The sequence below is a fragment of the Nomia melanderi genome, chromosome 1 (genome assembly GCF_051020985.1).
Source record: "Nomia melanderi isolate GNS246 chromosome 1, iyNomMela1, whole genome shotgun sequence".
Taxonomy (NCBI): Eukaryota; Metazoa; Arthropoda; class Insecta; order Hymenoptera; family Halictidae; genus Nomia; species Nomia melanderi.
The window spans coordinates 22,045,952-23,028,630 of record NC_134999.1 but is presented as its reverse complement, the minus strand read 5'-3'; the positions used below and the strand labels follow the sequence as shown (position 1 = coordinate 23,028,630).

At 33.5% G+C, this 982,679-nt stretch overlaps 30 protein-coding genes and 15 long non-coding RNA genes across 129 annotated transcripts in view; 22 read left to right on the top strand and 23 right to left on the bottom strand.

The window, feature by feature from the left end:
• Positions 1 to 195,606: 195,606 nt before the first annotated feature.
• On the top strand, positions 195,607 to 356,884 carry LOC116433267 (paired box protein Pax-6). 2 transcript variants are annotated; one of them, XM_076367638.1, is made up of 10 exons: positions 195,607 to 196,178; positions 218,818 to 218,941; positions 249,000 to 249,165; positions 250,433 to 250,613; positions 285,368 to 285,558; positions 285,988 to 286,097; positions 348,862 to 349,121; positions 350,584 to 350,858; positions 354,163 to 354,470; positions 356,745 to 356,884. In XM_076367638.1, exons 2-10 carry the CDS (start codon positions 218,929 to 218,931, stop codon positions 356,837 to 356,839), a joined length of 1,599 nt encoding a protein of 532 aa, XP_076223753.1. In that variant the 5' UTR covers positions 195,607 to 196,178; positions 218,818 to 218,928; the 3' UTR covers positions 356,840 to 356,884. The 2 variants fall into 2 exon arrangements, with proteins under 2 accessions (XP_076223753.1, XP_076223748.1); XM_076367633.1 differs by having other exon boundaries at positions 350,557 to 350,858.
• Positions 313,883 to 328,102, bottom strand: LOC116433264 (uncharacterized). Its single transcript, XM_076372906.1, is given in 4 exon segments — positions 313,883 to 314,362; positions 316,986 to 317,486; positions 318,534 to 318,688; positions 328,072 to 328,102. Coding segments are annotated over 4 exon segments (1,167 nt in total).
• On the bottom strand, positions 354,414 to 357,479 carry LOC116433261 (uncharacterized). 2 transcript variants are annotated; one of them, XR_012998562.1, is made up of 5 exons: positions 357,337 to 357,479; positions 357,159 to 357,251; positions 356,709 to 357,095; positions 355,684 to 355,893; positions 354,414 to 354,685 (listed from the first exon to the last, which is right to left on the bottom strand). It is a non-coding gene; the product is annotated as an uncharacterized LOC116433261 (long non-coding RNA). The 2 variants fall into 2 exon arrangements; XR_012998561.1 differs by lacking the exon at positions 354,414 to 354,685 and adding an exon at positions 354,785 to 355,534.
• A 3,110-nt stretch (positions 357,480 to 360,589) lies between these two features.
• LOC116433265 (zinc finger CCCH domain-containing protein 11A) lies at positions 360,590 to 382,758 on the bottom strand. Of its 4 annotated transcripts, XR_012999800.1 has the most exons (7): positions 382,600 to 382,758; positions 382,234 to 382,334; positions 381,132 to 381,251; positions 380,874 to 381,051; positions 379,524 to 379,640; positions 364,251 to 369,244; positions 360,590 to 363,982 (listed from the first exon to the last, which is right to left on the bottom strand). XR_012999800.1 is itself a non-coding variant. In XM_031991177.2 (6 exons), the coding sequence occupies exons 2-6, from the start codon at positions 382,291 to 382,293 to the stop codon at positions 368,463 to 368,465; spliced, it is 1,257 nt and encodes a 418-aa protein (XP_031847037.1). In that variant the 5' UTR covers positions 382,294 to 382,334; positions 382,600 to 382,758; the 3' UTR covers positions 360,590 to 368,462. The 4 variants fall into 4 exon arrangements, 3 of the variants coding, with proteins under 3 accessions (XP_031847037.1, XP_031847038.1, XP_031847039.1); XM_031991177.2 differs by having other exon boundaries at positions 360,590 to 369,244; XM_031991178.2 differs by having other exon boundaries at positions 360,590 to 369,244; positions 382,480 to 382,743.
• A 4,543-nt stretch (positions 382,759 to 387,301) lies between these two features.
• LOC116433285 (bridge-like lipid transfer protein family member 3B) lies at positions 387,302 to 400,076 on the bottom strand. 4 transcript variants are annotated; one of them, XM_031991205.2, is made up of 18 exons: positions 399,590 to 400,076; positions 399,037 to 399,238; positions 398,697 to 398,885; positions 397,630 to 397,855; positions 397,326 to 397,492; positions 397,094 to 397,253; positions 396,608 to 396,865; positions 396,284 to 396,523; positions 396,143 to 396,169; positions 395,201 to 395,293; positions 394,887 to 395,074; positions 394,575 to 394,812; positions 393,037 to 394,238; positions 392,759 to 392,893; positions 391,218 to 391,229; positions 389,505 to 389,870; positions 389,269 to 389,416; positions 387,302 to 388,597 (listed from the first exon to the last, which is right to left on the bottom strand). In XM_031991205.2, exons 1-18 carry the CDS (start codon positions 399,631 to 399,633, stop codon positions 388,236 to 388,238), a joined length of 4,257 nt encoding a protein of 1,418 aa, XP_031847065.1. In that variant the 5' UTR covers positions 399,634 to 400,076; the 3' UTR covers positions 387,302 to 388,235. The 4 variants fall into 4 exon arrangements, with proteins under 4 accessions (XP_031847065.1, XP_031847067.1, XP_031847066.1 ...); XM_031991207.2 differs by lacking the exon at positions 396,143 to 396,169; XM_031991206.2 differs by lacking the exon at positions 391,218 to 391,229 and having other exon boundaries at positions 399,590 to 400,075.
• Positions 400,077 to 402,340: 2,264 nt separating this feature from the next.
• Positions 402,341 to 406,440, top strand: LOC116433288 (lymphoid-specific helicase). Its single transcript, XM_031991221.2, has 7 exons — positions 402,341 to 402,529; positions 403,343 to 403,698; positions 403,771 to 404,351; positions 404,426 to 405,036; positions 405,119 to 405,513; positions 405,581 to 405,839; positions 405,921 to 406,440. The coding sequence occupies exons 1-7, from the start codon at positions 402,481 to 402,483 to the stop codon at positions 405,995 to 405,997; spliced, it is 2,328 nt and encodes a 775-aa protein (XP_031847081.1). The 5' UTR covers positions 402,341 to 402,480; the 3' UTR covers positions 405,998 to 406,440.
• On the bottom strand, positions 406,247 to 410,082 carry LOC116433287 (uncharacterized). Of its 7 annotated transcripts, none has more exons than XM_031991214.2 (10): positions 409,935 to 410,075; positions 409,542 to 409,810; positions 408,582 to 409,290; positions 408,130 to 408,510; positions 407,783 to 408,049; positions 407,421 to 407,715; positions 407,069 to 407,297; positions 406,739 to 407,006; positions 406,481 to 406,662; positions 406,247 to 406,399 (listed from the first exon to the last, which is right to left on the bottom strand). In XM_031991214.2, the coding sequence occupies exons 2-10, from the start codon at positions 409,615 to 409,617 to the stop codon at positions 406,287 to 406,289; spliced, it is 2,520 nt and encodes an 839-aa protein (XP_031847074.2). In that variant the 5' UTR covers positions 409,618 to 409,810; positions 409,935 to 410,075; the 3' UTR covers positions 406,247 to 406,286. The 7 variants fall into 7 exon arrangements, with proteins under 7 accessions (XP_031847074.2, XP_031847075.2, XP_031847073.2 ...); XM_031991215.2 differs by having other exon boundaries at positions 409,542 to 409,647; XM_031991213.2 differs by having other exon boundaries at positions 409,542 to 409,637; positions 409,935 to 410,050.
• A 582-nt stretch (positions 410,083 to 410,664) lies between these two features.
• Positions 410,665 to 418,924, top strand: LOC116433286 (rabankyrin-5). The gene is made up of 13 exons (XM_031991210.2): positions 410,665 to 410,817; positions 410,876 to 411,065; positions 411,136 to 411,245; positions 411,482 to 411,741; positions 411,815 to 411,964; positions 413,900 to 414,303; positions 414,380 to 415,093; positions 415,686 to 415,958; positions 416,031 to 416,472; positions 416,553 to 416,750; positions 417,051 to 417,291; positions 418,226 to 418,481; positions 418,571 to 418,924. The coding sequence occupies exons 1-13, from the start codon at positions 410,814 to 410,816 to the stop codon at positions 418,698 to 418,700; spliced, it is 3,372 nt and encodes a 1,123-aa protein (XP_031847070.1). The 5' UTR covers positions 410,665 to 410,813; the 3' UTR covers positions 418,701 to 418,924.
• LOC116433289 (uncharacterized) lies at positions 411,986 to 413,752 on the bottom strand. 2 transcript variants are annotated; one of them, XM_031991222.2, is made up of 4 exons: positions 413,310 to 413,752; positions 412,957 to 413,139; positions 412,661 to 412,837; positions 411,986 to 412,598 (listed from the first exon to the last, which is right to left on the bottom strand). In XM_031991222.2, exons 2-4 carry the CDS (start codon positions 413,015 to 413,017, stop codon positions 412,318 to 412,320), a joined length of 519 nt encoding a protein of 172 aa, XP_031847082.1. In that variant the 5' UTR covers positions 413,018 to 413,139; positions 413,310 to 413,752; the 3' UTR covers positions 411,986 to 412,317. The 2 variants fall into 2 exon arrangements, with proteins under 2 accessions (XP_031847082.1, XP_031847083.1); XM_031991223.2 differs by having other exon boundaries at positions 413,323 to 413,752.
• Positions 418,925 to 418,933: 9 nt separating the features above from the next.
• UQCR-11 (Ubiquinol-cytochrome c reductase 11 kDa subunit) lies at positions 418,934 to 419,651 on the bottom strand. Its single transcript, XM_031991224.2, has 2 exons — positions 419,391 to 419,651; positions 418,934 to 419,209 (listed from the first exon to the last, which is right to left on the bottom strand). The coding sequence occupies exons 1-2, from the start codon at positions 419,478 to 419,480 to the stop codon at positions 419,036 to 419,038; spliced, it is 264 nt and encodes an 87-aa protein (XP_031847084.1). The 5' UTR covers positions 419,481 to 419,651; the 3' UTR covers positions 418,934 to 419,035.
• A 766-nt stretch (positions 419,652 to 420,417) lies between these two features.
• On the top strand, positions 420,418 to 427,893 carry Set1 (SET domain containing 1). Of its 4 annotated transcripts, XM_031991184.2 has the most exons (11): positions 420,418 to 420,540; positions 420,693 to 421,446; positions 421,756 to 423,521; positions 423,594 to 423,869; positions 423,948 to 424,259; positions 424,732 to 425,010; positions 425,097 to 425,731; positions 425,988 to 426,633; positions 426,909 to 427,130; positions 427,216 to 427,473; positions 427,586 to 427,893. In XM_031991184.2, the coding sequence occupies exons 3-11, from the start codon at positions 421,788 to 421,790 to the stop codon at positions 427,757 to 427,759; spliced, it is 4,536 nt and encodes a 1,511-aa protein (XP_031847044.1). In that variant the 5' UTR covers positions 420,418 to 420,540; positions 420,693 to 421,446; positions 421,756 to 421,787; the 3' UTR covers positions 427,760 to 427,893. The 4 variants fall into 4 exon arrangements, with proteins under 4 accessions (XP_031847044.1, XP_031847045.1, XP_031847043.1 ...); XM_031991185.2 differs by lacking the exon at positions 420,693 to 421,446 and having other exon boundaries at positions 420,427 to 420,540; XM_031991183.2 differs by having other exon boundaries at positions 420,427 to 421,446.
• Positions 423,875 to 424,986, bottom strand: LOC143175044 (uncharacterized). The gene is made up of 2 exons (XR_012999648.1): positions 424,866 to 424,986; positions 423,875 to 424,798 (listed from the first exon to the last, which is right to left on the bottom strand). It is a non-coding gene; the product is annotated as an uncharacterized LOC143175044 (long non-coding RNA).
• Positions 426,961 to 428,377, bottom strand: LOC116433282 (uncharacterized). Of its 2 annotated transcripts, none has more exons than XR_004236270.2 (5): positions 428,270 to 428,377; positions 427,903 to 427,932; positions 427,682 to 427,749; positions 427,194 to 427,466; positions 426,961 to 427,109 (listed from the first exon to the last, which is right to left on the bottom strand). It is a non-coding gene; the product is annotated as an uncharacterized LOC116433282 (long non-coding RNA). The 2 variants fall into 2 exon arrangements; XR_004236269.2 differs by having other exon boundaries at positions 428,244 to 428,367.
• A 600-nt stretch (positions 428,378 to 428,977) lies between these two features.
• Positions 428,978 to 430,218, top strand: MED21 (mediator complex subunit 21). The gene is made up of 3 exons (XM_031991204.2): positions 428,978 to 429,129; positions 429,202 to 429,313; positions 429,400 to 430,218. Exons 1-3 carry the CDS (start codon positions 429,088 to 429,090, stop codon positions 429,783 to 429,785), a joined length of 540 nt encoding a protein of 179 aa, XP_031847064.1. The 5' UTR covers positions 428,978 to 429,087; the 3' UTR covers positions 429,786 to 430,218.
• waw (Translation factor waclaw) lies at positions 429,937 to 432,734 on the bottom strand. The gene is made up of 7 exons (XM_031991194.2): positions 432,340 to 432,734; positions 431,466 to 432,278; positions 431,137 to 431,376; positions 430,790 to 431,055; positions 430,497 to 430,711; positions 430,216 to 430,428; positions 429,937 to 430,148 (listed from the first exon to the last, which is right to left on the bottom strand). The coding sequence occupies exons 1-7, from the start codon at positions 432,423 to 432,425 to the stop codon at positions 430,023 to 430,025; spliced, it is 1,959 nt and encodes a 652-aa protein (XP_031847054.1). The 5' UTR covers positions 432,426 to 432,734; the 3' UTR covers positions 429,937 to 430,022.
• Positions 432,735 to 432,836: 102 nt separating this feature from the next.
• Positions 432,837 to 435,474, top strand: LOC116433279 (trafficking protein particle complex subunit 13). 2 transcript variants are annotated; one of them, XM_031991195.2, is made up of 11 exons: positions 432,837 to 433,167; positions 433,312 to 433,368; positions 433,478 to 433,646; positions 433,725 to 433,809; positions 433,975 to 434,102; positions 434,184 to 434,307; positions 434,393 to 434,489; positions 434,562 to 434,788; positions 434,865 to 434,965; positions 435,040 to 435,187; positions 435,324 to 435,474. In XM_031991195.2, coding segments are annotated over exons 1-11 (1,230 nt in total). In that variant the 5' UTR covers positions 432,837 to 433,166; the 3' UTR covers positions 435,417 to 435,474. The 2 variants fall into 2 exon arrangements, with proteins under 2 accessions (XP_031847055.1, XP_031847056.1); XM_031991196.2 differs by having other exon boundaries at positions 433,276 to 433,368.
• On the bottom strand, positions 435,140 to 437,510 carry LOC116433280 (GPN-loop GTPase 2). 6 transcript variants are annotated; one of them, XM_076371844.1, is made up of 8 exons: positions 437,360 to 437,510; positions 437,183 to 437,279; positions 437,004 to 437,111; positions 436,625 to 436,937; positions 436,343 to 436,548; positions 436,148 to 436,262; positions 435,870 to 436,065; positions 435,140 to 435,789 (listed from the first exon to the last, which is right to left on the bottom strand). In XM_076371844.1, the coding sequence occupies exons 4-8, from the start codon at positions 436,743 to 436,745 to the stop codon at positions 435,549 to 435,551; spliced, it is 879 nt and encodes a 292-aa protein (XP_076227959.1). In that variant the 5' UTR covers positions 436,746 to 436,937; positions 437,004 to 437,111; positions 437,183 to 437,279; positions 437,360 to 437,510; the 3' UTR covers positions 435,140 to 435,548. The 6 variants fall into 6 exon arrangements, with proteins under 6 accessions (XP_076227959.1, XP_076227956.1, XP_076227960.1 ...); XM_076371841.1 differs by having other exon boundaries at positions 437,355 to 437,506; XM_076371845.1 differs by having other exon boundaries at positions 437,183 to 437,265; positions 437,355 to 437,506.
• Positions 436,772 to 437,250, bottom strand: LOC116433268 (proteasome assembly chaperone 3-like). Its single transcript, XM_031991181.1, has 3 exons — positions 437,183 to 437,250; positions 437,004 to 437,111; positions 436,772 to 436,937 (listed from the first exon to the last, which is right to left on the bottom strand). Exons 1-3 carry the CDS (start codon positions 437,248 to 437,250, stop codon positions 436,772 to 436,774), a joined length of 342 nt encoding a protein of 113 aa, XP_031847041.1.
• On the top strand, positions 437,446 to 444,860 carry LOC116433276 (PAX3- and PAX7-binding protein 1). 3 transcript variants are annotated; one of them, XM_031991190.2, is made up of 17 exons: positions 437,446 to 437,610; positions 438,241 to 438,420; positions 439,274 to 439,452; positions 439,924 to 440,083; positions 440,150 to 440,249; positions 440,365 to 440,522; positions 440,611 to 440,693; positions 440,975 to 441,174; positions 441,290 to 441,479; positions 442,240 to 442,363; positions 442,643 to 442,831; positions 442,970 to 443,169; positions 443,244 to 443,394; positions 443,648 to 443,843; positions 443,917 to 444,115; positions 444,257 to 444,375; positions 444,551 to 444,860. In XM_031991190.2, the coding sequence occupies exons 2-17, from the start codon at positions 438,246 to 438,248 to the stop codon at positions 444,600 to 444,602; spliced, it is 2,475 nt and encodes an 824-aa protein (XP_031847050.1). In that variant the 5' UTR covers positions 437,446 to 437,610; positions 438,241 to 438,245; the 3' UTR covers positions 444,603 to 444,860. The 3 variants fall into 3 exon arrangements, with proteins under 3 accessions (XP_031847050.1, XP_031847049.1, XP_031847051.1); XM_031991189.2 differs by having other exon boundaries at positions 437,461 to 437,610; positions 437,954 to 438,420; XM_031991191.2 differs by lacking the exon at positions 437,446 to 437,610 and having other exon boundaries at positions 438,271 to 438,420; positions 439,274 to 439,363.
• A 132-nt stretch (positions 444,861 to 444,992) lies between these two features.
• On the top strand, positions 444,993 to 452,196 carry LOC116433275 (vitellogenin-6). Of its 2 annotated transcripts, XM_031991186.2 has the most exons (22): positions 444,993 to 445,529; positions 445,915 to 446,150; positions 446,232 to 446,477; positions 446,559 to 446,717; positions 446,806 to 446,948; positions 447,035 to 447,182; positions 447,254 to 447,438; positions 447,508 to 447,827; positions 447,928 to 448,103; positions 448,167 to 448,384; positions 448,474 to 448,693; positions 448,773 to 448,974; positions 449,053 to 449,269; positions 449,332 to 449,489; positions 449,567 to 449,709; positions 449,773 to 449,906; positions 450,000 to 450,126; positions 450,192 to 450,374; positions 450,439 to 450,768; positions 451,031 to 451,286; positions 451,404 to 451,683; positions 451,816 to 452,196. In XM_031991186.2, exons 1-22 carry the CDS (start codon positions 445,517 to 445,519, stop codon positions 451,985 to 451,987), a joined length of 4,266 nt encoding a protein of 1,421 aa, XP_031847046.2. In that variant the 5' UTR covers positions 444,993 to 445,516; the 3' UTR covers positions 451,988 to 452,196. The 2 variants fall into 2 exon arrangements, with proteins under 2 accessions (XP_031847046.2, XP_031847047.1); XM_031991187.2 differs by lacking the exon at positions 451,816 to 452,196 and having other exon boundaries at positions 451,371 to 451,555.
• On the bottom strand, positions 449,189 to 450,565 carry LOC116433284 (uncharacterized). Its single transcript, XR_004236273.2, has 3 exons — positions 450,420 to 450,565; positions 449,697 to 450,332; positions 449,189 to 449,613 (listed from the first exon to the last, which is right to left on the bottom strand). It is a non-coding gene; the product is annotated as an uncharacterized LOC116433284 (long non-coding RNA).
• Positions 452,197 to 452,251: 55 nt separating the features above from the next.
• On the bottom strand, positions 452,252 to 455,725 carry mh (DNA-dependent metalloprotease SPRTN). Of its 3 annotated transcripts, none has more exons than XM_031991193.2 (6): positions 455,398 to 455,725; positions 455,050 to 455,255; positions 454,766 to 454,926; positions 454,578 to 454,686; positions 454,378 to 454,497; positions 452,252 to 454,319 (listed from the first exon to the last, which is right to left on the bottom strand). In XM_031991193.2, exons 2-6 carry the CDS (start codon positions 455,149 to 455,151, stop codon positions 452,634 to 452,636), a joined length of 2,178 nt encoding a protein of 725 aa, XP_031847053.1. In that variant the 5' UTR covers positions 455,152 to 455,255; positions 455,398 to 455,725; the 3' UTR covers positions 452,252 to 452,633. The 3 variants fall into 3 exon arrangements, with proteins under 3 accessions (XP_031847053.1, XP_076227926.1, XP_031847052.1); XM_031991192.2 differs by having other exon boundaries at positions 452,253 to 454,319; positions 455,050 to 455,199; positions 455,398 to 455,724; XM_076371811.1 differs by having other exon boundaries at positions 455,050 to 455,725.
• Positions 455,726 to 456,994: 1,269 nt separating this feature from the next.
• Positions 456,995 to 468,004, bottom strand: klhl10 (kelch-like protein 10). Of its 3 annotated transcripts, none has more exons than XM_031991172.2 (11): positions 467,642 to 468,004; positions 466,878 to 467,176; positions 463,822 to 464,137; positions 462,541 to 462,993; positions 461,507 to 461,676; positions 460,470 to 460,639; positions 459,996 to 460,154; positions 458,900 to 459,104; positions 457,657 to 458,261; positions 457,483 to 457,586; positions 456,995 to 457,413 (listed from the first exon to the last, which is right to left on the bottom strand). In XM_031991172.2, the coding sequence occupies exons 2-9, from the start codon at positions 467,099 to 467,101 to the stop codon at positions 457,982 to 457,984; spliced, it is 1,977 nt and encodes a 658-aa protein (XP_031847032.1). In that variant the 5' UTR covers positions 467,102 to 467,176; positions 467,642 to 468,004; the 3' UTR covers positions 456,995 to 457,413; positions 457,483 to 457,586; positions 457,657 to 457,981. The 3 variants fall into 3 exon arrangements, with proteins under 3 accessions (XP_031847032.1, XP_031847033.1, XP_031847035.1); XM_031991173.2 differs by having other exon boundaries at positions 467,810 to 468,004; XM_031991175.2 differs by lacking the exons at positions 466,878 to 467,176; positions 467,642 to 468,004 and adding an exon at positions 464,706 to 464,908.
• Positions 468,005 to 470,074: 2,070 nt separating this feature from the next.
• LOC116433269 (uncharacterized) lies at positions 470,075 to 585,112 on the bottom strand. Of its 27 annotated transcripts, XM_076366505.1 has the most exons (15): positions 554,391 to 554,584; positions 553,429 to 553,645; positions 538,740 to 538,896; positions 527,666 to 527,797; positions 514,229 to 514,402; positions 512,055 to 513,261; positions 510,322 to 511,234; positions 507,424 to 507,797; positions 506,100 to 506,250; positions 505,468 to 505,693; positions 503,263 to 503,428; positions 493,378 to 493,507; positions 477,299 to 477,463; positions 473,261 to 473,518; positions 470,075 to 472,478 (listed from the first exon to the last, which is right to left on the bottom strand). In XM_076366505.1, the coding sequence occupies exons 4-15, from the start codon at positions 527,793 to 527,795 to the stop codon at positions 472,290 to 472,292; spliced, it is 4,083 nt and encodes a 1,360-aa protein (XP_076222620.1). In that variant the 5' UTR covers positions 527,796 to 527,797; positions 538,740 to 538,896; positions 553,429 to 553,645; positions 554,391 to 554,584; the 3' UTR covers positions 470,075 to 472,289. The 27 variants fall into 27 exon arrangements, 15 of the variants coding, with proteins under 15 accessions (XP_076222620.1, XP_076222609.1, XP_076222612.1 ...); XM_076366494.1 differs by lacking the exon at positions 538,740 to 538,896; XM_076366497.1 differs by lacking the exon at positions 538,740 to 538,896 and having other exon boundaries at positions 553,429 to 553,498.
• Positions 478,071 to 481,445, top strand: LOC116433271 (uncharacterized). Of its 3 annotated transcripts, none has more exons than XR_012998371.1 (5): positions 478,071 to 478,832; positions 479,369 to 479,484; positions 480,245 to 480,414; positions 480,489 to 480,734; positions 480,802 to 481,445. It is a non-coding gene; the product is annotated as an uncharacterized LOC116433271 (long non-coding RNA). The 3 variants fall into 3 exon arrangements; XR_012998380.1 differs by having other exon boundaries at positions 479,369 to 479,726; positions 480,248 to 480,414; XR_012998379.1 differs by having other exon boundaries at positions 479,369 to 479,726.
• LOC143174422 (uncharacterized) lies at positions 490,353 to 585,101 on the top strand. The gene is made up of 3 exons (XR_012998359.1): positions 490,353 to 490,658; positions 492,184 to 492,488; positions 584,952 to 585,101. It is a non-coding gene; the product is annotated as an uncharacterized LOC143174422 (long non-coding RNA).
• On the top strand, positions 519,912 to 532,066 carry LOC143174430 (uncharacterized). The gene is made up of 3 exons (XR_012998383.1): positions 519,912 to 520,059; positions 521,063 to 521,199; positions 531,731 to 532,066. It is a non-coding gene; the product is annotated as an uncharacterized LOC143174430 (long non-coding RNA).
• A 1,419-nt stretch (positions 585,113 to 586,531) lies between the features above and the next one.
• Positions 586,532 to 587,999, bottom strand: LOC116433292 (zinc finger matrin-type protein 5). Of its 2 annotated transcripts, none has more exons than XM_031991225.2 (4): positions 587,880 to 587,999; positions 587,237 to 587,380; positions 586,962 to 587,099; positions 586,532 to 586,896 (listed from the first exon to the last, which is right to left on the bottom strand). In XM_031991225.2, the coding sequence occupies exons 1-4, from the start codon at positions 587,899 to 587,901 to the stop codon at positions 586,658 to 586,660; spliced, it is 543 nt and encodes a 180-aa protein (XP_031847085.1). In that variant the 5' UTR covers positions 587,902 to 587,999; the 3' UTR covers positions 586,532 to 586,657. The 2 variants fall into 2 exon arrangements, with proteins under 2 accessions (XP_031847085.1, XP_031847086.1); XM_031991226.2 differs by having other exon boundaries at positions 587,784 to 587,933.
• igl (IQ calmodulin-binding domain containing protein igloo) lies at positions 587,837 to 723,050 on the bottom strand. 5 transcript variants are annotated; one of them, XR_012998358.1, is made up of 5 exons: positions 722,501 to 723,049; positions 658,241 to 658,555; positions 649,228 to 649,364; positions 592,120 to 596,949; positions 587,837 to 591,350 (listed from the first exon to the last, which is right to left on the bottom strand). XR_012998358.1 is itself a non-coding variant. In XM_076366585.1 (4 exons), exons 1-4 carry the CDS (start codon positions 722,571 to 722,573, stop codon positions 596,797 to 596,799), a joined length of 678 nt encoding a protein of 225 aa, XP_076222700.1. In that variant the 5' UTR covers positions 722,574 to 723,049; the 3' UTR covers positions 587,837 to 596,796. The 5 variants fall into 5 exon arrangements, 4 of the variants coding, with proteins under 4 accessions (XP_076222700.1, XP_076222707.1, XP_031847690.2 ...); XM_076366585.1 differs by having other exon boundaries at positions 587,837 to 596,949; XM_076366592.1 differs by lacking the exons at positions 587,837 to 591,350; positions 592,120 to 596,949 and adding an exon at positions 611,148 to 611,300 and having other exon boundaries at positions 722,501 to 723,050.
• On the top strand, positions 607,248 to 610,934 carry LOC116433595 (uncharacterized). 6 transcript variants are annotated; one of them, XR_012998363.1, is made up of 4 exons: positions 607,248 to 607,632; positions 608,898 to 609,045; positions 609,774 to 610,035; positions 610,784 to 610,934. It is a non-coding gene; the product is annotated as an uncharacterized LOC116433595 (long non-coding RNA). The 6 variants fall into 6 exon arrangements; XR_012998364.1 differs by having other exon boundaries at positions 609,774 to 610,071; positions 610,784 to 610,929; XR_012998366.1 differs by having other exon boundaries at positions 609,774 to 610,076; positions 610,784 to 610,926.
• On the top strand, positions 658,499 to 662,518 carry LOC143174429 (uncharacterized). The gene is made up of 3 exons (XR_012998381.1): positions 658,499 to 658,577; positions 660,241 to 660,668; positions 662,107 to 662,518. It is a non-coding gene; the product is annotated as an uncharacterized LOC143174429 (long non-coding RNA).
• Positions 665,399 to 666,992, top strand: LOC116433594 (uncharacterized). Its single transcript, XR_004236323.2, has 2 exons — positions 665,399 to 665,776; positions 666,263 to 666,992. It is a non-coding gene; the product is annotated as an uncharacterized LOC116433594 (long non-coding RNA).
• Positions 723,051 to 724,294: 1,244 nt separating the features above from the next.
• LOC116433597 (uncharacterized) lies at positions 724,295 to 727,155 on the bottom strand. 2 transcript variants are annotated; one of them, XM_031991834.2, is made up of 6 exons: positions 727,007 to 727,155; positions 726,426 to 726,662; positions 725,183 to 726,350; positions 724,952 to 725,106; positions 724,695 to 724,879; positions 724,295 to 724,590 (listed from the first exon to the last, which is right to left on the bottom strand). In XM_031991834.2, exons 1-6 carry the CDS (start codon positions 727,117 to 727,119, stop codon positions 724,418 to 724,420), a joined length of 2,031 nt encoding a protein of 676 aa, XP_031847694.1. In that variant the 5' UTR covers positions 727,120 to 727,155; the 3' UTR covers positions 724,295 to 724,417. The 2 variants fall into 2 exon arrangements, with proteins under 2 accessions (XP_031847694.1, XP_031847693.1); XM_031991833.2 differs by having other exon boundaries at positions 725,183 to 726,662.
• A 5,081-nt stretch (positions 727,156 to 732,236) lies between these two features.
• On the top strand, positions 732,237 to 746,362 carry Vdup1 (arrestin family protein Vdup1). Its single transcript, XM_031991853.2, has 6 exons — positions 732,237 to 732,715; positions 735,091 to 735,215; positions 737,478 to 737,695; positions 744,384 to 744,530; positions 745,390 to 745,611; positions 746,171 to 746,362. Exons 1-6 carry the CDS (start codon positions 732,603 to 732,605, stop codon positions 746,360 to 746,362), a joined length of 1,017 nt encoding a protein of 338 aa, XP_031847713.1. The 5' UTR covers positions 732,237 to 732,602.
• A 2,734-nt stretch (positions 746,363 to 749,096) lies between these two features.
• RhoGEF2 (Rho guanine nucleotide exchange factor 2) lies at positions 749,097 to 839,722 on the bottom strand. 2 transcript variants are annotated; one of them, XM_031991844.2, is made up of 27 exons: positions 839,247 to 839,722; positions 826,761 to 826,996; positions 822,638 to 822,687; positions 820,975 to 821,032; positions 810,500 to 810,738; positions 809,643 to 809,867; positions 808,759 to 809,004; positions 807,787 to 808,068; positions 807,622 to 807,711; positions 807,429 to 807,542; positions 807,241 to 807,339; positions 807,073 to 807,165; positions 806,811 to 807,004; positions 806,434 to 806,723; positions 806,135 to 806,314; positions 805,972 to 806,028; positions 786,160 to 786,295; positions 779,856 to 779,937; positions 778,802 to 778,854; positions 756,048 to 756,319; positions 754,283 to 755,584; positions 753,952 to 754,068; positions 753,650 to 753,826; positions 753,121 to 753,338; positions 752,214 to 752,364; positions 752,085 to 752,131; positions 749,097 to 751,437 (listed from the first exon to the last, which is right to left on the bottom strand). In XM_031991844.2, exons 2-27 carry the CDS (start codon positions 826,930 to 826,932, stop codon positions 751,339 to 751,341), a joined length of 5,043 nt encoding a protein of 1,680 aa, XP_031847704.1. In that variant the 5' UTR covers positions 826,933 to 826,996; positions 839,247 to 839,722; the 3' UTR covers positions 749,097 to 751,338. The 2 variants fall into 2 exon arrangements, with proteins under 2 accessions (XP_031847704.1, XP_031847709.1); XM_031991849.2 differs by lacking the exon at positions 808,759 to 809,004 and having other exon boundaries at positions 839,247 to 839,720.
• On the top strand, positions 782,934 to 784,387 carry LOC116433607 (uncharacterized). Its single transcript, XR_004236328.1, has 3 exons — positions 782,934 to 783,026; positions 784,083 to 784,245; positions 784,358 to 784,387. It is a non-coding gene; the product is annotated as an uncharacterized LOC116433607 (long non-coding RNA).
• LOC143174835 (uncharacterized) lies at positions 813,172 to 817,388 on the top strand. 3 transcript variants are annotated; one of them, XR_012999255.1, is made up of 3 exons: positions 813,172 to 813,449; positions 815,168 to 815,508; positions 817,090 to 817,388. It is a non-coding gene; the product is annotated as an uncharacterized LOC143174835 (long non-coding RNA). The 3 variants fall into 3 exon arrangements; XR_012999257.1 differs by having other exon boundaries at positions 816,365 to 817,388; XR_012999258.1 differs by lacking the exon at positions 813,172 to 813,449 and adding an exon at positions 813,991 to 814,343.
• LOC116433606 (uncharacterized) lies at positions 819,153 to 821,164 on the top strand. The gene is made up of 3 exons (XR_004236327.2): positions 819,153 to 819,427; positions 819,827 to 820,079; positions 820,801 to 821,164. It is a non-coding gene; the product is annotated as an uncharacterized LOC116433606 (long non-coding RNA).
• Positions 839,723 to 840,376: 654 nt separating the features above from the next.
• LOC116433604 (tectonic-3) lies at positions 840,377 to 844,187 on the bottom strand. The gene is made up of 8 exons (XM_031991852.2): positions 843,788 to 844,187; positions 843,452 to 843,712; positions 842,966 to 843,135; positions 842,529 to 842,912; positions 842,194 to 842,427; positions 841,962 to 842,121; positions 841,675 to 841,871; positions 840,377 to 841,594 (listed from the first exon to the last, which is right to left on the bottom strand). Exons 1-8 carry the CDS (start codon positions 843,873 to 843,875, stop codon positions 840,509 to 840,511), a joined length of 2,580 nt encoding a protein of 859 aa, XP_031847712.2. The 5' UTR covers positions 843,876 to 844,187; the 3' UTR covers positions 840,377 to 840,508.
• A 327-nt stretch (positions 844,188 to 844,514) lies between these two features.
• Positions 844,515 to 847,222, top strand: Ns2 (nucleostemin 2). Its single transcript, XM_031991842.2, has 2 exons — positions 844,515 to 844,773; positions 844,901 to 847,222. Exon 2 carries the CDS (start codon positions 844,906 to 844,908, stop codon positions 847,045 to 847,047), a length of 2,142 nt encoding a protein of 713 aa, XP_031847702.1. The 5' UTR covers positions 844,515 to 844,773; positions 844,901 to 844,905; the 3' UTR covers positions 847,048 to 847,222.
• Positions 847,223 to 847,380: 158 nt separating this feature from the next.
• On the top strand, positions 847,381 to 854,050 carry LOC116433598 (putative phosphorylase b kinase regulatory subunit alpha). 6 transcript variants are annotated; one of them, XM_076364787.1, is made up of 16 exons: positions 847,381 to 847,560; positions 847,683 to 848,184; positions 848,253 to 848,698; positions 848,779 to 849,094; positions 849,157 to 849,370; positions 849,448 to 849,557; positions 849,653 to 849,800; positions 850,687 to 850,865; positions 850,932 to 851,082; positions 851,200 to 851,226; positions 851,351 to 851,643; positions 852,252 to 852,807; positions 852,885 to 852,937; positions 853,005 to 853,163; positions 853,245 to 853,502; positions 853,581 to 854,050. In XM_076364787.1, exons 2-16 carry the CDS (start codon positions 847,702 to 847,704, stop codon positions 853,806 to 853,808), a joined length of 3,621 nt encoding a protein of 1,206 aa, XP_076220902.1. In that variant the 5' UTR covers positions 847,381 to 847,560; positions 847,683 to 847,701; the 3' UTR covers positions 853,809 to 854,050. The 6 variants fall into 6 exon arrangements, with proteins under 6 accessions (XP_076220902.1, XP_031847695.1, XP_031847697.1 ...); XM_031991835.2 differs by lacking the exon at positions 849,653 to 849,800 and adding an exon at positions 850,355 to 850,502 and having other exon boundaries at positions 847,680 to 848,184; XM_031991837.2 differs by having other exon boundaries at positions 847,381 to 847,607.
• Positions 854,041 to 855,733, bottom strand: mRpL28 (mitochondrial ribosomal protein L28). The gene is made up of 6 exons (XM_031991843.2): positions 855,567 to 855,733; positions 855,202 to 855,368; positions 854,696 to 854,954; positions 854,484 to 854,627; positions 854,219 to 854,406; positions 854,041 to 854,157 (listed from the first exon to the last, which is right to left on the bottom strand). Exons 1-6 carry the CDS (start codon positions 855,588 to 855,590, stop codon positions 854,100 to 854,102), a joined length of 840 nt encoding a protein of 279 aa, XP_031847703.1. The 5' UTR covers positions 855,591 to 855,733; the 3' UTR covers positions 854,041 to 854,099.
• Positions 855,734 to 878,550: 22,817 nt separating this feature from the next.
• On the top strand, positions 878,551 to 882,348 carry LOC143174431 (uncharacterized). 4 transcript variants are annotated; one of them, XR_012998387.1, is made up of 4 exons: positions 878,551 to 879,249; positions 880,040 to 880,220; positions 880,370 to 880,542; positions 880,665 to 882,348. It is a non-coding gene; the product is annotated as an uncharacterized LOC143174431 (long non-coding RNA). The 4 variants fall into 4 exon arrangements; XR_012998386.1 differs by having other exon boundaries at positions 878,551 to 879,977; positions 880,398 to 880,542; XR_012998385.1 differs by having other exon boundaries at positions 878,551 to 879,977; positions 880,395 to 880,542.
• Positions 882,349 to 884,372: 2,024 nt separating this feature from the next.
• LOC116426839 (uncharacterized) overlaps positions 884,373 to 982,679 on the top strand; it is a 207,904-nt gene continuing 109,597 nt past the window's right edge. Inside the window, exons 1-4 of one of the 3 annotated variants that reach the window (XM_076369109.1) lie at positions 884,373 to 884,690; positions 892,535 to 893,106; positions 944,160 to 944,231; positions 978,218 to 978,299. The gene's annotated coding sequence lies outside the window, so the exon portion shown is untranslated. Of the gene's footprint in view, positions 884,691 to 892,534; positions 893,107 to 944,159; positions 944,232 to 978,217; positions 978,300 to 982,679 lie in introns of those variants that run through there. The other 2 variants (XM_076369098.1, XM_076369114.1) reach the window with 2 other exon arrangements.
• LOC143174250 (uncharacterized) overlaps positions 981,880 to 982,679 on the bottom strand; it is a 3,574-nt gene continuing 2,774 nt past the window's right edge. The window contains exon 3 of the long non-coding RNA XR_012998053.1: positions 981,880 to 982,024. This is a non-coding gene — a long non-coding RNA (uncharacterized LOC143174250). The remainder of the gene's footprint in view (positions 982,025 to 982,679) is intronic.

Below are 982,679 nucleotides of genomic sequence, written 5' to 3'. Positions count from 1 at the left end.
GGGGCTGCAGGGATAGATCAGCGACGTAGATTCGCACTCGAGGATAGGTTCGCGTACACACTGCACAGGGGCTCGCGTACGATCGAGAGACGCGTGATCGTCGGACGGCGACGACGGTTCTCACGACTGCGCGCTCGGGACGCCCGGCGTCGACTGGCGGCCTGGAGCTAGAGGGGCACCGGTGGCGGCCGCCGTGCACACGCCGGCGTCGCGGCGCACATCTGCGCCGCGACGCCGGGGAGCCTCTCACCCTTGGCGGTCAGGCCAATCGCCGCGGAGGAGTCGCCGCCCATCGCAGGAGAGGGCGTCGCCCGGTCGACTTAAGATTTTCGGGTTTTCTTGGTCGCCTCGGTTCCGATGCTCGCGCGGGGTGGGCTGGCGTCTTTGTTTCCGGGTCTGCGCGGGGCGTCCTTGTTCAGGCCGCGGTCGCAGCTCGTGGGGCACACGTGTGCCTCCTTTGTGGCCCCCCCGAGTGGCTCGGCATGCGAGCTGCGTGCTAAAGGAGACGAAGAACGCGGGTAATTCCTGCGTTTGCGGCGGATGTCGGTGTTGTTCGGGGTGAGGCTGATGGGGACTGTTTATGGCGGACGCTGAAGTATGCGCACCCCTAGGGGCATGTAAATGTGTCGGCTCGATGAACTGCCGATCGCTTGTCTTAACCCTTTGGACACTGTTTACTTTCGCTGGGGTGCTCGGGTGATATTTTGTTTTCGATAACTTTGAAATGCAAGGAAATTGTCAATTTTACTGAAAGTGGAAGTTACATATTCTTCTTCTTAATGATTCTGTAACTTTGCTCAATATTTCGACTTATTTTTACATTATCCATTTAAAAAAAGAAAGTTGACCTTCACCTCACCTTGGAGTGTCCAGTAGGAAAAATAGATGTTCCTCCACGTAATATCCTCGGCATTGAACAACTTTCTGAAACATTTTTACGTATAATCAATATTTTCGGAGATGTTCGACTGTAACGCTTTATAATTTCCACCCTGTATAGTGCATATCTAATAGGAGGTGTTCTTCTGGAATTTGAAACGAATATGTAGGTTAAATAGCTGAGCATGACTTAGTTTCTATTCAGTTTGATGGTTTGTAGCTCAGAAAAGAATGGTGTATCGAAGTTTGAAGAATACGTTGTACTTTGAAGTAACATATCAGTATATTGGCATCTCGTTGATTTATTTCATTCTGCACTGAAAGTGGTGAATAGAATTAAGTAATCAGTTCACTTAAACTTTCGTATGCCGAGACGTGTAAGTTTAACGTCGTTATAACTTGAAAGTTACAAAATATACTTGTTCGATGAAATTATTGAAACTATTGAATACCTTCTGAATTCGTGTTCATGTGTGGATATTTATTAATTTTGCACTGCATAGATTTCGTTTTAGTCACGAACAAAAATTTGGCCAATAGACGGTTAAATAAGAATAAAAGAATTGTCGAAGATCAGTGAGGCGAGATCGAGGTACGATCAATTTTCTCGGGGACGTTAACCTTTTATCTACCGCACGCCATTGCGGCGGCTTCCGAGTGTATCTTTTTGAACGTTGCGCCATTATGTCGGCAATTCGGTCGCTCTGGTCGATAGTCGTGCATATTACAGTCTAATCTGACGTAATTGTGCAGTGGATAATACTGTCAGGATTAAGTAAGAGTGATATTACTTGTAGGATGTAGGGCAGAGGACACCTTCACTGCTAACCCGGTAGCTAAAAGGCTAACGAAGCTGACCCACTGAATATACGAGTGACTCGAAGGCAGGTCAAATTATCTGCGACAAAAAGGACCTGTTCTTATGGGAGAATCGTCGAAGAATAGTGGAAAGCGCGATCGGTGTACGGCCAGTCTCAGAATCTTGATTCTGGAATGGTTAGCATTTTAGCTACCGCAAGACATTGCGGCACAATTCTGTCTGTCATTGATATTCGTGTATATTATAGTCTAATCTATTGTAATTAGACAGTAGATGATTCTATCGGTCTCAAATAAGAGTGATATTAGGTTTACGATACGCAGGTTACGTGAAATTTTATACAGAGGAAACCTTCATAGCTAGTTCGTTTTTAAAAGGTTAACGAAGGTGTTCCATTAACACTGCGACTACCAGAGAGGTCAAAATGGCATTCCTGATTGCTTCTTTAATAATTATTAGAAACATTACAGATCATTCACTGGGAAATTACTATAGAAATTGATGCAGCAATAGCGAAACAGAATTGTAAATCAATAGAAATCTCAATAGCACTGTTTGAATTTCCATAGCAGTTCAAAAAGTCAGGTTGATTGTTCGGTTGTTCCAGTGTTAAATACGCAAGTGATTCGAAGTCAAATTATCTGTAACAATCAGTTATTTATCAATAGTGTATTTATTACAAGTTTTAAAAATTCAGGTGATCATCTTATTCTCCGACCTCTAGAGTGGCGTTACCCCTTAACCTCTTGCCGTATGATTTATTTATGAACTATAATCGATACGACTACCTTATTATTAATAGTTTATTAGAAAAAGAAAAAATTTGGATGTATATTCTATCTACGTTTACTCCAAAGGTCAACGATTGATAATAGAAGAGTAATACTTAACTTATATTCAAAAAAAGTGAATTAAACTTAGGTTTCTCAAATTCAGTTTAAAACGAGTAACGAATAACATCGATTGTTAACCATTTAACTGTGGCGATCTCTTTACAAAGCGCTCACTAGTGTCACGATAATCAAGCGATGACGAGTATAGTCGTCAACAGAGTGGCGCTGTTGAAATATTGGAAAAGACGACTTTATTTTAGATGAACAATTTCATTAGTAATATTTACAGTCGCTCAACATGTATATTTATACACAATGAACGGAAAACTTGGAAAAAAATTCAAATATTTACAGATGTTAAAAATTTAATCTGTCGCTGTTGCCCTTGGAAACTTTGTTTTCAAAGTAAGACCAGTAAAAAAAAGAAGTGAGGATCTAATATACTCTATTTTTTTTTTGGTTTCGATACATCAAGATGAAAATCGGGATAATCAAAGATCCAGTGTCACTGCACTGCTTACGAGTCAGCTCTCAGGAAGTTAAGAATCCAACTCAAATTATTTATAATTTTCATTTGTCTGTTTCATTTCGTCTCGACCTCTAAACATTTTAAACATACTAAAATTTACGAATGTAATTCATTTTTCAGAATTACAATTTAAATATCAAATTGTAACAAACTTTTACGACGGATATAATCGTCACACAATATTCTGCCGTATCTCCATGACGGATACAATCGTCGAACACACTTAAATTAATCTAGAAATCATCACGATGACTATAACCACACCAGAATACTGATAATGCTCACTTCGTTGCTTATCACAGTTTCTTCAGTTTTCATGCAGAATCACGCGGCACACGACTGCCGTGCCATTAGAATAATAGTGCTCATCTTTTATCAAGAGCAAGCCGCAGATGTACAGTACGCTCATTTCGTATGACATTTCATTTTCGTGAAAAATCGTCGGCAACGTCCGCTCGCGCCAAATAGAGCGAGGAACTGCCGCGAACTTCTGCCGCGAACACTTTCGAACTGTGATTCGACGTCGTTCAAATATTTTTCCCGTGGAAATTTCGGAATCTTACGGTGTGCGGCCACGTTCGGCTGCCTTTAGTGGTATTTCCGGCGTATCGACGGCTCGGATGGTCGGGCGGAGAATTTCAACTGTCCCCGGGCACTTGGAACAGGAGTTTTCTGGGGAACTGTAGCATAATTGTACGTGTCGCTGATAAGTTGACCTTTTGAGGTCCTGTGTGGAGCGCGACAGGTGTGCTTCTTTGTTGAGATACTTTTTGAATTGATTTTATTGGTATTTTTAGTGGTGTTAGCTGGGAGAATTGTTATGTATGTTAAATATTATGTTAGGTTGTGTTAATATGATATATTAGGTACAATGTTAATGTTAATTAATGTTATATACTATATATACACGAATATTAATGTTACTTTAATTTAATATAGTATTTAATTAATATTACGTTGATTTAATATAATACTTAATTTATATTACTTTAATTTAATACAATATTTAGTTAATATTTCTTTAATTTAATATAACATTTAATTGATATTGTTTACTATATACAAATTAATATTGAATATTATATTAAATTATCTTAATATTAGTTAATATTTGCTTCTCATTATTTCGTAGTATTGATCGTAATATTAATTAATAGTATATACTATACATAAATTAATTATTATATATTATTCTTTTATAATTATACATGAAATATTAGGTTGAATTAAATTAATATCGTATATTATATGTAATATTAATACTGATTAATATTTTTTGCACAATATTTCATAATATTAATCATAATTTTAATTGATATGTTGTATTACACATATATATATATGTATTACTATTATATTATATATAAACAACATTTAACTTAATTATCACATGTTGCATAAATACACGATATTTAATTTATAATTCCAAACAGTAACACGTAACAATCCAAATAAACCAAACACAAAGCAAATCAACCCAAAGCCAAACAAATAATTCGCCAACCTCTTAAAGATACAGTAATTGCATCGATCAAAACTAAGAAATTCATCATAACGCAACCGGTTAAAAGCGTTTTATTCGTGGCCCGACGGCGACGACCCATTTCGCAGGAGTTAAATCGGATCCCGGTTTAATGAAACCTCGAGTCGCGGTCAGAGAATAAAATCACTACCCCGCCGAAATAAACGCGCACTGTAACCATCGGTTAATTTAGATTGGCCTATCGGTAGATACGCCGAGAATAATGCGCCTGTTTACAAAGATTCGACGGGGCGGTTTCCAGTATCCGCTCGGATCGCGGGCTTAACGAGTCGATTCGGGATCTTTTTATCAAAGGTGGAGGCCACTTGCCTCCGGAGATATTTCCGGTAATGGTATTAAGCAATTTCGGGAATCAGAACGACGAGAGTGTGGGGAGTACAGCTCGAACGACAGATTCTAACGGAGATAACGGTGCTTCGAGAAATAATTTGGGAAGTACGGTTTATTCGGGGCTTCAGGTTTTGTAAATCGTAGGTGTGCTGGGTGAGATGGAGATGAGAGAATGGTAATACTGGATTTAGTGAAATTTAGTGGACCGTTTGTTCTATTGTATTTTGAAGAATTGTATGGTTATTTAGAAATTAGGAATTAAGAATTGGAAATTGAAAACTGGACATTGAAAATTGAAAATTGGAAATTGGGAATTCAAAAATCGGAAGTGGGGGATTGAGCATTGGGGATTGAAAACTGGAAATTGGAAATTGGGAATTGAAAATTGAAAATTGGAAATTGGAAAATGGAAAATGGAAATTGGAAATTGGAAATTGGAAATTGGAAATTAGAAATTAGAAATTAGAAATTACTTGAACAACTGTGAACTTGACTTGAATAAAGGCATATAAAATTCAATATGAAATTAGAAATTAGGAATTAGAGGTTTAAGAGTACACAATTAATACGTGTACTTGAATAACTGCGTTGAGAAAAATTGATTTAAAGAATTACCAAATAATGTTTATAAAATTCAGTTTTAGTCAAATTGATTAGTTCTGTAAATGTAGTGTTAATTCATGGTTATGAGATGTTGATGAGAGAATGTTAATCAATGGATGTGGAATAATGGGAAGAAATTATTATTGAATGGATATGAAGTTGTGGGAAGAAAATATTAATGAATGGATATGAAAAGATGGTAAGAAATTATTAATGAATGGATGTGAAATATTGAGAAGAAAATATTAATGAATGTATATGGAATAATGGTAACAAATTGTTAATGAATAGATATAAAATATTCATAAGAACTTACTAATGAATTGATGTAGAGTAATCATAAGAATATATTAATCAATGAATATAAAATACTGATAAGGTATTATTATCGAGTGGATATGAAAAAGTGATAAGAAAATATTAATCACTATTTTACATTCACTTTGAAATTTTACAAAACAAACATAAAACAAAAACAAAGAGACATAACCATTACTTTATATCCACTAGTTAACATTTTCTCATCATAACTTCATTCCCATTTTATTTTCCAATCTTCCATTATTTTATATTAAATTAACTCCTACTAAATCTATTATTTATTCAAAGACTTTATTTTAATTATAAAATAAAATGGTAACAGTATTATTATAAGAAAATATTAATCACTATTTTTCATCCACTTTGACGCAACTCAATTAACTCAAGATATTACAAACTGCAAACCAACATAAACATAAAATAATTTTCTCAATAAAACTCTTTAATAAAACAATTCATACATTTTACCATATTTCTCCATCTATTCAAACAAATTTCACGTAAAAGAAGCAACAATGAATTATTTGCACAATTCTCGATGCAAAATAAACCTTCACTTCTCAGGAGAATTGTTGCAACAATAACAGATAAGCATATCATTACAACAAGAAGGTTCGCCGTCAACGGAACAAGTATTTCGTGTATTTTTCCAAATATTGGAATTCGATACATGGTTTCCACGTGTACCTGTCTGTCCACATATCCGTGCATCTATATATAGTGGCGTTCAAAAGTCACAGTCAAAATGCTTTCGGTCGCTTTATTTCGTGATTATTGACATCTCCAAACCATCGAATGCTGCAAATGATCTTGGGAATGAATAGTCTCACTTGATTACTGCAATAACTGTCTGGAGAAACAAAGGACAATAAAAGAATTCAAATATTTAAATATTAAATTATTTACATTACAACATTCAAATTTTATTTTTGAAATCATTTCAAATATTCAATGCTTTTGATACTGGGACTAATATTTAATATGATTAATATGTAATCACTATAAAAATAGTAACAATATATTTTTAGTTTCTTCAGACATTCATTCTAATATTCAAATGAATGATTATTTTCGAAATCATTTCAAATATTCAATGCTTTTGATATTAGGACTAGCATTTAATATGATTAATATATAATCACTATAAAAATAGTAACAATAAGTTATTTTCAGTTTCGTCAGACAATCATACTAAAATTCAAATGACTGATCATTTTAGAAATCATTTCAATTATTCAATGGTTTTGACATTATAACTACCGAGCTGTTAAATTAACTTTTTGAAGTTAATTCACTTAATTCATTTGAAAGGTTAAAATCACTGCAATTGTCGAAATGACTCATTTACGAATCATTCTTTTACAATGACTAAAAAGACAGATTCTTTTTGAATTGACTGAAGAAAATCACTTATCACGCAAATCGACTCACATGTCAATTGAAATCTCAATGGCTGTAGTCCTAGATTTCCTCTAGAAAAATTCGAGAATTTCAATTCGACTAATTTTCCTCTACACTGTGTTCTATCATTTTCAGAAAAATCTACACCTGTTCCTTCAGATCTATAAATCAGAGATATTCAAGTAGAAAATTATAACACTACACAACTGCCTCAATGAAAACCAAAAATTCCCCAAACAACATTTCCAAATTCAATACAACAAAAAGCAACTCACTGTAAACAACTCTCTCTCAGTCACAAGGGAAACGCGATTACTCGATGCTCCGTTAGAAAAATTAGATTGAAAGAGGTTAGCGAGTCGCGAGCCAGTGTCGCGGAGGCCAACTTTCCCCCAGCGCGGGGCCGAGAATAAACATCTCGTTTGAGGGCGCGGCGAAGTTCTTTTAATACGAGCGATCCAGTCGTAAGTCCATCGAAACGTCGAGTTCCGGCGAGCGGCTGGGGCCAGGGAAAGGCAGATTGCATCGGTGTTTGGCGAAGACAGAGTGGGCAACATCGAAAAAGACGGCGGGCGCGGAACGAGCGAGGGGGCGGGGGCAGCTTTCATTTCGTTGATGTAAGTTTAAAGCTCGCTGGCTCTGACGGGCAACGCGTTTCGGCTTGTTCGCAGATACCCTCGAAGCGAGGGGAAGGCAAACCACCCCCTCAATCTCCAGCGAAGTATCCGCGCTCATCGCCATCGGTAATCTCCGTTCTTCAGCCGCCGCTTTCTTCGCCGACATTCTTGACTCCTTCGGTATTAGTCACGTGTATTCGGCTGCTATCTGAACCGCCCCTTGTCCTTTCACCCCAGATAACCTGCAGCAGGCACCCCTCATTGGGGTGGCAAGGGGTGAGATTTTTACTCGCTGGAGATTCACGGGTGTTCCCACCTCCAGAAGCCAACATGACATGATAGTATATGGAACAATAATAGTGAGACACCATTCAAAACGCGAAAGAAATTGTCTACGCCCTGTACACCACTCTAGCCCTATCTAGAGACAACCCTGATCTGGCAAACCGGTTCCGTGGATTACGGGGGGACTCTATGCCCGGCGGCTGAAATATTAAATTGGGGGAACCCAAGGGCCCAGACGCAGTTGGCTCCTCACTCAGATAAGAGGAATGGAACGAGTTCTCCCTCTCCCTCTCCGCCTAACACCTTGGCAGCAGACGATGACTTCCCACTTTTGACCACCATACGACAGGGCCCAAACGCTGAAGGAGAGAGGTCCCCTTCTATCACCTGAACCAGTACACGGCGCAGTACGAGCTGGAATTTTGTCCAGTGTGGGCTGACGAGTGTTGGGTGCTAGCCCAGGCCATAGGAGCGGACCTCCCTCCGACAGGGCCCGACCGCTGCCGGAGAGGGGTCCCCCACTATGATCTGGGCCAGGATATGGCGCAGCACAAGATGGAGTTTTATCCAGTGTGGGCTGACGAGCGTTAGGTCCTGGCCCCGGCCATAGTAGGAGACCTTTCTTCGGCAGCGGTCGGGCCTTGTCGGAGAGGGGTCCCCCACTATGATCTGGGCCAGGATATGGCGCAGCACAAGATGGAGTTTTGTGCAGTGTGGGCTGACGAGCGTTAGGTCCTGGCCCCGGCCATAGTAGGAGACCTTTCTTCGGCAGCGGTCGGGCCTTGTCGGAGAGGGGTCCCCCACTATGATCTGGGCTAGGATATGGCGCAGCACAAGATGGAGTTTTGTTCAGTGCGGGCTGACGAGAGTTTGATACTGGCCCAGGACATAGGAGGTGACCTCCATTCGACAGGGCCCGACCGCTGCAGGAGTGGTCCCCCCCTATGACCTGGACTAGGCTCACGCTGGACAAAATTCCAGCGTGTGCTGTACCGGGTCCTGATCTAGCTCATAGAAGGGGACCTCTCTCCGACAGGGCCCGACCGTTGTCAGATTGGTCCCCCCCATGACTTGGGCCAGGCCCACGCTGGAAAAAATTCTAGAGTATGCTGCGCCGTATCCTAGTCCCCGTCGTCGTTCTTTAACCCTTTGGTCATAGGATCCTCATATAAGGACATACAAAATACTAATAAAATACTAATTAAATAAAGTACCTTAAATACATGAATATATTTTTATAATATATTTTATATTATAATATATATAAAAAATATATATGAACATGTATATTAAAATATAAATTATATTATAAATAAATATATTTATATATTTGGTAATTTATTTAATTAGTATTTTATTAGCATTTAGTACGTATATATATTGTATGTATTATATGTATATGAAATGTCCTACTTTTAGGTTAATTTAGAACTAGTGAAGAGATTTTCCAACGTTGACAATTGAAGTCATTAATACTGAAACAACCTACTATAACTTGACTCATTAGTCGTCAATTAAGTCTATTAAATCTACTTTCAAACAGCATCCGTCACGTTATAATATATAAAACGTCCGATTCTTAGATTAGCTTGAAATGTGTTAAAAAATTGTCCAATTTTAACAATTGGTCCAATTACGTCAATTAACACTCAGCCAACCTAATTTCCCACTTTTCCAACATATTGCCTTTTATTTTACCTTGTCTTTTATTATTCACTAAATCCTAACCTAGGATCATTAACAACTTACCAAACACGGTTTTTTAAAGAAACAAAGTTTCCAGCCAAATTCATTGAGTTCAATCGAAGCTAATGAAACAGGTTATAGTTATAGTTCTCCCTGTGCCGTTACCTAAGTGTTAAGACCTCCCAGCGGTTATTGTAAGAAACGGAATTTTCCCATGGAAAGATTAGCCGGCCCTATCGGCTGCGTGATACGAGTTCGGCCACTTTCGTCATTAAGAGAAACTTCTGCGGTTCCGAGGGGAAGCGGATGGCGGTAATATCTTTAAGAGAGTTACAAGCCCGCGGAATGATAGCCGGTGTCACGCCGGCAATAATTTCAACGCCGGGTTATCGATGTCACCCGCCGCGATTTATTTGCCCGTAATGAAGGTGACGCTGATCATTTTTCAAAGCACCGCTTTAAACCGCGGCTAATGAAAGATTGATCGCCGGGACGAGCGGACGCACAAGGATGAACGGCAACTTTGCGTCTAGGAACTGGCGATCGAATGCTTGAGAAGGGACGTTTTTGTTTTTGACGTTTTTTTGTGGGCATTTGTTTATTCTTGATTTTGGTGACTACTTGCCGGTGAAATTCTGAGAATTATATATGCAATCGTTGATTTTGTTAATGCCAGAGACTTTAGCAATAGCCATTTCAGAAAAGGTGACGTTTTGAGTGACGTTTCTGTTTTTGCCATTTTTTGGTGCTGGATTGGTTTATTCTTGATTTGGGGACTGCTTGTCGGTGAAATTTTGAGAATTATTTATATAAGCGTTGATTTTGTTGAGATAAGTTTTAATAATGACCATTTGTATTGAGTAAGTAATATTTGATGATAAAATAGGAAAAGAGTATATTTCGAGTGACGTTTTTGTTTCTACTGTTCCTTCATCACAAAATTATAATTTCATTCTTGATTTCGAAGCCTTTCACCACTAAGCTTCTAATTATTTCTACACTCATTAATTCTTAAAATGATTTTTACCTTCTTTGGCGTGTGTTTGTGATATTACAACCTTTTTCATTTCATTTTATCTGAAATAGTACAAAAGGCTTTGTTATTAACAACTTACATTGATTAACACGTTGAGTGCCACACGATTTAATAAAGAAAAATACACGAAATGAAAAAAATATGACATTCGTGATAACATTTCTGGTGACGTTTTTGTTTCCAACGTTCCTTCGGCGCCGGATTTATTCGAGACCTTGTTTTCGAGGAAATCAAGCGTGAAAGTTTGTCGATTACACGGGCTGATTCATTTCTGTAGGACATGCAATCGACAGGTGGCCATTCTACCAGCGGAAATCAGCAACAAACGTGAATAAAACATTTTTATTTGTGACCCGAATTTGGAAAAAATCAAATGTATGTTCGTTTCGGCAGCAATGAGTTAAACACATCTGTGCCCGACAAATTTCCGCGATGGATTTTATCAGAAATTCAGTTTGAAACGAATTAATATTATTCTACAGTGTCTACATATTTTTTTACGTGTATTAACACTACATCCATGTAGTAACGGTTCGGTGGAATAAAACTTTTTTCGTATTGCTGCGAATTTTCAATTTTTTGGAATTAACAATGTTAGAATATTTCTTAGATATTTTATTAATCTTTTTCATTAAAAATTAATAACGTAGCATTTCTTAATTCTTTTATTTTATGTTTTGCACAAAATTTTTGTTACCTTCTTTATCGAAAATTAAAAATGTTTTAAGTTTCCATATTTTTGGTACTTTCCTTCTGAGTATATCTTTATTACTTTTTTGTATTGACAATTGACGGTATTATTACATCTCTTAGGTCATTTATTTTCTTCTTAGTACAAAATTTGTATTTTATCAAAAATTAACAATATTGTAACATATCTCAGATCCTTCATTTCCCTTTCCAGTACAACATTTTTATTATTTCTTTCTCTAAAATTAACAATACTGTAATATTTCGTAATTATTCTATTTTGATTCACAGTACAAAAATCTAATTATCATTTTATTAAAAATTAACAATTTTATAACATTTCTCAGACCATTAATTTCCCTTCCCAGTACAACATATTTATTATTCCTTTCCCTAAATTAACAATATTGTAATATTTCTTAATTCTTCTATTTTCCTTCTCACCACAAAATCTTCACCACCATTTTATCAAAAATTAACAATATTGTAAAATATCCTAAATACCTCATCTCCTTTTCACTACAACATTTGGACACAGAAAATCCACAAATCCCAGAACAATTTCCTCAAGACTCATGAAAATATTCAATACTAAAACTATTACAACATATCGGTCATAGAGTTCAAAGGGTTAACAGGAGAGTAACGTTCGCGATGCACATGCAATGTTATTTCACGCAAAGGGACGAATAAATTTGCACGTATCCCGCGGTTTGTAACTAGATCCGCTAATATTTGGCGCGGCCATTACGCGAATAAAGTTCAACTGGTGCTGTCGGTCTTGCCCAAATATTTGGAAAAACGTGTAAATTTTTCAGCAATCAATTCCGGTTAATTTCTGCCAGGTCCGTGTAAATATACGCGCGCAGAATATTCGTTAACGTTTCAACGCGAGTTTAGTGTGCACACGATGGTATGCGGAGCCTGAAGACACGAACATGTATACATACAGTGTGATCCAAAAGTTCTCCACCAGACTGTACCCAGAAATTGTCAATACTTTTCGTTAATACAATAAACAAGGACATATTTGTGCTAGCGAAAGTTGGGAATCGCCACGTAAATTTCGGGGAACGGGATTTCGAGAGAATTCATGTCGTTGGAGTAATTAAGGGAGGTTTGTTTATCGGAAGCTTGTAAGCGATGCGTTTTAGTTTGTATTATTTCTATCGAGGAACGAACGTTGTCTGGGAATTGTCTCTCCATCGGAGGAGCCTTTTCTTTTAACGACAGCTCGACGTGTTCTGAGCGTGCTGGCTGTTAGTTCCTCGAGTGTTTCTAATTTTCCGTCTTTCCTATGTGTGATGCTCGGCGATTATTAAAGGACGAAAGAATCAAGGGTTTCTGTGTAAGCCGACGACGGAACGTCTTTCCCGGCAGCGGGGAAGCACATTCCGAGCGATGCCTTGAACTGGGTGTGTAACCTATATAAGAGGGTCGTGGATAACAGCTGGCTGGAATCTCTGAAACCGTGATGCAGCGTGTTGATATCTTATGTAATGACGAACGAGCGTTTCAAAGTTAATCGGTACGTTCGATTGCAACGGAAATCGGCGACCAATTCCAAACTTTTGGCTGGTAGTATACATGGACGAATGTTACACGGGGAACCGTACTGTCGTGCCTTTGGAGAATAACTCGAAATTGCTGGGTTCGAAAGTGTATTGTTGATATTATTTATTGTCGATTTCTGAAGAAGTATGTATGGAGAACGAATGGCGATGATTTCTACAGTATCCTCTCGCGCGATGTGTCCTTTACACGTCGCGATAACAAAAAGTCCTCAAAGTCTTTAATCCGTAAAAGGAGCCCTAGTATGATCTGACACTGAATATTAGGATGCAACTTGTGACACAACATCGTTAATCTTTTTATATATGTATAAAGTTAAATACATTGCGTTACAATAATGTGTACAGTGGCGTTCAAAAGTTCTTAGATGGTTCTTCGAGTTTTTCTTCGACACGAGTTTAAAGGAGTTTTCGTTAATGTAATTAATGAGGTTGTACATGGACGATGCCACAGAAGAAACCGTACTGTCGTGTCTTTAAAATAACTCTAAATTGCTGGGTTCGAAAGTGTAAGGTTGTTATTATTTATTGCTGATTTCTAAGGAAATACGTATAAAGAATAGATGGCGATGATTTTCTACAGTATCCTCTCAGTTTTTCGTTGCAATGGCGAAAAGTCCTTAACACTGGAACTACGCACCACTCAAAATAACTGGTTTTGATTTGATTGCTCCACAGTTATCGATATCTTCGGAGCACCGAATATTCGAAACGATTCTGAAAATGAATAGTTTCATCCGAATACCGTAACAAATGTTTGGGGAAACTGAAAATTATCTATTGTTGCAATTTTTAGTGTTATCGTATATTAATCGTATCAAATGGTCGTTTGTTCTAGTGCCAAAAGCATTGAATAATTGAAATGATTTCCAATACATAGTTATTTGAATATTTGAATATTTGAGTATTTGAGTATTTGAATATTTGAATATTTGAATATTTGAATATTTGAATATTTGAATATTTGAATATTTGTATATTTGGATATTTGAGTATCTGAATGTTTGAATATTTGAATATTTGAATATTTGAATACCTAAAGATTTGAATCCTTGAATGCTTGAACGTTTGAATATTTGAATACTTGAATACTTGAATCCTTGAATGCTTGAATGCTTGAATATTTGAACACTTGAATATTTGGATACTGTAGTATTAAATACAAGAATTTTCGCTTGTTTCAATGAACGCCATCTATAATTCATTGAAAAATATTAAATATTTCTGTATGAATACTTCCCAAAGCAAAGGGTTAATTTTACATTATAAACAAAATATGCCAGACAGTGAAAAGATGTATTGCCTAATATATACAATCTTCTATTATAACCTATTGTAGCTTTATATAATTCTATACAATTTTTATGGTTTTATTCCCTTTTATTTAGTTTTATATAGTTTTACACAGCTTTATATAATTTTATACATGATCATAAAGTTTCATTTAGTCTTATATAATTTTATATAGTTCTATATAGTTTTATTTAATTTTATATATGATTTTATAGTTTTATTTAGTTTTATACAATTTTATATATTTGTATATAGTTTTATATATATTTGTATAACTTTACACATGATTGTGTAGTTTCATTTACTTTTATATAATTTTCTATAGTTTTATAAAGTTTTATATATTATAGTTTTATACACAATACATCACAGAAATTTCAACTATCGAATCACAGAAGGCAGTATCAAATTCGATTATTCCAGTTTCATACCTACCCCTACGAAGGTACAAGCCAATCATGGTTTCAGCTGCCGAGCATTATCTTTACCCAGGCAGGTAAGCCCTCGGCCAAACATAACTTCGCTATAAACGACAGATAATCGCACTTTCCAGACTCGCAGACTTTCCAGCCAACTAAGATTCAATACAATCGATGAGGACTATTCAAACGATGAGACAATCGAAATGTAATTGCGTCGTTCCTATCTCCCTGAATGGCAATTCATTTTCCAAAGGGTGCCACCCGCCCCTCTCCCTACGGCCGTCCTCGTTAGTCTTCTCGCTTACCACCCAGTTCTTTTGTCTGAACTGGAATCTTCTTACAGAGTGTACACCTCTCGCAAAAGTTATTCTTTAACGGTAGAATTACTGTACCAGTCGAAACGAATGGTTTCGATCGCATTACATCGCGGTTATTGATATTTGAAAAGTGTCGAATGCTTGAAATGATCTTGGAAATAAACAGTTTCAGTTCAGTACTGTAATGAATGTTTGAAGAAACAGAAGAGAATGTGTTGTTACTATTTTTATTCGGATTAGATGGCACAAATTCTAGTATTTATTACTGCAGTATACAAATTTTTAAACATTCAAACATTCAGATACTCAAACATCCAAACATTCAAGTATTCAATTATTCAAATATTCAAATATTCAAATATACAAATATAGAAATATTCAAATATTCAAATATTCAAATATTCAAATATTCAAATACTCAAATATTCAAATATTCAAATATTCAAATATTCAAATAATCAAATATTCAAATATTCAAATATTCAAATATTCAAATATTCAAATACTCAAATATTCAAATATTCAAATAACTATGTATTGGAAATCATTTCAATTATTCAATGCTTTTGGCACTAGAACAAACGACCATTTGAAACGATTGATATACGATAACACTAAAAATTGCAACAATAGATAATTTTCAGTTTCCCCAAACATTTGTTACGGTATTCGGATGAAACTATTCATTTTTAGAATCGTTTCGAATATTCGGTGCTCCGAAGATATCGATAACTGTGGAGCAATCAAATCAAAACCAGTTATTTTGAGTGGTGCGTAGTTCCAGTGTTAAGGACTTTTCGCCATTGCAACGAAAAACTGAGAGGATACTGTAGAAAATCATCGCCATCTATTCTTTATACGTATTTCCTTAGAAATCAGCAATAAATAATAACAACGTTACACTTTCGAACCCAGCAATTTCGAGTTATTCTCCAAAGGCACGACAGTACGGTTCCCCGTGTAACATTCGTCCATGTATACTACCAGCCAAAAGTTTGGAATTGGTCGCCGATTTCCGTTGCAATCGAACGTACCGATTAACTTTGAAACGCTCGTTCGTCATTACATAAGATATCAACACGCTGCATCACGGTTTCAGAGATTCCAGCCAGCTGTTATCCACGACCCTCTTATATAGGTTACACACCCAGTTCAAGGCATCGCTCGGAATGTGCTTCCCCGCTGCCGGGAAAGACGTTCCGTCGTCGGCTTACACAGAAACCCTTGATTCTTTCGTCCTTTAATAATCGCCGAGCATCACACATAGGAAAGACGGAAAATTAGAAACACTCGAGGAACTAACAGCCAGCACGCTCAGAACACGTCGAGCTGTCGTTAAAAGAAAAGGCTCCTCCGATGGAGAGACAATTCCCAGACAACGTTCGTTCCTCGATAGAAATAATACAAACTAAAATGCATCGCTTACAAGCTTCCGATAAACAAACCTCCCTTAATTACTCCAACGACATGAATTCCTTCGAAATCCTGTTGCTCGAAATTTACGTGGCGATTCCCAACTTTCGCTAGCACAAATATGCCCTTGTTTATTGTATTAACGATAAGCATTGACAATTTCTGGGTACAGTCTGGTGGAGAACTTTTGGACCACACTGTATGTATATGTCTTTTGTCCGAACCGGAATCTTCTTACAGAGCCGGTGTACACCGCTACAGAAGTTGAAACATCTCGCAGCGACGGCCGCAGAAGTTTCCGCGCTCCCTCCTGAGGGGCGGATCCGTCGCTCAGGGGTGCATAATTTCGAAAATATTTTGCCGGCATGATTAACGAGAGTTCTCCGAGTTCGCGGCGATCGCCGGCGAGCAATGAGTGCCGATGAAATCGAAATTACCGTAACACGCGTCACGAAGATTCGATTTGTGCGCCGCGAGGGAGCGAGGGAGGGCTGCAACCTCCCTGCGGGGATGGAGCGATGAATCTAGGCGCACGTCAAGCGAAACAGCAATTTCGGATTTGTACTTTTTAGCGGGGGGATTTTGTTCGCGGTTGTTTGAGTTTGATGGTGTTGGTAAATTTTAGGCCTTTCTGCAAGTAATGTGGTTGTTTTGGATTTTTTATAATTTTAGGAAGTGTGATGATTTAATTCCTTTCTATTTTTTTTGGTTATTTTTTAGGAGATTTTTGATTTTATAGGAGAATAATGAACGTGTTAAATATTTGTGACTAGTTGTTTAAGTTTCTGTGAGGGTTAATTAAATATTAGATATTCAAGTGAATGATGCAGTTGTATTAAATTTTTTGATTTTTGAAATTGTGATGATCGAATTTTGTCTTATTTGAAATAAATTCTCCTTGGTTGTCTATGGATAATAAGAAAATAGAATAATATATTCTATTCTATAACAGAAAATTATATTCTATTTTCTATTTTAAGGATATTAAAAGAAAAGAATATTATGTATTCCATCAAAATTTATAATAATCAAAATGTGTACTGGGTTAGGTCTTGCTTAGAAAAAAAGAATATTATTTATTCCATAAAAATATTCGGAAATCAAAAAATCTACTTGGTTATGCCTTGCTTACCTAAAAATGATGTTAATTATTCTATAGAAATTTCCAAAAATCTGATAATATCAAATAATAGACTTAGATAGTTCTTGCTTACCCAGAAGGAATATTATTTATTGCATCAGAACGTACAAAAATCAAAAAATCTATTTGGTCAGATCTTCCTTAACTAAAAATAATATTTACTCCATCAAAATTTCCAAAAATCAAAAAATCTCCTTGGTTATGTCTCACTTACTAAAACAATACTATTTACTCCATCAAAATTCCCAAAAATAAAAAATCTACTTTTTCAATTCTCGCTTACCTAGAAACAATATTATTTATTCCACCCAAAACGCACAAAACGCACAAAATTCAAAAAATATCAAAAAATCTCCTTAGTCAGCTCTTACTCCTCCAACTTAATTGTCTCCCGAGCCCCAATTAACCACCCAACACAAACACATCCCACAAATAACCATTGCTCGGTTAAATTTTACTTCGCCAAATCCAACGCGCGCCGTCAAAAATCGACTCGTCTCGCAGCGTTGCTCGATGTCAACCTTGAAACCGCTCATTTCGCGAGCGTGAATAGCGGATGATAGAATTCTTCGTGCCAGAAGGGTCGGGGGCGGAAAAACGCGGAAAAAAGGCGCAACACTCGAAAATGTGCGCCTAAAGTGTTGACAACAGCGATGCCTATCGGACGATGTCCGCGCCCGGCAACGCGGCAACAACGGAGTCCGAAAACAGAGAGATAGAGCACGACGAGGACCATTCAGCGACAGGAACGCTGTTATGTCGGGGTAACACGGAGAGGCTCGGATTGCAGGTTTTCAAAAAAAAAAGAAAAAAAAATTCACTGCACAGTCGGATGTCGCCGAAAATCCTCGCCGAGTGTACACAGCTGGAATAGCGAAAGAAGGTGCAGCGTAAGAGAACGAGGAAAAACAGGTTTTGATACAAGATGGCGGTTCTTCGAGCGTTTCCCGCCATTTTGGATTGTGGGGGTGGAAGTGTTTTTTGTGTGGAATGAAATTTTTGGGAATGGAATGGGGATATGAATTGTGTATTTGTATGTTATACTTGTTTGGTAGATTGAAGATTGTTTATTTATTTGTTTATATGTTTGATTGATATATGGTATAAGGGATGATTTGGTTTAGTATGTAATAGATATTGAGTATGTAGGGTTTTAATTATGGATTTGAATGTATTGAATGTATTTTTCAGTTTGAGAATTATTTGGTTGTTTAATAGTATGTTAATAATGTAATATATTAATGTATACTAATAATATATAATATATAATATATTTATAATATACATGTATACTATATAATTACTATATACTATAAAATTATTTATTGATGTAATTATATATAACATGTGTGTACTATATAATTAGGTTAATAAATAATTTTTGAAGTAATAAGTATATTTAGTATATTTAAGTGAATAATTGATGTTTTAGGTAATCAATATTTATTATATGTTAAACCGAGTCGTTTATTGAACTATAATATATGAATTGTTATATAATTAATAACTAATTAAAATATAGTATTGAATGCCTGTAATCAATAATATATCTTAACCTACTATAAATATAATAATTATGTGACAAGATCGTAAGTATTGAATTGATACAAGAGTTAGTTCTTTTTATTCTGTAAAATCATCCACTCCCAAACCACCAACCCCCCTGAAACAACCGCATTACAAAATCCCAAGAAACACCCTAAAGTCTACCCAAACAAACAAATAACTATATAATAAATAACAACATTAAATAACATTCACATCAACCACTCCCTCAAACAACCCCCATTACAAAATCCCCAAAAACAGCCTACAGACTACTCAAACAAATCCTTCTACCAACCGAATCTAATTCCCCCAGTACAATCGATCGCAACCCTAACAGTTCGCACACGTTCAAAGGCTGCGCGTAAAACTCCCACTATCGCGGGAAAAATGCGAATTATTCGGAATGCCGGAGAGGATTCATCGAATGGCTGAGGCCGAGGGAATTAGAGGGGCGCCGGAATAAAAAAAAAAAAAAGAAGGAAAAAGTAAAAAATCGAGAATATGTATTTGCCGGCGTTGTATCGACGCTGCGATGCGTCCAGAGCTCCTGCGTGCCGGCAGCTTTTCAAATCTGTCATCGGCTCATATTAAGTTACGCATTTCGCGTGCGCGCATTGTTGCGCGGCGGGCAAAATGGCGCATGAACCGAACACCTGTATACACGCTGTCGCGGATTGTCCTCTTACCTGCGCCGGTGGGCTTCGATTGCGGCGGACAGTCCGCTCGATGGGACGGGACATTGTTCGACGACTGTCAGTTGTAATGTTGGGAGTTGGTGATTTGGTGATTGTCAGTGGGAGAGTTGGGGAGGTCAAGATTGTACGGATAAATATGGAGGAGAATTTTAACTCAAATTAACTTTAATTTAATAAATTATAAAGCTGTAACTTATTTGTTAACTCATATTAACTTTAACTTACATTAGTCATAGGTTCATGGTTTATTTATTAATACTAGATTTAATGGTAGTTAGAGTTTGTTATGTTATTGTTATAATAATTACTATGGGTTTTAAGTTATTATATATATATAGAATAATTGTTATGGGTTTGTTGAGATATACTTAGAATTTAAGAAAAATGGAATGATGGTGTGAAATAATCACACACTATTTCACACCATCGCATCACATACATGTCATAAATTACACAAATTAAGAAATTAATGTTATTTCCCATACAATTGCCTATCATTAAATTACATCATTTAATATATCATTCATAAATATCTACCTTCTTATTTAAATATATTAAATTACACATAATCCAAAAATATCTAACTTCTCATTAAAGTACCTTAAATTACACATAATCTTCTTATTTAAGTATATTAATATATTAATAAATATTTTAATATATTCAAATATATCAATATATTAATAAACAATTTAAAATATTCTAATATATCAATATATTAATAAATATTCTAGTATATTCAAACATATCAATATATTAATAAATATCTTAATGTATTCAAATATATCAATATATTAATAAATATTTTAATATATTCAAATATATCAATATACTAATAAATACTTTAATACATTCAAATATATGAATATATTAATAAATATTTTAATATATTCAAATATATTAAATTACACAATCCATAAATACCTAACTCCTCACTGAAATATATTAAATTACACACAACAGAAGAATAATACACAATTTACGTTTAAAAAAATGTAACACATCAATGTCTCAAATTCAATTGGAAATTTTCGCAGCGAGTCTGACACGTTATTGTAGGTCAAGAGGTTAATGCGCGCGTTCCGCCGTGCCCGGCGCGATTATTCTTTATTTATAATGTTACCGTGACAACACGTGTTTAGCGAGTTAACACATTCGCGTCGGTGCGCTTTGATTTATGGGGAAAGTCACGACGTAATGCTGACGTTTATATCGGTAGATATTTATCAGTCGGCCGTTCGTTTACACTGGTTTAATCGCGCCGATCGGCGGGCTCGTTCATTAATCAAGTTTGAGGGTTGCTCTGCGCCGAGTTCACCAGTGAAGTCTTCATGAATCGGTGTGCCGGTGGCCAGGATGCTGTGGCAGCGTTACGCGCGTTGTGCAATGAGAATAACAGGCTTGTCGGATTTTTCGGTGGGATGTTATTCGGTTAAGGAACGTGTTGTTTTGTACGGGGAACATGAAGGGTTTGTTTATATTGTTTGTGGTACGCTATTTGAAAATATTAGTGTTATTTTAAAATAGTCGTTTGTGTCATTTGTTATCTGTTATGTGTTATTTTTAAAATATTTGTTGTGTTATTTGTTATGTGTTATTTTTAAAATAATTGTTGTGTTATTTGTTATGTGTTATTTTTAAAATAATTGTTGTGTTATTTGTTATTTGTTATTTTGAAATGGTCGTTTGTGTTATTTGTTATGTGTTATTTTAAAATAGTCGTTTGTGTTATTTGTTACGTGTTAATTAGAAATAGTCATTTATGTTATTTGTTATGTGTTATTTGGAAATATTCATTTACGTTATTTGTTATGTGTTATTTGGAAATAGTAATGTATGTTATTTGATATTTATTATTTGAAAATAGTAATTTATGTTATTTGTTATGTGTTACTTGGAAATATTCATTTACGGTATTTGTCATGTATTATTTGAAAACAGTAATTTACGTTATTTGTTATATGTCATTTAAAACTATTCATTTATATTATTCCTTATGTGTTATTTAAAATTAGTCATATCCATTATTTATTATCTATTACTCGAAAATATTCATTTTCATTATGTGTCTTCTATTATTCACATGCAATCAATTGCATAACGCAGAATTCACCAAAAACTACTCATTATATATATGTCAACATTATTTCCCCACATTCATTTCACAAAAAATATTTCCTCACAAAAATTGCGCACTTACCACAAATGCTATCACGAAACTTGTTAAATATCACTACACGATAGATTCGCACATAATCAGAATTTATAACGAAAAGAAAAATTACGTCCGTCACGCTCTGAGCAAGCTCCGATTGGTCGGCCAAGCGAATTGTCTCGCGATCCTACGCATTACTGATATCTGAATACGCCGTTGCGAGGAACGAGATTTCGGTGAAGGTCGAGGATGTAATAACCGAATCCAATATTCGTTCCTTTCAAACGACTGTTGGTTGACAAAAAGTGAAATTTCCCTGGGAAGACAGAACTGTCACTGGCAGCCCTGCCGCGACGATATACTCACACGTTTTCTTTCACCCCTATTTCTCTATTGCCGCACGTGTGCCTTCCGGTACACACGCAAATCGTCTGCGTCCGCTGTTGAGCATCGAGATGAACCACCTGAAGTGACGTTCACAGTTGGAAGTCGGATACCGGAGAACCGATAATGAGGACTTTGTGTTTGTGATGGAGGGGGTGGTTAGGACTTGGTTTTTAAGAATTGGGTTGTTTCGGAATTGGGAAATGTTGAAGTGGGATGTTGGGAACTGTGATTGGGTTATTTTGTGGTTTGGTTGGGTCTTGGCTTCTTGTGGATTCTTTGGATTCTTTTGGAATTGGGAAAATTGGAAATGGGAGATTGTGGTTTGTGATTGGTTCGTTTGGTGGTTTGGTTAGGTCTCAATTTCTTGTGGTTGCCTTGGATTCTTCTGGATTTGGGAACATTGGAAATGAGAAATTGTGGTTTGTGATTGGTTAAGTGTTAGATTCTTGTGAATTGTAGTTTGTGATTGTTGCTTTGGTGGTTTGGTTAGGCCTTAGATTCTTATGGTTTCGTTGGGTTTGGAAATACTTTAAATAGGATATTGTGGTTTGTGATTGGTTAGGTCTTAGGTTCTTGTGGTTTCTTTGGGTTCTTTCAGAATTAGAAGAATTGGAAATGGAAAATTTTAGTTTATGGTTGGTTTATTTGGTATTTACTTTCCTTGTTTCTGACAGATTCGTCCAATGCTCTTCTTGACTCTTTCGATTCGATTTACTTAATACTTCTTTCAATTCTTCCAAATTAATTTACTTAATATCTCTCTTACTTCAATCTCTATTTCTCTTGTATCCAAATAATTCATTCAACATTTCCTTCAATTCCCCAAATCAATTCTCTCAACCCCTTCAATCCTCCAAACTCTTCACCTAACACTCCTCTAACCCCATATTCCCCTCCCTCGTAACTCACCTAACACTTCTAATCCACCAATATTTCTAATCGATCCACCTAACACCCAAGAAAACTCCGTCCAACAAACATCGACCGAAGTCGATGGAAGCCGGTTAATCGGCGGCCGTTGTTAGACGTATTTCCCGTTTCTGCGTTCACGTCATACTCCGCAGAGTGAGTTCTTTCCGCGGCCGTCCAGGAGCCGGCGCCCGTCGAAAACGCCCGTGAAAGCACCGCCGCAGCCTTCGTTATCGGATCCGTCATTCCCGACGTCCGATCGCGTCCGACTTGTAATCCTTTCGGATTCATCCCTCTCTTCCTCCGCGGGTGTTCATTTTAATGGACGTTGGGATTTCGTTCCCCCCGTGTGCAGTCACGCCGCGCATCCCAGTGTTTCGTATACGCATCTCTGTCAGCGCGCTTCACTGTCAGCCGGCGAGCTCCGAGCGGTCCGACCAAGAATTTTCCAGACATTTAGAATGACAGGCGAAAATGAATCGTACAAATAGCCGATAGTGGCCGGTCGCCGATGGCTCCGCTAATTTCCGCGATGAAATTTAGATAATCGACCAAATTCGCGGCGCAACAGTACCTCGCCAGAATACTGCCGGCTGGGTGCGGTGGTTTTTAGCGGGGTTTCAGCGGTTTAATTAACGATAGGATTAATGAGCAGTCTGGGTGAGATTTGACAATTTTTCTGGGGGGAGTCGAGGGAGGATGTATTGATACCTCGATTAGTTAACTTGGGGAAGGAGACATTGTTTTTTCAATTGTTTGGAAGGAGAAATTGGGTATGGGTCAATTCTGACCCATGTTGTAGCTCTAGAGTTAATGATTCAAGTTTTAAAGTTATGTGTCACTAAAAACATAGGTATATATCAAATTATATTCATTATATACACACCTCTGTGAAAAATTGATAATTATGTTTTGTTATTAACACTAGAACTATTAAGAAGTCCAGTTGAGTTTTCCAAATTTTTCTGTAGAAACCCTAAGACTGCATCAATCGAGACTTTGATCACTCAACTTAGAGAAGGATGTATTGTTTTTTCAATAATTGTAACAGAAAAATTTAATGGGTCATTTTATCTCATACGGTGGCTCTGGTGTTATTAGTGGTCCTTAAGAATTTGAGTTTGTCTTTGGTTGTTGGGTGCTCGTTGATAGAAATGAGAGTTAAATGATTGACATTTTGTTTAAGATGGTTATGATGAGTTAGTAGAATTTGGAAGGTTTGAACTTCGTTTTTAGCTGATTGATAAAACTGGTCTAGTCTGTAGACCGAGAATTAATGTAGGCATTGTGTTAATGGAAGCCAAGTGTCAATGAAGGCTCCAGAAAAGTCTGTAAAATTATTGTTAACGTAGATTTAGTGTCAATGACAGCTTTGGAGAAGTCGGTAGACCTAATCTTAATGTAGACCTAGTTTTAATGTAGGTCTAGTGTCAAAAAAGGCTCGACAAAAGTCGGTAGGCCTAGTGTTAATGGAGGCCTAGTGTCAAAGGAGGATCAACAAAAGTCGGTAAACCAGGTGTTAACGTAGACCTAATATCAATGGAGGTCTGGTGTTAATGAAGGCTGTGTAGAAGTCGGTAGGCCTAGTGTTAACTTAGAACTAGTGTCATTAGAGGCCTAGTCTCAATGTAGGTTCCAGAGCTGGAGGTTTAGTGAGTAGGAATCTCACGCTATCCCCTGTCTCCCCAAAAGATAGGTCTTGGTTAGCTCATGGTTAGGTCAACAAGACTAACCCAGATGGTTAAATCTAAGAGCCCCTGGGTTCCTTCTTAATGGCCTGAGGTTGGAACATTCCTGGAGATCTTGGTTAGGTCATTATTATTTAGCTTGGTTAGGATCTTGGTTATGTCATTGTTATTGATCTTGGTTAGGTCTTGGTTAGGTCAATAAAGATCCACTCAGATCGTTAAATGTGGGAGTCCCTGGGTCTCTTCTTAATAGCCTGAGATTGAAACATTCCTGAAGGTCTTGCTTAGGATCTTGTTTTGGGTCATTATTATTGAGCTTGGTTAGGATCTTTGTTAGGTCATTGATTAGGTCTTGGTTAGGTCTTGGTTAGGTCCTGCTTAGGTCTTGGTTAGGTGAATAAAACTCAGTATACCTGTCATCAATAAACCCTATATCATTACCTCAACAAAACCAGCAAATACACAAAGGAGCAAGGTCTTGGTTAGGTCTTGGTTAGGTCTTGCTTAGTTCTTGCTTAGTTCTTGCCTAGGTCAATAAAACTCAATACACCTATCACCGATAAACCCATCATCATCGCCCCAACAAAACCAGCACCCACGCAAAGGAGCAAACTGGAAGACGCTCTAAATAGAGCTCCCCTTAATATCGGAATGCGACAGGTTAGTCGCCGGTCTCTCGAATGACGCGCCGTAGGTGCGAAGAGAGGGGCGCGAGGGTGGCGGGCCGGGCGAAGCGGGTGAAGGGCGGCTGAACGCGACGGGGGTGTTAGTTTCCTGGTCGGATATTAGCTGTCACGCGGCTCACTGGACAGGACACCAGACGTATATACAGAGAGGAATCGGTGTAAAGGTAGCACAGTGCACCTAAGCGTCGCGGACGGTCGACATTGGACGCTTGCCACATTTATGTATAGAAAAGTCTGATCCATAGATAGCAGCAGACGTTACGGAAACCGGATCGAGCACGGGACGAATGAATTCCTAGATTCCTAGCGGGTCTAGCGTGCCTCTCTCTCTCTCTCTCTCTCTCTTTTTTTCTTTCCGCGCTCATTCTTTCGTTTGCTTGGCCGAAATCGGGCTCCGGTGATCGATTCACGATTACAAGCCGGCCGTATCGGGCTCGGGCCTTGGTTAAGAGATGTAAGTCGCCACTGATAAGAATAGAGTGACATAGATAACGGGCTCCTGTTACGGCCAACACACTGGTCACTCGGTTAAGCGAGATCCTCTTTGGAGATACTCTTGGCAGTTTGGGCTCTATGGTTTGAATAATTTTAGGGTTTTTGGGGGATGTTTGTGGGATGCATGGTGGGAAGGATGTGGGAATGAGGTTATGTAATGTTATATTATTTGTAATGTTAACGTTGTTGTAATGGTAAAATTGTTTTTGATGTCATTTGGTTTTGTTATTAAAGAATAGTATTATTATTTACAACGATGGAAATTCTCGTGGCAAGATGTGGTAATTTGTGTTGCCTGTTAATGTTAGTTATGTTATTGTTATGTTTGAGGTTATGTAATGTTATGTTATTTGTAATGTTGACGTGGACTGATACAAATGTAGTAGGAAACCTAAGTTTAGAGGAATATGTTTAGTAACTAAGTGGCTGGATCATAATAATCTAAATTATTAATAATTGTTTTTAATATCATTTGCTTTTGTTATTAAAGAATAGTATTATTATTTAAAACGATGGAAATTCTCGTGGCAAGATGTGGTAATTTGTATTGCCTGTTAATGTTAGTTGTTATTGTTCTGATTGAAAATATTTAATGTTATAGAATTGCTGTTCATTTCATCATAACCTAGAAAGCTACTTCTACCTTGCTGAATACAATAATTTTTTAATAATTACCTATTAATATTAGTGATTATAATATTCAAAGAATCCAAGAACATTGTTCACACACTTCCTCATATTTTTTGAAAAATATACGTTGAATCCAATAGTTGTTTCTTTGTTGATGCTATTGTAAAAAATACCTGTTAACGATTTTTCATCTGCATTGTTATCTGAATTTGCAAAATTATCAAATTTATCAAAATTTCAGGTGAAAGATACTCGTTTGACAAAATATTCCAGGACGTGCTACAGAAGAATTTGTTATGATACACGATGCAATTGTTTATTCGTTATTGTGAAACCCAGTTACCCAAGTAGACTCCAGGAAATTCCATTTGTTTAATTAGCGTATTACAAAGCAACGTTTCGCAGGCAGACACGCTGAACATATTCCGTGTGTTTCGCTTTCTGCAAACGAAAAGTAAAAGTTTCCAGCGCACGATGAAAAATTCCAGAGAAATGCTGTGTCCTGCAAAGGGAAAAACAGTGACCTTGGGAGAACATTGCAGTTGTCAGAAGGATGTACCTGTCAATTTTTAAAAAATGCAGTATTATTAAATAAATAAATTCGTTTGAAAACTCTCCGCCAGTTTTTCTCGGAAAGCAGATTTTGAAGCGTAACACGCCAGTGTAACTCATTTAAATCTCAAGCAAGTTAACTGGATTATCTTATTTTTGCGTACAGAACTCTCAGCGAAACTGTTTGCTGGTTTCGTAACATCAAGAACGCCGATTTTTCACTGAGCCTTACATTTAAATCATTAAACAATAACAATAAGAATTATTACTGTTATAAGAATAATAAGAATTATTATTTTTGTTATATTACAATGTACTATTATTATTAATGTAATTATTATACTATATGCATTATTATATTATCATATTATTTATGTATTTTTATATCATATATGTTATTATTCTTAACGTAATTATCATATAATTACAAAACACCTTTGATTGTAAAAGAAGAAATTAGGAATTATTCATTTTTTAAAACAGTTAAGTTACAGATAAAGACGCAGGTGCCAACTTCCGTGCAACGTCGCCGCAGTGGCAATCATAACATTCATCGCAACTATTGAAAAGACACAAATGCTACTATGTACTGACTGAAATCTCAATTCTTAAGCTTCTCGTAGTAAAATTACAAAAAATCAACTCGACTCTTCGGTAGTTCCAGTGTTAAAAACGCAGGTGCCATCTTCCGTGCATCGTCGCCACGGCGGCGTTCATAACACTCATCGCAACTATTGAAAAAACATTAACGCTACTTCCTATAATACGACTAAAATCTCAGTTCTTATACTTCTCATAGTAAAATGACAAAAGAACAATTTGACTGTTCCAATGTTAAAAACACAAGTGCCAACTTCCGTGCAACGTCGCCGCAGCTATGTTCATAAAATTCTTCATAACTATCGAAATGACACAAATCCTACTTTGTATAGTCCGTCTAAAATGACAAAATAACAATTTGACTGCTTCAGTGTTAAAAACGCAGGTGCCATCTTTCGTGCAACGCCGCTCAAACAGCGAAAAATCCTCGTCGAAGGATTAATTGTCCCCGAGAACGAAGGGATTCGCGGGTTGGCAGCAAAGTACACGATCGCCGGAGCACCTTGATGAATGTATCTAAGCGACGTTCATCCCGCCGCGCGATATCCAACTACGTGTAAACCTACGGGCTGCGTTATAGCCCGGGTCCCCCATACGTGATGCAATGCGGCGCAGGTAGTCACCGGAATACCAAACTATGTACCTCGAGCGCCGGCTCCCCACCCATTCGACCCATACTCGGCACATATCTCGCCCCCTTTTCCACCCCCGACCACCCCCCCGAACCTTAGGGGCGGCGTGTCTATATCACTTTTTCCTCGTGTTCATATCGAATCGCGACCATGTGTCTACATCCTTCGTCGTCTCTATCACGGTTGCATATGACGAAACTCATTTTCGCGCGGGCTTTACATCCTGAATCTACAAAATATAGCCTTAGCTGGTATTTTGCTGTCTCCGGCGCTGCATCCGGCACGCCTTTGAATTTTACTTCTCCTATTGGGTGTCGTTAAACGCGTGGCGAGGGAGAATGACTGATGCGAGGAGCTGGGATGTGTGTGTGTGTGTGTGTGATTCAGTTGAGTGTTTGTGTTTTTAAGAAGCTGTTAGGGTAGTTTGAACAGGTGTGTTGGATTTTTATTTTGTTGTTATGGGCTTTGTTTTAATTAGTTTTTTATGTTATTGAGTTGTTCAGATGTCTCTCTATGGAAAGTAGTTAAGATTGTTCGTGATTTCATTAGTGACTTATTCTGTGAGCAAGCTTTTAATTTTAGGTAATTGTTTGTGGGTTATTAATTTGGATGTACTAAGATTTCTTTTAATTTGGTTTTTTACATGTTAAGTCGTAATGAGATATTCGATTTTTAGGATAGGTTGAAATGAACAGCAATTCTTTAGTGATGAGTATTTTCGACCATTGAAGTCTACAGATATTTTCCAAAAATTATAAAAAGGAATTGGAAATATTCTTGGGTTAATTGAATATTATAGTCACATATAGTAATAGGTAATGGTAATTAATATTATTAATAATGTAATATTAGTATTTAGTTAAAAAGTTAGAATAATAAAAATTTAACTATTCTTTCTATTTTTAGATAAATACTAAGTTTTTAACTAAATATTCTGCGTTACTCTCATATGAATCCCTCAGAATCAAATCAAATAAAATTCATAAATCAAAAATAAAGAAAATTAATATTTCACCTTCTAAAGTGATTACCCACATTCAAAAGCCACAAAAACAAGTGCGTTCTAACCAAAAACTCGAATCAACAACTAAACCCTAAATAACCAAAAATCAACCCCAAAATCCCAAAAACCAAATCACCCCTCAACACAAACCAAACGACACACAATTCTCCACCCAAAAAAATCAAAAAAAATCTTCAAAGCATACGAAATACACCAGCCCATTTCTAAAATCCTAAATTGACAACTAAACCCTCGAATAACTGAAAATCAACCCTAAAATGCCAAAATGAACTCACCCTCTTATTTAACTTAAACCAAACGACACACAATTCCCCACTCAAAAAAAATTTTTTAAAATCCTCAAATCATACGAAATAAAATACATTAACTCCCACATTTCTTGGCTCAACCGATTTCTCGATCCATCACCCCAGTCTCGCAGAGGGCGCCTTAATTCCATTCCTTAATCCGTTTCGCCGCGGCGCAGTCAATTAAATTTTAACAACTTCTTTTTCCGTCCCGTTCTTTAAACCTCGCCAGAATTAGCTTCCCGGCCGAAGTGAATTATCGCGGGCCGAGATTCGCGGATTCTATGAAAGCGCGACCCCTTGCCACCCCCCGTCCCCCCGTCATTACTTCGTTTATACTGGAGGATCCTCTGCATCGATCGGAATTTATTGGATAAGGTATTGCCAATAACGAAGTGCCGCAGGAAAGGACGGTGAAAAGTGGCAAGGAGACATTTACCGATGGCAGGGGCGGCTCGGGGCGGGGGTGGGTCGCGGGTTAACTCGCGGCATTTACACTGGGGTATTTCGGGGTAAACATCGGCGATTCTATATTCAGCCGGTGGCGAAAAGTAATTCTATGATTTCGGGTGTTCTCCTCGTTTGCGCCATGGATTCCGTCGAGTCGGCAAACTCGTCTTTTCGTCCTTCAAAAATTCGGACGAGTGGCGCGGAACATTCGTGACTCTACTCGATGATACCCCGGGTCCGGGATTTCACGGACTCAGCTTTCCTTCAGACGGGACGTAATTCCTTTAAGCGAGCGTTTTCACGTTGCCAGATCAAGAATTACTTATTCTTTAATAAAGCCCTTTCATCGGGTCGTCTTCCGGCCAGGGGGCAGCGATACTAGCAGTCGGATCGTTTCCGCGATGGTTTGGTTGGTTGTATAGTAGTCGTTTGGCGGGTTTAGATTAAATGAGAGATATCTGGGTATTGAATTTTTTTGAAATGCGCGAAGGTGAGTTTGACAGGTGGAAGGATGAATTTAGTCGTTTCGGGGTAAATTAGAAATATGTGCGTTGGATTTTTTGGGGGAAATGCGAAAGTGGGTTTGATGGGTTGAAGGATGAAATTGGTTTGCCAATGCATGAAGTTAGATACTGGAATCTGTAAAATGTAAATACTGATTTTATAATAGCTCCAGAAACTCAATATCTACCCTCCAAATTTTCCTAAGTTACCCACAGTCATCCTCTAACTACCTACCCATCTAAACCAAACCCGAAGGGCTCGACAAACCCCAATCATCCTAATAAACTCTTTCTCAATCAAAAAACAAAATTCAAGAAACCCCCATACCCTAACATGATCTCTGCAATGATGCGCCGGTTGTGGCTGTAGCCCCAGACAATGCTCTGAAAAGGCTCAAATCAAAGCTTGCCTTGGTCTCAAACGAAGATTCTCATTGCCAAATCAATATAAGTAACAAAAACAATTAACACTGATTCAAACCACACAAACAGGTCCAGAAAGTCAACACCGACAACCCCATTCAAACACTTCCAAGCTACCCAAAGTCATCCTCTAACTACCTACCCATCTAAACGAAACCCGAATAACTCCACAAACCCCACTCATCCCAATAAACTCTTCCACTATTAACAAACAAAATTCAAGATACCCCCATTCCCTAACACCATCACCACAAAACTGCGCCAGTTGTGGCAGCCCCAGCCAATACCCTAAAAAGGCTCAAGCCAAAGCTTGCCTTGGTCTGAAATTAAATTCCTCATTACCAAGTCAATATAAGTAACAGGAACGATCAACACTGATTAAAGCTACACATACAGACCCAGAAACTCAAACTCAGCACCCCCACCAACACATTCCTAAGCTAGCAAAGGTCATCATCTAACTACCTACCCTTCAAATCAAAACCCGAAAGACTCCGCCAAACCACAATTACGCCAATAAACACTTCTTGAATCAAAAAACAAAATTCAAGAAATCCCATACCCTAACACCATCACCACAAAACTGCGCCAGTTGTGGCAGCCCCAGCCAATACCCTAAAAATGCTAAAATCTTGCCTTGGTCTCAAACGAAATTCTCCTTTGCCAATCAATATATCTAACAGAAAAACAATTATTACTAAATAAAACCATAGAAACAGGTCCAAAGACTCATCCCCAACACCCCCACCCCAACATTCCCAAGCTACCTAAAGTCATCCTCTAACTACCTACCCATCTAAACCAAACCCAAAAGACCCCTCAAATCCCAATCATCCCAATAAACTCTTTCTCAGCCAACAAACAAAATTCAAGAAACCCCCATACCCTAACACCATCACCACAAAACTGCGCCACTTGTGGCAGCCCATCCAATCCCCTAAAAAGGCTAAAATCAAAGCTGGCCTTGGTCAGAAACGGAATTCCCATTGTCAGTGAAAGAATAACGCAGCTGGTAGCTACACGGCTCCAGTATCTGAAACAAGCCACAGTTATGATTTTAACGCGGCGAGACGGACCGATAGATCGGTGGGAAGAGATGCTGACGGGGCCGACGGCGCGACGGTTCCACCCCGCTGGAAACGGTTCCGCTGGAAAGAAGCTTGCGGACACGGCACAGCCCATAACCGTTACGAGGCCACGGGTTCGAGGGCGGCGGGCTCTTCCTATCCACACGGACCCGTGGCTCTCGCAGTAAGGGACGGCTCGAACTCGAAGGTTCCAGGGGATAGTTACGGTGGGTTGGGGCTGAACGTGATCTTTCATAGCTGCTTGATTGGCCGGGCCAGTGGGCAAATCTATTGTCCCGGCGGCGAGCCGGACGCGCCGCTAGATGGACGACAAAATATTTAAGGTCCCGTTAAACTGGCAACAATAAAAGGAGACACGTTGATGAAATCAAGATCGCAGGAAAGTTGCGCCGCCACTCGCCCCGGCCTGTGCACGTCCACGCGTCCGAGGGAGACCCGGCTGCGGCTGGAAGGGGACGGACGCCGGATGAGAGATCTATATACATCCCCTACTGCGAACAGGGGATTCCCGGGGAGTGGAGAGAGAAATAAGCGCGGGATTACGGCCGGGTTAGAGTTAGCAAGACCGATGCTTCTGTCGTTAGGTTATGAAATTAATGCTTTGACTGATCGCGGCCCTGGGATGAACGTGCGATTGCCGTGTTGCTGAATATTATGGGCTCTTCGGCTCTCGAGGGGTGGGACAGGGGGTGTTAAAGGGTTTTTGTTAACATTTTGAAGATTTAAATTCTTTTGCATTATTTACTTGGTGATTGTGTTGTTATGATTGTTTATTTGAAATGTGTATTAGGGTAGGTGGTTTGGAGATTGTAATGATTTTTCTTGGTAATGATATTGGAAATTATTTAACACTTTGTACTTTGATTTTGGGTGGGTGGATTCAGAGGGGTGTGAAAGGGTTTTTCATTGTTAATACTTTGCAGACTGAATTTCTTTTGAATTTTTTCCTTGGTAATTGTGTTGTTATGATTGTTTATTTTAAATGTGTATTAGGGTATAATCAATTTCTTGGTAATGATATTGGAAGTTATTTAACCCTTTGCACTCGAAAGGTGACTCTCAGTCACCACTTGATTTGATACAGCAGAATTATGAAGTTGAATATTATATTGAAGAAAATTATATTTTGCAATGTGAGAAGTTTAAATAAAATTGCTTTGTTGCTTAATTTGTCGGTGAATTATCGTTAAATTTGTTTCAAACAATGTCGCGTATATTTTATCAGAAAGTGTCCAAATATTTCTACTGAGAAACTTCAGAGTGCAAAGGGTTAATTGTTAACACTTTGCATCTTGAATTTCTTTTAAATTTTTTCTTTGGTCATTTTGTGTTGTTATGATTGTTTATTTTAAATGTGTATTTGCAATTGCATTAAGTGTTGTGCTAGGTCGTTTCTGTGAATTTGTTTACGATTATATATTGTAGTTATTGAAAGTCAACTCGAAATATTTTAATAATATATTTTTCATTTATATATTTTGGAATATATTCTAAATTTATATATTTCAATAATATATTCTAAATTTATATATTTCAACAATATATTCTAGATTTATATATTTCAATAATATGTTCTAGATTTATATATATATATTATATTATTTATATATATATATATTTATATATATATTTCAATGATACATTTTCCATTTATACATTTAAATAATATATTTACCATCAAATTATTTCAAATATTCCACTCGCAGTGGAAGGGGTTTAATTGATAATATCGGGGCGAACCCTCCCGTTCGACCAGGAGAAATCAAATGACACAGATTCTATTCAAGTTTTCGCTACAGCGAGCAAATCAATAATGCTTCGTCACTACCGGTTCCTCTGATATCTGTTTTGTTTACTCTGTTTTTCACTGGGCACACTTTAACGATCTCGTACGAGATCGTATCTTGTCCCCCTGCACTGTGAAGATGTAAACGTGTACATTTCAATGTAAACACCATACACGTATACGTCTTGTTTAACGAATTCTTTTTCATCGTATTACGCAAACATTTATTCCACGATTTCTGTAAATACTACGTTGTGCAAATTGATATTAAACGAACCCCTGTTATACGTGTGTATACACTAACTGTGTTCTAACCATTTAATAACTAGTGAAATCTTCTAATAACTAAAGCAAACATAATAATTCTTATTTTTTGTGGATGATGATTTATTTGTGAGGTAATAATTGAAAATAATTAAATAATGGAAAGGGAAAAATTAATAATATATTGGATGTTACTATACGTTAGTGGTTATGTGAGGACAAAGCGAAATTATCGACTAACACTATAAAAGAAATTCTAACCTCATTACTATATAATGATATCAGTCATTATTTAAATCATCATTTCATCATTTCATATTTCATATTTCATATTTCATATTTCGTATTTTATGTTTCATATTTCATATTTCATAATTTCATTATTTCATGTTTAAATGATCAGTCATTATAAATTATTATTTCAATATGACGTATATAAATTAGATTGTTGAAATATTAGTACAGGAATAGGCATGAAAATATGAAAAACATAAAACCGATATCGAATGGCCACAATTTTCAAATGCAATTCATTGGAAAGTATGGAAATAAGATTATTCAAAACTCATATTTATTAAACATATTAATTTATTAAACATAAATATTAAATAGAAAAAGTCGACGTCTATTTATTCTCATATGAAATATAAATAACCACGTGCATGTTGTAATATTCTACAAGCTGTCCTCTGCTGAAAACATGTCATTATAAATCTCCTCCTACTAAATCTAATTAGAACTAAAAACTAGAAATTAAATTTACTGTAATATTGATCTAAATTAAATTAAAAGTCTACATTAAATGATAGATAATTAGAGTGCCAGCATCTATTAAACTTTAATCATGAATCAACTCGAACAAAATTCAAATATCTATTTCAGTTTTCATTAAATTAATTTAATTTGTACTTATAATGTATTTATCAATATAGTACATAATTCGCCATCACTATATACATCACAATCCTTCTACTTACATCACAAAAGAAACTTCCAAGACCGTCATCACATCCTAAATGAAATCTAATGTCACAATCGTATCTCTGATACTGTTAATTCTAAACATCACAATCACTCTACTTACATCACAAAAACAACTTCCAAAACCACCACCTTATCCAAAATGGTACCTAACGTCACAATCCTATCTTTGACATCGTTAAGCAAATATATTGACATCACAAAGGCAAACAACTTCTAAAACTCACCACCTCATCCAAAATGAAACCTAACCTCACAATTCTATCACTGTTACCGTTATCCTACACATCACAATCGTTCTACTGACATCACAAAAACAACTCCCCAGACACACTCATCCAAACATAAACCCAACCTCACAATCCCATCTCCATCCACACATCACAATCCTTAACTCCCACAAACAAACACCTTCCCCCACCCCAAACGAAACCTACCCTCACAACCCCATCCCACCAGCCACTCTCAGTTCAACCCCCGAAAATCACGAGCGATCACGGCCCAGCGGAAACGTACGATCGACAGGTGATTCGCGCAAATACCCCTGTACTTCCCCCGAAATACCTGGGTCGTGGATTGCGCCTGGCCCGGGGTCAAAGGGGACGAAGAAGAAAGACGACCCGCCGGGAGGACCAGGGGAGAGACAACGGGGGAAGAAGAAAGAAACAGGCCGAGGGTACGTGTGTATTTTCCAGAGGAAAAACGAGCGGAGTCGTGGCTCGGCTCGTAAATACTAGGCATCCCGCCGTTGATTGGGGCGTGAATCTTCCGAGTAAATATATATATATATCTATATATACACCCGCGTATGTACTCCCTAAACTGGCAACTTACTTTCGGCAGCGCGAACAGAACCACCGATACACTGATTACGCCACGGCGGCTTAATTGATTCCCGGCCAATCTGGAGATCCTCGGGATGCCGATGCTACTTTCCCCAACTTTATTTGTATTTTTCTTTCTTCCTCGCCGCAGGTCCCAGGGCTCTTCGATTTTTATCAACCGTGCAGTCACCCCCTCCCCCCCCTCCCGCCCCGCTCCACGCGGCTGGTAATTTTGTCGAGCCGATTTTGCTTTCCTCCGGCGCAATCGAGTCGCCGCCGTAAATTCGCGTGTGGGGGATCGCTCTTCACTTTTATCTCCGGGAATTACGGCTGTAACGGCGTCAAAAGGCTCGATGGATTCGCGTTACGTGCTCTGTGCGCCGGGGTTTGCGATAAGGGGGTGTTAGGCTGTGGCGCGTGGAATGTTTTTAGGTTAGGTCGAGGGAAGTAATAGATTATTGAAAATCGCATGTTTTTTAATAAGTTTCTGTTTTCTTAAATTAATTGAGGTACCTGCCACAGTATAAATTGCAATAATATTTTACTGTGGCGTGTGGAACGTTTTTAGGTTAGGTTGAGGACAGTAACAGATTATTGAATTTTACATATGTTTTTGAACAAGTTTATGAGTTTTTAAATTAATCGAGGTGTCTAAAATATCTTTTCATAATGCAAAAAGAAACAAAAATAGTTTAAAAGTTAAAAAAGAATATTTTATTTCCAATATTGAATTAAAACCTATTTTATATCTAGCAAAATATATTTCTCCGTTATATGGAACAAATATTTGATATATATTTAAATACTAAAAAGATATTCAATGTCTTTTTAATGTTAGATACATATGTATTCAACATTTTGTGCTACTAGTTATATTTAATTATTGTATATAATTATTGAAATAGTAAACACAATGATGTCGAAATAATTCGTAACAGCAATGAAAGTGTTAAACCTCAAATTTATTCCTTCTTCCACGTTCCTCACTGTCCCACCTTCTTGTTGTAACTGTCAAGACCTGCCCAGTGCTAACCACCTCCGTGACACAGCAGGAATGACGAAGCTATTATAAGGAGGTCAACCGGTGAATGTTATAGGGAAACAATACTGTAGATATATCGTACAGAATAATTCATCAAAAGGGATAGTTTGACCGTCCTACGTGCCTAGAATACCTCTAGTCGCCGTGGCAAAATCATATACAAATATTGACTAGCCCAGTACTCACTGAAATGAAAAAAAGTAACTATATTATTCATGAAAATGTAATAAAAAAGACAGCAATTTTTTCATCTATACACTTTGCAAAGAAATATACATCAATTAATAATGAAGATATCAAATCAAATATAACAAGCATGAATATTATTTATTTATTCGATGTCAAAATTTTAAAATTCAAGTAACTCTAATTTTACCTTCTCAAAAATGGTACCATTGAATTCCTGACACTCTCCCGGTTAAAACGAGTCCAAACACGATGGGGATCGGACCAGTTTCACGAATTCAATGTAATTTCCGAAATTAGGGCTGGTTTCCATCAAACGATAAAACTAGTCCCATCCCCATCGTATTTGTACTCGTTTTAACCGGGAGAATCTCAGCAATCCATCAGTACCACATTTGAGAAGTTAACATTAAGCACGCAGCGAATACAATTTCAATTCCACTTAATATTGCAATTAGTTTCATTATTATAAAAATCCAGCATTCTGGCGTTATTAATATTATTCTTTAATAGTTTCTCCAACGGTTGCTGGATTCCCGAAGGCATTTTCTCAAAGTGACTGAAATGTTTAAAAACACTGAACTCGTTCCTCCGCGAATCGTAATGATGCACGCATTCGTGTTGCGGTCAGTCCTTACCCCCGTTTCACCCCCTCCTCTCCGTTACCCGTCGTCCCTCTCGAGTCACCACCCTTCGCCGGCGTTCCGTGGCAAGCCTCCCCCAAGCAGCTCGCAACGGCGGAACTTAAATCGGCCGGCTAGTCTCGCAAGCGTAACAAGAAGTAACAGCTGCAACGGCTGCGCAGCGCCGGGCCACAATATATCCTGAGAGATCAAGCAGACGAATGTAATTATGCGGGATATATCGAAGCCGAATACCCTCGCTCGCCGGCTCGTGGCTGCGAGCTTCTTAAATCTGCGGCGAAACTTTTTGATTTATCGCTTAGACCGTCTGTTTGACTCCACGGTGCTCGTGGCCTGGTTTGTTGCGTTGCGGCTACGCGAGGGGATAATAATTCGATGGCAGAGGACATCTTTCCAGCAACGGCGAGTATTCGACGAGGCTCTCAGCAGATACCTGGTGAACATTTGGTAGAATTAAATAGGGTGATGTATATTATCAGAGATTTAATAAAGAAAAATTAATTTGATGGCAGAGGACATCTTTCGAGCAGCGGTGGGTATTTGGCGAGGTTTTTAGTAGCGATACGTGGTAAACATTTGGAGAATTAAGAAGAGTGATGTGTATTATGAGGGTTTTATTAAAAAAATGAAATTGAACTATAACTAAATTACATCACAGGATAATTACACCACAGAATGTATACGAAAGAGACGATTAAGCTGAAAAGAAAACCGATTATTTCAAAAGTGACTTAAAAGATGTTAGAAGTAAAGTTACACCGACGGAGACTTTAATGATCTCATTTCTGTTGTATTATACTTTCTCATCCACTTAATGGGTAATTAATGTCTGACTAACTATGCTACAAACCCTTTCAATTCCCATTCTGTTAACTCTAAGACCTTATTTTAAACGATTCCTTTAAATTCAGTTAGCAATGTATTTTAACATATTAAATTAATCAAAGATTAATGATAAACTATAAAATATCTGCATTGTGAGAGTGAATTAATCAAGTGCTCTCTAATCCTTAGAACACATTTAGAGACTGGACATACTCCCAAAGAGACTTTTAAGATTAATTAACGATGTGTATTGTACACATAGCAGTATTTTTACTTCTTCTTATATCCTTATCAACCCCTTAAGACTCATTTCTTAATTATGATCGACACAACAATTTTATCATTAATAATTAATAAAGAAAAAAAGCAATTTTGATGTTGTTGAATGTTTAATTCATATTTTCAAAAAAAGAATATCACCTAGGTTTCTCAAACTCAGTATAAATGTATCATCACAAGACTGACAGGACACTTAGGTCAAGATCTTAATCACCTATTCCATTATCATCTCGTAATTAACCACAATCTTTACAAGAATCCTCCAACAACGACACCAAGCTCCCTACAACAGTCTCAGCGTTAACCCTAATAAAAACCACCCCTGCAATCTACGGAGCCAAGACAGTCGACGAAGATCGAATTTCAACAATGAAATTATTTGCCGTTGGATATATACTCAATATTGGTTTCCCGCACAATGTAAATATCAGAACCGTCCTATCCGTCGGCGGCGGAGTGGGGAGGGGGGGGGGGAGCCACGGTGGAGTATAGCATTCAATGAAACAAGTTTGCCTTTGTCCGACAATTACGTTGAAACAATGAAGCGTCCCGATCCTTTCGACCAGCCCGTTCGGCAGCTGCCACCGTCTGCACTATAGCCCGTACCAACACCGCTATTGCCTTTCCGGACCTTCATCTCGGTTGTACTAGCACAACTAATATCAAACTTTCGGGAAAGTAAAAACACCGTCGTTACCCGGCATCACCGTGGCGATCTATATTGATACAGAACTGGTTCCGCTGGTTGTCACGTGAGTGGATTCTCTGGGAATGAGACGATTCGTTGTAATTATTGTTGGATGGAAGAATGCTAATGGTGGTTTATTAACGTTGGAATTAGGGAGCATTTGATAGGATTGATATGTGTGTTTTGTAGGAATTGTGGCAATAGATTAATTTCAAAATCGTTAAAGAAACAGAATTGGAAATCAATAAAAGTATGAATAGATGTAATCTTGGAATTTATAAAGAATTATTAAGTTATTACTTGTGAAGACGATGGTAGATGTTTCTTTGAGAAATTATTAAAGAAATTGGTTTAGTAACATATAAAATGGATCGTAAATTAATTATAGTCTGGATAAAGTGGTTTATTAATGTTGGAATTACGGAGCATTTGATATGACTGATATGTGTGTTTTATAGGAATTGTGGCAATAGATTATTTTCGGTTTCTTCAGATGTTCGTTGTAGATATTCGTTGTTACAGTGATGATATATATTTTTCAAATTATTTCGAATGTTCCATGCTTTTGGGATATCGATGGTTGGGAAACAAATATATGGTAGTTCTAGTGTTAATGGTTAGTAGAATAAATAACTATACGGTAGGATAATGATATGATAATATTTTCCATCGTGATAAAATGTTTTATGTTGTAAAGGGAGTGACAATCGTATGATAATATTATGATAATACTGTGATGATGTTATGATTAGATTGTGATGATGTCATGATAATATTATGATGATATTATGATAATATTGTAACGATGTTATAATCGTATTGTGGTAACATTGTGATGATATTATAATAACATTGTGATGATGTTGTGATTATATTGTGATGATGTTATGATAATATCGTGATGTTACGATAATATTACGACAACATTGTGATAACCTTATGATATAGTATACAAAAATGACCAACAACTTAAATAAAACTCAATATTTCGCTAAACAAATCAACACAGTCCATAAAGTCCTTTTCTTCATTTTTTTTTTGTTTAACCTGAAGGAAATCTCCATCAACCCCAAAAACAATGGTCCCCCTCCAAGCGATAAATCCCGCCCCAAGGAACCGCTTCAGGATTCCATGCCGCCGAAGATCACGCGGAAACTTGCGGCAAACGATTCCCCGATAACTCTTCCTACGAACGGCAACAATAACCGGCGGTTCGCACACAGCGACAAGCGCGGCACAATGCGCGCGACCGTAGACGGTCCGCGAGTATAATTTGTTTGGCGAACGTAAACATACATATCCGCGGCGCTCCGGTGTGTAACGGCGCCTCGAACGGCCGGAAACATCTATAACGGCCGCGCGGAGATATTCAACGGGGGTGTGCGTCGGTGGCCACGTACATAAAAGAGGGCGGCCGGGGTCAGGGGGCGAAATGGGGGTGAAAAGGGGACGAAGGCGAGCGAGCCGGTGCCTGGAAGTAAAACAGAAGGAGAGAATGTTCCGCGGGAAATAATTGATTGTATTAGGTGAGTTAGTATTCCGGCTGCGGATTGCGCGGCAAGAGTTCGCGAGCGCGCAGGCTGGGCTGTCACGTGCCCGCGCTGCGTCTAGGTAGCACACGTACACGGCCGATGTAGCTAACGGCAAATGTTTGCTCGAAATCACGGACCTAGGCCATCCTACGAGTGATTGGGCTGAGCGGGATATAATAATCGTGGCTTCTGGCGCAACAGTGTTGTAAAGTCTGAGTGTCGAGTAGCTTGGAGTGTATGAGTTTTTGCGATTGGAGGAGGAGGTAATGTGGGGATAAGACTGAATGACTAACTGGAGGAGTGACACCTCTGAATGGGGGTTTTTGAACTGGTTTTGAGTTGGTGGTGAGGGAACGTGGTTACTGGTTGTACGTGTTCCTGATTGAATGTGTTACTGATTCTAATTCTGTTCGCTTATGATTCTGGTTTGTTGTGATTCTGGTCTGTTCTGATTCAGATCTCACCTCTCTTGTTGTTAACAATATATATTTTCTAAGATATAGAATAGATAAGAGTATAATATTGGTTGATAGTTTCTGAAATCATTAAAAAGACACAGATGTGCGCCTGAGAAGTTATTAAAGAAACTGATGTAGCAGTACTCAAACTGAATTGTAAATCAATAAAGGTATGAACAGATGCACTCTCGGAGCTTCTACAGAATTTTTAAGTAATTACTTATGAAGACGATGATAGATGTTTCCTTGAGAAATTATTAAAGATATTGATTTGGTAGTATACAAACAGAATCGTAAATTAGTTACAGTTTAGATAAAGAGATTGCAAGGAGTATTTAGGACTTTGTCGAAGTTTTGTAAGTGGCAACAATTTTTCTCGATTTCCTCAGAAACTAAATCCCTTATGTGTGTGCACATAGAGGAAAATGTTGTTCAAAATCACGCCCCCAACAACACACCTGAGGCTCATCCACATCGGAGCGGTTGAGCGAATCGACAAATTGACCATGACCATTCTATGGCTGTAGTATTCTTCTAACTCCAACATTCACGGTTGATCCTAGATTGCCACATGACTCTTGGAATTGAATTCCAAATGAAACTGATTATTCTCCAAATTATCGACGTCCTTAACCCCTTGCCCTACAACGAGTGACACTCGTGAACGTTTTCAACCTGATCCAACAAATATATGTATTACTCAGTTCATTCGAATTGAAAGTAAATATTATTACTGTGTAATCAAGTATTATACTTTAAAGGAAATACAGGCCTAACACGCTTAGAATTTTCCTCTTTCTCAATAAATTATTAACGACAAAGTAGCCGTATCGATCAGAGTTGAGAAAAGTATTATAGGCCAAGGGGTTAACACGTTGAATGCCATGGGGTCACTGGTGACCAAATTGTATTACTACAGTTCACTCAATTAAATGACGATTATTTGAAGACATTTCTACATTATAATCAATGCTACCTGATGCGGTGATATTCAGCTAGATGAACATGTAACAATAATAACGCAATTCAATTAAATAATTGTAGTATCGTAGTTTCAAGACGGTGAGACAGTGTTCTGAGGGCCATAAAATAGAAAGGGACTCATGGAGACCAGGCCCAAGCGTTGCTGGGTCTGTCGGAGAAATACGTAAGCAAGGATGATGCTTGTGGTGAGAGAATGATTTTTAAGTGATGGTAAGAGATTTAGGAGGAATCGCGTTGACTTGAGAAGAGAAAAGACCTGTACACTGCGACCTACATCGTCTCTATTTATTTATATTTTATTCAATTATCCAGACATAACAATAAATAAAATATTCTGAACATATCAATAAATAAAATATTCTAAATATAATAATAAAAAAATATCCTTAACATAGTAATAAATAAAACATTATAAATATAATGACAAACAAAACATTCCTGTTCTTCTAAAAATAAAGCATATATATATATATATATATATATATATATATAAATACCATTAATACTACATTATTAACGACAAATTAGCCGTATCGATCAGAGTCGAAACAGATCGTAGTCCAAGTTAACACTTTGCACTCGAGAGGTGACTCGCCACTTGATTTCCTCCAGTGAATCTATAAAGTTCGATATTTAATATTATACTCCACATAACGCACCAATCTGAGAAACATTGACGTAAAATACCTTTGTCCATCAGTTCACGTGAATTTCTCGTCGAGTCGATTTCACAAAATATCTTCTTATCAGAAAATGTTGTGTAATATAGGTCAATGGACCAAAGAAGACGTTTATTTTACCTATCTAGTTTGTAAGACCAGATATTTTTTGTAACTTGGTTACACTGGCGTACTGAGTAAGTTTTAAATAATTGACAAGGCTTGGCTTGATTTATCGGACTGTGTGTCCCTGTATTTTCTTGTTGATAACACTTGTCCTAATACTATGATGATACAGTGATATCGCTGTCTTGATAAACTCTAACTAATTTGTACAATCGAGCGTGTCTTATACTAATTGTGGAGATGAGGGTGTGTACTGTTTCATGTGCATGTTGAAAGTGGGAAATATTTTCGTCCAATGAAATTGTTGGGGGTTGAATCTGCTGTCTTGTGGTCACGCCTTGTAGGGTAAGTCGGACAGGTCAAGTCAGGTATCGTCAGTAGGAGTGAGGAGTATCGTTAGGGTGTCGTGAAGCCAAGCCGTCCTTTGTGTATTGAAAATGTCTTGATTTGTTTTTTATGGTGTGTGGAATGGTTAGGGTTTTATTATTATTTAATGTGTCCGGGCCTTCTTCTCTATCGTTGTAAAAACTAAGTGTTCCTTGACTATAGAAATGCAAACGGGACGGTGAGGGTTATTGCTTAATTGTATGTATTCTTAACAAGTGTTGAAACATTTCTAACGAAAAACTTGAGTGCAAAGGGTTAACGAGTCATCCATCCACAGGTTATAATTGAATCGCAACCCGAGTCCTCGGCCCACCGGCCGAAATCCTCCGTTGGAGAGCGCAAGGAAACCGACTGAAGGAGCGGATCCTGAAAGCTGGCGTAGGGCGGCGAGGGAAACCAAGAAGCGGAGAAGCAGGAAGCAGCAGAGAAGAAGAGGAAGAAGTAGCGGTGCGATCGATCAGGTCGCAACTTTCCTGGCGGGCGAAAGATTTCGCGTGGGCGGAGGAGGGCGGTGGATGCGGTCTGTAGGTATTCGATGCCCATACACATCCAGCCAGGTGTAGGGAGGCATGAAGCAAGCCGTGAGTAAGCCGTAAGCCGGGGCAGGCCGTGGGGGCTGGCTCTGACTGGCAGGTTTCTTCATCGGAGAAGCCACCGGAAATGATGCTTCCTTCCTCTGTGCCGGGGATATATTGTCGCGGCGCGCACCGCCGGCCCTGCCCTCGGCCACGTCAATAAATCTGCCATCGACGAAAATATACTTTAAATATGAAACAGTCAGGCGCAAGGCCCCGATCCCCATCGAGATGACTCCCGACAGCAACATGCCTCGAACACGCCTCGCGAACCCTTGGCTGCCTCCGATTCCCTGCAACTTTCGTAACGATGGAACTTAGCTGCGGACCTGGTGCCGTTTTTAGTGTTACAGGGGGGGGGGCGAGAGATGTGGCCTCTTTGGGAGCAGATTGTGGGAAGGTAGGGCATGTGGGAAATGATAGATTGTAGCATGTATTTGGTAAAACTGTAGAATACAATGTTTGGGTGACAACTACTTTTTAACAGAAATATAGTGTCAATATAGTATACATAATGACAGGGTGGATCTTGAGTAATCGAGTCGCTCAGTGACCTTGAACTACGGACATAGGGCTCGAACTGCTCTACGTAGGCCAAGCGTGCTTAGTGCCTATACTTGCTTGGCCATCGAAATAACAAGAATGCCTCGGCCGGCCTCCCAACTCGAACTCGTTCTCCACAGTCTCGAGACGAGCAATGAGGTGTGCGCCTCCGCGAGGGTTCAATTGAACACATTTATACGTGTTATTTATATAGATAGGGCTGCGGGCTAGAACGCGGAGTTGGCCTGCGGAGGCAACGTTGCGTCGCGGTCGGGGAAGACGGTTTTGTGTGGGAATCTTCGGTGTGTAATTTTTTGGGGGTTTGAGGAATTTTTTGTTTCGATTTGAAGTGATTGCTTGAATGGTGATGTGGACTGAGGTTAGGGTAAGTTGAAGGTATGATGGAAATTTGGGGTTGGTGTGGGATTTGGGGGATGTTTGATTTGATTGGAGATTATTGTTGATGAATGTTTTATTTATTGTGTTTGAAGTATTTTATTTGTTGGTGTGTTTAAGATATTTTATTTGTTAACATGTTTAGAATATTTTATTTGATAGTATATTTAGAATATTTTATTTGATAGTATATTTAGAATATTTTATTTGTTACTGTATTTAGAATATTTTATTTGTTACTGTATTTAGAATGTTTTATTTGTTACTATATTTAGAATGTTTTATTTGATAGTATATTTAGAATATTTTATTTGTTTCCATATTTAGAATATTTTATTTATTGGTATGTTTAGAATATTTTATTTACTGCTATATTTAGAATATTTCATTTATTGTTATATTTAGAGCATTTTATTTATTATTACGTTTAGAATATATGTTAGCTTTGTTTCGAATTGATTGTTTGTTTAAATATATTAGGTGATAATATGATGTCTTATTTTAAATGGTCAGCTGATCAATTTGTTGTGGATTGGAAAGAGAATTGTGTGTTGTTAACGTGGGATGACCTTCGGTGACCTTGAATAGTTGACAGGTTCTATGGGAGGTTGGGTGATCGTAAATCGCAACTTTTTCTTTTTTCATTTTCTCTTCAAAACGTTGTATTGTCCATTTCCGAAGTGTCAAAGGTCCTTGCCAGCCAAATGGCAACCAAGACTTTAAATACGTTTTTCTCGACACCACATTTTTTTAACTGGCCGGAAGCATAATTCAAAAAGTTTTCAACCAATCGTCTTGAAATTTTGTGCAGTGGTTCAAAACAACATAATTCAGGGAACAACTTAGAGGTTTTTTGATTAATTAACAATTCTTTTTTTATGGACACTTTAATGCCAAATTTCCGTCATTCTCTTGAGACTCTTCTTTAAATCTTCACTAAATTAAAAATTGTCAATATTTTTTCATTTCCCCACGGTGTTCCCTAGATTTTGATGTACAATCTCAGAAAATCTTTGATTTTTTCTTCTAAGACCATCCGTTACAGAGAAACACCTTACCAGCCATGCAGCCCTTCGAAAAAAGGTGTTGTCGCTTGCCAGCACCAACGGCCGCCATTTTGGATCCAAACTGCATAAAAAAATTCACAAACCTTCCTGAAAATATATGCAATAAATCTCTTTTGTTCTTGATTCTCTACCTTGTACGGTCCTTATTTTAAAAATTCCAGAATATCATCTTATTTTCAGAGCTCCAGAGTGGCGTTACCCTTAATTAAATCATCAACACGGCACCATCCAGGCAAGCAAATCAGCAGGGCAAAAGAGAACTGCTGGAAATCCAAGAGAATCCCACACATCCACCTATGTACCTATCACATCGCACAGAAACGCGTTAATCAGAATCGGCGGCAGCGCGTTAGATTCCATGAAAACCGGCGACAATGTAATTCAATCGTAACTCCGCATCGTAGGAGAACACAAGGAGTGTTTGATATTTATGAATGTATAGATAGGAAATTGGCAGACGTCAATTTATTCTTCAGACTGCTAGTGCCGTACGTTGAAAATACGAAGCGAAGAGAACTGTATGCCACACAATTGCGTTTCCGCCTATTTCCCTCCGCGACTGTGCCATCTCTGACTTCCATACCCTCTGTGAATTCTCAAAAGGATACTACCTTTCGCCTACTTTTGTAGCGAACATATCGAGTCCTCTGAGATACATACAAATGCAAGGTAGGACACGAAATATCCAGAACGACTACCACTCAAAATTCGATGCCGATAGAAAAATCGGATTTTAACAGTGATACAGAACATTTCGAGAAACTGATTCTTTTTAATGGGGAAACTTTTTTGGATAGAATTCTCTTAAATAGTTATAGCTTTAGATAGTATCGTAAGAAAGTATTATAATTTAAGTATGATGATATGATAGTATGATAAAATCATCAATACTTAGTTATGATTGCATGATCTGATTATCAACTGATTATTTGGTTATGATCGTATGATTGAGTAATCATTTTATTATTTGATTATGATTGTATGATACAATAATTAATTGATTGTATGATTATACTGATATGATAAAGTAATCACTTAATTATTTGGTTATGATTGTATGATTGAGTAATCATTTTATTATTTGATTATGATTGTATGATACAATAATTAATTTATTATTTGATTACACGATAATGAAAAAGTAATCGCTTGATTATTTGATTATGATCGAATGATGCAGTAAGCAATGGATTAGTTTATTATGAAAATATGATACAATAATCAATTGATTATTTTTTTATGAACGTATGATACAATAATCAATTGATTATTGGTTATGATTGTATGATTGTGTAATGAATTCATTATTTGGTTGTGATTGTATGATTCGTTAATCAATTGATTATTTGATTATGAATGTATGGTACAATAATTAATTGAATATTTGATTATGATTGTATGATAGAGTAGTAATCACGAGACCATTCAACAATAATTCCACAATAAAATAATCACTCCTTTTTCATTTTTCCTAACATATACTATTTACAATAAAAACACCAGTGTGACCACCATACTTATTAACCCACATCAAGAGTCATCACCACGAGTCTCACTCATACAAGAGGCTAGAAAAATGAAGGAATCTAATTAAATTACTCGCCAGTGTCAAACGCTCAATTCCTTTTCCCAGGCAAGGAGCGAGACAAAGTCCTCGAGGGGCAGCGTAACAGCGCGCGGGCAGCCGAAAAGATGGCCGCCCAGCGGAGCCCGCAGCTCTGGCTACACACGTGCGGAGGCCAACGTCGCCGCGCTTCGTTATCAGAAACGAATGCCAATTATACTTTAACCAAACTGCGAGTCCAATTTGCGAGCCGGTCGCTGGAGTGGCCTCGAACTTCGGACGAAGGGCCCGGCCTCCTCTACGTAGGCCAAGCGTGCTGTAGTGCCTATACTTGCTTCGCCACCAAAATAACAAGAATGTCTCGGCCGGCCTCCCGACTCGAACTCGTTCTCCACAGTCTCGAGACGAGCAATGAGGCGTGCGCCTCCGCGAGGATTCAATTGAACACATTTATACGTGTTATTTATATAGATAGGGCTGCCGGCTAGAACGCGGAGTTGGCCTGCGGAGGCAACGTTGCGTCGCGGTCGGGGAAGACGGTTTTGTGTGGGAATCTTCGGTGTGTAATTTTTTTGGGGTTTGAGGAATTTTTTGTTTCGATTTGAAGTGACTGCTTGAATGGTGATGTGGACTGAGGTTAGGGTAAGTTGAAGACAATGTGAAAATTTGGGATTGGTGTGGGATTTGGAGGATGTTTGATTTGATTGGAGATAATTGTTGATGAATATTTTATTTATTGGTGTGTTTGGAGTATTTGTTATTGTAATAATTAGAATATTTTATTTGTTACTGTATTTAGAATATTTGTCATTATTATATATAGAATATTTTATTTATTACTATATTTAGAATATTTCATTTATTATTATATTGAGAATAATTTATTTAGTACTATATTTAGAATATTTTATCTGTTACTATATTTAGAATTTTTGTCATTATTATATTTAGAATATTTTATTTGTTACTATATTTAGAGTATTTCTTATTATTATATTTAGAATATTTTATTTTTTATTATATTTGGAATATTTTACTTATTTCTTTATTTGGAATATTTTACTTATTTCTTTATTTGGAATATTTTACATAGTATTATGTTTACGATATTGTATTTATTATTAGGTTTAGAATATATGTTTGCTTTGATTCGAATTGATTATTTATTTAAATATATTATGCGATAATGTGATGTCTGAGGTTTTTTGTGACTAATGTATGTTGTGAAAACAGTGAGCTATGATACTGTGGTGATTACTGTGGGATTTAAAGAAACATTAAATTTCATTAGAACTAATTGTTGGTTTGTAATATATTACTGTGAAAATATGTAACCTTGATAATTATCACACCACTTAGAAAAATATTAAATTTGATTAGAAGTAATTGTTTGTTTGAAATATACTACTCTTAAAATATGTAACTTTGGTAATTACTGCAGCACCATAAGAAAGTATTAAATTCGATTAGAACTAATTGTCGATTTAACATATCTTACTATAAATATATGTAACTCTGTTAATTATCACACCACATTAAACAGTGTTATTTATCATTACAATTAATCGTCAATTTAAAATACATTACTGTAAATATACTACTGTAAAAATATGTAACTTTCCTAATTACCACACCACTTTGAAAAATATTAAATATCGTTACAACTAACCATCAATTCAACATACACTACTATAAAAATACTACTGTAAAAATATTTAACTCTTCTAATTGCCACACCAATTAAAAAAATATTAAATCTCATTTAAGTTACCTAAAACTTCAAACATCAAATCTCCACGAAAAACAGACGCGAACAATATATTTCCTCTGTCAAATTTGTTCCTGGATAAGCCATGCAACCGAAATTTTGCAATGTTTACCTGGAAATGCTTGATTTGATGTTTCCAACGAATCAGAATCAATTGCAGTGCTCACGGTTAACAGGAAAAGGGAAAATGAAGGACGTAGGTTTTCTCATTGTAATTATTGCACTGTGATTCCTCTTTAATTTTCCGTCTCGCGGTGGATATTGGTCGCGTTTCCGTTTACACCGCGCAATATTGCCGAAGTAAGGGATATGAAAGGAGACTGGGAACGTAGAATTACTGCTGAATGAGAAGATAACGAGACATCTTTGTGTCTCAAACGAAACGTGCGGAAATGACGGATGTTGAGCGAAAACTGTGATATTTCTTTATTGAAAGAGTGGAAAATTTTAATTTGTTTATGTTTTTTGTGTTTGATTGGATGAATGCGTGTGGAAGTTGTTTATTAATAGATGGAGTGGTAACTAAATAATTAGATTAAGTTATGTGATTTAAATTATGTAATTAGAGCGTAAATATTGTGAACAATAATATGTATATGTAATGTTTTGTAATATGCTTTGTGTTATTAATGTTTTAATTGTTGTAGGTAATATTTGAAAGTACTAATTAGTATTTTGCGTTGTTAAAATTTCAATTAAATATGAGTAATATTTAAAAGTACTAATTGATATGTTTTATGTTATTAATACGTGAATTATTAAAAGTAATATTTGAAGGCACTAATTAATATATTATATGTTATTAATATTTCAATTATTAAAAATAATATTTGAAAGTACTAATTAATATATTTTACATTATTAATATTCAAATACTTACAGTTGAATAAGAAGGTACAAAAATGAAAATCATCAAAGGATCATAGTTATTCCCGTATTTCATATATTTATATATTATAAAAAGTTTAACAGAGAATGCAAGACTTCATAATTTCAGTACATCATATTCAATGATGACAGAGTCACCTTTGTAGTGCAAAGAGTTAAGTCAGAAACAAATGAAAATCATCAAAGGCCCTCGGTAGAAGCAATACTTATTATTCTTCAGAAGAGAAAAATAATATATCCCACTTCCTTCTTGCTAGATTCACTGTATAAAAATATTGCAAGTATATGTTTTCAATGAATTATTATGCATTGAATAAAAAGTGGAAAACTCAGCTGGCTCGCAGCGATGGCACCAACACACACATTTATCCGAGGCAAAAAGTAGAACAGGTTTTTAACCTGCACGAGTCTCGTTGTTACCTCTGCTAATTTAAAAGGCAAATTCCGAATTGACACGCATTTCCGTTTGAAATATCGAATACAGGTAAATCGAGTTGGTCATTTTCCGGGGAATACTTTGATGATCAAGAATAATTATGGAAGTATCTGTCCAAATTTCAGAGAGGTTGACTGTGAAACTTATGTTTTTAATAACGTCAACAACCTTTTGGTTTACAGCTTTGATGCAGGCATTTTAGAAATGTAAATCTGTTAACGGTGCATACAGTAATGCTCGCTCAAATTATAGAATTTTGGGACATAGCAGTAAAATTTAGCAGAGCAGGAAGACAGAAGAGAGAAATTTGTTTCCAGGAACTGACTGGAGTATAGGTTGAGAAAGAAGAGAATCGATATAGTGAGTGGAAGCAAGATAGACAGTCAAATGTAAACATGCAATGAAGAAAATTTCAGTTGCAGTCCTTTCAACGTTATCTTGTCAAATGTAGTACCAGTGGATTGTTGAGATCGTGCTGATTAAAATGAGCCCAAACACGGTGGGAATCGGGCCAGTTTCAGGAATTTGATATTATTTTCGAAATTAAAGGCTGATTTCCATGAAATCAAAAACTACATGGATTTACGTCGTGTTTGGGCTCATTTTAACGAGGAGAATCTCAACATTCCATCGGTACCATTGAGAAGGTAATGTTGAAGACGCAATGAAGAAAATTTCAGTTGCAGTCGTTTCAACGTAATGTTGTCAAGTGTAGTATCAGTGGATTGTTGAGATCGTGCTGATTAAAACGAGTCGAAACACGGTGGAGTCTCGACATTCCACCTTCGAATTTTATGTCCACAGGCACACAACTTAACATCATTTTACAGCATGACTGCTTAGCAACACATTGCTAACCTTCAATTTTTATTACGTCAATAGTCGAATTTTGAGGTTATGTCCACAGGCGGCACTATGATCTGGCCAAAAGGCCGAGCCGTAAATGAGTACAGTCGTGGCGCGTGGCGTCCGCGGGGGTGCCTCAAATTATTTTCGTTAATATTCAACGTACGAGGTGGGGAACACGCGTGGCCGGCCGGTCGTGCGTGCTCTTCATTTTCTCGCTAGGAAATTGCGTTTCGGGAATCCATTTTCAATCTTCATACGTCTACTCTTTTTAACGCGTGCCGGGATCCCTATTCCTGCGCGCACGAGTTGCAACTCGCCGTGACGAATATCTATGCTCCTATACGCGGCTACGTGCACGGTATCACAATCGGCCCGATGAACTGCCGGAATCTATTGTTTATGTGCTCTTGAGCGGGCTGGGAAGGGACATCGCGAGGGCGCCGATGCATACTGTGCCACTGAAGAGCTGAAAATGGTGGAACTCGAAACATCATTTGGCTTCCACGGTGCTCGGTATTATTACTGCCGGTATTCCTGTGACGGTGTGAAGTTGCCGATAGTTTTGCTGGCTTTGTTGGAACGTGTTGTTGCACGCAATGGTTGGTAAAGACAGGGTTATTATCGGCGTCAGTGCATGTGTAATTGAACAGCTGGAAATGGAGCTTGAAGCATCATTTGGATTCCATGGTGTTTGATATTATTGTAGCACTTCTGTGACGATGTGAAGTTGGCGATAGTTTTACTGGCTTTGTTGGAATGGGTTGTATGTGATGATAAAATTGTTGATAAGGAAGTTCATAGTTTAAAACTGTCGATTTAACTTCTTGCAGGCAGTACAACGATGCTCGCTTAAATTTTACAGAATCGGCTTCGTGAAATTTATAGTAACGCTACACTTCCCTTACTACTCGCTGTCTCGAGCTTAGTGAAAAGTGATACCAGTGGAACGACTTCAGACGCAGCTTGCGGTAAACGTGAATATGCAATTGGTGAATATTTTAAGTGTAATAATTTTAACGTTACCTTCTCAAATGTAGTGTCAGTGGATTGCTGAGATTGTGCTGAATAAAATGAGTTCAAACACGATGGGAAACGGTCTAGATTTACGTAATTGATGTAGCTAACGAAATTAAAGGCTAGTTTCCATGAAATTGATAAACTAGACCGATTTACGTCGTGTTTTGACTCATTTTAATCAGAAAAATCTCAATATTCCGTTGGTACTACGATTTAGAAGGTAAAGTCAAATATTCAACGAAGAAAATTTCAATTGCAGTAATTTCAACCTCACCTTCTCAATTGTAGTACCAATGAATTTATAAAATTTTTCTGATTAAAATGAGCCCAGACACGATGGGAATCGGCCTAGTTTTACCGATTTAACATAATCAACGATATTAAAGGCTAGTTTCCCTGACATTGATGAAACCAGTCCGATTTATGTCGTGTTTGGACTCATTTTAATCAGGAGAATTTCAATAATCTGTCGGTATTATGATTGAGAAAGCAAGGTTAAATATGCAATGGAGAAAATTTCAATTGCAATGGTTTTAACCTTACCCCTGAACGTTAGTGCCGCCTGCGGACATAACCTCAAAATTCGCCTACTCGCATAACGGAAATCGAAGGTTACAAATGTGTCCGCTAAGTAGTCCCTTCTACACAATGTGATCTCCATTGCAAAAATAAAAATGTTGTTCAAACAAACTCCGTTTCTCAATTTGTATAACGTTAGAATCGAAACGTAAGATTTCCATTGCCATTGAAAAAACTTCATAATATCCCCATAAAGTGACAAAAATACAAACACCATATGTTCAGTTCTATACTTTACAACCTTTCGTCCGAAGCATCGCTTTGTATCATTTATACTTTCGAAGTCATCGAGTTTCCCCCAGAAAACGTCCGAGTGGCAGCACTGCGTGTCCGTGGACATAACCTCAAAATTCAACTGCTCAACATGAAAACCGAAGGTTACCAATGTACCGTTAAGTAGTCCTTCTTATGCAAAGTGATTTTCACTGAAAAATAAAAATATTATGCAAATCAAACCTTTTGTCTGAAGCATTGGTTTGTATCACTCATACTTTTTAAATTATCGAGTTTAGTCCAGAAAACGTCCGTCTGTCGTGGCTTGTTCGCGACAGTGTGTAATTCCTACAGTGCTTTCCGAAAAACCTCCGACAAGCGGGCTGAGGATTATACGGGACGAGCGTCAGGATCGTCGTTACTAAATTTAAAACATAATCCGGCGATGTAATTTCGTTTCTATACACGTAGTCCGAGATGAAAATCAATTTTTCCTTGGAATGCCGGCACACGTTTAATGCAAAATTTATTACCGACGATACCACGTGTGCATTTGGGAAAACGAATCACGTTACGCATCATTCCGTGCGTTTTACAAGATTTTTCAATGACCCCGTGCAGATTCATGCATTTACTCTCACCTGCTCGGCTGAATTTTAATGCTTGTTCATCTTTCTCGCTACTGCAACAGAATTTCAACAGTGTTCTCGTCAGAGATCGAGTCAATTTAATTTATTTATTCCCCATGATTTATTTTTTAACCCTGACTGATGAAACTAATTTATCATTAATAGTTTATTAGAAGAGAAAATAATTTCAATGCTTCTTTTATGCCTATGTTGCCTTCAGAGATTAACGATTGATAATAGAAAATTAATATTTAATTTATATTTGAAGAAAGTTAATGATACTTAGATTTTTTAAATTTGTTTGAAAATTTTCATTAAGAGTCTGACAAGATATCGTAGGTCAAAGGGTTAATGTGTGCTGTCAAATCAAATTTCATTTGTGACAAATGTAATATAATAATATTATCACTTAACGAAAATCAACGGAGTATACATTGAGAAAATTGAAGAATACATTGTTAATTTTTATTTATATGCGGATATTTATTAATTTTGTATCGCATAGATTTTGTTATAATCATGAACAACAATTCGGTCCATAGAGGGTTAATCCAAAGTGAAATAAATCGTTTCATTTCTGTCAATCACTGTCAACAACATTTTACAGCTGGTTAAATTTTCCTTAATGTTATAAATATTTTCAATTCTTGATATCGAAATCATCTGAATGATTCGTATTACAGGAAAAGTCTTTAATAAAGCTGATTTCAAGAGAATTCAATTTGCTTCTAATTATAATTTAACATATATATTTACATTATTCCAATTCTAACCTAACATATATTTGCATCTCGTTGATTTACTTTATTTTGTACTCAAAGTGGCGAATAAAATTAACTAATTAGTGAACAATCATTGAAGCTATCGAATAAACTGTTACTTCCTGTTTATACGTGGATATTTATTAATTTTCCACTGCACAGATTTCGTTACAACCAAGAACAAAAATTCGGCCCTGTGTTTAAACGTTGCTACAAAGAAGGCGCCTCGAGAAAGAAACCGACGCTAGCGGGGAAATATAATGACATAGGCGGCAACGAATAATGTTGCGCAAGTGCCCTCGTACTCGAAAATAAAAATGCGTTTCCACGAAACGTCGAGACCCACTCGGCAATTGTTTCCGCGGGATTTTTCGACGAACCGTCGAGCCCCGCGATACTCGAATGTGGCAAAGCGCGGGGCGCAACGAAGCGGACATTGGAAATTTCTTATGGAATGAAAACCCTTCGTCATGTGCATGAAATCCGAGCGCGTCTGTCCAGGACAGGATCATTTTCAATCATTTCCGGGCGTGCTCGAAATACTGCCCAGGATCGATTAAACATCGAGTGGAGTGATCCCGTCGCGCGATACGTACCGGTCCTCGCCGAGCTGAAGATCGAGATAATTTCAACTGTAGAATTTTAATTGCCCAGGCGACGACTCCGTTCTGCGTGGGATTAATTAATTGACTGGATTTTGTTTGCGTCGGGTCTACCATTCTGTTTTTATTCCGTTGCAGAACCAATTTCGAAGCATATTTACAAGCGGAAAGAAGGGTAATTATGCACAATGCTGAATATAGCACCGATTACGTTGAGCTTGAAATATGTTGTCAAGGTCGACTTTATAGACAACTTTTTCCTGTATACTTTATTGTCGTTTGGCCTTAGTTTTCTAGATATTCGCGAAAATGTGTCTGGGAAGGGAGAGTGACCTTTGTATGACCTCAACCTTCATATATATTGTTAATGTCATTGTTCTGTACACCTAGGACTTTAAACTTGTTGACAGTGATTATTGGTTCAAAAGTTATGTGTATATAAAGAAAATTAACTTTACTTGCTATTATTATTATAGAATTGAATTTTTATAGTTTTTTAAAGGGTGGTACTGTTTAAACAAATTTCCAACGTTTTATAACGATTTCGTGTTGTCGTCTGCAGCATGGCGTACGAGTGCAGTGTGGGTTAAACCGGTTTTTAATATAAGATTATAAATCATTGAACAGGTTAGCAAAGGGAATTACAACGTTTGATATTTTTCACCGTATCTGGCTTCGTTTCATTTCATTGCTATTATTTACGTATCGACAGTTAGCACAATCGTGATCGATACGACGATACGGAACTGTAATTTAAATCAGTCGGGGAGACCGGAGCCAGTTAACTAATGAGGTTAGTTAACAAATTAACTGTGGCATTATACCGTAGATGATGCTTTCATTCGCGCTTTGAAACAAATGAATGTCTGTATGTAGTTCACTAATTAATATGCAGCCGAGTCAGGAATCTGCGTGTTACACCGGTCAGAATGAAAAACTAAGAGCACCGGTGGCAAGGAAATATTTTCGAGTCGACTGTTCACGTGTTTTTGAATATTATTTATTACTTAACATTTTGTTCAAATGTTAAATTGATATAGATACTTAAACAAGCGTGTCAGATTTTTGTTTGCAATAATTCATTAGAATACTAGAAGTTTAATTTTATGTACTGTCCTCAGAACTTTTTCACGGCTGCATCGATTTGATGGGGCAAGTGCAGTAAAGGGACGGGGAGTATGGTTTGACAAACAAGGAGAATGAATGGAATGAGAAGAAGTGAGGCAGATAGTCCCCAGAGCTTCGAGGGTCGAGGCGCGGGACTTCAAAGCGGTGCCGCGAGGGTTAAATGTAAACATGCAGTAAGGGAAATAACAATTTCGTTAATATCGTTCTTACTTTCGCAAATGTAGTGTCAGTGGATTATTGAGATTCTTGCGATTGAAATGAGTACAAATACGGTGGGAATCGGACTAGTTTCATCGATTCGGTGGAAATGAACCTTTAATTTTTTGGATTTTATTTAGTTGGTGAAACTAGTCCGACTTGCATCGTGTTTGGACTCATTTTAATCAGGACAATCTCAGTAATCCACTGACACAATGTTTGAGAAGGTGACATTAAAATCATTGCAATTGAAATTTGTTTCATTGCTCATTTATATTTCACGCATGTGGCACCAGTTTTCACGGTGCTAATAGTGTGCGTGAGAGCCTCAGTCAATCATATACCAGAATGGACCATCCACATAGGAAAAGCGTGCGCCTTCGAATCTGACCAATTAGACGAAAGTGCCAAGTTAGCTGCAACGGACGGTATAATGCTAGATCCAAACTTTTTAAATTTATTTATACAAGTTTATAATATAAATCTTCAGTATTTTTTCAGCTAGACTCAATACTGATTAATATTAACGTCTCCGATAAATTTTTTTAATGATGTATCGTTACGAAATACAGTTCAAAGAAGGGAATATGTCGCGTTCATGTTATTTGCGGATAGTCTAATACTATTTCTCATGATTCCTGCGGATTACAGGGGCGAAGAGGCTCAACGATTATTTATCGCATTTATTGGCTCGCAACAAAATCAGGTTAGATTGATACGTATCAGATCAACGAAATTTATCGAAGTGTTGTAACGATAATTACGTAGCAACGCGTTAATAGGCATTATCGTGAGCAGCCAGGGTCACGTGCAATCATTAATGAAATCCTATGTGAGAAACGTATCGATCAGCGAATTGCTTTTAATTACGTTGTCAGTCTGTTCCATTTACAAACTGCACGGAACATTTTCATCGTCGGTCCCACGGTAATTCGATTTCGCGATGAAACGTCGAAACTTACGCGAGTATATCAGCGCTCGATAAAAATGCTCCCTTTGTCGCAGCGACTCGTGGACATAACCCTAAAATTTCACTGTTTGCACAATGAAAATTGAAGGTTACCGATGGATCCTAGTGTCCGAATATATTCGAAACTCATTAAATTTCAAGCTCCGTTCAATATTGGCTTATAACTTTATAATAAAACATCATACAGGTAAGGACTTTATTCAAATTTAAATTATAGATCGTCCTTTCAGATATTCTGCCTAAAATACAATACACACTATGCATATTTCCAGTTGATAACACAATTCGTCGACGTTCACGACGCATAATGCAGCCTGTGGACATAACCTCAAAATTCGACTACTCATATAATGAAAATTGAAGGTTAGTTATGTGTTGCCAAGTAGTCATGGCTATATAAAATGATTTTGACTTGTATGTCTGTGGACATAACCTCAAAATTCGACTATTGACGTAATAAAAATTGAAGGTTAGCTATGTGTTGCTAAGTAGTCATGCTATATAAATTGATTTTCACTTGTGTGCTGTGGACATAACCTCAAAGTTCGAATACTGACCTAATGAAAATTGAAGGCTGGCAATGTGTCGCTAAGTAGTCTCTTATATAAAATGATATTGACTTGTGTGCCTGTGTGCCTATGGATATAACCTCAAAATTCGCCTGCTAGCATAATGAAAATTGAAAGTTACAAATATGTCCACTAAGTAGTCCCTTCTACACAAAGTGATCTCCATTGCAAAAATAAAGATGTTGTTCAAACAAACTCCGTTTCTCAATTTATTTAACGTTAGAATCGAAACGTAATATTTCCATTGCCATTGAAAAAACTTCATAATATCCCCATAAAGCCACAAAAATACAACCACCATATATTCAGCTCTATACTTTACAACCTCTCGTCCGAAGCATTGCTTTGTATCATTTATACTTTCGAAGTCAACGAGTTTCCCCCAGAAAATGTCCGGTTGGCAGCACTACGCGTCCGTGGACATAACCTCAAAATTCACTTGCTCAATATAACGAAAACCGTAGGTTACCAATGTACCGTTAAGTAGTCCTCCCTATGCAAAATGATTTTCACTGAAAGAGAAAAAATATTAGGCAAATAAACTTGGTTTCAGAGTGTCTATTGTCACCGAGAAAACTTCATAATGTCCCCTAAAATGGGGGCTGGGTCGTTTGGCAGCAGCGGGCGACGCGTCAAAGTGCGTTTTATCTTTTCAGCCGACAATTATGAATCCGAGCATCGATATGAACAGCTACTGGAAAAAAAACAATAGGCTCGATATCCCGAATCATTCCAGCAGGACAGAGGAAATCTTTCTTGCGGATCGTTTCAAACGAATTGGCTTCGAATTCAATTATTCCCGTATTCACTGTACCAGCAGTAATTTTGTTGCTCACCTTTTTTTTCGCGCGCCGCAGAAAATTTCCGGCCGTCCCGATTTAAATGATTGAATTCGAAATTTCAATTTTTATTACATTGCACGGGAGCAACGGTCACTTCGATTGCCGATTGTTTTAAAAGAGCACCGGAAACGCGCCGGACCACGAATTTATTCGTGTTAGTAATAATCATTAATTCTATGGAAATGATTATGTTTAGAATTTTTGAAATAAGATTTTGATACGATTATTAAAATTAAGTTTGCTCGTTTTAATCGCGACAATCTCGGTAATCCACTGGCACTACGTTTGAGGAAGTAAGATTGAAATTAATTAAATCAAAACGGTGCAATTAATTTCGATTTTATTTTCTTAAATGTGGTGTCGGTGGACTGGTGAGATTCTTGCGATTAATATGAGTACAAACAGGGTGGGAATCGGACTAGTTTTATTGATTTGGTGGAAATGAACCTTTAACTTTTTGGATTTCATTAATTTAGTGAAACTAGTCCGACTTATGTCGTGTTTGGACTCAGTTTAATCGCAACAATCTCAGTAATCCACTGAACTCGATTATTCGTGTACTTACGTGCCTCAGTTTTAATTATTGTCTTTCACATTAGAAAATTTATTTCAGAAACGCCAGCTTCTATAAAATTCCAGTCAAATCTGCATTTGTTTTCATTCTCTATAATTTGTTATTATTAAAAGTGGTATAAGTCTGTTTGTAGCTAAACAAATTATTTTTTTAACGATTTCATTAGTTGTTACTGCATAATAAAATTATACAAGTTTGTAGTACAATTTTTGATAAAAAAGTATATGGAAATCAATATATATCGAGGTATTTAAGGGATTGTATTTTATTTATATATTATATTAATATTATAGTTTATTTGTTTGCGGTATCTTGCGGTTTGTGTTACTTCTACGTTTTGTGTATTTAATAAGATTGTTGTTATTTATTAGAAACCTTGCAATTTCTTATACTATATATATAATAATTCATTTATACTACAAATAAAATCATTTAATTTAAACTAAAAATAAAATAATTGATTTCACAATAAAATTAATCATTTCATTTATACTAAAAATATAATACTTTATTTACACTATAAATATAATAATTTATTTCACTATAAATATAATCATTTCATTTAAACTAAAAATATAATAGTTTATTTCACTATAAATATAATCATTTCATTTATGCGATAAATATAATAATTTATTTACACTATAAATACAATCATTTCCTTCATACCACAAATAAACAAATTCGTTTACCCCAAAAATTCAATAATTCATTTATCCCATAAACAAAACCCCAAACACCTCCACACACGAAAAAACCAACTCGCCCCACTTTCAAATAGAAAACCTCTCGAACAATGCATTTCACTATTATCCATCTATTAAACCAACAAACCACCGACACTTCGCATCACAGGACAAAACACGAATTGTTTCTGCGCGTCCGATCAACCAGCCAACGCAGTTTATTACAGCGCGGCTCGCTTTTTAAATTCCATTATTATACGCCCCGTTAGATCGGCGATATGTTCAAGTTTTAATGCCCGGTGGATCGGGAGAAAAAAAGCTCCGGGGAACTCGATAACGAATAAAAAGTCTGAGCCGCTTGAAATTCCCATTTGCGAAAATATACAGAAGCGGAAGAGAGGAAGGGAAAAAAAGGACGGCGGCGGCGGGCGCTGCGAAGCAGATTTCAACCCCCCCGGGGGTGTACGAGGGCTAACCTCAGCTAGAGCCGATTAACGATGCAATTTATCAAAAAATAAAAGCATGCTTTTAAGTTGATATTTCGGGACACATGGCGCTCCGCTTGGCTCTGCTCGCGGGAAATGTCGCGGGCCAAATAGCCTTCGTTTTTTCTCGACGGTTTAGTAACTACGTTTCCGAAGGCTCGTTTACTTTACTGACTGCGTCTGGTGATTAACGATTTTTCTGTTAGCCAATCGTGGCCAAACGACTCGATGGTATTTATGTTCTTCACGCGTGGCGTGACGGGGAACTTTTTTTTGGGAATTGCCACGCTCCGATTTTAATAATTTTTTGTGCGATGATTGTGTACGTGTATGTGATGCTGTGTGTAAAATTTTAGGTGTGGGTAGTTGGGACTTTGGAAGATATTGGCATTTGAAGTTGGGAAGTGATTTTAGTTTTATTCTTTTGATCTGACAATGGAGATGTTGGATAGGTCGTTTGCTGGTAATCAGAGGGTCTTGAGTTCGAGTCTCAAGGACCAGTCATTTTTTTTCGGTTACAGTCAGTTTAACGATGGCTTCTCGAATATGGTGTCAGTGGATTGCTGAGATTGCACTGATTGAAACGAGTATAAACATGGCGGGAATTGGAGTAGTTTTACCGATTTGGTGCGAACGAGCCTTTAATTTTAGTAATTATTTTTAGTCGGTAGAAATTGTACGATTTATGTCGTGTTTGGACTCATTTTAATCGGGATGGTCTCGGGAGATCAATAACACTATGTTTGAGAAAGTAAGATTGAAATTATTGTATTGTTATTACTATATTTATTATTATTATATTGTTGTTGTTGGTGTTATCATTGTTATATTCGTTATTATTATTATACTATTATTATTTACTAAATTGCCACGATTTTATATGCATTATAATGCACTTCTATAATGTACTTCTTTTAACAATATAATTATTCAAGTACAACAAAAAAGAATGTTCGATACGGGAACACCCATTGTTCTGCCTTATAATGCAAATGGGTTAATTAATACATTAAATAAAAGTCTCCTGAACGGTGTGCACCTATTCATCGAAACGTAATTAATTCACTAAAAAAATTTAGTAACGGGGCAATGAACTTTTAAATAATTTTGTTAATTACTGTATATACTGGATTAATATATCCGATCACTAACGTCTACTGAACGAAAAATGCAAATTAGAGTCACTCACCACCTACAATGCACAATTTATGGATGTTAATTACTGTTAAAAATTTATTAACAAACAGAAGGAACGAGTACAACATATTACTCTCACAAATTGCAAGAAATGTCCTTGAAAATAATTTAAGAAACAAAACTGCCTATAATTTTCACTACATTTTTATTTCTATTACTAATTATTATCATTACATTGTCACATTATTATTAATTTCAATCATTCATTAACATTTATGTTCCGCAATTAATAATTCTGTCTGCCTCAATGAAATAGGAAAAAACTGCCTACAGTTTGCACTACATTTTTATTTCCATGAGTAATTATTATCATTACATCGCCATATTATTATTAATTTCAATAACTCATTAACATTTATATTCCGCAATTAATAGTTCTGTCCGTCCCAACAAAATCGTCGAGCAAACCCAATTATCCGTTTCCCATCGAAGAAAGAACCGTTAAACGTTCACCTCGAACACGCTTCACGTCAACACTTCCACTTTCATACAATTATAAAGGTGCACGTCAGCCACGTCGACGGATAAATCTGATACACTTAGGGCACGGTTCCCAGCGAGCGCTCCGGCGATCCAATCGCTGGCGATCGATGGAATTTCTTGCGTGATTCAAAGACGTGACGAGTGAAATTGCCGGAAGCGACGTCAGACAATATTTCGCTCGTTAAGGACCGCAACGGTACCAGAAGAGGGCAAGAGGTATTAAAAGTAAGGCAAGATGAGCGAACTTATCTCATTAGAACAGCTTGTAAAGCCAATCTCCGCTGTGCTCCTAAACCGACCCCGGATTACGCGCTACTTTCGAAGATGATTGAGAGTTAGGTCCTGCCTCTCCCATAGTCTGAGACTTTCTGTGGGTGAAATTGTCCTCGGAAAAGAGGACGAGTGCTCGGTAAGTCATGGTAAAGTCAGTTGCCACTAGGATGTGTCGTTTGATCCTTAATTATATAGCATGAACAATTAACACTTGGGTCTGTTAGGGAGAAAGGTGATTAAAATATTGCCAAGTAGCTATTCGCTTGATAAAGCTGAATGTTCTCTCTAAAATTTCTGAACAGTTAAATTTAGTCTCATCTCTGCAAAATGAAACTTCTGTTCTAAATATTTCAAATTATCGTGGACATCTAATTATTAGCTCGGACTAGGTATTGTTAGAGTAGTTATCTTTACTCCTGCAATCGTGGACGTACCGTTGCAGGGAACTTGGCACTCGTGACGTCATAGGGGCGGAGTCAGTCGCTCCTGGCACTCCAATGGTGTGCCTAAGACGCTCCTCCCCTCTTTTCGTCGCACGATCCAATTGGTAGACGTCAGCGCCTCAGCCAATCGGCGTGCTCCTGAGAATCTGACCAATCAGACGCAAGTGCCAGGTTCCGTGCAACTTCCGGTACTTTGATGAAATAAAACTGCGAAGAATCTAAACTTTTTCCTGAAACACTGAATGATATTCCCTAGAAAGCACAATCAACCCGTAAGGACCTATACTCCCAAAATCTGACAGGGCAATCAGCCGCGCATATAGATACGCGTATTAAACAACACTCGACGAGCCAGCGGGGAGAGGTCGGACTAATTAGGCGATTTACTTTAAAGCGGGAGATCTCCGGCGCGAAGAAGCAATTACGAGAGGGAACGGCTGATCGATGGAAATTCACTGGGAACCCCGCAGCGAGGCCGATGTTCATTTTTCGGCCCTTCCGGAATCATTATGAGCCGAGTGATCAGCATACGCCACGCAACCGACCACGATTACCAACTAAATCAAGCCGCGCGCGAATATTGAAATATGCTAAGGGAATCCATATCGCCACCTGTTCCCTTAATGCACTCATATGTATGTGTAGGATATTCTAATGTGATTTCCGATTCATAATGCATCGATGGGACGAAAGAGGAAAAGATGAGAGGACATGAACGTGACGGAAACAAGAGCCGCGTCGCCCTTCCGAGTCCTCGCGCCCCCTCGTGCCAGCTGAACTTTCGTTTAACACTGGAACTACCAGAGAGGTCAAAATCACCCGTTCCTGAGTGCTCCTTTAACGATCATTGAAAAGATTGGACTGACATTGGGTACAGTCTGGTAGCTTTAGGGTTAAATTGTTACATTTATAAATATCAAACATTCCTTGTGATTTCCTCCGATGCGGAGTTACGATTGAATTACATTGTCGCCGGTTTTCATGGAACCTAACGCGCTGCCGCCGATTCTGATTAGCGCGTTTCTGTGCGATGTGATAGGTACATAGGTGGATGTGTGGGATTCTCTTGGATTTCCAGCAGTTCTCTTTTGCCCTGCTGATTTGCTTGCATGGATGGTGCCGTGTTGATGATTTAATTAAGGGTAACGCCACTCTGGAGCTCGGAAAATAAGATGATATTCGGGAATTTTTAAAATAAGGACCGTACAAGGTAGAGAATCAAGAACAAAAGAGATTTATTGCATATATTTTCTGGAAGGTTTGTGAATTTTTTTATGCGGTTTGGATCCGAAATGGCGGCTGTTGGTGCTAGGAAGTGACAACGCCTTTTTTCGAAGGGCTGCGTGGCTGGGAAGGTGTTTCCCTGTAACGGATTGTCTTAGAAGAAAAAATCAAAGATTTTCTGAGATTGTATGCCAAAATTTAGGGAATATCGTGGGGAAATGAAAAAATATTGATAATTGTTAATTTAGAGCTTCAAAGAAAGAACTCCTAGGATGTTCCCTGAGTTATGTTGTTTTGAACCTCTGCACAAAATTGCAAGTCGATTGGTTGAAACCTTTTCGAGTTATGCTTCCGGCCAGTTAAAAAAATGTGGTTTCGAGAAAAACGCATTTAAAGTCTTGGTTGCCATTTGGCTGGCAAGGACCTTTGACATTCAGGAAATGGACAATAAAACGTTTCATAAACCCTCCAGACTATTTAAGGTCACAAAAGGTCATCAATTCAATAATTCCATCACAAAACTGTAAATACAACTACCTAAATCTTCAAAAAAACATTAAAACACATTCCTCATAGAAAAACAGAAACGATCACCCAACCTCCCAAAAACCTTACAAACTATTCAAGGTCACAAAACGTCATCTCAATTCAACAACACACAACTGTCCTTCCAATCCACAACCAACAGCAAATGAATTCAAAACAAAATCCCCAAAACTTTCGTTCGTTTTAAAGAATACATTCTGAACAGTCAACTATGGTGTTCGTTTCTACTAGCACTCAAAAAAAATCTTGTTCCCTAATTCCCCCCATTTAAAACATTTTCCTCACATTCTTCACAAAGTAAAGAAAAGGTGTTCTATTATTCACCATACACCATACGACACTACCATAATACGATTCTCCCATCAATCATTACACGCAACCTATTATAAAAAATATTAATACTAACATTATTAACTTCTACATAAAAATATGAGTTCATACTGTTCCGTTCTCGTGAAATCGACGTCCATCTAATGCATTAATGTGTTTCGCGTGCGGTCATTAGCAGTCACGTGTTCGTCGCGAGCAACATTTGTATATTGTATTAATGGAAATGTTCGTCTAGCTGTTATTATCGGAGCTGAACCAAACGAGATCCATTCAACGTCGCGCTTTAGAATCTCGACCGCCGCATGTCCGCGTCATGCATCATTTTAATCATGTAATTTATAGTACACTTTCCTTCGTGGAAGCCAGTTCTTTTTCATTCTTAACGGTTCCTACGGTATTTCGGCCGGGCAAAATATAGTTTATGTTACGGTGCGACTATTAATAACCACGCGGAATGTGACAATGAGGCGTGCGACATTGTGAAACATACGAATGACGTGTTTGATGCTTTATGCCTGCCGAGGCAAATGCAAAGTAATGGAAAATAATGAAGCAGTCGGTGCACTGCGATGATTTTTTTATTATTCGTTAAGGTGTAGCGTAAATAATAATATCGAAGATTGCGTTTTATGAAATTGTATATTTCCAAGGATTAGTGTCCAACTAACACTATGAACACTATGAAGAGTTATCATGTTGAATGAAATGCTCCAATAATTAGAAACAACGAACCTGTCGTATTATTAGTTATGAATCATAAGAATATGAAAATAAGCAGCAATAATGGTAAACAATAAACTCTGGTGGTGAAGTAAGAACCCATCCAATTCTGAAATAACAACAACAACAACAACAACAGTAATGATGATGATGATGATGATGATGATGATGATGATGATGATGATGATGATGATGATGATGATGATGATGGTGACGATGATGATGATGATGATAATGATAATAATAATAATATGTGATAATAATAATAATATGTGATAATAATAATAATAACATCAACATCATCAATAATATGTAAAAATAATAATAATAATAATAACAGCATCAGCAATAATACGTAAAAATAATAATTGTAATGACAGAAGCAGCAACAATATGTGAAAATGACAGTAATAATAATATTAATAATTACAATAATATGCAAAAATAATAAAAATTAATCATATGCAACAGAATTAATAGTATGAGAATAAATGGCAGTAATGGTAAACAATAAACACTGGTGGTTAAGTAAGCACTCATTAAATACTGCAATAATAATAACAACAATAATAAGTAACAATAATAAAAATGAATAATATGAACGTAAATAACAATAATGATAAACGATAAGCTCTGGCGAAATAAATAAGTAACAAACGCGAAGAAGAATTCTCTATCACGTGATTTGCTAATTGGGTTAAAGTGAAACTATATTCTAGAATCGAGGTGGAGCATCGATTAATCGGGTCGCGATTAGACACAGTTTCGATCATCCGGGGACTTGGTTATTTCGTATCTCGATTATCCATCGTATCGGATTGCACATCGAAATATAGTGGGACCCCGATTAGCTGGCCTAATTGGAAGAAAGACCACCTGGGTAAACTGAGATGCACTGTGCAATCGAGACCTATCGAAGGCCTATTTACACAGGCACGGAACAGCGAAAGTAAACTTGTGTGAAACACAAAGGTCGTTTTGCGTCGATTCGAAGTTTTTCTCAATGCTATCGTATTAAAGGATCTGCATGGTTGACAAGAATTTTTTAATGAATTTTTACAACGGTCTTGAGGTTGATAATATTGTATCGTGGTTAACGGGGATAAAATTATTAACTGGGAATTTTGAAACACTTCGTTTATATGATCATGATTCGTTCTATTCGCTTATATATGTAATCGAATGCGTTCATTTCATTCGACAGTTTTAAAGTATATTGTATTGCTTTGAATCATGTTAGAATTTTGTTGGGTTTGGAATATCATAGATTTATTGATCTTTATGGAATTTCGTTTCATCTCAGGTATACTTTATGGAGATTTATTTGTGTTTATGGTTTAACTTGAACTTGAACTTTATACTTAATCCTTATACTTGAACTTGAGCATTATACTTGGACCTTACACTTGAACTTGAATTTTATACTTGAACTTGAAATTAAACTTTATACTTTCTACTTCAACTTTAACTTGAACTTGAACTTGATTTTAATGCATGAACTTGCACTTTAACTTTATACTTGAACTTTATACTTGAACTTTATACTTTGAACCTTGTACTTGGACTTTATACTTAAACTTGAGCTTGAACTTGAACTTTATACTTGAACCTTTACTAACACTAACCTCAGTCCACATCACCATACATTGAAACAATCGCTTCAAATCAAACGAAAAAATTCCTCAAGCACTAAAAAAATCACCCACCCAAGATTCCCTCACAAAACCATCTTCCCAAACCACGCAAGTATTATTCTTTCGGAGAGCCCACACTCGCGAACGTTGCATACTCGAAAGGAACCGTCCGAGAATAGTAATAACGACGCGAATCAAATAACAGACCTACTCCGGCATTACAGAATTCGATAATGCTTGGCTGATAAATTATACATAAGGCTCTATATCGAAATCCGTCCGGAGGAATCTGGGCTTTATCATAATGGGATTCGATAAATATTTCGAAAGCGCAAGATGGAAACGGATACGATGGTTAATGCAAACAAATGGCCCCGGCAACTGTCCATACAGCGGTGGGCATTATGTTATAAATTAGCCATTGTTGCCCGGCCGTACCCGGATGTGACTAACTGACGAAGGATAATTTCACTGCGCGCCGTTCGGCACTATCCGCAGTGTCGTGATAAGCATCGGCACGTACCCCTTTTATCTCATTTGGGGATCGTCAAGCGGAGGCCTTTTCCAAGGTTGCGTTCCAGTCTTCCGCCTTTCCTCCGAACCTAAAACAACCTCCTGTCTATGCACATAAATTATGTATCCCGAAAATCCCTTTTTCCTTTTAACTGTCCAGTTTTATTTTTAGATGCTGAATTTATGCATCCGGTGACAAAATTCACATTTTCCAAAAATTCAGGGACTGCCGCGATGGAATTCCAAGATTACGAAGTTACGCCCCCACCAAATCGCCGCAGCCCTCGGTTCTCCCAAATTCCCTTTCCCCCACTTCTTTACAAAATCCTTTAAATGCGGAGGAAAAACGGAAAAGAGAAGGCAGTTTTCTTTATACGAGCGACACTGCGACGTTTGTACTCAAATATTATACTCGGTTCAACTAAATAAAAACTTGTGCTACGAAACCAGTGAGACTTCCTCCCTTGAAACACACTCTCAGAGTCACTGGAAATGCTGATCCCAGCGCAGTAGCGAATACGGTGGGTGTGTTGTGGATTCCTATGGATGTCCTTGCAATGAGTAAGCTTTTGAGGGGTTTATAGTTTGTTTGTTATAAAGTGTTACGTTGATTTGTGATTTATATTTGATTTGTTGTAGAGTTTATGGATTTATAGTTATTTTGTGATGGAGTGTGTAATATTGTTTTGTAATAAGGTATATAATATTATGTTATGATTTATACTTACTTTATAATAAGCTATATAATATTATTTGATTATTTATATTTACTTTATAATAAAGTATATAATATTACTTTATGATTTATACTTAGTTTTATGATTTATATTAAGTATAACATACTAAAAAATTCATTTCATAATAAGATATATAATGTTATCTTATGATGTATACTTATTGTACAATAAAACATACAACATTATTTTATGATTTATACTTATTGTAAAATAAAGTATGGTAAGGCATATAATATTATTTTATGATTCACATTTATTTTATAACAAAGTACACAACATTATTTTATAATTTATACTTACTTCACAACAAAGTATAAAACATTATATTATCATGTCCACTTATCACAATATTGTAACTTACACTCACAGGTAAAATATAAACAAATTTTTCCCACAAAATGAGACTTGCGACGAAGACTTCCCATTAATTTAACAAAACTCAACATTATCCATTCTCCACGAATCAAAGCGAACAACTATTTCCCTATTACTCGATTTTTATTTTCCATACTTTACCCCGTCTTACAATAACAACTGAGGCTTTTAATATAAATTTCTAGATTAATTTAACAACAATAAAAATTCTCCATTCCCACAGATCAAAGCAAGGACCTATTTTCCTCTCACCAATTCCTCTTCAAATCAAATTTTCACACTCCTCCCAAATTGTCAACAGCGTAATGTTACACGAGCTCAGTAGCGAAAGTAAGTAATACGTCGAAAAAAAATGGTATCAAACACCGTATCTATTCTTATCGTGGCGAAACAATTAGATACGCAGGCCGAACGACGACAAACGTGACCGCGGACGATCGATCGTTGTGAATTGAAAAACAATTAGTGAATTGCGGTCTGCACCGGCCCATCCTGCGACTCGCTCATTCTCTGAACCGCGACGAGGTCATCGTGTAGGTACGACACCAATTTGCATTCAGGAGGAAATTCGATGACTTGAGAAGTTTGAGTGGTATAAACAATTGCTTCAGACAAAAGGTTAGATTTGCATAATGTTTTTATTTTTGCAATGAAAATCATATTGTATATATTAATAATTCATTGGGAAAAGAGAAAAATTATAATTATATGTTATACATATTACTATATTATTAAATATAATATAAATATAAATGTAATAAATATATTATTAATATACAATAATAGTTTATTGGAAAAATAGGAAAATTCTAAGCATTTGTTATATATATATTACTACATTATTAAATATAATATAAATATAAATATAATACATATCATATATATTTATATATTAGTAATATACAAAATAATATTCACTAATAATTAATAAATATATTATATACTACTCAGATCATTCGAATTCAAGGTAAAAATTATCCCTCCACAACCAACAATTACACTTAAAAATATATATAAACATAAAATACCCACAGAAGTTTTCTCTTTTCCCAATAAATTATTAATAACAAAATACCCATACCGATCACAGTCGAGAAAAACCATAATACCAAGTGCTTAATTACCCTCACCAGGTACGCTTGCAGTAGAATGAAAAATAATGGATCGGTTGCAAATTATCTCGGTTGCCAAAGTGCGGCGAGGGTGACACATCGATATTCCGAGGGCGTGGAAGACAGGGGACCCAAGCTGGGCACAGAGATAAAGGCAGGGGACAACTGAAAAAATATTTTTAAAATAAATCGCGAAGCTGAATAACTCGCTGGCGACCGTTTAATACAGCTCTATTTTTTCTCCGTTCCGACCCACAGAGACCGAAGAATATTTTCCCTTTAACCCTTTGAGGGACGAGTGTCGACATTTCGGTGAAATGAAATGACGTTTCGAAGAGTAAGTCAACAAATGATTTAATCATTCGAACAGCAAGAGATCAGCACGTAGTTTCTGGTTTTTCTATTGTTTAAACAATTAGTATATAATTTTGCTTCGTCTGCTGAGAGTTTTGTACAGGGTGGAAATTATAAAGTGTTACAGCCGAATATCTCCGAAAACATTGACTATAGGCAAAAATATTTCAGACGAGAGTTGTTCAATACCGAGGGGGACATCACGTGGCGGAACATTTATGTTTCCTGGTGGACACTCCAAGGTGAGGTGAAGGTCAACGTTCTTTTTTTAAATGGAGTGACACATTTTTTTATCCACCATCGAATAGTGCGTTTCAAAACGAATTCAATGGACTATGACTCAAGGTCATTCAAGGTCAAACTTACAAGGAAATGGAGAAAATGTGTAATTGTTTTATTTGTACGCCATGGGTTGATATAGGGAGTGATGATTTTGAATTTACTGTAGTGTTGAAGATGTGTTGATCTGTGTAGTAGACTGTAGAATGCTTGAGTTGATGATGAGGTGTTGATGTGGTGTTGAATGATGAAGATATTGGGTTGTAATATTGTATATTTTTTATTTAAATTATAATCATTGGATTGGATAACTGTTTAAGTTTCGTAATTATTTAAATGTAATATAGTTGGTGGTAACGTGGAATGTACGATTTTTAGGTTAGGTTGAAGTGAACAGTTCTTTTGAATATTTTTAATTGAAATAACAATCATTGGATTGCATAACTGTTTAAGTACCATAATCATTTAAATTTAATATATTAAATAGTAACATGAAATATACGATTTTTAGGTTAGGTTTAAATGAACAGTTCTTTTGAATATTTTTAATTGAGATAACAATCATTAGATTGGACAATCATTAAATTGGCAGAGCTTCTTTTAATACATCAGACTGTAACATGAAATCTCATATTTCTAGGTTAGGTTACCAAACACCTATAAACAGAATTAATTCATCAACCTTCATTAAACACTCCACCAACATTCAAACTCAACCCCCTCAAAGACAAAGACACTCGAAAACTCAATTCTCCTTATTCAACTAATTTTCACATATACCACAACCAATGAAACACCCCGTACACTGGACAAGTAGGCACACGTAACATCGTAGTTACACGATTTTCCATTTGCCCCCTACAAACCGTCGAAGTGATTAATGCCCGCGATTAATACGGCAGCCATCATCACTCGATAAAGTGACTTAATCACGAAGAAAAATTCGTCGAAATAGCCGTCGTTCTTTCGCGCGAATTTCAGCCTCGATTTATCTCGCTTAACTTTTCGGAACACTTCCCCCGTCTCCCTTGTTCTTGCCCGCTGCCAATCAATCTATCTTCCGCACGGACCCCCCCCCCCCCCCTCCGACTCCACCGCCGTGCAGATTCATTTTTACTTTCCTCCGGTGCCCGGAGTCCAGACCAATCCGTCAGAGTAAGTTAGAAACGCGACGGAATAATTCGGTTAACCCGTCCGACGATTCTCGCCCTCCCCATTCGGAAGTTTACCCCTTCGAAGAAGAAACCGAGGGGAAACTCGAAATACCGTTAACACGTTGACTGGCGAATCAGCGCTCGTCAAAGTGCTGGGTAATCGAGACGATGGTCTTGATGGGAGGGCAACTGGAAAGTGAAGATTTCAACTTCTCGCTGTTCCGAGGCGATTGAAGTTGCAGTTAATGTTTTTGTTGTATTTTCATTGCAATAGAGGTGAATTTCAGTGATAGTGGTGAATTGCAGTTTTTACAGGTGTTGTTGTTTTGTGAATGAAATGAAATTTAGTATGGTCAAGTACAATGAACTAGAATAAAGTGGAGTCAAGTAGAGTTAAGTAGAGACCAGTAGAATAAAGTACAATCAAGTAGAGTCAAGTATAATCAAGGAGCGTCAAGTAGAGCCAACTAGAGTAAAGTAGAATAATGTAAAGTCAATTAGAATCAAGTAGAATGAACTAGAATAAACTTGTATCGGGTAGAATAAACTTGAATCAAGTAGAACCAAGTAGAAACAAGTATCATCAAGTAGAATCAAGTGGAACCAAGAAGAATCAAGTGTAATCAAGTTTAGTCAAGTGTAATCAATTATAAATAAGTAGAATAAACTTGAATCAACTAGAGTCAAGTAAACTTAAGTAAACTTAAGTAAAATCAAGTACAATCAAGTAAAATCAAGGAAAATCAAGTAAAATCAAGTAAAATAAAGTAAAACAAACTAATCTAAAGTAAACTGCACCAGAACGAACTACAACAAAGTAAAGTAAATTAAAGTAAACCAAACTGAACCAAACGAAAACAAACCACAAACACAAAATCCCCACAAATCATCAAAAAAGGAAACTCCCAAACTTCACACCATCAAATCCCCTTCTCAACAAACAAAATTTCTCCTCGCCCTCACAAAAATTTTCCCCACTGAACACCCTTAATTTCCACCACAAACAATTTTTAACAATCTCACAACCACTCGTCTCCCACAGAATCCCATCGAAAAGGAACACCATCCCACTTTCCTCGCAGAAAGCAGCTGGACTGGCATTCCCCATGGGCGAGCCTACAGTTAATTTCCATATCATTTCAGCTACACGCGCTTCTGACAATCGTACGTTTTGTACGCGTGTCCGGGTATCCCCGGTGATCGATCCGTGGCCGGCGCAATCCCGGCCGCGCGCGGAGCATCACTTGAAAATCAAATTCCCGCCGAATACGCGTCCCGGCCGTTTCGAATACACGCACTTAAGTCACACCCCACGAGAGCGCGAGCACAAGCGCCAGCGCGCTCGATAGTTGTGAATTATTTTATTTGCACGTGACAAATTGTATTAAACGAACGAACGGAATGGTAATTGACACGTTTACCGTGTCCCGCGGCCGGCTCTCGCGCCGCTCTGTTTATAACGAGTCGTTTATAACGCGCTGGGATTATTTTACCCGTTACTGGGATTTCCGTGGACGTTGCGTGCCTCGGGATCGAATGACGTTTATATCATGGGTTTTCGGGGGGTTGGGGGGATGATTGCTTTTTCGGGGGGGGGGGGGGTTGAAGTTTGTGGGAGTTTTTGGTTTCTTGGAGAGGGAGGCAGGATGGTGTCTGTTGTTGTGTTGAGTAGTTAGTGTGTTTGTGATGGGTGTTGGTGGTGTTGTTAATAGTGATACTGTTGTTAGTATTGCTGTTTATACTGTTACTGTTAGTAGTGTTACTATAAATACTATTATTGTCGATAGTATTACTGATGTTGTTCGTATTACTGTTAATAGTATTACTGATGTTATTAGTATTACTGTTAATAGTATTACTGATGTTGTTAGTATTACTGTTAATAGTATTACTGATGTTGTTAGTATTACTGTTAATAGTATTACTGATGTTGTTAGTATTACTGTTAATAGTATTACTGATGTTGTTAGTATTACTGTTAATAGTATTACTGATGTTGTTAATATTACTGTTGTCAGTATTACTGTTGTTATAATTATAGTTAATAGTATTAATCCTGTTAGTGTTACTGTTGTTAGTACTACTGTTCATACAATTACTTTTCTTATTATTTTTGTTAATACAGTTACTGATACTAGTATTACAGTTAATACATTTACTCTTGCTAGTATTTCCGTTAATACTACTACTGTTAATACTATTACGGTTGATATTATTACTGTTAATTCTATTATTGTTGTTAGTATTATTGTTAACACTATTACTATTAATAGTATCACTACTACTACCATTATTATTACTACTAATTATTCATATTATATTAAATATTAAATATGATTCTCTTTTTCTTAGCTCGTATCAAATATTTAATACTTCAAAAATATTTGACCCACTCTAATCATTCCATCATAGAATTTTCGACGTTTCTTATTGTTAATTTTATAATCATCATTTTAAAACCCAAAAGGTCAATTAACATTTTTACAGTTATACATAGAAAATCGTTTTAAATAAAGTTAAAACAATTTTCAGTTAAAAACGAATTCAGCTGCTGTATAATTCAATTAATAAATAATTTAGAACTCTAATCTTAATCTAGAAATTCATTTATTTTTATTCCACAGTTTCTATTCCAAAAAACATATCTTGTTCCATATAATTCACTAACAAATAAAAAACTCCTTCTACCCGTTCCAATCCCAATATTTTATATATCAAAAGTTTATTAAATTTATTTATAATAATTATTTAAAAATCTTCAATTAAATATTTATATATATAATGTTATTATAAGTTATTTTTTATTTAATAATAAATTTATTTTTATATTATTAAAATTTAAAAAAAAAGAAAACCACCTGTTCCATCCAAAAATTGCAAAAAGAAATCAACAGCTTACTTCACCCCACCACTATCATCAAATCATCCGCAACCCAACTTCCACCACCCAGCAGCACAACCCCCTCCCTGACAAATCACATAAAACCACGTTCGTTAATTATCATCCACAATCATGTCTGCTTCTGTCGGTGACGCCAGTAAGTATCGGAACAACGCAAAAATCCATATAATTCGTTACAATATTTCCTGTCTCGGGCTCACGGCCCTGTGAATTTTTAAGGTCGGCTCATGATTACACCGACTAATGATCTGCTGAAGTGCGCCCCGCGTGCTTTCCGACACTCGACGTGACAGTCCTCGCGTCCTCGAACGGCTTAGCGTTCCGGCGTGCTCCTTATGATTATTAAAACATTAATGAATGAAGATTATTTCGCCGGGCGTATAATTGAGTCGGTCGAGTGGCAAACGCCGCGAGGGGTAACAAGAATTATTAAGACCGCCGGTACGTGTGCTATCGGCTGGCCTGCGCGATCGCAGCGCCGTCCAATCCGGTGGATTTAATTACATCGCACGATCCGCGCAGATAAATGTGTGTATCGGCAGCGCACGCACAACGTGTTGTTTCTTTTTCCCGTGCCCCTCGAGGGGGTCGTTATAAATTGTGGAGAGGCGGGACAAGGACGACGCGAGCGACACAAGCATCCTTAAAATATTTCAGGTTAAAACGTAGCCAGGGTAATGACAACGTGGAGGACGATGTTGATTGAATTTATGTGGAACGAAAATAAAAATATCGCTCGGGTAATTGGCAATGGATACGAGGAGTCACGGCGAATTTCTTTCGATGCGGATCGTCTAATTGCATAAATCTTTCATGGAAGTGGTTCTGTGGAGATGAGTGTGTTGCCGAGGTAAGACAGGGTCTGTTGTGTGGCAGATCATTGGAAACGAGGAATTATTGTTTAATTTCTGAGGGGGTTGTAGCTAGGGGTAGTTCTCGTTAGGGGTAGTGGTACACTCTTACATTATTTTAATTTATACTTATTTTATAATAAAGTATATAACGCTACTTTACAATACTATATAAAACATTATTTTATGATTTATGGTTATTTTATGTAAAATAAGTATAAGTAACAAGGTAATGTTATATACTTTATGATTTATACTCACTTGGTAATAAAGTATATTACATTTTCTTTCACCTGGAGGAAATCTGATAGACACCATTGGGGAACGCCGAGGGTTAGTATGGGGTTGTGCCCACTGAAACCTCCATGTCCAACTTCTACAGGCTTTGAGGGGGAAATACGTGGTCTCTGTACAGAACTCATTCATGGCTCCCCAATACCCAGCCGGCCATTTCTACAATGCTGGCCCCGGACCCGGAGAGGAGAAGCAGTGGCCCCAAACTTGATCCATGTCCCATGGGGGACGCTCAGGCCCCTCCTCTCTCCATTTGGAGCTCAACTCGTTCAGCAGGTGACGGGGTCATTTCCATGCTCATCCCGCTATCCCCAGAATTCCATGAGCTATGTAACTGTGTAACCTTCGCAGCATGACCCCGGTTGACGGCCTCCTGCGTCGTCACCTCGCCTCAGGAGGTCATCGCTCCCACGACCTCTCGCTTCCCAGCATGGCCCCAAATAAGGTCTGCACCTACTTCCTCGAAAAGGACGGCACAGAACTGCAAAAGCGGGGAATACCTCCAGCGTGTGCTGCGCCAAGTCTTCCACGTCACATTGGTGACAGCGGCTAGGGACCATAGGTCAGGGACCAGCACCGACCTCGGGTACGAGATAAACAGGCCAGGGATTCCGTTGGGCCCCGGGGCGTTCTGAGCAGGCGTTCTCCCAGCAGCATGGGACCAGTCGGTGACCGGTGCCCCTGTCTCGGGATAAGGTCGTGACCCCTTCCTTTTTTTTTAGCGTGGAGGAAATCTGCAAGCAGGGACCCTGGCTGCACGAAGACAAACTGGCGCCAACCGGTCCGCCACGGCTCAGAACCGATGGCCGTTGCAGGTCCTCATTGGATGATCCCGTCGCGCTGATGGGTCATCCACGCGGAGCTGGTCTCAAACTTCGATGTCCCCCTCCTCTCCACAATTAGGCTTCCGCTTACACCTCTACTTCCATGGAGGACTCCTTTCCTCCTGAAGACGAAGATGCCCTGGACGAGCTGTCACCATCATCACCGTGCCTGGCCCTAGAGTTCCGTCTATTTCTCGTGCTATTACCGAACTAGGGTCTAAGAACACAACCGCGAAGGCCCTCCTAGTCCGGCCCCTGCAGTGTTAGTGCTGCCTGGAAGTGGGCCACACCAGGCTGTGATGCAGTTGCGAGGCGGATCGCGGGGGTTGCTGTTAGAATTGCGGAGATCCAAGTCATGAAGCGAGTGCTTGCAAGGCGTCCTCCAAGTGTCCGGTGTGTCCGGACCAAAGGAGGCCCACAGTGCACCGCTCTGGAGGCCGGGCGTGCCCTGTCGGGGCCGCTGAGGCCAAAGGCCAGAAACCTAAGGGGAAGTCTGAAGCTCTGGCACCGGCCCCAGCCGCGGCGAGCCCTAGTGCTGCCACGGCCAGTAAGGCGTCGGTGGCCTCAAATCCACCATGGGGATCCTCGGGCCATGAGATGGAAATCACCTCAACAGAACGATGGGGCCTAGGTGCTTGATTATACAGGTCAACCTCAACCGCTCGGCCAGGGCACATGATCTGCTCAGGCAGGTCCTGGTCAGGGAGGACCTCTTCCACTGTACTCGCCATGAAGACCCAAGATAGAAGGTCCTCATGGGCATGGGATTGAGATGAGGCGCAATCAGATTTTCTCCACGCTAAAAAAAAAGGTCTTGGACGACCTCTACCGTCGAGACTACCTGGGATCACCTGATGAGTTTCACCTGAGCCAGTTTCCTGACGGCGACTGCTGGACATCAGACCCATAAGATGCTAATGGAGGAAGGCTGGATATCTCCGGTCTGCACATCCTTCACTAGGCACCCACCGACCGATGTTTGACAGTTCTCTTTAAATGCTCACTACATTAACAATTATCAATATTTTGTCATTTTCCTACGATGGTCCCTAGATATTGCTATATAATATCGGAGAATTCTTGATTTTTTCTTATAAGACTATTCGTTATAAAAACCTATCTGACATTGTAGCTTGCCAGAAATTTCCTTCATTTTCACTACCAACGACTACATCATCAAAAAATTACCCTCTCGCATTGATCATTCTCCCCACAAAGAAAGAGTACACAACAAATTCATCATCACGTGACATAATCTCAAAGAAACCATCAAAAACTCACCGTATGGAAACGTTTAACGAGGCTATTTACAAAGGGAAAGCGACTGGTGTCCAATGAAACGCTCGTTTCACTCAGGCTGGTTAATTACCAGTGGAAAGAATTCGCGGGAACACCGCGAGCAATCGGTTGTTATCGAAGCGACAAGTTCACCAGCGAGCGGGAAATAACGGGGAAAATTTGAAAAGTTGTAATCTCTGTCAACGATGAATGATGGGTGTATCGACAGAATTAATCGCAGATGCGAATACAGTCCGCGGGCTGGCGCGCGTGTCGTGTCCGTTCGCGTGAACGCGCCGATAATGCCGACACGTCCATAGATACTTCCATTCGTTCCTCGGTGAAAACCGCTTAATATCTCGGGGATACATCACAGCCCCCCGTTCCACGGCCGATTTATCCGTGCGTGCGGACGTCGGCGCGCTGAAATTCTATTTGTAAAATTCATTATGCACCGCCTCCGGCAGCTAGATCCCGGCCGATAATACCTTTAAAACGGCGGTGTCCCGATCCGTCGTTCCGCCGCTAACAATAACAGGCTTTTACGATTAACAACTGTCCACGATTTCCGCAACACGGCTGGAGCCTGAGCAACAAGCAACACTTGGCCCACGCCATCGGATGACAGTGTTCCATCGGGTCACGTCGTAAATTCCCTCGATTTTATGATAGTGAAATGTGGAAGCGATGAAACGCTCGATCCCCGTAGTTCGGTTATTCGATTTGTACGGGGTCGGTGCAATCGTTAGATCCGCGGACGGTGTAGGTTATGCGATTTTGATGTGTACAGGCAATTACTTTTTGGTATATTGTTTGTAATGCGAGCTATATGGAGGACTTTTGTTTCCTTGATTTATTGTTGTGTAATTATTTGTTGTTCGTACTCGTATATTTATTTGAAATTTTTTATTGAATATTGAGGATTTGTACAATTTTGTCGGAAATAATTGTTAATATTTAGTTTTCTGACGTTTCTTATTGTTATTTAGATAGAGATGAATGAATGTGTTAATATTGAAGATACGAAGGTAACTTTCGGTTTGAGTTGAAATTTTTAGAATGAATTTTACGGTTATTTGAAACTTAGAATTATAACTATTGAAAAATAGTAACTTCATTCGTTGGCTTCGTATAAATATGTCAAGCTATATATCAGTTACCATTTCAGTTACAATAAACTGTAGAGAACAAAAATATATGGTCCAAAGAATAAAATTCCAATTGCAGTAATTTTAACCATATCTTCTGAAACGTAGTGCCAATGAATTTCTCAGATTGTCCCGATTAAAATGAGTCCAAACACGATGAGAATCGGACTAGTTTTACCAACTGAACGAAATTCAAAAAATTAAAGGTCCATTCCCACCAAATAGACAAAACAACTCCGATTCCCACCATGTTTGGACTCATTTTAATCAGGAAAACTTCAACAATCCATCTGTACTACATTTAAGACGATGACGTTGAACTTACTGCAATTTAAATTTTAAGTCCGTCCCGCTTCCACTCACTATATCGATTGTCTGTCTTTGCCACGCTATGCTCGAGTCAGTTCTTGGAAGCAACCAGCTTCCTCCTGTGTCTAGCTCGGTTAAATTTCACTGCGAGGCCCAAGATTGTACAACTTAACCGAGAACTATTATACATTGGAATAAAAACGCTTCACTTTTTACTATGCCCTAATGATAAGCTCATTAATACAAACATTCGCCGCATTTCTCTATATATCTTAAAACAAAATGGAGGAACGGAACGTGGCAGTCATCTCCAAATGTCTAATTTGCAATTTCGAATTGTACACCGAAGAATATTATATCTCTCGAAAGGATTATGACCATGACAATGAATTTAAATTAATTAATCCGACTGCTCGGAGTATAACGAAAATCCAACTTGCCAAATTTTCTCTTTTATGTGAATATATTATAAGCAATTTTAACTGACTTCAACAGACTGACGCCAGTGTTTCGTCATTCACTGGGGCGTTTACTCATTATTTGAAAATTGTTTTACTTTGTTGGAATATATTGAATAATGTAGTGTCGACAACATTACATTAATAAATTTGTACCCGATTTTGCAAGCTAGCAGCATACTTTCGGTTATATACTGAGTGCCTCTGAAATCGTATTACAACTGAAAGACAATTGTTGTATATGAGAAACTAAGTGGAAAATATAGAATAACATTTTTTTATTTATTATAAAACTTCGTATTTGAAATTATCGTTTTCGAAGAATTTTTAGACGCTAGTGTTATTCTATAGGGATTAGTTAACACTATAATTATAATTATTATTGTTACAATAAATTTATTTAATACAAACAAAATGGTTTTAAACAAAATAGTCCTATTCGTGCTATTTTCTTATAAAAAGGCGTAATTTATAAGAGCCAAAAAAGTTTAGATTGATTTAAATAATTAATAATAAATAAATATTGTAAATATAATGATATTAGTTAAACAGGGAAAAAAGAGTTTTGATGGTATAACAGTACATCATCCAAAAAAATCGACAGAATACAAAATAAGAATTAATTTCTGAAAACAACCCCTTCAATAGTTGGAGCTAACGATCATAGAAACCCTGAACAACAGAAATAAAATCGATGCACCCAATTGGAATACAAACAGCAATTTATAGTAGCAAAACGAGTTTCAATTGTACAGCAATACATCATGTACCAATAGAATCAATGAAACACGAAATAAAATTTAATTATCGAAAACCACCCCTTTAAAACCCGAAGTTCACATTCATAGAAGTACTGTAAAACAGAAAAGTCCAATGCATGCGATTTTATTACTAAAAGGACTATAATTGGTTTGCATAACTAACAATAAATATTATAAACAAAATAATAATAGTAAAATAGGGAAAAAGGAGCTTCAATTGTATAACAATGCATGTCTACCAAAAGAATCGATAAAATACGGAATAAGAAATAACTTTCGAAAACAACCCCTTTAATATTTCCAAAATAAGATTTTACTTCTAAAAACAACCACTTCAATATCCAAAACTCTACATCACAGAAGCTACACGGGAAAACCTAAATGGACGAAATTTCAACCCAAAAGACCGTAACATATAATAGCAAAAACAGTTTCGATAGATATAAATAAACAATAATAAACAAATACTAAATAATTAATAACATACATATCACAAATAAAATAATAATATACAAACAAGGAAAAAGAGTTTCTGTTGCATAACAATGCATCAACCACGAAAAAATCGACCGAACACAAAACAAAAATTAATTTCCAAAAACAACCCCTTCAATAGGGGCTCCCAACCACAGAAACCCCGTAAAACGAAAAACCTCAATGCGCAAAATTTCATGGCAAAAGACCGTAACATACAGCAAAAGAGTTTGAATAGAGCAGCAATCCATCACGCACCAAAAGAACTACCGAAACACGAAATAAGAGTTAATTTCCGAAAACAACCCCTTCAGTATCCGCAGCAGCCCCTCGCAACCGAGTCTAGCGATACACGCAATTTCCCAACAAAAAATCCGTAATTTATGACAGGGAAAAAAGTTCCAAGTGTCTAACAATGCATCATCGCGCAAGTGAATCGATGGAGCGCAAAGGGGGCGGGGAAGACAGAGTGGATGGAGAGGCCGGTATTGGTCCAGTGGCCCAATTCGCGTATTCTTTTTCGCGACAATACACGGCGCGTACGTGTAGCAAATCGAAATTCTATCTGCGAACGATGCGTGGAAGAGTGCCATCGACAAGAAGGGTGATGTCGGGCCAGCGGGCGGGCGGGGCGCGGGCGGTGGGCGGGTGGCGAGTGGGTGGCCGAGCGGGCGGTGGGAGGGCGTGGGAGGTGTGAACATCGCGTCCGATGCCGATACGCGGCGTATCTCGAACACAGGCGCGCCCCGACACAGGCTACCTACATCGGCTAAAATCAAATTCAACTGCAACCATGCTAAAGGACTTTTTTTATACGTTGCAAGCCTACCGTGCGCGGGCCGGAATAAACGACAATGCGAGCCGTGTGCACGCGCGTGTACCGTCGCGTGCGTAAGGGTGTAAAAGGGGTGGCCGCTCGGCCATTGTGCGGTTGTGTGCGCCAGTGTGTGTGTGTGTGCATGTGTGTGTGTGTATCGCTTGCGTGAAGTACAGTGTGCGCTCACGTTCGACAAGGTACTGAATTTTTCGGATCCGAGGGGCAATCCGTGATGGGGAGTAATTGTGTCGGAATGTGGATTTGGAAATTGGGGGTGCGCCGGTGTGGGTGTGGTTTCGATGGTAAACTGAGTCGCTCAGAAGCCGGTGTCGGGGGCGGAGGACAGGTTCGAATATGGGGTAATGATACTGGACCTTTGTGTTTGGGAAATTCAATGTTTCGTTTTTCTTTGGAAATTAGCTTTGAATTTTTTGTTGTTATGAATGATGTAGATTATTAAGGGAAAACGTAAAGAAATTTGTATGTAATATTGGCAAAAATATTTGTTGTGGATTGTGGAAATTTTAGTTACTTTCAGAATATAATTATTGTGTTGTTTAATTTATGGCACTGAGGATAGGGGACACTGTTGTCGTTTGTACCTACCGCCCGTTGCATGGAACCTGACATTTTCGTGTGATTGGTCAGATTCTGAAACTCACGCTTGATTGGCTGAGCTGCTGACGTCCATCAATGGGATTGTACGACTAGTCATTCTGGACTGGCCATTGGACCTTCCCCATCTACTGTCTCCGCCCCTATGATGCAACGAGTGCCGTCTTCCCAGCAATGAACGGTACTTAACAAATTAATTATGATAAGAATTGAAGGGTCGAATCCAAGAAACAGCTGGCTTAAAAATTTCATTACCGCAAGTACTAAAAATTAAATTTTCTGTAAAACTGAAGGCACTCTTCAAGAAAACAATTAATATACAAGAAGAAATATTTTATTTGCGTTGCACATAACCTGGCACTTTCTTCTAATTGGTCAGATTCTCTAGCGTACACCTGATTGGTTGAGTCGCTGTCGATTACCAATCGAGTCGCGCGACGAGTTGTCTCGGACTCACCATTGGATCTCTCCCAACAACTGTCTCCGCCCCTATGACGTCGCAAGTGCCATCTTCTGTGCAACTACACGTTCGAAATCGTTCCCGATTGAAATTTCGAGTAAATATTACAGTTCACGATGTACCGGTCAAAGCAATCGTATGCGAAACGTTTCGCTAAATATCACGTTGGAACGAATATGGTAAACTCCGTCGGAACACGTAAATGGGAACGTTGCAACTGAACCTCGCGTTGCACGGTGGAAATTACGAGTTAATCGAGGCGCGAAATGTTCTTAAAAATGCAATTTACTTTTAGCATTGTGAAGAAATATTGCATTCCCATGCGTGCCGCGCGAACAGCACTCACGCAATTATCAAAGGTGAAAATAATTGGAGGGCAAGCGAAATCTTAAAGCCGAACTGGGCACGCTTAACAACCTGCAATGAAAGGAAACACGTAAAAAGAGAGGCACCACATTATTTCGCAATTATTCCACCGAACACATTAATTTATTATATTTCGCTCCCCGACAAAGAAATTCCGTAAGAGTTATTCAGCTGCAAATGTTATACTGTGTGTTCATGCTTGAAAGCAATAAACTCGTATCTCGAGGGCACCAAGGAAATAATTAATAAACATTAAACGATGAGGGAGAGTATACAGTTTTATTCGAGCGAATTTTTCGTTAGGTTGTTAATTGGAGAAATTTACAAGATTATGCAATTCTGTTTTTTTAAATAAATTTATATATTGTTTGTTAGGTTGTTTTATTTTGTTTAGCTTTTTTATCAGGTGCTTACTTTTGTACTTCACAGGGTTTCTATTGAAAAAATGTTATTTATAAAAAAGCAAGAGGAAGTATGTCACTTCATTTAAAAAAATGAAGCTTGACTATCGAGTCTCTTAAATTAATATAACAGATAATTCTCAGTCGACATGATATGAGTATTTTTGCAGCATTTAATTTTCATTAAATATTGTTTTAGACCTCCAGTACTTTAAGAGAAATGAATTTATTACCTTCGAGCGGGGATAAATCATACAAATTTATAATGATATATGTATATTTATACTTTTCATACGCCGGAATTTTCATTATCCAGATTTTAATAACGCAAAATTTAATCATTTAATGATGCTGCTCGAGCGCATTGGAAACAGATTTTAGGTTATACGAAGGAAATAAAATATTCAAAGAGAATGTAAAACTCGGAGACACTATTTTTTGCCGTTGCAAAACATCTATCAACATTTTAATTTAATAATATCTTACACTTTCTAATTTCATTTTATAGTTATGAAATATAAACGAGAAATTTGTTATTGATTTTTTCAGTTATTAGTAGGTAAATACAAAGAGTCATTTAAAACTTTTTATAAGTCATTATAACCAAATATTTGTTGCTAACTAATATTCAATAATTTTACTAATACTATTTTAATTAATTTTTTACCTTTTTTTGATTTATTTATATAAGAAACAAGAATAATATAAATACCATATCTATCTACCTTTATCCTATAAAACCCTTTCTCTGAAAAATAAAATGATTATTATAAATAAACTGGAAAAATAATATTCAATTCAATCAGAAACAAAATTTTCAATAATATTGATGTATAATTGGAATTAAATACCTAAATTTCAAACGGATTAACAATTAAATTAGTTATTTCACTACCAATTGGATTGATAATTAAATATTAAAGCTTTAAATATTTTTATCCCTTCCCAATTACATTTTAAAATCGATCAAAACAATAAATTCACTGAAAATAATTGCAACATCCAAAACAAGGATTCGATACAAAATAAAATTTTTATTAAACCCCACTTAAAAATTAGCAAACAACGGAGTGTCAATGTATTGTTAACATTGTTGTGATTAACACGGGTCCAAACACGATGAGAATCTGACTACTTTCACCAACTTAATAAAATACAAAAAATTAAAAATTCATTTCCACCAAAAGACAAAACTAGTCCGATTCCCAGGGTGTTTGAACTCGTTTTAATCGCAAGAATCTCAACAACCCACTGACACTACATTCAAGAAAGTAAGAACGATATTAATGAAATCGATATTTCCTTTACTGCATGTTTACATTTGACGTGTGCGGCACCGCTTTGAAGTTCCTCGCCTCGACCCTCGATGCTCGGGGGACTGCGTCTATCTCACTCCTTCTCATTCCATTCAGTCTCCTTGTTTGTCAAACTATACTCCGTCCCTTTGCTGCACTTGCCCCTTCAAATCGATGCAGCCGTGAAAAGATGTCTCCTATGGACAGTCCACCAAATCGACGCATCGCATAACCTTACTGTTAACCCTTCGCAGATGTCGTCGAGGTGACTCTGAGAGTGTGTTTCAAAGGAGGAAGTCTCACTGGTTTTGTAGCACAAGTTTTAATTTAGTTTAACCGAGTATAATATTTGAGTACAAACGTCGCAGTGTCGCTCGTCTAAAGAAAACTGCCTCCTCTTTTCCGTTTTTCCTCCGTATTTAAAGGATTTTGTAAAGGAGTTGGGGAAAGGGAATTTGGGAGAACCGAGGGCTGCAGCGATTTGGTGGGGGCGTAGCTTCGTAATCTTGGAATTCCATCGCGGATGTCCCTGAATTTTTGGAAAAGGTGAATTTTGTCACCAGATGCATAAATTTGGTATCTAAAAATAAAACAGAACAGCTAAAAAGAAAAAGGGATTTTCAGGATACATAATTTAGGTGCATAGACAGGAAGTTGTTTTAGGTTCGGAGAAAAGGAAGATGGGAATGCAACCTCGGAAAAGGTCTCCGCTTGACGATCCCCAAATCAGGTAAAAGGGTATGTGGTGATGCCCATAACGACACATACTCACAAGTTTCAAACACCAAATTACAAACAAATGATTGATTTATTCCAACAATAAGAAATCAGTACACAGTTTCACTATACTCTACGATCTAAGCATTGAATGTTTAATTTATCAGAATCTGCAGAACGTTTCACACTTTCAACAATCTTCATCAATGGGTTAATTACAACCACCCTACATCCACCGATCTCCATCAATCCGCCAATTCAACGAAAGAGCCCCGATCGATCGGCGCCCGACGCTGCAATAAAGCCGCGAATATAAACGAATAGTTGCGCATAAATAATTTAACACGCCATTAACCGTGCACAAATATTATTCCCACAATCGCCGATCGCCCGAGGGTGAAAGGCCGGCCTCCTGCTGCAGCACCGGTGTTTTCGCGGGGAAGCAATATATAACGCGGGAAAAAATACTGTGTCGGCTGCGAAACGTGAGCTTACACGACGCGTTTCAATCGAATTACTATCGATGAATTTATATTGACTCTCTTACCCCGGTGTTATTTGATAAATACAATGCTCGCAAATTAAAAGCGCTCGTGCGGGGCTACGTAAATAAACGGGTTCCCGCGGTGCGTGCGATCGTTGCGCTGTTACCGGCACGCACGCGCACCGGGGCAAGCGTCAGGATTGGTTCAACGTACTGTAAGGTCCTTCCAAAAGGATGGTCTTTCAGACGTTACAATCGAGAAGTAATAAAAGGGGCAGGAACTTATTTGCACACCCAGTAGATTAACCTGTTCTTGTGCCTGATACGAAGGCTGACCACGTGGCCAATGTAGGGAGCGAATTAGGATAGGGAAGTCCATAGCTAACTTTGTCATTAATAATTTAATGGAAAAACAGAAAAATTCGAATTGTATGTTATACCTATATTTCCTTTTAAGTATAATAGTTGATTATAGAGGAATAATATTTACTTCGATTTCGAATGAACTGAGTGCTGCATATATTTGTTGAATCATGTTGAAAATCTTCATCGCGAGTCTCACTCGTTGTTGTAGGCCAAGGGGTTAACCGAAGAGTTCCTGCCATAAAGGCCTACCTCTGGGCGCCCCGTTTCCTGCTTTCCTATTAATTAAGCAATCGATATATAATTTAACTTCATCTGCGAAGGTTCTGTACATTTCGAAGAATCTTCGTCCACAAAGGGTTAACCTGGATGACCTCTGCCCCTCTCCACTCCTTCTAGGGGCCACGTGGTAGGCCTTCATAGGTACTTACAAGTGGAGGCTAATCTGAATTCCCTCTATAGCTCTCCACACCTTCCAGGGGCCAAATGGTAGACCTGCATAGCAGGTACAGGGGAAGTCAGATTTACCTGGTATACCTGCAGTCAAGGCCTACCTACCAGAGCCCCCATGATCATAGGATTGAGATTGAGCTCAATCAGCTGAGGCTGTAGTCTCACCAGCGTTGCTCCCTGGGAATGACGACTCCCGTGGAAGTGGACTGTTGGTAGCGTCCAGCTCAGTTTCCAAAGCTCTAACAGAATCCTGTCTGGTCCAGGAGCAGATGGGACTTTGACGGTGTCTCTAGCCCATGGCTTGCAACCACTGCCACTACGAAGCCAGCCAATGTCCTTGCAATGCCGCACCAGGACCCCGTAGTACCAATCACCACAGGACTATTGGTGAGACCTGTTCGGATTCTTACATACATGAATAAGTAATGCCTGCCAGATCAAGGTGTCCCGTTCACATTAAGGATTGGTTAGAACCTAGCTCGGTCATAGCGCTAGAAATAGACGAGATTCTAGGGCCGGGCACGGGAATGCTGGTGACAGCTCGTCCAGGGCATCTTCGTCTTCAGGAGGAAACCAGACCTATATGGAAGTAGAGGTGTAAGCGAAAGCCTAATTGGGGGGAGGATGGGGACAGATGCAGGTTATCCAGTGGAAAAAGCTCACATCCGTAACACTGCACTGTGGCAGCACCCCCTGGAGGGCCATGTCCTAGACAGTCGTAACCGCCGGGCAGCCGTACCCCATGGCACCGATAATCGTAGGTTTATTGATGGGACCTGTTCAGTTTCTTAAACAGATAGCAGTATCTGCCACGCCGAGGTACCTCGTCCATACCAGGTTTGTTCAGCTAGGCTACTCTGGATCGCCGATCCCCATACAGTTCCCATGCAGCCTCTGCACGACCCGTTGTTGGGAAGCCATACAGGTTTTTCCCTGCCCGGTGAAGTCTCCGGCACCCACAGCACTGCACTGTGGCAGCACACCTGGGGAAGCTACTTTTGGGACAGAGGGAACCCTGATTATTCTCCAAGTACCTGCCGCGAAGGCTTACCAAGGAGAGCCCCCATGGGCGAGGGATTGAGATTAAGCTCAATCAGCTGAGGCCGTAGCCTTACCAGCGTTGCTTCCCGGGGATGACGAGTCCCATGGAAGTAGACTGTTGGTAGCGCCGAGTTACCTTTCCAAAAACTCTACCAGATTTCCTGTCTAGTCCAGGAGCAGGTGGGACGCTGCTCACACGCCGAGACCCTCGAAAGGTCTCTGCCCAGCATGTAGGCTTCAACCACTGCCACTACGAATCCAACACCAATTGCACCGGCCGAGAGGACCCGGGGACAAGCACCCATGATACACTCTCTGCGAGGGGACAAGAGGACTCGGCACCCTTCGTACGCCCTCGTGGGCAACCGGAGCGCCCGTAGTACCAATCCAATCGCAGGTCTATTGGTAGGACCTGTTCGGCTTCTTACATACATGAATAAGCTGTGCCTGCCATATCAAGGTGTCTCGTCCACACCAAGGGTTGGTTAGACCCTAGCTAAGGAGCCCGGGGGCGCCACTCCCCGAACCGTGATCGCCACACGGCCCCTGGGGCAGCTACTTTTGGGACAGGGTGAATCCCGATTATCCTCCAAGTTCCTGAAGGCCTGCCAAGGATGATCCCCATGGGCGTGAGATTGAGATTAAGCTCAGTCAGCTGAGGCCATAGCCTTACCAGGGAGATGACGAGTCCCATGGAAATAGACTGTTGGTAGCGTCGATCTCACTTTCCAAAACTCTACTAGTTGTCCTGTGTCGTCCAGGAGCAGATAGCACGCTGCTCATGGTTTGAAGCCCTTAAAAGGTGTCTAGTCCAACATGTGGACTGTCAACCACTGCTACTACGAAGCCAACGTCAATGTCCGGTTGCATTCCATTGCCCGTGGCACTCGGACCCCGTAGCACGAATCATCATAGGTCTAATGGTGGGACCTGTTCAGTTTCTTAAACAGATAGCAGTATCCGCCATGCCGAGGCATCTCGTCCATACCATGATCTGGCGCTCTTCATCGCCGATCCCCATGCAGTCCCCATGTGGCCCCTACAGGACCCATTGCTAGGAAGCTAGGGTTTGGCACTGCAGGATGAATTGATCAAAAATCCTACGTGTTGCCGTGGTGAGGAATAAAAAGAGAAAATAGACTCATTGGGTAACAATAACAAATACTTTATTTTATTATAATTCGCTGACTCGCTAAGGGTTACTCGCTAACTCAAAGCGTCTCACTCCATGTCTCGCTCAAAAAGGTCACGCTCAACTGGCCCTGCCACGCATCTCCACTCACTTTTCATGCACACCCCTATTCTGTCTTTCTCACCCTTGCACCCTTCTCACTCCCATGTTTCGTCCACGGTCAAAATTCATGCAGTCACGTACATGCTTTCTTCACGGTCCAGTCGCTCAGTTCCAGCCATTCTTCCTCGCATTCTTTCAGCCACTCGAGATTTTCCAAACGCAGTCACACTATTTACCAAACATCCAGGCGCCGGTTCGTCGCACTATGACCTGGTCGTCCGCGCGCACACACAACAAACCGTTCATCCCACACTCAATCACTCATTTGGAAAAACCCTACAGTACCCTGTCCAGTGAAGTCTCAGGAAAAAGAAGCTAGTTACACCAGGTACAGTAGGTTGAATTCCCTCTGCTCCTCTTCACTCCCTCCATGGGCCACATGGCAGGCCTTCATACGAGCTACACGGTATCGTACCAACACTCGCTGTAAATTTCGCCGGGAAGCCGACTCTTTCGTATTCTTGTCGCAGCTTATCTCGCGACGGGGATGCCAACGAGCCGTGGGCTCCGTGTTCAAGCCTGAACGCCTTATCTCGATCATGAGATTCGACGCGCAAGGTTTTGTACATACGGATGACGAGCGGGTGGCTCGTATCGACGCGGCTCCGTGCGAAGTTGTGCCGTCACATCGGGCCCGACTTGCGAACGTCGACTTCGGTTGCAGAAAAGTCCGCGAAGTCGTAGCGATAAATCTCTTCCGTGATGGAGACCACTGGGAGACAATTTACAAGGGAATATTGATAAACAAGGATTTGAGTGGTGTGTACGTAGGAGAGATGCTGGTGGTTTTTGCTGTGGTAGATGAAAATATTGTAGTATCGTAGGTTTAAGACAGTGGGACAGCAAGTGTTCTAAGCGTCATAAAAGAAAAAAGAGACTCATGGAGACCAGGCCCAAGGTTTGGTGGGTTTTTTCCGAAGGATGCGTAAGCGAGGATGATGAGTGCGTGGTGGTGAGAGATTTTGAGAGAGTTACGTTGACTTGAGGAGAGAAAAAACCTCTAAACTGCGAGCTATATCGTTTCTATTCATTTGTACCTTGTTCAATTATCTATTCCTGTGTTTTTTAAAAATAAAACGTATTTAATATACTAATAATACCACAATATTGAAAGGATTTTGTGGGGGTGTAATGTAATGGTGAGGACTTGGTTTAAATGGTAGTGTTTTTAATTTTGTGTGAAGGCACTGTGGGTCGCCACCAGGAATTTCCACTTGAAATTGTTGATAATGTTTAATATTGTAGGGATTTTGTTCTGGATGTTGGTAAAGATAGTGGTAATTTTAGAAGGTTGATTTTATTTTAGAATAGAATTTATTCCAAAAGATTTTCCTATTCTACTTACTATTACTAGTTGCTACTTTACTATTCTACTTACTACTTTCTACTCTTGTTATTAATATTGAAGTAGTAGTTATAAATGGTTATTGATTATCAATTAATATTAAACAGTCTTAAACCAAAATTAAATTAATATTACTATTTTATTATGAATATTTTGTAAGTTACAAGTGGGTGTTAATTTTCATTGAAAACTAAACAGTCCTAAACCAAAATTAAATTAATATTACTGTTTTATTATGAATATTTTGTAGTAGTTTCAAGTGGGTGTCAAAAATATTGAAAACTCAATCAGTCCTGAATCAAAATTAAATTAATATTACTATCCTATTATTAATAATAAAGTAGTAGTTACAAGTGGGCATTAATTATCATTTAAAATTACATAGTCCTAAACCACAATTAAATTAATATTACTACCTTATTATTAATATTAAAATAGTAGTTACAAACGGTTGTTAAATATCACTGAAAACTAAACAGTCCTAAACCAAAATTTCAATTATAAACAAGACATAGTATCGAACAAGTGTCTCAAAATAGCACTCTCTAATATTTTCCGCTTAACAAGAATTATTTGCAAACATCACGTTCTATACTCCTACTACTGATCATTATCGTGGATCCTCAGACTTCGTCATCAAATGAGATCATCCTGCTTCTCCCTCCATCACTTCTTTTTCTTATTTCTTCGAAAGTTTAGTCTGCAGAATGTAAAGGGTAGTTCATCGAGACTCTTGAGTTTCCAGTTTGGTTGCCATTTAGCGCTTTGGAAAGTGCCTCGAGCTGCGAAACTGGCAGGCAAGAAGGTGGGTTGGAAAGAAAAGAAGAACGATAGGCGAGTCGAGAAGAGAAATGTGAGAAACTGCGGGTAGAACGAGATATAGAGCAGGAAGCTGATAATAATTAAATAGATGTTAACTTAACCTAATTATGTAATGAGAGTAACAAGCAGCTGTCTGGAACTTTTAAACAAGATACCTGTCAAGTTTTAACCCGTTCCTTTACACTGCCGGGCATTGATGTCCTACAGTAAAACATCTATCCATCAGGAAAACTTTAATTAACAAAACAATTTTGTAAGGAAAACGAGAAGTAACAGTAAAATTGAAAGTGTTACAAGTTTGTTGAAATTGAATACACTGGTTGAAAGAGAATGTATTCATATCCAGAAATTTTTATGTTGAGAGTGCATTGATTATTCTGAATTTCAATTATTTGTTTGTTCTTATGTGAGGTTATGTTTGAGGTAATTGAAGTAAGGTTAATATTGTTCATTGAATTATGCAAGGGATGAATATAGAATTGAAAATGTAGTTTAGGTTATCAAAAGATTGTCACTGTTAAACAATCTTATTTTTCAAGTTTCCTTAAAAAATGGTCAATTACTGATACCTGGTCAATTACTGGGGCCTTCACTTTAAACATTTAAAATTTCTTTATAAAAACTCCGTGAGTGGATTTATCAAGACTTCAATTGGTTTAGGTTATCAAAAGATTATCAGTCTTAAAACAACTTTATTTTTCAAGATTTCCTAAAAAATGGTCAATTACTGATACATGGTCAATTATTGATAGCTGGTGAATTACTCATACCATGTCAATTATTGATACCTAGTCAATTACTGATACATCCTTAGTTACCTATACCTGGTCAATTACCAATACCTGTTTAATTACTAACACCTGGTTCAATTACTGACACCTGGTCAATTAGTGATACCTAGTCAATTATTGACACCTTCACCTTAACATATCCTCTCATAGCAACACATACACAGCACAACTGAACTAAAAACCTTCCCACCACATATTCCAAATCACAATACCTTGTAAATTACCAATGTCTGGTCAATTACTGACACCCTTACTCCTCATCCCGCCTCAACACATCCTCACTTACCCACACACACCTAGCACAACTCAACCAAAAACCCCCACAAAATTCCCACCCCCCAAACAACCAAGCCATCAAAACACAGGACACCAGGCCAAATCCTCTCCAGCAGGCCACATGTCTTCCGGTAGCAGCGAGGAACAGCCTGAGGCGGCTCCGCGCTACAAACAGAGCCCGCGCCACAAGGTATATCTGAATTTCCCTCCGCCCCTCGATTTTCTTCGCTCGGCCGGGGTTCTTCGTTAGCGGTTTCGAGGGTAAAGTACCGCGGAGTTAGCTAATTGGTTGAACGCCTCCGGCGGCCACTCTCGGAATCCATGAGATATCCAAAACCCTTCGGCCTCTCCCCATATTTCCTCCCCCGGAACCTTTAGCCCCTATCTATATCTTGGTATCTGAAACGACGCGGGGAAGAAGGAGGTGTAACTATATACTTTCTTCGAGAGAGAGATTACGTAATCGCGCGCTTCCCAAGAAGGGGATGCCCGGCAAGGCTACCAACGTGTGTGTGTGTGTGTGTGTGTGTCGGTGGGTGTATCCGTGCACGCGGAACGGAATGAACACCGCCAGGACGTTCCCGTCGAGTTTATCGCGAAAGTTTTCGCCAGTTGTCCGAGGATAAGGACAAAATCCAGAGATCCTGCTCGGCGACAATGAGGACTTCTCCAGACGATATCCTGCGATCGTAATATAGTGCTGCCGATTCCGCCCGGGGATGGCCGAGAGATATCGCGCTACATGTTTGTTGGTTTTACCCTTTGCCCCCGGTGCAATTTTACGGGGCGGGTTCGCTTGTGAGAAGGGAATTGTCGGATTTGGATTTTGATCGGTTTCTGGTGGATGATTGTGGGGGTGTGTTTATGTGAGTGGGATGTTTGGTGGGGGTTGAGGGGGGTTTGAAGTTGGGCAGGTTTGCACGTGCTAAGGGAATTGTTGAATTTGCATTTTGATCGGTTTTTGGTGAATGATTGTGGGAGTGTGTTTGAAATTGTTGGTGGAATGTTTGGTGTGTGCTGAAGGTGCTTTGAAGGCTTAGCCGGTTTGCTTGTGAGAAGGGAATTATCGAATTTGGATTTTGATTGGTTCTTGGTGGATGATTGTGGAATGTGTTTCATATGGGTTGTGGCGAGTTTGAAGTTAGGCTTGGCAGGTTTGCTTGTGTTATGGGAATTGTCAAATTTGGATTTTTATCGGTTTTTGGATGATTGTGGGGTGTGTTTGATGTGGCTGGAAGGTTTGGTGTGGGTTAAGGTTGGTTTGAAATTTGATAAGAGATCCCGTAGCTCCCACAAAATGAACCTGTGGAAGGTCCATGTAGGGCGATCATAATTTTTCTTCTTTTGGGGGGGGGGGGGGGGGAGGAGGAGATTGAAGTTGGCAGTTGAAGTTGGGAAGCACATTTGGAATTTTTTAATTCGGAATGGAGACGTGTGGTAGGTCATTTGAAGTTGGCAGTTGAAGTTAGGAAGCTTATTTGGAATTTTCTAATTCGGAATGGAGACGTGTGGTAGGTCATTGGCTGGGAATCTGACGTTCTTGATTTCGAGTTCTCTGAGGGAGATTTGGTTTTCTTTCTTTTGAGTTTTTAATTTTTGTTTGTGATGAAGCATGTGATGATGAATGATTATTAATTATATATATAGAAGTAAGATGATAATAAAGTTGTTTTCTGAGATATAAATGAAATACTATGATTTAAATATATATTGGTTACTGAGGAATGATAATTGTCTTTAGAAGATATGTGAGATACTGAGGTAACATGGTAAGAACGTTGTTTCTTGAATAATAAATAAAATAGAGTATGTTTAAGATATCAATATACCAATATATTTATTGAACAATGATAATTTCACTTACACGACACGTAAAATATGAAGCTAACGTAATGAGGACGTTGTTTCCTGAACAATAAGTAAGATACAATATGTTAAATATATCAATATACCAATATATCAATAAACCAATATATCAATATATCACTATATCAATATATAAATATATCAATATATCAATATACCAATATATCAATAAACCAATATATCAATATATCACTATATCAATATATCAATATATCAATATACCAATATATCAATAAACCAATATATCAATATATCACTATATCAATATATCAATATATCAATATATTTCTTGAAAAATATATACTGTTCAGTGTATCATTATTTATTGAACAATAAATAAAATACAGTTTGTTAAATATATCAATATATTTATTGAACAATGATACTTTTTATTACAACACATATTATAGGAAACACAATAAGGAAGTCGTTCTTTGAAAAATAAACAAAATGCAATATATTAAATATATACTGTTTATTGCATCATTATTTATTGAACAATAATACTTTCAATTACAAGACATGAAGCTAGCATAATAAGGAAGATTTTCCCTATAAAATAAACAAAATACACTACACCAAATATATATTGCTTATTGCATCACTGTTTATTGAACAATAATATTATTATCCACAAAACCTGTAAAATACTCAGGCAACATGATAAAAAACTTGCCTCCCAATCAACAAACAAAACCCAATATATCAAATATATCAATATACCAATATATTTAATAAACAATAATACGTCCATTCACAAAACCACGCACCTCCACTCATCAAAATTTCATTCCCAAACCATCCTCAACAATCATTTATTCCTAAGTGGCCCACTCATTCTACTTATAATCTCCAGGAAAACCATACAGATTTATTAAACAGCGCAACGCTCGATGAATATTCAATCGATACAAAGCGTAATCATTTCCGACATACCAATTAGCATGCAATTATTTTACACGATAAACATATTAATATCCTTTTACAGGAACTCCTCGATCGCTGCTCTCCGTCCGTGCGCATTATTAAAAACGTGTAAACGTATTAACGAGCATTTTGTAACGGGAACTCGCAGATTGTTCACTCGTCGAATTTTACGCGTTCCGGCGATGTTGCAGATTGATTCTAGAATTGCGCTTTCCGAGCCGGATGATTACGAAATTATATGAACGCATTACCCGCTCGATTAAAGCGAACGCCGAATTCTTTTATTTCCCCGGATGAAAGCGCGTGCACGTTGCTTGCTTAAGCGAGTCGATATTATACTGTCGACGCGGTACAATGTGCTCCCGCGGGGACAATGGATTATCGGGATATTCTGTCGTGGAGCAGTTTAAACCAGTTTCTCATGGTGTCGTGTTAATGGTGAATTTTTTATGGGGAGGGTAAATGTGTGACAGTGGTCGACACTGGTTGGAACGTCCCGTGAAGGTCACATAATGAAATAATATTATTTATTTTGAAAATAAAGTATAATCTTTTAAAAATTAAAATTAGAGTTATAGTTAAAATTTTGAAGTTGTAATTATTGAATACACCGTGGGTTTTTTGACAAGGGTCATATTTTTTACAAAAACGGAGGGGGACGAATAAAAATGAAATAAAGGAAACTGTTTAATACTTGTTCTGAGGTCCTCTGTACATTTGTGAAGTTTCAGAGCGATCAAAAGTTTTGTCAGTGAAACTCCTGAATGCAAGAGATTTCGATCTTACATTAAACAATTGGATCAATAGGATGATCGAATATTAAAATGTTTGCAATATGAATATTTAATTTGTTTCTAAGTTTCTTTTCACGCTGTCTAATTTTAATTAACATTGCATAATGGAATCAAGGAATCAAGTGGTTTTATAAAATATTAAATTTTATCAAAACTTATTGAAAATCACCGACTGCATTTTAAATATCGGTTTTCTTTGAATTAGATAGTATGGAATGTCGTAAGTCATTTTAGCGAATATATACAAGTATTCAAATATTTGGATAGTACATTAAATGAATTGTGGCGCCATCGAACCGAGATAACTATGGCGTTTGTCAGTAAGTAATAAGCCGACGTAAGATATGTACGCCCTGTTACGTCTGCGGGCGTATGCGTAGTCAAGTTAGTTGATAGACACCACAGTGTACTGAATAAGACAGATCCCTAGGTACCATCACATAGTCAATAAGTAAGATCCCTCGACACCATAGTGTAGTTGATAAGTTAGTTTCCTAGACACCATGACGTAGTCAATACGTTAGCGAGCTGGTGTAGTTGATAAGTTAATTCCCTGAGTATCATAGTGGAGTTGAAATTAGATCCCTAAATATCATAGTGTAGTTGATAAGTTAGACCTCTAAATATCATAGCGTAGTTGATAAGTTAGCTCCTTGAGTATCATAAAAGAGTTGATAAGTTAGCTCCCTGAGTATCATAGTAGAGTTGATAAGTTAGCACCCAAATTACCATAGTGGAGTTGATAAATTAGATGCCTAAATATCATAGTGTAGTTAATCAGTTAGCTCCCAAAGTATTATAGTCGAGTTGATAGATTAGATCCCAAAGTATCATAGTGGAGTTGATAAGTTAGCTCCCTGAGTATCACAGTGGAGTTGATAAGTTAGATCCCAGAGTATCATAGTAGAGTTGATAAATTGGATGCCTAAGTGTCATAGTGGGTTTGATAAGTTAGCTCCTTGAGTACCATAGTGGAGTCGATAAATTAGATGCTAAGTATCATATTGTATATGATAAATTAGCTCCCTAAATACCATAATGTACTTGATAAATTAAATTCCTGATTTATCATAGTGCAGTTGATAAGTTAGCTCTCTAAGTATCATAATGTAGTTGATAAGTCAACTCGCTATGTACCATACGGTACTTGCTAAGTTAGATTCCTAACTACACATTGTGTAATTGATAACTTAGTTCCCTAGATATCATCACTTAGTCAATATCCAATTGAAAGTAAGAAGATCATTCCACGTGTAAGTTATCCTCATTCCAGCAAATGTTCCAAAATATTGTATCACCGTTAGATATCACTACTAATGCAAGACTGTCCTGATATTTCATTAATTACAAACAATTCGCATCACTCACTAACACTTTGTAATTCATAATGAACACACAATTCACATTTATAATCAAACAATTATAAATAACAAGCAACTCATAAATAATTCCTATCTTCATATGTCTAAAGTCTCCCATCAATCAATTTAAATTATAAATAATTGGAAACACTGGAAAACCACTTACCCATAAATACTGTGATCAAAAAATCACATTCCATTGCATGAAAATGAATAACATTAATTAAATATCTTTTACTCCAACATTCACATTAGAAACATTATACTATTTCACTAATTATCAAATATTATAATTTACTCTAACATTCACATTACAAATATTCTACTATCTCACTAATTATCAAATATTATAATTAACAAACATACAAATTTACACAAATTTTAATAACAATGACCATATTCCCAAATTTCAAATTACATATAGTTTAATAATCACAAACCACTATAATGTTAAACAAACTTCATTAAAATCAAAACAATTCCCAAACAAATGAAAATAACAAAGAACTCATAAAAGTGTTTAGTAATTTGCATAATATTTGTTTCGTCGAATGTTTCGCGTATTGTCCGAAGTATATGATGATCAAATGAATTTTTCATGCCGGAGGATTATTTCAAAGGGGTTGCTCGCTTACGAAAGCAACCCTCCGTAAACTAATCACTGGATAATGGACACATTTATATTCGTTCGTTGTACTCGTCGGCCCCTGCTGTTGGTAAAATGTCATTCCACATCTCTATACATACGTCATAACTATTTATGTACTTCGATCTTACCGCAACCCCATTCACAATCGCATACCCTAATTAAGAAACTTTGATTTCCTTTAAACTATTCTGTAGTCGAACTTGCTAACCCCTTACTCTTTAAGTATATAACAAATTGAACAACTTTGTTTTTAAAAATTAGTACTAATTCATTTTTCATTTATTGAGATATTTAAGGGTTGTTCTAATTAACTTAAAAATATTGGTCGTTAATTAATTCAGGTAATGCCTATAAAATGAGAAATTTGTTAAGTTTTATTGTCCAGTAATAATTTATAAAGTGGTTAAAAAAAATTAATGATTTTTTACGTTGTACTGTACAGTACAAGAGATTTTATTGAATCATGGAAGTTTATGATTATTTTAGAGAAGAATTTATCCTTTTTCTATGTATAGAACAATTATTCCTGACATTGAAAATTATAAATGTGAACTGTAGGTTTGTTGAAAATGTAAATTGCAAATATTAAAATATAGGCAGTTAGAATGGAAAAAGAATATACGTAGGATTGCATTGTTATATATTATATTATTATATTTGTATTATATATTATCATATTATTATATTATTGTATTTGTATTATATATTACCATATTATTATATTATTATATTTGTATTGTATATTATCATATTATTGTATTATTACATTATTATACTTGTATTATATATTATCATATTATTATATTATTATATTTGTATCATATATTATCATATTATTATATTATTATATTAATTAGTAATTTATTTCATTCTTCATTTTCGACTACACCCTCATTAAAAATATAAATTGCTAAAATTAAAATATAAACAACTAAAACGAAAACAGTACATAGAACTATATTGTTATAGTTTATTCATAAAATGTCAATAAATAAATTTCAAACACCAAATTTATTCAATTTTCAAATACTTATCTTCTTCAATAATATTATTATATTCAACAACAATATTCAATAAATTCTAATAACCACTATAAAATATTAATTTTCTCAAGAACAAAATTAATCATTCTCTATCTCTATATTACAAACTACATTGTTTATAATAATTAAATTCTGCTTTCCTATTTTACATATTCATTTTAATAGTTAACCTTCAACAATAAATATATTAATTACTCTAACACTTGTTAACAACACAATGCCACTGTCTCACTTTCGAAAGGATCATTTCAATCACTAACATCATTAAAATTAAAACTGTCTTTACTCATTAGAGAAACCGATGCTCCCCTATTTCCTGCACAGCGGTTGTTGCGTTTTAAAAATATATTTCCACTCGCAATTGTTGCGTTCTTCAGAAATATATTTTGCTGCACAAATGGCGACACGCAGCGATCTTCAAAAGCACGGTCCGAAAGGACTTTTGTTCCGTTTTCTAGAAATAGAAGAGGAAATGCGAAAAATGAATATTTCGTCGAAATATGGTGTCTCTGCTGCAGATCTTTCGTCCAGAAATGGAATAAAGCGGTTGAGAGTGAAGAACATTGTTGTGGTTTCTTGTTGCAAACGAGAATTCTTATAGATTTTGATTTAGATGCCTGATTTTATCAAATTTTACTCATTTTGCCCTGTGTGATTTGACTCGAACAGCCGCGTTTCGAAGGATTCCACGGCGATAAATGAATAAAATGTAATATAATCATCTAAAGTATATTAAATATGGAATCTAGATACCTTAGAGACTAATAATAATCGACACATTTCAATTTCCGAGCTCACCTTTCCATTTTATACGCGAAACTCCGAGTACGTCTTTTAGTCTAGCCACGAATTCGTTGCGTTCGCGTCGCTTCTAACGCGCACTAGTAACAAACAACTACCCTAAACAATTAAAGTCGTATTGGATCAAGTATAGGAAAGGTGTACGAAGTAATACGAACAGTCAGTATGCCGATTCCTGCAACAAACTGACAAATATCGCCGATATTCCTATTTTTTCGCCTGCGTGATTTGATGCGAACAGCCGCGTTTCGAAGGATTTCATGGGGATACACGAACGGAATGCAATGTGATGATCTAAAGTGCGTTGAATACTGAATCTAGACACCTGAGAGACTAATATTAATCGACACATTTGAATTTCCAAGCTCACCTTCCCATTTTATACGCGAAACTCCGAGTACGTGTTTTAGTCTAGCCACGAATTCGTTGCGTTCGCGTTGCTTCTAACGCGCACTAGTAACAAACAGCTATCCTAAACAATTAAAGCCGTATTGGATCAAGTATAGGAATGGTGTACGAAGTAATACGAACAGTCAGTATGCCGATTCCTGCAACAACCTGACAAATATCGCCGATATTCCTATTTTTTCGCCCGCGTGATTTGACGCGAACAGCCGCGTTTCGAAGGCTTTCATGGGGATACACGAACGGAATGCAATGTGATGATCTAAAGTGCATTGAATACTGAATCTAGACACCTTAGAGAATAATAATAATCAACACATTTGAATTTCCGAGCTCACCTTCCCATTTTATATGCGAAATTCCGAGTACATGTTTTAGTTTAGCCACTAATTCGTTGCGTTCGCGTCGGCTCTATCACGTGCCGCTGGCAAACAACGGTTCGAAACGATTGAAGATTCATTAGATTCAGTTTAGGGAAGGTGTACGAAGTAATATGGACAGTCATCATGATGATTTCTATAACAACGCGACAAATGTCGCCGATATTCCTATTTTCACCCCGCGTGATTTGACGCGGATAGCCGTGTTTCGAAGGATTCAACGGCGATAAATGAATAAAATGTAATATAATCATCTAAAGTATATTAAATATGGAATCTAGATACCTTAGAGACTAATAATAATCGACACATTTCAATTTCCGAGCTCATCTTCCCATTTTATACGTGAAACTTCGACTGCATATTTCACTTTTCCTACGAATTCACAGCGTTCGCGTCGGCTCTATCGAATGTTGACAACAAACAGCAGTTAGAAACAATTGAAGGTGCATTGAATTCAGTGCAGGGAAGGTGTACGATGTAATATGGACAGTCATCATGCTGATTTCTATAACAACGTGGCAAATATCCCTGAAATTCTTGTTTTTTCTGAGTGTTGCTTCGTGATCCTGTTTTTCCTAATTTACTTCATTTAGCCCTATCCAATTTGTTTACACAATATATAGTTTAAAATTAGAAGTGTTTTTCATATGTGTTACCTAACTGTTCAATTTGTATAATACAATTACTCTGTATAATATTATATAAACTTGACTTAATTTCTAATTCATCACATTTGACTTATTTCCTACATTGCACTACCAAAGTTTTTAAATAGAAGACTATTCTTTTTTTAGAGATCAACATTAGATGTTCATATTTGGAACAGTAAGTCCAAAACAAATAATTTAATTAGTTAGACAGCAACATATTAGTGTGTACTTCTCTTTTTTCTATTAAGATTGTTAATAATTTTTGTTGTTGATATTGAAGCTGAATGTTTATTAATAAGAAATCTTTGAAAACAAATTTTCTTCCCCAATTTTAACTATTACTTTCCACCCCAGAACTTGACGCAAACCCAACTTTCTCATTTTCCAATATTTTGCATATAAAATAGGGATTTCAAAGTTTTTAAATAATTTTTGTTATTGATATTGAAGCTGAATTTCTATTAATAAGAAATGTATTAAAACGAATTTTCATCCCCAATTTCAACTATTTTGCCACCCCCTAGAATTTGACTCAAACCCAACTTTCTCATTTTTAAATACATTGCATATAAAATGCAGATTTTAAAGTTTCTTAATCATTTTTCTTACTGATATTGAAGCTGAACATCTATTAATAAGATATCTATGAAAATAAATTTTCATCCCCAATTTTAACTATTACTTTCCACCGCAGAACTTGACGCAAACCCAACTTTCTCATTTTCCAATATTTTACATATAAAATATGGATTTCAAAGTTTCTTAATCATTTTTCTTACTGATATTGAAGCTGAACATCTATTAATAAGATATCTATGAAAATAAATTTTCATCCCCAATTTTAACTATTACTTTCCACCGCAGAACTTGACGCAAACCCAACTTTCTCATTTTCCAATATTTTACATATAAAATATGGATTTCAAAGTTTCTTAATCATTTTTCTTACTGATATTGAAGCTGAACATCTATTAATAAGATATCTATGAAAATAAATTTTCATCCCCAATTTTAACTATTACTTTCCACCGCAGAACTTGACGCAAACCCAACTTTCTCATTTTCCAATATTTTGCATATAAAATATGGATTTCAAAGTTTTTTAATAATTTTTGTTATTGATATTGAAGCTAAACGTCTATTAACAAGAAATCTAAGACCACAAATGTTCATCCTAAAATTCAACTATTAACCCCTCCCCCTATAACTTGAGTCAAACTCAACTTTCTAATTTTCCAATATTTTGCTCATGAAACAGAGATTTCAAAGTTTCTTAATCATTTTTCTTACTGACATTGAAGCTGAATGTCCATTAATAAGAAATCTATCACCAAAAGTGTCCATCCTCAATTTAAACTGTTACCCCAACCCTAGAAATTGACCCAAACACGATTTCCACATTTCCCAAATTTTCTCTTATAAACCGAACAGTTCCAACTTACAATTCCGATGAAAAACAATTCATTCCAATTCGGCATCATCAAACCCCTTAGACTCCAGAATCTCAAACACCTGATCCCTCCTCACCCACCCCTAAACCCACCTTTGAATGCCTCAGCCCAAACCAGAAGAAACCCAATTCAATCAGTCTGCTCGAGACAATCCTGTTGGTTGTGTCAACCCTTTGTCCTACAATATCGTCTCAGATGCGTGCTGAAGATTTCAAATAGAATTAAATAAATATTATTTAATTCGTTCAAATGCAAACTAGGTGTTATTCCTCTGTTATCAATGACTAAATCTTATAGCACTCGTTGACATAGAATAACACTGGAATTTTCTCTTATTTTTAATAAATTGTTAATAACAATGTAGTTGAATCGATCTCATTCGAGATGGAAATCATAGAATAAAAGGTCAACAATGGAATAAGTGAGTCAAAATGAGCAACTCCTAATTTCTTCTTTCAAAATTAATGAAAATATTGCTTTTGAAACTCAATTGACCTTTGCACTCAAGAGGTCGCAATTTGCTTTCAACTAATAAAACCATAAAATTTGATATTAAACTCAAAGTGTTAATACTGGGACTATCAGATGAGTCAAAATCAGCAATTCGTTAATTGAGTGAACTATGATGATTCAGATTTGGTCGGGGGTCACCAGTGACCCATGGCATTCTACGTGTCAATTATTCACATTCCCCTCAAACTAGGAAAAATGAATTCAGTACAACTGGTCCTCTCTGTACCGTCCGTTGCACGGAACCTGTCACTTGCATTATTCACAATACAGGAATCTTTTCAAACAATCCTTTAATCGAACAAACTACAACAATCCTATTCCCTTTGGGTCACCGATGACCCATATCATCCAACGTGTAAATCCAAACTCCTCCCATCATCCCTCAAATCCTCATCTCCAGTCCCAGTCCCAGCCACCTCTGAAACGGAGCGAAACCTCGCGACTCGCGACGGAAGCGGCTCGAAAATAAAATGTGGCACAAGGTCTCGGGGGTATTCGGGGCTGCCTGGAAGGGCGCCGGGGTAACGGGGCGTGCATAACGAAGCGAGAGCCACGTAAAATTCGTAGGCGAATGCTCTTTAATTAGCACGCCGCAATGGGCGCGCGGCTACCCCAGCCACCCCGGCTGCCGGGGGTGTAAAACGGAGGTGAGCGACGGGGCCACCCCCCAACCACCCACCCCCGGGCCACCGGTATAAGGTTGACGGAGGGATGCTCTCGGGGAGACTTAAATAATTATCGTCCCGAAGCCGCCTCGAAGAGAGCGGGTTGAGGCCGCATCTGTTTCTGATTATTAATTAATATCAACCAACCCGAGGCCGTGTTCGCATGAGCGAGCCCGCTGCTCTCTCATACGCAGCCCCACGCCGGCGTGGGCTCGCGGGTCTGCGCATGCACGCGTGGTCCCGCGCCGCTGCCGGCCGAGAGGCATCAGAGGAGCCGCGAGGACGGGCAAAGAGGGTGAGAGGGGTGAGGAGGGGGCGGAGTGGGTGGTGAGAGAGGGAGAGAGGATCCCCGTATTCATATGTTGCGCAGAAATGAACAGAATGCTCGGCGGGCATTAAAATTAATGAAACGAACGGAACACGCGTTTTAACGAAAATGTATGTGCGCGATCAGCCGGAAGCGTGCTCTCTCGGACATGGAGCCAGAAACATGCAAACGCCCCCCGGGGAATGGGAATACGGATAGATGTTTCTTGCTCTTTCTATTGTGCTCGACACCCAAAGCCCTCGGCTGACTAGGTGGGGTTGCGGGTGGTTTTTGGAGTGAAGAGAGGAGGTGAGTTTTTGTGAGTTTTGTGAACTGGGAGTTTGAGACTTCGGTTGGGCAGGTTGGAGGACAGTTTGGGGATGGGTCAATTTTGATCCATCAAGAAGTACTAGTTGGAGGTGGTTATGGTGGTATAATGGGGATGTCAAGGGTAGTTTAGTTTTTGAGATTTTTCTGAGGGAACTAGGAGTTTGAAACTTCGATTGGTGAGGTTGGAGGAAGACAGTTTGGGGATGGGTCAATTTTGACCCATCAGGTAGTTCTAGGGTTATATTTTTTATGATGATCGACACCATTCGCCCTCGGCTGACTAGAAGGCGGTGGGTTTGGGAGTGGTTTTGGGGGTGAAGAGGGTAGTTGGGTTTTTGGGAGTTTTGTGTAGGAACTAAGAGTTTGAGACTTCGATTGGTCAGATTGGAGGAAGACAGTTTGTGGATGGGTCAATTTTGACCCACCAGGTTGCTCTAGGTTTATTTCTTCTATTGTGATCGACACCCTTCGCCCTCGGCTGTCTTGGGGGCCGTGCACGGTGCTGAGATTGTGGGGTTGGGGGAGTTCTTGGGGGGTTAATGGGGATGACGAGGGTAGTTGAGTTTTTGAGATTTTTCAGTAGGAACCAGAAGTTTGAGACTTCGATTGGTGAGGTTAGAGGAGAAGATATTGAGCTTTTGGGGATTGTGGAGGGAGAGTTTGGGAATGGGTCAACTTTGACCCATTAGGTAGTTCTAGGGTTATGCTTTTTATTGCTCAACATCCTTCACCCTCGGCTGCCTCTGAGGAGGTGGTTTTCGGGGTTTAATGGGGGTGTCGAGGATAGTTGAGTTTTTCAGATTTTTCTGTGGGAACCAGGAGTTTGAGATTTCGATTTGTCAGGTTGGTGGATCAGATATTGGGTTTTCGGGAATTGTGGAAGGAAGGTTGAGAAGGGGTCAATTTTGACCCATCTGGTATTTCTAGGGTTAATGATTGAAACGCTTTCGTGAGAGACTTTCTAAAATGGTGAATTGAATACTTTAAGGTTATGTTAAGTTAAAAATGTAGGTATGTATCAAGTTATATTCCAACGTGAGACACCTCTGTGAAAGATTGATGATCCTGCTTTGTCATTAACACTAGAACTACCAAGCATTCAAATTGAGTATTCTAAATTTTTATGTAGAAACCCTAAAAGTGCATCTATAGAGACTTCGATCAGTCAACTGAGAGAAGGAGATATTGTTTTTTGAATAATCGTGAAAGCAGAATTTAGTATGGGTCAATTTTGACCCATGTAGTAGTTCCAGTGTTAATCATTCAAACGCTCCAGCCAAAAATATTTTTCATTTTCTCATTTTCCAATATTTTACCCATAAAACAGAGGTTTCAAAGTTTCTTTAATACCTTTTCTTACTGACACTGAATCTGAATGTCTATTAATAAAAAATAATTATCATATATGATTGCTTAAAGGAATCGAATACTATTTATCTCCCCAAGTCTCGATTCGTCCGTTGTTTATCGAAAAATCAGGGCTCTGCTCGTAAACTTAGAACGTTCGACGAAATTGAACGAAGAGGACGAAGGAAACGAACGAAATCTCGAAACTAATCAGCGGACCGTCGGTTTACGCGTAGCACCGGCTCCCCTTTCCTCCTTTTCTTGCCTGCGTCTTCGCATTTCTGCCTAGCTGTCGCCTACGAGAGTGACAAAAAGTGTAAAAAAGGGTGGTCGAGTTTTTTCACCCTCCGTCGCTCGCAATCACGGCGAAGTGTCGGCTTCGTTCAAGGGTGTAAGTACTGGTCCTTGTCGAATACGTCCAAAGAGCCGGAACAGGAAATGGTTCCCTCGAATTTGCAGGGAATTCTCTTTTAACACTTTTCATCCTGTTGGCGAGTCAACAATCATGATTATTATGGGTCATATTGCGGCACATTGAAGTATAATTTATAAGGATTGTTGATGATTAATGGCTAACAATATTTGTAGTGAAGATGTCGAAAGATGGCTTCTAAAATCATGACCTGAAATTCTTTTAGCTGATTTTGTATAGTTAATTTTATAATTAATTTATAAGGATTATTGATAATTAATGATTAACAATATTTGTAGTGAAGGTGTCGAAAGGTGGCTTCTGAAATCACAACCTAAAATTCTCTTGTCTGTTTAATAACGTTTCCTCAATTGAAGTTTGGAGATTTTCTATAGTTGATTTTATAATAAAAGAAGGAATGGTGGTATTTTTAGAGGTGTCAAAAGATGGCTTTCGAAATCTTAACCTAAAATAATTTTTCCTAGGATAGTCGTATATTTCGAATTGCCTTTCTGACTTTCCCAATAACAATTACAATATCTAATATACAATACATCCAAAGTTCAATCGAGCAAATGCTATAAGACTAAAAACACTATTATAACCTAAAATTCCAATAAGCAAAAATACAATTCTAACCTAAAATTCCAGAAGACATTTTTCGATCACCAGAAACACTGTTAAAACTATCAAATCAGCCAAATTTTAATCGATCAAAAATTATAAATCCAAAAATACAATTCTAACCTAAAATTCCAATAAGAAAGCATACAATTCTAGCCTAAAATGCCAAAAAATCCATAAGGTACAATTTTAACCTGAAATTTCAAAAGACATCCTTCACCACCATTAGAAGCAGTATTAAAACCATCAAAACAGCAAAATTTCAATCGAGCAAAAATTATAAACCTAAAAATACAATTCTAACCTTAAATACCAGAAGACATCTTTCGAACACCAGAAACATAATTGAACCCAACAAATCGACCAAATTTCAATCGAGCAAAAATTATAAATCCAAAAATACAATTCTAACGTAAAATTCCAATAAGCAAAAATACAATTCTAACCTAAAATTCCAAAGGACATCTTTCGACCACAAGAAACACTATTAAACCCACCAAATCGACCTCCCTTTAAATAAAAACTATAAAACTAACATTACAATTCGAACCTAAAATTTCAAAAGATACAATTCTGACCCAAAATTCCAAAGGACATCTTTCGCCACAACAAGAAACACTATTACAACCCCCAAATCAGCCAAATTTCAATTGAGCAAAAATTCTAAAGCCAAAAATAAAATTCTAACCCAAAGTTCGAATAAACAAAAATACAATTCTAACCTAAAATTCCAAAGGACTTCTTTTGCCACGACAAGAAGCACTATTAAAACCGCCAACATCACTACAATTCACGACTCCCCTCAACCCCGCTCGTAACTAACAGATTCGGAATAACCGATAGAAAGGGCGCCGGAAGTTTTTCATGAGCACACCAGAAGGAAAATAAGGAAAATCGGGGGCGAGCGGGAGCCGAGGTACCCGAGGAAGGGCGAAGAACCCAGGATGGCGCTTAGCCAGCGGCGCTCCCAGTGTCTGCCTTAATATCCGCCACTAACATTATTTCATAAAAGTATTACTATAAATTCAAACTCGCGTTATTTAAGCACCGTGCCTCCGCGAGCTACCACTTTCTCGCTGGATCTTCGCGCAGCCCGAGCCCCGCAGCCGCCCCTCTCTCCTTTCTTCTTACATTATACCGAGCGGAGGCAACTTTTGCCACCCTCTTTTCCCTCCGTCACATTAGAGATATATTATGCAGATAGCGGAGGCGCCAACCGGAGAGAAACGCGAAAGGAACTGCGGAAATTTAAAACTTTATTTACCCTACGCCGAACGGTTTCATCGCCCCTACGCCGAACGGTTTCCTCTATCTTTCTTCTGCCGCGAGGGGCTTTCTAATTTTCTGCCTTTCTTTTTGCTGGAAGACTCCTACGAGGGCCTCTGGTCTTTGCTTATTTATTTATGGGAGAACGGGGTAGGTGAATGACTGGGTTGGGGGTTTTTGAGGTTAGGTTGGGATTGTTGAGGTGAGAAGTGTTTGTGGTCGGTGATTGTGATTTGATTGGTTGATGTGTTGATGTAGTGATGTAGGTTTTTATGTGGAACGAGAATTTAAGGAGAAATTTTATATTCGAGGCTTTCTGGTTGTGAGTTTGGGTGTATGTTCAGGTGAGCAATCTTTGTGATCAGTGATTGTGATTTGACTTGTTGATGTGTTGATGTAAGTTTTTATGTGGGGCGATAATTTAAGGAGGACTTTTATATTTGAAGCTTTTTAGTTGAGGTTGGGGGTGTGTTGAGGTGAGCAATATTTGTGATCAGTGATTGTGATTTTATTGGTTGATGAGTTGATGTGACGATGTAAGTTTCTATGTGGAGCGAGAATTTAAGAAGGAACTTTGTATTTGAGGCTTTTTGGTTTTGAGGTTGGTTGTATATGATGTGTTGAGGTGAGCAATGTTTGTGATCAGTGATTGTGATTTGATTGAACGGTGTGTTGGCGTGATGATGTAAGTTTTTGTGTGGAGAGAGAATTTAAGAAGGAACTTTGTATTTGAGGCTTTTTGGTTTTGAGGTTGGTTGTAGATGATGTGTTGAGGTGAGCAATGTTTGTGATCAGTGATTGTGATTTGATTGAACGATGTATTGGCGTGGTGGTGTAAGTTTTTGTGTGGAAAGATAATTTAAGAAGGAATTTTATATTTAAGGCTTTTTGGCTGTTTGTTAGGTTGGGCTTGTTAGGGTGAATAATCTTTGTGATCGGTGATTGAGTTTTGAATAGTTGAGATATATTAATATATGTGAGAATTTGGGAATGGGTCAAAATTTACCCATGTGGTAGTTCTAATGTCAGTGATTCAAATTTTAAGACTATGTGTCATTAAAACTATAAGTATATATCAAGTTATATTCCAATGTGGCACACCTCTGTGAAAGATTGATGTCTCTGCTTTGTCATTAACAATAGAACTACCAAGTCACGTTGACTTGTTTACTTTTCCTGTAGAAACCCCAAAACTCTATCGAAACTTTGATCACTCAACTTAGATAAGAAAATATTGTTCTTTCAATAATTGTCAAAGGAGAATTTAGAAATGGGTCAATATTGACCCATCCGATATTTTCACTATTAATGATTAAAACGTCTTCGAAAACCTCAAATCCCATCAAACAATAAATTTCACAAACACTCAACAGTCTATCATCGATCACCACACAACTCCCTCCATTACAAAACAACATCACACAAGATATCCTTTATGAAGAGATAAACCGTTAGAGAGCCGATCCGTCGTTATCGACCCGCTCCGCGTAGATCCGCGCTTAGACGTATTTTCGCAAGCGTTTTAAGGCTTTCTCTGTCGGCGTCCTCGCTCATTAATTTTTCACGCTCGTCCCAGTCTCATCCCGCACACGCGTTAGGACTTGTTCGGACCTTGAGCGCCCAACGAGGCGAACTCGCGCGAACGGGAATCGCTCGCTCGCACGAGCAACCCCATAAATATTGTAGCGACGCGAGCCGCGGGAGGGTTTTCTGACTCGTTGGCGCTAATACGAGCTCTCCCGGCGCTCCCGGCGCTCCGAGGGGTTTTTTCACGTCTGAAAACTACGCGAATACACGGGGCTCTGAGGGTGTGCAAAACGAATGAAACGAAACCTTTGTCCGCGACTTTGACACCTTTCCAGATTTAGCCTTCGCGGCCGCTCGGGTTGCCTCACGCAGCCGACCTACCCTCGCGACTCTTAGTTTCAATTTGTTAACGGGGTGTTGCGCGTTCCGAGGGTGGGACGATGCTTATGGGGCGATACAATTTTTTGGGGGGTAACTGGGACTCGTCCCGCAGGATTCTGAGGATTTCGGAATGATCGGTGGATAAAGGTTGAAGGATTGGGAAACTGACACCCTTGAACTGATTTTTGTGAATATTTTTGTGAAAAATGCGAATGTGACGTTATTTAGGTTTAAATTGGGGTAGGTTTTCGGGATGATTGGTGGATGAAGGTATGTTAGAGTGTTGGAAACTTTTGGGGAAATTGACACCCTTGAACTGATTTTTGTGAATTTCTTTGTGAAGACTATGAATGTGATGTTATTTAGGTTTAAATTGAGTTAGGCTTTCGGATGATTGGTGCATGAAGGTATGTTAGAGGGTTGGGAATGTTTCGCGAAATTCATACCCTTCAACTGATTTTTGTGAATTTTTGTGAAGACTATGAATGTAACGTTATTTTGGTTTAAGTTGAGTTAGGTTTTCGGGATGATCGGTGGATGGTGGTTCGTTGAAGGGTTGGATTCTTCTTGGTAAATTGACGCGCTTGAACTGATTTTTGTAAATTTGTTTGTGAGAACTACGAATGTGAGGTTATTTAGGTTTGAAGTGGGGTAGGTTTTATTTTAGGTGTTATTTGAGAAGCTTCTATGGTAGGTTTCAGTAATCGCAGGAGGAACATTAAGAAATGGGTCACTTTGTGAAATCTGGTAGTGATATCGTTAAAGGTAAATAATTGGTGAATGTGATTGTTAGTGAATGTTTGAAGTGCTGGAGGAGGACTGAGGATGACTTTGTGGTAGAGGTATGAAAGCTTGATGTCGATGGAATGATGAGTATGTGTTTAGAGGGTTAACCATTTGTGATTAATGGTTTTTGGGTGTGAAGGAGGTGACTTGTGATGTAATAGGTGTTTTGGGAGGTGTATTGTGTTGTGGTGGGGTTGATTAGCACATCATTCTTCTGATTTATTATTGTTGAGCATTGATTCATTAATTCTTTATGATTTAAGGTTTTTGAGTGTGAAAGAGTTTGCTTGTGATGTAATAGGTGTTTTGGGAGGTGTGCTGTGTTGTCATGGGGTTAATTAGGAGATAATTCTTATGATTTGTTATTGTTGTACATTGATCGATTAATTCTTTGTGATTGAATGTTTTTTGATGTGAAAGAGTATGCTTGTGATGTAGTAGATGCTTTGGAAGGTGTATTGTGTTGTGATGGTGTTAATTAGCACATAATTCTTGTGATTTAGTATTGTGAGTAATGATCGATTAATTCTTTGTGATTGAAGGTGTTTGGATGTGAAAGAGTATGCTTGTGATGTAATAGGTATTTTGAAAGACGCGTTATGTTGCGAGTGCGTTAATTAAGGTAGATAAAGGGTCGATTAATTCTTTGTGAACAAGGATCTGTTAAAGTGTTGAAAATGTTTCGCAAAAGAAAATTAAACTGTACATCGAAGTCTCAAATGCTTTGATGTCGTTCTCATTCGTCCTCAAACACTTAATCCTTTGCAATGAAAGGTTTTTTTAGAAGTGAAAGACTTTGAAACCTTTGTGATCGACTGTCTATCAGATGTGAAAGAATATTTGCTTTTATTGCACTATATATTTTGAAAAGTGTATCATATGTTACTTGGTATTAATTACAGAAGAATTCTCTTTTACTGCTGAGCAACGACCAAAAATTCTTCGTACTGCATCAATATCACAACAAATTTCCCATGTCAATTGTAACTACAACAATAGAACAAGAAACTCGATTTCATCATTTCTCAAGGTTTCCCATTGCATTTCCTTAAAAGCTCCTCGTGACACAATTCACTTAGATCCAGAGTGGAATTAAAAGGGAACTATAAACTTTTAAGCAAAACGTGCAGTTTTAATGCGAATATATCACGCCGAGGACCACGCCCGCTCCTAAAATTATTCGACCGAACGGTTTCGCAGCGGCGGACGCGAGGACTCCGGCGAATCCAATCTTTACCAGTGGTCCGAGAAGCAAACACACACGTATATTCACTGTTCACTTTCGAATTTGAAACATTTTTTAAAAAATGTGAATTCTGACAGGTTGAGTGCCAAGGAATTCGAAAGTGAATGATTGTGAAGAGAAATTTAGGTTTTGGTCAATTTTGATAGAGATCATGAAGTTTATGGGTTTTACTAAAAACATGGAAGATTTCCTTTGTTACTGCGTAATAAAATCAAAAAGGAACTTTTTTGAAGTATTTTGAAAGTAATCGACTGTTTTCGATCGTGGATGTGAATTCTGAAAGGTTGAGTGTCAATTTTGGATTTTGTGTCACATTAGGTTTCTGTCAATTTTGATATAGGGTTCATGAAGTTTATGGATATTACTGAAACATGGTAGTTCATTATCTTTTTACTATGAATCTTTATGTAATGTCCAGATTTAAAGGTTACTGAGGCATTGGTTGTGCAATTTGAATGATTTTGTCGTAGATCAGGATGTGTTGTGGTGTATTTTGGGTGCAGTTGCGTTTGGTAAGATTCTGAGATCGTTATGTGAAAACAGAATCATCAGAGGTCCGCCATTTTGTTTTAAGGCGATTCGTTTATCGCGCCGTAAACATGGACACGCTTCGCGGGGGGTCATGAAGTGATTATGTTCGATGATTGATAGTACAGAAAATTTGTAGGAAATCAGTAATTGAAATGATTATATATTGTTTATGATGTATTATATTACTGTATATGTCACAGAACCAAATTTGGTCGAGATCGGTTAGCCGGACGCCGAGAAAAGGAGAAACCAAAAGTGCTAAGTAGCCAGCACTGAGTTAGCTTTTGGATATTGGTGGCCATATCTTTAAGAGTATTTGTGTTAGGACATTCAATCAAGGTTCCTATGATTCGGCAAGGCTTACCGGTACTTTGGCTGTCACAGGACCAAATTTGGTCAAGATCGGTCATCCGGGCGCGAAGAAATGGTGAAACCAAAGGTGCTAAGTCGCTAGCAGTGATGAGGTCTGGGCTATCGATGACCATATCTCGAAAAGTACTGGAGCTACGACTTTCAAACAAGGTTCCTATGATTCGGCAGGTATTATCTGTACTTTGGTGTAAACAGGACCTAATTTGGTCGAGATCGGCCATTCGGGCGCCGTGAAAAGTAAAAGCCAAAGGTGAGATCTTGGCAATTGCTGGCCATATCTCGAAAGGTATTGGTGCTAGGACTTTCATTCATAGTTTTTATGATTCGGCAGGTATTGCCTGTACTTTGGTATAAACAGGACCAAATTTGGTAGAAATCGGCCAGCCGGGTGCCGAGAAAAGGAAAAACCAGTAGTGCTAAGTGGCTAGCACTGAGTCAGCTTTTGGCTATTGGTGGCCATATCTTTAAAAGTATTGGTGCTAGAACTTTCACTCAACATTCCTATGATTCGGCAGGTCTTGCCGGTGCTGTGACTGTCACAGGACCAAATTTGATGAAGATCGGCCACTCGGGCACCTAGAAAACGAGAAACCAAGAGTGCTAAGTTCCTAACACTGAGTTAGCTTTTGGCTATTGGTGAACATATCTTTAAAAGTATTTGTGCTAGGACATTCAATCAAGGTTCCTATGATTTGGCAGGTCTTGCCGGTACTTTGACTGTCACAGGACCAAATTTGTTCGAGATCGGTTAGCCAGGCTAGGTCATCGAAGCGTCATTCGCGTCGCTGCGTACTCTTTACGTTCCAGCTTGGGAGACCTGGGCCTTCATAATTCACCCAATAGATATTAAAAAGTTATATATAATGAGGGTGAATACTTTGAAAAGTAATCTCATACCTAATTTACCTAAAAAAATCATGAATTTTCAAGGAAAAGGGGAAACCATTCATTTTCAAATTCCTGTCGAGTACTCAATGCTCTCTTCACCCACAGTGAGCCGGTTCGTTTCATGAAAAGAGATCGACAGAAACCTCTTCTTAAAACGCGAGGTAGTTGGCGAGTTTTAAGCGTCTCTTCCTTGGTCTCTCCGTGTGCAATCGATTCTTCCGCCATATTGCGCGGACCACTTCAAGGGGCAAGGAGGCACGCGTGAACGTTGGAACACCGACCGGTTAGAAAAACGAAGAAGAGGAGGAAAAAACGCCGCCGTCCAAAGAGTCTCGCAGCCACCCCCAAACGTTCGTTTCGCTTTGCCCACCCGTGGCTAAACCGGCACAATATTTACGGGGTCGCAAACCGCCCAGTGATTTTCACTTAAGCCGATTCGCTTCGTTGAGAATTCAAGATATATCCGTTCGAGCACGTTGTTTCGCGCTTGAAAGCGAACACACTATGGCCGGCCAACGAACAAGAAACTTTCATTGTACACGTGTCCCTCTTGCACGGCAGTCTTCGAGAATTTCACTTTTACCCGTTTATGCGCAATCCGGTGTGTTACTTTCGCGGGGACGGTGGTCGCCGTGAATATCACTTGTTACCACTGTTTCTGTAGAAGGTGTCGAGTCATCTTTTGGAATTTTGAAGTATAGGTTGCCCTTTTACAGCAAAGAAAATCAGGAACAATCACAAAATCTCGCATAAACCCTGCAAATTATTCAAGGTTACGAAAGGTCATCAATTCAATAACTCCTTCACAAAACTCAAAATACAGAAACAATTTAAATTTTCAGACAAAACATTGAAACACACTCCCCAAGGAACCCAAAGAAAACCAGAACATATCACTCAACTTCCTACAAAACCCAGCAAAGTATTCAAGGTCACAAAAGGTCATCAATTGAATAATTCCTTCGCAAAACTCAAAATACAGAAACAATCTAAATCTTCAAGCAAAATATTACAAACACATTCCTCAAAAAACCCAAAGAAAAACAGAAGCAATCACCCAACTTCCCATAAACCCTGAAAATTATTCAACGTCATAAAAGGTCATCAATTCAATAATTCCTTCACACAACTCAAAATAGAGCAACAATCTAAATATTCTCTTCTAAATCTTCTCTTCAAAAATTTAATCTTTAATATTTGAAGTTCACAAATTTTCTCCCACATTCCTCACGTAACAAAGTACCGTTTAATCAAAACAAAAATCATTATTTTCAAAATTCTATAGAGACATTACCCTATAAATCACCAGTGTCACCAGAAGGATTTTTATATTTGAGGTTCCCAACATTCCTTCCACATTCCTCACATAACATCATTTAATCAAAACAAAAATCATCATTTTCAAAATTCTAGAATGACATTGCTCCTTAAATCACCAGTGTCTCCAAAGAGAATTTTATATTTGAGCCTCATAACTTTTCTCCCACATTCCTCACCCAACAAATCATCACCCAATCAAACCAAAAATTATCATTTTCAAAATTCCAGGGAGACATTACCCCTTAAATCACCAGTGTCACCGAAAAAAATTTCATATATAAGGCTTCCAACGTTTCGCCCACATTCCTCACCCAACAAATCACCTAATCAAACCAAAAATCATTTTCAAAATTCCACAGTGACATTACCTTAAATCACCAGTATCACCAACCCCGTTCCCCACTTAACGTCGTTTAACAGGTTATTCTATTAGCAGCTGCAATGCGCCAGTATTTCGCGAGAGAAACGAAGCGCGATTATGCAGAACTATCTTTGTGTATAACAGCTGCAAGAACGTATGTAAATACATAGCTACATACACACATATACATACTTATATATATATACACGGTCAAAGGGACGGGGAAGGACAGAAATTCCCTCGGAATTTCTCTGGCAACAGTCTCTGTGTGCTTTTACGCCTATGTGCTTACTTCTGTTGTATACACACACACACATACACACACACATGTATAAACGTAATCAAGAAGGTGAGAGTGAGGGGACCGGGAAATCTGACGAGGGCGGAGGGGCGGCAGGAACGGAGGAAGAGAAACGCCAGGGACAACAATCATAACAATCTAGTTAAACGTTATAAGGATATCTCGCGCTAAGAGGCGTGCCAAGCGTTGCATAAAATCAAATGGTTCGCCGAGCCGAGAAGTTATTGTCGTTTCTCATCCTACGCTCAGTTTTCGTCGCCGAAAATTCAGCCGAGGATCTTCTGCCTCTTAGAGTTTCCCCGTTCCCTCTAACTCCCGGCGTCACCCCCTTACTCAGGCGTGCCTTCTTCGTTTGCGGTGCAGTCTATTTCGGAGTCCCCCTGTTTCTATCCCCGTAGAAGTGTTTTTGTAATTTTGCGTTGGGGGTGTAGGATTTAAATCGTGCGCTAATGTTGCGTGGGGATAATGTTTAAATTATTTTTTAGGGAATTTTTATTGTTGTCGGGAAGATGTTGTTTGAGTCATTTGTTTGGAAATGTTGTTGCAACAGAGGAATGTTTAATAAAATATGCGAATCATTCTTGACTCGTTGGAATTTTAATTGTTATTGGAAAGATATTTTTGTTAGTTAATTATTTTGTTTGGAAATGTTTATGCAACGGAGGAATGTTTAATAAAATTTTGGAATCATTTTTGTCTGGTTGGAATTTCAATTTTTATTAGAAAGGTATTGTTGTTGTTTAAGTATTTTGCTTGAAAATGCTGATGCAACGGAGGAATGTTTAATAAAAGATTGGAACCATTCTTGACTCGTTGGAATTTTAATTGTTATTGAAAAAATATTCATTTTATGTTATATAAGTGTAATTTTGTTTTTAAGAGTCGTGACGAGCTCTAAGAGTTTCCAGTCATATGCAATAACAATAAAAGAATTTTGTTGTCCGTTTCAAAGTGGGTGTCAACATGTGTTAATCAAGATTTCATACATTCAGAATAATATTATAATATTATTTTATTTACAATACCAAGAATATTGAAAGAACTTGCACCTACCGTTGGTTGCAGGGAACTTGTCACTTTCGTGTCATTGGTCAGAGACACATCTTTCTTCTCTACAGGAAATCTATCATTTTCCCAGAGCCTACAACGCCAAATGACTTCATAACCAATCCGTCAGTCTCCACAGAAATCATTCTCAATTCCCCCACCCCCAAAACATAACCTCGAATTCCAAAAAGCGTGAAAGAAACCAGCACCTAATAACTCACAGCATCCTCGAATTAAGTGTCCCGATCACGCGGCGCGGCACGTCCGCGTATATTCATATTCTTGGCAAAGTCTGCCAAGAGAAGGTTGGGGCTAGCGCGAGGATGAAGCGCGCGCGAGAAGGGAGGATCGGGAGACAGAGGCTGCTGGTGGTTTGCAGAGCGTCGAAGCCAGTGGTGCACACCAATGGCCCGATGGAGGCGGCCCTGGTATTCTAACCCTACCAGCCAAGAGGGCTGCTGCTGCTGCTGCTGCTGGTGCTGATGCTGCTACCTACTGCTCTCCAGGTACTATCTGGGATGTTAGTGCACACAGCGACAAAGAATGTCGGTAACACGAACGGGCGAATGTGCCAGGCTGAACCCGAGCGGGGCGGTTAGGGGGCGGGAAAGGGGTAGGTCCTACCGGAGCTGGATACCACTCTAGATATTTCTTATCCCAGCGCACGTAACCCTCTAACAAGCTAGCAAAGTTTACCAATAAATTGTATGACGACGATGGTACGTAGCCACCGGAATATCCTAGCATCGCCCCGGCGTTCCTGCACCCCCTGCCACCCCCGCGATACTTTCGTTGTCAAAAATGTTTCGGGAAGAATCTACGGGGAACAGTAGAACGTGATTGCTTTGGAAGTTTGCTGCAGGTTGCTGTAGAAGTGGGTGGGGTTGGAGGCTGTAGAAAAGATTTTATTGTTGTTTATGGAGTGGAGGGGAAGGGGTGTTTTATAATTTGAGGTGTATGTTAGAGTGCAGTGGACAGACAGTGAAATTAGGTAGGTTTATTTGGTAAGGTATAAAGTATAGTAGGTATATTATGTGGTGGTTCGACGGTGTGTCGATGGGACAATTTATGGTACACCATTGGGCCATGCGGTTTGGCACTTCTCGAGAGGAGTACTGTATACAGGCGATGGGATTGAGTGTCCTGTTACGAGTTCGGAAAGATTGTCTCATAGCATGACGTAGTTTGAGGCTGTTGATGATTTTGAGATGATGGTTCAGGTTGTGGTGGTGGGTGTTGCGAGTGATTGGGAAATGTGGGTTATAGGAGAGGAGGATGAGTAGAGAAAGGGATATTTTGAGGCTGTTGATGATTTTGTGACGACGGTTGAGTCGTGAGTCAATTGTGGTATTTTGTGATTATGTTGTGAGTCATGGGTATGTGTGATGGGTGTTGAGAGAGTGATTAGCAAATAGGAATTATTAAAAAGGAAGAAAAGTAAGGGAAGATGGATTAATATGGAGGATGTCTATGGGACTTAACCCTTTCTTGAAAGTCCTTCATTTGGATGTTAAATGCTTTGTATTTAGATGTAGAGAAGATTTTTTAAACCTTGACACTGCAAATAGTTTTGTGATCTATTAGGAACTCCCACCAATTTTTACAGTATCTATAACGAAATTTAACAATGTTGTAACATTTCTTAGATTTTTGATTTTGTTTCTTAGTACACAATTTGGATGTGTGAAAAATTTAATAATATTAGACAAGTTTCTTGAAGATTTATTAAAGTATTTAATATTATAATTGGAGCAATATTGAAGCCTATAAAGTTCATAGGGTTGAAATGTATTTAATAACGAATATATGAACAACAAATCTGTTTTCTTTGTACACCATTTGGTTACTGCTGAATTTTTTACAATATTTATTAGAAATTAGGTTTTTTAATAATTTTGTTTAATACTGATGAATGAGGACACTCTGTATACAATTTCGTTACTGATGAATTTTTTAAGAGCTTAAAATAATAACGATTGGGTATAAGGAATATTGAAAAGTACTGCACAACTTATCGTCCTGAAATATTTTCTGTCTTCTTCATAGCGGGTTTCCTGTCAATAAGCATCAAATTTTGCGACGCATTGATAGTGAATGGAAGAGAGGGAAAGGGAGCCGGTGATTGTACTGAATTGTATTTCGTTGGAATAATGCGACACGCGCGAGCACACTTTATAATGGAGTCACCTCGCGTCGGTTACACAATCACAATACTAATCGGACATAATGGCTACCTACTTGCTTACCGATGACTCTGAAAAAAGCGCGCAGCACAATGATTCCCTAAAAAACAAAATTGACCGGTCACGAAATCCGTTACGGAAAAAATGTTATTAAATATTTTCGTTGTGAAATGAATATTCATAAACATTTTTGTTGTGAAATGAATGTTCCTGAATACTTTCGTTGTGATATGAATATTTTTGAATATTTTCGTTGTGAAATGGATATTCGTGAATACTTTCGTTGTGAAATGAATATTTTCGTATATTTTCGTTGTGAAATAAATATTTTTGAATATTTTCTTTATGAAATGAACATTTTTGACTACTTTCGTTGTGAAGTGAATATTTTTGAATATTTTCGTTGTGAAATGTATATTTTCGATGAGAAATGAATATTTTTGAAAATTTTCTTTATGAAATGAATATTTTCGTTGTGAAATGAATATCCTTGAATAATTTTGTTGTGAAATTACTATTTTTGAACGTTTTCGTTGTGAAATGAATATTCTTAAATATTCTCATTGTGAAATGAATATTCTTGAATAATTTCGTTGTGACTTGAATATTCTTGAATTTTCTTGTTATGAGTTGAATATTCTTGAATATTTTCATTCTGAATTGAATATTCTTGAATAGTCTCTTTGTGAATTGAATATTCTTGATTGATTTTCTTGATAAATTGCTATTTTTGAATATTCTCGTTGTGAAATGAATATTTTTGAATACTTTCGTTGCGAAATAAATATATTCGAATATTTTTGTTGTGAAATGTATATTCTTGATTATTTTCGTCGTTAATTGAATATTTTTGAATATTTTCGTTGTGAAGTGTGTATTTTTGTATATTTTCGTTGTGAAATAAATACTTTTGACTATTTTCGTTGAATTGAATATTTCTGAATACTCCCATTGTGAAATGAAAGTTATTAATTACTTTCGTCACCAAATGAAAGTTTTTAATTACTTTCGTCACCAAATGAAAGTTTTTAATTACTTTCGTCACCAAATGAAAGTTTTTAAATATTTCCATTAGACGTACCTTCATTTCACAACAGAAATATTTGAAAATATTCATTTGTTAACAAAAACATTTAATAACATTTACATCACATTGAAAATAATATCCAAATTATTCGTCATACATACCTATCATACATTTTCCATAAATAAATATTATTTATACTCAATCACCACCAGATTCAGTACAATAAAATTCTAAAGTTTGTTCTTCAATATGAAACTTTCTATAACACATCACTACGTGAAATATCAAAATAAAATACTATCCCTCAATTTCTACATTAAATTAATTACATAAATCACAACAAGCATCGTCCATATTTTATTAAACAGTGTCGAATATTTCAAGGAAAAGATATTCGGGCGAAAAGGGTTAACACACAGTTAATAAGTTCGGGATCGAATGAAATTTCATTTGTAACGGTTCCAGCGAACGAACAAGCAAGTTCATAATGAGACTTTCTGTTCCGTCAACGATATCGGATAATTGCGTCCCTGCTGTCGATCCTCGAAATAGGGTAATGGAGAACTCGCGAAATCGGCTTGAGGGGTTAAATTGAAATTGAAATCACTCGAAATTACTCGCTGCCTCGAGAACAATCAAGAATGTTGGTATACCTTCCTGCCTTTCGACAGGAATATTACTTTCCGTGCTTAGAACAAATCGTTCCGCCTCGTCCACTTGTAAATACGCAATCCCTTCGCCATATTGCAGCAGCAGATTCATTTCTGGCACACTAATTTTAAGGTTGGAATTGTTTGAGGTCAAATTGACACAACCGTGAATATTTATTTTCAAGTATTTCAAATAAGGCGTTTTTGTGGGTAATAGAATTTAATGGAAACCAATAAAAAACGCATTAATTGAATGATTTAACACTAAAAATATTGGGGGTTGAATTGACATAATTCAGTATCTTTATTTTGTAAGGATTTCAATTAATACGATTTTCAATTAACGTTAAATTTATTGAGGGTTGAATTGACATACCTCTGAATGTTTATTTTTCAAGTATTTCAAAAGTGGAAACATTTCTGTGTATGGTTTTTTATTAAATTTCAAGAATTTTGGCATTAAAATTATTGGGGTTTGAATTGACCCACGTCTGAACATTTGTTTTGCAAGTATTTCAATTGTGGAGGCATTTTTTTTAATGTTGTTAATTAATCATTTTGTTAAAACATTTTAACTTCTATGAAATGTGACATTGATTTAAATTATTAACCCATCGCGCACCAAAAGTTTTGAAATATAAATATTCCTGAATATTTTCGTTGTGAATTGAATATTTTTTAATACTTTCGTTGTGAATTGAATATTTTTTAATACTTTCGTTGTGAAATGAATATTTTGGAATATTGTCGTTGTGAAATGAACATTTTTGAATGTTTTCTTTGTGAATGGAATATTCTTGAATATTTTCGTTATGAAATGAATATTCCTGAATATTTTGTTTGCGAATTGAATATTCTTGAATATTTCCCTTGTGAATTGAATATTCTTGAACATTCTCGTTGTGGAAAGAATATTTTTTAATACTTTTGTTGTGAATTGAATATTCTTGAATATTTTTCTTGCGAAATTACTATTTTTGAATATTTTTATTGTGTAATGAATGTTCATAAATATTTTCGTTGTGAATTGAATATTTTCGAACATTCTCGTTATGGAGCGAATATTTCCTCACATTCCTACAAACAACTCCAACCGCTCTCCCAAAAACCAACCAACATCCCCCCGCGACCGAACCGCGAAATTGCCAGAATTCCCACAGCTTCCACAACGGCTGACCAAACGAAAGAAACTGGCGCAGAAAAAAACTGGAAGGGCAACGTCTTCGTTAAGGGATGCCCGCGGGGCAGAGTTAAAACGGCGCGGAATCAAAGGATCGATTAGAATCGGCCTCGCCGCGGGATTTCTTTGCCGGCGCGGTCCTCGCCGGCGAAAACCGTGGAACGAGGGTCGCGCGTCAGGTTCGAAAGGTGAAAAGAGTCAGCCTCTTTGTTGCGGCGCTCCTCGCATCCCCAATTTCCAGGGAATCGCGTCCGTCCACCTTTTTCGACGGAAATTCAATATTTTGGCTATCGAGTTTCGATGGAAGCTGGAGGATCCCAACCCCCTGACGTTTCCACGATGATTTCTCGTTGGGGTCATTTAGAAATTATCCACAATTGGTGGAGTGATCTGTGAAGGTTCCTCGCGTGCCCTTTGAATATTCTCGGGTTTCTGATTTTTGACGTGGAGTTGGAGAAGCTTTCATCGAGGTGCTGGGAATTAAGTTGATTGGTGGAATGGTTTTTGGGGCTTTGGGGCAGGGGGGGGGGTAAGGGAGGTTGGAATTGGGGTGTGTGATTTGGGGTGTCTTGTGAGATGTTTGTTGGTAATTGTCAGTAATTAATTTGAATTTGAGTTATTTAGTGTAATTATGTAATAATTGATAGTAGGATAATGAGGGGTGTGTTTCTTAAGTGTAACTGGTAGAATAGTTTGTCATTAATTTTCATTGATTAATTTGAGTTGAAATGACTTATTATTCTCCTGATATCAATTATTATATTATGACATACATCTCCAGTGTAATTCGTAGAACAGTTTGTCGTTAATTGTCATTAATTAATTTGAATTCAAACGACTTACTCCTCCTATCAATCCTCACACAACAAACTCTCATCCAAAAAAAAATTATTTCATTCAAAATTCCAGAATACCATCACCCTTAACCATTTAACTGTGTTTGACGAGTGTACACGTCACCGTAAAGCTTGACATGATACTATTTCTTTCAGCGATGAATTCTTCATTTTTTCACATAAACATAATTCTTCTTTGTTCCACTTTGAATTTCCATTAAAATATACTCTACGTGCATTCGTCCTGCGTCGAGTACACGCTGCATTTTTCGATTCTATTGCGCGCAGAACCAGAGGTTTCCCCAACTAAATTCCACAGTTAACTGGTTAAGATGCCCACAACTGACTCCACAAAATATTCCCAAATTCCTCATTCCCCAACTCCAACAGAAACTCCATCATAAATCGACAAATCATCAAGTCCCGCACACCAGTCCAACCATCCATTCCCCACGATTCCACCGGAATCATCGCACATCGCGTGATCGCAGCTATCGGAATTCCTTGTTTCCTCGTCGCAGCGGCTTCCCATAGCGCCGCATTGTGTCCGGCGGAAGAGAACCGTTCTCAACAATGACAAGGCTACGCGACAATGTCTCAGCACGCGGCCCCGAAGTCGGCGAAAGGAAACGCGAACTAGTTACAGTAACCAGGTCCCTCGGCAGCACGCGAACGACCGCGGAGGGAGGCAGCATGGCGGCCGTCGATCGGAGCCTCATCGACCGGATCTTCGCCGCGGGGGTATCGGCGGAAGATGCTAGATAGGCCTGTGAATGCGACGAGAAAGGGGTCGCCGGGAGCCGGGCTCTTAATTATAAAGCCCACCGGCGATAATTGTCGTGTAGTTGGACCAACATTGTGACTGCATGTTTTCCCGCCACGCCCATCTCGGTGTTCGTCTCAGCGGGCGAGCCTTTTCTTCGTGTTTGCACGCCCGTGGGAGCCAGTCTCCTTAGATCTTTATTAACCCTGCCCGGCCCGGGATCCTAAGATTGGTCGTACGCCGGTGCAGCCTCCTACTGATCTTCGACGATTCTTGCGTGAGAACGGGCGTTTTGTTCGAGACAGTTGGATGTGGAACGTTTGGTTTGTTGGTAGGTAAGGTTTGGGTTTGCGAGATGTGGTCGGAGTTTAAAGCGGTACTGGAGAGTGTTTGATGGTTGGTTTGATGAAATTTTATTGGGAGGATGATTTTGATGCGTTTGTGGGAATTTGGAGGTGCAATTGGACAGGATGTGTAGGAACGAAGCTTTGAAACTGGGAGAGTCAAGGTTAACATTCGAATTAATATTGGAAAATATTTGATATTTAATTTGGTGAAATGCAATTAGGAGGCTAATTTTGATGCATTTGTGGGAAATTTGGAGGTGCAATTGTTTGAAACAAAAATTTGAAATTGGGACACTCAAGGTTAACATTTGAATTGATGTAGGGAAATATGTGATATTTAATTTTATGCAATGTAATGAGGAGGCTGATTTTGATACGTTTGTGGGAAATCTGGAAGTGTACAATTGTACAAAATGCATGCAACACAAAGAACCATATGAAATATTTAAATTTCAGTGCTTTCCATCGACATCCAATACTCAGATTCATCGTGTTAAACATCTGGGTCAAAATAGACCCTAGCACCGGCATGGTAGGGTTACCAATGTCCAGTGCTCACATTAATTGTGCTCAGAACCCGGGTCGAAATAGACCCAGTCACCAGTATGGACAGTTTCCCGACACCCAGTACTTACATTGATCATGGGTCAAAATGGACCCAGTCTATTTATCACTAGACTGCGGATTTTTATGCATTCAGACGAAATTTGAAAATGCACAATTGCACAGAAACTACACTATACAAAGAAGTATATAAAACATCTGAGGCCTGGTGCTTTTCATGACATTCATCAGGAAAAACCATTTTCCGTTGTAATTCTGCTGTTCTAATTACATTGTCGAAAATTTGAATTCCCATAAAGACCAGCAGTCCATTTATCGCGCATTATTTGGAAATTACGATGTAAAGTAACAAGAGCAGCCAGAGATTCCCCCGAGATCGGTTGGCGCCTTTGTAAATCGAGCCCGGCGGAGCGCTGTCGACGGAGTCGCAGAAAAGAAGACTCCGGAACGCAGGGACACGGGGAAACTGCGGCATTTCCGGAACGCGGCGGGGTGGCCGGCACGGCCCATTGAGAGTTGACCAGACGCCACAATGTAATTCAGCCCAGGGTCATCGTGCAACGTGCCAACGTGCGCTAATGCTCCCTTAACGAACCCTCTTAATCCAATTCCGTGCAAAGTAACGAAATTATGTGCCAGCGAACCGGAAGCTGTGGCCAACTCACGCTTGTGCCCTCTCCTTTTTCCATTTCGAGTAGTTCTCATTCACGTCCGACTTATTGGGATCAACCGTAGCTTTTGTTGTGTTTATGGGTCACCGTTGCTTAGTGGAATGTGTGCGTTGTAATGTTGTTGATGTTAACCCTTTAGGACAGGGAGAATTTCTTGGAAAATTATTTACGCTTTGAAGAAAATTTAAAAAAAAGGATATGTATTCATTTTATTTTTTTAGTATGAGAGGAGTGAAGATAAAGTATTTGGAGAATTCAGAATGGTATTATAAAATATTTGTTCTTATATATTGATTGCTTTTTCAAGAATTTCTTCGGTTTTAGAATCTGACCAATAGGAAGCAAGTGCCACGTTCCGTGCAACGGATATTGAGAGGAATGAGGATAAAGTATTTGGAGAATTCAGAATGGTATTATAAAATATTTCTTCTTGTATATTAATTGTTTCCTTACAAAATGCATCAGTTTGAGAATCTGACCAATTAGATGAAAGTGCCAAGTTCCCTGCAACGGACATTGAGATCAATTTGTATTGAATTTATTATTGCTAGTTTGAGAGGAGTGAGGATAAAGTATTTGGAGAATGGAGAATTGCATTATAAAATATTTCTTCTTGTATATTAATTGTTTCCTTACAAAATGCACGGGCTTGAGAATCTGACCAATCAGAAGCAAGTACAAGGTTCCCTGCAACGGACGGTACATTGAAAAATATTTGTATTGAATTTATTTTTTCTAGTTTCAAAGGAATGAGGATAAAGTATTTGGAGAATGGAGAATTGCATTATAAAATATTTCTTGTTGCATATTAATTGTTTGCTTGGAGAATGCCTTCGGCTTCATAGGAAATTTGCAAAAAAAGTTTTTCAATAATGTTGTTGATGGTAACCGTTTAGAATTGGAAGAATTTCTTGGAGAATAACTTCCACTTCATAGTAAATTTGTAAAAAAAGAAAATTTGTATTGATTTTATTTTTTATAGTTTGAGAGGAATGAGGATAAAGTATTTAGAGACTGAAAAATGATATTATAAAATATTTCTTCTAGTATATTAATTGCTTTCTGCAAAAATGCCTTCGACTTCACAGAAAATTTGCAAAAGAAGTTTTTCAACTGTGTCGTTAATGTTTCTACTATAAAACTATTTCTTTCTACTAACTATTCTCATCAATTTATACAGACACTTTTTCAATTGTCGTCCTTACGTTCTTCGTTAATTTCCTCGTCAAATCTGCCGTAATCGACCAAGAACCTACGTGAGCCACAAAAAGAAAAAAGAATCAAGTAGAATTGAATATTCGGGTCAAAATAGACCTAGGCACCGCCTCTGATCTTTACCAATCTCCAGTGCTTACATCGACCATGGGTCAAAATAGACACGGGCACCGGAATGACAGTTTTACCAATCTCCAATACTCAATCGTGCCCCAAACCCGGGTCAAACTAAACCCAGAGACCGCTAGTGAACGTTTACCGATATCCAGTACTTCAACCTAGTAGTTACATGATCCTGGGTCAAAATAGACCCGGGCACCGGCGAGATAGTTTCACCAATGTCCAGTACTCGCATCGATCGTTCCCACATCTAAAAGTAGAAGCGACTGCTCCGTCAAAAATACATTTTCACCGTTGAAACAAATAAATCCACACTATACCACGCAAGAACCAAAACAGAAGTAACGGTTGCTCGAGTCGAGGCACGTTGTCTCGTGTAACGAGGGACGCAAGGTAGCCCGGAAAAGTGACGCGTAGAACGCTGTAGAAGTCACGGGACACGAGGACAGTTTTGGAAGATCTCCAGGGAGCGAGCGGTGCCACGATTTCAGACAAGCTACGCGGATGCGCGTGTTATGGGGTTGTCAAAGCGGAGACAGAATGACATCTCCATTATCACGGGTCGACCATAAAGGAAGACAGACGGCCGTGCGTGCGAGAGAAAGAGAAACGAAGGGAAGAGCGGCTAGAGGCTTCATGTAGGAGCGCGTGCCACCGAGATAACGGATCTCCCCGATGATAATCCTCCTTGGTGGCACCGTGGGGCACATATGGCCGAACCCCATGACTGTTAAACAGATCCACGGTGGCAGCCACTGTTCCGGGGCTTTGTCTCTGAAGATGCTGCCGATAATCTCGGTTTCTTCTGACACTCGGTGTAGAATTTGATCTCTGGAACTGTTGTCGTGTGCACGACTATTCAAATTCCTGCTCGGTTTAATTTTACTTAATACGTTCAGTGGTATGGGTACTACGTATGGTGTATGTCGATTTCTGTAGAAAAACATTTTTAAGGGACATAATGTTAGAACCACTGAGCAGGTGAAGTGATTTTTGACATGTTTTTAGAGATAGCGCCGGAGGACATCTTTTGAAATTTTAACCCAAACTATATTCTCAGTTTAATCATTCTTCCTGAACTGAATTTTGAATGTGGGTATTTTATGTGATACATGTACGAGTAATTATTTATTACATAATATCAGAACTACAGAGCAGTTGAAGTGATTTTTAACATTGTTTCTAGCGATAGTATCGGAGGACATCTTTTGAAATTTTAACCCAAAACTATTTTCTCAATTTAATCATTCTTCCTGAACTGAATTCTGTATTATTATATAATAATTATTTATTACATAACATCACCGAGTGATTCAAGTGACTTTCAACACATTCCATCGAAGGTGTCAGAAGACATCTTTTAAAGTTGTTCAACCGAACACCTCTCCACACACTCAACGACTCTAACGAATCAGCTGAATAAAATCACGGAATCAGGCAATCTTGATCGCAGCGACAAAATGGCGGAAGAAGAGCACTCGATTACGATTGCCCCCGTCCGGCAGAAAGGAAAAGTGGCCGAATTCGTGTAATACCGGGCGGCATCGTGTGACGATTCATCGTCGAGTGTTGGGGATTCGATAAGGCGGCTTTTAAAGTCCTTTAAAAAGCAATACATCGTCGAGGCGACAGAGGCCGAAGGAGAGGGAGCTCTCAATAAATATCCCATGGTTCCTGCCGGCACGTGACTCGCTTATCCGGCGATCTTAAATACTTCGAGCGCGTGTCGGTCATCCCGATCATCGCATTAACTCGCACAAATGATCGTGTGTTACAGTCGTCCTGCGACCTACAGATTTCGGGCCGTGCAGTATTCGCAACGATACCGTTGCAACGCCTTATCACGTCTTTGCAAAAGTATGGAAGATTTATTGCAGTGGTACGAAAATGTTTATAGGTTGCCCTATTTGCATCCGCAAGCGGAATATTCCGCATACGATCGTCAACTATGCATCGAACGTTTTAAAGATTATTGTAACAATAAAGTGTAATAAACGTTAAGTGTATTTACTGTGTTTTTTAAGAAAATATTTAAAATTTTAGAGAGTAACATATTTCTTTGGAATTAAGGAAAAATCAAAGATTATCATAATAATAATAGGGTATAATGACCATTGTTAAGTTTATTTACTGTATTTTTAAGAAAGTATTTTATTCTATTTCAATTATAAAGATTATGATGACGACGATGATGACGATGATGACGATGTTCATGACGATGATGATGATGATATGATGATGTTGATGATAATAATAATAATAATAATAATAATAATAATAATAAAGTGTAATAACCACTATTAAGGTATAATAAATATTATGCAGCATATAATTATTCGACATACGTAAATGCATGACAGAAAAAAAGGCCACAGCCTCATCACGACAGCATACTCGCACCCTCGCATATGTATGCAACAGACGATATTACAAAATTATTGGTACGTGAATGTTATCGGTATCAGGCGTGCAGAGCGGGACGCGTAGATACATGAAGCGATATGCTCCGCTGGTATAATAGAGCTGATCGGCCGAGGTCCCTATGTGAAATGCAAGTTCCCCATAGAATAGATTTCCCTCGTGCAGGTCTCCGGTGTCCGAGATAATGCGATAACGAGGTTTACTACACGACTACCGTCACCGTGCGTATATTTGCTGGCGATCGATTGATGTCGCTGCCCGCTGGAAATAAATCGTCCGGCCGGCAAAAACTCCTATTCGATCAACCGCGAGCCAGAGCTAACCTATAAAAATTGACAACGTTATATTCCAATTGAAAGTGAAAATATTATTCTATGTGTTGGGGGTTTGATGAATATGGGAGTTTTTTTGGATACGTGGTAAAGTATCGTCAGTTCGACGGGGGCGTGTATCTTCGAATTTGGCCAATTGGACAAAAGTGACAGGTTCCGTGCAACGATATATTGAGAACCATTTGTACTGAATTTATTTTGTATAGTTTGAAATGATATTATAAAATATTTCTTCTTGTATACTGTTTGTTTTCTTTAAAAATCCATCGTCTTGAAAATCTGACCAATCAGACTAAAGTGACAGGTTCCGTGCAACGGACGGTATATTGAGAACCATTTGCATTGAATTTATTTTGTACAGTTTGAGAGGAATGAGGATAAAGTGTTTGGAGAGTGGAAAATGATATTATAAAATGTTTCTTCTTGTATATTGCTTTCTTCAAAAGTATATCGGCTTGAAACTTGTTGTAACTAGGAATTACAAAATAAATGTTCCCAGAATAATGAAAACTCTATTTATATGCACTAACATTGAATACAAACAATGTTACGAACAATTACATTAGGTGATCTACGAATATGCCACTGCCATACATAGTACATTAAACATAGAATCCCATTTCCATGATAATCAATTAGTCTCAGATGGTTCAAATGTAACCCATGGTAGTTTCAGTATTATGATCTATTTGCACATATATTCCAACGATAATTTTCAAACGTATTAATATCTTATTTCTCAAAAGCCTTGTCATCATTTAAATACTCGCAACACAATATTTCTAAAATGGGTCAAATTTGACCCATGGTAGTTTCAATACTAAAATCCATTTGTACACACATTCTAACAATAATTTCCAAACACATTAATATCCTATTTCCCAAAAACCTCGTTACCTAAATATTTAACGGTGACACTCACAACTGAAAATACAAAATATCATAAAAAAATTAAAAAAAATTCATGAGACTTAACGGGTGAACCACAAACCACCTAAAAGCTCCAAACAAACCCCCAATCCCCAAAAACAATCCCAAACCAAACTCGTCGCAGGGGTTGATCATGGAACAACGGCATTATTACAAGTGCCATCAATATTTCACAAACAAAATCACTCGTCACTTGGCTCGCGCCAAGCGCGACCTGACATAACCTATACCTAACCCAGACGAAGTCATCCTAGAGTTAATAATGACTCTCGATTGCCGGGACGGCCCGTGGACGCCCTTTTCCATTGCACGTTCCTGAGAACGTTTGACTTTCGCTGGCTGATTGCAGGGTGAATGTCTCGGGAGTTTGCTGCATTGTCGCCGAAGAATGGGGGGGGAGGTGCTGCGGCCTCGAGGGGTACCAGTTATTTTTCCTTGCGCCTTGGACCCCTCCTAGCGGGCCCCGAGCCGGTTCTTCCTGAGAAGATTTCAAATTACAGGGTCCGGGAGCGGCGCCCCCGTCGAGGCGCGCCCCCCGCGGGGGGCGGCACGAAAACTTCCACGGGACACCCTGCCTCGACGTCACGGAGCACCGATTTTTTGTCCCGCGTTTTTCTGCTGGCACGTCTTCCGCTTCGCTTCCCGATATTATCGACATGGCCACCCGATCGTGGGTACGTGCCTCGTACATGGACTTCCGAGATCGGCGACGGTAATCGACGCGAACGGTTTTCTGGAGGCTGTGCTTGGGGGTTGCTGTGTTCTTTGAGATTCGGTGGGGGTAGGTGGTTGGGTGGTGGGTGGTTTGGTGGATATTTGGAGGGGGTTGGGTAGATTGGGGTTTTTGGGTTTGGTGATTTTGGGTTCTTGGGTTTTTTGGAATTTTGGGGGTGGGTTTTTGTGGAGGGGTTGTTTGGAATATGGAAGGACTGAGGCAGACTGAGGGAGATTTTGTATTGATTTCTATTGGAGGGGTTTGTTGGTAGATTGAGTGATTTTTGTTTTTGGGTTATTGGGTTTTTTCGGAATTTGGGGGTTGGGCTTTGTAGAGGGGTTGTTGGGAATATGGAAGATGTGAGGTGGATTAAGATAAATTATATGTTGATCGGTTTAGTTGATAGATTGGTTAATTCTTGATTTTGGGTTTTTGGATTTTTTGGGATTTTGGAGTTTATGGTTTGTTGAAGGGTTGTTGGGAATATGGGAGATGTGAGGCAAAATAAGGTAAATTATATATTAAATAAATTAATTAACAGATTGGTCAATTCTAGTTTCTGGACTTTTTTGGATTTTGGATTTCACCCTTTGTAAAGAGGGTTCCTTGGAATATGGTAGATGTGAGGCAGATGAAGGTAAATTATAGTTTCTCATCATTATTGTTTCCCTTTTATTGATTTTCATTTGTTTGCTTGGTGGATGAATGGCCTAGTAATTGGGAGGATCATTTGGTAATTAAATAGTTTACTTCATAGATTGTTCAATTTCAATTTTTGGATTCTTCGTGACTTTGAAGTTAACCCTTTATAGACGAAGATTGTTTGGAATATGGAGGATCTGAGGTAGAAATAAATAAATAGTTTATTTAATAGATTGGTTAATTCTTGTTTTTGGTTCTCCTGGAATTTTGGGGCGAATTACTCGTTACGAAAGGGGATTGTTTGCAATATGGAAAATTCGAGGCAGGTCAGGAAAAATTACATATTGATTTTTATTGAAGTTAGTTGATAGATTGGTCAATTTTAGTTTTTTTGTTTCTCGGAACTTTAGGGGTTACTCTTCGTAAAAGAAGGTTGTTTGTGTATAAAAATTATAGTTTATAACCCCTATTCCTCCTTTCATCATTTTCCATGTATCTGCTAATGAATAATTTCCCTAATTAAGAGGAACATTAAACAACTGAACATTTCACCCGTCAAATCAGCTCTAGTTTTTAGATATTTTCGAATTCCGAAGTTAACACCGTAAATGGACAACCGGAAGGGTTGCAGAAGAGGCCATCGCCGAATCGCGTCGCAGGCTCGTTAAAGAGGGCGTTTAAAGGGAAGCAACATTCTTTGTGCGGGAAGTACAAAGATAACCGAGTGGTAGCAATGCAGAAAGACGAAGACACGTATTATTAACTGGGGAGGAACGGCCATAGCACGCGACACATCGGCTCGGGCACGAAGGCGAGACGACGGTGACGAGCAGTCGAGTGAAAATCACAGCGGGGGACCAGACACGCGTGTCCCTTTGACGACCATCTCGCACAGAGGGATGATACTTTCATCTCGCCGACAGCATCTTCGCGTCTATCCTTATGGTTCGTTTCGTGAATATTTTCGTGTGTAGCTGTCGAATGAAACTCTCATCTAGTAAATGATTTACAGGGCACTCAGTTGTGAGGGATTAACCCTTTGTTGTCGGCAGATTTTTTATGTATTCTGAACAATTTTCTTGTGTAAAGAGGGATGTTTAAAATTTTGAGGAATCTGGGAATGGAGTTGATTAATTTATTAAGTAAATTGTTCGATTGTCGAGTGATAGTTAGAAACCATCCATCAGATAAATGGAAAATTGTGGAAGGGAAGAATAGAGATTATAGACTAGAATTTATTTTCATCTACCTTGGATCTTTTAAATACCAAACAATCTTTATCTATGAAGAGTTAATCTCAAAATCACAGAATATACAAAAACAAGAATTAACCAATCTATCAACTCAATCATGCAATACATAATTCATTTTCTTCTGCTTCGATTCTTCCTTATTGCAAATAACCCTCTCTATAGAGAATAAAGGCCAAATCTTAAAAAATCCAAAAACTCCAAAACCAAAGATCACCCAATACATCAACTAATTCCTTCAATAAAAATCAATATATAATTAACCTTAACCTGCCTCAGATTTTCCATATTCCCAACAATCCCTCCACAAAGCCTTACCCCCCAAAAGCACAAAAATCCAAAAACCGCAAAACCAAAAAACACACAATCTACCAACAAACTATTACAATTCAACTATTAAAATTAGCCAATCTATCAACTAAACTATTTAATTACCAAATGATCTTCCCAATTACTAGGCAAGCCATCCATCAACCAAAGAAATGAAAACCAATGAAAGAACAGTGATCAGAAACTATGATCTTCCAAAGTCTATCTAACTGCTTACTACTTACATCGCCATGTTTCTCTTCAATTTCAACGTCTTCCCCAGAAAACCTCTCCAATTCCTCCGGACCTCCTTCGAACCCACATTCCTAACCTCAAACCCACTTTCATAACCTAAAAAAACCACGTTTCTAACGTCAAACCCACATTATTAACCCCAAACCCATATTTCTAGCCTAAAACCCACATTCCTAGCCTCAAACCCACATTCTCAACCTCAAACCCACATTCCTAACCTCCAAACCACCAGCATCCATCCTCAACTCGCTCAAACCAGCAATCACCAAAAAACCCATGGAGTGGTCATTGTATTCAATCAAAACCACATTCCCAACCTCAAACCACCAGCATCCATCCTCAACTCGCTCAAACATTTACCAAAATATCTACCGAACGTATTTTACATTTCATTGAATCAAAACCACATTCCAAACTTCAAACCCACCAGCATCCATCCCCAACTCCCTCAATCGTTCACCAAAAACTCCACCGAATGCATTCTACATTGCATTCAATCAGAACCACATTCTCATCCTCAAACCCTTATTCCCAAACTCTAAACCACCAGCATCCACCCGCAACTCGCACAAACCCGCAATTACCAAAAAATCTACCGGGTGACCATCGCGGTCAATCAAAACCACCGAACGCAACCCCCTTTTTTCACCTTCCCCATCGCGCAGCCGCGTCGCAAGCCTCGCAAGCCTCGCAAGTAAATTTTAACAGGGAACCGAGCGGCTGTTAAAACAGGATTACGCTAATCCTATCCCCATTGTTTTTTTCCCTTTCGCCAGATCGTGTGCGAATGAGCTGCATTTGCTGCGCAGAAATTACTCCGAAGAGAACTGGGGGCGGGGGTGGTTTATATGGACGACTGCAATTTTTCCTTGCAAAAATTTCGAAGAGAGAGAGAGAAAAAGAGAGTGAGAGCAAGACAGAGAGAGCGAAAGGGAGAGAGAGACGCAAAGTAAGAGGAAGAGAGACAAAGTAAGAGAAAAAGAGGCAAAGTAAGAGGAAGAGAGACAAAGTAAGAGAAAGAGAGGCAAAGTAAGAGGAAGAGAGACAAAGTAAGAGAATGAGAGACAAAGTAAGAAAGAAAGGAAAATTATGAGGAAGAGAGACAAAGTAAGAGAAAGAGAGACAAAGTAAGAAAGAGAGAGTGGTAGCAAGAGAGAAAGGGAGAGAGGAAGGGAGAGTGAGAGCAAGAGAGAAAGGGAGAGAGGAAGAGAGAGTGAGAGTAAGAGAGAAAGGGAGAGAGGAAGAGAGAGTGAGAGTAAGAGAGAAAGGGAGAGAGAAAGAGAGAGCAACAAAGAAAAAAATAGAGAGAGTAAAAGAGAGTGAGAGAGAGAGAGAGAGAGAGAGAGACGCGACGAGAGAGAGAGAGCAGAGAGAGAGAGACGGGCGTTTGGCAGACGCGAGCTTACATGTGCGTGAGGCGTTTTTAATGCGTGTTACCCGGCGGAACCGCAATCCGCTTTTGCGGCGAGAGTTGTTGCCGGCCGCAGCCCACTGGTCGGCAGTTTCCGGTGACGCGCTTTAGTGCAAACTGCCGGCCACGCCTGATTTCGAAATTGCAAAACATTTTCACACTCCTGTGGTTCCGACGCCGCCGCACGCTCCCTGTGTTTCCCTGCCTCTTTACTGTCCGGCCGGCTCGTCCTCGTTTTTTCCCCGGCCCGAGCTTTTTGTCCATTTCCACTCATATACGCGTAATTCCCGTGGGTTTGACGGTCGTTGTCAAAGCCTGTTGGAGGCGGCGCGGGTTGAGAGATTTTCGGAGGGAGCTGCGCGACGTCGCGGTTAACCTTGTGTTGTGAGATTTCTTTTTGGAGTGCGATTGATCTGAGTAGTTGGTTATTTGATTTATCGGTATCGATGATTACGGCTTTCTTCTTTAGTACTGTGTCAATGATTATTTCTTTATCAATGTGTCATTTGAATGTGATATATGTAATATTATTATAATATATTGTATATAATATATATAATACTGTAGTAATATATTGTACATAATATATAACACTATAATAATATATTGAATATAATATATATTACCATAATTAATGATACTACGAACGATATATCTATATATTTTAACTCCTTGTCCTGTGATTTCTTTTTGGACTGAAATTGATCTGAGCACATTGTTATTAACAATTTATTAGATATAGGAGAAAATTTTGGTTTTGTTCTATATCAACGTGTGTTGTGAGGTGTAATAATTGATAGAGGAATAATATGTAACTTGTATGTAATATATATAATATTATAATTATATATTGTATATAATATATGTAATACTATAATAGTATACTGCATATAATATATATATAATATTATAATAATATATTGTATATAATATATGTAATACTATAATAATATATTGTATATAAAATATATAATACCATAATTAATGACATTACCAAAATACTTTAACCCCATCTCCTGTGATTTATTTCTGGACTGAAATTGATCTAGTTACTTGATTATTAATAATTTATTGAAAATAAGAGAAAATTTCGGTTTTGTTCTATGTCGACGTGTGTAAGGCGTAATCATTGATAATATGAGAATAATATGTATATTTGACGAATATTAGATTAATTTAGTTAATATTATGATTACTTTAATTTAAATTAGTAATATTTGCTGTAATTATAAAATTTTGATGAAAAACTATTTAAATATTCTGTTTTCGTAATTATTTACTTTCATTACGTACCTTTGCCATTAGCAACTTTTATATGACACGTCATCCAAACAAGTAATTAGAAAATAACATGTAAATTGTTTAACAAAAATAGTCGGTTTAATTTAAAAAATATCAGTGTGACCTCGTATTTTTAAATAATAGCATGTGTTTGTATTACTGGTATGTTACGTACTCGAGTGAAAGAAGAATTCAATGATCTGTAATAAAGTGAACTTAAACTGACCTTTGACCGAAAAGAGAAAATACATTTTGTATAAAAGATGTGAACTATACTCATTTCACTGGATTGCAATCGTTCTATTGCTATAAAAAAAGATAAAAATAACGTAGAGCATAAACGTATGCTATATAAGTGTTATCATAATTAATAATTACGTGTAATTAACAATTGTTAATTTCAATTTTATTATTACATTAAGAAGTATAAAAAATTGTAGCTTGCAAAATTCTCAAGTGAAACGTTCATTTATTTTAACAAGAATAAATTATGAATTTTTCTCGTTTGATCAATATTATCTATTTTTTTTATTTATAGCATCTATGTGGAGCAAAACGGATAATTTCTAAGATCTAAATTTTATGAGTTAGAGAAGGGTGTAGTAGAGCATTTGACAATTTTATTAGATGATATTTGTTCTCAATTTTCATGAAATAAATAACATTATTTTTAATATTATATTCTTTTATTTATTTTTCTAGATATTCTCTGATTTTTCTAAAGTTTTAAGGTATAAATAAAATTCTTTTTATTGATGTATTATTAATTTTTTTTTAATATTCTTTGATTTTTCTAATTTGTTATGAAACAAATAATTTTCTTTCTATTAGCATATTATTTTATTTATCTTTTTCAATATTCCTTGATTTTCCTAAATTTTCATGGAACAAATAATATTCTTTCCATTGTTATTTTATTTTATTTATTTTCTTCGATATCCCCTGATTTTTCTAAATGATCATGTAACAAACAATATTCGTTTAAATATCATAATAGTTTATTTATTTTTTTCAATATTACCTGATTATTCTCAATTTTCATGGAACAAATAATATTCCCTTTATTATTATTTTATTTATTTTTTCGATAATCCTTGTTTTTTCTAAATTATCATAGAATAAATAACATTCACATTTTTCTCGATGTTCTCCAGTTTTTTAAATTTTCATATAACAAACAATATTCCTCTAATCACCACATTATTTTACTCACCTTTCCCTAGTCCCTAATTTTTCTAAATTTCTATGTAACAAACACTCCTTCCATTCGTTCAATAATTCCTTCCTCCGTTTGCACCCCAAAATAATTTACCCTTCGGAATAATCGTAACCGGTATTACAAATAATTATCGAACGTACAGCCAGAGCTGCTGACGCGTGACAATGTTGAAATAATAAATGAACCTCCAATTCAACGGCACTAACGGCTGGATTAAAAATCGTGGCCCATGTCAGATGTCCCGGGTTATTCTTCTGTCGAATTACGCAGAGAAACTGATCGAGGACACCCGTTGGGCTCACGTTCCGGAATAATTTAATGACACAACCCTCGAACGCTCCGCTTCTCCGCCTCTTGTCACCGCGAGCCGAATTCGGTTAAACGCTTAACAATTAAACAGCAAATCGGCATACCGGTCAACGACTCGTGGATCGCGAAATTGGAGTTGATCGTTTTCGATTTTCGAAAACGGTGAATGAATGATATTTTTCAGAAGATATTGTTCAGAAGAATTTTAATTGTCGTTGAAAAGGTATTGTTGTTGTTAAGTATTTTGCTTGAAAATGTTGATGCAACGAAGGAATGTTTAATGAAAGATTGGAATCATTTTTGGCTTGTTGAAATTTTAAATGTTGTCAAAAGGTATTGTTGTTATTTAAGTGTTTTGTTTGAAAAACAAATTAATATTCGTCAAATACACATACGTTACAAAGGATACAGCAAAATGAGGGGATGAAAATTGCCCATAAACCGATTTTTATGGAAAAAGTTTCCTTCGATAGCTTATCCATGGAAAACACTGTACCAGAATTTTCATCCCCTTATCTCAAACAGAGGGGTAGTTACAGGGTAAATTCGAATTATCAGTTTTTGACACATTTATCCTACTTAATTTTAACCAAAAATTCTAAAAAAATTCGGCAACCTTTCTCGGTTAGCATTCCATGTCTCAGAATTTTTTCAGATTTTTCCATCTCAAATTCTTAGCGTCATAAATAGAAAACTCCCCCAAAAAATAAAGAAATTCATATTTTGCTATGAAATATATGTTAAAGATACTTATTAATTTATAGGATTCTCATGAAGAGTTACGCAGGTAAGGGTAGACAGAATATAGATACAAAACACTGTATACCAAGTTTCATCCCCCTATCTCAGCCAGCAGGGTAGTTACAGGATAAACATTAATTATCAGTTTTAGCCCCATTTCCCCTACTTAATTTTAACTAAAAATTCTAAAAAAAATCGGAGACCCTCCTCCTATAGCAGTGCATATCTCAGAATTTTTTCAGATTTTTCCGTCCCAAATTCTTAGCATAATAAATGAAAAACTCCCAGAAAAAATAAAAAAAACTCAGATCTCACGATGAAGTATTTTCGCGGTAAGTATTCATTACAGATCCTTATTAATTCACACCCTTCCAACGAAGCAGCCTCGCCAAGCTAAGTATCTCCCGAAAAAAAACAAAACCTTCCTAAAAAGAAATTGCCCTTAGACTATTCCGACGAAAAACTTTCCTCGGCCGGATTCCCTAACCTACACCGGTTGGCTCGCGTCGGCTCAGTTTTTACAGTGGCACGTGCAAAACGTTCAAGTGCCCTCCAGGACATTGGAATTGACCAGAAGAACGCGATTCGAGCCAGTGACTCCGAAAAACGATCCTTCAGTGGCGAACGAACGTACGCGCGAGCGTGTCGGTAAACAGAACCGCTCGGTGGAACGGCAACGAGCAACCCCGGGGTTCCCCGCGCTTCGTGGCGGATGAACACGTCGCCCCTGGAGGCTCGTTGTGCGCAAAAACGTCACTAGCAAGAAATTGGAGCGATTTTTCGAGCCGGGCCCCGGCCACCGGCGGCTTTACGCCCGCTCTTGCGCCAGTTCCGACCGTTTCCATTTCCATCTCAGCAAATCTCGATTCCCGATAACCGCTCCCAGCCAAAATCGATTTTTCCAGAAGGCGAGCGGTTTTTTCGTCGTGCCCGTTTGCACGGAAAAGTGCATCAAACGCGCCCGCTGACCGGCGGACGATCGCTCGCTCGCTCGCTCGCCGACGGCCGCGCGAGCACGCTCGTCGCGTCGCGATTATTAACCTCTTGTGCTCCACGGTGTTTCTTATTAGAGATATTCGGCGGTTTTGTGATCGTGATGTCGGTATCTGATGCGGTGGCGTTCGTATGGTTGATGAATCAATTTTTATGATATTTGTGATGAATCAATTCTTGTGATGAGTATGATGAATCAATTATTATGGTATGTATGATGAATCAGTTTCTATGATATGTATGATGAATCAATTTCTATGATGTGTATGATAAATCAATTGTTATAATATATATATGATAAATCAATTACTGTAATGTGTATGATGAATCAATTTTTATGATATGTGTGACGAATAAATTACGACATGTCTGGTGAATCAACTTCAGAAGCAAATATGATTAATCAATTTCTATGATATGTACGATGAATCAATCACTATGATGTGTATGATAAATCAATTACTGTAATATGTATGATGAATCAATTTTTATGATGTGTGTGATGAATCAATTATGATATGTCTGGTGAATCAATATCTGTAGTAAATATGATGAATCAGCTTCCATGATATGTATAATGATTCAATTTCTATGGTATGTGTGGTAAATCAATTACTATAATATATGTGATAAATCAATATCTTTCTTATATATGATAAATAACTTTCTATAATATATATCATAAATCAATTTCTTTATTAATTTCTCAGAGAATCATCTGTATTTTAAGTAATTGCAAGAGGATGTCTGGAATGACCCTGGTAGTTTCAGTGTTAGGCGTAAGTTGGTTGATTTGATCTGAGGGTATCAGAAATTAATTATTGTTAGGTACAACCAACATTGCAGGACACATGAAGTTACGGGTAACTGCATTTACCCCTCGTACACAGGGAACGTTCACCCGGCGTAACGAAATGGCTAATGACATAGAACATGTCAGTGCGTTCTACACATTGAATATATATATGTATATAAATTATATACATATATATATATATATAAATTAAAAAACAAGCTTAAGTTAAAATTCAAATTATTTGAACAATTTTTTAAATTTAATTTAATTTACTCTCTGACCACTATTGGTCCTTTTGTATCTGATATTTCGAGTTCATTGTGTACATTCACCTTTTATTCAATTATCATTGCTTTTATTAATTTACTTTCAAGTTTTAATTGTTTTAATATCGTACAACACGGGAAAATGTTATAGACAATTGTTATTTAATTTTATTGGTAAAAGAAGTGACCCTGGATACATGACGTAAGTTCAATTAGTGAGAGAATTCATTAGGAAAATTAAAATATTAATCTAGATCTCTAAAGTCATAAACCAATTTTTAATTCAAAACAGCAATGACACAATAAAATTATATTTTTGTTTCTTACAGACGAAAAATGTTTCCCACAAGACTGCCATTTTTCATATAAGAAATAAAAAACGTATGATTAACTTAAAACTGAAAATAATTATAACAACAACAACAGCAGCAACAGCAGCAACAATAATAATAATATTAATGTTTCTAAAACACACCAAATTTTCCTCTTAAACTTACATTTTTCATATAAAAAAGAAAAAAGGTATATTAACTCAAGACCTAAAATAATAATAATAATAATAATAATAATAATAATAATAATAATAATAATAATGTTTCCAACACACGAAAAATTTTCCCCCTAAACTGCCATTTTTACAGGAAAGGTAAAGAAGGTATGGTAACCATCGCTCAGTGCCTATGGTAATCTTACCCCGTTCTCCCCCATAATCGATTGACAGGTGTTTCCCCCGGACCCTTGTCAATTGTTTATCACTGCTCTGACAGCAGGTTTCATTAGACTGCATCAACTCATACATAATGAATTACTCCTTTGTAGCCTCACCATATGTAGACAAGAATCTTAATACATGAAAGGGCTTTCGATTCTAGTTAAGATTATTCGCCTGCATGTAATCGCCATTGATTTTGAATAATATTCTCGAATCGATTATTTCACATACAAATGTGTGTGTCGAATGCCATTGCAACTGGGGGATATTATTTATAAGATGGAATTGTTTCAAAATGGTTAGTGTTTTATTTAGGGAATTATAGTGATTTGATTTGGTTGGGCCATCGGTGACCCAACATGGCATTCGACGTTTTAATCGTTTTATATTAGAATTTTTGGGTTGGATTGTTGTTGACTTTACGTTATTCATTGGTTTTGTGCGATAAGTTGCGTTGTGTGTTGTAATTATTGTATGAGTTTGTTTTAAACGTATGGAATAGTTAAATGAAACAATGAAACAGCAATCGAATCAAGGAATTGTAGAAGAAAACAATGAAATAATAATCGAATGAACGAAATATTAAAATAAAACAATAAAATGAAAGAATGAAATAAAAATCAAATGAACGAGATAGTAAAAGAAAACAATAAAATAACAAACAAACGGATTAAACAATCAAAGAGACCAATTAAGTAACAAACAAACAAATTAAAAGTCAAACTAACCAATAATACAACAATCAATCAAATTAAACTACCAACAAGCCAATAAAATAACAAACAATCAAATTAAACAACCAACAAGCCAATAAAATAACGAACAATTCAATTAAACAACCAAACAAACCAATAAAATAACAAACAGTCAAATGAACCAACGAAGCAAATTAATAAAACGACAATCATCCAAATTAATCACCCAAACCAACCAATAAAATAACAAACAATCAAATTAAATAACCACACAAACCAATAAGACGCCAATCAAACAATTAAAAAGTCATGCAAACCAATAGCACTACAGTCAATCAAACCAAACCATCAAAGAAACCATCGGAATAAGAAACAGGCAAATTAAACAACCAAACAAACCAATAAAACAAAAATCAACCAAATCAAAAATTAACTAAACCAATAAAACCAAACAATCAATCGAATTAAACACCCAAACAAACCAATAAAATAACAAACAATAAAATTAAACAACCAAACACACCAATAAGACAACAATCAATCAAATTAACCAATGAAGAAAACGAATAAATCAACAATTATTCAAATTAAACAGCCAAACAAACCAATAAAACAAAAATCAAACAAACGTATAAAACAACAATCACCCAAATTAAACAACCAAACAAACCACCAAACCAAAAACCACCCAAACCAAAAATCAACAAAACCAATAAGAAACCAATCAATCAAACTAAACAACCAACCAAAAACCTTCCTATCACAACCAAATCACCATTCCCCCCTTCCACCCCCGAACCACCCCAAACCACCCCCGATCCAATCTTCTAAATTCCTCCAAGTTCCTTCCCAAGCCTCGAACCCGCGCCACGGTTACGTTTACCAACACCGGTAATTACTCGAGTGCTGATTGCTCTTTGACCCGATTATGATCGGCGAGCGAGCTGGAAATCCGACCACGTGCTCACGCGGATCCGCCGTGATCGGCCGAGGAGGGTGGACAGAGGGCCGGGGGGTGGAGAGGGAGAGAGAGAAAGAGAAAAAAAAAGGAAAGAAAGAAATCACGCGACGGACGAGGCGGAAAGCCAGAGCGGAGGAAGAGGGAACGAGAATTCGTACCATTTGGCCCCGGATCCGACGTCGGTTAACGCAGCGGGGTTGCCGCGGACGCCTCGGCGGACACATTGAGAGCGCCCGCTCGACTTAATAATCGCCCGCCATTCATACACTTTTCATTGGATTGCGATTGAGCATTAAGAAACCAGAAACCGGAGGGCTACGCGGCCGCTCGCGTATTAGCATTAGGACGCATCATCTCGAGTGTAAACACTGCATGGGCACCGCGGATTTAGTCACAGTCTAGCACCGCGGGTTGTCGCCCAGACGCGGCCCCCACCCTGCGCCGGTCCTGCGCCCGGACAATAATCACATTTTTTCTTTTACTGGGTGTTCATGGGTTTCCGGGATGCTTTACTGCTTGCTGGGTATTGCTGGTCAATGTTTATATTTGTTTTAAGGATTTTCGGATAGAGTTGTATGCTTGTGACTTTTTGTGATGGTTTTGTGATGGGTAATGCAAGTAATTTGTGATTTGTGTGATCATACTTTTTCTTGGTTTACTATTCGCAATCACAATTTATATTTATTTTAAGTATTTTTTGGTGGAGTGTGTTTCTTGTGACCTTTTGTGATAGCTTTGTGACGGATAATGGAAGCAACTTGTGCGTTGTGTAATCACATTTTTCTTTTTCTGGGTGTTCCATGGTTTTTTGTGATACTTTATGTCTCATTCATCATACTAAATCACAGTTCATATTTACTTTAACGATTTTTAGATGGTACTGCACATGTTTTGTCTGTTCTTGCGACAGTTTACTGTAGACCATACTGAAAACAATTTGGGAACTGTAAAATCACATTCTTCTTTTCCTGGATGCACAATGGTTCCCTGACATACTTCATTTTTTTTATGGCCTACGTTCGTTACTTGTTCTCAAGACATAATTCAAACCTCCCACAAACTCCCAAAAAACCTAAAGCACCCAACACCACCATCAACCCCCAAAACAATTCCCATAAAAATTCCCAACCTCAAAAAACCAAACACTAATCAGCACCTGTCACCCCAAAACGATTCAACATTCCCAATTCCCAGGACCTAAACGATACAGAAAACGTATCGCGAAATTTGATGAAAAGTCAATATTGAGTTGACCCGAAGCCAGAACACGGCAAGGTTATTGGGTAGGGGGGCGGGAAAGGGGAGGGGGAGGTGAGGTGGCGTTTTGAAAGAGGATCTCGCAATGTGCTGACGCAAAGAGTCTCTCCGGGCTGATCCTGTCAGGAGCCAGTGAAAAGAAAGCGGTTTGTCGTCGGCCTTAACCACGATCCACGGTTAAAGCTCACGCCGATGATCCCTTTTATCCAATCCACGAGGAGCCGCGAGGCGTTAAATCCCTAGGGGAAAATCTCCGTAACTGAACTCGCGTTCCGGCTAAGTCGGTCAGCTCGGGCCAGCCGAGCGAGAGGATGACAATACTGCCACCTACCGAATCGGTTGCTTCTCTCTCTCTGTCTAGGGGTTGTCTTCGACACCCTCTCCCCACCCCATCCCTTACTGTGTGTGTCTATGGTAGGTTCTCATGGAAAATTAGTTGCGAGGAAAATTCATGTTAATGTGACAGTAATCGGCTGTACTCGACCATGAGGAGAGCCAGGCCACTGAATTGTCTGGAAAAATTGCGCAGTAGGTCGCGTTAGCTGCCTCGGACCGGTGCACAGTGATCCGGAAAGTGCGTGAACGGCATTATAAATATCTTGATTAGTTTCCGACGGGATCGGTTTCTGGGCAATGCTTGCTAAGGGATTTCAGGGTTAGGTGTTGGGTGGGGTTTGAGGGGGTTTGGTGTGGAGGGATGTTTCAGGGTTGAGGTTTGGATGTGGGATTGTGATTAGTGATTGTAATTAATTATATATTATAAGAAGTTTCGTGTTTTTTAATGAAATTTTTATTTTTGATGTTGGAGGATTGTTTGAGGTTAGGTTTGAGGGTTTAATGTTGGGATTGTGATTAATGATTACAATTATTGGGTTCTATGTAAATTTTCTAAGAAATTTCTTGCTTTTTAACTTCATGTTTGTTGTTCATGTTGGAGGAATGCTTGAGGCTAGGGTTGAGGGTTGAGGGTTTCGTTGTGGGATTGTAATTAACGATATAATTAATTAAATATTGTAAGAAGTTTCTTGTCTTTTAATTTCATTTCTGTTATTGATGTTGGAGGAATGTTTGAGATTAGGGTTGAGGGTTTCGATGTTGCATTGTAATTAATGATTATAATTATTGGATTCTATGTATATTTTCTAAGGAGTTTCTAGTTTTTAAATTCCATTTTTGTTGTTGATGTTGAAAGGAAATGTGGTTTTGAGATTAGGGTTGAGAATTTGAAGAGATATGCGAGACAGGTGTGTATTTCTTTATATTAGTGGTAAAATGTATCATTGATATTTCATCAGAAAATAATGAATATTTGTTGAGAAAGATATTCTCGAGTGCAGAGGGTTAGTTACATAGTACAGCTTCCTCAAACGTTCGTCTATCCGCACAAGTACCTCTTTCGGACAACTAACTCAATAATTGCTTCAATTAATAACACAATTTACTGACTCAATTAAGAATCACAATCCAGCATCCTCAAACACCTCGAAACTCCCTCCAACATTTTCCCTCCTTTCCGCTACTGTTGGTAAACCAATTCAATTACTAATCCAATTAATAAATCCATTAATTCAATTAATAATAGAATCCTGCATCCTCAAACGCCTTCGAACACCACCTGTCATTTTCCCTCCGCTTATCCTCCTTCCTGCCACTATTAGTCAATCAACTCAATCACTACTCCAGTCAACAACCCTATCTATTAATCCAATCAACAACCCAATCCATCATCCTCAAATGCCTCCAAACTCCCTCCAACATCTCCCTCCCTCCAGCCATTATTGGTACCACAACTCAATCACCACTCCAATCAACAACCCAATCCATTACTTCAACCAACAACCCTCTGCATCATCCTCAAACACCTCCAAACTGCCCCCAACATCTCCCTCTTTCCAGCCATTATCGGTATCCCAACTCAATTACTACTCCAACCAACAACCCAATCAATTAATCCAATCAACAATCCAATCCATCATCCTCAAACTCCTCCAAACTCCCTCCAACATCTCCTGCCCTTTAGCCACTATTGGTAAACCAACTGAATCACTAATCCAATCAACAACTCAATCCATTATCCTCAAACATCTCCAAACTCCCTCCAACATCCCCCTCCCACCTGTTGGCAACCCACCGCTGATCAAACACAAGAAATTCTTCCAAACGAATGAAAAGCGAAAGAGGATCGCTCAGCGTCCCCACTACCAGTATATCCACACTGTATCCTCTAATGAAAGCAACCACCTTGAACTGGCAAACAGCTGAACGGGCAGCGTTAACCACCCTACAGAGATAACCACCCTGACAGTGATGACTACCACACTGAGTCCGTAGCGGATAAAAAGAGATAACCACTCTGACAGTGATGACCACCACATTGGGCCACACCGTAACAAACCCTGCCTTGTCTAATAATTTCTAAAACACCATAAGCAATTCACTCATTGACAGCTTAGAAATCGAACCACCCCCTGAGAACATATCTATTTAACTATCCTGAAACAACACAACAAAGTCAGTATTACAGAAAACGCTAACTACGTCTGATCTCTGTTCATTTCCGAAATCTTCATCCATTCGGACTACGAGAACCATTCGCGTGATAGTCATCCTCCAAGTGTCGTGATAAGTATCACCACACACCCCTTTCATCTCATTAGGGGATCGTCAAACGGAGGCCTTTTCCGAGGTTGCACTCCAATCTTCCTTTTCTCCGAACCTAAAACAACCTCCTGTCCATGCACCTAAATTCTGTATCCTGAAAATCCCTTTTTCCTTTTAACTATCCAGTTTTCCTTTCAGATGCCAAATTTATGCATCCGGTGACAAAATTCACCTTTTCCAAAAATTCAGGGGCTGCCGCGATGGATCTCCAACATTACGAAGCTACGCCCCCGCCAAATCGCTGCAGCCCTCAGTTCTCCTGAAATCCTTCTTCCCCACTCCTTTACGAAATCCTTTAAATACGGAGGAAAAACAGAAAAGAGGAGGCAGTTTTCTTTAGACGAGCGGCACTGCGACGTTTGTACTCAAATATTATACTCGGTTCAACTAAATAGAAACTTGTGCTACGAAACCAGTGAGAATTCCTCCCCTGAAACACACTCTCGGAGTCACCTCGACGACGTTCGCGTTTCTTCGTCGTGCACGCACGATAACTCCCGGCCATTGACGGATGAACGACCTGACGCGATTACACGTCGATTTACCAGCTCTCCTCTGTGTGTGTCCTCTTTTTTTCTCAGCCTCCGAGGATTTCTTTCGGCCGGGCTTTTTATTGTCCCGCGGATAATGCTGCGGCGCGGGAACAGTCGTGAAGTGAGCCGGAGATCTGACGGGTTTTCGGGCGGAAGAGATTGAGGAATGCCGGGAATTTCGGCGCTCGATGTTTCTGTGAACGGGGGGTGACCTTTGACCCTTTGCGCTCGACAGATTTTTCTGTGTAAATAATGTTGTATGAACGTCAATTGTTTTTTGTATATTTTGTATGTTTTATATATATATTTTTAGTATAAATAATATTATGTAAATATAAATTATTGTATAATTAATTTCATTATTAATGGCCAGTCGAGAAATGAGCTGTTTCTCTTAGATGGGGTGACCTTTAACCCTTTGCACAAGACAAATTTTTCAGTGTAAATAATGTTATATAAATATAAATTATTTCTTGTATATTATGTATATAAATATATTTTTCACTGTAACTAATATTATATAAGTATAAATTATTGTATGAATAACTTCACTATAAATGAACAGTCTAGGAATGAACTTCTTATGTCCGTTTGGTTAACCTTTGACCCTTTGGACTCGACAGATTTTTCAGTATAAATAATATTATATATATACAAATTATTGTGCAAATAATTTCACTATAAATTAGCAGTGAAGAAATGAGCTGCTTCTCTTTATTGGGTTAACCTTTGACTCTTTGCACTCGACAGATTTTTCAGAATAAATAATACTATATAAATATAAATTATTGTATAAATAATAACTGGAGATTTAACAGTTTCTTAGGAGGAATAATAGGTTAATAAATATTATTTACTGTACAATGTATAATAGGTTAATAAATATTATTAACTATATAATAGATAAATTAATTTATATATAATTGATTCCATAAATCATTATACAATTTAAACTCTACATAATTAATTACACAAATCCTTATACAAGATGAATCCTCTATAATTAATTACATAAATCCTTACACAAATTAAACCGTACATAATTAATTAAATAAATCATTATACAAATTAAACCCTACAAAACTAATTACATAAATCATTCTACAATTTAAATCCTACATAATCAATTATATAAATCATTATACAAATTAAATCCTACATAATTAATCCCATAAATCGTTACATAAATTAAATAATAATGCCAAACACTACATAATAAACAAAAGCAAACGATTACATATCTCTTTGCAGTTCACTCGAAAAAGAATCAATCGTAGCATCGGAACTCGATCTACTCGACCAACCCTTATTACAACGAACCCTCTCACCAAGAGTTCCGTTACGTCGAGTTACGATGAAACTGGGCTACCTACACTAAATTTTGAGAAAGTAGACTCCGGAACTTCCGTAATATCTCAGTTGCTGATGGACTGCAATCGAATCGATTGATCGATTCCGCGAAGTTGTCCGGTGAAAAGAGAAGAGCTTCAATCTGTTGCTGCCGATCGAACTACCCTTCGGTTTATCTTGAAAATTTCGAAAGGGATGCTGGCAGCCAGGGAAATCAGGGGGAGTAATGCAAAATGAATTTACATGTTAGTGGAGTGTATTCGTTAGGCGAGTAGCTGACATTTTTTGATGTCCAGGTGTAACAGGGGTGGAGGGTGAAATTAAACTGTAAGCTGGAGAGGGGTGAGCAATTTTGTTTTTGTTTTATTGGGTCATTTGGTTATTGATAGTTTTCTTGTTTGTGGAGGAGCAGGTTCTTGTTGTTGATTTTTTAAAATGTTATATTCCTAGTGATAGTGTTATATATGTATATATTTATATGTATATGTGTATATATATGATGGATATATAAAATATAATAGAATATAATATAATATAGTTTGATATAGTAGAATATAATATAATGTAATGTAATATAGTAGAATTTGATGTAATAGGATATGATATAGTGGAATCTAATATAATACAGTATAATATAGCAGAGTATGATATAATACAATGTAATATAGTAGCATATAATATAATACAATATAATATAGTAAAATCTGATATATTACAATATAATATAATATAGTAGAATATAATATAATAGAGTATAATATAGTGGAATATAATATAACACAATGTAATATGTTAGAATATAATATAATATAATATGGTCGAATATAATACAATATAATATAATATACTAGAATCTAATATAATGCAATATAATATAGTAGGATATAATATAATACAAAATATTATAGTAGAATATGATATAATATGAATATCTATATATCTATATATCTATATAACTATATATCTATATATCTATATATCTATATATCTATATATCTATATATCTATGTATCTGTATCTCTATATATCTATCCCTCCATTTACCTGTGCATCAATGCATCTCTCTGTTTGTCAATGCACCTATTAATCTGCCTATTTACTTGTGAATGCATCTATCTCTCTACCTATCTGTTAATGCATGTATCTGTCTGTCTATTTATCTGCCTATTTATCTGTCTGTATACTTATCCATCTATCCATCTCTCCATCTATCCATCCATCCATCTATCCACCTATCTACCTATCGATATATCTGTTTATCTCTTCCTCTTCTCTCCTTTTCGCCACCTCTTCCTGTCTTCTCCTCTCTATCTCTCTCCGCACTGCCCTCCGTCCATTTACCTATCTCTCTACGAAACAAGGGGTCCGAACACTTTTCAAAGGACGAATGACAAATTCTTCGCACCTGTTCGAGTAAAACCGAGTGATTAAAAGAGGATTACCGGCGCACGATTGGGCGGGCACGTGCGCCTCTTTAGCGGTGTAAATAACGAGTGGGCGACAGAGTGTCCGTAAGGTTTTTTCCTTGTAATTGGTAGAAACGGCGAGCCGTCCCTCGTGCAAAATTGCAGGGATTAGCCGTAGGTTCGAGTGCACGTGCAGTTAAACGCCCGCTAATTGTTGGAGCGTGAGCCTCCCGTCGTATCTGTCCTCTAAGTTTCTCTAATGGGATGCTTTTAAACGATTTGAAAAGCGAGCGGGCTCGCTCGGCGCTGGCTAACGAGTTTCTGCATTGTTTATCCGGCTATTGTGTTTTTTGAAGACGCCGAGCACCGCGAGAATTTCGTGGTTTTGTTGTATGTTATATTATGTTATTTTGTTATGTTGTACTGTATCGGAAGTTATTATATTTTTATAGTATGTTATATTGTATTCTACTATATTATGTTTTCTTATATTATTTTTTAATATATTATATCGTATTTATCAGATTCTACTATATTATATTGTATTATATTATATTTTATTATATTATATTGTATTGCATCATATTCTACTATATTATATTGTATTATATTATGTTTTATTATATTACATTGTGTTATATGATAGATAGATATATAGATAGATAGATATATAGATATATAGAGATATAGAAAGATAGATATATAGATATATAGAGATATAGATAGATGGCTATATAGATGTATAGAGATATAGATCGATAGAGGTGTAGACTGGTAGATAGATAAATAGATAGATAGATAAATAGATAGATAGGTAGATAGATAGATAGGTAGATAGATAGATAGATAGATAGATAGATAAATAGATAGATACATAGATAGATACATAGATAGATAGATAGATAGATAAGGGCATAGAGAGACATATAGATAGATTTATAATAATATTATTATGATAATAATATAGTTCTATATTAATAGAAAATAATATAAGAGTATAATCTATTTGAGAAATTTCTTGACGAAGAATCGTGCCTGTGAAGATAACTGTTGTCGAGTCACGCAAAGAGTTAATAAGTTTTTACGTAGTGACAGATTTCATACATCTTTGTTGAAAATTCAGGAAAACGCAGGAAATGCAGGAAAAGTGAAATAGTAAAATTTATAAACTTCATTTTATTATCAACCACAGAATTCATTCTAGACTGTCTCCGTTAGTAAAATCACTGAATATCAATGATATCTTAGATTTTAGAGCTTCGAAGAGTCTTCACGATATATCAATATCATATATTATATATAATATACCAAATTCTCAAAAAACAAGGTTGAAATTCATCCGAACCAAATTTAAGCGAACAAACTTCATTTCACCTTCAATTTCAAAACTCTAAATTCAACAAAAACGCAACTACCTCAAAACTGAATAAACTCCATTTCGTCATCAACTTCATAACTTAGTCTGCCATACAGTACACCAATTCGCAGAAAAAAGGCCGCCTTAAAAGCTGATTTGATGATTTTACGAACAGAACGATAAGCCTCGAGAATATGCGGTGACTAAGAACGGCTTGCCGCCGGCTTTCTTCTCGGTGTATTCTCTGTTACGCGAGAAGTTCGAGCTAAGGTGAAGCGTCTTAGCTTCCGTTCACACTGCTGGTAACGGGGAACCAGTCTTCCCTTATCTCGAGTTTGCAAGACTGCCTCCAGTAATACCGTGCGCGGCTAGAAACCCTTACGAACGAGAGCCCCGTGAAATATCGCTAAACGGCTTGCACCCCTTTCTCCTAGTTTGACCCGTTCTCCTTCGTTCCGCTGCCTCTCTTTCTGGCCTCAGGTGTGTCCTTTGCTTTCTCTGGCTCCTGTTTTGTGTGTAGGTATCTTTATCGTGGAACTCGCTTCTGCCAGGGTGTTAACGGCGAAGATGGCAGATGGGGGTGAGAGGTTTCTGATGGTTTCTTCTTGTCGTTGCTGGAAAGATGGCTTTTATATTTGGAAAAATGAAAGGACATCTGAGGAATGTTTTTTTAGACTGGTCAAAATGAGAGGTTTGTGATGGTTTCTTTTTATCGTTGCTGGAAAGATGCCTTTTAGCTTTGGGAAAATGAAAGAATGTCTAAGGAATTTTTTTTGAAACTGTGAAGGACGCTAATGAAGTAAAATAAATTTTGAATTTTTAATATTTGAGAAGAAACTCAGAAGAAACTAGTAGACTGGTCAAAATGAGAGATTTGTGAAGTTCTCTTCTTGTGGTTGCTGGATAGATGGCTTTTAGCTTTGGGAAAATGAAAGGACATCTGAGGAATTTTTTTGAAACTGTGATGAACGTTAATGAGGTGAAATATATTTTGAATTTTTAATATTTGAGAAGGAATTTGTAGCTTAAGAATAATTATATTAATACTGAAACTAGTAGACTGATCAAAATGAGAGGTTTCTGATGGTTTCTTTTTATGGTTGCTGGAAAGATGGCTTTCAGTTTTATAAAAATGAGAGAATTCCTGCGGAATGTTTTTCTGAGGAATTATTCAAGATAAATAACAGTTTATGTTATGGGAAAGTTAAAAGTAATTAATTTGTTAGTGAACTATATGAAACAAGAGAATATTTATTTTAGAATATTGGAAACTGTGTGATGAAAATAAATGAATGATCAAATTTCCAGCTAATCACATTAACACTGAAACTACCAAAAGTGTCAAAATATTCCATTCCTGGTGACTTCTTTTGCAACTATTGAAAAAGATGGCAGAAATTCTGCTCAATAATTATTCAAAGTAAATAATAGTTCATGCGATGAAAAAGCTAGAAGTAATTAATTCCTTAGTCCGCCATATAAAACAAAGAAATACTTTTTTGGAACTCTAAAAACACGCTGATAAAAATAAACAAATGATCAATTATCCAGCTTAAGACAAATTCCATAAACACAGGAACTACTAGAAGACTCCAAATAATTCCTGATTTTCTCTATCAACAATCATTAACCCTCTGCTCACGATGACTCTGACCCACCCAAACCCTCCAAAAACTTCAACAAAACCAAGTACCAAGTAACAACTAAATCAAGACAACTCCGAAAGCAAACTCCCAAGCATAGTCAGCGCCGGGTCCCGATCGACCCGAGCGTCGCGTGGCAGGGGTGTAACACTCCGGAATCTCCGTAGAAGTCCGAGGAGCCCACGGCAAGGTGACGACGCCTGGAACAACGGCGAGGAAACGAACGAGCGCGCTTCATTATACACGACGCTCGCACGCTTCGTTTGCCCCCGGAAGTCGTGCTTTAGGAGGGTCGCGCTCGCGGAACCGTCGGGCGGCCGGAGGGGGGTGGGAGGGGACGTGAGGGCCATCGCGGAGGGGGAGGGGGGCGCAGAAGTAAATGGAAGACGAGGGTGGGTTGAATTAATACAATCACAGGGGTGGCTCACCACTCGCAGTCGGGACAGGGGCGAGAAAGAGAGGGAGGAGAGGGCGGAGGGAGGGTGGGATAGGGGGGATGGGCGAGATATAACCACCCCTTTGCTTGTCATCGAAATTATACGCTGTCGACACTCGACCTCGTTTACGGCTTCTCTATCCGTTTCTCTTGCGCTCTCTCTTGCATTCCTGCGCGGAAGTCCTACGTATCGTGGACCGTGGGGGAGAGATGGGTGGATGGATGGAGGGAGATGGGGAGAGAGATAGAGAGAGAAAAAGAGAGAGAAAGAAAAAAAGAAAAAGAGAGAGAAAGAAAAAAAGAAAAAGAGAAAGAGGAAAAAGAAAAAGAGAAATAGAGAAAAAGAGAAAAGAGAGAAATAGAGAAATACATAGACAGATAGACGGACAGATTAATAGATATATAGATAGATACAGAGATATATAGATAGATAGATAAATAGATAGATAGATAGATAGATAGATAGATAGATAGATAGATAGATAGATAGATAGATAGATAGATAGATAGATAGATAGATAGATAGATAGATAGATAGATAGATAGACAGATAAATAGACAGATAGATAAATATATAGACAGATAAATAGGCAGATAGATAGTTATATAGACAGATAAATAGACAGATAGATAGATATATAGACAGAGAAATAGACAGATATATAGATGCTTTGACAGACAGATAGATTGACATGTGTATTGACAAATAGATAGACAGATAGATAGATGCATTGTCAGATGGATAGACAGGTATACACATGCAGTAACACATAGATAGACAAATATATAGATGCATTAACAGATATATAGGCAGATTAAAAGATGCATTTACAGATAGGAGGATGCATTGATACATAGGTAGATGGATGGATGAATACATAGATAGATACATAGATAGATAGATAGATAGGTAGATAGGTAGATTGGTAGATAGGTAGGTAGATAGATAGGTAGATAGATAGGTAGATAGATAGGTAGATAGATAGGTAGATAGATAGGTAGATAGATAGGTAGATAGATAGGTAGATAGATAGGTAGATAGATAGATAGACAAATAAATAGACCGATAGATAGATGCAGTGACAGATAGATAGATAGACAAGTAAACAGACAGGTAGATAGATGCATTGACAGTTAGATAGATGTATTGGCAGACAGATAGATGCATTGACAGTTAGATAGATGTATTGGCAGACAGATAGATGCATTGACAGACGGATAGATTGATAGGTGTATGGACAGATAGATAGACTGATAGATGCATTGACAGTTAGACAGACAGATTGATAGATGCATTCAGAGACAGATAGATGCATTGACAGATTGACAGACAGTTTTGTAGATGCATTAACAGATAGATAGACAGATAGATAGATGCATTAACAGATAGATAGGCAGATTAATAGATGCACTGACAGATTGATAGATGCATTGACAGATGGGCAGACAGATTAATAGATGCAATGACAGATTGATAGATGCATTGGCAGATGGATAAACAGACTGATAGACGCACTGACAGACAGACAGATGCATTGCCAGATAAACAGAAATGTAGACAGGAAGAGAAAAAGAGAGAAAGAGATATATAGACAGTAAGCTACAGAAGCAGACAGAAACAAAGGAAGACAAAGAAAGAGAACCAGCCGCAGTCACAGAAGCCACCACTAGTCTCAAAATCAGGACCAACAGAGGAAGAGGGTCAAATATGGCGTACCCGTAACGAGCTGTTGTCGTTCCCGTTATCGAAGGGGCTTGTTTTCACGAGCAGCAAACGGAGAGGCCTCGAGTGTAACGCGATTAACTCCGAATTTCCGTGTCGTGCACGCGCTGTCTTGCTCAGCCAATCCGAATTAACGTTCTCCACCGATTTCTGCTTTCTTAACGAGCCAGCGAGCGGATCCCCTTTCTCCATAACCCCCCCCCCCCCCCCCCGGACGCCTTCTTTCTCTCGTCTCGTTTCGTCTCTCTTGTCCTCCTCTCTTTTCCGAGAACGTGTTACTGTGAAACGAGAGCACCGATACGGGGCTCGCGACTTTCGAATCGATTGTGCGGAGTTGGCGGGAAACGAGTAACCGATAATGCCGGCGGGCTTGTTCGTTTTGGGACACGGAGTCGTGTTTTTGTTGGCTGCACGCTACCTACCCTTTGCGCTCGGCAAGTATTTCGGCGGGGGCTGTCGATTGTTGCGTCGGGACTGCACTTCGTGGAACTCGGGAGCTGAAGTGCCGTTCGTTTTCTGTGATTGTGGAGACGGGGATATCGCGCAGAACGAATGCCGAGGTTCGCGAAAGGAATTAAGTTCGTTTCGCTCGGATTTGGCTCGGTCATTTGTTTGCGAAGTGAACTTTCACTGTTGCTCTTTGACACTTTGACAGAAAGTGAATTCTAGAGTTTTATGACTTGGGAATGTGGAAGGTGTGTTGTGACAACAGAGATCTGGAATTTGCAATATTCGTTTCAAACTCAATTTACTCTCCGTTGCAGGGAACCTGGCACTTTCGTCTGATTTGTCAGATTCTAAAACCGAAGAAATTCTTGAAAAAAGCAATTAATATACAAGAAGAAATATTTTATAATATCGTTCTCCACTCACCAAATACTTTATCCTCATTCCTTTCAAACTAGAAAAAATAAATTCAATAGAAATGCTTCTTAATGTACTATCCGTTGCACGGAACCTGTCGCTTTCGTCTGATTGGTCAGATTCAAAGGTACACGCCCTCTTCACACAAATAATCCAGTCTACTATACGATCCGCAGCGCCACCACGCCCACTACCCGTCTCGCGCGACAGAGACTGGTAGGATCCGTCTCCGCACTCCCAATTGGACCTCTCGCAGCGACTGTCTCCGCCCCTATGACGTTACGAGTGCCATCTTCCCAGCAACGAACATAAAAATTCAAAATTCTCTCCACACTCGAGCACATTGGGGAGAGCCGCCTACGGATTCACGATTGGATGTCTCGCAGCGACTATCCCCGCTCCTATGACGTCACAGGTGCCATCTTCTCAGCAACAAACATAAAAATTCCAAATCCTCTCCGAACTCGAGCACATTATTCCACAGAACAATTAATACTACCGAAAACAAATACTTTACGTCATCCCGAATTCTCCAAACACGCCCCAACCCTCGTTCCTCAAAGGATCTTCGCATCTCATCCCGTCGCATAAATATATTTCGCGTCTCCCAGGTATACAGGCGGGCGGCGTGATAAAAGCGGCCGGAAGAAAAGATTCCCAGCCTTGGAGACCGGAGAACGAAAAACAGAACGGGGTTACGAGGGTTTTTAATAAAATTAGGCGATCGTTGAGGCGTGTCAAATGGAAATATGCACGTTCGGTCGAGGGATTTTGCGGACGGGAGAGAAGCTTTCCCGTTTGTAAAATGGGGGTGCGACTCGATAACGATGGAATTCATCCACCCACACTCTCCGCGAAAGTACCGGCGGAACCAGGGGTTGGACCGACGGGGGTGGGGGGCGCGGCGTGGGGGTGGTGCAAGTTGCGCGCGACTGGATGATGAGAAAAATTTTTTTCCTTTATTCCTTCCACCCGCCTGGACGTGTATCGTAATCAAGGAGGCGCGAGGTAGATTAGCGATTCGATATCGTGGAAGGCTTTTTTAGGGGTAAGCTGCCCGAAGAAAATTTTCCGCGAGGCCGACCAATATCTTCTCGGTTGATTTGAAAAGAAATCGTTGGATCCACGCGCAAACGGACTTATATCATTCATTTCCCAGTCGTTATTAAGAAGTATTGATTGGGGGTTGGTTACATCGATGGTTGAATTTCGGGGTCGATGTTGGGTTCGGGGTGTGCTTATTTTAGGGTGCTTATGGGAGTTTGTGTTGGATTTTTAATGCGTTTTTAATTTTTGTGATAAATGGTGTAAATTGTCAATGTGTTGTTTGTTATTATTTTATAAAATATGTTTAGGTGGTTACATCGATGGTTGGATTTGAGATTTTATGTTAGGTTGGGGGTGTTTTTATTTTAGGGTGTTTATGGGAGTTTGAGTGAGAAAAGTTTGTGTTGGTTTGTTAATGTGTTTGTAATTGTTGTGATAAATTGTGTGAATTATGAATGTTTTGTTTGTTGTTGATTATTTTATCAAAAATATTTGATGCAAAAGAGATTGTATTATTATTATTTAGGTTTATTGTTATTCATACGTGTGGAAAACATGAATAACAATAAATATAAATAATAACAGTATTTATAATATTTAATAAGGTAGAATTATTATAAATTATAAGTGTTTTGGTTATTATTCTTTTTTAATTTATTTCATTTTATTTAATTGGTAATTGTTTTGTGAAAAGAATTTGATATGATAAAGATTATTTATTCTTATTATTATTTAGGTATATTGTTACTCATACGTGTGGAAAGCATGAATAACAATAAATGTGAATAATAATAGTATTTATAATACTTAAAATAAATTAAGAAGGTAGACACTTATAATTTATAATAATTCTTTCTTATTAAGTATTATAAATACTATTATCAAAACAATTACCAATTAAATAAAATAACGGTAACCATAAATAATAATAAGAATAAATAATCTTTTTCATATCAAATTTTTTTCACAAAACAATTACCAATTAAATAAAATAATAAGAAAGAATTATTATAAATAATGAGTGCCTTGTTTATTATTCTTTTTTAATTTAATTGGTAATTGTTTTGTGAAAAAAATTTGATATGAAAAAGATTATTTATTCTTATTATTATTTATGGTTACCGTTATTTATACGTGTGGAAACCATCAATAAAAAGAATTGGACACTAAACGTATCATTTCAACGAGGTTGATTTACGAATTTATGTTAAACAGTCATTTTCTGTCAACTTTCCTCGACCATTCTTCATCACCCCTCTTGGGAGCCCCTTTTATGCTTCGAGCATATTGCACAGAAGCTCAAGACCTTTAATCTAATAAGATTTCTATCAAATGTAGCGTGGTAGCTAACATATTGGAACATTCAATATACAGATTCGATGACTTTGCCAACATTTTTAAAAATGTTGCTTTGTCAACATATGAAAAATTATGAAATTTACTTTGATAGATAAGTACTTATAATATTTATAATATTTACATCATTTATAACATTTATAACATTTATAATATTTTATTCATCAAAAATAACAAATAAACAATGAATTCCTACTTTAACTCGAATCATTTATCAATTACAAGGGCAGAAAGAAAATTCAAGTAATGATTCAAAGGAAAACCAATTTTAAAAAAATTTCCTATGAAGTGAAAGGCATTCTTTAAGAAATCCTTCGTGCTTAAGGGTAACCATCAACAACACTGTTGAAAAACGTTTTTGAAATTAATATACACCAATCAATATACACGAACAAATATTTTTTAATACCATCTTCCATTTTCCAAATACTATATCCTCATTCCTCTTAAAATAGAAAAAATAAATTCAATGCAAATTATCCTCAATGTCCGTTGCAGGGAACCTGGCACTTTCGTCTGATTGGTCAGATTCTCAAATGTACGCTGATTAGCTGATGCACCAATCGTGTCGCGCGACGAGCCGTTTCCGGACTCACAATCCCCAACGACTGACTCCGCTCCTATGACGTCACAAGTGCCAACTTCCCAGCAACTAACAGTACTGGGCCCAATGCATTGCACGTGACAAAAATTACTTTACTATTATTATTATACACTTATACATACTACATTTCCATACATATATTTAGTTACATACATTTTGTCACTTTAATTCTTCCAATATTCACAATTAACACAAGTGCCAACTTCCCTGCAACTAACGGTACTGCGGTCAATGCCTTGCACATGAAAAAAATCACTTTACTGTTATTCTTCCAATATTCACAATGAACACAAGTGCCATCTTCTCACCAACATCATATCAAAGTACCTTCTTTTTCAAAGAATTAAACACTCTACAGTTCTAAAATCAATATATTAAATCCAAAATATAATGACTTTTTATTCCATTTGACAAAATAGCATCCAGAGTGTCTAATTCACTAATGATCGTCTCGCTGACAGGCTCCCCGTTCTCAATTCGTAAAATACGTGGCCAGCCGTTTGCCCGTCAAAGTGTGTCACAATGAAACCGTGCGGTGTACACGGTGAAGTCGATAAACGTGACAAATGCGAGGTATACGTTCGACAACCGATCGTGTCGAAGGTAACGTCGAAGTTGCTTCGAACACTTATGGGGTGCCATTCGTTTTACGAGCCTTCTTATCGGCCCGCTGCCAGCCCATAAACGCATCTTTCCCGTATAAGAAGCGTCATGACGCATTTACGCGGTGGGTGTCACCGGTCTCTATTTATCGAGTATTTTGCAAACGCATAAAATCTGTTAGTTTATCAGTTGCACTATGTGGTGGTGTGCTTTACATGGGAAAACGAGAGCATTGACTTTGTCTCTGTTCGAGAATCATTGGGTGTTGGAATGATGACTTTTAGGTTATTGGAAGGTTAATTTTCATTTGTGAAACATAACCTCAACATGGGAATTCAATTCTAGAATTAATTATTTTTTGTTTGTTTATGGGGGTACTGTAGAGTTACTTGATTTTCAATTTATTGAAATAATTATTTTAATTCGTGAAACATAACCACATCACTTAAAATCAATTCTACAATTAACTATTTTTTGTTTGTTTATGGGGATACTATAGAGTTACTTGAATTTCAATTTACTGAAACATTTATTTTAATTCATAAAACATAACCTCACCACATAAATTGAATTTCAGAATTATTATTATGTTTGTTTATATCAATACTGTAGAATCGTTTGCTTTCCTATTTATTGAAATTTATTCTACTTGATGAAACATAACCTCACAAAAATTCAATTACTAATTAAATTCCTTAAGTTCCATATCCATCCTTCCTGCAGCTCATTAAAAAAACATTGAGTATATCCAGTGAGCAACTAAAGTGCAAATAGTTAATAACATTATCAAGAGAAATTGAAAAAAAATAATCCATAGCGAGTCACACATTAAATAACGAACTTTACTCAGTCGAAAGGGACCGAATCTCATACATGATAACGCCCGTCCACACATATCACGGCTAACGGTTCAGGAGCCAAACGATTTAGGCTATGAAACACTGCCCACCCTCCTTATTCGCCAAATCTGCCGCCAACAGGCTATCATTTCATCGAATATTTGGGGAATTGTCGCAAGAGAAAATCCTTTGTGATAAATACAATCGTTTGTAGCTGTGCTAATAAGAAATTTGTTAATTATATAATTTAGTATTGTTGTAACAATGTATGTGACGTTATCAAAATATATTTATATATTTTATACTTTTTATTAGAAAATTTTTTGTGATAAATAGAATCATTTGTTATATATATATGCTAATAAGAAATTTTTTAATTATATAATTTAACATTGTTGTAACAATGTATGTGACGTTATGAAAATATAATTATATATTATATAGTTTTTACTTTGGAACACTGTGAAAGGTGTCGAAATAAATTCAGCAATATATAATACCATGCCCTTTGGATTACCTTGAAACTCAATATTTACACGGAAGGTGTACGTAGAAGACGCATTGACCGGAAGATGTTTCCCTCTCTGCTTTCTGTTGTACAGAATTATAACTGTACTCTTTGTGTAAACATTGTGGATCAAAACCATTTGAAGGTTAGGTTATCCTGAGTGTCTTTGAAATTTAAAAAAGTAGATAGTTGTTGGAAAAAGTGTGTGGAATACTATGATTGTTATTTTGATTAAAAAAGTTGATTACTAAAGAATTCCTGTTTATTTATATCTAACCTAAAAGTCGAACATTTCATATGTTACAAGATAATAATTAAAAGATAAGTGCCTTCAAAAATTTTAAAAACAAGAGACCAGTCAAATATATACAGAACCCAATGATTTATACTCCTAAAAAAAATATTGATAACCAAATAATTCGTCTTCGTTCAAACGTACTCAAAAATCCTTCATATCACAATCACAACCCAACCCAAAATCCAAATACACCAAGCTCAAAAAGACATAATCAGTACCTCACTCAAAACAGACACAACCCAAAGATTCACATTCACACTAAAACCACCGCAAAAAATCCTCTCCAACCCCAACCTAAAGAATCACACATCACAATTCACTTCAAAATCACATCAAACTCACAAAACCACTCAAAATGCAAACAACCCAAAGACTCTTCTCTAAAACCACTCCAAAAGATCCTCTGCACCCCAACCACCCCCAACCCAAGAAATCACACATCACAATCCACTTCAAAATCGTATCAAACTCACAAAACCACTCAAACCCACACAACCCAAAAACACTCCCACTAAAACCACTTCAAAACCTCCTCTCCACCCCCACCAAATCCCACATCACAACCACCTCAAAATCCAAACACACCAAACTCAAAAACCCCCTCAACCTCACTCCACCATTGACCAGCCCACTAAAACCACCCCAAAGTACACACCCCCAAATCGCAAAAAAGTCCCTTATCAACCCCATCCCCCTCACCCACCCTCCCAAAAGACACAAAACTCAAAAATCCACTCAAACACACACCACCTCCAACCACTCCACAAAAACCACCCCAAACCACACTCCCCCAAGCCACAGATCCCGCAAATCTCAAAAAAATCCCTCATCAACTCCATTTCCCTCACCCACCCTCCCAAAAGACACAAAACTCAAAAACTCCATCAAACCCTCACCACCTCCAACCACTCCACAAAAACCACCCCCCAAATCGCAAAAAAATCCCTCATCAGTCCCATGCCCCTCACCCACCCGAAAGACGTCTCAACCCTTATCGTCGTCCAGCAGGTTATCAATGACGGTCCAAGATTATGAATTAAAAGAAGAAGAGCAGGGCCGGATAAGAACCGGCGTCGCCTCCGCTTATCCCCGGCTCGAGAGTGCTGTGTGAGGCATCGGTGAGGATAAGTACGATAAAGAGGGCCAGAACGAGACAGAGATCGAGGGACAGCCACCAACCGAAAGAGAGAGAGAGAGAGCGAGAGAGAGAGAGAGAGAGAGAGTCGTCTGTCGTTTTGTATATCTACCCTCGTACGGTGGAAATTTCGTTACGGGGGTGATTTTCTGCGGGGGATGGCCAGCCCCGTCCCCGCTTTAAACCTGATTGGATGCAGAGTTATCTCGCGCTGCGTTACTTCCGGATGATTGGTCGCTGCGGTCGTCATGACTACCTCACCACCGCCACCAGCATCTCCACCCCCGCCGCCACCCCCGCCGGTCGACCCATTGTTACCGTCTCCGTCGATCTCTGTCTCCCTCCACGGCGTCTCCTCTTTTCCGCCTCCCGCCGACGGCCCTGCTCCAATTTTTCTGTCTTCTTCGGCCTATCTGTTTCTTCCTCGCCTCCAGGCGTGCTTCCTCTGGGTGTTTAGATAACACGTGACTATACTGCTGGATGCTGGAACTGCTGCGGGAGATGACGTTACAGAGTTTCGAAGGAATTAATGAGGTTTTGAGGAGTGTTTATTTTTTGAGGATGTGGTTTGTGGAATTTGGAGCGTTTGCAGGGAATTGAGTGGAGGGGAGGTTATTTGGAAATGTTTTGATGTTGTGGGGTGAGATGGAAATTATGTTTTGTGATTGAATTAACAGTAGGAGTAGGAGGATTTTCAGTGGAGGTATTTTAACATTTTGTGATGAGACGGAAATGAATATTTTCTGATCGAATTAATATTGGAGGAAGTAGTTTAGTAGAAATATTTTAACATTTTGTGATGAGAGGAAAATGATATATTGTGATCGAATTAACGTTGGGGGAAATTTTTCACTGAAAACGTTTTAATATTTTGTGATGAGATGAAAATTATATTTTGTGATTGAATTAACAGTATAAGTAGGAAGATTTTGACTGGAAATATTTTAACATTTTTTTATGTAATAATATTTTGTGAAACTTTAGAGCGTTTTGAATAAATTAACACTAGGACTAGCAAGGGTTTCAGTAGAAGTAGTGTAACATTTTCTAATGAGAAATGATATTTTGTGAAGGAATTAACACTAAAACTATTAAGAATTTCAGTAAAAATATTTTAACATTCTCTGATGATATGATGATAACATTTTGTGAATAAATTGACAGTAGAGTAAGCTTTTAGCTAAAAATATTTTTACATTTTCTGATGAGATGAAGATATTTCGTGAAACTAACTCGGAGAAGTTATATGTACATTGAGGAACAAAATATTTTGTTCCAATATTTTTTAAATTGGTGAATTGTAGGAGTAATATTAATTATCAAACATTTTTACTGAGATTCTGGTTACATCTTGTTTATATGTGCACTGATACTTTAATTAATAGTGTTATATTATTAAATAGTTGCTTTTTATGGATAGTTCACATATTGTTTAAGTTGACATTAAAAAGGACACTGTTGAACAGAAATAAATTGAACAATCAGGTCACTTCTGTTCCTTGTAGAGAACGTCATTTGACATTATAAAAAAAAACCAACAGAAATATCACAGCAAACAATTGATTATTATTTAACACTGCTTATATTAAAATTCAATAAATAGTATAATAATTGTCGTGATTCAAAATGTATCTGTAAATGTATAAAATATATGTATATTAATAAAATATGAACATAATAAATCTTTAACAAGTTTTTATAAATATTATTTCATAATATCATTTTTCATTCCTCTCAAACCAACGAAAATAAATTCAATACAAATTTTCCTTTTTTTACAAATTTCCTATGAAGTTGAATGCATTCTTCAAAAACAATTAATATACAAGAAATATTTTATATAATTTACAAATGCTTCTCAGTGTACCATCTGTTGCACGGAACCTGGCACTTCCGTCTAATTGGTCAAATTCTCGGGCGCACGCTGATTAGCTGAGGCGCTGACGCCTGAGACATTCCCCAACGCGCGATTAGAGCTCTATAGCGACTGACTCCGCCTCTATGACGTCACGAGTGCCAAGTTCCCTACAACTAACAGTACTGGGTACAATACCTTGTTACTATTATTATTATACACTTACATAGATTATATTTACATACATATATTTACATACATACACTTTGTCATTGTTATTCTCCTAATATTCACAATTAACACGATATTATCAAGTTAACTACATCTTTCACTATATTATCAATTACACTTCTTTTCACTATACTATCAATTAAAGAACTTCTTCCACAATATTATCAATTACCTTTCCTCTCACCATACTATCAATTACAATATTACAACATATTCCACTACATGCTCGCAACTTTTTCCATTCCATCCCAGCACAAGTATATTAACAATTTAATATTTGCTTAAACGTTGCAATCAACGTTCCGGAAAATTTCCTGCACAAACGTCCGTCGATCCTGAAAGTAAATATATCCTCTCCCACATCGCATAAATATTACATGCACGTACGAAATAATTGTTTAAAACTAGCCACACAAATGTACGGATAAATGATTCTGAACGAATGATCCGCTGTAACAGGTTAATGCGGCGGCGGCGGCGGCGGCGGGCATTATAAAAGAATCAATGATGCCTGCTTACAAAGGAGTCATTAAGTCGTGTCAAACGCAGGCGCTCGAACAACAAGCGAAACGTTTTTCCTTCGGTAACATGAAATTTCGTGCGTAAACTTTTTACCACCAACAATTAATTCTTTTTTTTCTCTCTCTTTCTCTGTTTCCGTAGAAAACGATCCGCTGGATCGCGAAGAATCGAATTACAATGCGTTTCGCGCGGATTTGTTCGGGCGTGAATGAAAAGTTAAAAGCAAAGGATGTAAAAGCAGTTCCCGGCTCGTTTGAAATATTTTGCGGATTATCAGGGACGGTCTCGGTGGATTTAGACAGTTTTAATGGTATTTCCGTGGTTTGTTTAGTTGGGTTTGAGACGTTATGGTGGGAATTACGTGTTCGGAGTGAATTAGGTTGGGTATGAATGGAGGTATTGTGATTGAGAGTTTTGGTTTGTTAATTTATTAGGGAATTGTCGTGGGAGTAGAATGTGTGTGGTGTGGTGATTTGGGAATTATGATAGAGAGATATGTATTGGGAGATTAATGTTATAAATATGGTAGTGAAAAATTGTAAATAATATTAACATAATACTGTAAATACAACATTATAAATATGATATTGTAAATATAATATAATATATTTGTAAATATCATAAACATAATATTATAAATATGACAGTATAAGTTTGTAAATATTATAAGTATGATAATATAAGCGTGTTGTTTTAAAATTGTAAATATTATTAACATAAGTATAAAATTATGAATATAATAGTACAAATTGTTAAACATTACAAACATAATAACATAAATATAATATTATAATTTGTAAATATCATAAACAAAATATTACAAACACAATACTGTAAGTATAATAGCCTACATTTATAAACATTATTAACACAACATTACAAACATTATAAACTTTTTAGCTACCTAAGTCAATTTTTCGTTATTTTCTACATTTTCTAAGTTTCAATACAATAAACTACATTCTTTTTGTCTATCCAAGTCGATTTTTCGTTATTTTCTATATTTTCTAAGTTTCAATACAATAAACTACATTCTTTTTGTCTAACCAAGTCGATTTTTCTATATTTTCTAATTTTTATAAATTTTAATCTAACAAACAGTATTCTTTCTAGCCACCTAAGGCCTACCCAAATAAATTTTTCTACATTTTAATGCAATAAACAATATCCTTTTTACTCACCCAAAACCTAACCAAGTCCATTCTATAATATTTCATAATTCCTCTAAATTTCACTAATAAATACAAGAAGATCAACCCGGTTAATTCTTATTTACTCTCTCAATCAGTTCGCCGAGGACTCGCAGAAACCTCTTTCAGCTGTACCGTTGATTCGTCCCAGTCCGAATAAATTCCACCGAGGACAATGCACGGCGTTATTGCCTCAGTCGTGTCGCCACGCGCCGCAAATCAGCGTTGACATTTGCGCATAGCCTCGCCGGAGCATGTATCCGCCGTTCCACCGTGAAGCGACAGCGGTCCGCAACGAATTGCACAAAAGTTGACGTCTCCATCTCTCACGATCGCAACGACTATGAAGGACGAGTCACGCCCATCGAGATGCTTTTGTCGGTTGGTAATGTTGTCGGATGGAGATTTATTATTCGACAAGGGTGCCCCGTCGTTAGATACGCTCCACACTTATAGGTTATGGAGACACGTTTTCTAGTGATTTTTGCAGGGACATGACACATGCAAACAGTAGGGTAGATAGATACGTAGAATAAGTTAAGCGGGAAGCAACATTATGTAGCAATTCAATTTTTATTGAATTTCCCAAAAAGCAAATAATTAATAACAATAAAAGAATTTTGTTGTCCGGGACTGGTTTCAAAGTGAATGTCAACATATGTTAATCAAGATTTCATATTTTCAGAATAATATTATAATAGTATTTTGTTTACAATACCAAGAATATAGAAAAAATTTGAACCTTCCGTTCGTTGCAAGGAACTTGACACTTTCGTCTCATTGGTCAGAGACACATTTCCTAGTGACATTTTCAGGGTCATGACATATGCAAGCAGTAGGGTAGATGGATACATGGAATAAGTTAAGTGGGAAGCAGCTTTATGCAGCAATTAAGTAAAAGGTAAGAGGCTTACATAACAATAGAACATTGTATAATAATTAAATAGTCAACATTATATAACAATTGACAGTGAACATTATATAATAATTGGTTAATAGAATCATTGGCAGTATAATAAACAGAATATAACCATTTTATTCTGAAAGTGTGATATTTTATTTATAATACCAAGAATATGGAAAAAATTTGTACCTACTGCAGGGAACTTGGCACTTTCGTCTGATTGGTCAGAGATACGTTTTCTAGTGACTTTGGCCCAGTTCTATTGACTTTTACTTAGAAGCTAAAAAGGAAGGGTTTCCTAACCTAGAAAAACCAGGAAAGAAGTCAATCCTTGAATAACTAAGAAGAATATTATTTATTTCATCAAAATTTACATAAATCGAAAAATATTCAAAAATTGATTTGGTTAAGTCTCTGGTTAATTAAAAAAAAATATTCGTTACTCCATTCAAATTTGAAAAAAATCAAGAAATATTTAAAAATCGACTGGATTAAGTTTCAGTTAACTAAAAACAATATTCTTTATTCCATAAAAATTTGAAAAAATCACAAAATATTAAAAATCGACTTGGTTAAGTCTTAGTTAACTAGAAACAATATTATTTATGTTATTAAAATTTACAAAGATCAAAAAATACCAAAAATCGACTTGGTTAAGTTTAATTACTTAATGACAATGTTCTATACTCCATTAAAATTTACAAAAATAAAAAAACATCAAAAAATCGAGTTGGTTAACTAAAAACAATATACCTCATCCCACCAAAATATACAAAAATCAAAAACCACAAAATATCCACTCGCTTCCCCAAAAACAATGTTCCTCATTTCACCAAAATATACAGAAAAATCCACTTGCTTCCCTAAAAACATTACATCCCCCATACAAATATACAAAAATCAAAAAACACCAAAAACTCCATGACCTCACAAAAAAAATTCTCCCACTAATCCCAAAAACCAAACACCATAAACTACTTGAATACCACCTAAAAAAACCACCAGTTCCAACGAACAATTGAAAAGCATTCTTGCAACGTGATTTTCACTGCAACCAACAACCAACACAGAGGACAACCGATCTGCCGGATCGCAGATGTCCGGTAACGCAATCTACGAGTTCCGAGTTAAGTAATACACGCCGTGATACGTTAGGATATATCCTTCTCCGCGTCTGTCGCTTGCATATTTGCGCGGAAAAATATCCGTGGTGTTCGGTTTCGCGAATGTCTGCTGAGTCAGGAACTCGATCATCGATCACTTATTGTTAGCGACCGAACAGGCGTCGTATCGCGATTGCACTTATTTGCTTCGACACCCTTTTCGTCGACACAATTCTGTCATTTCCATAAAAAGTTCTGATGTTGATAGATCGACGCTTTCAATTACACTCGAACAATTGCCCCTCGATTGACGTGGATGACTACGGGAAGAATTTCAGTTTAACTACTGATAGAGTGCGCTGAGGATATGACTACAGACGAATAGGAATTTTTACGGTTGGTAAATTGTTGGCGGAATTTTGAAATTCTTATTTTTAACGTGAATCTTTGGGGAGTGTTTTTTTAATGTGTAAGTAAGGAATGTGTATGTGTAATGATGTGTGTAATGAATAATTAATATGTTGGTGATCAGTATTTGTGTAGTTAACAGCAATAGATTTTTTTGAGTATTTTTTTAATGTATAATTAAGAGAATAACGTATACATGTGTAATGATGTGTATAATAAGTAATTAATATGTTGGTGATCAGTGTTTGTTTCGTTCATAACCTGTACAATTAAGTATTTTATTTTGCAATCAATTTATAAAGTGAAAATAGAATTCAAAGAAGAAATTCCAACCTCCTGCACCTGTTTCGGTGTGAATTTCGAATCGAGCCAAGGTGGAAGTACCTTTAAGTATCAATTACACAAAAAGTAAAAAGCTTGGACAATAATAGAAAACAATGAACATTACATAATAATTAGTTAATAGAATCATTGACAGTATAATAAAGAGAATATAATCATTTTATTCTGAAAACTTGAAATATTCATCGAACTCCTCAAGAATCAATTAATTAATAACAACAAAGTATCGTTTTTATTGTCCATCATTGATTTCAACATATTTTAAACGAAATATCATACTATTATAATAAAACTATTATATTTTTTTATTTATAATACCAAGAGTATAGGCCATTCCCGTCATTTGCACTTCGTTGCACAATCCGTTGCAGAGAACCTGGCGCTTTTGTCTGATTGGTTAGACTCCAAGGCGCACGTCCTCCCCACGCGATTGGTCGACGCTACTATACGATTCGCTGCGGCCCCCACGCTCACTGCCGTATCGCATGACAGGGAGTGGGGAGAGCCGTCTCTGGACTCACGATTTGACCTCTCGCAGCGACTGTCTCCGCTCCTATGACCTCACAAGTGTCAAGTTCCCTGCAACGGACGGTTTTATTAAATTATTAACTTCTGACTGAATTCGAACGTCTCGATAAAGTTTTGCTGTCTATGTGCTGAGATTTCCGAGGTATCATCCATTATGAACTGCTTACATAACAATAGAACATTGTATAATAACTGAATAGTGAACATTATATAACAATTGATAGTGAACGATGTATAACATTTAACAGTGAACGTTATATAATAATTGATAGTGAACATCATTTCATTCTGAAAGTGAGGAATTTTTATTGAATTTCCCAAAAGACAAATAATTAATAACAATAAAGGAGTGGTTTCAAAGTGAGTGCCAACACATGTTAATCAAGACTTCATACTTTCATAATAAATTTAATATATTCTTTTATTTACAATACCAAGAATATTGCAAGAACTTGCACCTACCGTTCGTTGCACGGAACTTGTCACTTTCGTCCAATTGGTCAGAGACACGTTTCCTATTGACTTTTGCAGTGAATCTAACATTTTTTCGGAGTCATGGACGCCAACTGTCATGGAAGGCACTTCAGCTCGAAAGATGACTTCACAACCATCAAGCAGCCATCATCATCAAGGATGTCATTCACAATTCACTTTCTGATACTTCGAGACGTAACCTTGTACCTAATTCACCTAACGAATTAGAATTAGAAACTTATTCGGACAGTTAATAAAATAAATAACGAGGAAACTGTCGAAAGGAATTTCGAGGTGAGCGACGCTCGCGATTCGCCGATGGGAAAAAAATTCGCCGGTGACACCGAGAGCCACCCAGAAGTGTAACGTTACCCCATGAACGCGAAGAACGCGAAGAAAGGATCACGGCGCGGACAAATCCTAGACACGGAACGGAAAAATGCGCATAAGCGTGGTGCGCGTATAAGGTGACCCGGCGACCGGTCACCTGCTACAAAGGCGGACACGTTACACCGGCGGCGACGCGTTCAAAGAACGTGGCAGATGACTGACGATGGGAAATGGACCACCTTGAAGATGCTCGAGATGAAATTTATACCGTTATGGCGTCCAGTGTCCATTTGCAGCATCGATGCCGTGAGAATTTTTGGCATATGCTGATGGGGTTAGCAGTGTTGGGTTAATAGAGTTGGTATGGTGTTGGCTGAGTGGGAGGATATTGTTTGGTAGGTGAAAATTTGGGAAAATAGGGGAATGACAGGTTGAATTGGGTGGGTGGATAGAGTGTTTGTTAGGTTGAAATTTAGAAAAATTAGAGAATAAAAGATAGAAGTGGGTAGGTGGGAGGAATGTTGCTTGTTAGGTTGGAATTTGTGAAAATTAAAAATAAAATATTCAATTGGGTAGGTGGAGGAAATGTTGTTTGTTAAGTGGAAATTTGGGAAAATTAGAAAATGGCAAAAAATTGACTTAGTTAGATAAAAAGAATATTGTTCGTTACGTTGGAATTTAGGAAAATTAGAAAATAAAAAATTGAATTGGATAGGTGGAAGGAATGTTCATTAGGTTGAAATTTAGGAAAATTAGAAAATATTGGAAAATTGATATGGTTCGGTAGAAAGAATATTGTGTATTAGATTAGAATTTGAAAAAATTAGAAAATATTGGAAATATGACTTGGTTAGGTAGACTCTGTTTGCTAACAAGAATATTATTTATTGCATCAAAATTTAGAAAATTTAGGAAATACCAAAAAATTAACTTGGTCAGCTAGAAAGAATATTGTTTAGTACACTAAAGTTTAGAAACATTAGGAAAACCTAAAACCCAATATGCTTTGCTAAAAAGAATATTATTTATTGCACCACAATTTAGAAAAATTAGAAAATACCAAAAAATTGACTCTGTTTGCTAACAAGAATATTATTTATTGCACCACAATTTAGAAAAATTAGAAAATACCAAAAAATTGACTCTGTTTGCTAACAAGAATATTATTTATTGGATCAAAGTTTAGAAAAATTAGAAAATGCTAAAAAATTAACTTAATTTGCTAAAAGCAATATTTTTTATTCTATCAAAGAATACCAAAAAATCAACTTGGTTATCTAAAAACAAAATTATTCATTCCACTAAAATTTCCAAAAATCAAAACATACCAAAAAACCTTGGTCAATCCTCAGTTACCCCAAAAAAACCTCAGCTACCCTTAAAACCATTCAACCCTCAAGAAATTTATGCTCAAAGCTCTGCCACCAGTGTCCTCAGTCTAGCAAATTCCATTTATCCTCCACTCAAAGGACAAAAACGGAAAAACGATAAAGTTCAAAGAGAAAAAATGAATTTGTCCATCGTAAAGGTGGTGGAACAGGGCGGTGTCGTTTGAGTCCCTGTATTTCGGATTACATTAGAAAAATTAGAAAATACCAAAAAATGGACTGTGTTTGCTAAAAAGAATATTATTTATTGCATTAAAATTTTCAAAAATCAAAAAATGCCAAAAAACCTCGGTCAATCCTAAGCTACCCAAAAATGTTACCATCCCCTTAAAATTTTCAAAAATCAAGAAACTTTTTATTGAACTAACCCACCCTTATCTCAAAAATAATTTCAACCCTCAAAAAATTCAAAGCTTTGTCACCAGAGTGTCCTCAGTCTAGCAATTCCATTTATCCTCGACACTCAAAGGACAAAAACGGAAAAACAATAAAGTTCAACGAGAAAAAATAAATTTGTCCATCGTAAGGGTGGCGGGGCAGGGCGGTGTCGTTTGAGTCCCTTTATTTCGGATTACATTCCGCGGCCATTTATAACGAGTGGCGCGGGTATACATCGCGGCGATGCCGCTGTTTATCCTTTCCAGTTGCGGATGTCGTGTTTACACGCGTAACAGCCCCGAGTCGCGACATCACTTTGAAGCGTCGCATCTGCGGTTACCCAAGAACACCCTGCGGTGAATATCGTGGAAATGGGTAGAGAGAACTTTACATAGGTATTTAATCCCTTCGCGCTGAGCAGCCCGTCGAGATACTGTTCAGTAACGCGATTTTAAGCGGGGACGGATTTTAAATCCAGGACTCGGCCATTCAGCGCACCCCCTCTCGAACGGCGCTTTGTGTCTTTGTAACCTCTGGGGCGTCTTTTTCGAGTGAGACACATTTGCCTCGGTGTTGATTGCGGTGTGTTTGATGGGGGTGTGGTGGAATATGTGAGGATGGATTAATGGAGATGGTGTGTGACCGTTTTGTGGGGATATGTGTGGGTTGTAATATATTTGTGACATATTTGATATAATATATGATATAATATATGATATAATATATAATATATTTGACATATAACACATTTGATATACAATATATTTGATATAATATATTGTATATTGTAGTGATATATTTTTATGTGTATTACAGTGGTATACTTGTGTGTATATTATACTGATATATGTTTATGTATATTAGAGAGACATATATTTGTGTACATTATATTGGTATATGTTATGTGATATTGACATATCTAACCTTATATGCGAGAATATATGTGTATTATAGTGATATATATTGATGTACAGTATTCATTGGAGACTGTGACTGTTCTGTGTATATATATTTTGATATACATTGTGGTGATATATTTTTATATATATTATAATGGTATATTTCTGTGTATATTACAGTGATATATTTATGTGTATATTATACTAACATATTTTCGTGTATATTATAGTGGTATACTTATATGTATACTGTACCGATATATTTTGATACATATTACAACGATATATTACATATATCATTTCATATATCATATATGATTACATTTTACTGACATTCTCATTCTCACTCTACATCATATTTATACATATTACAGTGGTATATTTATATATATACATATATGATACTGATATATTTTGATACATATTACACTGATACATTTCATATATCATTTCAGATATCATATATCACTACATACCAACATTCTCATCCCGCATGCACTTTCCCTAAACAACAACACATTCCCAAACACTCACCCATTCCAACGCAAACATAAAACTCACGAGACCATTCCCGCAATCCCACTCGAGCACGTCCAAACGAACACGAGTGTCCATTCAGCGCGAGCTTAACGCTCATCCCTACAGGTGTGCCCGAAAAGAAACCGTCTCGCCAGCGTCACGTCGCGACTGCTACCCCTTACTGGCTACTCGATGTTAATCCCAGGCAATCCCACGCAACGTCTCGCCTCGTCGTATTATGAACGAGCATGTTGACAGACTCTCCCCGATCCCACAACACTCCTCGAAAGTCGTCATTGTGTAATTCCTCGTCCACCCTCTCGCAGCCCTTCACTATGTGGGAACGCTCGGCCAACGTCTCTCGGATTTCGCCAGAAGAATGCCGGGAAGTTAGAAAATAACAGATTGAATTGGGTAAGTGGAAGGAATGTTAGGTTGAAATTTAGGAAAATTAGAAAATATTGGAGAATTAATTTGGTTAGGTGGAAAGAATATTGTTTATTAGGAAGAAATGTTGTTTGTTATGTTGAAACTTAGAAAAATCAAAAAATAGCAAAAAATTGACTCTGCTAAAAAGAATATTATTTATTGCATCAAAATTTATAAAAATTAGAAACTACCAAAAAACTGACTGCTGAAAACAATTTATTATATTGAAACTTAGAAAAAATCAAAAAATACACTCCTCGAATGTCATTAATGTGTAATTCCTCGTCCACCCTCTCGCAGCCCTTCCATTGCTCTATGTGGGAACGCTCGGCCAACCTCTCTCGGATTTCGCCCGAAGAATGCCGGCTTCTGGCGTCACCTCGCGCCGCGCAGGTAGACACTTTGGCTTCTTGCCTCCCCGAATACTTTCGTCTCCAATGGCCTTTGTGCGGACTGCCCGGAGCGTGCGTTCGATGATGGGATGTTTCGCACTGGGGCTGAATAGGGAGTAATTGAAATTTGGATTATCTTGGTGGAAATATTTTGTTTGGCAGGGACATCTCTCGTACTGGCATTGAATGAGGAATAATTGAAGTTTGGATTGTTCAGATGAAAATATTTTTTTTTGACATATTGATACCTCCAGTTCTTTACAGTTTCCTCCAAAATTTGGATTATTCAAATGCAAATATTTAAATATTTTTTTGACACCAATGTATTGATAACGTCCAGTTTGCATTAAGGGATGTTTCATACTGGGGCTGAATGAGGAATAATCGAAATTTGGATTATTCAGATGAAAATATTTTTTTGTAGGGATGATTTGATAACCTTCAAATTTGTGTTATGTGATTTGTTGAATCTTGGGTAACATTGTGTAAAGAGAGCAGTACTGTACAGAAGATATTTGAAAAATTGGGCAAAAATTTTGTTATTTATTCTATATTTAGATCTAATTCTAATTCTAGAATTTTGTAAATTATAAATATTCTATATTTACATCTAATTCTAATACTAGAATTTTATTAGTTACAAATATTTTATACTTAGATCTAATTCTACAATAATTCTAGATTTTTATAGATTCTAAACATTCTATATTTAGATCTAATTCTACAATAATTCTAGATTTTTATAGATTTAAAATATTCTATATTTAGATCGAATTCTGATTCTAAAACCTTATAAATTCTGAATATTCTACATTGAGATCTAATATTTTATCAAAAAATATTTTTCAAGTATTTGAAAAAATAAATTCCCTTCTTCTTGTTTTATCATCTGATTCAATAATATTATCATTTAGTTCAACAACCAATGACAACGTCAACAATGTCATAAATATTTTTTCAGAGAAACTAAAATATTTATCATCTAATAATTCATTTATATTTATTTTCTGATGAAAATGCAAGAAGAAATAAATGAAAACTAAAATATTTATTATCTAATAACTCACTTACATTTACTTTCTAATTCAACTACTTAGTAAAACTACCCTCAATCTCCCCCGAAAACCCAACCGTCGAATCCAGTGAACGCTGAAGTCTCCGTTTCTCCTCATTTCCCTTTCAATTTTTCTCGCCGGCAGAATGCCGCTCCGTCGTGCACAGTACATCGGCGTTCGACGCGTCCGGCCGAGGGCAGCGGACAGAATATCCGTGGCATCTGGTCGAAAGTGTGAGAGGGGCATTGTGTATCGCGCATAGTTCGCATTTCCTCGGTACATTCTCGGACCTCCGTCCTAGCCAGGAACATGATTAGTATACGCACACTTGACCTGGCTGACCTATTGTCGGGGAGGAGAGAGAAACACCATTATAACGACACCGAACACGAACACCCCATTATGCTCGTCACCGTGGGGTACACGATGTACCATCGTCCATTGACGCTTTATTAAAGTCCTTCGCTTATTGTGGCTTCGCCGGCAGGACCCCGCCGCTACTGTCGACACGGCTATGCGAAATTTTATCGTGCAACGTTAGGAGATTTTCAAGGTAGAATGAATTTATTGATATTGGAATTTTGGGGGGAGGGTGACAGATTCGAGTATGGGGTGTTGTTCGATTTTGTTTATTTATTTGAAGGTCTTTTGGTTTTTGATTAATTGGAGTATTTGTTTCATTCGTAGTTTCATTGGTAGTTTTATTGGTTATTGTAGATTGATTGTTCAATTGGTACTTTTATTGGTTATTGTAGATTGATTGTTCAATTGGTAGTTTTATTGGTTACTGTAGATTGATAGTCTTATTGGTAGTTTTATTGGTTATTGTGCGTTCATTGTTTTATTGGTTGTTCTATTGGTTATTGGTTTTTTTAGTAGTCTTATTGGTTATTGGTTTTTTAGTGGTTTTATTGGTTATTGGTTTTTTTAGTAGTTTTGGTGGTTATTGGTTATTTTAGTAGTTTTATTGGTTATTGTTCTTTTTAGTAGTTTCATTGGTTATTGTTTTATTGGTCGCTTTACTGGTTATTGGTTATTTTAGTAGTTTCGGTGGTTATTGGTTTTTTAGTAGTTTCGGTAGTTATTGGTTTTTTAGTAGTTTTATTGGTTATAACTTTTTTTTAGTAGTTTTGATGGTTGGTTTTGTGTAAATATTTATGTAGTATTGTAATAGTATTGTTGGAGGATTTTATTTGTTTGTTTGATGGTTTCTTGGTGTTGGATTAATTAGATTAATTGTTTTATTGGGGTGGAAGTAGTTGTTTGGAAGAGAAGTATGCTGATTGCTTTAGAAAATTACTGTATTTATTTTTAATGAATCTCTAGGAAAGGTTCTTTAGTTTTAGATTAGTTCATATATTAACTATTTGCTCACAAGCTTGATTGTATAATATAAACCATAATTACACCGTCACAATATAAACAGTGGTCTACAAGACAAGAACAATTCATCCCTACAAAATCTTAATTAGATAATGTAAACCTTAATTATATCGTCACAATAATTTACATCTTAATTACACCATCACAATATATACAGTGATCTACAACAAACCAATAATTCATCTCTACAGAAGACTCATTTCTTTCAGACTAATTTACAGCTTAATCAAAGCATCACAATATGGACTGTGATTTACAAGAAAAGAATAATTCATCCCTACAAAAGCTTAATTATATAATGTAAACCTTAATTATATCGTCACAAAAATTTATAACTTAATTACACCATCACAATACAAACAGTAATCTACAAGACAAAAACAATTCATCTCAACAAAATTCTTCCAAATTACATCACACCCTAATTATCCCATCACAAAGTAAACAACAACATCACAACAACATCACAACAACCCACAACAAAGGAACTCAGCGTCTAAAATCATTCCCTCCCAACGGACCTCTACAAAAGATCACAAAAATCCCCAATGCGATCCAGATACCAGATAAACCACTTAATCCTCCCCGGACAAACTTCCCGTTCCGTCGATCGAATCAACGTCCGTCATCCGGACGAGGAAACCCTGCCAAAGACAAACGGGACGTCGCCGACACGTTATCCGATAATTTCCGCGGATTCCACGGTGAACTACCGAAATGATAGATCGAGCGGCCGACCGGCGGCCAGGTCGGGGGATCGGTAACGTGTGAAATTTTTGAAAGGCACGGTAAGCACGATCTCGTGCTCGGCCATGCGTGCCGGTTAGGTACACACGTTACTCGAACAATTTATGGTCTTCCCTCCCTTCGTCTCTTCCTCCATTTTCTGTCTTCGATCGTTGGATCTGTCTGTTCGTCTCTTTCCGGCTGTACTGAGAAGCTAATTTTTTTTTTGTTTACGTAACCAATTTTAATTTTTAATTTTTAAAATTTTAATTTTTTTGTTTACTTAATTTAATTTTGATTTTTAATTTTTATTTTTCTCGTTTACTTAATTAATTTTAATTTCGAACTTTTAATTTTTTTGTTTACGTAATCAATTTTAATTTCCAATTTTTAATTTTTTTAATTTTAATTCTTTTGTTTACTTAAATTACTTTTTTTTGCTTAGTGTTTTAGTGATTGAGGGAGTATTGCTTGGATTTTTTTTGTTTGAGAGGGGTTGATTTGGATATTTGTTTTTGGATGGTACACTGGTGATGCTGGAAGACATTTTGTAAATTTTGGAAGGTGTAGTTCAGATTTGTTGTGGAAGAGGGGTTGGGTTGATGAGAGGGTTGGATATGGAAATATGTTTTTTTTAATGTCCTGTTTTTGTTTCATCACGATATAAATAATAATCTACAAGACCAATGAATCTTTTCAACAAATCTTTCATTTTTAGACTAATTCACAATTATCCTATCACAATATAAACAATTATCTACAACACCAACAAATCCCTTAAAACATTTATTTTCACACTAATTCATAATATAATCATCCCATCACAACACAAACAATAATCCATAAAAAAACAATTAATCCCTACCAAACACTCTACCTTCTTACTAATTTACAACATAATTATCTCATCACAACTCAAACAATAATTCACAAGAAAAATCAATTAATCTCTACCAAACATTCTACTTCCACACCAATCAACACCTCAATCATCTCATCACAACTCAAACAATAATCTACACCAACAAATCCCTCAAACCATTCATTATCACAATAATTCACAAAACAATCATCCCATCACAACACAAACAACAACCTACAAGAAAATAACAATTAATCTCACTCTACTTTCATATTAATTTACATCATAATTATCTCATCACAATATAAACAATAATCTACAATCATCCCATCACAACACAAACAACAACCCACAGAACAATTAATCCCTACCACTCCACATCCCCACCAATCAACACATCACAACACAACCCCAAAAAAACACCTCCCCACCCTTACCCACCCCAATTCCCCTCCCCTAACCGAACCCCCACTCCAACCACACGTCGCATTCTACATTCCACCTTTCCGTCCTCCCGTCCTCGCGTCCATCCTCATTCGACGCTGTCTTCGCGCGCGCCAACCCTTTTCCCTCTTTCCCGGCGCATCTTCCGCCCCAGCCCTCGAAATCGCGTCAGCATTTAGCCAGCAGTATATTAGGCGAAATACAAGCGGATATCCTCTCACGGGCCATTACTGTTACCTTTGATCATCGCATGACCGGAGAGTGGTTAACGCTGCGTCATCAGAGCATGAATTTCTCTCTATCTGCCCGGTATAATTTACAATCCGCGTCGGCCTCCTCGCTGAGCAGCCGACTCCTCGTTCACCTGCAACCCCGACGAGCCACCCCTGATGCTCGAAACGTTTCGTGACTGTTTATGGAAAAATTAATTTTGTGGCGATGGGACGGATTCTTGAATTTTATTTCGTATTGTGAAGTTGATTGAAACTCGACGTTTTAGGAGAAATTTGGTTGTTCTGTGAATTTTGAATTTCTTTTTTCTATCTTTTTTCTTTCTGCTTTATTATTTTCTCTTTTTCCTTTTTCAATGTTTTGTTAAGGATAAGGGGGCTATTATAATTTAACAACCAATGTCAACGTCAACCACGTTATAAATATTTTTTCGTTTTTGACGTTTTGAGAGAAATTTGGTTGTTTTCTGAATTTTTAATTTCTTTCTTCTAATGTTTTATTATTTTTGAATATTGTCGTTTAGAATTCAAATTGTTTTGTCAAGAGGGCTATTGTAATTCAACAACCAGTGACAATATCAACAACGTCATAAATATTTTTTCGGTTTTGAGGTTTCCTCGCTGAGCAGCCGACTCCTCGTTCACCTGCAACCCCTACGAGCCACCCCTGATCCTCGGAACGTTTCGTGACTGTTTATGGAAAAATTAATTTTGTGACAATTGTCATGGGTTCTTCAATTTTGTTTTTTATATTGTGAAGTTGATTGACATTCGACGTTTTGAAGGAAATTTGGTTATTTTGTGAGTTTTTAATTACTTTTTTCTAACGTTTTATTAGTTTTGACTATTGTCGTTTAGAATTCAAATTGTTTTGACAAGAGGGCTATCTTAATTCAACAACCAATGACAACGTCATAAATATTTTTTCGATTTTGACGTTTCGAGAGAAAACTTAGTCGTTTTCTGAATTTTGAATTTCTTTTTCCTACTGTTTTATTATTTTTGACTATTGTCATTTAGAATTGAAACTGTTCAGCCAATGTTTTATCTAGGATAAGAGGGCTATTGTTATTAGCATCGCTTATATCCGTCATAGCAGACATTTTAGTGGGCGTATTTTCAATCAATAATTTTACCATCTCAGTAAGAGTATCCCTTGAAATATTTTAATTTGGATTTGGATTTGGATTTGGATATGAATTTGGATTTGGATTTCAATTCTTATTTGTATCTTTGTTTTGCTCAGCTACTGATTTTTCTAATATTTATTATAAGATTTTTCTAATATTTATTATAATATTGTTCTATTATTTATTGTAATATTTTTCTAATATTTAGTACAAGATTTTTCTACTATTTATTATAATATCCTTCCTATACTCATCAAAATATTTTTCTAATATTTATTACAATAGCTTCTGCTATTTATTGTAATAGCTTTCTATTATTTATTATAATAATTTTCTAATATATATTATAAGATATTTCTAATACTTATCATAACATTTTTCTAATATTTATCATAATATTTTTCTAACATTTATTACAATACATCTGTAATATTTATTATATTTTTCTAATATTTATTATAATATTTCCGCTACATTGTCTAACTGCGTAAATATTGCAAAATATATGAATAGATACTTCAAATTTCAAACCGCCCCCTTAAAAATTAAATTGCCCCATAGAAACACTGCTCTAAAGTGTCTAGATTCAGTATTCAACGTACTTCAGACGACTATATCACATTTTATTCATTTATCGCCATAAAATCCTTCGAAACGCAGCTGTTCATATCACATCACGCGTGGCGAAAAAATAGGAATATCGGCGACATTTGTCGCGTTGTTATAGAAATCATCATGATGACTGTCCATACTACTTCGTACACCTTCCCTAAAGTGAATCCAATGCATCTTCAATCGTTTCGAACCGTTGTTTGCTAGCGGCACGCGATAGAGCCGACGCGAGCGCAACGAATTCGTGGCGAAACTAAAACACGTACTCGGAGTTTTGCGTATAAAATGGGAAGGTGAGCTTGGAAATTCAAATGTGTCGATTAATATTAGTCTCTCGGGTGTCTAGATTCAGTATTCAACGCACTTTAGATCATCACATTGCATTCCGTTCGTGTATCCCCATGAAATCCTTCGAAACGCGGCTGTTCGCATCAAATCACGCGTGGCGAAAAAATAGGAAAATCAGCGATATTTGTCACGTTGTTGCAGGAATCGGCATACCGACTGTCCGTATTACTACGTACACCTTTCCTATACTTGATCCAATACGGCTTTAATTTTTTAGGATAGTTGTTTGTTACCAGTGCGCGTTAGAAGCGACGCAAACGCAACGAATTCGTGGCCTGACTAAAACACGTACTCGAAGTTTCGCGTATAAAATGGGAAGGTGAGCTTGGAAATTCAAATGTGTTGATTATTATTAGTCTCTAAGGTGTCTAGATTCAGTATTAAATATACTTTAGATGATCACATCACAATTTATTCATTCATCGTCAAAAAATCCTTCAAAAATCGGCTACTCACATCAAATCATATAAAAACTCTAAAACCGTTGCACCAAAGTGACAACTTATCTGCAACACTACACACCAGCTCAAAATTTAACATAAACAAAGTTAATACATAGAACCAACATTTTCATAAATTTATTAACACACGTTCAGCTTGGATATACATAAAAAATCATCTTCAGGAGCCGAGAGACGTGTAAACGTTTTAATAAATCATTCACACGTGCATCGATTCGATGTTTGGAGCGGTAAGAGTTCGCCGAATGCTTTATCTCGCTCGTTCACTGTAATCTCATTCACTTACTCTTCTTGTTGGCCGGATGAACCGAGAAACCCAGTCAACCATGGATAGTTACGCTCTCTGACCCTCTCAAGTTGATCAACGACACCTTGAATTCACGAGTGCCTTAGGGAAACTCGGTATTTTAAGATGAGAGTTCGCTGTTTTGCGACTGCGGCGAGGATTGGTTTTAATTGTTCGTGCGGGGAGATGTGTTTAGTGGGTTGGGAGAGTTTTGTTTTGGAACTTTTGAGAATTGTGAGTGGAGGGTGTGGTTGTGGTTTTTATGGGAATTGCGTGTTGTTGTATAATGTGTGTTATGGTATATGTGAGTGTTAAGTGGGATTATGTATATTTTATGATATTGAATGATTGCGGGTATTATTGTTAATTGGAGTTATGTATGTTTTTTGATATTGTATGATTGTTTGTGTTATTGTTAATTAGAGTTGTGTGTGTTTTATGACATAGTATGATTGTCTGTGTTATTATTAATTAGAGTTATGTATGTTTTATGATATTGTACGATGTATTTTACTGTATGTGTTAATAGTAATTAGAATTATGTATGTTTTATGATATTGTATGATGTGTTTGATTGTATGTGTTAATAGTAATTAGAATTATGTATATTTTATGATATTGTATTATATGTATGATTGTATGTGTTAATAGTAATTAGAATTGTGTATATTTTATGGTATTGTATGATATGTATGATTGTATGTATTAATATTATTCAGACTTTTGTATATTTTATGATATTATATTATATGTATGATTGTATATATTAATATTAATTGGAATTATAGTTTATAATATTATATAATATGTATGATTGTATATATCAATGTTAATCAGAATTATGTATGTATCGTATAGATATTAACATTACATTTTTTATTAGTATTATTTACTTCCATTCTAGATTTTATAATTAAATGTTTTCTTTATTACAATTATATATTTGTATTCTAGGTGTTACAATTATTCTAATTATATTAATTTCCAATTTATCCAGCATCTCATATCGATCGACCACAATCGCCTGTCGTATATAATTTAAACTTGAAGTACATCACTTCATCAACATATACTTAGAATTAACAATTTTATTAAAATTACATATTCCTATTCTAAATTAATTTTTAATTTAGCTAGCACTACATCATACGTACACAATTCAAAATCAAACTACGTCATCCAACTACTATCACACAACGATCCCATTCGAATTTCATATTTCCATTTTAAATTTCCGAATTATTCTAATCTCATCAATTTTTAATTTACAAGTCCACAGTCTTCCATAGTGCATTATTCAAAATAAAACTACATAATTTAACTACTATCCCACAACACTTCCATTCAAATGCCATATTTCCATTCTAAATTTCCTAATCACCTTAATTTCATCAATTTCCAATTCCCCTATCTCCTCATCCTACAGATGCAATTCAAAAACAAACTACATCATCGAACTACTATCACACAATCAGCCTCACTCAAATACCACATTCCCATTCCAAATTCCCAATCACCCAAATCCCACAAACTCCAATCTCCAATCCCACTCTCCTCATCCCACAACTTAAAACCATCATCATCCAACCATCACACAATTCCATTCGAATTCCATATTCCCTCCACCCACCGCCCACTCGACTCCTCACCCGGCCCAGTGCCCCTCCCAAAAAAACCGGTCGAGTCCGCCGGAGTCACCGTTACGCGCTCACCCAATGCCTCAGTGTCGCTCGCGCACAGTCCACGGTGCCGGCCAGCGGAGCAGCCTGTTGCATCTCTCCGCGTACTGACGTCATTCCCACCACCGGCGCGCGGCCGTCCCACGGTGGGGGGAGCCCGCGCTCGCTCGCCGGGGCGTCGACTGGCGCGCGATGAGCGGCCGGGGCGGGCGGGCTGAGGGGGTAGCGCGGCGCTCGGAGGGCGTGCTTGACAAAGGCGTGGTTACCGTTACCCCACCCAACAATAAACAAGCGACTCCGACGTTAATTTGTTTGTTTTACCCTTCCACGTCCTCTTTCGCTCCTTCGGATCACTTTCGACTCTACCACTCCCCTCCCCCCATACCGTCCCGCCCCACCCTTACTGGCTTTCACCTGTCCTCCCCGTGCGCTCACCTTCGCAAGCGACGGGCATTGGTTCGAAGCGCGAAAGTGCACGGCCAGAACGTTAACGGGGCAGCGTTAGGTCGTTTTACAACGCGAGCCTCGTGCTCGCCTTTTTTCGCACAGGTGGGCTTTGTCCCGCGACGCGCGCGTAAACACGCGCGCGGAAATAGGTATCGCGGTGTGGGAATGGTGTATGAGGGTTTATGGTGTTGGGAAATTTGGGTAGGTGGAATTTTGCATTGGGATTTGGAGAATGGGTTTGAGGGTTTGAGGGGGTTTAGAGTGGGACTTGGGTTTATGGGGTTTTTGAGATAGGTGTTTGTTTTTGGTATGAGGAAGAGAAAAGTGGTTGTTTTTTATTTGTTAATGGAATCTGGGATACAAGAGAGTATATAGTTTGATTTATGGGGAGCTGTGATGAAAATAAATAAATTATCGAGTTTTTAGGTTATAAATAATGGCACTAACATTGAAATTAATAGTTGTGGAATTTTTGGTAGGTGTATGGGGTTTTTGAAGAGATAAGAGATGTTTCTTTGAGGAATTGGTTGAGGTAAATAATTGTTTGTGGTATGGAGAAGCTAAAAGTAATTATTTTTTATTTGTTAATGCACTATGGGAAGCAAAAGAATATATATTTTGGAATATGGGGAACTGTAATGAAAATAAATGAGTGGTTGAATTTTTAATGGCATTAACACTGAAATTATTAGGTGGGTCAAAATCAGCCATTATCGCTTTCTTCATTTTGCAATGATATATATCTAATATATCTAATATATCTAATATATCTAATATATCTAATATATCTAATATATCTAATACATCTAAATATATCTAATACGTCTAATATATCTCATATATCTAATATATCTAATATATCTAATATACCTAATATATCTAATATATCTAATATATCTAATATATCTCATATATCTAATATATCTAATATATCTAATATATCTCATATATCTAATATATCTAATATATCTAATATACCTAATATATCTAATATATCTAATATATCTAATATATCTAATATTAGAAAAATATATCCAATATATATTATAATTTTGATGAAATTTTCAATTTTAATTAAAAGAGAATCTTGATTTATATTAGAAAATTATAAATTATATATATAATTGCAATTGCATATGATTATTTTTATATATTACATACAAAAAAGGACCTCGAACTTTATTCGAAAATTATATTATTGATGTATAAATAAAATTATAATTATATATATACAATTCCTAATTTTCTAATAAACATCAAGATTCTTTTTCAATTAAAATTAGAAATTTAATTAACATTATAAAAATATATATATATATTTTCTAGTTTTCTAATTATATACATTATACATCATAATTATTATAATTAGTAATTAAAACAATAATTATATATCAACGTACACGTCACGAGTCACGGTACATTAAGTAATGCTTTGAAACGAGATTCCATTTAACTGGAATTATACGATACTTACGATGTTGGCCCTTTGTGGTGCAAATTACTTTCGTTTTCTTAAAACCAAGAGTGAAACCGGAGCTACACATGCGACCAAAGCCGAAATATCACATATTGCTTACATTATAATTTTACACAACGGTTACGTAACGAAGGCTCCGGGCTTTTGCCGCGCTGAATACACTAATGAAGGAGGCGTGAAATGAACAATTGTATTTTATTCGATGATTTTCTTCGGTAATATCCATTTTGTTCAATAGAATCTGAAAATAATAATAATAAAGACTGGACATTGAGATTTGAAATAGAAGAGACAAAATTCTATATAATTCCATTTTATTGTATAATAATGTTTAAAAATAATAAAAATAAAGACAAAACTTGAAATAAAAGTGTTTAGACTGGTACAGTAGTTCTAATGTTAATTATTTTTAACACTATTTTCTATTATAAAAAAATGAATTTTAGTATAACAAAACGTTCGAAATTCTCGTAGCAGTCAACGTGTTAATAATTGTTAATAATATTAACAATTTCTGATACATTGTCCTCTATTATGAAGAAATAATTTTAGAACAACCTTATATATAAATAATGAATAAATCTTTAAAAAATCTCAGTATAACAAAAAGTTAAAAATTCTCCTGTAATTCATCCTACTAATAATTGTTGTTAATAATGTTAATAATTTCTAATACTATTCTCCTTTATTATGAAGAAATAAATTTTAGAACAATCTTATATATAAATAACAAATAAACCTTAATAAAATCTCAGTACAACAAAACGTTAAAAATTCCCATGGAATCCAACGTGTCAATAATTATTTTTAATAAAATTTTCCTCTACCATAAAGAAATAAATCTCAATATAACAAAACGTTCGAAATTCTCGTGGCAGGTAAACGTGTTAAGGAATAAGTGATTCCCTGAAATTTAAGTCGACAGTTTTCGCCGCGTCGTTACGTACGACGCGATTATTAGATTTACTCAAGTGGCAGCGAAGAATTGAACAGATGCGACCGATGTGTGACTGTCGATATAGATAATAACAGTTTGTCATTTGCCTAGCTGACGGATACATCTACTATTGTGATTATTTCTACGGTGAATTATCGTTACTGGTGTTTTGGAGATACGTATTGATTAGTTTATTGATTAGTTTATTGATTAGTTTATTGATTAGTTTATTCAATAGTTTATTGATTAGTATATTGATTAGTTTATTGATTGTTTTATTGGTTAGTTTATTGATTAGTTTATTGATTAGTTTATTGATTATTAAATGTGAATAAGAGATTATAGTTATTAACATTATTTTTTAGAAATGTGAAATTTAATAACGTTGGTAATAAGGTTTAATAATGGGTACAATGAAGATGGGATAAAATTGAGAAACATTTTATTGTTGAGATAACATTAAGAAAATGCTTTTTAAAATTATTGTTTAGAAATGAGAAATTTGATAAGCTTAATAGGGTTCAGTAATGAATACAATGAAGATGGAAAAAAATTGAGAAATATTTTATTATTGAGATAACATTAAGAAAACGTTTTTTAAAGATACAATTAAGGACATATATTTTTATTGATATAAAAATCAAGCAAATGGAGTTTTGTTAAGATGAAATCTAGAAAACATATTTTTATTAAGACAAAATTAAGAAAATATGTTTCTATTACGATAAAATTGAGAAAAATGATGCCATTCAAATTCCACATTTCCATTCTAACTTTCATAATCATTCTAATCTCATTAATTTCTAATTTGTCTAAAACCTCATCAACATACACAATTGAAAATCAAAGTACATTAGTTAAGTATTAACACACAAAAACTTTACTCGAATTACATATTCCTATTCTAAATTTCCTAATTACTCTAATCTCATTAATTTCTTATTTACTTAACACCTCATCCTAATTACTCTAATCTCATTAATTTCTTATTTACCTAACACCTCATCATACATACACAATTCAAAATCAAAGTATATCATTTAACTACTACCACACAAACAGCCTCATTCAAATTCCACATTTCCATTCTAAATTTCCTAATTATTCTAATCTCATTAATTTCTAATTTACCTAACACCTCATTACACATACACAATTAAAAATCAAAGTACATTAATCACATTCATCCTCCAAAAATGACCAACCCCAATATTCATCACAAGACGTTTAAGATGTTAACTTATGTTTAAGATCAGTAACTAATCAAACGACTGTATAAACAGCTACTAATCTCTTCGAACCGAAATATTATCCTGCCTTTATGCAGATCCTCCCCAGATATGAAATTCGTTAGAATCGATCTTAGCTGAGCGTTGGAGGGATGCTCGGAAACGGGGAACGACTTGACCTTGGCTGGATTCACGCGTAGCTGAGCTAACGCAAAATCGAAACGCGTTACTTCCACAGCGTGGATCTCCTAAAGCTGGGTTCACATCGTGACTTGCAGCTTACAGGATCCTCAAATATGTCCTAAACTGGCGAAAAACCTGGCTAAAGGGGACTTTAACATCTTTAGGGGATGAAATTTCATGAATTCTCTGTGACCATCATTTTCTAACTGGAAGTTCTTTTGGACGAATCATGGAAACAACAGTCGATATCTGAGTGGTTGAAATCTAGTCGTTTGGGTAGTGGATTAATGATGGTTAATGATGTTTTAATGTGTAGCATTGATTGTTACATTTTTTGTGAGAATTTTTTGTGGTGGGTTGTAAATGTCAAGTGTGTTGCACGGTTCTTGTCGTTTTGGGTAGTTGATTATGGTTAATGACGTTTTCGTGTGTATCATTGATTTTTACATTTTTCAGAAGCCTTCTTTGGATTGTGTACTTTATGTTGGAGGATGTGTGATTGTATTGAGTAGTAAATGTGAAGTGTGTTGCACGGTTCTTGTCGTTTTGGATAGTTGATTATGGTTAATGATGTTTTCACGTGTATCATTGATATTCAGGTGTTTGACGTCTTTTTTGGATTGTGTATATTATGGTGGTGAATGTGTGATTGTATTGAGTGTTAAATGTGAAGTGTGTTGCATGGTTCTTGCCGTTTTTGGTAATTTATTATTAATGGTTAATGGTTAATGTGTATCATTGATTTTTACATTTTTCGGAAGCCGTCTATGGATTGTGTATTTTATGTTGGGGGATGTGTGATTGTACTGGGTGGTAAATGTGAAGTGTGTTGCACGAATCTTGTCATTTTGGTTAGTTGATTAATGATGTTTAATGATATTTTAATGTGTATCATTGATTTTCTTGACACGAACTAGCAAAGTTTGGAAGCTGATATTTTCGATGACTTGATTCTGCTGTGGTTGATGGTGTTTTTAGTGAAAGTGGAAATGAGTTGGTTTTGGAATGTAGATTTTGATTGTTGGAAGTTGTTGTTGTTTGGGGAGTTTGTTTTTTAAGGAATATTGATACTGTTTTTACTGAAATTATTGAAAGACATCTTTTTTAATGTTCATTTGTTGTTTTGATTAGTGGAGGTTGTTATTGTTGGTAGGAGTTGTTGTTGTTGTTTTGAGGGAGTTTGTTTTTTAAGGAATATTGACACTATTTTTACTGAAAGTGGGAGAAGATCATTTTTGAAATGTTAGTTTAAGGGTTCGATTATTGAAAGATGTTGTTATTAATCAAAATTGTTGGTGTTGTTTGAAGAACTTTGTTTTTTTAAGTAATATTAACACAGTTTCTATTGAAATTATTAAAAAACATTTCTTGAAGTGTTAACTTGGTATTTTAATTATTGAAAGTTGTTGTTTGAGGAAATTTGTTTTCCAAGCAATAAATTTCAGTTTAAGAATTATTATTAGTATACAAAATAATAATTATTATATGTAACAATAATAATACATATAATATATATAATAATAATTATTATTATTATTACCATACAAAATAATTCTCAACAAAGACAAGTGGTATTAGAACTAATACCATTACCAAACAAAACGCTCGAAACTCTCATCCCAGTCAACATGTTAACAAACGAAGCGTCAGTGTTCCAGTCGCCATACTACAATCATTCATTAATCATATAGTTCACAGTTTCACCTTTCAAGACGTCCCTAAACACACACTTCGCAACTCGAGGAGATTGTTTCCGTTGGAAGAGTTTCAGCTCCGGCTCGTCGCTCGGGTCAGCGTGTCCCGCAACGGGCATTTAACTTCTAGCGCCCAACTATTTGCGTTATAAAAGTTCGAGGATAAACCTGGGGACGCCTTCTCTCGTGCAACGTTGCATTTATGAACATGAACGTTACGATTCAATATTTCGTGTGTTAACACTGGAAAAACCGAGCATTTTACACGATTATTGTGTAATCCATGTGAAAATTGTGACTATAAATTATTTTCAGTTTTTTACGGTGTTTTTTTATAGAATTTGAGTGAATTTTGATTGAGGGACGAGGAGAAAGTCATTTTGGTGGTTCTAATGTTAACAAAAGAATAATAAAACAATGACAAATGGAACATAATGTAGATAATATTAAATTCTATGGAAATATATGAAACCCCATGAAACGCACCTAGAGACATTAGAATCATTGTAATGACACTCCGTGTTAAAAAAGGGTATAAAAATTCAAAATTAATACTTACTATAAAAAAAAGGTATATGTTTATTTGTTAATTTACATAATGTAAATAATATTAAATTCTATGGAAATATAAAGAAACCCCATGAAACATTAGAATCATTGTAATGACACTTAGTGTTAGAAAAGAGTATAAAAATTCAAGAATAATACTTACTATAAAAAAATGTATATGTCTATTTGTTAATTATTTATAACTGACTGGGTCAAGGATCAGGGTGACCTTGGAATCTTATGGGGGACTTGATTCTGAACAACTTTTCCCCGTATAACTTACCGTCGCTCGCCTTTAGTTTCCTAGATATTTGAAAATGTGTCATTTCATTTATAAAAATGGTGACCTTTGACCTTGACGTATATTGTTTAAACTATTGTCCTGTATAGTCAGGACTTTAAACATTTGACAGTGAATATTAGTGTGAAAGTTATAAATCAAATAGAAGTACCAATCTCTATTACGTAAATATGGTTCAAATAAACAAATGACAAATAAAATTATTTTGTTTTATTATTCATTCAAATTTTCATTAGACATTATTACTTTTATTTTTGTTTACTGAGGTTATTTATCGAACTATAAAGTTTTATAATTTTCGACTGTCCAATATCAAAGTATTTAAAATCGTAGATACACAAAATGACCTCAACAATGTAAATAAGACTAAGATCACAAGAGGTTCACTCTTCCCACAAACGAGTACAAAAGTTTACCACTGTCAGACACTTTCACAAATATCTGGTAAACTAATCCCGAGCGACGGTAACATGTTTAACAAAAAGTTACTCAGAATGAACGCCCCCACAACATATTTCAATTTTATTGAAATCGGTGATACCGACACTATTCTACATCATTGAATACTATTCCCACAAATAATGACACTAGTAATTGATTTGGTATTAGTTGTTGACTATTTTTCAGGAAAACGTGAAAAATTAAGGTTTTTAAAAGTAATTATATTTGGATAATCTTCTAGGTGCGGGTATCAGTAATTTACTATACTGTACTTCCCACAAAGTAAAAATGATACTGCCAATTATTGACAGTTGAATATTTTTCAGGAAAATGTGGAAAATTGAGGTTTCTGAAAGTAATTATATTTGGATAATCTGGGAGCAAGGTGTGGGTATCAGTAATTGACTATATTGTATTTCCCACAAAGTAAAAATGATAGTGCCTATTTTTGACAGTTGACTATTTTTCAGGAGAACATGGGAAAGTAAGGTTTCTGAAAGTAATGTTATTTCGGTACACTTCTGGAGAAAATTGTTGGTATCAATAATTGACTATAGTCTACTTCCCACAAAGTAAAAATGATACTGTCAATTTTTGACAATTGTCTATCTTTCAGGAGATCGTGGAAAATTAATGTTTTTGAAAGTAATTATATTTGTATAATCTTCTGCAACAAGATGTAGGTATCAGTAATTGACTATACTGTATTTCCCACAAAATAAAAATGATACTGTCAATTTTTGACAGTCGACTATTTTTCAGAACAACCTGGAAAATTAATGTTCTTGAAGGAATGATCTTTCGATACTCTTCTGAGAACAAGGTGTAGGTACCAGTAAGTACACTTTACTACCCACAAACTCCAAAATCCACTATCAGACCCACTTTCCCAAATATCTCTTAAACCAATCCCTTACGACGGTAACACATATAACAAAACTTGCTCGATTACTAAAATCGATGATACCGTCAGTATACACCACCACCTCCTATTCCCACAAATATTCCACATATCGTTCCAACCAGCAAGCGTCTCGCCTCCATCATTGGCCACGTGTTCGCCGAACGCCTTAAACAAACCGTCCCCGATTGTTCGGAAGAACCGGCGGCACACTTGACCTTCACGGGTCATTCGGTTCGGTTTGGTCTAATTCACGCGCGAGTCGGTTGTTACCTTGTTAACGATTGCGGCAACGGTTTTCATGGCACACTTTCACGGGTAATAGCGTGCTCCGGGTCAAAGTGCCGGCCGGTAAGTGGCACTTTGACGAAAACACGCGCTCTCCGGGGCCGGGGCGAGGTGAATTTTCCGGAACGGAAAATTACTTCTCGGTTTGTCCGGGGGTATTTCGTGTGAAACGAGCTTGTTTCTTCGCGAGGGAGCGAGAGGGGTCTAAACGCTTCGCGCCGCCGACAAGGGTTGATGCAGTTATTCCTATCCGCCCCGTCCGCCCCTTCGTTTCCATCGCGAGCCGGCTCGCGGGGAAGGCTGCCGGGCCCCGTCACCGAAGAAGAGAGGGTGACTCACCCCCCGCACGGAGTTTCGAGTGCATAGCACCCACAACTGATCCACGCGTGACTAGATAGCGTTCCGCGCGAACGGGGCCGACGGGAATGATGTTTTAATGTTTATCATTGATTTTTACATTTTCCGAGAATTTTTTGTGGTGAGTGGTAAATGTGAAGTGTGTTGCACGGTTCTTGTCCTTTTTGGTAGTTTATTAGTGATGGTTAATGCTTAATGTGTATCATTGATTTTTAGATTTTCGGAGAAATTTTTGCGCTGTGGTGAGTGGGAATATGTTGCATGGTTCTTGTCCTTTTTGGGTAGCTGATTATGGTTAATGATGTTTTAATTTGTATCGTCGATTTTTATGTCTTTTCGGAGAATTTTTTGTGCGCGGTGGTGAGTGGGACGTGTGTTGCACTGTTCTTGTCGTTTTGGGGTAGTTGATTAGTGATGGTTAATGGTCAACGTGTATCATTGATTTTTACATTTTTCGGAAGCCTCCTTTGGATTGTGTATTTTATGTTGGTGGATGTGTGATTATATTAGGTGGTAAATGTGAAGTGTGTTGCACGGTTCTTGTCGTTTTGGTTAGGTGATTAATGATGGTTAATGATGTTTTAATGTGTATCATTGATTTTTACATATTTTGGAAGTCTTTCTGGATAATATCTCTTATATTGTTGAATGTGTGATTGTATTGGGTAGTAAATGTGAAGTGTGTTGCAAGTTTCTTGATGTTTTTGGTTAGTTAGAAGGATTAAATTAGGTTGGAGAGTTTTGGTTAAAGTAATTGGTGTGGATTTAGTCGTGTATATATTGATATATATTGATCCTTGTATATATAATGTTTTATATGATACTTTTATGGTGTGATTGTAGTGTAAGGATAAATGGAACATGTGACTGGAAATGGCGGTTATAGGGTTTGCATAAGAATGTTAGGAGAAACGGAATTTCTTTCTGCATATTTAGACGTTGAATGTGTGAATGGAACACAGATTTGTTTGGTTGAAAAGTTAATAATATTAGTAATAGAAATAATGATAAGTCAATTATTGTAGTTTATTATAACTTTACACTAGAACCATTAACATTAAAACTACCATATGGATCATAATTGACCCATTCCTGACTTCTTCTGTTACAATAATTACAAAATCACAAAGACTTCTTTAAAGAACGATTAAAGATTTTTATTGAGTAATACCTAAACAGAAATGTAAACCATTTGAAATCCTACAACTAGAACTACCAGGCGGGTCAAAATTGACCCACTCCTTATTTCCTTTACTACAAATATTACAAAGGCACAAGCACTTAAAAAGAGGATCAAAGAATTTCTTTCAGCAATACTTAAAGAGAATATAAGGAAATCTTAACACTACAACTACCAGGCAGGTCATAATTGACCCTCTCAAAATTCCCTCCGTTCCAAAGCTTCCAAAGTCACGGCCACTTAAAAAACTGATCAAAGAATATCTTTCATCAATACCCAAACTAAAATACAACCCAATTGAAACTTCAACACTAAAACTACCGGGTCAGTTCCGACCCACCCAAAATTCCTTCCGTTCCAAAGCGTCCAAAGTCACGGCCACTGTGAAACTCGAATCCAATTCAACCGCTCATTTCTACTATCAACTCCCCTCCCTTCACCCCGTAAACCGTCTCAACCCCACCACCCGAGAATCCCAAAACCGCCCCGTCATCGGCTGCAGCCCCGAACAAAAGCTGCAAAAAGTCCGGCGACGACAAAGAGTCCCAAAAGAAACGCGGGGCTCTCGGGGACATACCCCAGAGCGGCTCGGCGTGCCGCGCAAGCAGTCGGTCTCCATCTGGCGCGAACTGGTCGGCCGGTACCCTTTTCCGTCGGCGAGCGCGTCCCGGCCGGGCGCATGCGCCCCTCGCACGCAACACGCGCCCTCCGATGAGCCTTCCGCACGGTTGAGCATTTCCACCATTCAGAATCGATGATGTCACGAAGCGGAGCCAGCATCCCCACCGGCCGCGGCGCGGGGCAGTGGTGGTGGCACCGTGCCCTCCGCCCATTGGTCCGCCGCGCGCCGAGGCACCAACACGAATCGCGGGGTCGCAAGCACGACCCAACGAGAGTCCGCAAGTCGGTGCGTGCCAGTCCGTGCGTGTGCTTTACCTAATAATATTTCCACGGCCAGCGGTGCCCGCTAGTGCCCGCTTTTCTACGTCGACTATCGCTTCTCCACCGTGCTCTCGCTCTCGCTCTCGCTCTCGCTCTCGCTCTGCCCCGCGGCCGTTCGGGGAGCCAAGAAAGCAGAAGAATCACGCTGCAGAGCAGCACGTGTGCTGCGCTCGTGCGGATCGCGCTCGACTCCTGTTCGGAAACCGTCCCCGTGATATTCGTCGTGAACGATTAACCCGGCCCGCGCGAAGTGCTGGCACGCAACAACAACAACGTTCGCCGAAGCACGTCTGCCGGTTGATGACTTTGCCGCCCGCCGCGGCTCCAAAGGAGTTCAGTGTCGCGGAGTGACTGTTCCCGGCCGTTCGTGAAAACTGTGGATTCGCGCGTGTGACCACGGTACCACGCCGCACGGGGATTCCCCTGCCGGGCCGACAACACGCTGGTACCCCGACCGCCGGCCGACGGCAGCTTTTGGTATGTAGTCACGTGGTCACCTCGATGCCCGGTTAAGTTTCTATGGGATTGACGGGGCTCCGAGTTTTCCACGAGTTTCGATGCGTCTCGGGAAGGGCTGCGGGAGTTTCGTGGGTGGTTTCGTGGAGTTTTGAGCTTTTGGAGTGGTGTTAGCGAGGTGGGATCATCAGGGTGATCGTGGCGACGGGTGGGTCAAACTTGACCCGTTGAGGGTTCGTAAAGAAATGATTGAGGACGTTGATTTTGGGGTACTTCATGTTTGTGAGTGGCGATGGGTGGGTCTAACGTGACCCGTTGAGGGTTCGTTAAAAAATGATTGAGGACGTTGATTTTGGGGTACTTGATGTTTGAGAGTGGCGACGGGTGGGTCAAATGTGACCCGTTTAGGGTTTGTGTTGGGATTGGTGAGGAGGCAGGGATGGTTCTTTGATTATGGTTAGGGAAGTTGATTTGGTGGAACTTGATAATTGATAGTGGCTGGTGAGTCAAACGAGACCCGTTGAGGGTTTCGTTTGTTCTAATTATTGTAAAGGCATAGGCGCTATGTTGAGTATGATTAAGGAAGTTGATTTGGTGGTACTTGATACTGGATAGGGGCGACGGGTGGGTCAAGATTGACCCGTTGAGGGTTTCTGTTGGGATTGGTGAGATAGAGATGGTTCTTTGATTATGGTTAAGGAAGTTGATTTGGTGGTACTTCATACTTAATAGTGACGGGTGGGTCAAACGTGACCCGTTGAGGGTTTCGTTTGTTATGGTTATTATAAAGGCACCGGCGCTTCGTTGAAAAATGATTGAGGTTGATTTAGTGATAGTTAATGGTGGAACTATTGGATGGGTCAAAAGTGACCCATTCCTGACTTGTTTTGGTAGAATTAGTGAGAGAGTACAGATACTTCTGTGAGAAATCGTTGGAGAAGTTGATTTAGTGATACTTATACTGAAATATACACCAAAGACAGCAGAAAGCTTAAAAATCTGAGAAATTAGATATTCTTTTGCGAATTGAATTGTTCAGAGACCGAAATAAAGTTCAAAATTGTGTACAAACTGTTTGCTTCATCCAAAAGTGTACAATTCAATGACAATAGAATGCATTGAGATTTTCCTCTGCAACAGATGTAATATTATTAATTGAAATCTCGATAAATTCACAATTTAACATTTATAGAGAAATTTAAAAAACTAAGTTTAAGTGCCTGATAGTTCTAGTGTTGATAAATACACAGAAGTTTTATAAAGAAATTTAGAAAAATACACAGTTAGAAGTTTCACAAAGAAATTTAGAAAAATACACAAATGTCTCATAAAGAAATTTAGAAAAATAAATTTAAATGCTCAACAGTTCTAATGTCAATAAATACACAATTACAAGTTTCATAAAGAAATTTAGAAAAATAAATTTAAGTACTTATTAGCTCCAGTGTCAAAATTAATTACCGTCGGAGTGCTCCACTTAGATTACCTCGAATTTTTGGTGATTTCAATAGTTCAGTGAAGCTGTTTATGAGCTGAAATCTTCGAAGTTCTGCGAAAGAATTTTTTTAGAGTCTACGACGGAGTTGTACGAAACTGGTTGATTCGAACGCAATTTTAGCGAGGTTGCTGATACTTCTGCCGAAGTTTCTTTTGTCTCGTTTTTTGGTACGGCGTGCGGTATAGTTTTAATCGCCCTCGTGGAACTTAAAAAGCTGAATTTGCTCTTTAGTTGGACTTCTCTGTTTAAGTTGCTGTGCGAGTTTATTTAGTTTTGTGAAGTTCGAGAAGTGGGTGATACAGGATGTTCTATTGAGTTTTTCGAGAATTCGGAAATTGAGTGTTTAGTAGTCCTTTGCACTCGATATTTTTCATTGCGTTCGTTAGTTTCTGATGGAATGTTATTATTTGCAACTTGCATAAGGGAAAGTATTGCATCAGTTATGGGAAGAATTGTTTTATTTCTGTTTCATGTGTTCATACGTTGTTCAACGTTTCATATTGAATTTGAAATTTTAGATTCTTTATTTTGTATTTTATAATTCTATATATTTTGGGTTCTGTATTTTATGTTTTATAATTCTATATATTTTATATTCTATATTCTATATTCTATATTCTATATTCTATATTCTATATTCTATATTCTATATTCTATATTCTATATTCTATATTCTATATTCTATATTCTATATTCTATATTCTATATTCTATATTCTATATTCTATATTCTATATTCTATATTCTATATTCTATATTCTATATTCTATATTCTATATTCTATATTCTATATTCTATATTCTATATTCTATATTCTATATTCTATATTCTATATTCTATATTCTATATTCTATATTCTATATTCTATATTCTATATTCTATATTCTATATTCTATATTCTATATTCTATATTCTATATTCTATATTCTATATTCTATATTCTATATTCTATATTCTATATTCTATATTCTATATTCTATATTCTATATTCTATATTCTATATTCTATATTCTATATTCTATATTCTATATTCTATATTCTATATTCTATATTCTATATTCTATATTCTATATTCTATATTCTATATTCTATATTCTATATTCTATATTCTATATTCTATATTCTATATTCTATATTCTATATTCTATATTCTATATTCTATATTCTATATTCTATATTCTATATTCTATATTCTATATTCTATATTCTATATTCTATATTCTATATTCTATATTCTATATTCTATATTCTATATTCTATATTCTATATTCTATATTCTATATTCTATATTCTATATTCTATATTCTATATTCTATATTCTATATTCTATATTCTATATTCTATATTCTATATTCTATATTCTATATTCTATATTCTATATTCTATATTTTATATCTTATAATTCTATACTTTTCATTATGCTCATTATTCCCTAATGAAATGTCAACAATATTATTTGCAACTCTTGTATCAATTATGGGGAAGGATTGTTTTATTCCTGTTTCACGTATTAACAAGGTTAATACCTTGTTCCAAATTTGATATTGAATTTTTTTTATAATTTTGCTGCAATCAAGTGACTGAGAGTCAATTCTCGAGTGCAAAGGGTAAAGTTGGATCTGTCAGTTCCTTTGGAGACAAGAGTTTGAGGGAAAATAAGTTATCAGGGTTTTATTAGAATTGAATTGACAAGGAAAGTGACAATGAAAGAATCTATATTGTTAACAATATGTTCAGCTGAAGAAATAGCAGCGAAAATTGTTAAAATTGAGAATAAACAATTTTCTATGTATTTGTTAGTAATAACCATTAAACTTCAATATCAGTGAAGAAAAATTGTATAAATCTTAAAAATCTTTGTTTTAGGAGCAGAAACTATTATTTAAAACTAAAAATGATGAATTTGTTACTAATAAACATTAAGCTTCAATATTCGTGAAGAAAAATTGTGTAAATCTTAAAAATCTTTGTTTTACAAATATGAACTACTAGTTACAACTAAAAACGAAAAATTTGTTACAAATTTGTTACTAATAAATATTCAGTTTTAATATCAGTGAAGAAAAATTGTGAAAGTTTGAAAAATGTTTATTTTACAAGCAGAAACGAATAGTTAATATTGAAAATGAAAAATATGTTACAAATTTATCACTAATTATGGGACAGAACTTTGTAGTAAATAATATATAATACAATAACATCAAGAACTATTAGTATAATTGGATTGTTTAATTATTCGAGAAGTAAAGCTTCTTTGCAGCGTAGTGCAAGACGAAAATATGAAATTTCGGAGCCAGTTCGTCAGAGTTAACGCTAATTAAAGTGTTTCTATTTTTTTTGGTCATTGTGATCAGTGAATTGAGTGTTTCTGTAGTTTCCCGAATAAACAATCGTGATATTTATAACCATAAACATGAAAAATTGGAGAAACACGAAATCTGACTCGTCTCGGATGATTTGAGCCGAATAGCCGCGTTTCGAAGGATTTCCAGGCGATAAATGAATAAAATGTAATATGATCATCTAAAGTATATTAAGTACGGAATCTAGACACCTTAGGGAATAATAATGATCAACACATTTGAATTTCCAAGCTCACCTTCCCATTTTATACGCGAAACTCCGAGTACGTGTTTTAGTCTAGCCACGAATTCGTTGCGTTCGCGTTGCTTCTAACGCGCACTAGTAACAAACAGCTATCCTAAACAATTAAAGCCGTATTAGATCAAGTATAGGAATGGTGTACGAAGTAATACGAACAGTCAGTATGCCGATTCCTGCAACAACCTGACAAATATCGCCGATATTCCTATTTTTTCGCCCGCGTGATTTGACGCGAACAGCCGCGTTTCGAAGGCTTTCATGGGGATACACGAACGGAATGCAGTGTGTTGATCTAAAGTGCATTGAATACTGAATCTAGACACCTTAGAGAATAATAATAATCAACACATTTGAATTTCCGAGCTCACCTTCCCATTTTATATGCGAAATTCTGAGTACATGTTTTAGTTTAGCCACTAATTCGTTGCGTTCGCGTCGGCTCTATCACGTGCCGCTGGCAAACAACGGTTCGAAACGATTGAAGATTCATTAGATTCAGTTTAGGGATGGTGTACGAAATAATAATGACAGTCATTATACTGATTTCTATGACAACGCGACAAATGTCGCCGATATTCCTATTTTCACCCCGCGTGATTTGACGCGGATAGCCGCGTTTCGAAGGATTTTACGCCGATAAATGAATAAAATGTAATATAGTCATCTAAAGTACGTTAAATACTGAATCTAGACACCTTAGAGACTAATATTAATCAAACCAATTGAATTTCCGAGCTCACTTTCCCATTCTATACGTGAAACTTCGACTGCATATTTCACTTTTCCTACGAATTCACTGCGTTCGCGTCGGCTGTATCGAATGTTGACGACAAACGGCACTTAGAAACTATTGTAGAAGTATTGGATCAAGTGTAGACAAGCTGTAAGAACTAGTATAGACAGTCATTATGATGATTTCTACAATAATGTGACAAATATCGCCGATATTCCTATTTTCACCAGAATTAAAGAATCTAAAGAAATTCACTCAAAGACGCGAATTCGCGGCAGCGGCAACCAAGGAATAGAATTCGGAAGATGCGAATTCACGTCATCGGTCGCGAACGCGTAAATTTCGTCCCGGACCGAGACAAAATTTGATCATCGGGGTGAGAGTTGAAGCGACGCTGAAGATTCAATTTACAAAGCGATCAGAATGACTCGAAATTGTTCGAAATTATTCGTGTGACGTAATTAGGAGCGCTTGGAAATTCGAATGTGATGATTAATATTATTCTCTGAGGTGTCTAGAATCAGTATTCAATGTACTTTCGATGATTATATTACGTTTTGTTCAGTTATCGCGACGACATCCTTTGAAACGCGGCTGTTCGCATCAAATCACGCGTGGCGAAAAAATAGGAATATCGGCGATATTTGTCGCGTTGTCATAGAAATCAGTATAATGACTGTCATTATTATTTCGTACACCATCCCTAAACTGAATCTAATGAATCTTCAATCGTTTCGAACCGTTGTTTGCCAGCGGCACGTGATAGAGCCGACGCGAACGCAACGAATTAGTGGCTAAACTAAAACATGTACTCGGAATTTCGCATATAAAATGGGAAGGTGAGCTCGGAAATTCAAATGTGTTGATTATTATTATTCTCTAAGGTGTCTAGATTCAGTATTCAATGCACTTTAGATCATCACATTGCATTCCGTTCGTGTATCCCCATGAAAGCCTTCGAAACGCGGCTGTTCGCGTCAAATCACGCGGGCGAAAAAATAGGAATATCGGCGATATTTGTCAGGTTGTTGCAGGAATCGGCATACTGACTGTTCGTATTACTTCGTACACCATTCCTATACTTGATCCAATACGGCTTTAATTGTTTAGGATAGCTGTTTGTTACTAGTGCGCGTTAGAAGCAACGCGAACGCAACGAATTCGTGGCTAGACTAAAACACGTACTCGGAGTTTCGCGTATAAAATGGGAAGGTGAGCTTGGAAATTCAAATGTGTTGATCATTATTATTCCCTAAGGTGTCTAGATTCCGTACTTAATATACTTTAGGTGATTATTTTACATTGTATTCATTTATCGCCAGGAAATCCTTCGAAACGCGACTATTCCGCTCAAATCATTCGTATCACAATTAACGCGTTAAGCTCTGTGCTAGTTCACTTCCTCGAAATCCACAGGAAGCAAACTCGAAACACTTCCAGTCCGTTAAGGGTTAATTCCTCATCTCAATGTCCACTTCGTTTACGTTCGAACATCCGCGGCACACTCGTCGAAACGTTAACCGCGTGAAATAATCAATCGCGCGACGCTGCGCGTTCGAACGGCCGTTTTCTGGACGACACTCGATAACTTGAAAACTATAAGTAATAGAAATAAATGCTTCAGAAGAAAATTGTAGTATATAGTGCTAGTTATATGGTCGATTCGGTTTTGTTCACAATATGGGAATATTATGTTGTTTCTTTCAATAACAATGGATAATTTACGCTTCGATTCCAACGTTACACAAAAATGGAGAAATGAAATTTATTCGCGTAAAATTTGTATTTTCCAAATGAAAATTATTTTGCATAGCAAGGAACAATCGAGATATTACTATCTTCGATTTATAATATCGAAACTGTCGAATTTTTTATGCACGATGGGAGAAACTGCCGTTTTCCAGTGCGAAATTCGGTAATTCAAAAAGTTCGAAAAATAGAAATAAATGCAATAGTTGCGAGATGCAGAGCTAAACTCACGATGATTATATTTTTATTACTTTATGGGAGTATCACGAAGTATTTCCCATGACAATAGATACTCTACGTTTCGATGCTAACGTTCCACAATTAAAGAAACCCAAATAACACGCTGATACCACAAAAAACATCAGCGTCTCACACACCTCAAACCTCCATGAAAATGAATATAAATAATTATTAACTATTTTCTACCAATTCTTACGTTACAGTATCATCTAGTTACTTACATCATTGACTATTTTCATTACACATCATCTGTATCCTGAATTACAACCGTTTCCTAGTCATTTCAAACCGTCACTCACCAGCGACCACCATGGAAACCATCGCCTTAACGCACACAAAACTTCTATTCTCCACACAAAAATCATTTCTTGTGCCACATACTAATCAACACACTCCACTCTTCAATTTCCATCATCAAAACAGTCGAATTTTTCATGGGCAATGCTAAAAACTGACGTTTTTTAGGTAAAATTTGATAATTTGAAAAGTTCGAGTGCTAGAAAACAATGCAGTAATTTTGAGGAACAAGGCTAAACATGGTGATTATATTTTTATTATATTATGGAGGCGGTATGGGGTTTTTCCAAATGACAATGGGTACTTTGTGTTTCGATTCTAAACTTGTATAAGTAAATGAAAGAGTATTAATTCATAAAATTTGTGGTTTGAAATGAGAAATTGTTTAGGAATTGTTTAGAAAAATTGAATTTTTATTATTTTGTTGTTGTAAATGGATTTCCAGAGTGAATAATCGGAAGCATAGATTTGCGCAAAAGCGACACGCCGCGCGACGGCGACGAGAACGGTCAGAGTCCGCCGCTTAACGACAAGCTCGTTAACTCCTTGGCGTAGTATTTACTTTTGGTAGTAAGCTCGTGTAACATTTTAGTATCGATAGTTTGGAGGATTTGAGGGAAATTGTGTTGTAGTTGATGTGGAAGTTTGTTTTGAAGAATATATATTGTGGTAATATGTGTGATATTGTGATATGAGAATATATTGCATGGAATATTATATTATAATATAAGAATATATTGTATGGAATATTATATTGTAATATTAGAATAAATTACATATAATATTATAATATAATATAAGAATATATTACATGTAATATTATATTATACTGTAAGAATATATTACATATAATATGGTAATGTAAGAATATATATTAGATATAATATTGTATTGTTATATAAGGATGTATTACGTATAATATTATATTGTAATATAAGAATATGTAACATAATATTGTATGATAATATAAGAATATATTACGTATAACATTGTATTATAGTATAAAAGTATATTGCATGTAATATTATATTATACTATAAAAGTATATAACATATATTAGTATATTATTATATAAGAATATATTACATGAAATATTATATTATACTACAAGAATATATTACATGTAATATTATATTATAATATAGGGATGTATTACATAAAATATTATATTGTAATATAAGAATATATTCTATGTAATATTGTATTATAATATTAGAATATGTTGCATATATTATATTATAATATTAGAATATATTACATATATTATATGGTAATATAAGAATATTGGGAGAAGAGTGGAGAAAATGTAGAGTCCGTTACATTGAAGGGTTCTAATTAGCTATTAATTATTTTGTAGGAAATAATAATACTTAACAGCTTAATAATTGTAATAATAATTTGTAAATATTAATTATTTTGTAAAAACTACTAGAGTTCTTTTGGGAAAGCAGTGGAGACAATGTAAAGCCCGTTACTTTGATGTTTTCCAAATAGTCATTACATAATTTCTACAAAATAATAACAACTACTAACTCAATAAGAATAATAACAACAATAATTTGTAAATATCAATTATTTTATAAAAAATACTTGAGATCAGCTAGTAGAAGACTAGAGAAAGTGAAAAACCCGATACTTTTACTGTTTTCAATCAGCCATCACTTATTTTCTATAAAACAATAATATCTAACAATTCAATAATAATAATAATTGCTAAATATTAATTATTCTGCAAATAATACTTGATTTCCGTTCGTAGAGAATTATATGCAATGAACAACCCGTCAATTAGACAGGTACCAATCACTTACATCTCATTTTCCAAAAAACAATAATAACCAACAACTCAATAACAAGAACAACCAGCGTGTACCATATGTGGTACACGTGGCACAGAACGCGTTAACATCGCGACATTAAATCCGCGCCGAAAGGCAACCCTTCCGTCGGTATCAGCGCAGCGCGCGGCAATGGCGCGCCGCGTGCACCCCGCAGATTGCGCGCGCTCGGCGTATAATGCAGCTTAAGTGGCACAATGCGGCCTGTACACGCGCGCTGTATCGGAGATGAATGTGATTGAACGATACGTCGAGTTCCGTTGTCCGCGTTTCAACGTTTCGAACGGACTGCGCGGTGATGCGCGACTCTCCCGCGTCGACCCCCCGTCTTTAGCCCCTTCCGCGTCCGTCGCGGCGCTCTCCGCTTGGAATACACTGCATTACAGTGTAATTAGTCAGTAGATTATATGACTAGCAGCGTAGAATCCGCGGACTGAATATGCCCCGCTTGTGACGTAGCGCAGAATGCGCCTCATCGATGGTGTCGTCATCTCAGATTGACCCCCCCGTCTTGAACCCCTTCCGCGTCCGTCGCCATGCTCTCCGCTTGGAATATACTTCATTATATTCTAACTGGTCAGAAAATTATATGACCAGTCGCCTAGAATCAGCGAGGCGAATTTGCGCCGCTTTCGACGTCGCGCCGAATGATCGCAGCGCAAGTATGGACACCTCACATTGACCCCCCCCCCCTGTCTTGAACCCCTTCAGCATCCGTCGCTACGCTTTCCGCTCGGAATACGCTCCATTATAGTGTAATTGGTCAGTAGAGTACATGACTTGTTTTCTAGAATCCGCGGCATGAATGTGCCCCGCTTGGGGCCTGTCGCGGGAAGCTGCGATTCGCAAGTGTGGGCACTATAAATTGACCCCCCCCCCCCCGTCTTGAACCCCTTCCGCATCCGTCGCGCTGCTCTCCGCTTGTAATACGCTACATTACAGTCTAATTAGTCAGCGAATTATATGTCTAGTCGCCCAAAATCCTCTGCGTCAATCTGCGCCGCTTGCGACGTCATGCCGAATGATCGCAGTTCACGAGTGTGTACACTCTAAATTGACCCCCCCGTCTTGAACCTCTTCCGGGTCCGTCGGGGCGCTCTCCGCTTAGAATATGCTTCATTATAGTGTAATTAGTCAGTAGAACCTATGACTAACCACCTAGAATCCATTGCGTCAATCTGCGCCGCTTGCGACAACAGACCGAACGCGTCCAATCGCTAGTGTGGACTTCTCAGATGAATCCCCCCGCCTTGAACCCCTTCCGCTACCCTCACAATGCTCTACGCTCGTAATACACTGCATTATAGTGTAATTAGTCAGTAAATTATATGACTAGCCACGTGGAATCCACTGCGAATATCTGTGCCGCTTGCGACGTCGCGCCAAATACTTCTGATCGCAAATGTGGACACCACATACACCCCCCCGTCTTGAACCCCTTCCACTCCCCTCGCCATGCTCTCCGCTTAAAATACGCTGCATTATAGTGTAATTAGTCAGTAGCATACATGACTCGCCGCCTAAAATCCTCGGCGTGAATGTGCCCCCCTTGCGACGTCGCGCCGAATGCTCGCAGCGCGGAGCACAAGTGCGGACGCCCCGCGGCGACATTGTGCGCGCACCGTTTCGACCCGGGGGTACGTTGTTCGGGGGTTTTCTAGTAGTTCTCGGTTTCCCTGGTCTGGGGACTGTTTTGTGCGCCGATCGTCGTGCACGATGAGATTTTGGGGGCCGCGCATGGCGGACACTTCGGAGCAGGGATGGATATGAGATGGGTTTCAGTGGGGTTCTGGGTTTCTTAACCAGTTAACTGTTTTTGACGAGTATACACGTCATCTTAAAACTCTTAATGGTGCTGACTTTCTCAACGATGGATTATTTATTTTTTGAGACAAACCTGTAATTCTTCTTCGTTTTCTTTTAGTTTTTTGTTAGGATATATTTTAAGTGCATTTAAGGAGTATACACTTCATTATTTGATTTTATCGTTTGCACAATGAGAGATTTTGCAAACTACGTTCCACACTTAAATGGTTAAGGGGGTGCGTGAAGATGGGGTGTTCTTAGGAGTTTTTCTATAGTGGTACTCCGTTTTTGAGAGAAATTCTGTTTTTATGATGATGATGATGAGGATGATGATGATGAATATCGACATTTTGGAGACGAAACGTACATTTGGAAGACTATGTCGCAAATGATTTAATTACTCGGACAGCAAGAGATTAACCCTTTGAACTCTGTGGGCTCCAACATTGCACCAGTTGTAATATAAAATATTTCAAATTATATTTAATTAATAATATTTTAAATTATTCCATTCTCCACACATCCAAATTTTGTACTAAGGAAAATAAAAGCAAGGAATGTTACAGCATTTCTCATTTTCACTAGATACCATAAAAATTAGTTGTTAAATTACAAAACCATCTGGAGTGCTGGTTAACACGAAATTCCTGCTATTGCTGTTATTTAATAAAGCAAGTCAATGAATTATAAAAATATTCAATTACACGAAAATATATCTGTGAAATATATTTTCATTCGTTAAAAATGTCAGGAACAGAAGTATTCTGTTACGCATAGTTACAATTAGGTATGTATGATAATGGCGCAAAGGTGGAAGCGATGATTCTCCTAGAACACGGAATTTCATTAACGTAAATCGTTTTGCACGGCTGGAGGGACCTCCACAAGATCTATAATCGTTTAACAGCCAGTTAAATCTCCGTGTTATTAACGTGTCGTTAAACACCCGTGGATCCTGTAAATGTTACACATATGCGCGCATTAACATTGACCAATGAAACGTTTCTCGATCAGCTCGGTACGCGAAATGTCTCGTTGTGAACGTAACTTAGTTGTACTTTTTCGGCTGTTTTCGTTGGTGTTCGCACTTTTGGATGGATTTGTTTAATTGAAACGTAAGTAATTGTATGAATATTTATTAAACGTTGTAAAATAATGTTTATTATGTGAGTTGTAGAATTTTGGAATTAGTGGGATGTTCGAGTTGAATTATTACTTTTAATTATTGAAATTCAGTTTTCTTAATTGTAAAATTAATACTATTATTCAAATGGAACAGTTATAAACGTAACTCAGTTCTAATTTTTACTGGTGTTATGGTGAAACAGATTTTATATTTTAATTAAATGATTAAAACACAAGGAACAGTACGAATATTTATTAAATGTTGTAAAACACTATTTATTATAGAATTTTATATAAGATAAAATTACTGAACAAGATTCTATATGGATTAGTAGACAAACCCTACTCGATCTAACTCTCGCAAGCCATCTTTCGTGCAACGTGTCTCCCCGACAAACGATCACCGTCATTCACTTTCCAATGAAAAATACTGTCGAGTGCAATGTATTAAATCATTCACCAAAGATTGTCCCGAGCCCTGCACGGTCCAACCACTCGCGCGCCATCTCTCGCGCAACGCGCCCTCCCCCGACAAACGATCGCCGTCATTCACCGCGTTGAAAGGGTTAAACATCATAAAGGCAGGGCAACTCATCCGCGCTGCCAGTGATCCGGCTTCACCGTAATTCAACGAACAAAGTATGAGCGATGAAGTCGCGGGCTCGCTCCCGCTCGCTCGCTCGCTCGCGCGAGCGCAAGTTTCGCCCGGGACAATTATTCGAGCCGCATTCTACGGCCCTTCAAGTTCTTTGCCGCGCGGTTACAACGCGAAACACCGGGAGAGGCTGGCATTATACACGCGGATGGTAATAGGTTCCATATCCGGGAGGTACCGGCGCATTATGCTTTACATTTCCGGCGAAACAGTGTTAATGGCAGCGCCGCGGTGTAAATAGAGGCCCGCGGGAATGGAATTGCCGACTCGCGCGCGACGGGGGTATGGGTTTCGGGGTATCGGAACGCGCGGGGTGGGAATAAATGAATTTTTATGGGGATAGTATTTATATTAATATCGAGATTAATAGATGGGTGAATGTGAGCCATTCTTGGTGTCTTTTGGTTAGAGTTGCCATGGAGACAAGGGACGTTTCTTTGAGGAATTGTTCGAGGATGACAGTTTAAATACTTGCAAAGCGATAATGCCAAAGTGGGTCAAATTTCACCCATGGTTGTTTTAATATTAAGATCCATTTGTGCATATATTCTAACAATAATTAATATTTTGTTCACCCCAAAAGCATTGTCATCATTTAAATACTTGCAAAGCAATAATGCCAAAGTGAGTCAAATTTGACCCATGACAGTTTCAGTATTAAGATCCATTTGTACATATATTCCAACAATAATTTTCAGACATATTAATATCTTGTTTTCCAAAAGCCTTGTCATCATCTAAATACTTGCAAAACAATAAATCCAAAATGGGTCAAAGTTGATCCATGGTAGTTTCAGTGTTAAGATCCATTTGTACATATATTCCGACAATAATTTGCGATCGTATTAACGTATTAAGTCCAAGTGATCTATTAATAGATTTATTTAAGAACATGTTATGCTAGTAATTAGAATTATCGTGATTACATTGTACTAGTAATTAGTATTATTTATTTAAGAACATGTTATGCTAGTAATTAGAATTATCGTGATTACATTGTACTAGTAATTAGTATTATTTCGTATTATAGCAATTATATTGTATATTATGATTAATTAGTACTATATAAATTATATTATGCTAGCAATTATCATTATAGTGATCATACTATTATTAGTAACTGCTATCATATAATCATTATGCTAGTAATTAATATTACTTACTATCATACCAATTACATTACATCATATTAGTAATTACCACAATACCAATTACACTATCGAATTAACTACTACTATACAAATTACATCACACTACTAATCACTATCACACTAACACTATTTACTCATTCAACATCCAATTCACCAGAACCCACTTTTCCAAATCTCAAACGATCCTCGTCCCCAAACGCTTAAACTGTTTCGCATCATTCTCTAATTGCATTATTGACGAGCCGCTCACACCGCCGCCGCCGTCGCAGTCTAAATTCACCCCCTGTGATACACGCTGCGAACCCGCGGGAATTAACTGGCGCACGCAATGACTTCCGTCGCCATTGTGTTTCGCTTACGCGCATTAATTAATAATTTCGTCGGCCGGAGTGCAAGCGATTCGGTCGATTCGACGGCGAAAACCGGTGGCCGTGTTGCTCTTTCGTAACTGGCTGTTGCCTGGCTAGTTTATTTGTCCGTCGACGAAGAGGGTTGGCCATTTTTGTTACGGAAATTAACATGTCGGCCATCTTGCATCGTCCACCATTTTTCCCTTAAGATATCGTGTGAAACTCGTGACAAAAGTGCGAATGTCGTTTGTTTATAAACAATTTCGCGGGAGGCGCGTTGCATGAAAGATGGCATGCGAGTGGTTAGATCGTGTAGGGCTTTGGGACGTTGGTCGTTGACGAATGATTTAATATATTGCGCTGGATGATATTTTTCATTGGAAAGGCAATGACCGTGATCATTTGTCGGGGGGACGCTTTGCACGGAAGATGGCGTGCGAGTGGTTGGATCGTGTAGGGCTCGGGACGAGCGTTGGAGAATGTTTTAATACATTGCACTGGATGATATTTTTTAGTGGAAACGTTTATTATTTTCTGAGGAAACATCTTGTATAAATTATGGGGCAGAATTGTTAATATATAATATTAAGAGAATTGAATAATATATAATATTTTCTTAATTGTAATAGTTCTTTTAACACGATGAATATTCTAAGAGAAATAGTAAAACTATGAAACTGAAGTGAGTCATTGAGTTTCTAAATATAATGTCGTGGTTTATCATTTTTAATGACAATAGCGAAAGTGTTGAGTTTTATTAGATAAAATTAAATTACCGTACGATCTGTAGAAATTTTTAATCGATTCGTAAAAATATAAATCTTTCAACTATTGAATAAATCTTCGTTTAATTCTATTAGATAAAATTAATCACTGTATAGTATGAAGAAATTTGTAATTAATTCGTGATAATATCAATAATTTTACAACAATAGTAAATCTCCCTTAAATATTATATTAGATAAAATTAAATCAGGATCTATAGAAGTTTTTGATTGATTTATAGAAATATCAATAATTTTACAACAGTAAATCTCCCTTCAATATTATTAAATAAAACTATTGAATTTTTAATAATTAAAAATTACTCCATGATTTGTATAAATTGTTAATAAATTAGTAACAATATCAATAATTATTCAATACCACATAATCTTTTTTTCAAGGAAAAAAATTTACTAATTTACTAATTTATTAATAAATGAGGTTTAGCTACTAATCAAGTTATTTACTAAATAAAGAAAGTTCCGGTTGAGTTATGTTTCGTCTATTATACACCATTTGCTGCGATACACTGACAATGAGTTATAATCGTGGTCTGTTGACCCTTTCATAATGGCATTGTCACGTCCACTGTATCATGGAACTTTTGTTCTTCCACTTGCACCGCGTAATGAAGCTATTACAAAATTGTATTCACTGTTTGCTGTAATCACGTTACGTGAACCGAGTGATATATTGGCGTGGCAAAAATCTAGAGTAATTAAGTAGTGCCTGCATGTTGTGATACGTGTACGGTGATCTAGATTAATATTCGGGAGGGATGGAATTCGAGAATTAATTGTTTATTTTAATTTTGAAACATAATTTCAAAGTATAATTTCAATTCGAGAATTAATTATTATTATGTGTTTGTTGATGTCGATACTGTAGAATTGTCTGATTTTCAATTTATCTGTAAAACAATTTATAAAACGATGAAAAAATAATCCTATGCACTAAATAGTCAAATAAAGCAATGAGATAACAATTAAATAAATTAAATGATCAAATAAAACAGTGAAAAAATAATCCTATGCACTAAATGGTTAAAGAAAACAATGAGATAACCATGAAATTAATTAAATAATCAAATATGCTAATGAAAAAGTGTTCAAATAAATTAAATAATCAAATAAGTTACTGAAAAGAGCATCAAATAAATTAAACAATCCAATAAGTTAATGAAGACCGTGAAATAAATTAAATAATCAAATAAGTTAATGAAAAGACCATCAAATAAATTAAATAATCAAATAATACAATAACAAAATAATCAAATAGAACAATGTAATACTATTCAAAGGAATTAAATAAACAAATGCAACAATGAAAAAGCAATCAAACGAATAAAATAATCAATTACAACAATGAACTAACAATCGAATAAAATTAAATAATTAAATAAAATAATGAAAAAACAATCAAATAAACAAATAAAATCAGATACAACAATGGAATAATAATCAAATAAATAAACCAATAAAATAACAATCAAATAACGAAAAAAATCGAATAAAACAATGAAATACCAATCAAACAACCAAAAAACCAAATAAACCAAATAAACCAATAAAATACCAACCAAATAAACAAACCAACAAAATACCAATCAAATATCCAAAAAAATCAAAAAAACAATAAAACAACAATCAAACAAACAAACAAATAAAACAAAACAACAGTCCATTAAAACAATCAAACACAAAACAAAACAAAAATCAACCAAACGAAACAAACAAAGCACAAGCCAACAATGCAATACCCGAAACGTTCTCACAAAACATTCGGCAATCGATACATAATTTAGCCCTGACTAAAGCTATTCTATATTTCAAAGAGCCACCGTCCGCAAGGGGTTAATAGTGTCCCAGGCAAATGTAAATTGACAAAGACACAGCCGACTCGGTGTTTACCAAATCGACAGCTTGGCGTCTTGTAAACACAAGCCAGCGAGATCTTGTTTGCGCTCAGTCGCGCATAATCCGAGGTAATCCCCTTGCACAATATGCGAGTGCGATGTACTTTTCTCCCTTCCTGCGACACTTTTTTTCTTTTTTACGGTCCCCGTCATCCCCCCCTCGTCCCTCGTCCCGTTGGAATCCCTTGTCGACCGTGTGTCTCATAATTTCCGCTCCCTTCGAAAGTGATAAAAAGATTGTGAAACCGGATAGCTGGCATGGAATATTGTATGGAATTGTGGGCTCTCGAGGAATCGACGATGTAGGTTTGGGAGCAGGTTTGGAGTTTGTTGGGTTAGGTGACACTTTTGGGTTTGGTTTGTAATTTTTGGGGGTGGTGGAATGAGTTTGGGAATTAGTGGTTTTTGTTGGTAGGTGGGAATTTTTTGGTTTTGGTGTTTTACAATTTTTGGGGTTGGTGGAGTATTTAAGATGATTTTGAAGATAAGTGTTTTTTGTTGATAGTTGGAACAACTTTTTGGTTTTGTTATTTTGCAATTTTTGTGGTTGTTGGAATATTTAAGATGATTTTGGAAATAAGTGGTTTTTATTGATATTTGGAAAAATTTTTTAACTTTGTTATTTTGCAGTGATTGGGGTTGTTGGAGTATTCAAAACAATTTTGAAAATAAATAGTTCCAATTAATATATGGAACAATTTTTTAGTTTTGTTATTTTGCAGTTGTAGGGGTTGTTGGAGCATTTTGTTGGAGAAATGAGTTTGAAAATAAATAGTTTCAATTAATATTTGCAACAACTTTTTAGCTCTGTTATTTTGCAATTATTGACGTTGTTGAAATATTTGATGGTCGACATCATTTTAATGAGAAGTAGTTTTACTTGTTATTTCGCAATTGTTGGATCAGTACTTAATTAACAATATTTATTCGTTATCTTCAGTTACAACAAATAAATCGATAAAAATTGAATTAACAATATTTATTCATCACATTCAGTTACAACAAATGAATGTATCAATACTTAATTAACAATATTTATTCGTTATCTTCAGTTACAATAAATAAATCGATCAGAACGTAATTAACAATATTTACTCGTTACATTCAATTACAACAAACAAATGTACTTAATTATTTACAGTGAATAAATAAGTCTACAATATAATACAAACATAATATCCTTGATCTAAATGGACTTAACAACCGTGCAACGACAATTGAAGCGTAATCGAACGTCACGGGCAGTAATATTGCAAATGCACACGTCATTTCCAATGCTTATATTCCTATGCAAAATTATTCATAGTTACAAGAGAATCTATTTCGTACGACCAAATAATTCTCATATAAACTGCAGTGATTCCAGAATATGTAATAGGAGAATCACACATACAACATTCTTTTATATAACATATACATAATATAACATTTTCTTTTTATGCACCAGAGTAACTTAACACTAGAACTACCAAGCAAAAACACAGAACTATTAATAATTAATTTTAAAAATTATCAAACTAGACTCCTTGAGATTCAAAGAGCATTCTATATTAATAATAGTGAAATAAAAATCTTGAAATCGTTTATTTTCACCCATTTGGCACTATAGGTTGCACAGAATTTGTCACTTTCGCCTGACTGGTCAGATTCTCAGGCGCACGGCTGATTAGCCGAGACGCTGACGCCCACCAATCAGCTCGAGCGAGGAGGAGTGGGAAGCGCCGCCCTCGTCTCGCGATTCGAGCTCTCGCGCGACTGACTCCGCCCTATGACGTCACAAGTGCCATCTTCCCTGCAACACGCAACAATTCCACTATCAGTATCGTATATTACATCCTGAATAAATATTTCTCAACCCTAGAACTACCAAACAACTCAAAATGACCCATTTGAAAAATCCTAACAAATTCTTCTCTATTAACCGAACTACAAATCATCCGAAGTCTCACACTCTCTCTCGTAGCTTATAAAAAAATTCTAAAAATTCAATTTCAGTGCTCGATAGTTCCAACATTAGCTTCTCTTCATTCGCATTCATTTTCTCTTTCCCCGATCGAAAAAATCTTCAAGCTCGTCATTCAGACGGCACTTAAAACCGGAAAACAAAAGAATACAAAACAATCGGACAGAAACTCGGATAACCGTGAAAAGGTCTCGTTGGGAAGATTTCCGTTCAGTTTTGCGCGCAGCGACAGAGCGTGCACGCGTGGGGTCCTTGTGAGCCTCGAGGAGAGGCGACATGACAGTAATGAACTAATTAAGGGTAATAAATCCTGGAATCGTTATTTTTCCCCGAGCGTGTCGAAGTGCGGCGACAGAGGGAGCCGTCTCAATGGGACGGAAGAATGAAGCCCGCGGAACGCAAAACAAAACGCGTCTACCGGTATCATCGACACAATAGTTTATTCAGCATGATTATATGAGGTATAAGATGAATTGATGATTTAACGCCGGTTATCGTGAATGAGAGAGGCGTCAAAGGCTGGGGGCGCTGCTCGTCGAGGAAAGCAGTCCTCTTAAATAACGAACGAGAAATGGAATTGTTGAATTAACTTCACGGTGGAAATTAATTGTTGGCTTTCGTGGTAAACAATTTGGTTTGAAAGTGTTTTTAAATTTTAGTGATAGAATTATTTAAAGAAAATGTTCCCTTAATTAGGTATATTATTGATGGATAAATATGAAAAGTAACTCTTAATTAAGTTGAATTAAGTTAAGTAATTTAATTTAGGTGATTTATATAAATTTTGGAAAAAATATGTTCAATATGTTTTTTTTTATATCTTCCTTTATATTAAATGTTACATCAAAATATTCCTTTAATTAGGCATATTATTAATAAATAAATATAAAAAAGTAACTTTATTTTTAAGGTATGAAGCAATTAGCTTATTTAATTCAGGTGATTTATATAAATTTTAGAACAAATTTGTTTAGCATATTTTTTATAAAAATCTTTCTTTATATTACATTTTTCTATAACATTTATTTCAATTAATGTAAGGGATGTTTTTTCTATATTAAAACGAAAGTGAAAGTACAAATGAAAAAAAGTTAATTGCATATTGGAAAATTATAGTTATACAGCCAACATCAACGAAATAAGTTGTTAACTTTCACGATAAACAATTTCATTAAAAAAAGTGTTTTAAAGATTATTAATTTCAAAAATCTTAATTTTCCATGTTTTTCTGAAAAATATTCAACTGTCAAAAATGGACAGTGGCTTTTGTACTTTGTGGGAAGTACAGTATACTGAATTACTGACACCAAGTCTTCTGATGTCTACATCTTACTCCCAGAAGAATATCCAAAGATCATTACTGTCAAAAACCTTAATTTCCCACATTTCCCTGAAAAATATTCAACTGTCAAAAATTGACAGTATCATTTTCACTTTGTGGGAAGTACAGTATACTCAATTCCTGATACCTACACCTTACTTCCAGAAAATTATCGAAAATTATCGAAATTAACATTACACTCAAAAATCTTAATTTTCCACGTTTTCCTGAAAGATAGACAACTGTCAAAAATTGACAGCGTCATTTTTACTTTGTGAGAAGTACAGTATACTCAATTACTGATACCAGGTCTATTGATGTCTACATTTTACTACCAGAAGATTATCAAAACATCATTACTTTCAAAAACCTTAATTTCCCACGTTTCTATAAAAAATATCCAACTGACAAAAATTGACAGTCATTTCCACTCCATAAAAAGCACACTACAGTAAACTACCTACACGTCGCCCAGAAGAAGTCGTCCCCGCGACTACATCCGTAATGCACAAGCAGTGGCAGGCGCTCGTATCAGATCGATCCGTTTGTACTAATTATTACACGAGCACGGTTCTGCAGCCCTCGTCGTTTCCAAACGATACACCTCTCCGTCTCCACACGCTGACAGGTTTAGAGGGCGTTACACGTGCGAGTAAGTAGTCGGAATCATCAGCGCAGAGGAACGGAGACAGCCGAACAGAAAGAGAAAGACTGCGCGAAGTGGGAGAGAGAAAAAGGAGGGGAGCACGACGGGTAATTACGACACTCGAGGCGGCGAACGTCGCGGTGCGCGCCGTTTCAAAACGAGACCTCGTGTATCTAAGCTTTTAAAAGGGATTTCGCGTCCGCAGAGAAACGCCATTATGCCGTTAAGCTCTCTCTCCCGTAGGAGAGGCGATGCCGATTCTTTTGCTCAACAAGTCGTGCCCTTTCCGCACCGGAGCTCGTTACGATGGAGCCAATTAGAACGGAGAGACACCTTTTCAATATTAGAGAGGAATATCGTGCCCCGGTAATTACGAGCTTTCTTCTCATCGAGCTCGATGAAGGTATATTAATTAGGCGTGGCTGTCGATAGCCGTCTGAATGCGGATATCGGGGCGACGGGTTTTATGGACGTGTGTTATGTTAGGTGTGTGTTGTCTTCGGGGTGGCTGCGGGTTTTGAGGTTAGGTACGAGGACTTCTTTTTGGGGTACTTGTTGATTGGGAAGTGGACATGAATGTTTTGGGTTGGGAAATGATTTGAAGAAATTTTAGGGAAATTATTTGAAGAAATTTTAGGGAAATTGTTTAAACAAATTTTATTGAAATTATTTAAACAAATTTTGTTTAAATGGTGACAGTTTTATGGCGGAGGTGTGGTATGATGCCTATGTGGTTCTTTGCTTTTGTGTTGTTTTGTGGGCTGGGTGGCTGAGGGTTTTGAGGTTATGGTGAAAGGTGGGGAGGACTTCTTTTTGGGTTTACTTGTTGATTGGGGAAGTGGACATGAATGTTTTGGATTGAAAAATGGGTTAGTTAATGATTTGAAGAAATTTTAGGGAAATTGTTTGAACAAATTTTAGGGAAATTGTATAAAGAAATTTTATTGAAATCATTTAAACAAATTTTGTTGCTTTTCGAAAGTAGAAATGAACATCTTGGATTGGGAAATAAATTATTCAATAATGCAAAGAAATTTTATTGAAACTATTTAAACAAATTTTGAAGTTTCGTTGTGAGTTGGTAGAGGACTTCTTTTATTAGGTGTTTACTTGTTGATTGTGTAGAAGTAGTGTAAGATGATGGAATATAGAGTCTGGATAGGGAAATAAATTGTTAAAGAATTTAAACAAATTTTCTTTAAATAATTTAAACCAATTGTCTTCAAATAATTCAAACAAATTTTCTTTAAATAGCAACAGTTTTTATATCAGATGTGTGTTACACTGTCTATGTGCCTCTTTTTTTAATAATGATTTATGGTGTGGATGAAGCTGAGGTTTTGTGAGGTTATAGTATTGTGAGCTGCTGGAGGACTTCTTTTTTTTAGGTATTTACCTGTTGCTTGTGCTCGTGGAAGTGAGAACGAACATCTTGGATTGGGAAATAAATTATTACATACAAGACACCTGAGTAAATTCGAGTCATTTACGTATCGCCGCACAAGTGTGGCTCAAGTGTTCTGAATCGATGGAAAACACAGAATTCAAATATTTGTTGAACTTATTTGAATTTTAACCTTATGAATAGCCGGGAACATTAATTATTGACGTGTTTTCGAGACAAAGAAATAAGACGAAGTATATGCATATGTTTAATACTTTCCATGTTTTTAATGTAAAATATTTTTTTCAATAAATAAAATTTAGATAAAATAATATATTAAAGCATTAATAAGTTTTATTGTTGAATACTTGTATGTACAGGAAGCTTAATATTTAATATTAGAAAAAAATAATAAAAATTGTTGTAAAATAGATATTATAGATATTATTATTTTATTAGATAGATATTAGTAATTTTAATAAAGCCATCAATATAGGATGGTGAGTTTATAATGAAAAAAAAATTATACAAATTATAAAATAGATATTATTTAGTTGATGGTAGAAAAATATTTTTTTTAAATATTTATTGCGAACTATAATGGAAGCCATATTGTTCCAGTGACCGGAAGTGCCGAAAAGCCCGAAGATTCTGCCTTCGCAGCAGCTTGGCGCTGCGGTCGCTCCATGGCCGGGCGCCACCGGCCTCCTAGCCTCTGTCACCGCTGACGATATGGCACACAAAGGTAAATTCGTCTATTCTCACTTTATTACCCTGGGGAATCTACAAATTCTCAATATCTTTCGATTAAACCTTGCCTACACACGTGGCACTACGTGCCAATACTCGTACAACGAGGGCTCTTCTGAAAAACTGTTCCAACGCAACAAAAAAGCTAATTTGGCCTGGGGAATCTACAAATTCTCAGTATCTGTCTATCAAACCTTGCATATACGCGTGGCACTACGAGCCAACACTGGTGTAACGAATACTCTTCCGAAAAATTGTACCAACACAACTAAACAGTATCGCAGCAACTGAACATACACACCCTGGGGAATTGATAAAATCCCAGTATCTCTTGATCAAACCTCGCATTCACACGTGGCACTACGAGCCAACACTGATGCAACGAAGACTTCTCTGAAAAACAGCAACACAATAAAAAAGCAGCACCAGAACTTAGCCTGGGAATTGACGAAAAACTAGTCCTAACCTGGGAAATCTACAAATTCCCAGTATCTCTCGATCAAACCTTCCATATACGCGTGCCATTACAAGCACCAACACTCGTGCAACGAGGGCTCCTCTGAAAAACTGTACCAACACAACAAAAAGTCTGACTTATTCTGGATAATTGACAAAAACCTAGTCTTAACCTGGGAAATCTACAAACTCCCAGTATCTTTCGATCGAACCTTGCATACACACGTGGCACTACGAGCCAACACTCATGCAACGAAGGCTCTTCCGAAAAACTGTACCAACACCATAAAAAGCTGACTTAACCTGGGTAGTTGACAAAAAACTAGACTCAGTCAGTGAATCTAAAAATTCCCAATATCTCTCGATCAAATATATACACGCGGCACTACGAGACAACACTCGTGCAACGCGCAGTTTTCGTCAAAAAACCCGCGGAAATTCCGTGGAGTCCACGGCAGGAATCGAGGGAGCACTTCGGAAGCCGAATCGAAACGTCCGAGAATCGAGAGGGAGACGTTCGGTTGATGGCTAAGGCGTTTAACCCCATTAGTCCTGAATGGAAGTTCAGTCGTCTCTCTTTCCCTCGGACTTTCGAAGTTTCCATCGCCGTCCCGTCCGCTGTGTCGTTCGCTCTCGCGCTTGCTCGAGCTCTCTTAACACGAGGGTACAAAGAGGATGAACAGACGACGTCTCAAGGCTTTCTAAAGCCGGCAGGCTCTTGCCTGAAACTGGCTGCTCACTTCACGTATTGATTTCCATTCTCTTACGCCTTCCAACACTCGCCCCTTTCCGCGGCTTCTGTCGGCCCTTGCGCGAAATCATCGTCCGCCCCGATAATCGTGGACGATCACGCGGAGGCTGTCCCTGCTGCCTAGGGAACTCGAAACTTCGCGAGACACGGTCACCTGGAATGAGGTGCGAGCCGTTCAGGATGATTCCACTGAGGTGTCGGAAAAGCTTATGACATGATTAATGTTCTTGTTATTCATAGTTATTGTTGCTGGTAAAAGTTGTTGCTATTGTTAGGGGAATTTTTTTTAAGGAATATTGACACTGTTTCTGCTAAAGGTATCAAAAGATAGCTTCTGAAATCTGAACTTAACATTTTAGTGATTGATATTTATAAAAGATATTGGCATTATTCGAGGAAATTTGTTTTTTAAAGAATATTAAGTCTGTTTCTATTGAAAGTGAAAAAAGATGGCTTCTGAAATGTTTTCTTAGTGTTTTGGTTATAGATAGTTATTTTTGTTGGTCTGAAAGTGGGAAAGATGGCTTATGAAACGTGGGCTTAGTGTTTTGGTTATTGACAGTTATTGTTGTTGGTCTGAAAGTTGTTGGTATTGTTTGGGAAAATTTGTTTTTTAAAGAATATTGACACTGTTTCTACTGATATTGGGAAAAGATGGCTTTTAAAACGTTGGCTTAATGTTTTGTTTACTGACAGTTATTGTTTATGGTAAAAGTTGTTGGTATTCTTTGAGAGAAGTTTGTTTCCAAGTAATACTAACACTATTTCTAGTTTTTAAGTCTGAACTTAGTGTTTTTATTATTAATAAAAGTTATTGTTGTTATTTGAGGAAATATATTTTTAAACCAGTTTCCTATAACCTAAATCACATCCAATACTTAAAAGTAACTTTTCAACAATGAATTGCAAAAACAATATAACAAATTAACCTTCCCACCCAAAATTTAAAGAAACTTTTCAACAATTAATTGCAAAAAGCGATTTAAAAAATTAATCCAGCTTCCTATAACCCAATTCACGTCCAATACTTAAAACAAACTTTTCAACAACCAATTGCAAAAACAATATAACCAATTAACCTTCCCACCAAAACTTAAAATAAACTTTTGAACAATTAATTGCAAAAATCAATATAAAAAATTAATCCATTTTCCTATAACCTAAATCACACACAATACTTACAACAAACTTTTCAACAACCAATTGCAAAAACAATATAACAAATTAACAAATTAAAATAAATTTTTTAATAAACAATCGCAAAATGTTGAAGCAGTCAGGAATAGATAAAAATGGCGTAACCGTAGAATGTCTAATGGTCGATGCCCCCATGAAGTCGGATAAATAGGCAGGAAAAAAAATGGGAAACCTGATTTGTTCTCGTCACGCGGAGGAACCGGAAATACGATTTGTACGTACGATCGATCAAAACCCTCGTCTCTTGGCATCGCGGCCGACGTCGTTCCACCGGAGCAATTCGATGAGCTAACGCCAACTTAACGCTACACACCCCACTGAGCCGCACTCGGTCAGATAACTCGTGGATTTTCGAGCATCGCGCACAGATTCCCGGTCGCTCGCTCGCTTGCTCACTTGTAGATTCTTCGATGATTTAACCCGCGCCGACCATTTAACACGTCACCTTGGGATTCTGGCTTAGGGATCCGTGGAAAACTGGATCGAGGGTGGTTAATGCTGGAGTAGGTGCCATTTTATGGCACTGGTATATGTAAATATAAAAATGGTACTTATGGATTCTTTTTAGTTTTTAGTGTTTAACACTAGAACTAGGACGGGTCAAAATGGCCAAATACTAATTTCTTCTGTTAGAATTAGTGCAAAAGTGCTATTTTACGTCAAGAAATAATTGAGGAAGCTGATTTATTAATAAATTCTGAGATTTGTCGGTGGAAAACCGGATCGAGGGTGGTTAATGCTGGAGTAGGTGCCATTTTATGGCACTCGTATATGTAAATATAAAAATGGTACTTATTGACTGTTTTTAGTTTTTAGAGTGTTTAACACTAGAACTATATGGGTCAAAATGGCCAATAACCTCCAAAAACGTCACTTTGCACGTTTCTCCAAAAAATGGTCAACTTTTAACTAATTAATACTGCACATATTTTACATCTGTTGTATAATACGTATAGATACACTCGAATCTATCATAATGTGATTCATTTAACCTAATTCAACGATGGCGAAGGAGAAGAGTTTTAATCGACTCATAAGTAGCCATTTATCTGACAAAGATCTAACCTCACTTTAACGAACACGGGAATATGCACTCTTGCGAGAGAAAGATATTCCCGGAAATATTCTGAAGATTACATTTAATAAAGTTTTCGGGTCCATTCATGTTCGCAGTTGTATGTACCAAGGTACTTCGTTAAGAAACTTCATGACTAACGACGAAGAGTTGGTTGTAATTTCTGGCGAGAGTTTCGAAAGTTTGGCAAGTTTTCGCGTTCCCGTGGCGTTCACGAAACGGGAACTCTATAAATTCAGTAATTAATTTGCTAATGGATCATAACCGTAATACCTTTGCCATCCAAATTGCTGGTTACGTTTTATCTATTTTTTTATAACGACGATGTACCGTCAGTGAATTTGTTTAAAAAAAATTGAATGATGTTGATTGAATTATATGCAGACGTAGAGAAAAGTTGTCTGTTTCTAGATATTTTTTATATTTTTAAGCAACTAAATCCAAGTGACAAATATAAATTCTGTATAGTATCATTTTGGATAATGTTTATATAATATTAGATAAAATATTTATCTAATCGCAGCTCTCGACATTTTGAGGTCAGGATTTGTCGCTCTTGGGATAGAGCCTTGCCAAGTTCGATATATAAATTTCGATTCCCTGTGACAATTAGCAGAGCTACATAATTTTACAGTAATATATTTTAAATAAATAATAAGTTCCAATAAAATTTAATATTGGTTATGTGCTGTGACAATTAGCAGAGTTAGATAATTTTGCAGCAATATATTTGCAGCAATATATTTTAAATATATAATAATCAGTTTCACTAAAATTTAATATTGTTTCAACTACTGTGACAATTAGCAGAGTTACATAATTTTACAGTAATATATTTAGAGCAATATATTTGCAGCAATATATTTTAAATATATGATAATCAGTTTCACTCAAATTTTATATAGTTTCAACTGCTGTGATAATTAGCAGAGTAACACAATTTTCCAGTAACGTATTTACAGTAATGCATTTTAAATGAACAATCAGTTCCACTAAAGTTAATATCATTCAACTGCCACAGTAATTATCAATCACACTATAGAAACATCAACAAGGACCGCCCTTGAAACAAACAACAGAGAACACCAGAAATCACCAAGAACGATAAACGCAATAAATAATTAACACGCAGGAATAATAAAAATTTATTCGGAATTCAGGGGCGATCAATGATTCGAGGAATCCCTGTCCTCTCCCTCCTCTTTTTTCGCCAGCGTGAATCGGTTCCCGCTCCCGTTACAAGCTGGGCCAGGGGCGGCAGAGGAAAGGAAATGTGCAGCGCGAGGCGATCCTTTTTTATTCGTCTCTCGCCTCTCTCCGTTTCCATTTTTCCTTTAACTGCCACCGCCGGCAGTCTCTTACGAAAGGCTCGAGCGACGCAGGGGGTGCGGGAGGGTTGGTTCTAAGAGACGTCGCGTTGACAGCCTACAGTTTGCAGTGGGGTCGAAGATCAACTGATCTCCCAAACTTCTGGGAGTGTTGCACGGATCTTGTCACTTTGTGCCGTCGGGAATGATCTTGGGTTGCAACGTACAGAATGTCGGATTTTCGGTGACGAGTACTTTAACCCTTTGTGATTGAATGTTGTTTGTTAGAAATGTTTTGTTTTACTTCATTAAGGAGTTGTTTTATTTAATATGTTGATATGTTATAGAAAATTTAATATTGAATATTAAAGTTTATAAACTTACTGTATTAAGTCAAATTAAATTAAAGGGGATGGTAGTTTGTTTATGTCGGTGATAATTGTTTGCTTTTCAATTTGTTGAAATGTTTATTGTCATTCGTGAAACATAACCTCATCACATGAATTGAATTAGTAAATTAATTAGAGACCCTAGAGAGTAGTAAAAGAGGAGTAAAACAGAAAAAATTAGGCTAACCCTTAAGAATCTAAAACCAGAAAACAGGAAACCAAAACTCTAAACCTAACCTCAAAATTTCAAGAGCTGCAATTACACAAAGGTTTAATTATATAATATTAAAATTTCGCTGTCATTATTTTAATTTATAATTTGCTCTAACAAATAAACATATAGTTTCGTTGAAAACAGACTTGAAAAAAATTAGCCTCAAAATTTCAAGAGCCACCAATTCTAACCTTAAAATTTCAAGGGCCACCAGTCCTAACCTCAAAACTTTAAGAGCTGCGATCATCCAAACATTACAAATATATATTTCAATTAATTATATATTTAATTAAAATTTCAGTCTTCATTCCTCTCTTTGTAAATGAATAAAGAGAAATAAAGATAATAAATTTAAAAAATACAATTTTAAACATAATTCTATTAAAATCATCGAAAAACCTCCCAAACCAAAAACAACCCAAAACCACAAAAAAGAAATTCAACAGAAACAAAGATAGTAAATTTACCCCAAAAAATACCCTTTTTTAAATAATTCCACTAAAACCAAAAAACCACCCCAACCCCCAACCACCCAACACCATAAAAACTCAAACCGAAACAAGAGCTCGACAATGCACCTCGAAACCGTCTGGTCGTCGCGAGTAGCAGCCAGAGCGCCTTTGATCCTCCGGCAATATTTCCTCGGACGTTCCGGGGGTGGTATCAGGCTTTCTCATTCAATTAATTCGTAACTGCCCCCACATAAAAATGCCGACACCCTCTCCTCTTCTTTTACGCCGGGCGAGCCCGGGAAGGTGGCCGGAGAATTCTACCTTCAAAGCAGCCTCCTCCTCCGATTCTCCTTTTTCTTCCTTTTTCCACCCCCACCCCTCCTCCTCCCTTCACCCTCCGAGTTACTTTTTTTTCTCTCTCGCCACCGTCGCGACACCGTCCCTGAAGGAACGGCAACGTGTTTGTGCAGAGAACAGTTGCTCTCGTTTCTTAGGACCGAGGAGGTTATCCTTTTGTTTTTTTCCTTTTTCGCCTGTCCCACCCTCCGGTGGAAATGTTCGCTTCGCTTGTCATCTCGGAGGACTCTGAATGTCGTTACGATTACGTGACAATTAAAAGTGCTTTGTACTCGCAGGACGATTTTATTTCTTTCGCTTCGGGGCTGCTTGTAGAAGTGGATTGCCTCTTTTGATCACTCCTTTTGATGGGTGTTTTGATTTCGAGCTTTTTGGGAGCTGGGGGCGAGGGTAGTTTTTTTGAGAGTGTCGAATAGTTGTTGTTTTGTTGGGAGATATGTTGATGTAATTATTATTTTGGGTAATTTATATTGTTGAGTTTGTCTGGTTTAAAAATTGCTTGGGTTTGAGGGTTAGTTTTTTTGACATTGTTGAATAGTTGTTGTTTTGTTGGAAGGTATATTATTATCATTAATATTTTGGGTAATTTCTTGTGTTGAGTGTGTTTTCATTTGAAAATTTTTTGGGGATTTGATTGGTTCTGAGGGGTAATTTATTTTTATAGTATTAAATAGTTGTTTCATGGGAACATACATTATTATTAGTACAATTTCGAGTAGGACATAATAAAGTACGATTTATTGGAATTTTAAAACATTTTGGTAATGTTATTAAATTATTAAGTGAAGGAATTTTTTGGGGAGTTGCTAGGGTTTGAGGGGTAGTTTTTTATAGTGTTAAATAGTTCTTGTTTCATTGGAAGGTATATTATTAAGATTAATATTTTGATCATTTCTTTTGTTCAGTTTGTTTGATTTAAAATTTTTTGGGGGGGGGGGTGCTTGTGTTTAAGGGGTAGCTTTTTGACAGCGTTAAATAGTTGCTGCTATCAATTATATTTACGGTAAGAAAAACTCCTTACCAGTTATTTCCTCACAAAATATATTTTATTCAGTATTTATTTATCAATATTTACTATTTTTCCAAACATTCATATTATTTACATTATACTTCACAATAATCTTATAGTTATATTTGATTATATTTCACAATAATCTTATAGTTATATTTGATTATATTTCACAATAATCTTATAGTTATATTTGATTATATTTCACAATAATCTTATAGTTACATTAACTATATTTCCCATTAATCTCCTATCTACATTAATTATATTTCACAAAAATCTTAGTTACATTAACTATATTTCACAATAATCTCCTGTCTACATTAACTATACTTTACAATAATCTTCCATCTACATCAACTACACTTCCCAATATTCTTCTACCTACACTAACCATACATCCCAATACTTCCACATTCCCATCAACCCCATCTACACTACAGAAACTCAACACTCCCAACCATCCCCCTCATCCACCCACCCTCACCCCTTCCCACCCCATCAAAATCTCACTCAAAACCCCACAAATTCACACCCACAACTGTCACTCCTCCCCCCCCCCCCACATCAAAATCGAACCGATTAATTACTCCCACTCAAAACCCCCACAAATTCACACATACCACAACTATCACTCCCTCAACCCCCCATCAAAATCGAACCGATTAATTACTCCCATCCTCAGCGACGATCGCGAGCGAAGACGCGACCCTTTCAGACAGAGGTGCTCCGGGGCCGGAATAGTCGGACAGAAGTGTACGCCTTGCATCAAGTGTATCCGACTGTAAAATTCCCTCTTCAAACAGAAACGGGTGGCTGGCACATTTCGGCGGGCGGCTCGGTCCACCCTGGAAAAGATGGTAGAAACCCGGGGCGGAGGGTAGTTCCAAGGAATTCGTGGCCCAATACGGAGGCACAACACGGCCTGGGACTCGGAGAAAATTCACCGTGTACCCAGCACACGTACGGAATGGCTCGATAGATAGATAGCCGTAAAATCTACGGCTCCGCTTTCGTCCTCTGGTTCCTCCGCAGAGGGCGGGAGGGGGTGGGAGGTGGCCTCGTATGGGAGCGGCGCGTGCAAGGGGTGGTTCTCGGGCACGGAATGCGAATAAATTCGATTCCGATGCTGCGGAACATAGAAAAAGTATGAACACGATTAGGGGTAACTATCGGGTATCAGCGGAATATTCCTTTGGGGATGCGCAGGGGTTGAGGTTATGTTGGGTACTTTGCATGCGGGCAGTGGGTTGGGTTATGGTAGTTGGTAGTGTGATTTGTTTCATTTAATTGAATGATGTTGAGTGTTGGTAAGTTTGTGTTGGGGTGAGTAACAGGTACCTGATACTGGTGGGGTGGGAATGTTAATTTCGTGATGTTGAAAGGTTTTGAGGTTATGCTGGAGACTTTACTAAGTAGGTGGATTGAATTGAATGAAATATGAAGTGTTGGTAACTTTGTATTGGGGTAACTATCAGGTACCTACTACTGGTAGGGTGGAAATATTCCTTTGGGGATGTACAGGGGATTTGAGGTTATGTTGGTGACTTTGGGTGTTAAGTGGGTGAGTTTGGTTATGGTTGTTGGTAGTGTGATTTGTTTAATTCAATTGAATGAAGTTGAGTGTTGGGACCTGTGTACTAGGGTAATCAGGTACCTGCTACCGGTAGGGTGGAAATATTCCTTTGGGGATGTCGAGAGGTTTTGAGGTTGTGTTGGGTACTTTGGGTATGGAGCTAATGTGGATAAGTTAGGTTATACTAGTTGGTAGTATGATTTGTTAGTTTAATTGGATGAAGTTAAGTGTTGGCACCTGTGTGTCAGCGTAACTATCAGGTACCTGCTACTGGTAGGGTGGAAATATTCCTTTGGGGATGTAGAGAGGTTTTGAGGTTATGTTGGGGACTTTGGATGCAGGGCTAAGTGTGCAGGTCAGCTTATAGCTTGACAGGTCTTTGTAGTAAGGACTTTTGAGATGATAATATATATGAGATTGTTTATAATCCTATACTGTATAATTAATTGCTTCTTCAATTTTCACTCTTCCTGCTGTTTCTGTTTCCACATGGAAAAATTTATCATCTAATTTGCTTATCTCTATTTTGTATCCAGTCATTTCACTAATTAGTAAATTTAGTATGATTAATGTTAATACACAAATATATAATCAATCGATTTATTAACATTTTTAATCAATCATTTCTCATTCTAAACAATCAACTTCCATCCAATAATTCTCTCTAAAACAAACCATAATCTATAATAAAAATAATTACTCATCAACTAAATACTAAAAATTAAATACAAACATTAAAATATACCTAAATAATTAATAACTCTTGTATCCCTTGAAACAGGTTCCCCAAATTGTTCACAATCATTAACATATATTTATTCACGCCACAAACACATCATGTCAACGATCTCCACGAATTACTCTAAAACAATTAATGCAGGTTAATGAGACCATTTAACCCGAGAATCGGTTCTTTATCGGAATACCTACGTGTTATCCGGACGCGAGAATTTTACGCAGCGTCAGAGTGACTTAATTGATGATCCGCAATAAAATTCAGTAAGAGATCGCACCGTAAATCCAGCCAAGAGGCGGCATTAAAGGGAACAACCAATCGCGCTGCGTCTTTCGGCCTCTCGGTCCAGTGTTCTGCGTTAAATCAGTGAAACGATCGGGACATTATTTGCGACGGCCCAGGAGGATCCATGAAATTCCCATCGCAATAGCTTGATGTCGTGACAGTGTCGAGGGTCGTCGAGACACTGGTTCCTTTCTTTCATTGTGCTAATGAGCTACCACTCTAATGTGTCTTCCCCTTCATTACCATTTTTGGTACCTTTCTGTTGTCAACTGCAAATAAAAACATTGCATTGCTGGTGATGTAGCTCTTTGCTGTTCATGTTTGGAATAATAATTAACAAATTTAATTAATGGAACAAAAAGAGGTAGATAGTAACCTTTTTGACATAGTTAGCAACCAAGTGATTTAATTAAGTGAACAGCAAGAGAATAATACATAGTTACCATTTTTCTATTGTTTAAGTAATTCATATATAATTTAGCCTCTCACTCGAATGTGTCTTCTCATTCATTTAATTTAATTTAATTTAATTAGCAACCATATCATTTAATTAATCAAACAGCAAGATACATATAGGTTATATCTATCATCCCATGTGATCCACATGACTTTTATTCTTCAGCATTTACACTCTTCCCTCTACTAACAAAGTAGTCAGTCAATAATTCGATATTATTAAAAAACATTTAGAATCTTTATACGACAAAGCCTTCTTTTCAATCCTCGTCTTAAGCTCCAGTTTAGGGTGTAAAAGTAGAGCAAACCGATAGCCACGAGCTACACGGCACAGTACAAAGCGAGAAATCTGCTCGACAGAGCTAATAGAATCAGGGGAAGCAGGAAAAAAACGATGGTTACAGTGCTGAATAAATATTTTGACAAACCGCTCCAGAGGGGCAATGGCTGAGGTACCCATGGGTGCGCCGACAACTGTCGGCCTAATTTTCCCCTACGCATTTCCGGAGATTACATCGAATTCTCATTGTACTTGCGCCTCATGGACGACGGATTTGCTCTTTCAACGGCGGCCCGTGCAGTTTCTCGATGGAGGAAAACGGATAGCCCCCAGTATTGATACTGGGAAACAACTGAAGTTTCAGTTTTGAATTAGTATGTTGGATAGTGGCAGTGAGATCTTGTTTTTGTAGGAAAACGCAATGGGTTGTAGTTTTGGTGATTGTTACAGTAGTTGGAGTGTGATGTTAGATAATATGATGTAAGTTTGATGTTAGATAATCTAATGTCACAGGTCACAATTATAATTGTGATATCAGTAATAATATTCGTAACTATAATCATAATATCACAGTTTATAACTATGATCCTAACATCAATCATAATGTTCCAAAAACTGTACCAACATCACAATTCACAGCTACAATCACAATATCAATAAGAGTAATCACAAACGTAGATCTAACATCACAGTTCACAACTGCAATCATAATACTACACTTCACAACTACAATCCTTGCATCACTGTTCACAAATATAATTCTAACGTCAATAATAGTATTCCAACCATAGTCCTAACATCACAGTTCACAACTGTAATCCTAATATTAATAATAATATTTTCAACTATATCCTAACATCATATTTCACAACTACAATCCCATCACTGTACCTCATAACCATAAACCTAATATCACAGTTCACAACTATAATCCTAGTATCAGTAATAATACTCCAACCACAGTACTAACATCACAATTCACAACCACAATCTTAATAACCATAACAATATTCAGAACCATAGTCCTAACATCACAATTCACAACCACAATCTTAATAACCATAACAATATTCAGAACCATAGTCCTAACATCACAATTCACAACCACAATCTTAATAACCATAACAATATTCACAACCATAGTCCTAACATCACAATTCACAACTACAATCCTAATATCCATAACAATATCCACAACCATAGTTATAACATCACAGTTCACAACTACAATCACAGCACTATACTTCACAACTATAATCCCAGTATCACAGTTCACAACTATAAACCTAATATCAATAATATTCACAACTACAATCCCAACACTATACAAATATATTCCCAACATCACAATTCTTAACTAAAATCCCAATATTAATAATATCATTCACTCCACCCTATCACTATACTTCACAACTATCCTCCTCCCTCCCACAAACTCTACCTTTCTTTCTATCACATACATTATACATAAAAACATCTAAAGCGTCTTATATTTCTGTCCATCACTGCACCACCCTAATTCAACTATCAAAACCCCAAGAATCATCCCAGAAGTCTCCAATAAACACTTATCAATTCCCCACACGCCCCCCCCTTTCCCTTTGAACGAACAATTTATACTCGTTCGCTCGTTCACGTTGAAGTGCGCCTCGGTTCTTGGGAAAAAACAAAACGCTCGAGTGCAGTCCCTGTTCCTCGCTCGTTTCGCGCGGGAAAACGTCCGGCCGCGCGCAGAATGGGCGGCAAAGTGCGTGCGGATCGTTAGTAAACGCGACTTAACAGGGCGATAATGACGTCGTTCACTGAACCCGGCAGAATTTTCATCCGATTTTTTTGAAAGCTTCATTTCCACGAGTTCACCGTCCTCCTCCCGCCGGCCATCTTTATTTCCGCTGTTTCTCGCGACTTGTAGTAGTGGGACGTCGCTGTTATGTGAAGCGTTATGTCTCCGGTGAAAACATATTTTTTTTCATTGAAAAGGACGATGATGACTGTGGATCGATGGGTGGTGTGGCTTTGGATGTGTGTGGGGGATTGTTTTAGTCGTTTTGTTTTGGGAGCATATATTTGGATTGAGCAGTTGTGATTATTATTGGTGTTAAGATTGTATTTGTGAATTGTGATGTTGGGATGGTTGTTGTGAAATATGATTTTAGGATTATAGTTGTGAAATTATGAAGTATAGTATTGGTATTGTAGTTGTGAATGTTATTATTGGTATTAAGATTATAGTTGTGGACTATGATATTTGAATTATAGTTATGAAGTATAGTGTTAGGATTGTAGTTGTGAACATTATTATTGAGGTTAGGATTATAGTTGTGAACTATGATATTTGGTTTATAATTATGAACTGTGATGTTAGAACTATAGTTATGAAGTATAGATTTGGGATTGCAGTTGTGAACTATGATACTAGAATTATAGTTGTGAACTATGATATTTGGATTATAGTTATGAATTACAATATTAGGATTATAATTATGAAGTATGATATACGGATTATAGTTGTGAACTGTGATGTTAGGTTTATAGTTATGAGGTATAGTGATGGGATTGTAGTTGTGTAATATGATGTTAGGATATAGTTGAAGACATTATTATTAATATTAGGATTATAGTTGTGAACTGTGATATTAGGAATATAGTTCTGAGTTGTGATGTTAGGATTATAGTTTTCAACTACGATATTAGGATTATAGTTATTAACTATGATATTAGATTATAGTTATGAACTATGATATTAGAAATAGAATTATGAACTATAATGTTAGATTCTAGTTATGAACTATGAAGGTTAGGAATCAGAGACTGTCAAAAGAAACCTTCCAAATTTTTATCGCTCACAGGCTATCTTTGTTTCCGCTGTTTTTCGCGTCTTCTACTCCTGTAAGGTCGCTGTTATATGAAGTATTATGTCGTCGTTGAAAACATTCTTCTTTTTTCATTGAAAAGGACCTCTCCAGAGGTTCAGAGGTCCTCGTCCACTTGAGCTTCCTCGAGTTTAGGGCCATTCTGCTGCACAATAATAACGATTCCACCCGCACACCTGCCAGCAGGACCTCTTCAGGCTATGATGACTCAACTAATCCTATTGAATACTTGCTGACCTATATTTGTAGTTAGTTTCATAGGTGGGGGGTGATCTACTTGTTGATGCCAGGTTTTTGTGGGTGTAGGATGTTTTGGGGGATAGAGGTAATTATGAGGTGACCCTTGGCACTTGGTTAGGTCTCTCTCTTTTCCTTCACTTCATTTCATTTAATTAGCTTCATTTAATTTAATTATAATTTATAGAAAACAAGAGATCAGTATATAGTGATCTTTTTTCTACTGTTTTAGCAATTGATATATAATTTATATCAAGAAGGCTCTAATTAGTCTTTTCCAAAATTTCAATTCAATAATAATTTCCACTATCTGAACTGTTTCTTCTTAGAGATTCAATATAATCTTATAAACATTATTGTACAAATCTCTATCAATCTTAATTAATGTATTCTTAATGTCCAAAATTCCTAATTTCCTAACCTCAATACTTTCTACAAAAATTTCAAAATCTCAATTCCACTATCCAAACTATTTCCTCTTAGGGGTATAATATAATTTTATCATTAAGCTACAAATATCTGTATCAATTTTAATTAATGTATTCTTTCCAATTTCCAAAATCCAAGTCACCTAACCTAAATACTCTCTCCTTAAAAATTCCAAAATCCCAATTCCACTATCCGAACTACTTCCTTTTAGAGGTTCAATATAGTTTCATAAAAATTATTCTACAAATCTCTCTATCAATTTTAATTAATGCATTGTCACCAATTTCTAAAATCCAAATCACCTAACCTCAATTCTCTCTCCTCAAAGCTCCCAAAATCCCAATTCCACTATCCGAACTACTTCCTCCTATGGGTTCAACACAGTGTTATCAAAATTATTCCACAAATCTTTACCAATTTTAATTAATACATTCTCAATTCCCAAATTCCAAACCACCTAACCCCAGTCCTCTCCCAAAAGTCCCAAAATCCCAATTCAAGAGCTAGTTCCACTATCCAAACTGCTTCCTCCTAGGGGTTCAATGGCCACGACACCCTCGTTCCTCCATCAAGATGTAGATCGACAGTTTTACAAGGTCTATTCCCACAGCTGATCATTCCGATACGTGGACTAATTATGTCAAAGCCTTCACAGACACGGATCCCACGGGAACAACTGGCCCGCGACCACAATGCCAGCCAGTCGATGTCATTGTGCACCTTGTACGATATTGTGCTGCTACGCCCCTGTTAAAGGGCCCCTTCCACGGGTTTTTATGTCTCGCGGTGCAGCGTGACCCTTATCCCGCCGTGCTGCCGGGGACCTTTCTTGCATTTTTCGCCAATAACTAAAAGGGGGGAGGGGAATGGGGGCCCACCCGGGTTCCGGATATCGAGAAACGTCCCTCGTAAATGTCGATCGCGATTAAGCTGTTCTGTTTAGACGAGGAATCATCTATAACAGTGTTTCCCAACCTTTTTTGGGATTCATTTAAGCCTTTTTGGAATTTTTATGGCTACACATGGGAGATGTATAGAATTTTTAATGGTGTGTTATGATATTTGTTATAATGTTCTTGGAATATTTATTGTAATATTGTTTAAATATTTATTAGAATATACCTGTGATATTTATTATAATATTATTCTGATGTATATTACAATATTCTTATAATATTTATTATAATATTGAACTAATATTCATTAGAATATTCTTCTAATATTTATTACAATATCCTTCTAATATTTATAATACCATTCGTCTAATATTCATTATAATGTTCTTGTAATATTTATTAGAATATTCATCTGATATTTATTAGAATATATTTCTAATATTTATTAGAATATTCCTCTAATATTTATTAGAATATTCTTCTAATATTTATTACAATATTTTTGCTATTTTGTTTACGAGCGTGAATATTGTGAAATGTATGAAGTGATTTTTCAAATTTCAAATTGCCCCACTTGGAAATAAAATAGTCCCCCTTCATAACATATATATAATTTATAATATTACATTATAATAATCTTCTAATATTATAATATTTTTCTGATATTTACTATAATCTTTAATATTATATTACCATATTTTTATAACATTTATTTTAACATTCTTGCCATTTTATTTACTTGCATAAATATTTCTAAAATATATGCAGTGATATTTCCAATTTCAAATTGCCCCATTTAAAAATAAAATTGCCACCCCATGGGGAAACGACCCCACGTTGGGAAACACTGGCCTAGACACTGCGTCCACGTGGATTACGCGAGAGGAACACATGTCGTTTTATGTTGCCAGCTTGATCTTTTCAGTTCCTTGCGAATGCAGTCGTTGGAGACTTAGTTTACGGGAATTTCATGGATTTGTTGGGATTAATAAGGATATTCGGGATGTTTTGCGAGTATTTGGCTAGTTTTTTTTTAGATTAGGTGGGGAAGGAATAGATTAAGAATAGCGAATCGATTTTTAGTGTATCGATTGGGAGAATGTGTTTGAACATTTTTAGTGGCATATGGGGTGGGTTGGATTTTAGGTTCTGAAATGTGTGGTGCTTGTTTATTTAATTCTAACTTAAACATTGTCAATAAGTTTGAATTTGCAACTTCCGGAAGTTATATTATTGAAATTTAACAGTTTTTAAAATTATAACAGATGGTTTAGATTTTCTTGTTCCTGGAATTAGATTGTTTAGACTTTCCAATTACTTAAATTAGATAATTTAGATTTTCCAATTCCTAAAATTAGATTGTCTAGATTTCCCAGTTCTTGAAATTAGATTATTTAGATTTTCCAGCTCCTGAAATTAGATTATTCAGATTTTCCAGTTCTTTAAATTAGATTATTTAGATTTTCCAGTCCCTGAAATTAGATTGTCTATATTTTCCAGTTCTCAAAATTAAATTATTTAGACTTTCCGGTTCTTAAAGTTTGATTATTTAAATTTTTCACTTCTTAATGTTAGCGTATTTAAATTCACTACCTTTTAAAATTACTCTAATACTTCAATTTATGTTCTTTTGACAAATCTTATAGAGTAGACTGTTTAACAGTATTTATACTGAAAATGTCAAAAGACAACATTTAAAATCTGAACTTAGTATTTTTATTATTACTCAAAGATGTTCGTATTATTTGAGAAAATGTGATTTTTCAAATATTGTTAGTATTACTTGAAATACACATTTCCTCAAGTAATGCCAATAACTTTTAGTAATAACAATAACTTATATTAACCGAAACACTAAGTTCAGATTGCAAGGTTAAGGTTAGGTTATATAATTATTTACCAAGAAATCACACATAGATTAAACAATAAAGTTATTCCATTTTAATATTCTGTACACTTCTACATTATGCAAAGGTTCTTAAAAAACATTAAACGTCATTATTTCACATCTCCTAAATTAAGTATCCAAATTGACTAACCCACTGCAAAATCCTAACCTAACTTTTCCCACCAAAAATCACACATAAATTAAAAAACAAAACTACGCAATTCCAACACCCACACACATTACACAAATTTTCCCACAAAAAATTAAACATTACAATCTCATCTTCTAAACCAAGTACCCAACACCAACTCCTCAACAAAACCCTAACCTATCTTTTCCCACAAAAAATTCCACAAATTAGAAAACAAAGCCACTCAATTACAACTCCCACACGCATCTACATTAAACAAACCTTCCCACAAAACATAAAACATTACAATCCACCTCCGAAACTAAGTACCCAACACTCCCCAACAACCTAACCTAACATTCCCACCCTCACCCTACCCCCCTCCCAAATACCACATCGCATCATCATCGAAGTTGAAAGTGCGGCGACACGATACCATTCGTTTCCCCTCTTTGTCCGTCAAGTTATCATCGCGGCCCCGCTGGCCGTCGATGTCAAGATAACGAAGGTAAGCGGAGCACAGCCAGCCTCTCTCTCCCTGGCCCGGCTGGAAATACGTGTGGGCACGGCGCGGTGCCTGTGGACGGACCTTTTCCGCGCGATGCACCCGGAGAAGCGGCTCTGACAGATTCGTTGGCGTGGAATAACGCGTTTACGAGCTCTTTGTCCGGCCCGCTTTGGGCCACGACCGCCGCGCGCTGTAGCCACCGCCGCGGTGCCGATCCGTTCCTCGACCTTCCAACTTCGGGGCGCAGGTTGGCCTCCAGGTAATTGGATAATTCGACCCGGAAGAGCGTGCGCCGTGCTCAACCGGGGAGAGCCGGTTGCCCGAGCGCCAAAGGGAGACCCGATTAACCGAAAAATCGCTTCCGAAAGTGACAGCCTTCCTATTTGCATTTCCTATTCGGGGCTTGCTGGCTGGACGGAAGGCGATGGTGGATGGCGATCGATGAGTGGAGGTGGTGTGTGTTTGTGTGTGTAGGTGATTTCGTGTAGGAGGTTATGCTTGTATTGAGTAGGTGAATGTTAACAGTAAATATTAATGATTGCATAATAATGAAACTGAAAGTGTTGTGTCTGTAGATACAGGGATGGTGTTTGTGTGTGTTCGTGTGTGTGGGAGGGTGGTTTTGTGTGGGAGGTTATTCTTGCATTGAGTAGGTGAATGTTAGTAGTAAATATTAATGATTGCAACATAATGAAACTGAAAGCGTTGTGGCTGTGGATCGATAGATAGATGTGGTTTGTGTTTATGTGTGGATTTTTGTGGTTTTGTGTGGGAGGTTATGTTTACATTGAGTAGGTGCATGTCAATGATGAAATAATAAAAATAAAATAAAAATAATATAAAATTGTTTCGGTTATGAAATATTTTTATGGATGCGGTGTGTGGGGGGGGGGGTAGGTGTGTAGGGATTGGAGGATTGTTTTAATGATTTTGTGTGGTTTATGTTTGCACGGAGTATGTGAATATCAATGATAAATATCAATGATGGCAAAATAACAGAACTGAAAGTGTTAAATGAAAGAATCATTTCGACTGTGAAATAGTCTGATAGTCTGATGAATGTCAATGATTGCAAAATGACAAAATTAAAACTATAGGATAAAAGTATTTATTTTCAAAATCACATCGAATACTTTGAGAACAGCAATAATTGCAAAATAATAAAACTAGAAGTTGTGGAGTGTGGTGTTGCGATTCTTATTGTGGAGTATGGTGGTGAGGTTGTTGTGAACTATGATGTTAGGAGTATAGTTGTGAAATATGATGGTAGGATTATAGTTGCGAACATTATTATTATTATTATTATTATTATATTAGTTGTGAACTGTGATGTTGGGATTGCAGTTGTGAACTATGATATTAAGATTATATTTATGGACTCTGACGCCAGGAATCTGGGGCTGTCAAAAGAAACCTTCTAAATATTCAACTTACAATTATTTTCCAAGCTTAATCATATATTCTGAATTGACTTTCCGACATTTCCAATAACAATAACAAAAATAACCATAAGGTTATTAACCAAAATTCAATTGAGGGAATATAATCAAACTGAGAAAACAATTTTAAGTTAACATTTCAAAAGAGTGTCTTTTAAAACTGTGTCAATATTATTATATTTCAAAACAAATTTCCTCAAACAACAGCATCAACTTCCATCAATATCAACTATTAACAACTAAAACAAGCTACCATTTCAAAAGCCAGCCTCCCCAAACAATACAATACCTCTATCAACAATAATCCCTCTCAACAAAAAAACACAAAACACAACTCAACATTCCAAAATCTTCAACATCACAAACACTACCAAACAAAATCATTAAATCAACTTCACCAACCCCATTGCAAAAACCACCCCAAACCATACAATACCTCCATCAACAATAATCCCTCTCAACAACTAAAACACAACTTACTCAAAACAAAATTTCCTCAAACAACCCTACCTACCTTCATCAACAACAACTATTAATAATTAACCACCAAGCTACCACTTCAAAAACAACCCCCCCCCCCAAACAATACAATACCTCTCATCAACAATAATCCCTCTCAACAACTAGAACAAAACTTAATATTCTAAAATTTTCCTCAACTTCACAAACACTACCAAACAAAATCATCAAACCAACACAACCCAACACATTGCAAAAACCACCACAAAAAATACAACACTTCTCAACAACAACAAAAACGCAACTCGACATTCCAAAATCACCAACTCCACAAACGCCACCAAACCATCAAACCAAATCACCAACCCCCCTGCAACCCCTATCCCAATCCCCCCCATGCAGTATCGCTTACACCCATGTCAAATTACCACATCCACAAATCACCTGAACCGAACGAAACTTCAAGCAGAGCACTCAACGCCGAAAAATGTGCAACGCCATAGAAGACGTGCCGTGTCCCCAACAATACCCTCACATCTCATTCGACACTAGGACACCTTGTCCAACACTCATGTCCCTTACCATCCCCCGACCATCCCCCATGGTACATCTGTTTGATCTTTCCCGTACAAATGATCGCCGATCGAGTCGTCAATGGCCGGCCATTAATAACGCTAATAACTGTCGGGCCGAGGAATAGGGGATGGCTACAAGCAGCACAACAGATACTCGAGTCCTCATTGTCCTCGAGGACTGCGACGGAAAGTCCCCACTTTCCCCACCCAGGAATCCTCGTTCTGGAAACATGTCCGCAACAATGGGGCTATTATGGCGTCCGGAGCTGTTGCCATACCCTATTGCTTGGATGTCTTTGGGCCTACCTGTGCCGGTCAGTGAGGGACTCACCCTTGTTAGTCTTACGGTGTCTCGGTTATGGGGGCCTATGGGAGAGGACATCTTCTCGCTGGCTGGATACGCTGACGTGATGGGGACGGCGTTTATGGTGAAATTTGCTGTTGACGGTTTGCGTGTTGTTCTTCGCTGATCGATCGGAGTCGGATTTCATGGGGTTGGGTAATTATGCTGATGGTTTGGTCGATGGGCGGAGGGGAGGGGAGGTTTTGATGTGGGTTGATGGGTTTTTGTTTCCTTGGTGTTTGAGATGTGAATGTTTCGTTTGGTTTTTATGGGGTTTTGGGGGTTATGGAGGAGATTTATTAGGGATTTGGGTGATTTTGGAGTATGTTATGGGGGACTTGATTTTGAGCAAGTTTTTGTTACAGTGTTACTGTCAATCGGTTTTAGTTTTAAAGGTATTCGTTAAAGTGTGAATAATCGTTTGATTTCTTACTGATTTGGATGATTTTGGAGTATTTTATGGGGGATTTGATTCTGAGCAACTTTTTGTTATATATGTTGATACCGTTCGGTTTTAGTTTTAAAGATATTCTTTAAAATATGAATAATCATTTGAATTGTAAAGTTGGGGTAATTGTATGACACATGATTTCTTACTGATTTTAGTGATTTTGGAGTATGTTATGGGGGACTTGATTTTGAACAACTTTTTGTTATATATGGTGGTACCATTTAGTTTTAGTTTTCCAGATATTCGCGAAAATATGAATTTTTGAATCCTGAAGAAATAAATTAAATATAAATTCTAAATAAATTATCTACTAAATAAATAAAATAGTGTGATATACACATATACAAATTTATAATATAAAATAAATTAAATATCTAATAAATAAATTCGTGTAATAAACACAAAAGGAAATTTACAATATAAAATAACTTAAATGTCGAATAAATGAATTAGTGTAATTTACACAAAAATAAATGTATAATATAAAATAAATTGGTGTAATATAAACAATTGAAAAATTATTGATACTTTTACGAATTGATTACAAATTTTCACAAATCCTAGAGTGCTTTAATTTTGGGCTCTTAAAATTTAGGACTTATAAACAAAAACAATAACGTTGTAATCATTCCTTTTATTCTCATAAGTGACTGAAATTTAATTACTTCATATTGCATTTCCAAAAGTATTTGTTGGCCTTTTCAAATTTGAGCCCTATGAATAAAAAAAACAACATTTTAATCATTCTTTTTATCCTTACAAGTAATTGAGAGTCATATTTCAACTTTTTACTTCAATTTTTTTATTACATCATATTACAATTCCAAAAGGTCTTTTGGGCTTTCAAAATTTGGGCCCCACAAACAAAAATAATAACATTTTAATCATTCCTTTTATCCTCACAAATGACTGAGACTCATATTTCAACTCTTTAATTCAATTTTTTTACTATTTCATAATGCACTTCCAAAAGTTTCTGAAATTTGGGTCCTACGAACAAAACCAATAACATTTCAATCATATTTTATCCTCACCAGAGACTGAGAGTAAAATTTCAAACTTTTCCTTCAATTTTTTGATTATTTCATACTGCATTTCCAAAAGTTCTTCCGGGCTTTCAAAATTTGGGCCCTACAAATAATATCAATAATATTTCCATCATTACTTTTATTCTCATAAGTTACTGAGAGACACATTTTAAACTTTTCCTTCAATTTTTTAATTATTTCACACTGCATTTTAAAAAGTTTTCAAAATTTGGGCCCTACGAACAAAACCAACAACATCTCAATCATCTTTCACCCTCACAAGAGACTGTGAGTCACATTTGTAAATTTTCCTTCAATTTTCTGATTACTTCATACTGCGTATCCAAAAATTTCTTAAAATTTGGGCCCTACGAACAAAACCAACATTATCTCAATCAGCTTCCACCCTCACAAGCGACATAGTCCAAGTCACCTCGCGGTACGCTCCGTCACAGAAACGCCGTAGTACGATTAATGTGAAAGTCGTCCGCGGTCAATATTTGAGGTGCATTTAAAATGGCCGAAAAGCAAACCAGATAGATCGGTCGGCTGTCCTCTTTATCCTCTCGAGCGATTATCCTCGGTGGTGCAGAAACGTTCACCGCGAGGTACTCGAGGCCAAGTGGGCATCCCTTGACTCCTCCCTCTTCGAAGTTGAGGAGCATGAAATGGTTCCAGGGGGTGTCTTGTTCATTCATCCTCCGGAAACACTTCTGCGCAGACCCGATTCAGATACCAACAAGCCGCGCCGCGGAGATGAACCGACCTTAATCGCCTGTAACCGTTTGTCGTTTCACTTCGGAATGCATTGTAGCAACTTTCCCGGCCGTTTCCACGCTTGTTGCGAACTCCCGGGAACTTCCAAGCAACGAACAATTGCTGCTGGCACAATGACGTAAAATGATGTGTAATGAGCACTATCGATGAGAGATTTGTAGATTGAGATGACGAGATGGATGATTTGGATGATTGTTTTTTTTTTGAGAGAGATTGATGGAGTTGGAATATGGAAATAATTGTGTTATGGTGAAGGGAATTTTGATGGTAAAGTGAGGTTTGGTGTAATTGTATTGTTATGGGATTATGGGTAATGGGAAGGTTTCATGGAGTATAGTTGGGAAATAATCATGGTGGATGATTATTTTTTTGGATAGGTTGATGGAGATGGAATATGTACATAATGGTGTTATGGGGATTTGTGGTGTATGGCGTGAAGGAAATTGTGATGGTAAAATGAGATTTGGTGTAATATTGTATTTATATGGGAAAAATGTTACGGAGTATAGTTGGGAAATAATCATGGTGAATGATTAATTTGTTCTTATGGGTTAATTTGTTGAAATTGTGAGAAATGTAAGAAAAATAGTTTCTTTGGAATTTTTGAACTATTATTAAGTAAATATTAAATTAAATACAGTTGAATTTACTGTAAATGTAATAAATATAAAAAAATATTTTCTTTACAATTTTTGGTTGAATTATAAACAATGAAAGAGTAAATACTGAAATAGTTACAGTTGAATTTACTATAAATATAATAAATATAACAAAAATATTATCTTTGGAATTTTTGGATGAATTATAAACAATGAAATAGTAAATATTAAAATAGTTACAGTTGAATTTATTATAAATGTAGTAAATATAACAAAAATATATTCTTTGCAATTTCTGGAGGAATTATGAACAATGAAAGAGTAAATAGTAAAATAATTTCAGTGTAATTTGCTATAACAAAAATATTTTTCTTAGAATTCTTGGACCTTTTGAATTACAATCATTTCTTTTTCCAAACAGTCAACTTCCATGACCAATAATTCTCCAGAACAAATCACGAGAAATCTGCCATAACAAGGATCAATTAGTGTCTAAACAGTAAAAATTGTATATTCTTATACCAATTCCACAAAAATAGATATGAAGCATGATTGCTATGAACTACGACGTTAAGGTTATAGTTATAAACTATGATAGTTGTGAACTATGATAGCTATGAACTATGATGTTAGAATTATAGTTCTGAACTACGGTAACTATGAACTATGGTATTAAGATCACAGTTGTAAACTATTATATTAGGATCATAGATATGAACTACAAGAACTATGAACTATGATGTTAGTATTACAGTTGTGAACTTTGATAACTATCAATTATGATGTTAGGATTTCAGTTGTGAGCTATGATAACTGTGAACCATAACGTTAGGATTATAATTATGAGCTATGATGTTGGGAAAATAATTGTTAATTATGATAGTTGTGAACTATGATATTATTATCATAGTTATGAACTACGATATTAGGACCATAGTTGTGAACTATGGTAGTTATGAAACACGATGTTAGGATAATCATTGTGAACTATGATAGTTGCGAGCTGTGATAGTTGTGAGCTATGATAGTTGTGAGCTATGATGCTTGTGAACTATGATGGTTGTGAACTATGATTGCTGTGAACTATGATGTTAAGATCATATTTGTAAAATATGGTAGTTACAAACTATGATATTAAGATCATAGCTATGAACTACGACATTAGGATCACAGGTGTGAACTACAATAGTTATGAAATATGATATTAAGATGCTAGTTATGAACTATCATACAAGCCATGATATCAGATGATATGTGATAATCATAATCATAATATCACAATCCCAGTTCCCTCCAATCACAAACACTAACCCACCCAAATAACACAATTACCACATCCCACTCCAAAAGAAAAACCCTCAAGACTCACGAATAAATATAACGACAAAAAGATACCGCGGCGCCGGGGGAAACTGATAAAAAGCAACGAATAAGAAGCCAGTCGGATGATAAATGCGCCGTCTCAGCCGTCGCGTCAGCGAGGCTCTGTTTCTCGTTTGTAAACGGGCTGCCCTTTTTCCCGTCGGCTGGCGCGCTATCGACAGGAAGAGGAACGTTCGACCGCACTTTATTTATCTATCCATTTATCTTCCGCTAAGGATCCGAGAAATTAGCAGCAACGCCCCGCCAGAAAAAAACAGGCTATTATCATCGGTCTCATTTCGCCGGCGGATTCCTGGCCGCGGATACAACTCGCGGCTGGAATGAGAAACAAAAGAGTGATCAATTATCGATCGAACGAGATTCCGCCGGGGCGATTTATCATGCTGTCGCCGGTTGAGGAGTACGTTGCATGAATCTTGACGCGGGAAACTCGGAGGTTAGGTCTGAGGAGTGAAAATTTGAGAAAGTTATGTTGGGGGTGGTTTTGGGGGATGTTTTGGGGTGGGTTAGGAGAATTTTTAGGTGAAGTGGGTGAGTGAATATGGGGGTTTGTAATGGGGAGGTTCTTGGGGTAGATTTTTCAATAATAGAAATAAATATTGTAAATAATTTTGATTAGGTTATGTTACTGATGTACGTTAGGATACTGTGTTGAGTAATAAAAATAAATATTGTGATCAATTTTTATAATCCTTTTCTTCTATTTTTATTTTTTTTTAATATATGACTTAGACCAGTTGAATATTCATGGGTATATAAAATGACAACGTTCTTAGGGTAGTTCATCGTATAATACAAATTTAAATTTATTACTCAACAATCCCATTAATACATCTAACATCACACACTCCCATCGATCACAAGCAAACAGAAAGCAACAGAATCTCACAAGGAGAATTACACTCTGAAAATCTAGAATCAACATCACACTGTCACTACCAAACAACATTTAAATTTATTACTCAACAATACCATTAGTACATCTAACATCACACTCCCATCGATCACAAGCAAACAGAAAGCAACAGAACCTCACAAAGAGAACTACATGCTGGAAATCTGGAATCAATATATCATGGCGAACCGTTCGCCTATTGATTCGTCAGCTTGTCGAGTCTGTCAGTTGCGTCCGAGAGGAATAAAGATCGGAAAAGGAGGTTAGGGCGACGACTTTTTTTTCCGCGGAGACAACGGCTGACAAAAATTTCCAGACGGGGCTAATTCAATGCGTCGGCTGGTACGTGGAAATTTATATGGGAGATTTACGATCGCGCGCGATCGGCGAGGGGTGGCTCACGCTCGATTGACTTTCGGAAAAAGGCCTAGCGCCCGGATCGCAGGCGAATTTCGTATGCACGCGGCTAGGTAGGCTGTGAGCGCTCCCGTTCTTTGGGAGAGGGGCCGGGTGTTTTGGAACTGTTGTCGCTGACTCGGGCTTTTGGATAGTGTAAATGAAGTGGGGAGAAAGTATTTTTGGTTATAATTCATTGGAAAAGTGGAAAGAAAATATTTTTGTTTATAATTCCCATTTTGTTTATAATTCATTAGAAAAGTGTAAAGAAAAAAGTTTTTGTTATATTTGTTATGTTGGTAGTAAATTTTGTTGTAATTTTTTTTAGTGTTTGGTGTTTTGTTCTTTATGGATTATTATAATAGTGTAAAGAAAATTTTTATTTATAACTCCCATTTTGTTTATAATTCATTAGAAGAGTGTAAAGAGAATAGTTTTGTCGTATTTGTTATGTTTAGGATGAATTAACTAATCATGGTGTGATTGTTTTCATAATTGTAATGATGGAATTGTTTTATTGTTTATAATTCATTAGAAAGTTGTAAAGAGAGCATTTTTTGTTATATTTGCTACGCTTGTGGTGAATTATACTGTAATTCTTTATTGTTTACTGTTTTGTTATTTATAATTTATTAGAAAATTGTAAAGAGAATATTTTTGTTATAGTTGTTATGTCTTTGATGAATTAATTCGGGAGAACAAAGTGTTATTCATTTCTAAAAAATCTAAACTAATTATTACCTTCCTATTATCAATCGTTAACCTTCAGAGTAAATGTAGCCATAGAATAAATATCCAAATTGTTTCTTTCCCTATTAAATTATTAACAATAAAATAGTTGTGATTATGGTTTAGAAATAAATCATAGAGTAAGATAGTAGTAGTATAATAGAAAATTTTAGCTTTTCTTCCAAACTGTCTAACAAAATGCAACTAATAAGTCAAGGGGATAACACCCTCCTAATAAATTAATTAGTAAATTAGTAAATTAGTTGAAACTAAAATAAAAATTTAATTAACCAGTACTCTGTAAAATTAGAAACAGTAGCACTAGAAATACTATATAATATAATATAAATATATAATATAAATATAATACAAACAATATATATAATATAAATATAATATAAACAATATATATAATATAAATATAATATAAACAATATAAATAATTAAAATACTATTTATATATATAATAACCTTCGGAGTAAATGTACACATAGAATAACCATCCAAATTGTTTCTTTCCCTACTAAATTATTAACAACAAAACACTTATGCTTCCAATTTACAAACAAATCACATAATAAGAAGGTAAAGTAGAAAAAAATGTCCTCTTCTCCTACAAATTGTCACAAAATGCAACAAATAACTCAAGGGGTTAACACTCCACCCCACCGAGGCAGCAGCCAAAGGGCAACAAAGAGACAAACGGGAAAAAATGCCAAGGGACAAGTGTCGCGGCGCTAAGGGTCGAAAGCAGCGAATTATCGAGTCTCGAATGCCGGGCCCTTAACGAGCGATAATAACTCCGGCAAATAGCCTGCATCTCTAGAACGCTAGTTTCCGTCCATTGTGACCGTGACCCCAAGACAATCGCAGCCCACACGTACACACGCACGCCACACGAGCGAAGGGTCTGATTCTGTTTATCTACGAGCGAATAATATGGTACGAGTGTCGGCCGAGGGTACACCTTCCGAACTGTGACCCCGCGCATTAACTGCGTGATGAAGGGGCGCGCTCGAGTGGGCTTTCTGCGAGAACGTGTTTTGATATTGTAACGTTTGTATTAAATATCGGGAGGGTGGCGGTTCTAAGCCTGCCGTTTATTGAGACGTCATTAGAATATATTTTACAAGTGTTATCGTAGTATTACAGATCATGACTATCATAGTTCACAATTGTGATTATGATACCGTAGTTAATAACTGTTATCCTAATATTGTGATTCATAACTATCATAGTTCACAACTATTGTCCTAATATCGTAGATCATAACTATTATGTTTCACAATTATTATCCTAACATCATAGTTCGTAACTACCATACTTCACAACTATAATCCTACTGTCATAGTTTACAACCATAATCCTACCATCATACTTCAGAACTATATCCCTAACATCATATCATTCATAAGTATAATCCCAATATCAATAATATTGTTCACAACTATGATCTCAATATCATAGTTCATAACTATAATCACAACATAAATAACAATGTTCACAACTATAATCATACCATGATACTAGATAACTATAATCCTGCCATCATACTTCACAATCATAACCCAATCATCACACTCCTCAACAATCCACCAAAAACTACTACCACCATACTCATCTAACAACATACTTCCCCACTTAACTCCATCGAAATTCCAATCCCAAATTCCAAAACAACATATCAACCCCCCCACAAATCAATGCCCAAAAACCACCCCCAACCCCCCAACTTCGTCACATGTCTCATTTCAGAAATCCCATTCCCAACACAGCCTTCCTTCCAAGAAGTCACCTGAAATCCTCTCGATCATCCCCCGCATCAAAGACAGACTCCACAACGGTTTCCACCCCCGAAAAATTGGGGCGTGGCAGGTCTGCGACACCATAAGTCGAAACCGTCTCCTTCGCCACGGGTGCAGCGGTACAAAAGATCCGCGAGGACCCTGACTTTTCGAACGCAGCCTGTCGTGTGTGCGTCCGCCTTGTCACCGACACAATGAGTCCGAGATTATCTACGATGGGATTCGCTAACATTACAGCCCCCTCCCCTCGAACCGCCCCCCAACCACCCCAGGCAGAATCCGCGTTAAGAAAGGAGACGTTCTTTTTTCTCTTTCCGGCTGTTCCCCTGACTCCGTTGCGCCGACGTGTCTAAAGGGGGATAAAAAACACGTGATCTATAGCGATAGAAGTATTATTCGTGAGAAGCGTCTTCGGGGGCGGAGAGACGCGTTTAAATTTTTCACGGCCCTTATAGGAACGATCGTGGCGAATCGATGAGACGGCTTGGGAGCTGTGTGTGAGGGTTTTGTATGATTTCGGGGGAACCCCGGTTATTAGAGCATAGGTGCTTCCGGTGCTTGGGAGTTTGGTGTTGGGTTATGGTGGATGTTTTATGGGGTTCTTTGAGTTGTTGAGTTGTTATGTGTTTGCCGAGTGTACTAGATGAAATGAGATTGTCATTTTAATATTATTGTTAGTGTTGGGATTATAGTTGTGAAGTATGATGGTAGGTTTATAGTTGTGAATATTATTGTGAATGTTGGGATGATGGTTGTGAAATATGATGGCACGATTATGGTTGTGAACTATGATGGTAGGGTTATAATTGTGAAGTATGATGGTATAATTATGGTTGTGAACATTATTTTTAATGTTGGGATGATGGTTGTGAACTATGATGGTAGGGTTATAATTGTGAAATATGATGGCAGGATTATGGTTGTGAAGTATGATGTTAGGATTATGGTTGTGAACTATGATATTAGAATTATAGTAAAAATTGTGATGTCATGATTATAGTTGCGAACTATGTTGTTAGGATTATATTTATGAACTGTGATATTAAGTATACAGTTGTGGACATTATTATTAATATTGGTATTACAGTTATGAACTATGATATTATTAACTATGATGAACTGTTGTGCTAGGATTCTAGTTATGAACTATGATTTATGGTTACAGTTAAATAAAAAATAAAATTTCCCAGTATACTCCTAACATTTAAAAATAATTTTCCTTTACCACAAATGCAATTAATGAATAGTAAACTAAATAATCACTAACTGATTTCCATGATCATAATGACAAAATTTTCCAATATACCAGTAATATTTCCAATATTATTTTCGAGTAATATTTAAAAATAATTCTTCCTCGACCAAGAATGCAATTAACTAACACCGTTTCACAAAGCATTAAAATATGTCCATGATTTTCTTGAAATAATACTTTCCAGTAATATTTAAAAATAATTCTCCCTTTACCAAGAATACAATTAACGAACACAGTTTCACAAAGGATTGAAATATGTCCATGATTTTCTTGAAACAGTATTTTCCAGTAATATTTAAAAATAATTTTCCCTCTGCCAAGAATGCAATTAACGAACACAGTTCCACAAAGGGTTAAAATGTGTCCGTGATTTTCTTGATGACGGATAGCCGTCTGATTCCGTTCGTTCTCTTTCTAGGTCACAGTGGGGTGAACCAGCTGGGGGGTGTGTTCGTCGGCGGTCGACCACTTCCCGATTCGACGAGACAAAAGATCGTCGAACTAGCGCATTCCGGCGCACGACCTTGCGATATTTCCAGGATACTGCAGGTCAGCAATGGCTGCGTTTCGAAGATTCTTGGAAGGTTGGTTGAAATATTGCTTGTTTTGGAACTTCGGGCAACTCGAACCGTCCAAGTTTTAACCCCGGTTTATTATCGAAAGCATGGTAAACATTACCTCATCGCCATATTTATTAGGTTGTTACGTATGAAATATTCGATTTTTTGGTTAGGTTGAAATAAACAATGTTATGATCATATATGATCATTGGATTGGATGATGATTTAAGTGGAACAGTTTCCTTTAATATATTATGTTGTGATGTATGAAATATTTTATTGTTAGGTTAGGTTGAAATAAACAAAAATTTTTTTGGTAATCAATGTTTTTAATTGAAATAATGTTCATTGAATTATACAGATTCATTCGAACAAGCTTCTAGCTTTAAATATCTGGCGAATATGGGGATGAGGTAAAGTTTCAGTATTTCAGTAAAAAAATGATATAATGATAGTAGTAGTATTGTTGATGCTAATGAATGTGATATAGTAATTATCATAGTGTAGTTGCCATGAAAGTGTGTTCATCTAAACTGTACTATTCATTGACAAACGAAATTATGGGTGTAAAGACGAGTGTTTATTTAGAGTAATGGTGAAGAAGAAATATATAATAATATAATAAATAACATAATAAATATATAATGTAATATAATAATATAATATAATGATTTAATTATATTTTATTATAATGATATTATCATAATATGTTATCATAATATTATATCATACTACAATACAATATACTATGTTATAATAATCATATTATCATAATATATTATCATAATATTATATCATACTATATTATGCTATATTATATTATTACAATATTATTATATTATCATTATTATTATTACATAATCATCAAACAAATCTGAACATTTGGAAAATTTCTAATACTTCTTCAACATTTTCTAAATTCACAATAGCCAAATATCTGCAAAAACAATTTTAGAAATTTTTCACATGTTCAGAGTTGCTTTTATGGGAACTTTAAGTTGAAAGAATTATAGAATCATATTCCAAATCCCCATAAAACCAATCTGACAAATTTCCAAAACTTCAACATTTTCTAAATGCAACCCAAAAATCTGGGAATACAATTAATCAAACATAATTATACAAGGACTCTATTGTCAACATATACAATTATCTATAATTGTCGCAAGCCCAGTAAATTTTCGATGAAAAAGAAAATTATGAAATGAAAGTATCAGTTTCCATGAACATCGACATTATACCAATAATAATTCCATCTACCGTATTGTACTGCAAAATATTATTGCTGCAGGTACTACGAAACCGGATCAATCAGGCCCAGGGCTATCGGTGGTAGTAAACCACGCGTGGCTACGGCGGAAGTCGTGAGCAAAATTTCCCTCTATAAAAGCGAGTGTCCATCCATCTTCGCGTGGGAGATCAGAGACCGTCTGCTGCAAGAGGGTGTCTGCACGAACGACAACATTCCCAGCGTGAGTACAAATTATTCCGTTAGTAATCGGTTTTTAGTTTTTAATCAGTTATTTTTTGTAGGATGAATTCTTTGTGATATATTATTTATCATATATGTTATTTATGATATGAAGGCTCTGTAATATAAATTCTGTGTAATATATTATTCATGATATTCTATTTATATGACATATTATATATATTATTAAGTCTTTATGATATATCATCTATAACATAAATTTTTTAAAATATAAAGCCTTTATGATATCTTATTTATGATATACATTTTTTATAACATAAAGTCTTTATGATATATTATTTATAATATACGTTCTTTATAATATAAAATTGTAAGTTGCAAATATGTACAATATTTATTTATTTCGGAATAGTAATTCCGACAATTGCTCAACGCTGAAGTTCCAACAATTTATTAACATTGGAACTGCGATAATTTCTCAACGCTGAAATTCCGACAGCTTTTCACGATTGAAATTCCAAATTTGTCAACATTCAAATTCCGACAGCTTTTCATCATTTAAATTCCAATTTATCACCATTGGAATTCCAATTTGTCAACACCGAAGTTCCGACAAGTTGTTAACATTGAAACTCTAATTTCTCAACACTGATATTCTGATACTTTATCAACATTGAAATTCTGACTACTTTTTATCATTGAAATTCCAATTTACTATCATTGGTATTCCGACAAATTTTAAACATTGAATTTCCAAGTTCTCAACATTGAAATTCCGTCACTTTATTAACATTGAAATTCCGATAATCTATCAACACTAAAACTCCGACAGATTTTTATCATTGAAATTCAAATTTATCAACATTGGAATTCCAAGTTGTCAACATTGAAATTCCTACAATTTATCAACATTGAAATTCCAATTCGACAACATTAAATTCTCAAGAATATCTCAACACAAAACTCCCAACAAAATCTCAACCCGAAAATCAATCGAGGTTTCTCCACGCATGCAAAACAGAAACACGTTTCCATAGATAGGAAAGGAGGGGATGGAAATCAGTTTTCTGCGAGGTGGTTACGAAACCTGTACACATTGCCCGATGAAATCTCCGGGCTGGCAAGGAGGCTTAAGTTCCATCGTCGATTCGCCAGCGAGTGCAGTCTCGTGAATCGTCGACTTTTATTTCCATCTGTTTTCACGATATTCCGTGGAATTCAATTGCAGGGGCTTATTTGAAATTTTGATTGAATGGGAATTTGTTTTTCGTGGCGGGAATAATGCTCGAGCGAAAGGTAACGTGGGCATTTGAGAAATTTCAATGGAATATTTGCTTCCTTGATTTATAATAATGTTCTGTTTGATTTTGAATTGAATTGAGGAGATTTCTTTGGAATTTTATTATAGTTTGAATATTGAGTGATGGAGGGAAATGTGATTTTGAATTAAATTGGAGAAATTTTGTTGAAATTTTATTATAGTTTGAATATTGAATAATGTTAGAGTGATATATAATTTTGAATTAAATTAGGGAGATTTATTTCAAATTTTATTAAATTTTCAATGTAAAATAATATTAGCATAATATTACATAATATTATTATGTATTCATATTCCGATCGTATTAATTTCGTACTGCACAGATTTCGTTATAATCACGAACAAAAATTAAGAAATTGCAACACTGAAATTCCAATTCATCAACATTGGAATTCCAATTCATCAACATTGGAATTCCAATTTATCAACACTGAAATTCCAATTCATCAACATTGGAATTCCAATTTATCAACACTGAAATTCCGACAACTTTTAAACATTGTAATTCCAATTTCTCAACATTGAAATTCCGACAATCTATCAACATTATTTATATAATTTTGTTTATGTTATTTATTGACGTTATCTGATAAATATTTATATTTGAATGAATCAAGATTATAAAAACTTTTCTCAATACTTTAATAAACTACAAATTATTACTCAGTATAATTTAAATTTTTATTCAATAAAATAAACTCTCCTAAATTTCACTCGATTATATAATTTTTATTAATTAACTTTCATACTTTCAAAGTTTAATGTCATTGCAATTTGAAAGTCACAGAATATATTATAGTTTGAATATTGAATAATGTTAGAGTGAAATATAATTTTGAATTAAATTAGGGAGACTTATTTCAAATTTTATTAAAATTTGAATGTAAAATAATATTAGCATAATATTACATTATATTATTATGTATTCACATTCAGATTTTTTTATTAATTTCTTACTGCACAGATTTCGTTATAATCACAAAAATTAAGAAATTGCGAGGGGCGGAGGGGGGTAGCTTACGGATCAAAAGGAAATTTCCCGTCATCCCCCGTTTCTTCGATCGGGCCGCGACTCGCACGCGAGTTGACGGCAGGGTCGCTTCCCATGGTGGTCCCTCGTTGCCATGGATATTTGCATGCGTCCAATAAACGGTGGCTAAGGGGCTCTCGACTCGGCCGGGGTAAAAAGCGAAAGAGGGTCGCTAAATTCTCTTTTCCTCCGGGTCGCCGCTCGCCGAGCGGAGAACAGAGCGCCCTTCTTCGGCCGGGTTCTTTCCTTCGGCTTTCTTTCCCTCGCGCCTTCGTAATGGGCTCGAGGTGTACGTACACCGCCACCCTACAGATGCCTCGACAGGAATGACGGGAGGGAGGGATGCTGGGGCGGTTTTATCGGAACTGGCGGAGTTAACTGTCGCCGGCTGGGCTATCGGGAGATTGCTTCGGTGGGTGTTGAGGAGGAGGTGAGGAGTGGTGATGGGGTTTTTGGTTGATGTTGATTGAGGAGGTTCACGTTGAAATTAGAAGTTGAAAATGTTGAGATTCCAAGATGTTCACATTGAAATTCTGACAGGTTGTTAACATTGAAATTCCGAAGTCTTAACATTGAAACTCTGACAAGTTGTTAACGCTGAAATTCCAAGTTGTTAACATTGAAATTCCGACAATTCGTAAACATTGAAATTCCAAGTTGTTAACATTGTATTTCCAAGTTGTTTACATTGAAATTCCAAGTAATCAACATTGAAATTCCAAGTTGCTAGCATTGAAACCCCAAGTTGTTAACATTGAAATTCCAATTGCTCATCACTGAAATTCCGACAACTTAACAACATTGAAATTCCAAGGTCTTAACATTGAAATTCTGACAAGTTGTTAACACTGAAATTCCAAGTAGTCAACATTGAAATTACAATTTCTCAACACAGAAATTCCGATAATTTTACAACATTGAAATTCCTAGATGTTAACATTGAAATTCCAAGTTGTCAACATTGAAATTCCGTTAATTTGTCAACACTAAAGATCCAAGTTGTTGACACTGAAATTCCAATTGTTCAGCACTGAAATTCCAACAATTTATGAACATTGAAATTCCAATTTCTCAATATTAAAATCCCATTAAGTTGTTAATATTGAAATTCCTACTGCTCAGCATTGGAATTCCAACAATCTATCACCATTGAAATTCCAATTTCTCAAGATTAAAAACTCAATAAGTTGTTAACATTGAAATTCCGACAATATACTAACACTAAATAAATCGTCAGGCAAGATGTCCATGAGTTTCGAATTTAATTTAGTTTCATTTTCCATCAGACTGCGTTCGTTTCAATTCTAAAGTTGTTATTTTCCTGTTTTACTTTTGTTCGTTATGCCCACTTTGTTTCGGTATCTTCTATCAGAACAAGATTTTCAATCTTCCATTCTAAACGAGATTTGTCCAGACTTCGTTTCTGCGAATTTGAATGAATTCCTCTTGTTATTATATGATAACAGCTGCCGTTTGTTCAGGTGATTTGTTTTCTGTTGTCCAGGTGTCAGCAAACGAACAACGCATAGGATATTTATTACGTTGATCGGAAAGTTCCGTTTCCTTCAGAAAAAAAATAATTCTTTCTCGAAATTAAATTGTTTATTCATTTGCATTCAATATAATTTTTTTTATTGCAAACCATACGATAGCTGTATAAATATATAACTGTGTAGATATGTAACTATATAACTATTTAATTATAGAAATATAGAAATATAAAACTATATAACTATATAACCATGGAACCATGGAACCATGGAACTATAGAACTATAGAACTATAGAACTATAGCACTATAGCACTATAGAACTATACAACTATAAAATTATAGAACTATAGAACTATAAAACTGTAGAGCTACAGAGCTATAGTACTATACAACTATATAACTGTGTAACTATGTAACTATACAACTACACAACTATACAACTATACAACCATACACTGCAACTCAAATCCACCATCCCCCCAACACCCATCACTCAACTCTCAAAACCCTTCACAAAACCCAAACCAAAAACCACCCAAAACCCCTCAAACCACCAAACCTCACGATTATCGCATCCCAAATAACCATCCCAATCCACCAAACCACCATCCAACGAATTCCATCGTGAAACCCAACACCATCAGATTTCCTAGCGCAAGAAAAATAGCTCTCACCGTGATTCTCCTTTTACTTCCGATTCGTTCGATCTACTTCCCAACCCCGCCCCCTTTTTCCCCACCCCCCGCCCCTCCTACGTCGGCGTGTTCCGAGCCGACGTCGACGCAATAATTCTCGAGCGAACTGTACATAATGGAATATTACACGGGCCATTAAAGAAACGTTAATCTTAGCCACAACAAGTTCAGAAGCGCTTACAGGATGCTCAAACGCGGCCGGGATTATACTTTGTGCTCCGGCTTTGATCCTGATTCGCCCCGGAGGCACTCTCCCGACCCCGTGCAATTTGTTAAACCGTTAAATTCCGCGATCGTCTCGGCCCGCGCCGGGACGGGGGCAGCCGTGGCCGTTAATTCGACGGAAGTTAACCGGTTGAATTAGGATTGGTGCTGGGAGATATTAGAATGTGGATGGATGTTGGAATGTACAGTATTTTTGGGGGATTTGACTGGTGTAATTATAATTTTGATTGTAGCAATGTAAGAATTCTAATTTCTGTTGTATTAGAATTAAGCTGATTTTAATTGTATCAAGATTAGGATACTAATTTCAATTGATATCAACATTGCAATATAATTTTAATTTACAATACAGACTTGCAATCCTTATTTCAATTTACAATACTGACTTGCAATCCTAATTTCAATTATAGCAGCTTACAATCCTAATTCTATTAGTGTCAACATTACAATTCTAATTTCTATCACACAATTCAATTATATCAACATAATTCCTAATTTCTATCGCAAAATTCAATTATATCAACATGCCAAACAATTTTCAATTGCATCAACATACAAATCCTAATTTCCATTGTATCAACATTACAATTATCAACATTACAATTCTAATTTCAATTGCACCAACATCCCAATCCTTACTTCAATTGTATCAACATTACAGTTATCAACATTACGATCCTAATTTTAATTGTACCAACATTCCAATCCTAGTTTCAATTCTATCAGCATTACAATTATCAACATTACCACCCCAGTTTCAATTCTGTCAACATTCCAATCCCAATTTCAATTCCATCAACACTCCAATTTCCATCGCACCACTCCACCCAAAAGACCATCTCACCAACACCGCAAGAAACAGAACTCCGACCTAATGAAAGTAAGCCTCGCCCGACAAAATGGCGCGCCCATCCGTCTTCATAAAGCGCGAAACACCGTAGGAATGAAATCGATTTGAAAACGTCGGTGTCGCTCGAACGGCTATACATTCCCTTCCACCGTGCTATCCTTCCGTGTCCTCGCGCGCGCGCGCGCGCGCGGAGCGGGGAAGTGAAACGCGAAAGGTAGAAACGGAAAGGAGGAACGAGCGTATTCCGAGCGGGTCGCGGTGATTGAGGGAAATTTCATTATTCTCAGACATTACCCCCGTTATTGTAATGCCATCAAATTGGATACGCTTCGTACACCCCGTAAAACGGCCGGAATATCCTTGAATATCCCGAGCGGCGGGTTGCCGCTCCTTGCTCCGACGTCGGCGAGGCAAGGAATAAGCGCGGGCGGAGAGCGAATTCCTCGGGATTTCATCTTTTCGCTAATAAAGTCGGCTTCGAGAATGTTTTTGTTGAATGGTATTCGGTTTTGAAGGTGGTTCGGAGATTGGTTGATTCGTGGTTGATGATTGATGCGTTGAATGTTGTGAGAATCGAAATGGTTAGTTTTCGGTCCTTTTTAGTATTTTTGATAAGGTATACGTTATCAATCGCAAGTTTTTAGTAATAAAGTAGGTTTCGACAATGTTTTTGTTGAATAATATTATAACTGTTGATTATTTGATGGATCGGTTGATTTGTGGTTGATGATTGATCCGTTGAAAGTCACAGGAGTTGAAATTACTTATTTTTGGTCGATTTTGGTATTGTTATTTAGGTATACATTATCAGCCAGAAGTTTTTGCTAATAAAGTAGGTTTCCACAATGTTTTTGTTGAATGGTATTGTGTTTGGAAGTTGGTTGACGGATTGGTTGATTGACTGTTGATGATTGACGCGTTGAATGTCGCAGGAGTCAAGACAGCTAATTTCAGGTTCCTTTTAGTATTATTGATAAGGTACATGCTATCGTAGACAATAATAAACTACATTTCAGAATTAACAATATCTTCATAATCATCGTACATTATTCTATAACTTTCACATTATTGATAACTGTAACTATATAATAATTATCTATAACTACATAATAATCATCTATAACTTATATGTTCAAATTTGACAAAACAATATCTACAGGGTTAATTTCAATATTTTTATGTAAAATATAGGATTGTAGGTGTCAGAAGGAAACGTGTTAAGTAGCAAAGATAACAGCAGGTCTTAAAGCAACATTGTAACTTTCTTTAAGCAAACCAGCCGGGTTATTCCACGTCAGCCAACCGGTTACACAGGCTACGTGGGTTGGAATGTGACGCCAGCGTTTCTTTTGCTCTCACTCCTCTTCCCCTTTTTCTGCTCGCGATTATCTAACAACTTTGGCTGCAGAGATTTATGGGCGTAAAGGTTTTTTTACTTATTTACAAATAGAGAAAAATGTGATATATGTAATAGTTATTTTGAATAGAAATTTTTAATTAATTATTATTATTATATTTGAATAATAATATAAAAATGATAATTAATTATTCTTATATATTTGACATTTAATTTAATTATTATATATTGTTTTAATATATGTATTTAAAATCGTTTTATGAAATTTTGAAGTTAATTAACGAAGAAAGTATGTTAGGTCAATTTTTAACTTATAAACCAAATATAATAATTATATGAAAATATGAAAATATAATGAACAATCAGTTAATGTCAAAAACACATTTTTCTAATTTTTATAATGACGTAGAACAGGAAAATTAAAAAAGATTATATTTCAGCAACTTTTGAATGCGACTGTAGTCTGTGCACTGTATTATACTATACAGTTGTTTTTAATCAAAATTATATGTATCTAATATCACAAATTTTTTAAATTAATAGATAAAAAATTGAATGCCAAAAAGACATTTTAATGTTTAATGTTTAATGTTTCAACAACTTTTGAATGCGACTGTAGTTTGTGCATTATATTATATTATACAAATATAATAATAAAATAAGAAATTATACTTGTTAAATTACTAAATCAAAAACAGAGAAATGAAAAAGAATAATATTTCAGCAACTTTTGAATGCCACAGTAGCCTGTGCAGTGGTCGATGGGTGTGTTCGCTACGCGATGCAGACATTCCCATCGCGCCGAGCGTTAAACTGAGCTTGCTCGAATATTTCAGCTCGTCATTCGAACATGTTGGATTCGCTCCGCAATTAGTTGCGGTGTTACGCAATTAGTACGTCGGATTTTTAGTGGGTGTTATTCTTTGTATTGTACAAATACATATTAGAGATTAGAAAAATATATAATAATTTTTGACAATATTTTATAACAATTATAAACTATGTTTTAGAATTATTATATATCTCTAATAATAATTATAATTGTTTTAATATTGTTCAAATACATATTGGAGATTAGACAAATATATAATAATTTAAGAAACTATTTTCTATCACTTATAAACTATGTTTTAGAATTAATAATGTTTCTAGAATTATGATACACTATTAATAACAATTATAACTATTTCTTATTATACAAACACACATTAGAGTCACAAAAATATATAATAACACTACAAACTATTTTATAACAACTATAAACTATATTTCAACATTAATAATGCCTTCAAAATTGTAGCTCCGAAACCACAATCAGACTCAACTTTAATAATTGTTTAAATTATCGAATTTTTTTAACGGATTATTGAATTTTTTAAATGTTATTTAATAACTGTTTAAGTTATTGAATTTTTTAAACGTTGTTTAAAAATTGTTTAAAAATTCAAAATCAATAAAATCCAGTATCCAGTCACAAATGACAGATCACTCCAAAAAACTCGTTTCCAAAATTCTACCTTCAAAACACATAAACAGCATTTCAAAAAATTAGTTAAACAACATTCAACAACTTCAATTATCCATTAAAAAAATTCAATAACCACAAAACCTCGAAAATCACTCGGAATAACTCTGAATACTTTAGAAAACTGAAAAATCCGGCCGCGCGACTGATCGAACTCATGTTCCGCCACCATAAACATTGTTGACAACAATCGCAACCATCCGAGTACCTCGTAAACAATCGTCGGAACAAACTATTTTACAACAATTATAAACAACATTTCCCAGTTAATGCCGTCTCCGGCATTGAGCAACATTCGAAAAATCCAACGATCCATCGATCCGTCGAGTTCCCGGCACCCAACCCGACATCGTGGGATATCGAGGATCGCTCGGAAAAACTCCAATTAGTTTAGAAAACGGAAATATCCGGCCGCTTTGTCGGCCGCGTGAACAATCGAACGGACAATGATTTGACAAATCCGGAACGGCTGCAGGACGCGGCGTTGGATCCGAAATGTCCTGCGAGGCCGCCGCTATCCGTTTTGTCGTCGAATGCCAGTCCCCGGTCGGATTTGAATCTGGCACTCGGCGTGGCGGACGCGTTATTGGTTTACTCGCGCCACTGATTCCGGGATACCGGTAGTGGTGCTCAACCGGGTCGCCGGTCTGAAACCGCGCGACGTGGAAAACTTCGGTTTGTCAGATTGAGAGGTGGAAAATTGGAATTTTAATTTTGGTTTTTGGGTTTGGTGGATGAGATGTGGTTGTAGGTGTTTTTGGAAGATTCGAGGGTGGGTTTTTAGGGGTTGAAACGGAGTTGAATGGTTGAGGTGCGGATTTTTTTGAGGAAATCGACATGGAGATATGTGGAAAACTTCGATTCCTCAGTTTTGAGAGATGAAAAATTAAAATTTGAATTTTGGTTTTCGGATTTGGTGGTTCAGATATAGTTGTAGGTGTTCGTGGGAGCTTCTGGGGTGGGTTTTTAGGGGTTGAAATAGAATTGAAAGGGTGAGGGTCGGGTTTTTTTGAGAAAATTGATGTGGAGATTCGTAGAAAACTTCGATTCCGCGGCGTGAGTGATGGAAAATTGGAATTTAAATTTTGGTTTTTGGATTTGGTGGATGAAATATTCTTTTCTGTGTTTGTGGGAGCTTCAGGGGTGGGTTTTTGGGGGTTGAAACGGAGTTGAAGCGGTGAGGTTCGAATTTTGTTGAGGAAATCTGGTTTTGAAGAAGTTATTTGTAAAATAGTTGTTATAAACAATTTGGGGGAGGTTTACTTTACCAATATTCAACATTTTCAACTATCATTTGAAAACACAAACCGTATCAATACTCAACATTTTCAACTACCAGTTAACAACCAATTCCACCAACACTCAACATTTTCTACTACCACTTAACAACCAATTCCACCAATACTCAACATTTTCAACTGTCACTTCAGTGATTAAATTAATGAAAATTACTGTTTTGAAATTTCACCAATACTCAACATTCCCAACTATCACATCAAAACAGTAATTGCATCAATACTCAACATTTTCAACTACCACTTAACAACCAATTTCACCAATACTCAACATTTCCAACTATCACATCAGAACACTAACTGTATCAATACTCAACATTTTTAACTGCCACTTAACAACCAATTCCACTAACACTCAACATTTCCAACGATCACTCGAAACCACCAATGCCAATACTCAACGTTGTCAACTATCACTCGTAAACCATAATTCTATCAATACTCAATAATTCAATCCATCGGCTGTAATATATTTCTTTCGACGCAGCGAGACTTGAATTGCGAAGATAACTCCAACGTTTCACATTGCATCGAGTCCGCGCTGTACAGAACTACCACTCATGATTTCGGTGCTTTCATTGGGGTTGAGACATCAACGTCAACTCCCGGAAAGAACGATCGCGGTCAGGCTGGCCTGCACAACGAATGTAATCTCGTTTGCCAGTGGTTCTCTTTGTGTCTGTTATTTGCTCTACAAACGTGTTAACAATTTTTATTGATTATTTAAACAATTACAAAGCTTACTGAAATTTTATTCCTTTTTAATGATTCTCTACCCTTTCGGTATTTTTGACTGATTTTGAATTATGAATTTGATGACTCTGTGTCTGTTATTTGTTGTTCAAACGTGTTAACAATTTTTAGTCATTATTTAAACAAATAGAAAAGTAATTGATATTTTAACACTTTTTACTGATTCTCAACACTGTCGATATTTTTTAACTGATTTTGAATTATGAACTGGATGACTCTGTGTCTGTCATCTGATCCTCTAACTTGTTAACAATTTTTATTAATTATTTAAACAATTGGAAATCTTACTGATATTTTAATCCTTTTTACTGATTCTTAAGCCTTTCGATATTATTTGTCTGATTTTGAATTATTATTACAACATTAAATATTCCCATAATGCAAACTAACAATGTTTAACAAAGTAATAACGCGAAGTAAACATGAAAAGTATTTGGAGCGTGTGTAAATAAGTAGTTACCACTGCTTAAAATAAACCTAGGCCATGACGGTCAACTGGTATCGATGACAACGCTTTAAAGGCTCTAGTAGAACAAAACCTATCTAAAGAGAATACTACTAGATAAAATAGAAAAAAAAATAAAAATATAATGTACAATTATTTACTTCTTATTTTTAAATTTATTTTTTTCCTTTATTTATTATATGTATTGAATTGATTAATATTTAATATATAGTTATTTATTTTTTACTTCTGAATCTATTTACCTTGTATTTTTAAATTTATTTATTTATTTATTATATACATTGAATTCATTAATATGTAATATATAATTATTTATTTTTTATTTCAGGAACTATTCATTTATTTATTATATATTAATATATAATATGCAGTTATTTATTTTCTATTCTTGAATTTAGTTATTTATTTATTATGTATATTGAATTTATTAATATATAATATACAACTACATATCTTTTATTTTGAACATTTTAATTAATTTATTTATAATACATACTATATATAAATATAAATATATATATAGTTTATATAGTCAATTTGTGAATATGTAATATGTAATTATTTACTCTTTGTTTATTTACCATATATATAATAAATAAATAAATAAATTCAAGAATAGAAAATAAATATCTGTATATTAAATATTAATAAATTCAATATATACATTATAAATAAATTAATTCAAAAATTCAAAAATAAAAAATAAGTAATTTCATATTATATGATAATAAATTCAATATATATAATAAATAAACAAACAAATTTAAAAGTAAAAAATTCATAACTATACATTACATATTAACAATAACAATAATATATAAATTAATACATATATATCCGTGCTTCCTATTATATTATTGTCAATATCATTAAAAAACTATTATTAAAAAAACCCCAAAAAAATTCGTAACTGCAAGGGGTTGAAAGGGTTCGACTCTAGCAGCCGAAATGACGGGTTTCAATGACTAAACGGCGCCACTAACACTTCCATCAGCGCTGACCACGCGACATCTACACCAGCGCCGCTTCCTGCCGCTCTCCGATTTAGGGGTGGAAAATCAGGAACGCCGCAAGGGAGCCGAATCGGGGGTAACACGATTTCCCGTGGTGGCCGAGCGTGTCCCTGTAATTAATAGTCTCTCCCGCCATGAATGAACGATCTCTGGGACATGTTTGTACGCTACTTCCACGTGCTCCGGGGCGAACCAGACGAATGTTTGAGCGGATAGCTGCCTCTATTAGCACCCCAGTCACGCTTCGGACCGTCTCTGACGTTAGGCTAACCGTTTCGCTGTGATGGGTGATTATAGACGTTGCTCGAGAAAATTTTGGATGTGCAGGATTTTAGATTATGAGAAATTGGGGTGGGGATTGGGATAAGGAATGATTTTTTGGGTTTTAAAGGATTTGGGACACGGAGTATTTTTGATGTTTGAGAAACTGGGGTGGGGATTAGGATAAGGAATGATTTTGTGTTTTGATGAGATTTGTGCAGAGTATTTTAAATTTTAGGAAAAATTGAGGATTGGGACAAGTGCTGGTTTTTGAGTATTGTAGGATTTTAGATGTGTGAGAAATTGGTGTGGGGATTGGATAAGGGATGATTTTGGATATGGAGTATTTTAGATTATGATAAATTGGGGTGGGGATTGGATAAGAGATGATTTTTTGTGTTTTGGGGATTTTGAATATGGAGGATTATAGATTATGATAAATTGGGGTGGGGATTGGAATAAGGGATGATTTTTTGTTTGAAGAGATTTGAGCACGGTGTTTTAAATTTGAGGGAAAATTGAGGGTTGGGACAAGTGCTGGTTTTTGTGTTTTGGGGGATTTTGGATATGGAGTAGTTTGGAGTAGGATGTTTTAGGTGTATGTGGGGAAATTGGCGTAGGAATGAAGACTTGAACTGAGACAACACTAACCTCTGCCAATCAAAACCCTAACCTAAAATTCCAAAACCTCTTTCCTCTCTAAAAGCACTATCAACCAACTCAGCATTCCAAAAAGCAACCTCTCCAACTCGTACATCACCAATAATTGGTTCCTAACACTCCCAAACCCAAAAGACACCCCACCCCCATCCACATCCTCATCATTCACAATACCCAAGGTAGCTAATCGCAACAATAGCCTAGAAAGAAAGAAGACACCACAAAATCTCTTTCAATCGTAAAAACACTATCAATCAACTGAGAATTCCAAAACTCAGCCCCTCCAACGTCTACGTCATCAATGACTGATTCCTAACACTCCCAAACCCTTAAAAACACCCCAGAACACCCCATCCCCATCTAGCCCGATCTAGATCCTCATCATTCCCAATACTAACGGTAGTTAATCGCAACAATCCCCAAGAAAGAAAGAAGACACCAAAACCTCTTTCCACCCCACAAACATCATCAACCAACTGAACATTCCAAAACCCAGCCTCCCCAAGTCCAAAATCATCAATAATTGAATCTTAACACCCACATCCAAAAGACACCCCACTCCCATCTACACCTTTATCATTCCCCATACACATGGTAGCTAACCCCAATAATTTCCAAAAAGAAAGAAGACACCAAAACCTCTTTCTCTTAAACACCATCAGCCAACTCAATATTCCAGAGTCACCAGGAATTCCTAACACCCCCAAACCCAAAGACACCCATCCCTACCCCCGTCACCATCCCCATCATTCTTGATACATAGTAGCAAACTGCAACAATGCCCAAGAAAGAAAGAAGACATCCCAAAACCTCTCTCCATCCTACAAACACCTCAACTCAATATTCCAGAGTCACCAGTAATTCCCAAACCCAAAGACACCCAGCCAACCCCATTACTCCCAATAGCCACAGCAGCAAACCGCAACAACGTCCAAGAAAGAAGGAAGACAGGGTTAGAAATTCTGGCGGATCTCTTCCGCGAGGAGCCAAAGTAATGGATGGCTGCTGGAACCCGAGGCGAGTGAATTGTTGGCCCTGCACGTCCGCCTTGGAGACACCCTCGCCTTGCCCCGGCCGCGTAAATCAATGCACCCCTTCGTCCTCTCGCGTTACCGGCCCCTCCCCGCTCGGCGGTGCCACGGGCAACCCCTCCGCCCCCCTCGCGGAGCAGCCAGCAGCCCTTCCTCGGGCCGTAGACAGGGTCTAGGCATGGGGCGCAGATCGAAGGGGGGGTGGTACAGGGTGCCGGAGACGTCCGGCTACTGCATTATGTATTTCTCACGAACCGCCACTAACTCTCACCCTTTTTCATCCCCTTCGTCCAACGTTCCTTCCGTTCCTCTCGCAGTGCCCTGCTTTCTTTCGCCTGCGCTTCCTCCGCTAGACGCTCGCCACCCTTCCTCCTTTATTTCCATAGCCGATCCTTTACCCCCGACCTGGCTGCTGAAGTCTTTTTCTCCGAGCCGGCGTCCCTTTTAATCACCGGACGGTGCTCTTATGGAATTAATTCCTTGCGCCGGCATGGCTGCTGGCACTTGGATACTTGTTTTGGTGATTTTTCTGCGGTTTGATGGGTTTCTTGGAGTTTGGAGTTTGGAGTTGAGTGGACATTGTTTTTATAGATTGTGTCCTGTTTTTAGGGTGGTTTTGTGATATTTATTCCTTTTGTCAGGGGTTAGGGGATGATGGTGGCACTTGGATACATTTTTTGATGATTTTTCTGTGGTATTCATGAGTTTCTTGGAGTTTGGAATTAGAGGACAGTGTTTTTAGAGATGGTGTCCTGTTTCTAGGGTAGTAATTATAAGTGGAAATTTCAGAAGGGGTGTTTCTAGGGTGGTTTTGTGAAATTTATTCCTTTTGCCAGTGGTTAGGGGATGATGGTGGCACTTGGATACATTTTTTGATGATTTTTCTGTGGTATTCATGAGTTTCTTGAAGTTTGGAATTAGAGGACAGTGTTTTTAGAGATGGTGTCATGTTTTTAGCAATGTAATTATAACTAAAAATTTTTGAAGCCGTCTTTTGATAGTGGTTTTGTGGAATTAATTCCCTTTGCCAGAGTTTAGGGGATAATAGCGTCACTTGGAACCATGTTTTGGAGGTTTTTCTCTGGTTTAATGGGTTTCTTGGGGTTTCGAGTTTGTGGACAGTGTTTTTGGAGACTGTGCCCTATTTCTAGGGTAACAATTTTAAGTGGAAATTTCAGAAAGTGTCTTTTGATAGTGGTTTTGTGGAATTAATTCCTTTTTCCAGGGTTCAAGGGATGACAGTGTTACTTGGAACCATATTATGGACGTTCTTCTGTGGTTTCATGGATTTTTTTTAGGTTTCGAGTTTGTGGACAGTGTTTTTAAAGATTGTGTTCTGTTTCTAGTGTAGTAATTTTCAGTTTATATTAAGATTATATTAAGGGCAATTTTTGAAGCTCTCTTTTTATGGTAGTTTTGTAGAATTAGTTCCTTTTGCCAGGGTTTAGGGGAGGATTTTGTCACTTGGAAGCACATTTTGACAATTGTTCTATAGTTTGATGGGTTTCTTAGTGTTTCTAATTCTAGACTTAGCTAGACACTATTTACAGAGATAGTGTCATGTTTATAGAAGAGTAATTTTCAGTGACAACTTTGGAAACTTTCTTTTGACACTGGTTCTGTGAAATTAATTCCTTTTGCCACGGTTTAGGGGAAGATGGTGTCATCTGGATACATGTTTTAGCGACTTTCCAAAGTATTCATGTGTTTCTTGGAGTTTCGAATTAGAGGACAGTGTATTAGGGATAGTGTCATGTTTCTAGCAATGTAATTTTAACTGACAATTTTGGAAGCTGTCTTTTGACAGTGGTTTTGTAAAATTAATTACTTTTGCTAGGGGGATGATGGTGTCACTTGGAAACATGTTTTGTCATTCTTCTGTGCTCTTCATGTATTTTTTAGAGTATGAAGTTAATGGATAGTGTTTTTAGAAATAGTGTCATGGTTCCAGGGTAATAATTTTAGGTGGAATTTTCAGAAAATGTCTTTTGATGGTAGTTTTATAAAATTAATTTTTTTTTGCCAGGGTTCAGAGGATAATAATGTCACTTGGAACCATGTTTTGACAATTCTTCTATGGTTTGATATATTTCTTAGAGTTTAGAGTTAGTAAACAGTGTTTATAAAGATATTGTCATGTTCTAGGAAGCAACTTTAATTAAAAATTTCAAATGTCCTTTAATACTGCCCTTATGGTATTTAAGTCTTCCATGCCATGGGCTTAAAGGAATTTTTAATATAATAAATAACGACACATTTACAATAACAGATACCACAATACGACTATTTTCTATCCATACTTGTATCTTTAAACAATAACTCTAAATTACTCTGTCGAAAATTTTGCCATTACTATTTATCATTCATTTCTTACAGCATCTAATTCAATTTAATTTAATATAATTCAGTATATAATAATTCAATATAATTCAATATATAATAATTCAATATAAATAACAAAAAATCCTTGAAATCTTTATTATATAAAAGGAACACCAGAAACGATCTAAATGATTGAATACCATTAGTTGAATACCAATATTTATAACGTAAATAATCAAAAATTTATTGGAAATGATTATTTGTTTATTATTCGGTATAGAATTTCAGTGCATCGTATTGTGCATCGTATATCGTGCTCGTAACCAAACACGATCCACTATCATTTTTTTCGCTTACGTAATAACACCGACACCATCATTGACGCATCGTCCACTTCATTAAGGTCAAGTGTCCCGGCAATACTATCACCGAAGCCATGCCGCCCTTTTATTAGGGGGCCCTGCTGCAGAGGGTCAAAAAAGTGATTTTTTGCTTGTCATGTATTCTTAGAGGTTCATAATTAACTATTGTTTTATCGATTTTAAGCAGATCATACGAATTTTAGAATTTAATTATTTATCAGTAGTTCTGCATTTCATTCAGAAAAATCAAGGACATTTTATTATATTTAATATTTTGTTTATAATTGTACCTTTGAATGATTAGAATGATAGAAACTGGTAACATTATATAATTTTTCATTAAATGATTTAATACATCGAAGCTGGAAAAAAATAAAGAAGGTAAATGAGTGATATAAACAAAACAGTCTACAAAATTCATTCAATAATAATCTTCAAAAATTTATTTAACATAGTTTCAAGTAATTACTGATAAACAATAAATCATTACTAATAAACTAAACCAACTAAACTAACTAATAGTAAACAATTACTAGAGTAACTGAACTAACTAATAATAAAGAATTACTAAAGTAACTAAACAAACTAATAATAAACAATTTCTAAACCAACTAAACCAACAAATAATAAACAATAAGTAAACCAACCAAACCAACTAAACCAACAAATAATAAGCAATTACTAAACCACCTAAACCAACTAAACTACCAAACAATAAACAATGCCTAAACTACCCGAACCAGCCAAACCACCAAACCCAACAACATACCCCACAAAACCCAAAACAAACCCACAAAACGTCGAACCCACAATTCCCAACTTTCCAATCCCTCACTCCCTCCCCCCCTCCTCCACCCCAACAGGTAAACCGTTTCACGTGGCCGACCCGTCGAAGAGTTCCGATCCCGATAAAAATTTCGCCCATCTCTAACCTCTGTCGAAGCAGTTAACATCACTTTAACCGCCGAGCGATCCGGCAACCTTATACCGAGCCGTTCAAGTTCAACCACCGTGTAGCGGCTGTCCCGTCCAATCAGAAACGATCCGCCGTCCCCCCGGCTACAAACGAGCGTGTGTCATCTTGAGGACGAGCGCCCCCTGCGCGAACCACACGTGTACGGATCGGTGTAGCCGAAGGATATCGGTTTACAGGCCAGCCGATTGTCTTCGGCGTTTTCCTCCTCGGAGATTATCGGCCGCTCCGATCTCCGCGAGCGGCGTCTCTCCTTTCCTTTTTCGAGGCTGGCCTTTCTGCCCGCCGTTCCGCCTTCGCTCGGCTCGGTTTCGTACGCCGTCGCTGCTGCCCGAGCTACTATGGGTATGTTTCTACTTCAACGGATTGTGTCTTGAGGTCTGGTCTGTTGAATTTTTGGGGACTTTGGTGGCTTTGTTTCATTTAATTTTGCAATTGTCGCGTTGGATTTAATTCAATTTAAAAAATTGCTGAAAATGGTGAAGATGAAGAGGAATGGAATGGTGTAGGTACAATCTATGTAGACATCTATGTAGATGTTGCTATTTCAATGGTAACGGATTCTGCGTTAAGGTTCACTTCTATTGAATTTTTGAGGGCTTTTGGTGGCATCGTTTCACTGATTTTTGAAACAGTTATTCTGTTGACAGTGGAATTTAATTAATATAATTTTATTATATTATTTTGCTAATATATTAGATATATTAACAAAATAAATAATATTAACATTAAAACACAGAACTTAAGCAACTTTGGTCTTTCTCTGGAACCAGACAAGATCTGATCCTCTATATGTGGCAACACAGAATAGCCCACAGTGTGTGGCAACATATCATAGCCCACAGTATATGGAAACATATCATAGCCCACAGTGTGTGCATTACATTAACGACAATAATCAACACTCTATGTTAACATACCCTAACCCACGGTGCATGCATTACACCAACAACAATAATCAACACTGTATATCAACATACCCTAACCCACAATGTGTGTATTACATCAACAACAATAATCAACATTATATATCAACATACCCTAACCCACAACATCTGCATCACATTAACAACAATAATCAACATTATATAGCAACATACCCTAACCCACAATGTGTGTATTACATCAACAACAGTAATCAACATTATATGTTAACATACCCTAACCCACAGTGCATGCATTACACCAACAACAATAATCAACACTGTATATCAACATACCCTAACCCACAATGTGTGTATTACATCAACAACAATAATCAACATTATATATCAACATACCCTAACCCACAACATCTGCATCACATTAACAACAATAATCAACATTATATAGCAACATACCCTAACCCACAATGTGTGTGTTACATCAACAACAATAATCAACATTATATATCAACATACCCTAACCCACAACATCTGCATCACATTAACAACAATAATCAACATTATATAGCAACATACCCTAACCCACAATGTGTGTGTTACATCAACAACAATAATCAACATTATATATCAACATACCCTAACCCACAACATCTGCATCACATTAACAACAATAATCAACATTATATAGCAACATACCCTAACCCACAATGTGTGTGTTACATCAACAACAGTAATCAACATTATATATCAACATACCCTAACCCACAACATCTGCATCACATTAACAATAATAATCAACATTATATAGCAACATACCCTAACCCACAACGTCTGCATCACATCAACAACAACAACCAACATTATACACCATCACCTACTCCAAACTACCAGTAACTAAAACTCGCCAAAAGATAAAAACCGTCAAAGCGTAAAGTCTAAAAACCAATTCAACTGCTGATCAACACATCATCCCTCTATCACCTGCCGATCTACACATTCATCAGACACAGCTCCTCCAACTGTTACGTACCAAGATAATCTCGGAAATTGCGCACGTGTCGGAGAGCCCGGTCCCGATTCAAAAACTGCCGACGGATCGCAGGAATCCGGCGGCGGCGAGGGTCGCTGGTGGCGCGTCCTCCATCGTGCGTGCAGAAGGCAATAACGCGCGACGCGTGGCGTCCCCGGGCACCCCTGCCGCGTTGCTAAATACCGCATCCCCTCGCCCTTGGACGTCTTCGGGGCCGACCCCTTGTATCGCTGGAAACTACCCTCGTCCGTTCCAGATTGAACGCTGTGATTATACATCGGTGATCCGGCAGTCTATCGTTTTCCTTTTCTCGTTTAAGCCTTTGGGCTGCTGGGCTGGGAGGGAGGAGGAAAATTATTATTTTGTTTTTTGGTGTGGGAGGGTATTGGGGGTTGGGGAATTGTAATTGTGGAAAGTTTCTGTTTGTTGTAATGTTTTGAAATTATTGTATAATTTATATCATATATTATGTATCAAATATCATATATCATATATCATATATCATATATCATATATCATATGTCATATATCATATATCATATATCATATATCATATATCATATATCATATATCATATATCATATAGTATATATTATATCTTATATATATATATTATATTATATATATTACATATTATTTGTAATAATTATAATTGATTTTTGTATTTTAGAAGTGTGTATTAGGGATTAGGAAAATGTATAATAATTGTGGAAAGTAGTTTCTGTTTGTTGTAAAGTATGTTTTGGAATTGTGGTATACTTTATGTTACATTATTATATATTGTATATTATATATTACTTGAAAAATTATAATTTATTTTTTTGTTGTAGAAGGATATATTAGGGATTAGGGAAATGTTTAATAATTGTGGAAAGTAGTTTCTGTTTGTTGGAATATGTGTTTTGGGATTATTGTATACTTTACACTATATTATTATATATATTATATATTATATATTATATATCATTTGTAGTAATTATAATTGATTTTTGTATTTTAGAAGTGTGTATTTGGAATTGGGAAAATGTATGATAATTGGAGAAAGTAGTTTCTGTTAGTTATGAACTATGTTTTAGAATTATTACACAGTATTAATAATAAATATAATTATTTCTAAATGTTATGAATGGTCATTAGAAGTTAGAAAACTATATAATAATGCTGGAAACTGCTTTCTGTCACTTATAAACTATATTTCAGAAATAACAATACCTTCAGAATTATCATACATCATTAATAATAATTATAATTATTTCTGTATTCTACAAATACACATTAAAAATCACCAAAATACGTAACAACTCTATGATCTCAAAGAAATTTATTATAGAGTTTCGTCATTTGTTTTGTTAATTATTTATTTTACGCATGATTAATTACTAAGCAATTAATTAACTATTAACTCTAGCATGAATTTTCATATAGTTTATCACACTATTCCCCAATATTTCCTATCTGCAAAGAAACCAATCTTCTTTCTCCTTCCTTAATTAATTATTAATCTCCCCACAATTAATTACTAATCTACTAATCAACCATTAACTCTACCATAAATTCCCACATACTTTATCACACTATTCCCCAATATTTCCTAGCTGCAAAGAAACTTCTTCCTCCTCAATCATTAACTTCCCTCACAATTAATTCCCAATTACTTAATTACCAACTCAACAAACATCTCCACAATTGAACTCCACAAACTCCCCAAAAACTCCTACAAAATACACACACGCATCCTAACTCCATCCAAAATCTCCAATTTTCCATAAATCGACTTTCGTCCTCCTCCAGAAAGAAGGCACCTAACCTCTAAAACCAGGACTACCGTGCCTCCCAATTTTCCGTTTATTGTCTTATACTCGCATCTCGCGTTATCTCTGCGACGCCGTTTTCCCGTGGCCGATAGAACCGCTCCACGATGCGTCGGAGACTCGGCCAAGTTTCTTGGTGCTCCGCGGCGATAAATCAAAGTGGCAGCGATAACTCGTGGAATAATGGCGCGCGAGATAACGATACACGGGAAAGGATCGTCTTCGTTGCCCGGAATTGGTTTCTGGCTCCTTTCGCAGCTCGTTCCGCGCCGCGCGTTCCGGTATCGGGACAGACGGTTCATCAGCGCTGATGGCTCGGTGGAAAACCTGCTGTCGAACGTTTTAAGTGAAATCTATGGAGGTGTCATGGGGAGATTGTTAGGTAGTGATGTATGGGATGATTTTTAGGTTAGGTTGAAATGGTTGAGAGAATTTTCAATGTTGATGGTTTAAGTGGATTGTGAAGTTGAAAGGTTTAAATTGATTTATTAGGTAGTTAGTTAGGTGTGTTAATAAATATTGTCTGTTAGGTTGCAATATATGGGAGGGTTGATTTTTAGGTTAGGTTCAAGTGGGTTGAGAGATTTTTCAATGTTGATGAATGAAGTGGATTGTGAAGTTGAATGGTTTAAATTGATTTATTAGGTTATTAATTAGGTCTATTATTAATATTATTTGTTAGGTTGCAATATATGAAAGGGTCGACTTTTAGGTTACGTTGAAATGTATTGAGAGATTTTTCAACGTTGACAATTGAAGCTGCGAATTCTTTGAAAGTTCCAAAAAGATCTGGTCCTTTCATTAACTTTAATTGAATTCATTCAGCAGAGTTGAATGCAAGTAGGATGTTTTAAAGTTTACAACTTCCATTGTCAACATTGGAAAATCTCTCAACCTATTTCAACCTAACCTAAACATCAGACATCTCATATATCACAACGTAACAGATAATTTTCAGCAGTACTTAATAAACCTAATCAACAATCTAATAAATAAAATTAAAGCATTGTTTCAGAATTCACTGCAATCTTCAACGTTGAAAAATCTCTCAACCCATTTCAACCTAACCTAAAAATCGACCATTTCATACATTACATTCTAACAGACAATTTTCAACAGTACTTAACATACCTAATCAACAACCTAATAAATAATAATTTAATGTAGACTCAATACACTAAATTAACAAGCTAATAAACAAAATTAAAACATTCTGTTTCGGAATTGACGAATTCATCTTGAATTCTCAGTTTCAAAGCCTCTCGAGCAAAGACGGGTCTACGTCCACGTGACATAATAGAGTTGTCACCTAACAATGGCACCACACGCGTTTTTTTTCGTCCGGTTTGGTCTAAGCGGGGTTTCCCACGCGCCGTGGGGTGGCGCTCGACGATGCCTCTGTATAGGGTGCGAGATTTATATTGCAAATCGGCGTATCGGCGCGTGGCACACCGGTTCGCCCCAATTTTCAGCCGCTCGAATTCGTTACAATCGCAATTGCGGATAATCGGCGAAAAATTACACGGTTTTTTCGTTCTGACGGCCGTGGGAGCGTTGAAATAAGCAGCCCTAATGCGATGGTCACGTCGACGTTCAGAATGATAATTATGACTTTTTGTACTCTATGGAATTTGACACTATTTTGTGTAAATATTAAAAAAAGACATTGGAAAAAATTTAAGCTAGAAATACATAACCTTCAAAATGGTAAATAAAATTTGTTGTACTCTATGGAAGTTGAAAATATTATGTGCAAATACTAAAGAAAAAACATTGGACGAAAATATAAGCTAGCAATACGTAACCTTCAAATGGTAAATAAAACTTCTTGTATTTTATGGCATTTGCTATTATCTGTAAATGCTAAAAAAAATTAGACGAAGATATAATTTTTAAAATGGTGAATGAAACTTCTTGTGCCATATGGCATTTGATAGTATTATTTATAAGAAATAAGAAATATTAAACAAAATTATAATCTAGAAATTCATAATCTTCAAAATGGTAAATATAACTTCTTGTACCATATGGAATTTGACACTATTGTCTATAAACACTAACAAAAATTGAACAAAATTATAACCTACAAATACATAATTTTTAAAATCTTTATATAATATAATAACAAATTATCACTATTTCGTTACTATCATCAATACCATTACCATTAACCCTGTACAGGCCCGTGAGACTTTGAAATCACAAAGCAATATATTGGTATTTTATTAATTCATTTCATTTTGTATGTCAATGTGCCAAATAAAATTCAATAATTAATTAACTCAATTTTCCATACACTCAGGCTCGAAGGTTCAACGTCAGTGTAATCGAAAAATTGCAAGATATATTCGTTTACATACAATTATAAAAGCTATTGAATTCACTGTTCACTTCAATTTCAGGTTGTCATTTGTTCATTTCATACTACATACATATTTTTATAGTCACAAGCAAAAATTCGGCCTATAGAGGGATAATATTGATATATTTATCAAAAACAAAGGTAACCCATACAATTAAACATCCTCAAATACCATTTTCTTTCCTTTTCCACCGAAGGATTCCATTTACGCGGTCGCCATCCGCGTAAAAAGAGTCCCCATGAAAAAGACAATCCCTGTAACTCGAGGGGCACGTATAAAACGCTTCGCAAGTGTCCACTAGTGAAACGAGAATATGATACACTCTTATTACGTGACTCGTGTAACCTGTGATTTAAGTGTTTGCACAGGACTATATGGTTACTGACTGTGGCGCGCGCAGAGAGGGGCGATTTAATGACAGGTTCCGACGTTTCACTCGATTCCTCTCGCACGCCCGGTGAATGCTACTCTGGCACGCGCGAGACGTGATAACAGGTGTCACGAGTCATCAGATTCCGTTGCCTCTGGCTTCGAACTGTGGAAATAGAATACTGGAAAAGTCAGTGTTAAATGATTGGCGCAGAAATTAGGGGGTTAAATTGATTTTTGGATATTTCATGACTCTTGTAGATTTTAATGGACTGAATAACGTTGTTCTTAAGTGTTAAGAAATTTATTTATTTTTTATATTTTATAGGTTAGGGATGCGTTCTTTTGTAGCTTCTGAGTATGTTGTATAATCATTTTAGAAGCCAATGAGGTTAAATTGATTTTTGGATATTTTATAATTTTTTGTAGGTTTTAATGGAATGAACAGTATTGTTTTTAGATGTTAAGAAATTTATTTATATTTTCGTATTTTATAGGTTAGAGAGGCCTTCTTTTGTAGCTTCTGAGTATCTATATATGAATCTATATAGATCTATATAAATCTATATAAACCTATATAAATCTACATAAATCTACATAAATCTACACAAATCTACACAAATCTACACAAGTCTATTTAAACATACATACATCCACACAAATCCACCCAAACCCATAATTCCCAAATCCACCAATACTCCCACTTTCACTTAAATCTCACCCAACTCAACATCCCCTAACACACCTCCCAGGAGCACACATCGAACCACCATCCCCGTAGCCGAAGGGTTAACAACCGAGCATTATCTCCAACGCGGATGCTGTTTGCGCGTGCTTCGTGTAAGTGTGCAATTTTTACGAGTGCTTATCCGCAGTAGTCGCGCGTTTCCTGGCCGTCCCTTCGTCTCCGGCGCGCCGCGAGTCGAGTGTATTAAGCACGAACAGGCGGAAGAGACGAGGGGCGGCTCTGCCCTCTCTCTCCTTGGGCCGCGTCTATTCAGTCCACTTCCGGTGTCCTGGGGGCTCGCGCGCCGCGGCTTTATTATCGCGGAAGCATCCTGGAACGGTAGGTTCGGCTGGTCAGGGCTACTTTACGAGGGTTGTTCGAGAGTTGTGAATGTCACCGTTAAGCATGAGATTCTGCGACTGTTGGGTGTAGTATTTAGTTTGATGTAGATTGTGATCGAGATTGGTGTGGGAGGGTGAAGGTTGAGTATGTGGTTCTCGTGGTTGGAGGAATTTGGATGTGGGAGAGTTGCTTTGGGAATGGTTGATTGTTTGTTGGTAGGCTGTGGGTGTTTGTAATAGTTGTTGTTGGTGTTATTGTTATTAGTAGAAATAATGCAGTGATTAGTAGTAGTAATAGTAGTAGTAGTAGTAGTAGTAGTAGTAGTAGTAGTAGTAGTAGTAGTAGTAATGATAGTAATATGATACTACTAGTGCTACTATGATTACTACTACTGCTACTATGATTGCTACTAGTGCTACTATGATTGGTACTACTACTAATATGATTGTTACTAGTAGCAGTAGTAGTACTAATATGATTACTACTACTACTAATATGATTGTTACTAGTAGCAGTAGTAGTACTAATATGATTACTACTACTACTAATATGATTGTTACTAGTAGCAGTAGTAGTACTAATATGATTACTACTACTACTAATATGATTGCTATTACTACTAATATGATTACTATAATTTCTACTATGATTACTACTACTACTACTGTTACTATTACTACTATTATTATTGGCACTACTACTGGTACTACTACTATTATTACTACTACTACTACACTAGTTCTACTACTACTATTATTACTATCAATATTACTACTACTATTATTAGTACTACTACTACTATTGTTATTATCAATATTACTACTACTACTACTACTGTCAGTATCACGACCTAACCAAGATCTATTAGTTTGATACAGTTTCATATAGTTCCATATAGGTCCATATAGTTCCATGTAATTCCATATAATTATATATAGTTTTATATAGTTCAATATAGTTTCATATAGTTTCATATATTTCTATATATTTCTATATATTTCTATATAGTTCCATATAGTTCCATATAGTTGCATATAGTTTCATATAGTTTCATATAGATGCATATAATTTTGATATAGTTTCATATAGTTGTATACAATTTTGTCTAGTTCTGTATGTAGCTATATCCATATAGTTGTATGTAGCTATATCCATATAGTTCCATATAGTTCCATATAGTTGCATATAGTTGCATATAATTTCATATAGTTTCATATAGTTGCATATAATTTTCATATAATTTCATATAGTTATATTTCATATTGTTCCATATAGTCGTATATAATTTTGATATAGTTTCATATATTTCCATATAATTCCATACAGTTCCATATAGTTGTATACAATCTTGTCTAGTTGTGTATCTACCTTCATCCAGTTCCATATACTTCCACATACTTCCATACAGTTGCACACAATTCCAACATACCTTCACATACACCAAATTTCCTCTACTCCTATACATACCTTCACTCAATTCCACATATCTCCATACCCCTCCACCTCAATCCTCACTTCACACCTCCCCACTTCACCTCAAACTCCTAAATTCATCCGTAAACAACCTCATTTTTTATTTCTCCAATACCCTATCCATGACTCACGAATTATCGCCGCGCTCGTTATCGAATCGTTTAGCAGGCATCATGCGAGGATAATATTATGACGTCTCTATCCGGCGACCGGCACCCTTCTCAGCAATCGGCCACCCTCGGCCTCTTCACGGTTCATGCTAATTCCATCGATCCGCCCGGATCCTTCGCGTCCCGAGCCCCCGCCGCGTGACGGCCTTTATGCGAGCCGCGCCGGCCAAGGATAATATCTCGGACCCTTTTATGTCAATCGCGTATAATATCGCGACGCGTTACCACGACGCCCGCGTACTGTGGAGGAACGTGTCGAAATCTCTATTGTCGGGGACCAATAAAACGCACGCGTTTGTCAGTTTCCTTCGTTGTTCTGATATGGATTGATATTTTTATATTTGATTTTTTGATGATTATAAGGTATTTGTTGTTGTTGTTTGGGTATTTAATAATGAAGATTTTTATTGGTCGGTTTTTGATTGTTTTGTGTTTGTTGTGGGTATTCTGTGAGCATTGAGATGTTGATGTTGGTATGATATTTTTGGTTGGGTTTTGATATTGGACGAAATTATAACCTACAAATACATGACCTTATAAAATTATAAACTACAAATACATAAATTTCCAAAATTATAGCCTACAAATACTGAACCTTTCAAAATTATAACCTACAAATAAATAACTTTACAAAATTATAACCAGCAAATACATAACCTTCAAAATGGTAAATAAAACTTCTAGAACCATATGGAATTTGGTACTATTAGATACAAGCAATAGAAAACAGACAAAATTGTAACTTATAAACACATGACCTTAAACATGGAAATCTATTTTTAACACAAATCTATTTAGCAACTTTATAATTACATTTATTTTTCTTAGTTGGGTATGTAATAATGAAAATTATTATTGATCTGTAATGGAATATTGATGTTGAAATGAGGATTTTGATTAAGTTGTGACGTATGAAGTGCACAATTTTTAGGTTAGGTTGCAATAAACAACAATTTTCTAGTAATTAATATTATCAATCCAAATAACAGTCATTGGATTGGATAATCATTGAAGTATCAATGCTTCTTTATTACAATAACTACCAAGCACAGAAATTGATTTTTTGAAATTTTTCTATAAAAACTTCAACAATGCTACCTTTAAAATCTCCAAAAACGATCCGTTATTTTTTTAACAATCTTCAACACAAGAATTTTTCAATCAATTCAATTTTCCTCATATTCAATTTTATAAACATTATGTGATAAATATTTGGCTACATTTTTATTAACACACTTATACAAATATATATCTTAATTGTCTCTTAAACCTCTAATGTCTAACACCTAAATAAAGAAATAATTTATTTAAACACAACAAAACAAACTAAACAATAAATATCATTAAACCTTGTGTTAATGAATCAATAACCATTTTACCTCTCAGATCTATTAACAGATCACTCACTCTAAATTGTTATAACATATTCTATTATTGTTACTTTCTTCACTATTTTCCCAAGACAGTCCAGACACTCACTCAAAATACAAAATTCCATCTAAAAATTAAAAAAAGAATTCATAGGACTTTAAGGGTCAACCTCAAATTTTCCAAAATATTCAGTTCCACTGAAATCGACGGAATCCAGTGTTAAAAAATAGAACCCTCCCTAATCGAAAGCTCGTGTCCACTGTTCACTCGGATAATACAAGTGCCACTGTAATTCGTTTTCTCGAGAGAGACGAGGAAGCAGAGTCCTGGATTGCGCGAAGAACTCCGGGATTGGCCATGGGAGGTTTCCTTTCCCCGAGGTTTGTTAGACCCGGTGTCAGGGTTCCACGGCGTTGAAGTGGCCTGACATCTCGGACCTAGGAGCCGAGCACCGTCATCCCCCTCGGTGCACCAACGAACCCGTCGCTATCACGGACACGTCCCAAACACGAAACAGACGTCACCGATACACTCGCCTGTCTAGCCTTCGATATACTTTCGGGTTATAGATCAGACTCGGACAGACTATATCCTGACGAGAGTCCCGTGATCTTAACCTCAAAATTTAGAAAACAAATGTTTTAGTTGTGTGGTATTTAATTTTAACACTTTAATTTTAATTTAATTTAACACAATGAAAGTATAACAAATACATACACAAAGTTTCAAATTAATCAACGTGATACTTTTGTTTATAAAAAGTACCGCTGTTTTTCACCAAGAGAAAAGAGAATCCCCCCTTAAGATCACGGGCAATTCAAACTGCATTTTCAAGTGCTCTTAAAAAATTTATACAACACATCAAAAGTATACCAAATACATACACGAAGTTTCAAATTAATCAACGTTACACTTTTGTTTATAAAAAATCCCAAAGTATCGCTATTCTTCACCAAGAAAAAACAGAACCCCCTTGAGATCGCTATTAATTCCAACAGTATTTTCAAACGAACTAACCTAAAAAAATGTCCATAACATCCTGAAAACATACCAAACACACATACAGAATTTCAAATTAATCAACCTCACACATTCGCCAATAAAAAATCCCAAATTATTGCCATATTTCACCAAGAAAAAACTGAACCTCCCTTAAGTTCGCTATTAATTCCAACAGTATTTTCAAGTGAACTAACCTGAAAAAATTCCCATAACACCCTAAAAACATACCCAACACACACCTAAAATTTCAAAATAATCAACCTCACCCATTCGCCAATAAAAAATCCCAAACTATCACCATTCATTTAACTCCTCTTCACCGTTAAACTAAACGTCGAGAAGCAACAATCAATCACTCAGCCTCGAAATAGTAAACCCCAAACAGCCCAGTAACTCAATCGAACCTCTCCAGAGAGCGGACTGGCAAACGTAGAATAAAATCGGCAAAGAATAATCCAATCGACCCGAACGTTGACAATAAACGTCCTTTTCTCCAGTGTCGGGGAGAAAAAACGCGAGTGGCTGCGGCGACAATGGCCGGCCATTGTGGGATCGATGTCTAGTGGCATCCAGCGATTGTCAGGGTAATGACGAGGGTGACACACGCGACAAATGTCACCGGGCAGAGGACGTCAATCAAAAAATCAGAAAACGGCCGGGACACTCGACGTCGCGCCGCGGAACGGGATTGCTTGACTGGCACCCGTTCGTTCTTCTCGGGACGCTTTGTCGCGGAGGCCTTCTTGCTTTCGTTATGTCGTGATCGTGACGTCGAGTGACTCGGATGTGGCTTTGTGCGTTTACTTGGATTGCTGGCTTGGAGTTAGGTGCTTGGCGGGTTACAGAGGAAACTGTGAGTGATTGTTTTATATGAGATGGTTGGGGGGGTGGGTTTGGTTGGTGTCATGTTGGTTGTTGTGATGTTGATTGATTGGGGTAATGTTATGAATTATTATAATGTCGTTGTAATATTTTTTTAATATTACTTACTGTAATATTATATTAATATTCCTTACTGTAATATTATATTAATATTCCTTACTGTAATATTATATTAATATTCTTTACTGTAATATTATATTAATATTCCTTACTGTAATATTATTGTAACATTATTTTAATATTACTTACTATAATATTATTGTGACATTTTTTTAATATTACTTACTGTAATATTACTGTAGTAGTATTTACTGTAACGTTATTGTAATATTACTAACTGTAATATTATTGTAATATTATTTTAATATTACTGATTGTAATATTATTGTATTATTTACTGTAACATTATTGTAATATTACTGACTGTAATATTTTAAATTAGTGTAATATTACAGAAATGATACAGTAATTTATAATATTATTATTTATAATATTAGTAACTTATAATATTACTATTTACAGTATTAGTAATTTATAATATTACTATTTATAGTATTAGTAATTTGTAATATTACTATTTATAATATTAGTAATTTATAATATTACTATGTATAGTATTAGTAATTTATAATCTGTAGCATTATAGTAATATTAGAATAATTTATAGCATTACAGTAACAATGCCATAAATTAAAGAATGTGGTGGGTGATTGTTTTATCGCAAATAAAAAAAATCCTTTAAATTTCTTCCACTGGTCTCATCGTTAAAACACTGGTCTGCCAGGTTTCCTCACTGACTCTCCCAAACTTTTCTCATTCAAGAACTCCCCATTTTACAAGATAAATAAATATTATTCTGATTTTAATAATTTTTCACAGCATAACAGTATATATATGTCTAATACTATATGCAAAACATCGCGCATGTATAGCCTATAGTTTAAAAGATATAAGCATTTGAAGTTGGACACCTTCAAGAAGTACCATAAGATCAACATTGTCATTAGGAATCCGGAACGGAGACGTGGGCTAGCTCCTTGGCTACTAATCCCGACGTCTTCAGTTCGAGTCCTCTCGGATCACTCACATTTTTCTTTCCTGTTAACTGTTTTAACTACTCACTATTGCGAAGATATACACAATTCTGGTTGATAATTATATCATACATTCACAAAAAAAAAATTCTGACTGGGGGGGGGGGGGTGTATTCATTTTCAGACAAACTAAATATTTAATCATTGTTAAATATATTGCTCGCAATTGTGAGTGGATAACGGCGTGTAATTCGATACTGTGTGATTAGCTAAGATAGCTTTGTTGTGACTGGATAACGTTGAATAAAAGGTTGAGAGAAAAAAGTTGAGTGAGTTTTAAAATCCTTTATTAAAGGTATCCAATTTCAAATGCTTTATATATCTTCTAAGTTCCTGGCTATCTACGCCTAATATTTCACACAGAGTATCAGATGCCGTGTACACTACTATCCCACAAAAAATTACTAGAATCCGACAATTCAATCTGACTCATCCAAATAGCCAGCCTCCAATGTCAACCTACAAAAAAACACTATCCAACCAGCAAATTCAGAAAAATTCGTGAACCAAGTGACATCTAATCATTGTGAAATATATGTGAGTAAATTGTGAGTGGAATAAGGACAAATGTAATTCAATAGTTCGATCAGGTAGAAGATAGATTGTGACTAAATAAAAAAAGTTGATAAAAAGTAGAAAAAAAGCTGAATGATTCGAGAGAGGAATCGAATTCAAGAACAATATACTAACCAGAGAGCCACGTCTCTATTGTAAAATCAAAAGAATAATGTTAAGATCACTGTGTACTTATCAAAGGTATTAACTTCAAATTGTTGATTATGAAGGTTTAAACAAAATTAGAATACAGGGTTAATCACGAATTTATTCTTGAAAAATAAAGAAAATAATATATTGTCAAATATGAAAAAATAATAGAAAAAGTGTGAGTGATCCTAGAGAAGACTGGAACTCAAGAATATCCTATTACTAGCCAAGAAGGTCACCCCTTCTATAGTGTATCAACACATGGAACATCGAAATAAAAATAGTTTTGTCACTTAACTTATACAAGGTATTTCTTGATGTCAGTTGTAGAAACTATCATTGATATCCTATCTGAAAATAATGAATATTTCTTGAGAAAAATATTCTCGAATGCAAAGGGTTAAAGGCATCTAACTTCAAATGTTTACACCTAAATTCCCAGCCATCTGCATAAAATACTTCACACAAAGTATTAAGTAACATACACACTATCCTACAAAAAATTATTGAAATCTTGAGGGGATAATTCGAGTCCTCTTAGACTCACACTTGCATCCTGAACGTTTATTACTCGAGGATAGCACCCCTCGTGTTGCACAGTATTCATTTTATGACGGAACTATGTGCTGTCGGGAATATCCGGTAGCTAGACAGTCCGCGGCACCATTCGTTTCGCCATCGTATCTTTTATTTATCCTGCGAGCTGCTTTCGTCGGTTCTGTCACTTACAGCTCGTATAAATCCCGGCCAAGTCGTAAAAGAATTCCTGCGAACTAAAGCGGTACATTCTCCTGCTGCCGATAGTTCCGCAATTTATTCCCCCGAGTCCTATATTTCCTTCTACGCACCGATAGGTAAGTACTTCCGCGCTGGGCCTGCCGTAGTCCTTGCTCAGGAGTATAAGAGGTTATCATATTGTAGATATGATATACACTTCAAGAAAATTAACTACTTCAAACCTTTCCTTGCAATGAGAGACTTAAGGTGAAGATTTTTAATGAAATTGACCGAATTCGATTTAGTCTAAGTTAAATATTATTCTGTCGTTAATTATTATATTGTAAAATATATTGTATATATTATTATATTGTACAATACATTGTATATACTATTACATTGTAAAATACATTGTATATATTATTATATTTTAATATATATTCTATATATTAATATATTCTAAAATATATTCTATACATACTATTATATTATACAACACATTCTACACATCACTATATCCCACAATCACTCACCACACTACAAATCTCCAAATCACACACAAAACACTTTCCACAAACAATCCCCAACAAACCTCTCCAAAAAACCAAACCACACAGTTCGAAACACTACCACACGAATCTAGAACAAACCTTCACAGGTGAATCGGCTCGCGCAGGCCATTCCCGCAAATGGAGCCGCAGCTCGAAATCTGCAGAGACATTCAGGCTATTAACGATTATTAGTCCACTTTGTGCGCGGGTAGTGGGGCTCGGTGACATCGTTCCCGCGTTTCCTCCGGAGAGACGCCGCCAAAGAGCTCCTGAGGCCGCGGGGACGAAAGAAACAAACACGGTTTTCAATCATGTTTCAGCCCGCTCCGCGTGTTTCGCGGGGGCGCCTTTAGGAGATTGCGGAGTGGCTCGAGAGGCGTCCTCCGTGGCATCGGATTTATTATAAACAGGGAACAAGGGGGCGGGGGGCGGGGAAGACAGCCGGCTTCTGCCCGATGAAATGCGACGAGAGCGGTAATTAAAACGATGCGGTGAGCGGCCGCCGGTGTGTGTGCCCCGGTACGAGGGAGTTAATTACCTCCGCCTTCAATTATATCCGTCTCGCGTCACTCCAAGGGGACTTCGGCTTCTACCGACCTAAGTACGCACTCGCGCGTCTGCGATTCGGAAACACGTGTACGCGTATCAGAGCGGGTTGAAGGCGGTTGATGATCGACCCGTTTGGTGGGTGGAGGAGATAGTGGAGGAGGTGTTTTGGTTGGGAGGTTGGGGGGAGGAGAATTGTGGGTTGTAGATGAGTTTGTATCGAGTTGTTTTGTGAAATTGTGATGTCATAATAAGGATGATATCACAATTGTAGGAGGGAGTTGACTGTGGTGGTGAGTTGTTTTGTGAAATTGTGATGTCACAATCAGGATGATGTCACAATTGTGGGTTGTGGTTGAGTTGGTGTTCAGTTGTTTTGTGAAATTGTAGTGTTACAATTGTTATGTCACAATCAGTATGATTGTAGGTTTATTTTGTGATCGGTCGGTGTCAACGGTCGACACCGTTGTGAAACAGAATCTATGGTTGTGAAATTATGATGTCACAATCACTATGATAGTTGGGAAGAGTTCACTTGAATGATCGTCTTAGTTTTATTTTGTGATATAACAATGTGAGAAGAGAGGTCGTCACCATTGCGAAATAGAATCTATGATTGTGATAATATGAGGACAATCTTTACAAACAATAAAATTTAGTAGTAAACAAATGCAGTGATCTTGGTTAGATCCAAATTTACTTATCACACCTTACATTTTACTGATAAAAATATGTTAAACCTTCCAAACCTCTAGACGCTATCACACTGTCTACCTCTATCATACAATGGTATTCAACAGTTACTTTGAGAATTAACTACCATATACATGAATGCACCCAATGACACCTTATGACACCTAACCTTTCCCTGTTGAGAATTTGTCGAACTTTCAAAAACTATAAGTGTTATCTATCACACTGTCTATCTGTACCTATCACAATGATATTTAATAACATTTGACAATCTGACTATCTGACAATATTTGATGTCAATAAATTCATATAGTAGCTCTAAGAAGTCTCGTTTATCTGAAGTGTCCAGAAATTTACTGGCCAAGTGGTAGCACTAATTCTTAATTATTGTTCAATTATTAATTTTTAATGATTGTTTATTTAATTGTTGCAGGTGTCATCTATTAATAGAGTACTGAGAAATTTGGCAGCACAGAAAGAGCAACGGCAACAGCAACAACAACAGCAACAGGGTGTGTCTGCTGTTGGGGTTGGCGTCGGTGCTGGAAGTCCAGCTGAAAGTGTTTACGATAAGCTGAGGCTACTCAATGGGCAGACTACGGGCTGGCCGAGGCCAAATCCATGGTGAGTGCAACATACCATTGCATTTATTGAAATTGATATATAATTTTTATAAAAATTGTGAAAATACATTTCTTTATTTTCTATTTCTTCAGATATTTTTGTTAAATACATTATTTATTCAGATATTTTTATTAAATACATTATTTCTTCAGATATTTTTATTAAATACACTATTTCTTCATTTTTTATTTCTTCAGATATTTTTATTAAATACATAATTTCTTCATTTATTTCCTCAGATGTTTTTATTAAATACATTATTTCTTCTGTAATTATTTACTTACATATAATTATAATTATAATGGTTACAATTTTGAATAATCTTTTCAATCTTTAATGGTTTTTTCAAAATAAACAGTTCAATTCAACTCTATCTATAACACTGTTACCAGCCACTGTTTTCACCATCAACAAACAAATTTCAATCAGGTATCCATCAGGAGCTGGCAGTCCATTTCCATCTCTACAACCCAGCCTAAGTCCAAGCCACTGCACCACCTTGCCACCGGACCCAGCGGACATCTTGCACGCGAAAAAAGGTAGGACAAACTTTTGATAATATTTCAACTTCTAAAAAATAGGAAGGTTTTATTTTTAATTATACAATCAATAATTCAGAACTCTGAATATTGGACCAACTATTGGACAATTACCGTCTGTTTTAATTACCTGAGACGATACAATATTTATAGATCCAATTAAGCCTGATACAAAATATTTATTAGGAAATTACTTAATCGAGTTTTAGTATTGTTCTTTGCACAATTCTTGCAAAAAATATTACAAGAATATTAATAACTTATTGATCATTACCACTTCATATTATTCGTAATATAATAAATTTATTTATTATTAATTTATTTACGATTTACGAACATTCGTCGTTTCAACTCTAGTGACAATGAAACAACACGACAAAAAGTAACTGAATATTCAAATTAAGAAAAATCTCTTTAAATAAACATAATAGAAAGAAATTAATAGCAAATGACTTAATCAAGTTACATCATCGGTTGCACACTTATTTTTTGAGAAAAACGATTTTCTTCTTTATGGTTAAATGATGCTTCATTATATGAATGCGGGGAAAAAGTTGTAAGTGATAAGCCAAGTTATAAGTTATAATCCAAGAGGTTAAGCTCAAAACGAGGCAACCTTCCTATGGTTCCCCACGGAACTACTCATACAGACGACCCTTAAAATAAAACCAAAAAAATAAAAAAACAATGAAAAATCTCATAGGAAGCACAATCAGTCCTAACCAAGACTTAAACAAACCGTAAAAATAAAAAACAATCAAAGACCTAACCATACCCTAACCAGAACCAAAAAACAAAAATACAATGAAATACCCCATAGAAATCACAATCATCCCAAACCAAGATCTAACGAAAAACAAAAAAAAACAAGAAAACAATGAAATATCCGATAGGATGCACCATCAGCCCTAACCAAGACATAACCAAAACCTAGCCAAAACCAAAAAACAAAAAAACAATGAAAAATCCCACAGGAAGCACAATCAGTCCAAATTAAGACCTAACCAAGACCTAACCAATATCTAAAAATAAAAAAATATCAAAGACCTCACCAATACCAAGCCAAAACCAAAAAATAATCAAATAATCAAATACCCCATAGAAATCACAGTCAGTCCTAATCAAAACCTAACCAAAACCAAGCCAAACCCAAAAACCAAAAAAACCATCAAATACCCCACAGAAATCACAATCATTCCTGACCCCGATCCCCAAAAAACCCAAAAAACCAAACAAGCAACGGGAAATCCCATAGGAAGCACAATCGGCGTGCCCACCGGAACAAATGACAAACCCGGCAGGCAGAGTCGCCGGTCTTTCACGATTTTCTGCGCGGATACGCAGAAAACCGAGGCCCGGCGTGTGCGTGTGCATGCGGTAAAAGTGGCCAGCGGTGAGAAATCCTATGGCGGCAGGGCCGGCAGATGGAGTGGGCGCGCGCGGTATGGGGGCAGAGGCACGTTTTAATTAATTAATCTGCCGGCTGGAACGATACTAATATCAATGTAATTCCGTCGGTGGGTCCCGCGGTTTGCCGCATGCGTGTGCAGCTTTTCCGGTAATAATTGTAACGTTTAAGCGGAACCGGGAGGACGGAGCGAGACAGGAATGCTTATGGGGGTGGCGGGCGAGAGGGAGGAAGGGGGGCGAGGGTGGAGACGCGGTTGCAGTCGAGCGAACCGCGCAGAATTGTGCCTCGATCGCGGGCTACGCGACGAGCGGATCTATAATAAACTAGGATTCGTAAGAAAAATTCGATAATAACATTTAACGGTAGAAACAGAGTTACATTATTGCTATTGTACTTTTACCATGCTAAAGAATTGAGTAATATTATTTATAATGTGGAAATATCTTCAAATAGTCACGTTTAATCCAGTGAGTTATGCGGATTTGATTTTTTTTTATTCGGGGTCACCGATGATCCAGGCATCACGTTCAACGTATCAAATATTCAAATTCAGAAACATTTCATTGGATATAAAAGTGAATTTCGTTTTTGTTAATGGACAGTTATCTCGCTAAAGCCTTTGCACTATATATTATTTGATTCGATTTAATCCTGATCACCGATGACCCACCCGTCGTATTCAACGTATTAAATACTAAAATTGATTTAATTCAACAGTAAAGAAACCTCCCTTCCAGCGAGGCGCACCAGTTTACAAGCGAGACAGATAGCGACCGCGAGAACAGAGAGAGAGAAGTGGAAAGAGAGCGAACGAGAGAATGCTTATGGGGGTTGGAAGGGGGTGGTGGCGTTGGTGGCAAGGGTAGAAACGTGGTTGCAGTCGACCGACCAACCCACACGAAATTGTACCTCAACCGACGGGATATTCTCTCCCGCTGGTTTGGCCCCCTCCCCCGTTGCCACCCCCGCCCCCACTCTTTCATCGTACGGTCATGCACGCGCGTTCCCTTTGGCGGTACATCAAACGCGCGATTTCTTTTACCCCCGGTGTTTTTCCGCCAGGGTGGCGGGCGGTGTCACGAGCAGCAGCGAAAAGCAACCCGGTGTGGATACGTGTGTTCCTTGTGTGTGTGTGTGTGTGTGTGTGTGTGTGTGTTATCCTTTTTTCTGGCTGTGAGTACGTCGGTCTATCTTTGTTTGTTTCTGATGGAGCAGGGTTCCTTGAGTCTTGCGCCGGAGGAAGATTCTTGGTTTAGGATTTTGGTTATAGGACATAGGCTGCCTATGTTAGGAGGAGGTTGTGAATGGGGTTTGATGTTTGGAGGATCGGAGTGTTGGGTTTTTGGGTGGTGGGTGGGTTTGGTGGTTTTGGTGAGTTTGGAGGTTTGGGTGTTGGGGTGTTGGGGTGTTTGGGTGTTTGGTTGAGTTCTAGATTGGTTGTTTGGTACTTTGTTGAGTGGTTCTTTGCTCGAATAATTGTTTGGTGGCTTGGTTGAGTACTGGATTTGTTATTTGGTTAAGTGATTGTTTGGTGGCTTGATTGAGTGCTGGATTGGTTGTTTGGTGGCTTGGTTGAGTAGTTGTTTGGATGAATAATTGTTTGGTGGATTGGTTGAGTAGTTGTTTGGTTGAGTGATTGTGTAGTTGTTTGGTTATTTGGGTGTTTGGTTGAGTGGTTGAGTGCTGAATTGGTTGTTTGGTTGTTTCGTGGTTTAATAATTTTGTTGAGTGGTTGAGTGGTTGTTACTGACGATGTTGCATCGATCCCAGTTTAAATATTTTTCAACAATATTACTACTCATAACAATATTTGAACATTATACACACAGCATTCCCTCTTCTCTCTCTTCAATAAATTCTCAATAAAGTTGTGCTGATCAAAATTTAAGTATTATTCAACAATATTCCCACACACACAATAATATTTAAATATTATACACAATTTCCAATAAATTCTCAACAAACCTCTATTAATCAAAATTTAATATTTCCTTAACACAATTTCATTCAATAAATCCAAAACATAATCCATCACAAAATTTAAACATTCCAATTTTCAATAAATTCCCAACATCATTCCATCCCAGTTAAAAAACAAATCATAGGCCAACGGGTTAATCGGGTTCCCGTCTCGCATTATTTCGTATTCCGGCGGAGTAGAAGGGATACAATCAAATATGGTAACTGTTGCGAGCGTTCAACCGCACGCGGACCCCGGGGGCCGGATTATCTCCGCGTTGCTGCAGGGTTGCCGGCGTTTATAGGATAACCCGTGTCAGGAGGGTTGTTTCTCCGTTTCCCTCTGTCCCCCCCCCCCCTGTTTGCGGATCGGCTGCTCGTCTTCGTCTTTCGAAATTTTCTCTGTCCCGGGCGCAGTGCAGCGCCGGTGGCAACCGGCTCGGGAGACGCCTCGGGCCAATCAGAAGCGACAACTGGCACCCTAAAGCAAAAGCAAAGCGGGACCAGATTACGGCGCAATCATCGCACCAATTCTAGGCTCGCTCGCTGCGAGCGCCGCCGATCGAGATGCACGTAGCTGCTTAGGAGGATCGTAGGTTATGGGGTGGGAATGCTGTGGCTTGGGGGGTTTTTTGGAAATTGTTTGTGCAACGTTGGGGATGAAAATGGTAATATCATGATCAATTAGGAATAAGTAGCATGAGAATTATAAATATCATTTGCACAAATTGAATCTTATAGTAATAAATAAATTTATTTTGACAATTTTGCCACTTTATTGAGAAATTATTTATACACCATTGGGGATGAAAATAGCGATATCATGATCGTGGTATGTTGAATATGGTAACGACGTATCGTAATAGTTTCCAATTATTATCATAACAATTTCCAATAATTATCATAAAAATTATAAATATCATTTCCACAATTTAAATTCTATCTTCCACAATAACACTACACCCAAATAAAACATAATCACATCACAACAATAAAAATAATCCTCTCTTGATCGTGGTGCATTGGATATGGTAACGACGTACTATAGCAATTACAATTACAAACTACATTTTCATCATTTAAGCCCTATAATTTCATTGTAAAATCGTTTACACAACATCAGCCAAGAAAATAATAATGCCTTGATAATAGGGTATCAAATTTGATAACGACGTATCATAATAATTACCAATAATTATCGTAACAACTATCATGACAATTACCAATAATTATCATAACAATCATAAACATAATTTCCACAATTTAAACCCTATTTTCCAAAACAGCACAACAACGAAATGAACCATAATCACACCACATCTACTACCAACCCTCCAAAAACCATTTCCACACGACATCAGCCATAAAAATAATAATTCCTCGATCATCGTACATCGAGTATGCTAACGTCGTAACCATAACAATTACCAATAACTATCATATCAATAACCAACAACTATCATGATAATTGCCAGTAACTATCACATTAATTACCAATGACTATCATAACATTTACCAACAGTTATCATATCAATTACCAATATCTATCATATCAACTACCAAAAACTATCACAACAATCACAAACACAACTCGCACAATTTAACTCCCATCCACCATAAACCCCAGAAACCATTTCCATTACATCCACAAAACTGCTAATGCCTCGCGATCATGGTGCATCGAGTATACTAACGTCGTAACCATAATTATTACCGATAACTATCATATCAATTGCCAACAACTATCATATCAATTATGAACAACTATCATGACAATTACCAATGGCTATCACATTCACCAACAACTATTACAAACATAATTCCCACAATTCCACCCCATCCACCATAAACCCCAAAAAACCATTTCCACATCATCCACAGAACTGCTAATGCCTCGCGATCATGGTGCATCGAGTACGCCGCCATCGCCGGCCTCGCCGCCATCCTCGTCGACAACGTCGTATCAGTGGGGTGTCTGGTGAGACTGATCCACAATGCATCCCTGAGTTGCATTGTGCCGCTGCACGAGACGAGACGGGCCGGGACGGGACGGGACGGTACGCAACGGCATGCAGAAGAATTCTATGAGAGGGTGGCGAGAAAGGAGAGGGAGCCTCGCACAAAGGACGAAGAGAGAGCGACAGCAGAAAACGAACACAAGAGAGGCCAAGAAAGAAAGGGGAGACAAGGGTGCAAAGAGACTCCGCGCTGATCGAAACGAAAGGGGGTTCGGGTCGTGGCCTATTGTTTTTTCACCTCTCGGGTCCCGTGCTACGGCGTTTAGACGAGGAAACTGTGCGCGGGGGAGGGAGGGGGATGCGAGTCCTGAATGCCATCCCGAAATCTGAATGTACCTGACTCACCGAGCTCGCGCCATCTAGTCGCGTCTTCGATTAGGAGACTGATCGTGGCTGGATATGTGGACGTGGAGGATTGTTTGAGAAGCTTCTGAGACTGTTCTGGCTTGGATATTTTTTTTGAGAATTTAAGGGTTTTTTTGGGAACAGATTTGTATGGGATTTGTGTAATTCGAGGTTTTTTATTTTTTTGTTTCTGTGGGAAGTAGTATTGTTTCTAGTTGTTTGAGGGTTTAGGTTTGTATATAATGTTTATATGATAATTCATATTTTTTATTTTTTTTATTTTAGTGGGATATAATATTGTTTTCAGTTTTTTTAGGGTTAATTGGGTTTCTTGTGCTTTTAGAGGTTAGGATTTATATAATAATTCGTTTTTCTTATTTTTTTCTATTTTAATGAGATATTATATTGTTTCTAGCTGTTTGAGGGGGTATACGTTTTTTTGTAATCAAGTTTATATAATGTTTATATAATAATTCGTGTTTCTTTTGTTTTTTTATTTTGTGAAATAATAATAATGGAATTTAATATTGTTTTTAGTTGTTTGAGGGGTTGATTATTTTCTTGTGTTTTAAAGGTTAGGATTTATATAATATTTCATTTTCTTTATTTCTTTATTTTTTTATTTTAGTGGTATATAGTATTGTTCTTAGTTGTTTGAGGGGTTGCTTGGTTTATTGTGCTTTTAGAGGCCTAATTCCTCCCACAACCAACCATCTCCATAATCAACTAACCACACAATCCACACAAAACCTACCAAACCAACCAATCACAATTCAATAACAAACCAGCCAATAAAATCTACAAAACCTTCCAAACAGTAAAAAAACAATTGCCACCTTATCTATCCCACATCCACAACCACACACCCTACAAAACCCACAAAACCAACCTCCCAAAATTCAACAACAAACCATCCAATAAAATCTACAAAACCCAAACAGTAAAAAACCAATTCCCACATTCTCCCACACCCACAACCACACATCCCACAAAACCCACGAAACCCACAAAACCAGCATCCCAGAATGGCGCTTCTGTCCAATCCTTTCCATCCCTCCCCCTCCCTATCCAGTTCCATCAAGTCCCAGTGATCTCAAGCCTCCGCTGTCATCGCTGTCGTCGGAGGTGTACCCAGAACACTCCGCGTGGCAGCTCGTCGATCTCCAGCGGAGATACAGACGTAAAACAATATAATGGCCGCCCGGTGCTCTCCGGTAGCTCGAACCCAGGGTGTACTGAGGGCATTATCGTCGACCTCTTTATCTCCTGCCGATCTCCCTTCGCTTGCTCCACCTCCCTCTCACCCCTGCCCCTCGTTTTGTTCGCGTCTGCCTCACCCACCCCCTCAACCCCCTTTCCCCTCAAGCTTCTTCTTCTTTCCGAACTCTTTCTCCCTCTGCGTCGCTCCGTGTCCCAGTAGGTACGCGCCATTGCAACCATGCGAAACCTTTTATCGTCGAGCAGGACAATGCCGGGCCTCTGTGGCTGTTCCCGTTGTCGTCGTCGTCGTCGACGTCGCCGTCGTCGTTGCCGTTCAGCACGGGGCATCCTCTCCGTCATTCGGCGCGGTCGTTGTTGTTGTTCTTGCTGCGCCGCGCGGCCACGCCGCCCGCCGCGGAAAACACGCAATCCGCGTATTAATGGTTCTCCGATAGCTTTTGTGTCGGCTCTCCTGCCGGTGGATCCTTTTCCGCCCGGGACAAGGAACTGTTTCGAAAGGGGTGAGGGGAGTGAGGGGGTGGGGAGTTGTTGGTTGCTCCCTGTTTTCGTCCTCCTTTGCTTGTTATTGTTCCATCTCGGGAGCTGGCCTGGAAATTTTGGAGGTTATGCTGGGGACCGTGGGAGGCTCTGGCGGAATGCAGCTTGGATCTTTGGGTGGTTTTGGGGGGGGGGGGGTTGTATGATGTGGTTTTTGGTGGTTTTGTGGGACTGAGATGGTTTTTGGAAGTATGGTGGGTCTGATGTGGTTTCTGGGAAGGGGGGTGTGGTTTTTGGTGATTTCTTAGAATATGGTCGATGTGATGTGGTTTTTGGTGGTTTGTTGGAGCATGGTGAATCTGAGGTGGTTTGTTTGCGTATGGTGAATCTGATGTGATTTTTGGTGGTTTATTAGATCTGATGTGGTTTTTGAGAGTATGGTGGGTCTTTAAATGGTGTTTGGAGGGGTCGGCGGAAGGTCATGTGGTTCTTGGTGGCTTGTTGGAGTATGGTGGATCTGGCATGGTTTTTAATCTAAACCTGATGTAATATGGTTGAAATATGATAGAAACTGATTATTTGTAAATTAAAGGAAAGTTTAGACTTTTTATGTGTTTATATATATATTGACGTTCTAGAAACATTCCAAAGTAGATATGATATAGAAGTACAAACAATTGTTGAACTTATAACGTTTTGAATTAATTAATCTAAGTATCCTTTTGCATTATGAGCAGCAATAAAAAGAATTACTCACTAACAAAACAAGTAAATTAAAATTATTCTATTACACTACTTCCAATTCAAAACAGATAATATCAAAATCCCTCCAAACCACTCTCCACCATAAAAGTTGACTAACCACCACCCCCCAACAACAAAAAGAATTACTCACTACCAAAATAACTAAAATAATGAATAAACAAAATGAGTATTCAGATTAACATAAAACAGATAAAATCAAAATCCCTCTAAACCACTTTTCACCCCACAGGTTAATTAACCACCCAAAACAAAAACAATTCCTCCCACCCAAACAACCAACAAAAATTCCATCCCCTCACATTCAATTCAAAATAAAACCAATATTCCCATCCACATTACAGAAAACTCACCTAACCACCCCCATCTCCATTTCAAAAACCTCCAGTGGTTAACTAACCACCACCCCAACAAAAATAATTCCTCCTCCCAAAACAACCAAACAAAAATTCCATTCCCCTCACATACCATCCAAAACAAAACCAAAATTCCAAACTCTCCACAAAAACTCACCTAACCATCCCAATCTCCACCAAAATCCTCATCCTCATTTTCCAAGCCACCCTGTACACAGGAATATTTACGTTTTCCTTAACACGTCCCGTGTTGCGTTCCGGCCCGTTCCCAAGCAGCGCCGAGAGAGAAACTCTATGCATTGGATTCGCAGGTCAGTGAGTTGTCGCGTCGAGTCATTCAAACCGATGTCACTACCGCTCGATTTATCGTGTTCGTCAATCTTGGAAGACTGACCTCCCGCGGCGACTCGGGTTACCATCCACGGGCGACGTCTTGCGCGCCCGCCCCCGCCCCCGCGCCACGCGGTGCGCTCCTTTGTCTTCCGTTTTATTCCCGTCCGCGCCGATGAACGGCCGACGTCGATGAATATCTACGCCGCCGAGCAAACGATAAAAACGCGGGCATTTCGTGATCGCCTGGCGTACACCGCAGCGAGCGTGCGCTCGGGTCCGGATATAGGGACGTGGTTGATGAAAATGTGGTTACTGATGTGTGTGGGTTGGTGTGTGTTGTGTCCTTGTGTTTTAATTTTTATCAGATTTTTATAAGGTTTTTATGCGGGCTGGAATGGGGGGGTGGGTTTGTGGGAAGACGTTGGGTTGGGAGGTAGGAGGTCGTTGGTTTCGGTTAGGATTTGAGGTTTGAGATGAATTTTTAGGTTAGGATGGGAGGTTTTTGGTGGTTAATGGTTTTAATTGGGATAATAGTCGTTGGATTGAAGAATTGTTATTTAATAGTGGATTATTAATTGTTAATTTTTAAGGGTTTAATATGTTGTGTTGTGAGGTATGAGGTGATTAGTTTTTAGGTTAGGGTGGGAGGACTTTAGTGGTTGGTGGTTTTGATTGGGATAGTAGTTGTTGGATTGGAGAATTATTATTTAATAGTGGTTTATTAATTGTTGAGGGCTGGATTTTGGTTTAATATATTGGATTTTGAGATATGAGGTGATTGATTTTTAGGTTAGTATGGAAGGTATTTAATGGTTGGTATTTTTAATTGGTATAACACTTTATTGTCAGAACGTCTTTGTTTTGTAAGTATGACTTATTTTACATGAGCCATCAGTTTTCTATGCAACTGTCAAGTGAAGGCGTCCTTTTATTTAAACAGCTATTTTGTTTTACTTGAGTGTCAAACAGTATCAAACTTCACACACATCCCAAAAGGAAGTAACCTGAAAACAATCTCCACACACCAACAAAAAAAAAACAAAATAACAAAGACCATTGTTAGCAACAGAAACAACGCAAGAAAGACCATTGTTATCAACAACAACAAAGGAACAAAAACCATCGTTATGAACAACAACAAAGCAACAAAAACTATTGTTGGCAACAAAAACAAAGCAACAGAGACCATCGTTAGCAACAACAACAAAGCAACAAAGACCACTGTTAACAACAACAACATCAAAGCAACAAAGATCACTGTTAGCAACAACAACAACAACAAAGCAACAAAGACCATCGTTATGAACAACAACAACATCAAAGCAACAAAGATCACTGTTAGCAACAACAACAACAACAAAGCAACAAAGACCATCGTTATGAACAACAACAACAACAAAGCAACAAAGACCATCGTTATGAACAAGAATAAAGCAACAAAAATTATTGTTGGCAACAAAAACAATGCAACAGAGACAAGGTAACAAAAACCGTCGTCAGCAAAAAACAAAATAACAAAGATCATTGTCATCAACAACAACAAAGCAACAAAGCCACTCATTACCAACAAAAACCATCCAAAAAACAACAAAAACCACCAATTAAAAATCCGTGTCCCAATCCTCAATCCCAACTAACCCCGTGCCGATCAGTTCCCCATAAAACTGTCGTCCCGACGCGTGGCACAACATTCTCGAATCGATACCCGGCATAACGGCGGATGATCGCGCGAAACGCATCAGCGAGCTTCTGCGGTGGGCCATGCGCGTGGAAGCTCTGCGGTCTTCCGCAGAGAGAAAAGTTCCCGTGTATTGTGTGTCGGCCCGTTATTCACCGTGCAAACCGGACGGAGAAATAACAAACGGCGGCCGGCCCCGTCTTTCCGCGGCGGCTATTACGAATTCCCCTGCCGCGTCTGGAAATCGGCGGTCGAGGAAAAATTCTTCCGTGCGAACTAGTTGGAAAACACACGCCGGGGAATTCCGAGATGAAATTCCGCGGATACGTGATCTGGCGCGCCGATGCTCCGCTGGCCGGGGTCCGAGGATTTCGGACGTGTTCGGGTGTTGCGTGTTTCGCTGATCGACGCGCCATCTCGGGTGAGATCTTGTTAGGCGAATTGAGTTTCGGTGACCTAGATTTGAAGTTAGGTTTGATTTGGGTGAGGGGAAGTTAGGGGTGGATGTGTGGTGAGTTTTAATATTGTGGTTGTGTGTTGGGTTTTGAGTAGATTTGGAAGTGAAAGATAAATAATTTTTATTACATGTTAATAAATTCAATTTATTATTATTATTATTATCACTATTATTATTATTATTATTATTATTATATATTATATATAATAAAGAAATAAATAAGTTCAAGAGTAAAAAATAAATAATTGTGTATTATATATTAATATATTCATTATGGTTTTCAGTGTTGTTAATAACTGTTTTCAATATAACTAATAGAAAGAATTGTTTGCAACATTTTCTGCAAACTATTTTTTACAATTTTATGAGATAGGTCTAGGACTTGTGTGACCTAACCTTAGTCAAGTGGAAAGTTTTTATTTATAACTGTGAAGAAAACTGAATTCTTTAATACAATATAATATTTATACTTAATACTTTAATACAAAATTTAATGTTTAATATTAAACTTTACAATCTTGCTGTGTCAAGTCGATTAGCTAAGAGGCACCTCTGAAGTGCAAAGGGTTAAAGTCTCAATAGCTGCACTCTTGAAGCCCCTACAGAGGAATGTCAGAAAGTCAATTGAACTGCTCAGTAGTTCTAGTGTTACAGTTTCACTTGTCATTTGATTATAAAAGAAGTTATAAAAGAATCTTATAAAATTTCAAATTCAGTATTAAATTTTCTACAATATATCAACAAATGGAACATCCAAATAAAATAATTACAAACATAATAAATTAAGTTCTGCCACTTAATTTATCCAAGGAATTTCTATAAATTATTTTTTTTTAATATCATTAAATATCATTTAAATATCATCAGAAAATAATGAATATTAAATATAATAGAAAACATCAAATTTAAAATTCAATATTAAATTTTTTATAATATATCAACACATGGAACATCAAAATAAAATAGTTCTGTTAATTTATGCAAGGCATTTTCTTCAGTTATTTTAAAAAATTATCCTTGAAATTTTATTAGAACATAATGCATATTAATTATAATAAAAAATATAAAATTAACAGTTCTGCCACTTAATTTATCCAAGGCATCCTTTAAACAATTTTTAAAAAATATCATTGACATTCCATCAGAAAATACCAAATATTTCTTAACAATAATAATTTCCATTATAACATAAACATTCTAAAGTGCAAAGTGTTAATTGTCCAAGCAACAATCCATCATCCCCGCGAGCGAAGACAACAATAAAGATCTATCAGTCTTCCTTCGCCTCCGCCGAACTCTTTTTGACACGTCCTAGGCTTTAGCGTCTGCTAGGCCATGCTCAATCGAGGGAAGCGCGCGCGAGAGGGTGGAAAGTGTCTGCCGCGAACGGGATAAGAACCGAGGAGACGGTGTTGCCAGCGGAGCTCTTTTCCTTACACGCCATTTTCTTCGTCACTCGCATCGCCTCGGGAACTTTGCTGATTTGCCTCGTAATGCTAATCAATATACTGGCTGCTGCAAACCTGGCAACAGATAGAAAGTATAGGCTGGTATTTTGTAACATAACCTGCAAATTTTTCTTGTTAGAGTCTGGAATATTCGATATTATTGGAATTTTTATTGTTTTGTAACATAACTTGCAAATTTTTCTTGTTAAAAGCTAACACGTATGGTACTGTGGAAATTTGTTTTTTATTGTAACATAACCTGCAAATGTTTCTTGTTAGGCCCTAAGACGTTCGATGCTATAGGAATTTTTATTTTGTTGTAACATAACCTGCAAATGTTTCTTGTTAGGCCCTAACATGTTTGATAGTGTGGGAATTTTACATTTTATAATTTTTTGTAACATAACCTGCAAATGTTTCTTATTAGGCCCTAGCACGTTCGACAGAGTGGGAATTTTATATTTTGTTGTAACATAACCTAATAACTGCTTCTTGTTAAACCCTAACACGTTGGACATTGTGAGAACTTCATATTTTATCATTCACAATTATTTTCATATTTACAGTTATTTTCTGATGGGAAATAGAAATCTTGTATAGGTTGAAGTACTTAATTAAGGTTGAAAAGAATTCAATTAAATTGAATTAAAATTCAACAATCTTAAATTTCACAATTTTGCTGTAGTGAACAAAATGGCGACTCGCCTCTCGAGTGCAAAGGGTTAATATCCACAAGAAAACTACCTCATAAACCACTAATTCTCACTAAACAATTTATTATACCCATTTCCCTTTATTTGAAAAATGTTTCATTGTTCTTCAGAATCATTTCAATGGTCTCCAGAAACAACCTCACCTCTTTTAAGCAACATCCACACAACCCCCAGCTAGCCACCCCTTCAATATATATATATATATATATATATATATATATATATATATATATATATATAAGTTCAAAAATAAAAAATAAATAATTGTATATTACATATTAATAAATTCAATATTATGTTATTTTATCAACAGTATTAATTATATATATAATAAATAATGAATAATAAATAAATGATAAATAAATATTTTTCAAGTGTTTCGTTGTTGAAAAATATAATATGAAACCATTTGAGAATACTTTATTTATCATCTTTTTATTTATTCGAAGCATTTAATACTAAACATTCCCATATTCTACAATATTCAAACCCCATAAGAAAACTACCCCGTAAACCATTAATTCTTATTATACAATTTATTAACCCCTTGCTCTATGGTTATTTTTGTACTGAAATCAATGTAACTACTTTATCATTAATGATTTATTAAAACTAAGAAAAAATTCCATTTTTATTCTATATGAAAGAACTACCCCATAAACCACTAATTCCCACTAAACAATTCATTAAACCATTAAATTATAATTTTTTCAAGTGTTTCGTTGTTGAAAAATACAACATTAAATCATTTGAAAATATTCTATTTATCAGCACGTTCAATGAAACTTCTACAAAATAAAAAAAATCTGTTTAAATAACTTTTCACAAATAAAACTGCCCCATAAACCACAAATCTCACTAAACAATTCATCAAACCCATTTCCCTTCATTTGAGAAATGTTTCAATGTTCCTCAGAGTCATTTCAATGGTCTCCAGAAACAACCTCACCTCTTTTAAGTAACGTCCACACCGCCACCCCTCCCCGCGTCGCGTGCACACCGTAAGGGGATGAATATAACGTGACTCGTGTATGAATAATGCCAAGTACGTGTTACGTGTATAAAAAGAGCCGGGTGAGATCTGCTTGGTAAAAGGCACTCCGCGCGACTTCCGCGTTCCGAGGCGTGGGCGGGGGTGGAAAAGGAGCCGGAGTTTAAGGGGAGTCGTCAACAACCCCTTAGAATGTTTTTTTCTCTCCTTGCGTCCCGAGGATCGCCGGCTCTTCTGCTTTCGCGAGTCTCACGGTGCACGCGGCTGATCGTCCCTCCCTCCGACCGTTTTAACCGATTCAACCCTGGTATCGCTTGCCTCGAGATCGCACCCCTTAGATCGTGAGGGTAGTTGTTGAGTTTAATTATTGGGAGGCTGTGGTTTCACGTGGTTTTGGGGATATTTTTCGTTATTCGATTTTTGAGGGAGGTATGTTTGTTTTTGGAATATAAATAATTTATTAAATAATTTATTGTCTTTATGAAAAGGGCTGTTCTAATTATTGAAAAATAGGGTGGCTTTGGGAATATATTTGGTTCTTGAGTTTTTGGAATAAATGTTAACTGACATCGTTTTTAAGGGGAATAAATATATTTATAAAAAATGTTGATATAACTGTTGAAAGATATTATGGTTTCTGTGGGAATATGTTTATTTCTTGGGTTTTTGGGAAAAATATATATTTATGTTTAGAATATACTTCAACTATGCTTACTGTTTTTAAGGGGAATGAATGTTTTTATAGAAAATGTTGATGCAGCTGTTGAAAAATATTATGGTTTCTTTGGGAATATGTTTGGTTCTTGGGTTTTTGGGGGAATATATTTATTTTTGGAATAACTTAATACAGAATGTTGCTTACATTATTTTAATTTATTATCGAATCAATATAATTTCTAATAATATACGTTTATTTAAAAAACACAGAAGAGAAAAGTTAAAGAATAACAAAGGAAATGAATATATAAAAACTTGTTTATATTGCACTTATAGCATAACATTTATGCTAATATAAAAAACAACATAAACTATACACTACAGCATAAAGAACAACATAAATTACATTATAACACAAATTACACTACAACACAAGAAACAACAATATTTCCATACCATAAAAAACAACATACATTACACTACAACATAAAAAACAACATACATTAAACTACGACACAAAAAACAACACAAATTACACTGCAACACAAAAAACAACAATAATTTTATAACATAAAAGACAACATAAATTAAGCAACAACACAAGAAACAACATAAATTACACTACAAAACAAAAACCAACATAAATCACACCACAACACAAAAGAAATCATAAAACAAAGCTACGAAAACACTCTCATAAATTAAACGATCATCGAGAGAACACTCTCGATAAGTAAGAGACCAGGTGAGAACTCAACACGTTCTTCCGCAGCATCCGCTATCAATTACGCGAGTTACCGTGTCGTTAGTACACAGATCGATCACCGGCAGCGTTACGTAACGTTACACAATCGTCCAGGCACGCTCATCGTACTACAGACCATTGAATTATGATCGTCATGCACGGAATATCAGACGATTTCACTCATCGTCTGACCTAATATTCTCGATTCGCATTCGGTAGCTGAAATGAGTCACTTGCGACGGTCGCCCGAGTCTTCGTTTCTATTTTTATTGCGCTCCTCGTCACAACGTAGACATTTCTGAACGTGACCAATTTGAAACATGTGAAAGTTCTTTTTTTTATTAGATACTCGTGTTCCTAGGTTTTAGAGAGGAATTGATTGGTTGATTAATTGTTAAAATAAAAAATATAAATAAAAATAAAAATAGAAATAAGAATAAAAATAAAAATAAAAATAAAAATAAAAATAAAAATAAAAATAAAAATAAAAATAAAAATAAAAATAAAAATAAATAAAACATTGAGTTAATTAATTGTTTGGGTGGATGGATAAATAATATTTGCTTTAGTTGAATGTCATTGTTTGTGATCTGAGGAATTTTTATTTGTTGATGTTGTGTGATAGGAGATTATTTTGATTAAACGTGTTTCAGTATTAAACAGTTAATTAATTTAATTAATCCTACGTTTAGATTTTTTTATGAATTGTTGATATGTGTTTTTTCGTTTTGTGAATTAAATATTTATTCACTTCGAATTCTGTGCAATTTGACAAGCTTCCTATTAGTAGAAACTTGATTTGCAATAGCACCATAATTACACTGTAATGACACCATAAACTTTCAATTTTATTTCACTCACAATTTATTTATATTCCCAAGATCCTGCCATTAATTTTTTATTTTGCACTTGAAAGGCTTTAATATTTTAGGACTTTAATATTTAATAGTTAGTAGTTATTAACCTATATCCAAAAATATTCAATCATTTCCAAAAAATAATATTGCAATAATATAGTATAACAACACCACCAATAGTGATAAATCATCTAAAGCTTCCCCATAAAAAAATAACTCAAAACCCAGTACACAAATGATTCACGAGGCCTCCTTTTTCACAGAAATCCATCTCCCTCACCCCCTCCCCTATAATTCTATACCTATTAAAATAATTAACCATCAAAGTGCAAATTCTTAAAATACATTCAACATACATAACCTACATCCACAAAACTCCAAACATTTCCAAAAAATAATATTGCAATAATATAACATAACAACACCCCAAAGCATTAAAAATCATCCAACAATTTCCCATAAAAAAACAACTCCTCAAAACCAAGTACAAAAATGATCCACGAGGCCTCATTTTTCACAGAGATCCATCCCTCACCCCCCCAGCCGCCCCTGTTGGTATATTAATTCGGCGATATTAATCAAGCAGCGAGTTCTCACGTACAAAAGGGTACCGTCGCGAGCGCAGTAGGAACCGTATTGTTTCGATACCCCTCAGTTCAATATCGACGTGGCCTGAGACGCGGCGCGTATACTCTGTGCACATCGTACAGAGAGGCGTTTGCACGTGGTCGTGGATTCTGAAAACTACGAGGGACATGCAGACGGAAGGATCACAAAGGCCTCTCTCTCTCCCGGTGAGGCGAGAGCAGGTGCCGGCCGCGAGAGAGTCGAAAAGAGTTCGACGCGGCTGCCGACGGGGGATCCTCAATCACTACGGCCCTGCGTCGGAGCTACCGTCTTTTTCCCCGACGACCTTCTACTTTTCTGCTCGCATTGTTTCACCTTCTATCGCATGGCACCGCGTGGGATCATTGAATGCTAGGAATGGTAGGAATACTTTTGAGGAAGTGGGGTAGAAGTGGAGTGGAAGTGGGGTGGTTGAGAAGTGGATTTTAGAAATTTGGGTTTGGGTGGTGGAATTAGAGATTTAATTATGTTAGGTTGTAGGTTAATATTTTATCAGAGTTCTGTGGAATCATCGAAAAGGAATTAGCTGAGAGAGATCATTGAATAGTAGGAATACTTTGGAGGAAGTGGGGTAGTTTCGAAGTGGATTTGGGAAATGTTGGGGTTTTAGGTGATAAAAGGTTAGGTTACGGATTACCATTTTATCGGAGATATATAGAATCACCAGAAAAATCATCTGAGTGGATCATTGAATGGTAGGAATACTTGGAGGAAATGGGGTTGTTTCGAAATGGATTTGGGAAATTTGGGGTTCGAGGTGGTGGATGTTGGAGATCTGATTAGGTTCAATTGAGATTGAGACCCGAATAGGTGCTGAGCAGGATGGAAAGATGAAGGTTTAAGCAAGATCTGATTGAGACTGAGAGCAAGATCTAATCAAGTCTTAATGAAGACCAAGACTTAGTCAAGTCCTCAACAAAACCAAGACATATGCAGGTCCTTAACAAGATCAAGACTTAGTCAAGTCCTCAACAAGACCAAGACTTAATCAAAACTTAACCAAAACCAAGATTTAATCAAGTTCTAACCAAGCCCAAGACTTAATCAAGTCCTAACCAAGACCAAGTCCAAGATCTAATCAAGTCCTAATCAGAACCAAGACTTAATCAAGTCCTCAACAAGACCAAAACTTAATCAAGTTCTCAACAAGAGCAAGACTTAACCAAGTCTTAATCAACACCAAGTCCAAGATCTAACCAAGTCTTAACCAAGACCAAGACTTAATAAAGTTCTCAACGAGACCAAGAATTAATCAAGTCTTAATCAAAACCAAGTCCAAAATCTAACCAAGTTCTATTTCTAGACCAAGACTTATCCATGTCTTTATCAAGAACAAGACCCTGATGTAACTAAGTCCTAATCAAGACCAAGACTTAACCAAGTTCTAATCAAGACCTACACCAATATCTAACCAAGACCTAACCAAGATCTCACCAATATTCAGATCAACAAGTTATTTCCAATTTCCCTCAACCTAAACAAAACTATTGTAAATTAAACCTATTCCACTATCCCATACATTCCATGGCACATGTCCATGAAGTTTGACACCTCACTTCCAGGGTTTGTAAAAATGTAAGACTATTACATTATGTCAGAACCCATAAACAAAGTAAAAACCATCACGGAGCATCGACCCCGTCCAGACACAGGTCTCATTATATGGGAATCCTGTAATCATACGGGAACACGTGGATTGCCATGAGAACCATGCTTGACCACCCGCGAGCACAGAAAAACTATGGCTCGGTAAACGAGACGACGACTGGTGAAAAGAGGTTAGGTTAAGAAAAGACGCGGCGAGGGGCGACGTTCGGCCGGCGAAGTCGGGGGTTATGGTTTTCTGGAGACCGTTTGTATGGCGGATGGAAAAAGGTGGCAGCGCGCTCTGCAGGACCCACTCCTCGCCGTTCCCCATCGTTTGTCTCGCCTCCGCGAGGGCTCGCGCCGAAGGAAATAGCGGGAGGCCCCCGCGGAGACTGTGGGAACGCGGCCAAGTCGTATCTTTCTCAGGAGAAGTCAAAATTGAGAGATGCAGGAATTAGGGGATATGGGGATAGGGGATAGGGGATTGAGTTGGAGCTTGGTTGGGTAGAAATATTGTTTATTGGATTCGAAGGTTCAACAATTAGAGAATATTGAAGAATGGGGTTGGTTGGGGTTTGGTGAGGTGAGAATATTGTTTATTGGATGTAAATTTTAAAAAATTAAAAAATATTGAAGAATGGGGTTGGTTAGGAGTTGGAGGACTAAGAATATTGTTTATTCTATTAAAGTTTGTAGAAAATAGATAATATTGAATAATGGGGTTGGTTAGGGCCTGGTAGCCTAAAAATATTGTTTATTCCATTAAAATTTGGAGAAAATATTGAATAATGAACTTGGTTAGGTCTTCATAAGCTACGAATATTATTTATTCCACTAAAATTTTCAGAAATCCGAAAATATTTAAAAATTCACTTGGTTAGGTCGTAGTAAGTTAAGAAGAATATTATTTATTAACATTTGAGAAAATCACAAACTATCAAATATTAGCTTAACAGCATTAACTTCTGAAATGATTATACACATTCCAAAGTCACAGAAAGTATGGCTTCTAACCTCCAAAAACCAAAGCAACAACTAAATCTTCCAATCACCAAAAAGAATATTATATTCCATTAAAATTCACAAAAATAAAAAAATAAAAAAAATCACCTAAACAGCATTAACTTCTGAAAAGAATTATACACATACAAAAGCCACAAAAAGTAGGGCTTCCTAACCTATAAAAAAAAAACAAAAATTTCATTAAAAGTCACAAAAAACAAAAAAATATCAAAGATCAACTGAACAGCATTCACTTCTGAAATGATTATACATATTCCAAAGCCATAAAAATTAGGGCTTCCTAACCTCCAAAAAAACCAAAAATTCCATTAAAATTCACAAAAATCAGTAAACATCAAACCATGCTGAAGAAAATGGCAGGAGGCTCCTGCTGCGACTATGGGAACGCGGCCAAACCCATATCTTTCTCCAGAGAAATAAAAATTCCTTACGCTCGTGGTCGCATAAGTCATCCTCAGGACAATTGTGGGGAACAGTGTTACTATTACGGGCCTGGCAAATAAATCGTTGATCACCAATTTATACCTAGTGCCGGGGAATGTTTGGGAGAATGTTTCGGTTACGAGTCTGCGTTCGATAACCTAAAAATGTTAAGACATATGTAACTGTATAATAAATTATAGGAGTATATAATTATTTATTTTTATTAATTTGTCTGTTCTTCTTTTCTTCATTTATTAGATAATAAATTCAAAATAAATTATTATCATTTTTTGTAGAGTTGAAAATATTCAAAAAAACATTCTTAACTGTAGAATAAATTATAAGATTATATAATAAATTATTTTTATTAATTCTACTTTTCTTCCTTTATTCATTTATTATATAATAAATTCTTATAAACTGTACAATAAATTATATATTAATTATTGAGTATATATTTATATTATAATATATTTACATTATAATATAATAGTATATTGTATTATATTTAGTATATAATAATATAGTATATAATATAATAATATATCATAACATATCTAGTATATAATAATTTATTCTAATTAATTCATCTTTCACGCTCTCATTAACTTATTACATAATAAATTCATAATAAATTCCTCTGCTTAATACTCCCATATAAATAGTTACAACATTGATATTCCCATAAAAATATTTTCCTACCATCTACCATTTCAATGCACTACCAATTTCTACAAAAATGAAATATTATTTAATTTTCTTATGTACTGTCATAATTCAGTATATAATGATTATTTATATTATAACATAATATACTATGGTATATAAATATAATATAATATACTATTGTATATAAATGTAAGAGAATATACCATTATATATAATTATAATATATTATTATATTGTATAATATATTATAATATAATTATAATTAATTATAATAATTAATTTAATATATTATAATATATTAATTATTATTTAGCGTATAACAATTTATTTTAACTAACCCATCTCTCCTTTTGTCATTAACTTATTACATAACAAATTCCTCTTCCCAATATTCCCTTACAACTTTCTCAACATTAATTCCCAAAAATTAATTAATAAATTAATTCCTAAAAATTAAATAATCAATTAATTCCCAAAAATTAATTAATCAATTTCTAAAAATCTGAAACATCTCAATACTCTCTTAATCCATCACGACACAATCACACGAGCCCCCAATCCCAAAAACCTTTTGTTTCCATAGAAAAAATAAAATCGCCGTAGCAATCGCACTTTTTATCTGAATAATCGTCTCCGGTCACCGGATGTTTGCGTGTTGGATTTCCACGGTAAAACATTGTTGTTCCCGATTCCTGACGCAAGGGTAGATTTATCTGATTCGACGAAGCCGTTGACAATGCAGCTGCAATACCGTCTTTGGCTTCGTTTCCATGGGGCGATATAACGAGATGATTAATCTCCCGGCAGCCAGTGTTCCAAAGTATAATATTACTGTGGCATAATTATTATATCATTATCAATGCTCGTGGCATTATGTAAATGAATGAACTCCGAGGGAAACGTAATACCACGAATATCATTACACGTGAAAGCATTCTGATTTTCTGAAATGATTGTACACATTCGGATGCCATAAAAAGTATGGCGATGATGGTGACTCACATTTCTGATGATTCCACAGAAAATTATGAGTTACTACCAGAAACAGTTGTATTACTGGGTTTGTGCTGTATGAATTGATTGCATACTGTGTTGCATGAAAGAAGGCTTCTCTAACCTACAAAGAACAAAGGAACTAAATCCTCCAATAACCAAAAAGAACATTATATTCCATCAAACTATTGAAAAATCATTTTAACAGCATTAACTTTTGAATTTCTGAACTTCTGAAATGATTACACACATTCAGAAGGCATAAAAAATATGGCAATGACAGAGAGTCACGTGATTTCATTTTCTGATGATTCCACAGAAAATTATCGTGTGAGTCACTACCAGAAACAATTGTGTTATATTAAATATATTTCTCCTAAAATATAGATTAAATATACTTACTAAACAGATCCATCCTAGAATACAGGTTATATATTTACTAACAACTTTACCCTAAAATATACATTATATATTCATCAACCACATTCACCCTAAAACACAGCTAACACATTTCCCAAATATATTCCTCAAAAAATATAAATAGATAATATATTAATATATTAAAATTTTAAACGTAGCAAGTAGATTCATCCTTAAATATAAATAAACAATATATTAATATATTAAAATTATAAATGTAGTAAACAAATTTACCCTAAAATATATATTACACATTCATCAACCACATTCACGAAAAAACACAGCTAACACATTTCCCAAATATATTCCTCGAAAAATACAATAAGAACAGACATCCACTTCCTCGCTTATAAACTTCCCCAAAAAACGTCCACCAAGGTTGTTCGACCCCTTACGGTTAATTTCTGCGGCAACACCCTCGCTCCGCGGGTTGTTTGAAAATTATAAAAATAATCAGTCACCGGAAGGAACGCGGTTATTTAAAACTGGCTCAGTCCACAGTGGCATTGCTAAATGTCAGACACTTTCCCTCGCGGTTTTTTTCTCTCCTCTTCTAAAAATAAACCACCGCCGGACAAAAACAAGGAACTCGTTAGGGGACGAGGGAAAGAGAGAGAGACAGGCGGGTGGAAAACGTGGCGGAGGTAACTTCCGGAAAAATTAATATCCCGTGGGCAGGTTGATGCGCCGGCTGGTTGGCTCAAGTGCAGACGTCCATGTCACCGAGATGGGAACGATGGAGGAAGATAGTCGAGATCTGAACGCGAAACTTTCTTCATCCCTGGTGTCATAATATCAGAGGCGAAAATATATTAAGTCACAGTGTGGATTGTGGTTTTGCTGTGGTTGGTTTGTTTTTTGAGATTTAAATAAACAAAACTTTGTTCTAATCTAATTATAATGTGTAAAATTATACTATATAACGAAGGAGGATGTAGTTTAGATTTAAAAATCATAATATTAGAGGCAAAAATATATTTTTTGTATTTTTTTTATTTTTAAAAATTTAGATAATCAAAACTTTATTCTAATTTAATTATAATATATAAAATTATATTAGACAGTGAAGGAGAATATATTTAAAACTTAAAAATCATAATATTAGAGGTAAAAATATGTTTCCTTATGTTCCTTTTATTTTTTTTAAATTTAGATAAACAAAACTTTATTCTAATCAAATTAGAATCTATAAATTTACACTAGACAGCGTAGTAGAATATATTCTAGATTTAAAACAGTTTTGTTCATCTTAAAAATTCTTTTCACTTATATTCCATTATATATTTTACAAAAATTCTTATAGCACTCCAAACTACACTATTCTTCAATGTACTAAAATATTTTCTAAACTATATTACTCATTCTCATTCACTTACATAAACCATAATCCCACCATAATTTTATAATAATTATTAAATATTCCACGTTTTCCGAATCTCAAAATAAAACTGTTACCAATCTTTTCAAATTTTTTCCACCATTCTCTCTTTAGTAGTCTCCTCTACCTTAAGTATTCAATAAAAACTGAGAGTAAAACGAATAATACACGGATCGTTCAAGTAACCATTGTACGAATGCCAATGGAAAGTTTCGAAGAAAGTGAGGTTAGTCCATGGGGTTTCAAGCAACCACAGCTCTCTTGCCAACTGGCCCCGTCTTAAGATCGGTGGAGTTTAATTGGTCTTGACCACTTGACCAGAGTAATTGGCCAATCTGAAATTTGATTTCAACCTGGCGTCTCGAAAGTACTTAATACCTTTGTTCCCGACTAATCGGCTCCGGTTTGAGTTTGCTGAAGTTCACCGAGGATTTTGCGAGACTATCATCGTAGGCTGCGTTTGGTGTGTTTCCATTGTAACTGACAGAAACAATTGGGTTACTGGATTTGTGCTGTATAAATTGACTATATACCGTATTGCATAAAAGAAGGCTTTTCTAACCTCCAAAAACAAAAGCAACGAGCAAATCCTCGAATCGCCAAAAAGAATATTATATTTCATCAAAATTCACAAAAATCAGAGACCATAAAAAATTAACTAAACAGCATTATCTTCTGACATGATTATACACATTCAAAAGCCTCAAAAAGTATGACAATGACAGTGACTCATATGATTTCTGATGATTCCACAGAAAATCATCATGTGAGTTAATACCACAAACAATTCTGTTACTGGATTCCTGCTGTATAAATTAATTGTATACTATGATGCATAAAAGATGGCTTCTCTAACCTTGAAAAACCAAAAATCTCATTAAAATTCTCAAAAATCAATAAACATCGAACCAATTGTAAAAATCTCCAACTCAACCTCCCATCAACACTACCATCCATATACTGTATTGCATAAAAGGAGGCTTTCCTAACCTCCAAAACGAAAAATTCCATTAAAATTCCCAAAAATCAATAAACATCAAACCAATTGTAAAAATCTCCAACCAACTCAACCTCCCATCAACACCACCCAAAACCACCCCCGAAGAATCTCAGCTTGCGCAATTACATTTAACCGGGGTTGACGCGTTATCAGCGCGAACCGAACGAGAAACAAGTTTCCCCGATCCGATTGAACTAAAAAGGAAAAAATTGGCCGCGGCGGTTGCGGAATACGATGAAAAGCGACCGGCCGGGAGAAAGGGAGAGCATTTCGGTGGGTTGGAACGTGGCGGTAGAATTCGAGGAGGATCCCGTCGAGGGATTGGCCGCGCCGAAGTGAACTTATGAAACGGCCAACCCCGGCGGAGTCGAGGGAGATATTAAATTTCTGGAATTTTGCGGTTAGGCGCGTCTACATGCCGACGGCTGTCTCTGTCTGTCTCTCGCTGACACGTCGGTGCCTATGGCTTCGCCCACGTGCCGCGGCTAAGAATATTGTTTCATGGGATTTCTTCCATTACCTTCTCTCGATGCGGTGGTTCGAGCACATGCTAAGTACGTGCGAGTGGTTTGTTGCTTGGTATAGGGAGGTGCAAAGGTGTGGGACGGATTGGTTTTTTGGAAATGTTTGGAGTTTGAGGATTGAGACGAAATTTTTTTCTAATTTAGTTGTAATGTGTAAATTTATGGTATATAGCGAAGAAGGATATATTTTAGATTTAAAAATCCTAATACCACAGGCAGAAATATGTTCTCTTATATTTTTTTTATTTTTTGAAATTTAGATAAACAACATTTTTTTCTAATCTAATTATCATATATAAATGTGTATTAGATAGTGAAAAGGGATATACTTTAGATTTAAAGATCATAATATCAGAGGCAAAAATATATTGTCACCCTATAAATTATACGATTTTGTTGTGGTTATTTTATTTTTTAGGATTTAGATAAACAAAACTTTGTTCTAATCTAATTATGATGTGTAAATTTATACTAGATAGTCAAGGAGAATAGATTTTAGATTTAGAAATCATAATACTAGAGGTAAAACTGTGTGTTCATATATTTCTTTTATTTTTAAAAATTTATATAAACAAAACATTGTTCTAATCTAATTGTAATGCATAAATTTATACTGGATAGTGAAGAAGGATATAGTTTATATTTAAAAATCATAATTTTAGAAGCAAACATTTTTTTTCTCAGGTATCTTTTATTTTTAAAAATTCAGAACAAAAAAACTTTGTTCTAATCTAATTAGAACATATAAATTTATACTTGATAGTGAAGGAAGATGTATTTAAGATTTAAGGATCATAATATTAGAGGCAAAAATATGTTTCCTTGTGTTTCTTTCATTTTTTAAAAATATTAATATAATTGTAACTATAATACAATTATAAATATTAATATAATCGTGTTAATATTTATAATTCTATTTATAATACTTATTTATAATTATATTAATATTTATAATTGTATTAATATTTATAGTTATATATATAATAATTATTTACACTTATATTTTGGTTTCTTAGGGAATAAATACTTTGAGGACGTTTTGTTATTCTAACGTTAGTGGATTGTTTATAAATTCTATGGAAATTAGAATATTTCTCAATTTTAATAAGACGAATAATCAATTTAATTTTCAATATTATGATTCTAAATTAAGAATACAGGTGTAGTATCATTCAAAGTTTTTTATTTAAGTAATTAACATTCTGATTAGAATAATTAGAATTACACTATCTTAAGTCTCAGCTGCGAGGTTCTCTTCCCACTAAGTTTTTCTTAAAATTATTCATAATTATGTACAAGCAGAATTCTTGTGTTAATTAATTAAATTATTTTCTCTTGAGAAATATAAATTGTTTAAAATTTCTCTTATATACAATATAATAGAAACCTATTTTCTATATTCTCATTAAAAAATAGAAAATAATTTACTTATTGAAAGCATAGATTAAGACAAATTAATGAAATATCATCAAAAAGGTTGAAACAATGGAACTTGAACTACAAATTCCTTAAACCTAACCCAAAAAACAGTTACAGTTCAATTAATTTTACAAAATAGATAATTGAATCCCAAAATCCTACATTCAATTAAAATTTTCTAATTGTTCTAATGTATCACTAATATTAATACTAGAACTGCCAGCCAGGTCAAAATGATTTTTCTTGATTTCTTCTTCTTGAAAATTATTGAAAAGACAACAAATTATTGTTAAATGCAAACTGGGTTTAATTAATTGATTATTTTTAGTTTGTAGTTCTAATGTTGCAAATTACTCAAATAAATCTCAAAAGAAAAACAAGTGCACGATATATTCAATGACAATCATTTTATTTTCATTTTTATTGTTATTTCATTGTTACTTTCGTCCTTAACCTACCGAATCGACGTGAATAAATGTTAATGAATTTAGGCCGTTGTCACGGTCCTCGTCAATAAGAACAATCGAAAATTTACAACATAAATACATGAATCATCGCATTGGTGCAAAAGTACTGACGGTTTTTGTACGTGTGGTTGACAAGCATACTTCTTTCTTCGATGTAACTAACATGTGACAAAGATAACTGTTTTAGAACTTTTTTCTTTAACGTGGAGGAAATCTGTTCAAACGTTCTCAAACATTGTCAAACAATTTAAACTATGTTTCAAACGTTCTCAAACATTGTCAAATAACTTAAACTATGTTTCAAACGTTCTCAAATATTGTCAAACAATTTAAACTCAGTTTCAAACGTTTTCAAACGATTTAAACATGTTTTCAAACATTGTCAAACAATCTAAACTCTATTTCAAACGTTTTCAAACGAGTTAAACTTGTTTGTAAACATTATCAAATAATTCGAACTTGTTTGCAAACATTGTCAAATAATTCGAACTTGTTTGCAAACATTGTCAAATAATTCGAACTTATTTTAAAACATTGTCAAACAATTCAAACTTATTGCAAAACGTTTTAAAATTGTTCAAACTGTTTTATAGCGTTTTTAAACAATTCAAACTTATTTTCAAACATTGTCAAACAGTTCAAACATACTTCAAAACATTTTCAAACTATTCAAACCGTTCTCAAACCTTATCAAACAGTTCAAACAATTCTCAAACATCGTCACACATCATCAAACATCTCCAAACCACCGGACGCCTTCTTTCCAGCCACCCCACACGAAAACCGCAAAACCCCGCACCAAGCCAGCCTCTATCACCTTCGAATCTCTACTGTACAGAGAGAATGTATCTAGACTCGCCGGCTGGCACCTGGTAATTGGTAGTGTAGGTAGTGTAAGAGGAGCTGACCGGGTTGGCGGCGGCTAACGGGATCACGCTGGCCGGGTTGTCGTATTGGTACTGCACTTGGGCGGCGACCGGTTTGATCTCGAGTTTTTGCGGTTTCGACTCGACGACGGGGGCGGCCGCGATCGGCGCGACGGGCGCGACGGACACTTGCAGACTGGCGGGCACTATCTGTAGCTTCTGCAGCGGCGCGTACGCGTAGATCGGTCCGCGGAGAGGCTCCACGTTCTCGGCGCGGATCTTCGCGAAGTACTTCATCGCCTCGACGTCTTGGCGGCTGACGTACTGCACGCGTTGCAGGCGGCCGTCAGGCAGCGCGATGTAGTACTCGCCGGACTGCTGGGGCTGTTGCTCGTCCACCTCTTCGTCCTCGAGCTCGTTGACGGAGTTTACGGGCTCGGACTGGGGAGAGAAATTGTTAGCTGTTATTTTTGAGATTGTGTACAGTGGACTGGTTTAATGAGGAAAATTAATCTTTTGAGGAAGGGGTTTGAAGTGTGTAGAGCCTCGAGTGGATAAAGCATGATCATCTTCATTGCGTGATTCGTAATCATCGAGACCTATCAAGACATTCTCAATAATGGTACCAATGGATTGCAGAGATCGTCCTGATTAAAATGAGTACAAACACGATAGGGATCGGATAAGTTTCATGGATTTCATGGAAACTAGCCTTTAGTTACGTTAATTGCAACAATATTGTAAATCTAGTCCGATTCGTGTCGGATTTGGACTCATTTCAATTAGCACGATCTCAGAAATTCACTGCTGCTGTATTTGAGAAGGTATGATTAAAATTACTGCAATTGAAATTTTCTTGGTTACATATTTAACCTTCTCAATCATGGTACCAATGGAATGTTGAGATTCTTCCGATTAAAATGAGCCCAAACATGATAGGAATCGGACTAGTTTCTCGAGTTCATGGAAACTAGCCTTTAATTTCGTTAATTGCATCAATTCCGTAAATCTAGTCCGATTTCCATCGTGTTTGGACTCATTTTAATCAGCACGATCTCAGCAACTCACTGTCACTATATTTGGAAACGTATCGTTAAAATTACCAATTGAAATTTTTTCATTTCATATTTATACTCAACCGACTATCTATCCCACTTCTACTCACTATATCGATTCTCTGCGTTTCTCAGGCTATACTCGAGTCAGTTGGAAGGAAATATCTTCTCCCTGTGCTTCTACTCGCTTAAATTTTACTGCAGGGACTAAGAATTGAAAAAATTTAAACGATCTCAATTCTCGTATACATCAATTTCAGGATTACAAAATCAGCCTCCTTAATAATTTCTCAAAAAAACATCTGTGCCTTTGCAATAACTACAAAAAAACAAATCAACTATCTCATTTTGACCCATCTGATAGTCATTAAACTTTCAATTCTTTTATATAGCAATTCAAGTATTTCCAAATCAGTTTCTTTAAAAATTTTAATATGGTTTAATAATTAATAATAATAATAATAATAACAATGATGATGATGATGATGATGATGATGATGATGATGATGATGATGATAATTAATAATAATAATAATAATAATAATTAATAATAATAAGTATTACTGATGCAAATGTGTTAAAAACACAGAATACTCAAAATAATCTTAAAAATAAATAAATCAATAAATCGATAAATCAAAAAAAGTCATCAAAAACTGAAAATAACCAATTATTCCAATTTTCGTAGTAATTACACGTTAATCGTATTAAACGCTCGGTAGTTCCAGTATCAAAGAAAAGATCTACGCGACAGGCAACACAAAGCCACCTGAAAATCTGATCGGCAGATATAATCCATAATCGTCGTTAGATCACAATCTTTCGCGTCACTGATGAGGATTGAATAGATGAACGGAAAGAAAGAACTTAATTAGCCCCGCGGAAGAAAAGGGACGAGATCGGTGGTAGAAGAAAGGGAGCAATTAAGTGATCGCTCGATTTTTAAAACCGCTCGAAAAAAGATCACGAGCCTCGTGAACGGCCCCGATACTCGAGCCACGGCTGACTGCGTTACAGATTGTGTCACGCCGGCTTCGAATTCGGTTGGGGCGCACGCGTGCCTGCACAGTGATCGAAAGTAAACGGAGACATGAATACTAATGTCGTTAAGACCACCAAATAAGAACGGGGAAACAAGAGGAACGAAAACGAGAGGAGACGCGAGTCGGAATTCCGTTGTACGTTACTCGCGCGATTGGTATCCTGTCTGTGGGATGAGTTACAACAATAGTAATGTTAATGCAATTATCAGACTGTTTTGTGGAGGGAATTTTTACTAAGGTGTTTGGGAGATTTTTCTGATTGAAACGAGCCCAAACATGACATACTTTCAATATTTCCACGTCTCGATTTAATAATAATAATAATATTATAATGTATTATATAAAAGCAATTATGAAACCTTTTGTGAGGGATTTCTTTGAACTGAAATTTTTGCCAAGGTGTCTGTGAGATTCTGTTGATTGAAATGAGCCCAAATATTACATACTTTAAATCACAATTTTCCAAAAAAAATAGGTTATGTTATTTTTCGAAATATGCAAACGTGTTCCAAAATACGCCGTGTTTGGGCTCATTTTAATCAGAAAAACCTCGCTAATCAATTAGCAGTACTTCCAATTGATAAAAGTGAAAAATAAGAAACTTTAACATCGCACTAGTACTGAATAGAATTATACCTCATTAAAAATTTTGTTGTCATTTACTAATACTATTAAAAATACGATAACTAACGATTGCCTGAAACTACATTCCAATAAAAATTTCAATACATTAAATAGTTTCCAAGTAATTCTCTCATAAATGAAATCATCAACAACTATCAATTACCACAAACAGAAACAAACATAAAAAAATAATAACAATGACTATTATAAAAAAATTTCCTCACGACAACTCTACTAACTAAAAATTACCCAATGCAAATTGTCAAAACTCCCATCCTCATTTCCCAGCAGTCACCCTCATTCCCCAGCAATCACCCACAACCCCCATAAAACCCAACTCACCTCAGACTCAGTGACACTGGCAACAGTGGTAGCGTCCTCCTCCTCGGTGGTATTGGGCACCTCAGTGGTGGTGGCCTCCTGCGGGGGGCCATACTGCTGCTGAGGCACGGTTGGTGCTCCATACTGTCCCTGGGGCTGAGATGGCGCCCCATATTGCCTCTGAGGAGCTGCTGGGGCTCCATACTGCTGCTGAGGAGCTGCTGGGGCTCCATACTGATTCTGAGGAGCTGCTGGGGCTCCATACTGATTCTGAGGAGCTGCTGGGGCTCCATATTGATTCTGAGGAGCTGCTGGTGCTCCGTACTGTCTCGCTGCCTGCGGACTCCTCTGGGGCAGGTTGAAGGCTGGTCCAGCTGGCCTCCAGTTGGACGGCGCGTAGGGCGCATCAGCTACGGTGGTGGTCTCCTCCTGTTGTCTGGCGAAGTAGTACTGTCTCTGCGGCTGGCGGTACCTGGGCGGCTCGGCGACTACCACGGCGAGGAGGGCGAGGGCGATGATGAACTGTGGGAATGTTGATGGTTAGGGTTTGGTTGGTAGATTGAGTCTGGTTGGGGGTTGGTGGGTTTGAGGGCATCTGGGGATTTGTTGAAGTTGGGTTTGATTATGGGTTCAAGTTGGTGTTTGAGGTTGAGTTAGAGATTTGTTGAGGAATGTTGAGTTTGATTGTGGGTTGAAGTTGGTGTTTGAGGGTCGTATAGTGATTTGTTGAGATGTGGGTTTGCTTGGTAGCAGAGATTTGGTGTTCATGGGTCGTCTTGGTGATGTGTTGAGGAATGTGGGTTTGCTTGGTAGGTTGAAATTTTTGTTTCACTGTCGTCTTAGTGAATTGGTTACTCGACTGTGGTCTCAGTGGATTTGTTGATGGATCTGAACAGTTGTTTAATAATTTGAATTTGTCGTTTCACTGTCGTCTTACTGAATGTATCGTCCAACTGTCATCTTAGTATATTTGTCGATGAATCTGATTAGTTGTTGCTAGTTCAAATTTATCGTTTGACAGTCGTTTCTATTTACCCTAATTCAACATTTTTATAGCTACCTCATCCTCGAAAGTTAAAAATTAACAATAAACAAGTTATACTTAATTCATACCACAAATTATTAAATGACACATAAATTTATCAAATTCTCTTTAAAATCCCCATCACAATTATCATAAGGCAACTGGTGCGAGAAAAATTTCCTCTAATTTCCAAATAACCAACTTCCACCAATTATACTAAAAAAAAACAACAAATTAATTACTACTAATAATTGTAAATTATAATCGTCAATCTTACAGTACGATAGTCTACCTTCATTATAGTTGTACTTAACTTCGACTTTTCGTATTACACTCAACTAAATCACAAAACAATAAATTTATTAATCCTAATAATTGCTAATTATGATCATATAGTACGACAATCTTCATTATAGTTAGCTACATGCTTCGACTTTTCAAATTACACTCAAAAAACCCACAAAACAACAAATTAAACGACACAAACAAATTAATTAATACTAATAATTTTAAATTATGATTCTCGATATAAAACGATAATCTACCTTCATTGTAGTTGTAGTTAGCTATACGCTTTGACTTTTCGAGTCGACTGATGCCCAATGGCACCGCCGGCGGATTATATACGCGCAGACAGAGTCTCGGATGCGTTCTGCATCTTTAAGGAGACCCGCGCCGGCCGTCGGGTGACATTGACCTCCTAAAAGACCGATGAGTCCCCGATCACTGTTGGCTCATCATCCGGTGGCGTTTTACCTTCGCTTTTTTTCGGTGCTCCGCACGCATTCTAGAGTGGAAAACAGTTTTCGACACCTCGCGTCTCGCGCGCTCGACGTTTTCGCCGTTTTAGTGGACCTGTCGATGGATATGAACGGTTATTTGAGGAATTGGATTTGTTGATTTACTGTTATTTGGGTGGATTTGTTGATACACGTTGAAGATGTTTGGTAGTTTGAATTTTTTAGTCGATAGTTTGTCGTTTTAGTGGATTTGTTGATGAATTTGAATAGTTATATAATAGTTTGAAATTGTCGATGAATATGTACAGTTATTTGAGAATTTGAATTTCTTGTTTTACTGTTCTTTTAGTGGATTTTTTGATGAACTTGAAATTTTGTATGATAATTTGAATTTATTGATGAACTTGAAATTTTGTATGATAATTTGAATTTATTGATGAATTTGGACAGTGATATGGTAGTTTCAGTTTGTTGATAAATTTCAACAATTATATGCAAGTTTAAATTTGTCATTTGACTGACATATTAGTGCATTGGTCGATAAACGTTGAATCTGTTCGATAGTCTGAATTTATTATTTGATAATTTGTCGATGGATTTGAACTGTTATATGATAGTTTGAATTTGTTGATGAATTTGTACAGTTATTTGAGGATTTGGATTTGTTGATTTACTCTGGTTTTAGTGGATTTGTTGATGGACGTTGGAGATGTTTGGTAGTTTGAATTTGTTAGTTGATAATTTGTTGTTTTAGTGGATTTGTCGATAAATTTAAACAGTTATATGCTACTTTGAATATGTCGATGAATCTCAATAGTCAAATTCTAGTTTAAATTTTTCATTTGACTGACATATTAGTGTATTTTTTTATGAACATTGAATCTGTTCGATAGCTTGAATTTATTATTTGATAATTTGTCGATGAATTTGAACTGTTATATGCAAGTTTAAATTTTATTTTGAAAGTGGCTTAATTCCGTTTGTCAAAGAAATCAAGATAACCGTTATAATAGTTACATAACCTGTACATTCCAATTTCCCTACAAAACTCGAAACAACCCCAATTCCTCGTTAATTCAGCATCAATATTAATCAAAACAGTTCCAAAAAATCCCTCGAAATCTCAAGAAACCTTATTTCCCAACCATCCCAATTCCTCGTTAATTTCAACATCAACAATAATCCAAACAACTCTAAACAATCCCTTAAAATGTCAAGAAACATAATTTTCCAAACAAACCCAATTCCTCGTTAATTCGTCGTTAATTCCAACACCAACAAAAATCCAAGCAATTCCAAAAAATCCCTTGAAATCTCAAAAAACCTTTCAATTTTCATACAAAATCTCAAGAAACTTTCTAATTTTCATACAAAATTCCAATAAATATTCTGATTTCAACACAAACTACCAAAAACCTTCCAATTTTCCAAACAACCCCAATTCCCCGTTAATTTCAGCACCGACAAAAACCCAATCAATTCCAAAAAATCTCTTAAAATCCCAAAATACCTTAATTCCCGTCGATTCAACCCCCACGAACAATCCATCTGATTTCGAAAGAGCGTGACACGCTCGACCCTGACATTACCGCGTCCGCGGCGTCCGTCGTTCGTTTCTTTTTCTCGAGCGGCGATGAATTCGAGTCCTCTGTTGAATTGATTAGCTCGAAAATCATAGTCATGCCCGGCGCGTGCGGCGAATCAATTAAAATCGCATGCATACGTGCGCACTCGCTCCCATTTTCATCCGAGTTAAAATTAAATTGACGTAATCCTCGCATAATCGACGGAGAGTCGCGATCACCGATCGAATAGGACCGACGTAATCGGTCGTCGGCCGTCGACCGAGGAGAATCGGCCACGGACAAAGGATGATAAATTCTCGCTGATTCAGATGACCAGCCGTGGAATGCTAATAAGTGTCTTAGAAATTTTAGACGACCTCTAGTTGCGTGCGAGGCTACCCTTGGAAGTCTAGCGTTTCGAATTTTTTGCTTCGAATATTTGTGACTTGTGAAGTAGAAGTTAAGGAGAAATTTCTTGTGATTTTTACATTACAAACTACAGAAAAATTTATTCTGATTTTTAAACTGAAGATTATAAAGGAATTTCTTGTGATACTTAAATTGAAGATTACAGAGAAATTTCTTGTGATTTTTAAATTGAAGATTCCAGAGGAATTTCTTGTGATTTTTACATTAGAGGTTACAGTGGAATTTCTTGTGATTTTTACATTAGAGATTACAGAGAAATTTCTGGTGATTTTTATATTAGAAATTCCAGAGAAATTTCTTGTGATTTTTATATTAGAGATTACAGAGATATTCCTTGTGATTTTTAAATTAAAGGTTCCAGAGATATTTCTTGTGATTTTTATATTAGAGGTTACAGAGAAATTTCTTGTGATCTTTACAGTAGAGATTACAGACAAATTTCTTGTGAATTTTAATTAGAAATTGAAGGTAAATTTTATTAGAAGAAGTTTCTTGTGATTTTGGGAGTGAAGGATAAAGGTAGATTTTATTAAAAGATGTATTTCTTGTAGTTTTTATTTTAAATACAGTAATATTTCTTTATAAATATTTCCACATTAATTCCTCTTCCTAAAACTTCTACAAAGTTTTTATGTACTTGGTATTGACTTAGTTTCAAAGAATATCGTCTTTGTCTCGTCAAAAAATGTCCTCCATCCTTCATCACGAAGTATCTATTACATTCATCTACTCCAATCAATTCTCCGTCACAAAATATCTATTACATTCGTCTACTCCAATCAATCCTCATCACAAAAATTCACAACCACACAAAACCTCCCAAAACTCATCAATTTAATAATAACCAAACTACTTATGTATAGTCACATATCTACTGCATACATCTACTCCAATCAATCTTCCATCACAAAATTTCACAACCACCCAAAACCTCTCAAAACTCATAAATTGAACAATAACCAAAGTACTTATGTACATTCCCATATCTGTTACATTTATCTACTCCAATCTATCCTCCATCACAAAATATCTATTACATTCATCAACCCCAATCAATCTTCCATCGCAAAATTTCACAACCACCCAAATCCTTCCAAAACTCATCAATCCTCCATCACAAAAATTCATACCAATCCAAATTCTCCCAAAACTCATCAACCCTCATCACAAAAATTCACAACCATCCAAAACCTCCCAAAACTCATTAACCCTCATCACAAAAATTCACAACCACCCAAAACCTCCCAAAACTCATTAACCCTCCATCACAAAAATTCACGCGCACCGAAAACCTCCCAAAACGCATTACCTCAACAACAACCAAACATACTATTCTTTCAATGAATTTGCCAATGAACTTTGAATCTATTTGGTACTTTGAATTTCTTAGTTGATAGTTTATCATTTTAGTGGATTCCTCTCCTCCAATCAATCCTCCTTCACAAAAATTCATACCAATTCAAAACCTCTTAAAAATTGTTGTCTCGCTGAATTTGTCAATGAATTTTGAATCAGTTTGTTACTTTGAATTTCTCAGTTGATATTTATCATTTTACTGAAATCCTCTCCACTCAATCCTCATCACAAAAATCCCCAAGAACCCCCAACCCCCAACCCACCCTACACCCTCTACCCCCCAAAACCCGATCCGTCACAAAGATTTCCCATAAAATCCGCGCAAAGTTTAGCCCAGTCGTGACTCGCGGAATGTGGCAATGTCGAAGGGCGACGTAACAGAGACTAACTGCTCGACAAAGAGAGAAAGAGAGAGCGCGAGGGGGAGACGCAGAGGAGTCAGGGCCGCGCGGGGAGTGGTTGCCGGGGGTTGGGCGGGGTGGCCCGGGTAAAGCAAATTAGTCACACTCAAACGACTCCATTTCAATATCGGGCCTCGGCCCAGGGACAAAAGAAGGGCGAGATGCCTGTCTGTCTCCCTTCAGCCCTCGCTTTGCCGGTGGCCGCCGCTCCAATACCTTTGCTGCAGCCTGCAGGCTCGACTCTCTCTCTTCCTCTCTTCTAGGTTCTCTCTTTCTCTTTTTTTTCTTTTTTTAGTTTCCGATCCCCCTCCTTATGTCGATGACTTTATTCCTCGCGTGGTTTTCTTCGTTGCTCTTTGGTTGGACTTTAGTGTTAGGAGAGTGATGGTTTTGGTAGGTTGGGTATGGTGGATTGTGGTAATAGAAGGAAATCTACCCTAAAAAAATATCAAAATAACTTCTCGACACTCTCCTTCATTATTTTTCCTTTTTTCTTTTTTTTCTATTTTTTTTATTTTTTGGTCAGCCTCCTAGTGTTCCCAATATAATTCTTGGCTCTTTGCAAGGTTTTCTTCGTTGTTCTTTGGTTGGAGTTTAGTTTTGGGAGAATGATGGGCTTGATAGCTATGGTGGATTTTTGTTAAAGAGGAAAATAGAGGATTTATATTGAGTTGAAAGAAAGTTGGGAGACTTCCTGTAATTATATACTAGTCTACATTATTATATTAAATTTCCACATTCCCTCCAAAATAATTCCCTCAAAATAAACTCTCGACTCCCTCCTACCTTATTTTTTTTATTTTCTGATCAGCCTCCTTGTGTTCCCGATTTAATTCTTGGCTCTTCGCGTGGTTTTCTTTGTTGCCCTTTGGCTGGAAAGGGTGAGTTTAACTTTGGGAGAATGATGAGATGATGGGATTGATACGTTGACGATGGTGGATTTTGGTAATACAGAGGAAAACATAGGATCTGTATTGGATAAAGCTGGCAGAGTTAATGTAATTATGTAATGGTCTAGATTGTTATGGATGTTGAGGAATTTCAATGTTGAGAAGTTGTCTGAATGTCAGTAATTGAGGAATTGTTGGAATTTTGCTGTTGACAAATTGTCTGAACGTCAATGTTGAGGAATTGTTGAAATTTTAATGTTGATCGATTGTCTGAATATAAATGTTAAGAAATTGTTGGAATTTCAGTGTTGATAAGTTGTCTGAATGTCAATACTGAGGACTTGTTGGAATTGTTAGAATTTTGCTGTTGGCAGATTGTCTGAATGTCAATGTTGAGCAATTGTCTGAAGAATTGGTAATGCTATAATTAACGAGGAATTCGGGTTGTTCATAATTTTGTAGGAAAATTAGAAGATTTCTTCAGATTTTCTGTAATTTGCTTTCATTTAATAAAATTTAAAAAGCACTTATTCTACTACTGACAAATTATTAATCTGAATTTTATTTTATCACGACAAATACATTCCATATAAAAGAAACTCGCATAAACAAATACACACTACCTACAAAGAAACAGAAAATTTCTATACTTATTTTAAATCAAACAAATCAAACGAAACAGGAACAATTAATCTTCAATCAAAATCGAATGAACAAAACAGGAATAATTAATCTTCAATTGAAATCAAATCAAACAAAACAGAAATAATCTTCAATCAAATTCAAATAAACAAAACAGAAATACTTAATATTAAATCGAAATTAAATAAACAAAGCAGGAATAATTAATCTTAAACCAAAATCAAATCAAACAAAACAGAAACAACCTCCACTCAAACCCAAATCAAACAAATCAATAATAACCCTCGCTCAAAATCAAATAAACAAAACTCCCACGAAAACAGACCTCACTCTCTCCCAAAGCAAGATACTCGATCACCAGAACGCTCGCAAGATAAACTAAGTTCCCCGACAAGATGGCGTCACGCGAGAAGAAGAAAAACCCGCGGAACGAAAGGTGCGGCGGAAAGCGACGAACCGCGGTGCAAAAACGCGCGAGAAAAAAGGAGGGAACCCGGCGAGAAAGCTGCGAGGCAGCCCGGAGCTTCGTAATTGAATATATTTAAGCGCGGGAGGGACGTTTGTGCGGATTCTCGGCTTACAGGAACCCCATACCGTGGCAACGTCTGCGCGTAAACTGGATTAATCGTCTATGAAGGGAGACTGTAACCCTGCCGCATTCGTTTGCAATCAGATCCCCATGGGGAATCCGCTGGGACCAGGGAATGTTGCGTTGTTCTCGTTTATTATGTTATATCGATCATTCCCGTGGGGCGGATAGAGATAGGTTTTGTTGGATAGTGCGGAGTTTGGATAGTGGGAGAGGTGTGTGGAAGGATGTGGAGAAGGATATGTAAAAATTGGATTATTATGGATAGATGTATGATATAATTTAATATAATATATAATATATAATATATAATATATAATATATAATATATAATATAATATAATATAATATAATATTATTAGAATGATATATTTGTATTATACTATATTATATTATAATAATATATTATATCAGACTATATTATACAATATTGTATTATATTATTATTCACGCACAGATATATAATATAATATAATTATATACTATATTAGACTGTATTATATTATAATATATGATATTGTATGGAGAAGTTCAAAACATCGACTATTCATACACAAACACATAATATAATATAATATTATTATAATGATATATTGTATTATATTAAATGGAGAAGTTCGAAAAATCGACTATTCACAACCAAACATATAATATAATATAATATTATATTATATTATATAATATTATATTATATTATTAAAATAATACATTCTGTTATACTATATTATATTATAATAATATATTATATTAGACTGTATCATATTATAATATATTATATTGTATGAAGGAGCTACAATAATCGATTATTCACACATAAACGTATAATATAATATAATATACTGTAATATAATATTATTATAATGATATATTGTATTATACTATATCATAATACATTATACTGTATGGAGAAGCTCTAAAAATCGACTATTCCCACACAGATATATAATATAATATTGTATTATATTATTATAATAATATTAATATACAATAATATAATAATAATAATATAATGTATCACACTGTATTATATTATTAGAATATCGTTATATTATATTGTACTCCATGTATATGTATGTGTGTGTGTGTGTGTGTGTGAATAGTCGATATTTGTTGCTTCTCCCTATAACATAATATATTATTATAACAATATTATATCACATATATTTTATTGAAATATAGAAATATATCTTGCATCCAACATTAATATATAATATTCCTCTAAATCATCACATAATTCTGACAGCCCAAACTATATTTTACGTAATCAAAATGAAATTAATCCTATATCAAAATGAAATTAATCAAAACTAAATTAATCCTATATCAAAATGAAATTAATCAAAATCAAATAAATCCTATATCAAAATGAAATTAATCAAAATGAAATTAATCCTATATCAAAATAAAATTAATGAAAATCAAATAAATCCAGATATTATTCTCAAAAATTCGAAACTCAATGACTCGTTTCACTTTCATTTCTCCAATATTTTCTTTCCAAAAAATCACTGTATCGAAGAAAATATTACATAATCGAAGAGACCACCGAAATAACTGCTGGTAGCGAGCGTGTTAATTAACAACGCGATGAATGACAGTTCCTCGATCTCGGAGGAGAAACACGTCGTTTGCTACTTGGCCGCGCCTGACGCGATTTTCAATGATCACTTCGCCTTTTGATCGATGAGACGAGTCGGTCAAGCTAAACGCGTTACTCTTACGCCTCTCCCCTTGCCGCCCCCTGCCGTCTCGATACAGCGTGCAGGCTAAATTCCCCATAAAATCGGCTGTTTCGCAAGTGACCCCCTCGTTCAATGACAACTCGACAATTAGCGATTCCGGGAGCGTCCTCGGCGCGCAGTGGGTTATTCGGCTGATTTGGCGGGCTAAAGGTCTATTCGGACAGTTTTAAGTAAGTAGAAATGTGTTTGGGATTGATGAATAAGTAGGGAACGATGTGGAATGAATTGTTTTTTGTTTGGGATTTCAGTCTTGAGAAATTGTTGAAATTTTAATGTTGAGGAATTGATGGAATTTTAGTATTGAGAAATTGTTGAAATTTTAATGTTGAGGAATTGATGGAATTTTAGTATTGAGAAATTGTTGAAATTTTAATGTTGAGGAATTGTTGGAATTTTAGTATCGAGAGATTGTCTGAATTTCAACGTCGAGGAATTACTAGAATTTCAATGTTGAGGAATTGCTGGAATTTCAATGTTAAGGAATTGTCTGAATATCGATGTTCAGAAGTTTTTGGAATTTCACTGGCTTCAGATTGTTTGAATGTCAATGTTGAGGAAGTGTTGGAATTTCAATGTTAAGGAATCGTTGGAATTTCAATGTTGAGGAATTGTCTGAATGTCAGGAATTGTTGGAAATTCATTGTTGAGGAATTGCTGGAATTTCAATGTTGGCAGGTTGTCTGAATGTCAATGTTCAGGAGTTTTTGGAATTTCACTGTTGACAGGTTGTCTGAATGTCAATGTTGAGAAATTGTCGGAATTTCAATGTTTAGACGTTTGGAGGGGCTCAAGGTCCATTTGTGCAGTTTTAAGTAACTAGAAATATAATTGAGATTGATGAACGTGTGGGGAACGTTGTTCAATGAATTGTTTTTTGTCTGGGATTTCAGTGTTGAGGAATTGGAATTTCACTAGTGATAGATTTTCTGAATATCAGTGTTGGGGAATTGTTGAAACTTCAATGATGAGGAATTGTTTGAATTTCACTGTTGACAGATTGTCTGACTATCAATGTTGAGGAATTCTTGGAATTAGAATTGAGCAATTGTTGGAATTTTAATGATGAAGAATTGCTGTAATTTCAATGTTGAGAGACTGTCGGAATTAAATGTTCAGATATTGTCGGAATTTCAATGTTGAGAAATTGTCGAAATTTCAATGTTGAGAAATTTGGGAGGGCTAATGGTCCTTTTGAACAATTTTAAATAAAGGGAAAAATGAATTGATTTTTCCTTGGAATTTCAATGTTGAAGAATTGCTGGAATTTCAACGTTGAAGGATTTTTGGAATTTCACTATTGACAGATTGTCTAAATGTCAATGTTGAGAAATTGTTGGAATTTCAATGTTAAACATCTAACTCCATATTTAAACAAACAAACTCCCACACAACTCCTACACATCCTCATTCCCATTCAACCACACAAAATCGCACACTATCCCACATCATCTCATCATATTCCCACATTCCTTCCAAAAATTCAACCTAACCTCCTTCATTCTTCTCATTTAAACACACAAAATCCCACACAACTCTCCAACATCCTCATTCCCATTCAACCACACAAAATCACACACTATCCCACGTTCTCGCATTACATTCCCACATTCCCCCCAAAAGAAACTCAGCCAAACCTCCTTCATTCTTCCCACTTAACCACAAAATCACACAAAACCTCCACTAACTGAATTCATCCTCACCCACCCCGTAATCACACACTCCCACACACTATCCCACACCATTCCATCACATTGCCACATTCCCTCCAAAAAATCTCAACCCAACCTCCTCCACTTTACCTCCCCCGATCCAACATCAGTCGCACACCAGCCCACAGCGTGCCGATTCCACCGTCGGGGACGCGTTTTCAAGTCCTCGGGTCGATACGCGATTTTATTTCGACAATGTTACCCCAGGGACGAGCCACGGGGGTGTGTAACGATAGAGAAATTGTTTGGCTACCAGTTGCGCGCTCCCAAAAGGCTCGTTTTGCAAGTCGTAAACGAATTAGGGCCTTCCACCGGGTATTCATTCGGCCAGGGAAGAGAGAGCCGAGATCACCCTTGGCACATTGATTTACATTGCGGTTCACAGGGTGAGCTGCAACCCCATTAGAGCTGTTAATACAAATTGGTCGCGTTCGCGGTCAATTAATTTGCCGGTTTAACCGACGCCAATGGCCGTTTCGTTCGGTTTTTCAACCTGTTGTCCCATAGGAACTGGTGAGAGTCGTGGCGAAGGTTCTTGAAGTGATTCGATGAATGTACAGAGTGTTCGTGATATTAGCAGATGGTGGTTTTCTTGGAAATGGGAAAGGAATGTTAGGAAAGGTTAAGAAAATGTTTGAAAATAGAAAAATATTAGAAAATGTTAGAAAATGTTAGGAAAATGTTCGGAAAATATTAGGAAAATGTTTGATTATATTAGGAAAATATTAGAAAAATATTAGAAAATATTAAAATATACTAGAATGTATTAGAAACATATTAGAAAAAATATTTTAAGAAATTCAGGAGGAAAAAGTAGTATAGTTTTTATGTGCAACACAGTGTACGTGATCTTTTTTTATTTATACTATTTTGTTAGGTGTAAAGGTGTCCTTCAAGGTCATGCAAGGTCAGAAATGGAAGAAACATTTTATTCTCTGTCTAGGTTCAACATAATTAATGATTAATAATATACAAGTAATATTTAATTTATGTTAAAAATAAACAAATAATATTTAGTTTCGTCGAATTCAATATTAGACATATTTCATATTAAATAGAAACATTAATAAGAAGTTATTAATCATTAAAAGAAGAAACCAGAAAGGACTCGTTTAAATCTATTCGACTAATTTTAATATCTAAAAATTATATTAAATATCTATATTATAATTAATATAAACTTATATTAAGTGTAATTTTCAGATATTAAAATTAATTGAACAGGTTAAAATTATATTCAATATAAATTTATATTAAATATTAATTTCAGATATTAAAACAAATGTAACAGGTTCAAACGACTCGTTCCTGGTTTCGTCTCAAAATTATATTTAATATAAATTTATAGTAACTATAATATTGATATTTAATATAATTTTTTATCTATAATATAAATTTATATGGAATATAATTTTCAGATATTAAAACAAACTGAACAGGTCCAAACGAGTCGTTCCCAGTTTCTCCTCAAAATTATATTCAATATAATTTTAAATTAACTATAATATTGATATTTAATATAAATTTATATAGAATATAATTTTCAGATATTAAAACAAATTGAACAGGTTCAAATGAGTCGTTCCCAGTTTCTCCTCAAAATTACATTCAATATAAATTTATATTAACTATAAATATTACCAAGAACCTAACAATCACGAAAGTAAAAAACCATGAATGAGTTGATTGAACCAATTCAGTAGTTCTAATAATAATTATCCTTCTTAATTCGAAGGTACGCCGCGCGGCACCATCGGCAGCCACTAAACGCCGTGAAATCAGCCGATGATAACGTAGACACGCGCGGCACAGAACTAGCGCGATTACTTCCGGCCTCTTGAGTCGCGATGTACTTTTGCAAGTTTCGCCTTGAGACTCCCATCCAGCGGTTCGAGCCGCCCTTTCCTGCAACCCCTTTTGCGCCCTCCCCTTCAACGAGTTCTGTTTCCTCCTCCTGTTACCACACTGTGTTCCTCTTCCAGCTAGCTATCCGCCTCGCCTTCGTCTTCGAAGCCTCCTCTGCCTCATCGCGCCTAACCTAAAATTATTGTCAGTTGAATAATCCTTCCACGACTAAATTTTTTATGTTGCGTATGGATAATTTTATAATTGTCGTTGGAAAAGTTGAAAGAACTCAGAGTATAACGGGAAATTTGGAAATTAGTTTTAGGTTAGAATTTCGAGAGATGGCTTCTGACACTTTGAGTAGAAATAGGGTTACCGATTGCTTACTTTCGATTTGTATGGTGATAAAAATATAAATAAGTCACTCTAATTGCTGAGTAGTTTGAGTGTTGGTGCTATTTTTGACGGAGGTGTTAGAGGACTTCTTTTGGAATTTTAACCTAAAATGGTTTCAGTTGAATAATTACTCTACGATTGAATTTTTGACGTTTCGTATAGTGTATTTTATAATTATTACTGGAAAAGTGGAAGAGTTAATTCTGAGTATAACATTACATTTGGAAAATAATTTTAGGTGAGAATTTCGAAAGATGCCTTCTGAGACCTTGGGTAGAAATAGTGTTCATTTCTACGGTTACTTTCGTTGAATTTGTTTTGAAATAAAAATACAAGCAAGTCATTCTAATTGTTCAGCAGTTTGACTATTAGCACTATTTCCACCGAAAGTGCTAGAAAACATCTTTCGAAATTCTAACCTAAAATTACTTTCCAACTATAAATTCCCTTTTGGACTTTCCCAATAACGATTATAACATTAACTATAGGAAATATTAAAAATTCAATTCTAGCAGAATATCTTCCATTGAGAAAATAATTTTAGGTCATAATTCCAAAAGAAGTCCTCTGACACCTCGGCGTTAAAACAGCCGAATCGTCCACAGTGTAGCTACTCGACGACGCGCTTTCCTATCCTAGCCTATCAACTCCGAAACTGGAATCATGCCACGCATCCGATTAACGTCACCGACCGCGCTTCTTAACCGCGGCGTGTCATATTTCCCAGCGAACGATTCCGGGAGTTAATTTCTCTTTAACCAGACCGATTGTCCCGACTGTTGCGCCGGCCGCGCAAACTATAACCGAACCAGTCTGTGAACTAGCGAAAACCGGGAGCGCAGGGTTGCCGAGATTGCGACAAAAGCCCCGAGGAAATCGAGGCGAGGAGAGAAACTCCGCTGCGTAAACGGAGCTTAACCGCACCTTGACGTGGCGTAAGTTGCGGAACAAGAGGGAAAGGGGTGGGGTGGGCGCGATGAGGCGGAGGCTAAGACGGCGGCGAGGCGGAGAGCCAGGTGGGAGGAGAAGCTAGTGCTGGCAGGAGGAGGAGACAGCAGTGGAAGAGAGACGGTGCACTGGGGTATTTGATGGTCCAATGAGGATTGTAAAATGAATTGTAGGAGATGTTTGGAATTTGATAAGAATGTAAACTAGTTAGAACTGTGAGGTGTCAGAGGACTTCTTTTGGAGTTTAACCTAAAATTATTTTGAGTTGAATAATTCTTCCACAGTCGAATTTTGGACGTTTCTTGTAGGTAATGTTGTAATCATTATTGGGAAAGTCAAGAAGTGAATTCGTAGTTGGAAAGTAATTGTAGGTTAGAATTTTGAAAGATGTCTTCTGGCATTTTGGGTAGAAATAGTGCTAACAATTGCTTGCTTTGGATTTGTTTGGCAAGAAGAATATAAATAAGTCACTCTAATTGCTGGGTAGTTTGAATGTTGATATTATTTTTAGATGAGGTATCAGAGGACTTCTTTTGGAATTTTAACCTAAAATTATTTTCTAAGGTTAATGGTGTATGATGAGTTCACTTCTTGATTTTTCAAATAACGAGGTGTTAGAGGACATCTTTCGAAATTATAACCTAAAATTATTTTCTTAGTGGAACCTATTCTGCCACAATTGAGTTTTTAACATTTCCTATAACTAATGTTATAATCGTTATTGGGAAAGCCGAGAAGTGAATTCATAATTGGAAAATAATTTCAGGTTAGAGTCTCGAAAGATGGCTTATGGCACTTTGGGTAGAAATAGTGCTAACAATTGCTTACAAAATAGTCAAATCAGTCGCTATAGGACGGCCGAGACAGATCCAACGCACAAGGGACGCTGGCAATCGATAATAAATCGTTTAGCAAAAGAATAAAACCGACCTGGCTTGATTCACCAGGAAAACGGGAGCGGACGAGGGCCACGAAAAATGAAAGATTTCAAATGAATCGCGTAATAACCTCTACAGCCTCTTGGTTTCTTTCCTTCTCCGGCTCGAGTCCCCTCTTCGTTTGCCACCCTACGGGAGAGCTGCTTATGTATTCCGTTGCACGGCTGGTTGCACCACTCCTAATGGAGTTTCCAATATTTTCCTTTCCGTCGGCTCGCCTCTGTTCCTCGATCCACCGTGCTAGCTGCCTCTCCCTGTAGGAAAATAATTTTAGGTTAGAATTTCGAAAGATGTCTTCTAGCACTTTCGGTGGAAATAGTGCTAATATTCAAACTGCTGAACAATTAGAATGACTTGCTTGTATTTTTATTTCAAAACAAATTCAACGAAAGTAACCGTAGAAATGAACACTATTTCTACCTAAGATGTCAGAGGCCATCTTTTGGAATTCTAACCTAAAATTATTTTCCAAATGTAATGTTATACTCAGAATTAACTCTTCCACTTTTCCAGTAACAATTATAAAATACACTATACGAAAAGTAAAAAATTCAATCGTAAAATAATTATTCAACTGAAACAATTTTAAGTTATAATTCCAAAAGATGGCCTCTGGCTACTGCTAACAATTCCCTACTTTATATTCCTTCAGCAACAAAAATACCATACTATTCTACATTCCCACATTCCCCACAAAAACTCCACAAACCCTTTAATTCCCCCACACAAAATCAAACCCCCGCCCCTCGTCGCTTCCTCCCCGTTGATCGATTGCCAAACTCCTTCCACTCAACGTGTTCCTCTTTCTGTGCCCTCTCCTGATATCAGTCTGGTGTGTTAATTGTCGTTAGCTCGTTAGGTTTGGTGCGCGACACTTCCGCCTCCCTAATTGCTCTTTCGACTTACTCGCTTACCCCCGACGCTTCCCTCGAATTGTGAAAACTTTCGTCGCGTCCCCGGCGCTCCCGATGCTCTATTTAGCGACGATGATTCTTTCGCCGGGTTAATTACTGTGCCACCGTGCCTGGATCGTGTAAACCGTTACAAGCTCGCCGGAGAGCCACACACTGGCAGACGTCAGGTTGTCTAAAAGTATCGAGTTTCTGCGAATGTCTGCTGAACAGCGAACGAGTCAGTTCTGAAGTTGATCGTGACGATGGAAAGTGCATGACCTGTGAGGATGATGAGGAAGGTCTTGGTGATAGTTAGATGATGATGTAGAGGTTATGGGAAAGGCTACGATGATGTCTGAGATGGGATTGGAGGGGCATCATGGGATGCTACCATCAAGGAATGTGATAGATGTAGAAGATGATCTTTAATGACCTGACAAAAATTGGGAGGACTTAGCTTGGAGGCTATGTTGTGTTTGGTGGGTTTGGAGGGGCATCATGGGATGCTACCATCAAACATTATGATACATAATAATTATGTAATAATTATCTAATCTATAATAATTATATCTTAGATAGTTATATAATAATTATCTAATCTATAATAAATATCTCTTAGACAATTAGGCTACAGTGATAATAAAATCAAATATCCTAACTACTTCAACAATACATCTGGAAATATTGTAGAATCAAATTCAAAAGAATGTGCAGACCTGTCAAACGATTCGATATTCCCAAATAAATGTTTCCCTCTGCTGAAACTTCTTTTGATTTCCTCATAATGCCTATAGTAGTGAATCTTCTTATGTACGGTTCACCAAACTCATCGGTATTGTTATATTCCCGGGCAACTGGGAAGCAGCAAGCAGCCTTGCGATCTTCTCGTTCATTTCGTTTCTTATGGAACCAGCTTTGCGAGCTTCATCAATTTCTGTAGTTATGAAAATGGGACATTTATAGATAAAGACTACAGACACACCAACAAAACTGTTTTGATGATGGAATCATTTGCTGAGTGACAAGCTTTGTATATTTAAACATTTGATTATCTATGAATTCAGAAAAATATTTTTTAATTATCAATTGAAGATTAATTAAATATTAATCATTAAGAAATATGTTTGTATATTTGTATATTTAAACATTTAATCATCTGCTAATTAAGAAAAATCAAACAGCCAATACATTGTTATACCATAGATGAGGATGTAAAAAATATTACTAAATAATAAATAAAGTATCCAAATGCAGATGATGATTAATGACTTCACTGTCAATATGACCACCATAAAATGAATTCAAATACGAAACAACATAGTTTGAAAACAAACCACACCATAAATCGTACTGTACTAACTATTACTAAATAATAATTAAAGTATCTAAATGTTGATGATGATTAATGACTTCACTGTCAATATGACCACCATAAAATAAATTCAAATAAAAAAAAATATTTTGAAAATAAGAAAATATGAACTCGTCATTTCGATGAGTGTGACTCCCTACTGTTGAGTATACACTCTGTATCTGATCCACATGCACATCATCCAAATTTACCTATTTGTATTCATATGGCACTATTTCAGACATTGTTGTTGTATTCATTGAACGCGCAGCCTGTAGCCAGGACGGTCGGCACCGCGTTTCTTTCCAACCATTTAACTTTCGCCGGCCCCGTCGTTTATTCACGGTCCATCATATTTCATCGCTCTGAAAACCTAATCGTTATTAGTACATGCAGATAATGCACGCAGCATGGGAACCATCCCTGTAAAGAAGAAATTTATAATGATTAAATAGTTCCTGTTATAAATACTATTTATTTATAAATAAATGTATAAATATATAATGTAAATGCTAATTATTTATGACTAACTTATTTCATTAAATTATACTTTTCATTATAAGTACTTTGTGTTTATAATTAAACTTAGAAATATATAATATAAATACTAATGATATATAACTAAATTGTTGTATTTAATTTTTACTTTTATTTATAAATACATTGTTACAAATACTTCAAGTTATTATAATAATAATAGTAATAATAATAATAATGATGATGATAATGATGATGATGATGATGATGACGATGACGATGACGATGATGATGATGATGATGATGATGATGATGATGATGATGATGATGATAACAGAAACAACAACAATAATAATAATAGCAGCAGCAGCAGCAACAATAATAATAATAACATCAACAACGTCATCAACAGCAATAATAGTAATAAAAACAGTAACAACAACAACAACAACGATAATAATAATAAAAATATTTAAATAAAACCATGTAACAAATTTTGTTTCTGTGAACGTGGCAGTTTAGTGTCATTAATTTATTCCAAACACAACTATCAATATTAATTTTTCTCACAACAATTAGCCTTTTCAGTTTTACAGTTTCCTCGCTCCATTCCACTTTCCCCGACGCACATTGATTAGTCGAAGCTTAATGCCGTTCGAAACCGGTTATATTAGCTATTATAACAGTTGCTTAGAATCTAATTAATGGTTTCATTACTGCAAGAGAATTAATTAATCCCGCATGTGTGGGAAGTTTCTTATTACTACGATAATCGACGAGGATCCTGTAATGGAAAGTAATTCTTGATCTAATCTTGCATAAGCATCCCTAGATTATTACACGAGATGAAGTATTGTTGATCGCTCAATGAAACCAGAGAGTTGTATCAATAATTACTGAGTAACGAGTTATATAGTTACACACTATGAACATATTTTTTTGTTATCAATGTTATTATGATAAATATAGTTCTGGGACAGTATAAATTTGATTGTAATAAATTTAAATAATTATTCTATTTATTCTATTTACTCCATTTGCTCTATCTACTCTATCTACTCTATCTACTCTATCTACTCTATCTACTCTATCTACTCTATCTAGTCTATCTACTCTATCTACTCTAAGTACTCTATCTACTCTATCTACTCTATCTACTCTGTTTATTCTATCTATTCCATCTATTCAATATCTGTCAATTTACTCTATTTATTGTATTTATCGTATTTATTCTATTTATTCTATCTATTTTATTTATTCTGTCTATTCTATTTACTCTATTTATTCTATCTACTCTATTTACTGTATTTATTCTATTTACTCCATTGATTCTATTTATTGTATTTACTCTATTGATTCTATTTATTATTGTATCTACTCTATTAATTCTATTTATTCTATTTACTCTACCGATTTTATGTATTCTATCTACTCTAACTAATCTATCTACTCTATTTATTCTATCTAATCCATCTATTCAATATCTGTCAATTTACTCTATTTATTGTATTTATCGTATTTATTCTATTTATTCTATCCACTCTATCTACTCTATTTATTCTATCTACTCTATTTACTATATGTACTCTATTTAATCTATCTATTCAATCTATTCAATATCTGTCTATTTACTCTACTTATTGTATTTATCGTATTTATTCTATTAATTCTATCCATTCTATCTACTCTATTTATTCTATCTACTGTATTTACTCTATTTATTGTATTTTCTCTATTTACTCTATCTACTTTATTTATTCTACCTATTCCATCTATCCCATCTACTCCATCCATCCCATCAATCCACATTGTTTTACATTCCCATAATTCCTCCGTCTCCACTCGATCCCTCACACTCCCAATTCTCTCCTTCTCCCCACTCTTCCCCTCGCAACGTAGAAACACATCCTCGCGGGTTTCCGGCCGAAAAGTCTCGCGTACATATTTCGCATTAAGGACAGGGAATTCAATAAATTCGCCCACGGGATTAGGCATTAGGCCGAGCCGGATTATACGGTGAATTCCTATCGCGGGACGATAGCGATCGCGCGGCTCCTCTCGCTTTGCTTCACTCCAACGTATCGCAGCCGGGGACGGATAATCCTTCTCAACTTGTATCGGTCGTTATGAGCCACTCGATACCCGCCCCCACCACCGCCCCCACCCCTGCATCCCATCCCCTCGTAATCACTTTCACGTCGGGAAGCGCGAAAAAATATTAAAGTGATCTCCGGGAACTTTCAACCGTAACTGATAAGGTGCAGCATGGCTTTCCGATACTTCCGCGGTGTAATCTTCTTATAATCTTATAATACACCCTACGGTTACGCGTGGAAAAATCAACGGGGTCCGATTTAACAGTGGGATTACGCGCTGGTTGGAATGATTGGTTTTGGTCTTGTTGTTTTTGTGGTTTTTGGGTTTTTGTGGTTTTATGTTGGTTCATATTAATTTTATATTAACTGTGCTAGTTAATATTAATTTTAAATTAGCTGTGTTAGTTAATATCAATTTTATATTAGCTGTAGCAGTTAATATTAATTTTATATTAGCTGTACTAGTTAATATTAATTTGATATTAGCTGTGCTAGTTAATATTAATTTTATGTTAGCTATATTAGCTAATATTAATTTTATATTAGCTGTGCTAGTTAACATTAATTTTATATTAATTATATTAGTTAATATAATTTTTTATATGTATTAATTATTTAATTAAGAATTCTTTAACTATTCTTAACTAGATTTTGTTAGGTATATTAGTTAGTATATATATTAGTTATTTAATTGAGAATTCATTAATCAAAATTGACTAGCCTTTATGTTATCTATATTAATTATTTAATTAAGAATTCTTTAATTAAAATTGACTAGCCCTAATGTTAGCTGTATTAGTTCTCTCTATGAGCTGTTTTTTAAATCAGCTCTTCTTATATTTATTTCATTTATTTTTGTACATTCTTATAATTCTTCTATTTATCCAATTTTTAATTCTTCTGTTTATTTGATTTAATTCCATTTTTATCATCCTTCTGTTTATTTGATTTAATTTCTTATTATTCGCACCTTTTCTCCATTTCCCTGCAAGTTTGACCTTGAATGACCTTGGGTCATAGGTCGTTGAATTCGTCTTAAAACGCACTATTCGACGATGGATAAAAGGCGATGTCCTTCCATTTAAGAAAAGAAAGTTGACCTTCAGCTCACCTTGGAGTGTCCACCAAGAATATTTCCTTTTAATTATAATAGTTGATTACGCAGGAATAATATTTACTTCGAATTCGAATTAACTAAGTAATATATTTATTCGTTGAGTCATGTTGAAAATCTCGTTGTAGGACAAGGGGTTGAAAAAAAATCTATGAAGACACAACCTGACGAGTCCCGAGCACCACGTGTCCCCCATTAAATCAATCCACCTCGATCCACCCTAATCGCGGAGTACATTGAAACCTCGCTCTATTTAAGCCCCGCGCATAACCCATTAACCTCAATCAACCGTCCACCCTGGCGACACTCGTCTCGGCGATCAGCATCTCCATCAAATCCAATAAATTTCGCTGTTTAGAAACGTGATCCTCGTGTTATCGCGACCATAGAGTCTAGTGGACAATGGTGTCGACCTGTGTTCTCAAATTCTGTTATCTCGAGACAATTCTATGAGAGAAATCGACGCCATTGTCACATACAGGGTGGAAATTATAAAGCGTTACAGTTGAATAAGAAATGAAATTGTCATAGTTGAATAAAAAAAACAAGAAAGTTGTTTAATACCGAGGGGGACATCTTAGTTAGTGTCTTGTTTGCCAAAAGCCTTATCATTATTTAAATACTTGCAAAACAATATTTCCAAAATGGGTCAAATTTGACCCATGATATTTTTAATATTAAGATTCATTTATACATATGATCCAACAATAATTTGTGATCATACTAATATCTTATTTCCCAAGAGCTTCGTCATCTCCCAAAAATTTAATGTTGATTAATTATTATTAAACATTATAAACAGCTACCTTGTATAATGCATCCACTTGAAAAATACTGAAATAAATAGCTCCGTTCCTCAATGCATGTGTGATTTCTCTTCGAGTTACGAAAGTGAAAAATATTTCTAGTGAAAAACTTCCGAGTGCAAAGGGTTAATCGAGCGAACTACGGTAATTCAATTTGGTTGGGGGTCACCGGTGACCCCCACGGCACTCGAGAGGTGACTCTTAGTCACCGTTTGATTTGATATAACAAAATTTCAAAGTGTCGTATATAATACTAAGTTTCCTATAATGCAACAATACGTGAAATATTTATATAAAATAGCTTTGTTTCTTAATTTACGTATGTTTTCTCATTAGTTCGTTTCAAATAGTGTCGCCTATATCTCATTGGAAAGTGTCGAATATTTCTAGTGACAAGCTTCCGAGTGCAAAGGGTTTATTGGGACTTGGTAGAATCAACTGACACTTGTATTTGCTAAATTCTATTCAAATCTTCGCCACGAGTTGACACCATGGGGCAACGAGTTAGTCTCGATCCCACGTCCATGGTGCTCTGCCAGGCCTTCTTGACAGTCGCCAGGCTTACAGGACTCCCCATTGAAATTCCCCAATGATCGTCGACGCTGCTGTGCACATATATTCATAACAAATAAATATTATTTAATTTTTACTTGCTAGAATCAAGTGACACTTACATTTGCTAAATTTTATTCGAATCTTCGCCACGAGTCGACACTATGGGGTTGGTCTCGATTCCACGTCCATGGGGCTCTGCTAGGTCTTCCTGACAGGCACTAGGCTAACAGGACACCCCCATAGAAGTTTCTCCATGTTTTAGTCATCCCTAAGACAATTGTCGACGCTATGACGCATCAACAATCATAACAAATGAATATTATTTAATTCGAACTTGTTAGAATCAACGGACACTTATATGTGCTAAATTTTATTCGAATCTTCGCCACGAGTCGACACCATGGGGCAAGGAGTGTATCTCGATCCCACGTCCATGGGGCCCGCCAGGCCGCCGTGGCAGGTACCACCAGGACAATAGGCCTTCCCCCAGCCCACCTCCCGTCACGCGCGTTTTTACTACCGGTCCTGTCTCCCCCTTTCTCCCCGGCGGACGCCGTCATAGGTGAACGCCGGCGAAGGGTGTTTCCGCGTGTCGCCGGGGGGACGCACATTGGGCCACTCGTTCCGCCGCGACACCTCGCACCTAGTCCCCTGCCCCCGGCGTTCAGCATCGCGATTATCATTTCGAAATCGACTAGAAAAGCCAGTCGGTGACAATGGCCGGCCATGATGCGTTAGTAACGGCCATTCACCGGGCAACTGCGGGAAAGAATGGACGGCGAGATAGGGGGCAGGCTGACGGCTACGCGGACGGGAAGGGTCGGGGAGGCGGCGCTGCACGGAGCCGTTTGCCGGTGCTCGGAGGAGTGGATGACGCTTTCGGTCATGGGGTCATGCGAGGAGACGATATTCCTGTAAATGTTTATGTTTGGGGGGTTCGATTTTTTTAGCCCATTCGCTGCCAAGACGAGTATACTCGTTGCCAAGTTGTCAAAAAATAATTATAACGTTTCAAATAAAATTCTCTTTGTCCTACGTATATAATATAAAATATTTATTTGCTTATTCGAAAGCCTGTGTTATAACATATTGAAAGACGAGTATACTCATCCTTGGCAGGATGTTATGCGTTGCCAAGTTGTCAAGAAATAATTATAATGTTTCAAATAAAATTCTCTTTCTGCTACATATATAATATAAAATATTTATTTGCTTATTCAAAGCCTGTATGTTATAACGTAGTGAAAGTAGGACGAATATACTCGCCTTTGGCAGAGCGTTGTGCGTTATACGTCTTCTTAAAAAGAAATGATTAATGAGATAAATCTATATTTCTAGTATTTTCCCAAATAAATTAAAAATGACGTAGCACCACGTTCCCACCATTTTCCCCAAAGAAACTAATGACGTACTTTTACGTCATTTTCCCAAAACAAATTAAAAACAACATAGCTCAAAGGAACGAAAAATGCCACTTCCCATACCATCGCCAGGTGGCCCTGGAGGGGGTTGGGTGGGGCCGGGGTTGAGAGAGAGAGGGGCTCGACGTGGTTGGCATTAAGCGTTATTAGCCGACCCCTAATAGCGTGCCCCGTTTTTGCCCGCGGACGAATCGGGCCCCGGTGACTTCGTGCTCGCTCCGGTGAGCACCGCGAGTAATCCCCGTAACATCTGTATCATCGCTCGGTATTCTGACATTCGACACGGGGCGCGGTGCATCTGGCTCCCCCTCTGCGCCACTCTGAGGAGGACCCTTCCGGATGGTGTGAATGGGACTCCATCCTTTTTGGGGGGTCCTCGCGTGGACAGTTACACGCCAGTTTTGCGAATTGGGGTGGGAATGATCGTGCTTTTGTTTTTGGGAATTTTTGGGACGATGGCAGGGAGTTTGTATCTTGCATTGGGGTGAATCATGGTGATTTTGTTCTGGGGGGTGTTTTTGAGACGATGTTGGACAATTTGTATCTGGCATAGAGAATTGGGGTGGGAATGATAGTGATTTCGTTCTGGGGTTTGTTTTTTGAACGATATCAGACAATTGGTGTCTTGCTTTGAAAATTGAGGTGGGAATGATGATTTTTCTTGTTTTTGGGACTTTCTTTGGACGATATCAGACAATTCGTGTCTTGCTTTGAGAATTGGGGTGGGAATGATGGTGATTTTGTTTAGGGGGTGTTTTTGGTTCCATATTTCTTTCTTGGCTGTTTTGGGCTCAATAGTTGAGCTGTCGAGAAGAATTTTATATGTATAAATAAGGAAACAGCTACGCAGTTTTATTTTGTATTAACAATTGGGGTAAGAATAATATTGCTTCTGCTTTGGGGGTTGTTTTTGATTTCCTGTTTCTTTTTTTGTTGTTTTAGGTTCAGTATTTGAAGTGTTGATAAGAATTTTCTACGTATAAATAAGAAAACTGTTACTTAGTTTCATTTTGCATTGACAATTGGGGTAGGAATAATGTTGCTTTCATTTTTAACCTTCTTTTTGCAACAATATGAAATAATTAGTATCCTGCACTAACAATTAAGTTAGAAATAATATATTTCATAGAATTTCCTATACCAATCTACCAAATCTAAATACACCAATCATCTACTATACCCCCACAAAAACCCCATAACCAAAAGGCATACACCATAGTTTCCCACTTGCCCTCCCATCAGCCACGCGAAACCTCGTGCAGTGACGGCAACAAAAACTCCACCGTTTACCACGCGACCGGCGACAATTACTGAACAGTGTGTTCATAAAGGAGCTCGAATCGAAGCATATTAAAACCGTTTCGTCGGAAGTGGCCCGGTCCACTCGGCGGTCACTCGTGGAAAGGAACAATCGGCGCCCGAAGTGAAAAGATCGGCCACGAGTGCGCCGCGCACCGTTTAACCTCGGCCTGTTATTGTTACGCGCACGCTGCTAGAGTGTAGCATTGTTTCCGATCGGCAGTCAAGTGGCCGACACGGAACGACGTGAATGGCGGACCGTACGGAACCTGCTCTCTTTCTCGAGTGGTCCCAGGGGAGGCGAAAGGTACAGAGGAAAGTTTAAGAGTTTCTTTGTCGCGGATCCCTTCCGATCGTTGGCCTGTGTATGGATCGTTCTCGATCGTTAACCTCTTGCTCTATGATTGATTTCAGAGCTATGATACGACTGATTCGTTGTTGAGAGAGGGTTGGATGTAGTATGGGTGGAATATTAATTTAATTGTTGATTTATGTTGAATGTAGTTTTAAGAGGGAACTGGGGATAACTCGTTTGAAGCCGTTCGATTTATTTTAATATCTCAAAATTATATTTAATATAAAATCTCAAGAACTCTATAAAATCAAAATTCCAACAAGTCCACAAAATCAGAATCCCAACAATTTCTCAAAATCCCAAAAACTCCTAAAAATCAAAATACTAACAATTCCTCAAAATCAAAGTCTCAACAATTCCTTAAAATCTCAACAACTCCACAAAATCCTCTAAAAAACCATCAACCAATATCCCAAAAAAAAACTGAACATAACCTAACACTTCACCCAAATCTCAAGACAAAGCGAGCCAATACATCGTGCCCTCTTCTCGGGGGTCGCAAAACGCACAATTCCAAAACGCTCCGCAACGGTCCCGGCATCGACGGACCGGCATTGTAGCGGCCGCGCCGACTTGGAGTGCAATAGAAAAATTCCGGGGCCTCTGCCTCGGCGTTTAGCTAAGTGCGCCAACGGCCATTATCGGCGTTAATAATGCTGTTCGCCACTCGTGACCCGACCATTACTCGGCAACGACCCTGCCACCTTTATTTTCACGCCGGCCCGGCTGCGTGACTCTTTAAACATCGTTTTTCTCCCGGTTGTCGTCGTATTTTAACGGCTCCGCGAGCGAGGCCGCGTTTTACGATCCTCATTATTCTTGTACCTTCTTTTGCATCCGTACCCTGGAATTACGGGGACTCGCGGGTTTTCCAGCGACGCGGCGGTTCGACAACCCTGCGAGTGCTCGTCGCGATTCCGAACTCGCCGCGGAACACCCTGCAATGAAACAGATAGCGTGACGTAAATGCTTTGATAATGTTTTTTAATCATCGAGTAATGAGTGTGAGAGAGGTCTAACCTAGTTTTTAGAGTATTGTTGCGAAATTGAGTGGGGAAAGTTCTTTTTATGTGGTACGGGATGGTTTGTTTGAGGTTATGTTGCTTTTGGGAAGATTTGAGGTTAGGTTCTTGGAAGTTCAAGGTAATTTTCGGAATAGTTAATTAATGTTGGAAATGGGGAATTGTCGTGGCTTTTTTGGCAATGAGCATCTGTTTTCCAAAATAGTTTCAAGTTAGTAGGGTAATGTGACAACGGAATGTTTATTTGAGGTTATATTTATTTTGCCGGCAAGATTTTAGGTTAGATTCTTGGATGTTGAGGTTTGATTACCTTCACCATTTTCTCAGAAAAACTAAAAATGACGTGAAACCACGTCGTCATTTCCAAATGAATTTAAAATGACGTACGTCACGTAATTGTCATTCTTGTCAAAGAAATTAAAAATGACGTAGGGCTACATTATCGCCATTTTCCTGAAAGAAATTAAAGATGACTTATGTTGGTCCACGTAACTCTCATTCTTCTAAAAAAAATAAAAAATGACGTACGACTACATTATCGCCATTTTTTTTAATAAAAAAAAATTAAAAATGACATAGGGCCACGTAACCTTCATTCTCCTCAAGAAAATAAACAATGACGTAAGACACATCACCATCTCATCAGAGGAATCCAAGATGACGTAGAGCTGCGTCACCGGTCCCGAATGTGTTAATGAAAATGGGAAACAGAGGTCCGCCATCACGGTTGAACTGACTTAGACTGGGGTTGGCGGATAATACGCTGGGCGACGATCTTGGTTGAGTCGGAAGGCGAAGGGCAAACGCTCGAGAAGCTGGGCGGCAGAACTGTGTTCCCCCTCCACTGACATTATATTCCCTCGCCTCTAACATCTGCCTCTTTCCTTCTCTGTCTTCAACCCTTCTGAATACTAATGCATAATTATTCAAAGTGTCCCGGATAATGAAACGTTATTTTCCTTCGACGATTATTATACACAGAGTGATGGGAGAACTTGTATTTCAGAGATTTAGGCAGAACGTTGATTCCAAAATTTTCAGTTTATCGTGGGTGGAGTTGTAAATAAAAGTAGAAGGTACAGTAGGATTCAAAAGTTTTTAGATTGTGATAGTAATAATGATAAATTATGCTATTTGAGATTGTTAGGTTATTATACACAGTAGTTTTTATTTTGTAATGGATGGAGTTGTAAATAAAAGTAAAAGGTACAGTGGGGTTCAAAAGTCCTTAGAGTGTGATAATAATAATAATAATATATGATGTTTGAAATTGTTAGATTATTATATACAGAGCAATTTTCAGTTTATCATGCGTGGAGTTGTAAATAAAAATGTAAGCTACAGTGACGTTCAAAAGTTCTTAGATTGTGATAATAATAATGATAATAGTAATAATTTAGGTTATTTGAGATTGTTAATTTATTAAATACAGTAGTTTTTAGTTTATTATGGGTATAGTTGTAAATAAAAATAGAAGGTACAGTGGCTTTCGAAAATTAATTATTTAATTTAAAAATTAAAATCTAATTCAGTAGCACAGTAAATATTTCAAGTTATGAAATATTCATCTTTACATCAAAATATTACATATTCAACCAAATTGTCAATTACTAATCAGTTACTGGTGCCTTTCTCTTAATTCACAAGTAAATAACACAAAACCAGAAACAAGAATAAAACACCTTATATATTATTAATCCCTTTTCCTTAATTCACATGTAAATAATAATTAAAAAAAACAATAACAAAAATATTATACTTTAATTATTATTAATCCCTTTCCCTTACTTCACAAGTAAATAACAATATCATAAAAACAGAAACAAGAATATAACACCTTAATTATTATTAATCCCTTTTCCTTAATTCACATGTGAATAACAATATCACAAAACAGAAACGAAAATATTATACTTAATTATTCTTAACCTCTTTCCCTTAATTCACATGTGAATAACAATATCACAAAACAGAAACAAGAATACAAAAATCATAAAGTAACACGGAGACAAGAGGAAACAGGGAATTAGGGGAACAAGATAAAGGAGGTAGCTGGAAATAACGAAGACAGGGACAAAGAAAGAAACTGGGGGAAAGGAAGTTCCACATTGTTCCCGATTCTACATCCTGTACTGGAAACTTGCTGCAGAAGCCTTCCGATTCCGCGAGAAGTTTAGTGCCGCGAGCGTGGCACTCCGCCAGTTTCCAGAATAAACCTTAACCGCATCCATGAAAGGGAGTTACGGATTATCTCTCGAGTTCTCATCACTTCCTCGACGGTACCATTATGAGAACCAGTTTCAACCTTCGCTTCCTCGCGCGGACTTCGATACGTTACGACTACAACTATTTTATATATTATAATTTGTATTGAAAAATTTTTAAATTTTAAAATGTTTGAATTATTCTTATCCTTTCTGATGGTTGCTTGGATAAATTTAAAAATATTGAGAAACGTTTGAATTATTCTTATTCTTCACGATGGTTACTCGGATAAATTTTAAAATTTTGGAAAACGTTTGAATTGTTCTTATTCTTCACGATGGTTGCTTGGAAAATTTAAAAATTTTTTAAAATGTTTGAATTATTCTTATACTTCGTGATGGTTGCTTGGATAAATTTTAAAATTTTGAAAAACGTTTGAGTTGTTCTTAACCTCCGCGATGGTTGCTTGGATAAATTTTAAAATTCTGAAAAACGTTTCAATTATTATTATCCCTTGTGATGGTTACTCGGATAAATTTTTAAATTTAAAAATATAAATATTTCAGTATGCTTTATCGTCATGGTCTGTTTGCTTGATGGTTATAGGTCAGATTTTGGAGATTATAAACAATGACCTCAACAACCTAAATCTCCTAACCTCCAAAATCTAACCTAACCTCATCAAATACACAAACCCTCAGATAGATTTACATGGCTTTGGGTAGATTGATCTGGGATAGACTCACATGGTTTTGTGTAGATTGCTTTGGGATAGATTTAGATGGTTTTGGATAGATTGCTTTAGGATAAATTTATGTGGTTTTAGATAGATTGTTTTGGAATAGACTGACATGGTTTTGGATAGATTGTTTTAACATAGATTTACATAGCTTTGAATAAATTTACATGTTTCTGAATAAATTCTTTTAGGATAGATTCACATGGCATTTCATAGATTGTCTCAGCTTTAATAAACACAGTCCTCAATAGATTCTTTCCTAATATGTTCACATGTTTTTAGACCGTTTCATCCTAACCCAACCTCATCAACCAACAACCCACACCCACCATCCACCAAATAGAAACCGTAAACCCGCGAACAATAACGCACAAAATTAAACAGGACAGCATCAAAAAAAAAAAGATAGCGTCAGGGGCGGCGAGTATCAGCGCGGAGGAAAGGGGATGGGACTCGCTCGGATGACAGAAGCGTATCGTGCCGGGGAGAGCAACGACTGCCGTTGGGACACCCGGCGTCTTATCGTGCCTCCCCCCTCGCCCCTTCCCCCGGCTATTCCGGCAGCGTCGCCATCCTCCCCGCCGAGCCAAAACCCAGTGACGCCCGGACTCGCTCACCCAGAAACCAACGATAAGGTTCACCCAGCAACGCCTGCACGACCACCTCTCCGCTCGGCCACGCACACATACATATACACATACACAAGAGCGAGTCCGCGGCGCTGTACACGCACGCGGGTATTTATATAAGAAAACTGACGTACGCCGGCGACGACCCTCGAGAAAAAGGACGATAGGGTCGGTAAAAAGCGGGACGGGCTCGACCAGTCGACGATACCGATTCCGCGCTAACTGGCAGGCGAAACAGAATTGGAGAGGAACTGCGGTGGTGGATGGGAAGGGTGGTTGCGTTTTGTTGTTGGGTTGTTGTTGGGTTTTGTGGACTTTTTTGGGATAGATTTAGATGGTTTTTCAAAGATTTATGTGGTTTTTCATAGATTTATGTGGTTTTGGATAGATTGATTTGGGATAGATTCACATTATTTTGGATAGGTTGATTTGGGATCGATTTATGTGGTTTTGGATAGATTCACATGGTTTTGGATAGGTTGATTTGAGATAGATTTATGTGGATTTAGATAGATTCATATGGTTTTGGGATAGATTTATGTGGTTTTAAATAGATTCATATGATTTTGGGATAGATTTATGTGGTTTTGGGTAGATTGCTTTAGGATAGATTGATGTGGTTTTTGATAAATTGTTTTGGGATAGATTCATTTGGTTTTGGATAGAATGTCTGGATAGATTGTGAGATTGTGTGGATAGATTTAGATGGTTTTGAGAGATTTACGTGGTTTTGGGTAAGTTGTTGTGGGGTAGAGTTACGTGGTTTTAGATAGATTCAAATGGTTTTGGATAGATTGATTTAGGATAGATTTTTGTGGTTTTGGGTAAATTGCTGTGAGATCGATTTATGTGGCTTTGAATAGATTGGTCTTTGATAGATTGATGTGGTTTTGGGTAGAGTGTTTTAGAATAGATTTCTGTAGATTGCTTTGGGATAAATTTAGATTGTTTTGGCATAGATTTATGTGATTTTGGGATAGATTTATGTGACTTTGGGTAGACTCTTTCAGGATAGATTTACACGGTTCTGAATAGATAGTTTCAAGATGAACTCACATGATTTTGGATAGGTTTGGGCGGTTTTATATATCTTTGTGCAGATTTGTGTGATTTTTAGGTACTTTTGGGGAGTTTTGTATGATTTTGAAGTTAAATATAGCTAGTTTTACATAGATCTACATGGTTTTAGGTAGTTCCACAAAGTTTTAGTAAATAAAAACATATAGTAACACCAGAAGCTAGGTAATACTATAATATATGTTCTATAATACCAAAACATTAATAATTATATCTAATACTATTTTCCTCTACAAACCCTCAAATTCTCATGGCAGTCAACGTGTCAACCAATGTCATTCCTCAACAGTTGACAAATCATCCACAATACAAACAAGAAGAACAGAATATTATTATATTAACCTAACCAATTTAAAAAAAAAACCATTGCTGGTAATTTTCAATAACCTCACTTTACATCACCAAACATAAAAAAATAAAATACCTCATTATCATATAATACAATTCAAACAAATAATCTAATACAATTTTCCATTATCACAATTAAAACTACACAGAAAAAAATTAATAAAGCCTCATAATCTGGCATTTAATTCTAATAACATATTTGAGTATCCTCGCTATACAGTGTCTCAAAAAAAAGCACCTTCGTCGTCCGATAAAAAAATTGTTGGAATATTTATGAATATCCATTTGTTTTGCAGTGGCTGAGCTCGAGGGCGGCGCACACTCGGATGAAACGAACAGCGGAGGTGACAACAGTAACGCCGGAAGCGTGTCGGGCGGCACAGATGACGATCAGGCGCGTCTCCGTTTGAAAAGGAAGCTTCAAAGAAACCGCACGAGCTTCAGCAACGAGCAGATCGATGCTCTGGAGAAGGAGTTCGAGAGGACGCATTATCCGGATGTGTTCGCCAGGGAACGACTGGCCGGGAAGATCGGCCTACCGGAAGCTCGAATACAGGTGACTATAATTTTGCTATTAGTTTCTTGAGAAGTCAAATGCGGTGTTCGATAGTATAGCGAGGCTCGCTTAAACTTGGGAAGTTCGAGGCTCGCTTAAATCTGACAAGTTCAAGGCTCGCTAAAATGTGACAAGTTCGAGGCTCGCTTAAATCTGAGAAGTTCGAGGCTCGCTTAAATTTGGCAAGTTCGAGGGTCGTTTAAATTTGACAGGATCGAGGCTCTGCAGTGAAATTTACGCGAGCAGAGGAAAAGGAGTAAGATAACTGTTTTTAGGAACTGACTTGAGAACAGCCTGACAAAGGCAGAATCGATATAGTGAGTGGAAGTGGGATAAACAGTAGGTTGTAACTGAGGGTTGAGACACGGGACTTTAAAGCGATGCGAAGTGAAGGAAATTTCAGTTGAAGTCATGTTAAGATTACATTCTTAAATGCAGTACCGATGTATTGCTAAGATTGTGCTCATTAAAATGAGTACAAACACGATAGGAATCGGAGTAGTTTCTCGGTTTCATGGAAACGAGCCTTTAGTTTCGTTAATTATGTTGAGTTGGTTAAAGTAGTCCGATTCCTATCGTGTTTGGACTCATTTTAATCAGCACAACCTCAACAATCCATTAACACTGCATTTGAGAAGGTAACGTTAAAATTGCTACAATAAAAATTTCCTTCGCTGTATGTTCAATCTTATCTTCTCAATCATAGTACCGATGAATTACTGACATTTTTCTGATTAAAATGAGTCCAAACACGACGGGAATCTGTTTAGTTTGATCCATTTCATAAAAACGAACCTTAATTTCCTTAATTACATTAAATCAGTAAAACTAGTCCGATTCCCGTCGTGTTTGGGCTCGTTTCAATCAGCAAAATCTCAGCAATCCACTAGCACTACATTCAAGAATCCATGTCTAAACTTCCTTCACCCGAACTTTCTTTCTCAGTTCCAACCTACTATCCCAATCTCCATATCAATTCCGCCTTCATCATACTATGCCGCGTCAGTACCAGAAAAAAATAGCTTCCACTTCCTTCTCGCTAAAATTCCATGCAGTCACCCGAAATTATAAAATTTAACCGAGCATCGCTACCATACACCCCTAAAACCGCCGCAGAGAATCCTATCCTTAGAAACAAATATCGTTCATTTTCTTCTCGCTATTAGAATCTCACTATTAAAATTTTAAAATTTAACCGAGCATCGCTGCCATACACCCCTAAGCAACACCGCAGAAAATCCTATCCCTAGAAACAAATAGCTTCCACTTCCTTCTCGCTAAAATCCCAAGCAGTCACCCGAAATTTTAAAATTTAACCGAGCATCGCTACCATACGCCCCTCAGCAACGTTCCCAGACCGTTGACCGCATCAGGCGGGACCTGTAGCCTAGCGATTGACCTGTATCTTCGTCTGTCTTCTCGTTCACTAACTCAGGTCTGGTTTTCGAATCGGCGGGCGAAGTGGCGGCGCGAAGAGAAGTTGCGCACGCAACGGAGGGACAACCCGCAACACCAACAGCAGCCGCAGCAACAGCAGCAGCAGCCCTCGCAGCAGCAGCAGCAGCACAGCGCCGGGGTCACCCTGGTCGGCACCGGTCATCCCACGCCGCCCCCGACCTCCGGTATATTGGGCGGCCAACCGCCCCCGCAGGCCCCGCCCTCTCCGCCCAGGATACATCATGGTTTCGCGCCCACCGCCGTTTATCCCGGAATACCCAGCATGCCTGATTCGTACAGGTGAGACTCACGATTAAATCATCAGCGAACACGGAAACTGACCCCTTAACACGCTACCACTGGCCGTCACGTAGCTCGGGCTGTCAGTGTGGATTAACCTTTATCAGAGCTATGTGTATACAACCCTTAACAACGAGGGGAGGACCATATGTTGATTTTAATGTGATTTCTACCCCTTTGAAAATTGTGTCTAAGTGCAATTAACGAGAAAAATAATAAGTGCAATTTGATGGAATTTAGGGGTTGGAGGAAGATCATTAAAAGAGTATGAATGACAAAGATCATTAAAAAAAAATGTAGGAAATTTAGAGACATGAAGTAAAGGGATTATTTGATTATTGTTATTATAATTTATTATTTAATTATTTGATTATTTATTCGAAGTCATCAGGAAAAATGAAATCAGTTTTCTTATATAAAGAGTGTTTGCAAATGAGAAATCATGGTTTGGTTTTAGTTTGATATTTATTATAATGCATATATATTGCATTTTCAATTATTTGTGACAAAATTAATTATGGAAGAAATTATGAAATTATTTGTGGCAAACCTTGATTGTAATGAAGTGAGTTGAATATGAAGGGTAGTTATTTGTTGGTTTCAGAGATATTTGTAATTAAAGTTTCGTACCTCTTTGTATAGCTTGATTTTTAAATTAGGTTTTTTAAATATAATTGGAGGAGTGACGTAAGTGGTTGGACTGTAATCTTGAGGTCCTAGGTTCAATTCCCGTATTCTCTAAGAATAATTTTTTTAATTAATTTACAAGAATTAAAATTGGTGTCCTTCCCTTGTAAGTTGTAGTTTTTAGCAAATATGCAACAAGTCGTCATTATTTAAAGAAAATAACCATTCAAAGCAAATGTGCAATACATTATCACTATTCTAACATTTTTATTAAAAATGACAATATTTTATGAAGGATAATTACAAGTGTATTAATCCCAAATGCTTATTTAAAAGCTTTCAATATATAATATTCTTTTAAACAATCTTCAGCATGAAGGAATCGTTTTTTATTGCAAATTTTACAAAAGTATACTGTTTTTCTTTTTCCAAGCAACGATTGCAACGTACTAGTATCTGATAAGACGTCACTGCTAATCTCATCAATAAAATATAAATTGCAAAATTGACTTCAAAAAACTTGCTGCCATTATCGCTATCCAAATTCATAAAAATTCATAAAATTGTTGTTATTCACTTTTTAGAAGGAAAATAAGAAAATGTGGTTGAAAATGAAACTATTATACCACTCCACATGTTAAACACTCTGTCGGTAATGATGTACCGACATACTGTTACCGACACATACCATAGACTACTAATTCCAACATAATCTATTACCTGAAAACGCTTCTTTTTAAATATTTTATTTAATTTACAAAAATTCGTTAAAATTGCTCTGTCGGTAATAATATACCGATATAATATTACCGACACATACCATAGACCACTAATTCCAACATAATCTATTACGTGAAAACGCTTCTTTTTAAATATTTTATTTAATTTACAAAAATTCATTAAAATTGCTCTGTCGGTAATAATATACCGACATACTGTTACCGACACATACCATAGACTACTAATTCCAACATAATCTATTACCTGAAAACGCTTCTTTTTAAATATTTTATTTAATTTACATAAATTCATTAAAATTGCTTTGTCGGTAATAATATACCGATATAATATTACCGACACATACCATAGACCACTAATTCCAACATAATCTATTACTTGAAAATACTTCTTTTTAATTATTTTAATTAATTTACAAAAATTCATTAAAATTGCTCTGTCGGTAATAATATACCGAGGTGGAATAAAACTGCAGCGACAAAATACAGTGGAGACTCCAGTATCCGAACTAATAGGAAGACAAACTTGGAATTTTCGGATAATAGAATAATTACTTTCTTCTGCACGAACGTTAATTTATTTAAATAGAAATTAACATTATCGACGGTTGCTTTCAACATTTAAGTTTTCTATATTTTGTCAACCAATAAATTGCATAAATTTTTTATTTCAGTTGTGTAGAATTATATTCTTGTTGTGGCTGAAAACATTCAAGACACTTTTTAAATTGTTCAAATACTTCGACTTGAGAAGGCATGTCTGGAAATACTGTTTCTTACTTTAGACTGAATTGATATGATTGCATTTCACTTTATACATTTTATTTATTATTCTACTTGTAGATTATTGGATTATTTTATTATTTTATTTTTACATTATTTTATTATTTAACTTTTACACTATTTCATTATTTGTTTATTTCATTATTTTATTTTGACATTATTTTATTATTTCGTTATTTTACTTTGACATTATTTTATTATTCTATTATTTTACTTTTACATTATTTTATTATTTCATTATTTTACTTTTATATTATTTTATTATTCTATTATTTCACTGTTACATTATTTCATTATTTTAGTATTTCACATTATACATTTTACCGTCCAAGCACAGAAAAGTATTTATTTTATCTACATAGATTGTGTCGCCTATGAAAACATCGTTACAGATAGTTATCAATAACAAAACATATGGATAATAAAAACACCTTATATTACGGTATTCGGTAATCGCGATTCGCATACGGAGTTTCAACTTTACCGACTGTTATCACATCAGAAGTAACTTACCAGTAGGGGTTAACAGATTCCGTGTTACCATTCATGGTACATAAGGAAACAGTTTTTTATGAGACATCAACAAAAATATACATAAATAATATGAAAATATATCAAAAGTCAGCAAAAGTCTGAATGTTATTTAATCAATTGTTAACAATTATTTGTGAGTTTCCGACAGGAGAATGCTTTAGTTAATATTGCAATTAATAACGATTATTTGTTTGTTTATTATTAATTATATAATTAACAACGTTTAATGTTTTTAATAACATTAATATTAGTGTGTGGTAGTATTAGACGTAGAGTGTAATGAAAAAAATTTTAATTGTAATTGGTTTAAACTTAGCTTCTTAATTATAGCACCGATGGAATGCTGAGATTCTGGCGGTTAAAACGAGTCCAAACACGACAGGAATCGGACTAGTTTCCTGTTTTCACGGAAAGCAGCCCTTAATCTCGAAAATTTCATGAAATTCCTAAAACTAGTCCGATTTATATCGTGTTTGAGCTCGTTTTAATCAGCGCGATCTCAGGAATTCAATTACACTATGTTTGGGAAGGTACGCTGGAAATTGTGCTAGTCCAAAGCTTAACCCCCCCCCCCCCCAAACATAACCTCAAAAACCACCTAACAATCTCCCCCATTGTTCCAGTCCAATGACGTCAATGCCGAGCTTCACCATGTCCGGCGGCAGCCAGCAGAACCAGCACACAAGCAGCATGTCGTCGCTGTCCACCGGAAGCGGAATGGGCCCTATGGGCATGACCGTGGGCATGACGGTGGGCCCAAGTCCCGGCGCCTGCCTGCAGCAGCGGGACAACGGCTACTCGTGCGGCGTGGCGCGGCCCGCCAGCTACGAGCCCCTACATCTTGGGTACGGCGCGAGGCCCACCTGCAGTCCCACGCAGCCCTACCACACGGCGGGCCTGAACCAGTACAATCAGAACACCAGCTCGACCGGTGAGTGTCTACCGCACTCACTGCACTCGCTGCTTGCACTTTAGCGGACGGACTACCACGGATAACACGCTATCGAGCCTGCTGGTAATGGATTATACTCGCTTCTGTGTTACGACGGTCTTTCTGCTAGTAGAGTCCCCTCCCCCTTTTCGTTGCGGCGAGATCTCCTGGCACTTTTACGGGGCCTTTCGCTTTGTCAGTTGAAATTCAGATTTCTGAAATTAAGATTTTTGAAATTAAGGTTTTTGAAATTAAGATTTCATTTTTTTTCAAACCTTTAATCATTTTTCAAAATCTTTGTAATCATTGTAATGGATGAAATCAGGAATGGGTCAATTTTGACCCGCCCGATAATTCTAGTGTTAAGATTTCAGTATCGATTTCTAAATCGAATTCTTTAATCATTTTTTAAAGAAGTGTCCGTGCCTTTGTAATTATTGTAACAGAAGAAATCTGGAATGGGTCAATTTTGACCCACCTAGTGATTTCAATTGGTTCATATTTCAGTTTAGGTATTACTAATTCAACTTCTTTAACGATTCTTCAAAGAAGTATCTGTGCTTTTTCAGTAATTGTAGCAAAAGAAATCAGGAATGGGTCAATTTTGACCCGCCTGATAATTCTAGTGTTAAGATTTCAATATCGATTTCTACATCGAATTCTTTAATCATATTTTAAAGAAGTGTCCGTGCCTTTGTAATTATTGTAATGGAAGAAATCGTGAATGGGTCAATTTTGACCCATCTAGTGATTTCAATTGGTTCATATTTCGGTTTGGTTATTACTAAATCAACTTCTTTAACGATTTCTCACAGAAGATATTGAAGAATAATTCCCATAATAATAATGAATAATAATTTTTCTCAGTTAACTCTAATATGAATTATTAAGTTAGACCTAACCCAGAGCTTATGAAACGCAATAAGAAGCAAGTAATTGATTATATGTAAGGTGGAGGTGTAGCTTCCGAACGTTCCAGATCTTCTTTAACTTTTCTTAACAATAAAAGCTTCAAGGACTTTTTGTTGTTCTGACGTAAAAAGGCCATATTGCACGAGAGGATCCTACAACAAAATCAACGTCTATTTTTTACATATTCTTTAGAAATAAACAATTAAGAATGTTCAGCAATACAAAGTTAACCAGTCTAGTGTGGAATTTAGTTTGAAAAATCTCTCTGGCTCGCAATAGAATGATAAAATCAAGTGTGTACCGTCGTTGCTGGGAAGTTGGCACTCGTGACGTCACAGGCACGAATACAGTCGCTGTACGATCTCCAATTTCTAGTTGGAAATGGCTCCTCGCGCTCTCTGTCGCTGGATCCAAGTGTGTACTAACGTCTCGACCAATCACGTACCAACGAAACGTCGTATAGAGGCGTGCGCTGTGGAATCCAACCAATCAGATGAAAGTGCCAGGTTCCCTGCAACGAACGGTGGTCGTCAAACACAGAACGAGTACACGCATATTTTAATGAAATGCACTCTTAGAGTTTTTATAGAGGAATTTAAAATGGTTAAGATCTGAAATTATTAAAACAACATGTTCACTCCTCAAACGCAGCTAACTGGTTAACACTAGAACTACCTACAAAAATTGCAACAAATTATTGTTTCTCCATTCATTGACACTAACCAAGTGAAATTATTTATCATCAATACCATTTTATTCATCAACTTAAAAATTAATTTTCTTGGTGACGTGACATAATGATCATGGATTATTATGAAACTTACAAAATGATAATTGTAGGGGGGGGGGTTTGATGACTGTCTACTTGTCAGTCAACATTTCCCCTACCAACCTCCACAAAACAACAAAACCAAAGCCATGTTGACTAAAATAATTCCAGTCATAAACAAATAAAAACCCTGAACCTCTACTAACCGAACCAGTCGTTCAACAAGCTTTCCATGCTTTTAACGTTGAAAACTCGATTCCCACTTCACCAACCACCACAAAACCAAAGTCATGTTGACTACAATAATTCTAATTTTAAACAAATAGAAAACCTCGAACCTCTACTAACCGAACCAGTCGTTTAACAAGCTTCCCCTACTTTTAACGTTGGAAACTCAATTCTCAGTCCAGTAACCACCACAAAACCAAAGTCATGTTGACTACAATAATTCGAATTTTAAACAAATAAACCCCGAACCTCTACTAACCGAACCAGTCATTCAACAAACCTCCCCTACTTTTAATATTAAAAACTCGATTCCCAGTCCAGCAACTAACCTAAAACCATCTGACGAACGACCTCTGGTGTTGCAGGTCTCATATCGCCCGGCGTGAGCGTGCCGATCGCGGTGCCAGGACAGCCGGCACCAGACATGGCGGCGCAGTACTGGTCGCCGCGGCTACAGTGACCGTGGTGGTCATCGGTGTCGACATCCTCTCCGTAGACCTCGAGCTTCTTTGACTTACGTTAGCTTCCAAAGCGTTGAACACAAGAGAACACTAGGAGAAGATCCTCGAAATCGATGAAAGGCAGTCCCCGCGGACATTCAGGACAGTCCGTGCCACCGATGCTCGCCGATTGCCTTCGAGCCGAACGGTGACACCGCGCGACCACAGGAGACCCAAGCGAAGACGACGCCGGCGAGGTTAGGGCGCCCAGGACAGCTAAATCGTTTCTTTCATCAGCGAAACGGCGTGTACGAGTGATACAGAGCGTTTAGAAATTACCTTCCTAGTTTTCCTTGTTTTCCTCGATCCCCGAGCCACTCAGCTTCAACGACGGAGACCGTAGAGGTTAGGTGACCACTAGACTCGTGCACGCTGGGAACGAAGAGTAGACTTCGTAGGCTGGTGTCATGACGGGAGGACCCGCGGCTACCTTAGTAGTGTAATGATCAGTACTTACCGCTTGATGACCTCCATTGCGTTTCTAGTTGCGATTGTAATTTACCCGGGCGTAGCTGTCCGGGACGGAGATAGTTCTCAGGATTCGATTCGGGACGCTAAGATGGCCGCGCGGTGGTCCATGACGACGCCGCGCGGACCGGGTGAGGTTATGTTGTGTTCTTAGCGGAATTTCTTTGATTCGGTGATAAGTAAGTAAACAGTATCGGCGCGTTTCTAATTTCGAGGTTAGGGAGGCTACCGACGCGGACGTCTAGTGATAAGACAGTTCTGTTGACGCGAAGTGGGAAGATTGTAGATTGGACGTATAGTGCTCGCTTAAATTTTACTGGTAAGGGTCGTTGGAGTAAAATTTACGCGAGCGGTACAAATATGGGAAGATGTTCAATTGATTTGAGCAGAATGTGAGGAAGGGAATCGATAGTGCGTGCGAAGGCAATTTCGAATGAAGTCATTTTGAGGTTATGTTCTTGAATGTGGTGCAGGTGAATTACTGAGATTGCGCTGGTTAAAACGAGTCCAAACACGATGGGAATCGCACTAGTTTCGCTGACTTAGTGTAATTAACGAAATTAAGGTTAGTTTTCATGAAATGGATGAAACTTGACCGATTTACGTCGTGTTTGGACTCATTTTAATCAGGAAAATGTCAGGAATCCATCGGTATTACATTTGAGAAGGTAAGATTAATCACGTAGTGAAGAAAATTTCAATCGCAAGGTTTTAACCTCATCTTATCAAATATAGTACCAATGAATTACTGAGATTGCGCTGATTAAAAAGAATCCAAACACGACAGGAATCGGACTACGTTTATTAAGTTAATTTAATTAACGAAATTAAAGGCTCGTTTCCATGAAATCGAAAAACTAATCCGATTCCTATCGTGTTTGGACTCATTTTAATCAGCACAATCTCAGCGATCCATTGGCACCACAATTGAGAAAGTACGGCTAAAATTACTGCAATTGAAATTTTCTTCGTTTGTTCATTATACTCATTTTCTCCTACTGAGATCACGTTACACCGAGCTCGAGTGAGTAGTGGGATGAAAGTCCGTTGTAAAATTTATCCGAGCAGGTTTCCGTAAAATTTAAGCGAGCGTGTTGTTTTCAACCAATCCGTTAAACGTAATTCCACGCATCGGAGTGTTCTCGTGGTAAAATAAGGGACAGCCGTACGAACACGATCGAAATGTTTATTTCGAATGTGCCCATTCTCTTCTGAACGTTACTGCGAGCTGTTGCTTTCATCCGTCGCCTTTCCTTTCGCGATCCTCGCTTATTGTGCTCCGTAACGCCAAGGAAAAAGCGACCCTCTCGTTTCACTTGTTTCAGCTAACGATATAAGGTTAAACGAAAATTCATATCCCGGATGGAAATCGGACGACAGCGGTCGACAGGCGTGAACGTCGATGGGATTCGTCGAAGGGAACGACACAGGAATTGTACAACTCTCGATTAGCGGAATAATTTGAGCGTGCGCGGCGAAAGCGATGGAACGGTACCAACGGGAACCGATTAGCAATGGCGTGCGTGCGTGCGTGCGTGGCAGAGTTTTTAACGGCAGTTCGTAGATGTAACCTCTAGGCCAATAAAAAGAACGTAAAATAGGTTTTAAGTCGGTATTATTTATATTCGTGTAAGGGGCGCAAGCGAGACAAGAGTAATTGAACGTTTATTGTGTGTACATCGTAATGATATCGACATTTATATATAGTTGATTCTAATCCCAAGTATCCGATAAAGCAAACTCGATTTCATCATTTATATCCGGTGCAAAACGATCGATCAGCAGAAAAACGCGACACCAGGTATGTTAACCGTACGATTATGCATTCGAAATAAATAGTGTGTGCATTTAAGTAAAATCTTGTTCCGTCACTTACCTCCGAATCGACCCCCGTCCTCTCCCAGGCGAGAAAGAAAATTATAAATGGAGAAATTAGTTGTAATTGTGTAAATGAAGAAAATTTCAATTGCAATCATTGTAATTGTAGCTTCTCAAATGTGGGACCAACGGATTGCTGAGATTCTGCAGATTAAAATGAGTCCAAACACGGCGGCAATCGGACTAGTTTTTCGATTTCATGGAAACGAGCCTTTAATTTCGAAAATTACATGCAATTCCTAAAACTAGTCCGATTTATATCGTGTTTGGGCTCGTTTTAATCAGCTCGATCTCAACAATCCATTAACACTGCATTTAAGAAGGTAAGGTTAAAATGACTGCAACTGAAATTTTCTTCACGACATGTTTAACTTGATCTTCTAAATTATAGTACCGATGGAATGTTGAGATTCTTCTAATTGAAATGAGTCCAAACACGACCTAAATCGAACTAGTTTTTTCGATTTCAGGCTGTACTTGAGTCAACGGAAGCAAATAGCTCCCTCCTGTTTTTTCTGCTCGATTAAATTTCACTGCTGGGACCTCAAGTTGTTAAATTTAAACGAGCATTACTGTATTACTACCTAGGTAACACTATAAAAATTTTCTTTCGAGCGAAAATTATAAATGGAGCAAATAGTTGTAATTGTGTCAATTGTTTATGCAAAATAGGTATAAAAAATCGCATTAGCTTCTGCGACTCGATTAGTGATATGTTGAAAATATAATATAATTTGGTAAATAACGCCCGTTGCATGGAACTTGTCACTTGTGACGTCATAGGGCGGAGACAGTCGCTGCGAGAGATCCAATTGCGAGTCCAGGACGGCGCTCCCCACTCTCCGTCGCGAGAGTCGATTGATGGTCGTCAGCGGCTCGGCCAATCAGGCGTGTGCCTGGGAATCTGCCCAGTTAGACAAAAGTGCCAAGTTCCATGCAACGGACGCTACTTTAACGTCAAATCATTTTCACGGTCCATTCATACCTTACGAACTAAACTACCTTAATCCTTCCAGTGCCAAAAGAAATTGTTATGTTCGAGAAATGCCAGATAATTTTAAACAAATATTTGATTCTAAAATTTATATTTCGGTCAATTTTTTTCTAAATTCCATACAATTTTTACACGATAAAAAAAGTATGCCAAATTTCCTTTATTACTTGTTCAATAAAATGTTTATTAATACTTATTGTATAAATATAGTTTGTTAATAAAATTAATAAAACATTTATTAATAACACTTTTCGCAAGTGCGTGAAGCAGTGATATTTGGTTCCTTGGCACTTAAGAGGTTAAGATCTAAACAAAGGGGTCTATGAAAAATACTTATTTTATTTAAACAAAAGAGGAAAAAAACGACAAGTCATTTGCAAATGTAACAATCGTATATTTGTTCCGATTTAATACTTTTTTTTATACAGCTTTAATATGACAAGGTACTTGAACTTAACCTATATTTTTAATCGAAAAAATGGCGGGTAGGAATATAAAAAAAAAATTGTTTATCGACAACGGTCGATAATGCAGAATTAACTTATCCTGCTTATCCAGCTGATTTATCTTGAACCACCTAAATTCTTCTTCGCTCTGTTTCTAATCGAACATGAACTGAACGAACGTGCCAACATAATAGCAACTAACATTTTTTTTGTTAACCATTATTTATTAATATTTTATTTTGTTAACCTAAACCATTTGCACCCAAAACTGGAGTATTCTACATTTTTTAACATTTGTAACGATTGAATGCAAATGGGCTAATAACGTTGCACTTAAAATTGCATAATTGCTTAATTAATTAAAAAAAAAGTATATAATTAATCGGGAAAATCCCTGAGCCCCCACTTTCCTTTCATTCCTTATGGTGGTCGAGGGTGAATAGTGTGAAATGAAAATCCCTCGAATTTGAGCACTGTTCTTTTTCCAAATATTTGTTTATAATTATTTGATAAACAACAGTTGAAATGGTTCCAAAAGTAAGATTCCGTGGGAAACAGTTAGAAGAACTGAAGTTAGCGAACGAAAAGATTGTGAGCTCATTGGCGTAATCAATGAACTCGATTTTTTAATTTTAAAAAATTTTAGTTTTTCGTTAATTGTTAACTAATATGCTTCAGTGAATTTTTCGATTAACTAGTTTATTCACTCAATTTTTTGAGTTTTTAAAAATAGTAATGTTTGATTGATTGTTAACTAATATGATTAAATGAATTTTTTTATTATTTAGTTTACTTACTCGATTTTTTAATTTTTAAAAATTGTAGTGTTTGACAAGTTATTAACTAATATATTGCAGTGAATTTTTAGATTCTTTAGTTTATTTTTGTTCATTCGATTTTTGGAATTTTAGAAAATTGTAGTGTTTAATTAATTGTTAACTAATATGTTTAAGTGAATTTTTAGATTATTTAGGTTATTGCATATTTTAAATAAATTATGCTGGAAATAAATTTCGTTGTTGTTTAGTACCACGAAGCAATAATAATTAGTTTGTTCTTAAAAAACTTAAAAGTGATTTATATTTATTAATTAACGTATTAATGAAATAATACTGACAATTTCTTTTCTTCTAACTGTTTCTGGAACTGGAACCAATGTAACAATAATTTCCAACCCTTTGTTACTTACTTACCAATCTCAACCCCTTGCCTTATAATAACACATCAGACTCGTGAGAATGTTAAACAAAGTATAACAAACATAAACATTACTCAATTCTTTTGAATTCAAATTAATTATTCTGTAATCAATTGTACTACAGACTAACTATGAGGATACAATGTGCCCATAAATTTGCTAATTTTTACTGAATTATTAATTAGTAAGTTAATTATTGATTAATTACTAATTAATCGCTTAATTAATTACTAATTAACTACTTGATTGCTAATTAATTGCTTAATTACTAATTAATGACTAATTAATTACAACAAAGTAATTATATCCATCATAGTTGAGAAATAAATCATAGGGCAAGAGGTTAACTATATTTCGCTCAGGTATACGAATTGCAAATATAAAAAACAATAATTAAAACAAATTAAATTAATTAACAATGTAGTTCTACTTATTAAATGAGTATGTGCTAACCACCACATCTCGAATGGTAGGAAATTCGTTTGACCTATAAGCATTGGAACATTTTATATTTAATATTAATTGAACTGTTCCAAAATTAATGAAAAATTTTTTTTATCATTACCCCCTTTCAGTCCAATACAAAAGAATTTTTTATGGGATCTTATGGTTGAATTGTATTTTTCCTACTGAAATTAAACGGTGCTCATAAAATTGCTCATTTTTTATGTACTAATTAAAATGTTTTTATTTTTTTAATTCTCAAGTTGAGAAGCTTTACTTAATTATACAGTATAATTTTTTAAATTTGGATAACTAAGTGTTTAATTAGTAATTTATCGATAATGGTATGCACAGTAAATTATTAAATAATAATTATACAAGGTAATATCCAGATTCATAGAAAATGATGCAAAATAAAATTGATGACAATCGAACTGTCAATTAGGTGTGATCTCGATATGATAATTAAGGAAAAGTGATTAATGCTAGTTTCATAATAAAATTTAGTACAATACATACATGACATTAATACTAATTCTCTGCAAAGTACAACGCTTCATTAACGAGTGTGATATTTTTTTTACATTTTGTTAACGATTCCTGCTACAATTAATTAATCTGTGAATAATTATACAAATTCAACAAAATTAAATCTCAGTTTCTTTCCCTTTTACAAGGTTCCTTCCTTTCAACTAAAACTAAAATCAAAACAGTGATAAACTTTGATAGAGTTCTCTATATTTCCTCACGTGTACTGTAAATGTATAAATATTCGTAATCCAATAAGAACTTACAAATTAGCTTGAGTCACAGAACATAGTCTCCTTCCAATCGAAGAAAATTTATAGAAGAAATTCAATGCTCCGACGAAGACAATAATGTTTTTTTTTTATAATAATCGACTGTGTTACATTCGTCCACTTAATTGTTTATAAATATTTTAAAAAATTACTTTTCATAACGACTACTAAAATATTATGCATGTTGCTACTGGTTTACGTACGTTACTTTTATATACATAAATATACTTTCTTAAGTGCTGAGTAATTAATAAAAATACGCAAGGAAGAACCATATTAAAACTAACGCATTGTTTTCTGAAATAAAGAATTAATTTACACGAAGAATTATTTTTCAAATTTTTTTCATTGTTCAATATACTCTTCCAAAAAATTTTCCCACTTTTCCTTGAATGGTTTCTCTTATTTCGATAATTTGTTGATAACAGAAGTTATCGATTATCCGTAAAAATACTCGTAGGAATAATTTTGATTATTTTGTGTGATATCTTCGAGAACTTGTGTTCCAAATAAAGGAATACCTTTTCAGTTTTTCATTCTACTAGATTATCATTTAAATGACAGACAAATGTAGTTTGGAAAATGGATGTCTTGAAAGTTGCAATTGAAGTGAATTGTAAATGCGAGTAATTAAAATTGACGTAATATGGTACAGTATTCCCTCTCTGTGATCATGCTTTGTGGACTTTCGTATAATGATATCGTTACTAGGATTTTCTTAATAATATGACTACAGGGAGCTCGCTTAAATTTCAACGTGGTCCCAGTAGCAGGGACAGAAAGTGAATGCAATGAGCAGAAACGGGATAGACGTAGTCCCTCCAGCATCGAAATAAAGACGCAATGACGAAAATTTCAATTGCAATCATTTTAACCTTACCTTCTCAAATGCAGTGTTAATTGATTGTTGAGATTGAGCTGATTAAAATGAGTCCAAACACGACGTAAATCGGACTAGTTTTTCGATTTCGTGGAAACGAGCCTTTAATTTCGAAAATTACATGCGATTCCTAAAACTAGTCCGATTTACGTCATGTTTGGACTCATTTTAATCAGCTCAATCTCAACAATCCATTAACACTGCATTTGAGAAGGTAAGGTTAAAATGACTGCAATAGAAATTTTCTTTACTACATGTTTAACTTGATCTTCTCAATTATAGTACCGATGGAATGTTGAGATTCTTCTGATTGAAATGAGTCCAAACACGACGTAAATCGAACTAGTTTTTTCGATTTCATGGAAACGAGCCTTTAATTTCGGAAATTACATGCAATTCCTAAAACTAGTCCGATTTACGTCGTGTTTGGACTCATTTTGATCAGCACAATCTCACAAATTCACTAGGTGGACTAGTTTTGTCAACTGAATGTAATTAACGAAATTAAGGTTCGTTTTCATGAAATCGATAAAATTAGTCCGATTCCTACCGTGTTTGGACTCATTTTAATCACCACGATCCCAGCAATTCACTGGCCCTACATTTGAGAAGATAACGTTAAAATTACTGCAACTGAAATTTCTCGATTATCTATTCCACCTCCACTCACTAAATCTGTTCTTTGCCTTCCTCAGGCTGTACTCGAGTCAATGGAAGCAAATAGCTTCCTCCTGTTTTTTCTGCTCGATTAAATTTCACTGCTGGGACCTCAGACTGTTAAATTTAAACGAGCATTACTGTATTACTACCTAGGTAACACTATAAAAATTTTCTTTCGAGCGTCAGAACTAGCACAAATGAATCATCCTCTGGACCTCCTTATTTATTTTCTATTAATATTGTTAGCATTATTTTTATTTTCTAACAGTGTGCAATTTAATGCATTACACACGAACGTTTTTTATAAATCACACGAACAAATGGATGGTTTTCAAGATAATCTGTTTACATGAATTCCTCGTTTAAAGGCACACAATCTTTTGGTCAAAATGTCTCTCTTCAGTTCGAATGATTTCAGATATTTTAATTTCTCTAGCCTGAATAAAATTAAGTCGACTGACACTAACTTCTAAATTTTTATTTTCATTTTTCCAACTTCTCAGTTGAACAAACAGTCTTGTCAGCAAAATTTTTATGAATTTGAAATTTGAAAACATACCTTCATCCTTTATAAGCTTTTGCTAAAATTATGGCAAACAGTTGTACCAAACCATATAATAAATATTTTATATTAACAAATATCTCATTTTTTTATAAATATCCACGTTTTCCTCGAATTCCCCGACAAAACTGAATATCCAACCCAAAAAATTCCGAGAACTCTGCAACTGCGAAACCACTGAAGGACCATGGACTCTTATCGAGGGGATACTGTACTCACGAGAAAAAGGGCCCACCACAATGGCGTACGTTACAATGATATTCAAACCGCCTGACAAGTGTATCAACAGTTACAAACGCTTCGAATTAAATACATATGTATCCGTATGTATATGTACACGTGACGTCAATTAAACATGTCAACCGAAAATGCATCTTTCTCCGAAAAGAAAAAAAAATGAACAGTTCAACGAAATGCTACAACAGGAAATTCTTCAACGTCAGGGTGAAAAAGTTGAATCAAAACGCGTGACCGAGCTTACTTCTATCAGGAGTCAAAGGAAAATATTCTAAAATTGTAGAATTACGGGTTTCCCTCGTTAGCGTCGCGCGACGCGGGAGTACACTAAGGAGCAGTGGAACACGAGCAGTCGTGTGACCGATAAAAAGACACGTGCAGCATAGCTCGCCACGCTCTACGGTTCGTTTGATTATATTCTCTTCCCCCTCGCGAGACAAGTTAAATGAAACGAGACATTTAACCTCTTCGCACGTACAGTAGCGTTCAAAAGTTCCGGTCAGATCGTTTTCGGAATCGAGTCCGTGTCGCGTCGATGTGTCGCTGCGATTAATGCAAAGGTACGGCCTTGAAATATTGAGTGTACGTTAAACACTGTATCGTCCGTTGCACGGAACCTGGCACTTTCGTCCGAGTGGTCGGATTCTACGGAGCACGCCCCCTCCACGCGACGTTTCGCTTGTGGTACGCGATTGGCCGAGGCGCTGGCACATGGTACTCGGGTCGAGCGACGGGGCGCCGTTTCTGACTCGCGATTGGAGCTCTCGGAGCGACTGTATCCGCGCCTGTGACGTCACGAGTGCCAACTTCCCAGCAACGACAGTATACACTTGATTTTGTCGTTCTATTGCGAGCAAAAGAGATTTCTCGAACTAAATTCCACGGACAGGTCAACTGTGTGTTGATTCGCGATTAATCAGCAGGAAAAATTTCAAAATCAAAAACTCATTAACGCGTTCGCTACCAGCGTTTATTTCAGTGATGGTCTCCTTAATTATATTTTCTTTCATCTAATAAATCTTCTAAATAAATTATTAAATTGAAATTGAAACTGAAACGAGTCACTGAGTTCCTAAATATAATGCAGTTTATAATTTTTAATAATAATAATCTACAGCATTAACCCTTTGCACTTGAAAGTTTTTCACTTGAAATATTATATAATTTCCAATTAGACGTACAGAAAATTAAATGACAAGATTGTTAAAATGAATTTAACAATAAATTGCATGAATTAGGTAACAAAACTATTTTCCTTCAATATTAAAAAAATTAAAAATTAAAAATAATATTTATAATTTTGCCTCTCGACAGGGTTAATTTCATTCTCATTATGTAAAATATATAATTACGACCGCCACAAATGTAACATTGGTAGCGAACGCATTAACCCCTTGCCCTATTTATTTTTCAACTATGATCAACAACTACTTAGCATTAATAATTTATTTAAAAAAGAGACAAATTTTATATTCTATGCCTATGCTTTAAATTATAATAATTGTTAATAGAAGGATATTTCATTCGTATTCACAATAATTGAGTAATATTTAATTAATTGTTTAAAACCTTCACTATGAGTCTCACGTGTTATTATAAGGCAAGGGGTTAACATTTTGTCGAGATGAATATAGAAAATCAAAATAATGTAAATTGTTCTAATAAATAATAACTAATTAGAACCCATCAAAGGAACGAGTTTTTAATTTTCTGTAATCCTCTCCGAACGGAACTCAAGTATTTTTTACAAAATAATTAATATTTACAAATTACTATTATTATTATTATTATTATTATTAATATTATTAATATTAATATTAATTTCGGAAAACCGACTTGTACAATGACGAGTGAGACCCGTGATGAAGATTTCTAGACTAATTAACCAACAATCAATGTTGTTCATTACCCATGGATCAAAGCAAACGACTATTTTGCTATTATCAATTTATTACCTCCAAATGAAATTTCCGCTTCAAGTAGAATGGAAAATTTTCGTGCATTTCTTCCAAACTGCAGTAAAATATTGCACGAGCTTAGCGAAAGTAAATAGTACGCCAAGGGGTTAAGTGGTATTACTTATAATACAGGAAAGTTTTCAACTAATCATCGTATAATCAAATGAATCATTATTCGTCGAGGCCACCGGTGACCTCCATGGCATCCAAAACGTGTCGACTCTTTGCACTCGAGGATATTCTTCAAAACGAGCCTTTACTTTCGAAAATTACATGAAATTCGTAAAATTAGTTCCATTCCCACCGTGTTTGGAGTAATTTTAATCAGCACAATCTCAGAAATTCACTGTATTTGAGTAGGTAGGGTTAAGATTATTGCAATTGAAATTTTCTTGGCTACACGATTAACCTTACCTTTTGAAATGTAGTACCAATAGATAGCTGAGATTCTTCTGATTAAAATGAGTTCAAACACGATGGGAATCGGACTAGTTTTAACGATTTCATGGAAATGAGCCTTTAATTTCGAAAATTACATGAAATTCGTAAAACTAGTCCGATTCCCATCGTGTTTGGACTCATTTTAACCAGCACAACCTCAACAATCCATTAACACTGCATTTGAGAAGGTAATGTTAAAATTATTGCACTTGAAATTTTCTTCACCGCACGTTTAACCTTACCTTCTCAATCGTACCACTAAAATACTGAGACTCCCCTGATTAAATCTGCCGAAACACGCTGGAAATCAGACTAGTCCTAACAATTCCATACACTGATTTCGACTCGTTTTCATTTCACAATTTCGTTACCTCCAATCAACTATCACCCTACAGTCGCCTCTCGAGTGCAAAGGGTCAAGGGAATTCCCCACGTCCAACAGCAACGAAACTAAAACCGGCTCTTACAATCACAGACGCCAACCGACAACCCAACTGAACCAGAACTCCACCCCCCAAGCCAAGCTATCCCCCAGCACTCCCCATGGAAAAACCGTCTCCCAGCACTCACTGCTCCGGCAGCCCCGAGAAGCTACCCACCCCCTAGAGCCTCCGTCCTCAGACCGAGGTCTTCTCCTTCAGGAGCGCGTCAATGTCCTTGAGAATATCGTCGGACGCCATGTCGAGCGTCAAGTAGTCCTCCTCGTTCACACTCAACAGGCTATCGCAGGCCACGTCCTTGGCCTGGTTGCCAGCCTTCCTCTCCTCGCTGGTCTCCACCAGGCTCTGGTCCTCGTCAGTGCTGCTGTCGCAGAGCCTGACCTCCACGTTCCTCTTGGCGACTGTCGTCTCCTCGGGGCCCAGCCTCTGCAGGCCAACTTTCGTGCAACCGTCCTCGACGTTCTCCGGAGGCTTGCAGGCCTCATCCTTGCGGCACTTTTCGTCGGAAGTGATCCTCTTAGGGGACCTCCTGAGCTTCACCGGCGGCGCGCTGGTCAGGACGGTCCCATGACCCCTGACCTTGCACCTGCCGGAGTCACACTCCTCCAGCGTCCGCTTCACTCCCCTGGGCGTGTCCCTGGGCGTGTCCGTGGGCGTGTCAGTGGACGTGTCCCTGGGCGATCCCGAGTTTGCCACGCCCTCTCTGCGCCTTTTTCTCCGGCGGATCTCTTCTAGGCTGAGCACCTCGAAGTTCAGGCTCTTGTCGCCGTTTCGGGGGCAGGCCGGAGGCTTCGCGGGCTCGCACGGCCTGACCACGCCCCGATGGTCTTCCATCTGGTACGAGTAATACGCCGCGCTCTCGGCCTGGATCTCCTCCAGCCTGATCTCTTCGTAGGTCTTGCAGTAAGGCACCCTCGGCTGCGGCTTTACCGGCGATGGTACGCTTTCATTGTCCGACTCTGCAAGAAACAGGACGAAATGCAAGAATATGTTACTCGGCCGTCGCGCGCCGTTGCTGCGCCGCCGTCCTCTCTCTCGGCCTCTATCCGCTGCCACTAATCTAAGTGAACCTCGTGGGAAGAGATACTCGGCGGACACTGCCCTCGGCCGTCTTGCGTTTCGGGACTGATCTAGCTAGGCTCTTTGCTGGCTCTCGCCTGAATTTGATTTCTTGTTCAGTGTGTAATTTAGACTTTTTTTTTGGTTTTTCGAGTGACGGATTTTTTGGGGGATTGATTCGAACACGCTTGGACAAAGGCTAGGTCTAACAACTGGCTTAGTACAATTCCAATACTTTCATCGATATCCCAGATCCTTTATTTTGCGATTCGCTTTCCTCGTTGCGCTTGCCTTCAAGGTTTTCTCTCAAGCTCTTCTGCCGGGAAGCTCTCCATTTCTAGTGCGGAACCGTTTTTAGTCGGAATCCAAGAGAATCGTTTTTTAGCGGTCTCCTCGGAGGTATTCTCCCTTTGTATTTTCGCTCGTGACTAGACTCTCTGTAGCCCCGCTTAGCTGCGACCTCGGCTTAGAGGATAGTGTTAACTGACGAAGCTCAGAATCCGTCTGGCCTGCGAACGTTCGATAGGCGAGCTTATCTATTCCTTGTTCGGCTCCCCCGAGAATCGATTGAGAGGTATTTTCACACTTCGAAAATTAGATCAGGTTTCTCGAGATTCGATGGGTGAACTGTTTTTGTCTGTGTCAATACAGGAATTTATTTTGTGGTTTTTTAGAGGATTTCTCGTCGTTTGAGTGGTTGCAAAGTGAACATTTTAAAGTGGCCAATCTGTAGAAATATAGGAATTTATTTTGTATTTTTTAAAAGCTTTGTTGTTGTTTGAATTGTTGTAAAATAAATATTCTAAAATGAACCAATCTGTAGAAATATATGATTTTATTTTATAATTATTTAAACAGTTGCAAATTAAAAATTTTAAAATGAAGGAGTCTGTAGAAATATGATTTTATTTAACAATTTGTTAAAAGCTTATTGTTATTTAAATAGTTGCAAAGTAAATATTCTAAAATGGACTAATCTGTATAAATACATGATTTTATTTAACAATTTGTTAAAAGCTTATTATTATTTAAATACTTGCAAAGTAAACATTATAAAATGGCCAATCTGTAGAAATACATGATTTTATCTAACAATTTGTTAAAAGCTTATTGTTATTTAAATACTTGCAAAGTAAAAATTCTAAAATGAACCAATTAGTTTTAGTGTTAAATAATGGAATTATCATTATTGTTGTATCTGTACAAATACAGGAATTTATTTATAATTTTTCAAAAGCTTTGTCGTTATTTGAATGCTTGCAAAGTAAACTATCATCATGGCACTGATTATAAATAGAAATATAGCGTCAATTAAATAATAGTATCGAATTAATTAATTAACTTTTGCACTATCTTTCATGTTCACAATTCATGGGACACATACTTTGAAACCAAATAACTGAAAAGTGTGAGAAAACAAGAATTTTTTCATTAATCAACCGTAACGGAATAACGATTAATTAAAGAAATTATAATAATTACATTTAATTTAGTAATTTGGTTTCATAATATTTTCCCGTCTATTTTTATACTATTATAGTAAACAAAGAACAAATAGTTTCAATGATATACTTGAAGAAGTTGACTATTATTATCAACAAATTTATTTATAGCAAAGGAACAAAATTTCAGGAATAAATTAGGTACACAAAAATTTGATAATATAAATTTCTATGACCCTCTGTGCCAACAATTGATTCTCTTTTAATGATATTCTTATATAGTTTGTAAAATGAATAATAACGTAATGAAATTATCAATAATTTCAATTTGCAATATCAATAATGCAATTTCAATAAATTCGTTTTGCAATACTATTATCAGTTCAGCCCCAAAATTATAGCCATATATAATTAAACATTTTATATAGCTTATTCATAATTAATAAGAAGTAACTACTGTCTCTTAATGAATAAAATAATCTCATTAATGAATAAGAAATTTCTTATATTTCTTAACGAATAAAATAATTCCATTCACCTATGAGAAATTTCTTATTTCTTAGTTAATAAAATAATTCCATTAACATATGAGAAATTTCTTATATTTCTTAATTAATAAAGTAATCTCATTAACGAATAAGACACTGCAGTAGAAATTCCTTTCCCAAACTCCCTGATGTATTTATATTGCTCGTTTAATATCACCTGAAACTGGGCCACGAGCAACCGATGCGCTAGAGAATGCATTACAGTAATGTTCGCTTAAATTTCACAATTTCGGTTGCCAGTATTGGAATTTAACCGAGCAGAGAACACAGGAGGAAGCTATTTGCTTCCACGAATTGACTCGAGCGCAGCCTGACGAAGGCAGAGAATTGATATAGTGAGTGGAAGTGAGATAGACACAGTCCGTTGAGCATCGAGTATTGAAAATTTCAATTGCAGTAATTTTAACGTTACCTTCTCAAATGTAGTGTCAATGAACTGCTGAGATTGCGCTGATTAAAATGAGTCCAAACACGACGTAAATCGGACTAGTTTCAGGAATTTCATGTAATTAACGAACTTAAAGGTCCGTTTCCACCGAATCCATAAACCTGGTCCGATTCCCATCGTGTTTGTGCTCATTTTAATCAGCGCAATCTCAGCAATTCACCAGTACAATTAACAAGTTAAAATCAAATTTCCCTCAACTAAAACATCCTTCATTCCATATCTAAACTTCACACGTAGCACCTCTTCGACCTGTATCTATCTCCTTCCCTCACTGTATTCACTCTCCAGTCCGTCATCGAGCCACACCGAGCCCAAGACACCGAGTAGCAGAAGAGATGGCACACCAGTATCCGGATTTCTGTGGAATTCAAACAACCGTCACTACAAATCCCACCTCTGCCCTCGACAACGTCGACGGACTCCCAAACGTTCGTTCAGTTCGTGCTCAGCCGCGACAACGGAAAACCAGCCCAAGCCCTACCGCCTACCCTCCAGGGACATTAAATCACAAATGCAACCAGAGTAGATGTGTTTGTTGATCAATTTACTATTATAAAGTATTTGTAATATCATTTCGTTTTACATTCGATAAATAAATTTCACTAACACGTTCAAAAAAGAAAAAATATCAACAAGTGTCGGACCGGTGCAAAGAGAGGCAACCATAATCGGAACAAAATCATCGAGTCGCCGAGATGATCCGAGACGATCTGTTCGGCGATCAATTGCATTTGTCCCGGCTACGGTCCTCGATTACAAAGGAGTAACACAGTGTCGTAGAACGGAACGCAAGTCGCTGTCGCGCCGGCGTTTGCATCTCATCCCTCTCCGTGATATATCGGGTCTATCGGGACCCGAGAAGCGTCGTCTCCGTTGGTTTACATCGAGTCGCGTATAATCGGTCCTCGAGGAGGACGCGTGTTCTCGCTGTCGGATCGCCGGACGAACCGCGCGCGCACTCGGCGCGACGACAATTCCCGTCATCGGGACGGCGCGAGGAGGGTCGAAACTGTCGTCGCTCGGCGGGCCTCGCAAGAGCCGGTCGCTCAACGATGGTCGCAGTCGTGAGCGGAATCGATGAGTCTCCGGAAATTATAACAGTAACAATAACAGGAGAAAAATAGAACGGGAAGATAATCGATGGATGAAATCATTCGAATGGACCGTCCTCTGCACCGAGGACAATGATTGCAGCTGGACACACGAGAAACTGGAGATCGGTACCGGGTACCGGGGGATCGAGCCGAATCGTTGAAAACAGGGAACATTGGTGGAACAGAAAGGAGCTTCCGAAGAATAATATTCAACAAAAGAGAGACAAACCGAGGGGAGACGAGAACGTTCCTTAATTAAAGCGTTCGGTGTGTAACGTTCGTGATTACAATTGCAACGTCGATGCTGAATTGCCCTTTCAACCCTTTGCGGACGAGGACCGTCTGAACCGTTGGAAAGCCTCGCCATAAAAAGCTGAGTCGCTCGGACGCCCTAGAAAAAACTACACACTCTTATTGGAATTTAGATACAGAAGCTAGAAGTGATTGTGCCAGTGCTCGGCCGCAAAGGGTTGACAGGTGGCGTCCACAAATAGCGAAGGTACGAACAGAACGTCCAACGAAAGAAACTAAGGTCACGAGTCCAGCTGATCCCTTTCATTCCTCGCGAAGCACTGTCATAGGTACCTCGGCCGCAGGGGACCTGGCACTCCCGTCCGAGTGGGCGGACTCGTAGGACCACGCCCTCCCCGCGCGCACAGTCGACTGTGGCGCGCGACTGGCTCGGCGACTGGCTCCGCCCCTGCGCCACGAGTACCGCGTCCGCTGCGGCCGACGTAGCTCGCACACAGCATCTCCTCTCGTATACCCACGCACACACGCACCCTCGAGGAAGTTACACGCGTTACAGGCCGTTCCCTTTCTCTTCTCGACCGAGAGACGACTCCTCGGGTTTGGAAAATAGTTTACGCCTAACACTCTCCTCTGAACATTCGTTTGTTTATAACAATAGGCTAGCCACGGGGATTCCAAGTGATCCGAATAAAAAGACACGTTCGTGTCGGCCTTCTCTTAATTTCTAGGTAAACGAAAGGTGTCCTCACGGCAAGTTCAATCATCGAAGGCCTACGATTATAAATAATCGGTTCACTGTACTTTCTGGCTTCATGTGTGGTGTGTGTGTGTGTGTGTGTGTGCTATATCACATTGAACGAATCCACGAGACCCGTGAGTAGTGAGTTCCCTGGCAAGTTCTATGCAGCAGAAACAAGGGGAGAATACAGACGAACACCGTACTCTAATTTTACACTTTCATATAATACACACGATCTCTCTCTTCGTCCCCTCCTTCCCCGACTGATCGATCTAGGTGCGATCACACGAAATCTTTCGTTTTCCTTTCCAAGCTGCCACGAGTCACGTGTGAAATGCGACAGAGGAACCGCGAGGGAGGTCTCTTTTAACCCCTTCTGCTATAATATCCAGTCGGACTCGTGATGGAAACTCTCAATCGAATTCGAAATACACAAGTAAAGCGCTACTCGTCTGTTATCAATCCTCGAGCTTCAGAGTAAACGTAGCTACAAAATAAGTATCGAATTCTTTTCATTATCCGTCCAATCAATGACGATAGAGCAGGTCTATCAAGCACAAATGCGAGATATCATAGGACAAAGGGTTAAACACCGTCCGTTGCACGGAACCTGGCACTTTCGTCCTGGCACGTCCTCCCCGCGCGAGCTGCTGTGTGATTGGCTGGGGCTGGTTCCGCCCCTAGGGCGTGGCCAGCGCTAGGTTCGCTGCAACGGACGGTGAGCGTGGAGTGGGCTGTGGAGGAACGCCAGAGGGCGGGAGCAACTGGAAAGTGTTGAATGAGTAAATGTGGAAAGCTTTCTGAAGGCAAATTAGGAGGCTCCTCTCAATGGAACCACTGATAAACGTGGGTTCAACACTAGAACTACCAAGCACTGAAAATAAGTCAATTGAAATTTTAATAAGTACACAAGTTTTATAAAGAAATTTGGAAAAGTCAGTTTATTTCAGTATAAGTATTAGTAAATTATGCATCTGTGCTTTTCCAGTAATTGTAACAGAAGAAATCAGGAGTCATTTTGATCTGTACGGTAATTCTAGTGTTGAGAAACTGTTGACGTTGGAATTGCAAGTGTCTCGACTGGACAACCCCTACAGACCTGATTATCGTAGAGGATTTTGTACTAATCTAGTAACAAGAGACTATTCAATGCAGTAATGGTATGTACTGTGAATAGAAAATGGTAGTATATTCTCCAAAGGAAATAGATTGGAGTGTAAGGTGTACGTTGCCTGTGATAGTTTGGACATTTTATCGGATATTAACAGTAGAACAGTGTATGTTGTAATGTGTCAGGTCTGAAGGGGTTGAGCTGCAGAGGGTGTCACGGGAAGAGACAAATGAGGTGGAAGAGGCAAGGATGTGAGATACGAGGGAAGAGGAAAGAAGTGAGAGAAGCAGTGGCACACGAGGAAATAAAGTCCACGCAGGAATAGGTGAAACTAAGAAAGGATAAGGCAATGAGGAGACCACGAGTGAGAAGGAAAAGAGGCAAGTGAAAAGTGAGGAAAGCGATCAACTGTTAAAGCAACAAGAAATAATGGAAACAAGAAGCGTGCAATCAAAGGAGATGGCAAAGACGATGAGGAAGAATAGGAAGATAAATGGGGTACAACGTTAGAAGAAAGAGTAAGGGAGGTAAAGCGGCCCATATTAAAGGAATACAATGAGAAATCTTTCTCTCCGTTATCATGAGATTTAAAGTCACGCTTGTTGATCTCGTGAGTATCGGGCATGATCCATTAAGTAAACGTTACTTCTAGTGGAACAAGGAAAAAGAAATATCACTAGAAAGTAAAATGAAGTGCCAGTAAAGACTAGAACGTTCGGATTCCGTCTACATAAAAATAGAAGGAAATTATTTTGAATCCGTAATTCACAATTAATGCTCTAATATACGTTCAATTTACTCAGTCCCTCGACCATTAATCCATTATTAACGACTTGATATATAATACATATCTCATGCTGACAAATTCCCGTAATAAGGATTACATTAGTTTGCCTTTACGCTTTTCGTGCAGATCTAGGCGCAGATAGTATATATATTTATGTATGTATGTATATATATATATATATATGTATGTATATTAATAAAAATAATAAATATTGCAATTCACCTTCACCGAGATTTAGAATACCTTAGTATCAGAAACGCTTGATTTGCACTAACCGGTTTACAAAGACCTCTTTCGACTAACACATAAGTGAAGCGGCACGCGACTGAAACCAAACTCCGAAAGTACTATTTTATACATCAATTTCCGCGTTTTGCTTCACGTTCAAAGTACGTATATGTAAATATGTCTGTGTACGCATGCAATACGTCTATTTTTAATCGTATTCCTGTTTCACTTTTAAAAATTCCTTCAGCTCGTTCAGCACTCGCTGCTTCTCTTGTTCCTCTTTCTATTATAGTTTCCATTTTTTTTTTTCCATATATAAATACGTAAATATATAAACACACATATATATTTATATATTTATATCCGTAGTAAAGTATCTGTATTATATAATTTTATACTTCATTGTTCAAACTTTTCCGTCTCATTCCCGCGAACGATTAACGTTGTTTTCAATGCTCAAAGCGGTCCTTTTCTCGCCGTTAACCTCACTTTTTTCTCGTGTCATTTAACATTTGCCGTTCGATCACCGAAAAAGGACAACTTCGACGAAAGAAAACCGAACGTACCTATATATTTTGTAAATTTCTATTGACCGGACACTAATTGAAAGACTCGTCTGTCCGTTTGCCCGAAGATGCGTTCCACGTTTATGAATTTCTCATGCTTTAATTCACTTGGTATTCTAGCACCTTCATGTTTTTTTTTTCTCTCTCTCTCTTTTTCTCCCACTTCACTCGTCTCGACTACTTTCAGCACTAACGATTCGTAATTTCACGCTACTCGAGACACACAACTTACATATTCATTAAGAAAGAAAGATTCATCGGATTTCCGTTTAAAGCGTCTCAAATTCTAACCTGCGCGCGCAGCACTGTTCGAGGCAGCGTTCTCGCTTCTCCGCGGGGATACAGTGTCGTGTAATTTGTTTCTCGTTAATGCGTGACATACAACGCGCTGGAACAGTCTGCACACTATTATTATTATATCAAACTTCGTTCGTCTAAGTGTAAGACAATCGCTAGTACGCTTCGTTCACCCCGCTCCATTTCGATTAGCCGCTAATTCTTACGGAAAGCCAAAACATATGAAGGCATTATATTGTTTGTGTGTACAGGTTAAACCCTGGGGGGGGGGGTGGTAGGATTTGATTCAATCAAATGCTACTCGCCCTAAATGTAAAATTATGTTTTCTTGTTTGTTTATATCTCTTTGTATTCTCCTTCGTTTCCTTTTCACTTTTCTTTTCAGAGAGTAAGAATGTTACAATCGGTCGCATGTTATACAACATATGCAGTACTGCATAAAAATAAAAGCACGTGTGCACGCGTACCTGAGGCAGTATTCAACTGGAATAATTGAATTTTCTTTTTTTTCTTTTAGCTATACCGTGAAAAGCTCGAAGCATAACCATTCGTTGTACCACTATGCGAGAGTGATACACGCCTTGCAATGTGATTTTCAAACGTTTCCTCGAGATTAGTTTCTTAACATGTTATGTGTCGAGCTTAAAGTATGATTTTTTTTTTTGTTTTTACCTGTTTCGGAAATTCAGTGCCTATAAAGAAACTCTTCGCCCTACTATTGTGATGTTGAATCGGCATCGTAATACCTGTGCGAGTTCAGATTGTGTGTGTGTGGCAAAGCGACGACCCATAGCTATCTTCTTAATTTATCCAGAACTGTTTTTCATTTCGGTATCATATAGCACAACGAAAAGGTGTGGATACTTCGATCTTGTTTTGTATTGTGGCATTCAGGAAAACTCGAGGCTCATCGCATTGACGCTGGAGAAAGATAGCCATAGGCAGTTAGAGGGCTACAGGCAAAGTTTAGATATAGCAGCCCCTGGAAAAATTGATATTCAAATCTACGTTTTTTTTTTAACTCTACTTTTAGTATTTTTTTTTTTTTGGTTTGTTCATTCGTTTATAGTAAGATCTTACTCTTTTTTAAAATGACACAATTACTTTTGACTTCTCTAAGTGATGAGTATTACATCGTAACATACTGTGTTTTCGCAAATGTGAATATTAATCGCTATCCAATAAATTGTGAATAATCTTGTTACGAATACAGTTTTGTCGAATCTAAATGTTGCATGTTATCCCTCTGTTCTCAATGATAATACACTGTATATATTAACTTATATGCTTATTTTCAATCATATTGAAATAACACACAGCTTATAACTGTAGTTTTAAAGCGTAGTGGTCACAAATATTTGAAACTATCCTTCAAAGAAATCTTATATCTCAATATGGTTTTATGATTTTATTCTATGCAATAATAAAGACAATGCTATTAAGCATCATTTCTCTCTACAGTTTTTTTTTTCTTTCAATATTACTTTAAGATAAGAACTACTGAGAATCCAAAATGACGAATTTGTTATTTCTTTTAACAACTATACGAATACATTTTTCGAGAGTTCAACGAATAAATTAATTTACATAATAACTTCCAATAAGACCATCCTTATGATTTTAATAATTACAAATCAAAACAACGAGAGATCAGTTACTTTGAACGGTCTAGTAGTTCTAGTATCGAACAAACGAGACAAAAATTAATCATAATCTGTAAACGAAGTAGTGCAGTCTTTATTATTGAAAAAGAAATTTAAAATACTTTACGAATTTACAATACACTAATACCTCTAACACTATCGAAAGCCGTTATCATTTGTAAATATTATATAACTTCTCAATCGCACTGATGCAGCTGAAGTTTGCTTTATCTCTTGTATATATAGTTTGTCCATTTTTTTTTTTTTTTAATAGTTTGCTGCTATTAATTCATTTTTAGGGAAATATGTCAAGCGAAAATCGATTAAGTATCGGAAATGTACTATTCCTATATTGATCAATCAATTAAAATAATCTGCAATTAAACCAATATCATAAAATAGGAAGTACAACGTTTTTTTTACATACAAAGTATCGTACATGCTTGTGTACGTATAGAATACTTCGCATCATCATTTGAAAAGCATTTTGTCGTTTAATGTTACTTATATATCTGCTTTCTCCATCTGTCATTGTTCGTTTACTGTATTGTAACTATGCTAATTATAGTTCATGGACGACGGAATCGTTTATACGAGGTCATTTCGGAGTATGAAAAAGGAAATCTTGACGTCTGAGGTTGAGAAGTTTGACGAGTATGTATAGATGAATACGGTGGTTGTTGAAGAAGTGGAGAATTCTGTTGGTTTTGTAATGGCGACAATGACTGGCCAGGAGAATGTGAGTGCAGACTTTGCGGATGGGAAAATGATAACGTATGGTGGCAAGGAGAACTCTGTGAATTTTGTACACTGGGCTGCGGTATGTTTAAATTGTTCGTGACATTGATATTATTTAATAAGTTGAGACTGTTAGAAACGTTATTAGGGATTGTCAGATTGCTTGGTATACTGAGTGCGTTTGGAATATTTATATTTGTTTGTAAATTGGGCGGAAGGGAAAGAGTAGCCGATGTAAGATAATGTACGCTGAAAGATGGACGGGGGGGCTAGTAAAGCCTCATACCTTCTTCAAATTTGACGATAAGAGGATCAACAGCTGGACTGCCAATAAAACTGCCTGCTTCGCTACTTCCTCTACCTTGATCTGACTCTGTGCTGTTTCCATCATACTTTCCATCATCTGCCAACAAATTACACAAATTATTATATTTCAGCAATAGAACACCAAATTCTTATACACAGGGTATCCCATAATGTGCAGCAACTACTGTAGGCGTGAACTTATTACACAAAAATAATAAAACAATCTATGTAAAGATAAATTTTCAAGTTACGGCTGCTTTGGTAATAATTGTTTCGCAATCTTTAGAAAAGTTAAATACAAATGTAAATACATCTCGCTACAAATGTTTCAATTCATTTATTATTCTTTTACTTTATTTGTTTGGAATTGTTTAAAAATTTATTTGATTTCCTAACCTTCAGTGTTGCAGATAAATAAGAAATCAATTTTTAGTATCTGTATAAATATGGACAAACCGTTACCTCTTAAAATATGAAAGATATCAAAAAATTACATTCATAACGGACTTATGAATGCAATATTCCAGGCTGTGAAAGCATTAAAGCTAGTATCAAAAAATGTTTATAGTACAGAGTAATTTCAATTTTGTGGTCAACTAAGTACAACTTTTAAATAGAACCAAATATATCAATTAAATTTCAATTTTTAAGTGAACCTATATGTTTCTTTTGCGGTTAAATGAAAAAATCAAAAATCTATAAATTATATACTTCATTTTGAACAGTCTCCAAAATATTGCATGTACAATATTTATAAAAAAGAAATAGGATGAAACACTGGAACTAAACAGCATTCGTTTCTATAAGTATTTTGAAGTTCATTCAATCATGCAATAACAAATCCAACAAAAAGTATATAATTCCATTTAAAAACTAAAATCTGATTCTCACATCTCTTAGGTTAATAATATAAGTGCCCATAAGATTTTCGAAATTAAAATACACTTTATTACAAAAAAGAAAGCGAATCACTTTTTGAAAAATCCTGTATACTTTTCACGAAACGAAGATTTAAGTTTCAAGATGCTATTTAACATTTTTAAAAATACAGCATCGTTAAATACTTCATTATGTTTATGTAATTCATAATAGAAACTGTTTTTTTACAAAAAAACTGAAGTTCTATTTCCAAATCTACATCTAATGACGATTTTCCTTTGAAAATAAGTTTCGTTGGATAATTTAAATGAGAGAAATACAAAGTAACGTGGGCAGTAACTTTTATACGGAATACTTCACAAATTAAGCGAACACAAACGTTTTATTACCAAAGGTAGCAAAAATTTGTCCGTTCACAAGATACATTAAAAATACAATAAAATGTGCCTACCTAGACGAGTGAACCATTCCTGATTTAATAATGACTTTGATGTTAATTCCGGATTCTTCACTGGATTAATAGGATTACTAGTAATTGTACGAGCATTTTTATGCTTGAACGAACAATGTGGTTTCCTACACCCTCCAGCCTGTGTTTCCCAGTAACACGGAATTGACTTGCGATTTTTCTATTCATGCAACACAAAGATACCATTAATAATTCCATCAAACTTCTCGTTGAACGTTTCAAACCTTAAAATATATTTACCCTTAACTCCATATGCCTGAAGTTACAGTGTTCATCAAGACATTTACCCTGCTGCCAATATATGCATCTTGTTTCACAACCCAAGGCAGATGGCTCATGTCTGAAAGGACACTCATCACCCTTCAAACATGATTAAAAAACACAATTATAAAATACAATAACTATAAATAAATACAATACGACTATGATCGTCATACAATATTGCAGTGCTCATTCGACTTGTCAATACTGCAAGGTAATAGTTCCATATGAAATTATTTACATGCGATAAAGTTTATAATACAGACAATACATCTGCGTTATAAAACATTCACTTGTAACCTAATTTAGAACCATGTAAACTTATACGTTATAAATCCTTTACACTATAAAATTTCTTTATAATACAGACAATACATCTGCATTACAAAAAATTCACTCGTAACCTAATATAGAACCATATAAACTTGAAACGATAATACGTAATCCTTTACACAATAAAATTTCTTTATAATACAGATAATACTGCAGCACATTACAAAAAATTCACTCGTAACTTGTTAACATACAAGATATTAACATAAATATTTATCGTTACAAGTTTATATGGTTACGAGTGAATTTTTTGTAATGCAGATGTATAATCTGTATTATAAAGAAACTTTATCGTGCGAAAAGGACTTATAACGTACTATCGTTTCAAGTTTACATGGTTCTATATAAAGTTACGAGTGAATTTTTTGTAATGCAGATGTATTATCTGTATTACAAAGAAACTTTATCGCTTTATTCATATTATTATAATAACATATATAATATATATGTATATATATATATATATACACATATATACATATACATATACATACGTACACATGTATTGAAAATAAAGAAACATGAAATCTTGAAAACCTCTTAAACAAACGCTTAAATAAATAATCCGTCAACTGTTTGAAAAAGAAGAACGTCGCGAGATCTTTGGCTTCAACATGGCCGATCTAACCACGAGACCGAGCGGAACAGAAACAATATGGAAACGAATATATTAAACGGCAGAAATTCGGTCGCGACGGGGAAATCGGCGAGACGATCGGCCCGCGCGGGCCACGCGATGGGAACTCACCTTTTTACACGTGGAATAATAGAAAAAGTAACAGTCGGTATTCTTATAACTGTGCTCCATTTGCAAGAACTGATGGGACGACGAACGATCGTGTTCCTCGGCTGAAACAGAAAACAATTACGAGGATTGACCGACGACGTGCCTCGGCCGGGGGCGCATTGTCAAAACAAAGGGAAACGAAACGAGACGCGTGAAAACGTTACCATTACGCGAGGGCGAACGCGCGATTGAAAATGCGAAATGTACCTTGGCGACGTTCGAGTGTTTATCGGGGATTAATTCGAATCCGAAATCTGTCGCGGCCAGGGGTGCCCCGACGTCGATGGAAATGACCTTCGGTTGTGTACCCGATTACCGATTACTTACGCGTAGTGGCAGTGATTCCTTGGATGACTTCTTTTTTGCCCCTTCGCTTTGACCCACACACTAATCGACTCGCACACAGGTTCAAGTAAATAGTTCGACCGTAGTACTTGTCGCCCCTTTCGTACAGACGCTATTCAGTAATAGATACGACGGCGTAAACCTCCGAGAAAACGCGAAGATACGCGACCGACCGTGCGCGCCTTTTTTCCAATTTCTTCGACTTTTACGCACGAGAGTGGACGGATTTGCTTCGGGATTATTTGTTGTTCGAGGGTTTGGAAAATTTTATTGGAATTGTTATAAACTTGATATTTTTGTACTTTGGTAAATGTTGTTATTTAAAATATTTTAACATTTAAGATACAGATAGAGGTAATTGTTATTTACAGTTTTTATTTTAAGTTATAGATTTAAGATTGGAATGTTTAAAAAATATGTAACGAATGATGGACCTTGTAATTGTTATAAATAATAGTATTTTAAATATAATATAGAAACTTGATACTGAAAAATATGAAATTTTTGCTTTTTATATTAATTTATATATAATTGTTATTTTTCTCAGTTTATATTATTATCAATAGTTTATAACATTACACTTGTATATTTTTATACATCAATTTTTTTGACATTGACAAATATTGTTATTTAAAATATTGTAACATTTAAGATACAGATAGAGGTAATTGTTATTTTAAGTTAGAGATTATTTATTATTGGAATGTTTAAAAAATATGAATTGGAATTGTTATGAATAATAGTATTTTAAATGTAATATAGAAACTTGGTACTTTTTTTAATTTGACAAATATTGTTATTTAAAATATTGTAACATTAGAGACAAATATAGAAAATAGAGCTTGAAATTATTATAAATAGTAGTATTTTAAATATAATCTAGAAACTTGATATTAAAATATATTTTTTGTTGAAAAATATGAAATTAGATGAAAATTATTTAATTGATGGTAAACAAGCCTTTTTTTATATTAATGAATTGGAAATTTATATATCATTATTTTTCTCAGTTTATATTATCATCAATAGTTTACAACATTACACTTATTATTTCTATATATAAACATTTTTGACTTTGACAAATATTGTTATTTAAAATATGCTTTAATAAATTTGTGTCATACTTATATTTTTCATGGTGTAAATTATTTAAATTGCATACTAATCAATTTAAAACTGTTTTGATATTTGCAAAATAAAATGACAAGTTTCAATTCCTTTCCAGAAACTCAAAACAAATAAATTAACACTGTAAAACAGATACAAAAGATTGACTATTTATTTGCTGTTTAAATTTATAATTATTTAGATGTTTTTATATATATTATGCTTTTTATATATACACAAAATGACAATAAGATAACAAATTTTGTAATACTTTTAAACGTTACAAGTTAAAAAACTTTTACTTTATTTTTACATATGCAAAGTAGCGAAATTAATTTTGTCATGTGCATATCTATTTTTAATAGGGAAAGATTAACTCGAATAACACAATGTTCCATTTACATTCGCAGTTAATATTATACGTGAATGTTAATTGTGTAACCGGTACAGCGAATCACACTTACCTCTCGTCAAGGAAATTGGGAACAGTAAAGTGTTTAAATTGTATTGATTTATTTACATTCTTATTTTCATAATGGATTTTATAAATCATAATACACGTTATAAGATATATTTCAGAAAAATGAAACATAAGAATATAATTAAGGAAATCGAAGACAATAATTTCTGAAAATCATATAAGATGATGCTTTCAGCGAATACACTTAGCACTCGTAGTCTTGTAATTTATAATTAAAAGGTATGTTTAAAACCATAAATAAAAGCATAATAGAGATATTAAGATCTGATAATTAATCAATTTTCTTGAGAAATATAATAAATATAGTCGTAACACATCATTAATAATACAGTAGAACCTCAATAATCTGAATCGATTTGCGTAATTCTTTACATAAGTAAATAATTATACACTGATTCACAGGAAGGTTATTTGCTGTAGAAGAATATATTACGCGTATTAAAATGTAGAGAATATTTCAAATAATAATGCAGTCGTTTTCATCGTTCCTTATTTTAACTTTGAAATTTCCCTAATCTACAAACTGTTATACTTCTAGCGTGACAGATAATATTGTTCTTAATTAAATTCGTACACTCTTTACTGCTACGGTCATCTATATTTTTATTATCAATCCTACAAACTGTAGCGATACGAAACAATACTCCTTATAAATTTTGTAATGTTTCATATCCTTTGTACTACGCATCTAATATAACTGCACATTTTCATATCAAAATATTTGTATAATCAAATTATGTATTTTTCATAAAGTAATTCTCTGATAACTGAGGTTCTACTATAATTATTATATATGCAATACAAACAATCTTAGTTTAAATATTATTAGCTTAAGCACGTACATAAAATTTATGATCATTATTGTTTGTCGCTTATCAATATTCGGTTTAGAAAGTAACTTCATATTGCACAAATGTGAACAATTCTTATAATCAATACCATCATATTTATGATAAAGTGATGTATATTTTTCTTCTCACACATTATAATAAAACTTGTACAATGATAGTCACTGAAATAGTAAACGTTAATCAAAGAATTATAAAAGTGATGTATACTTATAAAATAAATTCACAAAATATTTGAATGTAAAAAAACAAAGAATATTTATAATTTATATACAAATATTCTAGAGATCATAATTGTAAATGTCAATAATCAATTATGTTACAAACGTAGCTCCCATGAATCACAAAATCAACTTCTCACTAGCTGAAGATGATACACGCGTTATATATAGTACAAACATTGTTTTCAACCAAGTTGTAGCAATGGAAAAAATTAATAAAAAGAAAAGCACTAACTACAAGGAAGCATTTCAGATTAATGTTATTAATAAGAAAATTGTATAAGATTTAATAATACATGATAAAAGAAAGTCTAAATCCCATGAAATATTAAAAACTCTTAATCGTAAGTAAAAAAAGAATGATAAAAATATACTATAAGCAAAACGTTCGCAATATAATATAATGTACATTACAAAAATCTAAAATTGTAATATCGAATTGCGAAGAGATGCCTTTAAAACTTCCGTACTTAATTCCTGCTGATAAATTTAAATACATAATTTATTTACATGTTATAAATACAGTCAATTCTACTATAATACATACTTCTACTGTAAGTGTCAACGTAATATGTATACTTAACTACAGCGATACTCTCTTATTAACATTTAAATTCCAATACACTGTTGTAACGTTTCGATAAAAATATTATTCTATGCAAGCGAGTAGAGTAAATAAAACTTGTTTTATAGTAGCTTTTAGAAAAAGTACAGTAACAGTCATAAGCATACACTTTATTTAAAGGAACTTATACACTCAGAAAGTTTAAAAAAATTCATCTATGCGGTTTACCTATATTTCGTATTCACTGTTGAGAAAATATTTTCTCTGAGCGTTTCTCCAAAATTTAAAATACACTCAAACTTTGTTTCAAAATAGTTCTCTTGAAATTTATTTAAAGAATTGAAGTTTATCGTAATTGAAGAGCTATGTAACTGATTTACATAAACTATTGTAGTTATTTGTAACATTTCTACGTAAGTTTTTGTAATAGTATATTTCTCTACAATTTAGGTGAAAAATAAATATACTATTTTCCAAATATACCATGTTTCAGTAGATCCAGCAAATTCCAAACTAACTTTAGGAGCGCAAATTTTCAGAGGATGCTCTTATTCTATAAACTTGGGTCTCCACTAATAAAAAAATATATATTCTTTGTTTTTTACTATTTTACACAAATGTATATATCTTTTAAGGTGTGTCAGCGTCTTAAAATTCTATAATACAAAATTTCTTGTCGTTCCTTTAAAACGCCTGTTATGAAATGAATATTCATTTACTTCGATGGTTCAAATAACTGTTATAAAAAATTGTGAATATAGAATAATTCATTTTACCGAATGATATGTTTATAAAGTGTACACTCACATTATCCTTGCCACGTAATAAAACAAACTGCATTGTGAATATTTTAGAAACAACATAAATGATAATATGAATTTTGTTTAGGTGTACGATGTACAAAAAAATAAGTTGCGTAATGAACGAAGGTGAGTATGTCATAGTAGAAGAGACTGTTTAAAAAAAGGAATTCTAAAATTTAAGGGAAACAGCTGCGTAACAATCATTAGCAAACAGGTATTAGAAAAATACCTCAAGTTTTATGACAAGAGGATTGACCAGCAACCCATCGGTACAACTATATTCAGTGGCAAACAATGATAAATGTCAATATATCACAACGACAAATTACGACATCAGTATAGTACATCATCAGATTATAATTCTCATTAATATAGTCCAATAATATTCATTTTCAAAGGTTATGTAGGTAAGATTATGAACGTCAATCAGTACGTAGGTTTTAGTTCATTAATAATACCGAAAGTAACACAACGTTAACTTTATAGTTTAACATATTTATATAAAACATTCCACATTATCACTGCATATCGTATAGCAATCAATATATTTAGAGCTCCCTACTTTCTTAAACGATGGGATTGGTAATTACAATATCATTATGTAATTACAATGAATTCCATGTTCTCATTTGCCGAACTAGAAAATCTATCCGTAGGCATAAACAATACGTTACTTTATTATCGATTAAAGTCTCATATTCATTACATTAACATATGGTATCCTTTCATTCGGTGGAAAGTTACTCATGAAAATTATCTAAATATTTCTGATAAAGAAAATAAAAGCATCGGTAAAAAATTTATGTTCAATTCTCTGTTAGTATATCGGATAATAACCATTGCTATGAAACCAAATTTATATTGCAACTTTGACTAGTATTTTATATTACGTGTATTATACACAGGCACGCACGCACACACGCATGCACACGTTACACGCATACACACACCGTACACACATTATACATTTTATACATGTATAATATATATTTTATATATATATAATATACATTATATAATATACTGTATATGCGTATACATGCGTGTGTATGTACAATGTATATGCATATGCAAATTTCAATATACCTGTATATACATTATAATAAATATAATATATATATCGTAGCATATAGTAAATACGCATTTACATACTTACTTGTAACATTCGCACAATTAGTTTCTGCTCGTTAATGAATATATTAAACACTGACTAATATTGCCATTACTTATCGCCTTGTACTTGATCATAGTCAGAAACTTATCCTCGTCTTCAGTTGTACAAGATTTGAATCGCAGCTACTAAGAAAATCATAGTAGATACGTTAATGTGGAAAACATAGAATTATGAATTTCAATGAACTGTAATATGCATAATACTAATGTCTTTTCCTTACGAATGTAATAGAAATATATATATCGTACGACAGACAAAAACAATTCAAGTCTATTGACATGAAGTACTACACAACCGAATTCAAATTAATCGAAGGACCAAGATATTACTTCGACGTGAGAGTCAGTTGAAAATTATTAAAATTATCATTATGACTTATTCGAACTACAACACTTTGAGCAATCGAAACAACTGGTATGCTATCTTTTGGTTGACCAAGATGCACGGGTACCACCAGTTCCAATTATTTGATTTTGAAGCTCCGTTACTGTTTCCTGCAAGGCTTTCTTTTCTCGCAGAAGCATCTGTATATCCTCTTGTGCTGTATTCAAATGTAACTTAACTATCTCGGATTCCTCTTTAATGCGCATCAATTTCGCGTTTTCTTCTGATAATTTCTCTAGTGTGTCAACACGTCGACGAAGCTCCTCGTTATCCGACTTCAATTGTTTGCTCGACTTTCTCAAGACGTTCAGTTCTATTTCGTGATCTACTTTCTGATCTGTTTGATTATCATTGTTCGACAATGTTGTGAATGAGTCAGTGATACTCAACATGTTTACTAAAAAACAGAATATTTTAATTAGATAAACTGACAGAAAGGAAACAGATTTTTAATACGATTTAATGTATTACGTAAGCTATGAATTTTGTATATGAATAATAAATAGCCTTTTTTATTAATAAATTAATTTCATGTGATAATAATAAGTATTGGTAATATATGTATGTTGTTCGTTCATGCTGTTTTCTGAAGTGCGTATGCACTGATCATAAGCATCGAGATAAATATGCATAATAGTACACAGACAATTTTTAAGGAACTAAGGAAAATCATATCTAATTATATGCGCATCCAAAAGCTTTACATGTAGATGATCGTGTTCAATTAAATGATCGAAATAAGCAATAAACTTTAATACTAATTATCTACTGTTGTAATATCAATGCTCACATTGAGAAGGCCATCTGAATGCAAAGAACAGTTACATAATGTATGATATTAATCAGAAAAAAAGGAAAAATATAGATATACCTGCCACTTGCATATACTTTAAGAATTCGCTAGAAACTATATCCTATTATATCATTGAATTTATTCAGATCGCTGTTTACATTTATGTTACGCACATGACAGCATAGCTATTTTGGTAATAATGAACGGAACAGTATATAATACAAATTACAAGTGGCAAAAACAATAGTACGGTAGTCCCATAAGTTATTACTTACCAACTGGTTCAATGTGAAAAACACCATTTGTATCTCGTACTATTCTAAGCTTTGCAATATTCATATCTACAGGAATCGGTCCTGGTGAAGTTATATTATTTGGCGGACGATCTTCATTTAAACGTAATGAAATACTTTCTAAATATATCTGAAAGAAATATTGTTACAATTTAAAACTTATGATATATATATATGTATGCAATATAGGAGGTTATAGCAGTAGTTATTTTGTGTACCTGGATCGGTATTGGCTTAGGTATAATTTCATCTTCGATCAAATCTGTAAGTCCACTTATTGAACTCATCGACAAAGTCATTGATATGTCAGTAACTTTAACGTCTAATTTATCTTCGAACAAATTTAATACACTTTGTTTGTTATGTACATCAATGACCCCAACGTCTACTTCCTGTTCAGTACTGTAACTTTGATTTTGAGACGAATGCAGACTCTTGTTACTCATGTTGTAGCTCGCTTGAGACAGCTTGTAAGAATCAGACTTGCATTTCAAATCATGATCCAAACGAAGTTTGATACATGATCTACAGTTTGAATCTGAGGCTAGTTCGACCCAACCTCTAGATCGTGCACTGAATTTTGTCTAGGAAAGAAAAATATTAAAAAGATAAATTCGTACAAAGAATGGATGTATTTGATGTTTCAGAACTTGTTGCGAACACATTTATTCTTTTATTTCATTATAAAAATTGTTGTCTATTTTATAAATCATAACTTATAAATGCATTGTAATCATACAAAATAAGTTGTACAGTTTATAAACAGGAAATATCAGATGCAAAATTATAATATGAACGAAAAATATTGAAAGAAGTTCTACGATTAATAAATGGGAAAAATGTAAATTCTCAAACATTTAAGAAAATTAATCACAGTAGTTTATAATACACTTTTCTCAACAAAAGGAAAAGAAAGAAACAAAATAACACACATAATTCTTAAATTATTCAGAACATCGTAGAATATGAAAATGAAAAATAAATATCGGACAACACAAACTTCAACTTTCACTAACTAGACAACATAATTCTATCAATCTTAAAAATAATTTAGCGATAGCAAATATTACTTGAGAAATTGAACCGATAAATGAGTTTTCAAATAACATTTTCATAAAGAATATTAACAATTCGAGTACTTTCATTTTACTTTTAAAAAGTAATATTAATTTTCATCGATGAAGAATAATTTACAGTCTATTAACAACATCTATACGATTATTAATGAAACGAAAAATACTCAATATACATGTTTTATTCAACTCCGTTGTAGTTCTTAACTAAGTGTGAATCATTGTTAATGCTTTATACATTGTACACACATTTAATAAGTGTGTAACCTCACAAATAGAAAAAAAAGCTACAATATATTTTACAAACAAAATTCCTTGAATATTCTATATTTTGTACAATGCTAGAGATTACTATAATTTTTACAAAAGTATACACTAATACACATATTTTCAATGACATTCAAAAGCTTTTTGAACTCATTCCAAGTAAACTTCATTTCACACCATGCTGTATAAACTTATTTTTTAATCGTGAAGTAAAAAATAAATCTCAAATTTACTCGTAAACTCACTTAAGGATGCGCGCCACCTAAAGACAGCCTAGATAAATTTTAGGAATTTTTTTGTTAATAACTATTACAGTTATACAACCAGAATCATAAGTTTTCACTTAATAGTTATTAACAGAAACATTCCTAAAGTTTACCTGTATCTGGGATGTCTCTAAACGGTATCTCCTTTAACGCAAATCAAAATCAGTGAAAAGAATTTCTTGATAACGTGAAAACATTTATAATAAAATATGTGTATTACGTTTGTATAGCAATAATATAATTTACTAAAAGACAAAACATGCAACAGAATATACGCAATACAAGGCATGTAATATAAACAAATATATGAGTATTTTGCCAATACCTTCCTCTTGACCTGCCACAAGTGCCACATAAAAACATTCACAAGAGAAGGAGAGACGCAGGAGAAGCATGCAAAAAAGTTAAAAGACAAACATTGTATAAATATACATATACAGTATAAAATAGTTATAATATATGTGATATAAAATGAAAAATAAAATTGTAATGTTTCTCTCTCCGTAAGACAGAAATATGTAACTATGAACAAAATGTTAATCACTAATCCATTCCAAGTACGATCACATAAGAAAATTTATGTCTTTAAACACCGTACTGCATCGTCATGTCTTTCCATGTCTCAGAATTTTATATTTCTATCGTTCGAATAAATTATAATGAAAATTTCAAGGCTAGAAATCAAAATATGTTTCATTTATGTTAATCGAGAAACAATTTATGGCTCGGTTGGTTGTTAGTCACAATTTAAAATAAACATAACACTTTATATTAGAGAAAGCAATTTATATAGTGTGCATAGGATGTTTAATATTAATCTATTATCGTCAATTACTCACAACTTACTTGTATAAAGAAAATATTCAACAAAAATGGTATACCTTCAAAGAGGACATAATTTAATGTGATAATTTCTTTGCGAGTAGTCTGATGAAAATCATATGAAAAACAAATTTGTTTTTTACATAAAATCTTATATATATATATATATAAGTACATATATATATATATATATATGTACATATTTATTTATATATTAAGTCCTATAAAAGAACTGTTAGCTTAAAAGATATTTCAATTTTTATATTGCAAAATAATACTGACACATTTATCTACACCTACAAAAGAATGCGAAGTCTGAAAAATATCTGAATAGAAATTAAAATCTGTTTTATGTACTGATAATTTTAACTTACATTATATATTAACCTGACGTAAGATTATACGTGATCAAACAGCTTGATATTTGTATTTAATACCTATCAGTGTTATATAATGACTTTGAACGTTTGAAGTTTTGACCAAATTCTCTGCTTTCATCGTCCTCTTCTCAAAATCATAAATAAAATCACACGTAAAATGATATGTTCCAATTTGTGTTGTTACCCTTTATTATTTATGAAGAAATACTGTTATCGTTTAAAAAAATGTAAGTGTAGATGAAATGTACTACTGCTTTTAGAATATTGAATTTAAAATATCTTCTGAATTAGTGATTTCTGATATAACTAATTTTCATGCATCGATTAATGCATTAAAATGTACATAGTTTCATTTGAAAAAATAAATTTAACCTCCGTCTGTTCATGCTAAGTTACATCCTATTCGAAGTCATACAATTTTTTCCCATATATTTCCATACACAGATAGCTCACGAATAATAAGCAATAATAAATTAAAATTGAACATCCTGAACAATTGAACTGAAAAGTTCTACTGAAATTACGCGAAACAAACACTAAAAAAATTACAATTTTTATTGCAACAATATTTAAAATTTCAATATTGAAAATCTATTAATTAGATTAAGAATAGCATAATCTTGACAAACAAAAGTATATTCAAATTAATATATGTTCGTCTCACCTGGAACTCATCCCATGGTATAGATGAACATTCATCGTTACCAACGTTTGACACCTGAACTTTGATAGAAGACGTATAACCGCAAGACTGTTGAATGAATTCAACTTTGGATAGTTTAAACGTTGCCATAGACACCTAAAAAATGAAAATGCTGAAGTGTATTATCTTGACGCGTACAGAATAATGTTAGTTCCATCCATTTCCAAGCATATTCCTACTACGATTTGTTACTATCGTATTATATAGTTATATTAATACATCACAAAATATGAACTTACAATATCTTTACGTTTGCATACACTATCCAAGGATTTCTCGCTTTGCGTGTCGGGAGTTTCTTCAACCACTTCGCTAGCTTCTTCAACTGATGTTATTGCATTATCGACAGAAAACATTGCGTCTAATTTTTCTTGATCTTGGAGACAAACCAAAACATAGTTTTCACTATCGGAACTGACATCACTTCTTATGGATACTGTGTCACTGCTGCCATCCTCTGGGGAAGCTTTCAAAGCAGAGTCAATTGATGTCATTAAATTACTCAAACCTTTTTTCATCGAAGAGAGACCAACGTTAAAATTATTTGGAATGAACGGTGCATTTGAGGATGAATCTCCTCTATTATGCTTGAACGCAGTTTCTGGCACAGTTTTAATTTCTCGCATAGTAGGTATTGCTTTCTCTTCTTCTATGCCAATGCATTGTCTGTCATGCGTTGCATTCGTTAACAGTTGTTGATCATGTCTATTTGGACCATTTTGCTTAAATGTCACAACGGTTTGAGTTGGAGCAACAGAATGTATGAAGTCGGTTGACAATATTGAAGACACCTCACTTTGCGGTGTCAACACCTCATTACTGATATTAATCTTTTTACTACTGAAGTCAGGTCTTTCTACGCTACTCTGCCATGGAGCAGCTGAACTTACGATTTCATCTGCTATACTAGATGTATCCGGTACCACTGATTCGACATCTCCACCAGAATTTTCTTTCCCAGGTGTATGGGATGGCATGACGAAGGTCACTTCCACTTGTGGTATTAGTGCACCGATAATAAGTGAACTGCCAGAATTAACTTTCAATATTTTGTTCGAATCGATGGTTAAGTACGTTGCCATCTCTGACAGAACTTCTGACAGTCTCAACAAAAATAAATATTGATAATGATTTATCTGCACGCTAACTAAATTGCTTATATATGCAAGACCATGGATGTCAGCAGTTGAAAATTTTTCAGAATTCGATGGATTCATTGATATGTAACACCATAGTGTTAGAGGAAATGCATCCAGAAATGGTACCGGTCGATTTTGTCCAACTGCACGAGCACCAAAGAAGTCTCCCCAAACAGGTTCCAAGTTACAACACCACACGTCCTTGGCTTCCGTCCACAAAAGCTCTCGATGCAATTGGCGGACTAATTCATTTACAGAATTACTGCTAAAATTCGCTGGCGGATGGCGAACATTATCAGTGCCTAAAAGAAACATTGCTTCTTAAATATATTAGCAGTAAATTTTTTGCTTTCCTAATACGCATTGCCAGTGAAAATGAAGAAACCTTAAACTAACTGCTCCAAATTTCTGAGGGAAAGGGACAAAGATTAGAAAATTTATTTTGCAATATTAGTCTTGTAATGATTTGGTGTTTGAAACGAAGGACTTTCTGTTAAAGAAATATTTATAGTTGGTATGCGTTAAAAGAAGTAGATGCGTTAAAAGATTCCTTTCGTAGATGATTAAGATATAAGTTAATTTATTCAACGCATGTGTTGAAATATTTTCATTACTCGCTGTATATATAAAATATTTACCTGAACAATGAGCTAGAAATTTATCCGTTACAACATGAAAATCATCTGGTTTATTTGGAAATTCAGTGCTGAAGAACATCTGACCCATCTGAAAGGTGTTCAAACATTGAGCCAAGTCTGCTCTCGAAGATCTTTCAGTAGATCGAACATTTGTTATCGATGCTCTTGAAGTCTGAATGTGCAAAGACTTCGGTCTGTCCTTCTGATTTGGATAATCCTGCTGACTTTCAAAAACTATCTGGAAATGATAATTATATTGTACACGGAATACTGTCAGCCATTTCATCATGCGTCGTACATGTCAGCACTTACTCTTGGAAGTATAGCTTCAATTTTTACATCGAAGTACATTAAGTTAATGGAAGTATGTGTTGTTTGTTTATCTTTATTCATTAGAGAGTGATGTAAGTTCAACGCAAAAGAATTAAACCATAAGCAGGAACAAACATCGAAGTTTACTTGAATGGGATTCAGTTGTACGTAAAACTTTGGTGGCGGCACTAAACAATAACAAAGTATTCTCAGTTACATCTTTCATGAAAAATAATTTATAACAGCTATAAAATACCTATCAGAAAATAAATGTATCTCATAAATAATAGTAATAATATGAAATGTATACCTACATGGAAATGTAATGTCTCCAGGATAATAGTAATATGTAAATTCAGCGTGGAGGATCGTTACATCTTCTGGGAGACAAAATCTGTCCCTCTCACCTAAGTGAAACAAAAATACTGTAATGGAGACAGGTACACATGTTTTGATTACATACATGCTTTATGTATATGTTTCGTATAATAAAAATTTATTTAAAATTTAATCTGATGAAAAGATGCATGTAACAAACACGAAACAATTAATTTTGCACAAGACTAATATGAATGATTATGTGTGATTAAGTGAACACATTTTTTATTCTATGTTTTTTAAAAAATATAGAATTAGTCTATTCAAATGAAATTAATATTGTTGAAATAATATTTTATATTCTGAAGTTTTTAATGAATGCAGTTTGAAAAACGCACACAGAATGTGTATTAGATTCTTTATTTTATTTTTGTATTCAATTTATATTTTAATTATTTATTTCATGAACTATAAAAAAGATGAAGAGTATTAAGAAAACAAGATACTATGGATTCATTCGCAATAGAATTTTTGTAATTGCTATTATTATTTAAATTTGTTTCAATTTTAATTTCACAGAAAAATGTATAACGATAACTCTTAATTCATAAGAACTTTAAATAATAATATAGACTGCTAATTTAAGAAGTTTGTATAATTTGTGTATCTTTTAAAAAACATATAACAAAAAATTTGCTTTAACTATATTTAAATTCACATCTTACATCAGAGTAATTGTAAGAACTAATTATACCTTCATCGTAACTGTTAAAAATCTTAGGCACAAATGAGTTAAAAATTAATTTTAGACCACGTAGAACATATTGAACAATAATAATGTAACACAAGAAGCAACAGAACTCTTTAAAGACAAAACTACTTTTAGCAAATATTTGTAATGTTAATGTAGGTATACTACAACTATTAGTAATTTATACCTGTTGCATGTTTCTTCCTTGATTGAGCTGTGCAATTTTTAAACGAAACAATTATTGATATATTACGAAGAGTTTAAACGAAAACTACTTTTTCATAAAATAGATTTTACGAATAAAAGTAACTATTAAACTTATGCGTACCTGTAACGAACTCTTTTGGTACAGGATTGCGAGATGTGGTTGTCACTTTGTACAAAGTGAAGTCATCGATCCTTATTATGATACATGTTGTCATTAATTTGGCAAGCTGCTCTAGAATATAATTTTTCACTGGATTCCCACTCGGATGCTGTGATTTCTTTTGTTCGTGGGAAAACACGTTGGCATTTTGAGTTTGGTTATTCTTCTCCAAATTTTCACCGGAACCTTTCGCATTACCAACTAAGAAAAATGTATTTCAAAATGATAGTATCGTATGTCCACGTATCTAATTTACTTGAATTTATTAAGGTTTTGGATACGAACCCATAACGTTCCCTTGACTTCTTGTCAAAGGAGAATGTTGAGTTCGACCGGAATCAATAAGATCCATGAACTGACTTCGAAATGAACTTAACGATTGTTGCAACCACTGACTGTGCGGAGTAGCATTCTCTCTGTATTTAGCCCAATGTTTTCTGTCAGCCATTGCCAAATGATATGGATAATAATCAATTTGAAATCTAACTAGTGAAATTTGCAGTGCACCGCCGTCTTTTAAATCAGGATAAGAGGATCTACCATCTGATTATGAAATAAATAATATTACGAAAACATCAGAGTATTATTCCAAGAAATTGATTTTATAAATTTCTATTATATGCGAATAGTCATAAAATAAATTCTATTTGATCTTCCGCTTAATAAATGTCTAATTTTGATCCTTCAAAATGTATTTATGAAATTGTAAATTCGCATAAACATTCACAATGTAAGAGCAAATATTAAAGATACGTGTTCGCAGTTACTTACCACCAACATCATCACATAAATGCAAATCAATTCGCTGACACAGAAAGTGGTATGATGTTTCTACAACATCGTACCTAGTAAATACTTTTGCAATGGCCGTGTTACATTGATTCTTCGTCCTAGATTGCTGTGATATTTGCGCTTGATACTCTGGTAATACCTTAAATTATTAAGATAATAAATACAATCATAATAACATAAACATAATCACGTTTACTTAATATTACCTTACCTCTAATTTTCTAGCGGCTTTAGCTTTGCGTTCTAAAATCGTAGCCTTTTCTATTAAACCTCCAAGCGAGTCAATAAAATGAAGGGCTGCTTTTAACTGCGAATCTGTTAATACCCATAGGAGATCATCTAATATAAGAATCAGCCTTGATCCCATAACAAAACAATCTGAAATAAACATTTCATATCTCTCTATTCCGTTTAAGAAGCAACAAGTATAATATATTTTATAACACTTTATAACATATGAATATATTTTATAACACTTTATAACATATAAATATATTTTATAACATATTTTCAACCTGATATTCTTTTCTTGATGGTGATTCGACATCTTGCTTGATTTGTAAGTAGACGTAATGGAGTAAGATTTTTATCTTTAGTACTTTGTGCTTCTATTCTAACCGTCTGCCACTCGAGTTCTTTAAAAATAAGTAACTGCCCACGATCGGAATCTTTCACTCTAGTAGTTCTTAGATCACAACGTTGCCATGTTGCCGACTTTGATTCCACAATAATACGGTTCATCTATGGTAAAATAAATATTTTTTAATAATCATTATTCCAAAAACACTTCACGAAGAGAAGGGAAAAGAAAAAAAAGAATACGATACAATATGAAAGAAATAAAATGAAATGAAATTAGGATAAATGATAGTGTTGTACATGCGTAAATAACATTAAATCAACTAAGGAGAAGATTGGCTAATCTAGTTACAGCTCATAGTAAAATAAACAAAAGATACTGCTGACAATGGAATAATATTTAGAGGAGTAAATAACAGCACAAGATAAATGACAATAAACTCAGTTAAGATGTGAGAAGATAAGACGAAGTAAAGGTCAAAAGATAAAATGAATTAGAATACATGACTAAGTGTCTGAAGACTAAGAAAGAAGTTTATAATCAGACGAAGCACATTTTAGTAAATCCTGGAGTCAAAAATATAGACCTTATACAATATATTTATATGTGTATATAAATGAGTTCTATAATTTTATAATTCTACATTAGAAAATAAAAATTTTAATATTTATAAATTAAGAAGTAATACTATAACACAAAGAAATAAAAATTTTATAAGAAATGGCCAAACATTATTCTTTATAGTTTCCACTGTACAACATTTATCTTAATTATAGACTTCTCTGATGAAAAAGAAAATGTATTACAAGTAATCAGTAAAAAGAATTACTTTATGAACTACTAGAAATATAAATAAATAATTAAAAACTGGTTAAGAGTATATCGATCAAACTACATAGAAATTATAAAATAAATAGAAGTTCTCTATAATCTATTGTAATATACAATAGTTTTACTTCTAAACCTTTGTACAGACGCATAAAAATAAATATAATACTATACCTGAACCGAAGCAATAAATGCAGGACTGTTAAAAGTAACCGATATAGTATTAACAGCTACTGTTATTCCATCGATTACTTTATGTATGAAAGAATATTTTGTAGGACCTAAATACGAAGATTCTTGCGAAGAAGATAAGTCTCTTAAATCTTCACATGTTTCTACCTCTATATGAACTTCATCTAAACGCTACAGGAAACAAAATTTTATTATTTTGAATATCAATTTGAAAAGAACATTATCTTATATTCTTATTTTATCAAATACATTAAATAACTAAGAAAACAATATTCAGAACTTTGTAATTTATACGATTACGTATACATTTAGAAATATTTACCAAATATATAGGAACACTTCTCAGTTTAGTCCACTGTATGCGAAACGAAACTTTATTGCACCAAGCGTTCGTCAATCTGAGCCATGACGGTAGCTCCAGCAAATCCGTCAGAACCGTTTCGTCCAGTTCTAGATTAGACAGTTCGCCTTCCCCTTTAAGTGCACTTAAATTTATTTTATCCGCTGAAAGATTCTTGGTGAACCTATAAATTCAAAATCAAACGTCATGATTTTCCTTATGTTTCATCCATCGCAATCTCTAAACTAGCCACGCAGCACAAGACTCGGACAGTTAATTTCCATTCAAATGACATTCCCAGACTAATTAGCTCGAAGTGATAATTTTAACAATTATCCTTGTTTCCAAGGGTAAATGGTATTGATGATTCAATAAAAATAACATCAACAAATCTGTGCCTCAAGGGAAACACACATATTTACAATTATAGACATTTGTGACGTGACTTCGAATTTAACAAGGATTGTGCAATTTTTCTTCGTACGCCGAGCTCGAGATAAGGGAAATGCGATTAATTATTCGCCCGTGTAAATACCTCGACAGATGTTTCAATAATTGTTTCTTTATTAGTGACACCATTTTTTGCTACTTTCAATTGGCTTCTATTCCATCTAATGCAGACTCCAACATGGTTAGCTCAACATTCCACATTTGCAGCGAACCACAATTCGTTCGTGTATGCCACGATTGCCATGACTTTCGACTCGAGTAGTCAGTAAGTGGACTACACCGGCGGGCACACGGTATGTGGTTGTCCACCCCACCCCGATCGCTCCAGGGCTCATAACATTCAAATCACCGGAGTGGGGTGGACAAGTATTCTGACTGTCTGTGCTACTAAATTCTAGTTCCTTTTTGCTGTTTCTCCAGCTTTTTTCAGGTTATACATTCTTCGTTTCATATTAAACTGATTTAAATTTAATAGTAACTAAATTAATTTTTTATTAATTTTTTACATTACTCAAAGATTCCTTAAATTTTTGCTGTAACTAAATTAATTTTTTACATTACTCAAAGATTTCTTAAATTTTTGCTGTAACTAAATTAATTTTTTACATTACTCAAAGATTTTTAAAATTTTTATCTTCTCACTAATATTCTAATATTTCATTTTTATTAATTTTAGAAAATTATCTTGGAGGATGTTATAAAAAAAGATGTTCCTTTATTATTGTTATTATTGAACTAGAATTGAATATTTTGAATATTTATTCTACTATATAAGTTACAAAAAGTAAATTTTTATTTTATTTAAATTATTGCTCTGTAAAAACAGAGTCAACTAATTTAATAATTAACTAATTTAATTCGACATTCTATAATTTTATTATGATAAAATAAATTTCCATAACGTTCCAAGCTTCAGACGCAATGAATTACACAAATGTAATTTCTAAATACTTTCTCCTCAATTTAAAATGCCACCTATGAGTACCTGTAACTATATATAACAATAATAACAAAAAATAATTATTTAAAATATACAATAAATATTAATACACAGTTTCCATTAATTACTATTATTTATTTCTAATGTATAATATCCTTAAGAGTTCCAATAATTTCAATAATTTCAATATAAATAATAAATTTAATGTTTCTTCTTATTGTTGTAATTTTATATTTCTATTTTATTGTTGCAAAAAAAATGCTGGCATGTAACTATCAATGACTCACGCTTGAACGTCGCATTAGATGGCGTGCACCGTCGAATGTGTACATAGATCATTAAATGATTTTCTAAATTAATTAAATCAATTCGATTACATTTATTAATGTAATTATAGTGGAACGTGTTTCATCCAGTTTGAGTGCAAGTTGAGTGCACGTATGGTAATATAGACTCTCGCATGACAAAAGTCATCTTGACATCCGTTGGACCAATCACATGTCAGGAATTATTCAATTTTATTGTTCTCTTTGTTTGTAAACTATTACGTCCTTTCTTCGAAAGTTTGCCTCTGCTGGATATAATAAAAACAGAAAATTAATAAAATTTTAATGTTTTTGAAAATTAATAAATTAATATAAAAATTAATATGATATTGAAAATTAATATAAAGATTAATATAAAATTAATGTGACATTAAAAATCAATATAAGAATTAATATAAAATTAATGTGACATTGAAAATCAATATAAGAATTAATATAAAATTAATGTGACATTGAAAATTAATATAAAAATTAATGTGACTTTGAAAATTAATAAATTAATATAAAATTAATGTGAACATTGAAAATTAATATAAAAATTAATATTGTGAGTAATTAAGTAAGCACGGAATATAGAAATATTTATTGCATAGCTGCGTAATTTTAAAATATTTTTTTTTTTAAATAAAACTGACTGCTCGAGATTTATAGTGAGTTTCCCTCCTTGGAGTCATTTATTCCATGCTGTGTCATCTGTGTGTATGAAGTAGTATATAGAGCTGCTCACGACATAGTAATTTCGAGATGAAAATTTCATAAATTAAATTATTAAATTATTTATTTCATAAATTAAATAGTAACGTAATATTTAAATATTTGATAATTATAATAATATAATTTATTATTATATAATTTATATTATTTTCATATTATCAAATTTATATTATAAACTATATTATTTCTATATTTTCATATTATTAAATTTACATTATAATTTATATTATTTTCATATTTTCATATTAAATTTGTATTATAATCTATATTATTTTTATATTTTTATATTATTAAATTTATATTATATTTTATATTATTATAATAATACAGTTTATACTGTGATGAAGATTTTAAACTGAATTTGAGAGATCTAAGTGTTGTTTATTGTTTTTAAATATAAATTAGATATTAACGTAATATTTAAATATTACTTTAAAATTTTTATGTTATTATAATTTATATTACTTTTAAATTTTTATATTATTAAATTTACATTACAATTTACATTACTTTTAAATATTTACATTATTAAATTCACATTACAATTTACATTACAATAACACACTATATACTATTACAATTTTAATAATACAATTAAATATTACCTTAAAAGTAAACATAACCACTAAACATAAAATTTTTTTCTCTTAATAAATTAACGACGTAGTATCGATCATAGTTACGAAATAAATCATAAGGCAACAGTTAGCTTGTCATTTTTTTATTTTCAACAATTTTGCTGACAATATTCACTACGTACGTTTCCATGTCGCTGACGTGAGAAGCGGACTGTACCTAACCTAGAAACCCGTCCATGAGAAATAAACGAGTTTCCTCTCTACAAGATTTTCGTACACCTATGGTACTAGTCTGTCGTTTGCCGCGTTTGGCGGGATTTGCTCGCACTTCTGTTCTCGTGTGATGTGGTTAGTTTGAAATTCTTCCATCGCCATATTAATTTATTTTGCGTGCGATTATTTTTAACTGCATAGAAAAATGGAGAATGAAACGGAAATTGTTGACACTGAATTTTCCGATTACATAGGTAAATATTTATTTAAAATTCTTTGAAACTATTATTACAATTATGATTTGCGCAATTGTTGGACAACTTTTTCGCGGTTGAAATTAGAAAAAGATTAAAATGAATGATAAAATATTTAATATTTAAAATATCTTTTTAAAATTGAAATTTATATATATATTATATATTATTTATTTCATTTTACGTGTAAAAGTGTTAGGGTAATATGAAAAATGATTATTTCACAAATTGTCTGTTATAAATGTCCCTTAAAAAATTTAAGACTCGAATACAATTTATTTTTCAAAGAAACCTGTACAGCAAAATTTAAATGGTTTGAATTAGCATTGAATATCTTATAAATGATTGTTCGACTGTATTACCCTGATACCAAAAAAGAGGTAGATTCGAATTTAATCGTTTCCCACAGGTTTTCGCAAAAACCCAGTTGAAAAATGCTAAGTGCGATCGCGCTTCTTTCTTTTCAGTTTAGAAACTGAATTACGCTTCTCTATGTTTACAGAAAGATATTTTAGATACTGCAATCATTAAGTTTTTCCAGTCTTAGGTAATAACAAAAATAAAAATGAATAATTAGAAGGAAAAGGAATGAATAAGCTTTGTCTGATTCTACGAACCGATAGACTGGCACTTTTAGACAATGTAACAGAGAAGCGCCGTTGTGCCGCTTAGGACTCAAATCATTAAACACATTGTTGTGTCATTCATTTTCATCTTATAACATTTTTTTGTAACTTCAATCGCAGAGGTTTATATAATATTAAAATTCGAATGGAATTAAACTTCATTCTTCTGTTTTTTCAATTTGCGAAGAGAATACAATGGGCATAAGGGCCCACGCAAAATTTATCGACGAATCCTTAAAAGAAAATATAATACCTAAAAAGAGAAAACGAAATGAAGCATCAGTGGAAGCTAAACGAGCAGCGGAAGAACATTATATCGAAGCGTTACAAGACCAACAATACAAAAGATTAATGCATTTGTTAAATAGAAGCAAATTTTTCTCTACGTACATCGTTAATAAAATTGACGATAATATGAAGGGAAAAGGCACTAAGGTTAAGAGACAGTACAAAAAGAAGGCGCATAAGCAAGATGAAAATGCGGTACAACCAGAAGGGAAAAAAAGGAGGAGCCAAGATATACGAAATTATATATCTCAGAATGTAAGGATACGCGCTAAAAGGTTTTGTATAATCCGTTTTATAATTTTTGTCCTATATTATTAATTATTACAGGTACAAGAAAAGATACAAATGAATAAGAGTAAATTGAATGAAGAAGATATTCAGAATGCATTAGTTGTTGACTCTGACAGCGATGCGGAAAGCGACAATAATAATTTTGAAATGCCAAAATATTTTAATGGAACATTGCGAGATTATCAAATACGAGGGTTTAAATGGTTAAAGGTCCTTTACGAAAATGGCATAAATGGCATTTTAGCAGATGAAATGGGACTCGGAAAAACAGTACAAGTAATAGCTTTGTTATGTCACTTATTTGAAAACGAACAGGAGGGGCCTTATTTAATAATTGTTCCTTTATCAACTTTGCCGAATTGGATAATGGAATTTGAAAGATTTGCACCGACGTTACCGCTCGTGGTACACCATTGTCCAAAAAATGAAAGATTCATAGCGCATAAACAAATTAAACAGAAATATAAAGTTACAGACAGTTACAGTAGCCAACCGGTTGTGCTCAGCACATTTGAAATATCGCTGATGGATAAAACTTTTTTTAAAACCCAACATTGGAAATATATAATAATCGACGAAGGACATAGAATCAAAAACCATAACTGTGATCTTTTCAAGTATGTTTCTGTACGCTTTAAAAGTTTTCATATATTAATTTCTATTATAAATTTAATTTATTATTTTGATGCAGGGTGCTAAAGAGCTGTAAATCCATGAACAGACTTATAATGACAGGCACACCGTTGCAAAATAATTTATCAGAATTGTGGGCATTATTAAATTTCCTGCTGCCAGAAATTTTTGACGATTTAGCTGTATTCGAGTCATGGTTTGATGCAAAGGCACTTCAATACAATGAAGGCGCCAAGAAATTCTTAAAGCTCGAAGAAGAGAAACATGTCTTGGCATCGTTGCGTGAAATACTAGAACCATTTATGTTGAGACGTGAAAAGTCTGATGTTTGTTTAGAAATTCCGCTGAAAAAAGAAGTGATTATTTGTACTCCTCTCTCAGACCTTCAACATCTTTTATATAAGGAAGTAATAAATCGTCATTTGTACGAGTACTATACAAACGAAGATCCAAGTGTATACATAATTGATGGCAAAAGGCCAACGAGGCAGTCTGTCTTAAAAAATATGAGTAATGATGATCATAAGCAAAATAGTGTTACAGAGGATGAATCGTCGAATGATTCAGTTTCAGAAGGCAAATTAAAAGACAGATTGTTAAGCACCTATCGATATTTTGGTATTTCAAAATCTAATCCAGATTACTTCTTCAACATTACACGTAATCGATGTTAGTTGATTATTATTACTGTGTAAAAAACATGATTTATCTAAATGTTTCCGTCATATAAGATTTATTTTCTTCGTTGCAGTTCCTATGTATAAGAAGATTGTGAACCATCCATATCTAGTCCGCTATCCATTGAATGATTGTGGTTTACCGTTAATAGACGAAAACTTAGTTAAAGCATCTGGTAAACTGTTAGTACTAGATGCAATGCTTCCGAAGCTTAAAAGCCAAGGACATAAAGTTTTATTGTTTTCTACGATGACAACACTATTGGATGTGATAGAAGATTATCTGTCGATGCGTCCTTATGAATATGTTAGGTTAGACGGTGGATGTGACGTTAGTGACAGGAAACATAGTATCGAAGAATTCAATTCAAACCCGAATATATTTTTGTTCCTGTTATCTACAAGAGCAGGAGGCGTTGGATTAAATCTTACTGGTGCAGATACTGTCATCATGTACGACTCCGATTGGGTACGTTAACTGTTTCATTTATGTTTTGTGAGTAATATTGCTTGGAATTAATGAAATACATTTTTAGAATCCACAAATGGACATACAAGCTATGGCCCGTTGCCACAGAATAGGCCAGTCGAAACCGGTAGTGATATATAAATTTTGTACAGAAGGAACTATCGATGAATTCATTATGAATCGTGCAGAAACAAAACGTGTTCTAGAAAAAATGGTAATCTCCAAGAAGACCAAAGTATTAAACCTAAAGAATAAAGAAACGTTATTGGAATTACAAAGGTTTTTGGAATCGAAAGGCTGTCGAGTAGGTCCATCTAAAAATGAAGGTAAAGCGTCAAGCGAAACTTTAAATATCTTTTGAATGTGAGCAACTGTTGCACTGTTTTAATAATTAAACTTAATTGCAGTTTTTACAGAAGACGAGCTTAACAAATTATTAGATAGAAGTGATTTATATCAAAACTTAGAATCTAAAGAGCCATAATGTATTTTACATTTTCTCCTTGAAAAGGTTACGAACAGTATAAATGAGAGATTTTTTAATTTTACTATAATATTTATTTTTCTACTCGTTTAAGTTAAGTGTGAGGAAGTTATGAAATTATAATATCTAATAAAGATATATTATTCTACGATGAATTGTACCTTGGCGACTGCGAGTGGACTTGTCGATTTAATAATTTTTATGGTAAGTTTCAGAAAAAGTGAAAATTTTGTGTCCGTTTAGTTTAAGTGTTTCACGTACTTTATATTAAGGGTCATTGTATTAATATTTATAATTTAGTTGATTTCATACGTAAAAAGTATTTTCCTGCCATATTTTTGTTTTTGTAACACTGATTTAATTGGTCGCGAAACTCTGCTTCCAGTTTTGTATAAGTTCCACCTATTTTTAAAAAATTTTAATAAATGTTTTATATGCATGAAGTGTGATATTGTTTATATTGTATTACGTATAAAACAATACCATTCAATTTAGTTCTCTTACGACTGTGTTTACTCAATGATTTTAATAATAAAGGAGAGTCTGCGGATACCCTTTTCGTTAATAGTGCTACCATTTGCGTACTAGCTTTTTCTTCGAACTCTCTCTGATTATCTTGATTATGTCTCACGCTTAAATCATTATTCCAAGATCGTCCATGGTTCCTGAAGAAGGTTAAAATTCAGTTAGTATTAAACCTTATTTAATCGCTATGAAGAAGCATGATTTTGTTACTTCCACAGAATTTGATTCTTTGGCTTCTTTTTATTTTTATTTTTTGATCTTAAGGTGGACCATGAATGTGATTCTTCACTGTTATACGACTCTTCGTCGATACTATAATCTTCATCAATAGTAATCACATCGTCTTCTTCGCTGTCAGTGACTGAAGACGTAAGGGATAAAACATCAGTTGTAAGAGAAACTTGTCGATAATTTCTTAGTGACGTCTTCTGTGCATCCTGTGCTTGAGATAACCGTCGAAGTCCTGTTCCACTCCATATTTTTCCTAACCATCGAACAAACATATTACCAGAAAAGTGCTGCCTAAATAAATGTAATTACATCTACCTAAAAGTCCAAATCTTGGTCGTTGCGGAGCAAGTTCTAAACCAACCCACCACATCACATTTTGACACGTCAGTTTTCCAGATTGAAGAGACACATCACGAGTCACTAATCTTGTAATTTTTTCTGGAAAAAATAGTTGTGGTGGTTCCATCGCTATTACTTCTCTGTGTACAGAGAAAATGTTCAATATATTTATATCCTTCTGTGCGCGTACGTCTGGAATATGTTCCTAAACACACGAATAACTGCTTACTACTTCTGATTCCCAACGGTCTTAGTAACAAGAAATAATTTAACGTATAGTAATAATAACAACAACGATACTGTGTCAATAATACTTACAAATACCTACCCTGTACCTACAACCTTCACGATTTGGCAATACTTCAAATCTGTATGCTCGTTGACTACAACACGGGTATCTTCCTAAGGGGAACGGCATGGGTCTTTGCTGTTCATTAATAAAAAACTGTGGAGGTTCTGCGTGGCAACAGCACCAATCAATTTGATGAATTGGAAAGTACACGTTGCATTGTGTACAAAATAAAAAATGACAGTCACCCCATAATCTCCAATAAACTTTACGCCAGGAACGTAACTCGGTTCGAAGATTAATGATATAATCGTTCAAACTCCACGACAAATCTCTAAATAATATATACCTTGTTACAATTGTAAAGGTTGTAAAATTATTTCTGAATTTTATAATCGTACCGTATGTGTTTACTATGTATATTTCCGTGATTATCGATTACCATTGCACTTGCGATACATGGTACATGATTAGAAACAGATTGGATAATACTTTTCCCACATTTACTACATTTAAATAACGTAGCTAAAGAACTATAATGTCCTTTTCTGTTGTCCGGCATTACTGCTGCTAGCGATATGATCAATTTGCAGAATAATTTACTCTGAATTTTATCTTTCTTGTCTTTTAATCCTTCCACATCTTCGTTCGTAAACTTTTCTACCAATCTATAATAAATTATTACTTTCAAATGTGGAGTTGCAAAGTAATATTTTCATTTCCTGGTAACAGATACTTAAATAAATACCTTGTAAGAAGATTGTCGTCTAAACAAGTTAAAATTGTTGATGTTTTCAATATGTCGGACATGTTATCGTGACAATACTGCAAGCAATTCTCCAAAAGTGGTTCCATTTGTAAGAAGGATGCAGAGACCATTATCGGAATGACATTACTTGGTTCCAAAATTGGCCATTCGGATTTCTTCATTGTATCTTTCTTTACCCACCTCATTAGCCAATCGAATATTACAATATCACAATGTACAGATATGTCGATCTCTTCTAATTTCTGCCCAGCCGTAACATCAGCAAAATAACGCATTTTTTGAATAAGAAGTTTTTGTGGACAATGAAAATTCTTTTTAATATTTTTTTCTTCATCGCAAACATGAATTTCCACTTCATTTCTGTGTAAATATCGAATAAATTGTTAATGTTAACTTGAATTTTAATCAACAATAACAATTAATAAACTTACTCCATTGATCTTTTATTTATTTTGCTTTTATCTTTTTCCTTTTCTTTATGCGTTAGGCTTGTGGCCACTTTTGTATCAATATTATTGCTTACTGAATTACATTTCTTAATTTCACTATTTATAATTGTTTTTTTAATAATAGGTTGCGATACTGTAGACTTCGGAATCATGTACGGTAACACAGAATCTAATAAACCTTCGTGCAATATATCGCTCAAATTTGTTTTCATGAGATTTATTAAAAGATTCTCCGTTGCATCTGTAGATCTAGTAACCTGCGATTCGTCCAAACATGATAATGTTTCTGTAACTTTATTACAATTTTCAGTATCGACCATTAAATTTTTATCGTAGCTAGATGTCTGTTGATGGTCGATCTCCGTGTTTGAAGATGTAACAGAGTACGTAGAATTTTGAAGATTCATATTATATGTTTCAAGCAACGACTCTGGTACAAGATTTTTCTTTTCACTTGTAACACCATTATCAACGCATTTCTCATGAATTGTATTATAACTTGGCGTTTCTAAATGTATATCAATTTTCGCTAATTTATCCCAATCGAATTTATTGTCCGTCGTGAACATTGTAGTTATATTCTTAGAGTTATCACTGACTTGGTATGCAACTTTCATAAATTCAAAAAACATTCCGATCGACAATTTGGGATGTTTGTAATCTTGAAGTTTGTGAAGTATTTCCGATAAATCTAAAGCACATATTCTTCATTACTTCATCTAGTTTAATACTTCTACATCAAGAAAGCAATAAAACAAATCTGTAACCACTAATATTCATTTTCAATCACAGAAACTTACACAAGCATTGCACGAGAAACTTCTTGCGAACACAAACGTAGAAAAATAAAAATTGAATTAGAAATGACACACATGAACGTGCAATACCAAAAGTAACAGTTTGAAGTTGTGCAATCTGTCAATTAGTTTACATTACACGTACCTTCTCTAGTGGTTGAAGCATTTACTCCTCTGCGCATATTTTCATTTAAAGAACTATTAATTTTCTTTATTTCCATTTCTCTAAGTAAATAGAGATCTGCGTTACACTCAACAGACACAAAGTTAAAAATAGAGTAATAACCTTCCAATATTATCTCCTAACAGTTTTGTCATTATTTTCAAATATATTCACACAAATTAGTCACACAAAGTACAACAGGGCCATAATATTGACAAAACAATGTATCTCTTTATAACTTTATTTCATCACTAAATTTACATTAAATAAATTAAAATAACGAACTACCAACAAATAACATACACATTCCCATAATAATCCATAATTAATTCTATTGTAATAAATTCATCAATTTTATTCAATATTAATTCTTACCGGTGACAAGCTGAATCACATTAGGTAACACTATTGACATACGTGAGTATACCACATATATACATTCATTCATAGTCACAGAGATAAGTGGTTATCATCGAATATTTCAGTCGAATTACAACACGCAAAACGTCATTAAATAGTATTTTAAATTTATCATGAATGTTTAAAAACAACATGATTTATCATCGTTGAAATACGTATTTTATTTTTTTTTAGTTAACACGTCAAATTAATTTCTCACTAGGAAGTTGATTTGAAAATTACCACAAATTTTTATAGTGGTATATACTTTATTGATAAATACATTGTTTTCAAGTGTGTAGGAAAAATATTTGTTTATCGTGCGTGTGATATTTTTGTAATTGTGATATTACTAGTCGAAGGCTAGGGGAACTATCGTACGTCTATATAGCCGCATCTAGTTCCGGGAATTCTTAATGATACACATCGTTCGTTCCTCTGACTATAATTAAAACATCGTTCCCCAACGGTACCGGTTATTTGCAATATTATTTCACGTTGTACACAACAAACATTTTCCGTTTCCATCGCAGGACGTTCTCCCGTCTTCCGAAAGTATGACCGCATTTTTCCTGGAAACGAAAATATTGTAAATCCATGTGTGACAGATGTGATGAGTGCTGTGTGTGGGCGTATGGTTTATCATAAAATCTGATTAACACATTTCCAAGCGTGAACGAGACGTCGTCCTCGTTTCCAAAAATCTGTTCCCTCGAGCTCTGGTCATCGTTGACGTCCTCTTATCGCATCAGTGTGTGGAACGAATTATGACAAACAAATATAAGTCACTGTGAACGAAGGGTATGCAATAACTTTTACATCGATCGTGGGAACATTTGATACAGTTTTACAGCAATGGGTAAGTTCGAGACGCTTCTATGTCCGTTACAAACTACTTCAGATTACGTGCATTTCAGAGGATTCGATGCAAGCGCAAAAGTGGCAACAGCATTTATCGTTACTGCGAGAACAGTACGTTAACTTACACAATTCGAATACAGAACTGCAACGTGAGTATGCTATCGCTACTGCAGATAAACAGGAATCTGGATTCATCACGAAACTTCTGGCGACTATAGCGTCGTTGTATGGTCAACAGCGTTACAGGTTTATATAGTTTATTGAATCGTAACGTTACGTCTTTGTAGTATAATTAAGCAGTTGTTTTGTTTTCTAGTGATGTTACTATTAAGTTAACGGATCAGGAAATACCAGCACATAAATTCGTATTGTCTGCTAGGACAGATTTCTTCAGTGATTCGATAATTGGTGAAGTAACTACGTTAGGTAAAGTGTTTAGGTTTAGTAGAGGTATAGTAGAATCCCATTTATCCAAGTACTCGATTAAAATAGATGCGTATTCGAATTCCTATTATCGAATAAAGTCTTATTTATAAATTTCTATTACAAGAGTGTTATAGATGTTCATACCAATTTATCTCGTGACAGGTTTGGACGAATGAAGTTCTATTATGTGTAACAAATAATTATATATTAATAAGCAATAAGATATGTTTTTATAGATTGGAGTAATTTGGACTCGAATATTGGATTAGTACTGTTGAAATGGATTTATACGGGAAAAGTGTCTCAAGAAAATTTAACGTTGGATCTAATGAAAGCAGCGTCTAATTTTCAATTGGTAGAATTAGTCGATCATTGTGAGAAATATTTAATTGGAATTGTGGGACTCAAAGATTGCGTACAATTGTATGCGGCTGCTGAAGATTTAGGGGCACAGAAATTAAAGGAACACTGCAGTTCTTTGATTTCAGCTCATTGGGTAAAAAAATACTATTTTTATAGAACATTTTCCTAATTGTAATGTGAATTCATGTGAAATTTTGTACGTTTAGGAAGATCTGACCGGAGAAGATTTTAAAGAAATGCCTGGTTCCTTATTGTATAAATTGTTACAAACAAAAAGTAAATATCCATTACATGCCGCTGTTCGATTAATGAGAGAAGATGTAGTTTTTTTGTATTTAGTGGAAAACAATTCAGGGGTAAGTTGGTGTTTTTGAATCTGTCTGAATTATATTTATTCCAACACACATAGATATCAGTTTATTATTTATACATTAAAATATGGTAAAACGAATGCATATTTTATACGGACATTTTCACAGCCTGCTTTAAATACATTTCGCTGTTCTGTTGCAAGCATTAACATCAAAAATATTCTGTAATGGTATTTAAATCGTCAAATGAGTATTCAATTTATTAAAAATATCATTTCGGTATAGTTATTTACATATCTGTATATCACATATGTTCGTTATTTTAACTTACAACAAATTTAATTGAGTGTAAAAAAATATTAATACTCTTGCAGTAATAAGTACTTCAAATTGAAATATTATATCAGCTTTACAAATAGTAATATCATTGTTAATGCAAAAATATGATACATACTCGTGGCTTTAATCAATTGAGACGAATTGCATAAATGAAAACTACAGAAACAATATTCTGGTGGACCTGCTGGTGCTCCCCTATCTTCGCCGACAAAACAACCTTCTTCGTACGCTGTTTTCACAACTTCTTCTTTGTTTTCCCATTTATTATCTTCATGACTATAAATGGGAACTGAACGTTTCTGAGGTGCACAATCCCTTTCTACAGCTGTTATTATCAATGCTGTAAAATATTAAAAATTACTCGGTAACATTTTCCACGGTTCCCAAGCAAAGTGAACTTACTTTTTAACTTGTAGTAAACAGTTTTCTTTCTGCAAAGAGTCGACGAAGGACAGTACACTTGATATCGAGCACTTCCATCGAATTGTGAACATAACAAATCAGTTTGTTCATGTCCAGGTTGCGACGCGTAGCATTTAAAGCACGAAATTCCATCTGCGTTTATTGGCGTTACGGTGTCTAAAAGTTTCAAATATTTAAGCAATTCAGAAAGAGTAATTAACAAGCACATAAATAAACATAATACTAAATGATATAACAAATACACAGTTGACAAAATTGAATTATCTCATACATACATGTATAAAACAGAATTGTTACAATTAAAACAATCTTGATTGAACTTATTTGAAAAGTCATGGCATTCGCAGTTACGTTTGATCTTTCGTAGAAGAATATGTTGTATATTACTCTTGTCAGCTATCGACAGTTCTCGCTTTCATTCAATTTTCTTTCATATTTCGACGCACCATCATTAAAATCTGAAACAGTTTTAAAACGAAATTACAAGGACATAATCACAATAAACATTAATGCACTAACACAATATCATTCAAACAGAAGGGAAGGTACCACAGAAGAATTATAAATTACAGAAGCAACGTATTGTGAGAGTCATTAATTTATTAGACACTTGATTAAAACGACTTACAAATCTAACGTACAAAATCTCGAATTTATAATTGAACTTTTACGAATCATTCAATGCATCGTCCTCAGTCGTTCGCGTCTGATAGTACAAAACATATTTAAGTCAACACTGAAATTTATTTCCAATTGCACTGAATCGATCGTCCATCGAATGTCACATCGCAACGTCGGGATTTCGGTTGGCCTCTCGCTGTTTCATATGAAATTCTATTCTTTTCATGGGAAACCGACAGCGGTCAGATGACTGTGGTTTACGCCACGTCATGTTCTCTCTATCACTTATGAACCACTCTTCCTGGTGTATCGGAATGTAATCGTCATATTCTTTTCCGCTTACTTTTTCACACCTACGTTCGCGTATCGTTAACCTAAAAATGTACAGGTATCGCTGCGAATATGCATGTGTACATCCGTTGGACGTGTGCGACGGTTAGAATAGTTATATTCGCCCCCACTCCTCGGCGGTCGGAGTGGGGCGGTCATTGTGACCATTGATGCGTCCTACGCATAGACAGTGGCTCTCAACTTGTTTTTCACCATCATGACAGTTGGAGCGAGAAAGTGTCATTGAAATTAATTGTTGCGTTTCAGTTATTGAAGGCGGTGAACGCCGTCGATAATAAAGGGGAAATGCCATTGGAGGTAGCTTTAAAGACACGTCAGCCTTCGTTAGCTCGTATTTTAGTGGGGCACGGGGCTGACTTGAACGCGAAAGACTTGAGAGGGTTCTCCTTGCTGCAAGCCGCTATTTTTAAAGGGGATTCCTACTCAGCGGAGTTTCTAATAGAACAATTAGAAAGTAACGGAAGCGTGCAACAGTTGTGCGAACCTGTCAAGATTATGGGAAGCACGAAGGACGTGAAGTATCCTGAGGAACTCGAGGGATGTACAGCTTTGCACTTGGCGACGAAGCATAACTCAGAGAACATGACAGCTATCGGGTCACGGCTGCTTCAAGCTGGCATTGATCCTAATTTACAGAATCAGAAAGGATGGTACGGTCTTTTAGGTTCGTTCTTATGAAAGTTATGTTTGTAACATACGTGTAATAATCGTCTTACGCTGTTACAGGACTGCCTTACATAGTTGTGTTTGGGAAAGAAATGAACTACTTTTTGATATTTTACTAAAATGTCAAAATATACATTTAGATGAAATTACCAATGACAATGACACTCCATTGTGTATCGCGATGAAAACAGAACCGTTCTGTGAATCCTTCGCTAAGAAACTCTTGGCCAAAGGCGCGACTCCTAATCCTGTGTACAAAGATACCGGAGACACTTTACTGCACATCTTAACCAGAGAAAGTAAAGAGGAAGCAGCGTTGTTTCTGATCGATTATAGTAAAGACAATTTGATGGCAAAAAATAATGAGGGATACTCGGTCTTACACGAAGCTTGTAAAGTTGGCTTGAAGACTCTCACCAAGACGTTATTGAAAAATGGTTTCCCGTTGGATGAAGTGACATTATTTACTGGGGATGCGCCATTACATTTTGCTGTTTCAAATTTATATTTTGATATCGTAGTAGAATTATTAGATGTCCCTGGTTCAAGTTCTCAGTTGAATTTAAGAAACAAGGCGAACGAAACGCCTTTGAGCTTAGCTATAAAAGCTCCGCTCAAAAAGGGCAAGGATATTGTTTTGGCTTTGATAAAAGCTGGAGCAAACATCAATCAGTGTAACGAAGAGGGTTTGACGTTATTGCATCAGGCAATATTAAAGGAGGATTCAGCAACCGCTATCTTTTTATTAGAAAACAGTGCAGACATGAATGCCAGGTAAATACAGTACTTTAACGCTTAGGAAGTTTCAAGAGATTTTAGAGTGGTCGTTCAAATGTTTCTGAGCAGAGTATCACGATTGAACAAATAATGTTTCCTTTTATCTTCAGGCTTAGATTTCGTTATGCGTCTATCTTCAGACAGTAACATCAATCAAGTATGCAAAAGTGATATAAACACACAGATACATATCTGTTACACTTTTATGAAATTACCTACATTTATGAAATTTTCCTGATGAAAATAAGGCGAACATTTCAATCGTATAGTAAATGTTTCCGTATTTACTTACATTTTCATTAGAAGAGTTTCGCTAATAGTAGAAACTTAATAAAAGTAAATGCAAAATAAGAAACTTGATACGATACATTAGTAGTTATCGCATTAATGTAATTTTGATATACTTTATGACACTGTTCTACTATTTCATAGTAAATTCACAAGGTCACTGGTTAAGTAATATCAAAAAAGTAGAAGAGACATAAAATTCGAATTTTTCAGAAATAAAATTGTTACACCATTACTTTAGTTGCATATTTAAATTTTCAGCTGTTCGTTAAGATATATAATAGAATACTAATTTATTTAGGACTGCAAGTGGAGAGACGCCGTTACAACTCTCTGTACATTGTAGACTGGGCGAAGTTGTAGAAGCTCTTTGTAAAAGAGGTGTAGATACTTCCGTAGGGTGCCCACTGTGGGATGCACTGGACTCGGATCAAGAGGATATAGCATCTATCCTGGTTAAATACGGAGCTGACACCGATTGCTGGAACTTCGGTCCAGACGGTTGCCAACAAACATTATTACACAAAGCGATTGATGACAATAAAGAAGATATTGCACAATTCCTTGTGAGAAGGTGAGGTGGAAAATAAAGTACGCATTCACAGAGAAAGGTTAGAATATATTTCTGGAACGATATTCATTTCAGTGGTTGTGATTTAAATGCACCGAGAAGACCTGGTCCAGACGGTTCAGGTGGTGATGAGGCGAGAGATGAATGTACTCCGTTGCACTTATGCTGTCAATGGGGCTTAGAACAAGTTGTTCAAACCCTTATCGAACATGGCGCAGATGTGAACACTCGAGATGCAGAAGGCAAAACTCCAGTTCACGTTGCTATACAAAATCAACACTCACAGATTATTTCTCTGCTACTTTGTCACCCTAACATAGATTTAAATAAAAGAGATAAAAAAGGTTTAACGCCATTTGCAACAGCTTTAACGTTTAGGAATAATAAAGCTGCGCAAGCAATATTGGAACGACTACCCAAGGCTGCTGAACAATACGACAATAAAGGCAGGAATTTTTTGCACACTGCTATCCAAAAGAACGATATGGAGAGCATACTCTTCCTTTTATCCATACAGGTAAACATAATCTTCAAACATACGTATATTGTAAATACGAAAGAACACTTTTACGTAATCAAATAATTATCATTCTACAGGTAGACGTGAACTCCAGAGTTCACGATGTCACTCAAACTCCACCTTTGCATCTAGCTGCAATCTCTGGGAATGAGATGTTAGTGAGAAGTTTGATTTTAGCTGGCGCACGGGTCAATGACACAGATGCAAATAGGAACACTGCATTACATGCTGCAGCAAAAGCAGGTCACGCTGCAGTCGTGTCTGCTTTATTGCAGGTATTACTGTTCATATAGAGGGTCTATACAATTTTCATATAGTTTTACAAAATTAGATGGAGTTCGATTACAATAAACTGATAGAGTTTCCAGATTTACCAAGTAGTTAAGAGTACGATATGTGGCAAACAAGATTTATAAAGGTTAAACAAGTTTTCAGATAATTTTGCTACAACACTAATGTTTTTTACACATTAACGTATCAGTTATTTTATAAAAAGAAATGGGAATTTCATGAGTATGTGGTACACATTTATAAATATGAATTTATATATAACAGACACTATTTTTTTTTTGTAGAACAGCATTAATTTCGATGCGATAAATGCAGATGGCGACAATGCCCTGCACGTGGCTGTAAGAGAAGGGCATGTGTCCGTAGTGAGAACACTTTTGACTGAATGTACGTTAGATGCAGAGGCAGTGAACCTTAAAGGAAGAAATCCCTTACACGAGTTAGCTAGATGTGGAAAAGACAATGCTGCGACTATATGTGAATTTTTCTTGGAATGCATGTCACAATATCCAATTAACAAAACAGGTACAAACACACGTAGCAAGTATAAACAAGCTCAGACGTGTTGGCAGACCGCAAGGTGAAAAATTACAGGGTCGAGAGAAAAAAAATTTCATTTTCAGTAATCTTCATAAATGTAACACTAATGGATTGCTAAGATTCTCCTGGTTAAAATGAGTCCAAACACGACACAAATTGGACTAGTTTGATCAATTTGGCATTTATATTTAATTTAATTAAACTAATTAAATAACTCCATTAATGCTGCAGTTATAAAAATAGAACTAAACTGTGGAAAATGAAATTTTCTTTATCGGATACCTGTTTTCTTTCTTTTCATTGACTGGGAACGAGTCTTAAAAATTTAATCGTACAGATTTTAGTGAAATTTAAGCAAGCATAGTTAATTAGGAGATGTCTTGATATTTATGGCGCAGAAGTAAGAGGTGTTTTTCTAGTTTACAGTTCTACGGTTTCTATTGGTTACTTGTAACCGTATTGGCGAACAGTGAATTAGTAATCAAAAATATCAAGAATTAAAAAATGAAAACTGATCAATTGAATTCCTCAGCTTAGCCATCAAGTAATCTCAACAAGTAACAACAATGTGTCAAAACCAAGGCGTCACTGTTGCTATAGCTATTTAACCCTTTGCACTCGAAAGTTTCTTCGCTAAATATATTCATAACTTTTCAATGAAATTTTTAATGCTATTAAAAGAAATAATACACGAATGAAGGATTAAAACTATTGTATTTCAATATTGCATGTCTGATGACATTACATAATACTTGATATTGAATATAGAATTTTATAATTTTTCTCTGTCAAATGAAACGATGACTATGTGAGTGCAAAGGGTTAATAGAGTAGTAGCCAACATGTCCGAGCTTAACTTTACATACCTTTTATACACTATTTCACGATGAATTAAATTATACTTAATATTGTATTGAAGATCTGGAGGGTAATACTCCGTTACTAATCGCCTATATGAAAGGCAACGGTCAGCTGTGTCGTACACTGGTGAAGGCTGGCGCATGCTTGGGTTCCATGAATAAAGAAGGCATTACAATTTTTAACTATCAAGTAGCGACGAAACAGTTACTATACAGACTGCTGGATTCCTTAACGCAAGAAGCGCCGTGGGCAGACAAAGATTTATGTTTGGAGTGCGGTACAAAATTTTCTATCACAATGCGAAAGCATCACTGGTATACATCTTACGTTACATGTAAATCTGTAAATATTACCGATCGCACGAGAAAGATTAATTTGATACGCTTTCTTTTCTTTTTTTTAGCCGCCACTGTGGTAGAATTTTGTGCAATAAATGTTCTGGTTGCGATGTTCCGATTGTAAAGTTTGGATTGAATAAACCAGTGCGTGTTTGTGCAGTATGTTTTGATGTATTACAAGTAGGCGCTGAATGAGAGAAAGACTTAAATAATAAAATCATTCATATGTAAATAAAATGAACATCATTCCACGAGCACTTTTCATAGGGAATAATGGAGAGTCTGTACGAGTCTGTGTCAGTCACATTATATATTATACATATTTCATTTATATATGTACCATATAATTATTCTTGTTGAGCATTTGTTAAATTTATAGTTATAAAATTTTAAATACAGATGAAGGAATATCATTGAGAGTTGACGCCTTTCGATAAATCATTATTTATTCCTAGTAACAACTGTATATTTATAATACATCAAATCAATTGATAATATCCTCTTAACCGAGATTACGTCCCGTTGTGATCTTACTTAAGCTTACTGAACAGCGTTTCTGCTACGCAGTGATCTACGCATTCTACGTAATCGATTAACTCTTCGAGACACGTCTCTTCTGTTTGAGTTCTCGAATTGACCCGATCATTACAAGTGTTAAGCTTATCTTGCAAAGTTTTACATTCACTCTTCCTGGAGCATTTTTCCTGCAGAAAAAATCATCACACGTATAATGAATTCTTATCAAGTTCATTTATTCATTAAATCTCATATCCTATAAAAATAATGACAGTAATAACTTTCACGATTTCTCCTCTAATTTCGAAAATTCAGAAAAACGATTCGAAATAATTATAACAAATATATTATGTAATAATTACAACTTACACGAAGCACTTTCTGAGGATCGATCAGTTCGTCGTCTTCCGCTTTCACGGTTGGAATGTAACGTGTCAGGAAACTTTGCAGAAAAGACATTTTTAAACGTACAGTTCTATCTCGATTTTACAAGAATGTTTTAAGTCACTGGCAAGTATGTTAGCTAGGTTTCTGCTGTGATACTTCGGAAATAAAGCGACCAGAATTATTCGTCGGAGTCGCCTGTCTCGCGTACCATCCTTAATGTCAGTTCAAATTCCTACCTAACCTTAAGCACCTTTAGGTACAATTCTCATGAAAATAATTATTCTTAAATATTATAATTTAACAGAAAAATATTTACAAAGCTAATCGTACATCTTTTATTACTAAATATTTAAATAATTCATCGTAAATCTTTTATTATTAAATATTTAAATAATTCAAATTTTATAGGAATATTAATATTTTTTTTAGTTATGATAATTTTGGTAATATTTATAATACTAACTAAATGCAAATAATTTTAATATACATTTTTGCAATTTCATTTAATTTATATTTTTTCAATCTCATTTAATATATTATTTTATTTTACAAAAAAAATCACATGTATTAACTATATAATTACTTTCATAGTAACAATTAATTTCATTATTAATTTCATGAATATTGGTAATATTTATAACAATACTAAATGCAAATAATAATTTTAACATACATTTTTGCAATCTCTAATATATATTTTTTCAATCTCATTTATTATTTTATTTTACAAAAACAATTATCTTATAACAATAATTACGTCATCATAATATTAGTAACATAATATAATAATAACAATTCCAGTACACATTTTCCTAACCTAATTCAACACACTATTTATTTACCAAAACAAACTGCACGCACCACACAACAATTTCCATAGCGACGATTAATTCAATCCCATCATCCATTCGAATCCACCGAATTACCACTTTTGATTGATACTGTACGTGTGCACACGATATCGCGCACTTTTCTTCGCAGGCGGCGAGACGATTCGCCAATAGGAATTTCCGTCGGAGCCTAGTTAGCCAATGCCCGACCGAAACACCGTTCGTCGTATGGGGAAGAAGATTTCGAGCAATTTATTTTGCAATACCGTCGTTAAACATTAATTACCCTTTGCAGATCATTGGTAAATATACAAAATGCCAGCGTTGATCGAGACTCTCGACGATCTCTCGAACGGCGATAACACTCGTGCGTCCGGGCGTACTCGGCGAGGGGGAAAAAATGTAAAACACCTGCCTCGGTCACCAATTTGAGCTCTCATTTGGTGGATTTCAGCGTAACGATATTTTATGACGCGAATTACCTCCAACGGATAACAACAATATCCGTCGATCCGTCTACCATAAATACTCGCACGATTTAAAATGGTCCGAGGAACCGTCACGGTCTTCGTAACAAGGATGGCGTCGCGCGAGTGTGTTTGCACAGTTTTATCGAGGCGACGGGCCCGCTGAGGTTGATCGGGCGCACTTTACGCGGCTGGCTGTGAGATAAGTTTTGCTGGTCGGCTGGCGCACCGTTGTTCCTGTCGGCGGCGGACGGCGAGTCGAGATCCGGAGGGACCAGGGCGCAGCGCGTTGTGCTGGCAGTCAAACATTCGGCTGGTTTTGCGCTGGTCTGTCGGGGAAGCTGGCACCAGCGGACGTCCGTGTTTCCCACGAGAAACCGTTTTTAAGAAATCAAAACGGGACTCGGCCCGAGAGCCGATGCCCGAACGACGTCCGTACAGGGAATACACCGTCGCGTGAGCGAACCGAGAAATTACAAGGTTGCGAAAAAACCGGAACGTACCCGAACGAAACTCGACGGCTGTTTCGCGCTAAACCGGGGCTTCGCTGGAGCCCGTGTATCAACAGAAACGTTGGGAATATTCCGCGAAGAATCCTTTTCGAGAGATGCTCACCACGTCGTTTCTTCTCGCGAAAGTCCAACCTAAAAGCGATACGTTTGAGGTTATGTTCCGTTGAAACATGAATTTCTCGCGTTAACCAGCGAAGCGACTTATCAGGACAACAAAAACAAACTGGACGTAAGTTGAAGGTGGGAATAGGGTTTCTCGTCGTGCGGTGCGTTCGCTGTGGTAGTCTGTGCTTTGTGTATTTTCAGTTTGAAAGTGGAGTTTTATGTAAGTTTTTTGGGAACTTTTCATTGAGTTCTCGTTGTTGTTTTGTGGATTCGAAGTAGTCTTTGAGGATAATGGTGGCTCGGTTGTTTGTAGTAATGGTTTCGTGTTACGCACTGTGTGTATTTTAGAATGGGTTAATGTTTTGATCGTTGTTAATGGTAAAGCGTTGGTTGGTTTCGAGTTGGTCTAATTATGGAATTTCATTTGTTGTAGCATTTTACATAAATGGATGATGCTCGGAGGCAATGAACGGAATGGAGAGACATGGGCATGGACATGGACATTCACATGCGCACTCGCATCGTCACCGTCATTCTCATGGGAATTTGCAAAGTGCATCGCAGAACTCTAATCAGTCGTCGAAGCATAGTCACACTCATGTGACGCATTCGCAGAAAGACACGTCTGTTGTACAAACACCCCAGAAGCCGAGAAATTATAAGTTACTAGTTGATCCGTTTTTAGTCAAAGGTGCGACAAAGTTGTATAGGTACGATGGCATGGTTCCGGGAGATCCGACTTATCCTGAGGTTCAACCACGAGACCCTAGGTCGCAGTTAACGAGAATATGGACACGTTTAGAGCAGCTCGACTTGCCTGTACCTAGATTTAAAATTGACTCCAATTATTGTGGTGAACCGCCTCCGCTCGAAGTAACATTCTGTCATCTGAATGACAATATCGATAGGACTTTTCTAACAGACATGGTTCAGAAGTTTGGAGTTGTAGAGGAACTTACCGTTTATTACCATCCTGTGACTAACAAGCATCTTGGAATTGCGAGAGTGGTGTTTGAAAGTACGAAAGCTTCGAAAGCATGCGTAGAAAAATTAAATAATACATCTGTGATGGGGAAAGTCTTAAAAGTGTTTTTAGATGCATTTGGGGAAGAATGCAAGAAAATCTATGATGAGCTAACCGTAGAGAAGAGACCGGAGAAGAAAGTAGAGAAAGAATTGAAGCCTGAAAATGATCAAGAGAAACAAACACCTATCGACAAAATCGTTGAAGACAGAGAGGATTTCAGAAGTAGTAAAAAAATAGTGTCGAGTATAGACAAATCCAGAGATACGTATGTAGAAAATTCAAGATACAGCAAGTATAGAGATTATCCTACTCCCAGTGGTAATTCTGGAAGTGATTTAGGCTACGGTACTGCACCTAGCGAATTAAATTATTCTAATAATTACTCTCAGAATTCTACTCCAGCCACAAACTATGATTTTTATTATGGCGGTTACCATCATCAACCTCCTAACAATTATCTAGCAAATATACCTCAGAATGTATCGCAGAATCTTCCAATACAACAAAATTCAAGTATGTGGTGGGGAAATAATACAGGACCAGCTAGTTATGCGTCGTCGTCTATGTGGCCTGTGCAGCATGGAACAAATTTAGATAATTCTAATTCTAATGTAGTTCCGATTACAAAGGCTTCTAATGTAAAAATGCATCACTCCTCAACTCCTAAGAAGGAAAAGGAAAAAGAAACTCAGAGTGGCACAAAAAGTTCTTCGAGAGATTCACCAGTAGAAACTCGCAAAACATTGGATCTGGATACAAGAATTGCTATGTTGTTGAAAGATAAAGCAGGAGGAATGGCACCACCCTTTCTGCAATTTGGCAGTGATTCTGAAGATGAAAAAAAGTCTATCAGCGCGGACAATGAAATGCTTTCAGAACCTCCGAGTCCCTTCTTGTCGCACGAAACGTATAAGTCATGTTTTGAAAAAATGAGAGAAAGGAATAAGGAAAGGTGGAAAATACACGAGAACAACATTAATCAGTTTTCTGTTGACGAAGAATTAGGTAGTGTTATAAGTTCAAGTGAAGATGAAGCATTGCTTGGAAGTTATAGTCCCGCGCCAGATGAAATTGAACCAGAACCACCGAAAGAACCACCACCTCCTCCTCCACCTGATGACGATAGGATGTCGTTAAGTCCGTTAAGTTCAGGGGATGAGAAAATCGAAGAGGTGATTATAAGGTTAAATAATATTATAGATGCTCGGATTAAGTGTGGTAAATTTTATAATTATAATATATAGGTGATAGCTCAAACGGAACCTGCGAATCAGTTGTATCCAGGAGCTGGTTATCCTGGGCATTTAACCCATTATCCCACTAACGACATGTACCATTGGCCACGACCAGCTCAATACCCGTATCCTTATGGAACAACTTATTTACAAAGCCATTGTCAACCCAATACTACGCCATTTTCTGGAGCAGTGGGAAATCATCAAGGAGCAAATTATTATCCGTCTTTTCAATCACGACTTCATGCCATGGCGAATCATAACATTACGAAAGATAATCCACAGGTATATTTATTTCAATCGTTTATGCATTGTGTATGATACTGAATGTGTACGTATAACAAAGCATCGTTAAAAATCTAGGGCCCTACTATTAACGGAGTGTTAAACAGAGTTATAAATGAATTGAAGCAAATTTTGAAAAGGGACTTTAATAAGAAAATGATTGAAAATACCGCATTCAAATTGTTCGAAGTATGGTGGGACGAAAAGAAATCTGAGAAAAGTCAAACTCAAGGAGGAGACAACGCTATTGTTAATAATAGTAATAAGGAAGAAGGTCCGAAACCCCAAGGAATATCATTGCTTTTAGAACAGCCAACACCGCTTGGATTTAATTACGATGGATTTGGTTTGGGAATTAGAGCTAGTATGCCAAAGATGCCTTCTTTCAGGGTAAAATATATACTTCTACTGCGTATTAGTGGTTCTCGGGGTAAGATATACAGGGTGTTACCTCTGACCCAGCACACAATTTTTCACCTGCTTGCAGCAGTCTGATTAATAAAATTCCATGTTTACGATCAGTGACTTCAGTGCCAAATAATGTTTACAGTGTCTTCAGGTCAAATACAATAGAAAGCTTATATTTCACATTTCCACTACTGTAACTCGAGTAATATGTTAGTAAAAATATCATACAATATGTGATTTGATACGATCTACGATATGGTTAAAAAAACATGTGTTCCTATTTATAAAACACAAGGTGACCTTGATTTCGACATGAAAACAAACTGTTTTCAACATTTTTTTTACTGATATCTATTGTACACTCCATGTACTGCGTTAAAGGTAACACCCTGTATACTTCTGTTGTTACAATTTTAATGATTTTTTGTATAATAATGAAATATTTATATCATAGCGTAAAATTAAAGCTCCAAGTCCGTTGCCACAAGATGAAGACAGTCGTCAGTCTGGTCATGGTGATACTGAAATTATAGAAAGCGACAGTGATCTTGATCTAACGTCTGTACAGAAAGTTAAAAGGCCAATTACTTCTCTCCCAAGCGTTTCCTCATCATCTTCATCCTCATCGTCATCAAGTGAAAGCAGCAGCGATGAGATGAGCTGCAGTGAATCTTCCAGTAGTTCAAATGATAGTTCCGATGATGAAGTGTGTTCTGGGAATTTCGAAGATGAGGTAATTAATACGTTGAATCCATTAGAAAATGATTAATAAATTGATTTTTATGTAATAACACATTACATTTACCCTTTTATTTTCAGCAAGATACAGATAGTCGTGTGTCAGATCATCGTCCTTTGGCTTGCAATAGTGAGGATCCTGATATTCTAACAGAACTGGCGATACAGAGGTCTTTGGATTGTCCGACTCCAACTGGCAGAGAGACACCGATACCAGATATCAAAATAAAGGATATAAACTCCAACGAGTTCCCACAATACGAAGATGAAAGTAGACCTGTTGCGTCTCCATTAAGATACGAAGACAAGAAGGAGGAAGTCGAAGATGTAAATGAGAAGTCTATCGGTGAAGAACACTTCAAGAAACCTAGAGTAGTAATTAAGGACACAGAAGTGAAGGTTGCTGAGGATGAAACGGAGGATGCAGCAGAGACTATGTACATTGCTACAGCACCGGTGAAACAGGAGCCTCGTGATATGCAGAAGATGGAGAATTCTGCAGCTGAAGCTTTAATAACCTTAGCTGGACAAGATAATATTATAAGACATAGAAGTCCTGGACCTTTGGAACCAAATATTATTAGAGCACTTCAAACTATGTCTGCTAAATACATCAATGATGAACCTATATTGAAGGAATCGGAGAAGATTGAAATGTTTAGTGAGATACCCACTACTGACTCGGAGGAAGAGAGCTTAGAAATTAGAAGATTGAGGTTTGTCAAACACATTATTGTGTTGCGTATTAATGTATTAACCCTTTGCACTCAGAAGTTTTATGCTAGATATTTTGTGAAACTAATTCGAACAAAGCTATTCCAATATTTCTCAAACTGATGCGTCGTACAAGGTGTAATATTAAATATCACATTTTATAGTTTCACTGTGTGCAATCAAGCGGTGAGAGTCACCTCTCAGTGCAAAGGGTTAAACTAATTAAAGTAGGGAATTACATTGTTACGCTTTAACTAGGTATCAAGCTGAAGCTGACCTTCGATTAAATGGCCAAAGAAATTCAAGCTTGCGTAGTTCTCAAGTTTCACAAGTATACATGGAACATTCTTATTCGCTGCCACCATCTCAATCAGAGATCACAGAATTTGTGGCGCGTCCACCTCCAGCGCCAGTGAAGCCTGTGAAACTGAAGCCTTCGAAGATTATTAAATTGGCTAAGGGTAAAGACAAAACTCACAAAGTGGAGAAACGGAAATACAACAAGTACACGAAGATACATACTCATCAGAATCATGAAGGTGAAAAGGAGAATATTCAGAATGAATTTGTTTATGAAAAATACCCCAAGAAAGTTGTACAGGAAGCAATTATGACATACAAGGAACGTGACCTTATGTCAGAAATGGCTATTTTGTATGAATTTTTAACTAGAGGAATAGACGCAGAGGATGTGGAATATTTAAGACGAAGTTATGAAGCTTTATTAGCTGATGATAGTCAAGGATACTGGTTGAATGACACCCACTGGGTGGATCATCCAGCAACAGATATTCCAAGTCCTGCTAAACGAAGAAAAAGAGATGAACTGCGGCTACATGCAAGTGGAAGTGCAAGGACAGAAGGATATTATAAGGTTGACTTGCGAGAAAAAGCCAAACACAAGGTATAACCTTTATATAAAAGAATAATTATACCTTAGTTACTAACATTCACTTACTAATTATTGTATGTATATATTTTACTTTACGTTTAGTTATTATACGTATATTTTACTTTACGTTTAGTTATTATATACATATTTTACTTTACTTCACTTACTAGCTATTATACGTATATTTTACTTTACGTACTAGTTATTATATATTATATTAACTACGGCTTAGTATAATAATTATACAAGCATGAAGTATTCATTTTAACATTGTTTACTTGTTGCAGCATCATTATGCCCAGAGTATACAACGGAGTCACGACGTTGAAGATAACAATGGTTCATATGCTGGTGGCGATGGAACAATGAATGGTCCAAAGAACAATACTAAAGCTTTAACTGGTAAAATGCAAGCTCTATCTCGCGAAGCCCGAAGCAATCAACGTCGATTATTAACGGCCTTCGGTATCGACACCGACAGCGACCTTCTGAAATTCAATCAGTTGAAAGTGCGACTCAAATCATTCACTTTAATTACACACGTAACACTTGATGATCATCGTGTACCTTACCATGTTTGTTTAACCCTTATAGTTTAGGAAAAAGCAATTGAAATTTGCCAAATCTGGAATACACGACTGGGGACTGTTTGCCATGGAACCAATCGCAGCTGATGAAATGGTCATCGAATACGTTGGCCAAATGGTTAGGCCAGTTGTTGCCGATTTAAGGGAGTCTCAGTATGAAGCTACTGGCATTGGTAGTTCTTATCTTTTCCGTATTGATTTAGATACAATTATTGACGCAACAAAGTGTGGCAATTTAGCACGGTTTATTAATCATAGCTGCAATGTAAGTAATTAGGGTTATTATCGATTATGAGCGTAGAAAGAGATATTATCGTTGTTGTTGTTACTATTATCTTTAGCGTGAAATTCTAATTTTTCTCTTTTTTGTATTATAGCCGAACTGTTATGCAAAAGTAATTACGATCGAGAGCCAAAAGAAAATTGTAATCTATAGTAAACAGCCAATAGGAGTTAATGAAGAAATTACATACGATTATAAATTTCCTTTGGAAGACGACAAAATTCCTTGCCTATGTGGAGCTCCTCAGTGTCGGGGTACCTTGAATTAAATCGTTCATAAAATTATATTGTTCATCCTTTTTTCCTGTCTTCTACACTTCATCATATCCTACTCATATTTTTGTAAATATTTCCCCATGTAAACATTTTATAAAATGCAATGGAAAATGCTAAATTATGTTAATATGCGTACCTTTTCTTTTTCTGGTGTCCTTCCCTTCAGCTAACGACACGTTAAGTATTATATATATTATATAATATATAATACTTAATAAATTAAATTAAATTGTAATAATACTCATACAATATATTATATTACTTTAAATGCAATACACTTTAAATGTAATATAATATATTATATTTTAAATGCAATACACTTTAAATATAATATAATATAATATATTAATATTATAATTCAATTTAATTAAATTGCTTTCAACTACTTCAAATGTAATATAATATATTATAACCTATATTATATTTTATACTATATTTAAAGTAATTTACATATTTATAAATTATAAATTATCTAACATATTAATGAACTCATGGATTTCTACCAAAACCTAGCTTTACTGCTCTCAGTAATATAAATTACAAAATATACATTTCAATAACTGCACATCCATAAATTATTCAATGATACTAATGACACAAGATACATTATCATTTCTCTAAATTGCTTGATGTACAACAGTATACTTATAAATCATTAAATTGTGTTTTAACCTCTATAAAATTATAAAACAACTAATACAAAATTACAATTAAAAAATAACTGTCTTTGGAATTTCAAAGTGACCTTGAGACAAATTTTACCGCCATAAAATTTATCCCCTCGAATAATGTGCATAGTCGACAGAAGTTTTAACGTTATAACTAAAATATATGTTAAATAGAACATTTCCAAAATTTCTCAAAATTTCATGATTTAGAGGTTATGGTTTCTGAGTTCATTCAAATCGTGTTTTTTAGTTTCAATAAAAATATAAAATAAATAATATAGGGTGAGAATGCTAGTGACACTCCCCTCGTGAAAAGTTACCCCCTCCCCTACTTCTACCTGTTGTATTGAGGTTAAGTTCGACACTTCTTAGAGAAGCAGTTCATATTTACTAAGCATTTTGTTGTCGTTTCATATTAATTCAGCATTTATAAATCTTTAATGACTGCTTCTGGAACAATGTAAAAGTTATTTAATTAATGGAAGCAGAAGAATATTGTAACATTGAAAAGTGTGAATTTTAACTGGAGTGATAAGAGGCGAATTTATGCACTGTACGATTTGTTTATGTTGCTTGTCGATGAGTTAAACACTGGAATAACATTTAACAGTGAATAAAAATAATAATAAAAACAACAAACAAAGTTTATAAATATGGCGGATCGTCTAACACAGTTGCAGGATACTATAAATCAAGTAAAGTAACCTCTTGTTCTTTATTTTATGTGCAGTAATGAATATGATTATTAATTAAGTATGTTGTTATAGCAAGCGGAACATTTTTGTAACAGCGTGGGTATTTTACAACAGTATTCGACACCTAGTAAGTTTCCTGGTTTCGATCGTGTGGGAACACCTCAGCCGCATCAACCTCAAGAAGGTACTGTTACTTTGTAATTATCGTGTAAACTAAGTGTTTCCTTTTACTGATCTTATTAGTACTTTTGCGTAAACGTTTCGCTTTAGATTACGCAGCACTGTTCGCAACTTTAATAGCGAGATGCGCGAAAGACATTGATACTTTGATAGAGAGTTTGCCAAGCGAAGAATCGTCGCAAGAACTCCAAGTCGCGAGTCTTAGTCGCCTCGAACAAGAGAATCAAGAAGCTGGCGAACAACTGGAAGAAGTCGTGAAACAGGGAGAAGCGCTTTTACAAAGGATCCAAGCTGCCCTACAAGACATTGCTCAGAGCCAGTTAGATATGCAGGACCCAGCTTCTACGTCTGTAATCAATATTAATCTTAATACCGCTATGACTTTTAAACAAGAGAATGTTAATTCTGTAAATACAGTTTCCTCGAATAATGCGCATCAATTGTCTGATCCTTCGTCGAGTTCTATAAATCAATGATACATCTTCGTAACAGTATACATCTTCGAAGAAAATGGACATCAATGGACTAAGTGTGTATACGTTGCACTAAAGCGTTTAACTGTCCAAATAAATCATGAAAGATAAAGTATTTTGTATTATAAATAAATAACTTAATTATATTAGAATGTTTCATTTTCTTGTGTTAGGAAATTGTAATTAAAGTGTCTACGGTGATCTTTCGATTAAAACAGGATTTGAGTTTAAATAATTTTATTATCTTTTAAGCACTTTTATGAATGTATCTCGTGGGATAGAAATTTTTCCAATCATTTTCATCCTTTTCTTTCCTGCTGATTGTTGTGCTAACAATTTCATTCGTCTTGTGACATCGCCACCATACTAAAATAGGAGAAATAGTAATGAGGATGTTTGTAAGTACGCATAGAATGTAATAAACGATTCTTACCAATTTTGCTGTTACATCTTTTCTGTATGGTTTTATAGTTTCCCTTGCGAGGACATCTGAATTGTGTTTCGCTTGGATGACTATTTCAAACTGATGACGTGGAATAAGGTTTACCAGTTTTTCGCATAATTTTTTACCTACTTGAACAGCTTTACTGACATGTACAACGGTACTTAATTCTTCCACTGTATTGCCATTTAAAGCAATATTTATCTATGAAATGTGAATTTATAACATATCAGGAAATTAATTATTAAGTAAAATAAGGTGAATACAAATACCTTGATTAGTTCCGTAGGTTCATATCCGTATTCTTCATAATCAAAACTAGCATAACCAGAAGTCATATTTTTTAGATAATCGTAGAAATCAACAATAATTTCATTTAATGGCAGTAAAAATTGAAGCATCAGTCTGTCGTTTGCAATGTTTTTTGTTACTTGTTCCACTCCTCGTTTCTCAAAGCATAAAGATAATATTTCACCCATGTACTTCTCTATTGAAATAATTCAAGAAGTTCTTCCAGTTAATAATTACACTTATGAGAATAAACGTGTTACTGCTAAGTACATACCTGGTGTTATAATAGTTCCTAATACAATGGGCTCATAAAATTTAACTACAATTTGTGGATTAGGGAAATGTGCTGGATTATCAAATGTAATTTCTGAGCCACCGTGCTTCTTAATATTTTTAGCACCATGTATCGTTGCTTTATATTTTACATTAGGTACAGTAATGATAGGCTGAGCATCATATTCTTGCTCCAAACGTTGCATAAAAACTTCCATATGTAATAAACCTAAAAATCCAATTCTCCAGCCTTGACCGAGTGCAATGCTAAATTAAAAATGCATCAGATTTACTCTTTCCTATGCGAATGTTGCGCGTACCAACTTATGAAATCATTACGAAGCATACCTAAAATCCCTGGCAATAGACACGGAACTGTCGTTTAGCATTAACTTTTCAATGGCGACTCTCATTGCATCAAATTGTGACTGATCAGTAGGATACACTCCTGAAAAAACCATTGGTTTCGGTGTTTTTAACTCCAGAAGAGGTTCTGTAGACCGATCTTTTCCGCACAATGTGTCACCGATAAATGCTTCTTTAGAAGATCTCATATTACACGCGATGCATCCTACTTGCCCTGCAAATCTAATTAACTAGAATTTAATTCTTTTAACTTGATAATCAGCTTTCGATCAGTGCATATAAAATTATAAAAAATAGAAATTAACACTTACAACTTTTTTACAGACACTTCATTAGGCGTTAGCATTGAAAGAGTCATAACTTGATACGACTTTTTATTGTGCAGTGACTTAATGGTTTCACCTACCAATATCGATCCTTCCTTAACATATATTAAAGAAATAGCTCCTTTATATTTATTATGCCAACTGTCAAACGTTATGGCTCTAAATGGCATATCTCTAAATGCATCAGGTGGTGGAATTCTTTCAACAACAGCATTTAAAATGTTTTCCACTCCAGTACCAAGCTTGGCAGATATTTTTAAAATGTCTTCTTCTTTTATGGAAAATAATGCTTCTAACTGTTCTATTACCCTCTCGGGATTGGCATTTTTCAAATCGATTTTATTTATTGCTGGTATTATAACCAACTGATGTTTAATAGCTAAATAGTAATTAGCTACTGTTTGTGCTTGCACTCCATCGTTTGCATCAACAAGTAGAACAACTCCCTGACAGGGAACCAAAGAACGATGGACTTCAGCAGAGAAGTCTACGTGACCGGGTGTATCTATTAAATTAAGTAGATACTTAGTTCCTTTATACATATAATTAAGAGAAGCTGTCTGAGCCTTAACCGTAATCCCACGGTCTTTCTCAACTTGTAACGTGTCTAATACTTGTTTCCCAGAATTTTTATTTATCGCTCCCGTGATCTCCAAAAGTCTATCGGCAAGAGTGCTCTTGCCATGGTCGACGTGCGCTATAATGCTGAAGTTACGTATATTTTCTAACGGAACTTCGCATCCTTCACTAATTTTCGATTCCGTAGAATACCATTTCTTATGCAGATATAAGTACTGCCTAAAAGTAAATACATTCTTTATAGAAAATAAATTTAAAGTATGAAATCAACGATACCAACCTTTTCAATTTTGATACGTTTGTTTGTAAAAATTTATAATTCCTTTCTGTACAGCACATATTATAAATAAGATTATTTATTCTCATGATTTAATTGTAACTCTACTTATTTTTCACAAATACTATTTATTAGTACAAAATGTACACGTACATGTATTATAATTTATGTCAAACTTAAATAACATTATATTTGATTAATGACATAAGTTTGAAGAAACTTTTGAAAAATGTAATACAAATCTTACATGAAAAAAAAAGGTTCTAAACTTTAGATGTGTCGACTGTTTATTCCATGAATGTTTTATTGTGTATTTATATCATTAAGGTTAGGTCATGTAGCAGTTAAGTTATGAGCATGAAACTTTTGCTATCATAGTAGGGGAACCTCTGATCGAGAGTCGCTAGCTTGAGGGGCAGTCGAATTTCATGGAAAATAACCTCTGTGCGCATGAGCAACCAGCATCATGAAATTCTCTTCATAATTATGGGATGCAACTTGAAGTTTCGCCTCTGTAAATGTCCTATGAGTCTGTGTCCTAAGTTTATGCAGTTAACACTGTTCAATACGCCCCCTTATGATATTCAGTCAATATACGTACCTAAGTTAAATGAAATTGTCAACGTTCACATTTCTTCCCCATATTATTCTGCAATAACTAAATTCTCGTTCCTCTTGGAAACTTTATTTATTGTTACCTTGAAATATGTGGAAAATTTAAGATACATACAGCTTCATATCATCTTTATTTATGTTTGTGTAACAACTGTTCTTATTGTTTGTAAAACAGTGTGTGTTGTGTGCATCAGGGGAAGCTAAATTTTCTAAAAAGTAAACTTTTATTATCATATTTATTATAGAATTTGTAGAATTGAATCCAATGTTAGCTATATTATAAGTTACATTTTATAAGTGGTATTTGACGCATACTGTTACTAGACTTTAATGAAGATTTCCTGCTTTTTCACTGCTAAGTGTTTGTAGTCAAAATGGAAACTAAACCAAAAAGTGAACACTTACTAGCATTAAAAGGTAATACGATGTACAAAGAACCGGATATGCTATATTCGTTTTGATTTCGATCAAAGTACGTCAGATACTATTGCCTTTAGATTTGAAGAATTTAATGTAACGTTTTCAGTGATGAGATTAACTCGTCCTACTCTCGCAAGTCCAGTAGTCGTAACGTGTGACTCAACAGATCTTCCTGGTAATACGTTAAATAACGAACTTAAAAACGATTGTACTGCTTTACAAGGAATGGAAACTCTTACGGTGGGACAATTTATGGTTTTACCACAAAGTTTTGGGTATGTTTATTTTCTGTAACAACCGTATTATGTACAATTATAAAATGACCGACTAAAACTGCATATATATTTTTCCAGGAATATTTATTTAGGTGAAATCTTTTCAAGCTACCTGTGCGTACATAATGGTAGTAAACAATTAGTAAAAAATGTTACTGTTAAAGTAAGTAACACATTTTGATATCCTCGTTGCAATATAGATTTCGATACTTTAATTTTTGTATGAAATACTTTAATAGATTATTGACTTTTAATAAAAATGAATTATAACAGTAATTGTACCTGCGCCACACTAATAAATTACTTTTAACAATGTTTTATACCATAGGCAAATTTACAAACAAATACTCAAATTATTTCTCTTTCTGGTAATAGCGGAGAAATGAAAGATTTACCACCTGACAGTACAGTTGATGAAGTAATACATCATGAAGTGAAAGAAATAGGCACACATATGTAAGAACACGGAGTCAATAAATTATTGAGTAGTCCCTTTAAATATGTAAAATTGAAACAATAAGTACAAATATATTTCAGATTAGTATGTGAAGTAACTTATGCGCCTACGAATATAGGCGCTACTTCACAATCATTTAGGAAATATTATAGGCTTGAAGTGGTAAAACCGTTAGATGTGAAAACAAAGTTTTATAATGCAGAGGTAACATTTGTACGATGATAACTACGATATCGAATTATTTAATCGTTTGACAGAAAAAATTAATGAAAATATTATTTTCTTGAAGTCAGATGAAGTATATCTTGAAGCACAAATACAGAATCTTACAGCAGGTCCGATATGCTTAGAAAAAGTTTCTCTTGAATCGTCTCACTTATTTAGTGGTACAATCATTGCATATTGTTATCAGAATTAACCTAACTGTGGATGAAATTACAAATATTTTATTTTTTCAGTGACAACTCTAAATACAAACAAAAAGGGAGAATCCATTTATGGATCGGTTAATGTATTAGACCCTGATTGTAGTAGGCAGTATTTATATTGTTTAAGACCTCAGTTAACTTTATTAAAAGATCCAAAAATGATGCACAACGCGACAAACATTGGGAAGTTAGATATCGTTTGGAGAAGTAATTTAGGAGAAAGGGGAAGGCTGCAAACATGTCAGTTGCAACGAATGGTTTGTCATGTTATTTATTATGTTATTCACATTGAATCGATTTTTCTAGAATACCATTTTTCTTTTCACTCTTTAGGCACCTGAATACGGTGATTTGCGAGTCACTATAAAAGATATTCCCCCGAAAGTTTATCTCGAACAGTCAGTAACACTTAATTGTCACATAATAAACACATCGTAGGTATTTCAGTTGTAATAACTGTTCAATATAATATCACATTTTATGTCTTATTTGATTATATATTTTTTAGAGAAAGAAGTATGGATTTAATGTTATGTTTGGAATCTGGTAACTCTATAGCATGGTGTGGTATATCCACCACAAAAATTGGAACATTAAAACCAGGAGCATCAATTGACATTCCTTTATGTATAATCGCATTACACAGCGGTATTATAGTAAGTATTATTTTGTGACACTTAGAATTTTAACGTGTTCACGTATGCAAAAAATAATAGACGAGTATTTACTTTATAGCTGAAAATGATTTAATTTGGAATTTTAGTACGTTAAACAACTCTTGTAACCTTTCAGACTATCTCAGGATTAAAGTTGGAAGATACATATTTGAAAAAGACATATGATTATGATGATTTAGCGCAAATATTTGTGTATCAAAACCACTAGTCAAAAGTTCAATAAATTATTACAAATGCTTAATTAACTATGTAATTTTATAAAACTGTACCTAACTATGTATACTCTTAAATATAGTTAAAAATAATATTGTCTGTAACATTTTCTTCATAAAACGGGTCTTTATTCAAAATACGAATCTATCGTAGACATTTTTTCAGTTTCACTTACTGCTCCAACGGCACATGCGAGTAGAGTTTGTATATCTTGAGGTTCGTTCCCACCAAAGATATAACCGTTAGCTTTGTCTATTGCATTTTTCACTTGTAATAACAACGCTTGATTAGAAACATCCAATGGTACGAAATTGACGAGACTATAATCTTCTATCAGCGACACGAAAGCTGCATTCAGTTTTTTGTACCTACAAAAATTCAACATTTTTAATTTAGTGAAAACAATAAGATTAAAAATGTTATAAAAATTTATCATAAGGAAACTTACTTTGACGTAAATGGGTTCTCATCCAGTTTATCCAACAAATATTTTAAATCGAGCACTTCGGTATAAAAATCTAGATTAAAATCTAGGCAGTGACTGAACTTTTTCATTTCATCGAATTTTGTCATAACGTTGACATGAGGTAAACCTAGCTTTAACATGGTTGTGGTGCAAAGAATTAAAGAGGATAAATATTTACCTGTTGGTTAAAATATTATTAGTACATAATATTATTTTGTAAGTACAATAATAAGAATATATTCAGTATGCTAAATAATTACCAGCGTCACTACAGTGGTGAGAGTCTACCAAATGTACGCTGCATAATCTGACTAAATTTTGCCCCAATTTCTCAGCAATCGCACTGATCGAATTATGATGCGTATATAACTCAACCTGTTACGAACGGTATCAAATATTTAATTTAAAATATACATTAGATTTTGTATCGTAAATGTTATATGTAATATATGTACTTGTCCTGGACAATCAATAATGATATAGTAATCCTTTAAATTTAAAACTTTCGTAATTAGCCATTTCACATTAGCTTCCAAGAATTCCATACAATAAACCAAAGCTCCATTTGGTCCAAGCCCGTAATGTGTCATTACTTCTTCATGTCTTATTAGTTCAGATATATCTACTAGTGGTTTGTATTCCATGTTTTCGTTTGCTGGATCTATAAAAAAATACAATAGCAGTAAAAAGTTTGTTCCCTTTCCACTTGTACTAATAACATACACATTTCTGTTTACCAATATTAATAATAGCAACTTTTCTACCCAGTTTCTCCAAAAATCTTGACATAGCATAACAGTACGTAGTTTTTCCACTTCCGGGTGGACCAATGACTAGTTGGCCAAAAATTAAACTCATCGTGTTACTAATTATATTTTATAATGTTACCACGATTTTATTTCGTTTACAGCCTTGGCGATAGCTTTCAAAGTTTTCGGATCATAATTTTTCAAAGAAATTGATACTAATACAGGTTTATCCACATCGATCTGTTCCGTTATAAATCGTGCAGCTGCAACGACTTCGATATCATCTTTTCCAAACAAAACCCTAAAGAAGACACAAATTTATCATTAGATATATACGTTTATATAAAATATACTCATAATTACTTACTTCGTAGAAAATGTCCTGTTATTTAACTCGTGTACTACAGTTCCTCGGGATACTACCACCAACGTCCCAAACTTTTTAAACTGTGTGATAACTGCTAGTACACGATTACTGAAAAAATATATATACAAATATTTCACAATTATTATTAAGCAAATAACATATCTGTGATGTTTCATTACCTATAGATCTTCAAAGCAATATCAGTATGATGACCATCAATCACAATAGCACAAGCATGATTCTTCATATTTCCTGAGCTTATCTATACGAGTAACACTATAAATGTACACAACACAAAGATCCAATTAATAATATCAACTTACTTCGTTAAATTCAATATGTTTACATTACATTACATATATATCATCAATCACACGAAATCATGAAATAATCATGAAATAATCTTAGACTTAAAATTTCAGCGTTTTTCAAGATGAGCGTCCACTGCGCATGCGCAAGGGTGTTGTCGATTCTATGCATGCGGTTTCTTCTTTCAATTTTATCCAGTGCCCTGAAAAAATGACGGAGGTGTTGTCATCGAAGGAGCAGCAACGTTGGATTTAAATAGTCCTCAAAGACGTTCAATTAAAGGACACGTACGTCAAAGGTACTAATTAAAGTTTTACCTCTACGAGAGTACTTTTCGACACGAATATCAGAGGTTAGAACATAAAATTTTGCTTAAAGTCGAAAACCATTTCTGCACCATGCGCAGTCGCATAGTTCTGTATGCACGCATGCGCAGTGGATCGGTGACGGTTAGAGTTTCGAACCTCTTGCATCTGTAATATATGATCATTATTTCTAGTACTTTTTTTTATAAATTGTAAATGTTCATAGTGTCTTTGTTATAATTATTGTATAATTTTATCGTTGAAACGAAAATATTGGGACGAGAAAAATGTTACGAGAAAGTCTGCATAAAATTATGAATTATAATTTATACGTAGCCCTCTATCGGTGACTGGAGAAATTTTGAAACACGTAGTCAAAGTCGGCTCTACAGTGATTCTTGTCCAACGGATAATCCATATTACAATTTCACGAGTGTCGCGTGTTTCTGGTCTGTATCGTGCATTTATGAATTGAAAATATGCAGTGATATGAATATAAATATACGTTGAGAGAAATATTCCGTGTGCCATGAGAGTTTGCATGCGTGTACGGACACCGTTTTGAGGAAATAACGCCGCAGAGGTGTACGTGTGGGATTTCAAAACGGACTGGTTTATGTTAGAGACGATGTCATTATTCAATAAACCGAAGAGGAATATCCGACGTCGACACTTCAACGACGATGACGAGGATAATGAGAACAGAATGGAGGTGGAGGACACGCAGCCAGTTAAGTCTAAGACAAAGAAGAAAGATAAACCGAAGCAGACGCTTCTTAGTTTTGGAGAGGAGCTGGAGGAAGGTACACTCTAAATATGTGTATACGTATATATACCCATAGATGTTAACAAATGTTTCATAATACATTAAACGTTCATACGATATTCATTCGACGTTCGTTTCTGTGTGTATGCATACACGTATGGAACCTTTATGTATTAACACATTGCGTACCGGCCAGTTTTCAGGAATTGTGCGGATGGCAATTTTCAGTGAGGTCAACTTATATCATTGTACATAGAAAAACTCAGATATATTGTTATGTAATATATTTTAAATAGATAATCAATTCAAATCAAATTTTATATTTTTTCAATGCTGTGGTAATTAGCGAAGTTGTGTAGCTAAGTGTCCTTATGAAAAAACAAGATTTCTCACTACCGGTACGCAATGTGTTAACGGTCTTATTTTTAATATGAGAAGCCTTCCAGATTTGTGGAAGAGTGCTATGTTGCGAATTATAATACATCGGGATTATGAGAACTCTTTACATGATATGTTATAAATGTCAGTGAATTATCGTTTGGTTTATACTTGCATACGTGATAAAATTGTAACTTTATCCTCAGCGTTATATAGTTTCTACTATGACCTCGTTTTAGAAAAACTTATATTACTAAGATTGTATAATCTTTGTTGCCTGTCAAAGGTATTTAATTTGATCGTGCATTGTTCACGAGATGAGCTCTGGGATGGCACAGTGGCAAGAGGTTATTGATAAATAGCAAATTAGTATCGAAAATGAGGCGAGAAAAGATAAAAACTGACCAGTGAGACTCGCATTCCTTCTAGGGCTCATCTCGTAAATAATGTGGAGTAAAATATAATTGTAATATTTTCTATTTCGTATGTGTCAATAATGTAATGTTTTGCAGCGGACGATGGTGAAGTCTTTAAAGTGAAGAAATCATCGAGGAGCAAAAAGTTGATGAAACAGCTAGATCATGAGAGGAGAAAAAAGAAAGGTGAAGAGAAAATGCAAGTGGACTCTGAGCAAGCGAACATGTCCATTAAACAGGAAAAAGATTTAGAAATAAAGACAGATGATCTAGTAGTAAGCTATCTCTATGATGTTTTATTAGTATTAAAATTTCTTCTATTTATATCACTTAAAACGGTTCACTCTGCAGTTTTTGTATTATACATCTTTGTACTTAAGCGTGCCCCTTTTGTAAAGTTTATTTTTGGAAACTGCTGCTTGTCAGGCATAAAATTTGTCTTCAACTTATGTACGAAGTATAGATAATTAAATATAGATTTTACGTATTAAATGTACCTTAACATAACATGTGCTTTATCCGTATTAAATTATACATATCATACGTGTTGTGCACTATAAGAGAAATCTTATTGTAAGAGATTATCAGAAGCTTTCGCCTCGATATTTAATAATGTTATTTTTCCAAGGTACAGAAATACTTGGAAAATGTTATTTCGACATAAAATATTATTTTTGATGTAATATAATTTTAATTCTGTTGTTAGTGATCGTTTAATTATCAATGATTCTTTTATTTTTCACTAGGTTAAAATAAAAAATACTGGACCCTTAATCTTAAATGGACGAGCTGCATTAGCAGCCGGAAAAGATGATTACACGTCTGATGAAGAAGATGACGAACCACGTAGTCACAAATTCAGAAGGAATACAGATAAAGCCGATACTATGAAGATTCTACTTGAAAGTATGTCGTTGATTTTTGTTTTTACTTTTACGGCAAATATAATGTCTATTATTTATACGTTTGTAGGTGGTTGTATACCTGATGCCGCTATGATTCACGCAGCTAGAAAGTGTAGACAGAAAGCAAGAGAATTAGGAACTGATTTTATTCCTGTCGAAGAGCAAAGGTAAAAATAAACACAAAATAACAGGAAGCCAATATACAAATTATCAGATAAATTTGAATTTCATTTTAAACATAGTACACATTATTAAATTAAATATGCATATTAAATGTTATAGCGATGATAAGGGGAAATCAAGACTTATCAGGGAAGAAGACCATGATAGAAGCGATGACGATGATTCTCAGGATAGAATCGATATGACTGTTAACACTGAAGCTCGAGATAAAGAAAAAAGAAGAGAAGCATTCCTTGCTTCGCAAGCACCAATAAAACGTTAGTTTCTTCTTGTTTATTATACAGTAATACTTATAAACACATATAACCTATATTACATGTCACATGTTGTACATCTTTCTTTCAGTTTCCGATGATGAAAGTGAACACGAAAACGAAGAGGAAGAATGGGAAGCTCAACAAATCAGGAAAGGTGTTACAGGGGCACAGGTGATATTTCATTCTGTTTTTACAATTATGTTTTAACACATTGCGTGCGGGCCATTCTGTTCATTTCAACTTCTATCAGTTACGTTCAATTCATTTATTTATTCAAGAGTTTCCATTACAAATAGAAATACTTCCAATCAACTATCTACTTTTAGTACTTTTAGTACTTTAGTACTACGGCACATGAAAATAGTACTTTTACCTATCCCACGTACAATGTTAATAGTGCATTTATCATGACAACAATTTTATTTGCTATTACACTACCAAAAAATCTCCAGATTGCAGCGGTACAGCAGGACTCTATGATGCAGCAGCAATACTCGATGGGTATGAATGTGAATCAGATAATGGGAAGTGGAGTACCTTTAGAAATGGTAATGATGCCAGCTCCGCCACCTCCACCAACGATTCATCCACCAGACCCAACAAAAATAGTACCAGTCACTCCCCAAGAAGTTGTCAATAAGATGCGTGCAAGGTGGTAAATTATTAAAAGTCACATACGTCATTGACAGTACAAAGTTATTTCATTTCTGTGCGGTCCTACTGATTACTCTCCAATCAATTGCGAATGATAAATGTCTCATTTGTAGATTGGACAGTTTGAAAGAAGTACATCGACGTCATCAATTAGATCAGGATCGTTTAGAACAAGAATTAAGACAGACTATGAAAGAACTGGACGATGGCGAAATTCGCGCACCACAGCTTGCACAGCGCTTCAGATATTACCAAGAGTTGCGTGGGTATGTCACTGACTTGGTAGAGTGTCTTGATGAGAAGGTGGGTTTACACGCTGTCACGTTTTTTTATGTGCACTGGGGTTTTCCATGCAATTTTTGGCTGTACAAATCATCCAGCCACAGTACGAACAATGCATTTTTCTTTCTCATTGACTCAATGTTTTTCCTCTTCGAATTGTCTTTCTACGAGCTTTCTCTGAAATACAGTGATCGTTTTGTTGTCATATTAAATTACTATTATTTCCCTTGTTACTGATTTATTATTCGAAGCAATTTATAGAAATATAGGGAACGTAAAGTCATACCTAGTTTTCAATGTTTTCCATTATTTTATTATTAATTCTTTCTGTATATTAATGTATTTCTGTTACACTCCCTTCGTTTACAACGAAGAAAAATGCATGTTAAAGATTGAAATATTAAAAAAAGATTATAATGCATTCATCGTGTATAGTTATATTGCCGGGGGTCTGTATCTTCTCTGTATGAAAAATTGATTTGTAATAGAGTAAAAATTACTTTTAAGTATTTGTTAAAAAATTGAAAAAAAATTTAATATGAGTGGTAAGTAAGTTAACAGTGATTCTTTACTCGTTCGTAAGCAACAGACATCCAATGACTGTGGAAATATACGTTGAGTTCCAGCAAATGTTGTTAATCACAGATTATTCGTGTGGCAAAATTATTCGTTTGATTATCAACAAATGTACTCGATACGAACATTTTCTGGAATAGAAATAATTCCCAAGGTCATTGAATTAATACATTGTGTGAATGTTAACATGTAACTTTTTTGTTAGCTGCCTCTGGTTGTTGGATTGGAGCAACGTTGGTTAGATCTTTATAGTGAACGTGCGACTGAGCTAATGGAAAGAAGACGACAGGACACGAGAGATCAAGCCGAAGAAATTACTACAGCTGCAAGTCAGTTATTTTAGTATATTTGTAATATATTTAATATAAATGTCTAATATATATATACATTTATATATTATATAATATATATAATTGCATATATTATTATTAATTAGAAGTATGTATATTATATGATATATGTAATGGTATACATATATATATTAATATTACAATCAATTTACAATCGTACACATAGATTATTAATATATTACAGACATTGGAGATTTTTAAACAATAAGATAGTTTCTGCGAGTGTACTTTTAACATAAATTACTCCATAAATTTTAGGAGGCCAGCCAATACGAAGGGGACCAGAAGTTGAAGCTCGCATTCGTCGAGCAACAGAAAGAGAAGGAAGAAGGGCTCGTCGAAGAAGAGCCAGAGAACTAGCTCCTACATTACCCAAACATATTGATGGAATGTCTAGCGACGATGAAGTTACTGAACAGCAAAATCTTGCTTTTAAACAAACGAAAGGTTGTATTTTATCAAGTCCCGTAAAGTTTATTCAACGGAATTAATGACACCAGAAATATTTTAAATTGTTTCAAGTCCGTACACTTTTATATTTCTTATATCATTTGAGTAACGTACATTTGTTTATTTTTAATTTAGATGAAATCGATAACGAAAGCAAAGATATCTTCTTTGATGTAATGGACGAGTACTGCACATTGAGAGGAATACTAACAAAGTTGGAGTCTTGGAGAGAAACGGATAGAGATGCTTATATGGAGGCTTACGTTTCTTTATGTATACCTAAAATCATATCTCCTATCATTAGATTACAGTTACTTACATGGAATCCAATTATGGTAGTTGTTTTATGAATTTTTATATTACGCCGCAGTAGATTCTAGACAGAGGTACTATGCTTTTGTTTTTTTAGGAGAGCGCTGACATAGAAAGAACGAAGTGGTACAACACACTATTGTTGTATGCGTTAGATAATAAAGAAACTGAGGAATCGCTTAAAAGGGATCCAGATGTTAGATTGGTACCGTCAACGGTGGAAAAAATTGTATTACCTAGACTGACATGTAAGGTTATGTTTTATTATCTTCTGTATAATTGGAATATTGTTTTTGTTAACGCTAGGTTTATGGACATTTATTGTACAGAGTATTCCATGTCCATAAAAGTCGATATTAATAATATAATAATAACATAAATATTATTATAATACTATTATAAGATATAAATAAATACAATGTCTAAAAGTTGCCAAATTGAGGTAAACCTAGTGTTAAATAGTTAATATACTAATATAATAATTTATTGATTTTCTTTCAGCTATAGTCGACAAAATATGGGATCCAATGTCAACGTCACAGACATTACGACTCGTAGGCACAGTGAATCGTCTTATTAGAGACTACCCGAATTTAAATGATACCAGTAAACAATTAGAAACACTATTTAATACCATATTAGACAAAATTAAAGCAGCAGTAGAGAATGATGTTTTTATACCAATTTTTCCGAAACAGTCAGTATACGTTGTACATTATTTCTAAAAAATGTCAGTAATTTACCAGTGTTAACAATCATTTCATTTTCAGAGTTCTGGACACTAAACATCAATTTTTTCAAAGGCAGTTCTCGATGGCAGTTAAGCTGTTGAGAAATTTATTAAGCTGGCAAGGTCTTCTCGGTGACACACAGTTGAAAAACTTAGCTCTTGGTTCGTTGTTGAATCGATACCTTCTAGCTGGTTTGAGAGTTTCTGCTCCAACTGATGCTTTGTTCAAAGCAAACATGGTAAGCTGTCAATACTTTATTAAAAAGAAGAAATTTAACCTAAAATCCTGATGTTAAAATTATAATATATTTCTAAATTCCTTGCTATTAATGCTTATTTGTAATGAACAAATAAACAATTGCTTTATATTTCTGTAAAAGGTAATGAGTACATTGCCCCGTGCATGGTTGCAAGGCGAAACAATAGAACATCTAAGAATGTTTGCTACGCTTATACAACAACTTAGTGAACAATTAGACCAAGCAAATCCAGCGCATAAGTAAGTATGAATTATTAAATTAAATTCAATCAATTTTATTATACTTTGCATACTCTTAAGGAGAAATAACGAATAAAATATTGGTATAAAATTTCCTGTTCGTAATGCCAGAAACATGAAATTAACGAAGAAAATATAAATGCAATAAAGGTAAACTAATTATTTACCTTTACAGCGAAGCCTGGGAATATTCGAAGTCCATCCTGAAAATAATCAAGCCTTTGTAATGTATTAATTGTGTACGCATTTCTTGATACTTTACGGTACATTCATTTTACAATATTCATTAATACGCCTATCTATAGTTTTGTACGCACCTGAAAGGATCTTATACATGGCGAATTGCAGTACAATTTACTTGTGTAATATATAAGAATGTAATTTTGTATAGAAATAAATTAAATTAGATTCTGATAACAGTACACTTTCCAATGGCAGTTGTAAATAAGAAAGAACAGTATGTGAAAATAAACATGTAAATATCAGATTGTTTACCGTTCCTATTTATATCTGAAAGTAATAAAATTAATAATTTTCTAATGAAATTGGTTCTATTCCATTCATTGAATTGCTATACACGAATGAAAAATATTTCTTTGCTTTCAAATATGACATTAATTTTTTTTCAATTGATAAATTTATTTGGCAATGCACGTATAATATGGATGGTTGTCCTGATATTAATTTATTTCTATTGAAACGTGCGACGATGTACAATAATTTTTACATAAACTTTATATTTAATGTAATGTACAGAAATGGTGATACAATAGCTAAATATAATGGAAAGCTGAAGTAGCTTTGTCTTGTTTCTTTTAGACGTTATATTTATAAGACCATTATATTATTAAATTTCTCAAGAAGAAGATTCAGGCGTAGATCATTTTTGTATAAATTATAGAGGATACGTGAGAATTTTAACGAAAGAGAATTTCTTCTATGATTCATGTATTACATAAAAATATACAGAGAAAACGTAATAGGCTAATTTATACGATTGAAGATAATTTAGAGAGGAGATAAGTTTTACCCACACAGATGAAGAAGCCCGTTCATGGGTCACAGAGAGATAGAGACAGTAAGGGTCATCTCTTGACTCCTATGAACTCAGTTCACTTTTGTTAAGCTATCACTGCACACCATGAGGTTTACAGGTACAGACTTAAATATTTTTATTTACAATTCCAAAGAAATAATTAACGGAGGCACACTTATAATTTATATTTCTCTCTAAATACATTAGAATTGTAATATTGTAATATTACTGATACATTGACAGAAGTGTATTAATGTTTCATGATAAATATTTATAAAATAATTTACAATTCCTTATATAAGTAACTGAAAATTTTTCATATAATTCTTGTAATTAAGCTGTGCGTATTTCATATTTGTACCTGCGTTACGTAAATATATCTCTATAATTGTTGTGTTGTTAATAATAATTCAGTTGAATAATCATATTACGATAACAAGCTTAACGTGATTTATTCAGGTAAATTCTGTGCGTATATTAATTAAGAAACACTTCTCTTACAGATATCAATTACACGTTAAAAGTGCTAGTACATAAATTGGGGATAGCTGCGTTTGTCCTTTTTGTATTGTTTAATAACAATGTTGCATACACCTTATTTCAATCAGGAAGAGAGTATACGTATTCTTACAAGGCTCTTTCGAGTTCCGGTGTTTTATTACCATCTCATGCGTCATCTTCTTGGGGATTTCATGGGAAACTTGTGATTCAAGCAGAAAAAAATGTAGCCACCATGCAGGTACAGTTTACGTACAGATTTATTACTTATAAAATATTGTTTTAAATCATGTAGTTATAATTTATACAATTTTTCAATCAGTTGGAATCATTGAAAGTGTCTATATGGAATGGTAACACGCAAAAAAAAGGAAACGATCAAGATATTACTGACGACGTAGGTGAACTTTTGAAGCCGTTCCAGATTACGTATGGAAATGGTTTGATTGAAAATTTTAGCACAGAAGCTGCTTCTCCTTGGTCCGTGAACATAAAAAGGAGTATAGCAGGAATTTTTCAATTGGACCTTTTTAATTTAGAAAACGAAGTAGCTTTCCATTCCATCGAAGTGAGTGATTACTTATACGTATTTGTAAAATACAATGAAATGTATGTTCCTAATATTATTGTAATTGTATTTATATCCTAGAGAAACCATTATGGTCAATGTAACATTGAATACGTTGCTAATCCTCAAGAACAGAACGAATGGTTGATAAGAAAATTTGTAGATCCTCGAACGTGCATTGGTCATTCTCATTACACGTGGTCCAATGTCCCTAAAATGATGTGTCCAAACGGTGATCAAGTATGTATTGTATATATAATTGAGATAAAAAAAACTAAATATTGCTTTACAAAACAGTTTAATGAAAGAGACTTAAATACAATCTTAGAATCCAATATTAAAATCCAGCGAAAGGTTGTACAAAGTTAAAATGAACGGAACCTTGAATGAAGTTTTATTCGTTAATGCTTCCGGAGGCATATATGTTCAACCATTTCAAAGTTTTGGCGAAGCTCAGTTTCATTTCACAAGGTAATTGAAAATTTGTTCGTTCCAATAGAACTCACTTGTTGTTTGTTATTTTAATAATTGATGTATATTCATTTTCTTGTGTACAGACAAATCTTCAAGTTAATTTCAGTGAAGAATATTGCAAATAAAATACCCGTTCAAAATTTACATTCTAAAGCCTTACAACATGAACTTCCAGAATTTGATCTCACTCAAGGCAGAGGTACTCCTGATAAACTTTCTATTTTCAAATCGGTAAGTTACATTTAACTTAATAGGTATTAGTACTGTCGTACCTAATTATTAATAATAAATATGCATTATAGATAGGAACTCTATTAGACAAATTGAGTCAAAAACTTGAAAACCCTGGTTTGGATACAGAGACTGATAATTTACATAACACTACAATTTCTGTTTTACTTTATTATCTTGGGATGTTGGATGTCACTGATCTACGTACAGCGTACGCCAAAATCTCAGGAACAAGTTACAAAGAAGAAACAATCCGGTACTAATTATCATTGGTTTCACAACTTCTTGTGTCGGTATACTGTTTCATCCTTTTGTATTATTGTAGAAACATGTTCCTCGAAGCTCTTCCACAAGTTGGAACGAAAGAAGCTGCACTGTTCGTACTAGAATTAATCCAAGATACAAAAGTATCGGAGATGTCTGCGATTCAACTTCTCACTCAGTTACCATTTCACATACGAAAACCTGATGTTCACTTACTAATAAGTCTTCAAGTGTTTCTAAATTTACCAGGAAAAATTTCTACCGAGGTTCAAAATACTGCAATCCTCACGTATGGGACACTGATCTACAAAACATGCTTATTGTATTGTCCGTATGAAATGTTGGATGATTATGTGCGTCTATATCTGGATAAGTTTACAGGTATATGATTTGTAGTACTTTAATTATTTCATTGAATCACGAATTTCCAATATTTCTTAACCTCTTATTTTTTATTATTGATGTATTAAATTATTTGTAGAGACAAAAGAATATAAGAGGAAAATGATTTGGTTAGAGGGGCTGGCTAACATACAATTGGGGAGAGTAGTTGAATTCTTAGAGCCTATTGCGAGTGGTAATAATGCAGAGTCACGTCACTTTCGAGTTCTTGCTGCCTGGGCATCCCTTCCAACTGCACCGCTTAGACCTGATGTTGTAAGTGTCTGATTTGCTTATACCGTATCATTAATTCTCATGGATTCTAATTTCTTATTTCAGATTTATCCAGTCTATTGGCCAATTTTAATAAATAAAACTGAACATTTAGAAATGAGAATTGCTGCGTTAACATTACTGATTGTCTCTAGTCCTACACCAAGCAGATTGATATCATTATATTGGTATATGCAAAGCGAACGCAATCCACATCTGTACAATTATTTTTATACTACCCTAAAGTCTATGGAGCGAACAACGTATCCTTGTTACATTCACATGTATGTACACGTACGGTATAAGACTTTTGTTCTACAGCAGTGTTAAACGCTCTGTTTTTATATCAAGTAATTTTTCTTCGCAATTACAGAGGCATTATAGCTGCACAATTTACAAGAGTCCTTAATCGATCACCGAAAGATCAATATTTAATTACTGGTAACTATTTATTTGACTACCAAGATACATACAGAAAATTTGGAGCAATGATAGATGGTATTGTTATTGCTAACCCTGCGACAAACATACCTGAAGTGTTGTATGTGACTTTTAATACCTATGGAAGTGGAATTAACATAAACCATTTGTCTGTAAGTAATAACTGAAAAAAATTGTAAATATTGTTACGCTGTTTCATCTATCAGTTTCATAAAAATTATGCGTGTACAGTTGTATATAAAAGGTGAAGGTCTTTTGCATTCCTTGTCAACGTATCTTGATGGTCCGTCACAAGTGAAGGATATATTGAAGCAATTTAAAATAGATCAGAAAGAAAGTGGTCCTGTTCATTTAGAAGTAATTGCTCGTATTCAAGAGAAAACCGTTCTGTGCCTTCATTTAAATGAAACTAACATCGTATCAGGATTTAAATGTAAGTGTATAAATATTTGTTCAAAATTAATGAACTATGTATAGCTTTTAAATATACTATTACATTATATATCTCTAGATCTCTCATCGTTGCCTAATAAACTGTACCACATATACCAAAACGTAGAATTTCATGTTAATCAGCAACGTATTAACGTACCTGTGACATTAGAATCAGTGCAGGTCACAGATTTAGGAGCAAACGCTAGACTCGCAGTGACCACTACATCATTGTTCTCAATGAGAGGAAACTTTACACATGTTGCAACTGGCCGTAACAATCATGTTATACTACGGTAAGTGTAAACAATAATATTATGCTTTATTTCAATGTTTCACATTATTATTTTGTTTCCAGTACATCCATTCATAGAACAGAAATGATTGAAAACTATAATCCTTTAATTGATATATGGCATAGCGCAGAAAGGGCACATTCTATTCATGTGTACGTTCCAGTCAACATTACGCTTGGCATTGAGGATCGTCCTTTTATTTCATATAATACTCCGGAAGGTACTAATAATTTAAAAAATAGAATTCATAATACTCTATAGTTAAAATATAATCTTCTTCTTCAATCACTTCCGTAGAGCATCTTAAAATGGGCCTTACGGTTCATGTCAGAACGACTACTAACCTAAGAGGTGCAAATGTTAAATCAAAATTATTGAAAGTCTGTCCTGATTGCGCTCAATTATATACAGTGAAAAAATCACCCACCTATAAACCAAAAGTAAGTAGACTTTGGTTATCCCTTTTAGTAATTTGTAGTGCTGAATAATTATTGCTTTCGCAGGATGTAGCTTTGTATGAAATTCAATTAGAAGAATTGGGAGGTCTGGTGTGTGTAAAACTCTTTGACTGCGAAACCACAATATCACGAGAGAAATTAATTCATGATGTGTTCTCTTCTCATCAAGCTAATTATCCGTACGTGCAGTTTAATACATTTTCACTTTCATCATTATACCAATCATGTTAATTTATTAATCATATCGATTCGTTGATTTTCAACTATTTTAGTATTTGGCCATTTCTGCAGTTTGCTTTCACAGCACTTAATTTCCTAGATTACTACACATACATACCACCCAAAGGTAGTTTTGGTTTAGCCGTTTATATTAGCACAATTGATACGAAGCAAACTCAAGTTAGTAACATTTCTATATCCTGAATACCTAAATTGTAAATTCTATATCGAGCACTTTTTATTAGGTAAGATTTGAATATATCAAAGGTCCGAACCATCATATATTATCCTTAACACGTCGTAGTGCTGAATCGTCACAAATTCTTCAACAATGGAACTTAGCTGCTCTTTACGAGATCACAAGTTGGGTCTCCGATATGATAAAACTGAAAGCAACCAAAATTGTACCGGGCCAACAAGTTTTCAAGGTAAACTGTGTATAAAACAAAATAGTCACAGTCATGTAAACATACCATACATTTTGGCCTTTAGTTTTGCTTAGAAGCAGAGAAAGAAATACCTTGGGAATGGAACTTTGTTAGTACTAAACCAAGTGAACCTGCTAAAATAGTACTAAATGCTGTTTGGGGACTTGCCGATACAGCGAAAGGTAAATGTTTTGGGTCCTCTGTAACGTTGAATTTGCTTGGCGAAGTCAGTAATGATCAGCTGCAAGAAGCGAACGAAGACAAATGGCCATATAGAGAATGTCGTGAAGAATCGAAGGGAAAACAATTCACACCGTTCTCTGACGCATGTTATGAAGTGTCAAAAGAGTTATCAACTTTGAGGAAATATCAAATCATAGCAAAACACGAGAATGTAATTATATTTATATATTTTATATATTTAACAGGTTAAGTGCCACGAAAATCTTGACCGTTTTTCTGTAAGGTTATTCTTTTGTAGCAAAACATAGCAGGAACTATTAATTATTTAACGTTACACTATTATCAGCTTAGTTATTAAACATTTTCATTGTACTATTTTCATTAATTCAGAAGCGTCAGTCATCAGTGACTGACATGGCACTTAACCTGTTAAAGAACTGTCAACTTGATAATAAGTGTGCAACTGTAATTAGGTACCGAAAAATCTAATGAAACTGGCCTGGAAGTTTCGAGCGTTTTATGATTTGATTGGTGGAAACAGTAGCTCAGATTCCATGTCCAAGGAATTTATTGTCACCGCAAAGTTCCCCAAGGAGTCAGATTTTGGTGAATTATCTCTGAACAACGATAAAGTGGTCATCGAATACAATTACAATTTCATCGACACCTTCTTAACAAGAACTAGAATTCACAAATACATGGACTGGTCGTTCGTGAAAGCATTTTTTGGTAAGCCATTATTCGTTCCTCTAAATAAACATAGGCAAATAGTTAATTATTTGTACCTGCAGAATTGATTCTATTTGATTACAGTACATTACCTGACTTAATCACTTCCAAATTTAGGCACATGTATTGTAACATCAGAGACTGTAAAGTCAATTTATAACGTGAGCTATTCGTTCCGGAACAAGCGTGAAGTTCTGTTACTTAGTCAATGTTATAATGAGAATCCAAAGTACGCAATAACAGCACGGAATGATTTATACGGTGTCAATATCAATGTCTACGATGAAATAGACACTGTACGAATAATACCTAACGAAGTTGGAGGAACTTTGTACAATAACACAAACTACATTCCGTTGCAACAAAGCTACATGTTTCACACGTTGGGTTCCAAGAAGTAAGAAATTTTTAATATTTTCAAGATAACAAAGCGACAAATTTACAGTGACTATTGCTTCGCAGTTGATCGTACGTAATATTTCTGTGTTTGGGGATAATTATATTTTAATATATTATTATTATATTTCAGAGTAAGATTGGATAATAGTACTATTGACATAATAGTTCCTAATCTATATTTATACATGCATTGGACTCAAGAACAGGTTCTCTTATTCTTCCCAACGTATTTATTAGAATTTAGCTGTGGCATATGCACATTACAGGTTCCTGACAATAATAATTCATACGACAAATTATAGAATCTTTTATTAACATGTTTCATTGAATGGACGAAAATTTAATTTTAACAGACTCTTATTAACGTGGACATTTCATAAAATTCTGTATCTAAAAAGCAATATTTGTTTATAATAAATATGAAATTGTAATTTAAACAGAAACTGTAAATATCAGAAAGTGAAGTGTGTATTATTCGCAGAATAATGAAACGAAGTCACATTAATTACCCAATTACTCTTCAAATGAAATATATTTATTTAAAAAATAAATGATACAAAATGGCAATATGTAATCACAAACTACGAATATCAGTTCAATGTTTAACCCTTTGAGTGCTGAATACTCCCAGTCAAAACATTCCGTGTGAATGGAATATTTTTTTACTCACCTTAAGGTTAATAAACTATGTTAATTTATACAATTAAGTTGCAACTAAATTGTAATTGTAATTCAGTTTCACCAAATTGAATATTGCTAAGAAACACGTATATTAATCACATACACTTGTAACTGTCACTACACACGTGTGAATTTGGAGATCAAACAATACATATGTACGCTCACAGCACTCAAAGGATTAAATAAAATACTCTCCTATGTAATATTAAATAGTTATAAATTAGCATAACTTATTAAACGAGGCACATAACAATAATACTACTGCAATCACGTTTTAAGGCATGTATCCAAGTGTTGATTCATCAAGGATTCCGATATCAATTCCATACAAACAGGACAAGGATATTTATCACTCTCATCAAATGATGTTTCTGAAATTGTTTCTGACATTTTGTCATTATCACAAACTGTTAAATCTATTGAGTCGTCATTAAATAAGCTTCCAATGCAATCCTCCAGATGATCGTTTAAACATGTCCCAGGAGGAATGAACACATTACACACCAGACACTTAAAGGAACCTGTTTCTACTATTTTATTTGTTTGAGATTTTGAAACAGGATCGGTGACTTTCGACTCCTCAATTGAGGATGATAGATCATCGCTTGATTCGCTACTTACAGAAATTATGCTATCATTTTTAGTCTTATCTTTCACAGTACTTTCTGAAAGACATTCATCCAGATGTTCATTTATGTCGTCAAGGCTGAAACTTTTATTGCACACAGGACAATTTGCTATTTTTGAATTATCTAACTTAGGTTGCTTATTCGAAGACATGTCCGTGTCAATTTTTCTTTTCTGCGAAGATGATAAATTCTGTTCTTTCACTGGTATTTTAGTAAAATTAGCTTCATCGATTGACTGTTTATCTGTCGTCATTAAACATGAATTTACATGCTTATTTATTTCACTATTTGATATAAAATTACTACACACTGGACACTCTATAAGTTTTATTTTCTCAGACGAGTCGTTACCAGTTGACGTTTCTATCTTGTTATTAACAGGCTTGTTTACTGATTTTCTCGGTACCTTAGCAGTCATATTTGAGTTACACTGTTTGTTACCGTTACCAAACTTATCCAGCAAGTTACTTTTTCCTGTATTAGAACCACCGAGAGAGCCAGAACAGAACAATTTAGGCATAGTAGAAACTGAGGTTGTCTTCAGTGAATTATTTGAACTGCTTGAACCATTTGGACCACTCGTACCCCAGCCATAAACATTGTTTGTATTATTTCCAAGTTTCTTTAATCCATTTGATGGACTTTGAATATTCGAATGCGGTTTAATTGTTTTTGGAATATATGGTGATTTTGACGACTGAACAGGCTTTGGTAAATTATTTGAACTACTTGGACCTCTTACACCCCATCCATGAACGTTATTTGTACCATTTCCAAGTTTCTTTAATCCGTTCAATGGACTCTGAATATTTGAAGGTGGTTTTGTTTTTGGAATATATGGTGATTTCGACGACTGAACAGGCTTTGGTAAATTATTTGAACTACTTGGACTTCCTACACCCCATCCATGAACGTTATTTGTACTATTCCCAAGTTTTTTCAATCCGTTCTGAGAATTCTGAGCGTTCGAACTTGGTTTAATATTCTTAGCAGTAGACATGGTCACCGATTTGACAGTATTGAAAGTAGATTTTGTGAGCCAATTAGCCATACTGTTCGCAGAACCATTACTTTTCAGAGTAGGGTTCGCTTTGTCTTTGTTTCTGGGTCCCCTCACTTTAAAGTTTTCTGGCTCTTTAATTTTAATGAACTGACCGCCACAAGTTCGCTGATGTTCCTTCCACCAAAAGTCAGTTGGACCTGGTGCACGATTCATGGCTCTACGGACTGTTCCGAAATATGGAGCCCTTTTCTGACAAGGGCCATCGCATCTCCACCAATGTTGCTGATAGAGTTTAACTTCATCGTGGAAACTATGATATATCTGTAAATAAAATATATTCTCAGAATATCAAATTGTTTACTTCATTACGAATACATACCGTTATTTTTGTTCCAGCTGTTTTGTTTATTCTATCCATGTGCTTACAGAACTCTGGCCCGTGTCCATCTCTATCGCGATTATTATTTGTAAGAAACAAATATCCATGAATCATTTCGTGCTGTAATACAAAAGTTATTAAAAAAGAATATTGTATAATAGTAGAAAACATTAAGGAAACTGTTAGTAATAACTTCTTACCAACAGAGTCTCTACAAGATCTTTTCTTGGTCGTAATTTTAACAACGGCGCGCTAAGTGAGATTACACATTGTCTATTTCTTGGATGAAAAGAACATACTCCGGCGCAACTATATTTCAAAGAAACATTGATTACACGTCCAAACCAATAATTACAAATTATAACCGTTGTATACAAACATAACCAACCTCGTCATTCTACTACTCCATTTAACTTCTACAGGCAGTAAGACATTCCAGAAGAAACGTTCATTGAATTGCATGAATAACGTATAAATATTAGGCGTCGGATCGATTAGTTCCAACGTTTGATCAATCAATGTCCTCGGTTTATAGTTCTCCTTATCTTTCTAAAAATATATAATACATTATTAAAATTTAACATTAAATATGATTTATGAGACGATTCTCTACAGCGAATATTCTATGAATTGCAATAATATGCCGAACAAAATATATTTATTTAAACTTACATTCTTTGGTATAATTGCATTTTCAGTCAACCCAAAGCAATTCTCCTGCTGATATAGCTTACGTGCCAAATCAAGATCACGAGATTCTTGAGACTTTATCATTATTTATAAATATAAACAGTACATTACAGGAACTAATAGCACCTATTTCTAGAACAGATCATTCCAATGCATCAAATAATTTTTTTAATTGAATTTTCTATTATCTGTATAAATGTCAAATATTGTTTAAAAGCATCTGTTCTTAATTAAATATATATATAAGTGCATTGTACTAAATAAATGATAAAAATTAAAAATAAAAAGATAATAAAATGGTAATACTGAAATAAAATTAACGTTTATAACCTAAGTCAAAAATTTTTAATTGGTTCCTGCAGGTACTCTGGTGACATTCACTTAATGAGAAGGTACCACTCACAATATGAACTTTGACCTGTGATTAAATAAAACATAGAATTGAGTATATAAGTACAGTCTAGGCACAAACGAAGTTAGGATAGAAATTATGGAATTCAGTGACATTTGTTCTGAATTACCGACTGTAAAAAAAAAGTTATATTGTTTAATATATTAATTTATAATATTTATTAATTGTTCTGGAGAAATATTTTTATTAGGGAGTTTTTGTGGCGATTTGTTATTCACTGAGTATTTATGAAAGGAATATTAGGGATGTTAACAAAAGAAGTTCAAAATGTGAGGTTAGAATATAATGGATAATAAATGGGAATGGACTTTATCTGCAAATGAAAACTGAAGACAAATGTCACCGATAGTAGGTAACATGGATTAGTAATAAAGTAATTATAAATTATTTGTTTCATAGCAGTAATATTATCATAATATTTCGAAGATTAAAAAAACAATTTTACAATTAGAAATTAAACAATAACGAATGATAAAAAGAAATTGATTGTATCTACAAATAGTAACCAAAATGAATGTTACCGATAATCGGTAACACCAATTGTTAACAAGGGAATTTTATAATATTTGTTATACCGCACTGACTTTATTTAAATATCACGTAAATTAACAAAAGAATTTTACAATCCGAAGTTAAAAAATAAATATTAAGGAATTGATTTTAACTACAAATAGTAACTTCAACTGTTACCGATAATCGGTAACAAGGATTATTATCAAGAAAATTTTGAATTATTTGTTTTATTGCTGTTATGCTATTTTATTATCACGAATATTAACAAAAGAATTTTACAATTTGAAGTTAAAAATAACTGATGATAAAGAAGGAATTGATTTTATCCACAAAAGGTAAATTCAAGTTTTACCGATTATTGGTATTACCAATTATTAATAAGTGAATTTTATATCGTTTAGGTTTATATCAGTAATATTATTTTAATATCGTGAATATTAACAGAAGAATTTTACAATCCAATGTAAAATAATAATTAACGATAAAGAAGAAATTGACTTTATCTAGAAATAGAAATTGACGTTATCGACACCTTGAACACACCACTATGGTATTTTTAATAATAGTAAATTACATTTTAAATTCTTTTGTTAACGCTCTTGATGTTCCGTTGTGAATAGTTAATTAAAAACAAGTCGTCATAGAAGGTGGTCAATAAAAATTTTTCAACATGATAATTTAGTGAATATTGTAAATAAATATATTAAATAATGATACACACCACATATGAATATATTACCATAGTGGCTATTGCAGTTATTATAATTTATGTTAAATGAACAATTTGAAAAAAGTCTAATTTATAAATTTGACAATCAATTTAAATGCATAGACAACTTAAAAAAAAATAATTTCTATCATAATTCTTCTTTTCTTGAGAAATGTGTTACAGCTAAAAGAATATTATTTTATAAAATATAAATATAAATATAATATTATTTCATAAAATATAAATATAATATCATTTTATAGATATTTTCCAAATATCAATCAACTCCAATGTCATTTACAATATCACATGGCTTTCATCTATACAGATTTTTACCTTTTATTAACAATTTACATTTCCATTTTTCCTACTCACAGATATATTTGCATAATGACTGTCGTTCCAATTTTTTTCTCTTTATTATAAGCAACGTTCAAAATTTGTTCACATATGTAAAGTCATAAATCCAGTAAAGATTGTATAAACTCGTGTCACAAAAACTGCTAATATAAACATGTCCCTTATAAAAAAGAAAAATCTGGTTGTTTAACAAACTCGAGTAAAGGTGTCATAGAAATCCTCATACGGATTACCATGTCTTCCATTGCACATACAGTCTCTCGTACTTCGATCAGGATCCAACGAAACTTCTCAATCATTCGTGGAGCTGTTGCTGTCATTACGCTTTCTTATTTTCATCATTTCCAAGTCTCTTCAAAAAGCATGACTAATGTTATAAATATTCCTGGATGTAAATACTATTTTTCTTTAAAAGAATTACCCTCTATCCGATGATACGTATTGAGTGGTCTCCAATCAAATAATGAAAGGTTAGGTTTCCCAACAGCTCAAACATCCTCACTTTCACAACTTCTTGATCAAAATCTTAAAAAAAACATGATTAATGTTATAAATATTCCTAGATGTAAATACAATTTTTCTTTAAAAGAATTACCAATCCAATGAATCACACTGTCTCCAATCAAATAATAGGTTAGGTTTCCCAACAGTCCAAACATTCATTTTCCACAAGATTACAGGTTGACCACCAGGAACAATCCTCTATTCTTTTATTTCAATAATCCATTCAACAAGCTAGAGCTTTCCAGTTTCAGAGCTTTTCAAGTTGGCCATAATATATCTATCTCTTTTAACTAATTTTGTTGACTCTCATTCAATTACCTTCTTTTATTTTATTCATTCTTTTATTCCAATTACCATCCATCCAACAAGCTAGAGCTGTCCAGTTTCAAAGTTGACCACAATGTGCCTGCGTTTCACTAATTTTGTCGACTCTCATTCCTCTCGTTGCCACCTGGTGCTGGGGGAGGTGGTGCAGGTACAATCTCATTGACTACTGGATTCTCATGATTTTGTTGAGCTTGATCCTGTTGCTGCTGGTGCTGGCTACGGTGTACCTCCAACGCCAACAGTTTTTGTCGCTTCTCTTCCATTAGTCGTTCACGGTGCTTGTGAATGTAGTCGTTCACATTTGGCAGTCCCATGATCACGCAGGCTGACAGTGCTGAACGACATATGTTCATTCCTGTTGCTCCATACCTGTACAGAAGGAAGAAGCAATTAATCCTTTGTACTGCAAAGTTTTTTAATAGAAATAGTTTTATTTATATAAATAGTTAACATTTTCTGACGAGATATGGACATTGTGATATAAGATTTATTTATTTTTTGTTAGTTATTTTATTTTATTTTGTATTCATTTTATTCTATTTTTTATTTAATTTATTTTGTATTTAATTTACTCTATTTTTACTTATTTTATTTTGTATTTATTTTATTTTTTGTCAATTATTTATTTATTGAAACTAATTCAACAATAATTCACAGATAAATGAAGTTTTAACTATGAAAGTTTGTTTACAAAAAAAAAAAATAATTCTCGTTTGTAGCAACTAATAAACAAATTCATTACATTTATATGTTTTTGCTAATTTAAATATCATTACACAGCAACAGTGTCAACTGTATAACACAAGATTCACTGTCATCAATTCTCAAAATCATGAACTTAAAAAGAAAATTAAAATTAAAATTAAAATTAAAATTGAAATTAAAATTAAATAAGTTAAAATTGAAATTAAAATTAAATAAACTAAAATTGAAATAAAAATTAAAAATAAATTAAAATTAAAATTTTATATAGTACCTAACAAATAACAAAGAAAACAAAACATTACCATTCATTCGTTTTCTCGTCGTAGCACTCGACGTGATCGATGGTGGTAACCCCGTTGAATCCCCCGATCGCGAAGATCATGTCATCGATGACTTCGATCGCGAAATTACTGCGCGACTGATACATATCCGGAATGGGGCTCCAGGCATCCGTGGTTGGGTTGTACCTTTCTCCACTACACATTCTGGATATCCCGTTGAAACCTCCTACCGATAAAACAATCCTTCAATCACAAATTAAGTTGAGTAGAGATAGCCCACATTTTTTTAAAACAACTCTTACATCGTAGATATCATTGAAACCTAACAAAACAAAATATATTTATGAAAACAAACAAATTTTTATGAAATATTTATGAAAATAAATAAAATAAAATAATATTTTTCAAACCATTTATGAAAATAAATAAAATAAAATCATATTTTTCAAAATATTTATGAAAAAATCTGTCGATAAAAAGATGTTCGATGTCCAGAGGGACGTACAGTCGGGAGCGGAGCGAGGGGCGGTGCGAGGAGCGGAGCGTAACGCCCCAAGCGCCGCCCCAGGGCGTTCCGTAGCTAGCCCCGCCCGTAGAGCCGGCGTCTGAGTGGCGCGTGCTCGCGTGGGGGCCGCGCCGCCAGCGAGACGGTCAACGCGGTTGGCGCGGCTGTCCCGCTCAGCGCCTTACCACGGTCTGTGGGAGAGTCAGAGCGGTGCCCTGCCCACCGAAATCACACATTTTGTAATAAAATGTCTGATTTCTTATCACATCATCACTTGAGTTGACAAAATTACAAAGTCTGATGTATAGTATTAAAGTTTATTTAATGTTATTATCCATGAAACGTTAAAATAAATTACTTCTAGCTCCTGATTTCTATATTATTTATATTAATGTCAGTTATAAAACCAATCATTGATGTTTCATTAGAAAATTAAGAATATATCTAATGAAATAATTTTCGAGTGCAAAGGGTTAATGACTTTGAATGAAATTGGGCCATCACATTAATTATGAGTTTAATAATAAACATAATTAATCAATAATTAATATATAATTAATAAATAATTAACAATTATGTTTTTGCCAGTAGGAAAATAGAAATTAGGTTTACCGATCACGTATACGTGGCTGTGGTAGGATATACAAGAGACTCCACTCCTGCGAGACCTCATGGGAGCTATCAGAGTCCACTGGTTGAATTCTGGGTCGTACATTTCGGCGGAATTCAGGCACTCGTGGCCGTTGAAGCCACCGGTGATGTAAATCTTACCTATAAAAAATACCTCCAGTTATTTCGCTTCGTTAATTAAGAGGATAATTGAAATACCATGTTAACCCTTTGTCTTATGATGTTCACAACTGCGTTAAATTAAACTAATTCATTAATAATGATTCAGTGGAAGGTGAAAAGCTTTTATTATTTAATGTATGCTTATGTTTATCCTAAAGGGTAAAAAATAAAAAATAATATTAATAAAAAATGAAAATAAAAAATAATATTTTATTTAAATAACCACAAACAGATTGACAGAAAAATAATATTTTATTTAAATAATCAGAAATAGTTTGACAGAAAAATACGTACCGTTTAAAGTAGTTGCGCTAGCATCCGACCTCTGGCAGTTCATAGGTGCTATCAGAGACCATTGATTCGTTTTGTAATTATACCTCTCCGCGGTACTTTGACGATAATACCCGTCGTATCCTCCCATAGCGTAAATCAGGTCGTTGAGCACCGCGACGCTAACGTAACATCTGGTATTCGAAAAATGTTCCTGTTAATAATAATAATAATAATAATAATAATAATAATAATGATGATGATGATGATGATGATGATGATGATGATGATGATGATGATGATGATGATGATGATGATGATGATGATGGCATTTTTTCATGAAAAAATTGCTACCTATAGTTTTCTGACGATAATCGTGGAAGAAAGAGGCCAAATGTAATTATTATTAATTTGTTAATAATAATAGCATGACAACTACAATGACAACTATAATAATAATAAATAATTATATAATAAATAATAATATATATATTAATACACTCTTTGATGAAAAAATTGCCACCTATGGTTTTCTGACAATAATCGTAGAAGAAAAAGGTCAAATATAATTATTATTAATTTTAATTAACCCTTTGCTCTCGACAGGTAACTCTCAATGATAAGAGATCAAGAATGACTTGAATACTTAGCATTTTAAATGAAACTTTGTACTACTATATTTAAATATACAAGTGACAAGAATAATAAAACAATCATTGCTACACACACTCATTCGACACAGTAACCCTCGGTTGTAGGAAACTTGGCACTCTCGCCCGAGTGGTCAGTCTCCCAAACGCACGCCTTACTGCCTGAGCCACTCACGCCCACGGACTAGGTTACACCAGGAGGCAGTCCGCAGCGACTGGTACTCCTTTCTTGACTCCTCCCCATTTACTCGCCCACCAAGCAGCTCGCGCGGAGAGGCGGTCCCCGCAGCGACTGGCTCCGCCCCCACGGCGTCGCGAGTGCCAGGTTCCCCGCAACTGACTCCTCCCCATTTACACGCCCATTCTCAATCCAGAACGCACAAGTGGCTAGTGCACGTAAATACGGCAAACCTTCTGGCGTTCATCGGGGCGACCTCCCTCCAGACTTTATTGACAGCATTGAAGCACCGACAGCTGTTGAAGTAGTCGGTCCCGTCGAAGCCGCCGATCACGTAGATGTTGAAACCCACCACTGCGGTTCCGTGGTACGAGCGGAGACCGTTTGGATCCACCTCCTCCACCTTTCAAAAAATGACAGCGAATAAATTGATTTATTAATAATTATTTTAAATTATTTATTTTACTGACTCGTTGGCCACCACTGTGCTGTAAAAGTGGCATTGAATCATTAACAGCAAAGATACAGAGCAGGAATGATTAACCTTTGCACTCAAGAGGGGCCTTGAAAGGTCGCCATTTGATTTGACCCAAGAAAATTGTAAAATTGAAAATTCTCTCCTCTTCACTTCTGAGCCATGGCCTGGCTAACATGAGATTCCCATAGTAAGTACTGTGAAGGTCCCATATTAACCTAGCCCAACAGAGTCAAATAACAGTACAACAATTGCAATCTCTTTTGAGAGCCAGATTTGTTAAACAAACTATATATGATTTCTTTTTCTCTAACTATTGAAAAAATAACGCTTATCTGAGGAATCACTAGAGAAATTGATTTAGTAATACAGAAACTTCAATTAAAGACTCAATAGTTTCCACAGATAAATTTCAAAAAGCCAGTTTGCTTGGTAGTTCTAGTGTTAATTAGGGTACTAAGCTGGCCTTTGCTAGTACAGTCCTCAATCTATTGAATTTCACCTACCCCCTTGTCTAACGTCACTTCAAAATCTATTTCAAATTCAATCTATTGAATTTCATCTACACTCCTGTCTAACGTTACTTCAAAATCTATTTCAAATTCAATCTATTTGAATTTCAGTCTACGAATAGCCACACTCTTCGTTGATGTCACAACTTCCAGTTCAAAAGTGAAGAGCGAAGGGACTTCCCCACTCGACAAAGTGGTTACTGTATAGTCTCAATTAGTGAAATGGTTGTAGGAAACCATAGATCTGTTAGCATTCAGTGGAAATGATTGACATATGTACCTTGATCCACCGATCAGCTCTGGTGTCGTAGGTCTCTATGTAGTTTGTGGCGGTTCTACCACTCCATCCACTTATGGCGAACAGAATCTCGTGAGGCACCCTGGGCCTCGCTATTTCCGGCGTGGGCACTTCCCCGTCTTTCTGCGTGATGATCTCGAGGTCGTATAAGAACTTTAAAGTCTCGATGATGATGGGGCGACAAGCGTCGTTTCCGGTAACGTACGGGTGGTCCTTCACGTTCTCCAGGAAGAACTGGGTGTCTAGCAGGCCCAGCCGAATGTTCTTCATCAGGTCAACTATGTGACCCTTCCTGGACTGGGGGTCGTAATTGATCCACTTCAGCACCAGCTCCCAAACGGTATCCTCATTTTTCACATTCAACTCATCAGCTCCTGTCAACGCTGTCAACTCATCGATTGGTAGGTTCAGAATTTCCTCGCTTCGCTGGGCTACCTGGATGAAACTAACTTTATTTGTTTGCTTTTCAGGGTGTCTGGAAAGCTTGGTGAATGGTATCAGAAAAGAAACAATGGACTATGCAAAGTAATTATATTTATTGACCTTTAGACAATCTTTTGACAAGCAGTCAAAGAGAGTGTTGCCAAAAATGTATAACGATGAATAAGAATAATCTAAAAGACCTGAGTTGGTGCTCGACTCAGCTTACGTAACAAATGTTTCTGTTTGTTTTCTGTTACCATTCATGGAATTTCTCAGACACCATGTAATTGAATAAGATGCAAGTAACGTTTTTGATTTAGGAAAAATTAAGTAGTAGCTACTGATGCTTTAAAATCACAGGGAGATATGTTAGGGAAACTTTTTGGGTTTTTATTTGAAAGTTTGGAAAATTAAAGATTTCTTATTGGTATTTAACACTATTTCTACCAAAGGTTTCAAAAGACTTTTGAATTTTCCAATTTAGTGCTGTATTTTGAATTGACTTTTTGACTTTTCCAATAATTGTAAAATTGACTGTAGGAAATGTCCAAAATTCAATTGAGGAAGAATAATTAAACTGAGAAATTAATTTTTTAAAATTTCATTAGTGAAATAGTGTTAGCAATGGTATCATTTATATTTTATTACTATAATTATTGTGAATCTGCTAGAATCTTTCTTATAAAAATATATTTTGTGTTCATGAATAATTCATTCCCAAAGTGTTTCCCCGATGAACTCCTATAGAGCAGGCTCAAACATTTAACACTGCATACTTACAAGGTATCAGTATAGTTAGTGTCAATAAAAATCAAGGTAAAACAACAGAATACAAATGACCTGTACAAAGTGTCTCATGACATAACAGTACGCGCTGTTCTCTAATCCTTTACATAAATGCTCCCTGGCGAATCTCATGACAGAAATGCAATTCTCAGGTGCTAAATTCTGCTTGAGGAACTCGCTGCAGATTTCAAGAACGCCCAGGATGTTCAAGTAATCGGCGGTGATCAGTAACTGGTGCACATTCTCATTGTTTACATTGATTGACCGTAGATACGCGTATTCCAACAGAAGATTCATCATGTTACTGCTGACTCCAGGCAAAAGGACATCGGTCTTCTCACGTGAGTGCAACGTAGTTGTGAATAAAGTCCTGCAAACGCGCAATACTTTAATCAGATGCATCCTGGAAACAGTCGGCTTCTTCAGACACATTTCTTTAACACGTTGACTATCACAGTGATCACTGGTAACCGGAGCTTCGAAATTGTTTAAATACAATTGCAATAAGAAAACTGTTGTCGAATACAAATACTTAATAACACAAACAGATAGTGTAACACATATACTATGATACCAAGTTATTAATCATTATTTCTAATACCATTTGCTATTGTTATGAAAGAATATTGTTACACGTTTGAAATTCTCGTGGCTGTCAATGTGTTACTACTATTTATACTTAAAGTATCGAATGAAATTTTTAAAAATTTAACTCTTAATTTTTTAAATTAACTGTGACTCAGATGTACAATATGTCAGTAATGTTGGTTTTTACTTGTACATAATGTCAATTTATTATTTATTAGAAATTGTTTAACTTGAGATTTTTAAATTCTCTTAAAATTTGTGATATTCTTTTTATAAATTGTTAGTTAGAAACAAGTTGTCATAAAATGAACGTTGTAAATAAATATATTAAATAAAGAAACATGTAATACAAATCTCTTTGGTGAGTCCCACGTGATAAAATAAAATGCCATTACAATGTTCGTCAACTAGACGGGAACATAGTCAAAAAAGAAATATAGAAACCGACATTATCGACAAAAAGGCTAAAACAATATGGCGTGTTTTTTATACAATAAATTTATTAACAATATTCACTAAATTATTATGTTGAAATATTTTTATTGACTAGCTTCTATGACGGTTTGTTTATAAATAATTATTTATAAAAAGAATATCACGGATAATGACAGAATTTTAAAATGTGGAGTTAAACAATAATTAAAAACAAATGGAAATGAACTTTATTTACAAATAGTAATTGGCATCAAATGTTACCGACAATAGGTAACATTGATTATTAATAAAAGAATTTTATATTATTTGTTTCAAATAAGAAATACTATATTAATATCGCGAATATTAACAAAAGAATTTAAAATCTGAAGTTAAACAATAACTAACGATAAAGAAGGAATTGACTTTATCCACAAATAGTAACCAGCAACTAATGTTACAGATAATAGGTAACATCGATTATTAATGCAGCGTTTTATATCATTTCTTATTTGCCAAACATATTATTTAAATATTACGAATGCTACCAGAAGAATTTTACAACTTGAAGATAAATAACAACAAATGGCACGAAAGAAATTGTCTTTATCTACAAATGGAAAATTAAAAGTTGCCGATAATCGGTAACTTTGATAATTAACAAAAGAATATTACATCATTTATTATACATCAGTAATATTATTATAATATCACGAACGTTAACAAAAGAAATTTATAATTTGAAGTTAAATAATTACTAATGATACAAAAGAAATTGACTCTATCTACAAATGGAAAAATCAAATGTTACCGATAATAAGTAACTTTAATAATTAACAAAAGAATTTTATACCATTTATTATATATCAGTGATATTATTTAAATATGGCGAATAATACCAAATGAATTTTACAATTTGAAGTTAAATAATTACGAATGATTAACGGAAAATGACTTTACCTACAAATAATTATCGGTAACATTTCATAACAGATTAAATTTTTAGATAAACTCGATTTCTAATTGTTACTAATTACTGTTTAACTACACATTTTAAACTTCATTTGTAAATAATCGATTACCGATTATCGGTAATATTTGATGCTACCATTTGTAGATAAACTCAATTTCCTTTTTACCATTAGCCATTATTTAACCCCAAATTGTAAAATCCTGTTGTTAATATTCATGAGAATAAAATAATATCTTCAACATAAAACAAACAGTATGATATCCTTTTGTTAATAATCGGTCTTACCGACACTCGGTAACATTTGTTATCGATTTCCATTTGTAGATAAAATCAACTTATATTTGTTATTAATTATTGTGCAACTTCACAGTTTAAATTCTTTGGTTAATATTCGTGATATTAAAATTATATGACTGATACAAACCAAATAAAATAAAATTCTCTCGTTAATGATTGATTACCGATTATCGATAACATTTGATGTCAGTTACCATTTGTAAATAAAGTCAATTTCTTCTTATCATTAGTCATTATTTACCTTCAAATTGTAAAATTCTTTCATTAATAATCATAGTATTAAAATAATATCACTGATAGAATACATATAATATAAAATTCGTTTGGTAATAATCAATATTACCGACTATCGATAACATTTAATGTTTCCATTTGTAGATAAACTCAATTTCTATTCATTATCACAGTAAAAATACTATTAACCCCTTGCCAAAGAACTTGTCTCTCAACCATGACCAAGACAATAAAACTTTCTCATTAATAATATATTAAAAAAATACTGAAACTACCATGGGTCAAATTTGACCCATTTTTGAATTATTGCTTTACAAATATTTTTAAAAAACGACAAGGAAAAAAGACGTTTAGGAAAAAAGATATTAAATTGTCTGAAAATTATTGTTGGAATATATATACAAATTACAAGGCTTTTAGAAAATAAGATATTAACCCATTAAGTCCCATGAAATTTCTTTCTTAAATTTTTACATAAAATTTATGTAATTAATAGAATAGAATAGAACAGAGTAAGCAATCTATTCATACATCACTGAGACTTAATGTGTTAATAAATCTACCAACAACAGACTACAAACTCAACGTTGTGCAAAGTGTAGACCTGAAGTAAGGGCTGCAAGCAGACAGGATCGCCCGGTGTATAGGGAAAACGCCTCCATCCTCCAGCCTGAGAACAGCGTCGCAAAGGAGGTTGTTCTGTCGGAAGTCGTAGAGCGACTGCATTGCTTGCGTGCTCATGCATCGTCCGCCGCTCTCGGCTATCAGACGCTGCGCGCTCGTCTCGCGTGTGTCGGTGTTCCTGCTGGCGTTTGGCTCGACATCCATATCAAATTTCCAGGCGCTGGTGTCTTCGAGATGACAGATGTGCAACCGTCCAGTCCACTTGAGAATTTTCTAATTCTGTTGTTATTGTGATATTTATAATTAGTGTAGTTAATTATTTAATTTGATTTGTTTTATTTTATTTTTCAGGTAAACGTGTGATTTTTGTTCTTTAGACACGTAATGAGAGATTTTTCGAATTGAATACCAGAATTAGGTAGATAGTTAATTGATAAATAAATGATTGATAAATTAATATTGGTATTTGACAAAAACGTTCTCAGCGTTTCAATTTCGATGTTAAAACACGTAGAGACATTTTCAGGTACCTAATTAACGACAATTATAAAAATGCTACAATTAATTAGTTAAATAATTAATAAATAATAAATTAATTAATTATCATTGGCATCAGGTAACAAGATTATTTTACAAAAATGTTCAATTTCAATGTTCGAACCTACAGCAATTTTTTCAAGTACCTAATTAACGACAATTATAAAAATACCTATAATTACAAGCTAATCAGGAACGGGTACATACTCGAGGATACATGAGGTTTCCGGATAATCTTGTAGGTTAGGATTGCTTAAAGGTTGCCAATGATTTCCAAGCAGTGTCACGCGGGGATTTTTACGATTTTTATCTTCGAGTCGATTATTCGAGCTCGATACCAGTGGACGGGATCGTTTCGCGGACGACGACACTTACACCCGTTGGAATTTCGGATGTGTCAAAATTTCTGACACGTGGACGGACGGACGGACGGACTCGACGACCGGATTGTAGAATGCGGATTTGAAAAATGAACGGTGGTGATTGGGCGGCAGGGGGATACAAATTATTTGGTGTGATTTGAAAAAAGAGTAAACGTCGCCTCTGGCCATGACATAGGTCTTACATGTCCGCCGTTCAGTCTAGGACTGTCTTCTGACAAAAGAGGGCGTTTCGAGCAAGTTCAGGACAGTGCGGTCCGGGGTGGATTGGAATTACTGGTTTTTGTGATCTTTTATTTTTTATATTTTGTATATTGATAATAGTATATTTTGTATAATTAATATAGAAAATATTATGTAAAATATACTGTTATTAATACATGAAATATTATATATTAATATATAAAAATACTATTATTAATATAAAAAATGTTATATAAAATATACTTTTATTAATACATGAAATATAATAGTATATTTTATATAATATTTATATAATATAATCTTTTTTTCTATTTTATTTCTTTCATATTTTATTTTGTTCTATTTTATCCTTCTTATATTTTATTATTTTTAAAATTTTATTTTTTCCTATCTTATTTTTTTTTAAAGAATTTTACATTTTGAAATTACACAATAAATAATGATAACAGAAATTGACTTTATCTACAAATGGAAACATCAAATGTTATCGATAATAGGTAATATCGATTATTACTATAAAATTTTATATTATTTGTTATATATCAGTTATATTATTTTAATATGACGAATATTATATCAAAAGCGTTTTACAATTTCAAGTTAAATAATTACAAATAACACAGTAGACATTAACTTTATCTACAATCGAGAAATAATATGTTACCAATAATCGATAACATTGCCTATTAACAAAAAAATTGTACATCCTTTGTATTATATCTGGAATATAATTTTAATACAACGAATATTAACAAAAGAATTATTTAATATGACGATAAATAATAACTAATGAATAAATAATTACAAAGGACACGACAGAAGGCTGTTTCTTATACTTTTGTTAAAAGCAATTTACAATTTGTAAAATTGAAAAATTAATAAAGTCAAAAGCAATTGTTACAGATTGTTATCCACTGAGTTTCCACACTCAGAATTTGCCAGTGTCGCCATACATGTCTTTTTCGTAGCGCCATCTTGTCATTTCATAATAAAGTTCGATAAAAATATTTTTTATGAACAATTTAAAAAAAGAAAAGAATATATTTATTCTGTCTTCGTTTATTATGATAATTGCTGATTGATTCGAGAAAAAGTAAATAACATTTAAAGTTTTTCAATTCAATTAAATATTTTCTTTAGTCTCAGTCGGTAACATAGTTACCATCCATCGATAATATAGCTTTTTGCTAACATGGTCAATAATATAAACCAGATTTTGTAATAAAATTCCAAATTTGTTAACAGACTTTTTTGAAAATTCGTATATTTGTAAATTTGCCTTCTTTCATTTTTTAATGATTTGTTAGAAGTTTTTATTTATGATTATAAATAATTATAAATACTTACCGACAGTCACAAATATTTATTTGTGAATATGCTGTGTTTTAATGTTTGTCTTGATATATATATTCAGTGGTACAATTTTCTATGCAATCAGTGTTATTGTTTTTAAAAAAGTTATTAAAATGTAAAGTTTCAGATATTAAGACAGAATTCAATAAAAGAAAATTGTTTATAAAATACAGAAATAGTAAACTTGATAATGGATTAACAACAGTTAATCTGTGATTAACTAATTATATTATATATTTGTAACTATATTATAATTAACCAATAATAATTAAAATAAAATAATCAACTAATAATAACTAAAAGAAAATAAAATAATTAAAATAAAATAAAGTAATAATTAAAATAAAATTAAAGTAATAGTTAAAGTAAAATAATAATTTAAATAAAGTAAAGTAATAATTAAAATAAAACAATAATTAAAATAAAATGAAATAATTAAAATAATTGACTAATTATAACATAGTTATCTAAAAGTAACAGTTAATTAACTCTGCTTTCAAGTTTTCATTCAAACTTGTTATCATTTCTTTAGACACTGTTCTACTTGAGAGAAACATAAGAAAATTATTATTGATATATATTATTTTAAGTATATCAATTGAACCAAGAACCTCAGTAACGTTAAACAATAACACAATAGTTAACCGATTACAATACATCATAAAGCACAGGTGAAAAGTATGTTAATAAAATACATTGTAAATACGTATTTGCCTTTTATTGTACAAGATATGTACTTCTAAAATACTCAGGTATTTATACATTCGTTAATAGGGTGAGTAATTTATTAATAAAGAACATTTCAATATCTTTTGTAAATATATCCAAAAATACGTACGCACTGTATGAAATACAATTTATAATTTATTTTAATTTAATAGTATAAGATATTTGTAGCAAGATACATCTAATCGTGAGACACATAATGTTCTTCGATAAAAATTTACGCAGTGGTCTCCTGCAAATCGTATGATTCTGAAAACTTAACAGTCATGTATGCTTGAAAAAGTCACAAGGTAAAACTCTGGCAGCCACAGTGATATTATAAATATTCATAAAATAGTGTTGATCGACTAAAAATTTCTTTATGTTACAGGTTACGTAATATATGGGACATATTCCCTCTCTATAATAGCTCTGTCAGGAGTTAGCAACATTATTATAAAGAGCCATGGACATTTTAGTAATTGACAACATACTAGGCTCACCGTTAGCCTGCCCCTCAAATGATAATGCGTACTTATAGAGAAAGAATAATGCATCGCCAGGCATTTTTACTAGAATTATACATGTTTCTTGATTGAAAATTAATTACTGTCCGCTCTGTAAATTACAGGCACGATTTAATAGAATTATAGTTCATTAAACTTCGAACGGTCATCAATGCTTACCGGTCTCTTAAGCAGGACATTTGTAAATTTATAAATGTTCGATACGAGTGACCAATTATATTCGCCAGATAATATTCCTAATTCATGCGTTTGCAACAGGTTCGCACAGTTAAAAAGATATTGTGTTTTGTTACCGTAATATAATGGACTTTGATATGATACGTATCTGAAAAGGAACATTCAGGGTGTTCCTTGAGAACTGAATTTAATCGTTTCTATAAAGGATACATGCAAGAATATTCAACATTATTTCTTTGATTGAAGCTTAAGTTTTGGATGATACATATACGTATAACAAAGTCATGAAACCGATCTATAGAGTATTCCAATTGATTCTTCTCATTCGAGTGTTACGTTAGCTCATTGTAAATGGTAAAAATCAATTAGAACATTGTATATATAATACACTACCACTCAAAAATATTTGATTACTTATTAGGTGAATAATAATCTTCGTCTCAGTGAAATAGATACAAATGGATGCTTGATTTTTATACAGTCAAGGTTAACACGCTTAACCGGACAACAGTGTAAACTCAATCAAATAGCTTTGAGCGATAGTATACGCATGCATGTCATAAAAAATTCCTTTGGGCATACAAAGACATGGAAGATTTCTTAGCATCCTTGGTATATCACGCGATATCAATATATCCATTGAGGGAATCGCACTAAAAAATGTAAAATGGGATGTAGGTATATACAGTAGCAGGGACACCTGACCTCCGGTTCGCTTCGGAACACAGATTGAACTATTGTCAAGGATCTTTTTATCAAAAGTTCATCGAAGTATCTATGCTGGAAGACTAGATTAAAAATGTCTATGAACTTTAAACAGTAAATCCTATAGAATCCCCTTTATTTAAATAGAATAATGTCGTAATTAGCCTGCACTCAAATGAATAATACTTTCTGCATGACATACAATTAATGCCCTTATATTCGAAAAAACACCTTGGCACAAATAATCAAAGCTCCACTTGAAATATTCGATTACCTACGTCATCTTCTTATACAAACATTCATCCCCAGTATCTGTTTTTCATATTAAAACACATTATTCTAGTTCTTCCCACGTTTCATGCGTTAATGCTATTGTTTCTCCGTATTGATTTTCCACTTTGCCAAAATAACTTTAATACTTTGTAAAATAGGGCACACATCATACCCTGCATTAATGTTATCCACCGTTCTTCCTTTCTACCAATTCGTTTCGAATACCGACAGAAGTATCAAAGAGTTTTCGACATCAAAGGTTCGTCTTCCTCCGATTAGTGCTTGCAAGTGGTGTCAACTTCGTGTCTACTTATCCGAGGAACACAGTGTTCGAGCACCAATGTAGACTTCGACTTGTCGTCTTGTTTAGCTTCAAACGTGGCAACTATATTTCTGCTTCAGATTGATCTAGTCTTCGAGTGGTCACGAAGTTCAATTTCTGAGCCCACAGGCTGCAGGTTTGAGGTACACATTATGTCACCGAACCTGTGAATATGGATCTAGACCAGAGACGTGTACATGGCCGGCTTATCACATGCCATGATCAAACTCGTGGTATCCCTCTGCACCGGTGAACACCACATCCACCCAGACACGCATTGCTTCTGGACTGGGAGCCATTAAGTGATACAGCCTGGACGATGTTTTGATGATGAAGGTTAGCGATGGCTGTGGCGATCGCACAGTGTTCATGTGGTCCACGTAAACTTCTTCAATCGACTGAACAGAAAGAACGAAACATTTCAATCGCTTGTAACTAAGTTCAATATTCACCTGATGCAGTACATATTTTAATTTTAATATTGAACAGCAACTAAAGCAAATAAGTAAAGGGAGACGAAGCAAGGCTCAAATAAGTGGCACTTTAATCCATGGACTGTAGAAGCTATATTTCTAAATAAATCCAACTGGAAAAATTCATGAAACTTAATAAGGATATACTAAACACATTCGCAAAGTTTCAACTAAAAGACACTCATAATTTTTTCTATAAAAATTGTTGAATAATTCACAGTTTTAATTCACACAACATGTAAAGCATAAAATACTAATATGTCGATAATGTCAATTTCTATTTGTAGGTAAAGTCAATTTCTATTTATTATCAAAAATTGTTTAGATTCAAATTTTTTAATTCTTTCATTAATATTTGTGATATTCTTTTTGCAAAGTCAGTTAGAAATAAGACTCCATAGAAACTGGTTGATAAAAATATTTCAACATAATAATTTAGTGAATATTGTAAATAAATATACTGAATAAAGATCAAGAGGTACATATTTTGGTTAACTTCTTCCTTTGTGATGTTTAAATTATTTTTTAAAATGCATTTAAAATAAAATATCCCAGAACGAATTAAAAATAAAATATCCAAAAACACATTTAAAAATAAATATCCCAATAACAAAAAAATTCCCAAGTAAAAAATACAAAAAAAATTAAAGATTCAAGAGGTTATGTTACCCATGGTAAAAAATGGCCCCAGTGAAGGTATACCGTACCTGGAAGTAGATGACGCCCCGCGCCTTCCTGGAGGAGCTGTCGCTGTAGTAGGATAGCGTCTTTCTCTTCCGATCGAAGACGAACCACCGTTTGTTCCAGTGGTGGAACTTCTTGCTCATCTTCGACAGGTAACCGCTGCAACTGGTCGTGTCGACCGTGACATCGTGTATCAGGGGTAACTGGTGCCCGGCTGTCTCGATGTGATGCCTCAGGTCCAGGAACTCCGACTTGATGGGGAGGTATCTCGTGAGCGGCCTCTGCACAGGTCCATAAATCACTGAATTTACAAGCGTGAAACGAAGCGACCGGTTAACCGATTAAGTCCCAGTGATCTATTAATAGATCACTCTAAATCGTTATGTATTTTTCGAGATTCGATGAGTACCTTATTGTTGTATCACTAATACACAAATTTATTTTACGATTTCAAAACAATTAGTTTAACATGGGTCAAATTTGACCCAAGGTAGTTCCAGTATTAAGATCCATTTGTACATATATTCCAACAATAATAAATATTTTATTTCCCAAAAGCCTTGTCACCATTTAAATGCTAGCAATACGATAATTCCAAAATGGGTCAAATTTGACCCATGGTAGTTTTAATATTAAAATCTATTTGTACATATATTCCAACAATAATTTGCATTATACATTAAATATTAAAATATGGATTACATATTAAACACTGTGGTTCTACTGTTAAGAGACAATAAAGATATTGTTTAATACAAATGGAAAAAGTGTTATTTATTTTTCTTAATATATTTCCCTTATCGACTGAAAGAGAAAAACATGTCGATAATACCAAAGAAAAAATATCAGTGTCGAATGATATATTATTTCGCACAGCGCTTCACTTTATTTTCAGTCACATGTGTGTCTCGCAGAATGAAATATCACAAGTTTGTAACAGAGCACTCAGAAAATAGTCTTATTCAAAAGACAGTGAAAATACTGTTGTCTTTTTCTTTTGAAATACTTTCGTTTACTTTGGCTCAACTGGTTCCCACTCCGCCACAGAGTACTTTAAATACTACTTTAAATATAAAACTATAGAAAACATAAAATGTTATTAAATATAATCTGTTTTGAGTTTATTTTTACTATATAAATAGTAAGAGTTCACGAATCAAGATTATCAACTACAAATTTTCAATAAAAAACAAATATTTTATTTTCCAAAATTCCATTTTAAAATATTTTTGTCTATTCAAAATATTTTTCCCTTAAATATTACTTAACTCTGATTCTCGTTTGCTCTATAGGATGAGGGAAAGACAGCCAGTTCACGGAAATGAAGAAAGCCTACCAGTCGACGTTTAACGTTCTTTTCAATTTAGACGCGTCAAGGAGAAACGTTTATTTTTATGATTGAAGCGCGTGTATTGAGAGCCTCGCACCGAGGATTTGTAAAACTCGACAGCTGTCCGTTTCATCGAGTACGTGTCTGGGAAGAATATTTGACACTGTCAAATTAGGTGTACAACACTTCATAACCTACAACATTTTAAATGAAATGATAATATATTCTCAAGAAGCAGAATTTTACTGAAGACAGGTCTAAATGTTCCTTGCTAATTTCTAATTCCTCATTTCTTCTTTTAGATTTACTGTGAAGGTACAAACGTTTCTTTAAGGAACGGAAGAAACTGATTTAGTAATACTTAAAATATATGCTAATTGAAATCTTAACACTATGTTTATCGAAGGTGTCAAAAGACATTTCAACTTAAAATTATTTTTTCTGATCGATCATTTTGCCTCAATTGATTTTTCGACATTTCTTATAGATGATTTTATAGTTATTGGAAAAGTCGAGAAGTCAATTCAGAATATATGACTACACTTGGAAAATAGTTTTAAGTATAAATTTCAGAAGGTATCCTCTTTGATGATAAATTCACACTTATAGTTTTCGTAAAGAAATATTTAAAAGACGGTTCAAGTGCTGGGTAGTTCTAGTATTAACGCTTTGCAAACGAGAGGCACACAGTGGTTTGGTTTGATACAGCAAAATTACAGTTTAATGTACATAACCCTCTACGGGTTGAATTGTTCATAATTATAATAAAATCTGTGCAGTACAAAATTAATAAACATCCACAAACGAATATATCTTGTAACTTTCAAGTTACAATGACAAACTTTCATACCTGAGCGTGTAAAAGTTTAAGTTAACTGATTACTCAATTTTATTCACCACTTTGAGTGCGAAATGAAATAAATTAACATGCCAATATACTGATATGTGACTTCGAAGCATTAAAATAGAGTAGTTCTATCCCTTGATTTCTATTATTTGTATTAATGTTTATTGAAAATTGTTTTGCAAGATGTATTCTTCATTTTTTAATGAAATATCAATGGTAAATTTTTATATCTTATATTAATTTAAGTATATATAAAAAATAGTACATACAACAAATGGTTTAATACAGCAACGTTAAAATAGAATAGTTCAGACAAACAAAGCTTTAGACAGAAGTTGTAAAGCATAGAGTCAAACATATGGTGGTTATATCTTTTTTATATTATGGAAATATTATAAAGTTTCTTCAATGACAATGGATATTATTTTATTTCATATAAATAAAGAAATAGAATTAATTTGTAGAAAATTTGTATTTTTGAAAAAAAAATAATTTTGTAGAGACCACTTCAATGATAAAAATAAATTATTTAAATAAACTTTATTCGCAACATCCTTCGTTTCACCAATTAATTCAGAAAAACGTTTAAAATCAGCCACGTATGCACATCAATTAATCATTTAACATGTTTTCAATAATTAAAAGTTTAACAATAGTTTGAAACTTCATAAATCCTTTAACATGTTTGTCAACTGTTTTCAATTGAAACACTGAACTAGTGTTTCATTAACCATATTAATTGAAACTTAATATTTTTTAATATATTCAACTAAATTCCAATACTATATTATTTAAATTTATTCTGTAAATTTGTTTAAATGTTACAAACATGAGGAACAACAAGTAGGAAACAACTTTCATTGTTACAACAAGGAAGAATGAATCTTTTCATTCTAAATGCATTACATGACTTATACATTCGACAGTCATGTATCTCAATTGATTTTGTAATGACGTTTTTCCATTATTATCTGCACGGTAATCGACGATTGGAAAAGCTATTGGAATACCGTAACGACCGTGACACGTCATTTGTGATCAATGACGTAAAGGCTACTTTGAAGCCTGAGCTCATCATGATCTTTACTGTTTGATGATTTTGCAGAATATAAATAGCTAGTTATAAATACCCTATGCACAATACAGATAACAACGTGGACGTTCTCTCATTCCCTATGAGAATCTAATTAAGATGTTAAATAATTTATGGCACTTGTGTGTTACATGGACTAATTATTTTTTAAGAAATAAAATATTAATAATAGTGATAGTAATAATGATGATAGAAATAGTAATAGTAATACTAATACTAATGATGATGACGATGACGATGACGATGACGATGACGATGACGATGACGATGACGATGACGATGACGATGATGATGATGATAATGATAATGATGACAGTAAAAAATTTATTAATCTGTTATAATATTAAACAAATACAAACCATCATTTAACCTAAATGACTGATCAACGTAACTTTCAGTCACGAAATAAAGATACTTTGTATAGTATGTTAGTATCAAATATACATATATTAATTATTGTATATTTTAAGTTATATTATATAACGTTAGCTTCATCAGTAATTTTAATCTTACCTTCTCAAATGTAACACCGATGAATTGCTGAGATTGTGCTGATTAAAATGAGCCCAAACACGATAGGAATCGGACTACTTTTCCGATTTCATGGAAACGAGCCTTAATTTTGTTAATTACACGAAATCGAAAAAGTAGTCCGATTCCTATCGTGTTTGGGTTCATTTTAATCAGCACAATCTCAGTAATTCAACAACACTATATTTGATAAGACAAGGTTAAAATTACAAATTATTAAATTAAGTATAAAAATTGCATTGGAAGAAGGTCTGGCCTACCTGCAGTTTTGCCTTTTCACGATGTTTGACTGGTTGCAGTGGTCCAAGGGTGTCCATCTCGCTGGAGGTTTGTGAAAGAGGACGACTTCCGTTTCCGTCGATTATTCCTCCACTGTTGTTACTGAGTCTTTCGCCTTCCATTGATGTTCTTCGGTCGTCTCTCATCTGCAGCAACGAACAAACGACAGTGTTCAATTGACAGGTGTACAATTTACATGTAACACTGGATAAGAACTGAAAATGTTTAATACTAATGTTTAAACGATCACAATTCAATATGGCGACTGATTCACAAAGTATCATATCGTTTCGAGTACAATGTTCATCATAATATAATTTTATAATGTTTATCATAGCATAATTTTATAATGTATAATGTTTATCATATTATAATTTTATAGTGTATGTTTATCATAGTATAATTTTATAATGTATAATGTTTATCATATTATAATTTTATAGTGTATGTTTATCATAGTATAATTTTATAACGTATAATGTTTATCATAATATAATTTTATAATGTATATTGTTTATCATAGCATAATTTTATAATTTATAATGTTTATCATAGTATAATTTTACAATTTATAATGCTTACCACAGTATGATCATTGTATCAGCAGAAATCGCACAAAATCTTGAAAATCTTTCTAACCGAACAATACTGGTAGAGGTGCATGTTCGCTTCTAGCCACGGTTATATTTATAAATCTCAATGCGAAGAACAGGGAGCTGCAGTTGTTTACGCGTCTTGTTTGAAAATCGCTTCGGTCAACAGAGATACAGCTGATTTCCTAATATTCCCTTAAAAAGACGCACAAATGCATTTCGGTATAGTAATCTCTGAATTAAAATATAAAATTTCATAATTTCTTAGAAGTTCTTGGTATTACTTATTTCATTAATTGGGATTAATTGGAAGTATTATTTATTCCAGTAATTAGAAGTATTATTTATTTCATTAATTGGAATTAATTACTGAGCGACGTTAACTTGTAAAGAAAAAGTTGTTCATAATCAAGCCCCCCATAACATACTCCAAGATCATCATTTATTTCATATAAATATTTCACATATTGATATCAAATCAATAAATGATGACAGTCATCATCAATCATCATCGACAAAAAATATCATTTATAATGTTAATTTACATATAATTCTCTTTTTTAAAAATTTTCTAAAAAAACCCAGGTTAGGGACACACGAACTTTGGTTAACAATTTGTCTCGCGAATTTCCATTTCGCAGCGCGAAACGCCGGGAATTAATGGATTGCTAGAAATAACTCAAACTGCCGCCGGTTCTCGGTCTGCAGCGCGCCGTTAAGCACGGTTAACGAGAAAAATTTGTGCGATGAAGCGGGCGACGAGGGCCGCGTGGGTGAGAACGCCGATGCGTCTTTTGTCTTCGTTCGCCCAGTCGTTCGAGGGACCAGCGGTGATTTTTCGTTCAAACGGAGACCCGCTGATTGACCCTTTGTGCTCGGATGTTCTTTGTTATTAGAAGTATTCGACGTTTTCCAGTAAGGTGTAAGTGAGATTTTTTGAAACTAACTTGAAGTCGGTGACATTAGGGGACAAAGCTGTTTTATATTATATTTTAAATTATATTTTATTATAAATTGTATTTTATTATAAATTGTATTTTATTATAAATTTTATTGTAAATTATAAGTATTATTGTAAATTATAAACTTTACTGTAAGTTATATTTTATTGTAAATTATATTTTATTATGAATTATATTTTGTTATAAGTTTTATGGTAAACTATATTTTATTATAAATTATATTTAAAATTTAGTAATTAAATACACTGTAATTTCACCTTGAATTAATGAAATTAATTAAAATAGTTCTAGTGTTAAATATTAAAATTAAATAATTTTGCAAAGGTTAACCCTTGAATATTAGAACTACTAGACGGGTCCACAATGACCCATACCTCATTTCTACTTTCATAATTATTGAAATCCTTCAAAAAATTATTAAAATTAATGATTTATTAATGTACAGATTAAAATATAACTTAATTGTTATCTTAATCGACTTCTATGGTTTCTATAGGAAAATGTTTAAAAATTAATTCAAGTGGCAGTTCACTATTTTCAAGACATCAGACTGTCATACCCAGATATGAAGTCAACAATGTATAGTTGAAACAAATTAATGAAAAAATATAGGTAAACTGAGAAACAAATTTATTTTATACAAATATTTCATATACTGATGCATTATGAAACTGAATATTACATGTAACACTTTGTAACTTGATTATGTTGAATCAAATGGTGACTGAAAGTCATCTCTTGAGTACAAGGGTTAGAGCTAACCTTAAAATCAAACATCTCATGTGTTACAACCTAATAATATGCCCAGAATATCAATGTTTCCATAAACAATGCAAAATAGTATTCGTCAACAGGTAATTCCACACGAAATACAATAAACTTTGTAATTCTGTTACATTAAAAACCAAATCGTCAAAAGGCTGACTAAGAATCCACCCCTCAAGTGCAGAATTTTATAATCTTTACTGGAAGAGTTGAGAAGTCAATTCAGCATATACGATTATAAAACTAACTAACCAAGCGTACAGAAATTACCTACACAACACATACACTTATACAAAACTTTATAATTTCAGTATGTCAAATCAAATGGCAACTGAAAACCCTCTCGACTGCAAAGGGTCAAACCACAACGTTACCTCTCTAGAACAATCTACTATTCATTCCACTAGTAAACCGAAGTCTCTCCACGACTTAACACACAGGAACGCCATTGTCGACTCTAATCTAAACACAAGTCCATCCATCACACTGTGCTACGAATGTTCCGTAGTCCATTACTATCATCAGCAACGTCAACAATGCCACTTTCGCTGTTTGTCTCCCCAGTAACCTATCAAAACAACACGATTACCTCATTCTCTCCATCAAGCAGGTCCAATCGTCAACCTGTTGCATGTCAAACTGTTGACTCAGTCTACAAACTATGAAAGAGGATGCACTCAGAAGTGGCAGCAGGGTGCAAACACGAGTCAACATACAAAGGATAAAGGCGATAGAAAAAGAAGACGTGCATAGGGTAACAGTGAAAATAAAAAAAAGGCAAGTCACACAATCACTTAGTTTATAGAGTAAATTATATATCTCCCTCAATCTTAAACATATTAAGTCCACAGAAATATTTAAAGCCTGCTTATGAGTGACGCTGGAGACATCTCGTACATAATATATATACATTACAATCGTATACATTTAAACCGAATCCTAAACACATTAGCAAATGTCAAAACGTTCCAAGACGCAGTCTAAGACCACAAAAGAGGACGCATTCAGAATTACTATCAAAGTGCAAACGCAACATCCAAAGAACGAAGGCGAAGAGAAGTAAACATACACAGAATAACATTGTAAATAAAAAAAAGGCAAGTCAAATAATCACTTACTCGTCTCCTACGAACATGCTTCTTCTTAGACCTGTTCTTCATGTAGCTAATCCACATAAGGGACATCCTGATCAAGCCTTAGCTGTCTACACTCCGGAAGCCAAAGGGGAACAGAAAGATGCACAAGAGAGGTACGAACTGCTCCAAGGAAATCTTTGTCTACCCGAGTCGAATGGATACTCCTCTATTGTCTAAGAGCTATTGTCCGTTGCCGTGGGCCCTCGGCTGCGAACGCCACTCCTGGAGAGTCCTCGCGCGAACGACGAGCGACGGGGACGAACTGGTGTCGGCGGACGAACGTTCACCGGTGTTATTCGCAAGTTGAAATGCGACGCGGCGACGGAACGCCCCACCGCCGACTCTGTGTCCGGCGACGGGACGTCTTTTTGCGCGCGGGAAACCGTGGCATTCATTCATATCGGTGCGCGAATCGTGCCGGTGACCGTGCGTCTCTTCGGCGAAAAGGGACACGCGGGACGGGCCGTTGATGAGCGGCTCTTCTGCGTAGCAGGGGCCATTTTTGATGAGTATTAGGGCAAATGTGAATTTTAAAATGATTTTATAATGTTGAATCAGATACGGTATTGAAATCTTGTTATTAGATTTTTAATTTACATGCTCCTCCATAATTAATTTGTATACTCCTAGTAGTGTATTACAGTTTACAATAAATAATAAAATTATGATATATTTTATTGAATTATTGAAGTTTATTGTAAATTATATTTTATTAGAAGTTTTATTGTAAATTATATTTTATTAGAAGTTTTATTATAAGTTATATTTTATTTATTTATTTCATAATAGTTCTATTATTAACTATTATTCTGAACCACTCATATGCAGATCCTCTTTTAACTGAATACTGTGATTGAAATGTTTGAGCTTGTGGCATGAACCTTGTAGAAAATACCCCAGGGTCAGTTTACTCACATGCCAGCATTATATTAATTAAATTCATGGAGGCATACCACTATGAATATGTAAACGAACTGACTCAAGAATCATTATTATGTTTCTGCGAAAATATACAACTTGACCATTTTGTTGATAGTCACTCAGTTCAATGCAGCAAAATTATAAAATTCAATACTCAATAATAAATATTATAACACAATAAAATGTAAAAAAATAGTTCTATTCCTTAATTTACATATAAATCTTCTTTATAATAATTAATTGCAAAAAATGACACCGACATTTCATTAGAAAACAACAAACATTCAGAAATATACAAATTGACCATTTTGTTGATAGTCATTGTATCATCATCGACATCATCATCATCATCATCGACATCATCATCATCATCATCGACATCATCATCATCATCATCATCATCATCATCATCATCATCATCATCATCATCATCATCATCATCGACAAAAAATGTTAATTATTATTTTAATTTACATACAATTCTCCTTTCTACCAATTCCAAAAAATGTCACCATTTCGAACACCCATAACAACAATAGTTCCCAATACAGGTATGAAAATTAATTTATTATTAACAATTTTTCCGCCTTCCCTGGCAATTGTCCGCGCCTCACAGGTTGGAGACCGAACGACTCCAAAGAATCTCGTTCCGAGTGAATGCATCGCGATTCAACAGAGCCAGCGTGCATGTCATAAACTCCGAACAATCGAGCACTATTGCACGCAAGCACGCATTCTTCTGATATTCTCGTTCGACATTGAGCCGTCTTGTAATCTCTCCCGCGCTTTCCCCGGTAACTCGCGGACCAACTATTCGATCAACAACGAGGTCCGGTTTCGGCGTGGGATTCTTTTCTCCGCCGTGAGTAATTCGTTGGGTTGCCCGGAAAGTTCCTGTCGATTTTTGGTAGGTGGCGTATGGTGACGTAAATTTCACCAATTTTGGAAATATTGTTTTGCAAACATTTTAATGATGACAAGGATTTTGGGAAATAGGATGTTAATATGTCTGAAAATTATTGGTGGAATATATGTAGAAATGGATTTTAATACTGAAACTACCATGGGTCAAATTTGACCCATTTTGGAAATATTGTTCATCATCAAAATAGGATTACAATCGGAAAATAAAATATTAATATGATCGCTAATTATTGTTGGAATACATGTACAAATGGATTTTAATACTGAAACTATCATGGGTCAAATTTGACCCATTTTGGAAATATTGTTATCCAAATATTTAAAAAATGTTAAGGCTTTTGGGAAATAAGATATTAATTATTGTTGGAATGTATGTACAAATGGATCTTAATACTGAAACTACCATGGGTCAAATTTGACTCACGTTGAACTAATTGTTTAAGTATTTAAATGACGACAATGCTTTCGTGAAAAATCGTAAAATAAATTTGTGTATTTGTATGATACAATAGTAAGGGACTCATCAAATCTCGAAAAATATATTGATATGTTTATATATAATATATAAATTATTTATATATATATATTTAAAATACATTTCTCGAAGGGAGACACCGGATCCTCGCCGCGGATTTTCCCTAATAACCGCACATTCTGGGCCAAACGTTTTCGTCGCCGAACGTATATTTTCGTAATGACACTCGTATCTAGGCCGAGTCGCGTAAACTTTGTAGCGCTATGAAATGGTCCTTGAAGGTTAACGGACCGACGAGCCGTCCGTAAATTCGGACTTTTTATTCGCAACGTGAAATCGTCCAGGAATTTAATGGGAAATCTCAGATGTGGATTTTTAACATTTTTTGTGGAGAACAGTGCGAATGTTTGGAGGTGGGAATTTTGTGGGTGTTATTGTTATAGGTTAATTGGGGTTTGTGAATTTTTTTAGATGTTTTTATTTAGAAATATAATTTTTTAGTGTATAATTAATGAAATCTTAAATTTTGATTTTTAACATTTTTTTGTAGAGAAAAATCTGAATGTCTTTCAGTGGAAACATTGTGAATGTTTGTTAATTATTGTTTATTAATTATAGGTTAATTAGGATTCCTGAATTTTTTTACTTAATTTTATTTTAAAATACAATTGTTAGTGTTCGTAGATTAACATTTTCCAAGTCTATAAATAAGGAAATCTCAAATGTGGATGTTAATTATTTATTAAGAAACAGTTCCTTTATTTTTTGACCTACTAATTAACGTAATTAATTTTAATAAAAAATTATATTAAAAATATATTATAATCAATATTCAATGATCGATTCAGAAATGTACATTTTCTATTTTCACTGAAATTTTTCAAACAGCTTCTCGTGTCCGGATAAATATATTCCCAGTGTATATTTTAAACATATTCACTAACGAAAACACACAGTATCTTTCTGGCGATTCGTTTTCCGACTGGAAACTAATTTCCCGTCAGTCTATATTTTATTTTTATATTCGCTCGAATTTATCGGAATTTTTTCGTGTCACGTTCGTTCGGCAGTTACATTTTTTTCGAGTTTCTCCGTCGGCCACGCTTCTATTAAAAAAAGGAGGAAAAATACATTTGAAATTTTAGTATGTTACACTGACAATTTATTTCTTATTTTATTGTTTCAATTTTTATGTTAAGTTTAATGTTAATGACAGAATGTTTTTTTATTTATTTTTATTTATTATAAATATATTGTTAGTATATAAAAAATATATATTTTATAATATATTATATTATTATTATTATTAGTCTATAAAATATATACATTTTATAATATATTATATTATTGTTGTTGTTGTTGTTGTTGTTATTATTATTAGTATATGATATATATATATTTTTTATAATACATTATTGTATTTGTTTATTTTATACAATAAATATTAACATTATATACAATTCCCACTGCTTCATTAAATATAGTAAAAATAATTATCCATTTACAATTACAAAAATAATTATTACTTCCATTATATACAATTTCCACTACGTCAATAAACAAAATAAAAATTATTTTCACATAAACATTTTTATCACAATTAACCTTCATCACACCCAATATCCACTATTCCCTCAACAACAAAACCAATCACTATTATCATTATAAACAATTTCCACTGCTTCATTAAGTATAGTAAAAATAATTGTCCATTTACAATTACAAAAACAATTACTAATCTCATCATACACAATTTCCACTACCTCATCAAACAATATAACAATTGCTTTTACATAAACATTTTCATATCACAATTAACCTACAACCTTCATCACACCCAATATTCATTGTTCCCTCAACAACAAAACCAATCACTATTCCCACTGCACACAATTCACCGGTACAAAAGTGCACGTGTTTGTTTATCCTAGACCTGACTCAATTCCCAACGCGACGTGCGGTCCGCGATCAGGGACACGTTTCCATCGTTACCGGCCGAGTGGTGGGGGGCTGCGGAGGCCGGCGTCGGAATGGAACGAGAATCAGGAAAAGATCTTTGCTCGTGGCATCGTTCGCGCTATTCTTTACGGGCCGCCGGCACCAGGAATACTCTTTTCGATTACGTGCCGAAATAAATAGAGGAGATGACTCTTTTTCCGGACCGAGGAAAAAAATAACTCGACACGTCCGCGGTCACGAGACTCGCCGGTCTCTGCACGCCATTTTAAGGAGAACTGCATCCGCGATTTACGACCTCCCGAGGCGTTTCTCGGTGCTGCTTGGGACTTGGGCTTGTGGGTCTGTGTATGCTGTGTTTCATGGTAATGGGTTGAGCTATGGGTTTATTATTGTTAATGTAGAATTATTTATAAAATTATATTTTTGGTTTCTTTTGTCTTTTTTTATATTATTATATTTTTATGTTATCTACTGTGTTTTGTTATATTATTAGAATTTATATAAGCCATAGTTTTTTTATGGTAATTTACCTATTTGGTTTTTATTATATTTGTGTAAATTGATTATTATTGTCACTTGTAAAATTATTTATAAAATTTCATTTTTATATTATCTACTGTATTTTTTTATATTATTAGAAACTCACAGAAATTTGGATAGTGCATAAAAATAATATAATAATATAATAAAATATAATATACTAATATTTATACTATTATATTATATATAATTTTAGATAGTATAATTTAGATAGTATCAGAAATTCACTGGTACTATCTTTGAGAAGGTACCGTTGACTTTACTGCAACAAAAATTTTCTTTACTGCATGTTTAATCTTATCTTCTTAATCATAGTACCGATGGGTTACTGACATTTTTCTGATTAAAATGAGTCCAAACACGTCGTAAATCGGACTACTTTTCCGGTTTCATGGAAACGAACATTAATTTCGTTAATTGCATGAAATCGGTAAAACTAGTCCGATTCCTATCGTGTTTGAGCTCATTTTAATAAGCAGAATCTCAATATTCCATCGGCACTGCGACTGAAAAGGTAAGTTCAAACAGGCAGCGAAGAAAATTTCAATTGCAGTAACTTTAATCTTATATCCTCAAACATAATACCAGTGAATTCCTGAGACTGCGCGGATTAAAATGAGTCCAAACACGACGGGAATCGGACTAGTTTTACACAACCTAGTGTAATTAATAAAATTAAAGGCTCGTTTCCATGAAATCGAAAAACTAGTCCGATTCCTATCGTGTTTGGGCTCATTTTAATCAGCAGAATCTCAATATTCCATCGGTACTGCAACTGAGAAGGTAAGTTCAAACAGGCAGCGAAGAAAATTTCAATTGCAGTAATTTTAACATAGTGCCAGTAAACTGCTGATTTCGCCCCGGATAAAGTGGAAAACGCAGGTTCCGTGAACGAGTTCAAGTATCTGCTGCGGTGTTTTCTAACTCGATTGAATCTGATTTAAGCGCATAAACCCCGCGGTTTATTAATCGCGCTTTATAGAGTCCTCTGCCAGAGGCGAACTGCTCGCCACTTAAATTAGCATTTTAAATGGCTGGTGCCAGCCTAGATAAGACCAGAACATTCAAACTTCGCCGGTATGACTTCCGAATCGAACGGCACCGCAGTCGCCGGCATTATCATCCGGCGAATCGACGAAAGGATTAGCGATGTCGGTTCATTAGGGAGTCGAAACCTGTCCGTGATCATCGGAACACGGGATTCTTGGAACAACGAGACATGCCTGGCTATCGGAAGCGTTGTTTTCGAAAAAGAACGGAAAAAGGCCCGAATGTACCGCTACTGCGCGGTGCTCGTGCTCGTGGATGTACAGGGTGGTTCAAAATTATATGTTATTATTGTTAGTGTAATGTATTTTTAGTTTTTCGTTGAATCGAGCAGAGGATGAATGGTTAGTTGAAAACTAAGTCAAATGTAAACGTACAATGTGGAAAATGCAATTGTAATTTTGAGTTAGTTTGTCGAGTATAGTGCCAATGAATTGCTGAGGTTGTGCTGATTAAAATGAGCCCAAACACGATAGGAATCGGACTAGTTTTTCCATTTCATGGAAACGAGCTTTTAATTCCGTGAATTACATTAAATCTGTAAAACTAGTCCGTTTCCTATCGTGTTTGGGCTCGTTTTAATCGGAAGAATCTCAACATTGCATCGGTATTATGATTGGGAAGGTAGGATTAAACATGTAACGAAGAAAATTTCATTTGTAGTAATTTTGACTTTACCTTCTCAAACATAGTGTCAGTGAATTGCTGAGATTGCGACGATTAAAATGAGTCCAAACACGACGGGAATCGGATTAGTTTTACCGATTTACACTTACACTTCAGTAATAATAAAGAATAATAAACTGATACAGTTTTAGGTTAGAAATTCAAAAGATGTCTTCTGACACTTCAGTGATAATAAATAATAATAAATTGATACAGTTTTAAGGTTAGTAATTCAAAAGAAGTCTTTTGACACCTTCGTTAGTAATAATGTTACAACTGAGAAGTTTTGGTAGCAATTAAGAGGGCTAGAGGTAATTTAGTCATTAGACCAATTGTTTTCGCGTCATGTTACGCGTTCAACATGGACTGAATCACCTAGCACTGAAATCCTCTTGGCGTCATTTAGATCTGTCTTCGTCTCATTAAGAGGCATGATGTTGCTCCACGACCCCGGATGGAATCATTGAATCCGTTAAGTACAATAGTCGTCGCCGGTTGTAATTAATCAAATTGGACTGTCTAAGGCAATGCCCGCGACGAACGATACTCTCGAATGCTTTCAAATGCACCTGATGACTCCTCGAATCATTAAAATTTCGCGACTGTCGTATGAGTCATTCAGAAGTCAATCGGTCGAGTGTGAAAAAGAAAACTTCAGAAAATTAATCGATTGACTTTTTTTTTCTTAAACCCATCGCTAGAAGTGATGGGTTTAAGCGTTTTTCACTTTTTGTTTGAGTGCAACGTGTATAGTGAAACCGTGGAAGACTCTAACCCATCGCTAGAAGTGATGGGTTTGAGCGTTTTCACTTTTTGTTTGAGTACAACGTGTATAGTGGAATTTTGGAAGATTCTGAAAAGGAAGATTGAGAAAATCAGTGTTTTGGCTGCTGAAATGATTGTATAATATATTCAGATGTGTAAATGAATAGCGATTTTTATTTATTTTGTAATTTATCTAAGTGAATAGAGCCTTTTATTTAATTTATGACTAATCTGAATAAATATAGTGACTTGTATTTATTATGTAATTAATTTAAATAAATAGTAATTTTTGTTTATTTTATAATTTATCTAAAGAAACAGTGACTTTTATTTAATTTATAATTAATGTAACTAAATAGTGATTTTTATTTATATTATAATTAATCTAACCAAACAGTGAATCTTAATTATTTCATAATTAATCTAACTAAATAGAGAATTTTATTTAATTTATAATTAATCTAAAGAAACAGTAACTTTTATTTATTTTGTAATTAATCTAATGAAGTAGTAGCTTTTAATTATTTTGTAATTAATCTAACAAACCAGTGAATTTTAATTATTTCATAATTAATCTAACTAAATACTGATTAATATTTAATTTATAATTAATCTAAATAATCAGTGACTCATTTATTTTATAATTGCACCACAACGTAAAACAGAGAAGCACCCTTATATTAGACATAATTATAACCGTATATCACATAGAATTATATAGAACTAATTAACAGTTAATTAAAATAACTAATTATCTAACGCTCCAATGAATCAAACTAAAAACGAGAAAATTTAATTAAAAAAACAAACCTAGCTAAACTTCATTAAAAAAAATTAATTACCTTATTTAATAAATAAATATTAATCAACCAAGTTTGTGTTTTAAGTCGAATCGAATTGAAGTTATAAAAGAGGCAGAGTCGATCGTACGTCTAACCGCTGAACTTTTATCGACGCCACGGTTGGCAGTAGATAAATATAGTGGCAGGCGTTTATTTGCTTTTTAGAGATAGAACATTTGTACTGGAGCTCTACAGTGACAATCGTACGGCCCAGAGAGATAATAGAATCTCGTTCGATTATCAATTCCTTCGATTGCTGCTTATCAGTAATATACGAACGTTTCGTTACTATTTTATTTCAGTTATAATTCTGAACCAGTTTTACGTTCAGTGTGTAAAATAAATGAGTTTCTTTAAATTAAGTATTACAAATTAAATTCAAGCAAAAATTAACATGATTAATTACATATTGCAAATTAAATTCAAGCAAAAATTAACATGATTAATTACATATTGCAAATTAAATTCAAGCAAAAATTAACAAGATTAATTATATGTTGCAAATTAAATTCAAGCAAAAATTAACATGATTAATTACATATTGCAAATTAAATTCAAGCAAAAATTAACAAGATTAATTAAGTAGTACACATTAAATTGAAGCAAAAATTAACAAAATTAATTAAGTATCACAGATTCAATTAAATTAACAAAATTAATGAAAGATTAGGTAAGAATAGTAAGAGTAGCAAGAGTAGCAAGAGTATCAAGAGTATCAAGAGCATCAAGAGTATCAAGAGCATCAAGAGTATCAAATGTATCAAGAGTATCAAGAGTATCAAGAGTATCAAATGTATCAAATGTATCAAAAGTATCAAATGTATCAAAAGTATCAAATGTATCAAAAGTATCAAAAGTATCAAAAGTATCAAAAGTATCAAAAGTATCAAAAGTATCAAAAGTATCAGTAGTGTCGATACTGTCGCTAGTATCAAAAGTATTACCAGCGTCACTAGTATCACTAGTATCAATGATATCGCTAGTATCACTAGTATCGCTAGTATCACTAGTATCGCTAGTATCAATGATATAACTAGTATCACTAGTATCACTAGTATCATATGTATTGAAAGTGTCAACGGTGTAAACAATATCAAAAGTGTCACAAGTATCAAAAGTATCAAAAGTATCTCAAATAAAATACTATTCTTCCATCATCAATAACTATAGTATGATAAAAAAAATCATAGCGACAAAATGAAAAACAATTCATTAATCAGTTCCAATCAATTCCATCGTCATCAAAACATTTCAGTCAACCCTTTTACCATTCTAAACAAACAGAAACCACCGACAAACCACGACTCATTTAAAATCTCGCAACCGACCCTGACTTAATTTCGACGTTTAATTTCAGACCGTTGGTAACAAGGTTCCCGTAATTTCCTCTTTCAACGCAAACTAGAACTCGTTACGTCAGTTTTCGACATTCCACACATCGAAACTAGTCGCGCATTTTCGGAAATATTGAAACCAGCAGCTGTCAGTTTTCGTCTAATTTGGTCCGAACCGGCCGCGATCGCGAGCCATTCGACTGAAGTTTTACGGCGAAAAATTCGCGGAATTCGTTAATGCTTCCCACTCGCACCGCTGGCGTTCCCTTCCGGCTGCGGTGACAGATATACTTTAATGAGTCCTGCCGCAAGCTAGAAATACACCGGGCCCTCTGTTTATACGGGAGTCTGTTTCGTATGGATTCGTTTTGCGCGAATGGAAACGGTTATTTTGTTGAGTGATTTTTTGCAAGTATGATGTAATAGTGAGATTTCAGTTTTCTGAGCATGAATTTTCTTAATTTTCTTCAATAATTTTTAACCTAACCTAACCTAAAGATTTCAATTTTCTGAATTTTCTTTAGTAATTTTCTGCAACTGTGATGTAACCTAGATTTCAATTTTCTGGAGATGAATTTTCTTAATTTCCTTTAATAATTTTCGTGAACTATGATATAACCTAGATTTCAATTTTCTAGAGATGAATTTCCTTAATTTTATTTAGTAATTTTCTACAACTGTGATGTAACCTAGATTTCAATTTCCTGGAGATAAACGTTCTTAATTTTCTTTACTAATTTTCTATAATTATGATGTAACCTAAAATTTTCAATTCCCTAGTTGGATTTTCTCAATTTCCTTTTAATCCTTTATATAAGTTATACTGACTCAAGTGATCATCATTTCTTAAACTTATCACATTAAACAGTCAAAATAGTAAAGAATATTAAATTAGAGTAGTATTAAATATCAGCATGAATTTTCAAAAATCCTTCTACAAATCCAGAAGTATAAAACTGTTGCAGAAAATAAGTGCAAAAACTATTTCCAATCTTTCAATTAAAATAATCACTACTCAGTCATTCTTTAAATGCTTGCATTCCAAAGTAATTACACTAGGAAAGAGAGATAGTTCATTTAAGGGTTCAAGTGGCAATTACGTTAATTGCTGTCTAGAACTCTATTATTACCTTTGACAATTAGTACCTTTTATAGTGTCTTAGTAATATAGAGCAACAAAATGTAAAATAATAAAAGAAATCAATGTCAAATGTTGAAAAAAGAAATAATAATTGCTGAATATAATTTTCATAATTATCCATTTTGTAAAAGCTAATAAGGAACTAATCTAATAATGACACTTAACTAATAAATAAACTAAACTTAATTAAAATAATAAAAGAAATCAATGTCAAACATTGAAAGAAGAAATAATAATTTCTGAATGCATAAAAATTATCCATTTTGCAAATACTAATAAGGAACTAATCTAATAATGACAATTAACTAATAAATTAACTAAACTTAATTAAAATAATAAAAAGAATACATGTCAAACGTTTCAAAAGGAACTAATAATTGCTGAATATAATTTTTATAATTATCCATTTTGCAAAAACTAATAAGGAACTGATCATTAACGTGGAATAATAATTCTTTTGTAATTATAGGTTTCTTAGACTTCTTACAAGTGCATGATATTATTGCACACTTGTGCAAAGACACAAGGCTAGCCAGACAGTGAACCTTGACCCATGGATAAACATGTGATTAGCATAAATGTTGTTAGAAAAAAAATAATCTCTCGTCTAATCTACATAAATTATTTTTAACACAAAAAGTTAATAACCATTTATCGTCAGGATCATTAAAGATTGAAACGACAACTGGTTGTTTATTTATGCAGAAGCAATGAATCATGTGATTTAATTTCAGTTCAGTGTAGCGACAGTTTTGTTGAATACTTATTTATCAAATTGTTATTTATCTTTGTTTAGGTACTTTGCTGTGTGTATTTTAATCTTCTTATGTCTTGTGTTTTTTGATTGGAGTCTCGTGTTTATTTGTTAATGTAAAATCAAGTGAATCAAGTGAATCAAGTGAATCAAGTGAACCAAGAGAATCAAGGGACTCAAATGAATTAAGAGAATTAACTGACTCAAATGACTCAAGAGAATCAACTGACTCAAATGACTCAAGTGAATCAAGTGACTCAAGTGATTCAAGAGACTCAAGAGAATCAACTGACTCAACTAACTCAACTGATTCAAATGATTCAAGTGAATCGACTACAGCAAGTAGGGTAAGTCAATTTTTATAAATCAAGTAGATCAAGTAAATCAAGTAAATCAAGTAAATCAAGTAAATCAAGTAAATCAAGTAGATCAAGTAAACCAAGTAAATCAAGTAGATCAAGCAAATCAAGTTTGCAGTACTTTCCACAGTACTGCATATTCCCTAGTAACTAACACAAACGAAAATCAACTAAAATAAATAAAATAAACAAATAACCCCAAGAACCAATACCAGTTCACAAGACTTTCCACAGTATCACATTTAAAACGTTCCAAAACGTCTAAATCCTTAACTTAACAACATTCCCAATATCAACCCCTGGCACTCAAATATCTTTCATCAAATATCATCATTTATCAAAAATATAAAAAAAATATTAAAATTCTTTTTCAAATTTACTTAAACAAAAAGTCATACTCAAATCACTGAAGTCACTCTTTTACTCTAATAATTCATATATTGATACAAGACTCAATATTAAATATCAAACTTCATTTTCCGGGGCCGTATCAAGTGGTGCCCCTTTTAACCACCTAATTTGACACAGCAAAAGTTGAATATTTACTATTTTAAATTAAACTTTCTATTACAATATGAATTTAAATAAAATAGCTTTGTTGCTCAATTTATCTGTGAATTATTATCAATTAATAATATTAATTATAATAATATTAATATCAATTAATTATAGTATTTAATATTAACCATAATAATATTAATATCAGTTAATTATAATATTTAATATTAATTATAATAATATTAATATCAATTATTTATCGTGAATTATTTATCCTTAAATTTCAAACAATGTTCAAATAATTTCCACCGAAAAATCTCCGAGTGCAAGGGTTAATACCCCATAGGAAACACCATGAAAGAGCTCGCAGCGTACTCACGTTATCATTTTGGAGCAGACTGTAGGAATTGTTCGAAGGTCCGGGACTGGGCGACGTGAGTTCCGAAAGTTTGCTGGGGGACAGCTTCTCGCTGTTCCCGCCCTCCGCGCCGTCGCTGCTGCCGCTGCCGCTGAAAGTGCAACGCCATTATTTCGATTGTCTCCTGATGGCTATCGGAACTATCGGACAGCCACATTTTCAGGAATGTTACGTTTGCATCGCGCTGAGGATGCAAGTGAGAACCACTCTGCTCGAGTAATTTTTCCTCGCGGGAATGGGAATTCGCGAATGCTGGAACCCACCGTTGGATATCTTAAAATGGGGAACATGTGGTTTAGATAGCTTTCCTTGTAGTTGAGAATCTATAGGGTGTCAAAAGTTGTTTTGTTGAGATTGGAAATGGTAAAAATGGCATTGGGAGAAATGAAATGAGTTTAGAGATGGCTTCTTTATATTGGCGAATCTATAGGGTGTCTCGAGTTATTTTGTTGAGATTAGAAATGGTAAAAATGGCACTAGGTAAAATGAAATGAGTGGTTTACAGATAGCTTCTTTATATTGGCGAATCTATAGGGTGTCTCGAGTTGTTTTGTCGAGATTGGAAATGGAAAAAATGGCACCAGCTAAAATATAAGAGGTTCCAAATAGTGATCTAGGTTCCATTCCTCAGTTTTCGTGCGTAATATGTTCTCGGATTAATTGAATACTAATACTCGTAATTATAATAATTAATATTGTATTATTAATAACGTTGTAATTAATGAACAGTTAATCGAGTACTAACATTAATGATCATTGTATCATTAATTAATGAACATTATTAATAAGGGATTACCGTTTGTCTTTCACTTAAGTCACTCTTCCCAATTCGTATTGTTTAAATTTAATTTATTTACCACGAACCAACGTTACCGATAATTAAAATATCTTTCAAATATTACATAACGTTATAAACGTTTCACTTGAATATTATAACGAACGCTCGAAGAAACTAAATGTAACCTATCGTCACAATTTTTCGGATTACATATTAATCCTATTAAATGTTCAGTACAGTTAAATCATCGAATATTTCAAACGATATCAAAAATAAACAATCTCACTTATTCCAAAGAATTTCAAAAACATTCGATAAACACCTGAAGGAACCTAACCTAACCTATCCTCACTTCCACCAACCATTACGTAATTAATCCTCTGAAATTCCCGGCAGTCCGACTGTTAACACGTTGAATGCCATGGGGGTCACCGGTGACCCCCAACAAAATCGAATTACTATAGTTCACACTAAGAAAAATACTCGAAATGGAAAGTATATAATATTAAATCATTCGATTGAATTGCATTATTATTATTGCACATTTTCGTCATCATCGACATCATCATCGACATCATCATCGTCATCATCGTCATCATCGTCATCATCGTCATCATCGTCATCATCGTCATCGTCGTCATCGTCGTCATCGTCGTCATCGTCGTCATCGTCGTCATCGTCGTCATCGTCGTCATCGTCGTCATCATCGTCGTCATCGTCGTCATCGTCGTCATCGTCGTCATCGTCGTCATCATCGTCATCGTCGTCATCATCGTCATCGTCGTCATTGTTATTGTCATTTCACGTTAATCTAGTCGAGTGTCACCACATCAGCTAACATTATCTATAATACAGAAATGTTTTCAAATAATCATCGTTTAATTGAGTGAACCATAGTAATTTGATTTTTCACCGGTGACCCCCATGGCAGTCAACGCGTTAAACGATGATTATTCGAAAACATCTCTATATCATAAATAATACTACCTAATTCGATGACATTCAACCAGACGAACGTGTAACAATCATGATGCAATTCAATCGAATGATTTAATATTATATTCCTCCACTTTGTGTATTTCGCTCTATGAAATCATTCAACGTGTTAACGTGTCCTTCAACACTAAAACTACCGTATCAAAATGACTGGTTTCGATTTTTTTGATTAACAATCATCGATATCTTCGAAATGATTTTGAAAATAAATAGTTTCATTACTATAACGAATGTCCGAAGAAACTGAGAAAAATCTATTGTTACAATTTTTACAGGAATCGCATATTAATCGCATTAAATTCTCGGTAGTTCCAGTGTTAACGGTGTACACCGAACGTTCGGTTTCGCGCACATTCGGCGAACTTCAGGTCCCGGCAGAAAAACACGATCGCGGATGGCTCTCCTAGCCGGCGCGCGGATCGGCACTACCGGCGAGGCCGTGGCCGCGCCAGGTATTATTAAAACCTAACAAGTACAAAGTGACTCGGTCGACCGGTTCGACGGTGCCACCCAGCATAGTATTTAACTCTTCTATAATGTTCAGCGTGGCCGACGACACTCTTCCCGGTCCCGTTGCTATGGCAACGTTGGCCTTGACCTCCAACAACGGGGTCATCTTTTTCACTCGGGCTGCTCGTTTTGCTGTGGCCACGGACGGGCTCGCTGGGAGCTCTCGAGGTGGGATCGGGTGTGGTGGTGTTGGGTTCATGCGAGAGTGCGGGGACTTTTCTCACCCCTACCATCGAATGTTTGGTAGTTCGATTGAAAAATCAGTGAATATTTCAAATGATTTCAAAAATAAATTTGAATGTACCAAATGATTTTGAAAATAAACAATTTTACTTAAACATTACAATGAATGTTTGCAGAAACTAAACCTAATCTATTGTTACAATTTTTATGGGGATTGCAAATTAATAATATTAAATGCTCAGTAAGCTCAAAATAAATAAATTTCATTGCAAATCAATAAATTAATTGATTATCCATAATATCCTCTAACCTCCATCAATCTACTAACTCCTTCAATCGAAATAAATAAATTTTACTGCAAATCAATAAATTATATTTCATTGTAAATCAATAAATGAAATTTCATTGCAAATCAATAAATTAAATTTCATTTGTTTCATTCGAACCGAAAGAGACATCCAATTGGCAAAAAATTGAGCCACAATTGAGGAAACTTAATTAAATAATAAATTTAGTACAACAATAAAATCCTCTGTCATTCCCCAAGGAAAAATTCAATTTCATATATTTAATCTTTGAAATAAAATTAATTAACAATACTCTAACCTCCATCCATCCAATAAATAAACTTCATTGCAAATCAATAAATTAATTAATAATCTATAACATCCTCTAACCTCCATCAACTCTTCAACAATGTGCTCTTGCAATACACTTCCTCTACCACAATCACATTAACATTTCGCTCTTTCAATAATACAATAAATAACCTTATAACAATATTAAAAACATCTAATAAACCTAATAAAGTAAATTTCACCGCAAATAAACAAAATCTCATGTCCCCCATCCCAAAACAAACCATCCACTGGGGAAACCATAGATACCAATGGGAACTCACAAGCAACCGGGGCAAAGTTCTCGCGAGCGTTTTTCCATCGGCCGGTAACAATACTCGCAGAGCCAGTCCTTGCTCGTGACGTAGCAACGGTTGCTGGTGAGCAGAGTGACCAGATTGCAGCCCGTGACCCGAATCTCGTTGAGAACGCTCGCGCCCGCCTCCCTCGCGTTCATCCTTCTGCGTTATCGACGCCCCGTTACGCCCTTCGCTCGGCGCACGTGACCCTTCCATCGGCCGGCAGGAGTCCTCGCGAGCGTGGCGCCGCCTCGGGACGGCCCGCGTCCGTTCGTCCTTTCACGTCAGTCTCGATGTCACCGCGTCCACGAACGGTGAATATTTTCATTTTTTTTTAGGTTAGTGGAATTTTTGCACTGTTATTAAATGTTTAATATGTTGAGTGATGGTCACCGGTGACTGATTTTGTTGCTTGAAGAGATTGGAATTGTGAGATTTAAAAATGATAACAATAAGAGTATGAATTTATTCTTAATGTTAATGATAATGATAAGAGTATGAATTTATTCTTGATGTTAATGATAATAATAAGAGTATGAATTTATTCTTAATGTTAATGTTAATGATGAGAGTATGAATTTATTCTTAATGTTAATGATAATAAATAATATAAATTTATTTTTAGTGTTTCATTAATTATCCTATTTTCTATAAATTGATTGAAATGAAAAAATTGAAATGTATTGGTAGTATTTTATGATGATGAGTAGATAAGAGTGGGATGAGGTTTGATGACAGTTGGTGGAAATATTTGATGATGAATGGAGAATAATGTAAGGATTGATGACTATTGGGTAGTGAAAATATTTGATGATGGAAATGAGTGGAGAAGAATGAGATGTGAAGATTGATGACTGTAGTTATAAGGATATTGATGACTACTAAAAATATTAAATGTAAATAAGTGAACAACAATGTTATGTAAGGACTCTGATGAAATAATTAATAATTCTTCCTATTTACCCTTGATACGAGCAAATAAGTGTTATGTAAGACGTTCAAGATTCTCGTGGCGCTTAACGTGTTAAGATACTTGGGATATGTGTCACCACACGAATTACGTCGTTGTTGGAACTAATAATTTGCACACTTTCACATTTTATTTTATTGTTACTTGAGCCTGGTGGGTGGGTTGATCATGCATTTATAGGTTAGGAATGAAATTTTTTTATTTGTTCACTTGTTGTTATTTGAGTTTATATGTAAAATGTTATTTATATTAATAGCATTTATATGGATTATTTTTTAAAATGTTATTTATATTAATAACATTTATATGGATTATTTTTTTTATTGGGTATTTAATTATTTAAAATTTGTTAGTTGTTGGGAATTTTTGTGTGTTGTATATAGAATATTAATTAAATTAATATAATGGAATTATTTATTGACTGGAGTGAATTAAATTTTATATAGATTATTTGTTTTATTGTGTATTTAATTATTCTGGATTATTTAAAATTTGTTGATTGCTGTGAGTTTTTGCTCCATTAATTATTACTAATTCATTAATTCATTAATTATTATTAATTCATTAATCATTATTACTTCATTAATTATAATTAATACATTGATAATTATTAATTCTAATTCATTAATCACTATTGATTGATTAATTCATTAATCACAATTAATTCATTAATACATTAATTATCATTAATACATTAATTATCATTAATTCGTTAATTATCATTAATTCTTTAATTATTATTAATTCATTAATTAATATTAATCCATCAATGATTATTAATTCATTAATTAATATTAATCCATCAATGATTATTAATTCATTAATTAATATTAATCCATTAATTAATATTAATCCATCAATTATTATTAATTCATTAATTATTATTAATTCATTAATTATTATTAATTCATTAATTCACATTCACTCATCACTCATAAACGTCCAAATCACTAGACGTTCAGAAATAACGTTCAATTCCCGACCGTTCCACGAACATCCAGTCGAAGAACCAAGATGTCCGTTACAGTTCACCGGTATTAAATCATCACAGTGATTTCACGAATCCGAAGATTACCGCGATGCGTCGCGGTGCTCGCCGATTACGCTTCTTTCGTCATCGGCCGGTCACCTAGACTTTCTACCTCGCCCCACCCCTCGATAAATCACGAAACTCGCACGGGACACTTTTACGAGTGCCGCCTATCAAATAAATCAATCTCCCGGCCGCTTGTTACATCGTGTTCATTCCACGCTTCCATGTGCGCCTTGTTTTCATTTCACTCGCGGCGTAGCATCGACATTCAGCGAACACTGTGCAAATGTACACTCGCGATTGCGCTCGTCCGGCGCGGTGACATTTCACTCTTGCGACGACGGGTTAACGGTGACACTGTATCCAAGAAGGTAAAGTTTGAAAATTACTGCAAGTGAAATTTTCTTTGATGCAGGTTTAATCTTCTCATAATTAGTGTCAGTGAATTTCTGAGATTCTGCCGAGTAAAATGATCCCAAACACGATAGGAATCGGACTACTTTTACACAACCTAGTGTAATTCACGAAATTAAGGCCCGTTTCCATGAAATCGAAAAACTAGTTCGATTCCTATCGTGTTTGTACTCATTTTAATCAGTACGATCGCAGTAATTCACTAGTACTATGTTTGAGAAGGTAAACTTAAAATTCCTGCACTTGAAATTTTCTTCACTGCATGTTTAATCTTACTTTCTCAGTCATAGTACCGTTAGAATGTTAAGATCCTCCCGATTGAAATGAGCCCAAACACGACATAAATCAGAGGAGTTTTAAATTTCATGGAAATCAGCCTTTAATTCCGTTAATTACACTAACTTGCGTAAAACTAGTCCGATCCCCATCGTGTTTGTACTCATTTTACTCAGTGCAATCTGAGCAATCCACTGGCACTACATTCAACAAGATAAAGTCAAAGTTATCACTTCAATTCTGCAATACTTAAAATGCATGATTTCAAAAAATCATCTCTACATAGACTCAAATGTTCAACACCGCTCATAAATTCAAACACTACATTCAAATCATTCATCATCACAATGATGATGACTATACCATTCCCATCCGCGAACGTGTCATTAAACACTACACTTCAAAATTCCTGTACAAAATCACCGACCAAGGGTCACCTCTCGAGTGCAAAGGGTCAACAACTCCAGATTTCCACGTGACACTACCACAAACCCCACACACAACACACAACGTTCATGATACCCGCGAGTCGCACTTGGAACGATCCGCAATCTTATCGCACGTATCGCGGTTCGCAGCGACACGAATGCTCGCCAGGATTTCCCGGTCTAGAGTGATGAACCGTTTCCACCGGGGGCCGCGAGGCAGCTAGAGGCCCGGCCGGAGAGGTCAGCGCGGGAAGGCGGCTAGCGCGCAACAGATACCGTATCGCCTGATAAGCGCATCCCACCCAGAGTGGCCGAGCAGCTGGAGGAGCTCTGATAAAAGCGTTTTATTGCCGGTACCGTAATCAGCCGGGCAATCTGCGATCGTCGCCGGTGATTCGGACACGCGCGCCTCCACTTTCTCGCGGGACCAAGGCTGATGTACATGTATAGGCTTTCAGTGGCGGCTGGTGTGTAGACCAGTGTTTGCCAACCTTTTTTCTGCCATGTACCAAGTCTTAATGAAATTCTTGTGCGCCCCTATTGACGTATATGTAATTTTTAATATTTTTTGTAATATTCTTGTGATATTTATTACTATGTTTCTATAATGTTTATTGTAATGTTTTTGTAATATTTATTACAATATTTCTATAATATTATATTATTTTTCTAATATTTATTGTAATATTTTTCTAATTTTTATTGTAATATTTATTATAAGATTTTTCTAACATTTATTACAATATTTTTATAATATTTATTACATGCAAACAATTTTTCTCTTCTTTCAATATATTATTAATAACAAAGTGATTATACTAATCACAGGTCAGAAATAAATCATAAGGCAAGAGGTTAAATTTTATCATTTTCTTAGGTCAAATCAAATGGCGACTGACAGGCGCCTCTCGAGTGCAAAGGGTAACCCTTCGCGGACGAACTTCGACATTTCGAGATGAAATTATAAATTTTAAAATTTTTAATTTTAATTCCTCGAACAGCAACAGATCATCACGTAATTTGCGTTTTTATATTAATTACAACACGTGGAATATTCGGTTTTCATTAACACGTTGAATGCCACGGGTCACCGGTAACCCACCCATGATTATTCGAAAGCATTTCTGCATTAAAAATAATGCTAGCTAATGCGGCAAAATTGTAATATAATATCAATTACAATTTATATAAATTAATTACAATCTACATAAATTAATTATAATCTATAAAAATCAATTATGATCTATATAAATTAATTATAATTTATATGATAAATTCAAAGTACTCATTTACTTTTTCCTTGTTTTTTATACGAAATTATTCTTCAATGCAATTTTGGCCTTTACCACTTGAGAAGCTGTCGCAGGGTCATTCGTGACCCATACTGAAATTCTCGTTTATAAAGAGGCTCTTCCAATTTGACAATTTATAGTTTCTTACACAAATTAAATTCCCAACTATCCACAATAACACGTAATTTTTATTTAAACAAATTAAATATTTGTTTGTTCGATGCCAATTGAAACCCTCGTCACGAGTCCGATGTTGTAGGACAAGGGGTCAATGATAATTACAGTAAGTATATAATTATGTGCCATTAATTGAATTTGGCGAATAATTAATTAGTTCATAAATAATTAACGACCACGGGCAGCTAAATAATTAAATGGAAAGTTGCTCAAAAGTCAAGTGGGTCGCGAGAGTTATTCTAAATGCTTGGCCGCCATACCGGGGAGTCCATAAAATATTACTCCCGTCGGTATCAGGTTTTCCTTGATCCGCTGCAGTCGAATGGGAACTATCGCGGCTGGACATTCTTTTCGCTCATATATTCCGTAGAATGTAAACCTGAAGTATTCATCTGGAATCTGTCGTTGAAGTCCGAGTGCCGATCATTCTTTGCATTCGATTGGCGGTGTTACCACGCGATGTACCGGGTGGGACAAACATACGGTACGACTATTGCAATACAGGGTGAAAAATTTAAATTGTTTAAAAATGATGAATTTTTGTATTTTTATGTTGCATTCTACTGGTGGATTTTACAAGACTATATACCGGGTGGTGACAAATAAATGGTACAACTATTGCAATACAGGGTGAAAAATTAAATTTTAATAAAATGACATATTCTTGTATTTTCATTTTGCAATTACATTGTGCAAACAAATTTGAACTTTTCTTGTGTCTTGCTTTTTATAAACATTTAATGATAATCAATATTCAATATTTTCATTCTCTATAGATCATCAATTCATTTTTAAAAATAATAATAAGTGAAATTAATAATAATGAATATCTTAATCTTCAAGAATAAAAGTATAAAAGACTGAGTTATTTATAGGATGATTGATATAATAATGGGGTTTTCCTATACTTCTTTTTATTTTTAAAAATTAAGATAAACTTTGGAGAAAGTTTGGACTTGTTTTGATCGAAGAAGATAAGATTAAACATGCAGTGAAGAAAATTTCAATTGGTAAGTTTAACTTTATATTCTCAAATATAGTACCAGTGAATTCCTGAGATTGTGCCGATTAAAATGAGTCCAAACACGATAGGAATCGGACTAGTTTTACTGATTTCATGTAATAAACGAAATTAAAGGCTCGTTTTCATGAAATCGAAAAACTCGTCAGATTCCCATCGTGTTTGGACTCATTTTAATCAGGAGAATCTCAACATTCCATCGGTACTACGATTGAGAATAATTTACTTGAGAATAATTTTAACAATAATTCAGCTTACGCTAAAATAATTAAATATAGTTATTCTTTACTGTAAAAAGAGGTTTTATCCATAGAAAATAACCGTAAATTATTCTTGTTCACGTTGGAACTGAAATCCACTTAGTAAAGTGAAAATATTTACCCAGCAATGTCATTATAAACTGTTAATTAGGGGTGGACGAATAATGTCCAATTTTTCGTGGAACATGTTTGGTAATCATACTCTACGCCTATATTTGAACAAACTGTGGACTTTGTGTGATGTAACCTTAGTGGTCATAATCAAACACGTCTTATCTGTATTCGATTACAGATTTTTATTATCTTATTTAATATTATTTAAAAAATTTCCCATTTTTATCCCTTTTTTCAATATATTTTCATAATTTTAATACATAATTCCTTAAATGTAATTTTACCAAGAATATTAATTTATTTCTGTAAGATGTATATAAGAACGAAATAAATATTTATTAACTTTTTAAATTTGATTAATTGTTTATTTAATTTGTATAGCTCTTTTAACTTTATTAGAACGTAAATTATTAAGATTAATTCAATGTTGAGTTGGGACGAATCTCAATGCACTCAAGATAAATGACGTGTGACTCACCTTTCTGTTGGCCCAGTTGAATAGCTCGATGACTCCTCGCCAGATTCGACACTGTTGAACGATGTGCAGTTCATCTTCCTTTCTTCCCACTGTGACCGAACTTCGTCTTGCACTCTTCTTTTCAGTTCCTCGACCCTTCGCCTTTCTTCGGAAATTACTTGGCTGCCTGTAACAAATGGAAAATTTTGTTCATCGTTAAAAATTCGGTTGATAATTTTGTGCAATGATTTTGCTTTGCTACTTGATGTACTTGATGTAATGAGAATTAATATAATTATGGAAATTAAAGGTTCGTTTCCATCGAACTGACAAAATTAGTAAAAAAAATTAATTAACAAATTTTCAATTGCAATGATTTTAACTTTATATTCTCAAACGTAATGCCAGTGAATTCCTGAGATTGTGCCGATTAAAATGAGTCCAAACGCGATAGGAATCGGACTACTTTTACCAATTCAATATAATTGACGAAAATAAAGGCTCGTCTCTATGAAATCGAAAACTAGTCCGATTCCTATCGTGTTTGGACTCATTTTACTCGGGATAATCTCGACAATCTACTGGCACTACGCTTGAGGCAGTAATACTGATATTAATGAAATTGATATATTCTCTATTACATGTTTAGAATTACAGTCGTTTTAGCCTTACCTTCTCCAACGTGATACCAGCGAATTTCTGAGATCGCGCCGATTAAAATGAGCCCAAACACGATGGGAATCGGACTACTTTTACAGATTTAATGTATTTAACGCAATTAAAGGCTCGTTTCCATGAAATCGAAAAACTAGTCCGATCCACGTCGTGTTTGGACTCATTTTAATCAGGAGAATCTCAACATTCCATTGATACTATGATTGAGAAGGTAAGGTTAAAATTATTGCAATTGGAATTAAGTTTGTACTGTTTAAATAAATTCTGTCGACGTATATTCTCCAATTAAATAATCCTACATCTATGAATTAAATAATAAACCAACATTTTTTAATTATATGTATTTTAATGAATAATGATCCTGTATTTTTGAATGACAAAATTCGATTAGTTTCAGCATATTAAAAATGAAGGTTTTATTAATTAAGGTTATGAAATTGAAATGAGTACTACTTATTCATCATTTCCTTTCACTGTTTGAATATTCTACATGATACAACGAGATTACAAATCATTAATCCTCAGGGACTTTTATTTATAATCGTACACTGGCCACATGGCTATTAAGCAATAAATTCAGTTAATTATATATGTATATAGGTGAGATAATAAACATTCTTTAGTATCTAGTTCGCCATATAAAAATCTAAATATTATAAATGTTATAATATAACCTTTTAAGAAATCACTGAACTTGTATATAAGTATATTAAAGTTATTGTTAAAATGATTGTAGAATGAAACAATGAAAAATAAAGGATTGAAAATAAAATTATAATGACAGTCCCTTGATAAGCATTGCAAATCGTTTATAAAGAATGTGAATTAATTGTACGTTTACTTAGAATTTAATTAAAATTTTCCTTGTACAAATATAAAAATCAATATGACCACAACAATTAATAATGTATTTTTTAATACCACTTTTCTAAATCCATGGAATATTACATTGCAAGAGCAATAAATTGCAATAAAAAAAATGTGAATATAGAAAAAACAAGTAATTCAAAGAATTTTCTACAGGAAAGTACGTAGAACGATGAAAGATAAAAGTATAAGATTCTAAGTACCACTAAGGAACAGATAACATAGAACAGACACACGTACAGTGATTAAGAAATCTAGTCGCAAGGAAGAATATGAAAAATGAATGAGTTTTAGATAAGATTGCTCAAGATAGTAAAGTAAATACAAATTACAAGGCACATTCCATAAGTTTGTACGAATTATAAACTATTTTCATTATAATCAGTAATTAAACATTCATTAATCCTACACCACTAATCTCCAATCAGAATAAAAATCACATTTACTGTTTATGTATTACATTCATTTGTCATTTCCTGAAAAATGGTTAACGTTTGACCAGATCAATTACTACCTTTATCTTATAATTTGTTCTATAACTTTGAAAGTAAATTATTTCATCTGTTTCAAAACAGTAAAGTCTATGTTTCTTTTATAATTTTCATACTACAATGAAAAACTATCAGTGAAAATAATCTAGTTTAGTGATGTGTGGTTAATGAAAAAGATATAAACAAATATTACCTTGTTTTGCTAAATGAAGCTGTCGATTTCTTTCAATTTCTTTGAGAGATTCGATAGTCTTCCTGCCTAAGCTGCCCTGATTGTTGACAATAGGTGAGTCTGTGGTGACCCTTGAGATCCTGTCAAAGTCCTCCCTGCTAGGGGATCGTTTCTCTTCAGAGTTCTCGCACGAATTCTGTGCTAATTTCGTTAATTCGTCGTTTATCGCTCTAACTCGGTTTCGACCCTGTAACATAAACATTAAATTGACAGAGGTTAAACAGAGTATAATTTTGACATAAATTTTGTGAACTGTAAATTGTTGATTTCTTGTACTAATTACTGTTTGATATTTCTTTAAAGAAAATATATACGTAGAAGTATTTGATTTGCAAGAGTGAAATTAATTGGCAGAATATCATCGAAGAAAAATATTCTGAAACGGATAAACGTTCATTGTAACCAATTCGAAGACCAACGCAGTCTAAATTATATATTAATTATGCTAATATCTTTAACGGAGAAAGAAGAATTACCTCTTTCTGTAATTTTTACTTTGTTATTAAACCATTAAATCTAAAAATCTAGGGACTATGGTTTACAACAGTTTCGTTGAATTCTATCCATGCAATGAGACGAATAAATTTACTAACTTCTTCCAACCGTTTCAAATGCGCCAGTTTCTGTCTCTCGAGGCTCCTCGCGTCTTTAGTCGCTGTGCTTTTCGCTTCGGATCTCTGCGACTCCAAATGGTTCAGTCGAGCCTTCCTCGTTTCAATCTTTGCCGTCAGCTCGCTCAAGTATCTGCGAATAATATTATCAGTATAAAAATCATGAAATGTCCAGTAACGTTTAATAATAATTTCATTAATAATCTATTAATCTAATCAATAATAATCTACTAAATACTGTTCAATTAACAATAATCTACTAAATACTGTTCAATTAACAATAATCTACTAAATACTGTTCAATTAATAATAATCTACTAAATACTATCTAACTAATAAAGATTTAATTAATAATCTGCTAAATATTATCCAATCAATAATATTCTACTAAATACTGTTTAATTCATAATAAACTAATTAATAATTTACTAAACATGGTCTACTTAATAGTAATCTGATTAATAGTCTACTGGATATTTTCTAATCAATAATAACCTAATTAATAATCTACTAAAAATTACCTAATTAATAATCTACTAAGTACTACCCAATTTATAGTAACATCATTAATAATATACTAAATGCTATCTAATCAATAATAATCTAATTTACTAAATATGATTATAATCAATAATAATCTACTTAATAATATAATAAATATTATATAATTAATAACCTACTAAATAGTATATAATTAATAATGTACTATATACTATCAAATTTCATTAATAATCTAATAGATACTACCTAGTAAATAATAATCTAATTAATAATTTACTGGGTACTTTCTAATCAATGATAATCTAATTAATAATCTACTAGATAGTATCCAATTAATAATAATCTCATTAATAATCTATCATTATACACATTTAATCAAATAGCAATATATATTTAATCAAATTGCAATATATAATTAATCAAGTTGCAATATATATTTAATCAAATTGCAATACATAATTAATCAAATTGCAATATATAATTAATCAAGATATGCAATCAATCAAACTGCAATATATAATTAATCAGTATATACATTTAATCAAATTGCAATATAAAATTAATCAAGATATACATTTAATCAAATATAATATAAATTATATATTGCAATCAAGATATATATTTAATCAAATTGCAATATATAATATTAATTATATATTCAATCAAATTGCAATATACAGTATCAATTATATAACTAATCAACATACATATTCAACCAAACACCAACACAACCAATCAAACCCCACCTCCATCCCCACCTCAAACCACAACACACCAATCCACCCTCACTCAGCCAAAGCTTCACCTCTGCAGCTCCTCCCTGGTCGCCAGCTTGCTCGCCTCCTCCTCGAGGTGGTGGAACTCCAGATCCTCGAACGCCTTCCGCTCCGCCTCCAGCGCGTCCTGCTGCGCGGCGAGCTTCTCGGCCACGCCCACCTGCGCTGGCTCGTCCGCGGCGTTCGCGAGCTCCTCCTCCAGGCGGCCGCACGCCTGCTGCGCCCGTTGGACCCGCAGCTTCGCCTCCGCCTGCAGGTTCGCCTGCGCCGCGTTGTCTTCCGCCATTTGCCGCTCGAGCTCGTTTATCCGCATCTGCACCTTGATCTTCTCGCCCTCATCTTGATTCAGTTTCAGGGACTCCGACTCGTACTCCGCGGACAACAGCGCCTTCTCCAGCTCCAGCTGTTGGGATAGTGAAAATTAGAACAGGCTTACTATTGTTATTATTGTTATTGTCGTTGTTGTTAAATTATTGATGCGAATGATGGCTGAAGATGAACATTTTAGGGATTGTAGTGCATTTGTTTGTTTATTGTTGAGTAATACATTGAAGGAAAATGACGAAAGAGTTTTAATAAGATTTAAAAAATAAATTAAAATTAAATAAATTAAAATTAATTTAAGAAATAAATAATTTAACAAGAGAGCAATGATTTTGAAACTAAAAGTGTGGGGCAATGGGTCAATATTGTCATTATTATTGTTATTAATTCATTGCCGTCCATTTTAGGGACTGTGATGCATTTGTTTGTTTATTGTTAAGTAATATATTGAAGGGAAATGATGTGAGAGATTTAGATAATATTTAAGTTGATTTTGGGTATGATTTTTCATGATCTGAATAAGTCAAAATAAATTAAAATTTATATAGTTGTCCATTTTAGGGACTGTAGTGCATTTAATGTTAACACCAAGAGAATTGCTGTTCATTAAAAATCATTATCATCATTAAACATTCATAAAAATTTACTTCAAACTACTAGTAATAAAAAAACTAGTAATTTACCTGTTCATGTTAATTGACTTGAAAGAACTAGTAATTTACTTATTAATATTAATTTAGTTGAAACTATTAGTAATTTACCTATTACTATTAATTTATTTGTAATTATTATTAATTGACCCATTACTATTAATTTACTTGTAATTATTAGTAAATGACGTATCACTTATCAATTTACTTATAATTATTAGTAATTCACCTATTAATTGACCTACTAATTTACCTATTAATTGACCTACTAATTTACCTATTAATTGAAATAATTCACCTACTAATTGACCTACTAATTTACCTATCAATTAAAAATAATAATTAGCAATTTACCTATTAGTACTAATTTATTTTAATTAGTAATATAATTAAAGTAATATATAATTAGTAATTAATTAGAGTAATTACCAGTATTTTAGCTATTAATATTAACTGTCTTCTAATTACTACTAATTCACCGATTAACATTAATTACCTCCTAATCACCAATTAAAAAAATGTCGAATTCCCAACAAACAAGTGGCGTCATCTGAAGACGAAGCAAATATTTATTTAATTACCTGCTCTAAATACAGAAGCTTGAGGAGTTTAGCTTTCGAAACGAACACTTTCATCTTACGACACCGAGACGTTGTTAAATTTTCAGGAAATGTTCGACGCACGCGCGACGGAAGACAACTGGATGCGTAAGCGGCCAAAGGATTGCTGATAAAACGGGTAGGGACTTATCAGGAAATGCAAAAACCAAAACAAATATTAACTCCGAGACAAACTCAGATAAGGAGACGGGACTCGTGCTGTCGATTATCTTTAGCATCGAGCAAATTTGTACCTTGAAACTCGAAGTGAAAACAACAGAGATAGAAAGTAGTACTTTGGAAATAGCAAAACTGAAACTGATTAATTTGGAATAAAAAAAACCTTATTAAATCTTCAAAAATAATATACAATTTTCAATTTTTAAGATTCTACTTTGGAAATAACAAAACTGAAACTGATTACTTTAGAATAAGCAAATCCTTATTAAATCTTCAAGGATAATATACAATTTTCAATTTTAAAAATATAAAAAAATATATTACTGATCAGTTTTAATATATTGATGTATAGCTGCTGACGTAGTTCTATGGCATTTAAAATTCAATAGCTGCTAGTTCTTGCTGACGTCCAAGTCCACGTCATCTTATATTGACAATGAGATAATTTTACATTTTATATTTACTGGGACTTCATTCTTCAGATTTATGATTAGAATAGCTGTTTGAAAAAGTGATATGACTATCTGTACTTCATTATATGTCCATTATGAAATGTAATTTCTGTATAATGTAGTAATATATATGATAAATAATATAATAATTTAATTTTAATTTCATTTTATGTCCATTATTAAACTGACAATTAGATATTACTTTATTATCATGCTATAGTAAGTTGGTTGTTAAACCAAACTATATACTAAAACTATATACCTTCTCAAATGTAGTACCAGTCAATTGCTGAGATTGTGCCGATTAAAATGAGTGCAAACACGATAGGAATCGAACTAATTTTACCGATTTCATGTAATTAATCAAATTAAAGGTTGGTTTTCATGAAATCGTAAAACTGGGTCGATTCCCATCGTGTTTGGACTCATTCTAACGAGAAAAAACTCAGCAATCCATCAGTACTACACCCCAGAAGATAAGATTAAAATTCCAACAATTAAAATTTTCTCCATTGCAAGTTTCCTTTCCTCTACAAACCAGTGATCAACAAATTCATTCCAAACCTACTCAATTAAAATTTACCCGAGCAGACTTCCTATAACTTAACCGACAATCACCTCACACGATCCACGAACCTCTCTACTAATCTCCTCCTCCTGAATCTTAATATCAGCTGAATTAAAAAAATTTCCCGAGCAGATTACCCTCACCCCACACGAACCTCTCTACTGATCTCCTCCTCCTGAATCTCAATATCCGCGACGCTCCTCTTCAGCGCGTCCATGTTCCCCAGAATATGGAGCTTCTCGTTCTGCAGGAACTCGATGTACTTCCTCCTGTCCTCCTCCTCGAGCTCCTTCCTCTCCTTGTCCGCCTTCGCCTCGTTCGACTTCGCGTTGTCCATCTCGGAGTTGTTCTTCTTCGGGATCATGCATATCTCCTTGGACTTGGAGAGCATCGACAGCTGCTCGATGGCCTCGAGAAGGTCGTCGTTCGATATCGCGAGCTTGTTCTCGATCATCTCGCATGAGTTCGCCGGCTGGCCGTTCTTCTTTGGTATGGAATGATTCTGATTGTTCTGGCCGGTCGGCGGGACCGCCACGTTCTCGTATAGGCTGACGTTGCCGGCCGAGTTCTCGTAGCTGCGCGCGTTGTTCGGCTGGGCGCTGATCCGCGCGCCGTTCAGCTGGATCGTCCCGTACGCGGACGACTCCTTGCCCTCGTTGTAACCGTTGTTATTGTTATTGTTTAACGGTGAGTGCTCGATCGTCGCGGTCTCGTAGCCCGGGCCACGTGCCTGCGAGATCGAGCCGGAGAAACTGTAGTCCCCGTTGCCAAGCACGTTCGGCCACTTCATCGATTGATTGTTGTTCGGCGTGGTTTGATGATGATTTTGGCTGCTCGTTTGACTATCTGGTTGTTGAGTCGCCAGGCGCCGATTGCCTGGAGAGTTGCCGTTCTGGAAGATCACCTTCGAGTTCTGCACGCATACGTTCTCGTACGACGTGGAATTCGACTGCTTGCTCGTGTCGAAGGAGAAGTGCGACTGCGTTTTCGACGGGCTCCTGGGGCTATCGAACGGCGAGTTGTAGCCGAGCCTCTTGTCGCGGGGCAGCGAGCCGTTGGTTTTGATTCTAAGGGGTGAAAGGGGGTTGTTAGAATTGTGAGTTTGTTTTGGGTGGAGGTGGTTTTGAAGGTTGGAGTGGTTTGTGATTGATCTGTTGGCACGTTTGAGAAGGTGAATATGCAGTGAAGAGAATTTCTTCTTAAATATAGTGTCAGTGGATTGCTGAGATCGCGCTGATTAAAATGAGTACCAACATGATGGGTGTCGGACTAGTTTTTCAATTTCATGTAAACGAACCTTTAGTTTCGTTAATTATGGTAAGTTGGTAAAAGTAGTCCGATTTATGTCGTGTTTGGACTCATTTTAATCAGCAGAATCTCAGCAATTCACTGGCACTATGTTTGAGAAGGTAAGATTAAAATTAACAATTGAAATTTTTTTATTGCACGAGTATATTCAATGCGTGCGGCATTGCTTTGATGTCATTAATTTCAATCTTACTTTCTCAAACATGGTACTGGTTGTTGTGATCAGTCTCAAACTACATCAAGGGGTTAAGGGTCACATGACATTCATTCCTCCAACCATCCGAACACTCAAACTCCTCATATTCACATTTGCCAATCACAACTGTCACTGACTCTCAATATCCCCATTATCCCAAAACATTCTCATCACAAATCCCAAACTACGTCAAAAGGTTATAGGTCACATGACATTCATTCCTCCAACCATTGGAACACTCAAACTCCTGATATTCACATTTGCCACATCACAACTGTCACTGACTCTCAATATCTCCATTATCCCAAAACATTCTCATCACGAGTCTCACACTACGTCAACAGGTTGAAGGTCAATCACAGTACACCCTCCCAGACGTCTACCTATTAGGCTGCCTCGGCTTCTCAGCAGCACTCTGCCTCTCATACTCTGCACACATGGCAAGAATCTCCTCCAGCCTCATCTTCTCCTGCCGCTCCACCTCCTGCTCCCTCAGCCTCTCCTCCTGCGCCAGCTTCCTCCTGCTCTCTGCCTCCCTGCGCTTATTCTCAGCCTCCACCTGCCTCTCCCTCAGCTCCTCCAACGAACAACTCTCAGTACTGAGCGTGGGACTCTTCACTCTGCCAAAGCTCCTCTTAGGATCATTGTACTTTGGGTTCCGGTTGAATGCTGGACTTGGTGGCTGGATCCTCTTGATATTCGGGTTGGACCCAAAGCCCTGTCCACTGACATTCCGCAAGCTCCCATTGTTATTGCTACAAATACTGGGATTCGAGCCAAACTTCTCCAACTGAAGATACTCAGTAGTGGTCGTCTTAGTAACAATCAAGCTCTGGCTCATGTCATAGTCCCTCAGGTTTGCGTCTTCCAAGTCTGACCTTTGGCACGTCAGGCTCCTGGACATCAGGTCTCCTTGGCTTCCTGTGCTCTTCGCACTCTGATTACTCTGAGGACTCTGATTATTCTCATTGTTCTCTCTGTAATAAGGCTTGTAGCTCTTCAGATAAGACTCAGCCGCAGAGTACATTTGAATTTGATTGGGCGTGTTGGATCTAGGTCTGGATTCTCTCTGACGGTTCTCATCAGTACAATGATTCGGAGAGAAGCAGCCAGACGTGTTCAAGAAGGATGGAGGCGAATTGAAGGACGGTGTGTTGGAGCGGCTTCTTTCTAGATTGGTTAGGTTCTGTAACGGAGAGTTGTTGTTGTTGTTGTTTTTTAGGGAGATTAGACTGGATGACCTAGAGTGGCCTAGGATCTGGTCTGCTGGGACGTTGGTGGTGATGGCGCCTGCTGGGAACACCTTTGGAGAGACGCAGTTGTTCCTGTTCTGCTTTGACAGCATCTCGAACTTGGTGAGCTTGCCCAGGAACCCTATCTCATCGTCTGAGCAAGAGTTGCGTGGGGATTTCCTGGGGGCTACGGGGGGTTTTCGTTCCAGGGGATAGTTCTCCTGGCTGCTGTCCGGCAGGAGGAAGCTTATGGGCGCCATTGAGATTCTGGAGTGTGGCAGGACTGATCTCAGTTGCTTCGCTTCTGCTGGGTGGTTGAAACGCATGTAGTTGGACCTGCCGATTGACAGCATGCAGCCTGGAAAAAGTGATGGGGTTAGCAAAGGGTGTTTGGTGAGGTTTTGGTGAGGTTACTTTGTTGTTTTGAGATGGATATTGATTGATAATGATTTTATGTAAATAGTGATTGTTAATAAATTGATGTAAATATTGATTGTTGGACAATAATATTGATTGTTTTGGTGAGGTTAACTTTGCAATTTTGAGTATTCTCTGCTATGTTTTAGGAGAATTCTTTATTTTTCATTTGGGAAATTATATTCATTGTGCTTTACTTTCTTGTGTTCTGCAGTTAGATTAGTATGATGATTTTGAACGATTTGGAAATTATCTTGTACATTTGTGGAGATGCAGGATATTTTTTAAAATTCTGTTCAGTTTTGTTTTGTAGCAACAGTTTATGTAGTGTTTATTTGTGGTTTCAAAACACCTCAAAATAAACACTTGTTCCATAAACACAATAAATAAAAAAACTACAAGAAAATATACATTTCCCAAGGAAAATTCAAAATCCAGAACCAGAGAAAGACTTCCCAACATTTAAATATTGCCACAATATTATATTGTCATAATATTTATAAAAATAATACATTAAATTTAATAATACATTAATAATACATTACAAACCATAAACACAATAAACAAAAAAAATTCCCAGAAAAACAGGTTTCTAAAAAAAAACTTCAAAATACCAATATTTAAATATTGCCATAATATTATATTGTCATAATATTTATAAAAATAATACATTACAAAACACCATAAAATAAAATAAACATTTGTCCCATAAACACAATGAGTAAAAAAGCTCCCACAAAACCATGTTTCCCAAGCCAACTGTGTACTCCCATGGGTTACCCCATAACACCACAAACCGATCAACACATCAAACCTGTCAAACCGAAACCCACAAGCTCGGCCTGACCAAAAAGTGGCTTCTCGAGGAGCCACGGACCCGTGCATTCGTATTTGAGTCAAGGTCTCACCTTGAGCGAGTCTCACTGGCGAATTTATCGGTACACCATCGACTGCCGTGCTTCCATTTATGGGGTGAAGAGTGACCACGCCGTTATTGTTTTCAATCGCGCAATGAATGGACTCGACGTTCGTGCCAACCACGGAAATGTCCGCCTCTCGGCTGGACCCGAGGATCACCTTGCCTGGAAGCAAAAAGATAAATAAATATATTAAATAATAAATGTAAATATTGATTCAGTTGGATTCTTCGTTGCGATTTAAGTAGAACCATGGACGATTCTGTGATTGGGTTTATGGTGTGGAGTGAAGTGTTGACAGTGTTATTGCCAATGGTACCAATGGTACAACATTGTTATATTATTTTTTGGTTAGGAAATTGGGTAAGAGATTTTTTAATTTATAATGTTTGCTGATACTGGGGTTTCTTTAGTAGTTTTATTATTTATTATTTTATTATTATTATATTCTATATATTTTGTATTCTATACATTTTATGTTTGATATATTTTATATTTGATATATTTGATATTTTATATATTTTGTATTCTATATATTTTATGTTTGATATATTTTACATTTGATATATTTTATATATTTGATAAAATATATAGAATATAAAATATATAATAAATATATAAAATATGTAATATATGTATATGTGCATATGTTTGATATATTTTATATATTTTATATTTTATACATTTTATATTTTATATATCTTATAACTCTATATATTTTATATTTTATTTTATTATATATAATATACACACTTATACTTCAAAATACAATAAATAATAACAAAAGTTAATATTCCATTCAGATTCAAAAGAATCCACTAATATTTACGCCCAGATTCCGGTAAAAATCATCACACGCCCAACACGATATTTTAAACCGAAGGGTTAAAAACCGTAAAAACACTGTTCCCATCGCACAATATTTACACAGCGGCCAAGAATTTTTCAGGAACCGGCGCGCAGTGTACCCAGGTGGTGAATCGAGAGTGAAACAGATCCGACGCGCAATCGTTCCCGAGAATCCCGGGAATTTTGTTTATTGCATGTTTAACCTTACCTTCTCAAATATAGTGCCGGTGGATTGCTGAGATCGCGCTGATTAAAATGAGTGCAAACTCGATAGGAATCGGACTAGTTTTTCGATTTCATGGAAATGGGCCTTAATTTCGTGAATTACACTAGGTTGTGTAAAACTAGTCCGATTCCTATCGTGTTTGGGCTCGTTTTAACCGGCAGAATTTCAGCAATTCAGTGGCACTATGTTTGAGAAGGTAAGATTAAAATTAACAATTGAAATTTTTTTATTGCACGAGTATATTCAATGCGTGCGGCATTGCTTTGATGTCATTAATTTCAATCTTACTTTCTCAAACATGGTACTGGTTGTTGTGATCAGTCTCAAACTACATCAAGAGGTTAAGGGTCACATGACATTCATTCCTCCAACCATCCGAATACTGAAACTCCTCATGTTCACATTTGCTATATCACAACTGTCACTGTCTCTCAATATCTCCATTAACCGAAAATTCTCTGTTCACACAACACTGTTCCCGTCGCACAATGTTTACACAGCGGCCAATAATTTTTCAGAAAGTGAAACAGATCCGGATGCGCAATCGTCCCCGAGAATCCCGGGAATGCGGATGACCCGGCCGCCGGTCCTCTAATAATAAATTCTTCCGATAACTTTTGCCTCGTTGCGCAAGTGATACCCACCGCGATGAATTGTTTGTTTATAGTCGACGGAAACTCCGAGCAAGCGGTATCTAATTGTGGTCATTCGAGAGAATTATTGTCTGCCGTTGTGGTGTAGGATTGTTTTTTTTGTTTATGGTGATTTGGGAGAAATGTTTGTATTATTTTTATAAATATTATGACAATACATAAATGTTGGAATTTTGAAGTTTTTTTGAGAAATGTGTATTTCTGGGAATTTTTTATTTATTGTATTTATGTATTATTTTGAATAATTGTTTTTTTAAATTATTTTTATTTATTGTGTTAATGTATTATTTTTGTAATTATGACAATATTTAAATGTTGGAAAGTCCTTCTCTGTTTCTGGATTTTGAATTTTTCTTGGAGAATGTAGTTTCATGGGAGTTTTTTAATTTATTGTGTTTGTGGAACAAATGTTTACTTTATTTAAAGGAGCTCTGTAAATGTACTATTAATGATTTGTTTTGTGGAATGATTATCAGAATAAATTTTTCTATGGAAATTCATTATTGAGAATAATTAATTGTATGTTAAAATTAAGGTAATTATGTTACAATACTGAGAAGAGGATATTAACACCGGATATCATAGACCAATTTGGTAATGGAGGGAATTGTTTGGAACTTTGGATAGGAGAACTTTGAATTTTTCTATGGAGACTTAATTATTAAGAATAATTTTATGCGATAGAAATAGGGTAATTTATCTAGGACAATAGAAAAAAGAAAAACTGACTGATCCAAGATGGGACTAGAACACAAGATCCTCGGATTACTAGTCAAGGAGTTAGTCCACGTCTCCATTGCAGGTTCAAAGGAAGAACGTTGCAATCATGGTACCTATTGAAGCTACCTAATTTTTATCATATTACATTATATACTATATTACAGTGTATTACATATATTTTATATAATTTTTTATATATTATATTTATTGTTATTATATTATATTATATTGATAGAGTATATTATACACTATTATATCATTCTTTATATATTATATTTCTTATTATTATTATACTATATTATATTATATAATGCCTTTTGACACCTTCAACAAAAACAGTGTTGAATGTTACTTCCTTAACTGATGCACCTCGTTAATGTTTAACAAAACAAAAATACTTTAAATTATACTCGTTTAAATTTCACTAACAATTAGTGATTATATAATTAACAATAATATATATGTATATATATATATATATAATATTGACATATATATTATATTATATTACATTACATAATGTCTTTTGACACCTTCAACAAAAACAATATCAAACACTACTTCCTTCACCGATGCACCTCGTTACAATTCAACAAAACAAAATTAAACTCGTACTATTACTTCATACTCTAAATTTCACCAACTATACTCCCACGATCAAACGGTTAACAAGTCCCTCTACATCTACATACACACGAACTCCTAATGTACCCGGTCTATACATCGACTCGTCCCGCAGCCCCGGAACGAACGCGTCTCGCGTTTCCGCTCGGAACGGAAGGAACCCGTTTGCCGGCCGCGAAATAAAGACGAAGCGCGCGCGCGCCCGCGCCGCCGCCGAGCGGATCGCCGCGCATTCTACAAAGGACCGCGCGGTTATATTTAGTTTTGGCGCGGTCGTGCACTCCCGTGGATTTTCGGTCTTTTTGGAAAAGCTTCCGCCGCGCCGCGTTCGAAATATACTCGAGTCGGGGCGAGTCTCCTCGACCGCTTCGCTCTGCCGTTGGGCACAAGTGGATTGTGGGTATTGAATTATTAACGCGTTGAGTCTGGGTGATTTGGTGATGACATGGGTCAGATTTGACCCATGGTGGTTTTATTATTGAGAGCCATTTGTACGTATATTTCAATAATAATTTGCGATCATATAAATATTTTATTTCCCGAAAGTCTTATCGTCATTTAAATTCTTGTAAAGCAACAATTCCAAAATGGGTCAAATTTGACCCATGGTAGTTTTAATATCAAGATTCATTTGTACATGTAACACAATAATAATTTTCAAACGTATTAATATCTTATTTCCCAAAAGCCTTGCCATCTTTTAAATATTTGTAAAGTAATAATTTCAAAATTGGTCAAATTTGACCCATGGTAGTTTCAGTATTAAGATCCATTTGTAAATATATTCCAACAATAACTTTCAAGCATATTAATATCTTATTTCCCAAAAGCCTTGTCATTTTTTAAATATTTGCAAAGTAATAATTTCAAAATAGGTCACATTTGACCCATGGCGGTTTTAATATTGAGATCCATTTGTACATATATTCTAGCAATAATTTGCGATCATATTAATATTTTAGTTTCCAATTGTAATTCTATTTCGATGATGAACAATACGTCTAAAATGGGTCAGAGTTGACCCATGGTAGTTTTAATATTGAGATCCATTTGTACATGTATTCCAACAATAATTTGCAATCATATTAACCCATTAAGTCCCAGTGATCTATTAATAGATCACTCACTCTAAATAGTTATAGACAACTTATTTGTTAGTAAATATTGTATCTAATGATTAGGATAAATATGAGTTAGTATTCAGAAGTCACAAAGTCACTAAGTCACCAAATTACCAAATAACCAATTCACCAAGTCACCAAGTCACCAAGTCACCAAGTCACCAAATAACCAAATCACCGATTTATTAATTCACCAATTTACCAATTTACCAAGTTACCAAATAAACAAATCAGCCAGTCACCAAATAACCAAGTCACCAATTCATCAATTCACCAATTTACCAATTTACCAATTTATCAATTTACCAAGTCACCAAGTCACCAAACAACCAAACAACAAAATAAAAAATTAAATCATCGATCAGCCACCAATCCCCCCAAAACAATTTAAAACTCATCAACAAATTGTTAATAAATATCACAAGAACAACTTTAACACAGCCACTCGAAAAACAGACGAGAATATCTTGCGATCGCACTATGTAAATCGTGTTCCTGTTGCGATAAACATTAAGAAATACTCGACGTGAGAATACGCGAGAAAATAGTAGACGTAGTATACATTGGCGTACACTGATAATCATCAATGTCCGATTCAACGGCGATTTAATTGGTTGACCGTTTATTTTCCTTCTGGTTTCCCTCTCTCGCTGGTAACCTTAATGCTAATGGTGATTTAGAACTGCTTCCTTGGTATTTCGAAATGATGACTGTTAACATAATTGCCAGGGGATAGACTCATAGAGAAAGAATGTTGGTGAATGCAATGATTTTTTTTTTATTTGATCTTGAAAAATAATATTGATGAATGTAACAATGATTTTTATTTAATTTTAAAAAATAATGTTGGTGAATGCAAGAGTGATTTTTTATTTAATTTTGAAACGTAATGTTGGTGAATACAAGAATGATTTTTTATTTGATTTTAAAACATAATGTTAGTGAATACAACAATAAGATAGTGAATAGTAAGATTTTTTATTTGATTTTTAAAAATAATGTTGATGAATACAAGAATGATTTTCTATTTAATTTTGAAAAATAATATTGGTGAATACAACAATGATTTTTTATTTGATTTTAAAAAATAATGTGGGTAAATACAAGGATGACTTTTTATTTGACTTTAATAATTACTGATATTACATTATATTCTGTTATATTATACTTATATTATATTATATTACATTCATATTACATTATATTATGCTACATTACATTACATCATACTACATTTATATCTATATATAATATTCCCAAAGTAAACAAGATTGACATCTCAACTCCAAACTCATTAAGACACATTAACCCCGTCACGTTCCGTCAAAGTGACAAACCGTCTTCCCCGGTACAATGCCTCCGGTGATCGGTGGCTCGAGCCGGTGAAACGCGTTAAAAGCTAGCCAAACAATGACGTCGGCCGGGTTACGAGCTGAAAACGCGAAACAGGAAGATCACTTCCTGGCGGTCGTTTCGTTCAACGGTCGAGGCCGCAGGTAGAGATCGGTTTTTGTCAGTATCTATCCGGCGGATCGGGTGAACGCAACCGTGCGCCGATGCAACGATCGACCGGGATTTCGCTCGCGAAGCTATGCATTGTGGGTAATGGAAGGCTAATTGGCGAGCAAGGTTTGCACTTTCGTTGCGCGATTAATGGTGGTTATGAGATAATTGATAATAGAGAAGATTGACTTGAATTTTGGATGGGAGAGAAGTTTGAATTTTTCTATGGAAATTAATTATTGAGGATAATTTATATGATGGAAGTAGGGTAATTATGAACAGTACTGAAAGGAGGACAATAGATCATCATAGGCTAATTGATAATCGTTTTGATTTTTATAGATAGAAGTTTTGAATTTTGGATAGAATTTTGAATTTTAGATAGGGGAGAAGTTCGAATTTTGGATAGAAGTATGAATTTTTCTATTGAAATGAATTATTGAGAATTATAATTGTATGATAGAATTAAGGTAGTTGTGTACAATACTGAGAAGAGGATAATTGGATCATAGACCAATTATTAATAACGGAGAGAATTGTTTAGAGAATTTCGAATTGTTCTATGGAAATTAATTATTGAGAGTAATTGTGTGATAGAAGTGAGGTAGTTTGTCTACAATACTGAGAAGAGGATATAATCGGATCACAGACCAATTGATAATGGAGAGAATTGTTTTTAATTTTGGATAGGAGAAAACTTTGAATTTTTCTATAGAGATGAATTATTTAGAATATTTGTGTGATAGAAGTAGGATAATTTTGTACAGTACTGAGAAGAGGACAAATAGATCATCATAGGCTAATTGATAATTGAGAAGAGATTGTTTTGAATTTTGCATAGGAGAGATGTTTGAATTTTGGATAGGAGAGAACTTTGAATTTTTCTATGGAAATTAATTATTAATGGATAATTTATATGATGGAAGTAGGGTAAATTCTGAACAATACTGAAAGGAGGATAATAAATAGATCATAGACCAATTGATATAACCGAGGAGATTTGTTTTGAACTTCGAATAGGAGAGAAGTTTGAATTTTTCTATGGAAATTAATATTATTGAGAATAATAATTGTATGATAGAAATTTAGGTAATTTATGTACAATAAAAATTGAGAAGAGTTCAAATAGGAAGAAGAAAAACGGGAGTGTGATCGAAGAGGGGGACTCGACGAACTCGAGATCGTCGGATTACCAACCAAGGACGTACCCCACGTCTCCATTGGGGATTCGAAGGAATGATGTTACATTCAGGGTACTTATTCAAGGTATCTATCTTCAAATAATTATACCTGCTAAATTCCTGACTATCTACACTTAATATTTTACATATAGTATTAGACATATATATACTATTATTCTACAAAAATATTTACAAATATTTTATTAACTTTGAATATTCACAAATATTTTATCAGCTTTGAACATTAACAAATATTTTCCCAACTTCAAATATTTAAAAATATCTTCCTAACTTCAAATATTTAAAAATATCTTCCCAACTTCAAATATTTAAAAATATCTTCCCAACTTCAAATATTTAAAAATATCTTTCCAACTCCAAATATTTAAAAATATTTCCCCAACACCAAACATTCAAAAACAATCCATCATCAACTCAAAAACCTTCCCTCAATCTCTACCCCTCAAAACCAACCCCTAAAAATTAAAAACCATCCCAAAAATTGACCACACATCAACCAAACTCCATCCAACGCCCACAGGGTGGCCCAGCAGTAAACCATTTTCGAGCAACGTGGCCGAGCTAAAAGAGAATAATAGGATGCCGAGAAAAAGCAGCGTCGCCTGAAAATACACGGTCACTTTGAGGATTGACTCATGCAATAATTTATATTGCCCCCTCCCCCTCCTCTTTCGCCCTTTTCCCCCACTCCCGCTCGGTCGTTCGTATGCACCGACTATATTTAAGTACAACGTACCGCGCTTATGAGACAGAACGTTCCTCATGGGTTACTGTCCTCTCCTCGGCTCCCCCTTCGGCAGAGTAAACGCCTTTACGCCATTTATACACCGGCACCGAGGCGTCGCGTGGACGGTTTCGGGAATGGTGTGATTTTCGATTTGGTGGTTTTTTAATTTTTCATTTGTTTGATTCTGAATTTTTGATTTTTTGGAATAAGATTTATTATTAGGCAATGTTTAATATCGTAAAAAATAGAAATGCCATAGGATTGTAGTAAATGGACCGTTTTGAGAACGGTGTAATTTTCGATTTGGTGACTTCTGAATTTTCGATTTGTTGAGTTGTGAATTTTTGATTGATTGGTTTCTGAATTTTTTGTTTCTTGATTTCTGAATTTTCGATTTTTTGGAAAATAAGATTTATTATTAGATAATATTTAATATCTTTTTTGTTGATTATTTAGAAAAATGAGATTTATTATTAGCTAATATTTAATATAATAATACTTAATATTTTTAAAAAATGAAAATACCATAGAATATGTTTAGAATTATTCACCATTTTTTAGTACATGGACGTTTATTTTGAAAATGCTGTAAGTACATTTTTTTAAAAGAAATGAGATATCACATTTGAAAAAAAATGAGATTTATGATTAAGTAATATTTAATATCTTAGGAACTGAAAATGCCATAGAATATGCCCAAAATTTTTCACCGTTTTATTCAGTAAACGGACCACGTATTTTGAAACCGCTGTAAGCCTTCTTTTAAAATTGAAATTTATGACTAGGTAATATTTAATATAATAGTATTTAATATTCTCAAAAAATACCAACAACCATAGAACATGCCTTGAACTGTTCACGTTTTTATCAGTAAATGGGCCACTTATTTTGAAACCGCTGTAAGTCTTCTTTTAAAAAATGAAATTTATGACTAGATAATATTTAATATAATGGTATTTAATATTCTCAAAAAATACCAACAACCATAGAACATGCCTTGAACTGTTCACGTTTTTCTCAGTAAACGGACCACTTATTTTGAAACTGTTGTAAGCCATCTTTCAAAAATGAAACTTCGTAAACCCTGCTTTTCTTTTTCAACTGCAAGCAACGTTTGTTTGAACAACTACAGATTTGCATTCGCTGGAACACACGCGATCCAGTTTCACAAGTTTCAGGAAGGCGAAAGGTGTTTCCGGAAACGCGAAACAAAATTCTCCTGTCTCGGTAAATGCGTTGCTTCACGAGAAGCGACTTTGCGCGAAGTTTATTTCTGACGCGAGACGCGCCAGCTAAGTTAACGAACGCAGGAGACCTCGGGTGAACCGCGAGGCAAACGATCCGAGCTACCGCTGGAAACCTCGAATCCTTGTTGAATTAGAATTAAATACTATAGGGAGATTCAAAATCACCGATTCCTGATACTCTCTTTTTGAAATTATTAAAAGAATAAACATATGTTGGATGTATGTTTAGGACAACATTTTTTGTGAGATTCTATCTAAAGTATTTAGATTAAAGATATAGTCAAGAAAATATCGATTGCAATAATTTTAATTTTATATTCTCAAATGTAGTGCTAGTGGATTGCTGAGATTGCGCTGATTAAAATGAGTCCAAACACGATGGGAATCGGACTAGGTTCACAGATTTAATGTAATTTCGAAGTTAAAGGCTAGTTTTCATGAAATTGAAAAAGTAGTCCGATTTACGTCGTGTCTGTACTCATTTTAACGAGAAAAATCTCAACAATCCATCAATACTATGATTGAGAACCTAAAGTTACACATGTAATGAAGAAAATTTTAATTGCACTTTCTAACTTTAAACCTTATATTCTCAAACATAGTGCTACTGAATTGCTGAGATTGCGCTGATTAAAATGAATCCAAACACGATAGGAATCGGACCAGTTTTACAGATTTAACGTAAGTCGCTAAACTAAAGGCTCGTTTCCATGAAATCCAAAAAGTAATCCGATACCCTTCGTGTTTGTACTCATTTTAATCGGCACAATCTCAGCAATCCACTTACACTACTTTCACATCAATTTTCAAAAACAACTTCCCCCTGCTTTCCTGCTCGCTTAAATTTCACTTTCAAAACTCAAAACCAATAAATTCAAACCAGCATCACTACAACCATTACAAACTCCTCCAGTTACATCTGCAATAGCTGTTACCAATATTTTCTTATCACCCCATAGAGATCATGGTACAAACACAATCACCATAAAGAATATACGCGCGGAATGTTTGCCGTCGTTGAATCCTAGAATCCAGATTACCCCCATACCGCGGATTCCGATGCCGCGAGGATGAAAGGGAGAAAAAGGGAAGCGTACCCGACAAATTTCCCTCCATTACAGGACGACCCTGTCGTTATCTAGGGATTATTTTCTTATCTCGCCCTTTGTAATTTCCGCATCACGGAACACCTCCGAGGAAAACGCTTTCTTCTGTCGGCCGGATTTTTCCGGCACGGTAATCGCCGGGTTTTACGCCCGTGCCGTTTTATTGTATACACGGCTGCGCTGCGTAAATGCACACACGCCTGTACAGTCAGGGCTGTACGAACCTGGACGCATGAGGGGCCCCTCGCAACAGCGTGTTTCATCGCGATGATGGAATTTGAATATATTATTAAATTTATTATATTTTATTATTCTATTTATTATTAAATATTATTTAATATATGGTGAATAATTTTATGAAATAAAAAGAAAATTTCTGGATATTTCTTGCGGTTTTTTATAGGGGGTGTATAATATTTATTATATTTATTATTCAATATTATTAAATATATAGTGAATAATTTAATAAAAATAAAAGAAAATTTTTGTAAATTTCTTGCAGTTGTTTTATAGAATGTGTATAATGTTTATTATATTTATTGTCAAATATCATTTAATATATGGTGAATAATTTAATAAAATAAAAAGAAAGTTTCTGTAAATTTCTAAATGTGAATAATTTTATAGAATGTGTATAATGTTTATTAAATTTATTGTTAAATATTATTTAATATATGGTGAATAATTTAATAAAATAAAAAGAAAATTTCTGTAAATTTCTAAATATGAATAAACGCAACAATATATCATTTTATGATTTGACAGAAGTTTAATAATTATTATAAATTTGATTTCTTGTGAATTTTATGTAAATTTAATAATTATTGTACATTTAATATAAATTTAATAATTATTGTACATTTAATTTTTTATAAAGCTTATTATTATTATTATTATTTCTTATCAATTTAATATAAATTTAATCATTATTGCAAATTTAATTTCTTTTCAATTTAATATAAATTTAACAATTGTTGTAAATTTAATTTCGTATGAATTTCTTATAAATTTAATATAAATGTAATAATTATTATATTATATTAAATTTAATAACTGTTGTAAATTTAATTTATTATAAATTTAGTAATTTTTATAAATTTAATAATTATTATAAATTTAACAATTGTTATAAATTCAACAATTGTTATAAATATAATAATTGTTATAAATATAATAATTATTATAAATTTAATAATTGTTTTAAATTCAATAATTGTTATAAATTTAATTTATTATAAATTGAATGATTGTTATAAATCTAATTTATTATAAATTGAATAATTGTTATAAATTTAATTTATTATAAATTGAATGATTGTTATAAATTTAATTTATTACAAATTGAATAATTACAAATTGAATAATTATAAATTTAATAATTATAAATTTAATAATTGTAAATTTAATAATTATTATAAATTTAAATAAAAGTACCAAAAACAATGTATTATCTTTTGAACGCGACTGTAGGCCGGTGTCGAAACCGGAAGGGAGTCTGCCAACTACAAATATTTGCATCCGCGTCGAATCGCACGGATAGTCCGCGATTATGTTAATAAAGGCGGGCTTCGCAGAGGAAGCTGAAATTTCGTAACTATTGTAGTTTCCCGAGGCGATGATACAACCGCCTATCACCGTGAACAGACCCGCCTAACGTTCCGCAGATCGGTGTATCAATACGAGGCGATAACAATGCCTCCTTCGAATTGCGCAGTTTCCTAACCTCATGACATAGAAATCAAATGGAATTTGACGCGTCCGAGAAATACTGTTTAGTTTGGTTTAACTAAACAAAGTGATCAAAGGGATCGTTTCTAATTATGAAAGTTGCCACATGATTTCTTAATAGTTTGTTTTGTATTATTTAGTTGTGTTATTGTATTGTATAATATATAATATGTAATATATAATAATATATCATATATTATGTAATATATATTATATTGCATTCTTGATATAATATAATATATATTATGTATAATATAATATATATTATGTATAATATAATATATATTATATATTATATATTATATATTATATATTATATATCGTGTACCATATATTATATTCAAAATATTATTTTTCTCACGAATCTATCCAAAGCTCAACCACGAAACATCCAAAAAACATACAAACATCTCCAAGCATTAATATCATATTTAAACGAAACCATCAACTATTTATAGTTTCCAATTGATTCTGGGAGAGGCTTCAACCGGATTTGCGTAACGCGTCATATGAATCTCCGGCGTTGAATCTCGGCTACTGCAATTAGGCTTTATCAGTTGGAATTACGTGTTCGAATCACGGATTAAAATTGATGAATCACAGCCGGCTATGGCGGCAACGCTATCTAGGAAACGTTGCTGCCTCAATTTCTTCATGATACAACGAACTGAATGGGCAAGTGTTCTCTAGCAGACTTTCTCGTGACTAACGCCATGAAATGGAATGTGTTTTACGTCTACATTATAATCTATACTCTATAATGTGTCCAGCCAACGAAAAAAGTTGAAAAATTCAACTTGACAATTATTAACTTAAGGTTGGGACACCGACGTGTTGCTGATTTTAATGAATTTTTGAATTTCTGAGATCGTGCCGATTAAAATGAGCCCAAACACGATGGGAATCGGACTAGATTTACGGATTTAGTGTAATTCACGAAACTAAAGGCGCGTTTCCATGAAATCGATGAAATCGTCCGAATTATGTCGTGTTTGGACTCATTTTAATCAGGACAATCTCAATATTCCATTCGTACTATGATTAAGAAAGTTAGATTGAAGATGCAATCAAGAAAATTTCAATTGCAATAATTTTAAACTTACCTCTTCAAATGTAGTACCAATGGATTGCTGAGATTGCGCTGATTAAAATGAGTCCAAACACGACATAAATCGGACTATTTCATCGATTTCATGGAAACGCGCCTTTAGTCTCGTGAATTACACCAAATCTGCAAATCTAGTCCGACTCCTATCGTGTTTGGGCTCATTTTAATCAGCGCGATCTCAGCAATCCACTTACACCATACTCAACAACCTACAACCAAAATCAACAAACTTCATATTCCCTTCATCACACATTTACATTTAACACGCACATCACTTTGAAATCCCTGTCTTCAACCATTTCTTAAAAAACTGTCTGCGCCGTTGCAATCATTGTAAAAGGCACGTGAAATTGGTCATTTCAATCCACCCGGTAATTCTACCGCAAACCTAACCTCGCCGCACAAGAAACTTCGTCCGATTCGGTAGTCCCGGTGTCAGCTGAACGGTTCAGCAAATCACGTGACCCCTGCGTTGAACATCCCTTTGTTACAACGCGAAGGCACGCGAATGATTTCCGTGTTACTATAGCGTCTCTAATTCCAATTAGCCGAGTCACAAAAGAATCCGTGCGGCAGGCACTGCCTTCGGCTCGCGTAATTGCACTGTACCATACCTTCGGGCAAAGGATGCAGGGTCACCGCCGTTGACAAACGACCGCTTCCCATGGAAACGAGATGCGGCGCTTCCGTTTGTACCCGCAGCGCTCGTCCAGCCTCGCGCACCTCAAGACCGGCGGCCGCCATGCCTGTGCGGAGAACAGAGAAAGAGGAATGTCGGTTAAAATTAATTGCGTGATTAATTGATTGTAATTGTGAGGTTATAATTTCGTGAGGGTAAGAGAATCATTGTATTAATTGGCTTGTGATGGATTTCTCGAGGGTAAGAGAATCATTGTATTAATTGGCTTGTGATGGATTTCTCGAGTGTAATTGGTGGAATGGTTTGTCATTAATTATGATTAATTAATTTGAATTTAAATGACTTATTATTCTTGTAGTATCACTTATTATATTATGTAAATATAATTTTCATTTTTTTCTCCAATAAATTATTAATTTATAATTTTTCATTTCTCTAATTACTTTCCTAATGACTCTCTACACAATTTCTGTTAGCCAATTTTAAATTGAAAAAAGTACTGGCATTTTTTAAGATACTAAATATTAACTAGTTACAAATAAAAAGTTTACATTACATTAATCACAAATTATGTGACATCCAATATTTTAAAAGTTATATTATACTTGTTATAATTTTTATTACTATTTATATTAATTGCTCAATAATTCTATTAACACTAAGAAAATATGTTCCAGTTTATAGGTTAACAGTACCCTTTTCTATTCAGACCTGTCAAATTACATACGTTTACAGAAATCTTATTCTAGTACGTACACCAATTATTAATATTAAAATTACCATACAGTCAAAGTGACTTTGAAAATAAATAATTTTGTGAAACGTATTCTACTGTAATTAACTATATCTTGTTTCGCATTGGCTTAATGAATGTTTATGAACCATTCAGTTGACTTTATATCAATAGAGCTTGCTTTCTTCTTAAAATATGCATCGGACCAAACAGAATGTGAGTACATTATATTTCCAACTTTCTTGAATAATCAAACTGCGTGACCTTATTGTTTCCCATTGCATTGTTTACGTACCGAGTGGACTTTCACTGGTTTTTATTTAAGAAGATTGTTCTATTACGCTTAATACCTGATTAAATGATTTTATGAGTCGGAACCATGGTAATTGGTTGCTGAACGGTGCTGTGGTGAGATTAACGTATAAGAATCATTCATGTTTATTAAATAATTAATAGGTGCCGGTTTACTGGAACTAATTATATTATATATCACTACTTCTCGCTTGCTCAATTACGTGCTTTCTGTAATTGCGATTTCACCGCAGTCAATTATACGGTAATAACAATTACTTATTGAAATAATACTCGCAGAAGTTTCTAGGAATAAAATCAATTTAACGTTTCTTTTAGAAAATTACTTTTCCCTGTCGTGCGAATACTTTCATGTTTCCATGAGATTTATGTGGATCATGCATTTTCGCAGACATTATTTCTGTGTGTATTTATTTTAAGAGGTACATACATGTGACTCTTTGAAATTTTTGAATAGAAAATAATAAAATATTTTGATACACATTCTATATTTTAAGAGGTACGTACATATGACTCTTTGAAATTTTTGAACAGAAAATAATAAAATATTTTGATACATACTGTGGATTATAATATATATTGAATAAATATAATATTTAATGGTTGCTATAAATTATATATTATTATAATTTTTATTAAAATAATAAGCATACTATAATAAGAGTAATAACAATATTATCATTGAAATATCATTATTTAAGAGATTAATGTCACTTCTTAGAGAAATAAATATTTATGGAATTAAAAAGGTTAAATAAATGAACTTTCTATTCTTTATCAATTTATATTATCCCAATTTGTTTTGCAAATATAAACATGTGATAATGGAAATGTCAATTTCATTCGTTTCGATCTTACCTTCTCATATGTACTACCGTTGGATTCCTGGAATTTTTCTGATTAAAATGAGCCCAAACACGATATAATTCGGTCTAGTTTTACGATGTCATGGAAACGAGCCTTAAATGTCGCTAATTATACTGAATCGTAAAACTAGTCCGATTCCTATCGTGTTTGGGCTCATTTTAACGAAAAAAATCTTAACATTCCATCGATACTATGATTGGGAACCTAAAGTTAAACACGCAATGAAGAAAATTTCAATTGCACTAATTTTAACCTTACCTTCTCAAACATAGTGCCATTGAATTGCTGAGACTGTGCCGATTAAAACGAGTCCAAACACGACGTGAATCGGACTACATTTACCAAGTTAACATAATTAACGAAACTAAAGGCGTGTTTCCATGAAATCGAAAAACTAGTCCGATTCCTATCGTGTTTGGGCTCATTTTAATCAGCGCGATCTCAACATTCCATCGGTATAGCAATTACTCCTCCATTCGAAAGGAAAAAATCCTCACGAATTCTTACTCTCACAATCGAATTTCGGGGTTCAGTCGACAGGCGTCAGCACCGTGCGCCGGCAGCGACGGCGGCCGAGAAAAATAAGTGGCCTGGAGGGGAGGGCAGGGACGAGAAGAAACCGGTCGGTGTTCTCGGGACCGCCGGGATTATTTTTCTTCTGGGCCGCTTCTTGTCCTCCCCCACTCCCCCCGCCCCCCCGTCCTGCATCGCCCTCTCGTTCTTCAGCCGTGATCTTCGTCCGGAGTCATGGGTCGTGATAAATTAGTGGGTATGCCTCGCGCGGAGGCGTAACGTGCGGTAGGAACGTGAGAAAAGGATTCCTCGTTTTTAAACGCGAGCCTGCGTAATTCGTGCGCCCTTACGTCATGGTGTTATGGTGTACCATGATTGTGCTTGAATTCACGTCATGTAGATCGTATTAAAAATAATTGAATTTAATATTTGTAGACGCGTCACGGTGTCATGGTGTACCATGATTGTGCTTGAATTCACGTCATGTAGATCGTATTAAAAATAATTGAATTTTATGTTTGTGGACGTGTAGGTTAATACTGATGTGAACTTCATGGATGTGCGTGTATATGATAGAAATATATATATATTTAATAAAAGATATTTTTAAAAAAACGAAGTTTGTGTTGACAACGAAAAATAATAAATTATCATCGTTTAAATAAACGACTGTATATTGTTGATTAATTTTAATATTAATAAGGTACTAGTTGGTTTGACAGTAGTTAGATACTGGTTCATTTAATCTGGTAATTAAGTTACTTGTTCATTGAACCTAGTGGTTAAATTAGTAGTTCATTGAACCTAGTAGTAGGAGCTACTAGTTTATTGAACCTAGTAGTAGAAGCTACTAGTTTATTGAACCTAGTAGTAGAAGCTACTAGTTCTGTTAACCTAGTAGTTCATTGAACCTAGTAGTAAAACTACTTCATTGAACCCATTAGTTGAACTACTTAAACTATTTCATTGAACCCATTAGTTGAACTACTTAAACTACTTCATTGAACCCATTAGTTAAACTACTTAAACTACTTCGTTGAACCTAATAATTAAACTACTAGTTCATTGAACCCAGCAGTTAAATTATTAGTCCATTTAACCTAGTAGTTAAACTACTTAAACTACTTCGTTGAACCTAGTAATTAAACTACTACTTCACTGAACCCAGTAGTTAAATTAATAGTCCATTGAACCTAGTAATTAAACTACTACTTCAACGAACCTAGCAGTTAAACTAGTAGTCCATTTAACCTAGTAGTTAAACTAGTAGTCCATTCAACCCAGTAGTTAAATTATTAGTCCATTTAACCTAGTAGATAAACTAGTAGTCCAGTGAACCTAGTAGATAAACTAGTAGTCCAGTGAACCTAGTAGATAAACTAGTAGTCCAGTGAACCTAGTAGCTAAACTAGTAGTCCATTGAACCTAGTAGTCAAACTATTAGTCCATATAACCCACTAAAAAACAAACAACACACTACAAGAAAACTAAACCCACCCTTTCTTATTCAACACCTATTCACATTCCAAAATCAATATTTCCATCATCACTTCAACCTAATTTTTCATTTCTCGCCAAATACACTAGATTCATAAATTCTTATCTCAATCCTAGATTAAGTGGAGCAGGTTGCGAAGTGAAACGACCTACGTCGTCGTTGCCGGACTGGATTAGCGAAATTCGTTTCTAACGCGAAGCCCCCTGGCTCCAGGTCGTTGAAGCTCACCGAATTAATCGGGATTTGAATTACCGGCCGATGAAATCCGAGGAGGCGTAGTAACTCAACCGGGCTGCGCCTGTCCTACATGACCATACAGCGAACTGACAACACCCGTCGATTTCTCGGTGCGACACGTTTAGAAAGAGACTTCGAATTGGTAGGAGAATATTGGAGTCTTGGAAGTCAGTTGAGATATTGTGGTCCAGGAAGGAGGTGAACGAGAAATTTGTTTGGGGTTGTGTAAAATGAATTTTATTTATTTATTTAGTTATGTATTTATTTAGTTATTTATTTATGTATTTATGTATTTATTTAGTTATTTAGTTATTTATTTATGTATTTATGTATTTATTTAGTTATTTATTTATGTATTTATGTATTTATTTAGTTATTTAGTTATTTAGTTACTTAGTTACTTAGTCACTTAGTCACTTAGTTAATTAGTTACTTAGTTGCTTATTTAGTTACTTAGTTGCTTATTTAGTTACTTAGTTACTTAATTACTTAGTTACTTAGTTACTTAATTACTTAATTACTTAATTACTTAGTTACTTAGTTACTTAATTACTTAGTTACTTAGTTACTTAGTCACTTAGTCACTTAGTTACTTAGTTACTTAGTTACTTAGTCACTTAGTTACTTAGTTACTTAGTTCCTTAGTTACTTAGTTACTCAATTACTCAGTTACTTAGTTATCTATTTATTTAGACATCATTTATTAAACAAATATCAACCAGTTATACGAATAAGTTATTTAAATAAAATGTATTTAGAACATACTTTGTTTTATCATAATTAAAGTATGTTGGTCCATGAAAGTGTTAGGTTAAATAATAGATCCGTTTGAATATGTTCATGATTTTTTATGTATTAAATATGAACTATCCAAATTCAACTGTAAATGGAGAATTGGAATTACTATATGTAATAAATATTCTCATGGTGTCTTATACATTAAATCTCCACTATCCAAACTCACCAATAAAATAAGTATTGATCCTTAAGTAATTTAATTGTACAACTCAATTAACTAAAACTAAATTCCACAACTAGGGAGAATGAATTTATTGAATATAACAAATATTCTCATCATATTTCATATATTAAATCTCCACTATCCAAACTCACCAATAAAATAAGCATTAATCTTCAAATAATTTAATTGTACAACTCAATTAACTACAACTTAACTTCCATAGTTTTATATATTAAACCTCCACTATCCAAACTCTCCAATAAACTAACCATTACTCTTCAAACAATTTAATTGTACAACTCAATTAACTACAACTTCAACAATTAACAAGTTAAAAAAAAGAAACTCACACTACCAAGGAAAGAAGCCAACAAATTGCCACTGGACTCGACGGACGAGAATAGAATAAGGGAATCGTCGAGGACAATTACGGAAGAAGAGAAAGACTCGATGAGAACGATGAAAAGTGTCGGGCCGCGTACATAACGCGCTGTCCGTCCCGATCTTAACGAGTTGAAACAACTTTAATTAAGCGCATTACGCTAGCCTGTCCCGGTGAACTTTGTCTGCCGCGCTATGACACGGGGAAATAATGGGCTCGCAGCGGAGCTGTGCTCGGCGGGATCAGAACGATCTGAATTCGTGTCAGGAAGGACGCGCGATTCCGAGAAAATTACATAGGGTGTTGCGATAAGAGTGGATCAGTGAGGAGAGTTTCTGATGTAAATGGGAGGTTTGTTATGAGGTGTGGAGTGTTTGATTTTTAGGTTAGGTTGAAAGGAATATTATTTTTCTAGTGATGAATGTTTTTAGTTAAAATAACAATCATTATATTAAATAATCACCTAAGTGACAAAGCTTCTTTTAATAAATTAATTCCTTCCAACTCAAAAACTGTAGAAAATGAAACGTTTATAATACAAAGACATTTCCCTTGTAATTCAAATTACAAAAGTTCCATTATATTTACAACGATCTACAAGAATGTACCGAACGTCTATTGAGAAAAAGAGAAAAGAATTTTTGCGTAGACTCTTTCGTTACCGAAATGCAACCATAAACTCTCCTGAGCAAATAAAATTGCCGCGGCAGCTTACTCACTACTAAGGAATTTATAATTAGCAGCACATGAAACGCGTAATTCTTCGAGGTAATAACAAACAGTGTTGCTTTTGCCGGCTTCAAGCAAATATCTGATTTCTCTTAACACTATTTTTATCGAGGATGTCCAAAAATACTTTGGAAACGGTCGAAATTATTTTTTAAATTTAATAACGTTTCGTCAGTTAACTTTTCGACTTTCTGGTTAATTGTATAATTAATCTGTGCAAAGAATATTAATAATTATAATTATAATTATTATTATTAATATTATAATTCTATTTTCAATACTTTCTGTTATAGTTTATATTGCCGATTGTATTAAATACTTTAGATTTTATTTATTTATCGTTTCGAATAGACAAATTCAATGTGAAAAAGAAAAACGTTAATATGACAGGTATCATATTGTAATTAACTATTCAGTTTCGATTAAATTGATGAAACTAATCTGATTTACGTCGTGTTTCGACTCATTTTGATCAGAAAAATGTCAGCAATCTATTGGTACTATGATTGAGAAGGTAACGTTAAACATATAAAGGAAATTCCAATTGCAGTAATTTAGTCTTGCCTTCTTAAATTTAGTGCCAATGGATTGCTGACGTTCTGCTGATTAAAATGAGTACAAACACGATAGGAATCGGACTAGTTTTACGATTCGATGGAAACGAGCCTTTAGTTTCGTGAATTACATGACATCTTAAATTGATGAAACTAATCTGATTTACGTCGTGTTTCGACTCATTTTGATCAGAAAAATGTCAGCAATCTATTGGTACTATGATTGAGAAGGTAACGTTAAACATATAAAGGAAATTCCAATTGCAGTAATTTAGTCTTGCCTTCTTAAATTTAGTGCCAATGGATTGCTGACGTTCTGCTGATTAAAATGAGTACAAACACGATAGGAATCGGACTAGTTTTACGATTCGATGGAAACGAGCCTTTAGTTTCGTGAATTACATGACATCTGTGAAACTGCTCCGATTCCTATCGAGTTTCGACTCATTTTAATCAGAAGAATCTCAACATTCCATCGGTACTATGATTGAGAAGGTTACACATGTAGTGAAGAAAATTTCAATTGCAGTAAATTTAGTCTTATCTTGTCAAATATAGTGCCAGTGAATTTCTGAGATCGTGAATCAGCAGAACGTCAGCAATCCATTGGCACGTAAATCACTGTCTAAAAAGACCTTCAGAAATCAACCCCTTCAAAACACCATTAAACAATTTATCAATACTAAAACATCAAATTTTCATAAAAATACAATTAAAAACGTAGAAACCGAAGATTCTCCTCATTAATTTCTCCAATAATTTCAGAATCCTATCATCTCTCCGACAACCGCAAAATTAAGAAATCAGGAGTGGGCAATTTTCACCTGCCCGGTGATTTCATCGTTAAAACGTGACAGTGGCCGGATGTTTGTTTACTAACCTTCACTTTCAGCCGATTATCACTTAAGAGAGGCCGAAGTTGCATTCGGCTAATTTCGCGACATAAGAGTACCCCGCAGGCGGCAGGTGAACGCGCGTTTCGGTCGGACGTAACTTTCCGAACCCTTGGAAGCGAGTGCGCACCTGCCTGTTCGCAGGTGAGCCCGGGATAAAATTACACTCGCGCACGAACGCTCGCTTTTCTTCGCGACGTTGCTTTGTGTGCAACTCGCATTCCGAGCCGAAACAACAATTACGTTGTGGAATAAATGAACGACTGTTTTCCAGTGAATAATAATAATAATTACCATTATTATTTATTTTGATATTTTGATATTTTGATATTTTTTTATTTGGAGGAGTACATTGTGGACAAATGATTTAATTAGTCGAACAGTGAGAGGTCAGCATTTTTTTGTTAATTAGTCAATCAGCAGGAAGTCAGCATGTCTTTTTTAAATTAAATTAAATTTAATTTAATTTAATTCATTTCAATCATTCAATAACTAAAAACAAACATATTTCTTCCATTGAACCTACCAAAAGCAGTGCACTCTAATCTAAAAACAAATAAATCCTCGAATAATTAAAAACAATCACATCTATTCCATTCAAGCTACAAAAATCAGTATATCCTAACCTAAAAACAGCAAGGAAACAAATAAATCCTCGAATAAATAAAAACAATCCTATCTACTCCATGAAAATTCATAAAAATCAGAAAATATCAAAAAGTCAACATAACCTCATTCTCTTCTGAAATGATTATACAATATATTCAGAAGCCACAAAAAGAAAGTGTTTCCTAACCTAAAAACAACGAAGAAACAAATAAATCCTTAAATAACTAAAAACAAACCTATTTATTCCATTGAAACTACAAAAAGCAGTGCATCCTAACCTCAAACAAACAAATCCTCAAATAACTAAAAACAATCCCAGTTACACCATGAAAATTCACAAAAGTCAGAAACTATCAAAAAGTCAACTTAATCTAGAAGCTACAAAAAGCATCCTAACCTAAAAACAACGAAACAAATCCTGAAAATTCACAAAAATCACAAACTATCAAAAAGTGAACATAACCTCATGCACGTCTAAGCGACGCCTGCGTCGCGGTAGGTTCCGTCGTCTATGGGGGCCTTCAAACGAAACAGAGGCGTGCCGTTGTCGAAAGGAGGGTCGTAAGTGAGAAGATCGATTCGTGTAGTGGTTTTCGAGATAGTCCTCGAGTGCCGAAGTGTCGAGGTCTTCGGACCGGATAACGCTCGCCTCTGTGTGTGCACAGCAGAACGATTAATCTCACTCCGTGCTCCGTTGAATCGCTAACTTTCTGAATGATCGTGCAAATTACTGGATGATAAATTTTAACCTATGGAACCACTGATTTTTAGGTTAGGTTGAAATGAATATCAATGTTTTTGTGATGGATATTTTTAATTAATTAAGTTAGATTGCAATGAATATCAATTTTTTAGTGATGAATATTTTTAATTAATTAGGTTAGGTTGAAATGAATATCAATTTTTTAGTGATAGATATTTTGTAATTAATTAGGTTAGGTTGATATGAACAATTTTTCAGTAATTAATATTCTTAATCGAAATAACAATTATTATCCAATCCAATAATTGTTATTTTGATTAAGAATTGCGGAACGATTAATCTCACTTTGTGCTCCGTTGAATCGCTAATCTTCTGAATGATCGTGCAAATTAGTGGGAGCATGTGCTCCTGGAAAATGGGTCAATTAAAGAGGTCCCGACATTTGTCTCTTTGAGAGACTTTTCTGTCTGAGGAATGTTCTATGTTTGCCTTAATGACTCAAAATAAGTATAAATAATTGAATAATTGAATAATTGAATAATCGAATAATTGGATTTTAGGTTAAATAATTAAATAATCATGTTGAATGAAACAATTTTATGGAGTATAACTAAATAATTAAATACTCATCAAATAATTAAATAATCATATTAAATGAAACAATTATATCGATTATAACCAAATAATTAAATACTCATAACAAATAATTAAATATATTAACTGTTTAATTCACTTAATTTAAATTAAATGTTGTAAACGTTCACAATTAATGAACAAATTGTCCTAATAATATTTAATGTTTATTCATTTACTATGTGCTTCATACATAATTAAATTTTATGTTAAATAGTTGAATGACCATGTTAGATAATTAAATAATCATATTAAATGATGAAGCAATTATATCGATTATAACTAAATAATTAAATACTCATATCAAATAATTAAATAATCATATTAAATTAGTATCATTAATTTAATTCAAATTAAATGTTGTTACCGTTCACAATTAATAAACAAATTGTCCTAATAATATTTAAAATTTGTTAATTTACTATGCAGTTCGTAAATAATTAAATTTTAGGTTAAATAATTGAATGATCATATTAGATAATTAAATTTTATATTAAATATTGAAACAATGGTATCGATTTTAACTAAATAATTAAATACTCATATCAAATAATTAAATATATTAACTGTTTAGATGAGATTAGAGAAATAATACCTGTCTTTAGAGTATCAGGAAGCCTGAATTTCTGAACTTCAGAAATATTATACATACATCCAAGATCAATAAACACTTCCAAAAGTAGACCATTGTTTAAACAACAAACATCCCACCACAAGTTGCAAATGAACTTTGAAACTGGCCTGAACATTTTCTTAGGCTGTCGAAAGAGTGAAACTTCCTCCTGAGAGTAATAACAAACACTCCACTTGATCGTATAAAACAAACGAGGTCCAAGTTGTAATTTACACTAAAGAATATTAGATCTAATTAACTGTTTCCTACATAGCCACTGTACGCTACTTCATGGAACACAGAAAATGAGCATTTTAATGTATGGAACTGACTTTATATGAAAATATATAAATATATAGAACTAACGTTATGTCATAATATATAAAAAAATATATATATATACAGTGCACAACCACTGTACGCTACTTCATAAAACACAGAAAATGACCACTTTAGTTTACAGAACTGACACTATATAAAAATATATAAATACACAGAACTAACTAACCTATAAAACAATATTTATACAGAAAAGTACACAACAGTTTTTATAAACTGCTGCTAAATAATTATTGTACCAATAATTTCCTGGATCCATATACTATAAGTGTACACCATTAAATGGTGAACGTTCTGCATTATTCACAGTTTATCATATAAATTACATTCTACGTGCTGCCACTGAAAAAATCCAGCTGCGATACTGGCAAGATTGCGTTGTTCCTTTTAAACAGTTCTAGGTATAATGTTCCATGGAAACAGGCTCTAGGGGAAGAAAATATAAAAAGGATGTGGATAATGAACGAGTTACCAGCGTTGAGTGTAATAAATTGTCCGTTGGGAAAAACGTAGAAATTGTCGGAAGCTGTTCCATGCCGGTGTGGGTCTGGAAATATTTCTTCGCGCACGTCTATGGGTACTATTACCGTCCGGCCAGCACTTTCACCGTCTTTCTCGGAATTGGACTGCTGAAATGGAGGAAATTATAATTTGACCTTAACTGCACCTCTGTGCGGGCTGTTCGCGTTTAATTGTGCAGCAGCTTAAGAGGCGTAGGCGCGGCGACGATTTTAACTGAGTGTACAGTGAGTTCAACGAGTGATGGCACCAAATACAGTGATGCTCGGTTAAATTTCACAGTTTCGGGCCACAGTGGAATTTAAGCGAGCAAGACATAGGAGGAAGTAGTTTCCTTAGAGGAACTGACTGGAAGTGGAAGGAAAATTTCAATTGCAGTAATTTAGTCTGATCTTCTTGATTTTAGTGCCAGTGGATTGCTGAGATTCTGCCGATTAAAATGAGTCCAAACACGATAGGAATCGCACTAGTTTTACCAACTTAATGTAATTAACGACATTAAAGGCTCGTTTCCATCGAATCGTAAAACTAGTCCGATTCCCATCGTGTTTGTACTCATTTTAATCAGTACAATCTCAGCAATTCATTGGTATTGAAGTCACTTCCAAAAAGAAAAAACCTTTCAGAAATCAAGCCGTTCAAAACACCATTAAATGACTTATTAATGCTAGAACGCCGGATTGTTATAAAAATCGACTTAAAAATCTAAAAACTTGTTGGAAAATATACGTAGAATCCAATGATTGCTATTCTGATTAAAAATATTCATTACTAAAAAATTGGTGTTCACGTGAACCTAACCTAAAAATCGAACCTTTCATACATTAAAAAATTTAAATTCCCCTTTATATGTGACAATCTAACACTTACATAAACATCTTTTAAAAAAACCAATGTCCTGCCTAAAACCCACCTCGTGCGTTTTTATTTTATTTTATTTTATTTTAATTCATTTTATTTGAATTCATTTTATTTGAATTCATTTTATTTTATTTTATTTTATATCCGGTGCCCGGATTCGTTGAACACACTGTAGAACCACATAGAAAAGGAGATGACGGAAACGCGGCAAAAAGCGAGGAGCGAGCGGCCAACCCGGCGAAAGGGGGAGAGCACGGCGGACGCGAAGAAGAAATGGTGGCCGTCGTCGCGCAGACGGGACCGTGTGGCTCCGCGGTACATTCGCTGAAACAAGTGTTACGCGATGCGATAACGTTACCGTGACTGTTATAATCGAGCTGCGATTTCGCTTTCGTCGCCGTCGACAGTGAATTCCTTGCCGACTGGAAATGGAAATTGAATCATCGGATTCGGTTTCCCTTCTGTAGCCAAGTTTACCTTTCCGCGAACTGTACTGGGGGAATTATTTCCTCGGGAGATGCTAGCGATTTGCATTGACGAATGAGCGTTGGCGAGGTGTAATTGATAATAATTAACCGATTAAGGTTATGTTAATAATTGATTAATTGAGGTTATATTTGATAGTAATTAACCTATTGAGGTTATGTTAATGTAAATGTTTAATATGAAATATTACTGATAAGTTGCTGATGATAAATCATTGCTGAATGAAACTATTGACAAGGTATATTTGATAATAATTAACTAATTAAGGTCATATTTGATAGTAATTAACCAATTACGGTTATATTTCATAATAATTGTCCAGTAAAAGTTATATTTAATAATAATTAACCAACTGAGGTTACATTAACACCTTTTTTTTTGACAGTTCAATCAAATGCTGAATATAAAAGTGTTGACCTTCATACGTCCTTGACTTAATAACCAATGAAATATCAGCAATACTTTCATCAAAATATTTTCAATTCTTGAAAAATTCAAGGTGACCTTGAAATCTCTAAAAAAAAATGGCAAAAATCTTTTTGGCATCATGTATATTAGAGGTTAGGTGACTCACCCTGTATAATTACACCGTGCAATTCCATGAGAATTATCATAAAATAGAAACAAAAGTGATAGAAATTAAAATTAATTACAGTAATTATATTAATTGTAGTAATTAATTAATTAAAAATTAATTATTTATATTTAAAAAAGTAATTATTAAAAAATAATTATTACATATTAATTGAAGTAAGTAATTAAATAAAAAATAATTGTTACATATTAATTAAAGTAATTAATTAATTAAAAATTAACGATAGAAAGAAAAATAATCACGACGATTATCAAAAATGATTCTGCGCATAAATAACACCGTAGCCGTGCCTCAGCGCAGGTCGAGTCGCTAAAAAGGCAATCGAGAGTACTATCGAGGTGAAATATCTCGATATAGCAACGTTCGTCGTTCGGTCTTCGTCAATGACGACGTCCGATGAATCCTTATTAAGCGGTTGCCGTATTCGGCGGAACCGATTACGTCTTACGTATCTTCCACGAGTCATCCGATCGACGCGATGCACTCTGCACGCATGCGTGTATGTGTGCTAAATTTTATTTGTTTGGAATAATTTAGTTTATATGAATTCAGTCGTTTCGTGGAAAAATTATTATTTGCGATAATTTTGTTATTTTAGTTGAATGTTTATATTTTGGATTTATTAATTCTCTTAATTATATTACTTTAATTGAATATTTATATTTTAGATCTTTTTCCTTAATTATATTGCTTTAATTATTTTATGTAATACTTATTCATTAATTATATACTTCATAATTAATTATAATTATATTTAATCTTATACAATGAGGTTAAGTGCAAAAAACAAAACTTGAGAAAATTAATATTTCGAATAACTAAAACAATACTACTATTCATTCCACTAAAATTCACAAAAATCAAAAAATAGCAAAAAGTCAACCTACTCTAACCTCATATGTTTCTGAAATAATTATAATAACAATTCTTCAACCCCACATTTCTCCGCCTAAAACTATCAAATCAGCCACTGCGCATGCTCGTGTGCACAGACTCTAAAACCGCTTCTGCTCTTCACACGTTTCCGTGGCGAAAATCCTATTCGAATAATATTTAATATATATTCATTTATTATACACTTCACAACTAATTATAATTACATCTTATCACGCTCATAATTTCTCAAATAATTACACAACAATTTTTCAACTTAAACAAACAAGTGATTCTAATCTAGAGAAAACTGAGAAACAAATTATAAAAAAATTCATAAAAATCAGAAAATATCAAAAAATCAACCTAACCTAGAAGCTACAAAAATCAGTGCATCCTAACCTAAAAAACAAACAATGAAAGAACCAAATTCTCGAATGACAAATAATATTGTTTTTAGTATACTAAAATTTAGTATAAATAAATAATATTGTTTTTAATTTAAATGGAAAAATGTAATATTAAATTATTTGATTGAACTGCATTATTATTATTACGTGTTTATTTAGCTGAATGTCACATTAGTTAGTATTATTTATAACATAGAAATGTTTTCAAATAATCATGGTTTAATTCAGTGAATTATAGTAATTCGATTTGGTTGTGGGTCTCCAGTGACCCCCGCGAAGTATTCAACGTGTTAAAATGTAAAAAGTCAATCTAACCTCATATGCTTCCGATAATAATTACATAACAACTTTTCAACTTAAATAAAGAAGAAATTCTAACCTAATAAAACTGAGAAACAAATAAAAACAATATTATTTCACTAAAATTCACAAAAATTTAACCTCATACGGTTCCAAAACAATCGCACAATTCCTCAACCGCAAAATTCCCGCGTGAAACTGTCAAATCCATCCGCCACGCATGCCCGTGTGCACAGCGCCTAAAGCGTCGCCGCTCGCCGCGCGTTCCCGCGGGGAGTCGTGGCGCGCCGCGTCCGCGCGCAGGTTCGCGCGTGCGTGCGAGTACGCGGGCGGCGCGCGCAGCGGACGTTCTATATGCGGAGCGCCGGACGCGTTGCGCGGTGTGTACCTGACGCGTTTGTCGTCGTCGCGCTAAAACCGTTTCTGTAAATAAACTCGTATCTGTCAGTGCCGCCGCCCCGGCGCGCTTTTTGCCGGCGTCTTTATATTGTTCCGGCCTCGTTGCATCGCGTGTTCACGGTTTTTGCCGGGCGAGCGTCCCGGCTGCCCGCGTTCGCACGGCGGCCGATGCTTTTTACCCGGTAATGAGCCCTAACGATGCGGTTTGTTGCAATTCCCCGTAAATCGTCTGATTCGGATCGCTCGGGACCCTCCGGTCCCGTATTATTCCGGCGAAATGATACAGTTGCTTTTGTTTCCCTCGGTGCGAGTGTATGGTGCTTGTATTTTTTTTCTTTTCTTTCTTTTATGTGTGTGTTGGGTGACAGTTTGACGAGGATTTCTTCGATTTTGCACGGTGCTATTCAGGGGAAATTATGGGTTAAGCTTATTCTTTATGGTGTACTGGTTTTTATGGGATAGCAATTTTTTTTTTAATATTGGGTGAGAGTTTGATCGGGATTTCTTTGATACTAGACGACAGCTCGAAATGACTGTTTTTAATTTTTTCGTTTTGGAATTAATGATGTCTTAAAGGCACTACAACAACGAATTATTATTATTATTATTCATTATAATATTAATTATTACTTATTATAAAATGTATATATATGTAATACTATATTTTTACTGATCCACTGCTTTACTGATTTTTTGTTGTTTCGAGAAAATTAAATGTTAGCATATTAGTCAATTGAAAAATATAAATTAATTATGCCAAGTCTGGCAATGTTTCTACTAATTGATCAATATGTAATTTGATTTATTTTCATTTTCATAATTAGTCAATTGTAAAAATCATTTATTTCAATTATGAACAATTAAATATCACTTGAAATATATTAGCTGTGAGGATATTTGTCAGGTGATGCATTGCTTGGGAATAGAAGAATTTATGGATACTTTTGTAAATGAATAAATTGTAAATATTAGTTTATCAAGAATTATTTATTTTATCGATTGTTATTAATACCAATATTATTATCAAATGGTTTAGATTCATTGAATTCTACAGAATATCATTGTAAACAGTGAAACAATTTCTTTTATTTGCCGATTTTAAATTGAATAAATCATTGGCATTTTTTAAAATATTAAATATCAATTAATTACAAATAAAAAATTCACACTAAATTAATAAAAAATAATATGATATCTCATTTTTCAGAAGAATCCACTTACACCAGTTTCACAACCAATCACCTCACAGTTTCTTTTATTTAAATATTAAAATTTCTACAATTGAAATTAAATAATTTAAAATATTAAATATTAATTAATTACAAATAAAAAATCATATAATATCTCATTTTTCAAAAGAGTCCACTTATATTACTTTCATGACCAATCACCTCGCAGTTTCTTTTATTTACCAATTTTAAATTAAACAAAGCACTGTCATTTTTAAACAAAAATTAAATATTGATTAATTACAAATAAAAAATCATATGATATCTCATTTTTTTAAAAAAATCCATTTACACCACTTCCAAAATAGCAAAACAAAAAAAAAGGTAAACAATCCCACCGAATGAATAGTCATCAGCTATTACGTTCGACGCTGCGTGTGCCAGTGACCCGGTTAATTACAGGTGCCCGTTGATAACCGGCCGTTACGACCGCTTTCACGGCGAACCCGTGCGATATTTTCGAGCGAAAAATTCTCGGGCGCACACTTTCCTTTCCACTGTCGATTTCCATGAACCGCGCACGCCGCGGCAATCTGAATGATTTCCACGGATCCACGCGCGCTCGCCGTATGAATGATTAATCATCGATAACGTCACCGATCACGAACGACGAAAAATCGACGAGAACACATACAGCTGCGAAACCTGTCGATTCTGTGCTAATAATAGCACATATATTTCAATAATTCGGTAATTATGCGTGATACTAATGGCATCATCGATTTGGATGACTTTTACTTGTACCGGTAGAATGTTGAGATTCTGCCGATTAAAATGAGTCCAAACACGATAGGAATCGGACCAGTTTTACAGATTTGATGTAATTCATGAAATTAAAGGCTCGTTTCCATCGAATCGTAAAAGTAGTCTGATTCCTATCGTATTTGTACTCATTTTAATCAGCACAATCTCAGCAATCCTCTGGCACTATATTTGAGAAGGTAAGACTAATTTACTGCGATTGAAATTTTCTTTATTTTCTTTATTATTATTTTTTCTAATATTTACTGTTTACAAGAAAGGACGTTAGTAATACCGTGAACACCCTGTATATGGCGACACTCGACATAAACAGCTCGATGGAGCGCGACGCGGTCGACTCGGGATCATTGCGAACCGTTCCGCGTACAGCAACACTGACGTCATTAGTAAACGTTTATACGCGGGTGTTAATTGCCGTTAATAAGAAACGAACGTTGACCCAGTGAAGGAGCACGTATCGCGCTCGTATCAAAAACTGTGTCAATTAAGCGGGTTGCGTCAGCGCGTCACGCACTCCTTGGAGAGTCTGATGAGAAACGGCGCGACGCGACCCCGCGGGACAAATTGGCCGTCGATTGTGTTGGAGAGTACATGATCGCTTAGATTCTACGGTTTCGGGCTGCTGCAGTGGAACTTACGCGAGCAGAAGACAGAAGGATGCTGTTTGTTTAAGAATTGACTCGGTAGAGTCTGATGAAGGCAGAGAGAAACATGCAATGGGGAAAATTTCGATTGCAGTCATTTAGTCTGAACTTCTCAAATATAGTGCCAGTGAATTGCTGAGATTGTGCTGATTAAAATGAGCCCTAAGACGATGGGAATCGGACTAGCTTCAGAGATTTAGTGTAAATCGTGAAATTAAAGGCGCGTTTTCATGAAATTGATAAAATAGTCGGATTTACATCGTGTTTGGACTCATTTTAATCAGCACAATCTCAGCAATACACCGGTGCTAAAATCGAGACGGTAAGGATAAATATGCAACAAAGAAAATTTCAACTGCAATTTTCAATTTAATTTTAACTTTATCTTCTCAATCATAGTACAGATGGACCACTGTCATTTTTCTCATAGAAATGACTCCAAACACGATGTAAATCTGACTAGTTTTATCAATTGGTGGAAACTAGCCTTTAATTTCGTGACTTATATTCAACTGATGACATTTACGTCGTGGTTTTGCATTTTAATTTCGAAATTCGGAATTATCCGATTTCGAAACGTATCGCGTGATACTTGGCAGCAGATTATCGCGGAAGTGACGAATTTGGGTGAAGTGTACGATCAAGCGTCTTCGGTTTGGCTTCCCGTCAGAAATGTTACTCGCGTGAACTTACGAAAATAAACACGACGGTGTAATAATAAAATTAGGTAATGAAGAGAGTATATATAGGCACACGCCAGATTGTTATTGGAATTATATGTTTCAATTGTTATTAAAAAACAAGTTTAACAAAAATAAAAAGCAAGTTTAAAAAACAAAAAAAAGTTTAACAAAAATAAACAATTTAGGGGCTTTTATATTCAATTAATTAGGAAATAAACTGTTACGTGAATAATGTTATTTAACTTTTATTATTAATAACTTTAGTATTAATAAATTCTTTAACGGTGTCTTCAACGTTTGCTTGGTGCTTTAAAGTCTTTTCTTTGAGGAAGTGACTAAAATTAATATGGGATTATATATAAATATATATGGGATATAAAATAAATAAATTGTATATATGGCCATCAAAAATGATAAATATATTTATATTTTATAATTTTTCTATATATTATGCAAGAAGTTTTTATTGAATTAATATGAAGGAGAAATTTTTTGTTAATTTTTATTAGAATTTTCTCAATAAATTTTTTTCTTATATAGGAAAATTTGTATACAAGAAAAAATATATATGGTCACCAAGAATAATTAATATATTTATATATTATAAATTTTCCATATATAATATATATAATGTATAATATAATACATAATATATAATATAATATATAATATAATATACAATATGTATAGCTGTCACATACTTTATATATATATATATATATTATATATAATATACAAATATATTAATTATTGCGGCTTCGTGGCCATAAATATATATAAATTGGAATGGAAACATTGGTGAAATAAAAAATAAATAAATTGTTGTTTATATATATATTTTTAATTATTTATATATATTATATATAATATATATATAATATATATAATATACAAATATATTAATTATTGCGGCTTCGTGGCCATAAATATATATAAATTGGAATGGAAACATTGGTGAAATAAAAAATAAATAAATTGTTGTTTATATATATATTTTTTTATATATGTATATAATATATAGTTTATACATTAAAACAACAGAAAAGCCATCGTGCCTAACTATCAATTCCATTAAACCATCAACAACAATTTCACGAACGTTTCCATTCGAACCCGTCCAACCGATTATCCATCGCGACCCAAGATTTCCAAGCGCACGGTCGCTCGAAAGCGGATACTTTATACGCGCGCCCGCGAGATTCTTCATCCCGCGCTCGTAAAATCCGAAACTCCCGGTTCCCTCCACGAGAGACAGCTTATTTCGTCACGTGGCGCGCGAAGGTGTCGCGGGGACGGTTATGAGAGCGGACAGCTTTACGACGGCCGGGCAGAAGGCGGTCCAATCTGCCCAAAGGTCGTTAACACAACCCGAGCGACGCGGGGATGGTATTTTCGAGGCGTGTTTTGAAAATCCGACGATCGACGGACCGACTGGATGGCTGTGAAGCAGCTGTGAAATGGACTTTGGTTAGGTTGAACTTGTGGCGATTGGCGATCAGTTTTATTGGAATTGGAATAATGTTTGATAATGTTTGATAATGTTTGATAATATTCGATAATATTCGATAATATTCGATAATATTCGATAATATTCGATAATATACAATAATATTCAATAATGTTCAATAATAAATATTCAATAATATTTAACAATTTTCAATAATAAATATTCAATAATATTCAATAGTAAATATTCAATAATATTCAATAGTAAATATTCAATAATATTCAATAGTAAACATTCAATAATATTCAATAATATTCAATAATATTCAATAATATTCAATACTATTCAATGATATTCAATGATATTCAATGATATTTCATAATGTTTAATAATATTTAATAATATTTAATAATGTTTAATAATGTTTAATAATATTTAATAATGTTTAATAATGTTTAATAATATTTAATAATGTTTAATAATGTTTAATAATATTTAATAATGTTTAATAATGTTTAATAATATTTAATAATATTTAATAATGTTTAATAATATTTAATAATGTTTAATAATGTTTAATAATATTTAATAATGTTTAATAATATTTAATAATGTTTAATAATATTTAATAATGTTTAATAATATTTTGTGTAATGGGTACAGTGTATTTGTTGGGGAGAATATTTTTGTAGCTGTCGCTATTAATTGTAATTAATTTTGTTTGGTTAGTTAAATTGTAAAGTTTAAAATTCAATGTTAAATTAAAAATTCAATAATAAACATTTTGTACAATACATAAAATAGAACTGCAGAAATAATGAATATTTGTTCACAAAAATATTCTAAAGTGATCTGCCTATTTGATGAAAGAACACAGATTAAATTTTTTCCTTGAGACACATTAGAGTACATATAATATAAACCAAAAAAAAGTGAAGTATAAATAAATGAATATAATGACTCTCAATGTATCTCAAACCTTTCTTGTCCAGTAACATTTTGGTATTTTCTCTTCACCAAGTATTCAAACTACTTTGATGCGTTGATACATTAAAGCAATCAACATTATTGAATAATTTTAGTTTCTGTATGTGGCGAGTAAAACCTGCAAATAACAAAGGTATTATATAAAGTTTAAACAATGTTTCAAATTTTTTAAATATGTAACAATACAGTTAACTTCATTCTTATGGAGAGAGGACAGAATACTTCACTTTTCTTATATTTTCCACTTCTGGCTATGGGGTGGACAAAAATAGTAGAGTATTCTTGAACTTCCCCGTTTTAGCTACGAGCTGACCAAACCTAGTCGCAATACATCACACCGGTCTTACAATTAGCCACTGCACTTAAATCATGCATTCATAACTAATTGTAGAGAATTTTATTTGAAACAGTATATTTCATGACAACTCACAATAAAACAATGATCAAATCAAACAACGCACACATTTATATACTCAGATGCTATTGTCTCACTCGCACACTTTCTATTTGGAATATTCTTGGAATATGTTTGGAATATTTGGAATATTCTAGATTCATAAAAAAATGAACATTATTAACATAAAAATCAATATAGAGAAAATCAATATAGTCTAGAATATTCCAATGCTTTGAACATTCATTCAAAACGCGCTCACATACGTCATTCATCTATTGTACACATTCGAATACATCCATTCCCACATTATTATTAACGCACAATACTTAACTCGTAATACAAATTACACTTTTTGTACTTGTGCCAATGTAATTTAAACGACTGCACATAATGAAAGTCGAAGAAAATAAATCAAATTAGTAGGAAGGTAATATTACAAAAATACCATCGCAAACAAATCAGAGCAAAGATAAAACAAAGAAAATGTTAAAACTGAAACTTTAAAGCTCCGTTCAAATAAAAATACACTGAATGGAAGTTCGTCACAGATGTTCACATGAAAATTTTAAACATAATACTTCACAACTTAAACTAAACATTTTCTAAATAAATAATCTTTTATCATGAAACATTCTGAATGCCAAAACATGACAAAAATTAATCTATAAAATATGAACAATTCATTATTGTCTAGCTCACCTAACCTCACTATTTAAATCTGATTTACAATAAAAATTTTTAAATTCCAATTGAATTTACTGCACAGGTACATTGATATTAAGAATGTTAATTCGGGAAATTCTGAATGGAAAGTCGAACCTCCGTTATCCGACTTTCACGTGATAAATGCCAGCAACGAGGCCCCCAGTAAAATAATCTTTTATATCCCCTAGAAATGAAATACAACGACACAATGCAACGGCACCAGTTGTAAAGTGTTCCGCGGATTACCGGGGATTACCATAGCATTTTTCGTTCCCATTCCCCAGCGGCCGTTTCGCATCCACTTGTAATTCCGAACTTTTCTCGTTACACTTTTCCGTTGGTTTTTTCCCGGCGCAACTCCTTACTCCACTTTTTCCTGTTTTATGCTGCGCGTACCTCAACGTATGTTTCTGGCAAAAAATTCAATGTGTGTTCTTTCGTGGAATGAAAGGTTATGTTGCTATGTGTTGTTGGTGGAATAATTTTAACGATTCAATTTTATTCTCATTTTTATTATTTTTAGTATTTTTATCTTTTGTGAATGTCCGTCTTTATACATGGTGATTTAATGAGATGTATGGGAGTATTTAATTTAATATCGTTCAATTTAATAATTTTAATGGAAAATAATTTTGATAATTTAACTGGGTTGAAATGGTGAAAAGTGTGTTTTGACAGTGAATTGCTAAGATTGTGCTGAGTAAAATGAGCCCAAACACGATGGGAATCGGACTAATTTTACTGATTTAATGTAATTGACGAAACTAAAGGCTCGTTCCCATGAAATTGTAAAACTAGTCCGATTTCCATCGTGTTTGGACTCATTTTAACGAGAAAAATCCCACCAATCCATCTGTACTACAATTGAAAAGATAAGATTAAAATTCTTACAACTGACAATAAAAAATGTAATAAAAGACAAACAATTAAATAATAAGAAATTTAATAAAAGATGGAAAATTAAACAAAAAGAAATGTAATAAAAGATAAAAAATTGGATAATAAAACATTTTATAACATTTATAAGATAAAAAATTAGATAACATGAAATTTAGTAAGAGATAAAAAATTAGGTAATAGAAAATTAGATAAAAGATAAAAATTAGATAATAAAAGATTAGATAAAAAGAAATTTAATAAAAGATAAAAAATTAGATAATAAAAAATTTTATATAAGGTGAAAAATTACATAATATGAAATTTAGTAAAAGATAAAAAGTTGGCTAATAAGAAATTAGATAAAAGATAAAAGATTAGATAATAAGAAATTGAATAAAGAATAAAGAATGAGATAATAAAAACTTCAATAAAAGATAAAGTATTAGATAACAAAAACTTCAATAAAAGATAAAGTATTAGATAACAAAAACTTCAATAAAAGATAAAGAATGAGATAATAAGAAACACAATAAAAGATAAAAGATGGATAGTAAGTTCGCTCGTTTGCGCGTGGATATCGTATGCTTCCCGCGGGAGCGTCGCTTCCGCGATGATCTTGTGTGCCAAGTATCACCGACACCGATAGTAACGGGTGACCAGCGCAGAACAAATTGACATGCGGCCAGCCGGCCCGCATAACTGTGGCCGCGCGAACCGCAGCATTCTTCCAGCGGATTATCATTATCGGCCTTCGTGGTACTCAATGAATACCCAATGACTCGACGGACACGGCGAGTCACCTACGCGCGGGGACGTCGTCGAGCGATCGATGAAAATTACCGTTTGATTAACCCCTTGTCGTGTAATGAATCACGATGATTTCTGGAGTAATTTTAGGGACAATGGTGTTTGATTGTTGGGGATTAGAGGGAGTGTTTTGGTATTGGTGATTTGTTGTGTGGAGGTGTGTGATGTATTGTTTGTATTTTGTGTTATATTTAATATATTGTATGGAAAATATTGTTATATTGTGTGTATTATATTTAATATATTGTATGGAATATATTCTCATATTATGTGAGTTATATTTAATATATTGTATGGAATATATTGTTATATTATGTGTATTATATGTAATGTATGGAATATATTCTAATATTATGTGTGTTATATTTAATATATTGCATGGAATATATTGTTATATTATTATATTACAAGAATATATTATATATAATATAATGTTATAAGAATATACTATATATATCATATCACATGAATATAATACATATAATATTATATTACAAGAATACACTGTATATAGTATTATATTATATATAGTATATACTTGTAATATAATATTATATGTATTATATTCATGTGATATGATATATATAGTATATTCTTATAACATTATATTATATATAATATATTCTTGTAATATTATATTATATATAGTATATTCTTCTTATACAATATTATATATAGTATATACAGTATATTCTTATAATATAGTATTATATATACCATATTCTTATAATATAATACTATATATAGTGCATCCTTGTAATATAATATTATGCATAATATATTATATATAACATATATAATAATATATATAATATATATATATATTATAGTAATATTATATATAATATATACCTATAATATAATATTCTACATAATATTATTATGTTATAGGAATATATTACATATCATATTACTAGAATATTATATATTCATCAAATAAAATTTCCATTTACAATAAAATGGAAAATTTATATACTATATTACATCTGTATAAATTATAGTGTTATATCTCATGATTAAACATTTTTAATTTTCTATTAAAAATATCATCTTATAACATTTAGTATGATATAAATTATTAAATATTTTTTTGTAAATATTATTAATACAGTAAATAAATTACATATTTTCAATGATCATCATCCTATTTAAGGATGATGATTATTATTATCATTTTCTATAAACAGAAACATGCATGTTGTTTAACACCATTATCACAGCGATTCCATCGTACAGTTAAGATAAATTTAATAAGTGCATTAAGGCATGACCTTGAACTGACCTCGAGGCAAAAACTGCCCTGAGTCATAACTGAAATATGCACCTTGCAAGATAACTTGCATTCATTAAACTCTAGTTAACATTCAATGATCCCTGAGGAATTCCTTCGACGCTAATTACCAAAGTCATCAGATTCATAATTAAAATAATGAAATAATATAAATTTCAGATAAAGTAACTGTCATTTCGTACATTTAAATTATTGCACTTTAATGTATTGTAATTAGCACAGAAAAATAAAAACGAAATTTTTAGCTCAAGGTCAACCCAAGGTCACGTGAGTAACTTTTGTCTTTGAGAATATTTTTCTCGAGAAATATTCATTGTTTGTAGTGTTATTGTGTTATATAAAATTTAATATTGAATTTTTAATTTTACTGTTTAAATAATCAAATTAATTTGATTTAATTAACCGCTACAGCAGGGTATAATTAAAAATAATATTTTCCTCGAGAAATATTCATTGTTAGTAGTGTTGATAGGTTATATAAAATTTAATATTGAATTTTTAATTTTACTGTTTAATTAATTAAATTCATTTAATTTAATTAATAGCTACAGCTGGGTGAAAATAAAAATAATATTTTCCTGAATAAATATTCATTATTCTTGCAGTTCTATTTTATGCATTATGCAAAATTTAATATTGAGTTTTAAATTTTACCCTTGGAACCTTTTATTAAAAATTTCTTTTTTGTTATTAAAAATACTAAACAAATTTTATTTGCAAAATTATAGTTACATAGCACCCTTTTATTTACAATTTCTTTTTTATTATTAAAAATATTAAACACGTTGATAGTGGTCCAACTAAATTTTCTCAGATGTCAAATCGAGAGGTTTTCGACCTGATTAAAAACTATAAACGTGAGAGTATAAAAAAGTTCGCACACTTACGAATGCAGGGGGCAGAGCAGAAGTAGCGTATTATGTCCATTCTCACATTATTTTCCAGGCTGGATGGTTACTACGGCGGAGGAAGTGTAACCGTTTTAATGCTCGGAGAATAGATATTTTTCTTGAACTTGTTTAGAGAACGAATGCTAGTTTTGTTGTATTGAGACAATAGTATGAGTTACTGAATACTATTTATCCTAAAGATGTTGAAAAACACCTGAAATTTGAACTTAACTTGTTTGAAAATTGATTGATTAATTAATTATTAAATATTTATTAATAAAGCAATAAATATAGATAAATTATAAAATATTTGTTAATTAATCAATAAGCATTGAGTAATTATTAAATATTTGTTAATTAATCACTAAGCATTGAGTAATTATAAAATATTTGATAATTAATCACTAAGCATTGATTAATTATTAAATACTTGTTAATTAATCACTAAACATTGAGTAATTATTAAATACTTGTTAATTAATCACTAAACATTGAGTAATTATTAAATATTTGTTAAGTAATCACTAAACACTGATTACTTGATTCTTAAATATTTGTTAATTAATTATTAAGCATTGAGTAATTATTAAATTTTTGTTCATTAATCACTAAACATTGATTAATTAATTATTAAATATCTATTAATTAATCATTGAATACTTATTAACTAGTCATTAAATATCCATTAATTAATCATTGAATACTTATTAACTAGTCATTAAATATCCATTAATTAATCATTGAATACTTATTAACTAGTCATTAAATATCCATTAATTAATCATTGAATACTTATTAACTAATTATGACATATCTATTAATTAATCATTGAACACTTGTTAATCAATTAGTAAATACTTAGCAATTAATTATTAAATTTCCATTAATTAATTAATTAATTTATCAATTTCTTCAAGTCATTCCCAAACAATTAAGTCACTTTCAAAACTTCTTCTTACTAATTCCCATATACTAGTTACAAAAAAGTATCATTGACATTTCATCAGAAAATAATCAAGTTTAATGTCAAGAAAAATATCCTCCATTGTAAAAGGTAAGAGCCTCCCGAACCGGTGGCGCTGTCATCGTGACAGAAGCTCGATGCTCGTACGGATTCACGCGGCGTCGGCGAGAGACTGGCGTGACCGAACGTTTCTCGGAGAGGAGCGAGCGAAATAAGAACGGGCGTAGGTATTTAATGAACGACGCGCGGGCGAAAGTTTTGGCGCCCGTTCTCTGTCATCGCGCCATTAACAACCTGCCCGCGCGATTTCAATTCGAAAAAGAAAGCGCTCGTTGGAAATGATCGTTCGAATTGTTCCTCGTAAGATCTCGGTTAGGTTAGGTCGTGAACAGTTAGCTGGCAAAGAGAACGGGACGGTCGGTTTGACGTTTGCTTGCTGGAGTTAACGGTAGTGTACCGGAAACGACCGTTTTGCAATTGAAATTTTATTCGGTGTGTGTTGCGTTGGAGATCATTGTACCGATGGATTGTTGAGATTTCGCTGATTAAAATGAGTACAAACACGATGGGTATCGGAGCAGTTTTAGGATTTGATGGAAACGAGCCTTTAGTTTCGTTAATTACGGTATTTTGGTAAAAGTGGTCCGACTTACGACGTGTTTAGGCTCGTTTTAATCGGCACAGTCTCAGCAATTCAGTGGTACTATGTTTGAAAAGATAAGGTTAAAATTGTTGCAATTGAAGTTTTATTCGGTGTGTGTTACGTTTGAAATAATAGTACCGATGGATTGTTGAGATTTCGCTGATTAAAATGAGTATAAACACGATGGGTATCGGAGGAGTTTTAGGGTTTGATGAAAACCAGCCTTTAGTTTCGATAATTGCGGTATGTTGGTGAAACTGGTCCGATTTACGTCGTGTTTGTACTCATTTTAATCAGCACAATCCCAGCAATCCGCTGACGCTATGTTTGAGGAAGTAAGATTAAATGTATTGCAATTTTTATTATTGCAATTATATACATAATTAACACTCTTGAGTTTTTGAAAATTTCATAAACGACACTTTATTCTTCCAATAACAATTACCACAATGGTCATTAACAGAAATATCTCAAATTTCATTGAATATTGATTAATAATTAATATCCATTAGTAATTAAAATTTCACACTACTGAGTATTTTAATCATTTACGTATTGCAATCATTTTCAACAACATGGGCACACGATTGTAGACCGTTGAACGAGGCTCGTGGAACCCAAAGGTGCGCAAATATTTGCTACCACGAGCACGACGATATCAGCCCCAACTAAGCAAACCGTGGAAGAACAATTCGGTCGATTTGCACGCTGCCGCGTATCTCCGCTTTATCGCCGTAAGTGCCATATTTCTTCCCGTTGAAATTTGCTGAGAACAATGATGCCCCACTGCGTGAGACGATTATTTGAAAATTCTCAAGTTTTATATTCAATATTTAATTTCGTATAAAATATATCGAATAAAAATTTTTTTTTATTTCAACAAAAATTATTAATATTTTTATTTGACAATTGTGAAGTTTTATATTCAATATTTAATTTTGTATAAAATATATTAAATAAAAATTTTTTTTTCAACAAAAATGATTAATATTTTTATTTGAAAATTCTGAAGTTTGATATTCAATATTAAATTTTGTATAATATATTGAAATTAAATAATTTTTTCCCTCAATTTATTTGTGCCCTTTGTGTAGATTTGTTTTATAACAATATTATATTAATTTCATAGAAAAATAATGAATATTTTTAACATAATTCAGTCCACTTAATTACTGAATTGAACAAATATCTTTTTTCATATAATTTAAAATATATATTGTTAAATATATTAAAACATATATTGTCATATAATTTAAAATATATATTTTTGTATAATTTAGAATATACATTGTTATGTAATTTAAAATATATATTTCTATAACCTTATTTATCCTTCACACAACATTTATCCCGAGATTAAGTAAATAATTTAAAATTTAGATTTTTTATAATTTAAATATATATTGTTATACACCTTAAAATGTTTATTCCATAATTTTATTTATCCTGTACACAAAATTTATTCCTAGATTAAGTATATAATATAAAATATACATTTTTATATCATTTAAAATTTATATTTTTTATAATTTAAAATATATATTGTTATACACCTTAAAATATTTCTTCTATAATTTTATTTAACCTTTACACAAAATTTATTCCTAGCTTAACTATATAATTTTTCCTGTTGAGAAATTGTTAATAATAAAGCGAGTATTATTAGCATAATCACAAAACAGATCATAAAGCAAGGGGTCACCAACGATGAACTTCAATCAGAACATGAATGGACGGTTCAACTTTTATGTATTTACAAGTAACTCGTGTAATCGACGAGATTAACCAACAATTATAAACATATAGCTGTGCATAGTCACTTATTTTCTCTTCTTCTCTCAATGCATAAATAAATTCGATTATTATGTTTAAATAAATTCGATTATTATGCATAAATATATATTTATTCGTGCAAATACGAATTTGTATATTTGTATAAACATTAATGTAGATTTTAATTTGTTTAAATTGCAACATGGATCATTTATAATTTGCACTTTAATTTAAGTAAACATAATTTAGAATTTGTATTTTTATTTAAATAAATATAATTTGTAACTTGTATTTTAATTTAAATTAAGGTATAATTTCTATTTAATTTAAATAAGTGTAATTTATTTTTAATATTAATATAATTTATATTTCAGTTACTATGGTCTGGCCTTGACAAAATATGTCAATGTCAAGGTCATACGAAGGTCATAGTTTTTGTAAATGCAGAAACCTCCCACTCCCAGGCAGGTTTCTGCAAATATCCAGAAAAAGTAAAGCCAAATAGGAAAAGTTTGCTCAAAATGATAACCTTGACAACATATTTGAAGGTCAACCAAATATAACAAGTATAACATAACATAACAAAATATTAAAAAAAAGTATAATTATAATAGAGTATAGTATAACTAATAGTATAACATTGATATTAAAAAAAAATATAATGAAAAATATAAAATATATAAGAAAATATGCAATGCATAAAAATCTAATATTATTAAAAAAAAGTATTATACATTATAAAAAAAACAATCAAACAAATACAATATTTTATAATAAATAGAATATAATATTGAAAAATATGCAATGTATGTAAATATTATATATTGTAAAAAAAGTAATTCGACAAATACAATATTTTATAATAAATAAAATATAATATTTCCAGAATCGTCGCATATATTTAAAAAACAATATATAAACAATAAATATCACCACGAAAAAATTCTAGACACAATTGTTAACCGAATAAAAATAGATTTACACCAGATCATTAATGAAAATGCGGTCGTAACACAGAGGTCAAATTCCTCCGTCATGACGTACGGAATGAGCGTACGAAAATTGTTGTTTTAACAAGATGAAATATCGCAATCGTTCAGGGAACAGTAAAAACATTGAAGCGAGGAGGAATCCGACTTCCAAGGTCGTTAACGGCCAACTGTATTTACACAAGCATTATCGGCAAATGAAGTCCCCTAATGAGCCCGTAAATCCGCCGGAGGAACTTTCTGGAGACTCATTTCACGAGCATTCCCAGTAACGACATTCAATTATGAAATTCGATGGAACGTTAAAATATCTAAACAGGGCATTAGGATTCTTGGGATTTTTATTGGGTTGACTGAGAGATTTAGATGATTGTTTAGATAGTGAGTGTTGACTATGTAGCTTTCGAATGTTAGTGGGATTATAGAATTGTTAATATTGGTATTGGTATGTAGTTGTTAATATTAGTATACAGTTATTAATATTGATGTTAGTGTAGAATTATTAACGTTGATCTGAGTATACAATTATTAGAATTGTTAAGTTTATCTTCTTAAATGTAGGATCAATGGATTGCTGAGGTTGTGCTGATTAAAATGAGTACAAACACGATGGGTATCAGACAAGTTTTATGGTTTCATGGAAACGAGCCTTTAGTCTCGCTGAATACAGTAAGTTGGTAAAAATAGTCCGATTCCTATCGTGTTTGGACTCATTTTAATCGGGATAATCTCGGCAATTCAATGGCACTACATTTGAGAATGTAAGGTTAAGATTGCTGCAATTGAAATTTACTTGACTCAAACATAGTGTCATTGGATTGTTGAGATTGTCCTGATTAAAATGAGTACAAACACGATGGGTTTCGGACAAGTTTTACGATTTGATGGAAACCAGCCTTTAATTTCGTTAGTTACATTGAATCGGTAAAAGTAGTCCGATTCCCATCGTGTTTGGACTCATTTTAATCAGCACAATCCCAACAATTCACTGGCACTATGTTTGAGAAGCTAAGGTTAAACGTGCAGTCAAGTAAATTTCAATTGCAGCAATCTTAACCTTACATTCTCAAATTACTACAATTGAAATTTAATCTCAGTACACATTTATTAATATTAGTATACAATTATTAATATTAATCACAAGATAAAATTATTAATATCAGTACATATTGGTACACAATTATTAATATTAATCTCAGTATAAAATCATTGATACTACTATTACTATCAAATCTCCAAAATTCTTCCTCTCATAACCTAACTTTTCCACAATCTAAAATTCACCTCCAGTCTCATCGAAACACAAATAATTACCCTCCCACAAATAAACAGCAAATAAACACACTCAAACACACAAAGCAATTAGTAGTAACGAGACTAACATTAAACTTTCTCCAATCGGCAGAAGTCACAGAAAACAGATTTCCTCTCACACGAGGTCAAACAATATTTCACAGTGTCCAAATGAAAATTCTCAATTCGCTTTGCAGAGCAATTAGCGGATTCAAGATGCTGCTGCCTGTTCCCGTGACGCCGAAGGAAACTGGTTCCACCGTAGCGATATTCACGGTTGTGTAATTGCAGGCCGCTAATGAAAGCTAATTGCGCTAATTAACGTGTCATTTATAAACGAATCAACCGGGACGGACGCACCGCTGACGTTAATAAATACGACGAAAGAACGCGGATCGCTCCCCGATGAGATAGAAAGCGACAAATTGGACTTTAGCTCTTGCTAATTTCTCCTCGTTACTTTCTAATTAGAATGTCTATTGCTCGCGTGGAAACTAAGTGCAACGTGAATTGATCGGCGGATCGAGGCATCGTGAGAGTTTTTTCGTTGCGAGATAAAAGCCGGAACGTTTCGAAGCGCGCGCGGTTTGTAGGTTATGGTGCAACTGTCATTTTCGTTCGTGGTATTCGAGGCAATCATTACGTGGCAATTATTGGGGTGGATAAAGTGGTCGTAACAGATAGAGTAATAGGGTTGAAATGGGAGTGAGTTGGGTTTTTAGGTTATGTGAGGTTAGTTTGGAGAAGAGGCTGGGTTAAATTTCACAGGAATCTGCTCGGATAAATTTTACTATGCTATTTGTAGCATCTCTGTACTATTAACTGTGTTGTGTGAGTTGTGTTTTAGGTTATGTGAGGTTAGTTTGGAGAAGAGGCTCGGTTAAATTTTACAAGAATCTGCTTGGATAAATTTTACTGTGTTATTTGCAGGATTTCTCTACTATTAACTGTGTTGAGCTTGGTATAATGTGGTTATAGTAGGTAGGGTTGGAGAATATGCAATGAAGTCAAATGTAAACATGGAATGGTGAAAATTTCAAGTGCAGTCATTTTAATGGTACCTTCGCAAATATAGTATCGATGGATTCCTGAGATTGTGCTGATTAAAATAAGTACAAACACGATAGGAATCGGATAAGTTTTATGATTTCATGGAAACTAGCCTTTAGTCTCGCTGAATACAGTAAGTTGGTAAAACTAGTCCGATTCCCATCGTGTTTGGACTCATTTTAATCAGCACAATCTCAGACATCTACTGGCACTGTGTTTGAGAAGGTAAAGTTAAAATTACTGCAATTAATTTAAAGTATCTGCTGCTGAATAATTACTTACGATTATTTACGATATTTATCCCAGAAGTACATAATAATATTCATTGAAATCATAGAAAATTCGATGCTACATTTAAATAATATAATATGATATCGACAAAGCTATTTTGTTGTAAATATATAAATCTTTCTTAAAGAAAAATTAACAATAAAACTTCGATGATACATTCAATATAATATAATAATATGATATCCACAAATCTATTTTATTGTAAACATTTTATTTTACCGTAAACTATTTTACTCTAAAAATTTTATTTTATCGTAAACAATTCAACAATTACCAAGAAATTACCAATAAAACTTCGAAGCAACATTTAAATAATAAAACAACATAATACCGCTGTTAGCAAGACAGAATATTCCTGTAAATGCAAGTGGAGAGTCTCATACGCGCATCAGAGCTGCAGCGAGGAGCTCGAAGAACGGGTTTAATATTCCGTTGTACCAGGGCAGCGCAGATAGGCGCGTGATTTTAGCACGAGGTGCGAATTTATTGTCGCGTGGAAACGAGATATGATAAAGCCGAGTAGGCCCCTGTTTGCACGGAGACGAGAGCGTTCTGCAAATTGACATTTCCAGGCGACACGGTGTGATAGCAGCTGAACGTATTGGGAGCAACGTACGTGCACGAGTAATTTTATTCTGCTAGTATTATTTGATCTTGAAATTCATTGAAGTATTTGAATGCTAGGAGTGTGAGAGTGGATGAAATTAATGTAAGAATTATCAGAATGTAAAAATATAAATAAAATAAATAAAAGAATCATAAGAATGTAAAAGTATAAATAAAATAAATAGAACAATATAAGGTTGCAAGAAAATGAATAAAATAAACAGAAGAATTATAAGAATGTAAAAATATAAATGAAACAAATAAAATAAATATAAGCAGTATAAGAATGTAAAAATTAAATAAAATGAATATAAGAATTAAAAAAATGTAAAAATATAAATAAAATAAACAGTAGAATTACAGGAGTATAAAAATATATGTAAAATAAATAAAATATGCAGAAGAACTATAAGAATATAAGAAAATAATTTAAGTAAATAGAAAAATTATAAGAATATGAGAAATTAAATAAAATAAACAGTAGAATTAAAAAAATATAAGAAACTAAATAAAATAAATAGAAGACTTATAAGAATATAAGAATATAAGAAAATAAATTACATAAATTAAATAAATTAAATAAATAGAAAAATTACAAGAATAAACTCATTTGTTACTGATATTTGTGTAAGAGTTTTTATTATATTTCAAGGCAATTAATATTGAGCTTATTACTTAGCATTGTTTTTTAAAAGTATTCTGCAAATTTGATATTCTTTAAAATTTATATTAAGTATGTAAATACATCAAGCAACACCATACATTTTCATTACTTCTATGGTGCCCCAAAAATATTTTCCAATTTCCATGGGATTTGTATTTGTGCTCAACGTACATGTAAATATTGTGCTCAGCTGATTCATTGACTGCACTCAGGAAATCAGAGTGGTCCCTGATAATTGTTTCTTTATCATTTTAATCAAAATTTAATACAGCCTGAGGTTATCAGTTGTCCCCTGGGTTATATTTATCACTGATAAGTTTATTTATATAGGAACCTTCTGATAACTGGAAGTTGGAGGATAAATAATAAAATCAGGAATTGTGATTGTAGTCATTGGTGTTTGCAATGATGATGAACAGGTTACAACAATTGGAGAATTAAAAATGATATAATATAAAATTTCTTAGATTTTATTTTCATTGTTAATATAAAATCTGGATGATGAAAAATATTATAAGATTTCTTAGATTTTCTTATTTTCATTGTTAATACAATATCTGGATGATGAAAAATATTATATTATAAGATTTCTTAGATTTTCTTATTTTCTTTGTTAATACAATATCTGGATGATGAAAAATATTATATTATCAGATTTCTTAAATTTTCTTATTTCCATTGTTAATATAAAATCTGGATGATGATTGGAAGTTAGAAGCTGGATAATAAAATGAGGAATTATTCTGATTGTAGTCATTTGTGTTAGCAATGATGATGGACAGGTTTCAACCCTTAGAAAATTAAAAATTCTATATTATAAGATTTCTTAGATTTTCTCATTTTCCTTGTTAATATAAAATCTGGATGATAAATGGAAGTTAGAAGTCGGATAATAAATAATAAATAATCATTGTGATTGTAGTCACTGGTATTAGCAATGATGATGGACAGGTTTTAACCCTTAGAAAATTAAAAATGTTATAATATAAAATTTCTTATATTTTCTTATTTCCCTTGTTAATACAAAATCTGGATTAATTTAATTAATGATGCACCTAATCAAAATTATTTTAAAATACATAAACAATAATAATACATAAACAAAACATAGTTAATTTAATTAATAATGAACCAAGTTTTCATGTTGCTGCTGAACTTCTAAGCACTGCTGAACATCAAGCCAGTGAACTAAACATCATTTTCTAGGAAGCAACGATTGCAGCTGACACTTATCAATGACTCTTTATTGGAACTAGTGCAGTTGATCCGAGTATTAGTTTCGTCAGCACGGTTTAGTGCTATGGGAATATAAACATGACATTAATCAAGACATTCATTTCGTAACGGACAAATTACTTGCATAACAATGAGTCCAAAGTTTGAACGAAAAGTCTTGCTACTTGGTATTTCTAATGGAATTTTTAGTTTAAAAGAATCTTTTTATTAAAAAGTTCTAAAAATTAGTTGTTAGGTAACAAATCTTTATTGAAAAATTCTAAAAAAATAAGTTGTTAATTAAATCGTAGTTAAAACAAATCTTTTTTTTAGGAGACTCTAAAAAACAAATTGTTAGTTAAGTCTCTATTACTCTAATACTAATTAGTGCTAATACAATTTTTTTTGAAGTATGAAACATTTTAGTTGTCATAAATATTAGTGTTAGTATTAACACTAACACAATCGTTTTATTTTAAATATTAGAGAAACATTATTTTCATTATTTAATATTATATTAAAATCATTTTTTTTTCAAACCATGAAACATTTTAGTTGTCATAAATATTAGTGTTAATATTATTATCCTAGTATTATTTGAAGTACAATAAAACATTTTCCAATAATTATTTTTGTTATTAATATATAACATATAATATTAATATAATATATAATATATAATGATTCCCACAACTAATGTTCCCAAAATTCAAACTTCAACCGAATTATAACCTCACTCATCGCACAATAAATCTTCACCACCGACTATCCATCCATCAATATTCCATATCCCATCTCCCAAACCACTATTCCCATCATACAAGCAACGTAACCCAACAAAGAAAAAAAAACTCCAGAGTCACCGGTCAGATCCCGAACGCGTATTGCATTCCGTAGATGGCGTCGCGATACTTCCCGAGACGAGCCCGACCGGCGAAACTGGATCTCGCGCCGGGACGGCGAGAGTGATAGCTCGCTGTTGCGGCGCGGCAAAAAAAGGGGAAGAGATCGCTGGAAAAAAGGGGGGGAGGGGAGAAAAGTTCCCGTGATACATTGTGAGTGCCTGGCCTGCCTCAACGTATCGAATTTCAACGGGATTCTGAATTGGCTTAATGAATCCGGTCCACCTCTCTGCAAAAAACGCAGCGACGCGGAGCCAATCGGGGGTGGGGGAGTGTTTGAGGTGGAAGATGAGACACTGGGTATATGGGGTAGGATTGATCGCTGTACACAATTTTTTATACTCAGAGAATTAAAAAAATTTTTAATTAGGTTTTAGGATAGATTTTGACTGTTGGAGTCAGAAGTTTTGTGGTTTTGTTGGTGTGAGAGTGTGAGTGAAATTCATGGAATATGGGGAAAATTATGGGGGTGTGAAAATATAAATAATAATAAACGAAATGAGAAGAATTGTAAAAATATGAGGGGATAAATAAAATAAATAGAAGAATTGTGAAAATATAAGGGAATAAATAAAATAAATAGAAGAATTATAGTATAGGCAAAAAAATGAATCAAATGAAACAAATGAAATTTTAACGTTACATTCTCAAATATAGTGCCAATGAGTAGCTGAGATTGTGCTGGTTAAAATGAGTCCAAACACGATAGGAATCGGACTACTTTTAGCAATTCAATGTAAATCGAAAAAGTAGTCCAATTCCCACCGTGTTTGTACTCATTTTAATCAGAAAAATCTGAACATTCCATTCGGACTACAATTGAGAAGGTAAGATTAATCATACACTGAATAAAATTTAAGTTTTACCAACTTAACGTAATTAACGACATTAAAGATTTCTATTAACGATGATGATACATCTATAAATGTTTTTAATATATAATTTATATTATATGATAATATTTACACCATACTACACGCTACTGAATATATTAAAAACAATAAAAATAAAAATAAAAATAAAAACAAAAATTGAAATAAAAATTAAAATTAAAATTAAAATAAAGATAAAAATAAAAATAAAAATAAAAATAAAAAAATTAATCACTAAAAGTACACCGCACAATCAACTCATCCGCAATCAAATTAAAATGGAAATGCATTCCCCTTCAAACAAAGCCCCTATCTAGAAATCTCTAAAAATTTCCATTTCAAAATACAGGTTCAGACAGCTCTCGTCTCCGGTCCGAGAAAAATCATAATCGACAATCGCGGAGCAAGAACGCTGGAACAGTCTGGCAACCGGCGCAAGACAAATTTTTCCCTGTACACACGCTACGATAGAGTGCGCAAGCGTAAGGGGGCGAGTGGGCCGGGAAAGAAACGCGTGTTGCCCGGCGAGAAAAGCGTGTTCGCCGGTAGGAATCTTCGTCCTTGAAATAAGTAAGAGTTTCGATAATCGGGCGTGCAGCAGGAAGCTGTCGTCGAGTCATAGAACCACAAGAAACGAGAATGCAGTGATCAAACAGAAATGCCTGGGAAGAGGCTGAGTGTGAAGGGAGAGGAGTGACATAACCTAGTACAGCGAGAACGTTGTAGTTGAAAAATTACCAGTCACTTTTTAATTTTTTTTAACTAATAAATATATTAAGTATATATATGTGAATAATTAATAATTCAATAATAATGTGTACGAAGTTTATAGTGTGTGTACAATGCCATGAGGAATAAATAATTAATAATTACTCTCTAATTAATATATTAATATATTACTATATTAATGTATTATTATAATAATTAATATATTACTCCCCACGATAATTGTAACAATAAATTATTTTTAATTTCTTCAGACACTGATTATAATATTCAAATAAAACTATTTTCAAAATCATTCCCAATATTCAACCCTCCGAAGACACCAATGATTCCGAACCAAAAAGTTTCGATTAGTAATACTTATTCTTTAATAACAAAAGCAAATGATGATGATGATGATGATGATGATGATGATGATGATGATGATGATGATGATGATTTATGATTATTATTATTATTAATTATGATAATAATATTTAGTAATTATTTTCAATATTTTTCAAGTTTTTTATTTTAATTGTTCTTCAGTAATTTGGAAGCTCCAATCATCGATGACCTCGTGACAGTCAGCGTTGAACGTATTCACGTCACGCGTCGATAACAGTACACTCTGTCGGCGGCATGCCGAGGTATAATGTAAACACGATAAAACGCGGTAAACAGGCTGCTGGTACAGTGTAATGGGAAATATTACGGGCGATTTATGTTAATCAGTGTGCCGAAGTCGCGGCGGACAATGAAAGTGTTATCGGTCGCCTAGGGCCTCCCGAATGAATAATTCAAGGTTGCATAACGCTCGCCGAGTAGGAAGTCGGCTGGCCTTCGCGTGGACGCTTAGAAGTCTTCTGGGAATGCAGTCAGGTAGGGAAAGCGCCAGGTGCCGCGTCATACTGGCCGTTCGTCGATTAGAGGCGACCGCCTGTGGACATAACCTCCGAATTCTCGCGTAGTGGAAAGTGAAGGTTATTAATGTGTTGCTAAGTGGTTCTTGCTGTGACTTTCATTTGAAAAATAAATATTCTGTGTAGATAAATTTTTATTTTAAATTTAATAATTAATTTAATGATTTTAATGAATTTATGTCTATAAATTATATTATTTAATAGTTCTTGCTGTGATTTTCTATGTGAAAAGTGATTTTCGTTTGAAAAATAAATATTTTGTGCAGGTAACTTTCAATTACCATTTTATTTAATATTTTCAATGGAAAATATTCGTTGTTACTGTTTATAATATTCTGTTTATAATATTGTAAAGTTTATAATATTCTGTTTATAATGTTATAAAATTTATAGTATTCTGTTCATAATATTATAACGTTTATAATATTATAAATTTTATAATATTCTTTTAATGAAAAAAAAATAAGGTACATATTTTTAACATTATAAATTACAACCTTTTATCTGAAGCATTCTTTTTCTATCACTTATATTTTTTAAGATATTCAGTTTTGTTTAGAAAATGATCGTCTGTGGACATAACCTCCAAATTCGAATACTCACGCAATGAAAAGTGACGGTTATCAATATATATATATAAATATATTTATTAAAACTATTATTTATTAACTATTATTAAACTATTATAAAAGCATAAAACTTAAACTAAGAAACTATTAAAAATACGTAAATATAAATAAATAATTGTCAATAAGAGTTTATAAATACAATTATATTAGCATCATTGGGTTGCCGAAGTTTTTCTGCTTAAAATGAGTCCAAACACGATAGGAATCGGACTACTTTTTCGATTTCATGGAAACGAGGCTTTAATTTCGTCAATTGTATTAAATCGGTAAAACTAGTCCGATTCCTATCGTTTTTGGACTCATTTTAATCAGCGCAACCTCAGCAATCCAATGACACTATATTTGAAAACGTAGAATTAAAATTATTGCAATTGAAATTTTCTTCACTGCACTCACCGTACCCGAAAATTTTCAAATTTAAGCAAGCGTTCTATATCTCGTCCGACAAATCCCAACGAAACTCGTGCCGCAGTTTCGAGCCGACATTACTGGCAGGCTACTCGTGCAGGCACGTGAACTCGCGCGGGAATATAAATCGTAACGAGCACCTTTCATGCCTGAACGACCATAATGCACTAAATGATACGCTCGGGAGGTCTTTATCCTCAAGGTCGATTTTGCCGGCATTATTCGCCTTTTATGAAAGGACAAGAAAAACCCTCCCCTCGATATCGCGCTGTGTAACAGGTTCTAGAGCGGCGATTCGTACCGTCCGTCTGTTCGAGTCCGGTCTCTTCAGGTTGCATCGGAGGACGAATCGCTCGTCGTTTTGCGCTCGAAGGAAAATTGAGCGACGCCACTCTGGAGCTCGGGGATTAAGACTATTTTCGGGAATTTTTAACATATAGAGTCGAGAACGAGCAAGCTTTGTTGCGTATATTTTCAGGAATAATCGAATTTGGAGGTTATGTTCATAAGGTAATTGTTTTCTGAACGAAACTCGTTTCTGATTTGTTTTTCTGATTAGAATGAGTCCAAACACGATGTAAAGAGGACTGGTTTCATCGATTTCATGGAAATGAGCTTTTGATGTTGTTAATTATGTTAAATCTTAGAAACGTCAATTGCAGTGATTTCAACCTTACCTTCTCAAATATAATATCAGTGGATTGCTGGGATTGTGCTGATTAAAATGAGCCCAAACACGATAGGAATCGGACTACTCTCACCAATTTAATACAATTAACAGAATTAAAGCCTCGTTTCTATGAAACCGTAAAACTAGTCCGATCCCCATCGTGTTTGTACTCATTTTAACGGAAAAAATCTCAGCAATCCATCGATACTACAATTGAAAAGCTAAAGTTAAATATGCAATGAAGAAAATTTCAGTTGCAATGACTTTAACCTTACCTTCTCAAACATAGTGTCAGTGGATTGCTGAGATTCTGCTGATTAAAACGAGCCCAAACACTATAGTAATCGGACTAGTTTTACCGATTTAATATATTTAACGACATTAAAGCCTCGTTTCCATCAAATCCTAAAACTAGTCCGATCCCCATCGTGTTTAGGTTTATTTTCACGGGGAAAATCTCAGCAATCCATCAGTACTATCACTGAAAAGCTAAAGTCAAATCTCCAATAAAGAAAATTTCAATCACAACAATTCTCAAAAAATATTCGTCCCTCATACCGGAAGAGGCGCCGGACAACAGGCCTCATTAAAACGATGTTCCCCGTAGCGGCGGTCCGCTCGTAAACTCCCCCGAAAATCCGTACGATGACTCACCGTGAGTCAGTTAATCCATTTATATCTGCTTTCAGATACACGATACATCCTGCGTTACCGTTTTAAAGTAACGGTCTTGCGGGAAAGATTTTCCCCGGGAATTCACGAGGCGCACGATGTGTATGTTTACGCGTGCGCGCGCAGCGAGTGTGCGCCACGCAGAAAAGTGTGTATGTGCGCGATCGTTTATTGTCTTTAGCGGGTGCGTTGCCGGGTTTCCATGAACGCGCCGCGACACGCCGCCCGGGTCGACGTTACACGACTCGAATTGTTTTTCGAAGAACCGATGGCACGTCTCGCGTGTCATCTTGCTGTCTGCATAACCTACTAGCAGCGAGTGGTAGTACGTTGTGACGTCAGACGGTTGTCGCTCGAGATGTGGGATATCGATGTTGGTCGTTCGAGATGTAGGATATCGATGTTGGTTGTGGATCGAGATCTGGGATATCGATGTTGGTCGTTCGAGAGGCGAATTTTGTGGGTTGTGGGCAAAACGTGGGAGTGATTGTGGGTTGTGGGAAAATGCGGGGAGTGATTGTGGGTTGTGTGAAAATGCGGGGAGTGATTGTGGGTTGTGTGAAAAATGTGTGAGTGATTGTGGGTTGTGGATAAATGTGGGAGTGATTGTGGGTTGTGGATAAATGTGGGAGTGATTGTGTGTGTGTGAAGAAATGTGGGAGTGATTGGGTGTGTGTGAAGAAATGTTAACGAGAGTGGTTGTTTAATTAGATTATGAATATTGTGTTACTGTGAAGATATGTGGAAATATTTTTTAAATAAATTCAATATTGAAATAAATTTAACATTTAAATACATTTAATACTTAAATAAATTGAATATTTAATTAAATTGAATATTTAATTTAATGTAATTTAATTTAATGAACTATTTTGATTTATTTGTTGATAACTGTAGTGGTAAACATGTTTCCTAGCTTCCCAACAATTCAAAATTTTCTTGCTACTTATATATACCATAAATTAATAAAAACTAAATAATGAAAAAAAACTCAAAGACACCAATGCAACATCATGTGCAACATAACCTCTTTTCTCGAGTGTACAAAAACCTGTACAAAGAAGCTTCTTGAACGAGTCTGTGCTTTCAATCTGCAACGTCGAAGGAGAGCATGGAAATTCGGTTTAAATTAATTGCGTGCAAACGGGAGTAACAGACACGTTCATTAATGTTTATTTTTTTTTTTCCACTTTTGTCGGAGAGTGTACTATGGTGTCCCGTCGGTAAATTATGGATATTGGTGGAAATTTCGAGTGCGCGATTTAATGAGTGTCGGTTTACGACCACGCGATAATACTCGTAATAATTACGAGTACCGACTGTTAGATAAGAAGTGAGACGTGTCAAATTGGCGGCGTGTCCTGCCTTATATGTGCATGTGGACGGTGTCATTCATAAGTCACCGAGAAACTCGCGACAGGAAAGAATTATTTTCGTGAATGATTGAATTCGTAAATTAATTTTAGTGAAATTAATTTTTATTATTATTTTTTTATTTTATTATTTTATTCTATTTTATTATTTTATTCTATTTCAATATTTTATTCTTTTATTCTATTTTATTATTTTATTTTATTATTTCATTCTATTTTATTGTTTTATTCTTCTTCATTCTATTTTATTATTTTATTATATTATTCTATTTGATTATTTTATATTTTATTCTATTTGATTATTTTGTTCTTTTATTCTATTTCATTATTTTATTATTTTATTCTATTTTATTACTTTATTGTATTATTCTATTTTATTAATTTATTCTTTTATTCTATTATTCAAAGAACGTAAAATTGTTCATGTGACATGAAAAATGTAAAATTTCATTTTGAAATAAATATTTCAGTTACTTGTGTCTAATTTTGTTTGTCTTGTTTGTATTATTATTTTTTACTTGATAATAATTTAGTTTACAATAGTGTTTAATGTTTAAATAATAATTTTGAAATTATATATAATTTATTAAGATTATGATATAAACGTGCAAGAAGAAAGAATTATCTTCGTAAATGATTAAGTTTGCAAATTAAGTTGGGTGGAATTAATTGTTACAATTATTCAAAGAATGTAAAATTGTCCATATATGTTCATAAAATAACTTTTATCAGCATCAATTTTCTATTCCATAAAATAAAATTGTTAACAAACAGAAGGAAATAAACGTACACTTTCCACATACAACAAAATAAACTAACTTTATCAACATCAATACTCTATTCCATCAAATAAAATAATTAACAAAATCCAAAAACGAATACTCCATCAAATAAAATTATTAACAAAATCCAAAAACGAATACTCCATCAAATAAAATTATTAATAAAATCCAAAAACAAATACTCCATCAAATAAAATTATTAACAAAACACACTTCCTGTATACAACAAAATAAAATTGTTAACAAAAGAAAAGAAGAATTAAACGCACACCTTCCATATACAACAAAACAAAATAATTTTATCAAAATCAGTGTTTTATTCCATAAATTAAACTATTAACAAAAAAGAAGGAAACAAAAGTACACTTTCCATATACAATAAAATAAAATAACTTTTATCAACATCAATCTTCCAACTGCCTCAAACAAACTCCTAACAAAATATTAACAAGAAAAAAACAACAAAACGTACACTTTCTATATATAATAAAATAAAATAAAATCAATCTTCCAACTGCCTCAAACAAACTCCCAAAAAACAACAACAAAACACTCCAACCGTACAATATTCCTAGAACATAATTCGCGTCTCCATTCCCGTGGCAGCAGCGCTAACCGTCGCCGGGCGAGGCCGCGGTGTGCGTTCACCGGCGGAATGAAGGCGTCTCATGTTCGAGCCTATTCGGCAGAGAGACGAAACCGCACGGTTAACGGTTATTGACAGGTTTTACCGCAGCGAGCGCGAAAAACTCCCGGGGCGGTCGAGCTCGGCCGGCTCACTGAAAAATCTCCGTCCGCGAATTTCGCGAGGCCTCCAAGAGCCGGCGGACCGCGGACTGCGCGCGCGCCCGGCGGAACGCGTTGCGCCGTGCTCGTAAAACCGGCCTCGGGGCCTGGACGTCCCGCTGGCGTCTCGGAAATTTTAGAGGTCGGGCGTTCGGAGGGTTACTCGAGGAGATTCGTGTGTTGAACAATAAAGGATTTTTGTGTGGTGGAGGTTGTGTTGTTTAGTTTGTTGGTTAATACTTTTTTTTTGGTTATTGAAGGATTCAGTTGATTTTTCTTGTTATTAGGTTAGGAAATATTTGATTTTTTAGTTTCTGAACGTGTTGGATAATAATTTTAGATGTCAGTGTGATTAAGTTGATTTTTGGATGTTTTTTATTGTTTATTTTTTTTGTTTGTTTTTTGTGTTGGTTAGGAAGTATTTGTTTGTGTAGTTTCTGATTGATGAAATAAATAAAATTCTAATAGAATAACTAATAGCACAACTAAAAACAATACTATTTATTACATTAAAATTTGCAAAAATCAACTTAATCCCATTACCTTCTGAAATTATTATACAATATATTCAGAAACTATAAAAACAAGTGCTTCCTAACCTAAAAACAACAAAGAACCGAGTAAATCCATGAACAACTAAAAAGAATATTATTTTTTATTCCATTAAAATTTATAAAAACCAGAAAATATCTAAAAATTAACTTAACCACATTGCCTTCTGAAATAATTATGCAACATATTTAGAAGCTACAAAAAGTTCCTCCTAACCTAAAAAAAACAAATAAATCCTTGAATAATTAAAAACAATTTTTTTTATTCCATAAAAATCAAAGAATAAAAAAATTAACTTAACCACATTGCCCTCTATGCACTCATACCACAATCCATTTTTCTCCATATAATATACACAGTACACAAAACTACCCAGAACCACTGAACTGTCACACTTAATCAAATAGTCTTGGTATATTGTAACTTATCCCAGCGAACGCAACGTTCAGAGATGAATAGGGTCAGAGCGAGGCTTCAATCTGTCTCCGCGCACGTGTCTGCCTCTGCGAATTGCGTTTCACCCAAAGGTCAATCCGTCCCGCGTGTTCCGCGAGAGGAAAAGTGACGACTGGCGCGATTTTTCATTTCTTCGACGCCTCGGGCACGACAGAGGTCGTGGCGCGTGTCACGCGAATTAAAATCAATGACACTCGTCGGTAAGTGTCCGTCGTTCTGCTAATCCGAGAATGATACATTGCATGTTGAACGGGTGAGAGTAAGGTTCAGTTTTGTTAGTTGAAAAGGGGTGCTTTATTTTTAAATGGTTTTGCAGATGTTGAGTTGGGAATTTTTTATTTGTGTTTTTGTTTATTATTAGAAATTAGAAATTGAAAACTGAGAATTGAAAATTGAAAATTGAAAATTCAGAATTGAAAATTGAAAATTGAGAATTGAAAGTTCAGAATTGAAAATTCAGAATTGAGAATTGAAAATTGAAAATTCGGAATTGAAAATTGATAAAAATTAATAATTAGAAAATTATTTATTATTATACATCAAAAGGTGAACATCCATAAGAATTGTCTCACAACATCCAACGTACGAGGACCGAAGATTATCGTTAACGTTGCAGTGGACGTGAATCGACGACCACTTGTTGCACAGGCTTCTATCTAACCTTTCATCGAAAATCGTCGCAGAGGAACGACGAGAGTAATTCACTGGAGTGGAAAAATATTCGTAGAAAATATGGACGAAAGAATTGCTGAACTCCACGAAGCTCCGTTTAAACGCGGAAAAACCGAACAAAGCCGTCTGGAAATTGTATTAGCTGTTCCGGAACGCGCGGCATGTATCTTTCCCAGGCTGCTCGCTTTCAGTACCGGTTCGAATTCTTTCGGCCCTTAGAACGGATCCGAGTGATTTCGCTTTTTATTAACCGTTCGCCAGTAGTCAACGAATTTTGTGGGTGTGTAGGAAAAGTATTATGATTATTATTATGATTGATATAATTATATGATATAAGAAATTATATAATTATAATTAGATATATGTGTATAATAAAAAAATATAGTAAGAATATTATAATTGTAATTATATAGGGAAGTATTATAATTATGATTATATTGAATGTGATGTAATGATATCATATAAGAAATTACATAATTATAATTAATTTTCAAACATAGTATGATTGTAATTATAACTTTCTAACTATATTATATATATATATATGTAATTAAAAAGCATAGTAAGAATATTATAATTATAATTTTATCATATACAATATGATATTGAAGCTCATATAATATATAATTATTATTATAGTAATTCTAGATATTATGGTATGAACATTAATTTTTTATTAAAAATACTATCTAAACACATCACAAAAAGTATTTTATTGAAAAATTATACCTGTTTCAATAAACATGTATATAATCAAAAAACATAATAAAAATATTATAATTACAATCATATCACATACAACATGATAAAATTATAATTATAATACTTACAATATTACAAAATATTTATAATATTATAATTTAATCACAACATTTACAATATGCTCATAAAATCAAAAAAACATTAAAAATACTATAACTACAATCACATCACACACAACACCCTACCAAAGCTCACACCATACCTCCACTACAAATGAATCACCGAATGACTTCAGCAACAAACAACCCCAAGAATTTTCTTCCATCCAAAAGGAAAACAACGTTCAACGTTCAACTTGGTACCTCCCCACAGTTCTACGAATCGCAAGATTTAATTTCAACTGAAACGTCAACTCAGGGATACCGTCGCTCCTTATCAATTACGCGGAACGGATTTTTCTCTGAACGACTGAAAACTATTGATATCACTTTTATCAAGCACGATAGCCGGGTATTGATGTCGCATCCGTCGGCGCGAAACAATGTCACGTCCGACGGCCGCCGAGCGACGGGAACGAGAACGCTGACACTGTGGTCCATTCATTGGACCATGGGTTTTTCTTTGGGAACCCATAAAAAAATTTTGAGGTAAATTTTGTCAAGTAGAAAATCAAATTTGAAACAGATTTTTTCCTTGGTTAGTTGGTGTCGTTAGGGTGTTTTATCGTTGAGATGGATTTTGCGATATTTGGAACGAATTTTGAGAAATAGATTAAACATGAAGGAAAAAGTTCGTTAGTGTACGTCTTGAGATATGGAATGATTTAATTGTGGACGTAGCTTGTTAGATATGGTATCGGTGGATTGCTGGGATCGTGCTGATTGAAATGAGCCCAAACACGATGGGAATCGAACTAGTTTTAGGATTTGATGGAAACGAGCCTTTAATGTCGTTAGATGCATTAAATCTGTAAAACTAGTCCGATTTACGTCGTGTTTGGGCTCATTTTAATCAGCAGAATCTCAGCAATTCATTGATATTATATTTGAGAAGGTAAGGTTGAAATTATTGCAACTGAAATTTTCTTCATTGCATATTTAACTTTACCTTCTCGATCACAGTACCAATGTAATGTTGAGATTTTTCTCATTAAAATGAGTACCAACACGATGGGGATCGGACTAGTTTTACTGATTTAGTGTATTTAACGACACTAAAGGCTCGTTTCCATCAAATCCTAAAACTAGTCCGATCCCCATCGTGTTGGTACTCATTTGAATCAGCACAATTCCATATCTTAAGACGTACACTAACCAACTTTTCCCTTCATGTTTAAACTATTTCTCAAAATTCATTCCAAATATCGCAAAATCCATCTCAACAATAAAACCAACTAACCAAACAAAAAAATCCACAAGAAATTCGGGTCTGCAAATGGGTTAAAGGTCAAAGGTTGCCAGAGGCTGTCGCACACGCGAGCAGCGCGATAAAGGGCGGGGAAATCGCGTGACGCAACGGACCCGCATAAAGCCAATAGAAATAAACGATGCTAAATTGCCGCAGCTCGTTTTTAGTTGCCGGTGTCGCCGCCGCTCGGAGACGACGACGGTGCACGAACGAAAACGATGACGCGCCGTCACGGGCGTTATCGCCGCGTTAGACGTTCAGCCGTACCGTATCGTCCTTGCGAAGATTGTTTGCCGATTAGATAGCGGTGTGTACCGAACGGAACGAATTGTGCCGCCTACGTCATTCGGAGAATTAGATTCGATTCGAGATCGTTCTACTGGGAGGCGATGTTTGGACAAGTGGTACGGGGAATTGTATGGTCTGGTGACAGTGTGTCGGAAATCGGTGTATAGGAATGTTTGAATATTGGATGTATGTTTGTGCCATTTTCTAATGATGGTGGAGATATGTGTAATATTGTATATTGTTAAATTATTAAATTGCTGTATTAATAAATTATTGAATTGCTGTATTATTAAATTTTTAAATTGCTGTATTATTAAATTTTTAAATTACTATATTTTTAAATTATTAAATTACTATGTTACTATATTACTATATTACAATATTACAATATTACAATATTACAATATTACAATATTACAATATTACAATATTACAATATTACAATATTACAATATTACAATATTACAATATTACAATATTACAATATTACAATATTACAATATTACAATATTACAATATTACAATATTACAATATTACTACATTACTATATTACTATATTATTAAATTGGAAAATTGGTAACTTGTTAAATTGTTAAATGACTATATTACTATGTTATTAAATTATTAAATTGCTAAATTGTTAAATTACTATATTATTAAATTTTTAAATTCTTAAATTTTGAAATTGTTCAATTATAAAATTGTTAAATTATCAAATTGTTACATTATGAAATTGTTCAATTATCAAATTGTTAAATTATGAAATTGTTAAATTATGAAATTGTTAAATTATATAATTGTTACATTATGAAATTGTTACATTATGAAATTGTTAAATTATAAAATTGTTCAATTGTAAAATTGTTAAATTATGAAATTGTTACATTATGAAATTGTTACATTCTGAAATTGTTAAATTATCAAATTGATAAATTATGAAATTATTAAATTACCAAATTACTAAATCACCAAATTACCAAATTACCATATTACAATATTACTATACCATCATATTACATTATAAAATCTTTCAACTAATCAAATCTGTTTCTTATCTGAGGAGTAGTAATAAAAAGGAATTTAATGGAGCGATAATACGTTACTCATACAGACCAGCTTTATTAGCAAACGGAACGGCACACGGCAAAGGACACGTGCACATAAGTGTAACATCAAACCATTACTGTTTATTCAACCAGTACGAATTTTTCCATCGCGTATGAAACACAGTTTTCTTCCCATAGCTTTTCAGGACCACACGTATCTCGCAGAAGCAAACGTTAATATCTTTGTATAGTTAATAATGTTAATATAATAATATAATAAAAGCTTTGCAACAATTAAAATAACACGATTATATTTCACAAGATACAAAATAGTCTGGTATATTTAATTGTAAAATTTTTTTAGATTTCTGCTGTAAAAGTTGTGTAGACTGAACATTTGGAAAAATATTTTACACTATCATATTATCATACTATCATAACAATGTGATAACGTGGTAGCATGTTAATATAATACTTATTAATATGATAATGTGGTAGTATGTTAATAATAATATTTCCTACTTTTCTATTTTACCAAATGGACCATCATTTTATGATGTGTCACTGTGCAAACAATGCCATACTATCATAATGCCATATTATTATATTATTATATTATTATATTATTATACTTTCTATCTCCTATTTTCTCCTTTTTATTTTGCAAAATAGAACATCTCATTGTCTAATATGTCACTGTGCCAACAATAGAACCAAAACAATCAATAAGCACGCGAGAAAATAGGCACTGGTGTTTTATTGAACTCTTCGGACCTGGCACCTTTTTTCCTACCCCAAACAAAACAGGACCTATCCCTAGCCCGACGCAGTATGACTCACCCCGTACACATTGGGTTACTAGCAGTCCGCGTGACACGAAACGCGTTAAAAATACTTCGATTCACGTGCCTGTGAATGAAATCCAATTAAACGGGAAACACCAGATTTCAGGCTTTCCTCGGCTGGCGTCACAAACTTCTTATAGGTCAGGTTATGCACGTACTTATGTACATTCTAAGCGGGTTCAGATTATCAGCGAATTGCTCAACGCCACAAATGCATTAGTTTCATGGCTTTGAAAAAAATGATTAAAAAATAATAAATAAATGGCACTAAAAAAATGGTAAAAAAATGGCACTAAAAAATGGTAAAAAAATGACCCACTTGAGAAAGCTGGAATATTTCTTGATGTTTGTAAAAATTACAGCTAGGTAATTTAATTAAAACATTAATTTTGCCGATCAGATTCGAAACGTCAGTAATGGCAAAACTGATTACGATACCAGCTGCACGGCTCGAATAAAAGCAAAGCTAAACAGCCATTCTAGAGCTCCAAACATTGTGTCGAAAATCGACCGGTTCCGTTCAGTGCCGGGCTGCATTGTTCGAAAGAGGGCCGCACGACTGCTCGAAAATAGACAAGTCCATTGTGAGCGGTGCACGGGACGCGACAATGGACGCGGCCGAGAGTGTGTGCGCGCGGCGTGCACGCGTGAAATCGATCGGGGAACTGACTCACGGTGACGGGATCCTCCCGGCAGCCGAACCGCGGGCGATTATTTCCCCATATCGACAAGGTCGCACGACCTCCGCCAAGGAATCGTGACGCGACGCGACGCCACGTAGGCCCCCGTCTATGGCGGCCGGGTCGTTGGCATCGAGTCGTCACAGTACGTTTAACCTCTTGCGCGGAAAAACGCACCATGCACGTTGGGTCGTTTTTTTTTTTGATATTTTTTGAAGTTTCATTGTTTCTATGTTGAATTTTATTATTAATTCTGTATTGATTTCCTGAGGCTGGGTTACAGGTGGCCCACAACCAAATTATTATATTTTCCACGCATACGTAAATTAGGAAACAAAGCTATTTCATATAAACATTCCACATGTTGATGCATTATACGAAATTTAACATTATATATAACACTTTGTAATTTTTTCAAATGGAATTTTGTCAAATCGAATGGTGACCGAGAGTCACCTCTCGACTGCAAAGGGTCAACCTTTTCCCAACAGCGAGCCGCGCCAACGCACAGGAACGATATCGGTGATGTAACACACCGACGATTCGCCGTTCGCTGTCCGACCGCATCTTCCCTCGTGTCGTTCGAGCAACAGCAAGCTTCCTATCCATTGTTATCGTTTATATAATCTGCCCGGGATAAACGTACTCGTGGCGACCGACCGGCCGGCGCGACGCGTGCAGGCCGCTCTCACTGCTGGACTATGGACCTTGTGGAAACCGGCGAGAGTATGGAAAATGTCACGGTTGACAGAAACTTCGTTGTTAATTTATGGCGATGTAAATTTAACGTATATGTTGTGTGTATGTTTTTTTAAATGTTATTTTGGAATTGTTAAGACAGTTTGTTGTTAACAAATGTAATACGTATGTCATGTACGTTGAATTTTTTAAATATTATTTATGAGTTCTGAAGGCAAAATATTGAAAAATTTGATTAATTAAGGTCAAAAATTAAATTGAAAAATTAAAAAACTTAACATATGTGTTTTGTGTACATTGAATTTTTTAAATATTATTTGCGAATTGTTAAAGCAATTGTGGAATATTTCGTGATAGTTTGTTGTTAAAAAATTTGACGTGTATCTTGTGTACATTTATCTTTAAAATATTATTTATGAATTATTAAGGCAAAATATTAAAAATTGAAATGCAACATTCAAAAATTAAATACAGTATTTTTAAAATAAAAATTAGAATAATTATAATTAAATTATTATAAGACGAATAAGATTATTCTTATATAATAATTTATCTTATTTATCTTATAATAATTATATACCCACATTTTTATAACTAACAATTTTCGTCAATATTTAATTAGTCCAATTTCATAATTAAACCGATAATAGACAATTAGTAATAATAAACGATTAATAGAGAATTAGTAATAATAAACGATTAATAGAGAATTAGTAATAATAAACGAATAATAGACAATTGGTAATAATAAACGATTAATAGAGAATTAGTAATAATAAACGAATAATAGACAATTGGTAATAATAAATGAATAAAATTTTCATTGCCTTTCTTTATTTAATTTAAATAGAAAATGATGTCTGTCTATACTCGTTGCATGGTCTGACATTTATTAGAGGTTATGTAAGACTGCTAGAAGTTTATATTCACTGGGCCCAATGATATACTCACATAACCAAAGATAATGAACTGGAAAAAAATTGTATTATTTAAACTATACCAATTTGTTGAATGCATTTATATCTCGGGGTTCGTGAAACGGGATAGAAAGTATTGACTATTAATTAGGGAAATTAATTATTTCCTTCTTCTGTCGATTAATTAATTTTTATACTATTACAATTATAACAGTTGTTTAAAATAATTCACCATATTTCAAAGAAATAAAATCTGTTCATACTTCGACAGTAATTATTTCTCAAACAATATTTTAAACAAAAATAAAAATAATTTAATGATTAAAATATTGTTTGAAAAATAATAAGTGTCGAAGTGCGAACAAATTTTATTTCTTTGAAGTCTGGGGAATTATTTTAAACAACTGTTATATTGTAATGCAATAGTATTGATATTAAATAATTGACTGAAATAGGGAATTTTAATAAAATTAGAAAAATAAAAATCAGTTAATAATTAAAATATTATTTCAAAAAATAATTGGTGTCGAGGTATGAACAAACATTTATTTGTTTCAAGTACGTTGAATTATTTAAAATTTTCTGAACCAATATTTTATTTATGAAAAATTGAATTTATTTATATTATATAAATATTTAACAATTATTATTTTATTAAAAATTTATTTATTTAATATATATATGAAATTATTTAATTAATATATATATATATTCCTCTGACATAATAATCGACTGAACCAATTTCATTGTATTTATGAAAAATTGAATTTATTTATATTATATAAATATTTAACAATTATTATTTTATTAAAAATTTACTTATATATATATTTATTAAATTTTTCATAAATAAAATGAAATTGGTTTAATCGATTATTACGTCAGTGGAATATATATTAAATAAATAAATTTGTAATAAAATAATAATTGTGATGTAACGTAAAAATAATAATAATTAAATTTTCAATATATATAATATTAATATATAATATAATAATATAATTAATTAAATAACGTTATTGAATGACGTAATAATCAAGTGAACCAATTTCCCACGCAACGTGTTATCGTTCACCCGATAATGCGTGCATTATCAAAGGGTATTATCACGCGTGAGCATTAACCGATCTATGTCAGAACGATCGTCCAGCATCGGCTTCTCGGGCCGTTCACGCGTCGCAATATGGCGCACGGGGAACGAGAATTATCTTGTAACCAATTACTCTAATGACAATACTTTAAATCCGTTTACCCGGCGATAGCCATCATTTCGGCAACATTAACATTCAGAACGGCAAACAGACTGACTCGATAAGCAATCGTTATTAAGCGATAACTCACGATCCCGGAAATTGAGCTGCTCGGTGTGAACGTGGCTTAAGTTTAAAAGGAAATCTGATTGATGGTCGTGACAAATGTTATTTTATATTGTCGTTTTACTTTTTTAATAGTTTTTTAATTTATTTAATGTATTTGAGTCAGTTCTAAAAATGAAAAAAAAAACTGACTCAAGTCCATTTCTTAACAAAATTAAATTATTGGTTATAGTATAAATAATATTTATTTTTTAATAGCTTTTTTTTAATGGACTTAAGTCACTTTGATAAATAAACAGAGCTGTCCGTTGTGAACGTGGCTTAAGTTTAAAAGGAAAAGATCTGATTGATGTTTGTGATAAATGTTATTTTATATCATCGTTTTATTTTTTAATAATTTGTTTAATAAACTTATGTCACTTTCAAAATAAATTCAGGGCTGCTCGTTGTGAACGTGGCTTAAGTTTAAAAAGAAAAAATCAGATTGATGGTTGTGACAAATGTTATTCTATATTATCTATTTATTTTTTAATAATTTTTTTCCTTTTTTTTTTAATGATCTCAAATCTCTATCAAAATACACTTACAGCTGTGAACGAAGCTTTGTTGTGAACGAAGCTTCAGTTTTCTAAACAAATTATATACTGTCGTTTTATTTTTTAATAGTTTTTTAATTTGTTTAATGGACTTAAGTCACTTTCAAAATAAACGTAGAGCTTTATTAAAATAAAACTATCCTGCCCCATAATTTATGAAAGGTGTTTATTCAAGTTGCAAATAATACAATTAATATTTAATCAGAAAATAATAATAATAAGAAGAAAAATAGAAATTAAATAATAATAATAATAAGAGAAGAAGAAGAAGAAGAAGAAGAAGAATAAGAAAAATAATAAGAAAAATAGAAATAAAATAATAATAAGAAGAAGAAGAAAAATAGAAATAAAATAATTCCGCCCCATAGTTTACGAAAGTTGCAAATAATATAGTTAATATCTCGTTATAAAATAAAAAAATAATAATGAAGCAAAATAGAATTAAAATATTCCTGCCCTATAGTTTATGAAGATGTTTGTTTATAACAATGTTATTAATATTTCGTTAATTTTGTTAGAAAATAGTGAATATTTTTAATATTCCGTTAAAAAATAGTAATTATTTTTAATATTTCGTTAGAAAATCGTAAATATTTTTAACATTTCCTTAAAAAATAATAAATATTTTTAACATTTCCTTAAAAAATTATAAATATTTTTAATATTTCCTTACAAAATCCTGAATATTTTTATAAAAAAAAATACTGTCGAGTGCAAAGGGGAGGACTGGGATCTGACCCGGCAGGCACAAAGTGTCATTCAAAGTACAAATCGGTTGCCGGTTAGGTCTCTGTGTGTCTCCACGGTTACGGGGGCGATTTAAATACAATAGATTGTCTTCGATCGGTTTGCGCAACCAGACAACATTATCGTTGCTAACAATATAATATCGGATTATACCGGGTGGAATATTTTTTCCGTCCGCCGTGAGGGTATGCGGCTCGAGTTTTTTCATACATATTCGTTTGGCGACGGCCGGCGACTTGACCATTATGGGGGCCATTTAAAGGCTAATTCAGCCATTTATTTTGACTGTGATTTAAGGCCATTGAAAAAAAATTGTTGCAATATGAAGCTGGATTTATTGCTATTTTTAATTTGATTTTTTTTTAGAAATGGACGGTCATTATAGAAATAAATGGTTTAGAGTCATTAAAAAAATAAAAAAATTGTTGGAATATAGAATTGGATTTGTTGCTATTATTAATTTAATTTTTTTTTCTTTTTTTGAGAAATTTTGGCTACTCACAATAAATAGTTGTAAGTTTATTTTGAAAGTGGCCTAAATTTATTAAAAAAAAAAGAAAAAAAAATTGTTGCAATATAGAATTGGATTTGTTGCTATTATTAATTTGATTTTTTTTTAGAAATGGACAGTCATTTTCAAAATAAATGGTTTAGGGCCATTAAAAAAAAGAATATTGCAATATAAAACTGGATTTGTTGCTATTATTAATTTAATTTTTTTTTTGAGAAATTTTGGCTACTCACAATAAATAGTTGTATGTTTATTGTGAAAGTGACTTATGTCCATTAAAAAAAGAAAAAATTGTTAGAATATAATTCTTATTCAACAATTTATACTGAATTTCCCATATCATCATTTTCCCCCATTCAATTAAATGACGACCGAGTCAAATGACTTGAGACAAATGACTCAAAGCTACCCTGCCTCTTTGTTTACAATTTCCTGGCACTGTAAACGGGGCTCGGTTAGCTCCAGCTCCACAGGTGTTCAGGAATTCGGTATATAATATTTCACGCACGTGTGTACGCACCTGTACACTTTCGTCAGGCTACACACCGAATGCACGTTACGATGCTACGTGCAAATCGCGTGCTTTCGATAAAGCACTTCGAGTTTTCACACTAGGCCGAATCACGTGACTTGGTCTATGGTGGAAGTTTTAAGAATGGCTTATGGTGTACGTCTTTGTTGACCATGGAACTACCGTGCAAGTTGACATGATTGATTTCGGTTTAATTATGAAGTAATTAGCAATAGATTGAAAGTGGAAATTGGAAATAATTTTTAAAATACATAAACAATGTGTAAAGAAATTGGAAATAATCTGTTCTGGTTTTTAAGGTGACTACACATCAGTCACATTGCTTTATAATTATTAATACCTTAAAATCACTGAATATTTGAAATAATTTTGAAAATAAATAGTTTTTACTTGAATATTGTAAACAATATATGAAGAAATTGGAAATAATCTATTCTTCTAATTTTTATAAATCAAATGACTGATCAAAATGACTGATTTCAATTTTCTTACTTCAATTTAATATGTTAAAATCATTGAATATTTAAAACAATTTTGAAAATAAATAATTCCACTTGAATACTATAAGTAATTATACAAATAAACTGGAAATAATCCATTCTTCTACTTTTAAGGGGACTACACATCAGTCACACTACTTCACAATTACTAAACCAAATGACTGATCTCAATTTTCTTCAACGTAATATTTCATAATCACTGAATATTTAAAATAATTTTGAAAATTCTTATAATTTTAAGGGGACTACACACCAGTCACACTACCTCACAATGACTAAACCAAATGAGTGGTCAAAATGACTGATTTCAATTTTCGTCAAAATAATATTCCAAAATCACTGAATATTTAAAATAATTTTCAAAATAAATAATTCCAATTAAATACTATAATTAATTATACAAATGAACTGGAAATAATCCATTCTTCTAATTTTAAGGGGACTACACATCAGTCACACTACTTCATAATTACTAATACCAAATGACTGGTCAAAATGACTGATCTCAATTTTCTTCAATATAAAATTCCAAAATCACTGAATATTTAATTTAATTTTGAAAATAAATAGTTTCACTTTACTATAACAATCACCATAAAAAACCGAAAACAATCTATCCCCAATTTCCATAAAAACACACCATTCAATTTCAAATTTCCAATCCCAAAAATCACTGAACCAAAACTCAATTCTCAAAATTCACGTACTACGACCACGCACAAAGCAACCGAAAATCCGTTCCCCGATTCCCACGAAAATTCCACGCCATCCGAATTACAGCCACGGTAGTTCCACTGTCAAAATCCGATTCCGGGTCGAGCGTAGGATCTCGTGTATTTTCAGTGAAAACTCACCGGGACGATCGAGACGATCCTGAACGGCGATCGAGAATCCAGTCGGCGGATCGAGGGCCGGCGTCCCGCCGTGCCGACGCACTTAACAGTCCGAAACACTTCCAACGTCCGCTGAGTGGTACTCCGGTGGAAATTCACGGGGCAGTCTCATAATCACGATCGCGGTGCATCCGAGAGCCGGCCGGGACATTAAACGTTTTCTTTCTGAACGGGAACGGACACGGTGGCGCGCCGAGCGACGCTTCGATGCGAAACTACCGTGGCAACGGATGCTTCGCTACTGTGTGACGGTGCGCTGGCGGTCATTGTGTGCCCGCTCGTCTCCTCGGCCGACGTGCGCAGTGGAGGGGCGGACGCGGACAGATGGCCGTGGCGGCGGTTACCGGCGAGGACCGAGCCGCGCCGAGAGTGATTCATACCTGCCTCGTGAGATGGTGCGTCGGTTAACTGCGCGCTGGGCTAGCGTTGTTTGAATGGAGGAATTGGGGCTTTTGTGGCTGTGGGCTGTTGTACCGACGATGTGAACTTAGGAGTGGAGAATTGTTATTTATACGTTTATATATTTATTCGTTAATTATTTACATATTCATTTGTTCATTATTTATTTATATATTCATTTGTTTATTATTTATATATTTATTTTCATATTCATTTGTTCATTATTTATGTTTATTTGTTAACTATTTATTTACGTATTCATTTGTTAATTATTTATTTATTCACATATTCATCTGTAGATTATTTATTTATTTGTCAATTAATTGTTAATAAATGATTCAAGAACGTTGATTAAATAGTGAAAATTTGAAGTGTCGATGTGGGGGAATTGTTAGTTTGTTGTTTTCTATGTCATTGTTCAGTTTGTAAGTCTTCATAGTATATTGAAATTATAGAAAATTGTTAAAAGTAATAAAAATTATTTAAACTGTAGTAATATACAACAGTTTATGTCATTCCCCATGTCGCTATTCAATTTGTTCGTCTTCATAATATATTAAAATTGTAGAAAATTGTTAAAAATAGTGGAAATTATTTAAATTGTGGATATATAGGGGAACTATTAGTTTATATTGTTCCCTATGTCACTATTCAATGTGTAAGTCGTCATAATATATTAAAATTGTACGTAGATCCTTGGTATTATATGTCCGTAATAGAAATTGAGTATATAAATGTTAATAACGATTGACATGATGGTACAATGTTGTGAATAATTGTATTAAAATATAAATAAATAAACAAAATAGTAGGATGAACTTGTGGATCGCAGAAAACTATTTGGAATGTTATTATACTTACATAAACATTAATGTTGTACCAAATATACAATAACCTGTAATTTTATTAACACTAGAGCTACCGAGCAGTCAAGTTGACTTTACGAAATTCTACAGAAACCAAGAGTGCATCTATCGAGACTTTGATCACTCAGAACTTAGTTTGCATATTACTAAAACAATTTCTTTTGAAATTTCTTAAAGAATATATTGTTTTTTCAATAATTGTAACAGAAGAATCTAGGAATGTGTCATTTGACTCGTCCGGTAGTTCCAGTGTTAAGTTTCGTAACCATTTGTTTTGTAAAAATACCTATATTTCTATATATTTACAATTATATGATTATAGTTCTTAGTCACTTCGCACTTACTTCACGCTACACTTTGGTTCAAGATTAATGTTACATATACTTAAATTTTAACCCCATTGGTTGAACGTCGAGGTATTCGCTAAGCTCTCTGGAGTGATTGGCCACAAAGACGGTGGCAACATCGAGTAGTCGTGTACTTCTAGAGGCTTAAACCACGTAGGGTAACTGGGTTCTTCCAAACTGCTCGAACTCTCCGCATTTTCAAAGTATTCTTTAATAATATCGTCAGGATCGGGCCAACCGCTTTCAGGCGTTACATGTAATTTCGACGCGTTCCTCATATTCACTGCAAATATTGTTTCATAAACACTCTGGGAAACTGTTTCACGTACAAATAGAAAAGATTATTACCATACTGTTGCAGTTCCCATAACATCTGTGGCGTATAATGTGAAAACCTGCATCCGAGACCAAACGCACAGTCGCCAACCGTTAAGTAACGCTTGCAGGGCGTCTTACCTCGCTCTTCTTGCAATATCACTTCTGGGTCTAAAACATCAATGAAATCATCTCCGCAACTGGATTACAACCACCAAAATGAACTCAGTTATCATTCTTAGGTTATGTTCACACCAAACCTTGAATTCTCAGGAAATATTCTAAAATTCATATGAATAAATAGTCACCTTTGTACATATTGTAGTGGTCTGCACGATTTTTCGCATGCTGCAAACTGGAAAGATGTCTTTTCCTAGCCTCCGGGTCATCCTTAAATGATCTGTCACAGTAAGCACAATAATATCTCTTCCCCATAACTGGATAACTTTTAACTATCACCAAACAGCAAACATATTTTAAATGTACCAAATCAAGAACCTACTATAAATTATAAAACAATAGTGACAGTTACAGCAGAAACCGGTTTCTAACCAAAAAACGTCAAAGTCAACGACGTGACATCTAGCGTTTCACGAAGTGAAATGATTGAAATTACAAATAATTCATCTATTTTTCACGAATCAAAACAATTCGCTTTCTCATTGTTTAATATATTTAATAACAATTATTATACTCGTTCGTTGTATTTAATAATTATTATTATACTTGTTCGTTGTATTTAATAATAATGATAATACTGATTCATTATATTCAATAATAATGATTACACTAATTATTCGTTATACTCAATAATAACGATTCCACCGATTACTCAATACATTCAACACTAATTACCACGTTAATCAGATTCAATCAAAGGTAAACACCGTTCAGAGGAAAAAGTCTCGTACACTTTAATGGGTATTTATTTTAAACAAACAGATAACATACATGGTACTGCTCGTTTAAACATTACAATTGTTTGTTACATCCTTAAAATATAATTTACCGCAACACGTTTTGTGCGTCACTAGTCTAGAATCTGTGTGTGTGTGGTTGGTTAAATCGTCCGCGTACCGAAGAAAATGCCTAGAATCTCTCTCTCTCCCTCTCTCGCTCTCTCTCTCTCTCTCTCTCTCTCTCTCGCGACGATCCTCCTCGAGTAATTCCGAAAAGGACAATGATATCTCTCGTAAAACTACAGAAGCTCCGGTAATAGTTTGAATATCGTTAATTACGCAATTAAACGCTACGGAACCGTGCGAACAACAATTTGTTTGTTTTTTTGCTTATAGCAAGGAGAAATTGTATATTCGTTTCACTTCCAAGGCAGGCACTTGGAAATAGTTTTCGTTTTTTTTTTAGGTTATGTTCCTTGTTTGAAAATATAAAGCCGATCCTCATGAAATAATTGAACAGCTGTAATGTGTCGTTAGACGGAGATCACAAATATATTTAGTAATATTAATATTATTGTACACATAGTATATATTATATATAATATTATATAATATAATATGTATAATATAATATAATAATATATTTTATATAATAATATATAATATTATATTGTATATCTAATATAATACAATATGATATTGTATAATATTAATATTTTATATATTAATATATAATATAATATAATATAGTATAATATAATACAGTACAATATAATATAATATTATATAGTATGTCTAATATAATACAATATGATATTGTATAATATTAATATTATATATATTAATATATAATATATATAATATAATATAGTATAATATAATATAATACAACATAATATAATATAATACAATAGAATATAATATAAAATTACACAATACAAAGAATATAATATTATATAATATAATACAGTACAACATAATATTATACAATACAATATAATATAATATTATATCATCCAATACAGTATAATATAATGTTATGCAGTACAATATAATATAATATTATATAATCCAATACATTATAACATAATATTATACAATACAATATAATATTATACAACACAATATAATATTATACAATACAATACAGTATAATATATAATATAATTACATTATATTATATCATAATATATATAATATAATATAAATACAATATTAATAGTATTATCAATATGTATATGTATATGTATATAGCGGTAATGCGGGTTACAATCGGTCGAGGAGCCTCTTAGTCGTGTAGCATACAAATTGTATTCACTATAACAGGAATATAATATTATAAATAGACTTTAATGTATTAGAGTTCTTTCTACAGAATTTTTAGCGTGTCGTTTTGCCGAGACTCGACGCGTCGCAGTGTGAATCGGCTCTCGATATCGTGCATTAAAAATTCTTCTCTACGTTCCATTGTTTATGCTGTTTTCTTTTTCTTTTTTTTCTTCTTTTCTTTTTTATAGTTGCTCGTCTATTGTTTGATTTGTTCCAGGTCAATTGGCTTCCATAGACATTTTCAACGATAGCAACATTGGCTCTCTAATCAAGCGAGTGGCATACTATGGGTTAATGAGAGAATGTAAGAGAGTTTGGATTAAGGAAATTATACGTGGTAATTAACGATTAATTAGGAGATATTCGAACTTGCATGGCTTCTTCGAGTTTGCGAGAGGTTTATTGTGACAGAGTGTGGGAAAGTAGAAATATGGGAAGTCATTTTTTTAAATGATTAAGAAATTCGAATTTGAATTTGTGAGGGAAAGTGTCATTGACGTTGATTTTATTGGAGATCGACGATTGTCATTATTGAGGATGTACTGGAAAATGATTTTCAGATGACGTCGTTTTTTTAATAAATTGATGATTTTCAGATGACGTCGTTTCTTAATAAATTGATGATTTTTCAGATGACGTCATTATTAAATAAATTGAATAATTTTTTTAAATGACAGCATAAGAACGTAGAAATATGAAAATTAATGATTTTTTTTACGCAATCAATATAGAAGTTTGAATTTGATGACGCGATTTTTAAATAAATTGATGATTTTCAAATAACGTCATTTTTAAGTAAATTGAATGATTTTCAAATAACGTCATTTTTAAATAAATTGAATGATTTTCAGAGGACGTCATTTTTTAATAAATTGATGATTTTCAGATCACGTTATTTTTTAATAATGTAATGCTTTTTCAAATGGCGTCATTTTTTAATAAATTGATGATTTTCCGATGACGTCATATTTAAATTAATTTTTTTCACAGTGTAGTTCCAGCATTTGAACAATATTATTAAACAATAATCAATTTCTCTAATAATGTGCACTGTATAATATACACATTTCCTTGGGCGTCACATAACCTCTCTTTCCGAAATAATTTTAAAGCAGGATCACTTCGCTAAACGCTTTGGCGAATAAAAATATTTCCTTGTACATCTGTCAAGTACACGTGTCGAAATTTCGTGTAACATTTCGTTTGAAGTTTCACTGGTGCACGTCGTTGCATTTTTATTCTCGAAATATCGAGTTACATGATAACGCACGTCGCGGATCGATGACGCGTACTGAAATTAAAGCACGTTTAAAAGATTTTGTACACTTGGCCTTTTGGCAACATCGTTTCGCGAAAATCAGCGTATCAGCGAAACCTGCTTCCATTAATAGTCTATTGTGTACATGTGATGTACTGTATACATGAAAGATTCTTAATAATTCAATATGAACAAATATTACAGTAAACATGAAAATTGTTGATAAAACATTATTAACGTTTGGGTCATCAACGCAAATAATTACAAAAATATAATTAGACAAAAGATTCTTAATAATTCAACACGAACAAATATTGTAGTAAATGTGAAAATTGTTGATAAAAAATCATTATTAATATTTAAGTCATCATTGACGCAAATAATTGTAAAAATATAAATATATGAATTTTTTACGTTTCATTTTATATATCATTGAAAATATTTCGAAACCAAAAATTTAAACTAAAAATTCTTGCAATTTTAATAATTCAATAAGCATGAATATTGTTAAAAAAAAGTCATCAGAATTCAGGTCATCACGATACAAACAATTGTAAAAATACAAATATGAATTTTTTATATTCCATTTTAAATATCATTAAAAATATAGGTTAAAAATTCCAGCAATTAAAAAAAAGATGAAATATTATTAAAAAGTTCCCTTTCATTTTACTTTTTTATCAAAAAAGCACGTTCGCACTGAATAGGTTAGAAATCATAATAATTTGCCAAGTAACACAGCACAAAAGAGAAATATAAAGAGTGACTTGCCAAAACCTATTTGAATAAAGCGATTAAAAGCAGAAAGCATTTTATCCTTTCAGAGTGCCTCATCACATTTGACGAAGTTACGAAGAAATTCGTTTGCACAGAACGTATCACAAAGCATCAAATTTACGAAGGAAATTAAACCAAATTGGCGCGAAGAAACATAACCTATAAAACAAAATACAGAGAGGTTATTGAATATTTTAAAAAATTATTAATAATAGAAATTTTGAATATCAAATATTTTACAAAATTATTAAAAAAAATTTTAAATATTAAATATTTTACAAAATTATTAAAAAAATTTTAAATATTAAATATTTTACAAAATTATGACAAAATTTATAAATAATAAAATTACATATAAACAACAAGAGACACAACAAATTAAACCATGTATCTTATATCAAAGATAATAATAATTAATATAATCAATGTAAGCTTGTGATTATAAAACATTTTGAAACTCATTATTATTAAATTTATTATTGATTATTATTATTAAACTTCTTATTTTTATGTTTGCATTATTAAGAAGAAATATAACCTATAAAACAGAATAAAGAGAGGCTATTGTATATTTCACAAAATTTTAAATAAAATAAATTTTCAATATTAAATATTTTACAAAGTTATTTAAAACAAATTTTGAATATTATATATTTTACAAAATTGTTAAAAAATTTTCAAATATTAAATATTCAAAAAATTATTAAAAAAGTTGACAGAATTTATAACTAATAAAAAATCATAATTTTCATGTCTGCATTATTAAGAAGAAACATAACCTACAAAACAAAATAAAAAGAAGCTATTGTATATTTCACAAAATTTGAAATACTAAGTATTCAAAAAATTATTAAAAAACTTGACAGAATTTATAAATAATAAAAAATCATTATTTTCATGTTTGCATTATTAAGAATCATTAACATACACATTATCTCTATGCGAAAGTAGCTTATCACTGGAAACGGTTTTCCTTGATGTAACACCTCGTCCAACAGAATCATTCTACTGATTAAATTTGTTCAAAAATCATTCAATTAAATTATCATTAATATAGAAACACTTTCTCGACTCATATTTACAGGGAAACCGAAGTGTGACCAGTGTCAACGACACATCGTCGGACTGTCAGACGATGACACTGTGCTGCATGTTTAATGACGTCGCGGTAGACCCGGCGCACCATAAACTATGTAAGAATAGAGGAGCAGGCTGCACGCGAAATCGGATCGTCGTTTCCATGAAAAATTCACTGTTTCCATTAAATTCAATTTCGCGATGAAACAGGCACTTTGCAATACACATAATTTATAACAAACATACATACGGTGGGAAATTAATTTTTTAATAAAAAAGAAAAATTGTACCAGTGCAACGTATTTATAAAAATTAATTGGAACATTTTGCATCCGATTAATTAAGAATATTTAATTATCTTTTTCTTCATATTTATTTAAATCTCCGGGAGATTGTTTAACACGTTCGCAAACAAAATTATGTACGTACTTATTTTCTCCTTCGTGTTACACTTGAGACTTTAAATTTGTCAATTAGAGTAACCAATTATTTAAATGCTGTGACACGACAATAGTTCATGTACCACCGGTGGTACACGTATCCCATGGAAGACAAGCATGTACCACCAGTGGTACATCCGGTCCAATAGAATAGACAAGTATGTACCACCGGTGGTACATCCCGTCGCGAACGTGTTAATTGTTAATTTGAAAATTTTATTTTCTTATATTTATTCGAGTCGAATGAAATGATGATTCATGACTTGCTTTTTCATGGTTCTATCCACGAGTCAACATAGAAATAATTTTAACGTACATATGATATAACGTAATTAATAAAATATTAAACGAGGTACTAAAATAGTTAATATCTACAACTTTCACTTATCGAAACATTACGGTCAACGGTGAAAATATTCCGAGTCGAATGAGGACAATTGTTAGAGGGTGACGTCGACATTCGTCAATTTGAGGTCAGGGGAACCCAGGAAAAAAGTTGGCGGCGCGAGTGCCTGTGACGATCATGTAAAGTGGTGCGGCGTTTTTAGGCCTGCTAAAAACAACGTGTGCACCGCCACCGACTGGCCAACTGGATCGAATGAGATTTCAAGGGGGCGAAGGTCAAACTGAAGATAACGGACTAGATGAGAGAGGGATAGGAAGTGTGGTGTCGTTTACGATGGCAGTCCGGTTAGGGTGTTTGACGTCTCGCGATACAGTGGTGGTTGGTTAAATTCCACAGAAATCTGCTCGGTTAAATTTTACAGCGTCAGGTATACTCTTGCTTCGATATTCGGTATCTTGAGTTTAGTGTAACTTGATCCCAGATTTCAAACCGTTGCAAAGACAAATATAAACGTGCAATGGAGAAAATTTCAATTGCAGTAATTTTAACGTTATCTTATTAAATGTAGCGTCAGTGGATTGCTGAGATTGTGCCGATTAAAACGAGTCCAAACACGACGGGAATCGGACCAGTTTTTCGATCTCATGGAAACGAGCCTTTAGTTTCGTTAATTGCATTGAATCCGTAAAACTAGTCCGATTCCTATCGTGTTTGGGCTCATTTTAATCGGCTCAATCTCAGCAATTCACTAGCACTGTATTTGACAAGATAACGTTACAATTATTGCAATTGAAATTTTCTGCATTACTTATATATGAAGAATTGTATCTATCACACTTCCACTCACTATATCGATTCTCTGCCTTCGTCGGGCTGTGCTGGTCAATTCATGGAAGCAAACAGATTACTTGTTTTTCTGCTCGGTTAAATTTCATCGCTGAAACCTGACGTTGTGAAATTTAAGCGAGCATTGCTGTACTGCGTCTACGACGTCACGGAAGTTGAATCGATTTTGAAGTTTCCGATTGAAGCAGCCGTAAGAACCACAATAATTATAATAATAATTATTATATAATAATAATAATAATGATAATGATAATGTATATATATATATATATAATAATTGTAATCATAATAATTGTAATCATAATTATAGTAATTACAAGTTTTGTTAGAACTGTTCTCATCTGGTTTCGGTTCTTTCTCCGAAAAATGGTAAAAATATTTACTTTCATCTTTCACTGATTGACAATTAAACGAACACAAAAAATACTAGAATAACAAATCGAAATAACAAACTGATTCTAACGTCAAAGATAAAATTTAAACTCAAGCGTGATCGATAACGTATGAATTATTAATGTCAATCGTTGCAAAATCGCAACGAACAAAAAGCAACACCGAAATTCAAATGTGACAATCGATTGCATAATGGCTGCGATATCGATTTAACGATATCCAACCGAACCCATAGAAAAACAGTCGCATCGAACCGGAACCTTTTTGCAAATAAATATTACAATATCATTTCAGTTCTTACGATAGTTCGGAAAACAGAAACAAACGCATCACGTGACCTAAAGCATAAGAAACAATGGCACTGAAATTAAATTGCACGTCAACACATTGTGATAGACATCCTAACACCAGAGGAACACAATATCGACACCCCATTGGTTATCGCTAGAACTACTGAGCATTGAATTAACTGATGTGTAAGCCCCTTAAAAATTAGAATTATTTTCAATTTTTGTTCATATACTGATTACAGCATTCAAGCGAAGCTATTTACTTTCAAAATTATTTTAAATATTTAAAGCTGTTAAGTGTTAGTTATGAAGTAATATAACTGGTGTGTAAGCCCCTTAAATTATTTTTTTCTTCATATATTTATTACAGTATTCAAGTGAAACTATTTTCAAAATTAAATTAAATATTCAGTACTTTTAAAGTATTAATAATTAAGTAATGTGACTGATGTGTAGTCATCCTAAAAACTAGATTATTTCCGATTTCTTTACATATTGTTTATTTATTTTCAAAATTATTTTGAATATTCGATGCTTTCAAAATATTCAATCGAGGCAAGAAAACCAGTCATTTCGATTGCACAGTAGTTCCAGTGTGAAGCACGCTTTCCTTCCTACGTTTCCCAATACACTCGGTGGACGATAATTCTCTGCCACGTTGTCGTCAACATTATACATATACATATCATCTCTCTCTAATTCGTTTCGCTTTGGACTCGCGGTACTCTGTCAGTAACGTCGACGAATGCTTTTGATTTGAACGGCAGATCGCTTTCAATAGAAAAAAACTGGAGCGGATAGTTCGACTTTCAAATGATTATCAAAGGTTACAACTGTTTCGTTTTACTCGAAACACCCCTTATCCACGAGGATTTGTTACTTCACGTCTCACGTGGTTCAATATTTCAGCCTGTCAATTCCTCTTCAACCGATGCACGCGTCCGTACCTTCCGTTGCACGGAACCTGGCGCTTCTGTCTGAGTGGCCAGACTCCCAGGCGCACGCCTCATAGGCTCGCGGGCGGGGAGTCGGGAGCGCTGCCCACGATTCCCCATTGGACGTCTCACAGTGACTGTCGCCGCCCATAACTCTCCATTGGACGTCTCGCGGTGACTGTCCCCGCCCCTAACTCTCCATTGAACGTCTCGCGGTGACTGTCTCTGCCCCTAACTCTCCACTGGACGTCTCGCGGCGACTGTCTCCGCCCTTAACTTTCCATTGGACGTCTCGCGGTGACTGTCTCCGCCCCTAACTCCCCATCGGACGTCCCTCCGAGACTGTCTCCGCCCCTAACTCTCCACTGCACGTCCCTTCGAGACTGTCTCCGCCCCTAGCTCCCCGTTGGACGTCTCCCAGTGACTGAACCCGGCCCCCAACGTAACTAGCGCCAAGTTCCACACAACCGACAGTACTCGCATACGCCTGTCGACGGACACAACGTCCGATACGAACTGCCGAGTCGCTGGGTCGTCGAGTCTCGACGGTATTTTGTATAACGAGCTTGTAGAAGAGAAAATACGTTCTATTACCGAGTTTTCACAAAATATCCGACGCAACCGCCCACGAAATCGCCAGCTGGTTCCAGTGTTCGAGATAGCTGGACCGATCTTTCCTTCGTTGATCGCCAACAGGCCCTGCGTCGATCGCGAACCCGGTTCACGTTCCTGATCCTCCGAAACGATACGAACCTTCTCGCCCGAATATGTCCAACGGCAGCCATTTTCTTTCTCATCTTCTGGACGACTCGATCAGCTCGATCGCGGTTAAATTAATGATACTCGATCTTCCGATCGTTCGCCGCGTGCCACGGTCGTTTTCTATCACGGATGCCAATTTTCGGGAATTAAGGTTCTCTCACAACTGCAACTCGTTTCCTCGGAATCTCGAAAGGGGAGCTTCACTTGTTTTTCACCGATCAGCGAGTTTTGAGGTTAGTTTTGAATTTTGAAGCGATGAAGAGGTCGCTGGGGATCTGGGGTGTCGTGTGTTGGACGTATTCGATGTGATGGCTCGCGGTTCTGCATGTGATCGTACGAAGCGGACTCGACGACAAACGGAAAAACCAAAGATGGCGCCCGGACTCGTTTTCTGCTACTGTTTGATCGTTCGGTTGGCTTTGACACACTTGGATTTTTCATGTTTATCTCGGGCGTACTATCGGCGATTCGATTCTTGAAAGATCAGCTACTCTCTCTCTGCGTCTGTTATGCTGCTTATTTCTTGACCTCCTCGTTGCTGCCGGGGGTCGATAACACTTCCTGGCGTACCTTGTGGCCCCGGAAGCTCGCCTGGATTTTCGTCGCCGCTTTGTGGAGATCTGGATCCGTGAGATCGATGCCCTCTAGCTCGTTCATCACTTCCTTCGCCTGGAACAATGGATCGAGACGTGCGTATGTAGATTTTCGGTTGTTTGGAGTGATGGCTTGTTTAAATTTTATAATTTCGAGTCTGGGAAGTGAAATTTAGCCGAGCAGAGAATATTGGAAGATGATTGCTTCCAGGACTTTAGAGTGATAGTAAACGTGTCAGATATGAATGTGTGATGAAGGAAATTTGGGTTGTAATAATTTTAACTTTATCTTCTCAAATGTAGTGTCAGTGAATTGCCGAGATTGTGCTGATTAAAATGAGCCCAAACACGACGGGAAACGGACTAGTTTTACAGATTTAATGTAATTCACGAAATTAAGGCGCGTTTCCATGAGATATTATCGCGTTTCCATTTTAATCAGCATAATCTCAGCAATTCACTAGTACTACATTTGATGAGGTAACGTTAAAATTATTGGGAATCATTGGATAAAGGAAAAAAAAGATTGAACCTAGAAAATAAATTTAAGTTAAAACTTTAAAAGATATTCGAATATATTCACTAAAAATAATGTCAATACATTTTCCGATAATTTGTAAATACTTGTCTAACAGAGAAATGTAGTTTGAGGGTAATTAAATAGATAAGTATTGGCTGTCTGTGATTAGATACGTTACATTAGATAACTCATTAGACAACTCATAATCAACCTGATTAGATAAGTATCTAATCTAAAAAATTAAAAATATAGAAAAAGGGATTTACATATGAAAGTCTGGTATCAAGAAGAATATTAAAAAGTGAACATTAAATTAATTTCTTTCTTTAATATGATTATACAATTGTCAATTTCTAATATTTCAAAATTTCGCATTCTTTTGATGACACGATTGTGAATATTTATTATTGATATTGTTATTATTATTATTAATATTATTAATATTGTTTTTATTACTATTATTATTGATAATGTTATTGTAGTTGTTGTTGTTATTATTATTATTATTATTGAGTCATTGAAACTTGAATTATAATATATAAATATTAATAAATATTCAACTGAATACTCATTACTGAACAAATGGAATAAAAAAAGTCAGAACCACAACGCATCAGTCATGAGCACGAGTGTTACAGATGGCAGTTCGCCAAGAACTCGCTGACCCTGCCCCGTCAAGCTGGCATGTTCCCAGTACCCCCTCTATCGGCCGACATCAGCGTCTCAAACCGACTCGCGATCGGACCGATGACGGATAACGACGGGACACGAAGGTAACGCGTACCTTTGTGCAGCCGCTCGGGTCGTTCGAAGTACCGGCGACACGGAAAGACCTTCTCTGGTACGAGTACACTGCCGACCAAAAATTAACCCTTTGCACTAGACAATTTTTCATTGCAAATATTCAACACTTTTTAACAAGATATAGGTGATATTGTTTGACACTAATTTAACGATAATTCACAGATATATAAATATATATATATATATATTTATATATATATATAAACAATAACTGGCAGTATACAATATTATGCATACATATATTATTATTATTTGTCACCTATTATCTCATATATATTACATATACCTATTATATTATATATTTAATGATGATTATTACTATGATGTTGATGATTATTATAATTAAATTTTTATAATCATAAATAGTAATATATATAATATTATATATTACCAGTTATTATATTGTTATTATCATCATCATCATCATCATCATCATTATTATCATTATTATTATTATCATCGATTATTTAATATATATTACATAACAATAACAGTTACTCCAACAACATTAATTTCTCCTCAAAAACGCTCCACCCCAAAAATTCACTTGGTCAGTAGAAACTTCCAGCCGGTACTGTACGCGCTCGTTGACGGCTCGCCGATAGACGATGGCGCTAACGCAGAGGCAAAGGAGACCGAAGGAGAGCGAAGGTGGCGCGACCCGGGGTCGAATGCAAATACGGCCGCGCGTAATTGCAATTTACATGTTTATAAACCTCCTTTGCATGCAACCACTTTTTTCTCCGCCCCCGGCTCGAGGCTGGCCGGCGAGCCCTTGTTAACACTAGAGCTACCGGAGAGCTCGAAATCACCTATTCCTGGTTCCTTCTTTTTGCAATTATTATGAAGGTAATGGATAATTCTCGGAGAATCAAGGAGAATCTCGGAGGATTCTGCATGCAACCTATAATATTGTATATTCTAGGTTAATTGATTGACTTGATTAATTGACTAATTAATTGATTAATTATCCGATAATTAATTGACTAATTAATTGATTAATTATCTGATAATTAATTGAATAATTGATTGATTAATTAGTTGGTTAATTTATTGATTAATTTATTCATTGATTTATTTATTAATTGTATATTGTAGGTTAATTGATTGAGTAATTATTAATTAAGTGTTATAGGTTAATTGATTCATTAATTATTGATTATGTATAGTAGGTTATTTGATTGATTAACTACTGATTTCTGTATTATAGGTCAATTGATTGATTTTAATTTTATTTCTATTCCTATTGTCAAAGACAGAATTTTTATAACATATACATTAAATTTAATTGGAATAAACTAATTATGTTGCATCAATTTATCTGAACAAACTAAATTCATTTTACTGTCATTTCCACTTTCAAAAATAATACTGTTATAATATGCACATTAAACCTAATTGTGATAAATTAATTATGTTCAATAAAAACCATTTTATTCTTATTCCATTGTTAAAAATGAAATTGTTATAATATATACACTAAATGAATTGTAATAAACTAATTAATAAACTAATTAATAAACTAATCAATAAACTAATAAACTAATTAATAAACTAATCAATAAACTAAGTAATAAACTAATTAATAAACTAATCAATAAACTAAGTAATAAACTAATTAATAAACTAATCAATAAACTAAGTAATAAACTAATCAATAAACTAATTAATACACTAATTGATAAACTAATTAATAAACTAATCTTGCATCAATTCACTTAAACAATCTAAATTAATTTTATTTCTATTCTTATCATCAAAAACAAAATTGTTATAATATGTACATTAACCCTAATCATGATAAATTAATTATCTCCCCTGAATTTACCAGAACAGCCGAAAGTAATGAATTATTGGCTCGATCGTATATAGATCACCACGATATGAGTAAAGTGAATTAGGTTAAGCAGTGTTTAGCCGGCGAATGGCGGGAAATCAGTTAGCTCGGGGGAACGACATTGAAGCTTCAAAGCTGCAGAAAGCTTTATGGAGGGCACGGGGCTCACATTTGCAAGTAAAATACGCGGAATCACTAGTAATTTCTCTCGGGGGGAAAAAATTTATCCAAATGAAACCCGAGGTCCGCTTAAACAGATCTCATTCGTGGCAGATTTCAAATAATTATGTACACTTCAATTTGTGTTTCTCTGTGGATCTTTAAATTCGACAATGTTTAGGTTAGGTTGGAAGAGAATTTTCATTCTATATAATAGGTATAAGATATTTATTATTTTGCATAGTGAAATTTGTTCATGTTTATTATGTGTTTTAATTGTTAAATTTTGAGAAGTATTGATAATTTATATTTTTATTAATATTGGTGATATATATATATATACAAATTGTTTATAATTGTTGAGGTTAGGTAGGTATTTTACATTAGAACAGTTGAGGTACATTGAAAGAAAAAAATTAAGAAAAGAATTTTTAGTAATTTAAAAAAAAATATTTACTGATTGGAATAACATATTTATATTTTTATATAGTTGTGTTTTATTTGAAATTTGTTCATGTTAACTAAGTGCTTTAACTAGTAACTTTGGAAGTATTAACAATTTCTATTTTTATTAATATTGGTGTGATATATATTAGTTCTTTATAATTGTTGAGCTTAGGTAGGTCCTTTGCATTAGAATGATTAAATAATTAGGTAACGAGAAGAATATATTTATTAATATTAAAAAATTAACTTAAAAAGAGAATTTCTAATTCAAAAAAATAACTTAAAAAGAATATTTACTAATTCAAAAAAATAACTTAAAAAACACTATTAACTAATTTAAAAAAAAAATAAATATCAAGTAAATTACTTTGATTCATCCCCCTAAACATAAATACAACTGAAATCACTACAGAAAGAAATGAAAAGTGTAATAATGGAAAATGTTAAAAAACAGGAAGTACCGTATTAAATTCCTAATGCAGTTTAATGGCATCATTAATATTCATGACAATGCATTCAAGAATTAAAGAAACTCGCTATCTTGTAGAAATAATTTATACTAATGACAGCTTTGAATGGAACGTACAACTGAAAACGCCATAAAATATTAATATATTAGTACACGCAACCCTATAATTCATTACCTCATGAATTTCTATGAACCTTCGTTATGAAATTCTGATAATACCGACAGTTACATGTTTTATGATTTACTGCCCCATTTACATCTTTCAGATAATCAATTTCTCAAAGTGATTTCTTGTTTATTCATTTATGCAATCTAATGTAAGAAATTAATATAAAGGTGCGCAGAAACGAACGGTGCATGAGGAATAAAATAAAATTAGAATGTAATGGAATTATTATTGAGGAGTAAAATATGATTGAAACACCATAGAATTATTATTAAAGAATAAAACAAAATATGATAGAGCTATTATTAAGAAATAAAATAATATTGAAATAACAAAATTATTATTGAGGAATAAAATAAAATTAAAATATCATAGGGTTATTATTAAGAAATAGAGTAAAATTGAAGTAACAAAATTATTATTAAGGAATAAAATGAACTTGAGATACCATAAAATTATTATTAACGATTAAATTGTCCCATATATAAATATATAAATATATAAACTGTCCAATATATAAATATATAAATATATAAACTGTCCAATATATAAATATATAAATTGTCCAATATATAAATATATAAATATATAAATATATAAATATATAAATATATAAACACATAATTGTTTTTAAATTGAAACCTTTTCCCTCCAAAGCGCGAGGCATCATTTATCCAGCTCGAATAACGTGGAACATCGTGGACACAATTTTCCAGAGGATTAAAACTTTCCAGACAATCCGGTGGGCTCGCACGGCTACTCCGAAGTCAAACACAAAGAGGCGTTGCACGGTTTTTCGATTTTCCTCGCTCGCCAGCGATTTCGTCCCTTTGTGCCCGGGCATCGGATATTTATTTTTACATTCGTTAGAAGAGACCTTTACCGGTTACCTTAACCCTTCTGTCTGCCGCGAGAGACGGGATCGAGTGTTCCGTTGAAAACTAGCCACTAGTAATTTGCGTTTCACTAAAGAAAATTAAGTTTTGCCAACTTTGTTTGTTAATTTCATTTTGTATTTTATTTTGTTAATTTCATTTTGTATTTTACTTTATAATTTCATTTTGTATTTTACTTTATAATTTAATTTTGTATTTTATTTTATTAATTTCGTTTGTTTTTTTTTCTAAGTAAATGTTGAACATAGTTTTTTTATAGGAATTTTTTTTTTGTTAATGAAATACAAATTAAACAATGAATTCGTTGTAAATCATTTTTTAATACCAAAAAAGAATAAAAATTTTCTTTTCTTTTATTCATCATAAGTTTCAATTACTAGAATAATTTTTCTAATGGATAAATAATATTTATTAATTATTTAAAAGATTTACCATCTTTGTAAACAATATTACGTTTCACTAAAGAAAATAGAGTTAAAGTTTTGCCAACTTTCTTTTTTTTTTAAACACCTAAAACTTCAACAATAATTAACAAAAAATCCAAATTAACATTTCCAATTTAAAAAATCATCCCTCCACAAACTAACTTAACACTCCATTTAATTTTCATCGAAATCCGAACACAGTGGTGCTACATCTCCAACGCATTCCCCAGATCACACGCAACCCTGATTGCTCGCACGGTCACGTGATTAAACGGGGAATTCCTTTATCCGTGGAACCAGCAGGGAATTATGCGTCGTCGTGGAATAATTATTCGCCGTGTATATAAATGGTTTGGTGAGATTCTGCTGATTAAAATGCGTCCAAACACGATGGGAATCGGAGTGGTTTTTGGATTTCATGGAAACGAGCCTTTAGATTCGTTAAATGCGTTGCATTCGTAAAACTAGTCCGATTCCTATCGTGCTTGGGCTCGTTTTAATCGGGACAATCTCAGAAATTCACTGGTACTATATTTGAAAAGCTAAGGTTAAAAATAATGCAACTGACATTTATTTCACTGCGTGATTAATCTTACCTTCTCAAATGTGGTACCGATGGATTGCTGAGATCGTGCTGATTAAAATGAGTCCAAACACTATGGGAATCGGAGTAGTTTTTGGATTTCATGGAAACGAGCCTTTAGTCTCCTTTATTCGCGGATCCAGCTGGGAATTATGCGTCGTCGTGGAATAATTATTCGCCGTGTATCCCGTTTATTTGCGTTCTCAACTCCGCCGACAATGCAACGAACTGCCCGGCAAGTAAATAATCGTTGCGCTCGTACACTCGCCATTGGGTCACGTGGGGAACTTAGTTTATGGGCATTCATGGGTTTGTCTGTTAATGCGGCTAACCAGGTGCGGAACAATGATCAAAGAAACAAAGGGAACAAAACTATGAACGTCGCTGATAAATTTAAGGTGAAATTGTTATTGTATAAAGACTTGATTAAATTCGAGAGAAAGCTGCTCGGATAAATTTTACAGCGGCAGGTATACTGTTTCTCGAGTATTTACTGTGCTGAGATTGGTGTAACGTGATTTTAGGAGATAAGGATTATGGTTTGATAAGTTACTGGGAACATGGAGAGTAATTATGTAGTGGTTAGAATTGTATGTTTAGTGATTTTGGTTTTATGGTTTTGAATGTGGTATAAATGGTTTGTGGTAAAAATTTTGGACGTGGCCTTTTTAGCTTGGATTAACGAATCGTTTTTTCCAGCAAAACTGGACGATGAAAATCCCCCAAAATATCGAAAATATCGAAAGATAACGAAGATATCAAAAATAACGAAGATATCGAAGATATCGAAAGATATCGAAGATATCGAAAGATATCGAAGATATCGAACATATCGACATTATCGAAAGATATCGAAGATATCGAAGATATCAAAATTATCGAAAATATCGAAGATGTCGAAGATATCGAAGATATGGAATATATCGAAGGTATCGAGAGTATTTAAAATATTTAAAATTTGGAAGTTCTGCGAATGGGAACTCTGAAGCATTACAAGCAGCTGAGAACGAAGACAAGCTGAAATTTTGAACTGCAGAGAACTAATCAAGACTTCGTATAATTAGGAATTGTTTTAGAACTCCGAGTGGTATGGTGTGTTTTGAAGTTTAATCGATCGGTGATTAAACGGAACTTAGAGGTTACGTATTCTCTCGTGAGTCAATGTTTCTGATACAATTCGTTAAAGTTGATTTCGTTGGTTAATGAATAATAATGAGTAATAAACGTTAATGAGAATTGGTAATTATGGTGTAACGTGAATAATTGTGATTTTTAGTGACATAAATTGTTGAAATCTAAAAATAGTAGCTCTAGTGTTAATTTCTTTTATTACAAAAATTAGTTACCTGAATTTCTATGCAAAATTATTTATTATAAATTTAATCATTAATTACAAAATTGTTAAGTATAAATAGAAACGAAAATATTATTAAAACTCTTAAAATTCAAAAAACAGTAGTTCTAGTATCACTTTTATTATTATAGAAATTAGTTACCTACTTCTATAAAAGATTATTTAAATCAAAGAATGTTTACAACTTCCATTAAAAAAAATAAAAAGAGTCAACAATGCTTAAAAGCAGAAGTAGATACGTTTAAAGATCCCAGAATTCCAACCGTGATAGGTAATCCTTATTTCCAGCTTGGATTGCTGCTCTGTACCCAGTCACGGCTCTGCTGACTTACGGGATCTAATCCAATTCGTCGGGGACGTGACGAAAAAACCTGTGTCCAGCTGAAATTAATGCCAAACTCGAGGAGACGACCTGATTCAGCGCGACGAGTGCACCGGAAGATACTCGGGCAGCCAACGTTGGATGCATTCGTGAAAATAGTGGAGTCACTTGAGGATTATTGAAAAATAACTCAGTAGATTATAATGTTTATATTGCTTTTGTTTAAACAGATTGATTATTACTATTGTTGAAAAATAATAACATTGAAAATTACTATGTTTATATTGTTTTTGTTTAAACAGATTGACTATTTGTTACTATTGTTTAGAGACAATTTAGGATTGTTGAAAAACAACTATAAATTACAATCTTTATATTGTTTTTGTGAAAATTGATTGACTATTTGTTATTATTATTTAGAGACAGTTTAGGATTGTTGAAAAATAATTTAGTAGATTATAATGTTTATATTGTTTTTGTGTAAACAAATTGATTATTACTATTGTTGAAAAATAATTTTGAAAGTTACAATATTTATATTGTGTTTGTTTAAATAGATTGTTTATTAGTATTGTTGAAAAATAATTTTGAAAATTACGTTTATATTATTTTTGTAAATAGATTGATTATTACTATTATCTAAAATCCGTTTAGGATTATTGAAAAATAACTTTGAAAATTACAATGTTTATATTGTTTTTTTAATAGATTAATTATTACTATTATCTACATTTATCTATGTGATACTGATAATGAAAGTTATTAATAGAATTGTTATAACATTCTCAGTATTAGTAATAATATAATATATTATTAAAGATTATAATAATTGAAATTTATAAAAAAATTGACATAACTACGTTGGCTTTTGAAATAATTATACAATATATTCAGAGGTTAAAAAAAAATAGAGATTCTATCCTAGAAAAAGTTGGAAGTGAGTGAATGGTTGAATAACTAAAAAGAATGTTATTTATTATTTATTACTGTTATTACAGTTTACAAAAGTCAGAAAATATAAAAAAATCGACTTAGTTGCATTGAGTTCTTAAACAATTATACAAGATATTCAGAGGTTACAGAAAAAAGAGATTCTAACCTAAAAAAGGTAAGATGAGTAAATTCTTAAATAACTAAAAAGAATAATATTTTATTTTCATACTAGTAATTCAATAATATTCACTTTTATATTAATAATTTAATAACATTCAGTTTCATATTAATAACACAAATAAACATTAAAACACCTTTAACAAAAACCACAATACACCACTACCTACATTTAAACAAATATAAACCACCAAAACCTCTAAATCAATTTCTTCACAAATTTCACACGTAAAACTAAATTTCAAATTTCTCAACTGTCATTTAAATCATCAGATACACAGGACCTGGTTCCACCTGTACCGAATAGTATTAGAACATTGGACGGTTCGCAGTGGAAAGCAAAGCCCATAACGTCGAAATCAAACAGACCGTGGTATCGATGGAATAATGGGATTATCTTGAATAATTACAGGCACTGCACACGACTGTGTAATTGAAACCACGTGCGGATGTCGGACATTGTGCAGTGCTCGGCAGTATCTTGCAAATTTATGTGTTCTATGGTTTTGCGTCAGTACTGTTGGGTAGACGAGTGTGTGAGTGTGTAATAAATGGAAATATGAATACAATAAATAAATATAAATGTAAATATAAATGTAAATCTAAATATAAAAATATATGTAATAAATATAAAAATAAATATAAATATAAATATAAATATAAATATAAATATAAATATATAAATATAAATATAAATATAAATATACATATACTAAATAAAAATATAAATATGAATATACAGGGTATCCCACCATCGGTAAACAATAAAATTTTTCTAATTTAAATACACTAAGAATTTATTTACCATGTCCCATATAATAACACAATATTAAAGATAATTAAATTTTATTATAAATATAAATTCCTATATAAAATAAATGTAAATATATTTATATATTTATTTCTCAAGTCTACCTATTCATTTATTTATGTTTCTTTATTTATTTATTTCCTGTTTCATTTCTCTGTGAAACTAAAGATAAATAAATAAATAAGAACATAAATAAATAGGTAGATTAAAGCAATAAATAAGAAAAATAAATAAATATGAACATAAATAAATAGATAGGTAGACTAGAAAAAGAAATAAGAAAGATAAATAAATAAATAAACAGGTAGATTAGAGAAATAAATAAGGAAGATAAATAAATAAATAAATAGGTAGACTAGAGAAATAAATAAGAAAAATAAATAAATAAATAAAGAAACATAAATAAACAAATATCTAGATTAGAGAAGTAAATAAGAAAAATATATATATATCTATAATAATATTTAACAATCTTTAACATCACAGTCCATTCCAGTAAACCAACGAACCGATCGATCACGTCGCCCGACAGGGCTCCCGAAATTCACCGACGTTGTTTCATTAATTATACCAGCCAGCGCCGTCTCCGCCTCGATTCGTGCGGGAATACGGTGATTTCTCATCAAGATCCGAGACCGAGGATCCCCTGTCAGATGCGCTCGCGAGGTTAGGTTCGCCGAGCGGGGAATGCGACTCGAGCGGCGCATCCGTGCGTTTCCCTCGCGTGCGTTCCGCGGTGGAATTTTCATTAGTGGGTTAATTTGTCTTTTGTTTGTGCTTTGACGGAGCGGTGATTGTGGTTGGATTGTTGGGAAGTGTTTTGTTATTGTTGGTGAGGAGTTTGTTATTGTTTTTGGTAAGTATTTTATTAGTATTGTTGGAAAGGATTTTGTTATTGTTGTTGGAAAGTGTTTTGTTATTGTTGTTGGTGAGGATTTTATTTGTGTTGCTGGTAAGGATTTTGTTATTGTTGTTGGTATGTATTTTATTTTATTAGTGTTGTTGGGAACTGTTTTGTTGTTGGGAAGTGTTTTGTTGTTGTTGTTCGTGAGGATTTTGTTATTATTGTTGGTAAGGATTTTGTTATTGTTGTTGGTAAGTATTTTACTATTGTTGTTGGGAAGTGTTTTGTTGTTGTTATTTTATTATTGTTGCTGGGAAGTATTTTATTATTGTTATTTTACTATTGTTGCTGCGAAGTATTTTGTTATTGTTATTGGTAAGTATTTTATTATAGTTATTGGAAAGTATTTTACTATTATTGTTGATAAGTATTTTATTATTGTTGCTGATAAGTATTTTGTTACTGTTGCTAGTATTTTATTATTGTTGTTGAGTAAAAAGTGGCAAAGTAATTTAATTAACTATCAATGTCAATTGATATGTTGTTAATTAATTGTTTCCAATAGTGAATTGAAAGTATGTATATATTATGATTGACTTATATTAAACAATCTTCCCACAAATAATGAGTGGCCAAAATATTATTTTAATGTATAATAACATTATCAATAATAATATATTGTAATAATCATTAACAACAATATATTGCAATAATCATTAACAACGATATATTGTAATATATATAGTAACAACAATATATTCGAATAATCATTAACAACAATATATTTGAATAATCATTAAAAACAATATATTCTAATAAACATTAACAACAATATATTCGAATAATCATTAACAACAATATATTTGAATAATCATTAAAAACTATATATTCTAATAAACATTAACAACAATATATTGCACTACATATTAACAACAATATATTCCAATAATCATTAACAACATATTCCAACAATCACTAACAACAACCCATTATAACATTTCCACAAACACTTAAAAAACCTCAAAGGACAAGAGGTTAAACAGTTACGTCCTTGTCACGAGACGTCCCAAATAGAGCCGCTTGACCAATTGCGTGATTTATGCGTCGACAGCCAATTATTTTAAGAGGTTTTTACCCGAGGGAACGATTTACGGTAATATCGCGTCTCATCGATTCCCAGTCGGCCTCTTCTTCCACGGTATCGTCCTATCGGGCTCGCTTCTTCCGTCTTTTCTTCCCCGCCCCTGTGTATCAGCTGAATGCACGATTTGTGTCAGGAATCTGCGGGCTCGTCGAACAGGAAATTTATTCTGTCGAAACCGGAGGAAACGAACAACTGTCTGCGACGAGTGGAGATTGTGTCTTCATTGGACGGAGAATATTTTTATATCCAAGGAAGGTTGCTATATGGTTTTACTTTTTGAGGTTAGTTGTTTGATATTTTGTTTAGAATTATTATTGAAACTATGAGATATTTTATTTACAATCATTATTGAAACTATTAAATATTTTATTTACAATTTTTTATCATTGAAACTATTAAATATTTTCATATCAATATTTTAATATTGAAAGTATTAAATATTTTATTTACAATCATTATTGAAACTATTAAACATTTTATTTAAAATTATTATTTTCATCCAATTTGAAGAACAATATAAATTGTTCAATGGACTGATAACATAAGATAATAGAAAATAAATGAAATAAACAATAATTTATTTAAATATTAGAATAAATAAGATATTACAAAATAAATGAAATATTAGAAAATAAAGGAAATAAACAATAGATTATTTAAATAATAGAATCTACATATACACATAACCTATTCAACAAATATAACAATAATTTTGTAATTTTATAGTCATCCAAATTCCATTTTAACAAACAAATTTAAATAATAATATAAATTTTTCAATGAACTGTTGAAATGACATAATAGGAAATCAATTAAATAAACAATAATTTATTTAAATATAAGCATAAATAAGATAATATAAAATAAAACGAATAAACAATAGATTATATAAATAATAGAATAAATAAAATACAACAAAATAAATGAAATAAACAATTATTTAAGTATTAGAATAAATAAGATAATATAAAATAAATGTAATAAACAATTTTCCTTATTACTATTTCAGTCACATTTTTCGGGTCACCCTGTACAACACCCTATCGATCAGTTTACCGTCTAACACCATTTTATTCCGGTTTCCACCTTCAAACAGTTCGAGGATGTAGGTCATCCGAGCGGTGCGTGCTCGTGTTATGAAATATTAGATAAACGCGAAAATACATGTAAGCATTGCTGAACAACCAACCTTCTGAATGCTTAAGGGGATCAGCGAGGCAACTTTCTCCGCGTCATATCTTGGTAGACTGTGACTCACCGGAGGGAACTTTGTACGTGAGGATGGAAATTATCCGTGTAGCTTGTAGGTTAGGTGATTGCAATTTTCTCGTGTGATTATTTTAGATAGTAATATTTTTTATTATTTTATATTTGTTTTATATTGTTTTATATTTCTAGTTTTACATTATTTTATATTTATTTTATATTGTTTCAAGTGGTTTATATACCATTTTATATTTATTGTATATTGTATGACGAAAGGTATGAAATGTTGTGCCAGTGAATTGCTGAGATTGTGCTGAATAAAATAAGCCAAACACGATGGGAATAGGACTAGTTTTATGGTCTCAATATAATAAACAAACCTAAAGGTTCGTTTCCATCAAATCCAAAAACCACTCCGATTCCCACCGTATTTGTACTCATTTTAATCGGCACAATCTCAGCAATCCATTAGTACCACATTTGAATAAGTAAAGTTAAACACGTAGTGAAGAAAATATCAATTGCATTATTTTTATCTTTATATTCTCAAACATAGTACCAGTGAATTGCTGAGATTGTCCCGATTAAAACGAGTCCAAACACGATGGGGATCGGACTAGTTTTACAGCTTCAAAGTAATTAACGAACCTAAAGGCTGGTTTCCATCAAATCCTAAAACCACTCCGATTCCCATCGTGTTTGGACTCATTTTAATCAGCACAACCTCAGCAATCCATCGGTGCCACATTCGACAAGCTAATCCATCGGTGCCACATTCGACAAGCTAATCCACCACTACACAAATTCTTCCAGCCTTCCAACTCCACCAACCACAATCCACCATACAACCAAAAGGAGACAGCCATTCTCGTCTGCCAGGAATTGTTACCAAACGCCATCTCGTAAAAGGAAACAATCACTAGTTGAGCGTTTTATGACCGGTCTAGTGAGCCAACGCATCAATCCTAACCTCGTCGCTGCCAGCGTGTACTGGGACGCTCGAAATGTACGATCATTTTCTCGTCACGTATCGGGAAAGTGGGGCCCATGAAACGGATTGATATCTGTTTGATAGGATATCGACCGTGCCGCAGAAATAAGGCTGAGCATCGCCGGAAAAAGAAGTGTAAGGAGATTTTCTCTTTGCCCGGCAGATAAAGGCTGCAGGCGTGTTCGATTACGAGACGCTCCCTTTTCCACCGTTGTTGTTTCGTGGGTACGTTGTTTTCGCGATGCCACTTATTCTGAAAGCGGAAGGAGCATCCTGCTGGCTTTGTGTATAGACACTGTTTTTTGCAGTGATCTCCATGAGGCTGTAGACAATATAGTGCTGTAAAATATTATTTATAAAATTATGTAAAAATTTGTTTTTGTATTGTTTTTGGCTTTTGGTTTTTATATTGTTGTTGGTAAGTAAATACTAAAATTTTACACAACAATAATAATAATTTTATTATTTACTTTAGTATTCAAGTATTTTATTGTCGTTGTTGGTAAGTATTTTGTTAGTGTTGTTGGTAAGGATTTTATTATTGTTGCTGGTATTTTGTTATTGCTGTTAAGCATCCTGTAATTTTATAATATTCCCCTGAAATTAAATATTTAATATATCAATTGCTTTTAGCTTTATATAAACCATGAATAATTGAAAAATATTTTAAAAAGTTGACAGTTATTTTTAACTTTGTATAAACCGTGGATAATTGAAAAATATTTTAAAAAGTTGACAGTTATTTTTAACTTTGTATAAACCATGGATAATTGAAAAACATTTAAAGAAGTTGACAATTATTTATAATTTTACACAGACCTAATGTCACAATTTTTACAAGAATTACATACTAATCGTAATAATTAATTAATTAATGTGCGGAATATTCCGCTTAGGGATGCGAATGGTAATGTATCAAATATTCAAAATGACTTTGAAAATAATCAATTTCACTTGAATTTTATAACAAACATCGAAATTAATTGAACCTAACCTATTGTTACAATTTTATAAATAAATAGTTTCTCCTGAAAAATGTAATTAATATATATATATATAGAAACTGAATATAACCTAATGTCACAATTTTTACAAGAATTACATATCAATCATAATAATTAATTAATTAATTAATGTGCGGAATATTCCGCTTACGGATGCAAATGTCTCAAAAGCCTCAAATATTCATAATAATTTTGAAAATAAATAGTTTCACTTGAATACTATAATGAATATTCAAAATAATCTAGAACCTAACCTATAATTAAATTTTCATACCAATGACACACCAACCATATTAAACACTCAATAATCCTCCCATTAATTTGTGGTTAGAATCCACCTTCTTCTCCAGCGACACACGAAAGGGTTCACTGGCACGAGTGCCGGGTTCATTTGAAAAATCCGAATCGCAATTTACGAGGAAGTTCTCGCGTGCGGCCGAGTAGTTTTGCATTCCTCAGCGTTTAAGGGCCGATCCGAGCCGACCAACGGTAATACACGCGCCAAACCCGAGCTCCAATTGCGGGGCCGAATTGTTCGCCGGCGAACTTCGCGAATCGATATTTTACGGTGACCTTCTGATAATTGCTGGCTCATCTCGCGGGTATTCTCGAAAGTCGAATCTCCCTGGATCGATATGTCAATTTAGTCGATCGATAAATTAACAGAGAATATTTTTATTTTTAAAATATTCATTATTTTCTGATGGAATATTAATATTTTTGTAACTATTTCATTGCAACTAATCATTTCGTTAGAGCAAATCAAATGGGTTGACCTTTGAACTTGAGAATGACTTTTTTTAACAAATATGCATTATTTTCTGATGGAATATTAACATTTTATATATAAATATTTTTGCAACTATCATTAAGAAGTAATGTGAATTTTAAGTTTTATCATTTCATTGGGTCAAATCAAATGGGTTGACCTTTGAACTTGAGAATGACTTTTTTTAACAAATATGCATTATTTTCTGATGGAATATTAACATTTTATATATAAATATTTTTGCAACTATCATTAAGAAGTAATGTGAATTTTAAGTTTTATCATTTCATTGGGTCAAATCAAATGGGTCGACCTTTGCACTGGAGAATATTCTTTTTAACAAATATTCTTTTTAACGAATAATAATAATAAGAAAAAGAATTAAACATAATATTAAGAATAATAATAAAACATAATAATAATACCAATTAGAAGAATAGTTAAACATAATATTAATAATAATAATAAGAAGAAAAAGAAGTACATCACTACTAGTTACAAATTATAAATAACCTGAATATTGGAAAATGAATGTTACATAACTATTAAGTTCAAGAATAACACAATTCAGTTTAAAAATAATAACAACGGAAATTCTGTTGTAAAATTCAAATTTGCCTGTTGATTCTTCCAAGAAGCATTATAAAAAAATAAAAAACAGAAAATTAGAAAAATATTCCCACAAAAAATTACAAAAGTATTTCCACAAAGAATTATAAAAATATTACCACAAAGAATTATACAAATATTTTTACAAAAAATTATAAAAATATTTCCACAAAGAATTATACAAATATTCCCAAAATAAATTATGAAAATATTTCCTCAAAAAATTATAAAAATATTGCCACAAAAAAATTATACAAATGTTCTCACAAAAAATTATAAAAATATTTCCTCAAAAAATTATAAAAATATTCCCACAAAAAATTATAAAAGTATTTGTAATTTTAAATAAAATATAAAAATTATAACTACGAGAAAACTGTTTCTAACCATCTTTCGCCACTTAATCCATTCTAAATTTAACATCCTTTGTTATCAGCAGACCTAACCTCACTCGTCAACTTTTCCCTCGAAATCTTCCAAGCTCCCCGCGCCGTTGATAGGTAAGATATTTACCGGAAACTACGGGGAAACGAACAATTCGAGGAAAAGCGTGTCCTCGATCTAATTAACAAAATAAACCGACCCAAAAACTCGGCACATTATTTGCGAGTGCAAATAGACTGGGAATAAAGATGCCCGCGGAAGTCGGTCCTTTCGGACGGTAATCAAGGAACTCACGACTGCGCAGTCTCAACGAGTCTTCCCTCTTCTTATTGTACGTGCACAGTGCCAGCTGGAGAAGCGTTTCTTTTATCACAGAATTCGGGGAAAGATTTTTGTGTGGAAGCATCTGCGAATGCTTGAAAATATTTCTTGTGATACGATAAGAATTTTTTAATAATAATAATAATAATAATAATAATGATGATAAGAATGATGATAAGGTAATAATGATGATAAGAATAGTGATGAGACAATAATGGTAATAAGAATGATAATAATGATGATAAGGTAATAATGATAATAAGAATGATGATGAGATAATAGTGATAATAGGAATGATGACAAGATAATGGTAATAAGAATTTTACATTATAAAAATGTTATGAAATTTTTTTTTATATAAATAAAGAAAATAAAGAATTTCATTACATAATTATTCGAATTTGGAGGTTATGTTCACAAGCAGCCATTTTCTAAATAAAACTCGATTTTCCTATTATAAATAAAAAAACAGAATTAATTTCCACACAATTCTCATTTGCCAAATAAAAATTTAAAAATTCGAATTTAGAGGTTATGTCCACAGATAGCCATTTTCTAAATAAAACTCAACAACCCCATATTTTTTTTATTAAAAATAGAAAAACAATTAACTTGCAGAAAATTCTGATTTGCCAAATAAAACTTTTAAAATTCGAATTTAGAGATGATGTCCACAAGCAGCCATCTTCTAAATAAAACTCGATAACCTCATATTTTTTTTATTAAAAATAGAAAAACAGAATTAAATTGCACAAAATTTCTATTTGCCAAACAAACCTTCAAAAATTCGAATTTAGAGGTTACGTCGGTTACAGACGGCAGCACCACACAACTCCCATTACCTTCCAACACCGTTCCAGTTCGAAGGAAAAAGCCGCGGATATATTCCCCGTGCGCCGTCCGTTGATATATTTGTGGCACAATGTGGGTCAGTTCCGAAGCACGCAGGTGCTTGATACCCGTTCTTCGCGAGCGCCGGCGGAGAGGAAGCGCGGAAAATAACTTTCCCCGCGATCGAACGCCGCGGACGGAACAGTGCGATGCATGCAGATAAATGATCCTTTCATCGCGGCTCGCCGGGAACGTTCTGGACAATGAATATTTTTGAACGTGGCCACTGACGTCTGGGTGACAGGGATTCGTATCGGTGGACGGTTTATATTGTTCTTTGAATTTGTTTGTTGCTATTGGGCTTTGGATGAGTAGACAGTTTTTAAATTGTTGTTGTGTTTATTGGATAGGTTATGTGTATATGTGGATTTTAATATTTATATAACCTATTGTTTATTTTATTTATTTTGTAGTATTTTATTTATTTTGTAGTATTTTATTTATTTTGTAATATCTTATTTATTCTAATAAATTAATTCTAATAAATTCTAATAAATTATTTCATTTATTTTCTATTATTTTATTTTAACAGTCCATTGAAAAATTTATCTTGTTCTTTAAATTTGTTATTTGAAATAGAACTTGGAACTGTACGAGTACAAAATTACAAAATTATTGTTACATTCATTAAATAGGGTATGTATATATACAGATTTTAATATTTAAATAAATTATTATTTATTCTATTAATTTTCCATTATCTTTACTACTAAAAATACAACATTAACAACATATCATTCATTAAATACATCAAAGTAATTGTTAATGCAAACCTTAATTTCAATAACCTATATAAATAAATATATAAAACCTATAAACATTAATACATAAAACATTCATCACCCCATAAAAATCAGAAACTAAATAAAACAAGTAAAAAACAAACCGTTCTATCTGTCACTTAACCTAAAATTCAGAATCAAAATTTTCACTGAATAAAATAAAAAAATGGAATATTCTGAATTTATTGAGATTTCTAGGTAAGTAGACTGATTCCTCTGAATCGGTCGGATTGCTTATTGCGGAATGGAAGTCGATGGAAATTAGGTTGGAAGCGCGCGACGGTCTCACAATAAGTGGAGCTCGCGTATTCTTGGTCAGACGTGTGCAGTGATAAGAACTATATAGTAGCAGACATTCGACTTTCAACGGACTCGTGGAGAACTTTTGGCTTACAAAATTATTAATAAACAATTATTGTTTATAGCGTAATATGTAGAAATAAATAAATTTCATATTGTTTGGTAACAGTAGAAATTTAGTGAAATAATGTTTATTTTGTAATAATTATCAGGTTAGTTTGAGGCGTCAAAATTGTTAATAAACAATTAATGTTCATACTATAATATCTAGAATTGAATAAACTTTATACTGTAACGTGACAGTACAACTTCAGTGAACTAATGTTTATCTTGTAACAAAGTCATTATTATTAAAAAAAATTGTTTAAGGAGGCGTAGAAATTACTATTAAAAAAAATTGTTTAAGCAGGCGTAGAAGTCGATATTAAAAAAAATTGTTTAAGGAAGCGTAGACGTTATTATTATTTAGAAAAATTGTTTAAGGAGGCGTAGAAATTATTATTAAAAAAAATTGTTTAAGGAAGCGTAGAAGTCATTGTTAAAATAAATTGTTTAAGGAGGCGTACAAGTCATTGTTAAAAAAAAATTGTTTAAGGAGTCGTAGAAGTCATTATTAAATAAAATTGTTTAACGAGGCGTAGAAGTTATTATTATTAAAAAAATTGTTTAAGCAGGCGTAGAAACATAAAAGTTAGAAAGCACTGGCTCACGTAGAAGCAGCGAAACGCAGGAGATGCTCTTGATTATTTTAAACTGCTCATTACGACGTTCTTATCGCTTAATTGGGCCAGAACTTCGTTAAAAACGTAACAAATGAACAGACCCTCGCCGAAACTGAATTAGTTGGATCTGGTCCACAGTGTAAACCAATTTACGAGGAGTAACGATGTCATTGTACGAATATTCGAGCGTCATTGGACGTGACATTAGTTTCTCAGTCTAGTGGCTATTATCACTTTGCACTCGGAAGTTTTATTGTCTTTTTATAACAACAAATGAGAATTTCTATTTATTTTAGGATAAATTTTATTTTTTCATTATAATTTTTCTAAATCGTGAATTTTTATAAAACCTAATTCTTTATGATTATTATTTTAGTATTTAGTAAATAAAAAATGTAATATTTAACATAATAATACCTGAGTAAGATCTAACCTCATGATCAATTTTTTAAATAAATTAAGAAAAATAAAATCTTTGTGAATACTGTTTCAGTATTTCTATATAAACAAAAGATTTAATGGTTAACACAATAAATAACTAATCAAGGGCTAATAATCATAATTATTATACAGCAGTATGATTTATTTTTTAAATAAATTAAGAAAAATAAAATCAAACGCATTCGATAACCTAATTCATTATTATTATTATTTTACTATTCAGTAAACAAAAAATTTAATAGTTTACATAATAATCATACAACAGTATGATTTCTTTTTCAAATAAATTAAAAGAAATAAAATCAAACTTAATCAATAAACTAATTATCTATTATTATATCAGTATTCAGTAAACAAAAGATTTAATATTTAACATAATAATATCTTACCAAGACCTAACCTAATAATCATAATTATTATATAACAGTATGATTTATTTTTTAAATAAATTAAAAGAAATAAAATCAAATCGAATCGATAACCTAATTTATTATTAGTATTTCAATATTCAATAAACAAAAGACTTAATATTCAAAATAATAACACCAACAAACATTAAATTAAATTAAATTAAATTTAATTTAATTTAATTTAACTTAATTTAATTTAATTTAACAAATAACCTAACCTCATTTGCCTCTAAGTGACTCACAAAACCACCTCAATAAAATGTATCATTATTTCAATAAAACTCCCAAAAACCACCTCAAAAAACTCGAACTACCCATCAATATTCTAATCACACAGCTCCCCATATATTTTCAAACAAATTTATAAAAATCGATTTCAAAATTCGACCTCACGTACGAGTTCAGGAAAATTAAATTGGACAGCTCTCCTGGGAAATGTGCAGGGAATAAATATAAATTTTTGAATGCTGACAAATCGACAGGTACGATAGATAGAGCCCATGCATACGTGACAACACGTGTCAGCTCTCCTCTAACAAGGTATTCCAGCGCGCCAAGTTTCGACAGCGCTACGTGGCAAGATATACTGCCAACTGGACAGAGGATTTTATGCATTTATGATGAATGCGAGGGGACAGAGGTAGAGAAATATTATGTGGTAGTAATAGTTTATTCATGGCTAGTCTGATATTTAGATATTCGTGTACAGGGTGTGGGAAAATTGTTGAAAACTTGATAGTTTCTGTGATGAAAATGGGTTTTAGGGAAACGGGTTTCAGAAGAATAAGTTTCAAAAGAATAGGTTTCTGGAAAATGGGTTTCAGAAAAATAGAACTCAGGAAAATAGATTTCAGAAAAATAGGTTTCAGAAAAATAAGTTTAAGAAAACTAGGTTTCAGAAAAATAGATTTCAGAAAACTAGATTTCAGGAAAATAGGTTTCACAAAACTAGGTTTCAGAAAGAATATGTTTCAGAAGAATAGGTTTCAGAGAACTAGGTTTCAGGAAAATAGATTTCAGAAAGAATAGGTTTCAGAAAGAATATATTTCAGAAGAATAGGTTTCAGAAAGTATATGTTTCACGGAAAGTATATGTTTCCCACTCCCTGCCGCGTGACACGCCTAGTGGCCGTGAACGCCGCAGCGAATCACACGGCAGGAGAATCCGTGTGGATGGGGCGTGCCCCTTCGAATCTGACCACTAGGATGAGAGTGCCAGGTTAGTTGCAACGTATGTGTCTCGGGTTGTAACTTTGACTTAATTGAAGTGAAATAAATTTTTCTTCTTTTATACTATTATTGCAAATAAATTCATCAACTGAAGTATTAGAAATGCCTACCCCTTTTATATTTTTTTTTAAGTTAAAGTCTTATCAATTCGTGCATTAATAGTAGAGCTATCAGAGAAGTGGAAATCAATTATTACTGATTTCTTGTGTTACAGTCATTGAGGAGGGAGAAATGTTTCTCAGAAATATTTTCTTATTAAAATATAATATAGTTGTCGCTGATTATATTATATTGAAATTATAAAAAATCTTATTATCACCAATTATATTGTATTAAAATTATAAAAAATCTAATTCTCACTAATTATATTATATTACAATTATAAAAAATCTCATTATCACTAATTTTATTATATTAAAATTATAAAAATATAATCACCACTAATTATACTACATCAAAATTACAAAAATACAATTACCATTAAACAATCTATTTAACCAATGCACACTCAAAAATAAAAGCTAACGAAAATCTCAATAAATACACTCCTGTAACATCTCCAGAAGAATAAATGGAAATCAATTCGACTGTTCGGTAGTTCTGGCATCAAATGACCCTTCCGGTCCGTGCATATACTGAGAAATGGATTTTTTTCATTTCATATTTTGCATACCGCGGCGAGGGCACCCTCGACGCGTTTTTATAACGTTCGCGAAATTGTAAAGGGTTTGAAGGGCTTTGTGTCGTTGACGTTGCTTTGGTAACCACTCTATGTCAAAGTGAATACGTTCCGTGTCGCATCGGAACCGTGTTGCGAAAGTACTGGCAATTGGATTGGTCAGTGTCATGGAGATATCCATGATACACGATGACTCGGCGAGTTTAGTATGTAATGATTTTAGTTTATTATATCCTTTTCAATTGAAAAATAGATATTTATTAAGTTAACATAAATTTAATATAAATTTAATATTTTTTAATATTTTTTTAGAATTTAATATAACGTTTATGTTTTTTGTTTAAACAGAACTTTATTATGTAATGATTTTAGTTTATTAGTACTCTTCAATTGAGAAATAAATTTTTATTAATTTTACATAAATTTAATATTTTCTAATATTTTTTTATATTTTTTTGGAATTTAATACAATATTCAAACAGAACATAATAATTTACCTTCTAATTTATTAATAAATATATTTATTTCTTTATTTATTCATTTTATTTAATGTTTTTTAATAGTTCGTTGCAAAAGAACTGCCAATTGGATTGGTCAGTGTCATGGAGATATCCCTGCTACACGATGACTCGTCGAGTTTATTGTGTGATGCTTGTAGTTTATTAGTAGTTTTCAATTGAAAAATAAATATTTATTAATTTGATATAATAAATTTAATATTTTTTAATATTTTCTTGCAAACGTACTGTTAATTGGATTATGAAATGTTTGATTTTAGTTTATCAGTAGTTTTCAATTGAAAAATAAATCTTTATTAATTTGACATAAATTTAATATTTTTTAATATTTCTTTGGAATTTAATATAATATTTATGTTTTTTGTTTAAACAAAGCTTAATAATTTACTTTCTATTATTTCTTTATTTATTCATTTTATTTCATATTTTTTAATATTTTGTTGTTAAGCTCATTAAACATTTTTTAATATTTTTTTAAGCTCATTAAAAATTTTTTAATATTTTGTTGTTAAGCTTCTTAAAAATTTTTTAATATTTTGAGAAGACAGAAGTCTTGAATTTTGGCACTTAGAATATGTTATATAAAAAATATTTAATTTTCACTAAGTTTAAACAATTATATTCCACCACCATTAAATATCACAATTGAAAAAGCTGTCAAAAATAAGTCAGAACTCTTCCTGCCACAAGTTCCTAAAATTTTTCAACTCTGAGGAATAGATCCGGGAAATACCTAAGTATGTAGCCCGTTCTCGTTTCCCGCGGAAACTTTTTCAATGATTTCCCTGTTCTTGTCTACGAAACGCAACTTTCGAGGGTGGAAGTTTGATATTGCCGGACTTCCCGGATCGACTGTTTTCCCAGCGGCTCACGGTGCTGCCACTTGTAGACATAACCTCCAAATTCGAATATTTGCATAATGAAAATTTAAGGTTAGCAATGTTTTGTTAAGTAGTTTCTGGTATAAACAAATGAAAATTTTGTGCAAATAAATTATTCCTTCATTTATACAAAAAAAAATTTCATAATATTTTTATAATGTAAAATTCTTATTATCATTATCTTATCATCATTCTTATTATCATTATTATCTCATCATCATTCCTAATATCATTATTAGGATTGATATGTAATCTTTGTAAAAATTGTAACAATAGGTTATCTAATACTTTTGTTAAATAATTTGTGTTATATAAAATGATTTTTATTTGAAAAATGAAAATTTTGTGTAAATAAATTCTTTCTCTATTTAAATAAAAAAAAACTTCACAATATTTCCATAATTTAAAAAAAATGTAACATTTTGTTTGTGTCACTGGTACTTTTTAAGTTACCAAATTTTATTAACAAACAGTTGCTTGTGAACATAACCTCGAAATTCATCTACTCATATAACAAAAATTGAAGGTTACCAATATATTGCTAACTGATTTTTGTTATAAAAAATGATTTTTAAAAAAATGAAGCATCTTTTGCACCACTCGTACAGCTAAATTATCAAATTTTATTAAATAAACAGTCGCTTGTGAACATAACCTCAAAAGTCACCTATTCAAATAACAAAAATTGAAGGTTACCAATATTATTGCTAAATAGTCGCTGCTATGGAAAATAATTTTTGAAAAAATGTTGAAGCACTTTTTACACCACTCATTAAATTATCAAATTTTATTTTATTTTAAAATAAACTATAATAAATTATTTTAAAATAAACATAAAATAAAATAATTTTAAAATAAACAACCGTTCGACAGCACTAAGCGACGAAGTGATACAACGTGAACGCACAAGTCAAAAAACAAGATTGTTCGTTGGGTTGGCTCGCGTGTCCAAGACTTTCCCCTAGTGAACGGAGTTTAAGGTCACGTTAACACGAAACCGTTCCGACCGAACGGCCTCGGCCACGTGCACCAACATAGACAGAAAAATGACAAGCTTCATCGAGCACCCGATTCCGTTTTAATTCCACCGGAGCGACGTCTATAAAAGTTTATAATAATAATAAGTTATATATTATATGAGTGTATTGTAATAATAATTTATCATATTAAATTTTATTATATTATTATTATTATTATTATTATAAACTCTTTATAATTACTTTATTATATTATATTTTATTATATTATATAAAGTAATTATAAAGAATTTATAATAGTAATAAGTTATATATTATAAGAATTAATATGAACAAGTAGTTATATATTACAAGAATTTATAATAACAATAATTTATTTATTATAAGAGTTTATAGTAATAATAATTTATATAATATAATAAAATAATATAATATGATAAAGTAATCATAAAGAATTTATAATAATAATTTGTATATTACAAAAATATACAATAATAATAATAATTCATATAATGCAATAAAATAACATAACAAAACAAAGTAATAGTACCGATCATACCGATCAGAAATAAATCATAGGGCAAGGGGTTAAAGGACACTGCAAAGTGGAATATGTCTCATCCACTTGCGAGGGAGTGTCACCCTATTGGATGCGTAGTCCATTCCCGCGTTGCGAAAACCGAAGGAAACGATCCGCCATTGCCAGAGGGTACACGCGTCAGCTCTTCGACTACGGGTACATTGGTACGCGCCTATCCGCGTCGGGATCTCTTTGCCACTCGAAACTGTCGAGTCCGCCCGGCCCGGGGCGTGTCCCGATAATTCGTCTCGTGACCGGCCGCGGATACAAACGACGTGATTTAATCTGTTGTATCACGGCGACAAGATCGGACCGGTGTCTGGCTTCATTTGCGGACGGCGATAACGCTTATCGATCGTGGCCTGCGAAATAATCCAGTTCGGTTGATGTCTAACGATATTTTATGAATGTAATGGTTGCTTGAATTTTATGGTTTAGGGTAGGATTTCAGGAAAATTGAAATTGTGATGATTATAACGTTAGCTTGTCGAATGTGATACTAATGGATTGCTGGGATTGCGCCGATTAAAATGAGTACAAACACGGGGGGGATCGGAGCAGTTTTAGGTTTTGATGAAAACGAGCCTCTAGGTTTGTTAATTATATTGAATTGGTAAAAGTAGTCCGATTCCCATCGTGTTTGGACTCATTTTAATTAGGAAAACCTCAGCAATTCATTGGCATTATGTTTGAGGAGGTAGGGTTAAAATTACTGCAATTGAAATTTTTTTCATTGCATGTTTAATTTTACGTTCTCAATCATAATATCGATGAAATATTGACATTTTTCTCGTTAAAATGAGTCCAAACACGATGGGAATCGGAGTAGTTTTATGATGTCATGGAAACGAGCCCTTAGGTTCGTTAATTACATTGAATCCATAAAACTAGTCCGATTCCCATCGTGTTTGGACTTATTTTAATCAGCACAATCTCAGCAATTCTCTGGCATAACTGTTCTTATTAAAGTGAGAAGTTTGTAGTCAACGTAGATATTTAACAATTTTATTTCTTAATTTGCAAATTTCAATTCATTGTCGAATCAATATTGTCATTTGTCGAGAAATCTGAATAACTTCAAAGACAAACGTAAACAACAATTTTTTATTAAAATCTTATTTGTAATCAGAAATAATTTAGTTAAAACAAATGATAGTTATCCTACGATTCTTTTCAATTTCTTATAAAAATTCCGGATGTGAAAGGAGTGCAATGGGTTCAGTAGCGAATGAATGATTCTCGCCGTGTGTACCTCTCGAACACGTCACACTAGAAAGAAATGAGTTTCGACATGAAAAAGGCAGGCGGAACGGAAACAGGAAATAAGAATAAGACTGGGGCGAAAGGACAGGGCGTGCCTTGCGAACTCTGAAATTGCGCTGGTACACGTAGTTGTATACAGCTATTTTATGGAGCTTTCGAAGCGTTTCCTCTGTGAAATAGATTAATCTCTTTTTCTTCGATGCACCTAAGATATATGTGTTAGTGACAATGTGTTAAAATTATATGAATATAAACATTGTGTAAATTATTTGTATCATTTGTCTTGTTTGTATTATTTGTACTAATTGTACTAATTGTACCATTTGCACCATTTGTGCAATTTGTACTAATTGTATTATTTGTGCCATTTGTACCATTTTTGCGATTTTTACCATTTTTACCATTTTTACCATTTGTGCCATTTGTACTAATTGTATTATTTGTACCATTTGTACCATTTGTACCATTTTTACCAATTTTACCATTTTTACCAATTTTACCATTTTTATCATTTTTACCATTTTTACCATTTTTACCATTTTTACCATTTTTACCATTTTTACCATTGTGACACCCTTAATCCTATATTTTACATAGTGAAAATGAAATTCATGCTATAGAAATTATTATTAGAAGTTACAAAGTACCATATTATATTTAAGAACTCAATGACTCGTCTCAGTTCCATTTTTCTATAATTAACACTATTTAATATTTATATATTTATTCATAATATACCTATAATAATAATAATAATTATAATGTATAATACACTATTTATACTGTTTATTCATAACGTAATACAGTTTGTGTTATTAGGGTATAATTAACACTATTTAATATTCATTAATTCATTTATTTATTTATTCATTTCTTTATTCATTCATTCATTTATTTATTTATTTATTAATTTATTTACTTATTTATTCATTTATTTATTCATTCATTCATTCATTCATTCATTCATTCATTTATTTATTCATTCATTCATTCATTCATTCATTCATTCATTTATTTATTCATTTATTTATTCATTTATTTATTCATTTATTTATTCATTCATTCATTTATTTATTTATTCATTTATTTATTCATTCATTCATTCATTTATTTATTTATTTATTCATTTATTTATGTATTCATTCTTTTATTTTCTGATTTATTCATTCATTCATTCATTCATTTATTTATAACATACTTCACAATTGAGTATCAATGTATATATTATTACATATAAAATAAAGTCCATTTTTAGGTTATACAAATCCGCAACAAGGAACGACAGCACGGCACGCGAGTATCGTCTCAAGAAACCGAAGTTTCGAAGCCCGATGTACCAAACAGAACCGACGCGTAATTGAATAAGCGAGCTCCGCGGTTGGAATCGATAACGTAACGGAAACTCGGGGGACGCCTGCCAAAATGGTTTTGGCAATACACGGGAACGAAGCGCCGTTCCGTTCGAATACAAAACCGGCGAGGAAACGGGGCAATTTTGGAACGCGTTCCGATACCGATTCCTCCCGGCGGGATCGGTTATTTTCTCGCGAACTCGGTACACACTCCACGATAAATAATCACTTTATGTCGACGCCGGCGACGCAATGCATTTTCCACGGAAATCAATTCTAACCGAATGCTCGCGTTATTTCATTTGTTCCACCGGGTTACCGTAACAGGTTAACGCGTCACGCACAGCGCTGCCGCCTGTGGACCTAACCTACAAATTAGACTGTTCACGTGTGCGACGAAAATTGAAGGTTGCCAGTGTAATATGACTACCGTGATATTAAATCATTAATAATTATTTTCAATGTCGTTTGACTTTGTTATTAAAAAATAAATATTATTATTGAAAATGCTAGAAACTCTCGTGGCAGTTGACGTGTTAAGTGAGCAGGTGAAACATACGTGGGAATTCAAAGAGATGAGTTGCAAGGGGGAAAATTTCAATTGTAATGATTGTATTGTTAGCTTGTTGAATGTACTACCGATGGATTGCTGAGAGTTTCCTGATTAAAATGAGTATAAACACGGTGGGAATCGGAGTAGTTTCAGGATTTGATGAAAACGAGCCTTTAGGTTTGTTAATTATATTGTATTCGTAAAACTAGTCCGATTCCCATCGTGTTTGAACTCATTTTAATCAGCACAATCTGAGCAGTTCAGTGGCACTAAATTTGAGAAGGTAAGGTAAAACATCGTATGAAGAAAATTTCAATTGTAATAACTTTATTGTTATCTTCTCGAATGTAGTACCGATGGATTGCTGAGATTTTCCTGATTAAAATGAGTACAAGCACGATGGGAATCGGTTGGTTTTATCGGTTTGATGGAAACGAGCCTTTAATTTCGTTAATTGCATTAAATTGGTAATGCTAGTTCGATTCCTATCGTGTTTGGGCTCATTTTAATCAGCACAATCTCAGCAATTCACTGGTACCACGTGCGAGAAGCTAAGGTTAAAATCACTGCAATCTTCCCTTGTCAATCATAGTACTGATGGAATCTTGAGATTCTCCTCGTTAAAATGAGTTCAAACACGGCATAAATCCGATCATTTTTATCGATTTCATGGAAACGAGCCTTAATTTCGTTAATTACATTAAACCGGTAAAACTAGTCCGATTCCCAGCGTGTTTATACTCATTTTAATCAGCAGAATCTCAGCAATCCATCGGTACTACATTCGAGAATGTAAAACAAAAAATCAAAAAAAATTCTTTTATTAACCAAGCTACAAAAAAACGTCAAAATTTGTTGTATCGATCCAATAGTATAAGCGTACCCTAAGAAACGTCTTCATAAAAGCGAAAATGAAATATTCAGGCGCACCAATTGCATGGGACACGCTGTATACGGTAATTATCCGCGCACGTTAACAGGTTACATGGCGCACAATGAAACAATTCATGCATGAAATCAAAGCGACGAGGTAAGTGTTCCTCCGGCGGGCATGCGGCACTAAAAAAAAACCGAAATGTCCACCGGTGGCCACGACGTCGTCCCCATGGCAACAGGCTAATTGACCATCGGTAATTACACGGAAACGGACTAATTGGGCAAAGGCGGTGAAACGGCGCGTGACGTGTTAAGAATAGACTTTTAATTCGCTGGTACAGGTTAGGCGAGTGCCGTGCACGCGAATTCTATGGGGTGGCCCATTTGATCTTGGCACTTCAATCGCGTCGTTGCTAATCGAATTCGTCCAAATCGTTGGATAGGAAAAGGTGAACCCATTTATATTTCCACGTGGTCACCTGACTTAATGCTGGGGACATTTTTATGGGGACATTTCGAAAGTAAAGTTCGTGCTCGAATTCTTGCTGTAATGGTTAGTGTTATGGTTTGTTTTAATTTGGTTGAACATTTCAGTGGGAAATTGTTTACAGTCTTAGTTTAGTTGAACATTTTAGTTGGAAATTTTTTGTTTTAATTTAGTTGCCAATTTCAGGTGAAAATTTGTTACTGTCTTAGTTTAGTTGAACATTTCAGTTGGAAATTTTTTGTTTTAATTTAGTTGCCAATTTCAGTTGAAAATTTGTTATTGCCTTAATTTAGTTAAAAGTTTCAGTTGAAAATTTTTTACTGTCTTGATTTGTTTTGCATTGGCTTCTGAAATAATTATACAACATATTTAGAAGCTATAAAAACAACTGCTTCCTAACCTAAAAAAAAACAACCAAATAAGTCCTTAAACAACGTTACACAAATGTAAAAACAAAAATTCTTAGCACAGAATGTTTATTTCTCAAATGAAAATCAGTTCGTACAGCAACTACTATTTACAACACATTCCAAATATAATGTCGTAGCTTATAAACTTAAATAACAATATTTATAGGAATAATTTAATTTTCTTTGTGTAAAATACAATACTTTAATCGTACCTTCTCACATATAATACCAGTGAATTGCTGAGATTGCGCTGATTAAAATGAGCCCAAACACGATAGGAATCGGACCAGTATTACCAATTTAATGCAATTAACGAAATTAAAGGCGCGTTTCCATCAAACCGATAAAACCAACCGATTCCTATCGTGTTTGGGCTCATTTTAATCAAGAAAACCTCAGCAATCTATCAGTACTACACTCGAGAAGGTCACGTTATAGTCATTACAATTAAAATTTTCTTGATAGTTTACATTTCACAAAATAAAAATGTTCACAAATTAAACAAATTATCTTTAACTGTCGGAAGTCACGTATGAATACAATATTCCAGACCATGAAAACATTGAAGCTACTATTGATTAGAACTTGAAAATAAACAGATAGACAGCAACGAAGAACCGTGCAGTCTCCGCGGAAACAAAAAGAAAAATTACCAGCGAGTCGTGCTCGTCCTAGTTTCAAGTTTCCAGCAAGAAATGTGATTTACGGTTGCATAATGGTTAAAAGTGTTGAACATAACCTCAAAGTAGACGGGAGGATGCCGGGGACCGATGGAATCTTCTCAGAAAGAAGCTTTCAAAGATTCACGCACAACTTTGTGCTTCGTAAGATGTAAAATGCGACATTTATAGCTAAGAGGTTATTCGAGAATCACGTAATGCACTTTCTCGTCCTCGTAAAAAGCGTTTAAAATCGTATTGGCTTTCCTGAGTGAGTCCTTTGTCATGTTTATTCGTATCTCAGCGGTGCTTTTGTTGGGAGAACTCAAAGCAATTGGTGTAATTGTTGTTTTTATTGTTATACATATGCAACAACAACAATATGCAGCAACAACATATTAGTTGGCAGCAATAAGTATTAAATGTAATAATTTATTTCTTCGTGGTTGGATTTTATTGGTATATGAAGGTTCGGTGCTTCTAATGGTAAAACTCAAAGCAATGAGTGTAATTATTGTTATTATTGTTTTATATAGGCAACCTGAGTTATTTGGCAGCAAGAAGTATTAAATGTAATAATTAATTTCTTCGTAATTGGATTTTTATTGATATATGAAGGTTCAGTGATCTTCATGATAAAACTAAAAGCAACTCGTCTAAATATTATTTTTATCGTTCTATATATGCAACACTAGTTATTTGACCTACCATTTGAATTAATCTGTGAATTATTTGTTGTTCAAGACGAAATGCTTCCAATAGAAATTACTCGACAGCGAGTGCAGTATTAAATGTAATAATTAATTTCTTTGCAGTTGAACTTTATATCGATATATGAAGGTTCGGTGCTTCTAATGGTAAAACTCAAAGCAACTGGTCTAAATATTATTTTCATCGTTCAATATATATGAGACAGGAGTTATTTGACTTACTATTTGAATTAATTTGTGAATTGTTTGTTTAAAATAAAATGCTTCTTATATCAGAAGTTACTTCACATCAAGTTCAGTGTAATGAATTTCTTTATATTTGGACTTTTTATTGACATATGAAGGTTCGGTGCTTCGTAATTACTTTCTGAGAGTATATTTAACAGTTTGAGATTATTTTTGACAAATGAGCATACAAAAGAAATATAGATTATTTTAAAAACTAGGCAATTATATTTTTTGTTATTGCTAGATACCTAAGGGTTCGCGTTTCAATAAATTTACTTACCAATATTTTTAAATTTAATAAATAGAAATTTGATAAACCTTGACCTCCTTTAGCACTATAAATACTATTGAACAATAAACTAACATTATCTAACACCACAAAACACAAAAAACTTTCCTATCAGTGCTTACCAATATTTTTAGTATAAAATATTAACTATTAAAGTAAAATATTATTATAGTGTAATTATATTATTTAATATGATATATCATTCTAGTATAAAATATTAACTTATCAAACTTAAACTTATTAACTTATTATTATCATTAAATATTAAATTTATAGTTTTATTATACCCAAATGAACTTGCCTTTCAAAATTGACAAATTATTGTAACTGTTAATTAAACGAGTAATATCTCAGCTGTACCAGCCTGTTCTTAATGATATAAACAATTGAAAGTTACCAAGTGGTTTTAAACTTTTTACTATTAGTTCATAAAACTTTGTTTAAAATTTTGCTTGTAATTATAATATTAACTTTTGGAAATTATATTTTCATCCAAGTAATTACAAGCAAAATTTTAAACAAAAAGTTATTTGTCTTTAAAAAGAAAATTTTTACAAAATTGTCAACAAAATTAGAACAAAAAAATATATATAGACGATAACAAATTTTCGACTGAAATTTTTATAGACAATAACAAATTTTCAACTGAAATTATTATAGACAATAACAAATTTTCAACTGAAATTTTTATAGACAATAACAAATTTTTGACTGAAATTTTTATAGAATATAAAAAAATTTTCTACATCCGAGGAAACTTAGAATTTATTTGTGGAATAATTTGACGATTCCGAAAAATCCTTGCCAATCCCAGCAGAAGGAAGACATCTGCTCGTGCTGTTTTCCTTGGCCGTTAAATTATGTTATTTTTATTCCAGCGGGGAAATCGATTTGGCAAAGTTCCTTCTTATCGACGTCTTTTTATTATCGATTACCCTCTTAGCCGGAGGCCAATGCACTCGTTTATTTTCGTCGCGTGCACGTTGTCCGGGCTATTACGAAAATTTTAAACTTCCCTAGTCGTTTAGTGTTTCCAACTTTAAAAAAAAAACACCCCATAATTATGAAAGTGGTCTAAGTCATTTTTTTTTGTTTTAATTTAGTTGAAAATTTCAGTTGAAAATTTTAAACTTCCCTTGTCGTTTAGTGTTTCCAACTAAAAAAAAACATCCCTGGAATCACAGAGTCAAATATTAATAAATGTACCTATAATTATGAAGGTGGTCTAATTTATGTTTTTTCTTGTTTTAATTTAGTTGAAAATTTCAGTGGAAAATTTTATATTGTTTACACATATTTTTTTGTTTTAATCTAGTTAAAAATTTGTATTGTCTATATATATTTGTTTGTTTTAATCTAGTTGAAAATTTCAGTTGAAAATATCAGTTGAAATTTTTTCTTGTTAATATATATTTCTTTCTCTTAATTTTGTTGACAATTTCAGTTGAAACTTGTTTATTGTTTTAATTTAGTTGAAAATTTTATGTACTAAAATTATAAATATAAATATAAATTTATATTTTTGTAAGTTTAAACTGAACTTCCACAAACTCTATATATTTTTACAAATTTAAACTGAGTCCCACAAACTCTATATATTTTTACAAATATAAACTGAACCCTATCAAATTTTATACATTTTTACAAATTTAAACTGAACTCCCTTAAACTCCAAATTCTTCCACAAACTCACTAATTTAACATCAACATCAACATTCCTAAAAATGTTACTTATTCATTGACACTTCCGGGCCAATCAATCCATCAGAGTAAAATTAGTTTCGTTTCCCACTTGGCACACGACCATTTATTAAAACCTTTTACATCTTCAATGCAAAACCATGTCACCCCAGGGGCTGAGGATTTTAATTAAAAGTGTAAAATTAGCGCACGTTGAACCCACATTCACCGTGGCTTCAGACTGAACTTAATTTCATGAATATGTTCTTTAAGCATCAGTTCAATACCTGCCCATGACAAGCTATTCCCACTTGCTTCAGCATTGCTATGCCCTCACAGGAGGAAGTAAGATCAATACCAGTGAAATGTGGAACATCGTACCACCGTCCACATTCGCTGTAATTAGCATTTAATGTGTGCGACGTTCACCGTTTCACAATTATCTTACTGTAACAGCAGAAATATTTCAGTTTGAATAATTGGAAATTTTCTTTATGGTGTGTTTAACTTTATCCCCTCGATCATAGTACCGATGGATAGCTAAGATTTTCCTGATTAAAACGAGTACAAACACGATGGGAATCGGTTGGTTTTATCGGTTTGATGGAAACGCGCCTTTAATTTCGTTAATTGCATTAAATTGGTAATACTGGTCCGATTCCTATCGTGTTTGGGCTCATTTTAATCAGCACGATCTCAGCAATTCACTGGCACCAAATTTGACAAAACAAGGTAAAGCATGCTATGAAGAAAATTTTAATTGTAATGACTATAACGTGACCTTCTCGAGTGTAGTACTGATGGATTGCTGTAATTTTTCTCATTAAAATGAGTACAAACACGATGGGAATCGGTTGGTTTTATCGGTTTGATGGAAACGCGCCTTTAATTTCGTTAATTGCATTAAATTGGTAATACTGGTCCGATTCCTATCGTGTTTGGGCTCATTTTAATCAGCACAATCACAGCAATTCCCCGGCACTAAATTTGAGAAGGCACGGTTAGAACTACTGTAATTGAAAAACTGACCAATTAAAAACTACTGGTAATTACTGATCCTAAAACATGGTAAAACATGCCACTTCCAAATTTTCAATAAATAAACCTTCCTTAGTTACTCTAACGCCATTAATTTATTTTTCAAAATCTTCTGTTTCTCAGAATTTTACAAAGTGACTCTAAACTTTTGGCTGATAGTGTATATGCAGGTTACTTGTGTACTATACTAATATTCTATACTAAACTATAATAATATATAATATAATAATAATAACAGTAATAATAATAATAATAATAATAATAATAATAATAATAATAATAACAACAACAACAATATCAACAATAATAGTAATAACAATAACAACAACAACAACAACAACAACAACAACAATAATAATAATAATAACAACTATATATATACAACAACTGACAATATATAATATTATATATATTATTATTCATCATGTCACTAACAAATGTTTAATAAATAAACCCTCCTTAATTACTCCAACGCCATTAATTTATGTTTCAAAATCAGCTCCTCGAAATGTACAAACTTTCGACCAGCACTGTACCTCTTCGAGCTGGCAAGTGCGCACACGCCACGGCGCAGCTAACCTATCGCGTGACGTTATCAGCGAACGCATCTATAAAACCCCTCCCCCCCAGGAATAGAGCTCACGGTATTAGCAAGCGTCGTTTCGTTTCCTAAAACGTGCAATAAGTTTTCGGAATGGTCCTGCGGACTTCCTTCGATCGCGTTGCTAGAATTATTTCTGGCAGCGAGTCGAGGAAGCTGGTGGCCACCGTGAAACACGGAACGGGTGAAAAATTCAGCGCGCGCGCTTGATTGGAGTCGATTACCGAAAATGGTTGCTCGATAACAGGACGAACGTCCTGTTGCGATAATTGCCGATGGAACAGGAGATTGTCGTGTGAGGAATGTTGTTAGTTTTTCTTGTTTTTTTTTCATTTAGATGAATCTTAGTTTGTGGTGTTAAATTGCTTAATGTTTTTTATGGTTTTGTATGGTTTTATGTGGTTTTGTGTGGTTTTGTATGGTTTTATGTGGTTTTGTGTGGTTTTGTATGGTTTTATATGGTTTTATATAGTTTTATTTCAACTAAAAATTATTTTCTCAGTCTAATGATTTTTTTCCAATTGAAATTTTAACCTAAAATTATTTTCTCAGTTCAATAATTCATTTTAAAAATTCAAAAAAAGTCTTCTACTGCCTCCAGTAAAAATCAATCTACAAAACATTTTACAAAATCATTCTCCCCAAAAAACACAATTGCCCCAACCCAACAATTTTTTTCCAACCTAAAAACACAAAAGAAGTCCTCCACCACCACCAATAAAAACACACTCTCCCCCACCCCAAGTGACATCATTACCATAATCCCATCCCAGCCAATCATCCACTCTATCATCGCCCTTGCCGTCCGTTTCTCATTTCGCCGGTTCCGTTCTTTATGTCCGCTAGCTGTTACCTCTTGCTTTCCTCGTGCAATTCCCGCCTCCTACCGCCCCGCCCCGCCCACTTCCCCCACCCACCGCCCCACGCCCCCTTTCTTCGACCTATTCAGTTCCCGCTTTTGATCTTCCGCAACTGTCCTTTTTCCGCCGCGGTCCTTGTACGGACGGTTTTTCTGCGCGCATATTAATGCCGGCCGGCCGAGGCTGAAACGAGGCACACTGGGTCGAAAGTTTTCCGCGGAACGACCGTTGCTCGTGATAATGGAAACACATGCTCGATGAGCGCGCACAAAACGACGGGCCTGTGGGAATGCGGATGGGATTCAATACGCCATCTTTTGTTACGTGTCGTTCGAACTTTGCTCCTTTGCTTGACCTGGTTAACCCTTTGTTTCTATTTTGTGTCGCTGTCGAGTGAGGCTGTTTGAGGTTATGTTGCAGAATGTAGGGTTCTTGATAGTTTTAGGCGGGAAAATTGGATTTCGATTTTGAGGTTATGTTGTAGAATGCTCGATTCTTGACAGTTTGGGCGCGAAAATTCAATTTCAATTTGAGGATATGTCGTACAATGCTCGGTTTTTGACAGATTTAGGCGGGAAGATTGAATTTTAAGAATTTTGCCTAAGCTAACCAACTGTCATGAGATTTTCGTTGAGGTTATGTCATACAATACTCGATTCTTAACAGTTTTAGGCGGGAAAATTGAATTTTAAGAATTCTACCAAAGGTGTAATCCATTATCATGTAATTCTCTTCGAGGTTAAACTATTTTTATAAAATAAAATAACAGAAAATATTCGTTATATTAAAATTATTAAGATAACTGAATACATCGTTAATTTGCACTCATACGTTGACACTTATTAATATTATACTGTTCAAATTTTGTTACAACAATCTTAAACATTAAGTTAAACAGATTTTCCAATATAAAAACAGCACTCTATGCTCATCAATAATTAGTCCAAATATGTTAACAAAACTTTTTCATTTTTTTCAATTTTTTCATGCAAAGTTTCCATAGACAGACAAATTATTTACTTCATAAAGGATTTCAATATACATTGAAATTAATGATTATTCCATGACGTATATTTTATTATGTCTCGTGCAATTGGATATGACATGAATGCACGAATATCGGCAGTCTTTCAATAACAAGCTTGATTTATAGATGAGCATGAAATTCGTCGATGACTGAATTTCACGGTAATCTTGGTTACTAATGAATTTTCATCGCGATCGATGGTGACACCCATGTATACGTAAAGTAAACCCGCCTTCATTACCAATTAATATACCGTGGCTATAGGCATTCAACGGTGGAATGTCGATGCGCCTTCCATTAATTTCGATTTTCATTTTCCGCCTCGCAATTTGTTCTTATCAAATCACTGTAATGACGATGACACACTCGTTGAAATTTTTTATCAAGCTGCACATTTTAATATGAATAATTGTAACCTGATGGTTTTTGTTTGTTTTGATAGAACAATGGAATTTTAGAAATATTTTGTGAGTTGATTTGTTAATAACATTTTATATCTGTTGCTGTTTGTTTTATTTTAATAGGTCAGTGGTGTTTTAGAAATAAGGACTTTGTAAGTTAATTTGTTAGGAATGTTTTGTAACAACTTTTGTTGTTTTTTTTGTTAATAATATTTAACGTTGAAATTTAAAATTATGTTCAACTTTCTTAATTATGGTACCGATGGAATGTTGAGATTCTTCTCGTTAAAATGAGTACAAACACGATGGGAATCGGACTAGTTTTACGATTTGATGAAAACGCGCCTTTAAGTTTGTTAATTGCATCAAATTGGTAAAACTAGTCCGATCCTTATCGTGTTTGGGCTCATTTTAATCGGCACAATCTCAGCAATTCACTAACACTACATTTGAGAAGGTAATTACACTTATTCCTAATTGTACTTATTCCTGCTTCATATAGACTTATAACAAGAAACTATTATTATGATTTTTTGGATGCTCTAACAATAAACCCATTTCAATTCCCTTGACAGCCCATTTCTTATCTACCATTTTATCCATCTCACTCTTTCACCATTCATTTTATCGAACGAACCAACAGACCGAGAAAGCCTACGAGATAATTGAATGGACGTCTGGAAGAAGGATTTACGTTTCATTTCATAAATCCTAGAGGAGGCCGGAAAAACAAATTACTGCTCGTTGTATCGATTAGACAGACAGTTCCATTGAAAAATAAGTTCCATTAAAAAAAGATAATTATTTATTGATCAGAAAGTAATTTATTATTTTTTGAAAATTAATTTAGGCAAGTCCATTTTTCAGCTTTACTGATAGAGCATCGATTTAAGCACAGAATCAATAAATTATAAAGTAATGATGCATCGAGTGAAATTTATAACATAACCCCACTTTTCCATGCAGGTATCAACATTCACTTTTTGTGTCTAATTTCCACAGTAGAAATTGCGAAATTGATTCATTTTCAATTTTGAGGTTATGTTATACAATACTCGTTTCTTAACAGTTTTAGAAGGGAAAATTGAATTTCAAGAATTTTACCAAAGCTGAAACTCATTGTTGTGTCAATCTATTGGAGGTTATGTTGCAGAATGCTCGGTTCTTGACAGTTTTAGGCGGGAAAATTGAATTTTAATTTTGAGGTCATGTTGTTCAATGTTCGGTTCTCGACAGTCATAGGCAGGAAAATTGATTTTAAGAATTTTGCCTACGATAACACACTGTTATGTGATTCTGTTTGAGGTTATGTTGTAGTATGGTCGTTCTGAAAATTTTAGGAGGGAAAATTCAATTTCCATTTTGAGGTTATGTTGCAGAATGCTCGGTTCTTGAATTTTAGACCTAAAAATTCAATTTTAATTTCGCCTAAACTCTGAATCACTGTTACGTGATTCTGTTTGAACAAATCTAAACACTCATTCAACCCTCGCAAAACCATGAGGCCTCCACGAATTCACATTAAACCACACACCCTCGTATCACGTCCCAGCAAACTTCGGTCCGCGAGAAAGCGATCCCGATGAAAGGATAATCCGGCGACGATCCACGTAACTGAAAGTTTCGCCCGTGTTCCCATCGTTGCTTAGTTGCTTATTAAAACAGTAACCGGTGGCTGTGCGTCTAACGAAGCACGCTATCTGGCCACACACTCCCCTTTCATGGCGGCATTAGCTATTCACACGGCTAGCACGTGTTGTGAGACGCTTCGCCTCTTCGCCGTTAGGAGTCCCTTTTATGACGTGTTTGGCGTTCATTGTTATTTCATTTTATGGCTTTGTTTTTGTTAGAAAGTAGAGTGTCAGTGTGTTTATTTAGTGTTATAAAAATTAAATCATGGCAATCTTAGTGGGTTGTTTATTTAATGTTATAAAAATTAAATCGAGGCAATTTATTAATATTGTTTTTATCAAGGTGTCAACAGACATGTGAAATTTTCAATTAAAATTAATTTCTCAATTCAATGATTTTTCTTTAAGTGAAATTTCGAGTTAGAATTATTTATTCTATATATTTATTGAAATTTTAACCTAAATTTGTTTCCTTAGTTTACTAATTGTTGCTCAATTGAAATTTTCAATTAAATTTATTTTCTCAGTTCAATGATTTTGCTTTATATGAAATTTTCAATTAAAATTATTTTCTCTGTTCAGTGATTTTTCTTTAAGTGAAATTTTGACTTAAAATTATTTACTCAGTCTAATGATTTTCATTCAATTGAATTTTGTTTATTTCCTACAGTCAATTTCATAATCATTACTGCAAAAGTCCAAAAATTAATTCAGAATATATGACTAAACTTACAAAACAATTTCAACACAAATCCTCAAAAGAAGTGTCGTACTACCTTCAATAAAAATAGTGTAAACAAATAAAACTGAAAAACTTGGAAAACAAACTTACAAAATTAAGCTAAAAAATAAACTTAAAAAATAAACTTAGAAAATAAAACTAAAAAGTAAACTGAAAAAATAAAAACTAAAAAGAAATCTCAAAAAACAAAATTTAAAAATAAAAACTAAAAAAAGTCTTAAGAAATAAAATTAAAAATAGAATAGAAAAATAAATTAAAAAAATAAAACTAAGAAAGAAACTTAAAAGATAAAACCTAAAAAAAAATCTTAAAAATAAAATTAAAAATAGAATTGAAAAATCCATAATCATCACTGTAATCAGCCCTCAATTTATAAAACAAGACAATGTTTCAATAGGCACCGCCGCAGCGCGACAGACCAATCTCAAATTACAATAACGATAATTACCCGGATAAACGCGCATTGTGCAGGATCCGATAACTTGTGTGCGCGTGGGATAATTAATTAGCGATAGTTTGCGGGTGCCAATGGAGTTTCGGGACACCGACTACGCGGCGAACAAAAGCGCGGGCTCCATGACTGTATCGGGTTCCTTCGGCTGGATTCGGGCCACTGACGGCGGAATGTTGGCACGCATCATGGAAACGTCCGTCCAGTTAACATCTCCCCTTTTCATTAAATCGATAAAACTAGTCTGATTCACGTCGTCGTTGAACTCATTTTAATCAGAAGAATCGCAACATTCTATCGATATTATGATTGACAAGGTGAGGTTCAACATGCAATGAAGAAAATTTTAACCTTAGCTGCTGAAACATAGTGTCAGTGCATAGCTGAGATTGCGCTGATTAAAACGAGTCCAAATACGATAGGAATTGGACTAGTTTTACGATTTGATGGAAACGAGCCTTTAGGTTCGTTAATTGCGTTAAATCGGTAAAACTAGTTCGATTCCCATTGTGTTTTGACTCATTTTAATCGGCACAATCTCAGGAATTTACTGGTACTGTATTTGAGAAGGTTAGGTTAAAATTACTGCCATTGAAATTTTCTTCATTGCATGTTTAACCTTAGCTTCTCAAACATAGTGTCAGTGAATTACTGAGATTGTGCTGATTAAAACGAATCCAAACACGATGGGAATCGGACCAGTTTTACGAATTTGATGGAATTAACGAAATTAAAGGCTCGTTTTCATCAAATCGTAAAACTATTACGATCCCTATCGTGTTTGGACTCCTTTTAACGAGAATCTTTCACAGAGTTAGTTCCTTATATCAAATCGTCAATTACGGCAAGGAAAACAATTTCTCACATATGACACTACCTTGCGTTGCAGCTAACTTTGCGTCTCCGTCCCAGTGATCAGATTCTCAAGTGCACTTGTTTCATTACGTACAAAATTAAAAAATTGAATATTTAATGCTAGCTTCGTATAACTCGTCAGTATGCGAAATACTGATACAAAAATAAATAAATAAATCAACAAAATAAATCAATTAATCAACAAAATAAATAAATAAATCAATAAAATAAATAAATTTTCTTTTTGAAATTTCACGTTTTGAAAACACACAGACGAATTTCCCATCGTATTGCCAACATGGTTAATAAATTAATACACCGATCGATGGGAACGATTACGTAACACTAGAATCTACGAGGATGATCGTGAATAGGAACGATTAGGCACTCGATCGGAATTACAGCACGATTATACCATTACGTCGATGCTTTACCCATTGAACGTGGCTACTCACTATTATAGTTAACGATTATCGGACGCTCGAGATTGATCACGTGCAGAGCATTAATTCGGTAAGAGAGTTCGTATGAAATGTGGATTGTTCCTGATACTGAGATAGGTTATGGTACGTCGATACGTGAATATACTTTTTGCCAGAGTCAATGGTGTTTTATGACGGAGTGGTATGATAAATAACAGTCATAAGAATAATTGAATAACATGGTGAATAATAGTAACAAAAACAATTGAATAACACGATAACAATAAAATAACGAATAAGAATAACAATAATTATTAAATAACACATCGACAATAAAATGACGAAGAAGAATAACAAAAAATAAAATAACTAACAACAGTAATAAGAACAATTGCATAACACGATAACAATAAAATTACGACTAATAATTTGTTTTTTTATATTTGTATTTATTTATATTTATATTTACATATTTATTTATATTTATAATTATATTTGTATTCATATTTAAATACACAGTCACAAATACAGCCCACCTAACCTCAACTGATTAATTATTGGCACATTCACCCCACCTTCCCCCACTCACGACGCCATCAAAGTTGCCCCGAGATTATACGTCCATTCTAAACAGCTTTACTTCCGTGTACACCCACGCTCGCGTCGTTCTCGTGTCCCTGGCCGCGTGTAAACGCACGGACAGCTTCCCGTTGTTCGATGCAAAGTGAGCCGCGCCAAGAACATAAATCACCGATTTTAAAACGGCCCATAAACAACTTTACGGCTTCTGTCAGTTTCAAAACGGGGGCGCCACCGTTTTTACGCCGGCCGTAGAATTACAATTTACGAGAGTCGCGCATGCGGTGTCAAGTGTTACGAGCACCTTCGGTCGGGTAACCCTAATTGAAAAGTATTCGCTGGAAAGGTTCTAAGATAAACCTTCAACTTTTTTTATCTGATGCTGTTTCATAATAATATTGGTTACTATAGTTATCACTTAATATTGGTTACTATTATTGGTTAATATTGGTTATTATTATTATTGTTGTTATTATTATTATCGTTTGTGTTATTATTGTTATTGTTATTGTTATCGTTGTCATCGTCATCGTCATCGTCATCGTCATCGTCATCGTCATCGTCATCGTCATCGTCATCGTCATCGTCATCGTCATCGTCATCGTCATCGTCATCATCATCGTCATTATTATTATTGTTGTTGTTCTTATTATTATTAATATGAGTATAAACTGTATAAGTGTAAATTATTAGTATAACTTGAAAAGTATTTGTTGATAAGATTCTAAGATAAACCTCCAATTTTTTAAATCTAATGCTGTTTCATAATGATATTGGTTGTTATTATTATTAGTGTGAGTATAAATTGTCAGTGTAAATTATTATTAGTATGAGTATAAATTGTTAACATAAATTGTTATTAAAATAAATTGAAAAGTATTTGATGTAGAGATTCTAAGCTAAATGAGCTAACCTCTAAAATTTATTATAATAATCATAACCTCAAATTTCATGGCTCATGCACTCGTCAAGCACACCGAAAACCGTCAAATCCTTCACAGTAGCATAATATACAAACCAAAATTGTCCAATTCGCTATAGTTCCTTTAAAAAAAAAAAAGAAAAAGAGTACTGAAATTCCTGAAAATCGGACAGGTGGAGGAATGTAGTTGGAAGGACTTCAGCTTGCGTTTCTCACAAATTGAAACGGGGTCTAATTAAACCGTCAACATTCAAAATACGATTCGCGGAAACGCTCGAGCAAAATTGGAAGTATCTGCGATCGGGACGGCCGATGTTAACTGGACGGACGTTTCGGCGATGCGTGCCAACGTGTTCCGCCGTCAGTGGCCCGAATCCAGCCAAAGGAACCCGGCAATTGCCAGTGTCATTAAAAAATGCGTATCCCTTTTTTGGGCAAGCTTTTCAAAAGCAAATATACAGTAAAGAAAAGTTCAATCGCAATAATTTGTGCTTTACCTTCTCAAATGTAGTACTGATGGATTGCTGGGATTGTGCTGATTAAAATGAGTCCAAACACGATGGGAAACGGAGTAGTTTTACGATTTGATGGAAACCAGCCTTTAATTTCGTTACTTACATTGAATCGGTAAAAGTAGTCCGATTCCCATCGTGTTTGGACTCATTTTAATCAGCACAATCTCAGCAATCCACCGGCACTACGTCTGAGACAATGATATCGAAACTAATGAAAATGATATTTCCTTCATTACATATTCGTGTTTGACCCACGAATTTTTTTACCTTTTAAAACATTTCTATTTCCATAAATAACGTAATTTCTACTATCCGTGCCTTAAGAAAACATTGACAATTCTAAATGATGAAAAACAAGAAGACGCTAGCTAGGTCTAAGATGACCCAGAAATGACCAGCACTTGGCAGCTAGCAGCATGAGCTTACCAAGGATTGAAACATGAAGTAATGAATCGTTCCTCCATCGTCGACGAGATGGCTTTCACGTAAGAAACTCGTCGAATTTCTTTGTACGTCGTTTACTCGATATCTGCTGTCTTTGATGCGCCATTTAAGAGATAAATGAGTCCACGTACCATCCAAGTGTTCCTTTGTACTTGAAATACAGTAATCCAGTAAACATGACTGTCGACTGTACTCTCTTATTCCTTTCAGAATATCAGAATCGAATAGTTGATAAACTCTTTCTTATATTTTATTACATTTCTATCCAAGAAATCAGAAGTCAGAAATTATTATTAATTAATATTAAATATTGAATAATGTATCAATACTTGAAGCATATAAATAAAAAAATGATGTAAAATAAAAATAAAAAAAAAATATTAATATTTTGCTGGGAAAATAATGGACGTTTTTGATGAAAAATATTGTCGAGTGAAAGGGTCAAATTATTACCAGTCTGTTAACCTAAAAGTACAGAGTATATAGAGTGATTTTTTCCCATTTTGGCCCTCTGGTGGCTGAGTGCTAGAATTATCACCACACACTCGACTTACTAAATGATTAAACTGAGAAAATAATTTCGAGTTGAAATTTTGAATTTTTAAGTTGAAATTGTTTTGCAGGGTTAGTTGTATATTTTGAATTAATTTTTGGAAATTTAGAATGATGATTGTGAAACGAACTGTAGGAAATATAGAAAATTTTATTGAGGGAGAATGATTGAACTGAGAAAATAATTTTAAGTTTAAATTACAATTGAGGAAAAATTATTGCACTGATAAAATAACATTAAATAAAAATTTCAATTAGAAAATAATTTCAAATTGAAATTTCAATTGAGGAAAAATCATTGAACAAAATAATTTTACGTTCAAATTTCAATTGAGAAAAAATTATTGCACTCATAAAATAATGTTAAATTAAAATTTCAATTGAGAACAAATTATTCAACTAAGAAAATAATGTTAACCTAAAATTACTATTGAGAAAAAATCATTGATCTCATAAAATAATATTACATTAAAATTTCAATGGAGAAAAAATCATTGAACTCAGAAAACAATATTAAATTATAATTTCAATTGGGAAGAAATCATTAGTCTCGGAAAATAATTTTGAGTTGAAATTTCAATTGAGAAAAAATCATCAGACCGAGAAAATAATTTCAAATTCAAATTACAATTGAGAAAAAATCATCAGACCGAGAAAATAATTTCAAATTCAAATTACAATTGAGAAAAAATCATCAGACCGAGAAAATAATTTCAAATTCAAATTACAATTGAGAAAAAATCATCAGACTGAGAAAATAATTTCAAATTCAAATTTCAATTCGGAAAAAATCATTAAATTAAAAAAACTATATAAACGCTATTGGCGTCATCTAGACGCAACCACCTAACCTAACAATGCCACTACCGCAGTCTCCCGACACAAGCACACTGTCACGTTTCGAACGAAGATCTTCATATTTTCGGTGGAAATATGCGGGCTCCACGGAATCTCTTTTCCGCTGAGCGATCACGGCACGATCGTAAAACCTGATCCGCCGCGGCACGGTTTATCACAGACGGGTCTCGCTTTTGTCTTCGCGCCGCGAACGCGGGTCGTCACGATAAGCTCTAAAGCCCATTCACCATCCTGTTACGCTGTAAATCTCCTTTTGTGCGCGAGCGAAGAGTACAAATTATGGACGGGGAATTATGCCGCCGCGATTCCTCGGGAAGCCATAATTATATCGGACTACTCGATTTTCGCGGAAATTCGTTTCACGTGGATTCAATTTACGCGGAAATTCGTTGCACGTGGATTCGATTTACGCGGAAATTCGTTGCATGTGGATTCGATTTACGCGGAAATTCGTTGCACGTGGATTCGATTTACGCGGAAATTCGTTTCGCGTGGATTCGATTTACGCGGACGAGAATCGCGTGAAAAAGGTAACCTAATTTATTATATTTTATGTAATTGATTGTAATCATATGTTATCATCTAGTTTCTCTTATTTTTATTACTTGTTAATAATATATATTTTTTTATATTTTTATATTCACGTTTTATATAAATATATATAATTTTGAAATTGTGAATAAAACAAATTTTGTGTAATTGACATTTCTTAACCTACTATATATATTATATAATTGACATTATATAATTAACGACATAATATATATAATTAACTACATCTACAGTTGAAACTTTAATTTGTGGAAAAATTATTTATTTATTTTTCAATTTTTTCAGTTTTCTTCTTTAGTTTTATTTTGTAAGTTTGTTTCTCAATTTTTTCAGTTTCATTTGTTTACACTACTTTTATTGTAGATAGTACGACACTTCTTTTAAATTTTCAAGTTAAAATTGTTTTCCAAGTATAATCATATATTCTGAATTTTCAATTGAAATGTCAATTGATAAAAAATTATTGAACCGAGAAAATAATTTCAGAATAAAATTTCGAAAGATGTCTTCCGACACTTTCGGTGGGAATAGTGTTAATATCCGCGAGGTTCATGTGAAATTCCATGCATTCTTCAGTGCCTTAACGCCGAGCAGCCGCCTATGTGTCTTTGTATCGCTCCCTATCGCCGAAGGGGAATGAAATTTGAATTTTGGGTCACCCGTGCAATATGCATAACGAGCTTCGTTCACAAAAGCGTCGCTGGATTCTTTCCATCCGTCACGCGGAAATTACGTTTTTCTTCCGCTTAATCTGCACACTCATCATTAGATTAGTCATTCCTTTCGCTTAACCCTTGCACTACGACCGAGTGCCAAGGCAGCCATTTTGAAACTCAATTTTGCTCTATTTTTAGGAAAGTTTGATGAAATTCAGAAAATGTTAGTGTAAAATTGATGAAAATGGGAAATTTGTTTATTTATGCATATCTTCATGAAATTTTGGTAAAATTCATGAAATATTAATATAAAATTGATAAAAATGAGAAATTTGTTTATTTGTGCTTTTTAGTTCTATAAACATTCATTTTTATAATAAACTTATAAACAAAACTGTATTTGAAAAGGTAAGGTTAAAATTACTGCAATTGAAATTTTCTTAACTGCATGTGTAATCTTAACTTGTCATTCATAGTACCGATGGATTACTGAAATTTTTCTGATTAAAACGAGTCCAAACACGACACAAATCGGACTAGTTTTACGACTTGATGGAAACTAGCCTTTAGTTTCATTAACTACATCAATTCCGTAAAACTACTCCGATTCCCATCGTGTTTGGACTCATTTTAATCAGCACGATCTCAGCAATCCATTGGTACTATTATCTCCTATTTTTTTTTCAAACCTATTTCAGATACTCAACACTCTCAAATATTACTCATTATAAATTAATACAACTCTACATTACTAAATATTAAACCTCTCTCACAATTATCCCCTATTCTCACCCAAAATACATTTCTATATCACACCCTATATAATCTGAAATTCTCAGTACCACAACCTTCCCTTTTAAAAAGATTGTCACCTATCTTCGTGACACACAGTTGAACTAGTATTCAAAGATGGCTCCCTTTCTCACTACGAAACACGTTATAAAAAAACGAGCAAGACTGTACTCTAAACTTCCTGCATAAAACGCAACCGTGCGCTGTCTCATTCGCCCTGTGTCGCACACATTGTCGTATCCAACCGTCACGCGATTGACGCGACCTTCAGCTATTCGTTATTGAACACGGCTGGTTAAACAAACCGAATGGACAGCAACGCGGAGTCACTGGGACGAAACGAACGCAATTGGACAGCAAAAACGGTACGACGTTTGTTCAACTCTTGGCACTGCCACTGTTTTCCTAGTTTCTGTCGATTACCGGTGAAGCCTTCTGCCTGTGACATCTTATTTTGGACATGGAGATGTTCAGGTGCTTATGGATTATGTGAGGTTATGTGTGAGGTTGGCCAGATAGATTTTTTCATTTTGTTAATTGTCAATTTTATAATTTGTTTTTTTTTTGGAATATTATATTAATGTTTGCAGTAGTTGACAGGTTTGGGTTACTGTAGAGACGAATACTGTATCATTTTGTTTATAACTGTAATATTGTTTATAACAGATGATGTTATGTTTGGTTTGTTGTTTTGTCAATGTTATAATTTTTTTCTATTGAGATTTGGTAGTTGACACTTTTAGGTTACTATGGAAAGAAATTCAGTGTAATTTTGTTTACAACTGTAATTTTCTGGAGTATTGTTAAAATTAATAATACACCACCAAATAAATGCTTCACTGTTGCCTTTCTACAAATTTTTCCAAATTATTATTAACATAATGGTTCATAATATAATTCAACATAATTCCCATTAGATCCCAAAATCAATCAAACCCACCAAAAACTAAACTCTAAAAAACCTATCAACCCCTATCTACATTTTACTGTCAACTCTCTTTCTCACAAAAATACTTTGACAGTGCAGTGCTTAAAACACCAGCTCAGAGTACACACATTGGCAGAGTGTATCCATTCAGCGCATATGTGGCCAAGAATTGGTCGTGGTAAAAAACGATATTACTTTCGATAATAGAATATTGATTTCCAATTAATCTCAAGGGGATGAGCCATTGAATTTTAAACCGGGCTCACTTCAACGTCCATTATAATACGTGCACCACATACATACATGCATCGTAACCCAGTTGGGTTAGGCGGAACTTTCGCGAAGTCCCGGACCCTTAACGGTGAAATTCGAAATTTGTGGTTGCTGGATTTTCCTCGAGTTTTAATGGATATTTAATGGATTAATTTTTGGTTTGGAATTTTTGGTTTTGGAAAATTGTTCAATAATTTTTGACATACTTTTTAAGGAATTTTAGAATTTATTCTTTTTTTTTTATTGTAGCTTTTTTTTGAAGTGATTATATCGTTTACACTGAATTCTTAAATAAGTAAATAAATAATATGCCTGTGTACATTGATAGTTGATAAAAAATTCTGAGTGCTTAAATAAATAAATAAATAAATTATATTCCTGTGGACATTGATAAACAATTGACAAAAAATTGTTACAATTGTATTTTATTTTAAAATGCTTCCATTATTTATTTAAAATTCTTAAATAAATAAATAAATAAATAATATCCCTGTGTACACTGATAAATAATTAATAAAAATCTAACACAACCCTATCATTTTCAAAACAATTATTTCCTAAAAATTCTCAAATAAATAAATAATACTCGTACGTACATAACCAATGCATATTGTCGAAACAAACCTCGTTCTCTGCCACGATAAGGCACGATAGACGACGTTCAGTGATTTACACCATAAAAACAAATTGAAAAACTGGAAAATAATTTATGGTTGCTTGGTTCCCACGAAGATCAGCTTCGAAAATTCATAGAGCACGCGTGCCATTAAATATACAGTGGTAGAGAGATTTACTGCACTACTCTGAAATTTATAGTAGTTACAGGATCATCGTTACAGTGTGATCGATAGGTCGATTCGTATCGAAATTGTTACAGCCAACATGGCGAGATGAATGTTGGTAAAATAGAAATTTTCAGTAAATAAATGTTGAAATTGAAACTATTTCTTTAAATAAATTGTTTATTGAGAAATTTTATTAAAAAATAGAAAATCTTTTAAATTCATTTAGTGTTAATAAAATAAGAATTAATAATAGATCAATGTTGATACTGATGAAACTATTTTGTGAACTAAATTATTTATTGAGAAATTTTATTAAAAAAGAAAAAGATTATTTAGGAAAATTATTTAATTTCATTTGATGTTAGTGAAATAAAAATTTTTAGAGGATAAATGTTGACATTGATGACATTGTTGACTAATGTTGACATTATTTTGTTAAATAAACCTTTTTCTTTTCTTTTGTTAAATAAATTTTTTATTTCATTGATATAACTGGACTATTGTTTAATAAATTATATGAAATGAATAGTTGCAGCCAAAATGGTGAGATGAATGTTAATAAAATAAAAATTTTTAGTGGATAAATGTTGAAATTGATGAAACTAAGTATTTTCTTAAATAAATTGTTTATTAAGAAATTTTATTAGAAAATAGAAAATTTATTTAAGAAAATTTCTTAATTTCATTTAATGTTAGTGAAATAATAAATTTTAGTACATAAATGTTAAAAACAGTCTATAAATAATCAAATATTCAATGTTAATTACAATATCAAATTTATATTTTTTAAATAAAAATTTATTTTGGTCTGGCTTAAATATTCCTCAAAATTCTATTTATTACTGTAAAAAATGTACATTAATATTGTCAAATGAACAAAACTGAGAATCTTTTAAAAATAATAACTTTAAAATTATTGAATATTATAAATTTCATAATTTTTTGCTAATTAAATTATTGAATATTATAAATTTGATTATTTTTTCTAATAATTTTGCTTTTGGTTGAAATCATTCTACAAATAATCAAGTATTCAATGTTAATTACAATAACAAATTCATATATTTTAAATAAAAATTTATTTTAGTCTCACTTAAATATTACTCAAAATTCTATTTATTAGTGCAAAAATTATATAGTAATATTTTCAAATAAACAAAACTGAGAATCTCTTAAAAATAATAACAACAATATAATTCCTGCACCGATCATGTCTCGGTTCGATGAATCATAAGAACCCACCGGCGTGACACGCCTGTGCAGATAGTACGTCACTCGGCCCCTATTTCAACACTTCACCGGCCGATCGGAAAAATTTTTCTATTTCACCCGGCGACGAATTGCGTTCATTGTGTGTACAGATACGTACGTGTTTATTCGCGAGATTGATATTCGTTTCCAAAAAAGTTCTGTTAAAATATTCTCTTCCAAAATTAACACTGTTTTTAAAAGTTTTTTATTAAAATTTATCAGCTAATTAGAATGTAATAAAAAGTTATGAATTAACGTTATAATAATTATTATAGTTATTTACAAATAAACAGTAATTTATATTAAAATGTATTGTATCAGTTAATTAGAATATAAAAAAAAATTATGAATTATGGTTATATTTATTATTATGGTTATTTACAAATAAACGGTATTTTTAGCAAATAATAATTTATTAAAATTTATTGTATTAGTCAATTAGAATATAAGAAAATGTTATGAATTAAGGTTATAATAATTATTATGGTTATTTACAAATAAACAGTAATTTATTAAAATTTATTAGGTCAGTTAATTGTTATCTAATCAGAACGTATACGTCTGAATTAAGGTTATAATTATTATAGTTATAATAATTCAATTATTTCAATAACCGAAAAAACCACCATTATTCGTAACCTAACCTAAAAATGGCGCAAAGAAAAAATAGTTCACCTTAATTTTTTAATATAAAGAAATAAAAACCTCATTATTTATGATAACCTCATAATGGTGTGGGGAACAAATAGTTCTTCTTAATTTTTTAATATAAAGATAGAAAACCCTCATTATTTGAAAGATAACCTAATAAAAATGTAAAGAACAAATAGTTCACCTTAATTTATGAATATAAATTATTTGCAAAATAATCTATTAAAGGTGTGAGGATTAGTTTACCTTAAATTTTTTAATATAAACGACGAAAACTCCCATTATTCGCAACCTAACCTAAAAAAGTCATGAAGAACAAATAGTTCTCCTTAATTTTTAATATAAAATAGAAAAGCCTCCATTATTCGCAACCTAATCTAAAAAGGGGTCGAAGACAAACACTACACCTTGAGTCTCAATTATTCGTAACCTAACCTAAAAAAGACGCACGAAGAACAAAATCGCAGCACTTACCTTGTCCTCCATTTTGGAGACAGCGCTGTCAACGACGTTCTCCGCCGTAGACTTCACGAGGGACGCAGCCTGCTCCTTCGCCGCCGACATGTGGCTGCGGAAGGAGGCCTGGATTTTCGACGCCGCCTCGCAGAGCTCTGTCAACAGCCAAAGGGAAAAAGTTGCCGTTAAGTTAATGCCGATAGACGCCGCCGGGGGTCGATACGTCGTCTCCGTGTCAAAGCGGCGAAACAGGACCGGGAATTCGAGGCTTCCGACAGCGAGCGTCTCGAAATGGAATTTCGTTTTGGGACGTTTTAGAGACATCTAGATACAGTGAATCCTGGATGAACTGTGGTGTGAGATTTTTTGGTGCCAGTGAATTGCTGAGATCGCGCTGATTAAAATGAGTACAAACACGATGGGAATCGGAGTGGTTTTAGGATTTTGTGGAAACAAGCCTTTAGGTTTGTTAATTATGTTAACTTGGGAAAAGTAGTCCGATTTACGTCGTGTTTGGACTCATTTTAATCGGGACAATCTCAGCAATCCACTGACATTACATTTAAGAAGGTAAGATTAAAATGATTGCAACTGAAATTTGTTTCATTGCATGTTTAACCTTACTCTCTCAATCATGGTACCAATAGAATGTTGAGATTCTCCTGATTAAAATGAGCCCAAACACGATAGGAATCGGATTAGTTTTACTAACTTAGTGTAAGTAGCGAAACTAAAGGCTCGTTTCCATCAAATCGTAAAACTAGTCCGATTTCCATCGTGTTGGTACTCATTTTAATCGGGAAAACCTCAGCAATCAATCGGTACTACGACTGAGAAGGTAATTTAAACCTGCCGTGAACAAAATATCAATTGCAATAATTTTAACTTTACAATATCCAATTGTAATAATTTTTCTCAATCTCTTTCAAAGTAACTCCATTATTCACTCTGATCTCTTTGTATTCGAATAAACAAATAATACTTTTATTTATTTACACAAACAACCCTGTATTAAATATAAAAAATCTCGCTATTACTTTATTCAAAAACGACAAACAAACCTGTCGAAAAAATCTTCGACTGCAAACAGTTCCAACTCTTTGTCCACGAACATAAATAAATAATCAGAGAAATTCAGAGTTCTGACGACTGACGTTCATAAATGAGTGAGCAATCCGAACGTGTCTGCGAGGGTGAAGCAATCTATTTGCCCGATCCCCCCGAACAGTGTCAACCGCATTAAAAAATCGGTGGTTGACCCAGTTCTGAATTGGGAATGAGTTCGGAATTCGGCACAGTGGGAACTCGCGTGACTTGCGGCTGATTTGCCGGGGAAACTCAGCTGGTTTGTATTTGCATAACCTAACCTATCGCGCTACAGCCCGAACTGCCGCGCAAGTCAAGATGAACTTCAGTTTCTTCGTACTTCGGGCTCCGATTCCACCGGAGCGTTAATTATTCGAGATACACTACTGGCCAAAAGTTTCGAGTCGGTAAGTGAATTATCGAGGAACACGGGATTTTGTTGGAGGAATTAGAGTAACGAAGGAAGGTTTATTTATTGAAAATTTGGAAGTAACATGGTTTAGAGTTTGTATTTTTTTGTTTTGTTTTGGAGGAACTACTCTGTCAGTAGTTTTTAATTGGCCAGAACAATTGTTCAATTTTTCAATTACTGTAGCTTTAACATTACCTTCTCAAATGTAGTGTTAATGAATTGCTCGGATTGTGCTGATTGAAATGAGCCCAAACACGATGGGAATCGGACTAGATTTACGGAATTGATATAATTAACGGAATTAAAGGCTAGTTTCCATGAAATTATAAAACTAGTACGATTTATGTTGTGTTTGGATTCATTTTAATCAGGAGAATCTGAACATCCTGCTGCTTTATGACTGAAAAGGTAAAGTTAAACATGCAATGAAGAAAATTTCATTTGCAGCAATTTTATCGATATCTTTTCAAATGTAGTGCCAGTCAATTGTTGAGATTGTGCTGTTTGAAATGAGCCCAAACACGATAGGAATCCGACTACTATTACCAATTTAATGCAATTAACACAATCAAAGGTGTGTTTCCATGAAACCGATAAAACTAACCGATTCGTATCGTGTTTGGGCTCATTTTAATCACAGGAATCTCAGCAACCCGTCGGTACTACGATTGAGAACGTAACGTTAAAATTATTGCAATTGAAATTTCCTTCATTGTGTTTATAAAAATGAATATCCCATTTATGTTTTGTATACTAACATTGAAACGTATTAATGTTGAAAACTATAGACATTTTATTTTTGTTTAATAATAAAATCTTCGCATAGATATTTTAAAAAATTGTGTTTATTAGATATTTAATTCCTATCTGTATTATATATTACCAATTATATATATATATAATATTATTATAATGTTATATATAGATGAAATAATATTTGATAAATAATAATACATATAATATTATATACTTCCAGTTAATATATTATTAGTATTATTATTATCATCATTATTAATGTTATTGTTATTATTATTGTTATTATTACTGTTATTATTGTTGTTATCATTGTTATCATTACTGTTATTATTGTTATTGTTGTTATTATTATTACATTATATACAAAATAATATCTGATAAATATAATAAACAATATATATTTAAGAGATATCTAATAATATACATAATATTATATATCATCAGTTATCACTTTCAGTTATTATTTAATTTATTTTATTGTATTTATTTCATTGTATATATAAAATTTTATTTTAACAAAAGAAGTAGTATACTGGCAAATTTGAAAAATCTTATTTTTCAGGTCTTCCTGAAAAATGGTCAACTATTGGTACCAGGTGCCTCCCCCTCGGACGAAATTTTGAATTTCATTAAAATATCGTGAAACCTGCATTCACTAATATTATTCGGTGGAATGACTGACCAATCGCCGGCGGCAAAATACGAACATCACGGTAATGGTAAATTGTGGACCGCTTAGCCGGCTAGTATTCACGGCGAGGAATTTCTCGATAAACTCTCTAACATTATCAAATCGATTCACTGTGGCCCCATTCCATGCTGCCGGTGCATATAAGTGTCGATTGAGACATCACAGGAGGATAGTCAAAAATAGATGAATAGTTTTAAATAAATAAATAGTAGCGAATTGTTAATGTTATAATTAATTGGATATCTGAGATATTTAATTTTTAAATAGTAATAGTATTTAATACTATTCAAAATGCACCGTTTGAAATGTTAATTATAATTGTTTTTCAAGTTTGATTATAATGATTATAAAATTCGTTAAAAATACAATATTCAGTTGAAGAAAAATTATTAAGCTGAAAAAATAATTATAAGCTGAAATTTGAAATAGTCAAAAATAGATGAATAGTTTTAAATAAATAAATGGACTCATTTCAATCAGCAGAATCTCAGCAATTCAATGGCACCACATTTGAGAAGGTAATCCATAAGTATGAAATCTTCATCGAACTCCCCAAAAACCAACTAATTAAGAAAAAAAAGTGTGTTTTTGAAAGCATTCACCGATTTTAAAATGACCATCAACGTGTTAACATCACGCGCGATTGCTTTGTTTCGGATTAACACCAATTGTAAGAACTGTCCCGTTACAAGCGCGAGTGGTCGGAATTGGAGGACAATTACTCGCGAGCAATCCTGGCCCTTGAAAATAGAAATCTTCTTAACTACTACAGTCAGCTGTGGACGGGCAATCGAATAAATGGCTAGTCGTAAAAGCAATCTTCGAAACGGGACGATGTATCCTCGCCACATAAGTATTGATCTGGTTGAACGTTCTGCAAACTAGAACCGTTCGATTTAGACGTTCTGGCACAGTGGGACGTAATCTCTGAGACGCGACAGAAACTGAAGACGGAAGATATCTCAGCTTTTCTGTTGTATAAAATATTTTTTTATTTTTTCAGTTCACATTTTATATTTTCTGCAATTTTTGCGAACTATTTCTTTAATATCTAATTTTTAATTATTATTTTATTTTTATGACTTTCAACTATTATTTTATTTTTATGACTTTCAACTATTATTTTATTTTCTAATTTTTAATTATAATTTTATTCTCTAATTTGTAACTATTATTTTATTTTCTAATTTTTAACTGTTATTTTATTATGTAATTTGTAACTGTTATTTAATTTTCTAATTTCTAACTACAATTTTATTTTTTTGCAAATATCAATATGTGTGTGAATACTATTAAACTTTTGTTGAATAATTATTCTATTGTATTTATCACTAATTTTATTTGTCGAACAATTATTCTATTTTTATATATCACTAATTTTATTTGTTGAATAATTTTATTCTATTTTATTTATCACTAATTTTATTTGCTTAAACAATTATTCTATCATCGAGAATCGAACCTGGGTAATTTCGGTGGAAAGCAAGTATACTACTGATTCAGCCACCACTACTTTGCCCTATTCAATACTTTAGTATTTGATTTTCTGTTATGTAAAATATTTTATATTTCTTCAGTTATATTTTATAATAATTTAAATATTTCACTATTTATAACAATTTCATTATTTCACTGTTAATCTATTAGTTACAATAATTTCATTATTTAATTTATTCCACAATGCAACGTAGAAAATCTGCACACGTTGATCTCGATTAAATTCACAAGGAAGCTGGTTCTTGGAAGAATGCTTGACACGTATTTTTTTCCTTATCAGCCATCATCTACATTGATAGAGAGAAAACAGCCCTCAATGTTGAGGGGTAGAAGTAAATTTTTTGGAATATCTTTGAAACTGAAGAATGCGAAAAGAAACTTTTCTCTCAAATTATGATTTGATGGAAATGATAATTATCAAATGATAATTATGCACTCCATCAATAACCTAATTACCCAAAGAAATTAACAAAGAAAACCAGTTGTTTAAATAATGTAATAAACATTTCAAACGAACTAATATAAATTTAGGTTAAATCTCTTGAACATGAAACTATGAAAATTATTGTTATTATTATTATTATTATTATTATCATCATTGTTGTTGTTGTTGCAATTGTTGTTGTTTTGATTATTGCTTTGATTGTTGTTGTTGTAATTGTTTTTGTGATTGTTGTTGTTATTATTTATTAAAAATTAGGTCTTGGTTAGTAATTTTCCATAAGAATATGAGTTAGTTATGTAATTCCATTAAAAAAGAAGCATTTATTACACATTATTATTTATTATTAAATGACTAATTATTATTTATTATCAAATGACTTACTTATTGATAGCAGCATTTACCAATTATGTTTCTTCTATTTATAAGATGTTCGAGTTAATGAGAGTAATAATTGGATAGAAAGCTTCCAGTTTCACTGGCAAACGAGAAATGAAGGGAAACGATGGACAAGCAATTAAGGAGATAAGAATTATTGGCGAAATAAGTACACGTAACCATGCATTCATGCGTAGCATCCATTCCACGTAGAAGCTCACATAAATAGACTTTGGCGGTACGAAAGGAAAGTATAATAGTATAACTTTTAGAAATACATATTTATTTTGTGTAGCTTAATAATAAATAATAATAAAAAAAGATGTAATATATAATAGTAAGTTTTGTTTAAATTATCAGATTTTAATAATAGATTCAGTTCAAAGCGTCAAACTTGAGTGTTTACTTTCTAAATAAGATCTTGTATCTAATAATAAATTTTGTTCCCAGTATCGGACTTGGATATTTCATTTCCAAAGATAAAACATCTTTCATCTAATAATAAATTTTGTGCCCAGTATCGGACTCGAATATTTCATTTCCAAAGATAATGTCCTCCATCTAATTCTAGAGAAATGGAGCTAACGTCAACTTATAGAATTTGTTCAACGTATCAGATTTGAATACTCATTTTCTAAAGAAAATAATCTAACATCTAATAATAAATTTCCTTCAAAGTATTAACCTCCAATGTTTGAAACTTGAAATGAAATTTAGAATTTCGTGCTGTTCTGTCTTTGGGAATTAAATTCTCCCTGGAATTAAAACTCCGCTACCCTCTTCCTCCATCAACTGGTCTAATATCTACTTCTAGGATTCGTTCAAAGTGTCAAACCCAAATAATCATTTTCTAAACAAAAACAGAATATTATATATATATACCTTATATTTATTTTGATTTATATATATATATATATATATATCCATACAAAACTATACAAAACTACATGAAACTATATAAAACCATATGAAACTATATAAAACTATATAAAACTATATAAAACTGAAAGATGTAAATAAAATTATAATTTTATCATGTACAATATGATATTGTAGCTTATAATATGATACAATTATAATTATAATATTCTTATGTACAATCAAAAAACATAGTAAGAATACTACAATTATAATTATAATATTCTTATATTATAATCTTATATATTATATATTATTATTTTATTTACTTTAATTTATATATTTATATTTAGATATTTATAGATTTAGATTTTTATAGATTTACATTTTTTATTAAATTATATTTAGATTTATATTATTATATTGTTATATTATGTTTATATATATATATAATATTAATAATAATATTAATAATAATAATAATAATACATAGTATTATAATAATATTTACTAACAAATTCCCTCAAAAATATCAACCCCCACCATTTACCATCCAAAACACCATCAAACTCTAAATTTCATTCGAACTTCCAAACTCCACCCCCAACCGATCTAATATCCCCTGATGGGTTTGTCCAAAGTTTCCTTACACCTCCACGTTCGCACACACGTGCCCGCTACATAAGCGTCGCTCGCTCGAGGTCGGACGCGAGAGGGACGGGAATCCGGGTCACGGAGCCAGCCGAGGAAATCGCGAGCAATTTCCGCGGGAATCCCGCGAGCTCGGCTAGGAATTCCGAGACGGTAACAATCTACGAGGGACTCTCCCGTGGCCCGGGGGAGCCACCGGCGAGAAAACTGCCGGACGGGAAGAAAGTGCCGAGTTTATGACGCGTCTCGTTTGCGGGCTGCGCGGAACGCCGTCTTTTCCGGGCGGTTTGGGAACTATGGGACGGGGTGGGGGATTCGGTTTTGGTTGGGTACAGTGTGGGGTGAGAGTTTGGGGTTTGAAATGATGGTTGTGTGTTAAATTGAAAATTAAGTGAGGTTATATTTGGATATTTACTTTAATTTATTTATATTTGGATATTTAGAAATTTAGATTTATTTATTTATATTTAGATATTTTGTAATTTAGATATTCTGTAGACTTAGATTTTTTATTTATTTAGATATTTATAGATTTAGATTTTTATAGATTCAGATTCACGAACACTACATTTGAAAAGGTAAGGTTCAAGTTACTGCAACTGAAATGTTCTTCATTGCATGTTTAACCTTAACCTCTCAATCATAATACCGATGTATTACTGAGACTGTTCCGATTAAATTGAGTCCAAACACGATGGGAATCGGACTAGTTTTATGGTTTCATGGAAACGAGCCTTTAGTCTCGCTGAATACAGGAAGTTGGTAAAAGTAGTCCGATTCCCATCGTGTTTGGACTCGTTTCAATCAGCACAATCCTAGTAATTCAATGGCACTATATTTGAGAATGTAAGTTTAAAATTACTGGAATTGAAATTTACTTGACTGCATGTTTATCCTTACCTTCGCAAACATAGTGTCATTGGACTGTTGAGATGTTTGGACTCATTTCAATCAGCACAATCCCAGCAATTCATTAACACTACATTTTAGAAGGTAATGTTAAAATTCTTGGAATCGAAATATTATATAAATATTTATTATAATATATAACGAATTAGTGTTTATTCTAACCTAACCTAAATATTTAATACAACAATAAATTCCTCACTATAAAATTTGTAATATTTACAATAATATTTATACAAAAATATTTACAGCCTCACATTCTATTATTTTTTTTAATGATTATTATTTTAATTAAAAATATTCATTACCAAGGAATTAGTATTCTAACCTAAATATTTAATACAACAATAAATTCTTTAACATAACATTTATAATATTTATATTCTTTATATTAATAATATTTATATTATATTATATATTTAATTATATTAATTTTTTATTATTAGCATATTCACCTCACCACACAAACAAACAACAAAAACACAATCCAGCAATTGAACACCGAGAAACAATGTTAGGCATTTAATTCCGCGCGGGACATAAACCGACGCACACGTTCGAGTCGAATCGCAATTGGCCGATTGCAGTCGTTGTGCTTTGAAGTTAGGAACTGCGTATAGGAATTGGACTCTGGAGATCGGTATTAATTGTTTAGTATATTAAATATTTTCTAGGGAATTATTCCTTGGCATAAATGAAAAAAGGTGATATTCTTAATTATTTATTATTGCTCGAGAAGAATTGTATTTTAGAGGTAAGCATTAATTATTTGATATTTAATTGTCAGTAATTATTTGATATTTAATTTTTGCATTTAACATGTTAAACACTGATAATGTTTTCTGTGGAATTATTTTTTGCGATGAAGAAGAGGAGGTGAAATTGTTAATTGTTACTAATTTTAATTGATATGAAATTGTTACTATTTGACATTTAATTGTTACTATTTGATAAAACACCACCATGAAAATGTTTTATATGGAATTATTCTTTTGCAATAAAGAAGTGGAGGTGAAATTGTTAATTATTTATTATTTGGAGTTACTGAGTTTGTCGTATATTATTATTAATTTAGTTAGATTGTTAACTGTTTGAGTGGTAAGAATTAGTGTATGATAGTGTAGTGTATATATAAATATTATTATTAAAAAAATATAAAAATATTAAAATATTAAAAAAATATTAAAATACTGTTATTAAAAATTCTCCATTATTATTCGAAACTTTACAATATGCAAAATTTCCTATACCAAATCAAACCCTACCTCATAGTCACCTCTACGACAAACAATTCAAATATCCCTCCACAATCAACTCCCTCCGAATTCCACTAATCCACTCACAACACACTCACCCTTGTCGTCGGCGCGGAACTGCTCCTGCAGCTGTTCCTTGGTCGGCTGCGCGCCGGATTTGGTCCCCGTCTGCTTCGCAGAGGAATCAGTCTCTTTCATACTTTTCCTGGCGTGGTGCCCGCGGAACGCTGCCTGTATCCTCGTCGCCGCCTCTTCCCTCTCCTTCCCGCCTGTCTCGCCCTCCTCGGTCTCGGCGTCCTTCGACTCAACGGGCTGCTCCGTCTGCTCGGCCAACTTCGAGTCCTTGTCCGCTGGCTTCTCCTGCTGCGACGAGTCTAGCTTCTCTGCGCTGGTCGCTGATGCTTTCGGGATGTCTGGAAATTCAAGGAGAATTGTGTTAGTGGGTGACATGTTTTTTTTCGATTGAATGTTTTCTTCTTGTTTTTTGTTTTTCGTTTTTTTTTTAATGAAGAAGTGATTGTAGGTTTGTGGTTGTTTGAGGTTAGGTTTAATGTTGACGTGATTAGTAGCCTAGAGAATTTGTCAAAATTTGACAAAATATTTTTTCATAATGCGGAACAAAAATTGAATATTTCATGTCATAACCTATAATATCTGGAAATTGAAGAGGAATTGTGTTAGTGGGTGACATGTTTTTTTTTTGTTTTTTCGATTGAATGTTTTCTTTTTGTTTTTTCTTCGATTGAATGTTTTTTTTATTTTTTTTGTTTTTTTAATGAAGTGATTGTAGATTTGTGGTTATTTGAGGTTAGGTACAGTGTTAACGTGATTAGTACCCAAGGGAATTTGTAAAAGTTTGTTATGTAACCGTAAAATACAGTAACTATAAAATAGAACTTTGAGTACTTTATATTTTATATCTTTTTTCATAAAATATAGTTTGAGTACCGTATATTTTATATTTTTATTTTATAAAATATAAAATATAATAAGGACACTACTGTTTATTTCATATGTCATAACCTGTAATGTCTGATAGTGAAATTGTGACAGGCAATTATATTAATATTTGTATTTTAAAAATTGTTAATACAGAATAATTGTTATTATTATAATATATGGTTCCAACATCGAATAATTTTTATTATTATAATATGGTTGTAACATAGAATAATTTTTATTATTATAATGTGGTTGTAATATAGGATAATATTTATTGTTATAATATAATTATAATATAGAATAATATTTCATATAATATATACAGCTGCTATCTTGTAAAATATTTTCTTTTCATTTTCTCATATAAACGTCAAGGACTGTCAAAAATACAACAAACAAAGAACTGTTTATAACTTTGTGGTTGTTTGAGGTCAGGTACTAAAGATACCCTATGGAATTAATCACAATTTATCACATAAGTGTAAAATTTATCACAGTAAAATTTATCAAGCTTTATCACGTAAGTGTAAAATTTATCACAGTAAAATAAATCAAACGTATAACACGAAGACAAATTTTGTCGGTCCGTTCAGGACGCAGAGCTGTCCGAATAGTCGCGGTTGGTTTCGATATAAACCACGTAGAGCGTACTTTAAAAGTGAGAAGTGCACTTGAGGGTACACGCCTTCAGGTCAAGGATATCCGACTCATCAGAATTGTTCCTCCTTCACACTTACACATTATGAATTCGGGGAAATGCTCGTGGTTCTGCGGAATAAAAATAAATTCCATCTGAATTATTCGAAAAACGAATGTTAAACATTATTTGCGTAGGCCTTCTGTATATTCTAATTTGAATAGTCTTTATTTATTATTGTTATTGTTGTTGTTGTTGTTACCATTGTCATTGTCACTGTCACTGTCACTGTCATTGTCATTGTCATTGTCATTGTCATTCTTGTTACTGTTATTGCCATTGTCATTCTTATTATTGTTATTCTCATTGTCATTCCTCTTATTGTAATTGTTACTGTCATTCTTGTTATTGTTATTGTCATTATTAATATTATTATTATTTTCATTACGATTTCTATTGTTATTAATATTATTGTTATTATTATTATTATCATTATTGTTGTTGTTGTTACTGAAATAGAATATTCCATGCATCGCAACCTACAACATCCGCAAACAACTAAAAACAACCGCGAACCACATCGCCCCAAAAGCACAGAAAACCACGTACCGCCAGTTCCCCAGAAAAACAGGATTCCGTGTCACGAGCTGAAATCACCTGATATTCGCGCGCACCGTCGACGCGAGATAAAAGTTCGCCGAGCTCGCGGCTCCCATCTGATTTTTCCGCCACGCACCGGCCCGCGTATTTGCGCCAACCCTTTGTGCGGATAAAGGGCCACATTGTCGGCGGCGTATCGCGGACGGCGAACGCGGGCAAAGAAAGGATAACAAAGGGGACCGTGAATCATTGCCCGCGCACCGCTAGTGACACGTGTAACGCTGCATTCACGCTCCTGCTGCTGGAGCCTAATTACTGGCTGCGCGTCCCGCTTGGCGTTCGTCCCGGTGCAGCATACTTTTCGCTTTGGGATTGCAGTTGCTTCTTTTTAGTTGTCTGTTTTGACGGTTTTGTTTTGGGTTATGGAAAATTGTATGGAAGAACGATTTGTTTATTGGTTAGATTGTGTTGTTGTTTTGGTTATGTTGTTTAGGTTATGTTTAGATTATGTTGCTTAGATTGTTATGTTTAGGTTATGTTGCTTAGATTATTATGGTGTTTAGATTATGTTGATTATATTGTTATATTGTTTTGGTTATGTTGTTTAGATTGTTATATTGTTTTGGTTATGTTGTTTAGATTGTTATGTTGTTTATAGTGTTGTGTTGTTTAGATTGTTATGGTGTTTAGATTATGTTATTTAGATTGTTATGGTGTTTAGATTATGTTGCTTACATTGTAATTTTAATTGGTTATAAATTAAATAGTTTACAAATAAATTTATTAATAATTAATTGTTTATACATGAAATAATTTACAAATAAATATATTTGTAATAAATTGTTCATATACACGATAGTTTATACAATGTACATAAATTAAACAATTAAATCAACGGTGAAATAACAAGACCCTCTGCGCCGAGGATTACCGCGGTTAATAAATGCGCAACGCTGAATATCGAGTTTACCTGCACAGGCATTAAAGCCCGTTTGTTTCCCGATTGCCGCGTGAAATTTAAAAGCACAAAGGGATTAAACTCAGACCGCTCTTAGGAAAGTAATTGGAAGATTCGCGGTGCTTTCATATTCAGCAGATTCGCTCTGAAAGAGGATCGGCCGAGGAGATTAAGAACGAAGGGAAAAAAGAGGTATCGCCGGTTGTCCCGTCACACCCTTCCTTTCGAGCGGCCGATTACGATGGGCTATTAAAGCGAGGACACTCGCGGTGGTTGCATTATTCAATCGGCTAAATGTTGCTCCATTCGAATCCCGATTTAAACTTCCGCGTCCCTTTTCAACGGAGCTTAACATAATCTGCGGATTGTGGAATGGGAAACTTGTCAGAGTGGTGCTCGGTTAAATTTTACAACTTCGGGTTTCACAAATTTAACTTTAAATGTTGATTCACTGAAATTGGAGCTATTAAGCTAATAGATATTGTGGAATAGGAAACTTGTCAGAGTGGTGCTCGATTAAATTTTACGTTTTTACTTTTTATGTTGCTCCATTGAAATCACGATTGAAACTTACGCGTCCCTTTTCAACGGAGCTTAACATAATCTGGAGATTGTGGAATGGGAAACTTGTCAGTGGTGCTCGGTTAAATTTTACAATTTCGGGTTCTTGAAGTTTACCTTTAAATGTTGCTGCATTGAGATCGGAGTTTAATATAATAGAGATTGTGGGATGGGAAACGTGTTAGAGTGAGGCTCGGTTAAATATTACAGCTTCCGGTTCTTAAAATTTAACCGAACCGAAGAAATAAGAAGATGTTTGCTTCCAGGAACGAATTGAGTAGAGATTGACGAATGCAGAGAATCGATATAGTGAGTGGAAGTGGGATAGACAGTACGAGAATCGACGGTCGAGAAGACTTCAAAGTGATGCCGCACGCGTTAATTGTAAATATGGAGTGAAGAAAATTTGAATTGCAGTGATTTTAACGGCAGCTTGTTGAATATGATGTTATTGAATTGCTGAGATTTCGCTGATTGAAATGAGTCCAAACACGGTAGGAATCAGACTAGATTTACGGAATTGATATAATTAATGAAATTAAAAGCTAGTTTCCATGAAATGGAAAAAATAGTCCGATTTACGTCGTGTTTGGATTCATTTTAATCAGGAGAATCTCAAAAATTCATTGGCAGTACATTTGAGTAGGTAAGATTATGTTTATTAAAATTTCAATAAAAAAGGTGAATAAAAATTCAAGAATGTATTTTCTGTATACAAATAAATTTGCAAAGTTTCAAGAAGATGTATTATATCGTTTTTTAAGAGCAAAACTTCCAAGGTAAACCATTAAAGCTGACCGAGAAATGGGGATACCCTCTTAAGGGCTTCACCCTTCACGCTTCATTGAAGTCCCCACCGGTACACGTGTAATCTCCATCACAATATCACAACGTGCGTAACGCCACAAGTTCCACTCAATGAATAACTTCCAAACAGAAAGTGAAAGTTTCATATTTGTTAAACAAATATTTTTTTCACTTTTCAAATATTTTTATATACTATAATACAATAATAAAAAATAATAAAAACTGAAAAAAGATCAAAAGTAATCAAATGTAATAAAAACTAAACAAATAAAAAGTAATAAAAAATAATTAAACCTTAAAGAAAAATAAAAAATAAAAACTGGAAGAAAGATAAAAAATAATAAAAACTGAAAGAAAAATAAAAAATAATAAAATCTGAAAGAAAAAGAAAAATTAATAAAAACTAAAAAAACCACACTACAGTCACATCCAAAAATGATCCACCCCGAAGTACACTCCGCCCAAAAAGCAACCCCAGGTGACCAGTCACACATTTTCCCCAACTGTCGTCGGCGCAGAATTTACGCGATGGCGCGGCGAATAAAGGAAAGACGTCATCGCAGCATTCTTTATAATTTATTCGGTGCTCGTTAACCCGGCCGAGCTCTCTCGCGGTGCTATAAGTGCCGGCCGCACGGCACTTTAGCCTGGACAAAGCTGCTTAACGAAACGGGCTCTCGCTTCGCTGGGATTTTCAGCGTCGATGATCCGGAATTCAGCGTGCGAATGTGAATTATGTAAAAATACCTGGCCACGTAGGCGGGAGGCAGGCGGACGCGGCACGTGGTTCGATGGCGGGACAGTCAATCGACTTTCCGCCATATTTTTATATGATTATTTATACGTCGGAGTTTGTCGTTAATTTTATTTCTTTTAAGAAATTTAAAAAATGTATACGATAGTAATCAATTTTTTGGTATTTGAATAATTATTATTTATATGATTATTTATACATTGGGAGTTAAACCAGTATATTTAAAATAGATACACAACAAAACTAATTAGAAGATCAATGAATATCTGAAAGATGAATTCATGTTCACTTAACGCCATACTAATTGTTTACTTTATGAAATTATCGGAAGCCGATATTAATTATTGCACAACACGGAAAGCTAAACTTCACTCCGCCACTGTATTATCTGTTTTCTGAGCTCGGCGGATAATTGTTTTTATTTGAAATTACGACACCTAAAAAAACCGCAGGTATTATTAAAGTTTCAAAGTATTCATGGAAGGCCTTGATTAAAAAATATTAGTTCCTTCAGATACGTTAAAAATAATTTAAAATCACTTTTAATACATTATCTAACCAGAAAATATTAGCTAGTTTATTGAACTTTAATAATACTTGATGATTTAATAACTATCTTTAAACAAGGCTTTTTAATTAACAATTAAATTATGTTACTCCATATCATTTGCTAACTGAAGGATTATAATTACTATTGTTAATGAAAGGAATGTCTAAAATCCTCTTAATTACACTTTGAAGAACAATAGTGATTATAATCCTTCAATAAGTAAATCGTGTAATTAGTAACATAGTTTAATTATTATTTGAAAAGCATTTTTTAAAGAAAGTCATTAAATCGTCAAGTAATAAGTAGTCAGATTTATTAAATTTTTAATATAAGATTACAAGCAATCGATGAACCTATTAATTAACTATTAAGAATAATGATAATGATGATCATGATGATGATGATGTTGACAATGATGATGACGATGATGATGTTGATGACAATAATGATGATAATGATGATAGTGATGATGTTGATGACAATAATGATGATAATGATGATAGTGATGATGTTGATGACAATAATGATGATAACAATGATGATGATGGTTATGATGATTATAATAATAATAATAATAGTGTAATAAATAATTTACTAAACATTTAATACAGTAGTAATACTCCTGTAAAGGAAACAATAAATGTTTTACATGGCAATAATAATATACTGAACATTTAAACATTTTATACAACAACAATATTGTAATAAATGAAACAATAAACTCATATAATAATAACAACAACAGCATAATAAATAATATACGAAACATTTAACACAGCAGTCATTCAAATTAAACATGAAAATACCACGTGACGTAGACAACATTATCGGAATTAAATGAAACCCGCGAACGCGTTCGAGAGTATCTTCGCGATTTATAAATGGCTTAATTAATTCCGGTGATAATAGACGTCCCCTTTTATGATCTCTCCTCGGTTAATATTATTTCGCCCGGGCCGATTCGAATCAAGCGAAACAGTGGTTACTGTTTTATTCGCCCCCCCCCCCCCCTTTAATTACGGCGCGTGAATCGGCTGGAATGAGAAGATCGTATCTCGTTAACCTATTTTCGCCGTTAATATCGGGATTTTCAAAAATTCATGTCATACCAAAACGGGGCGCCAATTATCCGTTGTATTTTCGGATCGATCGGCGGCTGCCGGAATTTTATGCAAATTCGAACGTTCGGCGATATAATTAGAACAAATAATAACAACACCGGCGAAGGAATTTTTCCTGGCAAATATTATAAAATGCACTCTCAATATTTTAATGATTTTTCCTAATCGTCTGCATTCTATGCGATTTTTCAATTCAAGTTCATGAAAATAGAATCATTTAATATAATAGCAAATAGAATAACAAAGTTCTAATGTAATAATAATAATAATGACAATGACAATGACAATGACGACAATGACGACAATGACGACAATGACGACAATGACAATGACAATGATAATGATAATAATAGTATATTGTTTGTTACATTATTGTTATTATAAGATACTATATTATTTGTTACACTATTATTATTATTATTATCCATCGATTTTGTTTTTATTAATTTTTTTATGAAAAAGTTGTTCTCCATTTAAAACACGATAATTATTATTACTATTATTACAGGATAATCAGTGATGGAAAGACTATCGGGACAGTAATTACACAGTGGAACCTCATTTGTTCGAACATCGATTATTCGACACTCGATTATGCGAATGAGCAATTATACGAATTAAACCACGTACCCAGTAATGTTTACAATTTCAAACGCGTATTATTCCTGCGTCGATGCATGGCACGATTCGACTTCATTTATATTGTAAGTTGCATAACCTCGAAAAAATTCCTATATATTTTTATATGTTGCTGTAACCTCAAAATTATTAAAAATAACACTCTTTGTCGTTTGAAAATTGATCTACTTTTTATAAATCAAGAGGCAACTCTCAATCGTCATTTGAATCAACACAGCAAAATTATAAAACTTGAAATTCAATATTAAATTTTGCATAATACATCAACACATAAAAGATTAAAACTAATAATATATTATTATATAATTCTGCAGCTTGTTTCATGCAAGATTTCTCTTTACATTAATTGCAAAAATGTCATACTTCACCTAAGAATAATGAATACTTATGATTAAACATATTATCAACTCAAAATAACTGAGTAAATAAATAAATAAATAATTGTTTGAGAACTCACGATTCTGGCTGGATGTATGGCACGTTAATGAAGACGTTAACAGAAGCATGAAATAGTTTTAATTCAACGACATCATACAAATTTCTATTTTCAGCTATTCGTAAAGCTATCAACGTTTTTATCAAAATCTGTCAGTGCACGACAACAGTAAACAATGGAAATTTACTGCATGGAGCTTTATGAGACAAACTTTGTTTTATTGAGGTCGTAAACTGCTGCCACATGAAATTCAACATAGTAATAATCTTAAAACTGACCATGCTCTTAACGATAGAGTCGTATTATTAGCAAAATTTTATGTTCAATGAATTCAACGTAATTTATTTTTATGTTTTAATTTATATTCTAACATTATTATGTTCATATCGTGTTCTATTATGTATATAGATCATATTATGTTCTAATTATGGATTAATGAACAGTATTTTAAAATTGAGGTTCCACATGGACCAGAAATTGAAGGAAATAATGTATAACTTCATTTTCATTAACAGGGAAATTAAAAGATTCGTAGAAGTAGAAGTTTTAATGTTGATAAGAAATTTTGAAACTTGTAACTTTGTTTAAAAATTTTAGAAGCATGTTCGTCAAATAAAATGTCTATTATTTGAAACAACTATAACGTGAGTAAATTTCAAATCAAAACCATTATAAAGTGAGACTTCCAAATTAAAAGTGATTAATAATTTCGTAATTTGTATCTTGACTTATTAATCTGGTTAATTTATAATTTATATAATGTACAGAAGCGCACAGAAATGTATATAATATATAAACTTGCACAGAAATGTATAGAACGCATAAAAATACTTTAAATTACTGTATTCCAGCATGTCAGGATTAGTTTGTGGACGAAAGTTTGTTGCAAACATATTGCAAGGTCCCGTTTCATGGACTTCACACGTAACTTTAAATTATAGTCACACTTATGAAGGTGCAGCGAAAAAAGGTTGATTAAAGCTGAAGAAACTTTTATCGGAGAAAGTTTAATGGGGAGTAATCAATAATAGTGACACATTGTCAATTACGTAGTGCAGGTCTGCGAATATAGGGCACTATCTTCAACGGTATAAATACATCCTTTGAGCACTACTCGATAAGCTAATGCTTTTCACGCACAGTGTACAGATTAAATAAATAAAAGCGGTGTAGGTCTTTAAATATTTAGTTGCATATTAATTTCTGTAGTCGTACACCTGCTGGTAAAGAAAACAGGAATATTGAAAATTATTTTCCCATTAATATTCAGAGATTCAATAAAACTGAATATTATAATATAATACTATTGAAATATATATAATATTATTTATTTATTATAATATAATATCAAACTGTTAGCTTGCAATTATATTTAGTTATAAAATTTTATTTCAACAACACCGTTTTCACATTTCACATAAGAAATTATATTTGAAGAGTTACGAAGAATAGTTCAAATAATTGTTACTTATTTTCCTGTCGACTTTAGAAGGTAATGTGTGTATTCTTTAATCGACCAGTGACACTGGTTTAATTATGCAAAATAAAAGCGTTCCACTTAGATATATTGAACCTTCTAATAAAAGAAGAAAGACTGAGAAACTCCGCTTTACTGCTTTAGAAGTCCCAGGAGGCTCCGATGTAGGCTAAATGATCAGCTCCATTATCCCATTCAATTAGAAAAAATATAAAATCAATACCACTCAACTTAACCAACTCAGAAGCCTATAAGGTTAAGTCCGAGGAACAAAATTTGAGAGAATTAATATTTGGGCTTGTGAAATGATTACATGACATGTACAGAAGTTGTAAAAAGAAATGCTTCCTAACCTAGAAAAAAAGTGTAAATCCTTGAATAATTAAGAAAAATATTTATTTTAATAAATTCACAAAAAATATCCAAACATCAACTTAACTATATTGAATTCTGAAATAATTATGGGACATATTTAAAAGCTATAAAAAGAAATGAATCCTAACCTAGAAAAAAAACTAAATCCTTGAATAACTAAAAATAGTATTATTCATTCCATTAAAATTTACAAAAATCAGAAAATATCCAAAAGTCTGAAACAATTACACAAAAATAGATGAATGGTTTTAAATAAATAAATGGACTCATTTCAATCAGCAGAATTCCAGCAATTCAATGACACCACATTTGAGAAGGTAAGGTGTAAGTTACTACAATCGAAATTTTCTTCACTGCATATTTAACCTTACCTTCTCAATTATAATACCAACAGTATGTTAAGATTCTCCTGATTAAAATGAGTCCAAACACGACATAAATCGGACTAGTTTCATGATTTAATGGAAACCAGCCTTTAATTTCGTTAGTTACATCAATTCCGTAAATCTAGTCCGATTCCCATCGTGTTTGTACTCATTTTAATCGGCACGATCTCAGCAATTCACTGGTAACATTATTTCCTAAATCAGACACTTCCACATAAAAAATTAAACAATCTACAACTGTGCATTCTACAACGACAATTTCGAAAAACAACTTGATTGCCCCGTGGTATTTCCGAATCACTGCGGTTGTACACGTGGGTCGTAGAATACGCTCGATATAGGTCGAAAAATCTACGACCATGTAGAACGGTAGTTTCTCAATTTACATGCACAATGTCCCGGCACGTCTGGCGCAGTCGGTTGTACAATACCACTCCATATGCCCGGCATTTGCATACCGATAGTGCTGGTAATTTTGCGTGCGAAGATACTGTTGATTTATTTCGCCGGGGCTCGTTTAAATCATCGCACTGCTTCGACTTCGAATTAAAAGCGGCCGCGTATCTTGGAATTTACAAGTTCCCGAAGAATGTTCCGGAAGTTTAATTGGATCGACGGTCTCAGGTTATAGCCTCGCGTACCGATCATTATCTTAGCCAAACAACGGGCTGCCATTTGAATTGCTCGGAAGCCAATGAGATTCAAATGATTTTTAGTTATTTTTTTATTTTCGTGAATTTTAATGGAATAATATTGTTTTTAGTTGTTCGAGGATTTACTTTGTTTTTTTTTTAGGTTAGGAAGTGTTTGGTATTATGATTGAGAAGGTAAGGTTATATATGCAATGAAGAAAATTTCGATTGTAGTAACTTACACCTTACCTTCTCAAATGTGATGTCATTGAATTGCTGGAATTCTGCTGATTAAAATGAGCCCAAACACGATGGGAATCGGACCAGTTTTATCGATTTAGTATAATTGACGAAACTAAAGGCGCGTTTCCATGAAATCGTAAAACCACTCCGATTCCCATCGTGTTTGGACTCATTTTAATCAGAAAAATGTCAGCAATCCATCGGTATTACATTTGAGAAGGCAACAAATAATAATAATAAATCAATAACAATACAAAGGTATCCTTCGAAACGCTAACTATCTAAGTTCCCTATAAAACAAAACATTTTAATTGCACTGAAACGAAGTACATATCTAAAAAATCATATCAAGCAACAGTAATGAATTTATTCAAAATTTTACATAAACAAATACACAAATTATTGTTGCATCTGTACAAATACATAAATTTATTTCACAATTTTTCACAAAAGCCCTGTCATCATTTAAAAACTTGCAAACGAAAAATTCTAAAATTCAATTCTAACCTCAATTTGACAAATCTGGCGGTTTCATTGTTAATGTAAATATTTTAAAACCGAGATTAACGGAATGACACATGTTTATATCTTGTATGCTTTCTGAAAGTACGTGGCTCCATTTAAGGAACATTAAAGCTCCATTAAAACAGCGTAACTTTGTTTTCAGAGAGTTTCTTGTGAGACCATAAATATGGTCTCACCTTGTATAATTTAACGGACGTTGATTCCCGGATACCTCAGGGAAATTCCGTGCCATTTCACCTGTTCTAAGTAGAGAAACTACTTTTACCAGTGTTAAAACTGATTATAGTGCTCGACACGTACTTTGTGTTGCAATAACAGATTGCTCTCGTAAATTTTAATTTAATGGTTCTTATTTTATTTTATTTAACTTTTATTTTAATTTCATTTTATTTTATTTTGCTTTCATTTCATTTGAAATAAACTTTATTTGACTTAACTTTAACTTACTTTTATTATTTATTTCATATTTATTTAACTTTCATTTTATTCTATTTTATTTTACTTTCGTTTTATTTTATTCAACTTTTATTTTGTTGAAAATAAACTTTATTTGACTTAACTTTAACTTACTTTTATTATTTATGTCATATTTATTTAACTTTCATTTTATTCTATTTTATTTTACTTTCGTTTTATTTTATTTTTATTGTTTTTTATGTAACTTTCATTTTATTCTATTTTATTTTACTTTCGTTTTATTTTATTTTTATTGTTTTTATGTTACTTTTATTTTATTTTATTTTACTTTTATTGTATTTTATATAACTCAAATAAGGCACATAATAAAAATTATAGATGTACCATTCGTTGCACGGAACTTGGTACTTTCGTCTCATTATTAACATTCGACAGCACATGCCTTCTTTTCTATACAGTTTATCTTTTTTTACATTTCTATTGTATTTTCATTATCAGAAGTTTCTCACTAGAAAAATCACTACACGGTGTCCGAATATTAATGCGACCCACTGTAGTTCCTAATGAACCCGACAGGTGGACGTGACAGGAAAAATCTAACCGAAAAGGAACACGTTAATTGCTACAGGGGTTAGGCGTGCGTGGGAATCGAGGATACACGATCCTTGGACCCGTTAAGACGTTTAATATGCCACGTTTCATTAAGGCCGAAGTACCGATCGATTTTCGATTGTCACCCGTGCAGGTATGTATGTACAGTAGCGTTCAAAAGTTCCGGGCCGGATTATTTTTCACACCATGAAGACTTTAAGGACTCTTTTTATACAATAAAGATTTCAAAGACTCTTTTTACACAATAAAGACTTGACGGACTCTTTTTACACAATAAAGACTTGAAGGACTTTCTTTTACACGATAAAGTCCTTGAAGTCTTTAATGTGAATTTAAAAAGTCCTTCAAGTCTTTATTGTGAATGAAAAGCCCTTGAAATCTTTATTGTGAATGAAAAAAGTTCTTCAAGTCTTTATTGTGATTTTAAAAAGTCCTTGAAGTCTTTATTGTGATTTTAAAAAGTCCTTGAAGTCTTTATTTTGAAGGAAATAGTCCTTGAAGTCTTTACTGTGTAAAAAGAGTCTTTTAAGTCTTTATTGTGAACGAAAAAGGTCCTTGAAGTCTTTATTGTGAATGAAAGAAGTCCTTGAAATCTTTATTGTGAATAAAAAAAGGATGGTGTTACTTTTTAACAGTATTCTAACATATCTCCTTTATACATTATAATAACAAAACGTGCTTGGAGTCCTTATTGTGTAAAAAAAGACTTTAAGGACGTTTTGTTATTGTGATGCATAGAAGACTAAATATTGCAGAAGAGGATATTGTAAAAAAATAATTCCATCTATTTTTCATACATATTTCTCTGAAAGTACAAAATAAATAATAATAATAATAACAAACACAATAAAGACTTTAAGGACTTTTCATTACTATGATATATGGAGGACATATTACAAGAGATGGTACTATTAAAAAATACTATCATCTATTCTTCATACATATTGCTTTAAAAATAAATAATAAATAATAATAATAATAAACTTTTGACTGGCCAGATTATTTTTGGAACTTTCCTTGCGCAATAAAGACTTTTCAAAAATATTAATAAGTAATAAAAAAGGCTGTATTTAAATATAAATAAGTAATAAAAAAGACTGTATCGAAATATAAATAAATAATAAAAAAAAGACTGCGTCCAAACATGAATAAACAATAATAAAAGACTGTGTCCAAGTATAAATAAATAATAATAAAAGACTATATTTAAATATAAATGAATAATAAAAAAAGACTGTGTTTAAATATAAATAAGTAATAAAAAAGACTGTATTTAAATATAAATGAACAATAAAAAAAGACTATTTAATTATAAATAAACAATAGAGACTGTATTTAAATATAAATAAATAATAAAAAAAGATTGTCTAAATATAAATAAACATGTATAACAAACATCTACCTTAAAACACGAAAACAAAAAACAAGAAACGCAAAACATTTTTCTTCGAAAATCAATGCATCCATTCCAAAAAAAAAACAATCTCTGAGGTAACTTTTTAGCATGACTATACGTGCCCCGTGTCCTTATGCATAGTTCCCCTAACCTATCCGCCGGCATCGATAAAAGAGCTGATCGATAGGCGGCTTTGTACAACATCCCGGAAATGACGAAGACGTTCGGCCGCCCCGCGGAACAGACTTTTGTCCTTTTTAGAAAATTACTCGCGGGAATATCGGCGAACTTACGCGGAATTCCGTCCCAGCCCGGCCCCGATGCTCGCTCGACCGTGGCGCACGGGAAAAGCGACGAACGCGACGGAGGAGCGCGGCTCAAGTATTCATGAAACGGCCGGAAGAGATCCCGCGGATAAAAGATAAGAACGGGATTTTTATTTCATTAGGGATACGTGCACGTGGGACGAAGCAGCTTGGGGTTGGGTTGGCGATTTATTTTAGTTTCTGTAGGAACGCCTTTCTGAGGATGTTCGGGGTTGTGTGGAGGGGGTGGGGGGTGGATTCTGAGATTTCTAGAGATGACATTTTTAGATTCTTAGATTTTTAGATTTTTAGATTTTTGAATTTTTGAATTTTGAGATTTTGAGATTTCTAGATTTTGACATTTTTAGATTTTTAGATTCTTAGATTCTTAAATTTTTAGGTTTTTTGATTTTTTGATCTTTAGATCTTTAAATTTTTTAATTTTTTAATTTTTTAATTTTTTAATTTTTAGATTTTTAGATTTTTATTACTGATATATAAAACACGTGGGATGAAAGAACGTGAGGTTAGGATTTTTAGATTTTAATTACTGATATATAAAACACGTGGGATGAAGGAAAGTGAAGTTAGGATTTTCAGATTTTTAGATTTTAATTATTAATATATAAAACACGTGGGATGAAAAAAAGTGAGGTTAGGATTTTTAGACTGTGTCAATATATCAATTGCTCAATTAATAAAAAAAAGGGAAACTACGTTTTGTTTGACTAATTGAACCATTTGTTTGCGACAAATATTTCTCTTTTTTAGGATTTCTCTTTTAAAAAGTTTTTATATTTAAAAAAATCTTTCTTTTTTACTTTTCATTCGAAATTTCAACTACTAGATTTTCGTTTCAGAATTTGAAGCCAATCAAATATTTCCCATTTTTATGGTTTCTCTTATAAAACGAACATTTTTCATTTTGAAAAAAAATTTTTTTTAAATTTTCATTTTAAGTTTTACCTATTAGGCCAATTAATTTGAGGCCAATAAAATATTTCCCATTTTTATAGTATTTCTTACAAAACGAAAATTTTCCATTTTAAAAAGCTTTTGAACACTACTATAGTCATAAGATGGCGCAGAAGCCTATAACAGTCGAGTTTACTTTGTAATTTGCAAATGCACGCACTTAGCACTACGTTGAAAAAGGAACAAGTTTCGCAGAAACAACTTGGAACCCCAGGAAAATAAATAAGGAGAGTATTATTCCTCGTCGTCGGAAATTTATTGTCGTACCTAGCCGCCTGAATTTTTTTCTTTTCAGTGGAAATTGGATGTAATTCGTGTTTCACTGTGGAAAACCGATAGTTGTGGCAGAAAAAATCGAGTCGAGAATGTTCTCGTTTCTGGGAACAATTAGTAAATGGGAGAATGTTTATTGTTATTTTGTGAATGAAATAAATATGTAAATTCCTTTTGGAGTGTTATTGAGAAATATTGTTTAATATTGTTTGATATTGTTTAATATTGTTTTAATATTGTTTGAATGTTTAACAATTTGTTAATCATTTGTTAATAATATTTAGTCACTATAATAGTTAGTGGTAATATATATACTATATTTTAAAATGTGGAATATAGCAACTGAAACAACTGAAAAAAACAAATAGAATATTTTTACATAAAGGTTTTTTCACACAGTTTCACATATTGCAATCAAAAAATCAATTCCTCAATAAATACAAACCATAGCAACTGACACAACTGAATAAACTAAACAGAATATTTTCACGCAGTTCCACAAATTGCAACCAAAAAACAATATCTAAATGAACACAAATTCGCTGTTGCAACTAAAATAACTGAAAAATCTAAACAGAATATCCTTACGTTAAGGTACTTCCATATAGTTCCACGAATTGCAACCAAAAACAATTCCTCAATGAACACAAACTCGCTGTAGCAATTGAAACAAGTGAATAAACTAAACAGAATATTTTCACATAAAGGTATTTCCACACGGTTCCACAGATTGCAACCGAAAAACAATTCCTAAACAAACACAAACCGTAGCAGCAACTGAAACAACTGAAACTAAACAGAATATCCTTACGTCAAGGTATTTCCACGACAGAACAGCTCACAAACAAACTCATTGTTTACATTCATGCCAAGTACAACAATTGCTCACTGCAGTTGCAGTATAGTTTGACATTCGCCAGGAACAAACAGTGGAACTTCTTAAATATTAGAAATACACTGCGCCTCCTCAGAGAAAGCAGGTTCGTCGCATGTAATTGGATTCTTCGTAGAATGCGTTTACATTAAATTGGATTCTGTGCAAGGATGAGCGCAGCGATATCTGCTGATCCAATTAAATGCTGCTGGATTTAAGGTTATTATATAAATCATTGGAGATCTTAAGTATCGTTTATAAGTGAACACAGATCCACCAATTAGCGGTCCCTTGTAATTGGATTGCAAGCCATACGACTGGTCCCTCTATCCTTTTGTAATGCCTCTTATGCTTTTATTTCAGACAACGCTGGATACAAGTGACAGTGGTGAATATGGGGATTAAGCTTTTTTTAGGTTAGAATGGTGTTTGAGTCTGTTGGTTTGGTGGTGGATGTTAATAGCGGCAGTAACTAAAAATTTTTATTTTAGTGTTAATTTGTAGAAAGGAAATACTAAATTTAATAATATAATTATCAATATAATTTTAAAAGGTAAATGTAATAGAGTAATAAATGTAACTTTTATTTTTACTTATTTATTATTATTATTATTATTTTTTTAGGTAAGAATATTGTTTAATTCCAACGTTTCTCTGATTGACATTAATAGTTGCACAATAAAAAAAAAATGTTAAATTTAGTATTATTTTGTAGAAAGTAATTGTTAATGTAATAATATAATTATTAATATAATTATGAAATATAAATATAATAATATAACTGTCAATGTAGTTATAAAATATAAATATAAAAATATAACTATTAACATAAATATAAAGTATAGATATAATAATGTAGTTGTTAATATAATTATAAAATACAAATATAACAGTAATAAAAATAATTTCTTAAAAATATTTACCATATAGAATGGTGTATTTACAATTCCATCATTATATATAAAATAATAAAGAAAAATGAAAATAATAATAAGTACTTTATTTAGTATATTTTTTATTGTATTTTTTATCTCAGAAAGCTAGTTAAACAATGGAAAAAGGAAATTGAAAATGAAGTTCATTATGTAATTGTGTAAATATTACTTTTTCCATTTTTTTATTAAAAAAATTAACAGACTAGGGAATACATCTAATATTATTATTAATATTAAAAATTTACGTTTTTAAAATTACAACGTCATTGACTGATCAATTATTTATTTATCAATTATATCATCAAGCAGGCATTTAACAAACTGGAAATTTGTTCACAATTAACTACTGTAATACCAATTACTTTTACAAAATTAATAAACTTCGAAAATTATTGTTAATATAAATAAAAAATTTACTATTATTTTGTAAAAACTCTATGATTTATATTTTTCCAATAACAAATAACAAAAATGAAAATAATAATAAGTAATAAAAAATATAAATTAATAATCCTCGAAAATTATTGTTAATAAAGATAAAAAATATTCTGTTATAAATGACCCAGTTTCCGTTAAACAAGTCATCAAGGCAGCAGCGCAATTTCATTAAGACAAAACCCGGCGTTGAAAGAACAATTCTTGAAAAAGTTTCAACGGCAAGTGAAGTACGCCGAAGTACAACTGAAGTGTCAATCGATTGTATCGATCTGGCTATGCTCCGCCAGCCATTAAAATACGTCACAAGGAATTTCGTACCTCTGTCATTAACTTTTTTCTTGGGTGGCATGATGTCATAGGTTTTTATTGATATTATGTAATTTATTGAAATTATTAATATGTTAATTAAAGAAGAAATGTCTAGAAGAAAATTTAATAAGTTAAAAATTGTATAAACTTTGAAATATTTAATATTTAAAATTTTCAAGAGCTTCAATAATTATTATTAAATATTTTAGCTTATAAAATCTATGTTTAGATTTCATTGAAAATTTTCAAGAGTTTCAATATTAATTAATAAATATTTTATAGTTTATAAAATCTATGTTTAGATTTCCTATCAGATTAAAATACTTTTATTAATTTAGATTAAAATAACAGAAATGAATAAATAATTCTCTATTGAATAAATAATAATAATTAACAACAAAAACAGCAATAATAATGATAATAATAATGTTATTGTTGTTATACTATTATTATATTATTATTCTCATTGTAATTATTGTATATAATTTCCACTCCTATTATTATTATTATTACATTATTATAATGATAATAATATTATATATATAATTCCATTCTGTCGAAAATGTTGTTGTTATTCAATTACTATTATTACATTACTATTCTAATTATAATCAGCACATATAATCCTATTTCGTCGAAAACATTCGATAACAAAGGGGGAGGAACGACACCGAGTGAACGCGGAATCTGGACTAATTCCTTGTAGCCGGTGATCCAGAGGAAAATAATCCTCGCGGCCGTGTCTGGAAATACATTATACGACTTCGCGGCCGGTACGTGCGCGTCCCTCCGATTCCCTCGGTTCTCTCGATTCTTTTACGAGTCCCTTCGCGTGCTATTTACTTTCGCTACTGGGCTCGTGTAAGTACTGCTATCGACAATTTCGGAGAAATGCTACGGAATTGTCTATTGTTGTTCGAGTGGAAATTTTATTTGATGATATGTAGTATTGTAGTAATGTTGTATAGAATATTATGTTGTAATATAGAATATATTGTATATGATATTATGTTAAGAGAATATATTGTGTATGATATTATATTAAGAGAATATATTATATATGATACTATATTATAAGAATATAATGTGTTCTTATAATAGAATATCATATATAATATAGAAAATATATATAATATTATGTTATACTATAAGAATATATTATATATGATATTATATTATAAGAATATATTACACATTATATTATATTATGAGAATATACTTTGCACTCTGACCCAAGTACTTGACCCTTTCCACTTTGGCTCAAGGAAATGATAAAATTTTAAATTCAATATTAAATATAAATAATATTAGTATTCAATCATAAATTGAATATCTAAACTACATTACATTTAGTTATAATACTTAAATATTAAAATGTTCAAATATTCAATTAAGTATTTCAATATTTAATTTAAATATATACCTAATATTTATTATACCCAAAATTCAATATAAAAATCTATTATTCCAATTTTTTAATAATATTAATGTAATTTAAATTAAATATTGAAATATTTAAATGTACACATAATATTTATTATACCCAAAATTCAATATCAAAATCTGCTATTGCAATTTTTTAATAATATTTAAATTAATTTAAATTGAAATATCTGTCATTGAAATTTTTTAATAATATTTAAATTATTTTAAATCAAATATTTAAATATCAAATTAAATATTTAAATGTACGCCTAATATTTATTACACGCAAAATTCAATATCAAAATCTACTATTTCAATTTTTTAATACTATTGAAATTAATTTTAAATAAAATATAAACTCCTCTCCAACTCCCAAAGCATCACAAACCAATCAGCTAAAACACCACCCAGCGCCAATCACAATCCCACCATCCCACTATCACCAAACCGTCATTCAAATAAAATCCCGCTTACAACTCCTAAACAACACTCTCTCGCGCGAAACACAAAAACCGGCTGACGTCCTCGCAACTTCTCGTTACAATTCACTTCACGTAACTGAACATCCCCATTGTCTTCCGCCGCTCGCCATCTTGCGGCCGGGCAACTTACTCAGCCGAGTCTATTTCTTCCCATCCGATCTCTTCGAGTCCCATTGTCCTCGGCTCCTATCGTCGATCCTCGGACGTTTTGAATAAACGTTTTTGAATTTTTAAATAATTTAGATAATTTTTAAATAAATGTTTTTAAATTTTTAAATAAATGTTTTCGAATTTTTAAATAATTTTTAAATTTTTAAATAAACGTTTTTAAATTTTTAAATAATTTATATAAAGAGAATCGTGGAATTTGATTGGTATCGATGATTCGGGTGTGTGAAGATAACCTAAAAGTGGTTGGAGTTTTTTGTTTTTTTTTTGTTTTTGTGTGGGAAATTGAGTTTCTTGGAGGGAGGAATAATTAATTTGAAAAATATTGATGAGGGAAAGAATGGGAATGAATGAGAATGAATGAGAATGAATGCCAAAGAATGACCAGGAATGACAAGGAATGACAAGGAATGACAAAGAATGACAAGAAATGACAATGCATGGGAATGAATGGTAATGAATGACAATGAATGGGAATGAATTACAATGAATGACAATGAATGGGAATGAATTACAACGAATGACAATGAATGGGAATGAATTACAATGAATGACAAGGAATGACAAGGAATGACAAGAAATGACAAGAAATGACAATGAATAGAAATAAATAGAAATGAATAGAAATAAATAGAAATAAATAGAAATACATAAAAATACATAAAAATACATAAAAATAAATAAGAATAAATAAAAATAAATAGAAAAGTAAATATAAATAAACAGACTTAAATGGAAATAAACATAAACATATAGAAACCCATAAAAATAAAGAATAAATAAAAATAACAGAAACAAACAGTAACAAACAGTAACAAATAGAAACAAATGAAACAGTAAATAAAAATAAATAGAATTAAATGGAAACAAAGCAGCTGAAATTTTTTCAAAAAATTCCAAAAAGCCACACTGCGTAAAATTGTCTATAATTTGCATCTGTTTCCGCTGACCCTTCGGAAGAATACTTCGCCGGTGGCGTGAGCGGCTCGCGTGCCGTCCGGCGATAAATATTTTTTCCCCTGACTTCGTCCTTCTTTCGCGTCCCGAACTTCGCGAACGTGGCGCATGCGAAACTTCCATTCTGCGACAAACGCGCGCAATCTCGTCTGAGATCTTCCGGGGAAATCCCGGAAACTCGGTAGAAGTGACATTAATAGAGCAATTACAATACGATTGATTAATGGAGTAATTTTGATAGGATGATTAACAGAAGAATTTTAATAGGATTGATTAATAGAATAATTTTAATACGATTGATTAATAGAATAATTATAATAGGATTGATTAAGAGAATAATTTTAATATGATTGATTAACGGAATAATTATAATACGATTGATTAAGAGAATAATTATAATAGGATTGATTAAGAGAATAATTTTAATACGATTGATTAACGGAATAATTTTAATACGATTGATTAAGAGAGTTTATATTAATCGTTTGGCAGTCTAATGTTTATGTTAAATGAAACTTTATTGTTGTATGGAATTTGGAACAATTTTTTCGGGAAATATATTTTGTTTATTGTTTTTAATTTAGTTTAATGTGATTTTCATATCTCCATATTGTAGTGTTGTAGTATTGTAGTACTCTGGTACTGTGGTACTTTGGTACTTTGGTACTTTGGTACTTTGGTACTTTAGTATTTCAGTATTTTAGTATTTTAGTATACTAGTATTTTATTATTTTAGTATTGTAATATTGTTATATAGTAACATTGTAATTTTGTAATATTTTAGTATTTTAATATTTTAACGTTTCAACATTGTAGTATAGTAATATCGTAACATTGTAATACTGCAACATTGCAACATTATGACATTGTAATATTGTAATATTTTAGTATTTTAATATTGTAATATTGCAATACTAAATAATTATTAATACAATATATGAATTAAGAAATTGTAATTTTCCTTCTTTGTAAAATTTGATTTTAAACATAACTGATCAACTTTTATTACAACACGTACAATAAACAGTATTAATCACAGGTTTTAGAATAAAATAAAACAAATTCGATCCTGGGAATTTTCTTATTTACACATTGTTAATAATTTTTTTTCACTTTCCAAGCACGTGATAACAATAAATTTTAATTTTTCCTCTATTGTACAAATTTTTAATTTTAATAACCAATTTTTATTACAACACGTGCAACAAAAAGTATTATTCACAGTTTTTGTAATGAACAAAACAATAGAATCTCGAACTTGCCAATTTTTTAATATACAAATTTTTAACAATTTTCCTCACTTTTCAAACATGTGACAAAAATAGATTTTTTTTTCTTCTATGTAAAATTTAATTTTAAATAACACAACGGACGAATATATTAATAAGAATTTATTAACCACATTTGTTGAAATAAATAAAACAATAGAATTTTGATCTTGCCAATTTGTTAAAATGTTTTTAGCAATTTTTCTCACTTTCCAAGCATGTGATAGCAATAAATTTTCATTCTTCCCTTATTGAAAAAATATTTCATTTTAAACAATCCAACTCAACAACACGTTTAACAAAAAGCATTAATTTTTGAAATAAACAAAACAACAGAATTTCAATCTTTCCAATTTCCATAATGATACATTTTCTAACAATTTTATTCACTTTCCAAGCATCCAAAGAGAACAAATTTTCATTTTTACCCCATCATAAAAATATTTAATTATAAACAATTCAACTCAACAGCACATTTTACAAAAACTAATCCGTTCCCAGAACAAATTCAAAATTCCAAACAATTGAATTCCAAAACCTACCTACCACCAACTAAAACCTTTGAAAAAACCCCATAACATCCCAAAACCCGTCACCCATAAAACCCCATAAAAAAACCATAACCCCACATCGCTCAAACCAAAAAAACACAAATTATTTACATCACTGTCAGCGTAGGTTATGTCAGCACAGATTAAAAATTCCCATAGAGAACGGTTCCCCATGAAATATACGTAGATATCTCGATTTCTCGATTTTCGATAGAAAGTCCGTAACAGTGACTCACCTGCTCGAACAGATGGACGACTTTCCACGCTCGCGGTTGCCACCTGAGTCAATGTGCTACTGGCGCACTCGGTGTGCCGGCGGACCCTTTTATAACCGCGCGAGCCGACGTTGCACGGCACGCCACGCAGTCTCCGTACGCCGCAGAGGCGGGCCTGCGCGGGGCGACTACGCTTGGTCGCGTGCGACGTGAATATCGGTGTTTGGCGGAGGTCAGTTTCGACCACGTGTCGCGTTTTGTGTTTTTAGGGTTTTGTTGGTGTGAAGATATATTAAGATAGTTAATGAAATAAAAGTGAGAACAAAGAAAATTAAGTGAAAAATTGAATAAATGATACTGATGGGAATGTTAGTTTCCACCATGTGTCGCGTTTGGTGATTCTGGCATGTTTTGTTGGTGTAAAGTTATGTTAAAATAGTTAATAAAATGAATTAAAATAAGAGTAAGAAGAAAGAAAATTAAATGAAAAAATAGGTAATAAAATTAAGTAATTGAATTGAATAAAATAGTAGTAAAAAGAAAGAAAATTCAATAAAAGATTATTAATACAATAAATAAAATAAATACATAAAATAGTAGTAAAAAGAAAGAAAATTAAATGAAAAAAGGGAATCAATAGAATAAAGTAATTAAATTGAATAAAGTAAAAGTAAAAAAAAAGAAAATTAAATGAAAAAATGAATTAATAAAATAAAGTAACTAAATTGAACAAAATAAAAGTGTGGCAAGGTGGACAGTAAATTAAATTAATTATTAAGAAATTAATATATAATTAGTTACGTATATAATCAATTAAATTAAATTATATATATTTAATTAAGTTAAATTATACATAAAATTAAATCATATATACTTAATTAACTTGAAATATATATACATATAAATCAAAGATTTAAATATATATATATATATATATATATTTAATTAACTTAAATTACATATTAAATTAAATTACATATACCTAATTAAATCGTATTAAAAAACAATTTTCTCACAAATTACTGTGACCTTGAAAAATTTTAACGCCCCATATCCCACGAACACAACCTCTCTCAAGAACCGACTTCGTCACTTCAATTTCGATAATTTAAGGTAAAGTGAACCTCGTATATACCTCGCAAACAATTTCGCGTAACAAGTGCACAAACGCAGAGTGCTTTGTTATTTAATATAACCGCAAATCGAGTAAATCGAGATCTCGCGTATGTATATTGTGCGACCTAGTTTTTCAAATTTCGCTTAATGACAGGTAGTTTGGACAATTCGCAGCCAGCGGAAATGCTGAATAAAATAATCTTTAATCTTGGCGAATCGACTAATAATGTTCCGGTATAAATAAAATTCAGTAACTTGAGATCTCTGATTTTACGGATGTTTTTAATTGAACTAAATTATTAAAATAAATAAATAAATAAATACAATTTAAAAGATATAGTAACGGACATTTTTTATTGCAACATGAAGTTGTAAGTAATTGTTATTTCAACTAATTATTAACTAATGGTAATTTAATTTTAAATTCAATTTTAGAAATAATAAAATTTTACAGGTGTTTTTAATTGAATTAAATTATTAAATTAAATAAATAAATAAATATAGTTTGAAGAATATAGTAAAGGACACTTTTTTTTGTCTAAAACGGATTTTCTATCGAAAATCGAGAAATCGAGATATCCCCGAGTATTTCATGGGAAACCGTTCTCTATGGGAATTTTAAATCTGTTCTAACATAACCTACGCTGACAGTGATATAAATAATTTAACAGTGTTTTTACGGCTTAAACGACGTGGATTATGGTTTCTTTATGGGGGATTTATGGGTGACAGGTTTTTAGCTGTTATGGGGTTTTTGCGCAGGTTTTAAAAATATCCTTTGTTATAAATTTCAATTGATGTATCAGAATCTAATAATTGATTGTGTATAAAAAGTTGCTGGCAATTATCAAAGAAAAACAAATAAATTGCTCCAATATTCTATTTTTAAAAAATAATAAATTACTTCATCAACATTGAATTATTATAACAGTCTCAAAGTTTTATTAATTATTAATATTATTAATTTAAACTGAAAATATATAGCCCATTTATATAGTAATTACACAGTAATTAATAGAAATTATATAGTAACTATATCGTAACTATATAGTAATTAACAGTAAACAATAATAATTATTTAGTAACAAACAGCAATTAATAGTAATTAATAAAAATTATATAATAATTTAAACAAAAAATTATTAATTACAAAGCTTCGTTAGAATTGTTAATTATCGAAACTATTGACAATGCACGAGCAGAAATTCTCAGTCTTTTTTAAACATCAAAGTAGAAAGTTCTGCATAGGTCAGACGCAGAGCACGACGTGAATATTCATACAGTTTCCTCCACTAATGACAGGGTAAGTGCACGGACGAGGGAAGAAAAATTTTACAGATCGATATCCATTGCCACGTGGTTTACTGATGACTCACGGTATGTGTTAAATACAGAGTAACAATCAGTTCAATGATTCTATACATTCTAATCACCCTTATCACTGGAACTAATTAGCATTTAATACGATTAATGTGTAATTATCTATTAAAAAAAATATAACACATTTTTTTCGGTTTTTTCAAATATTCATTGTTGTATTCAAGTGAATTCTATTTATTTTCAAGGTCATTCCGAATATTCAATGCTTTTAAAATATTAATAATTTCATAAACCATTTTGGTTCCAGCATTCCATCGACAACTGAGTCACGTTATTAAATAAATTTATGGAAATTAGATCCCGAAAAGTTGCTAGAATTGTAGTTTTATTTATTTATTATTATTTTAGTTTGTTTATTATCTTTCTTTACTATTTATTTCTTATTATTATTCTTTATTTCTTATTTATTTCTTATTATTTTTCCTTCTCTATTATCATTTTTCTCTATTTATTATCATTTTTATTTATTTACCAATATTTTCATTCAGGCATTACCATTAAAGCAACATTAAAAAAAGTACCACCCCAGCAAAAAACAAATTTAAATAACTACCCAACAATTTGATACTCCTCCAATGAAGTTCCCAGCATTCCACGGACAACTGAGTCACGTTATTGAATAAATTTATGGAAACGAGATCCCAAAAGGTCGGGTCCCTTCGAGAGCAGCGGCCAGCGAGCCTAGAGGGTCCAATTAATGCCGGGATTGCAGTGAATACGTGCTCGAGAACCGAACGGATCTCGTCGGTAAGACGTATAATTATTTCAAGCCGTCTTGTCCGTCGTCCGGCTGCTGCGTCGAGAGACAAGACAAGACGACGGACGCATACTGCCATCTGTACGAGCGGTGGGTTACTGACGGTCGGTAAGGGAGATCGTGACGGGGGTATAGAGCACTGCGTTACCGAGTGATGGTAATTACTGAGTGAGTATTTTGTGGGTTTGGGTTTTTGGAGAATTTGGTTGATGTTTTTGGTGTTTTGTGGTTGTGTGATTTTTGAGTGGAGTTGGGACGGTTTTAATAATATAATAGAATAATATGATAATAGAGTGAAATAATATAATAAGATAATACAGTAAAATAATGTAATAAAATGATATAATAATAGCATGAAATAATATAATATAATATAATAATATAATAATAAAATGAAATAAATATGAAATATTTTAAGAATAAAATAATATAATAAACATAGTAATATAATAAAGTGTGAGCCGTTTATTTTGTTGCTAAGTACATTTTCTTAGAACATCAAGTTAATCTTATTGTTCTCTGGTGATTCTGTGTTTTTTGAGTGAAGCTTAGTCAGTTTTGGAATCTATGGTTCCTATAACAATATAATAAAATAATATAATAATATAATACAATATAATGATATAATAAAATATGGTAATACAATAAAATAATATAATGAAATATAATAATATAATAAACTTATATAATCAAATATGATAATATGATAAAGTAATATGATACGATATATATGTGCCGTTTAGTTTGAAAGTGGCTTGAGTCTATTTTTAAACAAAATCAAGTTAATCCTTATAATAGTTACACAATTCCAAACGGTTCATAAGATAATATAATAAAATATAATAATAATACATGACTCTTATGTCATATTGATTTTTTGACATTCCTCTATAGAAATTACATGAATACAACTATCAGTTACTGGGAAGATGGCACTCGTGACCACCGAGCAGTTTAATTGACTTTTTAACTGCTCAGTAGTTTCAATATTAAAAATATGTATATTCAATAAACAAATAAACTCATATATTCTTTATCTGTTTCAACATTATGAAACGTTTTATTATTTTGTTGTCGAAACTATGACGTCACGAGTGTCATCTTCCCAGCAACAGTAGTTTCAATCTTAAAAAAAATATGTATATATATATATATATTCAATATACAAATAGTTTGATACATTGTTTGTTTTTCAACATTATGAGTGGTTTCATTATTTTCTTATTGAAACTATGATGTCACAAGTGCCATCTTCCCAGCAACAGTTTCAATCTTAAAAAAAATATATATACTCAATAATCAAATAAGCTCATACATTATCCATATTTCCCAACATTCTGAACCATTTCGTTATTTTATTATCAAACAATGAAACTCAACATCGCGTATCGTGGAAACGTTTCCTGTTTCCAATAAAATGTCACGCCGCGTATACACGAAGCGCAATAGGAGAGGCAGGTTTATTTTTATTTTTATCGAGGCATCGAATTTGCACACCGTTTCCGCGAGACCAATGCCGCGGAATAAGAATGTGCCTACTTTTTGCGGTATACATATTCATGAACAAGGTTTATTCAAATCCGTCGGTGTTAATGTCTGCCTGTAATATCCCCGTTTAAAGTATGCGTCAGTGAAAATGCGGTTGTTCCAGCTTTTAACCCATCAATTGTATTTCCTTAACCTAAACTTTTCAAATAGGGTACCAGTGAATTTCTGAGATCGCGCCCATTAAAATGAGCCCAAACACGATAGGAATTGGACTAAGTTTGTTGACTTAGTGTTATTAACGAAATTAAAGGCTCGTTTCTATGAAATTGAAAAAATAGTCCGATCTACGTCGTGTTTGGACTCATTTTAACGAGAATAATCTCAGTTTTCTATTGGTACTTCGATTTTGATATTATTCATTAACAAATAAATTGTTTATAACAATTTAAAGTGAGTGATCTAATAAAAGATCTCTGGGACTTAATGGGTTAATATGATCGCAAATTATTGTTGGAATATATGTACAAATGGATTTTAATAATGAAACTACCATAGGTCAAATTTGACCCATTTTGGAAATATTGTTTTGTGAGTATCTAAATGAGGACAAGCCTTTTGGGAAATAAGATATTAATATGTTTGAAAATTGTTGTTGGATTACATGTACAAATGGATTTTAATATTAAAACCACTATGGGTCAAACTTGACCCATTTTGAACTTCTTGTTCATCATCAAAATGGGATTGCAATGAGAAAACGTTATTTTGGAAAATAAGATATTAACCTATTAAGTTCCCAAGAATTTTTTTTTAAATTTTTAGTCGAAATTTTGTATGTCGAGTAGTAAGTGTCCATATTACCTTGGAAAAATAATAATTGTAAATGTAACTGTTTATAACATTGTTTATATTCGATGTTAGCGCATATAAATATGAAGTTTATTTATTTATAGTATAAACATTAATTTTTTATTGACAATTCTGGCGTCTCTCTATCTTTTAATATAATAATGTAGACACATTTTAAACAATAATAAATTTATTACAAAATAAAGATTAATTCATTAAATTTCTAGTATCACGTCACAATATGAAACTTATTTATTCACTATAGAAATGTAGAACTATAGAACTATGGAATTATAGAATATTATAGAACTATAGAACTATAGAATTATAGAAAATTATAGAACTATAGAAAATTATAGAACTATAGAATATTATGGAACTATAGAACTATAGAAAATTATAGAACTATAGAACTATATAAATAATATAACTGTATAACTGTAGAACTATAGAACTATATAAATAATATAACTGTATAACTGTAGAACTATAGAACTATATAAATTATGTCTCTATAGAACTATAGACCTATATAAATTATGTCACTATAGAACTATAGAACTATAGAACTATATAAATAATATAACTATATAACTATAGAACTATATAAATAATACAACTATACAACTATACAACTATACAACAACATAATTATACAACAATATTAATTCACCAAACACACACACTGACGCAGCGAGTTGTCACCAAAAAATTTGGCTATCGATGAAACCGCCCGAGCAGTCGTTGCCAAGTAGTACACATCACACACAAGTCAGACATCACTAGTCTACCTTCAGCGTTCTCGAATTTAATTAGCGACAATTTTATCGCGACCGTTAAATATCATTTGCGTGAAGCGGTTCCTTGGCAACTGGGAAGTAAAGGAACTAGTCTCGTAAACACAGTAATTAAGGGAATTTAATTTCGCGAGAGGAATGCCGGGTATATGGCATTTCAGCCAGCATTCGAATTGCAGACGTCGGGGACATTATTTCTCTGGCAACTATTATGACTTTTTTCATGGAGCTTTATTCATTTTGTATTGTGTTAGTATTGTATTAGTATTGTGGAATATTTTATTATTTGTTTTATAATTTATTTTATAGTTTATATTATTTTGTAATTTACACTATTTTATAATTTATATTGTAACTTATTTTGTACTTTATATTATTTTGTAATTTATATCATTTTGTAATTTATTTTGTAATTTGTTTTGTAATTTGTTTTGTAATTTGTTTTACAATTCTATAGCATTCTAGAATATTGTATTATTTATTCTATAATTTATTTTGTAATTTATATTATTTTGATATTATTTTATATTAATTTAACATACATCATATTATTTAATAATTTCTTTAGTAATTTCTTTAATAATTGAATAATTCCTTAATAATTTCTTCAATAATTTAATAATTTCTTAACAATTCCTTTAACAATTTAATAATTCTTTAATAATTTCTTCAACAATTTAACAATTTAATAATTCAATAATTTCTTCAACAATTTAATAATTTAATAATGTAATATCATTCTTATAATTTCTCGGACAAACCTCTGCTCTTTTTAATAATTGTAAAAAGAAGAAATCAATGACGTGTCATTTTGATCTGCCTCGTAGTTTCAGTGTTAATTTAGTAGTTGGAGATAAAACACATTTAAACCTTAAGTATTCAGTTGACCTCTTTGGATTCCACGTATAATTTATAATGCTGAGAAATTTTCTTTCAAGAAGTTCCTATTTGTGACGTTGCCCTGGTGACCCACCGGAGATCGCTTAAAATTGATGGCAGAACTGTAGCGGAGGTCTCCTGCATTTATTGATACAATAAAATATCCAGCTGTCCTAGTGTCTTCTTCCAAATGTCTTGTTGAACCAAATATTTAATGCTTCGGTGAGAAATATTATAATTTATTAAGTATTTATCATTAATATTATTTGTTGATTATTTATTATTAATAGTATTATTTACTAGTGATTTATGTTATTAATATTATTGTTTATTATATTTATTATTAATTTCATTGCAGTAACTTTAACCTAAACTTTTCAAATATGGTACCAGTGAATTCCTGTGATTGTGCCGATTAAAATGAGTCCAAACACGATGGGAATCGAACTACGTTTACGACTTAATGTAATTAACGAAACTAAAGGCGCGTTTCCATGAAATCTAAAAACTAGTCCGATTCCCATCGTGTTTGGACTCGTTTTAATCAGCACAATCTCAGCAATCCATTGGCCCTATATTTGAGAAGAAAGAACGTCTTTCCATTTGTATTTATCCTTTTCCTTGTAATTTCTCACAATCATCCCAAATAAACGATATCAAAGCAATTACCTTCACTGTTTTTCGTTTCACTATAAATAGTCAACTGCTAACTAACACACGACCAAATACTAGTTTCCTAATTTTAAAAAACAGTCAACGTCTGCAAACATCAAATTTTCAAAAATGTCTACAAAATTTGGATAATACAATTATTCCAAAAAATATAGAAATACAAACAACATTTTCACACGTAGAGTCTCTATATAACAAAGAAATAATTGTTCATTATTATTCACACAGAATATTTTTCTTAACTGGTCGACTATTGGTGCTTTCATCTTATTTAGTATGCTCAAGGAGGAGATATTTCCTGGTGACATATTTTTGGCAGAGTTCACGTTGTGAAAGGCTCTACTTGAAGAAGATTTGTGAGCAGATTGCTTTTACGTATCCACTGGATACCTTGAACACACAATATCTGCTTCAGCTCTGGGAAATTTATTGTGATGTCCCCTCATAAAAAAAAAATGTCCATACATACATTTCCCTATTGTTCCCAGAACAATGGTTTCCATTTTTTGGTCCAGTTTATTCTCCTGCTAAGCCATTGCTATATCCACTGTATGCCCCTTGTTTGTTGTCTGCATTAAATTAAATGCTTTATTGAGCTTCTGATTATTAATAATCTATATGCAGTTTTATGGGAAATTCATGTTTTCATGAATTAGGTTAGGAAACTGAAATGATTTAGCTTTTTGAAAATTAAAAATATTAAACAAATATTAAATTATGTGAAATGTAATAGAATGGAAGATTTTTTGTATAAGGTGCATTATTTCTTAATTTAATTATTGATCTTATTGAGTGAATGTCAATAAGAGGAGCATTTGTTACAAATTTTGAAAAATTGAATTATGAAGAATTGAATGGCTGTTAACAGGAGGAGTCTTTATTATAAATTTTGAAGAATTGAATTTTGAAGAATTGGTGGTTACATTTTTCTCACATTATTTAAATATTATGTAACCACCAATTCTCATCAAACAACGGATATGTTTCGGGCGTGAACCTGGTTTGGTCAAGCTAATTACGACATGGCGTCAACAAGCGAATAAATAGATCTGCCCGACAGTCAAATGCCGAACTAAAGTTGTCGCGTGGGATAAGGGTGCGGGATGTGTTCATATGAACATTTTATTTTTGGTTTAACACTAGAATTGTCGAAGGTGTTGAAATTTTAATTATTTTTCAAGTTTGGTATATTGTGATTTGAACTCTCGACCTTTCTAAGAAACTTATTGTATAAGATGAATTAATCAAATAATGTTAAGGGACAATTGTATTTATAAGATAAAATTGATCATCAAATGATCTTAAGAAATAAACATGTTTATAACATAAAACTGAACGATCAAATGATGTTAAGAAACAATTGTATTTATAAGAAAATTAATCAATCAAGTTATTTATATTATTATTATTATTTATATCATTCATTTATTTTTATTATTATTATTATTATTTATATCATTCATTTATTTTTATTATTATTATTATTTATATCATTCATTTATTTTTATTATTATTATTATTATTTGTTATTATTTAAATAACATTAAAAAATTTACTTATTTCAGTGTCTTGGAAGTAACACCTTTGTAAATGATTTCATCATCACCATCCGTGCATTAAAACATTAAAATTGTATTTATTTGTTAATTACTATTTGTCTATGTATTATTTATTTAATATTCTTATTTGCCTTTATATCATTTATTTAATATTCTTATTTGTCTATATATCATTTATTTAATATTCTTATTTGTTTATATATCATTTATTTAATATCATCATCATCATCATCATCATCACCATAATCATCATCATCATCACCATAATCATCATCAACTTCATCAACATCATCATCATAATCATCATCAACATCATCACCATAATCATCATCATCATCACCATAATCATCATCAACATCATCAACATCATCATCATTATCATTATTATCATTATTATTAATATTTAATTAACATTGAAAAATATATTTATTTTACTGTATTGGAAATATCGAAGCACCCTCGTAGAACATTCCCTTATCCGAACACTTTCCACCGGAACGAATTCACACAACTTCGGTTCTACCGCGAACGATTTCATCATCGCCATCCGTGCATTACGTTTCTCAGGAAACATATACCTTCCTCCTTCCGCAGTTATTATCGCGACGTGATAAATACGAACGAACATCGGTAGCGTGTTGCGAAGGTCTCCTCCTCCTGTTGTTTCCCGCGTCCTAAGCGCGGCCGATCTAGGTCAAACGAAACTATGATAATAACGATGATGACGAATGATTCCTGAACGGGAACTGTTTGTTTCGCGGGAAAAAATGTCCTGGAGGAATCTTGATCTTCCTCGCGTACAGTCGGCGGTGAAAGGACTCGACGTAGGGTGGAAGAGGTTAGGTTTATTTTTGAATTGTGTTTCGTTCTTTTTAATTATTGTTCTGGGTGACAGATTGAATATGTTGATTTCTTAGGATTATTTGATTGATTTATTTTATGTTGTGAATGTAATTGTTTGTTTACATTATTTGATTAATTTATTTTATGCCATAGTTGTTATTTAATATTGTTTGATTGATTCATTTTATATTAGTAAATATATTTGTTTCTCAACAATAATATAAGAAACATTGGGTTGACAGTATCGAGTGTTACAAACGGAACAAATGTAACGACTACATAGAGCACATGTCAGAAACCTATTGTTTGCACAGATAAGATAAGCTGCCAAGGCACTGTAATTAATTTTTCAATAGTAACAAAGATAAGGAATAATAGGTTTTGAAAATGAATTGAATTATACGATACAACAGGTGTACCAATTAGTAATTCATTCTTCATTATCAAATTTAACATTTATTTTAATAAATCATCAAAATCTCATTATTCAACACTGTTCTCAATTTGTATAAAGTGCAACAGTGATAAATAAATATTTTTAATATTTTAATGGTAAAAATAGTGTAACAAAAAATATCTGAAGGTATCTAAAATTTAAAACTTTAAAAATAATATTGTATTATTTAGTATTACACTACTTTACAATTGTTTACAATTCTATTGCATAGTAATATATCAAAATAACATGTAATAAATAATAAACGACAATAATAATTTAATATTAACCCTCTACGTTGTCACAATGAAATTATTTTAATTATTACAGTCAAAATAATATTAAATAAATAATAAACATCAATAAGACACCACGTTTATTTGTTTTAATTTCAACGAAATGATTACATAATTTTCCTGTCAGTATAGTCTACATTAAATTTGCATATTATGTAAAGCAAAATATAAGAATTATTTTATTTTAGACAACAATTGCAATGATAAGTAAACAAGATGTAGTAAGAATTATTATTAACATTACTATGTGGGATAGTAACTAGAAAAATTGTTGTTAAGAATAACTAATAAGTTATTTATATTTAATAAAGATAGACTATAAATCTTGATACTATTAAGGTTGTAATGTTGTAATTGATGATGCTTGTAATTAGCATTATAATATGTAATATTACATTGTTTACTGTTGTAGTATTTACTATTATACTATTTGCTATTTTAGTATTTACTGTTATAGTACTTACTATTATAATATTTAATATTGCACTATTTACTGTTATAGTATTTACTATTGTTTATTGTTATAATAACTACCATTACAACATTCACTGTTACACAATCTTAACCAACAAAAATTCATTCACCATCATATTTCCAGTCACGTAAACATTTATTCAAATTCATTTGAATAATAGCCAACTCCTTTCTCAATACCCCCCCCCCCCCCCCCCCCCCTCCATTCCCTTTCAAGTGAAAGAATCACCGTTGGAACACCGGGGGAAGTGTCCGCCGTTTGAGGTTAAGTCCTGTCCTCGTGCCAAGTGTCCAACGGCTAATGATTTCTTTGTCGAACCGAAGGTGAGAAGTCAAAGGTTGCCGAGCGTTCACCCCGGGCACGTGCTCGGGAAAGGAATAGTCACCTCTGAGTGCTAAAATTGGCGAATCGATAAGCTGGCCGCTCGTTAACCCTTAAAATGCTGGGTGGATTTCTCCCTCGTGATTTTGTAAGTCATTTTTTGTGATTTTTTGTGTTTTGTATAGTTTGTTTTTTCATTGTCGGGTATTGTGGATGATTTGTTTATTGTAGAAACTGTTTTTAGGTATAAATATAGTAAATTTTAATAATAATAAAGCTAAATAAATTTTAGCTACAAATATTCTAAATTTTAATAATAAACATATAAACATAACAAATAATAACAAGAAACATTGCATACAATTGTGTGCAGTTCTATTGCATAGTGATGTATCAAAATAACATTTAACTAATAATAAACATCAATAATAATTTATATATATATATATATATATATATATATATTAACCATTTATGTTATCACAGTCAAAATAACATTTAATAAACAATAAACATCAATAACAATTTAATATCGCCCCCCTACGTTATTACAGCGAACTCGTCAGGATCCTGTGTCGAATCGAACTCAACGTCGCATTCCGTTCCACCAAGTTTCCCGACTAGTGTGACTCGACGTTCCATTTCATTACAGCAAATTGTAAGCCCAGTCCGATTTGACGTTAGATTCCGTATCCACGAAGTTTCAATGAACGTGCTAATGTAATTTGAAACTAATAGAGATTGGACAGCTCTGGCTATCGGATTCTAATGTGGACGGTATATTCAATCTTTTTTATTTGTATTATTAGTTTTAGAGAACAATGTAGTAATAGTATTGAATTTTATCTTTTGACGTGTGATACGGTGTTAGATTCATGGGAATGGTGGCAAATAGAAGTTAATGGAAGGAGTGGATTGAATGGAATATACGATGAATAGTGTAAATGCAATTAATAGAATAAATAAATAAATAAGATAGTGTAAATGGAATAAACATAATAAATAAACAAATAAATAAAATAGGTGGTGTAAATACAGGAATTAGGATAAATGAATAAAATATATTGCAAATACAGTAAATAGAATAATTTAATACTTGATAACCTATGACCGGATCATTCGCGACCCATACTGAAATTTTCATTGTACAGACTGGGTCTTCTAATTTGCTAGCTTATACAAGAATTAGGATAAATAAATGAAATATATGACAAATACAGTAAATAGAATAATTTAATGCTTAACCTACGGCCGGGTCATTCGTGACCCATACTGAAATTTTCATCCTACGGACTAGGTCTTCTAATTTGCTAGTTTATACAGGAATTAGGATAAATGAATGAAACATATGGCAAATACATTAAATAGAAGTATTTAATATTTGATAACCTATGGCCGGGTCATTCGTGACCCATGCAAATTAACATATCCTATACAAAGACCTTTCAGTCAGTCACCTTAAGTTAACGATCTGACCGTTTCAAAGCGCGAGCCGTGTGTCCCTCGCCTAAACGAGCTGGCAACGGGGCATACTTTCGATTATTAGATTTCCCGAAAGTTATTAGATTCCATTCAATGGCAGAAACGAAGTCCTTCCGTGCCGGAGGCCGGGTGTGGCCGGCGCGGGACACCGCGCGAGACTGTCCGGCACCCGTGGGCTAACCCCGCGACGCCAGGCGTCCCATATTTCTGCCGGCTGGCCGGTAGTAATTGCTCTAGAATGAAATCGATGTTGGCCGAGTTGCCAGCAGGACGGGAAGGGGACTCGCGGTGACTGTTGGAATGGAAGTTCCTGTTTAACCCCTTCGGTCATGGGGTCCTCGAATAAGGACGTACGAAATGATTGGTTGTTTATTGTAATTTGAATTCGGTGAATGTGATTGTAAAGGTTGTACTCGTAATGGTATTGACTTCTCTTGTCGAAAGTGACGATAATGGTGAAAATGGTAAAAATGGTAAAAATGGTAAAAATGGTAAAAATGGTAAAAATGGTAATAATGGTAATAATGGTAATAATGGTAAAAATGATTAAAATGGTAATAATAGTAAAAATGAATAAAACGGTAATAATGGTAAAAATGGTTAAAATGGTAATAATGGTATATGTATACATTAGATGGTGTGTAACATGAAACATATGTTTCATCAAGTAGTTAGTGATTAGAAAATATTGCCACATATTTGAAAATTAATTTACTTATTGATCCTGTCAATATCTTCATCAATTTTGAGAATTCAGTTGCCAGATGTGAAAGCGTGTAAATTACAGCAAGTGTAAATTACTTCTCACCCCCTTATCCTGCTGTACCCTCCGCAAGTAAACAATTGTTTGAATAAAAATTGAAAAGTTGTTCTGCAGAAGATTGTAAACGACAAACTTGGAAAATTTAACGTATTAGTTGCTTGCAAGGTAAACAGACAAATATAAGTTTCTAGAAAATGTGCTCGATAAATATGAAACGCACTCATTCTTATAAATAAGTTGACCGACTTTCTTCTATAATTCATCATTCTGTCACGTTGGAGTGTGCTTTGGTATAATTTCAGTATAGAAATAGTTCAGTATAGAAAGCATAGAAAGTTTTAAGAGACTCTGTGGATGCGAAGCATTATATTGTACTGATAAATAATTTTATGTGCTACACTATGCTTATTTACTGTGCTAGAATTGCCAAATATTATTGGAAAATTCTGTTATTCTTTCAATCTATGTTTCTATAATTATATAAGAAACCATAATATAGATGATATAGGTGATATAGGTGATCATACAAGAAACCATAATATAGATGATATAGGTGATATAGGTGATCATACAAGAAATCATGATATAGGTGATATAGGTGATATAGATGATATAGTTGATATAGATGATGTAGGTGACGTAGATAGATGATATAGATAGATAATGTAGGTGATGTAGATAGAGGATATAGATAGATGATATAAGTGATATAGATAGATGATATAAACGATATAAATAGATGATATAGGTGATATAGACAGATGTTATAGATGATACAAATAGAGGATATAGATAGATAATATATGTGATATAGATAGATGATATACGTGATATAGATAGATGTTATAGACGATATAGATACCGGATATAGATAACTGATATAGACGATACAGATAGACAGATATATATAGATGATATATACAGATGATATATGTGATATAGATAGGTGATATAGATAGATGATATATATAGATGATATACGTGATATATATACGTGATGTAAATAGATGATATAAACGATATAGACAGATGATATATATTTTTTAACATTATAGATAGATAGATAGATGATATATATTTTTTAACATTATAGATAGATAGATAGATGATATATATTTTTTAATATAGATAGATAGATGATATATAGTTCATAATATTATTTGATTGATTAATTTTATGCTACAAATATATTTATTTGTAAACACGTTATAAATATATTTATTTGCGTCCGATATTCGAATGAGCTCACGAGAAACTAGGTAACACAAAGTGCCCCAGAAGCAGGTCAATAAAAGTAATGAATTCCAGGTAAGAAAACTGTTCTCGATTCCTTCCGAACAAAGAACACGTGCGACAAATGCAGCGTAGCAATATAACACCGCCAGAAACAAATGCAGCGTAGCAATATAACACCGCCAGAAACAAATGCAGCGTAGCAATATAACACCGCCAGAAACAAATGCAGCGTAGCAATATAACACCGCCAGAAACGATTATTGACTCGTCTTATCAGATCAAACTTGCAATATGCACTTGTTGCACGCCGATTAGATATTCAACGTTTGTATCGCAATGTTTATATCAATGATTATATCAACATTTATATCAATGTTTATATCAACGATTATAACAACGTTTACATCAACAATCTATTTATTTAAAAGTGACTACCCATTCATTAAGAGTTGCTAGGGTTTGAATATGTTATAATATGTTATAATATGTTATAATATGTTATAATATGTTATTATATGTTATAATGTGGATTTTGGTTACTAACAAAGTTATGGAAAAATCGAAAATACATCTGTTACATTTTTTAATAGTTTTCTTGTAAAAAAAATAATCCATATTTTTAAATAAATTTTCCTTTTAAAAAAAATAATCTACATTTTATAACAGACTTTCCTTTATAAAAAAACAATCCACATTTGTTAATAGTTTTCCTGTAAAAAATTAATTCATATTTTTAAATACATTTTCCTTTATAAAAAAAAACAATCCACATTTGTTAATAGATTTTTCCTTTAAAAATATAATCCATACTTTTAAATAAATTTTTCCTTTAAAAAAAAACAATCCACATTTATTAATAGTTTTCTTGTAAAAAAATAATCCAAATTTTTTAATAGCTTCCTTGTAAAAAAGTAATTCATATTTTTTAATAATTTTCTTTTAAACAAATACCCATGTTTTTTAATAAATTTTCCTTTATATAAATAACCCATAGTTTTAAATAAATTTTCCTTTATAAAACAAATAATCCACATTTCTTAATAGATTACTCTTTTTAAAAAATAATCCACATTTTTAAATAAACTTTCCGTTATAAAAAAATAATTCCCCTTTTTTTAACATCCATATATCCACTATAAATCACCTACACAAACATAACCTCAAAAATACATTAAACACGTACTTGCCTCAACCACTTGCCGCCGTCAAAAAATCTGCCAATCATAAACGGTCAATCCGTGTGGGGGGGGGGGGGGGGGCGAAATCGATGCGAGCAACAAGCGGCCAAGACAGCAGCAACGAGTAATCCGTACCGCCGCAAAACAAAATGGCAGCGGCACGCGAGCGATGATTTATCGGGGACAATTTCAACGAAACCGGGGGGGACGCCGGGAAATTTATGCGCATGCGAGATCGTGAACCGTGCACGCCGGGACGCCATCGCGACGGACTATTTTTGTTATTCCAGCGCGAGGCAATTAAGGAATCGTTTACGTGCGGTGACGCAATCGCGAATAATCCGAGTGTGTTCGAGACCGTTGTGCGCAGCATGGGAGTATCAATGGGAGAGGAAATAGGGAGTGCATCGGAATTGGATTGTCGTGGGTTTATGGGGAATTTGACGGTGGAGTTATGGGTGAAATTGATTGTTATTGTATTTTGTTGTGGAAGTTGTGAAAGTGTGTTTATTGAGTTTTTAATTTGTTTGTATTGTAGATTACTCTTATGAAGTAGAGTGATGCTCGCTTAAATTTTAGAGTAGGTGGGGAATAACGTTACTTAAAGTAGAGTGATTCTCGCTTAAATTTCAGAGTAGGTGGGGAATAACGTTACTTAAAGTAGAGTGATGCTCGCTTAAATTTTAGAATAGGTGGGGAATAACGTTACTTAAAGTAGAGTGATGCTCGCTTAAATTTTAGAGCTTCAGTAAGAAGTAAGGTTACTTGAAGTAAAGTAATGCTCGCTTAAATGTTAGTGTTGCGGGTAGCTGGGGAATTTAGAGAAAATTTCAATTGCAGTGATTTTAACGTTACATTGTCAAATATAGTAACAACGAATTGCTGAGATTCCGCTGGTTAAAATGAGTCCAAACACGATGGGAATCGAACTAGATTTACTGACTTAATCTAATTAACGAAACTAAGGGCTCGTTTCCATCAAATCGCAAAACTAGTCCGATTCCTATCGTGTTTGAGCTCATTTTAATCAGAGGAATCTTAACAATCCATTGGTACCATGATTAAGAAGGTAAACTTAAATATGCAGTGAGGAAAATTTCAGTTGCAGTAATTATAACCTAACCCTCTCAAATATAGTACTAGTGAATTGCTGAGGTTTTGCCGATTAAAACGAGTCCAAACACGATAGGAATCGGACTAGGTTTGTTGACTTAGTGTAATTAACGCAACTAAAGGCGCGTTTCCATCAAATCGTAAACTTAGTCCGATTTACGTCGTGTTTGGACTCATTTTAACGAGAAGAATCTCAGTGTTCTATTGGTGCTACGATTGAGAAGGTAAACTTAAAGTAATCAACTTTGGTGTCTTTGATTTTACTATAAGTGGGTAACTAGTAATTAACACATGGTCAATTGAGACAACGTTTTGTCTGTGAAATGAATAATGATGTTAGATAAATTAACGTTATTTTTGCATTATTTTTTAGGTGATTGAAAATGACAGTTTAGGGACTAACGGTAATTTTGATAATTAATAAAGATGCAATGTAGTTTATTCATTAATAAAAACTAAACACAATTTTATTGATTAATAAAAATTAAACGTTATTTTAGTAATTTATAAAGGCTAAAATGTAATTAATACAGACGAAAAATTGAAACGTGATTCCTGAATGACGTAGACGATCGTAATCATTCCTTCTTTTACTTCTTATGTTAGTGAACTTTTTTCATGATGGCAACGAGCAGCCGATGATCCAATTGCGTGGATCTGGAAATCTTTCGAGCCACTGTTGCGTGCTGAAATCAGATCCTTACCGAAAATTCGTGTGTGTTATCTTGATCTAGATCGTACCGAAGTATTTCTCATTATCAGTAAGATGACATGGCTACTACAGTGATGGAGACGTAGTAAAATTTCGACAGAAACATTCTCGGTTCATTGTTCATAATTCTTACACGAAAGTAGCCCAGTATCGAAAAAAACTGATCATATGATAAATTTCATTTAATGTTTATTTTCATATTATGTTTTATGCCCTAATTAGTTAATGAATTTGAATTGTAGTAACATTAACCTTGCGTCTTAAATGTAGCACCCAAGAATTGCTGAAAATTTTCTGATTAAAATGAGCCCAAACACGACGTAAATCGGACTAGTTTTTCGATTTCATGAAAATGAGCCCAAACACGACGTAAATCGGACTAGTTTTCCGATTTCATGAAAATTAGCCCAAACACGACGTAAATCGGACTAGTTTTTCGATTTCATGAAAACTAGCCTTTAGTTTCGTCAATTACATCAATTCCGTAAATCTAGTCCGATTCCCATCGTGTTTGGGCTCATTTTAACCAGCACAATCTCAGCAATTCGTTTTTACTATATTTAACAATGTAACAATAAAATCACTGCAATTAAAATTTTCTCCGCGTTCATATTTATTAATTTAATATGTATTTAATAATATTATATATACTAATCCTCTCTGCCAATTGTATTAATTTTCTGTCCCCATCTACTAAGACCTCCTGCTGTAAAATTTAACCGAGCAGATGTCTCTACCTGAACCTAACCCCACTCCATCATATCTACTAAAACTTCCTGCTGTAAAATTTAACCGAGCAGATTTCTCTATACCTCATCCTAACCTCACTCCATCGTATCTATTAAAACCTCCTACTGTAAAATTTAGCCGAGCAGATGTCTCTCTACTTCACTCCATCGTACCTACTAAAATCTCCTGCTGTAAAATTTAGTCGATCAGATGTCTCTCTACTCAACCTAACCTCAACCTAACCTCACTCCATCATATCTACTAAAACCTCCTGCTATAAAATTTAGCCGATCAGGAGGTTTACGTGGAATATTCCTACATTCCCCTCTCCATTTCGCACATTACAACGCATACCCACCACAACTACAACATTGAGTATCCTTCCCAAGCATCGCGAAACGAAACAATTGCACGAGTTTCACAGTCCTCCATTAAACTCGAAGCTACGCAGTTAAATGGACCTTGCAGAGTCCGTCGACCGTATAAATATTCATGGTTCTTAAAATTTTTCGACGCAATGTTACGAATTTCAAGCGAAGAATATTCGGAGGGCCGGTGTAGTCACGGAACTGTAATTACCCGCGGCTCCCCCTGCGTTTAATTATGTTCCCGTCATAACGAGCCGGCGCACGGTTATCTTGACACTTACGCGACTGAATAAAAAGAACTATTATTACAACCGACTCCAGTATCTTCAGTTGAACTGATTCGATTAATTCGGTTGGAAACTTTTTTTTGGAAAATTTATTATATTTGTAATATTTGTTATAATATTTGTTATATTTGTAAAATTTATTATAATATTTGTAATATTTGTAAAATTTATTATAATATTTGTAATATTTCTTATATCTGCAAAATTTATTATAATATTTGTAATACTTATTATGACATTTATAATGTTTGTTAAAATGTTTTCCTAATATTTATTATAATGTTTATAATGTTTCTTATGATATTTATAACTTTTACTAGAATATTTTCCTAATAATTATTATGATATTTGTTATGCTCGCGCGTGAAAACTACCGCGTAAATGGTGTTCCAATTTACCGCGTAAAAAAGGCCCGCGTAAAAAGAGGCTCAGGCGTACCTAATTTCCCCATAAGAAGCGTTCACTTCGTAAACGGTTTCTCTATTTACCGCGTAAAAAAGTCCGCGTAAAAAAAATCGCGTAAAAAAAGCCGGCGTAAATCGAGGCTAGGGTGCCTATAACTTTCACAACCTATACATATACTCATTGTTCCTATAAAATATACTCGTTGAAAAATAAGTAATCAAACACGCAGTCACCACTTTGAAAAATACATAAGGCACTAAGAGGATCAAAGCACAGTGCAATATTGGCTTTCCGGAAATTCCGGCGAAGGAAGTTCTTGTTTGTTATTTACGAAATGGAAAAGGAAATGAAACGCGACCTTCCATCCCCCGGTCGGCTTCCTTAGTCCTAAACATCGTGGACTGACCTATTTCCAATGGAACGCGCACATACTCGATGCACAGTGCATTCCAAGATAACTGTAAACTTCGTCCAGAGCGGAGCAAGTTTCAGCATATTTCCTGTTCCGCTTCCATTTGCGTCGAGTCTTTGGACGATCTGCATGGAGAGTAACGATTTATTCCCTCGCATAGAAACGGAACAAAATAAATTATTTGATATCGTAACTAAAGTGAGATAGGGAATAAATTGTGTTCATTAATAAACGTGCGATTTAAGTGTTCGGTAATAAATTATAATTTAAGTATTCTGTTACGAATTTACAATTTAAATATTCAGTAAAATTTACAGTAAATTTACAATTTATATCTGGTTCGATAATTTACTTCTTTTATTTTTATTTAATTATCTTACAATGGTAAATTATTTAATATCATGCCTGAAATAAAATAAGGAGTAAATCATATTTATTAATAAATTTGCAGTTTAAATATTCAGTAATAAATTTACATGATATATTTATTTGAATGATTTATTTCTTTTAAGATTGTAAGTTAATTAAAAGTTTTAATCTTCAAAGATTAAATTATAATAAATATATTACCAATCTCAAAAACTCAAATTTTTATATTAATATTTATGAACATAATTGAACTAATGTCAGGCATATTAAATAATTTAATAAATTAAATAATTTACAATTGCAAGACAATTCCAATTTGTATTATTATATTTCAAAAACCACTAATTATCAAGTCACCTATCAAACAATTTTTATTTTAACGATTTTTTAATTTTATATTAAATTTTTTAATATAATTTCTATATTAATATTTATAAATATAATTGAACTAATTTCAGGCATATTAAATAATTTAATAAATTAAATAATTTACGATTGAAATACAATTAAAATTTGTATTACAATATTTCAAAAACCACTAATTATTATTTATATTTTAAATAATGATATATTAAATTTTTTACTATAATTTTCATATTAATATGTGTAAACATAATTGAACTAATCCCAAGCATATCAAATAATTTAAAATTGCAATAAAATTTCAAATTTCAAATTTCCAATTTTTCTTTTAAATAACAGTGAAAAAGTTCACGACAATAATCAATACGAATCCCCAGTGAACCAATGGACACCAGTAACACAAGTTTAGGTGTTCCCAAAGTTATGGCATTACGTGCTGCAACGATGCGATTTTTCATGTCTGCTACTGACATTGGTGGCCCGCAGTAAACTTCGTTTCTTAGATGCCCCTAAAGGAAATGATCGAACGACGTAATACCTGGAGAACTATTCAGCCATGAAATTTCCCCTGCACGTCCGGACCAGAGAAATATCCTTGCAGTGTCTAACCAATTCGCCATCTTAAGGGGGGAGGTTTGAATTAACCTTAGGAAATGTTTTTGTTAATAACTATTAAGCGAAAAGTACTGATTCTTTTTAGTAAATAATTTATAATTATATTATATATAATATTAAATTATTATTATTATTATTATTATTATTATTATTATTATATATACATATACATATATTTTTTATTATATATTTCATATATATTTCAAGGTATAAATTAACCTTAACGAATTTTTTTGTTAATAACTATTAAGCGAAACCTTCTGTTCTTCTTCATTAATTAATTTGTAATTATATTACATATATATAATATGAAATTAATATTAAATAAATATAAATTAAACAATGTGAAATTAATATCAAATTGAGTATAAAATAAATAATATTAAATTAATATTAAATAAATATAAATTAAACAATTTGAAATTGATATTAAATTAAGTATAAATTAAATAATATTAAATTAATATTAAATCGTGTATAATTGAAAATAATGGAGGAGGTCGTAGTTATAGTTTTTTTTAGGCGGTTGCCTAAGCGTCAAGGCAATTACCCGGAAAGGTCGAATCTGCGTGCCACGGGAGACGTCGATCGAATGGGAGTCCGTTAATCGATGCCCGCACGCTCGCGCTTGAATCAATGCGGCCTTGGTTCCGCCGGCTCGCAGGACTATCGCACGCGATCGATTGATTTCGACATTTCGCTGATGTTCACCTTATCAGGTTGCGTATCAGTCGGTGGATAGATTATTTTTCGTACACGTGTCAGGATACACTTGAATACAGTAGTTTTGAAATAGTTTTTTGGAGACTGTATGAGGCTCGCTTAAATTTTAGAATTTCAACGTTATCTTCTTAAATATAGTGTCAGTGGATTGCTGAGATTTTGCCGATTAAAATGAGTCCAAACACGATAGGAATCGGAGTAGATTTGTGGAATTGATGTAATTAACGAAACTAAAGGCTCATATTCATGAAATCGTAAAACTAGTCCGATCTATATCGTGTTTGGACTCATTTTAATCGGAAGAATCTGAACATTCTCTTGGTATTATGATTGAGATGGTAAAGTTAAACGTGCAATGAAGAAAATTTCAACTGCAGCAATTTCATCGATATCATCTCAGATATAGTACCAGTGGATTGCTGAGATTGTGCCGATTAAAATGAGTCCAAACACAATAAGAATCGGACTAGATTTGTGGAATTGGTGTCATTAACGGAACTAAAGGCGCGTTTCCATCAAATCGTAAAACTAGTCTGATTTATGTCATGTTTGTGCTCATTTTAATCAGAAGAATCTTAACAATCCATTGGTACAATATTTGAGAAGGTGAAGTTGAGCATGCAGTGAAGAAAATTTCAATTCCAGTTATTTTAGTCTTACCTTCTCAAATATATTATCATTAAATTGCTGAGATTGTACCGATTTAAATGAGTCCGAACAAGATAGGAATCGGACCAGATTTGTGGAATTGGTGTAATTAACGGAACTAAAGGCGCGTTTCCATCATATCGTAAAACTAGTCCGATTTACGTCGTGTTTGGACTCATTTTAACGAGAATAATCTCAGTTTTCTATTGGTACTGTGATTGAGAAGATAAACTTAAATATGCAGTGAGGAAAACTTCAAATGCAGTAATTTTAACTTTACGGTCTCGAATATAGTGCCAGTGGATTGATATTTAATAACAAGTATTATAATAAATTTGATATTTAGTAATAATATTATAATAAATTTGATATTTAATAACAAATATAATAAATTTGATATTTAATAACAAGTATTATAATAAATTTGTAGAGCAATTTCAAGTAGCAATTTCCAATAGCTTTTTCCCACAAAAGATACATTCGTAGACAAGATGTCACACGCAGCAGTTGAAACCTTGAATGTTTCACGTGGTGGGGCGCGAGCATTTCACCAGCAAATCGGACGATGTCAAATCGACATAAATCAGCTCCAGAACCGATTCATGCTCGGGTCTTCGAGCGGCAACAACACACAATAGGAGTACATGTGAATGGGGCGAGGAGCGGCCAACTTCACGTTGTGAAATATTTCCTGCTTCATGCTTTGAAAGGATCTAATATAAAAAGTACCATTCTGCATTCTATGGCTAAAATTTTACATACTTTTTGAAGAAATTTAGGAAAATCGATTTTTGTTAGATTTGTGTATATTTTATTTAGTTACCAAGATAATTAGAAAAATCGATTTTTGTTAAATTTTTGAATATTTTATTTAGTTTTCAAGAAATTTGGAAAAATCGATTTTTGTTGAATGTTTGAATATTTATTTAGATAGTAAACAAACTAGTTGATGACGTTAGGAAATTTATATTACATTTATAATGGAATTGGTTAAATAAATTATTATTGGTTGTTTTTTGATTTGAGTATTTTTTGTAATTTTTTATTTTATTTAGTGCACTGTTCCAACAGAATTATAGAATTTTTTAAAATATATATATATAAATATATATAATAAAAATTGTAAATATTACTTAAATTTAATTTAATAAAAAATAATTAAAAGAAAAATTATTTTAGTATTGTTAGTTGTTTTCTATTATACAAGGTACAGTTTACAATTTTTCTTTTTTCAAGATTTAATTGTTGATTACAGAATAAACAATTTTTCAAACTAAAATCCAGGTCTAGGTTATGGTATATTAAATTTTTATCGAAAAATTGATTTTTGTTAAATTTTTGTATATTTTATTTAATTTTCAAGACAAAAAAATTGATTTTTGTTAAATGTTTGTGTATTTTCCATACGTTTTCAAGAAATTTAGAAAAATCTATTTTTGTTACATTTTTGTTAAATGTTATTATTTATCATACAACGAACAATTCAACCTAACCTCACCTGAACCCATGAAAATTCACTAGAATCGTGGTCTCGATAGTCGAAAAACAGCACGCCCAAGCGAATGAAATTAGAAACTATCATTTCTGGGAGAAGTTCGCCGCGAAGGCAATAACCTCGCGGTAAGTGTCGGCGCGACGAATTCCGCGGCCGGCGGAACAATTTGGCGTCCTTCCACTGGAGCGTCGATAGCTCTCAGTGGAATAAACACGTTACTCGCGACGAGCCGCCAGTTTTGCCGGAGACAGGCTACGAAGAAACACGATTTGCTGCCAGCAGATACGAGGAATAATTCATTGGATCACCTTTATTTTCTCCCTTTCGGACCTAACCTCTATACTATTATGTTTCTTTTGCAGTATACTGTTATTTACTGTTACTTACTAGAGGCAGAGGTAATATGTCTTTAATTATTATAAAATCAATGGTAATTAAATTTTAGTGATATAAGAGAGAGGTTAGGATATTTTGTAATTAATATTAATTAATTTACGATTTGGAGGAGTAATAAATCACTTTTTTAAATTATTTTCTTATTTAATTTTGAAAATTTTCAAAATGTACATAGATATTTTTCTATGCCATCTATTCAATTATTTATGTAATATTGAATTAAGGTAATATTTCAATACAAAATTAAATTACATATTTGGGAAAAATTCAATTACGTATTCAGACTAAATTGAATTACATATTCGCTTAAAATTGAATTACATATTCGCTTAAAATTGAATTACATATTCAAACGAAATTGAATTACGTACTCAGACGAAATTGAATTACGTATTCAGACAAAATTCAATTACGTATTCAGACAAAATTCAATTACGTATTCAGACAAAATTCAATTACGTATTCAAACAAAATTCAATTACGTTTTCAGACAAAATTCAATTACATATTCAAACGAAATTTAATTACGTACTCAGACGAAATTAAATTCCATATTCAGAAAAACTTGAAACACTTCCCACACATAAACAACATAACCAGTAAATCTAGTTAAGTAAATATTTATGTTCACCAAGAAATTCATAAATAAATCGCAATTTAACAACTTCTTATAAAAAAATGTTCCACATCGCAGTCATTAAATCATTCGATTGAATTGCATTATTATTATTATTCCACGTTCATCTACCTGAACGTCACTATATTATATAGCATTATTTACAATACACAAATTTTTCCAAACAATTGTTCCAAATATTAATTAACTGAGTGAACTGTGGCAATTCGATTTGGTCGGGGTCACCGATGACCCACCCATGGTATTCGACGTATTAATGCGACCATTTGATTTGGCCCGGGTCACCGGTGATCCACCCATGGTACTCAATGTGTTAATGTATCTTTCGTTTAGCAATTCGCTCAATATAAATCTTCTCTACGTTGCAGTGCTCGTCTGTTTGCCAAGTGTAGGTTAATTCCACATTCCTCGCTCGAGATTGGTTCTAATTCGACGACACGTATTCGTGGAGTCCGTCTAATTGTTCTGATAATGTCACGTCTATCACGTGCACTGCAAATACACGACCTTTTCGTGGAGTAGAGTCAATTTAATCGGTACTGCTGTGCCATTTTAGAATGTCTGGTGTTGTGGTTATTAAATGATTTTGAAGATCAATTTTGGTAATAATGTAAAATTTATCGAAAATTAGGAAAATAAATAAATGGGATCTCGAGAGAATTGTTAAAAAAATAGAAAAATACATTCTCAAGCAAAAATTTATCAAAAATTAGAAAAATCAATAAATATATTCTCAAGCAAAAATTGATCAGGTATCATAAAATAAGCAAATTAATTTATCAAAAATGAGAAAACTAAACAAATAAATATATCAAAAATTATAAAAATAAACAACTAAATTTATCGAAAATTGGAAAAATAAACAAATGCGTTCTCAAGAGAATTAACTAAGATTAGACAAATAAACAACATACATTTTCAAGCAAAAAATTATAGAAATTAGAAAAATAAACAAATGCGTTCTCGAGAGAATTATTAAAAAATTAGACAAAAAGGAACAAAATACATTTTCAAGGAAAAACTTATAAAAAATTGGAAAAGTAGATAAATACGTTCTCAAAAGAATTGTTAAAAAATTAAAAAAATAGAAAAATACATTCTCAAGCAAAAATTTATCAAAAGTCATAAGAATAAATGAATATATTTTCAAGCAAAAATTTATCAAATGTTATAAAAATAAATGAATACATTTTCAAGCAAAAACTGATCAGAAATTATAAAATAAGCACATAAATTTATCAAAAAGTAGAAAAATAAGAAAAAAAACATGCCCAAGAATATCCGTCAAAACTAAAAAAATAAAAAAATACATTACTTTCCTCAAAAACGATCAGCAGACACATAAAATTGATTCGTTATCAATAACGCCGGCATCGAATTAGTGGAAATGCTCCGATACGATTCGAGCGCAATGCGATGGAAGGTAAATTCTGCACAGATCACTACACTTTGTAGTTATTACTGGAAGAACCGGGGAGTGCTAGTGTTTATCGGAAAATGCTCGGAATTTATTGAATATCTAGGCTGCACTCGGTACACCGTCGAGCCAACCTATTTCATTTAATCGAATGCCCACCATAGAGATATCAGTGAAACATTCAGCTGACAATCACCATTGAAGTTGTTGATTTTCAGTTTTAGACGTGAGAATTTGTTTGTTTGTTTTTCTGTGTTTTGGGTTTTAGAATAAATTCAAATCAGTGTTTTGAATTTTACAGTAAATTTATTGATCATTTTTTACAATAAATTTATTGGTAATTTGAATTTTACAGCAAATTTATTAATAATTTGAATTTTACAGTAAATTAAAATCAGTGTTTTGAGTTTTACAATAAATTCATTAGTGTTTTGAGTTTTACAGTAAATTCATCAACATTTCGAATTTTACAGTAAGTTTATCAGTGTTTTTTAGTTTTACAGTAAATTCATCAGAAATTATATTTAGGTTATGGTGCATGCTTTTTTTTTAATTGTGTAAGTATAGGTGATAGAGTATTGTGCAATTGTTAATGGAATATTTAATAAGAATATTTAATAAGATGTGATAAGAGTATAATATTTTATAATATTAATAAGAGCATAATATTTTATAATATGAAGAGTATAATATTTTACAATATGAAGAGTATGATATTTTATAAAGTAAGAGTATAATATTGTACAATATTAAGATTGCAATATTTTACAATAAATTACTTTGTACAGAAATTCTGTAATTAATACTGTTTAATTGTGGATTCTGGATACTGGTTAAATTCTGATGACGTTTATGGGTAGAATTAAATTTAGGTTGTGGTGTACACCATGTGACAAATATCGACGAATAATAAAACTAAATGGCAAACAGAAGTTATCACCGAAACTTTAAAATTTTTTTAAAAGCTTTTAATAAAAAATTATTATTTGTACCATAATATCCATAAACAAATAAAGAATATCGTAACATAACAAATTCAGTGAAGTGTTGTTTATTTATTTTATTATTATTTGTTTATTGAAGTGATTCAGTGTTTATTTTATTATCATTTATTTATTGAAGTGATTCGGTGTTTATTTTATTATTTGTTTATTGAAGTGATTCAGTATTTACTTTTATTTCTCTTGCATTCTTACACATTCATTAAATTCCTATTAAAAAATTATTTAGAGCACAGAATTTTAAAAGTGGTGCCTTTGCAACAATTTTTTTTAAATTTTCAGTGCTGATAATAAATTGTGTACCAGAGAAATGAAACGTGAGAAACGAGTGACAAATGTTTAAGGTTAATTGTGATATTTGTTTTAGACTTCCAGTGCTGCCAATAAATTGTTTACCAGATAAACAATGGGAACGTGAGAAACGAGTGACGAATGTTTAAGGTTAATTGTGATTAATTGTCAACACGTAAGATTCGAGGCGGGAATTTACGGAGGGCGAATATGGCGTGTAGCGTTCGGTCAGTTTACCTCGTAAATCGAACACGTGCGAGAAGTCACGCTTGCGAGGTTAGTTACTACTTAACACGTTCGGCGACAGGTCGATATACGTATTCGATGGAAAGTGGTCTTAAGTGCTGAAATCCGGGGAACATGTATCTCGAGTGACCTGTAACTGTACGGTGACAGATCTTTGGGAATAATGATTCTTCGATTATAATGTTAACGTATTTTTAATAATAATGTAACTTAGAATTAACGTGAAACTCTGAGTGTCATTGAATTGCTGAGATTCTGCCGACTAAAATGAGTCCAAACACGATAGGAATCGGACTAGATTTACGGAACTGATATAATTAACGAAACTAAAGGCTCGTTTCCATGAAATCGTAAAAGTAGTCCGATTCCCATCGTGTTTGGACTCATTTTAATCAAAAGAATCTCAATATTCTATTGGTACTATGATTGAAAAGGTAAAGTTAAAAATGCAATGAAACAAATTTCAGTTGTAATAATTTTAATTTTTTAATTTTAACCTTGCCTTCTTAAATGTAGTGTCAGTGGATTGCTGAGATTGTGCCGATTAAAATGAGTCCAAACACGATAGGAATCGGACTAGGTTTGTTGACTTAGTGTGATTAACGAAATTAAAGACTCTTTTCCATGAAATCGAAAAACTTGTCCGATTTATGTCGTGTTTGGGCTCGTTTTAATCGGGAGAATCTCAACATTCCAACGGTACTATGATTGAGAAGGTAAAGTTAAATATGCAGTGAAGAAAATTTCAATTCCAGTAATTGTAACCTTACCTTTTCAAATATATTATCAGTGAATTTCTGAGATTGTGCTAAAATGAGTCCAAACACAGTAGGAATCGGACTAGTTTTATTGACTTAGTGTTATTAACGAAATTAAAGGCTCGTTTGCATGAAATCGAAAAACTAGTTCGATTTATGTCGTGTTTGGGCTCATTTTAATCGGGAGAATGTCAACATTCTAACGGTACTATGATTAACGAAATTAAAGCCTAGTTTCCATCAAATCGTAAAATTAGTCCTATCTACGTCGTGTTTGGGCTCATTTTTATCGGCACAATCTCAGCAATTCATTGGTACTATATTTGAGAAGATAACGTTTAAATGACTGCAACTGCAATTTCCTCCATTGCACGTGTATATTTGACGCGTAAGGTGTCGCTTTGAACATACGCAAATTAGACTCCGTCCATCCCGTTTCTGTTCATTGTATTCATTTTCTGTGCCTGCCACTGGGATCACGTGATAAGTGGGGGAAGAACAGGGCTGGTGTTGTGAAATTTATCCGAGCAGATGTCTACAGAGATTAAGCGAGCCCCACTGTATGTTCTAACCGGTTGATCCGGCTCGTGGAAAATTGACGTTTCGTGCTGTTCGGCCTACAAGAGAGCCTAAGCAAAGAACTCCGGGAAACATAAATAAGGTGAAATTGGTTGTTTATTTTCCATGATCGATTTCTTCAATGAAAGTTCGCCAGGAAACAGAAGCTAAAATGTCGACTGTCTCAAAGAGGATAGAGTGAGGTGTGGAATCAGTGTTCAACATCTTCAACATATAGAATCTTCCTATAACAGTGCTTTTGTTTTGTTTGTTAAATTGTTAAGGTTTTTTGTTTAAATTGATAGAAGAATTATTAGATTATATCATATGAATTTATTGTTAGAAATATATGTGGTAATGGTTGTTATTTTGATTAAAAATATTCCTTAATAAAGAATTGCTGTTCACTTCAGCCTAACCTAAAAATTATCCACTGATCTTTTTTACAGTGAATAAAGTTTATACCTAAAGAATTATAGTAACTTGTAATATTAGAGATCTTGCATCTGTTAATATCTATTGTTAACTGTTTTACCTATCAGCAGTTGTAGAATGGTTTCACAGATGTAATAATTTTACTAAAATTGTTATACGAGAGAAAATAATTCAATTTCTTCTTCGTACAATATAAGTTATTAAGATAACGTAGTGTCAAGGAAATTAGTATATTTATTATCACAAATTTTATACAATTATTTCAGAATCATCAGTACTGTATTTTTAATATAATGAGACATAATATTATTCAACAATAATTTTTTTAATGTAGTATCAAGGAAACTGCCAACGGTATGTGACAGATTAAATAAAATACATTATTCTCCTATTTAATTTTCAGATCTAATAATCACCTATCTGATATTTGTTAACAAATATTCCACTTTTACTGTCGATTAAAGGAAACGCCTCAAACTATTTGAGGAATTCATTTTGGCAGAAGAACTAGGAATTTTAGACTTCCATTGTAGGCAGCAGGTATCGTATTACAGGAGATAGTCAGTACATCTTTGACCTTTCCCCTTGCTTCTGTTCTACAATCAACCTCAAAAGTTTACATGTACTTGCCAAGCGTTCAATAACAGGAAAAACGAAAGATTTCCATTGTTTCACTCATGTTATTAACTCAGATTAAACCAATTTCAACACTATTTTTTTAAATCGCATAAAGGTATGTATAAAACAATAACAGGGTTTTTTGAAAATTTTCAAGCATTCACTGTGAGTGCGTTAAAAGCAATAAAATGTGTTGTGATAATTATAATAACTATACCCTTATCAGACTGTGAATTTCTATGGATTCATGGCAGGTTTAACAGTGAAAAGTTACACAAAATGCACACGATAAGAAAAAACAAAATAATTAAAGTGTAATATTGTTTATTACTATAAATATTCCATTTTCGTTAACACTAAAACTACCAAGCAGTTACACTGAATTTTTGAAATGTTCCTACTGAGACTTTAGTTGATTTACAGTTCAGTGCGTATCGCTAAATCAATTTCTTCAATAATTTCTATAAGTAACGTCTAGGTAACATCTGTTATCTTTTTAATAATTGCAAAAAGAAGAAAGGAGTGATTTTAGAAATCATTTTAACCTATATGATAGCGTTAGTGTTAATTATGTTCTGAAATATTAAATGTCTATAAAAATCAGTCTAACGATCATGTTTTATAGATTTCATTATACTCCTGTTAACACATTACATACTGGCAATTAGTTTGCCTAATTAGTTTTTTGGAAGGTAATTAACTTTTCTAATTGGCACATTGAAAAAAATATTAAATTTCATTCCAATTGATTATCTATTTACAATATATTACATAAAAATATCACATTTAAGTTTTTCTATATATAGTGACATAAGTTGCAAAGACACTTAACGATGCACCTTTGCTAATTACCACACTTTTAAAAAAAACTCAATTTTGAAAAAAATATTAAATTTCGTTGCAATTAATTATCTATTAAAAATATATTACATCTAAATTTTTCTATGTACGCTGATGCAAGTTGATCTCAATGAAAATTGCCCAATTCAGTTTTCTGGAAACTAGCCGGCACCCAAAGTGTTCACGGTATTGGAAACGAGATCAAACGTCCTCGCGTGCGGCTCTCGCGTGGAGGTGCAACGCGGCTCGACTCTGGACTGAACTCTGCCGTTCGCGTGCCCTTGCTCTCTTTCGCGCGAGTCAAGGTGGAGACACCGCGTTCACTCTCCGTAAGGAGTCGTTTTACATTTCCCGTGCCCCACGTGTTACGCTCGACATATTCCCGTCGGAACATAACCTTAAAACTACGGAGACATGATCGAAATTTTTGACGTGTTCATGTTACAAATATTTATTTATTAGTTCAGATTATTTATTGAGGAAGTGATTATAAAGTTATCGAGCTGTCGATAGCTTTGTGGGATTTGTTGAGTGGCGATTGTAGACTTTGGATTTTTATGTATTTATGGAATTTATTCGCCTTCGAATCTGACCACTTGGACGGGGGTGCCAAGTTACGTGCAACGGACGGTAATTTAAACTGTTTTAAGGATGTAACATTGCATAGAATGCATACTGTATGAGAAAGTATATATGATATTCGAAGTGAAGTGTTTTTTTAATATTGTCTGTCGAAAGTGTCAGAGGACATCTTTTGAAATTTTTACTTAAAATTGTTTTCTGAGTTTAGTGGTGTGTTCTGAAGTGACTCTTCGACTTTTCAAGGTTATAATAAGGGTTAGTTAAGGTAAACTTGAATATGCAACATAGAAAATTTTAATTGGAGTAATTTTAACCTTATCTTCTCGAATATGGTACCAATGAATTCATGAGATCGCGCCGATTAAAATGAGCCCAAACACGACGTAGATCGGACTAGGTTTTCGGTTTCATGGAAACGACCCTTAAGTTTCGTTAATTACATCAATTCCGTAAAACCAGTCCGATTCCTATCGTGTTTGAACTCATTTTAATCGGCACAATCTCAGCAATTCACTGACAATACATTTGAGAAGATAATATTAAAATTATTATTACATGTTTATACTTCATCAGTTAAATTATATATTATTCAATGTTATTAAATATGTTTCTTCACACTTCATTCCACATATAAATTCAAGTTGCATATCTCAACAGTCCACAGCATCTTATTCTTCACTCTATTGCTACAGATTTGTGATCATATCAATAATGGCTCGATTAATATGACATCGATATCTATGAAACTGCAAATACTTGGGATCTGGACACTTTCCAACGGGCTTTCTTAAGGGCGTGCTGTAATATTCAATTGATCGAATAAGATGTTGGCCGGCAGCACATAACCTGTTACTTCTCGAGAAAAATTCGTGTCTTTCTTGATTATTAGGGGCTGAACTTTATTTTTATAATTTTACGTAAACTCGACTTGTCAGTTTTCGTCCCATCTCCCCTATTTAATGACGTCTAAAAATTGTGAAAAAATTCGGAGACGTTTTTGGCATAGCAGTGCACGACTGAGAATTTGTTCAGATTTTTCCGTTCAAAATTCTTAGCGCGAAAAATGAAAAACCGTCCGAAAAATCGAAAAATGTAAATTTCTCAATGAAGCACTCGAGCGACAAATTTTTAATTTTTATAGGAGCAGACATAGTGGTATGACAGATATTCTCAATTTTTTCAGATTTTTTTGTCTACTGCGTCATCGTTAAAAAAATGGAAAAGTAATTTTTGGACACATTTCAGGCAGAAATGTAATCAACACTGGGCGTGGCCATCTCTCCACTCTTCGCCACATGACTAGGTTAGGGTCTTCGAATCTGACCAATCAGACGAAAGTGCCAAGTTAGCTGCAACGGACGGTACAAGTCCTTTATCCCGATAAGAGCCGCAAATCCTTAACTTTTATTTAATTAATTAACTCAATTAGACAAATTAATTTAATTAATTAATATTTAAATTTCACGATGTTTATTTTCATTAACAATTTATTTTAAAAACTTAAAATTCTCTACTTAGAATTTTGAGAGCTACAATTAGACAAACGTTTTAATTAATAATTAAATTTTACGATGTTTATATTCGATGGTTTAATGACGATGGAGTTTGTATTAATAATTATTATAATTACATGTAATTATTTAAACAAAAATTTGATTCGAAAATTCATGATGATTCGTGATGATTCGTGATGATTCACGATGGTTCGCGATGATTCGTAATGATTCGTGATGATTCGTGATGATTCACGATAATTCGTGATGATTCGTGATGATTCACGATAATTCGTGATGATTCGTGATGATTCACGATAATTCGTGGCATTCGAAAATATATTTATCACCCCTAATTATTTTCGTATAATAATTACTATATAGGAATAATTAGGTACAATTGTAATGTAATAATTATCGTTTGTATTAATAATTACTATAATTACACGTGATTATTTCTCCTCTTCATTTGTCACCCCTTCGTTGTGGTACACCCTTTAGACTCGAGTTTCCACGGACGAGGTTGTAATTTTTTATTATTCACAGCTGAACATCTTTTCCGAGAAACGTAATGTAGTTAAACGATTGTCCGCGCATTATCTTTCACGTTCTGGCCGCACGCGAGTGAGAATATAGATAGATAAGTTAAAAAGTTATTGTTATGGATAATGTGCCTGCGTCGTGCGCGGCCAGCTCTTTTGTCGATATACTGGCGACAGTGGATTCTACGTGAAGAATTGTTTTGGTTCTGCGGTGTTGTTCAGGGGACCAATCGAATGTAGAATATGAATAGATTTTTAAAGTGATGAATGGTTTATTGAACAATTAGAAATTGATTCAATTAAATAAATTAAACAAGTGATGTTATTTGTGTTTGAGTATGTATCACAGTATTTTTAAGCTTGAAATGATAATGATTCATGTATAATATAAATAAAAGATTTTTTTAAATGATGAATAGTTCATTAAACAATTAGAAATGAATTTAATTAAACAAATGAAATTAACTGTGTTTAACAAGTATGTATGATGACAGGTATGATATTTTGAAGCTTGAAATGATAACTGTTATTATTATTAATAGTTACTAGTAAAAAGTAATATTAATGTAGCATTATTATTAATAATATTATTACATCAATAGTATTATTAATATTATTATTGTATGAATAGTATTATTAATATTATTATTATATCAGTAGTATTATTAATATTATTATCACATTAATAATATCACTATATTACCACAATTACCACTATCAACATTATTATCTAACATTACTTATTAACAATAACTAACATTATCATAAACCTTACTCATTACCACCAACTAACAATATCACATCTTAACAATATCCCCATCCCGTCAAAAATCAATTCCACCAGCGTTATGCAATAAGAAACCCGCATCCAATTGCAAAAATGAAAATTCCATTCGCCACTGTGCACACGACAGTGCATGCTGCACGGAACCACCGGGTCATCCATCCGCCACCCTCCGTCGATCGCCTTGATATTGTAAACGCGTGCACGTTATCGCGACGCTCGATCTAACGAGTCGAACAGGCGAGTATTTTTCTACGTTACACTGGAATCCACCGGTACGATTCATCCACTGTGCGCGCTATCGACGAAACTTCGCGCATAAATTCCGCTCGAGGTTCCGAGGAATTTGGGAAATTCGGGACGAATGAATTCTAACCTTCAAAATCGGGAACGGTAGTGGAGCCGACGAAATTGTGAAAGATGCTTGGAGTGATAATTGAAAAGATTATTTTTGGGTATTTTATTATTTTATTGTGTGTGGATTGTTGTATAGATGGTTGTAGTATTTTGTTATTTTATTATGTGTGGATTGTTGGATAGATTGTTGTTGTATTTTGTTATTTTATTATGGATTGTTGTACAGATTGTTGTTGTATTTTGTTATTTTATTATGTGTGGATTATTGGATAGATTGTTGTTGTATTTTGTTATTTTATTATGTGTGGATTATTGGATAGATTGTTGTTGTATTTTGTTATTTTATTATGTGTGGATTATTGGATAGATTGTTGTTGTATTTTGTTATTTTATTATGTGTGGATTATTGGATAGATTGTTGTTGTATTTTGTTATTTTATTATGGATTGTTGTATAGATTGTTGTCATATTTTGTTAGAAATATTGTATATAATTGTGTTATTTGATCATATGGTATTTGTGAGAAAATGTGTGAGATAGTAATGTATGTATGATATTTATAAGGAAATATGTGAGATTTTGTTTTTAAATGATAATTGAAAATGAGAGTAAATATTGTGAAACGTGGAACTGTGAGTGTCATTGGATTGCTGAGATTGTGCCGGTTAAAATGAGTCCAAACACGACAGGAATCGGACTAGTTTTAGTAACTTCATATAATTAATGAAACAAAAGGCTCGTTTCCATCAAATTGTAAAACTAGTCCGATATACGTCGTGTTTGGACTCATTTTAATCGGCAGACAATATTCCATTCATTCATCACTAATTCATTATAATATAATACTAATTATATCATCATCATTGAATTTCATTCGTCATTAATGACTTTATTAACCTTTACTAATAATATATTATGTATCAATTATTTCATCATGTATTTAATTATCTCTTTATAACTAAACTAAAATTTAAAACAATTCAAATCTCAATAAACTCACGTTTAAAGTTTTTATAAACAAATTTTTCAAATTCAATTTAAGTGTTTGATAGCAGTACTGTTATTGTATGAAAAAATGGAATATTTGGAAAAATTGACGGGAATCCGGTCGACAAAACAAATAGAAGCGTCGTGTTCATGAAAGTCTCGATAGGTAAAGGCTGAACATTTGACGCGTACCTTTGAAATCGAGTTGGACCCCACCGTGATATTTAAAGCTTCTCTAACTGGGATATCGTATTTTTCGGTGAACGTGAAATATCAAATACTTCGATAAGTGATCGAAACGTTTAAATGACAATATTCCTCGACTCATTTAATTATAAATAATTAAATTTCCCAAATAATACTAAAAATATTTAAATTTCCCAAATAACAATATAAATAATTAAATTTCCCAAATAATAAAATAAATAATTAAATTTCCCAAATAATAAAATAATTAATTAATTTCCCAAATAATAAAATAATTAATTAATTTCCCAAATAATCAAATAAATAATTAAATTTCCAAAATAACACTACAAATATTTAAATTTTACTTATCCAATTTGTTTAATTGAGCGTTATATAAATACACTATTGCTTCAATAATTTTTGTAAATCGTTACAAAAATGATTTAATTCAAAATCATTATCACTTATATTACAAGAATTTTTTTTATCGACAAGATAGTTGCAAATAATCATAATTTTATAATCATGAAATTTATGCAGCTTATAAAAATAGATTTTCAAATTATATTATATTTTCATATTGAAATTTAAATATATAAAATAATAATAACAATAATATTAAAATATAAAAATATAAAACAATAATAATAACAATAATATTGAAATATAAAAATATAGTAGACTATTATATTTATATTATTATATATCAAATTATAATTCATAGGACCCAAATGATTTTGCTGTTTCCAATATTAATTAAGAAGCTTTTATAATTAATGCAAAACTCATCTGCATATATAAATTTATGTATATAACCATTTAACCATACGTTACAATAAAATATTGCACACTATTGCCAACAGATTAATTAATAAGACAATTAAATGCTGAACAATCAAGTAATTAACGTTACTTAAATAATGATCCAGTGAAGCATCATTCCAATAGAAGTGCAAAGTTTACATTCCAACTGTTTATCGTGAAAGACAAGATGATTAATCAGTTAAAAGGTTAAATGAATGTTATTCCAGTAGACGTAGAGCTCTTATTGTCCTGAGTTGATTGCAAAACGTCAGTTACACTGTTCAGAGTAACGTCAAGACGCGAAATGACGTATGAACTGAATGTATCATGCAAAAAGTGTCGTTTCAATGAAATACGACTGTCTGATTATTGCTGGTGTTAGTATTAATGATGTTCCATTGTTACTATACCTTTTGCATCATGCATTTTAATGAATTATGACGAAATTTTACGATGAAAGTTTTGAAAAATTGATGAATTGATGAAAAATTGTTTATTGTTGGTATTAACATTAATGATGTTCCATTGTTACTATACTTTTGCATCATGCATTCTTAATGAATCATGATGAATTTTTAGCATTGATTTAATTGAATCTCCCAAATGAAAAATTTCCTAAATAATACTATAAATAATCAAATCTACCAAATGATAATATAAATAAATGATACTACAAGTAATTAAATCTCCCAAATAACAATATAAATAACCAAATCTCCCAAATAATAATATCAGTAAATAATACTACAAATAATTAAATTTTCCAAATAATAATATAAATAATTAAATTTCCTAAATAATACTACGAATAATTAAATCTACTAAATGATAAGATAAATAAATGATACTACAAATGATTAAATCTACCAAATAATAATATCATTAAATAATACTACAAGTAATTAAATCTCCCAAATAATAATATCAGTAAATAATACTACAAATAATTCAATTTCCCAAATAATACTACAAATAATTAAAATTCCCAAGTAATAAAATAAATAATTAAATTGTCCAAATAATGAAATAAATAATTCAATTTGCCAAATAATAAAATAAATAATTAAATTTTCCAAACAATAAAATAAATAATAAAAAGAAATATCCCGAAAATGTGTTTCACATCTCCCGCAGGATTAAGAAAGTTCGTAATTGAAAGGTTCGTTAGTCAAATCTCCCGGCATCGATCGCCTCGGCTCGAATTACACACGGGGAAATTTCAGCCGGTTACGAGCACGAATGTTTTCCGTCGCGACGTCGGGTTCGTAAATTCATATTACTCGCGAGACTTTTCCACTTCGTACTGCTGCTGCCCCGTGTTCGCGACAAATGGCGATGATGACGCCACAATGACGGCCAATTCAGAGTGAAATAACTTTGAATAACGACCAAAGATGCCTGCGTTTCACGATTGCGGCGCGATTCGAAAATTCATGATGATTCGTGATGATTCGTGATGATTCGTGGCATTTATGGCTATTATTATGTATGATTATAATAATTATTGTAATTACATGTGATTATTTAAGAAAAATTTGATTCGAAAATTCATGACGATTCCCGATGATTTGTGATGATTCACGATGATTCGTGATGATTCGAGGCATTTGAAAATTGTAATGATTATTATAATTACATATGATTATTTAAAAAAAAAATTGATTCGAAAATTCATGATGATTCGTGATGATTCGTGATGAAAGTTCTTTAGAAAACGTCACCCTTAATTTTCAAGCGATTTTTATCTTCCGTTTCCACTTTTAATCTAAATTTTTCTGAGATTAACATTTGATCGTATTTGTGTTAAGTATATTTTTCTCTAACTAAAATAAATGTAAAAAGAAAATAAATGTAATATAATAAAATAAATGTAAGAAGATAATAAATGTAATATAATAAAATTAATGTAAAAAGAAAATAAATGTAAAAAGATAATAAATGTATTATAATAAAATTAATGTAAAAAGAAAATAAATGTAATATAATAAAATCAATGTAAAAAGAAATATGAAAGACAACAATGATAACAATAAACTGATATTTTAAACAAATTCTACAACAAAAGAAATGTCTAAATATTATCCAAGTCTAATAAAAAATTATAATTCATTATTAAAGTTCATCGAAACTGAAAAGTGTACTTAAGGGCTGTCAAACAATTTATTATTTTCAATACAGCAGACTTGTCGACGTAATAAAAGAATAAATAATGCTACTGAAATTAAACGAATGATTGATCCGTCACTTCAAACAAGTTAACAATATTTCCTCTGAAAACAAATTACTCTCGTTTCATTCCTCCTCCACGATCAATAAATTTGCACCCTTCCAATCACCATAAAAAAGAAAATTCTATGGAAATTCTTCGACATGTAAAATTATATAAAAATTCCAACCAGGATAAATACATAAAAATAAAATGCAGAAAAAATTTTCTCATTCCAATTAAATATAAAAAAAGATAACACATTATAACAAAATTATATTAAAATTTAATAAAAAATTTAATAAAATTCTTTTCCACTTTTTATGGTGTTATATTAATTCCATAGGAACCTCAATTCAAATCTTCTCAACCTCCCTTTTAATGAAATATTCTTACCCCACAATACACGCAATTAATTAATTAATTAATTTTACTTAATTCCGCTGTCACATTAACCTTCGCCTTACAATAATGTGTCAACAATATTTCTTTCTAAATATAAAATAAATATTTGATAAACATTTGAAAAAAAATATTTCTTTCTAAATGTGAAATAAAGATTTGATAAACATTTGAAAAAAAATATTTCTTTCAAAATGTGAAATAAAGATTTGATAAATATTTGACAAAAACTATTTCTTTCAAAATCTGAAATATAATTAATCTAATGGGGGTAGTGAAGATTTTAAATTAAATCGAACGAGCACAAAAGTCGGAAAGTCGATTCAGAATATACGACTAAGTTTGAAAAAAACAATTTCAAATTAAAATTTCAAAATTTCGACACAGTTCCATCATTTGAATTTTGGACATTTCCTACAGTCAATTTTCCAATCATCAAAAAACTCAAAAAATCAATTCATACATATATAAATTTAGAAACCAATTTCAAATAAAAATTTCAAAATTTTTACACTGGTAGAAGTAGTGTTAATTATCTTACAATTATTTTCTCAGTACAATAATTTTTCCTCAATCGAATTTTCAACATATCCTATAATCAATCTTCCAATCATCAAAAAAATCAAAAAGTCACTTCAGAACATACAACTCGTATATTTGAAATTTAAAAAAACCAATTTCAAACAAAACTTTCAAAATCGTCTCCCACCACGTCCGCCGGCCCCACAGAACCCCTAAACGAAGGGTAGAAAAATCCCACCCGAATTCCACAGGAACTCGCGAACAATTTCCAAAATTCCACTTACCGCCGTTCTTGACGTCCTCCTTCGCTTCATCCCCCACGGGCTGCACGCTCTCCTTGCTCGTGTTGCATCCCATTTTCCGATTCCTTCGTCCCTGTATCCTCCAATAGCAAACGCCCAAACCTCCGGTTGACACTCGTGTGAGTCGCGATTACAATCCAACTGCTCCCGTGGACATCGAGCCGTCAAAAGGACGACCCGTCGCGAGAAAAGAAAATTCGGACGAACAACGGGCACACGGGGTGAGATAGATCACAGTCGAGTGGGATCAGCGTTTTCCGAAAATTCGCTGCGGAGCCGGGGGTGAACGACACGGCGTGGTGCCGGCTCCCGTCGGTGCGATTCGCGGCGGTACGGTGTGAACTGGACGTGCGTGTTGAGAAACCGGGCCGTCGGGTCCCGGCGTGGGCTAGAAAAATTCGGCGTACTAAAATAATTATTTTACGCTTAACTACCGGCGAACACTAAACTCTACTCTACGGTGCGCCGCGCGGAACACAGGCTCGGTCGACGTCGCGAGACGTACTGACTTCGCCGACGACCCTGCCCTTGCGTCGCGGCGCCGAGTCGATATATAGCCCAGTGCGTTTGGCGCGCGCACACATGCGCGCGGCCCGCTGACCACGCGGCGCCTCACGCCGGCCTGCGGACCGTTTGAATCGAGCGACCGCTGGACCGTATTTTTCGCTGTCGCGGCGAGCCCGGTCCATCGCGCTGTCTCGGGCACACTTTTCGCAAGTCCGATCGATCTCGCGAATTACGCCAGACCGCTGCCAGACTGGCGCCTCGCTATTGCTTTCTGGAACGAATATCGATTCCCCCGTTTTCGGAATCCCGATTCGGATTGTGTGCGTTTATTGTCGCGTGACTCGCCGATTGATGATTGCGCTTATGTCTGTGAACTTCGAGGTTATTTCTGACTATTTTGGGCTTTTTGCTTTGCTGTTGATGATCTTGGGGATAGTTTTGAGTATGATGAGTGTTTGAGGACACTGGAAGTAATTTGTTGTTGTTATTTTTATGGGGATTATGTATTGATACTTTGCACTTGAAAGATGACTCTCTGTCATCATTTGATTTCTTACGGTAGAACTACAGAATTTGATATTTAACCCATTGCACTCTGGCGGTGACTGTCATCGTCTGATTTCTTATGGTAGAGCTACAGAATTTGATATTTTACCCTTCGCACTGGCAAGTTTCTCGCTAGAAATATGTAACATTCTTTGACGAGATAAAGACAATATTCTTTGAGACTAACTCGTACAGAGATTACAAGTACATTGAAGAACGAAGCTGTTTTATTGCAGTGTATCATGTATTGAGGTGTTATACAAAGTTCAACGTTAAATATCAGATTTTAGTTTTACTGCGTTGAATCCAGTGGTGACAGAGAGACCTTCCGAGTGTGTATAACTCACCAATTTGGAAAATGAAATAAAATAGCTTTGTTCCTCAAACATGTGATTTCTCTTTGAGTTTCATGAAATATCCTTGTTACTTTGTCGGAAAATGTTACAATGTTTCTAGCAAGAAACTTCAGAGTGCAAAGAGTTAACACGTTAAGCACCACAGAAATCTTGAGCGTTTATAACACTTATTCTTTTGTAGCAAAGATAACTAGGAACAATTAACTGACATCACAACCGTTGTAATAGAACATCATCAGTTTACTTACGTTATTAATTTTTACTCATCAGTCATCTTGCATATTGTAATTGTTCTCAATCAATTTAGAAGTGTCGGTCATCAATGACTGATATGGCGCTTAACGTGTTAATCGTATTAAATGCTCGATTGTTCTAATGTTAAACAGATGTTTATTAAGTATAGATTGTTCAAAGAATATTTTACAATGTTCAAATGCCTGTGGTTGATCAGGATGGTTATTGTTGATTTGTATGAAACAATGTATACATTTTACATGTCGGAAGTGCTCCATTTGTATGCTTCTTCCTGCAGTGCAGTCTTAGCGTTTTGTGATTCGAACCAGCGTTTCTCGTAGCCGTTACTTCTGTCAACACCATCCCAACGGTAACCAGGTTTAATACCGAATCGATTTGGCATGTAAGATCCTTCATAAGTTGGTCGATCTGGAATAATGGTAATCGCATTTATTATATGTACGTTCTTTAGGTTATGAAATCAGTTAAATCTGTAAAACATGATGAAGTATCGATGAATATGATCGAAGTACCTGGTTTCCTTTTTCCTTCCTTAATTTGTTTTTGTTTGATATATTCCAACATGGGATCTCCTTCTCTTTCTTGTTCCCGAAGTCTTTTGTCTAAGTCAGCATCGTCTGCGTACCTTGCCAATGGTTTACTCATTTCGTAAAGATCATCTTTCAATTTCTCTTCGCGGTCTTCGACCTGTTTCAAGCTGAAATGAATAAATGTGTTGATAGTAATACTTAAAAATAATAATTTTATAAACTACTTTAAAATTACTCACCCTTTCCCCCATTTAGCATACTTCTCATTTAATTCTGCCTGTCTCTTTTGCTTCTCACGTTCTTCGGCTGCTTCTGCTTCCAAGTTACGTTTCCTACCTGTTTTTGTGTCTCTTACGATAGCAGCCTGACCGACACCAGTGATTTCTTTACTGAGCTGAAGAGGATTGAATTTGGTTATTTATTATGCTAATATAATATTATAGAAGTAAACGTAGAAAAAATATAAATACCTTGCTGAAATGTTCAGCTTCTCTCTTTTTATGTGCTTCGGTTTCTTCTCGTAGTGCTCTTGCATTTTGTAGACCTGCTTGTTTCCCATCTAAAGTCTTTTTCATTCGCTTTTCAGAATCACTTTTATCATCTCTGGGGTTCGACTCTAATAACTTATAGTCATTGACATCTCTTGTACGTTTCTCTTTTCTATAAGAATCTTCATACTGATATTTACCATCACCTTTCTTTTTAGACTTGTACAGATTTCTACTATCTTCCATAGATTTGCTTCTACTTCTGTCTCTGTTCTTTCTACGAGGTGGGCTCGTATCTGAATTATGCCTCCTTTCTGACCAAGAACTCTTATCGAAATGTTTATAGCTTTTGCTCACTTTCGATAAAGCATGCGGATTCCCATGTTTATGCTTTCCACTTTGTCTATGTGGACTGAGATCAGGATCGTCATTTCTATACCTTTGTTTGGAACTTACATGCAAATTCATATATTTTTCAGATTTCCTTGGTGGACTTAAGTCTGAGTCAGAATTTTTTCTGTGTTTTCTAGAATCTATATTCGATTTCTTTTTCTCATATTCGTCTTTCTTACTTCTTCTTGGTGGGCTTAGATCCGAATCACTTTTATTCGCATGTTTTGTCGCTTTCTCAGATTTGTGCTTCTTATTCCTTCTTGGTGGACTAAGATTGGAATCATAGTTTTTAGATTTAGTTTTCCTAGGTGGACTCAAATCTGAATCATAGTTCTTCGATACTGTCTTTCTAGGTGGACTCAAATCTGAATCATAGTTCTTCGATTTGGTCTTTCTAGGTGGACTGAAATCTGAATCATAGTTCTTCGATTTGGTCTTTCTAGGTGGACTCAAATCTGAATCATAGTTCTTCGATTTGGTCTTTCTAGGTGGACTCAAATCAGAATCGTAATTTTTGTTTTTACTCTTTCTCGGTAGACTCAAATCAGAATCATAATTTCTGTTTTTACTCTTCCTCGGTGGACTCAAATCAGAATCATAGTTCTTGCGAGAACTTTTCCTAGGCGGACTTAAATCCGAGTCATAATTCTCGTTTCTATTCTGACCAGGTGAACTTACTTCCGAATCAGGTACTCTCATCTTTTTCTTATCCTTTCTACTTTTATGTGACGCAGTATCCACATTCGAATCATCGTCTCTATAACCATGGTAACTCTTACTATTCAGCTTACGTGTACCAGATTCTTTTGGAGGACTTAAATCCCGATCATACTCGTTCGTAACAATTTTCGACTGTTTGCTGTCTCTACACTGACTAATAGTCAGATCTCCGTCCTGGTCGTTAGAAATGATTCTCCATCTCCTCTGATCAGAGAAATCGATCGGGCCTCGTTCATCCACTATGCCAGCGATCTGCGGGGCGTCCTCTCCATCAATGAATATATCGAATTCGTGATCAGCGATCGGTCTCATGTTCTTCAGGTCTATGTCATCGTCAATAATCTTTACTCTGGAAAATACACCTCGGACTGAGTGCGCAGAAACGAACAGTCTCCTTAAACAACTTATTACTCGCTAAACGTGGGGTACAGTTATTGATCTTATATGCTGTGTTACACACTGCTCCTTCTAGTCAATGGAATCTGCAGCGTTACTTTTATCACAGAGGCAAAACAAACGACAGACAATACATAAGGTACATAGCTTTCTCATAGATTCATTCTACAAACTTTTCATACGTTTCACCCTGAAATTTCCAGGGAGATGCGTGAAACAATCAATATAACCTAAAACACAAACGTTCCTTCTTGAAACTGCCACGGGAAGGTATGATGTTCGCAAATTGACACTTACGTTTTTGCTCCTGTTTTCGGCTTTTTCTTTTTCTTCTTCTTCTTGTCATCGCCGGTGCCCGAGGATAAATATTTCTTCAAGTATTCTTTCTGGTCTATAACCTTCTTCTCCATCTTTGCCTCGCAATGACGCGACTCCACTTTCACGAATTGTTTTCTTACGTTTGCGCACGAGGGCGTTGGAATCGATATTTGAATTTAAATCGAGAATTTGATTATTGTCATTTGTGTCTCAGATTGTTTTTTTTATATTTAAATGAAAAAATAGTTTAAATTTAAATCATGAATGTGATCATTGTCATTTGTGTCCCAGATTATTTTTTACAATTAAACGAAAAACAAGTAAAAGGAAACATAAAATTTCAGTTTAGATCGTAGGTTTTGGAGGAATTAATAAATTCTTCTCTTTTGTGGTTCAAATTGAATATTTCAAATAATTTAATTAAAACTAATTAAAGTGTATTAAGATGTGTATACAGTAATTATTTTGTAAATTTTCGTTAGTAGTAAATGTAACAAAATACTGTAAAATATGAGAATTTATTTTTTAGTTTTATTTAGGTAAAATTGTTTAATAAAAGAGGAATTTTTAATACATTCATAACAAAAATGTGTTAAATTGATAAATGATTACGTTGAACAATTTGTAATCAGATTCTTCATTATAATTGTTCTTCAATTTGGAAGCTTCGATCATCGATGACCACCATGACAAAGTGTTAAGAGAAGCCTAAAGGATTTAGAGGTTAATAAATTCAACAGTGATAGACATTTCTTTAATTGTTTTATAATACTAAAAATAGGACTGCCATAGACGTCCGCATCGACAAACACGCAAAATGGACGTCTACAGGCGTCATTTACGTCAACACGTTAAATACGTCGCGTCGTAGCACACGAAGAGGTCCCGTAAAGATGGCCGCTCCTCGTTCCGATCGAAGAACGACGCACGGCGGGATGTTTTATTAAAATTACATTTATTAAATTATTTTAATTTACTTTATTAAATAAAAATTACATTTATTAAATTTATTAAATTAAATTCTTCGAAACATGCAAAACCTTCAACATATAAAGCTAAATTATATGTCAATTGCTTTATTAACAGAAAAAAAGGAAACTACGGTCTGATCTCTTGCTGTTCGACTAATTAAGTCGTTTGTTCGCGAGTTGGTCTTCTGAATATGAATATTTCATCTCATCGAAATGCCGACATTCGTCCGTAAAGGGTTAAAGACGTTATGAAGTCAATTTTCATGACTTCTGTGAGAATTGTGGGAATGGATGGATTTGTGAGAATAGATATATTGATGAGTAATGAATGACGCGACTATGCGTTTTGAATGACGCTCGAAGCATTGGAATATTTTAAATCGTTTTTCTCTATATTGATTTTACTGATGCATGACGCGACTGATGAACGAACGTTCAAAGCATTGGAATATTCTAAATTGATTTTCTCTAGATTGATTTTTATGTTAATAATGCTCGTTTTTACCTCATAAAGTCAGTTTTCATGACATCTATGAAAATTGTTGTATTTGAATGTGAGAATAGATATATCGATGAGTGATGCATGACGCGACAGATGAACGAACGTTCAGGGCATTGGAATATTCTAAATTGATTTTCTCTAGATTGATTTTTATGTTAATAATGCTCGTTTTTACCTCATAAAGTCAGTTTTCATGACATCTATGAAAATTGTTGTATTTGAATGTGAGAATAGATATATCGATGAGTGATACATGACACGACAGATGAACGAACGTTCAGGGCATTGGAACATTCTAAATTGATTTTCTCTATACTGATTTTTACGTTAATAATGTTCATTTGTCATGAATCTAGAATATTCCAAATATACGTGAAGTTAATGATTGCTAATGAAAGAATGTTCTAGTATGTTAATTAATAAATAGTGCGTTTGATTTGTTGATTGTTTCATTGTAAGTTGTCATGAAATGATTACACTTTTTCAAAATTCTCTTTCTCCTACACTGCATTTGTGTTCTATGTAACGGCCTCCATTGTTACGGAACTGCGTACAAATGGCGTCCGCCGGCGTACAAATGGTGCCCGCCGGCGTAAAAATGGCGTCTCTCTCTCGAATGCGCACGAGATTTCACGGCGCGAAATGCCCAAAAAGACGAAAAAGTGCAATAATAAATTATTTAATTAACTGTTTTATTTAATTAGGTATTTGTTGAATGCCATGGGGGTCACCGGTGACCCAAGCAAATCGAATTACTATAGTTCGCTCAATTAAACGATGGTTATTTGAAGATATTTCTAGATGAACGTGCAATAATAATAACGCAATTCAATGAAATGATTTAATAGTATGTTCTTTCCATTTTGTGCATTTTGCTCTATAAAATCGCGCGGCGTTCAACGTGTTAAACTAATTCGTAGGAAAATAAATTTATTGCTTCGTTGTGTTGTGCATCTTAAACTGTACAACCTTTCCTCGATAGTTATGATTTTTGCATTATTTTAATCATCGTAAGGCATACTCCGGAAACAAAACGATAACAATTGTAAAGCGGCCTGAACGGAAAGTCTTCGAAAAACTACGTTAACGTAACATTTTAGATACGCGCAACACAAATCCAAACTAAAACGACAAAATCGAATTCCCCGTTCTTTCTCGCGAGTTACAGATTTCGGTTTGATCGATGTTTAAAAATATATTAATATAATCACCGACACTCCCGTCTCTAGTAGCTGAAATTTGCGGTATCATCGTGTGTCGGCCACCAACAGAGGAATTATATTCGGCGACATTTTTCGGTGATTAATCTCTGTTGTTCCTTGATGAAAGAACGCGCCGCGCCGAGTTTTGGAAACGCTGCCGCACGTGCGTCTCGATTTCCGAGCGACCTGTATCGGCTTCCGACAAAGGACAAGAGTCGGCTCTTACATTGTTATTATTCTTTTGTGTGGCAAGGGGTTTTAAGAACATGCGGTTGAAAAATGCCGAAAGCGCAATGGAAGAGATTCAAGTGGCAGCGCTCCTTTTGTGTGTCGAGAATTAATTATGCTTACTTTAGAATTACTTATACTTAATCTACATATGTTAATACTATTATATATATATAGTTATATATAGTTTTATATAGCTTTATATAAATTTATAGTGTTTCATACAGTTTCCTATATATACAGGGTGCTCACACTATTACTAGCCAACGTTTTTCTTGTAAATCGTACACAATACAAAATAGTATAAACACAAGAAGATTACATACGTCCTAGTGTTGTGTATAAAAAACAATGCTGCTTTTTCCTCTTTCCTTTTTTTCTAATGTGTATATAAAAAAAATATATATATATATATATATTTTACAAATTTCCTTCCAAAATTCTAAAAATATACACACTCATCGAAACAACGTCCATAAAACGTAACAACCACTAAATTCACGTATTCCATGAACTTGTTTCCTTTTATTAACCCCTTGCCGTACAATGACGAGTGAGACTCGCGATAAAGATTTCTAGACTAATTTAACAACAATCGATGTTATTCATTGCCCACGGACCAAAGTAAACAACTATTTTGCTATTATCATTGTATTATCTTCAAATGAAATTTCCACTTGAAGTAAAATGGACAATTTTGTTACATTCCTTCCGAATTGTCGATAGTAAAATGGTGCATGAGCATAGTGGCGAAAGTAAATAGTACGCCAAGGGGTTAATAACACCAATGAACTTTGAAATTTCTCCCATAGGGACGTTCAACAAATTTTTCTAACGAAATTCTGAAAATGTACACACTCATTCAAACAATGTCCATAAAATGTAACAACCTACAATATTTCATTTTATTAATAACACCACCAATGAACTTTACAATTTCTCCCATAGAGACGTTCAACAAAATTCTAAAATTCTGAAAATATACACTCTCATACAAACAATATTCATAAAACGCAATACCGCCAAACCGATTTATTCCACGAGCCCAGCACCAAAACGCCAGCTAATCAACCGGTACACGAGTAATCATCGCGGTTCCCTGAGCGCCAAAATTCATCGATCGATTAGCAAAATCTCCGAGCACCTCGTCGCGATCCCCGGTTTAATGAGCACGTACCATAGAAGCGGAAACTGGCGACTACTTTTTATTGACCGGTTGGCTTCTCGCGAATTTGTGGCGAACTTATCGGCCGAAACACTTCCGGTCCGAGTTATCGACGCTGTTCATCGTAGAGTCGATTATTTAGGGAGCATTCTACTGGAAAGCATCGTGTTTGAATAATATTCTGTGGAAATTTCGGAGGGTGGCACTATATTCGAGACGGTGAGGTTGAAATGACTGCAATTGAAATTTTCTTTATTGCATGTTTGACCGTATCTTTTTGAATCTGGTACCGATGGATTGCTGAGAGTGTGCTGATTAAAATGAATACAAACACGGTGGGAATCGGAGTACTTTTACGATTTCATGGAAACAGGCCTTTAGTTTCGTCAATTACATTAAATCGATAAAGTTAGTCCGATCCCTATCGTGTTTGGACTCATTTCAATCAGCACAATCTCAGCAATCTGTCGGTGCTATAATTGAGAGGATATTGTTAAAATTATTGTAATTGAAATTTTCTCCATCGCATGAGTTTATTTCACGTGTGTGGCGTCGTTTTGATTTCATTCATTTCAATCTTACTTTCTGAAATGTAGTACCAAATGATTTGAAATATTTTCAAATAAAGAAAATATTTTTAATTGTCGCAGTAAGTTTTCTGAATAATAGATATGCGAAAATATTGTTAACTTTAAATAAAAAATAAATTTTTAAATATTTTCAAATAAGATAAATATTTAGTAAATATTTCCAGACAAGTCAAATATTTAACAAACATTTCCAAATAAGGAAAAAAAATACAAAAATATTCCCAAACAATACAAATATTTAATAAACATTCCCAAATAAGTCAAATATTTCCAAATAAGAAAAACAAATACAAAACTATTCCCAAACAACACAAACACTTAACAAACATATCCACCATCAAAACCCTCACCAAACCCCAAAACCCAAACTCCTCCAAACTCCTCCAAACCCCTCCAAACCCACTCCCAACTTCCCAAGTTCAAACTCGCAATTCCCCAAACCTCAGACCCTCGCGTTACGCAGCCGCAACGGGCCGCTAGATTGGCCGCGTAGTGGGCGGCGCGCGCCGGTTGGCCGGCGCGCCGGCGCTGCAGGGGAGCGAAAGTGAGCGCGCACCAAGAATGGGCAGGAAGAGGCTCGCTGCGTCGCCCGCGGCGCACTCGGTCCGCGCCGAGTCGTTCGTCCGTCCTCGTCCCTTCTCGGTCCCTTCGGCGCGCGGCGAGGATGCGATCGCGCCGCGACGCTGCCTCGAGAGACGTGTCCCGAGCCCGGCCGACCGAGCAGCAGCAGCAGCAGCTTTCCAACGAGGGGACGCGTGCAAGGTTATGGGCGTGCTGCGAGTCCAGCGTACGATCCTCGCGTGCGTCGGGAAAAATTGCGTGCTTGTGGCGACTCCGCGCATAATCAGTTACCGCGCGGCCGTTCGGAAGTGAATGTTGCGAGTGACTGTGCACCGTGTGCTCTGTGAGACGGAATCATGACGCGAAAGTTGAGCAAGTTTCTGATACTGTTCGACAACACGAACCTCCTGTACTTCCCGGGCCACTTCTTGTCGGGACGCGTGATCATCGAGCTGGACGACGAGGCTTAGTAAGTGGACTCGAGTGTGCAGTGCTTTTGGGAGATGGTTTTAAGCGATTGGGTTTCGTGGGCTTCGGAGTTTTTGTAGAATGTGATTGTTGGGTTTGTGTTAGGAGATGGTGGGATAGGTTATTGTTATTATGACGGTTGGGATTTATCGTTTTGTGGGTATGGGAAGTTTCACTGCCAATAGGACTTTTATTTTTACTTAGAAATTACGTGTTAATTGTTAATATTTTTAAATTAAATAAAACATGGTAGTCGAGATTATTGTTATTATGATACAGGTTAGAATAAATAATTTTATAGATACAAGATGGTTCAGTGTCAGTGGGTTTTTTATTTTGATTTTTAGTTAGGAATTACGTGTTAATTTTTAAGAATATTGTGTTAATGTTTTTAAATAAAACAAAATATGGAAGTCTTTGGGTTATTGTTATTTTGATACAGGTTAGAATAAATAATTTTATAGATACAACATTGTTCAGTGTCAGTGGATTTTTTATTTTTAAGAATTTTATTTTAATTACTTATTTTTGTTAGCAAATAACGTCCATAACAAATTTTTGCCGGAACGTAAAATTAATTTCAATAATTTGTAAATACAGTTATTTTTGTTAGTGAATAACGAATTTTCCTCGGAATGTAAAATTAACGTTAATAATTTTTAAATATATTTATTTTTGTGTTACTGAACAACAAATTTTTACCAAAATATAAAATTAATGTTAACAATTTTTCAAATAGAATTTTTACCAGGACCTAAAATTAAATTTAACAATTTTTTAACAAAATTCACAACTAAATTCATCAGATTTCATTGGAATCATTCGAATCGTATTTAGTTCGATTGTAGGCGGGTCACTTTCACGATCCGATGCGCGACTGTGGATCGTAGATGATCGCAGAAGCAAATGAAAAGTTGTTAGGCGATTTGTATTTTTAATGCCTCTTGTGTCATACGCTTGTAATGCGTAACCATAACTACGCCTCTGCTGTTGCTCAATTGAAACCGCTGAAAATGTGTTTTCACTCTATCGGAATTAATTAGGTGTTGGACTGCAGAGTTTTATGCATTTGGGGATCTCGTGGAGGTCTCGGGAAATAAGTGAAATTATAAAATTGTATGCGATTTATAATGTTTTTTAATTATGTTTGAATCGTGTATAATTTATTATATTTTTAAATTATATATTAATTGTATATACTTTATTATATTTTTCAATTATATTTAAATGTTATATGGTTTATTCTATTGTTAAATTATATTTAAATCATATATAAGTCATTACATTTTTAAATTATATTTAAATGGATTTTAATCAGCATAATGTCAGCAATTCACTAGCGCTATATTTGAGAAAGATTAAGATAAAACACGCAATGTTTAGGTTATGAAAGGTAAGATTAAATATGCAATAAAGAAAATTTCGGTTGCAGTAATTTTAACTTTACTTTTTCATACACAGTGTCAGTGAATTGTTGAGATTGTCCTGATTAAAATGAGTCCAAACACGATAGGAATCGGACTAATTTGACTGATTTAATGTAATTGACGAAACTAAAGGCTCGTTCCCATGAAATTGTAAAACTAGTCCGATTCCCATCGTGTTTATACTCATTTTAATCAGGAGAATCTCAACATTCTATCGGTATCATGATTAAGAAGGTAACGTTGAACGCGCAACGATGAAAATTTCAATGGCAGTAATTTTAACCTTACCTTCTAAATTACAGTACCGATGGATTTCAGAAATTTTTCTGATTAAAATGAGTCCAAACGCGATGCGAATCGAACTAGGTTTACGGAATTGATGTAACTGACGAAAGTAAAGGCTCGTTTTCATGAAATCGAAAAGCTAGTCCGATTTACGTCGTGTTTGGGCTCATTTTAATCAGAAGAATCTCGACATTTCACTGGTACTACGATTGAGAAGGTAAGGTTAAACATGTAGTGAAGAAAATTTCAATTGCAGTAATTTTAATCTTATCTTCCCAAAGATAGTGCCAGTGAATTGCTGAGATTGTCCTGATTAAAGTGAGTCCAAACACGATGGGAATCGAACTAATTTTACCAACTTACTGTAATTAACAAATAATAACAATAACAATAATGTTAAAATTTAAGGTTATATAGAATGAAATTCATGATTACGTCTTATAAATTTCAATGTTATAATATTCGTTTTCATTTCAATGTTATTTTAGTATTCATTTTAATTTCAATATTATGATATGTGTTTCATTTCAATATTATAATATTTGTTTCATTTCAATGTTATTTTAGCATTTGTTTCCATTTCAATGTTATTTTAGTATTTATTTTAATTTCAATGTTATTTTACCATTCTATTAATTTCAATGTTGTATTTCGTATGTCGCAGCGTTTCAGGGCTGCATTTCCATGTGATCGGCGAGGGAGTGGTGCGCGTGCGCAGCCAGCGCGCCGAGAGGGTCTACGACAAGGAGAACTACATAGATTTTCGTATGAGACTGCTGGGGGAGCCAGGTAATGGAAATTATGGTGCATTTGGTGGTGTCGGTTATGGAGAAGTGGATGGGGTAGATTTATTTATTGTGAAGGGACTCTGTCGATAGGAGTAGTTTTGTAAGTGATAGGATGATGATGTTTATCATTGCAAATATTGATTATTTTCTGACAAAATATTGACAATATTTCTCATTCCAAACCATCATTATTTTCTAATAAAATATTGACAATGTTTCTCATTGCGAACAATCATTATTTCTTAACAAAATATTAACAATATTTTTCATTGCAAACATTCAGTATTTCCTAACAAAATATTCACAATATTTCTTATTGCAAACATTCATTATTTTCTGATAAAATATTGACAATATTTCCAGTTATAAACATTCATTATTTTCTAGCAAAATATTGACAATATTTCCAATTATAAATATTCATTATTTTCTAAATAAATATTGACAATATTTCCAATTATAAACATTCATTACTTCCTAACAAAATATTGACAATATTTCCAGTTATAAACATTCATTATTTTCTTACAAAATATTGACAATATTTCTCATTGCAGACATTCAGTATTTCCTAACAAAATATTGACAATGAGAAATGGTTACAATAGATTTATTTCTTATGACAGGACTCTGTCGATAAGGGGTAGTTTAGGTGAGGGTGACTTTAATATATTTGTATTATGTAATACAATGGAATGATGGGTGTTGGTAGTTTGGTAGATTTGGATGGTTGAGTGGATGTGAGTGAGTGGGTTTGTGGTGGAATGGTTTGGGGGTGTGGTGGAGAGAAATTGTAATAACAATAGTATTAATAACAACTAATAATAATAATAATAATGATAAGAAGATGATAATATAATAATTTAGTAATATAGTAATATAATAAGTTAGTAATATAATAATTTAGCAATATAACAATTTGGTAGTATAACAATGTGGTGGTATAACAATTTGGTGGTATAACAATTTGGTAGTATAACAATTTAGGCATATAATAATTTAGTAATATAATAACTTAATGATGTAATAATTTAGTAATATAATAATTTAGTGATATAACAATTTAGGCATATAATAATTTAGATATATAATAATTTGGTGGTATAACAATTTGGTAGTATAACAATTTAGTGATATAACAATTTAGGAATATAATAACTCAGTAATATAATAATTTAGTAATATAACAATTTAGGCATATAATAATTTAGTGATATAACAATTTAGGCATATAATAATTTAGTAATACAATAATTTAGTGGTGTAACAATTTGGTGGTATAACAATTTAGTGATATAACAATTTAGGTATACAATAATATAGTAATATAATAATTTAGTAATATAATAATATGTATTTGTAATATATTATATGATAATATAATAATTTACTAATATAACAATTTACTAATACTAACCGACTATTTATTAACAATTTACCTTAACAACGTATATACCTGGATATTTACATACTAATAGTGCAAATGGCTTAATAACAAACACCTGCAGTCACAGTCCTTTCAATTTTCCTCTTATATCATTACAATCTATGCTATAATAATTGCTATAATAATTTGTGTTAATTAAAATGAATTTATTAGAAACTATTTTAAATAAATAGGGTTTTTATGAAAGATACTTGCCTTATGCAAATTAAAATAAATTTATTAGAAATATTTTAAATAATTAGGGATTTTATAAAAAATATATTATTGATAATTATGATTATCAAATAAATTTGTTAGAAAATATTTTAAATAAATAGGAATTTTATACAAAATACTGCCCTTGCGTAAATTAAAATAAATTTATTAGCAAATAGTTTAAATAAATAGGGATTTTTACAAAAAATATATTGGTAACTATGATTATCAAATAAATTTATTTATAATCCGGTAATTTCATGAGTATACAAATATTTTGATTTTTAATTTATCAAGTCTCAAATAATTAATAAATATTACACACATATATATTAGCAAAATAAATAAATAATAAAAATAGATTGTCCACCGATACACAATAACACACAACAAATCCTCACCCTAGGCTCGTCCCATTTCCGCACATAACCTTCAAAACCGTGCACGTACGGAAAGCGTCGGAATGCGCGACGCATGCGTATTCAAATCGACCGAGTCGAACGGTCTCCTCTCTCGAATATACATTTTTCCGTCATACAATCGCCGCACCTGTGGCTCACGCGCGGCATAACAATGCCGAAACTGTTCTTTGTTTTCCGTTCGATGACACCGGCCCGCCAGGAGAAGGACCGTCGCTGCTGTCCCCGGGGATCCACAGCTTTCCATTCAAATTAGGCCTGCCCCTCGGCCTGCCCTCCACTTTCCTCGGCAAGCACGGATGGGTGCAATACTACTGCAAGGCGGCGCTCCGCGAGCCCGGCGGCCTGACCCACAAGAACCAGCAGGTGTTCATTGTGATGAACCCCATCGACCTGAACCTGGAGCCGCCGATCCTGGCGGTGAGTGGTTTTCTTCTCTCATTAACACTTTATTCGTTAACCCTGTATTGGAATTATGGAAACGCTGAATTGAACTATATGAAACTAATTGAAGATACACCTGACCCTCTTTTTACGCGGACCTTTCACGCGAGCCTCCTTTTTACGGAGAGGTAAGTTGGGACACTATTTACGCGGGCCTCCTTTTACCCGGATCTCTTTTTACGCGGGCCTCCTTTTACGCGGAAAATTGGGACACTATGCGAACTTTTTTACGGGGACCTCTTTTTACGCAGGAAATTGGGACACTATTTCTGCGAACTTTCTTACGTGAACCTCTTTTTACGCGGAAAATTGGAACACTATTTACGAGAGCCTCTTTTTACGCGGACCTCTTTCACGCGAGCCTCTTTTTTACGCGGTAAGTTGGGACGCTATTTACGCTGTAGTTTTTACGCGCGATCTCGGTTTGCGCGATCTGAATTTGGTAACAGCGAATAAAGTATACTGACCGAGTGTAGTCTGAGAAGGCAGAGAATCGATATAGTGAGGGTCGAGACGTGTGACTTTAGAGGGACGCACGCTTCAAATGTAAATATGTAATGACGAGAATTTTAATTGTAGTTATTTTAACGTTAGCTTCTTGAATGTAGTGACAGTGGATTGCTGAGATTGTGCTGATTGAAACGAGTCCAAACACGATGGGAATCGGACTAGTTTTACCGATTTAGTATAATTAACGAAACTAAAGGCTAGTTTCCACGAAATCGTAAAACTACTCCGATTCACGTCGTGTTTGGACTCATTTTAATCAGAAAAGCTTCAGCAATCCATTGTCTACTTCCATATCCATTCACCTGAGTAACTGAATTAGGCTTTTCTATCTTTTGCATAAAAAAACATTCTAAATAGTTTGATCGTCTATCCTAGTTATTAATATATTTTGTTATGTTTATCTGTTATTTTTATTGTACTTATCTACTATTTCTGATATATTTATCTGTTATTTATTGTGTTATATTTATCTATTATTTTTATTATATTTACCTATTATTCTATATACATTATTTTTGTCATATTTATCTACTATTTTTATTATATTTATCTATTATTCTATATAGATATATTTTTATTACATTCATCTACTATTCTATATACATATATCTATTTTTGTCATATTTCCCTACTACATGGTCATTTCCGAAGGAAATGCATGTATTTCCTGTTAAACGCTGATCCATCCTGCATCCTGGCTATTCAATGAAATGAACATCAGATTCGCTTCCTGGCCCATTGTCAGATATATGGGAACATTATCTTATCGAACCATCCGTTCAGTCCTCTTTCTTTCGTGTGAAAATGATAATAAATTATTCTCAAGGATTCTTTCGTACTCGATACCCTGTTCGTTACGACGGTAGGAAAAGCTAATTAAACCTATCCACTGGAACGGAGTGATGCGTCTGGAACTATCTGGTTGTTTCATAAGTTCCTTTCGTGATATCTGTCTGCAATGTTTAGTTTAGAGAATATTTTTAAAAGGTGGCATTGAATAATTAATTATGGAATTTAATTTGAAAAATCTCTGATTATATAATCAACAATAAAATTAAATATTTGCCCTGGATTTGATGAGCATACATTTTATTATTTGAGTCTGACCAATCAGACTAAAATGCCAAGTTACATGCAACGAACGATACATAAAATTGATATTTAGAACATATCAATAAAGACAAATTAATTAAAAAGAATTATATTAAAAATATAATACTAACACTATTACTATTTATTAATTAATATGTAGTTATTAGTAAACAGGAATTAGTTACAAGTAATTACCTTAAAAATATATTAACACTATTACTATTTATGAATTAATATTTAGTAATTAGTAAAGATAAATTAATTAAAAGGTATTACCTTAAAACTATAGTATTAACACTATCACTATTTATTACTATTTAGTAATTAGTAAAGAGGAAATAATTACACAGAATTACCCTAAAAATATAATACTAATACTGTTAATAATTATTAATCAATATTTATTACTCATAAAGGTAAATTAATTAAAAGGAATTGCCTCAAAAAACATAACATCAACAAAACACTCATAATATCGTACAATTTCGTTCCACTTCTCGTCGAACCAAACGAATCGTGTAAAACGAGATAAAACGAGATAAAACGAGATAAAATGATTCGCCTCAAGTGAAGCTCCTGTAAAAAAGCATGCAGGTCTAAACAAAGTCAGGTACACAATGATTTATGCGGGTACTCCACATACCTGCCTACACGACCATCATTCGTGCATCACTCCGTCATGCCAGTGATTATACGCCGGTTATGAATCGTTCAGCTTGCACTTTCTACCTCAACTATGCAATTAGATGAATCCGAAACGCAAGCAGCTGTGACGAAACTGCGAAAAAGGAACGATGGAAGGTGGTTAACCCATTTGCGTCCATAAGCGGAATATTCCGCGGGAAACGAGAGTCAGGTGGTGCAAAGGGTTAATTATTTGATAATGTTTATAATTATAAATATTCGTATTTTTTAATGAAATATTGACAGTATTTCTAATTATAAACATTCATTATTTTTTGAGGAAATATTAGCAATATTTTTCATTACAAACAATCATTATTTTTTAACAAAATATTAGCAATGTTTCTCATTACAAGCAATCATTATTTTCTGACAAAATATTGACAATATTATTTGCAAATTACAGAAAGGGACATCTTGCATAAATTATGGGCCAGAATTGTTTTATTTTTACGTTTCATGTGTTAATACCTTATTCAACCTTATCTTCTCAAATATATTACCATTGAATTGCTGAGATTGTCCCGATTAAAATGAGCCCAAACACGATAGGAATCGGATAAGTTTTATCAATTTCATGGAAACGAGCCTTTAATTTCGCTAATTCATTAATTCGGTGAAACTAATCCAATACCCATCGTGTTTGTACTCATTTTAATCAGCACAATATCAGCAATTCACTGTCACTATATTTAAGAAGATTAAGTTAAAATTACTGCAACCGAAATTTTCTTCGTTGCACGTTTAGCCTTCTCGGTCATAGTATCGATAGAATATTGAGATTCTTCTCGTTAAAATGAGCCCAAACACGACGTGAATCGGACAAGTTTCATCAATTTCATAGAAACGAGCCTTTAGTTTCGCTAATTCATTAATTCGGTAAAACTAATCCGATACCCATCGTGTTGGTACTCATTTTAATCGGCAGGATCTCAGCAATTCAATGGAAGTACACTCAAAAACATACGTTAAAATAATTAGAAATTAAAATTTCCTTCATTGCAATCTTGTGTTCGACACATGCATCTTATGTTTTGCCAAACTATGCTCAAGTCAATTCCAACCAAGTATCTATCCTTTGTTATCCCGCTCGGTTAAATTTCACAGAAGTTTAAAATTTAACCGAGCATCACTATAATCGCCAGTATACTGCACGTTTCGACCGATATTAACGCAGCAACACGTATTTTAGTTACACTCTAACTAGACTGACGTTTACAAATGCATCGAATAATTTCATGCTTATCGAACGTTCAACGAGAAAACGGACTACACGAAATTCGGAGATCCCCTGAAAAGAACACGTTTTTTTCACGCACAGCTTTCTTTCTCGCATGCGATTAAGAGGATTCCCTGTGCATTCCAGCGTAACCGAGTTCTGGATTGTGGTCACCGACCTGCGTAGAAAGCGATCACGGTCCGTGACCCCTGTAATTATGCAGTTTTATCCACTTCCCTCGTCGAAATTTCGATTCTGGCATCCTCGTTCTGTCCTCGATTGTACAGTGTCAGCTGTTTTATTGTTAGGGTGTACTGAATTGTTTAGAATAATGTTTTATTTTACTTCTGTTTTTGGGTTCTGTGGGAAAATATGGTTTTGTGAAGTGTTCCGGGATTTGTTAGATAGTGGTGTTTTGCGATTGTTGTTAGTAGTGATTGGTATTGTTGATAATGTTAATGAATGAGATTATGATTGATGGTACGATTGTTTATTATTTTTGACGATTGATTGTTGGGTAATAATAGTTGAGGGTTATTTATTATGTTTGGGGATAGATTGTTGATTGATAATAAATGATGTTTATTGTTTTTGACGATTGATTGTTGATTAATAACAAATACCGATTATTTACTATTTTTGATGGTTAATTATTAATTGATTATTAATAACGATTATTCATTATTTTTTATAATTAATTATTAATGAATAATAAATGATATTTGTTATTTTTTATGATCAATTATTAATTAATAATAACGATTATTTATTATCTATAACGATTATTAATTAATAAATAACAGTGATTCACTACATAAAATTAATATTATAATTACTGATGTTGATAATTAATAGTGATTAATATTATCAATAACATTATGATGTCAGTGTCTGAGTGGCATTTCACAAGAGCTTTCTTTTCTCGAGAACTCAGAAATAGAAGTAAAACCATTCTTTTTGTAAACCTTTCATTTTTACATTCTCTCTTACAGTACATTCTCTGATGAGTATCATTAGTGTAGATGCACTGTTAACACTGGAACCACCAAGTGGGTCGATATGACCAATTCCTAATTTCTTCTTTTACAATTACTGCAAAGGCACGAATGTTTCTTTAAGAAATGATTAAAGAAGCTGACTTAGTAATACCTGCACTGAAATATAATTCAATTGAAATGTTGATAAATACACAGAAGTTTTATAAAGAAATTTGGAAAAATTTGTCTAATTGCTTAGTGAGTCTAGTGTTAATTATGGTAATATATATTATACATATTATATTATTATTATTTATTATATATATAATAGTATATATAATAATAATAATATAGTTCTACAATAATATAACGCACATATATATATATATATATATATATATATATATATATAAAGGGTTAATTAATTGTATAATTATAATTATATTATTGTATATATTAACTGATTATTATATTATTGTTAGCTAATATACACTACATATATCGTTATATTATTACATTAGTATACATACTATATGTTATTATATACCATAATTACTGGTATAATTACAATTATAATATTGAATGATTGATAAATAATACTGAATGAATTATGATAAATAATATTTTCATTATTAATCATTCGTTAATGATTCATCATTCATTCATCATTCATTTTTCATCATTCATTCATCATTCATTCATCATTCATTCATCATTCATTCATCATCATGAAAAACAATGAAAAATAATGAAGCAACAGTCAAAGTGTTAAGAAAGTCCCATTTGTTTACACAAACTTGCAGCGCAAGCTGCAGAGGACCGAGCGTTCTCATTTACGACATCACGGAGATACACGTGCATACCACGATAACGTGTAACATAAGATAATTATTACGTAGGCATGTGACATTCAGCTCCGAACGCGACCGCATTGTTGCTACAACTGTGTAGTCACATTCATTGCGCACGCTTCGCGTTGCGTAATTGGGAGGTCTCCAGCAAGTGATAGCCAATAGTATCGATGACTCGTTGAACAACAAATATGGACCTGACAGAAATAGAACGTTTTGCCATTTTTTATTATCAGACCGCGAATTTTTATGGGTTTATGGGAACGTTGAAAGTGTATCGATGACTCGTTGAACAACAAATATGGACCTGGTAGAAATAGAACGTTTTGTAATTTTTTATTTATTAAATTGTGAATTTTTATGAATTTATGGGAAAGTTGAAAATATAGAATTATAAGATAATATATAATATTATCAGAAATGTAATTGGAAGGAACAATTGTTTTGTATTGTAATATTTTTTTTTTATTAGATACACAGTGATGCTCGTTTAAATTTCACAACTTAGGAAAAATTTCAATTGCAGTAATTGTAACTTTATCTTTTCATACACAGTGATAATGGATTGCTGAGGTTGTGCTGATTAAAATGAGTCCAAACACGATGGGAATCGCACTAGTTTTACCCATTTTACGTAATTAACGAAACTAAAGGCACGTTTCCATCGAATCGAAAAACTAGTCAAATTGCCATCGTGTGGGTATTCATTTTAATGAGAATGATCTCAGCAATTGACTGGTACTACATTTGAGAAGATAAAATCAAACATGCAATAAAAAAAATTTCAGATGCAGTAATTTTAACTTTACCTTCTCAAACATATCGTCAGTGAATTGCTGAGAATGTGCTGATTAAAATGAGTACAAACACGAAGGGTATCGGACTAGTTTCACCGAATTAATGAATTAGCGAAACTAAGGCTCGTTTCCATGAAATTGATAAAACTTGTCCGATTCTTATCGTGTTTGGGCTCATTTTAATCAGGAGAATCTCAGCAATTCACCGACACTGAATTTGATCTTGTTATACTAATGTTATACTAATAATAATATTGAAGTAATGTTATATTAATAATAATAATAATAAAGTAATATTATATTAATAATAATAATAGTGATAAAGTAATGTTAAAGTAATAATAAATAAACTAATATTAAAGTAACAGATTACTAATATATTAATAATAATATTAGACTAATATTAATGTAATATTATATTAATAATACTATTAAAGTAACATTGGATTAATACAAAATTACAAATATCTAATACAACAATAAACGACAGAAGCAATCTCGTTTAATCACGATACGTGTGAATGTGTTCAACAGCAACCGGCGCGGCAAGAGATCGAGCAACGGGTCGGCGTCTCCTGTGTCTCCGGGGGCCCGGTGTTCTGCAGGGTGAGCCTCGACCGAGGCGGATACGTTCCCGGCGAAACTATTGGCATTTCTGCGACCGTCAGCAATCGGAGCAAGGTGTGTATCGTATTACGATTCGATGGTTAACCGAAAGAGTATCCGACGTGGAGACAGGGCCGAGGCGACAACACGATACCCTCGCGTCTCTTTTAAAACGTGGACATTTCTCCGACTGGCCGGCAAGTGCAAACGGATGATACAGTGCTGTGCAAAATTAAGGGGACAGGAAATTTTCTGTGGAATTTTCAGATGATCAGACTGGTGTCACTATGTAAGAAAGTGTTGACGCGTTGACTGCCATAAGAATTTTAAATGATATTAACATTTTAATAATAACGTTATTATTTATTATAATAACGTATAATAATAACATTATTATTTATTATAATAACGTATAATAATAACATTATTATTTATTATAATAACGTATAATAATAACATTATTATTTATTATAATAACGTATAATAATAACATTATTATTTATTATAACGTAACATAATAATAATAACATTATTATTTAATTTATATTATGTAATTCATTTTATTCTATTTATACTATTTATGTTTATACTATAATATTTAATTTTATTTATACTTAATATAAATTTAAATTATTAATGATTTGATGACGTCACAGTAGTCATGTTACACTATTATCTAGCTATTTATGTTATTAAACATCTTTATTTATTTTCCATACCATTTTCCTTTGTTATTAAAAAAAAATAATAATAATTTATAATACTTATTTTTTACACATAAAGTGAGATTTTGCAAGCGATCCACCAGATTACATCATTTTAATTAATCATTTAACTTTAATCAAGTATATTTTCTATATTTGTTAAAACACACTTGTTCTTACGATTCCCCAAACAGTCACATACTACGTATTCAACGGAAACTATTCCACAGGTGACTATGAAGTCGACTAAAGCATCCCTGACCGAAACAATACAGTACCTGTGCAGAGGTAAAGTGCTTGCAAGTGAGACACGAGAGTTGGCGAGTGTTTCCAGGGGGAAAATTCGACCTGGTGAGGGTGAGGAATGGTTGAACGAGCAAATGTATGTTCCTCCATTACCACCCACCAATCTACGGGGGTGTCACCTCATCAATGTTCTTTATCATGTTTACGTAAGTAAAAACCTTCATCCTGTAACAGTTAATTCAATTAATAATTACAAGCTCGCACAGCATGACTAATTTTCTATTTTTATTAAACGTAAGCACACTAAACCTTTCCGGTCCATTTACATTGACATATTTGTTAATCTTATGCTAGGAATTGTACATATTCTACGACTTATAAGTGCGTACGTAGAAAAACCAATTTAACGCCATTCAACTAACAATCAAACCATTTATTAAACATTTAGAAGTCACAAAGGTCTTCAAAGGTTAAATAAAAGTTAAACAAAGAACTAGTAATCTACATCATGTAACTACCTACAGTTGGAAGATGACTTGATGTCCAATAGAACAGTATAGAAATTAATGATGTATGTTTAGGTTAACTTAACTGATTGACAAATAGCAAAGTAGTGACCAAAAATATCAGAAATTATGAAATCAAACTAACAGAAAATTAATTAAGAAAAAAATGAAAAGTGACTGATCATCTGAATCCCCTAACCTAACCTCAAGTGATCTAAAAGTACATTGCATATTTGAGACAAATATTTCATTCTTACAGTTTGTAATAAGCCCAAAGAGTTTGGATAAGGAAATCAAGTTGCAAATACCGATTGTCCTGGCTACGTACCCTTTGAGACAAGAAGGCGCACCAGCAGGAACTGCCCCATCGAAAAGAGGAGCACACTACCCGTCAACTCTGCCAATATTTCGCCCATGGCTGGACGACAAAGCTTTTGAAATACAAGAGTGAATGGAGTTTAACTAACTTTTGAAACAATGACCATTCCAATGTTTGGAATAATGATAATGTAAAGAATTGTTACTCTGTGAAGTTGAACTTTCACTCCTCGGTAATGTTAATACGCTTATAATGATACTTATACAATGACATGCAATGAAATATTTATAATTCTGTTAAGAAAACTGGAGGAAGACTAAAAGCACAGATAAATGACTGGCGAAGAAGCTATTTTTAATAACACATTCCATTACTTTTTCTAACGTTGCCCATTTTTCTAATATGACTTAATGAAATTGTTAATCAATTAGAGCGTAAGTATGTTGCATCTTGATCGTTGATGTTTAGTACATGTTATATTGTGAATAATTGTTCATAATATGAGAATGTTATATATTATGAGCTATGAAAATATTGTAAACAGTGTTGCTTATCGTTAATGGAAGTATGCGTGTAAGAAATTTCATATACACACCAGAAAGAACTTCGAAGGCGAGCACAGATTCTTTCTAGCATTTATTTAATAGCTACGAGTAATGCTGTTGTTAACAAAAATGACTCTTATATACTGTAATGAATGTATAAAGTTAATTTTTTTATTGTATAAATTAATTTAATATATTATATTGTCACCATTGCCATAATTTTATAGGGGATGTATTTAATTAAAAGTTTTATGTTACATCTAAATTAAATTAATCGATAATTTTAGTGTAACGAAGATTATTATTTAAATAAAATTTTATATTTAACTCAAATTGAATTAAGAAAATGTTATTTAACGACAAATCATTTAAATAACATTAATCTAACATTCCAACTGTTCAGCAGATATATTTAATTAAAAGTTTCATATCAAATAAAGGATTAACTTCACTGAAGAAAAAATTGTTATCAGTAAAGTTAGTTTTAATAAAATTTTCAAAACAGATGTTACTTAAATGAAGATAATATAAAATTTTATTTTTACGGAGCATTGATTTAACTAAATATCAGATAGTAAATTTAAATTAAGGAAATTATTGAAGAAATATATATGTACTTACTTAAGTTGTTCTTCGTTAAAAGGGTACGCCTTCTAAGCATCACAACGAAGGTGGACAAGGCTGTCTCATAACTGTCCGTGTACCAACATTAACCATGGGACCAAGGAGATTGCTGTCTGCGTCAACACCTTTGCCTTTAAGCTAGGTTTAACACTTTGGACACTATGCGTATAATTTCAGTACCTTCGAAACTTCTTCCAACTCTATCACTCATATTCCCTTATTTACTTCGAAAAGTTTTTCAGTCTGACCGTACATCACATCAGTTTTTCAGATTTAAGTATATTGTTCCCTTAATTTATTCGCATTTCTCTATTTGGGATTATCACATTACCAAAATCTCTACCCTGATAAAAACATATTCTTTTCATGTCTATCTATCGTTGAGTATGTTGGATAGATCTAGCATAGTTTCTTATCTGAAATCTTTTTTAGGAACCAACATCAGTACGGAACCATAATTTAGTTCTAGAGTCATTATCATATCTAGTAAAAGGAGGTATAGTACAATAATCATTTTTTGACTTTGAGATCTTTGACATCTCAAGATTTTCTCAAATGAATTGACAAGTTCTCGAATCAAATTACCATTTCTCAGGACTTTCAGACTTTCAAATATCAATAATTAGGTAATCGATTCAATGAATCTTCTCTCAAATTAAAAAATTAATATTTCTGCAGTTACTGTACTCGTATCACCTTGAGTTTCTCCACATTTATTAACTTTTAACGGATGTGGAATTATGAAAAAATTGAGAGAGTTATACGTAAAATGTATCTGTTTTTTGGTTCAGACGTACACTTACAAAAACCAGACGTTCCATTATTGAAGAATCTCTGAAGGACTGCTGCGGGATGCAGCAGAACTGTTTGTACGTTGGGAAAATATGCAATAAAATACTGAAACCGTAGACTGTCATCTAGTTTACTCTACCGTAAAGAAACCTTTTCCTACACTCCGAAACCAGAATCTTTACTGAATCTTCTCCTTTACAGGAGAAATGACACAAAATACTTTCATCGGACAAAATGTGTTATTCTATTATAATAGTCTGTAATATTTGATAACTCTAATGGATCTACTTCAATGATTAATTGTTCAACTGACCTCGTTCATGGAAACAAGACATTGAATTTGTAACTTGATAAGACAACTTTGTGTCACAGAAATTAGCAAGATAAAATGTAATCTATTATGTTTCACCCATCTCAATACGTTTACAAGTAGCTGGTATTACAACATGGATACTCAATAGTTTTTAGAAAAATTACAAATACCAATGTACCGGACTTCCAATGTAATGTAAGTTCACTCTGACATCCCAGTGTTAATAATTAATTTACTATAAAAAATTGTGAACTATATTTATATTATGTACTTTGCTTATGGCAATCAAGGATCGGATAGTTCATAAGATATTTTTTAAAAATATTTCTACAATATTGTTCAACATGCCTAGAAATTTGCTTCGAATATTTAATAAATCATTGTATGTAATTAACTGTATTTAACAAACAAAAAAATGAAACTATGCAAAATTGAACTTTGAACTCAGAATATTAGTCACATTTACTTACCTCGTTTTATTTAATTCCTACAAGCAAAGCACATAACTTAACTGTCAAAAGTGAAAGATCAGACTACATTAAAGATCTAGCACTGTATATATATATATATGTATAAATGAACAAAATGAAGCTCCTATAGTAAAAGGTGTACTTGAAATTAACGTTTAAAAAATTGCAGAGTAATTTACAATTTAATAAGTATTTTAATGCAATATAATAATAATTATAATAATAATTAATAATTATAATAATAATAATTAATAATATTAACTAATAATGTTATTAAATATTTTTTACATGTACATAGTAATGTATTTATAATAATTCGTATTTTATCATTAGGGAATTATTAGTGTTTAAAAGTAGCAAAGATTTTATGTAAACAGGTAAGTCTTTTTCGCACGATCAGTCCTTCGTTACAGAGAGAGTAGTACATTTTCATTTTTTTCTCATTTTATCCCAACTGTGTTTTCAAGTGGTATATTCAACAAAAACAGCATTGTTATTAATTAAACAGCTACAGAATATTTAATATAATATTCCATTTGTTCGTACGATAGTGATGTTTCGCTTAAAAACATTATTATTTACGAAGAATATCTTATATCGTCTATTGGTTGTTCTCATCTTAAAATATTAAGAATATTTTGGTTACCAATCATGTTCAGGATTTCTGTACGCAATATATAAATTTTTCTTCACTCTTCGTTCGCTTTTCACTCTATTCGTATATTACAGTACGTTCGAAAAAGGAACTCCATTGTTCGTTTAGGCAAATATAGCACCAGAAGGCAATTATTATTTAAAGCAAGTGTCGTTAGTAGTATTCTCTTTCTGTACGTGGTTACGTTGAAATTTCAACAGCAAAATATACCAGCGAAGCAAATGGAAATTAGTAAAAGATCAAAAAAAGCAAGGACCCCATGAGAACGTATCAAGGAAACCAATAAAAATCTAACACACTGTCCCGATGCGTAGTATAACAACAGTGTATTAATACGGTTACATAAATTTACAAAAACCTAATGCACAATTCGTAAAGTTCTATTTTCTATTTCCAAAATTCTCAGATCAATTAATCTACGATAATGGCATTATCTTAAATGTACTTCAACGTAAAGATAAAAACTTGCTTTTTTGTTCACCGTCTATTAAACAACCATTCGCTTGACACACCTGCCTGTTAACACTACTAACCCGAACAGTAAAGATAGTGCTCGAAAGCAATTAGTCGCATAAAAACATTAATAACATAATGAACAGATCAAAGAAACTAGATCTCCTGAAATACTTCTATTTCTGTCAATTTTAATCTCTTGCTTTCCCATTAATTTTGAGACATCATTGGGTCCGCCAGGAAGTTGTCCGTTCCCAAATTGAAATACATTCTCAATACATACATTAATATTCATTGACATCATTCGCAGTTACCAATGACCATCGCAGACAATTTGTGAACTTCATTTCTACGACTAACCTTTAGAAACTTAAAATGACACTGTCTACGGGAAAGCTCATTTCAAGTTCAAACATTAGTCACTCCACAGAAACTAAAATCCACAAATCGCCATCATTCTGAGATGTCATTGGCAGCGATGGAAACTTCCCAGCAAACCCAACCTCTGAATCATTGTCTCAACAGACTCCAAAGCCAATTGCTGCCTCCGGACTCATCCTGAACATCTGGTCACACCATGCGCACACTGTCCAATCGATCCCCATATAAATGCAATAGAATGTACCTACTGAACCGTCACATCAACACAGTTGGCCTGGGTTGCGCAATGTACCATAGGAAATCACAGAAGACGCTAAATGATCATTCTAAAGAAATGACTCCAAGAGTTGGTTTCCCTTTCGGTTGCATATAAAAACAGAGTAGAAATCGACGTCCTCCCGAACCATGTGACAACTCTGTACAACAGTTTTCCGGTGGAATCGATGCGAGGAATATCAATTCCAGATCATCAGGCGACCTCCGTTCAGAGGGCAAGAGGGCCCTTACTGTGAATTGCTAGATTTCAGGACGTGGATCTTCCCGGACCCTCTGAACAAAAGATACACCGTGTATATCTATATTTATTTCCCATCTAAAATTTATGTATAATTTCTTTTAGTCATCATCATGGCGCGAGCCATGTAAATCCGGTTACATAAAATCTTTGGCAAAGGCATGATTAATCATTGACCCATGATTTCTGTAAATATGTATATAATAATTATTATACTCCGTGAACAGCAGCAGCTACTCGCCGTTTGTTATTGTTTCGTTTTTTTTTACATGATTCTGCGACCGACTCCAGCGCGCGAGCGGCTGGGGCCAAAAATGCACCAGGTTGACGTTGCTTAGCGCGGGCACGGCGGGTGCTGGTATCAACCGACGCTGTCGCCCATCACCTCCGTTTCGGTCTCGTGCTGGGTGTGCTCCAGCTCCTCGGCCGGCTCTGAGTCACCGTGCGCGTCTACGAATTCCTGTTGGGGGCGAATCGTGGGTTAGATTTGGGGAAGTTGAATTTGATTGGAAAAAAATTGAATTAGAAAAATTAAATTAAATTGAAAAAATTAGATTAGAAAAAATTAAGTTAGAGAAATTAAATTAGATTGGAAGAAAATTAAATTAGATTTAGAAAAATTTAGTACAAAAGATATGGAGAACATCAAAGGAACTATATTTATTGTTTATTTAATATTTGGAATATACTCATGTCTCTTTGAATTTTTCATGTTATAATACTGGTTTGATATGGAATAATAGCTCAAATTTCATATAATTTAATAATTAACCTCTTAAGTGCATATGCTGATGACAAAAAAGTAACTTTATGTGATGAGTAATTAAACTTGGGTTTTCTTTTGTGAATCTCAAAGACTTTTATATTTGTATGATCATTTTTTTAAACTTAAACTCATCTTCCTGGCTATTTGTTACAACGTACTGTTATTTGGTTAAATACAGCAATAAAGCGATGCATAATTATTAATTCCACCTCTGAATAATGTATAATTAAAATCAGTGTCTATTGAGTAATATCTTTCGTAAATGATTGTAACGCATAGAAAGTGTTACAGTAACATTCATCGGATATAAGTATATTAATCATGAAATATGTTGAGCTTACATCTCGCATGGGTTCGTCAATACTGCTTTCTTTGTTCAAAATGTCACCTGCAACGAAAGCACAGCAAATTGTGTGATACTATCTTTATTTATTTTTACATATATATTTTTATAATAGAGATTAACTAACCGGGTTCTGTTTGTGTTTGATTCGATGTGGTACAGGTTTCTGAAAACTCACGACGCTGTACATCTGCATCATGAGCATGAAGACGTTCTCTGCTTCTACGTAGCTCTTTTCTCAACCTTTCTCGCTCTTCTTCTCTTCCTTTTATAATCTCCTACGATGCAGACACAAACGTACCACTTAATACTGTTTCTAAAGATACTTTATCTAATTTCGTTGCCTTATTGTGATTATTTTATCTAATTGTTATTTTATTTATATCTAAATTTATTGAATGTAACAGAAGGTTAAGAAACATCCTGATTTTTCAATATTTAAATATTGAGTTGGCAAGAATGTCACTTCGGTTTGCATAAATAGATAGGGTTATGTTTCGTTACTCTTCAGTTGACACTTTTAGGTTACTATAGAAACAAATTCCGTGTAATTTTGTTTACAACTGAAAAAAATTAAGAACTAAATTAAAAATTGAGTTTTATTTCACTAAAAAATCGACATTACTTTCTTGCCTACCTAATATTTTCAGTTATTAAATTCTTTTGAAAATCTTCACCACGAGTCTGACACATTACAAGGTGAGAGGTTAATTTAGAAATATTGTGTTCATGACAGAGTACAATGGAACAGAAATATCATTAAAATTAATTAATGAATTTATAAGAATATGGTTTCATAGTTCTGTTAAAAAAGACTGAGCATGTATGGTACGTAATATTGTATCTAATTGTCATATAACTGTGCGAGAGGTTGTAAAAAGGTTAAACGTATCACACGCAACAATTGAAAATCACATAAGATGTCTTGAACTCGTTAAGAAGCTCAAATTGAGTTTTATTTCACACTAAAAGACCAAAGTTTCTTTCTCGCCAACCCAATATATTCTAACTTTCGATAAGTTTTGAATTCTCACCAGTAACTGTGACAATTGAGACGTTAGAGAATGACAAACTGGTTGTAAGCTTGCAACTGATACAGCCGGTTGTTGAGGATAAACATGCATTCTTGGAGACGGACATCCAGCTTCGCAGCTTGGCGGTGTTGACAGTACTGATGCTCCACGTGATGCAAGTACGGTTTCTGTTTCACTTACGTTTAATGCAGAATTTAGGAGACCCACTAATTGATTCGCTGAAAGTATACGATAGACAAATATTTACATTTCTTTATTATAAGTCTGATTTCTTTTATTAATATCTAATTCAAATATGAAGTACATGTAAAAATAGAACTGTACTCTTTTATATAATATATATATTGCTGCGATGTTGTGAAATCAAGTCTTTCACAATTAAACATTTCACAATTAATATTATTATTATTAATATTGTTGAATGTATAATATCATATTATTAGAATATTATTATAATACTTCTTTCAATTTTTCATATACTTATCAATTCCAAGAGTAATTTTAATTACGATCTGAATTTATAAAATACCTTGACTAATAGCAGCGAGTATGAGTTCTGCAGGTTCTTTTTCCATGCTCGAAGGCTCAGATGCCATGTCTGCTACATGCTCGAAGTCTTCTTTTGGAATATTCAAGATATCTGCTACTAACAATTGTTTTTCTATCAAAGCTTGCTTAATCGTTTCATCCTTTCTCCTGAGACACTCTATAAATAAACAGACAACGATTAAAAATAGAATCAAGATAATAGGTTCTACTTGTAACGACAGTTCAAACCACTGTATAATGTGAAAAATCTAAAACTATACATTATAAACATAAATAGTATACCTATAGATGTAAGTACTGGTTCTGCAATGTGTACAGGTGGTACTTCCACGTGAACTTCCAATGGATCAATTAATGACACCTGCGTACAAGTAACCATTCGCAAAGGTTCTCCCATACCTGAATAAGAAACGGAAAGAAATGCAACATCAGTAAGCAAGCAAAACACAAACTATTCAAAAACAAAACTTATTTGAAGAGAACTCATTTCATGATTTAGATTTCTTTCGGACCATAGAATCAACGTAAACTTGTATCATCACCACCAGAATAACAAAGAATACCGTCTCTTAAAGCAAGCACTAGTCGAGAAACACAAGAACATATTCAAAACCTGAATTTGGAGATTCAGCAGGGTATTGCTGCTGGGGTTGCTGCTGCGTCTGCTCAGTTGTCGAAGGATCAGCAGCTGGCGCAGGCAGATTGGGCTTCTCCTCTTCGTGTTCCACACTAGTATCCTGTGCGGGGTCTTTGGGTTCAGCTTCCTGTTCCTGCTCTTGCTCCGTCTTGTCAGGAATATTGTCATGTTCAGTCGAGGTTGGGTCCTCGATCGTAGGTCCTGGTTCTTCTGGCAGTGTAGTGGGTGGTGTAGGTCTTCTACCTTGCTTGTCACGAGCTTTGTACGCCTCAGCTGCCTCCGATATATGTTTGCACCAGAGTTTCCTTTCAGCTGGCGAGGCAGCAACCAAGTCATAGATCTGTGCACCGTTCTGAGACGTGTTGACAAGGTAGAGTGAGTTCTTGTCCACAGCGTTATGCCTGACCAGAACTGTGGAGACCTTTACGATGGGGCTCAGCACTGAGTTCGCTTGGTTTGTGTTGATGAACTTAAGCAGGTACTTTTCATCTTGTCGGTGCAACAGAAATATCGTGTCGTCCAGCAGGACCACGTGCAGGTCGACAGGCTTGGCTCGGTTTTGCTCTGTTCGTCTCCACTGCAGTGGACCTTCGTAGATCAGTTTCCGCTTGGTGATGTCCAAATTCTTGAACTCCTGAACAGTCGGATGGTCAAACTTGTCGAAGGCAGACCTGTCAATGGTACGTTGGATCTCTGAGAGCCTCTGGTAATCTTCAGCCTCACGGACAGCTTGGTTCACACGACTGAGGATCTCCTTGCTCCTGTCCAGGCTCCTCAGCACGGCAGCCCTCTCCTTCTCGTTGCTCTCCGGTGTGTACTTGGCAAGATTCTCGAAAAGCAGTGGATACTTTGTCAGCCGGAGCATGCCTGTCAGTATGTGGTCCTTGAGCTGCAGCCTTCGACACAGTGGGTTAGCCTCAATCTCGTTCAGGAAAGCGTTCAACTTTGGATCCTTGCGACGTCGGTCACGCAACGCGTCCAGAGCCACCTGCTGCTTCGAGCAGTAGGTAGACGCGGCACGTTCAAACGCTTCACCGTTTTCACCATCGAACATTTCTAACAGCAGCTCACTCACATCACCCACACACGGATTCTCCTTCTTCTTGCGCTTCATTGCCTGGTTGAACCGCGAGTGAATCGTCACCATCTCGTCCAAATTCGAAAATAGTAATTGTATCTGGTCTGACGGAAGCACTAGGGACTCCAGCAGTGGCTTGTGGAACACGTGTGACAGGACCTTCAACGCCCGCACGTGAGACCGTTCGGTGTGGAATAGTTCTGGAAACAGAAGATGGATTTAGTACTCTTTGCTGGTTATGCTTGTGGTGTGATAATTGTTTATTGCATTGTTTGCGAAGGGAGTAACAGAATGTTAGCAGTAGCTAGACCTAGCGACACTTTCTACAACTCTAAATTTCTGAAATAATGTACATTGTTTTGTTTGCGAGGGAAAGGAACAAAAAGTTCGTAGTAGCTAGACCTAGTAGTACTTTCTATAGTACCGAGCTTTTAAAACAATGTTTATTCCATTGTTTACAAGCGAATGTAACAGAAAGTTAGCAGCTGCTAAACCTAGCAATACTTTCTACAACGCTGAGCTTCTGAAACAACGTTTATTGTATTGTTTATAAAGGAAAGTAATGAAAACTTGTTAGTAGCTAGAACTATCAACACTTCCCACAACACTGAGCTTCTAAAACAACGCCAACTGCACTGTTTGTAAGAAAGCGAAAGCACCCACCATTAATAACTTCCTGTCGCTTCTTCTCAGCGTTGCTGAGTCTAGCAAGGACTTCCTCAGCGACACCCTGGCTCCAGTCCGGTGGGTCTGGTTCGACGTCGACATCGCTGTCCCACGAGGTGGATGTGTTCGTCGCCGACGTAGCCGGGTGCACGTGCTCCAGGCTGGTACTCGGACTGTCCAGGCTTCTCGTCGACAGGCTGCTGTTCGACGAGCTGCCGGCTGAGTTGCCAGGAAACGATCCGGAATGATCGCAATCACTGAAACCAGCCCTATAGTCAATTGTTAGCGAATTATGCAGTCGAAATTTGAACTGTACCAGCCGGGTCAGCCACGCAAAATCTTTTCAAGTAGTCCAACTATGTAAAATTATATGAAAGTGTGTAACGGTGTATAAAATTATATAATACTATATAACGCTGTGTAAAAGTGTGTAAAATAATATAGCACTAAATGGAAGTATATAAAATTATATGGAACTATATGAAATTGTATAAAACTACGTAGAGGTATACAAAAGCATATAAAACTGTATAAAACTACGTAGAGGTATACAAAAGCATATAAAACTGTATAAAATTATATAAAATAATATAGCACTCAATAAAACTATATAAAATTATATAAAATTATATGAAACTGTATAAAATTATGTAAAACAGAATTGAAGTATTATTCGGATTGTAACAAATTGGATAAAATAGCAGATCACTTCACACTTCTATGGATTCCAGATCGATGCAACAAAATTCATCTTTTGTGACTTTTGAGGTTATGCTGCGCCACGTGTCCTAACGCTTTCTTGTTTCTAAGGGTGCATTATGTAAAGACTGTTATCTAACACTGGAACTACCATTCCTGATTTTTTATTTTGTAATTGTTGTGAATCACAGAAATTTGTTTAAAAAATTAAGGAAACTGATTTATGCAGTGTTATGGTATGGGGTTGCATTAGTTGCCATGGTAAGGAAAATTATAAATTATTATTGAAATAATAAACAAGATATTTAAACATTTTATAAAGTATGTTAAAAGAGAGAATAAATACTAAATTGATATGAGTTAATTGAAATATAAAAATTAGATACTTGATGGTTTGACAAATAAATTTTGAAAAGTGAGGTTATGTATTAGGTAGTACTAGTGTTAAGGACAGTGAGAGGTTATGTTCGAATGGCAGAAATTAAATAGTGGAATATTTGTTCAGGTAGTAAGTGTTTGTTTTCAATTAATTATTAATAATTTATTGATCAATTATGAATAATTTATTAATGATTAATTTAGAACAAACATTTATTGTACTAATAAGAACAACAAACAATTTAAGAAACGTTGCTACAAATAATTTATTTGAAATTGTTTTTAAGTAATTGTTCATAATTTAGTAATTAATTATGAATAATTTATTAATGATTATTCTTGTTGGGACAAGCTGCACGTGAACTAAATATAACGATTTTAGGTTAGTTTTTTCAAATTTGTTCGTTATAATATTTCACCCCTTGTTCTAATAATTTATTAGGGAAAGAGAAAAATTTGATGATTATTCTATCTAGGTTTGCTCTAAAAGTTGATGATAAAGTAGTAATGTTTAATCTATATAAAAAAAATTAATGCCATTTAAATTTGATGTATATATATATTTATTTATATTTTTTATATTCAATTTGTTTTAAAATTTGTTTATATATGTATAAATAAATATAAATAAGTATAAATTTAAATACTGAATCTTTATAAATATTACATAATATTTACATAATATATTATTGTTATAAATTATACATGAATTTTGAAATATAAAGTAAATAAAAGAATAGTTAAATAAATATAAAAATACTTGAATTTATACTGATTTATATTTATTTATAAGTATAAATTTAAGTATTGAATCTCTATAAACTTTATATTATTAATGTAAAATAAAAATTGTATATTTTACATAGTCACTGACTGTATATAGAAACTTTAACAAAGTGAATATAAAAATAAAAAATATAAATAACTATACATAAATATATGTTTAAATACTCAATTTTTATAAATTCTATATATTACTAATACAAAATAAAAATTTTATATTTTCACAGTTACCTACTGTGTACATAGAAATTTTAACGAATAAAGTGAATATAAAAATAAAAAATATAAATAAATAAACATTTAAATACCCAATATTCATAAACTCCACTTGTCACCCATCATTGTCACAAAACAAATATCCACCTTATGAAAAATAAAAAATAAAAAAAATATAAAAACTATAAATAACTATAAATAAATAAACATTAAAATACCCAAAATTCATAAACTCTTCCTAACACATCACAAAGCAAAAACCATCAGCATCGTATCCAGAAACAAATCCTCGATCGCCCAAAAAAGACAACTATCCTTGATCACCCAAAAACACAATTATCCCCGATCGCCCAAAAACAATCATCTGCCACTGGTCTAGTACCTCTCGGATCTCGTGCGCCGTTCATTGCTGCGTCCCTTGCAATTGGCGACGCCGTCGGCCACCTCGGGCAGTCGTTCCTCGACATTCGAGCGCTCGGCCGGCGGGACGTCGCTTGACTGTTCGGGGGGCGAAGACGGTTCCGCGCACGACACCGGGCTAGCTAAGTTTTCGTTGCCGCGCGAACTGGGTCGAGGACGCAGCCGCGAGCCGTGCTGCCTCATCTCTTACGGCTGTCCGGCCCTAAAGGGCTTCCGCGACGGAGGACAACTGACGGTCGGCTGCCTCCACGGAGGTTTCTCCTAACCTTTTTTGTGGCATGCCCCGACTAAGTCTTTGTGAAATTCTTGTGCTCCCTTATGTAACATGTATATAGTTTTTAATATTTATTGTAATATTTTTCTAATATTTTTATATTATTTCTTATATTTTTTTAATTTTTATATTATTTCTTATATTTTTTTAATTTTTATAGTATTTGTTATAATATTTTTCTAATATTTGTATAATACTTATTGTAATACTTTTTCTAATGTTTATTAATATTTTTCTAATATTCATTACAATATTGTTCTATAATATTTATTATAATCATTCTACAATATTTATTATAATATTTTTGCTATTTTGTTTACGTGTATAAATATTGTAAAATATATGAAGTGATATTTCAAATTTCTATTAAATATTGATTAAAAAACTTATTAATTTAAAATTAGTATAATAAGTATAAATTAAGTAGATTTAAATTAATAAGTTTATCAATAATTTGTATTATAATATTTTTGTTATAATAATTATTATATATTATATATATAATTATTTAGTTATTTAGTTAAATTTAGTTTATCACTGGTGGCAATTAATAAATTTATAACATTAAAATAAATCAATGTTAATAAGTAAATTATTTACCAAATTATTTATCCTCATTTACCCACAATTAGCACTTCAAGTAAAAAAATTAGATATGTAACAAGAGAATGCATTTCAACATTATTTTTACAAACATTGTTATTTATAATTATATATATATAGAAATGTGTTAAATTAATTATTCATTCGGACATCATTTATTTAAATATTTTAAATATCTATTTTCAAATATTTCAAGTATGTATTTTCAAATATTTCAAGTATTTCAAATATCTATTTTCAAATATTTCAAGTATTTCAAGTATCTATTTTCAAATATTTCAAATATTTCAAATATTTCAAATACCTATTTCAAATATTTCAGATATTTATTTTCAAATATTTCAAATATTTATTTTTGAATATTTATTCAGACATTGTAAAACATTGTCTTCCTCACACATGTTTCATCTAGCACGAAAATATCTGTAACCACCTAACAAAGATGGATTACAATCCGAACACGTTTGCTTGGTTTCCATAGCAACCCGTAAAACGCGCGAACCTGGGGGATCGTAGCGACTTAAAGGTTATGTGTTCTCGTCGAGTGAAAAGTCGACTACCAGTGCATTGGCATTTTCGTTAGCACAGTTATCACACTGTTACCCTCCACCCCTTGGAACGACAGAACGTGGCATGTTAAAGGGCGAGAAATTTGTAAGCAAATTTTATTGTCGTAATTATTGTGCGTGGCTCATTTGAAATTAGAGTAATAGAATTCTTGCAAGATGGAGAATATTATTTTTATATATTGATAGGTACGTCATAGGAATTTTGATGGCAATGGTTTTTAGGTAATCTTGAGAATTAATTAATAATAAATTTGAGAATTAATCAATTGAGCATGAATGTAAGAATTAATTAATAGATCATGAATTTAAGAATTAATTAATTAATAATGAATTTAAGAATTAATCAATTGAGCATGAACCTAAGAATTAATTAATTGATAATGTATTTAAGAATTAATCAATTGGGCATGAACCTAAGAATTAATCAATTGAGCATGAACCTAAGAATTAATTAATTGATCATGAATTTAAGAATTAATCAATTAATTATCAATTTAGGAATTAACCAATTGATCACAAATTTAGGAATTAATTATATATAATTTTATTAATTAATAATATTATATTTCCTAATAATCTTGTTACTTTTATTTTTAAACAAATGTATAATACCCCTCTTTATCACGTCAATCACCATAACAATCACAATAATAATCATCATGACAATTATTATTATGACAATCACCATGACAATCATCATAATAATCACCATGATAATCACAATGGTAATCATCATAACAGTCACCATAGCAATTACCATAATAATCATCATGACAATCACCATGACAATCACCATAATAATCATTATGACAATCACCACAGCAATCACCATAACGATTACAATAACAATCATCATGGCGATCACTACTACGACAATCACCATAACAATCATCACGTGATTTTGCATCACAACGAAAACGAAAAACTTTCGCTCGTATTCCAGGCTTTTCATTTGTCCAGAATAATCGAATAGCGACTGGCGAGGTGTACCGAGTATAAACGGGAACTTAATCGACGTCGATCAAGCTAAGCCTTATCGAAGCCGCTCCTTCATCACTTTAATCAACCCCCTTCTCTTCTCTCACCCCAGATATAGAAGCGACACCGAGCACGACGATACAGTGTCTTGTGCATACAGTCGTTGTACACGGGCATCAATGGTGCCTGTATTCTTCCGACAAGTACCTGCGTTCTGTGTCTCGTACGCTGACACCTCCTTTAACAAACGTTTGCTCAATGAGGTTCCTCGGTAACTGGTACGAAGGAAAGTTAAAATTGTTCGTTCTGAAGTTCGACATTAGTCTTCTCGAGTAGAGTGAGGCTCGGTTAAATTTTACAATTTTTGGAGTATACAGTAAGACTCGGTTAAATTTTACAATTTTTGGAGTCTACAGTGGGGCTCGGTTAAATTTTACAATTTTTAGAGTCTACAGTGTGCGGCTCGGTTAAATTTTACAGTTTTGGACATCTATAGTGAAATTTAATCGAGCAGAAGAAATGAACATTTACTTGGTAACTGGAACGAAGGAAAGTTAAAATTGTTCGTTCTAACGTTTGACGTTAGTCTTCCCGAGTATAGTGAGGCTCGGTTAACTTTTACAACTTTGGCAGAAAAGCAGGAGGAAACTATTTACTTCTAGGAACTGAATTGAGCGTAGACCGACGAAGGCAGAGAATTGATACAGTGAGTGAAAGTGAGATAGACAGTCCTCAGCGTCGAAATCAAATACAAACGTGTAACGAAGAAAATTTCAATTGCAGTTATTTAAACGTACGATTTTAAGTGTATTGCTATTGAATTGCGGAGATTGTCCCGATTAAAACGAGTCCAAACACGATGGGAATTGGACCGAATTAATACAACTAACGAAACTAAAGGCTCGTTTCCATGAAATTGAAAAACTAGTCCGATCCCCATCGTGTTTGTACTCATTTTAATCAGCACGATCTCAGCAATTCACTGGCACTATATTTGTTATGATAACAATTAACTCATCGCACTCCGAACATTTTTAATACCTTAACAATTCATTTCTATAGCCAAACGTTCAAAAATCTAAAATTTCGTTTCAGAAAAGGAAAAGTACAACTATAAATACATTCATGCCTCTCAATTTATTTTATCAATTTACTATATTCGAATAAAAAGAAATTTTGCAATTTTATAAAAATTTCATGGAAATTTTACAAAAATTTAAGAATGTTTCATAATTTGTAAATTAATGTAACGTATGATATCTGTGACGCAAATCGTCTCTACAGCAGAGCCAGCAGAGTGCAAAGGGTGAACAGTTATTTCCAATACCATTTACGTTTGTCGCAAAGAATATCTATTATTACACGAAACGTTCGACGTTCTGCAATAGCCAAGGAGTGCTCGTATCACCCGCAAGAATTAGCCGGCTAATGCGTCCAGTTTTAAAAAGGCTGATGCGTATGAGCGAGGGGTGGAAAGAAAGCGATCCGTTTTTATCGATCGGCACGTGGCGGTACGTGTGCACGCCTGTAAACGCCGGCTAAAGTGATATCGGGTCACAGAGATAGATGTCTTAGCCTTTATTTTTTGAGCAATCGATAGTTTCGAATCGATAGTATCGGCCACGACAGGCTCCGGCCCGTTTACAAACTCCTCGCCGTCGACTCGTTCCACGCTCCGCCGTCGAACGCTATTTTTCTTTTGACCCTAATCGGAGGACGACGCGACTTTCAGTGACATTTGAACTTTTCACTGAACCTCTTTGATTATTTCGTATTGCGTTTTCGGATGTTTTTTTGGCCTTTATTAATTGATTGTATAGTTTACTATATAGTGAGAGGTTTTTCAAGTTGAATTCTATATGATTGGTTGAATGTTTGGTGGTTTTAGTGTTTACTAGGTGGACTATAATGATTCGATTTGGTTTGATGATCACCATGATGATCATCGTGATAATCACTATAATAATCACAATGATAATCATGGTAGTAAACACCATGATAATCATAATGATAATCACCATGGTAAACACCATGATAATCATAATGACAATCATTATGATAACCAACGTGATAATCATCGTGATAATCACAATAATAATCATAATGATAATCATCATGATAAACACCACAATAATTATAATGATAATCATCATAAGAATCACAATGGTAATCATCATGATAATCATCACAATAGTAATCATCACGATAATCATCATCATGACAATCACAATGGTAATCTTCATGATAATCGTAATGATAATCATCACGATGGTGATCATCATGATAATCGTAATGATAATCTTCACGATGGTGATCATCATGGTAATCGTAATGATAATCTTCACAATGGTGATCATCATGACAATCGTAATGATAATCTTCACAATGGTGATCATCATGACAATCGTAATGATAATCATCACAATAATAATCACAATGATAGACATCACAATAATCACCATGATAGACATCATAATAAGCACCACAATAATCACCATAGTAATCACCATGACAATCACCATAACAATCACCATGATAATTACCATTGTTCACCATAATAATCGCCATGGCAATTATCATGATAATCACGCTGCTAATGAAGTTTCCCCTGACAGCACTGACAAGGACGCTTTCCCAGACGAAACTTGTCGCGGTCATTTTACAATCGCTGTTAATTGATTTTAATTCCGATCGACGCGACCGATATGTCCTTCTGCTCTTCGCAGAAACCTATCCCTCCATTATCTGAAACGCGCATGTCGCGACTTAATACTTTTCAATGAACTAATTGCCCCCGAATCGAGAGATCTGTGTGCCACTGAGACATCCACTTCGAAACTTTCCTTTTTAATCCTGGATCACTGAATTACACTTGACAGCCATTATCACTAAACTGTCGGGGAAATGACTAGCTTAATTAAAATGTCTTCAGTAACTTTTATTATAAAAATTTATAAAATTAATAGAAACTTTGAATTTTATTTTTTATTAATGAGATAAGAAAATTTAAATAAATAATACTTGACAGCCATTATCACTAAACTGTCGAGAAAATGACATGTTTTTAAATATTAAAAATTAAATTTCAAAAAATTTTAAAAATTTAAAAAACTACATTTTAAAAAAATTAGTTTCAAAAAATTTTTAAAATTACATTTTTAAGAAATTAAAAAAAATACACTTTCAAAAAAATTTTTTAAATTAAATATTTATGAAAAATTGTCAAAATTAAATTTTGAAAACAACCTGCAATTTGTGAACAACTGCGTTTCGCCTGGTACTCGCATAAAAATTCCATTTCCGGAGTGCACGAAATAACCGAAAGCGTTCGAATAGACTGAAAAATGGTCCCGCGCTATGCGACAAAATATCTCGGTTGTATCGTCCACCTAACCTCCAACATTCCCCTGTCACGAGTGCGCGCCACCGAACGAGATGAATCACCGCCTAAAATTAGTGGATTCCTGAGTGACGATCGCCACCTCCCGCGCCCGAACGGATCTATTAGATTCATAGAAACGGGAATCGGCGTGGTTCACCCCCGTTCAGAAATAAACGCGCAATGACAAAGACGCGCCCGCGCCCACGCGGGGTTATTTATTTATCGAGCGCGCCGAGTCAAAGGCACAATGTGGTTTCATGCTCCGCCGAGTAAAAGTGAACTTCGTGGCTGGCTGGCCGGGGTTAATAATCCTGCGACGGAGCCTCGGAGGAGGAAAAAATATATTTCGAAACCACTTGAAAAGGTTAACGACTCGCCGCGGCGTTCAATTTTTCACGGCTGTCCTCTTCGCCCCTTAAGGCTGTTTTTTTTGTGAAACTTGAAACTTTGGTTATGGTTGATATAAGGATGTGTTGAATAATTGGTGTATATTCGGTGAATTTGATTGTGAAGGATTTGGAGAAAAGGAATTATGAATTTTGTTAATTTTGATTTTACGTCTTTGAGTATGGTGTCATTGGATTGCTGAAATTGAGCTGATTAAAATGAGTACAAACACGATAGGAATCGGAGTAGTTTTGTCGATTCATGGAAACCAGCCTTTAGTTTCGATAATTAGGTTAGGTCGGTGAAAGTAGTCCGATTTCCATCGTGTTTGGGCTCATTTTAACCGGCACAACCTCAGAAATTCACTGGCATTATATTTCAGAAGGTAAGATTATAATTATTGTAAATAAAATTTTCTTCACTACATGTTTAATCTTATCTTCGTAATCGTAGTACCAGTAGAACATTGAGGTTCTTCTCGTTAAAATGAGCCCAAACACGACATAAATCGGACTAGTTTCATCAATTAATAGAAACGAGCCTTTAGTTTCGTTAATTATATTAACTCAGTAAAACTAGTCCGATCCTCATCGTGTTTGTACTTATTTTAATCAGCACAATCTCAGCAAGCGATTGACACTACATTCGAGAAACAAAAACTAAAATCACTAAAATCAATGCGACTATCACTGCATATACAATCATCATCATATTCAATCAACTTCGAAGATCCATTCACCGGTGACCATCATCACACTCGACGCATCAAACGCCCACAAATAACCTCAAGCCAAGTTCACACCGAACTCGAATCGAACTAATAAATCGAACTCATAAATCGAACGTTTAACAGTCGCAGCCTGCGTCGACGATTCGAGTGGCGCGCTTTTACGGCCGGCATCCAGTAAACAGACCTAACCTAAATGTTCTGACGCCAGTGCTCCCGCGTTTCACGCTCGGAGCTTAATATTAGCCGAGCAGCGTTTCTCGCGTCAGTAAGTGCCCCAGCTGATTCCCTCGGAATGGCGCGCACCGTCGAAAGATAACGTCCGCTTTCCGAAATAATAGGCAGCTCGGCGCTGCCGCGGCAGATAACGATTGAATCGTCCTTTCCGCCGGTTCCGGCAGCGTTCCTGCATAATGCGTTCCAAGGTTGCTGCCGTTCTCCGCGTCTGCCTTCTGTTCCGAGACTCTGGTCGCGAGACAAACGGTTCTTCGATATTCCGCGGGTGTTTTCGATGGCTGGGAATACACGTCCCATTCAGTATGCTATCTCGTTAGCATAGATCTATCGTCTGCCTCAGACTGCTTTTTTAAAATTCTTTTAACCCTCTGTAGGCCCGTGTAACTTTGAAGACAGGTATCAGTATGTTGGCGTCTTGTTGATTTATTTTGTTTTGCACTCGCAGTGGTGAATAAAATTGAGTGATCAATTACATTTTAGAATTTTGGGCACCTACAGTGAAATTTAACCGAGCAAAAGAAACGAACAGTTGTGCGATAACTGGTACGAAGGAAAGTTAAAATTGTTCGTTCTAAGTTCAGGTCCTTTGGAGATTAGAAATCTTGAGTACAGTAAGGCTCGGTTAAATTTTACAATTTTGTTATATTTAATGACTTTATAATATAAAAAATATTTATATGAGAGGTTAAAGTAGAAAGAATAGAAAAGTATTTACTTCTGATAGATCATAATTAAATATGAGATTTAATTGAAATTATTTACATTAATTCCAAAAAATTAATTTCATTAAAATGATTTAATATAATTCCAAAGGATTACTTTGATTAAAATTATTTAATATAATCTCAAAAAATTACTTTGATTAACATTATTTAAATTAATCTAAAAAATTACTTTGAACATTATTTAAATTAATCTCAAAAAATTACTTTGATTAACATTATTTAAATTAATCTAAAAAATTATTTTGAGCATTATTTAAATTAATAAATATACAATACAATTAATATTAATATAAATTAAATTAGAATAATATAAATATTCAAGTATCTTCGCAAAAAATAATTTAAATACCATTGAAACCCATTTTAACAACAAAGACTACTAACACGTTCGAATTTAACGAAAAACGTTCACTTCGAACACCACAAAAAAAACAAATTGTCTATAATTATAAGAAATTGAAAGAATCACATTTTTTAAAATGTCAAAAACTACATTTTAAAAAATCTTTAAAAATTAAAAAAAAACTACATTTTTAAAAAATTAAAAAAAATTAAAATTACATTTTTAAAAAAAAATTGTTTAAATTAAATATTTACGACAAATTTTTAAAATTCAATTTTTAAAACAACCTGAAATTGATGAATAACTGCGTTTCGTCTGGTAATAAGTAACAAATTGTCTATAATTATAAAAAATGATTATCCAAAAATATTTCTGTACCCAGAAACTCACTCCAAAGGGTTGATAGTAGGGGTAACTCGGGGAACACTGAACTTTTCATACACTCATAGACGCTGGATATATTTACGTGACTCGATTTATTGGACCACCCTGTATACACACAATATCACATCGAATAAAAGTTCCTCTTCATAAATTCGAGCACCTCTCCGATATACTTCGGTCGATTTATTAGCTGAGCAACTTTCCGGACCTCGTAGCTCTCGTGAGCACAATTAACCCGCGAACCATAAAAAACAACTTATAACCTGTACGCAATAAATAGCGTCCAGTCATTATTTATATTCCTGTTTGGCGAGAAAAATTATTCTTTCGCCTAACTTTAGTGTAATAAAGGGTAGACGGTCACGAAAGGTCTTCTTTTTGATAATACAGTGCTGCTCGCTTAAATTTTACAATTTTTTAGGCAGTGAAATTTAACCGACCAGATGAAAGAAGGGAGCTATTTGATTCGAACCGATTCGAGTATAGTTTGACGAAGGCAGAGAATGGGTACAGTGAGTGGAAGTGGGATAGACAGTCCTAGCATCGAAATCAAATACAAACGTGCAACGAAGAAAATTTCAATTGCAGTTATTTAAACGTACGATTTTAAGTGTATTGCCATTGAATTGCTGAGATTGTGCTGATTAAAATGAGTCCAAACACGATGGGTATCGGACTAATTTTACCGATTTAATGTAATTAATGAAACTAAAGGCTCGTTTCCATGAAATCGTAGAACTAGTCCGATCCGCACCGTGTTTGTATTCATTTTAACGAGGAAAATCTTAACAATCCATCGGTACTATGATTGAAAGGCTAAAGCTAAATATGCAATGAAGAAAATTTCAATTGCAATAAATTTAACCATATTTCCTCAAACATAGTGTCAGTGAATTGCTGAGATTATGCTGGTTAAAACGAGTCCAAACACGATGGGAATCGGACTAGTTTTACCTGTTTAATGTAATTGGCGAAACTAAAGGCGCGTTTCTATTAATTGATAAACCTACTCCGATTTATGCCGTGTTGGTACTCATTTTACTCGGGACGATCTCAGCAATTCAATGACACTATATTTGAGAAGGTAAGGAGAGACATGCAATAAAGAAAATTTCAATTGCGGTCATTTTAACTGTACCTTCTTAAACATAGTGCCAGTGAATTGCTGAGATTCTGCTGATTAAAATGAGTCCAAACACGATGGGAATCGGACCAGTTTTATCAATTTCATGAAAACGAGCCTTTAGTTTCGTTAATTACGTTAAATCGGTAAAACTGGACCGACTCCCACCGTGTTTGGACTCATTTTAACGAGGAGAATCTCAATATTCTATTGGTACTATGATTGAGAAGCTAAGACTAAACATGCAGTGAAAAAAATTTTATTTGGAATAATTTTAATCTTAACTTCTCAAATGTATTGGCATTGAATTGCTGAGATTATGCCGATTAAAATGAGTCCAAACACGATGGGAATCGGAGTACTTTTACCGATTTAACGTAATTAACGAACCTAAAGGCTCGTTTCCATCAAATCCTAAAACTACTCTGATTCCCCTCGTGTTTGGACTCATTTTAATCAGGACGATCTCAGTAATCCAGCGGTGCCACATTCGAGGATGTAACGTTAAATTTACTGCAATTAAAATTTTCTACATTGCATGTGTATTTGACGTGTATGGTGTCGCTTTTCTGACCCTGGCTTATATTATGTTATAAAAAAATGATTCTTACATAAGTAATAATTAATTAAATAATTAATTTCAAACGATACACACTTATTGAAAAGGAAATCTAAACAAAGTTCGAAGCATTAAGAGTTAACGTAGTTACTTCCGACAGCTGCGCATCGCACAGGTTCGCCGGAAATGTTTTCGAGGTCTCTGGAACAGTTCGAAGTCAAGCACGATATGCACGTCGATAATTCGAGAACACATAAGGACATCTCAGATTTAAATCGATACGGTGACAGTTTCCAAGTAATTCGACGAATTTAATTAAGAAAAACGTCGATTGCACCGCTTATTATTTTAATTTTAAAACATTCTAACCACAAATAAGTATTATCATTATCATTATTGTTAAATTAAATACTTGTCCCCATTATTATTATTACTATTGATTTGAATACTTATTCTCATTATTATTATTACTAATAAATTACATACTTATTATCATTATTGTTATTACTATTAATTTAAATATTTATTATCATTATTATTATTACTATCAATTTAAACATTTATTATTATTATTATTATTATTATTATTATTAAATACTATTATAATTATTATTATTAGATTAAAAAATTTGTTAAACAGACAAAATTGTTGTCTACACCACAATTAATAATTACGTAATAAAATATTCAAAAGTTCCAAAACGTTTCAAACAAAATGTAACTTTTCCCAGTTGGATCAGTCGCGAGACACCCTATACATTTTTTAACCTCACTTTTTCCACGAGAAACTGACATTACGTTTACGTAAGGTGAAGTTACGTTCGCCAATGTAACCGGGCGATTTTAACCGAATTTCTATGAATCCCTCGGTGACCTAATGCAGGCACACCGGCGCGATTAATCAGAGACAACAGTTAGGAGGTACAATCAAGCGTTTAGGAAAAAGCTCGTCCTTCCCTAAACAAAGGAAGCATTGTCGACAATGCTCGGATTAATTCAATGTGTCGGACAGTAGTGACTGGGACAAAGAAGTCTTGAAGGTGAAACAATAAGTCGTGGTAAGTAATGGAAGAAATAAGTTGTTGTGATAAGTAATGAAAGAAACAAGTCGTTGTGATAAATAAATAATGAAAGAAATAAGTCGTTGTGATAAATAAATAATGAAAGAAATAAGTCGTTGTGATAAATAATAAAACACAACAAGTCATTGTGATAAATAATGAAACAAATAAGTAGTTGTAATAAATAATAAAACAAATAATTCCTTATAATGAACAATAAAACAAATAAGTTGTTGTGATAAATAATGAAACAAATGAGTCGCTGTGATAAATAATGAAACTTTTTGTTGTGGGTCAGTAAAAAACATGTAATTTTGATGGATAATAGTAGTGTGTTGTATATGTTATTGTGAGAGTGAAGTGAGGAGTTTGATATTTATTGTAAGAGTGCATTGAGAATATGAAATTTCATTTTCTTTGGATTTATGGAGTTTAGAATTTTCACTATTCATTAATTGTGGTAGCATAAACCTTTTGTTATATTATAATCAATTATATATTTTCAATAAATATTTCTTTACAACCAGTAAATTATCAAACGATTTGCAACTACCCAAATAGAACATTTAAAAAAAAGAATTGATGACCATTCATTAATTATTATTTCTAATTATTTTATATTTTTAATAAATATTTCTTTACAACCAGTGAATTATGAAACGATTTGCAACTATCCAAATAGAATGTTCCTTTACAACCAAAGACCTAACCAAAGACTTATCAAACGACTCGAAACAACCCAAACACATCAACAAACCCGCCCCATAACCATCCATTAATCATCCTCCCATAAACCTTCCAATAACACTATTATTTCTAATTATTATAAATTTTTCCAATAAACATTTCAATTGAAACGACAAATTCTCAAACGACTCGAAAGTACCAAAATAATACGTTCAAAAAAAAAAATAATTGATAACCATTAATTAATTATACCCCTATACATCTTTCAATAATATTATTACCCATAATTATTATACGTTTTATCAATAAACATTCCATTGGAAAACAAATTCTCAAACGACTTGAAACTACCAAAATAAAACATTAAAAAAAACAACTCATAACCATAAATTAATTACAATCCTTTATACCTATAACAATATTATTATCCATAATTATTATACATTTTATCAATAAACATTTCATTGGAAACTACAAACTCTCAAACGACTCAAAACTGCCTAAATAAATCGTAAAAAAAAGAATTAATGACCATTAATTAATTACACCCCTATACACCTACAACAACATTATTATCCATAATTATTATACATTTTATCAATAATTACTTCTCCAAAGCCCGTCACTCATCAAACACCCCAAAACAACCCAAAACAACCCGAACACATTAACAAAACCACCCCAAAATTCACCAACCACCCAACTCCAAACACCATCCACAAACTATGCCCAACGCTCAAACATCCTCCAACGAGCACAATCCAAAAACAGCGCTCTCCTGTCGCGGACACTAGCCTACAAACGGCGATCCGAATCCTCCCGTCTCGGGCGTGCGCGTGGGCGTACCGTGCTGTCAGACGGCGCAGCAACCACCCGCGCAATCGAACGTCTCGCGTCGGACTGAGGACCCGCCGGCCAACTGCGAGCACGCACCTTCGCAGCGCAGGGGGAGGCGCCGACTCTGCGCCGTTCGTACGTGGCCACCGCCGGAGAGAAGTTCGCGCGAAGAAGACGGGGGAGGCGTCGAGTCTGCGCCGTTCGCGCGCGCGGAACGCATCACCGGAGGAAAGTTCGCGCGAAGAAGACGGGGGTGGCTGCCAAAAATCTATACACGGTGTGCCGGAAAAATTCCAGGGCCGAGTGAAGGCCGGGAATAGACGTTTCGAGCGCAGCCGCGGGACTGCTGGGAACCGATCGGTGCGAGGAAGGATTTTTGGAATTTTGAGGTTAGGATGCCGGTTTACCAATTGGTTTTGGGCAATTGTTTACTTTGCATTTTTATTCTTTTCGTTTTTTTTTTTGGAATTGTTTACTTTGGATTTTTATTTTTTTTTGGAATTAAGTTTTTTGTAAAAATTTGTAACTTTATAATTTTTTGCAATTTTTTTTTATATTATGAAGTTCGATGTTTAATGTTGAACTTTGTATGATGCATCACTATGTAAAACATAGTGACTCTAAAAAATAAATAAATAAATAAAGAGAAAATGCTTTGCGACTTTTTTGATAGTTTTGTAGGTTAGGGGTTAATAGTCATGTGGGTCATAGTCCAAGAAATGATTTGTGCCATTTTTTAATCTTTTCTTGTTTTATTTTGGAGCAATAATATGGTTAATCTTAATTATAGTTAATTATAGTTGATTATAGTTAATTATAATTAATTATAGTAACTAATGGTCACATAGAACAAGATAGCAACATTTCCATAAATTGTTTTGCAACTTATGTTATTTATGGAGCATTGATTACATAATTTAACTCCTGGACTAAATTAGTATTAATTATAAACTCGAATATCCCAATAAACATTGCAAATAAATAGTTATTTATATATTTACAAGTTGTCACTATAAGTTACAATATATTGCAAATTAGGATTAATTATAAACTCTAATATTCCAATAAACATTGCAAATAAATAAATTGAGTTATTTATACATTTATAAGTCACTACTCGAAGTTTCAATGTGTTGTAAATTAGAATTAATTAATTAGATTCTAATATCCAAATAAATATTGCAAATAAATATAGTTAGTTAAGTATTTATAAGTTACAATATATTGTAAATTCAAATTAATTGTATGAAAAAGAAAATTAAACAACTTTTTAGTCAACCTAATTATTGTCTTAATAATTAGTCCCTAATTAATGTCCTAATAATGAGTATCTGATTTCTGTCCTAATAGTTAGTATCTGATCAATGTCCTAACAATTAGTATCTAATCAATGTTCTAATAATTAGTATTTAATTAGTGTCCTAATAATTATCATCTAATTAACGTCCTGCTAATTAGTACCTAATTAACGTTACACTAAGCCCAACACGTGTAACGTGATACGACGTCAACTTATTAATACTGATTTGTTTTCCCATTCACGGCGTTCTAGAACTTTTAAGATACACTCTGTGTTTATCTATTCCAGCCGGTGGCGGAAAACCGAAACGCCAATTGATGATGCCTCAAGGCCGCCGACAGTACGTACGCGCGCAATTCCATCGCCCTGATGTTTTTAGTAGGAAACTATATAAGCTCATGCATCGTCAGCCTCTAGAAGTGAATTTCTAAAAATTGACTAGATTCCTTCTCAAGTGACCAGCATTCTGGATTTCAAGTTGCCACGAGCTAGAAAGCTGGCACGCACGTCAGTGGAAGATTATTTTTTTAATTGTATTTTATTAATTAATTAATTCCAGTTTTTGGAATTTTTTGGAATTTTGCATTCTTGAAATATTTATATTTATTGCTTCAACTAGGATAAATTAATTTTTAGTAAGTCAACTAATTGGGAAAAATTAATATAAATTATTATTATTAAAATTATAGGAAGATAATGAACTTTTCTTCTGAATTTTATTAAAATTAGTGTTCAAAATTTTTGGGAATTAATTTTTCATTTTTGAATTATCTATGTTTATTGGTTGAAGTAGGATAAATTAATTTTTAATAAGTCACCTAATTGGGAGGATGAACATAAATTGTTATTAAAAATATAAGAAGATAACGAACTTTTCTATTAAATTTTATTAATTAATGTTCAGAATTTTTTAGAGTTAAATTTCCATTTTTTGATTGTTTATGAAAATATTATTGAAAATTAAAATAGATATTATATATATATATAATAATATATATTTAATTATAACTCTTGAATTTTTTATGTCGAGTATATTGATCATGGAAATATTGTAATATATAAATAATAATAATCATAATAATATTAATTTAATATTAAATTAATATAAATGTATATATTTAATCTAACGCTTGAACTGTTCATGACGACTGTATTCGTCATCGAAAAATTGTAATATATAAATAACAATAATAATAATATTATACATATTATATATATATTTATTATTAAAAATTAATTTAATACTAAATTAATATAAAAGTATATATTTAATTTAATTTATCACTTGAACTGTTCATGACGACTATATTCGTCATCGAAAAATTGTAATATATAAATAATAATCATAATATTATGAATATTATATATATTATTATTATTAAAAATTAATTTAATATTAAATTATTATTATCATATTATTATCTAATTGTTCAAAATCTATGCATAACACTGTTCCCTTTTAAAACCTCCCCAGATTCACATTCATCAAAGATCAACGAGAACTAAATCCCTCATAAATCATCGAAACATCATTTTCCCTCCCGACACTCTTTCGCGACGACAGATCGAAGTTCCTTGACGATTTCGAAAGAACATTCTAAATCGTCGAACTGTCAACGATGACGTCCGAACATAACCTGTACAACGAACCGGGGGAACCGTTACTCATCCGGGAATTCGAATTTGTTTGAAATACAGTCAATTTCCCGTAACGTTTCTATTCTGGCAATTAGACAATTGCGCAAGAAAGTGGCAGCAGCAGTCGAACGGGACGGAAATATTTTGAGGAACGGCTCCTGCGTCACGTGATCTCTGCCGGGAGAAAAGAATTCGGACGGATCCGTGGAGAACTGTGGGACTGGTGATCTTGGAATGTTATGAAATCATTGTTATGATCATGAACAAAAATTTAGCCCGTAGAGGGTTGATTTGTATATTTTTCCTCATTAATTCATTTCAGGGAACACCGTCTCTGCATCTCATGGGAGAATATTAAATATTTCTAGTGAAAAACTTTCAAGTGCAAAGGGTTAACGCCTTGCCTTGTGATTTATTTCTCAAATGATTGATACGACTGCTTTGAAATTAACCCTTTGGGAAATGTTCATTTGAAAACATGCACTCAGAGTACATTTAATTCTGTGGGCAAGTGAACGTAGCAGATTTTATGTAAGAATTAATTTGTTTCGTGTTGTTCGTTGTATATACTCCTACGTAATGGTGAAATAACTTTGGGTAGTTGGTATTACAGAATACTATTGAAATAAATAAACTCTGGTTATGATACATAGCAAATTGTTAATAATTTTCATCTAAATTTTTCATGAGAAGATTCATTATCGCATCTTGTATGTCTTTTACGTCTGGGAATAATTTCATTATCGTCACTTTCTAGTTCGATATATTCTTCATTTTCATTTTGAAATTCCCTTTTATCGCTTAAAGGATCGTTAAGAAATTCTTCATCGGATTGTTAAAGATCACTACTTTTATTAAAGTTGTCGCTATCATTTTGATAAAATATATTCTCTATTTCTACCATTATAGGGTTGTGTATCCCAAGCAAGGTTCATTGAAATATTAAAATTATTTGTTCTGTTGCAATAGATACGCGTTACTTTGAAATAAACCAGAATGAACTAGTTAAATCTCGTCTCAGTTTCAACAACATATCAGAACGTCATGTGCTACTATGCCCAAACAAATACATGATGTTCTGATACGTCAAATGTAACCAAAGGGTTAATATTTTATTAAGAAGAACAGATTCAGAGGCATATTCTATATCAATCTTTGCTCCGAAGTATAATAATTGACGAAAGAATAATATTAAATTTGAATTGAAAGAGATTAAATATTGTTCGTGCTTGTTCGATTCTGTTTAAAATCTATACCACGTGTCTGACACGTTACTGTAAGGCAAGGGGTTAACACGTTGAATGCTACACAATTTCATAGAGGAAAATACACAGAATGGGAAAGATATAATATTAAATCATTCAACTGAATTGCATTATTATTGCATGTCCATCTAGCTGAACATCATCGTATTAGGTAGCATTATTTACAATATACAAATTTTTTCAAATAATTGTTCCAAATATTAGTTAACTAAGTGAACTGTAGTCATTCGATTTGGTTGGGGGTCACCGGTGAGCCCCATGGCATTCAACGTTAATGTAAATGTGTGGACATAGGTTTCTCAGGGACTAGCGTGATAAATTTTATGCTTTCGTTGAGTTTGTTTGATGTAGTTTGTGAAATTATTGTTTGTAAAATACATTTCTATAGCTATATATGTTTGAGATAGCTTGCAAGGTAGATTTGTGAAGATTTTTTTAATACCTGGATACTTCTTGTAAATTATAAATTGTATTTATTCTATAATTTTATAGAAATGTATGTACGTAAGTTTGTTTGAAATAGCTTGTGGAATTATTCTTCGCAAGATACATAGATTTTCCAAGTGAAATATTGGGTCATCCCATAAATAATGTCTCTGTATACTAATTTTATTTTTAAACATTCAGATGAACAAAATATTTGTTTAATCTGCAATATATTCTCCTTTATTATTTGTCGATGGATTTATATATGATAGATCTGCAGATAAACATAGAGGTAATGATAGATCTATAGATAAATTTATAGGTAATAATAGACGTATAGATAGATGTACGAGTAACAATAGATATATAGATAGACTTATAGGTAATAATAGAGTTATAGGCAGATCTATAGATAGATCTATAAATACATCTGTAGATTGAGAGGGAAAATACATCTTAGATCAAAAAGTTTCGTTGGTCTCAACGTTCAAAAATAAAAAACAGATTTGTAGATAATAATGGAACCATAAATAGATCTATAAATAAATCTATAGATAAATCTCTAGATAACAATGGAAAATGTATTTTAGATGAAAACAGTTTTCTTGATCTCAACGTTCAAAGATAAAAAACAGATTTATAGATAATAATAGAACCATAGGCAAATCTATAGCTAGATCTACAAATAAATCTAGATCTACAAAAGAAAATATATTTTAGACAGAGAAAGTTTCATTGGTCTCAAAGTAGAGCGACAAAAATAAAATAAAATCTAAAAATAAGAGACGATAAAAAAGTTCAAAAATAAAAGGTGCATAAAAATACCAAGTTATTTATAGAACGGACCAAATATAAATCAGTAATAAAATCTACGATTTGATTTCTTCCGTAATTGAATTCCCAAAAAATTGATGACGCAGAAGTTTCCAGGTGCACATTCAGCACAAGAACATCTACAAGAAATACCCAGGGACCATTGGAATGCAAAATATCCGTTGGACAATGTTCTTCTTGGAAGACCTAATATACAAGACGCTTGGCAACTGGTAACAGAAAATTTAAGGAATGCTCCTCCATGAGAATCCAAAGCAGACTCGAGTCGAAGAACAAAAGCAAACAGTCTGTCGTTTCAAATAAGCTATCAAGTTGTTGACGATTAACACTTTCTACTAAACGTGTCCGGAGACGCCTTTTGAATTTTTACCTTAAAATTATTTTCTATCAGTTGTATATTCTGCATTGACTTCTCGACTTTTCTAATGATGATTATAAAATTATATTTATATTATAAAATTATTTATATTATTTGAATATTGAATATGAAGGTATTTATATCGTTGGAATATAAAAGTATTTGTATCATTGGAAAATAGAAGTATTTATCAGTTAGATATAACAATATTTATAACGTTGGAAGATAAAAAGAATTTATATCATTGAAATATGACAATATTTATATTATTGAAAAATAAAAAGAATTTATATCATTGAAATATGACAATATTTATATTATTGAAAAATAAAAAGAATTTATATCATTGAAATATGACAATATTTATATTATTGAAAAATAAAAAGAATTTATATCATTGAAATATGACAATATTTATATTATTGAAAAATAAAAAGAATTTATATCATTTAAATGTAACAGTATATAGATATATAAAATTTAAATATAACAGTATTTATATCATTATTTTATTAAAAAATAAGATAGATATATAAAATAGATATATAAAATTTAAATACAAAAGTATTTATATTATTGAAGTTTAACAGTATTTATATCACTATTTCATAAAAAAATAAAAAGTATTTATACCATTTAAATATAAAAGTATTCACAACATTGATAAATAAAAAGAATTTATATCATTAAAATATTAAAAAATATATACCATTAAATAATAAAGAATATATATCATTAAAATATTAAAATATTTATATCATTGAAACATATAAATATTTATATTCAAATATAACAATATTCATATCATTTAAACATAAAATTATTCATATTATACAAAAAATCCAAAATTCAAATGAGTAAAAATGATCAAACCAAGACAAGAATTAAAAATTTCAAAAGGTGTCTTTTGACACCATCAGCAGAAATAGTGTTAAACTCCATCAATAATGCCAACGTCTCTGTCAACATCTCCTGCACTGTACACGTCACTCCTACTCGTGCTGACCTACCTCACGCCGCTATTGGCACATCATCATAATCCAGAGAAATGTTTGACCGTTAGCAATTTGAAAATAAAGCCAAAATTGCGGTTCTGTACTTTTGGTTTTCTAATTATATTTTCATCGTGAATTTAGTCTTTATATTTTCTGGTAACTGTTGTCAAACTGTTTTTATAATAATTGAAGATAAAATTGATTGTATAATAATTAATGGACTATGGATTTTTAGGTAAATTTCTATTTTTTAATATTTAAATATTAAACTTAAATTAATTTGATAATTAATATTATTAGATGGAATTACTTTTTTATGAAAAAAGTTCTACATAAATTTTTGGATATTTTATATATTTTTCCAAATTGCAGATATTTTGTTTAATTTTCCACTTGCAAATTTAAAAAAACAAAAATCCACAGTCTAGTAATTAATATTTCAAACCAAGGATTCAAGTTGTTGCTTGATAATGAGTGTAAATTGTTGTTCTTTAACGTAGGTGTATAACATAATAATAAACGTTTCAAATAATTAAGAATTTTAACAATAACAGTTTACTCACTTCGTTTTGGAGAGATTTGGATCACTGGTCTTCCGCTTTTCCCGTAACTGTCGCTGGAACAAGAAGTCAGAAAAATATTTAGAAATGCAGAGATCGACGAAAAATAAATTTAAGATAAATTGTTTAAATAAAATTTAATTTACCTATGATTTATTTTTAACCCCTTGCCTTATAGCAGAGTGATTCAATGTGTTTCGACAGACAAATATTACTCAGCTCATTTGAAATCAAAGTAAATTTTAATATAAATTATGTAGCTAATGAGCTTATGTAATTAAGAAATATTTTAATGAAAATTTTTATTTTTGTGGTACTGAAGATATTATATTCAATAATTGAAGTTTATTACATAGTGTGTATATAATAAATTAATTAAATTAGTTGTATTTGGAATATTTAATAAAATTAATTTATTGGAAAAGAGGAAACATTCTATGCCCATGTTTCCTTTCAAGAATAATTGTAGATTGATTTATTAATAGTAATTATTGCTATTATTTTATTTATTCTTAATAATAATTATTATTAATAATAATTGTAGAATTCATTACAGAAGAATAATTAAAAAAACAAATAAAAATACATAATTAAAATCATAAGGCAAGGGGTTCAACAGATTCTAAAAATCATCATCTGTATGTCATTAAAAGAAACAAATAATTCAAATAAAAAATATTAATGCTCAAAGTGAAAACATAAAAACTTTAAGGTCAAAAGGGTTAACACGTTCGCGACGGATGTAAATAAATTTGTTAATTACAGTAACCAGTTATTTAAATGCTATGACGCTACAATAGTTCGTGTACCACCGGTGGTGCATGTCGTTCCATGGGAGTCAAGCATGTACCACTGGTGGTACATGCTCCATATGCGACAGATATGTATGTACCACCGGTGGTACATGCTTCATATACGACAGATAAGAATGTACCACCGGTGGTACATCACGTCGCGAACGTGTTAATACAGTTTGCAATGTGAAACGTGACCTAATTTCACCCTAGCACTGAACGTGTTAGTAAAAGTGACAGTGATAGTAAATTTGAATCCTCACCTTGTGATGTATCCGCTCCTTGTAACTTTCAGACCTGTTTATGTTTGACGTCTTTGGCTTACTGGAAATATTTTGCTGCACCCTAAGTAATCGTAATTAATTAAGCGTAAATTAATGTCTATAAATTAAACCAGCTTAACGGATCAGAGAAAGAAAAAATTTGGCAACACTATTGATGAAGATACGTATACGAGCACTGTGTTTGCGTACCATCAGGGAAATTAATTTAATCGTGACTCATTAGTGTGAAATTAATTAGTTCTGTCTAAAGGTAATAGACTATATGAGATAAATTGAATTCAATGTGGGATTGGAACTTGATATTACAATATATTGTAAATTTGATCTATATTATATTGTTATATAATTTTGTAATATGTAGTTTTGTAATATATATAATTATATAATTTTATAATCTGTAATTTTTTAATATAATCATATAATTATATAATTTTATGATAATAGGTTTTATAATTTAATTTTACAATAATAAGTTTCATAATTCAATTTTATAATAAGAAATTATATAATGATATTTTTATAATATATTTTTACATTAAGTTTAAATCAATGCTCGTACACATAATCATCGAATAGTAACGCGAAGGATCGATACCGGATCAATTTTGATCTTACACATAAATTTTAATATCTGTTAGAAATATTCAGAACCTTCACTGTCAAGGTGAAGTTAAAATTACTGTAACTGAAACTTTATTTATTACATGGTTAATCTTATTTTCTCGAATATAGTGCCAGTCAATTGCTGAGATTGTGCTGATTAAAATGAGTCCAAACACGACATAAATCGGACTAGTTTTCCGATTTCATGAAAACGAACCTTTAATTTCGTTAATTACACTAAATCGGTGAAACTAGTCCGATTCCTATCGTGTTTGGACTCATTTTAATCAGCACAATCTCAGCAATCCACTGACACTATATTTGAAGAAGTAAGATTAAATTTATTGCAATTGAAATTTTCTTCATTGCATATTTAACTTTAGCTTATCAATCATAGTATTGATGGATTGTTGAGATTTTTCTCGTTAAAATGAGTACAAACACGATGAAGATCGGACTAGTTTTACGATTTCATGGAAACGAGCCTTTAGTTTCGTTAATTACATCAATTCCGTAAAACTAGTCCGATTCCTATCGTGTTTGGGCTCATTTTAATCAGCACAATCTCAGCAATCCACTGACACTATATTCAACAAACTAAGATTAAAATGCAACTAACATTTTCTACATTGTACTTTCACAATTACATTCACAAACATCAGTAAATCTTCCTCGAATTTATACCTCCCAAAACACTGAACAAAAACATGATCAATCAATACTACAAAAATATAATTCCCTAATAGCTACTCAACCTAACCTTCACATTCAACGAAAACACATTTTTCTAATTACACGAAAACCGGTGATGAATTTTTAATGAAGTCTCTCAAAGGCAAAGGCTCAAACGAAAACTTACAATTCTCACTGTTTACTTATTCCCTCTCGATTAAACCCACATTCGCCGGGTCAGGCGAGTGCGAACGCACTCCGCGATCGTCCAATCTCGATTTTTCAAAAAGAACTTCTCGAATGAAACACATCTGTCCTGTACAGTGAGCCCGGTTTTTGTCTCGCGTGGAATCACTATTCTGCCCGGTTGTAGCCAGTTACAGAACACCTTTGTCACAGGGGTCGGTCCTCTATTCAGGCGAATTCATGCGTGCGAACGGTCGGGTGTAAAAGAATCGGCCCACTGAGTAACAGGTTAAGCTGCCGACCCATAGATGACACTTCGTATTCCAATTCATATAACCTATATTTAAACGTGCAGTTTGACACGAGCACTTTCGATATCTACTATTAATATAAATTGTTGATACTTTTGTGAATTGAGGGTTTATTCTGTGTTGAAGAATTGTTGATTGAGAATTTTTGGAGATCAGAGAGTGATAAATCATTAAAATTAATTAAATAAAATTAAAATTTTATGTAATAAAATTTCAGGACTTTTTCTATAGTTGAAAAATTGTTAATTAAGAATTTTTTAGATGATTTAATTTTATCTAATAGAATTTCAGGATTTATACCATTGTTAATGAAATGAAATTAAGTGGTTAAAAATTTGTGCAGATCATAGAATGTTGAATTATTAAAATTAATTAAATAAAATAAAAATGTTGTGTAATAGAATTTGAGGATTATTTCTACCGTTGAAAAATTGTTGATTGAGAATTTTTAGAGATCATAGAGAGATATATCATTAAAATTAATTAAATAAAATTTCAGGATTTTTTGTATTGTTGAAAATGATTGCTTAAGAATTTTTACAGATCATAGAGTGATAAATTATTAAAATGAATTAAATAAAATTAAATTTTTATGTAATAAAATTTTAAGACATTTTCTATTGTTAAAAAATTGTTGATTAAGAATTTGTGCAGATCCTAGAGTGTATTAATTTTTTTGTAATTGAGTTTAAGGAAGAATTGTTCTATTTTTGAAAAATTGTTGATATTTTTATGAATTGATTAAAAATTCGTACACATCATAGAGTGATTTAATTTTATGTAATAGAATTTGAGGATTTCTTTTATTGTTGAAAAATTATTAATTTAGAATTTGTTCAGATCATAGTGATTTAATTTTATCTAATAGAATTTAAGTATTTATTCTATTGTTGAAAAATTACTAATTAAGAATATGTATAATGGTTTAATTTTCTTTAATAGAATTTAAGGGGGTTTATTCTATTGTTGAAAATTTATTAATTTTAAAATTAGAATTTGTACAGTGGTTTAATTTTCTCTAACAGAATTTAAGGGGATTTATTCTATTGTTGAAAAATTAATAATTAAGAATTTGTACAGATCATAGTGTGATTTAATTTTATCTAATAGATATATAATATGATATATAATATGATATATTATATATGATATATAATATATAATATATAATATATGATATATGATATATGATATATAATATATAATATATGATGTATGATATATAATATATGATATATGATACAACACTACATATAAATTGCTAATTTCTATATCCATTTTTATAGTTTACCTCCACTTATACTAAATAATATCATTAGCATTGCAATATTCTATTATCCTGTTCATGACAGATCAAAAGTGATTCGGTATCGATTGGGTAAGAACACAACATTAACATTCATACACCAAACCAACTAACCCCACTTTTGTTAATTTCTCAATTTCAGTACTAACAAGGGAAGAGTGTCAATATGTTGACACCGATTTTAATGAATTTTTGCAAATCGATAGTACATGCATCTATAATGAAACGTGTTAAATATCATGTGTAGTTATTTGTTAACTTGAGAGATAATAATAATAATTACGTACCCTTTTATACAGCCTAATCTCAAACAAAATTTATTAAATATACTTTATTATAGATGCACGTAGTATCTAATTGCAAAAATTCTGTTACTAAAATCTAATAAGAAATTTAAATGGTACTTTACGTATGATGCTTCATCAAATTTTTATAACTTTTATTCTGTGGAATTAACTATTTTGGCGAATGAATAGCTTATATCATAAGTAGACTGCGGATTTTATGCATTTATAATAAACAAGTGAATCCCATGTTTGTATTAATACTAAGCGTACGCATTTAGATAAAGAAATTTATGAATAACGGGACAATAGATATCATTATTAAACGTTTTAACTATCAAATTATATAAATTTTCCTGTATACCGTACACTAAAAGAATTTATTTCATGTAATAGTTCTATATACAAAATCAGCATCGGTAAAATTTATTTCAAATACTTTATTACACAGAAGATCAATACGTTCATTTATGAATGTTAATAATTCATCGTGGATATATTTCAAGGTTGATTTTCTGTGCAGTAATTGAACATTTAGCTGCACGTTAAAAATGAAATTAAATCGTGTTGGTTTGCTAATAAAATATTAAAAAGTGCAGATCAATATGCTACGTCACACGAAGTTATTACCATAAAACTCAGCAAATAACAACAAAATGCATCTATCACTGAGAATAAAATCAGTTTAGATAAAGAATGTGTTATCATGAATATTATTCCATGTTCGACTCCATAAAGTTCCAAAATTAATATGCGATCTGTTCTCATAAAATGGTCCATAAAATAGATCTGCATAAACATCCGCAGTCCAATAATACATCTTATACGTGATTTAATATTCCAGTTGAAACGAATGGTACGATTACATCATCGTTACATCAATATACATGACTAATTAGTTAATCAAGTATGTACCATTCGTTGCCCCATCGTATTAATCACAATGTCTACTTTTCTATCTAAATTGATAAACGGAAGTGTGCCATATCTAAATGATATAGCAATCAGTAAGTTAAGCTGCTTTCTAAAAGAAGATAGAAACAATTTCTCACACGTTCGTTGCAGTTCGGTGGGCAAATTGATTTTCAACCATGAGAAATACAATTTTCTTACCCATAGATATCTGATGAACTAACAGCAGGAATTCATAGCTAACGTTGCATGCAGTGAAGTCAGGTAGTACTACGAACCAAGTTTTTTATACTCATTATCTATTTCCTATTCCTCTTACGTCACTGAATGAGTTATACGGTGAGCAACTCATTCTAAAATTAAAATAACTCTGCCATAACTCAAACTTTCCAAGTGAATATTCTGTTTTAAATAGTGTGAAGAACACTAAAGAAATAAGGAAATAGACTTCGCAGGCTTTTTCAACAAATTTTTGTTTCAACTATGGAAATCTGTTACAAAATGAACTTTTGTTTACACTGGAAAAAAATTGGTTACAAAATAGATTTTTAGACTGTTTCATTTCAATTAATAAATACTTTTATCTTTGAATCTAGTATTTCGTCGACAGAAATGAATTATTGATTTTTTATAAATTAAAATAGATAAAATAATGCATTAAAAATAGGAACTTGGATGTTTGTAACGTTCTGTCAATTATATAATATATAATATATAATGTATAATATATAATATACAATATATAATATGTAATATACAATATATAGTATACGATACTCAATATATAATGTATAATATATAATATTTATTTATTATTGTATTTTATTATTATTACGCTTGCTACCTTCTTCATATTTCATCCAATAAAACTTAGTCCAACGCATCACCAAGAAATTAAACATTTGACTTTCTATTAAAAACAGCGTCACCCAAATTCAGATGACATGTCAGTCAAAACATCTGAACCGCAACGGTGCAGATAAATTGTTTCCAAGAATATACTCGCAACTTTATTAAATTCTTAACACTAACCATACCGACACATTTTCTACTGTGACTAGTCAAATAAAATTTACAAAATAAGACAAACAAATTAGATGATAAGTTTTTCTCAGTGGAAACAGAAACGAAAGGAAAATTGAAAAACCAATTAACCGACAATAGAATTGATATAAAATTCAATGAACAAAATACAACATTAACATTACACTACTGAACATTTAATACGATTAATATGTAATCTCTGTAAAAATTGTAACGATAGATTATTTTCAGATTCTTCAGATATCTGTTATAGTGTTCAAGGGAAACTATTTATTTCAAATTTTAATAATTGTTTGCAAGATAATATATGTGATTAATACTATGCGTAATGGTCATTGGACTGATTTCCGGTTAGGTTAGTGTTAATTCCATGAATATTTCTTATTCTTCCTCTATAGCAGTGTTTCCCAACATGGGGCTGTCGCCTTAGGGGGGGCAATCTGATTCTTAAGGAGGGCAATTTGGAATTTGATATCACTTCATATATTTTACAATATTTACATGTGTAAACAAAAAAACAAAAATATAATAAATATTACACAAATGTTGTAATAAGTACTGTATAAATATTGTAATAAATATTGTAATAAATATTGTAATAATATTGTAGAAATATTGTAATAAATATTGTGATAAATATTAGACAAATATTGCAATATATATTATAAAAATATATTATATTATAATAAATACTGTAATAAATATTGTAATAAACATTGTAAATATTATAAAAATATTTTATTAAATATTAGAAAAAGAAAAATATACAAATATTTTAATAAATATTAGAAAAATGTTACAATAAATACTACAAAAATATTACAATATAATATTAAACATGATATATATGTTATATAGGGTGGCACAAGAATTTTAGAAAGGCTTAGTTAAGACATGCCACAGAAGAGGTTGGGAGACACTGCTCTATAGTGTTATTTCGGACGTAAATAAAATAGAAAACGTACATTTCAGAGATATCTTCTCGCGAGGAAGGATTGTCCATGCTATCTGCGTGATCAGAGACTCCGCTGGAAGCGGAAATGCGTCCTCTTTCGCTGCTACTACGCGCGTTTCCGGCTACGCCACCCCCGCGAGGCTCTCCTGAAAACATGAAACAAACGAGAGACGCGTTTATTAATTATGCTCATTAATAAGCGCAGTACAGTGGTCGATTTGAACGTTTTACGCGGGAAAATGAGAATTTTTTAAATTTTGAATTAAATACATTTTAGTATTGAAATATTGTTATTAGATCTTTAATGTGAATATTTTATTGTAAGTTTGATTGTAGTTTATAGTTTATTGTAAGTTCTATTGTAAATCAAATTTTATAAGTTTTAATTACGAATTATATTTTATTATAAATTATATTGTAAATTATATTTTATTAGAAATTCTATTGTACATTATATTTTATTGTAAATTCTATTACAAATTATATTTTATTATAAATTCTATTGTAAATTATATTTTATTATAAATCTTATTGAAATAGTATTAAATAGTAATAAATAGTATTAAATAGTAATAAATAATAATAAATAGTAATAAATAGTAATAAACAACAATAAACAGTATTAAATACTATTGCTATTGGTGTTAAAAGTAAACTGGAACATAACTGCCATAAACAGATACAAACTACACGTTAAAAATATATCAAAAATATCTCTAAAACGTGAAAAACCTACATTTTACACATTATCATACCAAAGATTAGCAAGTTATTTTACACTATCACATTCCTCTCTCAGAAACGTAACCCAAGACCATAACGAAAGCTCAAGAGTCCAAGAGTCCAAGGGACTAACGAAATATATGCACAAGTGGCAATAAACAATTACAAAACCTAATCCACCCTATCATCAACTATCCCATCCAAATCATCGTCAACAACACCCAATCACGTTACTTTCCACCTGACTTCACTACCCATTCCATCACGGACGACTACGAAGTCGGGTCAAATCTGACCCACCCATTATTCAATCGTTCCCAGACACGAGAACGGACATCGCGGGGCGGGTGGTTTTATTTGGAAACTCGAAACGCGCAGTTAGGACGGTGTTATCGAGGCCTGAAAGATAACAGGAATTTCAAAGGAATATTTCAACTTAGCTTGTTCGTTTAATGGCCGTGGGCATCGCGAGTTAACGCGGGCCACGCGGCGTCTGGCATGCCTCCAAGTATCCAGCCTTATGCGGAGGCTTATCAGGCAAGGAATGCGGCTCGCGGTAAAACCAGATCACGACAGCGTGCGCGCGCGCGGATAGGGTTGCTACATTAAATCTCCCGTTAGGCAAACATTCAAATCAAACACGATTTATCGCGTCAATATCCTTTTAAATCGGCATTAACATAACCGTGGAATTCTCGGACCGCCGACACGTGACTCGCGGATTCTCGGTGACGCCATCTGCCGCGAACACGGGTAACTGTGAAATCCTTTCCACCGTTCACCATAAATAAATATTTTGGTTGTAAATTCTTATTTCGTGTTGTTAGACAAAAATTATTAATGAAATATTGATTTTATTATTATTATTAATTGATATTGTTGTTATTATTATTCATTGATATTGCTATCATTATTAATTGATTATTCCTATCGTTATTAATTTATATTACTGTTATTATTATTCATTGATATTGCTATCATTATTAATTTATATTATTATTATTAATTGATATTGTTGTTATTATTATTAATATATGATCAACTGATCATAACACAGCATTTTTCCCAAAAAATTATTAACACTGTTTTCACCGAAGATGTCAGAGGACATCTTTCAAAATTTTAACTTAAAATTGTTTTTCAAATTCAGTTGTATATTCTGAATTGACTTTTCCACTTCTACAATAATATTTGTAAAATTAAATATAAGAAATGATGTAATTTCAATTGAGGAGACGTGATTAAACTGAGAAAAGAATTTTAGGTTAAAATTTCAAAAAGTGTTTATTGACAGCTTTGGTGGAAATAGTATTAATAATGAAATGGTTGAATCGATTGTAGTTAATAAATAAATGATAGAGCAAGGGAATGAGAAAGATGAAGATTTTACATTGAATTCAAGAAATCCGGGCGTTATTTGTTCTTTAAAATGTATATTAACCAAGTAATTGCGTTAATTACTGTACGTGACATTTTAAAGCTTGAAATGGTACTAGTTCTTTTAACAATGGATTCTTTAGCTTTTCAAGTAAGTATGTAATTCTTCGGTTTGCTTTGCTTCTTCGTTAAAAAAATGTCAAAATAAACTCCAAAATTTCATTTTTTTCTTATTATTTGCATTTTTATTTTTTACTATCTTTTGTATCATGTCAGATATTTGTCCTTCGCACAACTTTGTTTGAAGAGTAATTTATTACGTTTGTTTATTCTTGAACATCCTCTTTCTGTTTTTTTAATTAGGCAACAGATACTTTACGATACTCTGTTCTAATATCCGTGCGTTTCTAACAGTGAACGATAATGCGTTTAATAATAAGCGGAGAGTATCAAATTTCACATTTCAGAGAGTCTCCAGTGTTCTATTCTGAGCAGCATTGCGATTGTTCTTTTACGCTGAAGTCATTATGTTGTATCCGAATGCTTGTACCGTCTACGGTTTCCTGTATGCGTATTTCCCCCATGTTTCTCGCATTGCGTTGCAATTAACAATTTATTGGGAATAAGAAAACATTCCAGTTTTATTTTACATCAACGTGTGCTCTGAGGTATGATTATCGTATTAATATTAATAGTATGTAGTTTGCACTCAAACGAATTGAATAATATTGATGTTCGTTGAATTCTGTTCGAAAACTTGTAATAATTGAAATATTGAACTATTGTAAAGAGGTTAACTCTGAAGCTGGCAGTCGTATTCACTTTCTGAAACGTTTCTATAGACACGAGACTTTAATTGATTTATAATTCAGTTAGGGTATCTGCGTAATCAATTTCTTTAACACTGAAACTATCAGTTAAACTGACGTTTTGAAATTTCTCTATGAAAACTGCAACAGCGCATCTATTGAGAATTCAAATGATTTACAATTCAGGTTGCGTGTTGCTACGTTAATGTCTGTAATAATTTCTCAAAGAAACATCTGTTATCGTTTTAATAATTAAAAGGAGAACTCAAGAATGGGTGATTCTGACTCGTTTAGTAGTTTTAGTGTTAAAATACTGTATTTCCTTTCGTCTATTTAAAGCTTTTCTATAGACACGTTTTTATGGTGACAGTATCAACTAGTCGAAACAAATATATATATATATATTTGAAGTTATTTTTCTGTGGGTGATTTATAACAAGTATATGGATATTAAAAAATACAGATTATCTGTTACGTAATAATCTAATAATCTAATTTTTAAATAATCCCTATTTTCAATACACATACAATTATTACAAATACACATTAGAAAATTATCTTTTATATAATAATCTAATTTGTTAATAATAAAATAGTATTTTGAGGTACCCATGTATTTATTATCATTCATCAATAGAAAATACAGATTACCTTTAATATAATAATTTAATAATCTGATTTTTGAATAATCTATATTGCTCAATAACCATTTACTATAAATCACCTATAAAAAATACAGATTGTCCTTTGCATAATAATCTAATAACCTAATTTTTAAATAATTGAATAATATTTTGTAATACCCATATATTTATTATAAATTATCAGTGGAAAATACAAATTATCTTCTATATAATAATCAACTAATCAAATTTTTAAATAATCCCTATTTTACATTACCCATATATTTATTGCAAATGACCAAATGAAAATACAAATGATCTTTCATATAATAATCTAATAATCAATTGTTAACCAATTTCTCAATACTCATTTATTATAAATCATCCACAAAAAATACAAATAATCTACCAACAATCAACTAATGCAATTTCTAAATTGTTAAATAATATTTTGTAATACACATATATTTATTACAAATCATCAATAGAAACTACAATTGATGTTTTAATAATCTAATAATTTATTCTGTGAATAATTAAATAATATTTTGTAATATCCACATATTTATTACAAATCCCCACCAGAAGACACAATCAACAAATTAAATTCCCAAACAACCCCATTCCCCAATACCCATACATTTATTACAAATCACCAAAAGAATATATAAATTATCTTATATGTAATAATCTAATAATTTAATTTGTGAATAATTAAATAATATTTTCCAATACCCATATATTCATAACAAATCCCACCAGAAAGCACAATAAACAAATCAAATTCCCAAACAACCCCATACTCCAATCCCCATACCCACATCGCACACCATAATAAAACACACATTCCTATAGCAATCCAATCGCCAATCACCTCGAACACTCGCAGAAAGCTTGCCCAGCCTCAAAGAAAGTATCAATGTCCCTCGGACATCCGAGTTTCGCGCGACCTAAAAATACCATGGTGAAAAGAACCCGGTGCTCTTGAACCCCGTAAGCAGACAGATAGTTATAGATCTGCAGGGGTTGGTATGCCGAGGGGGTGCAGCGAAGGAAAGGCTCGAGAGTCTCGCGTATTTTTAGCCGACATAGGCGCGTGTCACAAGGCCGGAAACCCTGCGCTGACTGCCGCGCCCCCCACCACAACAGTCATTTCGTTGCCGGCTGCGCCGGCAGCGTGCGCGGTGTGATGCAGGCGCGTGTCACAGGACGAAACCGTGCGCTATTGCTACGCCCCCCACCCTAACGGTCGCTTCGTAAAAAAATAATATAATGAATGTTACAGAAATATTGATAAATATTGTAATAAATACTATGATAAATATTGTAATAAATACTATAATAAATATTGTAATAATATTGTAAAAATATTGTAATAATATTGTCTACTGCCTCACCCCCCACCCCAACGGTCGCTTTGTTGTTGCCGTCTGCGCCAACGGCGTGCGCAGTGTAGTGCAGACCCGGCTCAACACGTGGCCCGGTGTGTTGGGTACATAACCTATGGTTTTTTTGCGGTGTGATGTGTGTTAATTGAATTTTAATGTTTGTTTATTCGGAACGTATTTTACAACTGATTGTGTAATATTCAATTATTATTTTTATTTACATACATATATATATAGAAATAAATAAATTAATAATACATTATATATATATATATATATATATATATATATATATATATATATATATATATTTAATTAAATTTTGTTCGTATTTATATTTTTATTGAATTATATAATTTTACTTTTATTTATATACATAAATAAATAAATAAATAAATATATATTCTGTCAAAATATATTCATTCTATAAATCAACGTATACATCATTGAAAAAATTACTATTATCTCCAAATTTTTACTTACAAAATTAACTAGTTAATACACATTTCCAAAAAAATTAGTAACACCTACATTTATCAAATGAAATATAAAATTTTCCTCACGAATCTGTCGCAATATTGCAAGTCATAATAACAAAGTAGTCCGATCGATCACAGTTCAGAAAGAAATCACAGGGCAAGGGGTTAATTATGCCTGGCACCCATTCCGGGCGCGTGCTCGGCCCGCATGGTTTTCGGAACCGGCTCGCGCCGTTCGTCGTGCGCGATAGACGAATGGAAACATGCGTTCGGCACGCACAGACACCCTTTGGCGGGAAAGTGTGTTACACGTGATGTCTTGTGGTCGATTTGATGGATTTGGCTGCGTAAAATGAGGAATATTGAACTTTTTGATGGAATATGATTGTGTGTGTGGTCAGGTATAATTTTAATGAGTTCTAGTTCAACTATTTTGATGATGTATAATAATTCTGAAATGGGTCTCATTTGACCCATGACAGTTTCTACATATATTCTACCAATAATTTACGAACATATTAATATCTTATTTCCCAAAAGCCTTGTCATCATTTAAATTCTTGCAAAACAAAAATTCCAAAGTGGGTCAAGTTTGACCCATGGTAGTTTCAATATTAAAATCTATTTGTACATATATTCCAACAATAATTAATATCTTATTTCCCAAAAGTCTTGTCATCTTTTAAATTCTTGCAAAACAATAATTCCAAGAGGGGTCAAATTTGACCCATGATAGTTTCAATATTAAAATCCATTTGTACATATATTCCAACAATAATTAATATCTTATTTCCCAAAATAACGTTTTCGAATTCTACTCCTATTTTAATGATGTCCTCCACAATGACAACTGACAATGCCAAAGTTATGGGGGAAGAAATCTAGATGAGGGTCTAACAGGTTAATTTTGAGACACATTCCATTCTAATTCTTGAGAAGCACGAATAGATTGTGATACGACCTGCACAAGTGTGCTCTGAAAAAATGTGTACACAAATTTTGAAATGCCATCCACAGAGGACTTCTTTTATTAGACACTTGATTTCTGACCCTGTAGAAATGCCTTCTTTTACTTTTGATTTTCAAATTGCAAGGTATTGTTGGTTTCATTGTTTTTGTTATTTAGATGAAAAAATAGAAAAAAAATTTGGTTTAATTATTTTTACAATTTATAATCTATGTCGTTATTTTTTTTTTGAGTGTTTTATAATTTATTTTTAAAGGATTCTTTTGATGCAGTGGAAATGCCTTCTTTTACTTTTGATTTTCAAATGCTGGGGAAATGTTTGTGAATTATGGATTTTAAGAAAGGAAGAATGTATATCTAAAATGTAATTCTCTTGATCATGTATAATAATATAATGATGAAATATTAATGTAAAATATAATTCCCTTGTTTATATGTATTATTATTATATTGAATAGTCAATTTTATAATAATTTGTAGTACACTATTATTATTACTATATTGTATAATCAATTTTATATAATAATTTATTACATACTTTGTTATATTATAATATATTATCTGAAAGAAAAGAAGAACTGTTTATCAAATGTTGGAATACATTAGAATTGAAAACATCCCCACTATTTTCAGTCCCAACAAAAGCTTCATCATTTCAAATGATTAAATATTAATCTAAAATATTCTTTTAATCATATATATAATAATATCTATCTAAAACATTTCCGTTATTACATATATAATAATATCTATCTAAAACATTTCCGTTATTATATATATAATAATATTAATCTAAAACATTTCCTTGATCACATATAATAATATTAATTATAAATTTCCATGCTCATATATAATAATCAAAATTATAAATTTTCTTGATCATATACAATATTGATTCCCTAAAATATTAATCTAATATTTTATTGTTTCAATCCATCATTTGCAACATTTAAATATTTCCTAATATATAATAATATAATAGAATATTAACCTAAAAAAAGGAAAATTGTTTATCAAATGTTGGAATATATTAAAATTGAAACCAAACCAAATAAAATACAAAAATTTCCCATTTTCCAAATAGAATTAAAAAATTTTGTTTAATAAATAGCTTTAAATAACAAATATTTCTATAAAATAACAAAACTTCCTGTTGAGGCTAAAAATAACAGATTCCTTTCCTGTCTGCCTAACCTAAAAAACGAACACGTAATTGGTGTCCCCGCGAATACAGGAATTCGCACGAGCATCCGCGACGAGCACACGCCAATTAGGCTATTAACATCAGGACTACACAGTGTTTAACGAGATTAATACATTGGCGACTGGTGACGTGAATTCACGTCATCTCGAGTGTAACAACAGTCCAATTATTTTATTTTTCTGCTCCTTTCATTTTAAAAATTATTTATTAATTATTTAATAAATTTCAAAATTAATTTTACAATTATAGTCAATGTTTTAACGTGAGAAATTTGAAGCAATTGTTTTTTAAAAATGAATTATGTGCATGGCAATTTTTAGTGGGATTAGTATAGAGGAATTAAGTTCCTAAGATAATTAATATTAATTGTCGTAGATTAAAGGAATTTTAATATTAAACCAGACTTTAGTTAGTTCTTGGTTGCATAATGTCAAAATCTATAACAAATATTAATATGTTCTTAAAATAGTGGAGTCAATGCATTTTACATGAAATAAATAAACGTTGATAAATCGCTTTAAATATCATTATAAATTATATATAACATGATATATAAATTGTAATATAATATGATACAATTTACTAGAAGAAAATAGATTATTCTAATTTATTAAATAAACAAATTTGTTTCAAAATATATACTGTTTAGATTCGTTCCAATAAAAAAATCCTCACAATTAAATTACTCCTCACTAATTAAATTAAGTTTCAATTATCCCAAGCAAAAAATAAAAAAGTCTAACATCGTTTAAGTTGATTGAATTTTAATATGTTCTTAAAACAGAAGAGTCAATGCATTTTGCAAGAAGTAAATAGAATAGCTTTAAATAACAATTATTATATATTTTTATAACAAAAATTATAATATAATATAATATATTACAATATAATATAATACAATATAATACAATACAATTTACTAGTTGCAAATAGGTTATGTAATTCATTAAATAAACAAATTTTTCAAAATATATCCTTAAATTCCTTTCAACCAAAAAATCCAATCAAATTCCTCAAACTGTCAATTATCCTGAAAAACAAAAGTCCAACATCGTTTAAATTGACCACACCACAGCCAGCCATCAATCCCTCCACACACACACACACACACGTTTCCCTGGAATACTGGTCTAAATCCGTCCAGCCAGTATCCGCGTGGTAGCACGTCGATGGCGCGGAGGGCCTCGGAAAACTTCACGAAGACACGGCGTGCACCTTGTTCGGGTTTTATAGGCGCGCGGGAATTTACGGCCGCGTCTGGCGCAACGCCGCGAGCCATTTCCATGGGGGGGCTTGTTAGAACTTCGCGGCGGAGTCTCGCGTGTCGGAAACGCACTCTTTTGGCGGGCGCGGGGAACTTTTCGAATTATCGGTGGAAATAGGAATGTGACGAATGGTTGCGAGAACTTTTGGTAGAATGGGACGTTGGTTAGTTTTGGGTGAAATTTTTGGTGGTTGTGTTTTTGTGGGAATGAATAATGATAAATTGACGACAGTCTGATAATAAATGATAATAAATTGACAAATAGTCTAATGATAAATAGTAATAAATTGACAATAATCTAATGATAAATAATAAGAAAATTGACAATAATTAAATAATAAATTATTTATGATATTAAATTGGCTACATTTATGTTATTAAGTGAGCCTTATTTATGCTATTAAAAATTAAATGAATGGTTCGTGGGTGTGTAGGAACAATTATTAATTATTTGACCCCAAAATTATCATGTTAATTTAACGAAATATTATGTTAATGACTATTGTTAATTTTTTAGGTTATTAAATGAGCTGTTTTAAGAAAATGTTTATTAGAAAAATCGCCACATAATTATCTTGGCAAAACAGTGTCACCATTGACAATGTATATACAAACTATCATAAAACTGTGATTATTATCATACAAATGAGTATATGGATCCTATTAATATATAAACAATTTGGTTAAAAATATATATTCATCTATTTAAATTTAAATGTTCATAATTTTAATATTTTTTATAACTTTCATAATTTTAATAATTTTCATAATCAAACAATTTCAATAATTACCATTTAAATTTAATAAATGTATTTTTCATTAATTTATAAATATTGCAAGCCAGTGTTTATAGAATGAAGTAGCAAACTGCATATGATTTATCTAACATTATTTACAAACAGATAATTAAAGAGTTCAGATTACCAAGGGAATTATTGAGAGATAGAAACGGCTGCAACTCGGAAGTAAGATCAGATAAGATCCTGACAAACCTACGCCCACGTGGCCTACTACATCCTGTATATAGTAGAATCCTAGTCTGAACGAGAGAGAATCACCAGAGAATTGATGAAGTAACTTTACAATGATACTAAATTGCGTGAAATTACTTTTGCAACTTATGCATTTAATTAGAATTATAGTTTGTTATGTTATAATATATTATATTATATAAATAAAGAATTGTTTATCAAATGTTCGAATATATTTACTATTAAAAATTGTTATATTAATTATTAGATAATTATTGTGTTAATTATTAGATAATTATCGTATTAATTATTATATAATTATCGTATGAATTATTAGATAATTATTGTATTAATTATTAGATAATTATCTACACCTATTTTCAGTCTCAACAGAAGCTTCATAATTTCATACAAATGATCCAAATATTAATCTAAAATGGAATTCCCCTGGTCATTATAATTCATATTTACAATAATATAATTATAATAATATAATGATCAAACATTAATCCAAAATACAATTTCCTTGATCATAATAATTTATATTTACAATGTATGGAACCAAGGTTTGTTATCAATGAAGAAGGATAATATAATTTTATAATGATATAAAGTGAGGCTCGCTTAAATTTCTAAATTTCTGGTCCCTGCAGTGGAATTCTACTGAACGGTAGAAACAGGAGGAAGTTATTTGCTTCCAGGAACTGACTCGAGTAGAGACTGACACAGGCAGAAAAGTGATATGGTGAGTGGAAGAGGGATAGACAGCCCGCCGAAAATCGAGACGCCGTACTCGTTGAAATACTAATGTGCAACCAAGAAAATTTCAGTTGCAGTCATTTTAACCATAGCTTCTCAAATGCAATGCCAGTGAATTGCTAAGATTGTGCTGATTAAAATGAGCCCAAACACGATAGAAATCGGACTAGTTTTACCGATTTAACGAAAGTAAAGGCTGGTTTCCATCAAATCCTAAAACTAGTTCGATTCCCATCGTGTTTGTACTCATTTTAATCAGAAGAATCCCAGCAATCCATCGGTACTACATTCAAAAAGATAAGGTCAAACACTCAAAGAAGAAAATTTCAATTGCAATCATTCTAACCTTACCTACTCAAATATAGTACCAGTGAATTTCTGAGATTGTTCCGATTAAAACGAGCCCAAACACAGTGGGAATCGGACTAATTTCACCGATTTAACGAAATTAAAGGCTGGTTTCCATCAAATCCTAAAACTAGTCCGATCCCCATCGTGTTTGTACTCATTTCAATCAGCACAATCTCAACATTCCATTGCCAGTATTCTTACACTTTCTTTCCTAACCCTCGAAAACCACCGAGTACCAATAGCATCGCAACAAACCTGGTCGCCTCCTGATCACCCTCGACCCGTCCTCCAACTTGCCCACCGAGTCAGTGGTCTCCGCGCAGAACGAGACCGCACTGTCCAAGTTCTCACAACACGACACACTCAGCTGATCCAAGCCCACGATCAGCGCCGTCTCGATGATGTCGCTCGGCTCGCGCGCCTTCCGCGCCGCGGAGAACGTCTCCCACACCTTCCCGGCGATCGTCGCCTTGCCCGTGTGCGGCACCGCGCTCCTCGGCTTCGCCGCCTTCAGCTTTGGCTTCGGCTTCTTCGCCACCTTGTCCTTGCTAACCTTCTCGAGCACCGACGAACCTGACGCGAGCCGTACGTTCGGGATGTTTCTTTCGTTTTCGCGAGATTTTTTACCGCCCTCGAGATTCGGGGTTTTCGGGGTGGACGGGAGGCTTTCAGTTTTGGGGGCTTGTGAGCTGTTACGACTGAAGCTTTCGGTTTTTGGTTTTAACACTTAGCCAACTGAATGGAAGATCTACTTTCATTTTCACTTTGCAATGTGGTGTCTTTTTGTTTTGGTCATTTGTTCTGTTGTTTAGTAGGTTTTGAATTTGAGTTATTTGCTATTTGTCAAATAATTTTCTTACTTTTATAAAACAAGGTTATTTGCAACTTGTCAAATATCTTTCTTTTATTCAACAAGGTTATTTGCAACTTGTCAAGTATCTTTCTTACTTTTATAAAACAAAGTTATTTGCAACTTGTCAAGTATCTTTCTTACTTTTATAAAACAAGGTTATTTGTTGGTTATTTGCAACTTGTCAAATATGTTTCTTTTATAAAACAAGTTTATCTGCAATTTGTCAAATATTCTTCTTACTTTTATTAAATGAAGTTATTTGCAATTTATTTCCCTTTACACAAAGGGAAACGTTTTTGCGTTAGAAAGTTGCAATCTCCGCGAGCGTAACTCAATTTTAATTACCTCGACGAGCTTTACATAATCCACTGACGTAAGAATGCACGCTGAGAACGTGAATAATTATAGGAAGCAACGACTGGACGCCGACACTTAGTTCTGCTACGACGGAAACTCCGATGGAAGGAATTAAATGGAAATATAAAATGAAGATATTCGATATAAGCAATTTAAACACGAAACGAAATATTTGTTGAAGTTAAAACGGAAAATTCAAAAGAGAAGGACGAAATAAAATTATTTCGAAATGAAAATCAAACCTACTTGAGCGAAAAATTCCAATAGAGAAAAATGAATTAAAATGAATTAAAATTAATTAAAATTAATTCAAAATGAAAATTAAGGTGAAAGTATAAATCAAAAATTCCAAAATAAAAATTTAACTGAAAATGACTGATTAAGTGAAAATATAAACCGAAGATACTTGATACAGCAGCTCAACCACAACCCCCAAAAAATTAAAATTATTCCAAATCAAGACACCAAAAGTAAAAAAGAAATTAAAATTATTTCGAAATGAAAATCAAAGTGAAAATATAAACCGAACAACCGACACAGCTCAACCGCACCCCCAAAGCTTCCCCAACCTCCCCCCGGGCGCCCCCCATAGTCCCCATAGCCTGAACCGTTACCCTTCAGCTTGCGATTCAATCTGTTCCTGCATCTCTCGGATGAGAGCCTGAAGCTGGTGAGCCCGGCGATCAGCGGCGAGGGGTTGCCGGCCGGCGAGTAAGGGTTGCACACAGCTTCCCCCTCCAAGGGGTCGCGCAACTGTTGCACCCCGACCATGTGCGCCGCGCGCGGAGCGGATATAATCGAACGACACTGACTAAAAATAATCTCGAATCAAGCTGAGCGAAAGTGGACTCGAAAGTGGAAATTGGAAATTTGGTCGCGATGCGAGTGAGAATTAATTTGGAAGTGGAAATTGAAAATTTAGTCTTGATGCAATCGAGAATAAATTCAAAATTGAAAATTTAGTTTCGATACAACTGAGAATAATTTCGAAAGTGAAAATTGAAAATTGAAAATTGAAAATTGGAAATTTGGTCGCGATGCAATTGAGAATAAATTTGGAAGTGGAAATTGAAAATTTAGTCTCCATACAATCGAAAATAAATTTGAAAGTGAAAATTTAGTCTAGACACAATCGAAAATAAATTCGAAAGTGAAAATTTAGTTTAGACACAATCGAAGATAAATTCGAAAGTGAAAATTTAAAATTTAGTTTAGATGCAACTGAGAATAAATTCGAAATTGAAAATTAAAAATTTAGTCTCGACACAACCGAAAATAAATTCGAAAGTGAAAATTTAAAACGTAGATGTTTAATACAAAAGATCAAGGACAAAACGTAAATTTCAATTTGCTTTTTTCAAAATATAATTTTCAATTTGTTCTTCAAAATATAATTTTAAATTTGTTTTTCAAAACATAATTTACAATTTGTTTTTTCAAATATAATTTTCGATCTGTGTTTCAAAATGTAATTTTCAATTTGTTTTTCAAAATACAATTTTCAATTTATCGTAGTGAAAATATAAACCAAAAAATTCCGACACAACGACCAGAAACTGATTTGAAAGTGAAAATCTAAAACCTAGATGTTTAATACAAAAAAATCAAGAACAGAACTAATTGAAAATGATCTTCAAGTAAAACTAAAACTGAAACTGAAACCGAACAATCTCGACACAACCACCAAAAACCGATTCAAAAGTGAAAATCTAAAATTTAATCTCGACACAACCGAAAATAAATTTGAAAGTGAAAATATAAAACGATGTTTAACACAAAAAGATCGAGAACAAAAATTGAAAATTATATCAAAGTGGAAATATAAACCAAAAGTAACTGAAAATTCTATTAAAATGAAAATATAAACGAAAACAAATTGAAAATTCTATCAAAATGAAAATATAAATGAAAACAAATTGAAAATTCTATCAAAATGAAAATTCTATCAAAATGAAAATATAAACCAAAATTAACTGAAAATTCTATCAAAGTGAAAATATAAACCAAAACAAATTGAAAATTATATCCAAGTGAAAATATAAACCAAACAAATTGAAAGTTACATCAAAGTGAAAATATAAACCAAAACTAACTGAAAATTCTATCAAAGTGAAAATATAAACCAAAAGTAACTGAAAATTACATCACAATGAAAATATAAAACAAAACAAATTGAAAATATAAACCGAACAACCGAAAATAAACTCAAAAGTGAGAATCCAAAACGTAAATGTTCCACTTAAGAAGATCAAGAAAACTGACTGAAAATATAAACGGAACCAACCGTACACAAGCACCGAAAACCGATTCGAAAGTGAGAATATAATCTATAGACGCTCGACACAAAAGAGTAATGAAGAAAAAAGTAAACGGAGGGCCGGTTTCGTGGCTGTCGCGGCAACAACCGAGCTGACACTAATTTCCCTCGAGCTGCTCGCGCTTCTTTTCCGCGGAGACTGCCCTTGGTTTCCGGTTCGACCCCACCAGGCCGATCCCCCGCCTCGCGACGCGCGGTATACGAATCTACAGGGTGGGACCCGAGTATTCTACGTGTTGTACACCTATACCTCACTGTACAGTCTTTTTTAATTATTTTATTATTAATTATCTTATTATTATTTTTAACGAAATATTGTAGTAAATCGAAAAATAATAATATTATTATTATATGGTCGTTAAACGACCAAGAAAAATGCTGTATCACTAGCGAGCTTGTTTAGTTTTAAACAATTCATTAATTTGTAATATTATTTTAATTAGAATATATTGTATTCTAGACGATAATATCATGTATAATGTTAGAAATACCATTACAATTCTTATAGGAAATTATTATAACAATTATAACAATCTCAAACATTATCAAACAATTATTTAATTAATCCTCGGTAGTTCCTACAATTACTAATTGTTCCTACGTTGAATACTAATGATTTCATAGTACTTTTCACTCTACAAAGATAACAAACCACAAATGCTGGCTGATGATAATTATCATCATACATAAAACACAGGAAAGTATTCTCTCATTTTAAGACACACAACTAATATATCAAATGATTTTTAATACGTTGAATGTCGTGGGTCATCAGTGACCCCAAACCGAATTACTATAATTACTATAATTCAATCAATTAAACGATGATATGAAAAACAATTTCTACGTTATAAACAGTACTACCAGTAATAGCTTAATTAGTAATAATGCTAATTCGATTAAATTATTTAATATTTATATTTTTTCCATTTTGATATTTTTTAATATAATCTTAATCACAGCTAGATAAGTGGCAAACTGGATGAAGAAAAGTTGTGAAAAGTTGAGAGAAAGAAAAAAACCTAGTTCGAGTTAGACAGGGCTCGAACCGAAGACTCTTGGGTTAGTAGGCAAGGACCTAACCCACGTCACTATTGCGTATACAGAAGGATAACATTATAATCGTGGTACTTATTGAAGGTATATAACTTTAAATGCTTGTATTTTTTAAATTCCTGGTTATTCACGCCCAATATTTTACATGCATTATTAGATATATGTATACTGTTATTCTGTAAAAAATCATTAAAATCCAAGGGGGATTGTGACTTGACATCTGTTTTTTTCATGTGTGTGCTTCTTTGTTGAGATATTTTTCAATGTTATTAATATTTTCAATATGATATATTATTAATATTTTCAAGATGATATATTATTAATATTTTTAATATTTTCAATATTTTCAGTATTTCAATATTATATGTTTCCAATATTTTCAATATTTCAATATTATTAATAATATCTTCAATATTATATATCTTCAATATTATATATTTTCAATATTTTTAATATTTCAATATTATTAATAATATTTTCATATTATTCATATTATATATTTTCAATATTTCAATATTATTAAATCAACCAGTCGAAGCAGATATACAGGGTGTAACTAAATTGTTGAATGATAGGATACAACTCACTAAACTGAATAAAAAAAAGCCATAGCGAATATAGATTAAAAAATTGAATACTTTCTGAGAGAAAAATAGGTTATGTTTCAAGAAAAATGGTGATCAAATCAAGAACACCGAATTACTTTGGAAAGTATCAGTGATATAAACAAATGTGTTAAATAAAACTTACATAATACATATAAAATAATTATTATTAATTTAATTGATTTATTGTTTAAATTGATTTATAATTATTAAAATGTTTGTTTCATTTATTTAATATAATTAGAAATATTTTCTAATATATACTATATATATACTATATTACATATAATGTTAAAAATTTCTAATTAAACTAAATAAATTCAATAAACATTCTAATAATTATAAATCAATTTAAACAACTTATACATATATATATAAGTTATATTAATATATATAGTTACAAATATATATATATGTATATTTGTTAAAGGTGACTTCAAATGTTTATATTGTTTATAACATTAAATTTATTATCGATAGAAAATTATTCATTAATGTATTAAATATTTACTGTTATATTTATTTATATATATATACATAGTATTTATTTATACTATATAATTTTTATTTATATTTATATATATATATTTATATAGTATTTATATTATATAATTTTTATTTATATTTACATAAATACTATATATATATATATAAATAAATATGTAATACATTACTGAATAATTTTTGACTGATAATAAATTTCACACCCAGTATATACCCACAAATCAGCGTTACCAAGATTCTATGACTGTATTCGCGGTTTCCTCAGCTCCCCCCTTCTCCTCCTTCCTTCCTTCCTTCCTCTAGTCTATATATTCGATAGGAAACAGTAACACACAACTAACATAAAACATTTTGCGAAACCTCCTTATCGAACAGTAGATTATTATAACAGCACTGCTCGTTAAGGACCACCCACACACACTCACTATACTGACACCAAGCACGTACAATCAATTATGTATCTTAACGCTCTCTAAAAAGTAAATTTGTTTAAATTATCAAATATCTGTGAATTTTTGGAACATCAGGACACTGCATTGCCTATAAAGTACTTCTCGTTCTTCAATGTAGTACTCGTATTGTAATAAAGAAGGTATTCTAAATATTGTTATTTATATATTCTTTTATTTAGAATATAGTAAGATAAACTAGAACTTTCTTAAAATAAAATAATATTAAGATAAACTAAATTTAATCTGAAGTATATCCTGCGTTATAGATTGCCTTTCTACGTTAGATTTAACTGTGGATAACTGAACTTCGGTCAGTATCACTCTGTAATTGAACATTCAACTCAGACTACAAATTAAATTATTAGTTAGTTTCAAAACAGAAAAGCGTAAAAGTGTGCTCCCAAATTCCAATTCGCAGAAGCGAAGGTCAGTGAACTATTGAAACAAACATTTGTTATCTAGATTTAAAAGGTCATATTCATATTAATTTTTAGGAACAAAAGTAGTGTAAAACCCCATGACTCATGGGATGACCCAGTAAATATATACAATAGAAGATGGCAGAAAGCACCATTAAAATGAACAGTTATTAATTTGATAAATTAAAAAGTGCTGCCTGAAAAAAGAATGTACCCTGAATGTACTCGTAAAAGGTCAAGATACTCTATAATATATATATACACACAGCATTGATAAGCTGATTGTGAACATAACGCAATATTGTTATCATCAGTAAACGATGGATATTCGTATGCTTGCAATACAAGCGAACTAGAAGAAATATACATCGAATAATTATCAGAACTATTCGAAAGACATGAAACAGGTTGAATAATATTCAATATTCTCGTTCGACTAACAGCCTACGAAAACCTAAAACTGTAGAAACATCCACAATCCAACTACTACTGTCACTATTGCCCTTAATGCAAATAACTGAAAAATGATGTAACGTTACACAGCTTAGAAAGCTTTGTCGAAGAGTCTCACTATCAATTCAAAAGAACACTGCGATGGATAAACAATTATCCAACAGCGTTATAAATAATTTCACAACTGCACACTGCGTATGAAAAATTTGTAGAGTCTTGAACGATTCAGGGACACGCACTTCAGGATACGTTTCCAGCACAATAAATATCACTGTTTGTTTTTAATGGAACATAAGTTACATTAACCACACAGAAGTCTTCAGTAATGGCCGACGTAACCTATGTTCGACAGGGAACGTCTCGTTTAAAACGAAGCCAATAAAGTTCGCGATAGCGGATAACGCGAGTGAAAACAAAAAAAAAGTGCGACCGTTGTGTTTACGTAGCTCAATAATGTATAGCTAATCGCATAATTAAGAGAGTATTAACGAGTTTTCTAAGAATCGACTGACTCATTAACCAATGTGACTCATAATCACGTAAACTAGTATTTTCTAGTTATCGGTGGGTAAACTTATAATTTATTTGAAACTTTCCTCCGATGACAGTGTACGTGTATTGTTGAGAAAGTTGGCGTACGTACTCTTGCCAGTTTCATTATCAGTGTACTTAACGCAATCAATATTTTGCTCAACGTTAACCTTTTTCTCAACCCTTCCGAGATAACACTGAAATTATGTGCAATTACAATAAAATCTTGTACACTCTGCGAATATAATATTTATGCTGCGTCAGGGGCATGTAATTGAATATTTGATAACGGAAGAATTATAAGGAAATATTCCAAGATAATACGATAAAACTGATTAAGTAAAATTAAAAACATTTGACGAGTTATCTCAGTAAACAGTGAATTAATCAACGCAGCATGTATTCTCATTTAAAATAAAAAGCGAAGAAGTAAAGTAAGTCACAAATTTGTTGAGCACCGTAGATCTATAAATATTTTTTAAAAAATTGTACAGGAGTACAATGAGAATACAATGTTTAAAAAATCAACAATTTGTGAAATATTTTAAATGTTTGTTAAGTTGTAATTTCGTTCCATTATAGTTTATTAGTTACTAGCAGTTTATTGTCATTAAAGAATCCAGTTTATTTAGAAATTATCATGTACTATCATCATAAACACTGTTTCAAGATAATGATAACATTAAATGCTCAAAGTTACATTAAATGTTATAATTAATATAATTATATAAATAGTTTATACATATTACTCTTATTTATTATATTAGTATTATATTATTACATTATTATTTGTATTAATATGATTATTACCATTATCATTAATATGATATTATTTATATTAATTTAACGCTTTCACTCTGAAGTCTAGTAAGTGATCGATACTATGAAAGAAAAGATTTTTAATTGACATACACTAGTGCGTTTTGATGTCAACAGCACCATCAAAGTAGCGAGATTAATAAATAAATATTATATTAGACTCATCTTACACGAAAAGTATCCAAGCCTATTAATATTTGAGATTTGTATAGTAAATCTTGCGAAATAAAATATGTAAATGCATAAACCCTGATAATAAATCTCTGTATCCTAGTACGAATTAGAATAAATTATTTTAAAATAAAAATAAGTATTTCCCTATGTAGTCTAGCACTGTATAAAATATTAACAGTAAAAAATAAAGGAATCTATTAATAATTATATTACATATTCCATAATTGAAACCGTACGGAATACACTGACACATAAATGTTAACTGTTACCTCCGCGACAGGACCATTTTTATCGCAGAGAATATCAGATTTAAATGTTATTTTTACTCTTGTCTCGTTAAATGATTTAAAACAAGCAACACACTCACCATTTTCTCCATCCGTCAGTGCACCAGCGTCTTCCTCACTCTTCTTAAGTTTGTCCACTGTAATAAAACATTTTCCATTAGACACACACCGATCGACTGAAAATAATACTTTTTCTAAATAATAATTTAAAGAGGATGTAAATACCAATGTGTATTTACTCACCATGCAGCATATGATTTTGAGAGTGATGGTGGTGATGAGACGATGGGGGTTTCCTCTCTGGCCTGATACGTTCCATCAATTTACTGATACGATCGTTGCCTCTTTCTTTCCTAACTAGTGGCCCTGGACAATTCTCCTCCACCACACGAACACACTGGCGATGCACACTCAGAGAACAATCTGTACAAGAGAAACACATCGCTTTATTGCCCTTGTTTAAAATAAAGGAATTCCATTGCAATAATCAGCACACACATTCCTTTTGCATCAAATTTAAAATGATTGTGAACAATACGCACCACTACATAAGTATCCTTGCGGACCAATTCCACCAATGATAAGCTGACAATGATTGCAATAGGTAATAGTAAAGTACTGATGAGCTATAAAATGGTGACCCCTGATTGTCATTTTCCTTGTTTTCCCCGTAAGCAAGCGTGCCTTGATATTTGACTTATCCTTGGCAACGAAGGTAGGCACTCGGTCAAGTGCAACTGTTCTGACTTGAAAAATTTTTGTCAGTATCGTTGCCAAACCAGCTGCTGTTGTGAACTGTCGCAGATCTACGTGTTCTTTTTCTATATCTTCTCTGAAACATTTCATAGATAAATGTCAATATGAGATCCTGCGTCAGTGCGAAATGATAAATCTTAAAAATTTATATCAATGATCTTACAGGTAAGGCTCCATCTTAGGTAAAAGGTATGTCTCTATGATTTTCGTTTCTCGTGCTTTGTCGGACGCACTTTCATCCAACTGCGCATCACTGGGACCAAATAACGTGCCCAGTCCTGCAGTTCTCTTTTGTTGAAAGTCTGCAAGTTGTTCGTTCAGCTCCTCTTTCGCACGTGTTCGTGCTTTCCAGAAGATCTGAAGGGAAGAAATGGATTTAATAATCTGATAAATAGTTGTCAGTGAGTGTACGATGAGATACGCACCTTTCTTAGGATTTCTTCTTTGTCGGATTCTTTTAAAAGAACATCATCTATTTCGTGTGCTACATTTTCATCTACATTATGCAGACGAAGAGGCTGAACAAAATATTCCCAATTAGATATGTTACTATCTCGAAAGCTGCTATCGTACAAATCTCTTTGAATACTTACTGCACCAGGTACTAAAAAACTAGAATGAATTTCATATGCCCATTTCCTCATTTCCTTTGCGTTTCCTTCTTTGTACAAGTCTGTTACTAAATAGAACAACTGTAATAACAGATACTTTTAAATAACGCAATCTAATATCATTATCCTGAACGTATATTAGGTGTATACTTGAACGACAAAGTACTCACCAGACTGGAGGGATCACTATTCGATAAGACATAATTAATAAATACAGCAAGGTGTGCGTGATGCCCCCATAGGCGTGCCAAAGATTTGAATGGGCCATGATCTTCCAACTGTCCCTGGAATAATGTTCGGTTAGAATTAAATTACAGTGGTTATTATTTCATAGAAAAGGATAATATTTTATATGGAACGTACAACTTCTTGGTCACTCATATCATCGTCTTCCATTGACATGATTGGCTGTTGTAACGTTGGTAATCCAGGAATGTTTTCATTTAAAGTTGTCTGCGCAGAAAAGATTATTTGAATTATCTAGCGTACAGTTTTCTTTTTGAGATTACACTGTTTAGGGAAGCTTACATCATTTATAGTAGAACTCGAGGTATCGTTCCCTGGACTAACGACTGGATATGGAGGAGGGGGGGTTCCTGGAGGAGTGATATGAGGTATTTCATCTAGATCAATGTCACTATGCCTCACGTGCCTCGGAGGGGAAAGATCATTCATTGATTCTGATGCTATTAAACGTCTACTAGCTTCTGCCGGAGAAATTGTTGTAGTTCCTAGTTGTTCGGGACTGGACTTTGTTCTTTGATGCTTGTTGAGTGAATTCGAAGAACTCAAATTTGCCCCCTGCGAAAGCTATAATAAAAGTTGAACGTGATAAACTGAAATATTACCGATGACAATAGAACGTAAGCGTAGAAAGAAAATAATAGAGTAGAATTCCTTATGCGAGACTGTAGTGAAATACACAATATGTACATAACCTTTAAACAGATTTTATAAACTAGAACTAGTGAACGCTAATTATACAAACGAGTGAAATGAAATATAGATACGTAATAGATTAATAAAAAGTATGCATAGGGAAACCATAAATTTGTAACAAGTCACAAAAACTATACATCGATGCATACACAGTCATACTTAAAAGGACATTACTAAATAATGTTACGCATTATCCAAGCAGTAAAACATCAATGGTAACATCGATAAACATAGTTCCCTTCGAGTCTAATATCTGATACGTCTGTACATGAACCTATTTTAACGTAACGTTTATTAAAGAAGTGCATAAAGATGTGGATACAGTCCTTTAATAAATACTTGAATACAGCATGATACGATTATAATCGAATACACGAATCGCAAGGTATAACACTTAACGGAATAATTTAGACGATTTGAACATATATAAGAGAATGTAACTGTTCGACAAATAAATACGAGTTAATTGTGGAGATGTATACATTATCGTGTGACATTTTTCTCTTTACCATGCATTTGTATACGTTACTTATTTAATGACTTAGTGATTAGACTACTTACAGAGTTAGGGATGCCATGACTGGTGGTTGAGGGCGTTAAATGAGTCAACAGATGACGCTCCAGCTCCAACTGGGCTACGTTGTGTGTATTTGTAGGAGGAGGTCTGGGAGGCAATGGTGGCGGAGATAGGCTTTGCATGGACAAGGATTTACGAGACGGTAGAGGTGGTGGCACATCACCACTGCTACTATTCAAAGGTGGATAATAGCCCGGGGAACACGAAGTGTTTGTTACCAACGAGCAAAGCTGTAAGACACAACAAAAGCTGGTTAGATAAAGTTAGCAAAAGCTTAAATACATCCCTAAGTGACTGAACTTGAAAATCTCAATATTACAATTGCAAGCACACCTTATATAAAAATTACACTTAACATAGCTTAAATAGGAACATGTACAGAAGCAACGTAGGGTCTATCATGTTTTTCTATTAACCATCAAACGATATTAGCTATTAATGTATCAATGAAAAAAAATTAAGTACTACAAAATCAATGATAAAATATTGTAATATAATACTCTGATCATAATGCCTTCTATTTAAAAAAAATAAACACCGTAATAACATCATGCCGAGCAAATATTTGGTACATCGAACAGCATCGGTTGAACTGTTGAACACAGAGATAAAAGCAAGGCAAGAATAAAGGTTAATGGAATAAGCATTAAAACGATCTTATATTTTATGAATAAGATAATGTGTCGTAATGTGATATATATATATAATATATGTGTACATATGTATATTATATATGTGTATATATATATATATATATACACATATATACTAATATAAAATGTATGCATTACATTAGTGAAATGAATAGAAATCTAAAAATCTATTTAAAAAATCGATGGAAGCATACTATGACGAAGAAAAATCATACCTGTTCATGAGTAGTAATCGCAGCTAGCTGCTCCTGTAATGTGCGTACTCTCCTTTCGGCGCCTGCTAATTCTGCTTGTAGTCCAACATTGACAGTACCACTACCACTACCACTCCCCGTTTTCGCAAGTTCATTTCGAAGCTTGTCAACGTAACTCTGTTCATTCTCCAACATAAGCTGGAATGTATGAACGCGCTGTGTTTCTAGCTGCCGCTTTTTCTCATGCTAAAACACATTGAAACGTATATCATTATTATAATTAATTTAATATGAAACAGGAAACAAAGAATTTAATGACAAATACTGAACTCTGAGTCCAATAGATAACCGTAAAAGTAAAATCTATGAACAAAAAAGGAAAATAAATTGAATTAATGAGAGTATGAAGCAAATCGCGTTTAATATTAACCCTTCACTTTATAATATTGAATCGAACTCATGGTAAAGGTTCACGTTGACATTAGTTCACTCAATTACAGCTTAATATGACGCTCTATTTATTTATTCAAGAATATTTGGGAGTCATTGAAATGTTACCTTTAAACGGTACAATTGTGATACTACAAATAGAAAAAATTGTTAAAACAGGTAGAGGTTGCAGTAAAATAGAATGTCGAGTCTGACTGCTACAGGTTAACAGATATTTTGTTGGTAACTAGACAGTTCTTGTAAATTGTTTTATCTCATAGAAATATATATAAGTTTATTTAATATAGTTTATGAAATTGTTTATAAAATACATTTCTATACATGTTCAAAATAACCTACCAGATTCGTAAACACAGAAATTTTCTGACATTGCAAGGTGAAGAGGTTAACGAGGAGGTCTGCTTACGTTCAAAGTAATTCCAACTTACGTCGACCGGTTGAGGGCCCGTGATGCGCGCGTTACACTGCGAGCCGGCCGGCGCAGTGAACGCCCTGTGCAAAGAAGTCGCCGGCTGCGAGGGTGATACCATCGTGCTGCCCGCTGACAGACTGACCGGCCGCTGATGCTGTCCGCCCGCCAGGCCAACCTGTAGCCCTGTGGCCGTCGTCGCCGCGCTGCTCGTCGCGACCGGCCTCTGCTGCACCGTCAGTACCACCTGCGTCGAAGCTGCAACAGGAGTTCAAGGACGACGATTAGTCACCGCGTTCGCATACCTGCGCCGGTCCTTCCCCCGCGTTTGACCCCTCATCTTTCTTTCGAGAACCGCGACGCGGGTAATCGTCTCGCCTGCCCTCTCGTGGAAAGCCATCTCTCTTTCTCGGGTTTAACCTTTCTTTACGCGTGCGTGCCGCCCGTTTTGTGGGTTTCATGTTTTGTGTGTGTTATGTGTTATATTATGTTTATATGATAAGTGTGATTATTTTGTTGCGTTTGTGTAATGTTTATTATGTATTGTATTAATTATATTAATTATATTGTATTGTGGGTCTCGCGTGTGTTGTGTGTTATATTATGTTTATATGATAAATGTGATTTTTTTGTTGCGTTTATATAATGTTTATTATGTATTGTTATATATTATTATTATTATCATCATTATCATCATGATCATCATCAGCAGCATCATCATCATCGAAATCATCATCGTAATTATTGTTATTATTATTGTTGTTGTTGTTATTATTATTATTATATGATAAATACAATATTCATTGTATAAATATAATTATTTTATTACATTTGTGTAATATTTATTACATGTTGTATTAATTATATTATTGTATATTATTATTATTATTATTATTATTATTATATAATAAATATTACATTTATTGTATAAACATAATTATTTTGTTACATTTATATAATATTTACTATATTATTATTCAACATATTTTCGATAAATAAATTTGATATAGTAACGAATAAATAAATAAATTAGTTTGATATAATGATGAATAAATGACGAATAAATAAATAAATTTGATATAATAATGAATAAATGATGATGAATAAATAAATAAATAAATTTGATGTAACAATGAATAAATGATGATGAATAAATCAGTAAGTTTGATATAATGATGAATAAATAAATAAATAAGTTTGACGCTATATTTTTTTAGTGGAAACAGAAACGAAAGGAAGGATTGAATTTAGGAAACTGATTAATCGGCTGATATGGAAATTAATTACAATTTAATGCGAATGGAAATGCAGAATATTATTTCAAAATAATATTTATAAAAAGAAAATATTTATTTTCACCACTTAATACCTAAAATTAAAATTTTCACTGTTTGTTGATATTTATTAATCTCAATAGTTCAAAAGATTTATTTATTAATATTTTATTTATATATACATATAATTCAAATATTAATTATTTAGATATATTTGATTTATTCATTGGTTTTAAAAATAATGAAAAAAGGATTGGTGATTATTTATTGATACACTTGTTTTATTTGTTAAGCCATTGTACACATGTTGACACATCATTTTTAACAAAATTAATATTCATATAGAAAATGTTATTTTAACGGTCAATTAACTTAATGCTACTTAATGCCTAAAATTAAAATTTTAATTGAACCGTTAAGGAAATTAAGAAAAATTGAATTGTTTAACGTCGACAGTTCATGATATGAAAATGATTATTTTAACGTAACTATATCAAACTAAATTAATAACTAAGAAATATTTACATTTGTAAAACCATAATTGCCATTTTTAAATTGTTTATACATTCAGAATTAATATTTAATATTCAATGTGATTCTTCGAAAAACGCTTAAAAAAAATGTATGAATTCATGATTTTACTGATTTTATTATTTACAAAATCATAAATAAATAAAATAAATATAAAAATATGAATTTATCAATCATATATGATGTACATAAGAAAATAAATCAAATAAAATTTGTGCAAAGAGAACTTGCAATAACAGTATTGCATAAAGTACAACGTTAGTCATCAGAATGACTCGTCCCAAAACTATTGCCCCACGCTTTTAGAAGTTGCAGTAAACAATCCAAAGGTAAGTAAATTATGTCATCAATTATGTCATAAATTATGTCATAGATAAATCATTGCTTTTAATTTTTTAATATTTTAAAGTCTCTAACCTGTATAACAAAAAAGCAATGTTCAATCCTCAAGCTATAAATAATGATAAATCATTCTTTTTAAGTTTTTAATATTTTACAAATTAATAATCAATATAACAAGCAATATTCAACCCCATTCTTAAAGCAACAAACAACAATAAATCATTCTTTTCAATTTTTGAGTATTTTACAGTCCACAATGTTCAATATCAATCTTGAATATACTTGATGATGATAAATCATTTTCAAAACAATATTCAATGTCAATCTTAAAGCAACTTGATGATAAATCATTCTTTTCAAGTTTTGAGTATTTTACAAATTAATAATCAATATAACAAAAAAACAACGTTCAATCTCAAATCTACAAACAACAACAAATTCTCCTAATTTCCAATACTTCACCTTCCACACAAATCAACACCCCCCACTCCTCAAGAACCCCTCCACCCCATTCCATCTACTCCCAACTCCCCTCGAGCAACCAAAACTCCAACCGAAGCACAGAAGCACAGAAGTCGCGAAAAGACCATACAAAAGTGGAAATACCGGAGCAAGGTTTCGCGCGAGCTTTCTTCCAAGCCTGCCGCAGATCGTACGTGGTCCTCGTCTTCATATAGCCGCGAGTGCGAACGGGACGCGTCGGGACGTGCCGATCGTATCGGATCTAACCTCCTCGCGGTCCGCGCGCGCCGTGTCGTCCACGGAACTGCGTAAAACGAGCCCCGAGCGAGCCGACACTCGTACCGAGAAACTTGGCCCCAGGTGCGCGTATTAATATGAATGACGAGATTCTTGTGTTTACGCGCGTACGACTAATCTCCGATGGATGACCGGGACGGTGTACGGGGTGGCACGAATTCGGATGAGTGGATTGGTTGGATTTTTTTGGGGATTTGGGATTTGGGATTTGTATTATAATTTATAATTTATAATTTATAATTTATAATTTATAATTTGTGATTTGTGATTTGTGATTTGTGATTTGTGATTTGTGATTTGTGATTTGGGATATTTGTGATATTCCTAATATTTGTGATTTGTGATTTGTGATTTGTAATTTGTATTATAATTTATAATTTGTAATTTGTATTATAATTTATAATTTGTGATTTGTAATTTGTAATTTATGATTTGTAACTTGTAACTTGTAATTTGTATTGTAATTTATAATTTGTACTTTGTAATTTGTGATATTTGTTATTTGTGATATTTGTGATTAGTATTATAATTTACAATTTGTACTTAGTAACTTGTAATTTATATAATAATTCACAATTTGTATTTTGTAACTTATAATTTATATTATAATTCATAATTTGTACTTTGTACTTTGTATCTTGTAATTATATTATAATTTCTATTTCGTAATTTAAAAGATGGCCGTTTGTTTACCACTAGAATAAAAATTTTCTGAGAAATTGGAAAATTAATTTGTGTCTGTATGATGCAATAAGAGACAAAAAAATTGTTAAAGAAAAATTGTTATAATTTTTGACCGAGAAACTTGGTCCCAGGTGCGCGTATTAATATGAATGACGAGATTCTTGTGTTTACGCGCACACGACTAATCTCCGATGGGTGACCGGGACGGTGCAGTGTACGGGGTGGCACGAAATCTTTGAACATCTTTTGGTAGACGTACTAGTGGAGGTCTGGGTAATGTCAATTGTTTTATGGGACACTTTGATGACGATTTAGGTCGATTTTTATGGGATTTGCGGAGGGTCTCGAGAATTATTTAGTATTAGTTTCAATTATTATACATTTATTATTATTATTTATTAAGTATTAGTTTAAATTATTATATACTTATTATTATTATTTATTATTATTAGTGTTAATTATCATATATTTCTGTTGGAAATTAGTTATTTTTTGAAGGATTTTTGAAGGACTCTTGAAGGACTCATATATTATAAATATATTTGTATAATAGTAATGATTACTTATAGGATAAGATTGAAGTTATAGTACATTTATAGTATAATTATTTATAAGTTTTTAATTTATTATTAGAATAACATTTAATATTACAAGAATAAGATTTTTGTTATAAATTAGTTGTTTTTTGAAGGAGTATTACAAATATATGATTTCCAAGTAATTATTTATAAATTTTCAATGTATGTATGTACAAAGTACTGTTATCACGTGAGAATTAATTATAATAAAATTCCGGTTAGAATCTCGTTGATTGCTTGAAACCAAACTTAATAAAAACCATAATATTTAAAAAATTTTTTAACCTTCAAATTTCTAATTATTTTAATTTCAATTTAAAAAAATTTTTAATAATAAAATTAGGTATAATGCTTTATCATATGGTATCATATTTTTTATTACCATATTATTCGAACTTACTAAACGCATTATTTATGGGACGATCCCATACCAAATCCTCCCAAGGTCAAACAACCCGAAAGTCAAATTATTCTTGAGATTACCAATTTTAATGAAGCACACACAATAATTGTTCGCAGACAACGTAAACAAGCCGAGTTTCAAAATCAGCCGTCGGACGGAACGAAATCCAATTTCACGGGATTAATATTCGGGTGTTGTCACTGTCCTATAATGGGGAGCCGTTGATCCGTTGCCGCGCGGTGCCAGGAATTCCTGCGTTACCATGGACCACGAGATAAAAACGAGTCGCGGCGGCTCTGCTTCGCGGAAAGCCCCGGAACGAACGATCGAGTCAGCTGTAAACCGACTTGGCGGTCAGCTGTGAGGCTACTCGTGTTCTGCGTCACCGTTCCTTCGAAAACTGACACCTGACCCTCGATTTACGCGACTTTCTTTACGCGAGCTTCCTTTTTTTGCGGTAAGTTGGAACACCATTTACGCGGTCTCGATTTACGCGGACTCTTTTTACGGGGTGAGTTGGAACACCATTTACGCGGTAGTTTTCACGCACGATCTCGATTTACGCGAACTTTTATAACGTAGTTAACGAAGTTAAAGGTTCGTTTCCACTGAATCCATAAAATTAGTCTAATTTACGTCGTGTTTGGACTCGTTCTAACGAGAATCTCAGTATTCTATCGGTATTACGATTGAAAAGGTGAGATTAAATATGTAGTGAAGAAATTTTCAATTGCAGTTATGTTAATTTGAGCTTGTCAAATGTAGTACAAACGGATTACTGGGATTTTTCTGATTAAAATGAGTACAAACACGATGGGAATCGGACTAGATTTACCAATTTAACGCAATTAACGAAACTAAAGGCTCGTTTTCATGAAATCGATAAACTAGTCCGATTCCCATCGTGTTTGGACTCATTTTAATCAGAATCGGACTAGTTTTACCGATTTTACAAAACTAAAGGCTGGTTTCCATCAAATCTTAAAACTACTCCGATCCTCATTGTGTTTGTACTTATTTTAATCAACACAATCTCAGCAATCCATCAGTACTATGATCGAGAATGTAACATTCAACGTACAACGAAGAAAATACCAACTGCAACCATCCCAACCTTACCCTCTCAAACGTAGTCTCAGTGAATTTCTGAGATTGTCCCGATTAAAACGAATCCAAACACGACAGGAATCGGAAGGTAAGATCAAAAATGCAACGAAGAAAATTTCAGTTGCCGTAATTTTAACCTTACCTTTCCCAATATAGTGCCAGCGAATTTCCTTGACGGTTATTTTGTGTCAACGTTCACTCTACAGATTAAACACTGACGAATCATCTCTCATCTCCGAAGATGGCGAAACGGATTTTGAAGTGCTTTCGTGCCTCTCCGCTAAATCTAATAACTTCCCGAAGCACAGCAGCCGTCCTACTTAATCAATTCCTCGCGCGGCGTTCTCGTACGCATCCAGATTTCGCTGGACTCATGAATATTTAACGTCAATGCCGCGACACGGAGATACAGGGTGCTCCTAAATTATCGCAAGTCAAATCAATTTTCCTGAAGAAACGAAGGGAAAAGAAGGAATTTTTATTGTAAAAGGAATTTGTTGTTTTTAGTACTAAGAAATTATTATTATTCAATTGAAATTGAAATTATTATTATTCAATTGAAATTGAAATTATTATTATTCCATCGAAATTGAAATTTTCATTATTCAGTTGAAATTGAAATTATTATCATTCAATCGTAATTGAAATTTTCATTATTCAGTTGAATTTGAAATTATTATTATTCGATCGAAATTGAAATTTTCATTATTCAATCGCAATCATTATTATTCACTTGCAATCACTATTATTCAACTGAAATTATTACTATCCAATCGCAATCATCATTATTCAATTAAAACCACTATTACCCAATTAAAATCGATATTACAATAACACGTATTATCCCCAGCACAAAAAAAACCGTTCCAGCACACCCGGTACAACACGAGAGGCAATTAAACGCGAATCGAAAAAGTTACACAATTTTCAGAAATAGCCACGTTTAAGGCGACCGTCAGCGGACCATTGTCTCACCTGAACCGCTGGAAAGAGGAAGAAAGATTCCACGAACGGTCACCGCTATAAACTCGCACGCTTACATCATCGGTAACGTCGCCGCGGAAGCTTCATTTGCGTTGCTGTCGCCGAGGCGTGAAACGCAGGACAGCCGTTCGCGACCTTTCCCGATACACCTGACCCTCGAGATTTGTGTACCAAAGAGATTGTTGCAAAAGGTTTTTGGGGGAGTCAGGTGGACCTCTTTTTTTACTGTCCGCTACAGAATATTGTCTTGGTTAGATATTTTTTATAAGACTTGTAAAGGTCTTTTATTAAAAATTTATAAATAATTATTTATAATATAATTGTAATATATTTGTGATATATGAGTTCTTCAAATTTATATTTAAGTAAATATTACTGTTATACAAATATATTTATAATGTACGAGACCTTAAAAAATCCTTCAAAAGTCCTTCAAATAAGTGCCAAGTTACGTGCAACGAACGGTAGTTCAGAGTAAACATAAACAAAACGATCATAGAATTCTTCTTTTTTAATGGATTATTGATGAAATAGTTCTGCCGAGTATGAGTGCCAAGTTACGTGCAACGAACAGCACTTCAGATTAAACATAGACAAAACGATCATAGAATTTTTTTCAATGAATTATTAATACAGTTCTGCCAATTATAAGTGCCAAGTTACGTACAACGAACGGTATCGGTCACTTTGCGGACTATTTTTATAAAATACCAGGTTAACGTCCTACGACACGCTACATTAGATTATATATTGCAAAGTGAGGTGTCGCCGCGTGTGAAGCGTTACACCGTCGAAGCTTCCTAACCGGAATACGTGGAAATGCGCAATCGACGGGAAAATCCGCCGTGGGAGGGAAAACACGTTCCTTCTTTGCTGCAATTATTTCAGTTGACACGCGGTCAACGGAACTTTTATCGACCGAGGAAATTACTGGGCTGGAAGTGTTGCAATTTTTAGATTGACGATATTAATATTTAGAAATTTGATAAATTTAGACACATATTATTTTATTGTAATTGTTGCAATTTTTAGATTAACAATATTATTATTTAGAAATTTTCTAAATTTAGACACATATTATTTTATTGTAATTGTTGCAATTTTTAGATTAACAATATTAATATTTAGAAATTTGCTAAATTTAAAAACATATTGTTTTATTGTCATTGTTGCAATTTTTGGAGTTGACAGGCGGTCAATAAAATTACTGGGCTGGAAATGTTGGAATTTTTAATTCTTGGAATTTATTAATTTTTGGAATTTTGATGAATTTGGAAATAAATTTTGTTTCATTTTTCATATAATTAAGAATATTAATTTTTGGAATTTTGGTGAATTTAGTAATAAATTTTGTTTAATTTTTCATATGATTCACAATATTAATTTTTGAAATTTTTGTAACTTTAGAAATAAATTGTTTAATTTTTTACATGACTGACAAAAATAATTTTTGCAATATTAGTATATTTGGAAATAAATTTTGTTTAATTTTTCATATAATTTTATTGCAATGTATCATTTATCTTTTCATTAATTCATGGAAAATCTTTATTTGTTTAAGAATCTCCTGGTGGTTTATAAAATGAAGTTCAAGTGGATATTATAATTATTGTATGTAAATTGTTTTTTTATTGTTAAGAGTGCTTAGAATTTTATTGGATAATTATTATTATTAAAAAAAGGAATTTAAAATTTAAAAGTAAATTGAATTTTTGGGGTTCAAGTTAAATTTATAGAGAAATTGTTTAATAAAGGTAATTTAAGAATTTAATTTACTTGAAAATAATGGGATTGGTATATTATTATACAATAATTCATTTTCCAATAATTAAGGAATATTATTCAATTAAATTGTTATTATATATCCATAACAACCAAACAAAATTAATTTAAATTTGGAACCCAAAATATCTAAAAGCGAACTGTAACAGTCTAAAATCGTAGCACTTGACTCACTTAAATATAACTTGGAGCTGCGATACTTAATTAAAAATAGAATAGAGGATAAAATATAACTTTTAATGAAGACAGTTGAAGTTCCAGAAATACTGTACAGTCTAGACTTGCTCATATTCGTACCGATATAGAAATGTAAATGTTGGAGTAAAGGGATCTTCAGAGAATAGAACAGTAACTTGTCTCGCATCACATTTCATTAATTCGAATAAGGACTCAGAAGATTGGCAGTTCATTTGAATATTTATGAATCTCACGTTTTAAACTGTGAAATGAGACTCGTTTGCCCATATAAGTAACTCTGCGGAGTGTCAGACTGAACTTTTACGGTTAGAATTGTTTCAACAACTATGTACAGCCCTGAATAATAGTTTCTGAGTTCTAAGAGAAAAAAAGCTTCTCCGAAATGCTCTTGGACTAATTAAGTACTATTATTAATAACTAGTAATAAGTAATATTATCAATAACATTGTTACGTTGAATTATAATTAAGTTAAATACGACTATTATACTCACTAACATTAATAATTAATAATGATTACTATTATTAACAGCATTATTAGTTTCAGAATTTAATTAATTCAAGAACATTTCGTAAAAGCTTTTATTAAAACCTCTGTTAAGTTCATCGACGATAACAATAAGAAGCAACCACAAGAAATGATAATAAAATTATAGTCATAGATCAAATTCAATAATTATTTAGAGATGATGGTACAAAATTGCAGTTACATAACCCTCAAATGGATCAACTCGAACATTGAAGCTTAAATCAACAAATTTCAAGAAAACGTGGAGAATGATGTATAGAAGAGGAACTCATCGCTCGAATGCAATTTTGCTGCGAGCTAAACAGTTTTAAGGTGTGATACGCAACTTTTGAACTGATGAACTCAAACACTGAGGCTTAACAGCAAATCTAACAGAAAATTCTTGGAAAATGTAGAAAATGATGTACGAAACAATAGAAACGAATCGATGGTAAGCAACTATGCGATAGACTAAACAATTTTAAGGTGTAACACAATCCGATGACTCACTCCAAATAATGTAGTGTCTGAGAATACACGCAAGTGTTCAAATACAGCGAGACCAAATTTGCACAGCATGTAGAGTAGGCGAAAAACATTTTCATGAACCTTTAGTTGAAAGTTCCGTTTGGCCAGATAGCAATGCACAATAGAAATTATTCTCGAATTCTCTACGAAGTAAATCATTCTCATTTCCTTTTATCACTTCAGGTTTAATTACACTGTCCAACGAATGTTAACTTGTTATTTGTACCTCAAATACAAGAACATATTTACGCTTAAATATTTTCAATTAACATAATTACATTCAATGGAGCCACATTCAGATGATTTTTGCAGATTACTGTTATCAATGGCAATAATTTAATTGTATGCCATTTTATTAATTTGCTTCTTTGTTATACTTGCTGTTTACAAATTATAAGAATTTAGTACAGCAGAAGAAACGTTTGCCTACCTGAGTCTCTTGAACTAAAGCTTGCATGTTTTGATATTCGATAAATTCCAATAATACACAAAAAAGCAAAAGCGTTTCAACACGTTTACTTCCAGATAAAATATTTCTATTAAATTAATCATTGGTTTTAGACTAAAAAATTGTTATAATTCCCTTAATGTTCTTAACTACAACCTGTTTAATTTTCTATATTCTTGTTTTCATGCTCCGATAGTGTTAAACATTTTTATTATTATATTCCCGGACAAGAACTCTTGAAAATTGTAAACTGTTTATCCAATATCGGTGTCTCTAATGACACGATGCGTCCAAATAGCTGGTGAATGCCAGTGGAAAGACGAAAGAGAAAAAAGGGGTCGTAGAAGCGAAAGAAAGTATGTAAACTTACACTTTATGAGCTGCACAACATCCGTATGCGTGGACTGCATTACATTCACGCCGTTAACCTGGAAAGACCAGTCGCAATTATAAACACTGTACATGTCCAGCAATTTACACTTGCAAAATAAAAGCCAATGAAATCCGTAATACACGTTATTTACATTTATGAGCGCGACAACTGACATATCTTATCACTACCTCCCACCGAAGGTGTCGAGAGACATCATTTGAAATTCTAACCTAAAATTAGTTTCTACGGTTAGTATAATCTGGATTGATTTTTTGAGTTAATAATAATGATAATTTTGTAATCGTTGTTTTGTAAAGTTAATTTTATAATCATTGTCTTGTAAAGTTAATTTTATAAAATTTTATAGTTAATTTTATAAACTATAGGAAAGTCAAAAATTCAATCAAGGATAAATTATTTAATTGAGAAAATTATTTTAACACATTGCACACTGGTAACGAGAAATTTCGTTTTTTTATAGACACTTATAATTTATAATTTATAATTTGTAGTTTTATAATTTATAGTTTATAACTTATAGTTTATGATTTATAGTTTATGATTTATAGTTTATAATTTATAGTTTATACTTTATAATTTATAATTTATAATTTATAATTTATAGTTTATGATTTATAGTTTGATTTATAATTTTTGATTTATAATTTATAATTTATAGTTTATAGTTTATAATTTATACTTTATACTTTATACTTTATACTTTATACTTTATAATTTATAACTTATAATTTATAACTTATAATTTATAGTTTATAATTTACAATTTATAAATTATTAAACAATGTCGTCAATATCTCATCAAAAAATGTCAAATATTTCCAAAAATAATTTTGAAAAACAAAAAAATAATTTAATTATATTAATTTAAATAATATAATATGTATTGAAAAATAATATTGGAAAACATTGGAGTGCAAATTATACGTGTGCTTAAATTTTGTTATTAGATAGTTTATTTATGTATCAGTCTCACTATCGCAAACATTTTGCACAACTGACATTGGTTTCCGCCTGGTAGCCATTCACAATGATTTCACTCATTCATCCTGCTCATTCATTCGTCCATCGAATCGAATGAATTGTAAATTTAGACGGTATAACCTATCCACGGATTTCATTCACTGCTATTTTATAATAATATTATTGTGAAATAATGTTATTTATAATTTGTAATAATGAAATCAGATAATTTATAATAATATTATTGTGAAATAAGGTTATTTATAATTTATAATAATATTACTGTAAAATAATATTATTTATAATTTATAATAATGAAATCATATAATTTACAATAATATTATTTCCCAATAATATTATTTGTAAGTTGCAGTAATGTAATCATATAATTTACAGTAATATTATTGTAAAATAATATTATTTATAATTTACAATGACATCATTGTACACTAATATTATTTATAATTTACAATAATATTATGTATGTTTGTTTTTTACAATTTGTTTTTTAAAGAAAATTAACAAATTGTTGTTACTTTATTTTATATTTATCTATACTCAACAGATCAATGACTGATAATAAAAAAAGATGATGGTTAAGTTAAATGAAATATAACCTATCCACGGATTTCATTCACTGCTATTTTACAATAAATATTGGCCGAAGGAGAAAACTCACCTTGATGATTTTGTCGCCCGCGTGAAGGCCGGCTCGCTCGGCTGCTCCGCCTACAATGCATTGCTAGTTTTAACATTTTTACACTCGAATCTCGTGGCGGCGGTTAGTAGGGGCGACTTGATTTTTTAAGGCGGGCAATTTGAAATTTAAAATATCACGTAAATAGAATAGCTAGAATATTATAATAAATGTTATAATAAATATTAGAAAAATATTATAATAAACAGTAGAAAAATATTATAATAAACATTAGAAAAATATTATAATCAATATTGTAATAAATGTTATAATAAACAGTAGAAAAATATTATAATAAATATTATAATAGATATTATGAAAATATTACAACAAATATTATAAAAATATTACAAAAAGTATTAGAAAAATATTACAATAGATAAAAACATATTAGAAAAATGTTATAAAATAATATTAAAAAGTGATATAAATGTTACATAGGGGGCATAATGATTTTATAAAGACTTAGGTGAGGCATGGCACAAAAAATGTTGGGAAACACTGGTTTAACTCATTCACTACTTCAGTACTTCTTTTAGTAAGAAGTTCTGGGATAACAATATTCTATTAAATAAAATATAGAATGAGGTTCGTCTGAATTCCACGATTTCGGATCCCTGCAGTGGAATTTACGTGAGCAGAAGAAACAGAAGAAGCTATTTCTTCCCAGGAATTGACTCGAGCACAGCCTGGCAGAGGCAGAGAATCGATATAGTGAGTGGGAGTGGAATGGACGGTGGAGAATCGGGGGTTGGGGCGCAGGACTTCAAAGCGATGCTACACGCGTCGAATATAAACATGCAATGACGAAAATTTCAATTGCAGTCATTTTAATCTTGCCTTCTCAAATGTAGTGTCAATGGATTGCTGAGATTGTGTTGATTAAAATAAGTCCAAACACGACGGGAATCGGACTAGATTTACTGACTTAACGTAATTAACAAAACTAAAGGCTCGTTTCCATGAAATCATAAAACTAGTCCGATTCCCATCGTGTTTGGACTCATTTTAATCAGAAGAATCCCAGCAATCCGTTGGTACTATATTCAAAAAGGTAAGGTCATACACGCAAAGAAGAAAATTTCAATTGTAGTGCTATTAATCTTATCTTCTCAAATATAGTGCCAGTGAATTTCTGAGATTGTACTGATTAAAACGAGTTCAAACACGATGGGAATCGGACTACTTTTACGATTTGACGGAAACGAGCCTTTAGTTTCGTCAATAACATCAATTCCGTAAAACTAGTCTCAGCTATCCATCGGTACTACATTCGAAAAATTCCATCGACGATAAAATAAACCTATTTTATAAAAACCATAATCCAAAAGCTCATGAAAAATTCACTAATTATTCAAAACCACTCACGACGCTAATAAAAAAAATTCCCTCGACGAAATAAGCCTATTTTATAAAAATCATAATCCAAGCCTCGACACAAAATCCCATTTCCACGAATCACCATCACAAGGCCAAATCGGCAACGTCATTCCTCGACATCACCAAATTAACACTAACCGTGCCGACACTTCTCCTGCCAGTGAAATAACTGGTCGTAAAACAAAGATAAACAAATTGGATGCCAAATGTTTCGTAGCGGAAACAGAAACGAAAGGAAAGGCGAGAATCGGAAAACCGAGTAATCAGAGAATATAAAAATCGACATTAACCCTTTGCACTCGAGCGACGATTCTCAGTGGTCATTTGATTTAACACAAAAAAATTATAAAATCAGAAATTTAATATTAAATATAATTTAATATTAAATATTGAATCCCTTAATTTATACAACATGCTGCTTTACGTAAGTTCCAAATAATATTAATATTACATTAATATTAAATTTTAATAAAATTAATATTAAATTAAAGAAATTTAATATTAAATATTGAACAATATACCAACACACAAAGCACAGAAATAAAACAATTCCCTTAATTTATACAATATATTTCTTCACGTATATTCCAAATAATAATAATAATAATAATAATAATAATAATAATAATAATAATAATAATAACAACAACAACAATATTGAATTAATAATAAATTAAAGTCAGAAATTCAATATTAAATATTAAATAATATATCAACACACAAAGCATAGAAATAAAATAATTCCCTTAATTTATACAATATATTTCTTCATGTAAATTCCAAACAACATTAATATTAAATTAATAATAAATTGAAGTCAGAAATTCAGTATTAAATATTGATCAATATACCAACACACAAAGCACAGAAACAATTCCCTCGATTTACACGACACATTCTCCACATAAATTCCAAACAACATTAACAATAAATTAACATTAAATTAACATTAACTTCCCTCAAAAAATAATATAACAAAAAATCCCGAGTGCAAGGGGTAAAAATTACATACCAATAAAAGCCCTACTTCAAATCCACTCATCAACACGGTCGTGAACAACCCCGAGAAGCAGCCTCGAGTGAACCGGCATCCCAAGCATCGCGTCCAGGTCTTCACCTCGCGAATCCCCGACGCGTCTCCATCGACAACGCGCACCGAGCCCGAGCAACACTTCGCGGAAAATTCGCGCGGCACACAACGTGTCAGGGCCGAGAATAGCCGCGTATTCTAGTTCCAGTAAATTGCATAATGGGAAGGTGAACTCACATAAGTATCCGTAATCTGATAACCGGCGCGAGAGAGCCGAACGCGCGGACGGCCGGACGGTTTTTCTGCTCGCCACGGGAAGTCGCCGGTGCGCGAGCCGCCGGATCCGCAGCGGGGCCGTCGCAGCAGCCGAACTGCCCGCCCGGCGGGCGGCGGCATCGACCGTTACGCGTCCGCGTTTTCCAGTACCCCCGCCGTATATTTACCTTTGCCGGGCTCGTGAATCTTTCTAGCGACGATTCGGGAGGCACGCGGGTTTTTCATGACACTTTGAATACTTGGGAATATTTGGGTATTGTTAGGTGAAGATTTTGGAAATTATCTGTGATGATTTTAGAAATTATGTATAATGATTGAAATGGAATATAGCAGTGTGTATTTTTATATTTAAGTTTAAAGTTTGTTATGAATGCAGTAGAAACGATAGTGCGCGGAATATTCCGCGCTTGGTGACAGGTGACGATTTTATTTGGAAATTAGGTGTGATAATTAAAATAAAATATAGTTGTGTATATCTGTATATTGAAATAAAATATAGCAGTGTATATTTTTATATTGAAATAAAATATATTAGTGTATATTTTTATATTTAAATTTAAAGTTTATGAATGCAGTAAAAACAGTAATACGCGGAATATTCCGCGTCCGGTAATAAATGGAAAGTCGCGGTTCACGGAATAATCCGCTTTTGGTGATAGGTCACGACCTCGCTCAAAAACTACGTGGAATAAGTTGAAAAAAAAGACAGTGCTGCACATTTATATATTTAACAAAAGTAAAATTTATTAACACTAGAACTATCGAGCAGTCAAGTTGACTTTTAAAGATTTTCCCATGGAAACCCCATGAGTTCTATCGAGACTTTGATCATTCAAATCATCACGTATTAAAACAATTTTTTTAGAAATTTCTTAAAGGATCTATTGTTTTCTCAATAATTGTAAAAAAATTTTAGGGTGGGTCACTTTTGACCCATCTAGTAATTCTATCAAGAACGCAGTGAAAACTGCAAAAGGTGCTCACAGACTCACTCAGAAATTACGTGCAATAATTAAAAACAAAAACACTAGTACACATTTAAATATTTAACAAAAATAATATTTAAAAACAGTGCAAGAAGGACTACCGAAAATCGAATAACGTGGTGCGCGGAATATTTCGCGTCCAGTAATAAATCACAACCTCAAAATTTACAACAATTAAAACAAAAAACACTAGTACACATTTATATATTTAATAAAAATAAAATTTGTGAACAACATACTGAAAACAGTGCAAAAAGGGCTACCGAAAATCGAGCAACGTGGTGCGCGGAATATTCCAGTGACAAGCGAAACTCGCGGAACAGTTCGTTTCCGGTGACAGGTGACGATCGCGGTCCGCGGAATATTCCGCTTACGGACGCAGACGGGTAAAAAGCGAAATTGTTCGGGCCATGCCCGGCGCAGAGGAACATACCTTCTTTGACAGACTGAACATAGACGGGGTTATCGCCGGAGACTTTCATCCCGTATCCGGCCTCGTCCATGTAGACGACGAGGGTGGCAACGGGTGCTAGTTCGACGGTTCCACCCCCGGCGGCGCCCACGCCGCCCCCGACGCTGCGTCGCAACGCCGCCGTTCCATTCATCCCTCCTTCGATCTCCGCCTGGCCTCCCCTTACCTCTGCGCCGGCTGCAGTACAACTGTATGACCTGCGAACGGGACAAAATCGACGTCAACGCCGCGGATCTCTGTTTGGCTCGCTCGCCGTTTCGCGGGTGAATTTCGGGGCTATTTCTTGTCGTGTTTACCCTTTGCACTCGGACGGTTTTCACTGGATATACTTCAACCAGTTAACTGTGTTTGACGAGTGTATTCGTCATGGAGACGTTGCGGGAGTTTATGTTGTGACGAGTATACTCGTCAGGGAAAAGTTACAACTTCTCCACAATGTCAAACACAGTTGACCGGTTAATATTTTTTTGTGAGATGAAGACGATGTTTTGTGGAACGAGGAGAAATTATAAATATTGAGGAACGAAGCTGTTTTATTTGCACAGTATAATGTTGAATATCAAATTTTATAGTTTTATTGTACGAAGAAGAGCGGTGAGTGAGTTTAACATTTTCTGATGAGATAAAGATGATTTTGTGAAACTGACTCGAAGCTATTTTATTTCAATATTTCTCAAATTGATGTATTGTACGAGGTGTAAAATTAAGTATCGCATTTTATAGTTTTACTTATGAAGTCGAGTGGTGAGTGAGTTTAACATTTTCTGATGAGATAAAGATGATTTTGTGAAACTGACTCGAACGAAGCTATTGTATTTCAATATTTGTTAAACTGATGCGTTACAGAAAGTATAATATTAAGTTCTTCTACGCAACAATAGCTCCAGTATAGACTAGGATGATCACATTGTTACCACGTAAGAACAGTGACTGATTACGCTTTTGCTGACTTTGCATCTGCATTTGCTGAGTTTGGCTGGCCAATTTTGTTTAGAGTTTCTCTTAATTAAACTATCAATTACAAAACAGAAACATAAAAATAAACAATTTAGACGACCAATTTTTCTTAGTGAAAATAAAAACAGAAGAAACGACAAAAATTGAAAAACTGATCAATATCTGAATTACAAAACTGTTGAAAAGTAGAATGGACGAAATAAAGAGCAGGATTTTTAATCAAGAATAAATTTTGAATAAATAAATAAATAAATTTTAAATCAACAATAAATTTAGTGTTAAAGATGAAGCCTGTTTGAGTTTAATCAATTTCCCACATTTATACGAGTACAGTAAAGCTCGCTTAAATTTCACAATTTTGAGCCCCAGCAGTGAAATTTAAGCGAGCAGAGAAAACAGGAGGAAACTATTCGCTTTTAGGAATTGACTCGAGCACAGCCTGACAAAGGCAGAGAATCGGTATAGCGAGTGGAAGTGGGATAGACTATTTACAATAAATATTTATAGAATATTTCAATTTCGTAAAATTGAAGTTACCGAATGTAAAATTTCCTGTGCTTAATAAATAAAAAATTAAAGCAATATAGAATTAAATGCACGACAGTATGGTTTAAAAATTTAAGTCTTATAACATTCATGTTGTTCTCCATCGCAATGAAAATGTACACTATAGCATTGTCCGTATTAATATGCAATTTTGTTCTTGAAATCAACACAGAATTCAAATTTGAAATTTTATTAACCCCTTGATACATAAATTTCCTTGTGACCTATGCTATTCACCATCAAATCAAGCATTGCAACAATTCAATTTATAAACAACTTTTCCAATTCCACACAAAGAAATACTAAATAATGTCATCAATTCATTCTATTTCCAAGCAGTAAAAAGATAAATAAATAAATGTACAAGTAAAGCCTAACAGATTCTCGACAGCAATACTTCACAAATGTCTTCAAACTGAATATCACGCGAAGGGGAACCGGTTGTGAAAAATAAGTTTTTGTAACGATCATTTTTTATCCGAACCACTGCACCTTTTTTATTTCCCATGCACGTTGAAAACAATATTTTATGGGACATCTCACGCTGAATCGCAACGAAAAAAACAGGAGTCCATTCGAGAGCATCTTCGCCAGTGGGAACGCGAAATAACGCTAAAACGTTATTCAAATAAAAACGCATTCGCACGTTCTAGTCGTGTCGCTGCTCCGCCACGGAAAGAGCGGAACAAAGATGGGCAAGGGCGAGGTTCACTGGGTATCGAGCGCTGGCGTTCGCCTAACGCGTCGTCCGCTTTTATCGGTAGAAGCGAGTCTGATATCTGCGCGATATCGAATTTATCGAATTGATGTTCCCACTGATTTCTCACGTAAATAAAGACGTAAAATAGGTGACGATTTTTTAATAAATAAAAAGAAGTATATCGATAAATACCAATTCCTTTTTTATTTATTTTTTAATAAACCAATAAATAAATCAAATATATTTAAATAATTGATATATTTGAGAAGGTAAAGTTAAACATGCAACGAAGAAAATTTTAACCTTTCTTCTCAAATATAGTGGCAATGAATTTCTGTAACTACTTTTACGATTTCATGGAATCGAGCCTTTAGTTTCGTCAATAACATTAAATCTGTAAATCTAGTCCGATTCCCATCGTGTTTGGACTCATTTTAATCGGGACGATCTCAGCAATCCACTGACACTACATTTAAGAATGTAAGATTAAAATCATTGCAACTGAAATTTGTTTAATTGCATGGGTCCCTTATTGCATCTGTGCAAATACAAAAATTTACAATTTTTTGTAAAAGCCTTCTCATCACTTAAATACTTGCAAACTAAAAATTCTAAAATGGGTCAATTTTGACCCATGGTTAGTATTAAATGATTTTCAAAGATTTTTTTGAATATTTCAGAAATGGAAGCTTGGTCGTTGTATGTATAAGATGAAGTTGTTCAGAATGATAACAATGCCATTTATTTCAAGGTCATCGTAATTACAGATAACGTCCCTTATCTAAACTATTATTATTATTATTATTATTATTATTATTATTATTATTATTATTATTATTATTATTATTATTATTATTATTATCATCATCATTATTGTTGTTGTTGTTGTTGTTGTTGTTGTTGTTGTTATTGTTATATTTCTGATACTAACTTTTTTAATCAAACGTTTAGAAGCTTTCTGTTGCGTGACACAATTTATCTTATTTTTACCTGAAGAACTGGCACAGTTTATTATGTGAATATCATTATCTGTTAGAAATTCAATGTACGAATGTTTTATTCAACGCGAGGTTTGATGTACTGTATGCATTTCGTTTTTAGTGTGTTATGTTCCAATTGTGGCGATGAGAGCTGGTATTCTGTTACACGTGCTCGTTGTTTTTATTATTTAATGTATTATTTATATAATAAACAATAAATAATAAATAATAGATAATGAATAATATATAATAGATAAACAATAAATAAAAGAAATAATGACCTACACAATGAATAATGAATAAAAGAAATAATAAACTAAATAACAAACTAAATAATGAATAAAAGAAATAATAGACCAAATAATAAACTAAATAATGAATAAAAGAAATATTAGACTAAATAATAAAGTAAATAATGAACAAAAGAAACAATAAACCAAGTAACGAACAAAAAAAATAACAAACTAAATAAACATCGTATATGATAGAAACAATGATAATTTTGTCAGAAAATAGGATTTCAGGCTGCACACGGTAAACAGGCATGCCGAGCACAAGTAAACACACATCTCGGAAACGAACGCCGTAAAAGCGTTAATTGTGATTTTAATGTATATAATTAAATCCCTCGGGAATTCATCACTTCGACCGAGAAATCGCTTGTTTTCTTCTGCGCTGATTATCCGACCATTTGCAAAACGCTACATAGTTGCAGAAACAGCGCAAATAATTGTAATTAACTTAAAGACAAAGATATCGGTAATTTGGAAATTAGGAACGAGATAATGAGTCAGCTTGATGAATATTAATGGCACTTGTGTTTTACATTTTAAAACTGTCGTGCATATATTGAATTTTTTACATAAATAAAAATGTAAAATAAATTAGGATTTCTTTAAAAAAAGCAATTGGTGATTGTTTATTGGTATAATTTTGTTTATTTATTTGAAAAATTGAAAAAGCAATTAGTAATTATTTATTGGTATACTTTTTTTATTTATTAAAAAAAAATATATGAAAAGCAATTGGTAATTATTTATCAGTGTACTTCTGTTTATTTAAAAAAATTAAAAGAGCAATTGATAATTATAGGTATACTTCTCTTTATTTATTTAAAAAAATAAAAAAGCTATTGGTAATTATTTATTGGTATACTTTTGTTTATTTTTTTTAATAAACGAATAAATAAATCAAATATTAACGTAGCACTAGTATTTTACATTTTAAAACTGTCGTGCATATATGCGAGATTAGGCGAATGGTTCTGGCTGAGTCATGTTAGGCACACTCTAAATCGTAGAACTCACGACGAAAATATTTCTTTGGTTTATTTTTGTTTCATTGTCGTTTCGGAGAGTCCTTAACCCTTAAGTGCCAAGAACGGTTTACGCTACAACCTTTTGACATGAGACCATTGTTTTGGATAATTGACAAAATGTTATTTGTGAGGACATTGATTGTTATTTTGGATAATTGAAAAAATGTTATTTTTGAGGACATAAATTAAATGTTAATGGATCCATTATTGTGAACAATTGACAAAATGTTATTTATGAATCCATAAATTAAATGTTTTACAAGAGTCCATTATTTTGAATAATTGACAAAATGTTATTCATGAGTCCATAAATTAAATGTTAATGGATCCATTATTTTGAATAATTGACAAAATGTTATTCATGAGTCCATAAATTAAATGTTAATGGATCCATTATTTTGAATAATCGACAAAATGTTATTTATGAGTCCATAAATTAAATGTTAATGGGTCCATTATTCTGAATAATTTCATTCGATAATGAATAAGATATAATAAAGAATAATATGATAATGAATAATAATAAAGACAATGACAATGAATATATTTAATATTAAATAACACTTAAAATGTTATTTATGATTTTTCTTAAGGTATCTGTCTTATCAATTACAGAAGATAAGGAGTCAACAATATTTATTCTAATTATTCATTTTTATTTTATTCGTTACCCATTAATTTCTTTAAGACATATTTCATTGTTAAATATATTTTTTCTTCTCTGGGACCAACCTCCATAGTTAAGGGTTAAAATTAACTGCACCAGGGCGCACCTATATTTTTTCTTAAAAATCAAATTTTCAGTAAACGCAAAAGATAATTTTTGCAGGAAGTCAAACCAAAAACACTTTTCTAACTTCAACATTACTTTCCGATAACAATGTAAGCTTTAAACCTCAAAGATACCATAAAATAAAACTATAATTGTAATTCAGAATAAAATTCAAATTTTATGACAGAAAACTTTTAGCAGGTGAAGGTACCGTAAGTTAAACTATTATAAATTAATATTTTGAATCGAGTTTAATACCCGAACTGGTGACTATAATTATTTTTAACAATCTTCGCATTGTTCAATCATCTAGTAAACATAACATTTCTTAGCAATAAAAAGGAACAATGAAACAAAATATAAGTTTCAAACGTTCGTGCCGGCAAGGTCGAAAGGTTAATATTAAACGTTGTATAATCCATCAATATATGAAACATTAAAATAAAATAGGTATTTCTTAAGGTAATTTCAACAAATGTACATATCTCGTCAGAAAATATTCAATGTCTCTAGTGAAAAATTACTGGGGCGCAAGGGGTTAAAATAAAATTAAGTATAGAAAAGTACGCAACATTAAGTTGTAGTCTGATAAGAAACAGAAACCACTTTCAATACACGGTACTTGTCCAAGAAAATTCTGTGATTAACTATCACAATTAAATAAATGAAATTAATAAAATTTTGAGAAATATTTACTGCGAAGCTACAGTAAAAACCTTTAGTATTCTCCGATAATATAATTCCTTCTGAAATTGTTACTTTGGAAAAATAGATAAATAGATATGCGACAACAAATATTATATAAATACAGGATGCAAGAAATCCCTGAATTAATTATGCAAATTAACGTACTGAATAATTTTTAATACTATAAATAGTACAGTACTTTACGAACCGTTTCTTTTTATGTTTCAAAATTTTATCACTTAACCCTGAAACATCTCGTGTATCTCTGAAGTACAAGATTTCTACGAACTTGAAAATTTATCTAGTCTCTTAAGTAAATATTTGACTGCTCGCCTCTATCAACTTGATGTTTTATTTTTCCTTCTTCTTGAAGTTGTTCTTCGAGAATGATATAGATAAGCTCTCCGCTTCACAGATCATAAATAATATATTTAACCTAGAAATTTTGTAGATTGTATTTTTACAAATTTTTGTAATTTTGTATGTACATAACATACACGTATATGCATGTATCTTAACAACAATTTAATAAGACTTTCATTACCTTCTATTTACACATGATTATATATAATTAACGATCTTAAAAATTGTAACAGTATATCTTTGTTTATTTCTTCATGTATCCGTTATAGTATTCAAGTGAAGCTATTTATTTTTAAATCATTTCAGATATGGAATACTTTTAGCGTATCAATAATTAAAAAGATTTGTATTACCTTCTATTTACGTATGATTATACATAATTAACAATCCTAAAAATTATAACAGTACATCTGTGCTTATTTCTTCATATATCCGTTATAGTATTTAACACTTTTAACGTATCAATAATTAAAAAGACTTTGATTACCGTTCATTTGTACATGATTATATACAATTAACAGTCCTTCTAAAAATTGTAATTTATTTCTTCATGAATCTATTATAGTATTCAAATGAAGCTATTTATTTTTTAAATCATTTCAGATATTCAACACTTTTAACGTACCAATAATTACCTCCATATAATTAACAATCTTTCTAAAAATTGTAACGATATATTTTTATTCGTTTCTTCATGCATCCATTATACTATTGAAGCGAAGTTATTTATTTTTTAAATCATTTCAAATATTCAACACTTTTAACATACCTGACATAATAATTAATAAATAAGAAAATTTTGTTAAATAAAAATGAAATAATTTTAAGGTTAACCTCTATTTTCAAAAATCCAGAAAAATTGTGATCTACCCACAGATTCCCATTTACTTCCTTTCCTAGATTAGAACAATCAAGTCAATTTAACATAATTGTTACAATTTGGAGTATAACTATGTCTTAATAAATACAGGATGTTTGGATCGTTCGATGCTAATAAATAATTATGTCCCGTTGCCGCCGAGGTTGTCTCTGTCGTCTGCTATTTACTTTCATAAACTCCTGACCGTGTGTAATTTAAGTTCGTGCTTAATTATTATTTACCCTCCAAACATCTAATCGTTTCACAACAAAGAACGACATATCACACCTAGCACAGCTTTCGTTGCTAATAATGAAAAATAAACGCCTCTTTTACAAAGAAATTGTTTATTGCGTGAATCATCGTTGTTAATATACACGGTGTCCCATTTTAATCTATAAATATTTAATTTTATTTTATTTGTGATATTTTCAGAATTATTCTTTGTTTAAAAATTATCTCATGTGGAATTTATTTTTGTTATAAAAATTAATAAAACTAATTTGTTTTTAGGTATATTTGTGTAGAGATTAAGTTAATTATTATTATTATTGTTCATTATTATTCGTTGTTTAAAAATTGTCATTTATGATCATGAAATTTTTTTTTAATACTCCTAATTATTGTTATTAAAATTTTTCAGATACTACATCATAAAATTACAAAAATAATTTAACAAATATTGTTAAAATAAAAATTTTCAGATACTACATTACAAATTATATTAATTTTTACAATAATCCTAGCTATTAACAAACAGAATAATAAAATATTTAGCATTATCAAATATTCCCAATTATTTGTATTAAAATTCTTCTAGCTACATTACAAAATTACAAAAATAATTTACCAATAATAAATAATAACAAACCAGAACAAACACAATCAGCAATAAAATAAAACAAAGAAACAAGTAGTCCAATAGTCATACGAAATCGCGAGCCGATAACTAAAATCACATTGAGCCATCAGTGAGACGCGATTAGTAAGAGTTAACAGCTCGCCATCTCCGTATCATAATTCCTCGAACACAAGCTCGCACACATCGAAACGTTTATCGCGCTCCCAGAGTAACAAACAGAAGTTCAAAAATCGATATTTTCCTCTTCCACGGCGAAAATATTTAACATAATGTAATAATATTTTACATTATTATTATTTTATATGATATTCTTATAATATATTATAATAATATGTTGAAACAATTTACGCGTGACTCTCGATTTACACGAAAATCCGTTCCACGCGGATTCGTTTTATGCGAACAAGAATCGCGTAAACGGAGCCCGTCGGTACAAGGGAAAACAAAATATTGAAGAAAAAAGCCGATGTTAGTTTTGGAAATACATATTTATTTCGCGTAGCTTAACAAAAGAAATAATAATAATGACATTTTCAAAAGCAAAAGTATATTTTATTCCCTGTTACTAAATTCAGATCGCGTAAATCGAGATCGCACGTGAAAACTACCGCGTAAATGGTGTTCCAATTTACCGTGCAAAAAAAGTCAGCGTAAATCGATACCCCGCGAAAAGACTACCGTGTAAACGGTGTCCCAATTTACCGCGTAAAAAGAATCCGCGTAAATCGAGGGTCAGGTGTGTATATATAATCTCAAAATTATGAATAAAAACAATGTTGTGTAATTAATATTCTCTAAACTACTATATATTATGTAATTGATTCTAATCGTAATATACATATATATATATATATATATATATATATATATATATATATATATAATTAACAATATAATTATATAATTAACAACACGATGTATATAATTAACTACACTGCGTAAATCGAGGGTCAGGTGTACCCAATTTTCCCATAAGAAATGTTTACTTTGTTTTTCAACAAATTTTTAGAAATTCATCGATTATAAAACGAATACTTTGGTCGACGTATACGAAAATAAAGATTGCAATTATCAGTGGAGATAAAAATAAAGAGCTGACCGTTAAAATTTCGTCATTTGGCAATAATTAATTAGGCGTAAATGAGGAGACAATTTTTTCTTGGTAAGCTAAAAATATTTTTCGATTATATTTTTGTAATTTATAATGATATGTATATAAATAATAATAATAACAGTATCAACGTATTAGACAGTTCGATTCAGGTTGAATCGAAAAATTATAATTATAATTATAAGTTATGAAATATATAATATTACATACAAATATTTTTCTAATGTATATATAATATTAATTTAATGTTATATATATATATAAATTATAAAAATGTAATCGAAAGATATTTACTACATAATATGCAATATACAATATATAATATATATTATAATAATATTATATAAAATAATAATAATGTAAAATATATACATTTTTCAATTCAACCTGAATACAACTGTTGAAAATATTTTCCAATTATATTCTTGTAATTATATTATACATTTTATATTTATTATTTTATATTTTGTAATTTACAATTTACAATTTACAATTTACAATTTACAATTTACAATTACAATTATAATTTTCCAATTCAACCCCAAGAGAACAGTCCAAGACACCGATACTATTATTATTATTCAACGAAACCTGGTACATCAGCATAACGACTAACGTTCGAGATTTAAAAAGGTAATCGATACCAAAACATCTTCGCGTGCAAGCGTGAAACGGCGAAACGTTATTCAACATGAAATGATAATTAATTCTCCATGAATAGTGTGTACCGTAACGCGTTCAACGGGAAATATCTGAATGCCTGGTTTCACCGAGAATGAACAGTTTAACACTTTAACCGCCAAATAAGTACTCGCCAAAACCTCCACACAATCAAAATAATTTTCGTACTAAAACAGAAACTAAACGGTCAAAATTCTTCGTAACGATTGCCCTACTGTTCTTTCCATATTTAATGCATCTGACAAAATTCAGTTCGTTCGATACATCACCGAGAAAATTATTTATAACATTCTATATTTAATATTTAATTTTCATTGAATTGATTAATAATTTAAGTTTGGTTAATATTCAATTTTATTGAATTTATTAATATTTTAAGTTTGATTAATATTTAATTTTACATTGAATTTATTAATATATTTATTAACCTTCGAAAAAATTAAATATCAATCATTAAATTATACGTATACTAATTAAAAATTAATCAAATTTTCTGTCACCCGAATTCGGACGACATGGCAGTTAAAGTGTTAAAGCATAATTATGTGTTCCCTTGTCTGGACGTTTTTTTAAATCGTCGGTGCTTCGGTAAGACACGAATTTTATTGATTCCTGACAAATATAACCGTCGACGGATTATCAGATTCGTATCTAATACGATACGAGATAATTCGTGACTTTACTGAAATGTGGAGTTTTTGTTGGATATTAAGATAAGAATAAATGGTAAGCATTATATTATAATATAATGACATTATGTTATGATTAATGATATAGTGATTGATAATCATTGTATTGTAATGATTAATAATGTAGTGATTGGTAATCATTGTATTGTAATGATTAATAATATAGTGATTGATAGTCATTATATTACAATGATTAATAATATAGTGATTGATAATCATTATAATACAATTTGAATGAATTTATTAATATTTTTAATTTGATTAATATTTAATTTTCATTGAATTTATTTATATATTTATTAACCTTCAACAAAATAAAATATCAATCATTAAATTATACATATACTAATTAAATATTAATCAAATTTAAAATATTAATCATACGCATTTTCGAGAACAGTTTTTACAACGACAAAGTATATTTAATAATTGAATTATTAATAGTAATTTTAATATACATGACGTTGAAATATTTACGATTTTGTATCGTAGAAGTGAGGTTATGTTCGGCGATCTGTCATCGGAATACAAGAACGAAAGTAATTAGATTGTTATGGTATTTAGTACGTTATGAAATTTGCAAAAACAATTTGAATTTTAACGGGAATGATGAAATAAATATTGAATTGTTTAAAAAATTTTAAAAAGAATGTTTATAAATATTAAAGTATGAATTAATTTTTCAATGATAGCAGACTCTCCTTAAATATTATTAAATAAAATTAAATGACTTCACGATTTGTAGAAATTTTTGAAAACTTATATATATATTTTATTTTACATATAAATAAACAATATTTATAATACCTAATTTACAATTACTGCAATCCTTCATTTTGTTCGAATGATTTTTTAATAAAGAAAATTCTAAAAGTATAAACAAAGCAGGTAAACAATTAGACTCTTAAATGTTCAACATTTTATATTGCAATTTTATTCCCACCTACAAATAAACAATATTTATAACACCAATTTAATTTGCAATTACTGCAGTCCTTCATTTTATTCATATAACTTTTTAATAAAGAAAATTCTAAAACTATACACAAAGCAAATAAACAATTGGACCTACGTTTGAACAACTGTTATAAATTAAATCATTAAATTTAATATAAATTTATATTCCAGTAACATTCAACATTTTATGTTGCAATTTTATTCCCACCTACAAATAAACAATTAGATTCACAATGAAACAACTGTCACAAACTAAATCATTAAATTTAATGTGAATTTATATTCCAAATTTTATATTGCAATCTTATTCCCACAATAATTTATAATCTTATTCCACACAAATAAATAATATTTATAATACCAATTGAATTTACAATAATCAGTCATTCATTTTATTCCCACCTACAAATAAACAATTAGACTCTCAAATAAACAACTGTCACAGAATAAACAATAAAATTCAAAATAAATTTATATTCCACTAACATCCCAAACTTTAATCTCAATTCTATTCCCACCCGCGAATAAACAATATTTACACCACCGTCCGCAGTCCTTCATTCAACAGCGCAGTACGCTCGCATTCCGCGCATTCATTCCGACCGCGCTGCGTCCTGAAAACTGTCGCGACTCCGTCGAGAGCCGCCCGAGAGGCACCGATCGCCGAAACTCCCGGAGCGCATCCCCGAGCCGTTCTCACGTAGCAAAACACGAAGCCAAACCGTGAATTCCCAGAAAACCCATGACAGCGCCGAAAAGCGAACAATCGCTTCGAAGACAAACCTCGAGACGGTCCGCGACACGGTATCAATCGATACAGCGGGTTAATAGGTCACTCGGGCCGTCGGTCGAAAAAAACGGCGGAAAAAGAGAAAACACCGGAATACATAAGGCTCCGAGAACGAATCGCGGACAGGCGCGCCAGGGACACGGGCGGACGGCCGACGGCACACACGTATACGCACCTCTCATTTAATCCGTCTCGGCTGCGGAACCGACTGCTGCTGCTGCTGCTGCTGCCTGGTCTCGCGCGACGCGACGCGCCAGGGCGTGCAGAGGCGCGCGACAAAGCGAGGTCTCACTTCACCTTGGCACTATATTCCACTGGAATTATATCACAATTGTCATAACAAAAGAACACGTACGAACATGGCTCTGGTGACGGGCGATTATTCCGACCGCGGCACTTTCACGGCGCATCTTGGTGCACCCCGTCCGCCCCGCGCATGATCACACCGACCAGCTAGCCGGAAAGCCTGGACACTCCGCCGTTCCCTACGCGAACAACCGTCCACCGTACGCCGCTACGAAGCCACCGATTTTTTCACGGGAAATCCGCATTCGACCCGACGAAAATACACCACTAACAAGTGTCAGCCATCTTGTATTCGAGCGAACCACGACCCGACGTCCCATGGTGCATCGCGACCGCGGTGCGACTCGCCGCCGCTAGAGTGAGTCGTGGATGGGAATGGAGGAGCGCGATTGGTGGGTGCGGTGGAGGGAGGGGTTTGATTGGTCGAGGCGAACGCGCTGGATTTTTCGCTGCGTCCTCGCGATTCGTTTGAACGCCGCTCGCGGGGATTTGAATTACGACGTTTTGAAGGGGCCGTTTGGAATTGTTGGATTTTGAGAGTTTTTGGGGATTTTGGTGGTTTGGTGGGTTGGTTTTGGAGGAGGCGTTGTGATTGGTTAGGTAATTTGGAGTTGGAGTATTGTTGATGTTTGTGATTGTTGAATTTTGTTTGGTATGGTGAGGAATTGTAAGTGAATAATTTGAAGTTTTAATTGAAATGTCGATAACTACGCAAGTAAATATATAATAGTGTAGTATATTTAATTTATTTATAATTCATGCGAACAGTTACGTGGAGGTATTTTGCTGTCTGGGATTTATTGGAATTCTACGTTTTGTTGAAGGCATTGTAATTAGTAAGATAATATTTAATTTGGAGTTGGAGGAATTAGTGTTAATGTTTATTCAAGCGAACAGTTAAGATACTGTAACATTGCAATTTACGGGAAAAGATAAGGTGAGAAATATTTAGAAACACGCTAGTTTATTTTCATTCATTTTGAATGCAAACCATTGTTACTTATAAAATAATAATTGTACTTTATTTAACCTTTAACTTTCTTAAATACAAACATACAATTCGTTTTTGGTATGCTGCAGTTAATATGTATTTAAATACATTTTTAAATATTAAATATATCAGTGCTAAAATTACATGAAATAAATAGAATTGTGCGAAATTGTAATGAGCGTTATACTAATTACTATTAAATGTATCTTCGATTTAATACAATCCGTGCTACTTAAGAAAGGATAAAAGAAATCGTACGGCAAAGTGAGATCTAAATTAGGACCACCTACGAAATAATATTTGGACGGCTTTGATACATCGTGGAATGTTACATAGCTAACGATATCTACTTTCAGTACGTTTATACAATTATCAGTCAGACAAGCTGTCCACGATACATCAGACTCATTAGAAAAGTAAATACCTACTCCTTGTACATTATAATTAGTCAGTGTCTCTGGTTTCGTTAAAGCAGAATATAATACATGTAAATGAACAGAGGTTATCAATCCTGAACAATGTAAACGATCATTGATTAATTTCCCTCGTACGATATTCTGAGGTACTCTGTCGAGTAAAATTTGTGCCCAGTCAGCTGTATCATTGTTGCTAAAATTGCCTGTCTTCGAAACATAAATACTGTACTGATCAGTTTCAGTAATATTAAACATAGAATCTCTCATCAAGAAATTCATAGTACGGTTCTGTAACTCCATACAAGACGAAGTATTAAAATTGTCAGTATGTAAAGATACAGAGCATCGTAACTTAATATCTTCTCCAAAATAAACAGTATACCTGTTTATTTCACTACATTCACCGCTTCTACTGGCGACAGGTAACGTTAAGAAACTGTCGTTTTTATTAAAAATGATACTTTTAATATTATTTGTTTTATTCAAAGTACCAACGATCAGTGGCTTTTCTATCATATAACCTGGATTGCCGCTGAGAGAAAAACTCTTTTCTTTATCCAAATCAGACCATTCGTAAACTACTTCAAATTGTTGATAAAAACTTTGAGAAACATTACCTATAGCAAAATACACATTCACACTGTTAATTCCCATCGAACCGTTATGAACAATCAAATATCTCACACTGGTAACAATATTGTAACACGTTTTGTTGGTACAAAAGCCTGACAGAACAGTGTCGTTGCATTCTTTCCACGAACGTTTGCAATAATAATTATTTAATGTTAAACACACATTCCTGGGACAGTTCTGTAAATGAATACTTGATATCATTTTTCTTGAAAATAACAGTTACGTGTTAATAGTGTATATTAATACGTTGTAAGTACCTGATCTGAAGTCTCGATGTAAGTTTCATTTAATAGAGGTGGTGAGGTAACGACAGTAAAATTATTAAATGCCAATGGAAAGAGAAACTTGTTGCTATTATTTAATTCAGTCTGTAAACACTCATCTTTCCACTGACGAAGGTATTTTAACGTTTTCTTAAATGTACATAGATTGGTAAATCCAGATTGTACGATTTCTGAAATGTGTTGTAAACAAATTCTTTCAGTTTCCTTTACAAAAGCCTAAATAATAAGTACAACAAAATTAGTTACATAATAATATATACCGAAAGGCTGAATGTAAGTATCCTGTATTATCCATACGATGTCATCATCTTGATAAGAATTAGAGGTATTATACTCAGGTACATGTAATTGGTCTTCCCATTTCCATTTCAGTCTATTTGGTTTCATTGCAGCCCGTAAATCTTTTTCAGTTTTTATATTCTGCGTAAAATTGAACACTTTGTAAAGCATGAATGATTAAATATATTTATTTCATTTATATCAAGATCTTACCAAGTCATTCGTAACGCTGTATGTAGGTGGGAGATTGTCGTACAGAATGCAAAATAGATTGCTTGCTAATTTTTCAAGTATGAACGGTGTGTTATTCCGTTGTATAAAATTCCTATTATAACAGTAACGTTTGTCAAACAGATCTGCTTGATGATATGTACAGTGTGAAAAAGCTTGTAAGTGAAAATCGTTGCAATCTTTGTCACAACAGCAATTAATGTCACAGGACGATACCTTTCATATAAATAAAGATAATGAAAATAATAAACGATAATAATCATCGAGTGCCTTATTTTATTCCAATAAACATAGGTTGTCACGAAGTGTCAACTTACCACCAAATTGCACTCGCAAATGTCAGATTGTATTTTATGCACAGACCGATTTTTCATCTCAATATTTGCTTTCATTTCACGAGGTCTTTGCGTAGTTGTCGTTTGAATCCTTGTACTCTCCGTTGGATCTACAGGATTACTGGAACTCTCGCTAGTTGAAATATAAGTGCTTTTAATTGTATTAGTCAGCGATTCTTCCACAACGTCTTTTTCCAATAAATCGTTACAGTCTGTTTCATTCTGACAGGTAAATATTTCTTCAATTTTCTTTGCGTACATTACTTCGTTGCATACAAAGTAAACACACGTTAATGTAAATGCCTTTCCAATCATATCGACAGCTTTGTATTTTTTAGTCTTCTTTTTATCTGTACTTTCAGTTCCTTAATTCATAGTCCTTAATAAATAAATAACATTCGAATATATATTTACATATGACACCCATATTTTTCGAAACATCTTGTAATTATATATAATTCTATCTTGACTGTTCCCATGCTTTCAGTAAGTAATTCAAATCTATCCAAAGAATTAACTAAAATATTCGGTGATTTCAATTGTAAAGTTACTCCCAGAAATTTGTCTCTTAGTCTGTCTTTCCAGTTACCTACACAAATATTTATATTAGAAATGTTATATGCTTAAACTAGTAAAAGAATCTATATTTTCAACACGGTGAATGCTGTGGGGTCACTGGTGACCCCCAACCAGATCGAACGACTACAGTTCATTCGATTAAACGATTATTTGTAAACATTTCTACGTTACAAATACTACTATCTAATGCAGTGACGTTCAGCTTAACCAATATACAATAATAATGCAATTCAATCCAATGATTTAATATTATATTTTTTCGATTTCATGTATTTTGCTCTATGGAATTGTGCGGCATTCAACGTGTTAAAAAATAATTAATTTACCGATTGGTTTCCATGTGTGACATTCTAAGGAATGTAAACCAGGGGATAAAGGAACATTACAAATACCATACGACGTAAATAATACTCTGTCATGTGTGTCTCTACAAAATATTTGCAGCAAAAGCTTCGGTGAATTCTGAATCGTTTGCGTAGTGTAATGTATATCTATCGGATGATCCCAAAATGGTTCATTTGTATACGAATCGCAACTTTCTTGCGTCTGTCCTTCTTCGCAACCATTCAACACCTTCCAACCGTTACCTAAATTAAATAAAAACAAACTTCTCATTTACAGAACAGTAAATTGTTAATTCGTCATACAACAAATAATATTACCAGCATGGAAACTCCACTTGCATAAAAGCCGGGACTGTTTAAAATTGACTGCAGACGAAATTTGACCAATTATGTGTACTTCAGCCATTCCACAAAATCATATTGTTTTGTTTTTATCAAAATTCATAAATAAAATATCAAATTCTCACAATCTCCAAATTGCAGTTTTCAACAGAATTTATAACATAAATCCATTATTATCCAAATGTCTTTTTCAAAGAAGTAAATATTTATTATATGTCATCAAACTTTGCCTTTATAATATATTATGTATAAATAAATTTGTTACTGACATAAAATCCTTGTAAACTTCTCATTAAATTTTTGATCACAAACAATCCTTCTAGAAACGAAACTCAGCCATTAAAAACACTGAAGATTATAGTGTTTTAAAACAAATTTCTAGTGCGCATGCGTACAAGCATAGACGAGGTATAGTATATATAGTGTCACATGTTCTGTATTACCAACTGTGTAAAAAATCAGAAATTTTATATTATGTTTATAGTTAAATTTTATATTTTATATATTTAATAATAATATATTAACTTTAATTCTAATTTTCTAATTTTTATCAAATAATTAAAAAACGCCCATTTCAGTTTCATGAAAATGTTTGATATTAATTTTAGTAATATTAAAAAAATTAGTTAAAAAATGGAATGATTTTACTTGGTGTTTGAATTTCGTTCTTAATTTCTACTTATCGATGGTTAGAGTTCTGAGGCTATGTTCACATCTGTACTTGAACACATGTGCACTGGAAATGAATTTTATAGAAACGCCAAATTTGCCGCACTAACACGTGTTGTTGTATAAAAATGCTTTTGTTTATAGATAGTTAGGTATACGTGTAAATATCTAGTAATTTAACAAAACTTTTAAGAAATCGTTAGACTTAATTTAAACGTATTTAGGAATTATCTAATTGTGTGAAAATAAAAGCCATTTAACAAATATTGTAATATACAAATACATCAAAAAAGGTAATGACATTTTCTTATGGTATCATGCTTGTTTATATTTTATTGTTTCAATCACTTTGTAATATTGTGACTTTAATGTATTCGAAGATGAATGTGTATGGTAAACGGTAAATTTTATCTGTTTTAGACAAAATGTCGAAATCAAAGACTGCGACTAAACCTCCTCGGAAGGAGGGGTTCAATCGTTCTAAACACAGTATGAATCCAGACCGACCTACGGAAAATTTGAAAGGTGTAGCGAAAGTACGGTCGAAAGCAACGATTAAAAGGTTGCAGATGTATCGTTGTCAGAAACCGAAGCGCGATCGCACTGGTAAAATACTTAGACCAGCGCCGTTCCAAGGATGGCAACCTTCTGGTTCTATGTCTCGCATAGAACCTTCGCAAAGATGGTTTGGTAATTCGAGAGTAATATCTCAAACTATGTTGCAAAAGTTTCAGGATGAATTAGGGAAAGCTATGAAGAATCCTTATAACGTTGTTATGAAGCCAACACAATTACCGGTAACTATGCTTCAACAGCAGGCCGTAAATGCAAGAGTACATTTATTGGATACAGAAAGTTTTGAAAGTGTTTTTGGCCCAAAAAAGTTAAGGAAAAAACCGAACATAGAAACATCAACGTACGATGCGTTACAGAAATTAGCAGAAGAGAAAGCAGAAGTATATGATAAAGAAAAAGACACAAAAGACGTGGATCTCGTACGTCCCGATACTGGTACCAAAGATGCGCAAAGAGATTGGATTATGGGAGCAGGACAAAGCAGAAGAATTTGGAATGAATTATATAAAGTGATAGACTCGTCTGATGTTATTTTACAAGTTTTAGATGCAAGGGACCCTTTGGGAACCAGATCTCCTCCGATAGAAAAGTTTCTTAAGACAGAAAAACCTCACAAACATTTAATGTTTATTTTAAACAAAGTAGATCTCGTACCGACATGGGTTACGCAAAGATGGGTAGCTATTTTAAGTGCAGAATACCCGACAATAGCGTTTCATGCCTCAATGACGCATCCATTTGGTAAAGGTTCATTAATAAATCTGTTAAGGCAATTCGCAAAGTTACATATAGATAAGAAACAGATTAGCGTGGGTTTTATTGGGTATCCTAACACAGGAAAAAGTTCAATTATAAATACTTTAAGGTCGAAGAAAGTATGTAATGTTGCGCCAATAGCAGGTGAAACAAAAGTATGGCAATATATTACTCTGATGCGACGTATTTATTTAATAGATTGTCCAGGTGTAGTATATCCTTCCGCAGAAACTGATACAGAAAAGGTTTTGAAAGGTGTAGTGAGGGTTGAGCTTGTTCAAAACCCAGAAGATTATATTTCGAGTGTCTTGTCACGAGTAAAACTAGAATACATACGAAAAACTTATAAAATACCAGAATGGGACGATCATATGGATTTTCTAGAGAAATTAGCTCATAAAAGTGGGAAATTGTTGAAAAAAGGAGAACCAGATATTACTATTGTTTCGCGCATGGTTTTAAATGATTGGCAACGGGGTAAATTACCTTTCTATGTTTCTCCTCCTGGTTTTGAAGAGCCGTTACTACGGACAACAGACAATAATGAACTTCCCATAGACAACAACGATACTGGTAAACAAAATGACAATGTAGACACAGAACAAACAGAAAGTAAAGAGGAAAAAGAACGGTCGAAGCCTCAATTATCTGTCTTACAAGATTTCAGAAAAATAAGAGTCGGTTTACCATATTCAGGCGATGATATAAAAAATGATTTATACATTGAATCCGATGATGTCGTGAGCAACAAAGAAGATAGTTCAATTCTTTCAGACATGAATGTTAACGATGAAAGTACAGATAGGTCTATTATAGAGTTTGAAGAAAATGAAGAAGAAGAAGAAGAAAATGAAGAGGATATAGAAAACAGTAAGAATATAGAGGTTGAAAATCACGAAGAAGAGGATAGTGATTGCAGCGACGAAGAAATTTCTCTACCTTTAGAAAAAGATACTTTATTGCAAAGTGTGTACGATGCAGTAGAGGAAGAGTACGATTCCAGTGACAGTGAAATGTTAAATTCAAATGCTGTGTCTAGTAGCGGTGCATTCAAAGTTTCTTCTACGTCCACCAAAACCAAGAAACTAACAGAGGCAGGAAAGAAGTTGACAAGTAAACAGCGTAGAGCTATAGAAAGAGCAAATAAACGAAAGAAGATTGGCAGCAACTTTTACGAAGTTACTAACGTAAAGAATCGAAATAGGAACAGAAGAATTCCTAAAGTTAAAAAATGAAATAGTTAATAAATAATGAAAACACATTGAACAGGTTGAAAATATTAATATTGTATTAAATGTTATTGAAAAAATATAGAATTTGTTAATACAATGTAATGTATATTCGACTCTAGCTTTAACGTTCTGTATGTAAAAAATTTCTCTGAAAGTAAACCTAACGAATCAATTTTTTTAAATTATAATAACATATCAACTTTGTACATAACGCGTGTATTTTATACAATAAATATATTTATAGCAACGAAACGATAGTTTTCCAATATTTTGAATTGTAATGTTATGCATAGTGCAATGTAGTTCCCCTTTGACACTGCAGAGGTCTATCGTGTTTGACATTCGTTTCACATTGTATATAAAGTATATGTATCTATGTACGTTTCTTAAATGCTGTAAAAAATGTGCATACAATTAAATATTATATTTTTCACGTGACAGTATATTTATCTGTTTAAATAGAATAGTTGTACTTGTTACTTTTGCAAAGGAGTCGTTCGAGGAGGGGTTATAAAGGTATCGAAAAGAAAATTCACACTTAGCCTGTAGATATAAATATAAATGTAAATATACGTATAATAAAATTACAATAATTCTACTCGCTTTTCAATAAAATAACGATCGTTCGTTTTCAGCAGTGGTTCTAACACATTCAAAATGAGGAGTCGCAGTAATTCCGGTGTTCGTTTAGATTATTATCAACGAATAGTTCATAAAATTATTATGAACCATCAAAATGCAGTCACAGGTCTTTTTCCTGCGAGCCCTGAAAATGATCATGCTTGGGTGCGTGACAACATATACTGTATTCTCGCCGTGTGGGGACTTTCAATGGCGTACAAGAAAATAGCCGACGCAGATGAAGACAGAGCAAAAACGTACGAATTGGAACAAAGCTGCGTTAAATTAATGAGAGGTTTACTGATGGCAATGATGCAACAAAAAGAAAAAGTTGAAAAGTTTAAATCCAGCCAAAACCCGCACGACGCTCTACACGCTAAATATAGTTCTGTTAATGGACAAAGCGTCGTTGGCGATACGGAATGGGGACACCTTCAAATAGATGCCATATCTCTTTATTTACTTGTTTTAGCGCAAATGACAGCGTCTGGTTTACAAATTGTTTTTAATTTAGATGAGGTAAGTTATTCGTATTGTGTACAAAACTCGTAATGGGATGACTACAAATTTATGCAACACAATTTTAGGTAGCGTTCATCCAAAACTTAGTATTCTACATCGAATCAGCTTACTGCACTCCTGATTACGGGATTTGGGAAAGAGGAGATAAAACGAATCATGGTTTGCCCGAGCTGAATGCTAGTAGCATCGGGATGGCCAAAGCTGCGATGGAAGCAATGAATGAACTGGATTTATTCGGTGCAAGGGGCGGACCAACCTCTGTAATTCATGTATTAGCTGATGAAGCACAAAAATGTCAAGCAGTTTTACAATCTATGTTACCACGTGAATCGAATTCAAAAGAATTAGATAGTGGATTACTACCAGTTATAAGTTTCCCAGCGTTCGCTGTGGACGAACCTAATTTAATTCAATTAACACGCGATGCTATTACTAAGAAACTGCAAGGCCGTTATGGGTGTAAAAGGTTTCTAAGAGATGGATATAAGACTCCAAAAGAAGACCCGAACAGGTAGATAAAATATATTAAGAAATATTTTCAAATACGACATTAATTAATATTTACTAATAAATTTTCTACGTTTATGTCAGGCTTTATTATGAACCATGGGAATTACGTATGTTTGAAAACATAGAGTGCGAGTGGCCCCTATTTTTTTGTTATTTAATTGTGGATTATTGCTTCCAAGGAAATAAAGAAGCAGTAGCAGAATATACAAAACAGTTAGAAGATATAATGATTAAAACCGACGATGGAATGAAATTAGTACCTGAACTGTATTCTGTGGAAGCTGCAAATGTATCAGCAGAGTACGCTGAGCCGGGTAGTCAAAAACGAATTGCATTAGGCAGATGCCCATTTATGTGGGCTCAGTCGCTTTATATATTAGGAAAATTACTACAAGAAGTAAGTACGCAACGTTAAAAATCTATGTGAACAAAAATTAAATTTGTCTTCTTTGACGATAGGGTTTTCTAGCTGTGGGAGAATTAGATCCACTGAACAGACGTTTATGCAGCGAAAAGAAACCAGACGTTGTAGTGCAAGTTGTGATATTAGCAGAAGACGCAGAAATTAGGGAAAAAATAGCTCAACACGATATCCATGTACAAACAATCGCAGAAGTGGCTCCTATAGAAGTGCAACCTGCGAAAGTACTCAGTCATTTGTATACTTATTTAGGTACGCTCGAACAATGACATTTCTGTGTTGCATAATTCCTTCGCCTCTTGTCCAACTAAAGACGATTGACTTTTCAGGCCGAAATAAAAAATTAGGCTTGTCTGGACGTAAATCAAGGGACGTAGGGATTTTAAGCACCAGTAAATTGTATTCGCTAAACGATAAGATATTTGCATTCACTCCGCAGGTAAGTATCCTAAATACACATGGAACTGTCCGCTCTTCTATACTTTTTTTTATTTCTTTTCTTACGTTGCCTCTTGTTCTTGCATCAAATATTAGTTGACAGACATGACCCGCTTCTACATCGCATCGGACTATGAGCTCATGATTGACATATTCAAAGGCGAAATTAATTTCTTGAAGTCTAGCTGGCAGAACATGTTAGGCCGTCCTCTTGTGGTCATGCCCCTCAAGAACATTCATCTAGGTACAGTAATTTAATGTTTAAAAACCATACCTTTCGTCTGTGTTACTTCTTCCTGAACGCATGAGAGAGAAGTGATCACGCTAGAATTATCTACAATATTAGCTGTAAAGTAACGGAGATCAAATCTATGGTTTTTAGATATAGATGATTTTTTCTGGAACTCTCTTTTTCCTTATTGAAATTATGTAAATACATTTATCTGAAGAACATCTAACATGTCTGCCTGCATGCGTGCATCTGTTTCTTGTTTTAAATTTTGCTTAGTGGCTATGGAAGGTTTCTATGTAATTCAGTCAGCTGATATCTTAGCGTTTCACTAGCTATTCAATTTCATCCCGTGATTTCTAAGTGTTGTGTTCATATACCATCATGTTTACCGTGAGCGACATCTGTTAATGTTAAAGAATTTCAATGGAGACAATTCAGTTGAAATGAAGGGAAGAAAAATGAAAGCAGTTTTATGGAGAGATCGTTTTTCTCTCTGATATATTATCTAACAGTCTGTGAGGACAGCTTATGTATGCTATGGTGTGCGCGTTTGTTGCATGTCTTAGAACTTTGACGCGGAGGAGTACTACACGACAAACGATGCAGCCCTCCTTACCAACAATTTTACCACCAATATGGCATTCCTCACCATCACCTGGAAGCAAATGCTCGGCAGGCCAACTATAACCCTTGTCGCTACTCATAATCATCTAGGTACGCCATAGGCAGCTTTAGATCATCAGTCAGGATAATGTTTAGTCAGAGTGTCCTAATAAATGGATAAAAATGTCCCACGAGTAGTGTACATCCAAAGAATAACATAGAAATACATTGCTTTCTTCGCTCTTATGATGATCAATGTCAGTTTTGTGTTTTTCTATATACATTGCTGTTTCAGATCAAGGGAAAATACCATTGGCCATGATAACTACTATGAAGAAGTTGAAAAGTGGTTACATCAATGGCACACGAGTTTCGCTGGGGAATATGAATGACTTTCTGAGCACTTCGTGTATTACAAATTTAAGCTTCTTGGGAAGCTCCGAAGATGGGAAACCAGATAAGTTAAATCCTCAGGTACGGTAGATTGAATTTGGAGAATATTTAAAGTACACATTAGTATTATACATTGTATTTAATTAGGTTCAACAATATTTGGAAGAACATCTCATGCGTGCATTTCCACATCGTACTGGTCTTCTTAACAGGCCAGTAGTACGATCTGGAAAGAACTTGAAACGCAAAATGTCTGTTAAAGGTGCCATAAAGAAAACAAGATCCATTGCTGTGGAACGTGAGTTGTACTTAATATAACAATACAATAACATCAGACACCGTTTAAATCCTTAGCGCTCTGGTTGCATGCTTTATAAAATGGATGCTTAAGTGTTCATACAATATATCCCTACAGCTACGGTTCCTACCATCCTCCAAGAATGTAAGTGTAACAACTGATAGTAACTAATTCCCAAAGTTAACTAACAGGAAAGATTAATAACAAATTGAGGATCAAGCTTATCGGTCGTTAAAGTAATTTGAAAAAAACAAACTATGATTTGTAGCTGAAATTCTTGGAATGGCAGGAGAGGAACGAAGGCCTTCAACTATTTTAAGCACGAATCCATTTATTGAAGTGACAGATACAACATTATCCCCTACTTCTACGCAATCAGCTCCAGTTGATCGTACGCCATCTCCCACGGATGAGATTTTGTCTTGGGCGAACTGTACTAGGTTACACAGACACAGAGGTTTAGGCGAAACACAGTACGCAGACACAGAAGTTGAAGAGTTATTGTCTATGCTTAGAGAGACTGAAAGTTTAGAAGAACAAGGAGATATTCTGCAGTATCTTGTAAGTTTCATTCGATCTCTCATTCTTAGAAACATCTTACAAAATTCAGAGTAAAAGAAATTCATTTTACCAGTTAAACAAATTTATTAAATTCAACGTAAAGCGAAGTCTTGATTAATTTAATTTAAAACTCTAATTTTTTACTTAACTGTTATATACACATAGGGTGTATCTAATAACTGGGACAGGTATATCTCTTTCCTCATTAAAGTTCAAAGAAAATTGCAGTGGAAATTTTTATCCGATTTAACAAACTCTATAATATTGCAATACAGATTTTTCATAAGTACATTGATGCAGGTTTTTTTTTTAATGAAACTATGTATTTTTTTACATCGAACTTTTTTTTTACTTAGAATGATGCAACGAAGTGATTTATATTTAAAGAAACATAAAGATTCATTGAAAAACAAGTGCAATTGCACTTTGTAACTGCATCAGTGCATTTATAAGAAAATTAGTATAGCACTGTGATAGAGCATGTTAAATAGAATATTTCTTTTGACTTTTTTCTAACCCTACGAAGAACAGAGTTATAACTTGTTCCAGTTACTGGACACACCCTGTATATTATTACAATGAAAATAATCATTAACTCGAATGCCTAGGTGGATTCGCAAGGCTTATACTTCAATACTGGAATGTTAGAGGAAGGTCATCCAGTTTTAATTAAAGATTTGTTGAAAGATCTTTACGAGAAAGCGTGTCAACAGAAGATGTGGGGAATTGTGCGTCACACTGCAGGAATGTTGGGAAAAAGGGTTGAAGATTTAGCTAAAGCGGTCACTGACTTGCTAGTACGTCAGAAACAAGTTACAGTTGGAATGCCACCTACTAACGAGCACACTATTGTTGCACCACTGCCTGAAAATGAATTACGAGTATTAATCCACCAAGCATATGGAGACGATGAGTCCACTGCTATGTTAACGCAGGAGTTACTTGTCTATCTAGCAATGTTTATTAGAACAGAGCCACAATTGTTCCACGAAATGCTCAGGCTTAGAGTAGGTTTAATTATCCAAGTAATGGCTACTGAATTATCCAGAACTTTGATATGTACCGGAGAAGAAGCATCCGAACACCTGTTGAATTTATCACCGTTTGAAATGAAGAATCTTTTGCATCACATTATGAGTGGAAAAGAATTCGCTATCAGTAGTGGTATGTTTTTTAGTTTCATATTATTATAAATCTCTACTAAATGTTTCGACTAGAGAATAATCAATTTATATGTTCAGTTGGCAGAGGCAATTTTTCTGTGATCAGTTGCAAGTCAAGTAGAGTCAGTAAGGTAATGATAATCACTGGGTACTTCGTATTCGTTTGTACTCTATTATAGCATTATAATGTTTATTTAGAAATCACAAATTGGAGGTTTCTTGAGCCCTGACCAAACTGACAGTAGCGAATCAGAACCTGACAGACAGGGTCAATGGTTGCGAAGGCGAAGACTGGATGGTGCTTTAAACAGAGTACCACGAGACTTTTATCCACGCGTATGGCAAGTATTAGAACGAGTGAGTATTGATAATCTTGTACAAATGTAATTAGAGTTTTCAATGTTTGAATTATATTGAAACTGAAACTGTGTTTAACAGTGCCAAGGTTTAGCGATCGAAGGTAGAGTTCTACCTCAAAATCTGACACAGGAAATGACACCTGGTGAACTGAAGTTTGCGTTGGCAGTAGAAACTGTCTTGAATACTATACCACAACCAGAGTATCGTCAATTAGTTGTTGAAGCTTTAATGGTATTAACCTTAGTGACCGAATATAATGTGGTTTCGTCACTGGGTGGACTCATCACCGTTGAACAGTTAGTTCACAAGGCCAATGCTATCTTCTTAGACGATCAAGTACGTTTAATATTTTGTAATATTGTACGTATGAAATTATTTACTGATGTACTCAGTTTTTATATTTAATGTAATCAGATGAAAGTTGATGGAGATGCTACCCTATGTTGTGCCAAGCCAAAAGATCTACGGGAAACAACTGCAATGGGAAATCTTCTTTGTGGTGGAGCAGCATATGTCTGCCAACATTTCTACGATAGTGCTCCAAGTGGTAGTTTTGGAACGATGACATATATTACTAGAGCTATAGCTTCGTCGTTGAATTGCTTACCAAAGGATGGTGAATTTGAGTGTTCAATATCATAATTATTTATTTTCTATAGATAAGAAAGTTTTAGGTAATTTATCTGAACGTCTTCTCACAAGCTATTTAGTAATCGATGATTGCCTGATTTTCGTGTGTATTGTAAGCCGACACAGATTGAAAAAAATTTATATTGTTGCAAAACGATCAAATGGAACATAAGACAAACATTGGAAGTTTCAATTTTCTATACAAAACCCTTTGTAATGTGTTAAATATAAAAGGAAAGAGCAATTATTTGTTATACAGTGTAGTTTCTTTATTTATAACACTTAGCTAAAAATATAAATCTCTTATTTGGATTTGGTATCTTTCGAAAAAGGATTCACTTTTGATATCCAAGACAAAGTGCTGCAAAAACATAAAATTAAATTACCTTTAAATAAAATACTAATATAATATTCCTACGTACCTATCAACCATTGACTCTGTCTTCTCGGTTTCTTGTTTCTTACTCTCTTCTTGGAGACTTGCAATTAATTCAGCCCTATATTGTAATTTCAGAGGTTGTACTGGGTTCTGCTCATCTTTTAGTTTTATCCACTTAAGACACGCTTCTTTATACGTTAAACCATACCATTCAATTTCGTCTCGTGTGTACTAAACGTAGGAACACGAAAACAGTTGTTATTTTCTTGCAGACCTATCTTACGCAACATTAAAGATTGGCTTCTCACCGCTGTTAAATACTCTTTGTATTTGTTATAAATTTCTTCCCTTTTATCAGGATCGTTTGGATACAAAGTTTTGTCGACTAACGCTAACAGTATTTGACGTTTTAATTTAACTGCAAGTTCCGATATCAAATCACAAGCCGGAGTCTGCAAACGAATGAAACCTTTACTTATTGAAAAGTAACAGAGAAGTATTTTGTAATTAATATATTCACCTTTAATAAATAATGATCGAAACCGTAATGTTCATGAATTAAGTTCAGAGTTCTATCGGTAACCACAGTTCTCATATATTTATCTAGAACTTCACTGTACAATATGGTCTTTTTAAGCATAGGGAACCAAAAGTGAGGAAATCTACGATGATATTTAGATTTCTTCATGTAACCTTGTATTACAGCTTCGCCACCCCATATACCCTGGTTGTGTTCTTTAGGATACAACAGCGGCAACGGTACATTTTGAACTGGACGTCTATAGATTTATATTAATTTAAAATCAACGTATCTCAAAAGCGTTCGGTAATAAATATCAATAATATTATTAAGACCTTTATGTGTAAACCACATTCTTATGAAACAATTCTTACATATGATATATCATTTAAATCCTTGATAAAATTAATAATATTAGAAATATATTGAGATCGTTCTAAAGATAACGGCTTACACACAGACATCTCAAATCTCTAGAAAGCGTAACAGTATTATAAACAACGTACACTACTTCCGTTTCCTCGTCTCTGATGTATCTACCTTCCTGTTTCACATAATGAACAGCAGTTGGTTTCGTTAGTTTCCATTCCTTCCAAAATTTTTTATATTCCACTGGTAATTCTGCACCAATCCCCTTCATCCATCGGTTCGGTCTAGGTAGGTAATACAAACTCTAAAATTTATCATTTTTATAAATAATATTTAATGATTTTCAGTATATATGGAAACAATACATAATACTATCTTTCTAATTCTAAGTTGAATTGTTACGTTACCAATTGAATTAGTTATTAAATATATTACAAAAATATATATTGTTTTCTTAGATTAACTATTTTAATTTGTTTATTTATATGCTCTAAGTAATTACCGAGGATAGACGTTTCACTGACATATTTCTATGTTACTACAAAATTCGTAATTTACTTGCACAATTTCATAACCTGTTTAAATACAAAAACCCGAACATTCGCTAGAGATAACTTAGAGTATGTCACATACTAAAGGATATATAGATGTTGTGTGCAATTTCAGTTTCTGTCTATTCTCTAATATACCGACAATGCTAAATATGGCTGTTACCTGCTATGGTAAAGATGAAATCTTCATTATCTATATGGAGGTAATTACATTGAATATAATAACAATTTTATATAATATATATAATTTTATTATAAACAATTTTATAAATTGGATCACAGACATTGCAAGATTATGGGACTCATTGTGTCACATGCTCTGAATTACCGACTGTGTAAATAAATTAGTGTGATGTATATATTTATTAAATATATTTATTTACAATATTCACTAAATTATAATGTTGAAATATTTTTATCAACAGGCTTGTTTCTAATTATTTACAAAAAGAATATTATGAATATTAACAAAAGGATTTTAAAATGTGAAGTTAAATAATAATAAATAATAAATTGAAATTGACTTTACCTACAAATAGAAACCGAAACTGAAATAATTAATTAACTATCAAACACATCAATCATTATTACATAATTAATTAATTATCAAACACATCAAACATTACCACATAATTATTTAATTTTCGAACACATCAATAATTATCAAATAATTAATTATTTATCAAACACATCACTCATTATCACATAATTAATTAATTATCAAACACACAAATGTGAGGTTAAACTGAAACTAATAATACAATGTCATTTTCCATTTGTAGGTAAAGTTAATTTCTATTTTTTATTAGTTATGGTTTAATTTCAAATGATAAAATATAAACGCAAAATATAAGTAAACTAAACATAAGTAACGAAAATATAAAACATAAAATATAAATATAAATATAAATAAAAAAATGTAAAATTTTAATATAAGTAAAAAATTAATTAAAACTAAATTATTAACTGTTATTACTCGGTATGGTGTGTTTAGATTCATTAAATGGTTGAAAAAGAATGCAGAGTTTTAAATCAAATTTGAATACCAGTCATTTTTATATTATATAATATATTATAAAAATATTATAAATATAATAAATGTAAATATAATATAACGTAATATAATATAATATAATATAATAATATTACATAACAGAAAATACTAATACTCTCAGAATCATTTGATGGCATCTATAACAATACAACAATACTCTAACCTAACCTTAAAAAAAATATTGAAAAAATAACCTTCAAATGTATGTAATTATTATAAATTATTATAACCACACATATTTGAAATACAATATTCAAAATAGGCACATGCATTTAAACATTATTTTTCCAATATTTTTTTTATTTTAAAAATAAGTAATAAATTTATGTGATATAATTTCTATAATTATTATGAATTGTTAGAAACAGGAAGAACTCACCTGTAATAAATAAATAAATTAACAGGAAATACTAATCCTCTCAGAATCATCTGATGGCACCTGCAACAATACAAGCAACAAGGTGTACCATGATACGAGATGACGGTTGACTAAAAGGGCAAAAAGTCAGCAAGTTACCAGCCGTTGATAAACACCCCTTAAAAATTGGAAGTAACAGGAAGAGCCAGCAGCGTATGCTGCGATCTGGAAATATGAACAGGAAAACACGAGGATCTATTTATAGACGTTCCAACGTCAAGTTCAACGAGGTGTGTGATTTTATGTGTTCGATAATTTTGAAATATTTAACAATGTATTTGTGAGATGTTTATTCTATTGTGAGGGGATTCATTCATATTTCCTCGAAAAATTAGGTAGGTTAGATGATAGGAAACACGTTGATTCTTTTTTATAATTTTGAAATTTTTATATTTCTAATTTTATAATTTTGAAATTTTTATATTTCTAATTTTATAGTTTTAAAATTTTTATATTTCTATATTTCCGATTTTATAATTTTGAAATTTTCATATTTTTATATTTCTAATTTTGAAATATTTAACAGTGTATCTGCGGAAGATGTTTATTTTATTATGAGGAGAAGTTTGAGGCTATAATGGGGAATGATAAAAGTTATTTAGAATAAATTGTTTATGGTAGTTTGTATATAGATAGTGTGGAATACTAGTGTATGGAATGTAATGTGTTAGATACTGTGTTGTATTATATTATATATTATATTATATATTATATACCACACTATATTATACATTATATTATATACTATATTATACACTCTATTATGTACTTTATTATATAATATATCCTATTACATACATTATATAATACATTATATACTCTATTATATATTCTATTATATACTATATCATACAGACAGAGGAAATAAAAACTAATATAATAATATATTGAAATTAAAAAGAATTAAATTAATGTTTCAGCCTTATGAAATTAAAAGTAATTAAAAACAAAATTTAAATATTAAAGAACTATGTCTAAGAAAATAAAAATTAATATAATAACATATTAAAATTAATAACAATCAAATAATCAAATTAAGCATAATTGAAATTGCAAAAAAATTAAATTACTCAGATTCAAATGAAACTAAAATTAATTACAGTTCCACGAAATTATTCAAATTAAACATAATTATAGTTGCAAAAAATTAAATTACTTAGATTGAAATAAAAAAGATTTAACTAATAAAATTAAAGATAATTATATTAGATTAGTTAGTTGAAATAAGAAATTGAAATTAAAATTAATTATAATTTTAAATTAATTTAATTATAAGTATAATTATAATTAAAATTAAAATTACAAAAAAGTAGTTCAATTCCTTGCAACGTTCTTTCACGGTCTGTTTTACCGACGGGGGCGTACGACTCCGGTAACGTGCACAACAGTGCGTTGATCTGACGCGTCGCGACAAATTGGAATGCACGTGCACTTTCGCCGAGCGCTGGCGATGGGGCTCGTTAATCTTGTTGCGCAAACTTATCGGTGGACAGGTGGGTTAATGCGATTTTTATTCCGAGCCTGTTATTTGTATGATTAATCGCGCCTGAGCGCCTGGTAATTATAAGTTTTCACCAGTTTCTTTTCTTTTCCACTTCAGTTCCCTTTTTATTCAGGCTGACCCCTTGGCTTATGATTTCTTGTGTCTTGTATCTTGTACCTTATATCTTGTATTTTGTATCTTGTACTTTATATTCTGAATTCTGTATCTTGTATTTTGTATCTTGTATTTTGTATCTTGTATTTTGTACCTTATACTTGTATATTGTATTTTCTATTTTGTACTTTATATTCTGTATTCTTATTCTGTATCTTGTATCTTGTGTCTTGTATCTTGTACTTTGTACCTTGTATCTTGTGTCTTATATCTTGTATCTTGTGTCCCTCTTGTCGAACCCTCGATATTCCCCATGAAACAAACGTAAAACACAAACGACTGAAGAACAAGTATGTACGAAACACATGACCGACTGTATATGGCAACAAAACGCCACGGCCCGCCAATTTGTTTTGCATTCACTATATAACTGTAAATGACTCCTTCGGTACAAACAGTGTCAATTGAGTAAACTATTTCAATTAAATTTGGTTCTGGGTCACCTGTGACCCAGCATTAGGAAACCAACACAGAAATATTAAAATTTCAAAAAATGTCTTTTGACTCCTTCGATAAAAATAGTATTAATTGCCTTAACTATATTAATCGAATTTGGTTGTGGGTCACCGGTGACCCAGTGTCAGGAAACCAATACAGAATTAATAATGAACTTTCAATATAGGAATGATAAAACTTCAAAAGATGTCTTTTGACACGTTCGAATTTGCTTCTGGGTCGCCGGTGACCCAGTGTCAGGAAACCAATACAGAAATAATAAAATTTCAATAGATATCACAAGATGGCACAAGTTTGCGTTAGCCTGCTCTGCAATCATTGGCACGAGAGAACATAAGGCGTCTAAGCCCAGAGCTCCGGGAGAGATCACGCGACCATTATTATCCTTTTGCATAACAACAGTTTACGTAGACCAGATGGCCAGGAAGAGAGTCATTCTTTCCTTTTGTTTTTCCTTGAATGCGATGCCACTGCAACAAGTGTCTGCAGGCGATGGGATAGAGAGGCCAGTGTAATATCTAGGGAAGCTTGTATTCTGTTGGGTGTCTTGCATTATATTTTTAATTTCATAATTTTGAAATTTTTATATTTTTATATTTTTATACTTCTAATTTTGAAATTTTTATATTTTTATATTTTTATACTTCTAATTTTGAAATTTTTATATTTTTATATTTTTATACTTCTAATTTTTAAATTTTTATATTTGTAATTTTGTAATTTTTAAATTTTTATATTTTTATATTTCTAATTTTGAATTTTTTATATTTGTAATTTTGTAATTTTGTAATTTTGAAATTTTTATATTTGTAATTTTGTAATTTTGAATTTTTTATATTTTTTCTTATCATTTATATTTCCTCAGAAAATTAGATAGGTTAGGTGACAAGGAAACATGTCGATTCTTTTTACTAATATTATTGAAAATTTTATTTAGAGGCGTGTTTTTTGGTTAAGATATTGTAAAAATAGACTATATTATTATACAATTTTCTGTATAATAATATAATATCGATAAACTAATATCGACTCACAATCAACATAGTAGCTCAAAGGGTTAACTCCACTTTCCACCAGTGACCCCTATTTGTTAAGGAAAATATTCTTGACTGGAAACAATTAATAATCATTCAAAACACCATAATATAATATTCCATTAAAGAAATATCTCAACCAAAAAGCACACCTCAAAATAAAACTAATATTGAGTCACAATGAATTTTAATATTTCTTCAGAAAATACTAAATATTTGTTAAGAAAAATATTCTTAACTGCAAACAATTAACAATCATTCAAAACACCATAACAATACAGTCCGTCAGATCGACGTCACTCAACGATGTCCCACGCATCGGGCCGGCGCCCTAGCGGTCCCCTCGTAAACTTCCATTACCATCAAAGATACCGAGAAACGGCGATTACCCTCGACGTGTCGTGAACCCGAATGTTCCCATTTGGAATCGGTCTGCCGGTGGAAATCGGCCGTCGAAATATCAAACCGTGTTTCAGACGTGCAGTTACACGCAGTTAAGCGAACTTTATGGATAAACCCGGCTGAATATTAACTCGATTTTCAACGGGCCAGGGCTATGTCCGTTCGGTTTTACCCGGCTGGCCGTTGCGGGGGTGGGGGACTTTATTCAATATTTTAGGTAAAATTAAATAAATATTACATTATTAAATATCTTAGGTAAATTCCAATAAATATTACATTATTAAATATTTTAGATAAATATTAAATATTGAATTATTAAATATTTTAGATAAATATTCACTATTGAATTATTAATTATTTTAGATAAATATTCAATATTAAACTATTAATTATTTAACACAAATATTCAGTTTAAAATTATAAATGATTTTAGACAAATATTCAGTTTTAAACTATTAAATATTTTACATAAATATTTAATATTAAACTATTATTTATTTTACACAAATATTCAGTTTTAAATTATAAATTATTTCACATAAATATTATAAATAAACCCGGTTGAATATTAACTCTATCTTCAGACCTAGCCAGTGCCGTATCCCTTCGTTTTTCCCCGGCAGGCCATTGCACCGGCGTGGGGGGACCTTTGGTGCAACACTGCGCGTGTTATTGCTGCTAGGTCGCGGTTCACTGAGTCCATAATGGGATTTTATTCCGCGCCGGGTAGCAGTGTAAGGGACGGTTGAATTGATAGGCTATTAGCGGGGGTCTGTGTCTTCGGGGCCGATTAACAAATGCGACGCCATCGGAAACCTGCGTCGACGTATTTACGGAATTGTGGGTTGTTGCGGATTTGTTTTTATTATTTTGTTATTAAATATTAAAGTTTTAGATAAATATTAAATATTGAAATTTTAAATATTGAAATTTTAGATAAATATTAAGTATTGAATTATTAAATATTGAAATTTTAAATAAATATTAAATATTGAGTTATTAATTATTTTAGATAAATATTCAATATTAAATTATTAAATATTTTAGATAAATATCAATTGAACATTAAATTATTAAATATTTTATTATTAAAAGTTCACACTTTTGCAATTAACCCCTTAAATTATGATTTCTTTCAACTGTGCTTGATAAAAGTACTTTAATAATAAGTTAATAACTGATTAAAGAGAAAAGAATTTATTTTTCTTAAATATAGTGAGACTTCGTATACCACCCACCCTTTTACAATTAGATCTAATCAATATAATTTTACATTTACATTTAATTTATATATAATTAATTAATATATAAATTAATATAATTGAATTAACAGAAATTAATCGATATAATTGAATTGACATAAATTAATCGATATAATTGAATTAATAGAAATTAATCAATATAACTTAATTAACACAAGTTAATCAATATAATTTAATTAGAAGAAATTAATCAACATTATCAATTCTTACATCACGTTACTTACAATTTTCCAATAGCACAAAACCATAATTATCAAACCTTTAAAAAATCCTTCAATTAGAATTTCAAGCTGCCTGAAAGTTCAGCGTGGATCGCGCACGCCCCACGCGGCGCAGCACGTTAACCGTCTCACCAAGTTGCGCGCCTCCCTCTACCGAGGGAGTCCCGGGGCGATATTCGAAAGTTAATGCTGAAAGATGCGCGCGGACGGTTGGTAGGTGTTGCATAAACTTCGCGAAGTGTATTTCTGCATAATGAATTGCGGCGTCCCCTTTCGATTGCGCTCGCTCGGCAGACGCTCACTTCTCGGGGGAAGTCGTTCAATTGAAAAGTGTGAGTGATACGAATTAATGCTTCGGACAGAAGTTGTGGGGTGGAGAGCTGAACTTATGGTGGTTATATTTATGTCGTGAAGTTGGTTTTCAATGGTAGTAGATACTTTGGTTATGGTGTTTTGATTCATGTATTATATAATTTATTGATAATATTTATTTATTAATAAAATGATATATTTTATTTACATTGTGGGGATGTCATGAAGTTGTTCTTCAATGACAATGGATATTTTGTGGATATTTGTGTTTTAACTCGTGTGTTATATAATTTATTGATAATATTTATTTATTAATAAAATGATATATTTTATTTACATTGTGGGGATGTCATGAAGTTGTTCTTCAATGACAATGGATATTTTGTGGATATTTGTGTTTTAACTCGTGTGTTATATAATTTATTGATAATATTTATTTATTAATAAAATGTTATATTTTATTTACATTGTAGGGATGTCATGAAGTTGTTTTTCAATGACACTGGATATTTTGTGGATATTTGTGTTTTGACTCGTGTGTTATATAATTTATTAATAATATTTATTTATTAATAAAAGGATATATTTTATTTACATTGTGGGGATATTATAAAGATTATTTAATGACAATGGATATTTCGCATTCTTATTCCAACGTTATATAAATAAATCAACGAAATTTATTTGCACAGAATTTTGTATTTTTTATATAAAAATTATTTAGTTATATGAATAGTCGCATTTTGAGGTTAGATTTGCATTGTGGGGATGTCATGAAGTTTTTTTCAATGACGATGGATATTTTGTGTTTTGATTCATGTGTTATATAAATTAAAACAAACAAAATTTATTTATATAGTATTTTTATTTTTCAAATGTAAATTATTTTGAATAGCGAATCTGACATATTGTTACAAAGTGAAACGTTTATGAAAATATAATTTCATAATTCTGTTGAAAAAAAACTGAACACATATGTTACATAATATTATTTAAAATTTGGTTATAAAAATATAGCTTCATAATTCTATTGAAAAAAAACTGAACATAACATTAAATAAAAATTGTTAAATTTTTTGGTACAATGCACAAGAATCCCAGCAACAAAATATTTCGTACTGCGGAAGTGTGCACTCGAGGCAAAGGAACGTTTAAAAGGCAGAGAATCCGTGGATTTCCACGAACGAAAAGAGGCAACGGAGAGTTCTAGAACAATTACTATCGCAACGACAATAATGCGTGGCACTTGCCGACCAGTTGCATGCCAGATGGTGAACCCGATTTCGCCGGGAATCTTACGAGCAGTTAACAAGAGTTGGGATGCTCGATACGTCGTAGCGTTGAAGGTGGAAAGTATTGAAGATGAACAGTTTGTACGTTAAAATGATGCTGGAAAATTTGAATGCTATTTTGTTTAATTGTGTTGTTGGATAGTGTGATTTTATTAGTGAGTGGGGTTATGGAAATGGAATGTAGAGGTTAGAGGAATGTGATGTATGGTGTTGTTGGATAATGTGCTTACATTAGTAAGTGAGGTTATAAAAATGTAGTATAGAGGTTATAAAAGTGCAATGTATAGTATTGTTGAATAATGTACTTATATTATTAAATGAGTTTAAGAAAATGCAATGTGAATATTGTTAAATAATGTGATTATAATATTAGTGAGTGAGGTTATAAAAATGTAATGTACAGTGTTATTAAATAATGTGATTATAATATTGGTAAGTAAGGTTTTAGAAATGCAATATAAGTGTTGTTAAATATTGTGATTGTAATGTTAGTGAGTGAGGTTATAGAAATGCAATATAGAGGTTATAAAAGTGTAACGTATAATATTGTTAAATAATGTGATTATAATATTAGTAAGTGAATTTATAGAAATACAATGTAGTGTTATTGAATTACATTTTTAAAAAATATAATTATTACATTAGTAAGTGAAGTTATAGAAAAGCAATATATAGTATTATTAAGTAATGTGATTATAACGTTAATGACTGAGGTCATAAACATGCAACATACAGTATTCTTAATGTGATTATAATATTGGTAAGTAAGGTCATAAAAATGCAACAATAATTTCACAAATTTATTTCAAATACATGAACAATTCTTAATACATTACTTATTGATTGTGAATTAAGTTGCCTTAACACAGTTGACTGAACTTGTTAAATTTACAACTTCGGTGAGCCAACGAGCAAATTTGATAATTTGTGTATCGCATGTGTGGTTAACCCTCAGTAGTGTTACTATTTAAGAAAGTAAGTATGAAGGAAATTGTGAATTATGCGTAGAGTAGATATTGTAGCTTGTCGTAGTGTTTACCTGTATTGTATTTTACTGTTAACACATTGAACGCTGCACGATTTCATAAAGCAAAGTTCACAAAATGGAAAAAATACAATATTAAATCATTTGACTGAATTGGATTATTACCATTGCACGTTCATCAAACTGAATGTAAAGAAATTGTAAATATATTGTACATCAACATTTGCTCTAACTATATATATCTTTATAACTCTGTAACTATCGATAAGAGAGGAATAATATTTAAATTGAATTCGAAATAATCGAATACTATTCACCTTTACCCTTGTTAAATTAAACAGAAATATTATTAAAATTAATAAATTTATAAAAATAGCTCGATAGTTCCACCGAAAAAGAACTGAGCATGCGTGGTACCTAATATTATCGAAGAGTTGTCAGACATTTTGCTCTAAAATAACTGTTTGCGCTCAAGAGGCAATTCTCACTCACCACTTGATTTCACGCAGTAAAACTATAAAATCTGATATTTAATATTATACTTTGTACAACATATCAATTTAAGAAATACTGAAATAAAATTTCACTTTGTTCCTCGATGCACGTGTGGCTTCTCTTCAAGTTACTTTCAGAAAATATCCTCTCTATCCCAACAGAAAATGTTCAAATATTTCTAATGAAGAACTTCTAATCGCAAAGGATTAAAATACATAAAACCTGCATATTCTGCCAAATTCTATATTGAATAAAACAACAGAGAATAAGAAAACCAACTGATTCCTTACTGTTCGAGTAATTAATTCACAAAATGTCATCTTCACCTCATTAGAAAATGTTCAAATATTTCCAGTGAAAAACTTCCAAGTGCAAACAATTAATTAATCCTTTGAAATGTTCAGGTTTGGTAGATTAAGTCGTGTACAAATGATCTAATTAGACAGCAAGAGATCAGCACGTAGTTTCTTTCTATTAATTAAGCAATTGTTATATAATATAGTTTCATATTCTACGACATTCTACGATATCACAAGAGACTCTACAATCAGAAACCTCCTAATCAAACCTTCCTGCGTTTAAACAATTTTCTGCAAGACGAAGAGGAACTAAAAAATGACTCGTCGGATATCAGCATTTCATTAGACCGAGCCGGTAATGATTTCCAGAGGGTTCTCTCGTTGTCCTGCGATTAAAGCCAGTTTCCCTGTGATTGCACGTTTGCGCGTCTGCCGTCGGACAGGTTCGATGTGTCACCGTGACCCTCCAGGGAAAACTGTCTGTCCAGGATTCCCCTGTAAATAGTGAAAGACGCGGGAAACAGCCGGCACGCCGGGGAAAAAGTCGACGCGGCCAGTTTTTGCGCCGGAGTTAGTTACCTTAGACCGGCTAGCGTACTGAGCCTTCTACGCACCGACGGAAGAGTACGGACGGAGAAAAGCAATCATGGCGTCTAGAGGTAGTCGCGATCAGTGCTGCTGGTTTGAGGTTAGTTTATTTTTCAATGGCAAATGTGTTAACCTCTTGGCGTATGGTATGGACCGTTTATTTTGAAAATGGTGTAAGTGCATTTTTTATTGTTAATAATAATATTATTGTAATTATTATTGATTATAATATTAACTTAATCATTATTAATTATAATAAGAAAATTAAAGGTTAACGTATTAGTCAATTGAAAACTATAAATTAACACGTTGAGTGGCACGGGTCACTGGTGACCCCATCCAAATTGAATTACTAAGTTCATTCAATAAAATGACGATTATTTAAAAATATTTTTATATTATACGTAATATTATCTAGTGACATTCAGTTCGATGAACAACAATAATAACAATTCAATCGAATGATTAAATATCACATTTCTTCCATTTCGTATATTTCGCTACACGAAATCGTGCGGCGTTCAGCGCATTAACACGTTCGCGACGGTATGTACCACCGGTGGTACATGCTTAACTAACCCATGAGACGCATGTACCACTGGTGGTACGTGCTTGTCTGTCGCATGAAATACATGTACCACCGGTGGTACATGAACTATTGTCGCGTCACAGCATTCAAATAACTGGTTACTGTAATTAACAAATTTATTTACATCTATATATACATAATCAAACTATTCTCCGAGGTCTCAAGTGTAACATCAAAGAAAAAATAAATGCATAATTTCCAATTAGCCCCACTAGATGGGAGAAAGTACGAAAAATAATACCGCCCGGTACACTAAATTCAAGCCCCATCGCGAACATGTTAAGGTTAATCCCCACCGGACGTGGTCGGCACGTTTCGTCGATCACGCGCCGTCCAGCCGATTTGCTCTTTTACTTGGTCCCGTAATCGGACGGTTCGGTGGTTTTGCTGAACCGCCCGAGGTGCTTTGCATCGGTGTTTATACGGACGTCTGTTTTCTATTTTACTGGTGCTCGTCCAGTTTGTCCGGTTCTTTGGACGCGCACATTGTCCAGGGCCGGTGCAGGAAGCCGATCTGGGCGAGCTCGCTCTTTGATCAATGGACTCGTTAAACCGAGTATCGACGGTTTAGTCGCGGTAAGAACTATTCTTACGTCTCAACTGTTGCCGGATTCAATTTCAGCGGGACGAGGTTTGATCGATACTCTTCGGGGACTCATTTTTAGCAAAAAACATCGTGCACGCGAACATAACCTGCAATACCTCCGTCGTTGTGAAGGGTTTGACATTTGAGAAGACGCGATGGGGTTCCCGACACTTACCGTTGGAATTTTTTCACGTGGAATATACCTGCAGTTACCATTTATCAGTAGGGATTAATTTTTTTTTCAAATGAGTTAGGAATAAGAGTTTTTAGTGTTTTTGATAGGGAATTATTGTTAACTGGTGTGGAATTTTTGAAGGATTATTATTAATTGGTACAGAATTGGTACAGAATTTTTGTAGAATTTACATAGAATTATTATTAATTGGTACAGAATTTTTATAGAATTGTTATTGATTGGTATAGATTTGTTATGGAATTATTATTAATTGATATAGAATTGGTGTAGAATTATTATTAAAAATATCGTCGAACTACGTGACGATAGTCACTCGCGGAATATTCCGCACGTGACGATAAATAATATTGTTAACATTTTGTCACAAAATAATCATTGTTTATAATTAAAAATATTGTCGCACGACGTGACGATCGTCATATACGGAATATTCCACGTACAATCATAGGTGACAATCGTCACTTGCCGAATATTCCGCTTACGGTCATAGTTGACAATCATCATTTGCGGAATATTCCGCTTACGGACATAAGTGACAATCGTCAAATAATATTCTTATCATTTTTGTCAAAAAGCAATGAATATTTATAATTAAAAATATCGTCGAACTACATGACAATCATCCCTTGCGGAATATTCCGCTTACGGTCATAAGTGACAGCCGTCCCTTACGGAATATTCCGCATGTGACGATAAATAATATTATTATTATTTTTGTCACAAAATAATGAATGTTTATAATTAGAAATATTGTCGAAGGGTTAACCCTTTGCACTACATGACAATCATCCCTTGCGTAATATTCCGCTTACGGTCATAAATGACAACTGTCCCTTACGGAATATTCCGCTTCCGGACGCAAACGGCTCAACCAACAATCGTACACCCGTTCACAACTTAGAAAACAGTCCGACAGCCAGCAATTCGAAAGGGCCATTCCGCTTCCGATGAATTATGGATAAAAGAAAGTATCGTTGCGGCGCAGACGGCCGATTATCCGTTCCTCCGTATCTCAATGAGCACGGGCGGCCATTAATTAGGAGTCATTCGACAAGTTGCCCGATGTTACGGCGAGATGGCCACGTAGGTGGCATCATTTCGAGCGTTAACCGCGAAAACGCGTTGTATCGTTGCAAGTTGCATATGGAACGACTCGAGGTTCTAACGGAAAGGGTTGATGATCTGGCATTAATTAAGAGCCAGTCGGAATTCTGATTTTGTTGAATGTTCGAAGTGCCGAATTGCCTGCAAGAAGTTTTGTTGTTTGATGGATTGGTATTGTGGAATGTTGGGACTCGTTGATTTGTTTAGTCATGTGTTGTTTATGAAGTGCAATGATTTTTTTACTGATTGATTAAGTATATATATATTTTAGATTTACAGATTTTCAGATTTACAGTATAATTTTGAAACTGTTATTTGTCATCTACTATTAAATATAATAAATTTATATTTACATTATAAATTTACATATAATATAATATACTATACATATATATAGTATAAAAAGGAATTAATCTATAATATAGTTTTGAAACTGTTAAATTTATACTATATCGTATATAATATATATTATATTATATTATAAATTTACAAATAACAGATTCAAAATTATACTGTATAATATAATAATAATAATAATGATAATAATGATAATAATAATAATAATTCCTTTCTATATTATATATTAATTCTTCTTTATATTATATATATTATTAATGCAATTTAACCAATTTATTATTTAATTTATTAACAAATTTATTATATTATTATTACTCATTATTTTAGATCTCAATTATTACACACCTCTCACTCTTCCTTTACCCCTACACGACCGATCATTCTCAATAAGTAATGCATTACACGCCCGACGTGTAATCGGTCACGAATTAAAACGAGCAGTTCGATTATGAAATATACAATGTAACACGCGCAACGTGTCAAACGAACTCTTACCTTAAGGCGTACCGCAAAAGATGCATAATGCATCGCGTTCCGTCCCGATAATTGTTGCCCAACGTCACGTGTCAGAAGTAAATTCCTCTTGTGTTTCCTTGCATATTTTTCCCTCGAATTTTTCAATAATTATGTGCTACACTTCTGCACTGTGATTACCGTTATGAATATTCAGGTTTCCATGTGTGTATCACTAAGTTGAGTAACGAGTGTTGTAACATGTGTGTGCAATAAAGGAACACGAAATTTTTAATTAGAATTAATTGATTTTTAATTAGGATTTTAATGGGAGTATAACAGATTTTTGAGTGCAGTAGATAGGGTGTGGAAGTGTTGAACTGGATAAAGGGATCCATTCTGTTCATTTTAAAATTAATTAATTAATTAATTAATTTTTAATTAGAATTTTAATGGAAGGACAAAAGGTTTTATACTACAGTAGATAGGGGATGGAAATGTTGTACTAGATAAAGGGATTCAATGTATTCATAGCAAGAAGTAGGTTAGAATTTTAATTAGAATTGATTAATTTTTAATTACAATTTTAATAGAACAACAAAAGACTTTGAATTACAGTAGATTACATATGCAGATGTTGTAGCAGATAAAGGGATCCGTTCTATTCATAGCAAGAAGTAGGATAGAATTTTAATTATTATTAATGTATTTTTAATTATAATTTTAATAGAAAAGCAAAAGACTTTGAATTACAGTAAATTAGATATGAAAATGTTATACTAGATAAAGGGATCCATTCTGTTCATAGTAAGAAGTAGATTAGACCAAAGCAAATAGGATACAAATTAGGATATCTATTATTGTTAATAATCCGATTAACAAACTCAAAATAAGAAACAATCCAAAATATGTCACTAATTACTTGGTAGTTTTATTGATAATAAATCGCAACACGAAATGTATTCTAACTATCCACCCAGCAACCTCAAAATAACAAATAATTAAAAAGTAGTCACATTAATTACTCAGTAGTTTTAGTATTAATAAATTGCAATACAAAATATATCGTAATTATCTTAACAAGCTTAAAATAAGTCACCCTAAAATTCGGTAATTTTAGTATTAATAAATTGCAGCACAATATGTATCCTAATTATCCACTCAACAATCTCAAAACAACAAACAGTTCAAAATAAGTCATTAATTACTCGACATATTTAGTATTAATTAACTGCAGCACAAAATACATTCCAATTACCCAATTAACAACCTCAAACTAACAAACAACTCACACCAATCACTCACAAGTCCCACCCATAAATCAACACAAAACACATTCTAATTATCCACTGACCATTCACGGTCCGCACGCGACACCGTCGTAACATTAATTCCCCGATCGCCGAGAAACAATTCAAGAAACAATTCACACTTATTAATCAGTAGTTTTACTATTAATAAATCACAACACAAAATACCTTCTAATTATCCAATTAACAAGCTCAAACTAACAAACAAATCAAAATAAGTCACTAATTACTCAGTAGTTTTAGCATTAATAAATCACAACACAAAACATATTCTAATTACCCACTCGACAATCTCAAAATAACTCACACTAATTACTCAGTAGTTTTAGTATTAATTAACTCCAGCACAAGCTCTATCCAATTAACAAGCTCAAAATAAATCACTAATTAGTCGATACTTTTAGTATTAATAACTCACAACACAGAATATCTTCTAATTACTCAATTAACAACCTCAATCCAAGAAACAGCACACCAATCACTCACTACTTCCACCACCAACAAATCACAAAACCCATTCTAATTATCCACTCGCCATTCACCCTCCGCACGCGACACCGTCGTACCATCAATTCCCCGATTGACTCGCAGATGGCGCGTCGAGCGCCCGACGAAAAAGCATCGAGCCTCCCGGAGAAAGCGGAAAGGCAAACTATCCGGCATTTCGCCGGTATATTAAGCCATAAATTATCCGTAAAAATTTTATGAACAACCATTCGAGCGGCGATCGTGCGCGCGTGGGTCGTGTGCCCGTGATACGTGTGTTCCGTTGCGTCCGTTGCGATTTTTCCGCGCGCGTAAAGGATGCTTTTATCGGTCGTTCCTCGCCGGCGCAATAAATCAACGCCTCTTCGAAGACGCGGAGTTCCGGTAAAGCGTTCTCGTAAGAGACTGGTGTTTAGTGTGTGGATTTCTAATTAGTGGGGTGTTGGGTGATGACATTATTTTGTGTTTGATTAGGGGAGATGATGATTAGCGATTTTAAAGGAATAAGGGAATAGATTTTCTATTATTTTTTAAGTTAATTTTTGATTATTTTCTAAATATTTATTTTGTCAGATTAAATATAGCGGTTTCATTTCTGTTTTAGAAAATTTTGTATTTTTTTGAGGTTAGGTTTGGTTTAGAAGGGGAGATTGTGATTGTATTTTTTTTTTATTATTTTTTAATTTGAGTATTGGTTTGAGTATATTGTTGTATTATTCATTAAACATTATTTATTTTGTGAGATTAAATATACCAATTCATGTTTGATTTATTTATTGTTGGTTTTGTGATATTATCGTGTAATGATTTTATTCTTGTTTTAGACAATTCTGAATATTTTTGAGGTTATGATTTTCTTTTTGAAGGGAAGAATTTTTCTTGAAGGGAAGAAGGGAATTTTTCAATTGGAATATTTAGTTTAAGTATATTGTTGAATTATTTTGTGAACATTATTTATTTTTGTTTTAGAAAGTTATGGATTTTTTTGAGGTTATGATTTGAGTTGGATTAATTTACTTTGTGGTGATATGATGTTGATGTTGAAGAGGAGATTGTGATTATATGTTTCTTGTTATTTTTAATATATATATATAACATAGAATATTTATTAACAATAAATATAAAAAAATTATAAAAAAGAAATGATGAAAATTACTTTACAATAAATACCTTATAAAACGATCGTTGTTTGTTCATTTTTAATTTTCATTATTTTTCATACCATATAATTAATTAGTTACAAAAGACATTTTCTGAGAAGTGTAATTACTGTTAATGAAGTTTAATTACTGTTAATGCTCTTTTAATATAATTAAATTAATATAATACGACGTTTATTTACATTATTTTTGTGTTGTAAGGAATTATTGCATAATTATACGGCTGATACTGTAAAAATAGTTCTGTAAATTATGTAATATTATTATAATTTTAATATGTAATAATATTTAATACGATTAATATTTAATAATATTTCATAACATTACTAATATCAATATTTAATAACATTTAATCGTACTAATATTTAACAATATTTAATCATACTAATATTTAATAATATTTAATCACACTAATATTTAACAATATTTAATCACACTAATATTTAATAATACTTCATAACATTACCAATATAAATATTTAATAACATTTAATAACATCAACACTCCATATTACACAATACATATTTAACAATAATTAATTATACTAATATTTAATAATACTTCATAACATTACTAACATCAATATTTAATAACATTTAATAATATCAACGCTACATATTATATAATAGATGTTTAATAAGAATTAATTATACTAATATTTAATAATACTTCATGACATTACTAATATTAATATTTAATAATATTTCATGACATTAATAGTATTAATATTAATAATATTTCATGACATTAATAATATCAATATGTAATAACATTTACTAACATCAACATTTAATAACACTTAATAACATCAACACTCCATATCACACAACACACAAACTACTCATCAAACCTTTCACAAACAACAAAACATAATTATCTAATAATCCCTACAACGTTCACATCCACAGTTCAAATTACAATTGGCTCACATTGCTTCGAGACCGTGCCCGTCTGAAACTTGGACGTCCGAATCAAGGGGAAATAAAGCTGATTTAGTGGGCATTCGAATCGACGCACGTGCTTTATTGCCTTCCGCGAACCGCGCGGCCTGCTCGCCGCGTTTTGATGAATATTGATGGCGATCGGCGCTGGTCCGTGCAACAGAAAAGTGTATTCGATGCGAGGAGATTTATGCCCTCGTGCTCGGGCTAATTGTCATTCTGCGTTTACGAATTAGGCATTGTCGTATATGGTTTTTGTTTTGCTTTGTATGTGTTAGTGTTTATGGGGAATTAGTGTATGTGAGTATGTAATGAATATGTGTGTGAATAATATGTAGTGAATGTATGTATGAATAATATGTAATAAATATATGTAATACATATATGTATCAATAATATGGAATAAATATGTGATACATATATGTATAGATAAACAAACAACAATCGTTTCATAAAGTACTTATTGTAAAATAATTTACATCATTTCTTTTTTAGAATTTTCTAATATTTATATACATAATATTTATGTGTAATAAAAATATGTGTAAATAGTATGTAATACATATATGTGTAAATAATATATAATAAATGTATGTAATAAATCATTTAATTCCGGCAAAAATGTTTCGGAATTGAATCGCTAGATGGCGCAGCGTATCTACTGCGTCGTTATCGGAAGATTAATACGTTGGAAACCTAATCTGCCACGTGTTATTGAGAAATGGTCAACCAGTGATAACAGGTGAATTACTGACGCTTTAATTTATTTGGTGAACGAAGATTTTACTTGAGAAATGAATAGGAATTGATTAATTATTATTTAATTGAGTTCATGAGTTAATTAAGGAATTACAAAGAAATGGACAACTACTGATACCGGGAAGATTACTGACGTTTTTACGTTATTTAATAAATGAATATAAATAAAAATTGCACAATTATTGTTTAATTGAGTTAATGAGTTAATTAAGGAATTACAAAGTTAGAATTATAAAGAACTGATCAATTACTGACACCAAGTAAATTACTGGCGATTTTACGTTATTTAATAAAGGAATATTTAAAAATAAAAATTATATAATTATTGTTTAATTGAATTACAAAGTTGGAATCACAAAGAAACGTTCAACTACTGATATCAGGTAAATTACTACTGCTTTTACCTTATTTGCTAAAAGAATAAGCATAATTAAAATTTGCATAATTACTGTTTAATCGAACTATTGAATATTTTATTGCATATTGTATACCTTATGTAATATTATTGAAAATATATTATTCTACATGGTACCTTATGTATTATTATTGAAAATGTTTTATTGTATATTGTATCTTATGTATTATTATTGAATATATTTTATTGTATATTGTACCTTATGTATTATTATTGAAAATATTTTATTTGTACCTTATGTATCATTATTAAAAATATTTTATTACATACTGTACCTTAAGTTTTAATATTAAAAAAAAACAATAAAACCATTAACATAAATTTACACCAACACGCAGCAAACATCTACACCCATTCACTTTAAACAAACATTTATTTAACAGTTATTTAACTCCAATAACACGGAACTCTGTCACAAGCCACCGAACGAGTTTCCATGAAATGTCCCACGTTCCCTGTACCTTCTGTAGCAAGGCTATCTACACGCTGTCATCCGTGGCCACCGCGGAATACGTGACGAGTCATTAGAATTCCGTGCATCGATCCCTAAAGCGACGTGCATTTGTCTCCAAACCGAAGAAAAGGAAAAAAAATGCCACAGGCCATTGTGGACGTCCGTTTACAATTCGAGAATGAACGCTGGCCCTCGAAAACAGCTGTAACCGCTCGTACATTGGTTTAACATGCGCCGGAAGTGGAGGGAAAAAGGAAAAGGGAAAAAGTGGACGTTTACGTTAACGGTACAGTTAGGAGTGCTGCTTTGACTTTTCGAGAGGTTATGTTGGACCTTTTGCGATGATGTGCTTCCCTCTTGTGTTTGATTTAGTGAGAAATTGAATTGGGAAAATAATTGGATTTTTGTGAATTGTTTTTTTTTAAATTTTTTTTTGGTATTATATTGGCGAGAAAGTAATTTCTTTAATTTATTGAATTTATAGAATAAAATATTTTCAAGAATAATATATAAGGTACAATATACAACAAAGTAATTTCAATAATAAAAAGTTGTTTATTAAAACGAAATTACTTACCTGGCAATCCGATGCATAAGACATAATAAAATATTTTTTAATAGTAATATATAAGGTACCATGTAAAATAAAATATTTTCAATAATAATACTTAGGTACAATATACAATAAAATATTTTCAATAGTAATACATAAGGTACCATGTAGAATAAAATATTTTTAGTAATAATATATAGGGTACTCTGTACAATAAAATATATTCAATATTTTAGAATAAGGCACAGTATAGAATAAAATATTTTCAATAGTAATACATAAGGTACCATAAACAATAAAATATTTAGAGCACAAATTGGAGGGAAAATAATAGAATAATTGCGAACTCTTTTTTTTACCTGTATCACTAAATATTCCCATTCATCATCAATTCTCACACGACCATTTCCAAGTCATTTAAAATCTCCGGTCATCGGTGACGTGCCGAAGCATACCTCTAACGGAAATTCAAAGGCGTCGAATAAAAACCGAGGACTGTTCGAGCCGCGCGTAATTTATTCCTGCCGCTCGTAGTAAAACGCGCGTGGACCAGACGCCGGGGATCATTCGGGCGCACTATGTACACGCGCGGAAGGTGGCGTCCAAAGGCCGCGGGCGCGGGACGGCTTTCCCCCGACAATGGACGCGTCGTTGTCTTTCGTTCCACTCGGTTTGCCCCAGCTAACCGCGACACGTTCAACAACCTCTTCCGTCCAGCGAAAACTGGAGAAAAAGTCTCGACCGGTGCCGGGGCCACGTGACCGCGGACCACCGGAAAAGAATTACGACCGCAATCGCACGGTTTACAGTCGCCGTTCTATGAGACGTTTATGATTTAGCGGGCTGCGCGTTCACGCGTGCGCCGGGGGGACGTGGAATTGAACGTGACGGTTTTTCTTATTGATAGAAGAAATTATTGTATGACGATACAGTATAATCATATTAATTGTACTAATAATAACAATGTGCAACAAATTATACGAAATTGATTATACAATATAATAATAATATGCAACAAATTATTATATACCATTGACTACATAATATAATGATAATAACAATATACAACAAACTATTATACAAAATTAACTATACAATATGAAAATAAAAATAGTAGTAATAATAATAATAATGATAATGATAATGATAATGATAATGCGCAACGAATTATTATATAACACTGACTATACAATATAGTATTAATAATAATAATAATATGCCAAAGATTATTATATAATATTGACTATGGAAAATCATAATAATAATACTAATAATACGCAATAAATTATTATACGAAATTGACTATATAATGTAATAATAATAATAATAATATACAGTAAATAATTATATAAAATTCCTTATACAGTTTAACAAACTATACAACAAATTATCATATAAACTAATAAAACTATATCATATTCCCCAAAATCCGTTTCAATATCAATAACACAAGAAAGTCGAAGAAACAATCTACTATTAATTACCACATTAAACCGTTAGAAACTTCTGTAACGCAATGGAGAAAATTTCAATTGCAGTGATTTGAACGTTACCTTCTCAAATGTGGTAGCAATGGATTGCTGAAATTTTTCTGATTGAAATGAGTCCAAACACGACGTAAATCGAAGTAGTTTTACTAATTAAATATAATTAACGAAACTAAAGGTTAGTTTCCATGAAATTGATAAACTAGTCCGATTCACGTCGTGTTTGGACTCATTTTAATCAGCACAATCTCAGTAATTCACTGACACTACATTCGACAACGTAAGTTTAAAGTGACTGTAATTAAAATTTTCTTTATTGCATCTTTAGTTTCACCTTGTCAATCATAGTACCCATGGATTGCTGAGATTGTGCTGATTGAAATGAGTCCAAACACGACGTATATCGGACTACTTTATCGATTTCATGGAAACGAGCCTTTAGTTTCGCCAATTACATTAAATCGGTAAAACTATTCCGATTCCCATCGTGTTTGGACTCATTGTAATCAGCACAATCTCAGCAATTCGCTGACACTGCATTCGACAAGGTAACGTTAAAGTGACTGTCATTCAAATTTTCTTTATATTACATCTTTATATTTGAAATTATAGAATTAAAGCGAACATTATTGTATTTGTTCATCAATGCATCCATACCTAAATTATTATTCCAAGTTGTTTTTTAATATCGTTTGCCTTGTTAGATAACTATTTTACTACGAAAGATTATATAGATTCAATGAATGATAAATGATCAGACACTCAAATGAGTTATATTGCAATAAATGTAAGACATAATTCATATTATTTTAATAGTCTTCCGGTAAAGAAATAAGTAGAAGTAAACTGAACCAAGCATACCAGTTAATATAATTAACGAGTTAAATGGTCGTTTACGATCGACAGGTTAAACAGGTAAACTCGAACGTTATTAAATACGACGTTAGTCGTTTGCTTATGTAAGTTATTCTTTCACCGGTAATATGAACTATTAAAAATTAAAAATCTTATTTTTTTTGTAATTTTATTACAACTTTAACATGAAATGTTGGTAATATTTTTTATAACTAATATAAACAGAAATCATATATAAATACGAAAGTTCATAGATCAGGGAGAAGTATTTTACTTTAATGTTTTATGAATTGTTTCACCATATGATTTAATAGTAAATATTAAATTGATTATATGTAATATAATCAATGATTATATTATATCAAGTATGATTTTGCTGCGTTGAAACGAGTGGCATAATATTTATATTTATAATACTTACAATATTTACAATATTTACAATATTTACAATATTTACAATATTTACAATATTTACAATATTTACAATATTTACAATATTTACAATACTTACAATATTTACAATACTTACAATACTTACAATACTTACAATACTTACGATGGTTACAATACTTACGATGGTTACAATACTTAAAATATTTACAATACTTATAATAGTTACAATACAATATTTACAATATTTACAATGACAATGATGATGATGACGATGATGATAAAAAATGACACATAAAACGCTGAAATTTTTCGTGGCAGTCAACGTGATAATGCTATAATTACTCTAAATTGTACGATGTAAACGAACCAGCTAACAAACTCCGCTTTCCATGAGAAGAAAAAACCGTCGCGCGATTTTACACTCCGCGGACGAAAGCGAGACCACTTTGCGCCGTTCATTGTCTAAAACACTTCGCTTTCGCTTTTGTCCCGGCGATTGTCTTTCACCGATTAAAGTCTTGGACAATTTTTCATGCGAAACTTATTTCGCTTCCAGTGGAATTCATTCCCTGGGAAAATTGCACTGTTTCAGAAAGAAGAATGAAACACGGAGTTGTTACGTTGTAACAACATATTTCAAAACGTTATATTTGGATATATTAAGAAATATATTAAGAAACATCATTGCTCGAGGAGACCGTTAGACAGAAATACTTTCCGAAGTAAAGACACATACCAACTTGACAATTTCGGAATTTTCTTAGGAATAGTTTTTCGACACGCTCGTGCAACAACACTGTACCAACATATTAAGTTTAATATTAAATTTGATTTGTAAAATTAAGTGTGGACTGATTTCCACCGACCCTAAATATTCGAGTGCCATTAATTTGCTGCTCGACGCGTACATATAATTAACTTAGAAATTTGAAGTTTGAAAATCATTGTGCGCGTTGGACAGAGTGCTGAGACTATGAGAACACTAATAAACTGTCCATGTAAACACGTTTATTGAGTTAAATGCTGTTTGTTTGCCTTGTTTATTAACCGTGAAGTTTCTGGTTCGTTGACCCTATTGTTTTGTTAACCTTCGGGGCTTTTTAGATTTTCTTCAGTGTTAGGTTAATATTGGTGGTTTTTAGTAGGATTGTATTGAAGTTGTGAAAGTACACTATGTAGCAAACATTGAAGGAGAATAAACTGGAAAGTGACTGAAGTTATCATGACAGGAAACATAAACCATGTTTCTTCGAATCATTTTAGATTTTATTCGGTGTTAGGTTATGTTGGTGCTTTTTAGTAGTATTGTATTGAAGTTGAGAAGTACACTATGTCAGAAATATTGAGGAAGAATGAATTCGAAAGTGACAGAAGTTACTATATTATGACAGGAAACATGAGATGATTCATCTTCTTATAAAGCTTTTCTCCCTTCTGTGTTAGGTTATGTTGGTTCTTTGGGTAGAATTTAATTGAAGTTGAATGAATGAATTGGAGTTGAAGAAGAATGAATTGGAAAGTGACAGAAAGTTATTATATTATGACAGGAAACATGAAGAAATCATCTTCTTTATAAAGCTTTTCTTTCTCTCTTCGGTGTTAGGTTAGGTTATATTGGCGTTTTGATAGAATTGAAGTGATGAAAGTTGTGAGAAGTACACACTATGTAAGAAATATTGAGGAAGAATAAACTGGAAAGCGACAATAGAGAGAAGTTATCATTGACAGGAAAAGCATGTGAACCATATTTCTTCGAGTTCTTCGAGTCTCATTTTAGATTTTCTTAAGTGTAAGGTTATTATATGTTGGGGGATTTTTTGGGGGTAGGTCATTTTTCTAGCTTTTCTTTAGTGTTAGGTTATGGTTGGAGGATTTTGTAGAAGTGTGAAGTTATATAACAAATAGTGAAGAAGAAATAAACTAAAAGTGTAACACAAGAAAAAAGCTTTTAAAAAACTCTGGAGGGGACTCGAACTCGGTACACGTCGGATTACTACACAAGCACCTACTCCACGTCACCACTGCGTGTTCGGTACAATAACGTTAAAGTCACAGTACTTATTGAATGTATCTAACATCAAATGCTTATGTCTTCTAAATTCCTGGCTATTCACACCTAATGTTTTACATAGTATTCTTCAAGAATTTTTTCGAGTTATTTTAGCTCTTCTTCGGTTCTAGGTTATGTTGGCTTTTTTTTTTTTAGTAGAGTTATGTGATAGTGTGATATGAAATTCAATGGAAGACGGATATTTATTGATCTGACAAAGTTGTATATGTAATTCATAAAGTAAACAATAATAATAATGATAATAATGATGATGATGATGATAATAACCACAACAACAACGACGGTATTAACAACGATAATAACAATATTAACAATATTAACAAAAATAATAATAATAATAATAACAATAACAATAATGTACAAAAAAAACAGAAAAGAATTAGAGAATTTTACTGTTCATTTCAGTTCTAATTCCAAGGCACTCTACACACAACGTGGAAGATAAAATAACGGAAATGGCAAGGAAACAGAATAAAATAGTGGTGTGATACGAAATTCAATGGAAGGGTTAGGCACGAGGAAAAGAAGGCAGACTGATAGGAGAGAGAGAGAGGGAGAGCTGTGGTTCACAGTGTGGAACGAGTGTGACATGTTTACGTCGAGGCGTCGATGAACGAATGAGACTGATAATGTGCAATTACAGACAGACACACGACCAGCCAATTGTACGGCAAGAGGTCAATGTTGTGACCTTCAAAGTACCTTCAGATGCAATACACTAAATCAAAATCGACCAAATAATTTACCAAATAATGTTTATAAAATTATATAATATGAGTCAAAATAACTCGTTTTGTGAACTTGGTGAATTAACCTAGAAATCATCATCTATATATAGTACAGTATATAGTACAGTACATAGTGTAGTATATAGTACAGTACATAGTGTAGTATATAGTACAGTACATAGTGTAGTATATAGTACAGTACATAGTGTAGTATATAGTACAGTACATAGTGTAGTATATAGTACAGTACATACTGTAGTATATTGTATAGTATACAGTTTATAATATATAGTATAATATGTAGTTCATAGTGTATAATGTATAGTATATTATACAGTATATAGTGTATAATATGTAGTATAGCATATAGTTTATAGTATATTGTATAGTATATAGTTTCTAATATATAGTATACTGTATACTTTATAATATATAGTATGGTATATAGTTTATAGTGTATAGTATAGCATGTAGTTTATAGTATACAGTTTATAGTACAGTATATAGTGTATAATGTATAGTATACTGTATAGTTTATAATATATAGTATAGTATATAGTTTATAATATATAGTTCATAGTGTATAGTATAGCATATAGTTTATAGTATATTGTATAGTATATAGATTGTAATATATAGTATATTACACAGTACATAATGTACAATATATATTACACAATTTATAGTTCATACTATATAGCATTCCATATACTTTACAATATACACTTTATACTACAATATACAGTTCATACCACACACCAATCGAAACAACCAAGACCTAACCTAAATTCCCCACCGCTCCACGTAACACAGCAAACCAATCCTTAACATAAAAATCCCTCCTAACCTCATCGCTCCAACGCTACTTTCGCGATGATGTAAAAATAATGATAACCCTGTCACACCGAACGAATTCTGTCGCTGATTATTGCGCGCGGATCGCCAGGCTGTTCATCATTCCTCCGAAGCTGCGGCGTTCCCTCTTCTCGGTATAATCAAGAAAAATCCCGCGGGACTCCCCGCCACGGCGCGCACTTGTCGTTGCACGGCTCCCAGTGCAATCAATTACATGCTCGTTAACACGTTCCCGGACCGTTTTTTTTTTTAAGACTTTCTGTTCAGACTAGTATGGGTCTTGTACGACCCACAGTTTTAGAATGAAATAAAATTTAATAAATGTGGTGTATGTGAGGATTTGTTAATTTAATAAACAAGGTGTATGTGATTATTTGTTAATTGTATAAACGCGGTGTACGTGATTGTTTATTAATAACGTGATATTATTTCCAATAAGATTTTATTTCCGGGCTGAATAGAAAATTCAGGGTGGGTCATACACGACCCATACTTTTACAATGAAATAAAATTCAATAAATGTAGTATACATGATTATTTATTAAATAAATAAACACAGTATACGTGATTATTTGTTAAATAATAAATATTTTATTTATTGTGATTATTAAACGCAGTATTGTTATTATTTATTGAACTATACATTTTTAAAACATTCTTCATTTTTCAATGAAAATTCAGGGTGGGTCGCACGTGACCCACACTTTTACAATAAAATAAAATTCAATAAACGCAGTATAGATGATCATTTATTAATTCAATAATTATTTATTAAATAAATAAACGCGGTATACGTGATATTAATATGCCTATATTTGACTCTACAATAAATATTTTAAAACATTCTTCATTTTTCAATGAGAATTCATTTTCAGTCTGAATAGAAAATTCAGGGTGGGTCCTATACGACCCACCCTTTTATAATTAAATAAAATTGTAAAAAGAACCGGAAACGAATTAGAGAAAATAAAAATTTTATGAATTAAATATTTATTGATTTAATGAGATTGCATGTTATTCAGAATAATATTAAAAATAATAATAATAATTTATAAGAAAGAGAAAAGAATTAGTGGAAATGAAAAATTTGGAGAATTGAATATTCATTGACCTAATAATGTAATTCACAAAACAACAAATACTAATAACAATAACAATAGTAATGTAAAACAAAACAAAAAAGAATTAGGGAAAATTTAAATTTTGAAATAATATTGTGAAGTGGTTTGGGAATCTCTATTTTTAACATTTTTTGTCAGCATTTGTTATGTATTTTATTGCACTGTTCTTAAAACAATAAAGGTTCGTTCACACAGCTCTTGGGAATTAAAGTTTCTGAAACAAACAATTGGAATACCTATTGCAATAACCATAATAAACCAACATAGACCTCTATCAAACAACGTTTACAAAAATGAATATCCAATTTATGTTTTGTATGCTAACATTGAAAAATATTAATGTTGGAAAGTATTCATACACATTTTACTTTCACTTAGTTAATTTCCTTTGATTTCAAATTTCAATCAAAGCAAAGCCAGCTTTTATTATGGAAAGACAATTTCAAGAAAAACACTCGTTCCACGATAGAAAAAATAATACAAACTATAAATCACATTACTCACAAGCTTTTAACAAATAAACCTTCCTTAATTACTCCAACTGCGTTAATTTCTTCAAATTATGTTCATTAGTAGAGAAAATTAATAATTTTAGAATTAAATATTCATTGACACAACAAGATTGCATATTTAATTCACTACGCAAATAATAATATAATAATAATTTAGAAAGAGAAAAGAATTGAAAATTAAAAATTTTAAGAATTAAATATTCATTGACCTGCAATTTTCATCAATTTGCAATAATAAAAACCTTTACTCAATTAATTCCCTTTAATTTAAAATTTCAATCAAAGCCAGCTTTTATTACAGAAAAACAATTTCAATAAAAACAATCAAAATATGTTCACTAGAAGAGAAAATTAACAATTTAAATAATTAAATATTCATTGACCCAACAAGATTGCTTATTTAATCCAAGAAGCAAATAATAATTTAGAAAGAGAAAAGAATTAAGGAAAATTAAAGATTTAAAAAATTAAATATTCATTGACCCAATAATGTTGTATATGTTATTCACAAAACAAAAAATAATAATAATAATTTATAAGAAACAGAAAAGAATTTGTGAAAATTAAAGATTTTAAAAATTAAATATTCATTGATCTAACAAGATTGCATTTCTAATTTTCATCAATTTGCAATAATAAAAACCTTTACTTAACTAAGCCCCTCTAATTTAAAATTCCAATCACAACAAAGTCAGCTGTTATCATGGAAAGACAATTTCATGAAAAACACTCGTAACCCAATAGCAACAAATAATACAAACTATAAATAAAATTACTCACAATCTTTCAACAAACCTCCCTCAATTACCCCAACAACATTAATCTCTTCAAACTATCCCCCCAAAATTCGCGCAGCGATTCCAAACTTTTGGCGGGCAGCGTCGGTGGCCATATTGGATTCTCAGTCTGCATCAGCCGGCGAAGCGGTTGCACGTGTTCAGGCATGCTCGATGTTTCTCTCGCGAAAACAATGGAACTGAGGATTTCCGTGAAACTTTTCCAAAAAAAAATTAACAAAAATTTTTTGTTAATTACACGAAGCGCGCCATATTGGAAATGTCGATTTCCGAGTGTTCCGCGAATACAAGTGTTCACGAGTGGCGCGAACGTTTCCGGGAGAGTCATGGAGACGACGATGACGGTCGCGCGTCCACAACCGATGACGAACGAGCGAAGATTGGAAAATGCGCTGGCACGAGTGTGCTGCGTCTGATTGTGAGTACTTTCAAGGTCACTTTGACCTCTTGTAGTGATGAGTGAGACGAGTGATGATTTTTAGGTTAATTTGACAAATTCAGGGATTGAGTTGTTTTGTATTGTATTATATCATATAATTTACTAAATTTTATTTGGTAAATTGTTGGGTCGATTTTGATTTAGTGTACTGCGTCTGATGGTGAGTACTTTTAAGGTCACATTGACCCCTTGTAGTGATGAGTGAGACGAGTGATGATTTTTAGGTTATTTTGAGAAATTCACGGAATGAGTTGTTTTGACTGGTATTTTATTATGTAATTTTGTAAACATTGTTTGGTAATTTTTTGGGTCGATTTTGATTGATTAGTTGCCGTAATGAAGAATAACACTCGTGATGATGATTTTTAAGTTAATTTGACAAATTCATGGAATGAGTTGCTTTGACTCGTATTGTATTATATAACTTTATAAACATTATTTTGTAAATTGTTGGGTCGATTTTGATTTAGTGTATTGTATTTGAAGGTCACGATATTAACCCCTTGCCGTAATGAGTGAGACTCGTGATGATTTTTAGGTTAATTTGACCTCAAAATTAAGAAGGGGATCAAAGCGAACGACTATTCTGTTGTTAGTTAATTTATGTTTGTTTTGTTGCTGTTATTAGTTTATTATGTTTGGTAGGTTATTGTTATCAGTTTATTTTGTTTATTGGGTTATTGTTATCAGTTTATTTTGTTTATTGGGTTATTGTTATCAGTTTATTTTGTTTATTATGTTGCTACTATCAATTTATCATATTCATTATATTGCTAGAATTTTTTATTTTTTTTAAATTTTTATTTATTCATACATATTAATTGGGGTTTTAATTTTTTTCTTAAATTCAATATTTTATTATCAAATCTCAATTAATCTCCAAGTAACAAACAAGAAATTAATATATATGAATAAATAATGAATTTAACAAAAAAGAAGCAAAATCTCATTATTTTATTATCAAACCTCGAGTACCCACTAAACAATAAACAATAAACAAATATATATGAATAAATAAAAGGATTTTTTATTTTTTTTTAAACTCTTTATTTCTTCATATATATTTTGAGATTTGTAATTTTTTTCTTAAATTCAATATTTTATTATCAAATCTCAATCTAATCTCCAAGCAACAAACAAGAAATTAATATATATGAATAAATAAAGAATTCAACAAAATAAAACTAAAATACCTAATATTTTCTTACCAAACTTCAATTAATCTCCAAGCAACAAACAAGAAATTAATGTGTATGAATAAATAATGAATTTAACAAAAAATAAACAAAATCTCAATATTTTATTATTCAACCTCAATTAATCTCCAAGCGACAAATAAGAAATTAATATATATGAATAAATAAAGAATTCAACAAAATAACATTAAAAATACCCAATATTTTTTTATCAAACCTCCATTGACCTACAAATAACAAACAAGAATATAATAAATAAAGAATTGAACAAAGTAAAACTAAAATTTCCAATATTTTCTTATCAAACCTCGATTGAACTCCAAGCAACAAAGAAACAAGATATTTACAGACTACAACCTAACACACAATAGGAACCCTTTATTCGGGTTAAAGAGGTCAGTGCATTGAAAACCCGCAAGATGGCGGAATTGGGTCGCGTCGATTGCCATCTGGAAGTATCCTATCAGCCTGTTCTTCCTGCGCGACAAGTCACCTTTCACAATCTTTCCGTTTTCCTTGTCGATTTCTGATTGGACGGTATTATGCGTTGGTTAACCCATTAGGTCCCAGTGATCTGTTAACCCTTTGCACTCGAGAGGTGACTCTCAGTCACCACTTGATTCGACAGTAAAACTGTGAATTTGAATATTTATAATAACAATATAATTATTATATTTATATAGCTTTGTTGCTTAATTCATCTGTAAATTATCCCCTTAACCTTTACCTTTAACCTTTAACCTTTAACCTCTTAACCCTTCGGCCACATTTGCTGTATCAGAACATCATGCATTTGTTTGGGCATAATCGCACGTGACGTCCTGATACGTCGTTGAAACTGAGACGAGATTTAATTCGTTTATTCTGGTTTATTTCAAAACAACGCGTATCTGTTGCAACGGAACAATTAATTTCAGTATTTCGGTGAACCTTGATTGGGATACGCAACCCCATAATGGCAGAAATAGGGAATATATTTTATCAAAGTGATAGCGACAGGTTTAACACGTTCACGATGGGGTGTACCACCGGTGGTACATTCTTGACTCCCATGGGATGGGATGTACCACCGGTGGTACATTCTTCTTTGTCCCATGGAATGAGATGTATCACCAGTGGTACATGCTTATGTATACGTGGGACGCATGTACCACCGGTGGTACATGCTAATCTGTCGCATAGTACATGCTTATCTGTCGCGTGGGACACGTGTACCACCGGTGGTACGTGCTTGTCTGTCCCATAGAACGATATGTACCACCGGTGGTACATGAACTATTGTCGCGTCACAGCATTCAAATAACTGATTACTGCAATTAACAAATTTATTTACATCTTTATATACATAAAAGAACTATTCTCCGAGGTCTCAAGTTTAACACCAAGGAGAAAATAAATACATACACAATTTCCAATTAGTCCTGCCAGATGGGAGAAAGTACGAAAAACAACACCGCCCCATGGTGGGTACGTTAAATTCAAGCCCCGTCGCGAACGTGTTAATGAAAGTAGTGATCTCGAACAATCCGATGAAGAATTTTTTAATGATCCTTTAAGTGATAAAGGGGAATTTCAAAATGGAAATCATGAAGAATATATCGAACTGGAAAGTGATAACGATACTGAGATTATTCCAAGAAGTGAAAGACGTATAAGATGCTTGTCAGGTGATAGTGAATCTTCTCGTGAAAAATTAGATGGAAATTATTAATAATTTGCTGTTTGTTATAACCAGAGTTTATTTGGTTTAAGAGTAGTTTGTAATACTAACTGCCTAAAGTTATTTCAAACCGGAAAAAAATGCGGGGAAAAAAATTGTTTATTAAAAATAAAAAGATTAAGATTGTAACAAAATAAAAAATTTAAGAGATTCGGAGGAATAGAAAAAAAATTGTTTATTAAAAGTAAAAAGATTAATATTATAAAAAAATTAAGAATTTAGGGAGGCACGGAAGACTAAATTTGTTATTTACTATAAAAAGATTAATATTGCAAGAAAATAAAAAATTTGAGCAGGTACTTAAAAAACTTTTTTACTTACAATAAAAACATTAATATTGTAGGAATAAAAACATTGTAGGAAAATTTAAAATTTAAGAGATAGGGAATTTGTTTATTTATAATAAAAAGATTAATACTGTCCAAAAATTTAAAATTTAGGGAGGCGCGGAAAAAAATTGTTTATTAAAAATAAAAAAATGAATATTGTAAGAAAATAAAAAATTTCAAATTTAGGTTGGCGCGGTAAATTTAGTTAGGTTAGGAATCGTTCTAAATGTTGGAAACCGCTGAGTTACGTCGAAAACGGCGACAACACTCGCTAAACAGTGAATGAGATCCGATTTCGCCGGGCGCCCCTCTTTCCGGCGGGCAAAAGGGGCTCGACGTTAACCGCAACAACAGTTGCGGGGACAAGCGTGCCAATTTCTTTTTCAACGACCCTTTTATCCGCTGATTGCCGCCGAACGAGGGTCGAGCGGGTCGGGGAGCGGCACGGCGGTGATTATGAAAACCGGCTGGGAGGAGTCGTCGTTAATCAATGAAAGCGCGCCGCTGGTTAATTAACGAGATCGCGTGAGGAAAGTGGAATGAGTATTAAACACATACCATTAAATTCGAAGCGATGCGGAACTGCGCCGGAGAAAGGGACGCCCGTGCAGAGGCTACGTGTGCGTTCGGTCTTTTGTGGTTGTTGGGAGATTAGTGTTGTTAATGAATATTCAGTTTTTTAGATTTTGTTTTTTTTCTTTTAAGTTATGGGTATTGGTTTTTGTTCTGTGGATTAGGTGTGTAGTCTTGATGGATTAATGGATATTTAATTGTTAAAAATTTTTTTCCTTTTAAGTTGTTATTATTATTATTTACTTGTGTAGTGTTGTTGGATTAACGAGTATTTAATTGTTAAATTATTTAGTTTCCAATCATTCTTTTCTTGTTTTTTTGAATTATTGTTATTAATGAATATTTAATTCTTGAGATTTAGTTATTATTATTGTTTGTTGGTTTGTGAATTTTGTGTGCAGTCTTGTTGGATTAATGAGTACTTAATTGTTAAAATGTTTAATTTTCAATAATTCTTTTGTGGTTCTTGTGAATTATTGTTATTATTGTATATTTATTTTTTTGAGATTTTATTTTCTTTCTTTTAAGTTATTATTATTGTTTTTTGCTTTGTGGATTACTTGTGTAGTGTTGTTGGATTAATGAGTATTTAATTGTTAAAAATTTGTTTCTTTTCTTTTAAGTTGTTATTATTATTAATTGCATTATTTAAAATGTTTAGTTTTCAATCATTCTTTTGTGGTTCTTGTGAATTATTATTATTATTGTTTTTTAGTTTGTCGATTACTTGTGTAGTCTTGTTTGATTAATGGATATTTAATTGTTAAAATGTTTAGCTTTCAGTAATTCTTTTGTGGTTCCTGTGAATTATTATTATTGTTTTTTAGTTTGTCGAGTACTGATGTAATGTTGTTGGATTAATCAATCACACATAAATTAAGAAACAAAGCTATTTTATTTAAATATTTCATGTATTGACGGATAATACAACATCCACATGTTGCTACTGATCAAATGTAATAGGTACAAGGCTTCACAATTCACTGCGACTTAAGTTTACATTTCCCCGTTCTTTCTATCCTAAACTGGCGAAGGACAATTGTTAGGTTACATTTTGTGTTCAGAGGCATGTAGCCAAACGTAGTCAACGGCACAGGCTGGCAATGTGACATGTACAGAAGTGAGGTTGGAAAACTGCCAGAGATCTGTTCAGTGATATGCCTTGTCTATAAACATGTTTCACCTAGAGCTACACTTTTGATCAGGACAAAGCCTCCAGCAAACCAGCAAAGTTCTCGTGTCTGGTCTAGGCTATAGAATCTAAGTGTCGTTTAGAAAAAGTAAGCACCTCCGATGCTGGAAGATCGCCAGAGATCTGTATAAACATGCCATCTCTGAATACATTCACCCGCAACTGCATTTGTGCAAAGCCTTCAGCGAACCTGCAAAGGGTAAATCCAGGCTGTTGGTGGTCCGAGAGATTTAAACTATGAAACTCAAGTTCCTAGGTATACTGATGAAGGAGTATTGTGGTCAGTGTACCGCAAAGTCTCTAGGCAGTCGAGTTCTGAAGTGAATGTTCTGGACAAGGATCTTCGGGACATGTCCTTTGCCCGGTCTCTTAATTAGAAGTGATGAAAGGGGACGATATAATGCTGGAAACTAGTAAACTTTGATAGTATGAGGAGTCAATTTTTGGTATGTGAAGCTGAATCATCGCTTTTAATAAAAAGACTACCAAGACGTAACCAAAAATTAAAGGGGATGATGTTGTAATCCTGGAAACTAGTAAATGTTAATAGTATGAGGCGTCAATTGTTGTGATATGTGAAACTAAATAATTTTTGGGTCCATGTTTGTCATCATTTTTTTTATCCTTTAATGAGTACTACATGCTAATGAAGATTAGAATTAAATTTTTTTAATGGTCGAATGTCAAGTGTAGAAAAAAATACAGAATAACCTTTTTTCATTCTCTTTTCAATTTTTTTAATATTTTGCTAAACTATTCACTTTCCCTAAGAAATTTTAACTGGTATAAAGATAATTCTATTTCTTCTTGAATAAATAAAAATTTATAACCTCATATGCATACAACGAATTTTTTTAAAAGTTTTGGACTACAAAATTTATTGCTACATACTTTTTTAAATTTTTTTTTAGAGTAACATTCAAAATTTAATTTTATAAGTTTTGTAAAAAAGTAATTTTCTTATTTATATAAATAAATTTATATTTTACCATAATGACAAGAATCATCCACAAGAGTTTAACATTGAAAATATAATTTTATAATTTTTGTAAAAAAGTAATTTTCTTATTTGTATAAATAAATTTATATTTAATTTTCCTTTATAACAATGGTACCTAAAACAATTCCGCTAAAATTAAATGGCGTGACCTGACGCGTTTGATTTGAAATAAACTGTAAGGCAAAGGGTTCACGCGTCGAGTGCCATGGGGTGACTAACGACCGGCACTCGACTTGGCAGTGGCGCCGTGGGGTCGCCACTGACCCTTAGACAAATTCAATTATTACAATTCGTTCAACTAAGCGATAATTCATCTGGAACTTTTCAGTGTTATGACATTCATTCAATGATATTTTCAAAGTACTCAACATTCGAAATGATTTTGACAATAAATAGTTTCACTTGATTATTATAATGAATGATTGAAGAAATTGAAAATAACCTATTGTTACAATTTTTGTAGGGGTTACGTATTAATCGTATTAAATTGATTAATTAATTTTTCGTAGAAGTATGTGTACCTTTTCAATAATTGTAAAGGAAGAAATCCGGAATGGGTCATTTCTGACCCATCTGGTAGTTCCAGTGTTAATTGAGAAATATAATGTTAGTCCCAAGAAATACTTGTCTAGATGCGAGTCACTCTCAACGCTATTACAATCACGAGTGCTTCAACATTAGAACCGACGGCCGGGTCAAAAATGACCCATTCCGGATTTCCTCTTTTTTAGATTATTAAGAAATTATTAATCTATTTGCATCAAACCTTTAATATGATTAATATGTAACCTCTATGAAAATTGTAACAATAGGTTATTTTCAAAACCATTTCGAATATTCGATTCTTTTAACCCATTCGCATCCGTAAGCGGAATATTCCGCACACAACCGAGCATTTCATACGATTAACATGTAATTCCTATAAAAATTGTAAGAATTAATTATTCTCAGTTTCTTCGAACGTTCATTCTGGTATTGAAGTGAATCTATTTATTTTCAAAATCATTATGAATATTCCATGCTTCTGACACATCTGCACCCGTAAGCGGGATATTCCGCGAGGGACGCAGTTCGCTGTGTATTGATCATTTTAAATATCATCATAATAATAAAGTCTGATGACCACTGTTACGCTTACTTACTGCACAAACATATACCACTATCTTTCGTTTTAATTATTACAAGTGATTTCCAAGTAAAAATTTAAATAAGAAAGGTATTGACAGGCGAATGCTTCGAATCCATGAAATTATTTATTTCGAGCTATGACGCAAATAGGTTAATGGTTTCTTAATAATCGCAAAAAGAAGAAATCTGGGATGGGTCATTTTTGACCCGGCCGTCGATTCTAATGTAGAAGCACTCATGATTGTAATAGCGTTAAGGGTGACTCGCATCTAGACAAGTATTTCTTGGGACCTCTATTATATTTCTCAATCAACACTGGAACTACCGGATGGGTCAAAAATGACCCAGTCCTGATTTCTTCCTTTACAATTATTAAAAAAGTACACATACTTCTACGAAAAAGGCTATTTTCAAAATCATTTAAAAAATTCACTGCTTTTAACTCATTCGCATTCGTAAGCAGAATATTCCGCCCACAACCGAGCACTTAATACAATCAACACCCAACCCCTATAAAAATTTTAACAATAGCTAATTTTCAAAATCGTTTCAAATATCCAATGCCTATAAGACATCAATCTCAAAACAAAAAAGTCGCAACCAGTCATTTCTACTATCACGATAATTCTATTAAACCTTAATCCTACCTTATCAAACAATTAACTAACATCTCTCCGAAAACCAGGTCCGCAGAGGTTGAAACGTCCCGAAAAACCGGGGGAAACGGTCCTCACGTGGCGCCGGCCGCAGACGTCGAAACGCGGAGCGAGCGCCTTATTTTGAAGGGGGCAAGCGCCGCACGGCGCAGTCGTGGCCAGTGGGGGGGACGGGAGCGCGGCGAGAGTGGGAGCGAGACGGAGCGCGACCGCAGCATGACGAACGCCCGGCAGCGGCGCGGCGCGGGCAGTCTGCGCACGGACATCGATCGAAGCTCACGTCCGCTCCCCGAGTTCCCGGTGTTTTCCTTTCGGTCCGCCCGCGACAGTTCCGCCGCGGCCGTCCTCGGGAGTCGAAGTGCTCGCGCGCCGTCGCGCTAGTGGACCTGCGCCGCGTAACGTGTGACACGTCGGGTTCGTTCGCAGTGGTGACAATTGTGCCTCCGAGGGAAAAATAAAGTGAAAACCGTGTGTCGCACCTCGGAGCCGTGCGCCTCTTCTTCTCCGCCGGCTCGTGGCTGGACCTCGCTAATCGCCGTTCGTTTACCCCTCGGCCCGACAGCGCTATGCAGCGACGGTGACTTCGTTACGCTCGCCGACGGTGAGTACCACGTTTCCAATGTGACTCGATTGTTACCTTCGCCGCCCTTCCGTCGGACAACCCACCGCCGCGAACGCTTTTCGCTGATATTTTGGCGAATGTTGTGTATCATTTTATGGGAATGATTAATTAGTGAAAGTGATTCATTGTATGCGACGTAGAAGTATTAAATAAATACTTGTGTGACATTTTTGAGGAATTTCATTAAATTCATTTTGTTTTGTTACTATTTTAATTAAAATATTTGATGATTAGTGGAAGTGCTAATTGACACATTGTTTGCTACGAAAAAGTAATAAATAATTATGTAATTTAACATTTTTTAGGAAAGTAGATAATTGAAAATCTTTTTTCAATGCGAACGTGGAAATTGGTTTTTTATGTAACGTTCTGTGTACTTTGATGAAAGTAATTAGTAATTAGTGAAAGTGGTGATTGACATATTGTATGCAACGTAAAGGTACTAAATAAATTTCATTAAAATTAATGAAAATTAATAAAAACATTAAAATGTTGATAAAAGTAAGTAGTTGATTGGAAGTATTTCTATTTGCAATAGTGAAATGTTTGAATAATAAATAATTGAATCGAATGTAATATAATTTGAAACGAACAAAATGGACGCGGTGTGTTAATAAAAAAAGAAATATTGTTAGTGCAGATTTATTTGTTTATTATTCATGGTACATTGAACGAAAACGACGTAACAGTCTCGATGACATGTAAGCTGATTTTGTACGCTTTTTCATGACCTGAACAAATCAAAGTAAATAATTGAAAACTATGATTTTAAAATTAAAAGTGTAAATTATTTTGTACACGATTTTTCATGACTCGAATAAATCAAAATAAATATTTTTAAAAAAATTCCGATTTTGAAATTAAAAGTGCGCGGCAGTGGGTTAACCGTCACTTGACTGCGTTTAGGATTTCGCCGGGACTTTAGTCCAGTTTTCTCAGCGACGATGGGAGCTCTGATATTATCAGAGTATTGTGCGTGTTACGTGTGATATTTAACCGTTTGCACTCGAGAACATTTTTCTCAACAGATATTCATTATTCTGATTAAATATCAAGGATACGTTTTACAACTAACGTAAAGAAAATAACATGAATAAATTAAGTGACGGAACTAGTTTATTTCGATACATTATATAAAATTTGATATAGAATTCTAAATTTGATTATTTTGTTCGGTCTTGATTATTTTGCTGGTTGGTTAATTTTCGTCGTGGCCGATTTTTCGTTGGGAATTGTAGGGTTACGTGGAAATGGTTTCTTGAGCTACTGGCTGATATAAATATTTACGGCGACTAAAGTCACTTTGAAGTCAGTGATGTTTGTAGGGATTCATAGTTTCGTGTATTGCACAGTGAGATTGGGATAAATTTTTCTCCTAATATTTAAAATAGATTTTGATAGATATTTTAATATTTAAATAAATAATATTTAGAATTCCGTAGTGAGATGAGAGTGGGATAAATTTTTATCCTAACGTTTAGAATAGATTATGACAGGTATCCTAATATTTAAATAAATAATATTTCAAAATTGCATAGTGATGAGAGTGGAATATATTTTTACTACAAATTTTTATCCTAATATTTAAAATATTATTTCATATTTTATAACACTAGAACTACCGTACCAGGGAAAGTGACTTGTTCCGCAGACATTAATACTTTCGAAGCATTGAATATTAGAAATGATTTGAAAAATAAATTGCCTCATTTGGAATGTTGCAACAAATGCTTGAAGGAATTGAAAATAATTTATTATTAAAGTTTTTAGGGAGATCACATATAAATCGTATTAAATTTCCGGCAGTTCTAGTGTTAGTTAACACTTTGTGTTAATTTCATTGACACTTATACCCCATGTGCCGTTAATAATAAAACTGCCAATCACTTGAACTGACTTTTACCAATTTGTTTATAAAAACGAAAAGCGTGCGATTATTAAGATTTCAATCAGTTTCGCTATTACTGAATTAATTAATTAAGTTTCCGTAGAAGTATCCGTACCTTTTCAATAATTGTAAACAACGAAACCTTGAATGGATCATTTTTGACTCACCCGGTAGTTCCAGTGTTAATTGAGAAATATAATAGTGGTCCCAAGAAATACTTGTCTAGATGCGAGTCACCCTTAACGCTATTACAATCACGAGCGCTTCAGCATTAGAACCGACGGCTGGGTCAAAAATGACCCATCCCAGATTTCTTCTTTTTGCGATTATTAAGAAACCATTAACCTATTTGCGTCATAGCTCGAAATAAATAATTTCATGGATTCGAAGCATTCGCCTGTCAATACCTTTCTTATTTAAATTTTTACTTGGAAATCACTTGTAATAATTAAAACGAAAGATAGTGGTATATGTTTGTGCAGTAAGTAAGCGTAACAGTGGTCATCAGACTTTATTATTATGATGATATTTAAAATGATCAATACACAGCGAACTGCGTCCCTCGCGGAATATCCCGCTTACGGGTGCAGATGTGTCAGAAGCATGGAATATTCATAATGATTTTGAAAATAAATAGATTCACTTCAATACCAGAATGAACGTTCGAAGAAACTGAGAATAATTAATTCTTACAATTTTTATAGGAATTACATGTTAATCGTATGAAATGCTCGGTTGTGTGCGGAATATTCCGCTTACGGATGCGAATGGGTTAAAAGAATCGAATATTCGAAATGGTTTTGAAAATAACCTATTGTTACAATTTTCATAGAGGTTACATATTAATCATATTAAAGGTTTGATGCAAATAGATTAATAATTTCTTAATAATCTAAAAAAGAGGAAATCCGGAATGGGTCATTTTTGACCCGGCCGTCGGTTCTAATGTTGAAGCACTCGTGATTGTAATAGCGTTGAGAGTGACTCGCATCTAGACAAGTATTTCTTGGGTCTAACATTATATTTCTCAATTAACACTGGAACTACCAGATGGGTCAGAAATGACCCATTCCGGATTTCTTCCTTTATGTATCTTACGTATTCTTCCCAATCGTATTAATGCTTGGTTGTGTGCGGAATATTCCACTTACGGATGCGAATGGCTCAAACGCATTGAATATTCAAAATTGTTACAATTTTTGTAGTTGTAGTGTTAACACGTGGAATGCCTTATGGGTCACCGGTGACCCAGATCAAATTGAATGATTATAATTCAATCAATTAAACAATGATTGTTTGAGAATATTTTTATATTATATTGACAAAATTCAATCAATTAAATAATGATTGTTTGAAAATATTTTTATATTATATTGACAATGATCTGTTAATTAATTTTTCTCTTTATGGAACTAAGACCAAATCGAATGGTTATAATTCAATCAATTAACACGTGGTACACGTTAATTTTTGTAACAAAATATAAAAAATTAAGAAAAACTTGAATATAACTTAATATTTTATTTAAAAAATCAATACAGTTCATAAGCAAAATAAAACTGAAATTTCCGTGGCATTGAACATGTTAAACGATGATTATTTGAAAATATTTTTATATTAAATCAATTATACAATCATTATTTGCAAATATTTTTATATTGTATTGAAAATGAACCGCTAATTTTTTTTTCCTAACCAAGACCAAATCGAATGATTATAATTCAACCATTTAAACAATGATTACAATTCAATCAAACAATGATTATTTGAAAATATTTCCATATTATATTGACAATGAACTGCTAATTTTTCTCTTTACCTGACCAAGAATGATTATAATTCAATCATTTAAACAATGGTTATAATTTAATATTTTTATATCATATTGAAAATGATCTGCTAATTTCTCTCTTTACCAAGACCTAAGCAAATCGAATGATTATAATTCAATTAAACAATGATTATTTAAAAATATTTTCATATTACATTGAAAATGAACCGCTAATTCGTCTGTTCACGATGGCAGTGTGTCGCTGGAGCTGCGAAGGTCCGCAATGCGTCGGGCTCGGCGCCGACCGAGAAAAGCTCTCGCGCGAAGGGCTAACCTTCGACGTAACCTCTAAAGCGATTACGAAATCTGCCCACGAGGCATGCTTTCAACGTTGGGACAGTGTTTACGAGCCGCGATACGCGATGGACAATAAGTGCGTGACAATAAAACGACTTCGGAACTGCTATTGTCGCGCATGGCGCTGGGTACTTGTGTACGCCTGTTCCCGGTGTACTGGGTGTCTCGTTTTAATCTGCGAATGTAATTAATTTCAAATTGTTATTGCAAATTATTTTAAATTGTTCCAGTAATTATTTTAAATTATTCCAAAATTATCTTAAATTATTCCAAAATTATTTTAAATTATCCCAAAATTATTCTACAATTATTTTAAATTATTCCAATAATTATTCCACAATTATTTTCAATTATTCCAATAATTATTCCACAATTATTTTCAATTATTCCACAATTATTTTAAATTATTCCAATAATTATTCCACAATTATTTTAAATTATTCAGAAATTATTTTAAATTATTTCAATAATTATTCCAATAATTATTCCAAAATTACTTCAAATTATTCCAAAATTATTTTACACTATTCCAATAATTATTTAAAAATTATTTTAAATTATTACAGTAATTATTGCAAAATTATTTTAAATTATTCCAGTAGTTATTCCAAAATTGTTTTAAATTATTCCAATAGTCATTCTAAAGTTATTTTAAATTATTTTAAAAATGGTACTGAAGACATTATTTAAATAATAAATAGTTTCTAAAATTAATTGTATTTATATATTAACAAGGACACCCTGTACATTCTTGAACACATAATAGCAGTGTAAAGGCAAGCAGGCCGGTGTTGAAAATCAAAGGTGTTCTGTTAATGGAACAAATGGCCCGCGAGAAGTGGGAAGGTCGGGAATGCTTGCAAACTGTCTGGTCGAGTTCGGCGTTACTCTTGAACTGTTTCGAATAAATATTTATAGGAGACAATTAGGGGATTGAATTCTCGTCGATCGAACGTTTCGTCCGGACAATTGTTATTCGGTGTTCGAGGCATATTTTTCTAGATGTTCGCTTGAATAATTCATCTTTGTTTGGCCAAGCAACAATGCGGGGAATTTTGTATAGGTACTTATTGATTCGAAGTCTGTTTCTTTGGTGTGGTACGTCAGTGTCTTCTGTGACATTTTGGTATGAATATTTTGTGATGTTTAGTTGTTGGGAATTGGATTTTGAGTGGAATATTTGGTAACGGTTATGAGTAAATTTAGTAAAGTTAGTAAAATTAGTACAGTTAGTAATGTTAGCAAAGTTAACAATGTTAGCAATGTTAGTAAAATCAGTAAAATCAATGTAGTCAGCAAAGTCAGTGAAGTCAGTGAAGACAGTGAAGTTAGTAAAATCAGTAAAATCAGTGAAATTAATAAAGTCAGTAACGTCAGTGAAGTCAGTGAAGTCAGTAAAATCAGAAAAATTAGTAAAAGCTTAAAATTAATTGTGTGATACTGTGGACAAAAGAATTTAGAAGTTTAAACAATATTTCATAGGAAGAAAATTTGAAAAGATGTCTTGTGACACCTTCGGTAGAAATAATGTTCTCATTTATTTATGAATAAAACATTTTTTAGGTTATGTTACTTGTTACATTTTTATAATAATTTCGTTTTACATTAAAAAATTGCTGAATCTCGTTTTCCAATTATCATGGTCTCTTTATTTAAAAATAAAATAGTTTAGGTTAGGTTACTTATCACTAATTTATTAATAAAAAAAAATCAACCGAGAAGAAACAATTAAACTGAAAAAATAATTTCAAGTGAAAATTTCAAAAGACGTCCTTTGGACAAACTTTGAGTACAAGTAGTGTAAAACAATTTAATACAAAATAAATTCATAGCAATTAAATTGATAGCATTTACAAGAATAATTTCTTTTTCAATTAAAAAATTACTGAATCTCATTTTCTAACCATTATCACGGCTTCTTTATTAAAAAATAAAATAGTTCAGGTTATGTTACTTATCATTAATTAATTAATCAAAAAGTCCACAAAGAAGAAACAATTAAATTCACAAAATAATTTGAAAAGATGTCCTTTGGACAAACTTGGAGTGCAAACAGTGTAAAAGCATAACCGAAATAAAAGATCAATATGTTCGGTGCGCGAGGTTAGAGCGCGGCATCGAAAATCGTCAGAGCACTGACCTCTCCTCCAGAAATAGTGGAACGATAATTTAATTAGACTAGAGCGAGACACGGTATGATAGAATTCCGATTAACGGGAGATGATCGGCCAGATTAAACTATTTTAGTATCAATTAAATGAAACATTCACGACGCAAAGAAACCGAGACGAGCGGAATATACATAAACGACGAATAAATTCTGTGTGTCTCCATTGAAATGAACCCTTCCAGTGCCAGGGAAAATTCTCAGACGTATTCGAGGAACGCCGGACAGTTTTAAATAAAGATGCATCGTTGTAAACAAGAATTTATGTTTTCAGTGTTTAAAATATCTTCTATTTACTTATTATATATATTATTTATTTATTAATTGTAGATTTTGAATTTAAATTTTCATACATATTTAAGAAATGTTAGACAGTTTTAAATAAAGATGTATGGTTATAAACAAAAATTCATATTTCAATTAATTTTGATGTAGAATTCGTACAATTAATTAACCAATACTTTGCCCCCCTCATAATTTAGAAGAGAGAGGAAAGTATTAGAGAAAAATAATAATTTTAGGAATTAAATATTTATTAATCCAACAAGATAAAATGATAATAATAACTTGGAAGAAAGAGAATAGAATTAGAAAAAATTATAAATTTTAAGAATTAAATATTCATTGATTCAACAAGATTGCAATTCATTGTAATTTACAAAAGCAAATAATAATAATAATAAATATATATATTTTTATTATTAATAAATAATTAAAAAATTAGATTAATAAATTATTAAGGAATTAAATAGTAATATATATATTATTTGTATAGCAATTCATTGTAATTCACAAAGCAAATAATAATAATAATAATAATAATAATAATAATAATAATTTAGAAGAAACAGAAAAGAATTAGAGAAAATTAAAAATTTTAAAAATTAAATAATAATATACATATTATTATTTACTATTTATATTTATGTATATATTATTATTTAAAGGTTTGTAATAAACAACTAATGTTCCATTCATAATAAAACTGAACAACATTTTACGTTCATCAAATTCATTAAAAAATATTCCACAAGATTGTAATTCATTTTAATTCACTAAGCAAATAATAATAATAATGATGATGATGATGATGATTATGATGATGATGATGATGATAATAATATAGAAGAAACACAAAAAAATGAGAGAAAATTAAAAATGTTAAGAATTAAATAATAACATATTTTTATTGTTATTGTTATTATTATTTAAAGGTTTGTGATAAACAACTAAAATTTCATTCACAATAAAACTAAACATTTTACGTTCACCAAATTCACTAAAAAATATTCACCCAGTCACTTTCCATACAGAGGTTAATACCATAATTCCCCACGCACTAACGCTCCAACCAGCGTCCCCGAATTCTCGCAAAAAATAAATCCATCGAAGCGCATTAACATTAGAAGCAAAACTTCCACGACGCCCCGTATGAAAGTAATTTTTCACGAAAATAGAATCGGATATTTCTGTACCGCTGGGAACCTTAACACGTTCGCGGACAGAAAAAATTTCGTTGAGCTGTGAGAATAGAAAAAGTGCAAATTCAGTTCTTCTGGAGTTAAAATACGTGATGGAAATTAAAAAATTAATTCAAACTGTATTTTTAAGAGAACTGCACTGAAAAAATTTGTATAACATAATGGAAGTGCGACAAAGACGTGCATAAAGTTTCAAATTAATCACTGTTACACATTTGTTAATAAAAATTCCCAAAGTACCAATACTTTTAACCAAGAAAAAAGAAATTCTCCCTTTATGTTCGCATTTGAGGTTAGTTCACATATAATTCAAATTGTACTTTCAAGTGAACTGAAAAAATTTATGTAACACAACAAAAGTACAACAAACACATACACAAACTTTCAAATTACTCACTCTTACACTTTTGTTAATAAAAATTCCCAAAGTACCAATACTTTTAACCAAGAAAAAAGAAATTCCCCTTAATGGAAATTCCTTAGGCATTCAGCTGGCACCTGAATTGAACTAATTGGACGACTCGTTGAATCCACGACCCCAAATAGAATATAAACAACCGTGAAAGCGGTCGATTCAGTTTCCCTTATCTCGACGGTTGCTCCACTTTAAACTCCCGATGCACGTTTGAAAACGACAGTCCTCGCTTATTTCCATATTCGTCGTCCTTTCTCCCGCCTAATTAGACTACAAAGGCAGTCGTTCTTCCAGAAGGAATTACCGACCGTCGGTAATACTCCGTCTCGAATGGACGACTTCATTTTTCGATCAGTCGCAATCGAAAATTGAACGGCTGAGATAAAGGACAGCTGCTTCGGGATCGTGTGGATCGATGAGGTTTGAAGGGATCGATATTTGGATTAATAAATTGATTAATGAATTAATTGAGAAGTGGATTTATAAATTGTTTAATAAATTGATTAATATGTAGATTAATAAATTGTTTAATAAATTGATTAAGAACTGAAATAATAAATTGATTGATATGTAGAATAATGAATTGTTTAATAAATTGATTGATATGTGGATTAGTAAATTGTTTAATAAATTGATTGATAAGTGGATTAATACATTGACAACTTGTGGAGTTAATTTAGAATATATTTGTAGAAATATATTAAAAAATTTTTGTATTAAAAATGCTATCAATGGTTTTTTATAAATATTTAATTTTAAATATGATTATTGTATTTTAAATATTCTCAGTATTTTCTTATAAATATATAATTCTGAATATAAATGTTGTATTACAGATATTATCAATATTTAATGACAAATATTTAATATGAATATTGTATTTTAAATATTGTCAATATTTCCTTATAAGTATTTGATTTTAAATTTGAATATTGTATGTTTAAATATTGTCAGTATTTTCTCATAAATATTTTCTTATAAATATTTAATTTTAAACATGAATATTGTATTTTAAATATTTTCAGTATTTTATCTTCACCTCAAAACTTCGAAGATGAACAGCTCATTATCAATTGAGAGCAAACACGTGACATAACACAGCGCGCTGTAACTTTTCCTTTTACCGGTCACCGACAGCAGCAGCAGATACCGTGTTTGTTAATTTTTTAATCAATTTATTCATCGCATCATCGACACATTATACAATGATTATTATGAAATATTGAATTTTATTATTTTGCATATATTAAATGAAAGGACAACTAAAAGAGACTAAAAGGTTTTTTATAATTCTTTTCTGTTTCTTCTAAATTATTATTATTTAAAATTAAATTTTACACGTTAAATTCTTATTTAAAATTAAATGTTTATAGTATTTGTAGTGCAATATTCATATTAAATATTTATAGTTCAGTATTCCTATTAAATATTAAATATTTACAATACAATATTCATATTAAATATTACATGTTTATAATACAATATTCATGTGTAAAATTAAATATTCATAAAAAAATATCCATATGAAATATTAAATTCTCACAACACAATATTCCTATACAAAATCAAATATTCACAAAAAAAATAATAACACTCATACCACAACACCCCCCAAACACTAACCATCCCACCACAATATCCCCTCAAACATCAAACTCAAATTTCCCCAGTATCTCTCCTCAATCCATATAAGACTGAAATTATAAAAAGGTAATTGAATCTGTACTTTCAAGTTTATTGAAAAAATTTATATAACATATTGAAACTATAACAAACACATACACAGAGTTTCAAATCGATCGATATCACACTTTTGTTTATAAACAATCCCAAAGTATCAATATTTTTCAGGAAAAAAAAAGAAATACCCCTTTAGGTTCACATTTGGGGTTAGGTCACGTGCAATTTAAACTGTATTTCCAAGTGAACTGAAAAAATTTATGTAACACAACAAAAGTACTACAAACACATACACAAAGTTTCAAATCAATCGATGTCACACTTGTGTTAATAAAAATTCCCAAAATATCGATACTTTTAATCAAGAAATTACCAGTACCTCTTCTCCTCAATCTATAAAAGATCGAAATTATAAAAAGGTAATTACCCCGACGACTCCTTGCTTTCCAGCTTTCCCCTGGCCAAGCAAATTGCTCCGGTTCTCTGGAATTTTGATGGCTATTAGTTCACCGGCGGACGTGTTATAATAATAATATGAAACTCGAGTTTATCGCCGTCGGACTTCGTTCCCGCGAGTGCTGCCTGGACTCCGTAATTGATCAAAGGTACTCAAGGACGTTTTGCCAATTAATGGAACACGCGAATAGAGGCTGTGGCAACATTGATTGTCAGCGGGTATCGTTCGGTCCGGATCTTGGTCGTGGAAGATTTAAGGGAATGCTAAACTGTCTGTGGTTTGTGACGGAATGGGCTGGCCTTGACTCAATTTATGGGGTACATGGATTTCAGAGATAAGGATGTTTTTGATTTGGGTTTGAAATTGTTTTTAGGTTAAGTTGGGAGTCAGTAGTGATTGATATTTGTATGTAATGGTTGTTAATTGATATTGATGGGTAATGAGGTATTGTATGATTATATGTATGATTATGTGTATGATTATAATATATGTACAATTATATATATAATTATAACATATGTACAGTTATATGTATAATTATAATATATGTACAATTATATGTACAATTATGTGTATGATTATATGTATGATTTTATGTACAGTTATATGTATGATTATATGTATGATTCTATGTACAATGATTGAAGTTAAATTTTAAAACAAATGAATTTTATTTGCTATTTCACATGACATTATTTTAGAGTAAATTGGAATTAATAAAATATGTGAATTGGACCACTTTCATAGTTATGGGCATATAAACTAGTTGTATGAACAATAGTTTATATTTGAGTTTTTTTTGCGGTGGGTGATTTAAAAATAGTCATTAGAGATCAATATTTGGATATAATAGTTATTCGGTAATAATACTTGATGTGTAATGAGTTATTGTATAATTATATAAGTTAAAATTTAAAAGGAATGAGTTTATCAGTCATTTTAACTAAAATAAAACAACTAAAAATATATGGCCACTTTCATAATTAAACTGAGAAAATAATTTTAAGTTAAAATTTCAAAACGTGCCCTTTGACACTTCCAGTAGAAATAGTTAATCAAATCAAAACAAATAAAAATACGTAACTAAGACCACTTTCATAATTATGGGATCATATACTAACTCTACAAATAAAAATACAAAATTTCCCAAGATAAAAAGGTGCGATTTTTTAAACTACAAAATTAGAATTTTTCTTATATAATTTAATCAAATTTAGGAACTCGATGACTCGTTCCAGTTTTATTTTTCAAATATTTTCTGTAGATTTATTAAATTAAAGAAAATATTACAATTCTCGAGACAGTCATCGAAATCAGTGCTGCTAGCAAACGTGTCAAGCGATATCTTTGAAATTGACTTTCGGTCATTTGAAAGGTCGAATCGACCACTGTGCGGTCCTCTGCCGCCAGTCGGAACAAAACACATGCCATAAAGTGGTACCGGCTAAATTCCATAGAAATCTGCTCGGCTTAATTCCACTGCGCTATCGCGACTCTTTCCCCACTGCTAACTGTCTCGAGCTCAGTGTAACGTGATCCCAGTAGCAGAGAGGGAAAACGAATATAATGAGCGACAGAGAATAAACAACTTCAATAAGGTGTCGCGAACATAAGGAGCAATCGTGCAGTGGTGGAAATTTTATATTTAGTCACTTCGGTCTTACGTTCTCAAATATAGTGCCAGTGGATTGCTGAGATTGTGCTGATTAAAATGAGTACAAACACGGTGGGAATCGGACTAGTTTCAGGATTTGATGGAAACAGGCCTTTAGGTTGGTTAATAATATTAAATTGGTAAAACTATTCCGATTTAAGTCGTGTTTGGACACATTTTAATCAGGAAAATATCAGCAATTTACTGGTACTATATTTGAGAAGGTAAGGTGAAAATTATTGGAATTGGAATTTTCTTCATTACATGTCTACTTTTATCTTCTTGATCATAGTACAGATGGAGTGTTGAATAAATTGGAACACCATTTACGCGGTAGTTTTCACATGCGGTTTCGATTTACGCGATCTAAATTTAGCAACAGGGAATAAAATATACTTTTGTTTCCGAAAATGTCATTATTATTATTTGTTTTTTTAAGAATTTTCGCCATTTTCGTGAAACGAACCCACGTGGAACGGATTTTCGCGTAAATCGAGGGCCAGGGGTAGTTAATTATATACAGTGCTAATTATATATAATTATATTGTTATTCATATATACAATGATTAAAATCAATTATATAATATATTGTAGGTTAAAAAATATTTATTACACAAAATTTCTTTTACTCAGAATTTTGAAATTATATATATATATTTACAAAAAATGGGTTACGTTATATATATATATATATATATTGTTAATAAAAAATAATAGTTACATAGGTGATAATATATGATTAGAATCAATGCTATAATACATAGTAGGTTGAAAAATATTAATCACAAAATTTGTTTAATATTTTTACCAAAATTTTTACTCATAATTTTGAAATGATATATATTTACATTAAATGGGTTATATTAATAATAATAGTCATATATATATTAACATATAATACATAGTAATATATAAAAATAGTAATCAACGATAAATAATAACAGTCCAATAAACGGATCTCCGCGTAAACCGAGGATCACGTGACACTCACGCGCATTAACTCACGCGACGTCGCGGCGCGCGGATATTCTCTCATTCACTCGAAAAACACTCGCGTCATTGATCTCGCGCTGAATTGCCGCATTCCTAGCTCGCCTCGCCGCCTTTTATTGCCGTTTTCTATGCCCACGGCGGAACCCTGGAATCGCACGGGCACCGGCAAATGTTTATGAAGCGCGATTAAGACGTCGCGATATCATTCCGCCGATTTTCCTGTTGTATGGGACGCGATGTACAGTGCAATATGGCCAGACTTTTCTGGAAACTCGGCAATTTCGGAGGTGCGAGGGATGGGAAATGTGATGTTGGTGGAATTATGAGGTATTCGGGTTAATGTATGGTTATGGTTTTGTGTTATGGGGATATTTTGCGTTTCGATGCATTGTGTAAATGTACAAATATATAAATATAAATATTTGAATATATAAATATAAATATATAAATATACAATATATATGAATATACAAATATACAAATATACAATGTATATGAATATACAAATATAGAAATATACAATGTATATGAGTATACAAATATAGAAATATAGAAATATAAAAATATGGAAAAATAGAAATATAGAAATATAGAAATATAAAAATATGGAAAAATAGAAATATAGAAATATAGAAATATAGAAATATAGAAATATGGAAAAATACAAATATGGAAATATACAAATATAGAAATATGGAAATATACAAATATAGAAATATAGAAATATAAATTTATTTGTACAGAATTTTTATTTTTAAATATATGAATATATAGTAAATGTATGAATATATAAATATAAATATATAAATATACAAATACAAATGTATAAATATAAATTTATTTGTACAGAATTTTTATTTTTAAATTGAAAATCATTTTGTATAGTGATTACTTAGTGACACATTGGTAGCCATCAATTTTTGTTGAGAGAATAGTCGAATTTTGAGGTTAGGTCTACAGACAGCCGGTTTTCTGGTTGAAACTAAATAATTTAAAAAGTGTGAGTGATTAATAAAAGATGCTTCAGGCAGACGTTGAAGTATTGAGCTAAATATATGGTGATTATATTTTTATTTTCCCATGAGCAATAGTTCCAGAAATAATTACAAATAAAAGTACAGATAAGTATAAATAAATAAACTATAAATAAGTATAAATAAGTACAAATAAAAGTGAACACCTGGTACATAGTTTTATATAATTCTAGGAAAGATTTCACACTTTAATTTTGTTTGTTAGAACAGTCGCCATTGTCATTTTTCACAGTTATGTTTCTACAAACAATATTTCCAAAGATAATTGCATTTACAAAGATGGACACCCAGTATACATTTTAATGCGATTCTAGGAAAGATCTCTCCTATCTCGACTGTTTATAAGATGATCTCAGAGAAGTATTAAAACTGTAGGTGGAGCACTTTCTCTAAAATGAATAAAGAGGAACTACGATGCATATCTCCAAGGAAACCCCGAGGAGTATAAATTAAGATAAGGTGCGCGTTCATTTCCTTTGAGGCTTGAGTTCGTTCTCACCTTATTTCCACTAAACATGGCATATGTGTTTATAGCAAATAATAAATGAAATATATCAAAGTGGAACACGGTTCTAGAAAGCAACGACTCTCAACGTTACAAGAAAATCAGAACCTAAAATTGAAAAGTTTCCAACTTATACGTGGAGAATTCTCTTGTTTTTCGAATGAACTTTTTGTGAGATCACCTAATAACTCATTGTTCCGTTGATGCAAAGAATAGCTCAAAGGATTCATGATTTATGTAAAATTATTGAAATGAGCAGAACGACTGAGATTATTCATAAACAGACTGTAACGTCTTGAAGATTAATAGACTATTGATACGCAGGCTTTTATGGCTTGCTGAAGTCTTCGTAAATCAACGGAATGCAAAATTCAATGGATTTGCATATGCATCCGTGACTTTGAAGGGCAATTTGCAAAATTATATTCAGTGTTTCCTGTTTGATGTAATAAACATTCTGTGCAATATGTTCAATACATTTTTAGTAATTTGTAGATACAATCTCAGTGCCGTTAGCAATATTCAAGATTCACTTAACCTCTTGAATGGTCGTGTTATGAGTATGTCACATAACTGTTACATAATTTTTCTTATAAGTATAAAGAGAATTTAGATTTTCCAGGGAACGTATTGTTATTGTTTTTCTGACCTTGTTTCATATTTGGCACTCTAGATGGTTTTGCAGTCTACCAGCAACACTAATTAATTTTTATAGTATCCTAGTGAAAATTAAACCTTCGCCTTAGGATTTATTTTGTTTCAGACAAAGAAAATTGAAGTGTATTAGAGGTTCAGTGAAATTTATTTAAATAATCATAAAAGAAATGAGAATATATTAGAGGTTCAGTTGAATTTATTTAAATAATCACAAAGAAAATGAAAATATATTAGAGGTTCATTTAAATTTATTTGAGAAACAGAAAATGAATACTACGGGCAGAAACGAAATGACGTAGTCATCGAGCATCGAGGGTCGAGGAGAAAATTATAATTGCAGTCATTTTCACTTTATCTTCTCCAATGTAGTATAGATGGAATGTTGAGATTCTCCTGATTAAAATGAGTACAAACACGACATAAATCGGACTACTTTCAAGATTTCATGGAAACGAGGCTTTAATGTCGTTAATTATATTAAATCGGTGAAACTAATCCAATTTACGTCATGTTTGGACTCATTTTAATCAGAACAACCTCAGCAATTCACCGGCACTATATTTGAGCAGGTAACATTAAAATTATTGTAATTCAAATTTTCTTTATTGCATATTCACCTTTACCTTCTCAATCATAATACATTCGAAATGTCGGGATTCTCCTGATTAAAATGAGTCCAAACATGACGTAAATCGGACTACTTTTACCGATTTAATGTAAGTAATGAAGCTAAAGGCTGGTTTCCATCAAATCTTAAAACTAATCCGATTCCCGTCGTGTTTGGACTCGTTTTAATCGCGACAATCTCAGCAATCCATTGATACTACACTTGACAAGATAAAATTAAAATTACCATAATTGAAATTTTGTTCACCATGTTCAATCTTACCTTCCCAAGTTCAGTAAAAAAAAGAACTGGGACAGATGGGATACGAAAAGTAAAATCCAGCAAAAGCTCGTATCAGTCGCTAGATGCCGCTGTACATCCGTCGAGAGGGAAATAAGCCGCCATGCGCGTTCAGGTCTAACCGAAGCGCAGTGGTGCGGATAGTCGAAGATGCCTCGCGTTATCACGAAAAGTTTACTGTTCCGTTTCCTCGCGCGGATGGCATAGTTCTCGGAAACTTAATTGAATGCTAATCTAATACAATATTCAATATAAGTATACGATGTAATTAAATATATTGAATATTCAGTATTCGATGTGAGTGTTTTATATAATTAGATATATTGAATATTCAGTATTCAATATATTATTCAATATAAATATTTAATATAGTTAAATACATTCAATATTCAATATTCAGTACAATATTCAATATAATATTCAATATAATCTATATAAATATTCAATATTCAATATAAATATTCAATATTCAATATAAATATTCAACATTCAATATAATATTCAATATAATATTCATTATTCTGTATTCAATATTCAATATTCAATATTCAATATTCAGTATTCAATATTCAGTATTCAATATTCAGTATTCAATATTCAATATTCAGTATTCAATATTCAGTATTCAATATTCAATATTCAATATTCAATATTCAATATTCAATATTCAATATATCATTCAATATTCAGTATTCTGTATTCAGCATTCAATATTCAACATTCAACATCCAACATCCAACATTCAACATTCAACATTCAACATTCAATATTCAATATTCAATATTTAATATCCAATATAGCATTCGATATAAATATTCAATATTCAACGCAACATTCAATTTAAACATTCAATATTCAACACAACATTCAATATAAATATTCTATATTTAATGTAACATTCGATATAAATATTAAATATTTAATATAACACAAGATTTCACGGCCGCGAAACCGTGTCTCCGGGTGGCATACTTTCTTTCCAGTTCGCTAAACATAGGCCTCCGTTCGGTTTTCAACAAATCGCTTATCCCACGTGCATTCGCGCGCTAAAAATACGGAAGTGAATGTTTTGCCATTGACCGTCCCGTCGGAAGTGCTCGTAAATAGACCTTCGAGGAAAGACTGTTCGAGTTTATTTCTGCGGCAGACGGAATCTGTTAACCTTTTGCCTTCTGAATAATTGAACATAACCTAAAAAACGTGTACTGTCACATTAACCCTTTGTTTTAGGATTTATTTTTTCTGTAATATTAATTTTGTTGCAATTGTACAAATACAATTGGTATAAAATAGAATTGAAATATTGTTGGTTCAATTAAATTTATTTGAGAAAATCAGAAAATTGTTTTGGTTGTATTTTTATTTATAATTTTATTATTACTAAAATATAATTTTTAGTTATATTGTTTTGGATAGAAGTAATATTTAGAAATGAAATAAAAATTGATAAATTAATTTGAATTGAAGTGAAATGAAATAAAACTTGATAAATTAATTTGAATCGAGGGAAATGACATAAAAATGTATAAATTAATTTAAATTGAAGTAAAATGAAATTAAAATTTATAAATTAATTTAAATACAAGTGAAATGAAATAAAAATGTATAAATTAATTTAAATCCAGGGAACTAAACTGAACATTTATAAACTGATTTAAATCAAGGGAAATGAGTACTCACAAACCGATTTAAATAAAAACGACGCGAGATGAATATTTATAAATTGACTGCAACTGAAACGAAAGTAAATGAAAATTTATAAACTGTATTCATTGTAACTATATGTTTCATTTTTATCCAACCGTGACAGCTTTCAACACGGGTGTATCAACATCGAATGGTACCAATTCTTCATCGTCTAACGAAGTGAGAATAAGATAGAAAATTGATTCGTTATTCGTAGACATTTAATATGCTGGAAATAAAATGGTGCGTGCAGGGGTTAAATTGCTCGTGTTGCACTAAGTTGGCGTGTCGAGGTGTGTGTTCTAGTGTAATATGTAGGTGTAATGATTATTATTTCTAATAATATTTTTATTCAATTATGGCTCTATAGTATATTACTATTATAATCGTATCAGGCCTAATTATAGATCTGTATTATGTTACTATTGTAACAGTAGTCCGATTTACGTCGTGTTTGGACTCATTTTAATCAGAAAAATTCTAGCAATTCACTGGAACTGTATTTGAGACGATAAGGTGAAAATGACTGGAATTGAAATTTTCTTTATTGCATGTTTAATCTTATCTTCTCAGTCGTAGTACCGATGGATTGCTGATACTTTTCTGATTAAAACGATCCCAAACACGACGTAAATTGGACTACTTTTCATATTTCATGGAAACGAACCTTTAATTTTGTTAATTACATTAAATTGGTAAAAATAGTCCGATTTTCGTCGTGTTTGGACTCATTTTAATCAGGACAGTCTCAGCAATTCACTGGCACTATTTTTAAGAATGTGACATTAAAGTTACTGCAACTGAAATTTTCTTCACTGGATGTTTATATACGAAGTATTGATCATTTTGAAGATTATCATAATAATAATAAACTCCAATAACTAAGATTAAGTTTATGAGGAAACAAAGATATAATAATAACAACAATAAAATAATAAATAATAACTAAAAACTGTATTACTTAATTAGTTAAACAGTAAATAATAACTGAAAACTGTATTACTTAATTAGTTAAACAGTAAATAATAACTGAAAAGTTTATTAGTAAATAAATATAAATAAATAACTAAAACTGTACAGCAGTACAAATGTAGACCATTCATTATTTTCCGACAGAATATTAACAAAAATATAATCATAATGAAAACAACAAAGTAATAATAAATAATAACTAAAAACTGTATTACTTAATTAGTTAAACAGTAAATAATAACCGAAAAGTTTATTAGTAAATAAATATAACTAAATAACTAAAACTGTACAGTAGTACAAATATACACCATTCATTATTTCCCGACAAAATATTAATAATATTATTTATAACTCACATAAATGTGTCACGTGTTAATATCTTGTTCATCGTTGTATATAGAATTCTCAATTTCATCGTTTCGCTATGTCGAATCGAGTGACGATTGAGAGTCGCCACTCGAGTGCAAAGGGTTAAATCAACGCGAACTCGACGCGCGCGCGAGCGCAGGTCAAACGGTGAAGTCCCGCATCAGCAAAAGGAAATTTATGCGTTTCGCGTGTCGCCCTCCCCCCAGCAAGAGAAGAAGCAGTCCTCGTCGCCGCGCAACGCTGCTAATTGCCAGCGAACCGCTGTTAACTGATGAATTAATTACGATTGCGTTCACCGTCGGCGCTGGGGGTCCGGCCGGAGATCAACCGACGGAGATACTCTTTGAATGGATACTTTGTTATCGGTCTACCGTGAAAAACATTAGCATCCCGTTGATCGCACGATACTCGAATCGTTTATCTTCGAAGTGGCTTGAGTACGTTTGAAAAAGATTGAAAAATCATTGCCATCCCATTGATCGCGCGCAATATTCGAATCGTTTATCTTCGAAGTGGCTTAATTAGAGTTAAAAATGATCGAAAAATTATCAATATCCCATTGATTGTACAATATTCGAATTGTTTATTTTCGAAGTGGCTTGACACGTTGAATGCCACACAATTTCATAGAGCAGAATACACAAAATAGAAAAAATATAACATTAGTTCATTTGATTGAATTACATTGTTATTATTGCACGTTCATTTGGCTGAATGTCACCGCATTAGGCAGTATTATTTATAATATAGAAATGTTTTCGTCATCATCGACATCATCATCATCATCATCATCATCATCGACATCATCATCATCATCATCATCATCATCATCATCATCATCATTGTTATTGTCATTTCACGTTGATCTAGTCGAGTGTCACCACATTAAGTAGCATTATTTATAGTAAAGGAATGTTTGCAAATAATTTTTAATTATCATCATCAAATCATCGTTTCATTGAATGAACTATAGTAATTCTAATGGCAAATAAATCAATTTGAATGGCATTTAACGTGGTAAGTAGAGATGAGAAAGATTGAAAAATGATTGAGTTCTTGGCTTATGATTTGATTATCAATTATGATGAATGCAATTACTTTAATAGTAATAATTGGTTGGGAATAAGAAAGAATTTTGGTGTATTCTGTGATAGTGTTTGATGTATAGTCTTGGTTACGTCTTGGTTAGGTGATTGATAAAGAAGTGAGATAAAGTTAATGATTGTTAAAGAATAACATTTCGTTTGAATTCACAAGTCTGCTATAAAATACAGTGATTGATGAGAAACGAGTAATATTTTATTTGATTTCAAAAGTTTGGTATAAAGTATAGTAATTGATAACAAAAGAGTAATACTTCATTTGAATTCACAAGAATTCGGTAATATTTATGTTTATTAAACTTGCTTAAAACTCTTCATGACTCCTCTGACACGTCTTCCTAATCCAAGAGGTTAAAAACTGAAATGATTATTCACAGTTGTAACCATTATAATAATTAACACTTTGCCCTATGATTTATTTCTTAATTACGACCGATACAACCACTTTATCGTTAACAGTTTGCTAGGAAACGAAACAGTTTTAATGCTAATTCTATATTTATACATTTAAAATAATAAATTAAATTTTATTGTAATTTGTAAATTATATTTTATTATTCAGTGGTCTACGTACGCCTTTGCTTTCTCGACACATGCCTTTTAATGTTTGCACAACCTTTGGGAGGCTTGAGAAAGCTCCATTTTAGGAATCTTGTTTAGAATCGTTGTGACATTGCTCCCGATCAGCAAATCGGACTCCTTTCATGACTATCTTTAACTCGAGGAATAGGAAAAACTTGACGGAGCCATATTGGGAGAATATGAGGGGTGGTATGTCATTGAAATCATTTTCTGGAAATAGTACCGTTACGATGAGAGACAAACGAGAAATGCATCTCTGCGTAGAAATCGCAATTGTGATAATTTTAACCTTATATTGTTAAATATGGTGTCAGTGAGTTGTTGAGATTATGCCGATTAAAATGAGTCCAAACACGATGGGAATCGGACTAGTTTTACCGATTTAATGTAATTAACGAAACTAAAGGCTCGTTTCCATCAAATCTTAAAACCAGTCAGATTTACGTCGTGTTTGGACTCATTTTAATCAGAACAAGTCAATAATCAATGGATTAATAATCAATGAGTCAATAATCAATGGATTAATAATCAGTGAGTATCCAATCAATGGATTAATAATCAATGAATCAGTAATAATCAACGAATCAATGAATCAATAATAATCACTGAATCAATGAATAAATAATAATCACTGAATCAATGATAATCACTGAATCAATGATAATCACAGAATCAATGATAATCACAGAATCAATAACAATCACTGAATCAGTAATGATCAACAAATCAACAATAATCCCTGAACCAACAGAAATCACCTACCCTCAAAGAAGGCAGTTTCCCATCACAAACCGTGTAACCACTGAAAGAGCAAGGAAAAAAGAAACTTACCCGTTAGCCAACGACGGCGGCCGCTCGTTTGGCAAGCCAGGCTAATGAATTTCGTCCGCGCCATTACATCCCGCATTAGTCGCAATTACAGTGCAATTAAACTACGGCCCTCCTCGTTAACAATGCAGCCATTGTGTTAATAATTACGCCGTGGAATGCGGCCCGTGATCGGTTTTACGTAACACGAACACCTCGCCGATCGAATGCTAATCGCGGCGTGCCATCGGCCGGCACGTTCAGGAATTGGCCGCTCGGCTAATTTGCGGAGGCACACCTGTGACTGGATGCTCAACAGAGGGACTAGGTAATTCGTTGCAATCAACGGTATCGAGATTCCACCTTTTTCTCTGCTTTCCTTTTTTGGGAAGTATATATTGTGATATCATTTTTATTTATTTGTACTTTAATTATTTGTTCGATTCTTTTTTAAGCTTTATTTATTTATTTCAGTACACTTTCATTGCTTGTTTTATCCATTTTTATACTTATGTTTATCTACTTAATTCTTATTTATTTATTTATTTAATCACAATTGATATGTAGAGTGTGCAATACACTTTAATTGCTTGTTATGTTAATTTTTATACTTATGATTATTTGTTTGATTTTTACGATTATATATTTATTTATTTAAGCACAGTTGAATTATTTATAACGAATAAAGAAATAAGTTTGTTTTTTTACAATAAATTTTTAACATATAGGACAAGATTGTTTTTAATTTACCCAGCACTGAATGCGTTAATTACCTAACCTCTATGTTCTTTATAAAATTTTTGTTTTCTCACTAACTAATTAACATTTGATGTTTCTTTCAATAAAACCTGTTAAAACATTATTTCCAATGTTGACATTGATGATTCTGAAATCAACACCAAGAAATAATTACAAAATATCAAACCGAAACAATTAACGTGTATTTCTCACAAACTAATTAATATCTGATGCTCATATATATTATATATTGAATCTAAGGAATTAGATTAATTGTTAATTGTTAAAGGTCAATTGTTTTCTTTTGAAATTTTGTAATGGTTTCTTGGTGTTGATTTCATCATTATCATTATCATTATCATTATCATTATCATTATCATTATCATTATCATTATCATTATCATTATCATTATCATTATCATGATCATGATCATTATCATTACCGTCATCGTCGTCGTCATCGTCGTCATCGTCGTCGTCATCGTCGTCGTCATCGTCGTCATCGTCGTCGTCATCGTCATCATCGTCATCATCGTCATCATAATAATCATCATCATCATCATCATCATCATCATCATCGTCATCACAATCATCATTATAATCATATATCGTCATCATAATCATCATATATATATATGATGTCGACAGACTCGAAAAACCCAAAACCACCACTAACAATCCAACAGTAAATCTCCCGAAGCAAGGTTAGGTCGCCCATCGTTTCCGGGTTAGCCGCGGCGCATTGGTGACACGAGCGCGTCGCGCGAGGCGAAACGTCGAAGTAGTGTTTGTCGAGCAACGGCCGGCCGAGGCAGCGTCAGCGTCAGCGGCTGGGAAAAGAGATTAAAAGGGGAACAGAACGCGCAGCCGTGTTCCTATCGTAAATCACCGACGAAAATACAATAACGCAAGAGAAGAGGCACTCTCTCTCCCGCCATAAACTAAATCGCATCACTTGACCCGGCTTGACCCGTTCGGGGGCTTTTGTGTGACACATTTTCTTCGTTTTATTTTTCTTCCATTTTTTTCTTTTTTCCGGCGGATTTTTTAATTTTTTTTTCTTCTGCAGTGGGTTTGGGAGTTTGCAGTGGAAAGGTCACCGCTCGATTGGTGCATCGAAATTTTAAAATTTCGGGTTTAATGTTAATACTTGAGTTATTTTGTGAGTAGATTCCTCGTTGAGTCAGTTTTAGAAAATTTCATCTGTGTCTCGTAGAAATTCATTGAATATTTTTAGTGACAGATTTTTGGAGTGCAAAGGGTTAGACTCTGTTCAATATTGTTTAAATATTAAATAGAAATTTTTCAAATATCTACTTTATATTTTTTTAAATGTCTTTTTTATATTTTATAAATATCTGTTTTATATTTTTTAAATGTTCATTTCTAATTGTGTAATATGGTCCATTCAAATACAAGAAAGAAAGGAAATAAGTATAACAGATTTCGGTGATTTTAATTTCTCTTATTTTCTTTTTTCAAATTAAAGGGGCAAATTATTCTTTGGGAATTGTTTGAGGTTTCTTACTGTGGAAGTTTGGACTATTTGAAATGGGCATTTAAAAATTAGACTTTTTTCTGTTGTTCAGCTGACCATTGTAGTAGTTTTTTTTAAAATTGTTTTTTTAATTGTTCAGCTGACCATTATAGTTATTATTTTTTTAATTGTTCAGCTGACCATTATAGTTATTATTTTTTTAATTGTTCAGCTGACCATTGTAGTCATTATTTTTCAAATTGTTTTTTTTAATTGTTCGACTGCCAATTTTGGATGTTTGTATTTTAAAATTATTTTTTAAATTGTTCAGTTGATCATTATAGTTATTACAGACATACAGTTATTATTGTTTTTAATTGTTTTTTTAATTGTTGACCATTCTAATAGTTCGTTTTCTTAATTGTTCAACTGACCATTATAGTAGATTATTTTTAATTTCAATTCTATTTTAATTACTAAGCTAACCACTGAAAAACTACTAGTAACCACTAATTCATAACGCAAACAACGTACACAAAGACTGGCATCAATGTACACCTTCATCCCCCTGTAAGCCCAGCTGCAATAACCTCAAAACGTTGCGAACAAACATTCCCATTGGACACGGTTCTCACCCGAAACCCACTCGCCAATGTCATAACGTGCCCGACTGCATGTAGCTCAGGGGTGCCCAAACCATGGCGCATTGGATGCTTCCCTATGGAAACAATGAAATTTTGTTCACTCGTGTTGGAAATGGTTGTGGTTTTTGTTTGGTAATTATTTAATAAGCATTTTTTTATTTATTATGTTAATTGTACTTGTTTTTCAAATTATTGTATTAGTGATAGTTACTTTTTAATTTATTATGTTAATTATAGTTATTTTTCAATTTACTATATTAATGATACTCATTTTTCAATTTATTACAAATACATTTTGCTATTAATCATACAGTAAATGTATTTACTTATAACAATAATAATAATAATAAACTTATTATCTCAATAATACGGTTTTATTATACAATTAATAATAAACCGCATTATTGAAATGATAAGTTTATTATTATTATTATTATTATATATAATTTATATTTATTATACAGTTAATAACAATTTACTTATTTAAAAGAATATTGGATTTATATTTTAAAAAAGAAACATGAATGCGAAAGAATTTCACGTATGCCGTACAAAAGGTTGACCACCATAGGCATAGCTGCATACCGTAACGTCATTGTCCCGATTGGCTTGCACGAAAATCGACGAGCACGAGGACATCTGACGGGCATTTTTCTCCAGCTTTTACGACGGCCGCGCGATGAATAGTGTCGCGCCTCCTCTCCGCTTTTATCGATGATATTATTAAGAGGTTATGCGCGACTAGGAGCGATAAATTGCGGCTACATTTCGGGGAGGTTGTACCACTGGCGTGGAGGGATACTTTCCAGTGGGTAATTGTTGTTGAGGTGGATTGTGGGGTGATGGGAATAGGGGGTTTTATGGGGGTGTTTTTTGATCGTGGCGGAAATGGGAGTTTTTATTTGGTAATTGTTTGATAAGTGTTTTTTAATTTATTGTATTTTTTAGTGACAGTTATTTTTCAAATGATTATATTAGTGACAGTTATTTTTCAAATGATTATATTAGTGACAGTTATTTTTCAAATGATTATTTTAATGAGAATTATTTTTCAATGTCCTGTAAATACATTTTACTATTAATCATTTTATTATGAATTATATAATAAATATATTTATTTTAAAAAATAGATTCTACATTTGTATTATTATTTATGTAACATCACAGAACAATTCTTCAATGTATTTAAATCGAGGACATTAAATATCTTATATTAATACAAATTGCTCAAAAGATATTTATTCACTAACATCCCCAAATTTCTCAAACAAAAAAGAAATTATTTCACGATTAATTTCATCATTATTACAGTTATATATCCTAACCTCAACAATTAGCACAACAATTCAAAATTTCCATTTTCCCTATGAAAATAATATATAAAATAAGATATAAAAAAATATAAAATATAATATATATAAAATAATATATAAAATAAAATATAAAAAAAATATGAAATATAATATATATAAAATAATATATAAAATAAAATATGAAAAAATATAAAATGTAATATATAAACTAATATATAAAACAAAATATGAAAAAAATATAAAATATAATATATAAACTAATATATAAAACAAAATATGAAAAAAATATAAAATATAATATATAAAATAATATATAACGACAATAAGGAATATCCTGAATAATTTTCGTATTTACCGACGGGGAAACGAGATTGCGATCGAAGCCCTCACCTAATGTAAAATATCTTCTCGCGTTTCCATTGCGCGACACAGTATCCGCTGTTTCGCGAAATCGTTGCAGCCGGTGAATTATTGCGAAAAAGATTACGAACGGTGTAGATAAATTCTCTGATTGGAATGTGTTCCGGTCCGGCTGATATACCGCGTTTCGATCGTACTTTCGAGCGAAATATTTATACGAGCACAGCATTCGTCGATTTTTCACGCATTCTACGACATTTTAGAGTGAGCAATTAATGTATTAATAGTTAGTGAGTTCATAATCAATGTATTACTAATTAGTGGATTTATAATAATGAATCAATCAATCGTAATCAATGGATTAATGATTAATAATCAATAAATCAATAACTATTTAATCAATGGATTCATTAATAATAATCAACGAATCAAAAATTCATTAATCAATAGATTGATCATTATTGAGTCAATAACTAATGGATTAATAATTAATGAGTCAATAACTAATGGATTAATAATGAATGAATGAATATTAATCAATGAATAAATACTAATCAATGAATCAATATGCTAAAATTACAGTAAAAGGAGAATTTACATAAAAGAATAATTAAAAATTTAATGATTTCTTTTTATTACCAAGTAAACTAATATTCACGTTTGCAAACTGAATATTTTTATTATATAAACGTAATATTTAGTTTGTAAATATATTATATTAGTATATTATATTATACTACATTAGTATATTATATTATATTACATCAATACACATAAAACTATCTCGAATCCCCACAATTCAAACAAAATACCACCCAAATTCCAACAAACATCTCCAATCTAAAACCGATCTTCTCCAATCTATCCAATTCCGATCTTCTCAAAACCGATCTTCTCCAATCCCAATCGGACACTCCGTACCAATCCCCGTCCAGCGTCGCGTCGCGAGGATCGCCGGGATAAATAGATACGTTTCGGTAATTCCGCGCGAAGGTTCGCAATATCTGGTAGCTCGGATCAGGACACAAATCAACGTCCGTCGGTCCGTACTAATGGCCCCTCGCGCGTAACGGGGCCCCGTGCCGTCTACGCGACGGCCGCGTGTACCCGCGACAAGTTATCTTTATGCGCGTGCCCGCGGATGTAAATTCGCCTCATAGAGGCGACACCGGCCGCGATAATAAATATCTCTATTCCGTTTACACAGGGATGTGTGTCCCTTGAGTTCTGCGGTTCCTCGTGCGTGTTTGTTCGGTGTGTGTAGTTCCATGGTATTGTGTAATTATTTATATTGTGTGTTATATGTTATATATTAGGTATTATGTATCGTATATTACATATTACACATAATATATTATGTATTATATATTAGGTACTATATATCATACATTACATATTGCACATAATATATTGTATATCATATATTAGGTACTATATATTACATATTATATATTACATATCATATATTAGATACTATATATTACGTATTATATATTAAATATCGTATATCATATATAATATATTCTGTGTTATATATTCCATGTTATATATTCTATATTATATATCACATATCATATATTACATATTCTATATTACATATGATATATTATATATTATATATTCCATATCATACATTCCATTTATGTTATATGTTCCATATTATATATTACATATTGTATATTACATATCATATATTACATATTATGTATTATATATCATATATTACACATTATGTATTACATATCATATATTGCATATTATATATCACATATTATATATTACATATTTCATGTTATATACTCCATATTATATTTCATATATTACACATTACATATCATATATTATACATTGTATATCACATATTACATGATACATATTATATATTGTATATTATATAATATGTAATATATATTTATATATTTTTAAAGTTATTTTTCTAAAGGAGATTTATAGTAAATATATGGATATTGAAAAATATAGATTATTATTTTTAAAGTGATTTGTTGTTAGATCAAGTGTTACATTTGAATCATTGTTAGTAATACGCAGTCAGAGTATTTTCCCCGATATAATATATAATATACAATATATAATGTACAATATACAATGTACAATATACAGTGTACAGTGTATATATAATATATAATACATAATGTATAATTTGTAATATGTAATATATAATGTACAGTCTACAATATATAATATATAATGTGTAATGTATAATATATAATATATATCCATTACAAAATTCATTTTATTGTATTTTTTGTTGTCTATAAAATTTTTCATTCCTTTATTTTATATTTTCAACTAATTTACTCCATAATAAAACCACCATAAATCTATGATGAAATCTATGAACATAATTATATGAAATCATAATATGACAAAAAATAATTATAAGTATAAAATCTGGTAAATAGATAATTATGGGCATATCGATTGTTAAACAGATAATTATTGTTATAAAAATTGGTATATAACTAATTATGAGTATAAAATTAGGTAAATAGATAATTATGGGTAAAAAATTGGTATAAACTTAGTAAACAGATAATTAGTGGTATAAAAATTGATATAAAAATTTGTAGATAGATTATTTTGGGTATAACAATTGTTAAATATATAATTATTGTTATAAGAATTGTTGTATAACTAATTATGAGTATAAAATTAGGTGAATAGATAATTAGGAGTGCAAAAATTGGTATAAAATTCATAAACAAATAATTAATGGTATAAAAATTGTTGAATAGATAATTATGTGTATAACAATTGGCGAACAGACAATTATTGTTATAAAAATTGGAATTTAACTAATTATGAGTATACAATTGGGTGAATATATAATTATTAGTGCAAATATTAGTAAAAAATTCATAAACAAATAATTAATTAATGGTACAAAAATTGGTATAAAATTCATAAAAAAATAATTAATCGTACAAAAATGGGTAAATAGATAATTATGGCTATAACAATTGTTAAACAGACAATTATTGTTATAAAAATAGTCAAACAAATAATTATTGCTATAAAAACTAGTAAATAGCTAATTATTGGCAAAAAATTAGTATGACTTATCTTTTCTTACATAAAAATTTAATTTCGATTGTGTTAATTAGTTTGATATGGCTAATGAGGGCTCACGACGCGTCAGCCGGTTTCAGTAGGCCCACCATTATCATTAAATTTTATTTCACGATGAGAGAGGAGCACATGTGGCGACGCAGACGTGCAAAAAATCTGAGCAATTAGATCACGACGTTTTTCCTCGTTGATTTCACTCGTGAGACTTTTCAGCCACGCGTTACCAACTATTTAAAACTTAAGACCTCCTCGACGAAGTGCTGTTAGCTGTGTCTTTAAGAAAGGGTGTTAATTACTTTAAAACGAGATTTGTTATCTTTTGTTGACAGGAATTGATTATTGATTATTGATTTGTTGATAGGAATTGATTATTGATTATTGATGTGTTGATAGGAATTGATTATTGATTATTGATTTGTTGAGAAGAATTGATTATTGATTTGTTGACAGGAATTGATAATTGATTATTGATTTGTTGATAGGAATTAATAATTGGTAATTGATTTGTTGAGAGGAATTGATGGTTGATTATTGATTTGTTGATAGGAATTGATTATTGATTATTCATTTGTTGACAAGAATGGATTATTAATTACTGATTATTGATTTACTGACAAGTTCTCTTATTTTGCAGTTATTGATATTTTCACTCAGCAATAATGAAAATTTAATTAAATCGATTCGACCATAATGAAAATTTAATTAAACCGACTCAACAATAATGAATGAACAATTAAACCGCTTCAACAATAATGAATGAACAATTAAACCGCTTCAACAATAATGAATGAACAATTAAACCGCTTCAACAATAATGAATGAACAATTAAACCGCTTCAACAATAATGAATTAACAATTAAACCGCTTCAACAACAGCAAGAATTAAATAAATCTGTCTCAACGACAATGAATTCAGAACCAAACAGAACTGACATTCTTTGTCTCTTTTACCGACAGTCTTCATTCTCGCGATTTTCATTCGCGTAAAACGCACGCACGTCAGGTGTACATCGGAGTGTGGAGGTTAGGTTCGACGTTTTGCAACCGATCGGTCCCGATCGAAGCCGGACGGCATGCAGGTGCAACCAGCGCTCGCCGGTGACGCGAGCCGAAGCGGAAACGTCGGCGGATGCCGAACCGGAAACACGCGTCGACTTTCTAACCGCGCGGGCAACGCGCGGTAAATCTTTCGCGAATAACCAACGATCGGTAGGGAATCGTTCGAACGCGTTGCGCTTCCTTTCCGTGGTTCGTTGTCGAGTTTTAGGGTTTTGGTTATGTTCACATATATATATGTTTTTTTAGGCAATATAGTATATAATATGATGTATGATATATAATATATATAATACGTGATGTATAATATATAACATGTAATATATAATATGTAATACAAAGCTTGTGGACTGCATTGATTTTTTCAGTTTATTATATTGAGGTGTATTCAGGTTTTTGGTAATTTCTATGTATTTTGTTGTTGTTTATTTATTTTTCCGGTACTTTGTGATATATGCGCAAATATAGTGGGAGTGAGTTGCTGAGATTGCGCTGATTAAAATGAGTACAAACACGATGTGTATCGGACTGGTTGTACCGATTTAATGTAATTGGCGAAATTAAAGGTACGTTTTCATGAAATCGAAAAAGTAGTCCGATACACGTCGTGTTTGGACTCATTTTAATCAGAAAAATCTCTGCAATCCATAGGTACTGCATTCAACAAGGCAAGATTAAATATACACTGAAGAAAATTTCAAGTGCAGCAATTTTAACCTTACCTTCTCAAATATAGTGTCATTGAATTGCTGAGATTGTCCTGATTAAAATGAGTCCAAACACGACGTAAATCGGAGTAGTTTATAGATTTCATGGAAACGAGCCTTTAGTTTCGTCAATTACATTAAATTGGTAAAACTAGTCCGATTCCCATCGTGTTTGGACTCATTTTAATCAGCACAATCTCAACAACCCATCAGTACTATATTTGAGATGGTAAAGTGCAAATGATTGCAATGATCGGTTGGTTTTCCCATTTCTAAGCAGGTAATAACAAAACTAAAAATAAATAATTAAAAGGAAAACAATCGAGAGATGTTGTATTTATTATTCTTTATAGTATTTATATTCAATAAAACCCATTATATTCAACTGCAACAAATTTTTAATATACATGTATTTATTATAAACCACCTATACAAAAATAACATTGCAAATATATATATATATATATATATATATATATTTGCTTCTACTAGTTTGGTACTGTCATCAGAAAAATATGCCAATCGTAAAGGGTTAAAAATCTGTTAGCATCTAAGATTCCAATTTTGTACAGCACTAGTCAGAATAAAGTCCGAATAAAAGTCTGAATAAAGTCTGAATAAAAGTCTGAATAAAAGTCAGATTAAAGTCTGAATATATGTCAGAATAAAGTGAGATCTGAGAAAACAACGTCACTCTGTCTGATTTTACTTTCAAAAGAATAATCCATATTTTTTAATATCCATATATTTATTATAAATCGCTTATAGAAAAATAATTACATATTATATATCACATATTACATATTACATATTAATATTATATATTATATATTATATATTATATATTATATATCACATATTATATATTACATATTACATATTACATATTAATATTATATATTATATATTATATATCACATATTATATATTACATATTACATATTATACATTACATATTATACATTACATAATATATATTGCATATTATATATTCCATATTATATATTACATATTATATATTACATATTATATATTACATATTATATATTATATATTGCATATTACATATGACATTATATACCACATATTATATATATTACATATGGTATATTATATATCATATATCATACATCATATTATATACTATATTGCCCAAAAAAACTGCCCATCACAAACAATTCAAACATTCCACTTGCTCCAACAACAATCCACCTGTCATAACCTTCAATCATCACCGACACTTTCAATGATCACCCACAACTTCAATCATCCCCACAAAAATCCCAACCCCAACCCTCAAACATTAAACCATCCCATCCCAAACGTGGTCCTCAATTACCCAGCCACGTGCAACTCTACTGTCCTGACTCACTGGCGCAACCCGGTGCAGCAGACAGTCGAAGACGCCAGCGAGAGCAGCTTAGTCTACTTGCTTCGATTCCGATGGATCGATCCCGGCTCAGCGGTCGGAACAGTCCGTCGTTCGTTGCCCCCGCCGGCCAAGCGGCTCGACATTTCCCTGCGAGGGCAGATCTCGTTTCACTCGGCCGATTTCCCCGCGCGAGCCCGCGGCGGCGCGCGCATCCCTAGAAACGCGTCGACCGGTCTCTCTCGGTGTCGGGCCCGTAATGGTCCACCGCGTCCGGGAAAAATCGAAACGACGACACGTAACCGAGTGTGGTAACTGCCTGTTTGAACGAGGTGTCCGGGCTCATTTACATTTGATGGCCGCCGCGACGCGGCCCGGCCGGCAAGGATATCCTCAATGGATTTACAATCTGTTATTAGCGCGGACCGGCGATTGTGCGAGCCCGGCCGATCGGACGCTGCGGTTTACCCTCGTCCGACGAGGCGCGTTCCTAACCTTTATGCTACTAGCTTTCTTTAACGAGAGAGATCGTTTTTATGGGAAGACACTTGGCTGTGCAACTTGAGGTTGGGATTACTGTAGTTGAAATTTTCTTCAGTGCATGTTTAATCTTGCCTTGTTGAATGTAGTACCGATGGAATGTTGAGATTGTGCTGATTAAAATGAACCCAAACACGATAGGAATCGGACTAGTTTTAAGATTTAATGAAAACGGGCCTTTAGGTTGGTTAATAATATTAAATCGGTAAAACTAGTCCGATTCCCACCGTGTTTGGACTCATTTTAATCGGGACAATCTCAGAAATTCAATGACACTATATTTGAGAATATAAGATTATTTAATTGTTGCAATTAATAATTGCATAAATATAAAAGTTTATATTTATATTTATTTTTATATTTAAATATAAAAATTTATATTTATATTCACACTCATACTCATACTCATACTCATACTCAAATATACAAATTTATATTCATATTCATATATACAAATTTATATTTACATTTACATTTACATAAATACACACAAGTGCACGTACCGAGAAACCACGAGCCATTCCACACAAGTGGAGTACAGATCAACATCACTCCATTGCAACTGTGCTCGTTCGTAGTTGATTGTACCATCAAATTAATGGGTAGCACTCAGAGAACGCAATTATAAATAATGACACCGATTGGCCGGCGCATTCGTACACGTCATCGCAGATGATGTATCTCGCTACCTGGCTTGCCTACGGTTTCCCTGGTAACGGCACCGAGATCCAGATTTTTCCTTGCCTCTTATTAGACATATTGTAAGCGCTGACAGTGCTGGCCATGACGCACAATGGAGGATATAAACGGTTTTGGAGGGAAAAATGAAAATATGTATACATTGAATTTTTTTGACGAAATGTGATTGCAGTGAAATATTATTATATAATCATTATATTAATATATCACTTTTTAATTGATTATTGACATATATTGTTATACATAGAAAGTAGGTGATAAATGAATAAATATTGAATATTGTTAACTATATATATTTATACAAAATGTGTTACATTATATATAGCATATAATAAATAATTGTAGCACAATAGGTAATAATATATGATTAGAATCCATTATATAATTTTTCATAGATTAATAATAACTTACATTTTTAAAAGCTCTAATTAATTTCATTAATTCAAAGTGACATTATAGTGTATTCAAATACTAAGCTATAAATGTAATTTATAATAAAAAATGATAATGAAACATAATTTATAATAAAACTTATACAATATAAATATAATGTACAACAAAACTCAAAATATACTTAATAATAAACACTTACAATAAAATATAATTCACATTTAAAACCTAATCACAAAATTTCCTTAATTCGACAGTAACCAAATCTCCCAACATTAACATACTAAACGCCACACGGTTTCATAGAGCAAAATACACAGAATACAAAAAATATAATATTAGATCATTTGATTGAATTGCATTGTTATTATTGCACTTTCATCTGGCTGAATGTCACCGCATTAGGCAGTATTATTTATAATATAGAAATGTTTTCCTCATCATCGATATCATCATCGTCATCATCATCGTCATCATCATCGTCATCATCATCGTCATCATCATCGTCATCATCATCGTCATCATCATAGTCATCATCGTCATCGTCATTATCGTCATTATCGTCATCATCTTCATCATCGTCATCATCGTTAGCATCGTTGTCACAGCCGTCATAGTCGTCATAGTCGTCATAGCCGTCATAGTCGTCATAGTCGTCATAGTCGTCATCGTTATCATCGTCATCGTCGTCATTATTATTGTCATTTCACATTGATCTAGTCGAGAGTCACCACATCAGATAGCATTACTCATAATACAGAAATATTTTCAAATAATCATCGCTTAATTCAACGAACTATAGTAATCCGATTTGGTTGGGGGTCACCGGTGACCCCCACGGCATTCAACATTAATCGAACCACACGAGTTCAAAACTAAAATATCTCAAACACATATTCGCCCGTCCAAAACGTCCGAATCAGCCACGCGACCAGTGTCTTCGCGCAGCATTCCCAGCGCGGTCCGTATCGCTCGAGTAACTTTCATTTCGCGGCTATTCTAACGGAGTTTCTCGTGTCACTCGGACTAGTTGCAGGCCGCGACTGCGACAGCCGCTGCCGCCGGGAGAGCGACAGTGACGGCCGAGCCCGAGAGCGACCGAGACCGCTCGGATTTTTCTCGCGGCCTGCGCGCGCGCGGAGGTAAACTAGTTGTTCCCAGCGACACTACGGCATTCCACCAGCCGCGGCATTAAAGTCCACGGATATTCACGCTGTCGTCCCGCCCGTAATTTTCGTCCCGCTGACAAGAGCATCGATGCGCGATATCGTCCTGATGCGTTACGATCGACACTTATCCACGGACGGCTCGTTCCCAACACCGGAAGCACGTTCTGCCAGCGTCATTTTTTTTTTTGAGTTCCTTCAGCTTAGTGTGATGCTAGGAAGGTTGAGTAGACAATGATTTGAGGTTAGGTTGTAGAAGAGGGTGGTTTTTTATTTTGTAGGGGGTTGTGAATGAGATTTGTAGGTTATGTTGATTTTGGAAAGTGGAAAGCAGTAAGGATTTTAATTAAATAGTTATTAAATATTAAACTGTGAATTAGTGTGTCATGCTGGAGATGATGATACAAAGGGGGATAGTGACTTTAGATTGATTTTTCTTAAGGAAGTTTGTTTGAATTAAGAATTAAACTAACTTAACAATAATGAAACTTGAATTAAACTAACTCAAGAACAAATCAACAATTAAACCAACTCACCAACAACAAATAAAAAATCAAACAAAACACTCCTCGTCCAAGCAGAATTCAAAACACCATCTACCATCAACAATTCTTCAACCTCCACAGTAACCGTGCATTTCCAATAAAAACGAAACAGCTCCATCGAGCAGACGCCAAGAATCGTGCAACGCCTAACGAGCACGATTTCGAAAGAAGTTGCAAGCCAAGATATAAAAACAATCGCTCCAATCAATCCGAACGATGTCTATTAGGAAAGAAATTCTGCATTCGTTCCAGGAGAATTTGCTCCGCGAAACGTTAAACTCCGCGTATCGACCGATCGCGTTGAAATATAAGTGCTCATCAGGTATTCATACCTCCGCGCACAATGTACGGGCAACTCCTCTCCGTTTCGTTATTTCCCCGTAAAGCGTATCCGCGAGTCGCGATCGGCGAGCATGAAATTCCAGATGGAAACGTATGAAAACCCGTGCCTATGACCATAAGCGGAATATTCCGCGCAATTTGCTTTTCGGTACGTATTGATTATTTTGTAGATTATTATAATATATAAATAATAATAATGAAGTCTAATAACTAAAATTAATTTTATTAGTAAATCAATATAAATAACTCAAAATTATTAGTAAACAAATATGAATAACTCAAAATCATTAGGAAATAAATATAAGTAATTCAAAATGATTAGTAAACAAATATAAATGACTCAGAATTATTAGTAAAATAATAACCTATCTGCATCTATATTTCTCGAATATTTCCCCAACCAAACATCTGTTACCTTCCAAATAATCCAAAAAAGAATCCAGAAACTCGTCGTTTATCCCCATAGCACTACTGTTAAATCGATGTAGAAATCTTCATTACGAGTCCCACCGATCACACGCGAGGGGTTAGAATAGCCCGCCGTTCGCCGTTCTCCGACAGCCTCGTAGATCACACTATCAATATTAATCTCGGCCGGGCATAAAGATGTTAAATAAATTATGTAAGAAAATAATCGTTGAACTTGTTTTTTCCCCTCCGACGGGGGATAGAACAGGTTTAAGCGTCGTAAATGTCAGGGACATCTTTCGAGATCAATTTACACGTCGGAAGCGCCGCGCGCCGGCGTATTTATGCGCGCAGACGTTCTACTTTCGACTGGCACCGCGCACGCACGCACGCACGGTGGAAGTAGAGAATGGGGCATAGGCGAATTTCAATAATTTATACGACGCGTATTTATTCCTCGTGATTGGAATATTCGATAAAAAACGTTTAATGAATATTTATCGTTTCCAATCGTGTTTGCGAGTCTCGACGCTCTCGCGTGAACTCGTTTTGTGGGGTAACAGCGGAATTCGAGAAAAAGTTGTGCTTGTGACTAGTTAGTGAACGTCGATGAGAAAACTCGAGTTTTCAGAAATAATCTAAAAGTGTTGGAAGTGTTGTGTCATTGTGGATCGTATTGTCGAATGGGAATTTGGAAGTTGGTTTGGTAGTGAAGTGGTACTGGGTAGTTTTTAATGTTGAAATTACTGAGGAAATGGATTGAGTCTTTGAAATTATTATTGAGAGTGTATTGGGTTTCACGTCATGGTTGGCAGAATCATTTAACATGTTAAAAAGGAAAAATGTTTTTAATGTTATTAAAATTCTTCTATCAAACTTTGAAAATACACTTTGCAAATACAGTTACCAACATTCAGTTTGCAAATACACTTTGGAAATACACTTTTCAAATACACTTTGGAAATACACTTGGCAAATACACTTTACAAATACACTTCCCTAAATACGCTTTACAAATACACTTCCCTAAATACACTTTACAAACCATCTCCCCAAAACACTCTTCCCAATACAACTGCCCAAAACCCCCACGAATAATTTCCCACAATCCCATTGCCTCACAGAGTCCGTATCAACACAAATAAAACCACCCCAACAGAAGCATCTCGTTACCCATTGAACAACCATTCGAAAACGTGTTCCATACCCTAATCCGTATTACAGGTTAGCTTGATTTCCCGCAATTTACAACTTCCTCCGGCAGACCGAAATGAATCCAGTCTCGGCCTCCCCTTTTCACCACCTTATTTTAATTCCCCGTTTCTTTCCTACCTGCGCGTACGTTTACTTTTTGCGCGGTGCCGTAAAGCCGTTTTATTAATATTGTTATTACAGCGGACAGCTGAAAAAAACGGGGAAAAATGTTATTAATATTTTTCGTATTTTTATATGGAAAAATACAATATTATTTGGAATATTATTATTATTATTTGGAATATTTTTATTATACTCCATATTAAAGTATTATTATTTGGAATATTTTTATATGGGAAAAATATGATATTTGTTGAAATATTATTAATACTTTTCATATTTTTATATGAAAAAATTATAATATTATTTGGACTATTATTATTATACTCCATGTTAAAATATTATCAATATTTTTCATATTTTTATATGGAAAAAAGTATATTATTTGGAATATTATTATTATTTGGAATATTATTATTATTATTACTTGGAATATTATTATTATTACTTGGAATATTATTATTATTACTCTCCATATTGAATCATGTTTCATACTTTCTTCGAAAAAAAAAACGAGAAATCCCGCGGCACCGGGTGGGATAGGGTTAAACGAGAAATGTAACAAATCGAAGCATTCAATGGTGGACAAGTTGCTGCATTGCGTCCTGCAGCCAATTCGCAACAGCCGAGGAAAGCGACGCTCCGGTAGGCGTGTCTGGGACTTCACTCTGGTGTATTTTACCCCGGTTACATAAGGAAACGAAAAAGTCCGTTTGAGAAGCGGCACGCCGCCTACTTCTAATTGCTATCGGCGAATCGTTCCCGGGCGATAATAAAACGACCGATTCTGCATCGGTCGTTGATTTTCTGTCGTTGGACGGCATTAAGCCTCCTACACACGAGAAAAATGATAGGGTTGGCAGAGTTGTTGATGGGACGAGGAATTTGGTTGGAGGATTTAGATTATGTTGGATTTGTTTTTCATTGGTTTTGTTGGAAAATGTTGTGTATCAAGTTAGGTAAATTTTGAGGGGAGGATTGTAGGTGGATTGCGGTAGGGAAGTTGTGATATGGGGATTGTAGTAGGTGGATTGTGGGAGTCATCATCGTCATTATCATTGTCATAAAAATGTTCGCAAATAATCATCATCTGACTGAACCATATTTATTCGACTTGGCCGAGGTCACCGATGACGCCCATGACATTCAACGTGTTAAATATCACTTCTAATTGCTATTGGCGAATCGTTCCCCGGGCGATAATAAAACGACCGATTCTGCATCGGTCGTCGATTTTCTGTCGTTGGACAGCATTATGCCTCCTACACACGAGGAAAATGTTGGGGTTGGCAGAGTTGTTGATGGGACGAAGAATTTGATTGGAGGATTTAGGTTATGTTGGATTTGTTTTTTACTGGTTTTGTTGGGGAATGATGTGTATGAAGTTTGGTAAATTGTGAGGCAAAATTGTAGGTGGAGGTTGGAGCAGGTGGTAGGTAATGGCTAAATTTTAGTAGGTGAATTGTGGTATGGGGATTGTGATAGGCAAATTGTAATAGGTAAACTGTAATAAGAAAAGTGTAATAAGCAAATTGTAGTAGGAAAACTGTAATAAGCAAATTGTAATAGGCAAATTACAATATGCAAATTATAATGGGCAAATTATAATATGCAAATTGTAGTAGACAAATTATGAAAGGTAAGTTCTAATAACAAAAAATTTTCATATGTAAATTATAATATGCAAATTACAATATGGAAATAATGATCAGCAAATTGTGATAGGCAAATTATAATAAACAAACTGTAATAAGCAAGTTGTAATGAGTAAATTATAATAATTAAATTGTAATAGGCAAATTGTAACGAAATTAGAAAATTTCTGATATTTTCTATCACTAATTCACTATTCATCAAAGCAATTACATCAAAGCTGCAACACAAAAATTAAAGGCTAACAGGTTTCACCACCTAACCTCAAAAGCAGAGTCTCGAAGCTTCAGGTCTCAGCCTTATGGCTTTAAAAGCCCATTCTGGGTCCTAAGTGCTTTCAACGCTCAAGTTTTCATGCTCGAACGTTGAAGACTTCAGCTTTTTCAGCAGTAGGCTTGAGCTCTGAGAGCTGGGGCTCTTCATTCTTGAGTTGTTGCTGCAGTTTTCATAGCTGGAACCTCTGGGCCATTTTTACAACTTATTCATTGTGACAATAGTCACGTGGGAATCACCTGAAACACACAAAAACAGAAAAACAGAAGACGAATAAATATTTCTCTTGTTTTGTATCGTTCACCTCCGAAAATTTATTAATTTAATAATTTAATGATTCGATGAGTCGATGATTCGATGATTGGAACCTCAAAGACAGGAACCTAGGGGCCATATTTACAACTTATTCATTCTGACAATAGTCGCGTGAAAATTACCTGAAACACAAAAAAAGAAAAACAGAAGATAAATAAATATTGATAAGCCTTCAAGGCTAAGAAGTTTCAAGACCTAACCTCAAAAGCCATTTTTACAACAAGACAGATTACAGTAAATAGCAACCAGCATTGAGGACGGATGCACCTGTTTATAACTCCATGCAGAATTTTTCAACACTCACTGCGTGTTAGAAATAATTGATGATATGTTACCAGTGACATCTATTAACGTGTCAAATGCTATTCAAACCGAATGGCATGCTATAATTTACTCAGTCAACACGTTGAGTGCCAAGTGTACCATATATGGGGCACGCCAGCAGATGAAATTTTTCAAATGACCGTCATGAGGCTGCAAAACATCCCTGTAAAATATCATTTATAAAATTATATAAAAAGTTTTTGTATTTGAAGACTAAAGATGTATGTCAACAAAATTATGGATTTAAAAATTATTTTTTCATTACTTTATCAGTTCCACAGAAATTGATTCCCACAATTAGTGATTCTCAATCATTACAGATTGAAAACAGTGACATAACCTAAAAATGTCGATCTAAAATTCTAATTAGTTAAAAGTTCTTTATTATACAAACATTCAATTTAATTAAGGAAAAGTATAAACAATATTGAAAACAGTGACATATGCTAAAAATATCGATCTAAAATTCCAATTAATTGAAAATTCTTTATTATACAAGCATTGAGTATAATTAAAGAAAAATATACACAATATTGAAAACAGTGACATAACCTAAAAACGTCGATCTAAAATTCCAATTAATTAAAAGTTCTTTATTATATTTAAAAAAATTGTAAGACAATTATCTCGAATATTCAATGCTATTAAGATATTAGTAACTATTACTAATTACTACTAATCATTAATTATGAAGTAAGAAAACCGAAATCGACAAATTTTAACCTCTACAAGAGTTGTATCAAAAATTTTCCAAATCCTCATCCAACAGTCACTGCAAGCATTGCAACGTGTTCCACCATGTGTACGGGACTTCACATGCGCTAGCTGTCCATTGCCGTGAAACGGTCGGTTGCGGATAATTTTGATCGTCCTGCACAGGAAATCTGTTCGGCAATCAAGGAAAATCGCGAACGTTCCGATATCTCGATGGGCTGATCATTAACGCGCTATTAAGACGCATGGAACCGCTTCGGGTATCGTTCTAGGTTAGGTAGCAACTCGGCAGACGCGGAAGAGACGGGCAGAGTTCGACGATGAACGATCACGTGTTCTGATAACGCAAACTAGTCGGTTTGCCGAGCAGAAATGTCGTCGTGGATGCTATTAACCCTTTCACTCGGAAGTTTTTTGCTGGAAATATTCAACACGTTTTGGTGAAATATAAATGACGTTTGTGGTAATTAATGTGACTAATTTAATCAATAAATTAAGGGACAAAACTATTTTACTTCAATATTTAACATGGTGATGCATTATACAATATTCTGTTGATTAAATTAGTTGTATTAGGTGCAACAAACATTGTTTATATTTTACCAAATAAATTAAGGGACAAAACTATTCCACTTTAATGATTCACATGATGATGCGTTATACAAGGTTCAATATTATTGCACGTTTATCTTACAAAATATTACTTGCCATATATTAAATATCATCATCGTCGTCTTCGTCGTCATCATCATCATCGTCATCGTCGTCGTCATCATCATCGTCATCGTCGTCGTCATCATCATCGTCATCGTCGTCATCGTCATCGTCGTCATCGTAATCGTAATCGTAATCGTCATCGTAATCGTCATCGTCATCGTCATCGTCATCGTCATCATCAATCGTCATCAATCGTTATCATCATCGTCATCATCATCGTCATCATAAAAATGTTCGCAAATAATCATCGTCTAATTAACTGAATCATAATTATTCGATTTGGCCGGGGTCACCGGTGACCCCCATGGCATTCAGCGCGTGAAACATCAAACTTTATAATTTAAAAAAAAGACAGGGAAACGCCAACATTTTTAATAAAAAATTAATGAATAATTAACACTTTGACTGCACGTCACCCAAATAGGGATGACGCCATTTTTAACGCAATCTACAACATTCATTTTCTCGGTGACCTATTGAACAAAGTTTCCTTAATAAAGCAAAAACTAAAGAATCAAGATTCTTCGCAATGATTACTTCATTACTTTTCTTATATCTCATCACATTCATTTATCGAAATAAAACTGTTTCGATCGAATGGAAATTTTGATGGTCATTTACTTGGCAGTCAGAGTGTTGAATAAATCCGCCGTGCGAATCGCAGAAACCACCGAGACTCGTCGCGGACCGAAAAAAATGCTGGGACTGGATGCGAGCAGATAAGCGAGCAAAGTAGATGGCGCGACGGGGACGGGGCGGCGCGTGTCAGTTAACGACCTCGGGTTTTTCGATCAGAGCCTGTCGGTGACGGAAGTGGAAACGTATAAATAGAGTCAGATTAATTGCGCTCGACTTCGATGGCCATTAAGCTGAATTAAGCGATCAAGTATATTTACATCGAGCAGGGTACTTACCTGCGCCAGTCAGCGAAATGAAAATAAATTGCGTTTTTGGTGATTAGCGTCGTGCCGATTTCTTCTGTGACACTGTTGGGTCGTTAATTAGAAATTTATTTGGAAGTGATTGGTATGGGAGTTTACTGCTTTGCTGTGAAATGTGTGGAGATAGTAATGGTAATGTGAAGGTTCAGAATGGGATTATGATTGGTAATTAGTAGGGTTGATTAAGAATTAGTGGAAGGTAGTATTTTCTTTTTTAAGATTATTTTTTGAAAGTATGTAAATATCTTGGTTTTTGAAGTGTAGTTGTTTATATGATATTAGGAGGAATATTTTCTGTAGCAGAAATGTGTGCAGGGGTAATTAGTAGAATTGATTAAGAATTAGTGGAAGGTACTATTTTCTTTTTTTAAGAAAGATCTTTGTTTTTGAAGTGTAGTACTTTATATGATATTGGAAGGAATACGTATTTTACAACTGACATTGGGGGTTGACTTAATTATTTGAAATAGAAATGTAAGTTGATAAAGAAAATATGCGTGGAATATTTTTATAGCTACTTTCTAGCGTAGTTTCATTAATAGCAGTGGATGTCACTTTTCTGGATACGCTCCCTTATTAGTAAATATGCCCAGAAACATGTTTTACTACTTTCGCCTGTGATAGTGGCAAAAAGGGAGATAGTGGCTACGGTGTTTAACCATTTTCAGGTAAATTCCTTAAAGTGAAAATTGGTTTCTTTTGAAATATGGTTGATTAATATCATAATAGTATTAAAATAACTGAAAATTAAGTGGATTGATTGGATTGATAACAGTTGATAATAAATAATATAATAAATAATAATAATATAACAATAACAACTTCTCTGCTAACATCCACTTTGCAAGATTGAAAACACCCCTTAAATTTCAAGATTAAAAATATAGTTTTTACAATATTTCTGAATCTACAGGGTGCACAAAAAATCTAAATTGCTCATAATTAAAAAAAAATGTTGTCTACATCCCCTAGTTTCATACACATTGTGAAAAATAAATTTTCATTCTTGACACTTGAGGGCTGTATTCACCCCTTCAAAGTGTATATTATGCAACAAGAAAAAATACGTGTATTTTATATACATTCTTTTCTATCTATTATATATATATTTTAAAAATATTTTCTTTATACATATTCTTTTATACCCATTATATAAATTTTCAGTATATATTTTGAAAATATATATGATATATAAGAATATGTATAAAGAAATTATTTTCACGAAAATATATATTTAAAAAGTATATAATAGATATATAAGAATATATATAAAAAAAATATTTCTAAAATACATATAATAGGTATAAAAGGATAAATATAAGTAAAATATTTTTAAAATATACATATAAAATATATTTTTATTTTAATTTCATCAAAATCAACACAGTTAAAAATGTTCCTTATCATTAACAAATGAAACACCTCAAGGAATATTCTCTAAACCTCCCCTGTATCATTTACATTCTAATTCCCAACGCAAACCATTCCGGTTACCTTCATTTCCCCATCGCTGATTACCCATAACAATAAACAACCGTCAAGTCCGACGAAGTTTTTCCAGGTCGGTCCAGTTAGGCTCCCCGCCATATATTAAATAAACGGGACAGCAGGTGAGCGGTTATACTCGCTTAAAAGGTTGAGCATACCGGGAAATAAACAAACCGAGAATAAATTACATGAAAATGCCGAGGGAGAGGTCTGTGCACGGGGAAGAAATGTAAACTACAGGAAAGGTCATATTACCGATGAAAGTAATTACAGAGCGAGATTGATGAGCAAACTAACGTAACGGAAGTACCGTAAGTTCGCAGAAAGGAAGAGAAAACCTGTAGGAGATCCATATCCCTCTATGGGGAGGTTAGAAATAGTTAAAAATAGAGTTGAATGGCTAACGCGAGATGGATCGGGGACGAGGATGAAAGAAGAGGAGCCGAGGAAGAGGAAGCTAGTAAAAACGGAGCGAACAGGATAGAGATCGCCGTCTATGGAGTTAGAGGCGACGCAGTTTGTTGGAGTCGGGGCTGCGTGGAGTCTGGAACTTATTAAGTGGATCTTAGAACTTTTTAGAAAGTATTATATTTGAATAATATTCTATGAAGATTTCAGAGGGTGAGGAAATTTCATGGAAATTTTCTTCATTGCATGTAGTACCGATGGATTGCTGAGATTTTTCTGATTAAAATGAGCCCAAACACGATGGGAATCGGACTAGTTTTAAGATTTCATGGAAACGGGCCTTTAGGTTGGTTAATAATATTAAATTGGTAAAAATACTCCGATTTATGTCGTGTTTGGACTCATTTTAATCGGGACAATCTCAGGAATTCAATGACACTATATTTAAGAAGGTGAGGTTAAAATGACTGCAATTGAAATTTTCATCATTGCATGTTTAACTGTACTTTCTCGAGTGTAGTACCAATGGAATATTGAGATCTTTCTAATTGAAATGAGCCCAAACACGATAGGAATCGGACTAGTTTTAAAATTTGATGGAAACGGGCCTTTAGATTGGTTAATAATATTAAGTCGGTAAAACTAGTCCGATTCCCCCCATGTTTGGACTCATTTTAATCGGGACAATCTCAGAAATTCAATGACACTATATTTGAGATAATAAAAGATAATTTTAGGATAGTTTCTTTAAGATTCATTAAAATATTTAATATTATAACTGGTGCAATATTGAAGCCTACAGAGTTCAAAGGGTTAAAATCACACAAAATAATACTTCAAATTTCAAATAGCCCGCCTCAAAAATCAAATTGCCCCCTACGAGGCAACAGCCCCACGTGGCCACAGACCCACGTTGCGGAACACTGATACCTACCTGGCCCTAAGACAGTACGATCCCCGGCGCAGGTGCAGCGCTGCCAGCTGGGCCAGCGTCGAGACCCAACTCTTCCCCGTCGTGAACGACCTCGTGATGATCGCACGTCACGAGAAATCGGTCGTGCACCTTTGATCCCCGTAGCTGAAGTTGTTTCTGGCTCGGTCCAATTATGCATGTCGGCCGTAATTATGGGTTTAATTAGACAGCGAGGCGCTCTCGGTGAGAACGTCGAAACTCGTGCCTCGGCCCAAGGGGTTCTTTATACTTTCGTTTGAATGATTAATTATCCTTGACCTTGACCTCGAACTTTGACCGGGCCGCAGTGCTGATAGAGGACAAACATTATTTGGACAGATATTATTCTGTAGGGATGTCGAATGCCAAGAAGTTTCAAGCCTAACCTCAAAAGCAGAGTCTGGGAAGCTTCAGGAACCTCGGGGTCATTTTTACAACTTAGTCATTGTGACAATAGTCACGTGGAAATCACCTGAAACACACAAAAAGAGAAAAACAGAAGATAAATAAATATTTCTCTTGTTTTGTATCATTCACCTACGAAAATTTATTAATTTAATAATTTAATAATTTGATGATTCAATGATTGATTCGATGATTTGATGATTGATTCGATTATTCGATGACTCGATTATTCGATGATTCGATGTTTTGAACCTCAAAGGTAGGAACCTAGGGACCATTTTTACAACAGATTCATTGTGGCAGTAATCACGTGAAAATGACCTGTAACACAAAAAAATAAACACAGAAAATAAATAAATATTGATAAACCTTGAAGGCTACGAAGTTTCAAGACCTAACCTCAAAAGTCATTTTTACAATACCACAGATTAAAGTAAATAGCTACCAACACTGAGAAACTCGTGCCTCGGCCTATGGGATCTTGATACTTTCGTTTGAATGATTAATTATCCTTGACTTTGACCTCGAACTTCGACCACGCCGCAGTGCTGACAGGGCAAATATTATTTGGACAGATATTATTCTGTTGGGATGTCGAATGTTGATGGTGCGTTGGGATTGCTGACAGTTCGAACTCTGTTGAGTGTGTTGTTGAGATGTTTGGTGGTATCGTGTGAGTTATATTGAGTTTTGTAATTGGGTTATTGTTTGTGGGGATTAAAGGGATTTGCGATGGGAATTGTGAAATGCGGGTAATAATGTAATGGATAATGGTATAATAAATAAATAATAATATAATGAATGATGATATAATAAATAAATAATACTGTACTGAATAATGATATATATATAATAATATAACAATATAACAAATAGATAAATAAAATATAGTAACATAACAAACAGATAAATAATAATCTAATAATATAACAAATAGATAAATAAAAATATAACAAACAAATAATAATATACTAAAGTAAATATTCAAAAGACAAAGCAACATTAACAATTATTATCATAATTGTTGCCTCTTATATTTATTTTCTGAATTTGTTTATGCACTATCTGAACACTTAAAATAAAAACGGGCAGTAATATTTTTAATTTAATCTTGTTTTTTATCATAAATGTTACATCCTGGATTTATTTTATAAATTTGTTTATGCACTATCCAAACACTCAAAATAAAAACTGCCAGTAATATTTTCAATTTAATTTACTTTTTCTATCATAAATATTGCGTCCTACATTTATTTAACTTTCAGCATACCAAAAAACCGTAAATACAAAAAATTAACTGTACAAAAAAAACACAAATTTGACCGTCGCAGTCCATCGTAATTAGTCGTCCAAGGCAGATCTAGCTCGCGCGAATCTCGGAAACGGCCGTTTTATCGTTATGTCGCGTGACTACGATAAAACTGACGGAAACTGTCTTTGGTCGTTGTCGACTTCCAGTGTGTCCGATTTATGTACTTTCCAAATTCATAAAATAAATATGGAACGCAATATTTATCATCAACAAACTATGACTCGAATCATCGAATCATCGAATCATCGAATCATCGAATCATCGAATCATCGAGTCATCAAATCATCAAATCATCAAATCATCAAATCATCAAATCATCAAATCGTCAAATCGTCAAATCGTCAAATCATCAAATCATCAAATCATCAAATCATCGAATCATCGAATTATCTATAAATATATCATACGCAACACTTATCATCAACAAACTAGATTAAAATAAACAATAAATTAAAAATATTACCCCCCAATTTTTATTTTGACACTTCGACACAAAATTCCCATAAAACTAGAAGGGAAACATACCTACTTATATTAGCCCTCTATCGGCGTATATCCAAAACAATCACACACAAAACACATAAATAATACAAATATGAATTCTCCAACACAAGGGGCGGAAGGACCGATTAATTTTATTTTCCCATTCGCCGATGTAAATTCGCATTTCGTATTCTACAATTTTTCTTCTGAATGTTAACATAGTATACTAAACAAATTCAGGAAATAAATATAAAACAATAAATTAAAAATTACACTCCCAGTTTTTAATTTCAGTGTTGAGATAGTGTATAAACAAATTTAAAAAATAAATATAGAAGACTAAAGTAAAAATATATTGAGTATACATATTTATTTATATTTATATTTATTTATATTTATTTATATTTATATTTATTTATATTTATTTATATTTATATTTATTTATATTTATATTTATTTATATTTATATTTATTTATATTTATATTTATATTTATTTATATTTATTTATATTTATATTTATTTATATTTATTTATATATATATTGTCTTCAGATAGTGTATAAACAAATTCAGGAAATAAATATATATAAATATAACATCAACAAACTAGATTAAATTAAACAATAAATTAAATATGTTATTCTAAATTATTATTTATTTTCTCAAATAATATATAAACATATACCAACTCATACTAGCCCTCTATCGGCAACATCTAAAACAGCATAAAATACATAAACAATACAAACAAGAATCCTCCAACATAAGGGGCGGAAGGAGCGATCAATTTTATTTTCCCGTTCGCCGATGTAAATTCGCATTCCGCGCGGCGCGCTTCCGCAAGCGAGCCGCGCCGAGTCTCGTCTAGTGGCACCCGGGGGTATTTCCGGTCCGTGTTGTGCGCGCACCGAAGGTTTTTCATGCGGGCGGACAGATCGCGCCGGAGGGGACTCGAGTCATCCTTTCTCGGCCAAGCGGAAAGCGGTGGATACGCGCGCGGAAACTCCGTGGACCGCAGGATGCCAGTCATCGCTTCTGGCGTGTACCTCGATAATCTTCATTTTTACCGGTTTCTTTTCGAAACGGTTCAATTGATTCTTCATTGTGATCGGCGGACTGGTGATACGGTGGTTTTATGGCGTCTTGGAAGTGGTTAGGGTGAAAAATAATAATATGGTTATAGTGGAGTTGTTTAATAATAGGATAGTTCCTATTGTGATAGTTCTGATATTTTTGAGGTTAGATTTTATTTTGATATCAATCAATTGATAATTGATATCAAATGAGTAGTTCATTATTTTTCTTTGTGATTAAATATTCATTTTTCTTTAAGATTTAATTTTTGTAATTGCTATATATTTATATATTATATATTTTATTATTATTATATTTTGTACATTCGATAATATTTATTTTTACACTCTTGTTTTCGAGTCAAGCGAATCGATTCTTCATTACGATCGGTGAAAGAGATAGTTAATTCGAAAAATAATATTTCATCGTAGTTGCTCATAAATTAGAAAGTTCTTCATGATACTTTTAATATTTACGAGTTTCGATTATATCTAGCTAAAAAATTTCTTATTTTCTTTGGCTGTAAATAGATATCACAATTTTTATATAAATTAAATTTCATATGCCCAATAATTGTTTTTATTCTTTTGTTTCCCAGTTTAGTCAGTTAATTAATTCATTGTGATTGGTCGAAGAGATAATTAATTGGAAAAGTAAAATTTTAACTCGTCCATTAATTGGATACTTAAATATTTAAACATTACATTAAAATATTTAAAAAATATTTATCCAATTTTTATAATTATTAAATTTTAATTATACCTGTTTCATTAAGGATTTTTACGTAAAATACTCTACGAAGAATTTGTCTAACACACTTAGAACTAATATTTATTTAAGCATTTAAATAATAAGTAAATATTTATTTTGAATATTAATTAAAAATTATTTATATGTAAATGTGTATTTATATATATTATTTGAAAAATTTATTTATATCATATTTATATGAATTTATTCATACTACTTTGTTTATTAAATGTGTCATACACTTTAATAAATTCGTATTTATTAACTAAACTTTATTGATACTATTTTGTGTATTAAATATATCATCCACTTCAATAAATTCATATTTATTATCTAAACTTTATTCTAACTATTTTCTGATTAAACATATTATACACTTCAACGAACATCCATTATCAAACTGGAAATAAATTTAAAAGCAATTCAAGCCAAGCGCATCGAGCCTTAATCGTTTACTGTAAAAAAAATTCCCCTCGCCACAAAGTGGTCATTTCTTACTGCAGATTACGGTACATAATAAAATTGCGCCAGCAATTCCGCAATTTTACAATTTTCCAAGAAGACTCCGCTCGCTACCACGTTCGCCACGAGCAACAGGAGAATCTTCACTCGGTCGATAAATCTTAACCTATTCAGAGGAAATAACAAGCTAGAGTACATCAGTTGGACTGTAGACTTGTTTTGTGAACATCCTTAATGAATATCATTGGCTATCGTATTAAGCATAATATTTCTCTTGTTTTGTATCGTTCACCTTCGAAAATTTATTAATTTCATAATTTAATAATTTGATGATTTGATGATTTGATGATTTGATGGTTTGATGATTAGGTGATTTGGTGATTCGGTGATTTGACGATTTGACGATATAATGATTTGACGATTTTATGATTTGACGAGTTTATGATTTGGTGATTTGGTGATTTGATGATTTGACGATTTGACGATTCGACGATTCGATGATTCGATGATTCGATGATTTAATGATTTGATGTTTTGAGGTTTCGATGATTCGATGATTTGAGAATTTTATCAAGTTATTAATATTTAAATATTAATTTAAAAAGTTTATTTAAGTCATATTTACATAAATTTATTCGTGCTATTTTGTTCATTAAATATATCATACACTTCAATAAGAAGTAATATTTATTTTATCTTCTGACCTTTGATTCGATAATGCATAGCTGTTACCATCATATTTATATGAATTTACATATGCATGTGTTTTATGAACATCTTTAATACATATCATTGGCTATCATAACAAACATAATATACCTTGTTTTGTATCGTTCACCTCCGAAAATGTATTAATTTAATCATTTGATAATTGATTAATAAGAATTACTTTATTCAATTATTATTAATTATTCTTTATTCAATGTCATAAATAACTAGATAATATTATAACATAACAATTGTGGTAGCAAATAATTAATAATTATTCCCATTTATCTATGTCACAAAGCAGAATAAAAATATTCAATGTCATAAATAACTATATAATAATTATAACATATGAGAATTATCGTATCAAGTAATTTATAATAATTCCTATTTATCTCTGTTTTCACAGGTGGTACGTAAAACGCTGTTTCTCATCACATGTTCAAATCCTCTCCACGTGTCTATCATCTCGCAGTATAAGGTTAGTTAAGTTTCGAGTCACATCCCCGAATCTACATCAGTTTACGTCACAACGTTAAATTTCGAGTGCAGAATTTTTCCAATAAATCCTCGGTTCAAAAAACAATACACGCTACACTTTCCCGTTGACTCCACATTTTTGACGAGACTTGGCGAACGAAGAATCCACGGCCGTCAGAATGACGCGAGCCCCGGACGTCTACGTAAAACGCGCACGTACGGCCGCGTAACATGCAGGCCACGGAAGATCAATTTCCCTTGAATAAAACATCCCGCGGCGGCCGGATTGGCGTTATCGATGCCGAACACTTCAGCCTGGCCGCGCGCAATCGCACTTGCAGCTTCGAAACGGATGCAGGAATGAGAACATGCTTGTTCTACGTCCTACGCGCGGGACGGTCCGTTGATGCGTTCCTGGGACAGCGAATATTTGGCGTGGACGTCCGCCGTTAACTAGTTGGCCGGTTTTCATGAGTGTACACACCATCTGGACGGCTGGAATGGTACTGATTCTTTCGACGATTAATTTTTTAGTTTTCTTAGATGATTGGGTAATTCTTTGTTTTGCTTTGGTTTTTTTAACTTTTTTTTTTTACTTTGGTAATTCTTTTTTTTGGCATCATCAGCATCATCGACATCGTCGTCTATCGTCATCATTGTTATTGTCACTTCATGTTGATCTAGTCGAGTGTCAGCACATTAGGTAGCATTATTTATAATATAGAAATGTTTTGAAGTAATCATTGTTTAATTGTGTGAATTATGGTAATTCTATTTGGTTGGGGGTCACCGATGACCCCTATGGCGTTCAACGTGTCGAGAGATTTTTCAAACTAAATTCCACACACGTTGACTCTCACTTCGAAATCATTGATGGACGACAAAATCAATTCTTTTTGTTAATTAATTGATTCGTGGGGAGTTTGATCAAAATTTAAACAGCTCAGAAACTTATATGGTTAAGCACAGAAAGCAGAAATTGAGGAAATTAACGTTTTGGCGTCCGAAATGATTATACATCATCAACAACTATACAAAGAAGCACTTTCTAACCTAGAAATCACGAAGAACCGAGTAAATCCTCGAATAACCAAAGAGTATCATTCATCCCATTAAAATTCACAAAATTCAGAAATCATTAAAAAATCAACTTAACCTGTTCCCAAGTGACAACACAATTTGATGACAGAGGTCGACACCATTGTCAAACAGAATCTATGATTATCCAACACGAGGACAACCTTTACAATCAAATTCACCGAACACACCAATTATTTCCATCCCTATACAAGGACATCACGAAAAGGTTAAAAGGGTAATAAACATTGTCACTTTAACCCTTTACTCCAAACATTTCCAAAACAATACTTCATTTCAATAGAACTCCAACCAAAAATGTCGAAAAGGAAAATTATTGAAGAAATGAAAAATGATAATAATTTTTAAAAAATGAAAATTGTTACGAATTGCACAATTTGAAATTATACATCTGTAAAATTGTATCTTAAAGGTTAATATTCAACAGATTTCTAAAAACAGTCACTTGCAGGTTATGCTCAAGCTTTTGTCGCCATCTCCCGTGCAACCGAGCGCACACGTGGCTCACTGGACCGTTTTATTTTCGCCGGTACGTCGCAGGTGTTAGCTTACGTCGTCTGCGCGACGAGAAGCGGAGGGTATCGGATGTTGCGCGGCATAAGGGCAACGCCGGGACCGAATTACACGGGAAACGTTGCTCCTTTTGCCTCGGTCGTCCGGGCACCGCTTTTTTTCTCGCCCGCTCCTTCGAGGACGTTGTTTAGATGATTCCGGGTTCGCACGGACGCCGTATGTTCTTTGGCCAATTTTCGGGGATTAAATTGCCTGCTCGCATCGTGCTGGCTATTGGGGAACAATAACGTGGCTAGTGGTTGGGTAGTGAACTGTGAACGATCATGGGGATCTGGGATTTTAGGTGTGATTTATAAAAACATTGTTGGGCAAAATTTATTTTTTCAAGGGTTTTATGTTCATAACTGATGTGTTAACTCTATGAGAAATGTATTTGTTAGTTTGCCTTTTCGTATAGAAAATATTATAAATAAAATTATATAGTAAACTCTGTCTTTTTGTATAGAAAATATTATAAACAAAATTATATAATAATCTGAAAACAACCATAGAAATCTGGGACTATAGGTATTGATTTATAAAAACATAATTAAACATTTTATTTTTTCTCCATGAAACTGTTAAGACTGCTAAGAATAAATACTAACCAGGCCCTAAGTATTATTCATAAGCAATACAGAAAGTAAAAGTTGGAAAGAAATAAGAAACAAATAGGGGCGGGGGAAAAAGAAATAATAAAAAATATACTATTTTAAGAACCGTTGCTGGGAACTTGGCACTCGTGACGTAATGAGGGCGGAGACAGTCGCTGCGAGTGGACACGCTTCCTCCCACTCCCTGCCGCGCGACCCGCCTAGTGGGCGTGAATGCGCAGCCAATGATAGACTAGAGTCGAACGTTCGCGCGGCGAGGGCGTGGTCTTCGGATCTGACCTCTCAGACGAGAGTGCCAAGTTGCGTGCAACGAACGGTACTTCAGATTGAACGTTGACAGAACGATCACGGAATATTTCTTTTTTAATGAATCAACGATAAAATAGATAGTTAATATTTCAGTCTCAATATATTTAGAGGTTTATTAATACATTTAAAGTTTAATGTATTTAATATATTTAATCAATATATTTCAAATTTAATATATTTAATCAATATATTTCAAATTTAATATATTTAATCAATATATTTAAAGTTTATTTATTTTTCACTTAACAGATTAGTTAAAAAAATATTTAATTTTGAAAATAAGAATTTATTATGACTGTCACGTTACTCCAACTGTTAAGAAAATATGATTAATAATTGAAACCACGTAAACCATTTTCAAAATTAATTAACAATTCATGAAACTCGATAAACTTCAGAATTTGTTTATGAATAATATTCTTCGTTGCTTATTTCATGAATGCACTCAGATTGTTTAACGGTCTGGTTAACGATTTTTATTCGCCATAATTACCCTTCGTTTAAACTAATTAAACAGGTTTCACGTGTATACAGTATAAAATCTAAAACAATACTGACTTTTTCAACAATAAATTTCTCTTCCTTTCAAATGAACATAATCGCTTCTTCACTTTGCCCCAGCTTTTCATTGAAATATATCGTTTGACCTGGATTCGACGTGCATACTCGACACTGCTTTATTTTAATTATTTTTTGTTAAAAATAATTTTTTCTTGTTCGAGAGCTTTCAGGATGAAATTCAAAGTGGAGTTTGTTTAATTTATGAAAGTGTACTGAACGGGACAAAATGTTCTTATGAGCAGGAGTGTCCTCAGGAGAGTTTTGTTTAACGTTAATTGTTATGAAACATTGAATGAGTCGCTGGAACACGTTGTCGTGGGACAAACGTTAATTAGACTAAATGATATGTTTAATTATCTTATTGTATACCCTGTATTAAATAAAATGTTTCATAACCGTATTATATAATATTATTATATATAATAATATATACAATATATAATAATATTTAATAATATATACATAATATAACATATAATATTATATATATCATTTCATAGAATGACGCAGATAGCCAGGAATTTAGAAGATATAAGAATCTGAAGTCAGATACCCTCAATAAGTACCGTAAGTGTAAGGTTATTATGTGGAATACGCAATGGAGACGTAAGATAGGTCCTCGGCTACTAATCCAACGTCCTCGGTTCGAGCCCCCTCTTCTGGTGGATCACTCTCCAGGTTTTTTTTCTTTCTTTCAAATGTTGTTTCCCGAGTCGGTGGCTAATATTATTAATGAAATAAAATGTTTCTATATACACATTCCCACAAAATGCAATAAACAATTAAATTATTGATTGTTCCGCGTTGAGTCGAAATAAAAATGTATCGCTCAGACCAAATACAAACATATGGAATGCACAAGGTTGAAAAAAGCATAACACAATTGTGGCGAACATTATTTATTCAGGTCCAATTGCGAACTTCGCGATTTACTGAATATGCGAAATAATAATAATAATTATTTAACGGATTGGATGGATTTGTTGTTGATGGGGAATATCCAGGTGGATCCATAGAAGAAAAAAGGGGCAGGCAAAAATATTATATATATAGAGAGAAGTTTCCTTTGCCCCTCTTCACTTTCGTGGAACAATGGCTGGATCGTATCGCGTTATTTCGCTCGAGAATAATGTATTATAACCCTTAACCTGTGTTAAATGTGGAGTTTGAGTTCAAAAATCTCTGATAGAATAGGATAATGATATGATAATGTTGTAAATAATTACAGTAAATATAAGTAATACAATAATATCGTAATATCAAAATGACAATAATACAATAATATAGAGAGTAATACAATAATATCCATAATACAATAAAATACAGTATATATACAGTAATATAAGAGTAATACAAAATAATATAATACAATAACACAATATGCCAATAGTATGTAGTAATACAATAATATCATAATACAATGATGTCATGATGTAATTATCATAAGATTATAATACAATAATATCATAGTATAAATTATCTGAAAAAATAAATAATTGATCGTTGAAAATTTTGAAAGGTGTTTTTTGAGATCTTCTTTAGACTTCCAATGTTACAATAACTGAAATTATAACTACATTTTTGTTGAGAATTTGTTAAATGAATTCAATTTTTTACAGAAACACAATAATAAAGATCATGTCAATGTATTTACAAAGTACTACATAATGTAACCCATTTTATAGAACTATATATAATTCCAAAATCATGAATAAAACAAGTTTTGTGTAATTAATATTTCTCACCCTACTATATACTATATTATTGATTCTAATTATAATGAAATCATATATATATAATTAACAATATCTAATTAACAACATAACATATATATTTAACAATATGTACTTCATAATTATCTACATATAATACACAGTATATACAATTATCTATACATAATTAATAATATATATATAATTAACAACCCAACATATTTACTTAACAATATGTCCTTAACAATTATCTACATATAATACGCAACTCAGTCTCGCTTGCCCAAACGCCTCGAAGCGTTTAAGGAACCCAGACGTCGCGTCCTATCGTCTAAAGAAGCAGCCTCGAAATGTTTACGATGGAAAGTGGAGGCGTACACCGTGTCGTTACCGCCGTCTGCCGACGGAACCTTTCTCTCCCTCCTCCCGGCCTGTACACCGGCAAACCAAAGTAAATACAATTTAGATTTATATTTAATTCATTTTTATATTTAAAAAAGAGTAAATACCATTCATAATAATAAGAGAATAATAATATAATAATGTAACAATGCAATAATGTAGTTTGTTTGGATTTGTGTGGTAGTTGATGATGAAAGTAATTTATACTGTTACGTTACAATATGAAGTTTATTTATTTCTAGATATCATGGTATGAACATTCATTTTTTATTAACAATTTTGGCGCCTCAATCTAACCTAATAATAACTTTATTACAATATAAACATTGCTTCACTGAATTTGTACGACATAAACTTTATTTATTTCTAAATACTCTAGTACAAACCCTAATTGTTTATCAACAATTTCACCTATCTTGATATAACAATATAAACACCTCTTAAATAATAATAACTTCATTGCAAAATAAACATCACCACTAAATTTCTACTATTACCTTACCACATGAAGTTTAGTTATTTATAGATATTATAGCACAAACATTAATTGTTTACCAACTATTTCACCTATCTTAATATAACAATATAAACACCTCTTAAATAATAACAGCTCCACCACAAAATAAACATCACTCCACTATTTATTCCCAGATATCATAGCAGAAACTGACGTCCACTGACGTCCGCCCATCCATCCTCCCCTAGCCAGAGGAACGGCCATCTAGGCCTATCCTAGTTTTTGTCTAGCCGGCAGGCGAGGAACGGTCTGGGACCGGGACGGGGTAGACTCGGCCGGCCGAGCCTGCCACCGGTCATTCAAACCATCTAAGGCCAGTCCCCCCGTCGGCCTTATACGATCATTTCTCTCGCGGCGGCTAACGCGCGCCACGCGAATCCAAATGCGACTGGGGGAAACGACGACCAAATAGAGGGCTCGCTCCGGGAAGAGACGCAGAAACTGAAAATGTCGGATTGGCGTTTAGTTGTTTTTTAAATGTCGAGGGAATGTAAATTTGAACAGTGTTTGATTGGTTTCTTATGGTGAGTTGAATGTAAATCTAAGTGGTGTTTACTTTTTTTTAAATATAAATTGAATATAAATCTAAATAGTATCTCTTTCTAGAAATATAAATTAAATATAATAATTGTAATAATTGTAATAATTGAAATAGTTTGTTTGTTAAATTCTATTTGAAATCTTGTAACAATTGAAATTGTTGAAATAATTGAAATAATTGAAACAGTTTAAATACTATTGTAATAATTGAAATAACTGAAATAATTGAAATACTACTGTAATCATTGAAATAACTGAAATAATTGAAATACTACTGTAATCATTGAAATAATTGAAATAGTTGAAATCATTGAGAATCATCGAAATCATTGAAATCATTGAAATCATTGAAATCATTGAAATCATTGAAATCATTGAAATCATTGTAATCATTGTGATCATTGTGATCATTGTGATCATTCTAATCATTGAAATCATTGTGATCATTATGATCATTCTAATCATTGAAATCATTGTAATAATTGGAATACTTGAAATACTATTATAATAATTTAAATAGTTGAAATCATTGAAATAATTGAAATGCTGTTGTAATAATTGAAATACTGTTGTAATTGAAATACTGTTGTAATAATTGAAATACTGTTGTAATAATTGAAATACTGTTGTAATAATTGAAATACTGTTGTAATAATTGAAATACTGTTGTAATAATTGAAATACTGTTGTAATAACTGAAATACTGTTGTAATAATTGAAATACTGTTGTAATAATTGAAATACTATTGCAATAATTGAAACAATCGAAATACTATTGTAATAATCGAAATAACTGAAACAATTGAAGTAATTGAAATTGAAAAATTGTATGTCAAGGAATTAAATTAATTTCAAAAAATATCTATATCTCGTCAAAGATTCACAACAAATATCCACTCAATTCACCATGAAATACCTCAGTCCGTCCATCGCGTCGAGAACAGCCAGAGCGGTTGAATTGATCACACACAGGAAGGAAGTGAGAAAGGAGCAGCAGCAGCAGCTCTCCGCGGAGATGAAAAGATGGCGCGCCGGTTAGCCGCGCGGCGGTGCGCGGGGGACGACTAGTGCCTGTGGGTACGTATATATTCAGCCTAGCCAGGCCGCGCGCGGACGGACGGTGCACTGAACTTGGCAAGAAATCCAAGGTTGCATGGCTTAATGATCTAGTTTCTTCGGCGGCGATATGATGATTCATCATTATGCATCCACTGGCTCGCGCGACCCTTCCGCGAGGACGCGCGCGAGGAGGTTCGCGGAACGGCGGACGGGACGCGTACGGCTTCCGCGAATTTCGATGGAGACGGGGAATCGACGGGTCGCCACGTGGCGCGAGTGTCTAGCGCAGGGCCGGATCACGTGGGGGCGGTGCCCTGTGAGGGCGATTTGGTGTTTGAGATATTTCGTGGATTTTTTAAATCTTTAATGCTTGAGATGTTTCGTGGGTTTTTTAAACCTTTGATTTTTGAAATTTTTTGTATGTTTTTTAAGGCTTTGGTGTTTGAGATATTTCGTGGATTTTTTAGGGCTTTGATGTTTGAGATATTTCGTGGGTTTTTTAAGGCTTTGATGTTTGAGGTATTTTGTGGATTTTTTTAACCTTTTGACGTTTGAGGTATTTTGTGGATTTTTTTAACCTTTTGATTTTTGAGATATTTTGTGTATTTTTTTTACCCTTTGAATTCTGCAGGCTCCAGTATTGCACCAGTTATAATATTCAATGTTTTAATGAATTAAAGAAACTATGCTAATGGCATGAGACTTTTTATTATTAGTTATTAGATTTTTATTGAAAGATCAAAGGTATGTTATAGCATTTTTTATTTTTAATAGAGATACCATAAAAATTAGTTGCAGTGGCTGATAGATTATGAAACCATCTGGAGTGCTGAGGGTTAATGTTTGTGTGAAGGAAGTGGTAAATATATTGTGGGGAATATTAAGAATTGTGTGTGTGTTATGTAGAGGTGGTTTGATTTTTAAGGGGGTGATTTGAGATATTGTTTTATGTGTTTTATAATATTTATGTATGCAAATGAAATAGCAGAAATATTGTGATGAATATTACAGTAAATGTAATGAAAATATTATAATATAACATTAAAAGTTATAGATTTGTTACACAGGGGGGGGGTAATTTGGTTTTTGAGGGGGCAACTTGAAGTTTGAGATATTATTTGTTGTTGTGATGTTGTGATAAATAATGGAAGAATATTATAATATAAATATCAGAAAAATATTGTAATAAATATTTGAAGAATATTGTAATAAATATTGGAAGAATATTGTAATAAATATTGGAAGAATATTGTAATAAATATTTGAAGAATATTATAATAAATATTCTAATAAGTATTATGAAAATATTACGATATAATATTATGGAAATATTATAATATAATATTAAAAATTAAATACATATATGTTACACAGGGAGCAATTTGATTTTTAATGAGAGCAATTTGAAATTTGAAATATTAATTTTTCAGTACACGGTTTAACCCTTTGTGGTCCCATGTAACTTTACAGTAACATATCAGTATATTGGGATTTTGTTGATTTAGTATTATAGGGTCACATTTTCACATTGTCACATTATACTATTATACTATTATAGTAAAGTATTATAGGGTCACATTGTCATATTATACTATTATAGTAAAGTATTATACTCATATTATCACATTATTCTATTATAATAAATTATTATAGTCACATTATCACATTATACTATTATAATAAAGTATTGTAGAGTCATATTATCATATTATCATATTATACTATTATAATAAAGTTTCATAGACTCACATTGTCACATATTACATTGTCACAATCACAAAATCACACAAATCACAATCAAAAAACCACAAAAAAAACAAAATCACAAAATCACATTATCACAAATAACAAAATCACATTATCACATTATCGCATTATCGCAAAACACACAAAATCACATTATCACAAAATCACACAATCACAAAATCGCATTATCATAAAATCACAAAATCACATTATCACATTATCATACTTTACACTACTATCACCACATTACATTATTCTATCAATTAATTCACATTAATTCTACCTTATATTATTACATCACATTAACATATTATCACATTACACTCTTACAATAAATAAACCACCAATTTACTCAATGCATTCGAGAATCGCCAAAATAAATTATTAACCATCAAGCCCATCGATACTCAATATCAGATGTTCCATACTTTTATTAATTGAGCCCGTAGCCGAGCACAATTAGATGGAGCAAGATAATTGGAGGCAAAAGGGAGGAGAACGACCGAATTGGTGAGCAGCTCGGTTGTTGGCTCAAGGTTAAGTAATTCCACGATTGAATTCCTCCGGAGCAGATACGATTCATCATTGTGCATTCACGGCGCTGACCCACTACACGTGCTCCCGAAAATTGCGCGGTGCTCTTTTTAATGAAATCATTAGGGTTCATGGTCCAAGCGAGTACTGAGACAAGAAAAAATTAAAAAATTAGATATGATTAAGATTTATATTTAATTTGTATTTTTGAAAAAGAAATATTATTCAGATTTGTATTTAATTTATATTAAAAAAAAAAGTAATACCATTTATATTTGTATTTAATTCATATTTTAAAAAAGTAAATATTATTTAGATTAATATTTATTTTATATTTTTGTATTATCAGATTTATATTTATTTTGTATTTTTTAAAAAGAAATACTTAATTAATAATTAATAAATAAATTTTCCATAAGCTTCAACTACATTTTCATTATTTTATGAAATTTATTTATTATTTATTACAGTTGCAAATATTAAATGGTTTTAAATAGCAATTAATTTTTACTTAAACAAACAAAAATTCTATTTCTTCAGATTCTTATAAAATTTTGAATTTTCCATAAAAGCCAGCAAAATTTTCTATAAAAATTTAAGAACACCCATTAAATATTGCTGGTAATTGCAAATCAATCAAGTAGTGTCACGTGACAATTAATTTTATTTTAATCAGAAAGGATTCAGTATTTTCTGATTTTTATAAAATTTTAAATTTTCCATTAAATCATCCAACTAAATTTTCCATAAAAATCTCAAAACACCTATAAAATATCATTTATAACTTCAAGTCGATCGAACACTTAAATTTTGAATACAGAATTTCCATAAAAATCTGAAAAATAGAATTTCCATAAAAATCTGAAAAACAGAATTTCCATAAAAATCTCAAAAACAGAATTTCCATAAAAATCTCAAAAACAGAATTTCCATTAAAATCTCAAAAACAGAATTTCCATAAAAATCTCAAAAACAGAATTTCCCATAAATTTTAAAAACAGAATTTCCACAAAAATCTGAAAACCACCATAAAATATCATTTACAACCTCAAATCGATCGAACGCTGTACACAGCAATTAATTCCACGTATTGTAAAAACCCTGCGGTTCAATTATCTGTCGAATCATTAATTCCCGAACGAAATCATCCGTCGACGGAAAGTTCGTTCGAATCAGCGCGATGGATCGTTAAAGATCGAGCCCGAGGACGGTTTTTAATTCCCGAAGCTGCGCGTTTTTACTAATTGACTTAATAATTACGAGCAACTAGACGGTGGACGTTAATTGAAACGGAAAGGGAAAAGGCATCATTAATTCACGAGTCATTGATTCGCTGGTCCAAGGTCAACTGTCTCAATGATACTATTTGCTGTGGACAGGATTATGGGAACGTTCTTGAAATTTCTATAGTTTTCAGGTGGCACAATCTAGTTATCATAATTATAATTGAGGTTAAAATTGAGATTTTAATTGTCATTATAATTGTGATTATAATTGTGATTATAATTGTAATTATAATTGTGATTAAAATTATAATTGATATTATAATTGAGATTGTAAATATGATTGTCATTATGATTGTAATTATGATTGTAATTATGATTGTAAATATGATTGTAATTATGATTGTCATTATGATTGTTATTATGATTGTAATTATGATTGTAAATATAATTGTAAATATGATTGTAATTATGATTATAATTATGATTGTAACTAAAATTAAAATTAAGATTATAATTATGACTATAATTAAGGTTATAATTAAGATTGTAATTATGATTGTAATTAAGGTTATAATTAAGATTGTAATTATGATTGTAATTAAGATTGTAATTAAGATTTTAATTATGATTGTAATTATGATTATAATTAAGATTATAATTAAGATTGTAATTAAGATTGTAATTAAGATTGTAATTATGATTATAATTCTAATTGTAACTAAAATTGTAATTATGATTATAATTGTGATTATGATTATGATTATGATTATGATTATGATTATGATTATGATTATGATTATGAATACGATTATGATTATGAATACGATTATGATTAAGTCGTAACTAGGTATGTTATTAGCATTTATTCGAGATTATTCTATCGTTTATTGAAACACTTCTTTCTGTTTGTTTAAATGGTGTAGATTGGAGGTTAGGTCTGTTAAGTTTAAGGGGAGTTAATACTTCCTCGATTGAAAATTTTGACAGTTTTTGTGATACTGACAATGCAATGAAAAAACATTTTTAAAAATCTGAAAAACAGAATTTCCATAAAAATCTCGAAAACAAAATTTCCACAAAAATCTCAAAACCCCCATAAAATATCATTTATAGTTGCAAATATTAAATGGTTTTATATAGCAATTAATACTACTTAATAAAACAAAAATTCTATTTCTTCAGATTCTTATACATTTTTGAATTCGAATTTTCTAGAAAAAATTAAACTAGAAAATTCGAATTTTCCATAGAATCCAACTAAATTTCCAAAATCGTTACTTAAAAAAATCCACTTACACCATTTTCAAAACAAACGGTCCAAGTGCAACCGTTAAACCATTCCAAACGTTTGCAAAACAGAACTTTTGTAAAAATTCATTCATATTATTTATCATTCATATTATATAACAATTAATTTTACTAGAACAAACAGAAATTCTTTTTTTTAAGATTATTATAAAATTTTGAACTTTGAATTTCAATTTTTCAGAAAATCCAACTACATTTTCCACAAAAATCTCAGACCACCCATAAAATATCATTTATAACCTCAAATCGATCAAACGCTTTTACACAACAATTAATTCTCACTATTTTTCCACTCTTATGAAATTTCAAATTTGAATTTTCCATAAAATCCAACTAAATTTCCAAAATAGTTACTTAAAAAAATTCACTTACACCATTTCCAAAATAATTAAAAAAATCCCCTTACACCATTTCCAAAGTAGTTACTCAAAAAAATCCACTAACACCATTTTCAAAATAAACCGTCGAAATCCAACCGTCAAACGATTTCAAACGTCTGCAAAAATCCCACTTCGATTCGAACAAGAAAGAGCTAAACACTGCACGTAAACACCACACGCACCGAGCATCTGGAAATCGAATCGCGCAGAAACAAACGTATCGCGTCCGCCGAGACGAAATAAAGGAAAACGGGCTCGTTATTAGCGCAAGGTGGTTATTAAAGATTCCGCTCGATTTGCTCGGACGGTATAAATCAGGTCGCATAGCAATCATCCCGAGTTTATCCTCACTGTGAGCCGTTTATTTTTTTTTTTTTATATTTTTTTCTCTTTGTTCTCTATTAGCGAGAGCATTTAACTCGCAGTGTGCGGATGAGTAATCCTGAGACTAACCGGAATGCAGGCGCGATGGGTCGATAACGGTGTGTAACCTTCGGTGCGTTGGTGAACGTTTGGAGATTATTTCGAAAGTTTTGGCGGGAAGATGTGAATTTGAGGAATTTCGATTGGGAAGTAGAGTGAGTGAGATTCATTTTAGGGTTGAAATTTTTATTATGGACTATATTATATAATGACTTTTGATTATGAAATATATTTTATTATGAATTTTGATTATGAAGTATATTTTATTATGTATTTTTATTATGAATTATATTTTATTGTGAATTTTTATTATGAATTATATTTTATAATGTGTTTTATTCTAGATTAAATTTTATTATTAACTTTACTGCAGATTATATTTTATTATCAATTTTTATTATGAATTATACTTTATTATGAGCTTTATTGTAAATTATATTTCATTATAACTTTTTATTATAAATTATATTTTGTTATAACCTTTCATCATAAATTACATTTTATTTTATACATATATCATAGTTTATTTAAAATCGACTGAATTAAATTATGTAGTCACATTTTTAGAATGTTCTTTTAAAAATATGTATTGTGATATAATTGCAAAATAAAATTGTTCAAAAAGTTATATTATTTTCCAAATGTTGAAAAGTTTGAGGTTATGAGCTGTTATGTACTCACATTTTTAGATTGTCCTTTTGAAAAATACATTGTAACAATCAGATCAGAAATTGATCAGAAAGTTATATTATTTTCAAAAGGTTTGGAAAAGTTTGAGGTTATGAGCTGTTATGTACTCACATTTTTAGATTGTCCTTTTGAAAAATACATTGTAACAATCAGATCAGAAATTGATCAGAAAGTTATATTATTTTCAAAAGGTTTGGAAAAGTTGAGGTTATGAGGTGTTATGTAGTCACATTAAGTATTTAATTTTTATATGAATATTATACTACAAATACTATCAATATTTTATTACAAATATTTAATATGACTATTGTGTATTTTAAATAGTATCAATGTATTACATAATTTAATATTTAATATGAATATTGTACTACAAATACTATCAACATTTTCTCACAAATATTTAATCTTAAATATGAATATTGTACTATAAATATTTAATATTTAATACAAACGTTCTACTATAAATATCTAATATTTGTTATAAACATTCTACTACAAAAATTTAATATTTAATATAAACATTTTACTGTACATATTTAACATTTAACATAAACATTCTATTCTAAACATTCACAACAGAATAAACGGTTAAATCCGTTCCGGCAAATTAGATTTCACGATCACTTAACCTGCACTGGCAAACGGTACGTATCGGTCCGCTCACTTTCCGTGTTTGTTTTCGCGAAATTAATCGGCGACCGCTCCGCGAGAGATCCGTTGCTCCATGGGACTCTAACCTCACTTCGAGTCGTCGCGGTGATTTATGCGCCGGCGCATGAGCAATTGCCTATCGAGGACTCCTCGATGACCCGGCAGGCCTCGTATCGTTACTCGTCCGGCTTTAGTTTCGATGGGCTATTTCGACGGAAACTGATTACCGTAATTAGGAATCAATCTTTGTTAGGCGAGTTGGTTGGCAGAGTTGATTGGTAGCTTGTGGATATGGTTATCTGTGGAGTTTTGTTATGATAGCTGGTATGGTATGTTTAGTAATTAATTGTAATTAATATTTATTTTTTATTATTGGAAGGTTATTATTTTTTAAGTATTATGTGTTAGTCAGTAGTCAGGGATCAATCTGTAGTTTTTAATATTTGTTTTTTTATTGGTAGGTTATTATTTTGTAATTATTATTTGTTAGGTAGCAGTCAGGTATTTTTTTATTGGTAGGTTATTATTTTGTAATTTTTATTTGTTAATAATCAGGAATCAATCTTTGTTAGGTGACTTGGAGTTGGTTGGGTAGATAGTGGATATGATTATTAGTGAAGTTTCATTATAGTAACTGGTTTAGTATCTTTAGTAATCAATTGTAATTAGCTTGTGAATGTTGTTATCAGTGAAGTTTCATTATAGTAGCTGGTTTAATATCTTTAATAATCAGTACAATTAATATTTATTTTTTTTATTGACAGGTTATTATTTTGTGACTATTATTTGTTGTTCATAAAATTCTAAAATAAAATTATTCAAAAAATTATATTATTTCCAATATATTGAATAATCTGAGGTTATGTGTAATTATATAATCACATTTCTGAACTATCCTTTAAAAAAATAAATCCTTCTTTTATACTTATAAAATTCCAAATTAAATTATTTAAAAAATTCCATTACTCATCATACTTAAATTAAATACTTTTCCATTGCAAAATTATACTTAAAATTAAAAAACACATCCTTCTTTTACATTTATAAAATACCAAAATAAAATTCAAAAAATTCTATTACTCATCACACTGAAATCAAACACTTCTCCAATGCAAAATTATACTTTTAAAAAATAAATCCTCCTATATTCGCAAAACTCCAAAATAAAATTCAAAAAATCCCATCACTAATCACATTGAAATCAAACACTCCACTACAAACTGTCACGTCCCCATCCACACACACATTCCAAGAAAGCAGCCGTGTCCCGACGCTCTTCCCGGTAATCCAGTGGCTCTGCCCTCCGCCATAAAAAACATCGATCGGCTAGAGACGCTCGGCGTCGTGTCATCAGATCGCCGGCGTTTTTGCGCGATCGTGCGTCTTCATTTCGCGTACGCGTCCCGCGCGGAAACCCGAGCGGATTTCTGGCGGGTCTAGGGTTCGTGTCCGGTAACACGATCGCCGAGCGGGGCCGCGCGGCGCGCTGCTTCTTCGTTGGGTTACCGTGTTCCTGGTCTTCCGCGTTGTTGTGGGACTAGTTAGTATAGTGGGGAATTGAAAGAGTTTTGTTGTTTTTGCGAGGAAAATGAAATTATTGAAAAAGTTGTATTAATGTAGTGGAAAATTGAAAGAGTTTTGTTGTTTTTGTGAGGAAAATAAAATTATTGAAAAGTTATATTGTTTTCTAAATGTTGGGAAATTTGAGGTTATGAGCTGTTGTTATGTAGTCACATTTGTATATTATCGTTTTAAAAAATACACTCTTCTTTTATGTTTAAAAAATTCCAAAATGAAATATTGGGAAATGTGAGTTTATGTAGTCACATTTCTAGATTATTCTTTTAAAAATGTATATTGTGATATATAATTGCAAAATAAAATTGTTCGGAAAGTTACATTATTTTCAAAATACTGAAAAATTTGAGGTTATATTTAAGTATGAAATCTTGATCGAACTCCCCAAGAATCAACTAATTGACAAAAAAAAGAAGTGTGTTTATGGAAGCACTCACCAATTTCAAAATGAGCGTCAATGTCTTAATAAAAATCTGTGCCATTCGTGACCCGTAACTCGAAACGATATTATATTATAAATTTTTATTATGAACTATATTTCATTATGAATTTTTATTATGAAGTATATTTTATGAATTTTAATTATGAACTTTCATTATGAAGGATATTTTATTATGAATTTTGATTATGAATTATATTTTGTTATGAATTTTAATTATGAATTGTATTCTATTTTTTATATCTTATATTTATATTTTAATATTTCATTTAAAAAATTAATACAATTCATAAACAAAATACCACCGAAATTTTCGTGGCACAAAACATGTTAAAAAAAATCTGTGCCATTCGTGACGCATAACTCGAAACGAAAGACCAATTTGCTGTTATCGATATTCAATCGGCAAGGAGAACGTATGTACATTCATAATGAACAAAAAGTTCTTTTGAACAATGCGGTAATTCTAGCCGCAGTTATTACGAAAGAAAATTATACGTCGAGGAGTTGATTGAACTCAATATAAAAACTGTGCTGAAACTAAATGTATGTGGATCGAGGAAGGGAAAGGTAGTAGTAGAATAATTATGGGTCACCGTGTATAGTTGGTATGAATTGTACACTGAAAAAACGAAAGTTTATGTTTTTTCTATTTTTAATTTCTAAATCAATAAATAATTCTTTTTGTGTAAAATGTTAATAATCGATTAAGAATTAGTGTTTAATAATTGATTAAGAAGTAATTTTAAATAATTGGTTAAGAAGTGATTTTTAATAATTGATTAAGAATTAATTTATTAATAATTGATTGAGAATTAATTTTTTAATAAAGATCAAAATTGAGCTGAAACAAAATGTGCTTGTAGAATAATTATGGTTCACCATGTATAGTTGGTATAAATTGTACACTGAAAAAACTAAAAGTTTAAATATTCTCTATTTTTAATTTCTAAATTAGGAAATAATTCTTTGTGTTTATTATTTTAGTAATTAATTGAGAATTTATTATAATTTCTTTTATTATAATTATATTTTTCTTATTATAATTTCATTTATTATAATTTCCTAATAATTAATTAGCCTTATCACTGTCTCGCCCAGCGCATGCGCACGAACAAAAAACAGCTTAGAGGCAAATTATTAATAATATTTATTTTTATTAATAATTTTCATAATAATGAAACAGTCGACTAAGAAACATGTACGTAATAATATTATTATATTAATAATATTTCAATATCAATAATAATATTATTATATTAATAATATTTCAATATCAATAATAATATTATTATATTAATAATATTTTTATGACTAATTTTCATAATAACGAAACAATCCCCCAAGAAACATAAACGTATCGCCAGCGATTAAACCGAGTATTCGTGAATCACCGTCTCGCGGCGCGCATGCGCGCCGCGAGAGAGCTTGGGGGAGGGGCAAGGCTGCCTGGAGGACACACGTGCAGGAAGTGGCACGCCCTTCGGAATGCAGTCGAACATTGTGAACGGCCGCAAGGTAGCGAAACAAAAGAAACGCATTCTAATACGTTCGATACGCGGCGGCGGCGTGGCCCTTCGTGCCCGGACTGCGACGGCTGGTTTCACGTGATATCCTCTTGGCAGAGAGCACGGCCGAAAGGCCTCGGAATACGCACGTGTTCACGTCCCGGAAAGAAAAGTCAATGAACTGGAAACTTTCAATCTTAAATCGCAATCGACCTGTCGATTAAATTCAATTGCTCGCGTGTACGCGCTGGATGACCGTCGGGAATTTCAGGATCGATTGGATTGGAAAATTGATTTTTAGAAATTGGTCGCCGTTTGTCTTCGGTGATGTTGTTTGTGTGGTGGGAGTGTTTGTGGTTTGGTATGGTGTGATGAGAGGTTACTGGCTGTTGAATTGAGTTTTTGGAATTGCTGTGGAAATTTCGAAATTGCATTTATTGAAAATTTAGTTGATGTATAAATCAGTTGAATTGAGTTTTCGGAATTGTTATGGAATTTTCGAAATTGTGCCTATTGAGATTTTAATTGATTTATTGATAAGTTGTATTGATTTTTTGAAATTTTTCTATGGGGATTTCAAAATTGTATTTATTGAAAGTTTAATTGGTTTGTAATTTAGTTGAATTGATTTTTTGAAATTTTTATATAGAAACTTCAAAATTGTTTTTATTGAGACTTTAATTGATTTATAATTAAGTTTATTATTGCTAAATTAATTTCTCAGAGAAACATCTATTATCTTCTTCATAACTTCAGAAAAAGAAATCAAACTCATCCAAAATTAAATCCTCCTACAATCTCCCACACATACACATATCACTAACAAAATCAAAGTATCCTCAATTCCTCAAACCCTAGTCCAGCGAAGCGTTGAAATCCTTGCTCCGCGAGTATCGCATGATTGATAAATTGAGTTTATTATTGCTAAATTAACTTCCTTAATAATTTCTCAGTAGTACATGATTGATAAATTGAATTTATTATTGCGAAATTAATTTCTCCAATAGTTTCTCAGGAAAACATGCATTATCCTTTTAATTATTGTAAAAAGAATACAAGGAATGGATGATTATGAACAATTAAATTAACTTTTTCCAATTGCCATTCAATTATAAATCAATTAGAATTTATTATTGCCAAATTAATTTCTCCAACAATTTTTCAGAGAAACATCTAATATTTTCTTCATAACCTCAAAAAAAAAAACAAATCAGTATTATCAAATCCTCCAACAATTTTCCACAACACATATCACTAGTTGAAATCTTCAACAAGAGTGGCTCTACGAGTAATATACAATTTATAATTAAGTTTAAGTATTGCTAAATTAATGTCCTTAATAATTTTTCAGAGAAACATCTAATATTTTCTTCATAACCTCGAAAAGAAAAAAGAAATCACCTGGTACTTTCACTATTACCATATCCTCCAACAATCTTCTACATATTACTAAAAAATCAAAGTACCCACAATTCCTGAGACCACAGTCCAACGAAGCGTTGAAATCCTTGCTCCGCGAGTATCGCATGATTGATAAATTGAATGATAAACCGACAAGCATGATTGGCCTTCTCATCAGTGGACGGTATCTTGGCTCCATCGGGGTGGCGCATAATAAACGAACGAGAAAAAAAGAGGAAAAAGAGAGAGCGAAGGAAACGAGAGAAAAGGAAAGTAAAAGGAGGAATAAAGGCACGCGGCAAGGCTGCTTGGAGGACACGCGGACAGGAAACGGCGGGGCCCTTCGGAATGCAATTCGACGCCGACGAAATTCATTCTGAACCGTCGCCCCCTTGCTTGTACAGTGTTCAGAGCTTCCCTCTGTTTACGCGGAGCGGATTCTTTTTGCGCGGATGGAAATAAGTATGTATTTGATGTTTTGAGATAGTGGAGGTTTCAAGTTTAATTTAAGTATGAAAGTGTAAACATTAATGTTAATAAATAATTTTCAGATTTCTATATTTAAATTAAACCAAATAAATAAACTTATTGTATTTATTTGGTTTTAGTTATTTAACATTTTGAGGTACTGAGGGTTTCAGGTTTAATTTAAGTATGGAAGTGTAAAAATTGTTTATTAACATTAGTTTGATAGTTAAATTATTATAGTTAAACCTCTTTTTTCTTGATTAAAAGTATCGATACTTTGAGAATTTTTATAAACAAAAGTGTAACAATGATCGATTTGAAACTTTGTGTATGTGTTTCCTATAGTTTTATTATATTACATAATTTTTTTCAATTCAGTTCACTTAAAAATACAATTCTAATTGCCCGTGATGTTAAGGAGGGAATTTCTCTTTTCTTAGTTAAAAGTATTGATACTTTGGGAATTTTTATAAACAAAAGTGTAATAGTTATTGACTTGAAACTTTGTGCATGTGTTTGTTATAGTTTCATTATCTTACATAATTTTTTTCAGTTCAGTCCACTTAAAAATACAATTCTAATTATCCATGAAGTTAAGGGGGGAATTTCTCTTTTCTTCCTTAAAAGTACCAATACTTCAGAAATTTTTATAAACAAAACTAACAATAATCAACTCAAAACTTCATGTATGTTATTCTCCATTCCATAATTCACCACGTAAACAAACCACATAATCACCAAACCGCGTAAACGGAGAGCACACGTACACTGTTGCGTGACTTAACTGCCAGCACAAGCTGCCAGAGAAAAATATAGGGAACATAGAGAGGGAACACGTGAAAAAGGAGAAGACGAGGAGTAAGATGGAAGAGAGGGGGGAAAAAGAAGAAAACCCCTCGGAGACGTGATGCGCCTCTCGATGCGAATTCTAAGCTCCTAGGCTGACGGCCTCCGTCATATATGTAATAAATAATAAATAGTAAATATTACATAGTAAATACCCAATAGTAAATAAATAGTAAATATCAAATAAATAGTAAATAAATAGTGAATATCAAATAAATAGTAAATAAATAGTGAATATAAAATAAATAGTAAATAAATATTAAACATTAAATAAATAGTAAATGCTATTATTATTTTGCTTTTGTGTGTTGTTAGTTTTGCTGACTAAAAAAAAGGTTATGTTTTTAAATTTAATAAGGAGGCATGATAGTTTTTGGAATTGTGGATTGTAGAAAGTGACGTGTTATTTGAATTTTGCGTTGATGACGGTTAACCCCTCGACGTATTATTTACTTAGTAAGTAAATATTAAATATTAAATAAATAATAAATATTAGTATTATTACTATTGTACTATTATTATATTATTACATTATTATTGTTGTTATTATTATACTGTCATATTATTATTATTGTTATCATTATACTATCATATTATTATTGTTGATGTTATTATATTATCATGTTATTATTATTGTTGTTATCATTATATTATCATATTATTATTGTTGTTATTATTATATTGTCATATTATTATTGTTATTATTATATTATATTATTATATTGTTGTTATTGTTATTAATATTATACAATAACATACTATATTATATATAATATATATAGTATATATAATAAACTGCCAATAACATTAAAAACAACATTTGACAACCATCCGAAAAATACATTAACAACAAGCACACTAGCGAATAAAACTGACGTGAAAGAGTTAACAGGTTAGGCCCTAGTAGGGGAAAGAAAGAAGAAAACCCCTCGGAGACGTGACGCGCCTCCCGATGCGAGTTCTAAGCGCCTAGGCTGACGGCCTCCGGGCCCCCAGGGCTTCTGAAACCTACGCGAGCGCTGGCGTCCGTTCCGCGATAAGCTGCGACAGCGGTTTACAACCTTTATGCTGCGATTTGTGCTGTTTGGAGGAAATTGTGTTTGGTTTTGTGCTCGGGTTTTTGGATTTTTGCGGTTGGAGGTTTTGCGTGGACTTGGAGTTTTTGTGTGGAATTTTTGTGATTTGGAGTTTTTTTGTTTGTAGATTTTGTTTTCAATTTCTGTTGTTTAAATTTTTGTTCCTTTCAATTTTTGTTGTTTGTAGTTTTTATTGGTTACAGTTTTTGGGATTTATAATTTTTGTTGTTTATAATTTGATTCATAATTTTTGTTATTTATAATTTTTGTGATTTAGAATTTTTGTTTATAATTTTTGTGACTCAGAATTGCTGTAATTTAGAATTTTTGTTGTTTTCCATTTTTTTTATTTGTAGATTTTGTTGTTTTCAATTTTGGTTGTTTGTAGATTTGATTGTCTTCAATTTTTGTTATTTGTAAATTTTGTTGTTTGTAATTTTTGTTGTTTATCTCAATAAGAACAATATTTTGTGAAATTAATTCTAAGAGATATTGTAGAACAAAGATATTTTATTTTAATGTTTTTCAAATTGATGGGTTATGCGATGTGTAATATTAAATATCAAATTTTATAGTTTTACTGTGTGAAATCGAGTGGTGAGTGATAACGTCACATCGAGTGCAAAGGGTTAATAGATATAATAATACAGACATGTTTGAAATAATAATAACATTATTACAAAATAAACATCACATGACTAAATTTCTACTGTTACCTTAATATGTTTATTTATTTCCACATGTTACAATAAGAACATCAATTTTTTTAACAATTTCTAACCTAATTACTTTATCACAAAATAGACATTACTTCACCAAACTTGCACTGTCACCTTAATATATTTATTTATTTCTACATACCACAATATAAACATTAATTTTTATTAAAAATTCTGACACTTCCAAGCAACAACCCGTGTCTCCCATATTGAAAACCCCCAAGTCAACGATACCTAAATTCTCGAACCACGCCAGCCAGCCAAAGTGGAACGAACTGCCTCCCCGGATGGACAGTCTTGCTCGTCGTGGCTGTAATGCACTTTAATTGATAGTGACCGGCTCGGGCCCGATTAAAATTAAAGCGACTTTAAAATATACGTCCACGGCGGCGGAATCCTCGGTCCCGTCGATCTCCCGGCGGACTTTTCCCCAGCCTCTCCTTTAATTCGAGGCGGAAGACGCGGAACGCCGCCGGAGACTATTAGTGCTGGCGTGCCGGTTGGCTGGGGTGCGTGGGCATTTTTTTCCTTGCGAGCGTGGATCTGTATACACGTGGTTTGTGGGATTATTGTGTGCTGTTGTGGTTTCTGGAATTTTTTTGTGTAGGTGTTTGGTTGTATTGTATGATAATGTTAGAGGATTTTTGTGGGCGTTTTTGTGTGTGTAGTACACGTGGTTTGTGGGTTTTGTGTTCTGATGTGGTTTCTGGAATTTTGGGATTTTTTTACGTGAATGTTTGGTTGTTTTGTGAGATTGTGGGGCAGAATTTTTGTGGATGTTTTTATGTGAGGAGTAGTACACGTGGTTTGTGAGATCATTGTGTTCTGATGTGGTTTCTGGAATTTTTTTTGGTATTTTGAGATTTTTTTGTGTGAGTATTTTGGTTGTTTTGTGATATAGTGTTGGAGGATTTTTATGAATGTTTTTGTGTGAGTAGTATACATGAATTGTGGGTTCCTTTAAAAAATACACTAATCCCACAAAACTTGAAATGACATCCCACATAACCTCAAAAGAATTCTCACGAAACCACAAAAGTTACAAGGCGGATTAATGACTCTCAATGCTTATAGATTCTACACACAGGCCCACAAAATTTAAATTAAACTATTTGCAAAGTCATCCCACATACTTCTAAACCTCACCAATTCCAAAATAATAAATCTAACCTCATTTTAACAAATACACAACCCCCAAATTAAATCCCACAAAACCTCAAAAGTTACAAGGCGGATTAAAGGCGCTCACTGCTCATGGATTCCACACGCAGACCCACCAAATTTAAATAAAACTATTTTCAAAATCATTCTAATCTGTGGTAGATTTAACCTCATTTTCAAAAATACACGAATCCCACAAAACCTCAAAAGAATTCCCACAAAACCACAAAAGTTACAAGACAGATTAATAACTCTCAACGCTCATGTATTCCACACACAGGTCCACAAAGAGGTTAGGAACCCCGTAAAACGCATATTTCACTGTCGTTATTTAGTCCATGAAATAAGTAAACGCGAACGACCGATAGACGCGGCTTCTTGTCCTGAAAGGCGTTCCGAAGGCTTCAAGGAAGTCCCGTCGGATGCGTGACAACCAGCAGAAAAGGAGGGCCGCCATTGGTCCATTACGGGCTAACGCGAGGATAAAAGTCCGGCCACGCATGTGTCTTTCCTAGTTTTTCTCGGGGAACAGTTCCCGACGTCCATCCAAATGGATGATGCAGCGCGTTCCGCTCGGCGTCGCACAAAAGATTCCACCTGGCCTACCGTGATTCAACTGATTCCCTACTGTTGCAACGATGTTTCCGACGGGAACGATTCGCGCCGCTTACACCGAGCAATTAAGGGGGGACAGTCTTCTTTCTTGGATAAAAGTATTGATACTTTGGGAATTTTTATTGAGGAAAATGTAACTGTGATTGATCTCAAACTTTGTGGGTGTGTTTGTTATAGTTTCTTTGTGTTATGTAAATTTTTTCAGATCAACTCACATAAAAATACAGGTTGAATTGCCGAGCAATTAAGGGGGGAAGTTCTTTTTTCTTGGTTAAAAGTATTGATACTTTGGGAATTTTTATAAACAAATGTGTAACAATGATTGACTCGAAACTTTGTTTGTGTGTTTATTGTACTTTCATTGTGTTACATAATTTTTTTCAGTTCAGTTCACTTAGAAATACAGTTTGAATTTCCCTCAGATGATTGAAATGATAGGTGAATTTTACATTGAGTTGTAGTGATACACTAGGTGTCACCCATAAAGTATGCAGTATAAGGAGTAAGTCAACATACAATAAAATTGTAATGTATTGACTTTCTTTTTTAAATTTTTAATTTTCATTTTTCACACCAACACATTAACAACAACAGCAACATCAACAATAATACTAAATAAATATCCTTTTTATCAATTCAACCCCCGAGTTAGTTTAGATGATTTTTTTTTACATTTTTAATTTTCACTTTTCACACCAACACATGAACAACAACAATAACACTAAATATCTTTCTACCAACACAATATTTATGTCAGTTTAAATAACATTTGTTTACATTTTTAATTTTCATTTTTCCCATGTACCCACCACCACCAACAACAACAACACTAAATGTTTTTCAATCAACTCAACATCCAAGTCACTTTAAATTTGTTTATATTTTTAATTCTCATTTTTCACATATTCCAATCACCAACAACAACAACAACAACACTAAATAAACATCTTCCACAAACTCATCACTAAAAAAATTTAAACAATTCTTCACTACCCATATACAACTGCACAAAAGTACTAAAAAAAATTTAAACAATTCTTTAACCCATACACAGCAGCACAATCCTCGTCTAACAACACAATCCTAGCTCTCGCGTACCGGTACCAGGAAGAAGCTCAGCCGGGCGGAGTTATAGATGAATGAAAATCCCCGCGGACGTTACCGCGGCGCCACGTGGGCGTCTTCTTCTCCCAATCGCCCCTCCCCCCCGGCCCCGCCGCGCGGCGTTTCGTTGCGCGCGTTTCCACGAACCGGCCAGACGCTCGCCCGGAGTTTTTCGTCCCGCGGAATTTATTCGCCGGCGTTGCGTCCGCGGGGAACGACGTTTATGATGTTTATTCGACAGTGGGCCGTCGCGGCGAACATGCGGGCGGGTTCGGATAGAATCACGGAGCGCGCCGTCCGGTCGCCGGCGTTATTCAAATTTCACGATAAGGTGGTTTTTGGATTTAATGTGGGGGATGGTGGTTTTTGGATTTAATGTGGGGATGGTGGTTTTTGGAGTAATTGTGGAGAGTGTCTTGAGGTATTGTTTGTTTAGTGAGTGAATATTGAATATTAAATAAATAGTAAATAAATAGTGAATAAATGGTAAATAAATGGTAAATAAATAGTAAATAAATACTAAATAAATATTAAATAAATAGTGAATGGTAAATAGTAAATATTAAATAAATAGTGAATGGTAAATAGTAAATATTAAATAAATAGTGAATGGCAAATAGTAAATATTAAATACATAGTGAATGGCAAATAGTAAATATTAAATAAATAGTGAATGACAAATAGTAAATATTAAGTAAATAGTGAATGGTAAATAGTAAATATTAAATAAATAGGAAATAAATAGTGAATAAATAGTGAATAAATATTAAACATTAAAGAAAATAGAAAGTGAGGTGTCATTTGAATTTGATGTTGATGACGGTTAACCACTCGACGTATTATTTACTTAGTAAGTAAATATTAAATATTAAATAAATAATAAATATTAGTATTATTATTATTATATTATTGTTGTTATCATTATATTGTATTATTATCATTGTTGTTACATTATTATTATTGTTATTATTATACAATAACATATTACAATGCATATAATATATAATATATGTACTATATATAATATACTATCAATGACATTAAAAACAACATTTAAAAACTATTCCAAAAATACATTAACAACAAACACACTTGTGAATAAAACTGATGTCAAAGAATTTACAGGTTAGATCTAGTAGATGTTTTTTGAACTTTTTAAAAATTTTGAATTTTATAACTCTGTGAATTTAATCATTCTTATTGAATATTAGTGAGTGCTTTTATTAGTTATTCTTTATTAGTAAATCTTTTCATTAGTGTAATTTATTTTGAACTGTCAGGTGTAAGTAAAAATTTCAAATTTTATATTTCCCTTGTAAATTTGATGATTCTTACTGTACTGATTTTTTGAATTTTAATGGGATGATTGTAAAATGATTTAGCAGTGTGTGCTTTTGTTAGGTTATGTTTATCAGCTAACCTTTTCATTAGTAAAAATTTGAAGTGAAAATTTTTAATTTTATTACTTTGTAAATTTGATGATTCTTACTGTATTGATTTTTTGAGTTCAATTAGTGTAATTAATTTAGAACTCTCATATGAAAGTAAAAATTAAAAATTGTATAACTTTGTAAATTTGATGATTCTTACTGTACTGATTTTTTGAGTCTTAATGGGATGATTGTAAAATTATTTATCACTGTGTTCTTTTGTTAGGTTATGTTTATCAATAAATTCAATTGTCAGATGGAAGTAAAAATTTCAAATTTTATAGTTACCTTATAAATTTAATGATTCTTACTGTATTAATTTTTTGAGTTTAATTAGTGTATTTAATTTTTAACTCTCATATAAAAGTAAAAATTTTAAACTTTATAATTAGCTTGTAAATTCAATGACTCAAGAACACCCAGCACAAGGCGCCTAGAAAATCGTCGTGTTGTCGATTAGCAGTACACTCGTTAGTACACGAATATTTTCGTTCCTCTGAGCGTGGCTCTAGGCAGGGATCGTGACCACCGTCCGCAGGAATTCCTCTGGCGGCGCATTTGAATTCTATTCGCTGCACGTGCCGCGCATGCTCGCGGCCGGCAGCCACGAGGGAAACTGGATTCGCGCTGTCTTATCTGACAGCAGGTAAATTAGAGGAGGCGCATCACGCGGCGTCCGGTGGATCGATAAAAAGGGAAATGCCGGCGCGTGCCGGTTGACTCCGGGGTCATCGCGGCGCGGTCAACAGGTGCAACAGGTATTTGACGGAAGGTCGGGGACTAGGGAATATTATTGTATATAGATTGTGACGATAAATTGTAACAATGTAGATTGTAGCAACAAATTGTGACAACAAATTGTGATAATACAGATTGTGAAAACAAATTGTGACAATATAGGTTGTGACAACAAATTGCGAGATATAAATTGTGACAACAAATTGTGACAATATAGATTATAGCAATAAATTGTGACAACAACTTGTGATGATAAATGGTAACAACAAATTCTGGCAATATAGTTTGTGATGATAAATTCTGACAATAAATTGTGACAGTATAGTTTGTGATGGTAAATTGTGACGACAAATTGTGACAATACAGGTTTGTAACAATATAGGTTTGTAACAGTATTGGTTGTCACAATATTGATTATGACAGCATTGGTTGTGACAACATTGATTGTGACAGCATTGGTTGTGACAACATTGATTGTGACAATATTAATTGTCACAATATTGATTGTGACGATACATTGTGACGACAAATTGTGATAATTTGGGTTGTAACAATATAGATTGTAACAATAAATTGTGACAATATAGGTTGTTACAATAATGATTGTGACGATACATTGTGACAACAAATTGTGATAATTTGGGTTGTAACAGTATAGATTGTCAAAATAATAAATTGTGACAACAAATGGTGACAATATTGATTGTCACAATATTGATTGATCTATATGACAATATTGATTGCGACAATAAATTCTGGCATCTAATTGTGACAATATAGATTGTGATAATAAATTGTGACAATATAGATTGTGACAACAAATTGTAACAATTTAGGTTGTAACTATATAGATTGTAATAACAAATTGTAACAATATAGATTGTGACAACAAATTGTGACAATTTAGGTTGTAGCAATATAGATTCCAATAACAAATTATAACATTATATATTATAACAACAAACCACAACAATAAACTATAACAATAGACATTTCACTTTCTCCATATACTCACTACACTACTCAAACGAAACTTATCTCCAAACTCATTTCAACATTCAACACTTTCAACATTCAGCACTTTCAACATTCAGCACTTTTAACATTCAACACTTTCGACATACGAATAACCTCGAAATAAGGAATCCGTGATTCGGATTCATGGACAGGCGCGTGCCGGTTGACCCCCAGGGGTCATCTCGGTGCATCGGTCGGCAGGTGCAACAGGTATTTGACGAAAGATCAGCCGACTAGGAAATACAGCTGTGATTTATGCGTGCAGCGCCTCTGGTTTCCTGAATACTCGCCGTTCCCGTTCTCCCCCTGCGACGAGGGGGGATTTCTAATGCGCGACGTGACTCGTGTCACGTCCTCCGGGAAATTGCGTGATATGTACTCGGATGACGTTTTTTTAAGGGAAGATATGTTTTTACAAAATTTGACAGTGTGTTTTATGAAAGTCATTTGACAATGTGTTTTGTAAATGTCGTTTGACAATGTGTTTTGTAAAAGACATTTGACAACATATTTTGTAAAAGTCATTTGACAATAATTTGTAAAAGTCATTGGGCAATGTGTTTTATAATAGTAATTTGACAATGTATTTTATAATAGTCATTTGAAAATGATTTGTAAAAGTCATTTGGCAATGTGTTTATTAATAGTCATTTGACAATGTGTTTATTAATAGTCATTTGACAATGTATTTTATAATAGTCATTTGACAATGATTTGTAAAAGTCATTTCACAATGTATTTTATAAAAGTTATTTGACAATATGTTTTATAAAAGATTGTAAAATTAATTATAGGAAATGTTCAAAATTCAATTGAGTAGAAGTGATGAAACTGAGAAAAGAATTTTAGGTTAGAATGGCAAAAGATGTCTTTTGACAGGTTAGAAATAGTGTTGAGGGTTGTAGTAAATAAACTTTGTTTAGGACAGCTAGGAACTAAACTTTTATATCTCATAAAAGATTATAAAATTGAAAAAAATAAGATTATAAATACAAAAAAAAATTTTCAAAATAATTAACCAATTCCTTCTTTTCTAGAATCATGCAGAACATGTTCCAATCATTTACTTGCACAAATATCACTAGCTAAACCACAATGGTACAAATTCAAATGATATTTAAACTGCACAATCGTTTCACACTATCATAATCTCTCTTTCTTTAAATCTTCGAGCACTGGCACTGGATCCCAACAATTCTCCATTTTATTGGTGATAGCTTTTCTTGAAGTTATGCATAGAAAACTCTGCATACAAGATTATCAGGGTGTCACCTTTACAGCCGCAGCAGAACAACCAGGAAAAAACCCAGAATTTCGAAGTCTGTCATAAGCATCAAGCGTACCTTTTCAGGTTGACCATTGTATTTTTTAGAATACAACCCTTAACAGTTGTAAGTCACCTCTGACATGACAACAGCACTTTATCGCTGCGAATGATACCATACATTGAAAGCTGATAAATAATCACTCGAAACTCTTACCATTGTAATACTGCTTCATAAAATGAATCGTTTCCAACAAGAATGTTGTTCTCGCAATACTTAACCAGTTAACTGTGTTTGACAAATACACACGTCACCTTAAAACTCTTAATGGTGCTAACTTTTCCAACGATGCATCATTTATTTTTTGACAAACATGTAATTCTTCTTCGTTTTGCTTTAGTTTTCCGTTAGGATATATTTTAAGTGCATTTGGCCTGCGTTTAACGAATGTACACTTCATTATTTGATTTTATTGCACGCACAATGAGAGAATTTTCAAATTCCACGCTTAACTGGTTAATATTTTTCACACATTTGCTAGAAACGACTAAGTGAGAATCTATACAAAGCTAGCGTTCAACAAAAAATTGAAGGTTTCTCTCTAGCAGTTCTACGTTGAACAGTTGGAGCAGAATATAGGAAGTCCTGGTGCATTTCTGTCAGCATTTATCATAAATATTTATAAAGTTTATTATTTTTATAAATATAATTATAAAATCCTTTGTTCACTAAGCTGTTTGTTATTATTTCACATACATAACCTGCTTGCAACATGTATGCTTGACAGTTTTGTTTCTTCTGTTAGCGCGAGGCTCATTTCCGGCGTGGCTATCGCGAAATCACTTTGCCCAGTCCGGCAACTTCGCCAGATTAAGGAAACTAGTCGAGTGGCTTCTGACAGGTATCAAATATCCCGTAACGGCATCCCGTGCGGCTGTATTTTAATAAATCGACGCGAATAACGTGGCAGGAATAAATAATCACCGCGGACGAAACTGAGGGTACAGGTGTACCGATAAGTGTAGTAGGTAGCTTTAGGTGGCTTCTTTGCGATCGTTAGGATCGTGATACGCGAATGCACCTGGGAGTGTAATGGGGGGTCCAATTCAGTTGGGATAATGATGAAATGATGGGAAATGAGAGGAAATGAAAGGAAATGGGAGAAAATGGAAGAAAACGAAAGAAAATGAAAGAAAATAATATAAAATAAAATAATGTAACATAAAATATAAAATAATATAAAATAAAATAATGTAACATAAAATATAAAATAATATAAAATAAAATAATGTAACATAAAATATAAAATAATATGAAACAATATGGAATATTATAAAATAATATGAAAACAAAATTTAAAAAAAGGCAAATAGAACTGTTGTTATTTCGTGGTATCACATCTAATAATAAGCAACTTTACTATCAACACAAAAAAGTCAAAAATCCAACGAACCTAACCTCAAAATTTCAAAAAATTCCAAAAACTGTCATTAATCAATCTAGGAATAGAATTTTTATTATTTCTTAACATCATACCCAACAATAATTAATTTTCAACCCAAAAAGTAAAAAATCCAACGAACCTAACCTCAAAGTTTCAAAAAATTTCAAAAATTGTCATTAATCAATCTAGCGATACAATTATTATTATTTCTTTACTCTCAACATGAAAAGGCAAAAACTGAATTATTATTCATCAACCCAACAATAATTAATGTCCAACATAAAAAGTCAACATAACCAATCCAACAATTCTCGAACCACGCCCCCTTGAACTTGAGAAACCAAGAACAAAATGATCCTCCAACATCAATGTTCCATCCGGCAGCAGCTATCGCAAGATTTGTCACAGGGCGTAGACGTTTTCATTTCTGTTGGGCTCCACGAGTGCCGCGATCGAGTCGCGGATAACGCGAGGCTCGCAGCGACGCGGAATGCGTTTTGCATTCGATGGGTGTCCGAGTGTGTCGACTAGCATTTTTCTAGCTGCGCGCGCAGCCGGGTGGGGGCGCACGCAGCCGACAGGTGTATGGTCTGCAATCCATCGTCGTCTCTAATTGCATGCTGATATGCTCCACTTGGTTTTTGTTAGAATGCGATGTACCAATGTTTTAATCAATTTGTTTGATGTAATGCATGATGTTGGTTGTGTGTGTGTATGTGTGTATTTTGTTTTTTTTTGTTAGGGTGTTATGATATTAATTGAGGTTAGATGTGTTAAATATATATTCCTTGTTTAAATGAATGTGACAGTTTTTGTTCGGATTAAAATGTGTGGCTTAATAATATTTGAAGAAAATGTTAAATTAGTATTAATATTGTTTAAATATTAAATACTCATTTTTAAAATATCTACATCATATTTTTCAAATGTCCACTTTATGTTTTTCAAATGATATTTAGATCTAATATTTTATTCAGATTAAAAATTCTGGCTTAATAATATTTGAAAAAAATATGAAATCAATATTTTCCAAATATTTGAAAAAGATTTCAAACCAATATTTTTCTGCTACTAGGGTAGATAATATATTACTATTCAATATTATTTAAATATTAAATATTTAAATTGTCGTTTTAATATTTTTCTTATTTTCTTTTTTCAAATTAGACATTTTTCTTATTTTCTTTTATGAAATTAGATGTTTTTCTTACTTTCATTTTTCAAATTAGATATTTTTCTTATTTTTTTTTTTAAATTAAATATTTTTCTTACTTTCATTTTTCAAATTAGATATTTTTCTTATTTTTTTTTTTAAATTAAATATTTTTCTTACTTTCATTTTTCAAATTAGATATTTTTCTTATTTTAATTTTTCAAATTAATTATTTTTTTTCAAATTAGATATTTCTCTTATTTTCTTTTTTCAAATTATTATTATCAATATTTCAATATTATTAATATTTATCAATATCAATATTTTAATATTATTTTCAACATTTTTTTGCTACTAGGAATCTCTCCCCCTTCGAGTGTGTCGGCTATTTTTCTAGCTGCGCGCGCCGCCGACAGGTGTATGGTCTGCAATCCTTCGTTGTCCCTAATTGCATGCTAATATGCTCCAGTTCGAGTGGAAAGGACTTTTATATCGGGACCGATAAAGGTTTAATGTTGAATAATGTGGTGTATTTGTCCTTGACGTACTTGTTTGTGGAAGATTGTTGTTTGTGAATTGAGATTTCTTAGGGAAAGCTGATGGTGTTTGGTGATTGTTTACTGGAGATAAATTTATTAATATACAATAATATATATTATTCATGATATTGTATGAGTATAGTATTATACATAATATTATGTGATTGTAATATTATTCATGATAGTATATGATTGTAATATTGTACATAATATTATATGATTATAATATTATGTGATTGCAATATCATATGATTATAATATTATATGATTGCAATATCATATGATTGTAATATTATATGATTGCAATATCATATGGTTATCATATTATATGATTGCAATATTATATAATTATAATATTATATAACTATAATATTATACATAATATTATTTGTTTCTTTTGGACTGTCAGTATGATGATGGAAGGAAAGAGGTTAGGTCTAGTTTTGTGGGACGTGGAAGAGATGCTTTTCGAAATTTTTAAAAATTTTGAATTTTATTATTTTGTAAATTTGATGATTCTTACTACATTGATTTTTTTAATTGTAATGGGATGATTATAAAATTATTTCATATTTTGTGCTTTTGTTAGATTATGTTAAGTAGTTTGATAGATTTTATCTATTTAATATCTATTCTGTTTAATATAGTGGAATAAGTAGGAAAACTGGTTTGATAAATGTAAACTTAATTATATGTTTCCGTGATTATGTATTGCCAGTCCTATTATTATCACATTTTATAATCATTTTGTATATTGTTAATTAAATATGAAACTATCTATATTATATATAATACATATTCTATTATTTTTTATTATATTATATATTATTAAGCAAACTAGAAATTATAATTACTATCAATTAAATGTATTGTAATACTATTATTAATTAAATGTAATGTAATATTGTTATTAATTAAATGTAAACTATCTATATTATAATATAATAATAAAGAATATTATAATATAACATAATACAATAATACACATGAATTATTTCTCTACATTTAATCATGACCAATAAACAACAATCAATCCTTACTAAAACTAATTACTCAAATCATTTACCAGCAATGCTCACCAATACATACCCTATAATCCTCCATTGCACAGATCTCAAATTCCACCAAACGAGGTGTTAACGAAAAAACCATTGTCTGTTCCAGCTGTCCACATGAGAATCGGGAAAACCTGACGCGTTGAGGGCAAACGTATCCAGCCGAACGGCACATCACCGCTGCGCAAAATGTAAGAGATTGACCTGTTAACTGTAGAATCTTGTTCGAAAAATCTCTGATTGTATGGGCAACAAAGTTGACACGTTCGCGATGGGATGTACCACCGGTGGTACATTCTTATTTGTTCCATGGGACGCATGTACCACCGGTGGTACATGATTGGGATAAGTAGGCGCATGTACCACCAGTGGTACATGCTTGTCTGTCCCATATACCACCACTGGTACACCCTTGTCTGATGCATGGGTCGCATGTACCACCGGTGGTACATGAACTATTGTCGCGTCACAGCATTGAAATAACTGGTTACTGTAATTAACAAATTTATTTACATCTTTATATACATAAGAGAACTATTCTCTGAGGTCTCAAGTGTAACACCGAGGAGAAAATTAATACATATATAATTTCTAATTAGCCCCGCCAGATGGAAGTACGAAAAATAACACCACCCCACGGCGGGTGTTAAACAATGAATATACTTGCCAAACGCAGGAGATACGTACCTCTGATACGTGTTAATGAATTATTAAAGCAAAATGAAGAATTACATGTTTGTCTGAAGAAATAACTCATCGATGAAAAACTTAGTTTCATTTTGAATTTCAAGATGATGTGTATACTCGAACGTAGTCGACTGGTTAAACGTTTCGTTTGACTTCCTAAGAATTCGAGTTCCAGTTAGACCGCGACAGTAAAGTCGTATTCCAGTGTTACATTCTCCGCTTAAGCAAAGTAATAAACTCTAACGACTGGGTGCCTTGGGAAGCTGTCATTTTTGTTCTTGCTAGGTTAGATTGTTTCTGTCTTAACCCTTTGCAATTAGAAGATTAATTGTAGTTTTAGTGGAAAATTATAGTGTTACTGTATGTAAAATTATTTAGTAAAAAATTATAGTTTCACTATATATATATATATTTTTCAATTTCTAATGAAATATCATTTTGTATATCATTTAAATACATATTCTTCAAATATTTAGAAAATATTGGTTAAGTATTTGGTATTTTTCAAACATGTATTTTATATTCTCCAAATATTTACTTAATATTTTCTAAACATTCACTTAACATTTCTTATATCTAATATTTTATTCATATGAAAAAGTCTGGCTTAGTAATATTTGAAAAAAATTTTTAAATAATATTTTCCAAATATTTCAAAAAAATCTTAAAATAATATTTTCCAAATATTTAAAAACAATCTGAAACCAATATTTTCCAAATAATTTCCAAATATTTAAAAATAATCTTAAATCAATATCTTCCAAATATTTAAAAAAAATCTCAAACCAATATTTTCCCGCTCCTAGGAATCTCTCCCTCCATCTCCCTCGATCGCCGTCCATCGTCCGTGCCTCTCGTAGATACAGTTCGTGATTTATCGCGTCGTCGGGACGCATTAAAGTTTCCACCTGTGTTACGGCATCGTTGTGTGTTGCTGTCGAGATAGAAGCGATAGGACGCGGCGGGCCGATAACTCTGCCGACAGTAGGTCGTCGTTCAGACGTCCTAATTAAATTTTCATTTCAATCGCATTTTCGCATTTTCCCTCGACGCCGTTTCCCGATTCGCGGACACTTTTAGGTTAGGATGTCATTTTTAGTTGAGTGACTACAGAAAAAGATTTCGGAATAGTGATTTTGCAATTTTTTAGTGGAAAATGTTGTATTTGGTGTAATAATTTCAAAATAAACAATTCTAATAAGATTGAATATTTTTTTTAATGATGTGATGATTAGCAAAGCTACGATTTTCAGTGAGATCAATTTATATCAATGGGAAATATTCTAAGGTGTTATTGTTATTTGATGAATTTTGAATGGTTTTTAAAATGATTTTTCAATGATTTCTAAAATGATTTTTTAATGATTTTTCAATGATTTCTAAAATGATTTTTTAATGATTTTTCAATGATTTCTAAAATGATTTTTTAATGATTTTTCAATGATTTCTAAAATGATTTTTTAATGATTTTTCAATGATTTCTAAAATGATTTTTTAATGATTTTTCAATGATTTCGAAAATGATTTTTTAATGATTTTGAAAATGATTGAATGATTTCGAAAATGATTTGCACATTTTTTATTTTTATTTTATTTTTATCATTTTCATTATTTCAATTCTTTAGATTGATTCGACAGACACCGAAATTTGTTTGAATAGTCTGTAGATACAAGAGACAATTAGAGGAATCTCGAAGATATGTAAAATACGTCTAGCTCCCTCCCCGTCAGGGACAACAGTTAATGTTGTCAATTTGTCAGTGCTGTCATTTATTTGTTCCTCGTGGGCAGCCGACAGGTTCCTTCACGGTTTGCAGATTTTAGATACCTTAATTCCTCTTCCTCACTGCTTGATTTAGCGTTGCTCGTTAACACATGGCGTGCCGGTTCATTCTCGAAAAAAGTGCGAATGATGATTTTTCAGTGAGATCAATTTATATCAGTGAGAAATATTGTAATGTGTTATTGTTATTTGATGAATTTTTAAATAATTTAAAATAGTCAAATGTCTTATTTGTTATTTGATGAATTTTTAAATAATTTAGAATAGTCAAATGTCTTATTTGTTATTTGATGAATTTTTAAATAATTTAGAATAGTCAAATACCTGATTGTTATTTGATGAATTTTTAAATAATTTAGGATAGTAGAATATTTGATTGTTATTTGATTACTTTTTAAATAATTTTAAAATAATCAGTTCTAATAGAATTGAATATTTTTGTTAATAATGTGATGATTAGCAAAGCTACAATTTTCAGTTAAATAAATCAATCAATTGATCAATCAGTAGATCAATTTATATCATTATAAAATATTCAAATGTCTCACTTTTAGTTGATAAATTTTCAAATAATTAAAAAATAATCAGTTACAATAAAACTTTATAAAACAATTTCAATTGTTGTTCCGGCGTCCCTCATCCCTCGATTAATTACTCACAAGCTATCAAATAATGGAATGTGATTTCCAACGGAAACTACAATGTAAATTTCATATATTCATATTTCAGTGATAGGTGGCGCGTCTATGTTGTCACTGTTCCAGAGGCAACAGTGACTCTCGGTGATATTAATTTCACGCCGTAACGCTCTTGACACCTACTTCTGTTACGTGGTCCGTTCCGACCAGCTTCAATTAATTAACGTACCTATTTCGAATTCTGTTTCAATTAGTAATCATTTATACGGCGTTTAATCATTTTTCTAATTAATTTTCGAGTAGACAGTGTGTTTGCACATTTTTTATTTTTATTGTTCCGATTAGTAATCATTGATATGACGTTTAATCATTTTTGGGTGACTAGGTGGAGAGAATTTTTTCAGAGTGATTTTGTAATTAATTCTTCACAGTGATTTTCTAATTAATTTTTTAATGGAAGATGTTGTGACTTTCATACATTTTTTATTCAATATGTTTCAATGCCAACGTTATATAATTAGAAAAACAACCTCCAATTTTCCTTACATGAATATCCAAATGTTGAGGTTACATCAATTCCCTCAGCAATGAATTTCTCGCGACCGATAGCGATCGAAGAGATCGGATACCGTAGCCAGGAAAAGTGGAACAAAGGCTTCTCCCCTTCGAAGCCCGATGATTCCCCCCGGTTCCGTGACAACGCGCTAGTTAACGTTTTGTGGAATCGAGCCGGCCGTGGTCGAACAGGTGCGCCAATTGGTTCATTCGATGGGGCTCTCTGCTCTTCTTTGACCTTTCTTCTACCAGTCTGTGTAAGAAATAGATATAAAGTTTTTGTTGACGCTATCTTTGTAAATTGTATAATCAGATTGGAAGCGTACTGTTTAATTGATGTTTTATGAAATATTTTTCGAATGATTTTTCAATGATTTTTCAATGATTTCTGAAATGATTTTGAGAATGATTCTTTAATGATTTCGAAAATGATTTTTGAATGATTTCTAAAATGATTTTTAAATGATTTTTCAATGATTCTTGAATGATTTCGAAAATGATTTTTGAATGATTTCTAAAATGATTTTTCAATGATTTTTCAATGATTTCGAAGATGATTTTTCAATAATTTCTAAAATGATTTTCAATACATTAATTACAATTTCCTTTAGAATGAAGAGTTAACGTGTAAATGTGAATATTAAAATTGCTAGCTTGATTTTTTCCAAAAATTAACTTACACCACTTTCAAAATCAAAATTTCTATCAATCATTCTATTAACCAACTAATTTCCTTTTCACAAAATCTTTGTGATTTTTATATTATATCAGTTATTATTACGTTATTATATTCTTATATTCTTATATTCTTATATTTATATATTTTTGTATTTATATTTTCATATTATATCAGTTATTATTACGTTATTATATATTTATATTCTTATATTCTTATATTTATATTTCTA

Coding starts and splice junctions, on each gene's coding strand:
- LOC116433276 (XM_031991189.2), top strand. CDS start 438,234: ATGTTAGAGACGATGTCATTATTCAATAAACCGAAGAGGAATATCCGA. Junction 442,364..442,642: donor AGAAATTACTACAGCTGCAA/GTCAGTTATTTT, acceptor CATAAATTTTAG/GAGGCCAGCCAATACGAAGG. Junction 442,832..442,969: donor TGCTTTTAAACAAACGAAAG/GTTGTATTTTAT, acceptor TTTTTAATTTAG/ATGAAATCGATAACGAAAGC.
- LOC116433280 (XM_076371844.1), bottom strand. CDS start 436,745: ATGAGTTTAATTTTTGGCCAACTAGTCATTGGTCCACCCGGAAGTGGA. Junction 436,549..436,624: donor AGTTGCTATTATTAATATTG/GTAAACAGAAAT, acceptor ATTTTTTTATAG/ATCCAGCAAACGAAAACATG. Junction 436,263..436,342: donor TTATTGATTGTCCAGGACAA/GTACATATATTA, acceptor CGTTCGTAACAG/GTTGAGTTATATACGCATCA.
- LOC116433287 (XM_031991213.2), bottom strand. CDS start 410,007: ATGAATGAATGTATATATGTGGTATACTCACGTATGTCAATAGTGTTA. Junction 409,638..409,934: donor TGTGATTCAGCTTGTCACCG/GTAAGAATTAAT, acceptor AGTGTAACGCAG/ATCTCTATTTACTTAGAGAA. Junction 407,007..407,068: donor ACCAAGATTTGGACTTTTAG/GTAGATGTAATT, acceptor TTCGATGGTTAG/GAAAAATATGGAGTGGAACA.
- LOC116433604 (XM_031991852.2), bottom strand. CDS start 843,875: ATGGCTGAAGTACACATAATTGGTCAAATTTCGTCTGCAGTCAATTTT. Junction 843,713..843,787: donor CAAGTGGAGTTTCCATGCTG/GTAATATTATTT, acceptor TATTTAATTTAG/GTAACGGTTGGAAGGTGTTG. Junction 841,872..841,961: donor TACTTACATTCAGCCTTTCG/GTATATATTATT, acceptor AACACATTTCAG/AAATCGTACAATCTGGATTT.
- LOC116433265 (XM_031991177.2), bottom strand. CDS start 382,293: ATGGAGCACAGTTATAAGAATACCGACTGTTACTTTTTCTATTATTCC. Junction 379,641..380,873: donor GGAATGGTTCACTCGTCTAG/GTAGGCACATTT, acceptor ATTTGTTGGCAG/ATGATGGAAAGTATGATGGA. Junction 369,245..379,523: donor TATCGTCAAATTTGAAGAAG/GTATGAGGCTTT, acceptor TGTTTCTTGCAG/AGTCGGACAATGAAAGCGTA.
- LOC116433289 (XM_031991222.2), bottom strand. CDS start 413,017: ATGACTTTTCAAATAAGTTCAATCAAGATTGTTTTAATTGTAACAATT. Junction 412,838..412,956: donor AACAATTCTGTTTTATACAT/GTATGTATGAGA, acceptor TGAAACTTTTAG/ACACCGTAACGCCAATAAAC. Junction 412,599..412,660: donor TGTTTACTACAAGTTAAAAA/GTAAGTTCACTT, acceptor AATATTTTACAG/CATTGATAATAACAGCTGTA.
- LOC116433288 (XM_031991221.2), top strand. CDS start 402,481: ATGGAGAATGAAACGGAAATTGTTGACACTGAATTTTCCGATTACATA. Junction 402,530..403,342: donor TGAATTTTCCGATTACATAG/GTAAATATTTAT, acceptor CAATTTGCGAAG/AGAATACAATGGGCATAAGG. Junction 405,037..405,118: donor CAACATTACACGTAATCGAT/GTTAGTTGATTA, acceptor TCTTCGTTGCAG/TTCCTATGTATAAGAAGATT.
- LOC116433275 (XM_031991186.2), top strand. Junction 446,949..447,034: donor GCTCAGTTTCATTTCACAAG/GTAATTGAAAAT, acceptor TCTTGTGTACAG/ACAAATCTTCAAGTTAATTT. Junction 450,769..451,030: donor TCATAGCAAAACACGAGAAT/GTAATTATATTT, acceptor AACTGTAATTAG/GTACCGAAAAATCTAATGAA.
- LOC116433269 (XM_076366494.1), bottom strand. CDS start 553,468: ATGGACATAATACGCTACTTCTGCTCTGCCCCCTGCATTC. Junction 513,262..514,228: donor GCCAGTGAGACTCGCTCAAG/GTGAGACCTTGA, acceptor CACTTTTTCCAG/GCTGCATGCTGTCAATCGGC. Junction 505,694..506,099: donor ATTTGAAACGGTTGGAAGAA/GTTAGTAAATTT, acceptor TTTATGTTACAG/GGTCGAAACCGAGTTAGAGC.
- klhl10 (XM_031991172.2), bottom strand. CDS start 467,101: ATGGATGTCGAGCCAAACGCCAGCAGGAACACCGACACACGCGAGACG. Junction 461,677..462,540: donor GAGCTGATCGGTGGATCAAG/GTACATATGTCA, acceptor ATTTTTTGAAAG/GTGGAGGAGGTGGATCCAAA. Junction 460,640..461,506: donor GCCCCGATGAACGCCAGAAG/GTTTGCCGTATT, acceptor TTCGAATACCAG/ATGTTACGTTAGCGTCGCGG.
- waw (XM_031991194.2), bottom strand. CDS start 432,425: ATGAGAATAAATAATCTTATTTATAATATGTGCTGTACAGAAAGGAAT. Junction 432,279..432,339: donor AACGTATCAAAATTGAAAAG/GTTGGTATCGTT, acceptor ATTTACTTTTAG/GCAGTACTTATATCTGCATA. Junction 430,712..430,789: donor AGGAACTATTATAACACCAG/GTATGTACTTAG, acceptor TTATTTCAATAG/AGAAGTACATGGGTGAAATA.
- LOC116433597 (XM_031991833.2), bottom strand. CDS start 727,119: ATGGAGAAGAAGGTTATAGACCAGAAAGAATACTTGAAGAAATATTTA. Junction 725,107..725,182: donor AAGCTGAACATTTCAGCAAG/GTATTTATATTT, acceptor AATCCTCTTCAG/CTCAGTAAAGAAATCACTGG. Junction 724,880..724,951: donor TATGCTAAATGGGGGAAAGG/GTGAGTAATTTT, acceptor TATTCATTTCAG/CTTGAAACAGGTCGAAGACC.
- UQCR-11 (XM_031991224.2), bottom strand. CDS start 419,480: ATGTCTTTTCTGCAAAGTTTCCTGACACGTTACATTCCAACCGTGAAA. Junction 419,210..419,390: donor ATCCTCAGAAAGTGCTTCGT/GTAAGTTGTAAT, acceptor TTTTTTCTGCAG/GAAAAATGCTCCAGGAAGAG.
- LOC116433286 (XM_031991210.2), top strand. Junction 411,742..411,814: donor CTTTGATTTCAGCTCATTGG/GTAAAAAAATAC, acceptor TTGTACGTTTAG/GAAGATCTGACCGGAGAAGA. Junction 416,751..417,050: donor TCGTGTCTGCTTTATTGCAG/GTATTACTGTTC, acceptor TTTTTTTTGTAG/AACAGCATTAATTTCGATGC.
- MED21 (XM_031991204.2), top strand. CDS start 429,088: ATGGCGGATCGTCTAACACAGTTGCAGGATACTATAAATCAA. Junction 429,130..429,201: donor TGCAGGATACTATAAATCAA/GTAAAGTAACCT, acceptor ATGTTGTTATAG/CAAGCGGAACATTTTTGTAA. Junction 429,314..429,399: donor GCCGCATCAACCTCAAGAAG/GTACTGTTACTT, acceptor GTTTCGCTTTAG/ATTACGCAGCACTGTTCGCA.
- RhoGEF2 (XM_031991844.2), bottom strand. CDS start 826,932: ATGAATGGAACGGCGGCGTTGCGACGCAGCGTCGGGGGCGGCGTGGGC. Junction 807,543..807,621: donor ATATGAGTGACCAAGAAGTT/GTACGTTCCATA, acceptor ACATTATTCCAG/GGACAGTTGGAAGATCATGG. Junction 807,340..807,428: donor ATAGTGATCCCTCCAGTCTG/GTGAGTACTTTG, acceptor CTGTTATTACAG/TTGTTCTATTTAGTAACAGA.
- LOC116433267 (XM_076367633.1), top strand. Junction 249,166..250,432: donor GTTTCGAAGATTCTTGGAAG/GTTGGTTGAAAT, acceptor TTATTGCTGCAG/GTACTACGAAACCGGATCAA. Junction 349,122..350,556: donor TACCGGAAGCTCGAATACAG/GTGACTATAATT, acceptor TCACTAACTCAG/GTCTGGTTTTCGAATCGGCG.
- LOC116433268 (XM_031991181.1), bottom strand. CDS start 437,250: ATGAAGAATCATGCTTGTGCTATTGTGATTGATGGTCATCATACTGAT. Junction 437,112..437,182: donor ATTGCTTTGAAGATCTATAG/GTAATGAAACAT, acceptor ATATTTTTTCAG/TAATCGTGTACTAGCAGTTA. Junction 436,938..437,003: donor AACAGGACATTTTCTACGAA/GTAAGTAATTAT, acceptor TGTCTTCTTTAG/GGTTTTGTTTGGAAAAGATG.
- Vdup1 (XM_031991853.2), top strand. CDS start 732,603: ATGACGCGAAAGTTGAGCAAGTTTCTGATACTGTTCGACAACACGAAC. Junction 737,696..744,383: donor TGGAGCCGCCGATCCTGGCG/GTGAGTGGTTTT, acceptor TGTGTTCAACAG/CAACCGGCGCGGCAAGAGAT. Junction 745,612..746,170: donor ATGTTCTTTATCATGTTTAC/GTAAGTAAAAAC, acceptor TCATTCTTACAG/TTTGTAATAAGCCCAAAGAG.
- mh (XM_076371811.1), bottom strand. CDS start 455,151: ATGATAAAGTCTCAAGAATCTCGTGATCTTGATTTGGCACGTAAGCTA. Junction 454,687..454,765: donor TGGAGTAGTAGAATGACGAG/GTTGGTTATGTT, acceptor TTTGAAATATAG/TTGCGCCGGAGTATGTTCTT. Junction 454,498..454,577: donor ATCTTGTAGAGACTCTGTTG/GTAAGAAGTTAT, acceptor TTTGTATTACAG/CACGAAATGATTCATGGATA.
- Ns2 (XM_031991842.2), top strand. CDS start 844,906: ATGTCGAAATCAAAGACTGCGACTAAACCTCCTCGGAAGGAGGGGTTC.
- LOC116433279 (XM_031991195.2), top strand. Junction 434,103..434,183: donor AAAGAAATAGGCACACATAT/GTAAGAACACGG, acceptor AATATATTTCAG/ATTAGTATGTGAAGTAACTT. Junction 434,490..434,561: donor ATCGTCTCACTTATTTAGTG/GTACAATCATTG, acceptor TTATTTTTTCAG/TGACAACTCTAAATACAAAC.
- igl (XM_076366592.1), bottom strand. CDS start 722,573: ATGGGATGCAACACGAGCAAGGAGAGCGTGCAGCCCGTGGGGGATGAA. Junction 658,556..722,500: donor GGAGGACGTCAAGAACGGCG/GTAAGTGGAATT, acceptor TTGAATTTCCAG/ACATCCCGAAAGCATCAGCG. Junction 611,301..649,227: donor TCTCCAAAATGGAGGACAAG/GTAAGTGCTGCG, acceptor AATATTTTACAG/CACTATATTGTCTACAGCCT.
- Set1 (XM_031991184.2), top strand. CDS start 421,788: ATGAACGGAATGGAGAGACATGGGCATGGACATGGACATTCACATGCG. Junction 424,260..424,731: donor CAAAGATGCCTTCTTTCAGG/GTAAAATATATA, acceptor TTTATATCATAG/CGTAAAATTAAAGCTCCAAG. Junction 425,011..425,096: donor CTGGGAATTTCGAAGATGAG/GTAATTAATACG, acceptor TTTTATTTTCAG/CAAGATACAGATAGTCGTGT.
- mRpL28 (XM_031991843.2), bottom strand. CDS start 855,590: ATGTCAGTGAAACGTCTATCCTCG. Junction 854,955..855,201: donor GACGAGGAAACGGAAGTAGT/GTACGTTGTTTA, acceptor ATAAATCTATAG/ACGTCCAGTTCAAAATGTAC. Junction 854,628..854,695: donor TCGATCATTATTTATTAAAG/GTGAATATATTA, acceptor ATTCGTTTGCAG/ACTCCGGCTTGTGATTTGAT.
- LOC116433285 (XM_031991205.2), bottom strand. CDS start 399,633: ATGGTGTCACTAATAAAGAAACAATTATTGAAACATCTGTCGAG. Junction 394,813..394,886: donor TTGAAGCTATACTTCCAAGA/GTAAGTGCTGAC, acceptor TATCATTTCCAG/ATAGTTTTTGAAAGTCAGCA. Junction 392,894..393,036: donor TATGCAAACGTAAAGATATT/GTAAGTTCATAT, acceptor TTCATTTTTTAG/GTGTCTATGGCAACGTTTAA.
- LOC116433598 (XM_076364787.1), top strand. CDS start 847,702: ATGAGGAGTCGCAGTAATTCCGGTGTTCGTTTAGATTATTATCAACGA. Junction 850,866..850,931: donor CAGATAAGTTAAATCCTCAG/GTACGGTAGATT, acceptor GTATTTAATTAG/GTTCAACAATATTTGGAAGA. Junction 851,083..851,199: donor AAGATCCATTGCTGTGGAAC/GTGAGTTGTACT, acceptor ATATCCCTACAG/CTACGGTTCCTACCATCCTC.
- LOC116433292 (XM_031991225.2), bottom strand. CDS start 587,901: ATGTTTAAACGAGCAGTACCAT. Junction 587,100..587,236: donor CCACTACAATATGTACAAAG/GTGACTATTTAT, acceptor TTGATGTTTTAG/ACCCAGAAGTGATATTGCAA. Junction 586,897..586,961: donor ATGGGAACTGCAACAGTATG/GTAATAATCTTT, acceptor CAATATTTGCAG/TGAATATGAGGAACGCGTCG.